Source organism: Aspergillus steynii (assembly GCF_002849105.1).
Source record: "Aspergillus steynii IBT 23096 chromosome Unknown P170scaffold_3, whole genome shotgun sequence".
Classification (NCBI taxonomy): domain Eukaryota; kingdom Fungi; phylum Ascomycota; class Eurotiomycetes; order Eurotiales; family Aspergillaceae; genus Aspergillus; species Aspergillus steynii.
The window spans coordinates 369,180-1,381,158 of NW_020194400.1; the positions used below are offsets into that span (position 1 = coordinate 369,180).

General features: G+C 52.1%; 364 protein-coding genes, 8 non-coding genes and 1 pseudogene across 373 annotated transcripts in view; 197 read left to right on the plus strand and 176 right to left on the minus strand.

Annotated features, from left to right (window-relative positions):
• Positions 1 to 417: 417 nt before the first annotated feature.
• P170DRAFT_473569 (CFEM domain-containing protein) lies at positions 418 to 1,392 on the minus strand (the record flags this gene model as incomplete). Its single annotated transcript, XM_024853058.1, has 4 exons — positions 418 to 672; positions 720 to 1,027; positions 1,076 to 1,259; positions 1,312 to 1,392. 4 exons carry the CDS (start codon positions 1,390 to 1,392, stop codon positions 418 to 420), a joined length of 828 nt encoding a protein of 275 aa, XP_024705300.1.
• A 10,032-nt stretch (positions 1,393 to 11,424) lies between these two features.
• P170DRAFT_445408 (alpha/beta hydrolase) lies at positions 11,425 to 12,614 on the minus strand (the record flags this gene model as incomplete). Its single annotated transcript, XM_024850706.1, has 3 exons — positions 11,425 to 12,186; positions 12,241 to 12,462; positions 12,552 to 12,614. 3 exons carry the CDS (start codon positions 12,612 to 12,614, stop codon positions 11,425 to 11,427), a joined length of 1,047 nt encoding a protein of 348 aa, XP_024705301.1.
• A 477-nt stretch (positions 12,615 to 13,091) lies between these two features.
• P170DRAFT_508262 (uncharacterized protein) lies at positions 13,092 to 14,607 on the minus strand (the record flags this gene model as incomplete). Its single annotated transcript, XM_024854550.1, has 3 exons — positions 14,205 to 14,607; positions 13,431 to 14,125; positions 13,092 to 13,107 (listed from the first exon to the last, which is right to left on the minus strand). Exons 1-3 carry the CDS (start codon positions 14,385 to 14,387, stop codon positions 13,092 to 13,094), a joined length of 894 nt encoding a protein of 297 aa, XP_024705302.1. The 5' UTR covers positions 14,388 to 14,607.
• A 187-nt stretch (positions 14,608 to 14,794) lies between these two features.
• On the minus strand, positions 14,795 to 17,826 carry P170DRAFT_454666 (uncharacterized protein). Its single transcript, XM_024851464.1, has 5 exons — positions 17,400 to 17,826; positions 16,928 to 17,340; positions 16,698 to 16,867; positions 16,360 to 16,641; positions 14,795 to 16,065 (listed from the first exon to the last, which is right to left on the minus strand). Exons 1-5 carry the CDS (start codon positions 17,692 to 17,694, stop codon positions 15,249 to 15,251), a joined length of 1,977 nt encoding a protein of 658 aa, XP_024705303.1. The 5' UTR covers positions 17,695 to 17,826; the 3' UTR covers positions 14,795 to 15,248.
• A 616-nt stretch (positions 17,827 to 18,442) lies between these two features.
• On the plus strand, positions 18,443 to 19,009 carry P170DRAFT_355209 (proline racemase; the record flags this gene model as incomplete). Its single annotated transcript, XM_024844080.1, has 1 exon — positions 18,443 to 19,009. A coding segment is annotated over one exon (567 nt), but the record flags the coding sequence as incomplete, so codon positions are not given.
• Positions 19,010 to 19,543: 534 nt separating this feature from the next.
• P170DRAFT_435256 (uncharacterized protein) lies at positions 19,544 to 20,803 on the plus strand. The gene has a single exon (XM_024848899.1). The coding sequence runs from the start codon at positions 19,562 to 19,564 to the stop codon at positions 20,585 to 20,587; it is 1,026 nt and encodes a 341-aa protein (XP_024705305.1). The 5' UTR covers positions 19,544 to 19,561; the 3' UTR covers positions 20,588 to 20,803.
• Positions 20,804 to 20,842: 39 nt separating this feature from the next.
• Positions 20,843 to 23,524, minus strand: P170DRAFT_435257 (Zn(II)2Cys6 transcription factor domain-containing protein). Its single transcript, XM_024848900.1, has 5 exons — positions 23,335 to 23,524; positions 23,122 to 23,289; positions 22,575 to 23,071; positions 22,048 to 22,530; positions 20,843 to 22,001 (listed from the first exon to the last, which is right to left on the minus strand). Exons 1-5 carry the CDS (start codon positions 23,389 to 23,391, stop codon positions 21,083 to 21,085), a joined length of 2,124 nt encoding a protein of 707 aa, XP_024705306.1. The 5' UTR covers positions 23,392 to 23,524; the 3' UTR covers positions 20,843 to 21,082.
• A 186-nt stretch (positions 23,525 to 23,710) lies between these two features.
• P170DRAFT_473578 (PHD finger protein) lies at positions 23,711 to 24,627 on the plus strand (the record flags this gene model as incomplete). Its single annotated transcript, XM_024853059.1, has 2 exons — positions 23,711 to 23,888; positions 23,936 to 24,627. The coding sequence occupies 2 exons, from the start codon at positions 23,711 to 23,713 to the stop codon at positions 24,625 to 24,627; spliced, it is 870 nt and encodes a 289-aa protein (XP_024705307.1).
• A 1,008-nt stretch (positions 24,628 to 25,635) lies between these two features.
• P170DRAFT_354590 (glycoside hydrolase family 92 protein) lies at positions 25,636 to 28,219 on the plus strand (the record flags this gene model as incomplete). Its single annotated transcript, XM_024844041.1, has 6 exons — positions 25,636 to 25,759; positions 25,810 to 25,842; positions 25,889 to 25,998; positions 26,047 to 26,861; positions 26,906 to 27,589; positions 27,637 to 28,219. 6 exons carry the CDS (start codon positions 25,636 to 25,638, stop codon positions 28,217 to 28,219), a joined length of 2,349 nt encoding a protein of 782 aa, XP_024705308.1.
• Positions 28,220 to 29,202: 983 nt separating this feature from the next.
• On the plus strand, positions 29,203 to 30,740 carry P170DRAFT_435259 (alpha/beta-hydrolase). The gene has a single exon (XM_024848901.1). The coding sequence runs from the start codon at positions 29,311 to 29,313 to the stop codon at positions 30,565 to 30,567; it is 1,257 nt and encodes a 418-aa protein (XP_024705309.1). The 5' UTR covers positions 29,203 to 29,310; the 3' UTR covers positions 30,568 to 30,740.
• A 166-nt stretch (positions 30,741 to 30,906) lies between these two features.
• Positions 30,907 to 32,421, minus strand: P170DRAFT_424436 (uncharacterized protein; the record flags this gene model as incomplete). The annotated part of the gene is made up of 3 exons (XM_024847568.1): positions 30,907 to 30,928; positions 30,985 to 32,306; positions 32,377 to 32,421. The coding sequence occupies 3 exons, from the start codon at positions 32,419 to 32,421 to the stop codon at positions 30,907 to 30,909; spliced, it is 1,389 nt and encodes a 462-aa protein (XP_024705310.1).
• An 856-nt stretch (positions 32,422 to 33,277) lies between these two features.
• P170DRAFT_473582 (Hsp70 family protein) lies at positions 33,278 to 35,951 on the plus strand (the record flags this gene model as incomplete). The annotated part of the gene is made up of 10 exons (XM_024853060.1): positions 33,278 to 33,626; positions 33,823 to 34,415; positions 34,483 to 34,527; positions 34,588 to 34,654; positions 34,703 to 34,810; positions 34,901 to 34,961; positions 35,034 to 35,139; positions 35,196 to 35,302; positions 35,369 to 35,667; positions 35,737 to 35,951. The coding sequence occupies 10 exons, from the start codon at positions 33,278 to 33,280 to the stop codon at positions 35,949 to 35,951; spliced, it is 1,950 nt and encodes a 649-aa protein (XP_024705311.1).
• Positions 35,952 to 36,200: 249 nt separating this feature from the next.
• On the minus strand, positions 36,201 to 36,948 carry P170DRAFT_134802 (annotated as a pseudogene; the record flags this gene model as incomplete). The annotated part of the gene is made up of 1 exon: positions 36,201 to 36,948. A coding segment is annotated over one exon (631 nt), but the record flags the coding sequence as incomplete, so codon positions are not given.
• Positions 36,949 to 37,697: 749 nt separating this feature from the next.
• P170DRAFT_435260 (FAD-dependent oxidoreductase) lies at positions 37,698 to 39,292 on the minus strand. Its single transcript, XM_024848902.1, has one exon. The coding sequence runs from the start codon at positions 39,072 to 39,074 to the stop codon at positions 37,854 to 37,856; it is 1,221 nt and encodes a 406-aa protein (XP_024705312.1). The 5' UTR covers positions 39,075 to 39,292; the 3' UTR covers positions 37,698 to 37,853.
• A 963-nt stretch (positions 39,293 to 40,255) lies between these two features.
• P170DRAFT_332658 (RTA1 domain-containing protein) lies at positions 40,256 to 41,052 on the plus strand (the record flags this gene model as incomplete). The annotated part of the gene is made up of 2 exons (XM_024843372.1): positions 40,256 to 40,484; positions 40,553 to 41,052. Coding segments are annotated over 2 exons (729 nt in total), but the record flags the coding sequence as incomplete, so codon positions are not given.
• An 890-nt stretch (positions 41,053 to 41,942) lies between these two features.
• P170DRAFT_t68 lies at positions 41,943 to 42,014 on the plus strand. The gene has a single exon. It is a non-coding gene; the product is annotated as a tRNA-Glu (tRNA).
• A 253-nt stretch (positions 42,015 to 42,267) lies between these two features.
• On the minus strand, positions 42,268 to 42,801 carry P170DRAFT_473586 (uncharacterized protein; the record flags this gene model as incomplete). Its single annotated transcript, XM_024853061.1, has 1 exon — positions 42,268 to 42,801. The coding sequence occupies one exon, from the start codon at positions 42,799 to 42,801 to the stop codon at positions 42,268 to 42,270; it is 534 nt and encodes a 177-aa protein (XP_024705314.1).
• A 1,069-nt stretch (positions 42,802 to 43,870) lies between these two features.
• On the plus strand, positions 43,871 to 44,855 carry P170DRAFT_424442 (uncharacterized protein; the record flags this gene model as incomplete). The annotated part of the gene is made up of 4 exons (XM_024847569.1): positions 43,871 to 44,021; positions 44,076 to 44,411; positions 44,476 to 44,582; positions 44,643 to 44,855. The coding sequence occupies 4 exons, from the start codon at positions 43,871 to 43,873 to the stop codon at positions 44,853 to 44,855; spliced, it is 807 nt and encodes a 268-aa protein (XP_024705315.1).
• A 432-nt stretch (positions 44,856 to 45,287) lies between these two features.
• On the minus strand, positions 45,288 to 47,084 carry P170DRAFT_424443 (uncharacterized protein; the record flags this gene model as incomplete). The annotated part of the gene is made up of 1 exon (XM_024847570.1): positions 45,288 to 47,084. The coding sequence occupies one exon, from the start codon at positions 47,082 to 47,084 to the stop codon at positions 45,288 to 45,290; it is 1,797 nt and encodes a 598-aa protein (XP_024705316.1).
• Positions 47,085 to 47,864: 780 nt separating this feature from the next.
• On the plus strand, positions 47,865 to 48,440 carry P170DRAFT_491607 (protein kinase family protein; the record flags this gene model as incomplete). Its single annotated transcript, XM_024854023.1, has 1 exon — positions 47,865 to 48,440. A coding segment is annotated over one exon (576 nt), but the record flags the coding sequence as incomplete, so codon positions are not given.
• A 3,142-nt stretch (positions 48,441 to 51,582) lies between these two features.
• Positions 51,583 to 51,978, minus strand: P170DRAFT_473590 (uncharacterized protein; the record flags this gene model as incomplete). The annotated part of the gene is made up of 1 exon (XM_024853062.1): positions 51,583 to 51,978. One exon carries the CDS (start codon positions 51,976 to 51,978, stop codon positions 51,583 to 51,585), a length of 396 nt encoding a protein of 131 aa, XP_024705318.1.
• Positions 51,979 to 53,345: 1,367 nt separating this feature from the next.
• P170DRAFT_445420 (alpha/beta-hydrolase) lies at positions 53,346 to 55,220 on the plus strand (the record flags this gene model as incomplete). The annotated part of the gene is made up of 6 exons (XM_024850707.1): positions 53,346 to 53,459; positions 53,509 to 53,686; positions 53,738 to 54,769; positions 54,823 to 54,907; positions 54,965 to 55,025; positions 55,080 to 55,220. The coding sequence occupies 6 exons, from the start codon at positions 53,346 to 53,348 to the stop codon at positions 55,218 to 55,220; spliced, it is 1,611 nt and encodes a 536-aa protein (XP_024705319.1).
• A 617-nt stretch (positions 55,221 to 55,837) lies between these two features.
• On the minus strand, positions 55,838 to 57,611 carry P170DRAFT_424447 (NAD(P)/FAD-dependent oxidoreductase; the record flags this gene model as incomplete). Its single annotated transcript, XM_024847571.1, has 6 exons — positions 55,838 to 56,106; positions 56,185 to 56,724; positions 56,798 to 57,205; positions 57,250 to 57,289; positions 57,340 to 57,436; positions 57,487 to 57,611. The coding sequence occupies 6 exons, from the start codon at positions 57,609 to 57,611 to the stop codon at positions 55,838 to 55,840; spliced, it is 1,479 nt and encodes a 492-aa protein (XP_024705320.1).
• Positions 57,612 to 60,360: 2,749 nt separating this feature from the next.
• Positions 60,361 to 61,127, minus strand: P170DRAFT_473593 (uncharacterized protein; the record flags this gene model as incomplete). Its single annotated transcript, XM_024853063.1, has 2 exons — positions 60,361 to 60,949; positions 61,000 to 61,127. 2 exons carry the CDS (start codon positions 61,125 to 61,127, stop codon positions 60,361 to 60,363), a joined length of 717 nt encoding a protein of 238 aa, XP_024705321.1.
• A 1,067-nt stretch (positions 61,128 to 62,194) lies between these two features.
• P170DRAFT_454673 (cytochrome P450) lies at positions 62,195 to 64,089 on the plus strand (the record flags this gene model as incomplete). Its single annotated transcript, XM_024851465.1, has 6 exons — positions 62,195 to 62,423; positions 62,479 to 63,350; positions 63,402 to 63,427; positions 63,482 to 63,566; positions 63,614 to 63,777; positions 63,851 to 64,089. 6 exons carry the CDS (start codon positions 62,195 to 62,197, stop codon positions 64,014 to 64,016), a joined length of 1,542 nt encoding a protein of 513 aa, XP_024705322.1. The 3' UTR covers positions 64,017 to 64,089.
• A 761-nt stretch (positions 64,090 to 64,850) lies between these two features.
• On the plus strand, positions 64,851 to 70,541 carry P170DRAFT_404719 (acetyl-CoA synthetase-like protein; the record flags this gene model as incomplete). Its single annotated transcript, XM_024846542.1, has 2 exons — positions 64,851 to 65,204; positions 65,254 to 70,541. 2 exons carry the CDS (start codon positions 64,851 to 64,853, stop codon positions 70,537 to 70,539), a joined length of 5,640 nt encoding a protein of 1,879 aa, XP_024705323.1.
• Positions 70,542 to 70,685: 144 nt separating this feature from the next.
• Positions 70,686 to 71,072, minus strand: P170DRAFT_473596 (nuclear transport factor 2 family protein; the record flags this gene model as incomplete). The annotated part of the gene is made up of 1 exon (XM_024853064.1): positions 70,686 to 71,072. The coding sequence occupies one exon, from the start codon at positions 71,070 to 71,072 to the stop codon at positions 70,686 to 70,688; it is 387 nt and encodes a 128-aa protein (XP_024705324.1).
• A 358-nt stretch (positions 71,073 to 71,430) lies between these two features.
• P170DRAFT_380337 (type I polyketide synthase) lies at positions 71,431 to 79,493 on the plus strand (the record flags this gene model as incomplete). Its single annotated transcript, XM_024845522.1, has 9 exons — positions 71,431 to 71,752; positions 71,815 to 72,083; positions 72,134 to 73,409; positions 73,474 to 74,600; positions 74,645 to 76,261; positions 76,315 to 76,376; positions 76,424 to 78,233; positions 78,289 to 78,609; positions 78,672 to 79,493. Coding segments are annotated over exons 1-9 (7,596 nt in total), but the record flags the coding sequence as incomplete, so codon positions are not given.
• A 177-nt stretch (positions 79,494 to 79,670) lies between these two features.
• Positions 79,671 to 81,030, minus strand: P170DRAFT_353649 (NAD(P)/FAD-dependent oxidoreductase; the record flags this gene model as incomplete). Its single annotated transcript, XM_024843988.1, has 2 exons — positions 79,671 to 79,869; positions 79,946 to 81,030. The coding sequence occupies 2 exons, from the start codon at positions 81,028 to 81,030 to the stop codon at positions 79,671 to 79,673; spliced, it is 1,284 nt and encodes a 427-aa protein (XP_024705326.1).
• A 239-nt stretch (positions 81,031 to 81,269) lies between these two features.
• P170DRAFT_473599 (Zn(II)2Cys6 transcription factor) lies at positions 81,270 to 83,399 on the minus strand (the record flags this gene model as incomplete). Its single annotated transcript, XM_024853065.1, has 6 exons — positions 81,270 to 81,722; positions 81,769 to 82,586; positions 82,632 to 82,945; positions 82,994 to 83,139; positions 83,186 to 83,297; positions 83,344 to 83,399. The coding sequence occupies 6 exons, from the start codon at positions 83,397 to 83,399 to the stop codon at positions 81,270 to 81,272; spliced, it is 1,899 nt and encodes a 632-aa protein (XP_024705327.1).
• A 1,417-nt stretch (positions 83,400 to 84,816) lies between these two features.
• Positions 84,817 to 85,833, plus strand: P170DRAFT_454677 (SDR family oxidoreductase; the record flags this gene model as incomplete). The annotated part of the gene is made up of 5 exons (XM_024851466.1): positions 84,817 to 84,917; positions 84,967 to 85,025; positions 85,079 to 85,453; positions 85,507 to 85,704; positions 85,750 to 85,833. Exons 1-5 carry the CDS (start codon positions 84,842 to 84,844, stop codon positions 85,831 to 85,833), a joined length of 792 nt encoding a protein of 263 aa, XP_024705328.1. The 5' UTR covers positions 84,817 to 84,841.
• A 649-nt stretch (positions 85,834 to 86,482) lies between these two features.
• Positions 86,483 to 87,858, plus strand: P170DRAFT_380346 (uncharacterized protein). The gene is made up of 3 exons (XM_024845523.1): positions 86,483 to 86,668; positions 86,730 to 86,966; positions 87,036 to 87,858. Exons 1-3 carry the CDS (start codon positions 86,508 to 86,510, stop codon positions 87,616 to 87,618), a joined length of 981 nt encoding a protein of 326 aa, XP_024705329.1. The 5' UTR covers positions 86,483 to 86,507; the 3' UTR covers positions 87,619 to 87,858.
• A 123-nt stretch (positions 87,859 to 87,981) lies between these two features.
• Positions 87,982 to 88,601, minus strand: P170DRAFT_508280 (DUF3140 domain-containing protein). The gene is made up of 3 exons (XM_024854551.1): positions 88,520 to 88,601; positions 88,353 to 88,469; positions 87,982 to 88,291 (listed from the first exon to the last, which is right to left on the minus strand). The coding sequence occupies exons 1-3, from the start codon at positions 88,546 to 88,548 to the stop codon at positions 88,090 to 88,092; spliced, it is 348 nt and encodes a 115-aa protein (XP_024705330.1). The 5' UTR covers positions 88,549 to 88,601; the 3' UTR covers positions 87,982 to 88,089.
• A 2,428-nt stretch (positions 88,602 to 91,029) lies between these two features.
• On the plus strand, positions 91,030 to 93,264 carry P170DRAFT_491644 (ferric reductase family protein; the record flags this gene model as incomplete). The annotated part of the gene is made up of 2 exons (XM_024854024.1): positions 91,030 to 92,654; positions 92,808 to 93,264. The coding sequence occupies 2 exons, from the start codon at positions 91,033 to 91,035 to the stop codon at positions 93,130 to 93,132; spliced, it is 1,947 nt and encodes a 648-aa protein (XP_024705331.1). The 3' UTR covers positions 93,133 to 93,264.
• A 3,100-nt stretch (positions 93,265 to 96,364) lies between these two features.
• P170DRAFT_463334 (uncharacterized protein) lies at positions 96,365 to 98,035 on the plus strand (the record flags this gene model as incomplete). The annotated part of the gene is made up of 8 exons (XM_024852164.1): positions 96,365 to 96,643; positions 96,692 to 96,711; positions 96,758 to 96,794; positions 96,847 to 96,873; positions 96,923 to 97,308; positions 97,393 to 97,447; positions 97,512 to 97,616; positions 97,665 to 98,035. Exons 1-8 carry the CDS (start codon positions 96,481 to 96,483, stop codon positions 98,033 to 98,035), a joined length of 1,164 nt encoding a protein of 387 aa, XP_024705332.1. The 5' UTR covers positions 96,365 to 96,480.
• Positions 98,036 to 98,739: 704 nt separating this feature from the next.
• P170DRAFT_354660 (uncharacterized protein) lies at positions 98,740 to 99,681 on the plus strand (the record flags this gene model as incomplete). Its single annotated transcript, XM_024844045.1, has 1 exon — positions 98,740 to 99,681. One exon carries the CDS (start codon positions 98,740 to 98,742, stop codon positions 99,679 to 99,681), a length of 942 nt encoding a protein of 313 aa, XP_024705333.1.
• On the minus strand, positions 99,651 to 100,955 carry P170DRAFT_135091 (alpha/beta fold hydrolase). The gene is made up of 3 exons (XM_024842437.1): positions 100,928 to 100,955; positions 99,759 to 100,864; positions 99,651 to 99,708 (listed from the first exon to the last, which is right to left on the minus strand). The coding sequence occupies exons 1-2, from the start codon at positions 100,939 to 100,941 to the stop codon at positions 99,895 to 99,897; spliced, it is 984 nt and encodes a 327-aa protein (XP_024705334.1). The 5' UTR covers positions 100,942 to 100,955; the 3' UTR covers positions 99,651 to 99,708; positions 99,759 to 99,894.
• Positions 100,956 to 101,526: 571 nt separating this feature from the next.
• On the minus strand, positions 101,527 to 101,973 carry P170DRAFT_473607 (uncharacterized protein; the record flags this gene model as incomplete). Its single annotated transcript, XM_024853066.1, has 1 exon — positions 101,527 to 101,973. The coding sequence occupies one exon, from the start codon at positions 101,971 to 101,973 to the stop codon at positions 101,527 to 101,529; it is 447 nt and encodes a 148-aa protein (XP_024705335.1).
• A 771-nt stretch (positions 101,974 to 102,744) lies between these two features.
• Positions 102,745 to 103,566, plus strand: P170DRAFT_508284 (uncharacterized protein). The gene is made up of 2 exons (XM_024854552.1): positions 102,745 to 102,961; positions 103,028 to 103,566. The coding sequence occupies exons 1-2, from the start codon at positions 102,874 to 102,876 to the stop codon at positions 103,369 to 103,371; spliced, it is 432 nt and encodes a 143-aa protein (XP_024705336.1). The 5' UTR covers positions 102,745 to 102,873; the 3' UTR covers positions 103,372 to 103,566.
• A 44-nt stretch (positions 103,567 to 103,610) lies between these two features.
• On the minus strand, positions 103,611 to 105,330 carry P170DRAFT_354258 (uncharacterized protein; the record flags this gene model as incomplete). The annotated part of the gene is made up of 4 exons (XM_024844021.1): positions 103,611 to 103,937; positions 104,008 to 104,437; positions 104,487 to 104,637; positions 104,694 to 105,330. Coding segments are annotated over 4 exons (1,545 nt in total), but the record flags the coding sequence as incomplete, so codon positions are not given.
• Positions 105,331 to 107,384: 2,054 nt separating this feature from the next.
• On the minus strand, positions 107,385 to 108,215 carry P170DRAFT_473610 (NAD(P)-binding protein; the record flags this gene model as incomplete). Its single annotated transcript, XM_024853067.1, has 2 exons — positions 107,385 to 107,783; positions 107,832 to 108,215. The coding sequence occupies 2 exons, from the start codon at positions 108,213 to 108,215 to the stop codon at positions 107,385 to 107,387; spliced, it is 783 nt and encodes a 260-aa protein (XP_024705338.1).
• Positions 108,216 to 108,483: 268 nt separating this feature from the next.
• Positions 108,484 to 109,403, minus strand: P170DRAFT_435269 (type 1 glutamine amidotransferase domain-containing protein). The gene has a single exon (XM_024848903.1). The coding sequence runs from the start codon at positions 109,329 to 109,331 to the stop codon at positions 108,573 to 108,575; it is 759 nt and encodes a 252-aa protein (XP_024705339.1). The 5' UTR covers positions 109,332 to 109,403; the 3' UTR covers positions 108,484 to 108,572.
• A 1,351-nt stretch (positions 109,404 to 110,754) lies between these two features.
• Positions 110,755 to 111,393, plus strand: P170DRAFT_473612 (uncharacterized protein; the record flags this gene model as incomplete). Its single annotated transcript, XM_024853068.1, has 1 exon — positions 110,755 to 111,393. The coding sequence occupies one exon, from the start codon at positions 110,755 to 110,757 to the stop codon at positions 111,391 to 111,393; it is 639 nt and encodes a 212-aa protein (XP_024705340.1).
• A 637-nt stretch (positions 111,394 to 112,030) lies between these two features.
• On the plus strand, positions 112,031 to 112,492 carry P170DRAFT_424466 (uncharacterized protein; the record flags this gene model as incomplete). The annotated part of the gene is made up of 1 exon (XM_024847572.1): positions 112,031 to 112,492. The coding sequence occupies one exon, from the start codon at positions 112,031 to 112,033 to the stop codon at positions 112,490 to 112,492; it is 462 nt and encodes a 153-aa protein (XP_024705341.1).
• Positions 112,493 to 112,577: 85 nt separating this feature from the next.
• Positions 112,578 to 113,648, minus strand: P170DRAFT_508286 (cytochrome b5 reductase family protein; the record flags this gene model as incomplete). Its single annotated transcript, XM_024854553.1, has 3 exons — positions 112,578 to 113,202; positions 113,250 to 113,327; positions 113,387 to 113,648. The coding sequence occupies 3 exons, from the start codon at positions 113,646 to 113,648 to the stop codon at positions 112,655 to 112,657; spliced, it is 888 nt and encodes a 295-aa protein (XP_024705342.1). The 3' UTR covers positions 112,578 to 112,654.
• Positions 113,649 to 113,984: 336 nt separating this feature from the next.
• Positions 113,985 to 114,058, minus strand: P170DRAFT_t88. Its single transcript has one exon. It is a non-coding gene; the product is annotated as a tRNA-Asn (tRNA).
• Positions 114,059 to 114,456: 398 nt separating this feature from the next.
• P170DRAFT_445438 (sugar porter family MFS transporter) lies at positions 114,457 to 116,210 on the minus strand (the record flags this gene model as incomplete). The annotated part of the gene is made up of 3 exons (XM_024850708.1): positions 114,457 to 114,476; positions 114,580 to 115,894; positions 115,965 to 116,210. 3 exons carry the CDS (start codon positions 116,208 to 116,210, stop codon positions 114,457 to 114,459), a joined length of 1,581 nt encoding a protein of 526 aa, XP_024705343.1.
• A 533-nt stretch (positions 116,211 to 116,743) lies between these two features.
• On the minus strand, positions 116,744 to 119,141 carry P170DRAFT_508288 (aconitate hydratase; the record flags this gene model as incomplete). Its single annotated transcript, XM_024854554.1, has 2 exons — positions 116,744 to 118,577; positions 118,636 to 119,141. 2 exons carry the CDS (start codon positions 119,139 to 119,141, stop codon positions 116,744 to 116,746), a joined length of 2,340 nt encoding a protein of 779 aa, XP_024705344.1.
• Positions 119,142 to 119,487: 346 nt separating this feature from the next.
• P170DRAFT_404753 (RraA family protein) lies at positions 119,488 to 120,269 on the plus strand (the record flags this gene model as incomplete). Its single annotated transcript, XM_024846543.1, has 2 exons — positions 119,488 to 119,577; positions 119,643 to 120,269. Exons 1-2 carry the CDS (start codon positions 119,524 to 119,526, stop codon positions 120,267 to 120,269), a joined length of 681 nt encoding a protein of 226 aa, XP_024705345.1. The 5' UTR covers positions 119,488 to 119,523.
• A 117-nt stretch (positions 120,270 to 120,386) lies between these two features.
• On the minus strand, positions 120,387 to 122,995 carry P170DRAFT_404756 (putative Zn(II)2Cys6 transcription factor; the record flags this gene model as incomplete). The annotated part of the gene is made up of 6 exons (XM_024846544.1): positions 120,387 to 120,566; positions 120,651 to 121,521; positions 121,571 to 122,160; positions 122,205 to 122,706; positions 122,766 to 122,863; positions 122,912 to 122,995. The coding sequence occupies 6 exons, from the start codon at positions 122,993 to 122,995 to the stop codon at positions 120,387 to 120,389; spliced, it is 2,325 nt and encodes a 774-aa protein (XP_024705346.1).
• A 361-nt stretch (positions 122,996 to 123,356) lies between these two features.
• Positions 123,357 to 124,406, minus strand: P170DRAFT_508291 (uncharacterized protein; the record flags this gene model as incomplete). Its single annotated transcript, XM_024854555.1, has 3 exons — positions 123,357 to 123,541; positions 123,593 to 124,283; positions 124,343 to 124,406. 3 exons carry the CDS (start codon positions 124,404 to 124,406, stop codon positions 123,373 to 123,375), a joined length of 924 nt encoding a protein of 307 aa, XP_024705347.1. The 3' UTR covers positions 123,357 to 123,372.
• Positions 124,407 to 124,848: 442 nt separating this feature from the next.
• Positions 124,849 to 125,927, plus strand: P170DRAFT_508292 (mitochondrial carrier; the record flags this gene model as incomplete). Its single annotated transcript, XM_024854556.1, has 3 exons — positions 124,849 to 124,929; positions 124,981 to 125,718; positions 125,787 to 125,927. The coding sequence occupies 3 exons, from the start codon at positions 124,849 to 124,851 to the stop codon at positions 125,874 to 125,876; spliced, it is 909 nt and encodes a 302-aa protein (XP_024705348.1). The 3' UTR covers positions 125,877 to 125,927.
• A 108-nt stretch (positions 125,928 to 126,035) lies between these two features.
• On the plus strand, positions 126,036 to 126,123 carry P170DRAFT_t69. Its single transcript has one exon. It is a non-coding gene; the product is annotated as a tRNA-Asp (tRNA).
• Positions 126,124 to 126,825: 702 nt separating this feature from the next.
• On the plus strand, positions 126,826 to 128,602 carry P170DRAFT_380379 (NAD(P)/FAD-dependent oxidoreductase; the record flags this gene model as incomplete). The annotated part of the gene is made up of 6 exons (XM_024845524.1): positions 126,826 to 126,950; positions 127,002 to 127,098; positions 127,144 to 127,183; positions 127,238 to 127,675; positions 127,723 to 128,256; positions 128,325 to 128,602. The coding sequence occupies 6 exons, from the start codon at positions 126,826 to 126,828 to the stop codon at positions 128,597 to 128,599; spliced, it is 1,509 nt and encodes a 502-aa protein (XP_024705349.1).
• Positions 128,603 to 129,050: 448 nt separating this feature from the next.
• On the minus strand, positions 129,051 to 129,443 carry P170DRAFT_337267 (arsenate reductase ArsC; the record flags this gene model as incomplete). The annotated part of the gene is made up of 1 exon (XM_024843383.1): positions 129,051 to 129,443. A coding segment is annotated over one exon (393 nt), but the record flags the coding sequence as incomplete, so codon positions are not given.
• A 774-nt stretch (positions 129,444 to 130,217) lies between these two features.
• Positions 130,218 to 131,307, plus strand: cyt19 (putative arsenic methyltransferase Cyt19; the record flags this gene model as incomplete). The annotated part of the gene is made up of 5 exons (XM_024844095.1): positions 130,218 to 130,424; positions 130,476 to 130,580; positions 130,633 to 130,975; positions 131,031 to 131,192; positions 131,264 to 131,307. 5 exons carry the CDS (start codon positions 130,218 to 130,220, stop codon positions 131,305 to 131,307), a joined length of 861 nt encoding a protein of 286 aa, XP_024705351.1.
• Positions 131,308 to 131,944: 637 nt separating this feature from the next.
• On the minus strand, positions 131,945 to 135,938 carry P170DRAFT_473624 (ABC transporter ATP-binding protein; the record flags this gene model as incomplete). The annotated part of the gene is made up of 5 exons (XM_024853069.1): positions 131,945 to 132,619; positions 132,666 to 133,675; positions 133,727 to 134,630; positions 134,680 to 134,959; positions 135,007 to 135,938. 5 exons carry the CDS (start codon positions 135,936 to 135,938, stop codon positions 131,945 to 131,947), a joined length of 3,801 nt encoding a protein of 1,266 aa, XP_024705352.1.
• Positions 135,939 to 136,931: 993 nt separating this feature from the next.
• On the plus strand, positions 136,932 to 139,365 carry P170DRAFT_445447 (fungal specific transcription factor domain-containing protein; the record flags this gene model as incomplete). Its single annotated transcript, XM_024850709.1, has 6 exons — positions 136,932 to 136,951; positions 137,202 to 137,662; positions 137,723 to 138,015; positions 138,063 to 138,500; positions 138,548 to 138,798; positions 138,873 to 139,365. 6 exons carry the CDS (start codon positions 136,932 to 136,934, stop codon positions 139,363 to 139,365), a joined length of 1,956 nt encoding a protein of 651 aa, XP_024705353.1.
• Positions 139,366 to 139,944: 579 nt separating this feature from the next.
• On the plus strand, positions 139,945 to 140,862 carry P170DRAFT_353209 (arsenate resistance ArsH; the record flags this gene model as incomplete). The annotated part of the gene is made up of 2 exons (XM_024843966.1): positions 139,945 to 140,403; positions 140,467 to 140,862. 2 exons carry the CDS (start codon positions 139,945 to 139,947, stop codon positions 140,860 to 140,862), a joined length of 855 nt encoding a protein of 284 aa, XP_024705354.1.
• Positions 140,863 to 141,944: 1,082 nt separating this feature from the next.
• P170DRAFT_380384 (WD40 repeat domain-containing protein) lies at positions 141,945 to 146,074 on the minus strand (the record flags this gene model as incomplete). The annotated part of the gene is made up of 4 exons (XM_024845525.1): positions 145,595 to 146,074; positions 143,588 to 145,537; positions 143,076 to 143,519; positions 141,945 to 142,454 (listed from the first exon to the last, which is right to left on the minus strand). Coding segments are annotated over exons 1-4 (2,991 nt in total), but the record flags the coding sequence as incomplete, so codon positions are not given.
• A 795-nt stretch (positions 146,075 to 146,869) lies between these two features.
• Positions 146,870 to 147,626, plus strand: P170DRAFT_404770 (uncharacterized protein). The gene is made up of 3 exons (XM_024846545.1): positions 146,870 to 146,975; positions 147,046 to 147,157; positions 147,314 to 147,626. The coding sequence occupies exons 1-3, from the start codon at positions 146,916 to 146,918 to the stop codon at positions 147,499 to 147,501; spliced, it is 360 nt and encodes a 119-aa protein (XP_024705356.1). The 5' UTR covers positions 146,870 to 146,915; the 3' UTR covers positions 147,502 to 147,626.
• Positions 147,577 to 151,002, minus strand: P170DRAFT_404771 (putative GTPase activating protein (Evi5)). Its single transcript, XM_024846546.1, has 4 exons — positions 150,312 to 151,002; positions 149,637 to 150,250; positions 149,229 to 149,585; positions 147,577 to 149,173 (listed from the first exon to the last, which is right to left on the minus strand). Exons 1-4 carry the CDS (start codon positions 150,672 to 150,674, stop codon positions 147,817 to 147,819), a joined length of 2,691 nt encoding a protein of 896 aa, XP_024705357.1. The 5' UTR covers positions 150,675 to 151,002; the 3' UTR covers positions 147,577 to 147,816.
• A 1,685-nt stretch (positions 151,003 to 152,687) lies between these two features.
• Positions 152,688 to 158,514, plus strand: P170DRAFT_404775 (DNA topoisomerase 2). Its single transcript, XM_024846547.1, has 3 exons — positions 152,688 to 152,964; positions 153,031 to 153,351; positions 153,407 to 158,514. Exons 1-3 carry the CDS (start codon positions 152,893 to 152,895, stop codon positions 158,279 to 158,281), a joined length of 5,268 nt encoding a protein of 1,755 aa, XP_024705358.1. The 5' UTR covers positions 152,688 to 152,892; the 3' UTR covers positions 158,282 to 158,514.
• Positions 158,515 to 159,169: 655 nt separating this feature from the next.
• P170DRAFT_508297 (putative APSES transcription factor Xbp1) lies at positions 159,170 to 161,153 on the minus strand (the record flags this gene model as incomplete). Its single annotated transcript, XM_024854557.1, has 4 exons — positions 160,507 to 161,153; positions 160,327 to 160,442; positions 160,193 to 160,277; positions 159,170 to 160,134 (listed from the first exon to the last, which is right to left on the minus strand). The coding sequence occupies exons 1-4, from the start codon at positions 160,844 to 160,846 to the stop codon at positions 159,170 to 159,172; spliced, it is 1,506 nt and encodes a 501-aa protein (XP_024705359.1). The 5' UTR covers positions 160,847 to 161,153.
• A 3,892-nt stretch (positions 161,154 to 165,045) lies between these two features.
• On the minus strand, positions 165,046 to 166,518 carry P170DRAFT_473633 (uncharacterized protein; the record flags this gene model as incomplete). Its single annotated transcript, XM_024853070.1, has 6 exons — positions 165,046 to 165,525; positions 165,585 to 165,781; positions 165,845 to 165,962; positions 166,017 to 166,048; positions 166,107 to 166,223; positions 166,464 to 166,518. The coding sequence occupies 6 exons, from the start codon at positions 166,516 to 166,518 to the stop codon at positions 165,046 to 165,048; spliced, it is 999 nt and encodes a 332-aa protein (XP_024705360.1).
• Positions 166,519 to 167,708: 1,190 nt separating this feature from the next.
• Positions 167,709 to 172,333, plus strand: P170DRAFT_404784 (uncharacterized protein). The gene is made up of 5 exons (XM_024846548.1): positions 167,709 to 168,040; positions 168,096 to 168,186; positions 168,248 to 171,073; positions 171,129 to 171,425; positions 171,491 to 172,333. The coding sequence occupies exons 1-5, from the start codon at positions 167,862 to 167,864 to the stop codon at positions 172,076 to 172,078; spliced, it is 3,981 nt and encodes a 1,326-aa protein (XP_024705361.1). The 5' UTR covers positions 167,709 to 167,861; the 3' UTR covers positions 172,079 to 172,333.
• Positions 172,334 to 172,764: 431 nt separating this feature from the next.
• Positions 172,765 to 172,835, minus strand: P170DRAFT_t87. The gene has a single exon. It is a non-coding gene; the product is annotated as a tRNA-Gly (tRNA).
• Positions 172,836 to 173,284: 449 nt separating this feature from the next.
• P170DRAFT_354698 (putative nuclear serine protease HtrA2/Nma111) lies at positions 173,285 to 176,490 on the minus strand (the record flags this gene model as incomplete). The annotated part of the gene is made up of 3 exons (XM_024844049.1): positions 173,285 to 173,458; positions 173,516 to 176,017; positions 176,077 to 176,490. The coding sequence occupies 3 exons, from the start codon at positions 176,488 to 176,490 to the stop codon at positions 173,285 to 173,287; spliced, it is 3,090 nt and encodes a 1,029-aa protein (XP_024705362.1).
• A 1,086-nt stretch (positions 176,491 to 177,576) lies between these two features.
• P170DRAFT_354194 (uncharacterized protein) lies at positions 177,577 to 178,915 on the minus strand (the record flags this gene model as incomplete). Its single annotated transcript, XM_024844014.1, has 2 exons — positions 177,577 to 178,340; positions 178,678 to 178,915. 2 exons carry the CDS (start codon positions 178,913 to 178,915, stop codon positions 177,577 to 177,579), a joined length of 1,002 nt encoding a protein of 333 aa, XP_024705363.1.
• Positions 178,916 to 183,883: 4,968 nt separating this feature from the next.
• P170DRAFT_404792 (DUF2841 domain-containing protein) lies at positions 183,884 to 186,205 on the plus strand. The gene is made up of 5 exons (XM_024846549.1): positions 183,884 to 184,431; positions 184,485 to 184,575; positions 184,626 to 184,966; positions 185,017 to 185,202; positions 185,261 to 186,205. Exons 1-5 carry the CDS (start codon positions 184,239 to 184,241, stop codon positions 185,779 to 185,781), a joined length of 1,332 nt encoding a protein of 443 aa, XP_024705364.1. The 5' UTR covers positions 183,884 to 184,238; the 3' UTR covers positions 185,782 to 186,205.
• Positions 186,206 to 186,566: 361 nt separating this feature from the next.
• On the minus strand, positions 186,567 to 188,054 carry P170DRAFT_355932 (putative endo-1,4-beta-xylanase; the record flags this gene model as incomplete). Its single annotated transcript, XM_024844115.1, has 6 exons — positions 186,567 to 186,692; positions 186,744 to 187,372; positions 187,432 to 187,545; positions 187,595 to 187,727; positions 187,785 to 187,941; positions 187,999 to 188,054. 6 exons carry the CDS (start codon positions 188,052 to 188,054, stop codon positions 186,567 to 186,569), a joined length of 1,215 nt encoding a protein of 404 aa, XP_024705365.1.
• Positions 188,055 to 189,002: 948 nt separating this feature from the next.
• On the minus strand, positions 189,003 to 189,908 carry P170DRAFT_135456 (HSP70/90 family co-chaperone CNS1). The gene has a single exon (XM_024842438.1). It carries the CDS (start codon positions 189,822 to 189,824, stop codon positions 189,192 to 189,194), a length of 633 nt encoding a protein of 210 aa, XP_024705366.1. The 5' UTR covers positions 189,825 to 189,908; the 3' UTR covers positions 189,003 to 189,191.
• Positions 189,909 to 191,185: 1,277 nt separating this feature from the next.
• Positions 191,186 to 192,523, plus strand: P170DRAFT_404800 (3-isopropylmalate dehydrogenase; the record flags this gene model as incomplete). The annotated part of the gene is made up of 3 exons (XM_024846550.1): positions 191,186 to 191,660; positions 191,743 to 192,157; positions 192,275 to 192,523. 3 exons carry the CDS (start codon positions 191,186 to 191,188, stop codon positions 192,510 to 192,512), a joined length of 1,128 nt encoding a protein of 375 aa, XP_024705367.1. The 3' UTR covers positions 192,513 to 192,523.
• A 525-nt stretch (positions 192,524 to 193,048) lies between these two features.
• On the plus strand, positions 193,049 to 193,516 carry P170DRAFT_473640 (uncharacterized protein; the record flags this gene model as incomplete). Its single annotated transcript, XM_024853071.1, has 1 exon — positions 193,049 to 193,516. One exon carries the CDS (start codon positions 193,049 to 193,051, stop codon positions 193,514 to 193,516), a length of 468 nt encoding a protein of 155 aa, XP_024705368.1.
• Positions 193,517 to 194,532: 1,016 nt separating this feature from the next.
• On the plus strand, positions 194,533 to 195,838 carry P170DRAFT_435281 (peroxidase). Its single transcript, XM_024848904.1, has 2 exons — positions 194,533 to 194,793; positions 194,890 to 195,838. The coding sequence occupies exons 1-2, from the start codon at positions 194,684 to 194,686 to the stop codon at positions 195,737 to 195,739; spliced, it is 960 nt and encodes a 319-aa protein (XP_024705369.1). The 5' UTR covers positions 194,533 to 194,683; the 3' UTR covers positions 195,740 to 195,838.
• Positions 195,839 to 197,269: 1,431 nt separating this feature from the next.
• P170DRAFT_404805 (uncharacterized protein) lies at positions 197,270 to 199,180 on the minus strand (the record flags this gene model as incomplete). Its single annotated transcript, XM_024846551.1, has 1 exon — positions 197,270 to 199,180. A coding segment is annotated over one exon (1,911 nt), but the record flags the coding sequence as incomplete, so codon positions are not given.
• A 1,475-nt stretch (positions 199,181 to 200,655) lies between these two features.
• P170DRAFT_508307 (40S ribosomal protein uS13) lies at positions 200,656 to 201,593 on the plus strand (the record flags this gene model as incomplete). Its single annotated transcript, XM_024854558.1, has 3 exons — positions 200,656 to 200,736; positions 200,999 to 201,164; positions 201,296 to 201,593. The coding sequence occupies exons 1-3, from the start codon at positions 200,694 to 200,696 to the stop codon at positions 201,591 to 201,593; spliced, it is 507 nt and encodes a 168-aa protein (XP_024705371.1). The 5' UTR covers positions 200,656 to 200,693.
• A 354-nt stretch (positions 201,594 to 201,947) lies between these two features.
• cp3 (carboxypeptidase C PRC1) lies at positions 201,948 to 204,057 on the minus strand. The gene is made up of 3 exons (XM_024846552.1): positions 204,021 to 204,057; positions 203,338 to 203,933; positions 201,948 to 203,278 (listed from the first exon to the last, which is right to left on the minus strand). The coding sequence occupies exons 2-3, from the start codon at positions 203,837 to 203,839 to the stop codon at positions 202,113 to 202,115; spliced, it is 1,668 nt and encodes a 555-aa protein (XP_024705372.1). The 5' UTR covers positions 203,840 to 203,933; positions 204,021 to 204,057; the 3' UTR covers positions 201,948 to 202,112.
• Positions 204,058 to 204,379: 322 nt separating this feature from the next.
• Positions 204,380 to 205,826, plus strand: P170DRAFT_380428 (guanine nucleotide exchange factor SDO1). Its single transcript, XM_024845526.1, is given in 4 exon segments — positions 204,380 to 204,506; positions 204,686 to 205,067; positions 205,123 to 205,126; positions 205,144 to 205,826. The coding sequence occupies 4 exon segments, from the start codon at positions 204,440 to 204,442 to the stop codon at positions 205,657 to 205,659; spliced, it is 969 nt and encodes a 322-aa protein (XP_024705373.1). The 5' UTR covers positions 204,380 to 204,439; the 3' UTR covers positions 205,660 to 205,826.
• Positions 205,827 to 205,869: 43 nt separating this feature from the next.
• On the minus strand, positions 205,870 to 207,827 carry P170DRAFT_424497 (tryptophan synthase; the record flags this gene model as incomplete). The annotated part of the gene is made up of 2 exons (XM_024847573.1): positions 205,870 to 207,202; positions 207,589 to 207,827. The coding sequence occupies 2 exons, from the start codon at positions 207,825 to 207,827 to the stop codon at positions 205,870 to 205,872; spliced, it is 1,572 nt and encodes a 523-aa protein (XP_024705374.1).
• A 1,695-nt stretch (positions 207,828 to 209,522) lies between these two features.
• P170DRAFT_435287 (uncharacterized protein) lies at positions 209,523 to 210,294 on the minus strand. Its single transcript, XM_024848905.1, has one exon. It carries the CDS (start codon positions 210,044 to 210,046, stop codon positions 209,600 to 209,602), a length of 447 nt encoding a protein of 148 aa, XP_024705375.1. The 5' UTR covers positions 210,047 to 210,294; the 3' UTR covers positions 209,523 to 209,599.
• A 2,858-nt stretch (positions 210,295 to 213,152) lies between these two features.
• Positions 213,153 to 215,768, plus strand: P170DRAFT_435288 (uncharacterized protein). Its single transcript, XM_024848906.1, has 4 exons — positions 213,153 to 213,488; positions 213,590 to 213,711; positions 213,836 to 214,071; positions 214,131 to 215,768. Exons 2-4 carry the CDS (start codon positions 213,608 to 213,610, stop codon positions 215,411 to 215,413), a joined length of 1,623 nt encoding a protein of 540 aa, XP_024705376.1. The 5' UTR covers positions 213,153 to 213,488; positions 213,590 to 213,607; the 3' UTR covers positions 215,414 to 215,768.
• Positions 215,769 to 216,513: 745 nt separating this feature from the next.
• Positions 216,514 to 218,219, plus strand: P170DRAFT_354929 (glutamate decarboxylase; the record flags this gene model as incomplete). The annotated part of the gene is made up of 4 exons (XM_024844063.1): positions 216,514 to 216,749; positions 216,807 to 216,834; positions 216,890 to 218,055; positions 218,105 to 218,219. 4 exons carry the CDS (start codon positions 216,514 to 216,516, stop codon positions 218,217 to 218,219), a joined length of 1,545 nt encoding a protein of 514 aa, XP_024705377.1.
• A 968-nt stretch (positions 218,220 to 219,187) lies between these two features.
• On the plus strand, positions 219,188 to 220,294 carry P170DRAFT_380442 (uncharacterized protein; the record flags this gene model as incomplete). The annotated part of the gene is made up of 2 exons (XM_024845527.1): positions 219,188 to 219,555; positions 219,621 to 220,294. The coding sequence occupies exons 1-2, from the start codon at positions 219,276 to 219,278 to the stop codon at positions 220,292 to 220,294; spliced, it is 954 nt and encodes a 317-aa protein (XP_024705378.1). The 5' UTR covers positions 219,188 to 219,275.
• A 601-nt stretch (positions 220,295 to 220,895) lies between these two features.
• Positions 220,896 to 223,870, minus strand: P170DRAFT_454709 (acetolactate synthase; the record flags this gene model as incomplete). Its single annotated transcript, XM_024851467.1, has 5 exons — positions 220,896 to 221,146; positions 221,220 to 222,370; positions 222,422 to 222,787; positions 222,893 to 222,945; positions 223,730 to 223,870. 5 exons carry the CDS (start codon positions 223,868 to 223,870, stop codon positions 220,896 to 220,898), a joined length of 1,962 nt encoding a protein of 653 aa, XP_024705379.1.
• A 1,891-nt stretch (positions 223,871 to 225,761) lies between these two features.
• Positions 225,762 to 228,120, plus strand: P170DRAFT_445469 (fungal specific transcription factor domain-containing protein; the record flags this gene model as incomplete). Its single annotated transcript, XM_024850710.1, has 5 exons — positions 225,762 to 225,773; positions 226,046 to 226,878; positions 226,949 to 227,300; positions 227,423 to 227,612; positions 227,651 to 228,120. 5 exons carry the CDS (start codon positions 225,762 to 225,764, stop codon positions 228,118 to 228,120), a joined length of 1,857 nt encoding a protein of 618 aa, XP_024705380.1.
• Positions 228,121 to 228,438: 318 nt separating this feature from the next.
• P170DRAFT_445470 (MFS transporter) lies at positions 228,439 to 230,371 on the plus strand (the record flags this gene model as incomplete). Its single annotated transcript, XM_024850711.1, has 7 exons — positions 228,439 to 228,481; positions 228,768 to 229,040; positions 229,090 to 229,185; positions 229,233 to 229,333; positions 229,397 to 229,668; positions 229,730 to 230,108; positions 230,150 to 230,371. 7 exons carry the CDS (start codon positions 228,439 to 228,441, stop codon positions 230,369 to 230,371), a joined length of 1,386 nt encoding a protein of 461 aa, XP_024705381.1.
• Positions 230,372 to 230,965: 594 nt separating this feature from the next.
• Positions 230,966 to 232,612, plus strand: P170DRAFT_356039 (uncharacterized protein; the record flags this gene model as incomplete). Its single annotated transcript, XM_024844126.1, has 2 exons — positions 230,966 to 231,292; positions 231,344 to 232,612. The coding sequence occupies 2 exons, from the start codon at positions 230,966 to 230,968 to the stop codon at positions 232,610 to 232,612; spliced, it is 1,596 nt and encodes a 531-aa protein (XP_024705382.1).
• A 59-nt stretch (positions 232,613 to 232,671) lies between these two features.
• On the minus strand, positions 232,672 to 234,747 carry P170DRAFT_508319 (uncharacterized protein). The gene is made up of 2 exons (XM_024854559.1): positions 234,197 to 234,747; positions 232,672 to 234,140 (listed from the first exon to the last, which is right to left on the minus strand). The coding sequence occupies exons 1-2, from the start codon at positions 234,688 to 234,690 to the stop codon at positions 232,706 to 232,708; spliced, it is 1,929 nt and encodes a 642-aa protein (XP_024705383.1). The 5' UTR covers positions 234,691 to 234,747; the 3' UTR covers positions 232,672 to 232,705.
• Positions 234,748 to 235,573: 826 nt separating this feature from the next.
• Positions 235,574 to 236,477, plus strand: P170DRAFT_445473 (glutathione S-transferase; the record flags this gene model as incomplete). Its single annotated transcript, XM_024850712.1, has 5 exons — positions 235,574 to 235,635; positions 235,708 to 235,861; positions 235,941 to 236,051; positions 236,122 to 236,310; positions 236,391 to 236,477. The coding sequence occupies 5 exons, from the start codon at positions 235,574 to 235,576 to the stop codon at positions 236,475 to 236,477; spliced, it is 603 nt and encodes a 200-aa protein (XP_024705384.1).
• An 832-nt stretch (positions 236,478 to 237,309) lies between these two features.
• Positions 237,310 to 238,614, minus strand: P170DRAFT_424507 (uncharacterized protein; the record flags this gene model as incomplete). Its single annotated transcript, XM_024847574.1, has 3 exons — positions 237,310 to 237,803; positions 238,054 to 238,535; positions 238,601 to 238,614. 3 exons carry the CDS (start codon positions 238,612 to 238,614, stop codon positions 237,310 to 237,312), a joined length of 990 nt encoding a protein of 329 aa, XP_024705385.1.
• Positions 238,615 to 240,378: 1,764 nt separating this feature from the next.
• On the minus strand, positions 240,379 to 240,885 carry P170DRAFT_424508 (uncharacterized protein; the record flags this gene model as incomplete). Its single annotated transcript, XM_024847575.1, has 1 exon — positions 240,379 to 240,885. One exon carries the CDS (start codon positions 240,883 to 240,885, stop codon positions 240,379 to 240,381), a length of 507 nt encoding a protein of 168 aa, XP_024705386.1.
• A 2,384-nt stretch (positions 240,886 to 243,269) lies between these two features.
• P170DRAFT_473660 (uncharacterized protein) lies at positions 243,270 to 243,852 on the plus strand (the record flags this gene model as incomplete). Its single annotated transcript, XM_024853072.1, has 2 exons — positions 243,270 to 243,683; positions 243,739 to 243,852. 2 exons carry the CDS (start codon positions 243,270 to 243,272, stop codon positions 243,850 to 243,852), a joined length of 528 nt encoding a protein of 175 aa, XP_024705387.1.
• Positions 243,853 to 244,140: 288 nt separating this feature from the next.
• Positions 244,141 to 246,013, plus strand: P170DRAFT_454714 (uncharacterized protein; the record flags this gene model as incomplete). Its single annotated transcript, XM_024851468.1, has 2 exons — positions 244,141 to 245,734; positions 245,952 to 246,013. 2 exons carry the CDS (start codon positions 244,141 to 244,143, stop codon positions 246,011 to 246,013), a joined length of 1,656 nt encoding a protein of 551 aa, XP_024705388.1.
• Positions 246,014 to 246,702: 689 nt separating this feature from the next.
• P170DRAFT_454715 (DUF4419 domain-containing protein) lies at positions 246,703 to 248,109 on the minus strand (the record flags this gene model as incomplete). The annotated part of the gene is made up of 2 exons (XM_024851469.1): positions 246,703 to 247,012; positions 247,043 to 248,109. The coding sequence occupies 2 exons, from the start codon at positions 248,107 to 248,109 to the stop codon at positions 246,868 to 246,870; spliced, it is 1,212 nt and encodes a 403-aa protein (XP_024705389.1). The 3' UTR covers positions 246,703 to 246,867.
• A 1,863-nt stretch (positions 248,110 to 249,972) lies between these two features.
• On the plus strand, positions 249,973 to 250,748 carry P170DRAFT_135728 (uncharacterized protein). The gene has a single exon (XM_024842439.1). The coding sequence runs from the start codon at positions 250,077 to 250,079 to the stop codon at positions 250,701 to 250,703; it is 627 nt and encodes a 208-aa protein (XP_024705390.1). The 5' UTR covers positions 249,973 to 250,076; the 3' UTR covers positions 250,704 to 250,748.
• A 402-nt stretch (positions 250,749 to 251,150) lies between these two features.
• On the minus strand, positions 251,151 to 251,891 carry P170DRAFT_135734 (uncharacterized protein). The gene has a single exon (XM_024842440.1). The coding sequence runs from the start codon at positions 251,646 to 251,648 to the stop codon at positions 251,313 to 251,315; it is 336 nt and encodes a 111-aa protein (XP_024705391.1). The 5' UTR covers positions 251,649 to 251,891; the 3' UTR covers positions 251,151 to 251,312.
• A 1,404-nt stretch (positions 251,892 to 253,295) lies between these two features.
• Positions 253,296 to 253,969, plus strand: P170DRAFT_135753 (uncharacterized protein). The gene has a single exon (XM_024842441.1). The coding sequence runs from the start codon at positions 253,413 to 253,415 to the stop codon at positions 253,908 to 253,910; it is 498 nt and encodes a 165-aa protein (XP_024705392.1). The 5' UTR covers positions 253,296 to 253,412; the 3' UTR covers positions 253,911 to 253,969.
• A 4,106-nt stretch (positions 253,970 to 258,075) lies between these two features.
• P170DRAFT_508325 (HET domain-containing protein) lies at positions 258,076 to 261,064 on the plus strand (the record flags this gene model as incomplete). The annotated part of the gene is made up of 2 exons (XM_024854560.1): positions 258,076 to 259,646; positions 260,178 to 261,064. The coding sequence occupies exons 1-2, from the start codon at positions 258,140 to 258,142 to the stop codon at positions 261,062 to 261,064; spliced, it is 2,394 nt and encodes a 797-aa protein (XP_024705393.1). The 5' UTR covers positions 258,076 to 258,139.
• A 1,676-nt stretch (positions 261,065 to 262,740) lies between these two features.
• Positions 262,741 to 264,739, plus strand: P170DRAFT_404847 (MDR family MFS transporter). Its single transcript, XM_024846553.1, has 2 exons — positions 262,741 to 262,912; positions 262,964 to 264,739. The coding sequence occupies exons 1-2, from the start codon at positions 262,754 to 262,756 to the stop codon at positions 264,494 to 264,496; spliced, it is 1,692 nt and encodes a 563-aa protein (XP_024705394.1). The 5' UTR covers positions 262,741 to 262,753; the 3' UTR covers positions 264,497 to 264,739.
• A 357-nt stretch (positions 264,740 to 265,096) lies between these two features.
• Positions 265,097 to 267,641, plus strand: P170DRAFT_463378 (ATP-binding protein). The gene is made up of 7 exons (XM_024852165.1): positions 265,097 to 266,095; positions 266,170 to 266,398; positions 266,471 to 266,548; positions 266,615 to 266,770; positions 266,842 to 266,907; positions 266,983 to 267,180; positions 267,244 to 267,641. Exons 1-7 carry the CDS (start codon positions 265,115 to 265,117, stop codon positions 267,618 to 267,620), a joined length of 2,085 nt encoding a protein of 694 aa, XP_024705395.1. The 5' UTR covers positions 265,097 to 265,114; the 3' UTR covers positions 267,621 to 267,641.
• A 497-nt stretch (positions 267,642 to 268,138) lies between these two features.
• Positions 268,139 to 270,031, plus strand: P170DRAFT_473670 (fungal specific transcription factor domain-containing protein; the record flags this gene model as incomplete). The annotated part of the gene is made up of 4 exons (XM_024853073.1): positions 268,139 to 268,293; positions 268,340 to 268,383; positions 268,436 to 268,911; positions 268,970 to 270,031. The coding sequence occupies 4 exons, from the start codon at positions 268,139 to 268,141 to the stop codon at positions 270,029 to 270,031; spliced, it is 1,737 nt and encodes a 578-aa protein (XP_024705396.1).
• A 159-nt stretch (positions 270,032 to 270,190) lies between these two features.
• P170DRAFT_355443 (short-chain dehydrogenase/reductase SDR) lies at positions 270,191 to 271,380 on the minus strand (the record flags this gene model as incomplete). The annotated part of the gene is made up of 5 exons (XM_024844091.1): positions 270,191 to 270,613; positions 270,678 to 270,759; positions 270,822 to 270,899; positions 270,955 to 271,096; positions 271,152 to 271,380. The coding sequence occupies 5 exons, from the start codon at positions 271,378 to 271,380 to the stop codon at positions 270,191 to 270,193; spliced, it is 954 nt and encodes a 317-aa protein (XP_024705397.1).
• Positions 271,381 to 271,987: 607 nt separating this feature from the next.
• On the minus strand, positions 271,988 to 273,812 carry P170DRAFT_491750 (flavin-containing monooxygenase; the record flags this gene model as incomplete). The annotated part of the gene is made up of 7 exons (XM_024854025.1): positions 271,988 to 272,005; positions 272,059 to 272,353; positions 272,417 to 272,714; positions 272,768 to 273,391; positions 273,457 to 273,551; positions 273,608 to 273,666; positions 273,717 to 273,812. The coding sequence occupies 7 exons, from the start codon at positions 273,810 to 273,812 to the stop codon at positions 271,988 to 271,990; spliced, it is 1,485 nt and encodes a 494-aa protein (XP_024705398.1).
• A 321-nt stretch (positions 273,813 to 274,133) lies between these two features.
• Positions 274,134 to 275,852, plus strand: P170DRAFT_353669 (sugar porter family MFS transporter; the record flags this gene model as incomplete). Its single annotated transcript, XM_024843991.1, has 7 exons — positions 274,134 to 274,485; positions 274,534 to 274,628; positions 274,679 to 274,738; positions 274,790 to 274,875; positions 274,918 to 275,186; positions 275,242 to 275,612; positions 275,676 to 275,852. 7 exons carry the CDS (start codon positions 274,134 to 274,136, stop codon positions 275,850 to 275,852), a joined length of 1,410 nt encoding a protein of 469 aa, XP_024705399.1.
• Positions 275,853 to 276,436: 584 nt separating this feature from the next.
• On the minus strand, positions 276,437 to 278,461 carry P170DRAFT_445481 (acyclic terpene utilization AtuA family protein; the record flags this gene model as incomplete). Its single annotated transcript, XM_024850713.1, has 4 exons — positions 276,437 to 276,582; positions 276,652 to 277,409; positions 277,466 to 277,949; positions 278,035 to 278,461. 4 exons carry the CDS (start codon positions 278,459 to 278,461, stop codon positions 276,437 to 276,439), a joined length of 1,815 nt encoding a protein of 604 aa, XP_024705400.1.
• A 565-nt stretch (positions 278,462 to 279,026) lies between these two features.
• Positions 279,027 to 280,993, minus strand: P170DRAFT_454719 (aldehyde dehydrogenase; the record flags this gene model as incomplete). The annotated part of the gene is made up of 6 exons (XM_024851470.1): positions 280,741 to 280,993; positions 280,665 to 280,690; positions 280,322 to 280,608; positions 280,161 to 280,260; positions 279,736 to 280,107; positions 279,027 to 279,678 (listed from the first exon to the last, which is right to left on the minus strand). The coding sequence occupies exons 1-6, from the start codon at positions 280,783 to 280,785 to the stop codon at positions 279,027 to 279,029; spliced, it is 1,482 nt and encodes a 493-aa protein (XP_024705401.1). The 5' UTR covers positions 280,786 to 280,993.
• Positions 280,994 to 281,322: 329 nt separating this feature from the next.
• Positions 281,323 to 283,056, plus strand: P170DRAFT_473675 (bZIP transcription factor; the record flags this gene model as incomplete). Its single annotated transcript, XM_024853074.1, has 5 exons — positions 281,323 to 281,692; positions 281,751 to 282,137; positions 282,192 to 282,595; positions 282,646 to 282,755; positions 282,804 to 283,056. 5 exons carry the CDS (start codon positions 281,323 to 281,325, stop codon positions 283,054 to 283,056), a joined length of 1,524 nt encoding a protein of 507 aa, XP_024705402.1.
• A 52-nt stretch (positions 283,057 to 283,108) lies between these two features.
• Positions 283,109 to 284,519, minus strand: P170DRAFT_135803 (alkene reductase). Its single transcript, XM_024842442.1, has one exon. The coding sequence runs from the start codon at positions 284,256 to 284,258 to the stop codon at positions 283,161 to 283,163; it is 1,098 nt and encodes a 365-aa protein (XP_024705403.1). The 5' UTR covers positions 284,259 to 284,519; the 3' UTR covers positions 283,109 to 283,160.
• Positions 284,520 to 284,802: 283 nt separating this feature from the next.
• Positions 284,803 to 286,170, plus strand: P170DRAFT_445484 (zinc-dependent alcohol dehydrogenase; the record flags this gene model as incomplete). Its single annotated transcript, XM_024850714.1, has 7 exons — positions 284,803 to 284,838; positions 284,886 to 284,987; positions 285,045 to 285,198; positions 285,264 to 285,446; positions 285,494 to 285,574; positions 285,635 to 285,857; positions 285,912 to 286,170. 7 exons carry the CDS (start codon positions 284,803 to 284,805, stop codon positions 286,168 to 286,170), a joined length of 1,038 nt encoding a protein of 345 aa, XP_024705404.1.
• Positions 286,171 to 286,211: 41 nt separating this feature from the next.
• P170DRAFT_380470 (NAD(P)-binding protein) lies at positions 286,212 to 287,351 on the minus strand. Its single transcript, XM_024845528.1, has 3 exons — positions 287,043 to 287,351; positions 286,788 to 286,969; positions 286,212 to 286,699 (listed from the first exon to the last, which is right to left on the minus strand). Exons 1-3 carry the CDS (start codon positions 287,336 to 287,338, stop codon positions 286,281 to 286,283), a joined length of 897 nt encoding a protein of 298 aa, XP_024705405.1. The 5' UTR covers positions 287,339 to 287,351; the 3' UTR covers positions 286,212 to 286,280.
• Positions 287,352 to 287,526: 175 nt separating this feature from the next.
• P170DRAFT_424526 (EthD domain-containing protein) lies at positions 287,527 to 288,059 on the minus strand (the record flags this gene model as incomplete). Its single annotated transcript, XM_024847576.1, has 2 exons — positions 287,527 to 287,796; positions 287,862 to 288,059. 2 exons carry the CDS (start codon positions 288,057 to 288,059, stop codon positions 287,527 to 287,529), a joined length of 468 nt encoding a protein of 155 aa, XP_024705406.1.
• A 455-nt stretch (positions 288,060 to 288,514) lies between these two features.
• On the plus strand, positions 288,515 to 289,563 carry P170DRAFT_445486 (N-acyl homoserine lactonase family protein; the record flags this gene model as incomplete). The annotated part of the gene is made up of 4 exons (XM_024850715.1): positions 288,515 to 288,627; positions 288,688 to 288,835; positions 288,892 to 289,145; positions 289,206 to 289,563. 4 exons carry the CDS (start codon positions 288,515 to 288,517, stop codon positions 289,561 to 289,563), a joined length of 873 nt encoding a protein of 290 aa, XP_024705407.1.
• Positions 289,564 to 290,454: 891 nt separating this feature from the next.
• Positions 290,455 to 293,596, plus strand: P170DRAFT_424528 (uncharacterized protein; the record flags this gene model as incomplete). The annotated part of the gene is made up of 7 exons (XM_024847577.1): positions 290,455 to 291,556; positions 291,679 to 292,751; positions 292,921 to 292,931; positions 292,971 to 293,092; positions 293,338 to 293,403; positions 293,518 to 293,531; positions 293,573 to 293,596. 7 exons carry the CDS (start codon positions 290,455 to 290,457, stop codon positions 293,594 to 293,596), a joined length of 2,412 nt encoding a protein of 803 aa, XP_024705408.1.
• A 448-nt stretch (positions 293,597 to 294,044) lies between these two features.
• P170DRAFT_435299 (putative transporter) lies at positions 294,045 to 296,233 on the minus strand. The gene is made up of 6 exons (XM_024848907.1): positions 295,915 to 296,233; positions 295,555 to 295,857; positions 294,968 to 295,472; positions 294,623 to 294,908; positions 294,438 to 294,529; positions 294,045 to 294,347 (listed from the first exon to the last, which is right to left on the minus strand). Exons 1-6 carry the CDS (start codon positions 295,998 to 296,000, stop codon positions 294,111 to 294,113), a joined length of 1,509 nt encoding a protein of 502 aa, XP_024705409.1. The 5' UTR covers positions 296,001 to 296,233; the 3' UTR covers positions 294,045 to 294,110.
• Positions 296,234 to 296,383: 150 nt separating this feature from the next.
• Positions 296,384 to 298,806, minus strand: P170DRAFT_445489 (putative transketolase; the record flags this gene model as incomplete). The annotated part of the gene is made up of 6 exons (XM_024850716.1): positions 296,384 to 296,902; positions 296,965 to 297,042; positions 297,096 to 297,918; positions 297,972 to 298,092; positions 298,142 to 298,570; positions 298,623 to 298,806. 6 exons carry the CDS (start codon positions 298,804 to 298,806, stop codon positions 296,384 to 296,386), a joined length of 2,154 nt encoding a protein of 717 aa, XP_024705410.1.
• A 753-nt stretch (positions 298,807 to 299,559) lies between these two features.
• On the plus strand, positions 299,560 to 300,927 carry P170DRAFT_445490 (aldo/keto reductase family protein; the record flags this gene model as incomplete). The annotated part of the gene is made up of 8 exons (XM_024850717.1): positions 299,560 to 299,783; positions 299,838 to 299,914; positions 299,963 to 299,983; positions 300,044 to 300,108; positions 300,163 to 300,253; positions 300,309 to 300,396; positions 300,458 to 300,593; positions 300,658 to 300,927. The coding sequence occupies 8 exons, from the start codon at positions 299,560 to 299,562 to the stop codon at positions 300,925 to 300,927; spliced, it is 972 nt and encodes a 323-aa protein (XP_024705411.1).
• Positions 300,928 to 301,333: 406 nt separating this feature from the next.
• P170DRAFT_435300 (DDB1/RSE1 family protein) lies at positions 301,334 to 306,037 on the minus strand. The gene is made up of 4 exons (XM_024848908.1): positions 305,560 to 306,037; positions 303,295 to 305,368; positions 301,814 to 303,098; positions 301,334 to 301,763 (listed from the first exon to the last, which is right to left on the minus strand). Exons 1-4 carry the CDS (start codon positions 305,801 to 305,803, stop codon positions 301,737 to 301,739), a joined length of 3,630 nt encoding a protein of 1,209 aa, XP_024705412.1. The 5' UTR covers positions 305,804 to 306,037; the 3' UTR covers positions 301,334 to 301,736.
• A 237-nt stretch (positions 306,038 to 306,274) lies between these two features.
• P170DRAFT_435302 (ubiquitin domain-containing protein DSK2) lies at positions 306,275 to 308,233 on the plus strand. Its single transcript, XM_024848909.1, has 2 exons — positions 306,275 to 306,946; positions 307,027 to 308,233. The coding sequence occupies exons 1-2, from the start codon at positions 306,479 to 306,481 to the stop codon at positions 307,969 to 307,971; spliced, it is 1,413 nt and encodes a 470-aa protein (XP_024705413.1). The 5' UTR covers positions 306,275 to 306,478; the 3' UTR covers positions 307,972 to 308,233.
• A 186-nt stretch (positions 308,234 to 308,419) lies between these two features.
• P170DRAFT_380484 (transmembrane 9 family protein) lies at positions 308,420 to 311,321 on the plus strand. The gene is made up of 4 exons (XM_024845529.1): positions 308,420 to 308,969; positions 309,043 to 310,382; positions 310,432 to 311,105; positions 311,154 to 311,321. Exons 1-4 carry the CDS (start codon positions 308,882 to 308,884, stop codon positions 311,170 to 311,172), a joined length of 2,121 nt encoding a protein of 706 aa, XP_024705414.1. The 5' UTR covers positions 308,420 to 308,881; the 3' UTR covers positions 311,173 to 311,321.
• A 669-nt stretch (positions 311,322 to 311,990) lies between these two features.
• Positions 311,991 to 312,944, plus strand: P170DRAFT_424534 (uncharacterized protein; the record flags this gene model as incomplete). Its single annotated transcript, XM_024847578.1, has 1 exon — positions 311,991 to 312,944. The coding sequence occupies one exon, from the start codon at positions 311,991 to 311,993 to the stop codon at positions 312,942 to 312,944; it is 954 nt and encodes a 317-aa protein (XP_024705415.1).
• Positions 312,945 to 315,587: 2,643 nt separating this feature from the next.
• On the plus strand, positions 315,588 to 317,730 carry P170DRAFT_435306 (putative choline sulfatase). The gene is made up of 2 exons (XM_024848910.1): positions 315,588 to 316,231; positions 316,302 to 317,730. Exons 1-2 carry the CDS (start codon positions 315,821 to 315,823, stop codon positions 317,646 to 317,648), a joined length of 1,758 nt encoding a protein of 585 aa, XP_024705416.1. The 5' UTR covers positions 315,588 to 315,820; the 3' UTR covers positions 317,649 to 317,730.
• A 435-nt stretch (positions 317,731 to 318,165) lies between these two features.
• On the plus strand, positions 318,166 to 319,531 carry P170DRAFT_424536 (nitrilase; the record flags this gene model as incomplete). Its single annotated transcript, XM_024847579.1, has 3 exons — positions 318,166 to 318,639; positions 318,703 to 319,123; positions 319,182 to 319,531. 3 exons carry the CDS (start codon positions 318,166 to 318,168, stop codon positions 319,529 to 319,531), a joined length of 1,245 nt encoding a protein of 414 aa, XP_024705417.1.
• A 798-nt stretch (positions 319,532 to 320,329) lies between these two features.
• P170DRAFT_435309 (uncharacterized protein) lies at positions 320,330 to 321,374 on the minus strand. Its single transcript, XM_024848911.1, has one exon. It carries the CDS (start codon positions 321,279 to 321,281, stop codon positions 320,793 to 320,795), a length of 489 nt encoding a protein of 162 aa, XP_024705418.1. The 5' UTR covers positions 321,282 to 321,374; the 3' UTR covers positions 320,330 to 320,792.
• Positions 321,375 to 321,601: 227 nt separating this feature from the next.
• On the plus strand, positions 321,602 to 323,713 carry P170DRAFT_380493 (Zn(II)2Cys6 transcription factor). The gene is made up of 4 exons (XM_024845530.1): positions 321,602 to 322,233; positions 322,279 to 322,365; positions 322,413 to 322,681; positions 322,731 to 323,713. Exons 1-4 carry the CDS (start codon positions 321,909 to 321,911, stop codon positions 323,562 to 323,564), a joined length of 1,515 nt encoding a protein of 504 aa, XP_024705419.1. The 5' UTR covers positions 321,602 to 321,908; the 3' UTR covers positions 323,565 to 323,713.
• Positions 323,714 to 325,247: 1,534 nt separating this feature from the next.
• P170DRAFT_424539 (uncharacterized protein) lies at positions 325,248 to 326,339 on the minus strand (the record flags this gene model as incomplete). The annotated part of the gene is made up of 1 exon (XM_024847580.1): positions 325,248 to 326,339. One exon carries the CDS (start codon positions 326,337 to 326,339, stop codon positions 325,248 to 325,250), a length of 1,092 nt encoding a protein of 363 aa, XP_024705420.1.
• Positions 326,340 to 326,931: 592 nt separating this feature from the next.
• On the plus strand, positions 326,932 to 327,672 carry P170DRAFT_473694 (uncharacterized protein; the record flags this gene model as incomplete). Its single annotated transcript, XM_024853075.1, has 1 exon — positions 326,932 to 327,672. One exon carries the CDS (start codon positions 326,932 to 326,934, stop codon positions 327,670 to 327,672), a length of 741 nt encoding a protein of 246 aa, XP_024705421.1.
• A 1,013-nt stretch (positions 327,673 to 328,685) lies between these two features.
• Positions 328,686 to 329,750, plus strand: P170DRAFT_424541 (uncharacterized protein; the record flags this gene model as incomplete). The annotated part of the gene is made up of 2 exons (XM_024847581.1): positions 328,686 to 328,784; positions 328,863 to 329,750. 2 exons carry the CDS (start codon positions 328,686 to 328,688, stop codon positions 329,748 to 329,750), a joined length of 987 nt encoding a protein of 328 aa, XP_024705422.1.
• A 2,036-nt stretch (positions 329,751 to 331,786) lies between these two features.
• P170DRAFT_404881 (arrestin (or S-antigen), N-terminal domain protein) lies at positions 331,787 to 333,864 on the plus strand. Its single transcript, XM_024846554.1, has 2 exons — positions 331,787 to 332,246; positions 332,313 to 333,864. Exons 1-2 carry the CDS (start codon positions 332,045 to 332,047, stop codon positions 333,710 to 333,712), a joined length of 1,602 nt encoding a protein of 533 aa, XP_024705423.1. The 5' UTR covers positions 331,787 to 332,044; the 3' UTR covers positions 333,713 to 333,864.
• A 286-nt stretch (positions 333,865 to 334,150) lies between these two features.
• Positions 334,151 to 339,993, minus strand: utp10 (snoRNA-binding rRNA-processing protein UTP10). The gene is made up of 5 exons (XM_024845531.1): positions 339,490 to 339,993; positions 336,381 to 339,423; positions 334,926 to 336,320; positions 334,730 to 334,874; positions 334,151 to 334,675 (listed from the first exon to the last, which is right to left on the minus strand). Exons 1-5 carry the CDS (start codon positions 339,864 to 339,866, stop codon positions 334,236 to 334,238), a joined length of 5,400 nt encoding a protein of 1,799 aa, XP_024705424.1. The 5' UTR covers positions 339,867 to 339,993; the 3' UTR covers positions 334,151 to 334,235.
• Positions 339,994 to 340,195: 202 nt separating this feature from the next.
• On the plus strand, positions 340,196 to 343,709 carry P170DRAFT_354741 (uncharacterized protein; the record flags this gene model as incomplete). Its single annotated transcript, XM_024844056.1, has 2 exons — positions 340,196 to 342,664; positions 342,714 to 343,709. The coding sequence occupies 2 exons, from the start codon at positions 340,196 to 340,198 to the stop codon at positions 343,707 to 343,709; spliced, it is 3,465 nt and encodes a 1,154-aa protein (XP_024705425.1).
• Positions 343,710 to 344,143: 434 nt separating this feature from the next.
• P170DRAFT_404889 (putative NADPH oxidase (NoxA)) lies at positions 344,144 to 345,950 on the minus strand (the record flags this gene model as incomplete). Its single annotated transcript, XM_024846555.1, has 4 exons — positions 344,144 to 345,042; positions 345,093 to 345,502; positions 345,552 to 345,806; positions 345,850 to 345,950. 4 exons carry the CDS (start codon positions 345,948 to 345,950, stop codon positions 344,144 to 344,146), a joined length of 1,665 nt encoding a protein of 554 aa, XP_024705426.1.
• A 2,319-nt stretch (positions 345,951 to 348,269) lies between these two features.
• On the plus strand, positions 348,270 to 351,285 carry P170DRAFT_508345 (mismatch-specific DNA-glycosylase; the record flags this gene model as incomplete). Its single annotated transcript, XM_024854561.1, has 4 exons — positions 348,270 to 348,826; positions 348,906 to 349,222; positions 349,275 to 349,322; positions 350,128 to 351,285. Exons 1-4 carry the CDS (start codon positions 348,769 to 348,771, stop codon positions 351,283 to 351,285), a joined length of 1,581 nt encoding a protein of 526 aa, XP_024705427.1. The 5' UTR covers positions 348,270 to 348,768.
• A 320-nt stretch (positions 351,286 to 351,605) lies between these two features.
• P170DRAFT_508346 (SBDS family protein) lies at positions 351,606 to 352,313 on the minus strand (the record flags this gene model as incomplete). Its single annotated transcript, XM_024854562.1, has 3 exons — positions 351,912 to 352,313; positions 351,728 to 351,851; positions 351,606 to 351,665 (listed from the first exon to the last, which is right to left on the minus strand). Exons 1-3 carry the CDS (start codon positions 352,070 to 352,072, stop codon positions 351,606 to 351,608), a joined length of 345 nt encoding a protein of 114 aa, XP_024705428.1. The 5' UTR covers positions 352,073 to 352,313.
• P170DRAFT_454737 (putative Rho guanyl nucleotide exchange factor) lies at positions 352,306 to 355,461 on the minus strand (the record flags this gene model as incomplete). The annotated part of the gene is made up of 6 exons (XM_024851471.1): positions 352,306 to 353,677; positions 353,726 to 353,951; positions 354,016 to 354,234; positions 354,289 to 354,489; positions 354,542 to 354,850; positions 354,943 to 355,461. The coding sequence occupies 6 exons, from the start codon at positions 355,459 to 355,461 to the stop codon at positions 352,734 to 352,736; spliced, it is 2,418 nt and encodes an 805-aa protein (XP_024705429.1). The 3' UTR covers positions 352,306 to 352,733.
• A 593-nt stretch (positions 355,462 to 356,054) lies between these two features.
• On the plus strand, positions 356,055 to 356,990 carry P170DRAFT_355734 (putative 26S proteasome non-ATPase regulatory subunit Nas2; the record flags this gene model as incomplete). The annotated part of the gene is made up of 4 exons (XM_024844105.1): positions 356,055 to 356,207; positions 356,282 to 356,354; positions 356,404 to 356,759; positions 356,862 to 356,990. 4 exons carry the CDS (start codon positions 356,055 to 356,057, stop codon positions 356,988 to 356,990), a joined length of 711 nt encoding a protein of 236 aa, XP_024705430.1.
• Positions 356,991 to 357,378: 388 nt separating this feature from the next.
• Positions 357,379 to 358,928, plus strand: P170DRAFT_380516 (Ran family GTP-binding nuclear protein). The gene is made up of 5 exons (XM_024845532.1): positions 357,379 to 357,613; positions 357,803 to 357,895; positions 357,969 to 358,122; positions 358,190 to 358,395; positions 358,455 to 358,928. Exons 1-5 carry the CDS (start codon positions 357,548 to 357,550, stop codon positions 358,584 to 358,586), a joined length of 651 nt encoding a protein of 216 aa, XP_024705431.1. The 5' UTR covers positions 357,379 to 357,547; the 3' UTR covers positions 358,587 to 358,928.
• A 363-nt stretch (positions 358,929 to 359,291) lies between these two features.
• On the minus strand, positions 359,292 to 363,828 carry P170DRAFT_404902 (P-loop containing nucleoside triphosphate hydrolase protein). The gene is made up of 4 exons (XM_024846556.1): positions 362,132 to 363,828; positions 361,298 to 362,078; positions 359,784 to 361,235; positions 359,292 to 359,728 (listed from the first exon to the last, which is right to left on the minus strand). Exons 1-4 carry the CDS (start codon positions 363,421 to 363,423, stop codon positions 359,717 to 359,719), a joined length of 3,537 nt encoding a protein of 1,178 aa, XP_024705432.1. The 5' UTR covers positions 363,424 to 363,828; the 3' UTR covers positions 359,292 to 359,716.
• Positions 363,829 to 364,556: 728 nt separating this feature from the next.
• P170DRAFT_435321 (SCP2 sterol-binding domain-containing protein) lies at positions 364,557 to 365,543 on the plus strand. Its single transcript, XM_024848912.1, has 3 exons — positions 364,557 to 364,725; positions 364,830 to 365,039; positions 365,117 to 365,543. The coding sequence occupies exons 1-3, from the start codon at positions 364,710 to 364,712 to the stop codon at positions 365,278 to 365,280; spliced, it is 390 nt and encodes a 129-aa protein (XP_024705433.1). The 5' UTR covers positions 364,557 to 364,709; the 3' UTR covers positions 365,281 to 365,543.
• Positions 365,544 to 366,689: 1,146 nt separating this feature from the next.
• Positions 366,690 to 371,412, plus strand: P170DRAFT_136419 (RanBP1 domain protein). The gene is made up of 2 exons (XM_024842443.1): positions 366,690 to 366,982; positions 367,273 to 371,412. The coding sequence occupies exons 1-2, from the start codon at positions 366,858 to 366,860 to the stop codon at positions 371,285 to 371,287; spliced, it is 4,140 nt and encodes a 1,379-aa protein (XP_024705434.1). The 5' UTR covers positions 366,690 to 366,857; the 3' UTR covers positions 371,288 to 371,412.
• Positions 371,413 to 371,964, plus strand: P170DRAFT_136420 (uncharacterized protein). Its single transcript, XM_024842444.1, has one exon. The coding sequence runs from the start codon at positions 371,538 to 371,540 to the stop codon at positions 371,913 to 371,915; it is 378 nt and encodes a 125-aa protein (XP_024705435.1). The 5' UTR covers positions 371,413 to 371,537; the 3' UTR covers positions 371,916 to 371,964.
• A 1,101-nt stretch (positions 371,965 to 373,065) lies between these two features.
• P170DRAFT_508353 (Hsp70 family protein) lies at positions 373,066 to 375,639 on the minus strand. Its single transcript, XM_024854563.1, has 8 exons — positions 375,365 to 375,639; positions 374,761 to 375,299; positions 374,654 to 374,698; positions 374,526 to 374,595; positions 374,104 to 374,462; positions 373,919 to 374,034; positions 373,500 to 373,819; positions 373,066 to 373,430 (listed from the first exon to the last, which is right to left on the minus strand). Exons 1-8 carry the CDS (start codon positions 375,417 to 375,419, stop codon positions 373,222 to 373,224), a joined length of 1,713 nt encoding a protein of 570 aa, XP_024705436.1. The 5' UTR covers positions 375,420 to 375,639; the 3' UTR covers positions 373,066 to 373,221.
• Positions 375,580 to 377,430, plus strand: P170DRAFT_463405 (uncharacterized protein). Its single transcript, XM_024852166.1, has 3 exons — positions 375,580 to 376,507; positions 376,562 to 377,114; positions 377,189 to 377,430. The coding sequence occupies exons 1-3, from the start codon at positions 375,790 to 375,792 to the stop codon at positions 377,211 to 377,213; spliced, it is 1,296 nt and encodes a 431-aa protein (XP_024705437.1). The 5' UTR covers positions 375,580 to 375,789; the 3' UTR covers positions 377,214 to 377,430.
• Positions 377,431 to 377,605: 175 nt separating this feature from the next.
• Positions 377,606 to 379,450, minus strand: P170DRAFT_508355 (Zn(II)2Cys6 transcription factor; the record flags this gene model as incomplete). Its single annotated transcript, XM_024854564.1, has 6 exons — positions 377,606 to 377,831; positions 377,891 to 378,195; positions 378,265 to 378,509; positions 378,570 to 378,645; positions 378,711 to 379,322; positions 379,371 to 379,450. The coding sequence occupies 6 exons, from the start codon at positions 379,448 to 379,450 to the stop codon at positions 377,770 to 377,772; spliced, it is 1,380 nt and encodes a 459-aa protein (XP_024705438.1). The 3' UTR covers positions 377,606 to 377,769.
• Positions 379,451 to 380,244: 794 nt separating this feature from the next.
• P170DRAFT_454743 (aromatic alcohol reductase) lies at positions 380,245 to 381,259 on the plus strand (the record flags this gene model as incomplete). Its single annotated transcript, XM_024851472.1, has 2 exons — positions 380,245 to 380,309; positions 380,360 to 381,259. Exons 1-2 carry the CDS (start codon positions 380,277 to 380,279, stop codon positions 381,257 to 381,259), a joined length of 933 nt encoding a protein of 310 aa, XP_024705439.1. The 5' UTR covers positions 380,245 to 380,276.
• A 282-nt stretch (positions 381,260 to 381,541) lies between these two features.
• On the minus strand, positions 381,542 to 383,376 carry P170DRAFT_404914 (putative MFS aflatoxin efflux pump; the record flags this gene model as incomplete). The annotated part of the gene is made up of 5 exons (XM_024846557.1): positions 381,542 to 382,239; positions 382,288 to 382,468; positions 382,522 to 382,857; positions 382,911 to 383,171; positions 383,245 to 383,376. The coding sequence occupies 5 exons, from the start codon at positions 383,374 to 383,376 to the stop codon at positions 381,542 to 381,544; spliced, it is 1,608 nt and encodes a 535-aa protein (XP_024705440.1).
• Positions 383,377 to 383,631: 255 nt separating this feature from the next.
• On the plus strand, positions 383,632 to 386,250 carry P170DRAFT_463409 (Zn(II)2Cys6 transcription factor). Its single transcript, XM_024852167.1, has 4 exons — positions 383,632 to 384,060; positions 384,125 to 384,152; positions 384,211 to 384,660; positions 384,708 to 386,250. The coding sequence occupies exons 1-4, from the start codon at positions 383,672 to 383,674 to the stop codon at positions 385,911 to 385,913; spliced, it is 2,073 nt and encodes a 690-aa protein (XP_024705441.1). The 5' UTR covers positions 383,632 to 383,671; the 3' UTR covers positions 385,914 to 386,250.
• Positions 386,251 to 390,108: 3,858 nt separating this feature from the next.
• Positions 390,109 to 392,403, plus strand: P170DRAFT_354838 (uncharacterized protein; the record flags this gene model as incomplete). The annotated part of the gene is made up of 1 exon (XM_024844060.1): positions 390,109 to 392,403. The coding sequence occupies one exon, from the start codon at positions 390,109 to 390,111 to the stop codon at positions 392,401 to 392,403; it is 2,295 nt and encodes a 764-aa protein (XP_024705442.1).
• A 1,191-nt stretch (positions 392,404 to 393,594) lies between these two features.
• Positions 393,595 to 395,189, plus strand: P170DRAFT_355630 (putative UDP-galactose transporter; the record flags this gene model as incomplete). Its single annotated transcript, XM_024844100.1, has 4 exons — positions 393,595 to 393,663; positions 393,741 to 393,770; positions 393,835 to 394,809; positions 394,881 to 395,189. The coding sequence occupies 4 exons, from the start codon at positions 393,595 to 393,597 to the stop codon at positions 395,187 to 395,189; spliced, it is 1,383 nt and encodes a 460-aa protein (XP_024705443.1).
• Positions 395,190 to 395,650: 461 nt separating this feature from the next.
• Positions 395,651 to 400,559, plus strand: P170DRAFT_508361 (putative DEAD/DEAH box DNA helicase (Mer3); the record flags this gene model as incomplete). The annotated part of the gene is made up of 10 exons (XM_024854565.1): positions 395,651 to 395,902; positions 395,968 to 396,102; positions 396,187 to 397,180; positions 397,233 to 397,414; positions 397,473 to 398,161; positions 398,210 to 398,785; positions 398,833 to 399,130; positions 399,177 to 399,389; positions 399,455 to 399,623; positions 399,671 to 400,559. The coding sequence occupies exons 1-10, from the start codon at positions 395,665 to 395,667 to the stop codon at positions 400,557 to 400,559; spliced, it is 4,383 nt and encodes a 1,460-aa protein (XP_024705444.1). The 5' UTR covers positions 395,651 to 395,664.
• A 1,025-nt stretch (positions 400,560 to 401,584) lies between these two features.
• P170DRAFT_445518 (uncharacterized protein) lies at positions 401,585 to 403,684 on the plus strand (the record flags this gene model as incomplete). The annotated part of the gene is made up of 4 exons (XM_024850718.1): positions 401,585 to 401,608; positions 401,669 to 401,716; positions 401,794 to 402,409; positions 402,474 to 403,684. The coding sequence occupies 4 exons, from the start codon at positions 401,585 to 401,587 to the stop codon at positions 403,682 to 403,684; spliced, it is 1,899 nt and encodes a 632-aa protein (XP_024705445.1).
• A 550-nt stretch (positions 403,685 to 404,234) lies between these two features.
• On the plus strand, positions 404,235 to 405,288 carry P170DRAFT_404931 (Mg-dependent acid phosphatase). The gene is made up of 2 exons (XM_024846558.1): positions 404,235 to 404,569; positions 404,646 to 405,288. Exons 1-2 carry the CDS (start codon positions 404,370 to 404,372, stop codon positions 405,094 to 405,096), a joined length of 651 nt encoding a protein of 216 aa, XP_024705446.1. The 5' UTR covers positions 404,235 to 404,369; the 3' UTR covers positions 405,097 to 405,288.
• Positions 405,289 to 405,413: 125 nt separating this feature from the next.
• On the plus strand, positions 405,414 to 406,398 carry P170DRAFT_463414 (transferase hexapeptide domain protein). The gene has a single exon (XM_024852168.1). The coding sequence runs from the start codon at positions 405,481 to 405,483 to the stop codon at positions 406,243 to 406,245; it is 765 nt and encodes a 254-aa protein (XP_024705447.1). The 5' UTR covers positions 405,414 to 405,480; the 3' UTR covers positions 406,246 to 406,398.
• P170DRAFT_404933 (putative filament-forming protein (Tpr/p270)) lies at positions 406,397 to 412,929 on the minus strand. Its single transcript, XM_024846559.1, has 2 exons — positions 412,465 to 412,929; positions 406,397 to 412,413 (listed from the first exon to the last, which is right to left on the minus strand). The coding sequence occupies exons 1-2, from the start codon at positions 412,754 to 412,756 to the stop codon at positions 406,634 to 406,636; spliced, it is 6,072 nt and encodes a 2,023-aa protein (XP_024705448.1). The 5' UTR covers positions 412,757 to 412,929; the 3' UTR covers positions 406,397 to 406,633.
• Positions 412,930 to 413,088: 159 nt separating this feature from the next.
• On the plus strand, positions 413,089 to 414,489 carry P170DRAFT_435335 (transcription factor TFIIE subunit TFA2). The gene has a single exon (XM_024848913.1). It carries the CDS (start codon positions 413,356 to 413,358, stop codon positions 414,247 to 414,249), a length of 894 nt encoding a protein of 297 aa, XP_024705449.1. The 5' UTR covers positions 413,089 to 413,355; the 3' UTR covers positions 414,250 to 414,489.
• Positions 414,490 to 414,501: 12 nt separating this feature from the next.
• Positions 414,502 to 415,761, minus strand: P170DRAFT_404938 (3,4-dihydroxy-2-butanone-4-phosphate synthase RIB3; the record flags this gene model as incomplete). Its single annotated transcript, XM_024846560.1, has 3 exons — positions 414,502 to 415,402; positions 415,509 to 415,626; positions 415,698 to 415,761. 3 exons carry the CDS (start codon positions 415,759 to 415,761, stop codon positions 414,889 to 414,891), a joined length of 696 nt encoding a protein of 231 aa, XP_024705450.1. The 3' UTR covers positions 414,502 to 414,888.
• Positions 415,762 to 416,383: 622 nt separating this feature from the next.
• P170DRAFT_380558 (uncharacterized protein) lies at positions 416,384 to 419,035 on the minus strand. The gene is made up of 2 exons (XM_024845533.1): positions 418,691 to 419,035; positions 416,384 to 418,599 (listed from the first exon to the last, which is right to left on the minus strand). The coding sequence occupies exons 1-2, from the start codon at positions 418,731 to 418,733 to the stop codon at positions 416,642 to 416,644; spliced, it is 2,001 nt and encodes a 666-aa protein (XP_024705451.1). The 5' UTR covers positions 418,734 to 419,035; the 3' UTR covers positions 416,384 to 416,641.
• A 164-nt stretch (positions 419,036 to 419,199) lies between these two features.
• P170DRAFT_404946 (putative serine/threonine protein kinase) lies at positions 419,200 to 421,029 on the minus strand (the record flags this gene model as incomplete). Its single annotated transcript, XM_024846561.1, has 2 exons — positions 419,200 to 420,871; positions 420,944 to 421,029. 2 exons carry the CDS (start codon positions 421,027 to 421,029, stop codon positions 419,347 to 419,349), a joined length of 1,611 nt encoding a protein of 536 aa, XP_024705452.1. The 3' UTR covers positions 419,200 to 419,346.
• Positions 421,030 to 421,080: 51 nt separating this feature from the next.
• P170DRAFT_137347 (uncharacterized protein) lies at positions 421,081 to 422,018 on the minus strand. The gene has a single exon (XM_024842446.1). It carries the CDS (start codon positions 421,753 to 421,755, stop codon positions 421,126 to 421,128), a length of 630 nt encoding a protein of 209 aa, XP_024705453.1. The 5' UTR covers positions 421,756 to 422,018; the 3' UTR covers positions 421,081 to 421,125.
• Positions 421,612 to 422,760, plus strand: P170DRAFT_508370 (putative ubiquitin conjugating enzyme (UbcK); the record flags this gene model as incomplete). Its single annotated transcript, XM_024854566.1, has 3 exons — positions 421,612 to 422,184; positions 422,265 to 422,597; positions 422,655 to 422,760. The coding sequence occupies exons 1-3, from the start codon at positions 422,078 to 422,080 to the stop codon at positions 422,758 to 422,760; spliced, it is 546 nt and encodes a 181-aa protein (XP_024705454.1). The 5' UTR covers positions 421,612 to 422,077.
• An 845-nt stretch (positions 422,761 to 423,605) lies between these two features.
• Positions 423,606 to 425,596, minus strand: P170DRAFT_445526 (NupC/NupG family nucleoside CNT transporter; the record flags this gene model as incomplete). Its single annotated transcript, XM_024850719.1, has 3 exons — positions 423,606 to 423,890; positions 423,957 to 425,205; positions 425,280 to 425,596. 3 exons carry the CDS (start codon positions 425,594 to 425,596, stop codon positions 423,606 to 423,608), a joined length of 1,851 nt encoding a protein of 616 aa, XP_024705455.1.
• A 2,448-nt stretch (positions 425,597 to 428,044) lies between these two features.
• P170DRAFT_354000 (putative CECR1 family adenosine deaminase) lies at positions 428,045 to 429,867 on the plus strand (the record flags this gene model as incomplete). The annotated part of the gene is made up of 2 exons (XM_024844004.1): positions 428,045 to 428,168; positions 428,258 to 429,867. 2 exons carry the CDS (start codon positions 428,045 to 428,047, stop codon positions 429,865 to 429,867), a joined length of 1,734 nt encoding a protein of 577 aa, XP_024705456.1.
• Positions 429,868 to 430,884: 1,017 nt separating this feature from the next.
• On the plus strand, positions 430,885 to 437,916 carry atg2 (putative autophagy regulatory protein Atg2; the record flags this gene model as incomplete). The annotated part of the gene is made up of 4 exons (XM_024854026.1): positions 430,885 to 431,046; positions 431,144 to 436,432; positions 436,492 to 437,421; positions 437,496 to 437,916. 4 exons carry the CDS (start codon positions 430,885 to 430,887, stop codon positions 437,511 to 437,513), a joined length of 6,399 nt encoding a protein of 2,132 aa, XP_024705457.1. The 3' UTR covers positions 437,514 to 437,916.
• Positions 437,917 to 439,205: 1,289 nt separating this feature from the next.
• On the plus strand, positions 439,206 to 441,227 carry P170DRAFT_137281 (oxidoreductase, short-chain dehydrogenase/reductase family). The gene is made up of 3 exons (XM_024842445.1): positions 439,206 to 439,761; positions 439,835 to 439,905; positions 439,965 to 441,227. The coding sequence occupies exons 1-3, from the start codon at positions 439,302 to 439,304 to the stop codon at positions 440,862 to 440,864; spliced, it is 1,431 nt and encodes a 476-aa protein (XP_024705458.1). The 5' UTR covers positions 439,206 to 439,301; the 3' UTR covers positions 440,865 to 441,227.
• Positions 441,167 to 443,022, minus strand: P170DRAFT_435344 (uncharacterized protein). The gene has a single exon (XM_024848914.1). The coding sequence runs from the start codon at positions 442,592 to 442,594 to the stop codon at positions 441,590 to 441,592; it is 1,005 nt and encodes a 334-aa protein (XP_024705459.1). The 5' UTR covers positions 442,595 to 443,022; the 3' UTR covers positions 441,167 to 441,589.
• Positions 443,023 to 445,084: 2,062 nt separating this feature from the next.
• On the plus strand, positions 445,085 to 447,386 carry P170DRAFT_355412 (carbon-nitrogen hydrolase; the record flags this gene model as incomplete). Its single annotated transcript, XM_024844089.1, has 5 exons — positions 445,085 to 445,139; positions 445,225 to 446,034; positions 446,478 to 446,596; positions 447,032 to 447,106; positions 447,180 to 447,386. 5 exons carry the CDS (start codon positions 445,085 to 445,087, stop codon positions 447,384 to 447,386), a joined length of 1,266 nt encoding a protein of 421 aa, XP_024705460.1.
• A 284-nt stretch (positions 447,387 to 447,670) lies between these two features.
• P170DRAFT_435347 (endonuclease/exonuclease/phosphatase family protein) lies at positions 447,671 to 448,865 on the minus strand. The gene has a single exon (XM_024848915.1). The coding sequence runs from the start codon at positions 448,767 to 448,769 to the stop codon at positions 447,765 to 447,767; it is 1,005 nt and encodes a 334-aa protein (XP_024705461.1). The 5' UTR covers positions 448,770 to 448,865; the 3' UTR covers positions 447,671 to 447,764.
• A 189-nt stretch (positions 448,866 to 449,054) lies between these two features.
• P170DRAFT_404963 (putative meiosis specific protein Hop1) lies at positions 449,055 to 452,508 on the minus strand. The gene is made up of 10 exons (XM_024846562.1): positions 451,986 to 452,508; positions 451,906 to 451,928; positions 451,636 to 451,843; positions 451,309 to 451,588; positions 451,091 to 451,256; positions 450,737 to 451,040; positions 450,407 to 450,658; positions 450,128 to 450,356; positions 449,886 to 450,079; positions 449,055 to 449,836 (listed from the first exon to the last, which is right to left on the minus strand). The coding sequence occupies exons 1-10, from the start codon at positions 452,196 to 452,198 to the stop codon at positions 449,339 to 449,341; spliced, it is 2,367 nt and encodes a 788-aa protein (XP_024705462.1). The 5' UTR covers positions 452,199 to 452,508; the 3' UTR covers positions 449,055 to 449,338.
• Positions 452,509 to 453,321: 813 nt separating this feature from the next.
• On the plus strand, positions 453,322 to 453,861 carry P170DRAFT_435350 (uncharacterized protein). Its single transcript, XM_024848916.1, has one exon. The coding sequence runs from the start codon at positions 453,330 to 453,332 to the stop codon at positions 453,855 to 453,857; it is 528 nt and encodes a 175-aa protein (XP_024705463.1). The 5' UTR covers positions 453,322 to 453,329; the 3' UTR covers positions 453,858 to 453,861.
• A 1,185-nt stretch (positions 453,862 to 455,046) lies between these two features.
• P170DRAFT_354196 (cell division control protein Cdc4) lies at positions 455,047 to 458,325 on the plus strand (the record flags this gene model as incomplete). Its single annotated transcript, XM_024844015.1, has 3 exons — positions 455,047 to 455,343; positions 455,424 to 458,147; positions 458,200 to 458,325. The coding sequence occupies 3 exons, from the start codon at positions 455,047 to 455,049 to the stop codon at positions 458,323 to 458,325; spliced, it is 3,147 nt and encodes a 1,048-aa protein (XP_024705464.1).
• A 551-nt stretch (positions 458,326 to 458,876) lies between these two features.
• On the minus strand, positions 458,877 to 460,368 carry P170DRAFT_508380 (translation initiation/elongation factor MRX8). Its single transcript, XM_024854567.1, has one exon. The coding sequence runs from the start codon at positions 460,280 to 460,282 to the stop codon at positions 459,320 to 459,322; it is 963 nt and encodes a 320-aa protein (XP_024705465.1). The 5' UTR covers positions 460,283 to 460,368; the 3' UTR covers positions 458,877 to 459,319.
• A 167-nt stretch (positions 460,369 to 460,535) lies between these two features.
• Positions 460,536 to 461,390, minus strand: P170DRAFT_137505 (uncharacterized protein). Its single transcript, XM_024842447.1, has one exon. It carries the CDS (start codon positions 461,246 to 461,248, stop codon positions 460,748 to 460,750), a length of 501 nt encoding a protein of 166 aa, XP_024705466.1. The 5' UTR covers positions 461,249 to 461,390; the 3' UTR covers positions 460,536 to 460,747.
• A 494-nt stretch (positions 461,391 to 461,884) lies between these two features.
• Positions 461,885 to 462,927, plus strand: P170DRAFT_463431 (putative AP-3 adaptor complex subunit sigma). Its single transcript, XM_024852169.1, has 2 exons — positions 461,885 to 461,992; positions 462,071 to 462,927. Exons 1-2 carry the CDS (start codon positions 461,924 to 461,926, stop codon positions 462,557 to 462,559), a joined length of 558 nt encoding a protein of 185 aa, XP_024705467.1. The 5' UTR covers positions 461,885 to 461,923; the 3' UTR covers positions 462,560 to 462,927.
• A 1,822-nt stretch (positions 462,928 to 464,749) lies between these two features.
• P170DRAFT_435355 (uncharacterized protein) lies at positions 464,750 to 465,809 on the minus strand. Its single transcript, XM_024848917.1, has 2 exons — positions 465,268 to 465,809; positions 464,750 to 465,213 (listed from the first exon to the last, which is right to left on the minus strand). Exons 1-2 carry the CDS (start codon positions 465,780 to 465,782, stop codon positions 465,006 to 465,008), a joined length of 723 nt encoding a protein of 240 aa, XP_024705468.1. The 5' UTR covers positions 465,783 to 465,809; the 3' UTR covers positions 464,750 to 465,005.
• A 2,088-nt stretch (positions 465,810 to 467,897) lies between these two features.
• Positions 467,898 to 468,632, plus strand: P170DRAFT_355743 (UbiX family flavin prenyltransferase; the record flags this gene model as incomplete). The annotated part of the gene is made up of 1 exon (XM_024844106.1): positions 467,898 to 468,632. One exon carries the CDS (start codon positions 467,898 to 467,900, stop codon positions 468,630 to 468,632), a length of 735 nt encoding a protein of 244 aa, XP_024705469.1.
• A 780-nt stretch (positions 468,633 to 469,412) lies between these two features.
• P170DRAFT_435357 (uncharacterized protein) lies at positions 469,413 to 470,725 on the plus strand. Its single transcript, XM_024848918.1, has one exon. It carries the CDS (start codon positions 469,502 to 469,504, stop codon positions 470,588 to 470,590), a length of 1,089 nt encoding a protein of 362 aa, XP_024705470.1. The 5' UTR covers positions 469,413 to 469,501; the 3' UTR covers positions 470,591 to 470,725.
• Positions 470,726 to 471,196: 471 nt separating this feature from the next.
• P170DRAFT_508385 (60S ribosomal eL8 domain-containing protein) lies at positions 471,197 to 472,543 on the plus strand (the record flags this gene model as incomplete). The annotated part of the gene is made up of 4 exons (XM_024854568.1): positions 471,197 to 471,259; positions 471,329 to 471,406; positions 471,469 to 471,978; positions 472,034 to 472,543. 4 exons carry the CDS (start codon positions 471,197 to 471,199, stop codon positions 472,232 to 472,234), a joined length of 852 nt encoding a protein of 283 aa, XP_024705471.1. The 3' UTR covers positions 472,235 to 472,543.
• Positions 472,544 to 472,749: 206 nt separating this feature from the next.
• P170DRAFT_380598 (putative spindle pole body component) lies at positions 472,750 to 476,592 on the minus strand. The gene is made up of 5 exons (XM_024845534.1): positions 476,394 to 476,592; positions 476,102 to 476,179; positions 475,817 to 476,025; positions 473,329 to 475,741; positions 472,750 to 473,265 (listed from the first exon to the last, which is right to left on the minus strand). Exons 2-5 carry the CDS (start codon positions 476,159 to 476,161, stop codon positions 473,224 to 473,226), a joined length of 2,724 nt encoding a protein of 907 aa, XP_024705472.1. The 5' UTR covers positions 476,162 to 476,179; positions 476,394 to 476,592; the 3' UTR covers positions 472,750 to 473,223.
• A 191-nt stretch (positions 476,593 to 476,783) lies between these two features.
• P170DRAFT_435360 (uS17 family ribosomal protein) lies at positions 476,784 to 477,896 on the minus strand. Its single transcript, XM_024848919.1, has one exon. It carries the CDS (start codon positions 477,675 to 477,677, stop codon positions 477,006 to 477,008), a length of 672 nt encoding a protein of 223 aa, XP_024705473.1. The 5' UTR covers positions 477,678 to 477,896; the 3' UTR covers positions 476,784 to 477,005.
• A 487-nt stretch (positions 477,897 to 478,383) lies between these two features.
• On the minus strand, positions 478,384 to 480,202 carry P170DRAFT_445538 (glycosyltransferase family 20 protein; the record flags this gene model as incomplete). The annotated part of the gene is made up of 5 exons (XM_024850720.1): positions 478,384 to 478,546; positions 478,603 to 478,942; positions 478,993 to 479,363; positions 479,420 to 479,792; positions 479,899 to 480,202. The coding sequence occupies 5 exons, from the start codon at positions 480,200 to 480,202 to the stop codon at positions 478,384 to 478,386; spliced, it is 1,551 nt and encodes a 516-aa protein (XP_024705474.1).
• Positions 480,203 to 481,017: 815 nt separating this feature from the next.
• Positions 481,018 to 482,364, minus strand: P170DRAFT_380603 (putative metallo-beta-lactamase domain protein). Its single transcript, XM_024845535.1, has 4 exons — positions 482,184 to 482,364; positions 482,116 to 482,128; positions 481,696 to 482,055; positions 481,018 to 481,629 (listed from the first exon to the last, which is right to left on the minus strand). The coding sequence occupies exons 1-4, from the start codon at positions 482,265 to 482,267 to the stop codon at positions 481,211 to 481,213; spliced, it is 876 nt and encodes a 291-aa protein (XP_024705475.1). The 5' UTR covers positions 482,268 to 482,364; the 3' UTR covers positions 481,018 to 481,210.
• Positions 482,365 to 482,630: 266 nt separating this feature from the next.
• acoA (aconitate hydratase ACO1) lies at positions 482,631 to 485,964 on the minus strand. Its single transcript, XM_024848920.1, has 5 exons — positions 485,843 to 485,964; positions 485,693 to 485,710; positions 485,511 to 485,588; positions 485,390 to 485,409; positions 482,631 to 485,238 (listed from the first exon to the last, which is right to left on the minus strand). Exons 1-5 carry the CDS (start codon positions 485,876 to 485,878, stop codon positions 483,033 to 483,035), a joined length of 2,358 nt encoding a protein of 785 aa, XP_024705476.1. The 5' UTR covers positions 485,879 to 485,964; the 3' UTR covers positions 482,631 to 483,032.
• Positions 485,965 to 487,151: 1,187 nt separating this feature from the next.
• Positions 487,152 to 487,671, plus strand: P170DRAFT_473747 (putative C2H2 finger domain protein; the record flags this gene model as incomplete). Its single annotated transcript, XM_024853076.1, has 3 exons — positions 487,152 to 487,192; positions 487,289 to 487,468; positions 487,557 to 487,671. The coding sequence occupies 3 exons, from the start codon at positions 487,152 to 487,154 to the stop codon at positions 487,669 to 487,671; spliced, it is 336 nt and encodes a 111-aa protein (XP_024705477.1).
• Positions 487,672 to 489,537: 1,866 nt separating this feature from the next.
• Positions 489,538 to 496,821, plus strand: P170DRAFT_454771 (uncharacterized protein; the record flags this gene model as incomplete). Its single annotated transcript, XM_024851473.1, has 15 exons — positions 489,538 to 489,771; positions 490,050 to 490,655; positions 490,723 to 490,806; positions 490,855 to 490,978; positions 491,025 to 492,555; positions 493,042 to 493,131; positions 493,307 to 493,469; positions 493,533 to 493,703; positions 493,772 to 494,459; positions 494,516 to 495,315; positions 495,373 to 495,477; positions 495,528 to 495,646; positions 495,700 to 495,779; positions 495,832 to 495,991; positions 496,063 to 496,821. The coding sequence occupies 15 exons, from the start codon at positions 489,538 to 489,540 to the stop codon at positions 496,532 to 496,534; spliced, it is 5,427 nt and encodes a 1,808-aa protein (XP_024705478.1). The 3' UTR covers positions 496,535 to 496,821.
• A 723-nt stretch (positions 496,822 to 497,544) lies between these two features.
• On the minus strand, positions 497,545 to 497,842 carry P170DRAFT_473751 (uncharacterized protein; the record flags this gene model as incomplete). The annotated part of the gene is made up of 2 exons (XM_024853077.1): positions 497,545 to 497,747; positions 497,815 to 497,842. The coding sequence occupies 2 exons, from the start codon at positions 497,840 to 497,842 to the stop codon at positions 497,545 to 497,547; spliced, it is 231 nt and encodes a 76-aa protein (XP_024705479.1).
• Positions 497,843 to 499,316: 1,474 nt separating this feature from the next.
• On the minus strand, positions 499,317 to 502,241 carry atm1 (ATP-binding cassette Fe/S cluster precursor transporter ATM1). The gene is made up of 7 exons (XM_024846563.1): positions 501,700 to 502,241; positions 501,573 to 501,632; positions 501,389 to 501,503; positions 501,056 to 501,324; positions 499,950 to 500,996; positions 499,673 to 499,889; positions 499,317 to 499,589 (listed from the first exon to the last, which is right to left on the minus strand). Exons 1-7 carry the CDS (start codon positions 502,087 to 502,089, stop codon positions 499,513 to 499,515), a joined length of 2,175 nt encoding a protein of 724 aa, XP_024705480.1. The 5' UTR covers positions 502,090 to 502,241; the 3' UTR covers positions 499,317 to 499,512.
• Positions 502,242 to 503,595: 1,354 nt separating this feature from the next.
• Positions 503,596 to 505,458, plus strand: P170DRAFT_380619 (AIM24 family protein). Its single transcript, XM_024845536.1, has 7 exons — positions 503,596 to 503,848; positions 503,965 to 504,083; positions 504,161 to 504,232; positions 504,288 to 504,458; positions 504,512 to 504,630; positions 504,684 to 504,903; positions 504,968 to 505,458. The coding sequence occupies exons 1-7, from the start codon at positions 503,644 to 503,646 to the stop codon at positions 505,301 to 505,303; spliced, it is 1,242 nt and encodes a 413-aa protein (XP_024705481.1). The 5' UTR covers positions 503,596 to 503,643; the 3' UTR covers positions 505,304 to 505,458.
• Positions 505,459 to 506,545: 1,087 nt separating this feature from the next.
• Positions 506,546 to 510,817, plus strand: P170DRAFT_424598 (P-loop containing nucleoside triphosphate hydrolase protein; the record flags this gene model as incomplete). The annotated part of the gene is made up of 14 exons (XM_024847582.1): positions 506,546 to 506,548; positions 506,646 to 506,899; positions 506,947 to 507,315; positions 507,629 to 508,116; positions 508,168 to 508,343; positions 508,413 to 508,942; positions 508,996 to 509,111; positions 509,244 to 509,370; positions 509,402 to 509,452; positions 509,579 to 509,718; positions 509,749 to 509,862; positions 509,922 to 510,130; positions 510,192 to 510,305; positions 510,692 to 510,817. 14 exons carry the CDS (start codon positions 506,546 to 506,548, stop codon positions 510,815 to 510,817), a joined length of 2,817 nt encoding a protein of 938 aa, XP_024705482.1.
• On the minus strand, positions 510,666 to 513,681 carry P170DRAFT_380622 (kinesin family protein). The gene is made up of 3 exons (XM_024845537.1): positions 513,051 to 513,681; positions 512,577 to 512,986; positions 510,666 to 512,514 (listed from the first exon to the last, which is right to left on the minus strand). The coding sequence occupies exons 1-3, from the start codon at positions 513,316 to 513,318 to the stop codon at positions 510,934 to 510,936; spliced, it is 2,259 nt and encodes a 752-aa protein (XP_024705483.1). The 5' UTR covers positions 513,319 to 513,681; the 3' UTR covers positions 510,666 to 510,933.
• A 743-nt stretch (positions 513,682 to 514,424) lies between these two features.
• P170DRAFT_138058 (COPII subunit SEC24) lies at positions 514,425 to 517,762 on the plus strand. The gene is made up of 4 exons (XM_024842449.1): positions 514,425 to 514,529; positions 514,600 to 515,236; positions 515,301 to 516,947; positions 517,008 to 517,762. Exons 2-4 carry the CDS (start codon positions 514,721 to 514,723, stop codon positions 517,581 to 517,583), a joined length of 2,739 nt encoding a protein of 912 aa, XP_024705484.1. The 5' UTR covers positions 514,425 to 514,529; positions 514,600 to 514,720; the 3' UTR covers positions 517,584 to 517,762.
• Positions 517,763 to 519,923: 2,161 nt separating this feature from the next.
• P170DRAFT_445549 (mitogen-activated protein kinase) lies at positions 519,924 to 521,218 on the plus strand (the record flags this gene model as incomplete). Its single annotated transcript, XM_024850721.1, has 5 exons — positions 519,924 to 520,033; positions 520,091 to 520,286; positions 520,345 to 520,726; positions 520,788 to 521,135; positions 521,190 to 521,218. 5 exons carry the CDS (start codon positions 519,924 to 519,926, stop codon positions 521,216 to 521,218), a joined length of 1,065 nt encoding a protein of 354 aa, XP_024705485.1.
• Positions 521,219 to 521,567: 349 nt separating this feature from the next.
• Positions 521,568 to 522,693, minus strand: P170DRAFT_508403 (uroporphyrinogen-III synthase HEM4; the record flags this gene model as incomplete). The annotated part of the gene is made up of 2 exons (XM_024854569.1): positions 521,568 to 522,304; positions 522,402 to 522,693. The coding sequence occupies 2 exons, from the start codon at positions 522,691 to 522,693 to the stop codon at positions 521,568 to 521,570; spliced, it is 1,029 nt and encodes a 342-aa protein (XP_024705486.1).
• Positions 522,694 to 522,829: 136 nt separating this feature from the next.
• P170DRAFT_435379 (complex I NDUFA9 subunit family protein) lies at positions 522,830 to 524,629 on the minus strand. The gene is made up of 9 exons (XM_024848921.1): positions 524,370 to 524,629; positions 524,294 to 524,307; positions 524,161 to 524,223; positions 524,010 to 524,104; positions 523,856 to 523,947; positions 523,662 to 523,803; positions 523,446 to 523,604; positions 523,045 to 523,380; positions 522,830 to 522,991 (listed from the first exon to the last, which is right to left on the minus strand). Exons 1-9 carry the CDS (start codon positions 524,519 to 524,521, stop codon positions 522,893 to 522,895), a joined length of 1,152 nt encoding a protein of 383 aa, XP_024705487.1. The 5' UTR covers positions 524,522 to 524,629; the 3' UTR covers positions 522,830 to 522,892.
• Positions 524,630 to 524,838: 209 nt separating this feature from the next.
• P170DRAFT_435380 (class I SAM-dependent methyltransferase) lies at positions 524,839 to 525,852 on the minus strand. The gene is made up of 2 exons (XM_024848922.1): positions 525,534 to 525,852; positions 524,839 to 525,472 (listed from the first exon to the last, which is right to left on the minus strand). Exons 1-2 carry the CDS (start codon positions 525,738 to 525,740, stop codon positions 524,891 to 524,893), a joined length of 789 nt encoding a protein of 262 aa, XP_024705488.1. The 5' UTR covers positions 525,741 to 525,852; the 3' UTR covers positions 524,839 to 524,890.
• A 451-nt stretch (positions 525,853 to 526,303) lies between these two features.
• Positions 526,304 to 527,831, plus strand: P170DRAFT_463453 (proteasome regulatory particle lid subunit RPN9). Its single transcript, XM_024852170.1, has 3 exons — positions 526,304 to 526,679; positions 526,786 to 527,021; positions 527,095 to 527,831. The coding sequence occupies exons 1-3, from the start codon at positions 526,412 to 526,414 to the stop codon at positions 527,734 to 527,736; spliced, it is 1,146 nt and encodes a 381-aa protein (XP_024705489.1). The 5' UTR covers positions 526,304 to 526,411; the 3' UTR covers positions 527,737 to 527,831.
• Positions 527,832 to 528,212: 381 nt separating this feature from the next.
• On the minus strand, positions 528,213 to 531,866 carry P170DRAFT_445553 (Gaa1-domain-containing protein; the record flags this gene model as incomplete). Its single annotated transcript, XM_024850722.1, has 11 exons — positions 528,213 to 528,695; positions 528,753 to 529,642; positions 529,694 to 529,932; positions 530,006 to 530,300; positions 530,617 to 530,621; positions 530,735 to 530,948; positions 531,004 to 531,125; positions 531,181 to 531,246; positions 531,302 to 531,383; positions 531,447 to 531,584; positions 531,674 to 531,866. 11 exons carry the CDS (start codon positions 531,864 to 531,866, stop codon positions 528,213 to 528,215), a joined length of 2,727 nt encoding a protein of 908 aa, XP_024705490.1.
• Positions 531,867 to 532,493: 627 nt separating this feature from the next.
• Positions 532,494 to 533,863, minus strand: P170DRAFT_405030 (dienelactone hydrolase family protein). Its single transcript, XM_024846564.1, has 4 exons — positions 533,427 to 533,863; positions 533,024 to 533,352; positions 532,829 to 532,946; positions 532,494 to 532,765 (listed from the first exon to the last, which is right to left on the minus strand). The coding sequence occupies exons 1-4, from the start codon at positions 533,512 to 533,514 to the stop codon at positions 532,563 to 532,565; spliced, it is 738 nt and encodes a 245-aa protein (XP_024705491.1). The 5' UTR covers positions 533,515 to 533,863; the 3' UTR covers positions 532,494 to 532,562.
• A 668-nt stretch (positions 533,864 to 534,531) lies between these two features.
• P170DRAFT_354717 (Ytp1 family protein) lies at positions 534,532 to 536,504 on the minus strand (the record flags this gene model as incomplete). Its single annotated transcript, XM_024844053.1, has 4 exons — positions 534,532 to 534,711; positions 534,764 to 535,462; positions 535,525 to 536,174; positions 536,243 to 536,504. The coding sequence occupies 4 exons, from the start codon at positions 536,502 to 536,504 to the stop codon at positions 534,532 to 534,534; spliced, it is 1,791 nt and encodes a 596-aa protein (XP_024705492.1).
• A 5,042-nt stretch (positions 536,505 to 541,546) lies between these two features.
• P170DRAFT_138507 (uncharacterized protein) lies at positions 541,547 to 542,364 on the plus strand. Its single transcript, XM_024842451.1, has 4 exons — positions 541,547 to 541,812; positions 541,956 to 542,066; positions 542,129 to 542,238; positions 542,346 to 542,364. Exons 1-3 carry the CDS (start codon positions 541,643 to 541,645, stop codon positions 542,130 to 542,132), a joined length of 285 nt encoding a protein of 94 aa, XP_024705493.1. The 5' UTR covers positions 541,547 to 541,642; the 3' UTR covers positions 542,133 to 542,238; positions 542,346 to 542,364.
• Positions 542,105 to 543,283, plus strand: P170DRAFT_138451 (SDR family NAD(P)-dependent oxidoreductase). The gene is made up of 4 exons (XM_024842450.1): positions 542,105 to 542,238; positions 542,297 to 542,548; positions 542,621 to 542,900; positions 542,988 to 543,283. The coding sequence occupies exons 1-4, from the start codon at positions 542,194 to 542,196 to the stop codon at positions 543,245 to 543,247; spliced, it is 837 nt and encodes a 278-aa protein (XP_024705494.1). The 5' UTR covers positions 542,105 to 542,193; the 3' UTR covers positions 543,248 to 543,283.
• Positions 543,284 to 545,386: 2,103 nt separating this feature from the next.
• P170DRAFT_445557 (putative ubiquitin C-terminal hydrolase Ubp8) lies at positions 545,387 to 547,208 on the minus strand (the record flags this gene model as incomplete). The annotated part of the gene is made up of 7 exons (XM_024850723.1): positions 545,387 to 545,500; positions 545,565 to 545,768; positions 545,826 to 546,251; positions 546,317 to 546,648; positions 546,699 to 546,806; positions 546,856 to 547,095; positions 547,157 to 547,208. 7 exons carry the CDS (start codon positions 547,206 to 547,208, stop codon positions 545,387 to 545,389), a joined length of 1,476 nt encoding a protein of 491 aa, XP_024705495.1.
• A 750-nt stretch (positions 547,209 to 547,958) lies between these two features.
• On the minus strand, positions 547,959 to 549,295 carry P170DRAFT_435393 (DASH complex subunit DAM1). The gene is made up of 4 exons (XM_024848923.1): positions 548,846 to 549,295; positions 548,736 to 548,787; positions 548,631 to 548,682; positions 547,959 to 548,569 (listed from the first exon to the last, which is right to left on the minus strand). Exons 1-4 carry the CDS (start codon positions 549,161 to 549,163, stop codon positions 548,383 to 548,385), a joined length of 609 nt encoding a protein of 202 aa, XP_024705496.1. The 5' UTR covers positions 549,164 to 549,295; the 3' UTR covers positions 547,959 to 548,382.
• A 144-nt stretch (positions 549,296 to 549,439) lies between these two features.
• P170DRAFT_380656 (CRAL-TRIO domain-containing protein) lies at positions 549,440 to 551,856 on the plus strand. The gene is made up of 4 exons (XM_024845538.1): positions 549,440 to 550,777; positions 550,828 to 550,869; positions 550,924 to 551,023; positions 551,078 to 551,856. Exons 1-4 carry the CDS (start codon positions 549,626 to 549,628, stop codon positions 551,530 to 551,532), a joined length of 1,749 nt encoding a protein of 582 aa, XP_024705497.1. The 5' UTR covers positions 549,440 to 549,625; the 3' UTR covers positions 551,533 to 551,856.
• A 206-nt stretch (positions 551,857 to 552,062) lies between these two features.
• P170DRAFT_435395 (HIT family protein) lies at positions 552,063 to 553,515 on the minus strand. Its single transcript, XM_024848924.1, has 6 exons — positions 553,309 to 553,515; positions 553,102 to 553,184; positions 552,817 to 552,885; positions 552,523 to 552,615; positions 552,440 to 552,454; positions 552,063 to 552,316 (listed from the first exon to the last, which is right to left on the minus strand). The coding sequence occupies exons 1-6, from the start codon at positions 553,346 to 553,348 to the stop codon at positions 552,209 to 552,211; spliced, it is 408 nt and encodes a 135-aa protein (XP_024705498.1). The 5' UTR covers positions 553,349 to 553,515; the 3' UTR covers positions 552,063 to 552,208.
• Positions 553,516 to 554,584: 1,069 nt separating this feature from the next.
• On the plus strand, positions 554,585 to 556,093 carry P170DRAFT_473770 (M20 family metallo-hydrolase; the record flags this gene model as incomplete). The annotated part of the gene is made up of 3 exons (XM_024853078.1): positions 554,585 to 554,700; positions 554,787 to 555,101; positions 555,157 to 556,093. The coding sequence occupies 3 exons, from the start codon at positions 554,585 to 554,587 to the stop codon at positions 556,091 to 556,093; spliced, it is 1,368 nt and encodes a 455-aa protein (XP_024705499.1).
• Positions 556,094 to 556,220: 127 nt separating this feature from the next.
• P170DRAFT_435397 (40S ribosomal protein eS10) lies at positions 556,221 to 557,167 on the minus strand. Its single transcript, XM_024848925.1, has 4 exons — positions 557,112 to 557,167; positions 556,999 to 557,048; positions 556,712 to 556,872; positions 556,221 to 556,621 (listed from the first exon to the last, which is right to left on the minus strand). Coding segments are annotated over exons 1-4 (465 nt in total). The 5' UTR covers positions 557,114 to 557,167; the 3' UTR covers positions 556,221 to 556,369.
• A 281-nt stretch (positions 557,168 to 557,448) lies between these two features.
• Positions 557,449 to 558,634, plus strand: P170DRAFT_435398 (telomere maintenance SDE2 family protein). The gene has a single exon (XM_024848926.1). It carries the CDS (start codon positions 557,537 to 557,539, stop codon positions 558,461 to 558,463), a length of 927 nt encoding a protein of 308 aa, XP_024705501.1. The 5' UTR covers positions 557,449 to 557,536; the 3' UTR covers positions 558,464 to 558,634.
• Positions 558,635 to 558,805: 171 nt separating this feature from the next.
• P170DRAFT_405053 (uncharacterized protein) lies at positions 558,806 to 561,029 on the plus strand. Its single transcript, XM_024846565.1, has 2 exons — positions 558,806 to 559,297; positions 559,355 to 561,029. Exons 1-2 carry the CDS (start codon positions 558,829 to 558,831, stop codon positions 560,851 to 560,853), a joined length of 1,968 nt encoding a protein of 655 aa, XP_024705502.1. The 5' UTR covers positions 558,806 to 558,828; the 3' UTR covers positions 560,854 to 561,029.
• Positions 561,030 to 561,152: 123 nt separating this feature from the next.
• Positions 561,153 to 563,197, plus strand: P170DRAFT_508418 (1-aminocyclopropane-1-carboxylate synthase). The gene is made up of 8 exons (XM_024854570.1): positions 561,153 to 561,382; positions 561,435 to 561,476; positions 561,533 to 561,935; positions 562,020 to 562,225; positions 562,346 to 562,425; positions 562,506 to 562,673; positions 562,779 to 562,985; positions 563,098 to 563,197. The coding sequence occupies exons 1-8, from the start codon at positions 561,257 to 561,259 to the stop codon at positions 563,120 to 563,122; spliced, it is 1,257 nt and encodes a 418-aa protein (XP_024705503.1). The 5' UTR covers positions 561,153 to 561,256; the 3' UTR covers positions 563,123 to 563,197.
• A 21-nt stretch (positions 563,198 to 563,218) lies between these two features.
• On the minus strand, positions 563,219 to 566,994 carry P170DRAFT_508419 (leucine--tRNA ligase CDC60). Its single transcript, XM_024854571.1, has 4 exons — positions 566,833 to 566,994; positions 564,254 to 566,751; positions 563,991 to 564,189; positions 563,219 to 563,923 (listed from the first exon to the last, which is right to left on the minus strand). The coding sequence occupies exons 1-4, from the start codon at positions 566,905 to 566,907 to the stop codon at positions 563,318 to 563,320; spliced, it is 3,378 nt and encodes a 1,125-aa protein (XP_024705504.1). The 5' UTR covers positions 566,908 to 566,994; the 3' UTR covers positions 563,219 to 563,317.
• A 158-nt stretch (positions 566,995 to 567,152) lies between these two features.
• P170DRAFT_435402 (mitochondrial 54S ribosomal protein mL61) lies at positions 567,153 to 568,333 on the plus strand. The gene is made up of 2 exons (XM_024848927.1): positions 567,153 to 567,322; positions 567,563 to 568,333. The coding sequence occupies exons 1-2, from the start codon at positions 567,284 to 567,286 to the stop codon at positions 568,136 to 568,138; spliced, it is 615 nt and encodes a 204-aa protein (XP_024705505.1). The 5' UTR covers positions 567,153 to 567,283; the 3' UTR covers positions 568,139 to 568,333.
• A 4-nt stretch (positions 568,334 to 568,337) lies between these two features.
• On the minus strand, positions 568,338 to 569,946 carry P170DRAFT_463468 (rhomboid family protein). The gene is made up of 2 exons (XM_024852171.1): positions 569,445 to 569,946; positions 568,338 to 569,374 (listed from the first exon to the last, which is right to left on the minus strand). Exons 1-2 carry the CDS (start codon positions 569,834 to 569,836, stop codon positions 568,654 to 568,656), a joined length of 1,113 nt encoding a protein of 370 aa, XP_024705506.1. The 5' UTR covers positions 569,837 to 569,946; the 3' UTR covers positions 568,338 to 568,653.
• Positions 569,947 to 571,834: 1,888 nt separating this feature from the next.
• On the plus strand, positions 571,835 to 574,103 carry P170DRAFT_473778 (WD40 repeat-like protein; the record flags this gene model as incomplete). Its single annotated transcript, XM_024853079.1, has 5 exons — positions 571,835 to 571,884; positions 572,015 to 572,031; positions 572,131 to 572,279; positions 572,401 to 574,023; positions 574,077 to 574,103. 5 exons carry the CDS (start codon positions 571,835 to 571,837, stop codon positions 574,101 to 574,103), a joined length of 1,866 nt encoding a protein of 621 aa, XP_024705507.1.
• Positions 574,104 to 574,589: 486 nt separating this feature from the next.
• Positions 574,590 to 576,113, minus strand: P170DRAFT_508423 (uncharacterized protein). The gene is made up of 2 exons (XM_024854572.1): positions 575,235 to 576,113; positions 574,590 to 575,161 (listed from the first exon to the last, which is right to left on the minus strand). The coding sequence occupies exons 1-2, from the start codon at positions 575,762 to 575,764 to the stop codon at positions 574,816 to 574,818; spliced, it is 876 nt and encodes a 291-aa protein (XP_024705508.1). The 5' UTR covers positions 575,765 to 576,113; the 3' UTR covers positions 574,590 to 574,815.
• Positions 576,114 to 576,203: 90 nt separating this feature from the next.
• On the plus strand, positions 576,204 to 578,465 carry trpE (anthranilate synthase TRP2). Its single transcript, XM_024848928.1, has 4 exons — positions 576,204 to 576,435; positions 576,566 to 576,714; positions 576,784 to 576,857; positions 576,934 to 578,465. Exons 1-4 carry the CDS (start codon positions 576,424 to 576,426, stop codon positions 578,244 to 578,246), a joined length of 1,548 nt encoding a protein of 515 aa, XP_024705509.1. The 5' UTR covers positions 576,204 to 576,423; the 3' UTR covers positions 578,247 to 578,465.
• Positions 578,466 to 579,819: 1,354 nt separating this feature from the next.
• Positions 579,820 to 581,785, plus strand: P170DRAFT_353893 (epsin; the record flags this gene model as incomplete). The annotated part of the gene is made up of 4 exons (XM_024844001.1): positions 579,820 to 579,892; positions 580,009 to 580,078; positions 580,140 to 580,360; positions 580,416 to 581,785. The coding sequence occupies 4 exons, from the start codon at positions 579,820 to 579,822 to the stop codon at positions 581,783 to 581,785; spliced, it is 1,734 nt and encodes a 577-aa protein (XP_024705510.1).
• Positions 581,786 to 583,185: 1,400 nt separating this feature from the next.
• On the minus strand, positions 583,186 to 584,376 carry P170DRAFT_138983 (uncharacterized protein). The gene is made up of 2 exons (XM_024842452.1): positions 583,401 to 584,376; positions 583,186 to 583,345 (listed from the first exon to the last, which is right to left on the minus strand). The coding sequence occupies exons 1-2, from the start codon at positions 584,002 to 584,004 to the stop codon at positions 583,326 to 583,328; spliced, it is 624 nt and encodes a 207-aa protein (XP_024705511.1). The 5' UTR covers positions 584,005 to 584,376; the 3' UTR covers positions 583,186 to 583,325.
• A 189-nt stretch (positions 584,377 to 584,565) lies between these two features.
• P170DRAFT_435411 (uncharacterized protein) lies at positions 584,566 to 585,815 on the plus strand. The gene has a single exon (XM_024848929.1). It carries the CDS (start codon positions 584,756 to 584,758, stop codon positions 585,641 to 585,643), a length of 888 nt encoding a protein of 295 aa, XP_024705512.1. The 5' UTR covers positions 584,566 to 584,755; the 3' UTR covers positions 585,644 to 585,815.
• Positions 585,816 to 586,124: 309 nt separating this feature from the next.
• Positions 586,125 to 589,079, minus strand: P170DRAFT_454799 (putative AAA family ATPase). The gene is made up of 3 exons (XM_024851474.1): positions 588,838 to 589,079; positions 586,738 to 588,760; positions 586,125 to 586,677 (listed from the first exon to the last, which is right to left on the minus strand). The coding sequence occupies exons 1-3, from the start codon at positions 588,925 to 588,927 to the stop codon at positions 586,457 to 586,459; spliced, it is 2,334 nt and encodes a 777-aa protein (XP_024705513.1). The 5' UTR covers positions 588,928 to 589,079; the 3' UTR covers positions 586,125 to 586,456.
• An 818-nt stretch (positions 589,080 to 589,897) lies between these two features.
• mrsA (putative mitochondrial carrier protein) lies at positions 589,898 to 591,784 on the minus strand. Its single transcript, XM_024842453.1, has 8 exons — positions 591,623 to 591,784; positions 591,317 to 591,386; positions 591,225 to 591,260; positions 590,985 to 591,117; positions 590,811 to 590,903; positions 590,677 to 590,733; positions 590,158 to 590,602; positions 589,898 to 590,100 (listed from the first exon to the last, which is right to left on the minus strand). Exons 1-8 carry the CDS (start codon positions 591,658 to 591,660, stop codon positions 590,052 to 590,054), a joined length of 921 nt encoding a protein of 306 aa, XP_024705514.1. The 5' UTR covers positions 591,661 to 591,784; the 3' UTR covers positions 589,898 to 590,051.
• Positions 591,785 to 593,169: 1,385 nt separating this feature from the next.
• P170DRAFT_356157 (RING finger protein) lies at positions 593,170 to 594,907 on the minus strand (the record flags this gene model as incomplete). Its single annotated transcript, XM_024844129.1, has 4 exons — positions 593,170 to 593,198; positions 593,274 to 594,160; positions 594,219 to 594,747; positions 594,817 to 594,907. 4 exons carry the CDS (start codon positions 594,905 to 594,907, stop codon positions 593,170 to 593,172), a joined length of 1,536 nt encoding a protein of 511 aa, XP_024705515.1.
• Positions 594,908 to 596,261: 1,354 nt separating this feature from the next.
• P170DRAFT_454802 (SDR family oxidoreductase) lies at positions 596,262 to 597,361 on the minus strand (the record flags this gene model as incomplete). Its single annotated transcript, XM_024851475.1, has 3 exons — positions 596,262 to 596,759; positions 596,816 to 597,254; positions 597,316 to 597,361. 3 exons carry the CDS (start codon positions 597,359 to 597,361, stop codon positions 596,339 to 596,341), a joined length of 906 nt encoding a protein of 301 aa, XP_024705516.1. The 3' UTR covers positions 596,262 to 596,338.
• A 300-nt stretch (positions 597,362 to 597,661) lies between these two features.
• On the plus strand, positions 597,662 to 599,355 carry P170DRAFT_139099 (uncharacterized protein). The gene is made up of 3 exons (XM_024842455.1): positions 597,662 to 598,003; positions 598,067 to 598,511; positions 598,559 to 599,355. Exons 1-3 carry the CDS (start codon positions 597,760 to 597,762, stop codon positions 599,241 to 599,243), a joined length of 1,374 nt encoding a protein of 457 aa, XP_024705517.1. The 5' UTR covers positions 597,662 to 597,759; the 3' UTR covers positions 599,244 to 599,355.
• P170DRAFT_139042 (DUF3632 domain-containing protein) lies at positions 599,356 to 600,702 on the plus strand. Its single transcript, XM_024842454.1, has 2 exons — positions 599,356 to 599,852; positions 599,946 to 600,702. Exons 1-2 carry the CDS (start codon positions 599,468 to 599,470, stop codon positions 600,446 to 600,448), a joined length of 888 nt encoding a protein of 295 aa, XP_024705518.1. The 5' UTR covers positions 599,356 to 599,467; the 3' UTR covers positions 600,449 to 600,702.
• Positions 600,578 to 600,688, minus strand: P170DRAFT_t86. Its single transcript has one exon. It is a non-coding gene; the product is annotated as a tRNA-Leu (tRNA).
• Positions 600,703 to 600,927: 225 nt separating the features above from the next.
• On the minus strand, positions 600,928 to 602,453 carry P170DRAFT_508432 (uncharacterized protein; the record flags this gene model as incomplete). Its single annotated transcript, XM_024854573.1, has 4 exons — positions 600,928 to 601,312; positions 601,372 to 601,792; positions 601,848 to 602,339; positions 602,443 to 602,453. The coding sequence occupies 4 exons, from the start codon at positions 602,451 to 602,453 to the stop codon at positions 601,139 to 601,141; spliced, it is 1,098 nt and encodes a 365-aa protein (XP_024705519.1). The 3' UTR covers positions 600,928 to 601,138.
• Positions 602,454 to 603,429: 976 nt separating this feature from the next.
• Positions 603,430 to 604,857, plus strand: P170DRAFT_454803 (dehydrogenase). The gene is made up of 3 exons (XM_024851476.1): positions 603,430 to 603,973; positions 604,062 to 604,519; positions 604,616 to 604,857. Exons 1-3 carry the CDS (start codon positions 603,566 to 603,568, stop codon positions 604,737 to 604,739), a joined length of 990 nt encoding a protein of 329 aa, XP_024705520.1. The 5' UTR covers positions 603,430 to 603,565; the 3' UTR covers positions 604,740 to 604,857.
• A 292-nt stretch (positions 604,858 to 605,149) lies between these two features.
• Positions 605,150 to 605,260, minus strand: P170DRAFT_t85. Its single transcript has one exon. It is a non-coding gene; the product is annotated as a tRNA-Leu (tRNA).
• Positions 605,261 to 605,618: 358 nt separating this feature from the next.
• On the minus strand, positions 605,619 to 608,545 carry P170DRAFT_463481 (translation initiation factor eIF2B catalytic subunit epsilon). The gene is made up of 6 exons (XM_024852172.1): positions 608,340 to 608,545; positions 608,191 to 608,274; positions 608,013 to 608,069; positions 607,786 to 607,910; positions 606,543 to 607,714; positions 605,619 to 606,475 (listed from the first exon to the last, which is right to left on the minus strand). The coding sequence occupies exons 2-6, from the start codon at positions 608,269 to 608,271 to the stop codon at positions 605,805 to 605,807; spliced, it is 2,106 nt and encodes a 701-aa protein (XP_024705521.1). The 5' UTR covers positions 608,272 to 608,274; positions 608,340 to 608,545; the 3' UTR covers positions 605,619 to 605,804.
• Positions 608,546 to 609,575: 1,030 nt separating this feature from the next.
• Positions 609,576 to 612,019, minus strand: skn7 (putative stress response transcription factor SrrA/Skn7; the record flags this gene model as incomplete). The annotated part of the gene is made up of 7 exons (XM_024850724.1): positions 609,576 to 610,105; positions 610,163 to 610,352; positions 610,409 to 611,305; positions 611,359 to 611,502; positions 611,573 to 611,645; positions 611,815 to 611,831; positions 611,963 to 612,019. The coding sequence occupies 7 exons, from the start codon at positions 612,017 to 612,019 to the stop codon at positions 609,576 to 609,578; spliced, it is 1,908 nt and encodes a 635-aa protein (XP_024705522.1).
• Positions 612,020 to 614,328: 2,309 nt separating this feature from the next.
• Positions 614,329 to 615,183, plus strand: P170DRAFT_424636 (peroxiredoxin family protein; the record flags this gene model as incomplete). The annotated part of the gene is made up of 5 exons (XM_024847583.1): positions 614,329 to 614,533; positions 614,629 to 614,728; positions 614,811 to 614,856; positions 614,929 to 615,094; positions 615,155 to 615,183. The coding sequence occupies 5 exons, from the start codon at positions 614,329 to 614,331 to the stop codon at positions 615,181 to 615,183; spliced, it is 546 nt and encodes a 181-aa protein (XP_024705523.1).
• Positions 615,184 to 615,259: 76 nt separating this feature from the next.
• P170DRAFT_380705 (BolA family protein) lies at positions 615,260 to 616,105 on the minus strand. Its single transcript, XM_024845539.1, has 2 exons — positions 615,752 to 616,105; positions 615,260 to 615,644 (listed from the first exon to the last, which is right to left on the minus strand). The coding sequence occupies exons 1-2, from the start codon at positions 615,969 to 615,971 to the stop codon at positions 615,466 to 615,468; spliced, it is 399 nt and encodes a 132-aa protein (XP_024705524.1). The 5' UTR covers positions 615,972 to 616,105; the 3' UTR covers positions 615,260 to 615,465.
• Positions 616,106 to 616,327: 222 nt separating this feature from the next.
• P170DRAFT_380707 (Nif3-like dinuclear metal center hexameric protein) lies at positions 616,328 to 617,915 on the plus strand. The gene is made up of 4 exons (XM_024845540.1): positions 616,328 to 616,493; positions 616,578 to 616,621; positions 616,696 to 616,821; positions 616,893 to 617,915. The coding sequence occupies exons 1-4, from the start codon at positions 616,384 to 616,386 to the stop codon at positions 617,750 to 617,752; spliced, it is 1,140 nt and encodes a 379-aa protein (XP_024705525.1). The 5' UTR covers positions 616,328 to 616,383; the 3' UTR covers positions 617,753 to 617,915.
• Positions 617,727 to 620,250, minus strand: cog6 (Golgi transport complex subunit COG6). Its single transcript, XM_024846566.1, has 2 exons — positions 619,928 to 620,250; positions 617,727 to 619,857 (listed from the first exon to the last, which is right to left on the minus strand). Exons 1-2 carry the CDS (start codon positions 620,222 to 620,224, stop codon positions 617,935 to 617,937), a joined length of 2,220 nt encoding a protein of 739 aa, XP_024705526.1. The 5' UTR covers positions 620,225 to 620,250; the 3' UTR covers positions 617,727 to 617,934.
• Positions 620,251 to 620,466: 216 nt separating this feature from the next.
• On the plus strand, positions 620,467 to 621,315 carry P170DRAFT_380713 (uncharacterized protein; the record flags this gene model as incomplete). Its single annotated transcript, XM_024845541.1, has 1 exon — positions 620,467 to 621,315. A coding segment is annotated over one exon (849 nt), but the record flags the coding sequence as incomplete, so codon positions are not given.
• Positions 621,316 to 621,343: 28 nt separating this feature from the next.
• P170DRAFT_454811 (heat shock 9/12 family protein) lies at positions 621,344 to 622,186 on the minus strand. The gene is made up of 3 exons (XM_024851477.1): positions 621,829 to 622,186; positions 621,577 to 621,769; positions 621,344 to 621,522 (listed from the first exon to the last, which is right to left on the minus strand). The coding sequence occupies exons 1-3, from the start codon at positions 621,860 to 621,862 to the stop codon at positions 621,477 to 621,479; spliced, it is 273 nt and encodes a 90-aa protein (XP_024705528.1). The 5' UTR covers positions 621,863 to 622,186; the 3' UTR covers positions 621,344 to 621,476.
• Positions 622,187 to 622,474: 288 nt separating this feature from the next.
• P170DRAFT_380715 (NYN domain-containing protein) lies at positions 622,475 to 624,371 on the plus strand. Its single transcript, XM_024845542.1, has 2 exons — positions 622,475 to 623,650; positions 623,713 to 624,371. The coding sequence occupies exons 1-2, from the start codon at positions 622,730 to 622,732 to the stop codon at positions 624,325 to 624,327; spliced, it is 1,536 nt and encodes a 511-aa protein (XP_024705529.1). The 5' UTR covers positions 622,475 to 622,729; the 3' UTR covers positions 624,328 to 624,371.
• A 290-nt stretch (positions 624,372 to 624,661) lies between these two features.
• Positions 624,662 to 625,504, plus strand: mog1 (Ran GTPase-binding protein MOG1). Its single transcript, XM_024848930.1, has 2 exons — positions 624,662 to 624,777; positions 624,920 to 625,504. The coding sequence occupies exons 1-2, from the start codon at positions 624,701 to 624,703 to the stop codon at positions 625,497 to 625,499; spliced, it is 657 nt and encodes a 218-aa protein (XP_024705530.1). The 5' UTR covers positions 624,662 to 624,700; the 3' UTR covers positions 625,500 to 625,504.
• A 244-nt stretch (positions 625,505 to 625,748) lies between these two features.
• Positions 625,749 to 628,356, minus strand: P170DRAFT_463487 (SprT family zinc-dependent metalloprotease). The gene is made up of 2 exons (XM_024852173.1): positions 627,144 to 628,356; positions 625,749 to 627,067 (listed from the first exon to the last, which is right to left on the minus strand). Exons 1-2 carry the CDS (start codon positions 628,181 to 628,183, stop codon positions 625,960 to 625,962), a joined length of 2,148 nt encoding a protein of 715 aa, XP_024705531.1. The 5' UTR covers positions 628,184 to 628,356; the 3' UTR covers positions 625,749 to 625,959.
• A 1,975-nt stretch (positions 628,357 to 630,331) lies between these two features.
• Positions 630,332 to 632,144, plus strand: P170DRAFT_473801 (cystathionine gamma-synthase; the record flags this gene model as incomplete). Its single annotated transcript, XM_024853080.1, has 2 exons — positions 630,332 to 630,508; positions 630,594 to 632,144. The coding sequence occupies 2 exons, from the start codon at positions 630,332 to 630,334 to the stop codon at positions 632,142 to 632,144; spliced, it is 1,728 nt and encodes a 575-aa protein (XP_024705532.1).
• Positions 632,145 to 632,446: 302 nt separating this feature from the next.
• P170DRAFT_424642 (glycoside hydrolase family 72 protein) lies at positions 632,447 to 634,311 on the minus strand (the record flags this gene model as incomplete). Its single annotated transcript, XM_024847584.1, has 5 exons — positions 632,447 to 633,162; positions 633,220 to 633,975; positions 634,036 to 634,061; positions 634,123 to 634,160; positions 634,225 to 634,311. The coding sequence occupies 5 exons, from the start codon at positions 634,309 to 634,311 to the stop codon at positions 632,447 to 632,449; spliced, it is 1,623 nt and encodes a 540-aa protein (XP_024705533.1).
• Positions 634,312 to 637,906: 3,595 nt separating this feature from the next.
• On the minus strand, positions 637,907 to 638,688 carry P170DRAFT_139511 (uncharacterized protein). The gene has a single exon (XM_024842456.1). It carries the CDS (start codon positions 638,514 to 638,516, stop codon positions 638,055 to 638,057), a length of 462 nt encoding a protein of 153 aa, XP_024705534.1. The 5' UTR covers positions 638,517 to 638,688; the 3' UTR covers positions 637,907 to 638,054.
• A 1,718-nt stretch (positions 638,689 to 640,406) lies between these two features.
• P170DRAFT_354449 (1,3-beta-glucan synthase) lies at positions 640,407 to 646,233 on the plus strand (the record flags this gene model as incomplete). Its single annotated transcript, XM_024844032.1, has 3 exons — positions 640,407 to 640,543; positions 640,601 to 645,871; positions 645,930 to 646,233. The coding sequence occupies 3 exons, from the start codon at positions 640,407 to 640,409 to the stop codon at positions 646,231 to 646,233; spliced, it is 5,712 nt and encodes a 1,903-aa protein (XP_024705535.1).
• Positions 646,234 to 646,784: 551 nt separating this feature from the next.
• lcbA (serine C-palmitoyltransferase subunit lcbA) lies at positions 646,785 to 648,917 on the plus strand. The gene is made up of 4 exons (XM_024848931.1): positions 646,785 to 647,256; positions 647,326 to 647,836; positions 647,907 to 648,398; positions 648,463 to 648,917. Exons 1-4 carry the CDS (start codon positions 646,928 to 646,930, stop codon positions 648,643 to 648,645), a joined length of 1,515 nt encoding a protein of 504 aa, XP_024705536.1. The 5' UTR covers positions 646,785 to 646,927; the 3' UTR covers positions 648,646 to 648,917.
• Positions 648,918 to 649,525: 608 nt separating this feature from the next.
• Positions 649,526 to 651,041, plus strand: scw4 (putative cell wall glucanase (Scw4); the record flags this gene model as incomplete). The annotated part of the gene is made up of 3 exons (XM_024854574.1): positions 649,526 to 649,592; positions 649,650 to 649,783; positions 649,852 to 651,041. The coding sequence occupies 3 exons, from the start codon at positions 649,526 to 649,528 to the stop codon at positions 650,716 to 650,718; spliced, it is 1,068 nt and encodes a 355-aa protein (XP_024705537.1). The 3' UTR covers positions 650,719 to 651,041.
• A 282-nt stretch (positions 651,042 to 651,323) lies between these two features.
• Positions 651,324 to 654,408, minus strand: P170DRAFT_435432 (uncharacterized protein). The gene is made up of 6 exons (XM_024848932.1): positions 654,236 to 654,408; positions 654,005 to 654,097; positions 653,560 to 653,913; positions 653,387 to 653,487; positions 653,172 to 653,331; positions 651,324 to 653,116 (listed from the first exon to the last, which is right to left on the minus strand). Exons 1-6 carry the CDS (start codon positions 654,279 to 654,281, stop codon positions 651,723 to 651,725), a joined length of 2,148 nt encoding a protein of 715 aa, XP_024705538.1. The 5' UTR covers positions 654,282 to 654,408; the 3' UTR covers positions 651,324 to 651,722.
• A 446-nt stretch (positions 654,409 to 654,854) lies between these two features.
• On the minus strand, positions 654,855 to 657,609 carry P170DRAFT_354476 (class I alpha-mannosidase 1A; the record flags this gene model as incomplete). Its single annotated transcript, XM_024844035.1, has 3 exons — positions 654,855 to 654,894; positions 654,959 to 656,548; positions 656,609 to 657,609. The coding sequence occupies 3 exons, from the start codon at positions 657,607 to 657,609 to the stop codon at positions 654,855 to 654,857; spliced, it is 2,631 nt and encodes an 876-aa protein (XP_024705539.1).
• Positions 657,610 to 658,049: 440 nt separating this feature from the next.
• P170DRAFT_473807 (uncharacterized protein) lies at positions 658,050 to 658,595 on the plus strand (the record flags this gene model as incomplete). Its single annotated transcript, XM_024853081.1, has 1 exon — positions 658,050 to 658,595. One exon carries the CDS (start codon positions 658,050 to 658,052, stop codon positions 658,593 to 658,595), a length of 546 nt encoding a protein of 181 aa, XP_024705540.1.
• Positions 658,596 to 658,923: 328 nt separating this feature from the next.
• atgI (autophagy protein ATG9) lies at positions 658,924 to 662,232 on the minus strand. The gene is made up of 2 exons (XM_024846567.1): positions 661,162 to 662,232; positions 658,924 to 661,084 (listed from the first exon to the last, which is right to left on the minus strand). The coding sequence occupies exons 1-2, from the start codon at positions 661,902 to 661,904 to the stop codon at positions 659,047 to 659,049; spliced, it is 2,781 nt and encodes a 926-aa protein (XP_024705541.1). The 5' UTR covers positions 661,905 to 662,232; the 3' UTR covers positions 658,924 to 659,046.
• Positions 662,233 to 665,052: 2,820 nt separating this feature from the next.
• P170DRAFT_445592 (GTPase-activating protein BUD2) lies at positions 665,053 to 668,951 on the plus strand (the record flags this gene model as incomplete). Its single annotated transcript, XM_024850725.1, has 2 exons — positions 665,053 to 667,885; positions 667,981 to 668,951. The coding sequence occupies 2 exons, from the start codon at positions 665,053 to 665,055 to the stop codon at positions 668,949 to 668,951; spliced, it is 3,804 nt and encodes a 1,267-aa protein (XP_024705542.1).
• A 743-nt stretch (positions 668,952 to 669,694) lies between these two features.
• On the minus strand, positions 669,695 to 671,641 carry P170DRAFT_508452 (WD domain protein). The gene is made up of 3 exons (XM_024854575.1): positions 671,027 to 671,641; positions 670,126 to 670,957; positions 669,695 to 670,048 (listed from the first exon to the last, which is right to left on the minus strand). Exons 1-3 carry the CDS (start codon positions 671,568 to 671,570, stop codon positions 669,829 to 669,831), a joined length of 1,596 nt encoding a protein of 531 aa, XP_024705543.1. The 5' UTR covers positions 671,571 to 671,641; the 3' UTR covers positions 669,695 to 669,828.
• A 137-nt stretch (positions 671,642 to 671,778) lies between these two features.
• On the plus strand, positions 671,779 to 673,397 carry P170DRAFT_435438 (uncharacterized protein). Its single transcript, XM_024848933.1, has one exon. It carries the CDS (start codon positions 672,149 to 672,151, stop codon positions 673,295 to 673,297), a length of 1,149 nt encoding a protein of 382 aa, XP_024705544.1. The 5' UTR covers positions 671,779 to 672,148; the 3' UTR covers positions 673,298 to 673,397.
• On the minus strand, positions 673,373 to 674,663 carry P170DRAFT_380747 (uncharacterized protein). Its single transcript, XM_024845543.1, has 2 exons — positions 673,897 to 674,663; positions 673,373 to 673,805 (listed from the first exon to the last, which is right to left on the minus strand). Exons 1-2 carry the CDS (start codon positions 674,461 to 674,463, stop codon positions 673,470 to 673,472), a joined length of 903 nt encoding a protein of 300 aa, XP_024705545.1. The 5' UTR covers positions 674,464 to 674,663; the 3' UTR covers positions 673,373 to 673,469.
• Positions 674,664 to 676,071: 1,408 nt separating this feature from the next.
• On the plus strand, positions 676,072 to 678,456 carry P170DRAFT_139689 (RNP domain protein). Its single transcript, XM_024842458.1, has 9 exons — positions 676,072 to 676,594; positions 676,735 to 676,787; positions 676,938 to 676,945; positions 677,009 to 677,102; positions 677,168 to 677,305; positions 677,397 to 677,448; positions 677,538 to 677,962; positions 678,028 to 678,181; positions 678,243 to 678,456. The coding sequence occupies exons 1-9, from the start codon at positions 676,210 to 676,212 to the stop codon at positions 678,383 to 678,385; spliced, it is 1,452 nt and encodes a 483-aa protein (XP_024705546.1). The 5' UTR covers positions 676,072 to 676,209; the 3' UTR covers positions 678,386 to 678,456.
• Positions 678,457 to 678,833: 377 nt separating this feature from the next.
• On the minus strand, positions 678,834 to 679,506 carry P170DRAFT_139946 (uncharacterized protein). The gene has a single exon (XM_024842459.1). The coding sequence runs from the start codon at positions 679,406 to 679,408 to the stop codon at positions 679,001 to 679,003; it is 408 nt and encodes a 135-aa protein (XP_024705547.1). The 5' UTR covers positions 679,409 to 679,506; the 3' UTR covers positions 678,834 to 679,000.
• Positions 679,507 to 679,603: 97 nt separating this feature from the next.
• On the minus strand, positions 679,604 to 682,365 carry P170DRAFT_445595 (SLM1 family PH domain-containing protein; the record flags this gene model as incomplete). Its single annotated transcript, XM_024850726.1, has 4 exons — positions 679,604 to 680,768; positions 680,846 to 681,183; positions 681,256 to 681,743; positions 681,825 to 682,365. 4 exons carry the CDS (start codon positions 682,363 to 682,365, stop codon positions 679,604 to 679,606), a joined length of 2,532 nt encoding a protein of 843 aa, XP_024705548.1.
• A 2,464-nt stretch (positions 682,366 to 684,829) lies between these two features.
• On the minus strand, positions 684,830 to 685,797 carry P170DRAFT_435444 (Tim17/Tim22/Tim23/Pmp24 family protein). The gene is made up of 4 exons (XM_024848934.1): positions 685,567 to 685,797; positions 685,381 to 685,500; positions 685,114 to 685,308; positions 684,830 to 685,057 (listed from the first exon to the last, which is right to left on the minus strand). Exons 1-4 carry the CDS (start codon positions 685,745 to 685,747, stop codon positions 684,963 to 684,965), a joined length of 591 nt encoding a protein of 196 aa, XP_024705549.1. The 5' UTR covers positions 685,748 to 685,797; the 3' UTR covers positions 684,830 to 684,962.
• A 102-nt stretch (positions 685,798 to 685,899) lies between these two features.
• On the plus strand, positions 685,900 to 691,015 carry P170DRAFT_139973 (ubiquitin-specific protease UBP2). Its single transcript, XM_024842460.1, has 11 exons — positions 685,900 to 686,317; positions 686,409 to 687,148; positions 687,211 to 687,418; positions 687,473 to 687,518; positions 687,576 to 687,970; positions 688,039 to 688,127; positions 688,189 to 688,726; positions 688,789 to 689,533; positions 689,596 to 690,016; positions 690,080 to 690,251; positions 690,341 to 691,015. Exons 1-11 carry the CDS (start codon positions 686,296 to 686,298, stop codon positions 690,898 to 690,900), a joined length of 3,936 nt encoding a protein of 1,311 aa, XP_024705550.1. The 5' UTR covers positions 685,900 to 686,295; the 3' UTR covers positions 690,901 to 691,015.
• A 687-nt stretch (positions 691,016 to 691,702) lies between these two features.
• Positions 691,703 to 693,730, plus strand: P170DRAFT_435448 (3-oxoacid CoA-transferase). The gene is made up of 3 exons (XM_024848935.1): positions 691,703 to 691,931; positions 692,002 to 693,181; positions 693,239 to 693,730. The coding sequence occupies exons 1-3, from the start codon at positions 691,869 to 691,871 to the stop codon at positions 693,550 to 693,552; spliced, it is 1,557 nt and encodes a 518-aa protein (XP_024705551.1). The 5' UTR covers positions 691,703 to 691,868; the 3' UTR covers positions 693,553 to 693,730.
• Positions 693,731 to 693,896: 166 nt separating this feature from the next.
• On the minus strand, positions 693,897 to 694,374 carry P170DRAFT_473818 (ubiquinol-cytochrome c reductase complex assembly factor 2; the record flags this gene model as incomplete). The annotated part of the gene is made up of 2 exons (XM_024853082.1): positions 693,897 to 694,292; positions 694,360 to 694,374. 2 exons carry the CDS (start codon positions 694,372 to 694,374, stop codon positions 693,897 to 693,899), a joined length of 411 nt encoding a protein of 136 aa, XP_024705552.1.
• Positions 694,375 to 694,518: 144 nt separating this feature from the next.
• P170DRAFT_454827 (metal homeostatis BSD2 family protein) lies at positions 694,519 to 696,555 on the plus strand. Its single transcript, XM_024851478.1, has 3 exons — positions 694,519 to 694,868; positions 695,002 to 695,499; positions 695,593 to 696,555. Exons 1-3 carry the CDS (start codon positions 694,845 to 694,847, stop codon positions 696,166 to 696,168), a joined length of 1,098 nt encoding a protein of 365 aa, XP_024705553.1. The 5' UTR covers positions 694,519 to 694,844; the 3' UTR covers positions 696,169 to 696,555.
• A 42-nt stretch (positions 696,556 to 696,597) lies between these two features.
• P170DRAFT_454828 (uncharacterized protein) lies at positions 696,598 to 699,429 on the plus strand. The gene is made up of 2 exons (XM_024851479.1): positions 696,598 to 696,985; positions 697,049 to 699,429. The coding sequence occupies exons 1-2, from the start codon at positions 696,802 to 696,804 to the stop codon at positions 698,929 to 698,931; spliced, it is 2,067 nt and encodes a 688-aa protein (XP_024705554.1). The 5' UTR covers positions 696,598 to 696,801; the 3' UTR covers positions 698,932 to 699,429.
• A 69-nt stretch (positions 699,430 to 699,498) lies between these two features.
• On the minus strand, positions 699,499 to 701,658 carry mpkA (mitogen-activated serine/threonine-protein kinase SLT2). The gene is made up of 5 exons (XM_024846568.1): positions 701,332 to 701,658; positions 701,120 to 701,252; positions 700,994 to 701,060; positions 700,607 to 700,921; positions 699,499 to 700,535 (listed from the first exon to the last, which is right to left on the minus strand). Exons 1-5 carry the CDS (start codon positions 701,442 to 701,444, stop codon positions 699,892 to 699,894), a joined length of 1,272 nt encoding a protein of 423 aa, XP_024705555.1. The 5' UTR covers positions 701,445 to 701,658; the 3' UTR covers positions 699,499 to 699,891.
• A 65-nt stretch (positions 701,659 to 701,723) lies between these two features.
• Positions 701,724 to 703,883, minus strand: P170DRAFT_435454 (glycosyltransferase family 31 protein). The gene has a single exon (XM_024848936.1). It carries the CDS (start codon positions 703,672 to 703,674, stop codon positions 702,223 to 702,225), a length of 1,452 nt encoding a protein of 483 aa, XP_024705556.1. The 5' UTR covers positions 703,675 to 703,883; the 3' UTR covers positions 701,724 to 702,222.
• Positions 703,884 to 704,454: 571 nt separating this feature from the next.
• Positions 704,455 to 706,409, plus strand: P170DRAFT_454831 (amidase; the record flags this gene model as incomplete). The annotated part of the gene is made up of 5 exons (XM_024851480.1): positions 704,455 to 704,739; positions 704,813 to 705,196; positions 705,248 to 705,315; positions 705,379 to 705,877; positions 705,982 to 706,409. 5 exons carry the CDS (start codon positions 704,455 to 704,457, stop codon positions 706,393 to 706,395), a joined length of 1,650 nt encoding a protein of 549 aa, XP_024705557.1. The 3' UTR covers positions 706,396 to 706,409.
• Positions 706,410 to 706,458: 49 nt separating this feature from the next.
• Positions 706,459 to 709,250, minus strand: P170DRAFT_405161 (threonine--tRNA ligase THS1). Its single transcript, XM_024846569.1, has 6 exons — positions 709,113 to 709,250; positions 708,601 to 709,036; positions 708,255 to 708,519; positions 707,623 to 708,198; positions 706,885 to 707,563; positions 706,459 to 706,829 (listed from the first exon to the last, which is right to left on the minus strand). Exons 1-6 carry the CDS (start codon positions 709,165 to 709,167, stop codon positions 706,675 to 706,677), a joined length of 2,166 nt encoding a protein of 721 aa, XP_024705558.1. The 5' UTR covers positions 709,168 to 709,250; the 3' UTR covers positions 706,459 to 706,674.
• Positions 709,251 to 709,373: 123 nt separating this feature from the next.
• P170DRAFT_140187 (H/ACA ribonucleoprotein complex subunit GAR1/NAF1) lies at positions 709,374 to 710,590 on the plus strand. The gene is made up of 5 exons (XM_024842461.1): positions 709,374 to 709,506; positions 709,579 to 709,626; positions 709,702 to 709,802; positions 709,873 to 710,018; positions 710,086 to 710,590. The coding sequence occupies exons 1-5, from the start codon at positions 709,434 to 709,436 to the stop codon at positions 710,402 to 710,404; spliced, it is 687 nt and encodes a 228-aa protein (XP_024705559.1). The 5' UTR covers positions 709,374 to 709,433; the 3' UTR covers positions 710,405 to 710,590.
• A 167-nt stretch (positions 710,591 to 710,757) lies between these two features.
• Positions 710,758 to 712,267, plus strand: P170DRAFT_435456 (CDP-diacylglycerol-serine O-phosphatidyltransferase). Its single transcript, XM_024848937.1, has 6 exons — positions 710,758 to 710,974; positions 711,032 to 711,089; positions 711,157 to 711,194; positions 711,256 to 711,267; positions 711,320 to 711,501; positions 711,576 to 712,267. Exons 1-6 carry the CDS (start codon positions 710,923 to 710,925, stop codon positions 711,942 to 711,944), a joined length of 711 nt encoding a protein of 236 aa, XP_024705560.1. The 5' UTR covers positions 710,758 to 710,922; the 3' UTR covers positions 711,945 to 712,267.
• Positions 712,268 to 716,969: 4,702 nt separating this feature from the next.
• Positions 716,970 to 718,289, plus strand: P170DRAFT_140272 (putative WSC domain protein). Its single transcript, XM_024842462.1, has 3 exons — positions 716,970 to 717,414; positions 717,510 to 718,012; positions 718,068 to 718,289. The coding sequence occupies exons 1-3, from the start codon at positions 717,102 to 717,104 to the stop codon at positions 718,092 to 718,094; spliced, it is 843 nt and encodes a 280-aa protein (XP_024705561.1). The 5' UTR covers positions 716,970 to 717,101; the 3' UTR covers positions 718,095 to 718,289.
• Positions 718,290 to 719,011: 722 nt separating this feature from the next.
• P170DRAFT_140285 (uncharacterized protein) lies at positions 719,012 to 719,851 on the plus strand. The gene is made up of 2 exons (XM_024842463.1): positions 719,012 to 719,252; positions 719,320 to 719,851. The coding sequence occupies exons 1-2, from the start codon at positions 719,088 to 719,090 to the stop codon at positions 719,689 to 719,691; spliced, it is 537 nt and encodes a 178-aa protein (XP_024705562.1). The 5' UTR covers positions 719,012 to 719,087; the 3' UTR covers positions 719,692 to 719,851.
• A 2,879-nt stretch (positions 719,852 to 722,730) lies between these two features.
• On the plus strand, positions 722,731 to 723,858 carry P170DRAFT_140409 (uncharacterized protein). The gene has a single exon (XM_024842464.1). It carries the CDS (start codon positions 722,837 to 722,839, stop codon positions 723,581 to 723,583), a length of 747 nt encoding a protein of 248 aa, XP_024705563.1. The 5' UTR covers positions 722,731 to 722,836; the 3' UTR covers positions 723,584 to 723,858.
• Positions 723,859 to 728,134: 4,276 nt separating this feature from the next.
• P170DRAFT_140442 (uncharacterized protein) lies at positions 728,135 to 728,953 on the plus strand. Its single transcript, XM_024842465.1, has one exon. The coding sequence runs from the start codon at positions 728,295 to 728,297 to the stop codon at positions 728,766 to 728,768; it is 474 nt and encodes a 157-aa protein (XP_024705564.1). The 5' UTR covers positions 728,135 to 728,294; the 3' UTR covers positions 728,769 to 728,953.
• A 3,700-nt stretch (positions 728,954 to 732,653) lies between these two features.
• On the plus strand, positions 732,654 to 734,065 carry P170DRAFT_140453 (C2H2 finger domain protein). Its single transcript, XM_024842467.1, has 4 exons — positions 732,654 to 733,007; positions 733,069 to 733,202; positions 733,272 to 733,818; positions 733,882 to 734,065. Exons 1-4 carry the CDS (start codon positions 732,849 to 732,851, stop codon positions 734,005 to 734,007), a joined length of 966 nt encoding a protein of 321 aa, XP_024705565.1. The 5' UTR covers positions 732,654 to 732,848; the 3' UTR covers positions 734,008 to 734,065.
• Positions 734,066 to 734,554: 489 nt separating this feature from the next.
• Positions 734,555 to 734,895, plus strand: P170DRAFT_140450 (uncharacterized protein). The gene has a single exon (XM_024842466.1). It carries the CDS (start codon positions 734,652 to 734,654, stop codon positions 734,832 to 734,834), a length of 183 nt encoding a protein of 60 aa, XP_024705566.1. The 5' UTR covers positions 734,555 to 734,651; the 3' UTR covers positions 734,835 to 734,895.
• Positions 734,896 to 735,178: 283 nt separating this feature from the next.
• P170DRAFT_435464 (putative ABC multidrug transporter) lies at positions 735,179 to 740,361 on the minus strand. Its single transcript, XM_024848938.1, has 5 exons — positions 739,049 to 740,361; positions 737,460 to 738,992; positions 736,444 to 737,388; positions 736,158 to 736,391; positions 735,179 to 736,094 (listed from the first exon to the last, which is right to left on the minus strand). The coding sequence occupies exons 1-5, from the start codon at positions 740,156 to 740,158 to the stop codon at positions 735,441 to 735,443; spliced, it is 4,476 nt and encodes a 1,491-aa protein (XP_024705567.1). The 5' UTR covers positions 740,159 to 740,361; the 3' UTR covers positions 735,179 to 735,440.
• Positions 740,362 to 740,661: 300 nt separating this feature from the next.
• On the minus strand, positions 740,662 to 742,163 carry P170DRAFT_405173 (putative mitochondrial carrier protein (Rim2)). The gene is made up of 3 exons (XM_024846570.1): positions 741,822 to 742,163; positions 741,033 to 741,753; positions 740,662 to 740,979 (listed from the first exon to the last, which is right to left on the minus strand). Exons 1-3 carry the CDS (start codon positions 741,953 to 741,955, stop codon positions 740,776 to 740,778), a joined length of 1,059 nt encoding a protein of 352 aa, XP_024705568.1. The 5' UTR covers positions 741,956 to 742,163; the 3' UTR covers positions 740,662 to 740,775.
• Positions 742,164 to 742,374: 211 nt separating this feature from the next.
• On the plus strand, positions 742,375 to 743,716 carry P170DRAFT_435466 (uncharacterized protein). The gene is made up of 3 exons (XM_024848939.1): positions 742,375 to 742,800; positions 742,854 to 743,192; positions 743,276 to 743,716. The coding sequence occupies exons 1-3, from the start codon at positions 742,533 to 742,535 to the stop codon at positions 743,695 to 743,697; spliced, it is 1,029 nt and encodes a 342-aa protein (XP_024705569.1). The 5' UTR covers positions 742,375 to 742,532; the 3' UTR covers positions 743,698 to 743,716.
• A 1,897-nt stretch (positions 743,717 to 745,613) lies between these two features.
• P170DRAFT_508472 (alpha/beta hydrolase family protein) lies at positions 745,614 to 746,757 on the minus strand (the record flags this gene model as incomplete). Its single annotated transcript, XM_024854576.1, has 3 exons — positions 746,497 to 746,757; positions 746,198 to 746,444; positions 745,614 to 746,137 (listed from the first exon to the last, which is right to left on the minus strand). Exons 1-3 carry the CDS (start codon positions 746,650 to 746,652, stop codon positions 745,614 to 745,616), a joined length of 927 nt encoding a protein of 308 aa, XP_024705570.1. The 5' UTR covers positions 746,653 to 746,757.
• Positions 746,758 to 747,377: 620 nt separating this feature from the next.
• On the plus strand, positions 747,378 to 748,234 carry P170DRAFT_508473 (uncharacterized protein; the record flags this gene model as incomplete). The annotated part of the gene is made up of 2 exons (XM_024854577.1): positions 747,378 to 747,541; positions 747,613 to 748,234. 2 exons carry the CDS (start codon positions 747,378 to 747,380, stop codon positions 748,232 to 748,234), a joined length of 786 nt encoding a protein of 261 aa, XP_024705571.1.
• Positions 748,235 to 748,282: 48 nt separating this feature from the next.
• On the minus strand, positions 748,283 to 749,815 carry P170DRAFT_508474 (uncharacterized protein; the record flags this gene model as incomplete). The annotated part of the gene is made up of 3 exons (XM_024854578.1): positions 748,283 to 749,093; positions 749,156 to 749,474; positions 749,544 to 749,815. The coding sequence occupies 3 exons, from the start codon at positions 749,813 to 749,815 to the stop codon at positions 748,371 to 748,373; spliced, it is 1,314 nt and encodes a 437-aa protein (XP_024705572.1). The 3' UTR covers positions 748,283 to 748,370.
• A 659-nt stretch (positions 749,816 to 750,474) lies between these two features.
• P170DRAFT_508475 (gamma-glutamyltransferase family protein) lies at positions 750,475 to 752,707 on the plus strand. The gene is made up of 2 exons (XM_024854579.1): positions 750,475 to 751,311; positions 751,369 to 752,707. Exons 1-2 carry the CDS (start codon positions 750,778 to 750,780, stop codon positions 752,647 to 752,649), a joined length of 1,815 nt encoding a protein of 604 aa, XP_024705573.1. The 5' UTR covers positions 750,475 to 750,777; the 3' UTR covers positions 752,650 to 752,707.
• Positions 752,708 to 753,377: 670 nt separating this feature from the next.
• On the minus strand, positions 753,378 to 757,582 carry P170DRAFT_473835 (PE repeat family protein; the record flags this gene model as incomplete). Its single annotated transcript, XM_024853083.1, has 3 exons — positions 753,378 to 756,736; positions 756,788 to 757,141; positions 757,300 to 757,582. 3 exons carry the CDS (start codon positions 757,580 to 757,582, stop codon positions 753,378 to 753,380), a joined length of 3,996 nt encoding a protein of 1,331 aa, XP_024705574.1.
• A 3,439-nt stretch (positions 757,583 to 761,021) lies between these two features.
• P170DRAFT_354439 (MFS transporter) lies at positions 761,022 to 762,795 on the minus strand (the record flags this gene model as incomplete). The annotated part of the gene is made up of 3 exons (XM_024844031.1): positions 761,022 to 761,318; positions 761,381 to 762,384; positions 762,519 to 762,795. 3 exons carry the CDS (start codon positions 762,793 to 762,795, stop codon positions 761,022 to 761,024), a joined length of 1,578 nt encoding a protein of 525 aa, XP_024705575.1.
• A 2,312-nt stretch (positions 762,796 to 765,107) lies between these two features.
• P170DRAFT_355100 (deubiquitinase OTU2) lies at positions 765,108 to 766,082 on the minus strand (the record flags this gene model as incomplete). Its single annotated transcript, XM_024844074.1, has 1 exon — positions 765,108 to 766,082. One exon carries the CDS (start codon positions 766,080 to 766,082, stop codon positions 765,108 to 765,110), a length of 975 nt encoding a protein of 324 aa, XP_024705576.1.
• A 509-nt stretch (positions 766,083 to 766,591) lies between these two features.
• Positions 766,592 to 767,718, plus strand: P170DRAFT_435474 (short chain dehydrogenase/reductase family). The gene is made up of 4 exons (XM_024848940.1): positions 766,592 to 766,738; positions 766,791 to 767,025; positions 767,086 to 767,389; positions 767,457 to 767,718. The coding sequence occupies exons 1-4, from the start codon at positions 766,709 to 766,711 to the stop codon at positions 767,674 to 767,676; spliced, it is 789 nt and encodes a 262-aa protein (XP_024705577.1). The 5' UTR covers positions 766,592 to 766,708; the 3' UTR covers positions 767,677 to 767,718.
• A 352-nt stretch (positions 767,719 to 768,070) lies between these two features.
• P170DRAFT_435475 (putative potassium uptake transporter) lies at positions 768,071 to 771,388 on the plus strand. Its single transcript, XM_024848941.1, has 11 exons — positions 768,071 to 768,442; positions 768,495 to 768,615; positions 768,675 to 768,811; positions 768,868 to 769,057; positions 769,109 to 769,236; positions 769,289 to 769,327; positions 769,412 to 769,732; positions 769,782 to 769,896; positions 769,958 to 770,672; positions 770,726 to 770,772; positions 770,835 to 771,388. Exons 1-11 carry the CDS (start codon positions 768,406 to 768,408, stop codon positions 771,112 to 771,114), a joined length of 2,130 nt encoding a protein of 709 aa, XP_024705578.1. The 5' UTR covers positions 768,071 to 768,405; the 3' UTR covers positions 771,115 to 771,388.
• Positions 771,389 to 771,399: 11 nt separating this feature from the next.
• Positions 771,400 to 774,547, plus strand: P170DRAFT_463522 (alpha,alpha-trehalase). Its single transcript, XM_024852174.1, has 5 exons — positions 771,400 to 771,913; positions 771,980 to 772,052; positions 772,125 to 772,246; positions 772,308 to 774,049; positions 774,110 to 774,547. Exons 1-5 carry the CDS (start codon positions 771,785 to 771,787, stop codon positions 774,237 to 774,239), a joined length of 2,196 nt encoding a protein of 731 aa, XP_024705579.1. The 5' UTR covers positions 771,400 to 771,784; the 3' UTR covers positions 774,240 to 774,547.
• A 1,594-nt stretch (positions 774,548 to 776,141) lies between these two features.
• P170DRAFT_424678 (isocitrate lyase 1) lies at positions 776,142 to 777,999 on the plus strand (the record flags this gene model as incomplete). Its single annotated transcript, XM_024847585.1, has 5 exons — positions 776,142 to 776,345; positions 776,407 to 776,562; positions 776,620 to 776,962; positions 777,025 to 777,577; positions 777,639 to 777,999. 5 exons carry the CDS (start codon positions 776,142 to 776,144, stop codon positions 777,997 to 777,999), a joined length of 1,617 nt encoding a protein of 538 aa, XP_024705580.1.
• A 576-nt stretch (positions 778,000 to 778,575) lies between these two features.
• P170DRAFT_435479 (hexadecenal dehydrogenase) lies at positions 778,576 to 781,117 on the plus strand. The gene is made up of 5 exons (XM_024848942.1): positions 778,576 to 778,878; positions 778,973 to 779,203; positions 779,268 to 780,067; positions 780,130 to 780,489; positions 780,851 to 781,117. The coding sequence occupies exons 1-5, from the start codon at positions 778,733 to 778,735 to the stop codon at positions 780,898 to 780,900; spliced, it is 1,587 nt and encodes a 528-aa protein (XP_024705581.1). The 5' UTR covers positions 778,576 to 778,732; the 3' UTR covers positions 780,901 to 781,117.
• Positions 781,118 to 781,473: 356 nt separating this feature from the next.
• Positions 781,474 to 783,817, minus strand: P170DRAFT_435480 (putative AP-3 adaptor complex subunit mu). Its single transcript, XM_024848943.1, has 3 exons — positions 783,536 to 783,817; positions 783,059 to 783,478; positions 781,474 to 782,991 (listed from the first exon to the last, which is right to left on the minus strand). The coding sequence occupies exons 1-3, from the start codon at positions 783,628 to 783,630 to the stop codon at positions 781,587 to 781,589; spliced, it is 1,920 nt and encodes a 639-aa protein (XP_024705582.1). The 5' UTR covers positions 783,631 to 783,817; the 3' UTR covers positions 781,474 to 781,586.
• Positions 783,718 to 784,250, plus strand: P170DRAFT_435481 (uncharacterized protein). The gene is made up of 2 exons (XM_024848944.1): positions 783,718 to 783,913; positions 783,987 to 784,250. Exons 1-2 carry the CDS (start codon positions 783,805 to 783,807, stop codon positions 784,166 to 784,168), a joined length of 291 nt encoding a protein of 96 aa, XP_024705583.1. The 5' UTR covers positions 783,718 to 783,804; the 3' UTR covers positions 784,169 to 784,250.
• Positions 784,171 to 785,639, minus strand: P170DRAFT_435482 (uncharacterized protein). The gene has a single exon (XM_024848945.1). The coding sequence runs from the start codon at positions 785,394 to 785,396 to the stop codon at positions 784,608 to 784,610; it is 789 nt and encodes a 262-aa protein (XP_024705584.1). The 5' UTR covers positions 785,397 to 785,639; the 3' UTR covers positions 784,171 to 784,607.
• Positions 785,640 to 785,883: 244 nt separating this feature from the next.
• P170DRAFT_508487 (putative SNF2 family helicase/ATPase) lies at positions 785,884 to 789,977 on the plus strand. Its single transcript, XM_024854580.1, has 4 exons — positions 785,884 to 786,192; positions 786,402 to 786,542; positions 786,611 to 789,562; positions 789,626 to 789,977. The coding sequence occupies exons 1-4, from the start codon at positions 786,079 to 786,081 to the stop codon at positions 789,737 to 789,739; spliced, it is 3,321 nt and encodes a 1,106-aa protein (XP_024705585.1). The 5' UTR covers positions 785,884 to 786,078; the 3' UTR covers positions 789,740 to 789,977.
• On the minus strand, positions 789,890 to 791,464 carry P170DRAFT_435484 (aspartic endopeptidase). Its single transcript, XM_024848946.1, has 3 exons — positions 791,087 to 791,464; positions 790,203 to 791,033; positions 789,890 to 790,140 (listed from the first exon to the last, which is right to left on the minus strand). Exons 1-3 carry the CDS (start codon positions 791,426 to 791,428, stop codon positions 790,090 to 790,092), a joined length of 1,224 nt encoding a protein of 407 aa, XP_024705586.1. The 5' UTR covers positions 791,429 to 791,464; the 3' UTR covers positions 789,890 to 790,089.
• Positions 791,465 to 791,586: 122 nt separating this feature from the next.
• Positions 791,587 to 793,343, minus strand: P170DRAFT_405211 (RNA methyltransferase; the record flags this gene model as incomplete). Its single annotated transcript, XM_024846571.1, has 2 exons — positions 791,587 to 792,925; positions 793,148 to 793,343. 2 exons carry the CDS (start codon positions 793,341 to 793,343, stop codon positions 791,664 to 791,666), a joined length of 1,458 nt encoding a protein of 485 aa, XP_024705587.1. The 3' UTR covers positions 791,587 to 791,663.
• Positions 793,344 to 793,557: 214 nt separating this feature from the next.
• Positions 793,558 to 798,537, plus strand: P170DRAFT_435486 (putative chromatin remodeling complex subunit (Chd3)). Its single transcript, XM_024848947.1, has 3 exons — positions 793,558 to 794,179; positions 794,245 to 797,821; positions 797,883 to 798,537. The coding sequence occupies exons 1-3, from the start codon at positions 793,685 to 793,687 to the stop codon at positions 798,401 to 798,403; spliced, it is 4,593 nt and encodes a 1,530-aa protein (XP_024705588.1). The 5' UTR covers positions 793,558 to 793,684; the 3' UTR covers positions 798,404 to 798,537.
• A 1,402-nt stretch (positions 798,538 to 799,939) lies between these two features.
• P170DRAFT_508491 (uncharacterized protein) lies at positions 799,940 to 801,638 on the plus strand (the record flags this gene model as incomplete). Its single annotated transcript, XM_024854581.1, has 3 exons — positions 799,940 to 800,380; positions 800,454 to 800,526; positions 800,593 to 801,638. 3 exons carry the CDS (start codon positions 799,940 to 799,942, stop codon positions 801,636 to 801,638), a joined length of 1,560 nt encoding a protein of 519 aa, XP_024705589.1.
• Positions 801,639 to 802,466: 828 nt separating this feature from the next.
• Positions 802,467 to 803,950, minus strand: P170DRAFT_463531 (mitochondrial 37S ribosomal protein mS35). The gene is made up of 2 exons (XM_024852175.1): positions 803,345 to 803,950; positions 802,467 to 803,270 (listed from the first exon to the last, which is right to left on the minus strand). The coding sequence occupies exons 1-2, from the start codon at positions 803,886 to 803,888 to the stop codon at positions 802,687 to 802,689; spliced, it is 1,128 nt and encodes a 375-aa protein (XP_024705590.1). The 5' UTR covers positions 803,889 to 803,950; the 3' UTR covers positions 802,467 to 802,686.
• A 149-nt stretch (positions 803,951 to 804,099) lies between these two features.
• On the plus strand, positions 804,100 to 805,178 carry alg13 (N-acetylglucosaminyldiphosphodolichol N-acetylglucosaminyltransferase catalytic subunit ALG13). The gene is made up of 3 exons (XM_024848948.1): positions 804,100 to 804,521; positions 804,663 to 804,801; positions 804,867 to 805,178. Exons 1-3 carry the CDS (start codon positions 804,206 to 804,208, stop codon positions 805,000 to 805,002), a joined length of 591 nt encoding a protein of 196 aa, XP_024705591.1. The 5' UTR covers positions 804,100 to 804,205; the 3' UTR covers positions 805,003 to 805,178.
• A 326-nt stretch (positions 805,179 to 805,504) lies between these two features.
• P170DRAFT_445627 (actin-related protein ArpA) lies at positions 805,505 to 806,776 on the plus strand (the record flags this gene model as incomplete). Its single annotated transcript, XM_024850727.1, has 3 exons — positions 805,505 to 806,272; positions 806,340 to 806,654; positions 806,714 to 806,776. 3 exons carry the CDS (start codon positions 805,505 to 805,507, stop codon positions 806,774 to 806,776), a joined length of 1,146 nt encoding a protein of 381 aa, XP_024705592.1.
• A 1,779-nt stretch (positions 806,777 to 808,555) lies between these two features.
• Positions 808,556 to 809,047, minus strand: P170DRAFT_354571 (DUF3602 domain-containing protein; the record flags this gene model as incomplete). Its single annotated transcript, XM_024844040.1, has 1 exon — positions 808,556 to 809,047. The coding sequence occupies one exon, from the start codon at positions 809,045 to 809,047 to the stop codon at positions 808,556 to 808,558; it is 492 nt and encodes a 163-aa protein (XP_024705593.1).
• A 3,550-nt stretch (positions 809,048 to 812,597) lies between these two features.
• On the plus strand, positions 812,598 to 814,104 carry P170DRAFT_508496 (putative U1 snRNP complex component Yhc1). The gene is made up of 6 exons (XM_024854582.1): positions 812,598 to 812,803; positions 812,859 to 812,864; positions 812,968 to 813,069; positions 813,148 to 813,282; positions 813,363 to 813,437; positions 813,491 to 814,104. Exons 1-6 carry the CDS (start codon positions 812,794 to 812,796, stop codon positions 813,820 to 813,822), a joined length of 660 nt encoding a protein of 219 aa, XP_024705594.1. The 5' UTR covers positions 812,598 to 812,793; the 3' UTR covers positions 813,823 to 814,104.
• A 328-nt stretch (positions 814,105 to 814,432) lies between these two features.
• Positions 814,433 to 814,939, minus strand: P170DRAFT_141262 (uncharacterized protein). Its single transcript, XM_024842468.1, has one exon. The coding sequence runs from the start codon at positions 814,808 to 814,810 to the stop codon at positions 814,490 to 814,492; it is 321 nt and encodes a 106-aa protein (XP_024705595.1). The 5' UTR covers positions 814,811 to 814,939; the 3' UTR covers positions 814,433 to 814,489.
• A 55-nt stretch (positions 814,940 to 814,994) lies between these two features.
• P170DRAFT_355241 (transient receptor potential ion channel family protein) lies at positions 814,995 to 817,268 on the minus strand (the record flags this gene model as incomplete). Its single annotated transcript, XM_024844081.1, has 2 exons — positions 814,995 to 816,838; positions 816,896 to 817,268. 2 exons carry the CDS (start codon positions 817,266 to 817,268, stop codon positions 814,995 to 814,997), a joined length of 2,217 nt encoding a protein of 738 aa, XP_024705596.1.
• A 4,159-nt stretch (positions 817,269 to 821,427) lies between these two features.
• has1 (ATP-dependent RNA helicase HAS1) lies at positions 821,428 to 823,954 on the plus strand. The gene is made up of 5 exons (XM_024846572.1): positions 821,428 to 822,220; positions 822,291 to 822,372; positions 822,427 to 823,066; positions 823,129 to 823,389; positions 823,448 to 823,954. The coding sequence occupies exons 1-5, from the start codon at positions 821,629 to 821,631 to the stop codon at positions 823,694 to 823,696; spliced, it is 1,824 nt and encodes a 607-aa protein (XP_024705597.1). The 5' UTR covers positions 821,428 to 821,628; the 3' UTR covers positions 823,697 to 823,954.
• Positions 823,955 to 826,328: 2,374 nt separating this feature from the next.
• On the minus strand, positions 826,329 to 827,448 carry P170DRAFT_435497 (uncharacterized protein). The gene is made up of 2 exons (XM_024848949.1): positions 826,945 to 827,448; positions 826,329 to 826,775 (listed from the first exon to the last, which is right to left on the minus strand). Exons 1-2 carry the CDS (start codon positions 827,263 to 827,265, stop codon positions 826,575 to 826,577), a joined length of 522 nt encoding a protein of 173 aa, XP_024705598.1. The 5' UTR covers positions 827,266 to 827,448; the 3' UTR covers positions 826,329 to 826,574.
• A 163-nt stretch (positions 827,449 to 827,611) lies between these two features.
• Positions 827,612 to 832,430, plus strand: P170DRAFT_141331 (uncharacterized protein). The gene is made up of 2 exons (XM_024842469.1): positions 827,612 to 830,782; positions 830,855 to 832,430. Exons 1-2 carry the CDS (start codon positions 827,759 to 827,761, stop codon positions 832,316 to 832,318), a joined length of 4,488 nt encoding a protein of 1,495 aa, XP_024705599.1. The 5' UTR covers positions 827,612 to 827,758; the 3' UTR covers positions 832,319 to 832,430.
• Positions 832,431 to 832,972: 542 nt separating this feature from the next.
• Positions 832,973 to 834,104, plus strand: P170DRAFT_454860 (putative metallo-beta-lactamase domain protein). Its single transcript, XM_024851481.1, has 3 exons — positions 832,973 to 833,113; positions 833,195 to 833,828; positions 833,886 to 834,104. Exons 1-3 carry the CDS (start codon positions 832,995 to 832,997, stop codon positions 834,078 to 834,080), a joined length of 948 nt encoding a protein of 315 aa, XP_024705600.1. The 5' UTR covers positions 832,973 to 832,994; the 3' UTR covers positions 834,081 to 834,104.
• A 154-nt stretch (positions 834,105 to 834,258) lies between these two features.
• On the minus strand, positions 834,259 to 835,224 carry P170DRAFT_463539 (uncharacterized protein; the record flags this gene model as incomplete). Its single annotated transcript, XM_024852176.1, has 1 exon — positions 834,259 to 835,224. One exon carries the CDS (start codon positions 835,222 to 835,224, stop codon positions 834,259 to 834,261), a length of 966 nt encoding a protein of 321 aa, XP_024705601.1.
• A 513-nt stretch (positions 835,225 to 835,737) lies between these two features.
• P170DRAFT_473861 (putative haloacid dehalogenase-like hydrolase) lies at positions 835,738 to 836,763 on the plus strand (the record flags this gene model as incomplete). The annotated part of the gene is made up of 5 exons (XM_024853084.1): positions 835,738 to 835,871; positions 835,932 to 835,964; positions 836,058 to 836,267; positions 836,341 to 836,503; positions 836,584 to 836,763. The coding sequence occupies 5 exons, from the start codon at positions 835,738 to 835,740 to the stop codon at positions 836,761 to 836,763; spliced, it is 720 nt and encodes a 239-aa protein (XP_024705602.1).
• Positions 836,764 to 836,957: 194 nt separating this feature from the next.
• Positions 836,958 to 838,945, minus strand: P170DRAFT_405245 (uncharacterized protein). Its single transcript, XM_024846573.1, has 2 exons — positions 838,643 to 838,945; positions 836,958 to 838,589 (listed from the first exon to the last, which is right to left on the minus strand). The coding sequence occupies exons 1-2, from the start codon at positions 838,743 to 838,745 to the stop codon at positions 837,055 to 837,057; spliced, it is 1,638 nt and encodes a 545-aa protein (XP_024705603.1). The 5' UTR covers positions 838,746 to 838,945; the 3' UTR covers positions 836,958 to 837,054.
• Positions 838,946 to 839,016: 71 nt separating this feature from the next.
• Positions 839,017 to 839,101, plus strand: P170DRAFT_t70. The gene has a single exon. It is a non-coding gene; the product is annotated as a tRNA-His (tRNA).
• Positions 839,102 to 839,501: 400 nt separating this feature from the next.
• Positions 839,502 to 840,332, plus strand: P170DRAFT_353356 (aminoglycoside phosphotransferase family protein; the record flags this gene model as incomplete). The annotated part of the gene is made up of 1 exon (XM_024843977.1): positions 839,502 to 840,332. The coding sequence occupies one exon, from the start codon at positions 839,502 to 839,504 to the stop codon at positions 840,330 to 840,332; it is 831 nt and encodes a 276-aa protein (XP_024705604.1).
• Positions 840,333 to 841,425: 1,093 nt separating this feature from the next.
• On the minus strand, positions 841,426 to 842,800 carry P170DRAFT_141422 (ORMDL family protein). The gene is made up of 3 exons (XM_024842470.1): positions 842,206 to 842,800; positions 841,737 to 842,095; positions 841,426 to 841,685 (listed from the first exon to the last, which is right to left on the minus strand). Exons 1-3 carry the CDS (start codon positions 842,342 to 842,344, stop codon positions 841,638 to 841,640), a joined length of 546 nt encoding a protein of 181 aa, XP_024705605.1. The 5' UTR covers positions 842,345 to 842,800; the 3' UTR covers positions 841,426 to 841,637.
• Positions 842,801 to 843,137: 337 nt separating this feature from the next.
• On the plus strand, positions 843,138 to 845,495 carry P170DRAFT_405252 (zinc knuckle domain protein). Its single transcript, XM_024846574.1, has 2 exons — positions 843,138 to 844,232; positions 844,308 to 845,495. The coding sequence occupies exons 1-2, from the start codon at positions 843,258 to 843,260 to the stop codon at positions 845,187 to 845,189; spliced, it is 1,857 nt and encodes a 618-aa protein (XP_024705606.1). The 5' UTR covers positions 843,138 to 843,257; the 3' UTR covers positions 845,190 to 845,495.
• Positions 845,496 to 850,295: 4,800 nt separating this feature from the next.
• Positions 850,296 to 852,740, minus strand: P170DRAFT_508506 (MFS general substrate transporter; the record flags this gene model as incomplete). The annotated part of the gene is made up of 6 exons (XM_024854583.1): positions 852,234 to 852,740; positions 851,963 to 852,183; positions 851,731 to 851,915; positions 851,281 to 851,665; positions 850,907 to 851,207; positions 850,296 to 850,319 (listed from the first exon to the last, which is right to left on the minus strand). The coding sequence occupies exons 1-6, from the start codon at positions 852,474 to 852,476 to the stop codon at positions 850,296 to 850,298; spliced, it is 1,359 nt and encodes a 452-aa protein (XP_024705607.1). The 5' UTR covers positions 852,477 to 852,740.
• Positions 852,741 to 853,934: 1,194 nt separating this feature from the next.
• P170DRAFT_492047 (putative ABC transporter) lies at positions 853,935 to 858,167 on the minus strand (the record flags this gene model as incomplete). The annotated part of the gene is made up of 8 exons (XM_024854027.1): positions 853,935 to 854,667; positions 854,742 to 855,269; positions 855,315 to 855,584; positions 855,640 to 855,722; positions 855,775 to 856,314; positions 856,374 to 857,552; positions 857,624 to 858,023; positions 858,120 to 858,167. 8 exons carry the CDS (start codon positions 858,165 to 858,167, stop codon positions 854,002 to 854,004), a joined length of 3,714 nt encoding a protein of 1,237 aa, XP_024705608.1. The 3' UTR covers positions 853,935 to 854,001.
• A 1,347-nt stretch (positions 858,168 to 859,514) lies between these two features.
• On the plus strand, positions 859,515 to 861,540 carry P170DRAFT_445640 (uncharacterized protein; the record flags this gene model as incomplete). Its single annotated transcript, XM_024850728.1, has 3 exons — positions 859,515 to 859,790; positions 859,854 to 860,872; positions 861,480 to 861,540. The coding sequence occupies 3 exons, from the start codon at positions 859,515 to 859,517 to the stop codon at positions 861,538 to 861,540; spliced, it is 1,356 nt and encodes a 451-aa protein (XP_024705609.1).
• Positions 861,541 to 861,620: 80 nt separating this feature from the next.
• Positions 861,621 to 864,155, plus strand: P170DRAFT_492059 (Zn(II)2Cys6 transcription factor; the record flags this gene model as incomplete). The annotated part of the gene is made up of 3 exons (XM_024854028.1): positions 861,621 to 861,746; positions 861,818 to 861,894; positions 861,951 to 864,155. 3 exons carry the CDS (start codon positions 861,621 to 861,623, stop codon positions 863,962 to 863,964), a joined length of 2,217 nt encoding a protein of 738 aa, XP_024705610.1. The 3' UTR covers positions 863,965 to 864,155.
• Positions 864,156 to 864,187: 32 nt separating this feature from the next.
• Positions 864,188 to 865,870, minus strand: P170DRAFT_435505 (NAD(P)-dependent alcohol dehydrogenase). Its single transcript, XM_024848950.1, has 3 exons — positions 865,560 to 865,870; positions 865,376 to 865,504; positions 864,188 to 865,309 (listed from the first exon to the last, which is right to left on the minus strand). Exons 1-3 carry the CDS (start codon positions 865,581 to 865,583, stop codon positions 864,347 to 864,349), a joined length of 1,116 nt encoding a protein of 371 aa, XP_024705611.1. The 5' UTR covers positions 865,584 to 865,870; the 3' UTR covers positions 864,188 to 864,346.
• Positions 865,871 to 866,004: 134 nt separating this feature from the next.
• Positions 866,005 to 868,177, plus strand: P170DRAFT_435506 (sugar porter family MFS transporter). The gene is made up of 4 exons (XM_024848951.1): positions 866,005 to 866,491; positions 866,542 to 867,239; positions 867,303 to 867,543; positions 867,618 to 868,177. The coding sequence occupies exons 1-4, from the start codon at positions 866,296 to 866,298 to the stop codon at positions 868,079 to 868,081; spliced, it is 1,599 nt and encodes a 532-aa protein (XP_024705612.1). The 5' UTR covers positions 866,005 to 866,295; the 3' UTR covers positions 868,082 to 868,177.
• A 527-nt stretch (positions 868,178 to 868,704) lies between these two features.
• P170DRAFT_454871 (40S ribosomal RACK1 domain-containing protein) lies at positions 868,705 to 874,004 on the minus strand. The gene is made up of 10 exons (XM_024851482.1): positions 873,744 to 874,004; positions 873,446 to 873,572; positions 873,047 to 873,347; positions 872,296 to 872,440; positions 871,880 to 872,186; positions 871,346 to 871,758; positions 870,657 to 870,745; positions 870,338 to 870,464; positions 869,890 to 870,207; positions 868,705 to 869,613 (listed from the first exon to the last, which is right to left on the minus strand). Exons 1-10 carry the CDS (start codon positions 873,948 to 873,950, stop codon positions 869,188 to 869,190), a joined length of 2,460 nt encoding a protein of 819 aa, XP_024705613.1. The 5' UTR covers positions 873,951 to 874,004; the 3' UTR covers positions 868,705 to 869,187.
• A 5,497-nt stretch (positions 874,005 to 879,501) lies between these two features.
• On the plus strand, positions 879,502 to 880,262 carry P170DRAFT_435512 (uncharacterized protein). The gene has a single exon (XM_024848952.1). It carries the CDS (start codon positions 879,979 to 879,981, stop codon positions 880,255 to 880,257), a length of 279 nt encoding a protein of 92 aa, XP_024705614.1. The 5' UTR covers positions 879,502 to 879,978; the 3' UTR covers positions 880,258 to 880,262.
• Positions 880,263 to 882,447: 2,185 nt separating this feature from the next.
• Positions 882,448 to 883,551, plus strand: P170DRAFT_435515 (uncharacterized protein). Its single transcript, XM_024848953.1, has one exon. The coding sequence runs from the start codon at positions 882,780 to 882,782 to the stop codon at positions 883,065 to 883,067; it is 288 nt and encodes a 95-aa protein (XP_024705615.1). The 5' UTR covers positions 882,448 to 882,779; the 3' UTR covers positions 883,068 to 883,551.
• Positions 883,552 to 884,960: 1,409 nt separating this feature from the next.
• Positions 884,961 to 885,975, plus strand: P170DRAFT_473877 (uncharacterized protein; the record flags this gene model as incomplete). Its single annotated transcript, XM_024853085.1, has 3 exons — positions 884,961 to 885,100; positions 885,176 to 885,346; positions 885,576 to 885,975. The coding sequence occupies 3 exons, from the start codon at positions 884,961 to 884,963 to the stop codon at positions 885,973 to 885,975; spliced, it is 711 nt and encodes a 236-aa protein (XP_024705616.1).
• A 147-nt stretch (positions 885,976 to 886,122) lies between these two features.
• P170DRAFT_380891 (phosphotransferase family protein) lies at positions 886,123 to 888,276 on the minus strand. Its single transcript, XM_024845544.1, has 4 exons — positions 887,966 to 888,276; positions 887,622 to 887,917; positions 887,200 to 887,554; positions 886,123 to 887,142 (listed from the first exon to the last, which is right to left on the minus strand). The coding sequence occupies exons 1-4, from the start codon at positions 888,087 to 888,089 to the stop codon at positions 886,199 to 886,201; spliced, it is 1,719 nt and encodes a 572-aa protein (XP_024705617.1). The 5' UTR covers positions 888,090 to 888,276; the 3' UTR covers positions 886,123 to 886,198.
• Positions 888,277 to 888,643: 367 nt separating this feature from the next.
• On the minus strand, positions 888,644 to 890,237 carry P170DRAFT_141641 (uncharacterized protein). Its single transcript, XM_024842472.1, has one exon. It carries the CDS (start codon positions 889,857 to 889,859, stop codon positions 888,699 to 888,701), a length of 1,161 nt encoding a protein of 386 aa, XP_024705618.1. The 5' UTR covers positions 889,860 to 890,237; the 3' UTR covers positions 888,644 to 888,698.
• A 4,449-nt stretch (positions 890,238 to 894,686) lies between these two features.
• wetA (developmental regulatory protein WetA) lies at positions 894,687 to 896,474 on the plus strand (the record flags this gene model as incomplete). Its single annotated transcript, XM_024845545.1, has 1 exon — positions 894,687 to 896,474. The coding sequence occupies one exon, from the start codon at positions 894,687 to 894,689 to the stop codon at positions 896,337 to 896,339; it is 1,653 nt and encodes a 550-aa protein (XP_024705619.1). The 3' UTR covers positions 896,340 to 896,474.
• Positions 896,475 to 896,646: 172 nt separating this feature from the next.
• On the minus strand, positions 896,647 to 897,855 carry P170DRAFT_435521 (uncharacterized protein). The gene is made up of 3 exons (XM_024848954.1): positions 897,718 to 897,855; positions 897,538 to 897,654; positions 896,647 to 897,461 (listed from the first exon to the last, which is right to left on the minus strand). Exons 1-3 carry the CDS (start codon positions 897,788 to 897,790, stop codon positions 897,100 to 897,102), a joined length of 552 nt encoding a protein of 183 aa, XP_024705620.1. The 5' UTR covers positions 897,791 to 897,855; the 3' UTR covers positions 896,647 to 897,099.
• A 125-nt stretch (positions 897,856 to 897,980) lies between these two features.
• On the plus strand, positions 897,981 to 900,667 carry P170DRAFT_435522 (calponin homology domain protein). The gene is made up of 2 exons (XM_024848955.1): positions 897,981 to 898,446; positions 898,546 to 900,667. The coding sequence occupies exons 1-2, from the start codon at positions 898,280 to 898,282 to the stop codon at positions 900,266 to 900,268; spliced, it is 1,890 nt and encodes a 629-aa protein (XP_024705621.1). The 5' UTR covers positions 897,981 to 898,279; the 3' UTR covers positions 900,269 to 900,667.
• A 74-nt stretch (positions 900,668 to 900,741) lies between these two features.
• On the plus strand, positions 900,742 to 901,713 carry P170DRAFT_405284 (uncharacterized protein; the record flags this gene model as incomplete). The annotated part of the gene is made up of 1 exon (XM_024846575.1): positions 900,742 to 901,713. One exon carries the CDS (start codon positions 900,742 to 900,744, stop codon positions 901,711 to 901,713), a length of 972 nt encoding a protein of 323 aa, XP_024705622.1.
• Positions 901,714 to 902,482: 769 nt separating this feature from the next.
• On the plus strand, positions 902,483 to 907,824 carry P170DRAFT_405285 (uncharacterized protein). Its single transcript, XM_024846576.1, has 11 exons — positions 902,483 to 903,070; positions 903,122 to 903,686; positions 903,757 to 904,123; positions 904,180 to 904,424; positions 904,490 to 904,513; positions 904,569 to 904,761; positions 904,816 to 905,196; positions 905,258 to 905,821; positions 905,880 to 905,991; positions 906,043 to 906,303; positions 906,365 to 907,824. Exons 1-11 carry the CDS (start codon positions 902,724 to 902,726, stop codon positions 907,701 to 907,703), a joined length of 4,398 nt encoding a protein of 1,465 aa, XP_024705623.1. The 5' UTR covers positions 902,483 to 902,723; the 3' UTR covers positions 907,704 to 907,824.
• P170DRAFT_463556 (DEAD/DEAH box helicase) lies at positions 907,749 to 911,309 on the minus strand. The gene is made up of 11 exons (XM_024852177.1): positions 910,964 to 911,309; positions 910,760 to 910,905; positions 910,077 to 910,702; positions 909,911 to 910,015; positions 909,637 to 909,863; positions 909,548 to 909,581; positions 909,313 to 909,500; positions 908,385 to 909,249; positions 908,145 to 908,330; positions 907,926 to 908,079; positions 907,749 to 907,875 (listed from the first exon to the last, which is right to left on the minus strand). Exons 1-11 carry the CDS (start codon positions 911,205 to 911,207, stop codon positions 907,813 to 907,815), a joined length of 2,838 nt encoding a protein of 945 aa, XP_024705624.1. The 5' UTR covers positions 911,208 to 911,309; the 3' UTR covers positions 907,749 to 907,812.
• Positions 911,310 to 911,885: 576 nt separating this feature from the next.
• Positions 911,886 to 913,412, minus strand: P170DRAFT_435525 (2EXR domain-containing protein). Its single transcript, XM_024848956.1, has one exon. The coding sequence runs from the start codon at positions 913,269 to 913,271 to the stop codon at positions 911,976 to 911,978; it is 1,296 nt and encodes a 431-aa protein (XP_024705625.1). The 5' UTR covers positions 913,272 to 913,412; the 3' UTR covers positions 911,886 to 911,975.
• Positions 913,413 to 914,265: 853 nt separating this feature from the next.
• Positions 914,266 to 915,423, plus strand: P170DRAFT_473887 (uncharacterized protein; the record flags this gene model as incomplete). Its single annotated transcript, XM_024853086.1, has 1 exon — positions 914,266 to 915,423. One exon carries the CDS (start codon positions 914,266 to 914,268, stop codon positions 915,421 to 915,423), a length of 1,158 nt encoding a protein of 385 aa, XP_024705626.1.
• A 262-nt stretch (positions 915,424 to 915,685) lies between these two features.
• P170DRAFT_435527 (uncharacterized protein) lies at positions 915,686 to 917,266 on the minus strand. The gene has a single exon (XM_024848957.1). It carries the CDS (start codon positions 916,873 to 916,875, stop codon positions 915,832 to 915,834), a length of 1,044 nt encoding a protein of 347 aa, XP_024705627.1. The 5' UTR covers positions 916,876 to 917,266; the 3' UTR covers positions 915,686 to 915,831.
• Positions 917,267 to 918,535: 1,269 nt separating this feature from the next.
• On the plus strand, positions 918,536 to 919,178 carry P170DRAFT_473889 (uncharacterized protein; the record flags this gene model as incomplete). The annotated part of the gene is made up of 2 exons (XM_024853087.1): positions 918,536 to 918,810; positions 918,863 to 919,178. The coding sequence occupies 2 exons, from the start codon at positions 918,536 to 918,538 to the stop codon at positions 919,176 to 919,178; spliced, it is 591 nt and encodes a 196-aa protein (XP_024705628.1).
• Positions 919,179 to 920,041: 863 nt separating this feature from the next.
• On the plus strand, positions 920,042 to 921,658 carry P170DRAFT_454881 (uncharacterized protein; the record flags this gene model as incomplete). Its single annotated transcript, XM_024851483.1, has 2 exons — positions 920,042 to 920,528; positions 920,622 to 921,658. 2 exons carry the CDS (start codon positions 920,042 to 920,044, stop codon positions 921,656 to 921,658), a joined length of 1,524 nt encoding a protein of 507 aa, XP_024705629.1.
• Positions 921,659 to 921,941: 283 nt separating this feature from the next.
• On the plus strand, positions 921,942 to 922,502 carry P170DRAFT_508528 (uncharacterized protein; the record flags this gene model as incomplete). The annotated part of the gene is made up of 1 exon (XM_024854584.1): positions 921,942 to 922,502. One exon carries the CDS (start codon positions 921,942 to 921,944, stop codon positions 922,500 to 922,502), a length of 561 nt encoding a protein of 186 aa, XP_024705630.1.
• Positions 922,503 to 922,796: 294 nt separating this feature from the next.
• Positions 922,797 to 924,479, minus strand: P170DRAFT_435531 (TPR domain protein). The gene has a single exon (XM_024848958.1). It carries the CDS (start codon positions 924,348 to 924,350, stop codon positions 922,881 to 922,883), a length of 1,470 nt encoding a protein of 489 aa, XP_024705631.1. The 5' UTR covers positions 924,351 to 924,479; the 3' UTR covers positions 922,797 to 922,880.
• Positions 924,480 to 924,615: 136 nt separating this feature from the next.
• On the plus strand, positions 924,616 to 926,168 carry P170DRAFT_405296 (SOS response-associated peptidase). The gene is made up of 3 exons (XM_024846577.1): positions 924,616 to 924,724; positions 924,776 to 925,253; positions 925,346 to 926,168. Exons 1-3 carry the CDS (start codon positions 924,698 to 924,700, stop codon positions 926,053 to 926,055), a joined length of 1,215 nt encoding a protein of 404 aa, XP_024705632.1. The 5' UTR covers positions 924,616 to 924,697; the 3' UTR covers positions 926,056 to 926,168.
• On the minus strand, positions 926,129 to 927,223 carry P170DRAFT_380914 (uncharacterized protein). Its single transcript, XM_024845546.1, has 5 exons — positions 927,083 to 927,223; positions 926,619 to 927,019; positions 926,469 to 926,548; positions 926,370 to 926,400; positions 926,129 to 926,313 (listed from the first exon to the last, which is right to left on the minus strand). The coding sequence occupies exons 1-5, from the start codon at positions 927,176 to 927,178 to the stop codon at positions 926,241 to 926,243; spliced, it is 681 nt and encodes a 226-aa protein (XP_024705633.1). The 5' UTR covers positions 927,179 to 927,223; the 3' UTR covers positions 926,129 to 926,240.
• Positions 927,224 to 927,382: 159 nt separating this feature from the next.
• Positions 927,383 to 936,944, plus strand: P170DRAFT_454886 (RNA polymerase II mediator complex middle subunit MED1). The gene is made up of 7 exons (XM_024851484.1): positions 927,383 to 929,263; positions 929,480 to 929,968; positions 935,349 to 935,381; positions 935,475 to 935,567; positions 935,789 to 936,293; positions 936,343 to 936,764; positions 936,813 to 936,944. The coding sequence occupies exons 1-7, from the start codon at positions 927,632 to 927,634 to the stop codon at positions 936,828 to 936,830; spliced, it is 3,192 nt and encodes a 1,063-aa protein (XP_024705634.1). The 5' UTR covers positions 927,383 to 927,631; the 3' UTR covers positions 936,831 to 936,944.
• A 299-nt stretch (positions 936,945 to 937,243) lies between these two features.
• P170DRAFT_508533 (uncharacterized protein) lies at positions 937,244 to 939,692 on the plus strand. The gene is made up of 2 exons (XM_024854585.1): positions 937,244 to 937,789; positions 937,842 to 939,692. The coding sequence occupies exons 1-2, from the start codon at positions 937,433 to 937,435 to the stop codon at positions 939,471 to 939,473; spliced, it is 1,989 nt and encodes a 662-aa protein (XP_024705635.1). The 5' UTR covers positions 937,244 to 937,432; the 3' UTR covers positions 939,474 to 939,692.
• Positions 939,693 to 939,772: 80 nt separating this feature from the next.
• Positions 939,773 to 941,407, plus strand: P170DRAFT_380921 (putative FAD-binding monooxygenase). Its single transcript, XM_024845547.1, has 2 exons — positions 939,773 to 940,887; positions 940,963 to 941,407. Exons 1-2 carry the CDS (start codon positions 939,870 to 939,872, stop codon positions 941,394 to 941,396), a joined length of 1,452 nt encoding a protein of 483 aa, XP_024705636.1. The 5' UTR covers positions 939,773 to 939,869; the 3' UTR covers positions 941,397 to 941,407.
• A 157-nt stretch (positions 941,408 to 941,564) lies between these two features.
• Positions 941,565 to 943,335, minus strand: P170DRAFT_356269 (putative MFS transporter; the record flags this gene model as incomplete). Its single annotated transcript, XM_024844139.1, has 4 exons — positions 941,565 to 942,140; positions 942,198 to 942,789; positions 942,847 to 943,158; positions 943,202 to 943,335. 4 exons carry the CDS (start codon positions 943,333 to 943,335, stop codon positions 941,565 to 941,567), a joined length of 1,614 nt encoding a protein of 537 aa, XP_024705637.1.
• Positions 943,336 to 944,646: 1,311 nt separating this feature from the next.
• Positions 944,647 to 946,120, minus strand: P170DRAFT_508536 (putative tryptophan dimethylallyltransferase; the record flags this gene model as incomplete). Its single annotated transcript, XM_024854586.1, has 2 exons — positions 944,829 to 946,120; positions 944,647 to 944,779 (listed from the first exon to the last, which is right to left on the minus strand). Exons 1-2 carry the CDS (start codon positions 945,920 to 945,922, stop codon positions 944,647 to 944,649), a joined length of 1,227 nt encoding a protein of 408 aa, XP_024705638.1. The 5' UTR covers positions 945,923 to 946,120.
• A 259-nt stretch (positions 946,121 to 946,379) lies between these two features.
• On the plus strand, positions 946,380 to 947,717 carry P170DRAFT_405310 (FluG family protein; the record flags this gene model as incomplete). The annotated part of the gene is made up of 1 exon (XM_024846578.1): positions 946,380 to 947,717. One exon carries the CDS (start codon positions 946,380 to 946,382, stop codon positions 947,715 to 947,717), a length of 1,338 nt encoding a protein of 445 aa, XP_024705639.1.
• Positions 947,718 to 948,320: 603 nt separating this feature from the next.
• P170DRAFT_454892 (pyridoxal phosphate-dependent decarboxylase family protein) lies at positions 948,321 to 949,969 on the minus strand (the record flags this gene model as incomplete). The annotated part of the gene is made up of 2 exons (XM_024851485.1): positions 948,321 to 948,369; positions 948,543 to 949,969. 2 exons carry the CDS (start codon positions 949,967 to 949,969, stop codon positions 948,321 to 948,323), a joined length of 1,476 nt encoding a protein of 491 aa, XP_024705640.1.
• A 906-nt stretch (positions 949,970 to 950,875) lies between these two features.
• P170DRAFT_356300 (cytochrome P450) lies at positions 950,876 to 952,731 on the plus strand (the record flags this gene model as incomplete). The annotated part of the gene is made up of 6 exons (XM_024844141.1): positions 950,876 to 951,103; positions 951,161 to 951,277; positions 951,341 to 951,443; positions 951,504 to 951,572; positions 951,647 to 952,240; positions 952,304 to 952,731. The coding sequence occupies 6 exons, from the start codon at positions 950,876 to 950,878 to the stop codon at positions 952,729 to 952,731; spliced, it is 1,539 nt and encodes a 512-aa protein (XP_024705641.1).
• A 1,236-nt stretch (positions 952,732 to 953,967) lies between these two features.
• P170DRAFT_405317 (sugar porter family MFS transporter) lies at positions 953,968 to 955,959 on the minus strand. The gene is made up of 4 exons (XM_024846579.1): positions 955,612 to 955,959; positions 955,374 to 955,562; positions 954,378 to 955,317; positions 953,968 to 954,327 (listed from the first exon to the last, which is right to left on the minus strand). Exons 1-4 carry the CDS (start codon positions 955,829 to 955,831, stop codon positions 954,033 to 954,035), a joined length of 1,644 nt encoding a protein of 547 aa, XP_024705642.1. The 5' UTR covers positions 955,832 to 955,959; the 3' UTR covers positions 953,968 to 954,032.
• A 198-nt stretch (positions 955,960 to 956,157) lies between these two features.
• P170DRAFT_142130 (uncharacterized protein) lies at positions 956,158 to 956,663 on the minus strand. Its single transcript, XM_024842474.1, has one exon. The coding sequence runs from the start codon at positions 956,623 to 956,625 to the stop codon at positions 956,233 to 956,235; it is 393 nt and encodes a 130-aa protein (XP_024705643.1). The 5' UTR covers positions 956,626 to 956,663; the 3' UTR covers positions 956,158 to 956,232.
• A 4,075-nt stretch (positions 956,664 to 960,738) lies between these two features.
• On the minus strand, positions 960,739 to 961,396 carry P170DRAFT_435538 (putative zinc knuckle transcription factor (CnjB)). The gene is made up of 2 exons (XM_024848959.1): positions 961,365 to 961,396; positions 960,739 to 961,297 (listed from the first exon to the last, which is right to left on the minus strand). Coding segments are annotated over exons 1-2 (195 nt in total). The 5' UTR covers positions 961,366 to 961,396; the 3' UTR covers positions 960,739 to 961,103.
• Positions 961,397 to 961,517: 121 nt separating this feature from the next.
• Positions 961,518 to 962,390, plus strand: P170DRAFT_142149 (uncharacterized protein). Its single transcript, XM_024842475.1, has one exon. It carries the CDS (start codon positions 961,714 to 961,716, stop codon positions 962,227 to 962,229), a length of 516 nt encoding a protein of 171 aa, XP_024705645.1. The 5' UTR covers positions 961,518 to 961,713; the 3' UTR covers positions 962,230 to 962,390.
• Positions 962,391 to 964,512: 2,122 nt separating this feature from the next.
• P170DRAFT_435539 (DUF846 domain-containing protein) lies at positions 964,513 to 965,699 on the minus strand. The gene is made up of 3 exons (XM_024848960.1): positions 965,432 to 965,699; positions 965,008 to 965,294; positions 964,513 to 964,920 (listed from the first exon to the last, which is right to left on the minus strand). The coding sequence occupies exons 1-3, from the start codon at positions 965,575 to 965,577 to the stop codon at positions 964,772 to 964,774; spliced, it is 582 nt and encodes a 193-aa protein (XP_024705646.1). The 5' UTR covers positions 965,578 to 965,699; the 3' UTR covers positions 964,513 to 964,771.
• A 101-nt stretch (positions 965,700 to 965,800) lies between these two features.
• On the plus strand, positions 965,801 to 967,521 carry P170DRAFT_435540 (HpcH/HpaI aldolase/citrate lyase family protein). The gene is made up of 3 exons (XM_024848961.1): positions 965,801 to 966,094; positions 966,266 to 966,486; positions 966,597 to 967,521. Exons 1-3 carry the CDS (start codon positions 966,055 to 966,057, stop codon positions 967,305 to 967,307), a joined length of 972 nt encoding a protein of 323 aa, XP_024705647.1. The 5' UTR covers positions 965,801 to 966,054; the 3' UTR covers positions 967,308 to 967,521.
• P170DRAFT_142176 (CCCH zinc finger and SMR domain protein) lies at positions 967,379 to 970,164 on the minus strand. Its single transcript, XM_024842476.1, has 3 exons — positions 969,100 to 970,164; positions 968,320 to 969,030; positions 967,379 to 968,263 (listed from the first exon to the last, which is right to left on the minus strand). Exons 1-3 carry the CDS (start codon positions 970,032 to 970,034, stop codon positions 967,696 to 967,698), a joined length of 2,214 nt encoding a protein of 737 aa, XP_024705648.1. The 5' UTR covers positions 970,035 to 970,164; the 3' UTR covers positions 967,379 to 967,695.
• A 497-nt stretch (positions 970,165 to 970,661) lies between these two features.
• Positions 970,662 to 972,534, minus strand: P170DRAFT_508544 (isopenicillin N synthase family dioxygenase; the record flags this gene model as incomplete). The annotated part of the gene is made up of 6 exons (XM_024854587.1): positions 970,662 to 971,207; positions 971,264 to 971,435; positions 971,489 to 971,628; positions 971,690 to 972,109; positions 972,189 to 972,296; positions 972,370 to 972,534. The coding sequence occupies 6 exons, from the start codon at positions 972,532 to 972,534 to the stop codon at positions 971,160 to 971,162; spliced, it is 1,053 nt and encodes a 350-aa protein (XP_024705649.1). The 3' UTR covers positions 970,662 to 971,159.
• Positions 972,535 to 972,913: 379 nt separating this feature from the next.
• Positions 972,914 to 973,439, plus strand: P170DRAFT_435543 (uncharacterized protein). The gene has a single exon (XM_024848962.1). It carries the CDS (start codon positions 973,109 to 973,111, stop codon positions 973,271 to 973,273), a length of 165 nt encoding a protein of 54 aa, XP_024705650.1. The 5' UTR covers positions 972,914 to 973,108; the 3' UTR covers positions 973,274 to 973,439.
• Positions 973,440 to 973,610: 171 nt separating this feature from the next.
• On the plus strand, positions 973,611 to 975,573 carry P170DRAFT_508545 (TVP38/TMEM64 family protein). Its single transcript, XM_024854588.1, has 3 exons — positions 973,611 to 974,510; positions 974,578 to 974,997; positions 975,058 to 975,573. Exons 1-3 carry the CDS (start codon positions 974,044 to 974,046, stop codon positions 975,419 to 975,421), a joined length of 1,251 nt encoding a protein of 416 aa, XP_024705651.1. The 5' UTR covers positions 973,611 to 974,043; the 3' UTR covers positions 975,422 to 975,573.
• A 907-nt stretch (positions 975,574 to 976,480) lies between these two features.
• On the plus strand, positions 976,481 to 979,793 carry aof2 (putative lysine-specific histone demethylase Aof2; the record flags this gene model as incomplete). The annotated part of the gene is made up of 2 exons (XM_024850729.1): positions 976,481 to 979,592; positions 979,687 to 979,793. The coding sequence occupies 2 exons, from the start codon at positions 976,481 to 976,483 to the stop codon at positions 979,791 to 979,793; spliced, it is 3,219 nt and encodes a 1,072-aa protein (XP_024705652.1).
• Positions 979,794 to 980,621: 828 nt separating this feature from the next.
• On the minus strand, positions 980,622 to 982,036 carry trr1 (thioredoxin-disulfide reductase TRR1; the record flags this gene model as incomplete). The annotated part of the gene is made up of 3 exons (XM_024844044.1): positions 980,622 to 980,806; positions 980,859 to 981,758; positions 981,817 to 982,036. Coding segments are annotated over 3 exons (1,305 nt in total), but the record flags the coding sequence as incomplete, so codon positions are not given.
• Positions 982,037 to 982,487: 451 nt separating this feature from the next.
• On the minus strand, positions 982,488 to 987,450 carry P170DRAFT_435548 (uncharacterized protein). The gene is made up of 6 exons (XM_024848963.1): positions 985,571 to 987,450; positions 984,218 to 985,482; positions 984,044 to 984,169; positions 983,792 to 983,994; positions 983,441 to 983,736; positions 982,488 to 983,389 (listed from the first exon to the last, which is right to left on the minus strand). Exons 1-6 carry the CDS (start codon positions 987,366 to 987,368, stop codon positions 982,572 to 982,574), a joined length of 4,506 nt encoding a protein of 1,501 aa, XP_024705654.1. The 5' UTR covers positions 987,369 to 987,450; the 3' UTR covers positions 982,488 to 982,571.
• Positions 987,451 to 989,190: 1,740 nt separating this feature from the next.
• On the plus strand, positions 989,191 to 991,780 carry kexB (kexin kexB; the record flags this gene model as incomplete). The annotated part of the gene is made up of 2 exons (XM_024844017.1): positions 989,191 to 990,941; positions 990,994 to 991,780. 2 exons carry the CDS (start codon positions 989,191 to 989,193, stop codon positions 991,778 to 991,780), a joined length of 2,538 nt encoding a protein of 845 aa, XP_024705655.1.
• Positions 991,781 to 992,106: 326 nt separating this feature from the next.
• On the plus strand, positions 992,107 to 994,019 carry P170DRAFT_435551 (sorting nexin-4). Its single transcript, XM_024848964.1, has 2 exons — positions 992,107 to 992,559; positions 992,674 to 994,019. Exons 1-2 carry the CDS (start codon positions 992,257 to 992,259, stop codon positions 993,868 to 993,870), a joined length of 1,500 nt encoding a protein of 499 aa, XP_024705656.1. The 5' UTR covers positions 992,107 to 992,256; the 3' UTR covers positions 993,871 to 994,019.
• Positions 993,963 to 994,587, minus strand: P170DRAFT_142353 (uncharacterized protein). The gene is made up of 2 exons (XM_024842477.1): positions 994,295 to 994,587; positions 993,963 to 994,168 (listed from the first exon to the last, which is right to left on the minus strand). The coding sequence occupies exons 1-2, from the start codon at positions 994,478 to 994,480 to the stop codon at positions 994,055 to 994,057; spliced, it is 300 nt and encodes a 99-aa protein (XP_024705657.1). The 5' UTR covers positions 994,481 to 994,587; the 3' UTR covers positions 993,963 to 994,054.
• A 1,767-nt stretch (positions 994,588 to 996,354) lies between these two features.
• On the minus strand, positions 996,355 to 998,124 carry P170DRAFT_355591 (siderophore iron transporter; the record flags this gene model as incomplete). Its single annotated transcript, XM_024844099.1, has 3 exons — positions 996,355 to 997,626; positions 997,677 to 997,947; positions 998,018 to 998,124. 3 exons carry the CDS (start codon positions 998,122 to 998,124, stop codon positions 996,355 to 996,357), a joined length of 1,650 nt encoding a protein of 549 aa, XP_024705658.1.
• Positions 998,125 to 999,225: 1,101 nt separating this feature from the next.
• P170DRAFT_508553 (putative hydrolases or acyltransferase) lies at positions 999,226 to 1,000,529 on the plus strand (the record flags this gene model as incomplete). The annotated part of the gene is made up of 2 exons (XM_024854589.1): positions 999,226 to 999,389; positions 999,486 to 1,000,529. Exons 1-2 carry the CDS (start codon positions 999,324 to 999,326, stop codon positions 1,000,527 to 1,000,529), a joined length of 1,110 nt encoding a protein of 369 aa, XP_024705659.1. The 5' UTR covers positions 999,226 to 999,323.
• Positions 1,000,530 to 1,000,655: 126 nt separating this feature from the next.
• P170DRAFT_t84 lies at positions 1,000,656 to 1,000,727 on the minus strand. Its single transcript has one exon. It is a non-coding gene; the product is annotated as a tRNA-Gln (tRNA).
• A 253-nt stretch (positions 1,000,728 to 1,000,980) lies between these two features.
• P170DRAFT_405355 (putative ubiquinone biosynthesis monooxgenase (Coq6)) lies at positions 1,000,981 to 1,002,696 on the plus strand. Its single transcript, XM_024846580.1, has 2 exons — positions 1,000,981 to 1,001,159; positions 1,001,216 to 1,002,696. Exons 1-2 carry the CDS (start codon positions 1,000,991 to 1,000,993, stop codon positions 1,002,574 to 1,002,576), a joined length of 1,530 nt encoding a protein of 509 aa, XP_024705660.1. The 5' UTR covers positions 1,000,981 to 1,000,990; the 3' UTR covers positions 1,002,577 to 1,002,696.
• Positions 1,002,697 to 1,006,408: 3,712 nt separating this feature from the next.
• Positions 1,006,409 to 1,008,739, plus strand: creB (ubiquitin C-terminal hydrolase CreB; the record flags this gene model as incomplete). The annotated part of the gene is made up of 3 exons (XM_024847586.1): positions 1,006,409 to 1,006,471; positions 1,006,546 to 1,006,559; positions 1,006,630 to 1,008,739. The coding sequence occupies 3 exons, from the start codon at positions 1,006,409 to 1,006,411 to the stop codon at positions 1,008,737 to 1,008,739; spliced, it is 2,187 nt and encodes a 728-aa protein (XP_024705661.1).
• A 1,349-nt stretch (positions 1,008,740 to 1,010,088) lies between these two features.
• Positions 1,010,089 to 1,010,591, minus strand: P170DRAFT_473920 (YOS1 family protein; the record flags this gene model as incomplete). Its single annotated transcript, XM_024853088.1, has 3 exons — positions 1,010,089 to 1,010,144; positions 1,010,275 to 1,010,385; positions 1,010,498 to 1,010,591. The coding sequence occupies 3 exons, from the start codon at positions 1,010,589 to 1,010,591 to the stop codon at positions 1,010,089 to 1,010,091; spliced, it is 261 nt and encodes an 86-aa protein (XP_024705662.1).
• A 193-nt stretch (positions 1,010,592 to 1,010,784) lies between these two features.
• The window catches only part of P170DRAFT_380976 (dolichyl-P-Man:Man(7)GlcNAc(2)-PP-dolichol alpha-1,6-mannosyltransferase), a 1,944-nt gene continuing 749 nt past the window's right edge, over positions 1,010,785 to 1,011,979 (plus strand). The window contains exons 1-3 of the mRNA XM_024845548.1: positions 1,010,785 to 1,010,837; positions 1,010,895 to 1,011,176; positions 1,011,223 to 1,011,979. The exon at positions 1,011,223 to 1,011,979 is cut by the window's right edge and continues 749 nt beyond it. Coding sequence (XP_024705663.1) covers positions 1,010,822 to 1,010,837; positions 1,010,895 to 1,011,176; positions 1,011,223 to 1,011,979 — 1,055 coding nt within the window. The 5' untranslated portion in view covers positions 1,010,785 to 1,010,821. The remainder of the gene's footprint in view (positions 1,010,838 to 1,010,894; positions 1,011,177 to 1,011,222) is intronic.

The window sequence follows — 1,011,979 nt, forward strand, 5'->3', positions numbered from 1 at the left end:
GTCTTTTTCAAGGTTAAATTTCAAAGCAGAAGGCAAAAGACTGTTTAGGGAAGTCGCAGTCTGAATCTGGTCTTGGCTAATAATAGAATTCGACGAAAGCCAGAACAGGTGGCTCTCGTGTTGCTCATCAAATGCACCATTTACATTCTGGATTCGAGATTAACCCAGCCGGTCGCTAAATAATATTTTTACTACCTTGACAAATGCACACAAGGAATGAATTAGATGCTCATTAGTCCGTGCTACTTAGCCCCGGCCAAGTCGCACTATTATCTACTTGTCATTAAACATGACCCGTGATTAGAATATACAATACAGAAAGGTATCCTCCGCGTAGTTCATCAACCGTGGATAACAAAACATCACGTAGTGGCTTCTCGTAACGCCAGTCCGTGTCCCAGAAAGGTCATAATGCATTTAGAGAACCAAGAGAGCAGCCAGGCCCAGAGCGCCCAAGGCACCGCCGCTGATGACGTTGTGAGCAGCAGCAGAGTCGGCGGTCTCAGAGCTGGAGGGAGCAGTCTCGGTGGAAGAGCTGCCGGAGCCGGTAGAGTCAGAGTCAGAGCCCGAGCCCGAGCCGTTGTCATCACCGGAGCCGGAGCCGGAACCGCCAGTGCTGGTGGCAGTGCTCATAGTCGTGCCGGTGGCGCCAGTGCCGGTAGTGTTGGAGACCTAGTAGAGTTAGCATGAGTATAGCATGGCTGGATAAGAAGACTTACAGTCTGGGAGCCGCCAGTGGCAGTAGAAGAAGCGCCGGAGTTGGTGTTGGTGCCGGTGACAGAGCCGGAGTTCGTGCCAGTCGCGGTGCCGGTGGCAGTACCAGAGCCGGAGGCTCCAGTACCCGTGGCGCCAGTGCCGGTCGCACCAGTTCCAGTCGCGGTGCCGGTAGCAGTACCAGTAGCAGTGCCGGTAGCAGTGCCAGTAGCATCGGTGCCAGTCGCGCCGGCGCCAGCACCACCGCTCTTGGTACCAGTAGCAGTGCTGTCGGAGGCGGTGCCAGTGCTAGTTCCAGAGGAGCCAGCAGAGCCTGTATCGAGTCAATTCCATTCCAACCAATCGGAGTAAAACAACGTACTGGAGTCGGGGCAGGCGTTCAAGGCAATGTTGACAACCTTGTTGGAGTCGTCATCAGGGCAGGCCTGGGAGGTGCAGTCGCGGATACCGAACTTGTAGTTGTCGGCGTTGCAGAGACAGGCCAGGTCACCCTTGTCGCAGCCTAATTCGGAAGCCTTGTCGTTCATGTTGTTGATGCACATGCGCTAGAAGAATTAGAAGTGATCAACAAGACATGTAATCCAGCCATCGACATACCGCGCACTGGCCAACCGAGATCTCGGCAGAGACCATGCTGGCGGCGGCCAGCAGAGCCATAGAGAGCGAGAAGGTCTTCATGATGATCGTGGTAATTGCGTGTAAAGAGGAGCAAGTGATGTCGAGATGATTTAATCCGGGCTGGGACGGCAGAAAGACAACAAGAATATGGATGGAGGTTGAGAAGAAAAAAGTAAAAGGCTGGATGGATCTTCGGGGGGGACGAGACAGGATTTAAAAAGGGCAGGAACCACTGCACAGGTCACCATTCAGAGACCCTTCGGCGAACAAACCAAGCTCTCGGTGGTTCCATGGCCGTGTGATTGTTTGCCTTTCTTTTTCTTTTTTTTTTTTTTCTGTTCTGTTTTACTTTTCTAATTTCTCCAATTTTCCTCAACAAAATGGGGATCGTCACTGGCTCGCGGCGAGAGTTTCCAAGCTCTGGTACCCAGCCAACGTGGCTAACTGGCCAGGGAGCGAAGGGAAACGCCACGGGCCAGGTCTCAATGCCGGGTGAAGTCATCGATCACTTCCTGGATCATCTTAGCCTGCAAGGTAAAGCTCTGCGAGACGGATCCCTGAATTCCATGACCCATTGACCCATTGACCCATTGACCCTATCGGCCCAGCCGCGCGGACTCCATGCCGATCCACCGCGCCTTGCGTTGCCGGCGTGATTGGCGGAGAGCTTGTTTCCCCCACGGGCTTAAATGGCTTTATTGGGGCTAGTGGGTAATAGTTTTGGGAGCTGGAGATCGGTGTCCTGGTAGATGGGTACATCCATGGTTGGGTTTTTTAGGGCACTGAGATTTCCGATCTGCGGAAAGGAGGCGGCAGACCTGGGACCTGTACTGAACTACAGATACAGAGGAGGCATGCACAATGCACAATGCACAATTCAAACGAGGAGGGGAACATGTAGGAAGTATCAACAAGAAGGGCAGGTGAAACAGTTGTTGTGCTTTGGTTGTACGTCAATGACGCATCGACTGCGTGCCCAACGAAGAGCGGCCAATCGCCAGCCGAAGAAATGCCACCGCTCGGGTGGCTGAACGCGCCGTGCCAGCCACAGGGATTCCCGGTTAAGGCTTAGCGCGGCCAGATGCATCCCGCCACCCACTTAATCGGGTGCGTATACTCCATCTGACTCCATCCGCTCAGATTTTTCCATTCATTAGATAATGGCTGGTTGATATGGTGACCGATATGCCAGTCTTGTCCGACACCGTTGGTCCGACGGAGTATTTGAGTCTGTCGGACGCCGTGCTACGGAGTACTCCGTAGTGTCGTACACAGGAAAAACCTGTCCTACCTCCCAGCCTCTGCAATTTCAGACAGGTCTGGTATGTAACGTAATTCACAAGCGGGCCGGACACACAAACGGGCCGGACACCTCCGCTCCATTCCTGCCCGCGGGCTAAATACTAGGGGCTTTATTAACAAAACAATTATATTTCTATCTATAAATTAATTAGGAACTCGATTAGGACATTATAATCGTCTATGTCCTAGAATATAACAATCACTGCACCGCAGGGGCGCTCGTACGCGTGGCTTATCTGTAGGCACTACAGGATCTGGAGGAAGCGTGTTTTGAGCTTTATTAACCTCATTCTCACACTGGAACTACTCTAGGCCCTCTTGAATAGCTGATCCCTCTGTAATAGCTAGCTGCTTAGTAGAGCGCTTTTTCTTTTAAAGCTTTTTTTCATAAGAAGCGCGTAATTCGTGGATTTCTTCGCATGCAAGAATAAGCTTATTAAGATGCAATTCATGATCTTTAATAAGCTTATTAAATCGCGTCTCTAGCGAAGATGAAGGGCTCTGCGTACACTTATGTATACGCTTTTTAAGTAGCTGCTTCACGGTAGATGCCTGCTTTTCAAGCTGCCTTGTTATATAAAGCATTTTTAGGGCTGAATTGGTTAATCAACTAGATAATAATATAGGGGTCTTTAGTTAAATTTTTAACTGACTGAGTACCCTATCTGGATTAAATAGAATCAAGCCTGCACCTGCGAAACTATTCCGAATAGTATCTGCTTAAAAAGTGCTTTCGCGAGCTTGTGGAAAGGCCTCTAGGAAATCAAGTTTGTCGATATAATTAATTCCTAAGCGAGCTTGCTTCTCTACTAAGCCTCCATATATCTTTTTTAAAGACACAAAGCAGCCCACATCTAGAGGCTGTAATAAATACAATAAATGTGCAGGCATGCAGATAGGAATAATATTATTCTCGCTGTATATTTAATCAAACTGAGGTGTTAGATAACTACCATGGCTATCTAGAACTAGAAGGCGATATTTCCCAGTTATACGGCTTATAATAATAAGAATAAAGAGATTCTTAAGCCAGTGAAGGCCTATCTCATCTGTAGTCCATCCATTAGGACTAACTTCAATCCTACTATCGTGTGGGAGCTTAATATCTTGATACTAACCCTCTATATGGACCTTCCCTTTAAAGATCACACATGGAGGAAGCGCCCAGCCAGTAGAGTTGATACACTTAATCAAGGTAACCCATTCGCGATTATCTAGCTATACAAGGGATACCTTTCCGTAGTAATCAGCTCTAGTAACTACCTGAGCAGTAGCTACTAGGCCTATAATAAAGCCAGTCTTGTCAAAGTTGTAGATATCTTCTTGTGCAATCCCGTGTTATATTATCATAATTTGTACACTGTTAAATTATTCTTGTATAATCTTAGGGTCTTCGCATTTAGCACGTCGATAATTATAGCGTCAAGTATAGCGAGATTTCAAGCGATCTTGTCGTTTAATGAAGTTGGAGACCTAGTTCTCCTCAACTGATTAAACTAGAGTAGTACCGCGTTAAGAAAATAGAATATTGGCCATTTCTCGTATATATAAAGGTCGGGGAGGCGCTCCACATCAATCTAGTGAAAGAATCTACTGTACAAGCGATTCCTCTTTATTTTGAGTCATTTTATAATTATTGGCGCGTACTTCATCGCGATAGATAATTCTATGTAATCATCCATGAAGGGTTGAACGAGGTATATTAAAAATCTCTGTAGCTTTGCGAATACTGCGAATTTCTTGCTTTTTTAAAGCAGAAATAGCAAATAGGATTCTCTCCTCCTACTTAGTTAAATTTCTTGACTTTTGATGCGCTTTTGGAGGTATGGTTGGTGGTTAAATTAAGCGAGGTTTTTAATTGCGGTTAAAACGCGTGAGGTGTCCGGCCCGTTTGTGTGTCCGGCCCGCTTGTGAATTACGTTACTCCGTAGGGGATGACTTCCCAAGAGGGGATGGCATACGAGTCCAGGCCAGCGGATTTACCAGCCGCGGCAATGGACGAGCGGAGACACGAGCGATCAGCGACCAATGCAGCGACGTTTGGCTTTCCTGTCCAGCGTGCATCCCGCAGGCGTCGGCTTGACTTGTGGCGGTGCGCCGATCGTTGCCTCTTCGGACGGCCGGTCGCACTCCGAGGTCGACGCGCGCTGATTGGCCGACTCGCTTCTTTGTTGTTTGACGACGTCATCAGTCGGCGATCCCCGATCTTCCTGATCTAAATCAACTATCGAGTGTCGAGTCTATCCGGTTGTCGACTTAGGACGAATTTATTAACCTACTACGGAGCTCATACGACGTAGTTCTGTCTGTCAAACCAAAGAGATCAAAACCGTTCTGCCTGAAATCTGGAAATTCGCCTCCCGCTGGCTTGGCCCACATCAACAGCTGTACCTAGTGCCTGCACAGGCACTCGGCGGGGAAATCTTGGAAGACCGGTTGATTCCTGCCCGGATCCTGGCCTACTTACATGGCAGTTACATCACGAATAAACTTTAGATGCATGCTGGCCTTCAGTCTGGGGTATATGGCTGCCTGATGATCAGGTAGGTAGCTATCCTAGTTCGACCGGGATGCTCGATGTGATTTGTCCTCAGTCTGCCCTACGAGGATGGATGTGTTCTCCGCCCCACTGGCTTGATTGTTTTTGGGATAGAAATGTTGAATCAGTCCTGCCTGTCTACAGGGGTTACTTCAGATAGCGAAATGACGTACGGAGATAGTCCAAATGACAGACAATCCTCGGTCTAATTTGGCGCGAGACATGCCTTGCACAGGGATAAAAACAGACGTCATCCTTCTCAGGTTCATTTCACTTGCCATGCTGGTTGTTTCATCTGGCATTAATATGCAATTATTGCATGAATCTGGACTGAGAGGATGCATGTCATAGATTGCAACCAGGAATTGTACAGTTCAGACGGTTCGTGCTGGAGTATGCATGAGGGGCCCTGCACGGAATTGGTCTCTCGACAATAGGCAAAATAATGATGGTTCCAGAATCTGTCAATCATCATTCGAGTGGATGATGATCGCCATTGTCTATTGCTTCCGGTCGCCTAGTCAAAATATGTTCCTACCATACGGAGTACTTGGGAATTCTTGGCACCTATATCACTTACCCACGGAGTGGTACTGATTGTTCCTCGGTCTTCAACCGTCTTCGACTCTACTAGTGATATTCATATGATACCCATCAAACTCCTATAGAGCTCCTATAATGACTACATACCATATGAACCACTCCCCCACCAAATCCCAAACCCCAACAAAAAACAGGGATACATACCTCCCCCACCCAACGCAAGGGATAACCATAATCAACATCAACAACCTGCCCACAATCCACCAACCAATAACCCAAGCCATATAATACACCCACTCCACCCAAATCACAAGAGACGTCCAACAATGCCACTAGCCTGTAGATCGCCTCTCACGAAATGAATGTTTCAAGTCCCCAAGACGCGGTTAGAACTCATCATATTAGATTAATAATTACCTGCTCTGCAAGGGACACATCGCAGATAAAACCCACCTGCATGTAGATTCATGCCGAGGTTTGTTACATGTTCTGCGCTGCTCTGACATGGGGTCTGCTTAAGGTTTGGTTGATGGGATTGCTTTGAAGGGCTCGCATGGTCTAATTATAGATTTAGTTTGGTTTGATTTGCTTTAGTGTTCCTTGCGTCTGGGCCTTGTCTGGAGTGTGAATTAAGATGAGGATCGGTGTTGTAGGGAGATGCCTTTCGAAGGATTTCCCAGGCTGCACCTTGTCTCCTGGATGTGTTTGCACTTAATTAAACCATCAACCTTTTACACCCCCCCCCTTGATTGTACATCCTCTGAGATTATGGGCTCTGAATTTGGCTGCCTATCCCGACTCCTCTCTTCCCTCCAACTAGACGATCGTTGCTTCGCGCTCTCTCCTATCGCCGAAACAGCCTCACTGGTCCTCGTTAGTCAGGCTAGCTGTCTCAGGAGGAAGAAGTTACCATAGTAAATAGGCTGGCAGAGTTGAGCCTCCAGCTTCCGTGCAGCTTGCTCTGAGCATTCCCGCAGATCTGTCTTTGGTAGAGCAATCGTTCCTGAAGTTCTCGTATCTAACCGCATATGGGCCTTGAGTTGGGTTATTAGTTAAGAGCAGGATTTGCGACAAGGACGCTGCGAATGTCAGTCTTGTTAGTTATCGTTACTCGCTCACGAGACGTTCCGCAAATGTTAACGGCAAACCAGATACTGCTGAACATGGCGGAATCGGGTTTGAATGACAAGACTGGTTCCGTATATCCTTTACCTTGCACCGACACGCGCCAATGATTCAATACTCGCGCAGTCTACGCCACTCATCAACTCCCCTCGACGGGAGTCGACTTAAAACAAGCCATGAAGTCAACGGTCTTCGTTAAAATAGTGACGACTCTGGACTCTTTGCGGTCAGAAATCCCGTAAGGAAATTCAGCCCGGCGTCTTACTGATTATGAATCAAATCATCATCGCCTTCGACCCCCACATTGACCAAATCAACGGCCCAAACATCTGGATCCAATCTAAGCTTGTCCCGTGGATAATCACACCCACCCCCCCCCCCCCCCTCCTGGTGCGCAATGCACTAGAACCCAGCCTGCTCAATCCCCCAGAAGGCCCATTGACTCTCTGCCCCTTGTCAAACGGTCCAGGTGTCTTTGGCAATCGGACTTCGGCGCGTTCAGCGTCTTGTACACCGTGAAGCTGACGGTCGCGGCGAACCCGTATATCACGAGAGGCTGGTCTAGGTTTTAGGCCGCGGGGTGAGAAGGGAGATGGCTTTGGTATATTTTTGTTCAGCGATTTGTATGCCGTCTAAGAGGTTTTAGACAAAAGATTATTACTTCGCGGTGCAGGTGATACCAGCTGCTTTAAGTAGGGTCTGGTGAAAGACTGTTTTGGGAGAATATATAGGATAAGTTGGTGAGGTTAGTCCATATGCCGACTCTTGAGCTGAAGAGCCGAAGGAGGTTGGTTTCTCCTATTAAGGACATTGGTTCTGGGTTGGGATATTCGGGACTGAGAATAGTCAGAATATACTGCGTAGTCGGGATACGATCTTCATTCTCTGAGTCTGGCTGATAATCTGGAAGGGGGGGGGGGGGGGATTCCAGCTAGATATACCATATGTTTAGTACGTGCTAGTAGCTGGCTCATATATGAAGCCGGTGTATCTAGGCTTATACTGACTGGAATGGACGGAAGCGATATATAAGATACCACAGTAGCGGGGGGGCGAGTATTCGGGTAGTGGTTGGGTCCAACCGAGAGACCGTAGCGATTAAATGTACATTCATAAGGGCTGATGAGACTACTGTCAATATTCACCTCTGCTGAATCCTAGTCTATCTCTCTTGTTGCGTAGTGATGGAGCGTGTGGCTTGTCTAAGCCCTGCGATTCTATCTAGATGATACATCCGGGCAGGCATTCCCACTTGCATCTTAGACGGACCTGCGCTCGATAATGTTCCGAACAAAAGCACCTCGCAGCAACATCGTCGGCCTCATCCACAAAACAACCGGTAACTGATATACCAGACTGATTTCGAACAAGCTCATCGCACTTCCTAGGCCGGACTCTTACCTGGAGGTCATGCAAGCGCGCGCGACCGCAAACTGCCGGACGCCGACGTTTTCTCACCAAGTCCTTAGAAGTTGAGGGATGTTGCCAATGCTTGAAGGATATACGAGGAGCTGGATGACATCCAAGGCGAGATTTCTGGTCTTGCAATGCGGTCGTGCTCTGTCATATTTCCTTTTCCGAGAAGATATATCATCGCAGTTGTATAACTCTCAATTGAATACAACTACCTGGGTAGTAGAACTAAAAGTATTTATATTATTCAGATTCCAATATTTAGTTATAAATATCCGTAAAATAAATCCATATTTAATACAGCCAGACATGGAACTGGAGCACTGGTGGTCAGCCTGTAACATCAACAACTTTCGCATTTGCGATACTACTATTTGATAAGCTCTACCACACATATCCCACTATAGACTAGGCCATGGGTTATCCTTGTACAGCTGTCCATGACTGCCAAGTACATCGCGCTATCCCTGCCATACCTCACCACGGCTTCCAGAGAACCTCTACACCTTCACCAGTCGCCTTGGTGTCACATCACGAACAAAAGCATGCGTACTTGGACAACAGGTACGTCCTCAGAATCAGGGCCAGACGGCAGATAACAGTCCTAGGGTGGTAGATGAATCCTACCTACCGAGTCTAGATATTGGATACGAACATCCGGAGCCTGGCATGTCAGCCTTTACTGCACCTGGTACTGCATCGAACCTGGGCGTGCCTTTTCCGCTTGCCCAAGTCTTGCAGGGGTGGCCTTGATGAATCGATCAATGTTAGGGGCTTTTGCCAAACGCAGGGGAACATCAAGAAAAGCCTGACGTACATACATTCCATCATGGTCTAAAGGTGCTTTCCACCTTAGCTGGAATGTTCCAGTTGTTTGTAACTGCACGCAAGCGTAAGGGTTGAATATTCAGAAGATGAGCGCCTAGCCGCCCACCAGGATACTCGTGAGATTACTTACCCGGCGAGGTCTCAACGTGTTCTTAGCTGCCGGGGAAGGTATTAATTGGTGTAGCAACCAAGGTTATGCCAGAAATGTATGGACAAACCAGCGCAATTATGATCGCAGGGCTGATGTCACAGGAGTTCCAATTCCGCCCGGTAGCCAAGTTCCTCGAGCTGGGCTGTTCGTGGGCGCCACTTAGAGATATGCACGTAGGTGGTAAGCTCCATGCTCAGTCCTGCGCCAATGATTGGTCCCTCTTTATGTCAAAACCCGAAGTATGTGCGGGCCGTGCGGTTGTTCCATAAACCTTGCGTCAACCGAGTCCAACGTCTTCATAACCCGTCGTCTAAGAATGTTCAAGGGGGGCTATAAAGGTCCAAGACCGGCCCTTGATCGATAAGCCGGTTTATACAGAATCACTCTAGGAAGAGGCTTTTCTCATTCCTCAGAAGGTTTGTATTTGGTAAAAATATCCAACATATTGTATTATAAATATTTGTTTCAAAAAAGAGAAAGCCAGAAAGGAAAAGTCCCTTGCTCTTACCTCTATCATATCCCTAGTTCCAAGGCCGATCATAATTTGAATTTCCCCACAGCTTGTAGCCTCGCGCTCGGTTTTGCTTTGCTTCATCAAGGGACCGTTGGATCCGTAGTTACAAAGAAGGTTATTCAAGTTCTCATAATCACCTACTTTGGGATTTTTGCCACTAGTTGTGGTCCGGGACTGGTTGCTGACCACATTATCAATACAAGAACTGAAACCGGTGACTGGGACATGTTCTAACCCGACAGAACGCCATAGGTTTGTCTACTAGAAATTCCTGTGTTGTACAGACGTGTCTTCCTAGCATGACCCCTCGCTTAACGCATTCCTAATGATGATGGACCAAGTATCGGTGAATTCCAATCCAGTAGCATTTTGATAGACTCCCCCGGACTAATAATACGCAGGTACTGTTTCCAGGGTCTCTGCGTTCTAGTTCCAGATTATACTGCGAATGGGGTAATTCGCGGCCTCGAGTTCTAAGATATAAAAATGGCTAATCTTGTTTACTAAATAGACCGCGTGTTATATCACTCTACCGCGGCTTCCAATTACGCAGACCAAAGGCTCTTCCAATCCAGATGCAATATTTCCTTTACCTAGAATGCTGGCTATCATATTTTCGTAGTCTCTGTCCTGTTGATTCCTGAATTATGCGAAGTACCCAGGGGGATCCACTATAAATGTAACAGAAACGGTGACACAGAAATTCGTCCAACATGGAATTTGACTTTAGGAAGCAGAGCAGAGAGCATGTTGGCATGCCCCAGCATCCCAAAGATATGATCCCTTGCATAGTATCGAGAAACGAGGACTATTTAGTCCCTGGTACCCCGTGGGAAACTACAGACTCACTTGCAAGCCTAACTCTCTTATTCCCTTGTCCTTCAGCCTTTACCGCTGTCTCTCAACCGACCGCTCCTCCACCAGCCACTATGAAGCTCATCACCGTGTTTCTCATGGCATTGACCACCGTCATCGCAACCCCCACCGAAAACAACAACAGCCCGGACAGTGACTATGTGTGCTTGCCCCGGGGCGCCACGTGCAACTACTCGATCCACTCGCCGGTTCTGTGCTGCGACGGATTGAAATGCCACCAGCCCGGCCCCCCAGGTGCCCCTGGAAAGGTGAGCGAATGTTCTACGTCTTCAATTTAACAGAGCGCCAGATAAACTAACACAACCCGTCTAGTGTGAGATCTGGGTGCAGTGATGATGGGCCAGTATGATTAGCTGGTAGTGGGTTGAAGTTCCGTGAGGTCTTTGTGGAGGTTTTTTCATTTTGCTTTTTTGGTTTTTCCTATCCTATTTACAGGATGGGTTTTTCCCTCCATGTACATGCGAATGCAGAGGCTATGTTGTGTTTCCACGGATGACATCCGCCAGATCTGGGATCTTATTTCCATAGTTGATCAAATAACACCGAATTAGATGTTTCTTTGATTGTGTCGTTGTTTATAAGCTAGATTGCTTAATTAACCAACATATACGACCACCGGTCGCTGAATGGTTGGCCTTCAGCGATGCTAGTGAAGATCTGGAAGTATCATTTGGGCCCGGGGGTCTAGGACACATGCTGATATTCGCTCTAGCTATGTTTTGCACGCGAGTAGAGAGTGCAAGACTAACATTTCCCCCACAAGCAAGCCACCAGGACTACCTCGCGATACAAGAAAGAAGATCACTCCCTCCCCAACAACCACCCCAAATTCCGATACGCATCGCCCATAAACCTCACCGACTGATTCAGCGCCGGAAAATAATAAAAGAAACCATGCGGCATGCCCGCATAGACATCCAGTCTCGTCTGCACCCCCATCTCCCTCGCCACAGCCTCATACACCAACCCATCATCCCTTAACGGATCCATCCCACTCACCTGGACATACAACGGCGGCAGCGCAGGGAAGACACAGAGGTCCGCAAACGGCGAAAACACCGGACTCATGGGATCCACGCGCAGCAAACCCTCCAGGTACTCGAGATCCTCGCTCGACAGACACGGGGCGTCTGCGTTCTGGGTCCTTGACACCCAGCCCTGCAGAGCTTCAAGGGGGACGCTCTCACCATTCGTAGTGATCGGATTCGCAGCCCAAAGACCGGTAATCGGGTTTACAAGCTCATCGCTGTGGAGAATCGACCGATGAGTCACAGAGATAGCGAGGTTCCCGCCTGCGGAGACGCCGCCGACCACGAAGCCCTGGGTGAGGTTCGCGCCGAGGGAGGCCCCGTGGGCGGAGAGCCAGCGGATGCCGTCCCATGCGTCGTCCTGGGCTGTGGGGAAGGGGTGCTCGGGGGCGAGCCGGTAGCTCATGCTGGCGACGGTGGCGTTGTAGAGGGTTGCGAGGGTGCGGGCGAACACGGCCATTTGGATGTTTGAGCCGACGACGAAGCCGCCACCGTGGAAGAGGGCGATGAGGGGGGTAGCATTTTCATCCTCATTCTCTTTGTCGTTGTTGCAGTCGTTGTCATTGGTGTCGTCATCTCTGCGCAGAACCTGTCCCTCAAAAGAAGGGATATCATCGAGGACAAGAGGCCTGCAGATGCGGATCTCGCTCTGAGTGCCATCGCTCATGGGGATCGTGATGACGGTCTCGTTGACGCCGTGGTCTGAGAGGGCGTTGAAGGCCGTCGACTCGATTTTGTTGTTCTGTGCGCGTAGCTGCATGATGGGGGTATTGGCATAGTTGGATTTGGGGAGGGGGTGGGCTTGGAGAAACTATTTTCTTAGTTTTTTTCTCTCTTTCTTTTCTTTTGTGGGTGTGTGGATGAGTGGTTGGAGTGGTTTGTCAAAGCACGTGGACTTACGACGTGCAGCTCAGGGTCGACCTGGCCCCAGGCGACGAGGGAGTTGGGGGTTGCGAGATGCATTTTGGTTGAGACGGATGGTAGCGGTTGGAGGTGAGCAGGATGTATGGATGATGGTAAGGCAGGTGAGGTAGAGGAATGGTTGAAGGGAGAACAGAGGGACTTTATATGATGGGAAATCCTGGTGGAGGAACTAGAATATTCACAAGTAGTGAATATCAAGTGAATGTGAAGAAAGCCTGGACCGGAGGAGAGAATTTAGCAGGATATAATTGGCTTATGAATATCAATCTACTTCTGATGATGTCTAGAACTATGTAGGTACTAGTGAACTGTACTCTGACGGACCAGAGATGGTTAGCATGAAAAGAGTTGATGAGTACATCTGCTATACTAGAATCTATCCTGATGGTGGGAAGGGCATATGCCAAGATATGCTGCACAACTAGTGCACAGTATTCTATATTTTACTGTTCAAGCCGTAACTATCAATCAGATGAATTTAATTACGGTCATCAGACTGAGACTGATCATTGACGTTTACATAACAACATGCCTAGATCTACTCAGCAACAGTAAATAAGTAAATCCTATTCAACAGGCAAAGACTCCTAGAAATTCAGTACAGAATCTCAGACACGATCCACAATCAGCAAACAACTCTACCCCCTCATCCTATCCCTAATCTCAAACTCCCTCATCAACCTCTCCTTCTCCCCATCCCCAGCATAACCATCACCACCACAACCCCCCTCAACATCACCATCCTGAACCATAACAACCGGAACCCTCACCCCCCTCCCCCTCCTCCTATCCTCCCCCCTAACACAATAAAAAACCATAACCGCCACCCTACCCAACAAGAACCCCATCACACACGCCATAACCCCCGTCGCGGCGCCCAGCAACGCAGGCAAGATGACCGGGCGCACTAAGCGGCCGAAATTGCGGTGCGAGCCGTGCCAGTAGGGATGGCTTCTGTGGCCGTGCTTAGGGACGGGAGGGACGGTGCGGTGGGCGTCTTTTTGCGGGGGAGAGGGAGTAGAGTCGTTTTCGTTTTCGTTTTCGTTCTCGTTCTTGGTGCTGGGGTGGTGGTGGTGGTGGTGGTGGGGAGGTTCAGGGTGGGTTAGGAGGTGGATGCATTCTTTTGCGGTGGTTTTGAGGGCATGTAAGGTGCCGAGGATGAGGGATTTCGTGTCGCCGTTGGAATCATTCGGACTGGGGTGATGATGATGATGGTGGTGGTGAGGAAGCGCAGAGGTGTTGATTTCCGTGATGGCCAGGTCGGACCCAGACTCAGACTCAGGCCGAACAAGTCCAACTAACACCTCGTAGTCACTCGCCAACCGGCCAAATTCATCCAGCAGCTTCAGCTTCAGCAGATAGATGTCACCAAGCTTGGCGTGGGGCGTTTTCGGAATCGGTCTGGCGTCCAGCGCGTATGAGACTCTGACGCCGTCGTCCTGGCCGGAGCCGGCGTGTCTGGGGGCAGAGAACTCCATGGGCAGGGGGGACGGGAAGATGACATGGTCGTTGGCGAGGAGGGTGTTGTTTTCGGTGGAGAAGGTGATTGTCTGTTTTGTTAGTTAGTTACTACTCTGGGACGTAGCGTTTTGCATGCTGATGAAGAAGGACAGGAGAGGGGAAACGAACCAAATAGCTATCGGGATCCTCTCGCTCGCAATTCAAGTCCTCGAAGGCGCATCTCGCGCAGGGAAGAATGACTTCGTGAGCGGGAATGAGTTTAGCTTGGTCGGGGGTGTCCAGATGAGGGAGGGATTTGGCGGTTGAGGTGACAGAGAGGATACTGAGGAGGGAGAGGTAAGAGAGTAGCATTTTGATCAAAGAGAGTGGTATAGAGAGTGGTTAACGAGAGGATTCTATGAGGCCATTTAAGAGGGAGGCTAGGTGTCAGACGAGAGTGAAGAAAAAAGAGGAATGGGGGGAGGCATATATAGGGTCACACAGACCATCACTCGAAATCCCTCAGTCAATCATCTGGGGAAACAGATCGTCTGCGCGAGGCTGAGGATGTCTGTCTCTTTGTATGTTTCACCACCCACCATAGCACCACCAAAATTATCTTTACAGTTTGATAAATTATCCTACCATTCATCCGCTGTAAATATTAAATTCCCTCCTAATAAATGAACGAATCAAATGTCCATCTCACAGAATTAAGTCAACGTGGTTGCCTGTCGGGGTCCTCGGAGAGCGAACGATCGTCGCACCGCCCCGTTGACCCACGACAAGCTTTGACGGGATTCTGCGACACGATGGCGCGAGAACTGTCTGGATAGGCAGGAGTGTGCCGATCTGTTTGATTTTATTCTTGTTCGTTCGCAGATCAAACGGTTCTCCTGCGACAGAAAAATTCATCCAGAATCCAGGGACAAGTTACCACAACTGCCTGAAACCTCTATCGTGGCTGCGCAGTGGACAGACTACTCCGTGGGGCCAACAGAGTCAAACAATGCGACGGTGGCATTCAGCGACGGAGCAATTGATTAAACCAGCGAATTCAGGGGTGACAGCGCCGAAAGCTTGGCCATTGAGGTTATCGCGAGGGTGGGACTAGCGCAGTATTAGGCTGCCACGATAGAAATATAAGACAGGATGAGACAAACTAGGCAGCACGATATTAGAAACCATGCGAAACGAGACAAAAGCCAGACACCTGAATAGTAAATCCCTAAGTTAAGTAAAAACAACCCCCCCATCCACCACCACCGTCTGCCCCGTAACGTAATCCGAATCCCTCCCCGCTAGAAAACCACCCACGACGCCTGCCACGTCGTCCGGCTGACTCGTCCTCCCCAGCGCCACCAACCGCTCCGAATACACCTTCATACTGTCGCCTTTCGCTCGGCCCTGGATCGCACCCAGCCCGGCGTCGATCCCCTCCCACATCGGCGTGTCCACGATGCCCGGCGCGTACGCATTCACCGTGATGTTATGGGGGGCCATCTCCATGGCAAACGCCTGCGTTAGGCCCCGGACGGCGAATTTACTCGCTGAGTAGAGGCCCAGGGTTGCGAAGGGTTTGTGCGCGACGATGGAGGCCGCGCCGAGGATTTTGTATACGCCGACTCCTGCACTATCACCACTACTTCCGGGGCCGGCAGGGGTAGAAGGCGGACCCTGCGCGATCATCTGCCTCGCAGCCTCGGTGTAGCAATTAAACACGCCGTTAAAGTTCACCTCGAACAGGCGCTCGATGTCCACCGAGCTGCACGACAGAAGGGGCTTGACCTGCGCGATGCCCGCGTTGGCGACCATGAGGGTGAGCGGGCCCAGTTGGCGGACGGTCTCGGAGACCATGGCGGAGACGGCGGATGGGGAGGTGACGTCGGCGGGGATGCCGATTGCGTTTGGGCGGGATGGGCTTTGGGACTGGGACTGGGATGAGTTGAGGTCGTGGACGAGGGATTGGATCTCCGCGGTCGACGAGGGCGTGTCGTTGATGCAGACGGAGTAGTTTTCTCGGATGAGGCGCTGGGCGATGGCTTTGCCTCTGTTGGTTGTTAGATCCGATGGTCGGATGGAAGTCTACAGGTAACTTACATTCCACGCGCGGAACCGGTGACGATGGCAGTGCGCAGCATCTTGAGATTGACATGGAACAAGGCAAGATGCTTGAGATGGAACAAGGGATAAAAGAGGGTACAGAGAACAGTCACTTTATAAATAACTGAGAGGGGAAAGCGGGGAAATGAACCAGGATTCTCCGGATTATACCCCCTCATACCCCAGCTATACATCCTACACATCCAATGCCTCCTATGCATCCACCTCGCGAATCCCATACGCAAACATCCCATTCGACTCCACCAAATGCTCATTCTGCAATTTGGCCGCACACTCCGCCCCCGCCGCCGGAACCCGATACTCGAACCGTTTGCCCACCCCGGGCTCGCGTCCGTCCAGCGCATACGGATACGGCAGATACTGCGGCATCAGACCCAGCTGCACCAGTACCGTCGCCTGGTCCCAGGCAATATGCTCGTGGTAGAGCCGGTCGCCGCGGATGTTGACCACCGCCGTGAAGGGGACCTGCAGTGGTTTCCCGGTGGGTGGGAGGCCGGGGAGCCTACAATTATACGTTAACATCCATCGGTCAATATCCAGGGAGAGAAGAGGACATACATCCAATCGATCTTCATATTATGCGTCATATGGCAGATAAACTCATCGACCACACGATCGACCCCGACCGTGCGACTGATCAGCTCGAGCCGGGTATCTTTCGGATTCTGGAAGATGAAGTGGTTCAGGTAGAAGTTGCTCAGTTTGGCGCGGCCAATACCGCCGGTTAACTACCCCAGTTCATCAGTACACCTGCACCCCATGTGTTGGAGAATAGAGGACAGACTCACCGTCGTCGTATGATTCACATACGGCTCCTGCACCATCGTCGCCATCGTCTTCTCGACCAACCGCTCCTCGAACTCGTAGAACGTGTGCTCGTCCCAGATCTTCTCGAGGTCGAAGTACGGTCCGTCGAGATACTTCTTGACGAAGGTGAGAGAGCGTGAGTGCGCGACGCCTGCCGCCGCGGCGATGAAGTCGCCATGGCCCGGGAGGATGAACTGCGGGGACGAGGCTTCGGGGTAGGTGTAGACTTTGGTCGGTTGGGTTTGGGGCTGGTCCGTGGGTGGTGCAAGGTGCAGAAGGACTGGGATGTCGGAGATGCCATGGTCTGCGAAGGACACGGCGGCAGCGAAGGACGGGGCGCTTTCACGCAGAACAGACGCAAAGGAGGGAGGGTATTCCTCGGTCGAGCCGTAGACTGCTCCGGTCAGATACATGGTATAGGCATATCTAGTGCGGACTGTGGCAGTGTCATACCCAACAGGCCGAGTTTCTCCTGATCGCACTCTGGCAAAGAACGCAGCTCGTCAACCGCTTGGTTCACCCGTTCACGAAGCGACTCGCTCTCGTCTATAGTAATCTGCACCACGGCGTAGCTCTCCTCGGCCCACTTCTGCACCGGCGCTGGATCCAGCCCGGTATTCTGGCCGTCGCAAATGGCATGGCTGTGCGGGCGCAGCAGGACGAGTCCGGGTCCCCGGCCGCAGCGCGAGAGCGGGGGCTGCAGCGTCATGCCGGGACCGAGGGATCTGGCGGGAGCGAATGAAGTCATTGTGAGTACTACTAGCACAGAGGGTTGTAGTCGAGTGCAGCAAATGGAGGGGAGTGGCTGTCAGGAAGATAAGATTGTTCTTAAAAGTCTCCACTTGGTCGGGATTAGCCGATCGCACGGGCTATGATTGAGTGGCCTGGATGTTAAAAGACAGAAAAGATGTTCAGTTATTGCCTATTCCGAACAAGCCCAAAGTTATTTCATGCGGAGTAGACAGGCTGGGGAGTATGATCCCTGATTTAGTCCAGTAACTTGTACTATGTGGAAGTTGTGGTGGAAGTATAGCCGACGATCGTACGCTCGAGCATCAACAGACCTCGGTAATGCCAGGCCGACTGTTTGTCTAGTAAATAATACTACTTATTAAGAGTATATTATCCAAAGCTATCGTTTTTAATATTTTAAGTTGGCTAGGTTCGAAAGAAAAGAAAAAAAAAAGTTATAATGAAAGAAATTAAGAATTTAATCACGTAGGAACAGCGAGGTCGCATTAATCTCAACCTCGCCTTCAAAATTCTTGCTGAAAAAATCCACAAGCTTCGGGCCAGACACTGTAAGGTCATCATAGAGATCGAAGTGGTTCTTTCCTTCAACGATGAACAGTTCCTTGGGTTCACGCGCTGCGGCAACGGCGTCCTCTCTGTAGTGAAGAGTCTGGGCCTCAGACCCGACAACCATCAACAACGGCCGCGGAGAAATCAGATGTCGGAAGTTGAACGAGTCATAGCAGACCATGAGACCGTAGCTGCACGGCGGAACCTTCTACGCGATCGTCGACATGGGCCAGACAGACCTAACCCTGGACCCGGACGAGGGCCAGCGGATTGTTGAATACGGCGAGCGTATCAAGCGCGCTGTCCAAGCCACCGTGCACCCCGTCCACCCTGAGAAATTTGGCCTTCATGGCGTGACCAACCTCATCTTCACGGTGCCCCTGACAGAGGGCGTGAATGGGACGACGGCGCAGAATGCGGTGGTGGTGTCCCCTGGGCGATTGGACCGCAGCCCTTGTGGAACCGGGGCGTGTGCACGCATGGCGCAGTTGCATGCGAGAAATCAGCTGGCTGTGGGCGAGCCGTTTCTGCATACGAGCATCATCGGGACTGGGTATGTTGGTTCGATCACGGGGACCACCAGGGTTGGAGAGTACGAGGCAGTACGGCCGAGGGTTAAAGGGAGTGCTTGGATTACTGGCTTCCAACAGGTCGTTGTTGATCCGACGGATCCTTTCCCGGAAGGATTCCGGGTTGGCGATTCGTGGCATGTCTCGAAGGTCCCGGGGCCTGCTGGTTCGAGGATAGATGTTAAGCTGTGAATCATCTGTTTCATTATTATACTCCAAAGAGTGCCATGTTGCAGATAGTTCACCTGTCTATCGCGGTGTGCGTACTGATTTAGTGGTTGCTCCATAGCGTACTCCAGACTCCCCCTCCCCCCGGGGCTCGCTTGATGATCAACAGAGGCAAGGCGTCAGAATGCACATCATTGTGCACAACCTTGTCGATCCCATCCCAGACACAAGATAGAATAGGTAAATTATTCGCGGTGGTGAAAGTGGAGATCCGAAGACAGTGGTGGAGTCAAACAGGAATTGACTGGTGAGACGGCTGCATTTTATTTGCCATTTTCTCTGTAATTGCAGGTGCTAGTCTCATTGAACATTACGATATGGTCAAAGAGTAACAGATTATCGATGTTGAGTGAGGAAAACAGAAGAATAAAACATTCCCCACCAATCCAAGTACATACATCCCCTCCCCTCTGATTGGCCACCAGCTTCCTCTCACGTGACCACCCCACGTGCCTCTTTGTCCTCCGATCTCGAGCTCCAACTCTCCAAGTCCAAACACCCCAGCCCAGACCCAAAATGAACGCCCAATTCCAAACCACCCTCTCGGACTTCGAATCAAAACTCAATGCCCTCGTCACGAGTCTAACCACCTCCCCGACCGCGGCCGGCGCCCCCGCCGCAGCAGTCGGCCTGCTCGACGCCGACGACTCGCTCACCTCGGCCGTCGAAACCCTGCGCCAGCACCAGGCGAACTACGCGCGAATCTTGAAGCTACGCGCCGAAGCCGAGAGCCTCGAGGACCGCGTGAAGAGCATCGTGCGCGATGTCGTGAACTACGAGAAGGAGGTGCGGACGACGTGCGGGGACGACGAGGAGGATAGTGATGAGGAGGTCGATAGCGATAGCGATGACGAGGATGAGAGCGAGCGCGAGAATGAGGTTGAGAGTAGGGATGGACAAGAGAAGGAAAAGCGCACCGGGCTCCGACACACCAAAGAAGTCGAGTACAAGCTCCTGCTCGACTTTGCGCGCCGCATCAGCAAATATAACCTGCAGGCGGCGTCGGACGCAGAGCAGGGGATTCACGGGAACGAGGCGCAGACGCGGAAGAAGCTGGACCAGGATACGGAGATGGGCGGGACCAACACCACCAACACCACCAACACCACCGGGAATGCCAACGGCACTGACGCTCCTGCCGGGATCGAGCCCGTCTCGACCGTCACGAAAGAAGCGACCTCGTGGCTGGACGAGTCGGCGAACCTGACGCGCCAGGTCTATATGCTGCCGTATCCGATGGAGGATCGGATCCGGATGGGGCTGATGGGGCAGATCCAGCTGGCGGCGGCGGAGGGACGGCCTGGCTTCGACGCGGACGGGGAGGTGGAGCGGCTGATTCGCGAGGCGGAGGGGACTGGGGCTGCGGACGCGATGGCGCCGGTGCAGCCGGGTGAAGGGACGAGACATGCAGATGAGGCGGCGATGGCGGCGGCGCATGCGGGCTCGGCGGCCAGTGCGGGCGCTGGGAGGACAGCGCCGCCGCCGCCAAAGCCGAAGGCGATGCTGGATTTGGATCTGTATGATCCGGATGATGATGATTAGATGTGGTTGGAGGGTGGGTTGAGGTATCTGTGCTTTCCTGGGATGTTGAATAAAGATCATTCGGACAGGTGAGATGCTACTATCTGGTCTGGTGGACTGTCTTTGGCTATATGGATGATCTGCTGTAGTTGCATTGGCAATCTTTCAGTTAGGATGGACGATACCTATATCGGAGCGCAGTGTATTTAACGAGACCATGACAACTGAATTTCTAAGCTCAATAGGACTTGGAGTTCTACGTGTAAGGTGTACCATATTTGAACTTCAGTAATACCCAGTTAACATCAATGACCCGGATACTACCGTCTTTGGCCAGGCTTCTCTAGTTCTGCCCATAGTTTCTTAAATAGACATGAACATCGACCATCTCCAAACAGAAGACATTCTAATCGCCAATCGCTGCAGTACCAAGAAAGAAGACCCGTAGAGACAAACACAACACCAGTCCAACCACCTTCAACACCCACAACCAAATAAACAACCGCCAAACTAACCCTACGTCTGACACCACGCAGTCTGCAACTTCCTGACCTGCTCCCCGGTCCCCAACCCCAAATCCGCCTCCACACCCCTCAACAAATCCCTCACAATATCCCTCTCCTCAGCCCTCTCAAAGCACTGCCCAACCGCATACAACAGTGGCACCATATAAATCCTCGCCGCGCTCTGCGGCCTCCCCAACGCAATCCCGCAGATCTCTTTGCACCGATAATCCGCCTCCTTCATCAGTTCGCGGTAGCCCTGGAGCCGGTCGAACGCGGTGCTGGGCCCGCTGACCGCGTCCGGGGGTCGATTCAGGGCCAGCGCCAGTCGTCCAAAATGGTACTGCTGCATGGCGGCGGCGCAGGAGGTCAGGCTGTAGAATATCTCGGGGAAGGGGAGGTCTTTGGGGTGTTGGAGGCGGAGGCAGGGGCGGAAGGTCTCGGGGATGCGTTCGAGCCAGGATTGGAATTCGAATTGGAGTTTGAGCCAGGTGGAGGTTGTGGGGTGGGTGGTGGAGGAATTGGAGGAGGAGGATGTGGTAGTGACGGCTGGAGGGGAGGGAATGGGTGTTTGGCCGGCCCATTGTTCTAGTTGCGACTTTTTGGAATCGGCAAGGAAGCTGATCACTTTGTTTAGGAGCCAGATGAGGCTGTTGGCGGAGAGGTCTTCGGGAGAGAGGCGTGGAATGGGAGAATTGTCGGAGGAGAGAACGTTGCCTTGGTCATCGATGGGAAGGCCGCTGGCTCGCCAGAGGGGCAGGTTCTGGTGGTTGAAGTGTGGTGGCAGTCGGGTATAATAAGAGCTAAGATAGTCCTGCCTAGCGAGGTTCCAGAAAGAGGCTGCCGTGCCGTGGGAGAATGTGGAGTGAGTTGAAGTTTGATGGTGTAGTTCGAGTATCGTGTCGAATAAGGGTGCGATGCCCCTAAGCTGCCTGCAACTGGTTAATAATAACTTGGGCAAAATGTTGAGATACGCACGATTGCCAGTTGTCTCCTGACTCATCCAGGAGCTTGTATAAAGTGAGGACTGTTGCAGCAGCTAGCAAGTTCTCGGTTTTCTTCCAGAATTCAGTAGCCGCCTGTTCTTCCATGAGCGTTTGGGATCGAGGTTGTCTCGTGTGAAGGTTCAGCCACCGGCGAACGATCTCGATCGGTGACTCCAGAACCGCAGAGCTCGACACGGAGGTATAGGCATCAGAGACGCTGGCGTTCATATGAGAAGCAGCCAGATAGTAGTAATTGGCGGCTTTGAGAAACCAGTCCACTTGCGCCGAATTGGGATACGTTTCCATCGTGGCAGGGCTGGTGAACATCCCGCTACCGACGTGCAAAACAGCCCCTTTCATGCGACCAAGATGCTTGGCGGAGAGGGCCGCAATGGCAAATCTGAGGAATGGATCGTTGATCGCACGGATAGGTACAAAAGCACCGAAGAACTTGTTGGAGTCGGAAAGATCGAGCCTGCGCCGTGTAAGCGGAGTATGAGCCAGGCTGTCATTACTTACCATGGTCCTAAGGTCTCGGAATAATGTCGTATGAGAAAAGCGATTTCGTGCTCGGTTCCTGTCATAAGTTCGGAAAAGATGTCCTGAAACTCTTCTCGCTCACTTCGCTGGGACGGGCTAGACTGCGCCAACCCGGCGTTCGGAGACAGCGGCTTCTGTCTGGAGTCGCTGTATACATTGCCCAGCTGATTGAAACCCTCATGGAGTGCATTCGGAACTGGACTAGGGCCAATGCTCCTACTAGAAGCACTGCGAGACTGACTGAGGCCCGCATCCGCCGGTCCAGTTTCTACAGGCGCATAATTTGCTACCTGGTTCGCGAAACCTGCAGGATAAGGTCCAGCCGTGGACCTGATTCTGAGATCGTGCATGGGTGAGTGCATTTCCGCTTGGTTCATCCTGTCAGATTGCCAATCGGCAGGAGCCACTTCCGACCGCAGAGACACATTGGACGGATGATCCAAATTGCGGTGCACTGGCGCGGGATCGCCAGCTATCTTTAAGAAGTCAACATGAGTCAGTTCTCTCGCCAAGCAGCAAATCTTACATCGTCTGCAGCTCTGGGTGCATGCGGCCGCAAATTGCCGTCCTGATAAGGCGCATATCGTCGCCTTACCGAAGCACCTTGATCTATGAACTTGCGAGTCTGGACATATCCAGGGCATTGAACGCCAGCCGTGCTGCAGCGCTGGCAGTGTGGACGCGTCTCATCACACTGTATAGGTTAGGAAAATCCACAGATAGGACCATAAGCACGAACTTTGAGATGCCGCTTCTTACAGCGCTCGCAAGCCTTGTTTGATGGTACGCCCGGCATTCTTGCCACGATAAGACAGTCCTCTGGGTAGCTGGGCAGTCACGTCTCTTGAACGAACAAATGCAACCATCATCTCACAGTATATCCCTGGCCTACTGTCGCCAACTTCCCAAAAGGCAAGGACATCTCCGCGAGCAGCGAGAAGCTTGAAAGTGCAAGGAGTTCGGTAGAAACTCGGCGAGTTAATCAGCGCGGCTCGGGACGGGACATTGTTCCTCCGACCGTCTCGGGCATTTGTCCGATCGCTCCCTATACTTCTTGACCTCGTCATCGTGTTTCATGTTTGCCCTTCCAACAGATCCACTTCGTTGTCGCTGCAATGCTTAGAACTCCACCAGATACGTCGGGCTTACCGCAGCCACGGATGCTACAGGAGGGCTCGCCGCGTCAATACAACCCCCCGGGTCGCAAGCGACCGGTGCGTCATATGGCGACAGATTTCGGGACGAGTAGTGTGTCCGGTGCTGAGAAACGTCGGATATACGACGAATGGACTAGTTAGTATACTGCGCTGAATTTCCATAGCTTGTACTAAACCGTCCAGGAGCTGGAAAGCCTCACAACTTGATCTGCTCGCAATGTCGAAAACCAGATGATTTGATTCCATGCGAGACTTGCTGCAGGTCCTACCACGCAGCGTGTCTTATGCTTGGCGGTCTATCACCTCACGCAGGAGCGTTTCATTGTCCGTCATGTAGGCGAAATCAATGGGACCAGTCTCTTCAATTTGACACTCCCCTGCAATCGTCCAACGTCTCCCCCAGCAGCACCCCGAGTGGGAATGGCTCCAGAGTCACCAGTCCGTCTGTATACATGGCGTTTGATCATCGTTCGCCACTGGACTCGCCGGGGTCGACTATGTATCCGCAGAACTTCCGACAGCTTGATCATTCAATACCTGTTCAACCTGCCTTCGCATCTCAGGCCAGGGATTTCTTGATGAGCAACGGACAGTTTCCGGCTCACCAGGAGTTTCCGCCTGAGCTTTTGTCGAGATTAGGATCGATGATGGCAGCTCTGGAGACGCAACGATCACTGCAAGATGAGATTCGGAATCTGAAAGAGGAGAATGCAACTTTGCGGAACGATAATGCTAACATGAGGGATTACTTCAATTCTAACCTGCCGACTCGTGAGCCCATGATCGCCGCTCAGCCATCGGACATGTCGGATACCCCGAAGGTGACTGACACCAGCGAGAAAGCATGGGACAGGATCATGTACGACATCATTTGAGGCTTATGGTATATGTGCTGTCATGGTCGCGCTACTCATTGAGCAAAAGACAGTAGAGCTCAAGGAGTCTGTATCGGATTTCGATCATCTCTTAACGTACCATATTCTAGCTCCTGGGTTGGGGGCACGATGCGCACCTGCGAGCGACATTCCTGGTACTGCCCTCCGGTGAAAAAGTCCATGGCTCAAGAACCAAACGAAACTCCTGGTTTCTTTTAGCGTCATCTGTGCTTGACGCAGAAAACTCCCCTTCAAATGTCAGAATCCATTGGATGGGTTGCAACGGGGTTATTGGCGCTTAGCAACCCTCTGTCCTCCATGCGCCACTCGCTTCGGCAGCCGACGAATTTAACAACGGACGGAAGCAATAACACTCGACAGGCTACGTTTTCGAAAATCGATTATGGTAATCGAACTTAACACAATTTTGAGGTCATGAGATTAATGATCCACCGTGGAAAATTCCCCACGATCTGCTGCGGAGTATGAAGTGCGGGGAGATCGGTTGGGACGGAATGTCAATCCATTCATTGATTGGATTATCCCGGCCCTTGCAGAGTTACATGCGTCAATGCAAGTCGCTAAGTCGATGTGACTGCGGACTCGGGCTATTTTGGGCAATCTTTCTGCCAATCGCCGCTGCCATTGCCGCCGTGTGGTTGATGGGCAACAATGAGGGGCCGGCGCGTACTACATAAATACCTAACTAATGGTCGAAGATTTAACGTTGATGGCTCTTTCTTTTCTCACAATTTGCAGGAGTTGTGGATTGAGTTCGTTGTCCCAGCAATACTCGCTCTAACAACCGTGGAATGTGGTTTTGTGTGACATCTTTACTTATCGTGTTGTCATTCCAGCCACCCACGACAATCTTGGAAATGCAAATTGAAGTGTCGGGTGTTTAATTGTTTTGAATATCTTTTGCCTGCACTTCGCCAGCGATCTCTTTCGTTGGCGCTCGCGCTTCTCATTCCGACGTGCAGTATGGCACTAAAAAGCTATTTCAACATGCTTCTGGACGTCTTTACAACACTGGCTCTGTTTGCATGCGTTGTATATGCTAAAGACAACGAAGATCCCAAATTTGACGTGTTGGATTATGTCGATCCACTCATCGGAACTGCCAATGGAGGTAATGCATCTGATCTTTCTGCGTAACCGACATCTAATTGATGAGCGCAGGGCATTCGTTCGCTGGGGCCACTCTTCCGTTCGGTAAGTCTTGGAGACGCAGTTGCTGTCACCTACTTATGCGACCTAGGCATGGCAAAAGCCGTAGCCGACACTGAAGGCGAGAACCAAGGCGGCTTTGCATACGACACGACAAAGGTCACCGGGTTTTCTCATATGCATGACTCTGGAACTGGAGGCGTAAGTCTGCATGGATACTATGTATTCTAAACTACTTACCCAAGATAGGCAGCTTCGCTGGGCAACTTCCCCATCTTCATTCACCCTAGTTGCCCGGAAAACGACCCCAGCAAGTGTAAGTGGCAACAGACCGACAGAGCAACTGTGTGGAAAAAGGGTTCTCCTAAAGCCAGGCCGGGGTACTTTGGCATCAAATTGGAAAATGGGGTCCATGCTGAAATTACAGCTACGAACCGCTCGGCTCTGTATCGCTTCAGTTTTGAGAACGGCTCCGAGCCACTCAGTCCGATTGTTCTCGTTGATTTGATGGACCTACCACAGTCTCGCTCGGAGGGCTTCGCATCCGTGGATTCATCTACCGGACGCCTTACCGGCAACGGCACATTCAGCCCTAGCTTTGGTCAAGGAACTTACACCCTCCACTTCTGTGTCGACTTCAAAGGGGGAAAGGTTCGCGAGACAGGGTCGTGGAACAGGAATTCAGTGGTACCTAACCAGAACACCATCGTTACAAGCAGCAGCGCTCGCACGGATTCGGCGGGTACGTATGCCCATTTCGATACTATCGAAGCAAACGACAGCATCCTTGCAAGAGTGGGTGTGAGCTTTATGAGTGTGGACCAAGCCTGCCGGAACGCGGAGAAAGAGCAGCCCGATTTCGACTTTGCGGGGACTGTGTCTGCCGCGGAGGATGCATGGAGAGAAAAGCTGAATGTAATCAGTATCGATGCTGATCAAGTCTCGACTGATCTTCAGAAGGTCTTTTGGAGCGGTGTCTATCGCACGATGATTAGTCCTCAGGATTATACTGGAGAAAACCCCTTGTGGGAAAGCGATGAGCCGTACTACGATAGCTACTATTGGTGAGATCACTTACCTCCATCGTGAGTATTGCTGACTGGGATAGTATATGGGACTCATACCGCGGCGTTCACCAGCTTTTGACGCTCATGGACCCGGCTTCTCAATCGCTGATGATCCGAAGTCTCATTGATATTTACCGTCATGAAGGATATCTCCCCGACTGCCGCATGTCCCTCTGCAAGGGCTGGACACAGGGCGGCTCCAACGCAGATGTCTTGATTGCAGAAGCGTATCTGAAAAAGATCGAGAACATCGACTGGGACACCGCCTATGAAGCCGTCGTTAAAGACGCGGAAGTCGAACCACCGAACTGGGACGTAGAAGGACGAGGAGGTCTTCGCAGCTGGAAGAACCTCGGCTATATCCCCAAGGGTGACATGGACACAGTCGGCAGGGGTCTGCGCACCCGCAGCGTCTCGAGAACGCTTGAATACGCGTACAATGACTTCTGCATCGCAGAGATGGCTCAATTGATGGGCCACGACGCCGACTATGAGAAATATACTCGACGTGCGTCTAACTGGAAAAACGTCTTCAAGAAAGACCAAAAGTCATACATCAAAGGCGTGGATACCAATTTCACCGGCTTTGTACAGCCCCGACTCCCAAATGGCACATGGGACTACCAGGACCCGATATTCTGTAGCCCATTGATGAACTTTGACTCATGCTACTTGAATGCAAATGGCCACGAGACTTACGAGGGCAGTTGCTGGCTTTACACCTTGTACGTCACCCCCGCATTGAACGAGTTAAGACTAACAAGCTCCACAGCTACGCACCACAAGACATGGGCTCATTGATCACAACACTCGGCGGACCTAAGCACTTTACCGCCCGGCTAAACTATCTCCACGAATCCGGCATCCTCTACGTCGGCGACGAGCAAGCCTTCCTCACTGTCTTCCAATACCACTACGTAGGTCGACCGTCTCTATCAACTAAACGCGCGCACTTTTACATCCCTTCTCAATTCAACACCTCTGTCTCCGGAATCCCCGGAAACGACGACGGAGGTGCCATGGGCTCGTTCGCCGCATTAAGCATGATCGGCCTCTTCCCTGTCCACGGCCAAGATGTCTATTTGATCAGTGCGCCGTTCTTCAAGGAGATTAGTATTCGGAACAAAGTCACGGGCAAGGTGGCTACCATTCGAGCGCTTAATTTCGATGCTGGGTATAAGGCGATTTATATTCAGAGTGTGAAGCGCGATGGTAAGCCTTGGAGTAGGAATTGGATAGGGCATGATTTCTTTGCGGAGGGTGGTGCTCTAGAGGTAGAGCTTGGGGAGAAGGAAAGTGAGTGGGGGACGAGAATTGCTGATTTGCCGCCTAGTATGAGTGAGTATCAGTGGTAGTTCTCTTGTTAGCTGTTGATAGTGGGGTGACCTGGAAGGGCTATCAGGAAAGGAATTACCTGACTGAGAAAAATTCAAATTAATTGGTGTATTCTGGCAGACTGCTCTGTTTTGTTCCAGAGAATACCTAGACGGAGCATGTCACACATCATGATCCTCCAAGTCTCGTCTTTCTGCATTATCCTTCAGATTAAATCACTCTATTTGTCGCATAGTATTCTCTTTTAAAATAGGACTATAATAATATTCTTGCCGGCGAAGTTTCAACATTGCATTTTGTGAATAGTATTTCAGTACAAAACGAAGCTATACACAAGACCTGGGTCACTGGACCAGATGAAGCCCTAATGCCGGAGCAAACCTGAGAAAGAAATTGAAACTTCAGCATCAAACAAACCCATTGCGCAAGGAAACATAGACACTCAATATTCCCAACTGTATTATGATGAGGTTCCAGATGTTTACAGTAGCGAGAAACCCGCTCGAATTTCTATGGATAGAAATATTGAGTTTTGTGTGAAGAGACAATGGTGCTTTGAGAACTTGGACTCCAGAGATGGGGAAGAAGAAATAGAGAGAACAAATTCATCGCCGATCCTAGTTGAAATTTAAGCAGAGAAGCGGTACTAAAAAGGACTACAAAAGGTGACATGGATATAGTTTCCGCGGTGCAGAAGTGAAAAGTACAGCTAGTGATTCGGCCCTATAAGACGAACTGTTGATAAGCTGTGCATTGCTGGGCTAAAGTAAAAACTATGAAAAGATAAAGCGATATTCGACGATAGATTCTCACGAATAATGCCTCCAATTCTAAACCGCAGAGTGATGCTAAAATAAGGATGAAACAACAAAGTTATGCATTGGATGACTATCCGGCATAATAGTTGCTTAGTCACTATTTATCCCGGCCCGACGAATATCCGAGCGACGTCCATCTTATCATCATGGAGAAGTCCATCTCATTCTCTAATACATCCACTATTCAGCATCACCAGTCCTCTTTGATGCTAGCAAGATGGGCTCTATCGCGCGTACGGCGCACCAATATCTCAGCTCGAGGATGTAGCACGCTATCTCACTCACACAACCGAATGACAACCATCACCAACACCCCAACCAAAAGAGCCTCCATCCAGCAAAAGCAAAATGCAGTGCGAAGCAGATGTCTACAAAATCCCCGGACATTCTTCACAGACGCCATTCCCACCGTGCTCATCCCGCCCACCATCTTCACCACGCTGCTCCTCGGTCTCTGGACCTGGAAATGCTTCTGGATCGTGGTCATGCAGGACAAACTCCTGTATATAGCATGGCTGCCGCCGTTCGCGCGGTCTGAGCAAATCGCCGACTACGAAGGGCAATGCGGTCCCGTGCGGTGGGAGGGGAAGCAGATCCGGAGTCTGGACGGGACGAAGCTGACTGTTTGCGAGGGGCGGATGAAGAGCGCGGTGGGCTCTCATGTTCATGGTCATTCAGACGCTACGGCCAGTCTACGCGATGACCTTCGGAATTCAGATCCGACCAAGCCCAAAAAACGCGTCGTGATCTGCTACTTCCAGGGAAACGGCGGATCGACGCCCCTACGCCTGCCGCTGCTCTCGGATATGCTGCGCACAGTCACGTCCGCGACGGAAGACCCCAGCGTCGAATACATCGTCACGGCGCTGTCGTACCGCGGATACTGGACGTCGTCCGGCCGCGCGACGCAGTCGGGGATCGAGTTGGACGCGCAGGCCTTCCTGGCCTGGGCATCGAGGACGTATGCGGGGCCGGACACGGACCTGCGGCTGGTCCTCTGGGGCCATAGTCTGGGGTCCGCGATCGCGAGCACGGCGCTGGCGACGGATCTGGCTCGTCGGGATGGCAGAGAGTCCTCTGTGGGGGCGCCGATCAGCGGGCTGGTTATGGAAGCGCCGACGTCCAGCACGAAAGACATGTTGATCAGTTTGTATCCGCAGAAGTGGCTGCCGTATCGATATCTGTGGCCGTTTCTGTGGAATAACTGGGACAGTTCGCGGGCGATGGAGCGAATGGCGAAATGGCGGGATGAGTGCCCAGGGATGGAGGCGGAGGTGGAAGAGGATGGAGACGACGAAAAGACGATGGCGCCGGGATTGGGAACCGTGAAGCCGCGACGAATACATCGCTCGCTGCCGCCTATTCTCATGCTGTCTGCTGAGAAGGATGAAGTCATCCCACCGCACGCGGTAGATCAACTTGAGGCGGATGCGAGAAGGATGGGACTGGTCCTGGAGAGAAAGGATGTAGCTGGTGCGATGCACACTGAGGCGTTGGTCAAGGTGGAGGGTAAGAGAGCGGTGGTGAACTTTCTGCTTTCTTGTACCTAGCTAGATAGCTCGCGGTGAAGGAGACGACCGAGAGAGAGAAGGAGAGACGGAGGCTTCTTAGCATGTAATATTCAATATCTGAAACTAGAACAGTAGATAAAAGGACGCTCGACCGGAGGATTAGCCAAGCAAAGTTGGCAATTATCCCCCTCCCCCTTCAAATCCAGGGACCAAGAGAAGATTACCCATTCACCTAGTAATGGGTGAAGAAAAAAGGAAAAAAGAATCGCGTGCCAGCAAGAAAAGTGCAATTTGCCATATCCTCAACTTCCGAGTGATGAAACCAATTTCAGACGTAATCAATCGTCTGGAGGAAATTTGATATTACTTGGGGGTCCCTCAAACACCCTGATATTTGCGGCTGGGCCCAAAAGCTGCTCGACAGTGGGCTGTTCAGGGATGTCCCAGTTCTCGCACGAGTCATCCTGGAAGCCGACGATCTGGTCGGGGCGAAGAGGCTTGGAAACTACGACCTCCGCTGCGCATGTGAATACTTCGTTGAGATCCGATCCTCCGGTCATGTCCAGTCGATGCATCAGTGGCCTCGTCACCAGGACCGGATAGCGGCCGGTAAGATCAACCTCTTCCTCAGCAACCTCACTGAGCCAGTGCGTCGTGGACAGTGATCGCTTGGCATCATAACAAGGGTGCCGATTTATCGGGGTCAGCAGAAGACCCCTTGGCTCAGTCCCCACCCAGACAGCCAGGATTGCCACGCGCTCTAGGGTACTGACCAACACGTCGAAGCGCCTTTTTATCTCGTCCGGGTCGGTCAATGGACGAAGCAGCGGGTGTAGCGGGTGATTCTCGGACAGCAAGTGCTCCGCAAGGCGCTTGACAATGGACTTTCGATGCTGAACGGTGCGCAGGATGATCGATTCATTATAGCAGCGTCGGTTCGTCGTGTCGTTGAATAGGCGAATCGTCGTGCTGCGCCACTCCTCTGCGCCCAGGATGTTAACTGTCGAGTGAAATGGCAAGATGATTAGCTCACGGAAGAAGCTGTATGCAAACAAAAGAGAAAGAGAAGAAGAGAGCTCACTTTTTCTGATATGCCTCCACGTCTTATACAGCTCCACAGCCAACGGCGGGGCAACGTGATCGACCTCATCCGTCTGATTGTCCACCGTATCCACGAAAAAGAAAGGGTTGGCTAGCATGGTGTCAAAGGTCGCCTTGGACACCAGGGCCTGAACCAGTAAAGTTGGGAGTATGTGTAAGGTCTTTTCGGGGAGGTATTCCAGCAGTCTATCCCACTCTTTTGTGATGCAGTATCCATCAAGACCATCCAGAATTGCCTGCTTCTGATCGGCAGACAGGAAGTCTTCCACGGAGTCCCGACCTTCTTGCCGAATGGCATGCTCCACTGCCCAGTCAAACGCGAATTGGAACAACTGCTTCGCTATATGCTCGTCCTCTATGGTCTGCCACGTGCTGGGCTCATTGTCGATCCAGGGGAAATTACCTGCCATTTCTCCGGCGACTTTCTCAATCCTGGGATAGTCGACCGACCAGCAAGGTTTTAGTGGGCCCCAGCGCTTGTATTCCTTGACGGGGCCGGTCCCAAACCATAAGCATTCGTCTCGAAGAGGCCCCAGATGGAGGCCCTCGGGTTCATTTGACTCGGTGTCGGCGTGGGGATCGGGAGCAGGTGCTGGGGGCTCTTCTTTGGGTGGGGGTGGAATTGGAGGGCTCGGGGAGGATCGCTTTTTAGCCAGTCGAGGTGAGCGGCGCTTTTTCTACATATCATGTTGTCAGAAATTGCTCAAGTCCTGATCTACCGGTTCCATTAGACTCTTGAGGCCTTACCGCAGTGTCCTTCCCGGCTGCCTTGGACTTTCTCCGATTGCCCATCGCGAAGTGGGTGTTTGATAACAAGAGTGGAAGGAAAGCGAGAGAGTGGAAGGGGAAAGATCGAGAGAAAGAGAGAGAGAGCGTGATTCCGTGGAATGAAAGAGCAGGACAGCAGCGGAGTCAACTTCAATATGGGAGAAAGAGAACTCGGAGCACTTGTTCATGCCCAATATGTGTTCAGTCCTGAGCAAGAGGGAAGAAGAGGCAGAGAGATTCTCTTCGAAAAACGAAAAATAAAAGCTGTCAAAGAGGGGACAGGGCCCTTTGTTTTGATTTCGGTGGGTGGCGACCTCTGAAGCCTATGGCATGGCTTCCTTTGTGCCCACGCCTTTAGGGGTTCCAGTGGCTTGCAACCCAGCCAATAAGTCAAAGAAATGAGTCCCGAAAGAAAAAGTACTCATCTTTGAGCCCGTTGCTTGCTTGTCCCACTTGACTGCTCATCTCTCCGTCCAGAATCGGGGAACGGCTTCCTGCTCTCCGGCGGGGAATTTAGCCCTATACTGGAGAGGTTCCGGACGCACTCTGTGGGTGTTTACATTAGTGTTGTGCGTCCGTATTTCCCTTCACCCAATGCTGTATGAGATGATGGCTGCAGGAATATGGGGCCCTTCAACGCCGGCCTGCCTATCTCGAATCAGACCACTACGATTGAAGAGAGCCTGAGCATGAATTCTGGCGGTCTGACGTTTCTGTCTCTACTTCTCGTAAGGCTGGTGTGAGCTGGCCATCGGAGATGCAAACAGAGCTCCCTCTAGCATTGGGCGGTCCGACGGGATGCCCTCCATGTCTTCCACTCACAGGCTAGGTCCAAGTGCAAAGCCAACGGACGCCAGGTTTCACAGAGTAGGGGAGCTGCATGCCCGGTGCCGGCTCGCAGATTGATTGGATCCAGCCCTCCGACAACATGCAAGGCTTGGGATGCACAAACGCAGGTCTCGCTATCCTACTGGCATTTGCCATCAGAAGACGGTTGTCGGAGTGGTCCATGAGGGTTCAGTTTCCTAGAGCAGCGAGAGTTCGCACAACAGTCAAAAGATCTTTTCTGGCAAGGGCAGGGAGCTCCCCATCTTCCACAAAACATTTCTTCATCGCACACTTCGCTCTCCAGTCCACGCCAGGTGCTTCTGCCAAACAGTTCTCCGAGCTCTGTTTTATTGATAAGGCCTTTCACAAAGCTTCTCAGATTCATCATGGATTTGCCTTTGGTGATCTCAGTCGACTTGGGGACAACACATACCAGTCTGTGCAATCATTACTCTCCAAACTAGCACCAGTCATTTCCTGTTATTTTGGTTTCTTGCTTCCTGGTTTATGCTGTGGCTTCTTGGCCTTTTCCCTATCCTTTTTACCCTCTCCTTTAATTCTCTCTTCGCACATACGTTACTAAATACCTACTGATAGGCATCGGTTACGCCATCGTCCACGGGGACATTGATCCAAATGAAATCCGGATCATCGAACATTGGCCGGTCGGCCAGAATTTGAACGCTATTCACGGCCGAGTGCCAACCCGCATCGCATACGCCCAACAGAATCGACCTCTACGCAAGAACCGATGGGGATACCAGGTGGGGCCGGAAATGGTGTCCTGCTCTTGGACGAAGTTATATTTTGCTCCCAACAGTGCCCTCCTCGTTGACGAAGCTCTCAATACCACCGCGTCCTTAGGAATTTTGCAACATCCTGAGGACACATCACCCCGAGATGTTCTAAAACACTTTCTTGGGGAGGTTCTCGAATACGCAATCCCCCTCATAAAGAGGCAAATCGGTCACAATTTCCCAACGATGCGCAAGAAACTCATATGTACAGTTCCGGCAGCCTGGTCTGTCGAAAGTAGATCTGCGACTAAGCAGATCGTTGAGGAAATTTGCCTCGGGCCAAATCAGGAGGAAAACGACCTGCTAGACATATCAGTGGAAAATGAACCGGAGGCCGCAATGGCGTGGAGTGCCATTAGTAATTCATTTATTCAGGACGGGAGTCGCCACCAGGTATGAGGCTCGATCAGAGGCCCTTTATTTGTCTTGTCTGGGCTTTGAACTAATGGCTGGATGGTAGGCAGGGGTATGTATCCTGGTCGTGGACTGTGGTGGGGGTACCGTGGTGAGCCCTGCATATTTATCGGGCACCATTTGCCATGGGAGACTAACTGACAATCCATAGGATTTGGCAAGCTACATGATCACTGGTGAAGGTTCTTTTGTATATGAAGAGCTCACAAGCGCCATTGGTAAGAATTCCTTCGACGCTAGAGACGATGTCGGCTGAACCTGACCAGGTGGTCTATGCGGGTCCACTGCCGTGGACCGCAATTTTTACGGTTGGATGAAGAAGGAGTTTGGCCGCGCGTTCGATGACATCCCACTGAATTTCAAAGGACCCGGCAGTAGGTTAATGCACGTTTTTGAAAAGTGCAAATGTGATTTCAATCCCCCCTCCGCGCAAACTTTCTTATTACCGTTGACCATGGGAGCAGCGAGGGCCCACAGGCTCTCCTCTCGCTATGACGAACATTTTTCCGTTGTCAAACTCACCAGGTATGTTGCTGCTGAATCCACTTTCTTATGGCCGAATCAGTCCACGTTCACAGCCACTGACGGATTACCCAGTCAGGACATGCTTGCCTTTATGCAACCGGTAGTTCAACACATCTTCGAGCTTATTGACCAACAGATTCAGGCAACCATGCAAATAACGCGTGGAAAGGCCGTGAACGTATGTCTGCCATTATATTGATGATTCAGCAGGAAGGTAGACTGACGATGATGCAGAAGGTCTTGTTAATTGGGGGTTTTGCGCGATCTCCGTACCTGCGTGAAACTCTCACCAACCATCTGAAGGAGTGTGGGCTAGCCCAACTCCACTGTCCGCAAAACCCGTCTGTGTTCCTAGCCTTCTGCTTCTTGAATTTTGTTTTGTGAAGGATTCTAATAATTCTTCTTAGGCATTTGGCTGTTGTTAAAGGCGCGGTCTTGCGAGGCTCCAACCTCTATGGTCCCGTAAGGCGGATCGCTAGATTTGCAATCGGAGTACAAAACTTGACAGAGACGAGTACCATTGATGGATCCCCGGCGCACAGAAAACAGATTATCTGGCTTTTGAAAAAGGGAGATAAGTACAGTGGGGTTGAGACAGTGCGTCGCACATGCCATTACTTTCACAAAGAACATGATATCCTCACCGCAACCGTTGGCATCTACATAACAGAACAGGACTCCCTTCCTACATGGTTCGATGATAGCGGTATGAAACAGTCATCTCGCCAGGAATCTCAGAACTTCTTCTCTTGCTAACCCAGAACCTTCCATTCAGGGGTTAAATCTGCTGGCTGTCTTCGTGTCGATCTGTCAGCGATTAACATGGCAAGCCTATACCGGACGCACCTTAATGCAATAACAACTTATCATGTACCTTTTGATGTTGTTACCACATTACGGGCACCAGACGTCTCCATGGAGTTTCAGGCGATTACAGCCCAGGGCGAGATTCTGGGAATAAAGCGCCTGAGATTGACCGAATTTTGGTGATTTCTGTTCTGTTTCTACTTTTCCCTTTCAACATTACTGCTTATTTATTCTTTTTTTCTTCTTCTTTTTTTCTCTGGCTATCCCTCTCTATCTCTAATCTTGTTCATATTCTTTCCGGTTCATCTCCCTATATTATCTCCACAAAATGCACCTAGCAACGCATGGAGTCCCAAGCGCTCACAGCGAGTAGCCGTAGATTATCGCACAGCTCATCCGAATTACTCCATAGACGCATAAACGTAAATTCAATCTATCAATACACTCAATCAGATCCGACAACATAACACAGAAGGCAGAAAAGGCAACACCTCCTCCATCTCTATCTCGCAGCCACTCCAGCACAAGTAGCATCCAATTTATTCCGAATCACATCCCCGCCACGGCCACCACAATCGCAGCAAATAGTCCCGGCAGGATGATTCCAGGTCGGATACTCCCCACGCCATCGTCGAAGACATCGTCCACTTCATCTTTCACGTCGTCTTTGATGTCGTTGGCGCCATCTTTGATGTCATCTCCGACGTCACTAGCTTTATCTTTGACCTCGTCTAGAAGACTGTCGTCGTCATCATCATCGTTGTTGTTGTGGTCTCGGTCTCGCTCATCTTCATCATCGTCATCATCTCGAACTTCTAATTGTGGAAGATGTTCATCGCCTGTGGAGGGATGGATGGACCGAGCATCAAGAGCTTGGATCGAGTGCTCTTCCGAGGCACTACGGCGCGCAACGTCGAGGGTCGAAGAGGGTGGCGTTAAGAGTCCAGCGAAAGCAGAGGCAGGGAGAAGGAGGGTGACGCTGATCGTTGAGAATGGAACGTGCATGATTGTAAAAGAATGTCTCCGTCGCCGATTGAGAAATTGAGATATAATGTAGTTATGGTAGCCGGGCCCGAATCGATACTTCTTCTCAATGTAAAAGTGACGAGCAACTGGGCTTAGGTATATGCGATGTTCGTAACTCGCGATAAACAAACTGAAAATTAAAAGTAGACTGAAGTCGACCTGATAACAGAATCAAAAGCACACAGGATCCTTCTCAACTTAAATACCCAGTCCCTACTCTAGAAACCTTAGATCTCATAATCTTCATTACTGCCCCCCTTTCTCCCGAACAGGCCAAACACGGCGCTCATGCATCGCTGACAGCCGTCAGATCCCAACGCCACATCGTCCATGCGCCGCGCATCTGCCCAAGTCACTCAGGCAGTGCCAGCAGCTGACTCGTAGGGCTGGCTGATGCCTGCAGTCATGATGAACAACGCCCGGTGCAGTGGAAGATGAAACAGCAATCACTCCTAGACAAATGACGTAGGGCTAAGACCTTCAACCGTATTAGTTGAAATTCGATTGTTCTGGGAACGAACTAGAGCACATCCAGCTAGATCTTGGCTAATATTATTGCCAGATTAGGCAAAATCCAACGCTCGTGTGCGCAGAGCCCCCGAATGCGTTGTTGCTGAGGCTCGTATTGGGCATGTTGATCGGTCTTGGCGTCAGTGTGGCTGTGTTGGCCCTCAGGCTGGGATAGAGAAGGATGTACTTGAAACACGAGGGTGATATGGCGAGGTTATATGCGGTCGGCTGTTCTTTGTTAGTGGGCTTTTCGTGATAGTTAGATCTACATGGGTATATGCAAGCTATCATGGAAGTTAGCTCACAAAAGCGAGCAACTATTCTATCTTCTCGTTACAGTTCCCAGGATAAATACTATCTTCGAGAATAACAACTGTCGTTGAATCAAGTCAGATCTAATTATATATCTTCCCTCAGACGGTATTATGCAATTGTTTCATAATAATGCCAGTTGTAAAATATTAACCGGCAACAGCAGCAAAACCAGTCTAGCAACCAACATCCCAGATGAAAGCATCTGGATGTTAATCAATCCCCACTTTCACTTAATCAGACAAACAGCTTGAAAACAGAATAAAAGCTAAAGATCCCGGCCGCTATAAACGGGTATACCAATGGCTTGATTGCAGGGTTGCAATCATAAACAGCTCGCGTCGCAACCCAGTGCTGGATACTTGTTCGCGGCGCCCCCTCAGTAAAAAACATCAAATCCATCAACTTTTTCGTCAAGGCCTGTGCATTGGCCGCTCGATCGAACATTTCCTTCTCATAGACTGCCACACTTTCCAATTGGCGCTCTCTATCCTGATCCTTCGTGCTGATTATCGCTTCCGCCAGTTTCATCGCATCTTCTGATGCAATATTGACCCCTTCGCCAGCGAACGGCGTCATTAGATGCGCCGCATCACCCAAAAGAGTGACACCCCGTCGCGTCTCCCACTTCATTCCCACTGGAAGCATATAAAACGCATAAATCCTCATATCCCCCTCAGTGAGGTGAACAAACTCTCGCAGCTCTGGTGCCCAGTCTTCATAATCGCGGCAAATCTCCTCCCTGGAGGGCTGCTTGGCTCGCATTTCGTTCGCCCAGAGCTCATCATGTCGCCCATACGCTGATGCCCGAATACTTCCGTCCCCCATTTGCTGACCCATAATAGCCTTGCCGTCGGAGTACCCGAATATTGATCCGCGATTCACTAGCTCGTACACACGAGGAGCTTTCTCAAGAGCGTTGGGAATCGAGAAATTGAACCCCGAGATACCAGAGTATTCCGGCTTCGTCGCAGTCAGGGATCCTCGGACTCGGCTCCAAGACCCGTCGGCGCCCACAATCAAATCGTATCCTTTCTCTATGCCGTGCGCGAAATGCAGGTCTCCGTTCTCGTCGACCCGCTCGAGACGGTGATTCCAACGAACCATGTCCTCGGGGATGGATCGCAAAAGCAGCAGACGGAGCTCAAGGCGATCAATCTCCGGGTTCGATGCAAATACACGCGGGAGCTGGAAGTAAGGCTGGGCTTTTTTGTCGCAGACCGTGAGAGCTGATCCGTCGAATCGTGCGTGTTTTAGAAACTCGTCGTATAGGTTTGCTGCTTTTAGAGCTGCGATGCCGGTTTTCGTATGCAGGTCGAGTGTTCCGCCTTGAGAGCGAGCGTCGAGCGATGGTTCTGCCTCGAAGATGGTCACGCTGACAGCGTTTAGATGGAGGAGGCGAGCGAGGAGGCAGCCGGCAGGGCCGGCCCCGATGATGGCAACTTTTAAAGGAGGCATGAGTATGTCGGGAGGGGATAGTTTCGATGGCTAATAGTGGCACGGAGCATGAGAGCAAGCATGGCAGTCTTAAATAAAGAAGTCAGTGATCACCCGATATCTGCAGAACCAAGGGTCATTGTCTCATATTCATGTCATCACCTAGTTTGGTTAGTATACCGGATTACTGAAGCCTAAGTTCCATGAGAAAGCTGCGGCCAATCACTACCATCACCAACTTTATGGAATTGCTGCCTAGATGAGAGTCAGGCAACACCATTTTTCTCGGATCGATGGTATATCCTCAATTTAAACATTCTTTGTTTGGGTGACCTTACCACGCACTCGGGTCTACCCGGTGCGACCAAGGCGCAACCCGAGCGAATCCACTCAGCATGGCCGAAAAGCCCTGAATGGTCATACGCATGGCATCGGGCTGCTGCAAGTCCACAATAACAAATACGCGCATTTCTTGGCGCAGTCGAGTAACACACCAATAGTGGACCAATCACTGCGGCGGCTGGCTAACACAGACGACCCAGTCGAGTCAGTCGGGGCTAAAAGACAAGGGTTCCCGGCGCCATGAGCGCCTTCCGTGCACCAGGAATGCTGAGTGGCTGGCTTTATTATAAGCTTGCATATAGCGTTGGTCTCGCGAGTACGACAGTTGCCTATTTGGGCGTAGCGTGCGTCTAGTGGAAGACATCGCGGACTCTGCCATGCAAATGTAAATGCTCATCTGTCGTGCCGATAAAATCCCACCACTCCTTTGAATCGCGACCATTTCCCTTCTGGGCTGCGCAATCAATAGGAGACGGTTCTTGGGTGGCTGTACACGGATCCAGCGCTATCAAACAGCTCGAAGGATGTCCAACGTTTGCGAAACATGCTCAATATCTATCTTTATACTGGACAGAAGCCGGGGTGTTGGGGACTGTTGTAAATTTTTTGTCCCTTCAAGAATCTCTATTGGCCCACAGTAGCCGTGTTATGTCCAGAATCATGAAGCCAAGTAACCCCCACAGCCATCAACACGCCATGCCAGATGTCAGCAAGAACAAATACATATAGCACATCCCATCCCAGTACTGGCATGCCAAACAAACTCCATTTCCATAATACTTCTCACCATCATCATGTCTAAGCTCCGACTCCCCGACACCCCAGCCTGTGACCCCTATAACCCAGCCATCAACCCGGGGAGCTACGGTTATCAACCCAGCTTAGGATGGGGCATTGCATTCACCCTCCTGTTCACGGCGATAGCGGTCGGGCAGACAGTCCATTTGGTGCGCACTCGAGCCTTCTGGACCGTCGTGTTCATCGTCGGTGCTATAATCGAAATCATCGGCTGGGTCGGACGGACGATCAGCCATCGGTGTCCATACTCCGGGGTATGTTTTCGCATGCAGACGGCGACTTTAATCATGGGTACAACCACCACCCACCTATCCCTCCCATCCACCTACCAATATACATCATTAACAAAACCCAAACAGGCCCCTCCTGGACCCAAGCCGGAATCTACATCACCCTGTGGGTTCTCATCCGCGACATCGGCCGCCACGTCTCCCCCTTCCCGCCAAAAACCTACCTCTTCATCTGCCTAATCATCGACGTCGTCTGCCTCACCACCCAAGCCGTCGGCGGCGGCCTCACCAGCTCAGCCTACAGCCAGGGCATCTCCACACAGCCCGGCACAACCACCATGGTGGTAGGAATCATCGCACAGCTCGCCGCCGCAGTGATATTCTCCTTCCTCCTGGCCATCGTGATCTACCGCGGGGCGTCGGATCTGCGGGCTAATCGCCCGTTATTCTACGTGGCGGCGGCGACGGTCTTCGCGACGGCAATGATGATCATGCGTAATGTTTATCGATCGATTGAGTTGACGGAAGGGTGGCGGGGATATCTCATTTTGAATGAGAGGTTTGTGTTGGCGTTGGATGCGTTGCCGATGGTTCTGTCGATGGGGATTTATGTGTTTTTTAACCCGGGGGCGCAGTTTGGGAAGCGCAGGGCGAGTGCTGTGGATGAGCAGGAGCTTGTTGGGAGGGAGGAGGTGAGGAAGAATCCTGTGCAGAAGTTTTTTAAACTATGATTGCTGGTTGGGTGTATTGGGGTGGCTTACTGGTTGGTTTCTGGGCCTGGCTGCTTTACGGGTGAGGAAGTTGTTATCTACAATTTGCGAAAGAAACGGAGGGAATTCATAACGGAATCAATAATAGCAAGCAAGAGGTCAAGCTTCCAGTGAAAGTTTTCACTTTATGGAGCTGTGTGTGCATTCGCGTCGAGCCCAAGATAAATTAAAAGCGCGAGATGATTTTGTTGACATATCAGATATTGCAAGGACTACCCAGTAGCCCAGCTGAGGTTTTTGGTCTAGTGGTAATATCAGGAACATGCTTATAGATTTCTTTTAGAAGCAGGGATTGAATATATATTGCTACCGCATATCACGTAATCGTCTAATATGCCTGATTGCCCCCAAATAAAGGCACTATTAGCTCGGCAATCCGTCCCATCTAGTATTAATATACTCCCCGGAGCAAAGAAGTAAAGACCTAGCTGATATCCAGTGTGTCTGCAACCCAAACAATGTAGAAAGGGTTATGGACGGCTATTTCTGCCTCAGGCACAGGGGTAAGGCAGGCTGCGACCTGCGGTACTTCTGGGAATTCTCCATAGTCCGAATTAAAGTGGGGAATAGTGTGCGCCCCCGGCTACTCAGGATCATACCTGATCTCTGTAGGATCATTTGGTCCTGAGATATGCGGGTTGAGGAATAAATATTATAAAACTTGGTAGCATACCGTGACCGGCGCTATATGCTTGATTTATGTTGGCTTTAGAGTATAAAGCTATTAACAGGCGGGTCCTTCAACAACATCCGATGTGGTGTAATGGTTAACATCGCCGTCTCTCACACGGCAGCTCGGGGTTCGATTCCCCGCATCGGAATAACCACTATTACATTTCTTTTTCTTTTTGTGTTTCTATCTTTGAAATCATACGCTCTATTGGTAATAAATAGTACGTGTTTTTGTACTAAGTATCGCCTGCTCTTGTTGGCGAAGAGGAAGGAATCCTTGGTTTTTTCATCTTATTTATTCCAATCTTTTTCTTTTTGATTTGGTCTCTAAGGGCCTAACATGGATTGACAACATATCGCAACTCTAAACCCGCACTGTAAATTGAACCAGGATGAAAACAGTTACTCAGGACGCCTGAATCTGAGATGAAATCCCGACTTTTCCGACCATTTCTCAACCCGCACAACAACCCTCGTGCGGCCCTTAATGCTCTTGGAAACAGTCCTGTCTTCCTCCCAATCATTCGACTCTTCTCTCAAGCACTGCATATGGCACTCCCCAAAAAGCCGCCACAGAGCCAGACAGATCTTAGCAGAATTCGTATCGTAATGGTCCAGAGCTCGAAGGTCAAACGTGATTTTCAGGCATTGCCAGCCAGGACGCATCATCGCCTCTTCCTTATGGCCCCAGGACCCTTGGATCATTTTCGCCTGCAGCCCCGACGCCATCTTGCATGGGTTCTCCATGTCGCGGTCCGGAATGGTGGTGTACATGATGACTCGGAAGCACGAGTCTTTTTCGAATTCGAGCCCATCTTCAGTTAGCTGCTTGCAGCGGTCCCGGTCCTTTTGTTGCACTGTGCCGGGCATCACGGTTGGTTGGGGGTCTTTTTCCCCGGCGATGAATCGACGCAGTTTGTTTAGTGGGTCGGGCATTTTGTAGGAGTGTTTGGTTAAGTGAGGGAAAGGGAGGAGGATGGTTGAGGAATAGTCAGACAGGATCGGTGCCCATGAGGCCGTTCTTATAGAGAATCTGCATCGTTCCAAGCGGAATGTTCCCTGAAGTCTGTGAAAAATAAGGGAATTGGCCGGAAAGTACCGGAGTTGAATGGCATTGAGTCCAAAGCATACGATATCTGGGACTTTGTGGAGGATAAAGGGAGGTTCCGGTCAACGGCTAAAAAACAACAACAAAGTAAGCAGCTGTCTATTGTGGATAAAGCGATAGTACTGTACCTACAGATGTATAATGGTATTGCTCTGGGTTTGTAGAAGTTAATCTTCGAGTAACAGGGCTGTGCTTCGCGCATGGTAGGACAAAGGACTTTGCAACATCTGTCCCATCAAAACTTGTGATTGCTTTTATGGATCGTTTTGAGCAGAACCTTTGAGCTTCGCGCCTTCCTTGGCGCTTCCGATTTCAGCCAATTCACCAGCGACTGAGATGGTTTGAAGCAGCTTTTTGATACTGAGGTTCATTGATAAAGCTTTGATGCAGTTTTAGATTATCTAAAGCTAGCGTGAAGTGTTGATAATGAATCAACCACAATCTCAAAGGTTCTGTTGGGATGATTAAAAGGAATTGGCGAAGGGAGAAGAGGGTTGCACGGACAGAGAAGTGAATGAGAAAAGTGAGAAGAAAGACCAGATCTTGCGATAACCCAGCTACCTTTTAGGCAGCATTAATTTTCTTTTTCTTCTCGCTCTCAGCAATCATTCACTCCTGTGTGAATTAAGAAATTTCGTCTCTTCTAGCCCCCTCCATATTCTGACATAATTTTTCACCTAATTTCCTCCTTGGCTCATCTGTTCTACATTCCCTCCCTCCGGACGGTGGCTTAGTAGGGCAGATCCCTTCTATGACCTGATCTTGTCATGCTGTCCGGGTGACTTCTATTCAAAAGTCCTCCATTGTATCTTCACATATTATCCTTTCAGCCAAACCATTCTTTCTCGTGCACCAGCATCAGATCAGAACTCCATCAACCCAATAAGGAACGCCGAGATGGCAAAAATACATGACCTAGATATGGACGAAATGGACGAGATTGGGACCAGGCTTGTGGACTTTGTGGAGCCTGCCAAGGCCAGTGCTACGGAGAGCGACGCATTTTGGCGCCCAGATATTTGCACACATATCATCCCAAGTGGCATAGGTGAGTTGAGAAGAAATGCACAATCATCTATACCAACTAAGCCTTGTCTTCCAGAGAGCCATCTAGAGGACTACTTGCATACTCTCCAGGCGACACCCATGGATCCTAGATTGATTAGAACCCGGGTCGATAATATCCTCCTAACTACCTTTGCTACCGTGAAAGACTTCTTCAATCGCTACACACCAAACATACAACCAGTATTGGACAATGTGCATTTGTCTTTTGGCCAGGCTGTGACTGGGCCAGAACCTGCCGGCGATGGCTCTTGCTGTCTGAGGAGCATTGCAGACACTATTCTCTGGTTTGGTGGGACGGAAAACCTGGAGGCAAATCTCGTCGTACAGAGAACAAAATATGAAGTGGATGGGAAGCTACCGCCTGCTATGCGTGAGTCTTGTTTTCCCGGATGTATCTCTATTTCGGTGACTGACTCTGTCATATTTAACCCCAGTCATCCTTTACTACAGCAGAGTGATTTCAGCAAGAAACATGGGGATATATGGAATTGTCACTAATAGCTACAAGTGGCGTTTCGTGTGGATGAAATGCAACAGTCAGGTAAGAAGTCTACGCCCACGATATAAATGGTTTGTGTTGCTAATATGGTTTATTCTCTAGTACTATGAGATTACGTTGGACTGGACAAATCAAAATGAGCGCAACTTGATTTTCGATAATCTATACCATATTATGGAGAGTGCGTTTGTTTTGGCCATAAGAGGACCTGGCCCGCTGATCCAGTTGAGAAGCATCCAGGAGAGATCTGGGTGCAGGATATGGAATAACAAGGCCGAGAGTGAGCGAGCCTGGGATGATTATGATGACTTATGATCAGGACGATCCCACTCCTCTCGCGAATAGTGCTTTTTCTTTTGCAGAGAATCGCCCTAGTGCCCTACAGTTAAGCGTGATTTCTGTCTATCATATTTTTATTGTTTACCCGGAAACAAAACATCAGCCCGGTCAGAGAAGTGTGAAGCTGACATTTTGATCTCTACCACCATCCTCCTAAAACTAGTCCCAACTTTCACACGCATAAAGAGCTGGAGGAACAGCCTTCGGGAAATAAAACCCCTTCTCGCTTATGATTTGCTATCCGTCATACCAAAAGAATGCAGCTAACAACTTCATGTTTGGAGAGTCTGCCTAGTGCACCTTGCTCCTCCACCTTGGTATCGAATCGGGCCTATAAAAAGGCCATCTCATCCACTTGGTTTCATAGCGCGTATGTGTAAATTTATACTCGATCCTTCTTCTCCATGACTATACATTCAATTTTCCTAGTTTCTCCAGGACTGTTTTCTGCCTGTCCAATCCATCTTCATCGAACGTCCGGTCTTCAAAACAAAGGGCAATGGTATCGTAAAATACACTGCCGGCACAATGTGTGACAAGCAGCTGCAACGAAGTACATTCCTGAATTGGCAGAAGCGACGGCACCCGAGACGCATTTGTTAGATTCCCATCTGAGTGGCTCGCGTCTTTACCAGTCTCAGGGTAGGTCTCGGCAAGGATCTGAGCTAGTGGCTTCCAGAGGGCCAGTTCAAGAAGCACACATCCTAATCCGTAGAGATCAAACGCCTTCCGGTACGATTGGCGATGAGCGCCCCGTGCCTTCGGGTGCCGATATAGATCTGCGTCAAGGGAGCCCCCCGGGAGCTGAGTTATGGCTAGACCATCTTTGGAGTCGGGCCTGGCATATTCGAACCCGACGAGGTGGGTCTTCTCGGGAAGAGTGTCATCGTCTGGAGCGAAGAATGCGATTATATTTTCCGATCGGATTCCTTTGTGTAGCCAGCCGGCTGTGTGCAGTTGGAGCACTGTCTCCGCCATATCCATTCCGATTCTCACGCGGCGGTTTAATGGAACAAGCGAGAATGTTCGGATGGCTGTATGCAGAGATTCATACCGCAAAGAATCCTTGAGTCCCTCTGTTTGAGACGGGTATCTGTACACAAAGCCGAATAGCGATCTTTCACGCCACGGCAGTAGCCCCTGCCATGGCAGAGTGTGGAAAGACGGATCATCCATTTTACTTAACAGCATGGCGAGTCGGCGGACATATTTAGCTAGTTGATCCCAGCCTGGATCTCCCGCGACCTTCCATTCCACAATGACGTTCTGTCCGTTGTAAAGCGCAGGCTCGATTCCCGTGTAATTCAAGGACTGTGTCGAGTCCTTGGGAGTCAGACGTCGTGGACGAAGTTCAAGGAGTTGGAGAGGAGTACCTCGCAACTCGGATCTCTGCTCTGAACCTTTAGATGGTGCTAGAAGCAGACGAATCTGTCGCAACGATGCAGCTGCAGCGAGAGCTTGGCTCGAGTCCGATGATGCAGGATTCAAGAGAGCATTGATAGTGGTCACTTCGCTAGGGTTACTGCAGTGTGTGATAAGATCCCTGAGCAACGAGTCCGACGCCGCATGAAGCCTTTCGCGATCCATCGAATCCAACAGATAATCCAGACGGTTGTTTAACTCAGCGATGTCGCTAACCACACGATCTGTCTTTTCCTTCCCTGTACTGGCCCAACGAAGACGTCGAATGGGACTATTTTGGCTTTGAATGGCTCGGGCTCGAAGACTCCCGGAATCAGCAGCCGTTAGATGGCGAAGGAATCTCGTTAAGCTCGAGGAAGTCTCGACGGTCTTCTCTTCCAGTTGCGTCGAGGTTAAAAGCTCATCATCGATGTCGAGATTATACTTGGATTTAAGCTTCTCGGCGGAGCTTAACAACTCTTGTTGCTCCTGCAGCAAACTCCCAGCGACGTCCCAGTTCAGTCGATTTGACGGGGAATTCGATTCGATTCCCGACCTTTTCCCCCATTGGATGAGTCGATAATATTCCCATTGCAGGCGCGACACGATCTGATCGCCATCCCTGCCCACGCTGTTCGCAAGGCAGATAAGCTTATATGTACTGACGCATGCCTCGAAAACCTGCACGGCGTTGACGATCGTTCCAAGTACTTCCATGCTCGCGTCACACAAAGGGCATCGGGAATAGTCAGACTGCGAGAAGGAAAAGGTGAAGAAGTGATCGAGCGCCAAGCGCCACGTCATGTCGAGCAGGATCCATCGCGAGGCTGACACCCCCCATCCCCCTCTCTACCCCTCCTGCTCTCTCTCTCGACTATCTTTGTCCAGAATACATGGGCCAGATCTTCATGTTAGCAGTTCTATGTCTCCGTATAGCTGGGTCGCGTGGTTGAGATATCCGATCTTGCCATGTCCCAGCCCTTTGCAATCAGACTCCAAGGAGTATTAGGAGGATTTGGCAAGCGAGCACCACCATCGACCCCACCACCTGTTGCTCGAACAGATGGGGCCGAAATCGAGGATTTGCTGGATCGCCTGTGTCGGCCAGTATCTGCGACTAACTCTAGGCTATCGCGAAGAGTGAGCGTCGACCGATGCAACCAAATCAGCGACATCCTGTTGAACAAAGGCAAACGCACCGGCGATGAAAGACTACTTGCCTGGAGTGAGCGACCCCGAATATACATTGTCCTGCGCAACATCCAGCGACTGGATCTGCTGGACCGCTTTGTGAAGGCCGAGTTGACCGACTTCCACATTCCGTTTAATGAGGACACGCTGCCAGTCTTTTTGCGCGAGAATGGCCTCCAAGAATCATTTTTGCACCACCAGGAGTACGTGCTTTCCCCGGGTGCAAAGGGTCTGGATAGCCATGGTGGACCGCACCTGAGCCTGCCGGGGAATGCACAGAGATACTTCTATTACAAGGGGACGCTTGGACAAGGGGGGTTTGGGTGAGTTCCCTAGAGTTCGACATTCAGGATGATTGAGTCTACTTGCTCAGGGGACTAACCATCCCCCTTTATGTCCAGAGTTGTCGACGCCGTAACCAGCCGACTGAGTCTCGAAGCTTATGCACGAAAACGCGTTCCCCGTGGGAGAGATACCGCGACCAACAGACTAGGGCAAAACTCTCTGATCCGGGAATTAACGTATCTGAAGACCCTTTCGCACACCCACCTGGTTCGATATGTTGCGTCTTACACCGACGAAAAGTACATTGCATTCCTGATGCAGCCCGTCGCAGACTATGACCTGGAGAAGCTGCTGCGTAATCTGGGGCGCGATGCGACTGGGGCCGAATGTCTGCGACCATTTTACGGCTGTCTGGCAGGGGCAATCCAGTATCTACATGAGAACAAGATCCGCCATCGGGATCTCAAGTCCCGGAATATTCTTATCAAGGATGGCCGTGCTTTCGTGGCGGATTTTGGAACAGCGTACAGCTGGAAGGGCTCAAAGCACAGTATAACCAACCATCGAGATGTCCCATATACGGCGGAGTACATTGCGCCAGAGATCGCCCTGCATAAGAGCCGCAGCACGGCGAGCGACATGTGGTCCTTAGGCGTGGTCTTCATGGAGATATCGACCGTGCTGTTGGGCAGCACTATTCGCAAGCTGAAAGCTCAACTGCATGGCTTTTCAAATCCGCGTGGGACTGAACCGTACTTGTGGGCGAACCCTCAAGTGATTAATACATGGATCGAGGAACTTACGACCTGTGCCGCGGTGCGAGAAGAAAGCATCGAACCATTGTCCTGGGTGCAAGATCTGTTGCAGGAGAAACCGAATAAGCGTCTGAAGGCCGGAGACCTGATGAAGCAGATTCGAGAATCACCGTCTTTTCACGCCTTCTGCTGTGTGGACTGCTGGCCGGTATACGAGGAGCGCTCCTTTCTCTATACCCGGCAAACCCAAGACAGCCAGGCTTTTGCCCCGGGTAATTCGGCGGATGTACAGGCTCAACTTACTGCGCTTTTAGAGCCCCCGGTCGACAAGGCTCGAGAGGTGGAGAAAAGCCAGACGATAGAGAATTGGTTGGATGATGTTGGCGACGAGGAGATGTCGCTGGCCTCGATGAGCATTAACACAGCTGCGTCTTCGGATATGGAGGTCCCTATCCAGATCATGGAGGACAGCTCGGCGTATCTCTCTGCAGAGAGCTCTGACGAGGAAAGAATGGTGCCGCTGGATACAATATCCATCACCGGTAGTTATGTATCGCTGCGCGAGACCAGCGAATTCCATAGTGGCCCGGAGAATGGTCAATCGGACATAACGACCACGCCACCAGAAGTTGGGACAGAATCCGCTCAGAATGTCACCGTTCGAGATCAAACGCCCAAAGATGATGTGACGAAGCTCGAGTCACAATATGACGGCTCACAAGTTGCGAATATATGGTCTCTCGCGGAGGCTGAATTAAATGTTTGGGCAGATGATAATCGGAGTGAAACAGCTGATGGAGGACCGGAGTTCCCAGCGGATATGCTACTATCATCCGGGCATACAATTTGGAAATACGACGAGTTCCTCTATTATCCGCCACCCCCTCTTGCCACTGAGAGCCCAACAGACAGCGCTCGTTCTCAAGAAGACAAGGAGTTGCTTCCAAAAATATCCTGCCAAGCGAGTGTCTCCGGTGAATATGATCAGACGAGCTCGTCTTCAAGCAACGACAGAGAGAGGATGACATTTCAAGAAATGCCAGCGTTTGAAAGTGCACAGCATGAATCAGAAGAAAAGGCAGAGCCCTGTCTCCATAAGGTACAGAATCATACATCGGGAACCATGGACCTGCAAGACAAGACACGGCAATCTGAACCCCGGAAAACGAAGGCAAAGACAAAGGATGAGAAGCATATCCCACCATCCAAGGAGCCACAGAGGGATGAGTCCAAAGGGAACATTGAGGCTATGTCAGCCTCACATCGGACACCCAGCCCGGAGATGAGAAAGCTGCGGTTTCAAGTACCAGAGCAAGCACCTCCTATCGATCATTCGCGGGATGACATCCCAGAATCAGGAGCAGAGACAAAAGATGAGCCGCATAAAACACCCAATTTAGAAGCAAAACTGCCTCTTAAAAAGACAGAAGGCCAGGCATCAAAAGCCAAGGCACAGTCGGCCAAGAAAGAAGCAGAGCCGAAAGTCGAGCCAACTATTTCCAAGAAGAGCTTCAAATCTCTCCACAAACAGGCACTCATATCAAGCGCAAAACAAACAGTAGCGGACAAAGGCCCGCTGAATTCGGTCTTCAGTCCCCAGGTGTATATGGACACAGCCTGGGAGGCAGCTTCCACTCAGGATACTAGAATCGTTCCAATCGACCGCCACAGGCTCAGTATGTGGAAGTGGCTAGATCGGGACCAGCACTTGCTAGAGAATTTCTGTATCGAAGGGACTGTGAATGCTGTGAGAACTCTCCTGAAGGAGGGCTGCAATCCGGGGACTAAATCCAAGCCCCGGCCAGTACCTCTTATCCGCGCCATTCAGGGACGCACATATCAGCACTACAAGTGCGTTCAGGAGTTGATTAAGCACGGTGCCAGCTTGAATGTCGTCGAGCGAAAGACTGGACGCACTCCCCTGCAGATCGCAATCGAGCTGTCCTTTTTCGCCGGCCATACCAATCTCGTCCGAGACCTGATCAACGCGGGAGCCGACACAAACAAACCCGACAATACCGGCAAACGACCAATCCTCAGCGTTTTCGACGCCCAAAAAACCGACGCCCTTGGAAAGCACCAACTCGATGCACTAGCGTGTCTTCTCGTCTCAGGCGGCGGGAAAGAGACAGAGGTCAATGTCTACACCCCTCGTACACACGACAGTCCGTTGCACTTTGCTATTCGACGGCGGAGCCCAATGGCCGTTGGTCTGTTACTCTTTCGCGGTGCATCCGTCAACGCCAAAACCAAAGCCGGTGCTACACCCCTCCTCCTGGCTGCAGCCCAATGGGCCGGGCCCTTGGTCGCGGATCAAGAGACGATTTTGGATCTCCTTCTTCAGAGACCAGATATCAATCTAAATGAGCATGCAGGCGTGCAGCGTCGAACCGCGCTCCATCAAGCGGTCTTTCGCGCCTCTCCCTTGGCTGTGGACATGCTGCTTGAAAAGGGGGCTGATATCTCGATCAAAGATTCTGATGATAAAACTGCGCGAGAATTAGCATCGGCGCTTGAAGAGACAAAATGGAAAGACGAAAGGGCTGAGATCATCCGACTCCTGGACAGAAAGATGACCGGTCGATCTAAAGTCATTTCCTAAGTGTCATCGCTGGAACCACCCGAGGGCTTTCAGAAAACGAAAATGAGAAAAGGGAAGAAACGAAGGAAAAGGATGTAATGTGCTTGGTTTTCAAAGCCAATCATTGTGACATACAGAAAGGAAGCAGGTATTCCTCATTACATAATTTAATATCAGGATAATAATGATTTCGGTCTGAGTTCACGAGCCGTGCCTTATTTATTTGCATCTGACTGCAACAAAGACCCTACGCGCTTTGAAAATGCTGTAATCACATTTAGCTTTTTACTAGAAATCAAAATTAAACTTTGATGTTGAGCAGGTTTAGTAAAATTCACAATAACGGTTACACATATTGCAACAAAACAATAAATTCAGCCATTCTATAAAGACGAGTCATGCGTATAAGAATGCAAGGTCGGAAACAATCTGGCGACAAAAATTCCACCCACTCAAGCAGAAAAGAGAGCGAGCCAGAGAACAACACTGACTACCAAGCTCTCCAATCAATTTCTTCCTTCTTTCTCATGAGCACACGCTTCTGCCGACGATAATAGCTGTCATCAGTGTCCAGAACTCCCATTTCCTCCAGAGTGTCGAGCACATGAATTACGTGGTCCTGGGAGTTCCAATTCGGAGTATCATGGTGGATAGGGGATTTCTCAGCGGCACGTCGGACGAGGCGAAGGTGATTAACACTCACCTCGCACATATAAACCTCATCCTTCAGGTCAAATAAGCCTAAGCCGTCGTAGTCGATCTTCTCCGGGTTATAATATTGCTGGCCAAGGTCTCCTTTTATTTGAAGGAAATTATCCCCTCCTAGGGGGTCATTGAAGTCGTCGAGCAGCAATCCCCAGTGATGAAAATGGTCACCAACGTTCATGATGAGGACTTTGAGCCCAACGGACGAGGTCATTTTGTTTATGGAACGGGGTTATGGATGTTGTAGGAAAGAAACAGCAGAAGATAGAGTATGGGCGTGATTGAGTAATGTTCGAGAAGGATACTGCCAAGGGTAGTTTACGAGAGTGGCTAGCTTCTTAGCAGTCTATGATATTGTTGAGATAAAAATGATAGGAATTCGTATAATGAGAATATTTATACTAGTAATCTACGCAGCACAAAGGATGTCTGAACAAAGCTGAGATTCGTGGTTGTTGAGCAGCGGATGAAAGTACCCGTTTGCTGATGAAAGGGTCCGGCGCATGGGACGTTTTCTTTGTTGAAATGTAGAGCCCAGGGATTTAGAACAAAAACAAACTTGAGATTGTTATATAGATTGTTTCATCAAGACACTTTAACGGGAATCTACTATTTCGCCAGCCAAGGTCTCTTACGATCCACAAATTTCTCAAACAAGCATGATAATAATAGATGGAATACAGTATCAGTATCACGGAGGACGCTTTCTAAGATTCTTCATTTGTGAAAGCATTTTGCTCAACGCGAAAGTCAATCTAGCTTGATGCTGTTCTTGATCGCTGTGTTGAAGAAAATTCTCAACACACATTAAAAATGTCATGTAATCCAGGACGTCACTTGTATTTCCCATTAGGGAGGTCGAAGGCAAAATAAAACAAGAAAAATAAAATAACGTTAAGTTAGACAACTCCAAGTGTGCTAATTGGCTCATAGCTTGATAGATATGGGGCCTTTTTCCAGTTTCTTTTAACTTTAAGGCTTCCTTCTTGATCATCCGTGGTCCTTATCCCGGAGATCACCAAATATCAAAGCAATTCGCACGTAAATTCTCGAAGTCTCAAGAGGAACTTAATCTTCTATGAGACTTCGGATTAAAAAAGACTAATTCCCTTTTGACTCTCCGACAGCTCTGAAACATCGGATGTACTCGTTGGATCTCATTTTCTAGCCATGCCACTTCCACCCCGTACTGAATGGAAAGCCCACCATCTATTAGATCTTGTTTCACGCGTTCCATGTTGTTGACATTACGGCCCACCGATCTTGACTCGCGCCGGCCCCAAGTCGGTAATCTCGTCCGTAGGGAATGATGATCGTCGTCTTTAGATCGCCGCGACATAATTATGGAGCCTTGATTGGATTTCCAGCCCGAAAGCCCCATAACTGTGGAGAGCGAAACCAGCTTCTGACGAACTCACGGAGATCCCCACCCCCGTGTACATTCGTCAGTCGGTCCCTGGTGTGTGGGCGGTTGTTTTTACTTTTTTACCATCTTCTCCGCCACAAAATCACTGCCAACAACTCCTAAAATATTTTCATCTCGCCCCGATGCATTGTCTGAAAGCATCGTCACCGGGTGTTCTACACCTCGGAATCGCGCTGTTAGCAGTCGGTGCCAATGCCACGCCCCTGACGAAGCGCACTGTCCAAGATTGGAATGAGGTTTGTATCTTGCTCTTGAGAAATTGAAGCTCCATCGCTGACTGGCTAGATTACGCCCTCCTCCGACCTCAAGTGGACGCCATGTTTCGACGAATTTCTCTGCACGAAGCTCCAGGTCCCTCTGGACTACGATAACTCGGATAATACGGACACTGCGTCGCTGGCATTCATCAAGCTCCCTGCTGAGCAGAACCCCGATTCTGCGCAGAGCCTGGTGTTGAACAACGGTTAGTCGGACAGGGCTTTCTTTTTGAACATGGCTAAACACTCACGAACAGGTGGGCCCGGCGCATCAGGAATCAGTTTCTTACTCTCGTATACCTCCAACCTTCGGCAGGCATTCGGATCCCAATATAACCTTGTCTCGTTTGACCCTCGCGGTGTTAACAACAGCGACCTTGTCGTCAACTGTTTCCGCGATGATACCGCAGCCCGACAGAACTTCACTACTGGCTTCTACGGCGAAGTTGCAAACGCATCCCCCTCGTCACTCGCAACACATCTGTCAGCTGTTCAGCTGTACGGAAAATGGTGCAGCGAGACTCTAAAAGAAAACGAGTCCGCGAAATATATCAGTACCCCGGCAGTCGCGCAGGATCTCTTGACATTTGCGAAAGCGGAAGCCAAAGCAGCTGGAAAGAGTGACTCAGACGCCAAGCTATGGTTTTATGCGATGAGTTACGGAACTGTTATCGGATCGACCTTCGCGTCGCTATTCCCGGACCACGTGGGTCGATTGATTCTGGATGGTGTTATGGATGGCGAGGATTACTACAACGGCGAATGGAGATCGCATTCCAAAGACTCAGATGCAGCCATTCTCACCTTTCCCGAGTTCTGTCACCAGGCCGGAGCAGAAAAGTGTGCTTTCTGGGGCCCATCTGAAAAGAACATCACAGATCGTATGGATGGTCTCCTCGCAAATCTCAAGTCGAAACCACCCATCGGGGATAAATCCACAGCCACATACTCTGACCTCATCTACTCTCTGACTATATCCTCCTATGGGCCGTTGAAGATGTTTCCCATGCTTGCGCAAGGCATGGCAGCATTGGAAAAGGGCGATGGCTCCGCAATCGCGTCGATGGGCAGCTGGCTGGCCGCCCAGTCATCTAACGACGCTCGCGCGCTCATCTCTTGTGTCGATACCTATGGACTCGCTTCCCTGACCGATCTGCAGTCTCTGACTGATTATGTGTCATATCTCACGGGAATGAGCAAGTATATCGGTCCGGCTATGGCGGAAATCGCACCTCGAGCCTTGTGCAGTGATTTAAAGCTGGATCTTCTCGCCGGGCCGAGTTTCAAGGGTATGTGAAAGCCATTATGTTCCATGAAAATCATAGAATTCTAATTGGAACAGGATCTTTACCGCCATCTAGCAGCAATACTGCATTCCCGATCATGTTCGCAAGTAACACCATTGATCCCGTGGCTCCGTTAGCAGGGTGAGTACCCACTTATATCTCTTGCCTGGTAGTATGGTACTAATTTACAAACTGCAGTGCAAAGAAGATGTCTCAGGCTTTCGCTAACTCCATACTTTTGACTCAGAACAATGTCGGAGTAAGTTGATCGATTTACTATATATTACTAGGGTACACTGACATTATAAACTAGCACACGGCCATTACCGCGGCTTCTAACTGCTACCTCGAAAAGATTAAGGAGTATCTGGGAGGAACAGTTCCCGACAAGGACGTGGCGTGTGATTGGGAGCGGATACCGTTCAAAGATGAGATCTTCATCTCTCCTATGTGAAGAAGGACATTGGCCGTCTCAGAATATTTACCACTCTTCAATATTCTCTTAAACTTCAAGTCCAACTCATTGTGCAACACATTAGTAGCATGAGCTACTGGGTTCTCGGTCACCAGACAGTGAGGAGTCGAAATGATATAAAGGTCCAATAGCTGGCATATCAACGGATCCTCACCCAACCCCACCCTTCTTGTATTATTTTAAACTTTTTGAAAAGTTATCTATTTTTTAATGAAGTGATTTCCTCAGAATGTCTAATGGTCTTTGGAACTTCCCTTTCTCGTATGATTGGTTTTTGTCAAGCTTCTATCGCGACAACTCATCTTTTCTATCTACAATTATTCTAGAAGACCACTGAAAATCGCGGGAGTTGTATTTGAAGGAAATATGAAGAATTTCAGTTTGTGGGCAAAATGTATGTTTTTTTGACTCTAGTGTGCATACATGAAAGCTCACAATGTTACCAATTCGCTCATAATCTTTGTTTGATACAGCTTGATGTTTTCTCCCAACCTACTCGGCATCTGAAGTATTAAGATCCTAATAAATTAGCCACGGTTTAAAGAAGAATATTGATAAAATAACCCGATTTACCTCAGTAGATACGCACGGTCTCGTTAGTTAGCCACTTGAAGCCCCAGTGCTCCTTTCTCAAGTCTTGCTGCGAGCCCCTCATACACTTCCTGTGACTTGTACGCCCTAGCCAGGTTGTTCATCACCTTGCCAACCTCCTCTTCATCGCGAGATAAAGCACCATGGTCTTTCTCGACCCATGACTGATCTGTGCCTTCGGTGGTAGGCTCTACAACTTGGGTGCTGAAGGCGACAGCGTCAAGGACCTCTCTCTGGGTAGTTCTACCCGGGACATCGGCGATTCCTTGAATGACTGTAGACAAAGTTAAGTTCAATCAGTCGTGACCGTCTTGAGCAAAAGCGAAGTCTATATAATGGGATGGATGCATACCAGGTCTGATCACGGTGAACGCATCGTCGAACCCATTTTCACCCTCCTTGTTCATGACAGGCCTATCTCTCGCCCGGATCTGCTTCGTCGCGCCAAGCACCACTAACAAAAAGCGACTGTATCGATTAGCCACGCCCTGAGAATGCCACTTCCATGCAGCTTCCTCTGCACAATCGCCCCGTAGAGACGCGCAAATAGATGTTGCGGCGGACAGTCCGCCAGAAAGAGCCAGGTGGACGCCCGAGGAGAAATACGGGTCGATGAATGCGCCAGCATCGCCGACTATACGCAGGTGGGAGCTGCCGTATGAAGAGGCATTGTAGGACCAGTCCGAGGCCTGCTTGATATCGCCGTCAAGGGTTGCAGGTTCCAGAAGGCGAGAGATTCCGCGCGCTCCTTCGACTGACTCTAAGTAGAAAGCTCGACTGGAGGTCACGGATGACATCTTTTTCTTCTTTGTTGCCATCTCCTGGTTCATGACCACGCCGATTGAAGTCGTTCCATTGTGCAGAGGGATAAACCAGACCCAGCCGCTGCCATCTATGTGGAATCAGTCGTTAGTATGGCCCCTAAAGTCTAGACCAGCCTGCGGTGGTCAAGGGAATAAACCAACCCTGAAGCGCCTCAAAGTACGGCTGGCCCTCTACCGGTGTTCCCACGCCATAAGGTGTCGCACCGCGCCAGTAGCCCCAGCTAGCAACGTTCTTGAGGTAATTGTTGAAGGTCCGGTTTTTCAAATACTTGGTGCTGGTGATACCAGCTCGACCACTTGCATCAACCAGGTATTGGAAATCAATCATGCCTGTCCGGCCATCTTTGGCTTTCCAACTAGCAGACACTGGTCTACCGGGAGACTCGACGTTATTTTCATCGGGAATGAACTCGATCGAGGTGACTTTGACGCCGTCAAAGGTCTTCGCTCCGGACTTTGTGGCGTGTTTGAACATCAGCTCATCGCACTCCGATCTGACAACGTTCCACGCGTAGGTTCCTGCGCCAGGCTCGAGAATAAAGTCGGTGTCTAGGATGGTCAGTCGATGTTTGACATGTAGAGGGTCCACTTACAAGCTTCCTTTTGGTTGTTCAACTTGAATGCAGCTCCGTTCTGCAATCGTTTAGTATATACTGGTGGTGGGGGTCCAGATAGACAAATACCTTTCTCACGAACCCATAGTTCACGAACGTGTCATCCAAATCGATGAACTTTAGAAGTGGTCGAATTGAGGCGACGAGGCTTTCACCGATATGATATCTAAAAATGTAAGTGATAACAGTCTAGGGATTTAGACAAGACCCTCTAACCTTGGAAACACGTCCGCCTCCAACAGCACCGTGTCGACACCTTCCCGTGCCAGTGCTGACGCCGCATAAGTGCCTCCCGGGCCACCTCCGATTACGAGTACTGTTGCTTTGGTTGGAATGGTCATTTTCGTGAACCACAGATTGATCAGGTCGTGCTAGCCTGGAGATGTGTCATTGGGGCCGGACTTCTTGGTTCAGATATACTTGCTATCCGGGGATATGCTCTCGCTCAGCAGCAAGTTGCTTGTCGGAGATATAGAGGCTATTGCCCTTCATTACAGGTATTATCTCAAGAATGACGTGTAAAAGGCTAGATTGAGTCATGTCAGCTTAGAGCTGGGAGGAAATCCAGATGAGCGAGCTCTTTCAGTTACACAAAAGTTCATCGGATAATGAGGTCACCCGAGACTGTTTTTGTGCACTTCCACTTCACAGGGACTGCGATATATTATGTCACATAAAATTAAGCCATGGTTTTGTTCCGAGTTATGTAGCATGAGCCAGCCCCCTCAGTTGAGACTGTTTTGTCAATATAATAGACTTAACACCCAAGGTCCTTTCTTTTTCTCATTTATTCATTCATCTCAAGCTTCAACATCGCAGACCATTGCTACGACAGGAATGACCTGTGACCTTTACATTCTACCTACGCGTGGCATACAAATGCAAATTATCACGTCACAAACAGCGGGTAAATCTTCATATTTTCTTTTTCTTTGAAGAAGGCAACCGCTCATCCTAGCCGACGAGAGCACCATATGCTGCCCATCAGCGGCAATCGGGACCCCGCCTTTCCCCGCTCAACAGGATATTCAACATACGTGGAGCAGCAGAGGTCGTTCAGATTAATGGAACTAAATGACGTGTAAGTGACTCTATTTAAATTGAAATTAATCTGTATACTGCATGCCGAGTCCACAGAAGAAAGCATGCTAGATAATCGATTTATCTTCACTAAGCATCCGGTTCCGTTCCATTACTGCCTGGTAGGCATCTTGACGAAACTAGTTACTCCCGTCCCAAAGATAAACAGTCGTATCTCATAAAGCGCCCTACAGAATTGAACTGTGGGTTCCAAAATAGAGGGGTTTTGGAATTTCCCCTCATGCTCGCCACTCAGAAAATGACGCTAGTTTCAGCTGAAGACAGGGAACAAAAGTACTGTACATCTCCATGTTCCATCTCATTTTCTGTGCCTCGGAATTATTATTTTCTCCATGGACTTTTGTTCGTCACATACGGCCTGTTTCTAGCTTAATATAATTCTATTTTTCTCGCAGACTGATTAGGTATCTCTATTTTTGTCCGAGTCCAGAGTATTGATAGGTCGGAATTCGAATTACTCGTTAGCCTGGCAGTTGTTTACTGCTAACGTAAAAATTGTATGAGGTTGTCAAACATTGACATTCTCGTGCTCGAAGATTCCACTGGAGAGTACGCAGTAGAACTGCTATGAACGAATAATTCCGACAGGGTTGGGTGGCGTTGCTTGTTCTATTTCAGGGTCACAGCATTCCAGGATATGGCCACGCACACGCATCTGGATCTCGGGGAAATGACCAATTAGTTCCGGTCCCTGGAATGCTCCATTGTCTAATACAGCAACCAAGATTAGAATTTCCTAGAAAGCTCGAAAAATACGATCGCGAGATCTTTCTTTAAGAAATTGTAACTAATTAAGGTGTTATACCGATGAAAAGTCAGGTCACATGGTTCGCCAAGCCCTATTTACATTTTGACGGGGGATTGTTTACATCGGCTCTTCAGGAACTCTTCCCCAACGAGTAATCATATCCTTATGGCCGGGAGGAGCACTTAGGTCGCAGAGAATTGTCTAATTGCGTTTGTTGATCGTCCTGTCAAGTTACTTTAACACGCAGCGCAGCGCTGCACTGCACAGCAAGGAGTGCGACGCAATGCAACCCACGAGACATCTACCTGCAGCATTGAATACGTGTACAACACGATAATCAGTCGGGGAGCTTAACCTCATGTGAAGAAAATATCGAGCGCCCAGATAAGAAAATTGGCTGGAGTCGCGATACTCCATTCAGCAACGCCATCGGTCGGTGGCGATTTTGAAAAGAGGGGAATGCCGATTTAACCGCCTTACGGAGCAGGGTACCTATCTGGTTTGATCTTAGCAGGTGCTCAATCCTGGAAAGCTCGATGGTCGAGACCCTGAGAGCTAGGATTCGACAGGGGTGTGCTCCACTCATCTACTGCGTAATGGCGGACGGACTATCATGTAGCGTCGTGCCAATAATGCGCCTAATTGCGCGCCACCCACACGATCCACAAGGAGCCTATCCCCGGCCCGCTGCATGGATCGCAAAACAGCCCTTGGAATTTGGAAGCAGGTGCCATCCTGCGCTTGGCATAATGGCTTTGGCTCTAGTCTCTGCCCGGCGCGCGGCTGGCCAATGGGCGACGAAATACACGAGCAGATTTGTGAAAAATTAATTGCTCGACAGGTTGAACTATGCAGTTTGGGGCCATCACCGATGTCGATCACCTTGGCCTGTACATATGACCATATGGCGCGCAGGCCAGGATTTCCCATCGTTGAAAATCGGTCCGGCTACGCTTTGCGGCGGAAAGGGTTTGTTTGATTGGGACCTACTTCGGCGATCGCCGAGCTTATTATAGGACTAAAGAAAATGAAGAAGTTGCAAAGAAAAACATCCGTTGAAATTTGGAGAATCATTCGCGAAGTGATTATTCCTGTCACTGAGCTACTCAAACTTTGGACCTCGGCCAATTGTTAACTAGCAGTTCTGTGAACCTTTGTAGTTCCAGTTTCCCTGTTCATGATAGTGATAAAAAAAAGAACCCCACACAATGTAGTCAAATCAATGTGAATTGTGAGATCTGTTATCGAAGGATGTCCTGTGCCAAAAGACCCAAAGTCTGGAGACGAGCGCCCTGCGACATCACGTTGATGCAATTCGACACGCGAATATGATGAAGGAGCTCTTGCTTGATCGCGTAAAGTTCCTTCTGAATTTGCCGAATCTCGTCCTCAAGGGCCCGTCTTCGTCGCTCTTCGTCGCGTCTCTCCGCCTCTAGCAGAGCGATTAAATCGACCTGCTTCTGCCGCGACTTTCCAGCAGCCAATCGGTTGCGCTCCTTGTATTTTTCGTGGTATTTCTGTCTCAGTTGTTTCACTTCGACGCTCTTTTCGAATGTGGGTTGAGGTTCGGAAGAAGGCGAATGCGCTTCAGCCGAACTTGGTTGTGCGGAAGTGTCCATCTGTCCTTGATTCGTTGTGGAGGGTGTCGTGTTAGGTGGTAAGCTGAATAGATCCTGTGGGTCGGCGAAAAGTGCAGGAGCCGGCGTGGCATTATCGGCGCCACCAGCTTGTAGCCCGAGAATTCGATCAAGCTCGTTCAAGTCTGGCACGGTGTTCTGGTATGAAAAATGATTGTTGCTGTTTTCTATCGTTGTCGCGGAGAGACCGTTTCTATAGACGATTAGAGTCGGCTCTCAATGAGAGATAGTATAGGCTCTTACGATTCGAAAGCTCCCCTGGGGGTGTTGGAGTCAACCTGAGCTACCGAAACATTTCCATTGCCGTCCAATTGCGATAGCATGTCCGTCCAGTCGACTGGGAGATCTGTGGACAAGCGAATGTCATCCATTGTGAAACAAGGCTTTGGGGGAGAAAAAGCAATTGAGAGTCGATAGAGTTTGTGGAATGCAGGTTGCTGAGCTCCCAGACGCGATTGTATATCAACATTTTCTCTCTTCAGCTCCCCCACTTACCGTTGTGTTCTGGAGCTCACCCCATGCCGGGAAATCTGTATAACAGGACGAACATTGCGTTAGAACATGCATCGGAGATGCAGCAAAGGTTAAGTGGCGTCAGGATTCCCGGAGATGAGGGGGCGATATACTCAGCATCTTGCCCGGCTTGCACTAATGCATTAGCAAACTAGGGAAGCAGATCGGTTTGAAGATGAGAATAGAGCGATCTGCGACAAGCTAAAAGTACCCGCACCTGGACTCTTGGGTCAATTTCATGCTATCGGGTGGTGTGCTCACTAGGCCGATCGGTAGTGATGGTTGAAACAAACACAAATGGCTGGCCCAAATGACTACAATCCACGAGTCAGATTCCGAGGAAGCGATGAAGAATGAATGGATTGTAATTTTGGCCAAATCGCCTATCAGCATCAGTGGCCGGTATCTCAATTTGAGGCCCCGACAAAGAACCCGTGGGATCTGGGATTCTGTATAGACAAAGTGAATAAGCAACAAACAGTCGGCAGCCAAACTTATTGGATTTAATTTATCGCGATTCTTTCGGGCAATTATCGCAGCTGATTATCCAGTAGAATACTCAAAAGCGGTACTAGGGTAAGCTGGTTTCCCAAAGACGCCGATTGCGTTATCTGAAAGCAAAATCTTCCAGGAAAACAAGGCGAACAAGACTTCATTAATTGGCTGCGTAAACAAAAGTCCATATTCGGCCCATATGGAGGAGACACATGCATGAGCTGAACACCTCAGTCACAATCTATTGAGTCAGCCGTAAGCTATCGCAAATCGTCACCAGAAACTTTTACACGTCATATAAACACCCATGCTTTTTCTCGACGCTAAAGCACTCCATGGGCCCCTGTAAATAAAAGCGCCGGCCTGAAAACTGCGTCGCCACCCCATCCCGCATTTCCCCCCTTCAATCAACAGCAAGAAGCATTTAACCATGGACTTAGACATATTTGCCTCTAAATTCCACCTTCTTCTTTGGGCATTGTTGGCCACGCCCGTTATTTACGTGCTTACTACTGTGACCTACGAGCTGTTCTTTTCGCCGCTGTCGCATATTCCCGGTCCTAAACTGGCTGCTTGCACGCGTCTCTATGAATTTTATTACGACATTGTCCTGCATGGCAGGTATACGTTCAAGATTGCTGAGCTGCATAAAAAATACGGTACATGATCCCGATTCCCCGTCGATCCAATAAACCTGTTTACTAAATGCCTCAGGACCCATAATCCGCATCAGCCCTGGGGAAGTCCACATCAATGACCCCGAGTATTACGAAACACTATACTCAATCAATGGTCCGCGCAACAAGGACTCATGGTTCATCGAATCATTCGACGTGGCCCAGTCTGCCTTCGCCACGCTCGACCATCGCTTACACAGACCTCGTCGCGCCTTGATCGCTCCGTACTTTTCCAAAGCGCGAGTGCAGCGCGTGCAGTCTCTGATCCAGAACAAGCTGCAGAAACTGACAAACCGATTGAACGAGGTTGCACGCTCCGGAAAGCCGCTCAAGGTAGACGTCGCGTTCAACTGCTTCACGGCCGACGTGATCACTTCGTACACCAGCTTTCGCGGGTTAAACTACCTCGATGACCCCGATATGGTACCCATTTGGAGCGAGACAGTCCGCAATCTCGTTGAAGTTGGAATGATCGCGCGACATCTACCTGGGTTTTTCCCGCTTCTGGCAAGTATGGGAATGAAGTGGATCCAGCGAATCTATCCCAAATTGCTTCCTGTCATCGCCTTCCGGATGAAATGTGCCCAGGAGGTGAATTTCATGTGGGAGAACGAAGAAAAAGCAAGCGAAGATTTTGCAAAGAACAGTCTCTCTCAAGAGCCTGCGCTTTTCCAGGACATGGTCGCCAAAGCCCCCGATACGCCTGATATCACCGAGGCTAGGGTCCTTCATGAGTATATTACTATCGTGGCAGCAGGAACTGAGACTACAGCGCATACGATGACGATCTGTACGTTTCATGTGCTTAATGACGAACAGGTCCTGCGCAAATTACGTGCAGAGTTGGAAGAAGCCTTCCCCGACAAGAAAGAAATGGATTTACAGACGCTTGAGCAACTTCCTTACCTAGTTAGTTCCTTCCCACGTTTGAGTCTCAAATCATGAAGCTGACACCACCAGACTGGGATTATTTACGAAGGACTCCGGTAGGCGCACCCTTTTTGCAAGAGTCACAACTTGAGCTAATGGCAGCAAAACAGACTATCGTACGGCCTTTCCCACCGTCTCCAAAGAATATGTCCCACCGATCCACTCAAGTTCAGGGATGTAGTCATCCCACCCAATGTAGGTACAGTTCCAGGCCAGCTTAGATCGGGAGCTAACAGACCTAGACATCGATCGGAATGTCCTCTGCCCTTATCCATCACGACGAGTCCATCTTTCCGAAATCCCACGAGTTCATCCCGGACAGATGGACAGACCTTGAGGACCGGAAGAGATTGAACAGATACCTGGTTTCCTTTAGTAAGGGTGCTCGCCAATGCATCGGAATGAAGTGAGTTTCTAGTGTATTCGCTCGTTTCCTGTTCGCTCCTCTTACGCCGATATGCTAATATGACTCGTCATAGCTTGGCATTTGCGGAGCTTTACATGGCTGTTGCCACGGTCTTCCGCACGTTTGATATGAAGCTGCACGAGACTACAGTGGATGATGTTCGGCTTCATAGCGACATGATGCTACCACATGCCAAGCCCGGTAGTAAGGGCGTGAGAGTAGTGATTGACCCTATTTAGTCAGATATCCCTGGATTGGGAACAGTATATATTACCTAAACCTTGAATATAGTGGGGGTTAGAACACTTTGGTGGATAGGTACGATGTCTCGGCATTATATAGTGTAGAGGCTACGGACTGAGTGAATGAATAGGCCATCTGCTACAACAATTAAATTCCATAGTTGAACTAATGGTAAACGTGAATCGAGAAATAATAGCTTTTCTAAAGGTAAAAAAAATGGAAATGTCATTGAGGGGTATTTCTGTATTTGACTTTTGTTGGGTTTTTTCTGTTCGTATCTTGTGCCGGTCTCCCTTTCTACGACGCCACTATCACAACATGGCGATAGTGAAATAGCGTCTTTTCTGCATTTTGGGGGCATTTTAATGACTGAATTGTATCCCAAAAAGTAGCACAAATCCGTTTATGCGCGTAGAAGCCGGGAATCCTTCCACTGACACTCTAACTGAATACTGAATGCTGAATGAAAATTTTTTTTGAAATCACTATCGGCCTCTAAAATGACGGATCAAGATTTCCGCATAATTACCACTGGATAAACGAACTCCCGACTTTTTCTTCTGGTCGATCTAGTACATGCAGCCAAGATACGTGGCGGTACCACGCTATGACGTGTAACTACTTTGTTCCTAGCATGGATGAGGTGTAGAACCATAGAAAAAAAGGCGCTAATATATGTAATTCTTACTGGTTAGTAAATTAGGCAGGCCCAACTCGGATAATTTCGTATTATATCACTTTGATGTATCTCTGCCCTTCGGTGAACATATTCCACGACCACCCCCCGCCCGCGCCAAAAGGAAAACGACTTACGCTCAGAATCACGTTCAATGGAGTCAGGACACAATTATCGGTTTCCCTGTCTAACGGATGGTCGTATTGTGGAGGATGAAACGTGGAAATTCGCCCCACTTGATGCGGTCAAGTACTCAGATCTCAATATCCAAGAAGGGACTTCGGCAAAATGGCTCAATATCGCCTGGGCTGTTCTATTATTTGTCTACGACGAGGTGGAAATTATAAAATTCGAATCCATCTACAATGGCGAAAGGAAAGTTTTGAGTAGCATGGTTACTCGCGATCAACCGTGGCAGGACATCGATTTCCATTATGAAGACTATGAGTCTGCTCAAACCAATACCGGCGTTTGCATATTCACAGAACAGGTTGCCGATATTCCGCCGGTGAGTAGGAAAGCGTGATTGAAATCCAACTCAGAACTGATGCTCCTAGGAACTGCAACTTGCATTGGCGGTACAATGCTCGGACGGCTTGACAATATCTCTGGCATATCGCCCGCAGCTGGTTTCCGATAGACAAGCACTGAACATCGCTAGCACGTTCAACAAGATCATGGACGCATTAAAAGGGCCAAATATTCCTATATGCGCGATTGACATCTGCGACGAGCACAATCTCGACCAGATCGCTAAATTCAACACTGGTCCACGTCAAGTCAAGGAGGACTACCTACACAGTATCATTGAGAGACAGGCACTCGAAGCCCCGGATCAAGTTGCCGTCGATGCATGGGATGCTCGGTTAACATACAAAGAACTTGACTTCTTTGCGTCCGTATTAGCAAGTCGTCTAAGATCACTCAATGCAGCAAATACCTATGTACCGCTGTGCGCAGAGAAATCAGCCTGGGCCGTTGTCGCCATCCTGGGGATTCTGAAAGCCGGGGCTGCCTGTTCGCCTCTCGAGGCATCTCATCCCCGCGATAGGTTAGAAACCATGATCCGGTCTTGTGGTGCCACAACTGTTGTGGCAACGAAATCACACGCGTCACTGTTTCAGCTAGACGGCGTTGATGTCGTTGTCGTTTCTTCTGAATCTCTATCGTCTGAAAAGGAATGTTTGAATCTATCCGATACCACGGTCGCTCCACGATCTCCGGCCTTCCTCATGTGGACCTCTGGAAGCACTGGTAACCCCAAAAGCGTGGTTCTGGAACATGCAGCCCTATACATGAGCATCACCACCTACGCAGAAGCGAGCAACCTTTCAGCCCGGACAAGAACATTCCAATTTACGTCTTTCACGTTCACCGTCAGTATATGCGACATCTTTGGCACCATGAGCAAAGGAGGGACGTTGTGTATGCCGTCCGACGAGCAACGTTTGAACGATCTATCCGGAGCAATGAAAGCCTCGGCTGCCTCCTTTTGCTGGCTTACCTCGACCTCCCTGACCGGACTCGACCCTGAAAAGCTCCCCGACCTCCGCTGTGTCACTGTTGGTGGTGAATCTCTTTCGCGGGAAACGGTGGTACGCTGGGCTGGGAAATGCCAGGTCAATGTGTCGTACGGCACAACGGAGACATGCGGATGGTGTTTGCTGAACCCAAATCTGACACCAGAGCGTGAATCCCGAGTTCTCGGGAAGCCTATTATCCCTGCAGCTTGGATATGCCATCCTGACGATATCGAGAAGTTGGTTCCTGTCGGTGCGGTCGGCGAGCTGCTCATTGAGGGCCCCTTCTTGGCGAGGGAATATCTCGATGATCCGGAACGCACGGCAGCGCAATTCATTCAGCCACCCAGCTGGGCGAAGCTATTTCGAACTGATCCAGCAACGAGGCTTTATCGGACGAACGATCTGGTTCGGTATAACTCCGATGGATCTATCATGTTTGTAGGCCGGAAGCAGGCACATGCGAAGATACGTGGAAATCGGATCAATCTGATCGATATCGAACATCATGTGCGACGGGCATTGGGAACCCCCGAAGCAATCGTCGACGTGGTGCACACCAAAGACGGTATTGATATGTTGACGGCGTTTCTGCTCGCCTCTTCGGGCATGGGCAACAGTCAGGGCTTTGGAAGCCCCGTGACTCACGCTGATGATGATTTCCGCCAACGTGTCGCCAATGCTTTGGAAGTGCTAGAGGCAACGCTGCCCAGTTACATGATCCCAACTGCCTTCGTGCCGCTGTCTCTAATTCCACTTACGCGTACCAACAAGACAGACAGGCGACTGTTACGTGAAGAAGCCGGGGCGCGGACCAGAGCTGAGCTGGTACAGCTTGCAGCTCCCAAAAGCGAGAATGCTAAAGCGCTGCTCTCGGGCGATGAATACATCATGCAGAAACTATGGTCCAAGGTGACAGGCCTTGCTATCGACAACATAGGCCCTGACGACAGCTTCTTTCACCTAGGTGGTGATTCAGTCATGGCAATTCGACTGGTTTCGCTGGCCAGGAAGCACGGGCTTATATTCACCGTCATGGATATGTTCCGTCACTCAAAGCTGAGAGACCTGGCAACTTTCATTACCGGGCGCGGGGAACAGAATTGGGCTGAGCCCAGTTCTGTGAGCTTCCATGTCGAAGACCTGGTTCCAGACGCGGCCAGAGAGTGCGGGGTGGAGTTTAATGCTATCGAAGACTTGTATCCGTGCACAGCATTGCAAGAGGGGTTGATGGCACTATCGGCACAGAGGACAGGTGCCTATATCCTGCAAATGGCCTGTGATATACCATTGACAGCAGAAGTGCCCCAATTCCTTGCAGCATGGGAGACCGTCTTCGATGCGCTTCCAATCCTGCGCACACGGATTATTCAGCTAGGTCGAGGAGGATTCTATCAAGCTGTGGTGAAGGAGAAAATGGACTGGCGCTCTGTGACCAGTGAGTCAGAATGGCGCGACTGGAATCAGATGCACCCTATGCAACTAGGCTGTCCATTGGCACGACTCGCACTTCTTCATGTGGATTCCCGACCAGTCCGCATACTAATCGCTGTTCATCATTCCATTTTTGATCGCTGGTCTACTTCCCTTGTGCTTGACATGGTTGATCAAGTATACCAAAAACGGGAGATCCAGCAACAACAGTTCAAACATTTTGTTGAATATGTACACTCTCGTCCGGTCGAATCAAGTGATGCTTTTTGGGATGATCACCTTCGAGATGCTCAGCACACGGCCTTTCCCAAGATTAAAGACGCCTCCCTTTTACCAAAGCCAACCATGTCAAGAAACAAGGCCATTACGCTCGAGTCCTCGCGAAGCAATTTCACAGCAACGACGAAACTGCGCCTCTGCTGGGCTTTAGTTCTCTCCCAACACACAGACAGTACCGACGTTGTGTTTGGTGCCGTCTCGACGGGTCGAAGCGCCCCTGTCGAAGGCGTAGAGAACTTAGTCGGTCCCACTCTAGCGACAGTGCCATTCCGAGTGAGAATCAACTCGGACATATCGGTTGCAAATGCCCTTGAGAGCGTGCAGAGCGACAGCGCGTCAATTATTCCCCATGAGCAACGGGGTCTACAACATATCTCGAGAATCTCTGCCGACACGAAGAGTGCTTGCAAATTCGAAAACATTCTGATCGTTCATGCCCCGAGTTCAGGTGGCGGAATGAGCCTTCTCGGGGACATGGCGGATGACCAGCTGCCTGAACTGTTCAGCTACGGCCTTACATTGTCATGTGAAGTTATGGGACCGGATCGGATTCATGTCGATGCGTTCTTTGATCCGAAGATAATTGGCGAGAAACACGTGGAGACTTTACTTTGCCAGCTTGATCATGCCATGCGACAAATAAATGATGTTCCAAGTTCTCAACTTGGAGACGTTAGGCTTCTCAGTGCCAGCGACGAGGAATTGCTCAAATCATGGAACTCCCGTGTGTTCACCCAAAGCAGTTCGACTGTTCATCAAATCATCCAGGATCAATGTGCAGGATCACCCGATGCAGAGGCAGTGTGCTCGTGGGACGGGTCATTGAGTTATGGCAAACTTGATGCTCTTTCCACTGGACTAGCCCTCCATCTCCGCCAGCGTGGAGTAGGACCGGAGGTCTTTGTTCCCTTACTTTTTGACAAGTCGAAATGGACGGTGGTTGCTATCCTCGGTGTCCTGAAAGCCGGTGGTGCTTTTCTTCTACTCGATCCGTCCTTTCCCAAAGACAGACTACAAACGATTTGCAACCAGGTCAATGCGCGAGTTATACTAGCTTCACAGAAGCATTCAAAGCCAGCAGGGAGTCTTGTCGGGGACTGTTTCGTGGTGGACGACTCCCTGGAGTACAACCCAGCACCTTCAGTCGCATTGCCGACCACCGATCCGAGCAACGCTCTCTACGCCGTGTTCACGTCAGGGTCAACAGGGACACCAAAAGGTGTTATAATTGAACACGGCCAGTATGCCTCTGGAGCCAAAGCTCATATGGCAGCTGCATCGATATCCTCGGCATCCCGGGTCCTGCAATTCTCGTCCTACGCGTTTGACGCCAGTGTCATCGAGCATCTAACCACCCTGATGGCTGGCGGGTGTGTCTGCATCGTTTCAGACACCGAGCGCAGCAACTCTTTCTCCGAGGCAGTCGCGTCTAGGAATGCTAACTGGACATGGTTGACGCCAAGCGTTGTTCGAACCATGGATCCCAAAGACTTTGCGTCGCTGAAACACCTTTGTTTGATGGGCGAGGCTCTCGGGCCAGCAGAAGTCCAGAAATGGACCCAGCATGTTCACCTCATGCAAGCATACGGACCAGCGGAGTGCTCCGTCCTCGCTACGCTACAACCTTCTTTCGACCTAGACTCGGATCCTCGGAACATCGGATTTCCAAGTGGTTGTGCTGCATGGGTTGTCGACAAAGATGACGCCACCCGTCTGGCGCCTGTGGGTGCGGTCGGAGAGCTTCTGATTGAAGGTCCCATTGTTGGGAGAGGCTATCATCGCGACCCGGAGCAGACCGGGAAAGCCTTCATTAACCCGCCTGATTGGATCGATAGATTTCGGCAATCTGGCTCTCGACGAATTCATATGTACAGGACAGGCGACTTGGTCCAGTACGCTCCGCAGCTTGACGGGACACTGCTCTATATTTCCCGCAAGGACACGCAGGTAAAGATTCGTGGTCAGCGTCTGGAGCTTCATGAAGTGGAGTATCATGTTGGTGAAGTTACGGAGCCGTCCTGGGACATTGCAGCCGAGGTGATCAGTCATGGCTCTCGAAAAATTCTTGCTCTGTTTTTCTCTATCGCAGAGACAGATTCAGAGACTGATTGCACAATTACTCATCTGACAGATGAGACACGCAAACAAGTCATGAAGGTCAAGCAGAAGCTCAGCACTCGCCTACCTTCCTTCATGATACCAACAGCTTGGATCCCTCTGTCGAGGATACCACTTTCTGCATCGAAGAAAACAGACCGGCGTCGAATGCGTGTTCTTGTGGATAAACTTCCAGTGGAACAATTCAATAAACACCTCATTGATGAGAGAGTTTCAACAGGACATGGTTCTAATGGTTCCGTACATATTGATGAGAGACCAATGACCGAGGAAGAGATCATGCTGCATGACCTCATCTGCGAAGTGCTCGAAAGCCAGGACTACGAGCTTGACAAAAGCACTGTTACCATGGATCAGCAATTCACAGATATTGGAGGCGACTCATTGACTGCATTGGCTTTGGTGTCACGGGCGAAGAAGATCGGATTTGCTTTTACAGCAGCGGACGTAATTGCGTGTACTTTGGGAGAGTTGGCAGGTAAGAGAGTTTGAAGGCTAACTTGTATCTATGCTTATTTCTTCAATTGAGTTTCGTCATGTTCGAGTTGAACGCACAGCCTGAAAACTTTCGGTTAAATCTGAGCTTTGAGTAGATACCCCCTATCATAGACGACAGAAACAATGAACAGGCCAAAAGTCTAGCTCAGCTTGGCTTCACGTTTTTCTCCACCTTCGGAGTTTTCACAAACTTCCCGTTGCATTCCCTTGCTTCTAATCAACAATCCATTCTCATCAAAATCCAAAATATGAACATCATCCAGTAGACCCCCGCCAAATCGTCCGGTAACCCGAGAATAGACCCACACCTGTAGACCCTCCGCGATCACTCGTTGAATTTGAACATTGAAACCCGGACTGTCGGCCAGAACCTGGGGCCAAAAGTCAATAAATTCAGACTTTGACATCGGAGGTAGATCATCGTGTCTTAGTTCGAGATCCGGGTGGAGGATGGAGGCAATGGAGGATGTTTCACGCTTATTGACGATAGTATTGAGGAAGAGTTGAGCACGAGATTTGAGGTCCATGTTTGCTTAGAGAGATCTTGTGGTAGAGAGTGATGTATGGGAGACAGATGTTCCAAGCTTTGAAGGAGTCGAAATTTGAAATACTTGTGGTTATCGGATATGACAGGGGATCTGCAACTGTCATAGGGTAGACGGGACCAGGGTAACCGGCATGCAGCTGTAATTGACGTGTAGGAGATCTGCATGACGTGTATCCCTAAATTCCACGCATGTGAGAGCCCGTTGCGAAAGACCCCTGTTCGAACACCTTCTTTTATTATGGTTTCGTCCCGTGAATTAAATCTACCATGATCTACTCATCTATCACAGAAAGAAGCAGCGAGCATACCTGTTTTCCACAATGACAATGTATACCAATCCCCACCAAGAGCCGCTTGCCATTGTTGGCATGGCATGCAAGTATGCTGGTTCCATTGATTCCCCCTCTGATCTGCACGAGCAGGTCTTAGCCGCTCGTTGCATGCAGGGCCCAATGCCTTCATCTCGCATGGACGCTGCGTTTTACCACCATCCGAACTCCGAAGCAACTGGCACCACGTACACGAAAGGTGGATACTTTCTAGACAGGGATGTGAATTCGTTCGATGCGCCATTCTTCCAATTGTCTGAGCTGGATGTGCTAGCGATGGATCCTCAGCAGAAGATGTTGTTGGAGAATGTCTATCACGCACTTGAAAATGGTATATTCATCGCCATCGCGATATCAACCCTTCCTCGCGACCGAATTGCTGACCAAGTATAGCCGGAATCCCATTAAAGGAGGTCGTATCATCACAGACATCTGTATTTGTCGGATGCTCGAACAACGATCACCTCGCATTGGCCAATGCCGATCTGTTGATGTCCCTCAAGGGCAAAGGGACCGGGACCAGTCCGTCCATTCTTGCCAACAGACTAAGTTGGTTCTACGACTTTCGAGGGACAAGCCAGACGATCGATACTGCGTGCTCGAGTAGTCTGGTCGCATTTCATCAGGCATGTATGGATGTCCGGACGGGGAGATCCCCGATGGTAAGCATTCCTTAGGACCCCTTGTCTGGTCACTGCTAAAAACAAACCAGTCAATCGTCAGTGGCGTCAACCTCATCGAACATCCTGCCGCAACCCTCTACCTCTCTAACCTCGGCGTTCTCTCTCCCGACGGACGAAGCTGGAGCTTCGACGCCAGAGCAAATGGATACGGACGTGGCGAGGGTCTCGGCACCGTCATCATCAAGCCACTGCGCGCCGCCCTACGCGACGGGAACCGTATTCGAGCCGTTATCCGAGCATCTGGATCGAACCAGGACGGCAGAACACCAGGAATTACCGTTCCCAGCGTGGCTGCGCAAGAACAACTTATTCGCAGTGTTTACAAAGCCGCGGATCTTGATCCCTCGCAGACAGGATATGTCGAGGCCCACGGTACAGGAACCCCGGTCGGCGACCCGTTAGAGGTACAAGCCATTGTGTCGGCCCTGGGTAGCCAAACCCGTGAGACGCCGCTTTATGTCGGGTCGGTGAAATCGGTCGTCGGTCATCTGGAAGGAGGAGCTGGACTGGCAGGCCTCATATCTGCTACGCTGGCCGTGGAATCGAAAACCGTTCCGCCTGTGGCGGGCCTGACGACATTGAACCCGCGAATCGTTCAGCGAGAAGATCTGAAATTTGCACGGCAAGCAACGCCATGGCCCAGAGATGATATTCGTCGCGCGTCGATCAATTCATTCGGGTTTGGTGGTACAAATGCACACGTTGTGCTCGATGATGCGGAGGGATTCCTGAATCAGTTCCTTGGCTCTCAGTTGGCAGGGACATTGCAGGTGACAGATGCCTTGTCGAGTACGATCTCAAGGCGCCTGTGTGGACCTGGGAAGGATATTGTGAAACCTTTCTCCAATGGCACTGTGAATGGAAATGGCATTAATGGTGTTTCTCACCCCAGTTGGATCCCGGAGAATCGTGTTTTTGTTCTATCGGCGTTTGATGAAGCTGGTTTAGAACGAAACGCCACATCCATTATATCGCATCTTCAATCGCTGAATTTCGAAGGAGACATGGCAATGGAAGAAGATTTCATGAACGACCTGTGTCACACGCTGAACGAAAAACGCACAATGTTCGACTGGCGCAGCTACCACGTGGCGGACACTATCGAGAACCTGCAAAAGTCGCTTCAGAGTGTCCGTCCCATTCGTCGATCCGCGGCTCCGAAAACCACCCGGTTCATATTTACGGGCCAAGGTGCGAATTGGGCCGGCATGGCCCAAGACCTCATGGTATACCCGCTATTCCGACGACGGATTCATGAAGCTGCCATGTTTCTGAGAGGTATCGGTTGCCAGTGGGATCTTTACGGTACGTTTTTATGTTGACCCTAATATTCAATTTACTCAGGAACACCAAATAACCAGAGAATTAGACCGAATCACCTCCCAGCACGGTGATCTCAACGAACCCACCTTTGCGCAATCCTCCTGTGTCGCCGTGCAGATTGCCTTGGTGGACCTGCTACATAGCTGGAAGGTGACTCCGTCCACAGTAGTGGGACACTCGTCCGGCGAAATTGCAGCAGCGTACTGTGCCGGAAAGATCTCACGTCAAGCAGCATGGAAGGTTGCTTACTGTCGAGGTCAGGTATGCGCAAAGCAGACACATGAAGATGGCCGTATGCTTGCTGCAGCTATGCCTGCACAAGAACTAGAAAGACTTATCGCCAGGGTAAACAAAGGTCTATCTGATGGAGTCCAGGTCGGCTGCTACAACAGCCCCAAGAACCTGACTCTGACAGGCAGACACGAGCACATTCTACGTGTCAAGGGCGAATTAGACGAAGCGGGTGTGCTGAATCGTTTGCTTCCCGTCAAGGTCGCGTATCACTCGATCTTTATGCGAGAAGTTGCGCCAGAGTACCTAGAGATTCTTGGGGATCTGGAATTTGGTGACAAGATCAACCACGATTCGGGCATTACTATGATATCCTCGGTTACTGGTCGACCTTCTCTCGAGGGAGAGGTTGAGAGCCCTTCATATTGGGTGGACAATTTGGTTTCACCTGTCCGTTTCTCGAATGCGATTCTCGCCTCTATGAAAACCCCGGATACAGCCGGCTCTGCAGAGGATGCACTTATCGAGATCGGACCGCACTCTACCCTCCGAAGCGCCATCAACGAGACACTTTCAGAACATAGTGAGCTGCAGTCCTACCAGTACGGTAGTATACTCAAGCGATATGAGACAAACGGAGCCACAATTCTCCAGACCTTTGGCGTGCTGGCTTGTCAGGGCCACGAGATCAACCTGGTTGCCGTGAATGATCGCCGAATAGGACGGAAGAGAACCGCGAAAATCCTTCGGGATTTGCCCCCTTACGCATTTGACCACTCTCGGTCTGTCCGTGGTCAGACACGGAAAATCGAACACATCAAGTTCCCAGCGTACAAACGTCACGAGCTTCTTGGTGTGCCGGTCGAAGACACAAACACATTCGAACAGCGATGGAGGAACATTCTGAGACCTGATGATATCACATGGCTGCGCATGAATAGGGTGAGTTAATACGCAGGATTGTGGACGCAGCTAACATTATGCAGATGTCAGGGAACATCCATTTTCCCGGAGTTGCCTATCTCTTGATGGCAATGGAAGCTGTCCTTCAGCGCGCTGGAGAATTCGACTCTGTTACTGGGGTCAGGTTAGGCAACGTGTCTATGTTGGCTCCGCTGCCTGTTCCAGACACGCCGGAAGGTGTCGAAATCATCTCCTCGATCTACCCAATGGACGCGTCAGCCAGGGGCGCAGACGACTGGTGCACCTTCAGAATTATCTCGCATGATGCTGCTGAAAGATCATGGATCGAGCATTGTGTTGGATCAGTCCGTATAGAGACCGCTTCGCAGAAAGCTTCTACCCATCTCTTGAACGATGGATTCTTGTCAACCTGCCTCGAAACTGTCGATGTCGACCAAATGTATCGGGGCTTTGCCTCTGCAGGTATGGATTTTGGAGAATTCTTGAGGAACATTCAAGGCATGAAGCTTTCCGCAGACCATAAAGCCTGCACAGCAACAATTGCGACCCCAGATATCCCGAAGACAGCTCATGATGGATATGCTATTCATCCCTGCACGTTCGAGAGCATCCTGCACGCCCTACTACATCTTTGCAAAGCCACGGGTAGTCCCATGGTAACAAACTACATCGAAGAGGTCTTTATTTCTTCTCCATCTCCCAAAAGCCACCCTGAGTTTCAGGTTTCAGCTCAAACGGAGAGGACCTCTTCCACAACCTGGAAGTCTGACGTGATGATCACTGCTGAGCATGGGGGACCGGAGATCGCTATCAAGGGTCTGGATTTAGTCCAACTTCCGCCGACAGAGACCGACTCGTCAGAGGCCGAATCGTTCTACGTGGTGAAATGGAAGCCGGATGTTCATCTTGCCACTTCAGCTAAGTCTCTACGGGACTCCGCTCCGGTTGAGGTAAACCAACGTCTTCCGAGCTTCGATGATCACGAGGGGTTCCAACTTGCTTCAGCCATTTTCCTCCTTGACACAATGGACTACATCGAACAGGAAGGACTTCCATCTCTCCCGGCCCATCACAAAGCTTTCATGAAGTGGATGCAGCAGGAATGTGAATTGATCAACGAATCATCATCCCCGTTGGTTGACAAAGCCTTGATGAACGGGATTCGCGAGAGTCCATCTCGACGCAAGCAGTTGTTCGACCAAGTGGCCAACCAAAGCGCGCGAGGCGAACTCCTAGTCCGGGTTGGCTTGCAAATGATACCCATTCTGGAGCAAAAGGTCGACTGCCTGGATATCATGTTTGGAGAGGATGACCTCATGGATCGAACGTACGAGGAAGGTCTTCCTGGTGACATCGCTTCTGCGGTCGCAGGCTACGTGCATTGCCTTGCTCATAGCCGTACGGACCTCAAGATCCTTGAGGTCGGTGCCGGTACCGGCAGCGCGACGAAGGTGATTCTGGACAGCCTAATGCCCACGGCTAGACTGGACGGAGGAGGTCTTGTGTCGTCTGTCTCGACGTATCACTTTACGGATATATCGGCGGCGTTTTTTGAGAATGCAACCAAGCGGTTTCCGGACTGGGCGGGCATTTTGCGTCCACAGGTATTGAACATTGAGAAAGATCCCGCTGACCAGGGCTTCGAGCTTGGATCTTATGATCTAGTGATTGCCACACATGTACGACTTCGGGTCCCCCTGTCTACCCAGTGTTGATTATTAACATGGCATAGGTTCTTCATGCAACGGCCGACCTTAATGTCTGTTTGAGCAATGTTAAAAGCCTGCTGAAAGAGTAAGTCTCGAATCCATTGCTTGATGTGCGAAATCTAAAGTTATCAGTGGCGGTGATCTCATTGTGATCGAAAATATCAAACCCGAACTGATGTGCTCGCCTCTCGGGTTTGGTTTGCTCCCAGGATGGTGGCGTAGCGTGGAGCCCTATCGGCAGTTGAATCCTTTGATTGACGAAGATCAATGGCAAGAGGAGTTGCACAATGCAGGTCTTCATCCCCGGCTACTGATCAAAGACACGGACGACCAGGTCAATGAAATGTCTGCCTTCGTGGCAGCGAAAGTACCATCAGCCCCTTCTACGAAACGTCTCTTCAGCATAATCTACTCGTCTACCTATCCGGGACAATATGATCTAGCTCGCAAGATCGCGGAACAGATGACTTCGAAAACATGCACTGCAGTTCCAGTAGACCTGGTCGATGTTTCGCCTGATCACACCAACTCAATTGGAATTGTTCTACTCGGCTACCGAGGTTTAGACCTCTCTGCGCTGTCGAGCTCTGAGTTCGACGAAATTCAATATATCCTAGGCGCTTTCACCAACCTGTTGTGGGTTACCTGCGACTTGGACGAGACACCAAAGTCTGCTATGTCCACAGGCCTTGTTCGCACAGCGCGCTGGGAGAGGGATCATGACGGCATTAATTTTCTCATGCTCGAAATCAAGCAACAAACGACTGAGTGGCAGGACATTCTCTTGAGTATCACTCGTGTGTGCGACCGTGCGTTCACCTCTGAGGCGCTTGTGCCTCGCAACGCAGAGTATCGCCTACAAGATGGCATTATCCTCACCAACCGCTTGTTCCCAGCCTCGGGAATCAACGAGTGTATCAATTCGGGGTCGAAATCACGGTCTAAGCTAGTCGATCTGGAACACGTCACACACCCCGTCAAGCTGACATCCATTGGCTCTCATCAACCGAACGGCTTTCACTTTGTTGAGAATGAAGACCATCAACAGCCTTTGCATCCGCATGAGGTTCTAATTGAAGTGCACGCTGTAGGTCTCGACGAGCATGACGCTGACCGATTCACCCGCTCGATCCCAGGGGAGACCCTTGGCTCGCAGGGAGCGGGCGTCGTTGTCAGCCTTGGGGACGCTGTACAAGATCTTCAAGTTGGCGATGCTGTCATGGCGCTGCGCACTTCGGATGGCACCTTTCAATCATTCTTCCGCGCCCATTCTGCTGCTGTTGTCAAAATGCCAACCAGCATAAGCTTCACTAAGGCCGCTGCACTTCCAGTCGCATTTTCGACAGCATATCACGGCCTAGTCAATGTCGCTAGAGTGCAGAGTGAAGACAAAGTGCTCATTCACCACGCGGCTGGAAGCATCGGACACGCTGCCGTGCAAGTCGCTCGATCCCTTGATGCTACTATTTACTGCACGGTGTCAAACGATTCTCAACGACAAATTTTACTTGAAACAGGCATTCCTCCAAACCACGTGCTCGACGCAAATTCTTGGACAACGGAGCTTTCTAACATCGCCAAAGGTGATGTGGATGTCATTCTCAATCTGAGTTCCCGGGGTATCGAAAGCAAAGATCTGGCTTGTCTCTCTTCTTTCGGACATCTAATTGACCTTCACGGGCAAGGTGTTCTCGGACCTGTGGCCGCTTCCACTACAAACAGGACCTACTCCAGCGTTGATATTCGGTCTCTGGCCCTTCAAAAGCCGAGAGCAGTTCAAGACACACTCCGCAATATATCACGACTCTTGGCCGAGCAGAATATTCGGCCTATCTCACCAACAGTTCTCGGATTTTCAGGGCTCCCAAATGCCTTGGCAGAAATCCGTCAAGGTTCCCTCGGCCCTTGGGCTTTTGAGCCACGGCCTATGGATACCATACCTGTATGTCTATCCTCTCTATTACCTTGTCGAGCGTTCTCTTTACTAACGTTTTTAGATTGCGATTAAACCACTAGGATATCACACATTTGACTCGAATGCATCATACGTCCTTGTCGGCGGTTTCGGAGGTATAGGCCGGAGCGTCACTCGATGGATGGTAACTCGTGGCGCGAGAAACTTCATTTTCGTCTCACGGTCAGGCGCCAGCAGTCCTGCTGCTCAGGAGCTATACATGGAACTACTGGCTTCAGGCTGCAGCGTATCGGACCTGGTGTGCGATGTGACCAACAAAGAAGCAGTGGCGCAGGCGATCAACAGCTGTCAGGCAGAAATGCCTCCGATTAAAGGATGTATGCAATGCTCCATGGTCCTCGAGGTACGTCTCCCAGTTCAGAACTATACCCCCAACGCAGCGCAACCAGCTAACCAGCACCCCAGGACTCCATGCTCAGCAACATGTCCCACACACAGTTCCTCTCCGCCATCACCCCCAAAGTCCAAGGAACAATCAACATCGCCTCTGCGCTCTCCAGCTCCCCCCTTGACTTCCTCATCCTCCTCTCCTCATCCGCCGGAATCATCGGCAACCGCGGTCAGGCCAACTACTCCGCCGCCAACGCCTTCCTGGACGCTTTCGCCGCCTCTCTCGTCCAAAAGGGATACCCCGCTACCTCCATCAGTCTCGGCAGCGTTCTCTCCGTCGGCTGGGTCGCCGAGAACCAAGACCGCCTGCCCATCGCACTCTCCTACGGCGCCATCTCCGAATCCCTCCTCCTCTCCATCCTCGAATACCATATGGATCCGCGGTGGTGCGCCGCCCAAAGCCCGGACACATGCCATACCGTTGCGGGCGTCCGCTCGGCGAAGGACTTCCATCGCATGTCCATCCCGTTGCCCGGGTTCATGGCGTATCCGCTGTTCTCGCCGCTGCGCGCAATCGCCAGTTCCTCTGGGGCCGGGAAAGAAGAGGCAGAGGTGCCAGTGATGCAGGCGCTTAGGGCTGTACGCTCGGTCCCTGCCGCGGTGGAGGTTGTTACGAAGGCTATTGTGATGAAGTTGGCTCGTGTCATGGCGATCTCGGCGAAGGAGATCGATCCGGCGAGGACGTTGGCGTCGTATGGTGTTGATTCGTTGGTCACGGTTGATTTGAAAGCGTGGTTTAAGAGAGATGTTGGGGTGAATGTTGCGTCGGGGGATCTGTTGGGTGATGTTTCGATGCAAGGGTTGGCGGAGAAGATGGCTGGGTCGAGTGAGTTTCTGTCGCTTGGGAAGTAGACGAGTTGTTTGTTACTATGAACCTATGTATCTCAATCGATTTTGTATGAAATGGAGTAAATAAATCCTTCTCATCTTGTGGAAGAGTCTAAGTCAGGGTAGCTCGATCCAACACAATCAAGACTCAAAAAGGAATGAATGTCTTCCATCAAAGCCAACTTTTCACAGCTTCGCTTGCTCCAGCATACTCAATCTCCTCAGCGGAGGTCCCCCTCGACTCCCATCCCCAGCCATATTGACCTCCTCCATGCCTGTCCCCTTAGGCATCGTCAACCTCCACTTCTCCCTCAACGCCGCCTCCGCCTTTCCTTCCACACAATCCGCCACATATTTCCCTAACACGGGCAGAAACTTGAACGCACTATATAAATTGATTAGCACTGACCACACGACAAACCAGTATCATCCTAGACCATGAACTCCGAAGGAAAACTTACTGTCCAGCCCCACCACTCGCCACAAACAGCCCCTCGAAGCGTGGATGCCAGTCGACAATGAAATCACCCTTCGGCGTATCCGTATACCAACACATTCTCCGATCCAACCACGGACGATCCCCCAGGGCAGGAAACAACTGCCTCAGTCCGTCCCTCAGCCCCTGATCAGCATCCTGCGGCAAGTACCCCGTCGCCGCATTACTTTCGTCTCTCTTGGGCCCAGACACGATCGACCCTGTGACCTGGGACTTCTGAGCCGTCGCGAACCCGAAGCCATGGCGGGCCAGTTTGAGGATATTAGATCCCGGGGTTGGCGGGAAGGCGAAGACGCCGTTCGTCAGGTTGACAATTACGGGAGACTTTTGCAATGCGGTAGCCTCTTCTGGAGTGAGTTGGATGAAGCCGACGGGCTGGCCGGACGCAGAGGCGGCGTGGGAGAGGTCAAGCAGACGAGGAGACCAGGCGCCCGTGCTGAGGATGACGTGGGATGCGGAGATGTGCGAGCCATTGGTAATGTTTACCCCGGTGACGCGGTCCCCGGACATGCGGAGGGACTGGACGGTACCGCGAGGTCCGGTGATGAAGGAGATGCCTGCGGCGCTGCACTGCGCTGCCAGATGTTGGATGGCGCCTTCGGCGTTGGCCCAGCCGCCGATGGGGTTGTGGTAGCCATGGGCAGAGGCAAAGTGGGCTTGGACAGCTGGGCGGATTGTCTTCAGTGCGTCGATATTGTTGAACACATCGACTTTCCCGCCGGCTTGCTGGATGATCTGTTTCGATTTCTCGATGTACGGATGTCCCGGGGCTTCCGAGAGGATGGCGTAGCCGGACGCATCGAAGAAATCTTTATACTCGGCGTTCCAACCCGTGTATGCCTCACGGGCCATCTTTGCGTATAGAGGGTCGGCATAGTCGATTCGGATGATGCGTGAGATGTCGACACTGCTGCCGTCTGGGACCGGTGGAGCGTAGCGGTCCAGAACGGTGATGTTGATGTACCCTCGACGAGCGAGCTCCAGGGCAGTTGAGAGCCCGAAGACTCCCGCTCCAACGATCAAGATCGAGTCGTTCTTGTTGAGTCCCATTGTTGCTTGCTTTGGGGCATGAGAGAGGGGAGAAGTCGGTATAAATCGGCGGTGGTGGTGACTCCGGATGCACGCCGGGCGGCTCCACTGGTTCCGGAAGCGGTCCGTGTCCGGGTCCATGGTGTTCAGCGATCACGCAATAGTGTTCTCTCTCGGCATAAAATGGAGGGCTTTAAGATATAAACCGTCCGGGGTATACTTGGAAAATAAAGGGAACTGATTATCCGGATTAAGACGGTTCACGGTTCAAGGTTCAACCAATTCTCAATCAACCGACCATAATCCTGCGGCTGCAAAAGGCCACCGCCAGAGCCAGAAATCCCTAATTCCGGGTTCCCAATAAGCCCGGAAAGATCGAGATCCGGGATTTGATTTTGGCTGTTATGAAAGTGTTGAACTTCCTCCGGCGGGTACGTTACTAGCTCTCTGGCCACTGTTCGGTGTCCAGAGATGCCAGCAGACCCGATGAGTGCGAACTCGGGATCCGGCGACGCATCATCGGATCGCAGTGAGTTTTGAGGGATACTGTCTCTCAAAGATGGTCCGAATATATCATTCGGGGGGTGTCTCGTTTGTTTGCTAGGAGACGAAACCAAAATCTCCCAGAGAAGGTGCACATTCACAGACCAGGCCTGCTGAGAGCCATGTGCACCACCAGAAATACTATTGCTCAGCTGGCGCAGCTTATTTGCCTAGTGGAATGAGCGCGGTTCATTTGATGCGATGAGACGAGCGTACCTGCTTTTCTAGATGTGGCCACCGTCTACCCATCTGATGAACGAATCCAATGCACTTCTCGTAACCAATCTGTGCCTTCTGTCTGAAACTTGCTTCCTCCACAAAGCTATGTTGAAGAAATATCGTGGCCACAATTGCCACACACTGACCTAGAGTTGGATCAGATACCTCAAACCCCTTCTTCTCGAGCAGCGTGACAAAGTGCAGCACCCAGCCCGTGTTTATAGTGATCTGTTCAAACGAGTTCCGCAGAAACGACTGCGGCATAGTATGACGGAAGTTTTTCAAACGCATCGACAAGAGGAGGGGATGGTTCACAAGGGCCAGGATTGAATGCGAAACGAACTGAAAGAAAAGCCATGGGCCCCAGTATTGTCTATGCTGGTCCAGCTCTGCCGCCGAGAGCTCAGGGAATTCGCTCGCGTGCAATCGGTATTTCAAGGGAATCCGGCTCTCGCATTCCATCAGCTCGGAGGTAATGACGGAATAATCGGACTGCGGCGACCATGGAGACGGTGAGTCGGCTCTGATGTGAGCGGAAGCATAGGCTCGTGAAAGTCCCCATACTTTACTGTACTGGACTGTGCAGGCGACTAGGCCGACATCTGTCCTGGTCGAGGTGTTGACGGGATTGCTGCTGATGGCGGAGTAGCCGTCGCTGGCTAGTGTTTCGAGAATATACACAGTCCAGCGACAGAGTACTCGTTCATCGCGTTCATCCTCCAGATTATCTGGGAAATTTGGTCCGTCTAATTTGAGGCACTCAATCAAGTACTTAGCTAGACGTAGGTTGACACCGGTTCGAATTATGTTCCCATCTAGGCGTGTCAGCTATGCCCAGGAGGCTCTGGAGATGTACCAACTAGTGTAGTCAATCAATGTCAACAGACACAGTGTCTGCAGGGTAGACAGCTCTACAGCGCCCTCCGCCAAGCGGCTCATCACCATGCGCCGGGAAGACTCCGTCCAGTCTCGAATTTCTCGGTCGATCTCGAGGTCGGCTACACCCCTACCATCAAATCTCTGGCCCAATGCCTGAATAGCGAGCTGCACCTCTGCATCCCGGCTATCATAGGATTCCAGAAAAGTCCTATGGGGAAATAATGGCAGCGGTTGAAAGTTGCAGTAGGTCAGGAACAAATGGGCGGGATTCTGCGGGGTTGCATCTGGAAAGTTTCTAGTAGTCCGTCAGCGCAAGGGGCTTAAGCTAACAAGGAAGCTTCACATTAACGGATCATTTATGATCTGAGCCTCCCCAGAAGCATCGGGATTTGGCCTATTGGTACCACTGGCAGGCGCAGCTGCAGGGGTGTGGTGGGAACAAGCCAACAAGACTTCCAGCTTGCTCTCGAGGCAACCGAGGCGTTGTTCCTAACAATCAGCATCCAGAATTACACCATCCATCGGAGATGCTCACCAAGCCCCTAACATATTCGGGCGCTTCCTCGGCCGCATACTCGCAGTGGTGTCCCAAGCGGGTGCAATTGGAGCACACGGGACGCTCTCCGGAGCATCGGGATTTTTTCCGACTAGACCATCATCAGAAAGCTCATCAGTAAAGAGCAGAATACATACCGACAGGTCTCGCATGCCCGCTTGATCCGTTTTATCGGCCTTCCGTCGTCGTCCATCTTGCTGTCGAAAGCGAAATGCTATCTTGACGGTCGGAGAAATCCGGATAAGATCAGGCCGAAGATAAGATAACACGGATGAGATCCGGATGAGTCATTCCTGACTCAGCCGATCGCGTCTCACCAGCTCAAATGCTTCGCTTGCTCCAACGTGCATCAGCCTATTAATTATCTACCCCTTTATTGCAATCTTTCCACTCGCAACTAAGTATCTCACTGTCAGATAACAGCTCCCGTGTACTGAAACCACCCTCGAATCGTCAAACCTCGAATACAAGCAGCCGTGGTAGGACAAACGACATTCTAACCCCTTAAATTAACAAAATAACTTCACCCCGCGCGCGAATCTTACTCCCCCTCCCAATGCCAATCTTCACCTACGCCCGCCCTTCTCGACAAAGTCATTTTTCGTCTGAATCCATCCCTGTACATCGCTTGCCTCGATCACTGCGCCGGCCCTTCCCATAACCGGAATATCTCTATAGACGGTGTGCATTCCATTCCGAGCCATCACGACTATATCGGAGCTTGCCGGTGGCATATACACCTAGTTCCAGCGAAAGAGGTCGCGAACGGCAAGCACGACTCCAAAATATCCACACATATTCTCTTCATTGCCGTGTAGGGCCGATAAACAGTTTGACAAAGGCCGATGGGACAGCATCCCAAACCACCGCGGTCTAGTCGGTCGGATATTTCTGACTTCGACATTGTGGACTGCGACTGCGACTTCCTTCGTCAAACCAACCAGACTAGATGATGTAGTATGGATAAAATACCGCTGTGAGGTGGACTGGCAACGAGGATGGTGTCACAGTCACTACCGCATATGCACTTCCGAGCGATAAAAACGCACACATCCCCAGGATCACTAAGAGGAACAGATCCATCCTCGACTTTGACATTTTTACAGCCCGTAGGATGAACCATTGGTTCGTTTTCTGGTAGTCTGAGTGGACGTTTTCTTCTTAGCTGTCTACATACCATTTTGGAGTATGGAGCTTCAGGGATCGAAAAGACGTTTCCTTGCATATTCCGCTTGCCTTGCTACCCCGTGTTCAAAATTATATTGGGAAACCTATCTCCCGGCGCTTTTTTGGAAGTCCGACTCATCTCTGCCTGGTGCGCCAAAGTGACTATGACATCATCTCTCGTAGAAGTATGCCTCCGAACAACATCAGACCCCAAAGTGTTGCTCAACTCTAGAAATACCCTTTCTTTAACCAACTTCAATACTCACAATAACTATTTGAACAGCCTGATCGCATAGGATTCGTAGTATAGGCTCGTGTGTCTACGGAGCACAAACCTCCATTGCGCGGGGTACGGAGCCCCTCCGATGCGGGGTTCGAGGATAGCATGATCCCTTGTATAAGAGTCTTGAATCCCTCGAGCTTGTGTACAAACTGCATACTTAGAGAAACTTCAGAATAACCGCGAAAATGGTCCTCTCACAGCCTGAAAACAAACACGTTCTGAAAGCCTTTGATCTAACAGGCAAAGTCGCTGCCGTCACAGGCAAGAATACTCGCTCTTACTGGCAAATGCAACAACTAACAAGTACCAGGAGGCGCCCGCGGAATCGGTCTCGAAGTCTCAAATGCTCTCGCTGAAGCAGGAGCAAATGTACTTTCACCCTTCTTATCTTTCCCCCACCGACATAACACTAATACAACCAGGTCGCACTAATCTACAACTCCTCCACCTCCGCAGCCTCGATAGCCAACGACATCGCAACCAAGAACAACGTCCGAGCAGCCGCATACCAAGCGAACGTCGCCGACCAGGAGTCCATCGAGCGTGTCATCCAGCAAATCGCGGCGGACTTCGGAAAGCTCGACATCATCGTGGTGAACTCAGGTATCACGTCCAACATCGCCGCGGAAGACTACACAGCAGAGCAATGGCACGAGATCATGAAGGTGAATCTCGACGGTGCGTTCTACTCTGCGCAAGCGGCGGCCCGGATCTTCAAGACCCAGGGATCCGGGAATGTCATTTTCACGGCGTCGGTTAGCGCGACGTTGGTGAATGTGCCGCAGAAACAGGCTGCGGTGAGTTTTGCCCTTGGTGTTTGCGTCGGTGTGGTTAGCTGACGTGGTTGTAGTATAATGCATCGAAAGCCGGTGTGGTTCGATTGGCGAAGTGTCTATCTGTTGAATGGGTGGATTTCTGCCGAGTCAATTGCATCTCGCCCGGTTATATCGCGACGGAGATCCTGGATATTCATAAGCAGGAGTGGAAAGATAAATGGTTTGATATGATTCCCGCGAAGCGCATGGCGGCTGCGTATGAGTTGAAAGGGGTAAGTCTTCTGATCAGTAACGAGAGTGTGGACTAATGATGGCAGGCATATGTATTCTGCGCCTCGGATGCGTCGAGCTACATGACTGGGGCGGATATCATCATTGATGGGGGATACACACTTCCTTGAGTTAGGGTTACTAGATTGCGCTTAGATGTAGACTTTGCCCTACTTCAGACATGATACAACATTTTGATTTCTTGCTCGACAATGATGCTTCTATAAATTTTCCTATGCATATTTACGAGATATCCTGGGCACCAACAATCGGCTAAAAGTAAAATATTTCCGCCGAAAGTGGCTGTGCGACTGTGCGACTATCGGGCCAATATCTGAGCACCGTGGCCATTGCATCAGATATACGGTGAAGCGGCGGTCTAAATCCAACCAACCCTCTACGCCTAACACTGAGTCTAAAAACCCGGCGCTACGTGTCAGGCACTCATCCACCGCATCGCAATTAAACGAGCCTATTACACCGCGCAGCTTGACCAGCGCCGATCCGAACTCCAAAGTAAAACGGGCCCAATGCGGGGCAGGAAATCGCCTAAAATCAATCATACAAAACGGGCCTCTCCGACATTTTATCAGGAACAAATCAGTAAAGCACTCCCAGGCCCTGTAGCTAGCGGATCACCCCATCAGCCCCAACAATGCGACTAGGTAGCCTCGCATGCTTATTCAGTCCAACGCTAAGGCATGCAGCACATCTGCATATAAGGTAAGATCGTGCACCGCGCCAGACCCGGTCCGTAGTGGAATCCATCTCACATCCATGCTCTGTGCTTGTTCTCGACTCCACCATGCCGAATCGTAACCTCAACCTCCTCAGCCTGGACGGCGGAGGCGTTCGCGGGCTCTCCACGCTTTTGATCCTGCGCAATCTAATGGAGGCGATCGATCGCGAGCATCCGCCCAAGCCGTGTGAGTATTTCCAGCTCATTGGTGGCACTGGGTCCGGTGGGTGAGTTGAGTTGCATCCCCCTTCGCTTTATTTAGTAGTTCCGCGCTTACGCATCACGCAGGTTGATTGCCATCATGCTCGGTCGTCTTGAAATGGACATCGAACAGTGCATTAGAGCCTACACGCGCCTTCTTCGTCGAGTGTTCTCCAGCAAGCGCACGTTCCCGGTCGGGGCGAATCTGCGCCTGCGACCGAAATACGATATCAAGCGCTTAGGGTCGGCGATCCGCGCCATCCTCCGAGAGCTGAAGTATGACGATAACATGCTCCTGCGCGATGAGGACAGTACCTGTCGAGTGTATGTATCCAAATCACCCACTCATGATAGCAATCCAACCATATTATAAACTTACTGAACAAATTCCAGATTCATCCCCGTCACCGACTCCACCAGCCACAAGCTAGTCCCTTTAACCAGCTACCCAAGCCCCTACTGCCCTACCGACCTCTACAAATCGACCCGAGTCTGGGAAGCCGCCCAAGCCAGTTTCGCGCACGGGTCACTATTCGAGCCCGTGCCCATCGGGCCCAGCGCACGCTTATTCCAGGACAGCACGGCAGAAGTCAACAACCCGATGCGCGAAGTGTGGATCGAAGCACGGGGCCAGTGGCGCTCGGGGTCGCTAGAAAGCCAGCTCCGGTGCATGGTCTCGATCGGAACAGGGGTTCCGTCCATCAAGCGAGTGGGGCGCAATATGTTCGGGCTGTCCCGGTCCAAGCACGAGGTGATTGATGCGGAGACTGAGACAAATCGGTTCCTGAAGGAACATACCGATCTGGATGATGATCATCGTTTGTTTCGGTTTGATGTGCCCAATGGGTTGGCGGATATTAAAGCCGATGGGATCGATGAGATCGAGACGGTTGTGGAGGCGACGGAGGATTATTTGGGCAAGGAGTTGATGTATAAGCAGGTGAGGAGGTGTGGGAGGGCGCTTGACGGCGTTTAGATTCTGCTATTTCTTATTGGCGGCATTGTTAGCTTTTCGATGTTTAGTACTTCGTTCTTTTGGGTGGGTTATTGTCAATATCCTTGACGGTTATGCAAGGAGTAAAAACACGGCTGTTGGTCACAGAAGACACAGATTGATTTTATTTCGTTAGAAGCAACCAAGGCCATGCATGACCTTAGATACCCTGTTCATCTTAGATGGACGCAACATGCCATCCGAAGTGCAAATTTTCCCATCGGGCTATTTTCATAGGTTGATTATTTGTTTGACAGGTCTGGATTTGCTATGTCTTGGTTGTAGAATTACTTAACTTGGCAATTCAAGGGTCAGAGGCCTGTCCGTACCCCATTTAATCAGCTTCAACAAATCCTAGAATATAAATACACATTTTATCAACAGAACAACCGAAACATGATATCGTACAATCATCCCACCTAACTCCGATTCCCTATTCACCCAAACCAAAAGCTACCCCTTCAACGGATCATGACCCCAATTCTTCAACGACTTGTAGCTTCTACTCTCCGTATCCTGCTTCGCCTTCTGCTCCTGCGCCAAGTGTCTCTTACAGTACGACACGACCTTGCGCATATGATCGATATCCCCATCTCGGTAACTATCCGGGTCTTTGGACGGATTATGCTCGAGAATGTTGACAATCTTACGGCCACTATTATCACGAATATTAGATCGAGAACCAGAAGCACGCAGATATGGGGGAGACATCAAACCTTTCATGTCCGACCGTCTCGCCCGAATCATTCGTCCAGCCTGATTCCTGCGACTGCTCTTGTTTCAGCCAGTCGCGGAGTTCGTTAGGAGCCATGTTCACGATGTCGTTGAACTCGCTGCGCTAGACGTTAGATATCAGGTTGGAGACGGGTGAACGGGGCCATACTCGATGACTGTTTCTTTGTCTTTGACCATTGTGATGTAATTTTGCAATACTCTGCTGGTGCTCTTGGTTTGCTCTATCCGATAGGAATTTCTAAAACAATGAATATAGAGTCAGATGTTCGTTGAGATCTATATAAAGTCCGGATGATGACGTCATGTCTATCTGCCGCCCAATTACGGGTGAATGACGAAGCCGCGTCAGATTAAGTTTATGGTTTAAATTTGATTAAGTTAATCGAACGTTCATCCTGGTTTGGCTAGTATTTCATACTGGACATCTGGTTCCTCCGGACTTGGACGAGGGCATTGGTCCACGGTTCATGTCGTCATGCTGGGGTCTTCTGGATGGGTCTAGAACCTGGTAAAACGGTAAATCTGGATGTTGTCGAAAAGATTTTTGTTATCCTTATTTCATTTAGTGCTTGTAGTCTGTCATTTTCATTGGATCAATATTATGCTACCATATATTCTTGCTCAGTTAGGGCCTTTTGGGCTGAATGGAAATATATATTGATAAGGAAGGTCTTGCTACAATTTGGGTTCAGAAACCAGTAAAATTCCTAATTCGGTTGAGAAATTCGTATTTTCTCGGTTTGGTTCTCGATAAACGAAAATGCAGTGTGTACTGATGAGAATCATTCTGTGATGTGGTATTGTAGATGTTACTTTTATTTGTTTGGTATCGAAAATTCCTGAAAGTCAAGGTGTTATGTGATCACTTCGAGAAACCAGAAATAAAACAGAATAAAAAATAGAAACAAAAACAGAAAGAGAGAAATGCAAGTTTAGCAGGCTTTATCAAACACAATAGAATCATAGCTCAATTCTTTTGTTATGTGGTTTAGCCTATGCATATGCATTTTGTCTCCTACAAGACAAAGGAACGATCTCCAATTATTAGGAAGCAGTTATATGAACTCCATTTTTATCAAGTAATGCACGTCATCTTTCCAAAACTATACTTCCCTCCCCCTGTCATCGAAGCAATCCATACATCTAACAGGAATCCAATGCCCAGTGACAGACCTCAAGTCCGCCTTACATCGGACCCCAACCAGGAAAAGCAACAAGCCACACCGATTGATCTCCACCGGGCCTCCCCGACAGCTCCCAGCTTTAACACCTCCGCGAGCAGATGCCTTGAATCCCGCCCCGGCTTGAAAAACAGACAGCAACCAAACGCCTGTTTACAATCTCAATAGCTCCTCTTGGCCGCCCGAAATAGACAGCCCAAGAATCGCTAGTCATGCCAACACCACGGCGGAGTTCGACCCCTTTGTTGTCGATTTCGATATGTTAATAAGAACTGCGGCCTCCTATTCCCTGCAGCAGCTCATTAAACCGTCCCCATTGCCAAGAGACTCCGAACACGCCGAGATCCGGACGCATGGCAATGATGGCATTGAGCGTGGCTTCCGGGTTGAACATGGACCAGGGTCGGGGAGGAGCCTTACGAGCACGACGAATGGGCGGTGCTATTATTAATACTTGCCGATCGACATGCTGAGCTCAGATTGATTGTGTTTGAGGGGGAATGGCCCCGGTGTCTGTTAGAAGAACCAACGGTCCGGGTGTGTTTCAGATATATGTCCTGGGGATGGCAGCGGTTATGGGGGGGTTGTTATTTAACCGCGCGGGATTTGGGTTTGGGTTGCTGGATAGGTATAGTTTACGAGCGATATGGGAGGCGATTTATCAGGAGGTATTTTGTAGGAGGTCTGTAGATTTCGTTAATTAATCTATACATTATGGCCAGAGGCATGATTTGTGATTTGTAACTTGTGCGGGAGGGTTCAGATTTCTCCAGCAACCTTCCTGAAAGAGTCGGGTTTTGATCAATTACTCAATCCCCGTGTCAGAAGGCGCTGGGCATGAGTCGTAGGCAGAAGGGCAAACGCAATGGTGATGGATTAATCTATCAACGACACGGCCCTCCCAAAACGGGAGTAATGCCAACCCCAATGCAGACGAATGAGAGCGCGAAGAAAAGCAGACGCTCATAGGCGCAGAGACGCGGTGGAGACGATCGCATTTGAGCAGATTAATTCAGGATGGCCGCATCCTAATCCTCTTGGTGTCTCGGATCCACCGCCGCTTGGCTTGTCTGAGGGTGACAGCCCAGACCTGCTGGCGCCTCCGATTCTTCTTCCTTCGCCCATTTCGCCAGACAATCCGAGTCGCTGTTTTTCTCGGCAAGGGATCCAGTGAAGAATGAACAGGGAGCTCGGAGTATTCTGGTCAGGAATGCAACCAGTCCCAGCACGTCAGACCTACTTTGCGCATTCTTGGCGTCGCAGATGAGCAGATTTTACTCTTGGCGAACCCACTATCGTGAAGTGGATCGCCGGGAATAGTTTCGCCGTTGCAATGGGGCCGCATATTAATATGGCGAGCGCCCCTCCGCCAGAGTCCGTCGCTGACAACCCACGCTCCCTTTCGCTTCACGCCGTTCTTTTCGTTCCCCGGAATCCTGGTTGATTCCCTACGGGTATTGACTACTCGTTCGCCATGGCCATGTTGTCTCCTCGTCATGACATGCCCTCGTCGGGCGGCGACATGGAACCGCATTGGGGCTATTTCGACCGTGAACTGCCCTGCATGGTCGATGCCGGTAAATGCGCCTACCTGGACGTCGTCTATCACAGCCATGACTTGTCCGTCCTGTACACCATCATCATGTGGGCCGTGATCCTCGGAATCCTCCTGCTGTGCTTCCTCGCCCACTACTGCAACCCCGTCACGCGCCAATTCAACAGCTGTGTTAGCAAGAAAGAGGACGTCGAAAACCCCGGACACGCGCAAAGCTCGCTCTATCGCATGCGACGAGCGCTCGGATCGCTCTACCATCGCTTTCTGATCGGCGAATTCCTTCCCTCCGTCTTCGGCAACACCACGCGGTTCAACGTCTTGATCCTGGTCGTCTTGACTGGCTACCTGACCGTCTTCAGCTTCGTCGGAAACGTGTATAAGACCTGGTATAGTCCGGTGGAGGGCAGCCCCGACACGATCCGCGTCGGCATGGGTCCATGGGCCGATCGTATTGGAGTGCTGGCCTACGCCTTGACGCCGCTGTCGATCCTCCTGTGCACTCGGGAATCCATTCTGTCGCTCGTCACTGGCATCCCGTACCATCACTTCAACTTCCTGCACCGCTGGCTCGGCTATATCATCTACATCCAGGCGACGCTGCACACAATCAGCTGGACCATCGTCGAGGGAAAGCTGTACCAGCCACAACCCTCCACGTGGAACGACTTCATCAAGCAGGAATACATCATCTGGGGAGTCGTGGCCATGATTCTCTTGACTTTCCTGGTCGTCTTCAGCACGCAATGGGCCATCCGGCTAACTGGATACGAGTTCTTCCGCAAATCCCACTACATCATTGCCATGATCTACATCGGCGCCTGCTGGGGCCACTGGGATAAGCTGGCATGCTGGATGATCGCCTCGCTGGTGGTCTGGCTGCTCGACCGCTCCATCCGACTCCTGCGCACTTTCATCCTGCACTTCGGCGCTTTTTCCAACCCCGACGTCTGCTACAAAGGACTCCTCATCCCTAAAGCCCACATCTCGCACTTCCCCAACATGGAAGACGGCGACGTCGTGCGTCTGGACTTCCAGCACGACCACGCCCCCTGGGACATTGGCCAGCACTTCTACCTCTGCTTCCCCGACCTCAGCATCTGGCAATCCCACCCCATGACGCCCAGCTCGGTGCCCGGCACGCGCACTCAATCCCACACCTACATCATCCGCGCCAAAGGCGGCATCACCCGCCAACTCGCCAACATCGCCAGCCACCCCGACCCGTCTAAGAACGCTAGCACGCCCATCATCGTCAACGGGCCCTACGGCCAATCCATCGTCGACAACGACCTCGCCTGCACCGACGACATCAACCTCTTCTTCGTCGCCGGCGGCACAGGCATCACCTTCATCCTGCCCCTCCTGCAAGCCATCGTCCTCAACCCGCTCTTCAAGACCCGCCGCAGCCAAATCGAAGTGATCTGGATCATCCGCCGCCGCGCCGACATGCACTGGGTGATGAACGAGCTGGACGCCCTCCGCAACGCAACCTACAGCTGCTCGCACCTACGCATCCGGATCTTCGTGTCGCGCGAAAACGAACGCGAGTCCATGCTCAACGCCACGCATAACCCCATCCTCCTCTCCTCTCTCTCGAGCCTCCCGCCCCCTCGAAACAGCGGCATCGAACCCGCCCCGCTCAGCCCCAAGGCCCAAGAAGCCGGCTTCACGCTCCAGGAGCCGTCCGTGCCCGCAACCAGCAAGTCCGCGTCTGCGTCCGCGTCCACGACAGAGCTGGAAAAGCACCCGTCCGAGCGCATGGCACCCCTCAACACGGACGGGTTCATTGTGCGCTCGATCGGCGCAGGCGCCGGAGCGTCCAAACACCCAGATCTCGCGGCTGAAGTGGGCGAGTTTGTGTCGCGGACGGTGCGCGGCCCCACGAGGGTGGTTGCCAGCGGGCCGGTGGGCATGATTCGGGATTTGAAGAGGGGGGTGGCGAACTGCTGTGATCCCGGGAAGGTGTTGAAGGGGGAGGAGAGGTTCGATGTGGAGTTTGTGTTTGATGATCGGTTGGAGTATTAGACTTTCTGTGTCTATCTTTCTCTCTACATTTGGTGGTTTTCGTTTGTATATATTTGTGGGAGGGTGCTGGGAGTGCAGGGTCTGGGGATACTGCGTGTATCTGTGCTGGACATGGGTGCAATGCAGTTGTTGTATACCTTACCTTACCTACTTGGGTGAAGGAGCGTTGTTGAGCGTTTTGTCGTTTTATATACCCGCGTCGTTGATGATGCATAAATTATACTCAGTTTTTATTGTATACGATCTATTGTGATGAAGTTTCGAAGGCCTATAATAAACCTATGTCGCAACCAGTAACATGTACATATTTAAAGGATATGCGTACGAGCGCTGGGAGCTTTTTTCCTTGAATCAGCGGGCATCACTGATAGAACCTGTTCTTGTCGAACTCCATATAGCCCAATTGATAGCAAGTGTTAATAAAAGGGTATCAATGGAAAACGGCCTACCTATCACAAAGCTCTGATAAATGTAATTCTCGCAATATCCTGCTCTTCTAGCAGAGATCTCCAAAACTCCGTGGATATTGTCCGGGAGCTTTTCCCAGCACAGTAAACACAATACAGTCGCCGGGACAATGCATTTCACGAAATATATATTTTATACGCGAGAAGTGCGTAATGAGATTTAAGGTTAAACTGCACCGGGCCTCTGCTAATTTTTCAAGATTATCAATGTCGCACCAGGCCTCGCTACTGAGTTCTTTGGCGTCGGTTATCGAACGGGTGAGCCTTTGTATTTCCTAATGGGTGGGTGTCCTATCGAAATCCGAGGTTCGCTTTACTGAGGTATAACTTTCAATCTGCTCGGACCTGCTGTCATGTTTAAACACATACATCCCGGTGTCTCCCAAAATACGTATATCTTAGTTAATTGGGACGGGCCTGCGTATTGTCTCGTATGTGACTTCAACGAGCCGGAGTTCCGGGGAGTTCGGCCCATCGTTGTAACACTACGTAACACTTCATCCAATTGGTCCCCAATTCACGAAAGCTATATATCTTAGATAGCAATGAACCGCATATCAAGTGCCCAAGTGCCCCTATTCCCAACTGCCCTATTCCTAGTGGTATGATTCGCCCTTCGGGTTAAGATTCTCGGGTCTTTAAAGATTCTGATATGGGCGAGGCCCCGCGTTCGAATCGCGGTTCGGGCCACTTCTTTTTGGCTTTTTTGTATCCGGAACACAGAACTAAATGACTAGAAAGATAAGCAATTCGACAGACAATCATTCTAATTGACAGGAAATCGAAAAAAAAGGAGAGAAAGAAAGAAAGAAAGAAAGAAAAAAAAAAAAAAACCCTCCCTCCCTTAAGATATCAAAAGCAACACCAAGTAAGGCCCTCTTCAACCAACCTCAACCTCCTTCCTAAACACAACCCCCCGAATCTTATATCAACACTCATTCATCCCCCGACTTCTATCCAGCAGCGTGAATCTCACGTTCACTAAAATCCAACACTCCGCCGAATACTACGCACCCGCACCCCTACTCCCGACACATAGCGCGATACTCATCCCGATGCCCTCCCACCAGGTGCCCAACTCCTCTATGATTCTTCCCTCGGAGGACAGCGCCTTTCAGACTTAAATGTTTCTAGAGTCGGCCACCTTAAGATACCGGTGGACATATATGTGTTCTTGAAGGTACCGGGAAGGAGACTTCCCCATGAGCGCCGCGGATGTACCGGTATAAAGAGGTCGAAAACTAGGCTCGCCATAGTGTTTAGCAGTGACTTAACACCTGTTAGCTATCGACTCCGAGAATCGAGTACGATAGGGCAGACAAAAGCTAATTAAACATACGTTCTTCCCCGTCTGCCGCACCACAAACTTCAGGCCTGCGCAAAGCTTATCCACCGCATGCACGGCGTTATAGGTCATACGGATATTGATCGCCGTGGTATCTGTCATATTTTCGGCACAGGCCGTGGCAATGTTGTCCATTTACCGCGTTAGTGTTAGTATATACATCGGTGTCAATATGAACACCCTGGATCCTAGTCCGTCATGTAACAGGAGCAGCAGCAAACAAGCTCAAAATTGAGAGAGACGGGGAAAATATCAAGTTAGAATAAGACAGTTAGCACACCGGATTAAAAAAATGGGCTATTCTCCAGATCCTCAGTCTAACTCTTCGTCCACTCAACTACCTAGTTAAGATCCCTCCGCAAATCGACCCCTGCGTAGACCTCGATCGGCGGATCTCAAGCCAGTCCGCTCGATCTAAGGGTTCGCGGCAAGGCAATAACGCGCAAAGATTGCCGAGTTAGGAGAGAAAGCACTTGGTAAAGACTAGCCGGCGATACCGCTTGCGTCGAACACAAGCGCGGCACTATTATTTGCCTGGTTCGTTGCGGCGGGGGTGGACATGTTGGGGACACAAATGTGATATGTCGATTTATCTAGCGGCGGGAAGGAAGGATGTGCATCGAGGGGTCAGGGGGAGTGACTGACTGACTTTTCTACCGATCGAATGCGGGAAACGTTACATTTGTCTCAGCCCGAGAATTGGACGGTGCTCCGGACTTCTATTTTAACCTGTGCAGTCCTGTCAATTCTCTCGCTTACAGATTACGAGCGACGATGAAGTTAAAGTCGGCGTGCTAGACTATATTTGGTATTCGCCGATGGTAATCAATGTGCAAGCAGAGGCGTAGTCCAGGTTTGAGTTTGAAGATCAGGATCAGCGTTGCGAGAGAGAATGAGGAGAATAAATTCATGAGCACAATAAGCAGGGACAGTCGCGTCCAGACCAGCACAATTCCCGGGATACCCACTGAAAAAGCAAATAAGGCTAAAATGCGCCCCCTACCGCCTGCACCGGGTCGCTCATTGGGGCGTATAATTTCCGCATTGTGAGATGTCAACCACTGCAACTGCAGCCCGCCTCACGCCCGACCGAACGAGCCCGTTAGCGCGTAGCGTGGCAAGGGGACTTTTTGCACTCTGCTCAAAGTTTGAGGATCGGCCCATTGGCGGATGCTCCACTTCCAGGGCATGAAACTGCGGCCGGGCGTCCGATTGGCGGCTAGTCAATCTGACAGGTCGCTTTGGCTGGGTGTAGGGTGCAGAGGTGGATAGATTGGCGTCAAACTAGAGGCTCATCCTTGTCCATGGCGTCGGGATAGACGATGGGCATTTGACGGCGGTGTTTGAACAAAGAACGATGCATAAAAATCAGGGTGCTGTCTTTGCTTGGGTGTGAGGAGTTGGAACCGGGGGTGTAGGAGGGGGATATAAGGGACTCGATCGACTCGCGTGCGAGATTGTTTGTTCTCGTCGGGGTTTTTCTTTGCCTGTAAGGCACTTGCACTTTTGTCGCTCGTTTTGCTCCATTTCTGCAAAATGGATCTCCCTTCGTTTTTGCTGCCGCGCGGTATTGAGCATGGCACCCGCCAGGCGTCAGTGTTTGGGATCGGGATTAGTTTTGCGGTTTTCATTATGGTGGTGATTCTTTTGCGATTATATGTGCGGATCTCTCTAATCAATGCGATCGGTGTAGATGACGGTAAGTTTCTTGCTAGTTTTGAGATCGCAGCAGACTGACATTTGTTAGTTCTTATGGTGATTGGCGCTGTAAGTACAGGTCCAGCTGCAGTACAACTTAGTGCTAATCGAATAGGTCTTCACTTTTGGTCTTTCTGTTGCGTCCATGATCGGTAGGTCTTTAATCCTCTCCAAGACCTTCACACTTCATCTAACGCTCTGCAGCTGCATATCATGGCACCGGCAAACATGGTAATCCCATTCTGGTCCTCCTCAAACCAGCCAAATCTAACTGATTTAGTCGAGGAAATTCCCATGACCTCCCTCCCTCCCATGCTAAAAGCCATATACTCGACCCGCCTGATTTATATTATCGCCATGTTGTTCGTCAAGATGTCGTTGCTCTGGTTCTATCTACGCCTGGACCGCCGCCGCCGAATGAAATGGACCGTATACTTCCTCATGTTCTTCGTAATTGGCATATCGGTATCCAGCTTCTTCGTGCTCGCTTTTTCGTGCTACCCACCTGCTATGTTCTGGGATGTTGAGGGCACAGTTGAGGGAGAGTGCATGTCGCCGGGATCGCAGCAGGCGTTTTACGATGCGAACGGAATCCTGAATATTGTGACGGATATCTTTATTTATTTGACCCCCATTCCGATGCTTTGGGGGGTTAAAATTTCGGGGGTATGCCATGAATTCTCCAATCCAATTGGACGAGATTGATCAGCCTGGGTTAGACAAGATGCTAATGTCGCTGGATATCTTTAGAGAAAGAAAGGGGCCTTGTTCGCCATCTTCGGGCTGGGTATCTTAGCCGTTGCCGGTTCGTTCAAAGACTCCCACTTTCTCTATGATGATTCTAGCCGTTAATGCCTAACACAATATAGCTGGTTGCGTTCGATACGACTACGTGCGCCTCCTCTCCAATACAGCAGACCAATATTACTTTCTCGCGGACTCCTTAAACTGGTGCAGTATCGAGATCTACGTCGGTACGATATCACCCAATCCCTCTTGCATACATATACTAAGCATTGCAGCCATATTCTGCGGTTCCGCACCCGCCCTCTCCGTCCTCATCAAAACCTACGCGCCCCGCGTCTTCGGCAGCTCATACGGCCGCCACGACTACGAAAGCGACAACACACCGGGTAACTCATCTGGCCAAACACCTGCGCAGAGGCTCTCCGGCAGAGGAAAAGACATCTGGCACAAGGCGAAGATCAGCGGACGACGCGGCCTGCAAGATACGACGCTGACTGGCAGCGAAGAGGCGATTGTTCCCGGGGACGGGATTGTGTTGAAGACGGAGTTGAGAATGGATGTGATGCAGCGGGAACGGGAAAATGCTGAAGCAGCGGTGGCGGATGAAGCGACGTATAAGGGGAGTGGGGTTAGGCAGAGTGTTTGATCGTGATTTCGGTGTTTGTATTGGAGAGGGATTTTGTATATTGGGTTAGGGCGTCTTTTGACTCGGGAGGTATCTATCATGAGCTGTAATCTAATTGACTGTCTCGGGATCTGCTGCTTGACCTGGAGTATGATCGATCCATTAAAGTTAAAAATATCAATTTAATGAACTGCAAAATTTGAATATTCATAAGTCATGGGACTCTGACCGCTGTGACTCATGCAATCTCATTATTAGTTCCATGGGGCCGCATAGCCGATTCTCTCGGGTGATATCTGGCACGGGCGCTCCATTTGTGACTCATTCTGCAGAGAAGAAGCACAAGACAAGAACCCAAGAATGCAGAAAGACAATCAAGGAAAAGAAGTCCAAGTTAGAACACTAATGGTAGGCCGATGTCATAGTGTTGGTGATACCGTCATTAAATGCCTGGGGCTCCGAATCCACCCGGCGGGAAGATCGGGATATCCCGGCGGCACTCCACCAGACAGATTTTGGCCTTGAATTTTGCTTGCATTTGGAAGGTAAAGTCATGTGGACTATAAAAAACTATATCGGCGTATTTTGTGTTTCGAATACTTATATTTAAGCCTTTTCTCCGATATTGCCAGCAATTTCGACTTGATCTCCTTATAAAATCATCATTGAAGTTTGAAGAGTATCGATTTCTCATCTTTACTTATTGTTTCTTCCTTCGAAATAAAATGAACTTCATTAAAACTCGACCCCGACTCATCGGAGCGCTCTCTCTAACAGCACTCGGCGGTGTGGTCGCATATCTCAGCCACCGTCGACTGGCCCGATCATGCCCTAGGGTCCCTATTACAGAACTCCCAAAGTCAAGCGCATGTCGCAAACTTGTCGAAGAAGCCGGTGAACCCACCTCCCAACCTCCATGGGGAATGAAAAGCTCAACTCTACTATCCTCGTGGGTAGGTAGCACGAAGACATACTGGATTTCATCTTTTACGGCTCTTCAAGTGGAAGTCCCAGTGTCCCTCCTTGTAGGGTACGGCGCGTCACACGACTCGACAAGCCCCAACAAAGGAGACGATACATACCACCTCATGAAGAACTTCGTGGCTGTGTTCCTCGATGCGCGAGCTACTGGACCCGAGTCCTTGGTCTTAGATAAAGACGTGCCGTCGTCGTCACTCATCCCTGGCAGTTTGTTATTTGGAAGACAGTCCGGTCTCGGGGCATTCTTGCTAGGAACGTGGAGCTCTCAAGGGTTGAAGTCTGTCGAACCATTGGAGTTACCTTCGAATGCCCCTTTGCCATGCACCGAGTTCCCTTCAAATCGAGACATCGTTGAGAATAGTGCTGCGGACACTGCTGGAGCAGTGTTATATTGGAAATTTCCGAACAGTCTGGTTGGCGCGATCGATGATGCAGCATCATATGGCATGCCTTGGCGGCTGATGGAGGGTGGCTTCCAGGAGTTTATTGTTGAGCGGATGTCTGAAGACACGGCCAGAGTGACGTACGTGACAGTTGAATGTACGGATCTTCATCCTGGCACGCAGTCCTCGAGGAATTTTAAGATGCTGCCAAAGCTATTTTATGAGGCGCATGTGCTTTATGCGCAGAGCCTTTTGAATAAGAGCCTAAGACGGTTGGAAATTCGCTCCCGTGTAGAGAAGTGAAAGACGTTGGCTCAGATGTGTTGTAAAGTATGTATCCTTAGTCTCTTCTCACTAATTCCGTTCTTATACCTAGTTGGTTTTGGCAGTAGACCGCTTCATTAGGGATCTTTACCGGGGAGTCAACTCAGTTGATCGATCATAATAAATGCACTCAACTTTGGCAAATAGTCAAATGAATGATATTCATACATGTCCAGTGCCGCCTCTGTAGCCTCAACGATGGGATACGGAGTTCAACCACCAGCCCAACTCTACCCCCAATCTTCCTTCCTGATCATACATCAACAGATGACCCCCCTCCTCAATAACCACAACATCTTGACCCTCCAGTTTATCCTTCAATCTCTGTGCAGTTTCCACAGGAATCCACTTATCCTCCTTCCCCCAAATAACCCTCACCGGCATCTTCCTCCCAACCTCATGATACCTCCCCTCCACCTCCTCCGTGCTCCGACTATTCGCCTGCACCATCTGCCTCACAAACCCCCTTCTCCCCTCCTCACTCACAAGCCACGGCCACTTCAGCATCTCCATCGTCTCCCTACTCAGCTCCTTATACGCCGCATCACGAATATAAGACTCCACAACACCCTCAAACACCGGACCCGTCAACGCCTCAAACACGCCCGCATTCTCCGCAACCAGCTTAAACAACGGCTGCCCGAACGGCCCCAGCGCGACAACATCAATAAGGCACAAACTCGCATACTCACACCCATGTAGTAAATTTGCCCTTAAGGCCATCAACCCCCCGTGGTCGTGCGCAACCACATGCGGCTTTCTCTGAGCCTGCGGCCACCCCTCCTCCCAGGATTTGTACAGCGCGGCAAAAGCCTCGGACTGCTGTGCTAGATCCGCATCTAGGGCGATTTCTTTTGTGAGGGTTTCTGCTTTGTCAGGAAGGGGCTGGCCAAGAGGGCTTTCTCCGAAACCGGGATTGTCGAAGAGATAAACGTGGAAGTATTTGGCGAACGATAGGGCGTAGGTGTGCCAGACGCGAGAGGACCAGGGGGTCCCGTGGATGAAGATTAGTGGAGGTGCGTTGGCGTTGCCGAGAGATGTCCAGCGGATATTGTAGGAATGGGTAGTGGTTGAGAAACTAAAGGTTTCGGTGAGGGGAATCACGCTTGGGATTGGCGTCGTCATGGTTACTTGGTGCTGCTTTGGTTTTATCATATGAAGACTTTCGGGAAGGTCAGACAGTGAGAATATTTACAGGTAGTAAGGCTCAGAGGGCTATATTAACCGAATGGATTCCATTTCTTATTAATTCCTTTCTCTGATCGCTTATGTTGACGATATGACTTCATCAGGATCAGCTACCCCGCACTTTAGTCGCATTGGCCTTCGCTTACGGACCGAATATGCGAATAATATTGAGTTGTATGTTTAGGCTCTCTCTACATAAATTCCAACGACTGCTTGTGAAGAAGCAGCTGACAGTCTTGCATCAAGTATCATGGAACGCAGAGACTAGCCTCTTGACTTCAAGTCACTTTTTGTGATTTTAGTATTTACTCTGGTTGTGGCTTGGATTCATTACATACTAATTTTAAATCTTATACCACTGGAGTTTGGAAAACTCCGACTAGGTGGATACTGTATTAAGAAAATTGGGTTTGCCTTTTGTTAAAAAAAAAATCTTTTCTCATGGTATGTCAATTCAGTAAGGTCAGCTGTTCGCTACCCTCTTGATATTTTCATTCTATCTTCAGTGTGAAAGTATCAGTAGAGAATATGACAAGCAAGATCATTCAAAATTTTTGAAAGCCTTACCGAATAACTTTATCAGAGCAAAACCTTACAAAAGCAGCAAGAATCTTTCGCAAAGGGGTTTATTCAAGCTCACTGCTTCCACTCCTGAATAATCAGAGCCTCAAAAAACTCCTGCCACTTGTTGACCTCCATGTAGCGGCGATACGGCTCCTGAAAGTGAAAGCGAGATGCGAGATGCTCCAACATTCTCTGATACAGCACCTTAGTGGTATGCGTATCTTCGTGGTCCGGGAGATCGTTCAGCTGATAGGTCAGTTTAATTCGAGTCTTGTCGTTCTGGGGCAAGCAGCCTGGGTCTTTGAACTGAGACCACTTCAAGCGATAAGCGACCTTGTCGCTAATAGCCTCGCACACATTTCCGTAGCTTTGGTCCATCACAGCAGATGGAATGTCGACGTAGAGGAGGACATCGTGCGGCGATTTGGGGTCCACGAATTGTACACCGTCTTTTTGCAGTCTGTCACGACGGGCGAAGAACTTTTCTGCGTTTTCGTTGAATACCAGAGGAGCTGGCATGACTTTGTTTTGTTTGGGTGGATACTAATGGACTGATCTGTGGAGAGATGTTTGGTGACTTAATGGGATTGGTTGAACCTTAAGGTTATAGTAGATGGAGCGTGGTCCATGCATATACTTATACTGGAGTTTCTGTCCTGAAATTAGGAGTCTTCCTGAAAATTAATTTGTGCGCTGGGAGATTCCTCATTGTACTGTAGACAAGAGGCAAGATCCGTCATACTGTATGTCTAAGATGCCCTGTATGGGTTGAATCTCAATTAACTAATAATATCTTGTTATTCACAGCTCCATGGGCGGTTTGTTAGATCCTCAATTTTATGTAGTCATTTATTAAATCTCACGAAGTCTTTTGGCCACTTAATTGTATTTGGCTGTATCTTCGTGCTCCTCTCTCAGTTAAACCTTCTATGGAGAGAACCTCAAACAAAGGCTATTTGTATAACATTGCACTAAGCAGCCCTAGTCCAATCAAAATTTCGCTTTGTTAATCTATCCACAAACTTTAATGTTTCTTCTTTCAAATCACCTCACTAACCGCCGAGGTTAGTCCCTTTATGCAGCCAGTATTTCGAAGGCTGTAGTACGCTTCATGAGCCATCTACGCCCGCTCTAGCCCTCTCAGCCTTGCTTACTTCTAGCGTCCGACTCTTTCCGTAGCCCGATGATGAAAGCTTCTATGCCTCTCTCTACTTGTGCACGAGCACTAAGACAAGTCTTTTGAGGCTTAGCTGAGCTAAGCCACTAGTCAACCTGGTCTGACTGCGGGGTTTAAAAGGATGATTGTTTAGACGTTCTTGAGTCTTTCACTCACTTCAATTCCCAACCACCGGTTGCACTTCCCACAACTATCAAATCGCAGACCTTTCAGTGTCATAGTTGTTCATAAATCCAACAAAAATGACCGAACCGCTCCCCGTCATCCTCTGCGGCAAAACCGAACAAATCGGCGCCGTCGTCATCGAGTCTCTAAAGCCTGAACTCGAAGGTACGTACATGGGTTTTATCTATCATGTCCCATACCGAACATAGTCATGTTAATCAAATAAATCAGTCGTCCACTTCATCCTCACCCCCGAAGCCGGAGTCGAGCAGATTCCCGCCCTTTTGCGCGGAGAGAAGCAGGTCACGTCCACTAGCTCATTAGGCTCTCATAATTACGAAAGAGGCATCAATGCCATCATCCTTGGTGCGGGCTATGATGATCAAGCTGCTCAAGTCTTGCGCGATGCTGCAAGGGGGCTGAAGCCCGTGCCTTGGTTGAGGCCCGATACGTCCAAGCCGGCGCCGCCGCTGGGCCCGGAGTATGGAAAGGCGTTGGTGGCGCGGATTAAGGAGACGTTTGTTCAGTTGCGGAAGAGAGGAGGTTTGGATGGGGATGCGGTGGTTTATTATTAGGTGTTTGTTTCTATATGTGGAATGTTGGTTTGTTCATGTGGCTTCACTTTAGGACTTGTCTAATGTAAAGTAAGCGGCTTTCTTTCCTGATACCAGTGACCAGAAACTCACTATCAACATAGAAGAACCTGGGTGATGTACAGCATAGATTAGAGAGAACTTGGCTAACCCGCATCATTCATTAATTAGATTAATAACACAGAGGCTATATATACAAGAATCTAAACCCAAGACCAGTTTTAATTTGTAGGCCAGCTGCCCTTCCACCGTACATGCTCATCCTCATCATCAACGATCACCACCATCCACACACCCACTTGTCCGTTGTTGGCCAGCAGCGGAGTACAATGGACCCAGCGGAAGCGACCCTGTTCCTTCATTCGCGGCGACACCCACAGAACCCGAGCCGTGACACTGCGTCCAACCATCATAGCCTGGTGCAGCTCATCTCGTTCTATCGACTCGGCGATCCGCGCAAAGAAAGAGGATTGTAGTATACCGGGGATTCGGAGGGATGGCGACGTAAAGAGGACTCGAAGGGATGGGTAAGGTCGGACCAGCAGGTACTGCATCGATCAGTCAGTCAGCATGGTTTCGTAGAAAGCACAGCCCCTAATGGGATTATCGGGAACATACGTGTCTATAAACGCCAACCAACGAATTACTGGCTGGAGTTGGTGCTGTCGGCGCGGGGCCTCCAATGCGCACTTCGCCACCTTCCACTTCTCGAGGAGATTCCGGCATCAGCCAGGTGCGACCACCGGCATCGAGGACCGGTTGGAATAAGCTTCCTCCGTGCTCGTTGACATTGCGCAGCTCTTTCGGGCTGAAGAGTTCTCCGAGCTCTTGGAACTCGCTCTTTGTTTCTTGTCGATGTTCCGAGCTTTCTTCTCGCTCGGAAGACTCTATTTGCGCTTTCAGATTATGCAGAGAATCCATTTGCGCGCCGTCCATCGCTAGTCCCGAAACGTCGATCTGTGCCCCGATAAAGTACCGGATCTTGCCTTGGCTGTCGCAGAGAGGGGCGCATTGGAGGAGGTTCATGAATGGGGAGCCGTCGCGGCGACTGTTATCTGTGAGCGGTTGACTGACGATGCAGATTCAGAGAGACATACTAGTTGAGGAAGAGCTCGGAATGATGTCGACCGTCTTTTATCGCTTCACGAATCCGTCGCACACTGTTGGGATTCGTCTGGGGGCCTTGCAAGAAGCGGCAGTTTCGTCCAAGGACGTAGTCCATACCATATTGCGTCGTGCGGTGGAATTCTGATACAATTAGCATTCAACAGATCTAACCCGGTCCAAGCACAGGTAATACTCACCCTCCGAAGCGAAAATAATCGGATTATCCGGTCGCGAAGGATCCGTCAAACAGAACACCTCGGCTAATGCGTCTGCCGTTCCTCTGAACCGATCCGGCAGGGTGCCTCGTATGCGCTCTTCCACAACTTTGCTGGTGATGGTAATACATGTTGCCGTGATGAACGCAGGTAGTTCTTCCGCTGTCAGCGCAATCAGCGCGTCCTGCACACGTTTTTCGAGCGCAGGGCTGTCAACCAGGCCGACGGGATTCGACTGCTTCACACCAGCCGTGGGCACATCGACCGATAATCGCACTAAAGCGTTCGCATACTGAATAGCCTTGAGGGCCTTACAGGCATTAAGATAATACGTTAATGTAGGGATTGATCGCGGGCGCTCTTCAGACAAAAAGTCGCGAAAGCGCGCCAGATATCGCGGATTCGAGAGAATGGTAACCATGTGTCGCGCGGAGAACATTAATTCGGCCTGACGCTCGAGACTGTGCAGAGGAACTCCGTCGCCCTCGTACGGAGCGACAAGGTCGAAAGAACCTTCCTCGTTGACTGGGTTGAATTCTTCGGCCCCATCGTAAGGGTTGGTTTCTTGGAGGACGGGGAGTTCGTTTATCGTGTATTGGCGATTGAGCGACTTGACGGATGATTGCGATCTGAGCTCGCTAGCACTCGAAGCTGGTCGGCTGTATATATGTTAGCTTTTGCGGTCGCATTGAGAGCGTCACGTTTCTGTGCATACCGCTGGTCCTCTAGTGAGAACTGCTGGCTGGACGTTTCAGACGTCGACACTGACGGCTCCTCGTTCGAAACCTGGATAGTGGGAACTTCCGATAGCAATGAAGCAGAGTGATGGGCGCGCTGAGGCCGCGGCCGATTATCTGGGATAGGAGGGATATCCATGGCGGTAATCTCAAGGTGATGAAGATTCTCTGGATTGAGCGTCGCACAAGACACGAAGAGAAAAAGTTCTGGCAACCAGTATTTGGCTGTCAATCAGGCTCAGGGCCTGCGGGCAGATAGAGATGACGCATGGCGCAGATCTTTAAGCTTGGGCACGAACACAACGGTGTGTGCTCGTGCAAATCCACGGTTCTCCCCAAAGATTGACAAATGAAGTAAGGTCAAAGCGTTGACGCTGGCAGAATTGGAGAGATCTGCATGGACGAATTTTCCAGCTGAGTGATCGATCGAGCGATCGGTAGGTTTGGAGATGCGATCAGATGGAACAGAACAGGAGTGATGTAATGGAACCAGGAACAAACTGCCCGTCATTAGGGCTATTGAACTCAATCTCCACCGGTGGAGCCCAACATCTGCCGGACCTGCATTAGCCGACTTGCCGGCACTCGTGGTTGGTCGAGCTGTACGTCATGGTCTCAAAAGCCTGCTAACTTTGGAATGATCGTCGCCCTATCTTTCAATAGGAACCATTCCTTTGGACTGAGGAAGAGACCAATTTGGAATGAACATAGGCCAATCGAGAGGCGTTCTGGCGTGGTGGATGCTACTGGTCTTTCCTCGGTCGTTATTCGGGCCTTCTAAAGTTCAGAGCCTGTCAATGAGCCAGAATCCTAGGAGCTACTCCGTAGGTCAAATTGGCATGTTCACTCGGTAGATATTCTATTCCACGACATCTTGAGGGCCAACATCAGCTTCTGGGTCTAGTAGACTCGATTTCAGCTAAGAGTTGTCTGAGTTAAGCTCATGCTTCAGCTCAGGACTATCGCAAAACTGATCAATCATGTCAGGTTTTCATGTCTCAGTCCAATATTCCTATCTTCTCATTCTCCCCTTTGGTCAGTTCGGCTATTAAAGTGACTGCTGATTGCCGGAACCATCATCCTGGTCACTAATCTTCCGCCTATGCTCTGCGAAGACCTGTTTTTACAAATTCTCTTGAAGCACTATTTCATATAGTCCTTCCTGATTGATCCTGCATGCATATTATTAGAAACAATAGTTTATAGCAATACAACTAACTCGTGTCTGTTCACATGTCAGGCAACATTCGGAGACATGCGCATGTGGGGAAGATAGTCCGTGCATTTTGGCTCTTTTTAGGTTCAATCGACTCCTTTTCGTGTCCCTCGGTAGTCGGTACCATTCAGACTACACTGACATGAAGTTTAATTTGATTACTAAATCTGGCGTCTGTGGTCTAGAATCAAGGACACTCACCCAGCAACTTGCATTTATGTAGAGATACTCTGGCACGATAAACTGTGCCGTAAGAACTGTTCAGGGCTCTGCTCTAGAATGCAAATGTCGGTCGGTGCAGAACGGTGTACAATATCAAGCATTATAAATTCCTATCCTATGCAAGTCAATCTGTATCACTCAGGCACGGGTTAATACAGCCGCTTTTGTTACCATAGTGGAGAACTTTTGCTCCTGTCAGTCAATCCCGGTCCTGCCTTTCGGCCGACGAGTCAAAGGCCTTACACCTGCTGCCTTCGTCGTTTTTAATCCGTTAACCGCAGCTCACATATCGCGGATACTTACTCCGTACCCTCTCAGGATTGTAATCTTTCCTGGAAGTACTTATCAAAAGTCGTGACGTGCACATCAGGAAACAATGTATTATGGACTTTTCCAGGCGTCCTCCAGAATCGCCCTGAGCCCTGCATCCCCTTCACAATGATCCAGAAGTCATCTGGGAAGGCACTTTTACCTTTGGCTTCCTCCGGGACGTCATTCTTATCTTTCAAAACCCGATCCATCACCTCCATCGGGTAAATACGCATCTCCACCTTTTTCTGCGAGTATTTTTTCCAAGAGCTGAGCGATCTCATTGTAGCTTATGTGGTCACTGGTGAAGTTCAATTCCTTATTTTCGGAAAGCTCTGGATGCTCGATAGTCTTCAGGATGAATGCAGCAAGATCGCCGATATTTGTAAAATCGATCTTGGCGTCCGGATCACCCAGGATGTGGAATTCGTAATTTGAAACGTCCGTCTGAGTCCATGAACACCAGACTGGCTCTCTATCCTGGTTGTAAATGTCTCCACAACCAATCAGGGTCCATTTCATTTTACCAGATGCCACTGCCGGGTGTTGGAGGACTTTCTCGTTGGCAATTGTTTTGATATTCCAGACCTATACTGATGTCAGCACTAGTTATTTGAGAGTAGTGAGAAGACATACCGGATGAACATACCCATATCCGTCGAGCGAATGATAAATATGGTGTATTCCATATTCACTAGGATAGATTTTGCGGACACCCGCTCTGGCTCCGGCATCTTGCACCTTCTCCTGAGCCTCGAGGGCCTTTCCGTTCAAAGCGGATACGATCACCTCTACCCCGGAGAGAACAGGCTGTAGTTCGTCCACACTGCATTCGCACACATCGACAGTCACAGTGGTGACCCTATCTCCTGCCTCGAGCTCTTTCACCACTGCTTTGGCCTTCTCTACTGAATGCGGATGGACCAGCTGAACTATTTCATGTGACTTCGCAGAAGCCAGGGCACGCAAGATCGCTTGGCCAATTTGGCCGGTTGCTCCCAAGAGCGCGACTTTGGTCATCTTGATTCTCAATCCTGGTTTCGTTATTGCGCAATAGTGAGCCGTAGGTTCGATAGCTATGTTGTTAAAGGATGGATGCGGAGGTCAGGTCAGGGCCAGGCACGTTAGCAGTGCGTCATGTTGATATCAGTCTAGAATATCACATGCGGAGCTTTCCTAGAATTGGTTTCATTATGTTCTTGGCCAATAGCAATAGTATTTTGGCTGCCACGGAGGACCAAGCCACGGTTCCATATCTTTTGACAGGAGTATTTCTAAAAGGCATAACTTTCCTTAGCATTATCATTCAGTAGCAGATTATAATAAGTAATCTTTTCTTAATCAGCTTCGAATCAATCCATATCTGTCCCATAGCACCTACACACTCAACATCCTCAAGAACCGATTTCCCAGCTCCTCCGCCGCCAACGGATTCCCACCCGTCAACAGCTCCCTATGAAGCGTCACGCCACCAGTAACCTCCTTCGCTCCTTCAACCATATTAGCACCTTCATTGCGCAACGCCGATTCCACCTTCTCAACCTCCCCACCCCACAGCGTCTCCATCATCTTCTCCTCCGCATCACTCCACGCCGTAATATCATACCCCTTGTACACAAAAGTCCCATCCCCTACCTTCTTCGTACTCAGCAACGCATACGGCCCATGGCAAATCGCCGCCGTAGGCTTATTCTCCTTATTAAAGAATCTCAATATCCGTCCCAGCTCAGCATCCCCGCCTAGATCGCTCAGCGGCGCATGCCCACCGGGAATAAACACGCCCGCAAAAGTAGCCAGCTCGTCGTCGCTGATTGTGCTGAACGGCCGGGGCCGGGTGAATCCGTTCTCTCTCTTCATGCGCTCTATCAGCTCGGTCTCACGTCGTCGCTCGTAGAAGTTCCCTGCGAATGCGAGCAGCGACTCGCTGTTTGGGTCGGGGGCTGGTTCTTGGCCCTTCGGCGAAGCGAAGGTGACTTCGTGTCCGGCGTCGAGGAATTTCTGGAGCGGTTTGGCCAGCTCCATTAGGAAGAAGCCGGATGGTTGGTCGACTGTCTGACCGGCTTCGGGGCCGCTGGTCTTTTTGATGGGAAAGGAGTGTGCGTCGCTGAGGACGATGAGGACTTTTTTGGGAGGCATTGTGTGATTGTTTTGTTGTGAAAATCGGCGAAGGTATGATTTTCGAGGTTCAAGGACTATTTGATATATCTTTTGGGAACTTTAAAGTTCAGGTGGTTCAAAGTCATCAGGTCCTTTTATCTACCACTTGCTATGGTGATGTTGGTCAACTCGTGATGTGAGTGAGGCCATCATAACATCAGAATGACGTAGCGAATCTGCGGGCAATAAAGACGTTCTCGAAACAAGCCACACGATTTGAACGTCATTCTGACTAAAGCGCAATAATGTCTTAGGGATTATCTGGATTTCCTTGATTGAAAGAGTATATTCTGCCAATGCTGTCTGGATCTGCAAACAATCCCCGCCGAGTAGGGTTGGCGATCACCCGTGACTTTATCCCTCCGGGGCCGGAATCATAAAACATCGATTTCTTTGCTCTTGCATTTAGGTCAGCTTGTCATGTTCTTACTGTTCCTCTTACAGGATGTATTAAAATATAAGAAATCAGCAACAGGCTCAAGGGTGGAAACTTTGGGCGTATTTATTCGAGCCACGTCCCTGCAGCTTCTGCCACGGGGTTAGTCTACAATAGGAAGTCGGCTAACTCGATATGGATAGTTCCTGCCTGATTATCTTAATTGCAGCCTTATGGACTTATTGCTTCTGCCCACAGGAAGTTCCACGAATAAGTACATCCCTTGTCGGTTGTCACAAGATAGATATATTGAAGAGTCAGACAAGATAGTAGATCTGTTCATTTTATGACGAAGCTAGAAATATTAAACTAGCCGTAGTGGGCTTAATTTTTTGGTATTCCGCAGTTAATACAGTCATTATCACCACTAAGCCTACTTTTTATGACAACTGCCTCATTGGCAGTATACACTTGCGAGCAGAATGACTTTGCACAATGAATATCCACTTTCTTCATTCTAATATAGCTAAATGGTCTTCTCTTGCATTGTATCCATGATTAAAAAGCATTGTCGATCTTTCCTTCTTTGTTTGCCTTTCACATAATGGTCTAATTCTACATTTCTTGAACTCTCCATAGCGACATTCCTCACTGCAAAACTGCAGTCATACGATATGGTCACGGTTCTCAGAATACCAAGAAATATTATTACTGGGCCAAATGTTAGATATGCCTTATTATGCTTATTGTTGGTCATCGTATCAAAGGTCTACAATCCGCGTTGAGCATATAAATTCTTTTCTCCATAATAATCTTAATCCCAGAATTGTAAAATAGCTCTATACTCTGCAGCTGACCTTGTCCAATCATGTACCTCCCTTCAGATAATGGAACTTCCCATTATGGTCGAAAATATAAAGAAAATGGGAAACCCAATTCCCTGAAAGGCATTCATTGCACAGCTATCTCTCTTAAACCTAGTGAAATCCCTTCACGTCTACAGTCCACTGACGCTCATAATTCAAGATGGACTCACCAACTACTCCCAAACCGAACGTTCAACAGTTTGAACTTGAAGACCTCACGCCCCCCAAGACCTGGCACCCAAAAACAAGGAGTGCTGGTCTAGGCTGGATGGAACGAACCGGCGTCAGATACCTCTACATGTACTTCGACATCCGCGAATACGTCCTCGAAGAAATGACCGCAACGGCTCAAGAAATCGACTTCCTTGTTCTCCGTCGCCTGGTTCCACGTCCTCTAACCTACCCGTCCATGGAAGAACTGAAAACCACTCCGCCTGACGGCTTTCGGCGCATCTCTATTAGATACCTCATGACTGACATTCCTGACATGCATGAGAACAACAAGGAGGATATTATGCCAGCGCTTAGACGGATCAGGATACATTTGAAAAGGCTGTCCAATGTCGAGGGACCGTTTCGCCCATTTAAACTCTGGGATCCGGATTTCCTCAAGCAGTTGGTGGTCTTGAAGTTGGACTTTTATCCTGACTTTCATCCATCTCAGCCTGAGGCGAGTCCAGAGCGCGAATATGACTCTGTAAACACCTCTCAGAACACTATTTCTCGGATTTCTCAGACCGCATCGTTTGATCTTTCTGATTGCAGTTCTTTTCAGGAGCCACCGTACGAGCCCTACTGAATTCAGGGTATCTGTTCGATAACGTTGCTGTGAATACGAGTTTCATACTACCTCATCAGTATCTTCCCAGCAGTCTAAGTCGATTTCTTTCAGCATTTTTAACCCAATGGCTTGATTTTATTTCCTATCTCCTATTAAAATTGTTTTAATTTTGTCAATTTACATCGTATTCTTTATTCAATTTATATCCGCTTTTCCTTTGTGGCATAATCTCTTCTAATGGTCTTTACATTGGAAACTTTATGTAAGTTCTCATACTCCTTGTCTTTGTATTCTAGGATTATTTCTTCCAGGCCTTAATACAATATGATATCCCGGGAAGCTGCGGGATTTCCACTATATGGCATTATCTGCATCTTTATAGTAAGTCTCTCGTTTTTGTGCCGCATATTAGATTTTGACAAAAGAAAGTCTCTTAAGGTGGTTATCATTATGTTTTACATTTTATAGGGTTCTATCAGCTCTATTTCATTGTTCTATTCAGATATCACGCCAGGATTCAACTATAAGTAGAACGCTTATATCATCACTATGCGAGGTCATCAAACCTATCAACCAATTCTCCTGTCCTCTCCGTTCTCTCCATACCTCCAACCCATACAGCAGATCCTCAAATAACCCCCATACTTCTGTCAAAATGACTCTTCTCGATCCCTGCAAGCCCATCGACCAACCCATCGATGGCCCAGCCCTCCCCTTCAAGTACCGCAACAGCTGGGAAGTGATTCTCTTCTTTGACATGGACCTGAATACCAGGCATCATTGCCTCGGCGCCGTCTGCGACTCTCTTACCCGCCAACTAGAACACACCTATAGAGTCTACGGAGACGCACTGGGTGAGGTTCCTCCCGGCTACACGCGCCTAGCCGTGACATACCATCTCAGCGATCTCCCTCCCCCGAGACAGTACACTGATCCCGAGGCAGTCTATCAGCGGATTGATACGTATTTGAAAAATTATATCCGCTTGTACGAACCGTTCCGTACAATCGAGGTCAAGAAGCGATGGCGGTTTATTGATACGGTCTGTTTTGGTATCTATGAGGTTACGTCGGAGTTTAATCGGATTACCGGGATGCAGAATGATCAACCTTGCTAGGTTCTTTGCACTTTTCGTGTCTTTTTCTTTTTATCTTTGATAGAAGGATATATATATGAATGAATAATTTCATCAAATTGACTTTCAGTATTGTAAACATAAACACAACGAAGTATAACATGTTAAAGTAACACCTCTACTCCCCTAATTAAAAGCACCCCCCTAAAACCTATAAACCTGCTCCTTCGCAAACCCCAACCTCCCCAAAATCCCCTCCCCCTTCCTCGATCCCACCAACGCCTCCTCCATCCCCGGCGGCCCACAAACAAACACCTTCGCATCCCCCTTCTTTTCCCCGATGACCTCCCGCAACAACTCCTCCGTAACATGCCCCTTCCTCACCCCCTCCCCCAACCCCCCTCCTCTCGAAACCGTATACACGAACCCAAACCTGTCCGGAAACCTCCTCTTAAACCCCTCCAACTCCTCCCTCAACAATAAATCCTGCTCGGTATTCACCCCGAAGACTAAATTAACCTTGGTCTTATCGTCTGGATTCGTCAATATCCCCTGTAAAAGCTGATACAGGGGCGTAATCCCCGCCCCGCCGGCAATCAGGTACACATGCGAGAACTGGTTCGGGGTCCAGGGGAAGCCGCGGAGTGCGGTTGCGAATGTGAGCGTGTCTCCTGGGACGAGGGAGTGGAGGTGCGTGCTGGCTTTGCCGGAGGGGTAGTGTTTGACGAGGAGTTCGAGGGAGCCTTTTTCGTCTGGGGGCAGTTAGTTGGTGTAGGATTGTAATTGAGGGTGAAAATACCTAGATTGCTAATCGGGGTGTATGGTCTCAGGACGGGGAGCCATTGGCCCGAGGGACGGGAGATGGTGAGAAGTGCAGCTAGATTGGGTGTTAGTTAGTGAAAAGGATATACAGGGTGTACATTGTACAGTGCATACAGGTAAGTGATAGTCCGCTTCTTGCGTTCTTATCGGGGAACTCGAACACCAGGCGCTTCGTGTTATGGTTGACCATCTTGACGCTCTGCAGGCGCAGAGTGGTGGGGCCGAATCCCGAGAATATCATTGGTGGGTCGGGATCTTCGGCGTGGGCTGTCGGGGTTGATCGCGCGTAGGAGTAGGTCCCGACGCCGAGTAGAGCGAACGCAGAGACAACGGCGGTGGTTTTCAGGGATTTAGGAAGGAATCTGGATGAAGACATAATAGGTTGATTTGAAGTAAACCTGCGGGTTAATTTCAATTCCTGGCTTCGGTGACATGATATTTATGTTCGATTCATAGAGTCCGCCAAAACCCGCAAAACCCGACAGACTCATCTGATCGGCCTTGGCTTCGCAGCATACACTGAGGTAGTCAGGGGTTCGGTGTCAAGTATACAGATTTCTTCAAGAGATACATGGATGGTTTTAAAAATGCTGAAAGGTGCTACATCAACCCGTAGCTAATTTGACGCCCTCCCGCAACATAACCGTTCCTTTGAAAATCGAAAGCGGGTACGGGTATAATTTGCTTGAAAGGGAAAAAAGAAAAAATCAACCGTCCCGGGAGAGGATTGAACTCTCAACCTCACGATTAACAGTCGTACGCGCTAACCAATTGCGCCACCGAGACGAGCTGTGGTTTTGGGGGCTTTTCTTTGCATAGATGAAGGCAAACTATTGATAATAGATCTGCTTGCTGCCCTGCAAAGCTCTGCAACTTTGCAGATCCTATACTTTGCAAATTTACGTATATCCTGGTTTGGGGCTGACAGTACTAGTGTGAGACATTATATTTTCTGGAATAGCAACCCAAAGGTTGAGTAAATGCATAGGCTGGAAGTGAAACGTGGGTTTTGTTCATCCTCGGTTCGATATATATTTTATCGAGTGGTTGCTCACTGCTACATGGTGAGATCTAGAAGGGAACAGTACTTGGTATAAAAACCCAAATCACTACATCACGACTGCTGAATCACCGTTTAATTCACCAACCAGTGGCCCTAGGTATACTCCAGTCTTCACCTCACCCTATGTCCAGTATACCCACCCTATACCCATCATACATCTCATACTACCCAACCTTCGCCCTCCCCCCCTCCACGTCCTCCCAATGCTCACTCTCACTCCTCTTCTCCCCCTCCTCATCCTCACCCCCATCCCCATCCCTATCCCCATTACTATCCCCAGAAGGAACCCTAACAAACCCAATCCTCCACCACGGCAACGAAAACAACTGATCCGCACTCTCCATACTCCTCCCTTTACACTCCGGAAACGCCACAAAAACCCACCCCGTCGCCAGCCCCGTAAACGCCGCAAACAGCGCAAACGGGCCCCACGCCTGCATACTCACCGTCATATTAGGAAACCCCCTTGTGATCCCGAAGTTCAGCAGGTTCTGGTACACGAAGGCTAGCGTGACTACGGTGCCGCGCACCGGCGTGGGGCAGATCTCGGACGCTGTGAGCGAGAACGCAGGCGCCCAGCCGATGCCGTAGCCGATGGCGAAGATGCAGATGGCGACGATGGCGATCCACGCGGCGGGGCTGGGGGAGCCGGTGGAGGAGAGGTCGGCGAGGCCGAGGTATGCGGAGAGGTAGGTGAGGCAGATGACGTTGAGAGTGGAGCCGATGAGGAGGAGGGGACGGCGGCCGAAGCGGTCGGTGAGGATGAAGGCGTAGAGCAGGACGGAGATGAGCTTGATGAGGCCGTAGACGGCGCTGAAGAGGAGGACTTGCGTGGAGTCCAGACCGATGGATTTCAGGATGGTCGGCGCGTAGTAGGTGATGGAGTTGCCGCCGGACATGATGAAGAAGGTCTGGATGATGGTGACGAAGAGGAGGAGCTTGCGGGTCGGGGGGTGCGTGATGCATGAGGCTAGGAGGGATTTGAAGGACTGGAGGGCGCTTTGGGATTCAGAGGATGTGATCATGCGGGCTTTGAGCTCGTTATATTCGCGGGTGAAGTAGGGGTTGGTGGAGTCGAGGCCGCGGAGGCGGGAGAGGCTGTCGTGTGCGGCTTGTTCCTCGCCCCGGAGCATGAGGTAGCGAGGGGATTCAGGGAAGAAGGGGAAGCCGACGAAGAGGGCGATGGCCGGGATGAGCTGCAGGACGAGGGTGGTGCGCCATTGCCAGCTGTCCGTGGCCGGGATGACCTCCAGCGAGGCGTAGTTGATCCAGTAGCTGCCTGCCACGCCGGCCATGATGTTAATGTTGTAGAAGGTCGTCATCATGCCGCGCATCTCAGTGGGTGCCACCTCTGAGATATAGATCGGGCCTACGGTCATTCCAAACCCAGACCCTAGGCCTGAGAGCACCCGACCAACCAGTAACTCAGCCAGCGAGCCGAAGTTCGCAGCCATCAGTATCGCCCCGATGGTGTAGAGAATGGCAGAGCCCATGATCACGGATTTCCTCCCACGACGCTCCCCAAGCGGCCCAGAGACGAGAACACCTGCTGTTTGGCCCTTCACATCGTCAGTCCCCATCTCAGCCACCTGGCTATCACAAACGAAAGAAAAGAAAGGGTGAAAATACCAATAACATAGACGAAACCACCCACCCCGAATAATCCGATATCGTGACGTCCGACAACTCCGTCCACCCAAAGTCTCGCACAAACGGCTTCAGACTCATCGTGCCGGAGATATTCGCCGTGTTGAACCCGTGCAGACCGCCGCAGTACGACGCCCAGATGACAGCCAGCCAGATGTACGTGCCGCGAGCTTGTGTCGGGACGCGCCGAATGGCCTCGTTGGACCAGCCTCCGCCGCTGGCGCCCATCTTTCTCCTCGTCTTTCGGATTAGGGGTGGAGGTTGGTGAGATTGAAGACTGAGAGGTAGGACAGACTTGATCAAAGATTTAATGGGAGGAGGGAAGGTTTCGAGAACAAGAAGATATGGTGGAAAGGCTCGCTTCAACGGTGTAGAACTCTTCCACTCCCTCATCCCATGTCCAGTCGTCGTGTTTATATCCATCATCCAACCCCTCCCATTCCACCACGGACAAGATAGGACTCCCCCGGCCAGGAATAGCATCTGTCACGCAACACAAGCAACTCCCAAGACTGCCGATCCGGGGTCAGGAGCCTTCCGGTGTGGGGGAGGACGGAGTGCTCCGCTGGAGTGTGGAGGCTGACGACGGTGCATTAGGAGGGTTCTGATTCGACAGATTCATACCCTTAGAAGTAGATAGCAGGACCAGTGGCGTAGAAGGACCTACTAACTTTTACAAGAAATATACACCGGGAAAGACTCTATTCTCGAGGGAGTATATACATCATCCCAACAAGGCACGGAAGATACCCGACCCCAACTTACTGACCTCCAACCTTCGACTTAATATAGTTTAGAGCACTCCCTGCCCCCAGCCACTTAATCTGACCCGCGTGGTAACTATGATTTAAGCGCGCTTCCCACACCGTCCCCTCCTTCGGAGTAACCCTCATAGTGACCGATTTGCCCGCCTGCAGCTCTCCCTCCTCCACACCAAGCAGCGTGATGCGATCGCCCTGCTTAATGCGCTCGTAGTCCGCCCCGTCGGCGAACGTGAGCGGCAACATGCCCTGCTTCTTGAGGTTCGTTTCGTGGATGCGCGCAAACGAGCGCGCAATGACCGCCACGCCGCCGAGGAAGCGCGGTTCCAGCGCCGCGTGTTCGCGCGAGCTGCCCTCGCCGTAGTTGTGGTCGCCGACGATACACCAGCGGATTCGGCGGCTTTGGAGGTCCCGTGCGACTGAGGGGACGACGTCTAGGGTGTTGGTGATGGGGTTGTGGGTGTGCCCGAGCATTTGGGGCCCTGGGGGCAGGAAGGCGTTCGTGGCGGTGGTGAGCATGTTGTTGCTGATGTTTTCGAGGTGCCCGCGGTACTTGTACCATGGTCCTGCTGGGGAGATGTGGTCGGTTGTGCATTTGCCGGATACTTTGATGAGGAGTTCCATGTTGGTGGCGCAGGAGGGTTCCCAGGCTGGGAAGGGGGTGAGGAGTTGAAGACGGTCGGATTGGGGGTCGACAGCAACGGAGAGCGAGGATCCGTCGGATGGCGGGTCTTGGAATGTGTCGAGGCCTGGTTCGTAGCTGGTTGGGAGCTCGTGGCTCGTCGGTGCTGTGAATCGGAATCCCTCGCTGGTGGCGCCGGGGATGCTGTCGGTGAGAGGGTTGAAGTCCAACCGGCCGGAGTAGGCAAAGGCCGTGACCAGCTCGGGTGAGGTCACAAACGAATGAGTCGCCGGGTTGCTGTCGTGGCGGCCCACGAAGTTGCGATTGAAGCTGGAGATGACCGAGTTCTTTTCCTTGCCCTTGACGTCGACGTCTTTGCGGTCCCACGACCCGACGCAGGGACCGCACGAACTGCTGAGCACCGTCGCGCCGGCATCGCGCAGCTCCTCGAGGATGCCGTCTGCTTCGGCCGTCGCGCGGATCTGCTCGCTGCCGGGCGTCAGCAGGAATGGGATCTTGAACTTGTCCAGACCAGCGGCCTTCGCCTGCGCGACAAGTTGTCTGGTTTTATCAAGGTCCTCGTAGGAGCTGTTCGTGCAGCTGCCCACCATCGCGTGGCTCAGTTCGCCGGGCCAGTCTTTCGCCGCTGCAGCGGCCTTCAGCTGCGAGATGGGGTGCGCGAGATCCGGCGTGAACGGCCCGTTGACGTGCGGTTCTAGCGTGCTGAGATCGATCTCAATGACCTGGTTATAGTAGTTGTCGGAGCCCTCGTCCGCAGTCAAGAGAACGTCCTTGACGCTGCCCGCCGCGCGCGCCGCATACTCGCGCTTGGTCGCCCCCAGGTATCGAGCCATCGACTCCGAGTACGGGAAGATGCAGGATGTCGATCCGATCTCCGCAGACATGTTACAGATGGTCGCCATGGCCGTGGCTCCCAGCGTTTGTGTGCCCGGGCCGAAGAACTCAATCACCTGTCCCTTGCCGCCGGACACGGTCAGGATCCCCGCCAGCTTGCAGATGATATCCTTGGTCGATGTCCAGCCCTGCAGATGGCCGGTGAGCCGGACTCCGACGACCTTGGGCGCGACGAGCTCCCACGGCATCCCGGACATGGCATCCACGGCGTCTGAGCCACCGACTCCGATCCCGAGCATTCCCATCCCGCCTGCATTCGGAGTGTGCGAGTCGGTTCCGATGATCAGTCCCCCGGGGCTGTAAGCAATTGTCATTAGCACTACCCGGTTGTAGAGGTGATAGTGACAGGACTCACACCGCATAATTCTCAAAAATCACCGTATGAATAATCCCCGACCCTGGCTTCCAAAACCCAATCCCATACTTCCTCGACGCACTACTCAAGAAGTCATAAACCTCCGAGTGCTCGGTTTTCGCGCGCCGCAGGTCCTCCTCCGCGCCCTTCTCGGAAACAATCAGATGGTCACTATGGACGGTCGTTGGCGCCATGACGCGCGGAAGACCTGCGCTGATGAATTGCAGCAGGGCCATGGTCGCAGTGGCATCGTGACACGCGATGCGATCAGGGCGCAGCTCCAGGATGGTCTTGCCGCGCTCAACCTCATCCAGACTCCAGGTGGTTTTGTCGCCCAGGATTAAATGGCTGTAGAGTAATTTTTCGGTCAATGTCAATGGACGACGTCGCGATCGCTGTTTCAGCAGATCAAGGTTCGCGATCTGCTTGCCATAGTCTACGCCGAGGATTTTTTGCCCTCGACTGTGGCTTGCGAATGCTCTGCGCGATGGATTGCGGATGCGCATTGTCGCTGCTCGCGACACTTGGGAGAGGTTATACTGCCTCATGGCGCAACCTCAACGATAGAGTATGATGAGACAAACAGGAAGAAAAAAAAAGTAAAACAAAACATGACTTTTTTTTGTCTTCCAAAATAATTCGGCACCGCCACATCTCCAAGCCGAGGGTATCGCAAGTTGGAATCCGGAGAAGATGGAGCGCTCCGAGACGGGGCTGGAGCGCTCCGGGTGGAGCTCTGCGGAAGCGATCCGGAATTTGGAGAAGCTGTCCATGACGGTTGACTTCGCACGATAACGTGTCTTCTGACTTTGGCGCTTGCTGACACTCCTGAAAACCCCTTCACTTGCTCGCTGATTGTCAGCTTCACCCCATCTGTCGTCATACACAATGGCAGCCCGAACAAAGGCCATCCAGGCCTTGCGCCAGTTCACCTCCTGTGACGTGAGTATTCACCCCTAACTAGATCCCGCCCGAAATCAACAAAACCAACCACTCACTGAATCCAGATCGGCGACGCCCTCGTTAAACTCGGTCTCCCTCATGGCGGCTACCTCTCCGGCCTACAGATGTACAGCCCGGGCGCAACGAGCGCTGCATCGAAAATCTTCGGTCCCGCGTACACCGTGCGCATGGTTCCCGCAGCCGACAAGACGGCGCCCACTCCGCCGTGCCACTTTGCCGACGCGATTCCCAAAGACGCCGTTGTCTTCGTCTCGCAGCCCAAGGGCCTGATCAGTGCATGCTGGGGTGGGTTGATGAGCACACGGGCGCAGAAATGCGGAGCGGCAGGCGTGGTGATCGACGGGCGGTTTAGAGACGTGGAGGAGCATCGCGCGCTGGGTATTGGGTTGTTTGCGCGCGGCTTGAGTATTCTGGGGTCGAATACTTTCACGCGATCCTCGGAGCTGAATGTCCCGGTCACGTATGAGAATATTGAAATCGATGAGAAGGTGGTTATTGAGCCCGGCGATTATATCATGGGCGATGTAGATGGCGTCGTGGCTATTCCTACTGGCACGGTGGAAGAATGCGTGCGTCTTTGCCAGGAGCGGTACGAAATTGATGAGGAAACGAGGAAGTGTCTGGAACGGGGGGATGAGATTGGGCCGACGATCAAGAGACTTAGGAAGTAGAAGCTCTGGGATAGGTTTAAATGAAATGAAATGGCTCTGAAGTAACTGGTCACTGTCGTAATTACTCCCGTCGCAGCTGAGGAGCATAAGCGTATGTACAAGTCCTGGTGAATGGGACTAAGGGCCGGCATGACTATCGGATGGCCCCGGTCCAGAAAACGGATCCCAGCCCCAATCATCGTGTAAATACTCTGCCATGAAGCTTTCCATCGCCGACTCGATGGGCATGACATCCAGTTCGTCGAAAATCGGGTCAAAAGGTAATGATGAAAAGTCGAAGTTACCATCGAACAGTGGCTGGGCGTTCACCGGCGTGAGCGCTGCATTCGGGCCTTGGTACACGGCAGACTGGATTTGCCGATCGCCAGCACCATCATTGACGGCTGAGATGTTCGAATCCGCCTTCCCAGCCTCGCTGTCGCCACTTTGTCCGAGATCCAGTTGGGACCTCGAACCGCGCCGCCGCTGGCGAGTCGGCAATGAGGGCTCGTGAAGGTGGTTTAAGTGTTTGGTAACCACGTCGATCATCTTCTCAAAGCTTTCTTTGCCATCGCGCACCGAAGGCCACCATTGGCTGCCGATGCTGAGATGATTCGAACATATTCGCAAATCGCGCATTAATTTCGAGAAGGGGACCATGCCCTGGAGACCGCGAGATGCCCACGCACAGTAGACGATGGTTGCGCCGGATGAGAATATCCCATGAATGTTACGCCAGCTATAATACAGCATTTCCCTACTCCCGAGGATGTCGTAGATCTGCAGCCTCTTGCTGGAGCTGTGATAGCAGAGGGAGAGCGCATCGTGGGTCGGCGACGGGAATACCTGAGATGGCTGGAAGAGCAAAGCAACGGTAGAATGGTATAGTTGTTCGTGGCGCATCTTTTCGTAGTGGAGCTTCAATACTTCATCCTCTTCCATATCTGCTGTAGGAAGAATCCCCGAGACATCTGCCAGCCAGCAGTCGAGGTCGGACTTGATCCGCGCTTGGATGTCGCTAAGGCCCGTTGGCCAGACGAAGCTTCGGCTTTGAGTCGGGAGGTGGTAGAAAAGGATTTTAATTTCTGAAATGTGCTGGTCCAAAGTGAATCGGCAGATTGACAGAGCAAGATGCTGAGGAGACGGCAAACGTACGGCAAGCTCATTTCCCGGCACGGTCAACATGTCAGGGATATCTGCAGCCGTTGGCGGTCGAACGTCGAAAGTCTCGTCGCGTATTCCCAGTGGACGGCCTTGGATGGTTGATATAGATCTGCAAGACTATTTAGCATGGGAGGTTAAATATAGGGAGCGAGCCCTACCGATCAAGAGAGTAGATAGTGTAGAAAATAAATCTCCGAACAGTGTTGGCACATGAAGACGTCTTCGAGTTATCACTCGGCTCTCGATGAAGACCCAAGTCGACACAATGCGACATGGCTAGATGCGATAATGTCCAAACGCTAATACCAGCCGGTTCTATTGTGCTCTGCACGGCTAGTAGCAGAATTGCTTGCAGCGCCGGTGTTGAGATACTCGAGAAGCATTCGGAAGCTGTGGACATTGCCATTCGATGAAATCTGGATGGGGAGAAATCATAATTTTTCTTCCGTGTCAACACCGTTGCAGCCAACGACATGGCCATGAATACGTGAAACACGGCGGTAAAAACCGAAATTGGGGTGTACTTCTTGTCTGCAAGCATATCAATCTTTCCATTATATGGGAACGGATCGGCATTGTGAATCCAGCCATTCCGGTCCACCGATCCATGGTATCCACGCTGAATGCATGAGCGCAGTGCATTATATGCGCGGACTAGAGACGCGGGATGTAGGAATGGGTGGTCAATGTGGATGTATTGGAAATAGATCTCTAGTAATACGCGTGCGTCTTCGGGTGAAGGCAGTTCCTTTAACTGTCAGTCAATTCACCAATGAGCGCTCATCATCTTACCTTGCTCAGCCTGGAGTAAAGCGACTGGTAGATTTCATTTGAAATGTGCAACGGTGCTATTCGGCGAGATTGCACCGTAGTAAGGGACGTTGGGTTCGCCGACAGCAGTTCACTATCCAAGCCCACAAGTCTGGTAAAGAACAATCCAGACGAGGACCCAAGATAATACTTCTGACGCGAGTCGGACTGCAGCGATAGCATTCCAAGATCAATCGCTACCGAGCGCGCCTTGGCGGAAATGGGCCGGTCCACCTCCTCTTCCATCGCAGCATGTGGACGCTTGTTGTTGGTATCTTCTTCTGCAGATTCCACTGGGACATCTACGGAGCTGCGAAGCTGGATGTCAGAGACATCACTGCCCACACGGGAACTTCCCTGTGACGACAGCCTCTCCATGAAATCGACATTGACCCGAGGGCCCTGCGATAGATCAAATTCGGGATACAAAGAACAGATCTGCTGTTCTAGCCATTTGATGCGGGCACAGCATCGCACCGCGAAGCTGTTGACGCTGTCAGCTTTCAACCCGTGTTTCGACTTCGTGAATGGCTTCGCACTCACTCCCGCGGAATCGACAAATCATTGTTGCCACCATGCACATCCACACACGGCACTTTTGCACGAGCACAATTCCCACAGGCAGGAATGGTTCCATCACACTATATCGATCAGCAAAGCGCATTCTCGAACCCGACGCTGCGACACACCTTGACTCGTTTCTGTCGACAGCGACGACAAGCCGAACGAACTTTCCTCGGCGGCTGGGCGGAGGCCCCGTCTTCCGGAGGCATGGCGTTGGTCATCTTAATTAATAAGTGGGCGGGTTATCAGGACATGCCTTGCATGATGCAGGCGATGAAAACTCTAGGATGATCGTGGGGAAGAGACGATGCGCAGGTCGGCTGTCAGTGGGGAAAAGACGCTTGGCTTTTCCGGGGTAGAAATTCCCGATTACGATCACGGGGTCTGTCTGCCCTACAGCTATTTTGTTTCTTTCAACTCATTGAAAGAGTTCGATTTAACACCTACTTCTCTTGAGTCCAAGCAGACAATAAGAAGAAAATTTCAAAAAGAAAATAAACCAATAGATTCTAGAGTCAATAATCAACATCCATTCCTACAAACCATGCAATTGGCACTCTTCTATAGCATCTCGTCAAGATGAATACTACCAGTCATACAAGCCCTGCGGATTCGTCACCATCAGCATATGCCATTCGCGAGCCGACAGCCACGACCGCAGACTCTTCAACCACGCCAGATCATCAACCTCCAGGAACGGCGTCTCCTTCATAGCCTCCTCATGAGTCCGCACCTTCATCAACGGAGTATGCGGCCTAACCATTAGCCTCTCACATAATATCCCAGAGAGAGAAAATTCAACATACCAATCACTCCCCCACAGAACCTGCCGCGGATTTGCATCGAAGAACGCTCGCACCAGCGGCTTCAAGTCAGCATAATCCGGTGCCTGCGAACTCACCCGATACGGCGCACTGATCTTGACATACAGTTGACTCGCACGCACCAGGTCCAGAATCTCACGGAACCCTTCCTGGCTCGACACCTCGCCCCCGCCGCCAGATAACATGCTCGCACCCTTCAACAGCGCAAAATGGTCCGTCACCAGCTTAATCCCCATCGGCACGATCTCCCGCTCAATCACGGGTGTCAGCTCGTGCCAGAACTCCGGGTGCGTGTGCGTAAACGCCATACTCCAGCCCGCGCCGTGGGGACCCAGAGCGCGCGCGTGCTCCCGCAGCGCCGTCTTCTGCAGCGAGACGTCGTGCATGGCGCCGTAGCGGTACAGGTTGACGCGGATGCCGCGGATGCCGGAGCTTTGGAGGCGCTGGAGCTGCGAGGGGGTTGTTGTGTCGGGGTCGATGACGCCGATGGCGCGGGTGGAGTGGCCCAGGTCGGAGGTGAAGGTTGTGAGGGAGGAGCAGTCGGCGCCGTAGGAGAGGCCGTGGGTGAGGACGGAGTGCGTGAGGCCGAGCTTGCGCTTGAAGTCGATGTAGTTTTGGATGGTGGCGGGGGGAGGCGTGAGGTGGCGATCGGGGGCGTAGGAGAATCGAGCGGCTGGGGAGGTTAGTATTGGAAAGGGATTTAGGAAAGGGATTTGGGATTGGTAACTATACGCTCGAAAATATGATGGTGGACGTCCCATCCTCCGTTGGGGAATAATGGCAATGCTTCAGCCATGGTGTGGTTGAAGGGGTAGCGTTCGCTGTGTATGGATTAGACGGTGTCAATAGATTCAACTCCGCGAATAAATAATACAACCCCAGACGGGATATGCGTCTTGGCATGGAGAAGGCCCATTCAACTCCATTATGAGCTGTTCCTCATTTGCGGACAAGATTTCCAATATTCCCATGACGCCGATGTTGTTGTTCGGAGCGCTCCGAGACGAAATGCCTCGCCCGGACTCCTCCAGCGGCGATTCTCCGCTCGACGGAGTGGCTCCGCGTTTCACCGAGAAGGTCACTTGTCTATCCAGATACTGTCCGCATATGCCCATAGATGTAGACAGAAGTAACATGCATTTATTGTGAAGTGCTTTCCATGCAATCAACATGACAGCCAACCACCCCTCATCCTTCCCACCCTCTCTCAACCCTCAATTCCATTCTAACCACCAACCATGTCTCCCAAACAACAAGTCTCTCCCTGGCAATCAATCCTAGCCGGCGGCGCAGCCGGAGGCACAGAAAGCCTCCTTACCGTACGATCCCCATCCCATCTCATCTCATCCAAACCAACACTAACTCCCCAGTATCCCACCGAATACCTCAAAACCCGCCAACAACTACCCACCCCCAACGCAGGACGCCAATCCCTCATCTCGCTCCTCACCAGCACCATCCGCCAACACGGCCTCCGCACCCTCTACACCGGCAGCGGGGTCTTCTGCGCCTCGAACGCCACCAAATCCGCCATCCGGTTCTTCGCCTTCGACAGCGCCCGCAAGTCCATGCCCACAGACACAGCCGGGAACGTGACACCGCTCGGCAACATGGGCGCAGGGCTGGTCGCGGGCGTCGCAGAGGCCGTGCTAGTTGTGACGCCTGGCGAGACTATCAAGACGAAGATGATCGATGACCGGGCGGGGGTAAGACAGTATCGCTCAACAGGGCACGGGATCGTGTCGATTGTATCGCGCGAGGGGCTGGGCGGGTTATATCGGGGGGTTGTGCCGGTGACGCTGAAGCAGGGGGCGAATGCGATGGTGCGGTTTACGAGTTATAATTTCATCTTGGGGCAGTTGGATGGTCTGGTAGGAGGGGAAGGGCAGGGTCTGCGCCAGTCACTGAATACAGTGCTGGCGGGGGCGTTGGCGGGCGTGGTCACGGTTTATGCGACGATGCCGCTTGTTACGATCAAGACGAGGTTGCAGGCTGTGGATGCGCGCCAGCGGTATGCGGGATCGGTGGACTGTTTGCGGTCGGTGGTTGCGAGCGAGGGGGTTGCGGCGTTGTGGAGAGGGACTACACCGAGACTGGTGAGGCTGAGTGTGAGTGTTGTTATTTCGATCTGTATTCTTTGGAGGATGATCATGCTGATGCTGATATATTTGTGTAGGTCTCCGGCGCCTTGAGCTTCTCGATCTATGAGTCGGTTCTGCAATGGTCGTCGAAGTATACAGTGCCAGAGCGACATCAAGTTGCTTAACTCGTATCTCATCACCGTAATTGATAACGAATCAACTTTCCCACTCAGTCGAAAAAGGCCAATCCTTTGCTGGAGAAGTATTCTAGTTCTGATCATGGACACCCGAAAACAATGCCATTGTTCTATCTAGTCAAAGTAACAGCAGCATAATATATCAAATCCTCGATGGTCTAACGGTCATGATTTCCGCTTGTCACTCAATCGAGAACAAGCGCGGGAGACCTGGGTTCGACTCCCAGTCGGGGAGATTTCTTTTTCTTCTTCTTCTTTTCCTTTTTGGCCCGCAATCTGGAAATACATGATTCATCTTTTTTGTATGGACGAAAGGCACAGGATTAGCAATCGCATTGTAAACACCCTTCATAGATCCTTGTCCCGAGACATGACGGAAAACAGAAGCTCAGGTCAGCTGGATATAGAGCTAGTTTCCTCTTCCGACTGCATGGACGTGGATCAAGATATTCTTACGTCTAACTGAAATCATTCGAACTTCCAAAAAAGGCAGAAGGTATGATCCGAGCACGAAGTCATCACTCCAGAAGACGGAACAGGAAATATCGTCACCGCTCTACTACCCCATTCGTCTTCACGCTATCGTCCCCGCAAACAAAACCCCACCGGCCTAGATCTCAGCCCTGCGCATACAAATCAGAATCACGACGCCAATCTGACGGCAGCGCATGCGGAAACCCAAATGCCAGAAAGCAAGCCAATAGGGTTCGCGCGGACCGGTCGATCTCCGCAAAAACAAGTCTCTGGACTCGCCGAGGCCAACCAACCAGACAAGCCGCACCACCGCTGGCATGTGTCAGAAAGGATGAAAGAACTAAATATGGCAGGACCGCGTTGTGGCGAGCATGCCAGCTTACTGTATAAATGCGCAGGTCGGTTTCCGCAGCCATTCCACCTCCAGACTGCGAGCTACGGTACTAATCCAGTATACTACGAAATGCCGATTCCCGCCGAATGCACGGTTTTGGTGATTGGTGGAGGCCCGGGAGGGTCTTATGCGGCGTCGTTGCTGGCCCGCGAGGGCTTGGATACGGTCTTGTTGGAGGCTGACGAGTTTCCGCGGTATGGCTTTTGGCGCTTTCATCGGGGTGGGCGGGGGCTAACTGAGGCTAGATTCCATGTCGGCGAGAGTATGCTCCCATCTATGCGTCAGTTCCTGCGATATATCGATCTCGAGTCGAAGTTCAAAGAGCAGGACTTCACTAAGAAGGTACGCTTGCGCTTCAGCCTGTCGGGATTGATCTAATAGCTCCAGAATGGCGGTGTGTTCAAGCTCAACTCGAAGCCGATAGCCTGTAGGTTACGGTGCATTTGCTAAAGTACTAGGCGAAAAGTGCTGACAGACAAAGACACGGATTTCATCGGCGACGGTGGCTCGGAGAACTATACTTGGAACTTCCTGCGATCGGAATCCGACGATCTCATGCTCCGGCATGCCACCGAGTGTGGCGCAAAGGTTTTCACCGTGACTCGAGTCACGTCTCTACAATTCGCACCGACCGGCGTCACAGTCAACTCGGTGGAATCAGTCCCCGATGTCGTCAGCCATAGTTTGGGACAGCCGGTCTCTGCAACATGGGCATCGGCCGAGGACTGCGGAGCCATTCGATACAAGTACTTGATCGACGCGACAGGAAGGGCCGGGATCGTGAGCACCAAGTACCTGAAGAACCGGAAGATGAACACGGCGCTGAAAGACGCCGCGACTTGGGGATACTGGACTGGATGCGGTGTGTTCGGCGAGGGCACACGCATGGAGAACGATCCATATTTCGAGGCCATCAAAGGTCTGCCTCCTCCCTTCCGACTCAAGCCAGGAAGCTAATAAACACAGACGGCAGCGGCTGGGTCTGGGCCATCCCGTTGAAAGAAATGATGTCTATCGGAGTAGTCATGAGGCAGGAAATAGCCGTGATCAAGAAACGAGAACACGGCCTGTCCTCCTCGCAGGTCTACATCAACGCCATCGAACAGGCCCCGGGAATCCGGAGCCTGCTGCAAAAAGCCGAGTTGGTGTCGGATCTCCATTCCACTGCTGACTGGTCCTACAACGCCTCCACATACGCAAGCCCATACCTGCGAATCGTCGGCGACGCAGGATGCTTCGTCGACCCGCTCTTCTCGTCCGGGGTGCACATGGCGCTCGTGGGGGCCCTCTCGGCCGGAGTGACCATCTGCGCCGCCGAGCGAGGCGACTGCGACCAGGCGATCGCAGCGGATTGGCATTCTAAGAAAATAGCCGAAAGCTATGCGCGGTTCCTACTGATTGTCGCCAGCACTCGCAAGCAGATCTCCAGTTGCGACGACCCCGTGCTGAACGATGCAGCAGAGGGCAGCTTTGATCGCGCATTTCACATTTTCCAGCCCGGTGTGTCCACCTCTTCATATAAAGAATATCCTTCCACTTGAACTTGCAACGTGTACTTATTCTAATAGTCATCCAAGGAGCCGTCGACGTCGAAGGCGAGAAGTTCAACCAAGAAGAAATCGCCAAAGTATTCGAGTTCTGCGGCGGGGAGGCATTTAACGCGCATGAGGATATCGAGAAGCTAGCCAACGAGGTCGGATTACCTCGCGAAACAGTCGAGCGCTATAGTTCTATCATTCTGGAGAATAACGCGGTGAGTATCGATAACTTCGAGAGCGGGACGTTGGATGGATGGACGCCGAATATGGAGCCAGGAGCGTTGGGATTGGTTCATGCCTGCTAGGTGCTAGGCCATGTGTTAAGTTTGATAGCCTTATACTATTTTTGGAATGAGATATGCCAGTGTGACCTGTAGAGAAAGAGTGAGATCGAAGAAGCAGAAGAGGAAACAGTGCATGCCTTGCAGCCTTGGTGCCATGGAGCCTTAGGCGAATCTACTTCCTATCTGGGTATGAGACGAGGGTGTTGGCCAGTCACATGCGGTTTATCGGTAGCCGAACTGTATGGCATCTTCATAGTCAGATCATGGACACTACCAGTAGAAAAGTAGATAGAATAGTAAAAACAGTCAATCCTGCGCCAAGAAGTCGCCTATAAGAATACCCATGTCATCACAGTTCCTTCCTTTTTAGCCCTCGCCGGCCCTTAGTCGCAATATCCCGGTCTGACGGATAGGGAATCGACAGAGTCAGAACTCGTATAGGATATTCTCAAATAGCTGAACCATTGGGCCGGAGCTCAGCGAGAAGTTTCTCAACTCGATGACGGATCTCGTTCCGAATAGCCCTCACAGCATCAAGTCCTTGCCCGGCGGGATCGTCAAGCCGCCAGTCGAGATAGCGTTTGCCCGGGAAGAAGGGACAAGCATCCCCACAGCCCATGGTAATGACAACGTCGCTGGCTTGTACGGCATCGGCAGTTAGGATTTTGGGGGTTTGGCTGCGAAGGTCGATCCCTTCTTCACGCATGGCTTCGATGACGGCGGGGTTGATAGAGTCGGCTGGGGTCGATCCGGCAGAGCGAACTTCAACGGTGTCACCTGCGAGATGACAAAGAAAGCCGGCGGCCATCTGCGAGCGTCCCGCGTTGTGGACGCAGACAAATAAGACACTGGGCTTATGAGCCATGGTGGGCGGCCTTTTGGAGTGATGCGTCGAGGAGCCCTTGCAAGCAGCTAGTTGGACATGTGAGGTGAAACAGTCACGACAGCAGAACTATCAAGGGATGGATAGTAGTGCCTTCAAGGTATATTATGAATGAAGGAAAGGATGTATAGTGATGAGTCAACTATTGACTGGAAAAGAGGAGAAAGTGATAATTTGTCTTTGTGGGACGTTCTGATTTGCAAGGAGCTTTGTCCCACAACTTGTTTGATGAGCAGTATATACCTGAACCGCATGCATAGAGAGCTTATTACGTAGTCAAAACTACCGCATGGCCATCTCTCTCTGCCTATGCATCTCTACCGAGATAGAGCCGGTATGTCACTCCGACACTATCATTGGTTGAGACTTTTAGCAGAGGAACAGCGGTTTAATCACTGACAAATCACAAGCCTGGATCATTCGCTGGTATGTCACCCCCGGAATATAATTGGTTAATTCTGGCAGACTGTCACCCGCCCGTTGTGATTGGCTCTCATTAGATCAGTTGACTGACCCTCCATGCAAATACCATGCAGGTGTCTATAAATCCATGACAAAAGGGCTTGGTAGTGACATATCAGGATATCAATCGGCCAATACTGGAAACGGTGAACTGCTTTCTCCGCATCAACGAAGTTCACATGTAGCATATATTTAGCTGATCGCTCCCCAGTTTGACCCAGAAAAGCCTTTTGTATAATCTACGTTTATCCGCAGACTCCTTCATTTCCAGGGTGCTGAACCGGGAAAGTCAAAATGAATCCGAAAGAGACCTATCGTTGTGTGCAAGACCGCTACGCCGGAGTCGCAAGACAAACCGACGGTCCTCATAACCTAGGAGATCATGAACGCAAAGTCGCAAGCGCATTTGGGTATGACCTGGAAGACCTGCGTTCTATTCCAGAAACCGCGAATTTAGGCGTCAGCTGCGGGAACCCACTCGCAACGGCAAACATAAAAGTGGTAGGGACTATCACCGGTCGCTCCTTGGCGCTGATTTTGATTTAGACATAGGGCGAGGTGGTGATTGATTTGGGCAGTGGCGGGGGCATTGACGTTCTGCTCGCCGCAAAGAAGGTCGGAGTAGAAGGAAAGGCCATTGGAATAGATATGACGAAGGTACGGATGGCTCTCTGCCCAGCTGACTTTATATCTTGCTCAAGGCTAGCAGGACATGCTGGAGTTGGCACGCCAGAATGCGAAGAACGCCGGTGCCTCCAATGCATCGTTCATCGAGGCGTTCATTACTTCTATACCGTTGCCATCGTCCACCGCTGATTGCATCATCAGCAATTGTGTGATAAACCTAGTGCCGGAAGTCGAAAAGCCCCTGGTCTTTCAGGAAATGTTCCGTCTACTGAAGCCAGGAGGTAGGGTTGCCATTAGCGACATTCTGGCGAAACAAGAGCTTCCGATGGAGATCAAGAAAGATCTCTCCTTGTATGTGGGCTGTATAGCTGGTGCTAGCCAGGTTGCCGATTATGAAAGGTATCTGAAAGAAGCAGGGTTTCAAGGTATTCATTTTTGGAGTCTTCTTCGTTCGGCTCTGTACTGACATCTAGCTTCTAGATGCAGTGATTCTTGACACTAATGCTGATCTCAACATTTATAAGGAAATGTGGAAGAGGGAGGAATCCAATCGTCCGGGCCCTGCGAGCTCATGTTGCGACCCGATGAACAATAGTGCCAGCAGGGACAATCTGCCGGATGTAGATTTCAACATCTGGACGGGTGAGTGGATCTACAGAGAAGCCCAGTGTTGACGCTGCTAACAACTCCCCGCATGGGATCGCTTTCAAAAGGCTCTTTCAAAATCTTTGCCATAAAACCCGACATCCATGGTTGAACACTCCGTAAATTGGATTCCAGCGCGCACGAGTCTATAGCCGTCAGAATTTGCTAAACGCGTTGGCGCCTAATATCTATATTTCTCGCAAGATATTGTTTTTTTCGTGGGTTCTTGGTCCATTCTACCGCGTTCACGACAAGGTATCTGACAGGTCAAAGTATCATATTCGTAACACAGCCCGCATTTGTTATGTCTTCTGTGAAAGGTATCAATTTGAGCCAAGAAGCGGCTGGGGATGTGGTTTTATGTGAAGTGCATGAAGTAGGAAAGGTGTCATTTGGGTGGAATTCAAACTGTGAAAATGCAATTTAAGTTCTTATATTAAGTATCAGTTCCCTTTTGGATCTTACTGCTAGTATTACCCTTTGCAGCGATATAGAAGTCCGGGATGCGTAAAGTCTGGTATATAATATTTAACTAGATTTTATGATTGGCAAGTATCCTCTTAGTCGTTAATGTCTTTTTCACTTGTTGGCTCTAGAAGGGGGCCTAGAAAGTTAATAAATATCTAGAGTTATACATTTCACTTGTACATTCCAAGAGCATATTAGCGGCAACAAAAGGGGTTGTCTGTTAGACACCAGACAGTCATACTCATTTGTCTTGCTTGACACATCTTTCTCCATTCTATAATCTAGTCCAAAGCCTGAGCCTCACACATCTTGCTATACATTCCACCCATCCCAATCAAATCACAATGTGATCCCATTTCCTTGATCCGACCTTCATGAAACACACAGATCACATCCGCATCCTTGACCGTACTAAGCCGATGCGCCACAGCAACCGTCATCCGATCTCCATCCCTCGCTGCTGCAAGAGCAGCATGCACAACCCGTTCACTCTCCGTATCAAGCGCACTAGTAGCCTCATCCAGGAGAAGAATCTTGGGATCGCGGATCAGTGCTCTCGCAATTGCAATCCGCTGCCTCTGACCGCCGGAAAGCTGTGATCCACCGAATCCAACAAATGTATCCAACCCGTCGGGGAGAGATGAGACGAAATCCCATGCGTTGGCTGCTTGAAGAGCAGACTCGATCTGATAGTCTTCTACCGTGAGATCGACGCGATCGTCGTAGCCGAGACCAAAAGCGACGTTTTCACGGATAGAGACAGGGAAGAGATCTGGTTGCTGCTGTACGAGGGCGACGATTCGGCGGTAGAGGCGGGGGTTGAAACTTGGTAGGGGTGAGGAATCGATTTTGATCGACCCGGCTGATGGATCGTAGAATCTCTCCAGGAGAGCTATCACGGTTGATTTGCCGCATCCTGATGAGCCGACAAGGGCTATAAATTGGCCTTTTTTGAACTGTGAAATTTAGTTTCGATTCGTGAAGACAAGAGGAGTAACGTACACTCAGATTAAGGCCTTTAAGAACCAGGATCTCGGGTCGAAGAGGGTATGAGAAATTGACGTTGTCTAGATCAACTATGTCTGCTGCGCCAGGGCCACTTTCTCGCGTTCCATCTGTCTCCCGCATTGTTTGCTGAAGATCGTTGAGCCAGAAGAGGTAGTTGGCGGCGTTGACACCTTTCGTGATGCTCGTGGAAAATTGAAAGAGCTGCGATGCGCTTTGGCCGGAGAAGAAGACCCCCAGAAAGGCGACGAAGAATGCGTAAATGGTAACCTGACCGAACGACAACAGGCGACATCCATACCAGAAGCCAAGAGCCATGAACCAGTGTTCTGCGGATTGTGTGAAGGCAAAGCTCACCATCACAGTAAACAACGGACGCTTCAAGTCAGCCATCGCTGCATCCAACTCTCTAGTGTATCTCTCTAAGACAGAATGCTCAATCGCAAGCGACGAGATCGTGCGAATGGAAGTAACAGCCTCCGACGCGATAGACGCGCTAACTAAATAGCGCTTCGAAGTGTCACGATCAAACTTCGCGTCTAGCCTGATCTTCAGATAGCCTGAACCAACCAGCGGAGCAAGACCAGCACAGACAACGACAAGGCCAAGTTTCCAAGAGTAAACGAGAGCCAGAATTGAACATGCGAAAAGATTCAGGGCGGCGATCAAGACAAGACCGATGTTATACCCCATCAACTCGAGGATAGCCTGCGGGTTCGAATCCACGCGCGCAACAAGTGCGCCGGTACTATTCTCTTCGCGATCGAAGAATTGAACATCTTGTCGGAGTATGTCGTGGAGACTTTGTCTCCGGAGTTTATGGCCGAACTGCTGGGCGACAGTATTGGTTGCGTAGCCGAGAATGAAGTAAGATACTAGACAGCCGGCGGCAAGCACAATGAACATGGTTGCAAGGAAGTTTCCCTCGTGTTCTAATTCCGTTGCTGGCAGGGTGAGAATATCGACCACACTAGATAGAATAATCGCTTGGCCGGGGAACGTTGCTCCTGTTTCTATTGTTAGAAAGGCTGTGACACGCAGGTGCTTATTTCACCTACCACCAACTATGCATCCAGCTAATACCAGACCGTACACTAATCTCAGCTCAGGGGTCTCCCGGAGAAGTCGATAGATGGCCAAAATTATGTTTCGCTGCTTGAAGTCATCGTAATTGGCATGATCTTTCTGCGGCATGTTTCCGTTGTTTTTGTCAACCGAGGCGTGTGAGGTTGGGACTGGGAGTTGAGCCACAGTATCTACTTTCGAGTCATTGACAGATTCCAGCTTTGGTTCCGATTGCGATCCGCGACTTGAAACAGCCAAGTCTTGTATTCTCACGAGCTGAGCATATGTGCCGTCAAGTGCAAGCAAAGAATCATGCGTTCCATGCTCGACTATGCATCCCTTTTTCATAACGATGATGCTATCAGCCTTTCGGATGGTCGCAAGTTTGTGGGCAATGACGATAGTAGTACGGCCTTCTGAAGCTTTGTCCAGAGCCTTTTGAACCACACTTTCGGCATGCGGATCTAGAGCACTGGTGGCCTCGTCCAGGATAAGAACCCTAGGTTGCGAGACAATGCTTCGAGCAATGGCAATTCTCTGCTTTTGACCACCAGACAAAAGGCCACCACGGTGGCCGATTTCGGTATCATAACCATTCGGGAGGTCAGCGATAAAATCGTGTGCAAAGGCCATGATAGCGGCTTCTTGAATTCGGTCCATTTGTTGATCTCGAGGGGCATGCTCCCAATTTGTACCAACGAGTCCTTGCTTGATGTTGTCGAAAACAGTGCCCTGGAATAGGACTGGCTCTTGCTGGACGAGACGGACGTTTTTTCGGAGCCAGCTGAGATTCAGTTGGTCGATTGGGTGGCCATCTAATCTGATGATTCCTGACTCGGGGTTGTACCAACGCTCCAGAAGGCCGACTATCGTACTCTTTCCAGAGCCAGATTGACCCTAGACAAGATTTAGCTTCCAATACTCACAAGTCTTCATGATAACTCACCACCAGGGCAGTGACCTTGCCAGCAGGGGCTCTCATGGAGAAGTTGTCGAGAACTTTCACTCCAGGCCGAGTAGGGTAAGCAAAAGTAACATCGCTGAGCTCAATTTCCCCTACGGCCTCAGATGGTTGATGCCCGAGATGGTCATAAGGATCAATTTCGGATTTGCGATCAATCAACCTGAAAAGCATAGATGCCGCAGTAGCGGAGCGGGTGAAGTCAACCATGTAAGGAGTAAGCATGGTTAGCTGCGTAGCAGCAATAATCACCGACATGATGACACTTCGCTGTTAGCAGAAAGCCCGAGCCGTTTAAATGGAAGAACTCACGTAAAGATGCCCCCGGATTCCACAATCTCCCCCCTGGACAACATGCGGATACCTTGCCAGAAGGCCAAACCGTAGCCCAAATAGACGATACAGTACTCCGCGGAGAAAAAGACCCCAAAAATAATCGAAAGCTTGCTGCCAATCTCATGAGCACGGGTCAGGTACTCGTCAAATCTGCCAACCAGCCTGTCTCGAATCTCAAAGGCATGCGCCGTCCGCACACTGGAGAGAACGCTCTCCGAAAAGGCGTTGGCCTTCGAGTTGATCTCGAGGATCTGATTCTCATAGCCTCCCATGAACCCTCCCGCAACGCCATTGACAACGAGAGTAGCCGGGGCAATACAGAGGCATATCAGGGTAAGTTTCCACTGAACCACGAAAGCGATGATGAAGGCAGTGATGAAAGCAGCAATGCCTTGGAAGACAAGACCGAGTTTCTCACTAATTCCGCCCTGAATCATGCGGCCGTTGGAGGTTACTTGGGCTGCGATTGAGCCACCGGTTCCATGATCGAAAAATGCCACTTCCTGACTAAGAGCTGACTTGAAGTATTCGCACCGAATATTGCGAGTAATGGTGTGAGAGGTGTAGGTGAAAAGCGTGTTGTAGATATAAGACAGGACGAAGCGGGCAATTCCGAGGTAGACGAAGTAAAGAGCTAGCTTTGAAGCTTCTGAGCGAAGCTGGGATGGAGAGGATTGCGATGATGTGAAGTCGGTGACGCTGGTGATAAACTGGCCTATGATAAGGGGCTGGAAGGCTATGCCGGCACCAGAACCAAAGGCTGCGAAGGATGCGACGGTCTGTAACGAGAGCTCGAAAGGACCGGCATACTTGAAGATGCGCTTGTAGGCGGCGAAAGACCCGTCGGGCTCGTCTGGAGTCGGTGCTGTAGCGGCCTTCTTTTCGCTTTCGATTGCTTCGGTATCCATGAGGTACTTTCACAGATGAGTTGAAGAACCCCCCTTTCTTTACTTGACGAAGGGATAATCCAGAAACCGAGTATGTTGTTTGTTTTCTGGAAACCGATGAGCGTGAACTGATGAGCACTTGAAGTCGTCTGGGCTTAAGGGCTTCATTTTGACTTATATACATATGACCAGTAGGTCCCAAGGCAGGAGGTTTCGGGGCGGAATTCACGGTGTCCGCATTCTTAGATATTGATTTGGTGTATAGCAAAGGCCACAATCAGTGGCTCTCGGACGACGGATTTCACGGGCTCCGCACTCCCTCAACCGTGGATCAGTGGTGGCATACAGCATTCTAGAAAATCAAAGGAAGATTTTTTCTTTGAATCCGAATGGTTCTGCAATTGAAACCAACTAATCAGGATTTTTTTTTTAACAAAAAAATGCTAAACCGCAAAGACGTCCTCTATGAATGAGTTCCAACGGTATAGGAGCCAGTCTTTTGCATGCCATGAAATAAAAAGGACTCATCCATGGATGTGGGGCTCTGTGATCACCCATTCGAGTCATATAAAATGAGATTTTATTTGCCAGCGGGCACTACTTTCGGAATAGGGCCGACAAGCTACTATGATCATCCATCTTCGAGTCATCCCAGGCGGGCACCACTTGCGGAATAGGGTCGATAATTGGGCTCCTGGCACCGGTTCAAGCCCGTGAATGAGTTTTCGGTGATCTCAGGATCTCAGTTACTGGAGCTTAATCTCAGGCTGTCCAGATGTTTGGATATCCTGTCATCTTGGTGCCCTCTCGACGTTTCAACCTCCCCTCCGTCTATTCCAAGAGGTCCCAGTCTCTGATTTGCGTTATCATCATGGAAGATACTCATACTCCAGGTGACTCTGATGTTTCCAAGAGCGTATCCTCGCAAAACCCGGATAGTCTCATGATGCGAGCTGTTTGTGATCCGTTTGGGCTCCTGATCCTTCATCACCAGAGTTAACTCATTTCAGTGCGATGCTTGTCGATTCCGCAAGGTATGCCTTGACGCGACACCGCGAAATTGGAGTCTAATCTTCCCTAGATACGGTGTAACCGACAGCACCCTTGTTCGCATTGTGGGCAAAGGAACATTCAGTGTACATATGCCGAAATTAAGACCAAGGAGAAGCGCACTCGCATCCACTTCACTCCTTTTTAGTATGTGCTGCACACCCTCGTAGCCCTTTCTCAATCTTGCTTGGTTGTCATTTCTGGATTCACCCTAACTATTGTCTCGTCCTATAGTGAAAGAAAGATTGACCACATCGAACGCCGACTCGATTGCATCATCGAAATTTTGGATGACCTCAAAGTAAGTCGACCCGATGCCGAACGACCTCGGCTACCAAGGAGTACACAAACACCATCCACCGAGTCACATTCCACGCCAGCGGTATCTAGCAATGCAGCCCAGGCCGACTCGATCGCTGGGCCAGTCGTGGAAGGGGACTCTTCGTTGACTGCCCACTCTGCTTTTGCAAACGAATTCCTGCAAAGCTTCCTGAGCACGGATTCTGTAAAGGATTGCAGTCTAGAGATGCGCCAGACTCTGGATGCACTTGCTCAAACTGTTGCTACACTCAAAAAGCAGACGGCCTCGAGCGGAATAATTGACACTCACTTATCTCCCACTCCCCGCCTCCGACTCCAAGATTTCGAGCTTCCTCCTATCGAGAAGGCTGTTGCCCTAATACGTCTTGCGAAATGTGAGTACTAGTTTTTGACTGCGATGAGCACGTATAACATCTAAACCGGCTGTCGCTTAGCCCAGAGTCTCGCCGGCACCGGCTGGATCTATGAACATATTCAATTCAATCAATTTACAGACATATGCCTTGGTGTCTACTTCTCTGATGACTATCCTGGGGCTGATTTTATAACTGTGAACGCCGGTCTGCACTCTCTTTTCTGGGACTACGCTTTTCAATTGCCCGAGGAGTATAGAGAGGAATACTTCGGCTTTGCTCGTCTGTGCCGAGTAAATCTAGAAACTGCGCTGGCTGATCTGCCTCTGCATCTACCTGCAACCTCGAGCACAGTTCTTGCACTTACTTTCGGTGTCAGTATCTCTTCTTGAAAACCGATGCTCAATTAACCAATCCAAAGGCTTTCCACTTCGTCGAGCTCTCAAAGCCTTCTATGTCCTGGACATTTTCTTCAAAAGCGTCTGAGATATGCCAGACACTGGGCTATCATCGGGATGTATCCATGAAGTTCGATTCGCAAGAGACCATACAATACAAACTTTTCCTCTTTTGGGGCGTCTACTTTCTCGACAAGAGCTTATCACTCCGCCTAGGACGAGCGTCAACTATCCCCGACGGTGATATAACAATACCTCGACCCTCAGCAAACAACTGCAATCAGGCCCCTGTCATGGCTTACTTTCCTTTATGGATCGAATCTGCGCGATGCCAGGGCAACATATACGCGATGCTATACAGCCCTTCCTCACTCGCTCAACCCGACAAAGTGCGGCATGATAGAGTACAAATCCTTGTGGATGACCTGCGGGCGTTGGAAAAGGCAACTCGAGAAACCCATGTAAGTCATGAAAGGGCCGATCCAAGAACCATTCTGACATCGCATAGGACCAATGGATCCGAGTTGCTCGGCAGACCTCTGGAGAAGAGTTGATAAACTTCTTCGCTGTCTCTGACGATGTCCTCCGTCTATCTCTTCTCACGCTAGTCTATCGGGCCGCTCCACCCTCCAAAGAATCATCCACAAGCTTCAGCTCAAACTGCATCAAAACCGCCCAGGCCACTTTGCAGAGACATCATGACTGCTTGGACGTGATGCGCAAGAACCACGATATCTACTTTCCCAAGTACGTCCATTGGTAAGATTGTGTCTCCGAGTAAAACCACCGGCCAACTCCATCCTCTCCGGCTCTAACATAATAACCGCTCCCAGGACCCTCCTCTTCGCGCCCTTTTCTCCCTTCATCGTCATATTCTGTCACGTAATCGAAACCCAAGATCAAAGTTGCCTATCTCACCTCCAGATCTTCGTCGAATCCATCAGGACCGCACCAACTGTCTCAGATGCTGCCGCCAGAATGTACCGGCTTTTCCTAGTCCTCTACAACGTGGCATTGCGCTACGTAGAGTTCCGCACAACCCAGCAGCCAGGCCAGACAGCAGCGTGTGCCGAGATGGATGAATACCTCGCTGCATTGGGACTATCAGCACCTATTTCGGGTGACGTCCATTATCAGGCTTTGCAGTCTCTGGATTCAGACTCTGGACGTGATTTGATCGGACAGGAGTATAGGCAGAGGGAGGAGCCGATGATGCGAATGGGTAATGAGGCAGAGCTGGATGGCTGGTTCTCTAGTAACCGGGCTATAATGGGGTTACTTCAGGAGTCGGACTTCACTCTTCTAGATGAGAGTTGGATATGCTGAGCATTTTGTCGGTGCTTGTTTAATTTTGAACCTGGAGCTTTTATTTATATTGGTCAAAAAACGTCTTATATCTCAACTGCACAGTTTATTAATCTCGCCTGCGTTCTCGATATCTTCGCTGGTTGGTGCGGATGGGAGCTAGGTCCTCGACCTATGTGAAGTATTTTCGGAACGATAAGAAATGCGGGAGACAGCGATGGGGCTGGGCTCTTTACAGAGTCACCCTTTCTTAATTCAGCTACACTCACAGGAGTACATGGGAATTCAGCCAACTTCGCGAAAAGAGGAAGCGATGTATGCGATATCTCCATAGTAAATCCTTCGAAGGATCCGCGGGTCGGAGGAAGACCCACTGCTTACGCTAGTATATCTTGTCCAATCAGAATTCGCTGGTGACATACTCCTTCATGCACTCACTTTATCTGTAGAAACCGAGTTTTTATGGCTGTGCTCAGTCTTACTTGTTCCCCTTCGTCGAAATACTCCATGCTTTATCAATCTATACAGAGATTGCCCTGGACATTCAAGTCCGCAATTTCTTTGAGGCCTTTCTTGTTGCACCCCGTACATTTAAAAAGGATGCATTCCACTATCCCTCAGCAAGTGGTCCCAGATACCCGCCTCACAGAGACAAGTTATCGATCATTGGAACTGCCTCTGAGTGAAGACGACCCAGAAATCCGCCAGAAGTACCGACCGTTCATTCTCACCGACACTACGACCGAGGACTGGGTCAACAACCTAGAGCTATCCACGGCTCTAAACATGGCCGAGCAGAACCTCCGGAACACAAACGAGAGACTGAAAGTTTTGGTCCTTTACGGCAGCCTTCGGAGAAGGTCCTATTCCCGACTCGTGGCATTCGAGGCCTCGCGCATCCTGTTCCGACTCGGCTGTGACGTTCGCGTATTTGACCCTGAAGGTCTCCCCGTGAAGAGCGACAGCGATGCAAACCACCCGAAAGTACACGAACTCCGAGAGCTCAGCCGCTGGAGTGATGGACATGTCTGGGTATCGCCTGAACAGCACGGGAATCTGGTACATTACCTCCATATCGCGAGTAATCCAACACCTGGCGCGAGAACTAATTATTGGTTCTAGACCGCTGTATTCAAAAACCAAATCGACTGGATCCCCTTGACAACAGGGAGTGTTCGTCCCACGCAGGGCAGAACGCTCGCCATCGCCCAGGTCTGCGGTGGATCCCAATCCTTCAATGCCGTCAACTCACTGCGGATCCTGGGTCGGTGGATGCGCATGTTCACGATCCCGAATCAATCCTCGATCCCCAGAGCATATACGCAATTTCCGGACGAAGGGCAGCCAGAAGATCAACGACTCATGCATAGTGGCAACCGCGATCGGCTGGTGGATTGCATGGAGGAGTTTGTCAAATATACGATTCTGATGCGTCCGCACATTGAGCTTTTTGGTGATCGGTTTAGCGAACGGGAAGATAGGAGGTTGAAGGAGGAGATGAGGAATGCTGCTATTTGAAGTTGAATACAGTAACCACTACACATGGTCTAGTACAATGGAATGTAAGGAATAATGCTGTTTATCTGAAGTCGTCTTGCCCTCTACAAGTTTGGTGATTAAACCACATTCAGAAATCAGCCATTACATGCAGTAGCTGGTCCAATGCGATTCGTCTTTCAGCTTTAACTCCTGCTGACCAAGTCATCTAGAACCCGAAGGCTAATTTCGCAGAAATGGGTATTGGTGGCGGGTAAAAGGACAGGTAACAATGATGTGAGGAGAAGATGAATGAGAGTGAGCATTGGGAGGATGTTAAGGGGGGAGGGCGAAGGTTGGTTAAGTTAGTAGGTGGGATACATGAGTTTGGTATAGGGTGTGGATATACTGACGATAGGAATAAGGCAAAGACTAGGTATAGGAATTGTCTATATCTGTACAGCTCTGCTTATCGGTTTCTGTAAACTTTTCCATTGCGTTCAATTAATTAACCAAACAAACATTCAAACAGAAGACAAATGAAAGAGGTATCGTTCTCATTCAATCTATCCCCCAGACTGCGATGAACATTGACTAGAAAGAAGTGACACCTGTTCATCATCCCCAAGCACATACTGGTGAATCTCACCTGACCTGGTTCCAATGTATAGAACATTTTCATGCGAAGTCCAGACACCCCGGTATTCTGGAGGTAGCAACAGATATCTTCGGTCACCGCGGACAATCCAGTCGTCCCGCACGGCAATGAAAGGAATGCACTCGTCAGAGCTCGTTAGAAGATTTTTGTCTTTCGAGCACCCGTCTTCGATGCGAAAAGCCTCCCTCTCTGTGAATAGATGACCACCGTCTGTGGAAAACCGTAGTAAATGTGTTGGACCAGTCGTATCAATCTTTTGCAGACACTCTCCAGTAATGGGGTCCCATATCGATAGTGTACTGTCGTCGTAACTACTAACTACATACTGATCATCTGGTAAGAACGCAATGGCAAGCGGGCTACTGGAGCTTAAGTGGCCCTGGAATCCATGTGGCTGATGGCGCAGGTCCTCACTAAAATGCCATACCTGGTAGTCGTATCTTTGCTCACCCCATGTACTGTTTACCAGCACCCGACCATCCGGCGAGAAACACATTGTACTGGCAATCAAACGATGGCCCTCTCGCACTTTGCACATGATTCTTTTGAGATCCAAGTCCCAAATGGCAATTGAACCATCTTGTTGAGAAGCACATGCTAACATTCGACTATCTGGAGAGAATACCAGACATGTCGAGCGAGAGTGATCATCATTCGACAGCGTGTGCACTCTTTTGCCTGATCCGTTTGCCTCAATTTCCCAAAGATTCAGGCCCTTATCTCTGGAGCTAAAGGCCAGTCTCAGGCCATCAGGCGAGAGGGCAATTCTCAAGACCGATATCGACGACATCTTGGATTCTTTCCAAAGACTGTCTGAGGCTATCTTATCGGTCCCCCAAATTTGAACGACGCCATTCACAAAGCCGCAAGCCAAACGACGATTATCACGTGAGAAGGCAAGAGCGCAGCAGGATGATATAAGATTACCAAGAACCTTTGGTCGCAACTCTGAGCCTTGATGATTTAGGTCCCATAGCTCAATGGTGGAACCCCAAGGAGTTGAAACTAGCCACCGTTCATCTGCTGAAAGTTGAAGCATCCGAGGCCTTCCCGAGCTGATCACTCTCTGGATATTTGCATTCTTTTCTGTCGAGCTTGTGTTGAAATCAAAATTTTCGACGACAAGTTTCCCGTCGACACAGTGTATTATTCGTTTCTGGTATCCTGAGCAGACCATGGGGCGTTGTAGGACCTTGTCAAAGCTCTTTATTGCATTCGGGCAACATAAGTCATCTTTGTCAATACTGCACATCTTGATTTTATCCTGCACACCCCAGACAAGGAAGCGATCATGGTGTAAAAAACCAACAGATCTAATTTCGTCTGTTTCATTAAAAATATGAAGGATATGTGGCTCACCCCCGGTCAAATCCCATAATTGTAGGGCATATTCCACGTCACCTTTTAGAGCCCAGGTAACTGCCGCCATTCTTTGGCTATTGAAAGAGAATGCTATAAACAAGGTCTGGCAAAAGCGAGGTGGTAGTTCTGAGTGGCGTGACTCGGCTGAGTTGCTTGAGTTTTCTGCTTCACCAAGGCTGCCTGAGTTGGGTATAAGCGTGAATGACTCCTTGCTGGCCACATGCCAAATCCGGACGGTGCCATCTTGGAAGCTACACGCTAGTAATTCACCGTCTGGTGAGAATGTAGAAATCAGTACCCCAGATTCCGAAGAGTTGGATAATGTCCGGATTTGCTGTACAGACCCCATTCCCTCGTCATCCCAGAGCTTGATGGTATTCTTATCGTAGCTGCAAGCAAGGAGGCGACCGTCTGATGAGAATCCAAGTGCCTGTATCCTCTCTGGAGGGCCTTGGAAGGACTGCAGTAGCGCACCCCAGTCTTCTTCTACTGGTGGCAGGGTCACAAAATCATGTGGGATCTGACTGTTGAACATTTCCCGCACCACACTATTCTCCGGCGTAAATATGAGCGCAGAAGAATATACTTGGAGAGGCGCCATGCTAATCATGTCGGCAGCTCTTTGCGTAAATCGAACTGCGTCAGAAAGGAATCTGGTTAACAGGGTGTCCTGCGTTTCCTGGAACAACCATCAGCACCAAACGATTATTGCTATTTATGGTGAGCATTGAATAGAGATTAACTGACCGGAAAAAGCCGTTGCATACTTGAAAGATATCTTAAGACCTCCGATACCAACCCAAGGATGCCCATTGCCTCCAACCAGTGCAGGAAGTGTGCCTCGAAAAATGCGTAAATGCGACCCTGACCAATCCCCATCTGTCCATCTACAAGGTGTTTGACCCAGTATCGACAAGCGTATTTCAACTCGGGACTCAAGGCTTTCTCAATTTCATCAATTTCGCTGCTTAGAATTCCATTATTTTCAAGCCCGCAGATGTTTCTTCGGAGACCGATCTTCTTATCGGACATCACTTCAAGGCATTTATCGGCTAAATCTCGATGTCGTACAATTGTATTTATCGTGAACGGGTCCATGTCAGATGTGCTATCATCGACAAGAATGTCTCGGAATGATAAGTGCAGAGGTCTTATTGGGACATGAGCTTCATCAGGTATGACGAGAACGGAACGGAGGCGTCCAAGTCTTCTATTAGTGAGCGCTTTCGACACTCCGAGAATGCGCGCCAGAGAATTGGCTGGGAGTGGGTCATATAGAAGAATAATGGATCCAACAATGCGGTGGAAGTCTTGAAGTATCTCTTGTTTGTCCGTCTTACTTTTTCCGGAAACAAGCTGGTCCAAAATCGTTCGATAGGTTTGGGCGAGCTTGTTGTCGGAGTGAGGCTGCCGCAGGATTATTTCAACGCGTTCCTCGGGATCGAAGTCCTTGTCTCCAACAAATCCACATATGGTTGAAGCGACAATAAATAGCGGGTATGCTTTCTCTGTCAGTCTCCTGATCGTGATTTCAGGCCAACTCATTAGTTCCCCGTGTGGTGTCCTTATCTTTATTTCGCTGAGTTTGGCACGCATATAGACTGAGATGTCACGTTCCACGCCTTCGACGTCTTGAAGAAGTTTTTCTCGGTATGGACGATTTTGCATCCTATCTAAACCTTCACGAATTGCCAGCTCGGGTCTCCCTGTAATGAAAAATCGCAAGTCCACCCCTTGAGGGCTTTGTGTTCTGGGTAACATCTCGAAAATTCGCATCATGTCCTGGTTATTTTGACACTCGTCGACTGCGTCAAGGATGAGAACCAGAGTCTGGCGCTGAGGCAGTCGAACATTGAGTAATGGCTTCAGAAACAGTTCCTCGAACTGCTCTTCCAAGCTCCGATTGAAAATCAAGTCATCTTTGTCAATGACATGCTTAATGTCATGTTTGAGGCTCGGAAAGAATGTTATTAACTGGCGAACGACTGTCGGTATAAACTTTTCCAATGAGTCACAGTCCTGTTCACCTTTCTTAAAGAAAAAGCTTGCCCCGAGGATCCCTCGGTTTTTAAATAATTTGGCCAGTGTACGTGAAATAGTCGACTTTCCGGTCCCTGCCATACCATTCAGCCAGAAGAACTGCTTGTCACCAGGATTGTCCACCCAGTTTACAATCTCCTGCAAGAGGCCATGCCTTGTTCCCTTATAACACCACCTTTCCTGTAGGTCTTCCAAAACGCCATTTAGCGCCTTGTCGGCAAAGGGCAACCTGGAGAGTTGGAAATCTTGGTCAATCTTTTGAACTAATGCTGAATTCTGTTCAATTTGAGCGAGCAGTCTCTCCCCTTGTTGGCTAGCACGGAAGGTGTGGTCCAGGACAATCAGACCCTGAAGGGTTTGATCCTGCTTTTCAATATTCGCCCGGAGCATTGATAGTTGCTGATTCTCAGGTTCGGGGACCAAAAGACTGAGCCAGATTCGTTCGGCCACGCCTGCTTCTCGAACATGGGCCATCTCTAAAGCATATCGCATGATGCTTGCATAGAGTTGAATGACGCTTTGATTGAGAAGCTTGCTGGTATCCTCGTGGCTTTTCTGGAGTGATTTCTCCACAAGGGTATAGCGGGCCAGTACATCTGTCAGAAACTCCGAGGCCTCGAACAACTTCTCCTGAAGCATACGATCGTTCTGGGTCATCTATAGCGCCAGTGTTAGTTTAGTTCCAAACTGAATGGAAAAGTTAATCAGACTTACCTTCAGTCCAAGGGATACTATTGCCCACGCACTTGCTGCATGACCCGTGGGGTCAACGGCCACGATGCCTCCGACCACACTCTGCATGGAACACGCAGCATCGAGAATGCGTTCGGCAGCTCTCCTGACTTTGGAATCGTCGAGCTTAATTTTCCGAATCTCGAACTGATCCTTGACCGTCTCGATGGTATCCCGCAGCCATATAGAAATGGACGTATCGTCGGTATGTTGGTCGCTGGGGCTTTTCCTAGGGAGATCCTGGCGGATTAAGTCCAGTCGCGATCGTTCGGCTTGGTCCAGAGATTGATAGGCAGCGTCCCAGAGATTCTGAGCAAGAGCAACCGGACTTTGCGCCAGCTCATGGGAAGTCGGAGCTTCTTCTAACTCAGGGATGTGATTGTTTTGAGCGGAAGTGTGTTCGACTGGATCGTTGTCTGTCCCACTGATCGGGTTCTCACGTACATCCTCTTCCTCTTCCGATAGAATCTTTTAAGCCAACTCTTGCCTTTACGGGAAGGCATCGTTTCTGTTTCAGTCGATGGCGCAAATTGGAATGCGAAAGGTAATACGAGGCTGGGTGACGGCGGTGCAACCTCTAGGTAGTTCTATATTGCCTTTTGCTGGTATATCGCTAAGCGCTGTCTCAGCCCCTCATTGCTGGCCAATGATCAAACGACACGCAGGCTGACATAGACAATAGGTTATTGGTACTTGCTTTTATAATATCCTTTTTTCTATTTCCTCAAGCAATAGAATGGCTTTGGACATTCAACAACCGAAGAGAGATTACATTATCCAGCTATACAAATAGACCTCATACAGTACATGCACTATAAGGTACCTATATTTATATCTAGATAGAAAAACATAACAAGAACAGTATTTTTAAAAGAGGAAAAAGAAAGAGCTTTAATAATAGTCCCAAACAACAAGGCAATTATCGACTTCGGAAACCTCACCCAAAACATTCGCTGTACTTGAGAAGGCAGGGGTCTGCAAGCTATACTCTTACTATTATACTCTTACTATAAGATTATGATATAGCTTAATTTCACACAGCGCCCCTCGAATCAAAATGAAATACCCAACTACTACTTCTTCTAACCGCTATTTTACCAAACATCGTCTACCGATGACAACTTCCAATCCACAAAAAGTAGTCAATCTAATCAACTCAAACTCAATTCAACAAACCTCGGCATATCCACCAGCCTTGGCAATCCCCTTCTAACAAACCCCTCAAGATCACTTCCCTCCCAATTACACCCTCCCTCTCAATCCTCAGAACTAACACAATTCACCACAAAACACAATTATAAAAATGTCCACCCGCCTCCAAGCAACAGCCACCGGCTGGCTGATCATCTCTCTCGGGCACACGGTACATCTCCCTCTTCCCTCTACCCTCTCCCGTCTCTCAGCATGCAAACTAACACCAGTATTCTGTATAGCTCTCCGCCAAAACCTGGCAATCAGCACCCCAGTTCCGCGCGCTCCCGAATCTTCCCTACTCGTGCGCAAAAGTCGGCTGGTACCAGGGGAGTGCATTTTTCTTGATGACGGGTGAGTTTGCCCATGTTTTCTTTCTAGACAGCGAGCGAGGATGTAGTCATGACATCATCATCCCTTTTCATCATTAGTTGGTTGGGTATCAAGTGATATATTATATGGCTATTACTTAACTGTTGCTAATGCATACATATACGCTACTCGCGATAGCATTGCTCAACTACTCCTGGGCCCAAGACCCGACTCTCCTAGAGCTGCCGGTGAATAGGGCCATTGCGGCGCTGATGACGGGTATCGTGTGGGCCAGCTCCGGGTGGTATTTCAAGCGTGGCGTCGTTGAGAATGGGGTTGTCGTTGCGGTTATGGGGGCCGTGCAGGCTTGGGCGGCTTTTTTCTAACTCACTTTTTCGAGGTTCTAGGTGTAATGTTTATTGGGTTTATTAGGGTAGGGTAGGTGGTTTGAGTATACCATAGTGGTGAAAGTATTCTGTCTGTCTGTCTGTCTGTTGTATGTACACACAAGGATATCATATCATATACTTGAAAGGAAAAGACTGTGAAAAACAAAAAGAAAGACAAGTCTATAAGTTCGCAACACCATAGGCCACGGTCAAACTCCTTGCCGAATAAATTATGTGCATGTATGTACCTCAACCCATTACCCCAACCCCATTCCTATTCCCATACCCATAGCCCCCTTTTGTACATCCGATTTATTTCTCCGTATAGGACTCCTGGCTGGTCGAGACCGCCCGTCGGCCCCAGCCGCTGAAGAATCCGCCGCCGGTGGCTGGCGGCTCCGTGGCGACTTTGTGGACGCCCATGGCGGAGGGGGAGCGGCTGGGGGGTTCGGGGGTTTGGGACTGCGCGCGCTGCGACGCGGCGACCTGTTTCCGCAGCCCTTCCATCTTGGCCTTCACCTCCTCGAGTTCTTGCTTGGCGACGGCTTCGGCGGTCTTTGCGTTGACGAGCTCGAGCAGGAGGGCCTCGTCGCCGGCCGGCTTGTTGTTCTCCGTCGACAGCACCGATTGCAGACCCAGGCTGCTGGATCGTTTGGTGAAGGTGCTGCGTTTGGAGCTGGAGCGCTGCGACAGGGATCGTTGCGAGTTGGAGCGCACGAGTTTGAGTTCGCGCAGGCCGGGCGGCGTGGCCCCTTCGCCGGGCTCGCTGGTGGGGGAGCCGTAGGATTCCGGCGGCGAGTCGGAGGGGGGCGCTTTGATGGAGCGGAGCTCGCGCACCATGCGCTCCAGACGCTGGCGATCGCGGTAGCCGTCTTGGATGCGCCCGCGGGCTTCGCGGAGTTGGTCGCGCAGCGACGAGTTCTCCTTCTCGTGGTCGTCCATGCGACGGGTCAGGTCGAGACAGCGACCGGCCTCGACGGTGTGCATCTCCTTCCAACGGTTGAGGTCGTCGCGCAGCTGGTGCTTGGTCTGGTCGATGGATTCCCGGTCCGGCGCGGCGCTGCCGACGAAACGCTCCTCGGCTTTGCCGATCAGCTCGCTCGGCGGGTTCTCGGTGCTCCTGATGTGGTTGAGCATGGCTTTCGCGATCTGCTGGTCCTCCTCGCGCTCTTCGCGCTCGTGCTGCAGGTCCCGGGTGAGGTCGGCGTGTTGGCGCTGTAGATCGCTGAGCGCCATCAGCAGATCTTCGATTTGCGTGTGCAGGTCGCGATCCTTGTTCTGCGACATGGTGGATTTGGCGCGCGGCTTGGGGACGTCGGCGGCGGAGAGTTCGGTCGGAGCGGTGCTGGCATCGGAGGTGGATTCGATGGAATTTAAGGTGGAGGTCATGCTCTGCTTGGAGGCGGAGCGACGGATGCTGGTGCTGGCGTGGTTGGGATTGAGCGAGAAGGGTTTCATGGAGTTGTGGGAGCCAGACCCCGAATTCGACCCCGCCCAGAAGCGGCCCAAGAAGCGCGACGCCGCCGCCTGCATTTGGGGGAACGAGATGCCCGTCGGCACTCCCTGCGATTGGTTGTAGCTGGCTTCCAGCGCTTGCAGGCTTTCCTTGGTAACCAGCGACGTGAGCGAGACAAAGTCGTTGACGAAATCGTCGGCGTGGCAGGCGTATCTGCGGCCCAAATTAGCTCCCAGCCTCTGACGGGCGCATCCAGTGGCTGACTTACGTATCCCACAAACTGCGCGACAACAACAGCTGCATCACGTCTTCGAATTCCGCGCAGGCCAGAATCTTCTTCTCGTTGCGCTGCATCAGCGACAGTGCCACTCGCATCAGCGTCTCGCACGCGCCCTCGAGGAAAATCACATCGTAGATCCGCAGCAGCATGGGCAGAGGGCAGGACACCGCGAAGAACGACAGGAACCACTGCGACACGTACACCGGCTCAACATGCAACGATTCCAGGTGCGCGAAAAGACCGGGTCGAAGGCGCGAAAGGAGATTCTGGAACTGGTAGACCCGGAGATGAAGGCCCGACAGATCGGGCAGATAGCACGTGCGCAGGTCATAGTGGTCCATCAACCTATTCGAATTAGCTCTCTTCTACATCTTCAGGAACCGTCTCTTATCTTACCTCACAAGCACGCAGAACGCCTCCGCATCAGTCATGTGCATCAACAACGGACCGACCACAAAACCCAGACCCTGGCAGTACCCGATTTTCGTGTCGTAGAGACTGAAGCATTTCAGGACCCGAGCCAACATCTGCTGTCCCTCGCCGTGAGGATCACGGAACATCTCGACGTTGGGAAAGCTGCGACCGATATCCTTTCCGATCAGACCCTCGTACGGGCTAGTCTCGCCGCACAACCTCTGGTATTCCGCCAAAAGCGTCGTATCCCGAGCACCGGCCAAACTAGGCCATACCACGCCGCGCAAAGGCGGCGGGACACCACCGCGGATTTTATTTGAGGTCAACGTCGGTAATCGCTGTGCGGTTTGGGGGTAATCTGCGACGAGAGCGGCCCAGAATTCGAGTTCGGTCATCGGGGGAGGGGGGAGCTGGGAATAACGCAACGACGATCGAGGGTCATCGTTGATCAATCGTTTGATGTGATGGAGCGACTGTGATCGGGACGGTCTTTGCTGTATTTCCGGGGTTTTTGGGACATTGGTCAGTCCCGACTTAGGGTTGGTTGCCAGGGCATTGTTTTCTTGCTCCAGACGAGCCAGCAGAAGGGCCGTCGACTAAATCCAGTCAATCCTTGATCTTTCATCCCCGTGTAATCCTCAAGCTAGAACAACGCACCTCGTCGGACCCCTCGCGGCGGGGTTCCTGCTCTTCCGACTTTTCCAGTTCCTCCCAATCCACCATATCGCCATCTCCCCGGTCGCCTTCCTCACTGCTCCGAGACCGAATCGACGCACCGGCACTCCGCACGGATTTCAAAGTCGGCGTGGTTCTCGTCTCGCTGTCTTCGGCACTGGCGGGCGACGTCACCTCGACGGGGGTCCGGGGAATGTCGAGAGTCCGCCATTCGGGCTGGGTGTGCTCCGAGTTGGATGATAACGAGACGGTGACCATGGAGTCGCTATGCGCGTGATTCGGGGCAACGTGGTTCAGGATCCCGTCGGATTGAACGCGAGATGTGGCGGGACTGGAGGGATCCATGGTCTTTGGCTTTCAGGGAGTATTTCTGACGGCTCAATGGGTGGCAATCAAGTGCGCATTCCTCGCGATCAATCAGCAGTGGGGGCGGAGGGGAACCAACGCGGTGGCCGCGGTCGGGTAATCGGATATCAGAGGCGCAAAGGATTAAGAGAAGCAAAGCACACGATCAGGAGGGGCGGTCGCAGTTGACAGCATCGCTTGCAGGACAAATCGGCGGGGAGGAGGGGAGGTGGGAGAGAGGGAGAGTCGGTGGGAGTGAGAGTGAAAGAGTGAGAGAGTGAGAGAGGGGACGGAGGAGAAAGGAAGAACGGCCAGGCCGGTTACGCCGTAGTTTGGTTTCAGAAAGTGAACTCCCTGAAATGACGAGTCGGACAGAAATGGAGAGGTTATTTCCTTTAGTCGGATTAGTGCCGGCCACTAGAGCGTCATGCTATAAACGCTCACGATATTAATCAATCAATACGCAGTATTACTCCGTAGGGAGACCGAAATAACTCGGGCTAAGAGAAGGCCATCATGTCGCGATGACAGCACTCAGGGGCATCCGATGCCTTCTCCGCCGTCGAGTCTCGCCCCGTCGATCGCACTCAATAATGCATCGTCGCCGGCCTCCCTATCGGGGTCGATTATTCGACCTCCTTGGTTGAGCCGGGGGAGGACGATCGATATGCTAGCATCTCCACATCCCGAACCACGGATGGGATTGTTGCTGCCATTGTTCGTTATCTACGCTGTGGGCAGTATCTACACTTCTGCTCCGTCCAGAATAAGGGATATCTCGTCACACATGCGAGGGGAATTCGCAACGACTTCATTCGCCTCGTCGAGGATCCAGTGGGATCCACGCTGGCCTCCACAAGGTTAATTAAGCTGGTCGTCCCATGGCGATAGTGGGCTGGAATAACGGTGCAAAGTCGGACTCCTGGACCGATAGATTCCAGCTGCCATCGTCCGAGGTAAGCCCCTGTCTACCACCCTAGCACCTCTAGCATGTCTATCTCCAGGTATAGTAAAGAAGAGTAAGTCAAGCAAGGACTGTCAGAGAAGTTTCTGGCTTCCAGTTCCCCTGCATAAGTCCGTTGTGAACTTCCCCTGAATGGACTCTCGGCGCGTTCCGTTTCATACGCCCAGGGATGCGGTCTTGGCAGTAGCCGATTGGCGGCTTTTTGTTTACTGTCATTCTGATTGGATCATTTTATCCTCAATCTCCACCGTGTAAAGTACCGTACGCCGCCCATACCGCCACATCTTACGTAAGGTCGAAAACAGCCTTACGGGTCCGGCCGCACGGATTCTAGAAGCGCGGTGGAAGGGCCGAGGCAGAGGACTCATGGGACTGGATGTACGTAGCACGCTCATCTTAGGTTGGGTGCTTACTGCCTAGTTGATAGGAAAGTCATTGAAGTGCGCACCTGGGCAGTGATCAGTAAACTAGAAATGTTACAGCTGGAGGTGGAAGTGGCAAATGAATCTATATTTTGAAGCGCTAGTGAGCGTTGGGAGGTAAGAGAGTCCTTCAGAGTGAGGTAAGAGGGTCTTCATGACAAAGGGGCACACAAAGACCGTGGCAGTTCGGAGTCTACACTCATTCGGACTAGGAGCTATTCCCAAGAGATCGAGAATGGTTTCATCAAGACCAAATGGGGAGGTGCTTGTTCTTTGTGGTTCTTTATTAGGGTGGTTGCCAGGAAACTGGGCAGTCAACGTGAGATAGGCCGTTGAGTGTAAAGAACTGAAGGACTGAAAGGACCAGAAACACAAAGAGAAAAGTTTTCTGGAGGGGAGATGAATGGTTTCTAATAATAACTGCTACCTGCGATGGTTCCCCTCCCCCGCGCGTCCTTGCATGTTTTGGTCGCACCTTCCCTTTCTGGCCAGACTGTTTGGGGATTGCCTCTTTGGGGAAAGCGCTTGCCACTCGGGGCGGAGGAACCGATGATCCGGCGGACAGACAGGTTCTGCCACGCCGGCGGCAATCAGCCAGAGCGCGTCCAGGTCTGCCAGCCTCGACAAAGCAACGACAACAACGACAACAACAACAAAGAGGCGATCGTTCGGGGGTTTTGTTTGTTTTCTCGCTCACGTTCTCTCCTATACCCTGAGGTGCCCCCCATTTTGGAGGTTGACCCTCCTGTTTTTCTTCCCTCGATCCTTGCCGTCACTCTTTCTCCTTTTCTCTTCTGCTGTTTCACCGTCGTAATTCTCCCACTCGTTCGCCATGGACGACTCGATGGCTAGCTCCGTCTTCGATGACGAGGGCAGCTCTGACTTCGTCCCTGAGCCCGCTCCTGTATGTTTTTCACACGTCATCTCATCAATTCTGCTTGATCAACCTCTGACTGTCTGTCGCATTTAGAAAGCCAAGAAGGCCGCCCCGAAGAAAGCTGCCGCGCCCAAGAAAACCACCCAAACAACCCTGACGGGCAAAAAGACTGCGAAGGCGCCCGCTTCCAAGAAGCGCGCCAAAGCGGACAGCGAAGACGAGTTGTCCGATGGCAACAACATGTCCGACGACGACTCCATGCTGTCCCACACGCCTCCCAAGAAGGCCAAAACGGCTCCAGCTGCCAAAAGAGCTGGCTCGAAACCCCTCGCCGACGTGGAGAATGAATCCTTCACCGGCGAGGGCGCAGAGGAACCATCCAAGGAAGCCAGCGCTTCGGACAAGTACCAGAAGGTCAGTGGCTATCGCAACCCTCGTGTCCTTCCCCGCTAACCTTCTCGGCAATTAGCTATCACCACGCGAACATATTATCAAACGTCCGGATACCTATATCGGATCCACTGAGATGACCCCCCAGCATATGTGGGTGTACAGCTCGGTCTCCGAGGGTATGGAGTTCCGAGAGGTCACCTACGTCCCCGGTCTCTATAAGATTTTCGATGAAATCGTTGTCAACGCCGCCGACAACAAGCAGAACGATAAGAACATGGACGAAATCCGGGTGACCATTGACCGCGAGTCGGGTGTTATCAGTGTCTGGAACAACGGTCGGGGTATCCCCATTGAAATGCACTCGAAGGAAAAGATCTTCGTCCCCGAGCTGATCTTCGGTCATTTGCTCACCTCCTCCAACTACGACGACACTCAGCAGAAGGTGACCGGTGGTCGTAACGGTTTCGGTGCCAAGCTCTGTAACGTCTTTTCCGTCGAGTTCAGCATTGAAACCCAGGATTCGCGACAGAAGAAGAAGTACAAGCAGACCTGGACCGACAACATGACCAAGGTCGGCAAAGCCAAGATCACGGAGGCCAAGGGTGAGGATTACACCAAGGTCACCTTCAAGCCCGACTATGCCAAGTTCGGCATGACCGGTATTGATGACGACTTTGAGGCTTTGGTGAAGCGTCGAGTCTACGATTTGGCGGGAACCGCCAAGGTGGCCGTGAAATTGAACGGCAGCCGCATTCCCATCCGCAACTTCAAGAAGTACATGGAGATGTACACCAAAGCCATTCGCCGAGAGCGAGGAGATGAGGGTCCCGCGCCCAAGGATGAGATCATCACATGCAGCCCCGATCCTCGGTGGGAGGTTGGTTTCGCGGTGTCGGACGGCTCCTTCCAGCAGGTGTCGTTCGTGAACTCGATCGCCACAACGTCAGGAGGTACTCACGTCAACTACATTGCCGACCAGATTTGCGGCAGACTGGCCACCGAACTCAAGAGGAAGAACAAGAACGGTGCTACGCTCAAGCCTGCGCAGCTCCGCAATCACATCTTTATCTTTGTGAACGCCCTGATCGTCAACCCGGCCTTTACCTCGCAAACCAAGGAGCAGTTGACCACCAAGCAGACCCAGTTCGGCAGCAAATGCCCGCTCGAGGACGATTTCTACAAGAAGATTCTGAAGACGAATGTCATGTCGAATATCTTGTCCTTTGCTCAGCACAAGGCGGACCAGATGCTGAAGAAGTCCGACGGCGGTCGCCGTTCTCGTATGAACAACCCGAAATTGACCGATGCGAACAAGGCCGGAACCAAGGATGGTCACCACTGTACTCTCATCTTGACGGAAGGTGACTCGGCCAAGGGTTTGGCGATGGCTGGGCGTGCGGTTGTCGGTCCCGATCTATTCGGTGTCTTCCCGCTGCGAGGAAAACTGCTGAACGTCCGTGATGCCTCGTTCGAGCAGATCTCCAAGAACCAGGAAATCCAAAACATCAAGAACTTCATCGGATTGCAGCACAAGAAAGAATACACCGAGACTCGTGGGCTGCGTTACGGCCATCTGATGATCATGACTGATCAGGATCACGATGGTAGTCATATCAAGGGTCTACTCATCAACTTCCTTCAGGCTCAGTTCCCTAGTTTGCTGAAGATCCCCGAGTTCCTGATCGAGTTCATTACTCCCATTGTGAAAATCTGGAAGGGTGACCCCAAGAACCCCACGAAACAACATTCCTTCTTCACGATGCCCGAGTACGAAGCGTTCAGGGAAGCTCACAAGAATGAACGTTGGGAGCACAAGTACTACAAGGGTCTGGGTACCAGTACCACTGAGGATGCCCAGGTTTACTTCCGCGATCTCGATCGCCACTTGAAGGAGTTTCACACCATTCAGGACAACGAGGCCGCCCTGATCGAACTCGCCTTCTCCAAGAAGAAGGCCGATGAGCGAAAGGAGTGGCTGCGGCAGTTCAAACCCGGAACCTTCTTGGACCACACGCTTTCCAAGATCACTTACACCGACTTCATCAACAAGGAACTTATTCTTTTCAGTATGGCCGACAACATCCGATCCATCCCCTCCGTTGTTGATGGTCTCAAGCCCGGTCAGCGCAAGGTCCTGTACACCTGCTTCCGGCGCAACCTGAAGAAAGATATGAAGGTGGTCGAACTGGCGGGTCACGTTTCCGGTATGACGGCGTACCAGCACGGTGATACATCCCTGCAGCAGACGATTGTCGGCTTGGCGCAAAACTTCGTTGGTTCCAACAACATCAACTGTCTGGAGCCCAGCGGTAACTTCGGTTCTCGTCTTCAGGGTGGTTCCGATTGTGCCAGTGCTCGTTACATCTACACCCGTCTGTCGCCATTTGCCCGGCGCGTGTTTCATTCCCACGATGATCCGCTCCTCACGTACAATGAAGATGATGGCGAGAAGATCGAGCCTGAAGTCTACATGCCCGTTGTGCCCATGATCCTGATCAACGGTGCTGACGGTATCGGTACTGGATGGAGTTCGTCGATTCCCAACTACAACCCCGAGGACATTGTCGAGAACCTGAGGCGCATGATGGACGGCGAGGAGATCAAGCCCATGCAGCCGTGGTTCCGAGGCTTCAACGGTGAGGTCACCGATGTGGGAGGCGATCGCTACAAATTCAGCGGTATCATCAAGGAGACCGGCGAGAAGGAAGTGGAAATCACTGAACTCCCCATCCGCACCTGGACCCAGGATTTCAAGGACAAACTTGAAGACATTATCAAGGCGGAGAAGACCCCCTCGTTCATCAAGGATTACAAGGATTACAACACGCATCACAAGGTTCACTTCGTTATCCAGATGGACGAAAAACACATGACGGCAGCTTTGTCTGAGGGCCTGGAGGAGAAGTTCAAGCTGACGAAATCCATCGCCACCTCCAACTTGGTCGCCTTTGACCCCGAAGGCCGCATCACGAAATACGCAGGTGTTGACGACATTCTCAAGGAATTCTATCAAATCCGTCTCAAGTATTACGAGCGCCGCAAGCAGTACCAGCTTTCCGAAATGCAAAGGGAGCTGGACAAACTGAGCAACCAGGCTCGATTCGTTCAAATGATCATCGACGGTGACTTGGTGGTTTCCAAGAAGAAGAAGAGCGCCCTCGTCGCCGAGCTGAAGGAGAAGAGCTTCAAGCCTTTCCCGAAGGTGAAGGATGCCGTCAAGGCCGGTGAAATGGAGCCTGTCGTCGAGGAAGAGGACGAAGAGAATGCGGAAGACACCGCGGTTCTCTCGAACTCCTACGACTATCTTCTGGGTATGGCCATTTGGTCTTTGACCCAGGAGCGTGTCGAAAAGCTCCGTCGCCAGATCGGCGACAAGGAGATGGAAATCGACGCCTTGATCAAGATGTCCAAGGAAGACATCTGGAAGCGCGACCTCGAGGAATTCATCAACGAATGGCGATTCCAGATCGACGATGAGGCTCGGCGCTTGCGCAAGGTGGCTAACATGGACCGTCGCAGATCTTCGAAACTCATGACGACTGGTCGGGGATTAGCTGCCAGGAAGCGCAAGGCCGCGACTGATGATGATCCGGACGACGAAGACTTTGCCGCGCCCAAATCCAAGAAGGCGGCGGCCAAGAAGGCGGAACCTAAGGGCGGTCTTCTCAATTACCTCGGTAGACCCGCCAAGCCAGCAGCCAAAGCAAAGCCTTCGCCGATGGACGAGGATGATTCGGACGATGATTTTGACATGGAGGTGCTGCCGAAGAAGAGTCGCGGTGCTGCGAAGCCTCAGCCCAAGTCTGAACCCGAGCCCGAACCCGAGCCCGAGCCCAAGAAAGAGGATGAGGATCAGGACATGGCCGATATAGCTGAAGAAGTCGCGCCAAAGAAGTCCCGAGCCAATTCCAAGGCTTCCACTTCTGTCAAGGCCGAGGAGGACGACGCCCCTAAAGCAGCTCCCAAGCGAGGCCGACCGGCAACGAAGGCGTCTTCTACTGCCAGCAAGGCCAAGGCCAAGCCTAAGGATGAAGACGATGATGATGACTTTGATGACGACGATATCCAAGAAATCACAAAGACCGAGGCCGCAAAGTCGTCATATGGGTCCAACCGCAGGGCCGGCCGGGGTCCGCCCTTGAACACGATCATCGACTCCGACAGCGATGATGGAGAGGATCTTCTTGGCGATGTCAGCAACATGGTTAAGGGCATCGGTGGCAAGAGCGGTGCGCCCTCCGATTCTCGACAGCTCTTCTCGGAGCGCTCTCGACCTGGAAGCAGCGGCTTGACCCCCAGCTCCAAAACCTCGAAGCGATCGCCTGACTTTGATGCGGACGAAACCGACTATAGCAAGCTGGTGCCGCAGAACTCCCCCCGTCGCACGCTGCAAGTCAAGCCCAAGGATAAGTCGCCGAAGATGTCGGATGACAATGACCCTGAAGAGGACAACGGCGCCGGCGATGACGATGACGAGGATGAGCCCGTGAAGCCCGCGGCCAGCAAGGCAAAGACTACTGCTCGGGGCAAGGCTGCGACGGGTGCCGCCGCGAAGACAGCTGCCGCGAAGACCCGTGGCCGGCCTAAGAAGGACGCGACCACCGCTACCAAGGCCAGTGCTCCTGCCACCAAGCAGACCACCTTGTCTCCGGCTGCCAAGGCCTACGCTTCCAAGCAAGCCAAGACTGCTAAGCCAGCCCCCAAGAAGAAGCAGCTGGCGGACGATCTGTCGGATGACGACATCGATGCCATGGCCAACGACATCTTGGACTCCCCTGCCGGAGGCAAGAAGGGCGACGAGTCGGAAGAGGAGGTGCGTCCCGCCCGGAGGGCAGCCGCTCGACCGGCGCGGCGGACCGCAGCGACCAAGAAGACCTACGTGGTCGATGATGATGACAGTGAGGACGGTGGTGATGGTGATTCTGGCGATGATTTCGATGAAAGCGACTAAACGCGCGTGCCCATGGGATAGGATGCAGGGTGCGTTGAACGTTTGCTGCTCCTAGAGTAATTTCTTTCTACTTGTTTTTACATATGTCTTACCTATGTCCATGCTTTGTTTCTATTCACATTTCGCACTGTTGAAAAGACGTTGAAAGTTCTCGTGTTGATAACTGGTTTTGATATGCAATCGGACTTGATCTTCGGTCTCTTTTATTTCGGTTCCTTCTTTGACCTTCCAAGTAGTTAATATTCTATTTTTAATCAGAAAATATGCTCTATTTCAAAAGTTCCAGATCTCTAGCTGAATAGTCGGCTCCACCCTATCTCTATACGACCATATTCTCGCCCGATGCTCGTGTTCATCAATTAGATGAGGCCGTAGTTCTACATGGGTAGTTCCGAGCAGCGAATCCCTACAATCTAGTAAATCGTAGGTAGTCATGCTGATAAATGAGGAATGAGGAACCAAGATCTTTGGAGGTTAGTCATTTAGGATTTCAGGGAGGTATAAAGGAGGTAGGATGAAGACTAGATAGAGTAAAGAGGCTGTTGGGATTCAGTGCCTGTTTTACTATAGGCAGGAAAATATAGGTGTTTGGTTCGATCACGGGGTTTATTCTACGAGTGGTAGGTATTTCCTTCTCGTGAAGGGATGGATGGATGGACATGAATAGATGGAATGTGTAGATGAAGATAAGGAATTAATTAAAGCAGGAAATATTCAGAAAGATAAAATAAAAAGTCCAAAGAAAAGCACATCCAAAGACAGTCTTAAACAAACCCGAAGAAAAATAAAAACCTAAAGACACAATGCGCCGATCCAGTCTATTTTATCATTCCTCGTGAGTTCGTTCGCAATGATACCTGCACTGCCCAGTGTTGGTCGACGAGACAGTCAAGCCGACGCTCTCCGTCTCTTCCGCCCGCTATTCTGCTGCTGCCAGCGCATGAATCCCTCTTCGTCGCTGCCGCTGCCGGTCGCGTCCTGCATGTACAGACTGAGAAGGGCATGCGCGGCCTTGACCTCGCCGGGGAGCAGCTTCTGGGGGTTTCGTCGAGATCGCGTTTCGATGTGGCTGGCTCGGGGTCGTTTACTGGGCGACTGGGATGGGTGCTCATCGTCGGAACTGTCGCGGTAGTCGCCGTCGTCGTCGTCCTCGTCGTCCTCGTCGTTGACGTCGACGTCGTCGAGTTCTAATAGACAGTCGCTGGGCGTGTTGGCGCTTGTCGTGGTCGAGGAGTATTGTGTGCTTGAGGACATCATTGTGTCGGAGCTGCCGCTGCCGCTCTCGCCGTCGCTGGAGTCGTTGGCTCTTTTTCGTGACATGTTTTGGAGCGAGCAGAGGAGTCCTCGTGGGGATGCGGTCCCTGAGTACCCCATCCCGATTTCGTTGCTGCGCGGTGTGTTCACGGGGGTGAAGGTATTGCGACACGGGCTGACGGGGGACATGCAGTATGCGTCGGAAGTGCTGGTGCCAGAGTTATATTCGGGGGAGGAGCCATAGCTAACCAAGCTGTCGGCGTAGTCATGACGAAGTTGATGGGCATGGTGGTGGTAGTCGAAGGATTTCGGGAGGATTTGTTTCTCGAATAGGTTCGAGGGGCATGCTGGTCGACGAGAGGTGAGGAGCGGCTGTTGTGGGGGGGACTGAAGTTCAAGGCTGCGGTAGTAGTTCGCCATTTCGGTGGATTTGTCCACGATGGATTTGTGGATGATCATGCGGCCGTATCGCCCACGATCTTGCGGGTGGATGCACATGTCTATGAAGTCGAGGCCGAAGATGGGGGTGAGGACGTGACGGATTCGCCAGCAAAAGGTGGCTGCGACTGCTTTGGCGGCTTCGAAAGGCATCCAGTAGCCTGGTTTCTATTAGTCTTTCTGAACTGTGTAGCCAGGGCAAAAAATGAATGCTCATACCTTGTGCTGCAAGCGCACCACCTGTGATGCTATGACAGATGTCGCGAAGGCCAGGGTTGGCGTTCAACATTTTGGCCGGGGTTGTCTGGTATTGTTAGTTGGGTCGAGATGATGGTCCACAAACGTTCACTGACCTTGGAGTAGTCCTGGCACTTGAAAAGGTGGGTTGTTCGAACTAGGCCGATATTGTAATCCCACATGACCATCCATCTCTTGTCTTCGCCAGGAATGGTAAATTCATACTGCAGAACTATAATCAACAGTCAGCTTCACATGTCTCCTAAACACTTCGAGTTCATCAAATGAATTCATACCTTCGAAGCTCTCGCGTCCCGTCCGCTCCTGAAACGACTTTTTGTCGCTGTTGTACGGGATGTGGCGCGGATACGACGCGATTTCGCCCATCGGATAGAGCTGGAATTCGCGGTGGATTCGGGTCAGCTCTTCATTTCGCTGCTCGCAAGGTGGGTATCGCAGCTCGCCCCTGATCTTGTCTTTCTTGAAGATCGCAGCATCCTTGGGCGCTTTCTCCCTTTTTTGACGAGATGATGCCCGGGGTGTCATCACGCTAGAAGGGTTCGACATTGCTGAACTTGGCACACAAAACCGGTCCAAGTCCGGTAAGGGGTTAAGAAGTGATTCGATAGAAGCCATGAGTAGAGGGCCCCTCGGAGTATAAGAGAAGAGGAATTCAACTCCAGCCAGACTTTCGATCGGCTCGGGGGAAAGGAATCACCAGTGAGTACCCAAAACAGCGAAAGGAAACCAACACAAACGGAGGTTTTATGAGAACACGACGAAAAGGTGCGGGGGCCTAATGAACCTTGCTGTTCTGATCCCTAAGACACTGGAGAAGGATGAATTCTAGAAGGGCCAGCAGGAGTCAAAGGAAGAGAGACAATCAAGAGAAACAAGAGGGAAAATAGAACGGATATCAGGGCACGGATATCTTAGCTCACCGTATTGCCCCGAGCAATCATCGGGCCAGCCAAACAGGAATGACAAAATAATAGCAGAAAATAAATAAAAAGACAAGGTCTGAGAAAAAAACAAATCAAATCATGAGCCACGCTCACCTCCCTTTCCTAGACTCATGGGTACAAGGTCTCCCAAATGAGTGGATACTTGACGGCATCTGACGAAGGGATCTCAATGGCTGCCTTCTGTTTGTCCCGTCTGAATGCGAGGAGAATTAGTGCGCGTGCAATCTCCTGTCGAGGCAATGACGGGGAAAGGGTGTAGCCATCTGGAGCAGCGGTGAGCCTTCTCCCTACGATGTGGCCATATTTCTAGACATCTTAGGTTGGGCGGATGTCTTGGATGGGCTGAAGGCTCCGGTATGAGAAACATTCTCCCGGCACTTGGACAAAGGAGGGCATCACGAGGCACACGCCAGATTGAACCGGACAGTGGGCGAGTCCAGCTTGCCATACCCAAAATCCACTTTGAGTATGGCAAATACTCCCTCGCCCCCGGGTTCAACCATTCTGTAACGGGGTTCCTCCCTCTTCGAAACCGGCGCTACTGCAAGAATACTTGACTGACGACATTCTGTTTCCCCTCAAAAATTCAAATCGGAAAAAGAAAAGGAAAAAAAGTCGCGTACGCCTCTCCGGATTTTCGAGGCTTCGCTGGTTCCACTCGCTCATCTGCAGCTACCCAAGACAAGAGATAACGCGGACTCCTAAGAGGGGGACGTGGTAGATCACGATTCAGGGGACGCCTGTCACCATGTGGAGGGTCTTGCATCATTGACCGTCAATTGGGAAAACCGGGTCTATGGCTTCTTGGATGATCCAGATCTCTGGTCCGTACAAACAGCTGGAGACGGCGGTCTGACGACCGTAAGCCAAAAGGGGAAGACGAAACCATGGAACCTTCAAGGGTATCCACAGATACTTTGTATCGCGATGATTCCTGTGTCGGTCTCGACTGATTCCGTTGCCGACTTTTCGGAGAGGGAGAACCCTTCCCTGTCAGCGGGAATCAATATCAGCCTACCCATGCTGATGACCTCGACATCAAGAATAATCCGTCGCTGAAGAAATCGGAAGAATTGATCTTCAGGGAACGAATGACCAATGAAAGGACGGTCTGCCAGTGGCTTCGCTCGACGAGGCGGGTATTAGGGAAGGTCTCAGACAGATTTCGGAAAGCTGCATGACACTTTTTCTCTGCTTGTAGGACAGGAATCCTGCTGCTGCTGCTGCTTCCAACCAATGAGTCCCACTGACGCAGCTCTTACTGGTCGTTGGACCAGGCTTTCGTCTTTGTTTTGTTTCTTCACTGCCTACCTGTCCTGCAAACCCACCATTTAAAATTCCAGCGGAATCTTTTACCGCAAAGGAAAGGACCAGAGAAACATTTGATTTGTCATGAAACTTTCCAGGGAAAAAAATAATAATAGATTGGGTATCAGCCATCGGTCCAGAGACATGATCTAGGAATCTAGTGTCGGTGAGCAGGCGACTGCCCGGGAACCCTAAGCTCGATACTGGACGTTACATTTCGAGCTTCGGAAGAAGCATGGGCGCAGTCATGTCCTCTGCCCCTCTCTTTGTCAGGCGACGCCGCAACGTCCATGAGGAACCTCCGTTCAGTTGGATTCAAGCCTCACTTCCCTGGGTGCAAGTAACACCCGTTCTTCCCTTGGGTTGCTCAGCCCTGGTCGGCATTGGAACAGGTCATAAAGCGAACCTTCTGGTATTCGAATGGGTGTGGACATAGATCTTGCAAGAAGACGCTCATAGTCAAAGCCATCCAAGGAAACTTCCACGCATGCTTCTCTGCACGTTCCCACTCACCGGTGGCGTTGTCACTTCCGGCCGATTTGTCTGGTCCAGATTGTCCAAATTTGACTGATGAGTCTGCCTTGTGGCGGTTTCTGAAAGAGACAGGAGCGAGAAAAATGAAAACTAAAAATAAAAAGCCCGGTTGCAAAGACCAGGAGGTAAAGGGCGAGGTCTAGGCTTCCTTAGAGATGCAGCTTACCTTGGCCAGAATGCCTGCACAAGAGCAGAATACACCACATCCTAGCCAGAGCCAGAAAGTCCGCCAACAGAGAAGAAAAGCTTGATTACCACCCAGATTGAAAGAGAGAGAAAAAGGAGAAAATAAAACAGGAGAAATCCCGACGGTCTTTGCCAATCAGGCGTGTCCGGGTCGAGACTGGATGGAAGATCTAGAAAACGGCAGGGAAACCCAACATCCGAGACATACGAATGGTTTGGGTTGAGGACATCTTGGCAGAATCATGTCTGAAGCAATCCCGACCGCTTGAATTTCAAATTGAGTCGTCTTACAATCGGTAGAGTGGAGAGAAGAGAGATGTGGGAAACGACAGAGGCTGGCGGCTTGCTCAGCTTGCAAGGGAGTTATTATCACGTTCGATTTGCTCCGGATGGCTTCAGGAGCGGTCAGCAGTGGACGGGGAATGATCCGACAGGATGCAAGAGATGGAGCTCTCATGGGGTCTTCGTTGGCTGTTGTTGACAGAAGGGAAAGAGAGAAGAAGAGGAAGAGGAGACAAACAATGGACTGAAGCCGTGCAAACCAGACAAACACCTCCGTGTCTTCGTCAGCAGCCCCCAGCCAATGAACGCCATTCTGGATGGTTTACGAACTATACGAACTACACACTCTGTGCCTAGGTATGGAGATAGATAGGGACCGCTAGGCAGTTACCTATGCAAAGGAAACAGACCTGGAGCACAATCCCCAAGTCTACATCTCGACCACTCCGTCGGACTAGAACCCGGACTCTCTGCCGAGTCTCCGGAAGCAGAGTCCCGCTGGTCTCTGCGTCAGGGGCACGACCATCCGCCGTCCCGACAGCCCCTGCTAATTAAACGATTCGTCTTGATCTGCACTCCCGTTGCGCGGATGCGTTCCCCGTCTGCCTTTTGGCGCGGGATGACCCTTGTGCACAACGGCATCATAAAACAGTCTAGCCACCTCTGTGTGACCGGCTCTCGATCTGGGGTAGGCAGGAAGCCCTTTTCCCGCCGACGCCCAGCTGAGATCCGAGGGATTTGTAACTCCCCCATGCTCGCGGATTTGGCTCTACCGTGGGTCTGGTAAAGCCCTGGGTCGAATCCCGTCGCAGCATGGCTGTTCCCACGCACGGTGGATGACAGGGGTAACGCCAATACCCGACTAAATGCCGAATGGCGCGGTGACCAAATCTTCGGCAAAGGAAGCGGAGCCAGAAATAGAAGAGAGAGGGAGAGAAGGAGAAAGAATGTCGAACCAAAAGACCATGGGAGAGGTCTGGCACGGTCCCTCCGCAAAGTGCACAAACTCGTAATGACTATGCAACTGGTGACTCGCACAGGACGTGCCCGTTCCCTGGAAGGCCAAACAAGTCACGTCACTCAGAACTAGCTCCCAAGTCCTTAGCTGCATTCTGCTTCTTCTCGCTTCTTGGTCCTGCGGTGTGGTCCGAGGTCGTGGTGCGACAAGAGATGCATTTCGCACCAAGTTCCCGGCACACGCAAAGCTGAAGAGAAATGCAGGTGGCAGATGTGAGATGAAGGCCCTGGGGGAAGAATATAAAGTAGATACAAACTACGGATATCTTCGACGGGACAAGCATTGAGGGATAAAAAGGAAGAAAAGTAGAAAGTCCTCGGGAGACATCATACCATCTCGTCATCGTACACACCAAATTATCCATCTCCTTGCCACAAATCCCCCGGTTAGAGCCACCTTCACACAACATCCTCTGCGTTTCCTAATTACAAATTCCGCGTATCCACAGCTGCCTCGACGTCATCGTTTACCTATCAAAAGTAATCATATGGTTGGACAGGGCCATAGTTTTGGGACGCGACGGATCGACAAGGGCGCCTCCTTTACGCCAGAAGAGGTTCCTTCTCCTCGTACTGAGGGGGCTGCTCCTGAGGGGGCTGCTCGATGGATTCCGCCACTGGCTCGGTCTTGGGGGCCTCGGGGAAGTCGGAAGAGGTGAAAGCGGGTTCGGGCTCGGGCTCCTTCTTGATAACGGGAGTGGGAGTAGGCGCAACCTTGGCGACCTCGGGTGACGCAGAGCGACGCTGGCCTGGAAGAAGCCCCTGTGCCTTGGCGCTGTAATCGTTGAGATACTGTTGGATGACTCCCGATGTGCGGGCAGCGCGCTCCTCGGCGAGATCCTTCAGTTGATGGGCCTGAGACTCCACGATGCCCTGGACGTGTTCGATCTGCGCGTCGATAACCTCACGGTTGTCCATATAGACCAGAGGACCAAAGTAGGCGATCGTAGCAGCAAGGAGGGAGAGTCCCCAGAACGGCAAGAACCTGATCAGCCAGTAGGCAGAGAAGGCGGCAAAGAAAGCCTAGACCGATTGTTAGATAACCAATTTTCCGACAAGATCGCTTTTGGTTCGAAACATACAGCAACGGTGTGGACAATGTTTTCGGCAAACAGGATGCGCTGGAACTCGAGCAAGACAAAGTCAAGAAGCTGTTCGATATCTTCCATCACCGATTCAAGAGTCTCCTTGGGAACAGTATAGTATTTGCGAGGGCGGAAGTTCTTGACAAGGCCTTGCGAAAACAGAATTCGGCCGCCGATTTCCGCAGCAGCGGTGACTGGATGAACTCAGGTCAGCAAACATGGCGCGATCATCACGGCGGCGGAGTTGATCGACTTACACCCCAGAGCCACGTAAGAGAATTTGAAAACCCAGCGGAGGAGAGGCAAGTAACGGGCGGCCAGGATGAAGGTGACGACGGTCGCATACGAAGCGGCGGTGGCTCGGGGTTGTTCCCACTAAAGTTTTGTTAGAGTCGCGGCTTTTGAAAGTCGGAGCTTGCGAAGACTCACGCTCAGAAGGCTATACAGCAGGGAGTGGTAGTCTGGAAGATCATGAGTATAATCGATCAAGTCGGAAGTCTCGTGCGTTCGACTACATACGAGTCAGGGGTTGGCCGGTCGCAGTGGTGACCGGAGTTGTCGACCGAGTGTTCCTCAATGCGCGGAATTCCTGTTCGGTACGAGCAGCTTCGGACTTGATGTTATCAACGACGGGTCCTGAAGAGATCACCAGTCAGATTTATCGCCATAGGAGTGGAGAGGTGAAAAAACGGGATACCCTTGGTGATGGCATCTTGAACGCTCGATCACGAAGGAGGGGAATCAGCTGGGTCGGTGTAACATTTGGCGGGCCCTGTGAAGAAAGCGAGGAAGAACTGGTGATAACGCAACGCGGTCAGTATCCGGTGTCTCCCTAAGCCACATTCCAGGCATCTCCTGAGTTCACACATACCTTACCGCTCCCGTTCGTTTCGGGATAGGCCACATAGCCAGGCTTCGACAGATCGGCCATATCGGAAGATTGTGTGGATCAAAAGGTGTTGGGAAATTTGAAGATGCGGAAAAACAAATGGAGAAGCTGGCGTTCCACGGGAAGCCCAGGGGGAGGTTAAATAAGTACAAGGTAAGTGAGAGAACGAATGGAAGAATTGAAAAAGAGAATTACAAGAAGAGAAAAGGACCAACGTGTCGGAGGGGGACGACGTGAGGGATGGGCGGAGAGAGAAAGATAGGAGAAGGGAAGAAGAAGAGGGTGATGCAATTGACAAGCGAGACAACCGTCGTGTGCTTCCCGGACGCCTGCCACTCCGACTTGCTCTCTCCACTCGCCGAATCACCGCCTGTCGATTCCCATTCGGTTTGAAATTCCACGGATCTGACTTTCGGTCTATCAAATCAAGCGAATCTTTTTGTTTTTACATCGCCAGATCCGAGTCTCCCGCGTTCATCCACTCGACTGCCCCTCAAGTCGCTGCGACTTCTTGTTCGACTTGAGCAGGGATCTAGGCCGGTCGGCATGTGATAACACGACCTCTGGGAGGTGGAGATGGAAAGAGACGAGAGACGAGACAATGCCACCGAATGGGTCTTCGCACAGATCGGCTGCGTAGGCTGGCGCATGCAAGGGGGTTTTCCAGCAGAAGAATCGGTTGAAAGACGCTCGTTGGCTCGTCCTCCCTACCGCTAGATTCGGGGGTTGTTTTGCTGATTGAAGCTGAAGTAGCTACATATACCCCGTACTCCTGTCTTGTCTCTCCCAGTGGGGAGCAGATGGGAGAATATTTAGTGCCATCTACCCAGGACAACGAATACCACACAACCCCTGGCATTCTACTGTCCTTGACTCCTTATCCATTCATTCGGGTCTGACCGTTTCCTTGACCGTGGTTTGTGGTTCGTAGTACTATAGGGTGACATCACGATCACGACGTTTCGTCCATTGCCCATGGTTTATCCGGAATGGAACACGGCTTTTTTCCATGGATCGTCGGGGGCCGTTGCGGAGAGCGTTATCGGGGGCCAGTCATGCTGTCGAGTAGATCTGAATGGCCGCGTAGATCAAGAGGCATAGACTATTTGTATACTCCGTGGATGCCTGGGGCACCCATGATGCAATGGTCACGTGCGTCGTCACGCGTTTCTGTTTTGATGCCTCGAAAGCGACGAACTTCCCGCCGACCGACCGACAGACTCAACCCACGCCCTCCCCCGCCGTCCACTCGCCCCGTTGCATGCCCCCGTGTACTTTCGTCGACATTTAACACTGGGGCTTCTCTCGCCCGTGGGCCTTTTTTTCAGACTCCATCCGTATTTCTGCGCCGTGTATCCCGTCGGATCGCCTTTGTTTACATCGCCATGGCCGCTGCCGGCGCGAGGGCGCAGAAGCCGGTGGGCTCTGCCGCATGGATCTCGACCGAAAAAGAGAACGTGACGCAGCTGGTGGATCAGGAGATGGAAGAAGTTGAATACCCAGTGCGCCATGAAATGGATTGGTTGAACGAACATATGTCCGAGATCTTTTCCAACAATCAATTGTCCGTTGCGACCGACATATCCCCTACATCGTTGCCCGCGCTGACACCCGCATAGCAATTTCACAGAAGCGTTTAAGACGCCTGGCAAGCTCAGGGGCAAAACGCCTCGCACTGCCCGTAAGCGAGACGCAAACGAACCTCGACTGGTACGCACCCCGCTTCCCTTCTGAGGCCCTTTGGCTTCTGTTTACTGACCCCCTGGTGTAGCCGTTGAGTGAAGTCTTTTCTTCCTCCCACAAGCGCGTCGAGAACAAGTTCAATGCTAGCCCGGCAGCTCATCGATCGCCTACAAAGGCCATTGCCCCTCCTACTTTAGCCCCTAGTCCAACCAAGGCCAAAAACAGCACCGAGACTGCGTCGCATCCCGAGTACCCCGACCTGAGCAAAAATCTCAACTCTTTCCCCAAATACAACACCGACTCGGGCTATCATGGCATGCAAGATGACGAGGAGGAAGAAGAGGAAGACGACGACGATATGGTCTTGACCCAGGTGCAGCCTGAGTCTCAGACGTCAACACAGCCTTTTGAGAAGGAGCCAACTCCGGCAAATACACAGGAGCACCGTTCGTCCCCTGCCCGTCGCACAACGGGAGGCTCATTCCATTCGGCGCAAGAGGAGCGTGATGAAACGGTCGAGCCCGTTCAACCCGAGCCATCCCCGAAGAAGCCCAGCGACGAGCCTTCTCCCGAATCCCCGCCGAAGAATCAAGAAGCGGAACCGACCGAAAATTCTAGCCCAGTGCAACAAAAGACGTCCGAGCCGATAAAGGAACCGGAACCCGCGCACGAACCTGCCCCAGAACCGGAGACGGCGCATGAAGAGGAGCAACAGAAAGTCGATGAAGAACATGTCGACGAGCAGGAACCGGAGCCGGAATTGAAACCCGAAGATCACGCAGCGCAAACACCTGCCAAGTCGTCGCCCGTGAAAGCCCCTATGGAAGCCCCCGTGGAGCCTTCTTCCGAGCCTCAGCATGAGCAAAATGAAGAAGAGAACCAAGAAGACGAAGAGAATGATGATGAGAAGGATGAGATGGCTCTTGACGATAACCTCGACGACATCGGATCCCCTTCGGATGGTTCGACACCGGAGCGCCCCCCGATCCGCAAGAGCAGCTTGTCATTCGCATCGCTCCCTGCCCGCGAACCGCTGATGAAGAGAAGTCTGGGAGGCTCAAGGCTTTCTCGCACCAGCCACATCGATACTTCCAAACTCGGTGGTATCGGTGGTTCTAACTATCTTGGCAGGCAGACGGGTGGCCACAGGATGACCCAGGCAGCTGCTGATGACAATGCATCGCTAAATGATAAAATGGACGTTGATAAGAACAAAGAGACTGTTCGTGATGATGACCAGGATGCGGAGACCCGGGCCAGCAAACTACACACCAAATCTTCCACCCAGCGGCTTCATGAGAAAATCAGCATGCTCGGAAAGCTTCAGCCGTCGCGACCCACGAAATCCATTCCCTCGGCCCCCAGTTTGGCTCCTACGACGCAAGTGTCATATCCCGAACTTCCATCAGCGAAGCCGGAGAGCAAGCCGGAGGAGAACAGTCGCAAGTCCCACGAGGAGACGCCGGCGCCGGAGCCTATGGCGGTCGACGACGATTGGATCAAGCCCTTCAGCTCGCCTTACAAGACCATGCCCAAAACCCAGACAAAGGATCTTGGAGAGAAGAAACCCTCTCCGGCTACCGAAACGGATCGCAGCTCGAAGAAAGATAACGCTTCCATTTTCCGCATCGACAGCACGAATGATGGAGAGAAATCTAGGGCCAGCGCAAAGCAATCTTCCGAAGAAGCCCGCGAAAAATCCTCCACGCCGGTCTATGCATCGCCGCACCGCTCCTTCCACAAGCGAAACGGATCCTTTTCCTACAACGACTCTCAACGGTCTACTACGCCAGTCGGCTCTCCCTCGCGTCATCAGGATGGTCCGATCAGCGCTTCCAAGTCCCGACTACAGTCCATCGTTAGATCTGCGAGGGGCCTTTTCTCGAACGCCGGAGGTGTTTCTGCAGCCGCCAGAGTTGAGGCCTCTTCTCCCAGCGAGCCGCCCAGCGTTGCTCCTCAGCCTCGTGAGCGCGCCAACACGGATGCCGCCAGTAAGAAGCAACTGTCTGCTCAGCCTTCGAGTCCACGACCCGAGGGCCGCAGAACTCGGAGCTCGACGGAGCAGAAGCGCAAGCAGAAGGAGTTGGAGGATAGAAAGCGCGAGGAGGAGGAAGAGGAAGAACGAGCCGAGAAGGCCAGAGAAGAGAAGCAGCGGGCGGCTCAACTAAAGGCTGCCCAGGAGAAGGCTGCACAAGAGAAGGCCGCGCAGGAGAAGGCCGCGCAGGAGAAGGCCGCGCAGGAGAAAGCTGCTGCAGAACAGGAGGCCCGTGCTGCTCAGAATTCGACCTCCATCACGGCCCCAACCCCTCAGCGGATCCCTCAGATGCAAAGGCATACGTCGAGGGAACCGGAAGCTACTTCCCAGGCATCCAAGCAGAATCCTGAGCGCCGACCTGTCAAGCCCAACCGGGAAACGCTGCAGAAGCCCAAACCTCAGCCCGTGTCTATCCGAGTGGGTAGTGCTCTTTCTCGACAGATCCCGATGGCGTCCAGCGTGACCGAATCGAACCTTCCTGCGCCCACGCCAGCTTCGACTTCTAAGCAACCCGGTCTCAAGAAGAAGGCCAGTAACACTTCCTTGCACACTGCGTCCTCGAACAGCAGTTTCAAGAGCACAGCGTCCACCCAGTCGCAACGGAAAGTCCAGCTCGCAAGTGAGAGGAAGAGGGAGCAAGAGGAGCGCGAGGCACGTCGCAAGGAAGAACAGAGGCGTGAGTTGGAGCGCCGACGGGCTGCTCAGCAGCAAGAAGAGGCGCGTCGTCAGGAGATGCGAAGTCGTGCCGAGAATGAACGGCGGGAGCGACTTGCCGCTGAGGACCCTAAGAAGGCCGCTCAGATGCAGGCAATTGAAAAGCGAAGACTGGAGAATGCCCGGCGATTGGAGAGACAGGGGAGTCAGCAGCCTAGTGACACGGTAAGTTATATTCTCAGCACATGTTCGAGACCCATATTGACGAAAAACCCGACAGGCACCATCGACGGCGCCTCAGTCCGCACAGCCCGGTCGGCCTGCGTCCAGACTTGGATCTATTCAGCCTTTTGGTCGTTCGATAAACCCCCCTCAACCTAACCCGGCCAAACCACCAAAGCGCGGGTTGGACGAGGAGGCGAGCCATCGCCCGGCTGCAACGAAGACCAGCACCATCCAGCCTTCCGGCGAGACCAAGCGGAGAAGAACGGAAGACGAACACAACCCCGTTATGCGACCTACGATGGCGCCGCCTATTCGTCAGTCGAATATCCGGAAGGAATCCAACATCCGAAAAGTGAGTTTCCTATTCTATCAAATGGCTTATCGGCGTGGGACACAACGTGCTAATGCAACTTCTAGGATCCTACAAAGCCTTCTATCTTCAGTCACGGTAAACCCTCCATGTCACACCAGGCTGGATCGTCGATCTTCAAGACTGCTCAGCCTCAGAGGCCTGCTCACCCCATGGACATGGCCAAATACACGACCGGCAAGATTCCGTTCGCGGAGCCCTCGAACGCCCAACCCGCTCAACAGTCCGCGCCGCACAAGACTCCTGGTGCCAGCTCATCGCAGAAGGCCCCGGCCAAGCCGTCGCCCAAGTACCCCAGCGGCGAGAACATCCATCTCCCCGAGATCGCCACCGACAGCGAAGACGAAGACTCGGAGGCCGAGATGCTCCCCGTGCCGAAATGGGCTCAGCCCAAGGAGCTCGAGAGCCTTCTCCGCCAGCAGGAGGGAATGGAGGTGGACTCCATCTTCGGGCCCATCGCTCCCTTCTCGCTCGAGGACACCTTCAAGGCCGACAAGAAGATCAAGAAATTCCGCGAGCGAACCAGCAGTGCGAACTGGGCCGGCACCGACGCATTGACGCAGGAGGAGATCCGTCGCGATCTGGCCGAGCGACAACGTTTGCGCTTGAATGGCGGGTGGACCTTTGGCAATTAATTCCCTCCTTTTTTTTACTTTCCATTTTCTTTCTTACCACTTGGACTTTTGACTATTTATCTCACTGGTTCTATTTCTTCTGGGCTCAACCTTCATGGCATGGTGGTGTTTTCTATTTTTTTGCGAGTTCATTCTAATCATGATGTATCGTATCGTATCATCCAGGGGGTTCTGGTGGTTTAGGTTTCTGTTTTTGTGCGGTTGTTTTATTCCCATAGAGCTTAGGTTTGATCAATGATGAATGGCTCTTTTAACAAGGTCTTGTCTTGCTGAGGGTGGGAGGGCTGTAGTAAGTAGTAGGTAAGTACGGAGTAGGATTGACTACTTGTTAGATGTCTGGCTTCCTTTCTGGTCGGTGCATTAGATACATGGGGTGGATGTAAATACGACAGAGACAATATTTTCTATTTACTGCTGAAAATAGGTCCCAATCATCCCTCAGTAAGAGTTCAGTCCAACCCAGAATTCAACCTATGGAGACATAGCCGAGATATATATCCGAACCCAACAACAACCAAAGCAATCCCCGTACCAAAAACATTTAAAAACAGAACACAACAAACACATGAGACAAAACAGACTCTTTCCAGAGCAACATAGACCCTATAGCCAGCTAATCTACACGCAAACAACGGTCAAAAGACGCAGGGGGTTTGTAAGGATAGGGGGGACAAAAACAAAAAGAATGCATCATCCGTGAATCGAACACGGGCCTCGTCGATGGCAACGACGAATTCTACCACTAGACCAATGATGCTGGTTCATATTACTTGTTTCTAGTTTTGTATTTATATCTCAGAAAAATCGAAATTTCAAACACAGGGATATTTTCTATCGAGTAGTTAACTATCCGTAGAGAATAAGTATTCTCATCCCTACCTAACATATTTATACAGAACTTTACTCTATATCTATATCTATTTATATTAAAGAGACCCCGTAGTCTATAGAAAATAGAAAGAATAAAAAGAACTAGAAAGTAAAAGTTGACATTAAAAAAAATAATTTTTCCCTTATCCCATGCCATCCTCCCGACTATCCTTCTTTTCATGACACAAAAGCGTGTACTGTGTATGGCCTATGCATGTAAATATATGTATGTATGTACAAATCCACCACTTCGATAACATCTTTTTTTTGCTTTCGCGCCCTACTACATGGGCCATGTCTGCAAGTCTTCTATCATACAGCCCTAGGTCTGAAAGTTCACTCCGTGTCGGGTTCTATATCGCTAATCTCGTCGAAGCCCTGGTCCATAGCGTCCGGGTTCAGATTCGCCACGTCGGGTTCGATTCCATCTTTATATTTGTCTTGGGCGTGAGAAACGGTGCGCCAGCCGGCGGGGTGCGACGGGTCTTTGATGTATTGGGACATGGGGAACTAAATGATAGTGGTTAGACATAAGAAAGGGAATCGCACTGAAGATGGAAGACTCACGTAATGATCGTTCTTCTTCATGGTCACCACCCACGGCACGTTGTCAAAGGTGACGGCGCGTAGGCGGAAGTACGTGTTATCCGGGATCTTTTGGACCTCTTTGACGAAGCGATCGAGGTTGGGCGTGGGAACGCCGTTGACGGCGGTGATGAAGTTGGTCGGCGAGAGGCCGTATTGGTAAGAAGGAGAGCCACGACTCCGGGCGCTCACGTAGACCTCGCTGTGCAGTTTGGAAATCTGCTGTCGCACGGCGTGATGCGGCTTCTGCAGCACGGCACCGCAGAAGACCACCGCGCGATCCGTTTCCAGATCCTCGGTGGGCACCGTCGGCACATGGATGAGCATCTCCTGACCGTTGCGCACGATCAGAGCCTCCAGCACCTCCTTGTCATACATGATGTCCAGTTCCGACACGCGCGTGATCAGCTTGCCGTCCAGGGTGAGAATGACATCGCCCTCCTGGAAGGAATCGGTGGACGCCGAGGCGAACCCGGCTGGCGGACAGTCGACCTTGCGCACCATGAAGAGCTGATGCCGCGACGGGTTGGCCTGCGTCACCTTCTGGATCCACTCCTCCGACACGCCCATGATGCGCGCCTGGCTCATCTGCACCACGTAGCTTTCCATGTTTAGGATGCGCAGCTTCGGCATCTCGCCCTGCTGGATCTTCGAGGTCACCGGCAGCAGCGACGGCGTCGCGAAGCCCAGATGATATTCCACATCCTTGTGCGACGTGGGCGTGCGCTCGCCGAGGTAGTTCAGCCAGAGCGCCTGCACGACGCCGTCTTCGCCGATCAAGACGCCGTTGGAGCACTGCCCGCTGAGACCCGTGTCGACCGTGATGGCGTCCAGGTTGATGGCGCGGTATCGCGGCGCCGAGGCGTTGGCGGGGATCGAGACGGTGGTGATATCGGTGACGGCCGTCTTGGCCACGACGATGCGGAAGTTCTGGTTGAATCCGACGAAGATGGTGTCCTGCCCCTGCTTGATGTACTCCGTGCTCAGCTTAGCGCTCTGGATGGGCGCCTGCACCAGGCTCGGGTCATACTGCACGATGGAGTAGTTCTGCAGCGGGTGCAGGAAGACCACCTTGGCGTTGACGATGATCGAGTCGGCCACGGTGATGTTGATGTCGCAGAGGTCGTAGGGCACGATGGCACGCGACACCACCACCAGGCCCTTGTCGGCGTCGATGACCAGCCCGAAGCCGGTCTTCTTGGCCTGCGGGTACCCGTCCAGCTTCAGGGGCATCGTGCACGACACGCGCACGAAGCTGCGCACGATCTCGGCGGCCGCCGGTTGGCTCACGCCGTCGAGCTGGATGAAGTCGGCCTTGCGCGGCACGGGGGGCAGTGCGGGGAGGGGGTCGGCCAGATCGGAGAAGTCCCAGAGACCGGACTCGTCGTTGCGCACCGCCAGCCGCATCTTCGGGTGCCAGTGGCGGTCGATGTACACGATGCTGGTGCCGCGAGTGTGCAGATCGCGGATGTGACGGTAGGAGATGACCACGCGCGAGCGGTCGGGGATGGTCTTCATCACCTCGACGAACTCGTCCAGGTTGCGCGTGCGCCGCTTGTCGACGGAGTCGATCAGCCATCCCGACAGGGTGTTCTCCAGCTTGAAGGAGCCGGCGGCCTCGCAGACGTACACGCCGCGCGTGGCGATGGCGTAGAGTCGCGATTGCTGGTAGGACAGGTTGTGGAACGTGCCGCCGGCCACCGTGACGAAGCGGTCGGGCGTGATCGCATGCAGGTCGCCAACCTGGCACTCGAGCTCCACATTCTGACCGCCTCGCTGCACCAGCAAACGCACCGACTGCCCGACGCTGGTATCCAGGATGTCGTCCAACCGGATGAACTGGGTCAGCAGCTCCCCGTTTACCTGCAGCAGGACGTCGCCCTCCTCGAGCTTGCCGTCGGCGGGTCCCTCGGGCAGGATGATCTCGGCCACCAGCATGCTCGTCTCCGTCGGCGCCGCCTTGCGGACGGCCGCCTCCCACTCCGAGGTCAGGCCCAGACGGCGACACTCGTCGAACGGCTTCAGGATCCACTGGGTCTGGATGGTGCCACGCGTGACCGGCTCGCCGCGGCGGATGCATTCCAGCGCGCGCCGCGGTCGATCCAGCGGCAGGAAGTAGTCGGTTGCAGCACCGTCCGCACGGCCACCAGCCTGCAGGGCAATCGCGTTGCCGTCGATGTTGACGACCGGACTGCCGGAACTGCCACCGCTAGCGGCGGCGGCGGCCTGGATATAGTTCGTGTTAAAGTCACTGTAGCCGTCTCCGTATTCGGGGGCGTTGCGGTCCAGTCGACTGATAACACCGGAGAGAATACTCAGTTTTTCACCGGCGTCGTTACCCACCACGCGAATCTCCGAACCTACGCGAGCGCCGTCCGGTTGCAGTTTCAGCTCCGTCAATTTCATGTATTTGATGGCTTTGGGGTCGAATTTCAGCAGACCGAAGTCGTGCACAGGATCCCGATAGACGGGACGAACGTCGCACTAGAAAAAAAAAAAGATTAACATGGCGCCCAAAAATAATATCAGGAATAGAAACCTACTTCCTCATGATTATCAAAGATACAATACCCCCAGAAAGGCCCCGGACAGACCACATGACGATTGGTCAGGATATACCCTCTCTCAGCATCGACCACGAACCCCGTGGCCTGACTACTCATCGACAGCTCCGTATCAAAGGAGCAGGTCTGACAGAAGTGAATCGATACCACGCTCTTGACGACCTCCTCGATGGTCGCCTGCCATTCGGGCGAATCGGCCTGGGCCGGCCCAATGGCTAGAACGCGACTGGCATCCTCCTCATCCTGAACATCGTAGACGGTGCCGTTGGCCGGAGTCGAGTCGCCAGGGGTCAGGGTCGAGTTTTCGGGCTTGAGGTGTTTGGATGGACGTTCGACGGAGGCGGCGATGGCGCTGCGCTTGCGTTTGGCGCTGGCGTCCCCGCTCAGATCCATTGTGTGTGAGAGAGATGAAGATAAAGGCGAACGCGGAATTGAGCGCGAGCGAATGGAGGAGACGAGGGAAGAGAGGGATCGGGTGGAAGTCCGACGATTGAAGCTGACGGAGGCCGATAAGCACCGGGGATTCCTCGCGAGCGGATTCAACGACGGACGGGGATTCGGGAATGCGGAAAATCCGACGGGTCGATAGACAGCAGGCGACCACGGCGGGAGAGTCACACAAGACGTCGCAGTGTCGGTAGGGGACGGGGGAAGAACCGACGACGAGGCTATCGGGGAGGAAGCGGCGACGGCAGCGGAAGAAGTAGTTGAAGAGGCGGTGGTAGGGTTTGTCGTAGCGACGGTCAAGCTCCTTCTGCACCAAGGAAGCCAGACACCAGACATTCACAAGACCCCACCGAAGAGTCTAGACGGCGAGAAAAGAGGAGAAGGTGGGGAGGAGGTGGGAAGAGCAGCAGAGAATTAATTGAAGACGAGAGAAGAAAAAAGAAAAAGAATCACGACGATTTTGAGGTCGGGCGAGGGCGGCCGCTGATTGGACCGTCGCCCTCCCTCCGCCTTGGCCGCATGACCTGCCTGAGGCGGCAATCAGGAATACACGGTTTATGAAGATCGAGAGAGACAGATGACATGGTTACATCGCTGCAGGTGGTGTGGTACTCTAATTGCATAATTTACATTTACACGCCGGTCATCCTCCATCCCTCCCTCTTCATCGCCCTCATGACTCGGCTCATGTCACCCTCCTGGTCCCGTCTGAGGACCCCGGGACAAGTACCCTCGCCGGCTTTTCCCTGCTCTCATCATAGATGGATTCCCTTTCCGGAAGTGATAGTCCTTCAGGGTGGTTGATGTCATATCTCTTCATGCTCATACTCATATCTGAGCTTGACACGTAACGGTGCAAAGGTATCACAAGGTAGGTGTTGAAAGGAGCGAATCTCCGAGAGGTCTGGGAACATTCTCTTCTGTAGAGGATGGACCCCTCGATAGATGCCTCCTTCAAGAGACTCCCGTTGCAAGCACCATCGGATGAAACCGCAAATTCTCTGACTCCAGCCGGAGCTCGAATTCTTGCGTTCAGACAACGGAATCCGTAGCCGGCGACGGACTAGGCTTGCCGTTCCCCTGCGAGGGCTGCGGGCTTTGATGCGGCGTTCCGTGCGCCGTGTGTGGGAACAGTTCGCTGAGCTTGGTATAGATGTCATTCATGGACGGCATGTGCGGCGGCGGCGTCATGATACCCGGGTTGGGCGGAGCTACGCCGCCGGATTTCTTCGCTCGGTCGGCCACGGTCGCCAGGTAGGCTAGATTGGCCTGCAACCGCCGCATGCACTCGAGGTATTCGGGACTGGGCTTTTGAGCCGGCCCCTTGGTCGCGTCGGCCGCCTGATCCGACGTGGGCGACGGGTTGTTGGTCTGGCCGTCTGGCCCACCCTGGCTGGTCGGCGGACCCCCAGCCTTGCCGGCGGCTTGCAGATTGACTACTTCTTGTAGGAGCATGGAATTGATATCGAGGAGGGCGGCGACGCGAGCCTTCTCGCGTGCCGACGCGGCGGGGGTCGGGGACGCTGCGCTGGCGGCGGCTCCCTGAGGAGCTTGCGAGGGCGGTTGCGACGGGGTTTGTTGTTGTTGTTGTTGTTGTTGTTGCTGTTGCGGGACGGGTCTTTGTTGCTGTGCGGCGGCCATGTTATTCGCCGACACGGAAGCCATGTTCTGAGAATAGGATTGCGCAGCGGTCGGAGGAAGATTGGCAGCGGAGGTGGTTTGCGGAAGAAACTGGCCCATGGAGGTCGGGACAGGTGGCTGGGCGAACGGAGGCGCTGAGAAGTTGGCGTGGGGTCCTGTTCGCGCATCCCGTTAGCGGCTGTTCACCGACCCTGAGGCGCGACTCGACGTCAGAGGGTCTCTCTTTCCCGATCCCGACCACGGATATGCATGTCTGATCAAATCGGGCCGAGGGAAGATTGGGGAGAGGAAGATGTAAACGCGCAGTCATGGACTTTGGGTATAAGACAGGAGGTGTGCGCGTCATGACGCAGGTTCAAAGAACCGAAAACAAAAGAAACAAACAAACATCAAACAAGGAAGATCCAAAGCGAAACGTCGGCCGAGTCCGAAAAAAAGAAATTGCAAAAAAGCGAAACACGAAAGACAGGGAAGACGATCGATCTGACATACCGGACGAATGTTGGGGAAAGCCGGCGGGCATGACGGCACCGCCAGGGCCGGGTTGCAGAGGCAGGCCGAGGGCTGGCTGCTGCTGCTGTTGGTGCGGCAGATGGGCAGGCGTCTTCTGCTGAGGAAAGGAGGGCATTGCGTTCGGATAGTAAGGGAATGGCTGGCCAGGTGGACTCTGCGAAGTGACGGGATAAGGGGGTTGCGGATGCAGAGGATAGCCGGGGTTGTTGGGGTCCATCCTGGTAATTTTTTGGTATGATTTTTTCCCCTCCAGGCCTGGATGCGGTGAAGAATAGGAATATATGAACGGGAATATGAATATGAATAATAATAATGACAATAATGACAATCGGCGTGGAGGATTATAATTTAAATTTAGTCAAGCACGGACGGCAGAGGAGTGGCAGTGGCAGGCAGGAATGGGCCGCAGCGAAATGTTCTGGAAGGCGAGCCAAGTGGATAAGCATGTAGCGAGAAACCAAATCAGATCGAGCGATTATAATAAAAGCACGGAGTATATAAAAAAAGGCAGGAAAAAGAAAAAAAAAGGTGTAACCCGGGACAGCCCAGAAAAAGGTAAAAGAATGGAGGCGAAAGAGCGACGGTGATTGGGCGGCGGAAGAGGCCAGCGAGACGGCGAGAGAAACTAGCGAGAGCGGCGGAAGGAAGGCAAGAGGCTCCAGAGCCACCAGGAAACGACAGGCCGATGGCGAGAGATTAAGGAGGTCGCGAGAGAGACGGAGTGGGAGAGAGAAGGAGGAAGAGATCCTCGGGCGGAAGAGCCGGTCTCTGGGCGGTGGGACGGACTGGACTTAGTCTGGAGCTACGGAGTAGGACAGTACAATATGGAGTTTATGTACGGAGTATAGCATGCTATAGTCGAGTATCTTATTTATCACTGCTACTGCTATATAGCATAGATACTACTCGGTAAAATTATTAGTTACCCATGGTTATTGTACTGCAGTTCGAGCGATGTGGCAGAACGGAGGACGATGGACCGAGACGTCGACACCTCAGGCTGCCAGGCTGCCAGGCAGCTCTCCCTTCCTCTCCCTCCCTCTCTTTCCCTCTTTCCCTCTCTCCCTCTCTCTCTCTTCCTCTCTCCAAGTCTATCCATCTCCATCAAACCAAAACAACCAACAAAAGTACCATCCCGCGGAATCCACTCCCACCACCCGCTCCACCCCGACGCTCTACGGCTCACAATCGCAACTAGATACATCACCTACCGCCACGCCATGTATCCGAGGTCATGGTGGCCGGGCCTACTCCACGGCGTCCTCCGTAGGCTACGGACTAGGGACTAGGGATCCCCGGATCCACGCCTGATACATGAACTAACTACAATGGTCATCGAGGCAACTCCGGCGGCGACTAGAGGAGTTGCCTCGATTGACTTTGCAGATCTCCCGTCGGCAGCTCGCCCGGCTCCGACTTGGGAGGTGGGACTTGGTCGGACTGCGCCTGGGAAATAATTAAGGGGTTGGGGCTTGGCTTGGCTTGTGGGTGTTGGCCACTGTCTGTAAGTCTGGCTGTGCTATTTTGTGTGTTGATACTTGTAATTCTTTGCCATCGTACCTTACTACCTACCCTAGCGATAACACAGGGAACCTCCTTAGCATGAGGATATAGTGTACCTAACCAGGTAGTTGACTACAGCTATGCGATAAAATAAAGTAGACCCGAGGTACTCCGTACTCCGTAGACAGTTAGCAGCAGGATCTACAACCTACATCCATCATACATACATCCATGCCTCACTTGCTTCTGCTTCTGCTTCTACTTCTACCTGTACATGAACATGAGTCCCCCCACAGCCGAACTATTCGCAATAGTCAGAGTTAAAACCAAAGCCGGGAGGCGACGGGGATGTCGCTTATCTTCCGGTGTCAGCAGCCATGGCCAGCAGCAAAGTACGGAGGAGGTTAACTTAGGTTTTTGCCGTGACCGTGACAGGCGGACTGACTCCTTGCCTTACCTTCTCCCTTGTGTCTAGGTAGGTAGGGGGTTAGCCTAATTAGCCACCTTTGTACGGAGTACTCCGTATGTACTCTGTAGCGTGTCTGTCACTATGTCGGGCAGGTACATGCTCTTGACTTGACCATGTTGTTTTTTGACATGGCGTGGCATGGTATGACAGGACACGACTCAGTAACAATAACTACCTAGTACCAACATACCTACCTCCTACTCCCCAAACCCCCAAGGTAACTACCTATTGGCGTAAATCCCTGAATACCTACGTCATGATAGACAGTCCCGTCCCCATCCCAGCCCTAGACTTAGTAGTGCAGAAGTGCAGAAGTGCAGAAGTACAGAAGTGCAGAAAGGCCACAAGGCAACCTTATCCAATCAAAGGACACGAACCAAGATCGGATGATCTACACTTACGCCTACCCCTACGCCGTACGTCTACAGACGCACTGCAGTTCAGTTCAGCTCAGCCAGCCATGAAGCTCGGGGACAGTAACTCAGACGCGAAGGCGAGATAGACTGAAAGGAGGGAAAGTCTAGATCGAAGGCGAGTCTATGTTCATTTTGTTTACTCCGTATCTGTGGAAGGGGTGTTTACGTTCATACTTACACCTATCTTCATATTTACGCTCATACTTATCTACCTACTTACCTACATACCCAATACTAAGCTAGTAGTATAACCACGCTTGTTAAGCAAGAGCACAAAAATGGTACCAGACTAAGTAGATAAACCAACCACCCGACATCCCACCTCTCCCTCCTTCCACCTACTCCAATCCTAGTAAGGTAGACCAGTCCTAGTACGGATAGACAAGCAGGCACCCCAAACCAGTAACCATCCAAATGCCAACCCACCACAACCCATCAACATAAACCAGAAGATACGAACGAACCAACCCCGAACCCCCAACACCCAACCCCCAACCCATGGAAACAAACCAATACTCGTACCGAGAGAATGGATCCCAGCAGCCACTCATATGCCGGAAACAGTCTCCGGCGAGGGTACCGCATCCGAGCCTCAGCCACGGTGATCGGTCATATTGGTTGGATGCAATATTGCATCGTTCTCCATCCCGTCCTACATGGATGCATATACATCGTCGGCCGTCGCTGACACATCATGTTTGGGAAGGGCTGGTGGGGAATCTCCCTATTGTTATTATTTTTTATTTTTTATTTTATTTCCATCGGTATTATTTCTATTCTCAGCCTGATATGTGAATTTTTAGAGTTTCGATCCTTCCCCCTAGTGATTCTTTTCTTTCCTTTTTTTTTTCTCTTCCCCTCTCTCACCAAGATTTTTTCCCATCACCGCATACTCCGTAGAGTCAAGAGGGGCCGTTGAGAAAGGAAAAATATCCCTGCAAAAATAGACAATACGAGGGGTTTAAATTTGCCCCGCGCTAACGGCGGACAGGATATTATCCAGGTAACCAACACCGACAGTAGACCCGGGACTTGGGGGGCGAGTATGACCGAGCCATCTGCAGGTGGCCTGGAGACCATTCGCTGGACGATCAGCGGCATGAGAAACCCTGTTCGGCTACTGCAACCACCGGATTTCCTGCGTGGAACTGGCGGAAAGACATCAATTATCGGGCTGTGATTCATCATCTGGAAAAAACGCACCGGTGGAGTCGACGGAGCATCAAAGTCCACGGACTCATGACTGCGCCCAGAGGGTCAATAAAATTCGTAATTTCTCCGGAGGCTCCGTGTTATGGGACGCGACTGGGTTGTCGCTTGTGGCGAGGTTTCAGACAGAAACTACTGCGAGAAGCAAAAATCCCTAGGAATAAATTTATCGTTAGCATAAAAAAAACAAAAACAAAAATAAAAAATAGATGGAGAGCAGGAACTTCGTTGCCTCCACATCCTTTCCATCCCGATCAACCCCCAGTTCAAGCTCAGTCAAACCCTTTGGGTCGAGAGTCTAGACTTTGCGAGTCAGTGATCGGCTCTTGACGTCTGGCCATGTGGATAACAGCTGCAATAGTTGAGTTGTTCGTCCATCAGTCAATCAAATAGAACGAAGTATGAAGCTAGGACTAGCTCCGAGCCATCTGTCCGCAACCGTTTCCCGACCTCACCTGCAGCGTTCCCTGTATTTCATTTTTCATTTTTTTTTTTCTTGTTTTTTCTTGCTCTCATTTCTTTTTTCCTCCCCCAGTTCCATTTGCCGCAGTTCCTGATTCGCTCGTCGCCGTCCTATGCCGCCCTGTTTTGGCGACCAGACGGACCGGACCACCTATGTCAATCGCAGTTTCGCCATTACATACATGCTTTCTGCATTGGCTGTGGGTGTCAGGTGGGACACGTATGGGCGGGTGGGCTATTGTCTCTGTCTCTTTTCTGTCAAAAAAAAAGGCGCCGATTTATCTGTTCATGAATTGGTTGATATTAACCGTGTTCGGAAGTAGTTAGCATTATCCCCATATGGTGGCCAGAGATGCAGGACGTCTATCAATGCCTGACACCCAATGTATCAGGTAAGGAGGCCGCGGGAGAGTATCGGGATTAGGAGAAAAATGTGGAAGGATCCAGAAAAAGGAAATATGTCCCAGAGAAGAAATGCGGACTTGAGTACCGAGATGCACCGCGATCCCCCACACGATGCGGTCCTGACCATGTTCAAACCTCATCCAGGAGCGGTTCTCAGCTCGAATATTTCCATGCACCTGTACCCTGTCACATGCCGGATTGCTTGAATGAGCCCTCCTGAGGGCGTCGATGGACGTTTTGAGGCGCAACAGGCTATTCTGAGAACAGCATTGGCCACCAAGTCATTCGGGTGCAGATAAAACAATAGGCATTGACGGTTTGAAACGTAAAAAAAACTACACACTCCCCGGCATGTATCATGCAGGTGTGATCCCAATACGACCAGATCCTGCGTTTCCGTTGTCAAGGCAGCTGATCATTGGAGGCGATACCGATGCAGAAGGGCGTTAGTTTGTACGCCCAATGCATCCGAGCGGATGGGGAGTCCCGTCAAATGTTGTGCCACATAGGGCCACGCACATTAGTGACACAGCTTTGGGCTGATCAATGTATTTTTCTTTTCTTTTCTTTCCTACCGTTCATTACGGTGTAGACTCGATTCCAGCCTAGTTGCTGTCTCCCCGAATATTTTCGTTTTTCTTTTTTTTTTTCTCTTGTCCGTTCTCCACTCCAATATTTCCCTCTTCAGGTGTTGGGATCACTCCCCGGGCCTCGATGGGTTGACGCATATAAAGTGGGTTGGGGCGTCTCGAAAAAAAGAGAGCTTTGAGCCTAGGAAGTCCCTGTAACCTTATTATTTGTGGATCCAAACATTGGCTGCTCACTTTTCCTGCATCTTTAAAAATGCTGGCTCTCGTGCCCCGTTCTTAAGGAAGTTTGCTGAAGCGTAGGTTCACTTTCTTCCGTACCTGATTGGCACCAGGAGAATTAAAAGTTAGAGTACGGCCGATCCTCAGTCTCCCCCTGGCCTTGGAAGAGCGGCCAGTGCAATTCACATTCCATGGTACTGGAACCAAGGCACGGATTCGCTGGAGCAACCGCTGACACTTCTCTTGCAGTCTCACACACCTATATCAATGGACGCGCCGCTGGACGGACAGAATTATATGCACTTCGCCCTCATCTATCTCGATGAGGGTGGCAAACTCCGCTTCGAAGCCTCACCTTCTATCGCAAGCAACTGCCAATCAGTATTGTCACCGAACGTGACCGACTCATTTCTGCGAGCCGTGGCCCTGTCGAACAAGAACGGTACCCCGAAGCTTATAGGTATGCTTGGTGATCTCCGGTATAGGACTTCCGAAGTAACAAGACAAAAACAGGCTCCCCAGGGTCGCAGTCCGATGATGCCAGAGGGAAGAGTCCCTTGTCGCCGCAGTCACCAAACCAAGGATCGAGTCGCGGGTCGTCGATGTGAGTGTTGATCCGTGCTTTGTAGATTGGCAGCGGCCTGACAAGGATAGGTTCCACGATGGCAACCCAACCAAGAGAAAGCGGGTTTCTCACGAGTGTGTCGTACCGATGAGCATTAATTGCCACCAGAAGACCATGCTTCCCATCCGGAACCGCAGTTTGTTGCGGCGGTACTATGAGAAAGCATTCGAGAGCCTGCAGCAGATCAACTGCCGGATCCTCGCCAAGGCATACATCAAGCTTGTGGAGCCTCGAAAGCAGGTCAACTTTCCCTATAACGGCCGCAAGATCATCTCGGGGACTTCGCAGCAGTTCGACCCCGAGTTGACGAAGCCGGCCTGGTGGCCATCGGGAGTCACTCACCGGGAACCCGATCACCTTCTCAAGCCAGGTAGGCTCTGGAGCATTCGAATGGGGGTTTTGGAGACTAACTTCCCTCAGAGAGAATCCGGTTGTTGGTACACATCCTGTGCGAGCTGCGAACGAGCCATGCCATCTGTGTCGACAGACTCAAGGAGGCCGACCAGTCCATTCGACGTTCGATCTCACCCCAAGAGCGCATGCCGGTGCTGGATGAAATCTATAGCGTGCGCGAAGAGGAGGAGAATTATCTCGACGGCAGGACCGGTAAGTTCTGACACCAAGAGCAACATTCAACCCATGAACGGCTCCTCACATTCCGCAGATGGTCAAGCAGTCGTCTGCGTCTCTCGAGTCCACCTCCCCGACATGGCCGATTCCCACGGCATGGGCTCATCCACGGGGAGCATGCTGAAATCGGAGATCAACCCCGTGTATAGACGAGAGGTTCCCGACATGGAATCCCACACGTCGGTCTTCCCAACCACCGGCGGCTCACCAACAAGCGACAGTGCCGAGAAACGCCGGAAAGAGAGCAGCAAGCTCAATCACAGCCTGCCTGCCACCTGGGACCACTGTGTTCCCCCATCGCTCCCATCTCTGAGCAACCCCAAGCGAGCCCGCGACAGCGACAGCTCGTACCCCGTGGACATCTCGAATCCCCCCCTGTTCCACCACGACACCCCTACCTCGATGCCATTGGACAGTCAGACCTTTCCGCTCAGGTATTACAACGAACCTCATCTCAATCACCACCACAGCCAGTCGCAACAGACCCTTCCGGTCCTTGGACTCTCCGGGACGGAGCTGGGAGGGTGTCCTCAACCATACTATTTTAATTATTAGACCACATCTCCTTTGTTTCACTTTCCTTTGTTTCATCTCAAATCTTTCAGCGTTTTGATCTCCTTTGTTATTTTTTCTTTTGTTCAGCAGGGTCGAAGGCGCGACGGGAGCGTTGATTAACGGCAACCAGGGAAACACAACACCACACACCACACAACACAATACTTAAGTTTCGGTTCTTCAGGAAAGGAAACTCGAAAAGAAGATAATCCACGGGAGTCCGGGGCTGTATATATCTCATCATATATCTGGAAGGGAGTCGGGCGTGCCAGCAGGGCTATTTATGTGCGAAAGGCGCAATGACCTAGAGAAGGATCCCACCTAGTCATCTAATATCAAATAATGAGGCGTTTCAACAGACATGTGAGGAATAAGTTTGGTCAATTCGCGACGTAAGGGGGAGCAGAGAAGCGATCCAGGAAGCCTGACCGACTGACGCAGAGGGCGAAGGGGGGAAGAAAGAGAGGAGAAACGAAGAGGAGAAAAAAGAGGGTGAGAGCGAGACTTCCGAATCGGTCCACGTACAGCAAGCGACCCCGAAAGTGGGAATCCGGCACGCTTCGGTCGATCCTGCGAGGGAGATCTCTCCTACATATGATATCCAGACGGGAGGTCCGTGGAAAGGATGGGTTCGGATTGATAACTGTTCACTAATAATATACACAAGGTTTGAAATATGGACGGAGAATTGAAAAAACAGGTTTCTGCTAATAACCTGCACGCACAGCCCGACGGGTCGGTAGCACAGCGATGGGGAAATGGGGAAAAAAGGGCAAAAGGCCCATTTACAGGCACTGCGAGTACCAGTCGTTCTGCTTCGTGCAAGTCGAGCCGCTAACGCAGGTGGTAGGACCGGTCCAGTTGTTACCGCCACACTGTTCCCATTTTCCCGCAACGCCCGTCGAGGTGGTCTGGGGCGCAGAGACGGTGCTGGAGCTCTTGGTCGACGAAGGAGCGGCGACGGTGGTGCTGGTGCTGGTGCTGGTGGGCGCAGAAGAAGACGAAGAGGTCGTGGTTTCAGACGCGCTTCCTCCCAGGCCCTTGAGGAGACCGGTATAGGCAGGCTTCTTGTTCAGGTCCTCATCCCAGGGCAAAGCGGCACCCTGGCCGGGGAAAGTGCTGGGAACCCAGGAGTACTTGTCAGTCCAGTCCCAGATGGTGAATCCCACACACTTGGGGGTGTCGACGCAGGCCTCAATGAGGTTCTGGTAGTCGGTCGACTGCTGGGCCAGCTTGGCGTCGGTGGCGGGGGTCGCCATGCGAACGTCGATTTCAGTGTAGGCCACTTCGACGCCGAGCGCGGTGTAGGTCTTCAAAGTGCTGGCTAGGTCCTTCTTGCCGGGGGTGTTGCCGACGGTGAAGTGACCCTGGAGACCGACTCCGTCGATCTTCACGCCGTACGACTGGATCAGCTTGACGATCTTCAGGGCCCCGCTGGCCTTGTTGCCGGCCCATTCGATGTTATAATCGTTGTAGTACAGTTTCACGTCGGAGTCGGCGGCGGCAGCGGCGGCAAATGCAATCGGAAGATAAGCTTCACCGATGGTCTTGTAGAAAACGTTGTCGCGGTAAGAGCCGTCCTCATTGAGCGCTGGAGAGTGAGTGGATTAGAGATGCGATATTTTCGATAAGTTGGGACCGATTGCATACCTTCATTGACAACGTCCCAGGCATAGCATCGGCCCTTGTAGTGCTTGACAACGTTGGTGATATGGTTCTTCAGGGCCGCAGTCAACGTCGCGTTGGTCCAAGATCCACTGGTGACTATAAGATGTCAGAACTGCTCAAGCAACTAGACTTCAAGATTACATACCCCAGTTGGGCAGCTGCTGGTGCCAGACCAGGTTGTGGCATCGCAGCACTTGGTCGTTGGCATCAGCCAAGTCCGCAATGACATCGCCCTTTGCAAAGCTGAAGGTGTTCTGAGAAGGTTCGGTCGCGTCCCACTATGCACCATATTAGTCTCGATGTATAGATTTAAAGGTGTGGAAAATTGGACCTACCTTCATCGAGTTGCCAGGCGTGATCTGACCGAAATCATTGGTGTTGTTCAACTGAGTCACATACGGAACATCTGTGAGCTCAGGGTTATCGGTGGCCGTGCCGAAGTAGTTCAGTCCCTTCGCAACAGCAGCCTGATGAAGACCAGCAGCAGAGGCCCTTTTCAAGTCAGTATCTTGCGAACTCTAGCGCATCTGGAGGGATACGGGAACGAACAGCTGGGGAAGAGCGCCGACAGCCAGAGCTGCGGTGATAGAAGGAAGGTAAACCATGATGACGATCTGCTATGATATCCCGACGAAGATCACGGACCGATGTAGCAAAAGAAACAAGCCTGAGACAAGCAGGGGGTGTTCACAGCTCTTATAACAGCTCCGCTTCTCCTAGGTCCATTTATCCAAGGAGAAGAAGCCGAGTAAATCCAGGACCACCTGTTCCATGTCGCTGAGTTTCACCCGTTCGGATGAACGCTCGAAAAGAAAGGTCCAATCTCCGGGAATAGCGCTGCTGGAAATTAGCTTGCCAGTTTAGCGCTCGTCCGTGCCCGATCGGTCCTAGATGGTTCGCTGGACCATTGCCAGTGGAAAGCTGACCCCTTGTTCGTCAAGGCTAATGGAGTTTAGGCTGAACCAACCAGATGGGGCGAACAGGAATAGCGGAGATTCTTCATCCGCCAACGGGTGTCAAGTGGGTCGGCAGATATTGCTGGTTTGGGACTAATTGAGGCCGCAGACCAGCGCTGTGATTAACCTGCGACACCCGAGGTTACAAGGCACCAGGACTGATTCAGACCCTCATAAACCGATCAATGCCAGTAGTGGGTCCTTTGGTAAGACATGCTATTTACGGGTACGGGTATATTGCGGTTGCTGCTGCCTTCAAGACTGATTCTGTCATGCCATGATGCACGAACTGTGTCTGCATTAAGCTTCATATCCGGTTTCACGGAGGGAGTTCCGAAGCCCCGCATCGGCCCATGACAGTCAGCAGAGGCTGGGTGCTAGTGGATATTGCTTATGGCCGGATCAGTCACGGATTTGCAGATTGCTGAGGGTTGGATCAATGCCATTCGTGGTCTATATACAGGAGGCGTTCTTCACATCGGTATCCGGCCCATACATCCGGCAGTTCAATTGGAAAATGGTATCTTAACCATTCTTCTCAGGAAGTTGAAGCCGAGCCGAGCATTAAAAAAGCCCATTGGTGGCCATGAGAGGGTGAAGAAATCTCAATGTCTGCTGACATTCGTGTGGCTGCTTTCATGATGAACCGACCAAGTCGGGACTGTCATGACCGGCGGACACTGCCGTGGCTTCGGTCGCAGGACGATTTACCCTGGAATACCTACGGCAAATCGTCTCCTTCCTGGGTTGACAAGAGGGAGAGCTTGCAGGTTGGTCAAAGACAGCTCAGCTATCCTTGCGGGCCTTCATTTCCGCAATGAATTTGCCCGTCTTGGAAGTGGGCACGACGTAGATTCGAACCAGTTCGTCAACAACCTCCACCTTGCCTCCGCTGAGGATCTGCAAGAGCGGAAGCTTTTTCCCGGCCTTGATCAACCCGCCCGTGACGGTCTCCATGAAGCACTCTACGCCGCCAATGGTATACTCCTTCTTGGTGTCCCACGGCAAGGGGAAGATGTATTCCATGTGATCCTCGATAGCAGTCAACTCGGAGAACGACTTGATGAAGTCGGACTGCGCATCCATGTGGTATAGGAACACGGCGGGGAATTCAAGGCTGCTCTCCGGCGAGAGAGGATCGGGCGTGAGACGAATGCCGACATCTTCCATCTCCGGGGGCTGCTCAGTCTTGCGGGTTCTGATCTGTCGCGCTTTCAAGGCGGTGCTCAGCATCTGGTTTTCCTTGCGCAGCTTCTCGGCTTCGGCCTTCTTTCTGGCCGCGATGCGCTCCAACGCCGCCTTGCGCTCGCCAACCTTTTTCCCGATCGTCTGAATCGACTTGTTATCCGGATCGAGAGCAAGTCCACGGTTCACAACATCCTCCGCCTCGGGGATCTTGTCGAGCATGAACAGCGCCATGGAGGAGCGGTAGAAGGCCTTGACGTTCTTCGGGTTGAGTTTGAGGGTGGAGGCGCAATCGAGCGTCGTAGAGCGATAGTTACCTGGAGTCGTAAATCAGCACGGTGCGTCTAGCATATGCGACCGGAATTTCCCTACCCAGTTCCAGATTGCACAAAGCGCGGTTGATATACGAAGCCTCTTCCACCTGGCGCTTGATTTTCTCTTCCTCCTTCGGATCCTCCGGCTTATCCCACTTGTCTTCCTTGGCCATCAAGACAGCGATCGCCTTGCTGTAGAACTCCTTCGCATCAATCCACCTCTTCTCCTTGGCGGCCTCGTTTCCCTGCTCGCGATAATTCTGCGCCACCTCGCCGCGCGTTCCCTCGTTCTGCATCGCCTGGATAGCATCCAGCATGATATTCTCTCCGTCTGCGAACCGTTAGCATATCCATCCCTGCGATCCTGCACCCACCAGACCCAGAAGAGGGAGGAAGTCAAATCTCACTCTCATCGCCCGCCTTATTAATATCCGTCATGAACAGCGGCGTCTTGTTCAACATGTCGGCCAGCTCGTCGGTAGTATGCGACCGCACGGAAGCCATGTTCTGCGACATCTTCGGGGCCAACGGATCCTTCTGCTCCATCTCCCTCATGCGCTCCTCGTTGATGGGGAAACTGGGCTCATCGTCGGTGACGGGGAGGGGGGCTTCGGGCTCGGGCTCGGGCACCTGCTTGTTGAGATCGATGGACTCGTCGAAGTCATCGGGGAGTTCTTCGATTCGCGACATGATGCCGGCTGAGTGAGGGACTGGGACTGGGTCTGCGTTGGGTGGTTGTCACGGCGAAGATTGATTGATCATCGAGAAATCCGATAAAGACGGGCAAACAGTGCAAACAGGAGGGGTAGGGTTAGCCCTGCGCATTACCCGTTTGGGCAGTCTGTTGATGCATTTGATTCCAGATATTATCGTCATCCTTTCACTATTGCAGATGCATCTTGATCTCTTTCGTGTCTACACAGTTCCTTTATCGGGGAGCATGTCGTGGTGGAATGACACAACCTGCCGTCGGACATGACAGCCCCGCATTGCGACCAGAAAGGACCTACTATACGACTGGACCATGAGACTATAGCCCCTTGAGCACTCTCCAGACTAGCCTTCGACGTCCTACTGCGTAGACATGACAGACACGCCAAGTGCAGATCCCCATCCATGAATAGCGTTCGGCGCAACGCCGTACCCCAACCTCCCCGTTCCCCGCATTCTCGGGCTGATGGCCGATATCCGAGTAGCCTGCATGGCCAGTATAAGACGCCATCAGAATCCAGGGTCAATCGCCCAACCAAGCACCCAACAAACAGCTAGATACTGACCACCATGACGGGAAAAACATACAACATCCTCATCCTCCCGGGCGACGGCATCGGCCCCGAAATCATGACCGAAGCCACCAAAGTCCTGGACGCATTCACCTCGCCAACTCTCCGCTTCAACCTCCGCCAGGAACTCATCGGCGGATGCAGTATCGACGTGCACGGGAAACCGATCACAGAGGCCGTAAAGCAGGCTGCATTGGCTTCCGACGCGGTGCTTTTCGCCGCCGTCGGTGGCCCGAAATGGGACCATGCGCGGCGCGGATTAGACGGGCCCGAGGGCGGCCTACTGCAGCTGCGTAAGGCCATGGATATCTATGCGAACCTGAGGCCTTGTTCGGCGGATTCGCCGAGCCGTGCTGTATCGAGGCAGTTTACGCCGTTTCGCGATGAGATTATCGAGGGGGTGGATTTCGTGGTGGTGAGGGAGAATTGCGGAGGCGCTTATTTTGGACGGAAGGTGGAGGAGGATGAGTATGGTAGGATATAGCCCCATTTTCTCTGAGAGTATTCAGCATGGGAGCGAAATGCACTGGATGATGGAGATTAACAATCCCCCAGCAATGGACGAATGGGGCTACTCGACCCCCGAAATCCAACGCATCGCGCGCCTGTCCGCCGAAATCGCACTGCGCCACGATCCCCCATGGCCGGTGATTTCGCTCGACAAGGCTAATGTGCTCGCTTCGTCGCGGCTCTGGCGCCGCGTTGTTGAGAAAACCATCACCACCGAATACCCACAGGTTAAGCTGGTGCATCAGCTGGCGGACTCGGCGTCGTTGATCCTGGCGACGAACCCGCGCGCCCTGAACGGCGTCCTCCTGGCTGATAATACCTTTGGCGATATGATTTCCGACCAGGCGGGCTCGATCATCGGCACGTTGGGTGTGTTGCCTAGTGCTAGCTTGGATGGGTTGCCGGGTGAAGGGAGGAAGACGAATGGGCTGTATGAGCCGACGCATGGGTCTGCGCCGACGTGAGTATTCTGCCCCTTTCAATGCTCCTTGGATTGCTGTGTCTGGATAGAGTCCTCGCTTTGAACCCCACGGTTTGATCTATCTATAATTAGCCCCAAACTAACCAGTCCAAACAGCATCGCGGGTAAAAACATCGCCAACCCCGTCGCCATGATCCTATGCGTGGCGCTCATGTTCCGCTACTCGCTGAACATGGAGACCGAGGCGCGACGGGTGGAAGACGCCGTGCGAACGGTGCTGGATGCAGGCATCCGGACGCCGGATCTGGGAGGCAAGGCGGGGACTAAGGAGGTGGGAGATGCGATTGTAAGTGCTTTAAGATCAGGGAGGGGCAAGCGTTTGTCTGGGCTTTGAGTGGACATTTGGATTTCTTTGGGTCGGATTAGCGTTTGAGGTGGTTGGATGCATGCATGTTTGTATGCAGCGTATGGTTGGTGGAGATTCCTGCAATCGACTAAGGTTGCCTGGTGGACTGCATTTGGGATTCTGCTGTCATTGCTCTATTTTTGCTATTTTATTATTGCACATTTCAAGTACATTCGCAAACAGTTGATATGCAGGACCATGGTACATACATTACAACCTATAGCTCGTCATCTGGGTGAGGACAGATATGATGCCATATTCTTTCAACCACAGCATATCAAATAAAGAACCAAGAACTGATAAATGGGCAGACAATCAGATAGCAATCAAAGTAGACTGCTATCAAACGCCCACTCAATCTACTTCCCGCATAAAAGAGCCCATTCGAACCATTCTAGAATCCAAACTCCTTCTCTCATCTATCTCCCTCCTCATCTACCCTCAACCTCCCTCATAAGCAGTCTACACTATACACATCTTACCTCCTCAACATACCTCATCCAAAAAACCCACCACCACCCAAAATGCCCCTCCACCATAGCCCAAAAGTGCCCTCCCACTGGACCACCCTCCTCACCTCAACCCCAACTCCAACCACCAGAACCCAAGACCAAGACCAAAACACCCTGAGCAACCTCACCTCCGCATCCAAAACGCGCCTCCTCCAGCACATCGCCTCCGACATCACCACCGCGCTAATCCAGATCTCCAAACACCTGGACACCGGGACGCTGAGCTCGCGCCACACGCGTCCCATCGAGGACATGATCGGGGTGATAACGGGGACGGAGCAAGCGCATCGACGGGGTCTGGAGCGGAGGGTGCGGCGGATGGAGGCGCGCGAGAAACGAAGGCTGAAGCGGTGGAGGGGCGAGAGGCGGTGGATGAGGAAGTGTTTTGCGGGATTGCTGGGGAAGGCGACGGAGGTGAGTGGGAGGTGGAGGGAGAGGGTGAGGTATCTGAGGGATGGGAGGAGGTTGTCTCGCTTTTAGATTTGGATTACTGTGTTTTTGTAAAGGGATTGGAGTATGCTATGGTTCTTGACTTAGGCTATTCAGGTGTTACTTGTTAGACGGGGTTTAGTATTGAGTGTAGACTTAGGGGTATCTCAGTCTTGTTGTTGTAGATATCTATATGAATATTACGGTGAAGAATCATTGATGAGTACCATAATTATCCACTGTCTTTAGATAGCTGACTGGATTGCAAATTTCGTCAGCACCATTAGCCATCTTCATGCTTCAGGTAAATCTGGTCCAACGGGTTTGTAAGCACCGAACCACAGTTCAACATCTTCACATGTGGATCAACCGCAGGCCAGTCACACAAGCGACAATATCAGCGGCGGAACAGTGGCAACAACCTTAAAAACCATGTGCTCGGTCCATCCTGTGATGCTAGTTGTTGGTCCCTGATCCAGATATGACCGAAACGTAATGTCTGGAGTCTAATTCGAGGCCTAGTTATCGGAAAACTAGTCTAAGACCAAATGCTGAGCAATCCGGAATCGATGGTGTCAGGCCGAGATAATCGCCAACGATAACGGGAACCCAGGTTCCGAGGTAACTTTTCGCATTAAGCGGCTTTTGGGCGGGATATCCCCAGGCGAAAACCAGACCCTGAGTGACGCAAATTTAGAACAAATGTGATGTGCCAACTCCAAGTGTTTTTTCCGAGTCCCGAATTAGTCAGGAACATCCATGTTGCCGGTGACTTGTATGCAGCAGTTTTGCAGAGAATTCTGTAGGGAGGCTTAGTGTAAACCAGATAGAAGAGATATGAAAAACTCCGGTCTTTTTATCGACATTGCAACAAAACCTACCCCGTCCTCCGTAGGCGATGGCGATAGCCGTCAGAGTACCCAGGGCGAATGGACCTCGGCATCTGGATGTCGGCCAAATGTCCAGAATATTGATTCGGCACCGCGGATCCACTCTTGCCTCTCTTCATGTGGAAGCAGATGGCAACGCCCCCGAATTGAAAGACTTCTCACTCCCTCATATTTCCCTTCCCCGGACTCTCCGTCATTCTCCTTTCCCTTCATTGACTTGCTGGCTGCTTTGACTCGCAAACGTAGTCGTGCTGAAATTTCCTGCACTTACCCCTTCTCCGACCCACACTATCCGAGCCACTTTACCCCGGACGAAATATCGGCCGAGATGAGCAACCCGGGGGATTACAGCGCCGTGCGACGCGACATTGTCGCTCAACTGAAGAAGCCGGATTATGATGATGGCAGCGCCGGGCCTGTTTTCGTCCGTTTGGCATGGTATGTTTTTTCCTTCATTTTTTTGGCCGATTATCCGTTGTCGATGCCCTGGCAGTCGTTCAAATCCGAGTTGCCACTGACAGACTCTTCCTCCAGGCACTCCGCAGGTACCTACGACGCTGAATCCGACACTGGCGGTACCAATGGCGCCGGTATGCGATACGAAGCGGAGGGAGGCGATCCCGCCAACGCGGGTCTCCAACACGGACGAGCCTTCCTGGAGCCGGTGAAGGAAAAGAACCCCTGGATCACATATTCGGACCTGTGGACGCTAGCCGGCGTGGTGGCCGTCGAAGAGATGGGTGGCCCCAAGGTTGCCTGGAAGCCCGGCCGAACCGATCTGGTCGACGACTCGAAGGTGCCACCCCGGGGCCGGTTGCCCGACGGAGCCCAGGGCGCCGACCACCTCCGATTTATCTTCTACCGCATGGGATTCAACGACCAGGAGATCGTGGCGCTGGCCGGTGGACATAATCTGGGACGGTGCCATATGGATCGCAGCGGATTCGAGGGTCCCTGGGTGAACAACCCGACTCGGTTCTCGAATCAGTTCTTCAAGCTGCTTCTCAAGCTGGAGTGGAAGCCGCGGACGCTGTCGAACGGCGTGCAGCAGTTCAATTATGTGGATCCCGATGCCGACGAGGATGACGAGCCGTTGATGATGCTGCCGACCGATATCTCGTTGATCATCGACCCGTCGTTCCGGCCATGGGTGGAGCGATATGCGGAGGATAAGGATCTGTTCTTTGATCACTTCGCTAAGGTGTTCGCCAAGCTGATCGAGCTGGGAATTCGGCGCGACGAGAAGGGCGTCATTGTCAACACGGACAACGTCAAGGGCGGATACGTGTCCGCAGCAAAGAAGAGCAACACCGCCACTGGGCCGCCGAAGAATGAGGGTGGATGTCCTCGAGCCCAGGGAGGGTGTCCTCGGGCTCGCCTATAGTGTATATTTGGCTTTGATGAATGTTAATTGTAGATAGAAGTCCGGTCTGAGAAAGGCCCTGTTTATTAGATTTAGAACCGGTTTATTTCGAATACCAAGCATAGTTTCTGATTCAATCAGTCCAGTTCATTCAAGTTGATGAAAATAGTAGATAATATCAATTATAATGAAGAAAGAGAGATGAAATTAGACAGTAAGAAGGGACTAAAGAAGGACGAAAGAAAGGAGAGAGGAAGAGGAAAGCCGGGGAAGCGTGAAATGCGGGGAAAACAACGGGGCCGTCCGCCCTGACTTATGGCTGCCCCGTCATTGGCCAGAGGGCGTGTCGATGGTCCTGCAGGGATGCGTTGGATTAATCTATTGCCGACTGGCGATGGTTACCCTCGGTTAGAGAGACTGTTCCTCTGTCTTTCATGTTCGTTTGATTGAGGTGGGATCAATCGCATCTTCATTGCACTTGAACCCATCCGTATGAAAGCTCCCAAGTCTATCATTAAGTATCCAAAGCATTTGACCTATAATACAACTGAACAAAACAAAACTAAAGGTATATACTATTGCCAATACAGAGCGCAGAATGGAAAAGAAAAGAAAATAAAGTAAAAAGAAAAAAAGAAATAAGAACTACCAGCCCTCGGGAGTCTGAAGGCGAGGCGAAGGCCTTCGGTTACCCGGAGCCCTGTTAGCCTGCTTTTTCTTCTTGAACCTTTGAAACTTCTTCCTCTTGTTATTCCTTTTTCGGTCGGGTGACTCCCGTTTTCGCTTTCTATCGTTGCGTTGACCTGTCCATCGGTGTGCGTTCTGTGTCGCAGAACGAGCTGGTTCTGACCCGTTTGTGCTTCCTCGCCCTGAGTGTGAACGTGACGGCGGATCCGACAAGGGCGGCGGCGGCGTCTGAACTTGCGTGAATTGTTGAAACGGCTGAGGCTGGTTCATATTAGCTGGCCAGGTTTGTGGAACTCCATACATATTGTTCGTGTTCGATTGTGGATTGAGATAGCTGGCGGTGCCGTTTTCTTTCATCGCATAGTAAAGCTGCATGGCCGCGTTGTAATAGTCGCTCATGTAGTTTTGCGTCGTGTAATTGACGCCGTACTTCTGCAGCAGTTCTGCGTCAGAGGAAGGCAGATAGCTTTGTCCTGCAAGGTCCGAAGCCGGAAGATCAGATGCTGGAAGTTCAGGCTGAGACACCAGATCCTGCATAGCAGGGGCCTGAAAATCGAGCATACTTTCAGGCTCCTCAAACCCCATTTTCTCATTCTCAAGACCAAGCGAGTTTATTTGGGCTGATTGAAACGGTTCCATGGGCGGTGAAACAGGATATTTCTCAATACGAGGAGTCGGAGGACTCGAGTATAGAGCGGCATCATCCATGGGTGAGTCCTGCATACCAAAAGGATAGCTTTGTTCGGAAAGAGGGCTGGCGAGGCGATTGACCGGAAGCTCGAGATTGAAATAATCAGCGCTTGGGAAAACCCACTGACCAGGGTGGTCTGAGGTGGAATACTCCAGGATACCATTGGATGAGGTCCAGGGGCCAATTTCATTGGCAAGAAGCCTCTTGTCCTCTACAGCTTCTACCATTGATCCTACCGACCTCATCACTGTATTGAGAACCTGGGAGCTGACGTTGTCCACCCGTTCGTAGAACACTAAGGGGATGGTCTTTCCAGCCCACCAATCGTAGGGGACTCTCTCGCTCGGGTGACCATACGACAGGCCTCCGACAATGACCCCGAAGTTTTTGGCCCCGTCGTACATACGGACCTCGCCGCGGTCAATCTCGCCGGGGCGATTGTCGGCCCAGAAGACTCGGAAGTTGTCCTTGTTCTCGTATATCCCGCCCACCCAGCGGTATGTGACCGAGATTCGCTTTTCGAATGTCTCAACTTCGAACGTGAGATCCTGCGTGTGTTTCGTCACAGGGACTCCAGGATCAACCATGACAACTAAGCGGGCAGGAAGGCTTTCAAACGTTCGCCAGCGGGTTATGGCGTCGGGAGTATCGCAGACGTCGCAATCGAGTTGCAACTTTGGAGCAAATTCCCGCTCCAGGCGGCTCTGCATCGTGACATCCCCTTGAGTCTCCCACGGGACTTCAGATGGCTGCATGACTGAGCTTTTCCATGGCCCCGTGGTTTCACCGAGGTCATTGCCGGGATTGCACTCGCACTGACGAATTTGATCGTAGTGGGTGAACTGGAATTGGGCGAAGTTGGCCGTCGCTTTGGTCCAAACTTCCTGCACCCAGGGGATACCCCCTATCCAGGCTTCGGGCATGCTATCACTCACCACATCCCAGAAATGATCTCGTAGTGTTTCGCTCTGTCCAGGGAAACACAGATCCCAGTCCACCTCGGTCGCGGCGATCAATCCCCGTTCTAGGGGGGTGAACTGCGCCTGCCAATCTTTCTTGCAACGATCTATTACCGTGGACCCAGCATCAAGCAATTTGGCGGCGACGATAACACAATCGATAGTGCATGTGTTCCACAGGCCCACGGGACCGCGGCCTCGGTATGGATAGTCACGTCCATCGGGGTGCAGTACCATCTCATCGGTGTCACGGTTCCAGGCAATTCTCACTTGAGACGTCGCGGGAACCTTCCTTTCAATGGTCTTCAGTAGGGCTTGTTCGTTGGTCGCCACTAGGCAGGGCTGTTCAGCCGAAGTAGCTGTGTGGTGTCGTTCGAGGTCTGCATTTGCAAGTTTCATAACAATTCGCTGGACTATCTCGACGACATTTTTAGCCGGTAATGACCGTGCGGTATGTCTTTCCGGTTGAGGCACGCTGGCGCTGCTATAGTGACTGCGTGCCGACCGAAGTGGACTCTTAGTATTTGCGACCACCTGAGCCTGCTCCTGTTCTTTCTCCTGCTCATCTTCCTGTTCCTGTTCTTCATCCTCATCCTCGGTGGCATCGAGATCAATTGGCCCGCCAGAAACTGGGTAAGACATCTGCTCGAGATGACTATCGGGTATTGACTCTGGAGCGTCACTCGGCCTCTTGAATCGTGACCTCAGCGCTTTGTTGCCTGTTGGTGGTTGAGGATAATATCTGCTAATGGGAACGCGTTCGATTTCAATAGTATGTGAGAGCAACCGGGGGCCCGCATCTCTGGAAAAGTCCGCGAACTCGTCAAACGATGTCGGCCGATGGTCGGGCTCCATGTGATAAAATAGCTTCCATAGAGCTCTTAGAAGCTTCTCGATTGTTGCACGCTTGGCCAGTCCCATGTCGATTCCCCAGCTCTGATGATTCACTATTGCCTCCAAGCGCGGCTTCGGGAATCGACGAGCGCGCATGTTAACCTGCACAGTCTCCCCCAGAAACTGCCAGTTTCCCGGAGGATCGGCCAGGTCATCGAGGTTCAATTTGGGATATTCGAGAACCGGGGAGGGAGGCGGCGACTCATCGTCGCTGAATAGGCTGGAAGGCATGTTCTGTCTTGACACGAAGAATGCTCAAAACCCCTTTCTCTTTCAACACAATAAGTGTGGGTGATAAGGAGATGTTCGATTTTCCAGGGGAGGGCTCAAGTCTAAGACCCCCAATTGACCGGGGCAATGAGTTTAATAAATGCCCGGGGGGTAGCACTGCTGTCGACGCCTATCTTCCATGACATCAGCCACAAAGAAAACCCGATCATGCATGCGTGTACTATTTTAGTGGACAAGATCGAATTAATTCGATTTGGTAGGGTGGTCATTGGAACCACGGGCTCGAAGCTGGTCCATCCTTGCTTTTCTTTGAGACTCGATTGTCTCATCTTCAGCCCTAGTCATCTTCCATCCAGGGATCGTAAGTTGTCAAAGAGAGGTCAAATGAAGAAGGCTCTGAAGATATCCATTCTTTGTCTTCAGAAAATTCCACAATGAGCTGCAGATGTGTTCGAGCTAAAAATGACTCCGAGTTCAGGAAAGGGCCAATCTCATGTGAAAGAAAAACCAGCAACAGAAAATCTGATCAAAGAATCAGAGTTGCCCAATAGACAATCTCAGTGACGTCTGCCGACCCATGGTCAACTGCTGATACGAGGATAGTGAGAACCTGGGTGCGAGCATTCATTGTCTGATCTAACCACTGGGTCAAACTCGTCAAAGAGTCTTTTTGACAAAGAGTGTAGCAGAACTCGAACACCGAGACATGATCAAAGGATCTATGACCGGGATGAATAGTCCTGAATCATGGTACCCCCTGAGGCGGTGGCCTTCACAGCTTTTAATTTTGAACATCTCAGCTCGCATCAGAAGACAATACGACAGCCAGGAACTAGATGATAAACTTAATGATTTGAGGTGACTGAGATGGTCGAGATGGTCGAGATGTGGTAGTGCAGGAAGGAAGAATCCGCCGCAAGTGTTCTGCATACCAGACAAAATGAATCACGTGCCAGTTTCTTCGTCTCCGCGAACATCTTGATAGCATGAGGACATCACCTGGTCCACTTACTCGGTTCTCGCTCACTCCATTATAACGCTAACTCTGTCCACGCGAAGAGGGAGGGGATCCTGTATCACTGCGTAGCCCTGGCTTCAATCTTGATAATGCCTCTGACTGTTGCAACACCCTAGGTTCAGAATACAAGACATCAAGTAACTCGATTCTAACCGAATAGGCCTCATGATTCTGTATGATAGAATAGTCCGCGACCAAGAGCCAAAGTCCAGCCCAAGTCAAGACAGCCAGAGCCAAGCTGACTAACAACTGACTAACCATACTCTCTCACGTGAGTTTCTTCCAGACCGCCCAGAACACACGCCCAATCCCAAACGGGCCTAGCGCACTACAAGCGAGCCCTCGACCGCACCAAGACCCAAAACAGGCTAGTGCCATCTTTACCCGATCCCACAACGGGCGAGCAAAGTTGGAAAGCCCAGCGAGTCGATTTCACCTCCTTCTCACCCCTCTCGAGTCGACAATCAACGCGGTCCCGTCGCGCCATCGCCCATCATGTGTACGTGCCATTCCTATACCCTCGATATTGAGATCAGAAGTCCATCTCGCTGCTGTTTTTGATCGCTCTGGGGAAATCTGGCCGGGGGAGGAAGATGAAGTCGGGGATACATTTCTGCATGTCGACATGGTTGAACGAGGGATATGGTTGAAGAGGAGGGGGACAGAACAAACCAGAGCGAACAGAACGGGGCTGGAATGGATGGAATCTTTCAATTTTCGCAACCGCATCGAAAAGAAAGAGATTTCGAGATGCGCATCAAATTACCACCCGCAGATGGCTGACTTTCCGTGATTCACAGCGCTCGTGTCCGGCGAGAAGACGAACTTCCAGTACATCTTGCGTCTGCTCAACACCAATGTTGACGGCAAGCAGAAGATCATGTACGCCCTGACTCAGGTCAAGGGTGTCGGTCGCCGCTACTCCAACTTGGTCTGCAAGAAGGCCGATGTTGACCTCAACAAGCGGTACGTTCTCCCTACGATGCCCAATGAAGATTGGGCCATTCCATCAAAAACACAGACACCCCGAAAACAACCACCACCGAAATATCCAAACCCCGATAAATGAACAATCAGCTAATTATCCATCCCAACAGCGCCGGTGAGCTGACCACCGAAGAGCTTGAGCGTGTCGTCACCATCCTCCAGAACCCCACGCAGTACAAGATCCCCACCTGGTTCCTCAACAGACAGCGCGACATCGCCGACGGCAAGGACTCCCAGGTCCTGTCCAACGGTCTGGACAGCAAGCTCCGTGAGGACCTTGAGCGCTTGAAGAAGATCCGCTCCCACCGTGGTCTCCGTCACTACTGGGGTCTCCGTGTGCGCGGTCAGCACACCAAGACCACCGGCCGCCGTGGACGCACCGTCGGTGTCAGCAAGAAGAAGGGCTAAACGATCTGAGAGGGTTCAACTTTATTATTTTTTTTCTTGCTCGCTGGAAGGGAGAGGGAAAGCGTTGGTGTGGTTTTTACGAACACGGGACCTGTTTACATATAACGGATTTGGGTCCAATAAAAAGTCAAAAGAATCATACCAATATGAAATGAACATCAAAATTCCATGTTATGAATTATGCGTAGAGCTGCCAGCCTTCGGTCTAGTCGGAGGTGCGAGTCTGCAGGCGGCATATCTTTTTCTCGAGTATGCTCGTAGTGGGCCAACTAGCCGTGCTGTTACTATTCTGGCCGCCGAGTATATATATTTCCTACATGCATCATTGATTTATTATGCAGGCAATGGTATGTTGCAAATTAAAACGCAGTTGGCATTGTACTATGTATATATCCCTGTATAAGATCATGAATAGTCATACATCTGAACAAACGTGAATCCATTTAAAAACAGTTCCGAAGTATGATTACGACGTGTCCTCGAGGATCACGAAGTCAAGTTCTCGCTCGTTTGAACTCTTTAGAACCACTCACCACCCAACCAGCGGTTGTAGAACTCAAGGCCAGCCTCGGGCTGATCCATGGGAACCATGTGACCGGCGCCGTAGATCCGCATAAAGGTGAAGTTGCCGTGGGACTTGACCTGACCGATCTTCTTGCCCTTGTGCTGGTTCTCCTCCACCTTGAGATCCTTCAAGCTGGCAGAGGCGTACTCGGCCTGTCCAGGCCACTCCAAAGCCTCAGTCCAGGCCTTGTTGCCGAGCCAGTTGCAGATGTAGTCGGCATCACCGGCGTAGATCAAGACAGGAATCTGCTCGAGGAGACCAGGGACAAGGCGGTGGTAGGGCTTCATCCAGTCACCGTGGAAGAGGAAGTTACGGTTGATGTCGAAGTTGCACGAGTCGTATCCATCGACCTCAGCGCCGACAGCCTCGCGAACCTCGGCCTTGTTCAGGTACTCACTGACATAGCCCATGCCCTTGTAGCAGAGGTTGCTCGAGTCCTCGCACTTGCCGCGGACATCGTAAACATTCTGTCCGGTGCGCTGGTAAGGACCGATCATGGCGTTGTTGCAGTAGATCGAGGCGGGGACGCAAACCCAAGCGCTCTCAGAGTCATAGCAAGCCTGGATCATCTGCTGGCAGCGGGGCAGCGCATTGTCCAAGGACTGGCAAGCGCTCTCGTCCAAGACAGCGGGGTAGCCGCCCTCACCGCAGCCCATGGGGCGGTAGTACTCGTACTGAGTCAGACCATCGGTGAGACCATTACCAATGAGGACCGACTTGAGGTTGATGTTGCGCTTCTCGTGAGCCAGGATCTCGGAAGCGAACACGGGGATGTAGTGACCAGCATACGACTCGCCCGCAATGTGGAAGTCCTGCTTCGCATACTCGGGGAATTGCTTGAAGAAGAGAGTAAGAAGGGCATAGACATCCTTGCCAGCGGCAACGGTGTCGCTGACGGCGGAGCCACTGTAGGAGTAGCCGACGTTGACGGGCTGGTCAAGGAAGATCACGGAAGCGTTGGAGTTCCAGGAGAAATCATTGTGGATAGGCTTGATGTTCTCGCCAATGCTGCTAGGTCCAAGCTCCAAGAACAAACCGGTGAGAGAGGAGCAGCCGGGGCCACCGTTCAGCCACAGCACGACGGGGTCGTTCTTGGGGTCATTGCGGGATTCGAAGAACCCTTGATGAAAAGGTTAGCAATCTAGACGTAAACCAAGCCAATTTTGTAATAGGACTTACAGTAGAACAGATGCTTGTCATTCTCATTGTCATCCAGATAACCGGTGTACTGCTTCACACCGGGGTCAATGCCGAGGGAGCTGGGGTCGGTCTTCTTGACACGGAGATCATAAACCTCCAGCTTCCCGTCAACCTCTCGCTCCTTGCCGCCATCGGCACTGTCAACCCAGATCTTCTGGACGTCAGAGCCACGGACAATGTGGTCCCAATGAGAGTCAGGGCGACGGTTGTGCTTCTTGGGAAGGGAGAAGACGGGGTTGTGGTCCATAGCCTCGGGAACGTAGTTGGAAACTTCATCCCACAGCTTACGAGCCTCATCAGAGAGGGTCTTGAGCTGCTCCTCGAAGTGGTGGAGGGCACCGGCGAAGCCCTTCTCCTCGGTGGCAGGCATAGCGGGCTCCTCCTGAGGCTGGCCATTCATGACCTGCTGGTTGAGAACCTGCTGGGCAGGAACGGCGGCAGTGGCCGCTCCGACCAGCAAAGTAGCTGGCAAAAGTCTCATTGTCGATGGTTTGAGGGTCAAACTGGGATGGAAAGGGTAGGGGAGGTGATGAAAGGGTCAAGAGCAGTACAAGGGGACCTTGCGGTCAAGACGGCTTGGGCAGCTAGTTAGCTTATCAGTGGCGGCTATCAAGGGGGAGAGTCCGAGAGACTCATCAAGCAGGAGGAAGCAATCAACTTACAGTTAACAACAGCAGGAATGAAAGAAAAGTAGCCGATGAAACACCAGCAACCTTGGGGAGAGAAGAGATGAAAAGGATGGAGAGGAGAGATGGAGAGAGGAGGAATGTAGGTCGGAGTTGGGGATGGCAGGCACCGATGACGCCGATAGCCAAGGCAGCCAATCAGCGCGCGGTGCCTCGCCGGGGACGACAGGTCACGCGCTGAGTCAGCCAGGCTGAGTCACCCGCGGCACGGGACCAGCGTCATTGCCGCTTTGAGCCAATCACGAGGCGGGCGGGCGGTCGTTCCAAACTGGATTTCTTCGGCGTCATCGGGCGTTGAATTTTACATCCTCTGGTTATTGGATTCTACGTGGCTCCTTGTCGATCCATCTCATCCTCGGGAAAGTGCGTCTTCACTTGAAGGTGCAGTCTGCAAGATGCCTATCAATCAGCCCTCGAATCAGATTAAATTCACGAACGTATCGGTCGTCAGACTAAAAAAAGGTTTGTCAAGCATCTCCTTGCATTCACATTCTTTCTCCTCTTTTTTTTGAACCCATCTATCCATGTAAAATCCCTGTTCCGGTGACCCCAACTATGCTTGTTGGAAGAGAACCATCGTCAGCAAGAATTTCTTTTGAAAAAGCCCACCCCGCAACCCCGCTAACCGCAGATCAACACAGGCAAAAAGCGCTTTGAATTAGCCTGTTACAAGAACAAACTTCTCGAGTACCGTTCTGGCGCCGAAAAAGACCTCGACAATGTCCTCCAAGTCCCCACCATCTTCCTCTCCGTATCGAAGGCCCAGACGGCCCCGTCCGCAGAACTAGCCAAAGCCTTCGGAGCGGGCGTCCCCACCGACGAGATCCTGCAGGAGATCCTGCGCAAAGGTGAAGTGCAGGTTGGAGAGCGGGAGCGAAAAGAGATCGTGGAGCGAGTCGAGAAGGAGGTGTTGGATATCGTGTCGGGACGACTGGTCGACCCGACGACTAAGCGGGTTTACACACCGGGCATGATCTCCAAGGCTTTGGATCAACTGAGTTCGGCGAGCGGGCAACTACAGCAGTCGCAGGGTCAGCAGCATAATGGCGACGCGAATGGCGGCGCTGCCGGGGAGGAGTCACGTCCTGCGCAGCCAAAGAAACCGTTGTGGACTGGCGTTACCCCGAACAAGTCGACGAAGAGTCAGGCGCTTGAGGCTATGAAGGCGCTGATTGCGTGGCAGCCCATCCCTGTGATGCGCGCACGCATGAGGCTGAGAGTGACATGTCCCGTGTCGCTCTTGAAGCAGAGCGTCAAGGCTGGAGCGGCGGCTGGCGGGCCAAGCAAGGAAAAGGAGGCCCCGTCTGGAGGCGGAAAGTCGAATAAGAAGGGCGGAAAGGGCTCGAAGAAGTCCAAGCGACAAGATTCCGAGGATGAGGCCGGAGCTTCCGACGCGGAACTACCGGCGCCGAAGACCCCCGGCAATGTCAAGGACAAGATCATGAGTTATATCGAATCCGTCGAGTCGCAAGAGGTGGTGGGTGGAGATGAATGGGAAGTGGTTGGATTCGCGGAACCCGGCGCGTTCAAGGGACTGAACGAGTTCGTGGGCAACGAGACTCGCGGACGGGGACGAGTGGAAGTATTGGACATGACGGTTACTCACGAAGAGTAAGCGCACCGAATCGACATGTATAGATGACCGAGCACACTCGGATGTTGCCATGACTGATGACCGGACGGAGGTTGATACCAAAAATGCAATGAATATGCCATATCAATCTTTATTTGGCAATCATGACTTCAAACAATCTACTCGTACAACTAAGAGTGCCAGTAGGTTGCAACGCTGAACTATAACCCAACTCATCCATGAACAGATCCCTCAATGAACGTCATCTTTGCCCGTCACCAACAACACCACATTCTGCCCCGGTCCCAACTCCCTTGCCAACCTCATCGTCTCTGCCACCGCATACCCCGTACTCAAACCCGCCACGACGTCCTCCTCTTCCGCCAGAATCCTCACTCCCTCCAACGCCTCCTCATCCGAAGCCGCGCTCACCTCCACCCTCTGCATCCCCTTCCAATGCGCCAACTCCGGCCCAACACTCGGAAAGTTCATATCCGGCGACATCGCCTGCGTCGACTCGATCTGACCATCCTCATCCTGCAACACCATCGTCCGACACCCATGCAGCACACCCACACTGCCACCACTCAACGGCGCCGCGCCCTCCGCCTCAACACCCACCATCCGCACTCCCTTCTCCGCAGCAAACGCACCGAAAAGCCCCGTCGCCGCCGCACCCACCCCCAACGGACTCACCAACGCATCCGGCAAGCCATCCTCCTCCCTTCCCATCACCCTCGCCAGCTGCACCTTAACCTCCTCGCCCACTCCCGCCTGAAACGTCCGATTAATCACCGGAAACGGATGCGCACCAATCGGCCCACCCATCACATAATAAACCCCCTCCTGATCTTCCAGCGAATGCGCAATCGCCGAATTCACCGCCGCCTTGAGCGTCCTACACCCAGCCCCCGTCTCCACCGGCACAACGTCCGCCCCGAGCTGCTGCATCTCCAGGACGCCCGCGCACTGCCTCGCCGCATCATCAACCCCCATGTACACTGTACATTTCAAACCCAGCTGTGCACAGAGCCCGGCGCACGCGATCCCATGACACGCAGACCCGCAGTCCGTCACGATCTCGCGCCTGCCGAGCCGTTTCGCGAACAGGATCTGACCGACGATGCTGCGCGCGCGGTGGCTGCGGTATGGGTTTCGGTCCTCGCGCTTCAGCCAGATCGTGGCGCCGGTAGCGCGGTGGGTGAGGTTCTTGGCGAGGTGGAGAGGCGTCGGGCAGAAGGGTGTGTGGGCGTGATACGTCTGCCAGAAGGAGTCGGTGGTGATGGTGGACTGGAAGGTAGAGGCTAGGGAGTGTAGTGCCTCGATTTGGAGCTCTGGGGCGAATTGGCCGCCGAAGGAGCCGAAGCGGGTCGACGAGAGGTCGAGTGGGGGTTTAGGAGGGTTGGGGAGATGGTCTGTTTTGGTGCTGGAGGGGGTGAGGAAGGTGAGGAGATGGCTGGTGGATTGAGCGGGAGGGTATGATGGGGGATGAGCAGGTGTGAACCTCTCCGTGCTGGGATCCTTGTTATGGATCAAGCTATGCAAGTTGGCAGATGGCAGGGAAGCAGTGAGCATGGCGTAAAGTCTGTATAGAATCTCAGTAGATCAAAGTCCTAGTGGTAGATAGTAGATTTAATGAAAATAAAAAATCGGACTCCCTAAACCACAAACCAGACCAAATATTTATAGCTTCCCACTCTGCGCATCATCTATTCCAGTCAATCTCCAATTCGCTCTGCTATCACCATTCCACCAATGTCCTATCCAAACAGGAAATGTGTATCTGTAGTCCTGGCCAAGCCTGTCCTCAACCAGTCCGAGCACAGGGTTTATAGAGTACAGAGCAAGGAATCAGGAATTTAGCCCCTCCAAGTCGCAAGCCACTAGTCTTTTTCCATTCTTCAGATTGATAATCCGCTACGGGATATGTATGTGTGTGTTGCATCATCGACTCAGGCTTCTAACACCTACTGTTTACGGTGATCATAAGCTTTCTGCCTCAGGCACTGAGGTTCAAATCCCGGCCGGACGGCTTGTGCCTTAGGAAACCTGCGGAGGTCCTCCAACCCCGACATGAAGTTAAAATTCGGGGTTGGCTGGGATTTGGATGTCTGGCATATGATATCGGGTTGTGGTATAGTTAGAGATTTTGTTGGAATTGATTTGGGCATGTTGTGTGTGAAATGCGGGTACGGGTGCGGGTGATTCATTGTGGGAGAAATATATAGCCACATCGTAGTGTCTTGAATGGTGACAATAATCAGCAAATGGGTACTATAGTGTTAGTATTACTTCTAACTGGTAGTACGTATTTTGCCGCCCTCTAAATACGAATTTTTGTCTTAAAAAATATGATCAATCGATTTTACTGAAGACAAGAAAAAAAACAAAAAAAGCTTGCCACAAATAAGCAATATCCCATGCACCACCAACCCATAGCAAACCGCCACCCATTTTTTTCATTGTTCTGACAATAATAATAGGAAAGGCATAACCGCCACCAAGCCAAAAACAACCCACTCAACCCACAAACCTCATTATCCGAACACCTCTCTTCATATTCCCTACAAAACCAAATAACCCGACGATCATCAACCTACCCTAGATAACCAGGTATAATAATAACCCAGCAGCAGAAAAATCCAGAACCTAACCCAAAAACCAGCGGGGTCACAAACCACAAACTTCACCTATGACAGTCCCCGAAGTGGCCACCCCCTCGTCGCTGGCTTCTAGGCAGGCCGACGATCAACTCCCGTTCAGAACGCCTAGATAAACATGCAGACTACCTAGACCAGGGAGGAATCGTAGTGTGCAAAATGCAAATAGTCACTGGTCGGTCTATTGTCTTGGCGTTGATCGGGTTTATCTGATCGGCGGTGCAGAAAGTAGATCGTTTGTTTTGTTTACTTTACTTTTACTGTACTTTGGATGGTGGGGGTTGGGGTGGCGTTGGGGTTGTTCTACCTACCTTCTACCTACGGAGTCACGGGGTAGATACTGTGTGGCGCTCGATACCGGGCTATTATGGGTAGGGTTTGGAGAGAGATGAACTGCCTGTGGGATGTATGGTTGGTTGGTGGGATGAAGGTGTGCTGTGCATAGTGGATGATGTGTGGGTTAATCGACTTGGCGCATACGGTGCTACAGCGTACGGAGCAGACTCATTTTTAAAGCTACCGAAGTCATCAATAGTAATTTCATGTAATTCTATTCGTCTACCAACGTAACAGTACATGGTAAATAGGTAAATCCATTGATTCGGCCACGGTTGTTCGCCGCCAAATGGATCAAATCAGATCAGTGAGCCTCTAGGCGGGTATACGCTCAATCGCAATGCAATTAAAAAAAATAATCAGTCGCTTTTGAAACATGGTTCGTTTCATGCATAAGCATAAGAGCAGTCCAGACCCGGAGAGAGAGAGGGATGTGGGCGGTAGCTCGCAATTTCTCTTGCAGGCTTGGCCGCCTCCCTCGGTCTTTCCCCCTCGCGTCTCGACCGTGTGGATCGTGACTGTGGAGGGATGGGTCCGGTCAAGGCGAAATCTCCCGAACACGACCCGGTGAACGAGGATGGTTGTCCGCTTTGCGGATGCGAAATGAAGCACACACACAATATTGTCGAGATTGTATGGGTTGGTAAAAAAAAAAGGAAGAAAAAAAATGTGTGGTCAGGTGACCTGACGACGATCAAATCTTGCCAGAAGGTTTGTTGGGTTACGAGCAGATCTGCACGGCGTTCAACGCCCGTGTCAAATCATCCGGCGAGAAGGGCATGTAGGTTCCCTTGGGAGACATGGGGGGTGGCGAGATGGTGCGGATGGCGGGTGAGGTGTAACGTATCGACTCCTTGATCTGGGCGATGGAATCCTGCCGCAAGATTTCAGGGAGCAGCGTCATCAGCGAGGCGCTGTAGCTGTCGGAGTCGACGGCGGTGGACGAGGACGAGCCCGAGTCGGTGTCTCGATCGTGGGCGTATTCGTCATGAGTCGCGATGGCCGAATCTATGGATGGTTAGATCGCTGTCACTCATCGATTCATCGCGATCGAAAGAATGGCGAGTCGGGAATGGAAGGTCGTCATTGACAACCAGGTCCCACATACCATCAGTTACGGTCACCTCTGGCGCCGGGGTGACGATCTGATCGGGAGCCACATCGTCGTCGTCGTTACAGCGTGGTTGCAGATGGTCCGGCAGGGTGGTACAAGGGGACAACGAGAGGTCGAGAGAACGGGGGCGTTCAGCCTGGGCGTCTTCGAACGACCATGCCGCCAGTTTCTTTTGGTGTTCCCGATCAAACGGGCCCTTGAACTTGGACCGGGGGATCTCATGGCGTTTGTAGTACTCGATCTTGATGCCATTGTCCTTGGATTTGGACCGGCTTCCAGTGCGCTGGAACACTCGACGGACTTTCTGACGGAGACTCATGTTGAAGTCGACGAGGCGAGAATCGATATAGTCCGAATGATTAAGGTTTAACCTCCGATTGGTAGGGGTAGGAATTGGAATAGGCGAGTCAACAGCACTTCACAGCGGCAGACCTTTCCCGGCCGGGGAATGGACGCGAGGGAAGGTGTGCAAGCACGAGTGACAATCGAGCAAAGAGGTCAACTGTTGGATCATCGTACGTCTGGAGGGGAGATTGGAGGAAGAAGAAAGGAAGGGGAGGAGGGAGAAGGCCGAGAGAAGAGAAAGACCAAGAGGAGAGAGCCAGAAAGAGCAGATAACGAAATGGGGTTCAGATTAGCAGAATGGGGGGATGGTGGGAAAGGATATATTCTAGTCTAAGACGGAGGGAGTCTAGCAGACGAACTAGAACAGGACCCGGTAAGGTGAGCGAGTAGTCCGTGGGTGTCTTAACAGATTGGGAACAACATCGCCGGTGGATGATTTCATGGGCGAGGCGATGATTGGGCATGAGGTAGGCGCCGATGGAACCGGGCGGACACACCGTCAGAGCCGTGCAGCCCTGGTCTCAACCGGCGCATGGAACGCCGCGATAACCCCCTCCATCCGGTAATCGCCCTCAATGGCGAGGAAAAAGAGGGGCCAAACGTGGAGGATCCACAGGGGGTTGTGCGTGAATTATGCTGGCGCAGTATTGGCTAGTTCCTTAGTATTCCTAGTTATGTTGGATGTTATTACGCAGAATTAGCCGGATAGCGTGCCGCGGACATCCTCCGTCGTACGGAGTACATAGTGGGAGTATAATACTAGAGTTCTCACGATGACTTTATTACCAGGCAGGTAGCCTTAACTTTTTTGACTTTCTTTTTTTCTTTCTTCCTTTCTATTTTGCCTTCTTCCCTGGCAGTAAAAAGCCAAGATAATGACCAAATACCACAGCCAGACATCGGGTTCCGGAAGATTCCTCTCTCGATCGTCGGCCTTGTCGGTGCCGACGAAGGCTGACTAACCTCCCGTCGCCAATCAACAATCACCATCAACTGGTCATCGGGTTGCATTATTCGAAGTCGGCGAACAGGCACTGCGCGCTCTCCGAGATACCCATGGTTGCCCCCGGATTCAAGGTATGCCGCGAGACTGACGGACTGGCCTGGCCAAGCTTATCTGCTCCTGTCTGCTGCTTTGGTCGGTCTGGAGACGGTGCCCGCGGTCCCTCCGCGCCGGCCCATACTTGCCCCAAACGGTAGCATGCGGCGCGGAAGTAGGAAGCAAGTAAGGTATCATCGACGGTGGCAAACCACCGCCTGCTGCACCGAACATTTCCAGAAACTGGCCAAGCCGGTTCGATCGGCGTGCCACCGCCCAACTCCCTGATGCTTTTCTCTTAGCATCCGCGATTTTCTCCAGGATGACGACGGCCGACCGACATCATCGTCGTGTTCTTCGTTCCTTCGTCTTTGGACATCCACGCACCCCAGTACCCCTCCATCGATGGGCCTACAACGTCATGCTGACAAAGGGGCGGTGGCCAGCTTGGCCGACGCGACGACGAGAGTCAAGAGACGCCCTCCATCGCTGTCGCCGAGTGTCCACTTATGCCGTCATGGCTGCAGGAGGTGTCGTGACTCTCTGATAGGCAGGATTCCCATTAATCACAGAAATTACGCATGGAAAAGCGCCCTGGACCAATCAGCGGGCCGCGACGGCCAATGTTGCTTCCGGGCGCCCCGCTCGGCACGCTGTTTCCGGTGGCAGCCTGAGGCGTTCGGCGCGCCGTACGGAACGTCGTATCTTTACGGCGAAGTCCGTACAAGTACGAGGTCTGGTGCCTCAGGCACTGACGGAGGCGTGTCTGGCATGTCCAAAGAATCCCGTCAAGGCGGATGGAGTGACAACTGGACGTCCCTACCGCAGTCCCGCAGTACCGCAGTACTACTACATACCACGTAGTGGGACACTGCAGGGTTGCAATCCACGACGAGGCGGTGTTGGAATTCTAGAAACCTCGCCTTCTTCCACATTCCTCCATCGGGCAGGACGAAAGGCAACACATGTTTCCGCGCCGGAATGGCCACCAGACTGCTGCAAGGGGTCTGCCGTGCCTAAACTGCCTCGTAAACGATCCGCCCCTCGCTGCCCGATCCTTTACCTGCGTGGCCACCATGTCAGGGATGCAAAGTTAATCCCGTTACATACGGATAAATCTGGTTACTGTTTAGGTTCCGGACGGCCTGAAGATACATTAATCCAACGCCGACCGATGGCTGAATAGAGTTTCCATAGTGACTCTGGATCTCTATAGTCCATCACTCCGTCCAGACCGCTGGCCTCAGGTCTGCTGGCTACCCCGGAATACCCCGGAGTATGATGCAATGGAGCGAATGCAGTTAGGTTGCCAATCCTGAGGATCGCAATTACTGCTACTCCGGAGATGGTTAATTTCCACAGCGCTTAGAGTCTGCCTTGCCAGGTCAAATCATACGGCGTAATGCTCCTTATCCTACAGCGGATAGGAATAATCGCTCAGGAAACATCGATCCACCGAACACGGAGTAATCAACCCGATCCGGAGGGAATCGGACGAAGGATAATCCATCTAGGGCTCACCCCCTAGGGACACTCGCACATGACGCTAGCCTGGATCAGGTGTCGACGGGGTGCCTTAGTGCGATGGCTGCTGCAGGCACACGACCCGACCAGATTGCCGGAAACAGCTTCACTTCTGTGATCCCGCAACCAGCTGCCACCGGAGCGTTTCTATAATTAAGTGCCCGCTCATGGTTCCTGGTGGCATGGGGATGGCCTCAGCTCGCTCGTTCTCAATTCTGGGGTTTTGGCACCAAGATAGGAGGAGGGCAAGAATTGCATGTACGCAGTAGTATAATCAATCCACGTAGACTCCGGACAATCGCAATCTCCTTCACCTTTTTTTTGCTCCTTTGGCACTTGCCAGGCACCCATTCTTGACCCTGTCAATTGGATGCAATTTACTCCGTACTCCAAGCGAATCGCTGCTCCCGTCAATCGCGTGACTTCATGTGATTGTGCTCTGCTTTCAACGTTCCTTGCGATCGCGCCGAGATCTCGCTCTGCTGCATAAACCCACCGGTTCTCCAACGGTCGCGACTGCTCTCTCTCTAGTAGTCCAACGCGCACGACAAAGAACCCCGGTCGCATCCCTGAATACTAGGAGGTAAGTCAGATGGCCCTGCTTGGACCTGTTACATATCCTTCCTGTCCACGGTGGTCCCCTGCCGTCCCTCTGCCGCGGATTAACGTTCCCCGATTTCGATTAGGCATTCGGAAAGAACCAACATACCAAATCGGCCGCCCCTAACTCTCCCTACCTTCCTACCTACTTGCTTCCCTATCATCCTTCGACTCGCCCCCGTTCCTGGATCGAGTCGTCCTCCCTTCAGCTCCCCCGATCCTCCATCCTTCTTCAAGCGCTCTCACCCCGTCCGTAAGTCTGGTCCTCTTCTCGCCTGTCGACATCGTGTGCGCACACAAACCGTTGTCGTCATCACTACGTGGCCCGACCTTTCTAACGTCCTCGTCGCGCAGTCTGTCGAACCCATCATCATGCCTAAGAAAGGAGGAAAGGCTAAGAACAAGGGCAAGGGCAAGGGCAGCAGCGGTGCTGCTGCCACTGTCAACAAGGCTGCCGCCGACGTCCAGAACACCCTGTGAGTCGCACAAATGAGCGCGCAGGTGTCGCGAATTTATTTTTTGTTGTGGTTGTGGTGTTGTTCGTGTTAGCGAGCAATTGAGTTTCGGTCGGCAGCGCTAACGGCGTTTTTCTTTGGCTAGGAACCCCGGCCAGCAGGTTGAAGAAACGGCCCAGAAGAGCGAGGGAGAGGCCGAAAGTGCTGTTGCGACTGAGGCTGGTGAGGCCGCGACTGCGGCGCCCACCACCGCCGCTCCCGACACGGCCGCGAACGTCCCCTCGGCTGCCCCGCAGACGGAAGAAAGCTCCAACAAGGTCGAGGAGGCCGTCAAGGATGTGAAGGCCGATTCTGTTCTTGGAGATGATGCTGATAAGACGAGTGAGTTTGCCTGGGCGGTGTTCAATTTTGTATTAGTTGCTGACTTGGCTTTTTCACAGCTACGTTGCCCGAGACAACCCCTGCGGCAGCTGCTTCTCTCCCTGAACGGCCCAAGGAAACCACCACTGAGGAGCCGACAACCACCGCTGCCGATGCTGCCGATACTCATGTCAAGCGGCCTCACGAGAACACCCCGGCCGTCGCGGAAGAAGACCACAAGCCTCCCAAGATGCTCAAGACCGAGGACGAGGCTCCGGCCCTGAAACCCTCCGAGTCGATTGACGCCGGTGATGCCAAGGCTGCAGTTCCCAGCGAGAAGGTTGGCGACGTGCAGCCTCAGGTTGTCCCCGGACTGGGCGCCGACCCTCGGGATAACGTGTCGTCGGTTCTGGCGGTTCCCGGTCTCTCTTCTGTCGACGACAAGGCTGCCCCGGCCACGTCCTCGACTGCAGCCCCCAAGGCTGCCGAACCCCAGACCTCGGAGAAGGCTGCGTCGACTGCCGCTCCCGCTACCGACAGCAAACTGGACACCGCCAAGGAGGTTGCGACCCCCGAGGCCCCCAAGACGCAGGAGACCCCTGCCAGCACCAAGCCCGCGGAAACTGCCGCTCCCGTCTCTGCCAGCACTGATGCCGCCGCCGCAGCCACGTCCACCCCGGCCAAGGAGACTGAAGTTTCTGCGGCATCGCCGACCACGGAGACGGCAGCTGCTGCTCCTGCGGCCGTTGCCCCCGGCGCTGTGCCCGCCGAGAAAGAGGTCCCGGCTCCCTCGACCGTCCACGACAAGGCTCCCGTCAGCGAAGCCACCGACAAGAAAGAGGCTGTCTCGCAGCCCGCCGCTACTGCTCAGAAGGAAACATCTGATCTGAAGGAATCGACGGGTGCCACTCAAGATAAGGCTACTAGCGAGCCTAAGTCTCCTGCCGTTGCCGCTGCTGCTGCGGCTACTGCTGCGGCCAAGAAGCCTGAAGAGAAGAAGGCTGAAGAGAAGAAACCCGAGGAGACGAAGCCGGAGACGAAGCCCGAGGAGAAGAAGGCTGAAGAGGCCAACAAGCCCGAAGAGGCCAAGAAGGCAGAGACCAAGCCGGAAGAGATCAAGAAGCCCGAGGAGGCCAAACTGCGGGATTCTCAACCCGTCGAGGAGGCTCAGAAGGACGGCGCCGGTGCTGGCGAGTCCAAGACGCAAGAAGGCAAGCACCTCGCCGACAAGGCGAAGGAGACGGCCAAGTCGGAAGCCGACAAGGCGCAGGAGGCCGCCAAGAACGAGGCCGCAAAGGCCGACAAGCGCAAGAGCGGCTTCTTTGGCTGGCTCAAGCGCAAGGTCAAGGGAGAGAAGGCCTAAATTTATTTTCGTAATGTCCGATTTTATTGGTCTGACGGACTTGATACAGACTGACACAAGCCCTTAATTGCTGATACCCACATGGCGGTTGGATGGAACCAAAATGATTCAAAAAACCACGGAAAAAAAGTTGAAAACCCCAAGGAAAACGAACCGAAATGACCAGCGAAGAAACTGTATGAGATCGGTTGTGTATGATAGTTATGCGAGCGATGGAAGGATACCAAAAGCGACGGAAGGAATTGGGCAACCAGGGATAGGGATATCGGCTTTCTGTTTCTGCGAGAGGTGTCAACCTTGATTTTTCTTTTTCCTGTGATTTTAATTCAATTTCACGTTCTTCAATTGCCAGTCGAGGGAACGGAGGTTTGGTAGAGCCATCGTAGTCTTCATTCACCGCCATTTCCTGATATCGGCCGATTACTCCGGAGTGACCAAGAAACCACTTCCTCCACTCTGCTTCTCCAACAACTCGGCGTCTTCCCAGTTCCCAGCCATCTGTCCTCCGCCGCTCGCTGGCGTCTCGTCTCGACCTTGATCGACCGATGATATCATGGCCTTTCTCACCGGCGATCTCTCGCTCTCCACTTGGCTGCCCCACGAGGCATTTGTCCTCGCCGGTCGTGGCTGAGACGATATCCACCGACTCCATCCGATCCGTCCAGCCAGGCCAAGCTTTCTCCAAGCTTTCAGGGCCACAGGTCCTGATGCTGGCCCGGCGATTCGCTTCCCAATTTTAGGAGACCCCCTCATCTTCCCCTCTTCGGATCTGATTCAGGAAGCGATGGCGGCAATCAGAGCTGCTCGCGAGGGCCCATGCTGCTGCTGCTGACACAGCGTTTCCAGGCTACCAGGATGATGACTGGTCCGACGGGCAAGACTGCAATGCGTTCAGCGTTCATTCGACGGTCGTCTCCAGTCCCCTCTTCTTCCCGGATTGCCTGAGCGTACGTCTTGTCGCGCATCATACGGCCCGCTCGGAGACTAAAGAGCGCCGATTCCCCTGTTTTTTCTCCGGTTGTTAGATATTCTGTCTGCTTCATTTTACTCACAAATCGTACTCTGCCTTTCAATCTTACTCTTTTGTATCTTCAAGCACAATGGTCCATCTTGCTCGAGTTCATCGCGAGAGCGATCTGGACCCCACCATCAAGCGTGTCAACTCCATTAAGTTGGACACCACCGAGGAAGATGACTTCTACTCCAGTGTCTATGGCACGCGGTTTGCGATCGAGCAGCTGCCTCAGAATGAGATGCCCGAGGGCGAGATGCCTCGAGAGGTGGCCTACCGCATGATCAAAGATGAGCTGAGCTTGGATGGCAACCCCATGCTAAAGTAGGTTTTCAGTCCGGTGTGGCAGTGACTAGTGCTAATGGATCTGGTTTCGACTAGCTTGGCGAGTTTTGTCACGACGTACATGGTATGATTTTCGAGAATTGCCTGACATGCGAATCCATGCTGACCGTCCACTCCAGGAAGACGAAGTCGAAAAGCTCATGACCGAGTCCTTCAGCAAGAACTTCATCGATTATGAAGAATACCCGCAGTCGGCGGAGATCCAGAACCGCTGTGTCAACATGATCGCCCGTCTCTTCAACGCTCCCGTCGAAGGCGAGGATGACCACCCCATGGGCACCTCGACGATCGGATCCTCCGAAGCCATCATGCTCGGCACTCTCGCCATGAAGCGTCGGTGGCAGAACAAGCGCAAGGCTGAAGGCAAGGACTACTCGCGGCCAAACATCATCATGAACAGTGCGGTGCAAGTCTGCTGGGAGAAAGCCGCCCGCTACTTTGACATTGAAGAGCGCTACGTCTACTGCACGGAGGAGCGCTTTGTCATTGACCCGCAGCAGGCTGTGGATCTGGTCGACGAGAACACTATTGGTATCTGTGCTATCCTGGGCACCACCTACACGGGTGAATACGAAGACGTGAAGGCCATGAACGACCTCCTCGTCGAGCGGAACATCGACTGCCCCATCCACGTCGACGCCGCCAGCGGCGGTTTCGTGGCTCCGTTCATCCACCCATCCCTGAAATGGGACTTCCGTCTGGAGAAGGTCGTCTCCATCAACGTCTCCGGCCACAAGTACGGCCTCGTCTACCCCGGCGTCGGATGGATCGTCTGGCGCTCCCCGGAATACCTCCCTAAGGACCTCATCTTCAACATCAACTACCTGGGCGCCGAACAGGCCAGCTTCACCCTGAACTTCTCCAAGGGCGCCTCCCAGGTCATCGGCCAATACTACCAGATGATCCGTCTCGGCAAGCGCGGCTACCGATCCATCATGGTCAACATCACCCGCATCGCCGACTACCTCGCCGAAGAGCTCGAAAACCTCGGCTTCGTGATCCTCAGCCAGCGTCGCGGCCGCGGACTCCCTCTCGTTGCATTCCGCCTCCCCACCGACCGACAGGAGCACTTCGACGAGTTCGCCATCGCGCACCAGCTGCGTGAGCGCGGATGGATCGTGCCGGCCTACACGATGGCGCCCAACAGCAACTCGCTGAAGCTGATGCGCGTGGTGGTTCGCGAGGACTTCACCAAGAGCCGATGCGACACGCTGCTGTCGGACATGAAGCTGGCGCTGAAGACGCTGAGCGATATGGACAAGGCCATGTTGGAGAAGTACACGCAGTAAGTTTGGGAGTTATAATCAAGTAGAGAAGCAAGCTGACGAAGATAGGCATGTTCGCACGCATTCGACCAACTCGCACAAGGCGAAGCATAACCACCCGCACTACCAGGGCGAGAACCACTCCTTGCAGGGCAAGACGGGCAAGACCCACGGTGTGTGCTGATCTAAGTGCGTAATAGCTGGGGGTGTTTATTCAATCTGGATTGAATCGGCTCCTGCTAGGAAGGAGTGCAGAGCGTATTTCAATTATAAATCTAGCTTTCACTAAATAATAAATTTAGCTAGTACTGTGATAACGGTGGAATTTCAACTAAAAACCAACGAGTGAGAACCACAGTAAGGAGGAAAGTCAAGCGGGCTTAGCGAAGAGAGTAGCGACTCCGGCCGCTCAACTGTTGACATGATACGCGGATACCTCAGGTCGCTAGGTAGAACTGACTGCTAATATTAGTACTTAGATAGGCCTTTTCAACCTAAGGTGAGTGTTCCATGCACAGCGTATCGGTACGGAACCTACAGCCCTCGCTCCACACACACAGCATACCTTCCTAAAATAGTAAATATATGCCTGATTCTTAAGGTTACTTATTTTCTCGCCCCTTTTATCATGTAAAAACTACAAGTATTAGGGATTCTTTAGGGGTCTTTTAGGGATCTTCTAGGGTCCTAGGGTCCTTTTGGAATTATCTTTATTATATTTATTTTTTAGGGTAGTTTGGGGTCTATACAGAGTGTTTTTTAGTTGACTGCGAAGGTAGCCAGGTAGATAAGTTAGTATTATTATCGTGGGTGCCCCTACGGAATGCTAAGTTGGTCTTAATCATGGCCCGTAGGTAGGCTGATAGTATATATACCTGATTATTTAGGCATATATTTACCTCTTTAGGAAGAATATGCTGTGGATGTGGAGCGGGTGCTGTGGCTTCCGTACTGCATGGAACATTCACCTCAACCTAAATAGCATCTTTTCTAACCCAATCCGACCTATAGCTAGAGGCTATAGAAAGTAATGGAGTATACCAGCATTGTCTTGGCACTTTTGTTTACCCTGTTTGATTCATCCCAAACAATCGTTGCACCCAGCGCAAATGGCGGTCTCGTTCTTATTCCCTTATTCTTTCTCCAGAGCAAGATAAGCTCCCCACGACCAAAACACGTCCCCTCCCTCTGCACGCTGTTTCATATGGCCGCGGAAGAGAGAATCGACAGCCCTTAAAACATGTCGATGAACGATGCACAGTATCGCCATGGGCCTCTCCGTCGCGCAAATATCTACCTGGAGGAAGAGATACCCACGCACATCAACCACTACATCGAGAATCGAGTTTTCAACACGCCAGATAACGATGGCAATAGTCTACAACAGGCGTCTGAGAAATTTCAGGGCAAATCTAAGGAACTCGCCCGGAAACCATCGGGCGAGGCGGAATGGACGCACGCGCTACATACAGCAATTAATGATCTAAGACCCGCGGGGCTTCGGATTGTACGCGATAATGGTAAGTTCCCACCACTCTACCTAGATTAGCTGGTTTCTAGCCAGTACTGACTGACTCCTTATAAGACTGGCTCGAGGACATGAAACCTCCAGTGCACAATCCTCTGCCTCGCCCCTTGCATGCAGCTGCAACCACTCCTGTATTCAGCTTGGAAGATCCCCGGCCTGCTATATGCGTCGGTCTGTCCGACGAGAGCTTAGCAGGGGCTCTTGAGTCCCAGAAGGGTCGCGTCGTCGCGCGAAACCTTTTATTTGATTTGCAAGACACGTCCAACTTGATCAGTGACCCGCATGTCACTTCCCTGGGCCTTCGATTTCCCTTTCTAATAGTCGAAACAAAAGCCGGCGCAACCGGAGGGAACCTATACCAGGCGCAAAACCAAGCTGCGGTAGGTGGCTCAACAGCTCTCCAGATCTTCAGAAATCTTGTAGATCTCTGCGACGCTCAGTTGCTGGATCGGGAAAGTCAAGGAGATACGGACCGGTTGGGGCCAACCCCGGCGTTGTCTGATGATGTGTTAAATCTGGCTTTTTCGATCACTACAGAGGGCCCGATTCACGAACTGTGGGTTCATTTTCAGCGGTCTAGGGATGAAGACTTTTGTATGGCTTGCTTGGGAACCTGGAGAACGACTCTGAAAGACGGATCGCTGGATTTCTTACGCCATGTCTTGGCCGTGCTAAAATGGGGAAACGGGGAGTTGAAAGATAACGTTGTGGGTGCTCTGCAGGGGTTATGAATTAATGGATGAGGGAAGAGACGTTCCAGATGGCATAGATGGGTCCTGATCAAATCGGATGGTTCTAGGAATTATTCTATATTTATTAGTGCTGGGAGGGGTCTCGAAGATGGAATGCGTTTCTTTACTATCACTAGTCTAACGTAATATCATCGCTACATTCTATTCCCAGAAGGAGGTGTAGTTGAGGGGGGAGATAGTGGCGGAAAGGAAGGTGGTGAGTTGGGAATGGAAGGTATGCAGACGAGGCCGAGGGTCAGGACGCCGGTGAGGTTGATGAGGCCGGTGACAGTCAAGAGGTATGGGCCAGGGGAGAGAGGATGTGTGGGAGAATCGCTTGATATCAGATGCTTGGTGCCGTGTTTCCTCAACACCTGCTCGCTGACATCGATCTTGACAGAAGGAGGCGTATGTTGTCGTTGAGAAGTCATCGAGAACTGACTGGGAGAGTAGGCAGAGAAAGGAAAATAAGACTTATGTACGACTGTCCTTAAGCTAAGCCGGATGGATAAAGCCACCACCCATCACCGTCATACTCTCCCTGCATATAGTCTGCCCTACCCCTATTTACTACCGCCTACAAAGTGTAGCATCTATTCACTCACGATACATGCGCATCAACCACAGCAGAGGTACCGCTCTGAACAACCCGCACCGCTTCCCTCAGTACCGAGTCCAACTTCCCAGCGTCTGCCACTCGCACGGCATGAATATGTCCATCGCTCGCCGCACGCGCAATCCCCGAGCAATCCGGGCTCGGCTCGAACGAGATATTGAGCGCGCCGTTGTCGACCTCCGAGCCGATACCGTCTGGGTGAACGAGAAGCATAGATCTCCGGGGTGCATTCCAGCCTGAGACGAGACGAGAGGAATCAGTATCAGTACGAGGGGAGTATTCTGAATTCGAAACGGGGGATGGACACACCTTTATTGTTCAGCACGATCGTGAGAATGGGGATCTGGTAACGATGCAAAATCCAGTAGACGCTGGAGGGCACGGTGAATAGGTACGAGCCGTCGCCGACAATCTGCACGACCATTTGGGTCTTGGACGACCCCTGCGCCTGGTTCACGGCGTCGACGGCGAGTTTGATACCGAGGGCGCCTCCGCCGCTCCAGCCGAGACCGCCGCCACCGCAGTTAATCCATTGTCCTGGGAGGGTCGCGCGGATCTGCTCAGACACGGGGATCGAGTTGGTGACTGCCTCGATGGCGAAGATTGTGTCCTCGGGGACGATGTCCCGGAGGGTTTTGCATAGATAGTCCGCGTTGAAGGCGCTATCGCTCTGATCCTGCGGGCGGCTGGCCTTGGAGTCTAGGGTCTTAAGCAGCTGGCAGTGCTGTTCGCGGAGAGTCGTCCAGCGTTCGGAAAATCTATCAGAGGAGAGTGACGATTGAAGGGTCGCCGAGGACCGCAGATGGGAATTTATCTGACGAACGGCCGTGCAGGCATCGGCGGCGTATCTGCGGAGAGCAGGGACATAAAAGAGGGGCATGAGGGTCTTCAGAGGATCCAAGTCGATGTGAAAGATGCGAGCCGACTCCTGGGGCCGACACTGAGTGGGAATCCAGGGCACGTCGCAGTCGATGACGAGAATGAGGTCGGCGGTGGTGATGGAAGCGTCGGAGCCGTACTTCAGTCCCAACCAGCCTGGATGAGTGGCAGGAAAACACATATCGCAGCCGCCGGTGTCGAGCACTCTAAGGCCCTTGACGGTGTCAGCGAGCTCCAATAGAGCCTCGACGCATTCGTGATTGCGCCCGCTGTATCCTGTAATCAGCAGTGGCTGGTTGGCCTGCACCAGCTCGTGCGCGAGAAGCTCGACAGCCGTCTCGGGCAGAGCGGTGGGTTCCACCGGGCGCCACTGCTCGACGTGGAGAGGGTATGGCTGGATATCTTCCTCCATGACCTCCCTCGCACCCATCAGGTAGACTGGGCCTTTGGGATCGCTGGTTGCAAACTGCAGTGCGCGGCCGACCATCTGCTTGATATTCTTGCCCGTGCGGACCTCACCCACGTATCGGCAATACTGAGCCACGATCTGCTTCTGGTCTGGGACGTCTTGAAGCCAATGACTAGAGGCCTCGGATCAGTAGACCTTCGCTGGTGGAGGTGGAGAAACTCACATATACTCGGTTCGAGAACCTCGCATCTCGCCTTCCTGCGTGATGGGAGAAAGCCCGGCGAAGATGAGAACAGGCGCGCGACCGATGGACGCATTATGGATGGCTGCACCGAGACCAGAAGTCCCGACATCGACGTGGATGATCACACATTGCGGGGAGTTGGTCCTGCGTGCGTAGCCATCTGCCATGGACAGGGCGACCATTTCATTTGGGCAGGTGAAGATGCGAGGGAATTGGTCTCGTCGCTCCTTGTGCCCTTTGGCCATGGCCTCCATGATGCTGGGATGGTCAGACCCTAAGTTGACAAAGCAGTTCTTGACGCCGAGCTCCCATAGGGCCTCGAAGAAGGCGAATGATGCCGTATACCTGGAGATGAGACTGTGAGACTGGTGAGACTGCCGGGGCTGCAATCTGGATAGACGTACATGATTCTGAATAGTATGCCGTTGGTATTGCCCTGTCAAGACTGACGCTCCCACAGATTTATGGACAGGCGTACCTGGCCGAGTACTTATACTCCGCATCTTTTGTATTCGGTTCGGATATTTCCCGACAAGAGGATCATTCAGCGTCTCATCGGATAAACGGACATTGAAGGCCAAGTAAATCCGTGGCATCCGAGTTCTGCTGCACATCCTTCGGGAATTAGCCGTGAGTCTATGAGAAACCTAAAGAACCAGCCTCTCAGGCGGTATTTGAACCCGGAATGCCGCATAGTTCTCAATATTAAAATCGAGTGCATATTGAAGCCTTGCCATGTCTTCCCGAACGTTCAATATTCTCCTCAGAGGCCGTGTGGCCAGGCAACTTACTGGAACTCGGCCGTCCATACCGAGCAAGGTATCCTCGAAAATATGCCCTGGCTTTGGTAGTTCACAGCACTGCCATCACTCGACTCACGCCGGGCAAGATGGACAAGATAGATCCCGGTGGCTGCGCGCATTGATGGCAGCTGGGGTCGGAGCGGCGGGCATGGCATTATGCTCTCAATTAAATGACGGACTACACCTTCCATCCGGTCTTCCAAGAGACGATAGAAAGCCAAAGTATGCGACGAAAGAGGAGATGAACAAGGTGCGTGAACCCCTCCACCCACATCGACCCCTTTGAAGCTGAAACCGTTCCTAGGCCATTCAAGAACTTCGCCGAATACTCGGTCCAGATGGCATCAGCACTGATGACGACGATCTAAAAGCCCACGGCTACTCAGAATGGTCGTCCATCAATATTGACAGCCTGCCAGTAGCAGTTGCCTATCCAAATCGCACCGAAGACGTCGCCACGATCGCGAGGGTCTGCCATAAATACCGAGTTCCCATGAGTGAGTGATATCTTGTCCTGGAACGGGGCTGTTCGACTAATCGTTCTAGTTCCATATTCGGGGGGATCGAGCGTTGAGGGCCATTTCTCTGCCCCATTTGGCGGGATCAGTGTCGACTTTATGAACATGGATAAGGTTCTTGCTTTTCATCCGGAGGAGTGGGTTTAGCCCCCCATCTCCCTCTGCCCCGTATATACACGTTTGTCAGCGGACGGCTAACGGCTCATCTAGTATGGATGTCGTGGTGCAGCCGTCAGTGTCTTGGATGGATCTGAATGCCGAGATTCAGGACTCACAGCTGTTCTTCCCGATTGATCCTGGCCCGCCGGTAGGTGTTTGCAAGCCCCGGTTCTTTACAGGAGTCCCTTGCTTATCTTCAGCAGGCGAAAGTTGGGGGAATGATCGCCACCAACTGTAGGTAAGTGACCGGACGCCCGTCTAGCTAGGAGGCCTGCCGTGCATTCTAACTCAGAACAGTGGCACCAATGCGGTTCGCTACGGAACCATGAAAGTCTGGGTGGTCAATCTGACGGTTGTTCTGGCCGACGGACGCATAGTAAAAACGCGAAAGCGCCCAAGGTGCGGATGTAAAGCGGAGATGTATGCGCGGTAGCTGACAGGATAATAGAAAGTCCTCGGCGGGTTACAACCTCAACAGCCTTTTTACTGGCTCCGAAGGAACCCTTGGCTTTGTCACAGAGGAGGCCACTTTGAAACTCGCACGCCTCCCGGAAGAGACTGGAGTTGCGGTGACGACGTTTCCAACGACCAGGGACGCCGCGAATGCAGCCACGCGGGTGATCCGACAAGGAGTCCCGGTCGGGGCGGTCGAGCTCTTGGACGACGTACAGATGAACGTCATCAACAAGATGGGAGGCACAGGAAGGGAGTGGAAGGCGCTTCCGACGCTGTTCTTCAAGTTCAGCGGCAGCCCCGTGGAAGTACAGGATCAGGCGGAGCGGGTGCGCGAAATTGTTCATCAGAATGGGGGAAGCGATTTGGAAGTTGAGCGGGACCAGGTGAAGCAGCAGGCTCTCTGGTCGGCGCGCAAGGAGGCCCTCTGGAGCATGCTTTGTCTTCGTCAATCTGGCAGTGAAGTCTGGTCGACGGATGTTGCTATTCCGCTGTCTAGAGTGCCTGACCTCGTAGGTGAGTATATGAAACTAGTTGCTCCCACTTCCCCTGGGTACCATCTGACAATATTGCAGAGGTGTCCAAGAAAGACCTGGACCGATTGGGGTTATTTGGAAGCATGCTGGGCCACATTGGGGATGGCAACTTCCATGAAACCATACTCTTCGATGGGGACAAAGAGCGAGCGAGGGTAACCAAGTGCGTGCATGACATAGTGCAGCGCGCTTTAGAGATGGAGGGAACGTGCACGGTAAGTATCCTTTACTATACAGTATACCCCCGAGGTCAAGTCCACTGACGATGTGTAGGGTGAGCATGGAATCGGCCTCGGGAAGAAAGAGTTCCTGGTGGAGGAAGTGGGCGAAAGCTCTCTAGAGGTGATGAGGAGCATAAAGCGATCGGTGGATCCGTATTGGTTGATGAACCCGGGGAAGGTTTTTGATCCATAGCGACAAGCCACTAGACACTCCGTACTATCGAACTGCATCGTAGAGCATTGAAGATATTCGGTGAGATCATCGCGGGTATTTGCCGAAGTGCAGTCCGTCTTCCGGGTATTTCCCGAGAGTCATTGCCGCCTCCATCACCCCGTCCTATCTTTCCCTTCTCCTCACGCCAGCTTCAACAATGTCAAGATTAGACCAGAAAGGAAAAGAAAACCAACGATGCCGAGTCCATCTACCCGCTCAAATGTAATACCATCTACTGTGTCCCTCTGATGATGTGCTGACCCTTTCCGGCAGACAGACCACGATCGGTTCGGTGGACAAGAGCCCCCATCCAAACGAAGACGAGTAGCCTTGGCCTGCGCGAGCTGTAGGGAGCGCAAAGTGCGATGTGATGGTGCCAGGCCTGTGTGTGGTGCGTGTCAGAAAAGAGGCAATGATGGCCAGGACTGTGAATATTTGGTCATCGCCGACACCGCCAAGTACCAAACCGAGCGAGCGTGTGTTTTCAGTTATTTGGAAGGGTCTATAGTAGTCTTGAACTGACGAGAAATCAGCTATGTCTTATCTTTGAGGTCCCATATCTCCCACCTCCAGAATTCCGCCTCCCAACAAGCGGGCACTCAAGCATATCATACCAGCCCCGAATCAGCAGAGCCAATCGATTGTACAGGCACTTTGCCGGCCAGTCTTCTAGAGACACAGCAAGATACATGCAGTGAGGAAGTGGAAATCCCTGCATACGATGGAATGGCTGGCTCCAACACCAATTCCAACTCTATCAGTGCCATGGGGGCGGCAGTTCCGGATGTCGACGGCGTCGATACTCGAGATCAATTCTACGGGCAGTCATCGATCATTTCCCTTCTCGAGAAATACACCCAAGCATCTACAGGTCAAACCCCCCAATCTTCGAAGCATTCACGAGCACAGCAACATACGCCATCACCTGCAACATCCACACCCTCCTTCGCCGCTTCCTCCGCCATAACAGACACCTCTTTGCTTTCGGAGGACTTTTCGCTCCCACCGCGCAAGTTAGCCGACTGGCTATTGGAAGTTTATTTCAATAACTTTCACCTTTTATACCCGTGGGTAGACAAAGCCAGTTTTCTGGCCTCGTACGACGCATTATGGTCCCGTCAGGAAGACACGACGGGGGAGCATCTCCCTGACGTAGGCCTTGGAGGCAAAAAATGCTCAACGGCTGTCTTTCATTGTGCCTTGAATGCGATGTTTGCTCTGGCCTGTGAATTATCCACCATGACCCCCAGAGAGAAACGGATTACGTCTCAAACCTTCTATCAGCGGATGAAAAGCCTGACGAGCATCGACATCCTGGACAGTGGAAGCCTGGCTCATGTGCAGGCTTTTCTGCTGGTGGGCATGTACCTACAATGCACACCATATCCCAAGAAATGCTGGAACGCCGTGGGTATGGCATACCGAATTGCTGTGGGCCTAGGGCTACACCGGGGTCGGTTTGCGTCTGACTTGACAGGAGTCGAGCAGACAACACGGAGAAAGGTTTGGTGTGCGTGTGTAAACATGGACATGTAAGAATCCTTTTCTACATGCTTGATCCATCAAGATCATCATGTTGATTCATTCCGCTAGTATTGTTAGTATGACCATGGGCCGTCCGGCAATGACTGCGCCTGGCGATATTCCGCTTCCATTTTTGCCCGACGATCGCGGCGGATCTGCGGTCTCGGATGAACAGAGCCAACTAAGTCACCAGTTCTTCCAGGAGAATATGAGGCTTGTCGGTATACTCGGAAGAATTCTTTCGACGGTGTATCGCAGCTCAGAGCTAGATGCACAGCCGGAGACCGATACCACGGTTGACTTCCAAGTCATCATGGATATTGACCAGGCTCTGGAGTCATTCGAATCTTCATTGCATCCAGACCTCCACTGGAAATTCAACGACACGTTTAACCGTGACTCAAACCGAACCTGTCAGCGGCTGTCCAACGTCCTCCATGCTAGGTATGGATGCTAATCTCGCTCTCTGTCCCGTAGAGACCCACCGAACTGACCCCACCGTATAGATACCTGCATCTCAAATTGCTTCTCTATCGCCCCACATTCAGCTAGTACTGTGCAACAACGATGAATCATAATGGCCTTCAGCCAAGGCAATCGCGATCCCCGGGAAACTCCTTTTCAAACCTGTTCTTAGCCAACTGCGCTTCAAGGTGCGTGCAGTCCGCCTGTGAGTTGGTTGAGTCCCTTCGACGGGCAACCATGGCCGACACAACCGGTGCCTGGTGGTATAGAGTATTTTGTAAGTTGACCATTGCCCCTGACCTGCGATGCTTGGAGTGCTGATCGTAAATGTAGATCTCGTCAGCGCCGGAATCGTTCTAATCATCGCTGATCGGAGTGGCATCTCATTTGACTCCACGGACACCGGGAGACGGGAAACAGCAAGTCGCGAATGCTTGCAGATCTTGCACCGGATGGCAGGTGTGAATCCGTCGGCTAGGGACTATGCGATTGTACTGGGCGGGCTTCAGCAGCGTCTTCTGCAGGAGCGAGCAGGGCAGCCGGGACGGGATGTCTCGTGTGAACGAGAAGGTCAAGGTCCAGATGGTCCGTCTGCTCCGGAGGCGCTGGGGTCTACCGATAGATACGTGCCCGATGAATGCAGCGCCGACCATGGGGTAGAGCCCTGGAACTACGGGTTCAGCCCGTTGATTCAGAACTGGGATAGCGGGATCCAGGATATCATGCTACCTGCGCAGCTCTTTCAAGAGACGGGCGAGGAATTACTGCTGCCCACGCTGCTTTGAGCCACTGCGTCTTGTTCTTGAACACTCTGTATGCTTAAGTTGTTCTATTCGAAGCGACTTTGACGTATTATTAGTAATAGCCTCTATTACTCTGTTCTATGCCACAATAGCTATCCGGCCGGGAACTATCCGACATTTTGGGTGACCCCTCGATCTCCCCTAGTTTTAGAACCGCTTCCCCAGATGTAGGTATCCCACCCGACCCTGTCGGATACCTCCCGGACGAAGATCCTTCCCCGCATTCCTTCGGACGCTTAATACGTAGGTAGAATCCGGGGCGTCTTCTCGAGCCCAATCAGACGTGTTTGGATGTAGAATATGTCTTCTATTTGGGAACAAGAACAACCGGCAATGAGACTCGGTACTTCAGCCTCTGCTTCTAGAGTAGTCTATCACCAGGTTGTAACTTTTCCATGACTTGAGGGACTAGGTGGCAATTAGCCCATTATGATCACATATAGACAATCTCATATATACTGTGTCAAACACCCTCATTTCCCTTCCCCGGATGTTCATCACTCCTATATTGAAAATTTCCAGCATTCCAACAGGTCATCTAGCTGGCTCAAAAATGAGCTCAGACATAAAACCAAACCCAGACCCAATCCACATCGACAACATCCAATCCGAAACCTCAAACGCCGTAGATGCACAAGAAGCTCGACGTCTCATCCGGAAATGTGACCGACGCGTCGTCCCGATCCTCATGATCCTCTACCTCTTCGCCTTCCTCGACCGGATCAACATCGGCAATGCACGACTGCAGGGTCTGGAAAAAGACCTGAACATGAAGGACCAGGACTACAATATCGCCTTGCTCGTGCTTTTCATCCCGTATATCCTGTGCGAGATCCCGTGTAATCTGATCATGAGGAGGCTGGCGCCTTCGACTTGGATCAGCGCGATCATGGTGATTTGGGGTATATAGGCCGAGAGAATAATGAATTCACAGGCTGATCCGGGATCTAGGTGGTATTACAATCTGTCAGGGATTCGTGCAGAACCGGGCCGGCTTGATAGCATGTCGGTTTCTGATCGGGGTGTTCGAGGCGGGCTTTCTCCCTGGTTTGTTCCCTCTGATCCTGGAGAACAACGCGGGCTGATGATGACAGGCTGCGTGTATCTCATCGCAATGTACTACCGACGGTATGAGCTGCAGTGGCGGTTGAACCTATTCTTCAGTGCGAGTATTCTCGCTGGCGCAATCAGCGGTGTAAGATTATTACCACCCTGTAACACCCGATTAGTATCTGTGGCTAATAACCACCGCAAACAGCTGCTGGCGTACGGTCTGGCCTACATGGACGGAGTCCGTGGCTACTCTTCCTGGAGGTGGATATTCATCCTCGAAGGACTCGCCACCGTTGTCCTAGCCGTGGTCTCCAAAGCCCTGATCGCGGACTGGCCAGAGACGGCGGGTTTCTTGACCGAGCGTGAACGGCAAAATCTCCTCCTCCGATTGAGCTCTGACCAGCAGAGGTACCGCATGGACCGCTTGGATAAACCTGCCATGCGGCATATTCTGCAAGACTGGAAGATCTACATCGGGTACGTACTGTGTCTTTTCCTCTGGAGCGATCACGACTTACTTACTAGTATTCCGGTTTAGAACACTCATGTATCTGGGGCCCGTCAGTACCGGATACGCTGCTTCATTTTTCATGCCATCAATCCTGCAGGATATGGGATGGACGTCGCTCGACGCGCAAATCATGAGCGTACCGATATACATCGCCGTCGCCGCGATGACGCTGGGCACAGCCCTCCTAAGCGACCGCGCGCAGCACCGATTCGGATTCATTATCGGCGGGTGTTTTATCGCCACTGTTGGGGACGCGATACTTCTCTGTACAAACAGCATCCCCAGCGGAGCCAAATACTTCGCCCTCTACGCCGTGACAGGTGGCGGGTTCGTAGCTCAGCCCATCGTGCTCGGCTGGGTGAGTAACAACATGAGCGGACACTATAAGCAGGCCATTGCGTCTGCTGTTCAAATCGGACTCGGCAATTGCGGTGGTCTTATTGCGAGTACTGTCTTCTTCCCTCTGAGGCCCCGGGTTATCGTATTGGGTATGGCACGAGTCTTGGGTTGATCTGGCTGTGTGGGATCGCGGCGACGCTGCTTTTCTTCGGACTGAGGTGGAAGAATTGTCAGAGGGACTACGGTAACAGAGATTATTTGCTTCGGTTGGATCCTGAGGAGGTGGATAATTTGGGTGATGCTCATCCTCGTTTTCGGTTTACGTGTTGAGGTAGTGGTAGGAACACTGTATGGTGTCAGATAGGGTGGCCCGTGTATAGATTTGCCAGCATCAAGGGGAAATGAAGTTCGGGTTTAGGGCCCATGGCGCATATGATATTTGTTGAATTCTTCTTGATAGGATAACCGTTACTTCCACTGCTACTATATACTGGTGCCTGAGGCACTAAGGCCGAGACGTCGATGACTAATCCACCACCCCTCTACAAATGAAATGCATCAACTTCTTCCATCCAAGGTCATCATCCGCCGTTCTTGATATCTCGCGCCATGGTGGAGAAGAGAAGAAGAAAGACGGGATGCCTGACATGTCGCACCCGACGCGTGAAATGCGACGAAAGAAAGCCAGACTGTGAACGCTGCGAGGCCGCCAACGTGGAGTGTGCTGGTTACGCCGAGAAACGGCGGCTGAAGATTCGCTACCCAGGGCAAAGCTCAATCACGACGGAGGTTCAGAATGGCGGTGCTTCTCCAGCATCAACTTCTCAGAGTGTCCAACCGAGCATACAGGGGGATGGCTTACCGTTGGTAGCTCTGCCGGTTAATCCGAATCCATTCCAGCGCCCTCATTCCCGCGCGCGAGACATGCTGGGATACCATCAGTACCTCTTTCGGACTCTACCGATACTGTTCCCACCGAAAAGCTTTCATTTCTGGAGAGACTTCTTATGCGAGGCTGCGTGGGAGACCGAATGGGTGTTCGACGCGATTGTCGCTCTGGGGTCCATGCATCGCGCAGCCTTGTTATTGTCGCAGCCAGGCGGAACTAACCGTGATCGCGGGCTTGACACGAAGATTATCGCCATCCAAACATACATTAGAGCTCTTGAAGGGATATCGGGGGATTTGACTCTTCCCAAGAACCCAGCACCGTTGGCGGTAGGGGTGTTGGTCCTTATGGCTTATATTGAGGTATGTGGGCCGTTTTATAATTGACAAGGTTGATATTGATGAACATGACAGTGCTTCTCGGGGAATATACCGGCTGCCATTCGCCATACCCAAGTCATCCAATACTACTCCCACTCAATGCAGCCCGACGATAAACACCCAATTGGCCATTTCATTGCACCGATTGAGTCGTCAATTCGCGACTTAGAGCTCATCTGTCGCATCGTGAGGCCTTACCCTAGTCCACTGGAACCTAGCTCCCTGTCGAATGCAGAGAAGTCAACTATTAATCTCCCTTCTTCGTTCTTTGAGTCGGTGGCAGACTCTTCGTTGATACTTCAGCAACTACTTGAATTTACCTCTGCGGATCTGGATCTTAAGCACCTAGTATGGTGCGTTTTTGAAGCGCATTACAAAACCGTCTCCAAAGAAAAGATATTGGCCTTTCTACAAGCTCTGAACGATTGGAAGGAAAACAACTCAACAGCGTTTCATATGATGAAAACGGAAGACTCCGTATCCGACCCAAGTGACTTCTCATACCAGGCTCTGGGTAAATTGCCTTTCCCGCCAGCTTGCTACGACCAAGTTCCCCGGGAGTCTTGTCTCGCTCTAGCACTATACGCCTTCTATAAGGCACGTCTTCTATGGGCATTATGTCTGCTAGGCGACCGAGACGGCAAGATCGAACTAGACGCATACTTCTACGTCTATCAATTTCTGCGATACACGAGAACAGCTTTGATGCCCCCATCCCAAACTGCATCCGATGCCACGTTGCCAAGCGAGAACTTGAGGATCGGCTTTTCGCCGCTACTTTACCTCGCGGGACGTTGCTGTCCCATGCCCTCGTGGCTTCGTTGGATCATCCAGGAACTTGAGAATGTGGGTCAGGAGGGCCTCTTCCGCAATAAACCGTTTGCGACAACTCTTGATGTTCTGCTTTTACTTGAAGAACACACAATACGGGCTTCGAAACCATCTACCGACGGACAAAGATTCCTACCACCCTCTGCGCGAACGATTGCACTCTTTATCCCAGACATTGACGGCCGAAGCTTTGAGGCATACTATGCACGCCCTCAAGGGTCGCCCAAGGACAACGAGATGCGATTCATCCTTTCGAGGGTGGCTCGTTGGTCAGACGCAGCCAAAGGACCTGGGCCTATTATCCAGGACTACGAGATATATCAACAGCTCTTTTCTAAGGCATGGCTCTCAGAACAGCCTCTTGTACAGAAATGGATCGACTGGAGCTGCAACGTGGAATTTGATTTGAATCAAGTAATCCAGGACCACATCACTGGGAACCGTGCTTTGCTTGAAGTTGGACTGGAATGACAATCTCTTCGCGGCTCCATACATCGACGAAGATATTGCAACAGAGAAGCCATTCTTTACTTTGACCATCACCAGGCCCTTTCAACTTCCTGCTCAGTAAAATCCCTCCCGTTGTATTTTTTGCAATGGCACACCCGCAGCTTGCAATCCCTCCATCGCCGAATCCCCGAACCCATTTGGCCCACAAATCAGCACATCTTTACTTCCGGCTGTATCAGTCCAGTATTCGGCAGGAATCCGACCATGGTGAACAGAAATACTTTGGCTGTCCTTTAGTGTTAGATTCAGTCGAAAGTCCGGCACATTCATGAATATGTCGATCGTCAATCGGACCTCCGGCGGTAAATTCGCAAGCAATGGCTTCAAAACTTCCATCATGATGTCTGGTTCTCTTGTTGCTAAAGCCAGTGTGACATCACTCTGTACCCGATGCTCTCGGGTAGAAAGTGCCTGCAACATTGCTAAGAAAGGCGTTATACCAATTCCTCCAGCCACCCATAAAACATTGACAGCTGTTGGACTGAGGTAGAAGTTACCTGTGACTCCAACGATTTCTGCCACAACGGCCTTAACCGGTGCAAAAGACGACCCACGATCTTTGTTGGATTCTCCCAAAACATCAAAAAGAGCGCCGGTGACCGCTCCCCCTTTAAGCTCGCGCATGGTCAGCTCGAACCAGGAGACATCGTCTGCTTCATGGGCACTTGAGACTGTCCAGGTCCGCACTCGGTCGTCGTTTAGCAGACTTGGTTTCGTGCTCATCATATGGTGATACTGTGGCGGGCCTATCCAGTTCATGAAGTCCAACACAATGGCCTGTCCAGGTCGTATCCTCAACTTGCTAGCACCTTCATGTGGAAGAACCTTGAACCTTAAGACGGCTAGATCGTCAGATAGCTGCATCGCGCTCTTCAACTCCGCTCTGTGCGCCACGCTCTCGCCAGATGCAGCCCCAGACTCCTCAACAAGGTATTTGATCTTCGGGCTGTAAGGACTCCGCTCGACAGGAGTTCCCGGCTCTTGACGGACTGGCAGAGCATCCTTGACAAACGTGAATCCGGTCACTTTCACCACGGTAATCGTGGAGTGTCTGTCCATTATCCTGAGAGCATCTTGTCCGACGAGATTCTCGGCCGTGCCTGTCAGATAGAGGACGTCTCCTGTCGTTAACGACACGATAGTAAGGCCAACCAGCCCTGTCGCTTCGATGTTGCCAAGACTCGATACAAATCGATTCCCCGAGTAGTCTGGAAGCACGACAGTTCGACCATCGGAGGGTCGTACGCGCATGAATCCAGGCAATCCGCCTCGTGAATTCATGCCTGCATGCGAGGGGAACTTGTTTGCTGTGGATCTCTGTGATTTGTAGACAGACCCTATAAAGACGGTATCCGCATTTGTGATGAAATCGATAACGTCTTCAGGCAGCCTCTGAGATTGCCGCAGATGGTCGACTCGGTAGGCGATTTGGGGCCGTGCATGTGCAAACGGGACCAATTTGCGCACGTTAATGTATTTGGGACAGTTCCTGCATCGATTAGTCCACGCTGTCCCTCAAAGAAATAAGGAATGGTAACAACTCACCCCAAAGCCTCATTAACATACATCTCAAACCGAACGTCTAAATCTCCAACAGGACGGATATTCTTTATCCGCCCCGCAAACTTATTCCGTCTTCGAGTCGAGAACTCAATCCCCAGCCCAGCAGTCAAGAATCTCTCCAAAGCACCACTACCTCTACCAGCCCCAGACAGTTTCCCTTCCATCCACGCATCCACCGTACCCAACAACGGATCCCCATCCCACAGACGCGCAGTAACCAACAAAGTCCCGGGATCAGGGCTCTTCACAAACCCAATATTCCCGCCTGCGCCGGCCACGATAGACGCCCAGGGCCGACCATGTTCATCGAGCGTCGTGACGGGTATGAAATGCAAATTGGACGTGTGGAAGAGACGGTGTTGCTCGGGCATGTCTGTTTTAACGGCGCGCCAGCTCTCGCTGACTGCGTCTTCGAAGCCGAGACGGCGCTGGATGGAGAGTTCGCCGGGGTGCCATCCTTGGAGGGGGATTTTCATTTGGAGAGGGATTTCAGGGCAGGGAGGATGTTGAAGAGTGAAGAGTGGAAAGGGTAGAAGATGTTTGTGGAAAGAGAGGGAGTCGATATGGAGATGAATGAAGAGGGGGAGTTTCTTTATTAATGGGATGCCGCAACGCCACAGTGCTCAGCTTATGGTGCAATCGACCGAATTATAAATGTGTCAGATCGACTTTGTCAGATCGACTTTGTCGATAGATATGGGGATACGAGCTTTTAGGTTCAGTCAGGCCTTGAATGGCTGGGTCATCTGGTCTACTTATGAGCTCTGCTAGGAGTATCTCACCGAGCACGACATATGGTGTAAAGGAAAGGATCCGGGAGAGTACCATAGATTTAACGTGGGTTTGACGGGTGAGAACATGTTGGTGGGTCTATCTTGGGTTGAATTTTGAAGCTATCCGGCGGAGGGTCGAGGCTTATGTTGACGGTGGGTCAAAGACTTCGATGTGTTTGATATTGCGAATTGAATCTAGAAATAGCCAGGCGGGATTTGAAATCCAAATAAGAGTTGCAGGGTTGATGTTAATTCCGACATCGCGGCGGTCACTTCGTTCATCTCGGTTGGTTCGTTCATCTCGTTTGGGTCGCTCACCTCGCGCAGCTCGCTTAGCTCGCTAAACGGGTTGTAGATCGCGAACATCTTGCGATGTGTAACTCCAAGCAAATGACCCCATCCCCGCATTAATCAACCCCTCCTGTCTCACTAGAAGGCTATAAAGACCCCAGCAGGTCTGGCATCTGCTTCCCTCAACTTCCCTCACATCCTCCATCCCCTTTTACTCTGCTAGTTACTGCTTCATACCCTCGCTATTTACACTACACGTTTCTTGCCTTTCCTCGCACCACCAATAACCTCAACCATGTCTCTCCCAGTCTACCACTACCTGGACATCGGCCGCCTCGGTCGCGGCGAAGTTCTAAAGTAAGCCCGAAGATATCCGTTCAACGCACACTGCCTCATACCCGCACAACACATGCTAACACCATGAGCCAGTTTATTCCTCAAAGACGCCGGCATCGAAGTGAAGCAAGTCCGCTACCCAATGGACGCGACCTGGCCCCAGCAGAGCGAGACTCTGAAAGCTCAAGGCATCAGTCGCACAGGAAAGGTACCTTCGCTCGAGTACAAGGGCCAGATACTCACGCAGGTAAGTGCCGTTCCGTCCCTTACCTACTTAGTACTATCCACAGTCAGTCCACGGGAAGAAGGTCTGACCATGAGGCCAGCACATCCCAACCCTGCGCTACCTCGCCCGCGACATCGGCGGCTACGACGGCGAAACGAACTGGGAGCGATATGTCGTGGACGCGGTGGCGGATATCTACATTGACTGGAGGGTATGTACAGCCTTAAAAGCACTCCAGTGTGCTATGAACTACACACCAATGCTAATTACTTGAACCATAGTCTCAATGGGTCGCCAACCTGGGACAGAAAAACCCCGACTACAAGGACTATGTACCCGGGTACTATAGTCTCGTGGCGCAGTATTACTCCGACTACGAGGGCCCGTATCTGCTGGGTGATCGGGTCACGTATGTGGATTTTGCGATTTATCAGTCCATTGATAATGATGCGAGGACGGGGACGCTGCCGGTATGAGATTTTCCCTATATGTTCTACCCTTGGGCTGTTAGTGCTAGTGTGGCTGCTTAGGTGCTAACTGTGCTGTTTAGGCGGAGTTGCCAGATGTGCTGGTCAGGTTTAAGGAGACGTTTGAGCAGAGACCGAGGATTGCGGAGTATATTAAGCAGAATTCATAGGGGATGTATCGGATCCAATAACCAGGGAATGTAGGATCTGGAGATAGTCGCAACGATATGAATTAAAGTATCGTCTTTGGTGATAGGCGCGTTATATTGCCCAGGCCCCAGGCCACCAGATAAATCATAATCATTGCAAGAAGTGTAAAAGAATAGTGTGGGTTGTTCAACCACAGATGCTTTTTTAGCTACTGGGCGAATTCTAAAACCTGATACGAAAATAAGGACCAGTGGCAAGCTTGGAGTTGACTGGTCATCCCGTGCAAAAGCACATAGCCCTTCTTCGGCCCAAAGACACTGGTGAATTGATTGGATCTTCCATATCCATAAACCGCCCCTAATTGCCATCTCAGCGTCTTGCCACACCGACCCTTGTCTTATTGACTGCCCATCATCCTCGAGCTTCGCCCCTGCCGGTTTGTTCCTGCTTTATGGTCTGGTATCTAATAAATAGGGTGCTGGAACTCGCATCGTAGTGTTCCGTAAATTCAGTTGCTTTCTCCTCCGAACCTAAAATGAAATACTGGCTGTTATTGAGGTAGTATCGCTAGCGAGGTCATCAATTGTAGGGTCTGAATAATACAAAAGCTGGCGTCTTTTTCTTTCTTTGCTAGCGAGATCTTGACCTCTGTTGGAGGACCGGACTCTAAGTCACGGGAGATCAAACGGGACCCTAAGATTTTTTCAGGCCGAATTTCCGCAGGAAGGGATATTGCCAGGTTATTAATATTCGCTGGAAGGTTTTTAACGATGAGTTTGACAGACGGTCTTCCGGCTCCAAGGGAGAAGAACGTCCGACTCGCGTCGGCGTCGGGGCCTCGAGGATGGACAGCTAGGCAGCCGGGAATCCTGATAGGTCGATATCCTCAGACTCGATCATGGGCTCATCAGGGTTTGGTCTCAGATTGGAGGGATCAAAGGTATTTAGAAACTGTGCAATAATGTCTTGCGCAGCTGGCGACTCTGATCTTTCAAGGATGATATATACCGTGAACCTCTCATGAGCTTGCACGATTAGGCTATGCATAATATCCCAGTCATGGTAGATACTATGGTAGATGATTTGACTGGTGTTCCGCAGGAGAATACCACTGCTCGAGATATTACAGATAAGCAGAACCCGCACAGGGTTGTCAGTGCTGCTGTAGCTTCTCAATGCATCCTCGCGTGCGTCGCTAGGAACTGTGTTGTTGAATATGAGGGCATCAATCCCGGCAGCCTGCAAGACATCGAGGAGGGTGCGCGCATCCCATCCTGTCGTGACGCAGACCAGAGTGTGTCTCTCTGGCGACTTCTTGAGGATTGCGCTGACAGCTTGAGAACGAGCTTTTTCAAGGAGTGGAAAGGGTCGTATACAAGGCGTAAATTCTACCCCGAAGTGCATCCCGGAAGACAACTCAGAACGCCGGAATATGTTTTGGCGCTCTTGTTCCTTTTTGACAGAGAGAAGGATGCGCACAAAAGAGCCTTGTCTGATGGCATTCTAAACGTTGGCGAAATGTGCCCGGGAACCCGAATTCTCTAGATCACAAACATAAGCCTCAATGTGTCAACGGCAACGGGCAAAGACACTTACCACCCAGTAGATTTTCCGGGTCGTTAATCACGACGATCCTCGGATCTTCGGCGACTATGAGACCACGATGGAAGGCCTCAAGCGTTTTACCTGCCGTAGCAATCACGAGGGCTGGGTCTGAACGGGCTGGGCCTGAACGGGCTGGGCCCTCTAGGACAGAGCGGACGATCTGCACTATCCCAGCATCTTTCAAGAGAGATTCTGCCATTTCACCAACTGCCTTAGCAGACTCATGGGAAGAAGTGATGAAAAGAGTCCTGGGATGGGCACGGGCGGGGGTCACAAGAAGCGTCTTGATCACAGCAATCAGAGCCCCCGGAGAACGACCATCCTTCATGCCCTTCACCAGCTCCACGTCTTTACCCTGGACGACGTTCTGGACTATAAAGTCTTCTGACAGTGTAAGGCTCTCGTAGCCTGCGGCCTTCAAGTTCTTCTCAAGAGGGTCTGGTAGCCAGACGGAGGCCCCTTTGGGTCCCGGGCTGAGACGCAATCGATGTGAGTTAGCAAGGTTCAAGTCATACGGAGTCTGAGTGGGTGTGCTTACAAGGCAGACGTCATGACGTGACGACGTGCAGAGGCAGGAGACGAGGTAAGATAAGCGCAAATAGAATATCTTGACAACAGAAAAACCCGACTTCGCTTTCGAATCATTGAAGTGTTTTATTTTCAAAGACTTGATTGAACTCACCCCTTAATTGACACTTTTCTTTCGACCCATTATATGGCTCGCTAGAGAAAACTTTTTGCTTCTTGCCAACTTACGGCCACAGAGAACAAAGTATATTATGATACCTTTTGCAACTACTCCAAACCTGCTATCATTTAAGCGGGAGCAAATTGTTTTCGAACGCTCAATTAGTGTACTATAAGGTAGAATCTTCAGTACAAATATTTCTGCCTCCTATCACCTCTACTACCCAGTCAGCCTATGCCTTGATAATTGTCAGTACCTAGTCTCAATATTATTGCCATAAAAAGGTCTTGTTAACAACTCTGTAACAACTCACTATACGGACTTAGGAGGCTTAAGTATAGCTAAGCAGATAGGAAGCCTGGTTTTCTTATTCCTGTGGTTGTATTAACTGGAGCTATAGAAAGAGTAAAACATGTAATGAGACCTTGATATTTATACGGATATTGAGAATTATTATTTGTAGTATACCCCGATTTTGCTACTGAGCAGACCTATCATCAGATTACGCAATGGTACACCTCTATGCACTATCAGGTCTGCCGTGCCTGTGCCGCTATAGGATATTTCAATCTGTATATAGAGTTTGATCTCCTTCCCGATGTCTCTATTGCTGAAGAGGCTCGGGAGGGGAATACAACAGGGGGAGATCAAATCTACCAGTCGAATGTCATGTACGAGGCGCAAGATGGGAGAGCGTCATTTGAGTCTGTTGTAAAGATGAAATTGTAGAACAGGAAGGCACGCAGGTGGTATTGCCTACATCTTTTTAAATATATATAATATTTATCATTTAACTTAATTTATTATATTAATACACATACACATATATATATACTAGCTAGAGCTTACTTTCATTTTACATATTCAACGCCTTGGTACGGCTCGGAGACAAGTGGACTTTGGCAGGACCCATATTGTTGAGTATCACAGTGGCTGTGTTGAACATATGATGGGAACGATGTGGCAGGGATTTGGAATTGATATATATATTTATGAGGAATCCCGCCCCTGTAAAAGGAAGTCAACTGGAATAAATCAATTCTCACTTGAACAGGGTTGGGCTTTGGGTCAAGACCTTCGACCCAAGTTGGGCTTTGCGGAAGTCTATTGATTATATATGCCAATGTTCAGATCCATCTTCAGATTATACCCCAGGATCCTCCACCTGCGGTCCCACCCACGGCCGATCCTCGAGCAGAGACTGAGTGATGACACGGGCGAGCTTGCAGCTCCTATTGCTGGCTGTTCATTTATCCTTAAGGGATGAGGAGCTGAGTCTTGCAATTCAGGCGGCATTTGCTTTCTGTGTGGAAAATAGATATGATACTGGTGAATCCACGTGATGCCATGAGGTTCATTGCGATTGATGCCATGTTGTCTTCGTGAGGCATCTGTGCACATGTGCTGCATAACTTCACCGTGTAGTTAACTAATTTAGCGAATTAGTCTTTTGGGGGAAGGGGAGAGATCTAGTATGGCTCATGAAGAAAAATTACAACATTGCAATTCCTATGGACTAGACACCTCTACATTTGTATCACAGTACGGGGAAAACCAGGGACGGCGAAAACCCGAACCGAGGCATTATCTGGAATCCATACCACATCCCCGCATTATCTCTTGCCGGCTCAAGCCTGGTAGTCGTTTCGGTTGGCGCGCCCAATATGGATTAATCCCAGGGCCCTTTGGAAAAAGCCCTTCTTTGCCAATGCGTTACAATTCTCGCCTATCGCAGCGTACACTTGCTGGATATCACTCGCATAGCACGTATATTGCAAACCCGATGAATCAATGTAAGCAAAAGCAGAATTCTGGTAATATGTGATTCCTTTTGAGAAATCAAGGCCAGAGCCACAAACTTTAGCCAGACCACGCTGAGCCACCTCGGCATCCTCTAGAGAAATGAGTTGACCAGCACACGAGACGCCGTCCTCCAATCCAAGATCACTGGAATCTGTCCTTGGCAGATCCCTAGAGCCCAGGTCGTTTTCAGATGTAAACTCTCCCAGATATTCCTCTACCTCCGTGCCGTCATTGTTCACGTTGGTCACGTAGGCGCCGTTTTTGTGGTTGTCTGAAGCCACAACCACAGTGGCTGCGGCAAAAGCACACAGCAGCTGCATGAAGCAAACCATTCTGGCAGCAACGTTAGCCTAACAAATTTTAGTCACTGGTACTAGAAAGTTACCTGACAGTTGTAAATTACCGAAGGTGCGCACGATGGGGTTCTGAGGATAGTTGATCCTTGAATTTGGAACTTGGGGATGGTCAACTGCTAAGTATAAAACATATGCTTGTCAGTATAGCCAGACGCACACAAACATAGTAATTTCACACCTGAATTATTTCATAGGAAAAACGGTGCCAAGGTCAGGCTAGGAAGGAGCAGGGAGGCCTTGTTAATTTATACAATAGCGGGGGGGGGGGTTTGGATATTTCTTAGCCTCTAGAAATGCTGCTAATTCCTAGGCTTGCCTTGCATCCAGCTGAAATTCCAGCAAATGGCATGTGGAATGCCATGGATAGCTGTATTCATCAAGCATAGTAAGAGATTAATAGAAGCTAAACACTATTATGAACTTTGTATATGTTACTTCAGGATATTCCATAAGAATGTAGATCCATATGCTTGGTATCCCTGAAGACCACTGTGGCCTCAGAGTCCGACACAGCACTTGTGGGACTATAGGATGCCAAGTAGAAAGCAAAACTACTTACCTGTAAGAATGAATCTACATAGCGTTACAGCAAATTCTGGAATGTTTTTTGGAATGCTTGTCGTAAATAACTATCATGTTCATTACCCCTTGCGGTACTCCCGGGTGCGCAGATAATAATGAACAAGGCAATAACCTTAATCTCATGTAAACAATGGCAGCGGGGGACGGACCGTCTAAATTGCGGCATGCTGGTTAGGGTGGATCTCCTGTGGTAATATGTTTGCCGGTATGTTCTCCACTTGCCCGCCACTATTCTTAGTCCGGGCAAGCTTGTACAACAGCCTACATTCCATACTTAGGCCGGCATAATTAATCACGCTTTAAAGCCATTATCAGGTTTCGGAGAGAATGAAAATTGAGTAGGGTGCTCATTAATGCCAGAATCCACAATTTGTGCATGCATGTAGATTCCCACAGGATCAGCGTACCCTACTCCACAGGGGGTAATGGGACAAGGTCATCCTCCATTTCGGGTTGCTAACAAAGTCAATTTAGGGTAAGTACATCCTCCATTTAGGAGTGAGTGTAAGGGGCAGGACTGCAATTCTGAGCGAGGCACTTCGTTCTCTTGAATGTAGGTACCGAAAGGGCGCAACGCCTGCGGTACGACTGCGGAGTGCTATGGGATCTAGGGGTCTATGTACAAGGAGTCAAGGGCACCATATATCTTGAATAGGACTGTGGCAGTTTCCGGGGGATTGGCAGGGATTACTGATGTAAACCACAATCGAACCGCGGATATAACCGAACCGTGGATTTGTATTATCATACAAAATGGCACTTTTTAACATGGAGTATCTCACGTTATGTTGGAACCTGCCAGTTGGATGGCTGCTCGCGTGATTGCGCGTGTGACGCACAGTGTGTATTTAGTCTACCTAGCCAGCTATATCCTCCACCTAACTGAATACAAGCATTTTCACCGAGGTCTAGCTATCCCGACAGGCAGTCTCCGTCATATTACAACCTCAGGAATGTAGAAATCAATCTCATTGTAGGTCAGATACGAAGACACTAGGTTGAGAAAGAAAGGAAAATGACAGCGATTTACTGCGAGCAAGCAGTAAATAAATACTGATGCAGAAAGACTAACAGATCAAACAAACAGCTGACGCAATCATCGACGAATAATGTATTCGGTAAGCGAGTGGCCACGTCTACGCCTTTTGGCCGCAGTCGAAAACCTCGCTCAATTCAACCACCAACGATGCCTCCAAAAGCGCGTCAAAATTCAAGAAGTTTGGCTGAGCAACTATAGATTCTTTTTCACCCACTTGGCGATTTCTAAAACCTGACAGGCATAAGGATGAGTGGCAAGCTTAGAATTAATTATTAGTGTCGTGCAAAGGTATATAACCCTTTTATAGCTTAAAAACACTAGTTAATTAATTAGGTCTTTTATATTTATAAACTATCCTTAATTACCTGTTAGCGTCTCACTATACTAACCTATATCTTATTAACTACTTATTATTCTTAAGTTAAATACCTGGTGGTTGAAAGAGTGTGTCTGATTTGCCATCATATTTATATAATGGCTTATGGACGGAATCCCACGATATAGGTTCTTTTTAATTCGGGTGTCTACGGAGTAGCACACGTTACATCCTCCGCCATTCGGATCTATCGGTGTGCCTGAAGGCCCCAATTTCGACCATTGTCCGTTCGATGTAACCTACATGTCTTTGCACCCTGAGCCGGTTATCTACGGAGTACCTCGGAAGCAATGAATCCGGACCGCTTGCTGTTCAAGCTAACTACCCTGTTCAATTGCCATTTCGAGCTGGTTACATCGCATGATGGACAAGGAAAAAGATGCCGCAGTATCAAGAGAGGATGGACGATACCAACGTCTATTCAGCGCGCTCAATGATCAGTTGGTCAAGTGGCGCAGCGACGAGAAAAGCTACGCCAAGATCAAGGGATACGATACCATGATGAAACCACTGACCAACCGGGTTGTGCAGCTCCGCATCGAGGACGGCCAGCGGTTCATGCTTCAGTATTTCTCCAGAGATGATGGCCTTGGTTTGGGTTTGAAGGACAAGCTCGTGAAATACAAAGAAGACCCTCGTGTGCCGGGCGGACCGGATTATGAACGTGTTGACCTTGGAAAGACCTGGGAAAGCCACGAAGAGGACGTGAAGAAGGCCATTAGCAAGGCAATGAATGGGAATGTACAGATCAAAAGCTTCAAGGACTTCGAGGCTTGGGTATGATAATATGGTTACTTCTCTTTCGAGACTTCGCTAATCAGCGTCTCTACAGGTTACAGATTATGGCAACCCAGATGGACGTTTCGCAGAGGCGACCAAGGCCAACCCTACACATTTCAGGACGCTTCAGATGTGGAAAGCCATCGGTGATAGTAAGACTTGTTAGGGGGGATCTAGGGCCTGTTAATCAATGTAACGCAGTATTGTTTGTAGTATACTAGGAGAGTGGGACTTACTATGCGTGTCAGACAGGGAAAAGTCTGTTAAGGAGCATTAGGGAATTTAGGGCATTCAATAGTTTCATTCTTAGACTTACGAGCTTTCCCCCATTCATCAATCCACCCGCCAATGTCGGCGGATGTTTCCGACTTATTTAATCACTAAAATAGCCTCAATCATCCACGTCCGTAGGCGTCCGTCCGAACCTCCATTCATCAGCTTGACGCCGCCCACCATGTCCGACAGCCATGGCGAAGCCGGCTCTGAGGTCTCGCTGCCCAGCACTGCGGCGACCAACGAGCAGCTCTACGATTACAACCAATGCATCGCCGCCCTCGAGGGAAGAAGCGTCCCAGTTGATCTCACCTCGGCCACTGCACGCTGTGCAGTGATCCGAGGACTGCGCTGCTCCTACGACTTCGCAGTAAGCCGAGACATAGTCGATCTGTGCGCTTCACTGCGATTTCCGAAATTTGTTCGAGCACGCAACGCCCGGCTTATCATGAGCAACGTCGTTCCTGATGGTCTTGAACTCCCCGAGACCCAGCCATACTGTATCTGGAACCCCGATTTTGCCACTGAGCAGACCTATCGCCAGCTTGCGCAACGGTACCCCTCGATGCGCTATCAGGTCGGTCGTGCTTGTGCCGCCGCTGGGTATTTCACTCTGTATACGGAGCTTGATCTCCTTCCCGATGTCTCTATTGCCGAAGAGGCTCGGGAGGGGAATACAGAAGGGGGCGATCAAATCTACCAGTCGATCATGTCTTCACCACTGAAATATGCCGTGATGGATGATTATGCACGCTCAATTAACGCGGATAGCCCACCGCATCCCGCCTTCCTCAATGCCGAAACACATGTTCGCTGGAAGTTAGAGTGGCGGTTCACGCCCGCAGAGGATGCCACTGAGGACTTTGGGCCTGAGGAGATCGATATTGAAGAGGACCGGTACATGGGTCTCGAAGTGAACGAGCCAGATGAATCTCGCTACGATGAACTGAGTCCGCAAGAGGCGACGCTCCTCTGGCAGCCTCTGCCTCTCGATCTACCAACGATGAAAAAGGATCTGCTACGTCAAATGGCTGCCTTTGAAGGAAGCGTGGACCGATATGACAGGCTGATTAACCGCCGATCTCGGGAAGAAATCGACTCACGCGAGATCATCTGCGTCGTGCGTGGCATATATCACCACACAATGTTCGCGCGGTGGTGGCAGCACCAGATCGACACGGGCGCTTTCAAAGACCGAATGACAAAGAATGAGCAGGACGAGATCCAAACCGCCATTAATGCGCGCCGCGTCATGATCAACGAGATTGGAACGTTCACCGACGACACCCCATGCAAGCCGTGGCTGATCTGGTACCCCCTCAAACCGGAATCCGTAGCACTGTGTAGACTTGCTACGCGATGCCCTTCCATGCATGGGCAGATTGCCATCGCCGCCATATACTGCGACTACAAAGGTTTATATGAATGGCTCAGGATCCGACCCAGCATTGGCCTCATGGAGGCCGCCGAGAAAGTCGGCAATCCCTTCTACAAACAAGATCTTGAAAGACGCGCAGCAGAGCTCGATATTACCGACCTCTGGCAAGAAGGCCCCTGGATGGAACCGTTCGACGAGAAGCATGGAACGGTAGGCCCTGACTTGGAGCCCACGGGCCGTGGAATCTGGACGCGCCTCCGCTCGGAACTCATGGACCCGCTATGTGGAGGATACTATCGGAACAACTTTGCATACGGGGGTTATTTTGAGAGATATGTCTGGCTCTCGTTTGAAACGATTCGGAAGATGGAGGTCGCAGGCTACATTGGGGGGGAGGGTCGGGGGTTCTTAGACAATAGTGATACGCATTGGTTTCTGACGCATGGAATCGCAAAGGATGAGGATGGAAACGAGGTTATCGACGGCAGCGACATTGAGCAGTAATCCACTGAGCGCCCTCATCAAAGCAGATCTATTCAAACAGGGAAAGTCACATTAATTCTCGAAAATGAAGCCTGCATAGGTACATATAGCTCTGACAGATGGGTGTGTAGATATCCAGCCAACTGAAAATGACACACACTCGGTAAATCCACGAAGGCTTAACATGGAATAGATGAGAAGATTGCAAACTTGCGCAGATCCGGGTGGATGATTTCGGTTGCAACACATTCTTCGACACGTTAAAAAATGAATAGCGCTGTTTGATAATAAAAGGATCAGGACTGGCTATGAATGACAGTTTGTCGCTGGCGAATCAAGGTTGGTTATTATTATTCCCATTTAAAAAGGAGGGATATGGATGAAGTCCCAAGTTAATTTCCGTCAGTCCGACTTGAAACGGAAGAAATTCCGCATACGAGGCTGTCATTCTACTGTATTAAGCCTCAATCCACAACAATGCTGGGCGACTCAGAATAAAAGTCGAGCCGGCAACAGCTCCTATTCAATCCGCTTTATTCAGTTGTACCCTCCTTAGGCTATCTTCTCTCGTGGAAGGTGTTTCAATTTCGGTTTCATTCGTGAGCTGTTTTTACATACACCCACCAACCTGACAGCGGCTGGATGGAATCAAGCCCAGGTCTTTCAGTTGGAGAAATAGTCCTGACGTTGTGACCCCAAGAATGAATATTGCCAAGGAACCGTATTCGATTATGGGTTACATCAGACTCTCATGAATAGTAGTTGGCTTTATTGTCGGAAACGTTGTACATACTCACCTGGCTTTCTACACAAGCCGGCTACCTATTCTTTCTATTTTGGTGGTCACTGAGTGGACTAAATGCCGAAGGTAACCCTTAATGTCTCATATGGCATTCTTTCTCTTTGATTAAAAAATAAACAATCTGCATCACCTGAGAATTTCATAGTTGTGTATTTCTTACTTCAGCCGAGTTGGAATACTTTCAGTTCCTCGGCACTGGCAATTAGACCCAGCTCCAATCCTGGGTCAATAGCAGATGAAGACTTTCACTTTCCAGATAATGGATCCAACCACCCGTTCCAGTATTGTCTTATTTTCGCTTCGACCGCGGACCGTTTTTCATACATCCACCATCCAGATAGGGGCTGAATAGAATCAAGTCCAGGCGCTTCAGTTGGAGGAGCAATAGTGCTGGTGTTGTGATATCTGGTGCCATCTAACATATCCCCGCTTGATGTAGCTTGGATGCCAACAAGTCCAGCTAACATAACAGTCTTATACGTCTTATTATTCCGAGTATCCTCAACGGTAACAGGCACGGAGGCAAAGCCAGAGGGAACATCGTCCGTGTCAATGCGGCGAGACAAAGCATCTTCCAACCCCAGTTTCGAGTTTCGGGCTTGAAACTCGGGCGAGGAGGCATTTTGAATTGGCTCTCGATGAAGAAGCCCCCCCCCCTCATCCCAAAAACAGAAAACTGAGATCCAACCGCAGAGGTAGTCCGGCCCGCTGCCCATATTTTCCTTATGGGCACATCTGTTCCAGAAGTCCAACACAGTGGGCGAGGTTGGATTTTCAAAAGAGGCAACAAAATGATTCAGGACCGGTCGAAGGAGCTGGGCGAATCGTGCCGGTTGGTCCCCTAGTTGATGCAGCTTGTCCAGCTTGTTCACGAGCTGGTTCCAGTCATCTTTCTCTCCTAACAAAGTGACACAGGGAATTCCACATGTAAGTGTCATCTTGTAGGAGAAATAGCTCTGCATGGTGCCCATCATCAAGATCGCGGCAACCACGTTATCGGATTCGGTTGTAGTGGTGAAGGTCGGCATAATCCAAGCTCGCAGCTCCTCATCCACAACGTTCTTTTCGATCAGCCTGGTCATCTCTAAGGCCATTGCGCCGAAGTCGGCATCCTCCATGGTTGCATTTTGAATTACCTCAAGCTCTTTCTGGCCTTCATGTGAGACAAAAAAGGATCGAAGTTCCTCGGCATGTGCATTGATGAAGAAGCTAAGCTGCGTCAGAATCGAGAACCACACGTCTTCCGGTCGGATTGTCAAGTTGTGATGATTGCTGTAGGCGTCGAAAACGGCCCAGACAAAACCGTGTTTAGAAGCGGAGACATTATTGTCGCGAAAGAACCTCCGAGGGAATGAGCTCCTGATAAGCCTTTGGCTTTGGCGCTGATCGTCCGGACATGAGCGAGTGAGCAACTCCTCAGAGGTGGAGACACGCCGGCCTTGCCACTTACGAGGCGAGTGTGAGGCCGTGGTGAGAGTGATGGGCATATTGCTGCGTAGAAAGGTTTCAACCTGGTGTTGCAATCGTAGCAATCAAAGATTAAGGGGGAATGTTTCTTGACAAGGCCAAGGAAACTAGTAGCCTAAGTCTCGGTCGCGCTTTATAGCCTGTCATCTTTTAAATGGAAGCCTAAATTCTCCCGCAACCAGCAGAGGCACTGTTAGGCAGAAACAAGGGTAACCACTGGAAATGAACATCCATATATGGATGAATAGATTTCATAGCCCTGGCTTCTCACAATGCGCAACGGCTGTGTCTGTTCAACAATACATGTGCTGAAGGCGCAGCTTGTGCATATTTCCCAGTGAAACAAACTTTACTACAGAAGCGAGAATTGATTACAAGGTGTCTCGATCTTGCACACAGCCTTGGGACGAGGCAATCTAGCAGCAAAGCACAGCCCTCCAATCGGAAAGAGTAGGCTTGAGGGCGAATGCCACCATATCGCAGAAATGTGACGTGGCTTGCCGACCTAATTACAACTGCAGGGATAATAACCCTTGCTCATTGAAATCTGTTGTACATGGAGTGTAAGTTTCTTTATCTATGTTCTGCAAACATTCAGCGTAAGAAAAAACCTCTTGCTTTTGTATTAGTCAAACCGGTTTCGAACTGACGCGGTATAAATTGACTAGGCTTCCTCATATAAGTCATAGTACATCTCAATCCTATAACCAGCGTTCAGTCATACTGTTATATACCTGCACTGACGGGGCGATCTTTATCTTTTGCTTTATCTTGTAATTTTCCAACATCCCCTTGGCATTGGATCTGGGTAATTGTTTCGCTGAAGCTCCTTGACAAAATTCTCTTTCTCTATCTTTTTTCTTTTCTTTTCTTTTCTTTTCTTTTCTTTTCTGATTCGCCGCCAACCGCATTCTTCTGATTCAATATCTCTACCACGGTGCCACGACTCCTCCCGTTATAAACATCCAAGATGCAGCAAAAGCTTCTCAGACTAGGTATGCGAAGCAATTCAGCGAATGCAACAGAATCGTTGCGTCCTCTAGCGCGCGCTGCGCTAGATAACGATCCTAGTGCCATAGGCCGCCTAATCAAGGATGGCGCCGATGTCAACGAGAGATTCGCAGAAGGCTGGACAGCATTGCACATTGCATCTGCAGGCAACTTTCCAGGTTTTGTGGACGCGTTACTGGAGCAAAATGCCGACCTGGAGATGAGCCTGCCAGACGGATCGACCGCTCTGCATCTATCAGCTACAAATGGCCACCACGAAGTCGTGGAGCTGCTGCTACGCCACGGAGCTAAACCTCATATAAAAAGAGAAAGTGACGGCTACACACCTCTACACTTAGCTGCAGGAAAGGGCAGAGATAAGGCACTGCGGCTTTTACTCGGTGCGCAAGGAAAATATGGCATGGACATTGACGAGCCAGCGAATAATTGTGGAACCAAATTGCAATGCGCATGTCAAAGCGCTAGTCTGGAATGCCTGGAGATGCTGGTGTCGGCTGGCGCAAATGTTGATACTATCGTGGATCCAGAAGGGCAGACGCCGCTTATGATCGCTGCAGCGAGTGATAAACGTCAGGTCGCAGACATTCTACTAGATGGTGGTGCTGTCATTGATCATGTTCATGAACAACTTGGAAGACCTGCAGTGACAATAGCTGCATTTTTCGGAAGCTTGAAGATCCTGGACACTTTGATTTCGAGAGGTGCAAACCTTGACATCATGGACACAACTGGGTGTACGCCACTTCGAGCGGCAATAGAAAAAGACTAGAGAGAAGCGGTTATGAAGCTGCTTGAAAGCAGAGTCAAGGTCAGAGCAATTTACAGCGACCATAGAATCACAGCTCTTCACCTTGCAGTGTCGCATGGGATGCACAATGTGGCCGAATCGATTATCAAAAAAGGAGCCGATCTCGAAGCACGTGACAGTGACGGTGATCCTCCTCTTTAATGGGCCGTCGAGAAGGGAGACAGCAGAATGTGCATGATTTTACTTCGTCACGGAGCCCAAGTGAATATGAAGAATGAAAGGACAGGGGAAGTGTTACTTCACTGGGCCATTAGAGGAGGTCACATCGCCGTGACCGAGCTTCTACTTGCGAACAAAGCAGATAAATCACTTGTTGATCTGAGTGAAATCAGAAAGGAGTATCCGGTCAAGGAGAACGACTTTCAGCTCTGCAAGGTCCTTCTTGAAACTGCCCCTAATGCAAGCGACCAGTTGAACGATCTATCGGTAGTCGAGGCTGATGAAGAGGCATCGAGAACATCTACCCCTACCATCCCTCCATGTCAGACTACAGACCATGCGGCTCAAAGAGAAGAGGTAACCAAAGGATCCAGCACCAATTCAATAAAGGATATGCCATTCTCCGAGCTCTTGGCCCCCCCGCCTCAAATCGTTCCATCTAGGGTGTCAGTTGGCTCACCCTCGGGTGATGATTATTGCTGCACGGAAGCTCTCACGATGTCCCAAGCTGCAGCATGTCAGTACCTTCACCGCCAGGAAGCACTTCATCCGGTCCCCAAGGTCGTTTACTGGTCACTGAGAACAAGCCAACCTCCGGTGACGCCCGAATTAGACATCAAGTTTGGGGCATCATAATTATCGATACAGGCCAATACCTATTGATTACCAATCGTTTTATCATTGACCACGCTGTTAAGGAGTCACTGCTGTAAGATGGTGGAGCAGCTATGTATTATATTGAAAGAACATGTCAATGCTTGGTAAGAGACTAAGATCGCCAATCTTGTTTACTATATCATAGTACGAAGCGATTTCTGAGATGCACGCATTAAGATCCAAGTTGCGGCATATACCAACGTAGACGAGTGATAATAAGTAAACAGGAGTCAGGCCCTTCCCGGCCCTCCTCTGCAAGATCATACATACAGAACAACGATCAGGACTCTTTACACGGCGTAAGATGCGGAGATGAGGCGTAAGCGGACATGCTTGTGTTTATAGTCGATCGCTGTATAGCCGCCTAAAGGCGGCTGAGTCAGTCTTTGAAATAAAATCAGATCCAATTTGCGGGAAACAAAGATCCAAGAAATGATCCACCATAGAGCGAACCTCGATCCCACTGAGATGTCGGTCGCAACAGCATATCATCCACGAGTGCTCAGTACGTCAATCATCAATCACACCCATTTAAAGTCGTTTAAATCATCAAAGCCGCACCTCGGAACCAAACCCTCACCCGAGGAATCAAAGAGTCGAGATCTCCCTCCCATCCGGCTTGTTCGCACTCCATTCAGGGTTTCCCACTATGCGTAGGTTGTTCTCGTCGAACGGGGAGTATTTGAGACCCTTTGTGTTGCCGTCGTTGATCTTCCTCAGGAACACCTCCTCGACGTGTCGCTTCACGGCAGGCCTGAACGTGTCGTTATACCACCACCGCAGGCCGTCATGGGTGTATTTCTTTGTCCTAGAATACAATCGGGACTTGTGTAATTTGTCGACATGAGAGACACCTTGTGCATCGGTGTACGGCGCGTGGTACTCGTACGTGCAAGTGAAGTAGCCGCCTGAGGGGTGAGACATGGTGTTGGAGTAGGCTGTCTTGGGAGAGGAGTATGGGGTGTTTTCTGGTTGGAAGCTCTGTATAGGAACCTGTTAGATTCGCTAGACTTGAAAAATGAATATTAACAGTATTTTCTTGTCCATTCTCCTTCTACCTTTTGAGTACTGCGAGATTGGGGCTGTTTTTATGCCTTCGCAGGTACGTCGATCTTCTCTAAATACAGTATGTCCAAACGAGTAACAATGATCAAGTCATGAGACAATAGAAGAAGAAGCAATTTTTAAACGTGGGGTAATGAATGGCGGCGAACGCGGAAATCGTGTTATTGTGTCATGGGTTTAACCCATGACACGCGCCACATAGTGTATGTGGCTGTCGTCACATGGTTCCCTGCCTAGTGATTTAGTATCATAAACCCGCACCATGGGCCTATCAACACACATCTTCTTCGCAGCTCACCACGCCACGGTACTGGCGTAGAGTTCACCTCCAGATTTCAAGTTCAACGCATTGCTTTCGCCTACATGGCCGCCACTGGTGAGGGGGTAGCCGTAGGAGTCCACGAGACCCCGAATGCTCCCCCCAATCAGCCCACCACCCCCAAGCGGCCGCAGTCACATCTCGCACAACACAGATAAAGACCGCAGGAGATGAGGTCATAAAACTTGTATCTATACTTAGTCAAAGGGTTTCCAGCTGGGAAGAAAAGGGCCTGCAAAGAGCTGCCTCCTTAGGCAGGGACATCAGGACCCTAGTCCTCAATTTCAGCACGAACCTGGCCAACGAACACTCTGCAGAAGAGAAACAACAACCCCAACCCTCCAAGCCCAGCAGCTATGCTGAGACAACAAGGAGCACACCTGGTGCGCGCAAGATAAATCCTGCCTCACACAAGGGACTTCAACCAGATAAGCTCCCCCCCCCCCCCCCCCGCATCTTTCTCCGCCTCCCTAAAGACCACCCAGCTCGCCGTGCCAGCACACATGCCACAATGGACCTACTGAGAAAACAGCTGGACAAGTCTTGCTCTACAGTAGTAAGCGAAATCCAGCAGGTGCCTTCTGGCTTGGCTATCCGGCCGAAAGACAGACTCAGTCTTCACCTTCTTAACAGTTACAAGGAGGCCTTGGAGGGCCTCATACAGGGAGCTAAAGCAGAAGCTGAACAAGAATGGGCTGTTTTTACCCTACCAAATGCGCCGCGGGAATACATTGGATATAATGGGACTCAGGTACCTATCAGCGAGCAGATGGCTTTAGATGAGCTCAAGCTTCAGACAGGCCTTTCCCCCCTGAAGTTTTACCGCTCAAATAAGAACCCGCTCTCCAGTACACTGATCAGGGCCATGCCAGAGGATCAAGCCCAAATAGTTCCCAAGTGGGTCCACCTATTTGGCCAGAATATACCCCTCAAACGGAAACCCCCCAGAGCCCGCGTGGAACAGTGCACGCAATGCTGGGACTATCATAACCCCGTACCTGCACTCGCACTCCCCGATGCCGCATCTGCAGCGGGAAGGACCATACTGAAGAGTGTCATGGCCATGTAGGCAAAGGGGTACGAGGCCCAAGCTGTACTAACTGCTGTGGTCCCTTTCCAGCCAACCACCCCAACTGCCCTGCCCGACCTATTGTACAACAAGGAGTCATCCAGCGGCTTTCCAGATCACAATTCAATGCAGTTAGGAACACTAATATGCACCAGCAAAAGGAAAAAGACCAGTCTAATAAATCTGAGCCCCTGGAGACCCCAGGCTCCTCACCCACAAGAAAACAACCTCAATCATGTTAAAAAGACTATCTCATCTACAGATCCTCCAACTTAATGTTGGCCGAAACTGGGAAGCGCATGAAACCGCGCTACAACTGGCTTTTGAGAATAAATGTCATGCAGTACTGATTCAGGAGCCCTGGATTTTTACAGACCGCTCCCGCCGGCTATCTAAACACCATCCATCCTTCCACCAACTAGCTCCGGCAGAGGATTGGTCCGAAAGACCCCGGGTCCTCACTTATATCCTCAAACACCCACACCTAAGAGCCGAGATCATCCCCTTTGGCCCCCCAAATAGGGACATACTCGCTGTCCAGATCATCACCTCCCAAAAAACAGCCCTCCTTGTAAACTTATACAACGCCCCCGCTGGGTCTGTAGGGGAAGGTCAAGGCTTAGACCGCCTAATATCACAGTCACTCCCAACTTCTCCCTGCCTCCTGGCTGGGGACTTCAATCTCAGGCACCCTGCATGGCAGTCCTTGGCACAAGCCTCCCCATTTGGATGAGTATATGATGATCCTTTCGTTAGAATTGATGAAAATGATGATATTCAACCAAGTGGCGGCGATCTAACGAAACATCTAGCATAGAGAGGAAGAAAAGAATTCTAGAGACACGTAATCCACTATCCGGACATGGGCCAAGTCCGCACCCGCGGGCCGAGCCGAAAGTTAATATTATTGCATCGCAAATCATTCGGAAGCCGCTTGACCACCGTCCGCGCCATTGAAACCCGATCCCTAGACCAGACAATAGAACTGCGTCCTCTGCTTCGGGCGTGTGGTCGCCAAATAAAGTCATCTCATTACGTGCGGGGTGGGGGTGAGAGACATATCCGCAGGCGTATGTTGCCTCCAGCCCCAGGGTTGACGTAATATATTAAATGCAGACCTCCCAGTGGCACCATACCTGGCTTTTTCCATATACATGGCGGGCGATACACATATCTTGCTTCTCTCTGAATCTCTTCTGTACTGGATGTACTGAATGGAGCGGCAGCCTGGAGGAAAAGCTGGCAAGTTCATTAGACTCAGACCACAAAGGCACAGGAAGCTATTAAAATGGAATCCGGCCCTCCAGCATCTTCTTCATCTGAGCGGCGCGTACGGGCGCCACCACGGTGTGGGACTGTCATAATGTAGAAAATAGCCTTTTACAATGTATCAACCGCACTGGTAACTAGCTTGATCAATAAACTGCGCTTTTTTGGGGGTTAAATATGAACTTATTTTAGTGTAAATTGAGCCCGACTCCTTCTAAGTGGCCAAGTAAACTATTATCAATAATCAGACAGACTGGCCTAGTAGTAAATCCACTATAGTAATCTTTGAAAAGTAGGACAAGTTAACACCCATCTTCCGCTATTGTTGGATGCCCAACCCCCGAGTACCAGGACAGTTGCCTTAACTAGTGCTCAGAAATAGTGTTTCGCGTGATATATTGGATTGAATGCTCACGTTTTCTCACCATTCACTGTATTCATCGGATTGGACGGGGTTATATTTCCATAGTTTAATGCAAATGACCGGCATCGGATATATGACTCTATAAAACATCAGGGCATTCTGCTCCCCGTTGCGCCTGACATAACATTAAAAAAGATTTCTTTTCTGCACACATCAGACACTACAGTCATGGACCAGGATCAAAGCTATCATTTTATACACCTCACTTTCCAGGAGTACTTCGCTGCCCGGTATTTTATGAGGCAGTGGACGAAGCATGAGCAGCTGTTGTGTGTAAAGCTTAGGCAAAGAATATCTTGTTATGGGTCACGCTTTGATTGTCTCAATCTAAAGGGTGCCGTACGTACAAGAAGGAATCACTAGAGAACAAAAGAAAATAAGAGTTGGAGGATGATATATATATCAGTCCTACCACCCCTTGCATGCCACGCAGGCCTTGGCCAAGTCATGTAATCCAGGGGTAAGTATGGAACCCCATAACATATCTGACCTCTTCCTGATAACGCCTCAGGCATGTCTTTAAAGAGAGAAGTATAATTCACGTTTTGATATTCTGTGGCGGTTTGTCGCAGGCCTTCTCCAAGCTGTTGCAGGAGATGAACAGAAAACTAAAGAACCTCTGAAGCGTTGCTTTCAGGAACTTGAAGCTGAGCCACGTGATCTATTGGGCCCATCTTATCAACGAATTCTCATGCATTGCCTTAGTGAGGTAATTGCAGATACAGAAAGTGGTTTAGATCTCCATGTAAAGATGGAGAAACATTTGTCACGGTGGCTACAGTTTGAGTGCGACTTCTAGAAGGCCATTTGGCTAGGTCGTGAGAGAGAATGTCCAGAACATCTTTTAAAGTCTCTAGTACAAGAAGTGTCAGTGGTAGTAAAAAGATGTGCCTTGACAGCGTGTTCACACTTTTTGTGGCCTTGCTGTGACGGCTTGGCACCATACGAGGGTCTGCTATATAAGGCGATGGGCATATCAAGTACGCCGTACTTGATATTCTGGTCTTTTTGTGGCTTAAGGGTTAAACACAAGCGGTTGAGTTCCTAGAAGCCCAGCTAGGAATGAGGCCGTGACACTTGCGGTCATTTTTCTTGACACTAGTTAACTTATGTCAACAAAAATGTCTTCAGTATACACCAGTAATGCAGCGGTCCAATGAACGAAAGTATGAGGGTCTGAATTGCTAAACTATCTGCGTATCTAGCTATTAAATAAATATCCTTGATCTGAGCATTCCAACAGGCATAATAACAATAAACAATGTCCAAAATCAGTAAAAGAATGTTAACTATGTCAATAGCTGAATAATTCGGAATATCTGAAGCTCCGACATAGCGATCATTTTGGCCTAGAAAGAGTCCCTTTAATGGTGGAAAGCGATACTGAGATACCGAGTTCGTCATACCGAAAGACTGCCATCTCTTCAAGATATTTGCCAGGATTTTCTGTAAGGTGATCAAAAAGAGCTTTAAGCATAGGTGGAGTTATACTTCTTGGCCAATCTCCACGATCTAGGGGTGGACTTTCACTTCCAAACACACGCAGATTAGTATGAATATTCCTAACAGAACTTTCACTTCATTCTGTAGCATCAGCAATCTGTGCGGTAGTAAATATTTTGCTGTGTATCATATAGCATATAAGTTGGTACATACCGAACTATGACAATTTGATCGCGTTTGGTTCAGGTTCGTACCATTTCCAGGTTCTACTCCGAAGTAAATATATACAGGTACCAGGCTAATCACATATGGACTAGCGCCTCGGCATTGAGGGTTTGAAAACAATCTTGGCTTGTAAGAGACAGGAGGAGGTTTTGACCCCAAGTATATCAATTTTGACACTGGTTCTGGAAGGTTCCGCCCAATCTGGGGCGTGTCTATATGAATACGACGGAATAAATAGATAAAGAATCGGCTTTTGGAATTTGAAGGACTATTCAAAGAAGAAAGCGATCCCGTGTGTTGGATAGCGATTCTGTGGTTGAGGTTGTGTGCCGAACGGGAGCTAAAATGGCCCGATAGCAATCCCGGAGGAAGCCCCACGGACCCGGTTTCAAGAAATTTAAAAATTAAAAACAAAGTATGCAGCCAAGGGGTCTCGGCCGGTACCCGTTTTTTCCCGGGGAGGGTCAGGTCTTCTAAGCCTCCCGTTCTCAACTGGGAAAATACTGCTGCAGCGAGCAAGGGTTATCGGGTCAGGCGACGCATTGCAAGGCTGAGCCCCTGCGGGGTAATTCTCTTAGCAGATTCAGTCCTCGAGCTGGGAAGATGCGGCTTGAGCCTCCGCTGATTAGGAATACTGACTATTGGGGAGTCCCTCGTGTTGAGAAAGCAGAAGGAGCCGCTGGTATCCAGCACGATTCAAAGGTGACAGTAGCCAGACGCTGGGTGGCCACCAGTTAATGTTAAGGTCAGGGTTGTGGATTATGTCTGAACAAGGCCATTATCCTTTGTAGGTATTTATGAACAGTGGCGTGCTATTCTGGCGCTAACATTCATACCTCTAATATGAGAATAATACCTTGGAAAAGCACTTTGCAAGCGCCTAGATTTGCGCAAGTTCTAATCCCGTTTCTTTCCTACTGCCAAGGTTTCCTGGCATTCTTTTAGTGGGTTATATTACCTGGAGAGCCTGTAATATTTCATCGAAGACGATTTGAAGGTCTTTAGTAGCTAGGCCAAATGAGGTTGACAGGTCTTTAGCCCTAATCAGGATGAGATCGTGTTTCAAAAACTTGAGGTATGATTAATAGGACGCGCTCGATAATTACCATAGAGGCAGCTGAATTCATTATCAGCCTAGATGGTGAGTCCCTGGTTTTAATACTCAGGGTTTAATTATTGTGAGGTCAGCACTGATTTTTAGATCATGGGCGGTGATTGCATACTTTTTAGCGTTGTAATTTTTAATGCTCAACTGAGGTCGAACACCAGTGTTGAAGCAAGATAACCATGGTTTCACACGTCATTTATTTCCAGGCTGAGGAGACCTTTCTAGCGGTGCATCTCAAATTACGGTTAGAGCTTTCGAGCATGTGTTTAGGCATCAATGTATCATGCATGATGGGTGCCACGTCATTGAGCTTAACTCACGCAGCCTCATTCCGCCTCGCTCGGCCTTGCTTAGTAGAGCAAAGGATTATATAGCCTCGTCTCGAGTCTTGACCGAGAAGATTTACTATAAAGCCTCTCTACAGTTTTGGACAATCATTGCCCGTATCTGTTGTTAGCCGTCAACTTGTTGACTGATCAAATTGAAACACAAGATGGAAGAATCGCATTCTGAGGTGGTTATGGATGAGCTGATGGAGTTGATGCGTACTAGAGGTCGTCTCAGATACGAAGAGATGGAAAGAGTTCGGAAGGATACGACTCACAAAGACACAATGCCTCTAGATGACGAGCTAAAGGAGATGATTGAAGTTTGGCGGACTGGGAACGAGGGAGAGGAAGAAAACAAAAAGACCCCAAATGCATTGGCAGAGAACAAGGACGTTCGCGAAGCCCGTGGCAACTTTGTTAGCCATATATACATCAACAATCGATGGGGGCTTTTCAAGAACACGAAGGGCAAGATTGAAGAATGGTGGATTCCTGACCCGCCTGTGTTGAACGAAGACGACGAAGAGTACCTGTGTGATATGTGTCGGCATATTGACTTCAAAGTCATTTTCTCCCAGAGAGGAATAAAAGGAAGTAAGAAGTCCGAAAAGACAAGCATTCATTTTGAACAATTGCATCCAATTTTCGAGAGGGAAAGCTGCGCCTTTTGTGGCTTGCTGGCGAGACAGATTCGGGCCGACCACGATATGAGCCAGTTCACTCCCGAGCAATTGAGGATGTGTGATTTCTATCTCGAGACATTGGACGAGGGCCCGGAGGCAGGTCTCATGCTGGAAGTTCAATACCAGTTAAGTGTGCATCAGGATGAACCATACAGATTCATTATTCACTGGGTGAACTTTGCATCGGAATCAGGGAAGATGACCCCTTTCCATGGTCTTGCAATCTGTCCAACCAGCGTGACTTTTGAAGCCTGTAAAACGTGGCTCGTAATATGCGACAAGCTTCATCCAATTATTCGGCATAGCGGCACCGAATCAAAAGAGTCACAGCTCCGACTCATTGATGTTGAAGAGAACTGTGTTTCCAAGGTCGACTTGCCTTGTCGCTATGTATGCTTGTCGTATGTCTGGGGGGGGATCGACCAGGTGACTCTCAACTCGACGACTAAATACACCCTCGAGGAAAGAAATGGGTTGCATTCGGATTCTATTTGTCTCTCAAAAACAATAACAGATGCAATAATCGCAACGAGGAAGCTTGGAATACGGTACATTTGGATCGATGCCCTATGTATCCAGCAGGATGACGAGCAGGATCTTTCTATCAACATTTCCAATATGGCTGCAATATATGGCAATGCCGTATTAACAGTCGTGGCATCTACCAACTCCGACCCCACCCAAGGTCTACCAGGAGTTTCTTCGACCCCCCGGGCAAAAGAGGCCAACTATGCTGTTGTGCAGGGGCTACTATTGACGGTAGCGATGCATGACTATCGGAAGCCCTTGATTGATTTAAACAAAACTGTTTGGAACACGAGGGCTTGGACATTTCAAGAACGTCATCTGTCGCAAAGGCTGTTGTTTTTCACAGAATCCGAGACGGTGTTTGTCTGTCCTCATTCAGTCATGTTCGAAGACACTCAGCCTATGCCGCAGCCATATTTCGAAAGCAAAGAAATTGCGAGCACGATTAAGAACATATGCAGTGAGCATGATATATGGTTTAATATCTGGACAGATCCTACACAAGGAGGTTCTGTGAAAAAATTCCGTTCTTCTAACGGCGAAGACACAATTCTCGGTGATGAAAACTTTGATCCTCAAACAATTGACCTGCCTGAACTCTCTGCGCCAACATATCATTACAAGCAAATAAAGGCCAATCATAACAATGGCCTTTTACAGCTCGAGGGGCTCAGCCTGTGGGAAATATACAGACAGTGTGTTCACGAGTATACATGTCGCCATATGACTTCTAACAAAGACACCATTGCTGCATTCACTGGCCTATCCAACAGAATTAGCCAAGGAGTTAACGCAAAATTCTGCTTTAACTTACCCTCATTTGCGTTTACAAAAGCCCTTTTGTGGTATCCTAAAGAGCCCCTCACGAGAAAGATTGATATTGATAGCAACCCACTGTTCCAGAGCTGGAGCTGGGCGGCGTGGTAGGGTCATTGTCACTATCGTGGAAGAGGCTGGTATAACTCGCTATATCCTGGCCCTGTCACCACAGTGAAATGGCTCACTGAGGTCTCCCGGGATGAGTTCATCCGGAAGCATAAGGATACTCTGGAGCCAGATATGCTGCAAAGGGCGATGGATAGTAGCATTGGCCTGAGGGAGGTGCTTAATTTCCGACAGCTGTACCAGATGGACTACCAAGAAAGGGGGTGGAAAGTCTTGGTGGAGAAAAGAAGGAACCAACACATCTATGTGCACGAAAGATACCCCGGAGTTTTACTCGACTATCCGATCCCCTTGCCCGATGAGGAACTACTGAATCATGTTTGCCAAGATGATACACTTCAATTTCTCGCCTATTCCGCCAGTGTGCGGTTCTGCAACATGTCAGAATTACCCTTTGTTCAAAAGCCTGGCCAAGAGGCCTATCTTCAGTTGGGACTCGAGGATGAGAGCAGATCTGCCAATGACAGACCTTCTTGGCAACGTATCATTTACCACCAAGGCTACCGCGCCGGATTTCTCATGCTGAATATTCCTTTCGATGAAATTGATCTGCACTCTCTTAGCTATAAGTTGGTTGCTCTCTCTCGAGATACACTGAGTGAAATTGCTCCCCCAAAGGACCCAAAGCTGTATTTCATGCTTGGTCCAGTTGAGCTCCAATATCATTTAGGCCTCAGTGAGATGCCTCAGAGGAATGTCACAGCACAGGTCCCTCCACCGAAGGAGAATGCTACGCCGGTGAAAACGCCCAATTCTGAAAACGGTGATGCATGGTGGGATCATGGACGCTTTCAACACGACGTATTCCCTATCTACAATGTTCTACTCGTCCGCGATCTCAGAAGACATGCCGAACGGATTGGGGTGGGGAAAGTCCATTGGACCGCTCTTCATCATGCTGGTGCAAAAGAAGATCTTATCATTCTCAAATGATGTCATCTATAAATTGGAGAGATAATCCGGTTAGAGAGCTTGAAAGAGTCAATCCCCATACCGGGGCTGCTTACATTTCACATTCTTCACTTCCAAATTTTCCCCTGCCAGGGTTCTTTTCATGCTATCAAGTGCATGTAGATTTCTGCGTCCTGAAATTGACGGCGGTGAAGTCTCTGCAGAGGCACTGTATGCATTTCATAAAGCCACCAGTAGCTGTCTCAAACTGAAGAGACATGACAAATGCTACTATATATAATTAGAGTCTTGCGATTAGAAAGTTGAGTTGGTTTTATCCCATTCAGGGAAGGCTCAAAGAACAGAAGCCTTTAAACTTCAACTAAATGATCGGGTCTCCTCTGGCAGTTCGGGGTAGGCCCACAACGACAATAGGCTGTCGCCAGTGACATACACAAGTTAGCAGCCCGTAAGCTGTGGGCGCTTGCATACAGAACCATCTAGCTGGCTGAACAACATAATTAGGTTTAATCAATGCCAAGAAACTACCTCCCACATTGCCTAGCGATGATGTGAGCTTATAGGTGCTTGTCCCAGAACCGGAGGTTTGGGCGAAGAGTGAGCCAGGTGGATGGATGACCCAGCGGGCTTTGGTGGTGGCACTTGATTTATGAAAGGTGATAGTTGTGAGCGTGATAGCTATGAAGTGTGTGTTTTCCTATCTGTATGGACAAGATGTCCCTAGCTAGTAGAAAGCCACCGTAGTCGGAGATTATCCTTGGTGTCATATTGGAGTATCAGTGGAAGACAAATACGGCTGCAGTGGTTTTCTTTTGGCCACTACCACCGCATGGTGGCTTCAAAAGGCACTTATACTGGGGAAGGGGACTGGAAAGACTCGAATGTCTCGTCTTTCGTACTGCTCCATCTGAGCTCGCCTTGCACCGCCCTCGGTGATAGATATCTGCTTACAGCTCTCTTTTCCTGGGTGCAGGCGTTCAACGTCAATGTGAAATCAAGAACGGTCACCAAAGTGCCAAGAAAATCGACATGGTCTTCATGTGAAATGAACTGGCGGCTGTGTTACAAAGTACTCAAAGCTGCCCTTATAATGGAAGATCCTGCGACCACGAACTAAAGTCAGCAGGTGTTAGAGTCGCATAGTGGTGTGGATGGTCTGCCACTCTGTTCTCTGTAATGTTTTGAATATAACCCAGTCAGAGGTAGGCCTAGTCATGATTTTCGTGTGCATCGATTTAGATATGATGTGGATGAGACTAGCTGCACTCCAGCCTCAGACTGTATTCAAAATGTATCTCTCTGCTACATCCTGCTCTATCATTAGACCACGGCCTCTATCAGGGTTTTTTCTTTGGCCAAATTAATGAACAGCAACTGTCAAACGGCTGGGCTATCTATTTAAATTTTCACCTACCACTCGGAATCCCGATAGGTCTCTAAGGTTCTTAACAATTCAGCTACAACTATTGTTCTATTGTGAACGAGAGTAATATTGGGTCTTTTTATAATCCCCATAATTATTTTCCTTTTATAAGATAATAAATGACAGGGATACCTCTTGTCTAGGCCACGCCCTTAGCTTGACACCAGGCTTGGCACGCCAGACTAGCCTAATTCCCCTCGCCCAACTCTCTTAACTCCCTCGACTCCCAATCCTTTCAAAAATCTTCATCTTCTGGTCTCTCCCATCACCAATTGCAGAGCTTTCCAATGACTAGCCAAACAATCGACGAGATCTCACCTGCTGACCCTGCCATAGCAAGGGCAGCTGCCTCAGATCTAGGTCCCATCGAGCCCTTGGATGTATCCGACGATTCGAATCCCAAACGCTCGAACTTGCAAAATGCCGGGCTAATACTCATGCTCAGTGTGAGTGCAAAAGCGTCTAGTCAATTTATTTTATCCGTTAACATCTTCTAGCTTGTGATGTTTATCTCCGCCCTCGACCAAACCATCGTGGCCACCGCCATCCCTTCTATGACCAGGGACTTGAACTCAGCGAGCGGCTATACCTGGATTGGCGCTTCGTACCTGCTGGCCATGTGCACAGTCAATCCCATGTGGGTGCGCATGAGCGATATCTGGGGTCGCAAGCTAGCTGTTTTGAGCGCGATCATCGTCTTCGCCGCGGGAAGCACCATTGCAGCCGCAGCCGTCGACATGCCCATGCTGATCGCCGGGCGCGGAGTCCAGGGTCTAGCAGGTGGAGGGATCCTTTCCCTGGTCAACATCGTCATTTCGGATCTCTTTAGCATGCGCCATCGCTCGCTGTACATCAGCGCCACAGCCCTCGTCTGGGTCCTCGCCGGAACAACTGGGCCCGTCATCGGGGGCGCCTTGTCGCAGTATGCATCCTGGCGCTGGTGCTTCTGGATCAACCTGCCTGTCTGTGGCCTTGCATTCATTGTTCTCGCGCTGTTTCTTGACCTGCATAATCCGCGCACTAAGCTCCGTGACGGACTCAAGGCCATCGACTGGTTCGGCATCCTCTCCATCTTGACTGTCATCGTGCTTCTCCTCCTCGGACTCGACTTCGGTGGTGTGACCTTCCCTTGGGATAGTCCGGTCGTCATCTGCATGATTGTGATCGGCGCAGCGCTGATCGGTTTCTTTCTCTTTGCCGAAAAGCGTCTCGCCCGCTTTCCACTCATGGATCTGCGCGTCTTCAAGGAATTGTCCAACAACGCGGTCATTCTCGTGGCGGCGTCGCATAGCATGGCTACAAGAGGCTCAGAGTACTACCTGCCTCTGTATTTCCAAAGCGTCAAGGGCGCCTCTCCAACCAAAAGCGGCGTTTTAGTTCTACCCATGATGATCGCGGCGTCGCTCTGCGACGTCTCGGTCGGCATCCTCGTCCACAAGACCGGTCGCTACCGGGAGATTATCTGGGCCGGGACCGCGCTCTTGACCCTCGGCACCGGCCTGTACGCAATGCTCGACACCGACACCTCGCTCGTCAAGGTCATCGTCTTCGAAGTCATCGGCGGCATCGGTCTATCTCTGCTTCTCTCGACGCCAATGCTCGCTATCCAGAACAATGTCCCGCAAGCTGACGTCGCCGTCGCCACCTCCACACTAGGATTCATCCGCAGCATCGCTACCTCCCTATCCATCGTTCTCGGCGGGGTAGTCTTCCAAGACAGCATGGCAACTCAGGAATCAACGCTCGTCGCCAGCGGGCTGAATGAAACCTACCTCGATGCGTTTTCCGGCTACGACGCGGCGGCGAACGTGGAGATGATTGCAAACATTGACGATTCCGTGCAGCGCCATATCGTGCAGAGCGCCTTTGCGTGGAGCCTGCGGAATATGTTCATCATGTACACTGTCGCCGCTGGGATTGGGCTCCTGGCTTCCCCTTTTGTTAAGCAGCGGTTTATGAGCGCGGAGCACACGGAGACTAAGACTGGGATTGAGAATTTGACAGATCATAAGAAGCGGCCGGAAGAATGAGTTTGATACTGTCCATTGCAAGAATCTAACGTCGTGCAACATGGTGTTTGTGTCAGCGATATGCTACGCTCCAATCGTACCACTCCAACCTATATATCAAGATTTACTATACAAAAACAGAGGCATGATAACAGCACGCATCAAGTGCCAACTCTACGCATTCTCAAGTGTCGATGTGCAAGACTCTGGCAAATTGGAAAATAAAAACTGCAAGCCGGCCGGACGCTACATACAGCAATGCCTGCTTAGCTCTGGACACTTACCAGAAAAGATTCTATTAAGAGACTTCATGTAAATAGCAAGACAAACACTGGCTAGTACGGCCACAATTGGCCGGATAATTCTCCTGTGGGAGTTAAGATTAATAGAGCCAAGACATGCGCCCAGAAATCAATCTGGCGCCCATAACCAGTGTCGAGTCAGAGACCCTACTTTATAATTTCCTGGCGTCTGCGCCTAGCTCAAATCAGAAGGGGAGACAGTGGGGTGATTGGGCAGTCATTTAGCACTAAATTAGGACGATAAGAGTGCGCGCCCTTAAATTGACGCGAACAAGGAACATTCGAACCCCTGCATCCGGATTCCTTTCCTCTCCCATTGCTGCACTAAATCGTCAACATGTCAGCGAGCTCTCTTGCTTATCACCGGAGTGTTGCTTCCTCCAGCAGTGATCTGGTCTTATTGAGTCCTAGAAAACAGACAAAGGCACTAACCAATCCAATCGAACAGTCTGAGATGAACGTCGACCCCGAGTACACACCCGACTTTGGTCGCGGAATGAGATCCGAGGTGCAGCATCTCTACCGATCCGACGACCGAGCAGCATGGAACGAGTCCATCCCAGAGAAGCCAGTGGTCGATGCTGAAGCCGGCTCGTATGCGCAGGAATTCGCTCTGATTGTGCGCCGCGAACCGCATCCCATCACCCACCAAGTCGCTCTCCATTCCATCACCATTCAAAGCCCCCGAATCAAGAAGGTGCTGGAGCGAATATTCCAAGGGTTCGAGGGCCTCAACACCCAGCTGAAAGACCTGACCTTCAAGGCCCCGTTCCACCCCTTCTACTACCGATGGCATCTCCTCGAGAAGCTTCGCGAGGAGGAGCTGGACCCCGAAGTGCAAGATCATCTTAGCCTCCTGTATCCTATCCTCTGCGAAGAAATCATGCCACAGATCGAGGTGATGCGAGACTTGACTAAGAATAACGTAATGAGCTTCGACTGCCTGTGGACGGTCCTTGCCCCCGGAACGGAAATCTACACACAGGTGGATGGGCAGCCCCGGCTGATGGAACTCACCGACAGTCGATACGGTGCCAATATGAGCGGCGAGTTCTTCACACTGGAGTGTCGATATATCGACTGTGATGGATCCAGCTTTGGCTACGTCTCTACCTCGCTCGACATTGACAAGTTTGATGGTGTCAGGAGGCTCATCGAGTTGGTCGCCTTTCCCTGTCATCTCCATCCCGATGTGGACACTCTGGTCGACAGACTGCATGCCCGCGGGGAGAGGTTCGAGCAGCTGAATGGCTTCCATCACATGTCGTACTCGGGGTTTTATAAGGCCAGGTCCTCGCGACAGATTCGCAAGCGTCATGTACGTGGACTCTGAGCCGACCATCTCCTAGAGTCACAAAAACGCTAATCCTGGTCCATGTCTCTCCCAACTAGGTCGAAAGCAGTCGCATCATTATCGACCCGCATACCTTCGATATATACGGTACACCCGGACCTGGTCTCGGGTCGATCAACGCAGCGGCAGACCCAGGCAGGGATGCAACCGACGAAGAGCCGCTCGCTGTCGTGCCCAACGTTATGTTGAGAGCGACGAGCCACGCATACCGAGTATACCAGAGTGCCGTGGAAAGGCACAACAAGCGTGCTAAAGACAGCTTGTCCGGTGCGCATAAGCCAATTTTACCTTTTCCCAGTTTCGAAATAGTCCAGACTGACATCTGACACCTTACTTCAGATCGAACCTTGAGCCCTAAGCAGCGATTGCTCTGCAATCACGTCGTCCGTGGCTACTGCCTGTCTTTCAAAACTTGGGGTCTGTGGTGTTCCATTCTCTTCGGTAGTTGAACTCTGGCTGATCAGAATCTTATGCGTGTTCTAGCCGAGTTCTATGTGGAAAACATTGGTCCTATACGCTGGAGCGATGACGCTTTCCCCCGGCTTGTTCTTCCGCATGGCTACAAGGAAATCATCCGTGCGTTTGTACAAGAGCAACTGGCCCGAGACGACGAGTTTGATGATATTGTCTACGGAAAAGGTGACAAGAAACCATTCTATAGTCAGACGAACCGGTCCACTAGGATAATGGCTAATGTTGCGACCACACAGGGCTGGGATTCATTATGTTGCTGGCGGGAGAGCCTGGCGTTGGGAAAACACTGACAGCGGAATCGGGTGCGTTCATGTCCACTTCCAAAATCAAAAGAAAGAAACAGAACCCCGTTTTCTAACTGACTCAATTGCCTTCAGTTGCCGAAGAAATGCGTCAACCACTGTACTTGATGAGTGCCAGCGAGCTTGGAGAGACCGCCACAGAAGTAGAGGAATCACTCGAACAGGTCCTCCAGCTGACCAGTAAATGGAATGCTATTCTCCTGCTGGACGAGTGCGATATGTTCCTCGAAGCCCGGTCGACGGCTGATCTACGACGCAACAGACTAGTCTCGGGTGAGTGATTGATTCCTCCAACTGCTGTAATTATTCTAACCAGGACGCTTTCCTGCTGAATAGTCTTCCTCCGACAACTGGAGTATTATCGCGGGGTGATGTTTCTCACCAGCAACCGCGTCAGTGACTTTGACCCGGCATTCGAGTCCCGGATTCATCTCACCATTCACTATCCGTCTCTGGGTCCCGCCAGTCGGCTCCATATCTGGAGAACCTTCACTGAAATGGGAGCGGTAGAAAGTCGACTGAGCGAGGAGAACTTGGAAGCGCTGGCTGCCATGGATATGAACGGCAGGCAGATCAAGAATACGGTCAAGACGGCGCGGTTGTTGTCGAAGCAGGAAAGGGTACCGTTGGGGATGGAGCATATTGAGATGGTGTTGAGGGTTGGAGGGATTTTAGCTGATGAGAGTGTAAACAATCAGGGATTGAAGAAGTAGATTAGTGAGTGTTGATGTTAGAATTGATGTTCAGGTAGGAAGCTGGAGTACTAGAGTAGAAAATCAAACTACCCAGGATCCTTCTAGTAGAATTATGTACTGTTATGCAGATGCAATGAGATACTTAGAAATATGTTTGGATTCTATTATATTTCCCCGAAGCTTGCTCAGGTTTTGGCAAATAAATGCAAGTGCACCTCCTTGACATGCTTGGACAGTCTAGGAGGAACCACCACGGCAGCTACTAACAGGTCAGATTGCACGCACAATAACACAGCAATGGGCCTGATGTGTGATTGGATGTGTTTTCTACATGCTTTAGCTAGGACCCAAATATCAGCTCTTAGAGGTTCGCAGTTCTCCACACCCTTTAATAATACGTACTTGGCGCCATTCCGAAGAGAATATAAAGATTAGACATGACATGGGCATACTGAGTCATGTCATCTTATCCTCTACGATCACTCCACACAGACCGTCATCCCAGCAGTATCTCTCAACCAAACCACCCATGAAAAATGTATTATGCCCCAAGACGCACCCGGACAGCTGAATCGGGCGCCTGCTCATACTGCGTCGCGCAGAGAGAGCGCTGCTATACTGGAGTCAGAGGGATTCCCTGTTCCAATTGTCGTCGATTGAATCTCATCTGCGACGGGAATCCCAGTACAGAGTGAGTGCTTCATTACTCTCTGTCCTCGGAATACTCACAAATATAGAGTCGAGTCTCAAAAGCACATCACCCCTCTTGCGCACTGTGCGGGTGGGTCGGATTCTACCTTATCATCGTATATCCCCTGACAATTCCATAACAGAAGACACATTTGCATCTCAGATCCAAAAGGCTGGACTTGAGCTTGTCTCCCGACAGAATCCTATCCCAGCAGTAGCAGCAACGGCTCCTCTCGACAACTACCTCTCCATTGTCGACGAGTTCCTTGGTCCCACCCGAACCAGGGTTCCTAAATACGTAGCTGAGCTTCCGAACCGCCTCGGGCGAGATGACCTCGACTATCTAGAGCGCAAGGGCGCCTTGTCTCTCCCGTCTGACCAGCTTCGCGCAGAACTCCTGAAAAGCTATATCCTATGGGTTCATCCCCAGGTGCCTGTTCTAGACCCGGAGGCCTTTCTCTGCGCCATCACGGGGACCAGGACAGACAGTGGTATCAGTCTCCTGCTGTTCCAGGCGGTTATGTTCGCGGCTGCCGCGTTCGTGGATATCTCACATCTTCGCAACGCGGGCTACTCTTCACGCAAGGCTGCTCGAGATACCCTATTCCGACGTGTAAAGGTATACTACCCCCTAATCCGGAGAAGCACCGTGTTAACTAGCACCCGCATATCCGCAGACGCTACTCGAGCTTGACTGCGAAGACGACCGACTAGTGACAATCCAATCACTCCTCCTCTTAATCCACTGGCATGATCTACCCAACGAGGAAAAAGACGCCAACCACTGGATGGGCGTCTGTCTGTCCCTGGCCATGTCTATCGGTCTTCATCGCAACCCGGACAGTGAAGCCATGACCCCGTCTCAGCAGCAAATCTGGCGCCGCACCTGGTGGAGCATGCATAATCATTCCCGACTCACGGCCGAAGACCTGCTCTCCATGATGAGCATTGAAGATCGCGAGGACGGTGCATTGTCAGATATTACGATGGTCACGCTGAAGGACTTTAACTTTGGAGTCTTCTCTCGGGAAGCGCGCAGTGTCGTCAATGATGAGAGCGATGTTCTGCGCTCAACCGAATACCAGAGAACACAGGCTATTGTGTTCATCGAGAAGACGAGACTTTGCAGGGTATCGCAGTTCTCGCGAATTTCGAACCATATCAGCAGAATGGTCTTTGGAACAGAGACTCATGAGTCCACATCGCTGGAAAGAAGCCCCCCTGACCCAAACGAAGCCGAGCATCTAGATCTACACAGATGGCTATCTCAACTCTCCGCTGCGGGCCGCTATCACTACCCGCTTATGCTGATGCCGTCGGAATGGGACCGCAGCATATATTTGCACCGGACCTGGGTACGGCTTCTTTATCTCGGGTCGGCGTATGCAGCGTGCGGCGATGGGCGAGATGGGTTGGGCAATGCGTCAATTGACTCTATCACGCCACGCTCTGAACACAGTTGCCAATATGTGTTGGACATGACTGATATATTTGATGAGGTGCAGAGTCTGGGGCTTTCGGATAACTTGCCTAGTCCGTGCATGGCGCTTCTTATTCTGTCGTTCTCTTTTCATAGACGCTCGGTTGAACTGGAGACGCCGAGTGCGAGGACTGTTGGTGCGCGCGCTCTTCATAAATGCTGGAATGGGATTCGACAGTTACAAGAAACATCTGTGTTAGGGCGTCGCATGGTTTTACTCGTTGAGGACAATGTGAGGGCTGATATTTGGGACCTATAAAGAAAGGGGGAGAGTCGAAGACGAAAGCCAAGTCCTCTGACGCAGAACAAGACCTTGGAAAACAGCGTACACAACATAAAAGCTATTATTCCTCGCGTCTCTGAAGGCACAGTGCCATTCAGTCCCCTCCCAATCCTTTTCCCCATCCAAGTGTAACCCCTAAACCCCAATCCTCCCACCATGCAACCCCCCCGTAACAGGCACATCCGCCCCAGTCGTATACGCAGCTCCATCACTCAGCAAATAAGCCACCGCAAGAGCCAAATCCCCCACCTGCCCGATCCTCCCCATCGGTGGCGTAGTCCGAAGCACGTCCTGGATATCTACAAACTGCTTCGTCATCTCCGTCTCGATGAATCCCGGCGAGAGCGTATTGACGCGGACGTTGTACGGGGCCAGTTCCACGGCGAGCGTCTTGCCAAGGAGCTTGATTGCGGCCTTGGAGGCGCCGTAGATGGAGACTCGCTGGGCAGGGATCGCGCAGTGGGCTGCGATGGACGCGATCATGATGATTGAGCCGCTGGTGTTTTGTTGGATTATTTGTTTGGCGGCGAGTTGGGCAGCGAAGAAGGAGCCTAGGATCTAGAGGGGGGATAGGGTTGGTTTAGTGGGTTTGATACTCGGGTGGAGGAGATGCGATACTTACGTTAATATCGAGGATGCGACGGGATTCATCCCATGTGTGTTCTAGGAAGGGCTTGTCGAGGGCGACTCCGGCGCAGGTGATGCTGTGAGAGAGGTGTTAGTTCTGTATTTTGCTGAATTCAAGGCAATTCTGCATGCGATTCACCAGTTATCGATTCTTCCCATGTCCTGCACTACCTTCGCGAATACGTTCTCCATGCTGTCCTTGGAGGTCACGTCTAGTCTGATCATCGTCAACACCAACACTGAAGGAAGGGTATCCAGGATGAGAATCAAACCGCTCAAAGGAGAAGCGAGTCCCGTATGTCTTTTCCAGCTCTGGAATTCTTGTCTCAGGCTCCTGCACATCCAAGATAGCCACGTCGCTGCCCAGACTTGCTACTGTCTGTGCCAGGGTTAATCCAATTCCTCTGGACCCGCCTAGAAAGTCTCAGCTAGTGCGCCTTGCGTGGCATGAAGGATTGGGGCTCTTTACCCGTGATAACAGTCACCTTGCCATCTAGCAAAATCCTAGACAATATAGCTTCCCGAGGAGCTGATGGGATTGCGACTGAGGAAAATGTGCGTCTGTAGGCCTCTGCTTCAACTGGAACGGTGGCAGCATGTGCCCGGTGGTACTGTAGGGTGTTATAGTGTCGAGGTTTGCAAGGCCCCCTGATAGGAGCCAGTTTCAGTAAGCTACGCAATCCCGCAGGTCTCGTCATAGCGTGATTGTGATGTTTATTCAAATAGGAAGTGCTTTGAATGTCGGGTCAGGGTCTAGATATAACCCCCTTAATTACCCCGTGGGGAGACTTCATTTAAATGAATCCTTCCCTCTATTCCCTGAGCTGCTACAGTGGGGTGACACTCTTGAGGTCTTGGACTGCGGGGAATTTGATATTTGACTTGTGGACATGACTTTCCGTCCATGACTCATTGACCTCATTTATTCCTGTCATGTCTACTCTACAGTATGGGAAAAACAAGATTATCCGTTAGGATCTGAGCTCTAGATGCATACAGGACCTCCGAGAAGGGGCTTTGATAATGGGTAGTCTATTAGCAAGAGTCTTAACCTCGAATTATATCATTTTCTTGTGGTTCAGTCGTCCAAAGTCGGCAATTCCACGAAATAATCATGTGCTTAAAATGTGCACCAGAAAGTAAATTCCTCTATTCACTGTATGACAATCCTCATGTATCTAACAGTCGTAGTGCTAGTGTTCAAGCAACACCTGATACACCCGTGTCAAGCTACCAGCCAATCCCATACTCCTTGCCCAAACCAACCCACCGAGCACAACACCAACCACACCATACGTCTCCTTACTAGTCGTCCTCATCCACCTGTACAGGGTGTTGAAGGCCCACAGCTTAGATAGCGACTTCTCCCTAAAAACCCCAATCTGCGGCTTCAGCGCCTCCTTCCAATACGAGGATGCGTAGCCCGGCCATGACGCGGAATTGCGGCCGTGGTGATTGATATACCAATTGGAGCACCCTGCCTCAAACACGCTTCCTCGGAGCTCGGCCTGGAGCGCATTCACCCACTGGTCTTCGGCTGTGGCTTTGACTTCAAGCGTTGAGATGCGGCGGTCGATGATGGGCGCGATAAGCGTGCGGGCTAGGTATTCGACCTGGACCTCGGAAGCGAAGAGGACTGAGTTGTGTGCCGGGAAGGTGTTTGGACCGAAGCTATATGTTATTAGCTGTAAGCAATTTATTGTTTTTTTGGATAAGGCAGTGAGGGTGACTGACAGTATACCGAGGTTAGGAAAATTGTGCACGTAGGTTCCCATGTACGCCTGTGCTCCTCGGGATTCCTTCCACTGGTCTGATAGGGTTTTGCCATCCTTGCCAAGTATTTCCATGGGGACGATAAACTGCTGCACGTCAAACCCGGTGGCTAGGACTATGGCGTCGAACTCTGTCCTCAAGCCGTCTGTGCTGGTGATGCCAGTCTCGTCGACCTTCTCGATTCCAACGGGGACAACTTCCACGTTTCGTCGGTGGAGGCTTTCAAGGTAGTTTGGGTCGAAGATACGGCGCTTGCAGCCTGTACATACATTGTTTAGCTTCTATAAAAGAATGGGGATAGGAGCTTCTGACCTAAAGGAAAGTCCGGAACCAGGAACTTGTGATACTTCTTTGGTGCCGTCGCATAAATATACTGACGGGCCTTTTCCTCGGCATTCGCACGCAGTTTCGCAGCCGCAGGGCCAGGCAGATACGTAGCAACAAGAGCATCACTGGCGAGAAATAGTCGCAGGCGCAGGTATCGTTCCCAGAGGGGAATGTTACGCAGGCACCACTTTTCAAGCCCCGTGAAGCTCCGGTTTGGCCGCTCGTGATACCACTGGGCGCTCCGAGCATACTGCTTCACGAACGCAGCGTCCTGCGCAATGGCAGGAACCGCCTGAGCTGCGCTGCAGCCGTTACCAATTACCGCGAGGCGTTTTCCTTTATAGTCGAACTGGTGGTTCCACCGTGCGGTGTGGAAGATCTCACCCGTGAATGATTCCATGCCGGGGAAATGGGTGTCGCGAGGTTTGGATATGCCTCCCACAGCAGAGATGAAGACTGTCGCGGTCCTTGTGTACTCAAACTGGGTCTTGGTATCGCGTAGATGGACCTCCCAAAGCTCTGTCTTGTTGTTCCATCTTGCAGAGATGCATTCAACGCCGAATTGCATGTGTTTGCGTAGGTCCAACTTGTCCACAGTCGATTCCATGTCTATAAAATAGGTCTGCCTCAGTGATTGATTTCGCGTGCGTCTATCACGGAAGGTCAGAACGTACATTCGAGAATCTCAGCCCCCTCGCATAGCTCCTTGGACCAGTTAGGATTCTGGTTGAAGGAGAATGAATACAGGATCGTAGGAACATCGCACCCCCTGCGCAGTAAGTGTCATTTAGCAACAGAATACCTACACGGCTCCAGGGTACATACACTCCGGGATAAGTGTTCAGCCGCCATGTGCCTCCAGGGCCGTCAAGCTTGTCGTAGAACTAGAGCATCTTTAGTATATCATGTCTGTTGTTGAGTGCATGAAGCGTACCGTAAAATCATCGAACCCTAATTTATGCTTCAGGGTATGAGCCAACGCTATTCCAGATGGCCCAGCACCAATCACAATAACCTCCGGAGTCGCCATTTTCAACTGATCAGCTTGATTATGCGGGGTGTATGGTTGATAGTATCAAAGCCATTTATAGCATCGTTGCGAGGCATCCGTAGCCATGACTCAAGCACAACGTGTCATGCCATGTCGGCCCCGGCCCAGCCTGTCCAGATTGTCCAGCCTGTCCAGCCTCGGACTTCCTCTGATGATCCTGGGGTTCCGGTCTAGCGCCTCTAGCCCCCGTGGGGTATTGTCGATCATCAGGTTTGATATCCGAGGCGGACATTCCGCCGAAAACCTGGGGAGTGTATATAATGCATACGACAAGGCATGCAATTCCGATATCAAAACACCATGATAGAGCTAAGGGGCCGATCACTGCACTTGGCCATTACGGTCAGCGCTGGAAGCGCCTATCTGCTTTTTGGATATGACCAAGGAGTGCTCGGAGGGCTGGTCTCGCAACCAAGCTTTCTCTCCGCCATCGGCCATCCCAGTGCCGAATACCTGGGGACAATTGTTGCTCTGTTTAATATCGGCTGCCTCGCAGGGTGCCTGGTCTCTGCCATCTTTGGCAATCGGCTTGGACGAAAGAGATCTATCAATTTCGGTTGTGTGATCATGATCATTGGCGGGATCATCCAGGCTTCTACCTACGGGGCTGGACAGCTGATCGCGGGGAGAATCATCTCTGGGATTGGGAATGGTATGATACCTTGACGTCCTTTCTTCCTTGCTGACGAGAAGATGCAAGGTATGAATACCTCGACTGTGCCCGTTTACATTTCGGAGACATCACGCAGTGCCGTCCGCGGGAGAACCCTCGCCATCCAAATGTCTATCGTCATAGTAGGAGCCAAATTGGACCGCGCGGTAGGAGGTTACTGACAGAAATTTAGTTTGGGACGGTCGTCGCTTACTGGCTTGACTATGGCATGATCAAGACCCAAACTGGCGAGGTATGTTTGTCTCTCTTCGCGGTATGGCCCCTGCTGACCACGCTGGACCAGGTCGTCTGGCGGTTTCCCCTGGCCTTCCAGGACTTCTTCGCCTTGCTAACTGTTTTCACTTTGCCTCTCTTACCAGAGTCCCCTCGGTGAGCCTTTTCACAAATTGGCTAAAGCAGAACTTACCATAGTAGATGGCTTTACTCCCACGGCCGCCAGCAAGAGGCCATCCACGCACTCTCCCGACTCCTAGACTTACCAGAGAACCATGAAGACGTCCTTGCGGTCGTGACTGAAATGCAGCAGGCGCTTGCAATAGAACAAACCAACAGTTCAAGCTTCACATTCCGAAGCATCTTCCGCGACTCGACCCAGGTCAAAAACCCCCGTCGTCTGGTCCTATGCTTTATGTTGCAACTCTTCCAGCAATTCACCGGAATCAACGTCATAGCCTTTTACGGTAAGCCCTCCACAGCCAAGTCGTAGCATCGCAGGAATCTCAGATTACCATGCAGTAACAATCGTGCTCGAAACCAACGTCGGTCTCTCCCGCGACCTAAGCAGCCTCGTCGCAGGATTCATCCAAATCGCATTCTGGCTGGGCACCTTCCCCCCAATCTTCCTTATTGATAGACTAGGCCGTCGCAAGGTCCTCATGCTTGGCTCTTCAATGCTCTGTCTAGCAATGGTCCTGTTCACGGTCGGCGTGGGGTTAGCAACGCCTGCGTCATCTCGCCTGGCGCTCGGGATGCTCGTCATCTACGAGATATCCTTCGGCATGAGCTGGAACTCCGTCCCCTGGCTGTATGCTCCTGAGATTACGCCGTTGAACCTCCGACATGTTGGAGCCGCTGTCGGGTGCTTTTCTGAGTGGTTGTGGACCTTTGTATGCGTTTAAATCGGCTTGGGGGGTGAGGTTGTCGAACTGAAGAGCTGACTTTCTCCATAGGTGATCGCACAGATGACGCCGCCCGCTATCGCAAATACCGGATGGAAGATCTACCTCCTGTTCTGCATTATGCTGGCGCTGAGCATTCCGTTTGTGTATTTCTTTTTGCCAGAGGTTCGTCAACTTATCCTTCTTGGTGCATTTGAGATCTCAGTGCCTTGGCTGATTGGACCGTGAACAGACGAGTGGGAAATCGCTAGAAGAGATTGACTATATTTTTGTGAAGCACAGGGGGCAGATTCAGGAGCTCTCTGAGAGCACAGGATCCACTTCAAACGGTACGGAGAGTAAGTCGGAGGGGCACGCTCAGCAGATAGAGCGTGTTTGAGGTTTTTAGTGAGGATTCAATGGAAGCTTGTGTATCATGGTAATTCTCGCCATTTACCATGCATGATTGCGTTATCAGTATCATTTAAGTTCAATCAAGCTTTTGTTTCAAAGCCGAGTTATAGACGCAACCACATCTCATCACTGTTGCCAACTCTCACTTGGCTTCATAAAGGCTTTCCATCAATGCCTTTATTGGAAAGCATAGGGAGGCATTCCACAAAGTAATATTGACTGACCTGATCAGTGTATCTGATGTCTCCTATGAAGGAACAGCTACTCAGACTTAGGATGCCCCGATATAGGCGAGACTCAGTTTCTCGCATACATATCATTTGTCTACATTGAGATAAAAGATGTAATTCTGATAAACCGTGATTACTTGGATGATAGGATCCCACTCGATCAAGCCCCCGAGATGGTTCTCAAACACCCTAGATCTTCCCACGAGTCAGAAACCTATCTGGGATATCTACGCTCTTACAGCGGAGATACTCGGCCAAATTCTTGCCTAGCACATCATATGTGGAACTTGACGCCACGCCACGATCAAGATGATCTTTCAGCAGAAAGTGCACAGCTAATACAGATCTTGTTAGTGCATTCAACCCAAAAGGCGACCGGTGACAAGGGATGGTGTACAACTCACCCCAAATGTTTGGCAGCTCGAACCGAAAGATGTCATTTCCCACATCGTCTTTCCCAAGCAACTCTCTGACCTTTTCTACGGTCAACAAAGATCGTAGCCAATCCCATTCATCAGCATGGCGAACGAAAAATCCCACGTTGGCATCGGATCCCTTGTCGCCGGATCGGGCATGCACTACATAGCCGAGAGGTGCGCGGGTGGTGGGACCGAACGTGGCTAGTTCTGAAGGATTGGCTGTCTCGTACGATGGTTGCTCGGGAATAAATGGTACTGTGTCTTTTGGGGGGTCAATTGGGATCGAGACTCCCTTGAACGGAGCGTGGCAGACATGGTCAATCTCGTCCTGTGGGAAGATAGACACGAAGTACTCATAGTATGGTTTGGGGGCCGCCTGGCGGGTGTCGACAGCAAATGTTGCCCCGGGGTAGCTTTGCATGATTGTGTCGGTACAGGGACGGAGGAATTTTGACAAAGAGAGCGCCTCCTCCGTGTGTGACTGAGCGAAGATTCGCAGGTCCGCTGTAGCTGCATTTTGACTCGATGGGTCGACGGGACACGAGCCATTGACGTGGAACTTTAGGGTATGATACTGCGACTCGTCTAGGAGATGTCGCACCTGCCTTTCCAGGAGCTCGGCTTTCTCTTCAAGGTCCAAACCGCAGAGAAAAAAGTGTACCTCTGCTTGGAAGCCGCCGTGTGCTGTGATGCCGATTTTCGTGGTTGGCGGTGGCTTGCGACTTTTCACATTGGAAATGTGACTGTTCATTGTTAGTTATGGGAGCTAAAGGTTTTCTCGGTGGAATTATGAGCATACACTCGGTTGGTTGCCTTCTCCTGAATGATAATATCGTCCAGAATGGCCACCACATCGGGGTTATAGTAGAGTGGACCTTGAATCTCGTAGAGCAATTGGGCCTTGCATGTATCCACTGTGACCATGCCATCTTTTCCTTGTTGCATTGTCATCACAAAGTCACCGGCTGGGCCAACCTCAGCAATAGGAAAGGCAATGTCGACTGCAGACCCGTTAAGAGATTTGAATCCTGAAAAGTTACCGCCAGTCACGTAGGTGGAACATTCGATGAAGTGGCCTGCCACAAAAGCATGGGCCAGCTGATCATAGTCTTCTCGGCTCCATTTATGATAGTAGGCTGCACAGGCAATGGTGGGAGAGGCATCAGTCACCCTTCCGCATAGGACGATGTCTGCTTCTTGTTCGAAGGCCTCGACAATGCCCCATGCTCCGATGTAGCACTGTGCATAGATCGGAGTGAAGCCCCAATCAGATAGGGACTTCCCTGCTCCATGTCAGCTTCTCGTATCTCTTTGCACAGTTTATTCGCATTTCCATCTATCAGAATCAAAAAATAACAGCCCACTCACCTGTTGTAAGACTAGTGAATTCTCTCCCCGACTGGATGGCCTTCTGAAGGACTCCAGAAACCTCGTCACCCTCAATCCAAGCCACCTTAAGATCAAGGCCCTTGGTCTTGATGATCTTCACGAGAGCATCATGCAACTTCTTTGTGTCGCTAGCCCCAGCGTTGACGGCAACCTTGATTCCTCTCGATGTAAGGTCCGGCAACGCAGGCTCAATCGATTCCAAGAACGATGTCTCGAACTCCGATGACACTTGATTGCTATTCACTTTCGCCCCACCGCGAGTTGTCATGTTATATTCGGACATCCAGTCACCCACGATAAACTGGACATTCTCTGTCCGAGCCAACTCTGCCAGTCCATGGCGTCGGTCGGTCACTGACCCGGAGGCAGAGGCGATGCGGAGGGTGTTCTTTGCGTTAACGGTCATGATTCAGGTAGGGTGTATACACGATAGCTGGGTACAAATACGGAACGCATGATGGATATTGTAGATGCCTTGGCTCAATGGCCCTTTTAAGTGGATGGTTGTGCTGAGTTCATCATTGCTGGACAGATCCGAGGGCCGAGCGAGTATGGACAGTACTAGCCATCCATCGGCATTCGGCACAATGCAGGGAAGCTGTCCAATCAAAGGACACGTCTATTGGTTGGAATGTGGATAGTCTGGGTGGAAATTGGGGGGTTGTTGGGGTAGGTGTTAGGGATGAAGATCGCCAGTCCGTGACTGCCATGACTCGTGCCTTTCTGCAGGGTTGGCCGCCTCAGGCATTGAGCACGCGTCCACATGACAATCCCTCAAATGGAGAAGCCTTCATCTCCGGGCTTGCGTAGGTCAGTAGGATGGGAATACTCTATTGCAGATTCTCCCTGGTGAGTATTTTTAGTTATTTTCTCTTGTTACATCTACAACGAGTAAAGTGCAAAATACATATAAAAAAAGCTTTGATTGATCTCGCGCAGTCCTAATAGCAGATCATCCACTCAGTGTGTCTCTACTGTGAACTCCCCTTATAGTTCATATTAATCAAGACAGTTTTAGGCTCGGTATAGGCCAACAAAGCATTCACCCCGAGCTCTCTTCCAAGACCACTTTCTTTGGTTCCACCAAATGGACATGAGAAGTTGATCGTACTGATGCAATTGATCCCCACAACTCCTGAGTCAAAGGCCGAGCTGATACGCAATGCCCGATTGAGGCTTTCTGTAAAGACTCCGGACATAAGTCCATACCGGCTATCATTAGCCCGCTGGAGAACTTCATCTTCAGTTTTGAACTTGTTGACCACGACGACGGGTCCGAAGATCTCCTCCTTGTAGATCGAGGCATCAGGCTTCGTGTCGGTGAAGATGGCCGGCTCAATGTAGTATCCCTTGGTAGATATGGGGCGGCCACCAATGAGCAGAGTTCCTTGCTCCTCGGATTCAGCACGCTTGATGATCTCCAGAATGCGTTCATATTGCGCCTTGTCGACGACAGGTCCCAGCTCTGCGCCTTCAGCCTCTGGGTGACCCATCACGCTGCGTTTGGCCTTGAATGCCGCTTGGTAGGCAGTGAGGAATCTATCGTAGATCCCTTCTTGAACATACACCCTCGTCGAAGCGAAGCAGATCTGCCCTGAGTTGGTGGTAAGGCCATTGACGCACCTAAATGAGTGGTCAGAAACTAGTCGTAAGTGCAAGGATAGGACATTTCACACTCACCAGTGTACGGCATTGTCGAGGTCAGCATCATCAAAGACGGCCGCTGGGCTCTTACCTCCGAGTTCCAGGGTACATCTTTTGAGGTTGCTCTTTGCCGCGAGAATCTGGACCGTCTTGCCTGTGGGTATACTTCCTGTGAAGCTGACCTTGGCTACTTTCATATGACTCGCTAGTAGGGCGCCAGTACTTCCATCTCCTGTCACCACCTGGAACACACCGGCAGGGAATCCGGCTTCTAGCACTAGCTTTCCGAGCTCCGCTGCCATCAAGGGGGTCTTCTCGCTCGGTTTCAAGATGAACACGTTGCCTGCGGCCAACGCTGGTGCAGCCTTTAGCCCGACAGATGCTAGAGGGCCGTTCCAAGGAATGATACTGTCGAAGTCAAATCAGCTGTGATAATAAACTGTGGGGGAAAGCACTCCTACCCGGCCACAACACCCAATGGCTCATTTCTCACGATCTTGTAGAAGCCATCGTCGGCGGGGAAGGACTGGCCAGGAAACTTATCCACCCATCCGGCATAGTCTTTTGTCATCACGTGTCAGTTTCATAAGCGTGATACTTTATTCAAGGTTGAATCACTTACATCGAAAGCATCCGATTGCCGTTTCAATCTCCGACTTGCCAAATGGGTGATAAGGCGCACCTAGGGTCAGGCGTGTCAGGTGGGCTAGACGGTCCTGATTTGCCTCCAGAAGATCTGCAAAGCGTAATAAAATGCGCCCACGCTCCACATTGCTCATTTGACGCCACTCAGAGCCCAGGGAAAATGCAATATTGGCAGCTTGTACGGCTTGATCCACGTCGTCGGGCCCGGCGACGGGGATTTGATCACTCACGAGATCTCCTGTCGCTGGATTATAGACAGAGATTCTGTGGGGGATTTCGCATGAGATATCATCATAAGAGCAAGAATTGCAGTAGCTTACTTGTGTGAGTTGAGACAGTCCACATACTTGGAGGCGTTAGCAATGTGGACACTTTCAGAATCGCAGAGTGACTTACAGTGTTATTGATGAACAATTGAGTGAGATGGGGACTTAGCTCCATTTTCAAATAATAGACTGATACCGATAGTTATCAGGGGGAGAGTGCCTAAACAAGTTAAATGTCGAAGTTGTCATCTATTGTCAGATGAAGGACGATTGGCTTTGGCGGATTGAATTTAGCCATAGCCTTGGCTATTATATAGTCGAACCATGTTTGATCGAGGGAAACCAAAAAAAGACAAAAAATAAAGCGAAATGCCATGAGTCATGGACAACCGGAGGGCTCAAAGAAAAGCGAGGCAATCGGCTCTTCGTTTGGACAAGATGAATGCGGGGAATTCTTGTCGTTGGGGAGGCTCTAAAGCCACACCCCGCATGCAATCCCCACCTCCCGCTAGTGCCGTTACGGGATTGACCAGTCACATGATTCGACAGACATCACCTGCTCTCCTAGAGGTGCTATACCTCATTAGGACTAAGGCGCCGTGGCATGACTAACAGGGGGGTGGCCGTAGGGCCTACCGGCGGACCACAGCCCAGTATTGGACCTGGATGACCTCACCTGGTTTCTACCTGCTCCCTGCTGCATACACCCACGATGTCCGACTCCGAGGCCAACGTCCCTACGCGCAATGCTCGCAATCGCAGAAAACCGCGCACTGTGTCATCGCTGACTGCGCAGCAGATCCAGCACAAACGCGATCTGGACCGGAAGGCGCAACGCGAGCTGCGACAACGCGCTAGGTCTCGCGTCCTGGATCTGGAGCAAGATTTAGCACGTGCAAAGGCATCCTCGTCTGAGCGGGAACGCAGCATGATGGATGAAATTCAGAATCTGCGTGAGGAGAACCGGCGGCTGCGCGATTGCCTGGAAAGCATTGGCCAATTTGCGCTGAATGGCTTGTCCACGGAGGAAAGTGCGCAACCGATGCATGAAAGACGCAGTCCTGATTTAGTCGCCATGGATGGTAAGTCGGTGTTTCTAATCTTCTCTATCATGGAGGGTAATGCTGATGGTGTGACTAGATGCGACACATGAGCCGGACAATGGCCCTCTGCAGGACGATGCCTCAACCTTGAGCAATGGGCCCGTTGACATCGGTCCAGGGACCACTGGAAGCACCGGGAATGCAGTAAATAATGAAAATACAGGAGCCCCCGGAACCACAGGAACGCCGATTACTATGGCAATCCCAGGAAATACGCGCAGTACTAACCACCTTGGGCAAGACTTTACACATAACAGTCATCATCAGGATGCTTTTAGATGGAGCACAAATCCACAAGAGGAATCTCGGCAAGTTCTACCAGATTCTTATCATGATAACACAGTGTCCACCGGCGTTGAACTCCCATCGCCAGATTCAGAGAGCTTGGCCGGCCAGAGTATTGTCGACCGACCGCGGCAGCCAGGTAAGCTTGTGTCGCTTTCTTTAATTGGTCCAAAATTAACATGGAGATCGAAAGACCACTATCTAGACTGTACATCCCACACTCAGGAATGTATCGTGGCCCCTTCCACTACGACAGTTGTGACTCCAGCGTCCTCCATCGCAGCCAACACACTCATTCAGCCCCCTACATCCACCACCATTGCATCCATTCTTCCCAAACATCGCTCTGCGACATGTCCCTTGGATCAGATTCTTTTGGACTTTGCCAGCTCCCGGCGATCTTTGGCTGCCAAGGGGTTCCCTATTGACGTGGTCGTAGGGCCCTCCCAACCATGCCTACAAGCAGTCGTAAATCGTCTAAGTACAGGTGAAGTCCATGCGACCAGCCGCGTCCTTGCTGAAGTTCTTGCCACATTCTCTCACGTGGCGCTCCCGGAAAAATTGGCTTTTATGTTTGTAATGTTCCGGACTATGAGGGTAAGTGTAGCAGCTGTTACAAAATGAAAATCTTCTCTGACCGACACAAGTGGCAATTGTCATCCACCGATTCAAACTATGATGAGATGCCGCGCTGGCTTCGGCCGACCGCAGTCCAAATTACGGTGCCTCATGCAGCCTGGATCGATAATATTCCTTGGTAAGCTTTGCCAAAATTCACTTCACGAATAGCCTCTAACAGGACAAGGCCACGAGTGCGTGACATGTTGATCGAGAATCCTGAGAAATACCCTTTTCCTGTTTTCTCGGAACTGTATTCGGAAAATGTGACCGTCAATTGGCCTTACGATTCAATGGATACGGTTTCTCATCAGGGTGACTCTCTTATTTTCAACCCGATCTTTGAGAAGCATGTGCGAAAGCTAGATAACTGGACCGTTTCGGGTCATTTCAGGGACTATCTCCCCGAGATGACAGCGGCCATTTACGGGCGTGATTGATGTCTGATATATGGTCGTCTACAAACATCACAACAAGGGAAATCCAGAACACAAGGTCAGCAACGCCGCCTTCTTCTATTCATTTGCTCTAATCTATGACTCCATCAGACACTAATGGAATATTCCTTGCTAAACGGGTAGTCGATGTAGCCCACGGGTGACTTAGGAGTGTAGAAAGTCGGCCTTTCATACTGATTGAAATCAAGGCCTTTGGCTATGCGGAACGGCAAGTCGGGGTTTGCCAGAAAGTGACGCCCAAAGGCAATGGCGACGCGGTGGCCTGGATGGGCCTGGATAGCCTTTTCGGCCGACTCCCCCGTGAATCCACCGGCCAGGATGATCGCTCCTTTGTCACCAAATGCGTTCAACAGAAAGCTGTTATCCTCATCAGCCGCTTCAACCGTCATACCGCCCGAGATCCGCGGCTCAACCACATGCAGGTACGCCAGATTGAGTCGGCCCAGGCCCTCCACTAGATGTGTGAACTGTGTGTGCAGGCCATCCATGCGCATGCCTTGGAATCTACTCCACGGGCTGATGCGATACCCCGTTCTCTCGGGACCAACGGCATTCGCCACGGCCTTGGCCACTTCCAAGCCGAAACGAGACCGATTCTCAACGCTGCCACCCCAGCTGTCTTCCCGGTTATTGCAGGTGCTTTGTAGGAACTGGTCGCACAAGTAGCCATTGGCGCCGTGGATCTCGACGCCGTCGAATCCCGCAGCGATGGCGTTCTTCGCTGCCTGGGCGTAGTCGCTGATCCACTCCCGGATTTCGTCTTCGGTCAGAGGCTTGGGAACAGCGGTCGATTCGGAGATGGGCAGGTTTCCGCTCGAGATCACGGAGTAGCCGTCTTTTGCGAGGACTTCGGGGCCAGCAGCGCGTCCTAGTGCCCATAGTTGGCAGAAGATGAAACTGCCTTGACTGTGCACGGCGTCGGTGACGGTCCGCCATTGTTTGATCTGCTCGTCGTTCCAGATCCCCGGGACGTTCTCCATCCCGCCTGCGCGAGCTGAGATGAATGTCCCTTCATTTATCAGCAGGGTGCCGGGGGTGGAGGCTCGCTGTGCGTAATATTCGCGGGCGATATCAAGAGGGACGTGATGGTCATCGGCACGGTTTCGCGTCATCGGGGCCATTGCGATGCGGTGTTTGAGATCCAGGCCGCCGACCCGGATCGGAGAAAACAGATTGGTCGTCATGGTAGTAAGACGGTGTTATCGGTCGGGGTGTGTAGTGTTTGATCTTATTCGGGTTCGGTATGCCGACAGACGGGCAGTAGTTATACGCATCTCTGAAGTGAGAAGAAACACAGAACGAAAGATCATGTACGCCACCTGATTATCAAGCAGAAGAAATTTCCATATCCACAATCGGCGACATTTTCAATTAATTAACCCGGGCGTCGGAGACTTCGTCATAGCCGATAATTTGAACAACGGCGTGATGGGGCTACATGGTGAGCCATGACAAAGAAGCCATGAATCATGGAGAATCGAGTCATGCCCCACACGTCATGGACACCATCAACAACAACCATGTTTCTACTACCCCGGACCATGACCAATGCACCTATGCTACGATATGCATGACAGTACCCCACGGGGTACTAGTTTGCTCGTTTCTTACCCCGACATTGATCGACCAATACAATGACTTAAATGAGGCCGATGGATGCTATCATTTGGACGGAATGGCCTGATGCACAAGCAAAAAGAAAAGCGAATCCCAAGGCACCCAGCCCAAATGAAGCCCTCGATGCGAGCTGCACAATACAACACCGTACGTTATTCTTTTCTCTTTTCTCGCTCCTCTACTAACCAGACTAGACGACCAACAAGGTCGAGGTGAACGAAATCCCAATCCCCGAGCCGGGCGAATATGACCTTCTCATCAAGAATAAGTGTGCGTCACTTTGCCACTCGGATCTGGTACATATAAAGATATTCAGAATGCACCAAAGTTCGTAAAGACTAATGAGATAACAGATGCTCTTCTGGGGCCATACAGCCGAGAAACCACCAGTCGAGAAGATCACGCTTGGCCATGAAAACACAGGCGTTGTTGTCGCAACTGGCAGCAAAGTCCACGGGTTCAAGGTTGGAGATAATGTCGGATGTCTGGGTTGCAGCTATGCTTGTTGTGAGTTTTGCCTTCTGCGAGAGGAACACCTACCTAAGACAAGAGACTGATCTCACACACGCTAGACCAGTGCGAGGGCTGTATGGTCCACAATCTATTCTGCGACCAAGGCACAGGCAAGCTCCATGGATTCACTACACATGGGCATTTTGCCGAGTACTCACTTGCCGATGCGCGTAATTCCATGGTTCTTCCTGATGGGATCGATATGGTTGCGACGGCGCCGCTTTTCTGCGCTGGTGTTACTGGTTAGTTGCTCCCCCCTTTTCCAATAACTCGGTGTTAAGATTTTTAGCATATCACGCCGTGAAACAGTGCAATCTCAAACCTGGACAGTGGATTGCAGTCATTGGGTGTGGTGGATTAGGTCATTTAGGTCAGTGTTGATAGTCTCTGGCCGGCGTAAAAGATAGACAGCTAACCCAATCCCTCACAGCCATTCAGTATGCCAAAGCAATGGGCATCCGAGTCATCGGCGTGGATATCTCTGATCCACAGCTGGAATCGGCCAAAGGACTAGGCGCTGACATCACATACAACTCGCTCTCCAACCCGACCTATGCCGAAGAACTGAAGAAGATCACCGGAGGAGGCGCCCATGCGGCCGCCGTCTTCAGTGCATCCAATGCGGCATACGAGAGTACTCCGAGTATATTAAGGTGAGCTCACTCAACTCATCTGGAAATTCATTGCTCACAGATCTACCATTTCAGAATAAACGGCCTTATGATGGTGGTCGGTATTCCAAAGGCCAACCTCTCCATCAACGCTTTGGATATTCTACTAGGTAAATACCGCATCCAGGGCGTCAGCAGTGGCACTCCGCAACAAATGCGGGAGCCCATTGAGTTCAGCCACAGGCACGGCATCAAGCCGCATATGACGACGTTTCAGAGTCTTGATGATATCCACGCTATGATCGATCTGATGCAGAGCGGGAAGTCTGCGGGTCGGCTTGGGATTGTTTTCTAGAGGGCGTATCCTATTTCATATCATTATCAAGTGATAACATTGTCCAATATGCAAACAGAAAGAAGCAATGCCTGACATATATCAGTCTACATGCTCCAAATCCATCTCATCTACTTATATTCCTGAACCTCCTTCGCACCCTCAAAATCCGTACTCCTCACCACCTCCTCCATCGCATCCAACTCCCCCAGCATCTCCAAACATTGCCCCCGCACAATACCTAAAGCATCAGACCCCAGCACCACACGCAGAGGAACCTCCCCCGTCCCAAAGAACCTCCCCTCGCGCCTCACAACATCCAAAATCCGCTCCACAGCCACCACAGGATCCCCAGGCTGCTTCCCATGCGTCTCCTCCTGCCTCGACGCAAGAGCCCCGACTAGAGAATCATACTCGGGCACCGGGTCCACACAACGAGCTACCTCCCTCCTGCCTGCGGCTAGAATGTCCGTCCGGAATTGACCCAGCACGATGAGATGGGTGGTGATTCCGAGGGGGGTGGTTTCTTTGTGCAGGCTTTCGATCGCGCCTGGGATTCTATCTGGTTAGCTGGTGCAATCCCAATATGCAAGATTCATCGGGTTGATAAAGAATGGGATCGGGGATGATAATCCTACCCTCGAGTGCAAACTTCGACGCACTATACGGCCCCCCAGCAGCAACGCCCAACCAGCCCGCAATGCTGCTCATGAAGATAATGGTTCCCGTGCGCCGGGTCCGCAGATGAGGCAGCAGGGCACGGGTCAGATTCATGGGCCCGAAGAAGTTGGTGTTGAATTGCTCGAGGACCTGCGAGTGGCTGGATATGTACAGGCCCGTGCAGCTCTGTTAGAAATCATATTTGGGGGGAGCCGAACGGGGGGAGGACGCACCTGACTTCCTCCCACACGCCGGAGAGAACGTATCCCGCGTTGTGGACTAGGACGTCTATCTGGCCGAACAGCGCGATGGCGGTGGCGATGGTCTCGTCGAGCACGTCCTGCGAGGCAGTCACGTCGAGCTGGAGGAGTCGGACATTGTCCTGGTCTGCGAGGTCGGCTAGGGTGGCGATGTTGCGCGCAGTCGCGACGACGGCGTCTCCGCGGGCAGTGATGGCGGGGACCATTAGTTTGCCAAAGCCGGAGCTGCAGCCTGTGAGGAGCCAGACGCGGGGGGGTCTGTGAGGCATGATTGGACTGGACAGAGGGTGTCAGATTTTCTTGAGTATCAGAGGAACAGACGAGGACGGGTGTCCACGGATTATAAGTAGAGATTCTATCTCATGTACATCTCTTCCGCTCATCACATGACCGACTATAGACTGACTCTATACTACATATTAGACCATGCAGTTTTGAATCATCCTGCATATCATCCTCATTCCTTGTTGAACGATATTCCATCCCCTCCTCCAATCCCTCCAATTGCATCGCCAACAATCAGATTCTCATACCCCACCATATACGTCATCGGCAGCTGCATAAACTCATTACAATCGTCGCTCAGCGCAGCCGCATATTCGTCACTGTTGTAGAACGCCATCCAGTCGTCCCATGAGCGCACCCACATCTGAGCGCAGCCGTCGTATTCCAGGACGTTTTCGCCGAGACTGCGGGCTCGGTCTTTCATTTCGGGGGTTTGGTGGTGCTGTTTGTGATTCAGTGTCAGCATGGGGTATTAATTGTGAAGAGGGGGGAAAGGGGGTAGCTTACCTGGACATAGCGAAGGATGTGTTTTTGAAAGGCTTGCGTGGCTATGGCTAGATCGGCATGGATGGATTGCCAGTGGGTGAAGAATTTCTCAGGGGAGATGTCGGGGAGCTTGTGGAAAAAGACGGAGATTTTGATGGCGGGTTGGATGTTGGGGGTTGGTGAGTTGAGTTCGGGGTAGGTGAAGGTGTGGGATGTCATTTTTAGATTGTGTGCTGGTTTCTTGGTCTGGAGGGATACTGTCAGTAGGAATGTTTTTTTAAGATGTATGGTTAGCTGGCATGAGTCAGGCTCTTTATGTCATGGCTTGTTCAGTATAGTTCATCGATCATCTGATTGTTCGTAGCCCTAATCTGGAGATGGCGGGGAGTTTGAGATTCTGCAGGCTTAGCTGTACTATCCGGAGATCACATAAGTATGGTCTTTAATATTCCCTTGATAATTGACCGTGAGATGCATTCAAGCCAAAATGTACTGTATGTGGACGATCAGCGTTCTGAGTCAGTGTGATAGAGTCATGACATTCTACTTGTCCACCGAGGCTCAGTCAGGTCGCTGTCCAACACTGACTGACAGAGTCGAGTACTTATACAAACCAAGAGCGCGATGCTTGAAGATGGATCCTTTTTTACTTCCTCTCATTTCGGCAACTCAGTATGGCCTCACCAATACCCCAACTGGTGCGGGCAGCTATTCCCGCATACGCCTGTCCTGCAGGCACCAAGATGCACATCCTCAATCTGGGCACGCTGAGCGTTGATGAAGGCTGGTATTTCTATTCCACGCCATCCATATTCTAACCCCTCATTAACACTTAAGCTGTCCTCAGGCTCCTCATGGGCGCCAACGGAGGCTCAGCGAGCAACCCTAACCCAACGAACAAACGCCGAGACCTGATGCTGATAGCGGCACTAATCGACCACCCCGAAATGGGACTCCTACTGTTCGAATGCGGAAGTGCGCAGGATGTACATGCGGTATTCTTTCTCACCGATCCTCAACAAGTCGGGATCAAACTGATGGGCCACCGTAGCAATGGGGTGACGAAGCCGTCGACGTCTTCCCACGCACAACCTACGAAGAACGCCACCATTTGCCAGTGGCGATCCGCAGTGCCGGATATGATATCAAAGACGTTCGAGCGGTGATAATGGGCCACCTGCATTTAGACCATGCCGGCGGACTGGAACATTTTCGCAACACGGGGGTGCCGATCTACGTGCACGAAGAGGAATTCAAGCACGCGTGTTGGGCAGCCGCTACCAAGTCAGAGGGTGGACTTTATCTGTATGTCCGGAGACCTCTCGGTATCTTTTACTCTCAATCTAACGTCATATTCAACGAAAGCGCGGACTACCTCTCCCTGGACAACACGCTCAACTGGCAAACCTTCAATGACACCCAACTCGACCTCTGCACCGGAATCACCCTCTACCATTGCCCAGGCCACACTCCGGGGCTATGCATAATGCAAGTCAATCTTCTCCACGACGGGACGTTCATCTGGACCACGGATCAGTACCACGTTCGCGAAAACTTCGAGTCGAATTGGGCACATGGGTGGTTGGCTAGGGATTATCGGAGCTGGGTTGATAGTGGGAAGCTCATTAGGCGGCTGCAGAGAGTCTTCGGGGCGAGGTTGGTTTTCGGACATGATTTTGAGGTTGCGGAGGGGTTGATTAGGGAGAAGGGGTTTTACGAGTAGGACGATCTGCCTTAACCCTCAAACTGTCGCGTTCTGTTGAACGCCTCTCTCGAACAGTGGTGTAGTATTACAATAGTAGTAGCTGTCATACTCTTTCAGTATGTCTATCCAGTGTCTGCTATGTTGGGAGGATAATAAATAGTGTTAATATGTACCAAAGTTAAAAAAGATACTATAGGCGTTATTAGCTAGACAGTTACTCCATTAACTCAATAAACTGTATACTAAGTAGCTTTTTATCTTAATATTTATCGCTTATTTCCCCTTTAAGGGCAGGCTAATGTTCTTTTTTCTCTTCAAATCTAGACTATTTTTAATTATTTTAGTAGCCTCTAACTCTCTACTAGTGGCGCTATTTCCGATGATATAAAAGTACTCAAGCTAGCAAAGCTTTTTATTATTAGTCCTTGGTCCTAGAAATAGTAACAGAGACGTATAGTGGGATATATTTTATTCTAAGCTAACGTGATCCTGGAGGAAGTGGTTGAAAGTCTCGAATATTATCATATTTATTATTGAGTCCGGCTAGAATACGAAGAAATATAAACGAGACACGATACTACAAATGCCGGAATTCGACAGAACGGCAAATAGAACCGGTGTAAACACTCTGGACTATACCAAATGAACTACCCTATAAGTGATATCTCTACAATAATCATCATAAATAAACCCATTATATTAATACTAATTCTCTAGATAATCCCAATTAATATTGTAAACTCCGCCCCCAACGGCGGCCAATCATCAACGTGACGTCCCACTTTGCAACGCCATCTTTCTTCCTCTTCATCCTCGTCTTTTCTCTTCCTTTCTTCTCTTCATCTCCCCTTTCTTTCCTGCTGGCATTTTCTTCTTTCTTGTCTCCCCCTTCTATTTATAGCCCGCTCCATGCCACTCTTCCGCAAAAAACCCAAGTCTCCGCCCACCGCGTCGCCCGCATTCCGATCTGTCGAGCATCTTCCCCAACTGACCGACCGCCGCGGCTCCTCCGTCTCCACCGCCATTCCAGCTCATCCTCCACTGCCTCACTCTCAACCGCAGCCACTGCCTGTCCCTCCTCCTCCCTATTATCATCCCGCCCACACGCCGTCTCAGTCGTCCCTGCATCGCTCGCAGAGTCAACGCCACTCCCGCAGCGACCCCGCCGTCGCCCTGCCCGCCTCACCCTCTGCACCGCAGCAGCGCTTCGATGTGGACCCGTCCGACGACGAGCTCGACGAACAACAACACCACGACGGTCATCACCCGCGTCGCACCATCCGGAATATCTTCTCCCTGCATTCGTCCCACTCTCCGAGGGATTCCACCGGTCCTCTCGAGCGCCATCGTTCCCTGAGAAGAGCGTCGCCTGCCGCTCGTCGCAACCGCCCGCTGTCCGTCGACACGACCGGTGCGGACAACCACCCCCCGCTGACCTCCCGCTCGCGAGAGTATGTGGTAGAGTCCCTCCGCTCGACGCCTCAGTCTCCTATGCCACCACAGGACTTCCTCCCTTCGTCTCAGAATAACCCCCGGCTGCCGCGGTCCCCGCACGTGCCGTCCATTCAGCGGTCCAACACCGATTCTTCGTTGGTGCTCGATACTCCCCCTCCGACCAACTTACATCATCCGTCGCCTGTCGATCCGTCCAGAAACCATCCGGCCGAGCTGATCCCCGGTCCGGTCCAGCACCCATCTCTGGACCCGTCCAGCGCTCGTCCTCCGTCGCGACAGTCCATCGGACCCCCTTCCCCTCTTCGTCCGCTTCCTAGCCACCCGCCCGACGTTCCACAGCAGAGCATGTCGGACCGTCCGTCCACGGGACCTGCATCGGGTCCCCCTGCCAGCTCCACCTTTGGGCAGGGCGCTCCGGACACGGGCCTCCGCAACAATAACAATCCCGTTCAAGCGTCCGAGCCGGGACGCAGCACGCCAACCTCCAACCACAGCCGAAGCCGCGACGAGGCAGATGTCGACATGCGATCCCTGGTGCAGAAGCATGACGAGCTCCGTACGTTTTCCGTTGGCTCCCGCCCCGTCTCATTCTTTGGACCCGCGCAACTGACCCGATTGTCTTTTGCTTCTTTGCAGAGGCCAAGTATTCTAAAGTGAAACGATACTACTTCGAAAAAGAGGCCCAGGTGCAGCACCTGCAGAACACGGTCGCCCATCAGCGCATGGCGGTGTCGCGAACCGTCCTCGACGACAACGAGTACGCCAACCGGTTTGGCCGCCTCGACGGAGCCATCAAGGACCTGGCGTTCGCCGTCCGCAAGGACTGGAAGACTCTCCCCTCCTGGCTGAGCGGATTCGTCAACGAGGATGCTGCCGCCGTCGGCACGAAGGAAATGACCGCCATCGGCCGCGCGCTCATGAGTCGCTGGTTGGCGGACGAAGTGTTCGGGCGCTATTTCCACCCGGTGCTGGAGCCGTCCTTCAGCCGGCACCTGAAGGAAATCGAGCTGAACCTGCGCCGGCAGCAGGGCAAAACCGCCACGGAGGAGGACAAGGAGAATGCCATCGCCCGCATCTCGAACTGGCGTCGCACGACCTTGGACGGGCTCGAGGACCGGCTGATCGGACCGGCCGCCGACGAATACCGCACCCAGCTGATCGACAACCTGGTGAAGGGCTTGGTTAAGGCGCTCACCGATCACCTGCAGAGTCCGCCACCCCCAGGAATCGACAACGGCGCCCGCATGATCGTGGAAAACGCCGTCGGCATCGCGGAGAAAATCCCTCTCGAGTCTCGCGATCTCTGCGTGGACTACCTCCTCCCCGGCACCGTTGTCCACGAACCCACGATGAAGGTCGAGACCGGTATCCCCCCCTTAACCAATGCCAGTCCTCCTGAAGCCCTCGCTACCCGCGGTTCCGACGATCAGGACCGTCCTGCCGACCATCCCGGCGCCGAGGACCCCGACCTCGACTCCTCGTCGGGCTCGACCAACCCCGACGCCGCAACCCCGGGACGCGAACAGCGCGTGCGCTCCGTCTTCAGCAGCCTGATGGGTCGCAAGCAACAGCAACAAGGCGCACCGACGGCCCCGGGTCCTGGCGGCAACGGGGACTCGGTCCGCCCGACGACCGCCGGCGCCGACGACCGTGCGGGTGGCGTGCCTCCTACACCGCGCATTCGCTTTTCGACCTTCATTACGGCTGACGTCCGGGGGAGAGGACCGGTGAATGTGCTGGTCAAGGCGCCGGTATATCTAATGGAATGACTTGGCATGTGATTTCTGTTTCTGTGTTGATTAGGATTAGCGTGTATCGATTGATTGATGACTTGGTTGATTGATTGCAGCGTGATATCCACGCGTTGCGTGTTTGTGATTCCGTATAGTATCTGAGATGAGCGGTACTGTACATACATAGATGAGGATGAGGTATGATATGAATTTGTTTCTGCATTGAACATTGAATAGATTGAATTGCTGGCGTCACTCGAAGGTTGACATCGGACCATCGAGTGCTGGTGCATACACTAATAACAGCACAGTACAGATGGAGTCACGAGACATCTCTTCCCGTGACTCCAGCATTGGACGTATAATCCATCATCTCACAGCACACAGAGCCCTCCCATCCCAACTTCTCATCATAAACAGCAAACATCGGACCTGAACTGGGCTGCGATCCATTACACTGTATACATTAATTGCCTAATAGCGTATGGGGCTGGTTAATTAACCCCGATAAGTCTACGACAAAGTATAAGAAATAGCTGAATTCTTAGGCGGCCTGAATATGCCCTTCCTCGCATGAATATACCGATAGTGTGTATTCTTATAGTTACTCTTATTGCAGATGGTCTGGGCTCTATTGATCAGGACGCCAGATTAAGTCGGAGAGTCCGAAGTAGGGGGCCTCTTCCGAATAAGCAGTGGTTAGACCCAAGAGAGGATATATTTACTAGAGTTGGTGGGAGGGGAGCTTAGTTACTATATAATCGACTAAGTACATCTTGTGTAGATAGTGAGGCCGGGGTTAGCTTTGGGGTTAATCCCTGTATAATAAATTATATTAGGAATACCTGCGAGCTTGGGAGTGATAAAAATAGGATCTGGGCCTAGACGCAGTGAGCCTACGCGAGACGAGCATATATGGGGGGACGTATATCTGCTTGCATAGAGGCTTCGGACTCGGCAAAAGTCTTGTATTTAGGGATTTTATGGAGCTGGGAAGCCTCGATATCAGGCAGGGCGTACCTACCTGCATAACTACTTGAATTAATAAATAGAGTCAATCATTCAATCAAATCAATGGACGGTCTCGGCCTGAAGGGTACCAAGATGTGTTGTTTCGCGATATGTTCTTTTGCCAACGAATTCTTTCTAAGTAGTTAGTAGATCAAGCTTTATACTAGGAACATTTACTAGGGTGGGAGATTGAAGTACTATGCTGTCCACCAGCGTTGATAAAAGGCACCTCTAGTACTGCGTAGAATAGACCTACATAGCCGAGGACCACCGCAGCGATTCAAAAGAATAGATGAATTAGTTATACTTAGATTGAAAGGGGTCTTCTTGGAAATTCTCGGCACATCAAGTTTTCAGTTCCCTAATTCAGCGAGCACCGCGCCAATTCCTCAATCGAATCCCAGACCCAAGCCCAACCAAGTGTCTCTGGTGGTGCTGGAACTCGCCTGAAATACTCTCCATCGCCTTCCCCTTCGTCTCGGGCATATAGACCGCACAAACCCCCACCGTGGAGAGAATACACCCACAGAAAAGAAAGTATATGCCGAATGGCGACTTGTCCAACAGGACTGGGGTGATGTACGCGACGGCGAAGTTTGTGATCTACCGTTAGGTCATCAGTTTAGCAGTATTCAGCAGCTGGAAGGGGAGGGGAGAAGCTGGGAGCTGGGAGCTAGGATGGACTAGACGTACGCAGTTCGCACTCTGCGCGATACTCGTCACCGTGGCTCTTGTTGGGACGGGTTGGATTTCGCTAGCGAAGACTTTGATGCCGAGGGCCCATGCTTCGGATGATCAGTTTCTTTGCATCTTGCGAGGGGATAAAGTTGCGGTTCAATGAATTTCTCTGGGAGTCGCAAGGAAAGCCATAAACTCACTCATACAGTACGTAATCGAGAAGACGTAAATCGCAACGATAACCACCCATCTACCCACGCCTGACGACGTGTGCACACTTCCCGAGGCGTAGAGAGAGCCAATCGTAGCCATGACCGTGGCCAACACCATCCCGCCGTATAAAGTTGAGGCGCGACGTCCAATCCTGTCTGTCAATAGAAACGCCGGGATTGAGCTGACGCAGATGAGGATGGCAGAGACGCCGGACGCGAAGAACGACGCCTTGGAGGACGATAGTCCGGCTTGTTGGAATAGAAGGGGGGCGTACTGGTAGGCATCATCCAACACTTAGATCGAGTAAAGGATACGGAGGACTGTCAACTTACATAGAGAATCCCATCAATGCCACTAAGCTGCTGCATCGACATGACGAATATCCCAAGAAGCGCTTGTCTCCGTGACCCGGGGCCCATAATCTGCTTCAGCTTTCGAACAGCCAGATGATATTGACCCCTGGCGCGTTCCCATCTACTCAGATTCTCGTCTGAACTAGTACCCTCATCAGGATGAGAATGCAGTCCATCAGAGAAATCACCTCCCCGATCGACATCCCCAACTTGCAATGCCACCCAGGCAGCTTCCGCCTCGACATGGCGACCGCGGTGGGTCAGCCATCTCGGTGACTCCGGGAGATAAAACGTAGCTAGGACTGTTAAGAGGGCAGCAAGACCGACCTGAATCGCTAATGGAAAGCGCCACGAGAATGCCGACAACACTAGAACTGTGCCATAGCACATGAAATAGCCCACCATGAGCCCAATGGTGATGAATAGCTGTACCATGGATGCTAGAGGCCCTCGGTATTTGGCGGGTGAGATCTCGCAGATGTACCTTCATGCAGGATTAGTAGCTTCCAGTAATTCTAGTAGTAAGGGAATGTGCATGGACAGCAGACAGGGTCAAATCTACATACACTACCAATGTGCTGAGAAAGAGCCCCTCCCCAATTCCTGCGACGAGGCGTCCGAGGAGAAAAACCGCAAGGTGGCTAGCACTCGCTTCCATGGTCACACCGATTGTAAAGACAAACGAACCGATGGCGAGGAGTCGGGTTCGGCCGAGTCTATCAGACAGTATACCTGAGAACAAAGATGCGAATGTTGCAGAGAGAAGCACCGAGGATATGATGAGCCCGTGGATTGACGCCGATATGTGCCCAATTGTCTCGAGAAAGCTAGGCATTACCGTTAATGGCCCTATAACACCTGTGTCTAGGCTAGGACAATGTGAGGAGCTATGAGTATAGTAATAGATGCTTGAATTTCTGACATACCCATTGAGAAGCCCGCCGATAGAAACAATGATAGCGGACGTGAGATAGCGAGGGATTGAAAACATTCGGAATGTCGATAGCTTCATTTCTCTTTGTATGATTTCCGAGTTGAACTGAAGATGGAAGCACGGGCCAGCCAATTGACTGGTAGTGCCACTCCCACGCAGCCCACCTACACGCTGACTCTATTCAGCTCTCAGTGGCTCTGGGAGGCAATCTGCTGAATGACTTCGGAACGATCGAGAAACCTAGTAGAATTGATGAAAATAATTGACTAACTGATGGAACAGGCAAGGTGGTAGGTAGGAACGGTAGGATGATCCCGGTAGGTGTGGGAGGGGTCGTCTCTAGGTGGTTGGTCAGGTGGACCGCCCACCGCCTTGGCGTCATATATACGTCGCAGATAGCAGCATTGTAGCACAGTGAATCCTTTGTGAAATGAAGATTCCGGGGATCACTATGTGACTAGCTAAATGTTCCGCCACGGAACCGTGTGTGCATTCCTTCCCAACAGTCCATCCAGATACTTGAGCACACGCTCTTTGACATCCTCAGCAGTGAGTTTAAAGTGGGGATAAACAGCCTCTGCGGCCACCGTAGTTCCAAAACCAAGTTGCCCTATACTTGCCGTGGCATACTTCGCCCAGCCGTCAGTCGACATGGCCTCAAATGACACCACAGGCCGCCCATCCCAGGGAAAAACCATTCGCTGGTATTCCTCGTCCTGCTCCTCAAACCGTCGCATGCATGGCATTGAGACTATACGTGTTGGGACCCCACAATCCTTTAGCAGCTGTGCTGCTTCCACCGCGTGAAACAAATCTCCCCCGGTTGAGACCAGGGTGACTTGGTATCCCACACCTTTGTTAAGAACATAAGCCCCTCTCTGCATCTTGTGCCGATTTGTGCCTGACTGCATTGGGACGGCGTGACGGTTCAGACCGATGATTGATGGCCCATCAAAGCTCAATGCCATCATCCAGGCACCCTGTACTATAGTGTGAGCTATTTCATAGACGTATATCAGTAGTGCTTCTGCTAAATACTCACAATAGCCTCCTCGGCATCACCCGGGCGGATATGCAGAATGTCGGGCATGGAGCGGAACAGATTAACAAGTTCGATTGGCTACTCGCGCGTCAGGGATGGAATGGCACTCAATTGGGGTGGGGGATTCTGACCTGGTGCGTGGGACCGCAGGCACCTTCAGCAATGCTATCATGAGTGCCAATATGAATGGCGGGCAGTCTGGCGAGTGCACTCATACGGATAGCAGGCGCTCCATAAAGCTGAAACATTGCAAACGTGGCAGTGACTGGAATGAATGCCCCTCGCGAGTAGGCAGATATGCCATTTGCAATTGCCATCATTGCATGCTCTCGAACCCCGTAGTGGATGTATCGGCCACTGTATGACATTCCATCGTGGTGGCTAGGGGAGCCAAAGCGTTGCTGTCCACCTTTCAGCATGAAGTTGGGCTCGGAAAGGTCTGCCGAGCCCGCGATAAATGAGACTGTATCCCAAAGATAATCATGGATTTGTCCGGACGCTTGGCGGATCGGGATGGGGTGGTTTGGAGGCTGAAATTCATGGAGAAGCCGCATCCAGCCCGACGGTAGCCTTCCGTGCACTTTCAACAACAGTTGCTCGGCTCTCTCTGGACATGCCATCTGGTATTTCTCCAGGTTCCTTTCCCACTGCTGGTAGAGTATCTTACCACGCTTAGGGATCTCTGCCCAATACGTGCGAACCTCCTGGGGAACGTAATGTGTCTGCTGGGGGTCCAAATTCCACTTCCTCTTACATTGGTCTACGGTCTGTCCTCCAAAGGACGTGTGATGCGCTTTGTGTGTTCCTGCTTTGTCGGTCCCATGCCCAATCGTGGTTCTTATATTGATAAACACAGGGCTCCCTCTGTGCTGCTTGGCGTAAGTGATGGCCGTATATATATTGGCCACGTCGTGGTTGCCATCGAAGACATCAATAATGTACCACCCGCAAGCTCTGTCGACTACTTAGTTTAGGAAATTCTGGATATCTGGTGCGACTTAACCTACCGCATTTTCTCGTTTACATCCTCGCTTGTAGTGAGAGTGATGGGACCATCACATTGGATGCCATTGTTGTCATAGATGAGAGTAAGATTGTCGAGCTTGAGATGCCCAGCGAGGGAGATTGCTGAGAGGAATAAGTCTCGGATGAACTGAATATATCACCTGGATCTCACCTTCCAAAGCGACCCCTTCTTGTAAGCAAGCATCCCCAGTAGAGCAATACACTCTCCCCAGTATGATCTCTGACTGGTCCGTGTTGAAGGTGGCTCGGAGATTCATATTAGCAATGGCCATGCCAACCGCATTCGCAATGCCCTGGCCCAGCGGCCCGGTCGACATGTCCAGCCCATCAAACTCGATTTCCGGATGAGTCTTGGTCATACTGGTGAAGTCCAAAGCAGTGGGGTGGCAGTAACCTTTCAGTTGCTGCATGGTCCATTTTTCGTATCCGCTTAGATGCAGGAGAATGTACTGCAGAATGCCCACATGGCCATTCGACAGCACAAACCGGTCCCTATCGAACCAGTCGGGGTGTGCAGGGTCATAGCGCAGGATATGTCGCCAAAGGGTTTGAGCTATAGCTGCCATCCCGAGAGCACTCCCTGCCACGCCGCGTTAGTCTGTCGTTGGCTGGCCTTCTGGCTGGCCACATACCTCCATGGCCAGTACCCCATTGCTGGCAACAATCCAGGACCAAACCTCGAATGACTTCAATTGATCTTTTGTCCTGATAAAATATGTCGGGCTGCTCGCACGTCTCCTGCAAGGCTTTCGCCTTGAGTCCATTCGCATCATTAGACTGGAAGGATGTAGGATCAACAATTCTGCTAGGAGCCATCTCGATGGAGTGTCTTTTTCAGTATAAAAGTCAGGCAACCTGTGATGTCCAAGATTGACTAGATCAAGCGATATCTTCTTCTATGGCGCTCGTCTTATAGATTGGCGTAGACATATCGAGGTACGCTATTATGCCCGATGAGATACGCATTTGGCCGAGCGAGGGAGAAAGCCTCATCACACGTCGCTGTTCAAATGTTCCACAAGATGACGTGAAATGAGTCCGCACATACATCCCACCCATGTAATCATGTAACCCATAGGTCATCTAGTTCTTGTTTTTAACTTGTACAGCCGGATGATCCTTCTAAAAATAAGCCATCTTGGATGCGCAGAGGGGGAAAGGATCGCACCCCCTCGCCTGCTGTTCTTTCAATTCCTTCTTTGAGCATAAAGGTGATATCACTCTTTTACCCCTCGGGCTTGTATTGTCTTGTTTCATTTCAAATCCAACGGACATGCGCTGAGCAATGATATCATATTTCCATAATAAAACAACAGCAATGACTAAAACAATGCTCACATACAGCAAACCACTCAAAGATGACGTCCATGAGTAACAAGTAGATGCGAGAGAAATCCCTTTACGGCCTATGCTTCCCCAGCACAGCTGCTTATTATGTGCCCGCCCCAGAAGCGAATGAATCGCACCAGACTACAAAACCCCATCAGATCATACAGACGTCATTACCAAGTTCAAAATATCCACCTTTTCCTCTATCCCTTACTGCCTACAATAACTCTTTTGTCTGAAATGCTTCATCAAATTCCCTCACTTGGCTTCGGCACTTTCCAGGTTGACCTACAAGCTGACCCCCAACAGGCCGCCAAAGATGTCACTTTGAATGCACTTAAGACAGGGTATCGCCATATTGACACGGCCTTTGCGTACGGGAACGGACGGGTAGAAAGGGGTGTCGGTCAAGCCATCCAAGAGAGTGGAATTTCCAGATCAGAAATATTTCTGGTGTCAAAGCTGTGAGCTGTGTTCATATCTGGATAGCGAAAGGTTGTCACTGAAGCATGTGCCAGACACAACACGTTTCACGAACCGGATGCTGTCGGTCTTGGATTGGAGCGGACTTTGACAAACCTACAAGTCGCCTATGGTATGTGACCAGCCATGATCAACTGACGTAGCTGATTGATCATTACAGTGGATCTCTATCTCATGCATAGTACTCGCCCGAACAGCCTGCTGTTGCCTAGTCCGATATTGCTCTAACGACACAATGTAGATCCGTTTGCTTACTCCCACAATGAGAGATATGAAACTCTTCGGAAGGAAGACGGCTCCAACAAGGTTTGCTCCCAATGCCGTGTTCCTAAATTATAGTCACTGATATTTTGGCTACAGCCGGTTATTGATTTGGAAATGTCCCGTCGCTATCCGGACACATGGAAGGCCATGTACGAACTTTTGGCGACTGGAAAGGTCAAGCATATAGGTTCGCTTTCTGCAACATGACCGTTTAATCACATCTTGCTAGAACTAGGACACAGGTGTTTCGAATTTCAACATTCTCAAGCTGCAGCGTCTGATGGGTGAGACTGGAATAGTTCCTACAGCCAACCAAGTCGAATTCAATCCGTAAGTACTCGGAGGATATACGTTATACTTGTGGACGTAGAGTGATGCTCACAAGACAAAGATACTTTCCACAGAAAAAGCTCTTAAGCTTCTGTCAAGCCCATGGGATTCAACTAGTTGCCCATAGTCCCCTAGGCGGTGCTCCTGCCCCTGCAGTCGTGGGCCGCGAATCAAATGGTCCTCTGCAAGACCCATATGTAATGGCTGCAACGCTTCCTTATCTTCGTTTTTTCAGCTGACACACCATCTGCTATACCTCAGGTCAATACTCTTGCACAGAAATATAAGTGCACGGCCGCGCAAGTCATCCTGAGCTGGATTCTTGCACGGGGAGCTTGCGCCGTACCAAAATCCAAGAACATAGATCGAATGATCGAGAATCGGAACTGCCATATCCCGTTGGAAGTCTTGGAAGTCGAGCAGATGTCGAACCTCGTGGGCCGGAACGAAGAGTACGCAGTTCGAAATTTGCAACCTAAGGATCATATCGGGTTTAACATCTATGATGAAGAACTTGATCAGCCGGTGTAATTTTTCCGCTTGGGATGTAGCCAAGGATGCTAAGGATTCGGTTACCTTCCACATATGAAATAGCTATCGACTGTGGACACTATCATACTCCACGATGTCTTGGTATATCGCTTAGTCTAGGAACGTTGAGTTTTCATGAAGGCTAGTTTGGCTATTGTCCCCTCAATGAATCTGAATAGATACGATACAGCTATTTATGTTAGACCGTGAAAAAAAACCTAGCCTACTGGGCCTCTCCGAGACGGGACTTCCATCTAGATGACTGATCAACATTATGTGCGAGAGAATCACAAGATCCGCATGCATCTGGGGGTTTCTCGCGGCTGTGAACAGTGAGAATTGTATTCGCGGCGAGATGAATCCTCGGGCGAGGTTGTGGAGGGACCGTCTCGAGAGAATGATACTAGACAAGTGTATTGTGTTGCTGAAATTGTTTAGATGCTATACTATATACTAGAATGTCCCGACTGATAAATTACGATTCATATCTGTGAAGAGCAGATAAAACCGTACTCAAAAAGCGTCGAAGGCTGAGAACAGCCTCATTCTCGTCTCATACAGGATGCAACCAGAGGTTACATGCCGTATCCAGCTCAAGATCAACCGAGGGAGGCAGAAGATCGAGCGAGGCAAGAGACTGTGACTACGGTCACAAGATAGATGAACTGGAGCTGGAGTGGATGACCACCTGGGGCCATATCAATTGTACATAATAGGCAGGAAATAAATTATCGGGTATTGAGTAGGACAGAACCCCCACAAAGCCATAACAAGCCCTTGCTAAAGACGCCGGCCGGAACCCTATCAAATCAGTACGCCACCCTCGTTCGCATATCCTGTTCCACACGTTAGCACAGAGCTTCGAACCAGGGCTTGAAGAACTTACCGAAATCTTCCGTTCGATTTCGCGAACCGAACGGTCGAGATCCGCTGCAATCATCATCTTCATATCATTAGGCAATAGGAAATACGTCTCGCACAGATCGCCGTCAATGACGCCCTTGACTGGCGCGTAGTAACTCCGGTAGATCAGATGGTCACGTCCAGCCAGAGGGGGATTTTGTGCCGCTAGCTGCATTTCCAGGTTTTGGAAAAAGTCGACATCCTCTCGGCTGATGAATGGCACATACATGCCAATGGTGCCATGGAATCCGGTCCACACAAGGATATCGCGCCCACCGGCAACGAGCTGTGTCTTGTGCAGGCTGGTCGGAACATCCTGGGCATACCCATGAATCATGAGTTCCAGACGGTTGGGAGTACCGTGAAGGTAGCCACGCTCATGGATAAGATGAGCGCCAGATCCGTCTTCGTCTGCCTCTTCTGACGTCTTTTTAGGGCAACGCATAAGCCACAGGTTACCAAACTTGTCACCGCCGGCAACCGTCTCGTAATCCACCATAGTGGTTGCCGTCGTCCAGCGAGAAACGGAGTCGTCCACGAATGGAATGAGGACATTCTCCTGGTATTTGTACACCACATAGGTGACACTCTCGCGGACGTCACTGACGACGATTCGGCTGCCTTGAGTCTGAAGACCCACGATAGTTCTCGGCACCACTTGAGCCTGGCATTTGCGGAGGAGTTGTTTCATACCAAGATCGTAGATCCGGAGAATAGAGCCAATTCCAGCAACAAGACGACCTTGGAAAGCGAGAAGAGCCAGGGGAGGCTCGTCGACCTTGGTCTTGTGGATGAACTCAAGCTCCCTGCCGTCCTCCTGGAATCGGTAGATGTGAATAAATCCACCCGCGGAGGAGGGCGGGCTGACAGTCAGGTCTTTGGCGGTTCCGACCACCAGGAAAGTTTCATCATCCTGACTAGTGAAGGGAACAGCCGCAACACTGACCGCTGCCTCGTTCTCCTCGAGTTCGATGGTACCAACCACTTCCTTAGCATCAACGGGATCAACGATTTGAATGCACGAGGCCCAGTGACCCGTTCCCCGGGGGTACCCAAACTCCTCGGGTGGAAGCACAGTGGTGTCGCCATCTCGCGCCTTGGAGTCCTCGATGAGCCTAGCTCTCGTGGACGGCGACAGAACGTTGTTATCGGATTCAATTACGTAGAACAACGGCTGATCAGGATGCTTCACAAAGCGACGAGGGGTATACGAAAGAGGTATCGACTGCTGGAGCATATTGTTATCCAGCTTCTCGATAGAGAAGATCCTATTAAAACATATTAGCCAAGGCCTCAGAACTAATATGAATCAAACAGTGTGTTTGGAAAGTTCGATCTCAGTAGGAACAATTGGAGATATAACTAAAAAGTACGTTCCACATAGAAGTTCGGATTCGAATTCTCATCATACGATCGGGGGCAATGACACGGAATATCAAAAGGGAAAGAATGGATGAAACATACCTCAGGTTTTGGGCTTGGATTCCGACCATGCCCTCCACGCACTGTTCGCTCGAGAAGTTCCAGCCCCATTCGAGTGGCACATAGTCCAAAGGAGTAAGCATGAAGCCCTTGGTTTGGATGTCGGAGTAGCCTAGCCAGGGGCGAGAGCTGAGGGCCAAGACTGCTGTCTGTCCCTTGACTGACACTTGGAACAGCTTAACGGGTTTCGAACCAAGGAATCTTGTCCGAGTGTCGGAGAGTTCGCCAGTGACTTCATCCAGAACAGTACGGAGATAGACACCAGAGTAAAGACCGATGTGAAGGTAGAGGGTGGTACCTCCCGAGCTCGAGTCAGCCATTGAGATGATCTCGAGGGCAGACGGGGCCGCTGTAAGGGCCTGGACGGACTTATTCTCCAGAGTTGAGTCTGGGTCCAAGCTCAGGATACGGACTGTCGAATCGTCACATCCAACAGCCAGGAACGAGCTGCGCATACGGCCCTCAGGAACCTCGCCCAGGCTGAGGGAAGTGACGGTGCCTGACATCTGTCGTCGTTCATCGTACTCGGCAAGGGTTCCATCGGCATCCATTTCAAAATACACGATCTCGCCCGAGCTCAGAGCCACGGCAACCTGACGCTCATTGGTAGCAGCCGCAACGATAGACCGATGTTGAGGGGCAGGCCACTCGTTAACCCGTCGGTCAACCATGATGTGGCGAATACCTCTGGGGTGGATTTGGATAAGGGAGTCCTCTCCGAGTTGCTGGACAGCAAGCGTGGGAGCCGACGAGAGGAAGCCGGTGTCGGTGACTTCCTCGACGGTCTCACCGATGCTAAGCACGAGAGTGCCATTGGCAAAGGATAAGATGATGTAGGCATGGAACTCATCAGCCCGGGTCAGCTTCGTCGTCCACACGGCCGAAGGCACGCTAGGGAGTTCGGATTCCACGATCTCGGAAACCTCCAAACCGTGCTTAAGAGTCCTGAAGGTACTCCTCGCCCCGGTACCGGAGACTGTGTAGATTTGTGGGGCGTCATCCTCCGAAAGATTGGCAATCTTGCTGTCAATGAGAGGGTTCACGGAATTGATGGTCTCGACGAGGTTGAGGTTCTCCGCACCCCTGGGTTGGAAGTAGACGGGGGCGCAAGGCACCGTTGGGTCCGCCGACACAGTCTCGCTGGTGAATTCGATCTCTTCGTCATCATCACCCAGCTTCTCGAACTGATAGAAGTGGTGGTTTCCGGCCTCGCTGGCAACGAAGAGGAAACCACTCTTCAGAATCAGCAGATTCGAGGCAACCGGAACTGTGTCAAAGTATTTGATCTTCAACTGTCGCACCTCGCCAGTCAACTGGCCATTGTCGTCCTCGACCATTTCAATGTTGACCTTGAAGAGATCGCCATCCTCGGTTTGAAGCAGGAAGAAGAAGGCACCCCTCATCTTGTGCATGACACCTGCGACGATGCTTCGCTTGCGCTCGGGGTTCTCCGTAGGCCCACTGCGCCGAGGGATGGGTACCCTGAACGCATCCTGGTTGGAGTGACGGTAAGTGACGCTGTCCTCAGCACACACCAAGACACCACTGGGTCCATCCGCGCCGCCCGGTACTTGGAAGAGCATCGTCGCCGTGCGATCGACGGGATCAGCCCACTTCCGAACGACGTGGTTCAGACCAAGATCCAGTTCATAGTACACCAGCATCTTCTCAACCTCTTCAAAGGCCTGTCCGGTGGGATCTTGATCGGACTCGGAGTAGTCAACCTCCAGCGCGGCGAAGATGGGGTTTTCATACCCCACATCCAAGGCGATGATGTTGAAAACCAGCGTCTGAGGCTTGTGGGCTTCGAGAGGGGATGAGATCGTCAGCTCGGCCTGCGAGTTCCGATTCAGAACGTAGACGAGCTTGTTCTTCTCAACGGAGGCGATGAGACACGCTCTGCCCTTGGGATCAACCGCCAAATATTGACCCGGCACTACACGGCGGACACCAGATTTTCCAAATGTCTCGAGATGGATCCGGTTGAACCGGTTCTGGGAGGGCACGTATTCAATGATAGTAATGCGTCCCGAGTCCGAGCCGATGATGATATAATCTATATGCATATTTCAGCACAATTCAGACTAGAAAAAGCCCAGCCCGTCAACGTCCGTCGACCGGGGGCACGTCCCGCCTCCTTTAGGGGACCGGATCGGCCGATGGGGATCGTGCTGCCCGGGAAGCTTGACGAATCACTATGATGATCTTGGAAATTCCACGACAGGGAGGGAACTGAAAAAAACATACCTTTGTTGCTTCCAGCCAAGCGGAAGGCGGCCAGGGAGCGAATGATCCCAAAGACATCCTGCGAAAAGAGCGGGGTGACCTTGCCCTGAGCCGGATCGGGGCGGTGGATGGTGAGCTTGGAGCCGGACGCCGTGACGATCTGCTGTTCCTTGGTGCCGGCAAACTGACCCAGGATGGCTTGCGTGACGGCAGTAGGAGGCTGGATCGTCAGGGAGTACATGAACATATGTGAAGTGGTGGCCATGGTGGGCAAACTAAGCTCTCTCTAGCCGAGAGAAGAGCTCGCACCGGGGGAGACAAGAGTGTTGTGCTTGTTTACGACGCGATTGCAGCCCGAATGACAGTTAAAATGAAAGCAATCCCATTGCTGCAGGGCGCAGGGATGACAGAAGAGGACTCTCGAGAACGAGTGTCCTCGTGGATTGGGGCGTGGGGGGAAGAGCCTTGGGGGAACCAGACTCGACAATGCAGCCGACCGTGTCCTGAGAGAAGAAAAAAGATGAGAAAAATTCCGGTGTGGAAGAAAAGGGAAAGCAGCTCGGCGTTTGGTCTGTTTGCTCTGATGTCAGGTGACCCACTGAGTCCCGTAACGATGACCGTACGGGCCATACGGACCATACAGCGCACTTGGCACGGGACGCCCACCGGAAAGGCGGACGATGGGTTTCTGCCCGTTTCTGTTGCTATCAGACGGACTTGCCTTGCCTGTTCACGACGCCAATCCTCCCGTTCCTCTAGACTCTCTCTCTCCCCCAGACCTTGCCTTCTGGACTATCCTTGCCCATTACTTCCTTCTTGTGTTCATTGTTCCCACGATCCTGTCCGACATCCCTTTCCTCATCTGCTAATATCTTGCGTTCATTTTGGGATCTCTCCCCTCTCCCCACCTTCCCCCCCATACTATTACGTATCCATCATCATGGCCGATGACACCGCCGCGGCGGAGGATTCGCCCATCACCTTCACCATCAAATCGTCAAACGATGCCAAGTACACTCTCACACTCCCCCCGTCAACGCCTGTTTCGGAATTGAAGGAAAAGCTATCGACCTCGGAGTATGCGGACACCCCGGCCGACCGGCAGCGTCTGATCTACTCCGGACGGGTGTTGAAGGATAACGAGACGCTGGCTTCATATAAGATCAAGGAGGGACACACCGTTCATCTGGTGAAAAGCGCCGCCAGCAACCAACGTCAAGGCGGTCCCTCTCAAAGTGCCGCCACTTCTGCGCCAACCCCCGCCGCCACCGCGAACCCCTCGGCCGCCGGCGTGCCCACAAATCTCGCAGCTGGCACGGGCAACAACCCTCTGGCCGGACTGACAGGGGCCAGATATGCAGGATTCGCACAACTGCCAGGAGCTGGGATGTTTGGCCCGGATGGTGGTGTAAGTTTATTATTTTCTTTCTTTCCTTTGTTGTCTTTCTCTCCAAGTGAATTATAATGCTAACGTCAGTGGCTGCCTAGATGGGACCTCCTCCCGATGCCGAAGGTCTGCTCGGCATGCTCGAAAACCCTCAATTCGTGTCCACCATGAACGAAGCCTTGCAGAATCCCGCAGTGATCGACATGATGATCCAACAAAATCCCATGTTGCGCGACATGGGTCCCGGAGTGCGACAGATGATGCAAAGCCCCGAATTCCGTCGTATGCTTACGGATCCTAGCAACCTCCGCCACGCGATGCAGATGCAGAGAGCCATGGGTGGTGCCGGAGGTCTTGGTGGTGGTAGCCCATTCCCGGCCCCCGGTGTAACCAACACGACGCCGGAGGAAAATCGCGGTGCTCAGGACAACGCCGACAGTGGTGCTGCACCGACGCCGGCTGCCCCGCCATTCAACCCCTTCATGATGCCTCCGGGTCTCGGTGCCGGTAACCCTTTCGCTGCGCTTTTTGGTGGCAACCCCATGGGCGCAAACCCGTCCAACCCCGCCGGCGACGGTCAACCAAGCGCTACTCAGGGCGCAACCGGAAGCGAGGGTGCCGCTGGAACCACTGGCGGAGATGGTCAGAACCAGCAAACCGCGCAGAATCCTTTTGGTCTCTTCAACCCTGCGCTGTTCGGGCAACAGGCTGCCGGCCAAGCTGGCCAAAATCCCTTCAACCCCCAGCAGAACCCGTTCCTCCGGGATCCGGCTCTCTTCCAGCAGATGATGCAAGCGATGGGTGGTCCTTCGGGCGACGGTGGTGTCGCTGCCGGTGCTAATCCGTTCGCATCCCTCTTCGGAGGTGGCGGGCTTGGAAGCCCAGCTCCCCCAGACAACCGACCGCCCGAGGAACGATACGCCGAGCAGTTGCGACAGCTGAACGACATGGGCTTCTTTGAATTCGAGAGAAACATCGAGGCTCTGCGTCGGTCGGGCGGCAGCGTGCAAGGTGCGGTGGAATATTTACTCGGCAACCCATCCTAAATCCTTTTCATTCTTATTCCAGCGAGCGCTCTTCTCTTCTTGCCCTTAATTCGCGTGGGGAAAATGACAGGCCTTGGCGGTTCTTACTTCTGACTCCCCACCTCGTGCTTTTCTACAGGATGTGTATAGGAGAAATGATTGGAGGAAGGCTTGCATATGTCACGGCAGCTCCTCAGGCGGGCTTATCAATCAGAGATATTACAACTCTTTTCTTGTTCTGCTAGGTAATTCTGCCACGTTTAATGAAAGATGATGAATGAGGACCACCTGTATGAAGTAGAAGTGAACACGAATAATAAGTTCATAAACGCACGCGGGAGTCACGAGGATCAGGTGAGCTTGGCGCTGCTGGCCGGAATGCCGCTAGACCGCGTTCGGCCTCCGTCGGGTCTGCAGCCGATCGACTCTAGACTCTCTCTCTCTCTCCCTCTTCCCTCTTTGCTACTCCCGACTATCGACCTGTCATCTCCTATCTCCTTCCTACCTCTTCTCCTCGCGTACTTTCTTTCTCTCTCTCGAGCAGACTTTATCTACCCCTCTTCCTCAAGGCATTTGTCGCCGTTCACACTCGTTAGACCGCCTTAGCTCTCTCTCTCGGAATTTCTCTTCTCCGTCGCATCCAGTGTCCACTTCCTGCCCCTGCACCGGCTTTTACTGTTTCATTGCGTGTCGTGAGTTGGAATAATCCTCGGTGCTTCTATATCTGGATATACATTTTCTTTCCTCTACGCTTCCTCTTGTCTAGCGAGTCTAGCTCTGGAGGAAAACTAGCGCCGATTAATCTACATAATTGATCTACATCCGTGCTTTCGTACCCGCCACGTACGATTCATTCCACCGACACACCGTGCATGTCGACGTGCTAGCCTTTTCACCTGGCGTGGGCTCATCGTTCCTTTTCCCTTCGTAGATGATGGCGCTGGGATGGTTTAGGAGCCCTCGTCAATGGGCGCTCTGGCTGCTGTTTGCTTCCTACGCCTGCGCCTTTTACATTCCTGGTACGCTGGTTCCTTGCGACTTTCCTGTCTGAAAGACAATCCTTAGCTAATAGGTGGTTTTTGTAATCAACAGGCTACTCTGTCAAACGGTATAATGACGACGAACCGATCCCCCTTCAGGTGAACAAGATCTTCTCCGACCATACCCAACTGCAGTATGCCTATTACAACCTGCCATTCGTCTGTCCTCCCAGTGGGAGAACGCATGGCGGTTCTCCCTTCGGCTCGGGCCAGAGTGTGTCGTTGAATCTTGGAGAAATCCTTCGCGGCGATCGTATTATGACCTCCGATTTCGAACTCCGAATGGGCAAGAACGTGGAATGTCAGGCGCTCTGCACTCAGGAAGTTGGGCGCAAGGATGTTAAATGGGGCCGACAACTCATAAGAGAAGGATACGTGGCCGAATGGATTGCAGACAACTTGCCCGGAGCAACGAAGTTTGTCACCGTCGACCGCAGTCGCAAGTACTACGCCACCGGATTCAAGTTGGGCTTCCAGGACTACTCTCCCGTCGACGGAAAACAACGGACTTACATCAACAACCACTTCACCATTGTGATTCGCTGGCGGTCATCACCCGAAGGTGGTAAATTTGTGAATGGATTTGAGATCTATCCGAAAAGTATCCGGGCGGAAGACCATGAAGAAGGTGGCTGTCCCAAACAGGTTCACGAGCACCATGACGGCCTGGAGCTGTATATCCCCCCGAACACGTCGCGATTGAAGGAAATGTACCCGGGATCGTCGTACATCCCTCAGGACGATGACGACGTTGACGATGGAGCCACTCTCAAGGTCCCATATACGTACTCGGTCTACTTCAAGGAGGAGAATGGCGTCGACTGGTCCAACCGGTGGGATCTGTATTTCAGCAACCAGGATGATGGCTCGATGACGCATTGGCTCGCAATCCTCAACTCGTTGACCATCTCCGGCGTTCTTGCCGTGGCCGTGTACGTCATATGGAGCCGGACTGTCCAAGGTGATATCAAGGGCCGTGGAGACGGGGCGATGGACGAGGGTAAACTGAAGGCGCGCAATGCAGCCAAGATGAAAACCCTCGAGAGGAAGGGCGACGAACAGGGGGATGACGTCGAACGGGACGCCGAGCTCTCCGAAGACGAAGCCCTCGAGGATGTCAGTGGCTGGAAACTTCTCCATGCCGATGTCTTCCGAACGCCCGAGTACAGTGGCCTCCTTGCACCTCTCGTCGGCTCCGGCACGCAGCTCCTGTTCATGGCCTCGGGGCTTCTCTTTTTGAGTTGCCTCGGCGTGCTCAATCCCAGCTTCCGCGGCGGGTTTGTCAGCGTCGGCATGGGCCTGTTTGTATTCGCCGGTCTTTTCTCCGGTTATTTCTCGGGAAGATTGTACAAGACGTTCGGTGGTGTAAATTGGAGAAAGAACACGTTAATTGTAAGTCGCCACTGACAGTTGTCCCCGATCCAGATCACTGACATACCAGACCGCTCTTTTCTTCCCGGGACTAGCATTTTCCCTCATTTTCATCTTGAACCTGTTCGTGTGGGCTCAGGCCTCCAGCACGGCGATCCCATTCGGGACGCTGATCGGTCTTCTCGCGTTGTGGCTGCTCATTCAAGTGCCGCTGGTGTATGTGGGTAGCTGGTTCGGCTTCGTCCGAACGACGGCATGGGAACATCCGACCAAGACCACGTCGATTCCTCGTCAGATCCCTCCGCAGCCGTGGTATCTGCACAGCATTCACGGCACGATCCTGACCGGCTTAGCTCCGTTCGCAGTTCTGTTCATCGAGCTCCTCTTCGTGTTTAAGAACCTCTGGCAGGATAAGAGTGGATACTACTATGTGTTCGGGTTCCTCAGCGCCGTCTCCAGCATCCTGATTGTCACAGTCAGCGAGGTGACTATCATCGCCACCTACAGTCAGCTCTGCGCCGAGAACTACCACTGGTGGTGGCAAAGCTTCTTGACCGGCGGCAGCAGTGCCTTCTGGGTGTTTGCCTACTGCATCTGGTACTACATGTTCCACCTACACATCACGGGATTCGTGTCGAGTCTGCTCTTCTTCAGCTACAGTTTCCTCGCCTGTGCCGTGTACGGGCTCTTGACGGGGACGGTCGGATTCCTGACGGCGTATACATTTATCCGACGAATCTACAGGTGAGCCTTTCTTAGGATGTCGATGCGAACACCACTAACAGTATCCAGTGCCATCAAAGTCGACTAATCGACACCCTTCCTACCTACATTCCCTCCTTACCCCATTTCCCATTGTTTCTTAAGATAAAAAACCAGACCATGCCAGCAGAGCTCCCAGCATGCCTTCCTGTATCTTATATACATCAGCAGTTAGCGACCAGCAATCCAATTTCTCACCCATAGCACCCATAGCACCCATAGCAAACCCATCCACCCTATAATAACCCTAAACCCAGTCTTTAAATAGACCCACCCTCTAAACAGGGAAATAAACCCAAGTGCCAAGATGAAGCCATCCAAACATCTCCAGAGGCAGATCCGGACCGTAAGCGTCCCTCCACCAATAACGACCGACCAAGTCATGTGCAGGGGGCATCAACCAGTCCAAGCAGACGAGAGCTGGCTTACCCCGCCATCCATCGCGAACTTCGTTGACTGCGATGAGGCAGTTAAATACTTGATCGGGTCGGGTTTGGGTGGGTGAGAGGGTGCGAGAGAGGATATTTATTTGCTTGACTGCCTGCCAGTGCTTGTGGGTGTGGTGTGAGCGCACTACTTCTGCGCTACTATCTACTTAAGTAGCAGTGCTCACACTACCCCGGGTGCCTATCTACCTGTCTATCGTTCTCTCTGTCGCGAATACTCGAGTTGAGGGTTTCGGTGGGTAGGAAACAGAAGGATTACTGACTTACCTCGTCCTCCTACTTCTACACTACGATACCTACGATCCCCAACCCGACAAACTCACCATCTTCCCTCTTATATCCCTCCTCTACTTACCTCCCTCCACCACCAACCAACCAACCAACCAACCAACCCAATCCCGACAAAACAAAAACCGTCAAAATGAGCGACATCTCCACCGCCCCAACCCTCATCCCCTCCTCCCCCCAAAACACCAACCAAACCCCCACCCTCACCAGCAAAGAACTCCAAACCCTGCACGACCTGCAAGCCCTCCACTCCATCCAATCAGAACTCCTCCACGATGCGCCCGCCCCCTTCGAAGAAGACCCGGACCTCAGCAGGACAGCCGTGAACATCGACACGCTGCTGCGCCAAGCACAAAGCATGATCACGACGCTGGTGGCCGAGAAGCGCGGGAAGAGTCGGCGGATACGCGTCCTGGAGGAGGAATTGCATGCGGCGAGGGAGAAAGGGCGAGCGTTGGCGGCTGAGGCGAAGGCGAAAGTGCAAGCGCAAGCGCAGGTGGAGGTGGAGACGCGGGGGGAATTAGAGGCGAAGGTGAAAGCTAGTGCGGAGGAGGTGGTTGCGGCGAGGACGGTCGCGACGGAGAGGGAGGAGAGGGTGAAGAAGCTGGAAGGGGAGGTGAAGGGGATTGGGGAGAAGTTGAAAAAGGTGGAGGGGGAGCGGGACGAGAAGGTGAAAGGGGTGAAGGAGCAGATGGAGAGGAATAAGGGGTTGGAGAGGGATGTGAAAGCGAAGGGGGCGCTGGTGCAGGATCTGACGGCGCGGTTGAATCGGAAGAAAGGCGAGGGGAAGGAGCAGGCGGCGAAGTTGGCGAAGGTGATGGCGGCGAATGAGGAGCTCAAGGGGGCGCTGAGCACGGCGAGGAAGAGGGCGGAGAGTGCGGCGCAACGGGCACAGGAGGCGGAGGAGCAGGTGAAGCTGGAGAGGAAACGGAGACGGAAGGCCGAGAAGGAGTTGAAGGGGGAGGAGGATGTTGGACATGGACATAGTCATGGTCATGGACATGGGCATGGGCATCGAAGGGAGGTGTATAGCAGCGTTCCCAGGAGCAAGTCGTCGGTGATCTCTCGCATGTTCCGAGGCGTTTAGTGGGTGCATTGCATGGGTGTTTCTGTTCATTTCCTATCTTTCTTTCTTTCTTTTTCCCCCTCTCTTTTTTTTCTATTTTTTCTCCAAAGATACCTGCACCATGACTTATGACAGACTGCCAGAAAAGTGTCAGTTCCAGATCGAGAGTATAGAGCATAAAGATGAACACCATGAACACTATGAACCAGAACAACCTCCAGATAAACAAGAGCTACCAGTGGAACCGGAATCCGCCCCTTGATGGCGTGCTCGGGGGCTTCGATGTCGTTTTTCTCCGAACCCCGTCTTTCGTCATCCGCCACGCGCCCGCAGTTTAAGTTTGGCCTCGGAGATCTTTTGCATACGCTGTATATGACGCTTGAGCTGCTGGTGGATCGGTGGGTGTTTCCTGATGCGTAGACTTACGGAGTACTATCGTATGTCAGTAGGCCATTGGCGAATTGACGATCAGTCCTACCCGGTAACACCAATTCATAAGCAGGAAGTGAACAGCAGCGAAGCTTAGCAGCCGTGGCAATAACAAACCTCAAACAAGCCAAATCCATGGATTCCGTCGATCTTCCAGAATGCCCGGCACTGATGTGATCGCAGGTGGGGATGATGCCATCGATCCGCCGCGTCGGACAGGCAAATCACAGGCCGCGATGTCCCCAGCGTGCGTCACTAGCCCTCTGCAGTAGACATGCCAGAGCGGGTGGCTTGGTTAGTGGGAGCGCATGGAGTTAGAGGATTCTTCGTTTGTTTGGAGCTGGAGGTTGGAACATGAATCGGTATTCTGGGGTGGTGGACTCGACCGTTCTGGCGGAGTGGACTCGAGAAGCTGATCCTCGGCTATAGTATGTCATAGTATAGGGGATGTATACTCCGTAGCGATGGTCCACTTGACTATCGACTGTTCGCTGCTTCATAAGCGAGCTTCTTAGCAATTCAAAAGAGACAAAACAGGAAAGAAGAAAAAAAGCCAAGAAAGAAAAGCAAAGTTAGGGAAGGAGAAATGTAAACTATTGACTGTATGCAATATTCCATCCATCCATAGCATAAAAGACAGGTAGAACAAACGGAAGCAGGAAACGATCCCCGAGTTTCAGACCGCACGGATCATGTGAGCGAAGAGCGGTCTGGACTGGTTTCATCGCCTCCTCTTCGTCAGCCAACTTATCTGATCGCCCGCAGCATGTCAGCTGTCATTGCCGCTGCTTGCGCGTTCTCTGGCTGATTGGCAGTGGATGCGATGAAAGTACGGAGTCTGATGGACCAGTCTACTCAGTCCTTGGCACTATCACCGATGCGACACGATACGTTCAATATTTCGTACGAGATGCCCACCTGGCAGCTAGCCATATGACACCGACCCGGATACGATGCCCGAGTCGGAATCGTCTACCTAGCTAGGTAGTAGGTATATCATGCACGCCCTCTCTGATTGGATCGGTCACGGCCAACGCGAGGGATCAACCCCTCGCGGATTGCTTCCGGCTCGCATACGTGGAGACCGATAGTGGCAAGACTGCCTCTAGCAAAGATACGATTGGCAATTTGACGACGACCGAGGCCTGGGCCAATAGAGAGGCAGTGCATGGACTTCTCGAAATCTGCCCCTCGCGGCAGACAGGTCGAAGGCAGTTCATTGTTGATTGCTGGAGTAACGTTGCACAGCTTGGCGCAGAAGCAGGAATTCGGCGAACGGCGCCAAGAGAAAGGGGTCAGCGTGACCTGTGACAACCATCCGCTATACTGGACGGAGGTAATCCTCTGCCTTAAAGGCTATCGGTAGGATTGATTCTTGAATCAACTCCAAACCCAAAGAACGGAGGAAAAGATTTTACACCGAACCTTTTCCCCGTCAACCAATCAGCCCGCGTGGCAAGACACCCCCAACCCCGTGATAAGAGCGGACCCTGGTCGGAACCGGCCGGGGGAGGGGGGCTGGCGGCCAATCAACACCGCCCAAAATGCCAAGAGGGCCAAGATTCGACCGGCCGGAAACCGAAGGGGACTAGGGCGAGAATCCGGTGATCACGAATTTCCGGAGTTGGACTGGGGATGCAAGGATGAGCAGGGATGCGGTCGGTACGTCCAGACTTCCAGCCCGTTGCTGAACTATAAGCCTGGCGAAGAATGAACTCTCGAGATCGTGGGCGTGCGATGGTAGGCACGATGCCTCCGAGATGCGCTTCAGCGTCCCAGCCGGAGTTGGCCGCCAATGACCGTCGGCCGTGGCAATCCTTCGCCTATCTGTCCGGTCCGCATTTCGTTGCTGCTCCGGGCAATTTCTCCCTGAATCCAGTGCCCAAGTCACCAGTACAACCCGAGGACAGGATCGAAATCAGGTTTAAGCAGAAAAATACAAGCGTCGACCGGTAGAGGGATGGATAGATGTACGCAGCAGAAGGAGTGCAGACCTCCTGAAGATCCCCCGAATTCCCAAGAATTGTCTGCGTTGCAGCTGCGTGGGGAATCACTAATCACACCATCGACTCCGCCGATGGTTCCATCCCGTAGCGGTGACATCTGGCCGATCTATACGGCTCGCCTTGGCAATTCTTTTTTTTTTTTTTTTTTTTTTTTTTTTTTTTTTTTTTTCTTGCCCTTTTTATCTTCCGCCCAAAATTTTTTTCTCTGGAAGGAATCCACCGCGTTGAGCTTACTTATATCCGCGGTCTCCCCTTTGACTTTCCGCCCTTCTCTTCCTCTTTTCCCTTTCCTCTTTCTTTCTCTATCGCATTCACTTGTGTCCGTTTCCGTCACTTCCCCGCCACCCCGCCGTGATTTTATTTACTCTCTATTCTTATCTCTCGTGACGTTTCCTATCTTATCCTTCTCGGAGTCTCGTCCTTTCTCTGTGTGCCTGTGGTCTCGTGCCCACCCTACCCATCATGGCCACTAAGAAACCCAACATCCTCTACATCATGGCGGACCAGATGGCTGCTCCCCTTCTGGCCTTCCATGACAAAAACTCCAAGATCAAGACCCCCAACCTCGACCGTCTGGCTGAGGAGGGTGTCGTCTTTGACTCTGCCTACTGTAACTCGCCGCTGTGTGCGCCGTCGCGTTTTGTTATGGTGACGGGCCAATTGCCCTCCAAGATCGGTGCTTATGACAATGCGTCTGATCTATCCGCCGACACCCCGACCTATGCGCACTACCTGCGTCGCGAGGGCTACCACACGGCACTGGCTGGCAAGATGCACTTCTGTGGCCCGGACCAGCTGCATGGTTATGAGGAGCGCTTGACCAGTGATATCTATCCCGGTGACTACGGTTGGTCGGTGAACTGGGACGAGCCGGTAAGTGAACAGGAGTGAACAGATCACTGATATTATTTGAATTGGTCCGCTAATAGCATGGAATTCACAGGAAATTCGCCCTGACTGGTATCATAACATGTCCTCTGTTATGGAGGCAGGTCCCGTCGTGCGCACCAACCAACTGGATTTCGACGAGGAGGTCATCTACAAGTCCACCCAGTACCTGTATGACCATGTGCGCCAGCGCAACGACCAGCCCTTTTGCTTGACGGTGTCCATGACCCATCCGCACGACCCTTATGCCATGACGAAGGAGTTCTGGGATCTGTACGAGGATGTGGATATCCCCCTGCCCAAGAACCCCGCGATTCCCCACGATCAGCAGGATCCCCACTCGCAGCGGGTTCTCAAGTGTATCGACTTGCTAGGCAAGGAGATGCCCGACGAACGCATCAAGGCTGCTCGACGTGCCTATTATGCAGCCTGCACCTATGTTGACACTAATGTGGGCAAGCTACTCAAGGTCCTGGACAACTGTGGCCTGCGTGACGATACTATCGTGGTGTTCACTGGTGATCACGGCGACATGCTTGGCGAACGTGGACTGTGGTACAAGATGGTCTGGTACGAGAACTCCTCTCGGGTTCCCATGATTGTGCATGCGCCTAAGCGCTTTGCCTCGAAGCGAGTCCCTCAGAATGTGTCGACCATGGATCTTCTGCCGACCTTTGTCGATATGGTGGGCGCTCAATTGGTTTCGGAACTGCCGCTGGACGGTGTCTCCCTGTACCCGTACCTGACCGGCCAGGACGGTCTCAAGACCGACACCGTGCTGGGTGAATATATGGCCGAGGGCACGCAGTCTCCCGTAGTGATGATCCGTCGCGGCCGATGGAAGTTCGTCCACTCGCTGATCGACCCCCCGATGCTGTTCGATCTGGAGACCGACCCCGAGGAGAAGGTCAACCTGGCGGCCGGCCTCGTGGTGGATAACCCGTCGCGCAACCCCTCGTCCCTTGCCAAGTCGGCGGCGGCACCGCTGCAGCCCGCCGCCTTGCCTACTCCCGCGGACACGCCCCGCGCCTCGCCTCGAGTTCAACCGACTTCTTATCCGTTCCCCTCTCCGCGCACCCCCAGTCCCGGCCAGAACTTGCTGGCACTGCCGGCCACCACCGAGCCGGCAAAGATCCTGGCGTACTTTTTGGAGGAAGCGCAGACCCGCTGGGACATGGAGCGCATTCGCGACGACGTTCTCCGCTCGCAGCGCCGGCGGCGCCTGGTGTACTCGGCGCTGCTCCGGGGCAACCCCCAGATCTGGGACTACGAACCGCGAGTGGATCCCAGCACGCAGTACGTGCGGAACCAGGGCAAGGGGGCCTTGGACGATGTGGAGTTGATCTCGCGTTGGCCTCGCGTGTTGCAGCAGGCGGCGACGGCGGTGGGGGCTGACGTTTAGGTTGGTCTTAGCCAAGAGACGTTTTCGGCAAATATTCACGATGGTCCACAAGACGACTCGAGAAAAAAAAAAAAAAAAAAAAGCATGGCGTGGTTGCTGATTTCAATATTTTGGGTCATTTCTCACCAATTTCTCGGCCTTTTGTCATTACTATTTTTGAGCGAGGCGCGATACCCGGCATTTAATGCGTTGACAATTCTTCATGCGAGCGATTGCGATATACTGTACGGAGCGACGCAGAGCTGTGATGCGCAAGCATTGATGTATGTACATTATCCGGATCCAGGATCCAGGATAGGTCGGACATGAAATATAAATGCTGTGCTCGAGATTATCTTCATCTTCATCTTCCTCTTCATCGGGGTTTAGTGTAACGCAATCGGCCGATAAGAGCAAACGCCGAAGACGTCATCATCCCCGCTCCCCGCTCCCGTGACTCAGTTTTCTCCAAACTCCTCTTCCCTTCTGTCTTTTCTTTCATCGTTATTCAATTCACGCGATACAAACAACCAGCACAATGCCCAAGATCACCGTGGGCGTTGCCCAGGCCCGTACCCATTCCACCCTCGCTACCACCCTCGACGCCCTCTCCCGCATCGCCCACCATGCAGCCTCCCGCGGCGTGCATCTGCTGCTCTTCCCCGAGGCCTATCTCGGCGGATACCCGCGGACGTGTTCCTTCGGCAGCAGCGTCGGCGCCCGCCAACCCCACGGCCGCGACCAATTCCTCGAGTACTTCCACTCGGCCGTCGATCTAGGCGATACGCCTGCCGGCGCGGGTGATGATTGGGTCCGTCGCGCCCTGCCGCTCGCCGAGGGGAAGAATCACCGCGGCGACGGCACCCGCGAGGCGCTGGAGAAGATCGCCCGGGAGACGGGCGTGTTCATCGTCACGGGAGTGATCGAGCGCGCTGGGGGAAGTCTATACTGTGGTGTTGTTTACGTGGATCCGCTGCGAGGATGTCTGGGCAAGAGGAGGAAGGTCATGCCGGTAAGTCCTGTTCCTATGCCATTTGCATTGATCCAACTGACACAGTGACTGATGTGGACGCAGACCGGAACTGAACGTCTCGTCTGGGCCCAAGGATCTCCGTCTACCCTGAAAGCCGTGACTACCCATCTCAACGGCGTCCCCGTGACCCTGGCGGCCGCCATCTGCTGGGAGAACTTCATGCCCCTGCTCCGACAGAGCCTGTACTCGCAAAACGTGAACATCTACCTTGCCCCGACGGCGGACGCACGCGATACGTGGCTGCCGCTGATGCGCACGGCGGCGTTCGAGGGCCGCACGTTCGTTCTGAGCGCGAACCAGTGTGTTCGGTACAACGAGCTGCCGGAGTGGATCACGTCTCACGCGGAAGGGCAGTTTGCGCAGGCTTCTGCTCCGACGCACGTGCAGCAGACGCATTACCGGAAGCGGTCGGTGACGGCGGAGGGACCGCATGAGATCGTCTGGCCGGATTGCAAGGCTGATGGTTTGTCTTCTCTCCCTCATTATTTCAGGATTGGTGCAGCTAGCTAACACCCCATCAGGAGTTTCCAGCGACGCAACCTCGCCCTCCGTCTCCGTCCCGAGCACTCTTCCGACCGACTATGTCTGCCGCGGCGGCTCCTGCATCATCGACCCGCAAGGCCAAGTGCTCGCCGGACCGATCTGGGAGGTCAGCGCGGACGATACGCCGGACTCTGCTGCGGCTGGGTACACGGACGGTGGACTGGGTGGCAAGCCGCGTGCCGTGGGCGACGGACTGCTCGTATCGGAGATCGACGTCACGGATTGTGAGCGCGGACGGCTGGACATGGACGTTGCGGGGAGCTATTCGCGAAACGACTCGTTCAAGTTGCAGGTTGATGGGTTGGATTTGAACCCGCCTCCTTTTTAATAATCTCTAGATGTGAATAACCATTGATGTTGAATATACGAGGATCCTAGGTAATATATGACATAGTATTTGCAAATCCTGGAATAATAATGGACACATCAAGTACTGCAGTTGTACTCAAGCCCGTGCTAAAGCAGCGTGAACTGTAGGACATCAAATGACCTCTCAGCCCTAACCGGCCACCTCCAAACATTGGTGTATGAACTGGCTCAGCACGGTTCTGAGCAGAGGAAGAATGCAGTACATTCCCTATCTGTTGGTTACGCGCTCTACTTCGGCCCTCAACGCAATAGCAAGCAAGATGCAGCCGAGATCTTTCATATCTCCGGCCCTCGTAGTATCCCAGGGCCCGAACCCATGCAGTGTTGGGAACCCCGGCGATTCATCACTGTCCAGGGCTTTGTTCAAGTGTTTGACATAGCTCTCTTCATAGTGAGCAAACGTAAGGTATATATCTCGTGTCGGTCTCGAGAATCAATCGCAACCCGATGCCCTTGCTACTCCGGTTAAGGAAGGAAGAGTATACGACCAGGATCAACCGGCCTGTACTCATTATCGCATTGACTGGCGAGTGATGTTTGTTACCTGGAAGGTGGCAAAGAATCTAAATGACCTCGTTTTGGCCCTAAGTGCCTTTGGGCAGGTTGCCCCGGAGAGTCATTAAAGAAAGTCCTAGGACGAACAATTGTTCGAAGCCGGGTGAGGGCTCCTGACACTGACTGGAAACAATGCAGTATCTGATCCTGCATCTAATCAAATATCTTAGACAGGTTGGATAGAGACTACTCGATGGTTGGAGGGATATTAAAGTACAGTATTACTATTATTCGGGGGGTAAAACAAAAAGAAAAGAAAAGAAAAACAAATCCGCGGGCCTTGTGTAGAGGCAAATAGCACGGTTGAGCAATCTTGTGAAGGAGAGAAAACCTAGAAAAGAAATGCTAACATGAAATTAAACATGGCCCGTTCGTCGGTATTGTCTCTGCCGTTTTGAGATATGGAGACGCTCAGTTGACCCTAGCACTCAAGTCGTGCCAGGATGAAAGACGAAAAAACAATGATTATCCCGTTCAGTAAGCTCACCCTTATCGGCTCTGTTGATACACCTACTGATAAAATCACAGACTGGCTGAGCAAAGCCATCGGGTCCAGTGGCACCGGAGACAGCGAGAGAATTGCTCTCGCTAAGCTCACGCCCAATATACTTTAGGCTTTTAATTATCCGTTCCCCTTGCGCGATCTGGGTGGCCGCTATCCCCAGCTACCAGCGTCCGTAGTAGTTGATATGATCGACGAGGGAGTTTCTGATGACATCGACCCCATTGCAGGGTTGCACCGCACTCTTTGTCGAATCGGCAGGCATGCTTGTGTCCGCGTTCGGTGGACTGGCGCCTGCAACAGCTGCCGTGGTATTGAGCGGTGTTGCATGAGAAGGGCCTGCCGCGGTCGGTTTGAGAATATTCGGAACGTTGGAAATGGCCTTCCAGGCAGTACGGCCACCTAGGATGAGTTCGCCCAGTTGTACCATCTCCGGTCGGCCGAGGCATTTTCCAGATACCCATAGAATTCCACCTGTCGCGTCTGCGATGGGGCCTGCCTGAGCGACGATCCTCTTCACCACCTCAGGGCATTTGCTATCTGCCTCCTCGAACAGCTTCAGGCAGGCTTCGTGCTGCGATGTGCCTGGATATCTTTCCTTCAGGAGAAGATTCAGCTGTACCCAATCTGTGTAGATTGCAGGGTCCCCCATCTCGTCGATGAAGTGTCGCGAGAGCGTCAAGCATAGAAAGATAGTGTGCACCTCTGGCGCTTGCCTGAAGTACCCCGCATGTGCTTGTCTGAGGGTTCCCTGGAACAGACTTGACAGGCTATAAACACATGACCTGTTATTAGGTATAATAATCCGGTAATTTACGGTACACCGCCGAAATCAATGAGCCTGAAACCCATGGATGGGCATCTTCCAAAAATAGTTTAGAGCTTCTTAGTATTAGGGTTGAGGGAACACGGAAAGAATAGACATAGGTGGTGACACCGTCGATACTGTAGCGACCAAGGCCGATTGATATGTATCCCTCCGCCGGGTGTCCGTTGGTTGATCTGCCTACAGGCTATATAACTAACTGCTATCTAAGAGATAGAACGATGGACAACCGTTTGCATGGATCGATGCCTGGCTGCTAAGGCAGCAGATCTTATCAGACGCAGACGAGATCTGATAGGCCCGGTCAATCCACGCATTTTCCCCGCAACATCCATTCTGTTCCCCTACCTACGTCTTCTCCCGCTTCAATCCACGTTCCCTTGATCTTCTCTCTTCAAATTTCATACTTATTTCCACCAGATGCATTCTTGCCTTCCGCCATAGCAGACAGGAATGTCGACCCCCCGCCAACGCTCCCACCACAGCTGCTGGACCTGCAAGGCGCGACGCCGCAAATGTGACCGCGGCCGCCCCGCCTGTCGCGTGTGCAGTGACCGCGGCATTCTGTGCGAGGGATACGAGGTGCGCTTGCGGTGGGGGTCGGGGATTGCGTCGCGCGGGAGGTTCACGGGGGCCGGGGAGCCGGTGGTCGCGTCCGTGCCAGTGCGGGTGAAGGGGAGACGGAGGGATTTGACGAGGGAGGGGATAGGCCTCGGTTTACATGTTGAAGGTGAGATTAAATCGTCAATGGTATTGCCAATGGGTCAAGAGTATCGACGTTAAGAATGGAGATTGACTGTGATGAATTGCGAGGTCTGCTTAGTCGGCGACAGTCCCTCGGAGTCTTCGGGCAGATCTCCAGAGTCATGCTCTGGGCGAAGCACGGAGGGGGAGAGGTTGTTTCAAGAATGTAGGTTTGTGCTTTTGTTTGATGATGCCTAAAGCTTATTATGACAGTCCTCTCGTTTGGGATTCACATTCTACACTCTACGACGGTCCACGACGAGGGGAATCTCCTCGCCCCGCGACTGCCCGAGCTCTGTCGGCAGTCTGAAGCTTTGTATGCGATCTGCCTGGCCCTGCAAGCGTCGATCTCTGAATCGAATCCTCGGTTTCTCGAATATTTCGACGCGGCCCTCAACCAGTTTCGGACCGAGTTAGCCCGCAGCATGGAGCGGCTCTCGGACGGAACCTTCACTGCTGGTTTGTTACTATGCAGCATTGGGGTTCGTTCATCTTCAGGCCGCTTGAACAGCGACTAACTGCAGTTGACAGCTTGTGCACGGATTACCATGGACAATGCACCTCCACGGCATCCACACCATCCTCCAACACCAAGGCCTCGACACCCAGTACCGCCAACAATCTCCCTTCCGCTCTCATCTGCACGAAGTAATGGGTGTCATGGACCTTCCCTCATTCGCCATCGGTCGCCAAAACCCTCCCCTGGGCTTTTGGCGCCGATACTGCCGCAATCGCGGCGGGATCGACGACGTAGAAGTCGTTAGCGGCCTGCCGAGGTCCTTGCTGGACATCTTCTCCTGCGTCGGCGAGGGCGGCGCCACGGAAGAAGATTTCTGGGATTGGCCAGGGAGTCAGGGGAGTTTCCTGCAGTGTCAGCTGTGGGAGGCGTATCGGTTGGCGGGGATGCTTACGGTGAGATATGCTCAGTTGCACGGGCTGTCTGGTCAAGCGATAGGGTCTAGATCTCGATCTCGATCTCTATCTACATCTAAATCTCAATCTCGAGCACGGGAGCGGGAACGAGAACGAACTCTCCCATCGACGAAAGTCCTCGTATTGCGGATCCTCAGCTGTCTAGATGCTATTGCGCGGGGCTCGATCGAGCCAGACGGGAAAGACTCGCTGGTCCTGAACGCCATTCACTATCCTATTTTCGTGACGGGATTGCAGACTGGTATTTTGGATGAAGATCCAGGCTTGAAACAGGTTCTGCGAGGCTGTGTCGCTCTTCGTCGATCCCGGGCTGAGGTGGGCAGAGATGGGCAGGTGTTGATGGATCTACTGGAGGAGTGGTGGCAATCTGATCGTGAGACCAGCGTGCATCAACTTGCTCAGTCGAGGGCCTTGGAGCTGGGGTTACTCTGATGGGTCTAGGCTACTCGTTTAGTCTAAGGGGTGTGTTCCTTTGGGAATACATGGTGTACTGGTACCTGGTAGTTGGTTGTTAGATATGTTTGGATTGCAGACTCGTCAGAGTTCTATGTTAATTTATACAGTGTCTTCAAAGACAAGAGATTCTCTCTCCCCCTTCTCTATTTCTAGTTCAAGCTTTATCGTCCTGCCTCCTCCTCCTCTTTCGCTTCTAACGACAAAAACGTACCACTTAGACTCTCGGCTTCTTGGTATTTCTTTCTTTTTAGAAGACTGATTACTCTCTCTAACCTTTCCTTCTTTTCCTTCTGCAGTTCTTTCTTTGTTTTTCGTAACAGAAAGGTCGCTAAACTATCTCAATAGTTTAGCGACACTTTGCACCGCCTTTTGTCTATAAAAAATTAGCAAGAAAAGGAAAGGGCATGACTTGTCCAAAATACCGAGATCGTTGACGATCTCCGGATGGAGACCTTATAGACTCGAGAAAAGTTTCCTCTCTGAGCTTGCAGAGGAAAACCGAGACGTGACAACGGCTGCATCCGTTAGAATATTCCCCCCCCCCCCAAATGGACAACTGTCTTGTTAAGCCGCCTTATGGCCTCGTTCCTTTTTCGGTGCCCTTTTTCCAGGCGTCTCGTACCCATGTAGAAATTGCCCTCTGTCGTATATCAAAGTAACGGGCTTCAATAGTCTTCAGACGGTCGATGTTGCGTTCTAAGTTCTTGCATCCCTGCTTTAGAGCGAATACCGCGTCTTCTAAGTCCTTTTTGCTCTTTTTCATGGCGTTTAGTTCCTTGAGGATATCCTGATTTTCATGCTTTAACTTTTCAAACCGCCTTCAAAAATCCCAATCTCTGCTCATTTTAGCTGGTCGAGAATACTGAGGTCTTTCGTGATCTCTGATTCTTCGTACTTTCTTTCCGTGAGAGGATTAACCACATTCTGAAGTTCTTTCTTCTTATTTCCACGAGACTCTTTCTTTGTCTTAGAAGTAAAGTCGCCACCTTATCTAAATATCGCAAAGAAAGAGGCTCCGAGATCGATCTGCACAGAATTAGCAAGAAGAAAGGTCAGAACTTGAATACCGAGATCTTTTATGATCTCCGGATGCAGACCGTATAGATTCGAGAGAAGAAGCTTCTCAGAGCTTGTAGACGAAAAACGGGATGCCACAACGGCGGCATCAACTAGAATATCCGCCCCATGCGTTCGGCGGGTATAGAGAGAAACACAGATGGATGAGGATCCCAATAGGAGCCGGTTAAAAGGGCAGGGGGGACTCTGGGTGTGATAATGGGCCTATAGCCCTGACCTCTCGTTGGTGAAGAAGAAATGCTTCAAGCTTAGGTCAAGGAGAGGTCTGTGGGAGTTCAGAACTAATCGACTCGCTGTTTCCCCGTTTCAACACAGGGAAGGTGAATGACGCCTTCCTGTTATTGTCTAATTTCTCTTCCACTCCTAAGTGTGAGGGAATGAGTACGGCATGAATTAGAACAGAGCCTCCCAGTGAATGATTTTGTTGTCTCTCTCTGATTAAGGTACTGACTACATTTACATGGAACTCTACGTTTATTTCTGCGATGCACTCTAAGAAAACAATTTCATTCTCCCTATCAAAAACTTCACCTTTCTCCTGCACTTACTCCAGCATCGAACATCCCGTTCTCTGCTTCTTCATCATTCATATGCCATTGGCTGAGACGCAAAAGCCTCACTTAGTCTCTCCGCTTCTTCAAATCTTCCTTCTTGGAGCAAAACAACCAAAGTCGCTCTTCTCCTCTCTAGATCTTCAGGAATTGTCGGAAGACTATTTTCGTCAAGATGCTCTTCTGACTCCTGCTCAGAAAGCAAGATCTCACTTTGCTTCTCCGCTTCTTCGTATTTTCCTTCTTTGAGCAAAGCAACCAGGCCCTCCCGGCTTCTCTCTTGATCTTCGGGGAGCTCCTTGCAATCATTTTGAAGAAGGTAGGAAGCCATAGCACTCAATGCTTCAAAGGACATGGAGCATTTATCGCAGGGAAGCGCGAGGACAGTCTCGGCATCAAGGCCATGCAGCTTTGGGAATAATATTCTCTCCAAATCCTCAGGCTTAAAACGCTCGGTAACCATAAGAGCGTCTGCTAGAATGTCTCCATTATTGGCAAATTGTTTCCCCAATCCTGGTCTATTTTGCATCCTGCTCTGGTGAGGAGCCGAACTCCTGGTGACCAAACCACTTGAATCTCGGGGCTTTTTCTCCATTTCTCGGCGTTTGTTCTCCTCAATTTCTCGCTGCCTCTCTGTGATTTCTCGGTACCTCTCGACGATTTCTCGGTCCCTCTCCATGATTTCTTGGTGCTTCTCCCTGTTCTTTTGGTGCTGCTCCTCAATCTCTCGGGATTCCTCTCTAATTTCTCGGTAGTGCTCCTTAATTTCTCGGTACTGCTCCTCAAGCTCTCTTTGCTGCTCCTCAAGCTCTTGGCACTGCTCCTGAATTCCTTGGTGTTGCTCCAGAAATTCTGGGTGTCGCTGCTCCTGGATCTCTCGCTGCGCTTCGAGCCTGTTCTGCCTGCTCTTGTAAGCGTGCTGCTCCTGAATCTTTCGGAACTGCTCTTGAAACTCTCGGAACTGCTCCTGAGACTCTCGGTACTGCTTCTGAATCTTTCGCCGCTCTCGAGACTTTGCTGCCTCCTGTCGTACAAGGCTGATCTGGTTCTCAAGATCTGCTACTCTCTTGTTCCACTCTTCCTCTTCTGTTTCAGCCTGGCTGCTGCTAATCAGGGAACCCATAAAGAGAATTAGTTTCTTCTATACCAAATTACGGGGGCAAAGTGTACTAACTCAGGAGAGAAAGATATTGACCTTGATTGACGTTGGATATCAACAGTCCTAGGATGCTTTCCAGAAGATGAGAGCTGTTTTATAGCCGGGCCCGTTGCGAGTATGATCTGCGAAGTCCCGGTAAATGCATCTATGGAGATCCTTTGGTCGTCTTCCTCCGTTTAATTACTGTGGTGGCCGTAGGCTTCCGGGATTTCCAATCCCACGCGGCACGATAGCCGGAAGATGCAAGTAAGGGGCTCGGATTAGCGGTAGTAATCGTATAGTTATCGAAGGTGTCGGTCACTCGGTAGTAGATCGTAAGAGGCCGGAATACCTCGTTATGGGTGACTACTTTACTGGCTTTTTCCGGATGAGATTTCATCATTCCACCAGCAAGACGCCCGGTTATAAAACTGCCAGAAGCCCTCAAAAAGAACTTTCCTCATCGTCGGCCCGCTCTCAAGGGTTATCTTTCTATCATACCTTTACTACTCTGAATCAAATCGGTGGATCTGCTGAATTATCCCCTTACTTCCCACAGCGGAAACCGGTCGTTGTCATGAATCCCATCACCAATAGAGGGGACGAGGCAGGTGCTACCAAAGACAACCCTCGTCAGTCTCTAGAGTACAATGAAGAGCAAGAGGTCATTGCCAACGAGGAGGGATGCGATCTTTACCAGCAACTTGACTGGATGGAGAGTGAATTGCAAGGTTTGAAAAAAAGGCATGCATTGCTCAAGAAAGACCTGGAGATCCGAAACAAAGACCTGGAGATCCAAAAAAAAGACCTGGAGATCCAAAAGGCCCAGATTGCATTGCTCAAAAACAAAAACCAGGAGATCCAACTGATCCAGAACCTCATCGATCGCCATCACCTCGATCGCCGTCAAGAAGCAATTCGCATTTGGATGCGAGATGCCTGGCAGGAAGCAACCCCTGAACGTATCAAAAAGGAGGTTGTCTATGACGGCAACATCTCGACCGATGCTGTCGTCGTCACTACCAGGTTTGCAGCAGACAGCCCAGCAAGGACACAATTCTCCAATCTGTACGGACTGGATCCAGACACTGCCATTGCGCTTTCCAGCCCTAATAAATGTCCGAAGTCTTTATGGGTATTGGATTCGATGGCATCCTTTCTCCTCACGAAAGCCCGGAAAGAGCTTCCAGATGATAAAAAGAAGAACCGGGATACGTTGGTTGCTTTTCTGAAAGCACAGAATTTTGAAGAGGCAGAAAGATTCGCCGGGCTTATTGAGCATGACGAATGCGGATGCAGAGCTTTTATTAGAGAATGAACTTATTGTATTTGGTAATTGAGTGTACTGCTGAAATATAGTCGTAGTGGATTGCCCGACGTAGCCTGACGCCACCTATCGTGGCTCCCAGATAGTGATGATTCATAGGAATACGCAAATTCTCATTCAATTGTCCTGATCATCAAGTGGCGGAAGGGGAAGCTTCTCATTCTGAGGAGCAAACTGCCACACATTTCGCTGTTTGCCCTCTCCGCAAATAGCTATCTAATGCATGCGATACCAGTGAAGACCTCTTTCTTCCAATGCAGCAGCAATCAACCAGACATTACAGTCATCCATTCTGATACGTTTGATTTGTTTAATGACCGGAAGACCTAAGTCATCAGTCCCTAATTTCACCTTACAAAAGGCAACACTGATCAGCCGCCAACGAGCCTACCACTGCCACTACGACTACTATGAGTTGCCAGATGGCGTGTCATGCAGGAGTCTAGACATTTATCAGAGTCAAAATGGTTCTTTAGATGTTAATGGAAATGGAAGAATTGTTTTGATGCCAGGCTATACATCGCTGGTCATGATAGGTAGATTCATGCGATCATCAATCAAAGGAGCAAACGAAGCTACTAGAGACCCTGGGTCTTCCTTTGGGAGGTGCCAACACAAGATGCAGTATACCGGTACCCCGTCAATCGGAAATTGAAGAGGAAACAAATAGAAGCAGGAAGATGTCATTTGTTTCCCTTTATCTGTTTTCTCTCTATGCCTCTATATACTACCCTCTTCCCCCTTATCTTTCTATATCCCGGTCTCTTTCTATCTGTCTATCTTTCTCTCTCCCTCTCCCTCTCTCTCCTACTCTTTCTATTGCTCTGTATCCCGCTCTCTGCCTCCTTTTCTCCCTCATTACCTGTCTCCTATTTCTCTACGTACATCTCCTGTGCTACACTGATATTTCTCCCTATCTATTTCGACTTGTTGTTATACGCGGATAAAAGACCATTCATAAGCTTAGACCACACTGTTAGAGTTCGACGTCACTGCATTACAACATGTGTTTCGCGATGGGCACGGATGATGCCATGACACCACTAAAATGTTTTGCGATAAAACGAGGTGCAATCCAGGCGGACCGCGACACGGTCCCAAAGGTCAATGCTCTTCCCTCCTATCTTCCGTACCCTTTTTCAATCAAGAGGTTTTGCTAACGGATCTATAACCTATTGCAGAGAGTCAAAATTGTTTATATGACTTCCATGGAGCCTAACGGCGAATGTTTAGTGGAGATGGTAAAACAACGCATGCATCAAGCGGCCAGTGAAATCAGATACAGAGAGAAGCACGATGTCTTCACGAACGACGAAGGAGAGTCTTTTCTACAGCAATACAAGCAATTGACTCAGCACGTCCATGAGAATTTGAGTTCAAATCACGCGTTGAGGTCCCATATCGTCAAACTTCAAGATGAGAATCTTGTCTTGAGAGATGAAAATTGCGGCACAAAAGATACGGATTGTCGCTTGAAAGGAACCCTTGCCATGAGTGACGCGGAGCATGCGTTGGAAAAGGAGAAGCATGAATTGGAAGCCAAACTCAATACATTGAAAAAGGATAAATCTGCCTTAGAAGCCGACATGCAAACATTGGCAGACCAAAACAGTGCCTTGAAAGACGAAATGACCAAGTGTATGGCTATTCAGAAAAGATACTTGGATACACGAGAACGAACGTTTTTAACATGGATTCGAAAGCTCTGGGACGAGCACGACGAACTCAGAAATGCCAGAATACGCAGGCTAAACAGGGAGGTCATCCATTCTGCGGATATCATAGCGGATGCTGCGATGGTGAGCGAACGATTCGAGCCAGAACAATCGGAGCGGACACTGTTTCCGTGGTTATACGGTCTTGATCCTGAGACCGTTATCCAGCTGAGCGAATCCAGGGAATGCCCCGAGTCCTTACAAGAGCTCAACAGGATGGCATCGTACCTGCTCAACAGAGACCGAAAGAGACTTACCGACGACGACGACAAGAAGCGGAAGGGTATAGTTGCTAATATAAAGGCACGTGACTACGACGGGGCCGAGGGGTTCGCCAGAGGACATATAGAGTAAGAATCTAGGATGTAAAGTGTTGGCTAGAGAGAATAGACGTATTGTATCTGAATACCTGAGTACACTGCATACATCAACGTAGAGTTCCGTGTTCGTAGGGCCTGAAATTGCGAATGAGACGAAGGAATAGATTTGGGTACGGGGAGGGAAATATCTGTATAGATTATCAATTATCTGCTCTATCTGCCCTACATGCATGAATGATAGTCCAAGCCGATTCCAATGTCGAGTAGTTCGCCGCCTACTCTGCGGAAGATCAGTGCATACCTTGCTCTTTGCTCGCTATCGGGTATTCCTCTGCAAGAAAGAATTCGAGATAGGGAAACAAGATTATCTTCAGAATCGACATCCCAGATTCATCACGCTGTGCTTATAGCACTATGAACCGACGAGGACATTGCTCGCCTTGGTTTTATCAGTCTCGGTGTCTGACTCTTGATGGAAACGAATGCGCAGGGACGAGACAGAGGTATCGCACGATGGCTGGACATGATCTTGGTAAGAAATCGGATCATACCATAAGTGTGAGGTCGTAAGAAGTGCCATTGAATAGACATGCATCGGTGGATGGACTGTACTTAGTTACTCCAGGTAGTTGGCCGGCGAGTTAGGGCTCACTGCCCCCGGGTCGAAGAGACAACAGAATTTTCACGATGGCGTGATTGCGCATTGCTAATGGAAATGCAGCCCTGTCTGAATTACTTGATGGCGTTACTTGAGACGTCCTGATAAACAGGGACTATAGTGTAGTAAGTAGCAACTAGTCAGTCAGAGATTTCTATGTGAGGCCGGTCGGTTAGACTCGGGTCTGGCTGGGTCGGTCGCAGCTCGGTTAGCGTCGCTTGGGCGGTTGAGAGTACGGAGTATACCAGGATATCTGGTAAGTATTGGTGCTGTTGGAGTGAATTGCTACTGCTATGGCATTGCTATTGGGATTGTTATTGACGATTGTCTGTGGTCTGGTGATGCATTATTAATCCAAAGTCTGATGCGACAATACGAGCTGAATAATGTGGATGCAGATTGACCAGTGCCTCTGATGACGGAGAACACGAGAGGACAAAGAGTCTAAAGTCTAAAGGCGGACCGATGTCGAAGGGCGTGTGGATCCACCGTCTAGTCTATTGCTTTAATTTATTATTCTTTAATTTACTATTCTCGAGTCATCTCCTTCGTTCGGAGTAGGACACTAGTCTCCGGACTAGAACTGAGAACCTTGGGGCAGCAGTAACACGGAGTAGTGCTAGGGAATCCAATAAATACAAAATCAATCCTCAATAGGCTACGGCGTAATCGATAGTCTGGCGTATACTAAGGCACAGGACATAGTAAGTACATAGTTGGCCTGCGAACACGTCAACCCCCAATAGTTTGGTCTCACATGAGAATCGAGAGCTCGACTCAAGATTGTAGCTCCCGGGAGAAGGGAGATCCCTTGAAAGGTGCAAGATCTTCGCTCATGGCGTCAGGGCAGCCCAACTTTGGACCGGGCTAGGGTTGGTTCCAGACGTCGCAACGGCCAATGGTGCGTCATCTTCTACCGTGAACAACTCCGATGTCGACTCCGTATGTAGTCCGATGCGACAGATACGAGGACCACGCCGAAGACGCCATCTCGCTAGAGAGTAAGTTCTCCGAGGCCAGGAATACGGAGAAGCAGACCGGTCTCGCCAGGTTGCCGACAGGGCGTGTGGAATGTCACTCTCAGGGCGCGAGTCAAAGTCGATCGTCGACCAATTGCCGCCCGGTGGATCCTAGCGTCGCTCAATCAGCTAAACCCGATGAAGAACTTGACCAGAGAAAAGAGACGACGGGGACTGGGCCGGTGGTCAGTGTTAGGGCGTGCGCAGAGCTTGGGAGAAGCTTGCGATGATTTTCAGATTTTCCCGACGACAGTCAGGGCTTCGCGCCACCACGTGCCAAAGGCTTCAAATTCGAGATTTCCAAGCAGGAAGGGATGTGACTCATTGCGCGTCCTCTGGCTCGTCCTTCCATGGGTTTTTAATCCTTTTGCATTCTGTAGACACGGACAATGACGTCGGATGAGTTCCTGACCTGTACGCAGTCACCAGATATTAGATCCTTCACCCCTGGGGACGCTCCTTGCTCCACCGGCCCATTCCATTACTCAATTGTAACCATCACCCCATCCCTGCATTCCTCTTAAAAGCTGGGGATTCCTCTTCGTTTCTTCTGTTCCTCTTCTCGGTCCCCACTGTTCCTGTCATCTCTTTGTCTACCCCGTGTCTTCTGAAGGGCGCTGCCGCTGTCGGATATACTATCCCGCCAGCACAATGGCTTCGTCCATCATCACTCGGGGGTCCAGCACCCTGGAGGCCTTCACCTCGCGCGCTCAACCAAAGGTCACTGTAGATCTACAAGGCCAGACTGAGGGTCTGGTCAACACCTACACCACTGGCGACCGCATCGAAGGCACCGCCACCATCACCGTCGACCGCGATGTCCGGTTCGACGACGTGGAAATCACCTTTGAAGGTATGTCCATCTGGCTCTCTCTCTCTCCCCCTCTGTCCTGCCCCATATCCTGACTGATTGACTCAGGAACGTCGCGCACGTCGGTCGAGCGAACCTCCATCCCCGGCCGCACCGGCGCATATCAGACCTTTCTGCGCCTGCGCCAGCCCATCGACGACACGGCGTATCCCACGCCGCGCGTGCTGGAGCCCAACCGCACGTATCAGTTCCCCTTCACCTTCGTCGTGCCCGAGCGTCTGCTGCCGCACGCCTGCAGCCACCGCAAGACCAACGTGCACGTGGAACGGTCGCACACGCTGCTGCCGCCCACGCTGGGTGACGCCATGCTGGCATCCGACGGCAAGACGCTGCTCGACGACATCTCGCCCGACATGTGCCGCATCGCCTACCTGGTGCGCGTCACCGTCTTGCGCAGGAAGCCGTCCGACTCGGACAACGCCAGCTCCAAAAGCCTCGCCTCCGTCGGCAAGAAAGTCCGCGTCGTGCCCGCCGTCGACGAGGAACCGCCGCTCAACGTCGAAGACCACGAGTCGACCTACTGCACGCGCAAGGAAAAGGACGTCAAGCGTGGTCTACTACGTGGGAAACTCGGCCGTCTCGTCGTCGCCGCCACGCAGCCCAAGCCTGTGCGACTGAATCCCCCTGCCACCTCGGAGTCCGGCGATAGCATCACCAACAACACCAACAACAACCCCGTCAGCACCGCCGCCACGCTGCATCTGCGCTTCGATCCCGTCGGCACCGAAGCGCCGCCTCGTCTGGGCACCGTCTGGAGCAAGCTGCGCGTGTCCACCTACTTCGGTGCCGAGCCCTGGCCCGACTATCCGTCGCCCTCGTCCTCGTCCGCCATGATGCTGGCCCAGATGGGACGCGGCAGTTACACCGAGTCCGTCCCCCTGTCGACGTTGTGTCTCGCCTCGTCCGCCTCCGCCGGCTGGACGCGACACGAACCGCCTCGTCTGGACCGCTGCGCCTCGCGCCAGTCCAGCACCAGCTCGTCCTCGTCCTCCTCCTCCGGCACCGACTCCCTCACCGGCCCCTCCGCCTCCTTCGACGGCGACAGCGCCTATTACACCGCGTCCGTCGTCGTCCCGCTGGCCCTGCCGTCTTCCAAGACCTTCGTGCCCTCCTTCCACTCGTGCCTCATCTCCCGCGTCTACGCCCTCGACCTCAGCATCTCCTACCACACCCCCAACGCCAATATCCTCACCCCGACGGTCTCCCTGCGCATCCCGCTGCAGTTCACCTGTGCCAGACGTGCGGTGGCCCAGAAAGACCACCCCCACGAGATCTCCATCGACGAGGTCAATGCCGAGTTCTTTAACCCGCGCAGTGTGGCGCCTCCGCCGGCGTCGTCGCTCCCCGCGCCCCCGGATTACTCGGAGATTGCGTCGTTCTCGGTGTTGCCGGATCGGTCGCAGGATTTGTTGACGAGTGCGAGGGGGAGGGTGCGGACTGCTTGTTGATTTTTTTCTGTCTGTCTGGAACGAGGTCCAGTGGTTGAAAAGGGAGGTGAATGAGCCATGACTATAAAATTACGGTTTGATTTGGGCGTTTGCATACAATTTGATATACCCTTAGCATGTTGCATGAGTTAGACTATATTGGTAATTTTAATTTGATCTAGATATTATTTTAGAGTTTTGTTGTATACGCTCTTCTTAGATTTTGTCTCGAATTAACAGTGATATTCTCTCAAATAGTACTATCCGAGATAGTACATCCCAACTGACAGCCTCATGGGGATAAGAGAGTCAGCTGACGAGTTGATGATATCTGGCTGGTTGGGGCGTTAACACTGCGTATCCGGAGTCATACTGAAGCATCGGGCTATGGAACTACCAGTACACCAGCCGGAGGGTGAGGTCAAGTCAAATATCAAATGATATAAACAAGTCTAAACTTTTCAATCATGTACAAAACAAAACAAGAAACCAACGCCAATCATGCATCCCCTCTCCTATCTCACCCTCTCTTTAGAGCCAGACATTAAGTCAACATATCATCCAACCTCTCCCCCAACACGCCCTCGATCTGCTTCACCCACTTCCGGACCTCGCGCTCCACCTGCTCGTCCTCGTCCTCCATCAGCTCGCTGATATACGGCAGCATCTCCGGCAGCAGCGCCAGCCACTCCTCGCCCAGCTGTTCCGTCAGGGACTGCTCGGCCTTGAGCGCCGCCAGGCGCGTGAACGGGTTCTCGCCGCCCGCCGACCTACCTGCCACCGCGGACGGGCGCAGGAAGCGCATCAGCGTCGTGTTCAGCTCCTTGTGGTTGTCCGTCGAGTCGGCGGCCACGGCCAGTTCCGTGATGGTGGGCACCGTCTCGGCGATGACCAGGTTGGCGCTGGGGGAGTTGGTGGCGTGCGCCAGCTGCGAGATCAGAGGCTGCGAGATGGCGGTGAGGTGCGAGGGCGATTGCCAGAATTCTGGACGAGTTAGTCAACTGCACTTGAGGATTGGCTGGGCAGAAGGGAACTTACCATCCTGGTCGTGCTCGAAGGTGTTGCGCAGCATGCGCATCGTGGCCAGCCAGAGAGCCTTGGTGGCCTGGTCGGACGGCTTGGCTTTGCTGAGCACGGAAACCGTGCTGTCGATGATGTAGCTGGAGTAGCCGGTGACGATGGACTGGATAACGAAGTTAGCATGAGTCAAATTGGAGAAAATTAGTGAACATACCTGGAGCGTGCCGAAGAACACCTGCAGGAACTTGAAGAACGTCGTCTGGCGGGCCAGGTTGCCCTGCGTATCCTTCTTGGAAACACTCGTGTTGGCCCAGTCCAGCATCTTGACAAAGATCGGACGGAACGCCGTGTCGTTGAGCTTGTAGATCATCTTGATCGTCATCTCGTTGATGCCGTCCTCGACCTCGTCCACATCCGACAGCTCGAGAGTAGCCCGAGTGCCGAGGGAGAGCTGCTCGCGGCGCAGGTCAAACGCCTTGAACAGGACATTCGTCAGGACGGGCAGGTTCTTGTGGATAGCCGACTTCGGGTGCTTCTCAATAGCCAGGCTGACAACCTCCAGGATCTCCTTGGTCGCTTCCGGACCAGCCGCCGTGGCTTGCTGCCAGTTGCGATCCACCGCTCCGAAAGTGGCGGCGACGTCGACCTTGCGCGCCAGCAAGCGCAGCGCCTCTTGTCGGCTTTCGGCCTCGCTTTCCTCCGAGGTGGCAGACTTGAACGAGAGCAAGAGAATCTTGTCCAATTGCGCGCCGGAGAGCATGTAGGGCAGGTGGACGAACAAAGCCGAGAACAGCGAGTACACGGCATCGTGCAGGCGCGTGTTCTCCTGGCCAGCCTGCAAGCTCAGCTCCAGCAAGGCCAGCGAGCGGCTGAGCGTCGCGGGGAGAGCGGGAATCATCGACTGCCCAAGAACCTCGGCCATCGAAGCCAAGCACAACACACCCATAATGCGGATGCGGTCGTCCTCGGACCCGATACAGGTCTCGCCAGCCACTGCAACGGCAGCCGGGATGACCTTCGACGGGTCCTTCTTGCCGTACTTGTCGGCAATGCGATCGATACAGGCCACAGCAGCGTGCTTGAGCAGGATGTCGGGAGACGTCTGCACGATGGCGACGAGCGTCGGCAGGAAGTCCAACATGCGGATCTGCGAAGGGCCGTCCCGTTCGGGGTTCTGGCGCAAACGGCCTTCCAACAGGCGGAGGACCTTGCGGCGGAGTTCGTCGTTGGGCCGCTGCAGCAAGACCTCGATGGTGTCGAGGAAGTCGGCAAGCGACAGAGTGCCGAACAGCGCGCTGAGCACTTCGCCGCTGGCTTGGCTGACGGGCTTCACGTTCTGCATGGAATCGCCAATGGCCAGCACTTGCTCCAAGATGCGGGAGAACAGATCCCGAATCTGGCCGGCAGCATCGCCCTCGGACTCGAAATCTTCGGCCATCTTGGTCTTCAACGACGAGTGACGGAACAGGTAGGCCAAGGCCCGGAGCAGATCAACTGCCACCTTCTGAGGCTCGCGCCCGTCGTCACTTCCGATGCCAAGAAGCACTTGCGAGATACCAGGCTTCTGCTTAAGCGAATCGATCACCAGATCCAGGTATTTCTTGTATGTCTGTTATAATATTAGCATTCCGGAAGAGAAAAATCAAAGGGGGGGGAGTGTAAAACGCACGCTGAGTTCAACAGGAGCGTCGGCATCGGACACGAGACCGGTCATTAGGACCAGCACATCCTTGTCCATAGAGTACCTGTTGGCAAGCATGGCAAGGACGGCGAATAAGAAGTCCTGCGTACCGAGCTTGGTGATGAGAGCGTGGAACAGTCGCAGGCGACGGTGCGACGGGATGTGTTCGAAGGCCGCAGTGAAGCTGAGCAACAGCTCCGACGTACCCGAAACCACATCGCGCTTCTGGTTGCGCAAAGACTGGATAAGGGCCGGAACGACCTGGTCGATCGTCTGGTCGATCACGGAAACGGAGTAATCGTCGTCCTTGCGCAGGACGCTCGAGCCCATGAAGGTGAAGATGGGCATCACGCTGTGCAGAACCAGCTCGGGCGCAATGACGGACAAGCCGGCCACCAGCAGAAGGGCCGAGTTCTGCACCTGAGGGCTGTCGGTGGTGCGAACGCAATCCACCGCCAGGTCGGCGCGGATGACGGAGGTGTCGAACTGCGGTTTGGCGCTTGCCTTGGATCGGTTGACGATGGCCAAAAGGCTGCCAAGGGCCAGGCTCAGAAGGTAGCTCATTCCGGACTGGATCTGCGACTTCAGATGATGAAGAGCGGCCAGCGTCTGGAACAGGCCATCGGCCAGCTCGGGGTGGGCCTCTGGGGATGAGCTGTCCACCAATTCCAGAATGAATGTCATCTCCTCCATGAGTTGGCTCAAGTTCGCCTCGTCGCGGACGGTCATGGCAACCATGTTGTTCTGGCTAGTGCGCCTTCTCTTCGGGGCCGGTCCAAGAGACTCCATGTCAGTGACGGAGGCAGGGATCTTCTGCAGGAAATGGAGCAAGACAGGACCCGGCAGCTCGACGCCGCGCAGCACATCGCGACAACCAGTGACAAGCGGCGAATCCGCTGGCCCAAGAGAGATCTCGAAGATCTGCTCGGCGGCGACAATTTGCCGGTCCTCGGGCACCTTGGCCCAGATATCCCTCATGCGCCGGAAGACGGCGTTGGCAAAAGAGGGACTCAGGGAGTCCGAGTAAGGGTGAACGTTAGACAGAAGGAGGGTAATAGCGTCCTTCTCCTTCGGCGTGACGATCGCAACGACCTGATCCTCCATTTCAGATGCAGAGATGCGTTCCTTCTGGCAAACCTCCTGAGCCTGCTGCTCACCCAGGCCGCGCCAAGTCTTGAGCAGGGGCTCGAGTTCCTTGGTACGGGTGGTTCCACCGGCCTTGTCAACGCGGTTCAGCAGCTTGAGCAGTCCATCCTTGGGGGCGAAGAGCGGCACTTGAACGGCATGGGAGCAAAGGAAGGTAAACAGGCTCAATCGGAGAGCCTTCTTGATCTCCGAAGCTCCGGAGTCGGGCACTGAAGAGCCGCGCAGGGTCGTCTCCAGAACACGGCCGATATGGGCGGGATCCAGGATGTACTCCTCCAGACCGGGGACGAATGCACGCTCCAGCACTTTCTGGGCATCCCGACCGGAAAGCCAAGGGATATTCTTGGACTGCTTATCTTGGCCGTACAGGGTTTCACGGGCCCAAATAGTCAGGCTGTCTGCCTTCTTGCTCTTCTTATACAGATTGCCAATAGTGGCCAAGAGCCCGGCAGCTTCACGGCGAATTCTTTCGGAAGAATCAGTCAGGGCAACCAAAGCGAAGGGAATCAGAGCCTGGAAATCAAGGCCGGCAGAGTTGAGGAATCCGGAAACGATGCTCAAGGCCGCCGCCCGGGTGCCAATGGGGAATGGACCAGAGAAAACGCGGATGAAGAAAGACAGGAACTGAGGCGTCTTAGTAGCTTCGGCCTTTCCGAGCACCTTCAATTCGGTGAAAGCATCAAGTTTCTCCTGCGATCCCACTGCGAGCGCGAAGACCTGGACCAGGCGGTCGAAAACCGGGATAGACTGAGCACTCAGGAAGGAGGCCTTGAACAGGCTCTCTCCCTTCAAGGGTTCAAGGGCTGACGGGAAAGCATCCTCTTCCGGTTTCTCCTCTGCATCTTCCATGTCCACGTCCTCCACGGCCTTTGGCGTCGGCGCCGACTCGAGGACTGTCTGCAGGTTGTGTTCCAGAGCCGTGATGTTCAGGGCTGATTCTGCAACGGCCTTTTGGAAGATGGGCTTGAGGGTTTCTGAGCTGCTGAAGTGTTGTACCAGATCCGCCAGATGAGTCTGAGAATCCAAGGACATGACACCTTCCTTGTTCGCATTGCTGGCAGCCTGCATGACCAAGGTCATAGCCCGGCCGGTGTCCTCTTCGCCGAACAATTGCGTTTCGAACATAAGCGACAACAGGTCGAGTCGGGAAGAGTCCTTCTGCTTCGAAAGATCGCCGACGCAACCAGCCACAAGCGCAAGGAGCAGGTTGGACGTCTTATACTGGCTCGAGATTTCGGACAGCTGCTTCACGGGGTTGTCCAGTCGAAGGATTGCCTTGAAAGCCCGCTTAGGTATCGTTGCGGTGGGCTTCTGCTGTGCCAGAACGGACAGACAAATCAGACCCGAATTCACCGTCTCTTCAGTCCACGAGGCCGCAACACCCTCCATCAGACCGTCGAGGACGTTGTCCTGCAGAGATGCCTTCTGCGCCAGAACCACGCACACCATGTAGCACCCAATCACCAACTCCGAGACGTCCTTCATGCCAAGTCCGTCATTCAGGACCGGGAGCACTCGCAAAATAATATCGTCGTGCTGCTGTTTCTCCACCGCTCGGCGACCCGAGCGCGCTGTGTCCAACATTCCCGCAACTGCTTCCGTCATGATGCCTGCCCAGAATGAGAGGAGCGCATGGTGGCCGGCCTGCTGTCGGCTGACCGTAAGGGTATATTCATTAAGCGCCGCGAAGAATGGCTTGTTTGTCGTAGCACTGTGCAAAAGAGGATGACGAGGAGGGTTGACCATGCCTTGCTTGTATGGGTTGAGCACCTTGAACGTGGGCGACAAGTCCTTGGGGAGTATCGAGAGCAGGTTTAGGAAAAGAGGAGTGGTGTGGTACGGCAGGAAAGTCAGAATCGTAAACGCGGTGTTGTGCTCGTGAATTCTGCAAGATGTCAGCCAAAGTCAGAGAAGAAGAAAAAAAACCTTCATGTCAAGGTCGCTGTCGCACCGGAATCGCCGAATAAGCCAATCCACCGCTTTAACTGCCGGACTCAGCAGCAACCTTCCTCCAACCAGGGCCAGGAAAGCCTCGATAACGACATCCAGCTCCTTGTTCTGAGCAACGTTCATTTCCCCTCGGTCCTCGCTGATGCTCTGTTCGCTGAAGATGGTGCGCTCGAACGGCGCAAACCGGGGGTCCACCAGACATAGCTCCTGGAATCCGTCGTAACATATTTCGTAAATCGTCTGGAAGTCCTGAGATCCGGCAACCTTCTTGTCGAAAATCAGCGATTGCGAATGGTGGATTCGCTGGGCTCGGAGGTTCGTTTGGCTGGTCGAGTTGGCCGCGATCTGCGACAACTGCGCGGCGAGAGACGACGCCATGATTCTGAGGGTAAATTAATTTTTAACGATATAGACACGCAGCATCCATCCCCAGACAAGCCTCTTCTAGTGCTGACTGGCGTCAAAGGGCGATGAATCGACAATTGGGGGGTGGAGGAAGAGGAAGATGATCGGAGCAACTTTTTTTACTGCCGCTTTTGCCCAGCAGAAAAAAATCGCGGAACGGAGTTTTTCCACTTGTCGATTCCGCCTTCGACCCTCCGATTACGATGTCTCCCGCGACAGAGCATGGATTCCTCCGCCTCCCAGGTGAGTTTCGCCCTTTTTCGGTGGTTTTTTGTGCCTTTCTGTCGGTCATTCCACTAATTATGTCTCCTTCTCTCCAGGAGGAAAAACCCATCCCGCGCTTTGCCAGCTTCAAGCCGCCGCCAGCACCTCCGCCCGCTGATCGCAAAGAGAGAGAAGAGAAGGAGAGCACTCGACACCGTTCCAGTCATCATTCAAGACATAGGAGTCATCGCGATCGCTCCCGATCGAAAGAACGTCGCAGAGATCGAGAACACCGAGAACGAGACCGCCGAGAACATCGCCATGCGCGTCGAGAGCCGGAACCTCGCCGTCGCGAGACTCCAAGGGAACCCACTGAAGACCGATCGTCGAAAAGCGTGAAGGTACCTGAGGACGAGGTCCAAGATCTCTACGTGATTGATCGCAAGGGTGACAAATACAACCTGGTCTATGGGACCATCCATCGTTATAGCATTCCACTCTATCACCGAGTAGGTCGAGGGAGTGTATTGGGTCTCCCTCCGAACTATAAGATCGACCGAGATACCGCCGACGGAGACGCGTTGGTCGTAAGGACAGATGCATGGCGCTCCGATACGTCCAAAACTAAATCCAAGCGTGTCCTAGCAGGCCTAAATAAACAGCGACCAAAGCTACTGCGAATACGCCAGCCGTCGTCGCCAGATGAAGATGCAGATGCCGACAAAGACTATCTCCCCCTCAACAGCTCTAGTAGTCGACGACGTCAAGCGACCGTTGGCGAGATTGAATCGGACGATGAGAAACACGCTTATCGGTCGATCCATGGCAAAGCGAAACCGGAAGACGACATCCCGAGCGACCTGGAGGCCGTCTCGGACAGCGGATCCAGTGATGATGAAGCTGCCCGCGTCGATCCGGACGAGGAGATCAAACAACGAAATGTGGAACTGACCAGGAGTGTCGAAACAAATCCAACCAATGTCGGCACGTGGCTACAACTGATCAATCACCAAGAAACTCTTCTGCTGGGCGCTGGACGAGAATCCCGCGCCTTGACTTATGCAGAGAAACAGAGCTTGGCTGATATCAAATTATCGCTGTATGACAAGGCGCTCAAAAGGTCTGGTCAGAACCCTGTCCGTGATCGTCTGCTCCTGGGCAGACTGGAAGAGGGTGCGAAACTATGGGATACGAAGAAATTGTCTGCACAGTGGCAGGCTGTATTGAAATCGAATTCTCAGTTCATCAGCCTCTGGATCAAGTATCTGGATTTTCGACAGACTGAATTTCTTGATTTTACCTACGAAAGATGTCTGTCCACATTTTTAGAGTGTTTGAAGCTCAATCGGTCGGCTCCAGATAACCCCGGAAAAGTCCACGTCCAGATCTACCTGTTCCTGCGGCTGACGGTCTTCATTCGCGAATCCGGGTTCACCGAGCACGCTGTTGGTCTCTGGCAAGCAATTCTTGAATTCACCTTCTTCAGTCCGCCGCGATCCGATGCCGACTCACAGGCGCTCGTCCGGAGCTTTCTGGACTTTTGGGACTCGGAGGCTGCTCGTATTGGCGAAGTCGGTGCAAAGGGCTGGGCTAACGGTGGTGGTACTCCACCAGATCCCGCAACCTTCACACCAATTTCACGCGTCCATTCAAAGGCGATTTTTAAGACATGGGAAGTCTGCGAAAGAGAGCGGATCTTCAATGCTCGACTCCCAGGTCGCAGCTTGGACGAATCCGAAGACGACGATCCTTTCCGAGTCATACTTCCGTCGGATCTTGAGGAAATCGTATCATTATTCTGGGATATGAATTCACCCGAGGAATTGGCCGACGCTTTTCTGATTTTTTGCCAACTCCCACCTCTCATTTCTGCAAGAAATCTTGAAACAACTGCCTGCTGGGTTGGCGACAGCTTCCTTCAAAATTATCTTGTGAATAGCGCACACTCTACCCTTGAAGACTGGCTTCCCTCAAGCTCTGCCAGTACCGACCAGCCAATCCTCTTTCCTCATCAGAAGTTCATTCACACTCTTCAGACGCTCTTTGCCGATCAGGGGACATGGTTTGCCTCCTTAAAATCATGGGCTCATGCGACTTCGCTCTCACGATCCGATATTGATCCTGACTGGGTTCGGCGTGTTCTGAAATTGTTAGTGGAGGCAATGCCACTGAACGAGCATCTAGCGGAGTATACCGTCGCGGTAGACTTCGCATGCAACAACAAAGATGCCAAGAAATATGCAAAGTCGTTGCTGAAGAAGCGATCGTCTAGCTTGCGACTCTATAACTGTTATGCGCTCATAGAGCGGCGATCAGGCAATCTGGCCGCCGCCGACCACGTCTGGGCGACTTCTCTCTCGATGAGCAAGACGTTCGCCGAGAAGGACCGGGCTAAGAACGTTCTGCTATGGCATGCATGGATATGGGAGTTGCTAGAAGCTCGAAATACAGCTCACGCCTCTCACCTTCTGCTGTCTATGCCCGACAACAGCATCGACCTGAAGGCATTCCCTGATCCTTCCAGTCAACCCACCATTAGCCCAACAAGTTTTCTCAAGATTCAGAGTGTAAGTAACAATTCCCTCAATTCAATCGCAATGTCGCTAACAATCCCAGTGTCTGTCGGGGACGCAGGAAACTGCCCTCGCCGCCGGGGCTGCCGACGTCCTCTCTGCATGCACCGATTGTCTGGCCATCCTTTTCTATCTCACCAATTCGCTCGACCTCGTCAAATCACAGGAGGCATACCTCAACGCCATCCACAGACTTACCTCAATGCCATCCCAAATTGGGATATTCCGACCATTCGCAATCCAACTTCTCCACCAGTCACGCGCACGACTCCTCTACCACCACGTCCGCACCAGCACCCTCTACAAACCATCCTACATCCGGACCCTGCTAACAGAGAGCATCTCCCTCTTCCCACACAACACCATGTTCCTCTCCCTCTTCGCTTGGAACGAATCCCGCTTCCGAATCGAAGAACGCGTCCGAGACACCATCAGAGACATAACCACGCACCCCCGAAACACAAACGCAAGCGGAAACACCCACGACCTCCTCGCCACATCCCAAGTCCCGATAACCTCGCACCTCTTCTCCATCTACACCGAACTCAGCCGCCCGGTCCACGCCGGCTCAACCATTCACTCTGGCCGCGCAGCGTTCGAAAAAGCCATCACCGACCAAGACACCTCTTCCTCAACCTTGCAACCCCCCTCCACCGCCCGCTCCAACCTCACCCTCTGGAAACTCTACGTCCTCTTCGAACTCTCCCACCACGACATCCCGCGCGCCAAGGACGTCTTCTACCGCGGCATGCGCGCTTGCCCCTGGGCCAAGGAACTCGTCATGTTAGCGTTTAGCCATCTGCGCGCGGACCTTGTGCGGGATCTCAGTTCTTCATCGCGGCAGGACGAAGGAATGGGCTTTGATGAGCTGCGTCGGGTGTACAATGTCCTCGTGGAGAAGGAGTTGCGGATCCATGTTGATATCGAGGATCTGTTGGATGAAGTGGCGGCGAAGATGCAGGGACGGGCTGTGGCGTTGGGGGTGCCGATTACGATGCCTGAGGATGCGGAGAGTGGGGATGAGATTATGGGGGTGTAGATAGAATGTGGATTGGGGGTTCTTTGTCTATACCTTGGTGAATGTTGGCACGCTCATAATAACATAGGTTAACTGGTTCCGGGGCCAGAGTGCTCGGATATGACGGACTACGACTACCTCTTCAACATCTGTACTTGTAAACTCATATCGCAGGCTATATACTGAAACTATAGTACACAAATTGTAAGACAATGACACAGGAAAATCCACAAGCCAATCAAACCAAACAAAGACAAAACAGAAAGCAGCAAACCCAAGCGCAGAAGACCTTGACAAAAGCACAAAAGAAAAATCGTTACTCATCACGTCTCATCAAAAATACCTATACCCTATCTTTTCGCTTCGCATGCAAATATTAGACACTGTCTAGACCGTCGTAAATAGAAAAGAAAAGAGAATAAAGACAGAAACAGAACTAAAAGAGGATCGGAAAGCTAGAAGTGTTCCTTCCAGAACTTGAACTTAATATCTTTCGTCGAGGTCGTCACGGCGGCCTCTCGAATCTGTCGAGCCGCTGCATTCGGGCCGCAGAAATAAACTCCAATCTCGGTGCGGCGGTTCAGGGTCCCGTACAACCCGGACAGGTAGGTTTGGTCCTGAAGACCGTCGCGCATGGCCGTGAAGAGACGCTTGAAGTCGGGACGGCCGAAATTGGTGCGACTCCGCAGTTCGGTGAGAGGGTCGAGGTCCTGGCCGACGGAGTTCAGATAGATGTTGGCGGCGGTGTCGTCGTCAAGACGTTGCGTGAGGTAGGTGTGGATGCGCAAGAACTCCGCGCGGCCCTCGTTGGCGGCGGCGGAGGCGGATTGAGATTCAAGAGAGGACAGGAGGGCTTGGAACCATTCGAAAGAGGAGGTGTCTTTGCAGACCCAGATGAATTCAACACGGCGGAGACGACGTGGGGGGTTGGGGCCGGATCGGAGATGCCAGATGTTTTTGAGGATGGAGGCCCAGGGTGTGACGCCGATGCCGGTTCCGATGAGGACTGCAATTTCGTTCTCGAAGACGTCTTCGGCAGGCGCTCCGTAGGGGCCGTCCACGCGGAGCTTGGGCATCTTTTGTCCGTTCTGCAGAGCTACTTCGTACATGCCGAGCGGGTCGAGCCCTTCGAGATCCCGAGCCTGTGCTGGTCCGCAACCTAGAGCGTCTCCCAGGGCGCGGGTGAAGTCTCCGACTTGGCGGACGTGGACGCTGACATATGAGTCAAAGGGGCAGGAGGTTATGGTGAAAGGATGCCACTGGGTGTTGGACACCTCGGGGACCTGAATGAAAAGCCATTGGCCCGCTTTATACCTCATACTGTCTTTCTGGAACTGGATCTCCATGGCATCTGCTAGTTGTCAGAGACCTCGACTTGTGAGGGAAACATTGGATTGGGCATACCATATGGATGGCGGATCACCTTGGTAATCACAGTGTGTCGCCTAGATCGAATTTCGCGATAGAGTCTTTCAAGGAGATAAAGTCCGCCTCCCACCAACTCCCATCTCCATCCTTCGTAGCCAAGACAGTGGTCCCAAAATCTTTCACCCGCGAAAGGCGATATCGGATCCGCCGTATCTCGAACGAAACAGCCCGTAGCATGGGTATAGAGGGCCAGCATGAATGGCACAAATAGGTGATGTGTGTACCAGAATGTTTCAAATGACTGCTGACGAATCCGATTGTGCGCCGTAGTATACATCAACATCATGCAAAGCAGCATAACATGTCCTGTTATTCCACCTGCTTGTGTGAAGTGTATTTGAACCGCCGTCTCTGGTCGTAGTTGGTTCTTTTCAACATTGAAAAAACTGAGGGTTGTTAGACTCTCCACCTATGCGACGACCTGAGTGCACTCACTTGACATAATGTGAAGCGGTGTGGATGACTGTAAAAACGAGCAGAGCATATGCTACCTGGCGATGAAACCACACCGTCTCGTCCAAAGGAAGCCATCGTATCCTCGGCCTGATACATTTGATGATATTCCTGCACATAGGCAGAAGAATAAGAGCCCCATCGACAGTGAGTACCAGGCCCGCACCCCTGGAAAACCAGACTGAAAATTCCAGGGTATTGAGAGCATCTAGTTTCGAGTTTGCCGCCTGTAAGTACCTAGGGAGTATCAGCAAATGTGCTCGGTGAAAGCGCGCGAAACTCATACCAGCCTACTGCAAATATAGCAATATGTGCACCCCAAAACAAAAAATAGAACCAAAGTTTCGATCCTGTGAAATAGGAACCCCAGGCATGTGTCATGGTGAGGGAGAGAGATTTGGATGAAAGCAATACAGTAGCAAATTTTGCAGCAGCGGCTATAGCATCGACCAGCGATGACTGGCTCAAGTGAAACAACAAAACAATTATTTATCACCGATATCTTGACAATTTTTAGACCTTCTCTTGAATGACGCCGAGCCGTGTGTAAAAAGTAAAAGGAATGACTTCTTTGTTTCGACTCTGGTTATTTCATCAACCAGGACTGTTTTGCCCAGCTTCAGCGCTTCGCTCAAACCCAGCCAAAGTGAGCTGAGCGAAATGAAGATGATTGAGATTGCAGTCAGGGGTTCTGGTCGACGATGGCATAAGGTGCAACAGGGTTTGATATCCCAGGTTTGGAAAGCGAGATAGTGAGCTGCCTTTGTTGTCTGGGATTGGGATTCTCATATGGCCTCATGAAGTGTTCTGGTCCCAAGGGGAAAGAGCGCCAGCCAAGGTTGTCGTGTAAAGCCACTAAAGGCAAAAAAACAGATCGATCAGAAGGCGGCACCTCGGGTCAATTGGGGGCCAAGAGGGAGTCTCATTCGGAGCATTATTGTTATCATCGACAGACAGCGCATGTGGGTGGGGGGAGGTGTCTGACGATGAGAAAATTTCGAACGGCTGGCGTCGTGGTTCCCGGAGGAATGGTTTGGGGTGCAGACGTGCAGGGAAGACAAGAGGAGGGGAAGGAAAAAAGGCCCTAAATAGCATAGTCCCGCTGCTATATTTATGCCCCCTGGCGCTCTGGGCAACGTTGCTCGACCGCTGCAGGTCCTACCGGCTTCACTTTCACCTGTTGACGGGCAGCTAGTTCGTAGGCTCTGCTGCTCTCTCGAGAGAAACCTTCTCGCAGCCACAATGGTCCTCGTCGGTTACGTCGTATGATTTGGTTCGTCGTTGCCAGATCAGCTCTCGGCCATTTCTTTTGTTCCCCTGGGCACAATCCTTCAAGTGTGCTCGGACGAGCCGATGTCAATCCATCACATTGTGCCATGAACCTTCCGACCGGCCTGATCTTTCTGGTTTGAGCGGCTATCCCGGCCACGGGTTCAAGAATAGTAACGCCAGACCCGCTGGTTTGCTATTCCTATTTCTCTTGAGTCTTCTTTTCGCCTTCTCATACCCTGGCGATTCCACCGCACAAAGAAACCATGTGGTGCCAGGATAAACCGCAAGCGATTGGAGCCCAGTGGCCTCTTGGCGAATCCGTGGAGACCGGAGCTTGTAAAATGATGTCCTCTTTAAAATAGATGATTTGCTTCGTGGACGGTGGAGTCTCTGCCACCCCAGGACGGCGTTATCCTATGAGAAACGTTCTGCAAGCGCGCATGCCGTCACACGGTCTTAGCGTAATCCTAGCACCCCGGCTTCGTGCTCCACAACAATGCAACTTGTTGGAGGGGAGGGGTTGGAAATGATGTTTAATTGACTGCCAAAATTAGACTCCTATCTGGAATGCTGGTCCTTTCCAGGCCTTGTGCCTCCCTCTGGACTAGTCCGAAGCGGCATGCATCTCCGGGCAAGGCCTTTGAAGTCGTACGGGGTGGTTGGTGCTTGGCGTTGAGGGTCTTGGAATAAATCCGAGATGAATGCAAGGCAGGATCTTGGCCCACTTGGCTCTGCAGGATGGAATTCTCATCACATTTGGTGGGAGTCCGTTCGACAACTCGGCCCTGTCAGGAAACTATCAATGATCTCCCTCTAGTCGGTCAGAGGGATTCAAGCAAAAAGACGGTGAGATTGGATTGGGACAAAAGAAGGATTCAGGATTCAAGGTCGACCGGCGCGAAGTTCTTCCTTCTCATTTGCTTGGTCTGGTTCGATATATTCCGAATTCTGCTCGTCGCCATCCTCCCGTCGCAGAGAATCTGTCATCCCAAGGCCAAGAGATGCGACAGGTGTATGGCAGAGTAGCATCAGCGAAAATCGCCGCCCAGGAAGATAAAAAAGGAAACAGTCCGACTCCGAATCCCCCGCGCGTCGAGTCTTCACAGGAAATGTCCTGGACCGATCGAAATCAGTCAATCAGAACGTGGAAGTGACACAAATGCATCGGCCGCTAAAGTGTGTTCCCGCAAATCTCCTGCATGCTTTGCTCCACCGTCACGCTCCGTCTGGTCGCTAGTGGGCGCCGTCCTTCGTGTCTGGCGCTCTCATTTGTCGCAGCCCCGAGGGTCGTGCATGGCGATAGCGCCCAACCAGGGCGGCCAGGACGCAGCATTTCCAAGTCGGGGGGATCCTTTCTCCCGTCTCCAGTCCTCTCAGATCCAATCATGGGTCTCGGAAGCTCTGAATGTGTGAAGAAGCCAAGAGGGGGATTTGGTGGGCACTGGCCGGCGATTGGTGGCGAGGATGCAGCGGTTGCGAAGGAAGAACTGCGTATCACCGAAGGCAAATCAGGTGGTGTCGGTCCCTCCGTTGGCGCCAAGTTCAGTGTACTTTCGCAGTATGTATTCCTCATCCTTCGCTCCCTTCGCTTCCCATCCCTCCACCACATCTGAAATATGACATGACTCCTCCATTCCGCTAATCGCTCATTCCTCGTATTGACTGTCTGTGCGGATGTGATTGCGGTGATTCGAAATCTTATCTCCCCATCTCACTGCTTGTCGCTGGATCGTATCACTGGGGAAATCCCAACTTTATCAGTCAAATCAGCTTGCCATGTCCTTGTCGAAGAGATCTATACGTGCAACTCCCATTGACAAGGCGAGCGATTGAGGAACACTTCCATCGCGTTGGTAGCATTTGACCTATATCACCTTTCGCCGGACGAAAGCTACTCAATAAATACGTTACCTGCCTCCCAGTCATCATGGGAAGGCTAATCAAAAACCACTGGGGCCGATTAATTATCCTCACCGCTGCAGCTTGTACGCTCATTCATTTTCCCATTCATTGTGTTTCTACATAGAATGACCCGGAAATGCTAACGGTTGACCCTCATTCTAGATCAAGTTGGCAGCGCGATCGAGGGATTCATCTGGCCGAAAGTATTCTGGGACTTCATCACCAAAAACCTCAACGGCGCGGTGGCACCAGTCCCCGTCCTTCAGATTCTCAACCTGATCATGGGCCTGCTCGGTCTCGCCTGGGAATGGCCTCTAAAATACTTCGCCGGAACCTTACCGCATCGCAGCATCGAATTTCGACTTGTACTATATCCACTCAGCGCTCTACTGTCGGCGCTCCTCTACCAGGGCACGGACCCTGCGATCTACTACTTGGTTGGCATCGTGGTGTATTTTTGGGCATATAGCGAGGGCGAGGTATGTGCATCTATCTTTCGGCAGCTTGGAATCTGTGTATTGACTCTTGCAGGTTGTATGCCCGGAGCCATGGACATTACCGAAGCGAAGATCTCTCAAGGTATAGCATGACCTTTATACGCAGCGGGCGGGTTGCGACTTTACGATTTTAACGACATTTATGGCATGAGAAACGGTTTTATTGGGGCATAATGGTTCTCTGGGAAACGGAAGGCGTTCAATATTGGGTAACACAAAGAATAGCTGTCAGTGATGGCCGGTTCAATGCGGGTGATCAACCTACTGCCTGCGACTCGATAATAGCATAGTGCTCTCTGTATTATAGTGCAGCGATACAAATAATGCACATACTCAACATCCTCAACATCGTCAATTTGCTGTAATCTGACAACTACATACTACTTATATATATTTATTCGCACGGACTACTATCCAGAAAACCTACCTACGTCTTACGGTCAGGCTCTTCCTCAATAACAATTATATATCCCTAGTGAGACGATCCCCACAGCTACTACTACATCAACAATTTCATAACAAGCTATAAAGCTGGTATACGAGCATTAACAGAATAGCCAACAATAACCAAGATTCAAAATTCTTATCCGCAGTTCCAAAATCAATTACCATATTTGACCAAACTCAGCTTCTTTATGCAGAGTTTATGCATATACTATTAGATAAGCACAATTCACATATATGTATAAGCACGTGACTAGGTGGCCAACCTTCCCGATAAAGTTTAGTCTCTCCTCCCTGTAAGGGCATCGCAATGCTCTCTCTGCCTTCAAAACAGCAGAAAAAAAAGACATCAAGGCTTCATGAAACCATTCGCCACCATTCCTATAAAACCATCATATCTCTATACACTAATCTCAGAACCCACTAATATAATATACCGCCAGACTCAGACCTTCCGAAAGCCTCAACCCATGCCTCCCACCGCCGCCGACGATGACGTTCCCGTGAACAAACTGACTAGCTTCAATGGACGGCTGAATCAGTATTTCCATAGCTCGAAGAATCTGCACAGTGGGAGAGACCAGATCACGAAGTCGGATGTAGTCGGTTTGTCGCAGGGTGGGAGTTCGCAGGATGATAGCTCAGGCTCAGGTTCGGCCTCGGCCTCGGCCTCGGACTCGAAACGAAGACTACGGTCCTTCGATCACGATCAGGATGTCTCAAACAGTACGGAGTCGAATCCAGAGTTGACTTCGATACCTACATCGAAACGACGAAAGGGCAACATCCTACTTCCATCACGCACGACTCGCTCCAACTCAACAACCACCGCCGCATCACCGTCGACCTCATCCTCGCCACAACCACAACCTCAATCACAACCTCAATCTCCAAACCCTCAATCAAAACCGAAACGCACGTCCCGCTCCCGCCGCAAACCCTCCTCCACCGTCACATCATCCACCACATCCTCCCCCTCCCCTCAATCCTCACTCCTCCGCGACACAATCCCACCAAACCTCACACTCCTCTTGGTCGGCGTAAACCCCGGCATCCTAACCGGTACGACCGGCTACGCATACGCGCACCCATCAAACCTCTTCTGGAAACTCCTCCACTCATCAGGCATAACGACAACCCGACACCCCCCCTCCGACACCTACCGCCTCCCCTCGCTCTACAACATCGGGAACACGAACATCGTGGAGCGGCCCACGCGAGACGCCAGCATGCTCAGCAAGGCGGAGATGGACGCGGGGGTGCCGGTGCTGGAAGCAAAGGTCGCGGCGCAGCGGCCCGAGGCGGTGTGTTTGGTGGGGAAGAGTATATGGGAAGCGGTGTGGAGGGTGCGCAAGGGGAGGGGGATCCGGAAGGAGGAGTTTAAGTATGGGTGGCAGGGGGAGGGGGAGAGGATGGGACGGAGTGAGGGCTGGAAGGAGGGAGCGCCGGTGTTTGTGGCGACGACGACGAGTGGGTTGGCGGCTGGGATGACGATGGCGCAGAAGGAGGAAGTGTGGAATGAGTTGGGGAGGTGGGTGGTTGGGAGGCGAGAGGAGAAGAAGGTAGTAGAAGTGGCAGAGGAGAAAGAGGAATCGAGTTGAGGGTCATATATACACATCTACAGCGAAATCAAGTACCTGCAATGGTATATGCTATACTATTTGATGATGCAAGAATCTACCATACCATCCCTAATCCTAGGTAACACACACATGAACACCTCAAATCGAAAAGCTCAGAAGCTCAACCCATCATGCCTCGTAGCGTAGTAGTGTAGTAGAGTAGTAGTCGATCAACAACCCGATATCTCATAAACAACTCGGGGAGATAAAAAAAAAAAAAAAAAAAGAACAAGGTAGGAAAAAGAAAATACAAGCATGCCATCATTCCCAGAAAAATGGCAGATTACGGCCATTAGAAATTACCGCGTGATCATAGCGGGACCCTTGCTGTGGTTGGTATCACCCTGGTGTTCCTTGCCCTGTGCACGTCGTTAGTATATACCAAGGTGGTTGATGAATGGATTGAAGTGGGCAAACATACAGGAGTCACCTGGTATTCACCCTTCTCGAGGATCTTCGTCATGCACTCGTCTTCGTCGGTGGTTCCGAATTCGTTCTGCAAAGTAGACTTGCTGGCTCCGTCAAGGACACCTTGGGCGCCGTGCCTAAGTGGGATGTTAGTTGGCGGACTTCACCTCAATGGGTTGAGATAGGATTCAACTTACTTGTGAGTGACAAAGATCTTCCAGCCGTTCAGCACATTGGCCAGAGAGATAGAGCGGTCCTGGCGCCATTGTTCGAGGATCTTCACATCGTCGACGAAGACGATGAAGTCCTCGGAAGTACCCTTGTAGAAGATCTTGGTGGTGGTGTCGTTGGCACGCATATTGGAGGTAGAGATTGAGTGGTTTGGAGAAGTGTTTTTGTCTATTGAAGACGATAGAGAGGATGCAGAAGGGAAGAGAGAATGGCGTGGTGCAGTCGGTTTAAGTATGAACGGCTGATGACGTCACCAGGTTGGCAGGCGGGGACAATCACGCGGAGAACGATGTATGGAAGAATAGAGGATGTTGGGTATCAATGCGATCAAAAAGCTCAAGGTGGTCTTAAGTCAAGTAAGATAATGCTTCTGTGAAATTGTTCTACCGTAAAACCTCGACGAGACAGCCTTTAAATGCTAGAACTTCTGGTGGGATGTGGAAGATGCGGCCAACCCTCGACGTCATAGCTCTGCCCGGCTACTGCGCACGACTCCCTCTTGCAAGCTTGCAAGGGATCCATCCAACTGGGGCCCTCAACCCATTCAATGGACCACTTCTTTCCCTCTGTCGCACACCGGTGGAGAGCTTGCTCGGCTGGGAATCCGAATTCCCTCACCTATTGCAATCTTCTCCTAGTATTGATTGTCATTACGTCTCGCCAAGCACCACATCATCAGCCCACGCCCCGCCGCCATCGAATCGAGATGAATAAAATAGTAACGTCGTCTAGGCCTCTTATGTCATGCTCCTGATGCAATACTGCAGCCTGCCCCCATACTGGTTGCATCATCCCCCTCCACCAGCCAAGCCCATACGGGGGTTCCTCCTTGCCCTTCGTAGAGACATCGAGTTGAATATCGTTCGGATGGAGGATTTCACCGAGGGGCTTTCGAGACTTTCATGGCTTCCTTCCCCCTTGCTAATGCATATCTGCGAATCAGGGCTCGAGGGCTGCTTGGAGCTGCTTTTGCGCCTCAATGTCTTGCTCCGCCCAATTGTTCCGAAGTTGTAACCCGGTAGAATACGCCCTCTCTCGAGATCGTATTCCGACTTGCGTTGCGTCATTTCACCTCGACGGCTGTGGTCTGGAGTTTCCTCCTTTTCATGATGTTCTTCGTTCATTCTGCGACTAGGCAAATGTGCAGAGCTGGATCGCCTGTGTATCCCGGGACGGAGGCTGAGCCGCCTCATAACCGATCCAGACCCAAACAGAATATCGCCCTTCGTCAGTATCATTCCCGGATAAGGCAAGGAATCGCGCGTGTATATGGGTGAAATTACCCGTTCTAGCCGGACGCGCTCCTGCCTCCTGCTCGTCAGCACCAGAGGTGGTAACGAAGGCGTTTTCGGCCGCTCAGTTACCCCTTCGGACTCAACATCGGCTGTCCCGAGTTTGTGTGGACAATGAGTCTTTTTGATAATTACGTGCTGTAGATTGGACTCTGTCCGGGGGAATGACAATGGATGAATCGGAGACCTGCCGACTATGAAAGCCTCCGGATAGCAGGGACTATCCAGCGGCTGGAGATCCAAAGACAAGAAGCAATATTTACTTTGCTCGGAAGAGACTGGTCTCTGCACATCAGCCGATGTTGCCACAGATTTAAGCAGCCCGGTTTTCCATAACTTCTCCTCGTTGGCACTCGAGGCACTCAAAACAATTTCGAACCTTTTGTCTTCGTGGTGGAAGACTAGCTTCCATGAAAAGTAACACTTATGGCAAGATAAACCTACCTATCATTGAGCGCAGAATGGATATCGGGCCAATTGTGGCTTACCTTGTCCGTTCCTTGGTGTGTCAATTTTTACATCAGAAGTATACAGACACATCACTGCCTGAAGCCTTCGGAAATCATCGTGTACTCTGGCAAGGAGGAAATGATTCTTGAATAGAACGCAGACCATATAACCACCCGTCAGATGATTGGACGTTTGATAGGTCACATGGAGTACACCACAAAGACCTATTGGCCCCAGTTGACGATATACATTATGCACGGTCGTCTATAAGACAAGATACGGTCTTAGTGTATGCGATCCTGCGGGGTAATTGTTTGGACCATCGTACCTGTTTGGGAAGATCTAACATATCTTGCAGCAAAAGAGTTTGATGGGTGAGCCTCTTATTAATCGGGTTGCTAGGGGCTTCGTTGATCTGAGCAACCGTGGCACGTACACCCTCCAAAATTTCTCGTATGCCATCATGAGCAGATGGATCATCCTGGATATGGGTCCATTTGAGCAGCTCTTGAAGCAGCAGTGGGTATTTGCAAAGCCGTTGGATAGGCTGGATGTTTGGGTCAGAAAGGTCCACAGACTCCTAACCGAGTGACTGACTTGCCTTTATAAGAAGATCGTTCAAAGACATGGATTTGTTTGGCTCGAGGGTCCGGCTTTCCATAGATGCCACTGACTTTGATAGAGCTTCGATGCCCTGGTCGAGGATGGGCCAATTGGGTGCTGAGCGACGTAAGAGATCCATATCTTGCGTAAGCTGCTCGTAGTGGCTGCAGAAATCTCGATATACTACGAATGACGTCGACTTCGACATATACTGTCAGCATCGGAAGAAAAACCGAACAATTCTCACCTACCAACTTGTCAATCTCACGGGCGACCTCTAGCACCTCGCTGGTTTCTGCAGTGACTGCTTTGATGCGGAGGTTTAGCCTTGTGTTAGGATTGCGTGTCCTCGACGATCTGTTCTGAAAAGCCTTGAAACTAAGATCGACTGCATTGGGGTGTTTCGGTACTTTGTTGGATATTGCTTGGTCAAGCTCCATCCCAGGAAGGCAAGACATAGGCGTCAAGGTCCGTATTCGATTCAAGAAGGCATCGTGTATCCCGCGTATCAGTTGAAGGTTGTGATAAATCTCCAGTCTTGTTGAAAAAAGGAGAAGGATCTGAAAAGCAATAGTCAGCGAAGAGGACCAAACATGGCGATTGCTTAATGGAAGAAAAGACATGCATCGGTAAGAGCCTTCAGCCCAAGAACATAGTCTGACTCGGTGACTATTATCTCTTGCAGAGCTCTGCGTCGTTTGAGAGCTCGGTTGTGTGCTTCTTCATCCATAACCCAGCTCACAGGCCTTGCACTCTCCGTGGACTGTCGCACCTCCGATTTGGCGCTACTATAATTTGTCGTACTTTGGGTGGCACCTCTTGATCTCATGACACTCTGGCTTGCGATACTCATTGTGTTCGTTTTAACTGTGCCCAGATGAGAAGAATGTCTTGATACTGCCTCCCATTGCAGCTCCTGTGTCGCAAGATTCAAGGCATTTTCACCGCGGTTTGATGAAGCATCAGACCAGCCTTCAACGTATCTCTGACCATTCTGGCGGGGATAGTATCGTTTCTCTCGAAAACTTTTCACCCATCGTCTAAACGGGAGAAAACCAGCCACGCCGTCTGTGGATTCAAGCAAGTTACCGGTGTCCACAAGCCTCCCCTCCGCATCAGGGGCTCCGAGGGAGGGGAAAGGCTTTGGGCTAGCTCCGTCCAAGTCAGTCATTATGACTGATGAGCGTATTAGCGTCAAAGAGAATTAAGGAAAGCATCTGAAAAGTTTGTTTGAAACGGCGACACATTGTCTTGGATTTGGCGAAGTGTCCCTTGGCGGTCCGAGAAGCAGGTTGACAGGGCGAAGGAAAATGGAAGCCACGACCAGATGGAGATGGATGCCTGACAAAGAAGGAAGCAAACAAGATGGACAGAATGCCTCAATCATGAGGATCGGTTCAGGGAACTCGAGTAAACACCTGCAGTAAAGATCAGATGTAAACTGTATAGACAAATGATAGTTAGAATGATCTCAGTCCAGTACTACCAGTTCTATTTGTGACTCAATTCAGAAAGTCGTTATATGTTTCTAGTATATACTAGACTATAGTCTTAGTTATGCGGATGCACATCTTGTACAGAATCTACCAGTGAAGGTAGCCATTTAAAACGTGACCCTGCCAAGCCCAGCAACTCCCCCCAGATTTCCGCGACCCACCAGTCCGATAGCTGTCGCAACAACCTTCTGGACGAGAATCTATTGTATTATAGCCCTCCCCGATCATGTTCTACCTGTCTTAACCTTTCCTTAGAATGGGCATCCCCATGGAAGATAATATCCACGCTCCTACTGTGTCCTCCGGACCTACGTCCGGAGAGGCTCCTCGCGATCTGGCTAAGCTGTCGATGACCGACTTGATGCAAGAAAAGGAACGCATCGAGGAAGAGCTATCGGCGCTCAGCAGTGTCCTTGGCTCCGTAAGTGTGCCCGTCTCTACTGACGGATGTCTCGAAATGGCCACTGTGACATAACTGACAATGCATATCTCCAGCATGGCGTGAACATGAACACCACTCTCACAACCTTCGACGGATACCCACGAGACGATATCGACATCGCCCAAAGTAAGAAGCGATCAACAACTTGCTTGTCCATCTACTAAGTCTATCTTAGTCCGTACGATTCGAACCAAGATCATTCGACTTCGCAACGATCACAAAGATACCATGACCCATCTCGAGAAGAAGGTCCACGAACAATTTACAAACTTGCAACGCGCACAAAGCTCTACGACTGCCGATAATTCCAACGGGACCAACGGAGCACGGTCGGACTCGAATGACACCTCTCTATCAAATGCAGGGGCACTGGGACCCGCATTTGCAAGAGTGAACAGCGTCGTTCCTGCAAGCCCCGCCGATCAGGCCGGCTTAAAAGCAGGCGATGCTATTCGCAGCTTTGGAACTGTGAACTGGATCAACCATGAACGTCTGACCAAGGTTGCAGAACTCGTTCAGCAGAATGAAGGCGTAAGCACCACCCCTCTTTTACAACCCCTACATACCCAGTCCTATTGGCGGATTTGAATGTCCGATCTCCTATCTTCAAGCCTTCTTACTGACCCCATCCAGCGAGCCGTCTCCGTAAAGGTTATCAGGAAAGATGAGTTGGGCAGCAGTGCGGATTTGGACCTGGAGCTTACACCACGCCGTGACTGGGGTGGTCGAGGTCTATTGGGCTGTCATCTGGTCCCTCTCTGAACGGAATAATCGGGAACTGGCTGGTGATGCAATAGGTTAAATTGGCGTTTTCATTCAAATTTTTCTTTTGTTTGTTTGTTTTAACCTCGGGAGAGGGATGAGATATGGCGACATGCTTTGTTTATGACTAGTGTTCATTTGTCGGAACAGACCATAATTGCATTCTGAAGGCGTTTTCTCTATGAGTATGGGTACGAGTAAAAAAAAAAATAAAGTAAAATAAAAAGGATAAATAAGCAATCAGTCTGGTTTGTCTTTTGTCTGCTTCGGATCGACCGCTTTGTGCCGCAATCCCGCGGGGCATGCATGCCTGAGGCTCCACAGCACGTGACCGGTCGGCGTGGGTGACCGACGGGCAAAAATTCCATCACCAAAATCGCCTTTCATTCTGTTCCTCCCTATCCTCACGTCGCTCTCCTGGACACCCCTTCTTCCATCGCCTCTCCCCCGTCGCCTTTATTTGACGGCTTATAATACACGTCTCATCGTGTCCCCGACTCTTTCACTCCTCTAATCTTTTTTTTCGCCCTTTTTTTCACCTCACATAAACCATCACTATGGCTGAAGCGCAGGCCCCACCAACCTTCAAGCTCGTCCTTGTCGGTGACGGTGGTACTGGAAAGGCAAGTTGGATCAGTTATGCCCTATGCTGCGTTGATGTCTTCAGATACGAGACGTCTGTCGCTGTCTTCAACACCTGAATCTGTCGAGCCTTCTTTGTTTATCCCACTCCCCGCCGTTGTCAACAAAAAAAATTTCTCCCGCCTACCAAAACATCGACATGAAGTATCACTAACACCCATCGACTACAGACCACCTTCGTCAAGCGTCACTTGACTGGCGAGTTCGAGAAGAAGTACATCGCCACTCTCGGTGTCGAAGTGCACCCTCTTACTTTCACCACCGTATGCCCCGCCAGCGACCCCGCTTTGGCCGTCCCACCGCCCGTGTTTTTCGCTCGACTAACCTCTATGCCAGAACCTGGGAACGATCCAGTTCGACGTGTGGGACACCGCCGGTCAGGAGAAGTTCGGTGGTCTCCGCGATGGTTACTACATCAACGGCCAGTGCGGTGTCATCATGTTCGATGTGACCTCCCGTATCACCTACAAGAACGTCCCCAACTGGCACCGTAAGTTTATCAAGATCCGCGCGTTCGCGTCGATGAAAGCGCTGGGATGATTGACCATAAACTGCAGGTGATCTCGTCCGTGTCTGCGAGGGTATCCCCATCGTGCTGTGCGGTAACAAGGTCGATGTTAAGGAGCGTAAGGTGAAGGCCAAGACCATCACCTTCCACCGCAAGAAGAACCTCCAGTACTACGACATCTCCGCCAAGTCCAACTACAACTTCGAGAAGCCCTTCCTGTGGCTCGCTCGCAAGCTGGTCGGCAACCCTCAGCTGGTAAGACATCCCAAAACCACAGCCGGTATCTCTAATCACCAACTAACATCCCCTTCCAGGAATTCGTTGCTGCCCCTGCTCTTGCTCCCCCCGAGGTGCAGGTCAACCCCGAGCTCCTTGCCGAGTACGAGAAGGAGATGAACGCTGCTGCCCAGATGCCTCTGCCCGACGAGGACGACGCAGACCTCTAAGCGCAGGGTCAATGAAAGGGATAGGGGAAGCAGGCATCCGCCATGCGCAACCATGGCGAAGATCTCTCTTCCCCCAATGTTTGTTTCGTTATGCAAAGTCTCCAATTACGATACAACGAATAGCGGTCGGGGGATAGGCCCGAGAAACGGTCGGCATGATTATGCGTTTGCAATATTACAAATAGTAGTCTAGACTCCTTTATCTTCAAAGTTCTTTTTTTTTCTTTTCTTTTTTCCCCCTCGGAATCAAATCATGACCAAAAAGCAATCTGTGACTCGCGACCTTCTACTGCCTTTAGGATAGTCTGGAAAAGCGAACCAATCTTCCACCTCATTCATAATAACTTTAAAATCTACCTCGTTAGCCTATCCCCTAAACTTAATTCTAGGCATAGAGAAAAATCCCTCAACATCTCAATTCCATCCAAAGACACATCCGACACTGAATCCTCCAATTACTACAGAAAGCGGCGTCATGAATTTGAGATTCCACGGAACAGGAACAGCGCACAACAATGGACATTGTGGGTGACGTCATGATGTCTTTCGGGTAAAGGACTTGACCTGTACGACGCTCAGGGCCTGCATCATTGACTAGTGACTAACCCACATGTCTAGGTGCTTCCCTGCTAACATGCCTAGAAGTTCGGGGGAGGGGGGAGATAATATTGGAAATACCCAGAAGATTTCAACGAAACTTGAATGGTACGCAAGAACAGAAGAACGAGAAAGAAAAGAAAAGAAAAAGGCGATCTCTAGAATTGAACAAACTGGATTACAGAAAACAGAATAATGTAGCCGAAATGTCTCAGATCCCTCGAAAACCAGACCAATGCTCTAAGAAAAGAGACGGTAAGTGAGGACGCAGAACCATGCAGATGGATGGGTTCCGGAAAACATCCCGGCACGAATTTCGTGCTCACAGTGCGAGGAATTTGATCTATGCAATGGAGTGTAGACGAGGACAGAGAGAAGACATGGAATGAATACACAAAAGCAGAGAATATGCATAGAAAGGAAGGGGAATATGGAAAATTAAGGGGTATCTTGGATTCATTGGATAAAGTGAAAACGCGATTGATCAAGTTGCAGAAATCCGCCAACGCCGTGTCGTGGTAAGATTAAGGTATTCAATGGACACCCTGGACAAAAGAGTTAGCATGATTGCGTGTTAGCGGATTAGAACGGAAGACTTACAAATAAGTAGGCCAGCTCTCGGGTCCCCAGTCGAGAAATGTTCTTCGAGGCATTCTCGTCTAGAGCTCCCTCAATAATTTCTCGCTTCTTGTCCTGGAGTTCGAGAATGCGGTCCTCGACTGTTTTCTCTATCAAAATCCGATGGATTTGCACTTCTCTCAACTGTCCGATTCGATGAGCACGGTCAATCGCCTGCTCCTCAATGTACGGGTTCCAGAATGGATCGAGGATGATAACTTGGGAGGCGGCGACAAGGTTCAGACCAGCGTTACCAGCCTTCAAGGACACCAGCATAATCTTGCAGTCAGGGTTGTCGGTAAACTCGAGCACCGATGAGTTCCGGTCCGCGGGTCTCATACTGCCGTCATAACGCCGATAGCCCCATCCGCGTCGCATGATTGGAACTTCAAGCAAGTCTAGCAACGCAGTAAATTGGCTGAAGATAATGGTCTTTTCACCCGCCTCGCCGTTCTGGACGTCATCCAAGATTTCCAAGGTTTTATCTATTTTGGCGCTGGATATCCAGGTCTTCTCCAGACGACGGAGATATTTGCGTTTGGACTTCAGGTTTTTCGACGATTCCTTCTTCAGCTCGGCAAGGGTCTTCTTAGGTTTCTGGGGCAATTTCCCTTTCGCTTTTCCTCTGCGTTTCGACGAACCAGAGGTTTCCCCTTCGTCTTCGTCATTTACAATGAATCGCGATATGCTGTCCTGGTCGCTGTCATCACTGTCGTCCTCTTCCTCTTCGGCAGGCTTGGGCAGTTCCAACTCTGCAGGGTCGTCCGACTCGTCGGGGAAATGAACTTTCTTGAATGACATGTGATCAGTGATTTTCTTTGGGTCAACCTTGCCACGACAGTTCGGGCACTTGACATCGACGCTGCCATCGTGGCCTTGTCTCACGGACAGCTCTGGGTCCGAAATTCTTGAGAAGCATTCGGCGCAGGTGCTATGGCCGCAGGGGAAGAAAATGATTGGATTATCAACGGCATCGATACAAATGGGACACTCGAGGTCACTGTTTCCTTTCAAGCGGATGACAACGTCATTACCGAAGGCCTTCGCGTTCTCAACAAGATCCAGCTCGTCCGTGTTCGCGTTCAGCTTGACACTAAAATCCTTGATCAGGTGGGGATGACAACAAGCTTGCCGAAGTCGAAGGAGCAAGACAAGAATGTTGGAATAATTCCGTCCAATAGTACCAGCTTCGAGGTATTTGTTGAACTGGAGTTGGGTCTTTGCCTCAAGTGCCGAGTACAGTTCCTGCTCATCGTCACTAAAAACGGCATGTACCTTTTCGGAAACCCTCCGCGGGAGATCAAGAATCGGTTTGCCGTCGATCTTGGATTCCTTTGTTCGTCTCAAGAGAACCGCCTTGAGCAAAACTTGCAACTGCCTCATCGCCTTGTCCTGCGCACTGGCACTGGAGCCCTTCAGCGGGCGGGTAAAGTCCTGGGAGCATATTTGTTAGACAGTCGATGGGAAGGACTATAAAAAAGAATCAGTGTACTTACACGATTGAATCTTTCCAGGTGACAGTAAGGTCGAATGCGCAAAAACTTCAACAGAGAATGTAGCTCCTGAACGCTGTTCATCATCGGAGTCCCACTCATGCACCAGCGGTAGGTGGAGTTGAGACGGCAGCATGCTATCGCAGCCTTTGTATTCCGATTTTTGATGCACTGAGCTTCGTCTATGATGATGCGGTACCATTTGCTAGTTGGACCAAGGCATGGCATTCCTTGAATGAGTGCGCTAAGAACAGTCCGTTCGTTGGCTCCAGATTTCTGCAGTTCATCATACTTGTCGCAGCGCTTCAATTCGGAAGACAAGGTCCCAAAGGTAGTAAGAACCACATCGTATTCTTTCAGGTCCCTGAAGCCCACGGATCGTTTGTCGCCGTGTAAAACGTAGACACTCAGTTGGTGTCGGCCGGGCTTTAAGACTCTCTGGATTTCTCGCTTCCACTGCTGCATCAGTGCAACCGGGGCAATGATGAGCGTTGGTTTTCTCTCTGGATCCTCAGAAGGTCGGGAGACCATCAGAGCAATGGCCTGGATTGTCTTTCCTAGTCCCATGTCGTCTGCAAGAATGCCACCCTTCTGGTCCTTTTCCTCTAGAGATTTCATCCACGACAGCCCCAGCTTCTGGTGCTCCAACAAATTAAATTTGAGGGCTTCAGGGGTGCCTTCCCGGTTTTCCTTCGAGATCTCGGAATCGGGTCTGATGGTCTCAAGTAGTTGTTTGATATCCTCGTTGACTTTCTGGGGATCTTCCGCATTGTCGTAGATATCACTAGAGCGTGGTTAGCTACTTTATTTCACTGACTGTGTTCAATATTGACTCACTTCAGCATGTCGTAATATTCTGACCCACGATGGGATGGAAGTGTATTGGCAACTGCTCCATCGGAAAGTACTCCATTGGAAAGTGCTCCGAAAATGGACCTCCCTGCATGTTCAAACAACTGCTTTCCCGCATTGAGCCTTGCCAAAGTGCTTTGGAACACATTTGGCCCGTACACCGGACCTGATGCACCTAGGCCACCAGAACCTGACGGGTTTCCAAAAGGATCTGTCTCGGGATGCCTAGGCATCCATGAATAGGGGGGTAATCCGTCAGTGTAATGATTCGATGGGCTTCGAGTGTGACGTTGAAAATCACCTTCGGTAATTTCCGCGAGGTCGCTGTCGTCGCTGTCTTGGGCTATGGGGACGGGATAGCGATGGGATCCAAAGCGACTTCTATCGGGAAGTGATGGAGCTCCAAAACCCAAGTGGCCGGAATCGCTGGCTTGAGCTGGCACAGGATTGTGAATGGCATTGTTGGGCTCGCGATATGATGTCCATTGCTCGCCCGATCCCTGAGCTGAAGATGATGGTACCGGGAAAGCCGAGTTTCTTGCATGATGAGCAGGGCTAGCCACCGATGATGACGGCCGCTGAGGTTCCTGGAAGCCTTCATTAAGCCTACGGGCAAACTCTTCATCTCGTCGCTCCTGTTCTTTGCGCTCCTCAAGCCATTGTTCGGCCATCCTCTGTTCCTCCTGGAGGCGCTGCAGAGTATCCTGGCTGTCTAAACCAAGCAGTTTTCGCAGTTCATCAGCACCATCCCCTATTTCTCCATCCTGTTCATCCGCCAGGCCGCTCCGGCTCGACTGAGCGCCAGGGCTAGACCTTTCCGATGGTCGGCTGGTTCGCACTCGCTTGACTGGCAGTTCAAGATCATCAGTGAAATCAGTGAAATCTGTTTCGGCATCTTCATCATTCTGAGCACCAATATCCTCATCGCGCTGACGCTTTCGCACATAGGAAGGCGCCGCGAAAGGGGGCAAGTCCGGACGATGGTTTGGCTGGGATGGCCATGGCGGAGATGGATCATCCAGATCATGGAGTTGTGGCTGGATCCCATTTGCATAATCTGCGGCGCCATCCAAAGACTGTCGAGCCTGGAGACTGGGGGGTGGGTCACCGCGTAGTTCCGCCAGACGCGCCTGGAGATCATTGATGGTGTCTATAATCTCCTGTCTTTCGAGGACGGCATCGGGTCGTTCCTGGTCCAAGCTTTGAAGGATAACTTGATTCAATTGAAGATCATCCAGAATGTCGTCGATGGACGAGTGGTTTGTCGAGGATGCCATGGCTTAAGTCCGACGACGAGTCGTGTTGCACAGATCTAGAGTTCTGTTGGACTTCTGTCCACGGATTCAAGGCCCCACGTCTAGCCAACAGGAATCTATGCGAGATTAACAAGATAAACTGCTGGCCACTGTCCTGGATGAAACATGTGAAAGTTTTGGTGGACTAAGATAGAAAAAGAACACGGGAGTGCAATATAATAGAGAGATGATCGGTCTTGGCGGAGCACAATCCGATGTTAAGAAAGGATGACGGAAGTCGAAGGACGGGAAACGTCAAGGAGAATCAAGAACAAAAGGCAACTGCGGTTTACAAAGAACATACAGCAACTCAGAAGAAGGACTCAAAGGCAGTACACGCAAAGAAGACAAAGGAAAGGGAGAGACAAAGAAAGATGAGGATGGGGTGAATGCCGTCTAGAGAAAAGTGACGGCCGTCGCGTTGCTGCAGGGGAAAATCCGTGATTCCGCCAAGTCACGGGATTGGATCCGTCATCACCGCCTTCTCTACGGGTTTATATCTATCACCTTAATCTACCGGGATGCTCCAGGAACATCTCTGCTCATTCCCCTAGGCAGTGCACGGAGCAGACGCCTAGGCAGCGGTAAGTCCATGTTGGACAGAGGAGAGGACCTTCGACAACGAATGGAATGGGTTCCAGTGTATCGAACAGACGAGGTCAGTCCATATGAAGAAAAGAAAGAAAAGGGGAAGAGGAAAATATAATTAGAAAAAGTCTACACTGGATTCTGTCGACGACTAATCGCAAGGCCTGCGAGTTTAGTGTCTGATCGTTTTCTCCGGGGTACACACGACATAATCAATAATAATGATGGGGTAACGTAGCAGGCCTAATTTAGCCTGATTCATGGGGCATCCAGGCATCGCGCAATGCTTACCGCATTGGGACAAGGGAGGGATGTCGTCCGTGGTCAATTCCAGGCACAGGACTCCGTAGACACTCCATTCAAGTCTGTGGAGTTACGCAAGAAAGAAGCAAGAAAAGAAACGAGAGCGGAGACCGGGTGCAGATCTCCATCGGCCATTTCTACGGAGTATTGAGAATAAGACGAGAGTTGATCACAGGAGCAGCCTCGGTCCAAAATGCCGCCCGACCGCCTGCGTTCACATGCCCCGAACACTCCGGGGTAGCTTCCTTGGTCGAACCCCGGATATCCAGTCGACTCTCTTATTTAATATCTCTCCTTCCCCGTCATTCTAACTTCCATCTACCTCTTGAACCCCCTGTCTATTATTCCAAACCCTACAACTAGGTACACTATCAACCATGGCTCTCAAGAACGGTGAGCTCTCCTCTTGGCGAATGGCGATGTCCCCGGTCGCCTGAACTCCATCCTCCCTCCGCTGTCCGCGACTCTAGCTGACGTTCATCTCTTGTCGCTGCCAGACGCTTTCCCTTCTTCCGCCGCCTTCGACGTGATTAACGCCACCCTCCAGGGTGATGCGGCCGAGCGCAAAGACGCCGTCGACAAGGCCAAGGCCGTCGTCGCCTTCAACCTCAAGAACGCGAAGGGAGAGGAAGACAGCTGGTACCTGGATCTCAAGGAAAAAGGGGCCGTGGGCAAGGGTGCTGCTCCTCCCAACGGAAAGGCCGACGGTCAGTATCTACCCCTCTTGGCACTGGATCGGAGGGAGAATAGCAGTTCCGTACTAATGCCCGGTGATGATCTACAGTGACCCTTACGCTGTCCGACGAAGACTTCGCTGCGCTGGTGTCCGGCAAGGCCAACGCGCAACGGCTGTTCATGGGAGGCAAGCTCAAGATCAAGGGTAACATTATGAAGGCAACGAAGATGGAACCCATCATGAAGAAGGCCCAAGGCAAGGCCAAGCTATAGATACCCTGCTAGTTCTATTCTTTTAAATATTTCTGACGGTTCCATGCTTTAATGAATCCGATCATTTTTTCATTCATTTCATTTATTTCATTTACATTTACTATGCGGTCGCATATCCCTGTTGACCGCGATATGCCACGTTGTCCTGTATGTTTGTCTGCGGTATTTTCTAAGCTGATAAATCCAATACGACCTCAGATTTGTCTACAATCAACATCTTGAAGTTTTTCCTACATCTGAGGACGCGTTGGAATTGATTTTTCCCCTATGAATCTGTGTGTCTGGTTTATTTTCTGTAGTTGCGCTCGACTATATATTTGTTGGGGGTTGGCAATCCACGCTACCATGAACGTACAGAGTAGAATTTCTTAACACGTCTATAGGATAGGAAAGGCCTATAACTAAATATAACCCTCAGTTAAATTGCACACGGAAAGACATTATTCCTCTTATCTGGACGCATCTGCCTTTGCTGCAGATCGTCGGCATACAAGACGTCATATTCGTCGGCCGCATGATTCGGACTTGCCATGGAAACAAGGCAACTTACCTGAGTGTGTTATAGCGTTACGGGGGTGTTGCCCCACGGCGCTCTCCGTGGGCGGCAACTCCTCCAAAGATTACCGTTCAGAACGGTCCGTGTTGTCAGGGCTGGTAACGGTAAACGGAGTATAGCAGAGACGAAATTGCCTCTGGTCTCTGAGAGTCCAGATAGTTTATAAAGGCATTTGAAGATCATTGTCATGCAAATACAGGGTGCCCCATAGGTGTAATCACCAAGCACAATGTCCACTTAATCGACATGGTTCTCTCCCTGGCAAGATTCGAGTGGGTGTGAGAATCCCGCCAAGAATCGGCGAGCAGGCATCACGTGAGGGTATTTTTCTGCCAGCTGAGCCTTTCTCTTCGCCCTTCCGCCGCCGAACGAAAAAAAAAAGTCGCGAGCCGACGATTTGAAGGCCAAAAAAAGCAGCTCCGTCAAACATCTCCTATCCCCGACAAGGCAAGAGCGCATCGAAAGGGATCCCCTCTCCCTTTCTTCCTCGAAAACAAAGCGCTTTCATCGTTCTCAACCATCCTATCTCCCCCTAATTACACTCATTGTGCTCTTCAAAGAAGAGCATTGGCCTTGGTCGACTCATTGCTGCGGATAACCTCGCGCGTTTCGCGATCCATCCCCGACACTCCGAACGAGCGCGTGATCCTTCGTGGTCATCGTCTGTCAGCCTCGGGACGATAGTATATATTCCTTGGAACCTTCGCTGGTACCAAGACGACCGTTTCCTCGCCCTTTGCGCGATTCGTGGACGACGCTGCGACCGTAATCGTCCGATCCTTGAACGCCAGTTGCGGACCGGCACAACCAGGGTTAAACCACCCACTATTGTTGATAAGAGCCGGTCGAGCCTAGAAGAGAAGCCCCGCGCGACCTTCAGACCGCGACCTGTGGATGGAAAGAGCGGAGTTGGATAGCTCTGTTCAAAACGTGGTCTAAAAGAAGGGGCTGTTGGACACCTTCCGCTCAGTTAGCTTGCGAGCAATCAAAAGCTTCAGACGGAGGGGCTTGGGTGCGATAGATGTCTAAAAGAGGGGCTCAGGGTCCTCAAGGGGACAAGGACTCCGATTTATTTGCTTTCAATATGTCGAGCACACCGGACGAGAAGCCCCAGCGGGCGACGGCCGCTCAGTTGGCGAACCGAAAGTAAGTGAATGTAGACCGACCTTTGCGACCAACCCTTACAACCGGAACTTTTCTGCTTTCTGCACCACTCACCTGCATTCACTTCCTGTGGCCATGGAAAATTTTGCTACCTGACCTCCATTCACTGTCGAGCGCGTCAAGTGTCCATGTTTTGTTTTCCTTATTTCTGCCTTCCCCCCTAAAATCCTGACTCTCTTCCTATTCCGTCTCAACCTCTCCCTGGCAATTCTCTATCATCGTCAGAATCTGTTGCAAATCAATTCGAACCCACTCTAACGAGTCCTTTACAGAATTAAGGACGTTCGAAGACGTCGTCCGAACTCTTCAACCCCAAGCACGACGGGTGCCTCTTTCAGCGGACCCTTTAATTCTCTTGATCCCAACACTGTCTCTTCTTCGTCAGCTGCCCCCCAAACCGCTTCTAGCAGCTTTACATTTGGACAGTCTCAAAGCTTCCCGGGCGCGAGCTCAAATTCTAGCCAACCTAGCCAGAACGGAGGAGGGTCGCCGTTTTCCTTTGGGTCTGGAGGCGCTAGTAGCTCCTTCAATTTCTCCGGCGGAGCACAATCCTCAAACAGTAATCCTTTTGCTACCATGAATTCAGGTGCTAATCAGCAGCCCCCATCCGGCGGAGGCCAATTTTCTGGCTTCCAGGGCAGCATGTTTAACCTGCCGGCGGCTGGAAGTCCAGCGCCGGCCCAGCAGCCTCTGCCTTCTGGAGGTCTGTTTGGAAACAATTCGCAGCAACCCAGCACCTCTGGAGGTATTTTCGGCAACCCTGCAAGCAGTGCGCCCTCTGCTCTGTCTGGAGGCGCGGCCACGAGCGGAAACCTGTTTGGATCCACCAGTGCTACCAGCAGCACACCCCAACCCAATCTCTTTGGTCGATCAAGTCCCGATAAACCTTCTCCATTTTCCCAGTCGTCTGCACTTGAGGAGTCGATGCAGACGTCCCCTGATGCCAAAAACAACGCATCTCAATCCAAACCCACTCTGTTCGGTGCTTCTGCGCCAAGCTTTGGAGGTTCCACCAGCTTTGGTAGCCCTGCTGCTGGAACTAACTCTGTGTTTGGGGCTGCACCATCGACTACCGCAGCAACTCCTTCAAAGCCGCTCTTTGGAGCGGGACCAACGGACTCACCCTCTTCGTCGGTCTTTGGTGCCGCCACGCAGTCTACCTCCGCCAGCACTCCTGCAGCTTCTACTCCAAGCACTGCTCCGGCGACTTCCACCTTGTTCGGCTCCACCTCAGCTGCTAAGCCAACCACGCCTTTCGCGAATCTTTTCGGTGGTGCGTCGACCTCGTCAGCCACGCCGAAAGCCCCGGAGGAGAAAGCCGCAGAAGAGAAGAACGGAGAACCTGCACAGTCCAAACCTGCATTCCAGTTCACACCCTCTAGCAGCACTGGCCCTTCACTCTTCCAAAAGAGCGAGACGTCTGCGGCACCGGCCAGCGGGATATTCCAGGCTCCAAACACCGGCAGCAACCCCTTTGCCCCCAAGCCTGCCGCGGCCCAGGAGCAGGAGAAATCGGAACCCGCGTCCCCGAATCCCTTCCAAAGCTTGTTCTCTCCTAAGCCTGCCACTCCGGGGCCAACCACATCGAACACGCCCGCTACAGAGCAGAAGCCTCTGCCGTCCGCAGCCCCGTTGGGTAACCTATTTGGATCGAAGACCAGTACGCCTGGTGGAGCTTCTCAGACGAGCGCCCCATCGGCCCCGGCTACCACCGCTCCTCTCTTCTCCGCTCCCGCTTCAAGCCTAAATGCATCTGCATCTTCACCCGCGCCTTCTCTGTTTTCTACTTCGACGGGACCTAAGCTGCAGGAGCCCGCGACAGCTTCTCCCGTACCCGCACAAAGTCCGTTCAAGCCTAACGGTGTGAGTTTGTCGTCACCATCTGTGTCGACTCCCGCTAGTGCGAAAGCACCGACCCCAAGCTTTGACCAATTGCAGCCTTCCGGGCTTCCGGGTAATTTGAGCCAGGAGACCAAGAAGGAAACGGGCACACAATATCGCATCCGCATGCTCAATGTCTCCTTCCAGCGCAAGATCGCAGAATTGGATCCCAGCACCGATGATTTCGAAAGTATCATTGGATATTATTCGCGTGTGCGTGCGACTCTTTCGCCGCAAGTCGGAGCACAAAAGCTCAAGCACAAGATCGAGGATGGGCAAAATGTCGCTGCCGAGGGACCTTCCTCCAAGAAACCCCGGCCGGATTCTACCGCCGATCTAGACACTCCAACCAAGGCCACCCCGTCTACTCCGACGGCGACTGATGCCAAGAGCAGCAACAAGAGGAAGTCGCCCGAGCCAGAAGGCGACGATGGCCGTCCTGAGAAACGTGTCAACGGAGCCTCCACGACGGCCAACATCTTCGCCCAGTCATTCTCAAAGTCAAAGACTTCCGAGACCGATGACGACTCTGCCAAGGCGAGCCCTGCTACCCCGGCCGGTGCCTCTCCTGTCAAGGCGCCATCCCTCTTCCCCACACCGTCTGCCTCGTCTCCCGCAAAGCCCACTTTCGGTTCGCCTGCAAAGACCACCGAGAATTCTACCCCGTCACTCTTCGGCTCCTCTGCGTCAGTCTCCAAACCCACATTCACGGCACCAACCGCGAACGCCACGGCTGCCCCTAATCCTTTCGTTTTGAAGCCGTCTGGAGACAAGAACGCCGATGCCGCATCTGGACCTCCTAAGTTCAACACCGGACCAACCAACTTTTTTGCCCAATTCAAGGCCCAAGCAGATAAGACCGCCGAGAAGGAGAAGGCCAAGCGCAAGGCCGAGGACTTCGATTCCGATGAAGATGATGAGGCCGAGTGGGAACGTAAGGATGCCGAGAAGCAGCGTCAGAAGCGAGAACAATTCGAGTCCGATTCCTCCAAGCGGTCTGTATATGTGCCAGGCAAGGGTTTTGTTTTTGAAGATGTCAGTGCCGGTGGTTCGAAAGAAAAGACTGCAGAATCCGATACCCCCACGTCCGAGGCCGGCGCCTCGGTCTTCGACACCAAGGGCAAGTCGGCTGCCAGCTCCAGCAACATCTTTGGTCATCTATCGGCGACCCCATCGGAGGTGGAAGAAGACAATGACGCAGATGACACCGAGGAAGCTTCTGCTGCCGGCGACGACCAAGATGAAGGATCAAAGAATGCCTCTCTTACACCAAACAGCGAAAAGGCGGCCACTCCTGCACTGACCGCAAATGAAAGTAGCGATGACGGGGACTTCACCAAAGCCCTTCAGAAGACCAAACCGGCCGATAAGGCCACGACCAACGGGCCGACCGAGTCAAATGCCGGCGGCCGCAGTTTGTTTGATCGCGTCCAGTACGACGATGAGGGCAACCCGAAGCGGCATGGCGAGGAGGAGAAGCTTTCGACCTTCTTCAACTCTTCCAAATATGCGTCCTCATTCAACTCGCCCGCCCCATCTACTCCCAACCCCTTCGGCCAACCGGCGAAGGCGCAGCCCGATCAAGTTGCCTCTCCATCTTCCAAACCAGCGAACCCGAATCCCTTCGGCAACCTTTTCGGTTCCTCCACCAACTCGAGCGCTCCCACTCCGTCGATTTTCGGTGCCAACAACAATGGCACCCCAAAGCCAACCAATGACCAAACCTGGAAGATGAACTCCCCCATCAAATTCGCCAGTGACTCGACCGCCTCCTCAGGCCCCAAGATTGACTTTTCGGCCTCAACATCGACGTCAGGCCAATCCAAGCCGCTCTCAAATCTCTTCGGAGGCGCTTCCAGTGGGTCTAACTCTTCCACTGCCGGCACATCGTCCGCCACGGGCTTCTCTTTCGGGGACCCTTCGCAAAAGCCGGCGTCCTTCCTCGCCCCATCCACCCTTAGCTCCGCGGCGCCTAGCCGTACACCCACCCCTGGTGTTACTACCGACACCGGGGCTGAGTCTGGAGATGGTGAAGCAGCCGAGTCTCTCCCCCAGGTTGACCTCTCTCGAGGCGGCGCTGGCGAAGAAAATGAAGACATTGTGCTCGAGCTTCGTGCCCGCGGATTGAAGTTGCTACCTGCGGGCTGGGAGAGCCAGGGCATGGGATATGTCCGGATCTTGAAGGATCGCACCACTTCACGTGGCCGGATTCTTCTCCGCGCTGACCCCAGTGGAAAGGTGGTTCTCAATGCCTCCTTGATGAAGCAAATCAAATACAACGTTTCCGGCAACAGCGTACAATTCCTGGTGCCTCAAGTTGAAGGAGCTCCCCAGCAGTGGGCGGTCCGAGTCAAGAAGGAAGAGGTGCAGCGATTGGGATCTGCGATCGAAGAGACCAAGTCCTAGTCGGTCAACTGTTGTTTTCTTTTCTTGTCTTGTTTTCTCTTCGTTTTTCAAACCATCTCATGAACCGGCGCAGAAGACTGATTGCATTTCCAGCAAACTAACGATGTTTTTGTTTTTCCCCCTTTTCTTTTTTTCGCCCGGGTTTTGCAAGAATGGCTCGGCGATGTATTATGGTTGGTTTTTGGTTTTTGCTTTCTTTTCTTGATTTAATAGCATAACTGCCTTTGTTTTTCAAAAGCCATCAGACGAAATGGTTGCATGGATCGCATTGTTCATCATTAAGATGTTTTTTCTTCCTGTTTTCGAGTGGTCAACCGACTGTTTTCCTAGTGTTCCGGAAATTTTGGCTCTTGACAAGCCTGTCTTCTCTTCTGTTTCTGTTTTTCGTTGTCTATTTGTTTGCCGACAGCCTGACTTCATTTGCATCATTCCATTCAGCGCTGTGACTTCGTTTGAACCTCCGGGAACTTGGCAGAACCATCTGGTATTCGGTGGGCATGTTTCATTGCAGGTTAGCGGATCACCAAATTCTCCGAGAGGGTCAATTCAAGTAATTGAATCTGAACCGTCGGGAATATCGGGCAGGTCTGCCATACCTGCAGGGAGCTTCCCACTCGAAACTAGGTAGAGCTTCACCATTTTCCTCGGGAGGGTCAACAATTCCCGCTGAGTGGACGATGGTCTTACACTTCGGCACAAGCATTGAATATTATTATGGGATATCTGTCATTTGTCAATAACTGAACATCGAAACCGGTTGACCAACTTGTCTGTTTGTCTTGTTCTTTTCTTGTACATACCCTGAGCCCTCATAGAGATTAGTTCATGTGACTGGAAGCTATTCTGCGCAACATCGATTCTATCTTGTCTCTATTGGCATCAAGTGGTGGTTAGATAGGAGACCTCGAACATATGCAAAACTAAAGAATCATCCACATAAGACCCACGAACAGATCCTCACCGTGTCATAATCCACATCTCCCACCGAAAGCCAGAGAATTTAGAAGGAAGTCGCGAAACCACCAAAATCTGTGACCTGGACAGTAAACAGAAGAAGCCATGGATGGAATCAGGGCCATGCATGCACCCAAGAGCTACCTCGCTTAGCCCGTCCAAGCGGAAGAATCCAGTCGCCCTTACTGATGGCGGCACCTTCTCTTGGAAACCGACCTCATGGTTTTCCCGTAATAGCAATCGGCCTTGGGCTTCTTTATCGGAGACTCCCGAGGCATGAGCGACGATGGCGGTCTGAATGGTCGTTGGTGGACTATCTGTTTGGATATTTGGTGGGCTACGAGGCTGTACGGAGGAGAGGGTTAGAATCCCACTTGAATTCCGTTGGCTAGACAAACTTACAACGAAAGCACGAACTAACTAGCTTATATAGGTACGCAGTCGGTAGGTGATCTTTATCAAAAAAAGACATGAGCTAAGCCCAGCTGGGCGGCAGTTAGGTAGTTAGCATATATGCTGCTTACCTACGTGTCTACGCTGTGTGTCTACGTGTCGTGTGGTGGATCTACATCTACATCTATGTACTCCCGTGCTGTTTAGACTATGCCTATGGAAAATAGTCAAGGTAGGTATGTATCTAGACAGGTTGATGGGGATTTAGGCTGCTTGATGGGTGAGTGCTGGTGATAGTGCTGGTGGATATGGTTAGCGAAATGGGAGGTCTGAATTGTGTATGAAGGTGCAGAATGATCTCGCTAGGTGATTTATTGGTCATGGCGATAATGGATAGATTGATGTACTTCTGTTCAGGGGTTCTGTATGATGGAGAGACAATGAGTGTAACGAGAAGAGAAAAAGAGAAGCCCGAAACGAAGGAGAGAAAAAAGGAGAAGAGCAGAGAGAAAGGGGGAAAATAGAGACAGAGAAAAAGGAAGGAAGAAGACAAAGACGACAAAGAAACGAGAAAGACGTTTCCTCAATCATTCCCTATCCAATTTGAAGGATGTATTTCCAACCAAGTTTCCGAATGCAGTAGCATTCAATGTAGCTTCCCCGCTGTCCTCACTAAAAGTGATATCCACATTGACTTCAAAAATTAAGACCGGGCATCCGTTGCATTGTCCTTGCGGACACTCATTGTAACCGACCTGACTGAAATCGCAAACCAGCGTAGCTTTTTCGAGCATTTCTGGATCGAATCAGCCATCTAAGTATAGATAGGTATGAAGGAAGCTAAAAGAAAGACCCTTAAACTTACGGCGCTCATCAACGTGGCTTGGCGCATGGTCCGAGTCACATCTCCAGACCGTCATGGATTTAATGAACGACTCTCCGGAGAAGTGTAACATTTGAACCGTTAAAGGTGGTCGGCGGCCTGTCATGTATCTGACGTTTTTCTCAAATATCACATGGCATGGGATTTGATCTGAAAAGTCGGTGTTCATCTGATCACGAGTTACGTAGGGACAGCAGAGATATTGACGGGCGGCGATTGCATAGTGGTACCAACTCGCGCGGGTTGGAGTCACATCACCCATGAGGCCGCGTAGAGCGGCCCCTCGCGCAACGATCATTTGCCTACACACCAGGTGTTAGCTTGACGCGAAGTTGAGGATGGACAGACAGACAGACAGAGAAAGTGCGAGTGTGTGTTGGGAGGGTGGGGGAGGCACGCACGGCTCATCAGGTATAATCAGGGGTTCGATGTCCATGCCCGGTGTCCTGGTCAGAAGGTCTTCAAGCCTACGCCGGACATACGGCGAGGCTCCTCCGCCGCCTGTTATCGCAACTTTCTATTCTTCAGGTTAGCGCATCTGTTTAATTGCGGAGCGTTGAGGTAGCTCGTCTGTGAAAGGACTGACCTTGACAATGCGATTTCCAAACTCCTTGTTGGCCGCATTGATTTGAAGTAGAATCATCTTGTAGATCTGATCAACAACGGGGTCAAATAACCCCTTTATGTGATGCGGTTGGGGGGTGATGGCGCGCCTTTGCGGATTGTAGAGGTCAAGATCCATTATCTGAGGATTCAGAGGCATATGGATAGGATCTACGGTTCGTTCCTCTCCTGTAAAACGGGACTTGATACCCTCCAACCAGGTCAACAAGGTTCTTCCCGCTGGTGAATAGATTGAAGGAAGCTGGTCGATCGCGATCGCGAGCTTCTCGGCCAATAGAAGATAAAATCGAGCATCTATTGCCGTGGATCCGCATCGAGCCCCTACGAAAAGATCAGCTCGATCCCAACACGGAACATACAAAGACGGCAGGTGGCTGTACATACCAACATCAGTAGCAAGTTTCTCAAACAGAACCACATTGTCAACTTCGGTGATTTGGCCGGCGGCGATATCCTACTTGGTGTTAAGGGACAATGGAAAAGCAGGTCAGGGAAATTCAGGTGCAACCCACCACCGTGCCCCCTCCGATATCACAAATCAACACCCCGTCCTTGTGCTGATCAGAATGATGTAGGTCAGAAAGAGGGGCCTCTAAAGCCAGCTGGAGAGTCAACCAACCTGAAGCGCCCCTTGAACTTGGCTGTAGATTGCCGTCGCAGCGGCCGCCGGCTCGCTTATGGTGTACCATTTCTGACCCGGACAATTTTCAAATCCTCCCCTCTGGATGGCTCGCTTCATTGAGCATTGCGCCTCCGTCGACCAGGATGCCGGGATTGTAAAAATAAATTCAATTGCTCGAGAGGCATGGAAATGTTCGAGATCGCGCAAGTGGTTGAGTATGTGGGTTCTCAGCTTTTTGAGGTACTCACCCACGATTTCTTCTGGCAGGCGTACCTCGGGAGACCGAAGAATACTGGCTTTACTCATTTGGTGTAGAATAGGATCATCGAATGTTTCGCGCCCGGTGCTGCTCTCTAAGAGCAACTTTGTCCATGCATAGGTCAATGAGCGACCATTGACCTGATACCCCCATGATACCGAGCGATTTTGAAAGGAAATGATGGATGGCACGCAGCTAGTCTGGACTGGAGTACCAGGCCATTGTTGGATGTCTTTCAGCGTCTCGGGATGGCGGGCGGACCAGATATAGGCGACCTCTACTCCGTATGAGCTTGACTGACTTGCTTCATCGAACAGCGCCGGGGAAGAATCCCTTGCTTACCAGTCGTGACGGTGCCAAAGTCGATGCCGACTTTTACAGCGTCTTGAGCCGACATAATCAGATGATGGATTGGAGATCAACGAACACTTTTCGGGTGGGATAATGTGATGGAATCAAAGGAGAGCGGACAGGCGGGATGAGAGGAAGAGGGGAAGTTGAAGAAAATTCTTCTGACGGCACGGTCAATCCGGGGGAGGGCGCCATTATTATTCTGTGAGGACACGCCAGCGAATCCTCTGAGAATGTCTCGGGAGCTGGCAGCGGCGGAAGTTGGTTGAGGTTCTCCAACGTTGAACAAACAAAGAAACAAACGGTTTCCCCTCCACCCCTCTCGTCCCTTCTTCCTTTCACTCCCCTTTCCTTCTCTCCGATCTGCACTTATTCTGACTTGCTGGTAGAATACTTTCTTCTTCTACTCCGACAACATGGTTCGAACCAGGGCGAAACGAAAGATGAAACAACAAGACCCCCCCCAGCGTGTGGGAAAGAACGACGAGGGCCACGACGATGGCCACCACCACGATGACTGCCCCAAAGATGACCATGATGATCACGGCGGCGACCCCGACGGCGACCCCGATGGCGACAACCACGGTGACGACAACGATCCGGGTCGAACCCGATCGTCCTCTCCGAAGAGAAGCCGCCGCCAGGATGATACGCCCCATGACTCGACAAGAACCCATTTGGTGGAGGCGTGGAAGTCTCATCGGCAGATGCACCATCGGTTCATGGAGTATTACACCGGGTGTGGAGAGGATAACTGTCGGACGGCTGATCCAGTCAAAGACATGCAAGACAACATGCAAAGACTTTACAGTGCGGTCAATGCATGGGCGCTTGAGTTTGCTCTTAGGCCCGAGGAATGTGCCGATCTCACGAGCGACCAGAAACGCGCAATAGTCGCCAGCTTGGAGGGCCAGTGCCTCCAGGAGGAATGGGATACATTGCACAAACTATGTCCCACTCAGATGTGTCACTCATTCCACGTCTTCTTCATAGAGGCGTTGGTTATTAGGGACATCTTCAGCGTGATAGTCGAGAATCCTTTCTGGTACTTTGACGGCAAGCTCAACCCGCAAGATGAAGGACTAGGCGACTTCGGTGCTCGGCTGCAATACCTATTCGAAAGATTCGCACAGAGTATGCCCCGCCCGCCGTTACGGAGAATGAAGTCAAGCTAACGAGTTACTATAGCCCATGAGATAAGAGCGAGTGCCTGGTTGACGGAGACCATGCGCCTTGCCAATGCAGTGCGTCCGCTCCAGGTCCACAATCCCGAGCTTGGCCAACACCACGAAGCGTGCCGCAACGATACTGCCAGTGGGTTTGCTAAGTCGATGCTCGAAAGTGAACCTTTAAAGTTTCTTCTCAAGAAGCTTAAGAGCCCCGAGCAGGAGGAAGGGCGGCTCATCGGGCTGGTGACTGCCTACCGAGAGGCCGCAAGATGTACGACGGAAAACCTTCAGCTGTGCCAGGGGATCCCGCGTATTCGGCGCTCTCTTGCACAGATTGGAGAGACATACTCGGAGACTTCCCCCTTCGCAGACGCTCACCCTTTGAACTGTCGACCAGAAAACGACTACGAAACAACATTGCTAAATGGACGGCGCATTTTACTCGTCATGCACCCATCCGTCGACATTCGAATGCCGAAGAAGTCCTACCCGGGATGCACGACCGTCGAAAAGGCACAGGTCGTTGTCGAGGACCCTGATGCCGAATCGGAAAATAACCCCCAACGCTCCTAGTAAGCTTCCTCTTTTCTTGTTCAAAGACATCTGACACTCGTTCGATCATATGTCCTAACTCACGCCTATTTAGTACCGAGGAGGCTTTATTTTTCTAGGCTTCCAGGCGCCATTTATTTCCTATCTGTCTCTTCTCGGATTGGTGTCGATTGTTCATCGATGCCTGATATGCTCATGTTTTCCATTTACACCCTGATTCTGCGAGATGGTGTTCTTCCATTTTCGAAGTATACTTGCATCCACCCGGTGCTTTTTGCTTATATTGCATCCATTCATTCGTTCGTCCACTAGATGTACACCTATTGTCTTATTTACATAGATTATTCTTACGTTCTGTCTGCAAGTTCTAACTAGACCGTTGATTCGAATTCTCACGTAGTAGCATCAATACTTACAACGACGCACGTAGCATAGGCAGGCGTGGAGGTGCAAACCACTATGCACTTCAGAAAAGACTTCTCTCGTCCTATACAACGACTCCATTCATTCTAATAGTTGACTGCTTCGGTGGCCATCACTGTAGCTTTACAGGCCCTTTCTTTCCATTTGTCGTGGCTACTCGTAGAGATCACAATGAAAGCCCTCGAGGTTCCTATCCGTACGGAGCGTTCTGTTGCTTGCTCAAATACCAGGTTCTAGTATGCCCGCCTCCACTTATCTCGAGTTCTGGAAACCTGCATCACGAGAAGCCTTCTCAATTCTCAGAGCATAATCGCCTTTACTCATTAGCTTGTTCCCGACATTTCTTTGATAGCATAAAACAAGCGCAACTTACTCGCAGCCCTCCACCTCATCCCTATATGTCGTAAAAGATCCGTCAACGGGCGTATCGACGGTTCGGGATCCACGCCTCCCGACAGTCTTGCGTCGCGGAGATAGACGATCGCGGCTTTGTAAATGCAGTGGATGATGAACACGGGCAGGGTTGCTGGTTCCGTCGGGGTGGCGACTGTGGCTTTGGCTTCGTGGCCGATCTCGTGAACCAGGGAGGCTAGAATGTTGATGGACGTTTGGGTGCAGTACTCGTTGGCGGGGAGGTTGATGTGGGAGCCGAATTCGAGGACTTCTAGCATTGCGCTTTCTTTGGATTAGTTATTGTTATTGTTTTTTTGAGTACATATCCGGGAGAAAGGGAGGGGTTTGGTTGACCTTCTGTATATGGCCAAGGAGCTAGATGAGAGAGGATCTAGAGTAGAGCTTTCTCCTTGGAACGTTGCTAGAGTTGAAGTTAGAGATCTGAGAATGTGCAGTGCCTCGATGCCGGTCTCTATGCCGTTGAGTGGCGGGAGCGATATGAGCTGATAGTTCTCGTGGATGTGGGTGAGAACCTGTCCCAAGAGGCCGGAAGCGTGGACTAGTTTCTCGAATAAATCATTCTGTACCCTTTTGGTATTCTATTACGATGTACAGGTCAGGAATCTGCATGGTTTACCTGAGATAATGGAGTCACTCACACCGCTGCCACTAGCCGCGTCTATACGTCGTCCACGAAGAGCACTGGGCTCATTCTCGCTCTCCAAGGAGGCATATCTACCCCGGGAGATTTTAGCCTCGATCCCGACTATCTTGATAAGAAGAAGAGGGCAATAACCAACCTATCCGCAATAACAATGCCCCGCCAGGTCCGTCGCGCCTCCTCCGCTTTCCATGGCTCCGGAAACACAGTACGTAGATCCTCCAACGAAGCCGCACTGGCGCCCAAAGTGACCGCAGCCCGAACATTCGCGCCGGCAGAGACATACGCAGCCGGGTAGAAGGTATGTCCGATTTCGAACACAGTCAGAAGCAGCCTGGCCTGCAGCAACTGCAAAGAATTGGTGCCCATGGCCTCAAGCAGTGCGACGAAGCTCTTCACAAGAGTATACAGGGATCGCGTCTGATCAGACACCTCGCCGTCAACGGGCATCGCACACACAAGGAACATACAGAGGGTCAAGACACTAAAGTCCGACGGGGCGGGCTGGATGCGGAATTTAGAGAGCTGCGAATAGTATGCGGTCTCGGAGATGATTGGTAGCCAGACGTGCACGGATCGGAAGTATGTGGCGGCGGTCTCTTGTAGTTGAGCACCGTCGCCTATAATCGACGAGACTTGGGCTTCAAGGGTATGGCGAATATTGGACGGTGTCAAGTCATGTAAGTCGGGCACAGCCACGGGGTGAGAAGATACCGCGTCAGGTGCTGGATAGGAACAGGACTTGTTCAGCCTGGGTCAATTAGCAGGTAGGTCTGGTTTCTACCCAGGGAGAGCGTACCGTTTGCAAAGTGAGCAGACGGGCACGAGTTTGTCACATTTTCGCTTCTGTTTCCTGCAGCGGATGCAGGCTTGAGACATGACTGGATGATAATTAAACGGAGAACATGAGGTCTTCGAAGTAGTCGTTTGACTAAGGCTTGTGCTGACATCATCACTGCTGATTGGCTCGAAATTCCAATTAGAAAGCAGCTAAATTAGTATGAAACGATCTAGCTAATTGATAGAATTTCTTTCGATATTACTGGGGCGAAGGACGCCAGTCTGAATATTGTATAAATCGATCGGACGAAATAAATCACGCTGAAAGATGATTTTATTTCGAATAAATCCTGTTCGACAAAGGCTTCCGAATAATCATACATACTACCGAAACATCCTAAAACTGCGTCCCAACTCTACGAGACACAGCAAAGACGCTTGATTCCGAATAATCTTTCAGCGGATGGGTACTTGCCCAAGCCTGCAGAGACCGGATGTTCTATAGAAAAGTACATTAAGCTATTCTGATTGGATTCACGAGGGTCAAGTATGTGTCCATAAGTGCAACTTGGATTAGTGATCACCGATGAAAGCCTCAAGATCTAGAAGCAACGTCCTTGACATCCGGATCATCTTCGGGAGGAATTTCTGAGGATGCATTAATTAGGGTTGACTCCGGAATGGGAACGAGGAATGCGGGTGCGGAAGCGGAAGCGGAGGCTTAACCCTTTCGAGGCTAGTCCATTGACGGCCTGATCCGGTTTAGCGTCCGCATCTGCGTCCGCCCCGATGAGGCCATCAGAAGTACATCCTTCCGGAGTACTATATAATGCCCTGATTGAGATCTCAAGATGTCCATTCTTTCTGTAACTGACTACAGCCTCTATAATCAGCCGGTATTTCCAACCAGAACTTGAACGGAACCATGAGTGTGATCCGCAACGTCGCTATCGCAGGAGTATACCCAGCTCTCTTGTCTACGCCAATTAGGGCTACTGACATCCCCAGGCCTCTGGCGATCTAGGCAAGGTCATCCTGCGCGCCCTGACCGAGAGCAACCTCTTCGAAATTACCGTTCTCACTCGCCACGAATCCTCTGCCCAATTCGCAGCCTCTGTCCGCGTCATCCGCGTCGACTTCACCTCCGTCACGGATCTAACCGCAGCGCTCGCGAATCAAGATGCCGTCGTCTCCGTCCTAAACAGCGATGCCTTAGACACTCAACTCCCACTAATCGATGCCTCCCTCGCAGCCGGCGTGAAGCGATTCATCCCCTCCGAGTTCTCCGCCAATAACGGGAACCCCAAGACCGCCACCTTGCCCGCCTACAAGGTCAAGATCGCCGTGCACGAAATCATCCAGCGGCATGCTCGCGAGAACCCTCAATTCACATATACGGTGATTCGAAACGGGCCGTTCCTGGACTGGTCTCTTGCCCTGGGTTTCTTCCTTACCTTGAAGCCAGCACCGGGGGGTTCGGGGGCTATCACCACGCCGTTCTACGACGGCGGGGACCGTCCGTTTAGCACGTCGACGCTGGCTACTGTCGGGAAGGCAGTGGTGGGTGTTCTGCACCGGCTCGAGAAGACGACGAATCGAGTGGTTTTCGTCCATGATCTGGTCACGACTCAGCGGAAGATGCTTGCTATTGCGCGCAAGATCGCGCCGGAGCGGGAATGGAACACTGTGCATGTGAGCACGGCGGATATGGAGGCGAGAGCAAGGGAGAATTATGCGCAGGGCAAGGTGGATATACCAGCGTTGATGGGTTGTTTCTGTCGTTCGGTCTTCGCGGAGGGATATGGAGGGGAGTTTGAGGAGGTGGATAACCAGTTGCTTGGGATTCCGGGGAAGAATGATGAGGATTTGGAGGGGTTGATTCGAGATGCGTTGGAAAAGAGTGCCTAGGAAGATATGCAGTACTTGTTGGACAATGCCGGTTTGTATAGCTCTGCAGGTTGTGGTTTGTTCTCCTGCCATTGCTTTTGTTGCCTTCTACAAGGAGCCTAGCTATCATAGGATAGTTGGAACGTGGACAGCTACTTTTTTTTTCTATGGGAGTATATTACTAGTTTGCATTCAATGTACCTAAATCTATGTTAAGTAGATGAGAAGATGAACCAACGCCGCACATAATCAAAGAACCCCCTGTCCAACCAACACAAGCTTCTCATACTAAATATGATTCAATCAAACAGCGTCCTTATCCAGCTTCTGCGTCATATCCTGGCAAACCTCACTGTCGGAATTATGATCCGCCGCTTTCAGCATACTTCTCCACTCCAACGCCGCCGTACCAAGCATCGTCAAACACGACATGACCAGTCCAACCACGAACACCTGCCTCAACGCCCCATTATAAGCCTCCAGAACACTCCCTCTCAAACTCTCCGGCAACAAGTCAATCAAAGACGTAGCACCACCCGATGTGACAAGCCCCGGCTCAAATCCCGGCATATCAGAAAGCCGCCTAACCAACTCATTATCCAGCACGTTCTCCCCGACCGAGATGAAAATAGTCGCTCCGAGAAGCTGCCCGAAGAACATCAGCGACGACCCGATCGGGACATCCGCTGCCGGAAGAACAGTCTGTGCAGCGAGATTCGGCGCCTGGAAGGACAGACCCATGCCGAAGCCGTAGAGGATCTGGTATCCGATCCATTTGCCCTCGCTGGTGTCCACTTGTAGAGTTGTGAGGAGGCCGGCCCCGATGGTCATTATACATGATCCGGCGATTGCGAAGGGTGTGTAGTATCCTGTTTTTTGGGTCATGAGGCCCCCGACAATGGAGGCGAGGACCATTGATAGCATGAGTGGGAGGAGTCGGATGCCGGATTCCATGGCAGAGACGCCGGTGATGGACTGGAACCAGATTGGAAGGAAGTACGCTGGGACGGGTTAATCAGGTGTAGGGATTTGAGTGAACGTGGTCTTACTATAGATGTATGACGAGGCTCCGACACATACGGTGACCCAACAGCCAGCGACAATACTGCGCTGCTTGATGATCCGTAGGGGAATCGTTGCTGTCTTGGGAAGTAGTATCTGAACGGCTGCAAAGCCAATGGCCAGGACTCCCATCAAGGCCAACAGCGCAATCAGGCGGCCGTTGTTCCACTAAAGAGGTTAATACTCGATATAGCCAAATTATTCTCAACGATATCACTCACAACATACGCCTGGCCACCCCACTGAAGTGCCAACAGAAGACAAACCATACAAGATACCAGCGCTGTGGTACCAAGAGCATCCAGTTGTGACAACTTCTCCTTCCAAGGCAACTTGGTCGTATTCCGATCAGGCACCTTAAGACAGAAAGCGATTATGGCAATTGCCACGCCGCCGAACGGCAGGTTGGTATAAAAACACCATCTCCAGGTAACGTTTGAGGTAAATGCACCGCCAATCAGGGGTCCTACAATGGACGCAATGCCAAATATGGATCCAAAAAGGCCTTGAATCGCAGCTCGCTTTTCAAGAGGAACAGCATACACAATGCACATAATCTAGAGACAATATCAGCAATTGGACTAAACTAACTGAGCAGCTCTTGACTTACAGATCCAGAAAAGATCCCAGCTGCGCCAACTCCGGCGATTGCTCGTCCAGCAATAAAAGTTGCCGAGCTGGGGGCAGATCCGCAGACAGCAGACCCTACCTCAAATAGTAGGACGCATGCGAGTAGGACAATCTTGATAGGGTAGAAGGCATGTATTTTTCCAAGGAGCAGCTGGAATGAACATGATGCCAGTGTATAGGCGCTTCCATACCAGCCGACATCCGCCAGGGAATTGAATTCATTTGTTATTTGAGGGATGGCCTGTGACAGCTCAGTCAGCCCTTGGTCAATACCTAGAATCTTAGCGATATGGATGCTGACTATGAGATCATACCGTTGAGATGATTGTTCTGTCTAACGCTACTAGAAAAATGCTCATCAGGACAATGGTTATTAGCAGGATCGTCTTCACTAGTGACTGCTCCTGATGGGCTTTTTTTGGTTCGTTGATATCGTCGGAAGCCATGATGAATGAACTGACCGAACCCCCTTGACATTGAAATCGATACCGATCCAATGTCGAGAGGTTTCTTTCTTTAAATACCCAGAGTGAGGCACTTCTCTCCAATGCGATATAGATCCGCCAGCCAATCATCGGGGCAGCTCGGGAGTTAGTAAAGCCCGGTCGGGAGGTAGAAAAACCCGAACCTCTTCGTATTCCTTCAAGACCGACTCTTTCCTGCTCCTTTCTTTGAATTCCCCGACTTATCGCGCCTTATACTACCGAGTTAAATTTCGTCTATCACCCGATTGCTTCGGCCATGTCAACAGGGTTGCCCACGCCAGAGCAAAGTACTCCGACCACGTCTCGGTCACACCACCCCCGAGCTCTCGCCTGCGTGCTTTGCCAACAGCGAAAAGTGAAGTGTGACCGCAGGTCTCCTTGTACAAATTGCACTAAATATCGCACCCAATGCGTGCCGGCCACGCAGGTCCGTCGGCGACGACGCTTTCCGGAGCGAGCCCTTTTGGATCGTATCCGGAAGTATGAGTCCTTGCTCCGCCAGAACAATGTCAGATTCGACCCGCTTCACAAGGATACTGTCGCTGGAAGTAATCATGATTCAGATTATGAGCCACAAGAAGCCAGTGGGGCAGATTCGCTCTCTTCTGCGAATCCTTCGGAGTCTAGGAGGCCACACGAGGTAAAGTACGTTGCCTATCAATCCCTTTCATCCTCTTTTGTTCTCAGTAAGAGCTAAATCTTTCTCTAGAAACATATGGTTATCTATGAATCAAGGGGTTAGCTGGGCTTGTACTTGTCATACTCAGATCCCTTCACTGACAGATATTGAAATAGTCCCGGGACAACAGCAATGAGTTGGCAATTAGAAAAGCATGGGACCAAGGATTTGACGACGATGACCATCTTCTATTTGGCACAAGGACGACAGCGGTTAACATCTCTGCTCTCCACCCGGAACCTGTTCATATTTTCCGGCTGTGGCAGATTTATCTCGATAATGTCAATCCTCTGCTCAAGGTCATACATACTCCTAGTCTTCAGGGACGCATTATCGACGCCGCCAGCAACGTCGCAAACACCGACCCTGTCTTCCAAGCGCTTATCTTTGGCATATACTGCACGGCTGTTCTGAGTCTCCCTGCAGATGACTGTCAGAGAGTTTTTGGTTCATCGAAACAAGACCTTTTGGCCAAGTTCCAATTCGGTTGTCAGCAGGCTTTGTCAAACTACGGGTTCCTACGGTCTAGTAATCGCGAGGCTTTAACAGCCCTATACCTATATCTAGTGAGTCGATTCACTAAGCAGTTTGGCTTACACTAACAGTTATCTAGGTCTCGAGCTTCTCTGTCAGGAATCCTCGGTCCCTCTCTTCCATGCTTGCCGTTGCAATCCGCATAGCTCAACGCATGGGAATTCATAACGAAGCAGCTCTAGCCAGATGCACCGTGTTCGAGGCCGAAATGCGCCGGCGACTGTGGTGGTCCCTCATGCTCTTTGACTCTCGCATTAACGAGCTAACAGAGCACAATGTCACCACGCTAGCTCCCGCCTGGGATTGCAAAATTCCCCTCAACGTGGGCGATTCAGACCTGCGGATAGGGATGAAAGACCCCCCAATAGCTCAGGGACCAGCCAGCGAAGCTCTCTACGTCGTTGTACGCAGCGAGCTTGGAGAATTTCTCCGTCACGCACCTTTCCATCTCGACTTTACCCACCCGGCTCTAAAGCCCATTGCAAAAGAACTACCAGGAGGAGGCGATATGGCTGCTCTGGAGAAAATAATTGAGGAAAAGTATCTCGTCGCCTGTGACCCCGAAAACCCACTTCATTTCATGACGATCTGGATGACGCGAGGACATCTCGCCAGGTCTTACCTCGTCGAGCACTACTCGCGATGTTCTAGCTCGTCCTCGCGCCCGGGAGACGCACAACGCGACGCTGCCATGTCTCATGCCCTGAGCATGCTTGAGTGCGACACCAAGATCATGACCTCCCCACTAACCCAAGGATTTCTTTGGTCCCTTCATTTCAATTTCCCGTTCTTCGCATACATATACATCATTCAGGACCTGAAAGAGCGACCGATCAGTAAACAAGCCGAGCGGGCCTGGGAGGTCATGAGCGATAACTACGAGGCGCGGTTCAGCGCCTTGGATTTAGTCGGTAATCCTCTTTTTCAGGCCTTTGGGAAGATTGTTCTCCCGGCCTGGGAGGCTTTCGAGGCATCTTTCAAGCGGTCTGGAGAACCATTACCTCCACCACGGATCGTGTCAGGTATCAGACAAAAGTTTACGGGGATGCCACGAGATACAGCAGCACCAGGAACGGCTATGACGAATGTGGACACGAATGACTCCTTCACGATGCCCATGGGCCCTAGTGATCACAACCTCTTATCTACCATGGGTAGCCAAGATTATCTCTCACCCATGAGCTTATTTCTGGGCATTCCCGGACAAAATACGTTACCTGGCGACACTATGGACCAGTTCAGTTGGGCCTCGATGGAGTGGGCTTTTGGCCAGCATGGTAGCTAGGACTTCACCTTACTCTACATCACCCGGATACATTTTCCCCGTCTCGCAGGGGCTGGCGCTTACTTGATGGCATCAATTAACCACGGGAACAAAATGAATCACGAATCCAAATGATCAGTCCGATGTCCCCCCAGCGCCCGAGAATATATGTCGTGATCGGTAATATTTCTCACTCGTGTGCCACAAATAATAAGCAGTTATCACTTCTAGGTCATGCAGCAATGGGCCTGCATTAACCAATGGAATACTATGGAGGAGAACAAGCCTGTAGACTCAAGACCGAAAGTGGCAAAAGGAACTGCCGTATCTGCGAGCCGGGTTGAGTATAAAGTTTTGCATCTACATATTTCTTGCGTTTATGATAACATAATGTATAACTACTCCGGAGTACGTAATATTGGCAAAAGGGGGTGCGGGCGGGCGTTGTTGAGAGATATATTTTCTGTGGGATAATAAACACACGCTCACTATATCTACGCTGCATGATTACTATTCAATGAAATCATAAACTTGGTGTCAAATCGAAAGTTTACCTCTCTTGAATATGTCTTACCCTTTACTTCTATTTGCCGAGTCTTCAAGTCCAAGAAGCCGTCTAATAAAAAGGCTACATGGTTTAGACCATTGAATAAACTATATCGTAGCATAAGGTTTATTTAGTCCATTTTGTGTAAAAGATTCTATTTAGATCCAACGCAATAATGCTTAATCTTCAATCTACAATTCTACTGTGTTCAGAGTATGGAAAAGCTCAAAAAGAAGAAATCCGAGTCATATCTCATCGAGGAAGAATTTTTGGACAGACCCGAGCAAGTCCGAACCAAGATGTTCTATTCTAGGCCTTTCTGAGTGGTCGTTGCCTTTCCCTTGTTGTCATAATTTTTTGACCTGGATATATGGGTTATTCCATGTTTCGTGGCTCTGTGGCTCTGGCGGCCGGCAACCGTGGGAACTTGGGATATCATATTCGGAAATATGGAGCGAAAGGCACCATCAGTTTATGAAACAGATCGGCAGTGAGTTGGCTTTGAGATGTGCTCGTGCCGTTCTCGGGGATATAGAGGCTGCAAGGAGCCTTCCGGGCGTTCTCGGGCCATTCCGTCGGATGCGAAGTTGAGGACCTTCAGGCTTCTTGAAGGGAAGGTGGAAGGTTCAGTCCGATGTTGAGCTGGGTAGGTACTTACGGAGTGGTGAAGGGCGCGAGTGTTTCAACAGCTCAGATCATTGTAGCTTGAGTCCCATAGGGTGTTTCTCCCTGGCTCGTACGCCCAGTTGGGCTGGAGCTTGATGCAGCTTCGCAAACCATCGTTGGTGACTCCTTTTGTGGGTGCCATCCAGGGGATATCACGGAGTATTGGGTTTGCTCACATTAGAGTTTAATCGCAGTCGCATGTGAATTTTAGTCTGGCCCTATTGAAGATTTGGGGTAACTCTCCTAACTCGACGGTTGTCGATCACCCCAAAAAGGGGGGCAGAGGGGTGAAGTACCGAAGTCCTGGATGACCCGATGTCTGCTCTTGGGATAGGGCGTGATGGGGACAGAAGTTAGAGCCGACTCGGGCTGTCGCAGGAAAGAACCTTGTCCACAGTTAGTGGCATGTAGTCGTCTAGACTTGTGGGTGCAGGAGAGCGTCCCCATGAAGCTCTCCGACAGCCCGATTGCCGAACTTAGCAGGTGGCTTTCGCAGGCAACTTCTCTCCATTCCCTCCGCCCATGACATACCACACCGAAAGCTGCCGGTGCTCAACCTGAAACGCCGATTTGTCAAGTTGTAGACGATCGCCTATTTTTGTCATGTTGGCATCCGGCCCTGCAGTCGGCTCCAGCCTGGTCGGCAAAGCAGCAGAGAACCCTGGACGAATCGGGTAGCGACCGGCAGTGCTTGGCAAGAGATCGGCAGCGACCGGAATGGATCCTCGATGCGCCTACTCCGTAGTCCCTACACCCCTGCTCTGCTGGATCGTAATCCCGGCGTAGTCAGAGAGGTAGGTGGCAGGAGATCTTTCCCGGACTGCGTAAGAATCTCGTCCGAGTCCACCCCAGCCCTGCGGTCGCAATTGGATATTTCCATGTATAGAGCGAGACGGCCGAGGCCCTGCACTACTCCGCGCACAGAACCGCATACTCTTCCGACCGTCTGCCATGTGAATGACTTCCGTAATACCGCGGAGATATAGTCGATGATATCACCACGAAAACAGAAAAGTTGATCTGCACGGAACATCGTATATCCTGATCTTCGCGGCGCTGAGATTCAGGCGGAGGACTATTGCATTGTCTTCCCATGGAAAGGGAATCAATGAATCTGTCGACTATCGGCGGCGATCAAACTGGTCCCGCCGCGCGAGCAGCCTAGCGGACGTCAAAGCCAAAATACCCAGGACGGCAGGGAAGGGACGAAAAGGCCTCTGGAAGCACGACTATTTATTTAAAGGCGGTTAGCGCCGCGTAGTCTGCAGGCTGACGGTCAGTCGGAGACCGGGAATCGAGACGCCTGATGGCCGCGACGACGTACTCCATTTCTTGGATTCCAAATAAAGTCTGGGTGGGTAGTCTCCTGCATCTCTGATTTGTGTGATGACGGACTCGGTACGTCTGCGTCTCCACCTCTCACAGAATCGAGCATGACAATGGCAGGCGGCAGGATGATCGAGTGGGAATGACAAGACGACGCGGGTGAGCGACCAAGACTTTGTAAACTCGGTCATTATTCACGGGAGGTTATTCGAAGCCCGACGCGGGGAATGCGTCGAAGTCGACGAACCCCTTTATTCTTCAATGGATGCCAGGGGAAAGGGGAACTGTTGGTCTCACGTGGGGGTTTATGCAGGAGGCACGTGGCGCGATGCACCGGAGTCTTACGGAGGATTATGCTAATATCCTACGGCGTAGGGGTTCATGGTTATTCTTAGTAGATGGAGGGGCGGTGGTCTTAGGATGTAACCGTAGTCTGCATGGTGCTGGGGACTATTGGAGGGATTTGTTGAGAGTTGAGAGTCAGGACTCAGGACTCAGGGGACAGGAGTATTCTGTGCCATTGCGAAGATGGTATGATCCTATCCGTGTTCTTCTACGAATAAACAAGAAAGGAATAAATGAAAATAAATAAAAATAAATTGATGGAAATAAATGAAAATAGAAGAATAAAAAAGAAAATAAAAAACCCCTGAGACCTGAGGCCGCAAGCCAATCGCCTGTCTCCATGCGATGGACCGCCACCCACTCCAACCAAACCCATCCCACGATCGATGGAACCATGGTTGTGTACCTGTCGATGATTACTGTTATCGTCCGGCCTAACCTGACACTACCGCGTTGCTATGCCTTTGACACGAAATCTTAACCTGATCCGCCCGGCCGTCTCAGCATCCGGGATGGAGCCCCCTTTGGCAGCTCGTCGACCGCATGGTCAAAGCCAATTGACCCGTCTTGCGCACCCTCAACCTTCCTGCTCCACTCCTGCGAATGAGAGTGCTTTCTACGCCTCGCGGATCTCTTCGCTCTGGGTGTCCCCATCGCACTGCGCCCGGAGACCTGGCCAATGCGGTCTTCCTGCCTGCCCGGGGAGCAATTTCAGTTTCTCTTCTCTCCCCCCTTGAGCGACTCCGTAATTCGGTCTCCGCTCTCATGATTTCATTTTTCTTTATCACTAATAGTGCCTAATGAATCTTTAGGCTCGCACGGGCGGATCCTTAGACCCCGATCAATCCCTCGACTACTTGTCTGAACACATCATTAAAAGGAGCTCGGGTGCCCAATTCCAATCCGTGCGAGCTCGACCTTATTTTTTCTTTCTCCGAATTTTTGCTGTCGCCGACTTCCTCCAAACCATCCTTTGCCTTACGGTTTACCACCCAAGCCGTCGATCCGAAAACGTTTACTTCCCCATCTCGCCGATTTTCCCTCACCGCAAATCAGGGGAGGCCGAGAATTCCGACAGCTGGCCGTCAATTGATCCTGTAACGTGCTGTGTTTTATGCTGTGGGGGTCAAGACTCATTTTCGGGATTCAGGGTGCATGAGCTTCTGAAACCACGGAACCGGCCGAAGACTATCCAACTATACCGAAAGTATCTCTATAAGGTTGGCTATTTGACGTGAAATAGCCGTGACCGGCCCTGTCGGCATTGGTCGCAGAATAAATTATCGATCATTGCCACAATCGAGGCACCCGGAGGACGTGCCGGATCTAATGATGCCCCAACCAAATCTAAACATACCGCTGAGGACGTCGAGTGCGCATGGCGCGGAGGGCGGAATGCAGCTAGGAAACGTTAGCCATGAAGAGTTGATGCGCGAAAAGGCATCAAAGGCTCAAAAGATCCTAGGGACCGCGGACCTGTCTTTCCACCAAGATCATCCAAAATGGGAAGAGAAGAAGAAAGGACACCGACCTAGCTTCATGAAGTCTTCAGAAGCCAAATCGAAAAAAGGTAGCAGCTTCGTTCCTTTCCCATCATCGGTCCCCGAAAATGCAAACCCCCCTCCGCACCTTCGGGTGCGAGCATCGTCTCCCCTTCTGGGTCAGGAGTACCGCTCGCAGGATGTCCCGCCGCCATCGCTGCCCAAGACATCCAAGAAAGTCCATCACTCCGGCTCTGCCTCCGCGTTATATTCTTATTTCACCTCCCGAGATTCATCCGCCGAACAAAACAAGAACGGTGGAAGCTCGAGGAAAGAGTCCAGCTCTGCCGAAAGTGCCAACTCGAACTCTCCAGAACAGACCGGTTCCAGCATGGGGCTTAAGCAGCCGGCGGGATTCATGAAAGAATCGAAACGGAAAATGCGCCCGCCTCGAATTGATCTTTCTTTACTGTTCCCCAAGCCGCGAGCCACTGCTGCACCTCTTCTTTCACCCCAGAGATTGGTCAATTCCCCTTCGGCTATCTCGATGGCCTCGGAATACTCGGCGCCCAACCCCAAGAAACCAGACAACCATGTGCCTGGCAAGAAGCTCGCCAAGACGCCGCCTCCTTCTCGGCGTTCGGCTCGGAGACCAAGTGGCCTGGAGTCCATCAGTGATGCCGGCGAATCTACGACATCGAATGGAGCCTCCACTTCCAATTGGACCGACCCTTCGCTCGAAAGAGCTGTTGGCACTACCGAGATGGAACTGGCATTGGAGAAATACAGTGGTCTACAACAGCCTTCTCGATCTGCCCCGAGAACTAAATCGGACCGGACACGCTCGCGAACCTTAAGCCGAGATCAGTTGCATAACAATGACGCGCAGCCTTCTAGCGGCTCCTTGCGAAAGGTTCCATCAAACACATCTACGGGAGGATGGAGCAAAGAAACGTATCTCTCTCCGAAAACTTGTGCTCACCCAAGACCTACCCGTGCAAGGAACTCTTCCAATCCACGGCACAACGAGATGCCGGAGAAATTCCCCATCCCCGAGAACCAGTCGATGTCGAAGAAGAGCAGCAAAAGTACTTTGAAGAACTCTGACCTCAACAATCTCAGCGTTCTCTGTCTTTCGTCGTCCGAAGATGAGGACGATGACGATGAAGAGGACGAACTGACTGGAAATCAATTGACTGGACACAAGGGCATGCGAGATAGCGTGACCACGTATGGTGGAGACTCTGACGCCGAAATTTGTACTGCGTCTGCTGCGCAGGCGACAAGAGGCACCTTGAGGCGAGTCGAAAGGACAATCTCGACCAGCAGCCGCGGGTCGCGCCCACTTCAGCGCCAGGCCTCTGTCCGTCGCAATCCGTCCATGTCGTCGGCCGGGCGATCATCCGTGGCGACCCGCAAGAGTCAATCCCGCCGATCGAGCGGAATTCCAACCATCTCGGAGCCCGAGTTCTATCACGGCGATCCGATTTTCAGCCAGATGAGGCACTCGAACCTCTCCCGGAAAGAAATTGACCGAAGAAGCCGAATCATGACCGTGACTAGACAGGAAGAAACCCTGCTGGAAGCAATGAGACAGCGCCATGGGAAAATCACGCCCAGCCTCTTCCACGAGACCCGATTCAATGGACAGGAACCGGACAGAAACTCAATGCTCTCGGTCGCTCCTTCGCGGGATTCGTTTTACGGGTCTGGCACGTCTTTCTTACGGTTAAGCCCCGGCTTGCCACCTCATCAAGCACGTTCAGACCAAGCCACCAGCAACTTTGACAAAGATAGTCATGGTGCGCCTTCTGACACCGACCAGAAGACCGTCTACTCGGGGGTGTCTCCCCGGGCAAGCTTGGTGTATTCGGAGAGTCTCCCGTCACCCGCAACGAGTGCGGCTTCTCCCATGACGCCGACTCTTCCCATCCATCGGTTTTCTCCGCTTCCATCCCAAAAACCTCCTCCCCGCCAGCCTCTTCCTCCCGTTCCCCAAAGTCAAAGGCGGCACTCGCGGCGACGCACCGACAGCAGCGAAGCAATTGTCCTGGACGACACGCAGAACTCGAAAGAGAAAACCGAGTTCCCTCTTTGGGCCGTGGGATGGAATAACGAAGGTGCTAGCCTGACGGCCGTGCATTGAAAACAACAAACACCACGCAAGGCACGCAGGGTCATCTGCCCAAGCAACTGCGCTAATTCAGCTCTCCCAACCATTTGGTTATGAACACTCACTTACCTCTCTTTCCCTTGTGCCTCTCCGCCATTCCCCATTCCTCATTCCCTCCCAACACGCCTATCATGTGTTCGATGTGATTGCATACGTTCTTTTTCCCGCCTGTATAGACTACACACTACCTGGCTCAGCAGCCATATTTCCTATCCTGTATTTATTTTTGGGTCATAGCGACTTGTATATAGAGAACGAGCAATCGGAGAATAGACTCATGCACTAGAGATGCGTCGCTCAATTGGCTGATCGTATGTACGTCATGTCATCTCCGTGACTTGTTCCCTCCGCCTCGTTTCCCCCTTTGACGCTGCTATCATGGCGGCTGTATCGTTAAATGGCGCTGCCTAGTCCATGTATGACCGAGGCGACGCTGGTTGGTGTTACCCAGGAACACCTTACATGAGCCATATGTGGGATTTCCCAGCTGCGCCCCGTTGGGCTACCGTGGCTTGCCAAGCTGCAGACGTTGCAGCGTGTTGGCCCAAGGGATAGCAAATGAGAACGACAGACGGCTGACGTCAGGTTGCTTCTGGAAGGGGAGGAGAGAAGACGAAAAGGACGAAGTTGGGGGAGCGATGAGATGGCTGGGAAGGCCAGACTCTCGTGCTGGTCGGCCGGGATCCACACCGCCCCTCGTCGGTCGTCAATTTGCCCGTCCAAAACTACCCCGGACGGCCTCGTCCATTTCCCCTAGTCAAAGCCAACGCAAGCCTTTTCGCCACTCGCTCCTCTTCAGCTTCCTCCCCGGCTCACGACTTCTTGCCCCTGTCTCCGGCTCTTCAAATCGATCTCGCGATCTTTCCACCGCGTCGTGTCATCTTCCCCACGTTCCCCTTCAGGCCTTGTCTGCCTTTGCTGGCCATCTGCCAGAACCTGGCTTCCCCGTCGACCGAGTGCGAGGAGTTTCCCCTCCTCACGATCAGCACGCGCACAAATCGAATGCAACATCCTCGGCACACTAACTCGAATTCCCTGTCATTTTGCGACCGAGCGCGCCCGTCCGGCGATTATTCTTATATAAATTGGCTGCTCTGATCCGCCCGTCACGTTCTTTTGCTAGCGGGCGCCGACAAAGCACCATCATCACCATCATCAATAACAATGGGGGGAAACGCAAAACAACCATCCTCAGGACTGGGGGCCATGCTGAGGCAATCATCCTGGATTCTGGTAGGACTTTCATGCGATACGATACGACGGCGTTTGCTTCCGAGTCCTTTTCGCTAACTCTCAGTTGGTCAATTTAGTTGACGGCGCAGTACACGTCATTTGTGTTGGTAAGAAAGACCAAGCTTTCTTGTGTGTGGGATTGATGACCGCTAACACCTGGTCTCTATCCAGCTTCTGCACTATTCCAGGGTGATGCCGCCGACTAACGGAAAACGATACCTCGCATCCACCGCCGTCTTTTTCAATGAAGTTATCAAACTGGCAATTTCCCTGACCATCGCGCTCTACGAAGTGTCCAAAACAGCACCTCCCTCGGTACCCGCTACATCCCTCCTCTCCTCCCTCACGTCTGCCGTGTTCTCTGGGGACAGCTGGAAGCTTGCGATCCCTGCCGGCCTGTACACCCTCTCCAATTCGTTACAATATGTCGCTCTTTCCAATCTGCAAGCAGCGACCTTCCAAGTGACGTACCAACTGAAACTGGTCGTGACAGCTGTCCTGGGGCTCATCTTGTTTAAGAGGACTGTGCCACTTCGCAAGTGGGGCCTGCTGCTGCTCCTACTCGTGGGCATTGGTCTCGTTCAGATGCCCGACGGTACCTCCGAGCAGGCCGCGCTGGAAGACAAGACGGCACACCCTGCCTTCCCGCGGTCATTGGAGGAGTGGAAGGCCGTAAAACTCGATCGCCCGAATTTGCACAAACGCTCTGCGACGTACGAAGGCATCGAAGAGGATATTTTGACTGCGTTCCCGCGGATGAATGGGACAATTGGTCTCCTAGCAGCCATTGGCGCATGCCTTGCCTCCAGCCTTGCGAGCGTCTATTTCGAGAAGGTGCTCAAGGACAGCGCCAAGACGACCTCGGTCTGGGTTCGCAACGTGCAGCTGGCCGTCTATTCGGTCTTCCCCGCCCTCTTCATCGGGGTTATATTTTTGGATGGCGAAAAGATTGCGGCCAATGGATTTTTCGAGGGATACAACTGGGCAGTGTGGTCCACCGTCCTTGTTCAGGCCATCGGAGGGATCACGGCGTCCTTTTATCTTGGGTCTTCTTATAGAGATACCCGAAATGTGGCTACAGCCACAAGCATTGCCCTGAGTACGTTGGGCAGCATCTGGCTTTTTGAATTCGAGCCTACTGGTAACGTACGTTGCGATCACCCCATACTACCTACTATTCCTTTGGTCAACGCAGGCTTAATAACACTATTCTCTAGTTTCTCCTTGGAACGTTTGCAGTGCTCGTGGCTACCTATCTTTGCGAGGACTCGAGCTTGGGACTCGGTCAAGCTAAACGCCAAGGTCCTCGCCCACCGCCGATTCGTATCGACAGTTATGAGAAGGACACCAGAAGTGACGAGGCCTCACCGGTGTCATCACCTCCCAACGAGATTTCCATCAAGCTCCCCGGGACCCCTTTCCTGTCGGATGCTGGTTTGTCAACATCGCGACCTACGTCTCCTGGGCACACAAGGCTCAGCTCCGCTCGTACTGCGAGCGGTGGTGGCTACTTCGATAAGCATTGACGAGATCTGTGAATACGACGATTCCGATACGACTTCACACCCCGTGCACCTGATGCGGTGTGCTGTACCATGTCCCTTGGGTAGTACATATGGATAGAAGCGAACCGATTTCTTTATTTTGACTTGATATGCAGCGATTTTGTATTTTTATCAGTTCTTTCCCTTGCATTTTGACCGAAAGCATTTTCTCAGCAATCAGGTTATCTGAGCATTTTCCAGTTTCAATATACTTCATACCCTTGAGTCATTGTTCATGGATCGTACGAAGACAAGTATAGACCTAGCAAATTATACCTTTGCAAACAACGCTAAAAGAGCAACATCTCAAGGTAATCCGCCCATTGTCTCCTTGAAGACACTATCCACGTGCCTTTGGCAGGTGACCTACCCGTTCTGCAAGCTCCAAAACTTCTCATCTCGAAGCATCCTTCCATTTCATCTTAGCAAAGATCCTTTTCTCAATGGTATATCAGAAATGCGACAGAAAGGAAATCGTCAATTCCCTCCTTATCGCAGCCATTCTTCGGCAAGGCGAGGATTCGATGCCTCGTCTCCATTCTCCCGACTGAATGCGGACACGATCATTGATCAGCGGCTAATCGAAGGAGCCCAGAGCTCTCCGCAGGCAAGTCCAGCGTACGGAAACGACCACAGAGTTTATGCCCCCGAGTCTAGACCCCTTCCTGGTGATGATTTGCAGTATGATGCGTTCGGTAAGCACAGTCTTAGATGGCTGCGGATGTGGCTTTGGGGCCTTATCTAACTTCAATGGGATTAGATTTAGAGCTTCTGGCCCAATCGGACGAGTCCATGAAGGGTCGACAACCTACAATATATCATGAAGAAAGCCGGCATTTGTCACACGAGCCGGGATGCCGAGACAGCTCTAATCAGGTCTCGCATTTCTTTTCCGGTAGGCTTAGGGGCGGTGATCAGGAGATCAAACCTCTATGCGCTGCGAATTAGATCCTATCAAAGGCTAATCCGTCAGCAACAGGCTCACAAATCCCATCCCACCAGAGCTTTGGGTCTAGCTCTTCGAATCCCGATAACCGATCGCCCTCTAGCCCGTTTACTAGCCTCCAATCTGGAAGACCAACGTCGTTCCGAGCACCAAACTATGAAGTCGGGGCCAACACGCAAGGTTATAGCATCGAATATCAGGGTGAAGAACCAACTAGATCCACTTGTGAGACTGCAATGCACTCCCCGTCTAAGATGACCCCGTTTCAAAATATCCCCATGTCGATCAGGGGAATCGTTCTGGTGTCGGTCCGCGAATTACCGGATAATTATCGATCAATATTTCACTTTTCAGTCTTCAATGCCGTCCAGTCAAAGTGCTTCCACTCTGTATACAAGACCGACGATAACGTAGTCCTTGCGGCACCAACTGGAAGTGGCAAAACTGTCATTATGGAGCTGGCGATCTGCCGTTTGCTGGCTAATCTGAGAGACGAACGATTCAAGGTCGTTTATCAAGCCCCGACCAAATCTCTTTGCTCCGAAAGATTTCGCGACTGGAACAGGAAATTTCAAACATTGGGACTCCAGTGCGCGGAACTGACCGGCGACACGGATTACACGCAGATGAGAAATGTTCAAAATAGCCAGATAATCATCACCACGCCGGAAAAATGGGATAGTATGACTCGAAAGTGGAAAGACCACATCCGATTGATGCAATTGGTCAAACTGTTCCTTATCGATGAGGTTCACATTCTCAAGGAAGCGCGTGGCGCCACTTTAGAGGCCGTTGTATCTCGAATGAAAGCCATTGGATCCAATGTTCGCTTCGTTGCTCTGAGCGCTACTATCCCCAACTCCGAGGATGTTGCGACCTGGCTAGGTAAGGATGCGACAAACCAGCATGTGCCAGCACACCGTGAGCATTTTGGCGAGGAATTCCGTCCCGTCAAGCTTCAGAAATTTGTGTATGGTTTTCAGTCGCACGGCAATGATTTTGCATTCGATAAGATGTGCAGTTCGAAGTAAGTTTCTGACGTCCCTGTAAAGTGGACTAGCTGACCACACATTCTGCAGGCTTCCGGAAATCATCGTCACGCATTCCTGCAGGAAGCCGATCATGATATTTTGCTGCACTAGGAACTCGACTGTAGCTACTGCAAAAGAGCTTGTGCGTTTGTGGTCCATGTCCAATCCGCCCGCGAGGCTTTGGAAAGGTCCAAATAAACACATAGAGGTCCATAACGTTGACTTGAAAGGTAGCCAACCTACCTAACCGTCCTGTCCATGTTTCTAATAATCCACAATCTTTGAAAGGCACAATTGCTGCTGGGGTTGCTTTTCATCATGCTGGACTTGATCCTGCTGACCGACACACCGTTGAGACTGGTTTCCTAGACGGGCAGATCAACATTATCTGCTGCACCTCAACCCTGGCAGTAGGCGTGAACCTTCCATGCCATCTGGTGATAATCAAAAATACCGTCGGATGGCAAGATGGTGGCTGCCGGGAATACTCTGATCTTGAGATCATGCAAATGCTTGGTCGAGCCGGTCGACCCCAATTCGACGACAGTTCTACCGCCGTGATTCTCACAAGGAAAGAGCGCGTGCATCACTATGAAAGACTGTGCTCTGGGTCCGAAAGCCTCGAGAGCTGCTTGCATCTGAATTTGATTGACCATTTGAATGCTGAAATCGGGCTAGGAAATATTAGAGATATCGAATCGGCTATCAAATGGCTTGCTGGTACATTCTTGTTCGTGAGGCTGAGGAGGAACCCAACGCATTATCACCTGAAAGAAGGTGCCAACAGAGATGATGAAAATGAGATGCTCCGACAGATCTGCAAGAAAGATATCAATCTGCTGAGAGAGAGTGGTTTGATCGCTCCTGACCAGCTTCGATCCACACAATACGGAGACGCAATGGCCCGATATTATGTTCAGTTCGAAACAATGAAGGGATTTTTGGCTTTGAAGCCTCGATCCAGTATCTCTCAGATCGTGAGTTGAGACAGAGTCAGATCATTTGATGTGAGCTGATAAATACAGCTTTCTGTGATAGCCCAGGCAGAGGAGTTTCGTGAAGTCCGTATCAAATCCGGTGAAAAGTCACTGTATAAAGAGCTCAACCGCGCCAATGGCATTCGCTTCCCCGTAAAAGTGGACATAGCTCTTCCAGCCCATAAAGTCTCACTCCTTATTCAATCTGAATTAGGTGCCGTGGACATCCCGGATGGTGACCAGTTTCAAAAGCACAAGTTCGCCTTCCAACAGGACAAGAGCTTCGTTTTCTCTCATGTCAATCGCCTCATTCGTTGTATCATCGACTGTCAAATCTCCAATGCGGACGCGGTTGCCATTCGTCATGCACTAGACCTTGCAAGGAGTTTCGGGGCTAAAGTGTGGGATTATTCCCCTCTCCAGATGAAGCAGATCGATCAGATCGGCGTTGTTGCTGTTAGGAAATTATCAGCCGCGGGGATCACCAGCCTTGAGGCTTTGGAGCTCACGGAGGCTCATCGCATCGATATGATCCTGAGCAAGAACCCGCCGTTCGGAATGAAAGTGCTCAGTCGTGTCGCGGACTTTCCTAAGCTTCGGGTGTCTGTCAAGAGCACAGGCAGAGTACATATATCAGCCCATCGGTCAAGATTCCGCTCACACTTCTATAGGATATTAAGCCGGGGACTCCGGTCAGGATTCGATTCAAAGCTGAAATAGCCTTTATGAATGAAAAGACACCGTTCTATTTCCAAAGACGTCCAGTTTACGTCTGCTTTCTAGCAGAAACATCCGACGGTCATCTGATTGACTTCCGGCGAATCAGGTCCGCATTCGTCTTCGCTTTGTCTTCTAATATTGACAAATCTAGTGCAAGTAAAATCCAAAAGAATCATGAAATCTCGCTTATTGCAGAGATAAAGGATCGGAATCAACTGATCAGATGCCATGTAATGTGTGATGATATCGGTGCGTACTATGGCTTCATCCCGGACCGTGTGCTGATTACGCAAAGTTGGAACTTTGAGGTCCGCAGAGCTGCAGACAGACCTTCCACCTGCTCTATTTCCGGCCCGTTCGACTGCAGAGATAACAGCTGCGTCTCAACAGAATAAAACGAGTATATCACGTCCATCCGGCATCAATTCCAAAATAAAATCGACCACAGCCCAAAAGACGGATGTCTTTGATAGCGATGACCAGCTGTTTAATGACTTCCTGGAGATAGGTGCGTTTTCGTTTGCTGTTGGAAACAGAAGTATGGATTCTAAGTCGAACATCTATATCAATTAGCAGACTGGACTGGACACAACAATGATATTCCATCCGAGCACAAAGACCAGACGATAACCCAGAAACGTGCACCCACCGATGATCCCCAGCTCTCCACCGAAGCCAGCGAGCCAATCCGTCTGGAAAACGGCAGATGGGCCTGCAACCACAAATGCAAGGACAAAACCGCGTAAGGAGCATCTCCCACTTAGCAAGAAACGAACTAATGGCCTCCAGATGCAAGCACTTCTGCTGCCGAGACGGACTGGACAAGCCGCCTAAAGCGAGCAAGAAACAACCCTCTGGAAACCCGAAGCCAGATAAGCTCAACCAGCTTACTCTCTCGGCCAGTGTCACGAAGAAACCGGTCCATGCTGGTCCGTCTGAGAAAAAGCAGTGCCTGTCTCCCTCTGTCTTGCAGCCGAGCTCGGCCAATATCTCACTCAATCCGGGCCATTCTTCGGGGAGTCCTATTGTCGTCGACGGGGACTCTTCGAGTGACTATGGCGACGACAGCTTTGATGATCTCCCTTCGCCATCTGCGTTGCTACTTGGGAAGTCAATGGGAGTCTCAATGCGAGAGAATAACAAGCTCGTTGAAATGTCGAATCTAGAGGACGAATTCTTCGTCGGAGAAGACTGGCTCTGCACTGATGATTCGCTCCAGCTGGTCCAGACCGCAGCCGTTGATCAACCTCCACGTCCAGACAAGGGTGTAGATCGAGGGTTTGTGAGCGAAGAAATGCAGCCACACGGGAAGGAAGGACCTGAGAAGAGTCTCAAGGAATCAGAAGTTAGCCTGAGTATCGAAGATCGTTCGATTGTGGGAGATACCTCAGCCAATTCTCACTCCAATCCCTTAGGCTCTGGCTGCTCGAAAGAACCGGGAACGGGAACGAAGAGAAAGCTGTCCCAGACAGGGCCAAACCACCAGGTGTACGAAGAGAGAGTGACAAAACCGAAGAAGGCAGAGACATCGAAGTCCCCAGACGATAATGCTGTCTTGTCACGAGTGAGCAAAGATCAACCCTCTGCAGCACCAGATCCATCTATAATGCCGACCGACTGGGAGGACATCGACCCTGCCTTGTTGGATGAGTTCAAAGACATTATCAATTTCTTTTAAGGATCGCAGTATCCACATAAATTGCATGGATGCAGCGGGGAAAGCAGAAGGTAGAATGTAAAGACAGAGACAATGAACTCGCTTAACGTCGATTGAACAGAACAGAACAGAAGCATATGCATTTCAGCACAGATTGAGAGAAAGCCGGAAAGAACAGGAGAATGATATCCCGGGTTCACCCGCTGTCAGGCACATTGCAAGCCATGTTTTCCTAACTGCTCTTCATCAAATGCACCAGACGTCATGGACAGGATCCTTCCGTACTGCCAATCAACGAGCGTAGCGCCTACTAGGGCTGGTATAAGACCTCCTAGACTCTGTGAGTTTAATCATAAAGGAAGAAGCCGTAGTGAATCCCCAGAGCATGCTGTAAGTCCTCATTATCAAGAGGGCATATCCGGTGCCTTGTGGCTGTAAGGTGAACTGAACTTCTCTTTATTTTTCTCTGCCTCCTGCACATCTCGTCCTCTCTCTCTCTCTTCTTTTCTCATCCCCATTCCATCGTTCACGTCTTCCTTTTTCTCTTCACGCTCCGTTCCCCAACATCTTCGTTTCATAGTTCTTCTGAGAAGATACCAGGAACGTCAGTTCACAGAACACTTTGTTTCTTTTCATTTGCATCATTCTTTTTTCAAATCATCCGTCTGTGGATTGTTTGTTGCACTTGTCTCCCTGATTCGAGTGCTGCAACCATCGCACTCTTACCATCTTCTTTTCTTCCCTCTATTTACCTCTACCTTTCCTCGCCCACTCACACTCAGTCATCCCGTTTGATCTGTCTATCTCAGTAAGTATTCTGTCTCGTTCACAGGTCTTCTTGTTCGTGAAAGCCTACATGCAGCTTCACTCTTGTGAAGTGATGTTGTTGTCTGTGGTCCAACTCGATATAGACTGACGGTCGCCTGTTGTTGGACTTCACGCGCCCTCCCCACACAACGCGACCAGTCACGATCACAACCACTATTCAGTCCTGAAAATACTAACGCGTGATTGTCATCAGGTTGGTCATTTTATGAACTTGCCAAATGGGTCGACTGAATTACTCTGCGGTAAGATCCAGCTCTCCTGTATTTCACAGAACCAGCCCACGCTGATCAACATCAATATAGAGAAGGATCTTCGGGGTCAAGGCCGGCCAGGTCATCTCCAAGGACCTTGTAAGTGTTTCCTCTCCATCTAGACAAGCTTTGCTCCGTCCATCAGCACAAGATCAGAAAGGTCTGACTGTCTGCAGAAAAAGCGAATCCCTCCGGCTCTGAACTCCAAGGCCGCAGGTCGAGATCCAACTTTGGAAATCGACGTCTCCAACAAACGGCTTACAGATGAGGGGTTTAGCCTGTGGATCGATGATCTTATTGAGTGCATCAAGTACCGTGACGATGACCACGTAGCGGGGTTGGCCAGGGTCGTCGAGCTCCATGTCCGGGGCAACGAGCTCACCGTGCATTCCCTGGCGAAGCTAGGTGAAGTGGTGGCTCTCTGCAAGGGAGATCTCCATGAGCTTGATGTCTCGAATAACAATATCGAGGTCAAGACCCCTACGGAGAAGCAGATCTGGTTCGAGTTTCTCTCGTCGTTCAAGGACTGCTACATGCTCAGGAAGCTCGATCTGGGAGCCAATCCGCTGGGTCATGCCGGGGTGGAAATCCTGGCCCGCGTCTATATCAAGAGTGATCTAGACTTTCTAGAGGATGATGCAGAGGATATCATTGACAATGCTGCGGAGGAGATCGAAGTTCTAGCGAAGAACATGGCGGCGCTGAAGGTCAAGCCGGGGAAGGAGAATGAATCTCCCAAGGGTTCTGGCCAGAAGAAGTCGCCTAATAAGGGCAAGAGTGCCAAAGCGACTGGTAAGACCTATCTGAACGGTGCTCTGGACCAAACGGTCTTCATGCTGATGCTGATTCCCTGAAGGACCGTCCCAGGTTCCCTTGCCTAAGGAAAAGATTCACGCCAAGCTCAAGCACTTCGCATGCACCAGAGGCCTTCGGTCCATTCCGTATTTGATCGTCTGCGAAACCTTCCTGACCGCAGGCAGCACCGTCCACCTCTCCAGCATGCTGGAGATCCAACGCACCCCCGATCAGCTTCTCGAATTCCTCCCTACCACTGCCAAAACACTGGCTCTCCCCGAGGAGGCGAAAGAGTGCAAGGGGATAATCTGGTTGCCTAATTATGACCTGGGCGATATCGCATACCAGCTTCTTTATCTCTCCGAGAGCATCCACGATCTGAAGGACATGTCTGATCCAGAAGAGGCCGATGACGAAGCCGATGATGAAGACGATACCCAAAGCAGCTCCGATCAGCCCGCAGCGCGGAAGATGGGCACCCTCGAAATGCGAAAGATGCAGAGCAAGAGAGGCGTTGATCTCAGCCGTCTGAACAAGAGGGTGCGCATGGAGGCCTTGAAGAAAGAAGGCGTGCATAGCTTCGATATCTGGATCACCGCTTTGCGGATGATGCTCGTCTCGCGGGCTCTCTTGCTTGAAGATATGGATCGCCCGTGCGACACCCCAGTCGAGGAGGAAGTTGACACGCAGGTCGAGCATGAGGAGCCTGAAAAGCCCGCACCCGAGCCTCCCAAGAGAGTCATCCACGATCTGTCCGAGGATGCACGCGTCGAACAATTGCGCAACCTCCCACATCCACCCCAGGATGTGTCCCGCATCAACCCTGGCCCCTTCTTTCCTGGGACCGAAGAGTTCTTCGCAAACTTCCCTGCGCTGCGCCCCGTGCCCATCATTCAAATTGACACCGCCGAGGACGGAAGCAACAGCGAGGCCACCAACGACTCGGAGACCGCGGCAAACAAGGACGGCTTCTCGTCGACAGGAGGCCCGGGCCACCGCTCAGGCAAGCCCAATGCTCGCTTTATCGCCGCCCGCGAGCCTGAAAAGACCCAGTGGCGGTATGGTCTGCCTCTGGCCCTTTGGCGCCGAATTATCGCAGATGCAGTCGGAGCGAACCAGGTGCTAGACGAGGAACAACAGGAACGAATCATGCGCTATGCATCGGACTGGAAGGCTTTGGGTTATGAGATGACCATCACCGGCGCTGAGGATCACCAGCAGATCTGGAAATTCCTAGAGACCGTCCACTGCTTCACCTACAGCTGTCTGTGAGCGGCAGGACGAGGTCAGGCGCACGTCAAAACATGGTTTGTAGTTTCTGATTTCTGAATTTTAACGACCATCTCAATGTCATGGAATGGTAATCGCATTGAGAAAAAAAAAAAAAAAAAAAAAAAAAAAAAAAAAAAAAAAAAAAAAAAAAAAAAAAAAAAAAATTGAAAACGAGAAAAGAAAAAAAAGTCACGATGGTTAATGGTTAATGGTTAATGACAGCTCTGACAGTTAATGAAAGAACAAGAGTATTGCACGATTAGGCTTGGACAACTTGGGTAAAGACGAGGGCGTCATCATGTTGATTCTCATGTATGTAGCGGACTCGAAGTCGGAGGATTTAGGCGGAGCCAGATCTACCCAGATAGTTGAATGAAGCCAATCTGCATCTCCTACTCATACACGACTCGTACACTTTCACAGGTCGTGGTGAAGACAAACGCCAAACGCCGAAAGATGCCTGCAGACACCTGAGGGTCACCTGACTGGGCATCCCCGCAATTTCCACTTCGCCGGAGTATTCATTCTTCTTCTACTTCTTCTCTACTTCTTCTTCTCTGCCTCACGCCTGCTTCCGATTAGCGCCTATATTAGATTGCTCGTTCTTTTCCTTCACGCATTCTCAGCCACATAGACAAATAGACACCCAAGACCATCCCAACTTCCCGTCGAGCCCAACCCCGCCATGAACATGATGCGCACCAGAAGAACCAACACCGCGCCGTTGGAAGACGCCTCCACCGCGCCAGAGACCTTCAACGACGGACTCCCCCTCCCGAAGCTCATCGCCTTTGATCTGGACTACACGCTCTGGCCTTTCTGGGTCGATACGCACGTCAGCGCGCCCGTCAAGCCGCGCGACAACAACTCCCGCTGCACAGACCGGTACGCCACCTAGCTAGCCCCTGGACCTTCCCTCCAATATCCATTCCCACATAAACTAATGAAACTGACCAAACAGATGGAACGAATCCTTCGCCTTCTATCCCGCCGTCTCGGCCATCGTCTACGCCTGCAAAAGCCACTCCATCCCGCTCGCGCTCGCCTCGCGCACCCACACCCCCGACCTAGCGCGCGACATGCTCAAGGCCCTACACATCATCCCGACCTTCTCCGACAACCCCGCCGCGAAGACCAAGTCCGTTCGCGCGCTCGACTACTTCGACTACATCCAGATCTTCCCGGCGAACAAGACGCAGCACTTCGCGCGGATCCACCAGGCCAGCGGGGTGCAGTACGAGGAGATGCTGTTTTTCGATGATGAGGCGCGGAATCGCAATGTGGAGACGGAGCTGGGGGTGACGTTTTGTTTGGTGAGGGATGGGATGACTCGCGAGGAGGTCGATCGGGGGGTGTGGGCGTGGCGGAAGAGGAATGGGATTAAGAAGGAGAGGAGTGAGGAGGAGGTTTAAATTAGATGGGCTTTTGGGTTGGTGTGTATATTGGCGTCTGGTTTGGTTGCGTTGATTAGAGATATGGTTAGATTTGGATTTGATGGTATAGATACCCGGATGGAAGGACAGGATCGGATGGGATATGACTAGACATTTGGATTTATTGTCCGCTGTACTGTACATAACACCGAACACTAAAATAGACACTAGGGTCCATAAGCAACAATTCCCCTACATGGAGTAGACCTGTAAATCTGCATCTCCGAATCTCCGCATCCGCTTGGCCCAAGCGCCTCTTCTCCGTCGACTTTCCGCACCTCAACTCCAACCACCAACACCAACACCAACACCTCTACATACTACCTACCTCACCAAACCACAAATACAAATACAACCCACGAAATGGATCCCCCTCGCAAACCACCAAGCTCAACCTCAACCTCAACCTCCCACCTAAAACCCCCTCCCCACCACACCCCCCGACCAACCACAACAACAAGCTCCTCAGGAGGCACACCGGCACCACCACGCGCGCCCGTAACCGCACACCCCAGCGCCACAATCGCCGAAACGACAATCTTCCAAGGGACGCACGCGATCTCCATCGGCGCGGGGACAGTGATTCACCCACGAGCGCGCCTCTACTCCTTCCACGGCCCCATCATCATCGAAGAGACGTGCATCATCGGCGAAAAGAGCGTGATTGGAACACCACCGCCCACCACTTCCACCCTCCCTTCTACTTCTCCAGGGGACAGAGTCGGGGAACAAGACACCGCCCTCCCCACCACGCTCTCGGCGTCCGTGACCCTCGGCCCCGGCGTGACCGTCCACTCCGGGACGCGGCTGCACACGGGGGTCCTGGTGGAAGCGCTGGCGACGGTGCGTGCCCGGGTGAGTGTGGGCGCGCACTCGAAGATCTGTGCGGGCTGCGAGGTGGCGGAGAGGACGGAGCTGAGGGAGTGGATGGTTGTTTGGGGGAGTGGCGGGGTGGGACAGCGGAGACGGGTCAGGGCGAAGGGGAAGATGAGCTCGGCGACGGCGGCGGCGCAGGGGGTGCAGGCTTTGGAGGCCGGGGTGATTGAGGAGGCGCGGTTGATGGTGTTGAGGAAGGAGAGGGAGGCGCTGGCGAGGTTGATTGGGGCGAGTTCGGGGAGACGGAGATAGAGGTATTTACCTGGGGCATATGGTTCAGACAGGGTTAATGATTGAGATGAGATGGGTTTTTTACTGATATTTTGCATGATGCGTGCGTTCGATACCCATGATAGAGTTCTACAATGTTATTATTAGTGTCAAGACTACAACGATTGATGGTGGGATGACCAGTGGAATTGCCTATGGTACGTCCAGATACTCCTAAGCCATGAGGAAAAAGAAACAAAAGACAGAAAAGATAGTTGACTCGATCAAAACAAAAGAAATGTATGTAAAGAGATTTTCCCGAAGATTGCTGTCTTCTCGCAGTCCAGATGTTCATGAATAAAGAAAAACGCTTCAAGCAGTCAAAAACAAAAATAGTAAAACATAAATGAACAAATACACGGAAATTAGATCACGATCCTCTAGGCTGTCCACCGCCTCTCATCCTCTTTCCAGCGTTGGCTGCCCCATCGTTTCCGCCATCACCGCCATCCTCGCGAGCTCGTTTGTTCCCTTGGGGCACAAATTGACGGGCGTTGGCGCTCAGATGGCCTCGTCCACCTCCAGGACTAGGCTGTCCCTGTCCCTGTCCCTGTCCCTGAGGAATATTGGTCTGCACGTTCTGGTTTGCGCCTCGACCAAATCCGCCTCGGCCTCCCCGGCCGCGACCAATACCCGTGCCACGCTGGGACTGGCCCTGTTGCTGCTGTTGCTGCTGACCTTGGGGCCCGAATGGGTTGTGTTGACCACCACGACCGCCTCCTCGACCGCCTCTCGCAACTGGAAGGGCACTTTGGAGGCCTCTGATGACCCCTGATCCCGCAGGAGGTTTGCTAGGCAGGGATGAAGGTTGCTGCTGTTGCTGGGGCCCATTGGCCGCCGGGGGGGCAGTAGCCGGAGCGCTGTCGGTTTCTTCGACCTGTCCCTCTTCTTGCTCCTGCTCTCCGTCGGCTTGAGTCTCAGGCTCGACTTGAGTAGACTCGGGAGCAGCAGACTCTGGGGCCGGCTCAGGTTGAGGTACTGGTGCCGACACCGAAACTTGTGGCTGGGCTTGCTGCTGACTTTGGACAGCGGGTGTAGGCTGAGGGGGAGCTGTCACCGCAGGTGTCGGTTGGGTCATTACCGGTACAGGGGTTGGTGGCTGCGCGGCGGGTTGCGGTGGCTGTTGGGCAGGTGAAGCAGCCGGTTGAGGTTTGGGAGGAGCAGCAGGTGGTGCCTTGGTTGTCTTGGCTACTTCCCATACTTCAACCACTGGTTTTTGCGGGGTGTCGGTGGCGGCCTTCTGAACAACTTCGATCTTGGCCAAAGCAGTCCTGCACCGAGTGTCCAGCATGCTGATTTTGACCAACGTTTTCTTGTCAGACAGCTCGACCGCGGATTTGATCTTCTCCTCCAGACCTTCTTCGTGCGCTTTCTTGAGAGCCTCTCTTTCTTGGTTGAATCGTTGCTCCATAGCGGACATAGACTCCTGGTTGGATTCGTGCGCTTCCTGGCTGTCCTTCTCCTTCTCCTTAGCAACCATGGCTCGGATGTTGCTTCGGACAATAGTCTGGATGGTCTTGTTCGAGGCAACCAAAGCTCTGGCCTGGGCATCGGTGAGCTCAGGAAGTTCTCCATCGGATTTCACAGGAGTTGCAGGAGCCTGCTGGTTTTGCGGGCCAGGGGTGTTGGGTTCTTGAGGCGCGGGTGCTTGTGCCGAGGGTTGCGCGGACTTGAGATTCTCAAGTTCTTGACGGTGAGCAGCCCTAACTTCAGCCATCTTGCTGTTGAAGGTTTCCTTGAGCCTGTCGGCGCGCTCCTTGATCCTCGCCTCGCGCTCTGCGTCCTTGGCGGCGATGGCGGCATCCTTTTCGGCCAGAGCAGCTTCCAGGCGCTGTATCTTCTCCTCCAATGCCTTAACCTTCTCTTCGTCGGCGGGCACAGCCACCTGGGTGGTCGCCACGGGGAACTGGGACGCCGGGGTAGAGTCGACACCAGCAGTGGGAGCAGTGGGTGGTTCCTCCGCAACAGGCGCAGCAGCAGGGGAGGCGGGCTTCTCAGCCAGCTTGGCCTTGACCGCAGTCAGCTCCTCCTTGGTGGTCTTCAACTCTTCCTGCAGCACTTCCTTCTCTTGGATGACGGCGTTCATCTCCGCTTGTTTCGCGTTGATACGCCCGCTTAGCTCCTTGGATCGAGCCTTGAACTGCTCGGTGAGCTTGGCACGCAGGTCGTGGACTCGTTCATCCCCATGGGTCTTCATCTTCTCCGGGAACCCGTCAACCTCGGCCTGCAGAGCGTCGCGAGCGGCCACAGCTTCGTCCCTTGCCTTCTCCAATGTCGTGAGCTGCTCTTTAAGCCCTTCCATCTCAGCAGGATCAACACGGTCGTATTTCTGCAGGATGTTCTGGGTGCGCTGCTGCCAACGGTCCCTGTCTGCCTGCAGGAGTCGCATTTCTTCGTCTTTGGTTTCCACGACATTCTCAAGTTCGCTGATCTTGGTTTTCAATGGTTCGATCTGCTGCTCAAGACTATCGACGCGTCCTGACTTCTCGGCAAGAGCGGTCTCGGCTTGCTTGACTTGACTGCGAAGCGTGACGCTGCTCTCTCGGAAAAGATTGAGCTCGTTCAGAGTCTCCATCAGCTTGTTGTGGCTCAGTGCATTATGGTCGCTGTCCGCAGCGGCACGACGCTGCTGCTCCAGCTTGAGTCGGGCCTCATCGAGCTGAGATTGCGTATATTCGAATTGCTGGCGAAGGCGTTTGCTCTCTTGGGTAGAAAGGTGATATTGAACGTCAACGATCTCCTTCTCTTGTCGCAGGTATTTGATGACTTCCTGGAGGTTCTCCAGATCGGGCGCCACTGCCTCTCCTTGTTCTTCTTCAGGAATGCTAGCACGATCCCGCTTCAAGGCCGTGATTTGGTTGGTGATGTTTTCCAGTTGAGTATGAAGCAGGTTGTTCTGATGGAGAACCTCTTCACGGCGCTTGTGCAGCTCCGTCAGCTCACCCTCGTACTTCTCCTTCAGCTCGTTCCAGCTCTCTTCCTTTTGCGTAAGATCCTTCTGGTAGGTGTCGGCCTTCGTCCGCACCTCAACAAGTTCCAACCGGAGCTGGTTAGCCTCTGAGCGAACCAGTTGCAGGTTCTTCGCCGCGTCAGCATGTTTGACCAGCTCGGCTTCGTAGTTCTGCTGGGCATGCTGGGCAATCTCTGCCTGGGCCTTGATGTCGTCTTGGTGGAACTGAGAGGAAGTGACCTGGCGCTCGTTCTCGTCCTTCAAACGAGTGATTTCGGTTTCAAGGGCAGTCTTCTGTTCTTCCAGGCGGCGTGCCGCCTCCCCTTGTTCATCACGGATCTTCGACAGCTCCGTATTTGTGGTAGAGAGCTCTGATGAGATCTCCTCGATCCGTTTCTCAAGGTCCTGGATCTTCTTGTCCTTCTCCTCAACAAGGCGGTCGGTATCCTCGCGGTATTGCTCGTTGGTATCCGTCACAGACTGCAGACGCTCTTCGGTTGCTTGGCTGATAGCCTTGTAGTCTTCGACTTGCTCCTTGGCATGCTCAAGTTCGCCCTTGGCCAGGTCCAAGTCACGCTTCAATTCGGCAACTTGGATGCCCAACTCCTGCTCACGGGTCAAGTCACTGCTCTGCCCGTTCTCTTCGGTGGCTTCAGGCTGTTCAGCAGCCGGTGCAGGGGCGCTGGGCTTCGACTGAACAACTTGAATGCGCTCTTCAGCGCTCCGAAGCTCCACTGTGAGTTCGTCCACTCTGGTCTGCAGATGGTCTCTCGTTGTTTTCGTGGCAACGAGCTCCTCTCTAACAGAGCCCAGGCTGGTAACCAGGTCGTCGATCCGTTTCTGACTTTGCTCATGTTCATACTCTCTCCGCAAGGATGCCTTCCTCGATTCCTCAACTTCGTCGTTGAGTTTCCGTTTCGTTGACTGCAATTCGGATTCGAGGGATTCGACATTGTGCTCGAGGCGGCGGGTTCTTTCGGATTCGTTGTGTTCGCGCTCGTTGAGAATGGTCTGCAGGTTTGCGTTGAGCGAATCAAGGCGGCCTCGCTCATTCCGCAGCGTTTCGTTGTCCTCGATGAGTCTCTTTTCGATGTTTTTCCAAAGACTCTTCTCGGCCTTCAGGTTCGCACTCTCCCGCTGAAGGCTCTCAACCAGACCCTTTGTCTCAACCAGGTCCTCCGCAGCCTGTTGGGTCTTCAGATCCTGCCGGTTGGCGTTCTCCAAGAGTGTCGCATATCGTTTCTGGAGCTCGGAGTTTTCGTTTTTGAGCATAGTGAAATTGCTCTGGAGAAGTTCTGCACGCTGAGAGGCGGCGCCAAGTTGGCTGCTCGAGCGACTGATCTCACTCATCAATTCGCTGTTCTTCCGGGAAAGATCATGCACTTGCTGCTTCAGGGCGGAGTGATCCGTGGCAGACTCCTCGCGGAAGCTGTCGAAGTGAGCTTGCACCTTGCGCAGCAAGTCCGCATAATCGGTGGTGTCCTTGGCCTGCTCTTCGGTCGGCGGGGCAGCGCCCAGGGGCAGTGATTGGGAGAAGACAGAAGAGTCGCCAACGGTTTGACGTCGGCGCGTGAGCATGCTTCGGAAAGTATCCCGTTCCTTCACATAGCTTTTCGTCTGCGCAACAAGGTTGGAGATTTCGTCGCGATACGTCTGCACTCGGATTCTCAGTTCCTTCAATTCCTCTTGTTCTTGCTGGCGCACAGCGTCCTTCTCGCGAGCTTCAACTCCCTCCATCTTATCACCCAATTCCCTAAGCATCCGTCGAAGGGTGACGTTCTGCTCCTGCAGTTCATGAAGATCCTTGAATGTCATCAGGTTGTGGCTGATGAAACGTCCTGTGGGAGTGAGCTCCGCAGCAGAGTCATCAATTTCCTTGCGGGCAACCTTCTCAAGCTCCTCCCTGTCGTAGCTACCTTCACCCTCCTTCATAATTGCCACCTCCAGCACCAAGACCTTGATCTGAGCACTCAGGTCTCGAAGCTGCTGGCGCAAGATGTCACCTTCGCGTGACAATCCTTCCACCTGGCCTTGCCACTTCCTTGCCTCCTTCGTGGCATCGTCCCTCTCCTTTCCAGACGATTCCAAGATATTCGACATCTCAACAACTGCGTCTTGCAGTCTCGTGTTCTCGGCTCGCAACTCATCAATCTCGGGCTTGCATGCTTCAAGATCCTGCATCATTTCATCGACGGTGGTTCTGAGTTCTTGACCTGTCTTCTGCTCCGCAGCCAGAAGTGTTCTCATTTTATCGTATTCCGTGTACATCTGGGTGAGCGTAAGGCTGCCCTTGCCCCGGGAGGTCCTTGGCGAGAAAGCACCAATCGGGGTGGAAGCACGCATGGGGGTGCTAGGTCCTCCATTCAGTCCCGGGCTCATGGCGTTCCGACTGCCGGCACCTTCCGATTCGAGTTGACTGACAGAAAGCTCGAGCTCGGCGACACGACGTTCGGCGGCTTCCTTATCACTGTGTTCCGTCTCAACCTCCACACGCAGGCGCGAGATTTCCTCTGCCGCATCATCCTGTGCCTTCTCCAGAGCCAGTTGACACTCCTGCACACGCTGCTTGGCGGTTTCGGCGGCATTTCCTTGTAGCTCAGCCAGGCGGTTGGCACTGTCAAGTTCGATTCTGAACGATTCGGCAGCCTGGATAGCATCCTCCCTGAGTTGATGAATAGTAGAAAGAGACTCTTCGTAGCGCTGTTCGACCTCATCAAGACGGCTCTTGAGGGCGTTCTCACTACGTCTTAGAGAGTCGATCGTAGAGATGGCTTCCTCGTTTTCACGCTGGAGCTCCGAGATCCGCGCGCTCTTTTCCTTGCGGAACTTCAGATACTCGGCAGATTTGGTCTTCAGCTCTGTCTCGAACCACTCGTTGTTTTTCTTGGTCAAGTCCAGATCCTGCTCCAGGCTCTGCTCGCGGAATCGGGCACTAGCGGATGCGGAGTTGGCGGCTTGCAGGTTCTGCTCGGCAGTGGACAGCTCACGGCGCAGCTCAATGGCTTTCTTGTGCTGTGTCGAAAGGTCCTCGGCCAGCTTGTCGTAGGCGGCGGACTTGGACTCCAGGAGCGAGAGGGTGTCTCTGTTGGAAGCTTCGAGGGACGAGATACGCGACTTGAGGGAGGAAACTTCGGATTCATTGGACGTAGACGACGACTTCAGCGAGGCGATTTCGGATTCCAGGTTGGAACAGGTGTTTTCTAGTGTATGTGAGTAGACGCGCTAGGACGAACCAACCAAACAATGCCTACCAGCCTCATGTAATTTCTTCCTCGTCTCCTCCACCTCGGCGTGGCCCTTTTCGACGGAGTTCTTCAAAACTTTGATCTTCGAATCGCTACTGCGAACGGCATTTTCGAGCTCCACCTCCAAGCGAAGCTTATCCGACTTTAGCTCGTCATGGTCGCGAGCCTTCTTCGTGATAGCTTCCAAGAGCTGGTTCACCAGTTCGACCGTAGGGGCCTGAGTAAGGGTATTTAGCGCGGACTCCGCAATGGAGTAATGCGACGCGAGGTAAGGCAATTCGATCGTAGCGGCAGCCATGTTGACTGTACACCGGCTACAGCGAGAAGCTGCCTAGCCTCACTGTTCTTGTACAACTGCACTCGACGTTGGATACAAAAGATCTAGGTCATGGCGGGGTTGAAAGAACAATCTTAGAAACAGGCGACACAAAGGGGTGTCGAATGAAAGCCCCGTTGATTGATGAACAAGACAAGAAGAGGTTCAAGGGTGAAAGAGATCCGGGAATGGATGATGCCGCTTTGCTCCCGACGCGGTTTAGCAGCCGGCGGTAGGGTCACGTGATTGCCCTCGCGGCCTCAGGACGGAACCCAGTTCACTTCCAGAACCTCCGTTTCCTCCCAAGCAACCTTGAAGCACCAGCCAACATCCCAACCGGCGTTCTCTCTCCCACACCCTTTCTGTCAACCGCTGGCAGTCAGGTCCTGCCATACCACATCTTCAAGCCTTATATCGATCTTTTCTGTCTCACCACCAGCTTGCCTATACTCGAGATCCCAACTTCCTCTACGGCCTTGGTGGGAGAGCCGAGTCTCACCATACCTCACCTCACCAACCTCGTTCACCCTTCCCACGGCCCTCGTCTCGTCACCGTCGTGTGAGGACCCAACACCGCAACCATGTCTCACCTTTCGCAGCAGCTCAAGAACTTCAACGCTGGCGTTGTCGACTATGCGAAGAGCATGCCCCAGCAGAGACGATTCGTGCACAACAACAACGCCCCCGCCAACGCCTCCGCAAACAGCTCGCAAGTGCCCTCGTCCGCCTCCACCCCGACCCCCGGCGGCGATCCGCGCCGAAAGAGACACGATGCGGACATCGTCTACTCGCAGCCCGCCAACACCGGCACGGGCAAGGACATCATGACGCAGGTGATCTTCGCGATCGAGCACATGAAATCCAAGGGCGTGCCGCTCAAGTTCGGCGACATCGTCTCGTACCTGTCGCTGCAGCACCGTGCCAACGACCAGGGCTACGTGCAGGCTCTGCGCAGCATTCTGCAGCGGCACGAGAAGGTGATGTTCGACCCGCGCGGCGCAAATGATGAAGGCACGTTCGCGTTCCGGCCTCCGCATAACATTCGCTCGGCGGAGCAGCTGCTCCAGAAACTGCAGGCTCAGTCCACCGGGGCGGGAATGAGTGTGAGGGAGCTGCGCGAGGGGTGGCCGAATGTGGAGGAGACGATCAACAAGCTGGAGAAGGAAGGGAAGCTTCTGGTTACGCGGAACAAGAAGGACGACCATGCCAAGATGGTCTGGGCGAATGATCCGTCGCTGATCCAGCATTTCGATGACGAGTTCAAGCAGATCTGGGAGAAGATTCGGATCCCCGATGCGCAGACCGTCAAGGAGGAGCTGGAGAAGGCGGGTATCGTTCCCACCAACAAAAACAAGGTCGTCAAGGCGCGGCCAAATGTTGAAAATAGGAAGGTGAAAAAGCCTCGTCGCAGTGGCAAGACCACTAACACTCATATGATGGGTATTCTGAGGGATTATTCCCATCTCAAGCGATGATTCCGTGCCGTGCCAATCTGCATCCGACAATACCGGCTTGCTTTTTTCTTTGTGCTCTACGCTTTTTTTTTATCATATTGCATGCTTTGGCGTTCAAAGGGGAGACTTATACACCTGGAATGACGTTCTACCAGATCGCTACTATTACTAGACTTTTGCGATTATGCCCTATCATGCTGTTCTTTTCATGAATTTCTGTTGTCGCATCATGTAACATATAGTGAAAAATAGATACCCAAGACAATTATTTATGTTAAATTCCTTTGTCTATTTCTGTTCTATCTTAAAAGCGCCCAAACGGAAGACCAGTCCTTTTTTCCCACTCCGATTTTCTCCCGGTCGTCTCGTCCTTTTCTATCCGGGACAACAGAACAAGAGATGAGAAAAAAGAGAGGAGACGAGATAAGACTGAAGGTAGCAAGAAACCCAGAAAGAAGGTGAAAAGAAAATATCACAAAGAAATAACACAGTTTAATCAAATGGCTCTAAAAAAAGATAAGTATGAAACGAATACTATCCAGAAATCCATGAGTATGAGAAGCTCAGTCAAACAATGCGAAAAACAATATACTATATGCAAAGAAAGAACAAGAGGGAGAAAGAAAAAGAAATTCATAAAACCTCAACTCAACCCACCAGTCAATGTTTCCCATTCGTCACACCCTCCGTCTTCTCAACGTACTCCACCAAATCTTCAATCGTGCATACCTTGATGCCCCATTTCTTCCCGAACTTCAAACATCCATCGCGGCGCATCATGCCATTGTTTCCGCAGATCTCGGGAACCCCCTCGGTCAGCTCGCCATCCTCCACCAACTCGGCAATCACACCGGCCGGGGATTTCCCTGCCAGACGACAGAACTCGACCGCGGCCTCGGTGTGTCCTCTCCGTTCGCGCACTCCACCGGCCTTGGCCTGCAGGGGGATGATGTGGCCGGGTCTCCGGAAATCGTCGATACGAGCGGACGGGGAGGCGAGGGTTCTGCATGCGAGCGCGCGGTCCTGGGCGGAGATACCAGTTGTGACGGAGGGGTCGCTCGAGTCGATGGAGATCGTGTAGGCAGTTCCCTTGGGGTCGGCGTTTTCAACGACCATCTGAGGCAGGGCCAGTCGGGTAGCGATTGCGGGGGTGATAGGTGCGCAGATCAGGCCGCTGTATAACATTCCGCAGGTTAATGACTATGAACAGAAAGGGACGTGTGCTATTGCGCCGAGACTTCCTCTGCAATCAAGAGCTAGTGGCGCGGGGCAATTCCAACCTTGTATAGCGGACCAGAAACGCCATCTGAGCGTCCGTGATCGACTCAGCAGCAATGATGAGGTCTCCCTCGTTCTCCCGGTCTTGGGAATCGAGAACAATTATGAACTCTCCATTCTCTATGTGCAATTGCCGTGGTTAATCCTGGTTATCTGCACCACAGAATGACCTGCTCGTGTGCACTACTCACTAAAAGCAGTAATTGTATCCTCAATGGAATCAAATTGGTGAACAGGCTCGGTCGGAGAAGGCATGATGGGTTGATAAATTGCGATAAAATGAACCCCTCACTAGGCGCGGGGCACAGCACAAACAATGGCTTGAGTCGTTATATCGGGTTCTGGACGTAACAAAGATACTGCAGGTATGAGAAGTGTCTCCAGTCACAATTCTAAGACCGCAGGTGGAACAATTGAGTTTGTTGTAACGAAGGGCGAATGAGTCAAAATGAACAGCGCGAATTAGTAGCGGCGCAAGGAATCGGAGGTGGCGAAAGATGCCTGAAAGCAAATGCGCACGCAATATCGGGTTCTCTGGAGTCGCTAAGTAATTGGGATCTAGAACCAACTCTTGGGCGTTATAGTATAGCGATGATGACGGGTCTCACTGGAGGTAGACTTGGAGAGAAAGGAAAGGAAGGGACAAAGGCCTGGATCACTAATGGTTTGTCAGATGCCAGTCATGATTGACCGCGGCTCTCCCGGGCCGATTCGGGTGCCGAAGCAAATCCGAGATGCGTTCACTTTTCTCGGGAAATTCCGTTTGTGGTTTCATTTTTCTATAGAAATGGTAGTATCTCACATGCTCAATATCTTAACTGCTATGGGTATCTTGGTTCTGTTTTTAATTGGGGCAGCAAGGCTAAATGCACGGACTGACAGGGATCTTCGGATCCTCCGGTGTATCGGCTGTTAGATAGGCGGAGGAAGAAATGTCGCAAAGACCAAGATAAACATCATGATGATGACGCCAGTATAACAAGCTATGTACAGAAGTATTCCGGATAGTTAGAATGCCCTCGCTGACCCGACCTTCTAAAGAAATCCCGAAGCCGTCAATCCAATCGGATTACCGAGAGTAGATGCATAAAAAGAAGAATGACGGAGGATACGGGGAAGCAGAATAATATCTAGTTCACCCCAGATCACCGATTCGCCGTACTTCATCAGCCTGTCGTTCCAGCGCTCGGCGCATCATATAGGAATATTCCTCCTCTCGGCGTCGATGCTCGCGCCGATTCTTGCGCACTTCGTCGCGTGTCGCATCATCCATTTCTCCCTCTATACCCAAGTCTTCATCGTCCTCCTCACCCTCCTCGGTAGGAGCGACGTCGGAAAACTTGACACGGCCGATGCGCTCTCCCGTCCAAATGAGAAGCTCATCCCCTGTCAAATTCCCTCCGGTGGGGAGGATCTTGCGAGCCACTTCGCCATCATTGCGAGATCGAGAATTGCCCCACAACCCGCCAGTCTCGTTTTCATCCTGCTCGTCAAGGATAGAGTCCGGGCCGTGTTCAGCTGGGGTTCGTGTAGGCTTCCCACGGGGCTTGTACGTGTTGATATTGAACCGACGGATTTCGGACCGTCCGTCCCGCTCGGTCCATTTGACGTTGCCGTCTCCATCAGAATAAACAATCCGTGTTCCATGGGATTCTACCGACAGCACCTTCGAACTGGCTGCACTTTGTCGGTTCTGATGCACTAGTGCCAGATTAGATGACCACGCTGACGGGTCATCTCCCTCGTTCCGGGTTGACGGTGTCAAATTGTATAGTTCCAGGGAGCCGCGACCTTTATACTCTCCGCAAGCGACTACCTGGTGTGAATTTGGCCATGAAGAATCGGAGACAACGGGGAATCGCGGAGCAGGAACCGCGGCAAGCCCGCACAGCCGTCCACCAGAGTGAATAGTGCTCTGCAGTCGAGGGAAGAAACGTCGGTCATATTGTAGAATGCTCGGGAAGCGACCTGCCAAAAAGATGGAATTCAGGTGCGGCGCTGGAGGATGCAGGAGTGAAAGAGGTCCCGGCTGGAATAGCGGCGCGTAATTGTCAACGGGCTCCGACGGATCCGGGCTTCGTATGCGATGAGGGGGTTGGCCGTTCGGTTGGAGTCGTAGCAGTGGAGAGTCTGGAGGCGCGTAGAGTTGTGACTTGGGCACCAGAGAGGGCGTTGACTTTTCACAGCGGGAATTAATGGCCTCTTCCTCCTCCACTGCCGACATTCTGCCATCATAGATGTGCATACTCAGCGTTGTAGCCAAGGTCAACGGCACCGAATAATCTGTCTCCTGGGACAAAGCAAACACAGACCAAGGGTATCGTTGCTGCGAGATAACCCTAAGTGTCTCCAGATCAACTTCATTGAGAACATTCCCAACTGCCAGATACGCTCTGCGACGCATGGAATCCACGCTCACGCATTCGCCCAGATTGATAAACTCCAGCGCCAACTTTGCCGAGGAATTTTGCTTCTTCCGAGCAGCATCGACCATCAGAATACCCGGCTCACTAACACCCAGAATATCGCCTTTGGTATTCTGCGACCCGATCGAATGTGAATGGTTGAGGTCCCAAATGCAGACACTGCCATCATCTAGCGGCGCGATCACCTTATTTTGCCTGGCAGAGCTCCAGTCTCGCAACAACCCCATTCCCTTGGCCTCCCGGTAATCCTTCCGCTTGCCTCCAGCTTCCCGAGTAAACGGGTGCTGAATCCAGTTGAACGACAGCGGTCCATTCCGAGCGATATACTCGGAGTACCAATCGACATCCTCTCCCTCGGAAGACGGGTCCCATCCCGCCGCCGCTCTCGCCCGTTCCGCGAAGGACGGAGCATGGGGCGGTTGGCCTCCTTCGAAGCGTGTGGTGCGCGGCTGGATCAGCGAACGCAGGGACGTCTGCCCTAGCACGCTGAGCGAGGCGGTGTTATTGGCGGCTAAGCTCTCAGAGGGCCGGTAAGCCGGACGCGAAGCATCCACGGCAGCCCATGACTTCTCATAACAGTGGAGCCTCCACAGGGTATTGTCGCGGGCGACGCCGAACAGCCGCTTGGAGACGGACTGAAGTTGAACCTGCTCCTGCGGGGTGAGAACTAAAGGGAGGAGGATATATTAGTGACATCTGGGCCTGGGGGACGCCGACCATGCGGGGTAAACAGTCGGCCATTTTTTGGGGTAAATTACAGTCAATTATTTTGGCGAGAATCTCGACCGGTAGCTTCTCCATGAGCGAAACCGTGGCCAAACCAGCATTGGGAACGGGCCGGGCAGGAGGAAGAATCAGACGAGGTGCCTTTTCTTCGAGCAAAGTCTTAAATCCATTTTTCTTTCCCCCGCGATCTGCGAAGTCTAGACTTACGTCACGTGGCGGCGTGTGGAGGAAGATCGTTGTGCTTTTTCGACGGTCTTCGATGCGCTCGGGTCTTGCGGTCTGCGTTGTCCTTGTGCCGTCCGGTAGCTGAGCTACTGGTCTTCCCTAGGGTCCATGGAAGGCCTTGGTCCTGCTGGTTTGTGGGTAAATTGGGGGTCCCGGCGAAACACAGTCGGCTCTCTCGGCACGTTCCTAACGCCGTCGGGGAAAGCAAACATTTGGACGGTCTGATGATTCAGTTATACGGGCATCCAATATCGTTTAAACCAGCTGATAAGCATCGCATTGACCAAATTGTCCCTATTCGGGCTCCGATGACCCGCCTGTCCCCCTAGTGCGTACCCAATCCGTCGTGAATTGCATTAATCATACAAAAAGCTTTTAACGAGATAAGAAAATGAAACGAAAACAAAAAGTACGAAGTCCAAACCAAAGAAGATCCAGAAACGTTGAAAAGAAGTCGGCAAAATCATGGCTCGTAGTCGTCAGGCTTGAAAACGGCATCTTTACATAGGATGGCCGCCTTTTTGAAAAAACGCCGCCATTCGAGAGGGTCGCCTTTCACCTTCATGAACTCGATTTCGAAGAGACCCTCGGAGACGCATTCGATGATCACTTTCCCCTGCAAGGAGCACATTCGCCCGTCCCGCGTCACAATGCGTATCATTGCGGAGGTGTCCCCGGCCGACACGGCAGGAACCGAGGGAACGGGCACGCCCAGCCGGTGTAGAGCCTCACAGACCAGAGGGACCAGCAATTTGAGTTCCCACGTCGAGAAGAAACGGGTCATCGGTCGGGACGGGACGATGTCTCGGAATCGCTGCGCCTTTTGAGTACGGCTTAATGGCACGGAAGGATGAGGCGAGAACTGCGACATCGACGGTTCGTCCTCTAAGGTGTCGGCGATCAAGACATCGTCGGCAGAGAGAGGTTTTCCCAGGGGTTGCGTCGAGGAAAACGTATCGCCCAGCTGAGGAGTATCCCAGTCCACCAGCATACCTCCCCTCGGCATCTCAGGCTGCGTGGAAGAGATTCTATGGTCGGCATCGAGATCATCGCCCATATCCATTCGCTCGGGACCAAAGCTACCGCCACGGGATCGCAAGGCAAGGGGATCTTGGGAGAAGTCGATATGTAGCGATTCAAACATCGTCGTAGCCATGTTAATCGGGTCTCGGAGCCTCCCATCCGGAGACAGGAACTTGTTTTGTCGCGTATACCAGGGGTGCCGTCGTACATCCTCCAACGAAAACCGATTCCCGGGGTCGATGTTCAGCATCCCGCGCAGTAGCGATAAAGTAGCCACCGGTAATTTCTGCCATAGTTCGTCACTTGTGCGTGCATTTGTTGTAACGTATTCATGGAACTCGTAGCTATTCTCCGTGGGGCTATCCCAGGGTGTGTTGCCCGCCAGGAGAACGAAGAGAACGATTCCGCACGACCAAATATCCACCAGATCCGGTTGGTAGCCCGAGCCTTTGATCTGGCTTTTGCTGCTGCAAGAGATCACCTCTGGAGCAATGTACGGAGGGCTACCGCAGAACGTGGTGGACAGCTTGGTCACTCCCTTGTACTCGAACAGGGTGGCGAGGCCAAAATCCGCAATCTTCAAGTTCCCATCGGCCGTCAAGAGCATGTTTTCCGGCTTGATGTCTCGGTGACCCACGCCCTTCGAATGCATGTAGCCCACTGCACTGACGAGCTGGGAGAAATATACATGGGCGATGTCTTCCCCCACGCCTTCATCCGCCTCGATTTTGTCGAAGAGATCGCCACCTTCTGCCAGCTCCATCGCGATCCATCGCCAGACATCGTCCTCCCCGGTCTGAAAGAACGAGATTATATTGTAATGGTCTCCGATATGCTTGTGTACCGTCGCCTCCATCTGCAATTGCCGAGGACTGATCTTTCCATGTCGAGCGGCGTACTCTTTGTGGATGAACTTGACGGCGAAGATGGGATTGTCCGTATGCGAGGGGCATGCCTTTTTGATACTACACAGGATAGCACACACGTTAGAAAGACCGAAATCATGCTAGAGCAAGCGTAGGGGTTAAAAGACTTACCAAGCATAGGCTCCCTGCCCGATTGTCTTCGAGACGATTCGAAAGGGCAGGTCATTTGGTAGCGGGGCCAGCTGAGAATGGTGCATCGTGAACAGAGCGCCACGAGGAAGCCGACGAAATAAATATTCCGGATGTGAAATCAGATGGAATGTCCGTTCAGAGAAACAAAACTCTTTGAGCCATTATCTCGCGGTGTTCGCAGGCTGAAAGCAAGGGTTGCTGACTGGGAGGAAGCCGGGGGAACGCGCTGCGCCGGCACGCGAGAGCCACTTTATCCTCTCTGGGTAATGTGTTGATCGCTGGCCGGGCGCATTTCCAACGCCTGAACAGAACATGGTTTTTGGCTCGCGGTCTTGCGAGGGATCAGAGGAGAGAGGATAGGAGAAGTGTACCGAATACAGAGTAAAAGAGAAAGAATTGTTTCTTCTGATTCGCAGCATGCAACAGACCATCATGGCTTCCTGTCGGTCATAGTAACCATCGAGACCCGCCGCCGCCGCTGTCTGCCAATGATCTTTTCTCCGGCTGGAGGGTGCGTAGGTATTTTTAGCCACAACGGCCTGTCCAGTATTCACCTGGCTTGTTTCCTCATGGAACCCCGGCGGACAGATCACCTGCCGGGGACGTAGACAAAGAGGAATATAGGATTTGAATTTGGATTTAAATTTAAATTTCGAGAGAGACAAAAGGCAAAGAACAGAGCCAACACTGACCCGGTCGGATGAACGAGTCAGATGCGGGCCAGCGTTGCCCGGGCGCGTTTTCCCTCTTCGGTGGAGTAAACAAAAAAGACGGCCTTCTCTCCTCATCATCTTCGGCTGCTCTCTGGCTTTGACATCAATCCATCATCTGCAACAGCTACTGCTTTCCTTTCCCACCGTACACTTTCCATCCATCCAGCCTCTCCTTGCCCGCTCCCTCCTTTCTGATTTCGATCTTCTGGGTTCTCAGTGGGTCGATCCGTCCATTCCAGCCAACAGTCGAGCTGCATTCGGTTCCGTCATTCCAGACAGCAACCCTTCCTTGCTACTCTAACGGACGTTCCAACCTTCCCCGGAAATCCCTCGCTCTACTATTTCAAAAAGCGTCCCGATCATCTGTGCTCAACTTCTCCCCCTCTCTCGATCGATCAGAATGGACTACACCATGGAAGACACTCAGAACTCCGCTCCCGATGCGCTTGAGGCGTCCAAGTTGAACCCGGCGGGACAGCGAAATGACAGCCAAAGCGTCACCAAACGGTTTGTGCAGACCTCAGTGCCTTTTTGGGTACAGCTTTCTAGTGGATTCTCAGTCGACTAACCTACTCGTCGTTCTGCAGCCTTCAAGCTGAACTCATGCAGCTGATGCTCTCGCCTTCCCCGGGTATCTCCGCCTTCCCGGACGCAGACGGCAACCTTCTTTCGTGGACGGCGACAATCACCGGACCTGCCGATACTCCCTACGATGGCCTGAAACTGAAGCTGTCGTTCTCTTTCCCCAGCAACTATCCGTATGCCCCGCCCACCGTCCTCTTCAAGACGCCCATCTACCACCCCAACTTCGACTTCTCGGGCCGTATCTGCCTGGACATCTTGAAGGACAAGTGGAGTGCCGTCTACAACGTGCAGAGTGTGCTTGTCAGTCTGCAGAGCTTGCTCGGAGAGCCAAATAAGTGAGACCCGAAACTCCCCTACTAGTTACATTCCCAGAATACTAACCAGTCCAACAGCGCGAGTCCCTTGAACGCCCAGGCCGCGGAGCTATGGGACACCGACAAGGAGGAATTCAAGCGTCACGTTCTCGCCAGACACCGTGACATCGAAGATATCGAGTAAGGAATCATAGTCTTTTGGGCGTTAGGAGCAGACCAAGTGGGTTTCACTTGGATGCATTGCATTGCATAGTCGGGGTCTGGTCTGGGGTTGTATCCCTTCCTCTGGATAGCGATACGGCCCGATGCATTAGGGGGGTTGGTTATATAGGGATTTTGGAGTTTTGTGTGTTGGGGCTTGTTCTGTTTTCTGTTTTTCTTCCTTTCTCACCGGGATCACGCAATCGAAAGTACAGGAAAGCAACGTGTCCCCAGAATTAAATACCCTTCGTTTTCTGTGATTGATGACAAGTTCTGTCGACTTGTCGTGTGCTTATTGCATTCTGTTTCTTTTTCTTTCTTTTTTCTTCGATAGTCGCATTTGAAATCATATCATCTTGTGGGTTACAACAAACCATCCTCTCTATCCTTAAGACAAGCTGTGATATCTGGGTATCAAAGGCATTGATGTAAGGATAGGTCTGGTTCTCGTGTTGGTATAATACCAAACTTTAAATTCAACTATCGCCCGGCAGACCGGCAGACCGGGGTATAAAGGGATCAGACGTCGAGTGGATATGTGCGATTTCAATGCAGCTAATTAACGCTCGGAAATACCCGCCTGTGACTCACTCACTCATCCCACCCGGAGAGGGTCGATCGAGTCGATATAAAGCAGAGATGTGTTCCATGTACAACATACATACATATATGCAGAAATTATTATTTATTTTTTCCCTTTCTTTCCGTTTTCTCGTTCCTCTCTTGCTTTGCTTTGCCTTTTGTTTTCGTTTTTCAACGTGCAAATCAAACCAAATTAAATCAAATCAAGTGCTCTTACATGCTCTATGGCATGGATGTGAATGCTGCTTATGTCGTCGGCGTCGTGAACTGCGCCTCGTTCGTGATCAGGAGACCGGCGATCGAGGCACTGGTGAAGGTGCTGATGGCACCCGTGAGCATGGCGCTGACGGCGACGCGAGAGACGTCGCCGGCTCGGCTGGGCGCGAGCTGCGCGAGCACACCGATCTGGTTTCCGAGGGAGCCGATGTTGGCGAAACCGCAGAGCGCGTAGGTGACGATCAGCTTGGACCGAGAGGAGAGGTCCTGGTATTCGGCGCCGTTTTGGAGGGCGTCGTAGGCGATGAATTCGTTCTGCGGAGAGGGTTAGCGGTGGAAGAAAGAAAGGAAGGTAGGATAAGGTGATGGCGGTGGACCTACCATGACGAGTTTCATGCCGAGGAGCTTGCCGACCTTCAGGAGGTCTCCGTCTCGGGAGACACCCAGGAGGAAGGCGATCGGGTAGCAGATGTATCCGAGGATGAGTTCGAGGGTCAACTCGGGGTCGTTGATGTTCAGGTACCGACCCCACCAGGTCAGCAGACCGTTAATCAGGCCCACGAAGGAGATGATACACAGCAGGGTGGCGGAGATCATGCCAGCAATCTTAATACCCATCCAGGCACCGTTGGAGAAGGCGTGAAGAGCGTTGGCGGCTTTGTTCTCCTCGTCTTCCGGGACGACCACACGACCCGCGGTGAGGGTCTCTTCCTCCTCGGGCCAGCGCAGCTTGGAGACGGCCAGCGATGCCGGGATACTCATCACACAGGATGAGACCAGCGCCTGGGGGTTGACACCCATACCGATGTAAGACACCAACACCGATCCCGCAATGGTGGCGTATCCGGAGCACATGACCTGGTGGATCTCGGCCATGGTCAAATACGGAATGAACGGCTTGATCAGCATGGCGGATTCTCCTTGTCCGATGAAGGGAGACGCAGCGGCAACGACGGCCTCGGCACCCGAAACGCGCATGCACCAGAAGAAGAAAATGGCGAACTTGCCGACGGCCCACTGGAGAATGCCGGTGTAATAGAGCAGCTGGACAAGCGACACGAAGAACATGATGGCAGGGATGACGGTCACCAGGAACCAAGTATGACTCGCCGAGAATCCGGTCTCGACCAAGAAGTCAACGCCCTCTCCCGCAAAGTCCAGGAGCTCTCGGGCCAGTGTGGAAATGAAGTTGAAGATGTCATATCCGGCCTTTGTGCGCAACACGAAGAGCGCAATGATAAACTGCACCAGCATACCCATGATGACGGTGTGCCAAACGATCTTCTTGCGGTTTCTCGAGGTCGCCCAGAGTACGAACAGGAACACGACCAGTCCGAAAAGACTGACGGCGCGGTTCTCTCTGCTGTTGTCCACGGTCTCTTCCGAAGCGAACGCGCCGATGAGGATGACCGAAATGGTCAGCAAAGCCGCACCGGGGATGCGAAGCTTTTCCGGAATGAGGGCGACAAATCGAGTGGCGGTTTGATTCCAGACCCATTTGGTCGGCCTCATGATGATCGAAATGGGCACATAGAGGAAGATTATCCGCAGAGTGATGGCCAGATACAGCAAGAAGGGGATCAGCCAACCCAGGTCATGTCGATGGAGGATAAGACCTGCAATCCACCATCTAGAAGTGCGAGAAAAGATGAGCCTATCACGGAACCCAAGACAACCACACCCCACGAGCAATGAGCGGCTTACCCGGTGAACAAGAGCCAGATGACAGCATAGACCACATGCTTGATGTACTTGGAATACCGACGGTAGAAAGTCCGTTGGGGATAGCTTTCTCCAGCTTCCTCGTCCTTGTCGCTCTTCTTCTGCCCCGTGCTATCTAGCGAGCTAGACTCCGGAATCGCTCTCTTTTCGGTATGGGCTTCCTTCGTGTAGATGATATCATCTGCTGCCGCATTGTTGGAGCCGGGACGCTGTTCGGTTGCGGCAGGATCTGCAGCCCGCGTCACTTCAATGCTGGTGACCTGTCGGCCAGGCGCGTCCGAAGTTTTTTCGTCCGCCATATTTCAGAGAACCTGATCCCTATGGATCCCTTTCTTCGGCAATCCAAACCCCAATGACAGATGATTGATATGGGCAGATGGGGTGCTCGAAGGGGAGAAAAAAAAATCTGAATAAAAATGGAGTGAAGCAAAAGCTGCAATCAGCAGAGCAGCCGGGAGTGAAAAATCGGCGAACAGGTGGAATGGCAATTGACGACAGGAAGCCGCAGCTTTAAAGCTTTGACAACACCGGACGAGGTGAGATAGATAAGTGGTCAGACGGAAGATGCATGGAAGAAAGAAGGAAGGAGGAAAAACGCCTAGGCAATAGCCCTGTCCACCTGAGATAAGGTCATGATGGACAATTTTCGACCGGCAACGATTCAGGACCCGAACTTATCAGTTGACAAGTGTGTGCGGGGATAAGACTAACTACGCAGCAACTAGCTCATCCTTACTTGCTGTAGGCTTCTTTTTTTTTTTTTTTTTTTTTTCTTTTTTTTTCTGATTTTGATTTTTGAATTTTTTCTTCTGCCCGTTCCCAATCGAGTGGCCACTCCGGCGGTCTGGTCCACGGTAAGCATCTGGTTATTTTTTTGGTCGGTTTTATTTCACTTGTACCTTCCACCTTCACGTGGATTGTGATTTGTGCCTGTCAATATTATCATGCCAATTCCTCCGTGCGACGCCCTGTTTCCCCGTGTCTCCCTGGCGTGTGTGCCGTCCTCGTCCTGTGCGATGCAGGCAGTCCGGACCGTGGCCAAACCCCAACAATCCTAGTGGCTGGGTTCTGCATGCACTCCAGAAGGGAGGAGGCAAAACTCGCAGGGTGAATAATAAAAACAAAAAAAGACCAACCCGGTGGGCCCAGATGGCAAACTCTTCCTTCCCCATCGGAGCATAGCGATAAGACTGTTGCAGCACTAAAGGCGCGGCTTCCCATTGGATTGGCGGTAGATCAACGACGAGGGCTTCCAGTCCCGGCGGGTCTCCGCTCCAGGAATTCGGTCGTGTGCCGTCCTCTGCGGCTTCATTCGTTCCAAACGGGAAAAATATCGCAGCACGTTACATTGGCTAGCCTGCTTGGTTTCGCGTCCTTGAACTCAGATCTCGTCGGCGTGGTGCATCGCCAACGTCCGCGGCCTGACCTGGGGGAGGCGAATCCTTATCGGAGATGGATCGGTCGCTCTGCTGCTGATACTGATAGAAGGGTAGTCTAATTCTGCTAGTCTCGCTGGCAAACTGCCCACTCTTATCCACTCTGCTAACCCAACGGCATCCGAGGTTTTTTCGGAATCAGAACCCGCAACGACGAAACGCACCCACAGAGGCGAAAAATGAAAAGGCCACACACATACGGAGTACGCAGTACGGAGTCAGAAAAGAAAAAAAAAATTATTCACGCCGACCACCAAGAACTCGAAGTGCTCGAGTGGGAAAATAGGGCCGACACTAGCCGGACAAAGGTAGGAGCACTCCGTAGTGTGCCCTACAACAGCATGCCTCCTCCAGTGGCCACTCGCGATTCAGGTGCCAAGCCGTAAGCAAACCACCTCGAAGAATGCCAGGATCTGAGGGCGGCCTCATGATAAACCGTTTCTGTTATTGGCTCTGTGCCACGGAGAACTCCGACCCTGATATCCCTGAGAGGACGTTCTTCCCCGGGAGCTCCCTGAGGCAGGATATCTGACTTCAAGCCACATCGAGCGTGGGTTGCATGATACTACGTGATAAGCCTTTGTGCTCTCTCCGATGGGGGGCTGGATAATTCTCGGACTTTTGGCTCGGGGGGGTCCGGTTTTCCCACTAGTTGGCTTGGTATTAATTTAACAGACGTTCAGCCGGGAATGCTATCAGCTCTCCAGAATCTGTCGCCGCTGAACTCCGGACGTCCAGCTCCAACATAATATGGGTCAGATATTAGTTCGAGGAGGCTCGCGATAGGCGATTTGCTGGCATTGTTCGGCCAATGGGTATCCAGCGTTGATCGATAAGTAGTTAGCGGTTTCATTCTAGATTCGAGGTCATGGGTATATGGCCAGTATCGTGATAGATTATATATATTAAGTACCAACGGTGCTCAGCCGTAGCTCCAAGTGAGTCCAGTCCGGCGTTCTTGCGGGGTGCGGTTCGTATCGAGAGGGGGCTAAGAAGCGGCTGTAAACTGCCTCCATGTGATATGATAGCTCGAGAATGAATACTACGTAAATAGAGAACCTCGTGGGTGTCTAGGCCCCGTCGACTCAATCCGGGGGAGGGCTCTAACTGCTAATTGCCCGCCTTCCGAACCCGTTCGACCAGCCCTTAATAAGGTTAAGATTGCGCCGGATGGGGCTACCACAGGCTCATAGGCTTATAGGCCGCTCCCCTGCTCGGGGCGGGGTCAAGCTTAGCCCACGCTTCCCCCCGATCTTCTGCGGACCTTCTCCTAAACTTGGGATAGTTTGGTTTGTCCCGCGATTTCCAACGATGGAAGCCGCCGATGTCGAATGGGAACTCGAAGAGGGCATCCCCCAGGTTGATGATCCCTTCATCCAGCAGTACCTCAAGGGTCGCAACTCTCTTATCGAGGAAGAGCAGAAGCAGCGTCATGGTGGGACCTCCCCCCCGGTTGGATTCGCGCTCTTGATCAGGATTCAGCACGACATCACGTCCTCTCCTGAACTAACCACTTCGGTCCAGACTTTACCCTACGGAAGTCCTTATCGCCCTTAGCCAAGACAGCATGCAAGATCGTGTCCAAGATCCGCGACCGGGAGTTGAAGCCTACAGAACCCACGTTGTCGAACCATGATAATCGCCATGTGTCGGAGGAGGCTCTACACCCCGGCCATGGGTTGCACAACGCTAGGGATCGGATGGAGACTAGCGAGCTCTGGAAGATCCTGCAGAAGATGCCGAAAGGCTCCTTTCTGCATGCGCATCTGAATGTCATGTTTGATGCCGACTTTCTAGTCGACCAGGCTCTCGCAACGGAGGGCATCCACATAGTCGCGCCCGAAGCGCTCTCATCCCAATCACGCCTCGAGGAAACCCCCTTCACCCTTCAATATCTATCTGGCGCTGTGAGCAGCTCGGGAAATGAATCGGCCCTGTGGACTTCATCTGGACATAGCTTTCCTGTGCGCGTGAGCCTCCAATCGGCGGCCTCTTCATTTCCGAACGGTGGTGAACAGGGATTTCGTGACTGGCTAAAGAGTCGCTGTGTGCCGCTCCGCGAGCGCTCGGGTTACACCCACGACAATTATGGGCCTGCCGCGGTTTGGGATGCCTATCGCCGTTCGACGTCTGTGATTTCCTCACTCCTTGGCTATGAGCCCATCTTACGTGCAGGCCTGCGTCGCCTGTTCGCAAAATTGGCCGACGACGGAGTTAAGTATGCGGAGCTACGGACTGAGTTTTCGTACCCTTTTTACAAGAAAGGGAGCGGTGAGCCCGAGGAGGGCTTTGCTGAGTGGTGCGGGGTGTTCCAAGAGGAGCTTGGACGTTTCAAGAATACGGAAGAAGGGAAATCATTCCATGGCGCTCGCGTGATATGGACAACTACAGGCATCTCATCCAAGCAAGACTTGGCAGAGAGCATGATGAACTGTATCATGGCAAAGCAGGACTTTCCCGACGTGATCTGCGGGTTCGACTGGGTCGGGCAAGAAGGCTCCAAGGGACAGCTTGTGGATTTCGTCCCCATGATGTTTTGGTTCCGAAAGTTGTGTGTCGAGGAGAGAGTGGACATACCTTTCTTTTTCCACGCATCGGAATGTGCCACCCATGGGGAGAGTCCCAGCCACAATCTTTTTGACGCTATTCTGCTGGGCGCCCGGAGAATCGGCGACGGAGTATCGCTCTATGAGCATCCGATGCTCATCGAGCTGATCAAAGAGAAGAAAATCCTGGTCGAGCGCTGTCCTATCTCCAACGGACGCCATCGTCTGACAGACTCGATCGGAGCCAATTCACTTCCTTTTCTGTTGTCCCGCGGAGTTCCCGTCTCGCTCGGCAGCGACTCCCAAGCCGTCCTCGGACACGGCTGGAATGGACTGACTCCCGAGCTTTGGCGGGCGCTGCGAGGCCCTGAACGCCTGGAGATCACCGACCTTGCCATTCTGATCGAGAATTCCATTCGGTGGAGCAATTACGTAGATCAGCCGGCAGCAGAGTGGCTGTCGGGGATTCGCGAGGGGGTCCTGGGCGAAGGGGTAAAAGCAGCCCGGTTGCAGGAGTGGTATGCGGACTTCGAGAAGTTCTGCGAGTGGATAGCGCTGGAATATGCCGAGGTTGATCTTGACGATTGAATGAGGACTGATGGTCTACGCAGGAGCCATTTGCAAGGGTAGCCATTTGAGAGATCCATACTAGTGTATAATTAATAAGAATGAAAACGAAGCGCTTTCGATGCCATAGTTGTCACCGGTGGGGAATTCCATTGGCCGATTCACAATGCAATGCACAATTACTCATCATTCTGCATAGGGCTCCACTGTGATTCTGAATCTCAATCTGAATCTGTTTTTGATCCGGCTTCTACTAATCATACGGACCACCGGAGATGGGAAACATCGCAGACGATCGATGTTCCTCTGGCAGATGCCGTTATTCATGTGGGAGTCCAGCACATCATGCGCTCTTTGGTGAATGCTGACGAAGGTATCACGAGACCGCCAAGACTGCCGTCTCGACAGGAACAAGACAGAATCTCCGAATTCAGAGGGCTTGAGGAAGACTCTGGATGAAGGGAAGTTCCCTCTGGCCATTCCAGCATTTGGATTCACCCTCGAAGGAACCCGGCGATGTCTGCTCCAATTCAGACCATCGATCCCCGATAGCCTCCGCCGCCCGCCGTACGTGTTTCAAGCATAGCCCAACCGTGGTTGACGTTGGCGACCTAGAACGTGTGGACTAGGCACATTTCCCGCCGATATTGAGTCTGCTGGCCATCATAGACCGGAGAAGAGCCCAAGGCTGGTTGGTAACACTTCGACGGTTTCCCTGCAACGGGCGAGTGTCCAGCAAGCGACAGCCTCGACGTAAGTGTGAGTTGGCATGGTGTGATTTGGGTTCCCCCAGCTCCGCCTGACTATTGCGGTTGATCCTCGCTATCTCCCAGCTAATTTAATCAGTTAGCGCTTCGATTCCCGAACGTCATCCTCCCCGTTCCCATCCCTCCGCACCCTGGGGGACGACGACTGGTCTAAACCAGGGCCTGCATTACAACGCATCCCTATCTCAACTATTGATTTTCTTATTATGATCCCTCCCCGATGACACTGGCAATCTTCAAATGAGCCCCGGTCGGCTCTTCATGCCCAAACATGGCTTACTTCCTACCTTCATTCTTCCAGAAGCGGCTGCTTCGATATGCCTTGTCTCGCCTAGAGCTCGTCGATACCGAAGCACTTGACCTGGACAGCCTCGGCATTCGATGGGGCCAACGGAGCACCGTCGAGCTACGGGATATAGGCTTGAGGCTTGAGGTGCGTAAAGACAGCGATCGGTGGCTCTCAGGGTCGGCTCTAGGCTGCCCTGCTTGTTGACCTGGCTAACATCCTCGGCTTTCCTCGCCCATCACAGAAACTAGCCTCTCTCCTCCATCTCCCTCCATCCAGTAAACTCCTGAGCGCCCGCGTTCGGTACCTTCAAATCACAGTCCCGGCCGACATTTACAGCAGTGGGATCATCTGCCAAGCAAGCGGGATCGACGTGCATCTAAGACTGCCGTCGGAGGAGACAAGTCACGGCCAGTCGACGGAGCAGGCAAAGTCGCCATCTGCGGGTGATGGTGATCTCTCGCTTGATCCGATCCTACCAAATCCGACCGACCTTGCACAGTCATTCCTCGAGGCCGAGCCAAAAGAGGAGAAAGAGGAGCTACAAGCTGCCATCTCATCCCGGTCTCAGGTCTTGCAGCGCCCGTCGTCTTCCTTCAGTAGCGATGATGAGGATGAGCTTGGCTTGGGTAGTGAGGGCGTCTCGCTACCCAGCTTTGTTGCTGGGTTTATAAAGGGTGTCGTCGAGCGTCTGCAGGTCCAGATTGATGATATCTCGGTGCGAGTCGAGTTGGAAACGAAACAAGATGGCCCCCTGAAGAGGCAGCCGGAGGACAGACCAGATTCAATCTCCGGGCTTTTGAGTATTCGTCAAATCAAAGTGAATGCGGTGTCCGCTTCTGGGTCCGATGAAGCTCTGTCTTCCGCGGGGAAACGCTTGATCTCCCTCTCTGATCTCAACCTCGCCCTAGTCTCCGAGCCTATAGTTTTCTCGAATTATGCTCGCTTTACCGAACCTCCTCTGTCTCCGTCCACTCCCGTGCAGCCAAAGTCAAGCCAGTCGCCCAGTCGAGCCCCTTCGCCGTCACCTGCAGTACCGTCCTCTTCAAATTCCACCCTTGACCTCTCGCGATCGACTATCTTTGACCGACCGCCGCAAGATGTCGCACTTTCTCGTATCCCAGATCATGGCGATACCCCCGAAATGGAAGGATCTGTGTACACGTACGATGGCCGATTTTCGGATGCCGATACGGATGAGAATAGGAGTTATGGCTATCTTGAGGATTCCCAGAATCTTTCCGACGATGATAAACTTCTCGATAACCCCGCCTATCTCGACTCAGTTATAAACTCTCAATTCCAGGATGATGACCTCGAGGGCTCGGGTAATGTACACCCCAAAGGTAGTCAACATGACCTGAGCAGCAGAGAAACACCTCGCCCGCAGAGTCCAGATCTTAGCCCCAGTGGGTCTGCATCCCAACATAGCTCAACTAGACAAGCACTGGTTCCTTTCGGGCAGCAACAGGCACGCCACAGTAACGTATCTCCTAGCGGCAGTGATCATTATCATCTAGAAGGTCCGGGCGCCACTCAGAAAGCGCTGCCCGAAAGAGCTTTCGAGGACTCTCCGCAACATGATCACCACGAATCACCGCCTCGCACCTCTGGACCTCCTTCTGAGGCTGATAGTACGGATTCAGCTTCCGGCTCATTTCACGATGCCGATCTCTCGGAGTCGAAACTGTTCTCGAACGAAGAGGCCCAAAGTATGTATATGAGCGCCATTAGCCAAGGTTCGACAACAAGAAGCTTCATGCCCAATATTCCCGGAGCCTGGGATTCCCCCGAATCCACAATCATAAAGGACACTAGTGCACAACACCCACTTCAGGCTGCTGGGGATGATAAGCATGCTGGTTACCATAATGACGACCAGGATGACGCATCGATCGCGACGCCTAAGCTCACTGCTCAAGCCGTACCGCCGCTACCACGGGAACACTCCCTTGATGATAGCTCACAGGCGCCTTCTGAGACCGAACAAGATTTCTTGAAGTCCTCTCAAGCGCTGAACAAACCAGCAGATATCGCGAAGACGTTTTTCAACGTTGACAAGATACTCATATGGATTCCCTCGGCTAACGACAACGAAGAGTTGTTAGACCCGGAAGGCAGGACAGGTGATAATTTGAAGGAATCGACTGCTCGGCAGCGGGACCACGGGTTCGAGGATGATCTTATCGCATCCAGAGCTCACACATCGTTACGGTTCCGCGGCGATTCTATGGGCTCGTCTCTCCACTCCGAGATCGCCGAATCCAGATATCCGCATAGAGCAGAGAAAGACGAACGAGACATCAACTCTAGTGGTGAGCAAAATGACATAGCAGTTGAGATATTCTCGGCAGAGCTGCAATTCGACATCGCCATTGGATGGCTGGTTGTGAAGTTTGGCCAGCGCGTTCTCCACGCATTCAGCCAGGACGAAGGTGTGGTTCCTGCAAAGAAGAAGACAAACAATGAGGAGCAAGGCCGACAAGCTCTCAGACTTGCGCTGCAGAAATTGTCAATCAAATTTGTCGAACATGTACCAGGACACGCGTACCCTTCCGAAGACTCCCAATTGCACTCCCCCACATTCTTCAGTCTACTTCGGGAAGACATCGTGCTTCAAACCACCGCAGCTGGGCTGAAAGCACATTACTCCACGGAAAATGACAAGACAAAGTTGCGCCTGGATGTCACCAAATTCACACTTGGGTTTGCCTCTGAGGACCTACTTTCATTCAGTGAAGACCTGAAAATGCGCGAATCCACACGAGATGTGTTTTCACCTACACACGGCGATTTGAGCATTTCTCTGAGCAAGTCACCCGATTCAGCGCATGTCAATATCACGACCCTCCCCCTCCTGCTCAATGTCAATGTCCAGCGCTTAGAAGAGGTTGTAGGCTGGTTTGGAGGCCTGAGCACTATTTTGGATCTTGGAAGCTCAATATCATCAATGTCGGCTGCCAAAGGGCCGAAGAAAGAAACACCAAAGCGAGTCCGCGGTGTGCGCTTTGAAGCGTCATCACCGCCGCCTCCGGAGGTGTCTCCGGATGATTCGGTGCCGTGGAAGGTTAATGCTCGCGTTGGTGGTATCGCAGTCGACGTTGCTGGAGAGACACATTACCTGAAGCTCCGATCTACGGCTGTCAAAATCGTCAGTAGATCCGAGGGCATTGCCGTTCAAATTGACAAAGCCAAGTTAAGTGGGCCATTGCCACTTGACGACACGAGAGATGCGCCTGCCAAAGTCAATCTCAGTAATATTCGAGTCGAATATCTATACGCGCCTAAGGAGACTGATTTGGATCGTCTACTTTCATTGATCACACCGTCTAAGGATAAATACGACGAAGACGATGACATTATGCTGGACACTCTCTTCCGACAGCGAAGACAAGGTTCCGTGCTTCGCACCACAGTCGGCGGTATAAAGGCAGCGGTAACGCGGACGAATGACCTGGAGGCTTTCCTTCAACTTGGAGAAGAGCTGAGTAGACTATCTACTGTGGCCAAATACCTTCCAGAAGACGACCGACCTGGACTATTGACCCTCACTTTGATTCGAGACCTGGAGGTTCAAGTACATGTGGGAGGCAAAGTGGGTGAACTGACCGCACGCTTGGCCAATGCCGAGGCGGCTTATATCAGTATCCCATCGCTTGTAGCCGCCAAACTCGGGTCAATGACAGTTGTCAGAAATGGCCAGGAGGAACTCGTCGGAGAAGCATTGCCTCCGAACATGGACCAAAGCTCAGTGTCTCAGACCGAGCATCCAATACTGATGGCACGGTTCATCGCGGATGAAATGGAACCTACGTTTAAGGTCAAGCTGCATCGTCTACGAGTGGAATACACGCTGTCATCGGTGGTTGCATTCCTCGGGCTTAGCGAAGAAATGACAACGGGTGACGTTGCTGCCAACATGGCGAACTCACTGGCCAACCTCACAGAGTTGCAACCTTCTCATCATGATAAAAGGCCCGTGAACGAAGGACCCCCTAAAGCACCCTCAAAACCTACCAAATTGGCGGTTGCTTTACGGGACTGCATTGTGGGTTTAAACCCCCGAGGAACGGATGCAAAAGGGCTGGTTGTACTCACGAACGCCAATTTCTCCGGCACTATTCATGATGATATCTCCTCGGAGGCTACGTTAGATCTTCGCAAGGCGTCAATAATGCTCATCGACGATACGAAAAATGTGGGACTTGCAGATCCACACATTCGGAGAAGCTCTGGTCTGCAGAGTGATCAAGTTCAAACCCTCACCGATTTAGGCTTCGTGTCCGTGTGCTCCATATCATCTGCGACAGCTACTTTGAAAATCGTACGCCTCAGTGATGACGGCACTAAATCGCTCGACGTGGAGCTAAGAGACGACTTGCTTATTCTGGAAACGTGCGCGGACTCAACGCAAACTCTCATTAGTATCGTCAATGGCTTACAGCCTCCAACTCCCCCTAGCGTGGCCGTCAAGTACCGGACCGAAGTCCTCCCGATTCAGGACATGCTAGCATCATTCTCTGGAGATGCGTTTACGATGGATCCTATTCCCGAGGCTGAAGAGACTTCCGAAATAGGAGATCACCCGACTGAACAAGCCCTCAGCAAGGACCCCATAGAGGACGAGCTGGAGTACGTGAGCGACTTCTATCCTGTGAAACCAGCTCCGGAGCCCGGCTCTTCGCATGAGGGTATGGGCTCTTCGTCGAATGAGCTCCTCGACAGCTTCCACTCCCAGTATTATGTATCCTCAAGCGTCTCGGATCTAGAGCTCAAGGAAGATCATTTTGCTCAACAGTCTGCTGTGGGAGGTACGGCCCACCGATGGGACTCCGCTGAGAACACGTATGGGCTATCAGACGACAGCAAACTCCAGAGAAGCCCTCTGAGGATCAGGGTTCGTGACGCCCATGTGATATGGAATCTTTTCGATGGCTATGACTGGCAGCGAACGAGGGACACAATATCGAGGGCGGTTAAGGACGTGGAGAAGAAGGCAACCGAACGACGAGCCAGAACCGGGTCCCGTACATCTCCGGGCTTTGAAGAGGAGGAAGAGTCTGTCATTGGCGACTGCTTGTTCAACTCTATATACATCGGTATCCCGGCCAACAAGGATCCACGAGAGCTCCGCGGCGACATCAATCGCAACATCGATGATATGATCAGTGAGACTGGAAGCTATGCAACCACGACGACTGTGACTGGAGCCACGGCGCGACAAGGTCAACCACAGTCCCGGAGGAAGTTGCGGCTTTCACGAAGCAAGTATCACAAGATGACTTTTGAACTCAAAGGCATTTGTGCAGACCTCGTCGTCTTCCCGCCTGATTCCGGAGAAACGCAGAGTTCATTGGATGTTCGCGTCAAAGACTTGGAGATCTTCGATCATGTTCCGACTTCGACCTGGAAAAAGCTTGCCACTTACATGCACGAGGCGGGTGAAAAGGAGAGCGGGACCAGCATGATACACCTGGAAATTTTGACCGTGCGGCCGGTTCCCGAGCTAGCTGCGGCGGAGATTGTTCTCAAGGTAAAAAGGCCGATGAATCCCCAAGCCTCGTATAAGTATTCTAAAAATCTTTTCCTTAGGCCACCATTCTCCCACTTCGGTTACATGTCGACCAAGATGCGTTGGACTTTATATGCCGGTTCTTTGAGTTCCGTGATGATTCCGCTCCAGCTCCAAGCGCCCCCGAAGACATCCCCTTTTTGCAGCGGGTCGAGATCAATGCGGTCCCTGTCAGGCTCGATTTTAAACCCAAGCGGGTGGACTACGCAGGTCTTCGGTCAGGTCGCACAACCGAGTTTATGAACTTCTTCGTTCTGGACGGAGCTGACATGGTCATGCGCCATGTCATAATCTACGGGGTGTCCGGGTTCGACAAAATGGGACAGACGCTCAATGACATCTGGATGCCCGACATCAAGCGGAATCAGCTGCCGGGTGTGATTGCGGGCTTGGCTCCCATCCGATCCCTGGTCAACGTCGGCGGCGGCGTGAAAGATTTGGTGGTCGTTCCGATGCGCGAGTACCGGAAGGACGGCCGGATTGTTCGCAGCATTCAGAAGGGAGCCGTGTCATTTGCGAAGACGACCTCCAATGAATTGGTGAAGCTGGGGGCCAAACTGGCCATTGGCACGCAAACCGTCCTCCAGGGCGCGGAGGATCTCTTGACGACCCAGAGAGCACCGCTAGCAACTCCCGAAGAGGACATGATTGACGAGGAGGAAGCGAAGAAAATCTCACTGTATGCAGACCAACCGGTGGGCGTAGTCCAAGGCCTCCGGGGCGCCTTCAAGGGGCTAGAGCGCGATCTGATTCTGGCTCGCGACGCCATCGTTGCCGTTCCCGGGGAAGTGGTCGAGAGTGGCAGCGCCAAGGCCGCCGCAAAGGCTGTCTGGAAACGAGCTCCTACCGTTGTGCTTCGACCTGCCATCGGAGTGTCCAAGGCCGTGGGACAGACCCTGCTGGGGGCAGGAAATACCTTGGATCCCAGCAATCGGCGCAAGATGGAAGATGTGAGTTGTCCTTTTTTGCCTTGCTTTATAAGTTATTGTTCCGTTCCGTGCTAACGTGTCGCTCGCCTCATCAGAAATATAAACGCCATTGAGTGTTTCATTCTTAGCGGTGCAGGCGTAACCATTATACCATTTGGATTGCATTCGACCGGACTTGTTTTGATTTTTCTTTTTCTATTCTTCTCCGACCTTTTTTTACCGTCTCTGTTTCTAACTACATTCATGGGTTACTGGACGTAGCCCGGTACATAATCTTCCGGAACGACAACGCAGGACTGCCCTGACAATTATTGGCTCATGATGACGATACAAACGATTCCAAGCTATCCTTCTTATTCTTTTTCTCTGATCACTTTTGATTATCCTATCATTTGAGCATTTTGTTGATTTTTGGTTGTGCTGGCCCAGGGTAGGACGTGCAACTGGGGCTGGGGGCTTGGGATGAGCGGAAGTTAATTGCTGAGTTACGAAAAAGGAGCCTTGGACGAAGGAATTTTTGGAGATAGACAGAATGAGAATGTGAATGCAAATGTTACCTGGAAAAGGGAAAAAGGAAAAAGGCCCGATGCTGTGCCTCGCGGCGAGGGTTTCTTCAGCCTCGTCTTACCTCAGTGCAACCAGAACCCCGGCTCCCAGTAACTTGGGAGAGCCGTAGGCAGGCAGCCAGCAGCAGCAGGTACAGTACATATTCCTAGGAACCACTCGGGAGGCACAGCACACGTAGGACATGTACCGGACATGGACATGTACATGAATACCTGTTGGACGCAACGAATCACAACCGGGCAAGTCAGCTGACGGCGTGGAAACCTACCCTAGGGTTGTCGGTCCTCCTCATACGTCGCCCTTTCTTGTGGTCGGTGACACAAGATCATCCAAGTGGATGCACCTGCTGAGCGTCGGCTGACTGGACTTAGGGAGGATGAAACAGCAGGGAGGGATCTCCCAGGAGGAATGCTCAAGGAGGGATGCTCAAGGAGGGATCCCCAAGGCTGAGTTACTCTTGCCACCGTCACTGCCACGGTGATCGCGCTGAAACATCTCAGGAGATGCGATGCATCCAGCAGGAACTCCCGCGAACCCGTGATGAATCAAATATAGAAATTCCCCGTCTCGGGGCGCTGATTGGCCACGCTGCCTCTCTGCTGACGAGCCAATCAGCGCCTGCGACGACGCCTCGACGATCGACTTCTTCGGTGCCCAACGACTTTCCATCTTCCACTTTCTTACCACTACTAGTCTACTACTCAGTGCCTACCCACTCCACGACTACGACCGGCCTGCTGCGTCGGACTCGGTCCTACGTACTCTCGGCGTCGGCCCTCCGTCAAGTATCCACCCGCGTACGTCCCTTCAGGATGAACGGTGGCCATGCAACTGATTGGTTGGCAGAGATGCACGTCACCCATCCATGAAGGGTAATGTGACAGATCCATCCTCCGTCTGTCTTTTTCTTTTGGCGTTGGACTTTTATTTTTGTTTGTGTCCTTTTGACCTTCTTGTCGCGACGTTTCGGGTGGCTTTATCCTCCCTTTATCGTCATTCTTCGAGCTCGTATAGAGCTGTGTCTCTCCCGTCCTCTTCGTTACACCCAGGACTCGCGTCTTTCGTTATCCTGCATCTGCGCGATTCTATTCTATCATAACTGACTGCGTGTTGTTTTAGAGAGAGCTGCCTATGTAGATAGATGCCAAAGACACGACCCGGTATTTAGATGTCAGGGATTTCATCACGATCTGGATCTGGCTTTGTTTGCAATCTGTCGTCGGTGTAGCCATTCTTTCATCCATTCTCCATTGATCCATTCATTGACTGCCTGAGTGATCCCTGCATTGTCCATCGATTTTAAACAACGGCTCTTCTTCATCATTGTCATCATCATGGATCTTAAAGACTACGTCAGCCATGAGCCCTTCCATCTTCAATCCATGGGCGCCATCACCACCTGCTCTCCGTCTCCTATCTCTCTGCCCTTGCTCTCACCATCACAGTCGCAATCGCAATCCCCATTCCCCTCTTCATGCCATCCCGATCCCGCCCTGCAGTCCTCGTCTCTGAACCACGTTATGAACAACTTCTACCCGGAACCAGTCGCCTTGTCGCTGCACAATTATCGCAAGTACCTGGCGCACGGGGGCTCGTCGACCTCTGTCGATGGACACGATTTCAAAAAGCTGCGCCGGAAAAATGCGGCCTTGAATCTGAATCAACCGTCTGACCCTCCGCATTCTGTCTCGCCCTTCTCGGTGTCCTCGGCGTCGAGTCCGCCGCCGCTGTCGCCTTCGTCGTCGCCCAGTGCGGTTAGCGAGTTGGGCGCGGAGAGCTTGCGCGGGTTTCTTTGTAAGTTCTTGTGTTACTTTCTCCTTTGGTACGTCAAATGTGAAGGACATACTGATTAGGGCTCTTTATCTAGTATCGCCTAGTCCTGTGGACTGGGGTTCAGGCGAGCGTTCGGGGCACCGGCTGGATTCGTATAAAATCTTGGTACCAATCCATCTGCCCCTGATATAATTACAGAAGGAAGTGCTAATATTGCCTGATAGAACACATTCCGTGACAGACTTGAGCAGTACCCCGATCCCGACCCGACGCCCTCGATCCGCGGCCACAGCAAGACCTACTCTGACTCTGCACTGCTCAACGTCCCCCAAGATGACTCGACGGTCATCAGCCACAACGGGACCTCGTTCGAGATTCTCAACCCCCATGAATCGCTGCGCTTTGCGCGCATCGTCTCTTATATCGAAGACGTGGACACGTACTCAGTCCCCAGCTCGTCCGGCCACGGTCACCAACGGGACTCGTACCTATTCGACGACACCAATTCCATTCCTATCTACGATACATCGTTCCTAGACGACGATGACCACCGTTCCTTTCCCTACCCCCTAGAGGACACGCACGAGGAAGACATCAGCCCCGACGTGACCGCCCACCACGACCTTGTCGGCGACTCGCCGCACCACCCCATGCCGTCGATCTCCGAGCGTCTAGAAGAAAACGACGTCGAGTCCACCTACTCGCCCGATGATCCCCGCCGCAACTCCTACTCTTTCCCTTACCCTCCCTCTCCCACCTCCCCTTCTCACTCCCGCTCCTACTCCTACTCTCACTTCCACCGCCCCTCCCGCCTCTGGACCCCTCGATCCTTCGACTCCTCCGACCTCGGCGAACCCGGCTCCCCCGTCTGCGAAGACGACTACAACCCGCACACCTCCTGGAAGCCAAGCCCCGGATACCCCCGCTCCCTCGACGCAGAAGTCGTGATCACGCGCTCAGGGAAGAACGAAATCCACGTCCAGCGCCGTCCCACTCAGCGCTCATCCAACCGTCCCGCGAAGGGCGGCCCCGAAGCGAGCAAAACGGGCCCGTTTCGACGTCTCTGCGTGTTTGCGATGGCGTGGCGACGCAAGAAGTTTTTCGGGGGTGAGGGGACGAAATAATCTTAAAATCATTCATCTACCTTCTCATTACGTTCCTTGGTTTCTTTCCGTTCAGTTCCGTTTTCTTTTATCGATTTACATCAGATTATTTCTCTTGTTCTGCTTTGCATGATTGCTTGCTTGCTTGCGATAACTAGCGATAGCGATAGCGATTGATTGATTGATTGATTGATATAGATAGATAGGTCTTGTTGTGTTTGAGTTTGAGTTTGGTCTCTCGCAGTTTTGTTGTCATGATCGTGTCGATTTCTGAGAAACGCACGATTGGGTTCCAATGAGCGATTTGCTTCGTCTTTTTCGTTTGTCGTCTTTCCCATCACTGATTCGATTCGTTTGCTCTGTTTTCCTCTGTAGCCATATTATGATCTGTGATATGGCACTGTTTAATGTGACTGATAGATGCAATGAGCATTGATTAATTGAAGGGGTACGAAGAGACTCGTTTGGTTTGCTTTTGTCAAGTGGTTGAGATATTCAGATAAATATAGTCAAGTAGAGTGTATAGTGTATTGAGAGTGGAAGAAATCGAGGCCAAAGAAATAAGAACTAAACAATGTACACAATTTGGGTATCTACCTTTTAAAACAACATGCGGATCGAAACGAAGAAAAAGAAAGAAAGTACAAGAATAGGATATATACAAGCCAAATAGAAAGAAATCAAATCGACCGAAAAAAAAGACACAGAAAAGATGGGAAGAAGTTCCAAAACGGAAAGACAAAAGCTTAGTCCGAGGTACAGCAGCTCTTCTCAACCATGGAGGCAAGCGCCGCACTCACCAAGCTCTTCCGTCTCAATCCCTGCTCACTTTTCTTGTGCATGTCCCGGCCTGCGGAGTGGTAGTTCTTCTCGATCCGATGCGACTGCACAACGCCCGAGCTGCTCTTACGCCGGCCGCGGGGCTCGGCCGAAGTCGGTTCCGCCAGGCCCGAGGAGTTGGATGACGTTTGCGGTCGGAACCGGCTGCGCTGGAGGGTCAGCGCCCTCCGTCGAGGAGACTGCTGCGGCGGGAGCGAGCTGGGGTGACAGGCATCGGCGCTGGGCGGGTACTTCAGATTCATGTTCAGCGCTTCGTCTTCGGAGAGGAGAGCCTGGCGGATGGCATCGACGTCGGACGGGTTGCATTGCAGGCGGGAAATGTGCTGTCGCTGAGCGCGAACATTCCAGCTGTCGGGGCAGTGAAGGAGGTCTGGCACCGCATCTTGGGCCGGGGAGTCATCCAGCGGGGCGGAGGTGGGACTGAGAAAGGGGGATTGGGGTTGCGGAGACAGCGACGGAGAGGTGAGGGACGAGGAATCGAAGAAGCCTTCGTCGTCGTGGTCGGTGTCCGGGGGCGTCAGGACGTAGCCCGGGAACTTGGCGGAGCCGGAGGCGAAGTCGGACGGGGATTGAGGGTCCGGCAGGGAAGTGGGACTCTCGAGTTGCATGTCATCGCGGGACGGGTTCTGGATAGTGTGCTCGTGGAGTTTCCGGGTCAGGGTTGCGATGGACAGGCGTTTGTGGTTATAGTCGAAGGGGACGGAGGTGGGGGCCTGTTGCGAGCGGAAGTGGGAGGATCGAGATCGGGCGAGGCTCCGAGGGAACCGGGAGGAGCGAGGCGACGGGCATCGCGAGGAGAGCGGAGAGATGAGGGCGCTATCACAGTCGACCATCAGGCGGTCATCCCCGTCCAGCGCCGGGCGCGACGGCCGGGCGGACGAGGGGGACGAGAAGGAGAAGTCTTCGAACATGGTGGGGCGATCGAGCGATCTGTCTTTTGATCCGCTAGAGAATTAAGCACGGAAGGCTCGCCGACTGCTGGGATAAATGAAGGGTGGAAAAGAGATGGGAGACGAGTTGTTTGTGGAAAGAACGCGTTCCTCGCCGTATATAAAGGGGGGAGGAGTGTTTTATTTTATTTTTTATTTTTTTGCCGGGTGGCCAATTCTGGTGCAAAAGTTTTTTTTTGTGGTCTTGCGTCTGGCGCGTAGAGGAACCACCCAAGGCTGGGGGGCAAATCGAATAATGGACACGGGGGCGTGGGGAATTGGCTTCAACGGTCGGGCCGTTCAATCAGGGTACAGTGGGTTCATGGTAGTCAGGGGGAGCGCAGAGAAAAGGAGAGGGAAAGTGGAAGCAGCCATGTAGCCAGAAAGACGACGATAATATATGATCCATCGACTGGCGACGGGCTCATTTCCCCCTGAAGAAGAAGCCAACGCGAATTTGGCGGCAGTCGCTGGGGTCACCTGACCGCTCAGGGGCGGCTGAGTCAGCGCCCGACAAACGGGGCAAACTCCCACGTGGCCGTCTCTTCATCTCGTCCTCGTCGCGTCTCCACGACGCTCCACCCCGTCAGGCCGAGACTGTCCTGGACCGCCGACCTGGGTCTGCCTATCACTCTATCTATCGACGGAGGATGACCTGACAGCCTGCCGATGGAGCCTCCCGTCCAAGCACGATGATTGGAGAAACACCGATCGATCCATATAAATTCAGGGGTCCCGGCAAAGTCGGACAAAGAATGAGCTGCAGAGCGATCCATTCCGGATTCCAATAGTCTCTTCGCTTGCAGATGGAGAAGAGAAAAAAAAGGGGGGCCATGAACAATTAATGATAACATCCCGGCCATCAATCCTGTTTAGTCCTGACTAGTCCATCCGTTGCGGTGGAGTGGAAACGTGGTTTCCTACTCGATTCGGTGTGGTCCCCATCCACTGTCCAACAAGGATGATGTTCGGTCTTATTCATACGGAGTACGGAGTCCATAGTATTTCATCCCCCTTACGAACAATGTTTTGTGTAGAATCCGGGTCCACCAGCGGTCCGCTCCATGGGAAAACCTCGCAGGGCTTGATCAAGTGTGGTCATCGGTGCCAGCTGAGAGCAGCTTGTTCAGGCGAGCTGGAGAGGTTCCACAGGCATCGAAGCCCCTGGCTAGATCCATCTTGCTTCTGTTACGAGTCCAAATCCAACGCGTAAATTTCCCCGGGGGCTAACTGCTTAGGATTGAGAACTGCTACTTTTTAGCCCCCTGGAAGTTTCACTATAAGCAAGGATGTGATCCGTACAAGTTCTGGGATTCATGGACTTGGGGCTTCTCGCAGCTCACTTGGATGGAATGCGTAACTCTGCTCAGTACTCCAAACCAAATAATAATTCACATGTCTTTTCACCTGATGAGTGTCCTGGTTATGATCTTGGATGGCTGTGTTGCAATGTCTGCACTGCTCTGTCACCCTCTATAGCGAACTGGGCCTATTTGAATGCCCCGGATATCTTCAGAGTAATCCTTCTACCCAGTAAAGTTTCTTCGGATCGAGAACGAGTAGGACTTCCCCATGGTTACGGGATCCCCACTGCGTATCCAGAACCCGTTCCGGCGCCAGCCCTAAGTCCAAGACACCGAGACATGACTCAGTTTTAGATTAAGGACTGCGGCTGCTTGAGGTCCTAAACTAGCGCCAGTTGGGGCTGAGGAAACCTTGGGATATATATTTAGCAATCCACCTGATCGTACGGAGTACTCCGTTTGTCGGGCCGGCTATACGGAGCAGTGTTGAGATTCCTTTCGGCTTCATGCGGTCAAGGTCACTCCGTATCCGTAGGCTTTGCTTGTCTAGACTCCAGACTTGCACATTGGCATTCGTGGTATCGATATCCATCTTTTCATTTCTTTGGTATGTGTATACCAGTAGACACTATTACCGAGGCCCTTTGGTCAACATCCCCAGAACGTCTGGACTCCACTGGACTCAAGTCAGGGCGAGCCTGGAGTAACTCCATCCACGCGCGATGAGACAGAGGGTTCATTGTGAGGAAGAGACAGTAGTTTTTGTGTCCATATGATTGATCATCCGGAAGAACAAGCAAGTTGTGGTGGCGATGCAGTTGCAACAGTCATGCAAGGGGCATCCGAGACACGCCGGAAACGGCCAGTGACTGCTGCCGAATTCCCGATACCTATCACATTGTCCTTCTGAGTCACCTTGTGCGCAAGAAAAATGATGCAATGGCATGCGAGGCCTCAAATTTGGGGAGTGGGTGATGCTGCATGCATAGTTGACATCAGCAGGGAAGGAGCTTATCGCTTATCGACAAGACCGGAATCAGTTGCTCCGACTCTCTTCCCCTCCCCGCACGACAACAGATCGTCTTACCCTCCTCCAACACCCTCTCTCTACCCCGGATTCATTTCTTTCTATCTTCTCTCCCCTCCACGAAGTTGACTCAATCTCAATATGGCCTCCCTATTGAAGAAACCGTTGAAACTCGCCCTGGTGCAGCTTGCCTCCGGTATGTGACTCGTTCGAAACTCCGCCAACTTCTCGATTGGTCCGCGGGCAGACGATGGATGCTAATTTGAAATGACTTGTTCTAGGGGCCGACAAAGCTGTCAACCTCGCTCATGCGCGCAGCAAAGTCCTAGAGGCGGCGCAGGCAGGAGCCAAACTCATCGTTCTCCCCGAGTGCTTCAACTCGCCCTACGGAACCCAGTACTTCCCCAAATACGCGGAGACCCTTCTCCCGTCGCCTCCCACGAAGGAGCAGTCCCCCTCGTACCATGCACTCTCGTCCATTGCCGCCGAGGCCAAGGCCTACCTAGTGGGCGGAAGTATCCCCGAGCTGGAGCCAACGACCAACAAATTCTATAACACGGCCTTGGTGTTCTCGCCGACCGGAGCTCTGATCGGAACCCATCGCAAGACTCATTTGTTCGACATCGACATCCCCGGCAAGATCACGTTCAAGGAAAGTGAGGTGCTGTCGCCCGGAAACCAGCTGACTATAGTCGAGCTGCCGGAGTATGGCAAGATCGGCCTGGCCATCTGCTACGACATCCGCTTTCCGGAGTCGGCCATGATTGCGGCGCGCAAGGACGCTTTCATGCTTGTCTACCCGGGTGCCTTCAATCTGACCACCGGACCCATGCATTGGTCGCTGTTGGCGCGTGCCCGTGCCGTGGACAACCAGGTCTATGTGGCCCTGTGCAGCCCGGCGCGGGACATGAATGCCACTTACCACGCGTATGGTCACAGTCTGGTCACAAATCCTACCGCGGAGGTTCTGGCGGAAGCGGAAGAGAAGGAGGATATCATCTATGCCGACCTGGATAATGACACGATCCAAGGCACGAGAAAGAGCATCCCGGTCTACACTCAGCGACGGTTCGACTTATACCCGGATGTTAGTCTATCGGGGGCTCCCAGCCTTCGGCGCAGAGAGACCTAAAAAGAAAGCCAATGCTTGTTGATTAGTCATTTAGCCATTATATAACTAGCGCAAGGCTGCCATGAATGACGAGACAAGAATCTCCATGACTGGTCATTATGATTAGTATTATCATCATTATTCGTCTTAGCACGAGATGCTTGTGTAGATGCCGGCAGCAGCCTTGGTGCCTGAGGCTGCGCGGGAGCGATCGCTACGGCACCACATGACCACCCGCGGGCCAATCAACGGGCGCCGGGGCGATAAGCGAGCCACACTGGAATTTCGTCTGCCGAAAAAACGCATCTTGAAAACTCCGTGCCTTTGACATCGACCACTTCCGCCAACGACAGCCAACACCCCCTGTCCACCCCATCCAGTGAGTTTTTCTCAATCTCTCGAGCTCTGCATCTCGATTGTGAGAATCGACTGACAATTTTCCCCCGTCAGAAATGTCCAACGTCCAGACCACCGGCAAGAAGCAGCGCTCGGCCATCGCCGACGTTGTGTCGCGCGAGTACACCATCAACCTGCACAGGAGAGTACGTTGAACACCGATCCCTTAGTATTTTCGCGGTCGAATCGCCAAAGGATCTGAAATGCGTTTCATTTCCCGCGGTGATCAAACCCAGCTTTTTCGAACATTTGAGGCATGGACGGAGAACATCATCCTCCCAAGAGGGGTTAAGAAACGAAACAAGAAACAAGAACCCTGGGCAACAATCCCTGCGTGTGTGATGGGAGTGAAATCCTCAACCACAACCACAGACAAGGAAATTGTCGCAAAGAGCAGGAGTTGTAAATCCCAAAATCCTCTTGGGGACGTTTTTTTCCAACCCACCACGCCAAAAAAAGGAAGAATTAGTTTTATGAAGTCCACCTCTATGGCCGCATTAGCATCTTTTCACAGATTCACATCTTCACAAGATGGCATTCGGGCGGAAGACTGATTTCTTCTTTTTTTTTCGACTCTGTAGATGCACGGTGTTACCTTCAAGAAGCGTGCCCCTCGCGCTATCAAGGAGATCCGCGCTTTCGCTGAGCAGGCCATGGTAAGTCTTTCTTCTTTTCCCCTGATTCCTATCATACCAGTTCATCCTGGCTAATGTTTGCGTTCTCTACCAGGGCACCAAGGATGTCCGTCTCGACCCCGCCCTCAACAAGAAGGTCTGGGAGGCCGGTATCAAGGGCGTTCCCTTCCGTCTGCGTGTCCGCATCTCCCGCAAGCGTAACGACGAGGAGAACGCCAAGGAGAAGCTCTACTCCATGGTCTACGCCGTCAACGTCAAGGAGCCCAAGGGTCTCCACACCGCCGTCGTTGACGACGAGTAAATGGTTTCTTTCCAATAGGACAATATGATGGGGGTTTCCCTTTTTTTTCATTAAAAAGCCATTTTTTTCTGTGTCGTTGCACCGGTTGGCTAGGGGATAGATACATCTGAAGGAACCATAAATTAATGAAAAAAATGGGAAATTTTTTTGACAAACGTCTTACTTTTTATCATTCGCATGCTTTGATATCTTTGGTCTAAAGACTAGATCGATTACCTTGATATTCAGGGTAACGTAAACTAGAGTTTCTCTGGACTTGCTGCATAGTTGAATCTCGTACTGACCTGCAGATGATTTAAAAAAAAAAAAAAAAGATTCTCGCCCTGTAAATGCATTCTACCGAAGTATGGTCCAGACCTCCCACGCAAGACCACGACTCTATACTGCCAAGGAGCACACGAGCCCAGAATGATCGCTCCACTTGAGTATCGAGCTACGATCGTGCATATCATTCTCTCCCTCCCGTTCCAATTCCAACGTGTCAGCCTGCTCAATGCCACCCGGAGCTAGTATCTTGATATCGCATGGCGTCAGTCCAACCACCGCCACCTTATCAAGCCTATTAGCCGGAAACGGCTGATCCCCATCAACTCCCCAGGTAAACCCATTCTCACGAGGCCGCAGCTCCCTCCACACATCCAAGAGCCCACTCGCATGCACAAGCGCCTCGTCGTCCGGAAGCACGGGATTAAAGTCCCCCGCGACCAGGCCCCTTCCCGCCGCACGGAGGTACGAAGCGACGATTGCGAGCTGGCGCGGACGCAGCGACGGATTGATGGGAAGAGAGTCCAGATGGACGTTGACTAGACGGACGCGCGGGGCAGTTCCGGCCGCGCTAGGGAAGACGAGATCGAAGCATAGAGCGTCGCGGTCAAAACGACTGGGGTACTTGATTCGCCAGAGGGGGCTGAGGGTCGCGATGGCGGGATCCGTGAACCGCGAGCGTGAAACGAGGGTCATATTTGCGAAGGACTGGGTTCCCCAGCTGGTTGTGTCAGATTCGCTTGAGAACCAGTGTTCGCGGAGCCAGGGCGTTTCGAGCAAACAGGACAGAGCAGGGCGGGAGACTTCTTGCAGGAAGATGATGTCGGGGGGAGGAGCTAGGCTCTGGATGTGTGAGATGAGGGCTGATATGCGGGCCTCGGGGGCGGGGGAGCTGGCGTCGACGTTCCATGTGACTATGATGAAGTTCTCGCTGGTGTTTGAGTTGTGGGATGGGCTGGGATTTCTGGAGGTGGAATCAATAGAAACCCAGTTGTTGGTGGATGAGTCGAAGCTATACCATGGTTGGAAGATTGGAGTCGCGTCTGCTTCGCCGGCCGGTAGAGGAACGTCATGCCACCACCGGAGAGTCTGGTTTCGTAGTCGAAAGAGCATGCTCATCTGTGGGTTTCTTTTCTTTTCTTGTGTTTGAAAGGAGGAATGGATGTCTTGCGATGGGTTGGAATCGGAGACGGGGGAAATGGGTGAGGATTAGAGAGATGTTTGGAGGACGAAGGCCTCCTTCAATCGGATTCACTCCTACCCGTCCCAGCCAACCTTATTTGGATTGACAAAGCCTTGCCCTAATCAGTCATCAGTAATACAGGTTGGTTTTTCTTCCAATTGAACAGAAGTAGAAACTTAAAATGAGCTTCTGTTCTCTTATTCGTTTTAATCTCTCACGATCCAGGGTGTAAAAATGCAATGTAACATGCAGTCATGATTATACAGGTACAAGAGAGCTTTGGTGGCCTCCTAGACACATTCGAGCTCGAAAAGAAGCAAAGAAAAAAGAAAACAAAAGAGAGAAAAAAGGAGATTGTCAAATACAGACCGCTCACTTTTGGCGCAGTGAAAAAACGCCATTCCCATGTGAAAGAAAATCATCCTTTGTGCAACTTTCAGGGCTCAAATCTCCAGCTCTTGATCGGTTAACAATAAACTAAACTCCCTAACCCCAATTGCATCGCTTATGCGCTCGGATAATCACTTGTTTCGGCTCCAACGTCAATCGGCTTTGCATAGTTACTAGCCTTGCGCCTTTTTCTGCTGCTACGGCGCAGCTCTCCTTCGTTGAACGACTGGCGAGGGGATCTCTTTTGAGGCGTAACCTTCGGGGTAGCCATATTGCCCTTCTGCACGAGGCCCCCTTTGCCAGTATCTGCGCCTCGAAGCTTGCTCGTGGCTTTTAGCTGCATGGATTTCTTTTCTCGTTCTGATTGCTCTGCCGCGCGCATCTTTTCCTCGCTTTCGAGCATTTGCGTCCTTTTCCGAGTCTGCCTTGCCCCTAGTAAACTCGTGGTATTGGCGTCAGAACTCCGCACAGGGCTGCTTGACATTTGGGCCGTTTCTTTGGCTTCATCAATTTTGGTCCCCTCATTTTGCAGGGCGACATCTTCAACAGCATCATCGGTCCTTCCGGTGTCTGGTTCGAGTGTCCTAGGCTCGTTTGATCCCGGATACACATACTGCTATGCTGTCAGTTGGGTACTCATTTTGGCACGATAGGAACCTTACATGGTGTTTTATTTTCAACATCGGATCGAGGATTTCCTTGTCTATTTTTTGACGCACACCATCGGAGGCAGGAACCGTGAACTTAGGGAGGCCCTTTTGCAAGAAACCTTTGGCCTTGTATCCTGGAGTTCCCTGCAGAATCCCCTTCTTTCTCAAAAGATCCGTGATTTGAATGACTGTCTGCCCGTTGCAATCTATCATTGTCAGCAAAATCTTAAGGTAAGGTTGCTATCGTTTCTTACGGAGCTTTTGCATGAATCCTGATGTCTGATTAGGAAAACCCTCATTCAAGATGATCCGGACTGCTCTTCTTAAAAGAACAAGACTGCCCATATCACGAAGAATGCCAGGCTCGTCCTGTTCTAGTAAGCATTGATAACAGGCATGAACATCAGGAATTCGTTTATCCGCGGTATTCTCGAAACCGTAGCATCGCGCGTGTTGTTGTTTGAAACAGAAAGCACATTGTATCTGTAATCAAATAAGCCCAAAGTACAGACGAAGCTAAGAAACTGGCTTACCATGGCTTCTTCTTCACCTTCCCAGCCACACTGACATCTCACACGAACCTGCTCCAGGTCATCCGTGTCGGTCGATAGACTGGGTTTACTTGAGGATCGGAACTCTCGGATCCTGGTTGTCTTCTCTGGGGATAGAGCCACAATCGGTGCAAGCTTTTGAGCAACACCATTTGCAATTTCAGGCGCCTTATCGGGACTGATTGGCTGTGTTGGGACAATATCACTGTCTGAATAAAGTTCCATTTCCTGTGACTGATAATATGTCAGTTGTTTCTGCTCCCAGTAAACGAATTTTCCAACGCATTGGATAAAAGTCGCAGATTTGCTCACCTGCATCATCATCTGCAGTCTCTGTCTGTCAGCAGCATCTTGTGAAGGTGTAGCATTCTCCAAGTTGCTACTAGTTTCACCAGGCCCCATAGATTGTTCTCTCTCTACGGGCGAGTCCGTATTTTGAATGCTTCTTTGGTCATTTTCTCCACTCTTTGAGGGGGTCCTGCCATCAGGGAAGCCAATATCATCACATCTCTTCACTACTTCTCCGTATTCGAGCTGTTGGGGTATCTTTGGTACGACTTCTTGATCACCTAGACTTGGCCCTATCCATTTGAGAGAAGTCACGTTAAGTCCAACACTGTTGGGCTATTAGCAGTAAGTCAATCGACATGGTTTTATGAAACTCACACATGCCAGCCACCATCCATTACCCCGCAAGACTGCGTTTCCTTTTTCCAGTTGTTGTCCCGCGGGTAATTGATCGTTTCATTTCGTGCTGTGGTAAAACCGGGCGGTTCATATTCTGGAGGACAATTCTCGGTGTAGAACAAATGGACACCCAGATTTCGTTTATCTGCAGTAACTTTAGCGCTTATTCGTTCAATGAATAATGAAGAGCACCGTACTTGGCAGAGTCGGAAGAAAGGTGCTCAGTGTTATCAAGCGCCGGATAATTGTCTCTAGTCCTATCCTAGCCGTTTGTGCATACTTCATGTCGGCGACACACCCCACGTTGTCTATGGACAAGCTTTCCAGGCGGCGATTCATATCGCCAGGGCCTCCCGTATAGTGAAATGAAAATGTGTATGTTTCCAAGACATTGTCGGGCGATTCTTGGTCGGCAAAGATCGTTAGCTGAAGAGCCTCCAGTACATTCATGCTGAGAGCATCAAAAACCCCGGTTTCCTGTACTTGTCAGTAGGGCTAAATCGAGTCTCATGCATCTAGCATACCAGCACATCGAGGATATTGTCCGCCTTGGGGTCCGCGCCTCGAACTATGATCTTGAGCGGTTGCCCTCTTTTGCCTTTGCCGAATGGAACGACTGGCTCGCTCCCTGGCTTAGCTTTGCCGCCGATAAACTCTTCATACGAGACATTCTGTTCTCGCTGGGCTTCCTTCAAATCCCGGTCGTCAAAGCACGGAAGCGGCAAAAGCTCTCTATGTAGATGTATGAGCTCGAAGTGAACGCGAGAGGAGCATTGCATTAATACCCAACGTACCGTAGATAGAACAACGTCCCAAACTATCGAAAATGAGAAACAGGCCTTGAATAGTATGATTTGATTGAGGGAATACTGACCGACACATGTAACATTATCTGGACCATCTGTAGGCTCTGCCGTTGTGTCAGGTATTGTCGCTGTCGAACCTCGGATGTCGTCGGCTTTCCATGCTCGACTTGAGTTTTGGTCTGGATAGAAATCGTCTTGCTGTCGGAGGCAAGCTGCTGGGGAGCCTGTTCCCGCTGCAGCTGAACCGTCGATGACGGCGCAGCGACTTTGACCCGAACCATACCGAGCGATTGACGGGAGGGATGTCGTCGTGGTGTTGCGCTGAAATAGCGGATTGGGCAATCGGAGTCGATCGGTGACCTACCGAGGAAAGCCTTGGCCTGCAACTTGAGCCGGTGGTGGGAGGGGTTGGTGATGAAGTCGAGCTGAAATGAAGACACCGGATGAACTGTCCAGAGACGGTCACGGGAAGAGGCTGTCGCTGTTTCCCGTTCTCAACCTGGAAAACTTTACCGGCGTTGGGCTTCCTTGGACCCCGTGTTTCGACTTGAGAAATGCCTAGTATAATACCTCCTTGGCTATCCTTCTACTGGAATTCATGGAGCGAAGATCTCCGGGGTAGTGCTATCGACAACTCAGTGTTGGACATTACGATGTATATTTCGGGTCAGCTGATCTGAGGGAGCCCCTCCAAAACCGGTAGCATTAAGTAATCCCCCTCTTTGCTTCCGGCTCACCGACGAGGTGAACAGATGCACGTTGGAACAGGTAGTCAGCCACTATTGATTAGGAATTCAACTGACGAGGAACCTGTTCGACAAATTGGAAATCCACTTCATTGGGATAGCTGGGTAAGTCCCGAACGGCATTCAGTACCAGATGGTCTCATTGGCCGGGAGTTCGGTTGACTGGCGAAACCCAAGAAATGATTGGTCATTTCGTACCTGCTTGGCTTACTATGCAGCTCACTTCTTTACGCAGTACAAAGTACCGGGTCTCTTCAAGACAGACTGAGCAAAAGAACAAGTCGGACGAGTACTTTAGCCAAGTGGGGCGATTGCGGATACTAAAATTGGCTAATCTGGCCGTCTCGGATCGACTGATTGACGATGCCCAGTGGTCTGGAAGAGAATGGTCTCGTTTCTAGTTTCTACCCTATCCCGACCGTTCCACACCGGTTGGGCCTTCATGGGCTGAGACCAAACCTTTCACCGCCGAGGGTCCTTCAGGGCAGGCCCCTGCAGGATCAGGCGCTGGGTCTGCAATACTTCGTGGGACATGCAAATCTCCGACGGCCGGGATCTTGCGTCCGAGCAAGTACCGGATTTCGAGAGGGGGATGTTCACCAATCGGCTGTGATGTAGGTAGCATCCAGCAGAAGCAGCATCTACTCTACCTATGGACTATGGAGTATGGACTTCCCAAGTGACTGCGGAGTGGAGCCGGCGGTGCGCGACAGAAAACTGACGTCACTCGGCCTTGGTGCGGTCACGTGGACGCAGCGTCGACGGGAGGGAAACTCAGCTTCAAACTCACCTCCGGCGTGGAAACGAGGTCTCGAGGGGAAATCAGCTGGTTCTGGGACCGGGATGGCATCACAAAGCCGCCGGATGGAGGAACAGAGTTGGGTCAAGAGCAAGATCCATGGTAAATTGCATTACAAACTAGCCGGCGGTCTTGATCCAGTGCTTCCCCGCAATCTACATTGGCCGGAGAGGGACGACGAACTCGATATGATCCCAGCCAAAGACGTCGAGTCCGTCGGTGGTACGGCGCGTCCGGGTGGACATGACATGACCTTCGGGAGAATATGGCAGGGAATCACGATGCAGGCAGCGTTTGGGCTGATCCAAAAGTCGCGGCGAGAAAAGACGAGGTGGGGCGGGGACTCGTCACGTGAGGCGAGTGGCGACGAAATGCAGGAGAAAGTGACAAGATGACAGGTCCCTTGAGGAATCTGACGGTATGAATAGATAGAAGATTACAGAACATCTTGTTGATAACAACAGAATACTCTGTCAGGATGAGGTCAGATCATCAGCTGCGTCGTCCGATATCTACTCCGGACTATCCCACATTCCAGACCGACAGTCCGATGATCGTTCACGAATAGAGGCATGAAAAATTCTCCTTTGTTGAATCATGCGTAGTTGCTGGTTGGCCGGGGATTGTGATTGATGGACATGAGCTATCTGGTTGGAGACGGACCAAAGAAAAAAGAAAAGAAAAGAAAAGAAAAAAAAAAAAAAAAAAACCTGCCTATAGGATGGAGTAGGGAGACGCACTGGAGGCCGCGACGGCAAATTCAGAAAACCGCCTTGCCTCCCTAAGGTTTCTGCTCCCCAGAAGAAAATTTCATTCCAATTTTCTCCCGTTTTCTGACTTCTGTCAATTCACGGCAGACCCTCCTTTTTTGAATTTTCCCATCGATCCAACCCCTCGACCAGACTCTGAGTCTGGGATCTGGAATCCCATTTGCTGCGGGGAGAAGCCTCGGGAAGCCGCCCAAACGGGCTAAAAGCCAGGCCCTGCAATCCACCCGACGGCGACTCCGCTCACAAACCAAAGCAGTCCAACCTCCTCCAGCTCGCTCTGTCTCTCGCTCCCTCTGCTCTGCCGTCCTCCCTCCACCCTGCAACCCAACAACCTCCTTGTCAGCAGAATCCCGCCACGCTCCTCGTTTCTTCACTCCCTTCCCTCCGCCCTTCCGTCGTCTCTGCCTCTTCTTTCGTTCTGTCGCCTGCCGTCCTATCGTTATCGCAGCCATGTTCTAACTCCCTGCCCTCCCCCCCCTTTGGGTTGTCGGATGGTTCCTGTAGATTTGTACAGTGCTGACGCCCTCGTTCATATCAACCTGCACTTTTCTTTTTCTTTTTCTTTTTTTTTTCTCTTCCTATTTTTTTTTATTTTATAATACCCGGTCGCTGAACTCGCATCTCTCACACTCGCACTCCTACCGTTGTCCCCTGGGAATGATTCGCCGCTCGCTCTGATTTCCCACGTAAATATCCACAACGCTCATAGTCGACTCGCCGGCCGCCTCACGAATACGCGTCTTCCACCCTTCCTGTCACCGCGTGTCCCTCTGATTTTCCGATTCCTCGATATTATTCCTCTCCAAATTACATCATGAGTGATCAAGACAACGGTGGTGGCCTGGACCAGGAAGCTGTCAACAATTCCATCGGCCAGTTTTCTTTTGCTCCCGCCACGAGAACTACCGTCGTCACCACCACGACCACTACGACCACCACCTTCCCCCCGTTGTTTATCAAGCCACCCCGTGCTGCGCGAGACCTCGACCCGAAGATTTATCCCCTTGCATCGTCTCCTACCCCGTCGTCGCTGAGAAACGTGAAGTTTGAACTTGGGGGGAAGCCCGTCGTCTTCAACGAACCGGAGGATACTGCAGCAACCCTCACCGAGGTACGTCGAACGTTTGCTCTTGAACGATCCCGTCTGTCTTCGAGGATGAGTCGAGGGAAAAGAAACTAACTCTCGTGTAGTTAAATGAAAAGCACGACGCGTTGAAGGCCTCTAACGGGCTGGTTCGCTCAGTGACTTCATTCAGCTCCGACGATACGCAGTTACCACGCCGCTTCGCTCCCCCGAAGGTATCGAATCAACCATCTCGTCCGTCGATATCCAAGCGCCGCCCGTTATCCATCCCGGAAACCCATCAAGGCTCCCTGCGTCCTCCTACCAACAGAGTTCCTTCGGATCCGTCGGTGCGCTCCGTTCGCTCCCATGGCTCTACCCCAACCCATCCGATAGCAGCCGGTCTGGCGACCCCGGAGACGGAGACCAATACTTATGGCTCTGGTGAAATCGTAGCGTCGCGGAGAAGGATCCACAGCGCCAGCATCCCTCGTCGTGAAACTCTATTACGCTCTCCTCTCTCGTCCGAAGTTGAATCCCAGGAGAACTCGCAAGGACCAAATCCGAAGAGAGAGCTGCGCACCAGAACAGTCGTCTCCGAGAGAAACAAACGCCTGGGCCGCTCGGAGGAAAGCTCCGGCAAGCTTCCAGATACGACAACAGAAACTAGAGCAGAAGAGGAGTCGGGTACTGCGGACACGAGTCAGGACACGACATACGATGCATCGGAAGAGGTTTCCCAGCAGTTGTCTACGGGGTCCTTTTCGCAAGTCCCCAACATTGGAAATGTTGCAGCCCAGGATATGTGCTTGCCCAGTCCTAGCCTATCTCCGGTCGCCGCTATGAATGCACTGAACGCCGATTCCTCGTTCGATTCGGCCGAAGAAGAGCCCGAAATGGATACGGATTCTAGTTTTGACAATGAGGCTCGATATCTGGGCGCTCTGCGCTTGGAGGACGGCAAAGCAAGCGAGCCCTCGAAAGATACCGGCCTAACCACAAGTTCAAATCTCCCACGACCGTCTTCGCTGATGGACATCCCTAATGTGCTGGACTTTTTCGATTCGGTCCCCGAGGGACTGAAAACTTACCTCATGTACCAACTACTTAGGCGTTGTCCCAAGCCAACTCTGCATTTCGTCGCCGACGTCGTCAACCCCGCCTTGAAATGTGATTTCCTGGCACTCCTACCTCTTGAGCTCGCTCTCAACGTTGTCAAATATTTCGATGCCGTCACCATGTGCCGTGCGGCGCAGGTGTCCAAGAAATGGAGACATATCATTAATTCTGATGAGAAGAGCTGGAAAGAGCTCTTTGACCGGGATGGATATGTTCTCCCCGAGGGAGAGCTCGACCGTGCCATCCGGGAAGGCTGGGGATGGCAATTCCCCAACGGGACCGAGGACTGCGAAAGGGACCTTAGCGTCTCCACTTATGTCAAGCCCGACCCCGAGTCTGGGTCGCCTTCTAACTTGCCTTTACTTGCCGGGCCCAGCGATAGGTCATCATCGTCTCATCGCCGGCCAAAGAGAAAGGCCTGTACACGTGTCTCCTCTCGAAAACTCGCCAAGCGAAAGATCTCGTCCAGTGGCACTGACCACTCTGAGTCAGCTGACTGGCGAAAGGAAATCTCTACCACCGAGGGCCCCTATGCTGCTGCCAACGCCGCTGCTGCCGCCGTTCCATATCCCGACATCGGTCTGCCGTCCCTCCAGGGTCTTCATCTCTACAAATCTCTCTACCAGCGCCATCACTCGATCCATAAAGCCTGGATGACTCCTAGCGTCAAACCAAGACATATTGCGTTCCGGGCTCATGATCGCCATGTAGTCACATGTCTGCAGTTTGACACCGAAAAGGTGTTGACCGGAAGCGACGATACCAACATCAACGTGTATGACACGAAGACTGGCGTTTTGAGGGCAACTCTCGAGGGTCACGAGGGTGGTGTCTGGGCTCTTGAATACCATGGCAATACGCTGGTTTCCGGCTCGACCGACAGATCAGTTCGAGTCTGGGATATTGAACGGGCCAGGTGCACTCAGATCTTCCATGGTCATACCTCTACGGTCCGATGCTTGCAAATCGTCCTGCCGGTGGAGGTAGGCAAGAAAGCGAACGGCGCCCCTGAAATGATGCCGAAGGAGCCGTTGATCATCACCGGTTCCAGAGACTCGAATCTACGAGTATGGAAGCTTCCCAAGCCCGGCGACCCTGGATACTACCAGAGCGGGCCCAACGTCGATGACACCGATTGCCCCTATTTTGTGCGCGTCCTGACCGGCCATCAACACTCGGTTCGTGCGATCGCAGCCCATGGCGACACTCTGGTCAGTGGAAGTTATGACTGCACCGTGCGAGTATGGAAGATATCTACCGGAGAAACGGTGCACAGACTCCAAGGCCACACCCTGAAGGTTTACAGCGTCGTTCTGGATCACAAGAGGAACCGATGCATCAGTGGATCCATGGACAACATGGTCAAGGTATGGTCACTGGAGACCGGTTCCGTCTTGTACAACCTTGAGGGCCATACTTCTTTGGTCGGGCTCCTAGACCTGAAATCCGATCGTCTGGTCTCCGCGGCTGCCGACTCCACCCTTCGAATCTGGGATCCGGAGACCGGTCAATGTAAAAACATGCTGAGTGCCCATACCGGCGCCATCACGTGTTTCCAGCACGACGGCCAGAAAGTCGTTTCCGGATCCGACAGAACGTTGAAGATGTGGGATGTGCGAACCGGCGAGTGCGTTCGGGATCTTCTCACCGACCTCAGCGGAGTATGGCAGGTGAAATTCAATGACCGAAAATGTGTGGCTGCGGTCCAGCGTGATAGTATGACTTATATCGAGGTGAGACTAGATGATCCTTACACTTGCGTTATTGTTGATTAACATTTTTCAGGTTCTCGACTTTGGTGCCTCTCGCGATGGGATACCCGAAGATCAATTGGGAAAACGTATAGTTGTCAACCGCAGGGGCCACGAAGTCAGCGACGCCGATGAGGATTACGACTTATCCGATGTCTGATGTCCAGTATCAGCTTGCCAATGAACCATCTTGGATTCATTGGTTGATAATATCTACCCTTCACACTTGAAGGGTCTTTGGGAAGCAGCCAACTGTTTGTCCCACTCACCCTTTGCCCTTTTTTCGACTTTTTTATTTATTTATTCGAGCTATGAAAACATCACGATACCCCCTCTCACACAATTGTCCATCTCATTACGAGGATTTGCATAGCGAGGTTGGCGGATTTTGACATGCAGTTATTACGAGACAAGGCGTCTTTGCATCCAGAAGGGTCTCATCCGTGTCAACATGTCCATTTGCATCATTCACTACATCATGACCTTTACTCTGACCTACATACCTTCATGTTACTATAATGTCCATTTCGCATCTCATCTGGCATTGCCTCCATCGAATGCATGGGTCTGATTCTGTTCTATGATCTTATTTTATATCATGCTACATCCTATCTGCATGTTCAATAATGTTCATTTCATTGAAGTAAATGCTGCGGATTCGAGTACTTCGACAATGCATCTGAACTTTTTCTTATGAACTCTTGTTTCCAAGGTCTATCTGCAAATAACGTAGTCTATGACTGGTCTATTTCAATATTTTGTAAGGTACATCATTATGATCAGTAGCTATACAGAAACACAAGGGTGTTTGTGACAAAATGTCAATCCTCGTCTGTTTGTCCTCCAATTGTCTGTCTTCGCTTGGAGTAGGGAGATGGAAAGACCCTGTTCAACGGCTGGATTGAGTTCGCCCTGCGAATTCGATATCGAGTCTCGGTTGGTCCATGTCCCCGTGTCCAGCCACGAGCATAACAGTTCATTATGCTCCCTGAGATGTCAGTCATCTCGTAGGAGAGGGATGTCGAGACTCCATCTTCCGAAACTCCCTAGCCTCGCAAGAGTCTCCAGTAGAGTTGAGTGTATCCATGGCAAGTGTCATCCCACACTGAAATGTCCACAAGTATTCAGAGCGTATAAAGCTCCAAACCCATCCCTCACGACTCCGCCGCAACAGCATCCTTAGACGCAACCCCCTCCACCTTCCCATCCAACCCCGCCGCCGACAAAATCGCCCACCGCAACGCGCTGACCCCCAACGCCTGGCCCTGCCCCATCGTCGCCTCAGCACTACACGTCAAAATCTCGCCCAGCGCCCCCGGCCCCTCCGCCCCTCCCACCGGCTGCACGACCGTCCTCAACCCGCGCAACATCTCCTGCAACGCCGCCAACCCCGCCGTCGACACCCCACTCTTCACCTGACTCTTCCTCTTCGCCAACACCTTATCGACCTTCGACAGCACGATCTGATGCGGAATCGCATACCGCCGAAACAGCCCCAGAATATCGCGATCCGTCCCCTTGACCCCATGCTCGCTATCGATCAACAAGAAAGCCCTCCTCAACTGCCTCCTCCCCTGCAGATACTTCATGATCTCCGCGCCCCACTCCGCACGACTCGCCCGCCCATACCCCGGCATATCCAGCAGCACGACCTTCGACTCGCCGCCCTTGGTGCCGCCGATGCCGAAGGCGTTCATTTCGCGGGTGCGTCCGGGCTTCGACGACGTCCAGCACATCTCGCGCCCCATGACGGCGTTCAGGAGGGAGCTTTTTCCGGCGTTGGAGCGGCCCAGGAAGGCGACTTCGGGCTCGAGCGAGGAGAGGGGCGTGGTGCGGAATTTGCTGGCGGACCAGAGCTTGAGGGGCCCGTGGCGGGTGGGTGTGAAGATTTTGTCGGCGTATTGGAGTTGTGCAGGGGTGGGGATTGTCGTGTCCCAGTAGTAGGAGATGTCGGAGGGGGTGACGTCTTGGAGGCGTTTTTTGTTGGGGTTTGAGGGTGGTGAGCGTGGTGGTTGTGGTTGTGGTTGTGTGGCGGTGGTGGTGGAGAGGGTTCGGCGGAGGGGGAGGAGGTGGGTTTGCCGGAGGTAGGTGGTGTAGATGGGGGTGGTTAGTTGCATGGTGGGTGGTTTGTAGCTCGTGAGGAGCTGTAGAGGAGGGAGAGAGAGAAGCTGGATGGGAAGGACATGGCGGATTTGGAGATGTTCTTTAGCGGCCCACAGTTCGGCCGGTTCCTGGTCTAGACGGTGGTTGATGGGGATTATATAATCGGGCTGTATAAACCTGCTTTCTTTTTTCTCTTTTTATTGAAAGTGTCTAATGCTAGTATAGTCTTGAATCTATATTTCATATTTCCTACCAATACTTGTCCTGTTTTGATTCAAAGGGAAATTCTAGAACTATACGATACATGCTCTCCACCAACATCTCATCATTGAAACAAACATAGCCGACTTGAATCGATGTTCTCTGACCTCAAAAAATATCCCAGTATTGTATGAACTCGGTTCCACTTAGTCGTTGAGCCAGAATTCTCGCATCTCCGGCGTGATGCTTGTAGCTGTGTGAGCAAACTCTGCTTCAAGCTAGGGATCCCAGCCCCAATCAATCCAATCTGAAAATGATTCTGCACTTCTGACGTCCTTCCACCGCAGTAAGGGTGAAATGTATTCTCCCAAGAAGAAGTTCAGCTTCAACGCGTAAGGCTCATCTCGCCTCCGATTAAAGAGAGCATGGGCCATGTCAATAAATACAACTCGAGGCTGTTCGCAAACTGGCGACCGTAAGATAGTGTTTCGTGGCTCAAGATCTCTGAGTAAGATGTCCTTCTCATAGATCCAGCTTTCGAGGTCCACAATCGACTTCATAATGTGTTGACGAGCTGGTTGAGAAAAGTCCCCCGGTTTGAAATTTGCCATTGTAGTTCCTGGGATGTGCTCGATCAGAATCATCCGAACTATCCGCGTGTGCCCTTGATCCACAGGTAGACTTAAGGAGTAGGACCCATAGTAGCTTGGGATCCATTGGCCTTGAAATTCACGAAGATTTATATACGCATTGGCCTCGTGGGTGTAATATTGGTCCATGCATCGGAATGGGCAGAGATATCCGTCATCGTCATTGAAGTAAAGTGGGTCGTATATCTTTGCAACTAGCTTTGTGCTTTTCGGAGGAGGCGACTGCAATGTTGATTCTAATAGTTGAACAGTAAATACTTGAGAATTGTGGCCATCCTCTGCTTTCAAAAGGTCGACGATCTCTATGCTGACGGTGTCATTGCCCTCTCTGCCAGGCAATGGGGGGTGTTTTAAGCATCGATCGATCGCACTCAGTTCTCGTCTTTCTTTGCTGTCACCTTTACTGGTGATGCATCAGTCTTGTACTACCGGCTTCGGAGCAGGAGCAGTGTGAGATTGCGCAAGAAACCTCCATCCGGGAGTATATGGCAATGGAGGCTTCGGGAGGTCTGTTGACGGAGGCCCGAACATGGGCGGGGGTGGTTTAATGTAACGCATAATTGGAATTATTTCTGGGGTTTTAAGGCCCTCTTCTTTTCCCACTTCGTAATAAAGAAGGCGATTGCAATCTGAACTTGATGGAAGGAGATGTGAAGAGACAAAAGCCCCTTGATGTAGATGTCCCGGATAGGCAACCCTCCCGAAGGACGCCGGCACGTCAGCCGAACCTCCGCCCCGCCGATAAGAACCGCCTTCCTTCAACATCTCCGACGACAGCAACACCGACACCCACAGCTCGCCACGATGATCAACGCCGTCCTCGTCTTCAACAACGCCGGTCAGCCGCGCCTGACCAAATTTTACACCCAAATCGTACGTCCCCCCCCCCCCCCCCCCCCGCGACGACACCCACCCACCGCGCTCCGCTCCCTTAGCTAACTCGCCCTCCAGGACACACAAACCAAACAATCTCTCATCGACCAAATCTACAAACTAGTTGCCCAACGGCCCGCCAGCGCCTGCAACTTCCTCCCCCTCCCGCCTCTCCTCTCGCAGGGCGCGCGCTCCAGCGTCGAGAACGGCCCCTCCGACGCCCCCACGCAAATCACCTACCGCACCTACGCGACCCTCTCGTTCATCATGATCTCCACCTCCACCGAGTCGCCCCTCGCGCTGATCGACCTGATCCAGGTCTTCGTGGAAGCGCTGGACCGCATGTTCGAGAATGTGTGCGAGCTGGACCTCATCTTCGGGTACGAGACGATGCACGCGGTGCTCAGCGAGATGATTGTCGGCGGGGTGGTCGTCGAGACGAATCTTGAGAAGATTGTGGCGGGCGTCAGGGAGCAGGAGGGGGGTGTGGGCAAGAAGAGGGCTATTCAGGCGGCTAGCTCGGGGGTTGGGCGCGGAGGGTTGCCTGGGTTGGGGGCTTGGAGGTGATCGGTTGGGGTTGCTTGAGGTTATTTTGGGGTTGAGTTATCTTCTGATAAATGGTGCATATAATGATGCCTGATGGTATTTGATCTGGGAGGCGTTTTCGGTTCATTCAGGGTTATGGTTGCATTTGGGGGTATTTGTTATCGAGCATTTCAGCATTTCTGGTGCAGGGTATGGGATGATGTGTGGCTATGCGTGGTCTATGTTGGCTGCTTACCATTTAAGGGGTATTTGACAGAGATATTCTTTGCAACGTAAACAGAAGTCTTCTTGGTCTGGGTCCATCTCTCGACATTTGATAGAAACACTCATGAGGGAAGCATGGCTCCTACTTGTGCATCAGTTCAGTACCTTCTTAGCCCATTATCTGCCTCATGAGTCACTTTCGACTGACTAGAAAGACTATTGTGGATGGAATCAAGTACTGGTTCAATGCTACGGAATACCCAGACACTTCAGTTGAAACCATTTGCTTTGATGTCGACCACGTGCACGGCATCTGGTTCATCTCAGACAAGGACCACGGCATGCGACTATCGTCTCCCAAATCCCTCTACGGACGACGGTGTATGTATTTAGATTAACAATAGATCTTTGGAGACCAGGATTACTATAGAACAGCTCGGACAGTCGCAAGAAGGTAGGATGTGTCTGCATCTGATCACAAAACTACTTGAGAAAGAATATCTCGATTCCAAAACCATAACAATAAAGCCACGACCCCAACAGTTACAGACGCTGGAGCTATAGATTTATTCCTCCACGCATCCCATGCCGATTGATTTACAACTGCACAATCACCTCATTCCTAAAGGAGCTAACCGCAGAATGTTATACCGTCTTGTCGAGTCTTGGGTTCGAAGGATCTTGGAATAGGAGTGGTATTCGGATATTGTGTCACGAAAGAAAAACGTCCAGACTGTAGATTCGTAGGCCTCATTCGAGGGGAGAGTCGGTGGCGGTGTGAGTAAGCTTATTATGCACCTAATCTAGGGCCAGCCTCGGACAGCCGTGACTGGTTTATAAGGATAGGTCTCTCCCACCGACACACCTTGCTACTTCAACCCAGCGCTTCAAATCATGCCTTGATATCATGGATGAAATCAACGAAGAAGTCCTCAATGTAATCGAAGAGCAGCGCACAGTCCGAATTGTTGTTGATGTTCCCACCAACACCTTACAGTCTGACGATCTATTGGAAGGCGCATCTGAGCTTGTAAAACCCCTAATCGATGTGCTAAATAGAAACCACGCAACGCGCCTTCTTGTCGTGGATGTTTATCCGCGTCATACATACATCGTGATTGATGTCAATAACTGGCGATATGACTACAGCATAGCTCACCAGCAAACGTTTGCTATCCCGGTTTACATCCTCCGCTTTTCTGGGCGGAACAAACAATGGACGCTTTTCAGACGCGCAATAGAAGATCAAAGAATCGCTACCACTATTGCAGAGTTACATCGATGCAATGGGTTCAATCCAACTCCTTTTCTCGCAGACCATATCAAGGGCTCCGTATATCTCTCGCCCCGCACGACAGGTTTGGGAGCAGAAGTCGACAACAGGCCTGCAATTCATACTGTCACTCATATATCCCGTTCAGTGCTTAGGCAATAGGGGTAATGTCATTTATTTTATGATGACCAGAGTGGAATAAGCTGTTGTGGTCACTGCTACGCTTCTATCCCAAGTCACTCAAATTCAATTTGAGTTTCATGAAAGAATATGTTTGTCATCGAAGGCGGTATTACTTTGTGCCGACTGAATAAAGCATTGAAAAAACAATTTTAGACTAGCTGTCTTTTCATACATATGTTCTATGTTATGATATCTATTGATGTAGAAGGTTTCTCCCAGAGATTTGTGAGATACATGGCCTATCGTACCAGCTCGTTCTTAGTAAAGAGGATTCTATAGACCAAACTATGTGATAGGTTAGTCATTAGGCTAGTATAGCTGGCTCAGGTAGACTTATACAAAAAGAAATTGTCCAGTTGTTACCGGGAGTAAAGAGCTATAGGGGGATGCGTTATCATAATCAATATAAACTAAGAAGACCTCTAACTATATATATGGGCTCTTCAAAAGCGTAAGAAGTATGTTAATTGAAATCATCGATAGCCATTAGGACCAAAAAAGCCTTGGAAAAAGCATGCGCAACAAGTTTGTGCAAAAGAACCAGGCTGCCGAGTTGGCTTGAAAAGCAGAGATGAACATAAGATATAACAACAAGATGAAACATGGATGCTTTATATGGGATGAGTTGGTTAAGGGAAGAAAGAAAGAAAGAGGGAAAAAATCCCGAAATGTTTTTTTGAAGAGAAGCAGCAAGAGAAAAAGCAAGCCAGAAGGAAGGAACGAACAAAGAAAGAACGGAAGTCAAGACGGAGGAGGCTCAAATCGAACTTGGACCTAGTCAACCAGCCTCTTAGAGGTCGCTCACAATCAAGGCTGGACATGAACACGGCGAGTATGTGCCTCTAGGTTGTCCCTTCTATTAAATAACATGTTGCATACATCACACCGATAGGATCGAGGAGAGACATGAATGTTTTTGACATGTCGCATCAAATCAATCTCGCGTCTAAAGTGGTTCCTCTTGTGTGTGCAGCCCTCCCACTTGCATATGAAGAATTTTGGTTTCCGTGGTTTACTTAAAGGAAGTAAGTACATGACGAAGTAGAGATATGCTAAAGCTTTGACATACCTTTCTATGAAGACAGCTGTTCTTTCATTCATTCCACTATCATTGCCACGTTTAATGGTTGCATGAGCGAAGGAATCATTGCAACCGACATGGGGACGGAGATGGCTCGCCTCAAACAGCTGGTTCTCGTGATTAGGGCCAGTAGTATAAGCATTGACAGGAACGTCCGGGCTGGTTCCTTGTAGCCCACACGACGTACAACCCTTTGTCCTGTCTTGCGGAGTGGATGGGTTGGTTTCAGGGTATTGACCGAGGGTGTTGGCTCTGTATGGAAGGTCGCTTGGATGAGAAGCAGTATTGGCTGTCGATCCGGTATTGGTCGAAGTATATAATAGTGGGTCTTGAGATATGGGAGGCAGGTATGTAGCAGAGTCTAGCAGGCCAGAGACATCGAGTCCCATAAGGTCAGAGTAATCTGGCGATACATCTGGTTGGATATACTCGAGTGCAGCAAGAGAGGAGGCAGCATCCAATGACCAAATACCATGCCGGTCTAAGTCTGAGGTGTCGGACATGCTTAAGAGACCAAACAAGAATACAACCAAAGCAGGAGACGAACAAGAGATGCAGTAGAGAAATGGAGATTGTACGGCGTTTACTATGGTTTATATATGAGAACTAGGTCAATGGCGTGTGCCCATTGACTGCCTAGTAACTTGCCATCATCTGGCAGGGGTGGCATTGGAAAGGTGAAGATGTGCCTCGACAGGGTGCGTCGCGATTAGCCAGCGGCGATTTTACCCCCCATTCCGCCAACATGGATCATCGCTGCGGGTCAGAAACATTGTCACTCTAAAAGAACGTGCAGTAAGAATCGAGATATTTTATGATTGGCCACATTTTCATATAAATCCTCGACAAGGAATTTTTTCATCTCCACTCTCCACGACAGGGCACATGGGCATGCTGGGTAGTTCATGAAGGGGGTTTTCGGGTTGCGCACCGAAACCCCCTTCATGAACTACCCGTACCGATGCGACCAATCGAAAACGAGCTGTGTTCTACGTCCTGCGCGTTGAAGCCATCCGGAAGTTCTGTGGCGTCCACAGTCGGGCTGTTCGCCATCCCTGGCTCTTTAGGCGAGTGGATCTGGAATTTGGGACCTGTAAATCCACCGCGCAAGGCTGTCAAGCCGCTTTATTACCCAATATACGCAGTAGGGAGTTGCCGGAATACTGGGCTGGTTGTTGGATGACATAATTCAAGCTGATTGGATCGATATCCTCGCTGACAAGAAACCGCTGAGAACCGACACAACACCTGATTTCCGAAAGAGTTCTTCCATATTCGTTTGTATCTCTTGCAACTTCGTGGGTTGGCCTCCAGGACAAACCATAGGCCGCAGGACTCGAACAAACGCCATGATATTATCGTCCAAAAAGCGGCTTTCTGACAGACATTCACGATATTTGCTGTCTGCGTCACAGCCCACACTATATGATTTTCTTCGATTATACGACAGGCAACACAGATGGGTGAAATGGATTTACATTGTATATTGGCTTTGAAAGATAGACCATCGATATCTACAGGTTCTTCTGATAATACTCCAATAAATCCAGGCTCGTTCATTCCCTGGATGATAGACATACCGCCAACCATGTCGCCGCAGGGGGTACTCTAGAGCACAACACCCAGGTATACTCTCACTTTCTCTTCCCATATATCAAAGAGCACCTCGATGTCTTGTCTCAGGATCACAGGTCCAACTCTTTCCGTCGACCATGCCTCCGGTAACAGATCGATTTGTCCATGTCACATCTGAGCTCTGTACGGCGAGTACACAGAACACTTAAATATGTCTCTCACCGTCATCCTCACACGGAGTGGGATAAAAAGCGCATTCAAATCGATGTCGTTCCTCTTTGAACGGGTCCTCTCAAGCTTTCGACATAGCATGGGCCCTTATTCTCCGCGTTGTTGATCGTAGAGATGATTTCTTGACTGTTCGCTGATCAAGCCAGTCCTAAAGACTCGGTGGTAGAAAACCAGGGGCGTTGACCGTAGTCAATTTGGTTTCCCAGGATGGTGAGAAGCTGACTCTCTTGCGGGTCTTGGGGTCGTTGAGATCGTTCTCTCGATTCATATAATCTGCGCATAGTAGCTGTGAGTTCTAGGCCAAGATTGACGTTCTCCTTCATCGTCTACTTCTTGGAAAAATCCCCGAAAGTCTGGGAATGCCGAAGTCGTATCGATCTTATTTGATTCAAGAAGGATGGGAGCATAGATAAGAAACCCTAAGGGCACGAACCTGCTTGCAAATCTTCATATCCATTAAAGTCCCGCGCACGCTACATTCATCACCAAGCTCGTGGAAGGAAGTGCATACCTCGAGATAATGCCCCGATCGGCTCTAACTCGGGGATCACAACCGACCATTCGCGTAACATCATAGCCACGCTTCCGGCGATCCTCCGGCCGATCCATGCTCTTTAACATACCGTTAAGTGAGCAATAGTCATGATACTTCCTGAACGTGCATAGCCTCGGAAATATGGCATTTCCCCCGCTCCCCCTCCCCCCCTGCAGACCATGTCATGACGTACCTGAAAGCAAATATAACAAAAGATGAACTCTAACACCTCTCACGTCAAAAACTCTGCACGTTACAAATCCACCAAGGAATTATCATGGTCATCGCGGGGGTCCTCATCGTCAGCCTTGTAGGCAGCTTGCTTCTGTTGGTAGCTCGTTTCCCCGTCTTTCGCAGACCTACAGTCTCCCCTGGCCCAGAGCTCAGATCGAGCACTCCCTCGGGATCAGCTTCTTCAGCAGCACGTCCTACTCGTATCATCGTTGCAATGACCGGTGCGACGGGCGCAATTCTGGGAATCCGTCTCCTCGAGCGACTGCGAGAACAGAATGTCGAAACCCACCTGATCATCAGTCGCTGGGCTACCGAGACCATTAAATATGAGACCCAGTACACAATTAAACAGGTCCGGGCCCTTGCATCCCGATCTTACTCCGTGAACGATGCCGCCGCAGCCGTGTCGAGTGGCTCGTTCCGGACCGATGCGATGGTTATCGTGCCATGCAGCATGAGAACACTTAGCGCGGTGCGGACGGGATTTGCCGACGACTTAATATGCAGAGCAGCCGATGTAACGCTGAAGGAGAAGAGAAGATTGGTGCTAGTTGTGCGAGAGACGCCGCTTAGCTGCATTCATTTGGAAAACATGTTGGCATTGGCTCAGTATGGGGCGGTTATCTTTCCGCCTATGCCTGCCTTCTATACCATGCCTGAGGGGGTGGAGGATATTGTCAGGCAGACTGTAGGCAGAATCATGGACATGTTGGGACTGGAAACCGACAGGTTTCAACGGTGGGAGGGGATGGAGGGCGAGAGAAAACAGGTTATGTGAATGGACAGGGAATCATCGGCCTGTCTCTAACGAGATGGTCGCAGGGACTAAAATAGATAGCGGGCATTCTCGCACTTGTTCTGACTTGCGAAGTGGATCCTATCCTGGTCTGGTCAATATACTCCGTCTGAATTGTCTTGGCTTGTTGAGCAACGAGAAAACCGCCGTTGATTCTGGTGCAGATTTTCTTTCTTCGACAGTTCGACTTCTCTGCATTCGAGAAGGGTCAAACTGGCCAGATGCAGCCAAGACGAGCGATACCAAGGCCACGATGGGCCGACATTGCATGCCGCACACACCCGACGCGCATGGATGCTCTTTCGTCTCGCCAAACGTAGCCCCCTCTTGTGATCTGCAGATAGTGGAGATGCTCTACTGCCCCCGGCTGTCATTCAACCACCAATGATGACCCCGTCCACTTCGGAATCGGCGTTGACAGGAGCGCGAAAGTTCCGAGGACGAGCCGTTTGTTTCACACGTTCGCTGCCGCCCGCAGGGTTTCTTCCACTCGGATGACTCGATGCGAGATTGCTCCCCATATCGAGCCAGTGGAACCAGGCAGGAAAAGAGGGTGATTGGGCTTGCGCCACGTAAAGAACCTCGTATCAGCTCGGAGATTGACGGCGATGACCGCGACCGAATCTCCATGCGGATGTCCGAGACAGGTGGCTCGGTGGCTGAACGGTTGACAAGTGACAGGTGAAGACGAAACGACAGTAGGGCTGCACTGGCAGACGGCGACTATTTATACTGCCGCGATCACATCATCGGCTCCTTTGATTTCACCATCGCTTTCCTCTCTGATTTGACTTACTCACACTTAAGCCTTTTTAACCTCGTTGCTGGTGGGCCAATCACACTCTATAGTCATGGCTCCTGCTCGTATTCCTCCCCGCCGCGTCCTTCTAGTCAGCAACCCGCGCACGGCTTCCAACCTGCTGCTGAAGATCCTGGCCCTGCCCGACCAGCCCAACGTCTATGCCAACGAGAAAGGCGGCTACTACTTCTTCAACTCGTTTGTCGCGACCGCCAATAATAACCGAATCTACAAGCCGTTCGAGCAATGGACTTCGGATGATCGCTCCGAAGTCCAGTCCGCCCTGAAGACATGCTTCGACCAGCTGGAGGAGAGCACCTCCCACGCCAGTCAGGAGAGCAAGGTGTTCTTTGCGAAAGAACACTCCCCCTGGTTCATTGACCCGATAGCGCTGCAGAAGATCTTGCGCCTGAACGATAACACTGCGAGCGAGGATGGCGACGCAGCAGGTGCCGACTCGCCGTTCCGCCAACAAGTTCCAAGCACCTATACTTCTTCGCCGACCTTCTCGCCCAGTAACTATACGATCTTGCCGGACGAGTACCTACGAACCTTCCACATGGCGTTCATCGTCCGCCACCCCGCGCTGATGTTCCCGTCGTTTTACCGCGCGATGTGCAAGATGGTCAAGCTCGGGGTCATCACGCAAGAGGACATCGGCGGCGTGATGGTCGCCAACATGACACTGCGGTTCTCGCGCCTGCTCTACGACTGGTGCTTGGAGCAGGATGACCCCGACGCCCGACCTGTCATTCTGGATGCCTACGAGGTGATCCACAAGCCCGAGGCGGTGGTCCGGTTCTGCGAAATGACCGGTCTGGATGCCAACGCCATCAAGTTTGAGTGGGAGAACAAGCCCGGCAGCAAGGACGTAGGGGCTCAGAACGTCCAAATGGATGGGAACACGGAACAGAGGACTCTGTGGAGTCCCGAGGCCGCAAGTGTTATGGTATCCACCTTGACGGGATCATCCGGCGTGGTCAAGTCCAAGGCGCCCGACGTGGTGGATATTGCCGTGGAGGCCGCCAAGTGGAAAGAGGAATTTGGTCAAGAGACCGCCGACATGCTGGAGAAGAGGGTTCGAAACGCCATGCCCGATTATGAATATCTCAAGGCCCGGAGCGTGACGGCATCGGCGTAAGGTAGCTGTCCATGTGTTCACCTTGCATAATTGGTCCAGGGTGCATTACTGTATGATCTGATGTGAAATGTGAAAATAAAAGGGCGGAGGACCCTAGGGTAAACTAAGAATCTGATAGTCAAATGCTACGCACGATGTTTTCCTATGGAGCATATCCTGGTGAAGTCAAGCGCGAGCCCGTTGGAGTCTAGAGCGTTTAGGGCAATTAGGGCAAGCGACGGAAGAAGCCCCACAGGGTTAGCCCTACATCACATGATGCACTCACCGCCCGGGTCGGCGCCGACAGATTTTCCGGGCCGCACGAACTTCTTCGGCGAGAAAACGAATTCATTTTCACTTCTTCTTCTTCCACTCCGTCAATCCCGTCAACCAGCACAACCGCGGAAAAGTCGACAACAATGGTGGTAAGCATATAACTTCCAGTTGTTTCAACTGCTCTTTCTTGAAATACAGAAGAGAAGCGCCTTCGACAACCTCTTTGCGACAATGGCGTAAGGACGTGAAAATATCGCCTACATCATTTCGTAAAATGTCTCGAAGCAAATTTTGTTTTGTGTTCCATTGGTCGCTCAAGTTCTCTGCTTCGGCGGAATGCGAGCGCCAGTGATGATTTGGCTGGAGCTGTTGAAGAGAATTTCGATGTGGAAACACTCGGAATTCTCTTCAACGGTCTCTTTAGAGTTCAAGGAAGATGCAGCATTGGTGGATGGTTTGCTGATCTTCTTTTCTCAATGATAGCCTCCCAAGTCCGGAAAGAAGACTGCTCCCCTCCCTTACCCCCAGGGCAAGGCTGGTGCTAGCAAGAAGGGCCCCAAGGTATGTTTGAGAAAAGAAGATACCCACTACACCGTATGAAATGGTGCTAATGCATATCGCAGAACCCTCTCATCGAGAAGCGCCCCCGCAACTTCGGTATTGGCCAGGACATCCAGCCCAAGCGCAATCTCGGCCGTTTCGTCAAGTGGCCCGAGTATGTCCGTCTGCAGCGCCAGAAGAAGATCTTGAACCTCCGTCTCAAGGTCCCTCCTTCCATCGCTCAGTTCCAGAACACCCTGGACCGCAACACCGCTGCCCAGACCTTCAAGCTCCTCAACAAGTACCGCCCTGAGACCAAGGTCGAGAAGAAGGAGCGTCTCCACGCCGAGGCCACCGCCGTCTCCGAGGGCAAGAAGAAGGAGGATGTCTCCAAGAAGCCCTACCACGTCAAGTACGGTCTGAACCACGTTGTCGGCCTCGTTGAGAACAAGAAGGCTTCCCTTGTCCTCATCGCCCACGACGTTGACCCCATTGAGCTGGTTGTCTTCCTTCCCGCTCTCTGCCGCAAGATGGGTGTCCCCTACGCCATCGTCAAGGGCAAGGCCCGTCTCGGTACCGTTGTCCACAAGAAGGTAAGAATCTGGCATTGTATCTCATCTACCAATCATATACTAATTCGATTTCTAGACCTCCGCTGTTCTCGCTCTCACCGAGACCCGCTCCGAGGACAAGGCTGAGTTCTCCAAGCTCCTCTCCGCCATCAAGGAGGGCTACACCGACAAGTACGAGGACTCCCGCCGCCACTGGGGTGGTGGTATCATGGGTGCCAAGGCCGTCGCCCGCCAGGAGAAGAAGCGTAAGGCCGTTGAGGGCGCCCTCCGCGTTTAAAGCTAGAAATAGCCTAGAACGGGATGGATTTCGTGTTTTCAACGATCTTAATGACAGTCTAATATCTTCCGGCAATGGACAATAGCATCCAAGATACAAAAGTTTGGGATCCTTTTTCTTTTTATACCTCAGGTGTCAAGCTTTTCAAAAGAAAGTTGGGATGGTGTTTTCCGAAGGGAGGCTTCTTCGGTTGACTTGTTGACGGCTTTAGCTTATCCTAAAATCCCAATCCATCTTGAATGGTCCTTGTCTCGTTTCTTTTTCTTTTATGTACACCTCGCAGATACCCATGAATGCATTTCAGACCTCACCCCGCCTCCCCTATCGTAGCTGATTTACATTCAAGCATTCATGTGAAGTCTGCTCAGTAGGATTTTTTTTTCTTAGCCCCTAGTCCTGACTACCCAGTCCCGTCTAGCACTGAAAACCACCCCTTGATCAACAGCCATTAAACCCCCCATTCACCCATAGCACGCTATACCCTCCCATCCTCATCCCATTATACTAAAGAGAAAAAAGACCCTTCCGGCATCTATGCATCCCGTAAAAAGAAAATTGATATGAACCCATTACCCATAAAAGTCCGTAGCGAAACCAAACGAATTCCAATTCCCCTTTTAATAAAACCTGAATGGAAGGATATTTGTCTTAAGACACAGACAGGGAACAAAAAACGCAAAGCAAAAAGCCCCGATAAAAAATTTCAAATCCCGAAGAACAACCAGACCAGACCAGACCAAACTAGGAGGGAAAAAAGACAATGAACAACAACATGCACAAGAAGATATAGAAATGAAGAAACTAGCCAGCCCGCCCAAAAACAAAATGGAACCGTTGAAGCCCTCGTCAAACAGATGATAGATGGGTGGGAATTCTAAAAACACAGGGAGAAGATATAAGGGAAGAGAGGAAAACCTTGACCGCAGGTGAAAGCAGAACCGAGGAAAAAGAGGAAGGGAAATTACAAGAAAATTGGCAGTTTCATGCGATCATTGACGTTGAGCAGGAGGTCGTGTGAGACCTTGTTTGGCCTAGATATCATGTTAGAGATGAAATGTACAGGGTGGGGGGTCGAGGGTCGAGACCAGACTTACCTTCATTTGTTCGATTCTTGCCTTGAGTTGCGTTGTGACCTCTGCTGCTCTCTTCCAGTTCTCCGCAGGTTCCGTTCTCCGGGCAGGTTGATCATCTCCAGAGGCGTTGCTCGAGCCCAAGATCGACGACCGAGTCGGACTACCCAGACCCGAGTACGACGTTCCAAACGTAGGGCTCAGTTTGCGCCGGCCGAGGCCTCCTTCTCTGCTGCCGAGTCCCGGCGAATCGAGGCCATTGTTTTCCTTCTCTTCGCTAGGACTGGCCGATGCGTAGCTCCGTGGCCGCGAGCTGTCGAACCGTGACCCCATATGCTGCAAACCAGCTCGAGACATAGGGCCATGTCCGTTGCTGGTGTCTTGGTATACTGAGTCTGCTTCCGGAACAGGGAGGTTCAAGCTGTCGGACATCGCGGTGGGAGGGCTGGCGGCACTTGCACGGAGGGCCCTTTGTAACTCGCGCTTGAGGCGCTCGATTTCTCGCTGCTGTTTCTGGACGGTCTGCTCGGCAGTCTCTGCGTCACTTCGTGCCCGCACCAGTTGGGTTTCTTTGGCCTTGATGCTGAGAACGTCTCTCGTGTGATCTTCGATCAGTTGGGCGTTTTGGTTTTGCAACTCGGTCACTTGTGAGTTCAGTTTGGTTCTTTCGTATTTCAAGTCTTCTACTGTCCGGCTGAACCGCTCTTTCTCAAGGCGTAGCTCTTCCAATTCAGCGCGCTCGGCAGCGGTCATGCCGCTTACCTGAGGAGCTGCCGGTGCCGGAGCAGGCTCACTGGCAGCTGCTGGCTTAGCAATTGGCCGTCCAGCAAGTCCTCTGGCAAGACCAAATTTCGGAGCAGCAGGTGCGGGTGGTTGTTCTTCTGAGGGTGGCGAAATAACTCGCCGTGCCTGCGGCGAGGCAATGCCCCCGGGGCCACCGAGCTTCTTCTTGAGACCCGTGCCGGGCGTCGGGAGACCTCCAGGCCTTGCGGCCCCTAGTTTGGACGGAATAGATCTGGTGGCTGGTTTCGCAGGAGAGGGAGGGATAATTGGGGGATCTTCGGCAGGAGGTGCAGCAGCTGCTGGCTTTTTCATTCCCAGTGCTGGCTTTCTGCCGCCGACTACCTTCTTTCCAGCTGCCGGTGCAGCCTTTGGTGGAGCGGCGACGGGCTTGGGTCGCTCTTTGGCTTTAACTTCGGCAGTTGCGAAAAACTCCTTGATCTTCGTCTTGCGAATATCATCAAGGCCATCGAGGTAAGGATTCATAGCCCGCTCGCCCATAATCTTCATCAAAGTACCAAGCACCTCCGCACCTCCGGCACGATTCACCTCGCTAGAATCCGTGAGAAGCTTGGTGCCCGCTTCTGCGATCGACTTCACTTCTCCTTTGGCGGGAACGTCTCGGGTGGTACGAAGGCAGCGAATAAGGAATTTGAGGGTCTCCTGTTTGACCTGCGGGTTCTTGTGCTTGAGGAACTCAAGAATTTCCTCGAGGCATTCGGACAAGTTCGTGGACAAGAAGACAGCATCCAAAGCTGAACCAAGGGCGTCTGCCACAGTTTGCTTCTTTTCCTTCAAACGCTCCATCATCGGCGGCATAACCACTGAGCGATGTTTAGCAAAGCTGCTGCGAAGACCTTTGGCGAGTAGATCGATACAGCCGGCTGCCACGGTCACGACTGCAATGTTAGCATCTTTCATGCATTTTGCCAATGCTTGAACTATGTCGTTGTATTGGCCATCTTTGATCTTGGGTACGTCCAAAACTGCATGGAGCGCGTCCAAAGCGTCCTTCCTGTCTTTCCACTTAGACGACGACACCTGATCTAAAAAGTCGCCGGGGGCCTTCGCCAATACGTCGACGGGCTCTGCAAGATCAAAGGCATCAACTTCACCAGCGTCTTCTTCGAACTCTTCCGGCTCATCGCCGACTTCTCCGCCTTCAGGGGCAGAACTGGCGACTGCCATCGCGTCTTGTTGTGCTTTAGTCAGTCGCTCTTGTTTTGGTGATGGCTCTTGCTTGACGTTTTCAAATAATTTGTCCAAGTCCGTTTGCTGCACTTGTTTCAGGTCTCCCCAGAAGAGAGGCTTAATGGCTTCTTTCAACCACCGATACAGTTCCACTGTGAGATTCTGCGCCTCGGCCCGGACATTTTTATCTGCGTGTCCAAAAACTTTGGGCAACGCCTTCAAAACTGGCTTGGGGTCGACAATTTTGCAGCCGAAATTATGGTAAATCGTTCGCAGTCCCATCAGCGTCGCCGCAATCACTTTAGGAACCTTGTGTGACAATCCGGGGATCATTTCCTCTATCACGGGATCAGCCTTGTCCATCTCCACGCATAGTAGAAGTGCCTCAAGCGCATTTGTCTTGGCTGCCGGTCTTGCTGATGGAAGACCCTTTTCGACGATGGGGAACACTGTGTATCCGCGAGTTCTTCATATAAAACATTAGCAAACCAGAAACGGAAGGCAAAAAACGTTCCCAAATAACAAAAATGAGACCACATACCTAGTACAGGCCTGAGTTCCACCGAATTTCAAAAATGTACAATAAGACCCGAGACCCTCTTGTTGGGCAGCAACGTTCGAATCTGCGACGGCTCCTTTCCATAGACTCGGGTCTTGTAGGAACGGTGTGAAAACGGGGTCCGATTCATCGGCAGTTTTTTCGAATTGTTTTTTGGCATCCTCGTAGCCTTCCTTTCTGACTTTCCAGGCCTGGATTGACGAAAGTCAATTAGCATCCAAAATCGATATTGTCAAAGGCGTATAGAATCCGTAGAAATAGACCCACCTTGTGCGAAAATCGGTCCGGCAATGGCAGAGAAGAAAAGTCCTCCTCTCCCTCAGCCATTATGACGGTTTAGCCTTGCTATAATGTAGAATAAACAATGATTAGCGATGGGCACTAGACCGAGAAAAGAAAAGCGCATCACGGTGTGGTTTTGCGCTCAGGTCCTAATGATGGGCTGTGGATTTGCAGAATGCAGCCAATCCATCAGGGCTTTCGCTTCACAGTTTTCTGAGGGGAAGCGCTATGAAGTGACAGCAGCGGGACTGCCAGATGCGCACAGTGATAAACACACCTTAGGCTTGCAGACGGTTGCAGATCGTGTGTAGGGTCGGACAGGGGATGGTGTGTGCACGACCGACTTCCAAGTCGAGGACAGTGGTCGAAGGTGAGAGGTTGGGGGACGGTCGGAAGGGGTCCCGCGTCCAAGATATAGCAAGGAGATGCGTGGGACAGGAAAGGGGATTGATGAACAAGTCAATGAGACAGCGAAAGAGAAAGGAAGATGGAGGGTAAACAACGGACAAGTCGCTGGGGTGACTTCGCGACCCAAAGAGCGGGCTTGGCGCCCATTATCTGGCAGTATCCCCCTCACCCGCCCTCACCGCCCGCCTTCAATGCGCCTCTGCAGCGGCCTTTATTGGAGTGAAATTACGCTGTTGGGATCCCCTGGTCAGAAGCTTCAATTGACAGGCTAGACACAATAGACTGAAACAGCTGCATGATTATGCATGATGGAAGTATAATATACACTTGAAACCAAGCCATCTATCAACGCTTGGACAAGACAACAAGCCCTCTTGAGACCTTGCATCTCCTTCCCTTTATCTTATACAATCGTAAACGCAAGGGCCAACTAGGAAAAGAACAACGAAAACTCCAAGGATTACAGAGCCAGTCGACAGGATCAAGCCGACGCCTCGTTCACGCCGCCGCCGGTTCGCTCGGCGACCAGCCTCTTGACGCGGCCCACATGCTCCTTCACACCCTCACCTCCACGCTCCAATCTCCTGGTTTCCCGACGCTGCCACTTGGCCGCTCTCTTAGTCGCTCGCTCGAGTTCCCTCTCCTCGCGCGTCTTCACCGGCGGCCTCTCATCGATGTTCGATCCGAAGGGGGCAACAATTCGCTCCACGACGTGGTGCACAGTTCGGCTCTTAGGAGCTCCGGAGGAGAATTCAATCACATCACCCTCACGGAGAGAGTTGTTCGGATCGGACACCAAGAAGGTAGTGACCTTGGGGAAGGTCTTTTGGAGGTGCGAATCCCAGCTGGTGTGACGGTGGCTGACGCGGACAGTGCGGTCCATACGGCCGACCGATTCGACGGTGCCCTTCTTGAGCGTGTAGGGATAAGTTCGGAGAGAGGGGGGAGTAGATAACGGTGTCGACGTTTCTGACTGTGACTCGGCAGGAGGAGTGGTGGTAGAAGAATTGGATCGTCGGAATGATGCCAGCCCGGAGTTGAGACTCGGTGTTGAAGGCTGAAGATAGCGCGCAGCTGGGGACGAGCCCGTCACGGTTCTGAGAACGGATGATCGCAGGGGCTGCATAGCCCTCAAGATGTTACTCGGAGACATTTCTTTTGGTGATAGAAAGATCCAGTCCAATGCTTCTCGTGGGTATCACAGTCGCTCGAAGCAATAGGGCCGGGGACAATCTCGAAGGCGCGTAAGACAGGTTCTGTTGGTGATGCGAGTGGGATGCTGAGGTTCACAATCCAGCCGCAAAAATTCTTGAGCAGCGAGACCTTGGAAACAAGATGGTCGACCAGGGTGAATGGTCGAGCTTGGGAAGCCTTCAATTGCGATGGAGGTCCTTCGAGTCCGGCGCGAGTCCGAGAATTTCTCTCGGAGGTGTTTGCACTGTTTGCACCGCCCAGTTCCCAAGTTCAGCACCCAGACTATCGAAAAGAATGGTTAATCAGGCATTCAGCATCTAGAGTAAATATTTTGTTTTTATTCACATATTATATATCACCTGCATTAGTAATTTTTTGTAGAGTTGAGATGGCCCCTTGAACAATAGCCTGACTAAGAAAACAAAATGCGTTTGTACAATACACCAACACCGAGCCTTATCCCATTCCAGAGTCTAGAAACCTAGTTTCACACTCGAGAGGATTTGATATCTAACCGAGAATGATAGTCAAAGCGGATGAATAAAGCAGACTCCTTTCGCCATACCCAGTGCATGAAACCCATGAAGAACGGGAACAGGAAAATATAAGGAAACCGTTATCTGAGACATCGTTCATTCATACATCCGGAGTCACAAGAAAAGCCATCAAGCCGAGGGCACTGCCAAGTGCCCATTCTCCTGGGTCGAGGTGCCATTGGCTTGTTCGCCATTACCATTGCTCAAACCAGCCTTTCTAGACTGAAACTTTTCGGCAGAGTGAGCGGAGATCCTCGTTAATTCTGTCACAAAAGACTGGCCCCAGAAGGCACTGAAAGATATTAGCATTGTTCCTTGTTAGACATCACAAAATACACGGGCACATACCTTGTGTACTTGTTGACATATCTATCCAGCTTGGAGAAGTTCAAGGCTCTCTGCTCGTCACTCATGGTGACAGCTTCCTGGTAAGCGCCTGCAAGCTCCTCCGTGTTCCAGGGGTTGATTATTATACTGCCATTCAAGCTTTGAGCTGCGCCGGCAAATTCGGACAACACCAAAACGCCATGACGGTTCTGCTGCGCAGCAATATATTCGTATGCGACAAGGTTCATGCCATCCCGAGTAGACGAGACAATGCAAGCATCGGAGACAGCATAAAGAGCAAGCAATTCATCGAAATTGACGGATTTGTGCAGGAAATGAATGGGCATAAACTCGACGGTTCCTGTGATGCATTAGCTATTGATTATCACCCAGCTGGAAAGGGCAACTTACCAAACTTGCCATTGATCCTGCCGACAAGCTCGTTCACCACAGCCCTCAAGTTCTGATATTCTTCAACGTCTTGCCTGCTAGGTACAGCAACCTGAACCAACACAACTTTCCCCACCCATTCCGGGTGATCACTGAGAAATACCTCAAGCGCATGTAATTTCTGAGGGACCCCTTTTATATAATCAAGACGGTCGACGCCAACCATAAGCTTTACGCCCTGGAACTTCTGTTCAAGCATTGCAATCCGTTTCTGTACTTTTTCCTTCTTGAGCCCTTCTTGGAACTTTTCCGGGTCGATGCCAATCGGGAATGCGCCGCAGGCAATGATCTTGCCTTGAAACTCTATGCCGTTCGGAGTGGTTGCAAGTCCTCTAGAGATTCTAAGTTAGCCTCTCCGCGCAGTAATCAGAAACGGGACTCGTCATACAGTAAGCGCGAGCAAGCGCTCAAGAAATGTCTGGTGTAATCATAGGTATGGAAACCTATGAGGTCACAGTGTAGGACACCCAGTAAAAGCTCGTTCCGCACGGGAAGAATCCTGTAAATCTCGCTGCTAGGGAATGGGGTGTGCAGGAAGAAACCAATCTTGACATTCTCCTTGGTGTCCCCAATTTCCTCCCGGAGCATTTCAGGAAGAAGCATCAAATGATAATCATGGACCCAGATCAAGTCGTTATCCTGAACTTCTTTCGCAACCGACTTTGCGAACAGGCGGTTTGCCTCTTTATACGCCTCCCAAGCGGATTCATCGAAGGTAATTTCGCCGGGGTGATAGTGGAAAAGCGGCCATAGGATCGAATCTAGCCAGGACGAGAAGTCTTATCAGCATATGACATCATCTGGGACCTTCTTTCAAACGCATATATTCTGGACTGTTTGATCCGGGGACTCGGTAGGGTAACTGACTGGAGAAGCCGTTGTAATGGCGATCTGCAAGATCATCATCGATGAACACGGGGACAGCCCCGTACTCATCCTTCAACCGCTGCTTGACAACCGGGACTTCCTCTTCGGGAACCTCCAACCCGGGCCAGCCGTACCATTGGAAGGTAGTAGACTTCGAAAGGCCGCTCAGACCACTGACGAGACCACCGGAGGACATCGAAAAGTCATACCTGCCATCCTCGGAACGTTTGATGGTAATCGGAAGTCGATTTGAAACAAGAAGGAGCCTTGCGTCGTTGTTGACGGGGTTGTCAAGAGAGGGCATTTTGACCGGCGATATTTGGAAAGATGGCGTATATGCGATTTAATTCCTCGGGGGGGAAGAGAAAAACAAAGACAAAGACCGAAGACGGACGAGCGCAAAGCCGGGGTTGAAACCGCTAAGGAAAAGTTGAAGATCAAAATGAACGGGCCTTCAAAGGATGCAAATATTTTGTTTTGATATTTTTACAGAAAGGACGAAATAGACCACGACGTCGGAAGATCAAGGAGGAAAAGATCAAAAAGAAAATCAAATAAAAAAAAGAAAGAAAGAAATCTATTAACCAGGGCCCAATGTATCCGGCAAATCCGACGGAAATCAGAATTAAATGGGAGAATTCAAGAACAGCTCGCCGAGGGCGGGGCGCCAACGAGCTGAATGAACGCCGGCGGGGGAGGGAAAAGAGTTGGAATAAGTGACCTCAGAGCCCAGCAGTTGGCCACGCGCGCGGACCAACCGACCCAAGCTTTGGCAGAAAGGCGGCTGTTGATGCAGAAGGCGGCGGGTCACTCAGGCTCTTCACTAGCAAGTTCATCGACCAGGTGGATATCGGGTCGTTCTCTTGTCCTGCGGGGGGTATCTCAAGGGATCTCGAGCGAGGGTGAAAGGGATAGAAAGAAGTTTGCTTTGGCGGGCGGGGAAGAAAGAGAAAGAAGAGGCAAAGGCAACGAGAGAGGAAGAGGAAGGTGGTACTGCGCGGCAGAAAGTCTCGGCGATGAGGTCAGATGCGGACGGCTTCCCAGCCAGTCACGATGCATCGTGGGGATCGTCATGATGCCAATACTGTGCTGGGCGCGGAGAACTTTAAAATACGAGTTGAATTCAAACAAAGGAATGCTGTATCTACCGACGCCATACCCCTACCGACTCCGAGCGCCTTCTTGTCTCGACCCGCCTTGTGATAGGTCTGGCGCATTCCATGACCACGGACGCCCATTCCCAGAAACGCAGTCGTCTATCCCAAACACCATGCAGTGGCGTCATGGTCGATGGCGGAATTCGGCCCATCAATCATAGTGTAGACTTCTCTGCTAGTCGCCATTTTCCCGTTTCCGTGTCATGGACTGTCCTCCCCTCGATTTCCAGTTTCATCAACACCTGTAGAACACCGTGTGACGCGGGCAGGTGAAGACTTTCCGGAACATCTCGATAGATCACTTTGACCAGTTCAATGGGTGTCATCGATGGCTTCCGCGCGGGCGATCGTTCTTGGTCGGACACGTCAAGTTTGCCGTAACGCAGGACCCGGATCACCTCATCTTCGCGCTGCTTTCGGTGCTTGATATATTCGGTGACTTTCGCCGTGGCGTTCTCAATGACCGCTCCGTGGCCAGGATACCCACGACCAGAAACCCGATTTTGCATTCTCTGTAGGCTAGACAGATACACGCTCAAATCTTCAAAAACTGCAGTCCCGTGGCCCAGAACATCTAGCAAGAACAAGAGTCAGCCTCCAATACCGCTTGATTTCTGAAGTAGAGCGAGAATTGACGCACTGTCTCCAGTGAAGATGGCATCTTCTTCCTCGAGAACGAAGGCCATGTGGTCAACAGTGTGTCCGGGCGTGTGCATTGCCCTCAGCGTAGCGCCGTCAACTCTGAAGATCTGGCCATCTTCGATATCAATTTCGCCGTCTTCCGGCTCGCGTTTGTAGACCGTCGCTTTGGGACAAATCTTTAGCAGGTCTGGGAGACCATTGACATGATCTCCGTGCCAATGCGTAATGAGCGCTTCGTGCACTGTGGCATTCTCTTGCGACAGTAGGGCTTGAAGGTTTGATGCCCAAGAAGGCTTGCCCTCACCAGTGTCGATCAGAATCCGTTGGTGCCCTCGGCCGACTAAATATGTGTTCGTTCCTGAGTAGTGGGTTAACCTCAAGTTAAGAGGCCCTCAACAGTGGAGTGGTAAGGCTTTACCTTGCAATGTGAACTATTGGCGAAAATCAGCGTGTCTGGCAGAACGATAAACGACAGGGCCAGCTTACCTTGCCGGGATTTCCGCCGAGTATCCTCACCACCGAGGAACTGAGTCTCTCCACCTCCGGTAAAGGAACAAGTTGAGTAGCCATTACCAAGCGTAGATCAATGAGCGCAAAATTAGTATTCAGCCAACTCGGAAATAGCACATGTGAATGTGGTAGCTTGCACAGGAGTGGTGATGGAAGCTGTTTACATGTACAGGACTCCCGATATACAACCTAGGTTATCTCCAGGCGGGGCAGCAATCGAGGGCCTCGGCAGAGCACGCGATATTATGTCAGCCACGGCGGGATATTCGTGCTTTGGGGAACAGTGCAGCTCTCTTGAGCTCCACCCTTCTACGGTATACTCGAGCTAGGAAACAAGTCAAGCACTGGGTTGTGGCACTCGAGAGTGATTCTAGTTCTATGTAGTCGAAAGACCACGAGATCAAATCCAAGAGAAGGCGTTTTGAACACAAGGAAAATGGTATGCATGCAGTCCTAACATACAGTAGGTGATATGATATAAAAAACAAAAATGAAAAATAAAGCAAAGACTATATCCATGTAGCCCACCCAAACTCGAAAGAGTACAAAGCAAAGGCAGAGAGATAAATAAGCAAATCGTTAAATTTTTCGAACTCGACTCCGCATTTCCCATCATAAGAAATACTATTAGCAGCCGCTAATATTGGTGGTGCGGCATTGCACCGGGTGCAGCCTCCAACCCCGACGTAGTGCTGGCATGGCCAAGCACGACTGGCGGAATCGGGGCGATGTGTTTCCTCTTGGCTGATAGAAACAAATGGAACATATTTTACAAACGAATCATCGTCGACCAAACGCCGTCAAGGTGCTCTGTCAACCAATGATTTAGTTGCCAGCCTTGCGGGCCATGGTGTTGAGAGCGGAACCGTCCTTGAACCACTCGATCTGGGACTCGTTGAAGGTGTGGCTCAGCTTGACGTCGTAGGCGGCACCATCCTTGGGGTGGACGCGGAGGGTCATAGGCTTGCCAACCTCGAGCTCGGTGCAGAGCAGGTCAACGGTGTCGGTGGGCTGGATCTTGTCGTAGTCGGCGGGGTCGGAGAAGGTGAGAGGAAGCATACCCTGCTTCTTCAGGTTGGTCTCGTGGATACGGGCGAAGCTGCGGGTGATGATGGCAAGACCGCCCAGGTGACGGGGCTCGAGAGCAGCGTGCTCACGAGAGCTACCCTCACCGTAGTTCCAGTCACCGATGACAACCCACTTAACGCCACGGGCCTTGTAGTCACGGGCAGTGGCGGGGACGGCATCGAACTCGCCAGTGAAGGCGTTGCGGATCTTGTTGGCCTCGCCGTTCTCGGCGTTGACGGCACCGATCAGCATGTTGTTGGAGATGTTGTCAAGATGTCCACGGTACTTCAACCACGGGCCGGCCATGGAGATGTGATCGGTGGTGGTCTTGCCCTGGCACTTGATCAGGATGGGGATGCCGTTGGCGTCCTTTCCGTCCCAGGCGGCGAAACCGCCGAGGACCTGCAGACGGTCACTCTCGGGGGAGACGGCAACGCTGATGGACTCACGGTCCTTGGGGGGAGCCTGGTAGGTGTCCTGACCGGGGTCGTAGCCCTGGGCAGGGAGACCCTCGCCAGTGGGAGCCTTGAGCATGAACTCGTTGCCATCCTTGTCCTTCAGCTTGTCGGTGAGGGGGTTGAACTTGAGGGTACCAGCAACGGTCATGGCAACGACAAGGTCGGGGGAGGTGACGAAAGCGTGGGTGGCAGGGTTGGCGTCGTTACGGCCAGTGAAGTTACGGTTGTAGGAGGAGATGATGGAGTTGGGCTCGCCCTTCTTCACATCCTTACGGTCCCACTGACCAATGCAGGGACCGCAGGCGTTGGCAAGGATGACACCACCGAACTCCTCGAGGGTCTGGAGCTGTCCGTCACGCTCGATGGTGGCACGAATCTGCTCGGAACCAGGGGTGACGGTGAACAGAGACTTGGACTTGATACCGTGGTCAAGAGCGTCGCGGGCGATGGAAGCGGCACGAGACATATCCTCGTAAGAGGAGTTGGTGCAGGATCCGATGAGACCAACCTTCAGGTCCTCGGGCCACTTGTTGGCATCAACAGCCTCCTTAAACTTGGAGATGGGAGTAGCAAGATCGGGGGTGAAGGGACCGTTGATGTGAGGCTCAAGCTCAGACAGGTTGATCTCAATCAGCTGGTCGTACTCGGCGCCCTCGTCCTCACGGAGCTCCTTGGCGTACGAGCGAGCGAAGTCACCAATCTCAGTACGCTTGGTGGCGCGCAGGTAGTCGTGCATGCGGTCGTTGAAGGGGAACATCGAGGTGGTGGCACCAATCTCAGCACCCATGTTACAGATGGTACCCATACCAGTGCAGGAGAGAGAGTTGACACCAGGGCCGTGGTATTCAATGATGGCGCCAGTACCACCCTTGACGGTCAGCAGACCAGCAACCTTGAGGATGATATCCTTGGGAGAGGTCCATCCGGACAACTCGCCGGTAAGCTTGACACCGATGACCTTGGGGGCCTTCAGCTCCCAGGGGAGACCGGCCATGACGTCAACGGCATCGGCACCACCAACACCGATGGCAGCCATAGCAAGACCACCAGCGTTAGGAGTGTGAGAGTCGGTACCGATCATCAGACCACCGGGGAAAGCGTAGTTCTCCAGGACGATCTGGTGGATGATACCGGAACCGGGCTTCCAGAAACCAATGTTGTACTTGGCGGTAGAGGAGGCCAAGAAATCGTAGACCTCCTTGTTGATGTCGTTAGCGCGAGCAAGATCCTTCTCGCCACCAATCTGGGCCTCAATCAAGTGATCGCAGTGGACAGTGGTAGGAGTAGCGACCGAGGGCATTCCAGCGGACATGAACTGAAGGATGGCCATCTGGGCGGTGGCATCCTGGCAAGCAACACGGTCGGGGCGGAGCTTCAGGTAGGAAGTACCACGCTCAATGTCTTGGCCGTGAGGGTCGTCAAGGTGAGAGTAGAGGACCTTCTCGGCGTAGGTAAGAGGACGGCTCAATCGGCGACGAACGATGTCCAGGTTCTCGGACATCTTCCTATATGATTGTAAGACATGTTAGAAGGTTTCTTCTTCCCTGGTGTGATCCCCCTTTTCATTGAAAATGGGAGAAATTTCTTCCCCTGTGGAGATTTCCTCGAGCAAATCGTCCAACAAGGGATGAAATAATAGGGAGGTTGCCAGCATACTTGTAGTTAATGAAGTTACCCTGTGAAAAAGTGTCGTTAGCCAATGCTGCTTTCCGTATACGGAAGCTTCCGCTCTTCCCGACAAAGCCGGGAGGGCGGAAGGGATCGAACGCCCACTAACCTTCTCAGAGTTGGTCATCTCGACCTTCTTGTCGAGGGCAGACTCGTTGACGGTGGCCAGACCCCGGGTCCCGAGGAACTGAACGACATGTTAATATCCAATTTCTACAGAGCGCAAAACCGTGGCAATTTTTGTCCCGTGCAGCTTTGAAGCAAGCAGGGATCCCGAGCGAGAGAGCTTACCAGACGGGACTTAGGGGCCTAAAGCGAGAGCACGTTAGCATTTATTTCGACCGAAACAAACCCGGGCGAGTTAGTAGCCATCACGTCGAGCGACGAAGATACCAACTCGAGCACCAGGGGGCAAAAAAAATCGAGACGGGGACGACTTACCAGCGCACCCATGCGCGCAAGCCTTGTGGAGATCATGATGGAAGCTCTCTATGCGAGGTGGGCAATGCCGCGACACTTCCAATGAGAGCTAATCCAAAGCAGCAACAAAGAGCTAGCTTCAAGAGATCGAAGCAGCAAAGATGGAGTGGAGAGGGGAAGAAGAGAAAGAAGAAGAGTTTGAGAAATCAAGGGAGAATGGAGTAGATAAAAGGAAGCTTTGGTGTTTTTTAGAGTGGGAAAGAAATCTTTGGGTTACTGAACCGGCGACGAGGACCCGTAACCGCTCGTGACAATACCGCCGTACGCATTCGGGCCCGCTAGCATGCGACCGGAGACAAGGAAGTGGCTGGGCAACCCGCACATTCCCCCTTCCTTACTCCTTTCACAGGGCTAGATTTTTTTCTCGGAGGACCTAGGTTACCGATTTACGATGCTATTCTGGTTGACCGACCCATAAGGCTCTTCCTCGGCGCCTCTTGACTGACAGACGATTCGAAAACACCTCGCTGTGAATGGTCTACCTGTCTTCATGCGCTTTGACCAGCACCAGTCAATAATATCCATTATTGACATTCCCGTGACTTAGTAATTCCGTATTACGAATACCAGTCTGTCCGGTGGACCGGCGCATGTGAGACGGGTAGCGCACGGGTGACGAATCAGACGCAGATGATTACATCCTCCATTATCCGGACTACGACATCATGGATGCGTAGCCAATACTACCTTGGTTGATCAAGGTCGTGTCGTCCACCAACGCCCTAATAAAAAGCAGCAGACACGCGCTGTTCAGTTGTTTCGTCGGAAAACACACCCAATGTTTTTTTTTTCAACGATTTAATTTGCATGACAATTGACTGACAATACAAGCGCAATCAGGTTGCAACGTCCGGCCGCGGCCATAGCAACTGCTATTATTTCAGCTGAAACCCAACTGGTTAATCCTAGTCCGGAGCAACGTGCCGAAAAGAGTAGAAACGTCATAAATTACGGACGGAAAGGTGGCGGTATGGCGGACAGTGCCGAGTCAGAGCCGAGGCCTGCCGACCGTAACCCCGTGGACCGGCGCCAAGACTCGCCCGGCGGAGGCCAATCACAGCCAACCTGTTTCATGAATTTCTGTCTTCGCACAAAGACACGGAAATTTCGACGTGCGCGACCCGCTCTCGCTGCTAAAGATTTTAGTTTCGTTCCGTATATCGGTGATAATCCTTTGCGACTCTCATCAACCGGGGATTCAACCTGTTTTTGGTACAGGCATCGGAAAACAAAAAAAAAAAAAAATAATTAATAAGATTAAAAAATAATTATGGCGCCCGTGAGAAGACTCAAGACGAAGCGCTTGACTAGGTACTGCACTCTTCTTTGCCTATCGTCCATGACCTGCAACAATGATGATTGTTCGATCGACGTTGTCTTGCTCTACTAACGCAGGGTAATATGCAGGGGTTATGACCAAGTCCGCAGCGATATCGAATCTCCCAGGCATCTGGAGCAGTACAAAGAAACCAAGGATCTGGAAGATCTCCCGGGTCTAGGAAAGCATTACTGCGTCGAGTGTTCAAAATGGTTTGAAAGCGAGCATAACATGATCGCCCACCGGAAGGGCAAGAACCACAAGAGAAGGTCGGTCGATTCCAGCGTCGCGGCGCCTTTGCGCCAACACCATTTCGCGAATTTGCGCTGACTCAAGGCATTTGCCGTTCATTTACAGAGTTAAGATCCTACGCGAAGAACCTCACACCCAAAAGCTCGCCGACGCCGCGGTGGGTTTGCGCCACGACAACGGCCAGCGCTCGCAGGAGACCGTCGTCGACATGGAGGAATAAAATCGGCTGGGTAGCATGCGATTGGCCGGCATCTGCAGTCGACAAGTGATGGATTACAATGCGAAGCAACAGGTTCTGCTATGATCTTTCGGAGGGCCCTTTGGAAGCTGGCGACGATGGACGGGCTTCACGTAAAAATTTTCGGCGCGATATACAACCTTGACGTCGTTGACTTGAACGCGATTTGATTGGCTGGGCTAAAAACAAGTGCAGTCGCCCAATCAGCGATCGGCGCAAAAATGGTTGGGCACGTGAAACCACAAGTGCCGAAAACCGCCAGAAAGCAGGGGCCGAATCCCCGAATGCGCCGTTTTCGTCTTGCGGTCACCCGTTCGAAGCGCCGCTTCTCGGAATGCTGTACAGTAGGGCCCCCACCCAATCGGCCCCTACTCCATTAGGACGAAAATTATTTACAAGCTGCAATAATACAAAACTTTATGGCAACTGTTCTTTACTGCGGTAGCCGAGTAATCAACTCCGGTGAATACGGGGTAAGGGGGAGGCTTGTTTTGGTTGCCTTCTCATTGGTCTTTCTTTCGGCCGTGTCTTTCCGTAGTTGTGAACACCGATGATATCCATAACAATTATTTCTCACAATCCACTTCATATGGTCTTGCTGAGTCTAGCTATATGTTTTTGACATCGCAGCTCTTGTGAACTTGAATGGGTAAGTCCGTGGATGCTGATCAATTTCGAAAGTTCTCAAATTTCACTATAGACATACTTTCGACTATATATATTCAAACAGGTTTAGATACCCGGCCCATAGAGACGCTTTATGTACTCTGTACAGCGACGTGACGAAAAAAAAAAAAAAAAAAAAAAAAAAAGATCGTATACTGTACTCTACATCATAATAATTCTCTTTCTATACACTCTAGACGTCTTTAGCGAGGATGTTAGTAGGCGGCGGCGTCACCGACATGTTAAGATATTTCATAAGCCATTCGTATGTTGCCCACTAGGCCACCCGATTAGCAAACCTGGTATAGAACCGATGGAGCTTGAAGAACACACCTGGACAGCATTTACCAGAAACGCTCTTATACTGCAGATACCTAAGCCACGGTAGAAGGCCTTTAAGCCCTCGGCCCGATAGACCTCTCTAAAAAGCTGAAACGAATTCAGTGGCTGTCTTCCATGCTGTGGCGGCAGTAATTGGCGATTTTCGGGATGTACTGCAATCGTCTGTGCTTGTAACCTTGTCTTAATTACATCCAAGGGGAAGACCGATGCCCACGTGGCGACTCCGGCTATCCCACCACAAAGAAGTACTTTCAGTGCGGCAACTCGAGCATCGTCATCGTCGGATGTCATCAATCGTTTGCAATATTCGTAAGACCAAAAGCTGGCAGTCACAAATCAGTTAGATGTTGACGAAGACTGGGAGTATTTGGCGCATACTAAAAACCATAGCCAATGGAGTCTCTGGCGCAAGTGATCGCTCCTCCGTAATAGAGACCCCTCCACCCACGAGTTTGAAGAATATCTTTCGCAACAGTCCAGGAGGAAACTCCCGGCCGAGTGTCAAGTTGCGCCCTGCATTTGATGAACTCCGTCGGAGACGACACAGTCCAGCTGGCGACTCCACCTGCAGCACCGGCAAGCCATATCTTATAGAGGGAAGTAGTTTGGGGGTTCGTTGGATCAATGACCGAGTTATCCAGACACTTCAATGACCGGTTGTATGCGACAAAAAGGATGGCATTAAGGGCTCCATATCCAAGAATAGGAGCAGCAGCGCCTAGAAATCTCGTTAGAAATAGTCATTTGTGAAAGCAGAATGATGAACATACCTCGCACCAAATTGCGCGCATTCTCAAGGCGGCTCACATGCGAGTGCGGGGAACTTGCAGTTCTGCCTGCATGGCCTGCTTGAAGTCGAACCTTGACGAGATCGAGCGGATTTCCAATGATAATACCGATGGCACCGCTAAGGTAACCAGCCCAGAAATCCGACGACATGGGCCCGAATTTCCTCGAGAAACTGCAGATACCAGTCCGTCGTTCCTTCGATCGCTGCCACCCAAGTTCTCCGCTTTAGGAGAGGCGGGGCGCCGAGGCAATCCCACGCAGGTCACGTGCCCCCGCGACACTTTGGTGTATTAGGCAGCCTTAGGCAACGCGCCGGAGGAGGACCAACGCGTGTGTCATCATCAAGTCGCCGGCCGATAACTGCCGCAGTTACTGACAACAACAGACCACGGCTTGCTTCATCGAGGAATATTCGGCAGTGGGTTACTTCTGAAAGGCTGCGCCAATGTACTTAATCGCCCTCTAACTTGTTTGCAAGACCATTGCTAATCTGGAATCTCTTGTATAGGTATCGACCGCGCCCAGCCGGTGGCGATAGCACGCCCTCATCCAAGTATCCACAGAGCAACACGCCCGTATCCATTGACCGTCTCGCGAAGCCTTTCAAATGTCCCGGATCAGCTACGCCAACGAGAACATCAGAGAAACCCTCGAGGAAGCGACGAAAAGTGAACTACGCCGGCGCGGATGGAAGTGTCCAGGATGACAGCTCGAAACCGTACACCAACGAAGACCGACTGGCCCTTGCCACCAGAGACGTGAACAGATTCCCGGTCTTCAAAGCCAAGGACAAAGAGACAGTGTTTAGGCAAAATTTCAAGATACCTTTGATCAATAAGTCGGCCGGCAACTACGACAGCGCTCGACCAGCACCAACGTTGGGAATGCGACAAGGTGCAACGTTTGTCGTGAAGCCTCTGCATGACCCTAGTGGAGAGTTTGCGATAGTTTTGTATGATCCGACCGTTGACGATACCGACCGACCCGCCGAACCGAAGAAAGCAGAAGAAACGCAACCCGAAGACAAACCGAAATTGGATGAACCATTGGTACATAAAAGTTTGGCGGACATCCTTGGACTGAAGAAGGATGTTGAAGAGCGCCCGAAAGTTCCCGTCGTTATTGATCCACGACTGGCCAAAGTACTACGACCTCATCAAATAGAGGGTGTTAAGGTTGTTCAAGATACCCTGATACAAATTGGAGATACAGCTGGTTGATCCAATTCACGCATAGTTCCTTTACCGTTGTACGACTGGAATGGTTGATCCAAATGCACATGGCTGTATCATGGCAGATGGAATGGGACTGGGAAAGACGGTAAGATTATTCTGATCTCTATGACCAGAGTAGAGCTGACAGTAACAGCTTCAATGTATTTCATTGATGTGGACATTGCTCAAGCAATCACCAGAAGCCGGGAAGACCCTTATTCAGAAATGTATCATTGCCTGTCCGTCAAGTTTGGTAGGAAACTGGGCCAATGAGTTAGGTAAGGAATTTTGCTGTTGAGTTGAGGCCTCTACTGACAGGTTCAGGGAAATGGCTCGGAAAGGATGCAACCACACCATTTGCCATTGATGGTAAGGCTTCAAAGGCAGAGCTTACTAGTCAGATAAAGCAATGGGCCATTGCTTCAGGCCGCTCTGTCGTAAGACCGGTCCTCATAGTGTCGTACGAAACACTGCGTTTATACGTCGACACACTGAGAGACAGTCCAATTGGGCTTCTTTTGTGCGACGAAGGGCATCGACTCAAAAACAAGGACAGTCTGACGTGGACTGCCCTTAATAGCTTGAATGTGCAGCGTCGCGTGATCCTCTCCGGAACTCCAATCCAAAATGACCTTTCGGAATACTTTGCGCTACTGAATTTCGCCAATCCCGATTTGCTAGGGTCGCAAAATGAATTTCGCAAAAAGTTTGAATTGCCTATTCTCAAAGGCAGAGACGCTGCAGGAACGGAAGAAGACCGTAAGAAGGGCGACGAGCGACTGGTGGAGCTGTCTGGGATCGTCAACAAATTCATTATTCGCCGGACAAATGACATCTTGTCGAAGTACTTGCCAATCAAGTACGAACATGTCGTTTTCTGCAACATGTCGCAGTTCCAACTTGATCTATACAACCACTTCATCCAGAGCCCAGAGATCAGAAGCTTGCTCAGGGGCAAAGGAAGTCAACCTTTGAAAGCAATTGGGCTTTTGAAAAAACTTTGCAACCATCCGGACCTGCTCAATCTCTCCAATGATCTTCCAGGCTGCGAATTTGCCTTCCCCGACGACTATGTTCCCCCCGACGGACGAGGACGGGACCGCGATATCAAGTCTTGGTATTCAGGAAAAATGATGGTTTTGGACAGAATGCTTGCACGGATACGTCAGGATACTAACGATAAGATTGTCCTCATTAGCAACTACACACAAACGCTCGATCTCTTCGAGAAGCTGTGTAGGTCAAGGGGTTATGGGTCCCTCCGACTGGACGGTACAATGAACGTGAATAAACGGCAGAAACTGGTCGACAAGTTCAATAACCCAAATGGAGAGGAGTTTGTCTTCCTGCTCAGCAGTAAGGCTGGAGGGTGCGGTTTGAACCTGATCGGCGCAAATCGCCTGGTCCTGTTTGACCCTGATTGGAATCCAGCTGCCGACCAGCAGGCTTTGGCACGAGTGTGGCGAGACGGTCAGAAGAAAGATTGTTTTGTCTACCGCTTTATCGCGACCGGGTCGATTGAGGAGAAGATTTTTCAGCGTCAATCACATAAACAATCTCTCTCGTCCTGCGTCGTGGATTCCGCCGAGGATGTCGAACGACACTTTTCTATAGAGTCGCTTCGTGAACTGTTCCAGTTCAAGCCCGAGACTCGGAGCGACACGCATGATACTTTCAAATGCAAGCGATGCAAGCCGGATGGATCACAGTTTATCAAAGCACCAGCCATGCTCTACGGTGATACTAGTTCTTGGAATCATTTTGTGAATGACGGCGAGAAGGGGCACTTCAGCAAGATTCAAGATCTACTCATGCGACAGGAGTCCGGGGAGCGAGATGTGTCCGCGGTGTTCCAGTATATCAGTCATTGATTGTGGAGCATTTTGTTTATTTCATCCTTATACTAATATTTTTTTTGGGATATCTTTATGATTGAGAATTGACCTTGGCGCCCTTTGCGGGAATGATATGAAATGATGGCGAATGGTGATTTTTTTGCGCATGATCTATTAGAAGTAGAATAGATTTAGGGATATACGATCTTTGTCTACCATTATCATTATTTTTATGTTTTTCTATCATTGCAGTAGACTGACCAAGATAAGGTGTTATCAAGTAGAACACAGTATCTTCGGACCGGGACAGACTTGATCCCGCGGCGAAGTCGAGGTTGCTGACACTACGTCACACCGCGTCCGCTAAGGCACCATCCACGCTGCCAACGCATCCTGCTGTGAGTACTCCCCACATCGACTTGCTGAGGCGGCTCGAGCAGCTGACGGAAGTCTTCGACCAGTTTCTCATCGCGTGCGAATCGTCCAAGCCCATGGCTCGCGAATAGCTACGACGAAGCTACGAGCTCGACCCACCGCCCCATCCGGACAGCGCTTTCCCACCATGAGCATTATTATCTAGCGGAGGCTCAGTGCTCGTGACTCATTCCAATTTATGTTGATCTGAGCGATGGATCACTCAATTCAACGCCTGTTGAATGACAAGCTTTACGATCGGAGGAAACAAGGGGCCTTGGAGTAAGGGACCATCGATGGCTGCGGAGAGATCGGCCTCGGCACCGACCCTTGCTAATTGGATTGGATTCCATATAGGCTTGAAAAAGTCGTCCGCGATGCCGTCTTCAGGGGAGAACATGAAGAGATCCAGAAAATCGTCGACCAGCTCTGCCATGACTACGCCTACGCCGTACACCAGCCGCATGCGAGAAACGGTGGCCTGATCGGGTTGGCGGCGGCCTCCATCGCACTCGGATCTGTGAGTTCAACTGTCAATCATAACGAGCGCTCACCAGTACCGGGGCTGAAAAAAGGATACCAGGAGGGAGTTGCGCCTTATCTGAAGGAAATCGTACCCCCGGTCTTAGCATGTTTCTCCGATCAGGATGCCCGCGTCCGATATTACGCTTGCGAAAGCATGTACAACATCGCCAAGGTTGCGAAGGGGGAGGTCCTGCTGTTCTTTAATGAGATATTCGATGCGCTCTGTAAAGTGAGTGTTCATACTGCGACCCGCCAACAACCTATCCGACACATTTGTTGCTAAGACATAATTTTCAGTTAGCGTCCGACTCCGAACTCTCCGTCAAAAATGGCGCCGAACTTCTTGATAGACTGGTCAAGGATATTGTATCTGAATCTGCTGCCTCCTACGTCTCGATCCTACAGCTTTCCGAGAAGCAAAATTTTGACTCCGACAGCGTGGAGGATGTCGATCTGCCAACCGCCTTTTCGCTTCCGAAATTCATCCCTCTACTGAAGGAACGAATCTTCGTTATCAGCGCGTTCACTCGCATGTTCTTGGTATCCTGGCTGACACTCTTGGATACGATCCCGGACTTAGAACTTGTTTCTTATCTGCCAGAATTCCTGGGCGGGTTGATCAAATTTCTTGGCGACACCAACAGAGATGTTAATGTCGCCACTCAAGCCCTTCTCGACCGGTTTCTCTCGGAAATCAAGAGAATTGCACGGCTCAAGAAGGGGATCGAGGAGAGCCGAAAAGGACAAGGCAGCGACAACAGACAATCGGCCACGAGTGACAGCGCCAGCACAACCACTACGACGACGCAGACCGTTGCTCTTGAACCGGAGATTAATGAGAACGCTGTGGAAGATTCCGAGTCGGAATCTGCCATTGATGAGGAGGGTTTGCAGGTTGATGGCGACTGGATCCCCGGGCAAGATGTCCAAATTGACCATGCAAGGATATTGGAGATTCTTGTGGGGTTCGTCAACACTTCTTTTGGTGAGAAATGATCTATCATATTAAGCGAATTGATCTTGGGCTGACCACGATTCCAGACGAGGAGATGCAATTGACCGCACTTCGTTGGATTGACAACTTTTTCGAAATCAGCCCCGAAGACATCCTCCCTTTTGTACCACGCCTTCTAACACAGGTACTTCCAGCAATGTCTAGTGGCTCGGATCAAGTGCGGCAGGCCGCAAACAGAGTGAACACATCTTTGCTCGAATACATTGTCACTTTGTCAGAAGACACATCGGACGAACCCCAGCAATCTAGCTTGAAAGCGTTGCCTACGAGTAAGGAATTTGTCGAGAGGAGGGCCTCCACTCCTAGCAGCAAGCTTACCGACACATCACCAGCCGAATCCAGGAAACAGTCCATTCAACCAGAATCTTCGACTGAACAAACGCCGCGAAGCAGCGTCGTATCGACCCCGGCACCAGTCCCGCCAGCAGACCTTGATTACGCCGCGGCCGTCAACTCACTCACCCTTCAATTCCTCAATGAGAATGAAGCCACCCGAGTCGCTGCTCTCTCTTGGCTGATCATGCTGCACCGCAAGGCCCCGAAGAAAGTTGTGGCATTCAACGATGGGACTTTTCCCGCTTTGCTCAAGACACTGTCCGACCCGGCCGAAGCAGTTGTCACGAAGGATCTTCAGCTCCTCTCGCAAATATCACGGAATAGTGATGATAGCTATTTCAAATCGTTTATGGTCAACCTACTTCAGCTCTTTTCCACCGATCGGGGCTTACTTGAAGTCCGTGGCAATCTAATCATTCGGCAACTTTGCATGAACCTGAGCCCTGAGCGTATATATCGAACGCTAGCGGATTGTCTGGAGAAAGAAGAGGTTGGTACCACATGGACTACTATGCTGAACACGATAGCTAATGTCTTTGCGTAATAGGATATTGAATTTGCCAGTATCATGGTTCAAAATCTGAACAACAATCTGATCACTGCACCTGAGCTTTCAGATCTTCGCAAACGACTCAGAAATCTAGATTCAAGGGCACGTTCTCCCCATATTGATTTTTCGCCTCAGGCTAACATTAAGAACAGGAGGGTCAGATGTTCTTCGTGGCTCTTTTCAGATCCTGGTGTCACAACGCCGTCTCCACGTTTTCCCTGTGTCTTCTGGCTCAAGCCTATGAACAGGCCTATAACCTTCTTCAAGTCTTGTGTGTAAAAGTGCCTTGAAACCGGAAACCTTCATGGCTAACCTAATCGCCAGCGCCGAACTCGAAATGACCGTAAATATGTTAATACAAATTGACAAACTGGTGCAATTATTGGAATCGCCCGTTTTTACATGTGAGTGCTCTCCAACAGATTCCTCCAAACCAAATACTAAGACCTATCCAAGACCTTCGCCTCCAGCTCCTCGAGCCAGAAAAATATCCATACCTTTACAAATGTCTCTACGGAGTCCTCATGCTCCTCCCACAAAGCTCCGCCTTTGCAGCCTTGAAAAACCGCCTCAACAGCGTCAGCAACATCGGTCTTCTCCACACCGGTCCTCGACTGTAAGTCCCTCCCCCCAAACAAACCAACCACAACCCAACCCAACCCAACCCCTAACCAACCACCCTCACAGAACAAGCATGACCTCATCCACCTCCTCCTCCACCTCCTCAGCCTCCTACGAACGCCCCACCGGCCGCCTGAAGCGCGAAGACTCGTCCATCCGCTGGGTCGAACTCCTCGACAAGTTCAAATCCGTGCAGGAAAAAGCCCGCCGCTCGCAACGCGCCTCCCAACGTCCCTACGACCTTGACGGCGGGCCCTCCGGCTTCGGGAACCCCTCGCTGGCAGCCGCCCTCAACGACCCTGCCCAGCGCCACAGGGAAAAAACCCTCCCCGATGCACCGCGCGGAGGGCCCGGCGGGGCTGTCGGCGCCGGAGCTAGTGGTGAGGGAGGTCGCGGAAGCGCTAACGCGGGTGGCTCAGAGGCCGCGCAGAAGGGGACCCCAGGGGGAGGATCGATACTGGGTGGTTCGCATCGGCATAAGTCTAGTTTGCCGAATCTGGGAAGGTTGGGAATTGGGGGGAAGAAGTTTAGACGGTGATTGTGCCCTTCCTTTACCCTTCTTGCTGGGTTATTTCATTTTTCTTTTTCTTTCTAGTTGAAGTGGTCAGAGGAAAGAGGGAAGTACATACATACATGGGAGCATGGACAGGAACAGAAGTCCGGGGGTAGAGGATCGATATAACTAAGAGGTGGAGATATGGAGAGGTAGAGGTTGTGACTGGATCAGACGTATAGGGTGTATACCCATTCATCAACAAGTATATTATGTGAAGTAGACGATTTCATAGTCTTGTATGCTGAATGGAAGATCTGCGCGAAATAGGTCACCATGGAGATTTGATCCTGCCTCACGTAAAGTCACTATGTAATCCGTCACTGTATTTGGCGAAAACATTTAACTTGAAAGATATGTACAGGGAAAGTAGCCATTCGAGCGATGGGAAGAGAGAAAAGAAAAGTTTAAACAATTCGCTGATGCCCGCAAATATACAAAAGAAACGAAGAGAAATCAAATGGATCCAGCAAAGCTTTTTGTCGCTCGGAAGCTGAAGACAAGAATATCTGGGAGCTGAACATGCCGGAAGATGAAACAAAAAGTCGAATATAGATCGTATAAATGGATGGTTGCGTCATTGAGATCACCTTAAATGACGGACCCGAGATAAGCGCCTCGAGAGTCGGTGTCAAGGGGCTAAAAAGGTAATCGGAGCACCGTATGGTTTATGCGTCCAATAACGTTAGGCTCCTTACCCGAGACACATGCTCGAGGTTATCAAGGGCTGCCGATCACGATGCTGCAAGAAGCAAGGGCGACTCCAATTTGTCTCATGGCGAATTGCATCCGGGTCTTGCCCCTCCAAGAAAGAAACCAAAAAAGATAAACGATATCATGAACTTTTCCCGTTTAGAAAATCAACACTGATCCATGATTCGGAAGCAAAAGCATATGATGGTCGGAAGTATCGTGACATCCTCCACGTGGGACATGAAGTCGAGGATATAAAGTCAAATGCAAGAACAAAAGCAGATCGGAGTCAGGCGAGTTCGTTACCGCCATCGCGATTCTCCTCCGGAAGAGCCCCAAGTGGAAGACTTCCAGTGGCTGCCCGTCGAGTGTTTGGAAACGGTTCCTGACGAAGAGTTCGACCCGTTGGTGTACACGTATTCACCGTCGACGTACTGGACCCCCGAGAATGTGCTGCGGTGCTTGCGCCGAGCATACCGCTGCTCAAGTCGGTAAAGCTCGATCTCTGTGGAGAGAAAGTATTAGCAGCCGAGTCGCGAGCGATCTAATAAATCAAACCGTCGGATACATACTTGCTTGTAGTTTATCGAAGAACCCCATGGTGTTTGTTGAGTGGGAAGATGCTCGAGGTGTTGAGTCGAGTCGTCCTTAACGGTCCGAACGCTAGTTTGCTAGGTCGGTGGAGGGGGTGTAAGCGGGTTTCAGCCAAGATGTTGGTTCGGTATGGCGACTATGCGACCAGTAATTGACATAGAAATCACTGGAATCAACGATTGCTAGGGGTGTCTGCAAACCAAGTTAGCATTTGGGGGGGAAATGTAATGGTTTTGTGCGATAAACCATGTCTCACTCATGGTTTCACCCCCGAGGATGGTGAGGGGGGCATGGACTTACCAAGTGAAGCCAAGCAATCTAGACCAATTGACAAGCAAATGTCGTGAAGAGAATAATATTCTATTTTTGAGAGAAGAGGAAAAAGAAATAATTGAGAAGAAAAGAAGAGAGAAAGGAGACAGCGAGACTAAATCTGGGGAAAACGAAGGACGAGGGCGCAGGACTAGTAGACCGACGGGAACTGGTTGACCGAAAAGAGCGATAAGGGAAGAAATGATCCGGAGTCCGTCGCTGAAATGATTGGCTTATGGATGATGGCGAACGAGCGTTGGCTGCAATGGCTGGGAACAGAAAGGAATGTGGGTAGGTGCAGATGTGACGAATCGCCGAAAGCCACCGTGCGTGGTGTCGGTAGGTGTACGGAGTACGAGATGGATAAGTCAGGGAACTGCGGACCTTGGGGGGTTTTGTTTTTTGTTTATTTAAATTCGGATCACAAAGACACGCGCGATGCAAAGCCCCAGCCAAAACAAACGAGAGAAACGGAAGTGGAACGAGACGAAAAAGAACAGGGAAGGGAAGGGAAGAAGTGGGAAAGACAGCAGACGAGAGGACGAGAGTCTAGAAGGAAGCGATGCGACGGTGGGAGGCCTGGGGTGGCGGCGCTAAGCCATGTGGGGTTTAGCCAGGGGTTCCCTGACAGTCGACCCCTCAGGCAGGCAGGCAGGCAGGCACTCAGGCACTCAGGCCGACCTTGATTGTCTTTCGATTCGCGCAAGAGTCAAGACGGCCCGGCATTTGTCACTGCTGGACCGCCACGACCTGCTCCACCCCGTCGGAGATTTTCTTTTAAATCCTGGGAGCAACGCATGGACATCAGGACGGGACCTGATGGCTCCCCAAACTCCTAACCGTGCTGATCGAAATACTCTGGCGACCTGGTTGACGCACGCAAACCACATGGCAACTAGCGCCCTGATAGAATTCACCGGCCGTTCGGGCTAAATGGAAATAAATTGTCACTAGAGCAATAGCTGCCTCCACTCTCTGGACTATTAACCATTATCATCCACTCTGGCCTGTCTGGTCTAACCTTACGGATCCCCGGGGAACGGCCGTCAGGAATGATGCAAAGAACGCATGCCCTCCGAGGTTTTCGGGGTTTCAACGTGGTCGTGTTTCAAATACTATACTCGAATTTTCCAGAAACATTGGTACAATGGTCACCAGTCTATTGACCGTCTATCGACCCATTGCAAAAACCAAGACATGGACTCCGTCCGACAAAAGGAGATCGTTAGTTCTATTTACTTAAGAATTGCGCCATCCAGCCGCCCCCCAAGTCGATCCCCTCTACTCCAAGGGAAAAGGGAGGCACGCTTGCAATTTTCCAAAGAATGTGTGGGTATTTGTGTGGATGTGAAGTCAACAAAAGTCTACTTCTGTCGTACTTCGGTCGTTTCTTCTTCAATTTGTTCACCTTCCTGGTCCTCGGAGAGGGACATTTCTTGGGCTATTGTTTTTGAAGAAAAATTCGCCGTTAGCACTCTTGCGCCAAAGAAAAAAAAAAAAAAAAAAAAAAAGTGATGTGCTTACCATTCCATAGCTCGGCGTAGATGCCGCTCTGCTCGAGAAGTTCACGGTGCGATCCCGTCTCCGCAACGCTGCCCTCCTTCAGAACCAGGATTTGGTCGCAGTCGCAGATGGTTCGCAGCCGGTGTGCAACGAAGACGCTAGTACGTCCCTTTTCTTTCAGGATGCTGTTGATGTTCTGAAGAAGCGCTTGTTCCGTGTAGGTATCCAGAGCCGATGTCTACATTACTCGTCAGTTTCGTCGCTTGCGTTCGAACCGAGCAGACAGGGGAAAACTTACTGCTTCGTCGAAGAAGAGGAGCTTGGGGTCTTTCAGGAGCAGTCGAGAAATGGCCAGCCGTTGCTTCTCGCCGCCAGAAATCATCATGCCGCGCTCTCCCACGGCCGTCTTGTATCCATCGGGAAGGCGCTCGATCAATTCGTGAATCCGTGCTCGCTGGGCGGCTTTGTGCACTTCCTCGTCAGTAGCGTCGATCCTGCCATAGCGGATGTTATGCGCGATGGTGTCATTAAATAGGGGCGTGTCTTGGGGCACAACGCCAATCGTCTTTCGGAGACTATCTAACGTCACGTCGCGAATATCTTGCCCGTCAACCAGGATTCGGCCTTGCTGGACATCGTAGTATCGGAACAGAAGTCTCAAGATCGTCGACTTGCCGCAGCCGCTGGGGCCTACGATGGCAAACTTCTGGCCGGCAGGAATCGTAAAGCTCGCGTTCTTCAGAATAGGTCGTTCGGGATGGTAACCAAAAGTCACGTTTTCGAACGTGATGTTACCACCTTGTCGGAGCTCGAGCGCTTTCGCATTCGGCTTCTCGATGATGTTCACGTTGACCTTCTGCAGATTGAACAGCGTCTCCATGTCCAACAAAGACTGGCGCAGTTCGCGATAGACGGAGCCAAGGAAGTTCAGAGGAACGGACAGTTGGAACACAAGCTGGTTAACCATGACCAGGTCGCCGACGGTGAGGGCGCCGCTAGCAACCCCATTGCATGCAAGGTACATCATTGCTGCGAGTGCACTGGAGAAGATCATGTTCTGGCCGGAGTTGAGGAAGGCCAGGGACGTAGTAACCTTGATGGAAGCATCCTCGTAGGCTTTGAGCGCCTTGTCGTAGCGTGCGACCTCAAACTTTTCATTGTTGAAATACTTGACGGCCTCGTAATTGATCAGGGAGTCCACAGCCACGGTGGCTCCGCGGTTGTCCGCGGCATTGGCCTGTTTTCGGAACTTCGTTCTCCAGGCAGTAGTCATGATCGTAAAAGCCGAGTATGCGACCATGGTGGCCGTTGTGATAGCCGCAAATTGGATTCCATATTGGTAGGTCTGGTCAATCAATCAGCGACATCCAGGACAGAGGCAGGGGAACAAGCATCTCGTCATACCAATATGCCGCACACAAGGGAGATCTCCAACGCCGTTGGTACTACGTGAAACACCATAGATGTCAAGAGGAAGCTGATTCCCTTGGTTCCCCGGTCAATGGCTCTCGTCAAACCGCCGGTCTGACGGGTGAGGTGGAAGTTCAAGTCCAATCGAAGGAGATGCTCAAAAACATTCCGTGCGACCCGACGAATTGCTTTCTGGGCGACGCTTGCGAAGACAGCATTTCGAAGTTCTTGAAACAGGGTAGCGCCGATCCTAGTTGCTCCGTCTGCACGATTGTTGTTAGACACCGTAGCACCTGCATTGTGCGACCAGTAATGAAATATCCTTACAGGCTATAATCATGGATCCTGCCACCGTATAAGCCGTTCCCCCAAGGGCTGCAAAATCCACGTTCATCGAATCGACGATACTCTTGAAGTAGAAGGGCACTTCGACATTCAGAATCTAGTCACCGTTCTGTCAGCATTTCCTCGGGATGCAGTCGATAACTACCAGCCATTAACGCGTACTAACCTTGGCTCCAACCAATAATGACAATGCACTTCCGACACGAAGCTTCGTACCCCAGTCATCCTGTATAATTGCCCCGTTAACACCCGATCATCTTCTCAACCCACGGTCAATCCCTCGAATCCCTTACCTTTGGCCAAAGGTACTTTGCCATCTCCTTCATTATCGCCCAGTCGGCCTTCCTCTGCTCCTTGGTCGCGACCGTGCTCTCACTGAGCAGGTCCTTCTTCTTCTTGTCCGAGCTGGAAGCCTTCGCGGCATCCTTCGGGTTTTGCGCGGCAGCCGCGTCCGTCGCGGGTGTGGTCGACGGCGTCGAAGCAGGACTCGGCGATTTCCGTTCAACGGGAGGGTCGTCGACGGCCTGCTTCAGCAGCGGGCCTTTGTTGGTGGTCGAGAACGCCCTCAGTTGGGCGCTGTAGGCTGCAGGTAGCCATGGCGAGGAGCGCGGTACGACGGGACCGCGCCGGATGAAGCGTGCGGGGATGCGCACGCAAGGCGATCGAGCTGCCCTGGGCAGCATGATGGCCGGGTATAGGATGCGAGAGGAAACAAGCGAGATGGTGTACACGGGAGGAAAACTCCGCCGGGATCAAAGGAGCATGGTTCAGGGTGAGCGGGCGTTTCTTGTCGGTGAGAATTGGAGTCGTGGTTTGAGGACCGCCGGGTTCGGAGGAAAATGAGGGGACCGCCGACGCTTCTGTCGCAATCGCCGATTTATCTTTTTCCTCCTTGCAGCTTTTTTATCTCCGGAAGAATTGTTTCTGAATGTCGTGATTGCTTTTTCTTCGCTATTTTATCACTTTCGCCTCGTTTATACGATTTCAATGCTACTACTTAGCTATTTACTGGCTACTCTACAGGCACATGGCATATATTTATGTAATCCGAGCTATCCACCAAGGTTACATGCAACGAGCAGCTTGAACCCTGCACTGAAACGAAACAAAAGTCGACTTCTTCGGGCACGAATAAGCATTCAATCCCAATTCGAAGTGGAAGTGCATATTCAGAGCCATTGACTCTACCAGAGGTGATTCTACCCTCAAACAGTGAGCTATCTATGACATCAGCGGTGGATACACCTACGTCTCCCGCGACTATTCATGTAGTAGTTGGATGCATTATCTTTGATATCTTAAATTCTTTCTCTGGTTTGTATGTAATCACTCTATTTATACATATTCACTACATGACAGACCTTTCTAGACTTCCAATAAACGGCTGTGATAGTGAATAGATTAGCTGATATAGAAATCTATCTTCATCGTTTCTTTCTCCCTCTTCCAGTTTCTTCCTCCTACACCCCTTACACCTCTTACTGTTGATCTTCTTGACCATGTACATGCCTGTCTTCTTGGTTGGTTGGCCTTCCTAGCCATACATACTACGTGTTTACCTACCTGGGGATAATCAGCACGTATAGTAACTACTATGGCATACTAAAAAGGCCTCGGTCTAGCATAAGGTCTTGGAGGTATGCTTTTCTCAGTTTTCGTTGTATCTTTATAAGATACTAATAGTAATGGTCTATTTGCTGATCTCTGGATACCTGAAAAGAAGGGGGTAGTTGGGCTGTCGGGAGACTACGATCGAATGGATGAGCATATCTCGCGATTCAAGAAGGAAGATAATATCAATATCAACTACTCTGCCAACTTGTGGTTCGTTTTTAACCCTCCGCATCTTTCTTGATGTTACTAACACTACTATAATAGTTCACACTGAGCCCAATTTCATCCATGCCATCTACCACGACTACTACGCCAAGTCACGGGGTTGCAATAAGGACAGGGGGCTATAAGAATAAATAGGGGGATCATTTAAAAATAACCACTGCTGTTGATCTCTCGCACTGTAGTTATTAGCTCTACAGCCAATATTCATGCATTGATGAAGAATAAATGATAAACAAACTACGTAATAATTGCATAGAACGTGCCAAGCCGCCTTTCCCGATCGGGCCGGGTGAAGCCGCAAAGAATGACCGCGGAGAAGAAGAGAACCACCGGCGCATTCAATCCGCCCTCCTTCCTTCGTCCTTCTCTTTTGCCGCACTTTTTCTTCAGGTACGACAATGAGTCAACCCTTGAGGAGAGGCGTCGGGGTCCTCCCCACGACCCGAGCCCTTTCTGTCCGGGCGCGACAAGGGGCGCCTTTGCTGCACCGCGCATGGCAGGCAAGAGGCTTTCAGATTCGCGCTGCCCCCGCCGAACAGCCTGCCACGGCCAATGGTGATAACCTGCCCGTGGCTGGTCCGCCTAGCTCGGCGGAATCGAAAGGTATGCTCTCCTCCACCTTGTAATGCCCCTTGCGCGGAGTATCTAGCCATGGAGATGGTGGTTTCCGCTTCGATATCGAAAGAATCCCTGCTAACAGAACGGACGTTGGTATCTAGATGCTCGGTTCGATGTCATCGGCGCGCCGCACTCCCTCCTCTCTGTTTCGCTATCCGCCTCGCAGAACCTATACACTCGACGAGGAACCCTGGTTGGATTAAGCGGGAAGGCTGATAATGTATGCGGAACAACCACCCCTTCCGTGCGCTATGGTCCTCGAAACATCTATTGACTGTCACGGGCGGTTTGAATCAGGTGGTTTCGACGTTGAGCGTGCTGGAGCCTTTTCGACGAGCGGCTGTTGGCATCCCGTTCTTGTATCAGAAGGTCGAGTTTTATCCCTCAATGTCAATGGCAGGGCATTGTATTGACATCGGCGCAGGTATCTTCGGCTAGCCCGGTCACTGCCTTAGTCTCCGTGCGATCTCCGGTTACTTCGTTTGCGGTTGTGCACCTCAATGGCTCGGTGGACTGGATGGTGGCCCAGAGACGGGCGCTGCTTGCTTGGACGGGGCGTTCCTTATCCGTCAAGCCCACCATCAACACAGACTTGGTAGGCTTGTTCTGTCCTGCAGATGGGAGAAGAATACAGACTAACAGGCATAGAGCGTGGCTCACTGGGGTAGCTCCGAGGTCACCGGTAGAGGCCTATTGGCCCTTGTCGGCACCGGTCAGTTGTATTCGATTGAGCTGAAAGACGGTGAACAGTACATTGTGCACCCGAGGTATGCTTCCTTTCGCGCAGCTTCCACCCACACAACGATACTAACGTACTCAGTAATGTCGTGGCTTACACCATCTCCTCCAACCCCCCTCGTCCCTACCGCTTCAAATCCACGACTCTGAAATTCCAAGTCCCCGGCCTCAAGAGCCTGCCGAGATTCATCCAAGACTCCAAGGTTGTCCGAGACGTATCGGACTCGAAGGCGTGGAAAACGACGATGAGCTACCTGCACAAGCTCCGGACGTGGTCTCGCATGACCATCTGGGGAGACAGGGTACGTCGAGAAACAGGACCCATTGACTTCATTGACACCCCATACTGATTTAGCCGATATCTAGCTCTTCCTTCAGTTCGATGGCCCGACGACCATTCTGCTCCAAACCCGTGGCCCCAGAATCAACGAAGTCCTCACTCCCCACGAGGTCAACGAGATCGCAGACGCGCCGAGAGGATTGACCATCGGCCCTGCGAAGCCCGCCGAGGAGAAGAAGACCCCCTCGTCCGAGGATGAGGAGTTCCGAAATACGGCCGAAAAGGCAGTCAACGCGGCGCCCGCGCCTTCGAGGTCGGTAGAAGACCTGGAAATGGAAGTCAAGGGAGCCGGCCAGAAGATCGCCCAGCTTACCAAGGACGGGGAGGTCATCTTCACCAAGCCGGAGCAGAAGAAGAACTAAATACCAAAATTTGATTGTTGACTGTTGATTGTTTTGTTGTCTTCATGCGTGCAGTGAAGAGCATCCCTCCAAAATTTTCATTTGCAGGCTCAATGTACTGTACTATAGACTAGTTTGTGTGTTTGAGCATAGCCGAGTTTGGCATGGATTTCTTGTTGATGCTTCCATATGTTCCAACAATTGAATAGAAATGAGTCCTGTACGTGGTTTCAGAGGTTTTAACAAAGGCATCCTTCAATCTGCGCCTTGTTGCGGGTGTTGTTGTCTCATCGGCACTGACATCAACGCTACTGGTATCTGACCCACGGACGTCCTCGCTGTCAGTTGTCCCGGGTGGACGAGCTCCTTCTCTACCCAGCTTCGTTAACTCGTGGGACACTGGTAGGGTTTTCTTCCCCCTGTACATGGTCCCAATATGAATCTTCCAAGCAGTTCGGTTGTCGATGTCACTACCCACATTCCCGTACTTGACATATCAATCAGCATAAATCTTAGGGAGCAGGAACAAGAGTAACTACGAAACCACTGAATACTGAAATATCGTCAATTCAATGATTTCTGGTGCGAAGAATGGAATGGAGTGGCGTTTCTGGAGTTTAATCCTCAAATGTATATTCGACGAGGGTCAAGTTCGTGCTCTATAGCCAGGTGCCCATAATACAGCCCATTATTCCCGTTCTCCATCGGCTTGGAACACGTAGGCAACAGAATACAAGGTGACACAAGGCAATTCGGGCTCAGACTCCGTCGATGCATGCTGGCTTATCCCTTCCCTCGCATTCCACAGCGATCCTGTCGTGCATCGATTCCATCAGATCTATACCCCTGTTGAACTCTGCTCATCCCCAAACAGTTCCTAAACAATCCTCAACCCGTCTTGACTCTGAGATGGCAAACGAGACCCAGACTGAGCCTGGTCTGGTCAAAATTCTCCAGGCCAGGGAAAGCAAATTTGTTTCTCGCCATTCTCACAAACCATCTAACCAAGTCTATGAGCCAAGTTCATCATTCGCTATGCCACCCCAAAAGTTCGAATTTGCCTGGTTTTGGCCACAACCGCAGCGTGGGCTGCCGGAGCTGCTTTACCATACATGATATTCCTATGGGGTGACCTCTCCAGTGCCTTCTTACGTTTCATAAAAGGGGACGATCCCTCGTACACCTCGGATGCCTTCCAAGCGGAGATTGACCAGACAGCGTGAGCCCGATAAACTGATGATTGGAGTGTCCGTTTTAACGATCATGGTAGGATAAAGACAATCTATTTATTCACTGGGAAACTTGTGGTATATATCATTTTCGATCCCTGTTTAATGATCACTTCTGCTAACTTATCCTATAGTTGGGATATGTATACATGGTGCTTTACACTTTCGCTGCCTCTGAGATCGCATACAGCCTTCGTTTGAAGTACACAAGTGTGATTCTTCGACAGGACGTGTCAAAGCTAGATGATATCAACGCAGCCAGCGCTAGAATTGGGGGCCAAGGAATCCAAGAGATCCAGAGGATAGAAGTTGGCCTCGGAGAGCAGTTAGGAACAACCATGCAACTCATGTCGGTTGTTCTGTCGGGTTTCATCATCGCCGTCGTTGCGTTAGTCTCTCTCGCACTGTGGTGATAATTAGCACTGATTTGTCTAGCCAGTGGAAACTTGCGCTAGTTGTATCTACTATGATTCCAGCGACTTTATTCACGATTGCGCTAACTGTCATTGTCGACCTGCGTTGGGAGAAGAAAATCCAACATTTGTACACGCAGACGACAGACGCTGCGAAAGCCGCCCTTACCAATATCCGAGATATTTTTGCCTCCACGGCTGAATCACATATTCTGGTTCATTATGACAGGCTACTTGAGCAAGCTATGAGATATGGTCTCAAAAAGGCTCCAGCGGTGGGTCTGCAATACTCGTTCGAGATGTTCTTCGTTACGATTGGATACACACTGAGCTTTTGGTATGGAACCAAGTTGCATTCCGAGGATGATGTACCTATCGGTAGTATTGTGACGTGAGTTCCCTAGGATACCTCCGTTAGCCTGTGTGTCTAATTATCACTACTTAGCGTGTTCTTCTGTGTCGCCCTGGCCAATAGCTCCTTAACAGGGGCATATCTGTCCAGGTTGTGACGTTAAGTCGAGCTGTTGCTGCCTCTGAGCAAGTTATGCGCATCACCGAATGCCAACCCTGCCCAATGAGCTCAACCAACCTCAGGTGGCGCCCTTTTATCGGGAGGACAGAAACAACGTCTGGCAATTGCGTGAGCTATGATCTGACGACCCGGTTTGCTAGCCATCATTGACATGTATTTTGATTGGATACAGGCGCGCAATCATCAATAACCCCCCAATCTTAATCCTCGACGAAGCGACAGCTGGCTTGGATGTGCATGCAGAAGTCGCGGTCGAAGCTGCTCTTGATCGTGCGTCTCTGGGTAAAACCGTCATAAATATCACCCATAAACCCCGACAAGCCAAAAAGGCCGACCACATGATTGTTTTGACATCGCATGGGGTAAGCCATCAAGGATCTCCGGATGAAATAAGAAGAAACAAACCCGTATTCTTTCTACTGGATGAGGATTCCAAAGGCTTGTTTGAAAACAGCAGCGCGCATGGTAATTCAATAGAACCAGCACCGGAGCCAAAATCGGTCCCAATTGGCTCACAGCACTTCGAACCCGGAGACTCCATTGCCTTGTTAGGCGTGGTGGTGAAGTACTCGCTGTTACGATCCATCGCAATCATTATGTATGACCAAAAGAACCACTGGCGATGGATGCTGGCCCTCTTGATCCCTTGCATACTTGGTGGTTCGTGATGTGCTCTTTGCGAAATTCCCTTAATACTAACCGGGCACTTAGGTCTTACCTTTGGTGCGGAAGCCATCATTTTTGGGAAAATTGTCCGTGTTTTTTTGCTGCCTGTCGCCCAGGTCCATAGTGCAGCTCGCTTCTGGGCATACATGTTTCTTGTCGTTGCAATTGCGACGTTTCTGATCTTCGTCGCCATCGGTCATAATGGCACGATTTTGAATTATGTGAGTTTTAATATTCAATTTTGGCAAGTACCCTATATCGGGCTCTTCTAACACCTCTCAATGAGATAGAAACTCAGCAGGGAGCATCGCCTTCAGTACCTCCAAAATATCATGCTACAGAAAATTGAATTCTTTGATTTACCACGCAACTCGCCCGGGGTCCTAGCGGAGAAACTACTGCAACACCCAAATGAAATTGAGGACCTTCTAGGGCGCAATATTCCCGTCATTGCCATCATGCTTGTGACTGTGATTAGCTGCTCTATCCTGAGTCTTGTGACAGGTTGGAAGTTCGGCTTGGTTGCTGTCTTCGGCTGCCTTGGTCCCATATGTCTCGCAGGACTTGTCAGGATCCAGCTAGAATATGTCATCGAACACCGGACACATGAGCTATATTACGAGAGTGCGGGTTTTGTATCCGAGTTTCTGCACTCAATGCGAACGGTGACCTCACTTTGTCTGCAACACACGCTCTTGTCTGAGTATCGCGAGTTGCTCAGCAGGCCTTTGCGCGAAACGCGAACGAAGGCGTTGATATCTTTGTCATTTCTGGCACTGGCGGACTCATTACAGCTCTGTGGTCTAGCCCTCTTGCTTTGGTAACCCCTAACGTCTATTTGAGGTCAGAATCGTCTTTTCCTGACCATCATAGGTACGGCGGAACACTGGTTGCAAGTCGCCAGTATACCCTCGAGGCGTTTTTCACCATTGCATCTAGCATGTTCTTCGCAGTACAGGCAATCACGAAATTCTTTGGGTTTGCATACAGTGAGCTCCATGTTCCATCTGAAGAAGAACACCACTCATGAGCTATAGGTTTTACAAAGAGCAAATTCGCAGCAAACCACGCTCTCTCCTAGAGAATCAAGAATGAGATGACCGAGACAATGCCCAGATCAGATGCATCTAATGAGGCGAAGAAAGAACTGGCAGTTTCCTTCCAGGAAGTCCATTTCCGATATCCGACTCGTGAGTTGCCGATCCTAAACGGCTTGAATGTAGACGTGAGTAGCCCATTGCGGAAAAGGTAAGTAATTGTCTACTAAACCAGGCTGAAGATCAGGAGCGGGCAAAAAGTCGCTTTTGTTGGGCCTTCTGGCTGTGGAAAAGTACGTTTCGTTGGACCCCGGTGGTGATGGTCTTGAACTGACAGGCTGTAGTCCACGATCCTACAGCTGATTGAACGGTTGATAGTGACCCCTCACAAAGAAAATACAATAAGCTAACATTCTCAGGTTCTACGAGCCATCTTCGGGAAACATTTACTTCCACGGTCAGCGCTCAGTCGAATTGGCAATAGGGGACATGCGACGGCGCACAGCGCTTGTTCCTCAAGGGCCTTGGCTTTATCGCGGTAGTTATACGAGAAATTGTAGTAAGTCTAAGTAGGGCTAACGATAATTAGGTTCGATTCGTGAAAATCTCTGTCTAGGCCTGGATCGAAATGTCACTGACACGGAGATCGTTGGCGCCTGTCAAGCTGCTGTAACCCATGACTTCGTATCATCATTGCCACAAGGTACCTACCTGGGAAGCCTCCTGCCCAGCCACTGACTGCCATTACTGATTTGCACGAAGGGCTTGAAACACAGTGCGGAGAAAGTGGTGGGATGAAATTCTCCGGTGGTCAACGGCAGCGCCTCCTGATTGCCCGGGCCCTACTCCGGAGGGCATCCTTACTTCTTCTCGATGAATGCACATCCGCACTCGATGGCCCGACCGAGAAACTTGTAGCACATGCGTTGCAGCACATTCCCCACGAAGTCACCGTTATTGCCGTAGCCCATGTGCGTGTCTTTTCGTGGTTGGCAGTTGGAGTGGAGAGAGACTGACGCAGCAGGCTGACAGCGTTTGTCGACCATTCGCAATTTTGATGTGATTTTCGTGTTGGACCATGGATGCGTCGTGGAGCAAGGGTCGTACGATGAGCTGATGAGACTCCGTGCGCGGTTCTACAACATGGTGCGTTGCGAGTAGCTCAGCCTCATGGTCATGGCTAGGCTAACCTTAGATATGTGTGACTCGACTCGCCCCAGGCGAATACCAGCCTTAGTGCCTGATCGGGTGCAAAGAATGTCAGGTACGGCTTTATCAGTCCAATGAACTTTTATTCGTGAAGCTAGTGCGCCTGAGCGTTCAGACAATTACTCGTTCACGGTGGCTCTGTTGTTACAGTAGAGTGGATGGAGAAACATGCGGCATGGGAACTGTTTTAATCATGTCCATAATATGTAATTGGAGTTGGTGAGGGCAATTATGGCTCACGCTAAGGACCCTCTCAGAGAGCCTTTTGCTGTAGCTTTTGGATCCACAAATACCTTGACTACACCTAAACCTAATGCTACAAGCATATATCAAGAACAGACACCGAAGACATTCGACAAGTCCAAAGCAAATGGGAAGAAACTCCAGAAACACCTTCGCTGGTGGAAAATGACGATGAAAATGCACAAGAAAAGAATAACACCGGATAGACGAAAGCCATGGAGGGAATGGCAAAAAAACAAGCTAGACCAAACGAGCAGGCTAACAATGCTAATGCTTGTGGCTCCTGTAATGCAAAGATGCAGGTGTTCAACAAATCGTCCGTCTATGCCAAAACCCCAGTTCTCATGGTTTCGACGGTCTTCACCCCGACGCCCTTCAACTTGCTGAGCTCGGTAAGGCTATTGATCTGGACGCGGGATTCGTCTGCCTGCGCGTCTAGGCCTTGATCCATCTCGCATAGACAGTCGACGATGGCTTCGGCTTTTTTGGCCCCGACGCCTTTCAGCAGTTTTATTTGGCTGACGTCGCGGGTATTGATGATCGAGAGGATATGGATCGTTCGAGGAGAGAGTGTTGTTTCATCGCAGTCGACTTCGGGCTCCTCTTCGATGGGGGACTGGGTCTTGGTGCGCTTCTTGCGTCGCGCGTGGGAAATCTCTCGGATTTCGTCATCATCACTCAGCTGCAGCGTGCTGTCACCGGGGTATTCGTAATCCTCGTCCAGGTCATGAGCTGCACGCTTTGCGCCTACCCTAGGGGGCTGCTTCTTCAGCGATAGCATGCTTCCAAGACCTCTCTGGGCCGATGGGGGAGCAGATACGATCGTGGTGTCAGCGTCCGGTCGAGGCTTGCCCTGGATGATGCGCTCCTTGAGAGTAGTGATCTTGGATGCAAGCTTCTCGTTGTTCGGGAAGAAAGGAAGGGCCAGCTGATACATCTTCAATGCGTAAGCGTCCTCCCCGCGTCCTTGGTGCTGTTTGCCCATGAGCAAGTAAGACAATCCCTCGGCCCGTGCATCCTCGCTACCCTCAATGCGCTGCTCAAGAAGCTCCAGACGCTTTTGTAATTGCTCATTCAGCTCGCGTACTTGAGTTTGCCGGGACTGCTCGCTGACTGCGCGAACGGCGAGAATTTCCTCGACTTTCTTTTCCACCATCTCTTCGATCCTAGCCGCAGAAATATCATCGTGGTGCCTTTGCGGTGGTGGTTGCGCAATGCGGCTAGGCTTCAGAGACCGAGGTGCATGAGATTCGAAGGACATAGAGGGCCGTTGAGGGATCTCAGGCTTCTTGAACTGTGTGGAAAGTCTAGGACGAGGTCCATCGGAGTAAACGTGGAATGCTTTGATAGGCTTGCCGTCACCCGGCTTCGAAGCGTCTTTATCTTTGTCCTTGTTTGCGGCAAGGTTCACATTCACTGAGGCCGTCAGTGGGCGCAAAGGTTGTCGCTGACTGGCAAACGATGGTCGCATTGCCGGTCTAGGGGGTCCCTTGAATATCGGCTCATTTTCCACCTCACGGACTTCAATCTTTTTCGTACGGTTGGCAAAATTGAGCGAGCTTAGCGTGTCCAGATGATAGGACTTGACGGGTGCAAGGTTCAGGATCATCACGGTCAACCCATTGTTCTGGCCCAGTGAGAGGATTCTGGTCATCTTGGATTCTCGGTAGGGAATCCTCTGGTGCTTTTTGCTAATCGCCTCCACACACTGCGCTAGAACGAACAGGCTTTTGTTGATGCTAGCAGATTCCACCATACGCTCCTTGTCATTGTCGGTGCGGCGGTTGTCTTCCGAGCCAGCCAGATCGATGGCCGATGCGGTGCTAACGCGCGTCTTGTCGCCGGTTTTGATGGCGACCTTGACACAGAGAATGGCGTGAGATCGCGAAGAGTGGGCGTTTAGCTATCTTTGAGGTTAGTAACCATTTGCGCATTGGTTCCAGGCTCTCGCTTCCGAATACTGACCTTGGTTGCCGATGTCGATCGGTTGGTGTTTGCTTGGTCGTAGAGAACCTCAAACTCCTTGAGGTTGGAGCAGGGCTTCTCCGTCAAACCTACAACAACAGTCTTTCCGCCATTGTCCCGGAGCGGCAGCCCGGAAAATGTCCTCTTCTCTGGGGGCTCGAGTAGATCGAAGACCTTGTCATTGTAGATTTCGTAATAGCTTAGCGAAACCGTAGCCGTTGACTCTCCCTCGCTGTCCTTTTCGATCTTGCGGCTGCGGCGATAAATGCTACTGAGAAAACGGGGGATCACGCCTCTCTCCGCCATGCTTTTACCACCTCGCATCGTATGTGTTTTGCCCGTTCCCGTAACCCCATATGCGAACAGCGTGACGTCGAAGCCATTAAAGAGATGTTTTGTCGTAGGCGCGACTGCAAAGAACCCAAAGTCAGTATGCCAGCAACATTCCAAGACAAGTGGCAGGTCGGCACGAACCCTCTGCGTCGAAGAGCTCCTGCTGCGAGGCATCGGAGTCGTACACGGCGTTGAATTGGAACGAGTACTCCTCGTTTTCATTCTTCGGGTTCGGGATGCGCACCAGCGTATCCCTATCCCTCAGAGCCGCCAACTTCGCATTCTCCGAGGAGCTCTTCTTCTCGGTCTTTCCGGGGACAGTCTGCTTCGCTCCGCTATGGAGGATGACATCCAGCTCTCGCTCCGACTTCAAGAGGGGTCGGATACGTGCAACCACCCGAACGCTCATTTTGCCAATTTCCGCGAATGTCAGGGCCCGCTATCGTGCAGCTTCGGTGTTCGGTTCCGTTGTATTGGAGGGCGCGGGTTTGTGGTGCTTCCGTGCCGGTAGATTTGATCCGATCGAGGTCTATGCGCGGTGCATAGGTTCTGTTATGTTGAATAGGGTTAAATAAAAACAATTGACTCCAGCTTGATGCACTAATTAAAGTGTTTGTCTCTTGCTGAGCACCGTCAAAAAGAACACCGGGTTCTTAATGCAAGGTGAATATGACAGGAAACCGCAAGGAAGAAACCAAACAATAAGACCGAGGCAAAGGCGAACCCAGGGATCAAGTAATTAGGATCCAAGGAGGCGTCGGGGTGATTGGGGAGGGTGGATATTAATGCGTGAAAAGCAAAGAGGGTCTCTTGCAAGAGTGACAAGGAGAGCGTTGTGGTGCGAGTGGCAGCGGTCTGTTGTTGGCACGGCAACGCCCCGGGCATTCCACGTTCGTTCTTGGGAGTTCCCGCGAGCCTCCATTTGTAGTGCACCTGGAACTATGGGAGTATCCTATATATGAGGAGTATATGAAGATCTCATTAGTTATTGGAAGCTTCCCTGTGCACATTATGATTATCTTAACATCTCAGGAATCCATCTTGCATGACCCATGATATTTCAGGACAGGTCGTACCATGGAGTATACTATACTATTTTCTATACCCTGTGTGACCTTATACTACCTCGAGATTGACTCTTTCCTCTCCTTATGTTTGGTGGCCGAGTATATTCGGGCTAGAAGGAGGTATAACATACTGTACATCGTGATTGTATACTAGAAGTATGAGAATCTCTCGAGCACCCGATGAGATCATCACTCCGAGGATATACGCATTTTGTGCAGCCACTTAATAGTCCAGAGTAAAGACGTCAATTTTGATATATTCTTGGCCACCATTTATCTTTATTTCCAAATCCTGCCCTGATATACTCGCCGTTCTGCGTACCTCCTCTGGGGCTGATCGGCTACGCTGCCGGCCGCTCTGATTGGCCCGCAAAGGCCACCGTACACCATCCAAAGTCCAAGTCGTCGCTGCGATCGCTCCGTCCTTCTCTCTTCCCCTCCGAGGACACGTTGATCGGTCTTATTAGGTGCCATCTACGTGTGGTATCTTGTTTTCTTGTTCTTTGTCTTTTTAATCCTTTTACTCATAGATTTGGTCGGCTCAATTCCCGTTGTTAGTACGCAGAGTCCCCCGGCTCCAGTTCCCCTCCTGTCCACAATCCCCAAGCTGACCGCCAACATAGTGAGCCTTTAAATCGATCTCCCGCGACATCTGCTTAATTCCCGAGTCCACCTCGAACGACCTCCTGAACACACCCCCACAATCTACTGAACCCCGAGATCACCAATTTCATAGACTCCTTCATGGCAGCACCACAAGGGGGTTATCCTCCCCAGGAAGGGTACGGCTACGAGTCCCCGGTTCAAGGCACGGTTCCCGGAGCCCCTGGCCAAGGTCAGGCTGGAGGAAAGAAGAAGCGAGCATACGCCGGAGAGGCCTTCGAGTTTGGTTCTGGCGCCAATGCTGCTCTAGGAGGTCAACTGCCCGCCGGTGGCAGCTATGGAGCCTACCCCCCTCAGCCCCAGGCGGCGGGATACCAGCAGCCCGTTGCGTATGGAGCCGACCCGGTCCCGATGCAAGCTGCTGCTGCCCCTGCTGCTGCGCCAGGATATAGCGCACCCGTCGCACAGATGACCCAACAGTTTGGCGCCATGGGGATGACGGATCCGCATCTCCTGCCTCCTCAGCCTCCGCAGGCCGTGCCTCAGATGCCGCGGGCCGTTCCCCTCAACCAACTGTACCCGACGGACCTCCTCACACAACCCTTCAACGTTGCGGAACTCGACTACCCTCCACCTCCCATTGTTTTGCCTCCGGGGGTATGTGCTGGATAAATGCTCGTGCCGACGTGCGCAAGGAAATTTGACTAACCGTTGGATGCAGACAAGCGTGTATCCCTCCCCCTATGCCAACTGCCCGTCGAAATATGTCCGGTCAACGTTGAACGCCGTCCCGACCACCCACTCCCTCCTCAAGAAATCGAAGCTGCCTTTCGCCTTGGTCATCCAGCCGTACGGCGCCCTCCACGATGCCGAAGACCCCGTTCCCGTCATCCCAGACCAAGTCATCTCGCGTTGCCGACGATGCCGATCCTACATTAATCCCTTCGTGACTTTCCTCGACCACGGACATCGCTGGCGCTGCAACATGTGCAACCTGACCAACGATGTACCTCAGGCCTTTGATTGGGACACCACGCTTCAAAAACCCGCCGATCGGGCCTTGAGACCCGATCTCAACCACTCGGTGGTGGAGTTCGTTGCTCCTCAGGAATACATGGTCCGACCTCCGCAACCGCTCGTCTACCTCTTCCTCATCGATGTCAGCTATGCGTCGGTCACAAATGGTCTCCTGGCCACGAGTGCTCGGTGTATCAAGGAGAGCCTCGACCGAATCCCCAATGCGGACCGCCGGACGCGACTGGGCTTCGTTGCGGTGGACTCGAGCCTGCACTACTTCAGCATCCCCCGAGACGGATCGGAGAACTCGGATCCTAGGATGCTTGTTGTCAGCGATCTCGACGAGCCTTTCCTTCCCATTCCCGGAGACCTTCTCGTCACCCTGAGCGAATGCCGCGAGAACATCGAGACCTTCCTGGACAAGCTGCAGGAAATGTTCCAAAACACCCAGAACAACGCCTGTGCGATGGGATCCGCCCTGCGTGCCGGTTACAAGCTCATCTCTCCCGTCGGTGGAAAGATGACCGTGCTGAGCTCGTCTCTTCCGAATATCGGACATGGTGCCTTGACGATGAGAGAGGACAAGAAGGTTTTGGGCACGAGCAAGGAGAGCAGCTTGTTGCAGACGGCCAACAGCTTCTACAAGAGCTTTGCCGTCGAGTGCTCCAAGGCGCAGGTTTCCGTGGACATGTTCCTGTTCTCTTCTCAGTACCAGGACGTGGCGTCTCTCAGTAACTTGCCGAGGTACACCGGAGGTCAGACGTATTTCTATCCGGGCTGGAATGCCGCCCGGGGAGAGGACGCGATCAAGTTCGCTCGGGAATTCTCCGACTACCTGTCGTCCGAAATCGGGCTGGAGGCCGTGCTCCGTGTGCGCGCTACGACTGGCCTGCGCATGAACACGTTCTACGGAAACTTCTTCAACCGCAGCTCCGACCTCTGTGCCTTCCCGGCCTTCCCTCGCGACCAGGCCTACGTTGTTGAGGTTGCCATCGACGAGACCGTCACGAAGCCCGTCGTGTGTATGCAGACGGCGGTGCTCCACACCACCTGCAACGGCGAGAGAAGAATCCGGGTGCTGACCCTGGCCCTGCCGACCACTCAGAACCTGGCCGATATCTATGCCTCGGCGGATCAGCAAGCGATTGCCACCTACTTCAGCCACAAGGCTGTTGAGCGGACGCTCGGAAGCGGCCTGGAACCTGCTCGCGAGGCGTTGCAGGCCAAGCTTATCGAGCTGCTGTCGACGTACAGGAAGGAGCTGGCTGGTGGAAGCGTTAGCGGCGGTGGCCTTCAATTCCCCGCCAACTTGAGAGGATTGCCTGTTCTCTTCCTGGCTATGATCAAAAATGTAAGATACTCCGAGGTTTCTCAATCCCCCCTCTGTACATGACTGACATTCGCGTTCCAGCTGGGTCTCCGGAAATCCGCACAGATTCCCACCGATATGCGATCGGCCGCTCTTTGCCTGCTGTCGACGCTTCCCCTTCCCCTTCTGATGCAGTACATCTACCCGAAGATGTACTCTCTCCACGACATGCCGGACCAGGCGGGCTTGCCCGATGAGCAGACGGGAGAAATCGTTCTTCCTCCGCCGGTGAACCTGTCCTCCGAGCGGATCGTTCCCTACGGACTCTATCTCATCGACGACGGGCAGACGCAATTCCTCTGGGTCGGGCGCGACGCGGTGCCGCAGCTCGTCCTCGACGTCTTCGGTCTCCCCGACAAGTCGCAGCTCCGCGTGGGCAAGCAGAACCTGCCGGATCTGGACAACGACTTCAACCAGCGCGTGCGGGCGGTGGCCGAGAAGAGTCGGGATCACCGGTCGAAGGGAGTGGGCAGCATCGTGGTGCCTCACCTCTACGTGGTGAAGGAGGATGGAGAACCTGGACTCCGACTGTGGGCACAGACGATGCTGGTGGAAGACCGGGCGGACCAGAGTGTCAGCCTGGTGCAGTGGATGGGGTCATTGCGCGAAAAGGTTTGATCCCCTTTCTCTCCTTTGTCTGATCCGCCCCGTCCAAGGAATGAAAACCAGAAGAAAACAAAAAAACCAAGGTCATTCGACTGACGAGGATGAACGCGCGCACAGGTCGTCCAGTAATGATGATAGTTCTGTGATTACAAACCAGCCATTTTGGTAAATGATGCGAAAGATATCAATAAATTCCAATGACTTTTTTTTGTCTATTTGTTTCAAAATCCAGGGTGTTTTTTATTTGATTCTATTTTTTCTTTTTTTCCTTTCTTCCTTTCAAGCTGTATCATTATTATATTTTTGTTTGTTTGCTTTTGTCTCGATGCGCAATGTCAAGTCACCACCAGAACCTCCCACGCACATACAATGAATCCACCACAGCTGCCATGCCCAGGATTGGACTCCTGCAGTGTAGACTTTAGATCACAGCTTAGCCTGGCCGACCAGTCGAGGGCGACGTGGCAAATCAGCATGCAGAGGGCGAGCGTGGCGTCTCTCGCACGACCCGACTTGCATTGGGTGCCAAGGGAGCAGAGCGCAGCGCAGAGCCGAGCAGAAGCCGAAGCAGAGACATGCAGGAGCCACCAGAGAAGGCGGAATCACTCACGCGCCGTGACGAGTGACGAGAGTGACAAGTGACAAGTGACAGACGTGATGGTGATGGCCGAAGGGGGCGGGGGAGGGGTTTTTTGTTGATCATCCTCGAGTTTCTCGGGATGTCTCCCTCTGCACACAACTACTAGTACTACTCCTACTACTCCTACTAGTTACTACTCCGACTACGGATGACTACGGACCTGTCGTTGTTGATTGACTCTGAACTCCTCAGACAAGCTAATCCAAAGCCAACCCATCCGAAGGGGACAGTTAGCGCCGTGACGAGTTAGTGCCTCCCCTGAGAAATGAAACACTGGTCCAGACGGACGCCCCAGTTGGTCCCCGTCCGTTGTTTGGGCAAGGAGGCATTTGTCGGTCTGCTTTTTATCTTTGCTGCGTCTCTTCGTCGTCGGATTCCTTTTTTAATCGAACACCCGAGCTGCATTCGAGTAGACTACATCGTGGATGCTTAAGATAGTAATGACCCCGTCTCTATCTATGGAGATAGGAGGAGGGAGTCAGATGGATGCAACCTTTCCAGACTAGACAGTAGACAGTGTTAATTCCATGCCTTGCCTCGTATATCGTATTGAACATGCCGAATGTACTCCGGAGCACGGAAGTAGAAAGTAGATATCGCCATCCATCAACGGTACGGACCCGTCGATCGCCGACGAGGATCCAAGGAACAGGATCCAGGGAACCTTCGCTGGAGTCTGGTTCTGGATCTGTCCTTTCCACCGTTCAGACATCTCTGTTAAATATTGTTTACTCCGACAAAGTCCAGGAAGACTTCCCCTCCACGGCGGCCCCACCGCTTAATCTCCTTTGGGTTTCACGGCGCTTCGTTCCATCAGCCCCTCCTCTCTTCTCCTCTTCTCTCCTCGCCTTCTCTCGCGGTGGGTATTTGCTCGACTCGTCTCCTCCATCCTTTTCTCTTCCCCCTCCCCGTCGTCCGGCCTTCCAGCTTGATAGACCGTCCGCTGCGTCTTTGCCTGTCGAAGCGTTTAAAAATAGAACACGCCCGTGAAACATCCATCTCAGGTCCAAGACCGGCCCTGCTCCTTGAGGTATGGCCGTTCTCCTTTTTCTCGGTGCTCTGAACCCTGCATGGTTCCTTTGTCGACCCTCCAATGCTCGTCAACGGTCCCTGATCCAGGACCTGATCCATTTCCGGTCCTAGATTCTTTCGTCTCTGTCGCCGAGCCACTGTCCTTCGTTGTCTTGCTTACACGCCGTCCATTGTTCGCATTCAGATTCCATTCATCCACGTCATCTCCGAGTCCCCCTCGACCGCAAACCCCGGCGATCCCGTCCACTATCTCTCCAGGACGTTTGACTGAGCGGACGCATCCCAGCTCGTTTCGATCGCAGACACGGGCGCCATACCCCGCATTCGACCCTCGAACCGCCGTCCCCTGCTTCTCCACCGTCAGCGCATGCGAGCCTGCTGCAACTAATCCCTCGTCTCCCAAGATCTCTCTTTGCCGTGTAAATCGAATGTAAGCGCCATCTTTGCATCCGCCTGGGACGGGGTCTGGTCACAACGTCACTGGGTTGTCATTTGCTGGTGATCTGCCTGCAACCAGCGGGGATGGCGTGTCTCTTCGGCTGCTGAGCACGCAGGTCCTGGTGCTGGTTGCTTTCCCACATGCGTGAACCAGGAACAACCCGCTGGACCGACTGGACCGACTGACCTCCGTCGTTTACGCACCGTCACTAACGCAGTCTAGTTCCTCATAATCAGCAACAATGGTGCAGCAGCTGCCTCCCCAAGGAGGGTCGCGCAAGATCTCCTTCAACGTTTCCGATCAATACGAAATTCAAGATGTTATCGGTGAAGGTGCCTACGGAGTTGTCTGGTAAGAACGGCCCTGTGAGGGGGGGTCAAACCTCGAGCTGATACTGACATCTTCTAGCTCCGCTATCCACAAGCCCTCGGGGCAAAAAGTCGCCATCAAGAAGATCACCCCGTTCGACCACTCGATGTTCTGTCTGCGAACTCTGCGTGAAATGAAGCTGCTGCGGTATTTCAACCACGAGAACATCATCTCCATTTTGGACATCCAGAGACCTCGCAACTATGAAAGCTTTAACGAAGTCTATCTGATTCAGGTAAAGGGATTTTGATGGGATTGTCAGCACGCAGACAAGATGCTCACCATTGTCACAGGAATTGATGGAGACAGACATGCACCGCGTGATCCGTACCCAAGATCTCTCCGACGACCACTGCCAGTATTTCATCTACCAGACCCTGCGTGCTCTCAAAGCCATGCACTCCGCCAACGTTCTCCACCGTGACCTCAAACCCTCGAATCTTCTCCTCAACGCGAACTGTGACTTGAAAGTCTGCGATTTCGGTCTCGCTCGTTCGGCTGCGTCTACGGACGACAACTCGGGATTCATGACGGAATATGTGGCGACTCGATGGTACCGTGCTCCGGAAATCATGTTGACCTTCAAAGAATACACCAAGGCCATCGACGTGTGGAGTGTTGGCTGCATCCTAGCCGAGATGCTGAGCGGCAAGCCTTTGTTCCCAGGCAAAGATTGTAAGTTCATCCTCTGGGAATGATGATAATGGACTCTAAGCAGAACTAATATGAGCCTCAGATCATCATCAATTGACTCTTATTCTGGATGTCCTCGGGACACCAACCATGGAGGATTACTACGGAATCAAGTCCCGACGAGCCCGGGAGTACATCCGTTCTCTTCCCTTCAAGAAGAAGATCCCATTCCGAGCTTTGTTCCCCAAGAGCAACGAATTGGCGCTGGATCTTTTGGAGAAGCTTTTGGCGTTCAATCCCGCCAAGCGAATTTCGGTGGAGGATGCCTTGCGTCACCCCTACTTGGAGCCTTATCATGACCCGGAGGATGAGCCCACGGCGCCGCCAATTCCTGAAGGCTTCTTTGATTTCGACAAGAACAAGGATGCTCTCAGCAAGGAGCAGTTGAAGAGTGAGCCCAGTCCCAGTCTATTCTTTAGACCGACTCATACTGATTTGTCTACAGTCCTGATCTACGAGGAGATCATGCGGTAAATACTCCGATAGCAAGACATACACATGTCTATCTATTCTCGTATCCTAGGATTTGGAAACATGAAGAAGCTGAGGGCTAGGAAACGGGTTGTTGTTTTGAGTCTCACATCTCAGTTGCATAGACGAAAGCCAGGGTTAAACCATGCTCGCGCATTTCGACTACGATACTCGTCTCGATTGTCATTTTGACCCATTGATCGTTCAGGCGTCCGGTTGCTTTCCCATAGTTTACAGTAGTGAGCAGATAAGCTGGTCTTAGCGAGCACCTTTAGCAGTCGCCCTGGTAAATGGTAAATCTATATCATATACAGCATACTCTCGGATTAATCCACCCCAAACCCATCGTCAATCACGAAGACGACCCCCTCCATTTGTCCATAAACCTCTCAATCCCCTCCCCAACTCCCTCCTGACTCGGCCTCTCTGCACAAACATCCACCTCAAACCCCAACTTCCGCAAATGATCCCTCGTCGTCGGCCCAATCGTCGCCACAAATATCCCCTCCAGCCTCTTGCCCCCTCCCTCTTCTTCCCCTTGCCCTCCTCTCTGTCTCTGCTTTTCCAAAACCCTCACCATCGCATCACACCCCGTCGGCGAAAACACAACCACCCACACTGCCCTCTTCCCTTGCCCATCTGCATCCCCATCTAAATACCCCCTCGCCGCACCAACCGCCTCCCCAAACTCCCTCTCAAACGACCCCATCACCCCCGTCTCGTACACCACCAGCTCATCAACCCCGATGCGTCGACCCGGCTCCGCACCCATTAACGTCTTGGGAATGATATCGCGGCGCTGTTCGCCGACGAGGAAGAGGAGCGGTAGCTGTGCGTCATCACCGTAACCATTACTACCACCACCAGCAGCGGCAGTGTTTCCGGCAGTGTCAGAGGAGGGACCAGAGGAGTGAAAAGCGGGATAATGCTGTAGAATGAAATGGGCCAGGGCTTCGCCGTTCCCGGTCTCTGCGCCGTGGATGGTGGCGTGGGGGAGGTGCGCGTCTCGGAGGGTCGTGAGGGAGCGGGAGGTTGCGGGTCCGACGGTGTAGAGGGGGAGGGAGTGGGAGGCGGGAGAGGTTATTGAGTCTATTTGAGATCTCTAGTTAGTTTCATCTGTGTGTATCCGGTACTCTAGGACGTAAGGTAGGGTGAAGCTAAATGAATGATTGGGAAGTGAACCTACCATCCAACTCATCAACCAATTTCGCGAACCCCTCGACAGCGCGCTGGCTGGTGAAGATCAGCCCGCCATATTTCCTGCCTGGGCCTGGGTTCAGCGCGCCGGACTCGAAGAGCAGGCGGACGGAGCGGAGGTTTGGTTCGTGGAAGTGGTGTTCGAGGACGGGGATGAAGGCGGGGTTGTAGTTGTGGGCGGAGAAGAATTCCTCGTAGCCGTCTGCGGGCGAGGATTTGGTTTTGAGTAGTAGGATTGGCGTGGCGGGGGAGGAGGCGAAGGAGAAGGGGGAGTTCGTCATGGTGGATGTGTCTTTGGGGGGATGTGGTGGGGTTGAGGAGTAGAGGTTGAAGCTTTAGTTAATTGCCCTGTCGGTGATGGAGCTCCGAGGTACGGAAAGCGAACGACGTCATTATCTCTACGATCTGAGGCTCCACTTCAACAACAAATGGGAAAACTTCGAGTCTAGTAACTTATATACATTAAAGAAACACAATCCACTACTGGGTGTCCAGGACGTGCAGGTACTTCTTCTCCTCCCGTTGCTCCCGCTCCGTGGCAGGGGGCAGGTCGTAGTACGAGGCGCTACGGTATCCTTTCTGTAGAGACAGTTAGCATAAAACTCCGGATAAGTCCTGTGCGGAGAGCTTACCAGGTAGTGGAAAGTCAGATTGGCCAGGTCATCAGGCTCAATGCCCAAGTCCTTGAAGGTCTTAGCAGTCGGGTCAATCTGCTGGTCCATGAACTCGCGCTCCACCTCGTCGGCGGACATGGTGGGGAACCAGATGAACTTGTTCAGGTAGTACGCCAGAGGCTTCAGGGCGCGCTTGGGAATGTTGATGTGGCGGCGGTGCTTGATGATTTCGCGGTCGACCAGCTCGGCAATCTCAGCAGTCGAGTAGTTCTTGGGGCCGTAAAGCTCATAGGTCTGACCAGCGGTGGAGTCGTCGTGGAGCATAAGCTCGAGGGCAGCACCGACGTTGATGGCCTATTACTACGTCAGCTTCTCTTACCGGAACAAAGAAGGCACTCTCTCGTTGGGCCTGGACTTACGTGAACGGGCCAGAAGCGCTCCTGCATGTGGTTGGCGGTGAAAAGGTTAGTCACGCCAGCAAGCTTGTGGAGGAGGTTGTCCTCAAAACCGAACATCGGGGCGGGTCGGACGATGGTGGTCTCGGGGTAGATGGAGCGAACGATTTCCTCTCCCCATCCCTACGCTGGATTAGCTTCTTTGCTGCTCTTGGTTGAGTTGGACATAGTTCAACCGACCTTGGTCGCGAAGTACTCGGAGGGAGAGTCCTTGTTCGCGTTGTAGGAAGAGACGTGGATGAAACGGTCGATGTCGTACTTGGCAGTGGCCTCAACGATGCGCTCCACGCCGTCGACATGGACATCGGTGTACGAGAAGTTCCTGCACGCCTATTAGTAGGCCCTCAAACCATCTGCATGTTTGTTCCACTAACTTGGTAGGATACTGGCGACCGACAAGGTTGTAGACAATGTCGGAGTGACGGACACTCTCCTCGATCGACTGGGTGTTACGCAGATCGTATTCCTGGAAGCGTTTGTGTAAGTCGCTCGTGTTCCGGGTAGGACTCGCGCTAAGGAAATACATACGATGAAGGTGACACGTCCGAGATCACCAGTCGGCTTCAGGTGTCTCTTGGCCATCTCCTCGCGGTAGGGAACGACAACGTTGCATCCCTGCGTAGCTGCTCCATGTTAATTACTCGCGGTCGGTTTCCATCGGGGTCAATTGAGGACCTACCGAGCTTGTTGACAATGTATCGGCCCAGGAAACCAGTAGCACCGAAGACAGTCGCGGTGTGACCTAAATTGCAGTTCGAGTTAAATTCTCTGCGGGCGATGCGATGCGGTCGGGAAAAAAGGGCTATATGTACCTCCCAAAGACGACCTGTGAGAGCGTTCAGTCAGCCATCTGTCTTGAGACACCACATCAATGCAATTGCGCCTTACCGTCCACCCTGAACCTTCAGGATCGGCTTTCCGGTCCGGGAAATAGCAACATCCTGGAGATTGCGGCGCTGCGACTGCAATTGGACTCGAGGGGTGGGGGGGACGATTGTCCTCGACCCCAAGGCGGAATTGGCGGCCCGGCACTTCTGCATGGTCTCTGTTCAAGTGGTCAAACAGACGAGACCAGCGAGTTCAGTAGGAGAGAGTGGGAGAGTGGAGAGAGCGAAGCTCAGCAGGCGGGACTTGTGCTGGAAGCTGGACTTCACGACGGTCGTCGTCCTTGGAGAAACGCAAACCAAACTGCCCGGCACGGGACTTGGTGCGCTAGTCCGCATTCGGACAGCACTCTCTGGCCTGACTATTGCTCGACGGTGATTGGCTGATTGGACTCATATTGCTTATTCATCCTCGTTCTTGCATTTGATCTCGCATTCTCTCTCTCTGTGTACATTACAACTACTACTTTCACCCGATGTCCGGCAATAATTATGGTCTTCGAATTAAAAGCTATCCCCTACATCCTATGAAAGCTGCGCTCTCGCCGTGAAAATGGTCATGGAGAAACTGTGCCCGTTCTTATTGAATGACCACGGCTCCTCTAGGACCTGGTAGTCAAAGTTCATTCCGACTCCAGCTGCATCATACAGCTTCTGCATGTCAGCCTGGGTGAACCCATGGGTCTTGATCGTATGTTTGGCGTCTGTGAATTCCTCTTCATTCTCGTGAGAGTCGTCATGTCCATGAGAGTGACCATGTCCATGTCCATGCGGGTGGTGGTCTGATCCGTGAGAATGAGGATGCTGGTCATTTGGGATCATGTCGATAATCAAGCACGTCCCGCCCTTCTTCAACCGCTCCGCCAACCGCTTCACGGCTAGATCCGGCTTTTCAAAGTGGTGCAGGGCCATGCTGACAACCACGACGTCAAAGTCGGAAAACTCGGGACCTGAGAGTTCTGTTGACCCGGATTCCCCGAAGAGGTTGCCTTTGTAGCCGACCATCTTATCTGCGAAACCAGCCTCACGCGCATTGTTGTTGTATTCCTCAACCATTCCATCGGAGATATCCAAGCCAACAACTCGAGTGGCGAAGGGTGCCAGCGCCTTGGACTTGTTAGCTTCTCTCCGTTGGATAATTGCTGCTCACAGCAGGTGCTCTTCTCACCAAAGAAACGGTTCCTGGACCACATGCATATTCGAGGACCTTGATCTCCTTTCCTTTTCCGGCTTCCGTGTCTGTCCAAGTGTCACTAGCCCAGAGGCGACGCTCCTGGACTGTGCGGTACATCTTGGCCATGGCGTCGCTAAAGTCGTCTTTGTAGGTTTTGGACAGTTTCCTGTGACCTTGATCAGCCGTTGATTCTTTTGGCATGCAGCTGCAGGTGACTTACTCAAAGACCCGTCTATTCTTTTCGGTGAAGTCCTCCATGGTTGATGGGATGGTACTGGTAGAGTTGTAGAAGAAAAGAGATAGTAGGGGGAGCAATGTTAGGATATACAGGAAGATGCGGTTATGGAGTATAAACATAATACGAAAGAGAAGAAAAATGAAGGAAATGAGCAGCAGCGATGGCCATATTTATAGGGTCCATTGGCAATAGATGATGGACTCAGCCTGATGCCGTCTGGAATTCTAGGCTTTGTCGGAGAGATATCGGACACTTTCCATGGACAGTCATCAGACCCTCAATGGGTTGGAGAACCAGGGGCGAGAACGATCTAAGCACTAATCTTGGCCAGTCTGGCCCACAGAGAATGGAAAGCATCCGAGAATGTCTCCGGGGACAGAGTAGACAGTATTCTGTAGAATCTACAGAGGGTATACTATAGATCGCAGGCACAGAACGATGTCATGTGGCGGCTCACCGCCTTCGCCTCCGGTCAGCTCTCGATTCCATGAGAGTCGCCCGTTGCTGCTCCTCCCCGCCAGAACAGCTCTTCCCTACGCTTCCTCCGCCCCATTCTATCTCATCAAGCTATCCATCGCCTCTCTTCGACCTTCCATCGTATTGCCTCAACACTCCTTGCGCCCTCATCTCCGCCATGGAGAACCAAAAGATCTCCGACTTCCTAGCCGACCAGCTGCAGCGAGCTCCCGAATCATGCCAACCCTTCTTCCTCAGCTTCGAAGACCACTGGGAGCGTAAGCTATGGCATCAGCTTACCGATTCCCTGATCGAATTCTTCCGTCTACCAGAGAGTGCTCCCCAACGACTACCGATATTCAAGACGTTCGTGCTCAGCTTCGCCGACCGGATCAACCAGCTCAAGTTCGTGTCGCTCGGTTTGATGGCGTCGACGCAATGTGCCGGTAAGTATCAAAAGACTCGGAGTTGATGCGTCCCACTCTTGGGAGGAAAATGTTTTATCTAGACTTCATCTAGACGTTCTGGGGGCTGATATCGTTCCGTTCACAGATGACCAAGAACGACTGTCCTTCCTCACATCACTCGCCGAGAAAGTCAATAAGCCCGAGTCACAAGATGCCTACATCTATGCCCTTGCGGATGTCGCCAATGTCAAGCAACGACTACAGAATCTGGACGGGGCGCAGAAGGACTTAGAGCTGTGCCAGAAGGTCTTGGATACCTTCGACGCGGTGGAGACTGTTGTGCATGCCTCCTTCTACAAGGTTAACGCTGACTACTTTCACGTATGTGTTTCCCGTCCTTTGACAACCCAATTCCGAGGAACCCCTTCGTATTGACCTTGATACATCCAAACAGGCCAAGGAAGAATTCGCCTCTTTCTACAAGAACGCCCTTCTCTATCTCGCTTGCGTCACCCTAGAGGATCTCGACGAATCCGAGCGTGTCTCCCGCGCCTACAATCTCAGCGTGGCCGCGCTCGTCTCCGACTCCATCTACAACTTCGGTGAACTGCTGCTGCACCCCATCCTGGACTCCCTCACCGAAACCCCCCACAACTGGCTGCGCGATCTCCTCTTCGCCTTCAACCGCGGTGACCTGACGGCCTATGACGTTCTCGCCGGCAACATCTCCAAGAACCAGCTGCTCGAGCAGCACCGCATCTTCCTGTACCAGAAAATCTCTCTCTCCGCCCTCACGGAGATGGTCTTCCGTCGGCCCCCGCACGACCGCAACCTGACCTTCGCGTCCATCTCCTCCGAAACCAAGGTCAAGCCCGAGGAGATCGAGCATCTGATCATGAAGGCTTTGTCGCTGGGCCTGCTCAAGGGCGCCATCGACCAGGTGGGCCAGGTCGCTCAGATCCACTGGGTGCAGCCCAAGGTCCTGGATATGACTCAGATCGACGGCATGCGGAACAGACTCAAGGACTGGGATGCGGGTGTGAACCAGCTGGGTCACTGGATCGAGGGTGTTGGAAAGGACGTGTGGGCTGCATGATTTATAGGTCTCTTTTTGTTTCCACTAAAAAGGGTTCCCACCATGGCATGTATGTACGAAATCAGTACTAGATTCCTCACTATAATTGAATCACGTATGAAGTAAATCACCCATTGGGTATATTAGTTCCAGATATAGAATTCAAAACTTGCTCCCAGCAGGCTACTCTTTCCCTGCAACTCATTTTCTTTTACATATTGCTTAGTATATCTCCTAAGATAGTCCACTTCTGTTCTTGGTTTATAGGATGGCCTTTCTACGAGCCTTACCACCTTTAATCACTGGGTCTTATAAAACTAGAGATGTATATACAAGCAACGCACCAATGAGCCGGGAATCGATCATATACAAACATACTACTCAAGAAAAGAACACACACATATATATATATATGTCTGTATATACTATATCATGGATGATCTCTAGTCTGCGCAGGAAACCCAAACAGATAAAAGAAAAAACAACAGGGCTTAATCTCAAAAGAACGAAGAACCTAGCAATGCACAACCAATCACCCAGGCAGGCCACCAGACACACCAAACCACCACCTGCGTCCACATGCCCCAGACATCCCATCCAAAGGCAGCCTGCGTCAAGACCGTCTCGACCGAAACCCCCGTGTACCAGCAAGCAGCCAGAACCACGACCGGGGGCGACAGGGCGTTGAGGATGAGGAGCCCGATGGTAGACAGAGCGTAGCGGAGGGGAGCGTTGACGCGGGGACTGACGCGGGTGATGAAGCTGAGCGGGGTGCAGAGGAGGCCGACCATGAAGGAGAGAGAGAAGTTGAGGGTGGCGAGGGTGGAGAGGAAAAGGCCAAGAAGGAGGAGGGAGAAGGACTTGATGAGATGGTGTTGTTGGGGGTTGGAGGACTTGGAGTTTTGGGTGAGGAGCGTTGCAAGGGCGACGGGGAGGATGATGTCGGCTGCGATGCAGGTGTAGGTTGCGGTAGTGAAGTACTGGGGGTATTGTGAGCTGTGGAGTGAGAGTGAGGGCGATGCGGAGTGGTGACTTACCTTGTAGGAGAGGTTGTTGAAGATGTAGAGAGGAACCAATCCAAGCAAGTGAAGGCTGACAACGAAAGTCAGGGGAAGGGCGAGGTGACGCTCGATGTCACCATCTGAGCTAGGCTTCTTTTCCGGCGCGCCGTTGTCTGCATTGGGAGTTTCTTGAGCCTTGGCTGGTTTGTCCTTGGATTTCTCATCTTGCGAAGGAGCGGTCTTGGAGGATGCCTCCTGAGCAGCCCGATAGTACCCAGTCCGCAGCCACAAGGTGATCGCCATGATGGTAAAGTTGCCGGCAACCAGCATCGCACTGGGGAGATATGTACCGATGCTGACGAAACGGTTGGTGTGCATCAGAAGGTAAAAGAAGAAACTCTGATGCAAGTGCTCCAGCAAATTGTTCAAGCTGCGGCAGAGACTCTCCACGGTTCGACCCAACGCCATTTCATCCTGCCAGCCGTCACCTTTGGTCTGTAGAGTGATCGCGTCGATATGGTACGGCATAAAGCTACTATGGGCTCCCGTGGCGTACCCAAACCCTTGCTTGATCATGCCTCTCATGATAGTCTCGAGGCGTCTCTCGTAGCTATCATTGTGATTCCACATCTCCTGTAAACTGGATCCAATTCCCATCTGACCTCCGGCAATGGACACCGCAGTGTTGAAAAGATCTAAGTTGGGCAGTTGACCGTTGACGCCATCGTAGACAATGTGCAACGACTCGAAGCGATGATCGAAAGGATACTCGATAACCAGGCCTCCTTGCAACGCACCGCTCTTCAACGGAAGAGGCTGGACAGATGACGGTTGCATATCGTGGTAGGCGTCGATCCAGGCCTGCGTCCCTGTCTTACTATCAGGCGTAATCACGAATATAATATCCTTGGACCACAAAGACCATCCTGAGAGGGAAATTAGCCAGAAAATCCACTTCGAGGACCGTTCAGACTCACGTTTGAAATACCGTGCCAGCGTCAGTGCCAGCGTAACACCATTGAGGTTCAACTCTCCATCCACAGTTTTCCAGGCCGCAACCAAAACAATTGCCTCTGTCGCATCCCCGCGCGGCGCATGGATGATTGCATAGGCATTCTGCCCTTGGTGCGTGATCCCCGAGGAAGTGTATTCGTAATTCTGCGTCGCTACTTTCAGTCCAGCGGCTCGTAGAATCGACTGTATCTTTTCGGATATCCTAATCGAAAGCTCGCACGTTAGCGATTCCGCGTCGCAAGGAGGTCGACCACGAGACACTCATCCCAACATACGCAGGAGTCAATTCAACATCCGATTTATCTTGACCCTCGCTCTGATAGCCTTCGGGAAACAGCCCTTCTAATTCCTTTTTGTACCCGCGAAAGATATGCTGCTCACTGCCCGAAAAGTAGGCATGGACTTGACCGGGGAGAAGCGCGTTTTCGGATATGTAGGTTCGGCGGGAGTAATCATTGAGGGGCAGGAGTAGAAGCCAGACAATGCCTGCGACGATGCAGAGAAACGAGAGGAGATACGGAAGGCGCACGAAGAGGAATCGAGGATTACTCCGCAATTTGCGGATTGCAGCTGTCATTTGGGACGTCGTCAGCAGTTGATTTGACCTGAGCTGTCCTTTCGCGGCGGGAATCCGGGGTACACAGAATGAACGGGAGGGAGATGGGAATGGAGCGTAATTGACCGAGCGAGAGAAAAGCTGCGGGCCATCGGACTTACATTTTAATGCCATTAGGAGAAACCAAAGTGATTAGGGGGAGTCTCCCCGACTTGCGTGGTGCATGGAAGCTGGAGAGATGGCGATTCCGCCTCCGCATCGGCCCAAGTAAATTTACGTCGAGCGGGAGAGACCATCTGCACAACGAGAATAATTATTACTATACTATACTGTTACTGTCTATAAGCCCAACTTTTCACACCACTCTTTGCAGGCTACTATAGTCAAGACCGTGGATGTACCAAATATGCACAAGAAATGTAGTTTTCAGGCCGTCTTCTGTGTTTACTCCGAGGATCCCAGGCGCTGATTCGATCCCAGATAGCTCAAGGGCGTAGGTCGCTCACCCCCGGCGCTGGTCATGGGCAGAACACCGTAGCGTCCATACGTCTTCTGGTCCACAGACACGTAATGCGGCAGTCGTCCGAGGAGGTTCAGTTTTCCTTCGATCCATCGCAGAACTTTCTCGGGCGGAACAAAGACCTTGAGGTAACCGAGACCAACTAACACTGGTATTAGCGCCAAACAAACCGTAGAGATCGCAATAGATGAACTTACGCAAATACCCGACAACAATGGCGCACAAGTGGCCAAGGAAGCTCGTGTTTGGCACGAGAATCGCGACAACAAAGCATGCCACCAGGGGCGAAGTCCAAGTCGGGATTCTCGAAGTACCGAGACTGACAATTTGTTAGTGGCTAAAGATGCATAGTTGGCGAGCAGTAAATAAAGTACCTGAAGTAGGGGTTGGATTTGAAAGTCCTGATGGCTTCGGAGCCGAGAAGGAGGAAGACCCAGACACTTCAGAAGATGTCAGTGACGGCCTTGCCTGTAATCAGAGGTAGTGTACACTCACCTGGCGCCAACAACGGCAGTGTTCCTATGCAGGAGGACCTTCTCAACCAGTAGGTACAGACCAGCAGGGAATGTGGAAAGAGCTGCGCAAAAGAACCTGTCAGCACCCTCGCCCAGATATTCGACGACAGTCAGGGTATCCTTACGCCCAATAAACAAAGCAACAGCCGTCAATGTACCATGCTCGGCTTCGAAACGCTCCAACAACGGCGTAAGCGCGAGCAAGTTCAGGAAAGCGTGGAAGAATCCCATGTGAATGAACGGATATGTGTTCAACCGATACACTGTTTCGCCGAGTTAGAACCATGTGCACTTGTACGGATTCACCCTAGGAAGCCGATGGGAGAATATCCCAAGCAGACAGGGAACATACTGCTGCCAAAACCAATCTCATCGGGGGTCAAAGAACCCCATTGTACCACACTCCAAATGGTCTGCAGCTCGAGCAGCCAGAACACAAGCACCGCCAGAAGCACTAGTCGCGTGAATAGAGGTAGGCGGAGTATGTATGATCGTACCCTCGAAGGGTTGAACGGCAGCGGAGGCAAGGCGGCTGGGGTGGCCATATTGTTTCGTGATTCGTCTAGTGTTCCAAGTAACGAATGTCGTAGTGATGTGTAGGGTATAATATGTACAGCAAGCTAAAGGTTGCTGCAGGTAATCCACCGAAATCGAGACAAAGACAGAGAACGCCTAAGGTCGGGCAAATTCGAATCTGCTAGGGTCGTCGGATCGGCGCGCTCTTAGTACCGAGGGAGAAAAGGAATGAATGAGGCAGTAGGTAATGCTCAACGCAACGCAATGCAGTGCCAGTCGATAAATGAGAAGTATAACTCGTCAAATGGTCGAAGAGCAACGGAATTAGAGAATGGAATCCAGTCGCACTATGCCAGGCTGGCAGATCGGGAGGAAAGTCCGCGGACAGCTCGTAAAAACCCACGCGACCCAGGAACCAAACAAGGACCGATCACGTCGGGGGAGATGACAAGAAAGGAGAGGGAACCGGCAAACGCAGCCAGTCACCTCAACCAAGAACGGTGGTCTTCGACGCTTCAAAGCAGCAACGGCAGCAGGAATGAACAATCGGGGCCAGACGCTTACCTGTTCTTCGCGGTGGATCTTGGCCTTCGCGGATCCCCGGTCACGTGGTCGATAAGCCTTATCGCTTCTACTGTTTCACTTCCCAAATACTAGTGCCTCGTCTTCATTCCATTTCATTTCATTAACTATCCAATGCTCATAATACTACTATAGAATATTATTTAAAGGTACTGGTTGAACCACGTCACGGCCTGGCAGAAAGCCTGCTCCTTGGCGAACTTGAAGTGCTTGTTGCTCAGGTCGGCGCGGACGGCGAATCCGTGGGTGACACCGCTGAAGAGGTTGATCTGCCAGGGCTGGCCAGTCTTGATCAGGATACCCTCGGACTTGTGACGGAGCTCGGTGGTGAAGATCTGGTCGATTTCTATCATCCAATGCGTCAGTCAAGGCTCTGTTCTGTTCCATCTCCGCAAATAGCCGAACTTACCGGAAGCAGCGATGGACAGAGGAGTGGTAATGCTGCCAAGTTCCTCCTCGGTGACGAACGAGGGGTGGGCAGTGTAACCGACATCGAACTTGCCGGGCTTCGCGAAGCGGCAAACGTACTGTAAGGGAGAGGGTGTTGGTTAGCCAGACTTCCCAAGGGTGTGGATTCCGCCATAGCATCGTTCGAACGACTCACCTTGCCACCGAAGCAGTATCCGACAGATGCGACCTTCTTAGCGCCCAAGTCCTGGCGGACGTACTTGAGGGTGGACTCGACAATAGGGTCGACAACGGGAGGCTGGTGGTTAGGGATCCAAGAGGGAAGGTCGGCCTTTCCGGACTCCATGTCGCTGAGCTTGATGGGATCGCCGTGGAAGAGGTCGGGGATGACGGTCAGGTATCCGTTGGCGGCGAACTCGTCGGCGAGGAGCTGGGCGTTGACATAGATACCGAAGATGTCGCTCAGGATAACGACGGCCTTCTCGGGGTTCTTGTTGTCCTTGGGGTAAACGACGTAGGTGTCGACTGCGATTTCACAACCATCAGCACTGCATCGCAAAAACCAGACACGCAAAAACCAAAGAATGTGCTGAACTCACCGCCTCCAATGTTCTTGGTCTCGCCGACGGGAGTGCCTTCATGCTTGAAGCCAGAGGCACAGCAAGCTCCGGGAGCGTTGGAAGCCATTATGAACTTTTTTGTGATAGCACGGAAATAACCCGGGGAAGAGAGGAGAGGAGCCGAAGGATTTCTGCAACAACAAATGTCAACAGGGATGTTATATTGGTTGGTGGGTTATAGCGGGATACGCGCCCCTCTTTAAAGGCTCAGAAACGTCTATGCTCGTTCTCTCCTCCCCACTTTGCCCCTCTTCCAGCAAGATTATTAATATGACCTAACCCTCGCCCAAGGTGCTCATATATTAATTAACTTTACTACATTAAGCACAGCGAAGACAGATAGATGGCGTAGAATCTACTTATCTTCCAGCATCTGCATCCTGTTCGAATCTCGAATCTCTAGACACGAATATTTGGTCCTTGTCAGCTTGGATGACGATGTCTGCAGCCTCTGAAGCCACGACGGTTATGTAATCGGTCGAAGTGCCGATTTGCCGGCGGCACCTTTGCCGATGTCGCTGTTAACGCCGTTTAACTCCGGCAGCTGCAGAGGAATTTGTGACTTGATATGATAGCGGAGTAGCTCATGCTGTTCATTGCTATTAAACAGTTCATTAAGGAGCTCGACAAAGCAGGTTCAAACGCAGATATGTAGGACAACATTGTATCTCCAAGAGACATTTGATCGGAACACTGTCACAGAATCCAATCCAATCACTAACTTCCTCCTCATTAATACCATCCGTCATTCGGGGATATCATTCATTAACACAGGGGCACGTCAAATAGAATCAACATGGGACAAAATAGGGCGCTGATACATGTGGTATTAGGCTTGCTGCCCGAACAGGGACAGCTAAAGCTCCATAATACCAGGCCACGCAGAAATCAATTGGTTTAGGGGGTATAAAACTTGAAAGAATGAAGACTGATATTTTTTTCGGCTTTTTTTCTTTTTTTCTTTTCGTTCAGAATCCCGTAAAAGCATTGTATCGACAAGCAGGGGAGTGTTTGCGTGATGGGGTATGGTACTTCGTTCGCAGACTTCGGCGGAAAACCCGACTCTGCCGGGTGATGAAAACGCTTAGGCCGGGAACTGGTAGGCAGGGAGCTGAGGACGAGACTCGCGTTTCACTGCCCATGCCTTGAGAGCGATGACCAAGATTTCGCATGCCATGATAAAAGCCGTCAATCCCATGCTGACGGTGAAAGTGAACATGGCATCGAGTTCATAGTATTCCATAGCTTCGACCACGTTGCGAGTCTATGAGAGAAGTTAGCCTAGCTCGTTTTATGCTGCTAAATCTGGTACTTACGCTAAGCATGAAGACCAATCCACCTGAAATCAAACAAAACGCGGCAACGATTTCGGTGGGAGGACGAGCGGGTAAGTACGAGGTCGGAGGCTTCAAGTACAACAAGAAATAAGTCACTGCTCTGGAGACCGCAAAGCCAACCAAGAGATTGCCCCACTGCTTGTGCACCATGGTCGAAATCATGCTCGTTTGATGGTGCGATCCCATCATGCTGCCCAAGAGAAGGATGACCAGAGCAGGCATCGGGTTGAGGGACACGCTCTGGGTGTCGGGAAGGATCCAGGCAGCATCGGAGGTACGAGAGTTGATGTGGGAGGCCGGTCGCAAAACAGTACAGTTGAGCAGGTCTTTCACGCGTTTGGATTCGAAAAGCATGCCACACAATCCGCCTCCGAAAAAGAGGATGGAAATTGAAACGTGCTCGAGATCAGAAGGAGACCATGCGCCTCCCCAGCCGGCAAGATGTTCGAGGAACACATTGGTGACACCATACAGCCAGATCACGAACGACTCCGTAAACTCCCCCGAGGGAATTCTGGCTTTCCATTTGCCAACAATCTCACTGGACGGCTTCACGTTCCAGGCCCAGCCGAGGTCGGCGTAGCTGCCCATGAATCGACCGAGAGTCAACAAACCATACCAGAAGAAAATGCCACCCTTGATGAAGTGCGCGAGGCCATTGAAGATTTCGTTTCCTCTCTAAAAGTTTTCCAAGTTAGACAATGCTGTGGGGTGAATTGAGTTTTCCTGAGGATACTAACCATGATACCACCGTATGTCACGGCACCGGTAGCGATGGCAACGAACCCAAACTGAAGGATGAGCCTGTCGACAACCAGATAAATGCCGTTGAGGATTCGAAGCGCCCGGCCGGAAACTAAGCCTGGTACGCGACTAGCCAAGAAGCGGTCGACGAAAGTGCTGCGCAGCCATCCACGCGCCGGGGCGGGTTTCTCGTCAACGTCGAGCTCTGGTTTGTCGAAAGTATCGCATTCATCCGAGGGAGATGCGCAAGACGGAGAGCTAGGGCGGCTGTGTAGAGAGGAGGAATTGCGCTCGGTACCCTGGCCACTGTCCCTGGACCAGCGATAGCCGTGATGAATGCCATTGGGATAGGTGGTCGGGCTTTCGGCCATCTCGTCGGTGGACACGGGCAGGAACGCGGCGCGTTCATAAGAGGCCGAATCCGACTCGCCTCTTCCTGCGTAGGCAAATAGCAACGACATGATCACTTGCGCACTGATGACCCAAGTCGCGATCCATCCAATCTTGTGGTGGGCATTGTTCTCATAGAGATCCGGAGTCTGGCTGTTGTAAATGATACCAACGAGCAGACCCAGCGCATTCAACACCAAAAAGAAGAATTGCGAAACGAGCGCGTATCGGGAACGGGCCATGCTAAGCATGACGGCTGTGATGGCGTTGTCAGTGTCTATAGTCTAGTATCTGCGCCAGGAGAAGCAGAATCAGGAGTCTTACCAACAGGGAGTAGAAAACACCAGGCAATGGTCATCAGAGCGATGTGGGCCATTATCGTGCTGGAGTGCTTCCCATATGCAAAATAACTCATCGGAGAGTCCTCACTTGCCTCCGGGGGGTGCTCTGGCTTCGTGCTATTCATTTGCATACCCATGTCCATGTCCATGTCCATAGAGTGGTCATCCCCGTGTGGAATGGCGCTTGCGACGGAGAACAACAGGAACGATGCCGCAATCGCGGCACGAGAAGCTCGTCGCCACATGAGTGAAGGTGGCCTATTAATTCTCGACGTGTAGAAGATGCGAAAAGTGAAAGAATTAATAGGGGACAATATTCCGATCGGGCTTTTGTATACAAGCTGGAGTCCCAACTAGCAACTCAAGCTATCCTCCCGGTAAATTGGTCGCGACTTAATTTTTAATAAAGAGCAAGCTAGCTGGATGGGCTCCAGACGCGACCAAAACACTAGGAAGTCGGTCTGTAGACCTGGATCTGTGAAGCGAATAATGCGCGCGGCAGGAGGAGGGTAGAGAAAATCTGCCAGGCGGGTCGGTAGGGCTGAAGTATAAGGGAGAGGGAGAGCTAGACCGAGAGCAAGAAGGGAGGATTTATGGCATCCAGCCAGCTGAAGGGAACCAGGAATCGGAGGCAGGGAAAGGAAAAGAGTAAAAAAAAATCGCAAGGTACAGCGGCGACAGGGTCGCGCTGGACCTTTTTAATCATCGTCGCTTTGGAGCTCTTGTTCGGAGCCAGCGGGGATAGGGCGCAATGACGCCGAGAGGGCCGTGGAAACAAAAGGGCGCCAGACTGAAGCTCCCCAAAGCTCCGTGTGCCGAACGTCTCCACCTTCGGACTCGCCCTGCTCCAGGCGCCAATTCTTCCTGTTGGCTTTGGATAACTATACGCCGTGGTCAGCCAGGCTTCCTTTTACCCCGTAATCACTATAGCCGTGAGAATATTGAAAAACGTTGTTGACTTCAGGATCTCAACGGTCTTGGATTTCTAAGCCACGCTCCAAGAGCTCGTCGACTTCGTCATGATGACTTGGTCAAGGTCGACGGTTTGGAAAATGAATGGTGTAATCCGTTGGTAAACTACTGTAAGTCTGGAACCTTATGGTTTTTTTTTTTTTTTTTTTTTTTTTTTTTGTCTTCCCTTTTTTCTTTTTTCATCCCTTTACCACTTGGATGCTTGGATGTGAATACTACCTAAAATCTATTTCCAGCCACGAACGTGTCATGATATCACTCTTCACAAACCTACATAGGGCCGACTACTAGTATGTCCTTCTCTTGTGTGCACATCAGTATATCAAATGCACACCGACGGTGAAAACGATTCCCGTAATTTGATTTTGTCTTACATCATTACAGGTGCACCAGAAAAAATAATAATAATGATAATAAATAATTCGGGCTTGGCAAATATTAAATCCATGCATTTTTATTTCTCACTCCTTCTTCTCGGAAGTTCGGAGGCTCCGGCAAGTGACTTCTGGACCAAGTCACGGCGGCTGAGCGTGCCGTGGACGATGACCTCATTCCAAGGTACCGCCCGTTTAGCGTCTGGCCTAGATTAGGCACGCTGTCTGGGATGCTCATTAAACACAAGTAAGAATGATGGGAAACCATCTCCCGCCCTCCACCGTCTACCACCTTACTATCCTGCGGACTAAAAGGCAATGCTGTACGACCGGATCCATACTCCATGGGCAGTTGATCGACCTGAAGCCGAGGGGGAATCTTGGCTGGCCCCTGTTCATGTTCACGCTTGACCAACTAACAAGTAACAACTAGTAACAAGTAACGAAGTACTCCATATGACCATGATTATCCCCTCCACCCAACTCCTTTGACGCCCTGTTTCTCCCAGTTTCCAGATCCGAGAAAAACATCAGTTGATCATGGAGGCATCCCCTTCCCTAGTGCATATTCCTGCATAACGAGGGCCTTTGATTCGTCCACCCTAGCCCCAAATCCTTGCGGTTATCGCTCTGGGCTGTTGCGCGATAGGCCCAGGCGCCGTCGCCCTTCACTGGCTTTCAGTCTACTACCCGGAACTAACGACCTGAGTCCTGTCGATCTTCTCTCGCTCCCCTCACTGACCCGGTGCGGTGAGACCTGAGAAGTAGTCCAACAAAAGCCTTAGTCATTCAGCTCTGGCGTCTGCCAGGACAATGGGGATTTTATGATGATTGACAGACGGTCTACACCCTTGCATTGAGTTGTGCAACATGTGGGGAGAAGGTATGGGGATGCCAGACTGCGCAGGATGATCCGGAGTAAACACGGGCTCCCGCAGTGTACCTATACGGCAAGGATATACACGCCTGAACCTGAAGCCCGTTCATGATGCGGCATGGGATGGATGACCTTTGAGATTTTCTACCGCGAGGATGTCGGCCAAAATCAAATGCCACCAATATGGGAAACAGCGCGAAGCAAAACTCGCATCGAAGGTAACCAACCCCTCATTTGGCATGAAGATCAACCATCGTTCCATTTCGAACCCTGCCCCTCACATACTCCTGGTCTCCCGCCTGCAGACTCGCCTGGGGGTTTAGTTGAAGCTTTATGGGCTGATCCGCTGGTATGCTCTGTCCATGCCTCTGGTGTATGTCGGGTGCCAGTTCTAATGCAAACCATGGCAACACCAAGCGACCTCCGTAGGACAGACAGTACCACAGATGGTTTCCTTTTTTTAATGGGGGCCGATGGTGATCCGGGAAATAGTTTTGGGTAGTATAATGTGAGAAGGGCAACTCGTTACCCGCTGTTAGTGGTGATCGTGTGTGTGTGAGTGACACGACGGGTGTGTGACTGCAACAATGGATAGTGCATGAAATTAAAGACAGGGCTGGTCTCCAATTCCAAGTGCCATCGCATCAGCCCTCGGAAGCAAACTCCACCGAGCGGGCCTTGCACGTTGACATACGGAGTAAATAATGGCCCATTTGCTGTTCAGCTTTACAGCTTTACTCGGTAATTACGCTCGCTTTCCCCCTTGGACTCTGCCAGCCCTGTCGGCATGGATATACACGGGTTGTTACCCAGCAGAGACAGAGGGGGGAGTGCCGCGGTCAGTCGATTTCTGATTCTCATCTGACAACCCAAGCGACGATCCTGGCTTGGCAGGACTGCCTGGCAAAGAACGGCTCGAGGAATCCGTCACTTGCATCCGCGGGCTTCCGTACGAACTCCCAGGCCGACATCCTGCGATATGCGCACGCACTTGCCGTCGTGGAAGTACGACCCGAGTCACTTGCTGTCGCCTTTTTTTTTCTTTCTTTCTTTTTTTTTTTTTTTTTTTTTTTTTTTTTTATATGGATTCAAATTTATGAACCTTTTTTCCCTTCCCTTCTTGGTCCGTCACCTTTCCCTTTCCGTGCGCGGGTCGTATGACTCACTCTTTCTTATTATGACTATTTAGTCTCTTGTGTATCATCTCGATCCTCACTGGACATCTATACGATTCACACCGAGTCTCGGCACGTCCGGGCTCCCAGCACATGGACGATGGCGGTCTCATCCCTCTCATAGACACCCGTATATGCACCCGAGATCTCTGACATGGACACTTGGCGCCGTTGTACACTTTCCGCTGGAGTTGTACATAGCACACTGCCAGCAGCGATGTCAAGGTAAAGAACAGACGAAAAGCGCCGCTACGCTAAACATCCGTGCTCTTTGGGCCTTAGGGCTTGGGACGGCCCCACTACTCCTCGATCATCCATTCCGTGCTTAATTAATGGTCCCCCCATCAATAATCAATCCTCTTGTGGCTGGATCCGTGGTCCATCTTTGCGTATTACCTACTCCTACTTTCTGCTGCGAAAGCCACCGGCAGCCTAGAATCGTCTGACGGGTGATTGGTAATTAATCACCATACGATTGATTTCAATCGTTGCCTGCGGGCGGAGTTGGTGAGGATGTCGGATATAAAGTACCGGTTTCCTTTCTACTTTTTTTTCCCCTTTTCTGGCCTTGAAGAGTGGATCTGACGCCGACGCACGGGTTACAGGCCAATCATCGATACTCGATCCATCCATTCCTCGGACTTGGAGGCTCGGGGTCCCTTTTAGTTCTAGTAGACCGTGGCATGGATTCGGAATAGATTTTTTTTTTTCGTCCATCCTGCTCTGACATGATTCGGCTGACGCCTGGATTTTTCGATCAAGTTATCCGTCCAAGTGGATTGTGGATTGGTAATCAATCGTAAGATCAAGACAGCTTCTCATACCATCGCGAGTCTAAAGAATTAGAGCCTGACAGAACAGGGAACATGGCCTTACTTTATTGACTTTTCCCCTATGTGATGTCATAGTCGCAACATCCACCATCCACTTCCCACGTGTACATTGGCACCGGAGTAAGTGTATGCCAGTATGGCCTGGCCAGCACTAGAGTACTGCGTATGCACTGTTGCCCATGCACAATGGGATATCGCGATGTGTGCATAAAACCGAGCTATTCAGTGTTCATATTTCGCAACACCAAGGCTGAACTAGATCATCTGACGATCCATGCACATCCCCCGGCGGAATCGGATCCAAAGTCCAACGCCCTCCGACGTCTGAAGAAGAAGGAAAAAAGAAAAGGAAAAAAAAAAAAGAAAGAAAGAAAAGCAGAATGCTACCCATTGCAGTAATTGCGTCGGAAGTCCGGCACTTGCGCGGGCTGAACGCCTCGGACCAATCTCCGAGCTCGCCGGCGCCGGGCTGTCATTCGTGCAGGTCTGCCTTGGATTTTTTTTTTTTTTTTTTTTACTGCTCTTTTCAATGATCTTGGCAATCTAGGAAAACCCGGCACCAAGGACCTCCGTAGACAGACATGGGCATGGGTAGTGGTTCCAATTACATACAAAGTGCTAGTGAAGACCAAGGTCCCTGAGAAGGACCCGGAAGCGACCCCATAATAGGCACTACTAAAGCCTGTAACGGGTGATCCCGCAGGGCAGGATTTCGAAGCGAATTCTCTAGTTTGTTCCCGGTCCGGAACCGGATTTACGGATTACCACCTATGGAGTACCTCCTGTGTCTATCAGGTTTGCAAGCTCCCAGTAACTTTAATGACCCCCTGCAGTTCCGGTTTTGGACTTGCGGTTCCTGGATGCAGGATCTGGATGCGTTGACTATTGAGGTGGTGGGTGATCTTCATTTTATGGATTTGATGGGTGAAGTATATGGTTTTTTACTGGTAGGGTGGTAGGTAGCTTGCTTTCTGTGTCTGATAATTGAGCTTTGTTCTGAGGACTTGAGACTTGTGTGGTTTGCTGGGTTCATCAGGGCCTATCGTTCCCATGTGAGCTCTTGATGTAAGCTCTTGCTGATCGCGAGTAAATCATATGCCTTTGCTAGATCGCATGCTTTCTTGAAATCAAAGCTGCCTATTTTTGTGTGTGATGAATCTCAAACCATACCTGGTGCCTACCTGTCCAAGGCCAAGACTCTTAGGCATCCAGCTCATCTTATACACGTATCTATGGACACGAACACAGCATTCTAAGAATCAACATATGCACCACTATTTTTACCAACCAGGCAGCCGCATACATACTTATCTCTCTACAGGGTTAGCTTCCTCGTCTATACCGTCATTATGCTACTCAGCCTCAACTTCAACCTTATCACTACTCACTGCACATCAAACTGTCATGATTTTACCCCATCGGGTGAAAACGAGTGATGTAGATCCTCATCTTTTTCAACCTCTAGGTTCCGCCCTATTCTCACGTTTTTCCTCTATCGCTCGACGAATGATTTCACTCTGCTGATGCGGGGTACGAGGAGGCCGAGCGGGCCTGGACCCTGTATACGTATAGTTAGGTAAGTGGCTGTAGTAGCTGACAAGTATGCGGCATGAGAATACTCGTATTCAACTTTTGCAGATGATTACGGGCAGGTTTTAACTGAAGCCCAGTACATACCGTTTGCTTTCCTGTCAACAGTTACCATGCTTGCTAGCACGCAGTTGGACGGCGTTGCGCTTGTCGTCGGTGTTAGTGACCCTCCTTTGCCCCCTCTTGATGCCGAAATCTGACAGGAACATGAAACAGTCAGGGCGAGGCATTGGCCAGCAAGCCGCGCTCTCCCTGGCCGAAGCAGGTGCCAGAGTCGTCGTCTTCGCGGACATCAACGAGGAGACGGCCAAAGAATCAGCCGAGCAGAGTAAACAGTACGTCTCGAACAAGGACTACCAAGCCACCTTCTTCAAGGTGAACGTTATAGATGAAAAGCGCGTCCAGGAGATGGTAGATTTCGTGGTTCAAGAATTCGGACGCCTAGATTACTGCGTCAATGGTGCTGGGGTGAGCATCTATCTGTCTATCTGCTCTAGGGCCTTCTTTCCTGAGTGCAGTCTAACCCGAACCGGGTGAAAGATTGACAACGGCGTCCAAACTCCGGTCGCCGACACAGATATCGAGAACTTCGACCGTATCATGAACATCAATGCCAAGGGTATGATGTTGTGTGTGCGTGCTCAGACAGCCGCCATGCGCAAGCAAACCCCCAAGACCTTTCAAGGTCGCAATGGAACCCGAGATATCGGTCGAGGAGCGATTGTGAACATCGCCTCGGCCCATTCTTTCGTGGGCTTGCCGGGAAAGATGTCATACACCATGTCAAAGCATGCCGTTATGGCATTGACCAAGATGGCGGGTATGTTCACATTATGTACCAGTGTATAAGGTCATGTGGTGTGTGATAATCTCGAACATCGGCTGACTCGCTGTTATACGATCACAGGAATGGACCATGCGGCAGAAGGGGTCCGCTATAACGCCGTGTGCCCGTCGTGGGTTCGGACGCCGATGCTGGACATCGAAATAGAGAAGAACCCTGAAGTGCGCGATACGATCAAGGCCATTGTTCCCATTCAACGAGTGGCCGAAGGTGAGGAGGTTTCAGACACCATTGCGTATCTGCTGAGTCCGGCTGCGAGTTATATCACTGGTACGAGTATTGTGATCGACTCGGGCATCACTACCACTGTTCGTCTTTTCTAGAAGATAGCATTAATTTGATATTACTCTACCGCTTTCTCAATGAGGACTAGTATTTGCTCCCTGCGCGGTTTGTTAGGTGCAGAAGACCCAATGGTTCTGGTCATTCATAGACAGCTGGAGTAGGATGCCAATATTGCTGGCATACGGCGTAGACCCAAGGGTCCGGATGTCAAGCTGCAAGCATGACCCATCGAAGGACGATGGAAGATAGAAAAAAGATGCGGAGAAACCTCACACCGCCGATCTCCAGAGTCGACTAGTCCGGACGGGGCCAAGCGCCCTGTCACATGACCGGAGCGGCCACACAGCGACCCAACGGGGCTTAGCGGCAATCAAGCGAGATGGTCCGAGCCCGCATATCGGGAGTGGAAGCACACAACGCCATTTTCAACCCTAACCTTTCCGTTCAACCTCAACGCCCAGCGACGACAGTACCGCCTGCCAGACACCGTCACGTCCAGGTTTTCCTCGCCTCAAATTTCAAGATGACTCACGACTCCGTCTGGTACAGCCGGCCTCGCAAGTAAGGATCCCTATTTCCGTGTGGTTGAGAGGTGGGAAAGTGAAGATGATCGGGTTTGAAGGTGCAAGATGGAAACAGTTGCTAATTGATCGCTTTTTTCTCTAGGTTCGGCAAGGGCTCCCGCTCCTGGTACGATAAATTTTTCCCCCGATGAAATCGTTCGATATGAAATGATGGATTTTATTATTTCGGCATGTGCCGGGTTTGGGAACGGAATAACTGATGAACGATCGATATAGCCGTGTTTGCTCTCACCGCGCCGGTCTCATCCGCAAGTACGGGGTATGGAAGAATCCTGAATCCAGTTTGATCACATCGCAATTGGGATGGTGTATAAATTTTTGGGGAACATATAACTGATCGGGGAATTTTTGATTACAGATGAACATCTGCCGTCAGTGCTTCCGTGAGAAGTCCCAGGACATTGGTTTCAACAAGGTGGGTTTCATCCATTTTACGGCTCCAGCGATCGAATATTGGGCAGCATCAGCAACGGAAAGGGAACACAGAACAGCGCAACGAGCACCATATTCGCCGGACACATGTTGGGCGCAATCACTAACCTAACCACCCTACACAGTACCGGTAAATTAATCGCGATCCAATTCCTATTCACGATGAATCGTTACGTGCTCGGCGCTCGGTTAGAAACCATGCGAACATAATGATGAAAACCGATTTGTACTTCGACGGGACAAGACCAGTTTGGAAGTGAATAGCTCAAACCCAACGTTGGAGGATCAATGAAAATGGGAAATTTTTAGAGCAAGAGGAAAGTTATGCGTGGATGGTCGGTGTTGACAATTTTTTTTAAAAAAGGTGTCATGTCGAAACCTTTGTGTCTTCCAATTCAACTACTACTTGAATTGAAGTGAGGAAATTTCTTTTTAAAATCAATTCACTCCTGGGGTTTAATTCTTTGCTTCCCTTGTCTTCCACCGAGGTTTCCCACTTGCGAGAATGAATTGTGTCGGTCCCGTCTTCCCGGTTTTCAGTCCTGTAGTGCTCGTCCTCGCCCGAACATCTCAACTCGATTGCGCCAGTCTCTGCCTGTCTCGCCCTTCCTGCTGGTCCTCCGGATGTCCCGTCCCGTTACATGCATTCGTTCATCAACTTCGCGGAGATTCTCATATACATGCTCAGCAGTCACATGTAGCAGGACAATTCGCAATTCATACCCTACATTTTATATGTCGGAATTCCATTCAGTGCCCGTGACACCTGCGAAATTCATCCAGTAGATCTTCTATTACATAAATCAAGTAGAACTCAAGATTTGTACATGATCGCCGTCCCGTCCCGATAAACCACCAGTCATATCTAACAGAACCACAGCCCAACATGAACAGGACTAGTCTTTTGCGTCTCGCAATAGATACATAAAACATCGACCCCAAGCTCCAGGTCGGAATGCAAATAGGGAAAAGAAAAAAGAAAAAAGAACGAAGAGTAAAAATAACGAAATATAATAATAGTCTTAACTCCAGCCATGGAACTCCTGACCGCTGAAACAGGGTATGCAGTGAACAAGCAAATCCACCTTACAAAACAAAAAAAGATCATGAAGCCAGTAAATAAGTACGGAGTAGTACCCCATACCCGATGATCGCTGACAACTACTGTGGAGCGCCAGCCAAGGACCGAAGATTGTAAAAAAGAAGATAGGCATCGGCGTTGAGAACGTCGGCCTCGGTCGCTGGGGTAACTTGGTCATCGTTGAAGAGCATCCACTGCTGTATGTTAGTATCAGGGGAATGTAGAATGTGGCGAGATATGATATGATAGGGGACGAACCTGATCGCCTTGACGACAGTAGGCGTAATAATGACCAGCGTCGAGTTTTCCCTTGTGAACGACCGCGGAAGATAGGTCATACAAGTAGCGCGATCTGTCGGTCAGTGGGTGTGGGTTGGTCGTGTACGGGAGCATGTTGATGGACAGTGGGAAATCAATTCTGCCCTCGAGCTTCTCCGAGACCGAAAACGTATGTTCGTAGCGCTATTGATGGGATTAGTATGAATCTAGTGGGTTTGAATACCATAAATAGACACGTACCTTCAACTGCATGCACAGAATTGCCGGCAATTTCTTGATCCGCAGCTGCTTCGTCGCCTTCTGAGGGGTGTCGCCACAAGAAGTGCAGTTGTAGACGCCTGCCATCAGCTTTTCTGGCGAGGTGAAGCTCTCGAGGCATCCAGTCAGCGTGGGTGGGGATGAAGGCCCCGAGCCGCCCATGGCGCGCTTCTTTGCCTGCACCTGGACATCCAGACTCAGGTCCACCATGGGATCTTCAGTGCGCGTGACATTGCCGCATTTGTCGCAGGTAACGCTGCTTCGAAGCTTGCCATAAAATGTCTTGTGGAAGAAGCAAGGGCAGCCCTTCTCGTGGTTCTCCTGATGTCCATCGGTGGTTGCGTGCAGCTTATCGACGAGAAACTGGTAATATTCATGTGCATCTTGCTGGTGATACCCTGCCAGGGCCTGCGCAAAGGAGAGTCAGCTTCACCTCCATGGATCTTGAAAATGAAAATATTGCGATCGCATACCGCACTTCCACGCCATGTTGCCACGAGAAGGTTCAGGGCCGCAAATCCATCCAACTTTTCGGTACTGTTGAAATCGGCAAATGCCTCGGCAACCGCACAGCCTGTGCAATCAGGCGTTTGGCAATCATGATGATGCGGATGGCCATTTCCCAGGAAATAGGTGGTCAGGATTGGATCGTGAAGCAAGGTCTGAAGAATGACATTCATGTAACAAGTCTGGCCCAGGTTATACAAACCCCTGGCACCTGCTTTCGCACAAAGGCGTCTGTTGGCGTTGCTTCTGACGTAAAGTTCATCGGCCGAGCTCTCGCTGAACCGACGTTTTTGAGCAACTAATCCATGTTAGATCGGAAGACACATAAGTGAAAACCCGAATACAAACCTTTGAGCGTGTTTTCTGATGATGACGATCGTAGCCGCTCCAAACCGTGATCATAGATGAGATCTTCACAGCTCTGGCAATACAGCGCACGATTTCTTGATTCCATAACTAGGCGGGAATCAGCCAGAATTCTGGAGTGACGCCAGGGCGAACTTACAAAATGAATGTCCCGTTTTCTCGGTATGCTTTTCCCGACCGCTCGGGTTGCAGGCTTCAGAGCAGGTTAAGCACGTGTACCTGGGTCTCAGAAGACTATAGCTGCGCGAACCAGCAGTATGCTTGGCAATCATCTCCGCCGTGATGGGTTGCGGAGCCAATGCATTGTGAGTCTTGAGGAACGAGTTCTTGAATTGATTCGCAGCGCTTCCAGCATGCGCAAGTTGAGTGGCAAGGTGCTCTTGTGGCCCGTCAGCATGAGGAACAAATCTCAAAAGATATCTGCCACGGTGTTCGCATACCACAGCCAAACTCGGCCTCAGAGAGCAACGTCACCGAAGCGACGCTGGCCATTGTGAGGATGTCGGGTTGATAGGGAACGTGTATAGAACTGAGGTGACCCCGAGCCTAGTTCAGTAGAAGGACGTCGCTGCGCAATGGAATATCAATGTCCCAGCAACCAAGTGGATCATGCGACACGATGTAATCAAGCAGTTGCCAAGGAGGCCCAGCTCTACAGGATGGGGGAAGGAAGATGAAACAAAGCAGTATTCTAAACGAAGAAACAATGGGAATCCATGGATTGAGACACCGTCAAGGACCCTTGATGTATCACACCAGCATTGTGCGTTTCGGACGTCAGCCTCCAGTAAGGATCAATTGGAGGCGTCCAATAGCGGACGGCGTCAGTGAATCGACGACGGACAGTGAAGTTCCAGCTGTGTTCCCGTTGTCGGATCGGGTCCCGAAGGTTACCGCAGATACAGTCAGGGAGGGTCTTGCGGCCTCTCCCTCTCTCGCCTGGTGACTAGACCGGGTCACTAAAGCGAGCAACACTGCGGAGAACACGGATTTGCCCAATAGGAGTCGAGTAACAATAGCCAGAAGAATAGATCTCCGAGTGCAGGCGCTGGGGGGAGGAGGAGCTAGTCTAAAGGATCTTTTTTGCTGGTCGCAAGGGTCGGTCGGCGATAAGAACCCGGGATTGCCATTGATCCGTGCCCACGTGGTCTGCCCTTGGATTGATCACATACACCGAGTCTTTCCACGACAGTCGGGTTGGGGAATGATATAGAGGTCTACGATTGCTCAGTAAGGATTGGAAATTGTATTTATTTCTGGATTTGCCCACTTGTCCCATGGACGGCGATCGATGCCCTCGAGCCCAAGACTAACTAACCTGGAACTACATGCAACACCGGAGTGAAACAAGCGCAACCAGTCCTCTATAGATTGAAATGAAACAATGGTCGCTACAAATTGCATAGCGAATATCCGGTCAATTCAGCCACTGGTTCAAGGCAATACCTGCGACTCTGCATGCTCCGGCCTCTGGTGTCCAACATCGGTTTGGCCGTCACTTCTACAGCCTGAGTCCATTGCAGAGCGGCGCTGAGAGCAGCTCTGACCGCTAATATGCTGGTAGTGCAGGTGGGTTCCTTGAGGCCGAATATCGAGCCTACGAAACCTTGTCCTAGAGTCCGTTTATAATCCCCTTCAAATTATACCTCTGTCCCATCGCATACGCTCATCGCATTCCCCTGCCCCGAGGCAACGCACTGGGACGTGCTCGGTTGGTCCCCCGTGTGGTATAGCGACCGCTACTAGAGCCACGCGTAGACCCCCTTGTGGTTCGCGAAGGAACTGACGATTTGGGCGTTGGTTTCGAGGGGATGGTAGCGGAGGGATGTTCGACAAATGTGGTGTCGGTGGTCCTGGAACGGCATTGTGATGAGCATGAGCAGCACAAATCCAAGCGACAAAGATAAAACTCACAGATACGTTGCTTCATCATCCATTGTAGGTCGGGTTTGTTCCGTCTCGAACTCTTGATGGGTTGTCAATACAGTATAGTCATGGCGGGAGACGTGGTTACGGTACCTTTCTGTGCATCGGCAAGCTTCGCTCTTCGGAAAGATTCAGGAATCGGAGCCTGCAAATGTCTGTTAGCACAAAGTCTTGCCCGATGTTATCACCTGCGTCCGCCGTACCTCGGGAAAATCGACACAAAACGCATTCATGTTCATGCCATACAGGAAGCTGGCAAAGCTTTCGCTGAAGCGCGTCAAGCTCTCATGCATCAACTGCAGGTGCATGAAATTGGCCTCGAGGTCGGCCATGGAGTCCGCGAGTTCTGCAAACTGGGGCTCCAAGGCATTGATAGCCGGTTGGGAATAGCCTGTATTGCCGATACTACTTCCGTAGCCATGGCCTTCGCGGAATGATGAGCGAGAGCTGGGTCGGAGGGGGGTCGTGGGCCTGGAGGACGGGCGTGGGCGCGAGGAAGCCCGGGAAACAGGAGCGTCCATGCTGGCGATGGGTTCAATTCCGAGGTTGGAAAGGTCAAGCACCGTAAGAGGAAGCGCAGGAGTGGAGTCAGGAGGAATCGATCGTTCACCAATATATTGGGGCTCGGAAAGTGGACGAAATCTATCTTTAGAGGGTGTTTGTTGACGGCGGATGATCCCCCGCTTTCGTTTCGCAGGGTTTCTCGGTGGCGCCTCAGGCCCCGAACCCCTGGTTGGCTCCATCTTTGGGTCCCTTCTTTCGCCTTTTTTCTATCGTTTCTTGCCAATTCCCTGCCTCCCGGTCTCTGCCTGGTTTTTCTTGCTCCCCCGCATCCGAGGCCAATTTTTTCAGGGGCCCGATCTCTGTCTCATCTTGTTTCGCCCTTTCTTGCCTAGTCGCACCAGGTAGTACGGAGTACTCGGAGGACGGAGACTAGGATTGAGCCCATTTCTGTCCCTCCCTGTGGTCGCTCATTTTAGCACATGCATGCTGGCTCGTTTCTGCGTCGCCGCCTCGCTCATTCCTCGGCCAACTCTTTTCATTCCACGCCGTTTCAACTGCACCGATTTCGTGGTGCACAGATATCCTTCCCATCGTTTCCAAGGTCAAGCTCCTTAACCTCGTCTTATCCGCCTCGCCGGTCCCTCTCCACTTTTCCATCGTCGTCACCCAACGAACCGAGGAAAGCCTCTTCCTTCTGGACAGTCACGTTCGCCCTCGTCCTACTTTGTGGAGGTACCTGGATACACGATAAATACCGCAATTCCGCGAACAACCCGCCGCTTCCGCCGCACGATCAAGATAACCAGGAATTATCACCCTTCCTTGGAGTAATCGATACTCTTCAAACCATGCCTGCCGAAGCCGCCCCCGGAACTGTAGGCAACCTTACGCCCGAACAGGAGGCCAAGCTGCAAGAGTTTTGGGTGTTGTTGTTGAAGGTTTGCGGTGTCAGCCTGGAGGACGTTGAGCAATCCGGAGATGCTACTCCCACAAGCGCATCGCAGAAGAAAGAACAGCAGCCGCAACAACCCAAGCGGAGGTTCGGACTTTTCGGTGGTGGAAAAAGCAGTGAAGACGACGATGCCGCTAGCGTGAAGTCGGCGAATGGGATCTCATCCGGCCTTGCTTCTATCAACATTACCGATGGGGACGACAAATATGGACAATCTAAGGAATTCCAGCAGGCCCTTGTTGATATGAAGCCCGAAGAAATCCGCGCTACTCTCTGGAACATGGTTAAGCAAGATAACCCGGACACTTTGCTCCTGCGCTTCCTGCGAGCACGAAAGTGGGATGTCAAGAAAGCGCTCATCATGCTGGTCTCTACGATCCGGTGGCGATTGCAGGAGGTCAAAGTGGACGATGATATCATGAAGAACGGTGAACATCTCGCCTTGAAGCAGTCGCAGAGCTCGGATCCCGCGGAGAAGAAAGCTGGCGAGGACTTCCTGCTGCAAATGCGCCTTGGCAAAAGCTTCCTTCACGGCGTCGACAAGCTGGGTCGACCAATCTGTGTCGTCAGGGTGCGCTTGCACAAGCCCTCCGACCAAAGCACAGAGGCCTTGGATCGGTTCACCGTGTATACCATTGAGTCTGCTCGAATGATGCTCGCCCCTCCCGTTGAAACCGCTGTAGGTGTTTTGATTCCATATCTTGACGATCAATGTCTGACCTCTAATAGTGTGTCATCTTTGATATGACCAATTTCTCTCTGTCGAACATGGTATGTCTCTAATTCCCATTAATAATGAGACCATCTCTGACCATTCCACTCTAGGATTATAACCCCGTCAAATTCATGATCAAGTGTTTCGAGGCCAATTACCCCGAGTGTCTCGGAGTGGTGCTCATCCACAAAGCCCCTTGGCTCTTCTCAGGTTTGTGGTTTCCTCATACCTATGGAATGTACCATGTATCTAATAATTGCGCAGGAATCTGGAATATCATCAAGGGCTGGCTTGACCCCGTTGTTGCCGCCAAGATTAACTTCACCAAGAACGTCCAGGATCTGGAGAAATTCATTCCCAAGGACCGCATCATGAAGGAGCTTGACGGTGATGAGGACTGGGAATATAAGTACGTCGAGCCCCAGCCGGGCGAGAACAAGACCATGGAAGACACGACAAAGCGAGATGAGCTTCTCGCAGAAAGGCAGAAGCTCGCCCAAGAAGTCCAAGATGCAACTATTGCGTGGATTTCGGCCAGCCAGAAGAAGGACGATGGAGCCCTGAAGGCTGCTAAAGAGAACAGAAGCGGTCTCATTGAGCGATTGAGAGTTCAATACTGGCAGCTCGACCCTTACATCCGTTCTCGATCGCTATACGACCGCCTGCATATTCTCCAAGGCGATGGCAAGATTGATTTTTATCCTGCCGAGTCGAAATAAACGGTACCCGCGATAATGCTTGCATGAGTTCAAACAAGTTGGATATTTAGATAGTTAGAGTTTTGTTTTGGTCTTCTTCCTTTTTTTTCTTTCTATATAACTCTCGCCGATAGAGAAGTGTCTGTTTTATCTAATGTGAAATATAGCATGTATATAAAGCATCTCATGATGGACAATGTGATGACTCTGGGGAGTTGATTTTTGGTCTCCTTGCTTCATGAATTCCTGGGTTTACCATTGGGGTTACACAAAGCCCTAACCAGACCAACAAGACGTGATTCAGTGGCCATTGAGTTGCAGCCTAGCTACGATGAACTGTTAAAGGGGTATTTTCCATGCTATCTTACATAGTGAGTCTCGAATTTTGGGCTCTAATTCACACCGATAGGGGCTCTTATTTTATTAGAAGGCTAGGGTCGCCATCAAGTGGCACTATTGGTTACCATCTTTCATTACAAGGCTGATCCGCCATCGACAATAAACACCAAGGCGATGCCATAATTTTATTGACCGTTAATTTTAAATGAATGATCGAAGTTCATTTAAGATTGTATTACGGAGCACAGCAGACAAATCCCGGCCATGGCGCCAGATTGCAACATCCGGCCGGTGATAGGACTGCAGTGCGAGGTGCAGTACAATGTGAAGGTATGTACATGGTTCTCGCAAGGAACCCTTACATCTTAGATTTGAGCTCCTCGTGCAAGGCCTTCAGCTTGTCCATGTCCGTGTCCTGCATGGGCCATCCAATTCCCAGGCCTTCCTTCTCGTTGGGCTTGGGGATCTGCGTAACAATTAGTCTTTGCCAGACGTGATACGGGACCGGTGAGGCAATCGAGGTAGTAGCGTGTGCAACATTGGTTTCGCTGCCAATGCGACTTTCGATTCAGGGGTAGGTTCAACTCACCATGTGGAAATGAACCTGGTACAGTAAAAAAGAGAAAATCAGTCAATCATGCCCACGTTACAAGAGGCCGGCGTGGAACTTACGTGGTCAACGACCTGGTGGGCAATGCGGCCGTTGTTCTGCAAGATGTTGAAGTCCTGGGCACCAGAGACCTGGGCCACCTTCTTTGCAACGGGCTAGATGAATAAGAACAACCATCAGTTCTGCTGACTCTCAAAACAACCGGTTGGTTGGTATCAACCCAAACTGCGGGGATGGGAAGGGATTATCGCGGAAACCGGTCGCCCAAGGTCCCCAGATGCTTTGTCACATCCCTATTAAAGGGCATCCCATCTGCGTCCCGGGAAATTTGAACTCTTCCAGCATTTTGCACCTACCAGGATTTCTTTGAGGTCCTCGTCAGGGATGTCGGTAAGTTTTGCGCCGTGGAACTTGGGGATCACGAGCTGTCATCGTTGAAGGTTCGGTGCCATGGTTAGTTTACTTGTTTTTTTTGAGTAGGATGGAACAGACGAAATGGATGATTATGTATGGTGCTCCTGGAAAGTACAGGATGTATACAAGGTCGACTGGTGTTGAGCAGGCGCGTTGTCCATGGGGGTGCAGACAACGGCCGCGTTACCGTGCGGGGAGGTCGAATACTATGATGAACTGAGACTTACGGCGTGTCCACGACTGAGAGGCTGGATGTCAAGGAAGGCAAGGACCTTCTCGCTCTCGAAGAGCTTGAAGGAAGGGATATCACCTGTGGTTCATGGATAGGTTAGCTAGCTAGCTACGTCACCCAGGTAAGGTTCAACACGGCGCATGCCTTCACAACGCGACCGTACAGAATCCGAGAAGATTTAGGTGGAGGGGAAGGAACGTACCCTTGATGATCTTGCAGAAGACACAAGCAGCGGCAGACATTTTGCGAGATGGTCAATGAAGTCTATACAGTAAGGGAACGAGAACCGCGTAATTCAGCGCCCGAGAGGAGAAATGACCGAATGCGGGGTTCAAGGCGGAAGCGGGCGGCGTGAGGAGCAGAAAAGAAAAAGGAATTGGACGGAGCCGGGATCGAACCCCCGCTGGTTTGAACACGGAAGGGGGATATAAGTCACTTAGAGGACGGACAAGTGAGGATGGCGACAAACTAGCTCAGAACCCATTTCTTGCCTTTTACCAGAGATGGCCGTGGTTTGCGTCAAACATCCTCTGCTCAATCTTTGGATTCTTCTATCGACACAGTCGTCGATTTTATTGTTTTTCTTTTTGCCGGATGCATTCCTGCAGCTGATCCTCTTTTAGTTCTTTTCTTTTTCTGCTTGCTTTTATCCCCGGTAAGGCTTGTTTCTCGAGTCGGGTGCGTGTGCAAAAGTGCGTGGATGCTGTGTCAATAACCTCCACGGCCTCTGCTCACCTCCGCCAACATACTCGGGACACTCCATGCACCACCCCCGACATCACAAGAAGGATGCGAGTCATCCATCCATCCAGCTTCCGTTTCTCCCGTTGGAGCTTGCTGATACTGTCTCCAATCGCTCTATCGATTACTAAATATCAATATGCGGACTTTTGTCCGCTGCAACCCCTCCCTCCTGCCATACTCCATCCATGCAACTAAGGGCATTGGGTCGTCGACTACCAATCCGGAGCCTCCTAATTCCTGACTTCCTCGGTCTTGATTTTACTCCAACCTTTCCCCGCCGGTAGCATCCTTGGTCGAGTCGTGTCTACCGTTGCTTGTCTCTGCTACTCCGTATATCACCTCTTGCCGACGTCGTGCCACGAGCATGCTTTCTACCCCAACACCCAAATAGTTGGAGAAGCGACGCACTCGCTTCGTTCTATAATACCCTGATTCCATTGGCTCTGAATTGACGAGTTGGCCGAACTCTAGAGCCAAGGATTGACCCCACTCAAGCACTTATCTTATCACTTGCTGTAGTATCTCCGCAAAGGCAGGCTTATCTGCAGGCGTCTCCAACAATTGGCTTGTATACATATAGCCCCTTGCCCTGCTCGCTCGTGGACAAGATGACATATACGTTATCTTTCAAGTCTTTGGCTGTACCAGGCACCCGATTGTCTGTCCCACGTACGGCATTTCGATCAGCACGTATCCAACCCTATCGGTCCTTCTCAGCATCCTTGACACGAGCCATGCTCTCGACGGAATTATCCGAGGCACAGGTGTCGGCCCTCAGGGCCAATAAAGATCGCCTTGCAAAGGACCTCCATCACAGCTGTCAGTGGGGTCCTGGGGTTCGCTGGGGAGAGTGAGTAGATCACTTCCTATCTCTCTTCCCTATGATAGATGGATAGCATGTCAGTGTCCTTGATAGTAGACTAATGGATAATACAGGGGGCCTACAGACACAGGCATGCAGCGCTTAGCGCTGTCGGACGAAGACAAGAATGTACGGGATTGGTTTATTGAGACAACAAAGGCATTGAAATGCAATGTCACGGTCGACGAAATGGGCAATATCTTTGCTGTACGGCCTGGACGACGCAAGGATGTGCCTCCGGTGTTCATCGGAAGTCATCTAGACACTCAACCTACTGGCGGTCGATATGACGGCATACTTGGTGTTCTTTCGGGGATTGAGACTTTGAAGGTTATCGACGAGATGGGACTCGAGACAGAGGGTGGTGTTGGTGTTGTAAACTGGACGAAGTGAGAACTCCCTTTGGTCAAGTTAATTGGACAAATGTAACTGACATACGCACAGCGAAGAGGGTGCTCGTTTCCCTATCAGCATGGTTTCTTCCGGCGTATGGGCCGAGTGCATACCCCTTGAACGAGCCCATGGGCTCAAGGAGGTCCCAACCGTGGCATCTCTTCCCACCGCTTCATCCGCTCCGGAGTCGATGAAGACGGCCCTGGAAAAGATCAACTACCTAGGAAGCGTCCCATGCTCCTACAAAGAGACGCCAATGGCAGCGCATTTCGAGTTGCACATCGAGCAGGGACCACACCTTGTATCCGCAGACCAGCGCGTCGGCGTCGTTACAGCTGTGCAAGCATACCGCTGGTACCGAGTCAACATCATCGGCAGGGACACCCACACGGGTACAACGGCGTTTCAGCATCGCGCAGATGCTCTGTATGCCTTCGCGCGCATGATGGTGCGTGCGCGAGAGGTCGCCTCTTCGCACGGATGCCTAGCAAGTGTTGGCATTGTGGAAGCAAAGCCCGGAAGTGTGAATACCGTCCCCGGGCTGGTCAGCTTTACTCTCGACATCCGCGGGCCGGAAACCGACCTGGTTGAAGTTGTCGAGGCGCAGTTGAGAAAGGACTTCGATGCAATCGCGGGGGACGAAGGCAAGGGTATCGGGAAACCTTGCCGTGTGGATTGGACGCTGGACTTCGACTCGCCAGCCGTCAAGTTCCATCCCGACTGCATCGACTGCGTACAGCAGTCGGCGGAGGCTGTGGTGGCTGATGCGCCAGAGCCCAAGTCGCTCGTCCGAACGATCATGAGCGGCGCTGGGCACGATAGTGTCTTCACTTCGAAGAGAGTACCCACTAGTATGATCTTCGTGCCCTGTAAGGACGGTTTGAGCCATCATCCGGAGGAATACTGCTCTGCGGATGACTGCGCTACCGGCACATCAGTCATTCTGCAAGCAGTGATTCGCTATGACCGGAAGAGATTCTCCGACTAAATCATAATTCGAAGTCGGGGATATTCATAAGAATGAATGTATAGAGCATACGGATATCTGGATATCTACGAGAATGGGATCACGTTTGAAATTTTTGGAGTCATAATCATGTCATTGAACCTAGCTACTCCGTGGTATCGAGACAGCAACAATGCATAATCACTTTTTTGATTTTCATCAGGATGCGCAAGGCGCAGCAATTTCTGACCATGTAGGCCTACTCAAGCCACGCCCGCAACACCCACAAGTGCCCTAGGAAGACCAAGCGACATCTCCTTACGAAGGGGGAGCGCCACGGCCACGGCCGAAACCGCCACGGAAGCTAGGGGCGAACTCGCCGGGGGCACCACCCTCCTTGCCCTCCTCGCGGCGGCGGTAGCCACCCTCACGGGGAGCACGGGGACGGCGCTCGCGCTCCTCACCACCCATCATGCCACGGGGGGGAGCGTGAGAACGCTGCTGCTTGATGTGGGTGGCGGGGACAACCTCAGCGGGGAGGTGCAGCCACTCACGGAGGTAGTCAAGACCCTGTCAGGAGAAAAGACACGTTAGCCGACTGAACTCGCGCGAGTTTCGCATCGAGTCGGGATTTCCAGAATCCCCAGAAATAGAACATACCTCGGGGGTGAGGGTGTAGTAGTAGTACTGCCACGAGAACTGGGTCTTGACGAAGCCGCGGGAGTTCAGGGACTGCAAGGCCTTGATCACGTAAAGGTTCTTGGTGTCAATGTCGCCATGCTTGGGAAGGTTGAAGTCCTTCTTGGCCACGAGCACACCCTCTGTTCAAACAGATATTCAGTCAGCGATTGATCCGAATCGGTCTCAGGAGTGAAGCGATGCAGGGTTGATTCGAGGTCCAGCGCAAAGGTGCGTAAGCGAGGGAAGGGTTGTCGATATTCACATACCGCGGAAGAGGTACTCGTGGATCTTCTTGCGGTCGTCCTTAGGGATAAGCCTGGAAAAACATTAGATGACATGGCTTTCGAGAATGCATTGAGGCTAGAAGGGCCCAACTTACATTGTTGCGAGTTCCTGGCGCTCTTCGGGGAATCGCTCAAACAACGCGCGAAGAGTAATGGTTTAAATGATGGATATAGTCGAGTGGAGCTGCGCTTGGAGTGAAAAGTAGTGCGGTTAGTGCGGTTCTTCCTAATCCGGAAGGCGGCTAGGGCTTGGGCCCTGCAAGAAGCGCTAGTCCTGATGGGATAAGATTCCATTTCAGGTCCGACGCGGCAGAACTATCTCCATCTGGTTAGCTCGCATTCTCAGCCTCTTTGTGCCTGAGGCTGCAGTCGTACCTTAGTAATCCGCGTCCTTATCGTCGACTCCGCAATCTTGCAGTCACTTGCGCTTCATCTCAGCCGATTGTCACCTCCGTGATCTCCAACACCCTATCTTAACAGAATATCAGACGCGAGTAGTCGGAGACTACTCTCATCGAAAATGGCACCCTCTAACATCAACATTCTTCTCACGTCCTTCCCTGGACTGTCTCTCCCCTCGACCCTCTCCTTCTCGCTCACCTCCACCTCTACCATCGCCGATCTCGCCGACAAGATCTCTTCATATATCCCGACATCCGTCCCGTTCCAATCCCTTGTCTTGACGACCACCAGCAACAAACAACTCGACCCCTTCTCACAGAGCCTCGTCTCTACTCTACTTGCCTCAAATGGCGAACCCAGTACGACATCGAACCTCCTACCTCTCCGCCTCTCAGTCCCGCTATGCGGTGGTAAGGGTGGTTTCGGCTCCCAGCTCCGTGCAGCTGGAGGGCGCATGTCCAGTAAGCGAAAGCGCAACCAAGGCGACGACAACGGATCCAGCCGAAACCTCGATGGCCGACGTCTCCGCACCGTCAACGAAGCCAAAGCGCTGGCCGAATACCTCGCTGTCAAGCCGGAGATGGATCGCAAGGAGAAAGAGGAGCGTCGACGTCGCTGGCAGTCGGTCGTGGACATGGCCGAGAAGCGCCAGGAGGAACTGAAGAACGGGGGCGGCAAACAGAAAGTCGACGGTCAGTGGATGGAGGACAAGGAGGAGATGAACGAGAAGGCCAGAGACGCCGTGTTGCTCGCTATGAAGAATGGGGACTGGTCGGACAACCTGCGCGATACGATCTTGGGCGGCTCTAGCACGAGCGCCAGCGCCAGCGAAGGCAGTGGTCAGGAAACACCTAGTGGCTCGGACGAGGAGAGTGATGAGGACATGGATGCGAATGGCGCTCCAGGGCCGTCTGAGCCTGCTCAGAAAGCCGCAGCTCCTCGCAAGTTCATTGGGTTCGATGATGACGACGAGTTTATGAGTGATTCTGAAGAGGAGGAAGATCAGCCCGAGGACTCCAAGGGCAAGGGAAAAGCAAAGGCCTAAGCTAGGGGCGAGACGGATATTTGTGCCTTCTCTTTCTAATGTTCGTTTCTTTCCTTGTGATCTTTGTATTTATTTTCTTCGGCGTTCCGCGAGCAGGGTCAGGATGCCGAGTCCACAAAACGGCGAGTCAATTGTATAGCATAGTAATATCCATCATATTTTTACAAGTCCATGCTGTTGACTACATATAAATCAAATAACCCTGTTTGATTCAAGTACGGAGTAGAATGACATGGTTTGCCACAGCAACTTTTTCCGGGGATCGGCGCCGACCACCGAATGTTATCAGCGCTATCGATTACCTTCGTCTCCGTCGCATTCTTTTTTCGCTCCGTCCTTCCAACTTCCTCCACAACTACCTCGTCATGACATCCTGCCTGGGACGAACTGTCCCTAAATCTTGGCGGTCAATCCAAATCGGTCGCCAACTACCCCGTCTACCTCGACCGCTTCCCCAAAGACTTCCATCTCGGAGCTTTTCTTCACGGCCGCAAAGCTTCCCCAAGCTCAGCTTCCACCCTCTGCCATTCAAACAACAACGCTTATTCTCCTCAACCGCCCCTTCGCATACGAATCCGTCGATCCGTACGGAAGATATTCTTCCCATTTGTTGCCCAGGATGCGGAGCTTATTCGCAAACTGTCGAGCCTGAAGAGGCTGGATACTACGGCAAAACCAGAAAGCAGACACGGAAATTTCTCTCGGAGGCAAGAAAAGAGACCAAAGAACCGCAGTCAACGTCGGAGCAATCGAAGGATACAACTATAGAGGGAGGAGAGACAACGGAATCGAATGCGCCGCCGCTCAACGAGGAACTTGTCCCCAAACCAGACCGTGCGTGTAGCCATACTTTTTCCCCTTCACGAGCTGTGAAACTAACACCTGGACTAGAAGATATCCTTGTTGAACCCGTCGCCTCGCCCAAGAGTGAGATTTCAGAAAAGCCAAACCTCCTCACGCATATCTGCGATAGATGTCATGACCTGTTGCACCATAACAAGGCGGTCCCAGCCGTCTCACCGACGATCTACTCAGTTCGAGAATTCTTGAAAGAGTCCCCGTATAAACATAATCGCATCTACCACGTCATTGACGCCGCGGATTTCCCGATGTCTCTTGTCGACAATATTTACGAGGCGCTTTCCTTGCAGGAGCAGCGCTCCCGAAATCGACGCGCAAGTACGGACAAGTACAGAGGAGGAAGAAAACTGCCAACTATTTCCTTTATCATAACGCGATCCGATTTGTTGGCTCCGACGAAGGAGCAGGTGGACTCGAAAATGGATTACGTGCGCTCTGTTCTCCGCGACGCTTTGAAGCAACAGAGCGACGACTACCGCCTGGGCAATGTACATATGATTAGCGCGCACCGGGGCTGGTGGACCAAGAACGTCAAGGAAGAGATCGCCGAGCATGGCGGTGGCGTCTGGGTTGTTGGGAAAGCCAACGTTGGAAAAAGCAGCTTCATAGAGGCATGCTTTCCCAAGGATGCGAAGACTTTGGAAAAGGTCGCGGAGCTGGTAGAACGTCGCCAGGCAGAGGATTTTGCCCCCAAGGCATCTGACTTTTCGACACTGGATCCCGACAGTCTCCTGCCACCTGCTCCCCGGGAAGACCAATACCCCATCCTTCCAGTTGTGTCATCGCTCCCTGGTACTACCGTTTCGCCCATTCGCATCCCCTTTGGCCGTGGTAGAGGAGAAATGATTGATCTCCCTGGGCTGGAGCGCACTGAAATAGCTAACCATGTCGTCGACTCGCATAAGCGGGACTTGATAATGACCAAGCGGATTAAGCCTCAGCGCCACAGTATCAAGGCCGGACAGTCTTTACTTCTAGGGGGAGGGCTTGTCAGAATCACCGCCGTGAATCCTGACCATGTGGTGATGGCCGCATGTTTTCTTCCGATCGAGGCCCATGTCACCAGGACTGAAAAGGCTATTGAGATGCAGGCACAGCAACGTGCGTACCCCGGAGAAAAAATCGTGGAGGAGAGCAGCGGAAACACTATCGCGTCTGCCGGTGTGTTCGACCTGAAGTGGGACGTGACTCAATCACATCTGCCGATCTCCATTGCCAAAGCAGTGGAGGACAAGGGAATCCAGGCTCCTCGCATGCCATACCGAGTGATGTCAACCGACATCCTGATCGAGGGCTGTGGGTGGGTCGAGCTCACGATTCAGGTACGAGCCAATGCCGGTGGCAACGAGTCTCCAGGGTCCTCGCCCCAAGTCGAGATCTTCAGTCCCAACGGCCAACACATCGGTTCGAGGAGGCCAATCGAATGCTGGCGTTTCACCGCTGAGAAGCAGTCGTCCGACAGGCGCAAAAGAGTATCGCGAGGACGACAGAGCATCGGCAAGACGAAACGCACTCAGTTTTCTTCGTGACTCTAGATCGTCTGATATACAGAACTTGCGGATCTTGAAGGGCTTATATCAACATTTGTATAACATCTTACCTATAGCATAGCGACTGGTGTTTGCTGGACAAAAAAGGGAGTACATATCTAAACTAAAATCTGTATATTACTATTATATCTAGACACTGCTACAAAAGAATCTCCTATCTTGGTGGGTTTACAGAGCATCAATCATTTCCCAGGGTGGACCAGGACGCTAAAGATGAGCACATTATTAGTCGCCCAGCGGGGGTCCTTCTGCTTCTCTCCATCCTCGTACTCTCTTGTTTTATCTTGTTTCATCTCCATCGCCTGCATTCTGCTATTTACATCCTCCTCTCTTTGTTTCTTTCCATTTTCCCTCTAGCTCCTATACTTGACATACATCCAATATGCTCTCCTCGCGGGGAACCAAGAAGGCCGAGTCCCTTCACCGTCCCTGGCGATATGCCGCTGCGCATACCTACGACGCAAAAACCAACACCTCGGGGGTAATCTCCTTGGGAATGGCAGAACATGTATACCAACGACCCCGAATCACCCAATATTCAGTCTCTAATTTGAAGATAGGCCCCAATGCGCTCGGATGTCGCGAACTACATCAACGACAAGGTACTGTCTACAACCTACCGCCAGATACAATCATCCCCTCAATGATCCTCCTCCAGGTGATCTTCACAGAAAACGAGATCGGCTACCGTCCTCGCCCGGACTCGCCCGCCCGTCTTCCCCAGGCCGTGGCGTCACATCTCAACTCCCTTCTGAAGCCTATGCTCCCCATCGACCCCGAGCACGTCGTCACTGCCAGCGGTCTGACGGCCATCGGAAGCATGTTGGCTTTCACCTTGGCCGAGGAGTCTGACGGGATTCTCGTCGCTCGGCCTGTGTATGGTCGATTCGAACTGGACTACGGCGTCGAAGCCGGCGTCCAGATCGTGTATGCGGACACCGAGGCCGAGGAGTCATTCACGCCGGGAGTCGTCGAGAAGTATGAGGCGGCGCTTCAGGATGCTGCGAGGAAGGGCATCACAGTTCGTGCGGTTCTGCTGGTGAACCCGCATAATCCTGTCGGTACGTGAGATCTTAGTTGACGGCTTCTGATCTGTTGCACTGGGCCTTCCTGCTGATGCAACTGTTGCTGACTGGTCCTGACAGGTCGCTGCTATCCCGAAGACACTCTTAGAGAGATCCTTCGCTTCTGTAGCAAACATCGCCTGCACGTCATCAGTGACGAGGTCTACGCCTCGTGTGTTTTCGATTCCGGAGATCCCTCCGCGGTCCCGTTTACTTCGATTTTGTCCCTCGATTTGAAAGGACTAATCGATCCCAATCTGGTACATGTGCTATGGGGCTTCAGCAAGGTGAGGAAGATCATGGGCTGCTTTCCCACTCATTGATCTAGTAACCCCCCATATGTCTAGCATTTACCATCACCAAGTGACAAAAGTACTACCTATCCAAACTAACAGCCCATACCACAGGACTTCGCAGCAGGAGGCCTCCACCTTGGTTTCTTAATCACCCGAAACGAGCAACTTCGCGAGGCATGCAAGGTCATCGTGTGAGGTCTTCCCTCCACATCCCCTCTCTTTCTAATTCATCTTAAATCGATCCTCTAACAGTACAGCACAACACGAACAGAAGACTCCACCACCCTTCAACAACCACCAAAGCCATCGGCGCCACCATCCTCGAAGACCAGTCCTTCGTAGCCAAATTCACAGAAAAGTCTACGCGAGACCTCGCGAACACATACCGCATCGTAACCTCCGTTCTGGATCGCGAGGGAATCAACTACGTGAAGGGAGGGTAGGTGCTATCGCTCTTTGCATATTTCTTCTGCCCCCTTCTCTAAACTATTTTTTTCGGCTCTTATTTCTTTATATATTCGATCTAACGGATCCTCTTCTCCAGGAACGCCGGTTTCTTTATCTTCGTGGACCTCTCGCCCTATTTATCCGATGGGCCTGCTTCATCGCAGGGACGGGAGTTCGCGCTGGCTCAGAAGTTCCTCGATGCGGGTGTTTTCTTGCATCCCGGGGAAGAGCATGCGAAGACACCGGGATGGTTTCGGCTTGTGTTCTCACAGGAGGGGGATGTGTTGAGAGAAGGATTGCGGAGGTAAGTGCGAAGACCACTATATATATACTTCGTGGTCATCTTCCCGTGGAATTTCTACGATTTTGAAAATGGATTGCTAACTTAAGGGCTATTTTACATTTCTGGGATGAAGAATGATTGGGGTTCTGAAAGCTTGATGCTAGTATTGTTTGTTTGCATTCGGGTTTAGGCATGGATTTATATACTAGTAAATGTTGTGATTTTATCCCGTCATGAACATCAAAAAGATCATTGCATTTCTTCATCTTCGTATTCTTCTTTATGCTAATTTAATTTTTTACATCTCCGAAGCCAAATCGCTCTAGATCTGTATTTCTAGAAAGGAAAGGACTTTACTCCGCAATGTTGGCAAAAGCGAAGGTCGGGTTTCCAGGGACGGCATTTTCAGCCTGCAGGCCCTCTCTCTTCTCGCCGGTGCCCAGCACCTCACCGGTCTTGCCACCCTCATCGACGGCGATGATCTCGAGCTCCTTGCAGCCCGTCGTCCGCTTCAGACCGCCCCGCATCTCCTCGAGGGCGGCGAACTCGTCGAACGGCAGTTTCCGCGCGAAGACGGTATCCGGGGCCTCCTTACTCTGGACCAGGCGCTTCTTCAGGCCCTGGACGAAAGGCATGGCCTTCTTCATCTCACCCAGCTTGCCGACCTTGGCGTTCAGCTCCTTGTCGTTGATGGAGAGGCTGAGGGAGTCGAAGGCCTCGCGGACCAGGTCGATGTACTTCTCCTGCCACTCGGGGTACTTCTTCGCGGCGAAGATTGTGATCTTCTTGGGCTTGCGCGGGTCGAAGGAGCTGGCCTTACCCTTGGACAGCTTCTTGGTGAAGTTGGCCTCGGCGGAGGTGATGCCGGAGGAGGTGCTGCGGACATAGTTCGAGGCGGCCAGCAGTTCCGGGGAAGGCTCGGGGACTTCGGGGAAGCGAGCGAAGTGGATGGTCTCGGGCTGTTATGCAAGTCAGTCTTGTTCCGTTTTCTTTTTGCTCGAAATCAGAAATAATCGGTGCACTAACCTTCTTGAGGACCTCAAGCCACAGGTATTCGGCCCAGTGAGGAGCGATAGGAGCCATCAGGAGAGCCTGCAGCTCAATATAGCGGAGGATCATGTCACGGTGCATTCCGACACCTGCGGCGGCGGTGGCCTCACGGTAGACATCACGGACACCGGTCAAGTCATACAGGGAAGACTTCAGAGCAAGCTTGAAGTTCGTGCTGGGGTCACTGTTAGCAGACATTCGGGTTGACGTAGGTGGGTTTGTCATGTGTGGAAACTCACTCTTGGTAGTTCTTGATAGCTTCATGAACCAGGTTGTTCAGCTCGTTGTTGAAGAGCTTATCCCAGAAAAGATCCGCAGAGCCAGTACGCAGAGACTCGTCCTTGACAACTTCCTCAATCCATTCCTTGAGGGTGAAGAGACGCAGAATGTTACTGTTAGCAACGGTTTCCTCGAAGTTGGCGTCCTCAATACCGTCACCGGCATCGGCAAAGGCAATGCGGGTGGCATCGGCACCGAACTTCTCGACAGAGTCCTTGAGAGTCAGGAAGTTACCCGTGCTCTTACTCATCTTGTCACCGTTGAGAAGCAAGTGTCCGTTGGCACGGACGCCACGAGGCCAGTACTCGGACGGGAAGAGAGCCACATGAATGTAAAGGAAGAAGGTCAGGTGGTTTTGGATAAGATCCTTTCCGGAAACTCTGACATCCAGAGGGTACCAGTACTCAAACTCTCTCCGCAACTGCTGCAGCGCCTCCTTGCTGATACCGCTCTTCGACACCAGCTCGTCGCTGAGCTCGCGTCGGGTGAAGACGTAGTCCCAGACTTCGTCGGTCATCTGCTCGGCCTTGACATTCAGAGACCCGGTGGTCTTACCGTAGCGATCACCGTGCAGAAGATGGGCAATGGTGTAGTAGGCCATGTAGACGGTACTGTCACTCAGACTCTCCACCAGGAACTGAGGGTCCCATGGCAGCTTAGATCCGAGACCATACGTTCTCGCGCAAGCCCAGCGGTTGAGCCAGTCAAGGTTCTTCTCGAAACCGTTCTTAGTCTCATTCGAGTAGGTGTTGAGAGTGTTCACGACGTGGCTCAAAGTGTCCTTCTGCCACTTAGCATCGTTCTCGCCGTAGTTCAAGAACCACTGGCCAAGGTAGGCAACGACGCAGTCATCCCCACTTCGGCTAACAACCTTACCCATGGGGTCGGCGAAGGCGAAAGCATCTCCACTGTCGTAGAGAGACTTGCGGATCTTATCCTTGACGGCGCTCACAGGCTCGCCCTTGAACTCGCCCACAAGCATAGTGCCCTTGTAGAATGCTTCACCATAAGCCAATTCCTTGGCCTGGGCGAGCTGGTTGACGTCTTTGGGAGAGTTGATCTTGAGCTGTTTAACCAGAGCAGGAGCAGTAAGGTTTCCGTATGTCGGGGTATCAATAAGAGGGTGGATTTCCAGCTCAGCCCACTCCTTTTGGATTCCATAGTACTCGGACTTCTTCGCAAGATCGAGCAAGGTAGCATAGTCGTCAGGGCTGTCAGAGGGCACAGAGGTAACAACGCCGGTACCCTTGCTGGCGGAAACGCCATCCATCGGCAGGATGCGCACACCCTCAGTGTGGAATGACAGCGGGGCGTTGACAAGGGTGCCAACGAAGGCAGATCCAGGGGCCTCAAGGACCAAAGGCAGCTCATCCTGAGTCTTGGGGAAGTGCTCGCTGTCGAAGAAGATGCCCTGGAAGGCCATGTTCCAAGCGGCTCTCTTAGTAGCAACAAAGTACTCCTTCTCCTTCACCTTGAAGATACCGTATTCGATCTTAGGGCCAAGGAAGCAGCAAGTCTGTCCGTACATGGTCTCGGGACGCAGAGTAGCAGGGACGAAATAGACACTAGCGTCGTCCTCAATCTTACCCTTAACGAGCTCAGCCACCTTGGGCGCCCATTCCTTGACCTTCAGCTTCATAGCCGTGTACTCCTGAGGCCCGATTCCTTCACCCTCGGTTCGGTCGTGGTCCATGCAAGGCTGTCCATCCTTGGGGGAGTAGACGGTGTAACGGTTGCCGTACTGAATCTTGCCGAGTTCGTGAAGACGGTTCATCTGCCAGCGCACAAAGGCATCGTAGTACGGGTTCGCATCGGTGGTAACAAACTGTCTACGCCAGTCGACTCTGGCGCCCATGCTGTCGAGATCACGAATGGCAAGCGGAGGGAAGTGCTGGAGCCAGTGGTCGGCGTTGGCGAACTTGTGGATCTCTTCCAGAGGAAGACCGATGGCCAACATGATCTGGAACTGGTACTTCATCTTCACGGTCTTGGCGGCGGCCTTGCTCTTCTTGCCGGAAAACTTCTCCTGCTGCTCGGCCTTGACCTCCTGGGTAGGAGCGGCTTGAGTTTCCTCCTCACCCTCCTCCTTGTATCCTTCGAAGTTCTGTCCGAATTTCTTGACTTCGTCGGCGAGCTTGTCGGCGCAGGCCTTGATGGGCATACCGGTGCAGTGGAATCCGAGAGGGAAAAGAGCGCGCTTGCCCTCCATACGGGCCACAGCGGTCATGAATTCGACCTTACTGGCGGTAAAACTGTGACCGGCGTGCAGAGTTCCGTTCATGTACGGGTAGGCCATGGTTCCGAAAAACTTGGGGTGCTTCTCACGGAGTTCCGCAGCGGTCATGGATCCCGCAGGAACCTCCGACAGAGAGGGAGCGTCGACCTCGAAAACCTTGCCCTCCTTCCATTGCGCCTGATACTTCTTCTCGATGGCGATGAGGCTGTCACGCTTCTCGGTCTGTCATAATCATCCACCCATTAGTACTCTGAACACGGCGCAAAGGTTCTCTGGGGGAAGAGGAGGGGTAAACTGCAGAACATTTTCGAGTTTGAGGGTGTTTTTGGAGCTGTTGCTCGGATCGAGCACAGCTGCGGATGCGGCAGCGGCAGCCATAGCTCCCGTTAATTAGTCTGCTGGGTTGCAAACCGAAAATAGAGAGCCGTAAAGGCGGAGATGGAGGGGAAAGAGAGGGATATCAATCGCGGGGTCGGGCTTTATCGACTTTGGACGAAAGATTATGTGGGAGTCACCCTCGCTCACCGCCTGCCTGCTTTGCCGTCCGCCGGTCGGGGTCACGTGCCCAGTATCGGAGTCGTTTTCTTTCCGCCGACAAATCCCCAAAAGATCGAGATGCGGTCCACGTCTTAAGACATCAATTTCACCCAATTGTCCTTTGGCCGCCACTCTCCGCCATCCCTTCTCGATTCACCCATCCTTTATCTATCTCATTTGGCAAGGAATCAGAGCGTGTGCGCTCTAAACCGTCACCATGGTGAACATGATCAAGCGGATGCGAAAGCTGCAAGCTGTATGTTGCACCCTTCTCCTAATTAAAAAAGGCGTAATGAAGTATAATTACTAACAATTTGGATTCTACAGAAGGTAAAGATTCTCCGAAATTCCCACAGTCCCGTCTAAAGGGCTCCGGTGTCCAAACTGCGAATATGGAACCTATTCCTCCATACAAACTTCTAAAATCGAATCGTCCAAGGGCGATCACCGAGAGCGATATAGACCCAACATACTAATTCCTGATAAACCATAACAGCTCGTCAATATCCGCGTTGGTACCGGCGCCGCCACTTTCCCGTCAGCTTCATCCGCAACCAAAGAATTCCCCGCCATCACCCGTCTTCACCTCACATACGCCCGCAAGATCTACGGCGGACACCAAGGTGCACGACATTTCTGGCGCAACTGCCTGCCTCGGCTGAAGTTCCACAACCCGGCGATCCCGATGACCGTGAGACCGACCGACGAGCAAGACGGACCGGCCGCCTTGACGATATACTTCGCCGAACAGGCCAGCAATGCCGCGTCATTGACGGCGTCCCAGATCGACGACAAGCACGCCCCTAAGCCTTCGGAGACGGAAAAGTCGGCAGTCCTGGACCTCAAGAACCTCGACTACCAGCAAATCTGGAACAAGGTCAAGATGGTGACCGGGGCGCAGGAGATCGCCGCGACTACGGAGGAAGAGGCCGAATTGCGGAAGTTTGAGCAGTGGAAGCAACAGTCGGAGAAGGACCGCGTGAGGATGGCCGCCCTTCGACAGGCGAAGAAGGACCAAGAGCGCATGCTCTTAGAAGCTCGGGGAGAGGTTGAGAAGCTGAGGGAGCTGTAAAGGCTCTGCGCTTGACTTTTGTGCTTGTTAAATGCCTCTTTGGAGGGATGGAATTGGGTTTGTGGAAAATTCACATGGAAATGGCCCATTGTAGCATAGCCCTTTGTTTTGATGTCGATTTTCTTTTTTGCTGTACTTCGATCATATAGTTCTAGGGATCATCTTTTTTGTGGATTATAATGGATTTAAGCTGACATCTGGACATCGCTTTCGTTGATTCATAGCTATTGAGGTATTCGACTCATTATTGTACTCGACGCCGCCCACTACTGAGCATTATATGATCGCTAGGTATTATCAAAAAATATGCAATGGAGTATTCATTTATACATCCAGACATGTCGAAAGAAAGATCACAGCCAACGCTTGCACCTACTCCTGAATACATCGGATTTAATTTCCGTGCTTGAATGAATCAAGATCAAGCAGAACCACCAATTCTTCATCTCCTCCTTTTATCCCAAACAGGCAACCGAACTCCTAAGAAGCCATGCAGTGCACAAAACTTTACCAATTCAGGAATGGTCGGGCGTATAACTGGTTTCACCCAGCATAGTCTGTCCCGCCGATACCGTCGGCGTTGCTGTCTGTGTTTGACTGGGCCCTTGCTGGTTCGATGCGGACGGGTTAGGCGGTGCTCTCCCCGCAGCTGCCGCCTGGAGTCTCTGGTCCAAGGCCTTGAGGGCTAAGGCGCGTCTCCTCTCGGCTTCCTCCCGCTTTGCCAGTCCCCTCGCGCCGCCTCTCTGGTTGTTCAGCAAACTTGGGAGACCGGCCTCTCCTCTCGCGAGAACTTGCTGGTTGCCCGACGCAATGTCTTCCTCCGAAAATGGTGTGCAAATTTTCAACGTGACGAGCAGAATGTAAACCTGGTCGGAAACAAATGCAATCGGGGGCTGGATGACGTCTGGGAAGAGACAGGCGAACGCAAAAGTCTCGCTTGCATCACCCTTGATGCCCAATCCATCTGTGCTCGTGCCGGTGAGGTCTGGCTGTCGTTTAAGAAATCGTAGATAGGACCAGCTGGTCAACAATCCAACCCAAGAGAGGATGGCTGCCACGTGCGTGCCGAATAATACTCCACTAAGAGTGTTCAGAAACAAGAAGAGGGCTGGGAAATGCTTTACCCGCATCTTCACCAGACCCTTGAAGAGAGTGACCGTATGTTCAGGCACGAGCTGCTTGAAGGCGACGAGGAAAGAGGCTTGGATCGATATCCCGCCGCAGATCTGAGTTACACTGTTACAACACAACGTTAGGAACGAGAGCGCAACAAGTCAGGCTTTTCGCATCGGAGAGATCAGCGTACCTGCCGGTCGGGTTCCCTCTGACAGCAGCCCAGATCAGATATAAAGGAACGATGACCACATTTGGGACTACCGCGATGGTGAGGATGAATTTCGCAAACTCCCGAGAGCTCCATGCGCGCTCCAAGTACTTTCCGCCGTAGAAGAGAGTGGCCCCGTTCAGAAGCACCGTGAAGATGTTCTGCTCCACGAAGGTCGCCGTCAAAAGGGTCCACGGATAGAAGATGACCAGCGAGGGCACTAGGGTCAGGTAGGGTATGATGGGGGTGACCGAGGGGGTACCGCCGGTGGTGTCAATCTGTCGCCATCTGGCAATGTTGTACAACAAGGATAGGGTGAGCAGGCTGATCAGACAGACGCGGGTCGCGGGCGGGATATTGACTCGAAGGGCCATGTTGAGTGAGAAGGGGTCATGCGGCTGCCGAGACGAAACGCAGACCGCAGACGATAAAAACCCGGCCGGAGGGGTGTTGGTGGAGGAGAAAAGGGTCTTAAATGGTGTTGGGTTCAGCCTGGCGGGATGGAGAGTTTTGGGTTTGGGTTGGTCACGGATCGCCTCGATGTGATTGGGCCGCCCCACAAAGACATCGCATGCTTTTTTTTTTTTTTTTTTTTTTTTTTTGCCTGCTGCCGCCCTGCTGTAGGGCCGAGGATTACTCTGTGCCACCTGGGAGGCCTAGCAGTATACCTAAGTACCTTCGGTCGTATGTCCCCGATGGGTACGCTGCGTAAACATTCTCCGTAGTCCGTCCACCGCAGTAGTCGTGGTGCCTGAGGAATGATCCCTGTCCATGACCCCCATCGGCAGTCTACGAATTCATTTTCTGCTCTCCACCTGGGATTAGTAAGTGCGTCTGCCACGATTCCTTCCGCAGAATAGATACATACGGAGTACATCAGCCGGGGTCGGTGGCTAGATTGGCATCGTCAGCGTCTAGGGGATCGAATGGGTTAAGTAATTAAATGTATACTCCGCACAGAATCCGTGGGATATGCCGGGATTTGAGGGTGGCATTACACCGTACAGTGCAGCCCACGCCACGGAGATGGAGTCCACGCACACCATCCTCGGATCCAGGACGAGCAGCACCATAACTGCTCGCCGGGTGATTGGCGAATGACCCTCCAGACGAACGGAAACCCAGATTCGACGTCACCTGACCAGGCACGCTAGGCCCGTTCTGGGGACGCCCCAGGCAGACCCGCCGGCGCTAGGCCCATCGCGACCAAGCGCGCAAGCCGATCCTCAGGCCGTCAGAACCGCACAAGGGGCCCGGTGGATTTCCCAACTGCACGCTAGTCCCATGGGCCAGACGCCACAACGAGTCAAGCCCGAAAAAAAAAGTCCCAGGCCCAGAGTCAAAAGTCAAATCTGAACTGGCCCGTCTGAAACAGCGTCCCAGAGCCGCCTGGAGAAATTCCAGCTTTCCCCTCTGGGTTTGGTAACTTGCCTTTGGCGCTGCTCGGCCTTTCTGCTCGCTGCTCTGGTGCTCTGTTCACGACTCGACCCTCGACTCGCCCCGACTCGACTCCCGGGACCTTGCGCACCTTGACCTGCGCACCTTGACCTGGAACGGTTATTGGAAGTGACTTGACTCGACTGGACGGACGGTTCATCACCTGCGATCTCTCCACCACCGTTAGCTAACTCTAACCTGCGCGCTTCGATCCGTGACTTCTTCTTCTCTTCCCTTCTCAGTTCCTCTCTCGCTCTCTCGGTCCCTCCTCTCTCTCTCCCTCCCCTCCTCTCGGCTTCCCTTCTTCGTCCTTCCCACCCACCCCCAAGAACCTGCTGCAGCTCCGACTCTTGCAGTTCGCTAGCGGGTCTGCTATCTCAAACCACACGTTGGTGCTCGATTTCGTCCCGTTCCGACATTCGTCGACTCCTTCCCTCTGCTCTCTGCTCGCTCCAACCTTGGGATTTCTCGGTTACCACCATCTGGTCCCTTCGGAGCCCGTCGACTCTTCTCAAAAGGCCCCAGCTGCCAATAGGATGTGCCGCAGTCCCCTGCCCTTTTTTTGATGATCTTTCTATCAACCTAGTCCCGCTAGCCCGTCATTCTTCTTCCCTCGTCATTTCTTCCCTTCAACTTATTATTGTCACTTCACTCCCTCCCTTGCCACGGCCTTGGCTGCGTCTTCGCCGGTCGTTCCTCTTCTTTTCCCACCAAACTTCCACCTTCTCGATTCTCGGTCCTTTTGCTCGGGAACCCGTTCCAACACCGCGTCCCCGTTGTCTCCAATCGGTTAACCCACCCGTTTTTCAAATCTCCGCATCTTCGAGGCTTCACCTTGCCCACCGTTGTTTTTCACCAACCAGCCCGGCGGAGAAATCTTTCATCATTGGCATGCTAGCGGATCCTCCACCTTACTAGCTGTCATACATGTAACAATGGCACGCCCTGATCTCACGTCGCATCACGTCAACTACTTAATATGGAGGTATGTCCAAAACCACTGCAGATTCTCGTTCGGAACCGTTTGTCACCCGGTCCTTGCCTTTCTCCCTCACTTGATGCCTTTTCTTCTCTTTCTTTCTGTCGTGACACGTAATCGCTGACAGATGCTTTAGGTATCTTCAAGAGTCGGGTTAGTCTTTTTTTTTTTTTTTTTTTTGTTTTTCAACTCTCGACATTTCTCCATTATTTCGTCTTTCATCCTAACTTATCTTCTAACCTAATCGCATAGGTCATGGCGAAGCGGCTGTGACCCTGCAGCGCGCATGGAATCGTGATCCGCAAAGTTTGCCTTTTGCTCCTTACATTAGAACTCATGCGCTGGTGTCGCTGGTCCAGAAGGGGCTACAGTATTACGAATTAGAGCAGTCTCTGGATAAGGTACGTTCCGCGTCGACTTTGTAGCCTCGTCATTCTCTCACTTCCTTTCCCCCGCCCCCCTTTCTTTTGAACGGGCGGGTGTCCATTTTTTAATTTCTAGCGATCCTAACGAAAACCGCAGGAAGGGAATCCCGTTCCAATCTCAGCATCAAATTATTTTTTCGGCCCAGCACCGCTGGAGCCGGAGATCCCTAAAAACCCAGGTGGCCCGGGAAACGCAGTTGTTGGCGGCACGGACCAGGCGCCTGTCTCGCCTACAACAAGCAAAGTCCCTCGAGACAGCGCCGTGATCAACGGTCATCTGACTGCCGAGACTGCCGCGCCCGCAGTCGCCCCTGTTAAGAAATCCCGCAAGAGCGATCGTGGGGAAACCAATGGCGATGAAATGCCCATGGATGTTGACTCGAATGGGGTTACCCACGAGAATAATAATACTAAATCGCAGGTTGCTGACGAGTCGCCGGCCGTGGCCGACCCGGTGGTGGATGGCGACGGCGACGTGAACATGGGCAGCCGACCGGAGTCGCAAGACCAGGAACCAGCCGCGCCAACCTTGACGTTGACCACCGGACACAGCGTTGGCGTCCAGATCACCCCCGCCAAGGCCGCCGACCTTAGCCCCGACACCGCCGTTCTGGATGTGGCTGGTGAGGACCACGTGACCCGGGCGCTGTGGCGCCCCGGCGATCCGACCGTCGTCGTTGCCGCCGGTGACTCGTTCTGTAGCCTATGGAAGATGTCCTCGACCGCCGCACCGGTTCAGGAGAAACTGGTCGAGAGCAAAGGTGACAACACCTGCGTTTCGGCGGTCGCCTGGGACCCCATGGGCCAGAAATTGGCCGTGGCCACCTACAACGATATGAGAGGGTCCATCACCATGTACGATGTGGCCGGGAACGCCGTTGATCTCTTACCCGAAGTCCCTCGCATGATTACTGGGCTTCACTGGGCGGAAAGTGGCTCCCATTTGATCGTTGTGGCGTCCGACAGCAAAGTCTCCGAGCTGGCTCTCTGGGATGATTCGCTGCGACCGGATGAGTTCCCTTCTCCGCAGGTAATCGAGGGATCGGTGTATGACCTCAGCTGGTTGGGCCGTACCCAGGCCTATGCGTGCGGGAATGGAGTCGTTTACCAGTGTGACGTTGACTCTAGCATAAGAATTGCCAAGACATACTCGTCTGGCGGCCCCAACCGACCCTGGACCTTCGTTAGTTGCACAACCGCCGGCTCCTCATCCGTGGCCGTGGCCGCTTCATCCTCCGACGCAGCATTCTGGATTCCAACACACGACCTGCACCTCGACCAGGCACATGATGGCGACATCACGTCGATCGAGCTTAAACCCAACGCGTCCGACCCGTCACAACAAAACCAGCCGTTGGTCCTTGCATCGTCCTCCACGGACGACACCGTCAAAATATGGCATATTGATTTGGAGTCAAAACAATTTGAGTGTGTCCATCGGCTGTTCTTAGGCGCCAGCTCCCCCGCTCTTGCCGGCGGTTTCTCCCCTGATGGATACGCTCTAGCCGCTGCCAGCAAAGATCAACTGTTTATCTGGAACGCTCAGCGTGGTGGTACTGCTTTAGCAACGTGGACGGTTCCAGGCTCCCAGGAAACTAAGAAGGAAGATGACCATAGTCCAATTACAAATGGTCACAATGGAAATGCAGAGTCGGTTCCTGATCGTTCCCTTGCGTGGGACACGGATAGTAAACGGCTCGCGTTTGGTTTTGGCAAACAGGTACATCTCGTCCGTCTTGCTCGATCGCTCTTTTATACTGACTAGTCCTACAGATGGCAATCATCAATCTCCAGCGCTGATTTACCCGCATCCGGACCTGGAAGGATCCAGTTTGGTGCTGACGAATCTCTCATTGCATCCTCCTGTATTATAATATTGCCATATGCGAAAAACTCCCTGGCACCGCGCCTTCAGAGCCGGCGGCCCAACAACTTACGCACCCGACGCTCGATGTCTCGGGAGAGCCCGTCGCCCCTTCCCTCATCTGCTATGGGTTTCCAGCCTGCAACCAAGCGACATTGGGAATCACGCGCGGAATTGCCATACATTGAATAACAGCCAAGGAGACCGCATAAGCTTACAAACTTACTTTCCTCTTCTTCTACAACGCTTATTTACACTTCTACTTCGGTAAATGTTTTGGTTAGACGATACACAACGGCGCAGACAATTGGGATCATGGTCGAAAAGTGGCGGCTGGCGAACAATGTGGGTTACGGTGGACATACTGCTTTTTGTTTCTTTTTCTTTTTCTCCCTTTTCATAATAATTTCGATACCTTCACCGATTTTTCGAACTGCTTGTGAAATGTATCATTATCTTCTTTCTTTCTTTTCTTTTTTTTACTCGGCATGGTCGCCGGATGCCAGAGAGCCCGTATTCATCTTCAACGCAATGCCGGAGCCCCAGCAAGTCGTTGGGGCGGAATCCTGTTCCTGCAAGGGCCGATGGGCGTCGTTACAGTCTTGACCACTGGACCAGTCTTAGTCTTCAAATGCGACAACCTCTACATCACTTCGACAGATGTCCTGGCGGTACTGGTGACTTTCCCTTATCAGCTTCCGGTGGGATGTTTCGTCTCTCTTCCCTTCTCAATCTTCGCTCTCGTTCTCGGTTACGGATGCCTTCTTGGGCATCTTCCCACCCGCGCATCCATGCGGTTATCCCCTCTAGCAGCGTTTCTGTGTTACTTTCAATAGGGTCGTCTGTCTTACGTTTCATCCACCTCCTCTGGCTGGATCTCTTGACAGCGGCCTGATCATGCTGTCTTTGCCACCCATCGATCCAGCTCTCGAATCCGCGAACAGTGCCATCCAGGGCTTCCCGCTCTGCCGATCCTTCTCTGATGTCTGCGTTTCTGCAAGGGGTGACAGGTATCGACGTATTAGCCCCGACGTATACCAAGTGAACTTCTCTACCCGTCAACTCACAACTCATCAATTTCTTCTTCCAGATCAGATATCCTCCGTGCCAGCCGTTTGCATTCACTGGTGAACTGATCATATATATGTGAAGATTCGCTCCGACGCTGGCAGAATTCTGCACCAAGCGCAGTTACCTCGCTAAGCACGGCCGAGAGCTGGGCTTGCGAAAGTTCATTGGCGGAACGAACAGGATCCGTTGCAGGAGTTTCCGGGGGACTCCCCGGAGGCTGTTTCGTAGCATCTGACTGGGGACTTGAAGGGCGACACTTGGCGACCTCTTGCGTTAATCGAGGGCGAGGATCAAGTAGCGATTCGATCGAGTCGAGGTGTTGGTGAAGCGTCGTGGAGTCGTCACTTGATATCTGGGTATTCTGCGATACTAGATGAGCCAGGCCAGCGATCCGTTCTGATAATGGCAGTGCATCATTTCTCAAGTCGGCGACATGAGCACTGGTATCGACGTCACAGGTTTGGCTGGCGATGGATTCCGGGGGCGAGAGTTGGTCCAACTGGGGTGGATATGGCGAGTGCTCCATCTTTGAACCGACAACTTTCTACTAACAGCTTCCCAATATGTCCTGTTCCTCCTTGTTTTGAAGAAATCGTATGAATGTATATATAAAAGATACAAAAGCCAAAAAAGGCAAATTAAGCGCAGAGGATGGATGGTATTGTACGACGGCCAGACGCACGCGATGCAAGGGGTTTAATTCCGAGATGCCCCTGGTCGTAATCCGCAGGTCGATGGATGCCGGAAGTCAATACGAGCCAAAGCGGGGGGCAGGAGGGTATTTCTGCAGCATCGGAGAAAGAGAGAGAGAGAGAGAGAGAGAGAGAGGAAAAAGAAAAAAGAAAGACGGTCAGGCGGCGCTGGATGACATCGGGACTACACCGCATCGGTGCAGAATTGCCAATTCGGCCGCCGATTTGGTTGTCGGCAAGAGACAGTCAGCAGCAGGATGCGACGGGCTTAAATTCCCCTCTTTGCTCTCCTTGCTCGCATTCTCTCCCTGTTTGACGCTGCGACGGTCTCGATTGTGTTTGTGCAACCGTCGGGGGACTCTCGGGCCATCTGCCGATAACACTAACTAACCAGCAGCAATCAATCTCCGTCTTCCGCTCCTCCCACTTCCTTCTTTCTTCCTCCCCGCACCCGCGCTCGTTCAGTGACACCAGTGACAATCGCATTGAGGAAATGGCGCCGCCCGTAGGTCCCTCCATTCTGATCCCTCCTTCTCATCTATCTGGCTTCTCATACGATCCGGATTATACATCCCTATCGACCGTGGAATGCCTGGTGATCGTTCAATGCTGATCTCTTTTTTTGTGTGACTCAGGTTACCATCGTGCCGTCCTTGGAGACAGCCAAGGATGTGATCAACAACTACAAGAACTCGAGTTATCCTCCGAATCTGCTTCCAATCACGGCGTCGATTCCGGCCGATCTTTTAACCCCCACCCTAGCCTATCTCAAAATCGCGGAGAAGTGAGTCAGGACGGTCGAGAGTGCGCACGTAGTTTGCGAAGGGGGACTGATGAAGATCACGCCGCACAGTTCGAAATTGTCGTTCCTCTACGAAAGTGCCGCCACTACCGAGACTATCGGGAGATACAGTTTTGTCGGCGCAGGTACGCAATATTCCTTCGTTATCGGGTTCCTCGAAGGGTAAGCTCAGGACATTTGTGTTGACTGCCATTCGTTCAGACCCCCATAAAGTTCTCAAGACCGGTTCTGGCCATGGACCCGAGTGCGATCCCCTTCCGATCTTGGAGAAGGAGCTGTCTGGATTCCGCGTGGCTACGGTCCCCGGCTTGACCCTGCCTCCCCTCACGGCCGGTGCGATCGGCTACGTTGGATACGACTGCGTTCGATACTTCGAGCCCAAGACGGCACTACCGCTCAAGGATGTGCTCGGCATTCCAGAGTCGCTCTTCATGCTCTTCGACACGATCATCGCCTTCGATCACTTCTACCAAGTCGTAAAGATCATCACATACATTCCCATCCCCAGCGACGATTCGAAACTCGAGGCGGAATATAGTCGCGGTGAAGGAGTCATCAAGAGCGCCATTGAGAAGCTGCTACGACCCGAATACCCCTTGCCTCCTCAGGGCCCCATCATCCCGAACCAGGAGTACACGTCCAACATTGGACAGGAGGGTTACGAGCGACATGTGACCCAATTGAAGGAACACATTTCCAAGGGCGATATTTTCCAGACCGTGCCGTCGCAGCGGCTGTCCCGTCCCACCTCTCTCCATCCCTTCAACCTCTTCCGCCACCTGCGCACCGTCAACCCCTCTCCTTACCTGTTCTACATCGACTGCGAAGACTTCCAGCTGGTGGGAGCCAGTCCTGAGCTCTTGGCCAAGGAGGAGAAGGGCCGCATTATCACGCATCCCATTGCGGGGACCGTCAAGCGCGGCAAGACCGCCGAGGAAGACGAAGCGCTGGCCGAGGAGCTGCGAGGCAGTCTGAAGGATCGCGCGGAGCACGTCATGTTGGTGGATCTGGCGCGCAACGACGTGAACCGGGTGTGCGACCCCATCACGACCCAGGTCGACCGGCTGATGGTGGTGGAGAAATTCTCCCACGTGCAGCATCTGGTCTCTCAGGTGTCGGGCATCCTGCGCCCCGAGAAGACTCGGTTCGACGCCTTCCGGTCGATCTTCCCCGCGGGGACGGTGTCCGGAGCGCCCAAGGTGCGGGCCATGCAGCTGATCGCCGAGCTCGAGGGCGAGAAGCGCGGAGTGTACGCGGGCGCGGTGGGCTACTTTGGATACAACATCTCCAGCACGGACGGGACGGCGGAGCTGCCCGGAGCGATGGACACGTGCATTGCGCTGCGAACGATGATGGTCAAGAACGGAGTGGCCTACCTTCAGGCGGGCGGTGGCATCGTCTTCGACTCGGACCCCTACGACGAGTACGTCGAGACGCTGAACAAGCTGGGCGCCAACATCGCCTGCATCAAGGGGGCAGAGGCGAAATATCTGAGCATGGAACAAGACAAATAAACCGTTGGACACCAACTTTCCGTTGTTTTCTTCTTTCTCCATCTTCTTTCATCTTTTTTGATTGCTAATGTTATTTATTTGGACCGCGTAATTCCTCATGAACATCGGGAAGGCGAAAAATTGACGGGACACGACCTATAGACGGGCCCAGGACGGGTGCAGACGAGATTGCGGCTTTTCAATTGATACTTATGGATCTTATGGATTAGATGACCGACCCAAACCACATTCTTGACAGTCGTAGTAGTTATTTGGTGAATGCCAATCCTCATAGTTGAGTCGAAGCAGAACAAGGATCAAGACTTGGCGATGACGTCGATTGCTCTCGGCCCCATCCGCTCTCGCCTCGCATCCTCCGCCTTCTCGTTCGACGCGAAATGCCGCTGGATTGCGTCCGAAGTGACAGACGTTTATTCTATTCTCCGTCGCCGTGCCAGTGCAGCGCGGCAGGAACGATGACTGGAGGACCGGAGATGCCAAGGGTTCGTCGTACGCGGCTGCATCGCCACAGGAGCCACGACTGTCCATGGATCTGGGGATGGGATATCATCACGTCGTCGACACTAGATACAATAGACTTACCTACCCTGATCGATTTCCTCAAGGAATTCATCCTGGGGAATCCCTTCCGCGTCGATCCCCACGGACCGACAGTCGTAGTGTAGGAACTTGCCATCGACGGCGAGGGAAATCCGGCGTAATTGGCGACTCCCAAGGATCTTTTTGGGCCGTAGTGCGTCTAGAAGGGACGGTCCCTCTTTCGCTCTTCCTCTTCCTCTTCCTCTCTCTCTCTCTCTCTCTCTCTCTCTCTTCTCTCTCTTCTCTCACCTCACCGTCACCCTCTTCATCCCACTCGACTCCTCTCCTCCATTGCCTCCAGTGCCTCTTTCCACTCCTACGACCATTCCTATCCGTACGAGGGCGTCACTCCATCCCCACGCCTCTTTCAGGCAGACTCGATTCCCTAGTAGGAACCCCCCTTTCCCCTTGATTGCCCATTTTCTATTTATGTTCGATTTCCAATCCCGTCGTGCTTGGAACTTGAAAGACACAAGAACGCCGGGGCAGAGGTGGAGCGATCGGACAGGCCCCGTTAGTTCGCCTGGCGTCGTCAGCCGTTGGATTCGGTCGAACTGCCTGCCTTCTCTCGTCATCGCCCGACATTCTTTGTCGGTTAATTTATCGTCCTTTGTCGGGGATTGAGCCTAGTTTTGTTCTTCCGTACCATCGTCATTTTTCTCTTTCTAACTTGGCTGCCTCTCTTTCGTTCAGCACTTCTACTTCCACTTCACCTGCGGTCGCGGCTTACATACGCCACTCCCGTCACGGCCAGCGATAAGGAGATCCCGGACTGCTGCCTTTCTCCCTCTCGCTCTCTCGCTCCTCGACGGTCCTTCACCCCCCCTCTTTCGCCGCCTTTCTTTCGGCCTCTCGCGTCCGATTCTTTTCCCCCCTGAACGCCAGTGGTTCCGCGAACCTAAATAAAAAGGAGGTCTCGACTGGCTCGGTTTCGCAACGTTTGACCTTTCTCCTTTCATCGTGACGTCGAGGGTGTCCTTTCAGTGTCGTCAATATGTCCAAAGTTGTGCGCAGCGTCAAAAATGTCACCAAGGGTTATTCGTCGGTACAGGTGAAGGTCCGAAATGGTACGTTGCTTCTCTCCTGATTTACTCGCGTCGGATTGCTGCGGTCGGCCGCTCGCCTTGTGCCTGCGCCGAGCCCCTCCATCGCTGTCGGCCCTTGATTAACATTGTCGGGACAGCCACTAGCAATGACCCCTGGGGACCGACCGGTACGGAAATGGCAGAGATTGCCTCGATGACCTTCAGCAGGTAAGCTTGGATCGTCTCGCCGGCCCTTTGTAGCCCCCTCATGCTGACTCAAACGGAGTAGTCCTACCGATTTCTACGAAATCATGGATATGCTGGACAAGCGACTGAACGACAAAGGCAAGAACTGGCGCCACGTGTTGAAGTCATTGAAGGTTTTGGATTACTGCCTGCACGAGGGCTCGGAACTCGTGGTTACTTGGGCCCGCAAGAACGTCTACATCATCAAGACCCTCCGCGAATTTCAATATGTCGATGAGGATGGCCGAGATGTTGGACAGAATGGTAGGCCCCTCTGGTTTCTATTCGAAGGAAGTGACTTGCTGATTGGTTGGAATAGTTCGCGTCGCGGCAAAGGAACTCACTTCCTTGGTTATGGACGAAGACCGATTGCGAAGCGAACGATCCGACCGGAAGCTGTGGAAGACTCGCGTCAGCGGCCTAGACGAATATCCCGGTTACGGCAACGAACCTACATCACCCCGCCGAGCAGACCGACGCGAACGCCGGCGTCCCGCGGATGACGATGATACGGAATACCGCTTGGCGATCGAGGCGAGCAAGCATGAAGCCGAAGAAGAGCGGAAACGACGCGCCAAGGAAGCCTTGGGAGTAGACGACGACGAAGATCTGGCTAAAGCGATCAAGCTCAGCAAGGAAGAGGAGGAATTGCGCAAACGAGAGCTGGAAGAAAGCAACGCGCAATCGCTCTTCGACGACACTCCCGTCCAGGCGGCTCCGGCACAGGCGACTGGTTACAACCAGGGATACCAGCAACAGGGTGCCGTGGACTGGTTTGGCAATCCGATCAACCCTCAGCAGCCCCTGACCACCGGATACCTGAACAACCAATACGCGCAGTCCACCGGTTTCCAAAATCAGAACACTGGAATGCCCAATGGATACACCAACGGCTTCCAACAGCAGCAGCAGCAGCCCTCGGTCTTTGACCAAAACCCATATGGCCAGTCTATGAACAACTATATGCAGCCTCAAGCGACCCTTCAGCCTCAGCATACCGCTTTTAGCACCAACAATCCCTACGGCACCGACATGTTCTCCCAGCAGCAGCAACCTCAGCAACTGCAACAACAGCAACAGCCGCAACAATTCCAGCAACAAGATAACTTCCTCTCGCCGGGGCACAACAACCCGTGGGCCAGCCCGCAGCCGGCCGATGCTCTGAAACCGATGCAGACCGGATCCAACAACCCATTCGCCGCTCGCACCCAATTCCAGAACCGACCTGCGACGTCGGGACCCCCCTCGTTGAACACCTTGGCTGAGGAGCGCGTTACCAACCAATTCGGTGCGCAGAACAACCAATTTGGTTCGGCCAACCCCATCGCCAACTTCCAGGCTCCCATGGCCCCTGCTCCGCCGAAGAGCACCCCTCCCACCAACGATCCTCATCACAACCGTCTCAATGCGCTCCTCGCCACTGGTGAAGGTCAGGATACATTCGGCAACGTCGGTGATCTTCGAATTCCGGCCCAGCATACAGCTCCGGGCACCTTCGTCAACTCGGCCGGACAAGGGTTGAATCGTCTCCAAGCCACGCCAACCGGCAGCAACCCGTTCTTCAGCCAACAACAGCAATTTGTACCACAGCAGACCGGATTTGCACAGCCTACCAACAACCCCTGGGGAGGTCAGCCGGCATACCGCCAGCAACAACCTCAGGCAGGTGGCAGTCTAATCGACCTGTGAGAGGTAGCAGCGTGAGCTTGAGGTCATTTTATTTCTGGGTGATTCTGGATTTGGGTGGGAGGTCGTAATCGATACCAATGCTGTCAAACTCTTTCAACGCTCTCTTTTATCACACTCTCCTTCCTCGCCTCTTCCCCTCATTGAGCTATTTTCCTTTTTGTCCTTCTATGTCCCTCCGCATGATCGTCGATCGGATGGGTGCTCCATGCATCGAGAAATCAGAGAGCCCGGTCCTTCCTGGAATCCTTGACATCGTTCTACACCCGTCCGATGAAGGAATTCTACCTCCGTTTATGGGCCTTTTGATTGACTCTCCTACTTCTTGCTACTACTTCTCTCTGCCTTGATGATCTAATCAGAGTACCCAAAACGTCTACTTCCCCTTTGTGTTTTGTCTGAGTACCTTTTTCTTATCTTCCATTCGTGATGGACTCGTTATACCTGATTGATTACCATACCATGTTGTTTGTTTGCTTTTGCTCTCCCTCTCTTTTCTTTCTTCGTATCCGTACATAAATTATATTTATATGATATCTATTATCAGACTTATATCGGATCTCGTGTATTATGTACCTTCGTTTGTATTTTCTCTGCCCTATCCTTGTTATGGCAATGTTAAGGGCTGGAGACCTAGAGTGTGTACTTGTGCCTATAATCGTGTAATATTAGATTGATTGGTAAAGATAGGTGTTTTATGGATTTTTCAAAGCTTTGCGGCATTGACTTAATCAAGACCATAGAAACGAATACTGTCATACATTGGTACAGGATAGACAATAGGCAGTGGTTGAAGAATAACATTCATATGCTGGTCTAGGCGGTTCTTGATACCTTGGGCAATGTAGCTTCAGGAAGTGAGTACTGGTATGCTTTCTGTTGGAACCTCAGGCATTCCTCGGTTACCTGCTGCATATCTACCGGGTAGACAGAATCACTTCGTGCATCTCGCCCCTCAGTGATTAGTACTCTGTTACCGCTTTTAATATCACATGGTATTTGTTCAATTCTTGATCCAATGAACATATTCACGAAGGAGACAGTCCAAGCTTGCTCAGACGGTAAAGCCTGCTGTGTAGTATTTCTATGGCCTAGTCGGAATAATCTTTCAGTTTTACTACCTTGTTTAAACCACAAGTTCTTGATCACGTTTTCTACCTTGTCTTCTCTTCTGGGAAGGTATGGCATTGAGCTCGCGATTTCTATTTCACAGTCCTGGTCTTTGTCTGTAGGCGCGAAGGCAAATCTAAAGGCTCCCTAACGTAGCCACTATCACGGGTATCAAGGAGGAAGAGGTGCTGGGATGCAATGGGTCAGAGTGAGCTGGAGATAAAGGGTCAGAAATGGGTAGCAAAGAGAGATAAGACTGTATGAGGTGGGGAATAATAAGGAAATGTGGGGATGATGAATATCATTAAGCAACTGGATCCATGATCTCATGATTTCTTTCACATCCAAGCAAAAAAAGACGAAATAAGACATCCTCCTCTAACCTCTTCTATCATACCTCAGCCTGCCTTAGGGAGACGAGATGGACTACTGACTAGGCTCTGTTGAAACAGCCTATTCTGCGTGTCAGTGGCTTCCCTTCAATGCTCCGTCCGAATAGAAAACAAACCCGTCTGTAGGTCATAGCCCGCTCTCACCCAGAGCTCATCGCCTCCATAAACCCGACCCAGAGTCTGAACCAGGTGCTTCGTAGCGTTCGGGACCTCACTCGCTCCAGGAAGATACAGGGGCTTATCCGCACAGAACCCCAGCAAAAATATAATATCTAAGAAATCTGACTTCCTCTTCTCCTCCGTTGGCCGGCCCACAATAGACCCGCACTTCGCATTCAGAAGCAACGCCGGCTTCAACACCTTAACTCCGTCGATGGTAACCACCTCGGTGCTGTGATCGAACGGCTCCCGGAATAGTGCCGGCGGCGTCAGTATCTCGATGTCTACGGGTCTGCCCCTGACGGCCTTGTAGGTTGTGTGGTTTGTTCTGGCCTCCACGGTGAAGTCGGAGGATGCGCGTAGCATCTGCCTTGCGGTTGTGGTTCCGCCACGGAGAACCACGATGTCGACGTCTTGTGTTGCTCGTGTGGAGCCTAGAACCACGCATGCGCTTCCGCCGACTAGGGCGTATTTTTCGCAGTGAGTGAGTGCGGTTCCGACTGCCTTTGCTGCGGCTCGGATCTCAGCCGGTGGGTGGGTGTTGGATGTGGGTGTAGACATGATTGCTCTCTCTCTCTCTCCCTTTGATGAAGATGGTTAGTTAGAGCTTGGGAGATGGGAGTCTTTTTGCTGCGGCCTGTTATGTTGGAACCTAGAGCGTTCCGTGGTTGGTTCTGTATATTATGTGGCCTATTGCATATCTCTGACTTGGTAGTTAGTGAATAGGTCACATTCACCTGTCTTTCCTTGGAATGAGGCGCTGTTCATAATCAGTTGTTGCAACGGTGATAGTAAATTAGCATGAGACAGTATCAAGGTTGCCGAAGCGCCTTCTGAACCAGCATCATCTGACTCATGTAGTGGTAAATGGAACAAGTGTATATCCCAGGCTATATCCGGTGCTCAGCATATTAATTAAGCAGATACTAGATCATGGATCGTATACTTGATCATTCTATGGAGATGGATCGGAGTAGTTCTCCGTCGGCAGCAACCCACTGTGGGTCACGCCGCGCACTAAGCCCCATCAAGCTAGGCAGCCACCAAGCCGAAGAAGGAAGGAGCAACCACCGGCCTTTTATATCGAGTAAACCATCGTTCGACATCAATTTTGAAGACTCAGGCGAATTCATCCTCTCGTACTCTTCAGCACCCAAAGGTGGACACACAGGCCATGCAATGTCCCCCCATATCACGTGGTTTCTTGTTGCTATAACCGCTCGACGAATCTAACTGGAGCAGTGGAGCTACAGCAACTTGTCTGGAGACATTACTATCAGACCTGCATACTATAGGTCCACCTTGCAGGACTATGGAGCCCACTCTCAACTACCACCTTGGCCCGGGCCTCGACATCAGTGACGAGGCAAGATACAAGCCCTGTCAAGTTCTTTCTGCCCACCAAGTCCCTCACGTTGTCTGGTTCGAGGATGCTCTTTTCCACTATGGTGTGCCCACCGTCGTGTTTGATCTCTATATTCTCGTCACGGACATCAACCAAGCAGCCAGTCTTCTGGCGGAAGCCGGATGGACTTTCGACATGCAACCCCCGCATCGCATCGGGAATGAAAAAGTGGACTTGACGGTTTTCCCCCAGCAGCGACTCATCTCCCCGAATAGAGAGACAAGGGTGGTCCTCCTTCCCCCAGCGGACTGGAAGTTTTCGCTCACACCCACCACGCCCTTGGAGCATGCATCTTTGAAAAACGACATCTACACTGTGCCTTTTCCCTCGCTCGCCGGCCTCCTAGATGCCCTGATCGAAAGCTGGCTGGACTGCCCGAACGAATCGTTACTGATAGGGCTGGCCTGCCATATCTCCTACCTGTATGAGTATGTGCCAGCCGTGAAGGAGAGGTCGTTCGCTGAGAACATGAAATACGAACACCGCCAGTTCCACGCCGACGTGTTGTCCGGGATGGAGACTGGGACGCTACCGTTTCGAAGACACCAACGGGCTATTCGAGATGCGCTGGTCAAGGGCCAGTACGAGTTGCAGGAATGCTCTGCTTCTCCGGAGACCCACAGAGAGCTGTATTCTATATGGAGTGAGCGTGCTCTTAAGTCTGATGGGGAAGAGCAGGAGAAGGTGGATGCTTTGACATCAGCAGAGACAGGACCGGATGCTAGGGGGTTATCGTTGTTGCTGTTCCTGTGTTTTTGTTTTGTTATGATTTGGCTCTTTGCTCCCCATCTCTGATCGGTGGATTACTTGCCGGATCCCTAGTCAGCCAGCGCCTTATGGTTTTTCTTGTCCCCCTTCTGCTTGATTATATCAATTGATGATTGGTTTTATGGAGGAAGATGCTTATGGTTCCGCAACGAAGAAATGCAAGCAACACATCATTCTAATATGGTAATGAAGAATCCATGACCCACAAAACTATTTTATTTTCCATAGCTGATCGTTGTGATACAAATTTGAGCCACTATATGATATCAGGCGTTTGTCTACTTCTGTACATAACAGGCATGGAATACCCTGGGAAAATTCAACTGTCTGACCTCAGTAGTTTACATTTGACCATATAGATCATTAAGGAAACTCCTGTCATGCGGATAAATCACATATACTCAAGTTTCTATCTACTTGATAAGTAATTAACCCTTGAGTTTAACCATTTTTCCCATGCATCCATTCTTTACAGTCAGCTTTGCTCTACAATTCCAACAAGATACATCCGGAATCCATCCATTCATGCATTCATCCATATACTACATACAATTCCATTTACCTGTACATGAAACAACGTAACCCAGGAAAGAAGCAAACGACCGGCCAGACCATATCCTTAACAGGTAAACATGAACAAGGAAACCGAATGAATGCGTCCCATCCCAACCCAATCCAACCTAACCAGACCGGGATATACCGTACCCATACCATGCCATACCAGGCCGTCCAATTCGCCTATCCATAAATGTAGCTAGAAACAAAAATCTCCCCAGAAAAACAAAAGAAAATGGTAGAGATGAGGAGGGAGAGAGAATAAGGGAAAAGTTAAACAATGGTCTACCCACCGCGTTCACCGAACTGTCTAGCCCAGTTTTCATATTCCTTGAGCCCTTCGCGGCTCACGCTGGGACGGATGGAAGATAGACTAGCGTGGAAGTCCTGGGACCGGATGGGTCGGATTTGATCCATGGGGGTGTGGAGGAGGGCTTCGCCGAGGTTGCGAAGGGGGCCCATGGCGGCGTCTTTGGCGAGGGCGGTGATATCGGACCCGGAGAAACCTGATGAGGCAGGTTAGTTACAAATGCTGGGTAGTATGGGTAGAGGGGCTGGAGAGTTACCTTCTGTAGATTGCACCAAGGCTTCGATGTCGGAGTCCGTAAGGTCGTGGACTTGATGGCCTAGGAGGGTGCGGAGTTGTTGCTCCCGCACGCTATGCTCCGGCAGAGGGATGTATTGACGGCGGACGAAGCGACGACGCGCTGCCTCATCAATGTCCCACGGCATGTTAGTGGCGGCGAGAACGAGCACCCGGCTGGCGTCGCCGGCGGACTTTTTGTCTTTGCCGGGCTGTTCACGACCGGCGGCTGCGCGCTGCAGATCGGACCATTGGATGAGGAATTCGGTCTTGGATCGGCGCGAGGCTTCATTTTCGGTACCGGATGAACGAGCAGATAATAACGAATCGATCTCGTCGACGAAGATGATGGATGGCGCCAGCGCTTTGGCGAGGGCAAACAACGCTCGAACAAGCTTTTCGCTCTCTCCGTGCCACTTGGAGGTCAACGTCGACGCCGAAACGGAGAAGAAGGTCGAATGGGACTCTGTCGCAACTGCGCGGGCGAGCATGGTCTTTCCAGTGCCCGGAGGGCCGAAAAGGAGCATGCCTCGCGCCGGTTCCCGCAGTCCGGAAAAAAGATCCGGTCGGAGGAACGGGTAGACAACGGCCTCCTTGAGGGCCTTTTTGGCCCCATCTAAGCCGGCAATGTCGTCCCAGTGGACTTCGTCGCCGCGGACCACAATATCGTTAAGGATCTGTTTGGCGGTCATCATCTCCACGCCTTTCGGCAGCTTGTTCAAAATATCCATGAAAGCGTCATCTTCATCCTCTTCTTCGGCGTCTTCCTCATCCATGTCGATCGATTTTGGATCCGTGGAATCTGGGTCACTGGAGGGCGGCGTGATGGCGCGTTTGGCAGGTAGAGGGCGCCGACTCGGGCTACCGGTGGATATTGCCATGCGATCCACGCTCTGGCTCAATGCATCGTTCCGTGCCGTAGGAACTCCATGTGGTCGCGATGTAGATCTAGGCGGTGGCTGGTCCAAGGAATCCGCTGCACGGGGGGATCTTCCAGGGCTCGGCGGAGGAATATTCGACCTCAATGCCACCGGCTTGGGCTTAATCGAAGGCTTTGGCGACGATTGCGACGGGAAAGGCGAGCTCCTCGAATCCACTGGGCGTGCAGCGGATTGGGTACGAGCAGTAAAATGTTGCTGGCTTTGAGCCGGAGAACGATGTGTAGGCCGGGGCGTTGAAGTTGCGGGCGTTTTCGCGGGCGACCGTCGTGCTGCCTGATCCGGCGCGCGGGTCTTCCGCACGGTGCGGCGTTCTTCTCCCGGTTCGTCTGTGCGACCGATTGATTTCGAAGGACTTTCCTCCCCGGGGGTAAGTCGAGGCGTATCCGAATCTTTTCGAGAACTAGACTCCCCCGCAGCGATGCGACGCGAAGAGGCCGCGGCCGCCTCGCTGGCGGTCTTGTCCGGCGGAGGAGACATATACAAGCTGCCCCATGCCAGGCCCGCGGCTTGAGATGCTGCAGCTGGCCGCAAGTCCTTCCGTCGAGGACTCAATTTCTTCTTGGCAGGCTTTTTGATCTCGGTCGAGCGCAGCGTCGACGGCATCGCCTTCCGTCGCTCGGGGCTCGAAGTCCGGGAAGAATCGGTCTTCCCGGAAGAAGAATACGATTTGCGCATGACCGGAGGGTTGGGTCTGAAAGCGGAGGAATCGTTGCGACTCGGTTCGGAGCTCGGGGTGGTTGCAGCAGGCAAAGGAGCAAAGCGACCGGGGATGGTGGGCGGTTTAGAGAGATCGGTATATCCGACCGCGGGGACGGTTCCCTCTCCAATCCAACCGGGAGTTGTGGACGAGGGCGACTTCCCCGAAGGATCTTTTCGACTCTGGCGCAGGGCTTCGAGGAGATCGACTCGCTCCCGACATTGGAGCTCTAGCTGGCGGATCGATTCCTGGAGGGCTTTTTCGGTTTCGTTCTTGGGAGAGTACTTGGAGGAGACTCGATAAGCGTTGTGATAGTAGATCGTCTCGAGCGCCGATCGCCAAGACTTCAAGGCCTCTTGCTCGTTGTTCTGGGCGAATGGACGAGCGTCAATCAGTACGTTTCCAGTGGTGTAGAGGGGGGAAGTGCGAACGAGAGGCGACCAACCTGTCCCTCGAAATAAACGGCGGTGGAGCACATCAGATAGCAGTCGTCATAGGTCTTCTGCAGCGAAGACGCCGGCTTGGGGCGCATCATCGGATGTGCCCGCACGCCATGCAATTGGCGCGACGGGGCAGTAGAGAGACGGGATTGGGGAAGGCGTAGGCCTTGCGGAACTGAAGGAGCGGCGAAGTTACGGAGTCAAAGGCGAGGGAGGGGAGGAGAAGAGAAGAGGGAGCCGAGGGAGGCAGAAAAAGTGAAAGAGTGGAGAGAACCGCAACGGTTCTTTTTCCGTTTTTTTCGCCCTTCTGCCATTCCCGTGACGTCGATGTCTTGGAGCCCCACGATGGCAAATGCTGATGCGACTGTACGTTGGATCGCCTTTACTTCCTCCACCGTCTGGGACTCGGTCCGGTGTATGTCAGTATTATAAAGTACTTCTTGGATATCATCCATCCCATCTATGAATACATGTTCGCAATCCGACCTGTACCAGAAAAGAAAACAAAGAAAAAAAGGCAAGAAAATGGACAGAAAACACAGGAGGCATCTCTCTCTGAAAGCGATCAGAATGAGAAATATGAGAGAAAAAATAATAATCAAAGCCTCCAGAGATCCCCTGCGTTCCAAACGCCGGTACAATATAGCACGGAAACACATCGGGCCCTGCAGCACCGATCCAAGAAAAGCTCACCCAGTATATCGGTTCGGTTTCACGATGCCAGAAACAATCCCAAATCAATGCACTCGTCCAACAAAACATCTATACATGTGGCCCGACGGAGTCGACCAGAGAAGAGGAGAGACACCCCCTCCGAGACTTCTCCCCGTCCTCACGCCGGACTTTCCGAGTGTCTCGGAAGTTTCGCGGTCGGTCGAAGACTGGGAGAATCCAAGGTATGAACCTGCCTAGCATCCATGACCAACTCATCCAGCGTCGATGCGGCGTAGACTTTGCGCGTTTGCCTTCTGACGCTTCCCGCATGCAATGTGAAAGGAGAGGGGATATCTTCAAGTAATTTTTTTGGTTGCTGTTGTTGATTTTCTAAGGCTTTTCGATCATTTCCCTTGTGTTCGATTTTTTTTTACTTGTGTTATTTTTTTTTTTCGATTTTTGATTTGTCGACGCAGAGCTTCGGCTAAACCTGAAGAGGCGTGCTGGAGATGTCGCGAGTCAGATTCATGCGATCGAGTCAAGTTGGTGGGAAGCAGCGGTTCAGCTAGTCCACCCGACCCTTGAAGTAGGCCTTGGCCATTTCGTAGGAAGTCCTATAGCGAAGGATTAGAAAGTTACATCTAGAGAAAAAGAAAAAGAAAACGACTTACCAGCAAATGGCCGTGCTGGGCATCGTGGAAATAATGCGGGGGCGGGCGCCACGTAGGAACCCACTCCAGCCAAACTGCCGCTTGATGATGGCAGCCGCGTTGAAGAGACCCTTGGCTGACCGGATCTCCTCGTTCTGTGCCAGACCTCGAGTTTGGAGAAGGGTCTTCACCACGTCGAGAGGCGTGGTGAGACCGGCGGCGAACGCTCCCGCCAGACCACCGGCAATACAGTGGGTGAACGGGTCGTAATCCTGAGAGGGGTTCATGACCTTCGAAAGAGACTCGTATGCAACAAATTGGGTGGCGGTGAAAGGAACGGTCATGCAAAGGGTGGTGGGATAAGACACATAGAACGCCTGGAGCCCCTCCGTCCGGTAGACGGTCTTAGCGCATTGGAGAATGGTCTTGTGTACGGAGCCATGTACTTGCATCCGCTGCTTGATCACTGTGGTCGGTCAGATTGCGTCCTTATTTCATTTTCATATCGAACAGGACTCGTCCATGTCGGCAATTACGCACCATCAAAAGGGTTCATCAATGCATCGCTGGCGATGGTCGCGGAGGCACCACTTAGAGCTAACCGAGGTCACAAATCAGCAATCCGTAAGGGGGAGAATAAGGACCAGAACGTCCGCAAAAGCAGAGTCGCTCACCTGCAGCCATCGGGTGATGCCCATCGTCGACATTTCCACCCGCAAGATCCTTAACAACCTCGTATGTGCCAAAATAAACGGCGTGGGCAGGACCTGTCGGTAGAGAAAAAAAAAAAAAATCCCATTAGCTTCTCCCACCATCTCCACAGACCAGCCACTCTAGTCACCACTCACCAGCGCCAACAATCACACTCGAAACACCCTTCCATAGCGTGCGCCAGCCTTCGATACGGTAAATCGTGGAAACCGCATTCGTCAACCCCGTGTAGAGGCCTCCGGTTGTAGGGTGCAGGATTTGCATGCGAGTCTGCCGCCGGGAAATCCCCAGTTAGCAACCAGCCCGATCCCCGCGCAGCCTCTGACAGTCAAAAGACCGCCGTAGACGCGCAGAACACGTAGTCGGGGCCAACATACCTTCAACAGATCTACCGGGTACATCACAGCGTGTTCCTTGGCTCCCAGTCAGCAACGCTTCCCATTGCCCTCCTGTATTTCTCTAGACATACCGCAATACCGGCGAACGCGCCAGCTAGCATGTTCCGGCCGAGGCCATAATTCGAAGGGAGGGCTTCATAACTATCAGGATAACCGGGTTAGCTTTCGATCGCAAGTCCATATCGGCAATATGCTCAAGATGCCGGCGAGGCAAATGTGATAAGGACGGCGCATTCAGTGATTAGGAGTGACCAAGGAATTGCCATGGAGGCGAGTTCCCTTGAGCGAGAGCGACCGCGGTCGTGGTGGAGGAATTGGCCAGGTTGGAAGAAAAGTTGATCAGGCATAACAAAAGACGGGGGAGGTCCGCCACCTACTCGAATTCTTCCCCGGGAACTTGCTCGGAGGCCGCCATGAAGCTCTGATAGCTGGAGAAGCAGCCGGTGCCGCAATTAGGCGGATTATAAGAAGGGGAGGTAAGGGAAGAGAAAGGTGTGGAGGAAAGATCGCTGCGTGCCGGAGAAGAAATCGGAAGTGCGGAGCGGGAAGCTGAAGGATAAGAGGTTAAACCGACTCCGACGCAGTGAAGCTCGATGACAAGCCGGCAGGGAGAAAAAAATCCAAGGGGGTTAAAAAGTCAACAGAAAGAAGATGAGACCCGTCTCAACCACAGGTCCCAGAGAAATAATTACAAGATGCCAAGGAGGAGGAAAAGAGAGAGGGAGAGAGAGAAGAGGCGGGCTGGTCGGAGGCAGAAGAAAAAGAATCATAAAATAAAACAATAATGCACGTTACGATACCGTCACGGGCGCGTATCAAATTACCGCTCGGATCTGGCAAAATCCCGTTCGGCCATCGGCTTTTATCTGATTCTTCTGATGCCTCGTCCTCGAACCCCTTCCTGGTCGGAGAAGAACCCGGTCGAGAATGTTCGGCAGAATTGAGAATTCAACAGTATATTCCATTTCTACACGAAGCATATACAGTGCTAAACAAAACAACAACAAAAAAAAGGTACAAGGTTCTTTCCGTCCCAATACTCCCTGCTGAATCAGCTCTCTCAGGCTAGAACGCGTCCGATGACGGAGCGGACGTGTCCTGAATCAACCAGGCTGGTTCCCTCAGATTCTGATGGGTGAGGCACGCTGACAGGTGCTCTGCTGCTGGGAGGCGGACTGGATCCGCCTGCTGTCATCCAGAACAACCGCCGAAGCCCGGAGGTAACCCAGTCATCTCTCTCTTCCCGCGGAGGACCCAGCGAAAGGGTTGAATTTGCTCCGACTAGTTTCTTATCTGATCCTCGCTAACCCTAAAACGAACCTCCGTGGACCTCCGAGGAACCGCTGAAGTTCCAGAATAACAACCCGTGACTAACAGTTTCCTGCCTAGAAGAAGTTAGGAAATTCGCCGGAGATAACCGTCATCCTTCTCTTCAGTCCAGGGGTCCTCGTAAACACTCAACTTGAGTTCTATACCTACGCCAGCCATGTCCGAGCTTACGGTGAAAATCCATCCTCCAATCCCGGTCTGCCATCACGAAAAGGTCCATGTTTCACAAAGAAAAAAATTTTGAAATAGTAATGACAAAATAAGAAATAGAATGGCCAAGTGACTGATAATAAATGACAAGAAAAAGGGGCAAAAAAAGGCTAAGCCAGTATCATATCTGCTAATTGAAAATCGCCCGGGAGAATAGTTAATTGATACATCAATGAAAATAAATTACCATGCATTTTAACATCTTTGGCATCCCTCAAACCCTCGCTGGCCACGACAAGATCTGGTGGGAGATGCGGAAATCATATGCTCTACTACTAAGTCAGTCATGCACGTCGTGAGTTCCATCGGCCCTTCTGTGCCCCCTGGTCGCCGAGCACTCGGCCCCGACGGTGGTAAAAGGTCCGATCGGCTTCTATTGTATAGTCTACCACTCCACGTTGAAGGACCATTCCCCTGCGTTCGCGACCAACTGTTAGTATCGGTCCCCTTTTTTTCAAATTGATGCAAGGTCGCAAGGTCGCAACTTACCATTTTTGAGGTTCTCGGCGGTATCGCTCAACACAATCACCCGCCGCTTATTGCAATAGGCCGTTTTGTCCAGAATATCCACCTTGAGATTCGCCAGCTCCGGCACGGGCTTCTCAAACATCTCACTCAGGCTTTCCACGGCGAGCTCCAGGTCCTTCTGATTGTCCTCGAAGATTTCGGTCAGGTTGTTTCGGGCAAGGTAATAGGCAAAGGCATAGGTCCATTTCAAGGTCTGCCGGCATTGCTGAAGCGCCTGGGATGCGGTGTCGAGGAACTGCACCTCGATCCACGAGAGGCCCGACTGCGACTGCAGACTGGTCATCTTCTTCTCCGTCTTGAGATACAGGTCCTTATCGAGCTTGGCCGATTGCTCGTGGTTGGCGTAACGGTTGTAGTAGTGCAGATATCTCTCCAGCGAGGCTCGCGACTTGGCCTGTTCGGAACGCGCTTCAGAGCCGGACTTCTCCTCGTATCGGTTGCAATTATACCAGCTGGTGCCATGCTCCGACCAGAGACCCATGCACATCCAGCAGAATTCATGCCTGCACTTCCGGCACGTCATGTGATTACATCCTCCGTTCTTCTCGATCGTCGAATGGCACCGGGGGCATTCCTTCGTGTTCGCCGAGATCCAGTTGGCCGTTTCGGAATCGTCTTCACATTTCTGCAGCCACATTTTCACTAAGCAGCACGGCGCCGGTTGATGGTCATTCAACGTGCAGCCAAAACAGAAAAAGTGCTTGCAGAAGCACTGGACCGTAGGGATTATACGACGCAGGTCACGTTGCTTAACGGGGCAGTCAACGGCATACTCGCAATTCGGGGCCGGGCACCATTTCAGGTTTTCCTTGTCGTCCACGTAGGTCCGGATCAGTAGGGTTTGGTACCTTTTTTAAGTGCCGTGTCAGCAATCATCATCACCAAAGGGAGTAGGGGGCTTCTCACCTTTCCTTGAGATCATCCGTGACGAGAAGGTTCAGTGTTTTCGAGTCCACGATCATATGACAGCTATCGCCGGGACACTCTATCCGGGCCGCCTCCCCTTCCTCGCGAATCTTCTGTCCGAGATAATGTCGGTAGCAGTCAACACAGAATCGATGCCCACACCGCATCGCATACGTCTCGAGATCGTCGCCGTCTTCGCAGCAGATATCACACATGAAATTAGGCACAACTTCGGTTTTCGGCGTCGATTGGAAATTCGTCCCTAGGCCGGCTTCCTCTAACGTCTCCTCCGGGTGGTCCATGTACGACTCGATCAGCTTTTCCCGACTCCACCGACCATATCGCAAGAGGATGGCCGCTGACTCCGGCGGCAGACCTAGGATCGTTGACACCTCGCTGATCTGCTGGGTTTGCTCCCGCTCAATATCCCCGGGGCTCAGGACCTTGAACTCGACCTCGTACGGTTTTCGAGATGTCGCGATGATGTCTTTGTCTTTGGAGAATCCGCCATCGAAATCATCGCCGAAATCTAGAAGTCACGGAAACCGGGAAAGTCAGCAACCGACCGCGTCAAGTTCATGGGCTCAAAACTACACACCTTCGCCTAGACTGTCATCGTCACTGCCCTGAGTACCCAGGAAATCCTCGGTGCTCGAGGCGACACTCATAAAATCGTCGTCGGACTCCATGCTGGTTGATGCCGGAGTCACCAGATCAGGCTCCTTCTTTCGGTCGGAAACCGAAAATCCCCCAGAAGTCTCCGACTCTGAATCTGTCCCGGGCTCCTGGTCAACAAGTTTGCTCTTCTTGGGAGTCGCGTGGGCTGACGAGGTGGGACCGGTGGCGGTTCGCGAACGGACGGGGGGAGCCTTGGTGGCGGCTGAGATGAGGTCTTTTGTCGGAATCGCCGCGTCCGCCGCCTTTCTCTTTCTCGTTAAAGGAGGCGTGGTGAAGAGGAAGTCTTTATGGCAAGCCGGTATGTGCTGACACGAAAAAAAGTAGGTCTCCGACGTCGAGACCCTCTCTTTTTTTCGCGGGACAACACAAAGCACAGCTTACCAATAAGGGATTCCAAAGGGGTAAGAGAGGGTGGGAGGGACGGTGCAGCAGTAGTCCTCAGCCGATCGTTGGATATTAGGGAGTAGGGATATAGGAGGAGGGGAGGAGGAGTAGATTCGGCGTGAGTGATGATTAGCTTGTTTAGCTTGTCGAGGATGGAGGGAAGGAGGGGAGGGAAGGAAGAGGAGGTGGAGGGGGAGTTTGTTGGATGACTGGTGCATCGAACGGGTGACTAAAGCAAATGGCTGGACGTCACGGGGGGAAGGAGGTGGGGAATGCCTTGGGAATTTATATGGGGGTTTTGGACCGATCAACCATCACCGACAAGGCTGCCTCCGCTACTGCCTACACGGTCTACTGGATTTTCCCACAATCCTTTCCATTCCTTCTCTCTCGGGTTCTGAACAAGCAGACCACAAACGCCGATCGCAAATCTTGAACTCAGAACCAGAACAGAAGACGGGAGCGACCGTTGGATGACAAAGGAACGATGATGTCAGATCCTGATCCTGAAATGATCAACAACTCCAGATCGACTGGTCTATACTCATCCATAGCCATCCAACTTGGCAAGATATCCAACTTGGCGAGACATAAGACCAACTGGATCGTCAAGCGGTGTGGCATGATTCGATGAATGGCAACTACAAATGAGATCCATCACACCATTTCCAACTCTAGCCTATTCGGAACTCCAGGATTTAGACCCATCACAGGTCCGGAAATGAGCTCCTCGAAGTCGAAATAGTCAGAGGCCGAGATGAATTGATAACGCACATCCTCTCCGTGTGGCTCAACCTCTTTCATCTTCATAAGACCCTTGAATCTAGTTTGGTGTTTCGGTATAGTCCCCACAATGCGTGAGATGGTCATCGGTTGTACTGCCAAGCGCGTCCTTCGTGCCGATCCGATCAGTTGTGGGCTGTGAATCTACAAAACTCATCCCCTAGTTGAGAGACTATTCAAGGAGTTGCTGTTGATTTTCTATCGCATTGTGCTGCCGCTTATCATCTGAAGCCTTTTGAGACACTGTATTCGGGTGTTTCACGAAAGTCGCGCACTCATAGATCTAAGTGTGCACCGCCCTTCGGTGAACACCGCACCGCCTCCTCGCTCCACGCATCAATCTCCCTAAGGGTCTGTTGAATATCGGCCTTGATCAACGGGATGGTTTCGGCGCCCATGAGCAGTCGCGTTGGGAGGGGCCGTCCTTTTTGTCCGGTCACTGCATCAAATAACAACTGAGCGCATACATCCGGATCACTCCACGTCTCCTGGGAAGCCGGATTGGTAATATACTCGATCAGCTGGCTAAACTGGCTGGTTGGAGACTCATATGCCGGATGTCGAGGGACAAGCTTGAGGCCTGAGCCGGCAAAATTCGTGCGCACGCCCCCCGGTGCAATGATCAAGAACTTGATGTTCCAGTCAGGATTCATTTCCTTCGCAATAGACTCGGTAAATCCCTCAAGAGCAAATTTACTGCCAAGGATATTAGTATATTTGGTCTCATGGTGGACATATAGACATATGCGTACCTGGCATGATAGAAAGCATGACCCGGGGCGGTCATCCATCCACCCATCGACGAGACCTGAACGACCGTTCCTCCCTGACCACGAGGGTTTACTTCTCGGAAGATCTTCAAAGTCTCTTGTGTGATACGCGCAGGACCCCAGAAGTTGGTTTCGAGTTGGTGTCGAGCGTCAGCTTCTTCGATGGCCTCTGTGTCTCCCATTAGGCCGTACCCGGCATTGTTGATGACCACGTCAATTCGGCCGAATTGGTTCACGGCATGTGTAAGAGACGACAGAATATTCTCTCCACAAGTAACATCCAGACTGAGTTTGAGCACCGTGGGCTCATCGGGCAAGTATGAAAGCGCTGCGACGTTGCGAGCTGTCGCTACAACACGGTGACCAGCGCAATAGACCTTCTTTGCGAATGCTTTTCCGAGGCCAGAGGAGCAGCCAGTGACTAGTCAGATGCATTAGGCTATATCATTTTTTAAATACTCATGTGTTGCTTTGTTACTCACCAAACCAAACAGTCTGAGGGTCAAACTTCGTGGGAGGACCAGACATTTTTCGATACTGAGGAGGTAAACGATGCTGGAATTTGAGACAGCTTCAAGGCAACCGACCTTCGGGGTGAGTCCATGCTTGTTTATATAGGGGTTCGCCTCTATGTACCACCCGCTAATTGTCCTCTAATGTCAAGGTAAATATCTCATTTTCAAGGCACTCCGATCCAAGAATACAGCCCGTTCTAACCCAACTCGGCATGTGTACTAAATTAGACGCATTGCGCGTGTTGGTGGCCCCACGAGGCCCACGGCGATCCACCCCGATCGACCGGTCTGTATCTGTCTTCCGTGAGCTTCAATCTGAACACAGATCAATTTCTTACTTTCCATCATCATCCCGGCTCATTTCTTTTTTAGTAATTGCTCTAACTGTATACCCACGGCTACTATTGTACCATGGATGAAAATGAGACCGACCCTTCTTTTGTCGTCATCATGGGAAATCCACAGCAAGGGAAGGGCGAGCGAATAAGCCAGGTGCGTTCGCACATCACGAAACAACGCCACCGGCAAAATGGAAGACGGCAGGCAAGTGCTCCAAAGACTTTGGCTTTGATGAGTCCTCATAGCGAGATCCACTCTACACTGGTGCCTTCTGGGTTGTCAATAGCAGGCATCGGCCATCAGAGAATGCAGAGCTGTAGGTCCATCGAATATCAAACCACTGGCAAGGAAATCACATGGCTAATAATAGGCCTTTAAGTCCTGGGCCGATACTTGTGCTACAGCCACGATGTTCATCCTTCTTTTCATATCGTGGTTCTTGCCGCAGCTACTCATGCGCCGTTGATGAGCGCGAAGATTCTGACTGCGTCGACATGGGACGACCTGAACAATACGGGAGAGATCAGTAATTTGACTCTGAAGCAAGGTGTCATCACTCGAAGGCTGATAATTGGGTCGTTGAGTAATATACACGAAGCCAGCAGCGATGTGAATATCGCTGCTTTGGTTTCAATTCTTATCTTTGATGTACGTCAAATTTCCTTAACTCGGGCAGGGAACGCTGACATCGTCATGCCACAGCTAGTCAGTGAAGATAGGAATGCCTTTTTCCATCATAAGCAAGCCCTCCATGAGCTCATTTACATGCGGGGGGGCATGCAGGCTCTGGGATTCGAAGGACATCTGGCGAAAAGCATGCCGTTGTATGTATGCATTCACACAACCTTTTCGTCTGTCTAACATGCCGTAGGATCGAACAATTTCAGAAAATTGTAAAAATTGCCACGCCTGCGTGCTACTATCGTCAGTCAAGTGGTATCTTTCCTACTCTCTGTCAGCCTCTGGATCTGAAAATCTTCACCTTCCCGATCCAACACCAAAACACCTCTCCGGAATCAACAAGTCCTTTTCTGGCGATGCTTCTAGGCCATCTTTCTCGATTGTTACTTCTTGTCAGAGAATGTACTAGTCAGTCATTCCCGGCCAAAACCCAACGTTGTCTCGGACAATGCGCGACAATTTACCGCGACTTAATTGCGACCAGACCGCTCATTGCGAACGATATCGATGTAAGAGCAATAGCTATACTCCATGCGACCCTTCTCTTTAGCTGGTCGGGCTTTGCATTCAATGATGTCGGCCTCGTATATTGGTCCGATAGCTTGAATGCTTTGCAGACAAGTCTTCGACAACCAGATATTGATCAAACTTGGGCCCACCTACCGGGAGCTCTCATCTGGTGTCTGGTCATTGGTGCGAGATTGGCCCAACTAGGATCAGCCAGGAAATGGTTCATGATGCAGTTAGTTCGAGTCGCATCCTGCATCGCCCTTGATTGGTTTGATGAGGTGCTGCAGAGCCTACAACTTATTGTTAACGGCTTGGATGCAGCAGAAATGCTAGACAATATGCCGGTACTTTACGGATCGATATGATTTGGAATTCGCGAAACGACGAGGAAGGGGTTGACATTGAGCAAATATCGCAACCCAAGCAAATCGACAATCCAATAGAAACACGAAGGATATAATCCTACAGCCTTGCGATGACTAATTTCAGTGCTGCTTCTCACATGCATTGACTACAGAACATTTTCCTGGCCCCTCCATTGTCATCGGCCTTCCATCCTGCCCTTTCCATCCCGGCGTATTACAACATCATGCCTCCAGTCCACCTTCAAATCGAAGACGACGACCCTCCCTCGTTCTACCTTACAGTCCACTCTATCGTCGACCCTGCCATTCAACCTGCTTCCTCTACCTCTGCCAGGGATACAGCCCTTGCCCTGGACTCTCTGTACCTCGAGTACACGCGCGCACATGTGGACCGTGACGCAGAAGGCTTTCTCTGGGCGTTTTGGGATCTTATGAACGTTTTCGCGCGGCAGGTTCCTCACGACAGCAAACAACAAGATGCCCTAATAGCGATCATCCATGAGCTGGTTCGGTTACCGCCTAAGCCGCTCAAATTAGACAACGGAGGTGAGTATCAGCAATGGGCCGATCTGGCTTTTTGGGGCACCGCTTTCCCAGAAACTTGGAAATGTAAGTGAGACGGTTCAACTTCTCCTGCTCTTCAGCTCAAGTCCCACTACAACAATGCCACACCAATAGGGCACCATAACTGATAACAAACAGCCGAACTCGGCCCCTATTCCGATGCGCAGAAGAAACAACGCTTCCTCAATCTACAAGCTTACGCGGCCCGGATCATGACCTTCGCGCCCATCCACATGGAATCAAACGCCATCTGGACACTAGAAGACGCTGTCGAAGGCGCAATCATCCCCGTCCGCGGCAGTCCAGACCTTGTCTCCGAGGATCCGCTCGCTATCGAGGATCTTCCGTACAAAGTAGCACTGGCGGCGGTGTGGATTATCCATGCGGGCCATGTGTTGTATGGCAGGGACGAGGAGATCTATGGTACACAGGGTGGTCCGCTATACAGGCTGCCGAAGAAGGAGGCGAGAGTCTTAAGAAAGAAGTCAATAGGCACGCAGGGGCTATGTATGGAGCGGTGGCTGCTGTGGAAGAAACAGTTTGGAGTGATTCGGGATTGTGAGGACGTTGATGATGAGACGAGAGGTATTGCTGGAAAGGCTGTGGTGGCTATGGAGAGGGCTGAAAATGAAGCTACATAGTACGGGAGTTAAAGCAGTCGCATTGCCGAACAACCAATCAAAAAATCAACCACGTCTTCTGCCAGCGCTTAACTCGACTGCACACTGGTGGCATATAGAACAAAAAAGGAAAGCAAAAACAAAAAGATATGACAAGAGTGGGATTCGAACCCACGCCCCTTTCGAGACTAGGAATATTCGGGTGAATATGTGAGATCAGGTACCTGACCCTAGCGCCTTAGACCGCTCGGCCATCTTGCCTTGATTGGTGAAAGATGCTTGCCATTATGAATACATGAAGCCTTAGCTACGAATTGACCATTACCAGGTGGTGTATCTAGATGTTCTTTGCTCTCTCCTTGGTCTGTTGACTACGGGGTTTATTTTGCCGGTCTAGTGCTTGTTAGGGTCTTGGGTAGGGGAATCCGGTTCGTTTTCTTCAAGAAAATTTCACGGGTAGAACCAGAGCTAAAAATCCATTAAGCGTCACATCCCAGTATCTCGATGATTCCATTCAACCAAGCCGGTAACAACCAACCAACATTCTTCTGTCTCAACTTTTTGTATCCATGACCTTAATCGCAACCACATACCAAGATACTGCACGGCGGAAAATAGAAAAGCGAAAAGAGAAAAGAGAAAGAAACCACTGCTCTGCTACCCGATGGGAACCTCTGTGCGGCGTTGGGATGAGCCGAACCAGCAATACACCTAGGCGGGCTCCTCTGCAGAATGCTTATGTTCCAATCTGGCCATCAGCCTCTCAATCCATTCCCACCAAACCTCGTTGAAGTGAAGAGCAATGGCCTTGAAGATTTCGATCAGAGAACAGAGCTCTGCGGGCCGCCTGGGGCTCATATTTACACCGGGAACCTCTTCGAAGAGCTAGATACTGCTTAGCCCTATTCTCTATGCGTTATAGGAGTAAATATAGATCGACTTACTATGATTTTGCCATGGGACGGGTCCTCGACGAGTGCCACCACGGTAAAGTGCCACATGAAAGCACGATACTCGATGGCCACACAGGCCGGAATTGGGTCTTCTTTTAGATCAATCCCTGCCTCTTCGGCGAGTTCTGCAGAGATTCGGAGGCTTGCGCCGATGTAGCTGAGACATTGACGGAACGGCTTTTGGGGAACCTCTGGGAATCGCTTATATGTGATAGCATGCACGAGGATAGATTTTTTCCTGGAATATTCTTCCAACGGACAGAGGCTATATCGATAGCTAGTCGCTGTAGCGAACTTGGAAGAGCGAGAGATCAGATTGGGTTCCATGTTGATCATGACAGCGTCGGGACATAAGTTGAAGGGTTCGTTGGACGCGACATGCAACATATGCCGTGGAGATAGTGTGAGGTCACTTTAGAAAGGTTAGAGATATCTGAGTCATGTTCTTAAGGGTCTGGAAATCATACTCAATATCTACGATTTGCTTGTTAAAAGTATCAGGAGATTCCTCGAACGCACAGAATATGGCGAATAGCTGGGGCTTGACCGAATCCATGCCATCAGACTCATCCATGTGCCATCCTATTTTTTGAGCTGTTTTCTTGTACTGATCGAGTCTCTCCTGCGGCTGGCTTTTTGCTGTCCGATCGGCGTGCAGAATCCTGTTCATCAGATTCTTCATCGCGTCCGTAGGCGAAAACATCACCTTTCCATAAGTCGTCTCCACGCGATAGACACCGTATGGCTGCAGAAAGTCTAGAGGAAAATACAACGCGAGCTGTTGCTCAGACTCGCTTGCATTTACCGAAGCTGCATACGACATGTCATGATTCAACTCCGTGCTGACATTTATGTCGTCAGGTGAAGTTTCACCATCCTTTGCCGGAGATCTTTCTGCAGCAACGTCGCATGCCGGTGGACCTGGCTCGACCTCGAGGGCCGACTTCTTGGTAGATTCGCTATAGAGGATAATGCCGTACCGGCCGACAGTTAGCAGAGGGTATCAGATGTAAACTGGGGATAATGGAGTCTGGGAGCGTGGGATAACCAAGTCTCACTCACTTCTGCGCCATATGTCACGATGGCTCGTAGGCCGTGCGACAGAAGCTTTTCTCGCTTGTTCTTCACAGGGGCCAAGCTGTTTTGATGAAGCGCTGAAGATACGGCAGGATAGAACTAAGATGGAGTTGGGGGATGAAGAAGGATGGAGGGGAGGATGCAACCGAGGAAGAGGTGCAATGGTCATGTGGTGAATGATGGTCAAGAAGTGAAGGAAAGTCCCCTCAAGGAACTTGGTAGTCGCCTAGTAGGCTACGCAGTCCAGACAGGACATTCACTTCTTGGTTAAGTCAATCCTACCACTCCATGCTGCCATGGTAGTTCTGCTACTGGGCAGATACTAGAATACCATGTCATAGGGCTCCTAGATATCTACAGACATAGGCAGAGACATTTTTGTGAATTGGCCACCAACCTCAATATTAAACAGCCAGATATCCCATCACCCACGTTCTTGATAGCATCATGCAAACAAAAAACACTCAGGTACCACCTAGGTACTCTCATCCTTTACGCCATTCACCCCCTCACCCAGAGCCTTGGGTACGGAATGGGATTCTCTCAAGGGATAGCTGCAGTGACTCGAGATGAGGCAAACTGCCTTCCCTAGCCTGGAGGCTTATGCCCCAAAACAGATAGCTGGCTAATCGACTGGCAGATCCTCGAACTTCGTCATGGATTCTGTCGAGGTCCATCAGCTCAGCCAAAGGAAAGAAAAGAAAGGAGGCCGGAAACAAACCAATCAGACGTGGCCAACTGCATGGAATCATCATCACAATGGCTGGTTCCAACTTCTAACACGTCAAGAACTACTCGCCGATCCGTCAGACGAGCTCCTGCGAGCTCTCCGGATGAAGATAGGCGTATGACGTCTCACAGCCTCCATTGTGGGATTCCATCTTGGCCGCCCCCGACTTTAAGCTCGACGCTCGTAAATACGCATGGCTTAACTCCGACGACCTCCGGTTCTGACAAGCCACGCAGAGATATTTGGAATTCATGTTTCTTTGTCTTGAGGGTTTATCTAGAGTGATATATCCCATCTAGTTATCTTCTAATTATTAACTAGTGCCTTTCCCTATCTTGACTTCCCCATCCTGCCCTCCTACTACTAAATACAACCACCATGGGCGGCTCATTCCCAGGATTTCTATACCGCCAGCTCACCTTCTGCCCCAAACCATTGCCCTCCACGGTGAACCTCCAGGGCCAAACTGCCATCGTCACAGGTGGTAATGTCGGACTAGGCCTCGAAGCTGCTAAGCAGCTAACCGCCCGAGGGTTGAGCCGTCTCATTATAGCCGTCCGCACCGTTTCCAAGGGCGAGACCGCAAGGGAGGAGATTCTTCGCGAAAATCCCTCCTCTGGCTGCGAGATTGGGGTCTGGCAGCTGGACCAGGAGTCGTTTGAGAGTATGCAAGCGTTTGGAGAGCGTGCTCGGGCTCTGGACCGGTTGGATATTGTTATCTTATCTGCTGGCGTGAAGATGCTGGAGTATAGCAAGTCTAAGACGGGACATGAGACGCATGTTCAGGTTGGTTATCTCTCTCCCCTTCTGTCTCTCTCGCCGGTCGTGACGTCGACACTCCAAAACCAGCAATGATATACTAATAACCCAACAGGTAAACCACCTCGGCACCGCCCTCCTCTCCCTCCTCCTCCTCGCCCCATTACAAAAAACAGCTACAGAACGAGGATCTGCACCCCGCCTCACAATCGTCACCTCGGAAGTCCACTTCTGGAGCAAGCTCCCCGAGAAAGACGCACCCAACATGCTCTCTCGACTCGACGACCCCGACTCGTTCGGATCCGGCATGGACCGTTACAACACCAGCAAGCTCCTGAATGTGCTGTGGCTGCGCGAGCTGTCCAGGCGCACCGGCCCCGATGTCGTCGTCAATGGCGTAAACCCAGGTCTCTGTGCGAGCTCCTTGCATCGGTCGGACTCTACGCCGGGGAAGGAGCAGTTCAATAAAGTCTTTGCGTGGAGTCCGGCGCAGGGTGGGCATTGTTTGGTTGATGCGGCGGTACGGCATCAAGATGATAGGGGGGCTTATATTAGTGAGCAGACGGTTAAGAAGTAAGAATCCTTCTCCCCCTCCCCTTCTTTCCTCTTCTTGCTGCCTTGTTCCTATTGCTATGTTCAAGGAGACATGCTAAGACCTGTCAACCATAGACCGTCCCCGCTCGTCCTGTCAAAGGAGGGCGAGAAGGCCCAGGTAGAGCTGTGGGATGAGACCATTGCCCTGCTGAAAGAGGCTGTTCCTGGCGTGGATTTGCTTGGGGGTCTCGTTGCATGATTTGGATAGGGAGAATCGATTGACCTGTTATACTGTGATGATCAGCGATTTGATATGGTTTGTTTGTTTATGTTGTTATTGCTCATGTCTACGGTTTAACATATCCCTTCTTCGTGACTGGTACACGGTTCCTTCGATCGTTAAGAGTTTATAGAGTACCCATGTAGAGCCAAGTTAACAGGCCTTCTGCGTAGCATCTCGCATGAACCGACAGGCCGTGTCAGGGAGCATGATCAAGACGTATAGTGACCTGACATTCCGGATGTGCATTATCATATTCATGTCCTCATGTAGGATGCAGTCCGAAATAAGCAAGAACTCCAAAAAGAAAATAGGATATGGAGACCCGATTTGCCCCGGAAATAAGGACACAGGACCAAAGGGAGAAAAAAAAAGAAAACAAAAAGTTATGACAAGAGTGGGATTCGAACCCACGCCCCTTTCGAGACTAGGAATATTCGTGTGAATATGTAAGATCAGATACCTGACCCTAGCGCCTTAGACCGCTCGGCCATCTTGCCTGTTGATATGTTTTGCGGTTCAGTTTTGACACTATGTTCCTAATTGGTACTACCCTGTCAAGCATGTGTTGTATAGAGTCCTCTGTGTTACTGAATTGAAGATTTCATTCCCTGTTATTTTCGTTAATGCTGTATAGTACGTAAGGACGTATATTCATGCTATTTATGCGGTTATTTATCTGGTATAGCTCCATTGCTGTTTGAATGTTGGTTGTTCTTTGCGTCGGAGGGTATGCCGCAGTATATATTCATGTTGTTGAAGTCTACCCGACTTACTACTTACGGTCATGGTTGTCGATTTCCAACCCACATCAGGGCATTGCTCATCTACCTGCTTCCATATCCTAGACATCATTAACCCATCTTATATCCAGCACGTCAACATAAAAGTCTGACCAGTAGATAACATGCAAACAAGGCAGCAGCACCGCACCAGACTCCCACTAATACTCAACTACAATCACACCAAAACTGATCTCAAATGCCTATTCAAGCGGCTCTTTATTGGCGTATACATGCAGCACTACCTATAACCCAGAACAGATTACTCGTCATCACTCTCCTCTTCGCTCTCCTCGTCACTATCCTCCTCCTCGTCCGCAGTAGCCAACCACTGGATGAACTTCGTCGCCTGCTCCTTGATCACCTTCATCTCGTTGCTGCTGCTGGATCGCTCGTCAGCCCACCACTGCTCAAACGTTTCTTCCTCAAGAAGCTCCATCTGGTAAAGGTCGCTGCACAGGACGACGAAGAATGAGTCCTTGGGCGGGCGGCTCGCTAGCTCCTGCTGCAAGAGAAGGAGGAGGTCGACCTGGTCGGGTTTCTTGTCGGAGTCGCGGTCGAACAACGCCCGCTCCACGATCTCCTGGTACTTGCCGAAGACGTCCGCGATGGCGTCGCTGGCGCTCTTTCCGCCGGCTATCAGCTCGGGGATGCGGCGCATGAACGCCGACGACACGGCCCGCCGGACGTGGTTGTCGGAGGCGTTGGCGGTCATTCGAAGACTGACCAGCTCGAGCTGCACGACGTCCGATGTGATGCCTTCCCGCAGACTGTCGTAAACGCTGACGGCGGCGTCGTGGACGAAGTTTTCGCCGTTCTCGTCCTCGTCCTCGGAGTCACTGTATCCGGTGCGGGATCCGGCGTAGTCTGAGATCTCGGAGGATAGGGTTGAGATGGACTCTGTGGAGAGAGAAAGGTTTGCCATGTTGTAAACTGTGAGGTGAGTGTTAGCGGGTGTCTGTGGGATTGAGAGGGATGAGGCGTGTTAGAGGAAACATACCCAAGCCAGACGAAGCATTGCTTTCGTCGTCAGAATCATCTTCATCTTCGTAAGGGACATATTCGTAACCTTCCCCGTCCTTGCCAACGACTGCCGGGTCACTGGCCGGCACAACTCCGTCTTCCTCCCTGGGAGCCTTCGTGATGCGCTTTCCTTCGCTGACGGTAGTTCCGTCGGCGATTTTCACCCCATACGAGAGAAGGACGCCGGACTCGATCATACAGTCTTTGCCCACAGCCACGTTGTCAGCGAGAACAGCCTGGCGAATAGTCGTCCCGTCTCCAATCACCGCCCCATCCCAGATGTAGGCACCATCCAACGTGACATTCTTGCCAATCTTGCAGTTACGCCCAAGAACCGTGTTCTTGACAGTCGACTTGTCTCCTATGCTCGTGCCCTGTCCTATCACTGTCCGTCGACCAATAACACACGAGCGAGCCAACGTGACCCCTTGCTCTTGATACAGGTACCCCTTCCGCAGATCGTAGGTATGGCCGGCAAGAAGATTCGTGTCGGGACAAAGAGGGTATGCCCATCTCGAGATGACGTCCCTGCTCACAGCATCGTAGGCCTTCAGATTCCTCACCCGCGCCGCGTAGTGGTCCTTGATGATATGCGTGTGGATCGTCTTTCCGTTCAGCTCGTAATCCTTCAGAACACCGAACAAGAACTGCTTTCGCGGGGTCTGGTAGTCGAAACTATCGGACCACAAGCTCAGCACGTCGGGAGTGCAAATGTCGATGTTGCAGTCGATGAGATCCTGGCGAATGTCAAGCTCCCGGTGCGTCAGGATAATTTCCGAGTCGATATTCAAACGTGACGACTCCGACGAATGGTGGTCGATCTCCTCATAATGAAGGCAGCGGTCCTTCGTAGGATCCACAACGAAGACAGGCGACACGGAAGTGGACTTCGTGCGGTGGTTTCTGCCGGCTTCCCGCAGGATCATCGTCATGATGGCGTTCTTGTCTTTCTCCCGACGAGCACGATGCTTGGCCAAGGCGCCTTCAATCGGCATGTTGCTGATCACATCGCCACTCACAACGATAAAGTCACCGGTGATAAGATGCTTCCCGTCAAGATCACGCATGACATCTCCGACGGACGTAGATGTGGATTTTAGGAAATTCAACTGTTTGAAGGGCGACGAGAGCGATCGCCATTTCGATGCACTGGGGTTATCCATGTCAGTCGCACAAGCCCAAAGCATCATACAACGCAAGAACAAGAGGACTCCACATACTTGATGTACTTCTCCAGCTGGTCGGAGTGAGCACCGCCGTATAGGAAGACATCCTCAACTCCCGCGTTGGCAAGGAACTCAAGCGTGTATTCGATCAAGGGGGTGTTTGCCAGAGGCAAGAGACACTGTTGATCACCAAGCATCAGCCTCCAGATTTTCCATAGCACCGATATCGATCCCCGCTATCCTCCGTCCCAAAGTGATTGTTCCACCACAGCAATACGTACCCGAGGTGTATCAAGGGTGAACGGCTCAAATCTCGTCTCGAAGGTATCCGCAAGGACCTAGAGCATATCACAAGTTAACCATCAGAGCTTCGTACCATCTCCACCACCATGCGACGATTCATGATATCAACTCCCCCCCCCACCTCTCATCCCACCAAATAGGACGCGATGAACGTACAACAGCCTGCAGTGTCTCCTCTACCTCCTCCGCCGCATTCCCTCTTTGCTTCGAGGAGTTTCCTCCCTTTTTCGGACCCATTGGCTAAACGCGAAGACGTCGTCAGCCAGCTATCACCAGAGAAAACAAAGAACCGACTCGCGACTCACATCGGGTTGATAAAGATAACTATGCGCCCCGCACCTCACAGATCAAAGAAAGACCGACAAATGAATGAGACGAGAATGCCCACTGCCTGAGCCAGACAGAATCAAAACCTGCGTGCGAAAAAAGGCCGTGCCGAACAACTTCCCAGAGCCCTCAAAGCGTAGAAAGGCACAAAAAAAACTCCGCCAAGCCCATCGATCCAACGGAGTCATACATCCCACCCGGGAGTTTTTGTCTGTTTGCGCTGTTTGCTCCGTTTGAGCCCCGCGCCACGGACCAGCCCCTATCACGTGACCCACGTGACCGCGAGCCTCAGCCACAGGTGGGAGGTTCCAGCCGCAAAGAGTCCAGAACATCAGGCAAGGCCTGGGCCCTCCTGGAACTGGGGAATAATATCCCTTGTCCAGGCACCGCCGGTCTAGAACGCTGACGATGATCGGACCAGCCCTGAATTACCCCCCTCGACCCTGGCATTCAGGCAGTTCGGAAGAATGGAGGGTCGGGAAAAGCTTTGATTGCGACGACGGAGTACTACCCACCGGGATGCCGTCAGGATGCGTGCGTGTCCGTCCGTCGGTGTCTGCGTATGGATAATTGCTCCCTGCCTATTATTGACATCTACGGAGCATCGGTAGTCCTTAAAATGCAGACAGAACTCAGTTGCATAAAGTTTTTTTTGGGTTGCATTCTGTATGTACATGTATAGATAGAGCGGGATTGCCGTGAACCCAATCAGGTAATGAACATCAAATTGTAGTAGTAATCTGTCAAATCAGATTGCGCAAAAAATGCCAGGAAAAAGAAGCAGGACACCGTAATGATCAGAAGGAACAATTTGAAGAAAACCCTCGACAGTAGGGGTGTACATATCAAAAACCTTTCACTGAAAAAAAATCACCGGTTTCGATGCTACCCTCAAATATAAATAAAACACGACCAAACAACCTGACACAAGGAGTATTCGCAGGAAGAAGTAAAGCAGCGCAAAGAAATGATCAACACAAAATGCAGGCAGCTAGATTTCCCCGCAAACGCCAATATATGTCGAAGAACAACCGCCGCCCCCACAAACAAGATAACGAGAATATCATACGACTCAAGTTTCATTAGGAATATATGAGATTCGTCAAACGGGAAGACAGGATGGTAATGAGGTTACAATGTAGCAGATGAGTGAGGGAGAGATCAGCTTCCGAGAGAGAGAATGGAAAATATACAATGAGAAGATATAGCGTGCTTTAGCCAGTCCGCGTCGCCTGCACGGGATTGACCATCGGCTGGGGTGGGTGCGCATAGACACGCGGACGTTTAGCCATATTGGGGCTTTCGGCGGCGCTGGACATGTCCGAGACTGGTCGTCGCGGTTGAGGGCGTGCTGCTGCGGCGGCGGCGGCCGCCGCAGGGATTGCGACGGGAGCGGCGGTGGGATATTGAACTCCGTTTTGGTCCACGGCGTACGCAGCAGGGGCCGGGGTGGCAGGAACGTATTGACTAGGAACCTGCTGAAGATTTGGATGGACCGCGGGCATGCCCTGAAACTGGCCGGGAGACTGCCAGTTGCTCATCGACGCTGCGGGAGACTGGCCCGGGGAGCTGTCCTCCTTGACCGATTGACCTGCCGAGCTTTGAGCGGCCATTGTGACTGCTGCCGGTGCGGCCTGCTGGGCCTCTATGCCCGGCGGCATGGTCTTCAAGTGAACCAGGTGCTTCTCTAGCATGTCGAGAAGGCTCTTTCGTGTGAACGGTTTGGGAAGTACGTCGTCCATTCCTGGTCACAAAATTTGTCAGTCGGATAGCCTAGAATTCCAGTACACATGTTCCATACCGTGCTGGAAATATAATTGAATGTCATCACTTCGGATGTTGGAGGTCATGGCGATAATGGGAGTTCGATCGAATTGGCGGATCAGATGACAGGCAGAAACACCGTCCAAGTTTGGCATGATGATATCCATCAGAATCAGATCGTATTTGGAGCCGTCCTGAATCTTGTTTACAGCCTCGAGTCCGTCAAACTGCGTCACCGTTAGTAGGGGAACTACGCCCGTATCTCCCGGTCAGTGTGGCCTACCGCAGTATCAATAACACACGAGAACGAGTAAAGGAATTTCCCACCGATCTGGCGGCACGTCGCATCGTCCTCCACAAGCAAGATCTGGGGGTTGCGCATCCAGCCAGGGTCGACATTCGTGCTCTTTTTCCGGTTGTCAGGGAACTGCCGTCGGCTCTCGTCGATCTCTTGCTTGGGAGGCATTGGGTAGGGGACGTTGTTGACATGGTCGCTATACATGGGATCGATTCCATTCGTTGCGCCGACAGGATAGACCACGGGCTCGATCTCGCCGTTCATCTTGGGATACACCAGGGCAGGGTTTGCACCCGCCGCGGTGGGCGGACGCACCACGCCGTTTCGCGGGGCCGCTTCGAGCGAAGGGGTGGACACGACGGGAACGGTTTTAGGCGGCTCGCCGGCGGATTCGAGACCGGTGAGATTGAATTGGATTTCGGCATTCATATCGTTGAGAAGTTTCGAGGCATGCTGCAAGGGGGACGAGGGCTCATCGTCCATCGACGCCACCTGGGAAGGGCTCATAGTCGAGCCGCTCTGGCCCTGGGCCGGGAAGGGCGCGGACGCTTTGCTGTCGCGCCTTTGACGAGCATCCACCGAGAGGAGGTAAGTCATAACCTGGTGGATCACATGTTCGTGGTTCAGGACCGTCTTCTGCACCCTCATCAACTCCTGCAGCATTAGCTGGTGATCCACCGTCAACTGCGCATAGCGATCGGAAAGGTGTTGGATTTGTTGTTGTTGCGCCACGATCTGTTGGTTCAGGAGATCGATCTGCTGCGTCGGAACCGAGTCATCGTTGCTTTGGGCCTGCTTGCGAGGGGCTGGCGCCTTCCGTCGAATGTTATCGAGCGATTCCTTGCTGTTTGCCCGAAACTCGGGGTGCTTAAACTCCCACGCCTAGATTCCTGGTCAGAAGCCAATTTCGCGTCCCGAGGCGACCGGAGCCTTACATTCTGCCCGTACGGCGACTGTCCGTTCTCCTCGTTATTCTGTCTCACTTTGTGGAAATCGTATTTGTTCAACTGTCGTACGAAACTGGCGAAGTTGCTGTGTTTGAAGTGTTTGGGCAGGATGGTCTTGGTGAATTTCTCGCACTGCGGTCGGTCGGGCGGGTTAGCCGGGGAGGGATTGCGATGGCGGATTCCGCGGCGAGGGGCGCATTACCTCCAAGACCACAAAACTATCCCCCTCATCGCCCCAACGCACGATTTCGGCGTATGAGGGGTCTTCCAGCATTCTTGAAGGCCAACCACGTCAGTCATCATTGGTCCAGCGGGCGCACGAGGCCACCGAATAGATTAAGCGAGAACGAGCAAACGGCTAAGGCGGGTCGGGGAGCGAGCCAGGATGGGAGGGGGTGGGAGAACAAGGGGAAAGGAGAGGCAAGAGAGAGAGGGCGGGCTCACTTGTAAAGCTTTCGCACCTAGAAGAGACGGCATGTTAGCAAGACGGTGGACGACGGTAGCACAAGAAAAGTAAAAAACAGTCCAAGCATCGAGAAATAAAGACGGATCGTCATGGGACAAGAGCAACAACGTCGCGGGCGGCACGTACAAAATCGCTGGAGTTGCCCGCCGGGGCGGTGTTGGTCGAGGTCTGGCCACCGTCCATCGTGGGCTAGATGGGTCGCGACCGATCGAACAAGCAACAGGCTCACGTCGCAGAACTTCGAGAACCCCGAGGGCGGCAGAGTCTGGGGGGATCGGAGTTCCAGGGAATCTGGCGATCGACACGAAGGGCAGAGGAAATCCGAATAATAATAAAGATAGTCGGTTTACTGGAACACAAAGAAAGAAAAAATCGATAAAGATGAAAAATTTTGGGGGGGGGGGAGGGAGGTGAGGTAACAAAAAGAGCGCGCGAGAGATGGGGTGCAGCGAAAAGAGGCTAACCAAAAATAAAATTAGAAAATCCCAAAGGAAAATAAAATGCCAAAGATGCTGCCCTAAAAGATGGGAGGTTTGGAGGCAACGGGGCACAAGTCGAGATTCAGGCGAGAACCAGGACTGCAGGCGAGGGCGAGGGCGAGAGCCAGAGGAACGGTCGTCAGATGCGTGTCGGTCGAAAACAGTTGGGTAATGACAATGTCCGTTGAGGATAGGAATTAATGGGTTTGACGATGAATGGTTCGGTGCCAGAGTGGGACGGCGTGGATGGTTCGAAGGCGCTGCGTTCTTCCGCGGGTCGCCCTCTCGCGCAGCCACAACGGTCTTTTTTCCCTGGTCGCTCGTTTCTTATCTATCGGTGTTTTGTCTTGTCTTGTCTCGTCTCGTCTCCGATTTGACTTTCCTTTCTGTTCCTTTCGTTCTTTGTTCGCTGGAGTCACCTCCGGTCGGTTTGACTTTCCCACGTAAGGAGAGCAGGGAGCGGGATGGAGGCAAATTCCAAAAAAAGGAGAAGATTCGAAGGGTTAGAGAGAATTACGGGCGCATCGGGCCCGGGAATGTCAGTGCGCTCGACGGTGCAGATGCGATGCAGGAAAAGCCAGGCGATGGAGGGGAGGCGAGCGATGGGGATAGGCTGCGTCGCACTCGAAGGAGGGGCTCGCCTGTTCAAGTAGCTTGGATGGGATCATCGTGGAGAGCCCGATCACTAGACGGTTGGCGGTCTGTCTACTCTACTCCGGAGTACTCCCTAGTAACTACCGAGTTATTCATAACTAAGAACTAGTAGGTTTGGCTTTACGCAGTACCACTTCACGCCCTGAGTTGAGTTGGAGTTGGTTTCCACGAATCTCCGGCCTCAGTTCTGGGTTGACAGACTCTACTTACGGTATCTGAAGAAGATGGATACTTCAGATGGAGACTGACCCTGCCTACTTGGTCCAACAGTACATCGTACATCAGTCCAGCGACTAATCGGCGTTACTAATGTAAAATGCCCCGGCTCATCCCTAGGCGATCCGTCTGTCGCATGCAGGCAGAATGGCCAATGCCTCGGGCAGACGACGTCGCAGCGGTCGATCGTTTATCATCTATCATTCGGTCGACTCCTATTCGGGTCTCTTCGTGGGATTTCAGATTTCGGGGTGGATTTAATTTTAGTAGGGGAGCACCGATGCGCCACATCTCGGGGATCGCCCTATAATTGCCATCCTCCGGTAGGGCATGGACTGCCTAAGAGCAGGGGGTTGCTATTATTATTCCGACTATTAGGAATCCGGGATCACTGTCAGTGTCCGGAGTATAGTAAGTCGGATTCCGTGCTATTACTGTGACCCTGAGTCCTCAGTATTAATATTAAGGTCCTAAAGACCTCGATTTACTCCGTCTCTCCGGAAGGGTGGATCAGGCCAACTGCACGGCGATGTCAATCCTTTCTCTTCTCATCGTCACCCCCGGTACATGTGCCGAAGCCTTTCCCCTCCGAACTACGGAGAAGGATTTGAGTTGTTTCAACTTTCAGGTTGGGGAATTACATCCGGCTCCAACGGTCGTGGCGCCGACACAGAGAATCATGACTCGAGCTAAAATTCCCCAACATCCGGGATGAGAGCTCTCGATCCCATGGGACGCAAATGTCAGGCCGGCCCATGCTAGGTACGACGAAGCTAGCTCCATGTGGACATCCGGGAGGGAGCCGCGTTACTACAGGTACATACGCAGTAGTACGCCGTGGTCGACGGTCTCCATGTGGGAAAATTCGAATCAACGTAGGACCAGGACAACTCAGATTTGAGGTGGCATCCTCCAGGCTCACGTTCTGCAAATTGACGTGCGGTCGCTGCAGCCGAGAGGGCCGATGACGACATAAACCTCCGAAGCTCCTCCGCCGGCCAACCAGCGGTCGCTCCACCAGGTACCCTTCCTGTGCGACCCTCACACCTCATCCCGTTCCAGTCTCTGAAGCTCAGCTCTCTTTCCTTCCCGCTGCATCTGCCATTGGACCCTTTCCCATCTACCCAACTCTGTCGTCCCACCATGTTCGCTGCTCGCCGTTTCACTGCCGTCCCGCGCGCTCTGTCGCAGCGGTCGCTGTTCCACAGCACTGCGCCCGCGTTCGTTCAGAAGGGCGACGCCATCCCCGATCTCGACGTCTTGGTCGAGGACTCCCCCGGCAACAAGGTCAACCTGGCTAAGGAGCTGCAAGGAAAGGGTGTCATCGTTGGCGTTCCCGCCGCTTTCAGTGCGTATCAGTCTTCCATGCCCCTGCGAGCGAAGAGAATCGACAAGGAAAAAGATAAAACATCCCGGACGGACGAGCTGACTGTCAATCCTCAGGCCCCGCCTGCTCTGCCAGCCATGTGCCGGGATTCATCAACCACCCCAAGCTGAAGGAGGCCGGCAAGGTGTTCGTCGTCGCAGTCAATGACCCGTTTGTGTAAGTTCCCGATCGCCTTTCTTTGTCCCCCTCCATCCCCCCTGCGCCCTGTCAACTCAAATACGCTGACTGTCTCAAACAGGACCAAGGCCTGGGCCACGAGCCTGGACCCCTCCGGCAAGAGTGGTGTAAGTGACCGTCTCCCGCGAATGCGACCCGAGATGATCTTCGCATCCTGATTACTGACATGGTCGCGTCAGATCCGCTTCCTGGGTGACCCCACTGCCAAGTTCTCCGAGGCCCTCGACGTGCTCTTCGACAGCACCTCTATCTTCGGCAACCAGCGCAGCAAGCGGTACGCCCTGCTCGTCGAGAACGGAAAGGTCAAGGAGGCTTTCGTCGAGCCTGACAACGCCGGTCTGAATGGTATGGGTCCCCTACAAGATCTTGGAGAGCGTCGCAAATTGACTAACCTGGAATTGACAGTTTCCGCCGCCGAGAAGGTTCTGGGCTAAATGGAACTAAAGCCGAATCAAGATCATATAGTAATGTAAAGCTAGGAAATCAATGTGAAACAAGATAATTTGTTATATTTCTATTTCCACCAACCATCGTTCGGCATCCCGAAATGCCATGGTCGAATGCGCAAGGCAATATACAATTGAGTAACCTTCCAAACGCCGGGGCATGCTACCGAACAGCACGCATATTCCTAGAATATACCAACTCGGAATTTTAGAGCCGCATTATTATAAAAAGCAAACATTAGATTTCCTCCCAAGCCCTCCGAATCGAATCTAGGCGCCCTGCTGCAGAGCCTGCCACTGCTCCGGGGTGTAGCATTTCGGCGTCCAGGCGTGGATCGCAGCGATCTCGGCCTTCAGAGCGGCGTTCACCAAGCGATGGCGGGCAAGCATGGTCTTCTTCTCGAATTGGGGGGACACGATAATCGCCTGGAAGGCTTGGCCACAGCCACCTGTATAATACCCGATACGTTAGCTTCATCGTCCATTTCTATAACTATATTAAACCACCCAGTATCAAAGTAGAAGAAAAAAAAAATATGACGGGGGTTCGTCATACCCGACAGGTCCTCGATCTCAACATGCTGTGCCTGCAACTGCTCGATCAATTTGCCCTTCAGCGAATCGGCAGTGACGCCGGAGGTAGCATCCGCCATGGCTGCGTTTACGGCGGCGGAGGAGCGCGCAGAGATGGAAAAGGGCGAGATCTTCTGGTGGACGGGAGTGCGGAGAAGGTATCGGCAGCTTCTGCTCAACAAAGCGGTGGTGCGGAAGTACATCAAGCGTGGTGGTAGAGGGGGTTGTGAGGAAAGGGTGAACGGGGGGTGTCGCTGCGACTATGTAGTCTGGAGATGAATCACACCGGAAGATCCAAAGCCGTGTGGTGCAAGAAGTTTCGGCCTGATTGAGATGAGGATTTGCGGACTGTCGAGAGAGGGAAACGGAATGGATAATTAATCATCATCGGGTACCGTACGGTAACAGCGACTGTAACGGCGGTACCGGCTGAGGCTGACAATGCCGGTCCTTGTGATTTGGTCACCTGCCGCTGTGGCTGGAGATTGTGGCGTCAGCTTGTTTCTTATTTCTCGGGGGAGCGGGTGGGGGTGTTTTTCCTAACGTCAATTCTCCAACGGTTCGATATCTTCATTCCCCAAGGAATTGACTAGACTCCGTCTCCGATCTCCTTCTATGAACCCCCTCTTCAGTCGCCTTCCCCGTCTCTACTCGACAATGGCTGCTTCGTTCCCCGCTTCCTCGTCGCCGTACACGCGGGCGGTGGTGAGCTCCATGCGCAAGCTGTATGCTTTCCTCGCCCTGCATGATGGCCTTGATGGCGCATGCACCATTGCAATGATCTGATGCGGTCCTGACTATCTCGGCAGCTACCCCGAATCACTAGCAGAGAAGAGCTTCGACAACACGGGTCGTATGTGAGCTTCGTTGGTCCACAAATGATACACTGCCCTGCAGCATGACGTACTGATCTCTTTCTCTCCGCAGTCCTCCTCGAAGCACCCTTCAATCATGAGCGACGACAGAGAAACTCCGTCCTCCTAGCCATTGACCTTACCAAGGCGGTTGCCGACGAGGCGATTGCCCGCAAGGACTCGGTAGTGGTCGCATATCGTATGCACCGTTCCCACCATCACGCATCCATCCGTCCACGCGACCAACTGACCAACGATCCCCCCTCTCAGATCCGATCATCTTCCGCGGACTCAAGTCCCTCACCCTGAACGACTCCCAGCAACAATCCCTCCTCCGACTCGCCCAAGCCGGCATCAGCGTCTACTCGCCGCACACCGCCGTCGACGCCACCCCCGGCGGCATGGCCGACTGGCTCTGCGACATCGTCACGGGCGCCATCGCCCCCTCCACCGACTCGACTCCCGCTATCCAGAAGTCCTCGTCCACCCAATACTCCCAGCCCGCCTTCCCCCAACCGGGCACCGTCCGCCCCGCCTCCGCCGAACCCCACGTCCGAACCACCATCCACCCCTCCCCGCCGCCGGTCCCCGAGGGCATGGAATCCGCCGGCATGGGCCGCCTCGTCACCTTCGACACGCCGCAGCCCCTGACCGCCGTCGTGGACCGCATCGCCCAGGGCACCGGCCACCCCGGCGGCATCCCCATTGCCATCCCGCAGTCCGCCTCCGTGGACACCATGAAGATCCGCACCGTGGGTGTCTGCCCAGGCTCCGGGTCGAGTGTCCTGCTGAAGGCGCCCGGCGGCATCCCCGACCTTCTGTTCACCGGCGAGCTGAGCCACCATGAAGCGTTGGCGGCGGTCGAGCGCGGCTCGGTGGTGGTGGCGCTGGCGCACTCGAACACCGAGCGCGGGTACCTCCATGCGGTGATGCGCGAGAAGCTGGCCGATGCCGTGCAGAAGGAGTGGGAAGTGACTCGGTCCGAGGGGCTCCGGACGCTGGGCGACGGCTCGCAGGATGGTACCGGGGTTGTGGACGCGTTGCAGAAGGCTTACGGCGATGCGGAGAGCTTTGTGGATGTGAGCGAGCGGGATCGGGACCCGTATGGGATCATGATCCGACATGTTTGATTCATCTCGATCAACCATCTCAACGATTGAGAACAGGTAAATAAGAAAGAAAAAAAGGTCCTTCAGCACTGGATTCAAAACAGCGCAAAGACCAAAACATCAACCAAAATAAATGAAAAACACTATGTACAGACAGAAATCAAAAAAATCTAGTACTTTGATGATCCAGTGATCAACCCAACTCAACTTAACAACACCCGAATCTCTCCCGTAGTCCTAGGGAACAGTCTCCTCAATCCCCACTCCTTCTCCTCTCCATCGGTCTCACTCTCCCCGTCCTCCTGGCTCTCACTCTCCGCGCCATCATCACTACCCTTGTCCGCTCTCGTGACATCAACCTTCCCAGTCGCCTCATCCGCGCCGATGATCATGCCCTCCACGAACTCGAAGTCGCGACAGAACGCCTCCACCGCCTCCTCGGTGACGCTCTTCACGAAGGTGGCGCTGCGCACGTACTTCAGGTTATCGGTTGCGTCCATCAGGGCGGAGGGCAGGAAATCATCCAGCTGCTGGCTGATGGCGATCAGCGCCTCGGGCTGGAAGGCCGGGAGGGTGGCGATGTCGGCGATGTTAGGGGCCTGGCTCTGCTGCTGCTGGTCGGGCTTCGCGGCCGACGAGGAGGGCGAGAACGGCTCCAGGGCGGTCAGTAGGACTTGCAGGCCTGAGGCGTCGAGGAGGTAGCGGTGTTGGATTTCGAGGAGGTCCATGCGGAGGGTGGAGAGGGTGGTGGAGAGCGGGTTCAGATGCGTCGCGCTGGCAAAAGAGTATCCGGAGATGGAGGAGCGTGCGGTCAGATGGATGTTGGTTAGGTAGATGGCGCGCCGAGTAGCGTCTGGGAGGTCGTTGGCGGACGATTTGGCCAGGTCGAGGAAGGGGTCGAGAGCGGCACGCAGAACGGGCGTGAAGCGGTTTTCGGCCTGCGATTCGTCGGCGCCGATCGAGGCTTCGTGGGTTTTCATGAGGGAGGTCAGGACCTCAAGGGCGTCTAGAAGGAATTCGGGCGTGGAGAGATCGTCCGGAGGAGCCAGCGCGGTGTGATCGGTTGAGAGCTGGGTGATCTCCTCGCGCATGAGATGCTCGAAGTGGCCGAGTGTGAACTTTTCCAATGTCTCGAGGAGTTCTGCTAGGTTGGAGCCGGAGCCTAGGAGCTTCGAAAATGTCGCCCGGTAGAAAGACAGTAGATTCACGACTTTGTAGCAAGTGACTGGGTCGTCGTGGCCTTGGATAACCAGCTCGACGCGCTGACGCAGGGACCGCGAAACTCCAATGAGATCCCGGTTGACGAGATCGCTGAGAGCCTTGTGTCCGTCGAAAGTGACCTCCTCGTTTTCGTCGATGCGAGACCACGGCTCACTGCTCAGTCCGGCCTGGATGCCTCGTGCGAGCTCTTCGCCGTCGGCCACAAAGAGAGCCTCCAAGGCTTCTCGCTCCGATACAGTTGTGGAATGCACCCATGCCAGCATGTCGCCAATGTACCGCAGAGGGTCGTGTGCAGAGAATTCGATGGGCTTCACGTTACGGTCGCCTGCGGTGCCCGACACGGCATCGGTCAGCGCATAGTGGAAGGCATCGGATAGAACGTAGTCGCGCGCCTCCGCAAAGAAATCCAGACAGCTGTGGAATAGACTGGGTCGCTCCGCCAGCACCCGGAGAGCTCGTCGGATCGAGCTACTGATCCGGGGGTCCTCGAGATTCAAGGATCCAAACTCCTTCTGGATCCACTTGTAGAGTTTCTGGTAAGCTGAATTGAGATTCCTCGAGCTCTTTTCCATGAGCTCTAGACCCAATCTCTGGTTCTCTCCGCCGAGCAGAACCTCGCAGTCGCGGTGGACCTGTTTCACTCGCCCAAGTACGTCGAAGAACCGATCATCGATAGGCTCCTCCGCCGAAGTTAATATTATCAACTCCTCATCCGACACAATGAAGTGTTTCGCGAACGCATCGAGCAATTGCTGCTTTGTCTCGGCTTCCTTCTTCTGGTTCATCAGCGCGGACGCCTCCTCCAGAACGGGCGTTGTGTCCTGTCTCGCTAGAACAATATGCTTGCGCATTTCCTCGCATGTTTGGTTCAGACTCGTGATTACGCTTCCAATCCGTTGTAATTGCTGCCACACAGTCAAGTATCAGTGCATGTCCCGTTGAATTCCTCAAAATTGGTCCCGCGACAAATCTTACCTCCGCGACTTTCCCAAAATCTCGCACAATCTCCGCATTGCTATCGACCACCTCCTTCTGCACATCCAGCCGCAGCTGTCTCCTAACTTCCGCAGTATTATGCACTCCGCGGAGACTGAGGGTCTCCAGCGCGTCGCGGATATCGGAGTCCGCATACGAGGCCGAGAGTACACTTGTCAGCCGATTAGACAAGGCATTGGACCGCTGATTCGGCGGCAAGAGCGGAGAGCCGGCCGGGGAAGGCGTACGAGTCGAGGCATGGCTCGAGACAGCTCCGGGAGGGAAATAGCTCGCCATGGAGGGCCGGTGCGTGTCGGACGCTGGTGGATGCGAAAGGTGGTCAATAAAGGCGGAGGCGGAAAGAAGTCGGAGAATCTCCCGCCGCCTTTGTTTTCGGTGGAGTTCATCCACCCTCGCTCTTTCTACGCTGCACTAGGCGGTCTATTGGGTTTGCCTTTCGACTTCAGCCTCGTATTTCTCTACTCATAGATCTAGTTTCTCGATCTTTACTTTTATTCTCTGGAACATCCACATCCTCAATGGACAGCCCCCTCGTCTCTCCCGCCAAAGCGCGGCAAGCCGCCATCCAAGCAAAGGACTGGGCCTACGTGAACTCCTGGCTGAGTCGTCAATATGCCCCGAATCCAGTCCCCAGCTTCGAGCGAAACGAAGACACCCTGCGAACGTTACTTGCATTGGCAGCCGCCAACGATACGGCCGATGAGGAGGCAGCATTGATCCACCATGCCCGCGAACAAACAGTCCAGGGGTTCAAACGCCGGGAAGAGGCGGAGGATAAGCAGAAAAGAGAAATCCTGGATGAAGTCGAGCTGTCTCTTGATGAAAATGGCACTCAGAATCTAGATGATCTGGCGGAAACCACCGCTGCTCTGGGGGCTTTGAGCACCGACACCAGGGGCCTAGGCCTATCGATAATCCAGCTTACAAAGGAGGAATTTGGCGCCCAGGAACAGTTGTCCAAAGTCGAGACGCTACACAATTATTTGGAGAGAGAATTGGAAACCCTGCGCGAACAACTCGAGGAATTGAAGTCCAACAAGGCATACGAGATACCCTCCGACCTCCCGGCGCTGACATCAGAGTGGTCGAGAAGCACGAAGATGCTCAACACGAAAGTTGCCGAGTATAATGATAGGATCAATTCCCTGGAGAAGACAACGCATAAAGGGCCTACGTTGGATGATTTGGCGGGCGAAGAGAAAGACGTGACAAAACTCATGCAAACGGTCCAGATGCTCGAGACGAGAATCCAGATGTTTCATGATCTACCGAAAGATATACAAGGGGCACGGGCAAAGTACAAAGAGCTGGAACGGGAGCTGGATAGGCTAACGCAGCGACGAGATTCCATGTTCGAAAATCTCGTGGGCCACAACCAAGGCAGATAGGACAGCAAGGTTCTCGTGTGAAAATCAATGTCACATTATTATCGATCCTAGTAGTACACAGGAAAGAACTGGTATCATAATTCATGAAAGACCATGATTAACGCCATTAATATCCCGAAGTTCGTTTGGCAGCTGCTAAACTAGTTGCCGCTGCCAATGCCGACAGCATTCTTGATCTTGTCGCCACTGCAGAAAACTGTTAGCGATGGTGACATGGAGGCTTAGTCCATCACGACTTACATAGAAGAGGTGGCGCCGCCGTGAGCATGGTTGTCATGGGCACGCTGGGTCTTGTCCGCGGCCTCCTGAGGGGCAGACTTGCTCTCGTCGGTCTGAGCACCACGAGCGAAACGGTCGGTAGTATCGGTGACACCCTCCTTGATCTTGTCCTGGGTGGACTTGGTGGAGTCAGGAGTCAATTCCTCCTTGGCCTCTGCATGCTTGTGTAAGTGACTTAATTCAATGGAGTGATTTGGTTCCGAGACAACATACTGGTAGTGAAATCCTTGCGACCAGTGTCAGACATTTTGATGGTGATTGAAATGAAGTGGTTTGAAGATTGGAAGTAGAGTAGATGTTTGTTCAGGTGGATGGAGATGATTGAGATGATGGGGAAGAGTAGAAGCTGGAGCAAGAAACTGGGGGTTTATATATCTGGTCCATCCCCGTTTCCATTCATAGACCTGGAATCCATGACGTCGTCATCGTCGAGTGATAGACCAAGGCCGTTGCGCCATCCATGATCCGCCTGGAAATGCACCGCCCACCGGGTTCATGATCTATGGAACATTCCCCAGACAACGCACGTCATCATTACGATCACCGCTGACGCCGAAGTCGAATGCAAGCAGGAAACCCCGAAAAATGGCATTGACGAGTCCGGAGTCTGGACCATGACGTCGCCATGGCCACGCGCTAGCCTGATACAGTTAGTACACGCTCCCGTATCACATGGGGGCAGGTGATCTGCCGGACTATTAGTTTCTGCGGCAGCCGAGAACATTCTTTCCTCATCAAGACTAGCGTACTCCGCGTGGCGTGAATAACCAAGACGAGAAGGCGGTGCGTGATGGCAGAAATGAGTCACCGCCGACCGCCACAGGAGTCACTCCGTTGTTGCCCGTCTTATGCCCGACTCTGCCAACTCTGCATACCTTACAACGCATCGTTCTTTCAATGCTTCATCCCTCTCTTCTGGTTAGGTCTTGATGACCATCATGTTGATCTGCTCTACGGCCAAGTCTCGTTCTTGCTTTTCTACATAATATTTCATTTTCGTTCGATTGATATATTCGTTCTGCAATTATTTCACCCCGCAGTGTTGCCACTGGCAATCCCTTGATTCTTGATTCCAGATTCCACGACAGTATAATTTGTTTCTTGCAATTTGTCAATGCCATCGTCGTCTACTTCATCTTCGAACTGGGACTTCACTCCGGTGATTAACCTACTACGTTCGCCCACCTACAGCGATGGTTACCAGTCTAGCCTTTCTCGCCACCATGAGTCTCGCCGGAGTCCATCCACCTCCGGGTCTTCTACGCCTAAGAACACTGTAACGCACTTGGGTCTTCAACCTACCGACGGAGCTCATCACGGCGATACTTCTCCAAAACTTGGTGACTTCAGCACCCTCTGGAATGCCTTGGGTCCTTACACCACCACTCCTGTCAAAGCAGAAGTCGCGGCGTCTGGCGAACCTCCGGCCCCAAAGGTTGCTGCTGGGCAGCAATCTCAGCGGCCACCACGAATCGAAATCTTAAAACGACCAACTCAAGAAAAGGATGTCGGAAGTGTCAATGATGAGCTTCCTCGGACTCCTCCCAAGCCCATCCCCGGTTCGGGCGCCACCAAGGCCGGTAAATCTACGGTCAGAAGCAGCAAAACCAAACAACCTCCCCAGATCGTCAACCCCATCGAATCGAGCTCCCCCGGAAGCAGTGCGGAAGCAGACTCCGATGTCAGTATTTTCGACCCGTGTTTTTCAGGAAGGAAGGGCGCCCTGTCTTTAGTCCCTCCACAAGTGGGAGCACCACCGACCATCAACCCGTGTGAAACACCGCCGTCTTCTTATGACGAACGTGATGAAGATTTAACTCCCAAGGGAGTCAAAAACGTGCCCAGCTGTGGCTCTATTCGCGTGCAGCCTCTTGCATACAAATCATCCCCCGAAAGGAGGGTTGGTCTTTTAACCAAACTTATAAATAGCTTCCCTGAATATGCGGAGACCGTGGCACAACTTGGTCGTTCTGCAAATTCTAGTCGCACTACCCAAGCGTCCCGCCCGATCCATGTTTTTATTGACATGTCTAATGTAAGTTGGGCTCTTCAACGGTCGTTTAGCTTCTGGACTAACGCATATCTTCTTTGAACTAGATTATGGTTGGGTTTCATGACTCTGTAAAAGTGTCACGAAACATACCGGTGACGACCCGGATCCGACGAGTGCCTCTCTCGTTTCAGAACTTCTCGTTGATCCTGGAACGAGGCAGGCCGGCTTCCAAACGCGTGCTGGTAGGGTCCGACCGATTCGCGGCGATTGACGAAGGCGAGAAGCTTGGATACGAGGCGAATATCCTCGACCGAGTGCAGAAGGTGAAACAGCCTACTCGCCGTCAGTTGCGGTTCCGGAAGAATCCTCGGGGTGCTCAGGATGGCAGTGGTTCAGAAACGAACGACGTGCCTCCGGGGCGATGGGTCGAGCAGGCCGTGGACGAAATTCTGCACCTGAAGATCCTGGAAAGCCTGTTGGACACAGACGAACCGGCGACCATCGTGCTCGCCACGGGAGATGCGGCGGAAGCTGAATTCTCGGGCGGATTCATGCGGATGGTTGAGCGGGCGCTGCAGCGCGGGTGGAACGTGGAGCTGGTCAGCTTTTCGCAAGTGACCAGCTATGCCTATCGCAAAAAAGAATTTCGGGCCAAATGGGGCGATCGATTCAAGCTGATCGCGTTGGATGGATATATTGAGGAACTGATGGCATGTTAGGTAGCTACTACCTATTCCCGTCGTCTTACTGCTTACTGCCAGGCCCGAGCTGTCTTCTATCATTCATTACGAAGTAGCTCCAGGCTTCACTTAGCTGTCCATAGCTTCTCCTATGTCAATATATGCCATGACTCTAGGAAATTCGAGCACCGTACATTCCGACAGTACTTCTAAGTAGTATTCTAGTATTCTTTATCGGTTCGGGTGTTAATCGACACCTTAGAGCCGTATCCGCGGGGCATCAAACCCATAGCCAATCACACGGCAGAGCGCCCATCTCAACGGCGGGACGTCATTCCGCGGCGACTTTTATTTCCATCTCTCTTCCCTTCGACTTCTCTGTCGCACTGCAGATACTTCCTCAGAGCTTATCATGGCCACCTACGTGACGCAGGGATTCTACGGGTCCACCATTGAAGGTGTGATTCCCCAAGGCTGGATCGACGCAAGGTGAATCCGATCTTAACTTTTCTTCATGAATCCTCAGTCATGCACGCATACACATCTCTCTACACCCTATCCAAATACTTCAAAACACCACACTCCCTATCATCCAACATACCTACCCATCTACTAACCAATCTCCCGTCAGCACCCTCCGCGAAGTCCCCGACCACCAAGAAATCTACCTCTCCCCGAAAACCCTCACCTCGCAGATCATCGAAATCAACCAGCGCGTCGACACCGCCGACGCCCTCGCCTTCCACACCCCCTCCTCCTCCTCTACCACCCCCACCGCCGACGACATCGACCGCTCTGCCGTCCTCTACCACCTGCACGACCTATGCGACGACACCGACACCCTCAACGTCACGAACCCCCCGCAGCCCGTGACGCTGCCGAACCTCCCCCAGGCCCGTGCATACCGCGGCGTCGTGGCGCTGACGTCGCCGAGGAAGCAGCGTCGTGGGGATGTGGGCCAGAGCGTGGGTGGTGCGGTGGCGGGGTCGAGTGCGGAGGGGTCGTTGACGAGCACCACGAGCTGTTATTATTTGTTGGTGAGGCTGGAGGAGCAGGAGACGGATGTGCTTGTGTTTGTGAATGTGCCGAGGGAGGAGTTTGAGAATGTCGGTGATGCGAGGGGACTGGCGGAGGAGGAGAAGTTGGCGGAGGGGTTGGTGAGTGGGTTGGTGGAGAAGTTGAGGATTGTGGATTGGGGGTTGTTTGCTTGATTGGGTTTCTTTTCCTTTTTCTTTCTATTTTTGGGAGGGTTTGGTTTGGGGATGGGGTATGAATAGTAAGGAATATGGTTAGGGATGGAGGTTATAAAAGGGTTAGGGTTGGGAGTCGGGAATACGAATGGATCCGAATGATGTATGTAAATAATTAGATAGGTTAGACAGACAACCCTAAAATGAATTGATCTGGAATATCCAAATTTCTAGATCTAAACATATGAAAGAAACATAAAAGGCATGAATGTCTCTGATTGATTGCATCGCGGTCGTATTCAGTGTCCAAAAAGGAGCGAAAAGAGACAGGCATCGCTTAAGCGCAGTGGCATCAACAAAAGAACGCTCAAAATGTCAGGTAGATAAACAGGTAGATAGATACACAGGGGCCAAGATCCCTTCGTTCATAGATTCACCAAAAAGAAAAAGGAAAAAGTGAGTCTCCCTTTCTTTGTCCACATCAATGGTGGAGTACGTTGACTTCTTGCAGGACCATCGTCACATTGTCAACAGCCGCTCTGGGGAATCCCATGCCCATGCCCATTCCCATGTCCATTCCACCTGCGGCAGCTTGAGGGGCCGGTTTCTTCTTGGGCGAAACGTTTCTCGGCTTGGGCTTGATCTGCTGCAAGAGACCCTTGCACTTGCCACAGGTCGATTTGGCCGGGTCGATGCTCTTCGAATGGCGTCCGTAGCTCTGGCCGCAGTCCACGCAGCACCAGACGTATTTCCAGTCGATCTTGTAGCTGTGTTTGGTGGTGACTTCGATGCGGCCGCCGTAGACGGGGTGGTCTTTCAGCGCCTCCTTGCATTTCTGGCCCCATAGCTTGAAGCTAGTCCCGTGGGGGTTGTTGGTGACGTTGGAGATCATGTAGTTGGCCAGGTGGCAGTACTCGTGCGCCAGGGTGTTGATCAGCCGGTCTTCGTTGTCGATGATCCGCGCGGCCAGTTCGATGCCTGCGAACTGCTTCTGCGACCCGACTGTCCGTTCCCCTGCGCCTCCTCTCCCCGGGGACATGGATCTCTCTCGTCGCCAGCTCGCTCGGCCGGCAGTCGTCTGGAGAGTCTTGCTCCATGTGATGCGAACGCCGCCGGTGTCTGCGGCCATTTCCTGGATCCGGCCGCCGGAGACTGCGTCGTCAAGGGCCTTGAAGAAGTCCTCTGCGACGTTGGCCTTCTTGTTGTCGAAGGACCTTCTGCGGGCCAGCGCAGCTTTCTTCTGTTCCGTCTCCGCTTTCTTCAGGGCCGTCTTGCTGGGGGTCTTGGGCTGCTTGATCGCCCCCCGTCGTCGCGGCATCATGTCCGGGTCGGTTTCGTTGTCGGACTCCGCGAATTCGTGCAGCAGCCGGTCGACCTTCTTGCGTGGGGAGTGTTGGTCGACCCAGTTGTTGGTGAGCTCCTGGCTCCAGAAAGCGTCAACGCTCTCGCGATACGGGGTGGGCGGGATGGCGGCCTTGCTCTTGGACGGTGATGGTAGGATGGTCTTGCTAGGGCTGCTGGGCGGCGTCTCTAGGGAAATGACTTCAGGCTCTGGTGTTGGCGAGGTGGATGCAGAATCCTCCACGAAACTGGCACGATATTAGCGATCTAATAGGGCTCGCGGCATGAAAGAGGACTGGGGAACATTTAATGGTTGAGACCTACCCAAATAGCTCCTGTTGAAGCTGTGCAGAAGGATCATTGTCCTCCAAGCTCAGATGGTGCATCTTTTCGGAGAAATTCACGTCGTCCTGCGACGGCTCTTCACTTTCCTGTTCAGGTTCACTTTCGTTTTTCCATTCACTCTTGCGTTCAGGCGATGGCGGTAATGTGATTGCAGCGGGCAAGGACGGTTCCAGGCGAAGATCATCCTTGGGCGATGGATGTTGCAGGCGCTTTAGAAGTTCAGCTTCAGGGTTGGGTCGTCGGCCTCTCATCAGTTTCCTTTTAGGTTTGAACGAAGGGATCTCTTGGACCCGTTCGTCCTCTGTCTCGTTGTCGGATGTTTCATGGTAGCTGGGCTCTTCGTTGTCGCTAACAATGAACTCATCCAAAGAACCGAACCCGTTGTCTTCACTGTCTTCGTCCTCAGGTCGACGCTGCGGCTGGCGATACTGGGAGTACAGTCGATTGCTGCCACTTCTGGCCGGAGTCTGGCGCGCGTTTCTCACGGGAGACCGTTGTGATGCATCGGACGGGTTCCTGGAAATGGTGGAGGGCGTGTGGGAGTCGTCGTCCTCCGCCAGCTCCACCTCCACGGGGTCGTTTTCCTTGTCATAGTTATAGAGTTCCGACTTGCGCGACGTTCGGTGTCGCGACTGCTGCGATGGCCTGCGCAGCAATGAGTTGACCCGCGCCAGATCCAAGGCGCCATCCTTGCTCGCCTTGTTGGCGCCCGAGCTTCTAGAAGCGTCGTCATCCCGCTCACCGGCGCCGTCGGCGTCGGAAAAAATGTCGAAAATGCCACTGGACACCGTGCCGGTTCTTTGATGGCGCGCCGTCCGTTGTGACTGGCCCTCCGTGGTTCTAGAAGCCTTGATCTTGGACCTCCATTGAGTGTCGTCACGGTCCTCAGAGTCCGACGTGGATACCGTGTCTCGGAATTTGCTTTGAAGAACCCCCCGTTGTCCCAAGTGCCGGACGGGCTTTTTGTTGGGTCGAGTATCGTCGCCCGCTTTGGGTTTCGTCGTGTTGAGTCGGGCCATGGCGGCTTCTTTCGCTTCTTTCGCTTCTTTCTAGTAGAGGTCTTTGTCTGCTGCAGTTCACGCGGCTAGTTCGGTTCTTTGCTGCGTCTTTCTTGCCTCACGCAAGGAGGCAGCGATGAATCGTCGCAGTCGAAGGCTTTTTTCTGGAGCTGTTGGATGTGTGATATCAATAGTTGCTGGATCGATAGGAGCAAAAATCACCGATGGCAGGGCTGCGGTGTTGACAGAGTGCGGATCACGAAGCTGCGTTGGCCGGGCAACGCCGGCGGGTGATGCGCTAAAGACATGCTTTGTTGAGCCCTGAAAGCAAAGTATGGCGCTAGCGACAAAGAGACGGTCATTGATCGGTGTTTGTTGGTTTGTCTTCTTGTAGGTTGGTCAAAGAGAAAAGAAAGAGAGAGAGAGAAGAAAGAAAGGGAAAGGTGCTTGGGTTGCCCGAAGTGGGAATCATACTACTAACAGTTCATTGCGTGGCTACATCATACATGACGCAGTTTAATTAATATTAATGAGAACTGACCTCAATTCAAGTACCTGATGTACAGATGACTGCACGTCATACTAATATCCACTCCTTACGTGGTACTGTATCTCACCGCGGTTCACATATGCAGTACTATGATGATCTAGTACTATAGGGATGCGGGTTCAAATCCACAATAGTACCAGGCTATTGCTTTTCCTCTACTGACTTATATCTTTATTCGTCTATTTTCTTCTATCTATCCCTTCTATCCCCTTTGAGGGCAGTTCGGTGATAACCTATCACAAACCTATACTTCCCACAAACCAGACAGGCCACAATGATAGGCCCTCGCCCACAGCTTCCCTCGTCTGGCACGAGAATATATCCAGTCCCATCATACTTGTCCACGGCCAGCTGGTGGTATGAAGCCAATGGGATTAATTCAACATTGCCATTCTCTCTGACTGGCTCGTCAAAAGGAAGGCGTCTTTGTTTCTTTGTTTGTTGTACTTCTGGCGCTGCCCGTCTTCTGCCCTTCACTTCCATCTGTCTTCTCCTTCTCTTTCTTTCTCGTCTCAATCCCAATCCCAATCCCAATCATTTCGGTGCTCTTGTGCCCATTCCTGTCTCCCACATATATGCCTCTGGTTATGTCTGGCGCAGGTGTTTCCCAGGTAGGCGCGAGTGTCTTCCCTCTGATTCCCCATGCGACCCGATGGCAACCGTGTACGCTGTGGCTGAACGAGCTGCAGGTCCAATCAGATCTTCATGAATTGGGCTTATATGTCATCTCATGTCCTCTGAGTCAGTCTCTGTCACCGAGAATGGTCCTGACTATCCACTGAGAAGGGTTTGGTTCCTTTTGGCCGGGCGATAAAGTCGATGGCATCTCCACAGGGCTATACGGAATACGACAAACAATTTCTCTCACTCTAGCCCCTTGGCATAAAGAAGATCTCACTGCCATCCAAATCAGGCCTGCAGTTATACAACACAACACACTCAACTGCAGCTGTGTTTCCAATGTCGGAAACACACCCTCACAGATATTACCCAGTTAGCACCTACTAGCTTCAGGTGGTCAGGTCACCCATCAGGGATTGCTGCGATAAGGTATGAAGCACGCCGGCTCGTTAGAGTAAGGAATATATGGGGATCTCTCTACCAAAACTATGGAAACTTTATTGATGCACACCGCCATACGCACACCGTATATTGAGCCCGGACAAGTGTGATATATCTCATGCAATAAAATGCATATTACTACCCAGGACGTCCGAATATCACCACTCCATGGACGAGAAAGACCCGCAGATCGCGAGATCGATTTCTGCTATCGACTCGGTTTCGGGCGTTAGGACCACTGCAGAGCAACCTATGTCTATGCAAGGGAATGCACATACATGCAGACAGGAATGTCCATCCTGCAATCTGACTTGCAGATTGCATCGGATATAGACAAGAAAAAGACCTGTCCGGATTCTCTGGGTACCTACAGCGTCACACCGACTAACTTGACGTGAATAGCAGTAGGAAGTATGCAGGTTGACGACGCACCTGCCAGATCTATATAATGCCCTGGCAGGTATGCCGGCGTGAAGTGCTTTAAATCCCCGTACTGATCACTCCAGACTCAAACTTTGTGATCATAATTAACTAGTATTTATTGTTTCTTTTGGCCCATGGCTCTGCCACAGCCGTCAGCTCCGGGTCTTCCCATCCCCAACGCACCTCACGCAGTCTCCGTACAGCTTTCATCATGGAAGAATGTTTGCGGAGTCGCTCTCGGAGAAACTCAAGTGTTATCGATCCTGAAGAATGGCTACCCCAGGTCGTTTCTCCATAAGGATGTCCAGGCCGTGAGATTCCAGTCCCTCAATCAACCGCAGATATCGATCTAGAGCGACCAACTAACAGACAGTCAATTCCTTGCACGATGTACAGCTGTTCAGAGCCTGCGAGACCAAATTTGCCCCGGGGGGCGGACTGAAGGTCATGCTGTTCTCGAGTCCCCGTGCCGCCGAAGCCTGCAAATCATACATCGCCTCGGTCGAAAGACACAAGCAGCAAGGAGACATCAGCGACTGGATTGCGCTGACCTCGCTGGGCTGGGAACCCTTCAGTCCTCCCCAGTCGCAATCCAATCTGCCCATGCTCTACGCGGTGACATACCCTGAAGGCTGGCATGCCACCGCGACGACCTTCTGGCGTCTCGCGGGTCTCGGAATCTCCTCGCGTCTGTCAGAGAAATGCCTCGAGCGGGTCGAAACCATGCGCAAGATGGAATCCATGCCCAGAAGTCTCTCTCACAACGACACCGAGGTCTACTCCATCCTTCAATCTCGCATCGCAACCCTCATCGAGCGAGCAGCCATCACCGACAGACCGAAAAAGGTCGCCGCCAGCGACGTCCATCTCTATCCCTCCGGCATGGCCGCCATCTACACCATCCATCAGATGCTTCTGCGATGGCGCGGCGCCGAAAGCGCCATTGTGGGATTCCCCTACGAACTGACCATCAAGATGCTGGAGACCTACGGCCCGCGATACTCGTTCTACAGCGCCGGAACTGATCGCGAAATCGACCTGCTCGAAGCCCATCTCGAGCAGCTGGCCAGCACCGGACAAAAGCTGCAGGCCGTGTGGTGCGAATGCCCCTCCAATCCCCTGCTGCGAACCATAGACCTCGACCGCATCCGCAGACTCGCTACAAAATACGACTTTGTGGTTGTGGTTGACGACACCATCGGTAGCTACGCCAACGTCGACGTGCTCGACATCGCAGACATCGTGATCACGTCGCTCACCAAGTCGTTTAACGGCTTTGCAGACGTCCTAGCAGGCAGGCAAGTCCTCCACCTCCCTCGCACATCAACAAAACAGCTAACCAGCATCGTCAACAGCGCAATCCTCAACCCCAACTCCCCCTACCACTCCACCTTCCACTCCCTCCTCCACAGCCCCAGCAGCAGCAACAACAACTCAACCCTCTACCTAATGGACGCCATCCAACTCGAGCTCAACAGCCGGGACTTCCTCACCCGAACCGCCACAACCAACACCACCGCCGAATACCTCGTCGACACCCTAATCCCCCACACCTTACGCCCCAACAGTCCCATCTCAACAATCTATTACCCCAAACACTGCTGGTCCGCGCCCAACTATCGCCGCCGCATGCGCCGCCCCACGCCCGACTTCGTCCCCGGCTACGGATACCTGTTCACGCTGGAATTCAAGAGCGTGGGCGGCGCGACGGCATTCCTGGACGCGCTGGAGGTCCATAAGGGTCCGTCCATCGGGGCCCATGTTACGTTGGCGCTGCCGTATGTGCAGATGGTGATGCAGAGGGAGAAGAAGTGGGCGGAGGGGCATGGGCTACGGGAGTCGATTGTGAGGATTTCGGTGGGGTTGGAGGATAAAGAGGCGTTGGCGGGGGCGTTTGGGGTGGCGTTGAGGGAGGCGGAGAGGGTAATGGATGATTACTGTGATTAATTGTGACTGATTGATTGGGTTGGTCTGATTGTGTGGGATAGAAAGGATGAGGTAAAGGGAAGGATAAAAAGTGGTGGTGGTGGTGGTTGATATATATACTAGGACTGAGTGACGAACTGAATATATATTACTAGGACAGGAATCTACCACCAAAATAGAACATACCAGAAAGGAACTCATGGATAGCACATCAAATAGGAAAGAAATATATAATATAGTGACGAAGACTCGTAACGGAGTCAAGTCAGTCTAAGCCGACGACGATCACGGCAGAGAAGAAAAACCGGCCAAAGGGCCACTCTTTACAGAAGAACCATACCCGCACCGGCAATCATAGCCGTCACCACGTAGGCACCCACATGGAAGAAGCCGATCTTCACACTACCCGGGGCGACGACGAACGCCGCACCCTCGGAGCCAGAAGCACCGGCCGAGTCGCTGGCAGCCATGGCGTCGGCGGTACCGGTGGGCGACGAGGTGACGGAGCCGGTGCCCGCGGTGCCAGCCTGGTCGATGAGGGCAGAGCAGGTGCCGCTGGGACTGCTAGAAGACTGGGTGGTGGCGGAGCCGTCGAAGTCGCAGGCGTTCTCCCCGTTGCCCTTCTTGGACTGCTGCTGGTAGTAGAGGTCCATGGCGTAGGAGAGCTGCTGCTCGGGGGTGCAGACGCTGTAGGCGCCGAATTTGCCGGTGGTCGCGTTGCCCTGGACGCCGTCGCAGACCTTATAGCCGCAGACGGTGCCGAAGAGCTTGTCCAGCTGCTTGCCCGACACGTCATCCTTCAGCTTGCAGGTCAGACTCTCCTCCATGCAGGAGCAGAGGTTCTGGTTCGGGGACGGGGGAAGAGGGCTGGGCTTCGCGAGCCAGTTGTCGCCGACGGAGGGGCAGGACTGGAGGGCAGTGTTGGTCGGAGAGTAGTCGTTCTTCTTGGTGCCGGTGGGGGTGGCGCTGGCCAGCTGCTTCGACAGGTAGCTGTAATCCTGGCGAGTCTTGACCTTGTCGCCGTCGACGGAAACCAGACCTGGGTGGATTTGTTAGAAGGGAAGCAAGAGATGGGTCAAGGAGTGAGGAAGCTTACCGTAGTTGTTCTCTTCTTGGAAGTACATGTACACGATTCCACCGGACCAGACATCGGCCATCTTGTCGCCATAGAGGGCCTCAACCTCGGTGAACTTGCGAGGCGTAACGTCGTTGCAGCCGTATTCGGCGAAGAACACCGGGACGGAGTAGTCACGGAACTCATCGGTCCTGCTCTTGTATCCGGACTTCTCGTAGTTCGAGTCTCCGCACCACGAGTAGACGTTGTAGCCCCAAAAGTCGATGCTCTCATCCGCCTCGTCGCAGTTGAAGTAGTTGGCCATGTCCTCACGGATGCCCGAGTCATCGTTCGTGGCATATCCGACACCCATGGGACGGTAGTTCTTGGCCTTGATATACTTCTTGATGTCACGGACGGCAGCCTTCACATAGGCACTGGCATCGGTGGTTTTCTTGGTGTTAGAGACCTCGTTTCCAGCAAAGAAACCGATGACGTTGCTGTACTGAGACAGCTCGTCAACAACACTGACATAACGGTTGTACAGGTCGTTGTCCCATTTAGGGTCGTTGCGGACGATCGATTCACTGGGCGAGGAGAGATCCGCAATGACATAGATGCCATGTTCGCTGAGGAGGTTCATACACTCAGAGTGGTCGGACTTGGGATCGATGGCGTAAACACGGATGGTGTTGGCATTCAGTTTCGAGATGTAGGGAATGTCACGCTTGCAGCTGTCGGTGTCGGCCAACGGATCCTTGAAGTTGTTGCTGGAAGACTTGGGGCCAGAGTATTCCTCTATTTAGGGGTCAGTTCATGTTGTCTTCGCCAGTGATGCTGGACTAATCTGCAACATACGTTGATAAGCGACACCACGGATATAACTGAATTCGAGATATTAGCACAACACATTCACGCAGGCTTTCGAGCGGAATGTCGACTTACAATTGAGTCTCGTTGCTCTTGTAGAAGAATTTCGAACCCTATAAAGCCACCAATGTCAGCACGAGAGTTTGTACTCGTCTTTGGTCATGCCCTCGAGGGTACCTTGATAATGATAGGGTCCAGATCAGTGCTAGCCAGAACGCTGCTGGCGAAGAAAGCGGCACCCGCGATGATGCTGGAAAGCCTCATGTTGAATATAAATACAAAATCTGATGGAATCAACTGGACAGCAGGGATGTCAATCCAGAGCCGTATTACGAGCCCGCCCGTTCAGGGGAAATGAATGAGGACTTGATGCACAAAGCAACAAGAATTGCAATGGAAGAAAGATTGAAAGGCAATGAATGACTAGAGAGATAACCAAAAGGAGTGAAATGTAGCAAATGAAGGAATGACTACGGCTGACAGCCTGAGAAAAGTGAGAGGCAGAAAAAACAGCAGAAATGACAGGAAATGGCCTGATCTAAACGTCCAACCACCGGCATTTTATTCTTCGCCTTCCCCCATACCCATCTAATCATGAGCGGCCGCTCAGGGTCCAGGGACTCCTAAGCCCCAAGGACATCCGGGCAGAGGCCACGCTCACCCGTCTTGCTGGGCCCCGGAGAGGACCTGAGCGGGATGATCCCCACGCTCATCCACTGCCTCTCGTGATTTGATCGGCGATGATATTCAGCGATGTTCATTGTTCCCCGGCTGTCATTTGCTGCTGAACCGCGAGATGTCCCACGGAGCGACACGCTGATATCAGAAGTCTCAGGAACGCGCAATCCCGGTCCACACGGAGAATAAGCCAGGGGGGTCCTTGAGCTTAACGACAAAAAAGCTTAACTGGGAGCCAGCCCGTCTGTGTGATATATATAGACGGAGGGAAACCACAAGCGAAGTCTTGTCAGCATGCTCCGTCGTCAACCCGATCACATCATCGCTGTAGTGTAGGGGTTGGTCAATCCTGGGGCCGACCGATTCGGGGCTTCGACGAAGCTCTCGAACATCATTGCCGTTATCATGCGATCGGGGATTCCGTGCCTCATTACCCGTCAGGGGAAATTGAGTGGACCATTCGCTGAATGCGGAGTTGAGCAGTTTTCTTTGTCAACGTTGATCGAACAAGAGGTTCAAACTTCAAAGACTCGGAAGACTCGAAACTCTGGGTGTCCGCTCTTGCTCACAAGATGAGACTGGGGGGTCTCGAGGATGTAGTCGGTCGCTGCATGCAGAAGGTGCCTGTGCAATGATGATGAAGCCTGCACCAGATTGTCTCCCGAAGAATGTCGATCAGCAGCTTCTGCAACATGTGCATATCAACCGTCAGTGGCTGTGGCGAAGTACGTACACAGCGGCTTCATCTTTGAGACTGAGGGTTGATCGCTAAAATCTCGTCTAACATGACGATCTTTCCCACTCCGTCAGTGGACCATGGTTCGACATGACGAAACCCTTGGAAAAGCCATGTTGTACTCACACCTCCCCATCCCCAGTAAACATGGCAGGGATTTTTGATTCCTGTCAAATTCCAGCATAGCAGAATCGAGAGGTCTCAGCGGAGAGAATTCCCGGCCAAAAATAGGCCATGGGGGGGGGGAGCAGGTGATCAATGGTTACTCGGTATGCGCCCCGGGGGGAAATTATTTGCTACTGGGATTATGAATCAAAGGAGTCGGGACGGAAGTGCAACTTCCACCCACGAGGCCCGAATGCTCAAAATCCGTTGAAAATGGCGCATGGACTGTCTGTAGCTAAGAGCAGGGTGACAGCAAGCTGCATAAACGAAACAGGAGTGCCCTCCCTGATTAGTGATTACTCGTGCGCCCGTCTGTAAGGTATCGTCGTCTGTACGCCGTACATAAAACCGGATTTTCATTATTGGGAGATTATATTCTGATTTATGATATTACTGCGTATATTACGGGAGGAATTAATCAACAGGTACAGGTATTATTCTGAAGGCTGTCTGAAAGCTGCCTTGAGTCTTGACCAACCCTGGAAGTGAAGGAGGGGGGAGACTGCAGGGAACATGAAACCTGAAACCCCCTTATTCCCTTCTCTTTTTTTTTTTTTTTCCTTTCCTGGCAGCGTTCCACGTCTTCGACCAGGCTGGGCCTTGTCATCTAGTCAACCACCGGCCACAATGGACTTGCCACCCGTTGGCTCTACTGACCTGGACGCTTCCGATTGGCCAGCAGCCACATTAGCACCCGCCCCATCGCATCACATCCACCGCCCCTTCTGTTAACAGATTGGCCCATCATTTGGGTGTGAAACTTGCTAATCAAGTCAAAGTAACGATTACGGTGACCGATGTGGGTGTCGCTTTCCGATCTGAATGGATGGTCGACGGTGGTGTGGTGGTGTGTGTGCTCCGTAGGTATCATCGCCTCTCCTTGGCCCGATTCCGTCAACAATGATTGTAATTTTATGCTTACTTTCTGACTTTCTGGATTTTTTTCCCTTTTCTTTGTAAAACGGCGTGCATCCTGAAAGACCCTGTACTCCGTACTCCGTATTGTCGATTTAAAACTGCCCGCTTTCGATCGAAGTCCGTCCATGCATTAGTAATCCACTCGGGAGAAAGGCTATCATATCGAGCCCATTTATTGGTGAAATAGTCGGGAGAGCCTGCAAGGGCAAGGAGGCGTTCTGAAAACCCGCCATCTCCGCGCCCCATCCACTACCGTGCATTATCATATCGACTTGCTGCGGCAGTTCTCAGGACCCCCGTCCAATCCGAGGCCAGCTGTCATGGATTTGTTAAACACTGCTGTCCTCGATGTTAAACCCCGGGATCTTGAACCCCAGCAGAGACTACAGTACGGGAAAAACAAAGAACACTCCCCATCGTCCAGTTCTGGTGCGGTGGGTTGAAGTTCCATGGATGTTCATGTCGTTGCTTTCTAAGCAGCGATTCTACTCCGTAGCAATGGCTTTATTTTTGGAAACCACGAAGGAGTACTTTAGTCGATCCGACCCCTGGCGAAGACCGAGAAGGACTTAACTTAGAAATCGAGATTGTATAGCGCATTTTTTGCCATTCAATAGTCAAGACTCAGGACTTTTTATGGAGTCCTTTCATACTCTAAATATACTATTTGGAAGTGTCTGGATTCATTCCAGTAAGGTGTACCTGCCTCATGGCATGTATCCAGGCTCGGTAAGAAGCTGTAATGGGTCGCGTAATCTAGACGATGTGGGGGTGAAATGGTACCGCCAGGCGGTATCCAACAACCGGCCGGGTATTCATTACAGCGCTGCTTTACGCATATGTGTACCACCGTGATACCACTTGCTTATCGAGCCAAGGGTGCCAGATTTGAGCTTGCCTCAATCTGGTAGGTATTTATTGACGATCACCTCTTGAATATCGACTAGAATCATGGAACGTCCGCGGTAGAAGGGACTAGCACTAGGGCTATAGCTGGGCCGCCAGAGTCAAGAAAACGAAACAGAGCTTTCTGGCTTCCTCCCGAAGGTCGATGACGGTGGGGTTTCACTTCCCTCAGCCCTCAGTGGTCTGATGATAATTACTGTACACAGTGTACAGTTGTACAAAACTTTATTAGTAAATCATGGATCTGCGGTGTTTTTGTGAACGCTAGTTTGGGGCACCCGTTGGAGAGTGTCTGCCTATCGCCTTAACTTTATTGGGACTGTACGGAGTATGGGAGGTGTAGAAAGGCAAGGAGGCCTCTGTGTCCTAGCTAGAGATATCTTGATTGAGAGCGATGATCTAGAAAGATAAAAGCGACACCTAGTATAGCATACCCCAGCAGAAGCATTCATCACTGCGAAGCATGTGGCCTGCCGATGCCGAGTACATGTATATATCTCTGTGTCTACGGCGTATAGCGCAAGAGAGGACGTCTCGAGTTCTGATAAATACTCACACAGCCTACGGTGCACAGAAGACATATATCGATGTCGATGTCAACTGACTATATGATGCATGACACTACGTAGACAGAGATCTGTCTCGTTTGCCTGCGCCATTCCCACCGTTCGAGAGTTACTGTGGGCTTGGTTTTAGCTTGAGTGTCTTCGCTCTGTCCCCGACTTGCTTGACTAAATCTTCCGCATGCAAGTTGCGACAAAGGACAAAGATTGATTGGTAGCCAAGACTGCAAATCAACCTGTACCGTGGTTCTATCCACCGAGCTGTCCAGAATACTACGAATCCACAGACATCTTTTTGCTGCGTTTTGAGACTCGAGAGGTGGCAAAATGTATTTATTTAAAGTAGGTTCCACATGCGTGCTGAGAGCATGAACGAAACCTGCAGAGAGCCGAACTCTTCTTTTCTTTTCTCTCTCTCTCTTTTTCTTTTCTTTTTTTAATCGATGGATACATATCGACTGTACTCCGTACTCCGTAAAAAAGTCTAATGGGGAGGAATCCATCGAGTGGATAGCAATCCCGGATTCTTTGGTTAACACTAACTAACAGCAACACCGACCCATTCTTCTGAAAGTGCTGGATCGCCGCTCAGGCACCAAGTCATGATCCAGGGAAAATTGATCCCCGATGCTCCAGAACACCCATAATCACAACAAACAATTGAGATGATTGCCGTCAACAGCATAGCAACGCATTCATCAAGTCGCCACCACGATGTGAGAGGCGGCAACGGAGGCGGCAATCCCGAAAATCATAAGCCTAAACGGACGGAGTTATGAAGAATGGCCAACAAAACGCCATCCCTTCATACCAGGCAAAAACAATAATAATGTAAACACGCACCTTATGTAAGTAAATTACAGCCCACGGTACCCAGCGTTACTTATCTTTGTATCCAGCACTCCGGCCGTATCTTAAGAGGCTGGAGGTGGGTCTGTTTCAGGGGCCGTCCGGGAGTTCCATGGAAGCCGAGAACCAGCGCAGCCGACTGTGCTCCGACCTCTCCATACGGAGTGATACTTACTGTATGCGGCTCCTCAAAATTATGGACGAGACCCTGACAGAAGGACGAGATGGGGCGATAGGATTTATGAGGCCTCTCTACACTATCGGCAATTCTGGCAACTGAACAGGACTTTTGCATCTCTTGTCGTCGGTACTATTGTAGTACCTACGGAGTGCCAGTCGACCGGGATATTGACCTGTTTTCTGGTTGGCAGAAAACTGAGGGGTTGCGAACAGCACATTTACGTACGTCAATACGTAAGTAATTAGGTGTGGTAACTCGCCCCAAGCCACCTCCGTCCATGGTCCAATCGCACGGCAGGGATCCAGGACACCCGCAGGAGTCTCCCAATAAGGGGTGGCTGCCAGTGCCAGGCGTAAGGCCGGTGGAAATGGTGTACGTCGGTATGCATGCGGTAATACCGCGTAATGGCCGTCTTACTACAACCACGGAAACGCAATTGTCTCAATTGCTCGACGTCCGCCCTTTCACCGGGCATTTTCATCGTGGCGGGTACGCTAGGGTAGGATAATTGTTTACCATACCTGCTTGGAAAAAAGGTACCTACCCGTACAGGTACGGTCGCGCAGTAAATTAGCAGATCCGGATCCCAAAATAACCACAGCCCCCCCATCCACCCCCCCCCGGTAGTGGCCAGTATTTTCCCTGCTGAGTGGACAATCGATTCCTTTTTCACTGATAGTGTCCGGTCCAACTCAAGCCATCTCTCCTCCCTACTACGCCCATCGTTGCCTTTCCTTCCTTCCTTTTTTTTTTGTCTTCCTGTTCGGCTTCACTTCCCTTCGACCTCGCTTTTGGGTCTCCTTCACTCTTTTATTTTTTCCTCCACCCAGGGAGCTGCGCCAACAACTCTCGTCGAACTCCTTTCCTTCTTTTTTTGCTTTCGTTTGAGGAAAGAAGAGGGAGGTCGTTCTTGGCTGAGACAGCCGGGTGGTTCTCTTTCCATACTTGCATTTATCATTCTCTTTGCCGCATCGCTTCGGCTTCCCCCCTTCCATTCGTTTTTTGAAAACAACAACCGCTTCGGTGATTGTCACCTTACCCGGTCATCGACTCGAAACCTCGAAAGCGATAATCTCGGTCGACTTCAACGTTTACACACGGGTTAACAGTCTGGAACTGGTGCCACTGGAAAAGGCTGGCTTGAAGTGACTTACGACGCGTCGATCTCAAACTTTGATCTACCACTTCGTCAGGCCTGTTTCCTGCTTATCCGATTTGAAATTTCATGGGTTATTGTTCCTGTATGTGACAACGTTGCGATTTGCTCTCCCTTCTTTGAGTGCATCGGTCCCATTCAAGATGCTAACGTCAAGTGAACTTGCCTAGGATCCCTCAACCGCTTTGGTAATATCGGCTCGCAAACATGTCGGGCCATCCAGGAGGGGGCCATTACGATGATGGCTATGGCCATAACGGCCATGGCGATTCGTACTACCAGGACGAGCATGCCCAGGGTTATTATGACACTCATGACTATGGTGACGGCTACTATGATAGAGGGTATGTTCATATGTGTGGAGAGCGGGAGACAAGTTATGGGTGATTAACATTTGACAGTGGTTACTATGGTGCGGACAACGGTGCGTACCAGCAGGATGGCGGATACTACGATGCTGGTCACCACGACGACTACTATGGAGACCAGTACTACGACAATGCCGGTCAAGGGGGTAGGGGAAGACGTAGGGGCGACTCGGAGGAGGACTCGGAAACATTCAGCGATTTCACCATGAGATCGGAAACCGCGCGTGCGGCCGACATGGACTACTACGGCCGCGGGGATGAACGGTACAACAGTTATGCTGATAGCCAGTACGGTCGGGGCTATGGCGGTTACCGCCCCCCCTCGTCGCAGATCTCCTATGGTGCGAATCGATCGTCCGGCGCCTCGACCCCTGTCTACGGCATGGACTACGGAAATGCTCTACCCGCTGGGCAGCGATCCCGCGAGCCGTATCCCGCCTGGGCATCGGACGCCCAGATTCCCGTTTCCAAGGAGGAGATCGAAGATATCTTCATTGATTTGGTGAACAAATTCGGTTTCCAGAGGGACAGCATGCGCAACATGTACGACCACCTTATGACACAGCTCGATTCGCGTGCTTCCCGCATGACGCCGAACCAAGCCCTCCTGTCGCTCCATGCGGACTATATTGGCGGCGACAACGCCAACTATCGCCGTTGGTACTTCGCGGCTCATCTTGATCTGGATGATGCTGTTGGTTTCGCGAACATGAAACTGGGCAAGGCAGACCGGAAGACCCGGAAAGCCCGCAAAGCAGCCCAAAAGGCCGCTGAACAGAACCCGGAAAATGTCGACGAAACTTTGGAATCGCTGCAGGGTGACAACAGTCTCGAGGCTGCCGAGTATAGATGGAAGACAAGAATGAACCGGATGTCTCAGCATGACAGAGTTCGTCAGCTCGCATTGTTTTTGTGCTGCTGGGGTGAAGCCAACCAAGTCCGCTACCTTCCCGAGTGTCTCTGCTTCATCTTCAAGTGCGCCGATGATTACTATACCTCCCCCGAGTGCCAGAACCGAGTGGAACCTGTCGAAGAGGGAACCTACTTGAACGACATTATTACCCCCCTCTACCAGTACTGCCGTGACCAAGGTTACGAAATAGTCGATGGCAAGTACGTTAAACGCGAACGTGACCACAACCAGATCATTGGTTATGATGATATGAACCAGCTCTTCTGGTACCCAGAGGGTATTGAACGGATTGGCTTTGAGGACAAGACTCGTCTGGTCGATGTCCCCCCTGCCGAAAGATGGGTCAAACTGAAAGACGTCGACTGGAAGAAGGCATTCTTCAAGACATACAAGGAGACTCGTTCCTGGTTCCATATGGTCACCAATTTCAACCGTATTTGGGTGATTCACTTGGGCTCCTTCTGGTTTTTCACTGCCTACAACGCCCCCACTCTCTACACTCACAACTACCAGCAGCAGCTGAACAACAAACCTCCCGGTGCTTACTACTGGTCTGCTGTTGGTTTTGGTGGTGCTCTTTGTGCCTTCATTCAAATCTTCGCTACTATTATGGAGTGGATGTACGTTCCCCGACTGTGGGCTGGTGCCCAGCACCTGACCAAGCGTTTGATGTTTTTGCTGCTGGTTTTCATCATCAACCTGGCCCCTGGTGTCTTCGTCTTCGGATTCTCAAAGAAAGTTGACAACAATACCATCCCTCTCGTCATCGGTATTGTCCACTTCTTCATCGCTCTTGCAACATTCTTCTTTTTCGCTGTCATGCCGCTTGGTGGTCTTTTTGGCAGTTACTTGAAGAAACACGGTCGCCAATACGTTGCTAGTCAGACTTTCACTGCAAGCTTCCCTCGTTTGACAGGAAACGATATGTGGATGTCTTACGGCCTCTGGGTTTGTGTCTTCGGAGCTAAGCTTGCGGAATCGTACTTCTTCTTGACGCTGTCTTTCAAAGATCCTATTCGGATTCTGTCCCCTATGAAACTGAGACAGTGTGCTGGTGTCAAGTACATCCCGAACGATCTGTGCCATGCCCAACCTCAGATTCTTCTCGGTCTGATGTTCTTCATGGACCTGACACTGTTCTTCCTGGATAGTTATCTGTGGTACATTATTTGCAACACCGTGTTTTCCGTGGCGAGATCGTTTTACCTCGGTGTGTCGATCTGGTCTCCTTGGAGAAACATCTTCTCGCGCCTTCCGAAGCGTATCTACTCCAAGGTTCTCGCGACAACGGACATGGAAATCAAGTACAAGCCGAAGGTCTTGATCTCTCAGGTGTGGAATGCCATCATTATTTCCATGTACCGAGAGCATCTTCTCGCCATCGATCATGTCCAGAAGTTGTTGTATCACCAGGTTCCATCTGAGCAGGAGGGCAAGCGTACCCTGCGGGCCCCGACATTCTTCGTTTCCCAGGAGGATCAGTCCTTCAAGACTGAATTTTTCCCCTCTGGCAGTGAAGCCGAGCGACGTATCTCCTTCTTTGCGCAGTCTCTTTCAACGCCGATGCCTGAACCTCTTCCCGTCGATAACATGCCGGCGTTCACCGTGCTGATCCCGCACTATAGCGAGAAGATTCTCTTGTCGCTCCGTGAGATCATTCGTGAGGATGAGCCTTACTCCCGTGTTACTCTCCTGGAATACTTGAAACAGCTTCACCCTCACGAGTGGGATTGCTTTGTCAAGGACACCAAGATCCTCGCTGACGAAACGTCCCAATTCAACGGAGAATACGAAAAGAGCGAGAAGGACGTTGCCAAGAGCAAGATCGATGATCTGCCCTTCTACTGCATTGGTTTCAAATCTGCTGCCCCCGAGTACACTCTGCGTACCCGAATCTGGTCATCCCTGCGTTCGCAGACCCTGTACAGAACTGTTTCCGGCTTCATGAACTACAGTCGTGCTATCAAGCTTTTGTACCGCGTTGAGAACCCCGAGGTCGTACAGATGTTCGGTGGCAACTCCGAAAAACTTGAACGGGAACTCGAGAGAATGGCACGCCGGAAGTTCAAGATCTGCGTTTCCATGCAGCGTTATGCGAAGTTCAACAAGGAGGAGCGTGAAAACACTGAGTTCCTTCTCCGCGCGTACCCCGACCTCCAGATCGCCTACCTCGACGAAGAACCTCCCGTCAACGAGGGTGACGAGCCTCGCTTGTACTCGGCCTTGATTGATGGTCACTGCGAACTTCTTGACAACGGAATGCGCAAGCCTAAGTTCAGGATTCAGCTTTCTGGAAACCCCATTCTTGGAGATGGCAAATCGGACAACCAGAACCATTCGATCATTTTCTACCGCGGCGAATACATTCAGGTCATTGATGCTAACCAGGACAACTACCTCGAAGAATGCTTGAAGATTCGTAGCGTTCTTGCCGAGTTTGAGGAATTGACGACCGACAACGTTTCTCCTTACACCCCGGGCATTCCTTCGACCAGTACGAACCCAGTTGCCATTCTTGGTGCCCGTGAATATATCTTCTCTGAGAGTGTTGGTGTTCTTGGTGATGTTGCTGCCAGTAAGGAACAAACATTCGGTACTCTGTTCGCTCGTACGCTCGCCCAGATTGGTGGCAAGCTGCACTATGGTCACCCTGATTTCCTGAACGGTATTTTCATGTGCACCAGAGGTGGTATCTCCAAGGCCCAGAAAGGTCTTCATCTGAACGAAGATATTTACGCCGGTATGATGGCCCTGACCCGTGGTGGACGCATTAAGCACTGTGAATATTTCCAGTGTGGTAAAGGTCGTGATCTTGGATTTGGCTCTATTCTGAACTTCACCACGAAGATTGGTACTGGTATGGGTGAGCAGATGCTGTCCAGAGAATACTATTATCTGGGCACGCAGCTTCCCCTTGATCGGTTCTTGTCTTTCTACTATGCCCACCCTGGTTTCCACCTGAACAACATGTTCATCATGCTTTCTGTCCAGATGTTTATGATTGTTCTGGTCAATCTGGGTGCCCTGAAGCACGAGACCATCACCTGCAAATACAACCCTGATGTTCCGATCACTGATCCCTTGCGTCCCACATTCTGTGCGAACCTCACTCCAATCATGGACTGGGTCAACCGTTGCATTATCTCCATCTTCATTGTGTTCTTCATCTCTTTCGTTCCCCTGGCTGTTCAGGAACTCACGGAGAGAGGTGTGTGGCGTATGGCGATGCGTTTGGCGAAGCACTTTGGCTCCTTCTCTTTCATGTTCGAAGTGTTCGTTTGCCAGATCTATGCCAACGCTGTACACCAGAACTTGTCTTTTGGAGGTGCTCGCTACATCGGTACTGGACGTGGTTTTGCAACGGCCCGTATTCCGTTTGGTGTTCTCTATTCGCGTTTCGCCGGTCCTTCGATCTATGCTGGCGCCCGATCTCTGCTCATGTTGCTTTTCTCAACATCCACTGTGTGGTCGGCAGCTCTGATTTGGTTCTGGGTGTCGCTGCTCGCCCTGTGTATTTCGCCTTTCCTGTTCAACCCTCACCAGTTTGCGTGGAACGACTTCTTCATCGACTACCGCGATTATCTGCGCTGGCTGTCTCGTGGTAACTCGCGCTCGCATGCATCTTCGTGGATCGCCTTCTGTCGCCTGTCTCGTACTCGCATCACGGGTTACAAACGCAAACTCCTCGGTGTTCCATCAGAGAAGGGGTCCGGTGATGTTCCGAGAGCTCGCATCACTAACATCTTCTTCAGCGAGATTGTAGCGCCTCTTGTCCATGTCGCAGTTACTCTTGTTCCCTTCCTCTACATCAACTCCCGAACCGGCGTATCAAACGACAACGAAAACGATTCCTACAACGCCCTTATCCGTATCGGTATCGTTGCACTCGGACCTATCGGGGTTAATGCTGGTGTCGCCGGTGCATTCTTCGGTATGGCCTGCTGTATGGGTCCCATTTTCAGCATGTGCTGTAAAAAGTTTGGAGCTGTTCTTGCTGCAATTGCCCATGCCATTGCGGTGATAGTGCTGCTCATTATCTTCGAAGTCATGTTCTTCCTCGAGCACTGGTCGTGGCCTCGGTGCATTATGGGAATGATCGCCATGGCGGCTATTCAGCGTTTCATCTACAAGCTCATCATCGCCTTGACCTTGACCCGTGAGTTCAAGCATGATCAGTCCAACATCGCCTGGTGGACTGGAAAGTGGTACAACATGGGCTGGCATTCCATGACCCAGCCTGGCCGTGAATTCCTGTGTAAGATCACAGAACTGGGCTATTTCGCCGGAGACTTTGTACTGGGCCATCTCATCTTGTTCATCATGCTGCCTGCCCTTTGCATTCCTTATGTTGATAAGTTCCACTCCATTATCCTCTTCTGGCTGCGCCCAAGGTATGAAAACTTCCTACTGTCAAACATTGATTTGAAATCCTGCTAACTTGTGTGTCAGCCGGCAAATTCGTCCGCCCATCTATTCCTTGAAGCAGTCGAAACTCCGGAAGAGACGAGTGGTCCGTTTCGCCATCATGTACTTTACCATGCTCGTCATCTTCCTTGTTCTCCTTATTGCACCGCTCGTTGTTCGCAAAATGGGTATTATCAAACAGGATATGATCGATAAATTCCCCGAGGCGTTGCTGCAACCCCTCGACGGCGGCGGTGCCAACAACGACACTACCAGCAAATACACTGGTAGCGGCTTGCCTCACGGGTTCAGTGCGTGGGTTCCTCCTTCTGCCTCTGCAACCTCATAGATGCCTGCCACTCGTGGCATCTTAGCAACGCCTCGTTTCTTGTTTTGTTTGGTTGTTTTTTCGGAATGGAATCACGGACATGAGCTGTATAAAGTATCCAGCGCCTTGAAGTTGCTGCTGTGGCGTCTCATACATTTGTTTTGCCTTGCTTTCTTTTTAACTTTGCGCGTACGATCTTTGAATTTTTTCTTTTCCCCTTTCTTTTCCTGTCGTTCACAAATAATGGATTCAATACTTATAAACTGTGGCCTGTATTCTTGGGAGTGTCTTTCTATTCAATCCTTTCCATGTGATCATTAGACTTGTATTTCATTTTCGTGCCTTACACTGCCACTAATGCGCCGTCTCTCCTTTTATTCTTTTAATGAACTTGACTTCAATTTCATTCAAATTGCCACAAGTAAGGCTCTGATCGTAGGTAGTTTCATTCCTGCTCTTCTGCAGGCACCAACATTTCCGCCTGAAGAGGCTGACTGGGTCACGTGCGGACCGCGATCACGGGAAATGCGAAGCCGCGACGGCCGAGACTCGTTCTCTCCCACTCGCTTCGACCTTCGTTCCGGAATCGCATTTCGTGGTTTTAAATGACCTAAATAGTATATGCTCAACTCTCGGATAGGCTGTCCCTCACCGTCTGCCTTCTGAGCCTTTCCTTTTAATCCCGCGCCTCGAGCGCCACACCCCCTTTATCACCATGGACATCCAGGAGACCCAGCGGCTCCTTTCGGAGTACCTCCAGGAGCTCGCAAACCTGTTTCACCGGGTCCCCGGCTCAGCGATCTTCCTGCGATACGTCAAGTCTAGTTATCAAGATGACCCTATCCGATCTGCTGTCGAATTGTTCCTTTTCTTGTTCGCAGTTCGATACTTGCTCGCCCCGAAGTACTCAACCAAGCCAGGCGTGGTCCAGCTGTCGGAGGACGAAATCGATGATCTTGTGGATGAATGGACTCCGGAGCCGCTCGTGGCAAAACCGACTGCCCTGGAGCAGATGGAGGTTGATAAGAGGACTGTGATTGTTGGGTAATTCTATGAAACATCGTGGTCGGGATCTGTACTTAATTGTGATGCTAATCTCTGTCCCCTGAACAGTCCAGTTGGCCCCAAGTCGAAATTAGCCAATGGCCGAACCGTTGCCAACCTCGCCTCCTACAATTTCTACAACTTCAACACAAACGAGTCCCTCAAAGAAAAAGCCATCCAGACTCTCCGCAATTATGGTGTTGGTCCCTGCGGCCCTCGAGGTTTCTACGGTACTCAAGATGTCCACATGAAGACCGAAACCGACGTCGCGTCATTCCTTGGCACTGCATCTTGTATCATCTACGCGCAGGCCTTTTCCACCATTTCGAGTGTCATCCCGGCGTTTTCGAAGCGTGGTGATATTATCGTTGCGGATAAAGGGGTTAGCTTCGCCATCCGGAAGGGCATCCAGATCTCGCGTAGTATTGTCCGCTGGTATGAGCACAACGACATGGAAGACTTGGAAAGAGTTTTGGCCAAGGTGACGAAGGAACAAGCTCGGAAACCGCTTACGAGGCGATTCATCATCACGGAAGGCATCTTTGAATCATACGGCGACATGACTGATTTGCCCAGGATTGTACGCGCCCAACCGACTTTTCTCCCTTCCGCATGAGGCCACACAGATCGGCTAACCGAGATTTTTTTAGATTGATTTGAAACTCAAATACAAATTCCGTCTCATCCTAGACGAGTCGTGGTCATTCGGTGTCCTCGGAAGGACCGGCCGTGGTATCACAGAACACCAGAATGTCGACGCGGCAGAAGTCGATATGATCGTGGGCTCGCTGGCCGGCCCATTGGTCGCAGGAGGTGGTTTCTGTGCAGGCTCCGAGGAGATCGTCCACCATCAACGAATCTCAGCCGCCGCATACACCTTCTCTGCTGCACTGCCCGCCCTCCTGTCCACCACCGCCAGTGCCACGATCAATATCCTTCAAAACAGCCCCGAAACAATCTCACAGTTGCGGGAGCATACGAAGGCCATGTGGGCCCAGTTGGATCCTCGGAGTGAGTGGGTGTATTGCGTCAGTGCACCAGAGAATCCGATCTTGATCTTGGCACTCAAGCCTGAAGTGGTCTCGACCAAACGACTTTCGGTTGAGGATCAGCAGTTCTTGCTGCAAGATGTAGTTGACGAGGTAAGTTGCGATGATCAGGCACAACACAACGCCCCCTGATATGCTAATGTTGTTCTTGATGCAGTGCCTTGCGAATGGTGTCCTCATTACTCGCCTAAAGACCCTTCAGGACAACTTCGAACCGAAGCAAGTTGTTGCACCGGGATTGAAGGTGTGCGTAACGACGGGCTTGACGAAGAAAGAAATCGAAAAAGCCGGCACCACAATCCGTCATGCAATTACGAAGGTTCTGAGCAAAAAGAAATAATTCATTGCAATCGTCTGTCCAAGACTCTGCCCATGAATATTGATGCATCCATGACTTGTTCTCATCACCCTAATTACCTTCTTCTCCTTTGCAAGGTCTCTTTCCTGCGCTCTTTATTTGTACAGCAAAATCTTTGGTGGATCCCTTATTGTTGCATGCTTGATCCCCGATTGTGCATATATAAGTCTGGCTTATTGGTGTTGGAACCTGCTGAAAGGCAGAAATAATTGTTTTCTCTTCCATGTATTTCTTATTAATATACTGTCGCAGATGCTTTTTTTTTTTTTTTTTCTATAACATTCGTGGTCTGGCTGTTTGATTTGGTCATTCCAGACCATTAGACCCGTTATTGTGTTCTAATACAATTCTCTTCTATGCCATTTCCCTTCTTTCCCATGCGAGTACTCACCGAAGAAAGGGATATCAGGGGGAAAATGCAGAGACATACTCCCAAGGCACTGATTATCTCCCATTGGATCATGTCGATCCCTGGAATCCGCACATTCCTGATGATGGATCGAATCCCCCGCAATGCAATGTGAGATTCACATTCCCGGAGGAAGCCAGTAAGTATGCGCTGCATTCCTCCCCGCCATTGGACTATAGCCAATCCGGGGAATTTTCTGACTTACAAGTGAATGGTCGAGATCCCTCTGTAACCAGCCCTCCTCGGTTCTTGGGCTGAATCAGTGAATCGCTGGCATGAGGGGTTGTTTCGCCTAGACGAATGCCAGCTTGTCTTCTGGATCATTTATCTCTACCACGCCCGATGCATCCCATCTACCATACACCTGTTTAGTCGTGCATCGAGACTGGAATCGTTACTTTTCGCAGGAAACCTTTTTATTGCAGGAAACAGTCAACTTAGATACAATCGACAATGAACTGGCTTCTCCATTTCATTGCTGTGCTTTTGCTCAGCTTGCATGTCGGTGCACTCCCCTCTGGTATACCACACTCTCGATAGACACGACTACACTTCCTTGGCTGACAACTTGATTCAGGGCCTATGCATGGACTTGAACAGCGGGATCTTGCCACCGAGAATGAGCAGCCGAGTGTGATCGTCTACGTGAACGAGATTGGACAAACTCTTAGCGTCAAAACGCTCGTTCCTAGTGCCACAGCCCCAGTTAATGTGAGTGACCATGCCAGACCATGCTCTGGTAAAGATCGAACATTAGAAGCTAAACCCATATGTCGCAGGCTCCCACGGATATCTCGTCCCCGCCACCAGCTTCTGGAACAAACGTGCCTTCGCCCGATTCCCCTATCAGCCTCAGCCCCGCGGCTCAAGATCGATTTGGTGTGACCTATGCCCCGTTCAACGACGATAGCACCTGCAAGTCTCAGGACCAGGTCAACCAAGACATGGACAAAATCGCCCGTCTATACAGCTTCGTGCGCATTTACGGCGTGGACTGCGACCAGACTCGAAAGGTCGTCCAGGCTGCTCGCGAGCGGAATATCCGCGTCTTCGCCGGAGTCTTCGACCTGCAGAACTTCCCAGCCAGTCTCGACGAGATCATCCGAGTCGCCGCCGGTGACTGGTCCACCTTCCACTCTATCAACATCGGCAACGAGCTCGTCAACAAGGGCCAGAACTCCGTCTCAGATGTCGTAAACGCGGTCAATACCGCGCGTCGCATACTGCGCAGCGCCGGCTACCAGGGCCCCGTGGTGACCGTCGATACCTTCTCCGTGCTGCTCAATCACCCTGAACTCTGCCATGTCTCCGACTACTGCGCCGCCAATTGTCATGCTTTCTTCGACGCGAACATGACCCCCGACCGCGCCGGTGCATATGCCCTCGAGCAATCCCAGAGGATCTCGGCAGCCGCTGGGGGCAAGCACACTGTCATCACTGAATCGGGCTGGCCACACCACGGTCACCCCAACGGACGGGCTGTCCCTTCCCGTGAGAACCAGTACACCGCCATCATCACTCTCTCGAACAGTTTCGGCAGGCGATACAACGATCTGATCTTCCATTCTGCCTTCGATGATCTCTGGAAGCAAGATACCCCGGATTCCTTTGGGGCTGAAAAGTACTGGGGTCTCGAAACGTGGTAGTTCTTTTATCTCTCCCTTTCTCCTTAAAACATGCCCATATCATCGACCTTCTTGACCTCCGAATCTCCTGGCAATCTTGCACCCTGACATTTTCGCCAAATGCGCTGGTCGCTTTTGCTCTCTTCGTCAGGAGGAGTGACGTTGTGTTCGACTGGTTGTGACCGTGGTCTATTCGTCTTCCCTTTTTCTATCATCTATCCCATCCTATCATTCCTCATTCACAATGATACCGACAGAACGATCTCCTTGGTTAAGATCTGCGTGAGTGAGTGAGAAACCATATTCTTAACAAGGGAATATGTCATCGCTTCCATTCTTCCCTGTCGCATCATTACCCCCCAGCTTATTCCTCTGTCCTTTTCTTATTTTCATGTGTCTACTTCATCTTCTATGCTTGTATGTATGTACATAGCAACCGGGATCTTTTACATAGTCAGCCCATTCAGTGGGGAATGAATTGATGAATTAATGAGTGATATTACTCTTTTATATGTTCGGTATGGTTTAGAATTACGTATGGTCTAGCTGTTTCTGTTGCGTTGTTTTAGCCTTTATTTTTGTATCTTCTAGGGAGAGATAGAGGTAGGGAGGATCGGGTTGAATATCTCATCCATAAATCCAAGTAGATTAGATTAGATTCTATAGTAGGGAGCCCTAACTGACCAAACCTAAACCTACTGGTACAGAACAGAACAGAACAAGACCAGAACCAATCAGATGCGCGCCGCTATGCTATACCATGCCAAAGCCCAAGCTCAAGCCTGTGCCTATGCCTATGCCATGTCATGTCGTCTTATTTTCCGAGGCGGAGAAAGAAAGAAAAATGATGTCAGAGCTGGCTGATCCTGTTCGAGGCTCTTTTGTTGGTTCATGCGAAAAGATTGGATTGCGTATTCTAAACAACATTGAAGATTTTGTCGGCTGATTAGATCGATTTCTGCTGCGCAGTGCTCCCCCTCTTTTTTGCTCTCCCATTCTTTGGTCCAGCCAGCCAGACTTTTGAGTTATTCCAGGGAGACATTCTGGACCGCTTCCTCGACGCTGACCGTTGGTCCGGAGTTGCGTTTCTCGTTCTCGTTGGAGGGGCCGGGATGAGGTTGAACAAGCCCCGACTCTGTGTCCGAGTGTACTCTCTCCGAAGAATCGGAAGACGCATGGGCTTTCCCGCGGCCCCAGCGGCGGGTCCGCGGGGGCTCAGGCTTCTGGCCGTGTTTACTGCTCGGCGGTTGCGACTGCTGGGGCGTCGGTGCCGATGTCTGCGCCTGTAGCCGCGAAGGGCTAGTGACGGGCGTGCAGTGGCTGGAAGCATGGGCTTGGACAGCTGGGTGGGTGGATCGACGAGGCGGCGGCACGGCCGGGGGCGGGTTCGATGCGGAACGACGAGAGTGCGCAGGTATAGGAGGGGGAGCCAGGCCCGACGTAGTGGTTGAGTTTCTGCGGTCGCCGGGCTGGTGGGCGGCAGGTGTGACGGGGGTCAAGGTGGGTGAGGCGGCGATGGGGCTGGCGGTGATCGCAGAGTCCGGAACGGCATCCTCGGGGATTTTGTCGTAGCTGCTGCTGGTGCTGCTGCGAGTGTGGTTGTGGTTGATGGGGCTGTCATCTTCCGAGGTGAGAGTTCTTCTTCGCCCGCGCCAGCGTCGGGGATTCGGTGGGAGAGGCTTGATCTTGGGTTTAGGATGTAGGGGATCCGCAATATTGACGTTGTCATTGCGGCTAGGGGTCATGATGCCTGGCTTTTCGTGCTGAGAGGCGACTTCCTGTACGCTGAGCGAAGAGGAAGACGCAGGTTCGAGATGCATGCCCAGCCGCTGGATTTGGCTAGGTTTATTGCTGTGTACAGCATCGAGCCGGGTGGGAGAAGCTGTCTCCGGTGAGCTGGCTATCGTGCTGGTAGGTGACATGGTACGCGAGGGCTCTAGTGGACCTCCAGTCTCAACGTCGAGAGGGAAGACATCCGTGGCCGAGGGGGGCTCCGAATCTTTGTCCGGCGAACTTTGGTCGGCTCGAGAACTATCCCGGTCTTGGAGCCATTCGACGGCGATGCAGCGGCCGACTAGCCTTCTTGTCGTCTCGTCCACCTCTTCAAAATGCATGATCTTCTCCCGGTCGAGTTCACCGCTGAAAAGCTGACCCCGGACAAGGATGTTCAGCATCCTTCGCAACTCATCGCGCTTGTAATGCGGCGGCGTCTTCAACTGCGTATGTGCTAGCAGCGGGTACAAGACCCGGAGGTAGGTATGACGTAGAGCAGAGGCTTCTTCGGGCAGGTCAAGAAGATTTCGGATTAGGATATCGACAAGAACGTGGAGATCGTTCGTATAGAAGTACTCGTACGTGCTAGGCGTGGTGAAGATGAGATACAGCAGCTTGAGAGTGAGGAGCTGTAGCGAAGTTTCGGCTATACTTCAGGTTAGATACTTAAACTAGCCAGAAGATTTAGGCGCATTTGTTACCTTCTCGGTTGATCAAGAGAATGATATTCTCGCCGAACGTCTTGTAATAATTACCATGCATCGATAGTACCTTGATCACTCTATTGGTCAAAGGAGCCGACGACGATCGCTCCCCCACGGGGTCGTGTGCTGAGATCATGAATTGCTCATTCAAGACCAACTGTCGCGGCATGAGCGTCGTGAAACTTAGCCCTAGCGATCAGATAATCACTCACCAGAATACGAATGACTGAGTAATGATACGGATCGTTGGCATCATACGAAAGATTCTCAATGATGTTGAAGAGACTCTTGACGAATTCATCGTCCACGAGAACTGCCATTGCACACACCAATCAGCAAGCCGCCAGACCGCCAGATGCTCACCTGCATGGTGGCAACCACTCACCTAGATCCTGGATCTTAATCCGTTGTATCCTCGACATTTCGTAGAGCAGCTCCATTAACAGCCGATGGACGCGAGCTCCAGTGTCCTCATCCACATGCTGGTTTTGCGCCTGCAGCAGTTCCAGTATCCGCGGGAACGAGCCCTCCTCATCCATCATCCGAAAGGGGATTTCATTCTGTCGTCCGTCGAAGAGCAGAAACGAGACAATCAAGTGGAGCGTATCCGGGTCGTCATCCTGTAATAGCCCGTAGACCATTTGCCTTCGCACGTAGTCGCCATGAGCGGCAAAGATACTGGACGCGAGCAGCTTGTACGAACAGCGCGTGACAGACAAATCGGAGTGGAGGTATTCATCTGGAGGTTGTCGCCGGATACCCTCTCTCGTCAGCGCATGCGCGATTATGGAATTTTGTGGGTTGGAAGATCCCGACCGTGAATTGCAGACCTTTGTACTTGGTGGTTAAACTTAGATATGACCGAAGTGCGTCGTCGATGTGGTCTTCGGAGGAGCAAGGGGCGGAAACAATCTCTTGGAGTTCTGCACCCAGATGGAACGTTAGTCTAACAATCACTCAATGGGTCAAATAAACCAGGGCCATCGACTGAAACGAGAGGGCCAGCGAAAGAGAAAAGGACCAGAAGGAAAGGGCCAGCGAAAAAGAGAGCGGAGCCATACCGTCCCAGAACTGTTGCTCGTTGTCCAATGAGGCCTCAGACTCCATTTCCCACAGCTCGATCGTCGGGGTCGGGCGTGTCGAGACACTGCACTCATCCCGTCTTGCGCCCGTTAGCGAGTTGGCTGGGGAGAAGGAAGGGGGAGGAGAGAGAGAGAGAGAGCGTGGGATGACGATGATGACGAAGGAAGCGGACGCAACTTGGCGGCCATCAAGAAAAAGGCGGGCGGGGGAACTGCCAGCCGGTTAGCGGCGTCTACTAAAAATAACGTTCTGCAAGGCTGGCGCTCTCGTTCACTTTAGTTCACGATAGTATATAACAATAACAATACAAGGTTCCTTATTCCCACACCGGCCCTAGAGTATTCCAAAGGAGGAAGAATAGAAAAGAGAAAAGAAGAAAAGAAAAAAAAAAAAAAGTCCAAAGAAATAAATCACATTGAAACAGAACAACAAAAGTATCGTCAAGGACTCCTCCCGTTGGGCCGGTCAATAATGCTCATGTACTGTGCTGGGGAAACAAATAAAACATGGTATCAGTGCTTTTACAATGCAAACAACAAAAGTGAATGTGTGGTATGTTCAGCCTCTCACTCCTCCAATATACAATCCACCGAGCATCTAGTACTCGGGTCGCTTCAACGGGTGAGCTTCGCTGTTTCTATAACGCAAGGCCGGTCAGTATGTCTCCTTAGATTGTGAACCGAGTGGGCCCGGGTACTTACAATACATATTCATCAAGGTTGACGACGCTGGGGTCGCTGAAGAGCAGGTAAAAGTATTTCAGCGTCTCGGCGAGCCAGAAGGACTGCATGTGGTCTTGCGCCCGGGGGCCCTCGGACGTGACATCGTTGATGGTGCTGTGCGCCAGCTCGGTGCGAGTATACTTGGCGACGGCTTCGAACATCTTCCATCCCTTCTCGCGCCAGTAGTTGTTGCCCGTGAGACGGTACATGACAAAGACGGACTCAATCGCCTCCGGCCGGAGAAGATACTCGCGACGGGGAATGCTGACGGCACCGGGGAACAGGCGCTCGTTCTCAATCCGTGCGCTGACGAATTCCTCGTGGGAAACCAGTCCCAACTTTTTGGTGTCCCGGTCCGTAATATCGGTATCCGCCGACTTGGCCTTCGGCTTCGATGTAGGCGATGCAATGACATGCCAATTGCCGCGTTCGGGGGACCGTTTGCCGTGATGCTTGTGGGAACCGGCGACTGATGTGGCAGATGCCGATGCCGACGCAGAAGCAGATGCTTCGCTACCAGGAGTCAAATCCTGACTGTCCCGGGCGATTTCCTGCTTTTGGCCCGCTGCAGCCAATGCAGCATGCTCTCGCTTTTCCGCGTACGGATCTAATGTCCTCCAGTACGCAGTCTCATTCCACACACATGGCCCATCGTTGTCGCAGGGAACAACAAGGAAGTGCTCGGGCATAATGCCGGTCTTGGTAGACTCGTACGCCCACACACAGCCATCCGTAAGCTTGGCGGCGAGGTCCATATCGCCCTCGATTCCGAAGAGTTTGGCCCCAATGCCGACCATGCCACCGGTAAAGCAAGCCAGGTGGGTTGCTTCGTAGGAATGGGAAACCTTGCCCGCCAACCCGGGTTTAGGAACGCCAACGGTGGCCGTGAACCGGATGTTGCGAACGTCCTTGATCATCGGCTGGTAGATAATGTGCTCACGAGCCGCCTTCATGGCGCTCTCGTACATGGTTCGATATTGATCATTGAGACCACCCAGGAGCATATACTCCTTGGGAAGGTATTCGTATGTCGAGTCGGCTTGGCCGCCCAGTCCGTATTTGTCGATGGCGGATGTTGGGCTGGTGAGACCTTCGGTACACTCCGTCACAGGCGGCATAGCCTTTCCGTTCGCTCTATGACTCGACTCTTTCACCGGGTTGTTCGGTTGAGGATTCGATTCTTTTACCGGGTTATTGTATGTGGCCGGTTCCGCGTTATCGGGAAGCCCTCTCTTCTGGTGGTCTTCAAAAAGGTTCTTGTAGCTCTCCGCGTCCGTTGGGCCCGCGTCCGGCTTCTGAACGGGGGTTGGAACGTCCACGCGCCTGTTGGCAGGATGGGGCGGGTTGTTGTTCTTTCTGCACCCGGAGGCATCGACATGAAGAGGCCACAGACCGGGCATACTCGTCTTGCTCTGGTACTGCTCGAGCTCGTTCGTAATCCGAGCAATAGCGTCGTAGTACTTGCTATCCTTCGTCAGTTGGGCTAGACGGGTCAATTCCACGGAGAGAGAGCCCAGTTCGGCGAGGACCGCCTTTCCATCGGCGTGGTGTTGTTGAGCAGCGTAGTCTCTGCGAGGCATAGTGTCAGCTAGCATATTCAACGGCTCCCCGGCATGCGGTGCAACCTACGGTGCCCAGTTATAGTAGAGGATCGGCATTCGGTTCGGGGTATCGAAAGCGCCAATCAAAATCTCCCCCAGCTCGGTCGCCTTCTCGAGAAGGATATCATACTTATGTCCGGAGATATCGTATGCGCCGAGCAGACCGCCCATATACCGAATGGCCACCTCGAAGATCGGGATCTGGTCCGATTTGGTGGTGGTGAAATCGATCTTCTTGACCTGGTCGACGGCAATTGAAAATTCCTCTTTCAAGTCCATGATCCATAGCGTGTCCAGGGTGTCAACCAGTGTCGCTCCCCAGCCATTGAAAGTGTCACGGAACCCACCCCGCAGGGGTTTGAGCTCGTCGTGGCCCATTGCCGATGCCTTGTATCCGCTCCACGCATGCTCAAAGGCAGACCGGATGGTTGACAGTCGATCGATGCGCTTCATCCTTTCGGTCGAAGTCTCATCCCGGAATTTGGCCTGTAGCTTCGGAAGCGTCTTGGACCTGCCGGCCGGCAGCTTGATCATGTCTTCGGGCGCAATGGGGAAATTCTCCGGAACCTTCCTCCAGTGAGGTCTCGGGTTCGGCGCAGGCTCTACCTTCAGAGCATCCTGGCCATGGGCCCCGGGGAAGAGAAGGTGTCCGCCTTTGAGTTTATGCGACTCGTTGGAGGGCTGAGGGCGTTCCGGCGTGTCGGGCGAGCTCTCGCCCGCAGGCTGGTCGGGGGAGGAAGCATCGGGCTTGGAATCGGAGTCGGAGACATTCGAATCCGTCGACTGCTGGGAGACAGGAGAATCGGGAAGAACCTCTTGCGACGGAGGTGGTGAGGAACCGGCCGGCTCCTTTTGTTTATCGGCGGCGGGCAGAATGGGCGAGACGGGGTCGGGTTGGTCCACGTGTGGCGGAGGAATGTCAAGCGAGACGGTCGAAGTGTCTGCTCGAGAGGAAGTAAAATGAATGACGGCCAACACAAAGATGGCAGCGAAGGCCAGCAGGCCTCGATATCGACGGGCTCGAAACATGGTGGTGGATGGGCCTCACCCTGGGGGCCAAAGGTGAGACAAAGCCCACCAACTGATCTAATCTAAAGAGGGAAACACAGAGAAAGGGAAAACCGGAGAGTATAGAACAATAGACCCAAGCTAAATTGACCAGGGTACGACAAGGAAAGAGAAGAGGGGGAAAAAGTCAAAGTCCACAGAAAGGAGGACGAGAAAATGGGCCAACAGGCCGAAGGGAAGCGAGACGACGAAAAAAAGAGTGACGGGGGAATCAACAATCACGAGACCCTTTCAGTGAACAATCGCAAAAACCCAATTCGATTCAGTTCCAGTCCAGACAAAGGCAATGCAAACCCAATCAAACCATTTGTTCAGCAGGGGGATTTCGTTTAGGTCATACTGATCCGGGTCGGCTGCAAACCCCAGGCAAACGAAGAGAACAAGCGAGCGAACGAGGGACGATGAATGGTGGAAATCAGACGCCTCCCATGGTGGACGTTGATATTTTGCCGGAGAGAAGGAAATGGATGACAGGAGACGCAGGCGAGAAGAAGAAGAAGAAGAGAGACGACGACGACAATCAAATCAACCCGACACGGTTGCACCCGCAGAGCCAAGAGGCCGAGACCTTCTTTTCGGTGCCATTTTTTGGGCCCAGTGATCAGGAGGCCTTTCGTCCTGGCAATCAAAGTCCCGGCGCTTCCTCTTTCCTGCTGGCTTTAATCTATCTATCGCTCTACGAGTACGGACGGAGTACCGGTCCTCGCCTGAAGATACGATGCGTGTCGAATCCGATTGCATTGCGTCCGTCCACCGCATGGAAAAATGCCCCGGATCAGCGAAGAGATGATCCCGAGGTTCCAGAAGGCGAGCAGAGACCGACAGACACATTCCAGCTGGATCGCCCGAAGATGACAGTGATCCCCCTGAAGTCGGTCAGCGCTGAGCACCGTCAACGACGCCCATGTCGCTCGGCCTGGAGGATCCACGAATGGCCGTCGATATGATCTCGCAAGGATGAATGTGAATCCATCGGTCCCTGCAGTGTTTCTATTTATAACTCTGCGACCCTACCAGGAGGGAAAATCCCGTCCGGCTATCACTTCCACCATGGAAATTCACCGCAAGGGGCTTGCGCTGCTCCAGTCGGGCGACTCGATCCATTTATCTGTGACAGGGATGAATTTCTTCGCTCTGGTTGATCGACTCCGTCGAACGTAATTTCCATGTGTCAAAAAATAGTGCACAGCATAGGGCTCCGATGCAGAACAGTTGACAAAATTAAGTGGAACATGAAGGGACAAGAGAAAAAAAAAAAAAAAAAAAAAAAAAAAAGCAATGTCAACTCCGGATCAGTCGTTACTAAAACGTTACTCAAGTTCCAACCAGGTGGAATGAGGGCACAGCGGTATATAACCCTATCTATCTATCACCAAAATACGCCAGAGAAAAGCAAGGTCAAATGCCTACGGTGTTCCGGCCCCGGTTGTCCTTGTTGACCTTCTGAAACTGCTGGATGAGACCCAGCACGCCTGCACCCCCGGCAATGGCATCCACATTCTCTCCCTCTTCCTCGCCGTCGTCTTCCTCGATATCACCCATCAGGTTGACGCGCCACGAATCGCCGAGGTTGCTGTCACTGCCGCCGACGGCTGCGTGGTGTGGCGATTTCTTGACGGCCGGGCTGCGCGTCTCCGCGGACGGTGATTCCTCGTCCTCCAGGGGATCGGAGACTGGTCGCGAAGGACGCGAGGCCCGATAGCGGGAATAGGCGGGGTTGCGATTGCTGGTTCGGAACCCCGATGCAGATGGCTGGTGATGGGGATCCAATAGAACCGAGTCTCCCAACCCCGGCGGACCAAACCGGGGAACTCCTACGATAGACTGTCGATCGCCGACATTGCCAGGATCGACCATCGAGGGTGATCCCATTGTTGGGAACGCAGGCGGAGGATGGAACTGCCGCTTCGCAGCCGGGTGGGCAGGCCGCGTGCCTCCGTAGTGATCCAGAAATCCGTAGTAGGACGCGAGCATCTTGCCGTCCTTCGTCGAGAAGTAGTCCGCTCGGAGGTCCTGCCTCGCGGGGTCGCGCCGCCCGGTATCGCCCTGGGAGATCTGGTTGGTGCCTTTCTTGAAGTCGAAGACGGCAAACGAGCAAAGATAGCCCATCCCGTCCACATGCACGGTGAACTCGCGAAAGAAATCGATGAGTCGATCACTGCACTTGGGCAGGCTGAACCAGAGGATAAAGGGCGTGAAGATCATGCTGAGAATCTCCTCCAAGAATATGACGATCTTGACCTGGTATAGCGTGGCAAAATCCCGCCGGACGTCATCGCTGTGCAGTCGGCCCTTCCAGTGATTTGGCAAATAATGGGTAAAATTGATCACCTCGAGCAGGGCATATTCGGGATCAAACACATTGGCCTCCTCGGGAACCACGCCCCGAGCAAAGGCCCAGATAGACCCAAAAACACCAAGGTAGAAGAGGACTGTGCGGTCGGGCGTGATCTCAAAGCCCAAGAATAGTTCGGGGTCCACAATCGATGCCAGGGCTAAGACGGAGGCCAGGGCGCCGGAGACAAATGCCACGAAGCCAGCCAGCTGGACGGCCTTGTCTTTGGGGAACTGGTCGATGTATCGACTGGCAAAGGGATACGACATATTCAGCCGACGCTCAAAGAGATGCCAGAGCTCGTTGAACTCCCGGAATTTCCACTCGGCCAAAGGGGTGTACTGCCGAGATCCGATCTGGGACGGGTTTTTCTTGAACTCGTTGAAGTAACGGAAAAAGTAATGCATCAGAAAATAGACCACGATGAACGGGGCTACAAAGATATTCATGATGCCTGCAAGTATAAAACGCCGCCGCAGGCCCTCACTCAACGCTTTCCGGTGGGTGTCCCTCAGGAACAAAGTCCGCACTTGGCCTTGCTCGTTAAACACATAGTCCATGATGCAGAGGTTGATGTTCCACTCCAGGGTCTGCGAAAACAGTTGTCGGTTTCGGAGGAACGGAATAGGGAGCGTCAGATCCAAGATGTCTTTGTTTACCAGAGCAATGAGGTAGTTCTCTTTGCGCATCAGCCGATTGGCAATATCGTGGGCATCCATTCGCTGCTTGGATTGACTGCCCATAAACCTGCGATGCGTTGCAGAAACTGCACCAGCCGTGGCGGGATTTGAGTCTCTCAACACCATCAGCCGGCTGACAACTTCTTGCCAGGAGATTGTCTGGATCTCGGCGTCGGACACGTTGAGTAGATAATGGTAGAAATCATGCATGTGCTTGAGCCTTCGAATGTCCAAGACATACTGGAAGGCCTTGCCGATCCAGAAGAACGTAAGCAGCCAAAGTAAGAGGGTGGAAGACATGGACATTTTCTTGGTGCATTTCTGGATGAGGATGTCATCCAAGGTCTTGCTGCCGCGTACACTGCGGTAGTCAATGCAGTTCGTCAGAAACGTGCTGAAGCCGACCACAAACGCAAATGTCCTACAGTCGAGAATTAGCACCTTCATCCCGAGTTGCCACTATGGCAAAAGCAGATCGAAGGGGAAGGACAGGCGTACAGAAGACCAAGGAACCGGTCCAGCAATATGGACCAGATCCCATTTCCTAGAAAATACGTATAGACGTCCTTCAAGAAGTTATCCAGGTTCTCCACATTCGCCCACATCCATAGCGCTTTCTCCTTGGGGTCTACCGTGGCCAGGCTCGGATGTCCCAAGGACCAAATCATCCCCGGACGGTGCCTCTGGTGGTTCGTATGCAAGGGCAACTGCTCCCTGGTGGATTCCCAGCGGGCCCGATCGCCTCCAGAGGAAGGCCCAGGTACTGCGGGTTCCTGGCTCCGACGATTATGGGAGGGGGGAGGCGGAGGGAGTCGCTGCTTTAATTCATCATCGTCCTGTCGCCCCTCGACGTAGAGGGAGGCTGGCACGTCGTCATCTCCATCATCAGGGTCATGATGTGGCGACGAGGAGGCCTGCATCCAACGGGGTCGACTGAGCCTGCGACGACGAGATCCGGACGGGCCTTGATCCCTACCCTCAGCAACCCTTTGCGGGCTGCGGTGAGTCAGGAACGGCTCACTTGGAGTTGGACTCGACATCTCATCCCTCCCAGCATCGGCCATCGCTTCCTCCAGCTCCCGGTTCGTATATTCTTCGTCCCGGTGATCTTCCGGCACCAGGCCCGCGCGTTCCTCCACATCTGAGTTTTCGGAATCCGCGTCATGTTGTCGGATGGTCTCGTATACCGATGGGGAACCGTTGGGAGGGAGGATCCGGGACAAGATGTTTGATGCCATCATCTTGAATGGCGTATAGGTGGGTTCAGTAACGATGAACTATGGAAGGTCTTCGACTGTCGAGGGTATCAGTACATCGCAGCGGCCCGGAAGCCGGGGGACTATGCGGTCAGTTAAAGGGCCATTCATGTAGGACTGCCGACAACGAAAGGGCCGAGCGAGGGCCAGAAGGAAGGTACGAAGTAACTAAGGGCAATTTCAGAGAAACTAGGAGCCAACAAATTGGACCAGAAAGAGCACGATTCTACCCAAAGATTTCTAGGGGCTTTCACGGGCAATAACCTGTCTCATGAGCGAAATAGCAGTGGACTGCAGGCATGCCAAAGCAGTTGGACGGCAGGTGGTTGACGACGCCCTCGTGATAAGCCGCGATGATGCAGGCGGTCAGGGCGCATGACTGCGCCTGCCTCAGGCAGCAACCAGCGTCATGTGACGGGCGGCGGACAGAAGGCCGAGTCACGGGACCCGGGGTGGAGGCGGCGGGAGTCTCTGACGACACGAGTCATGCGCTGCTCACGGGATCTTCTTCTCTGGTTCGTGCGGGGAGGCCTGAGGTATCTTCAGGCACTCCCCCTCTCTTCCTGCCCGGGGAGGAGTGGCGCTCGTTTTCGCTTTTCTTTGTTCCATGTTCGCTTCCTCGATATTACCTTACCTACTCCGTACTACTCGGAGTAATACTTCCTACGGTCATTGGTCTCGCCCTGTTGACCAAAGACTCGAATTGGAAGAAAGAAAAAAAAAATCAGCTCAGGATCCACAGCCGGTGAGGTGAGCGAAGTATGCCCAAGAACGTCTTTCCCCGGCACCTCAATGGAGCATCCATGGCCTCTCTCTTCTTGATTCTGGGAGCGATCAACGAGAGACTGCAGACTGCAGAGACATCCGTTCTAGACCATCCGCCTGCTCTGGCCGCAGCGGAGAGCGTGCGTGCATTCGGAGGTTATCTCCAAAGCATGGACGAGAATGGCAGGAGCCACACAGCTCTAGTGCGTCTAGCGCCAACTATCTTGAGCCCCAAACCCCGTAGCGCAAATGGCTTGCAGCGTGAGGGCCACAGCCGCGTCCCGGTTGGGGAGGATTTGCTTTCTTTTCCCACGCATGGTGTGATGATGCCTGAACGTCGCTCCTCCGTACCTTGACTTGGCTCGCAGATGATGGCCCTCTACTTACGTCCGTCCGTCCGGAGAGTCCAGGACAAGACGTGGGCGATCTGGGCGCATGAGACTAAGGCCCCAAAATCCCTGCGTCGATTGACCACATTCCAGATGAATTTTAACTTCCTGTCAGCTGAAGCAGCCGTGCGTCGTCCGTCCGTCAATGGTGTTTTTGACTTTATCGGCGCATTCCAGACTCTCGGAGATAGGGGGAGGCGAGGCAGGTCGCCTCGAATTAGGAGAAAACCACAACTAATAAGTCTCCCCCAATCACTCACAACGATACGAGTCGTGGGGAAGGAAACGAAGAGAAAGAAGAGCACTATTAGTTTGGTTTAGATTAAACCTCGTACTCCCGTGGCAATTGGGCCATCCTGGAGTCTCTCCAAGTGGATTCGTTGCCGGAATGGCAATGGTACCTTACTATGGCCGGTTGACCACCCATCCATTTCTCTCGGTAGAGGGGCAGTCAATGGGGAGTCTGGAAGACTCGACTACTCAGAAAACATAACCAATCCCAGTGCGCGAGCGATCGCTTTGGGTAGAAACTAGAAAGGATCCTGATTTCCGGGCAATGATGTCCCATCCTCCATATACCGGCCCGGATCACGGTGGATCTCAATTCTCAAGAGACCCGCGCCCAACAATTCGGTCGAGCTGATTCCTGGCCAAATAAAATCCCAGACCCGAAGAGGGGGAAATGCATCCCTTGAAGCTGCTGGGAGAATTGGGATGGGACCATGACCATGGATTCTTGGCTGGCGAGCCAAGTAACGAGCCCAGTGATGATGCCAACCATCCCGGGGAGGAAGATGCTTCGGGGTATTCCTTATGATTACGATCGCAGAGCAAGACTTTAGGGCAGTCATTGCGTGGGATACCCGTCGGACTACTGAACTAGTCGTCCCTTCTCTCGGAATTTGCTCGGAGACTTGATCGTCTCGAGTCAGGACGGTCACTCTGCACGGGAGACCTAACAGTATCCCATGCGTAACATCCACAGCCGCTGTGTACAGAGTACTCCGTAGAGCATCAGAAGGCCTGCGTTGATTGTCCCGGGCAAACTGCAGTCTGCCACCATGATTGATAGTGCAATTTCAACTCCCCACTTGGACGGACTGGCTGACGTCGTACCAAACAAGCAATCTGCAGCGTTCAAACGCACGCCGTCAGGGTGCATCTGGCCAGCACCCGCTGTATAGGAAATGAAATCATGACAGCGTAAGGTAGATATTGAAATAAAGGAGTCAATCAGAGGGAACAATTCAATTTTCAAATCCAAATGGAGGCGATGTATACCAAATGATGTAAAACTGGTGATGAGTAGAAAGAAGGTCTTCCATCCCTCCGGGGCCACCGTAACCGACCGGAGAGGCTTTCGATGCTCAGACTTCGACACTCACCGCACTTGCGCAGCTCGTCCTGACTTTCTTTTTCTTTTTTCTTTTCTTTCTGGAATCGGATTGGATTTGCTTCTTGTTTCCCCCCCTCCCCTCCTCTTCTTCGTCTCTTCTTTCTTTTTTCCATTGGGATTTTTTTGTCTCTTCTCTTTCTTATTATCCACACTCCCGTCGCTCTCTTCTTTCCTCGTTTCTCTTCCCCCTCCCACTTCCCTCTCTCTCTCCCCCTCCGCCCCCCCTGACCCAATTCGAACGCCGTGTCGCTGCCCAGTCCATCCCCATCGCCCGTATATTAACGCGCCGGCCTCGATCGAATGTGCGACTTTATCTCCCTCCACCTCCCCGGACTCCATGCGTTCAGCTAGCGACCCATTGGACGACAAAGGCCCTCAATTGTTCGAGGACGGTTGCGCAGCGTACGTTGGTTGCCAACGTGCTGCGAGGTAACATTTCAGCCGAGAATATACCGTGTTTGTGTGTCCAAAGAAAAAAAATTCTTATAAAAAAAAGTGTGCGTCTCTCGTCATCTTGTGTGTTTTGTAGCGACCTCTTGCGAGTGCCGCTGCCACCCGATTTCATCGTGCGTTGCGGGAAAACATGGAGTCGGAATCGTCGAATGGGTTCAAAAGGAACTCGGTCAGCCAAGGATCATACAGTCGTCCGGTGGAACGCCGCCCCAGCAAGAAATCATCCTCCAAAGATCGCCATGGGATGGTCTACCCCGACAGCTTCAGGGATACCGGCATCCGGACGGTGACGCCGGACTCCACCCAGGAGGCCACCAACCAGTCACCCTTGTCGGAGACGGAGTATCTCTCGTCGAGCGCAGCTCCCTCTCCTCGTGTCACCGCCCGGACGAGAGCTTCCGACCTGGAGGCGCGCCGCGATTTCCACCCTTACTACTCGGCGGGGGATGAAGATGAGGCTCAGGTGGAATCGAGGAGCCAGCGGGCGCGATCCCGAACGACGACCTTGGATGACCAGCGCAGCGAAATCTCCCCCAACTCGTTTCTCACCCGGACGCGGAATCGTCTGGGCTCCATTAACACCACGGCCTCGCAGGTGAAGTCGCCCGACGAGCAATCGTCCGCCTCCATCGGATTTCCCTCCATCCAATCGCCCACCTATTTCAGCCAATCCCTCGGTCGCCAACGATTAAGCAAAACGCCGCTGAGCTCGAGCCTCCTGGCCAGCCTGAACACGGGCCAGACTTCCTCCCCCCTATCGAGTACGGATGCCACCAAGATCCTGCAGCTGATGAAGACCACCTGCGGACGGATGCACGGCATTCTTTCCTTTCGAACGGCTTCCACAACCGCCTGGACGTCGGGTTACTGTGCCATCAACGTTGCCACGGGGAGCCTGATCTACCAGGCGAAGGGCGAGCCGGCATTGGCCAAGACACTCATCCCCGACCTTCGTGGCTGCCAGGTACGCTCGCTCGTCGACCCGGAACTTCGGACGAATTATCTCAGCGTATCAACCTTCACCTCCGGTCTCGGCGTCGAGTTGCGCCCCCATGTAAGTGAGACCTTCGATTCCTGGCTCGCCGCCTTGCTGTGTTGGCAACCGATCAGACCGAAGGGCGTCCAGAACAAAATGACCAAACCCCAATCCGTCGCAATTGGCGACCGCCGTCTGACCGACCGGCGACGGAATTCCGAGAGCACGGTGCAGAAAGATGCGGCTATAATCAAGGTGGGCAAAATGCTTCTCTGGGACAGGCCCAGTGCGTCGGGAGCCCGGCCGTCTTCGGGTCGGCGCGTTTCGACCTACCGTCAGCAGCGCGCTCTATCGTCGTCGTGGCAGAAAGTCAGCTGCACCTTGCAGGAGAATGGGGTATTCAAGCTGTTCACCGAGTCCGACATCACCCTGGTGGCGTGCATTCAATTGTCACAACTCTCCCGATGTGCGGTGCAGAAGCTGAACTCCTCCGTTCTGGAGGACGAATTCTGCATTGCCATCTACCCGCAGTACGCCGCACACGCGGTGTCGGGATTGACTCGCCCCGTATATCTCGCTCTTGAAAGCCGAGTCCTCTTTGAAGTGTGGTTTGTGCTTTTGCGCGCCTTCACCATCCCGGAGCTCTACGGACCGGAATCGTCGATCGAAGATGATCCCACCAAAACGTCTGCGCCCACCGAAACGAGCACGCCGTCGATGGCAGACATGTTCAGGATTGAGAGGAATCTGAGCATTCGAGTGACGGAGGCGAAGCTCTATCGCAACAAGGCGGAGGAGACCCCGCGAAGCCGAAAGCAGTCCCGGTCCCACAGCAACTCGGTTCCGACATCTGCTATCAATGATTATTACACGGAAATCCTACTCGATGGCGAGATACGAGCCAAAACCGCCGTCAAATACCGTATCGCAAATCCCTTTTGGCGAGAGGACTTTGAGTTCCACGACCTCCCACCCGTCTTGTCGCAAGCCTCGATCCTCGTCAAGACCCTCAACCCTACGCAGAAAGACTGGACGCTCATTTCCCACGGGTCCTATGCCTTGTCCCAAGACACGGGCTCTTCGCGTGCGCTGGATGACGTCGAGATCTCCTCTCACGATGCCACGCACGGGCGGGTAGATTTACGACTGGACGACCTGGAACCCGGCGTGGAGATTGAGAAATGGTGGCCGATCCTGGATAATCGGGACCAGCCTGTAGGCGAGATGCTGATGAGGGCTCGAATGGAAGAGACGGTCGTTCTCATGTCCCACGAATATGCGCCCATGTCCGAACTTCTTCATTCCTTCACCAACGGCCTGACCATCAATATGGCTCACGTCATGTCTTCCGAGCTCAACCAGCTGTCGGAGGCTCTGTTGAACATATATCAAGTGTCGGGCACCACTGTCGAGTGGATCTCTGCCTTGGTGGAAGACGAGATAGATGGCGTGCACAAGGAATCCACGGCAAACCGACTGCGCTATACCACCAGAATCCATTCCAATGACTCGAGAGAATCGGGGCACGATCGGGAGGTCCTGGTAAGAGATATGGGGCGCACTGCCACCGTGGAGGCGAACCTACTCTTCCGGGGGAACTCGCTGCTCACCAAGGCACTCGACTTCCACATGCGTCGTCTCGGGAAAGAATACCTGGAAGAAACCATTGGCGAGCGACTACGCGACATCGATGAGAGTGATCCGGAATGCGAAATCGACCCGTCACGCCTGAACCGTTCAGACGACCTGGAACGGAACTGGAGGAACCTGGTCGCTCTCACCACCGGTGTTTGGAAAGCCATCGCTGGGTCGGCTTCTCGGTGTCCCGCGGAGCTAAGACTTATCTTCAGGCACATCAGAGCTTGTGCTGAAGATCGCTACGGCGACTTTCTTCGGACGGTGACCTACAGCAGTGTCTCGGGCTTTTTGTTCTTGCGATTCTTCTGTCCAGCAATTCTGAACCCGAAACTTTTCGGGCTGCTTAAAGGTATGTCTCACGTCCGCTTTAATGTTTCAAGTCCTTTCCCGTCTCTCTCTTCCTCTCTTATTCTCCTTATGTCTTGCCTTTCTGACGGAAAACAGATCACCCTCGTCCACGTGCTCAACGTACTTTGACACTGATCGCAAAGGCACTGCAAGGCCTGGCCAACATGACCACCTTCGGTAGCAAGGAACCTTGGATGGAGCCGATGAACAAGTTCTTGGTCAGCAATCGCTCGGATTTCAAGACATTCGTCGATTCCATCTGCGCTATACCTGCAGACCGGCCGGCTCCGATTGTCACGCCCTCCTATGCCACGCCCATTCAAATCCTCGGCCGCTTACCACCCACCTCACGCGAAGGGTTCCCCAGTCTTCCGTTCTTGATCGACCACGCCCGGAGCTTCGCCAATTTGATCAGGATATGGCTCGACGTGGCACCGGAGAGACTCGGCGGCCTTGAAGACATCGATCAGGCTGTCGGGAAATTCCATGAGGTGGCCCTTCGCCTTCAGCAGCGTACTCGAGAATGTCTGCAGAAGGCTGAGCAAGCCGAGCGTCCAAGCGGAAATCTTGAAATCAAATGGGAAGAGTTGGTTGATTCGATGGAACGATCGGCTACTTTCTACGAGGACAGCTCCAAGCCCACGACTCCGGCTACGGAGACCGCAGTGGTAGGGTCGGCATCTGTTGCTGGGAACCAGCGAAACTCGATTGGTTACTTCGCATCGCGGCCGTCTCTCCCCCGTCGGTCGACGGATTATGCCGCCGAAGCCGATGATGAAACGCCTCCGAGTTCCTCATCCGCCACTTGGGACCAAAGCCGTGTGCCCTTTTCGATTCCGCGATGGCCCGATCCCCGAGACAGCACCAGCAGTTCCAAGAACTCCTCCACCTATTCTCTTGAATACACCGCGGATACCTCCAAGTCGGCACGTCGGTCTAGCATCACTCGGGAAACGACGAGCAAGTACCGATTTTTCGACTTTGTTCCGGCGCCATCGCGACGGAAAGCAAAGGACCGAGACAACGCTCAGCAACAATCTCGGGAAGAACTTCGAAATGACTTCTAAGTAAATATAGAGCAGAGATTTCGTGCTCCTCATCTCACTTGGCACTATATGGCAGGTTCTACTGATATCGCATTTACGTTGATCTTTTTTTTGTTTTGGAGCACAAAAAAGAAAGAAAGAAAGAACAAAAGAAAAACAAAAACAACAGAAAGAAATGGTGGCCTGGTTTGATTAGACAATCGGCAGGTGGCATTTTCCTCTTGTTCTCTCCCGTTTCTCGCTTGTTTCCGTTTTGTATAACACACAGGGTTCTTGTGAGAGCAAGTCCCTGCATCTTCTGATGTACATTTTTGTCCCCTTCCACCCCTCTCTGACTACTTCCACATGTGCTCATGATTTAACGCACTTTCCCTTCTTACTACCTTTTTTTTGGAAAGCATTTGTCATGGTGTTGATACCCTGCTCGGACTGCTCTTTTTTCTTATCTCTTATTTCCTTTCTTTATTATGTGTGCGTGAACACGAGATCCTACCAGCAGTGTTCGAGAAACATAACTCACCTGCTCGGGATGCGAAAAGGTCACATTGGATCCTTTTTATTGGACTGGCTGCAGGAAATAGCAGTCTTATCGATTTGTGTAAATAGTCTTTATCATTCTCTTCTTCTATACCGGCATAGATGAACATGGGTACTTTACCTTCCATATACCTACTGGGTTATTGATATCAATATTTGCTTTGAGGAAAGTACTATGTAATATGTGATTAATCGAAGGTAGGATTTGATTCATTCAAACATTAATTCTTACTCTATATGCTATGATAACAAATGATGAGGGCCGAAGAAAGACCGGCATATGAATAGCGAGATCCTCAGGTTTCCAACAGAGGGAGGTGATAGTAACCAAGATCCAAAACACAGACCTACCTACCATCTCTCACATCCACAAACAGACCTTCCCACTGGCCGTGCCGGCCGCAACCCAGTTCTTACTGCGGTGGAAGACCGCCACGGCAGGCACCGCCGTGATGCCGTCGCCCCCGAGCTGGGCAAGCTGGTCGCCCGAGCCGCTGTAGATGTCGACGAATCGGTTCATGTTGCCGATGCAGAATCGCTGGATGGCGGACTGCGGGTTCTGTTGCCATTGGGGGCGCAGGCTGGATTGAATGAGCTGGTTAGTTGATGTTGTTGGACTGTCTACTTAGGAGATGGTATGGTCTGGGGGGAAACCTACATAGTCACCCATCGGCCCGTCTGGCAGTTATGCCGCACGACGGTGTCCGGCTTCATCTGATTCTCGGGGAGGGTGTGGCCGGGTTCCCACGAGGGGAGGCCCTTGGCGCCGAAGTCGTAGATCTTCAGGGTATCATCGTACGAGGAGGTCGCGATCTGGCCGATGCTGTTGAAGGCGGCATGCGAGACGGACAGGCGACTCTGGTGCTCGCCGACAGGCACGGGGTCGTCATGCGAGAGTTTGCGAATGTCCCACAGGCGCATGGTGCGGTCGAGACTGGCGGTTGCGATAAAGTGCGGCTGCGTCGGGCAGAGGGAGAAGCCGCCGATTTTCTTCTCAGACAGACGCCATGTCGCGACGGCGTTGCGCTTGGAGGATGCGCGCATGTCGTGCCGTCCGAATTCGCCCTCCAGGGTCGTCCAGTAGAGCACGTTCGGGTCATCGGCGGCCATGTCGATGCCGGAGATGGGGACGTCTGTGGACGTGGACTCCGGGGCGTAGCGCTCGACGGAGGTCGTCTTTTCGAGGTCCATTTCGCGGATGGAGCTGTCGTAGCTGGCGGTGTAGAGGTGCGTGGGCTTGGATGGGTGGATGGTCATCGAGCTGATGGTGCGCGTGTGGGGTTTGAGAGTGGTCAGGACGGGGTCAGGGTCGTCGTCGTCGTCGTCGTCGTCGTCGTCGTCGTCTTCGTGTTTGACGGCGGATGTGGGCTTTTCCTGCGATGCGTCTAGCACACCGAGATGGCCCATCTTGTCACCGGCGAAGACGAGGGGTTTCGCCTCGGAGGGATGAAGAGTCATGGCGTAGACTCGTTCGGGGGTGATTTTGATTCCTATTGACAGTCGAATGTGAGCAAGGGAACGAACTCGAGGGAAACAGGATGTCAACGGGGATGTCATACTACTGGGCTCCCACGCCTCCCACAGATTCAACCCACTCATCTCCTCCCTCAATGCCTTGAGATCCTTATCCGTTGTCTTCTTGATGTCCTCATCATCAAAGGTCCGTTGATACGGCATGGCCACGCCCTTCGTGACCACGTCCACGCCGATCAACCCATCGCCGCTAAGCTTTTGTCCAGACACCAGCATCTCATTGAACGAGAACGAATCCGATTTCCGCAGTCGCTTCGCCCGCTCCACCTCCTGCGCAGCTTCGTACTGCTCTTCGGCCTTGCGCTTCGCAACCTCGCTCTCCGCCGCAATGCCCCTGATCCGCGAGGACATGCGCCGGGGCAGCGCCGGCTCCGGCTCCTGCTTCACCTTCTTGGCGGGGGCCTTCTTTTTCGCCTTGTTTTGGTCTCCGCCGGACGAGCCCTTGGACATCTTCGGCGGGAAGACGCCGGCGGATTTCGCCTCTAGCGAGAGTTTCTTAAGCAGCGCATCGCGTTCGGCGATGTTGGCGAGACGCTGTTTCTCGAAGTCGGAGATTTCCTCGTTGCCCATAGCTGTTGGATATTTTCCAGGAGTTTATAATTTAACAGGTCGATTGGAGAACTCCGTCAAATGGACATGAATAGATCCCAAGACTGACAGTAAATGCAGCGATGCGATGCGACGGAAGAGCGCGTCCGCCGGCACACCGCGTGGTCACGTGGGGCGCGTTAATGGGAATCCGATCATCTCTAGATCGGCAGAATCAAACCTGCACGCTAGCAGGCCTTGGACTATAGACGACGCACATTCCACGCCCTGCCAGAAGCCAGAAGCCACGCATGTCTCGCCACTGGCTAGCGCTGTCGGCGCGCAGCTCCCTCACCCCGTTCTTGTATCAAACCCCTACGCTGTCGACGTCGCTTCTGAGCCGTCGAGCGGCTCCGTCGACATTCCGCTCGTCGTATTCTACGTCGAAAGCCTCCCCGACCACGAAAAGCGAGGACAAGCCCCGGCATGGCTCGAATATAACATCTTCTGGGGAACCCGCGCCGGAAACCCCCCTCCCCAAGCCGCGGCGAAGTTACCTGCAACGACGCGCGGTCTCGGCGGCGCCGTCGAAGGTTCCGTCCAAACCGAAGACGCCGAGTATGACCCGCGGCGAGAAGCAGGTCTTCAGCGACCTGCTGAAGCAGATTGAAGGGGACAAGGAAAAGGACTCAAAGCCTGAGGAGGGGGGTGAGGATCACGGGGAGTCTCGAGTCGAAGCATGGCAGCCGTCTTCTGAATTGAGCCACAGGGATCGCAGCGAAATGGCCCATATCTCATGGATCTTCGACTCGGTGCTGCAGGACGTTCGGAAGCAGGGTAAGAAGAAACCAAAAGGTTGGGATGCCGACGCCAAACGGGCATTCGATGCGCAGAGCGCCGAAGACGCCGCCATGGAGAACGAATTCTACGACAGGGTCTTCAGCAGCGAAGAGATCTCGCAGATGCTCGCCAGCGAAAGCCTCCCCATGGACCAGGCGATCGCCATCGTCGTCCGACGCGAGGCCGCAAAGACCGAGGCTGCGCTCGAAGCCAGCGTCGAAAAAGACGACCAAGCCCTGTGGGAAGTCTGCAAGGACCGCATCTTCTCCATGCTCCACCATCTCGAAAACGCCCAGAGCGCCGCCGCCAGCACCACCAGCACCACCACAGCCTCGGACTCGGACTCCACCCCCGACCCCACCGCCGCCCTCGCCGAACTCCTCGACCTGCCCCCCGAAGTCCCCGCCGCAGCGGTGGTGAGCTCGCTGTACCCCAAGATGCTGCACGCGGCGTTCCGACTCCTCTCCATCCACTTCCCGCAGTCGGCGCTGATCAGCCAGTTCCGGGCGACGATCAAGTCGCAGGGGCGCGCGTTCGCCGTGCTCGGCGCGTCGGCGGACCTGTACTGCGAGATGATCCACTTCACGTGGAACGGGTGCCTGGATCTGCCCGGGGTGATCATGATTCTGCGGGAGATGGAGGTGACGGGCGTGGAGCCGAACAAGCGGCTGGTCGGACAGCTGCGGTATATCGTTCGGCACCGCGCGTACGACCTCAAGCGCCACCAGCATTGGAAGCGGTCCGACGAGAAGAAGAGGCGCGAGCCGTGGTGGGATCTCACGCCGAACCGCACCGCCATCCGAGACTTGATCGGCGAGGACGGGTGGGTTGCGAAGTTGGAGAATCGGTTGCGGGAGAAGCTGGCGCGGGAAAAGCAGGCGCGGGAGAAGAGGGAGAGGGATGAGGATTGGCAGGGGGATTCGGATTAGGGGAGTTTGCTAAGGTGGGTTGTTGGGTTGGACCTGTAAATATGGCCTCGCATGATGCATTATAGAGATAGATATGTAGACGGCAACCAATGTAATTATAACTACTGTACACGACAATACAAATACAAATTCACCCCCTCAATCCAACAAGAGGGACTTAAAAGGCAAGGAACTAAATCTTCAACCCCCAACTCCTCCCCAGCCCGACCGCCGTGGAACCCATGAACCCCAAGCACTGCTTGACGCCGGACACCTTGTCGCCGAGGGCCTTGACATCCTCGACGCGGCGGTCGACGAAGGCCTCGGTGTCCGCGAGGCCAGAGCCGGGAGCTTCGCGGGTCATGACGACCTCGGCGGAGGCGAAGATGGCGGAGACAGACAGCCGCTTGGTGTACCATGCGGCGTCGACAGAGGAGTCACCGGCCAGGTTCAGGACGTCGTCGGAGAGGGCGTGCAGTTCGGAGAGCGAGAGGGGGACGTTGCTGGGGAGGGACATGAGGGCCAGGGCCTGTCGGATTCCGTTAGCATCTCATGTAGATTCCCACGTAGGGTAGGGTAGCGTAGAATTAAAGGAGGCAGAGGGAGAGGGAGAAACATACATCCTGCCACTGGTGTCTAATGTCGACGTTCATGCGCAGCCGCTCCATCAGGAGGACCTTGATTTTCTGATCCACGGAGGCGTCGGCATACGGGAGCAAGAGGCCGTCGTCGACGCTGGCGCGCAGCAGACCGCGGCGACTGGCCAGCCAGAACAGGATCAGGTCGAACTCGGCGCGCGGGAACAGCTGCACGGAGACGTCGAGGAAGCCGGCGTCGCGGGCGCCCAGGGTCAATGCGTCGCGGGTGAAGCCATGCTGCGGGATGTGCCGGAGGGCGGCGGAGAGGATGGTGGTTTGCGAGTTGGTGTATTCGTGGACGGGCGGGTCGGGGTGATGTTGCGAGTGGTAGGAGCGAGGAGAGGGTGAGTAGTTGGAGGGGATGAGGCGGTTTGAGAGACGGGGAGAGTTGGTCTGGAGGGATTTGCTGGTGGTGGTGGTGGTGGACAGGCGATGGAGACGACGGGATTGAGAGGCGGCGACGGAGGAAGAGGCGGGGAGAGAGAAGAGACAGCGTCGCGAGGGAGCCAGGAAGGAGGGGGAGCGCGAGAGAAGAGTGGGATGGGCCATGTTGGGGGAATTGGAGAGAATGGATAATTGAGAGACAGAACGAAGAGAGAGAAATCACGAAAGAAAAGATCCACGGGTGGGCTTAAGCGATGGCCTGAGCGGAGCCAAGACTGCGAATGGCGGTGGATCGAGTGACGGGTTTATTTATTATTGTACGGAGTATGGGACACTATGATATGATTGATGAGTGATGATTGATGAATGACAGAAGCGGGGAATTGGATACGTCCAGAGGGGCAGAAAGTGGCATCGCGAACTGCCTTCATCCTTAATCTTAATATATATTTAGCCTCTCCGGCGTGCACCTCCGCTGCGTCTCCGCTTCTTCTTTCCTTCTTCTTCTTCTTCTGTCTTTCTGTCTTTCTGTCTTCAATACATCCCTGTCTCTCGTCGCGTCTTCTGCTCTCCCAATTGTCTGTCTTCACCTTCACCTTTATCTATCTCCATCTCCATCTCCATCGTCCACTGCAACCCACGCATACTCCGGATTGCGCATCCACGCTCATCATGGGTGAGTGTTGGAGTGGTATTTCTTTTCATCCGTCTCCATCCCCATCACCCCGTGTCTCCCGACTATCCCCATCTGCATCCCCCCGTCCCCAGCTCCAGCTCCAGCTCCATCTCCATCTCCAGCGCCCTCTCCATCCCCATCTCCATCGACATTCTTTGGGTCTCGCGAGGACCTTCCGAGTCATCGGCTCTGATTGGACTGGCCAGCCATTCTCTGGAGCTACTGTAAGGCACCGAGACGGGCTGAATCCCAGCTGCTGAATGCATCCCGGAGTGACTGGGCAAGGCCAATCACACCGGCCATGCGGTGTCGTGTCTGACAGAAGTGAAGGCTGCCATCTCCCCGCTTGCACCCTCCTTTATCTCGTGCTCGCTTCCAGTCTTTCCTTTCCTCCCTCTCCTCTCCCCCCTTTCTTCCCCCTTCTCTCTCCATCTGCCCTTTCTTTCTTCCTTCGTCATTGTCCGTTCCCATCCCGTCGGTTTTTTGTGGCTTACCTTTCCCCGGCTTGATCTCCAGCTGACGTTTATCGACCGTATCAAGTAAGTTGCGCTTCTTTATTTTATGTTATTTTTATTTTCATTTTCATCTTCATCTTACGGCCGGTTTTCTCGGGTTGAACGGGCAGTTGATGGGCGTTTCTTCCCGGTGCACCTCTCCCTCTATACTCTGGTCCCTTCCTCCTTTCCCCCGTCACTCACTCTCTCTCTCGTTAATTTCCCTCGTGCGCTGAAACCCCCAACTTTCTCCGGAGGGAAACAGATGGTGAGATTCGTTGCAAGCCTGCGACGGCTGGGAGGAGTTCCCACGCGGAGTTGGTCTGGGCGAGGATTGTCTGGCTTCGGTCCCCACTTGAACAACACGGGGAGGCTGTCGACTCTGGCTGCTCGGTCGGCGGGCATTGGAGGGATTCGGCCAGTCCGTCTTTTTTTACATCTCTTCTTTTATTTTTGCATCCTTGATCTCTTCTGCCTCTACCCTGGCTCTGCCCTGCCCTTCCACCTCCCCCCTGAACCTCCCCCCGAAGGTCCTCGCACGGGCGGCGCTGCTTTGTCACCGGCAGCTCCGCCCGTGTCACCTGACCCGGCGCTCTCCAATTCGATTCGACGGCCCATCCAGCTGTAACCTTGCGATCCCTGTTCTGTCTTCCCGCCCTCTTCCTATCTCCCCCGTCTCGTTTCTTTTCCTCCCTTTTTACTCCCTGGCCGTCCCCCACGTCAGGCCTCTTTCTTTCGTCCATGCCGGCCTCCTTCTCCGATACTGACCACGCGCAGCGCGAGAGGTCTCGTTCTCCCCGTCGTCGTTCGCGCAGCCCCCGACGCTCCAGCCGTCGTTCCTACTCGTCGCGCAGCCGTTCTCGCAGCCGTGACGATTATCGCCGCAGCGACCATCGCTCTCGCTCGCCCATGAGTGCTGCTCCTGGCCCTTCCGGAGGACATTCAGCTTTTGGTTACGGCGGGCGCAGTTACCCGCCTCCCCCCCGTTCGTTCGAAGATCGCGCTTCCGCCAAAGAACAAATGATGCAATCCGTGCGCGAGTCGTCCCAGCAAGACCGTCGTGTCTACGTGGGCAACCTATCATACGATGTCAAATGGCATCATCTGAAAGATTTTATGAGACAGGGTGAGCAGGGTCATATCGTGTCGGGCGTGTGATTTGTTTATTCATTGTTTTTTTTTATCGTCCGCGTCCGTTACATCTTGTTGGATTTGGAATCCGTGGCTGACCAGGAGGGGGAAATGATCTTTCCGCGTGATTTACAGCTGGAGAAGTTATCTTTGCCGACGTCTTACTGCTTCCGAATGGAATGTCGAAGGTGGGCGCCAATGCGTAGTTTGCGGCTGGTTTTCTTTTTTTTTGTGCCTTTTTTCCTGTTTCTGGCTTTCCCCTCTCCCCCCCTTCGTTGGCTTTGATTTGATGGACTGTTGGGTTGACGGGCTGGGCCTGGCTGTCCGGGATATTGTAGGGATGCGGGTGAGTTTTCGATCCCTTCACACTTTTGTTGATTTGCATTCAACCGGACTGACGCCTGGCCAGGATTGTGGAATACGCAACTAGGGAGCAAGCGCAGAATGCCGTCACCACGCTTAGCAACCAGAATCTGATGGGTCGACTTGTCTATGTCCGCGAGGTATGTCGATTCCCTGCCGCGGTCGTCGAGACGGATGAGGTGCTGATAATCCTGTTTCCATATAGGACCGTGAACCCGAGCCCCGTTTCACCGGCGGACCTTCCCGCGGTGACTTTGGCGGTGGTGGCCGCGGTGGTTTCGGAGGCAGTTTCGGCCCTCCTGGCGGTGCCGGTGGCGGCGGCCGTCAGCTCTACGTGGCTAATGTTTGTTGTCCCTCTTTCCCCGGTCCGATGGGTGTAACTGCATAGGATACTTGATCAGACACAGGTTATTGACCAATCTCGGCTTGTTTAGCTCCCCTTCAACGTTGGCTGGCAAGACCTGAAGGATCTTTTCCGTCAAGCAGGTAAGTTCCCTCTCCCGCGGCGAACGTCGTCTCAAACTGCCCCCCTGCTTGTGGCATCGGGCACTCGCGTTAACTCCGACTCCTTATAGCTCAACAAGGCGCCGTTATCCGTGCCGATGTCCACACCGATCCTTCCGGCCGCCCCAAGGGCTCCGGTATCGTCGCCTTTGAGTCGCCCGAGGACGCTCGCAATGCCATTCAACACTTCAACGGCTATGACTGGCAGGGTCGAGCCCTGGAGGTGCGCGAAGACCGCTTTGCCGGTGCCGGTCCCGGCTTTGGCGGCCGCGGTGGTTTCGGCGGCGGCTTCGGCGGTCGTGGCGGATTCGGAGGTCGCGGTGGCTTCGCTGGCCGTGGCGGCTTCGCTGGTGGTTTCGGCGGTCGCGGTGGCTTTGGCGGCGGCTACGGTGGTGGTCCCGGCGGCTTCGAGGGCGTGGCCTCCGTGCCGCCTAACCCCTTCACGGACTTTGCCACCTCGGGTGGCGACAAGAGCCCCGTCATCTACGTCCGTAACGTGAGTACTCGCCGTGTCTAGCCTTAGGAAGAGTGCTGGGAATGATTGAGCTAATGCCATGACAGCTGCCCTGGTCGACCTGCAACGAGGATCTAGTGGACCTCTTCTCGACTATCGGCAAGGTTGACCGCGCCGAGATCCAGTACGAACCCAACGGCCGCTCGCGTGGCACGGGTGTCGTGCAGTTTGACAGCGCAGATACCGCGGAGACCGCTATTGGTATGTTCTTTCCCTGTTGCTCCCCGGAATCGCCGACCGGGACGCTAACGAATATCACCAGCCAAATTCACCGGTTACCAGTACGGTGGCCGTCCTCTCGGCATCACCTTCGTCAAGTACATGAACGCAGACCCCGGCCATGGCGATGCGATCATGGACGGCGGCGACCCGACCGGAGGAATCACGCAGGATCAGATCATGTAATTGTATCCATGTCGCATCCGTTTATTTTGTTTTCATTTCTTTTCTTTTCTCTCCCTGCAGGTAGGCTTGTGAGGAAGAAAAAGTTTTGTGATGTCGGTTAAGACCAACGACCTGTTCTTGGGATGGATTCGAATATGTCATGTCATCTGATTCCCTCGTGTGCCTTCTTTCTCTTGCGTGTTACTCCTCTCGGCGGTCTGATTTTGTTTTTTATGTACGGGACCAATTGAATCTCGACCCATGTCTCCCATCTTTCGTTTTGCCTGAGCCGATATCTAGGATATCTAGGATCTCGTAGGATACCCGCAGCCTTAGGCATTGACTCAAGCTGTCACTCCCAGTTCTCGATATCTACACTGTAAACTGCAAGCTTCGAGATGATCTACGTCATCGCTCCACTTTCGACAGAAGATTATGGAGAGGGAATGATAGGAATACGATAGATAAGTCACGATCATGAATGAATTCATCAAGCAATCGAGCAATCCCATTTCGATCTAGATTGCGCGATCACAACAGTTTCGTCGATAGATTTAGATAGATATATATAGATGGATAGATGGATAAATGCCCAAACCAAGGCACGCATGGGAACATACGTCTCAAATTGAGATCTCAAATAGGTACCTGAATACCTAGAGCAACACACCAAAAAATAACGGGGGAAAAAGCTGAAAATATAGTACAGAGAAGCGAAATAACAGGCAATGAAATGAAATCATAAATCAAAGCAAACCATATAACCAAGACGCCTCTTAGAATCATATCCCATCCTGCCTTGCCGTGAGTCCTGTCCCATCCGAGGTCCCTCTGGACCTGACCTGACCAAACCCAACCAAACCAGTCCTGACCTGTTACCGGTAGGACGATAAACGCCAGAAATCCGAGCCGAATTCCTTTGTTGCTGTCGTGAACGAGGCAGAGAGAATGAACAAAGGAGATAATGAAAAAAAGCACGGACTCCAACACGGGTATCCAAGCTGAAAAAAATAATAATGTACAGAGAAGAGGAAACGAGACCATAAGAATCGGAACAAAGGGAATGAGTGACAAAGGAAACTAACAAAGGAAATAATTGCAGGGAAGGAAAGGGTCGGTGTGATAGGATAGATCAGAATGTGACTGCTCTGATTTCTTCTGTCCCTCACATCCATCCCTCTTTCCTTACCCCCTGATTTGGTTTTTCTTCTTTTCTTCCTTTTTTTTATATTTTCAGGTTTAGGCGGAGACATTGGCCGGGGGGTAATGTCCCGGGATTCTCAGTTCGAGGGTTGAGACGCTGTTCTTGCTTTGAGCAGACGGCCGTTTGCCTTCGGTAGTGACGCCGCCGGACGACATGACGGGGACGGTCTTCGCCGACGAGACTTCGGCGGCAGGGTCGAGGGTTTTCCTCTGCGCGTCGTTCAGGGGCTTTTCGGACCCTGAGATGGATGGCTCCGGGCCCTCGTCGATCGACGTGGGAACGGTGTTATGGGTGTGATCGGTCACATTGGTAGTGGTGGGCGCAGTGGATGCACTCTCGCCCCGGTTCCTCTGTTGTACAACCGAAGAATCACGCGAGCTCCCCGAGCCCATCCCGGCGACGAAGAAGGTTTGGGGTTGAGAGGAGCTATCTCGGTAGAACCGAGAGCCTTGATTCCCGGACGCAGAATAGGTTTGCTGAGCCTCCTGCTGTTTCTGACGAGCGACAGAGTCGGTGGGACTCATCCAACCACCGTAATAGCTGTCGTGTCGCTCAAAAGGGCTTCGAGGCCCTTCGGAACCCGCCGCAGATCGAGACTGATTCTCATCGATGCCACGATTCGACATGGGCCGGGCATTGGGATCGAAATGATCGGACAAGGAGCCGGCCGCGGCTAGCAGGTCTCTCTCACCGGAACTCTCTCCACTCGACGGCGACAGTGGGGCCTGCAAATGGCGGTCTATCTGCACATCACTGGGGAACCGGCCGCCCGGCTCACGGGGCTGAGACGCAGGCCGCTCCTGGTTTAAAACCGCAGATTCCGGCGAGTAGGGCGTTCGGTCGGCTTCGTCTTCATCCATGACTCCGTCGATGCTGGTGCGATAACTGTTCCCACTGACCGTTCGCACATGTCTCCGGACAAAAGCATTGCGGGCTTCACCCGTCTTGGAGATCAGGCTCTCGATGTCTTCGTACCACGCCATCATGGTCTCGTGAGATTCTGCACGGAAGACCCATGAGTGGCCCCGATGCATGGTGCCCGTCTGTCGGCCCTTCAGCATGAATTTGTGCGAGGTCGAATCCGGCTGCGAATGCGTGCCTAGCTTTTGCTCCGGGAGGTACAGCGACATGACCGGGGTTTGCCAGGCCACTCGATCGGCCGACTTGAATTCGTGAAGATGCGTCGGAGACAACACATACCTGCATTATTGGATTAGAAAGCAGGTTCTTTCCCCCGAAGACAAGGACAACAACAAGGAAAAAAAAAAGCATCTTACCAGCCAGGCGTATAGCTCTTCAGGTACTTGCTCTTACGCTCGAGCATCCCCGACCGAACTTCTGCAGCGGCGGGATGATCCTTGCCTGGATAAGAAATGTTCTCCACGTCTCGCAGAGGAACTCGAGGATCGACAAGCTCGTCGGTCGTGGCAATGAATGAATTCCATTCGTGATCGTGGGGCATGGAAATCGGTCCCGCCCGCAGTTTGTTGACAGTGTCGTACGTCTCGTCGGCTTCCCGTTTGAGAATGCTGGCATATGCGTTGTAGGCCTTCTGAATCTCGCTGACCACAATTGACTCTAGCTCGCGACCGGAATTTTCCAGGTTCAAGAACGCCTGCATGACGCAATGGAATTAGCGGTCAGATCTCCCGAAATAGGAGCGCATCGGAAAGAGAGGAGTTCATACCCGGTGCAAATAGTTCTCTTCCTCGATCTGCTTTTCGATCTGCTTATCCACACTCAAGCGGACGATGAAAGGGTCGCCCTTGCCCGAAGTTGCGGACGGGTCGGTGTCGACCAGTCCGAGTGATTCGTGCAGCTGTCGCACCGACTTGCGGGTGGCTTCGACTTCTTTGTCCACGGAGTTCCGAAAATCTCCCGAGAGACTCCTGATTTCCTTGGTTTTCTTCTGCAGGTCATTCCGGAGACCCATCAGCTGGCTGACGACCTCGCTTTCCACCTCGGCAGCCTTCGTCGCCTCCAGATAGCCTTGTCGGTGAAAATCTCGCAGGACTTCGGTCGCATCTCCCAGACCTCCGGATTTGAGGAATGTGGGAGGAAGGGACGTGTTGTTAATGACGTTCGATGCCGAGAGGAACAGTTTCGCTCGGGCTTCGTAGGATTTCTGGATTTCCTTGAAGAAGATGATCAGGTCCTTGAGGGTTTTGCGCCACGCTGCGGGAGACGTTAGCATTTCACGCGGAGACACCGGTATTCAAAAGGAGGCCCGGCGCGCCAGAAGGATTCCCGACTTACCCTGAAAGCGATTCGCCAATACCTCGGTGGGCGTTCCATCCGTGGGGATGGGGATATAGAAGGCGCTGTTTTGATCGTCGGCGCCTTCGACGCCATACTTCTCCTTATCTCCAAGGACCAGACTGCGCACGCTGCCGGCGCGCAAACTGCGTTTACTCCCGCTGCGGCGCATGCTGCCTCGTTTGCTGAGCGACGATTTCTTCTTCAGAGTACCGGTGCCGGATCGCGTCGGGGTTGCGGAGCGACTGGACATTTGCGAGACGGAGCGTTGCATTCCAGCGGACGAGGGGCCCTCGAGAACGACGGAGCCCCGTTGGGTAGCCGCATCGAAGTCCTCGTGGAAACGACCGGCACGAGGGAGGGCGGATGGTTCCACGACAGCGCCGTGAGCGAGATTGTAAGCGGAACTGCTGGCGGCGAAGGAGTTGGGTCGGGAGCCTGATCGCGTGCCGTATCCTCGACTGGAGATGGAATCGGGGGCTTGCGCGGTGGCACCATATGCGTCCTGCACGGGGGTTTGCGACCGTAATAGGGTGGCCATCGTTTGTATGGCAGGGAGAGGGAGGGGGAACGAAAGAGGCGGGGAGAGAAGGCGAGGGAGGCCAAGGAATAAAAGCGAGGAGGGGAAGGTTTGGAGAACCAGAGGCAACAGAGAATAATCGGGCGGTGCAGACCCAGACCCGGGATGGAGGATCAAATCAGAACGGCGGAACTGGAGCAGTCGGGCTGAGATAAGGCTATATAATACCGGGAGATAATAATAGCAGTCGAACTAAGTTGCCGATCCGAGAGGGGAGACCGAAGAGATGAATGATAGGAGAGCGAGAGAAAGGGAGGATGAGAGGACGAGAGGAAGAGAGAACGAAGAGGAGAGGAAGGAGAGGGAGAGGGAGATAGGGGCAGGGAGAGAGGATAGCAGGAAGATGAAGTCAGGACATAAAAATGAACTGAAATGAAATGAACGGGGATAAAAAAAATAAAAATAAAATGGAAATGAAAATAAAATAAAATGAAATTACGACGTCGAAAAGGAGAGCGAAGGCCCAAAGGATCCCAGTCGAACGATGAACGCGGCGTTACCCAGCGAACGGGGATGCTGGTCTGGAGCGAACTGTTATGCGGGGACCGTCACCGTTCCTCCTGAATGCTAATGTCCGTAGGTATATTTAATTTCGAAATATCGGCGTAAGACAATAATAACGAGAGCCAGTCGCTGTCGAACTGGCCGATCGCTGATACTAGCCCAGGTCCCACCGGGTCTAGGAGAGGCACTATCGAGGATTTAGGGGAGGGAGGGTCAGGTAGAGAGCAATTAATCTCAATCACTCCATCGATCGGAGGCTGTTCTGGACGGGTCAATGGGCCGGACTGGCTGTCTGGGAGGATGTACAAGAGTAAATATGGTCAAATGGCGATAAGAAGGGGCCCTGGTCGCCGCTTGCGGATGACGTCTACGCCGGTTAAGCTCCAAGGAAATGCGACGTTATGACCCAATCTCAATAATGGCTTCTCTTTTCTTGGTCTTTGGGCTTCACGGAATGACCGGAGCCGAGGGAGACCGACGTCCTGGCGTTGATGTAACCAGTGGAAGAGCATTCAGAGAGGTGAATCCGTTGCCCCGGAGGTGGGAAGGAAGTAAGTACGGAGTACCCTCCCTGTACACACAGAGTCAGTCTACCATAGACCATAGTAACGGGACATACTCCGCAAGGACTCCAACCACCACCTCAACGTGGCTGGAGGTCGCCGAGGAAAAAAGACCGCCGTGGCTGTGGCTGTCGTCCATGCCCAATGACGGCTCTGCATGGACTCTAGTCCGCTGAATCGTTCTTCATGCCTTCGATGGAGTCCGCAATCCCCCTTTTCCCTGCCCTTACCCACCGCGGTGGCAAACCCTTCCGTCCTTCCGCAGGAGAATTTTTTACCTAGAAAAAAAGGAGAACTTTCCGACGGGCGATCCCGCGGTCCTTGCACTGTCCTCCTTTCGGGATGGGCGGAGGCAGCAACTTTCCAAAGGCGAAAGTATCCGGGCATTTCGACGTCATGCACGGTTCATCCGCCTCCTCGATCGACGTCGATGGTTTGCATTGTCCATTGGATTGGCAGATGGCTAGTACCCTGAGGAGTCAGGACCTCCTTATTATTATCGTCAGTAGATCGGACCGATTCACTGGACGGGTGATCTCCACGACCTTCTGGAAAAAGCCCTTACCCGAGACCCGAACACTAACATGAACCAGCTTCGACTTACATCATTTCATGTAGTCGTAGTCCAGGATGGAGTAGTCCATTTTGATGTAGGAGACCCGACAATCCTCCAGGGTGTTTCCCCTGCGTGGATGATCACGCATTGCGGATTGACAGGGCGAGATCGGCATTTCCGCAGGCCCAAGTCTGAAGCGCTCTGTCACCTGGGATATGGATTATCTGCTTTTCTTTCTTGGCGTTCCCTTGCTTTGAGGACTTGGTCGGGTCTCTCCTGTGTACCTGTACTTTTGCAACCTTGAAGGGACATTCTCTACTCCGGAATAAGTTGGGGATCTCCAGGGAGGTGATTGGATAAGCCGACGACGTGATTGGCCCTCGCTCCCCCACCTCCGGGCCTTGAGGATGCCAGTATTCTAAGGCTTCTGTAGATTTGGAATATCAATTGCAGGATTCCATTGTTACTGTGGCCGGAACTTGGTCTAACCTACGTCCGTGGCGATGGGCAGTAGCCTCAAAAGAAGGTGATCGCTCACGAGAAGGGTATTCCAGACATTAGACCCCTGCTCTGGGGGATTCTCATCGATTACGACCCTGGATCTTCCTGCTCTTGCGTGACCGGTAGTTCCACTCGCTGGCCTGGTTCTCTCTCGTAGATAAGGTGACTGAAGACGTCCATTTACGGTAATCTGTCACAGCATGGACAGTATGATACGTCTTGGCGCGGGATCAAATAAGCATGGGTGTTGGACCGGGCATCAACGGCAGGGGACCCGTACAGAACGAAGCGTAGATGTCAACGGAAAAAGAAAACTTTCATTGGAGAATGTGCCAAATGTGCTAGCTAAAGGTGGTCGACACGAAGCGATAATTTTACACAAGGAAACTGGGAATCGGCAGGCGGGGGACAAGAGAGATCGAACCAAAGCTTCTTTATGACGCGGGGACGGGGGATGTGGGAACTTCGATGCCGTATGCCTCCTTGATTCTCTCTCGTCGTCTCTCGGCGTACCCGGGGGCGTAGATGCCTGCGACACGTGCATTAGTACGGGTCCGACCCTCGACGACTCGGGATTGAACGTACCTCGTCCCTCACCCAGCTCGGCGACGGTCTGCTCTCCCGACGTGCGGAATTGCTTTCGCAGCTGCGTCCGACGCTCAAATTCGTCGACAGAGCGGTCCTTCTGGTAACCCCACAGCGATCCACCGGTGAATTCGAAGGCGCCCATGCCGGTTGCCAGCGCCGCACCGTAGCCCAGGAGGGCGGGGAAAGTCCGGGCTGTACAGGTGAAAGACATCCGATTAGACCAATGGTTCCGCAACTCACAGAATTAGTTGGAGGGATACTAACCGCGCAGACCCAGAAGGGCTCCGGAGAAGAAACCGCCCAGAGCGACGTTCCAGTGGTCATCCTTCTCCCGCAGGTTGGCCGAGGCGTCCTTGACGAATTCGTAGGTACCACCCATGGCCGCTGAAGATTGCAGGGGTCAGCAAAGACAAACAGGCTACCAACGCAGGGTGCCAATGGCATGCATACCAAAAAGACCGATGGTGCTGCCGCTTCTCACGAACACACCCCAGGGTCCGACGTTCTTCTTCACCAGGGTGTTCTGCACAGCGGAAGTGAAAAGACCGACTCCACCGGTCAGCATGGTCGTCTTCAATGACGCCATGATGGTGTTCTTGGGGTGATAATGCTCTTCGGTATGGACAGCCATGGTGGCGGATGGAGGGGAGGAGTCGCAACTAGGCGTGCTGCTTGCAGTGGAGAGTCGTTTTGGCCGGTGATGCTGGGATTTTGGAAGTCGCTCTTTGTGCCGCCCGTCACCGCCTTCCCGCCCATCTGATGGAGAGCTTCATGCGAGTGGGTGAAGGCAGATGATCATCGCTCCAGCATCCTGTTCCTTTGACCGAAGACGCTCGCTTCTGTCCCTGTGCATCCTGTGCATCGTCACTTTTTTGTCAGTGGCTTCGTCTCGTGGTCGTTCTTTCGATATCCTCGCTTCAAAGCTGCCCGGTTGGAGTCCCGATTCCTACACTTGCCGCCCGCCTGGGGCTCCCCGCTGTCCCTACTGCCTGGGCCTTTTTGTCCTTCTAGACACAATCAAAGAATTCCGGAGCCTCCAGGCGTCCATCATTACGCTATCCTTTCTGAGAAAACCCTGTTATGCTGAACCCGGCTGTATGGGAAAAAGGAACTTTGCTAAGCGTCTTTGATCCTTGTCGCCTGATCCTCCGGTACCTGTGAGCTCCAGAGGGCCTACTAATGTCGTCCTTCCAGAGGCCAGGTACGTATGACCGACATCCGTGGCTTATCAGAGGCATCGCGAAAGTAGGTATGCTCGAATTTGATGCTAACGGGATTGATTTGGCTCCCAGGCAAGACTGCCCCGCGTCTTGTACAAGATATCCATGACTATGACTTCATCCATCCTCCGAGTACAGGGCGCAACCTCCTCCGCGACGTCCCACCCGTTTTCCCCGAACGCTCCGATGGCCAGCTGGAGTACAGCTCGCCGGTAGCATGTCGCCACCAATACGTGACCAAGCCCGCCCAAAGCTTTATGCAACCGGGCGTCGGTAGTCCCCCGAAAGTGTCCGCCGTGTGCTTGAAGTGCCGGTGTCACTTACAGGCCGTCGTGACATTTACCTCCGCTCTCGCTCGTCCCAGCCAGGGCCCGGCAGGCCACATACATCATTTTATCTATAAGTCGGGGAGACAAGTCGGCGGGCCATCGCCCGAAGAGATCACGTACAAAGGGCAGCCGGCGGAAATGTATCGCTACGAATGTTCCTACATCACCTGCCCTGTCGGGGTGTCAGTCCGAATCGCTTCTCCCCTGCTCAACGAGGATTCGGTTCAGCTCTTGACGGACCCCGATGTATTGCAGAAACGAGCGAATGAAGCGATGGCAACGTACCCTGATCGGATGGAAGGGATGGCAGCGCCGGACCCTCTCACCGTCTTGATCACGTTGCGCACATATCTAAGTAACGCTCTTAATGATGGCCAGCGGAGCAAGTCGATATCTGCCGTCAATAAGAGGTTCATGAACTGTTTTGGCATTGAAGGGCAGCCGTGCAAGGAGTTGCTAGAATTTCTGGAGTTCTCCGCTAAGGTACGTTTTTGTATCATCCGTTAACGACTACGTGCTGGGTCTGTTTCTGACGTCCTGTTCAGACTGAAGGCTTTTGGGAACCTCCCCGGCCTAGTCCCTGGGCAGAATTCCCCTACCACGACCAGCTTAAGATCTTTCTCGACGACGCAATCCATGAACTCGCCGCGCTTATAGAACAGAGGCCATCAATCGAGAAGAAAGGGCACCAACTTGAATTCAATCACAACCCGGCTAGAAATGACCTTCTTTCAGCCCTGGGATGTCTGGATTGTGAGTCCACGTTCATATTATGCGTTAGTAAACTCGGCTGAACAATTCATTTAGATCCGATGGCTTTTCGACTCGACGAGTTTCAAATGGCACCTGAACCGTTTGTGTCACCCACGAATTAGATATTACTAGGGTGAGTGCTGATTGACCGATCTAGGTTCTACGAAGATTTGGGAGTCGTCGAAGATATGTCATCTTCCACAATAATAGAAGCATTCAATCGACAAGTCTCGGTGGACTCGGGAAGAACGCCCATATATCTACACTGTCTTAAATCGATTGGAAGTCTTCGGGGCGGGGAGGATAGGGCTCTCATTGACCAAGCAGTCCAACTGGCTTACGCAGAAGGCAAATATACCAACGAGGACGTCTTTAATGCCTACAAGTACTTTGGACTAAGCCATGACGATACTCGCCTTACTGAGGATAGCATCATTGGGAAGTTCTATGCTTACTTGAGCTCCACCACCCAGGAAGAAGAAACTCGTCAGCAGCTATGGAGAATCGGAGACAGCAGGCGCAGTGAGCGTATCAAAGCAGCGGCTGAAGACAGTATGTTTCATAACCTGTCGCCCGCGACAGCCCAGATTAACTCAGATATGACTAACGGATGATACCAGGAGTTGCGACTGTTGAACAAGCCCAGGTATTTCTGGGAGTTAGCGATGACACATCCGACGATTTTATTATGGCCATGTACACAGCTAAGGTACGCTTCTTGCCACTCTAAACGTTCATCCGGAATTGTAGGTACTGACAATATGGCTTAGGTTAACGACAGTCCGTCGACTAAAGATCTCGCAAGACGTGCGATTGGAATCATAGCCGACGCAAGAAAGTCGACCGCTCTCAAGCACTTCTTGAATACTGGTGAAATGACGGCCAGTGAGATGGACCTTGGGGATGCGTATCGTCTCCTCCAGATTCCCGATCGCACGGTGGATGAAGGAGCAATCATGGCGGCTTACACGATTTGTGTCGATGAGGCCCCTGCGCAAGTTGAAACTTACAATCAGGCATTGGCAATAATCGCTAAGGAGAAAAACAGCCCGTTGTTGAGTAGCATGGTCTCCGGTTCTGCCCCCAAACCTGACCGAAACATGTCAGAATGGCCTGTGGGACTGGAAAACATTGGCAACACTTGCTACCTGAACAGCCTGTTGCAATTCTACTTTTCAGTGCGCCCATATCGCCAGATGGTACTCGATTTCGAGAAATTCAAGATGGCTATCAACGACGAGAGTTTGAGCAAGAAGCAGGTGGGATCCCGCAAAGTCTCACAAAAGGAGGTCGAGCGGTCTCAAAAATGTAGGTGGCGCTTTGGACCCTGAATGTGCAATCGATGGAAGACTTATCATTTGTTATATCAGTCTTGAGAGAACTGCGCACCCTGTTTAATGACATGATCCACTCCCCCAATTCTCATGTTATCCCGGGGCAGGAGCTGGCACGGTTGACTTTGATCAGCCCTTCGAATGAAGCTGCAATCCGTCGTCGGTCCACAATATCTGCCATTCGACCTGGCGGTCTCGGTGAAATAAATGGCGCCCCAGTTTTGGGTCCTCTTGGACCACCCCAGCTGCCTGCGGACGAGGAGACGCATAATTCAACAGCCCTCGATACGGAAAAGCGCCAACGTTCAGCAATAAGCGACGTTGATAGCGACGCCACCCTTGTCTCCGATGGCAACAAGAACGCGACGCCGGCCGCTTCAAGTGATGATGCCACAATTGTTTCCAGCGATGATGCTACGATTGCCCCCAGCGATAAACCCACCATCAGCCCAAGTGAGGACAAGGAAAATGAGCTGCCACAGCCCGCCGATGCTGTAATGACGGACGTGCAGGGTGAATCGGCCTCTGAACCGCCCCAAACCACTGGTTCCGACAACAAATCCGCTGTGGAGAAAACCGCACCTTCCAACAAACCACCGCCCGTGCCTCCTCGTCCCGTGCCACAGGGCGATACACAGAAGCAGCAACTATTAGATGAGGTTGAGATCGGAGCGCAGCAGGATGTGACGGAGGTGATCAACAACGTGCTTTTCCAGAGCCAGTGTGCTATTGAGCCAAACTCGATCGCTGCGGACGGCGAGCAGATCGACCGGATCAAGGAGTGAGTCTCTACTCTACTTATCTGCCCTAGTTTTGAAGCTTACAGGCATCTTTTCTCAACAGTCTCTTCTACGGACAAGCCAAATCTTACATCCTTTCCAAGGAAGGCGTGCGGTCCAAGGAGGAACGGTGGTGTGATATCAAGATCGATGTTGCAACTGGATCCCGTGATATCTATGCCGCCATCGACGGTGCTTTCGACATCCAAAAAGTTAATGTTGGTGACTCCGTGGCGGAGCAATTTGGTGCCATAAGCAGACTGCCGCCTGTGCTCCAGATCCAAGTACAGAGAGTCCAGTTCGATCCTGTGAAGAAACGCTCATTCAAATCCACGCACCACCTCGAGCTAAAGGAAACCATCTATCTCGATCGCTATATGGACACCCAACAGCCAGAGATCATGGATCGTCGACGCCAGTGCTGGGAATGGAAGGAAAATCTAAGGAAGCTCGAGGCTCGGCGCGATGAGCTGCTCCGCATTGATGTAAGAAAACTACTCCGGCTTGGATTGGACACCAAAGGCCAACCTTTCTGACGCTTAATATAGGAAACGGATTCCTACGATATGCCAGCCTTGTTCAACAGCGCCAAGGAGGTCCTTGAGGACCTAAATTCTTGGAAAGGCAACCCAGAATTAGCAGACGATGCTATTGATGTTGACCCGCAATTGTTCCCTAAACTTGAGCAGGTGTCGCAGGTAGCGAAGTCTGAACTAAACAGTGAGTCTTTTTTTTTCTTTTTTCAGGTCACATTTATTACTTCTTCAGATCACCTTGAAACTATGGGTCGGTCAGCTGACACATTGTAGGCATCAATCAAGAAATAAAGGATACGCAGACAATGATTTCCAGTCAGTTTGCCGACTCTAGGCGTCTGCCCTATCGTCTCTATGCAGTCTTCGTTCATCATGGGTCTGTAACATTCGGCCACTACTACATCTACATTCGCGACTTTGAACGAAATATCTGGCGCAAGTACAACGATAACTACGTGACCGAAGTCAATGATCTGGATGAGATCTTCACGAACAATGACCGTCAGAATCCGCCGACGCCTTATTTCCTTGTCTATGTCAACGACGGCATGAAGGAGCGCTTGGTCGATCCCGTTTGCAGACAGGTGGTTGAGAGCCAGCCGGAGAACGAGCATCAGCCAGTTGCGGACACGGCTACCGCCATGGAAGGAGTCACTACCCAACCAGTGGCGAACGAAGTGGACATGAAGCCACCATCGTATGATGAGATATGGACTGACAAAGGTGTACCAGGTACGGGAGATCACCATCGAACCGTCGGGGTGGGAGACGGCAAGGAAACTCCAACATGGCCGTCGAAACAAGACACTAACTACCAGACTGTGGAATGGTAGGCTCCGAGACCAATTCGCCAGCTGGAGTCATGCTTCCGAATCCATTGAAGCGCAAGGGGTTAGATGATGTGGCATGGTGAGAGAGAGGGAGAGGAACCTGCATGGCATTCTCGTATCGAAAGATGTCTTCTGATGACGATGGATCGAGCCACCCATTGTGCAAAAGCCGGGGGGATGGATTCGTCGGAGGACTGAGCCTAGGCCGGGCTACCTCATTCTTATTCTTGTGATTATTTGCAGAGGGGTTGTAATGTTGTTTTACATGTGCATGGTAGCGGGTCATTGTTAGCTGTGATCGTTGTTTTTCTGTAAATAGCGGACGATACCATCGTGATGAACGCAATGATGATGATGTACAGAGTTAACTTCAAGGTTGTCTACTCCAGAATGGCTGAATCAGCGGACGATCCGAGGCGGGCCGCGGATCGGCATCGGAAGCGCCACTTGTCGGTTGTCCACGGCGGGAGCTGCTGCGGCATAGACGAATGCAGTGAAACCGTGGGATTCCTCCGCAGGACAGGGCGAAAACAGGCAAGAAACACGTATTCAATGGAGAAACGGTGAGATAGAAACATCATTGTTGCCAGAGGGTTGGGGTTTACTCCGGCGTACGCAGTAGAGGTCCGCCGAAAAGTACAAGTGCCGGCCTGAGGCTGCTAGGCCAACGTGATCTCCAGGCTCCTGCGGGGGCATTCCGGGGTTTACTCCGTAGGGCGGATTGGCTTCCGCAACTCCGCAGCTGCCCGCCGCGCCCGATCTATTTATCCCGTGGTTCTTGCGCTGGAGCTGCAACCTTCCCTCTGTTCTTTCCGCCTCCCAGTGCCATTCTCTCGCAAAGCTTTACCTCGAAGATCGGATGAAGACTGTCGATTCCTCCATTTTCAGTTTAAACTCCCGCAGCTGTTGAAATAAAGCCACCCCTTCTTTCCCTCTCACAAGTCCTCGCCTCACTAGGCACTCAATTCGTCATGCCTTCACAAGTAGCGACTTCCTTGCGCCTAGCAAGGCAGTTCTCTGCTAATCCAGCCAAGGTAAGTCTGTGGCCAATGTCTTACACCGCCCAGGGATGAGACTCGGAATGCTCACCTTCGGTGATTATAGCACCAAAGGTTTCTTGCACGTGCTTTCTCGAGCAGCACTATTCGACCTGAAATCAACAAGGTCCTCTCGTCGGCCGAGCTGGCAGTCAAGGACATGAAGTCCAATTCAACTCTTCTGGCAGGTGGCTTCGGACTTTCCGGGGTCCCGGACACGCTCATCAATGCGGTGCGAGCCAATCCCTCGATTTCCGGATTGACAGTAGCCAGTAACAATGCCGGAGTCGACGGATCTGGGCTGGGTCTCCTCCTTCAGTCTCGACAAATCAAGAAGATGATTGCCAGCTACGTGGGCGAGAACAAGACCTTCGAGCGCATGTACTTAACCGGCGAGATCGAGCTCGAGTTGACACCGCAAGGTACCCTGGCGGAGCGTTGTCGATCCGGAGGCGCCGGTATCCCTGCGTTCTATACCCCCGCGGCTTTTGGAACGGTCGTTCAGACGGGTGAGCTGCCCCTGAAACACAATGCCGACGGTACCGTCGCGCAGTACAGCCACCCCCGGGACGTCAAGGTGTTCGACAACAAGAGCTACGTGATGGAGGAGGCGATCAAGGGTGACTACGCTTTCGTCAAGGCCTATAAGGCCGACAAGCTGGGTAACTGCCAGTTCCGGTATGCTGCCGCCAACTTCAACGGAGCCATGGGACGTAACGCGAAGATGACCATCGTGGAGGCGGAGCATATCGTGGAGCCAGGCGAGATCGATCCCGCAGCCATCCACCTGCCCGGTATCTACGTGAAGCGTGTCATTCAGAGCACCGAGCCTAAGAATATTGAGAAGTTCACTTTCGCCAAGGAGGAAGGGGACGATGCGGCTGCTCTGGGCAAGGGCGACACTGCCACCAAGCGGGAGCGTATTGTTCGTCGCGCAGCCAAGGAGTTCAAGAACGGGATGTATGCGAACCTGGGCATCGGAATGCCCATGCTGGCCCCTAACTTCGTGGATCCTTCGGTGGAAGTGATGCTTCAGTCTGAGAACGGTATTCTGGGTCTGGGACCCTACCCTAAGAAGGGCCAGGAGGATCCGGATCTCATCAATGCGGGTAAGGAGACCGTGACTCTTTCGCCTGGCGCCGCTGTCTTCGGCAGCGAGGAGTCCTTCGGTATGATCCGTTCGGGACGTATCGACCTGACCATCCTGGGCGCTATGCAAGTCAGCGCCCGAGGTGATCTGGCTAACTGTGAGTTAACCCCTCAAGTTATTCCTTACTTCCCCAGTGCTAACGAGGGTCTGACAGGGATGCTTCCTGGCAAGATCAAGGGCTTCGGTGGTGCTATGGACCTGGTGTCCAACCCGTCGGCCACCAAGGTGGTAGTGACGATGGAGCACACCGACAAGAAGGGCAACCCCAAGATTGTCAAGCAGTGCGAGTTCCCCCTGACCGGGAAGTCCTGTGTCAGCCGGATCATCACCGATCTTTGTGTGTTCGACGTCGACTTCACCGACGGTCTGACTCTGGTCGAGCTGGCCGACGGAGTCACGGTGGACGAGGTCCGCAGCAAGACTGAGGCTTCATTCAAGGTGGCCGATGACTTGAAGCCCATGCTATAAAAGCAATTCGCCTCTCTGTGCTATGGATAGGTGACAAGTTTGCATACATGATTGTGATTTTCAAGCGTATAGGGTTTGATCGGTTGATCGGGGACAAAACAAAAAAGACATATCTGGATAAGACACTGTAAATACTATGCCTCATTGAGTTTAACAATTCATTGCAATTTATGGACATGATCAAAAAGACAACCCCCTAAACAGCTCCCCAGTAAGAATTGAGTTTTTTTTATTCCCTTTCTTCTCTTTGATATATGTACATCTACCCAACCATCATTCCAAAACATTAGTTAGTAGTACAACCGATAAGCATAGCAATACAGCCCCACAACTCTCTCAACTGGTTACTTCAACCTGAAAAGCCCCCTCATCCTCTTCCCCAATCGCCCCAACCAGTCTCGCGACGGCGCCTCCGCAAACTCCTTGATCACATTATCGTAATGGTCCGGGTTGCTGGCGGGCCGTCGCAACTTCGGTGGCAGCGGATACCGCCGGGCGTAGCGGTTCTCCAGCAACGAGGACAGGGCGTTTAACGAGGCCTCTGAGATTTCGCCGCCCGGCGCGGACTGCGGTTGCGACTGCGACTGCGACTGCGGTGGTTGTTGCTGTGCGGAGGATTGGGGAGGGAGGCGGGAGCGAAGGTAGGTTTGGACGGAGACGGAGGCTGGGCGGACAGGATCGGAGGGCCAGTGGTTGAGGAGATGTGAGATGCGCGCCTGGATGGATTGGGGGCCGAGGTTCTGGGGGGGTGTGGTGGTTTGATTAGTTCTGGGCGATCTAGCTAGGGACCGCGATGGAGGGACGTACGGGTGGTTTGACCATGATGGCGGGTGGAAGTTGAGTTGGGGAGTATGTGGTGGGTGGCCAGAGAGGAAGAATATCTTCTGGAACAGAGGGAGGGAGGAAATATCAAGAAGGGTCGCGAAGTCGTGATGGTGGGTAATGCACGCAGTAGTATGTAGTTCTCCGGAGTCAAGAGGAAGATAAAAATAAAATCACGGGATGGGGGCAAAGTCACGGGAGGGTCATGCCCCAGGCAGCCATCCGGGGTGGATCTTCTCTCTTTCTTCCGCTCTCCGTCTTTCTCCCTCGTCCATTCATTCATTCCCTCTCTTTCTCGTCTGTTCCCCCCCGGCCTCAGCGCCTCCGACCATCTCCTTCATCTCCGTTCTTTTGTCCCTCTCCTTGATCTCGAGTCGCTCTACATCCCTGTCGGCCTTTTTCTGCACCCGGCCTCCCTCACGACCTTGCCTTCATTTCCCGGATCGTCGGCCCCCCTCGTTCCGCTCGTCATGAGCTCGCAGCGTTACCAGCGGGTAAGAGTCACGCCATCGCCTTTTCCTCCACGATATTCCCCTGGACGGAAATCTCTCGATACCTTTTTGCGTCTATTGGTGTAGAAAATGCGATGCGGTGGCGGAACGGATTTGCTAATACGATGCTATTCAGGTGAACGCCCATGACGATGAGGAGGCGCCGCAGTCCCATTCGTCGATCCCTCTCCGACCCAACCCAACACCCTCTTCTCCGCCGCCCTCATTTCGCTCTCGCTCCTCCTCTCCCTCCACGAGACGTCTTCTCCAAAATGATCCCCATGATAACGGTGCCGATGAGACCCTCGCCGCGGCGTTTGGCGATGGCAGCGACTCCGAAGACGATGACGAACCCGATGACCGCCAACGACTAATGCGTGCCCAGCCCGACTCCCATCCGGTCGCGGATAGCAACAACACCACAGCGAGTGCCTCATCATCGGGCGCTGGCAGCGGATCACAATCCTCAGGGGAACAGTCTATGCCCGCAATGCAACGGAGACCGACGATTTTGCCATCATTTAATGGTTCCAGCTCCGGCCCGGGTCGCATGATCAGTTCTTCGAACGATGGCGTCTTTGCGAATCTGGCGGCGAAGCCTGAGCGAGGGGAGAAGAACGAGGATATGCCTCCGGTATGTTGACCATTCTTCCCCCCCCCCCCCCCCCCGTCGATGCTGTCGGTCTCTGTGGTTGGAATGCTAACCTTATCTCTTTTTGATATGTAGTCCTACGAGGAAGCCGCTGCTGACGCCACTCCCCCCTACTGGGAGACCACCATCGTGGCGCCCGGAATTGCGTCCGACGAGGTGTATGTGGATGGACTGCCGGTCGGATCGGTGTTCTCGTTTGTCTGGAATGCGATGATCTCGATGTCGTTCCAGCTGGTCGGTTTCCTGCTCACGTACCTCCTCCACACCACACATGCGGCGAAGAACGGAAGTCGAGCCGGCCTGGGCCTCACCCTGGTGCAGTACGGCTTCTACATGAAGGGTGGTAGCGAATCTCGAGGGGGCGAAGAGGGCTCCGACCAGTATGTAACGCCGTCCGACCCTAACAGCCACAACTTCGACCCGAACTCGGTCAACGAGGGTTCGGGTGGGGATGGAGGCAGCGCTGCGGACATCAGCACGAGTGACTGGATCTCGTACATCCTGATGATCGTGGGGTGGTTCATCTTGATCCGGGCCATCAGCGATTTCCTACGAGCTCGACGGCACGAGCAGCTGGTGCTGCAGAGCCCCGATCGAGGGTTGGGCGTTCCGGTCATTGCGGAAGGCGAGCGATCGGAGACTGTTGTTTGAACTTCCTCTTGTTCTCGTATATGGAAGCCTGTCTATAAATCATCTCCGGGGGTTACCCTCCCGGACCGTCAAGGTTGGAGCTTCGGAGCTAGGGAGTTTTCTTATTTCTTTTTTGATTTCGTGCATTGATTTGTTCCTGCGTTGGATTTTTGGCGATTTGCGCTGGCATCCGGAGAGCAAAACCCCGGACCAGCCGGCGAGATTGCCACGCATTCAGCCTGCATTGTAGCTATTTATCGGATTGACTAGGGGGTGTTCGAGATACCAAATGTGAGACTACAATATCCGCCCGCGCCATTCCCCGGACTTTGCCTCCGGATGGCGTGGCATTCACCAGGCAACCCTATTCTTATGCTTATTCGGGGCAGCGTTACGAACCCTGTGGCTGTTCCCTTTCTATTCCCTTTCTATTTCGATCGTCCTGCAGGATTTTCCTCTTAAGCCCCCTTAATTCCTCATCCACCCTCGTCCAGCTTCTGCCCAATTTTCTCTTCGCTGCCATGCGGTTCTTGGCGTCACCTCCGCCACTTCCTCTGCTTTGTTGACCCGCCGCCCATCCCTCCTCTTCCTCCGCTCTGTCGCTTCCCTTCTCCCTTCCTCGCCAGCCCTTCGCTCGCACTCGTTCCCTGGGAAATGGCCAAGGCCGATAACGCGGTGGATGACGAATCCGCCGACATCCCCCGCGGGCCCGTCGAGGCCCGATCGCTGTCGGCCATCACAGGCATCGCCTCCAACCCCCCCGCATACCCGCGGAATCCCACGCAGAAGAAACTGGACCCCCTGGTGCTCTACATCGTGCGAGTGCCTGGTAGCAAAGGTATACTGGATCTCTTCGCCCATGCGACTGCTTTGTACTAACTCTGCTGGTTTCCAATGCCAGATGTCTTCCTGTCGCCTCTTAAGCCGCCCACCAAGGCCAGTGTTTCCGCCGAGGCCATCAATTCCTCGCTGTACTACCTGCACGTCGCCACCCCCGATGACCAGGCCTTGCTGCACGAGGTCGAACAGGAGCGAGAAGAAAAGGCTCGGCTACGGCGCGAGATGGGCGAAGATGCCGACCTGCCCCCTGAATTGGCGCGATTGAATAACGTCCGACGAAAACCGGTTCCTGGTGGTGGTAACAATGGGGATGCTACGAAAAAAGAACCTCCCTCTACGCCTCCGTCGCTGCCTGTTCGCCCGCCCATGCAGTCGCCATCGCATTCGACAGCCTCGCTGCAACCGCCTGCTCTGCCGACCCGCCCGTCGCTGTCCCCGCGATCGTCGGCGGATTTCGCCGGCGCGGTCCCTCAGCATCGCCAGGACTTTCTCGACAATCCGACAGACGATCCGACGTCCGCTCGCCCGCGCCACCCACTCCCTCCTCTTCCGCAGGACGAAGACGGTTTAGATGCATACGAAGAAAACGTCATGAAGAAGCCTCAGCGATGGAGTGCGCTCGGGGGGTACATCTCGCGCGGCCAGGAGAGCTGGAAGGAGAAGTACGAGGCTCTTTCCGCGGGACGTCACAGTCTTGACTCCCGTGACCCTCGAATGCGACCGACTTCAGCGCACGCCAGCCCTTCATACACAGGCATGGGCTCCCCGGGGAGAAGCCCCGGCCATTCTCCCACCCGCAGGCCGCAGGAGAGCAGGGCACCCGAGCGACCTGGTTTCCACATCACGCTGATCCGTCGCGATCCTACGCATGGCAGTCAGTGGAACGTCGCGACAATGTCGACACCCCGGATGGACGGTGGCGCCATTGACATCGAGGTGTTCACCCCCGGTTACAAGCGGTTTGCGCAGAGCGAACCGCTCTCTCTCGCCAGTCTGGGGGTGAATCTCCCGTCGGAAGCCCGCAACTCCCTCAATCTTCCTCGGCAGAGCGAGTCTTCCGAGACCGCCAGCAGCGAACCCGCGCAACCGCGTCGGTTCCAGCGGAAGCTGTGCGTATCCCGGCCGCATGCGCCGGAAGAGTCGCGAGGGTCGCTGGATGTCCCTGGGGCTCGCCCGTCCATCGAAAGTCTCGGCAGACCCAGCAGCCAGGGCGGCGGAGGGGCCTCCAAGCTCAAGAGCGGTTATTACACCTTCACCTCGCCCTGGAACGGGACCTGCACCTTCTCAACCAGTGTCAACGGTCGCAGTCTCAAATGCAAGCACATGATCCCCATGCCGGGGTTCCCTCCGTCCGGCGGCGGCAATGGCGCTCCCGAGAATCCCGCCGTCACCGTCGCCGAAATCCGCTTCAACACCCCCTTCCAGGCCAGCCATCTCCCCCATAACCCGGGGCCCTCTCACACCTCGCCCTTCTCTCTCAGCCAAACCGCCGGCTTCAAGGACCCCGCTGCCCTATACGAGCCCGACGGCCCCTCCTCCGTCTTCCCGCCGCCAACCTCCAAGCGCAGCTCCCTGGCGTACTTCTTCAACGCCCACGCGCAAGCCTTCACCAACCGCCCTCGCTCGCGCTCCGGCGCCAGCACCAACTCCAACCATAACCCGCCACCCCCGTCCACGCCGCCCTTTCCCGCGCGCAAGCCCTCCCTCAGCAGCGCTAGCAGCGTCGACATCGATGACCCCTCCGCCGAACCCCGTCGGCCGCTCCGTCGGCCGCCCAGCGAAGACCGACTGGACTTCAGCCTGGCCCGGGAACCCGCGGGTGGAGGCATGCGCGGCAAGAGCGCGAAACTGGGCAAGCTGGTCATCGAGGACGAGGGCATCAAGATGCTGGACCTTGTCGTCGCATCTTGCATGTCGGTATGGTGGCGGGGATATTATTACTAAGGACTTGTGCTGTCTGTATTCTGAAACCTGGGTTAAGATGAGGTGAGGTGTGGGGATGGATTATTTGCATCATTTCGCATTTTTTAGGGAGTTTCTTTGTTTTATTTTTTTCTGATTTGATGGATTCGTTTTCTTTCTATTTTCCTTTCCCCGGCTTACTCGCACTTGATATCTGTGTGTTTTATTTTTTTTTTTTGCATTGATGTTGTTTTGTTTGTTTTTCACCTGGACTGGACCGACTGGACTATGGATGGATGTCTCATCTCATCCTCTCACTCTGATCTCGTCAGGTTGAGGTAGGGTGAAATGATACAGACCCTCACTTGTCCAGTCCCAAATCCAACCCCATTGCATATGATTGATGATTGACGATGATTCCCTCGAGAGCCGGACGGATGGATGGATTTCCTTCTCGATTTGTTGTTTGCATGATACTCGAACTAGATAGAGCTAGCTACCTACAATTATAAAGAAAAGTAGCACGAAATCAAGCGAATTAACCATATCTGGAGATTCTGGGGGAATGTATGTACTATAGAAACGAAACGTTCATGTATTGATCTCAACCCAATCCGTCATCGTCCTATTTATAAGAGCATAAAGTGAGATGTACACTACCTAATGTATTTATATTCATTAATCACTCGTTTCTCACCTCGCCAGTCAATCAATCAATCAATCGAATACCGCCGACATCAGACATCAACATAAAAGACCAAGTCCTTACAAACCAAATCGTCATCGTCCAATCGAATCGACTGACATGATATAAAGCAACGACAAAGGGGGATAAAAAAAAACATACACTTCTCATGCTATACTCGCTAATACCTCTTCTACTACCCGACTCGATATAGATAGGAAACATTCTCCGCCCAGAAAAAAAGAGAGGGGAATGTTATTCAGACTTGACTTGCATTGTTTTTTCTGTTTGTTTGTTGGTTGGTATTGGTGTCTGGTTTATCGGTGCGAGTCCATTCCACGGGCCAGCGACGATTCCAGATCGTTGGGATGGCCACCGCTCGGCGCCAGCGCCTCCTGAGGCTTCGGTTCCTCCTGCTTCCAGCCGCTCTGTTGGTTCTCGGGGATGGGGACGTTGGTCTGCTGGGCGATCTGCTGCTGCTGGGCAGCGGCGGCCTGCGCCTGGGATTGCTGCCTCACGACGGACCGGAACCGCACCACCTCGTCGTAGATCATGCGACGCATCTCCCCGACGTCCTCGACGACCTCGAAGTGGAAGTCGAAGGTGGACGGGCAGGTCGGCTCGTCCGAGGCGTCGTGCCAGATGTGCAGGTAGGGGTGCTCGAGGGCCTCCTCGACGGAGATTCGTGACGTCGGGTCGAAGGCGAGCATGCGGTCGAGCAGGTCGAGGGCGTCGGGGTTGGCGTTGGGGAACAGTCGCTGGAAGGGGATCTTGGGCATGAAGGGCAGGTTGCGCACGTACTCCTGGGCGCGGGGGGATCCGATGCGGCCCAGAGTCTCCTCGTTGGGGGTGCCGAGGTAGTGCAGGATCTGGTTCAGCTGGTCGACGTAGTCGCGGCCCTTGAAGAAGGGCCGGCCACCGAGGAGTTCGGCCAGGATACATCCGACGGACCACACATCAACTAGGGAATAGTTAGTAGGCGATTCAACTTTTGACTCCAAGCAGAGGGATCTGAGAACAAGGCAAACGCACTAGCTTTGGTGTAGCTCTGGAAGCTCAGCATGATTTCCGGAGCACGATACCACCGGGTCGCAACGTATTCGGTCATGTAACCGGCATTCTCCTCCGGGTCGATCGAGAAACCACGAGCCAGGCCGAAATCGCAGATTTTGAGCTCGCAGTCCGCATTGACCAGCAGGTTACCGGGTTTCAGGTCTCGGTGCAGAACGTTGGCGGAATGGATGTACTTCAGACCGCAGAGAATCTGGTAGATGAAGGATTGGAAATGGGCGTCGGTCAGGGGCTGTCCAGAGCGAATGATCGCGGCCAAATCACACTCCATCAATTCTGAACGGGGATGTCAGCTACCGGCCCATCTATATGCCACCGTCCGTCCCGCAAGCCCGGCACATCTCTCACCTTCATAGAGGTACGTCTCGTTGAAGTTATCAGGTCGAGGAATGTCCATATCATACAGGCAAGTGATCTGCGAGCCATCGGGGTCAGTTTCCATCGGGCGACGAGAGCGGGGGGGATCCAACGGACGTTGCGGTGGCCTCGGAAGTGCTGGAGCAGCTTGATCTCTCTCAGCGCGCGCTTGGCCAGAATCTTCTTGCTGAAGACGTTGGTGACCTTCTTGACGGCGACACCTTCGCCGGACTGAGTGTTCTGGGCAGCACTGTCATAAAGAAACGGATGGATTAGCATTCCTGTCTATTGGTCCGCAGGCAGCAGACAGGGATGCAGAGCCGACGCACCAGACAATGCCGTAGGCACCCTGACCCAGTTCCTTGGTCACATTGTAGCGTTCATCGACAATAAAGTCCTGGTTGAAGACCTTGAAGATCTTACGACCCTGTAAATCGGACATTGTCGCTGGGTAACGGAGGCGAATGGACGGACAGGCGGGGAAGGAAGAGACAGGAGGAGAGAAGAGAGAGGAAGAAACGATGGAAGCGGGAAAAAAAAAAGGAGGGGAGGGAGGGGGAGACGGAGATGCAGTGGCGGTGCGGTAGAGTCCACCCTTCTCTTTGTGAGATGACTTGAAGGAGCAACGAGAGCAATAATAATTAAGCGCCGGGAGGAGAAACGAAGTTGCTTTCAAGACGGAACCGCCGCAGCCCCGCAGTTCAGTTTCACGCTGCAACGCCTGGCACTGACATCTGTCAATATCGTCATATTATATTCTCATCATAGTACTCGTATTTCTGTCGGCTCTGCCCAGACTATCAGGTCTGAGACACGGTGGGTGTTCTCGAATTAATTAATCTTCCTTCATTCCCCTGCTATCCACAGCAGATCTCGTGCTGTTTCCTTCGACCCTGCTTCTCTTTCCTCCTGCCTGGCTGCAATTCGGATGTCTACATGGAATGCGTCGGAGATCCACGACGCCATCTATCGATCTTCTTTGGCTAATGGCTAATGGCTATACAACATTCCTGGAAGTTCAATCCTGCGCCCAACGGAGGGATGCCTGGATACCTCAGGCCCCGCAGTGGAGCAGGATATCCCGACAATAAAAATAAAATAGGAAAAAAATACCCAGACAATGACGAGGCCCGGGATGATCCCAAGACCTGCAGAAAATGCCCTGAACTCCTGAAACACCGCGGCTTGTTTCTCATTTCAGCGCACGGATTGCCGACTGCTCAGGACGCTCGCTTCCAGACCACCTCCAAGACCCGAGGAGCGTCGGTCTCGCCTCGCTCGTGCAAGTAGATTTGTCGCACTCGGTCTGGGCCGTCCGCAATGGCCTCCTTCAGTCGGAAGGACTGCTTGTCGGGGTCCCGGCCCCGTAGCGGTCCCAGGCTGTATGCGAAAGGATCCGACCCTTCGTATTTGCTCTCGTCCCACGTCTGCTCCATCGCCGCCGGATCGCGCACTTGCCGCGAGTACTGAATGATCGAGTACCCATTGACCAGATACCAGCCGTCCGCCAGTCGCCAGCGTCGCAGCAGACACTCGGCGCCGCACACGGCAGCGACCTTGCCCAGCGCGGCCACGTTGGCGTGGTGCCAGGACTTCCAATGGTGCAGGGACAGGGGAAGGGGCCGCCCGGATTCGTAGAACCCCGACACGTCGCCGCGCAGGTCCAGCTGGTAGAGATGGCGGTCCCAGGTGAGTTTAGTGTCCGTGTGCGCGTAGATGCACTGCCCGATCATGCCGTCGCCCGCGCCCTTGAAGAGATAGCAGTCGTCGAAGACCTCGGCCAGTCGCTCCACGATCGGCAGGGACAGGAAGACCCCGGCGCCGCCGTACGCGATGTGCCCGGCCAGATACATATGCCACATGTCTTCCGAGAGCGCGCCGATGTACTGCGGGCGCGTGGAGTCGTAGGACGCCAGCCGGTCGACCAGATTGCACATGGACGGGAAGAAGGTATCGTCGTCGATCAGGACCGCCCATTGCGTCGACGCATCGCGGTGTTCGAGGAAGATTCGCACCAGCGAGAAGTATCGGTCCAGCACCTCCTCGTCCCATTTTTCGATAATCGTCAGACGTAGACCCAGCAGCGTGGCGCGCTCCTCCGTCCGGATGCGCAGGGATCCTCCCTCATCGACCACGGCGAGGATGTGTGCGCCCGTGCCCGCCGCCCAGTGGGCAAATGCGTCCAGGGAGTCGTGCAGTCGTTCGATGGAGGTGGCGACGCCGAAGAGCAGATGCGATGCATTGACGGGGGGACTGACGACGGGGCCGGGGATGGTCAGGGACGTGGAGCATTTTCCCTCGGGCACGCCTTCGCGCGTTGTCTCGGTATCCAGGCGAATGGGATGGAAGGCTGGGATCGACAGGTCGAGCGACTCGGAGAAATTGGAGAAATTGGAAGTCGAGACGACGGCGACTTCTAAGCGCCCGTATTCCACCGCGGAGGCATTCGTGTAGGCTCGGAGGACGTCGAGGTCGGTGAAGCAGGTGCTGTTGACGAACTCGCCGGTCGGGGCCGATGGGTTGACGCCGGCGTCAAGGACGGCGTCACCGGTGTCGTGAAGATACAGGAATGAGATGGCAGTGCAGACAACGAAGAAGGTCGCCGTCAAGGCTATGAGTCTTAGCAGAGTCGCCTGGCGCAGTTGAAGCAAGTGGCGGTGGAGTTGCGGCATCGCGACCAAGACATGACGGTGTCAAGACTCAGCTATTGTCTCCGTGATCTCAAGGACCTCAAGGATCTCAAGGATGTCGATGGTCTCGATGAACGAGGCTGACCGACTTGCTCACCGACGGGAAGAAGAGAGAAAAGATGAAACGTGAAGGGTCAAGGGGTTCCGCTTCATCGGATCGGCGCGTCTCCATGCCTTTCGCGGTTCCATGGCTCGTCGGCATTTTAGCATTCCCAACCACAGTTTGCATGGATTGGATTGGATTGGATCTATTTTGGTGTCAACGAGGGAGTCGATGGTCTTTAGATCTCTTGCCGAATCCTTCCAGCGATAAGCCCGTGTCTCTGCATGCATCCGCTCGGTCTGGTTGGAACACGCTCCAATGGCCTCCGACATGCATCGGATATACAGATGCATATGTACAGGTTCCTATACTTATTATCTTTAGTACATGAAGTTCCCTGAATTCGCCGTCTTTGAACTGATCGAGGCTCCCCACGTGGCTCGGCCTGCCCTAACTCCAGTGCAGCTGCAACTCCTACGTGCGCATCCACCATTCGAGGATATCTCAAGAAGATCTTAGTCTCGCATGCATGATAACGAAGACGTGTTCAACCCCGCAGATTATCTCTCGCTCTATCTCTTTATCAGGTTCCCCTCAGTACGGCCCCATAATGTTATCACCAGCGTCCTCGTATCTTCAGTATTTAGACACCTTCTAGGTGCCCTGCTGGCTTACCTTCCCTATTATCGACTGATCTACTGATCCTCTAGCAAACCGAAATGGGAGACTCGGGCACATCCAACGTCTGGCAGGAAAAGGTCTCCTGGGCACAATCCAAGCGCGATGCCTCCCTCGCAAAGGTCGAGCCCCAGCTCCAAGGCCTACCGAGCCCCCTGCCTCCGAATTCACAGGAACTGCCTAAATCCGTCCTTACGACCCGAGAACTCGAAATCACAGAGAACTACTCCGTCACGGAACTGCTGGATATCCTTCGCCAGCGGAAAATCTCCGTGGAAGAAGTAACGAGGGCGTTTCTGCGCCGTGCAGCCGTAGCCCAGATCGCGGTATACATCCTTTCTTCGCTCTCCTGCCAATTTATAACCATCCAGAGCAGCTAACTGACGACCTCCACCCTAGACAAACTGTCTCACAGAACTCCTCTGGGACGAGGCCATCGCGCGCGCAAAGCACCTCGACGCTCTCCCCGAGCCCACGGGCATGCTCTTCGGGCTCCCCATCTCTGTCAAGGAGCACCATGGCATGGTCGGACCCAACGTCACCACCTCGGTGTCGTTCGTCTCGTGGATCGGCAAGGAGCACGGGTCCAATCTGCTGCTGGATACCTTCTGGGCGGAGGGATGCGTCTTCTACGCCCGCACCACCCAGCCCCAGAGCCTCATGCATCTGGAGACGAATAGTAACGTCTACGGCCGGACCGTGAACCCGTATAATCGCGATCTCACCTGCGGGGGGAGCAGCGGAGGCGAAGCGGCGCTGCTGGGTATGCGCGGGAGTATCTTCGTGAGTTCCCTTAACTGCTCTTGGGGACAATGGTGGAATTGACATCGTCAGGGCATTGGGGGTGATATCGGCGGCAGCATTCGTTGTCCAGCAGCTCATGTTGGCGTCTACGGGTTCAAGTACCACCCCCTTTCCTTCAACTCCAAGCCTCTCCCACAGAACAGAAACTGACCCCAAAACAGACCAACCACCAAACGCATCTCCGCCACCGGCCAACTCAGCGCCATGGTCGGCAAAGAAACCATCCTCTCCACCGTCGGCCCCATGGCCGTCGACCGCGCCTCCCTGTCCCTCTTCATGAACGTCGCCTTGTCCGCGCAACCCTGGCGCCAGGACCCCTCCCTCACCATCAAGCCCTGGACGCCGTACACCTTCACCCGACCGCTCAAGATCGCCGTGCAGTGGTGGGACGGCGTGGTGCGGCCGCATCCGCCCATGGCGCGCGCGCTGCGCGAAGTCGCCGCCGCCTGCAGAAATGCCGGCATGGAGGTCGTGGACTGGGACTCCGAGGCGCTGGACCATCGGCGCGGGTGGGAGATTCTGTCGAAGCTGTACTGGCCCGATGGCGGACGTGAGGTCATGGGGTTGTTGGAGGAGAGTGGGGAGCCGGTACTGCCGCTGACGAGGTTCATTATTGAAGAGCAGGGCGTGAGGGATTTGTCGATGCATGAGCTTTGGGAGGTTCGTTCCCCCTTTCCCTTCCCTCTCCTCTCTTTCTTCCTTCTGATTGATATCAGGAAGACTAGATATGAGATATAATATAGCTGACACTCAATACCAACCAGTTCTGCGCCCAACGCGACGCCTACCGCGCCATGTACGCCCAAGCCTGGACGGCCACCGCCACGGCCACCGCACCAAGCAGTGGCTCCTCCGAAGTCGACGTGATCCTGTGCGCGCCGTCGTTCGGCGCCGCCACGCCGCACGACCGGTCGCGCTACTGGGGATACACGGCGCACTGGAACCTGCTGGACTACCCGGGCGCCGTGTTCCCCGTGACGACGGTGGATGCGGCCAAGGACCCCGTCGACGCGACGTACGTGCCGCGGAACGAGGAGGACCGGTTCGTGCATGAGATGTACGCGCCGGAGAGGTATGTTGATGCGCCGGTCAGTTTGCAGGTGGTTGGAAGGAGGCAGGAGGATGAGAAGGTGTTGGCGGCGTTGGGGGAGATTGAGAGGGCGATGGGGAGGGGGTGAGATTAGTAGATTTGATGGGATTAAGAGAGGGTTAGGAATCATGGATTATAAAGAAGATCTGATGACTAGTGCAACGTGGATTGTATGCTCTATCCTTAGATGGCACTGTACTAGATATCCAACCATCACCTTCATATCTTCATCGCTCATTTAATCAACCTGTACTTTTATTTCTCGCAGGATATATCAAGATTCAATACGAACTCCCGTCACCACGTCGGATAGAAAACAAATGCTGTAGTGTATTCATGCAAAATTCTGGCAAACGTAACAAAATCTCTACAGAGAGCTGACCAGTCTGCGTTCCTTGCGCAGAGCCTTGAGTTTCGAGCGAGCCTCTTCAAGAGGGATCATGACGCCCTTGTTCTGGGTGGCAGGGTCGTCACGGTTGCGGATGTTGACGGTGCGGGATTCCTTCTCCTGGGCGCCGACGACTGTAGTTCATTAGTTAGCATCACGCGAATGTATCGGACGAGAATCAGAACATACCGAAAATGAAGTTGTACTGGTGCAGCTGTCCAGTACGGATCTTCTTCTGCATGGTGTTTCCACTGATGTCGATGTCGACGTTCAACTTGTCGCCCCGCAGGATCTCCTGCAGCTCCACGACGTAGTCGTTCGCAGCCGGCATGACGGGAACAATCAGCACCTGGCGAGGGCTGAGCCAGAACGGCCACTTGCCGCCGAAGTGCTCGATCAGGATACCGAAGAATCGCTCGAAACTGCCAATGATGGCACGGTGGATGACCACGGGACGGGCACGGCCCGGTCCGGGATCGTTGCTCTTGGGCTGGCCCTCCTTCTGCTCGCCCTCGGTGGCCACGGGAACCTTCTCGCCCTTCTCGTTGGTCATGTACTCAAGCTTGAAGTTGATGGGGGCTTGGTAGTCAAGCTGGATGGTGGCACACTGGAACTCTCTCTTGAGAGCGTCCGCGATGGTGATGTCGATCTTGGGGCCGTAGAAAGCACCGTCACCCTCATCAATGTACCAGTCGTTGCCCATGAACTTGGTCATGGACTTCTTCAGCTGCTCCTCGGCGTAGTCCCAGGTGGAAAGCTCACCAAGGTACTTCTCAGGGCGGGTGGAGAGCTTCAGCTTGAAGGTGAAGCCGAACAGGCCGTAGATAGACTTCAGGAAGTCAAAGAGACCCTCAATCTCAGAGGCGATCTACAAAATCATGTTAGATCGAATGATACGGGTTGCTCCTCGAAATTGGGGCAACTTACCTGATCCTCGGTACAGAAGATGTGGGTGTCATCCTGCTGGAACTTCCGGACACGAGTAAGACCGCTCAGGGCTCCCGATGCCTCGTTTCGGTGCAAAACACCGAAATCCGCAATTCTTAGGGGCAACTCTCGGTAGCTGCGCTCGCGGTGACCGAAAAGGAGGAAATGTCCGGGGCAGTTCATGGGCTTAAGAGCCCATTCGCGCTTCTCGACATCAAGCTTGAACATGTCATCTTTGTAGTGAGCCCAGTGACCCGAGGTCTTCCAGATACCAACGTCGTACATGTTGGGGGTCTGGACTTCCTGGTAGCCTCGCTTGCGGTATTCCGAACGCAGGAGAGACTGAAGGGCGTTGAAGATCTTGGTGCCGTTGGGGAGCAGGAAAGGACAACCCGGGGAAGCTTCGTCAAAGAAGAAAAGTTCCTGTTCCTTGCCAATCCGCATGTGGTTACGCTTCTCGGCCTCCTCCAGGAACTTCAGGTGTTCCTGCATCTGCTTCTTGTCGGGGAATGCAACACCACGGATACGTTGCAAGGAGTCGTTGGCCTGGTCACCCAGGAAGTATGCGGAGGAGTTCTTTTAACCGTGTCGTTAGTGCCAGCGCTCCCAAATACGAGGTTTGGTTTTCGTACCTGCATGATCTTGAAGGTCTTGACCTTGCCAGTGTTCTGGATGTGAGGACCTCGGCAGAGATCGACCAGGGTACCGCAACGGTAGACGGTGCTCTTCTCGCCGGTGACCAACTTTTCGATGTAATGCAGCTTGTACTTGCTGTACGAGAACATCTTCCGGAGGTTCTCTTTCGTGACCTCCAAACGGTCAAAGCTCTGCTTCTCCTTGAAGATCCGAGAGGCCTTGCTGTCCAGCGACTTCCAGTCACCCTCCTTGACGACACGGCTGTTCATCAAGTCAGTCTTGTGAGAACCAATGGCAGGAATGTGATTGCTCTGCGCCACCAATCGATCCGATTAAACGTACCTGTCGGGCATGGCCATGTCGTAGAAGAAACCCTGCGGGGTAGGAGGTCCGTGGGAAAGGAGACATCCATACTCGCACTCGCAGGCTTCACCCAAGCAATGCGCACTGGAGTGCCAGAAAACCTCGCGACCCTCGGGGTGTTCGAAGGGGACGTAGGAAACCTTGCAGTCGCCTTCAAACGGGCGGCCCAGATCCCACAGCTCACCGTTGACCTTGGAGATGACCACACTGGCACTCAGCTCCTTGGGCACATTCTTGAGGAGGTGAGCAGGAGTGTTCTCCCAGGCCTTGGCAGGGACCGTCGCGGACTCTCCGTTTCCGAAGTCGATGGTGACATTGATGTCGGGGTGCGGCTTGTTCTTGAGTTCCTCGAGGTGTTCCTGCCACAACTGTTCGAAGAGGTTGTTTCGCTCGATAATGAAGTCGGGGAGCGAGTCTGCCGGCGCATTGATCTGATTAGGAGGGGCTTCGGACAAATTTGGCGGGGTAACAGAATGAAGCCAGCAACTCACCACCTTTCGGCTCTGCAGGCCGGACGGGCAGGTCTTTGGCGCCTTCGGAAGCCATGATTGTATCCCGTTGCTTTTCCGGAGAAGAAAAATGGGTCGGAACAGAGGCGGATGAACAGCGAGGGACTCCGACAAGACGTTGACTCACTCGGATAGGAATAGATCGATGGCTGCAAATCCGATCAGTGAGGCCCCGAGGGCGGTGAGTCATGTGACGGCAAACTGCCCTGGCGGCTAGCGACACTTTACCGCTTCAAGGTTCCCACCATTTGAAAACTTCTCCGCGCTCCGTTTATACCGATCAACCCGATTATCGCAGCCAGCATGTCTTTTCGCGGAGGAGGTCGTGGTGGCTTTGCCACCGGTGCTAATCGCGGCGGTTTCGCTTCCCGTGGTGGTGAGTCGCAATCCATGCAGGAAGTTCGCGGTTTCAATGGGGTCCCATGCTAACGAAATTTTCGTCGGACAGGCCGCGGAGGCTTCCAGCCGTCGTTCGGCCCCCCTGCCCAGGTTCTAGGTAAGAATACACGGAAATGAAGAGATACGGGGAGGAAAAGTATGTCAATGGGATGGTCGACTAATTTACGTCCAGAGATGGGATCGTTCATGCACGCTACTGAGGGCGAGATGGTTTGCGAATCGATCAACCCCAAGATCCCCTACTTCAACGCCCCCATCTACCTGGAGAACAAGGTATGATGATATCCCGAATACGACCGGATACTATCGATGGACACAATGGATTAACTGAAGTTTGTTGCAGACTCCCATCGGAAAGGTCGATGAGGTTCTCGGCCCTATCAACCAGGTCTACTTCACCGTCAAGCCCCAGGAAGGAATTGTCGCAACCTCTTTCAAGCCCGGTGACAAGGTCTACATTGGTGGAGACAAGCTTCTTCCTTTGGAGAAGTATGTTTTACCCTCATGCTCTGTTGTTGCTGCTGCTGCTTGGACCCTTGCTAACCTCGAAAATTAGATTCCTGCCCAAGCCCAAGCCTCCTCCCGGTAGGATAGCGAACACGCCCACACCCCTGTGCCAAATAGAACGTTCAATGCTGACAATTCTATCTAGGTGCCGCGAAGCCCAAGAGAGCCGGTGGTGCTGGCCGAGGTGGACCCATGCGTGGTGGACGTGGCGGCGGACGCGGTGCTCCGCGCGGTCGTGGTGCCCCCGAGGCCGGGGTGGCTTCGGTGGCGGTGGTTTCTCCCGCGGTGGAGGAGGTGGTGGTTTCTCTCGCGGAGGTGGTGGTGGCTTCCGGGGTGGTGGCCGAGGACGTGGAGGCTTCCAACGTTAGACAGTCTCTGTCTTGCTTAGTACTGTCTTATTACGGCGTTTTGGGAAAACGGGAGCTCTTGCAGGAACTTTTTTGTCTCGATATTCTTGTGCATCCTAAAGGAAAAGATATGCCTGTCTGCAGAGGCTGTAGAATAGATCCAGCCATTGAATGGACTTCTTACGAGAATCGAGTGTCTTGCCGAACAATCATACATCCAACATCCAAATAATTCGCCCTCGTATTCGTATCCGAGCATCGGATCTTTAGTCGGGCCGTCTGTGGCTTCTGTGGCTAAATGTGGCGCAGCAGAGCACCGCCTGGCAATGACGTCTGGCGGCACATGCCGAGCCGTAGAATCTCTGTGCGCCTCTGTCAACACACCCTTCCGACAGCCATTGCCAACCTCGACGTCGACTCTTCCCACGTCATCCATGCCAGTTTCGCTCGACATTTAAGCGTGACGGCACACCCTACATCCATCCCCCCCTTTCCCCTCTATTTTCTTTGAATTGAGCATGTCTCGTCGGACATCAGCCATGTCTTCGAGCAATTCCACGAATAGCGGTGTCCCGCCTGCGAGCGACGGAGGTGAGCTCTGATCGCCAGAATCCCTTACTCTCCGTTCCTGGAACTCATGTTTTGCAGGCCAAGAAAAGCAGAAGATGCTTCTTTCTTCGGAAACCGGCCATTTCAGCATGATCAAGTCAGTCGCTGTCCTTATTCCTTCCGCGCCAATAGAATCGGCTGCTCACTTCAATTACGTGCTGTAGGGCCTTACATCTTGCCGATCTGGTGACTGAACTCAATGGTAATTAGTCCGGTGCTTTAGAAAATCTCCTTATTTATGACCTGCTGACTTTTCTTTGTAGGATTCTGTGGAGGCAAGCTCACCCTCGGCCGCCAGCGCGAAACTGCCACTAACTTCTTCAATAGTGATGTCAGTCCTCTCATCCATGCGGTACTGCCTCGGGGACCCCTCTGATCACGGTGCCATCTGGGCCGCTCTCGCCTTTATGCCTTTCGGGCTGTTTTTCGACTTTATGGACGGAAAGATCGCTCGGTGGAGGAAGAAGTCCTCTCTCATGGGACAAGAACTTGACTCACTGGCGGACTTGGTAGGGCCCCTCCTCCCCCCCTCATTTGGTCGGAAACACAATATCCTTTACTAATCACCTTAATTCTCTTCCAGATCTCCTTTGGCATGGCGCCCGCTGCTGCAGCCTTCGCGCTCGGAGCCCGCACGTCTTTCGACCACCTCCTGCTTGCATTCTTTGTCCTCTGCGGCCTGACCCGTCTGGCACGATTCAACGTGACGGTCGCCGTCTTGCCCAAGGACAAGTCCGGCAAATCGAAGTACTTCGAAGGCACGCCGATCCCCACCACATTATCTATTGCTTCCCTGATGGCCTACTGGGTGTCGAAGGGGTGGATTCAGGAGGAACTGCCGCTGGGGGTTATCGCTCAGGGCACGATCTTCGAATTCCACCCGGTCGTATTGCTCTTTGTTCTGCACGGCTGCATGATGGTCAGCAAGAGCATACATATCCCCAAGCCCTGAAGCGTCTACAGACCGGTAGAATCCTTGGTATGGATTCGGGGTTTCTTTCTTGATAGAGCAGTTTTACGAGCATATATAAAGAAGGAAAAGCCTGAAAAAAAAAGGGGATAGTGGACATGAAGCATTTAGTGTGACAAGAAAATGAGAACGCATAGATTGCAGATATTGTGATTTTGGTGTCCTGGTATATCATTTGTATTCTGAAAGAATAGTATGAACTTCAGTATAATAGTTCTTTCGTATGACGCCACTACCCGAATACTACATACTACTTCCCAAGGACCGCGAGGTTCTTTTACTAACGCACCACCTCGAGATTGAACAAGAACTTTTACGAGTACGGGGGGAGAGCCCGACTCACATTAACGTGCGGGATTTCTCTTCCCCGCTCGCAGAGAGGGGAGAGAGGGGTGGTTCTGCAGACTGACAGCAAAGGAGACTTGGTATGTTAATTGGCAGCGGGGTATTGGATGCAGGGATAATGCCATCCAATGATTGGAACGGTTAATCGCAACTAAATGATAGTCTGTCGTGTTATGTAGAATGAATTCGCCCTAGATGTTGTTGGATATGGGAGACATGGACAGGTTGAAATGCCTGCTTGATTGTGCCTTAGGCATCTTATTCTGTCGCAGGCCTTGATAGAGATCGCACACGACAGTGACTCCTCAGGAGGATTGTCTTGAGTAAATTGAATAATCTGAAGGAATGAACATAAACATTCTACTATCTAAATAGAACAAGCTACAGGATAGTTTTTTTGAGGAAATTCGTGTGTTTTCGAATCTGGTGATTCCTAGCTCTTTCGCCTTCAGGTACGTCTTCTCGTGACCAACACAGTAGTGAGAAATACATCCCTTATATTTATAACTGAAGTGACGGCACGAGGCCTGGAAATCTCAAGTCTGTTTCTTGCCTATAAAAACCGGACCAAAGAGAAGCACTGGATACTTGATCCGAATGTGCTTGCCAAGATCGAAAAAGAAGGGAGATCTTGATCGAGCAAGAGGAGATACATATTGCTACCGTGCAACGAAGAAACGCTTACTGTAGATCTTGCAAGCTAGAAGACGCAGGTTTCTTTGGCATGAGGTAGAGAGAATAAAGTCGTTCATTCCCTGGAAGGAACGCATCAGTGACGATCGAGATGGATAGTAAGTGTCACATCTAGCTACTAAGTATGTACTGGGATGTCACGGATGCTTAGTTGAGATGTTGGATAATACCCCTCGCTCTCCAAAGAATGTGATTCAATATAGAGATCCTGAGAGACGTATTCCTGGGACATGAATCATAGGAATGGAGTCAAAGAAACGATTGAAGTTTATCATGCATCAGATCGAATTGATATCAGATCCTTCCAAGACAAAACGGAACCACGGCCCCAGCCCACGAACTCGTGCTGATAACCCAACCAGAACCATTCGACGCCTCAGGTCGCACAAGGCGGTCCCATTTTCAGGAACAATGATCGCAAACACAAAGCTGCTGTGAGGCGACCGATCGTTGATCCGTCCATCCAGCGTCCAGCGTCTCCAGCGTCTCGAGTCTAGACTCGCAGACCGACGGAATTACAGGCGACGAACGGGCCTTCGTGCTCCGCCCCGAGGTAGCATTTGCTTGTTCGTTAGCCTTGAAGCCAGACCGGAAAGGTTGTAGGTGTGTAATTATCAGAATTGCCGTAGAAGCGGACGTGTTCTCTCGTGGGTCGTGACAGGTTCTAGACCCGGTCGATGCGGCCCGTCGTCAATACCAGAGCGAAATTACCGCCTGGTTTTATCCGGACGGTTTCTACGGTCTTCTGTCGGAGTGAGTTTTTTTTTTGTCTTGTCTTGTCTTGTCTTTTTACAGGGTACTTTTTGCTGGGAGTCACAGTTGCTTGGACCTCGAATTAATATCCGGGTGGGCGAGTTCCGTCGTTCGTCGGCTTCCACCGGGGCTAGTCGCTGGTTCCTGGCAGCTGGGCGAACTTCCGGCTGCAGTCCAGCCATGCTCCATGGTCTGATTTTCGAGCACCATCCCTCACGATGATCGCTGAGAGCATGTCCTGTTGCCGTGAAACGCAGCAACGTGGACGGATCTTCGAGGCTACCCCGATACTATCGAGGGACGTACTCAAGTAATAAAATGAACCACTCCTTGCGCCGATAATACCCGGCAGGGCGAACGTACGGAGTGGACACTAGACAGTGAGCACTGTACTGTCCCCATGAATCAGGGTAAGCACCTAGTACAGAGTAAGAAGCGGAGGATCCCCCGTACTCGCCTTCCAACGAGAAACCACAACGCGAATAAGCTTATTTGACATTGTTGGTCAAGCATCAATAACACTCGACAAAACATACAAGGGGGCGCGTCGCGTGCCGGTATGGACGGAGGCATGCAATCCACAGCATGACTGATTGACCGGACCGGAATCGACAGTATTCGCTCCAGCCGCCTTGACAAGCGGTGATCGGCTTCGCAAGGGACATGTGTCAATAATTTGGACGCTACTTGGCGGTCATTTGCCAGGGTTTTGCCAGGGTTTGTCGCCGTGCCGCTCATCCCATGTCCATTACTCGATCTCTCAGGCATGCCGAATGAATGAGCGAGTGGTTAAATGCGCTGCGCTGCGAATGTGGATAAGGACGCCTGGAATGCTCGGGCTGATGCTCCATGTCCGTCCCCATAGCCCATACCTAAGCGCCGGCTGCAACTTGGTTCACATGAATATCGTCATTCGGGACGCAAGACGCATTTTGTCGCCGGGCAGAGGCGATCTTTTGCCGTCTTCCGTGCAACACGCTGCATGAGCGAGGCGAGTTACCAGGTTCCCAGGGCTAACCTGCATTCGACCGGACGGACAGTGGACGTTAATATCAATACGATGGACATTGGAATCCGGACCAGACAAGGAGGTCCGTCCGCGTAAAATACCGAGGCGGATTCCTTACGTCCGTTACGGGCGATACCAGAAGCTGCGTCAGGATGGATCCGGTGCAGGTCCACCAATCCCGGGAGTGTCCGCTCGTTACCCATGGAAAACACACAAAGGAAATGAAGTCATTTGTTGGTGTTCAAAAATAGATCTCCTTTATCGATGTCGACGTGAATGTACTCTTTCTCTGACTTTTCTTGGATGAACATACCTTACCTACCTACCTAGGTAGACTCACCTCTGAAACCAGAACCCCAGTTCCTCGCAAGCGCACATGTCGACGGAGCGGCGGGGAAAGCCATGCGGCCGCTGACCAAACACGGGTCAGACGCCCCGTAATTGCCCCGAAGATCCCCCTCTGATTGGCGGCCAGCGGCTCATCAGGATCAAAAAAGGACTTGGTGCACACATTGCTAGACAGTGGTGTCTGCTTGCGGTCTCACTTGCCACTCGGCCATCCTCAGAGATTTTACAGAGTCCTCCGTAGTACCTCCGACGGAGAGAAACATGACATGACGCCGTTGAATCGTCAGCGTGTCTCAATTTTGAGTGCATTCGCCGTGAGTATCCCGGCACCTGCTACGCCGTATCAGGTACCACTCCTCGCTGGCACTTTATGTCGCTTAAAGTAAGGACCGGTACAAACTAGTACGGCCATGCTGGGTACTCTTGTCCGCAATTATGCATCACGAAAGCTCGCGGCCACTGACAATCGACGGGTTTTGCAGGGTCGGACAATTGCGCGAGTTTTTTTCATCCTGCGTGGGTCGATGATGATGTTCTGTATTTGTCCGATCTGCTTGTGCGGAGGACACTATTATGTGTCGACCACTCGACATACTCGGTTGTACATGCTGAATCGGAGTATTGTAGAGGCCGAATTCCTCGTCAAGTACTCCGTACCAGACATCGGTATCTTCTCGGTACAGAGTACTCTGTATAAATAATATGAATGGATTGCAAGGTACGGAGGGCAGACACTGAGATAAGAAAAGGAGACCCCCTCTTTGATTAATACAGCGCCGCCACAAAGCATCGCACCCACCCTCCGGCCGCGTTGGGAAAGGTACCAGCCCATTCTTGCTCCGTCCTGCCCGCCCGGTGGCTCCCAAAGGGGAACGGATACGCAGTGCCCCTGGATTAGCTCAGCGTTTTTAGGGGCTCTCATTGGACCAGCGCAGGCGGTACGCGGGATGGTAAATTACCGCCCTGCACATCCAGGGTCACGCTCCGTCTGGGAACCGTCTTTCCTCGGAGTAATCAGTAAACACAAGCGGTTCCTGATTATTGGGAGCCGTACGGGGTAATTGGCATACTCCCCCTTAGTTCGTAAGGTGTCCTCCGTAAGGTATAGGTCCCCTCCAGTCCTCCGTACTGCGTACGTCGTCGTACACACCATTACCCGTCGCTTAATCCCATCCCTGCCATCTCTCGCCCTTCTGCAGTCCGTCACGTCGCTCCATCAGTCAATCGCTCGCTCATTCTCCTTCCTTCCCCTTCCGCTCCTTGATTTTCCCTTTTTCCACCTGCGATCCGAAACAGACGCTCTTTTTTTTTACCCTCTTTTTTTTTATCCAATTTTCTCATTCTCTCGCTACTGCTCCCTTTCTGGTGGAGTCTCCTGTCCTGTTTCTTTTCAGCCAGAATTCACCGAGAATTCAATAGAAAGCATTCAGAATCAGAGCCCTCCGTTTTTCCCGCCCGTTTCTGTGGCTCGCGTCCTCGTTGCCCGTTCAGGACGCTCATTAAGCTCCCTCTCGGCAGAAAGGGGGGTTTGAAACGGCCGGCCCTCAGAGTCTTTCCCCGCCAGGGACCGTCTTTCTCCAGAACAGCTCAACATTCCTTTCCCCTACTATCTCCATCCTGCACCTAATCCTTTCGTGTTCATCGACCCTCTTCGCCGTCGACAAGCTTCGTCGTTGGACATCCACCCTTCCCCCCTTACCCGCCCTTTGTCCTACGTGACGTCTCATTAAGGCCGTTTCGTCAAGGGTTCGCTTACTACCTTCGACTCGACTCGACAACTCTTGCGACCGAGTCGACTGAATTCCTTCGGGGGCCAAGTAAACAACAAAGAGGATTAGGAATTCATCACGGGATTTCCGAAGGGCTACGCGGGTCGTCCCTTTTTCCTTTCGCTCGATCACCACTACCTCAGCAGCAACAGTGCCTGGAGCCCGGTGTCCAGTCACTTGCAATTTTACAATCGTGCCTCGCCATCCATCACTTATTACAACATGAAGTCATTTACGATGCGGTCGGCCGTTGCCCTGTCGGCCCTCCTGGTCGCCGTCGGCTTGCCAGCTGCCAATGCCGCCGACGAAGTGTCCAAGGGTTGCTACAGCGATGCCACGCCCCTAGAAGATCAAGGAGCCTACACATATCAGAGTGACGGATACTGCCAAAAGCTCTGTTTGGATGACAACTACTCGGTTTTCGCCCTGACTGGCGGCACGCACTGTCTTTGCGGAAATAAATTGCCCGCGGACTCCGCCAAGACTTCCGATAGCAACTGTGACAAGGGTTGTGCCGGTTGGCCTGATGTGAAGTGTATGCATGTCCTTTTTAATTTCCCTGTCCCCCGCCCCTCTTTCACTTGGTGGCATAATCCCCGACCGTGGTGGTTGCTGACTGGACTGGTACAGGTGGTGGTAAGGACGCGTACTCTGTCTACCTCACGGGACTTAAAGACAACGTCGAGAAATACTCCTCCTCTTCGAGCTCGACTTCGAGCACCGAAAGCGAATCGTCAACCAGTACGGCGGAAGGTCATATGAGCACGAAGGCTGGGCACACGGTTTTCGTCACGTCGGCAAGTCAAACGGGTGCAGATGCCGCTGCAGAAATGAACAAGGAAGACAAGAAGGACTCGGGTCCGAATACTGCCGCCATTGCCGCTGGTGTCGTCGTCGGAGTTGTCGGGTTCTGTGCTCTCGTCGGTGCTATCTTCTTCCTCTGGCGCTTCCGAAACCGCAAGGCCGCCGAGAACCAGTACCGTCGCAGCGTTGGTGTTGACAACTATGGCGGCAAGCCCATGTCTCAAAGTTCCATGTCCGACTCCCGATTCGACGGTGACTTCATGGCGCAGAGGCGACAAAGCAATGGTAGCATTGATGACGATCAGGACTTTTCGCGTCGGATCTTGCAGGTAAATATTCGCACTTCGACAGGGGATGATGACCGAATACTGACTCGACCGATAGGTAACCAACCCTGATCGCGGCCACTAGGCTGAGCAATCCGCCAAACGATTACGGCTCGGTCCGTACGATCCGACATCCTATATACAACCACCGATTGATGTTTTCCTTTCTTCCTTTCTATTACCATTTCTGTGTACCTCCAGTCACACCTGAACTTCCGATTATTTCACCTTCTATATCTCCACCATGTGTTTATCTTTATTTTATTTAGCGACCTTGCGATATCCAGGAAAATACCCGGCGGACAAACGACGTCTTGCTATCAAATTGGACTTTTTACCTGCGAACGCCATTTGACCCTGAAATTGTGACGCATTCAATTCATCGTGATTCATGATCGAGATGGAAGTGGATCATGAGTCGATTCGAACGCGGTCGGCCACACTCCCTCGAAGCTCGAGCTAATAAATGGAATGAATGCTGCTTTGCTCTGGTGCTGGAATGACCAAAGCTTGGCCTTCATCTTATGACCATCTGTATTCTACCTACCACCAAGGATATTCTTGGGAGGGTCACGCGCTTAACGTTACTGGGTTTGGACCTGAGGTATGTCAGTCAGGGATCTTTGTATCTTGAAAAGGCGTTTGATGAGGGTTGAGTGTTCTTTTTGAGATTCCTTCTCGTGGGACATTTGATATTTTCTTTTTATCTACCGTTTCCTTCTCATACCTTGTGTGCGTTTCAACCGGGGGGTTCCCCGGGGTATACTTTCCTTTTTCTCATGCTTTTGTTTTCTGAGACTCGTGCTGAGATTGGCTCCATCACCATCTCCCTAATTTGTGGTCAGCTTTGGGGAACTGTAAGTAGGATGATGGATAGGTCTGTAGTTAATGTGAAGAATGAATGGATACCACTGCATGATTGATGTGAGGTTATTAAGGGGGGCCAAGACCGAGTAGTTGCCTGACTCAACATTGGATCACAAGGCCTTAGGCTACTTCGACTCCCTTGATCCTTTGCCATCCACCATCCCAGCAGCCCAGATTATCCATCTCGACATTCAAGCAATTCGATGACTTAATGAAGGGCATGCCGACTATCGCTCAACAATCAACTCGTTTCCCTTGTCTGTATTCCATCGAGCCAAGATTAAGCTTGACGTCCACCGTACAGACAATGGTGTCCGTGTCTTACATACATCTGCAACAAATTCATATTGTCTACTTGATCTATATTTGTCTGTCTGTTTGTTTATCCCTCCCCGCCATTTGTCACCAAATATTAGGATTATGATTGATGCTTTCATCTATAGGGTAAAGCGATAGGCGGATGTGATGGCATCGTCAACGCTACTGCATCTTGCTTTTTCTTTCTCCATGAATCCCTAGATCCTGTGTTCCAGTTCAGCATCGAATCCACCTCGGTTTTCTCGACTCCTCGACCTGATTTGGTCTGGCGGAGCTGGCCTGTTCCTTCTGATTTCTCTGGTGGGCTCAGCTGCTGGAAAGCTAGCTGGTATACCGATGAGATAATTCGTTACTTTTCAACTTCTTCCTGGCTCTGTACGTTCTCGTTGATGGTGATGATCGATCGACCGGTGGTTGTTATCTCTGCGAACTCAGGTACTCTGCAACGGTATTCGAGGAGTCAGTTGAGGTCATTATTTCGACAACACAGCCCTTGAATCGGGCTGGACCAATATGATAAGGCCCGGTGATGGTGCCAACACATAACCCGCTCTTTTCTTCAGTGGTCGCAGCGGTCCATCTGGGCTGCTGTATTCTTCTTGCTTTTTGACTGGGATTCATCTGGGTCATTCAATTTACTCACCAGGCAACTTTGTTCAACGTCAACGTCAAGCTTCCAGATCAAGTCTGGGTTTGTCATTCATAGCTATTGTATTCTGGTGTCTCGTTCAGACAGATACACGCTACGTGATGAGAGTGAGGAAAGAATTGATGGCTTGGGAGACGATGAGAGATTGGCCTTTAGCCTTCAGTCTTCATGTTTGTGGTTCGACGGAGGATGAGATGCTGGATTAAGCACTCGACTATTCTGGAAGTGTCTGTTTGGTCCCATCGAGAGGAAAAGACTCATGGGAGGCAAGGTGTGTCCTATCTTCAACTTCTAAGCAGTGCTCCTGAGAAATTCTCTTCGACGTCTTATCCGACCATTCGAAGTCTTCCATCGATCTGTTTCCCTCCAACAGCCAAAAGCCTTGACATAGCCAGGATATTCTTCAAGCCATATCCCATGTTGAAACTTGTCTCTAACAGGAACAACAACTTGATTCCACCTGGCGATCGGTTTTTCAAATCATATTCGTTATTAGATCGACTTGGCTGCTCTCCGGATGTGGCTGAATAGTTAAATCTAGTTTTGGTGGCTTCCTTCTTGTACTTATAGATTCTCAGATTCTATCCAGAGTTTTCAGACACTCGATTTGACTCGCTTGATTACCGGGCGCTCTCGGATTGACTCGACGAGTACTGGACTCGGTGAAGTACTAGGAGAAAATACGTCCGTCCTCATTCCTATAAGTTTCTTAGGGTCATCTTAGAAAACAACTTGCTGATCAAATGATAAAATGAGTATCGCAAAATTGCATTCTGAGAACACCTGAAGATAGATAAACGACAGGCCATGCCATGCGCCCATCCCTGAGTAGGTAGATAGGTACTACAAAATCTCTCTACAGTCATCCCCATCAAATTCCCTCTAAATCGCAAACAACCGCCCTCGAACAGCGCGACCTCGCAGAGCCTCGACACCCCGCAACAACTCATCGACCGGGATCCCATGTCTTCCCCTCTCCAACAGCATAACGCGTTGCTGCAACCCCTTGTCCGTCATGCCATCCACCACCCCTTCTGCTTCAGCTTACTGATGGCCGACTCCATGAAAGCCCATCTAACCGAATCCAGCTCCATTCAACGAGATGCAGTCAACGCCGCAGTTCGTACCTGACTGTCTGCATTTTATACCCCCCTTCTCACCCCGTGGCTGAAAAGCCCCAGACGCAGGGGAGAGTGAGAGCCTCGTATACATCCACATCCAGCTACATTAATTACCAAACCGCATATGCACGCACGGGAAGGAAGGCAGGAAGGAAGGAAGGAAGGAAGGCCTTCAGAAACCAAGAAAGGAAAAGAATCTTCTCGTGCATATCCGCCTCGTGCTGACTTGCCGGTTTTCTCGTCCCTATTGCTCCTGGTGCTATCTTTGGATGCTGGGCTGGGCTTGGGACCTCGTATTCGGTCGGGTGTGTGCAGGTTCTGTGCGGGTGTGCGGGTGTGTACTTATGCATGTACCCCTCATTCTCCTCCTCTATTTCTATTTTCTCTCTTTCGAGCGAGCGCTCTTGTTTTGGGTTGGTTTGTTTGGTTGGTTGGTTGGTTGGGGATCCTTGTTCGGGGCACGTGTGCTTATACGATGTATGTTTTGTGGGGGTGGGGTGTGTACTTTTCGGGTTTATATATAAACCTGCATTATAGACCGCTCATACCGTGCACCATCCACAGGGTTATAATGTCAGATGATTAGGGGCTGGGGGTAGAGAGGGAGGAGGGAGGAGGGAGGAGTTCGTTGGGATAGGCTGTCTGGGATGGTACCTATGGTGCCGAGATGTAGGAAAAGTCATGCGTAGTTTTGGGGCAAGATATTGATTTGGATTGAAATGATCATACTGATTATAACAAGTGCGTTTAGTATTATTGGTGTGTTAGACTGTTGGTCTGGTATAGGCTCTGTGTTCAAGGTGTAGCCATGGCCATGTCTTGTGCAGCATTTGAAGACACTTGATGATCTTAAGGGTTGTGTTCAATAATTTTGCTATTGTAATGGCCTCTGCTGTATCTAGAGCACTTACATATTTTACTTAACTCTAGAAATAAATATCGTGGAGTGGTGGTTGTTCATCGTCCTGCCACTACAGAGTATACAGGGGACTACATACCAAATATATACTTCCTATAACACCCATCCATATTCTTCAACTATATCCCCAAACCAAAAGGGAACAACAAACTTCGCAACAAAGGAATCGGGATCAATAACCATCCGCAGACGCATCCTCTCAAGACTCCTTTCTCGGCCCCTGGACCCTACTCCGTCAGAGCTCAGGCTCAGGCTCAGGCTCAGACACAGCATCAGGCAGGCTGGCAGGGTGACTCCTCACCACACCTACCAAGTCCACTTAGCAGAGACTAGTCGGGTAGAACGGAGGACGGCGAGGAGAGCCTCGCACCCGACAATCATGCGGCTCTGAGGGAAAAAACAGGTCGAGCGGGCGGGCCAATCACGCCCCGCCAAACACAGCCAGCGGGCGCAGCGGCGGACGAATCCCGTTAGCCGCACGGCCCGCACTAGCCCGATGTGGTAGTCGCTCGGGTTAGCGCCGTCCGAGCAGCGCCGCCGCTGATTGGACAGACGTCATGCCCGATTGGGCAGGAGATGGGCCTGAAGGCTAAGGCTAGGGCAGTCCGGTCCGTGGTCCGTACGGGAGTAGCAGAGCACTACGCGGTTAGCAGTTGATTGTGCTCTCCACCTCTGGCGTACTCCGTACTCCGTTCGAAGTCCAGCCTGGACGCTACAGACGGGGACGTCCATGATTTGCATGTTCGCTCTTTCGTCGGTGGAGTTTTAGTCCCTTAGTCAGGCATGACTACGCTGCTACGTAGTCACTAAGGGAACCTGGTTATGGAGCGGATGGAGATGCTGCCTGTCGCTATCGCTTAGGACTGCTTTTTCTCCCTCCCCCTCCCTGCCATGATAATCTATTTTCTAATCTGTTCGTTAATTGTTAGTTGTACGCTGTAATAATCGTGCATATGACCACCCCCTCTTTGGAATGGGGATATGCAAAGGGGTGGAAAAGGGTAAAAAAAAATAATGCCTCATCGAACACGCGGATAATAATTTCCCATCCATGGTTGAGCCGCTACCACTCTTTTTCGACCCTTTTGATGGAGCCATGGGAAATCGATCTATATGGGACTCCTTTGATTGAACTCCATCCTCGATGCGAGTCATGCCGAATTTCTCCGGTCGATATCTTGATCGAGGATCCCCAGGGAGGATTCTTTAGGGATGTCTTGACCCAAAAAAACACACGCTGGGCGTGGAATGCGTGCACTGTATGGTCCGATCGTCCCTCCGTAGGAGGTGAACTTTCGTCAATGCCCAGATGTTATCCGCCGAAACCCTGTCACGGCGAAACGCTGCATGATCGCCCCAACCTCCTCTCCCCCTCTCCTCCCCATAGAAATCTGGCGAGGCTCTTGCACACGTGTGGTCGGATGTTTCATCAAACACCCCCTGGCCCCATGAGTATCGTGGCGTGGCATGGTATGGGCGCAATTGTGACTCGACAGGGTGGGGGGAACAGGCATGTGTCCTGCCTAAGAACGCCCGACGAATCCATTCAGCAGCTGCTAGTAAATCGTCCGTGGCTTCTAAGTCGCCCGGCTGGGATGATCCTAAAGCGGATCATGCATGGTTTGGACGCTCTAAGTAGGGGGTTGAATCCTGTTGTTAATTATTGTCCGCGTTGGGGTTTCCTGTTGCGTCCAAGATAGGGGGTGAAGGAATGCACGTTGTTGGCCGCGTGGTAGGCGGGCTCCCTTTTTCTTTCCTCCACTAGCTCCTGGCCTGGGTGATCATATAGGATCGACTGGTATACTCGCCGGCCTTCCGTAGCATATACTGCCGTGAAGAGCCGATGATAAAATGATAGCGGGGGTGACGAGCCCAGACAGGAACAATACGCATTGTCACCGGCTTTACTGGCGCACTGTTCAACGGGTGGGGAGTGGGATGTCTGTCAAGTTGTCAACGTGAGTCAAGTATAGACTATCGATATTATTGTTGACGATCCGGACTCCGGACTCCGTACCTACACACACCCACACAATAGTAATAATAATAAAAAAAGGAGGGATTTACTTACTACCGCCGCTCACTGGGCACCCCTTGCTCCTCGTTCACTAAATTCCCGACCGTGTTGGTGTGAGCGCTCCCGTCAGACCATCAGGCCACGTTTTGTCCCCCCTGCCCCCAACGCATGGCACCCTTGTAAATTGCCAAATACCAGATTCTACAGGTCCTACTCTGTAGTCCGCAGAAAATACCCCGGCTAGCTTGATGGATGTACATCAATCTATTCCGTATGCGGCGGAATTCTGCAGCTTACTGCATTAGTGACGGGTTAGTGGCCACGAGCTGAGGGTGCAACATAAGCGCCTCTCCCGAAAGAGTAGTTTTCCAACATTCACCACCGGCGTCATTGGCTTGTCGACACTTCTGAAGCATTATGGAAATATACTCCATAGCGAATCACTACGAGAGCCCGGCCCGTGTGAAAGTTGACTGATCGATTTTCGCCTTTTTTTGGAATTTTTTTGTCCTACTCCGTACTCCGGCGTAGTATTCAGGCGATTAGCCGGCAACGTGTCCATGCATGGTTATCAGAACTTGGAACAGTGCCAAGCCAATCTATCCTCTCCATGGTCGTATCAAGGTCGTGGATTATCCCTTGTTGGTGACGGGAGGGGATGTATCAGTCCATTGGACACTGTATCCCCTCATCAGACGGGATATAGACTGTTAATTAATTACCCTCGGGGTCTATCACCACGAGCGCTTCGGTCGTATGTTGGAGCCTGGCAGTACAGGCACCAGCGGCAAGCAAAAAAACCGGCGAGTCCAAATAGGAAAGTAGGTTTTCACGGCAGATGCCTGATGTGCGAACGGGTATTCCCATGGAATTGTCGATCGCGGCCCGCCCACAGAGGCAACCAAGTAATGACGATGGTCGATAAAAAAGGCGGTGTCCACTTCTGTTCCCCTCTCTTTGATAATGGTAGCCTGGCTTTCGTAGCCTCAAAACGATGATGCCTGGACGACGCAGCTCGAGTGAATTCTTCAGCCATGGCGAAATTCTTCAGATAGCTAGTCTCTCCCGCACATCCTTCCGAGTCAAATCTTCAGAGACGAATCTTCAAGCGAATCTTCAGCAAGTAGTGGCTGAGAGGGGCTCAGTTTGTCCCCTAATTGTACGCATTCAGTAAGAGCCTCGTCGAGCTGACTCGTGTATACCGGTGGAACCTGGCCGAGTTGATTCACAACAGCAAGTGATTGGCCCTCACGTGGACCGTGCCACTTTACTCGATAAGGAGACAATGGATCAATTGAGGCTTGGGTAAGTGGGTAGGGAGTCTTAGCTAGGAATAGGGGGGCCAGGGGGGAAAAGGGAGAGTCCGAGCAAAAGCGAGAGCCAGGGACAGGGCTTCTGATCCGATTTACCTGGCGGTCCGCCTGAGCTCCGTTCCCGTTCCCGTCTCCGTAGTCCGCACTGAGGCCAGGCCAGGGAGGAACCGTCCGTAGGCGACTCCGGAGTACGGCAATCAAACGAATGGCTGTTGTTGGCTAGACTAGACGAGCTAAGAGGACTAAGAAGACTAACAGGCGTAGTCGGCGACGGACTTATCTGATGATGGACACTGCTTATCAAGCGGGCCAATCCGGGCCGCCTGTCCCCGGCTGGGTCGTGGATAACTATCGGCTCCACCGACGCTGCTCGATTGACCACTTCTCCAGTCTCCACCGCATCGTTTGAAATCGAAATGATTCATGGGAGGATTCTGAACGGAAACTCGACTGGGTCCTCCTATCAGGCGAAACCCGGTGGATGATGGTGTCTTTTATTTTTCGTGATCGACATGGAGTTATCTATCCGCTATCCACGATCGGTTAGCGGCTGGCACTCTAGTCATTTAGCGTTGTCGATCGAAGGGAGATGAATCTCCATCGTGCAAATAATAAAAAAAAAAAATAAAATGAAATAAAATAAATAATAAAAATAAAAAATGAGGCAAGAGGGGGACCAACGTGAACGAACTAGGAAATTGCCATGAAAACAGACCACCTGGATCGGCATCTCCATTCTCCAGCCAACTGCCTAGACTCGACTTGACGGACTGTTACCCGTGATCGGCTCGAGATGTTGGCATGGCATCACTTGAACTTGCTAGTCGGCACAGGTGCTCCCTCGCGTCATTTCCGAATCCCTGTTGAAGAGCCCGGCTGTTCACCAGTAGAATTGTCCGTACACTGCACAGTATCCGTTCTCCGTTGTCCGTACCATGGTCGATCATTACCTCGCAGTCCAGTAGGCTCAAGTCGGAGTTGGCGTCGGAGTTAGAGAAGAGCAGAAAACTTGAAAGATGAAGGCCAAGACGAAGATGTCAAGATGCGAGTGCATTAGATAAGCAATATGGCCTCAGGCCACGTCCAAGGCAGACTTCGCACACCCCACAGACTAAGCCGGATCGGGGAAGTGCACTGTTTCCGCACTGGTGTTTTTATTATTATTATTACTACTATTTTTTTCTCCTCCCTTCTCGCCCTCCCACTCTCTTCTCAATCTCCCTTTTAATCGAGGAACCTTATCCACCGGGCGCAGCGTTCTGGACGATCACCACCATCAACTTCTTCGCCATGTTTCAGGTTGTTCGTTTCAACATGGCCCTTCCCTGCATGGTCAGATCTGACTGACGTGAATACTGCCACCCTGGCAGACTATGACGTCTCTGCACCCCTAGCAGCAATGCAGCTGTCTCCTTGGGGATGGTTTAGAATAGATGGTCACTGATGTCGGTGGTGGCAACTCATTTCCCTTCAGATCCTTCAGTTGGCGACCGCGTAGATCAGTAGACAATGCGACATTCCTGAGCTACCTTGGAGTTGGAGCACGATTGTGCCCTATCGGAGCCATCTGTCAAAGCAAAGTCAATCCTGAGAAAGGCCTCGCTCGTCGGACCCGAGACCGGGCAGAGGATGGAAGCTAGCAGTATATTGCCGTCCACTCTAAACTGTAAATCCTTCACCTCCCATGGTTCAGAAATTGGAATTGTCAAGTGCTCGGAGATGGGCGGACATTGCGGATGCAGACTCCGACCGCGGAGACCACGGCGAGAGACCCCCCATCCCCACTGCCGAGAAAGTCCGATCCAAGATAGTGCTTAGTAAAGGCCCACGACTGACTAGAAGGTTTGAGAATGATGTTGAGGTTACACTGTTACAGCTGGAGAACCGTGTTGTTTCAGAATTATTGCTGGCTGCAGTAGAATCAGTCGGTGAGCAGGGTCGCATGTAGCCATGCTGATCCTTGTCCGTATGCACATTAGGCAGGACCGACGACTTGGCCAACATACATCATGGGTGCATGCTCACGGCGGGGGGGAGCGAAGAGGACAAGGTTCAGAGAACAAGTTCGATGGAGGGGGAAGGTTTCAACGGACAGGAGTAGTTCAGGGGGTCGGGCCAATCAGCCTCACCCGTGGGCTGTTGCTGCCACTATCGCCAGAAGAGGGATAGCGTCCAAGCCGGCTGCAGCGGTTGGGTGGGGAAGCAACCGGGCACATGACAGTCTTCGGTCCAGGCGCTAGCACCAATTCGGCAATACGGGAGTCGAGCTTACGATGAGTCATCACTTCCCCTCGATACGACGGCCTCCTGGGCCAATCGGCGTCCCCTGTCACTCGCAGGACTTCTCCGAGTAGATAGGTAGGTAGCTACGGACAATTGAAGGTTGCACTGCACCTCGTTCCTCTTCCCCACATGAGAGTACCACGTTGTTGAAGATAGTGCGGTGTTCGCCGCGCATCCCGGCCCGCGATCAATGTTGAGTAACCTCGATAGGGCACTCTGTACTACTCGTTCATCCCCCGCCTCGTCATCGTCAGCGCCCTCGATTCGGCGTCAGTCTGAATCCCAATACGCATGCTGCGAAGTGGCAGATAAGCTGTTCGAATCCTGGCTAGTCGTAGCTACGTGTTTGCCTTTGGTCCCTGGCAGTTCCCGAGTCAGGCAGTGGTTTGCCTGAAACGGGACAAGAATCTGACACCGTGCTGCATGCAAGGAAGCTCCGGAATGCCATCTCGTCGCGATGACTACATCGCCGTCCATGTCAACCTTGCAGTTTCAGAATTGCAGACCTTCGACCTCCAGATAGAAAGATGCCCCTTTTTGCTGCATGAACAGGATTCTGCCCCTTGCATTAGGTGTCCTCCACGTGAAAAAAACCCACGATGGGAGGAGACTGCTTCCAGGAATTCAGCCCTCAAAGTGGCTGTACCTACCTGCATAACCACATCCCTTTTTCTCCATACCAGCCACGCGCTTGCTCGAAGATCGACTAGCTCGAGCAAACCAACACACGGAGTATGCCGTGAGTGACACTGTGTTTACCTCCTGACCGGCGAACGGACAGCACGTCTTCTTCATCTAATGCACACTAAACATAGACGGGATCCATCTCGCCAGGACGCGAGGCCCGGTTTGGCGCGGGTGGGATCAATTAAAATCTGCAGGTCGGCTGGGCCTAGTGTTGATGGTGTTATTGTCGCTGCCATTGTTGTGAAATCGCTTGGCCACGATTGTCCCGGTCCTCAGGCCAACAACCGGGACCCGAACTCATTGGATGACTGCTCTGCCAAGTCGAAGGCCTGTGGAAGCGCCGTGGAAGCCCGCTTACTCTGCAGCTACGCTCGATCCTTGTCAGATTGTGCAGGAGATGGTGTTACCGATCAGCATCGTTTGGAAACATGGCCACTGGGATGGAGGGGGGATGCCGGAATGTTTCGATTGTTCTCTTACTTCTCGAATCCTGCCCTCCCCCTTCCTGTCATGGAAACTCTGTTTGATAGCCGGGCCTTCCCGGAAGCGGCAGGGATCTGCAGAACGTGGTCGCCGACTGCGTGACCGGGGAAAGACCTTCCCCCAGATAGGCCGGCTAACTTACGTTGCTTCTGCTCCCGGTGCTCCCCTAGTGTGTCGCGCCCTTCCCCGCCCTGTGTGCTACGCCCTTACTAATGGCCATTGTGATGGTCGTTTTGATTTTTATTAATTAAATCACTGGCCACAGAGCACGGATAAATCGATTAATTAAATTCACCAATTTATTACTCCGTCCGACTCCGTAGTGGTTTGCCAATGCAGACCAAGGACTGATCCGCCAGATGAAACAATCTAACAACACGTTTTCTTCGCAATCTGACCTGGATGATGGCAGGAAGGAATGCCTGCCCCACAGGGCTGGGAAAGCCTGCAATCACCCTGAATCATAGACCACGTTCCCAATTTCATAGGCAGTGGTATGCGAATCCAGGATTCCATGGATCCCAGGAGGTCTGGCGTAGGTAGTATGGGGTTGGTTGTTTTCGCGGTACGCATTCTCAACCGGCCGATCTCAAGGACCTAGACCTCTCATTGGAGAAAGTCGTAATATTAGAGCGTGGACCGGGAGGGAAAATTAGTCGCATTTTTTGACATCTCGAACAGTCGAGCCTGATTACTATTATCCCGGTGATTTACCGGCTTTCCCGAGCAGGTCCACGCTTAAGCGATTGCCTACTCCGTACGATCGCAACCATACTACGTAAGCAGCTTGGTTAAGAAAATTGTACCAACGTGTAGATAGTACCCTTTATTTTCCTGCGATTGTTTTCTTTGACTCTCTCGTACCTGTCTTTTTTCAGCCGTCCAAATCGCCGTGTCTTGCCTCTTTTCGCTCCCTCCCCCCTCTCAGATGCTTGGTGCTCCTGCCGATGGATTTCGCAGTGGGTTCAGCTCCTTAGGATCATTAACATTTTCGGAAAGTGTACGGTTTCCTAAACCTATCAAGAGCGGCTAAGTCGACCAGGGTATGGCTTAGTCCGGGTTAAGCCATGCAGGGCCTAAACCCGATTGGGAGAAAACCCTCGACAGGCTGATTTTTCCCGTAAATCATGGGGTGCCTTGAGGTGTCGAACAGGAACTCGACCATCCTTACCCTCACGTGTTGTCCCCCTTGTCCTCTTCCCCCCCTGGCCCCCTCTAACTCAAGCCGGGATCTATTGCGACTCCTTGCATTTTAGTGCCCACGCAGCCCACGGGCGTCAAGATGACGATGATATACATACCACGCGACGAATAAATTAACAGGTCTATATTTATCCCATTGTTCAATCTGCGTCTCGTATGTACCTACTCTGCGTGTTTGCACGCGGGATTGAATCATTCAACTTGCCGTTTTTGAGTTTGCGTGGAATCTACCCTACTGGTCAGTCCGGACTCGAGAACCGAAGTAAAAATAAATACGGAGTCGACAGGTAACATCCGTGGACATGCGGTTTACGGAAACCCCCAGGTAAATCATAATAAAATCAAATAAGGGAGCCGACGGCCAGATCGATCGCTACGGAGTAGTGATGCTATGACACGGTGGGTAGAACGGACACGCCTAACTCCGATCAACTGCCGCGGAGCGAGCGAGAGAGAGGGACGAGGAGACAGGCAGAGCCAGAGTGCCAGAGAGGCAGCAGAGCAACGAGGTCGGACGGTCGGACTCGGACTACGGAGGTGGGCGCGACGACCTGCTCCTAGCAAATTGATGAACCTGAGATTGCCCAGCTGGGCTAGCGGGGCACCGTTGGAGGCTTTGCTTGTGTTAGTTAAGGAGGGGAAGGCGTGACAAATTCCATTCGTTGGCTCGGGTGACATGGAATTGCCTGCTAATCTCCCCGGTTGTGGTTGCCCGTCCATTCAGGCAGCGTCTGATATGCAGCCGGAGTTATTATTAGCAGTTTGACAGGGTTAGCTGCTATTCTTGAAACAATCCGATTCTTGTCGCAGCTGCAGGCGGTGCAGGTTTGCAGTTTCTGACGCAGTGTTCGATGTCTGAGATAGGTTGGAATGCGCGACATCGTTATTATGATGCCATGAGACTGTCGCTTGGGGATTTTTTTATTTTCCCTTTTTTTTATTTTATTTTCCTGGCGATCTCGGTATCAACTTCGAACGGGTCGACTGGGCGACTCCACTCCGACCATCGTTAGCTTTGGATTTCGCCTAGTGGGGCTCATTTTTTTTTTTTTTTTTTATCCCTCGATTTTTATTTTATTTTATTTATTTTTTTCTGCCTTATTACTGACTCCGCTACAGATAGCGGTAGAGAAAATTGATGTCCCTATCCAGTGTGGGCCATCGAGGCTCGGAAACTGAGAGCCTGAGAGAGGGTCTCCAATCTCCATCTTCCAGTCTTTACTCTGTAGGGTATGTAGTGAGTACCTTGTCTAGTAAGGGTAGTTTTTTTATTTTTTAATTTTTTATTATTTTTTTTTTCACCCGTCGTCCTCTTGTCATCTTTCCTGCCTTTTTATTTTCTTTTCTTTTTTGGCCCCCTACGGGCCAATCAGATGCGATCTACAACCAACAATTCCTTTCCTGCCATGTGCAAATTCCACATTCCACCACCACGCTTTTCCGCCGCTGTTGGATGCTACCCTGATTAATCCGTTGGCCATCACCATTTGATTGTGCAGGACAACGTAGGGAACAGTGCATGGGCTTTGTTTCAAGTGCATTCTGGAATGGTTCTTTTCCCTTGGGTAAGGCAGTCTCCCGGATTACTAGGAACAGCAAGTAGGAGTGTTCATCCATTTTGGGAGCTGACGGGATCGACCTGGGATGAGTCTGGGCCATGTGGTCCTGGAGAAATTTAATTATTTTCCCTGCCCTCCCTCTGCCTCCCACCCTCTTTAGCTCCGAATTCGGTTTAATTAATTATTATTGTCGTCTCGTTCGTTTAAATTATCATTGCAGGGTTTAATATTCCTGATCCTCGTGGCGCTGGGGATGGAGATCCAGAATCCATGGCTCTGCCACTGACGGGGTGGAATCAACCAACCGACAACCGTTGAAGTATAATATTTGCGATGGTCGCCGGTGACCGTACATTTCGCGTAATCAACCAGGAAATAAAAATAAAATAAAATAAAATAAAATAAAAAGGAAAATAATGTTCTGCCCTGCAGGCCTTCTTTCCCCGACTTTGCAGGTGCGGCTGAGGCGCACCAGTCACGTCGATACGGGCCTCGTGCAGTTGGTTTTCCCGGTTTGGCTGGCGTTCGGACGGACTGTTGGTCTGTAAAAATATCCTGCAAATCGCATCGGCATAAAATAATTTAATTGTCACTCCGTCCTGGCTAGCTCTACCCCCTCCCACGTCGCCCTCGTGCTGGTATGATCATCCTGCAGATTGACCTCCAACTCTTCGCTTACTCGTGAACTGATAGTCCTGCTCCATTGCCTATTTGATGGCAAGCTCGGTTCTGGTCATTATTATTATTATTATTTTATTTTTATCCCGTTGGATTGTTTTTATTTTATTTTATTTTATTTCTTTTCTTTTTCGTCGACTTATTTCTCACTCGACCAGGGTGTGCAGTAGATCTTTTGCACCGGTACCTCGCAATATCCACTCTGGCACTTCTATATCAATTCCTCATTCTCACCTTTTTTTTTTCTCCCCCTTCCAAGCCTCTACTGCCACCATTCCGTCTGTTTCAGATCGATTATTTTCTTTTTCCATTTTTCTTGATCCTTATCCACTTTTTCCCTGCCGTATCTGACTACATCGAACCTGACCTGCAGATGCGAGGCATTTTTTTTTTCGAAATTATTTCTTCAGAACCGTCTGATCTCACCCCTCGACTACGGACTACACTCCAAGTCCGCTTTTTACATCACTTTTTCACAGCCCACCCTAATCCTCTTTCCCCCCCACACCCATACCGCACAGGGCTCTGTTCCTGAAATACTCCTGAATTATCCGTTGGACGGCCAAGGGATCTTCGTCCAACTCAAAAACTATATCTTCCCTCCCCCACCCGCCAATCCATCTCGAATCAGTTCTACAATCTTCACAACCATCCTTCAAGACCAACACCTTCTCTCTCTCTCACTCTTCTTCAATCTCTACTTCTTCACACTCCTTGGAACAATTTCTCACAGTCCTTACCAATGGCCGCTAAGAAATCCTCGGGGACTACCACTATGCGTCGCTTCAGCCCTACCACGGAGATCCCTCTCCCCATCACCTACACTCCCACCACCCACCGCATCAGCAAGGCAAAGAAGGGGAAGCGTGTGCATGCTTGCGAATATCCTGGATGCAACAAGGTCCGTTGTCCATTGACATGTTCCCTTTCGAAAGATCTTTCGACTGATCGTATTTCTCTAGGTCTTTACTCGCGCAGAGCACCGCAGACGCCATGAGTTGAACCACAACCCTGAGGCACTGTTCCGTTGCACGCATCACAACTGCAAGAAGGCTTTCCACCGTCCTGACCTACTGGCCCGCCACATGGAGAGACAGTAAGTTCCTCACGGTCTGTTTTCGCAAGCTCCGGTTAGCAGATAGCTAACCATGATTTCTTTTTCCAGCGAGCTTGAGGCACAGATGGACAACACGCAATGGGAAAGACACAGCCGCGCTCCCATGGTCTCCGAAGCTCACTACGTGCCCAAGTGCGCGCCCATCGACCCCAGCGCCGGATCTTACCTCGCTGTCACCCAACAGCCTAACTCCATGTCTATTGGCTCCCTCGTGGGCCCGGCGATTCACCCCGATTTGGCCGGCGACTGTGGTATGATGTGGAATGGAATGCCTCTTCACTCCGAGCACCAGACGCCTCTTTTCCCGGGCAACCACATCCACGAGTCGGTGGAGGACACTCGATTCTACGGATCTCCCGAGACCTGCTCTTCTCCCTCGTCGGACGGTGCGACTTTGTCGATTCCTTCTCACCCCCGATCGTCTCTCTCCTCGACTCCCGTTGTTGTCGACCCTTACCCCGAGAACATCATCGAGTCTGACCTGTCCTCCTCTCCCATGTCCATGCACGCCAATGTGCGATGCTGGGATCAGGATGCCGGTCTGCACTCGTCGAACATGGTTCCTCTTTCTCTCCACGACAGCCTCGTCCAGCCCGTAAGTTCTCCCTGAGTCGCATCCATTTTAACGCAGGAAAACAAAAGCTAACGCGAGCGTCAGCCTCTTCAGTGCCACTACCCATCTCCCGCATGGTCGGCACCTCACCACCTTGGATACGAGGAGCACGCTCTTCCTCCTGTCGCACACTACGCCACCCCCATGGGCTGGAAACAGTGGGCGATCTAGAGCCCCCGAATTCCACCACAAATTGAAACGCGCAAAGGAAAACCCTGAGACTCTCACCACACGACCTAATATAATCGCATACGCACCTAGTGAACCGACGGGTTTCTAATTAGGGCTTATGAGTCCTTGTCTTTATAAACGAACTTGACGCAGTCCATCACACAAGTGGTCATTTGTGACACCACTATCAGCACTGGCAATCGGGTGGAAACGAGCAATCTACCTCGACGGGAAATATCACAGGACCGCATCTTCGACGAATTCGCTTCAACGAAAGAAAACGGCCAGAAAAAATCCAAAAAAAAAAAAGAACGCAAAATCTCCGAATTCAACCCCCCTGAGGGCTCACAAAACCGTCGAGGTGATACGGTGTCACCCGACCCAGATCCTATTACCTTATTTGCTTCATCTCCTTGGGTTTCATTTCCTTTGTTATTTTCTTTTTTCATTTTCCCCTTTGACCTTTTCCTTGATTTTCTGACTGGATAGAAAAGTGCAACGGCTGTTTTATGTTCTATGAGTCTCTGGTTTCAGACTTATTTTTTGTTATTTCCTGTTGTTCTTTTGCATTGGGTTTGGTTAGCGATTACCCCTCTTCTTCTCTTCTCTTCTTTTGATTTTACCCCCTTTTTCATTTGTGATTGATGTTCTATGCTGCCCCCCTTTTGTTCCTTGCTGTTTTACGAACTCTATACCCCCGAGCAGCAACACCTTGTATACTTCCCCTGTATATATCTATTTCTGATCCGATTTGGTTGTTTTCTTGCCTTTTTACACTGAGCAGTTATCTGTTGGATGCAATTGCTGTTATCTTTGGACGCTTATAGACTTGGTTTCCGTGCGCAAGAATACACTATACTACTTATGGATTTTTCACCTGCATGCAATACATTACATACATACTATACTATTGAAAGCCACAATCCCCTTGTTGTCGTATCGGGAGCTCCGGATAGCTGCCTAGTAGCGTAGCCGCGCCAATGCCCTGGTTTGTTGGATTTGAGTTGTTGGATACTGGAAGCTTGCTGTTGGCTTACTAGTTAGCAGGGTTGTATTGGTCATAGCGGCTGACATGAGATGAGATGAGACAATTTGAAACGAGAGGACAGGGAGGACTGGGAAGAGCTGGTAGGTAGGGAGGGTGGCGAAAGGAGAAAATGAATTCTTCACCTTGTATTAGTACAGTTTGTTCTATATACCCAAATACCGACTGCGTAGTATAGCCATTATCTAATAATCTCACAATTTATCCCGGTCTCGGTGCTGTATCCCTCCCAACCAACCATCCCGGTCCAACTCAGCAATTTGAAACTCTCCCCTTTCCTCCCCCCCACCCCCCTTCTCCCTCATATGGACCTTGCCGCAGTGTTTCTTGCGGCGTAGGCTCCCGAGTCCAATCCAATCCAACAGGTCCCCAACAGAATGTAACCCCCCTAATTCTCCTTCGTCTTCTTCCCCTTCGGCACCCGACACAGCCAGTAAAGAAACACCGCCGCACTAACATTAAACACCACATACACCCACACCAGCCCGAAGTCCCTCCACCGGTCGTCAAAATCAATACTCACGCGCTTCAAATAATCATTCGTCCACGTAACACTGCAGAACCGACACTGCTCCTCCCCGCCAGCACTGGGATTCATAACCTCCCCGCCGTTGGCAGCGACATACGCGCGCAGGTACTCCGCACAGGTCTGATTCTGCGGCGCAGAGAAGGAAAGCAGCTCGTTGTCGGCGCAGTGCATGGGGGCGTTGCCCAGGCTGGTGGAGAGCAGCCCGGCCGTGACGTAGGTGAAGGGGTTGACGCGGTACATGAAGATCCAGAAGCCCGGGAGGGCGTCGGGGCCGGCGAGGATGCCGCAGAAGGCGTACAGCATGATGGAGAGGATGTTGGCGAGCGCGGAGGCCATTTCGTCGCTGAAGATGCCCGCGATGAGCATGTGCGCCATCGAGCTGCAGAAGAGGAAGAGGACCCAGACGATCAGGAAGGCGAGCGTGCTGCGTGAGTGCATGGTCCCGGTGTATTGGGCGTTCTGGTATACGCCGAGGGGGTAGAACCAGACGAGGAAGCAGAAGATGGCCATGAGCTGGGGGGAGGTTAGTTTTATTGGTTCGGTGGGGGGTGGGATTGGGGGAAGGGGGAGGGTTACTGAGTTCCAGGCGAATTCGACGGCGATGTTCGAAAGGACAAAGGCTTGCCAGGCGTAGGTTTTGGATTGACGTTCTCGTGCTTCGTAGAGGGTTCGTTGTACGACGAAGACCGGGATGATTTGGAACATTAATTGGATGACGACGAAGAAGAAGATCAAGATACCGAACATCTGGTTCTGCATGCCCTGGGTGGTGTTTTCGCTCTTGAAAAAGGAGAAGCCGATGAAGATAGACTGAGGATGGACGTTAGTGCTGTTGTTAACTTCAAGGATGGTTCTAACATACAGAGCCAATGGTAAGCAGAGCCTTGGAGTAGATGTATGAGGGCGTGCGCCAGTATTGCTGGAAGACCCGGAGTCCGACCTGGTACATCTGTGTCGTCCAAGGTGCCGCGAATTCCTCATAGCTGGATTTGTCGTTTGGATCAGAGACCGCGGAAGGTGAGTTGACCAGTTCTCGCAGGCGACCGAGCTCTGAACGAACTTCTTGACGCTCCCTGCTGTTTTGCCAAACAACAGGCCAGTCAATGTCTGTATGCGAACCGGGTGCGGCGCCAATCACTTCGAGCATGTATTCTGCCGGGTTGGCTCCTGGTGGACAGATCGGTCCACCATTGCGCACAAAATAGTCTTTCAATATTTCGGAATTCTTCCCGATTTCACCGAAATAGACGGTCCTGCCGCCTTTGGCGAGCAGAAGCAGTCGATCGAAGCGCTGGAAGAGCATCGCAGAAGGCTGGTGGATGGTGCAAAGAATGGCCTGGCCGTTGCGGGTGAGCTTTTCCATGAGATTGCAGATGGACCATGAGGTTTGACTGTCCAAACCGGAGGTAGGCTCATCCAGGAAAAGAAGCAGTTTCGGGCGTGCAGCGAGCTCGACGCCGATAGTCAAGCGCTTTCGTTGCTCCACGTTGAGTCCTTCCCCGGGAACTCCAACTACAGCGTCGGCATATTCTTCCATGTTGAGGAGGCTGATAACCTTGTTAACATACTCCAATTTCTCCTGTCGGGTAAAATGACTCGGTTGTCGGAGAACAGCGCTGAATTCAAGCGCCTCCCGAACAGTTGATGTGTGGAGGTGCAAATCTTGTTGCTGCACGTAGCCCGTCTTGCGCTGGAAAGATTCGTCGCGCTGTCGACCATCCACCAACATATCGCCCGAAATAACACCAACCGTCGTGCGGCTGGCGAGAACGTCAAGAAGAGTAGTTTTACCGGCCCCAGATACACCCTGTGAGAGCGCATGTTAGTATAGAAAAGACGATGAAAAAGTTCAAGAAACAACGCAAGATTGGTTCTTACCATCAGTGCAGTCAAGGTGCCAGGCTTGATCCACCCATCAACGTTGTCCAAGATTCGCCGAGGTTCGCCCTTGATCTTGATGTCATAGCAGACATTTTCCCAATGGAAGATGGAATCTTGCTTTTCCACATCAGCATCTGACTCAAGACCGCTATCGTGTTTCTCGTGAAGTTCAGGAGAGCCCGACTGCTCTTCGTCCGATTGCGACTGCCTCGTCTTGGATTTGTGTGACTTGCCACGACGAAACACAAGGACTTCTCCTTTGGAACGCTCGGAAGCCACCACTTCAGACAGGATAAGGTGGCAAACGGCTAGGAAAATAGTGAAAGCAACGATTATACCAAAGTTGCGCCAGCGGTGGCTATTCAGGTATTCGTAAGAGCTCTGGACAAACGCCGAGCCACTGACTGTGTCTGAGCCAGGGATGGAGCCCGCTGTAGAACATGCGCGTTGGTCTGGAGAGATATTCTGATATCCGGGGCCAGACGGGACAAAAGCGACACACGGGAATTCACGTCCGTGGAATTCGTTTACCATGATAGCTTCGAATCCGTAGGAAATCGGGTTGATATAGCGGATCCAATGCGCCCAACCGCGCATGTAAGCGACAGGTAATGCGAAGCCGGTATAAAGAACGAGACCCAGCATTATAATTCCCGACGGTGCGAGAGCCTGAGCAATGGTTTTGGTGAGCGAGGCAAAGAGACGGAAGAACATCGACATTGACATCATCGTAAAGAATGAGATCAACAAGTAGAAGAAGAATGGACCAGGTTCACGACGCAGGTTACCCATGAAATACAAGGTCGTATTCACGATCAATGTATTGGTAATCTTGTAGGGCATGTCGACGATCAACGAAGAGATTGCTTCGGCACTAGGATGATATAGTGCATACCGATTATGCTTTTCCACGATTTGTCTTTTTGCATAGAGTGATAGAATCTCCAGTAAACTCGAGAACGCATTCAAAACAACCATCAGGAATAGAAGAGCACCTCGGGAGAAAAATGAGGAAGTATCGTTTGCGAGACCATAGAAAATACTGGCGATGATCAAAGCTTCGAAGAAATTTCCGATGAGCATGGCAAGAGTGACGCTTGGGTCATTTTTCAGCTGCTGTACTCCTCGCCACATGCATAGCTGGATTTGGCGCCAGTAGGAGAGAGTGTACGGTGACTTTTGGCGTTGCTTGGATGACTTTTCGATCTTTCGCGATTGATCGAACTTCTCAAGGTCGGGTCCTTCAAACGGGTGATCGTTGGCGTATTGATCGATCTGGCGCAGGAGATCCTGACGCTCGGGGCTATCTTTCCATCTCTGAGCGAACTCGTCGGCGGTTCGAGGCACCAAAGCCTCAAACCCGGGTTTGATTACTCGCTCGACAGGGCTCGTCATCGAAGTCAGGTAATCCGCCGTGGTTTGAGATTCGGGACAATGGAATCCGAGTCGCTCGAAATAAGCCTTTGCTTCATCTGCTTTGCCGAAGTAAATCTGCCGCCCTTCGTACAACACAGTCACTTTGTCGAATAGCTAGTCAAGGCGTCAGTATAGAGTTGAGCCATGTCGAACATGCATGCTGCACCTACCTCATAGGCGGCCTGCGGCGCCTGATAAATGGCAATGCACGAAGTCGTCCCAAAAACATCACTCTGAGTGCGCAAAGTCCTGCAGAACTCAACAGCGTTGGCACTGTCTAGACCCCTGGTGCTATTGTCCCAGCACTGCAACGGGGCATAGCTCAGAGCGGCCTCAGAAATTGTCACACGCTTCCTCTCGCCTCCACTGACTCCACGGACAAAATCATTGCCCACCCGTGTATTGATGGTGTGGCTGATGCCGAACATGGCCATTATCACGTCCCGCAAATGAGTAGCATATTCTTCACGACTGATGCCACCGGGGATTTGGTACGGCGCGCGAGCAAGAGCAGCGAAGTAAAGCGTGTCGCCCACCGAAAGCATCGGAAAGTGAATGTCAACCTCGGCGGTGTAGATAGCCTCGCCTCGAAATGCGGTCGTCATCTGTCGGGGAGTGATACCGTGATAATTGACGTAAGAATCCGGGTGGACTTCGAAGCCATGAGTGTCGCCGGCAATCGTCTTCAGAAGTGTTGAGCAGCCCGAGCCGGGAGGACCGAGAGCGCATAGCTGTTCGCCTGGTAGAACCAGACCATCAAAGTCTTGAAGGATGTCGACCTTCTGTCCGTGCTTTCCACTGAACAAGCGAAGAGCCATAGACGGAAGCTTGAGCAAGGCATTACCGACGCTCATCTGGTAATCGGTCGCGCTGCCATATCCATACACCTGCAGGCCCTTGAAGGCGAATCCAGACAGCCGGGGTTCAGAGTTGCCCTCTGCCTTGTATCTTACATTGTAGAAGGCCTTTGCCCAGGATTTCGCGCTGAAGTCGGGACTTTGGGGGTCAACCTTCTTCCCAGGGTTTGCTCCGAAGAGTGGCTGGTGGTGAGAGTCGGTGGACCTGGTTGTGAATTTGCGAGCGAGATTGAGTACTTCCTGTTCCCGTTGGGCGCCATTCTCCTCGTAAACCTCCGTGTCTAACTTGTGCCGGTGCGATCCCTCCGCATGATGAGCCTGAGTAGCAGAGGTGGCCGTTTTATTCGACGAGCTGTCGCTGGACGGGGCCAAAGAACCCATAGACTGCATGGGTGTACCGGTGGCCTTACCTTGGAGCGACATCCCAGCGAAGTCACAAGGCAGCAACAAAGAGGGAAGAGAAGGATGAGATGAAAGGATCGGCCATTGTCAGCAGAAGACTATATAGAGCCTCTCATGCTGTGGCCGGAGCATATGCGCCATGTAAAGCCCGATGGCGGCAACCCGAAGAAGTAAAATTAGGGGCGAGACTGGCTCCAGACCCGCCAGAGACACCCAGCCAAGCCGTCATCCTAGTGAAGAAACCAATGAACGCCACTTAGGGATCGTAGCAAGGAGTGCAAGGAGATGATCGGGGAGCGGATGCGATGCCAAGGCCACGACGCGCCGCCTGATCGGGAGCCCGAGGGATGCGAGGCGTCCGCGGACACCGAAGACAAGGAAAATTCTCAACGAGACCGAGAGAATCAGTCACCGCAATACGAGACTCGGAATCATCGTTCTTCGTCTGCGATGACTCATGCGCGTCACCCTGCCCGTATTTGTACTTGGCGTGAACGTGTGCCCAGAAGAATTTTATTCAAGTAGGTGATGTGTCTATTCCCGTTAATTAGTAGTCTATGATACATAAATACATTTACATTTAATAATAATACAGTCGACCTGCGGGTGCCTGGCCAGTCCGTTGCGACATGGAGCAGCTAATTCAGCAGCTTGAGTACCAGCTCATATGTTCCCAGCGTGAGCGCCGCCGAAGGGACGGTGCGGATTAGATGCGCCGTCAACCCGCCGTACAGGGCGACAACTCCTTCTTCTTTAACCATCAGCCGGAGGCACTGCATCACTCCGGTGTATTTCGGGCGGCCATTGGCCATGGGGGCTTGTCGTAGTCGAGTCCGGAGGACCTATCATTTTGTTAGCCGCTGAACAGACATGGGACTCCCGGGGAAGAGCTCACCTCGTGGGGGTAAGCGATCAAGACGGCGATCAGCTTGGAAAGACCAGCGGCTCCGCTGAGAATCAAACCCTGGGCTAGCTCGTTGTTCTTCTTCTCGCCCTGCAGCTTGTTCTGATTCGCGAGCATGACCTTCATTCGTTCGTAGGAGGCAAGATGAAGAGTAGTCTCGATGACTCCCAGGTAGCTGGCCGCAAGACCCCGATATAACCCTCTCAGTCCTTCCTGCTTGACGACCTGCTTCACGCAGTCATAGCTGCTCTTGTACCGTGGTTGTCCGCCGCTCTCCAGGTGTGACTTATCGAGTTGAAGCCGTGTCTTGACGAGCCAGATAGGGTTCGTCGCGGTACCGGTCACTACACCGGCGGTCGCAGCCGAAAGAGCGTGTACCGACGTAGAGTCGGCATCGTACCCAAGGAGGCCCGGATAGAGCCGTTTGCAGTTGCCGTACGCCCAGAACTTGATGGCGGTGGCCGGAACCACACCCGTCAGACTGGGTCCCAGTCCCCGGAAGAGACTGCGCCAGCCCTCGACGCGGTGTATCGTAAAGAGAATGTCAAATGTTTCACGGAAATGGAGAAGAAAGGATCGTGGTAGAGACACGCGGGCTTGAGGCGGGGGAGCGACGGCGGATTTGGTCTGCGAGCGATAGAAATCCGATTGTAACCGAGTTCGAAGCACATCTAGGGGCGATGTCAAGAGAGCCGTGACCATGCCACCGGTGCTGCAAGTTGGTTCGTTAGCATCTTGAAAACAGACTCCAGATTCCGGGGGATCGTCGGGGTTGCTCACGCGCCAGCGATGAAATGCGTCGACGGACTGGTGGCCTTGTGGACATGCGGTGTAACTGGATCATCGGAAGCGGAAGATTTTGCAAAGGTCTTTGGAGCTGGACCATTGTCGATGTTTTTGTGGAGTGCCTGCATCTCCGGGCGTTGGGAAGGCGAAAAGATTAGGATGGGGAATGAAGGGTAATTAGACCCGGCGATAAGAAACAAAAATCAGGTAATTTCGATTGCCGTTATCGTGACCCATGTAAAGCAAAGAGCGAACTTTTCTCCCCCCAAAAAGCTAACGACCGAAAAAAAAAAGATTGGGAACAAAAATTTGACAGCTGGGGAAGTTTGGGATCTTTTGCGCCAAGCACCGCCGGCCAGGGACGCCGCGAGAGGCGTTGGTTCTGGAATTTTTAGTGCCAAGCCTGCCTCGGGCTGCTGGTTGTTCCGTGCCGAGAGCCACCCGTCGCGGCCGGATTACTCACCCGGCGCTAATCCGAAAAGGATGGGTTCTACTGTATTCCGCAGTATACCTTAACCTACTTCTTCGTTCCCATCTCATTCTGACGTACACATCGGTATCGTCGAAATGACACTGACCTGGAATTACTCTCCGATCAGCATACTAGGTCTGGTCATCATGACGGCACTGATGTCGGTCTTATTTCGACCTTCTTGATGCACCCCCTCTTGCTGCAAGTTGCTGTCAAACATCCTCATACCCAACATGGAGAGTGCCAGTTCCATCCCGCCAGAATATCTTGCCGATGACTGGGAGAACGTTTATATTCGCCCCCGTCGGCTCTGTAGGGGTTATTGTTGCTGCTACATATGCGGCTACAGGTTTTGTGCGGATCTTTCTCGTTGCGGCCGTTCTTCTATTATTTTAAGATATCACCGTTACGACAGAGAAAGAGTCTCCCGGACTGAAAACATAGAACTATCAAGATTGCCTTTGTCCATGGAAAATGGCTGGTGGGCTTTTCAGCGCATGAGTAGGCTGCATATGAAGTCAATAGTGTTGATATTCCAGACTGATGCGCTTTAGTTCTTTTCAACCAGGAGGATTTTGCGTACCGACTATCTGGGGTTGCTATGGTACACGCCCGGAACAGAACTGTTCCGCAAGGATGTGTTCCTTTACAGAGGGGGACAGAAACGGACGATACCCAGCCCGGGGTTCACAGGCCCACAAGGCGCAAATGCCCCCTGTCGACGGAATGGGTGGGTTATATTGTCCATGCTCGTTGCTGGGAGCTTCTCTCATACCATGAATTGGGTACTGTCGCGGAGGATGATCTAGATCTTTTTTTTGCTGCCCTTCGACATAGACGTCTGATGATGGGTAGCCAATGTAGGGCCTGGAGACCAGAAATGTACCAAGAAGGCAAGACTCTCACCTAAAACCATTGTGGGTTTTCATTGTGCACCGCTGACAAAACTTTTTTTTTTTTTTCTTTTTTACTCTAGACCCTGTCCGCATCAAGTCTGTCTCATCTGTAGTTGATCTGGCACTAGAGCAAGCGCGGAGGACGAAGCCAAAGAAGGAACCTAGTCGACCTTGTCGCCCCAAGGCGGTGCAGCCCATAAGCTGCCGGCTTCCGATGGAGGTTATTTACATAATTTTTGATTATATCCCGTCCCAAACAGTTGCCAACACTGAAAAAGCATTGAATTTCTACCTGAGTAACAGCTTCTGGTACTCTAGGGTCTCTGCCAATCTTTTCTTTGAGACACAAGGCCTCACTGTCGAGGATGTGGATTGGAAGAGGTTGTGCTTGAAGCTAGAAAGACGACTTGAGAAGTCCGAGGCATTACGCGTGCGCCAGTATCTCCTGAATTGTCTCGATAAGATTTTGAAGGTTGTGGAGATGCTGAAAGATGGGGAATAAGCCTTCGTCAGACTCTTAGCATAAATTCACTTTGTTTGTCCAAAAGACAAATGCAGTCAATTGACAGACTAGATATGTGCCTACCTGGCTTGTTTCTTTTATTCACCTTTGGACTTTCTTTCCCTGCCCTAATTCACTTTCCTTCCCTGTCCTACCCCAAACCTTTGACCCTCTTCTTTTTTCTTGCTGGCCCAGTGGACCGCCCATCCTTCTCTCATCAAAGTCATACCTGCCGTCCATTGCCCTGGCGCTTGTTAACTTTGGTGGCCTTGGGGACTGCCTGATCTCAGCCTCGAGACGCAAGATGACTACCGCCTTGGTTAGTCTCCTTGATGTCACGCATAGCTGAATTAGGAACGCTAATATCCCCGTGACTGAAAGTACTCAACTTTGGCTTCATTTGACGGCGAGTAAGCAAATTGCTGCAATGAAACCAGCTTGGCAAGCAATGTGACTGGATTGTGGATGATCATACTGCAACATTGTGTTCCGCTGGACACAGTATCACATCGCGCGGAGTTTTCATCTGGTCGTGGATGGGGAAGGTCGGATTTAATCAGCGTGAAATGGACAGGCAGACCGGGAGCTTACCCGGAAAGTCCTTTTCTGATATCACAGACCAAAGCTAAACACCAAAGCAATAAAGCATCGATGTGGAGGTCAGCAGAGAGACAACTTGAGAGATGCCTGAGAGCAACAAGCGCAAACATCGGATTAAAGATATACGTGTGTGGAATGCGATTGGGAATTTGGTCAGAATCTACCAATACAACAAAAACACTGATGACCTTACAATAATGGGTAACCGAGGAGATTTGAAGCCCGATGCTAATAGGAATGCACGAGCAATTCAAAACATATTGATAGATATCAATCGGAGAAGTTAGGTTGAGAAATTAGATCAGCCCACAGCAAATAGCAACAACGAACAAGTCGCCACCATCCAAGAGGGGATGTTTCCAGCCATATCATACAAAAATTATGTCAGTCTAGTGACTGGTCCACCTGGAACAGAAAAACGATTGTTTCCGTTCAGATCGCTCTGTATCATCTGAAGATCAAGAGCAAAGTCATTGTGTGCGGGCCCAATTATGGTCTGGACTTGATTGCTTAACGACTGATTGAAGCGTTGGAAAGAGAAAAGCTTTCACTCCATGAAATAACAGAAAGTGTTGCAATCAACCCGATTATATTGCTGTGATAGCAGTTTTGTCAGTGTCTCCTCGACCCGTCCAGGTGGTAACACGGAACTGGAATTTGTAGCTGACGCCAACAGGATGTGCGTGGCTCTAAGTAAAGCCAAGGGTGCACTTCTGATAGTTGGTCATGAGAATATGTTGTTGCCCACCATAGGGACCACCGACGTCTCGCAAGGGTGGATACCCCAGGGGATAACGTTTTGAAACGACGCTTGAGAATTCCAAATTTGCAAAGCTTTGAGAAGGTTTAACGTACAACGGGAGGCATGGACTCGATGTCAATCTATCTACAGCGCATGGAATGACTTGTAGATATTCATCGCTCTTTTCTTTTGCTTCGTTTATTTTATTCTCGTGATCTTTGATTTTCTTTGTAATAATTTGAGACATTTGCTTTTCTCTCTCTTTCTCGTAAGGATTGGCTAGTCTATGGATTAGACACATCCACAGTCAAATGCATGAAATTGCTTTAGATATTACCATTGCAGAAAGGCTTCTTGGAAAGAAAACATTGATCTGAAAGGGCCTGTCTCTTGTATGGCCAATGCTAGGGTATTGTTTTTCTGTATCATGATGATGCTTGGTACGTAGCTCATACTGAAGTATAACCAGCTAAAGCCCCCTTATCATCGGGGAAGCCTGCTTCATGGAATCTCTGAGCAAGTTCTGTCGTAGTCTCGTAAACTACCAATTGTTAGCCGAAGATATCCGCTCAGGCTACCCCAGCCAGGCGCGAGTGGCAAACGCCAAACCCCCTTTCATAGCATCATGATCCTGGCTCCATGATTCATGCAAACCATGACCACCGGGAGCCAGAGACAAATGCACCTCGGTAGCAGGCTGCTTCTCCTGCAGCAGTGCAGTAAAATCCCGGCTTCCATCAACCGGGACTATATCATCATCCAGCCCGTGGATGATAAACAACGGCGGGATCTTTGCACCGCGAGATACCCTCTCAAACGGGAACAGTTTCTCGTCGGTTCCGAAGAACTCTAGAAACTGCGAATTGTCCATCATGGAAAACGCAAACAGGAATCGCGAGATGGCGATATCAGACGACACAACGGAGCTTTGATCTTCCTTGTTGGCGAGATATTCCCGGACTAAAGAAGCAGGAGCTCGTGGGTCTGATCGCTGCTCTGTGTATGGTGCTGTTTTCAGGTCAATGCAAGGGAATTCGGAAATACAGGCTTTAACAGCGTGGGGCTGGTTGAGAGCAAGTTGTACGCTTAGATAGCCGCCTAGCTTGATGTTATCACCACCCAACTATGAGATGTGAGCAAGTGGGAGCGGGGACTGACCTGCGCTTTCACCTGCAGTCATCATTTTGGACAAATCGGGCTCAATTCCATTGGTACTGTCACGCAAAGTGTCTGCCAACTTGGACGTGACCCATCCCCAGAAATCATCGATATCTTCCATGATATCCATACCGCTGGAATCAGGCAGAAGACGATAGTTGGGCAACACGATGATCGCGTTATGCTTCAGGGCTAGTTCGGCCTGCCATTTTGGGAACCAGTCTGGAAACAGACTTGATCCTGATGTCTGCAAGAGGTCAGCTTGATACATGTCCATGCGACTAGAGTCTAATACATACAAAACCACCCCCATGGAAGCGAATGACGACAGGATATTTACCCGGAGATGTTATACTCTTGGGCACTAGAACATTCGCAGCAATATCATGTTGGGAGACAGTTTTGTAAGTTGCTGAAATGATGTTGAATGGTTCAAATTTTGGACTCGATGACATTATTGCGGAATAGTGGCAAGCACAGTTGATGAACCGACCAGCAGGGCATATGCTGGGGACTCAAAAACAAGTGGAATGGGTTGACTTTATACTCCATTTTGAGCAAATGCTCGGCTAAACTTCGCGGGAGATGTTGACACCAAAATGCGGCATGATCGTCGGCGTCAGGGACGTATGGAGCAGTTCCATTGCTGAAGGCCAATCAGCGGTTGAGTGCAGCCTCAATCAAACATGGCAAACAGCTCAAACCCCCTTTCGCAAACAGTGCAAACATGTCTGCCGTTGATCGGGATTTGCATGACATCATCAACTATACCGCGTACTCCCCAAAGCTGTCAGGGAAGGTGGAAGTTTACAGCGGAATGTCCGCAAGTTTATTCCTTCATTCCTGAACAAGCTCGGATGCTGAGCACTTTGTGGGCTCTAAGGGTCGGGATGTACTATACGAAGCAATTTGATCACTTCTGTCCCTCGATATCTAAACATCAGACGGTTGGCCTTTCTTTGAAGCGGTTTCAGTGCATTGATGACCAAATACCGCATGAACCGTGGCATTGCTTGCCACCGGAGAAGAACAAAGTCAGGTTTCATGCATAGCATTTACAGGAGTATAGAGTTGGTCTGTAACTCAAAGATCATGACTCGCATACATAAGGACCGGCATTGCCCCCTGCTACCATTGAATGGGGTAAGCTCGCATTCAATTGAAGCTTAAGCTCTCCAAAATGCCGTTCGACCGTTATGCAACCTTCCAGCCTGACGAGAGCACCTATGCCTCCAACGCTCTGCGCAACAATGCCAACGGAGTCTATCCTGACAGGGAGGCCCTTGAACGATTCAAGATCCGCGAGCTCTGCGAAGGCTGGGGAAGTTATCGTGACGCTGCTGAGTTAGTATATCAGCCCTAGTCCATCTCCAACAGCCAAAGCCAAGTGCTGATACGCACTAACCAACTCATAGGTGGCAAAACTACCGCTCCATGTTCTTCGACGACGCCTACATCACCACCTCCTGGAAGCAAGGCAGCATCGACGAATTCATCCAAGCATCCAAGGACGGCTTTGCAGAGGGTTCGTCCTTCATGTACATCGCCCACCGGATCTGCGGCTCGTCCGTCGAAACCAACACCCAACTCACGCGTGCTGTCTGCAAGATGAAGACTACCATCACGTGTCGCTTTACGTTCGACGGGGTCGAAATGGATAATGAGGCCGACTGCCGCTTTTTCTTCCTACTTGAGAAGAGAGAGGGTCGATGGGGCGTGTGTTTGTTCACGTTGCTGTTTGATAAGGATAAGTTTGTGCCTGTTAACCCAGAGAGGAGGTTCCGTGTCCCTGAGGAGGAGGTGGATCAGTTTCCGTCTGGGTATCGCTATTTGGCTTGGGCGGAGGAGAAGATTGGAAGGCCTCCGAAGTTGAATTTGGATAGTCATGGTCCCGAGAAGAATGTTTTGTACGGGAAATGTAAGGATTGGCTGGAGGGGAGGCTGGTGGTGCCGGATCTTACGGGGGCTGATATTCCCGGTTGGAAGCCCCGTGTTGATGCGTTTCGGGATAGAGAGCTGTACAGGCCCCGGCTATAAGACCTTTGTTCGGTTAGAAGTGTTGGGCTGTTTTAAATTCACTTGTACCTATAAGATAATTCCAATTTGACATCTAATGAGAAGCAGCGCTAAACTAGAAATGAAATCTACAGGTTTGACGCAAGACTATATGAACTCACAATTCGCTCTTGGATGGAATCACCCTCCAGCACCATCCACACCAGCTTCGGTCTTGTCCCTCCTCTTCTCGAACCAAGTATCGCCCCGAATCTCGCTCGTCTTCGTGCTCAACCACGCAGGCCCCCACGATGACCCGTTTCTTTGACTTTTGTTTGACCCTACCGCCTATTCCAATGATTTCTTGCCGAAAATACCCAGGCTCCTCTTCCTCGCGACTCTCTAATCGGTCGTTGGAGTGATTATGCGACCCCCAGGGCCCATTTCCAAGACCAGGGGAGTGACCATGGGGACTACCCGAGGATTCATCCGCTTCACATTCCACTTCCATTTCGATCTCTTGAGCGGCTAAGCAATCTTCTCCACGGCCGCATTTCACGCCCTGGCATCCTTCCCCGATCCCCGTTCCTAGTCCACCGAGGTAGGTGCTGTAGCGGGTGCGCCAGTTCCAGACTCGGCGATAGGTGGTGTCGCTGCTGCGTAGCCTCATACCACAGTGGTGGCAAATCCAAAAAGCGTCCGCGCACGTGCAGGGTGTACGTAAAAACGCGGGTGTCGTAAAACTAGACTCGTCTAACGATGGCGACGCTCGAGGACTGTGACGGCGCGGGGCGGATGGGGAGACGAGATGATCGCTCAACGGCGCCGTACGGCAAGTAGTGCAAAGGCGGCGGATACGGTTTTTGAGCATGCTGAGTGTCGCAGGCTTGGCTGTGCAGTTCTGAGAGGGCTCTTAGTAAGTTGCATTCTTCAGCTGTCGCGAGGAAAGGGTAGGGATCATACTCGACACACAACCGTGGAGCACCTTCGGCATTCCGCGACCATATCCCGAGCACATTTCGATATTTTGCCGGTGGTGAGGCGTCCAGAGCTCATGGCTCCCTGGCTCAGGAGCCGGATCACAGATTTGACACTGTCGGGTATCACGGTACCGCTCTTCAACAGGTCCACTAACGTCTCAACATATTCATTCTCGCAGCGTAGGGTCTGCTTGACTAGTTGCTGACGGTAGGGAAGCAGATTGGCGTGAAATTGGCGGCATGTTTGCGACAAGGAGTCCAGCGTGTTCAAATCCACCAGTCGAGCGATTTCTTTGATAACTCTGATGTATAGTTAGCACAACAGCGCGGAAGCAATGCCAACGCGGCTCTAGTTCATGAATGCTCCATACGGGTAGCAACTCAAAGCAGCAGAGAAAGAATTCCGATTCAGAGTTGGCTTCTCTGGTGCTGATTGAGATTGATAAGAGTCGCGAGCCGGATCGGCAGAAGGATCATCAGTCTCCACCTCCGCAGGGCCAGAGGCAGGGTCGGAGCCAGCTCCCCCCAGCTTTGATAACGAGGGCTTCCCAGGCTCTACATAAGGGTAAAAAGAAGAATCGGGACCCCTAGAGAAGCTACGTTTATTAAACGCGTCGTGCTCCAGGTCAACAAACACAACCATCTTGCTTTCAGGCGTAGACAAAATGTGGAGAACGAGTTAATAGGTATGCTTCACGGTAGCCGGAAAACGGGCACAGCCAAGGATGAAGTAAGCATCTGAAGGTGAAAGTTCGCAGTCTCGAATACACGAAGAGTTCAATCGGGCTGTTCCATGGCTTTTAACGATGAAATCTCTTTTTATACCGCTCAAAGTCTTTTTGGCGATCGCAGTGGGATGATGCGGTTGGGAAAGATCCCTCCGTATTCGGCGCGGGGCCGTCCCAAGCAGTGGTGCGTGTCGGCGATCAAGAAGCCGACGACGATTCTTCTGGGTCGGCAGCGTGGGTTTCCTCTGGATCCGGTGGTCCCGGGTGGAGGAGGGTGGACGATGAAACAGGTCGAGGTCGGAGAGAGGCAGTACTTGAGGTCGGCAAGCTTGCCTTGTTTTAATCTTATCTTGATCGATCGTTTTAATCAATCACCCCGTCGGTCACCTGATCCTCCCCTCTTCAGGTCACGGGATGACGCCTATCCCAGAACGGCCTAGCTCACAGTCTGTCCCGATTAGGCAGGTGACGTGATTGAGGCATCCAGGCAGCGAGGCATCGGCGCCTTCTCCGGACATTTTGGCTCGGCCTTCTCCAACTTTCCGTTTCCCTCGGAGTCTCCATGTCAGCCATAGGGCCATTAGCCTCCCCTGCTATCCACTTCCTTCGAAATCAATCGGATTCCGTCCAATTGGAAGACCAGATGAGATAGTCACTTCATAGATATCTACTGCCTTTGGCCCCTTCTCCAACTCGAATTCCCGAGGTCATACGCATGGGCGGGGCACGGAGTATGGGACTTTCTCTTATCTTGGCCCAAACTAGTTCTCTTCTCCCCTCCTGAGTCTTCTATTAAAGCCGAATTTCCCCGTTTACGAGAGAGCAAGGCAATCGCATCTACCCTACGCCCACTGCGCGCGCGACAGAATCAGCCACAATGCCTCTCAATTCAAAGGCGGTCTACTCTCGCATAAACCCTGACCTCACTCCATTTTCGAGCCGAAGGAGTACTGTACACAGCACAAATGGAATTGTCACTTCGACTCAGCCCTTGGCTGCCGCGGCGGGCCAACGGATCCTCAAGGCCGGAGGAAATGCGGCCGATGCCGCTGTAGCCGTGGCTGCCACTCTAAACCTCACCGAACCTAGCTCCACGGGGATTGGAGGAGACATGTTCTGCCTTTTCTACGATGCCAAGACGAAGAAAGTACACTCTTTGAACGGTTCAGGAAGATACGCAGCCAACGCCACGCTCGAGAAGGTCAGAAAGGACTTGAACCTAGGACCGGACGACGTGGGTAAACTTCCCTTCAGAAAAGCGGTTGCGGTAACTACACCGGGGGCGGCTGCTGGATGGGTTGATACAGTCGAGAAATTTGGCAGCGGCAACCTATCGCTAGAGCAAATCCTGCTTCCAGCCATTGAACTTGGAGAAGAAGGATTTCCCGTGTCGGAGCTATCGTCTTATTACGTATGTCTATGCTTTTAAGCCCGACCACTTAGATCATAAGACTAACATACAACTTAGTGGCATGAACAGGAATACCTACTCCGCCAAGCGTCTCCAAATTCGCATGAGATGCTCAAGGCTGATGCGAACGCCAAGAACGGATGCAGAGCCCCCCTGCCCGGCGAGATCATGAAAAACTCTGCGTTGGCCAAAACTTTCCGAACGCTTGCAGCCGAAGGGAAAAAGGGATTCTATGAAGGACGAGTTGCGGAAGAGTTGATCAAGGTTGTTCAGGACCTTGGGGGCTACTTGACGCTGGAAGACCTCAAGTATCATGCCGAGACAGGAAGCCAGGAGACCGAAGCTATTTCCCTCAAGTTCACCGGGCAGGGGATTGTTGAGAAGCAATCCAATGGTACAGATGATGAGGTGAATCAGGGAGTAGAGATTTGGGAGCATCCGCCAAACGGGCAGGGCATCGTCGCACTCATGGCATTGGGCATACTTGAAGAACTCGAGCGAACGGGCAAGATCCCTACATTCTCGGAAGATCAACACAACTCAGCCGAGTATCTCCACGCTATCATTGAAAGCCTTCGCATTGCATTTGCCGACGCCTCGTGGTGGGTAACCGATCCTGACGTCGAGAAGGTCCCAAGCCAAGAACTCCTCTCACAAGCCTATCTGGCCGAACGGGCAAAGCTGTTCAACGCTGACAAGGCCTCTGACATTCTTGACCACGGCAGCCCGGCCCACAACCACTGCGACACGGTCTACTTTGCAGTCACCGACAAAGAGGGCAACGGCATCTCGTTCATCAACAGCAACTACGCCGGGTTCGGAACCGGTATCATCCCCAAGGGCTGTGGATTCACATTGCAGAACCGAGGCGCCAACTTCTCTCTGAGTCCCGACCACCCCAATGCTCTGGCTCCCCGAAAGCGCCCCTACCACACCATCATCCCTGCAATGATCACCAACGTCTCCGACGGCTCTCTCCATTCGGTGTATGGCGTTATGGGTGGATTCATGCAGCCCCAAGGCCACGTCCAGGTTCTGCTCAACATGCTCGCTTTCAACTACAACCCTCAAGCTGCAATGGATGCTCCTCGAATTTGCATTGCCGCTGCGCCGCCTGAGCTTCCGCAGGACCGCACCGTCTACGTCGAGGAAGGGATCAGTGACGAGGCCGTCGTAGGCCTACAGCAGCTCGGCCATAAAGTGGAAGTTCTCAAGGGATGGGAAAGAGGCATGTTCGGTCGTGGGCAGATTATCCGATGCCATTATGATGAGGGAAGACTTGTATACAGCGCCGGGAGCGATCTCCGCGGCGATGGAATGGCTATTCCTGTCATATAATCCCCTTGTCTCTTCTACCAGTTTACATGATTACAATGACTACCTTGCTTGTATATACCGTTCATATATCGAAGGAATTCATCATATTGCAAACAGTCATGTTTTCGTCAATCGTAAGGAAGATAATCATACTCGGTGATAGGGGGAGGGGGCTCGGCTCGGTCAGATCCTTTTTGCTGCTCAACAGCTCAACCAGAACTCAAAACCATGATGTTACAACAAAGACACGCAGGCTAATGATGAGACGGAAGAATGAGAATGGGACGTGAAAAAGCTAAATCAGAGGAAAGAAGAAAAATAAAACAAAAGGCAAAACAACATCAATAGTAAGACAAACAACAAAAGTATGAGAATGAGAAATCGAGATGGCGCCACTATTGCTATGCCCGCTTCCCCTCGCTTGCTTTCCATGCTAACTCAATGCTATATAACCCGCTCAGATGCATGGACTAATGGCCATTAGGGTTCCAACAGGAAAACGATGAACAATGGAAATGAAATATGAAATATGAAGGGGGAAATAAAGGGAGTTAAACGATAAAACAACAATAGAAGGGGACGGTGAAGAAAATAAGAAAGAAAGGGGGGAAATGTGGTCTATAACGAAATAAGAAAGCAGCTCAAGTGCTCTTTTGGAGGATGGAGTGAAACGAAAGAGAATCGAAAGTTTTGCGGAAAAGAAGAGAAGAGTGAGCCCGAATATGAGTGATAATTATCCCATGCATTGATCAATGCGCAGCAATAGCGGCCTTGAACATGCCCTTCAGCTTAGAAGGGCCCCGGGGAGGAGAGGGATCGCGACGGTGTCGGTGATGACGATGTCGTTCTTCACCTTCACGACGGCGGCGACGACTATCAGATTCTTCCTTCGCCTTGGCTGCGGCAACCTCATTCATTTGCGCTGCTTCTTCGTCGGCCTTTCGGCGCTCTTCCTCTTCGGCCTTGCGTCGAGCGCGTCGGGCTTCGCGCCGGGCCTGATCTTCCTCCTCAGTGCGGTGGGAGCCGCTGGACTTTTCGCTGGACCCTCGTCGGCCTTCGTGAGAGTGGCGATGGCCGTGTGTATGGCTGGTGGAAGATCGTCGGGGAGGAATGTCGGCGGCGGCGGTGGCACCGTTAACTCGGAGGAGAGGGCCGTTCTCGGATTCGCCATTTGTCATGTACTTTAAGAAAGCTCGAGGTTTGGGTGTCGAGGACTGCCCATGTTTGGAGGAAGAGGCGGGTTTGCGGTCCCGATCACGCTGTTCGCGCTGCTCGCCGTCGCGGCTTCCAGAGTGATCTGAGCTTCGGTGGTGGGATCTGGTATGCCCGGATTCCCTGGCCCTTGGGGTGTGTTCGACACGCTCGACACGCTCTGCTCGTCTGGCTTCTCTTGCGCGGTCTTTCTCCTCGGCATGGTATGCCTTCTCGTAGGCTTCAGCCCTTTCGGCTTTTTCGGCCCTCTCAGCTCGATCTCGTTCTGCTCTGTCGGCTCTCTCGGCTCGCTCTCGCTCTCGCTCTGCTCGTTCTGCTCGATCAGAGCGATCAGGGCGATTAGCCCGCTCACTGCGTTCAGTGCGTTCGACACGATCGGCGCGTTCTGCTCGTCTGGCTTCCCTTGCACGATCTTTCTCCTCGGCGTGGTATGCTTTCTCGTAGGCTTTCTCCTTTCGTCGTTTCTCCTCCTGTTTGATCTCATGCTGTCGCTTGGCCTCGTCCAGTGCCTTGGCCCATCGGTTGGTGAATATACCGCCCCGGTCACTCTTTTGTCGTTGCATCGGTGCAGACCGGTGTTCTTCGGTTGAGCCCTTCGAAGGGCGTCTCTCGCGGTCTACCTCAGGCGAGCGCTTCTTTCTTCTCCTGGAGCCATGCGTGGCTCCAAGGCCGGCTGCGGTTCCGAGAGCCGCCCCTGTGACTCCTGCAGCCACAGCCGCAGCTGCAGGGTCGATGCCATCATCTTCTGGAAGATCTCTTTCACCTGCCGGTTCCGGGATCTCTTCAGGGACCCGTTCCTCGGTAGGGTGCGCTTCAGCAGGTGACTCTTCAGCTGGGGCAGGCTCTTCGGCGGGAGAGCGTTCCTCAATAGGATGCTCTATTGGAGCACGCTCTTCAGTAGGTGTTTGAACTGGAGCACGATCCTCAACAGTAGGTTCAGCAGGGGCTTCTTTATCAACAGGATCATCAACAGGTGCAGGCTCAGCAGCAGCAGCTTCAGCTGGAGGCTCCTCAGCTGGAACACTTTCTTCGGCGGGCGCACGCTCCTCAATGTGAGCCGGCTCTTCGGCGGCGGCAGGCTCCTCGACCACAGGCTCTTCTGCAGGGGCAGCTGCGGGTTCTTCAACCGGGGCTGGTTCCTCGGCAGCAGGCTCTGCAGGGGCGGCGGCAGGCTCGGCTGGTGTAGGCTCTTCGGCAGGGGCAGAAGTAGCAGCAGGTTCCTCGGCAGGAGGCTCCTTAGTAGTGGAATCTTCTTCCGGAGTAGGTTCCTCAGCAGCGGCAGGCTCAGCAGGGGGCTCATCCACAGGAGCTGACTCGCTGACGGGCGCCGGTTCCTCCGCAGCTGGTTCCTCGGGTGCCGGCTCATCAGCGGCTGGTGCTGGATCTTCGGGAGCAGCCTCAGCAGAAACTTCTCTAGAAGCTTCTTGTTCTTCTGCAGGAGCCTCTGGGGCCTCAGTGGTCGCAGCGGGTTCCTCAACTGGCACCGATTCTTCGGGGACCGGCGCCTCAGTTACCTCTTCTGCTGAAGCTTGCGGTTCCTCTGGCTTCTCTTCGGCAGGAGCTGACTCCTCGGCGACAGGTTCTGCAGCTTCTTCATGAGCGGGTGTCTCTTCAGACTCTGGTTCTTTCTCCTGAGGTGGCTCCTCTGGAGCAGCTTCCTGAGCAACTGGCTCCACAGTTGTTTCTTCTTCAGCTGGGGCTTCTTTAGAGGATTCCTCATCCGCCTTAGTCTCTTCAGGCGGTGCTGCTTCCGCCGCTGGCTCCTCAGTAGCGGGCTCTTCGGCGGGGGTTTCTTCTGGTGCAGGCTCCTCTACTGGGAGAGATTCGGCGGGAGGGTCTGCTGGAGCATCTTCAACAGCGGCTGGTTCTTCCGCAGGTTTATCCTCAGCCGGCTTTTCTTCCGTCGGCTCTTCTGTTGGTGTCGCTTCTGCAGCCTCTGCCGGGGGTTCTTGCTCTGCAGGTGTTTCCTCAGGTGTGCTTTCGGTGGCCGGTTCTTCGGCGTTCTCTTTATCAGCACCGGCGTCTGCAGCGGGCTCTTCAGCAGGTTTATCCGAAGACTCTTCAGGAGTAGCTTCTACGGCAGGGGCCTCGTCTGCAGCTGGTGCATCTGCGTCTTTGCTTGATTCTTCCTCTGCTTTCGGCTCCTCGGATGGTGGCTCTTCGGGGGCGGCTTCAGGTTGAGCGGGCTCTTCTGGTGGGGCGTCCGCCGTTTCCTCAGGTTCCTTAGGAGCCTCTTCTTCAGCTTTGGCTGGCTCCTCTGGTTTGGCCTCCTCTTCTGCTGCTGCGGCTGGTTCTGTTGCAGGCTCTTCCTTGGTGCCCTCATCCGCTGCAGCCTCGTCAGAAGGTTTTTCTGTGGTCTCTTCAGGCTTTTCTGCAGCATCTGGCTGGGTTTCTTCAGGCGCCGTAGTCGTATCTTCAGCTGGTTGTTCAGGCTGGGCCGCTTCCTTGTCTAGATTTTCTGCGGCTGTTACTTCCTCCTGAGCCTCTGGTTGTGCGGGCTCTTCAGTTGCTTCCTTCTCGGCCGTGTCGGCATCGGCTTCAGGCTCAGCAGCCTTGTCGTCTGCCTTTGGTTCCTCGGTCGATGCCTCAGCAGGGCTTTCTTCTTCTTTGTGTTCTTCCTCAGGAGGGCTCGGGGCATCGGCAGCCGCAGCGGCTGCGGCTTCGGCGTTAGCGTCGGCATCGGCAGCCGGTTCGTTTTCCTGTTTCTCTGCAGGAGCCTCCGGCGTCGTCTCTTCCTCCTTGGCACCCTCATCCAAATCAATCAGCTCCTTCTCGATGGCTGCCTTCTCCTCCGCCTCGGCTTTGGCATCCTCTTCGGCTTGTTTGGCGGCGGCTTCTTTCTCGGCTTCGACTTCGTCAAGGCCTGCAGTAGGATCACATTCTGGGAAGTCATCCTCTATGTGTAAGGTTAGCTGACTTTGGGATCTGATATCATCCACAAGCATACCATTCGGTGTGTCTTTGCTTTCTTCTTGGGGTGTGATGTCCTTGCCTGCATCCTCTGCAGGGGTGCTTTCTGCCTCCTCAGGTGCTGCTGGGCTTTCTTCGGCCGCAGGTTGTTCGGCAGCTGGCTCTGTGGGCTCGGTAGGCTCTGCAGGTTCGGTCGGCTCTGTTGATTCTGCCGGCGTCTCATCTTTCTTTTCTTCTTCTGGGGCAGCACCCTCGGTCTCTGCTGGTGTTGTCGTCGGCTCGGGCTCTGTATTCTCTGCGGCAGGTGGCGTGTCTTCCTCTTTTGATTCTGCAGGCGTCTCGCTGGAAGACTCTACTGAATCAGGAGGGGGCGTTGTTGCCTCGGATGAATCTACACGAGATGTTTAGTTACAATTACATGATATCATGTCATATACCAAGGAGGAATGGTGGGAGAGTGGGAAAGAGGGAACGAAGGGTTGATTGATAGACAAGGGCAGTAGTGGGAGAGACTCGAGGTGGCAAGGGTCAAATGGTGTGACAACATACCTCCAGCCTCGGGCGAGGATGACGAGGCATCAGCAGGCGAGTCTGATCCTTCTTCTATAGCTGGGGCAGGGTCAGGGGCTGGCTCATCCTTGGGGGATTCGGCGGCGGGGGCGTCGGTGTCGCCCTGATCCTTATTGGGGGTGGTCAGACCATCGGTAGATGCAGAATGGACAGGATAATATGAAAATTTAAGAGTATGAGGGTCGAAGGTCTGATAATGACGCTCGATGGTCTTCTGGTACTCAAAGTTGGGGAGCTGTGCATACTGGATCGGCTGTGCCATTTTCAACAGATTCAACTGCCGTGTCCGGGGCAGGCTCGGTTGGGGTACTCTCCGGATTGGAATTGAGGTTGTCGTTTACCGGTAATCGTTTATTGTTGGTGTTATTGTTGTTGTTCTTTTTGCCTTTCGATTTCCCCTTTCTGGTCATGGCACCGATTCAGTTGAGCATGGGACTAATACAGACAATTCTTCTCGAAGGGAAGAGGAAGTAGAGGAGGAATATAAATCAATTGAGAGAACTATGACATCGGCCTGTCGGGGTCTAGACAGGGACAGGGGACTGAACAATGAGGGAAGGCAAAAAATAGGAGGCGACGGAACAGAATGGAATGTGAAACGAGATGAGATGTGAAGGGTCAGGTTTGAGTGATCGCTGATGTATTAGAGGGCTGGGGGACACAACGATATGTCCGCCTCAGTGCGCCAGTGCGCCAACCGAATATCGGTTCCTTTTTTTGGGGGGAAATATTTTTTCTTTTCGAAAAATAATTTAAAAAACATTTTTTTTATCCTTCGAGGACCAACGCGAGGCGACGTATCGTAGACTGGCCACTACCCAGTGGAATGGGACAATATCGAGCTGCAGTTCGGGCTTAGACTGGAGAACGTCATTGACGAACGCCCAACGGCAAGGTATGTCATTGGACCACGTCTCACGGGTCCCGATGGCCCTGGTGGACGGGAAAAAGGAAAAAAGGGGGTCTCCGGGAAGCATCACCGGGGCAGGGGGGTGTCGGAAGACAACCATCTGCAGCCAGAGCTTGCAGTAGCAAGCAGTGGCGGGCGCCGGGTGAGGAGACGAGGATCCAGACGAGGAGAGGGAAGCACCACAGATGGACTCCGTAAAAAATTGGGTACAATCCGTCGTGTTAAGTGGGGGTGGTGCCACTGATCCGTCAGCATCATTGGCCTTGGTTAATTTTGGAATTTTTTTTGTTTGGTTGACGTCTTGGGGTTTTCCCTCTTTGTCTGCGCAAGTAGATCCTTCACCCTAAACATGGATAGATTAATTATTTGTTGACAAGATTCCAGAAGTACTGTACAGAATACATCTGGTCTGGGCAGACAGGGAAGTTAGCCAACGCGTCACGGGCAGAAAAAGTCAGTTGGTAGCTCGAGAGCGGTTGCATGATAGATGCAAGACCAATGGCCGAAACCAATCCAATCCCAATCATCATGCCCATGTAGTACTGGCATTCTATTAATGGAAGGGGACCCGATGGCATCGATGAGGAGAGACCCGATGCAGATGACGGCTGTGTTGATTATTCTGAGAGTGGTCATCTCATTATCATGATGACCGAGTTAATCAATCGCCGATTTCTGCCCAACGCCTCTCGCGGACAGCGGCAGCAAATTGGATGCATGTTGCGTGGAGATGAGACTGGGTCCCCGGTCCGAGGGACCAGGGAGGGATTGGACGGGGACCCAAAGGCGAAGATATGAGGTATTGGCTGGGATCCGGGCCAGAGCAAATCGGAAAATAATAATCAATCCGCATCAATCAATCAAACACCCGTTCAGGGAGCGATGGATGATGGAAGAGGGAGTGGAGGAGGGGGGAAGAAGCAAGAGAGTGGAAGGAAGAGGAACAAGTCAGAGCGAAACCAGGCTGAATCGGCGCTGATCACTGGACCCCCCAACCGGGACTAGCGCCCACCCTTGGGCCTTTCTCTCTCTCGCCTTTCGCCAGCAACTCCATGCTTTCCTCCCTTCCATTCTGTTCTCTACCAGTCGCTGCATCGCATCGCTTTCTCGAGGGGAGGAGAGTGTCCGATCTTCTCCCAACGGGAAAACAATCGTCACCTCGCCCCCCCCCCCAGCCATCGCCTTCAACGGAGACAGGGCCACTATTGAAACAATCATTGCAGAGTGGACTGACTAAACACGGACTGTCCCACTGAGCAACAAAAGTGAGGCGCAACGCTGTTCTGGCGCTCGGTGACTGGCTGCTTTTGCGCCCACTCCCCGGCCCATTGGGGGAGAAATGGACAAAGCCATACCTCTACGGGCCGAGCGAGAGGAGTAAAGCGACAGGAATGGCTGCTAAACTAGATAGCCCCGAAGCACTCAGTTTCTTGGCCACAGGAAAATAATCCCCCCCTCCCCAGACAAGCATGGTTATGCCCTCCACACAGGACTCATAATGCGATGTCGCCTCTCGGACAGATCCAAAAAAAGTACAGCAAGAGATGGAACTCCATTTCCCAACAGAAGGGTACCTACCATTCAGGATCAAACAACAAAGAAAACTAACAGCGTTTCGCCTGACAATGGATCCCCCTGGGCCTTAAATTTTTTATTCTGATTTTGAATTTTGTCCACTTCCACAGCATTGTCAATGTCCCGTCGTTCAGGCGTTGATTTTCCATGGGGTACGCATATCCTACGTAACATGCGTATCCAACCCACACTACTGCTGTACGCCTGCAGGCAGGAAGTCCGAATAACAATCATCGAGAACATTCAACACAGATCCATGATTCAAGGACAGAAGAGAAACGACCCGGACCAATGACTGAGGAGACGTCTCGAGGCGTCCTCACACGGGCCCTCGATGCAGCAGACCAAATCCAGATGGTCGCTGACCTCCTTACGTTTGTTTGATCTCACCATCGGCTTGTGATAGTCATGTTGCGTCGGGGATACCTTTCACGGGCTGTCAAATTCGCTCAGCAGGTTTTAGCCGTCATCTTCCGGACAGATTATCATCGACGCCGCCCCCTCCCGGTCAGAGTCTAGGTTGCTGTCTATGATTAGGTGCCTGCACATAGTCTAAATCATATCGGACACGGTGATTTGTCGCCTCTCTTGCATATCTTAGGGTCTTCGGATCCAAAAGAAGCAGGTGGATGTATTTTTGCGATTGATCCCAGAAGCAATAATTCCCAACTTCTTACCCCTCAGTTAATGATCCTTGCTAGAACGCTTTCTTGTCCTTGGCATCTTTAGAACAACGACATCCTCGTACTACGCCGTACATACAATCGACGATGCCCTCTGGCGACGAGGATTCTAGGTGCCGATGCTGAACTGTCGGCTGACTAGAGCATGTCAAGGATAGCCAGTGTCAAAAAGATGCCTGTGCATCGTTCTGGATCGCATTTGCTCTAACAATAGGTTCATATTGGGTATCTTCAAGTTGCTTCGTCTCTCCGGCCCTAGAATATCCACACCCTACCCAAAGCACATAAGCACCACTCCCTTGCCCTGGACACGTCGACTCTAGTTCTAGACTTTCTGGGAAGATCAGGGGCAAATGAGATGTGATCTGACAATGAAGCGGCCCAAATGGCTATACAGAACAACCCCATGAAACAAACCATTGTAATGAATAGCTAGTAACCGCCCAACACAATGAAGATGGCTAGTTTTTTTTGTTGAATAGGGCTGACTCGTTGTCACTTTCTCCTGATTTCGGGCTTGAAAAAAGCCAGCGTCAGTGGCTGAGCGCATCCATTGACTTTCTCCAGCGTGGCCCAAAGACCTTCATGGCAAAAAGAACGGAGCTGCTGGCAAAGGCAACCAACCCGAGAATGGTGAACAGCCACCCGTTTCCGATTGCATCGATGATTGGGGCTGTAACCAGGGACCCGACACACGAGAAGATGTTCCGCATAAAATTATTTAAGGCCACTCCGGCGGACGATTTCTTGGGCATGAATTCCGTCAACATCGTGGTTGCCATACTAAAAATCAGCATCGACCCAATACCGAAAAAGAAATTGGCGATCATCTGCAGCGTTCGGAAATGTCAGGTCTGAGGCTCGAAAGATGATAGAAAGAGATCAATCATACCGGTGCCAGCCAAAACACTCCCCGATCAGCAGTCCATCCGTACCAAATTAAGGCCGCAGGGTAAAGCAAGGCACCAAGCCAGGCATTCTCTCGCATGCGGTCTTCGGGGTGGTATATCAATTTGCCATTTTCATCGTATCTCTCCGCCTTTCGCGCCTCGCGCTGCATAATCTCATCCATCCATCGGCCACCAAATGAGCTCGCTACCATGTATCCCACAGAGTTTGGGATGTAAAGCAGACCAACAATGATCGTAGCAAAATTATAGGGACTGCTTCCAAAGGTATGCTCAATACTCACGTTCAACACATAGAGCGAGCCAAATGTAATGCTTGCGTAGTATACAGTGAGAAATACCGGCGGGTATCGTAGGTAGAGAACAATCTTCAGGGGGTCTATGAACACCATCTTGAGGATTCTCAGCCATTTTGTGGTGAACTGGACCACCTGCCGAGAAGACACTCTGCTCAGTTGCCGTCCAACGGCTTCTTGTTGCTCCTCGTCCGTGCCAGGGGCCTTCGACACCACTAAGGTTTCAGGAAGGGCAAGGAATATGAAAATGACAGTGACTGCCCCGTAAACGGCCAGGAACCACAAAGTACTTCGCCAGCCCCATCTTTGGGCCAAAGCACCTCCAATAATTGGTGCCAATAGCGGACCGCATAGCGGACCTAGATAGAAGATACTCATTGCACGGCCCCGCTCATGAGAATCCCAGAGATCCGCAATTGTGCCTGCACCAACTGCTTGAACAGAGGCTGATGCGCCACCACTCAGCATTCGCATCACTATGAGCATTGCAATTGAACTGGACACGGCGCAGAGGATATTGAATACAACGAAGAGGCAGAAGGAAACGAGATATATTGTGCGCCGACCCAACCTCTCACTGAAGGATGACCACCAGAGTGGAAATATGGACATGCTCAGCATGTATAATGAGATTGAAAGATTTGCTATTGTGGTTGTTGTGTTTAGTTCCTTTGACACCTGTGATAATGATGCTAGTGATCACGCAGTATGTCAGCTCTGGACTTTAAGATGTAGAGGTAGGGTAGTGATCAAGATGACCGGATGTTGCATCGAGGACAAAAGAGACCTCACGAGACGGAGTGCTCAAATAGACTCATCGACTTACGGAAGAATATTGAGCTGCCCATGGGTGCCGTGGCACCAGCTACTGCGACTATAAAAGTAATGAACCATTTTTTCTTTCGGGGATAAGTCTTCGGATTTTCGATTTCGGCGAGCAGCGTGAGTTGGCCGAAAAGACCTCTACGCTTCAGTCGCGGCACGACCACCGGTTGCTTGTGTTCCGTCTCTGCGTCAGGCGAGATATCCGCTTCTTCATCTTTTTGCTCGATATCAAGAGGCGAGCTTGTGGGTGGTGACAGAGAATGAAAGTTTGCATCCATCTCATTCGTTGCTTCTTTAGACGTTATGGTCTCCTCATACGGGTTTTGAGGGAGACATTCCTCAGACTTTGAGTCTGAGGACCTTTTCTCCGCCATACTGAAAGTCGTCACTCTTTGGAATTATGAGAGCGTGATACCGAAAACACGTTGAACGGATTGCGATTGCGCAATAGCGCGATTATCGCACATCAAGGACTGAAAAATTGAATTTATTTTTGTGCGCAAGTCAACCACAAGGGTGGAATATCAATAGAATCCAAGATCCAACAAGTAGCTTAAGAGCACAAGGATAATGAAGGCATTCGGGTAAGAAAACCCCATGTACCAGCACCTGGAAGTGGAGTTAATATTTAGTTATTGTCGATAATACCGGACGATGTATGTAAGATAAACCGATGTACTGTGGTCATCTTCTTGATGCTGGCACCAGGAAACCATACAACAGAGGAAGGAAAGACGAAGTGAGGATAAAAAACTCGAGAGAGATTAGAAGAGAAGAGAAGAGAAGAGAGCAGGCGAAAGCCGAGGGTTGCAATAATGACCGTTATCTAACGTCGGCACAAAACAGGAAGGCGTAGATCTCCCCGCTCGCCTGGCGGGTCCAGCCTGGACTCTTACGCAGTAGTAGTTCTCGAAGGCACAGGCACAAAAGATTCCTGGAAAACCGGTGGTCGTTATCCGCGGAGTAATTCCCATGCTTTCGAACATCATCGACGTTTAACATTACCGCAGTCCAAGAGAAAGTGCATACCACGTTACGAAGCCTCCCGACCAGCATCATGGAATGCCGACGAGGAATGCTACTTACGCAGTCCTCTGTACTCCGGAGAAGGTAAGGGGTGGAGGAGCGATGGAATCAGCCACAGCCAGTGAAATCGAGCGACGGCGTGCCGTTCCATCCGAGCCTCCCGCCAGTCACGGCGACTCGGGCGTTTCCGCCTCGGCTGCTGTTGCCGAGGTCAAGCCTTACGGAGTATAGAAACCATAGGTATCGCCAGTTGAGTGTTGTATAGGATGAAGTGACCCTTCGCAGGACCTACATGCAGGGATGCCCGCCAGATACATACTGCCATCCAATCGGGAAATTCGAGTTCGAACCATGTACAGACCATGGGAACTTGCAGACTGCATTGCTTGTAAACCCAATGCCTTGGCCCAGAGTGGCCGACAGTTTAGATAGGTCATATTGAGCTGCAAAGGCCAAAGTCAACGGAGTATTGCTTTTTGTACTACTCATAAGCGCCACAGACTTCATCCCAAAGTGTCTATAGCCTTCACTCTACCACACGATCCCCGAACCTCTCAAAGTCAGCCACGCAAATTGCCAGAAAGTAAGTGCATATATCATATGCCAAATACTACTGCCGGTCGGAGCGGTGAAGCATTCCCTCGCCAGCGAAGATAAAATAATCATCATGGTGCGGCCATCTCCTGCACGTCTTGGTGCTCCTGCTGGCTGGCTTCGGCTACGATGCATATGGGGGATGCAGTGCAGTCGCAGTCGAGGTGTGCAGACAGGAAAAACTGAAAAAATACGGCCCGATATCCTGTCCAGGACCCGGTGGCTGGCTGAGGGAAGGCGATCTTCATCCAGGGTGATTTCTTCAAGAATATCTGGTTGGAAGAGTTTCAGTTATCGTTGGGCTTCATCCCATTTACGACGATGGAGTGAGTGATATCCAATGCTAGACGCTGATTATTTTCGTATAAAGATTTCTATCGAGAAAGTCAAATGCTCGCTTGTGTTAAATGGCGCTCTGAGAAGATAGATTGAACACCAATTGCTCGGGGAGGAAAGAACTCCTTCTGATAACGGTTTTTGTAATTTTGGTTTCCCTGCGCACCGATTCCTTCAATGCGTCCAAGATGGGCTTTCTGACACGCTCAGCTCCTCGCTCCTCGATGCGCAGTAGTCTAGTTTGTTTGCCTCGAGTGCCCACGGGAAAAAGATCCTTTACTCCCCGGTTCACCTTGGGGTGCGCCGTCAGAGGCGTATATGCGACACTTGAGTCACCCTAAAGAGGAAATCGCTTATGGCCGAGCAGGGTCGACGCAAAAGCGAGACCATCAATCAACCAGGCAAACAGGGCTTCGAACGAGTCGCATATTGGCAGCCCATTCGAACACACGACATTGGAATAGACGAGGCAGTAAAAGTCCACGACCGAATTTTAGTATGCCACCAAAAACCACATCGATCACGGTCAGAATCGATGAATTTTTGGCGAAGTGCTTCCTTCCTGGAATGCCTGCGCGCATATTGATCGGCTGCCCGATCATAGAACGGACCGCCTTGCGAGATAGTCCCTATTTTAAGGCTTCTTTGCAAGGGCATTATAATGCTCACCAAGCCCGTATGTATGTCGATAATAAGCCAGCCATAGAATGCGCTTGTTCTCGTCTTCCAAGCTGTCATCGCCCGACTCGATTTTTTCAATCCGTCCGTCGGCTTGAACCACGTTGATTTCAACCCCGTAGGCCCTCGCAATGGCCTGTAATTCCAGCTGCCCTCCCCACTCAGCCGTGAGCTTAATCTTCCGCGTGTACTGCTCCAAGGGTTCCTCCATGAATGCCTCAAAATCGTCCTTGTGTTCAGCAATGTAATCGGCGGTCACCGCTCGCACCGCTCTGTAGCCATCGTGTTTAGGGGAGGTCACTGTTTCGATTCGAGATTGCGTCGGAGGCTGGAGAACGATTCGCTTTGGGTCAGGTTTCAAGCCGACACCAGACTCGTCCAGCTGAACGGCGACGGCCGAATAGAGGCAGTGCCCGTCCGGGGTGATTTCAGTCTCCTTCAGCCCTAACCGTTTGAAGGCTCCATCCATAACCTCCTTCTCATTTCCACGGTGGTCCGTCTGATTCGCAGCCTCCTCCGCAGCTATCTCGGCTTGAGCGGCTTGTTCCGCAGCGCGGCGTGCAAGCCGTGCCTTCTGACGGTTCGGCTTCTTTTGACGAGAGCCGGACGTTGGCTCTGCGGAAGGCGCAGTTGTATTTTCAGGTGTTTCCGGTGTCTGAGGGGCTTGAGGCTCGTCTGCATTCTCTGCTTTTCCATTTTCACCATCCGTGTCATTGAGATTCAGGTCCTCGAGTGCATCGACGGGTTCGGTGGGTTCGCCATTTAGCTGTGCAATCTCGGACTGGTGGCGCTCGGAAAGCTCTCTTTGTAGTCGGTCGCATTCATCGTTGATTCCTCGGCGGGTCTTCTTAGTGGCGGACTTTTTCTTCTGCGTGATTCGTGCTTGAAGGTCTTTTTGTTCTTTGCGGTGTTTCGCCAATAGCTCGTCCATTGTGGGAGGGATTAGAGGGGTGGGGAAGGCGAAGGCAGGGAAAAGGGATTGGGATATTCGACAGAACAAAGAATTTCAAACGACTGACAATAATTCTATACAATATGAACGAAGAGCTTGTAAATATGTACAGAGCACCGGACGGTGGAATCTTGAAAACCGAAGCCACTGCCCCGCAAAAACCCTTTCGGCCTAGTCTGAAGTCCCGCCCGAACGGGAATAGCGCCTGGTGCCTTACAACGGGGGCAGTCGTCGCCAGGAGATGAGCGCTGCCCTTTTGCTTCGGACACAACTGTGGCAGGCATTGACTGGCCAGCAATTGAGCATGGCTGCTCCATAGTCGTGAATCCGGACTACAATGTGGGAATCGAATTCGGTGGCAAGCCACGCCTCGATGGGAAGTCCCCCGGGGATTGCATTAACGTTGTTCCACAGCCTCGGTATCTTCGTAATCTCTCGGTCGTCGGATATGCGCGCATGGGCCAAGCTACATATATGAATGCAGCTCTCCTCGCGTGGTTTGACACACCACAGCCTCATTAAAACGACCATCAACTGCATAAATTATTGATTCAATAATCCTCTGTGTTTAGTACCTCGTTTGTAATTACTTGCCTACTCTCATTATGAATTCCCAGAACCTGTTTGATGTCAAGGTTAGTCCTCCGTACAAACGGAGACCCCAACTCTTTCTAACGATCGACCCAGGGGAAAGTGGTGCTGGTCACCGGTGGAGCCAAAGGCATTGGTCGAATGATCTCTGAAGGGTTTGTCGCCAACGGCGCTACAGTCTACATCTCCTCTCGGGATGCCAAGGCCTGCGACGCCGCAGTAAATGAGCTCAACGCTCTCGGAAAGGGCAAGGCCCATTCCATTCCAGCCAACTTCTACAAGGAGGAGGATGTCAAGAAACTGGCCGAGGAGCTTGGCAAGCGTGAAGACAGTAAGTCGAGTTTCTATACTTCATTACTCTATAGGAATTCCGCAATTAACTTTCAACCAGAGCTCCATGTTCTGGTGAACAACTCCGGGTCGAACTGGGGTGCTCCCTATAATGAGTATCCTTCATCGGCCTGGACCAGGGTTCTTACTCTTAACCTGCATCGGGTATTCGATCTGACCCAGCTTGTCACTCCTTTGTTGGAGAAGGCTGCGTCAGCCGGCGACCCGGCTCGCATCATCAACATCGGCAGTATCGATGGTATCCGAGTCCCAGCGCTGGAGACGTTTGCCTACAGTGCTAGCAAAGCTGGTCTGCACCACATGAGCCGCGTTCTCGCCAACCACCTTGGCAAGAGAAACATTACGTATGTGTCTCCATCTCATGTTCCTTATGATTAATGATGAAAGACGAACTAAGACGGTCATGTGCAGATCGAATTCGCTGGCCTGCGGACCATTTGAGAGTAAAATGATGGCTGCTACTCTGGAGTCTTACCGGGAAACGATTGAGGCGGGAATTCCGTTGGGTCGCATCGGTACTCCCGAGGATGTCGCGGGTGCTTGTCTATTCCTGAGCAGTCGGGCTGGGTCGTATGTCAACGGCGCCACAATCACTCTGGATGGCGGAAGTGCGATCGCCGCCAAGCTCTGAGCAACAATAGCCGTATAGACATCATGCAAAAGTCTCTCTTCGTGTTGATCTGCCTTTTTCCTGCTTATTGCGGAAAGTAGAACCTTCAGCTGCACCCCTGCTGTAGCACCATGCACCATGCAGCTCTAAAGGCTAGACTCGAGCTTGCACTGCCATGATACCGTCTCCCATCCCTACTGCGTAGAGGACTTAAACTTTCCAGCATCGGGGCTGTACAGTCACGCTCTAGCGCCACGACGGCCATTGCCAAGTAGATTGCCAAGTTCTGAAGGCGACACCTGTGTGATGACTCAGGAACGCAGAAGAGGAGAATGGACGATCCAGAGGCCACAGAAACAAAGAAATAAAACAAAATAAGATTCATGACATCCAAAAGACAGAGCACGCGGTTGACGTCGGCCAGTTAGGGTTCGCGGGTCTGACCCAGCCACAGTGCCATTGTGACGCCAGAACCATTGGCCTAGATAATTCCCTCCTACAAATTCCCCCGATGAGCTTCCATAAGCTAGCTATCTGTCTTATATTACGATCGTGGCACTATGAGGGGGCACCTAGTTTACGCGGATTCTTCTATTGGCATTAATTATTCCCTCACGTGGGGTCCTTATCGGGGCTAGACACGCCTTTCGAGAGCAGGACTCAAATATTTCTATCTTTTGAGCGAGACTTCAGCTCCCATTCTTGCATTGTGACCATTCGAGACTGAGACTTCTTCAGCAAACGCCTGGAATGTGGAAGCCTAGGGTGAACTTTATCACCTTGCATTGTGCGTCGCGAATCCGTCAAGGTTATCATACCATGTTGACAAAGAAAGACAGACGCATACATTATCTTCCTCGGCATCTTGGGTCTGATCATCCTCTATCCATATGGCAACTTAACGGCAATCGATGCCTACTTCTTTGGGGTCAGCGCCTCGACAGAATCCGGGCTGAATCCGTTCGTTCACTTACCCAACCTGAGTGTGGGATCGCTTTGTACTAATTCACGTCGTTTAGTGTCGACGTCAATGGACTCAAGACCTACCAACAACTATACATTTATTTTATTCCCATGCTCTCTAACCTATGCTTTATCAACATCTTAGTTGTGGTCGTGCGACTGCATTGGTTCGAAAAACACCTGAAAAAGCTAGGTATACTTGTCGCTAGATGATGAGGATGGAAAGCGTCGTACTTATCAGTCCCACAGGACCCTCTGTTCTTTATCCCAAACCGAGATTGCCGGACCACTCAGGCTATGCTCATGATTCAGAAGCTCAGGCTCACAAACGTGAAGAAGACCGTATACCAGGACAGGAGTCCGTCCAAGTATCTCAAGATTCATCATGTGGAATCGAGACTTTGAACAATGAGAGATCGAAGAATACGGTTGCAGATGAGTGAGTTATCTGTGTGGTGGTACAGTAAAGGAGAATTAACCAGCTTCCTAGAGCCAACAACTCAGATTCGAACCAACCCAGTCCTCCCTCTCAAGACCCTCCTCAACTTAATCGAAGTATCTCCTTTGCGGACGACTCAAAAGCTCTATATATTCCTCCACCTCGCGAGCGAGACAGAGGTATGTAAACTTTCTCCGAAAAAGAATGGGCTTATATTCACGAAAATCACAGGATTCCCAATACTGGAAGTGAACGAATCATCGAAAGAAAGTAAGCAGCCCTATGAGGACTACTCCTGATTGTCTGTCACTGTAATCAGAACGCAAATGGCTAACTAAAAGACAACTAAACCAGATCGTGCAGAATCAACCGAGAGAGAAGAACCGGATACCAAAGAGGGCCGCCGGAGTCTACGGGATACTATATCATCCAGTGGTATCCCGCTCGAACACGTTGCTTCCTCAGTGTTTGTGATTGGGAAAAAGCCCAAACCGTCCAGCGAGTCACGACTCCAGAGTACAATTTCACTTTCCAAGGACTCCAATCTTCCGGGTCTCTCATCACAGGCTACCTTAGGCAGAAATTCGCAATTCTACAATTTGACGGACGAGGATCGGGAAAAGCTGGGTGGTATTGAATATCGAAGCCTCAAAATACTGTTGAAGATTGTGATTGGTATTTTGTCATCCTCCATTTTTCGCTATCCAAATCTGACGCACGGCAGGTTATTTCTTCGGGCTCCATATATTCGGAGCGATCTGCCTAGTGGGTTGGATTCAATATGCAAATCCAAAATACAGAACCTACCTCGAGGAGTGTGGACAAAACCATATCTGGTGGTCAGTAATGTCTCCAACTTGAGGCTATTAACACCATTAATCTTGACTTACATGTGTTCAGGGCATTTTACTCGGCGCAAACAATGGTCGACAACCTAGGGCTTACACTCACCCCGGATTCCATGATTTCATTCCAAGATGCAACCTTTCCCATGATCGTGATGAGTTTCCTCGCATACGCCGGTAACACCATCTATCCCTGTCTCCTCCGTCTCGTCATTTGGACGATGTTCAAATGTGTTCCACAGCAGTCGTCGCTCAAGGAACCGCTCGCCTTCCTCTTGAAATATCCCCGTCGGTGTTACACGCTGCTCTTCCGGAGTAAACCCACCTGGATCCTCTTCGGGATTGTCTTTGTGCTCAATTTTGTCGACGTTCTATTAATCATTGTGCTGGACCTTCATAACCCCGCCGTGAACAATCTCCCCCCTGGCCCTCGAATTCTGGCAGCCATCTTTCAGGCCGCATCGGCCCGACATACAGGAACGTCGACCTTCAACCTTGCCAAGGTCAACCCGGCCGTTCAGTTCAGCTTATTGGTCATGATGTACATCGCCATATTCCCCATCGCCATTAGCATTCGGGCATCGAACACGTACGAGGAGAGCGCTCTCGGCTTGTACTCAAATGAACGGGAGATTGATGAAAACGACGGCACCAATTACGTGCTGGCCCATATGCGGAACCAGCTCAGTTTCGACTTGTGGTACATATTCCTGGGAATATTCTGCGTCTGCATTGCTGAAGCGGACCGAATCATGGATCCTTCCGAAGCAGTAAGTCCATACTTCTTATGATATCTCCGAACGCGAAAGCCAATGTGCTCCAGCAATCATTGTCCGTGTTTGCGGTCTTTTTCGAAGTGGCTTCCGCATAGTGAGTCTCTCGGTTCCCTATTCCCTAGGAGGCGTCGAGATAAGGGGCCTAACGATGTCTAGCGGCAATGTCGGCCTGAGCCTAGGATATCCTACGGTCGCAACCTCTTTGAGCGGTCAATTCTCGACCTTCAGCAAAGTAGTGATCTGCGCGATGATGATCCGAGGGCGTCACCGTGGTCTGCCCTACTCGCTCGACCGAGCGATTCTGCTCCCCAACGACCGCCTGGTTGCAAGTCACGGCGACGAAACTCGGTCTGATGCTCGCCCCTATGTCAACAGCAGTAGTCTGGGTGTGGACGATAGCGGACGGGTGAGGTTCCGACGGTCGTATACCAAGTAGTCCCTCCGGATGGTTTAGTGTATAGATTTTTCTTTGTCTTCCTGCAGAGCAGCATTGTCCGGGATTCCCCAGTAGCATAATCCAGGCACCGGGAGATTAAGACCTCCGGAGAGCCAGAGATCGAACTGGTCACGCAGCAGACGCAACAAAGAACGGTCCACCGGGCATCCAATCAAGTTGACATCGTGGCGAAGTGGAGTTGGGTGGAGCGGCGACATCATTGCTGTCCATGCCGTCATGGCATCCCACCTCTGCTTTTAATTAAGCCTTTCTCGGTCGTAGCTTCTTGATCTCTAACTTCCTCGATCCTTGGTGTCGCCTGAATCCCATTCCCAATTCTCCCCAACTCTCGCAATTCTTCGCACTCGTCTCCTGTGCAGACCGCCTCGAATCCAGCTCGGTGTGACGTCGACCAATCCCGCGGGGCCCAGTAATCCACGCTGCAGCCATTCCGCCCACCGATCTTCCTTGCCGTCGCTCTCGGTTTGGGCGGACGACGCCACAAAGCGTCTTGACGTGGCCATTGGTCTCAGTTGGTTGTTATTATCTGGTCATCCTTGCTTTGTCCCTTCGGGTCGTCGGCCTACTTCCCGGCCTTGATATTTTTTCCTTTTCCCTCTGATCGTTCCTCTTTTTCTTGCTTACTCTCCCGCAACTCACCCTGACGACAATGAGCTCGCCAAATGCTCAGCCGCACGGTCGGACGGGCTCTATCGATCCTCTTTCCCATCCAGACGTCTACTACGGCGATGACGAAGCGATCACACGCATTAAGAACCGGAGACGTGCCTATTCCTCGGTGAGTAGCTAGTTGCACAAGATCTATCATCAGAATGAGGATCATTGGATGCTGACGGAACCAAAGACCCTGAAGACATTCAATCGAGATGACATTCAGGACTTCCTGGGCGGACAGACCGCGAGAAGAGGCAGTCACGGTACGTATTAATTTAATGATTTCTTCATCTAGAAGCAATGAAAATGGAAGCTGACGTGAAGCTCGTGGACAGATGCATCCTCCGCTCAGCCTCGCAAGTTCCTTATCGATGTCGAGGAGACATTGCACAGTCTCCTGGAAAGAGAAGATACCGACAAGAACATGCAGATAACCATCGAGGACGTCGGTCCGAAGGTATGTGACACACCGGCAAGACTGGCTGGCCAGATGCTGAAATATGTTTGTGTGTTACCAGGTGCTTTCCGTCGGAACGGCCGCGTCTTCCGGATACAACCGATTCGATCTACGAGGAACCTACATGCTCTCCAACCTTCTTCAAGAGCTTACAATCGCCAAGGACTATGGCAGGAAGGTCGTTGTGCTGGACGAGGCCCGTCTCAGCGAGAATCCTGTCTCGCGTCTCGAGCGTTTGATCAAGAACAACTTTTGGATCGCCCTCACCCGGCGGATTGACGGTTCAAACATCGCGGTGGTTGGAAAAGACCCCAAAGATTGGACCCCCAACCCTACGCCACGCATCTATGTTCCCCCAGGTGCGCCCGAACAGTTTGAGTATTACTCGAACATCGCCAAGTCGCACCCCGAGCTTCGTCTAGAGGTCATTATGTTGGAGGCAGATATTACGCCGGATTATGTAAAGGATCTCAATCACAAGCCTGGCCTGTTGGCATTGGCGATGGAGGAGAATTACGATCCACACACTAAGAAGACCGAATATAGCGGTGTTCCATTCGTGGTCCCCGGTGGTCGATTCAACGAGCTGTACGGGTGGGATAGTTACATGGAATCTCTCGGATTGATTGTCAGCAACCGAGTTGACCTGGCTAAAGCCATGGTGATCAACTTCTGTTTCTGCATCAAACACTATGGCAAAATTCTCAATGCCAACCGAACTTACTACCTGACGCGGTCTCAACCTCCATTCTTGACCGACATGGCATTGCGTGTCTACGAGCGGATCAAGAACGAACCGGATGCTCTTGAGTTCCTCCGCAACGCTATCCTTGCTGCCATCAAGGAATACTACAGCGTGTGGGCCATCGAACCCCGCTTGGACCCGGTTTCGGGTCTATCCCGATACCGTCCGGAAGGATGGGGCGTGCCCCCAGAGACGGAGCCCTCGCATTTCACCCACATTCTCACTCCGTATGCTGAAAAGCATGGCTTGGGGTTCAAGGAGTTTGTCCAAGCCTACAACGACCGCAAGATCGTTGAGCCCGAGCTCGATGATTATTTCTTGCATGATCGGGCAGTTCGCGAATCTGGCCACGATACCAGTTACAGACTTGAGAAGGTCTGTGCTAACTTGGCCACGGTCGATTTGAACTCTCTCCTGTATAAATACGAAGTGGACATTGCTCGGGCGATCCGAACCTTCTTCAACGACAGGCTGGAGATTCCCATGGAATTCCGCACGCCGGCGAGCAAGGATATCGCCAGCGAGGCCTCGTCCGTGTGGGATCGCCGCGCACGGAGAAGAAAGATGAGAATGGACACGTACATGTGGAATGAAGAAAAGGGAATGTTCTTTGATTACGATACGGTGAAGAAGGAGCGGACTACCTACGAGAGCTCCACCACCTTCTGGTCCATGTGGGCCGGGCTTGCCACGCCTCTCCAGGCGACGGAGTTGGTGAAGAAGGCTCTCCCCAGACTCGAGGCCTACGGCGGTCTTACTTGCGGGACGGAGGAATCGCGAGGCGCCGTCAGCCTCGAGCGGCCCAACCGACAATGGGACTACCCGTACGGCTGGGCGCCTCAGCAGATGCTGGCATGGACGGGACTGCTCCGCTACGGCTACGAGGAGGATGCGCAACGACTTGCATATAAATGGCTGTATATGATCACCAAGGCCTTTGTTGACTTCAACGGGGTTGTCGTTGAGAAATACGACGTCACTCGCCCCATTGATCCACACCGAGTGGATGCGGAGTACGGAAACCAGGGCGTCGACTTCAAGGGTGCACCTCGAGAAGGGTAAGTTCTTTGTCTAGGCCCACAATTGGTTTGGCAGCCCATGCTAACTACCTTCTCCAGATTCGGGTGGGTCAACGCCAGCTACGTCTACGGGCTGGACTTCTTGAACGCGCACGAACGACGTGCCCTCGGAACCATCACGCCCTACGAAACATACAGCAAAGCGTTGGCAGCACAGAACGGCCTTTGAATAAGCGGGTCTTGCATTTGACTAATGACGAAGAAGATGAACACAAAAGAGCACGTTTTGATCTACATTTTTTGGTTTAATATGAGGATGAATAAATAGAACCATGGTGCCTTAGCATCCATGGGTTTAGAGGACTCGATTAAGGAACGAACGATACATGGGATGCCAAAATGGGTGGAAAGGTTTCATATCTGCTTGGTTTATATTGTCATCTTTTTATTCTTTTTTCTTGGTTCTCCCTTTTATGAGTTAATGTTTGTCGATTCATGATTCAAACGAATGGATTAAATTGAATAGATGATTTTTTGAGGACTGTTCTGGCTTGTGTGTGCGTTACACTGCATATTTATCCTGGGTAGGCTATACCTATAGTCTAGGCGACAGACGTGTGCTCCCACCTCGTCGTCTGGGTCCAAGCCGTACACATAAAATCCAGGACATTCAACCGCGGCTAACCGAACAAAGACATGCTAGCAGATCGAACAAAAGCTCAGTCCGCATGGATGTCATATGAATGATCCCAATAAGGGAGCAGAGCACATGACAGGTAGCCAAATACTCAGTAATCCCTCATTTGCATGTGAATTCCGATACCTCTAACCTGTATCAAGAACTGGGCAGGAGTCAGGTAGCCAGGTAGCCAACGAATATACCTCCCTACCTTGCGCAGCAACTAGCCAGCCAGCCATCCTACCCAAGCCAGGATCACCGTTTACCCCCTCCAGCGATCCATGCGTTCTCGGGCAACTTCCGACGCTCGACGCATGCTGCAGCTGCGCCGTGTTTGGGATTCTGGATGAGGCCTCATCCCTTGCGGGTCGGGACTGGCTCCTTATTCTCCCGAGATCTGGAGGATCGGCTCGGGGCGTGTGATTGGTGCGTGTTGTGCCGAGGTTCATGTCTGCTTCCATCGGCTTGGTGTTGATGGTATTTTTGGGTATTGGTATTATGGTTGATGGTAAAGTAATCTACCTAGTAGCTACCTTGCTAGGTATTCACCTGGGATTGAGACAAATCTAGTTTGTTGTTTTGAGGAGCTGTGTTGAGCAACTCCATATCAGTAGCTATACCAAGAACTCCGTAGGTATGCCTGCCGACAGCCTCAGGCATCTCCGGGGTGAAGAAACCGAGTGGGGCAATACCGGGGTGTAACGGGATGACTCATCCGCCGCCGCGGAGAAGAGGTCATCCCTCGCCCGCCGTATCGTCACGTCTTGTTCGCGCACATGTCTCGACGTCATGCATTGGCTTCTTCCGGCGTCGGTCCAGCTCTTCGACCATCTCTCTGCGATCTGGTCGGGGAGAGTCTGACAAACGGATTGATCAGGACGCGAAGAGAACACAAGAATGCAATGCAACTCTACCCCTGTCCGAAATTACACCGACGTCTGCAATGGAAATGGTCGCGGAGATGCAAATGGCAAGGGTGGCAACTGGTCCATTAGACCGAGGATCTGCTTCAGTCTCGATTTCCTCTCTTCCGAGCAGACACACGCCCTATCGGCTTCTGGCTTGTGAATCTTTGGCTCACGGCTAACCTAATGGCTGGCCAGTCGTACCGCTCGTAAGGCCTTGGTCACGTCCCCTCCCCGGTTGACGATATGCCGGTCCAGCCATTCCTCCCTTCTTGTCCCGCTGAGCCGAGCGTTTACCGACTGGTCCTCTGGCTCTGACGCATCGATGGTTGAATAAATACCTTGGTTGTTGGCTTGTGATTGTGGTCTTTGAGTTTGATTTAATCTCTGAATCATCGTTTTTCTTACCTCGTCTTTTCCTCTCTCCTCTCCTCTCCATCTCTTTTCTCTGTCTTCATCTGCTTGGCATTTGATCTACCTTTTCTATATCTTCCCATCTTGAAGCTTTTTGAAGATCCAAACGTCAAGAGCTTATCTTCCTGTCACAATGGGTCTCTTCGAGGACGAGGATCAGGCGTACTTGAACGACGTCCAGGCCGTCAAGACATGGTGGAGCGACTCGCGATGGAGGCACACCAAGCGTCCCTTTACCGCCGAGTCGATCGTGGCCAAGCGTGGAAACCTCAAGATCGACTATCCTTCCAATGCTCAGAGTAAAAAGCTGTGGAAGATCCTGGAAAGCAACTGGGAGGTTCGTGGCCTTCCTAATGCGGAGATGCGCAAGCGTTTATGCTAATTGATCATTCACATAGAACAAAGCTGCCAGTTTCACCTATGGCTGTCTCGAGCCCACCATGATTACCCAGATGGCTAAATACCTTGACACGATCTACGTTTCCGGTTGGCAGAGCTCTTCGACTGCTTCCTCCACCGACGAACCCTCTCCGGATCTGGCGGATTACCCTATGGTAAGATAGTACTTGTGGCGGGGGTGCAATGCACAGTCGAGCTAACTGTTGTCGTAGAACACTGTTCCCAACAAGGTCAACCAGCTCTTCATGGCGCAGCTGTTCCATGACCGGAAACAGCGCGAGGAGCGTGTGACGACCCCGAAGGAGCAGCGTGCCAGCGTGGTCAATGTGGACTACCTGCGTCCCATCATCGCGGACGCCGACACTGGTCATGGTGGCTTGACGGCGATCATGAAGCTGACCAAGCTCTTTGTGGAGCGCGGAGCTGCCGGTATTCACATCGAGGACCAGGCTCCCGGCACGAAGAAGTGTGGTCACATGGCCGGAAAGGTCCTCGTTCCTATCAGCGAGCACATCAACCGTCTGGTTGCCATTCGTGCGCAGGCCGACATTATGGGTATGTGTTACGTCCCGCTCTTTTTAATTGGATACAAAACCGAGACTGACTGACTTCTTCAGGTACCGACCTGCTGGCCATTGCCCGAACTGATTCCGAAGCTGCCACTCTCATCACCTCCACCATTGACCACCGTGACCACGCTTTCGTCGTCGGAGCGACCAACCCTAATTTGCAGCCTCTGAACGACCTGATGGTCGCTGCTGAGCAGGCCGGCAAGAACGGCGATGAACTTCAAGCCATCGAGGATCAGTGGGTGGCTCAGGCTGGTCTCAAGCTCTTCAACGAGGCCGTGATCGACTCTATCGAGAAGGGCGTGCACCCCAACAAGAAGGCCCTGGCCAGTGACTATCTGAAGGCCGTGCAGGGCAAGAGCAACAGCGAGGCTCGCGCCATCGCTAAAGGCATCACGGGCGTTGACATCCACTGGGACTGGGACGCTCCTCGTACCCGCGAGGGCTACTACCGGTACCAGGGCGGCACGCAATGTGCCGTCAACCGTGCCATTGCCTACGGCCCATTTGCGGATCTGATCTGGATGGAGAGCAAGCTGCCTGACTACAAGCAGGCCAAGGAGTTTGCCGACGGCGTGCACGCCGTGTGGCCCGAAAAGAAGTAAGTCTCCATTGTTTTTGTTTTCTAGGAACAACGGAACACTAACACACACCTTTTCTAGGCTGGCGTACAACTTGTCGCCCTCGTTCAACTGGAAGAAGGCCATGCCTCGCGACGAGCAGGAGACGTACATCAAGCGCTTGGGTGAACTAGGATACTGCTGGCAGTTCATCACCCTGGCGGGTCTTCACACGACAGCGCTGATCTCGCATCAGTTCGCCAAGGCGTTCGCGCAACAAGGCATGCGTGCCTATGGCGAGCTGGTCCAAGAGCCCGAGATGGAGCAGGGCGTGGACGTGGTGACGCACCAGAAATGGAGCGGCGCCAACTACGTGGATAACATGCTGAAGATGGTGACGGGCGGAGTCAGCAGTACCGCAGCCATGGGCAAGGGCGTGACCGAGGATCAGTTCAAGCACTGAGAAGCCGCCCGATCAAAATGTCTGATTGTTTCTTTTTGTTCCCACGAGTACCCCTGACCATTATATTTATTGGAGAATAGTACTGTACTGTACTTTAGGTTGGCATCGGATCCTTGACGGACCGGATGAGCTAGATAGTGACCAGTTTATTTGAATCATAGCATTTTATTCTTATTCAACAGATTTGTGGATTTCCTTTTAAACTTACGATCCCAGCCATATTAATAATATCCTGCCGTTCTTGGGCATCATCTCCGGGCAACACGAGCGAGTCGTGAGTAATCATTAATCAGAAAGCGCGGCCGCCAAATGGAGAACAGCTTGCGAGAGAAGCGTCGATCAACCGCCGATCGCCGTCGAGGAATTGGGAACTGCGGCTTTAGACTGGCGACAACCGAGGGTGGAACGGCGAAATGGCAGGTCTGATAGGGGGAGAAACGCTGGAAAGACCGCGGTCCAGCGACGCCGCCGAAGAGGGGAACCTCAGGCCGCATGTGCAGTCGCCGTTGATTCTGTCTTTAATTAATTGTCCGAGTCTCGCTGTTGCATTTCCGTTTTTATCTGGTCGCTTTGTCTCGTCCCTTGCGCCCGTCAAGTTTCACCTTGCAGACTGGTTTCCCTGGAGTTGCCGCGCACCTGATCTCCCCATTAAATACTACGTGATTCTCCACCTTTCCTTTCTGTCGCCCTCTCCCTCCTAATTATCCCCTCCCCCTTGGTTTGACCGTCCATCATGGTTGAATCCAGTATTCCTGCGCTGGAGTTCACTCCCATCGAGGAGATCCAGAACCGCAGCTCGACTCTCCGCAAAACCTTCCTTGAACACAAAACGCGCGATGTCGAGTTCCGACTGGTCCAGCTCCGCAAGCTCTACTGGGCGTAAGTTACACGTTTTTTTTTTCTTTTATTTTTTTTTTGTCAGACAATTTCAATGCGGACTACAGTTTACTGACACCCCTCGTTTCCCCTGCAGTTTGAAAGACCACGAGGAAGAAATCGCCGAAGCTCTCGCCCTGGACCTGAACAAGCCACGCTTCGAGACCGAGCTCGCCGAGAACGGATGGCTGCAGAATGACATTGTCTTTGTTACCCGGAATTTGCACAAATGGGTGAAGGATGAGAAGGCCGAGGATATCGATCTTACGTTTAAGTTCATGAACCCGAAGATTCGCAAGGATCCGTTGGGTGTGGTGCTGGTGATTGGGTACGTCGCATTGCCGAGCTTTAGCTCGTGGGTTTCCCCAGACTAACGCATGAGTCGTGAACAGCGCATTCAACTACCCCTTCCAATTGACGCTCGGTCCGGTTATTGGTGCCATCGCTGCCGGTAATACGGTGGTGATCAAGCCCAGCGAAAATGCCCCGAAAAGTGCGGTCGTCATGCAGCGTGTCGTGGAAGCTTCCCTCGACCCGTCCTGCTACACCATCATCCAGGGCGGTATCCCCGAAACTCAGGCCCTGCTGGCGGAGCGCTGGGATAAGATCTTCTTCACGGGCGGTGCCAACGTCGGTCGCATTATCGCCAAAGCCGCTGCGCCTCATTTGACCCCGGTCGTGCTGGAGCTGGGTGGTATCAACCCGGCTATTATCACCAAGAATGCCAACCCGAGACTCGTCGCACGGAGAATGCTATGGGGTAAGCTTCTCAATGCCGGTCAGGTGTGTACGTCGCAGAACTACTTGCTGGTCGAAAAGGCTATCTTGCCCGCGGTCATCGAAGAATTCAAGAAGGCCTACAAGGAATTCTACCCCCAGGGAGCCAAGGGATCGCCGGACTACTCCCGCATCGTCAACGAGGGCGCGTTCCACCGTCTCAAGTCCATGATTGATAACTCCAAGGGAAAGATCCTCCTGGGAGGCACGATGGATGAGAAGGAGCTCTTTATCGAGCCGACTCTGGTTCAGGTGGATTCGACCGACGATTCTTTGCTCACGCAGGAGAGTTTCGGTCCGTTGATTCCAATCCTCCCCGTGGAGAACGTCGACGAAGCGATCAACATCGCCAATGGTATCCAGAGCACTCCGCTTGGCATCTATCCGTTTGGCTCAAAGGCCGAGACAGAGAAGAGTATGTCCCCTGCTACTCCCGGGAAGGGACATTTGTTTGTTCGGCCACTAACACCACTCTAGTCCTCCGGAATACTCGCTCGGGCGGTGTTTCCATCAACGACGCTGCGCTGCATATCCCAACCCTTCCCTTTGGCGGTGTCGGCGAAAGTGGCTACGGCGCTTACCGCGGAAGATCCAGTTTCGATGTCTTCGTGCATCGTCGCCCCATCACCAGCAGCCCCGGCTGGCTTGAATCCATCCTTGCGATCCGCTACCCGCCTTACGATGGCAAGATCAGCAAGTTCAAGGCTGCTAGCACGCTGGCGCCTGATTTCGACCGCAGCGGGAAGAAGGTCACTCTCGGCTGGCTGCGCTTTATTCTTACCCTCGGCGGAGGCAGCGCAAAGGCTGGGGCTGGCAGAGCTACAGTTGTTGCTGGAAGTAAGTGATTTTGCTTCTTTCTTTCTGATTCCCTACTCGTAACCCCCTCCGTTTCTATCCCGATTTCGTATCCGAGTCACTTCTCCGATTGAGATTTGAAATTAATTACGGAACATAACCTAATCCCCTCTGATATCATGTCTCCACCATTCTAATTACCCTTCCATTCAAATACCCCCTTTATTGTCTTGCCATGTTCTGTTTATCGAGATATGCTGTTCCCACGATTCTCATTCGCCATCATCATGATGTACACTACCTACCACCCATTCTTCTTGCACCCTAATCTCTAATCCAATGAATGATGTCTACCATTCCACATAAACAAAGCAAATACTTACCGTTCTTGTCTCCCCACCAGTTGCCTACCTCGCCCTGCAGGTTCTCGAGCGCCGCGCTTCCAAACTTTAAAGTTTAGGGCACGTTTCATCTTGCTTAAAATGGAAAACCCAAAATCGTGGAGTCGGTTGGTCTTGTTAGTGTTACGGAGTTCATGCATAATTAGGGCTATGTGGGGTGTCCCTTGCCTACTTTGACTCATTACCTAACTCACATGTATGCTTATATGTTTGTATGTTATTGATTGAATGTGCGATTATAGCGGAATTCTAGGTTTGGCTGTTTGAGGTAGTTTGCTTAGGCTTGGACTAGGTTGTAGGTTGACTTGTAGGTTGTTTGGCTTCTTACTCAGAAGAGGAAATTTGTTTCGTAGTGCTGATGCTGTCGATTATTTGTGTTCTTGTTGGGCACTGAGTATGTATCCTGTGGGGGCATTGTTTCATACAATTAGTTAATGGTATGGTAATAGATGGAAGATCATAGAAGATATGTTAAGAAGTCATATCATTATTCATAGCAACCGCGATGCCAACCGACATCAACTCAGTAACATGGTTATAGTTATAGTTATAGTTATCAATAGTCTATAGAAGGGAAGATCACCGAAGCAAACAACGGGAAAGAAAAAAAAAAAGATCATCATAAGCCATATTCATTTCATTCAATTCACATATAGCCAAAGATCAGATAGATACCATCCAAACTTTACTTTTTTACTCATTTTTTTTTTTTTCAACTGTATTGCATCCTTCCGGTATTTAACACCTTCGTTCGACGCCCTTGCGACTCACACACAGGTACTTGACCCCCTTGTAGGGCTTCACGCCCTCGCCGAGGCCGCGACTTCGGCGCGGGTCGATGTTCAGACTGTCGACTTTGATGCCGGAGGGGAGCCAGCCTCGCACGGAGAAGGAGACGGAGGCCGAGTTGGGCATCAGGTTGGCGTTGAGTTGCGATTTGGTCTTGCGGGGGGCGGTGTGGAAGATGGAGTCTTGGTTTTGGGGAGGAGGGGGAGGGGGGAGGGCAGACGAGGAGGAGGAGGGATCTTGTTGCGGTTGAGGGGCTGGAGGCTCGGCTTGGGGGTCGTCGGGTTGTTGCGAGTCCGGATCGGGGGTCTGGTTGTCCGCGTCGGAGGTGGGAGGGAGCGCGTTGGCGGCGCGAGAGGACTTCTTGACCTTCTTCTTTTTCTTCTTCTTGGTCTTGCGCTTTATGGTGTCGGCTTCGGCGTTCTGGTAGGAGGTGGAGGCGGAGGCGTCGTAGTAGCCTTGGAGGAGGTTGGCGTCCTGGTCGACGTCTTCGACGTCGTCATCGAGGTCGTCGTCGACGGGCTGGTAGCCCACAACGGTGCATCGGAGAACTGCGGTGCCGGACACGGTGCCCGCATCTTTGGTCGGGACGCGCCATTCGAGGGTGTGGCTGTTGGGTGAGAATACGGCGTCGCCGCGACTGGCTTGCATGTCTGTGATGTTGCGGACGGACTTTGGAATGGGCACCGAGACCACGACGTCTTCGAGAACCGGTCCTGACGAGTTCCCTCCGCCTCCGAGGAACGACGGCGTCGAGGTCCCGGATCCGCCTCGTCCTGCACCGGGGCGGTTGGTGGAGGGTTGCCCAGGGAAGTTAGTGTTGAGAAGGAGCCGGACCTCGAACTCGGAGCCAGCTGTGCCAAGGGATTTGCGAATGTTGACGGAGGCAGGCAGAAAGATCTTCTCCATGTATTTGGGTGGCTGGTCGAGACTAGCGTCCATGGGAAGGAGGTCAACCTCGTACCCTGCCAGAATGAATCGTCCATCTGGAGGCACGAAGCTGAGCTCTCCGGGCTTTTCTCTCCATCGGGCCAGTCGGACGCAGGGATGGAACACGGGAAGGTCGACCTTGCGCCCGATGGCCTGCTGCCCGCCCGGGGTGGTCAAGGATAGAAGGAGGTCGGGAACGCCGGAGATCTTGGCCGTGAAAGCAATCGTTCCAGATACTAAGGCCGACAGTAATCGCCCTGACGGTGCCATCGTCACCGAGAGCGATTCGATGATGTCCACGTATAGTTCATTGGAGGTATGCCGTACGCCGGACCTCCTCCACGGGATCGCCGGGCCTTGGGCAGCGGCATTGGCAGCTAATGATTGCTTGAGGGGGTTGGTGGATCCTAGAATAGGTGTTGACGAGCTTCATTTCATCATCAACAGTCAGCTTCCGGCATTTGCTACCGTTTGATGACCGGGGATATACGAACCCCGGCAACCCGACACCTCCCAGCAACTTCCCCATCCATCCCGGCATTTCTACCACCTCCTGTATGGCATTGGACTCCGTGTTACATACGATGCCCGCATCGCACATTTCATGGAGAAGCTGTGCAACCACATCATAGTTCGCCTGCACCTTGGACGAGAGAAGCGGCGCACCGACGAAATCCTCGAGTATATCAACGACGCGATGCAGGAACTCCAACACCAGGAGGGGTTCCGTGTCGACTTCGGAGAGCGCGAGAAACAGCAAATTGGACTGGACGATCGAGAACACCGTCACCGGTGGAGTAGCGCTAGGGAGATATAGAAGCGACGGACGGGGGGCCGGATGTTCAAGGTAGAGGGGCAGGATCGCTGCCGCGGAGGGCGGACGGGAGCGATAGACCTGCTCTACCAGCGGGCTACTGCAGGTGCGAAGTCAGTGGGGGAGGTTGAAATGGGGGTGGAAACCAGCAACATACTTCTGCTCATCGTAGATGTACAGCGCATCGATCTCGCCGCTCATCATGCCGGCGGGGGGTGTCTGGAGTGGAGAGAGAAGCCAGCAGGCAGTCATGGATCATGCGCCGGGGATGAAATGCGCTCCGTTCTGCCGCCGATCGCCGCCCTCGTCGCCTTTCTTGTCATCGTCAATGATCGACAGGCCTTGCGAGCTTCTCGAATCTCCGTTTTCCGGGTCGGTTTTCTCGAATTCCTCAGTCCCTCCAGTATCGCTTGCCCCGGTGTCTCGATGGCAGGGTCCTCAGAAAATAACCGCAACTGGGAGGTCCAGTCCGAAGATGCGAAACGCCTACTAGCCGAAGATAAATACGATGATTGTCTGTCGTGCCGAGTTACCGGTGAGTTGGGACTTTGCGCTCCGTAACTGGATGATGTGCTGCAGAATGTCTGACGCCGATGCGATGCATCCAGGTTCCGCTGCATTTATTGGTCTCGGAGTATACAGTTATTACACGGGAATGAGCAATCTACGCAAGCAGGAGACGGCCGGCATGTTGCATGCTACGAAATATAAAATGGGCTCCCGACAACTCGGCATCGCAACCATCTCCGCGACGTTGGTGGGCATGGGGATCTACAGGGCTCTCAACTGATGATTGGGATGAGATGGCGTCACAATGTTATGTATACTAGCAGAAACTCTCTATGTTACAAATATCTCATACATGAATGCTGCTGCCGTAGAACAATGGGCTGCAACCCAATAATAAGAATGCATGCGATTTCAAGCATCACAATAACTGCCTCACTGGGTATCGCCATATCTTAATAACCTCTATATGTTTCGACCTTATAACGAGCAGAAAGAGAATAGAAACGAAAATGGTGGTGGAAGAAGAAAGAACAACATGAAGAAAAAGAAAATAAAATAAGTAGATGAAAAATGAAGATAAAAGATAGAAACCATAAGAGGCAATCGAAAAAACAAAAATGCAACTCCCACAAAATGCACCGAGAATGTAGAAAGGGAATCAACCGCTGCGTGTCCGTAAGAATACTATGATCGTCCAAATTCGTCGAGTTTCATATTCTCTAGGTGAACCGCCCGCGTTTGCCGCCTCCAAATATATCCCTATTTCCGAGGCCCGACAGGTCGAAAAAGTCGGGAACGGCAAATTTTCGCTTGGATCCTATTCCCACCGAGGGCTCTCGTGTTGAGGTTCGAGGGTTCGTTCGAGACAGGTTGCCATGGCGGTTGGGCTGGCGAGAGTTTCGGGGCAGGACAGACACGCTCACGGGCGCTCCATCGGAAGATACCCCGGAAGAGCCATCTGAAGGTTGCATATCGATATCATGTTCCTGTAGCTGCGGGAAGGACGGTCCGGCTGAGAAGGTAAAAACGGTCGGTTTGTCCAGGGTGTTTGCTTCGACGACGGCTGGGTTGGAAGGCGTCGGTTGTTGGGCAGCAGGAGTTGATTCATCCACCGAAGGCGATGCTGCCTTCGCCGGCTGGCGAGGAGTTACTGGCTCATGGTGATCCTTGCGAGCCCCAGCGGAAGGAGAACCGCCGTTGTGCTTCTCGACATCGTCATCGTCGCTGGGGGTTCCCGTTCCGTCACTCCGCTCGGTGGCCCATTGTCGGATCTTCCAGCCTTCCCCATCTCCAAGACCGATGTTCTCCCGATCTAGAAACTGCAACAGATCCTCAATGGCCTCCTGGTAGCCAGACTGCTTGGCTTGTGCCTGCTCGCAGACAGCATTCTTGTAGAGGTTGGTGACTGACAACGCAGCGGCCTTGAACGATTGCAAAAGTTGCTCGGGGGGCTGGGGACGGGGCGTAGAGCTCGGCAGGGAGGTGTTGAGCGATCTCATGGAATCCATGTCGAGGGGGGCTGCAGCGTTCGAGCTGCAGTATGATCTTCAAGCAACGAGTCCGCTAGTGCCGCTAAGAGGGGTCAGGTGAACCGTGCTTCGAGGGCAAATAAGGGAGTACAGGTGGTCCAAAGGATGCCCAGAAATTAAAGGGAAGGCCAATTATACAAAAGAAAGGTAAGGGAGAGTCGTGGAGGAGGGAAATCGAAGGAAGGAGGGCCGAGTCGAGGGCAAACCGAAGTTGAGATGAGGAGGGATGGGTCACGATACAGTCCTGCAGATGATCTTTCTTTGCTTCTGACCCGGTAACGTGACCCACCGCGGGGAAACTTGTCTTCCGCGGTTGGCTGACTCAGCCCTGACTCAGCTGCAGGTTCGCGTCTCCCGTCCAATCAGCGCGTGACCTGGCCGCGCTTCTCCGGCAGAATTGCCTTTGCCATCCCGGCGCGCGACTGGCGGACGGGATGCTTCTTTCGTCCTTCATCATCCTTTGTGGCTTGCGATCTCCCTCCCTTTCTCGCAACTTGGACGCCAATTCCTGAGTCGCTTCACTTGAACGCAACCCACTCCCAGCGCCGTGGGTCGTACGTCTCTCCTTCTTTAGTCCCATTGTCTCCCGTCGGCTTGTTGGAACGCCTCGGGGCGTGTTGGACCCTACCTTCTCCATACACACATTGCGCTGAACACCAAAATGGCGCCGGCCCCGACCTCAGACCCGCCATCCCAGGCGGATACGCCTATGACCGATGCCAATGAGGAGCCCGTCACGTCAGTTCCTGTCGATGGTCCGGACGCGCATATGACGGTAAGTTAGGATAAAGACCGCAGTATCTACTTTTCGCGAACGCCTTTAACTACCTGGCTGTCTTGGGTTTTCTATTTGCTCGATGGTAGATCTTATCTATCGCACTCTGGCTGTCTGGAGTCGGGAACTAAGAAACACGAGACCGCGCAGGAATTGCGATTCGGTCAAATACAAATTCTAGCTCAGATGTTAACTTTGGCGCAATGCAGGACTCCGATACCAACCCGAACACCACAGCAAGCAGTGTTGCAGGCGACACAGCCCACGATGGGCGGAGGAAAAGATCCGAGGCCTTCAACATGAGAAAGAACATTCTGGGTAAAAAACACGGTCGTCTGGATGAGTCTAAGGTAGAGTAACCCTCATGGGCTGTGTCAAGTTTATTACGGTCACTTATCTGCTTTCGGCGGCACTTTAGGAAGATGATTCAATTCGACGATTTCGCTACCTTCTCGGGCTGACCGACCTGTTCCGTCATTTCATCGAAACGAACCCCAACCCTCGAATCAAGGAGATTATGGCGGAAATCGACCGACAAAATGCGGAGGAGGAGGCAAAGGCTCGCAAGGGCTCATCACGGACGGGCGGTGCTGGTGGCGATCGACGTCGCCGGACGGAACAAGAGGAAGATGCGGAGCTACTGAAGGATGAGAGGAGCGGCGGCGAAACCGGCACCGTCTTTCGCGACTCCCCACCGTTTGTCCACGGCGAGATGCGTGACTACCAAATCGCGGGTCTGAACTGGCTTGTATCCTTGCACGAGAACGGTATCTCGGGTATATTGGCAGACGAGATGGGTTTGGGTAAGACCTTGCAGACGATTTCTTTCCTTGGGTACCTCCGCTATGTCTGTGATATCCCCGGGCCTCATCTTATCGCGGTTCCCAAGTCCACGCTCGACAACTGGAAGCGAGAGTTCATGAAATGGACCCCCGACGTCAATGTTCTTGTGCTTCAAGGCGACAAGGAAGAGCGCCACAAGCTGATCAACGAACGACTTCTCGACGAGAACTTCGATGTTTGCATTACGAGTTACGAAATGGTCCTTCGAGAGAAATCTCACCTCAAGAAATTTGCTTGGGAATACATCATCATCGACGAGGCCCATCGGATTAAGAACGAGGAATCGTCCCTTGCGCAAATCATTCGTGTGTTCAACTCTCGGAATCGCTTGCTCATCACCGGTACCCCGCTTCAAAACAACCTCCACGAACTCTGGGCGCTTCTGAACTTCCTTCTGCCTGACGTTTTTGGTGACTCGGAAGCTTTCGACCAGTGGTTCTCTGGCCAGGACTCCGATCAGGATACTGTCGTGCAACAGCTTCATCGAGTGCTCCGGCCATTCTTGCTTCGTCGTGTCAAGAGTGATGTTGAAAAGAGTTTGCTTCCCAAGAAAGAGCTCAATTTATATGTGCCCATGTCCGAGATGCAGGTGAAATGGTATCAGAAGATTCTCGAAAAGGACATCGATGCTGTGAACGGTGCCGCTGGGAAGCGAGAATCTAAGACTCGTCTGCTGAACATTGTCATGCAGCTCCGGAAATGCTGCAACCACCCCTACCTTTTCGAGGGCGCCGAGCCTGGCCCGCCCTATACGACCGACGAGCATCTCGTCTTCAATGCCGGCAAGATGTCCATTCTGGACAAGTTGTTGGCGCGGATGCAGAAACAAGGAAGTCGGGTACTTATTTTCTCGCAAATGAGTCGTGTTCTTGATATTCTGGAAGATTACTGTGTATTCCGAGAGTACAACTACTGCCGTATCGACGGTACTACGGCCCATGAGGACCGAATCGCTGCCATCGATGATTACAACAAGCCGGATTCTGACAAATTTGTTTTCCTCCTCACGACACGAGCCGGTGGTCTCGGTATCAACTTGACGTCTGCGGACATTGTCGTGCTTTATGACAGTGATTGGAACCCTCAAGCGGATCTGCAGGCCATGGATCGTGCTCACCGTATCGGTCAGACCAAGCAGGTGGTCGTCTTCCGTTTCGTCACCGAGAACGCGATCGAGGAGAAGGTTCTGGAGCGTGCGGCGCAAAAGTTACGTCTCGATCAGCTTGTCATTCAACAAGGCCGTGCGCAGCAGCAGACCAAGAATGCTGCCTCAAAGGATGAGCTCCTTGGCATGATCCAGCATGGAGCCGCCAATGTCTTCGGTAACAATTCTAACTCGGCATCTCTGTCTGCCGAAAACCAAATATCCGACAATAGCTTCGAGGATATTATGCGCAAGGGTGAGGAGCGAACCGTCGAGCTGAACAAGAAATACGAAAAACTGGGTATCGATGATCTGCAGAAATTCAGCTCCGAGAGCGCTTACGAATGGAACGGCCAGAATTTCACCGAGCGTAAAAAGGACATCGGCATGAACTGGATCAACCCGGCGAAGCGTGAGAGAAAGGAACAGTTCTACTCCATCGACAAGTACTACCGACAAGCCCTGGCCACTGGCGGTAGAACTGCTGATCCAAAGCCCAAGGCGCCGCGAGCTCCCAAACAGATCGCTGTTCACGATTGGCAATTTTTCCCGCCAGGGCTCCAGGAGCTCCAGGAGAAGGAGACCGCGTACTTCCACAAGGAGATCGGATACAAGGCCGTTCTAGCCGATGGCCCCGAGGAAGAGCTCAGCGAACGTGAGGCCGAGCGCGATCTTGAGCAACAAGAAATCGACAAGGCAGTTCCTTTGACCGAGGACGAACAAGAGCAAAAGGCGAAGATGTCCGAAGAAGGATTCTCGACCTGGAATCGCCGTGATTTCCAACAGTTTGTCAACGGGTCAGCCAAGTTTGGACGCACTGATTACGATGGGATTGCCACCGAAGTGGACAGCAAAGAGCCCGACGAGATTGAGGAATACGCTCAAGTTTTCTGGGACCGGTACACTGAGATCCAGGATTATCCCAAGTATCTTCGGGTCATCGAACAGGGCGAGGAGAAGCTTCGCAAGATGAACCACCAACGCAAAATGCTCCGCAAGAAGATGGAGATGTACCGCGTTCCCCTCCAGCAACTCAAGATAAACTACACCGTGTCCACGACCAACAAGAAGGTCTACACCGAAGAGGAAGATCGGTTCCTACTAGTGATGCTGGACAGATACGGGGTTGATGGGGAAGGTCTCTATGAGAAGATCCGGGACGAGATCCGTGAATCACCTCTCTTCCGCTTCGATTGGTTCTTCCTCAGCCGAACCCCCGTGGAGATTGGGCGTCGTTGCACCACTTTATTGAATACGGTCGCCAAGGAGTTCGAGCCTGGCGATGGGAAAGCCAACGGCGAAACCAAGGGCCGTGGACGTGACGAAGATGTCGAAAACGAGGAAGATGGCCCACCAGCCAAGAAGAAGACCAAGGGCGCCGTGGTAAGTTCCTTTTTGCTTCATCGCTCGAGACCCATTCCAGACCGTCTCGCTAACTACCCCCAGAACAAACAGGTCAAGGCTGTCAAGGGCAGTGCCAAGGGCAATTCTCCATCCTCGTCACGAGCGGCCAGCGTGTCGTCGAACACCGCTTCGAAATCGAAGAGCCGAAAGAAATAAAATCTCGAGCATGGTTTTCTTTTTTTGATCAACAGTTAGGTATTTGTTAGGGCTGGTAGGTAGTCTTGTTGGGAATATTGTTGGCCATGGATTTCCATATACGTCGGGTGGGGCGTTGGCTGATAGATGCCATTGTGTTTTATGATTGTTCTAACTCAATTTTCTTTTTGCATGTTCCTTGTACTATGAGAGCTATTTCCTATCAGATCAAATTCAAGATGTATACAAAAAGCAATAGAATGCTAATCCTATGACTCCTATCTCATAGAGCGTTGAGGCAGCACTAGGTCTATAGAACTGTCAATGATTGATCGGTCGTCGTTTGATAGTTGAGTCGACGCCAGCGACATTTAATTCGCGACCTGCGCTGCACCAAATCGAAGATTACCAACATCAAAGATCTGCAAGAACGTCAGTATTAACAACTTGGGATCATTCAACACGACCCAACAAAAAGACTTACTGCATATATCCCCTCCAAGAACGCAAGCCCCAGGACATCGAACTCCAACGACCCACGACTCTGGACCCCTCCATATACAAACTCAGGCTTAGCCTCAGAGAATCCCAGACTACCCTTCGGGATGCTAAACAGCTTTCCTCCAACATCTAGCTCAATCGTCGGCAGTTGATCGCGATCCGTATCTCGCGGGAACAGAAATCCCTGGCTTTCGCCATCGTAGAACGCGCCTGGGATAGCATCATAGATAGCCTGGCATGTCGTGTCCTCGAGCAAGGTCAGAGCTGCGTCGGTGTCAACGACGGCTCGATTCCCGGGTCGGTCGATGGATGTCCCTGCTACGTTTGCGGTAGTGGATTCGACACTCCAGAAACCATGCTGCTTGTCAATGGGTGTGTAGTGGATATCTTCTCCAGTGGGCTTGTCGATCTCCCCGAATGTAAAGAACGGCGTGTCTGAGTCGGAGTCACCCGAGGGACTGAATTTCGCGGTAAAGAGTTTGGTAGAGGCTGGTAGATCGTCTTGAACGAGCAAAGTCTCGACTAGGCTCTTGGCTTCGGGGCGAACGTTGGATATACTTCCGAATGCTAGTCCTAGTACGCCGTCTGCTGTGGCTTGGTCGAATCCCGAGGACATGGTGTCTGCGATGGCAACATGGGGCGATTTAATCGTCAAGTCACCAAGGGTGACATGGTCGGTTGCAGCGGAGCCAGAGGCCGAGGAATTATCCAAGTTCGAGACCTTCCACGCAGCTTGCTCGTCAATCGAGACGGTGCTTGATTTGACCGGGTCGTAAATCTTACGATCCCCCTGCGACTGGGAAGTCGACCGTACCTAGGTAGTCAGTGTCAGTAGAGCCCACACATGTGAACGGCGATGACACGCACCCAGACATCAGTTGACGCCGTATCAGGAACAAGGGCCAGGAACTGCGCAGGGGATCCGATGGAGACGGAAACGAAATACATGCTGTCGTTCTGGATGTCCTCGGCGTCTACCTGTTGCAGGTCCTTCTCGGAGAATTGCTTCTGCATCACATCGCGGAAGCGAACCCTGCCACCGACTGGTTTGGTCGTGAAGGGCCGACCGGTCTGGTGGATCGTACGACCGATGAAATAAGGACCATCTCGAGAGGGACGGATGCCGTATTTGCGGATTAAGTAGGCGTAGGATTTAATTCCGGATCGGCGGTAGTGGGCATTGTGGATGAGAGGGACTTTGGAGACCATGTTTATTTTATCCATCAATAGGTTTGGAGGGACAAGTAGGACAGAGTGAGGATCTAAATGCGATGACGACATCTGTAACAGGGGGAAGCGATCTAGCTGGCCCTAGGCTCGGAGGGCAGTGGCATGACGTAGATTGGTTTTGTGGTTTGCGATAATTGATTAGATTCGAGTGTTTATTTACTATTGTACATGGCTAAATATACAGTGTTTATTATGTCAATGGATTGTGTCTTCTTCACGCCCTAGTTTTCTCCTTCTGCGGCACGTCCGACACAGCAAGTGGAACCCGCAGAAACATCTCCATCAGCAGGGCAGCTGCAACGCTGACGTTGAGACTGTCGACGCGGGCTGGATCGGCCTCGACTCCCAGTTCTCCGCTGAATCGAGACCCGGGAATACTCACGATGGAGTCGGCATGAGATTTGATGTGGTTGCTCAGTCCGGCGCCCTCGCTGCCCATCATGATCACGCTGGGTGCTTGCGCGATGCCCAGACCACTGCCTGTAGCTGCGTCTCCACCAGCCGACAGGGAGTCCACAAACGTTGATCCGGGGCCCGGGGCGTCTGCGGCATAGAATCGCCAGCCGTTCTCCTTGGATCGTTGGATGAACTCGACCTCGTTGCGGACGTCGAAAAGAGTCATGTTCTCTGCAGCACCCGCAGAGGCCTTGATCGTGACAGGAGACAGTGGTGCCGAATTCTTACCCGCAAAGATGATGGCGTCAACTCCAAGGTAGTAGGACGAGCGGATGATGGCACCAAGATTCCCGGGATCGACAACGCCGTCCAGGAGTAGAAGCACTGGAAATCGTCTTCGATCTTTCGAGTGGTGGATCGCAATGCGGTTGTTCATGCCGTTCACCATCGCTTCTTCCCGGGATTGGCTTCCTAATTCCACGGAGAAGTGGTCTTCTTCAACAGAATCAACTTTCTTCAAGCTTTTCACGGGTAATTGGGGCAGATGGGATGCTTCAACAATGCAGCCATTATGAGGGCGACCGGCACTCATCTTATCGAGAAGGCGGTCCCAATCCCCGAAAGCCAGTTTCACCTTGATATCCTTGGCCAGGGCGATTTTGCGTAGTGCGTTCTTGGAGGGACTCAGTTCCTCGCCAGCGCTCAAATATAGATACAGGGTGTATAACTTGCGCCGGCTGCAACGCAAGGCAGCCTCCACTGCACTCGTCCCATAGATGAACTCCGACGCAGGTGAGGTATAAGGAAGGGTGTCCGGGACTTTTACGTTCTCCTTAACACGCTCCGGAAGCGTTTCTGTGGATCGATGAGGTTTGATCTTCTCTGCCTTTTTTGGCCGTTGGTTTTGCTGGGGTTCGTCCGCATCACGGCCCTTGCGATTGCCTGAGAATTTCTGGTGTTCGCGAGGCAATGCCCGAAATTTGCCAGTTTTGATGAACTCATCCTCGTCGAAGTCACTCATCGGCCGCTTTTCCTCATTTCTCCGGCGATCTTCAGTCCTTGGAGGTCTGGATTCTTTTGCTTGATCCTGTCGGCGGCCACTCTCACGGGGCGAGTCTCTGGCATAACTCCGATCTCCATCCCTGCGAGGCAAGTCTCTGAAATTCTGTCGGCGATCACCCTCACGGCGCGAATCTCGGGTATAATTTCGGGGTCCATCTTCACGGGGCGAGTCTCTGAAGCTCTGTCGGCGGCCACCGTCATGCGGCGCGCCTCTCACGTTTTGTCGACGTCCATCCTCACGGGGCGAGCTTCTGGCATTCTGTCGGTAGCCATCTTCTCGAGGCGAGTCCTTGACATTGGCTCGAGTCCTGCGGATGCCACGACCGATGGCGGAATTCAGAGACGCATATCTTACAGATGCCAAATGAGGGGGTGAAAATAATCTTGGAAATCGAAAATACGAGCGAACCGGAGTGGTCAAAGAGGAGGTCAACATTGAATCGGCGAAATGGAAGCAGCCACAGAAGAATGGCCACCAGCGACAGTCGTCAATCACCGCAGAAAAGACGATGTTTTTTCCGCCGCCGATAAGATAACCATCCGGGAGAACGTTGTTCCGCTGCAGTCTGGCGCGCGACGGCGCGTTTTGATCGGCGCAATATGACGCTTGCCCGCAATTTATCTCCCTCCTGCTCCTGTCCACGCCGTCTCGAATTGCTCCCCCCAATTCTGTCCCACAATCGTTCGGTGTTGATGGCGGGCTCCTCTCCTTTCACGTGGACGCGCTGATCGCTTCTCTCATTTCTTTCTTAATTTCTTTCATTGAAACCGGCCAAAATGGACTACGAATCGACCACCCAGATGAACGACGAAATTGTCGCTCAGCTCCTAGCTCAATTTAATAGCACCACTTCCGGCGCTGAGCCCCAGTCTCCTCCCCAGAACGAGGATGCCCTGCCGGAATATGCATTGGCTCAACAGGCTTTGGCTTCACACGCTCTTTTCGGGAATTCCTCGACAGAAGATCCGGCAGAATGTGACTTGACCCAAGACACCGTACCCGAGCATGCTGTGATCGAAACACCCCCAACGATGGAAGGCCTTGAGTTTGACAACGCTGGTGGATCAACTGCAGCTCAGTCTGCCAGAGCTGAAACAGCTGATCACATACCTCAAGCCACCCAATTGCCCCAGATCGAGATTCCTTTCCTTGCCGACACCCACGAATACGAGTTTCTGCCTGGTCACTTTGAAGTCCGCTGTGTGATCAGTGAAACGGACTCTACAAATGAGATTTATAAAGTCAAGTTGCGGAGCGGAGAGACCGAGACGGTTGGTTACTGACCTTACCCTACTCTCACTTCGACCTTCACTTATCCTAACTACTTGGCTCATAGTTTTCATCATCGCAACTCGAATCACTCACCAACGGACAAGAAGCTCTGATTGATTTTCAACTTACCGGACGGCGCAGCTTGACTCCTTCATCTACAGAAGAGGAGGAGGAGGAAGAAGACGACGACGAATCCTCTGATTCGCAACCTCTAGGGCGAGGTCGCCGCTCTACTCGGCTAAGGAATACCAGATTTACAGATTACTTTGACGGTGGTGGCAGCGACAGGATGAGTCGTTCGGTTGACTCTACCGATGATGTCTTCGCATCATCCCGGAGACCATCCAGGAAAACTGGCAGGCAGCGTCGATTGGGAAGAGGCCGCCGTGCCATATACTTGGAAGATTCAGATGCCGACAGTTATGATTCGGGCGCAAAGGGAACTCGATTTTCAACTCGTCAGCGAAAGAGCGCACGGGAGAACCTGCGCGATAGATACGAAGACGAGTTCTCCGAACACGAAGGAGGCTCCAAAAAACAGAAATTCTTCGGTGCCAGGGAAATCTTTCATACGGTCCCATCAGATGATCCCTTCCGACTCAAACATCGGGACTCATGCGACACTTGTCGCGAGACTGGAGATGACAATGCCAAAGGCCCTCTTGTATTCTGCCAGGGATGCACCAGTGCCTATCACCAACTTTGTCTCGGCCCAAGATCAACGCGGGAACATCTAGTCACCAAAATATCGGAAACACTTTTCCTCTTGCAATGCCGCCGTTGCCTGGGCGTCGCTTACTCAAAGGATTCTATCAATCCTCATTTAGGCCAATGTACCTCGTGCGAGGGTAAAGGAAACATGGCCGAGCCACTGAGGGAGCGATTAACGCCAAAGCAAGAGCAGCAGCTTCGCCAGGAGAATGATGGGAAAGACCCAATTACTACTGTGAATGAGACTCGCGTGAACAATGTCGATAATCTGCTCTTTCGCTGCACTTCTTGTCAGCGAGCTTTTCACTTCGAACACTTGCTTTCATCGTCCGATGAAATGTGCCAGGACTGTGTCTCGATCCCCGGAGAGATCGGCGCAATGGTCGCTTGGAGGCCAACGGATCCGAAGAATCTCTTACCTGGCTACACGGCAAATGTCCTGGAGGAATCAGACAAGGATTACCTGATCAAATGGAAGGACCAGCCCTATAGTCAGTCGACCTGGATGGATGGCACCTGGGTCTGGGGGGTCGTGAGCCACACTATGCGCCGCGCATTCCTCAGATCCGACAAAAGCCTGACGCCGTACATGACGACCGAGGAGGCTATTCCCGAGGACTTCATGCGGATTGACATCGTTTTCGACGTGCGATTCTCCACTAACGGCCCACGCAATCGGTCCGAAAATGCGGATAAGGCCCGGATAAATCAGGTATCCAAGGTCTACGTGAAGTACAAAGGCCTACCGTATGAGGATGTAGTCTGGGATTCGCCTCCAGATCCTAGCCAAACCGAGCGATGGAATGATTTCACAGCGGCTTACAATGACTGGGTTCGCCGCGACTACATCCACACCCCCGACACGCAATCCCTCAAGAAACATCTTGCTCATGTTCGAAAGCAAGACTTCAAAACAAGCGTCGTGAGAGATACTCAGCCGGAGATCATGACTGGAGGCGAGATAATGGATTATCAAAAAGACGGGATGAACTGGCTGTATTACATGTGGTTTAAACAGCAGAATGCCATTCTTGCCGATGAAATGGGTCTCGGAAAAACCATCCAGGTCATTGGATTATTCGCAACTCTTATACAAGACCACAAATGCTGGCCATTTTTGGTCGTCGTGCCCAACTCCACTTGTCCAAACTGGCGGAAGGAGCTCAAAACATGGGTGCCTTCTATCCGGGCAGTGACTTACTACGGATCCGCATTCTCGCGCAAACTCTCTCAGACGTATGAAATGTTTGGCAGCACTGGGAAAAGCGACCTCAGGTGTCACGTCGTTATAACGTCTTACGAGACCATGACCGATGATGCATCTCGCCGAGTCCTCTCTAAAGTCCCCTGGGGTGGATTGATTGTGGACGAGGGCCAGCGATTGAAGAACGACAAAAGTCAACTTTACGACGCCTTATCGCGGATTTCATGCCCGTTCAAAATCCTTCTTACCGGCACTCCTCTGCAAAACAACATTCGAGAACTGTTCAACCTTCTCCAGTTCCTCGATCCAACTCAGGATGCCGAAAGGCTGGAAGAGGAATTTGGAACTCTCTCGAAGGAGAACATCCCCAAGCTCCATGAGATGATCCGGCCATTCTTCCTCCGAAGAACCAAAGCGCAGGTGCTCACCTTTCTCCCGCCAGTCGCACAGATCATTGTGCCAGTCTCAATGACGGTGGTTCAGAAAAAGTTGTACAAATCCATTCTCGCAAAGGACCCAAAATTAATCAAAACCATCTTTCAACGAGAGGATGAGGGCGACCAGGCGCTGAAGCAAGCAGAGCGTCATAATCTGAACAACATTCTCATGCAGCTGCGAAAATGCCTGTGTCACCCTTTCATCTACAGCAAGGCCATTGAGGAGCGCAGTGCCAATGCGCAGGTGTCTCACAGGCACTTGGTGGATGCAGCCGGAAAGCTTCAGCTGTTGGAACTGATGCTGCCCAAACTCCAGAAACGTGGCCACCGAGTTTTGATTTTCAGCCAGTTTTTGGACAATCTCGATCTTGTTGAAGATTTCCTTGACGGACTGGGGCTTTTGCATCGTCGTCTCGACGGCCGGATGTCATCTCTTGAGAAGCAAAAGGTTATCGATGAGTACAATGCCGAGGGCTCGCAATATTTTGCTTTCCTCTTGTCTACGAGGTCGGGAGGCGTGGGAATCAACCTGGCCACGGCCGACACCGTCATCATCATGGACCCCGACTTCAACCCTCACCAGGACATGCAGGCACTGTCTCGCGCGCACCGTATTGGTCAGAAAAACAAGGTGCTTGTCTTTCAGTTGATGACTCGGGGAAGCGCCGAAGAGAAGATCATGCAGATTGGCAAGAATAAAATGGTTCTGGACCACGTTCTCATCGATCGCATGGATGCCGAGAATGACGATGGTCGCGATTTAGAGTCCATTCTTCGGCACGGAGCCCAGGCGCTGTTCGAAGACGACGACTCGCGTGATATCCAGTATGATTCTGAATCAGTCGATAAACTTCTTGATCGCAGTCAGGTGGAGCAAGCGCGCCCTCAATCGCCCGGCGAGGAAGGCAAGGGCGCCGAGTCGCAATTCAGTTTTGCTCGCGTTTGGGCCAATGACACCAACGATCTCAGCGATCAATTACAGAATACCGAGGAACCCGTGCCCAACGCCACCATCTGGGAGAAAATCCTTCAGGAGCGTGAGCAGGCAGCCGTCGAAGAAGCTCGACGTAAAACGGAAACCCTTGGTCGCGGCAAGAGAAAACGGACCACTGTTGATTATAGCCACGAGGTGGCAGAGGCGGCAGAGCCTTCTCCCGTGAAGCCGCGGCGCCTGCGCGATGCTGAAAGCGACAGAGAATTCGTTGCCGGAGACGCTGTAGAATCGGACGTGGATTCCTCCCCCGAGGTCGACTCGGATACCATGGAGCGGGAGGCTAGGAAACCCAAAGGTAAATTCCATTCTTGTCTCTTCTCCCGGTGTGGCATGGCATAGACTAACTGAAACCACAGTGCAACCTTTCAAACGCGTGTCTGTCACAACCGTTCCAGACCCCGCAGTGCCACCGGCCCTGGATGGCCATATGGACAACCGCCTATCGTGCCTCGCCTGCAACCAAATCCATCCGGTTGGCTACTGCCGTTTGAAATTGGCCGGGGTCGAGCACTGCGGGCTTTGTGGGTTGGCTCATTTTGGACATGCGCGCACCTGTCCTCACATCAGGTCTGAAACCCAAGTGGTCCGGATGTTGGAAGCTTTAAAGCAGAGCAACGAGGACCGCGACCTTATCCGCCAGGCCAAGAAATATCTAACCGGGGTGCGTGGGAATCTGGTGGCTGAGCAGAAGAGAAAGCGCGCCAGTCTTCTAGCCCTCGCCAATCCCGGGACGCCTGGGACTCCAGGCACTCCGGGCACTGCGAGCCCCATTCCTGCTGCCAACGATCCGCGCTTAGTAGCAGCTCAAGGCTTGCAATCGATGGGACCGTCGGCCCAGCTGCCTCTCGGGGGAAATCCGATCGATCGCCGTTTCTAGCTGGGGAATTCTAGGAGTCATGGACCTTTTCTGGGGGGCAGGATTGGGACGGTGCGGTGGTAATCTTGCTTTTAGTTTCTTTCTTTTTTTTTAATTCTGGTGTTTTGGGGGCATGGACGGGGTCAAAAGCATAACTGAGGCGCTGTACATACATAATTCTCCGATAATCGAAGTTCGATCTCCAGAGTCACATGAGCCCTCGTGATGACGACGGGATCCCCGAAGGCCGCTCTCTCCTCTAGACAACCCCTCCGTAGGTACAGGTGCTCAACAATCAATATTCATCGGGGGAGGGACTGGGGCAATGCCAGATACGCCAGACACCTCCGTTTGTGTTCCTTGTTTTCTGCTGACCAAGACCAGGCATAAGCTGGAACGCCGTTTGGAAGAGACGCATTCAACCGTCTAGGCCTAGGCTGTCCATCCGGAGACGAATCCTCTATGGTCCAAAATGAAAAGGGTCGAAGCGTCGGGAACCTTAGGGTGTTACAGGTCTCTCTCGACGTCATCACAAGAACTCGAGGATTTCTCGAGAAAGGGGGAAAGGAGGACCGGTAGGATATACACTGAGCACGGGGAATGGAAACCACCATGGATTCTACAGCAAGAAAGGACGAACGTAAACGGGAAACGGCACCAAGAGAAAAATCTAGGGGGCAAAACGGACCAGGCCAGCAATCCGGAGACGGGAAAGGACCAACAAGGGAAAGAAAGGAAGGCTGCAGCCATCCGAGCAGAAGGTTGTACATCCAGACTGGACAAACACTTGCTGCTTCTTATACGGCGCGCCTGCTCTCGCGGTGTGTGCCTTTCTTTTCTTTCTTTCCTCCCGGTTGTCTCTGTGGTTTTCTGCCGTTCCCCTTCTTATACGCCCCGTTCTCTTTTCCTTTCTCTCTTGTCTTTTTTCATTCTTCGGAGTTTTCCTTTAAAATTCGTTTTTCTTTTTCGTCTCTTAATGCTATAGTCCATGCTATTAGATTGTTGTCTTCTTTCCGGGGTGTTCCATTTCTTTCATCTCTGTTCAGCGTACTACATTGGATGATCTTCTGGTATTTCCTCGCTTGCTGGCTGGTCTACTTGCTTGTTCGCATAGCACTGGCTTTGCTTTGCTTTGCATGCCTTTGGAATCTTATATATCTGCCTGCTGCTTATAGTCTAGTCCCTAATCACCAACGGTTCACATTGCATCGCCCTGCGACCCCCCACTGGCTCCCAGTGAATGTTGCGGTCACTTTCTACCTAATCCCATCTCTTCAATTCACTGCCTCAGACCCTGCTTCGTGCCAACAGAATCTTCCACTCGCTCATCTTCCTCCTCCTTTTATTCCGCTCGCGCCCTTCTTCTTGCATCCTCTCTTCTTTCTCACCCACCTCCCTGTCCCCTGTTACATCCCCTGACGACATCCTCCAACTCCGTATCTCCCACCTTTGACACCGTTTAACTTTGATATACTCTCTGTCACCCTGTTCATCAATTCTTTTTACTCCAGCTCTTGAAAGTGTTTTTTACCATTTCTTCCTCAGAGAAACTGAAACATGTCTTCTTCGATGCGCCCTCAGTTCTTTTGCACCCGCCCTAATGGCACTCTCACCCCGCTGATCGCCGTCGACGAGCTGCCTCCCCATATTTCTATTCGCGGAGCTCCTCGTACTCTGTCTTCTAATGAGACTCAAGGAATGACCAGCTTGGGAACTGTGGGCTCAAGGCCTCAATCATACGTTGTTGAGAGTACGACTGCAGTTGCGACTCGTACTTCGCCAACCAGTGCGAACGGTCATCGCTCCAGAGACTTTGATTTGCAGAACGCACTCTTGCGCCTCGCTTCTGATGAGACTGTTCCCGCTTCCCAGCGCCTGGCCGTGAACAATATGCTCCAGCACGGGGCGCCTCAGAACTGGACCATGAACAACCCTACGAGCAGCAACTGGCTGGTCCCTAGCGGAAACGGTGGCTCGAGTGGTGGTGGTTTGAGACAGGTAAGTGAAATTGGCTTTGTGCGAGCTTAAATCGAGTCGCGGCTGACATGTTTCACCGTTCTTCGGATTCCAGGGCAATCCTTTGACCAAGAAAGAGTTCTGCTCTTATTGGATCAGACATGGTGAATGCGACTACCAGCAACAGGGTAAGATCTGGTGCAGTTGATACACAAACTGAGACGACCGTCAATCAGCTGACTTTGGCTCTGCAGGATGCCTTTACAAGCATGAAATGCCCAGGGACTTAGCCACCTTAGAGAAGCTGGGTCTGCGCGATATCCCTCGTTGGTTCCGTGAGAAGTACAACATCCCGAGTCTTATCCCAGGCGGCGGGCATGGTCACCCACGGGCCCAAGCTGGTAGCCATGGACAGCATTGGAAAGAGGATGTACCGGACCGCACCGGCGTGAAGTCAATTCAATATCCGTCACATTTGGATCTGAACGGGGCGGTTGATACTTCCGACGTGGAGAAAGGTCCAAAGCAGAAGAGTCCGAGCTATACCACTTCACAGCAGAGCTCGATGGTGGTTCCTGCTCCGCGCTCTGGCTTCTCAACCAGTAACTCCCCGAAAGTCACGAGTCACCAGAAGCAGTCAGGCAAGCACGGAAGTCAGTATACCTCGGCCGCTAAAAGGCATGACCTTTTGACATTTGAACCTCTGCCGGAATATCCGTCTCTGAACGCCATGGGTCCGGGTGTTGGCGCATTGACTTATCCCACTGCTCGAGATGACCCCGAATCTCTCGATAGGGCCCAGCATGAGGACTTCATCCGTAACATGCAGGCTCTCATGCCCAACCCCGAATTCTTGCCTAATCCCTTTGATGTGACTTCCGGTCAGAATCGTTCAAGGAAGGCGCAGAGGTCTCGCCGCCTGTATCAGCCTCGTCCTCAGCTTACCGGACCTGAGGCTAGATTTGACAGTCCGGATTATGACACTTACAAAAACATTAACCCCTTGGTCGCTGCGGGTCCAAGCGGCACTTCTTCCCTTCCCAAGGATAGCACTGGCTCTCAGTTCGCAAGTTCCATCACTGGCCCTGCTACCGAGGCTCCTAATCGTGGTGTCTCTCCGTCTGCGCATTCCTCCTCCTCGTCTCACGTGTCTGAGCGCAGTCCCAAGGTTATCCAGCCTCAGGCCGGCGACAAAGATCACGGCCTCATGCCGAGCCCTATTGGAAGCAAGAGAGCTCAGCAGAAGAAGCCCATGATATCCACCGACTTCTTCAAGCTCAACACCGGACATGGAAAGTGAGAGCGAGTATTCTGTATCATGTCGATCCGTGATCACAGCACACCAGACACCCTTCCTAATCGCTGTTCTTTCGTTCTCTCCCCTTTTTATTTACCATCTTGTTACCTTTGAATTTTATTTACGACTTCGCCCATGAGGACCCCAAGCTTCCTCGGCTCTTGATGATATGATAAACCGAATCACGACAACCCTCGCCTAAATATACCGCCCTGTGAAGCCGGCAAATGTTTATGAATGGGGTGGACGGGTTTACAATGAACGAGCAAAATGACGAAACGACTTTCTTTTTCAAAGTTCAAACAAAACCAAAAGCAAAAAACAAGAAAAAAAATCCTTCCGTTCTCTCGTGTCTCTTATCGACTTTGTTGGATGAAAAACACACTCACCAAGGATATGATGTGGTCTTCACTGATACGAAGGTTAGAAATACAATGACTGTGCAATCTGAACTGGATAGACCTGTCTAGTTTCTTCCTCGCAACGGTTATTTCTGTGGCAATGGTCAATGAGTCTCTCTCTTGATCTTTTGTCTTCTTTCTTTCGTGGATTTTATCTTGTGTTAGTGGGGCTTTCTTTCCTTCTGTCTTTCGTTCTTTTTAATTATGATGTAAGAAGTGTATATTATCGAGTTTTTCTTCAAGGGTATATTTGCTTGTCAAATAAATACTCCAGGGTTAAAATCAGAAAAGAACAAAAAAAAAAAGGTCGGGGATGGTGATGGATCTGGTACAAAATGGATTTGGTTTGTTGTTTATGATGGGACATCAACTTGGACTTTCAGCATAGGTATCTTCAATAGCAACAACCTCTTTCCAGGAAAATTAAGACCTATCCAAGACCAGCGCGTATATGTATGAAGAATGGTAAGGAATATAATATACATTGAGATACATAAGTCTAACATGACCTTGCAGAATGTGCGCCGCCCCTGATATTTTGAGGTACAAAAAAACACAATAAAAGAAATAGAAATTCCCCACGGAAACACCTCACATCAAGTGTACAGTTTCCCTCGCTCCAAGTCCCTCATGCTGTCCAATCCTCGATATCAGCGCCTCTTGCCCCCAGCCCGAACGGCAACTCTCTCTCGCTCGTGCGTCGCCTTCGCGTTCAAGGCCGGGTTCAACGACGGCAAGTTCCGAACCGCCTCGGCGATCACCAACTTGCCATCCACCAGGCCGTGCCTCTCCTGCTCCAGATGCAGGCGCTCCGCGCGCCGGGCCTCGAGCTGCTTCTTGCGCTGCTCGGTCATGTTCCACGAGTCGGGGAAGCGGAGCTTGCGCTGGGGCTTCTGGTGGCGAAGGTCGAGGGGCACGTCGCGGAAGGAGTCGCCCTCCTTGGCCTCCTTGATCAGCGTGTTGATGAGGTCGCCGAGGTACCGCTTGTTCTGGGCCTTGGTGGTGAACTTCTCGCACGACATGCGGATGATCTCGGAGTTGGGGTTGTATCGCGGGCCGACGAGCTTGAGGAGCGTCTGCAGCTGCTCCGCGGAGAGGTACTTAGGCGCCAGATCCTTGGTGCTGACTTCCATGACTACCTTGTTTTCGGCAGGGTGCTGCTCACCCATGTACGAGGTGTAGCGGAATCGAAGGATGTGGGTGTCGGGGGGAAGAGTGAAGGGGCGGGCCAGTTCTAAACGTCACGGCGGACAGGTTAGCACAAGCGGGATAACGTAGCGAGGGGGGAAGGAGTGGAAGGTTTCATACGGCTCAAGAGCGGCATATCCCAAGCGGCAATACGAGTCCATTCTCTGATGTCGCGGTGCAATTCGACCTCGGCATGGGCCATGGAGGTCATTTCGTCCTCGCGGAACTCGTCGTCGGCGTCCTCGACCAGACCGAACTCGTCGTCTTCCTCCTCAGCCCAGAAGCCGCGCTTCTTCTCGCGGATGTCGTCGAATCGAAGCCCGCCCCGTTCCAGGTTGGCGACCTCCCGGTTGAGCTCGGCGAGCGCCGTCGCTCGCTTCTCGGGGTCGTTGAAATCGGCCACGATGCGTCGGTTCTCGGCGTCGAACTGGGCCCGCTCTTCGGGCGACAGCATGTCGTACATCGACCGCTCCTCCTGGTTCAGTAGTTCTGGCGAGTACTCCGGCATGGTCGGCAAGTCGTCCACGAAGGACGATTTCGGAGATGAGACCTTGGTCCGGAAAGTCGACGGCGTGGCGGAGAAGGACCGGATGGGGATGGCAATTGGGCCTCGTCGGGTTAGCGAGAGGGCCGAACGGCCCACGGACCGAGCTGCTAAGGCCATTGTGAGGAGAGTGGGAGAGATGGAGGGAGGAGGGGAGGTGCAAAGGCGGGAAGAGATCCTGGAGACAGCCGGACGAGAAACGTTTATCGCGGCGATGTTTTTCTGCGGCTGCGAACTTCGCTGGCCGCTAAGCCCCTTCGGGAAGGCGGCGTCCCCGTCGCCTTGTCCTGGAGTCTGTCGACCCTCGTCGTCTTCGTCTTCATCGCTGCCTGCCAAATATGCTCTGGCTTCCTCTTATTCTTCTACATCCTCGCTTCGGGAGTGAGAGCTCCTTCGCATCTTCGTATCAGACATAACCCCCCCTGGTCCTCCCGACGATGGCCGCAAGCCAACCCGATAAACTGTGCTTCGTCACGGTGGGCGCCACGGCGTCGTTCCATCTACTCCTGCAAGCCGTGTTGGGCCAGCCCTTTTTGGACGCTCTGTATCAGTCGGGATATACGCATCTGCTCGTCCAGTATGGCAAGGACGGCCGATCTCTCTTCGAGGAATACCTAGGCAAAACGCCCAATCGCCACGGCATTACGATCAGCGGCTTCGATTTCAACCACGAAGGTCTAGACAGGGAAATGGGATTGACACAATGCAGCTCATCCGAGAACCGCAGCGGCGGAATGATCATCAGCCATGCAGGTAAAGAAAGTCTTGTGTGGCCTGTGGCCTGGAACCCTCTGCACTTATATCTATGCTTCGGGGGGACCCGGCGCAAGAATCGTACTCGAGTAAAAAACAATAATAAAAAGAACAAAACTAATCTATACTCATCCGAAACAGGATCGGGCAGTATTCTCGGGGCATTACGCCTTGGTATCCCCTTGGTGGTGGTTCCCAATCCGACCCTAAAGGACAACCATCAGGAAGATCTGGCGCACGAGCTCCAGAAACAAGGATACGTCGTTGCTAGCCGATACCAGTATGCTTGCCCCATCCCGAGAAAGTAGGATCTTGTTCTTATGCGTTTTCCCCTGTTCTTTGTAGGGACGTTGCGGCCGCCGTAGAGCGCGCGGAGACCCTGAGGTCTCAGATGTTGACTTGGCCACCTGTGATTGGGGCCGGGAAGAAACATCGTACGCTGGATCAGGTTATGTCGGATGAGATGGGGTTTCTGGATTAGTTCTCTATGGACGGTTTCAACGAGTTGGTTGGGAGAGAATTGGTTTTACTCTTAGGTGGAACACACCGCGCACTATTCCGTATAACTTGAAGGGAGGGCTTGAACTTCCTTTAAATGAGCAACCTGTATAGAAGGACTATATAATATCCTGAGAAATATCACTATTATAATTTCACTCAGATTGGTGGTCCATTGGCGATTGTTGACGGTCGAGAAGTATAGAGAAGTGGCCCAAGCTCCTTGTTGACGGCACGGAACTTCCAATCTTCTCCGATCTGAACGCGACTTCATCTCTTCGCCGCTCTCCTCCCCCCTTTGTCTCGAGCGCTGTCAATTGGGGTTGATTCCACCTTCTCGATAACCCTCTCGCCTCTCGGCCTGAAGTTGTCTCCTTCTACCCCAACCGTGGGGCCTTTTCTCCTCGCCTAAAATAATCGCGAAATCGCCCAAAACAACACCCCCCGTTTCACGCCTCTCCCCCCAGTGTTCACCAACCCACGCAATGGCTGAGGCCACCCTCCATAACGCCCCCATTGTCATCGACAATGGCAGCGGGACCATCCGCGCCGGTTTCGCCGGAGAAGAGATCCCCTCCTGCTACTTCCCCTCGTTCGTCGGTCGGCCCAAACACCCGCGGGTGATGGCCGGCGGTTTAGAAGGCGACGTCTTCATCGGCCAGCGGGCGCAGGAGCTGCGCGGGCTGCTCAAGATCCGGTATCCGCTGGAACACGGCATCGTGACGGACTGGGACGACATGGAGAAGATCTGGCACTACGTGTACGAGAACGAGCTGAAGACGCTGCCGGAGGAACACCCCGTGCTCTTGACCGAGCCGCCGCTGAACCCGCGCAAGAACCGCGACACCGCCGCCCAGATCATGTTCGAGACCTTCAACGTGCCCGCCCTGTACACGTCCATCCAGGCCGTGCTGTCGCTGTACGCGTCCGGCCGCACCACCGGTGTCGTCCTGGACTCCGGCGACGGCGTGTCCCATGCCGTCCCCGTGTTCGAGGGCTTCGCCATACCCAACAGTATTCGGAGGATTGATGTCGCCGGGCGCGACGTCACGGAGCAGCTGCAGGTGCTGCTGCGGAAGAACGGCCATGTGCTGCACACCAGTGCCGAGAAGGAGGTGGTGCGCATGATTAAGGAGAAGGTCTGCTACGTGTCGTTGGATCCCAAGCGGGAGGAGAAGGATTGGATGAACAGCTACCACAAGTCGGAGACGAAGCTGGTGGATTACGCCTTGCCGGATGGACATAAGATTAAGGTATTACGTTTGCTCTTCTATAAGGACAGCCTCGGAGATCCCCTTCTAACTTTCGTCTCCTGAACAGATCGGACAAGAACGTTACCGCGCTCCGGAAATCCTCTTCGACCCCGAACTGATCGGCTTGGAGTATCCCGGCGTCCACCAAATCGTTCAAGACGCTATCACCCGGACGGACCTGGATCTGCGCAAATCCTTGTACCTCAACATCGTTCTCTCGGGAGGATCGACCCTCTGCAAGAATTTCCCGGACCGACTGATGCGCGAGATCAAGCGGTTAGCGGTGGAAGACATGAAGATCCGGATCTCCGCTCCTGCAGAGCGAAAGTACACCACCTGGATCGGTGGAGGCATTCTTGCCGGACTGAGTACATTCCGCAAGGTAAGTGATCCAAGATTTTGATTCTATGTCGACGTGCTAATCAAGCCGGACAAATGTAGATGTGGGTTAGCGCAGACGAATGGCACGAAGACCCCGAAATCATTCACCGGAAATTCGCCTAAGCTTTCTGTCAATTCGAATGCACGACTCGATATCCGAGGGAGGAAGCCGAAGTCGAAGGTGTTGATATCCTTTCTCTCGTCAACTGCATTTCACTCCCTCGGAAAAAAACGACGAACAAAAGCTTCGAAGGAACAAAAAGAAAAGGGACCAAAAAATAACAAAAAAACAACACCGCCTTAACCCAGATGATTCAAGAATTAGGTGACATTGCAACGTTGTCACGACATTACCTTCAACCGAACCCCGAAGTACTAGCTGTTGAGTTCATACGCATTTATTGAGCGGCAGCTTTTGATACCCCCTACTCTCTCATTTCTTTTACTCCATCTTTCTCATTGATTTCGAGATTTGCCCCCACAACCACACCCACCCGTTCCACAACCGGGTCGATCATCCCAGATTATATCATCGATTCCTCACCCCTTGAGTCATCGACTCATTGGCAATTTGGGATGCAGATGATGCCGACGAAATTGACCATCACACCATTTCTCAGCTCTGTTTAGCCATCGATGATCTGCTCGTGGTCCCCTCCCCCTTCACCATCCTCCAGAGTCCGGAGTCCGGAATCCAGATACTATGGAAGAACTAACTCCAGGCAGATCGCCTGAAATGAAACGCATGGAGTATCATCAACCAACATATCATCTTTTTTTCTTGTCGAGTTCTCTCTGTTCATCTTATGTTCCGCCCATCCCTTTCATCTACTACCCGCCTTCCCTCCCTGTGTAAATACTTTGAACTTTGAATATTTAACTGAACTTACGGAATCAATCAATAGACGGATAAATGGATGAGTGCTATGTCATGTAATTGATCTATTCTCTTTCCTTTTTTTGCTTGTATTTGGAATATCGAATGGTGCATTCTACTAGAAAACTGTTATGGTATAGAGTGGTGATGTTTCCGATGCTACTGCGTATAGTTAGCAGCCCAAAAAGCACCGCAACTGATTCGTGACCAAGAACCGTCATGAGTCATGACGGCTGTTGCGAACAGTCACGCCATGGTGTTCCAAGGTACCGTAAACTAAATGAAAACGTGCCAGAGACTACTGCAGATTACATGCTTAGAGCAAGAAAAGGTTGACTTCCAAAATGTCCGGGTTCTTATCCTTGATTTCCGACAGATACATCAAACTAGCTAACATACAGGAGAAACGTTCGAAGGCAAGGATAAGAAATGGTGGGGTAATCAGGACCATGTCAGAAGACAATGATAAAAAAAAAAAAAAAAAAAAAAAGTGATGAGAGTGCAAAACAATCCTCTCCTATTTCGCCGATTCCAGAATCCGGCATACACATTGTTGTTGAAATAAAAATATAGAAGGATTCAAGAAAGTCCAGATGTGAATATCCATGTGGATAAAAGAAACACAAGACTCAAGATCAAAGTGCCAATGAGGACTTCATGGCGGAGAGGGTATCATGTCGACGTGATTGTCGAAGGCAATAAAAAAAAAGAAAATAGAAATAGAAGATGCCATAAAAAATGGAGGCGAAGTGCGCGGTCGAGAGATAGTAGTCGAGACCGCGACTTTCCTCGATCGAAGTCGAATATCGGAAGAGAGAAGAGAGATGATGATTAAAAGTTGCGACAATCCTCGAGATTTCGAAGCGGTGTTGAAGGGGGTAGGATCAAAAAATCAAAAACTTTTTTGGTTGGTCGTGATATCGTGAGTCATGCATGCGAAAGTCGAAATTCCAAGATTCGAGAACGCTGAAGATGCATGTTGGTGTTGAAATCGAGGGAGTCGAGGAGTCGAAGAAGACAAGAGTCTATGTCATTCCACGCAGCTTGCCCCAGCCCTTTTCCAGACCGCGCAGGGCCTTGTCGCGAGCCGAGCTAGTCGAGCCGGCACTACTCGAGGTGGCATTGCTGCTGGCGGAGAACTTGCGCGACAGACTGCTGCCACTGCTGGAAGAGTCGCGGTGGACCATGTTGCCGGCACCACCACGGCCGACGTGGTAGACGGGAGCGGCGCGACGCAGATCACGTTCTAGTTCCTCGTCGAAGCTGAACATGGCGCGCTCGCTGCTGCTGTGGACGTTGCCGGCACCGCCGCGGCCGGACTTGTACGTGCTGGGGACATGGGAGTCCAGGCGCGTCAAGGACGGGGGACCGGTGGCCGAGCGAGAGTCGGTCGTCTTGGTGTTCTTCAGGCTGATGACATTGCCGGCGCCTCCGCGAGCCGTATGGAGAGCGGGACGCGAGGTATGAGGGACGGAAGGGTGAGGTTCAACGACCCGGTAATTCAGGGAGGCCGGCATGATTATGGTTGGTATGGGAGAACGAAAGCTCTAAACGAAGAGAATCGGTCTATGACGCAAAATGCATAGAAGGCTAATATTGCGCACGAGGTCGAAGCTATAGATTCGACGGGAAGCGGGATATAGAGTCTGACACGAACGACACGCGCAGAACTACACACTAGAGAAGGATTGGAGATGGAAGAGAGAATGTGAATGAGGAAAAGAAGGGATTATGTTTGCTGGGATCAACGACACGATCCAAAAAAAAAATCTTCTCCTTTGTTCAATTGGGATGGGACCACTATAAAGCGAGCCAAACATTGCGGCGGGGACGGTGTTATATAGTTGGATCGGTGAGCCGCCGGTCACTGGGGAAGAGGCGACGATTGCACCATTCCGGGCCAGCGTGCCAGGCACGACGGCCAGTTCCAGGGTCACACGCTGTCTGGGCTGTGGATGCGACGGTGGAGCAGCTGCCAGGAATTGGACTGCGACTTGCCAAAATTGCACCAAATTGCAAGGCCAACGGGGGCCGCTGTTTCCTGAGTAAGCAAGACCCGAAGTCTATGCGAAGTCTATGCGCGCGGTACGGCTGGTGTTATGTAAGATCGCTGCGCCGGATTTTTCTCAGCGTTAGGGCTGGGCGGTTGCCGCAGCCATTCAGGGGCGCCGCCGTCGCTCCCGCCCCGAATGATTGGCGGGCAGGGGCCCACCGCTCCTGCTGCTTTTGGCGCCCCTCCGGAATCATCTGACATGCTCAAGCCCTGGCCAAACGTAACAGAAACTGGTCCGGCGGCCAATCAGGGGACAGTCCGCCCCAATGTGTCCCAAAGCGAATTTCCTGGGGGTAATGGAAATTGCTGGCCGGTCACGAGTCGTCATCGTGAGCTGATGATCCTTACAGAGTCTTTCAATGGTGTGCTTCACTACTTCGTCTTGGTCGGGCAACCCGGTCAACTCGTGGTTTTCTCATCTGCAGCCTTCATCCGGCACCCCAAAAGCCTCCTTCCTGATGCTCCTTGCGACTGACCGGTTGGACGACGTCAAGAGGCGTGAGAAGTTGCAGGTCATCAAAAAAAAAGGGGGTGAAATCTTGTCCAAAAATCAGAAATCAATTAAAATTAAATAAATAAATAATAATTACTCCGTAACTGCAATGAATCATGCCGGACCAAAATAAAAAATGAAAATTCAAAAATGAAAATTCTTCTCCCCGCAAGTTACTCACATTGGCAGCACGTACGATTGCATCATCGCTTCTGGATGATTCGAACTTCAACCCCAACCGTCCACCGCCTGCAATGTACCCCAAGACCCCAAGACTTCCAAACGGAGAATGTGCCACGCTGCCATGCTGGCCGCCTGCCGTCATACTACTTGGCCGGTTCCTGGCCGGTCCTCGCATTGCCAATGAAACATCCGTTCGTGGTGATCTGGCGCCTTCACGACGGCGATGCGGTCTTTTCTTGGCAGCTGGCATGGGGCAGATCTGGCTAGACTTCCTTAGTGCCGGATAGTCGAGGAGATCTTCAAAGAAATCTCTCACCGTCTTCCCCTGGATATCAGGGATAACGTCTCCTGAATTGGCCATCGATCAATGCCGGCGGTGGATCGCATCATCGTCGACTATTACTCCATCCCCCGCACGCCGGCATGGACGAGTCCAATAATTATTAATTATTAATTATTAATTATTAATTATTAGCCGTGAAACCAAACTGAGAAGAAAATCCGCATTCTCGAAATCCAGACCGAACAAAAAATGCGCGCGATCCACCGGGGCCAGACCAAACCCGAAGCGGTCAGCTTCCCCAGACAATTGTCAGGGCTGGACTGGAGCGAAATGACGCCAGTTCCACCGCGACGACAGAAATGCCTCAATTCCCCCCTTCTTCCGGCCAGTCAGCGCCGCTGAAAATTTCTTCCTGGTCCCACTGCGGATCTTTCAAGCGATTGGCCAGCGTCACCGATCCGGTCCAACCGGCCGCGGTGAACCGATGCCTCCCACGACGACGGCGTTGTCGGGTGGATTTTCTCTTTTCCTTCGTCATGGTTTCAGGCTCCCTGCGTACGGTTACAGAATACAGCGTCTCCTCGGGCCTTCCCCGGATTTTGGCCCCAGGCATCGACATGACCGGTCACCTGCAGGTCATGAATTGCAAGTGTCAGCAGAGCGGGAGAATTCCCCCTCCTGCTGCACCGCAACCCAATTTCAACTTCCTGGCCTCGGCTGTGCTCGGTTACTCGCCGTCCAGGATCCCCTGGCATTTCAGGCCGTACGCCGTCTGAAGAATCGCTGCACTTCAGAAAGCATATTATCAACCAAATGGCCCCGGTGTATGAGCGATTTTCCACCTCAAGTTGCTCCCACCTTCGACGGAGGCCTGTCCGTGCAGCGTCTCGTCAGATCGGGCCTGTGAATCCTATTTTACAGTGCACATTTGCTTCCAGCCAGGGCAGTCTTGCATTGGCTTGGTCTCACTAATCTATGATATGCGTCTGTAACAGGTGCGAAAATATTGTGTGCGCATATTAAGATAATCCTTTGATCTCATCCTACGTTGTGTACGGAGTAAGGACTCGATTGAGTGATCTGCGCTTAATCTTCGTCGATGCCGTCAATTCCCCTCGACTAATGTATATAGCCGACTTGTTTCACTTGGTGGTCACACATCATTACATTACCTCTCTTCTTGCCCTTGCTTCCGGCCGACTCCCGCGCCATTTCTTTCAACTTCTTGCTCGGACTTATCACCAACCTTTATATGTTGGAGAAACTTGCTCTCAGTGTCACCTTACACGAACAAGCAGCAGCGTGTCGTGTACTCGGACGGCGTTTCGAGTGCACGTCGACAAAACAGCAGTGCAATTGCCTAGGAACTCAACCGGCCGCATCGACTAATCATGTGTAGACATGGTCCTCAAATCAGGGGTTGCTTCGAGTCCACAAACAGCAAACGGAATAATCCTGGTCTAGACTCAAACCGAATCCTCGTTCGGTTACAGTAGGAATGCAGTATAGATACGGCGTATAGCTATGAGTTCTAGTGCGGAGTATACACATACGAGAAACCTCACCGCCAGCCAATCTCCTCAGGCTGAGCTTCTTTACAACGCCGCGAAACAACACACCCAGCTCCTTCTAAAGGCATCCATGACAGTAAACGAATGAATCCTGGCCTGTTAGTCTTGTGAAGTCCAAGAATTTAACGCTCCCAGGACAAGGTGGGAGGTTTCTGCTTTACTGAAGGATCTACAAAACATATGCTGTATCAATCCATCGCCGTTGCAAAGCGTAGTCCGAGATGGAGTGTCGAGCCGAACAATAGCCAGAAGCTGACACCAGTATCAACATGTTTAACATTTCAACAACGTTCAAACGTGCCAGGCTAGAAGACACAGCCAACATACCACCATTCAAAATGACCCTCTATATGATCGTAGCCTTACACATCAGGTGTCAACAAGCTTGTCAAGAGGTCTATTCTGCCATTTCACACCGCCCGAGATATCTCCGTCGCTATCGAAACTCCGCTTCACTATCCAGAACTTCATGCAATTCTTGCTTCGAGCATTCCCAGCAACGACAGAGCCGCAATCGTCGCTAAAATACCCGGTCATCTGAATCGCCGCTTCAGATATACTTACAACGCGAGTGATCGCGATCTGCGCCAGCCTGCTCCACGCGCATCGCGCCATCTGAGCGCCGCCGATTTAAGCTTCGCCTTCAAGTCTTAAGATCAGCGATAGCCTGAACACTCAAGATGCCTAAATATAAGTGCTTTCCTATTCCCCTTATCGGTCGACTAGAAGCTAACTATCAATGCACTCTTCTGTAGGTCCTCCATTCCCATGGCGAATTCTCCACCCGGCCCGACTCGCGCCACATCTATCCCGTCTTCTGGCCGCATCTTACTGATCCCATGTCCATTGAATAGGCGACTACTGCGATGTGTACCTTACACACGACTCCATGAGTGTGCGAAAGGCGCATAACTCCGGACGAAACCACCTGAGGAACGTGTTGGAATACTATCAGCGTATGGGACAAGCCCTACCATCTCCCTCTATCTCTTCGGAGAAGTGAAATGCCCCCTCCCGCTGACAGATGAACGCAGAAATCGGTCAAGAGAAGGCCCAGTCTGTCATCGACTCCATCACCTCGTCGTACGCCGCCGAAGGTCAAGCCGTGCCGAATCCTGCCATGGCTCCCCCGGGTGCTTTCCCTCCTCCCCCGTTCGCCTTTCCTCCCGGTATGTTTGCCCTCAGCCTCCGCGGCGTCCACCCTAACGTCCATTTCGTCGATATAACTAATGGGAATCAGGTCATCCAGGTCAATTCCCTCCTCCCCTTCCCTTCGGAATGCCCCCGCCAGGAGCCCCCAATGGTGCCCCGGGCATGCCTCCTCGTACGTGCCACCCTCTCCCCCGATCAAGTTTCTCACTAACCCACCTTCAACAGCCCCCGGAGCTCGCGGTCTCCCCTTCCCTCCTCCCTTCCCTGCCGTATCAGGCGCTCCTCCCGGTGGTCTCCCCCCGCCTCCTCTCCCCAACATGCCCCCGGGTCAGGCCTTTCCCCCTCCCCCTGGCGGCTTCCCTCCCAGCTTCCAAACCCCTCCTCCAGGTGCCCCCGGCTTCCCTCTCATCCCTCCCCCCGGCCAGTCTCCCGCCGGATACAGTCCCAGCCCAGGACCTGGGATGGGCGGTCCCCCGGGACCAGACGGATATGCGCCCCCTGGTGCAGGACCGGGTGGTCTCCCTGGCCCGCCTCCGGGATTGGGCGACTCGCGATGAGATTGATCTGGGAAGTTGACGAGATATCTCTTTCCTCACGGTTTTTCCTTTCTCTTTTCTTTTGTTTTCCACATCGAACATTGTACACGTGGTGTTAAAACAGTGATTATTACTATACCTTGATTTTCTAGATTCTATTCCTCTATTTTCGTCGTTCAGGATTCGTTTCCAGCGTTATCTATCTCTTTCTCTCTTTTTTTTTCGTTTGCCTGGTCACTGGTTTTCGGTGTTGTTTCTGAGTGTTACATAAATGATATCGGAAATTGGAAACAAAAAAATGCGGAAATGATATGTATGATCAGAATGTAAATGTGTAGTAGCTCTTCGAGGTATATGGAATATGTTGGCGCGTATATGGACTGATATCAAACCACTTGAGAGGATCTATTCGTTCAGCGCTATAAAATTACTGGACTAGGCTTGTCCACTTCCAGCATTCCAGAATTCCAACTTTAGAATGATATATAAAAACGCACTATCTCGCCCATATAAATAGATAAATATCCGGCAAAGCTAGAACCGTTACTAAGCAACTACAGGGGACATAAAAAACCAAACTGATGTCTTCACTGGACATCTCTCATACAGCATAGATAGATCTACAGTAGTAGTGCATTAGAAGATTGAAAAGTTCTGAAAGCCACGTCTTTCAACGTAGAAACTAGCATTATGACATCCGTGCATCTAAGTAAAGACAAGAACACGGACAAATCACAGATAATAAAACAGGGTAACGGACCATCGGATCAATCAAACAATAAAAGTAACGACCCCTGTCAAATATATAGATCACGTAGTCAACAAAGCCAAAGTCCCGATTCCCGATCCAATGCTTCAGAACGCCAGATGAGATAAGAAGAGATGAAAGGAAAATGTGTCCCGACAAGGTGAAAGAAAAATGAAGGAAAGGATAGATGTTGATCAAATATGATACTTTTCGGTATATCCATTTGTATACGAAAAGAGATCGCCAAGGCGCAGCCCACATCAGTAGGCTAGATGGTAGAAAATAGGAGTAAAGGAAAAGGGCACATGGGTGCGAAGAACAAAACAAAACAATCCAAAAACAAGCAAGGGTTGGGCACGAGAGACAAGAAAGTGCTCTCGGCTCATCCCCGCGCTAAAAAGCCATAACTTCATTTCAGGCAGCTAGAAACAATCAATAAATTCTTCTAATGCTCGTATCCAGCGCCTCTTTGCCACGGGCTGGACGAGTTCTGTGCCCGATATGCAGCCGGGTTGTTAAATGGCGAGGTGTTGTTCAGTCCTCGGGGAACTGGTGATGGCGATCGCGCATCAAAGGTGGGTCGTCGGCCCGGACCTTCGTTCGCACTGGGGAAGAGAGGCAGCGAAGGGTCAACAGGAGACACGGGGGGACGCGCAGACACCGGCGATGCATCATGGGCCTCGAGGTTCTGACGGCTGATGCTTGCGCCGTTACCGTTGGAGAACGAACTGGAGCTGTTGTCATCCTCGAAGGTATTCGACTTGTACGCAGTGGTCTTCATGTCACCACGGGCGGTAGCACCCAGAGCGTCCAACTCGGTGGTCAGCTGCGTTTGCGACTTGATGAAAGAGCCACGGTCGTCACGCATGGGCTGGTAGCGGGTGTCGGGGTTCTTGGATACGATGGCGTACACGGAGGCGACGAGGACCATGATCAAGAGGATGAGAGCAAAGACCGCGTTGATGACGAAGAAGACAACACCCATAACACCAGTCACAATTCCGGGCTGGTTGAAGACCTCCGAAAAGAACAGCAGGAAAATAACGTTGAGGAAGTTGATGGCGGCAATGGAAATGTTGTAGATGTTGGTCTTCTTATCCATCCATGGTCGCATAACGCTGACCCCGATCAACATGCCAGCCTCGATGATCACCAAGGCAATGGTTTGGACGATGGGAGCCGGTTGACTGAGACCGATGAACATGCCCTTGATCAGGATGTATGCGAGCACGGGCACGACAAAGTAGTACGCCGTGGCGCGGTACTGCACGTACAAGAAACCCCACTTGTTCAAGCAGGTGGGGTCGGAGTACAGGATGTAGGCCGGGTTCTTGTGCATAGTAACCGATCGCTTCGCTAGGCGAATGACCTTGAAAGCAGCCCAGCTCAGGGCCGCAACGATCGACAACAGCATGATCACGGCAAGGACAATCTCGGCGGCCGAATCCTGTCGGGTGAACTCCCACAGACAGAGGATACACATTTGCGGGAAGCCGATCAAGGTCAGTCGGAAGAGGATTCCTCGAGCAACGATCTTCCATCCGTTCCGGAAGTCCTGGAACTTGTCGCTCTTCATTTTGCCGTGCTTGGCCAAAACCTCACATCCCGCTTTGAACAGAGCAACCAGAATCATCACAACGGTGACGAAAAAGACGAAAAAGATCAAACCGGTAAGGAAGATGTTGGTCTGCTCGATTCCGGCCTTGAATCCGACACGCTCGATGCCCTTGACGGTAATACTTTTGCTTTTCGCGCCACTCTGTTCGCCCTCGCGCTTGAACAGATGCTCGGAGGCCCTCCTGGCCAGACCGACCGAAGTATCGATAGATCGCTTTTTGAGGACTTCAACGGAGGTTGTGGAAAGCTGCGAGAGGATCGTGGATGGCGTTCCTCCGGTTGATCGTTGGTACCAGGTACAAATGGTTTCAAGGAAACCAATGCGGATGATGCCCATACTCCATTGGAAATTCTGCGTCCACGCCTCCACAATCGGCGGCATGTGAACAGATGTCATACCGATTATGGCCTGGGATTGCATGAAACTAAACAGAGACAGGGCGTTCGCTGCAACGTGGGCGGCTGTATTCGAGTGGCCAAGTCCGGACGTAATGGCCGATGCAGCCAGACCCAAGCCGGATATGATTGCCGTACTCCAACCAACTCCTTTTTGATAAACCGTTTTGCCGTTAGATAAACTGGCCTCCAAGCATGTGATACTTCTTCCCGTTTCCGTGGAGTTGATGTAAATGCGAACCGAGGCGTCAAGGTCGGGGACAGTATATGCGATCCCTGGAGGAACTCATTAGTACAATGTCATTTTCCACTATCCGCAATTTGGTCAAATACCGGGAATGCTGTTCACGACATCTTCCGGAACGTCAATAGTAGCCTTCTTAACATCGATCGGACCCGTGTTCATGGGGCAAAGACCCTGCAGGTTCTGCTCACACGGGTCGATTTCCTTTCGGAGAGCCTCGATTCCGTACGCATTCAGGATAAGCTCTGCGGTCATTTTCCCGGAAATCGAGGCCACTCCATCGAAGCTGAATGCCAAAGACCGGTTGTTGGGAGTGAACGTGACGGCGAAGTAGGTTGCCGTGAAATTGTTGCTATCTTGGCACAAATTCAAGGCATTGGATTTGATGAGCTTTATCGCAGACACCGAGGGTGCCGCGAGGAAAGCGAGGAAGACGCTGAACAAAAGCGAAAATAGCCGCATGGTGGTGCGTGGTGTATCGGCGTCAACTTTTCCAGTCGACGGCGAATATACTCGTCAGTTAAGAGGAGGATCAAGCGCAGAAGAATGCGGGCGGTGGTGGTGGATTCGAAGGTGGTACTCCGGAGTATCAGTTGGGCGGCGGCCGGATGCGGAAGGGCGCTTAGTATACTGGGTCTGGGACCGGGTCGCAAAGGTTGCAATGAAACCCTGACAAACGATTCTGGAGAGCGAACTCGGCGAACGTAGTGGATACCGGCGTGGTGAGGTTACAATTCACAACGTCATTGATGTCTAACCAAGCAGTCGAGCGAGTACCAGAGCGATTGTTCGTCGAAAATAGGCGAATGGGATGAACGACCGGAGATGATTAGATAAGTGGAGTTAACGAACGAAAAAAAAAGAGAGAACTGAAAATAGTCGAGGTAAGGAATGTCGGATGGTAAAATTGTCGAAGGACGGTGGAAGTTGGATTGAAACAGTCGAATAAAGCGAGCGGGACGGCGACACACAGTATGCCTGGGAAGAAGAAGGGAAACAAGGGAAGGGATAACCAGGAAGCGGATGGGGGGGATTGTTTCCTTAGTGTCTCTCTCCCTCTAGAGGAACGGAACGGAAAAGAAAGAGAAAAAGAAGGCTCGCTCCCTCAGACAAAGGGACACCCAGTCTGGAAATTGGCGAGAAGAGATGGGAGAACGAGCGGAGGGAAAGAGAAAGGAGAGAAGTTGAGATTCTTCTTCCGACTTTCTTTTCGTTGCGGCAGGCAGAGGAAGAAGAGGAGAAGGGGAGACGAAGGCCCGCTCGTTGCTTTGGGTTGACGCCTGAGTCAGCAGCAGATTATGCGCGTATTTTGGGGTATTCTGGTATTCTGGTATTTCTGGTATTTCTGGTATTTCTGGTATTTCTGGTATTTCTGGTATTTCTGGTATTGTCTCCAGCCGGCAACTCGCGGTTCGAGACTCGGTCGATTTGCAAGATTTCTTCTTGAAAGAATTGATTACGAACAGTACAAATGGACGGTGGCCACATTAAATGTTTTTCTTCCAGCGATTGATTATGTTTTCTCATCCCCCAATAACAGAAGGAAATCCCACTCGATTAAACGCCATGCATACCCCCAAATCCAGTCCTCTCGTGCTAACTTCGCAGACGGGCCTTTCCCCCAGTCCCAGTGCACGCGCGTCCCTCAGGGGGGTTGGCCTCCGGGCCACTTCCCGCGTCTGATTTGCTCTCAAGGTCATCTTTTTGACAGCCAAGACTCTCATTCCTGGCGCCCAAGCAAAATGGCTGGGAGCACCGGATTGCGCCAGATCATGGTCTGGCGTCACGGCGGGGGGTTTCGATTGATTTTATTCCTCCATATTGATTGATTCCCGCCAAGGGCCCGATGTCACTCTCGCAACTTCCAGTCGAGTCACGTCCAATAGGAGACCGAGACAAGAGAGACATCGAGTGGTGATGGATCATCCTTCCCTGCCACACATCTCACCTTCCTGCTCTACGCTCGACTTGGCTCTTCCTGCCTTGGGAATAGCTTCCCAGGTGGTTCCCAGGAGTTCGAGGGAATCGACTCCCCCGTTAACCGCCCGTCCGTCCCGCCATGGAGAAACAAGACACACCGACTACCTGCATACGCGACGTTTGAAGATTTTATCCTTCTGCCTGCCAGACTGCTATTAATAACTGATTGCACGATCCTCCGCGGCAACTCAATCTGCACTGTCAGGCCGTACGCAGTAAGCTCTCGGTGGAGTTCATATGGGAGAAAGTGCTGCGCACTTGCGTAGGAGTATTGCATATGCACTCCATGTTTCTCCCCGGGCAGACGAGGTGTCAAATTCCACCTGCCCGCCACTATCGTCAATCCCCATCTACGAGAACGCTAATACGGACGGTTCTCTGCGAATACCTGCCTAGGACCTAAAATCAAGGCGAAGGATGAGCACCCCGGGATTATACTACGTGTGTACCCGTATGTACTCCGTACAATCCTACTACATACTCCGTAAAATACAGACCAGCACGGGCGCACCAGATGCGATCAGCGCACCCGAGTGCTTTTGATGCGGTGTAGAAACTACGTCGTATATGCGGAGGGTTTACTCCCGATGCAGGGTCCATCATGATTCATATACTATCTCCAGAAGAGAGTAGAATCTTAATTCTTAAAGGAACAGGAAGCGTACGATGGGTCCAACCCGGGTGTACTCGTATTGTTCGCCCCACGTCGAATTAAGTGCAGAGGTTATTTGGCAGAAAGGCGTCTACGCTGAAAAGGGCTAAGGACTGCTTTTGCGCTTTGCACTTTGCCCTTTGCACAGCCCCCGTCGCTCCCCTTTTACTCGGTAAAACAAGAGTGTCTCGCTTTAAACGCCGCCATTGGATTGCGTTCTCGCCAGTGTCGCCACCCTCCGTGTCTCGCCTACCCTAATGACCTTCTAGACCTAGATATCTAGGTATTTTTCTAGATGGTCATACTATGTGCACAACTACCTACTCCGTACTTCTATCCCGCAATGAAGATCACTCATCCCTGATCAACGCCGACAGCAATCAGATCATCGGCGCCCTCGGACTGCGCGGCATGACGTCGGGGCCCGGTGATCATCTCTATCCCGTTCCTGAAGGAATTTCATCGACGGATAAGCATTTTGGTGTCGTTTCATACACGAAAATCCCTGCCCCCTATCCTCACCATTCACCAGAAACAGGTCCAAAACGGTGAGCGGAAAAAATGAAAAGAAAAAAAGAGACCTGCAAACCCTTCACCCGAATCTTTGATTTCAGGAGACTTGGCCCCTGGCAGGCTGCCTTCGAACCATGGGCGGCACTGTCCTATTTTTAGTGATTACCAAACCGACTTCGTACGCAGTCTTGGCTTCTCGCCCACGATGGCGTTGTCACTGAACTGTTTCACATTTTAATTATTTTTCAATCTGTGTTTTGGGCCAAGTGGTCTGTGGCTTCTGGCTAATCTCACACTTGGTCACTTGGGTCACTTGGGTCACCTGGGTGGTTTTGTCTGGAGCAGTTGGAATATTCTCCATGGTTCTTACCTGTGGTGCTTTCTTCCTACCAGGAATGCTACCCTCCGCCCGCATGACCACATGGACCACGCCTGCCTGACGGCCTGACATGAACTGTACTTCTACAGTTCTGGTTCTACTTCGTACTATGTGAACGTCAGCGGCATACAGGTCTATCATCTGACCTTCTGTCTCAGTATTTCTCCAAATTGCCTCGATCAGTCAAGTCTAACCAGCAGTGATAGGGATTTATCGACGTCTACAGGATGGACAAAGACCCCGATTTTTTCGAGCTTTCATCCTGACTGAGACTCTCGTGGTTTAATTTACGACCAACCTTTCGAACCTCGCTAGCCAACATCCGGCATTCGATAGTGCAATGCAGATTCCCCATATCGGTCCAATTTGAAAGTTACGGTCGCCGTATAGGCGTATACACAGAGACCTTGACATGAAATGAGACAAGGTTTCAAACCGTGCCCTTTTTCCACTAGAAGGATACCAAGAATGATATATCTCCGAGTGAGCCGAACCGCCCGGTTCGAGTGACATGTCAGATGCGTAGACTAAGTTTTTGTCAGCTCTGTGCTGGGCATGTCATTGGAAACCAACCGCCTATGGTTCCATCCAATATGCATATCAATAAAGGTTGCTGGGGCTCTATTTCTTTCCGACTGAAGATCAATGGTTGCCTTGGTGCCTTAGGCTATAGACTGTGCCTTTACTTTCTCGACAATATCTTTCGTGCGTCTTCCTGATTTGAACAAGATTAACTAAAATCGAAGCCTCCTATTTGAGTAGCTTTTGGCCTATGGAACACACAGTAAGCTCGTCTTCGTAGTCCAATGTTTAGTCCATTCAATGGTACTGCATTATATTAATACCACCGTGGGATTATCGACTGCATCGCTGAATTGATTGTCTTCGAGTTGATGGATGGATGGAACCGGGCTGCCTGATCACCTACCATATCTGGAAGAGTGATGCCTTAGAAACGCTCGCTGACCGCCCGGCCCTATCAGCGGCTATCAGCACGTGACAGTGGAGTTCGATATTTTCTTCCCGCAAAATCGGCCAAAAATTATGGGAATTCCGACGGCGATAAAGAAAACTTTTTTCCATGCTTTGAAAAGGCGCCCGTGCTTCGCCATTTTTCACAGGAAGCAATTCTAGTGTCTAGAGTCTATTCTAGGTGCTTTTTCATTTTTAATTGTTTTAATTTCTGCTTGGTCTTCAATTCCTGTTGAGCCTAATCCAGGACCGAGACTTTTTTTTCCTGCCGGGACAACTTTTTTTGAACGGCCTTTTTTCCCTCCCCCCGGATTCGACCGTTGAAAATGCCGATTCCCGTGGATACCGCGAAGTCGATCTCGAAGAAGCGCAAGAGAAAGCACGGAGGTAGTGCGCGCGCAGCTGCCGAGGAGGATGTGTCCGCGACGCCTGCGACGACCGTGAGCGAGACTCCCGAGAAGGAGGTTACGTCCTCGAAAAAGAAGAAGGAATCTGCCAAGGAGGCGCTGAAGAAGCGGAAGGTGGAGAAGCCGGCCAGCGAGGATGAGGACCAGAGCGACGAGGGATCGGACGATGAGGCTGCTGCACCCGCTGGAGACGAGGAGAACGACTCCGAGGACGCTGAGGAGGAGGTCGCCGGTAACGCTGAGGACCTTCCCTCGGCGGAGGCCGTCCGTCTGCCGCAGGTGGAGGGCGAGCCGCAGAAATTCACGGAATTGAATCTGTCGGACAAGACGATGAAGGCGATCCAGGAGATGGGATTCCAGACTATGACTGAGATCCAGCAGCGTGCGATCCCCCCGTTGCTTGCTGGTCGGGATGTTCTCGGTGCTGCGAAGACCGGTTCCGGAAAGACTCTGTCTTTCTTGATTCCTGCGATCGAGATGTTGAGCTCGTTGCGGTTCAAGCCTAGAAACGGTAAGTTGGGTCTTGATGTGAGATGGGTTCTCGGGCTGTGTGCAGTGGCTGATATGTTTGTCGCCTATAGGTACCGGTGTCATCATCGTTTCCCCCACACGTGAGTTGGCCTTGCAAATATTCCAGGTGGCTCGTGAACTCTGCCAGTTCCAGTAAGTGCTATATTCGCCAGTGTCGCATTGTGCTCCGGGCTGACTTGAACCCAGCTCCCAAACCTATGGTATTGTGATTGGAGGCGCCAACCGAAGGGCGGAGGCCGAGAAGCTCATCAAGGGTGTCAACCTGCTCGTTGCGACACCCGGACGTCTGCTTGATCACCTGCAAAATACCCAAGGCTTCATCTACAAGAACCTGAAGACGCTGGTCATCGACGAGGCGGATCGTATCCTGGAAGTTGGTTTCGAAGATGAAATGCGACAGATCGTCAAGATCCTGCCCAACGACAACAGGCAAACTATGCTGTTCTCCGCCACGCAGACCACCAAGGTTGAGGATCTGGCGCGGATATCTCTCCGACCTGGTCCTTTGTACGTGAACGTGGACCACCGCAAAGAGCACAGTACCGTGGAAGGTCTGGAGCAGGGATACGTTCTCTGCGAGGCTGACAAGCGCTTCCTGCTTCTCTTCTCCTTCCTGAAGCGCAACGCGAAGAAGAAGATCATTGTTTTCTTCTCCAGCTGCAACTGCGTCAAGTACCATGCCGAGCTCCTCAACTACATCGATCTACCCGTGCTTGAGCTGCACGGAAAGCAGAAGCAGCAGAAGCGCACCAACACTTTCTTCGAATTCTGCAACGCCAAGTCGGGCACGCTTATTTGCACTGACGTTGCGGCCAGAGGTTTGGATGTATGTTCTACTGCTCCTTCTTCCTCATTTATATGCCACGAGATAGCTAACCTGTTGACTAGATCCCCGCTGTGGACTGGATTATCCAGTATGACCCTCCGGATGACACCAGAGACTACATCCACCGTGTCGGTCGTACGGCCCGTGGTAAGGACGGCAAGGGTCGCAGCTTGATGTTCTTGCAGCCGTCGGAGGTTGGATTCCTGAAGCACCTCAAGGAGGCCCGCGTTCCCGTCGTCGAATTCGACTTCCCCGCCAACAAGATCGTCAACGTTCAGTCTCAGCTGGAGAAGCTGATCGAGCAGAACTATTACCTCAACAAGGTGAGTTTCCGACCGCAAATACCATCCACAGACACAAGCTAACAGAGTCCCCCACCAGTCCGCCAAGGAAGGCTACCGCTCGTACCTCCAGGCCTACGCCTCGCATTCGCTGCGGTCCGTCTTCGACGTGCACAAGATCGACCTCGTCAAGGTGGCGAAGGGCTTCGGATTCTCCACGCCGCCCCGCATCGACATCCAACTCGGCTCGAGTCTCAGCCGCGACAAGAAGCAGCAGCAACAAGGCCGACGAAACTACGGCAGTCAACCCAAGGGACTGAAGTTCAAGCGGAAGCACGAGGACGATTAATTGATTCCCCTGGGGGGTCTTGAAGTGTAGAGTTAGAAGAAGAAAATATTGGCTTCATTTGAAATGTGTTCTCTCTCTTTTTTTTATGTCATCCGCTTGATTGCTGATTCGATTGAGTGACCTACCTGAGTTTTGTTCCGGAGTTCAGAGCCTTTGTGGATATCACTATCTATTCTCTCTTCCTTTTTGTTTTTTCCTGTCTGTATGCATACTCTATGCGATGTTGCATTGAGAATTTAGAAAAGTTTCTTTTACTTCATTTCCTTCGTCCGGGGACGGATATATAAAGTAAAGTACTGTACACTCAACCATTAGAACAGACAGAGCTTCGAGCGAAAAGAAGTGAAAGCAAAAGAAGAAAGGCGCCCCCCGCTCAGGCCCGGTTCATCGTGACACTCGGTGTCTCTCGGAACTCGAACTCCCTCCATCAAGCAGATTGCAGCATGCAGAGTGCAGATTACAACACGCAAGGGGAGAGATGAACAGCACCCGTGCTTGCGCGCAGGCAAGGAGGGAGGAAGAATCTTGTCTCCCGGTGGCAACGTAGGATTATTTGATTGAGAGGATTTGCTAAGTGGTATTTATTTATCCATTGTCTAAGTAGTAGCTATGGGTATACCTATCTCTATCTATTCCGATGTCGAGTACTATAACACAGTACGTAGGTCGCAGTTCAGAGACCATCACTGAAACACAACCCCTCGAGATAACACAATCAACTGACCTCGACTCAAGACAGTCTCGCTTAGACCAACTCGCGAGGGACCTCGAAAAGAGGGAGAAGTTACACAGACAGCCCGGGGCGAGGAGGGGCACCGATTCTGAGGTTACTTCGGCCGAACAACTGAGACTCCAATGGAAGACCGGGAGAAGAAACCACCTTGCCTACAGATTCCAGATTACGGACTGTCCGCCCCGTAGAAGAATGGAAGATCCGCTCTCATTTGCGACGTAAGGCCTACCTACCTACCTACAGGTGCTCCTTGTGCATGCGGCCGGAGATAGGGAGACATGCAACCGGTTCGGAGGACTACGGCAGGCAAGCAGGTAGGTAGGAAGTGCATGAGCCGGAGATTGAGTGGGCGTATTATGAAAATCGAAGCAGGCAGAGAGTTTCAACCTTAACTGGCTCCTTTCTTGCGTTTGCAATTTGCCTGCATTGGGCGGACTTCGGTTGAATAGAAGGATGTAGACTCCCGGTGGTGAGTTTACTAAGAGTCGGAGGAACCAGGGAAAGGGGAAGGTTTGTACCACGGAACGAGGTTGCTTATTCGGTTGGTTTGTTTACTCCGCGGGACTACATCCAGACAGAATAGGGGGTTATGCCAGAGTCTCCGTGATAAATCTTCCATATCCACAGCATCATCTCCAGTTCGAGCACAGAGCAAGGACCGGTGGCTGGTCGGTGGCTGGGGATCCACTCTGTTAACGGAGGACCCTGCCGCCGTGGAGGGACTGAAATAGGGAATTAGCCGGGCCAGAAAGAACACGAGCTAGCCCGGAGTCGAATTAGTTCGAAATTCTTTTCCTTCCTTCATCCTGGTAGACTTCCAGGGAATGAAAAAGAACCCTCGAAAAACCCCTCCAGTACCTGCTTACCGGCATACGGGCGTACGCGGTGTGGGAATGATTTCTTTTGATTCCGCGGTGCAGGCCGGACCGGACGAAATGCATGTCCTACCCAATCAACGCAGGTGGCCGAGCCGGTGGAAGGATGGATGTGATGAGTTGGCAGGAGCAGAGCCAATGGATGCGGATGTGAAGGGTTGTGATCGGTCGTCCGGGAGACCAATGCAACTTGGGCTTAGTCGGCTGAGATCCATCTGGAGGATCCACCGCGTGAGGGGGGGATTTTGGGTTCCTGGGATGATTGATTGCTTGCCTTGCCCGGTGCCAGACTGTGGTCCTGTCTGTCCTGCCCTGTCTGGGTCGGGATGTGATGTGTGATGCTCTGAATCGAGTGTGTAGTTTCAGGTTGTTGGGAGACAAGACGGTAGGCGATCTGACGGATCAGAGCGCCGACAGCTCACCGCGCTTGATTCGGATGTGTTTCATGATTTCATGATTTCATCGGAGCTCCTGGCGGAGGAGTCGGCGCAGTCCGTGGGAATTCCGGCGACAGGATACAGGTCACATTTCCGGATCATTGGCAGTATAAATATCTCCGGCTGCGGCTCCTTGCGGTGATTGACGGGGAGGGATTGAGGACGGACGAGAGGAGGGGGTCTATTTAGATCCTGCTACTTGAGACCCGTCTGAAGCTCGATGGATGGCAAGAAGGGAGCGCCTTGCAGGACGGTTGGCGGATAGTTTAAACCTTTGGGCGGCGGGACGTGGGGGATGCGAATTGGCGCCTTACGATGAGAATCGGCCTGAAGATGCGATCAGCGGCTATTTTTATTAGGATTTAGGATCTTTCTTTCTCACGTACTTACGGCCTTACTCCGGACCAACATCAGTGATCAAAAAGAACAAGGCTGGTTTTGCAACGGGGCTGCGTTTGTTGTCGCCGCTAAGACTGACCAGCGCACTCTCGAGTTCCCCATCTCCAGCCTTCGTCTTTTTCTTCGGTCGCCGTAAGCTTTCATCGGCTGCCTGGTTTTTTTTCTTTTTCTGTTCTTTTCATTTCATTTTCATTTCATTTTCAGCCCATTTTTTTTAATTCTATTTTATTTGTTCCAATCCATTTTCCCACCTTCTCCTCCTCCCTCGCTCTGATTTGATCGGATTCGAGTTTTGCTCTGCCCACCCACTCTGGCGGTGTCGCATCGAACATTATTAGGCATGAGCTTGTGAATTGTCCGACAGGCCGGTTGGTTTCCTTCACCGTCCTCCGTTGTTCCTCGTCTTCAGGCGACTACGACTGCCGACCAGTCTATCACGGCCAACCATTCTGCTCGCGTCCTCCAAGTGTAAGGTACCAGGCAAGCAAAAGTGAGCGATCGGCGGCTGAAATCGTCCTGCTGTTTCTCCCATCCACGCCTACCGCGCTCTCTCGACACTTGTCTAACCTTCCTTCCTGTCTTCGGGCCTCGTGCTGTCGACCCATAACCCCCTGGTGTTCCTGCACCGTCGGACGGTACGCTTGAATCTTTCTCTTCTCTCTCACTCTCTCGGTCTCTCTCTTCGTACATTTCCCTTCGTCCCTCCCGACCCACGAGTTCCCCACATTCCTCGTCTGTGCCAATTTCAACCTTCAACTACTGCATATCGATTGTCCGATCGGTAGTGACCTTCCTATCTGTTAGCAGCCTGGAGATCTCCGTTCCAGACGCTGGTGATCCTTCCAGACTCAAGATCTTGCCCTTCTGCCCGCTTTCCTGTTTCCTGTTGTCCCCTAAGATCCAACCACTGTCCATTCCCCAAGGAGCAAGAGAAGGAGGAAGAAATTTCGGACGAAAACCATATTGTCCGAGAAAAGCAAGGAGCAGGAAAGGAGTGAGACAAGAAAAACAAATCCTCCGATAGACTATGGTCTTGTCTGGGTGAACTTCACCAGGGCCGCTCACATCCTCCGTCATGGGTGTCGATACGCGCAGACCGATCTTGCCCGCCCCCACTGAATCCATAGTCGACACTACCACTGGCGAGAGTACCACCGGGACTGATTTGGCAACTGACGTATCTCGACGCACAGACAAGACGTCGTTTTCGATTCCCGACGACGGGAGTCCGGTTACTATCCCAACCCAGCGCAGGCACCGTGCCCACGGCGACGACTCCAAACTGTCCCGTTCGGCGCAACATTCCCAGACCTCCCTGCTCATCGAGTACTTCGAGGGCGGGAAGGGTTCTGGTTCCCTGGTCTCCCGTCCCAGTGTCCGAGTCCGCGTCACGCCTTCGTCGTCCAGGAAGTCGAAGGACCACCACCAGGACCATATTCAGATCACCGAGCACGCCGGCGGACGGAAGCCCATCTACTCGCGTCGCATCTCTCTGAGCTCGCCGCCGAGATCCAAATCCCAGCCGAAAGAATACGGCCTTGATGAGTACAGCGTTAGCTCCCAATCCGCCACCGATGACCAGCGTCCCCCTGGCAGTTCCCCCGTCGAAATTGAGCTCATGAATCGTGACCAGGCCAGCGAGCTCTCCAGTGTCTCTCGCGACAGATACTTCCACCCGACCTCTGATATCTCGTCTATGCCCGCGGATAGCATGCTAGAAGCCCCCTCTTCTGGCCCCCGACGAAAACGCAGTTCCAGTTTAGAACGAGAGCAGAGCTCCGACTCCAAACCCTATCTGAAAGCCCCCCACCGCAAGAGAAGTCGCAGTTTAAGCACCGAACGCATCGCCCATCGCGTTGCCGAGAAATTGAGCAACGACCCTCGCGAGGCCGCCACCAACAACCCTACCACCGGCAAAGGTCAGCAGCAGCGGGCCGCATATAACAACAGAGACAGCGGCGATTTCCAGGAATCGGATCCCAAATCCCCTCGACGACGTTTTGCCGCCTACCGCGGTGACGACGAGAACATGAGTCCCGAATCCAGCCTGCTGAGCGCTTCGGCGCTGTCCTCGCATCGCAAATCCGGGGACCAATATTCCTTCAAATCCGGCACTTCTAAATCCTCTATTAACAACCCCAAACTCCTCGAAACCGTCGAAGATGCCATCCGGCGGTTGATTCTCCCGGAGCTCAAGGAGCTGAAAAAGGATCAAAAGGTGATGACCAACACCTCTAAATTCGAACGTGACATCAGCGCGTCTTACTCGCCCGCCAGTTCCCCGTCCCGGGACGAACTGGGCAGACGGCTCTCAAAACATGCCAGTGCCCCCGACGTCAGAAAGCCCAAGGTGGTCCTCAACAAGGATAGCCAGGACGAAGGCATTGTTCTCTCGGGCGACTCGGTTCCGTCGCAGCGGGAGCGTAGGCCGAGTAGAGACAGCGAGATGACCGATACAAGCCACTTCAAGTGGGGATCTCGCCCCGAGCTGACCGAACAGGAGAAGCTGCGCCGCCAAAGGAGCAGGGGTCTCCGCGACGCCGAAAAGGCCGGTCGCGTGGGAAACGCCCTGACGGCGGCCGCTCTCAAGCACCACGACTCCCGGTCGAGCATCGACAAGAACGAACGACGCCGACCGAGTGGTCCCCGGAGCCGAACTGGAAGTGTCAATGAAACGGAGCTGGTCTTCCAAAAGCACAACGTGGCGCCCATGCCCCTTCGCAGCGCCATCGAATCCGAAATGACGCGAGATTCGTTGCTCTCGGAGCAAACCCGCCAGCCGACAGAACTCAGTGACAATAAATATGGCACCGAGCTGGTCTTCCAAAAACACAACGTGGCACCTATGCCCCTCCGCAGCGCTATTGAATCCGACATGACACGGGATTCGCTGGTCTCGGAGCAAACCCGCGAGCCGACAGAACTTAGTGACAATAGATATGCAACCCAGGAAGTGTCTCGCGGATCGCCGAGACAGCTCACTTCACCGCATTCCCGCTCATCAAACCGCGACCCCATGGACTCGCGCTATGAGCTCAAACACAGCAACATGTCCAGTCACAACCTGTCCATCCACAGCGCCTCGGACCACGGCGATCGCGAGCAAAGCTACTCGCCCGTCGGGGATGCTGCCGCCGGGGCCATCGCGGCCGCGGCGGTGGCCAACCTCCTTGGCGTGAATTCCGACCTCGGTGATTCCGAATATAATGACCGTCGACGCACCCTCAGCCCGATCCAAAGCGTTGCGAGCTACCAGAGTGAATCACACGTCAAGCAGGACTCCCCTCGCCATGGTGGCCAGGCTGACTCGGCGGACCCAAGAGGTTTGGAACAACGTTTGTCCATCGACTCCCTTTCCTCCGCTCCAAGCACTAATCTCGCGAGATCGACACGGCCAGAATTTACAAGTCAAAGTGATTTCCTCCGGCATCGCCATGATGACGATGATGATCACGAGCTCGGCTACGAGTCGACCCCCGTGGCGTCCCCGCGCAATCGGAAGTGGCATCAAGAGGAAGAAGAAGACGACTACGACGACCGCCACGACGATCATTATGACCACTACGACGATGATCGTCATGCGTATCGCAACTCGATGGCCGAAACGGTTACTAGCAACGACGACGCCAAAAGAATGACCGGCTACACCGACGACAGTGAGGTTAACTTTATGGAAAAGGTCAAGCAAGGTCACCCTGTTGCAGGCATCGGGGCCAATCCTCAGTTTGTCCATCCCTCGCAGGTGGAGTCTGCAGTGGCCTCCCTCCTTGACCCTACCATCCTGGAGGGCAAATCCAATCTCTCTGGGGCCAACCGCTCGCAGACCGAGACCGATCTTTCGCGGCAGATCGTCGAGGATCACAGCCGCAGTCCTAGCCCCAAACCCATGGAGAAAACAGTCCAAACTCCTCATGGCTCTCGACACGGAAGCCCTCTCAAACAGCGTCAGGATGCCTCGAGCCCGGATGCCACCTCTTTCCCCCGACGGATGGGTGCCACCTCCCCTCCCCAGAGCGTGACGCAGTCGCTGGATGACCAAGCGGGACCGACTCCTCGGTTCGCTCATGAGGAGTATGATCACGGGAGCCCCAGCCTCGCGGCGGATCGCAGTCCCGATTCTGAGTCGGAGATCAACACCAATCCATCCATAATCCAAGGGCCCATTGGAGGAGTCCCCCACGGCCACGGCTGGGCGGCGTATGATCAGACACCGTCCAGAGGCAATCAATCTCCTCTCTTTGACAACACGGGCACCGCTGCTGGCAGCGCAGGCCTTGGTTTAGATCCAATGGATCAGCCGGGTTACAATCAAGACTACTACACCAACGACTATGACCCCACCGGTGCTTCTTACTACGATCAGCCGTACTCAAGAGGGCAGTTGTTCGGCACGCCCCCGGGGATCAAGGACGAGGGTTATGTGTCGGCTGCCAATCCTCTCTCCCCCAGCAATGACACTCCCGAGCCCAAAGGGTTTGGCGGTCTCGATGGCGGCATGGGTCTTTTTGATAGTCCTACCGGTGATCATCCGCGCCAGCTTAGTGGCTACTCTCAGGGAGTTGGATCGCCCTTGTATGATAGCGCAACAGGTCGAGGGATTGAACGGATTCAATCCAAGGATATCGTTGCTCTCATGGACCACGTAAGTTTCCTTTTTCTTTTCCATCGCTATGTGCAACTCATGAAGCTTGAACTTTACTAACATGAAAATCAGCTTACCGTTCGTGATGCCCAACGCAATGCTCGGGACACAGAGATTCTTGTGACTCTCGTCCGAAGCGCAGCCGAGATGCGCAACTCTTTCGAAGAGATGAAAAAGTTCATTTCCCAGCAGGATGATCTCCTCATGGAGTCCAGTGACCGGCAGCACGACCGCACATACCGGGCTCTCGGTGGACCGCGCCCACTTCCCCCCAGCGGTCCCCGAGGGGCGCGCCAGAACTCCGCCGACGATGGTGAAGACATGCGCTCCAAGCGAAAGAATGTTTTCAAGCGTGCCCTCAAAGGTCTGAGCCTCAAGTCTGGCAACGATCTTGGCCGAATCGAGGACATGCTGGAACAGCTTCTGGATGAGGTTGAAATCCTGCGTGCCGGTCAAGATGATCGGTTCATGCGCAGCAGCAACCGAGCCCCCAGCGTGGATCCTGAGGGCTACGAACCCGAAGGTCACGCCGGGACTTCTTCCGAGAACCACTCCGGATACCTTTCCACCTTCTCTCGTCCGGTACAGGAACCGCGCGGCATCAACACGAGGCGGGAGCCCGAGCACCGTGTGAGCACCGTTCCAGAAGCCGACGAAGAGGACGAAGAAGAGCTGGATGTCAACGAGCGGGGCGAGTTCCTCAGTCCGCATCTCTCGATGGACACTGCGAACAACCGTGAAAGAGCCGGGTCTGCACCGGTCTCGACACCCCCTCGGACTGTTCCCATGGCTTCGGGCGCACTCAGCAACGAAACCACGCCGAAAACGAGCGATAAAGCGCGCAAGCACAAGTCCAGCAGCTCCTCGTTCTTCCCCAAGATTTCCCGGTGGTCCAAGACCACGGCGTCGTCGATGGGTGACAACATCCGCAACAGCATGCAGCCGTCGCGCAAAGAGCGGGTGTCCTTCGAGGCGTCGCCCTCCGGATCCGACCTCAATGCGCCGTACCGGACAGGGGATTACTACGATCCTCAAGGAGATGACCGACTCCGGTCCACTTACACTCTAGATGACCAGCGACAGGAAAACCGTCCCCCGTCACCCTTGGTGCCGTCGCAGCTTTCCGAGGCACCCAAGTATCGGGCCCATCGAGACAGTCTCGATCTCCAGCATCCCCAACCCAGACAGGGCCCTACGGGGCGATACCAGACCGCACTGGAAAGCCAGGCACAGGCCTACGGCATCCCAGTCGACCAGTGGGGGTCCAACCCCAGCCTGTCGGGGGTCAATACCAACAACCAACGACACAGCGGCGCCAGTCGATTGTCTCCTATTTCGGACGCAGGGTACTCCGAGAGCAGCTCCCGGACGGGAGGGCCACCCAGACCGCCGAAGATCAGAGATGACGGGCCATTGATTCCCGAGCGAGCCCCCAAGAGCAGTGGTGGCGACGAGGACCGATCCTACGCGGATCGCGTTGCTTCTCGGGTAAGCATTCGCCGTGTCCTGGTTCGCTTGAAGCATTTCAGACGCTAATCCTTTCTTTTAGAGCTCTGCGATGCGCTCTCCTCGCAGCACGCCTCCTCCTACCCGTAAACCCACGGGACCTCGTCCTCTGACCTCGGGCAATCCCAACAGCCCTGGACGGCGAAAGAAAAGCTATTATCGCGCAAGTCCCGATCAGGTCGACGACGAGCATGTTTATTGATTAATATGGCCAGCAATGGTCTCACGCTATTTGTTCATTTGTTTTTACGACTTTATGATTCTGCTTCTTTTGGTTTTTCACCTTCTACTTCCCACAGGTCATGGCCAGCGTCGTGCATATTTGATGAGAATTGTTTTATTCGATGAAATGCGAGCCAGCTAGCGATGGCAGAGGCTGTAAACTTGAGCTTGTGGTGTTTGTTTGCATTTTCATACCTTGTATCCAATTCGATGTCCACGTGTCCACATAGTGATTCCCTTCTCCTCTGCACATTTTTCAGCATGAGCATAATGGCCAATGCTGATTTATCTTACTGATCCTTATGATATGACAAAGTTGGGGGTTACTTACGTTCTACTGTCTAATGAATAATCTGTAGCAAGCGATGACATCCCCACTTTTGGCTTCCCCGCAGTCAATCTCCAATCTTTTCCTTCTTCCATATAAACCGCATCACCCTTCTCTCTCCTCTCCATCATCACATCGAAACAACCATCATCCAAAATGACCGACCCCTTAGACCTCATCATCTGCACCGCCTGCGGCATCCAATACCCCACCTCCACCGCGCCCCCATCATGTAAAATCTGCGACGACCCGCGCCAATACATCCCGCCGAATGGGTAAGTAACTGAGCACCTATACTCCCCCCACCCTCACTCATCTCCTTTTCACCCAACCCAAACTGACATAAGTATATAAAGCCAAACCTGGACAACCCTCCGCACCCTGCAATCCTCCAAAACATACACCAACGAATTCACCCCCAGCACCAAACACCCATCCTCCCTCATCGCCATCCGCACCGTCCCGAAACTCGCCATCGGCCAACGCGCCCTCCTCTGCCGCACCCCCTCGGGCAGAAACATCCTCTGGGACTGTCTCACGTACCTCGACGACGCCACGGTCGCGCAGATCGAGAACCGCGGCGGTCTCGACGCGATCGTCATCTCGCATCCGCATTACTTTGCGACGAATTTGCTGTGGGCCGAGAGGTTCAAGTGTCCCGTGTTTATTGCCACGGAGGATAAGGAGTGGGTGGTGAGGAGGGGGGAGGGGCAGGTTTTTTGGGAGGGAGTGGAGTTACCGTTCACTTCTTCTTTGCTTGAGTCTTCGGGGTTGGGTTTGGGTGGTGGGGAGGAGAAAGGGAAAGAGGATGCTGATGTCGTGGCTATTAAAACCAGAGGCCACTTTCCGGGCAGCTCGGTGCTGTGGTCGAAGTCGTTGCGGTCGCTGATGGTGGCGGATACCATCTTTGTGGTGCCCAGTGGGGTGTATCATGTTGATCGGGAGCCCGGGACGACGTCGTTTTCGTTTATGTGGTCGATTCCGAATATGGTATGTCTTCTCCTGCTGCATTGTTTGTTTTGTTCGTTGATCTAATGGTGCTGGTAGATACCGCTCCCTCCGGATGATGTGCACAACATCTGGAAGGCCATCGCGCATACCGACTTCGACGATACCTACGGGGCGTTCCCTGGATCGGAGACCTACGGCAACAGCAAGAAGCGCGTGCTGGAAAGTGCTAAGATTATTGTCAAGGCAATGGGATATCAGGATCATGCGGTTCATCAGGAAGTGTGTTCATGAAGCATGCAATCGACGCTAATGCATATTGAACTTTTATGTTATACACGATCATGACATCATGAGAAGAACGAAATCTTTCGCCTTTACAACCTGCCAGATATCTCTATTCAGGTGACTAAAAATAGATGTCCAAAAGCATGGATCCTAAACAGCGAAGAATACTGCAGTATGGTTCGGTCTACACCTCGGAAAACGGCCTCACCGAAGTGACGCTGCGAATGCGCATTCCGCGCCGTGGCGTGTCCGACATGCCCATTGCTCCTAGTTCCAATCCGTCAGCACTCGCGAACCGGTCATCTGCAGATCGCCACAGCTTCAGTCTCTTCCTCTCCTGGACCAATTGAGACTCGGTGATGCCGTGGTGTCGTCGTAGGGAGATAGGATGCGCCTCAATATCGGTGACAGGGTACTGGGCAATCCAATTGACGGTGCGATGGCGGCTGAGTCCGCCATAGTCCGAGCGGGTCTGAGTGGCCTCGGTGGCTCTATCGAACACAGCAGAAGCGGAATGATTCAGAATCGGACGAGTGAACGAACTGTCCTCGACTTTTGGGACTTGGCTTTTAACTCCGTGCTCGAGCTCGTTCTCAACTCCCAGTCTCTCCGACGAACCCAATGACTCTCGCGCAGTCGAGCCGGTCGAGGTAAGACGCACCAACGGACTCGGAGTCAGATTCGCCCCGTCAGCTCCCTCCGCTGTCTGCAAATCCTGGAGCTTCAGATCATTTTCCTGGACCACATGCGCTATGTCATCGGCGGGATTCCGAGGCGTCGGCGACAACACAGCCCTGGATACAGGCACAGGTCCACCCCTGACAGTAGCTCCAGTCCCAGTTCCAGCTTCCCCGTTTTCAAGCCCAGTCCCAGGCACGCGGTCCCTCTCCGCCGGGTCGTCAATCACCGTATCGTACCTGAAGAATGTCGCCAGCAGGACCTCAGTGATCAGCAGCTCCCGCCTTGAGATGGCCCAGCGCAAGGGATTCGTCGATTCCGCTTGAGGCCCGTTGATGACGCGTATGATGACGGTTGAGACATGCAGAAGCTTGAGGACGATGAGGTCGTAGACTAATCCAATGACTTGGCTGGTGGATATGATGTTGGGATTGTAGGAGATGTCACGGTCGGGGGGTCTGTTCGTTGCCATGATGGGTGGGAGTGGACTTTGGCTGTTGGTTTAGGTTTCGTAGGGAGTGTTATGGGGATGATGGTTAGGGATAACGTATAGAACGATGGAGGAGTCATTTTGGCAACGGAAGGAGATATTGATGGTCGATGGCAGGTAAGTTGAAGAAGAGAACGCATACAAGGGAAAGAGCGACAGACAGGCATAGCACGGGATCTGGTGAACCCTAACTGACACCACATACTATCATCTAGACCATTTACATGTACAGCATGACTTCTCTCTCATACTCTGTACTAAACCCTTCATCTCATCCTAGACACTTACAGCACATACTCACAGATGGCACCACCCACCCGCCAATCCACATCCCGCAGCAGATCCACCCCTCTAAGTCCGTCGATCATTCATCATCTCCTTCTTCCAACCTCATCTTATCTATTTCCCTTTCCTGCCAGGCCACCACTCGGCACTAATATAACTCCACAGTTCATGGTCTTTTCCCGGTCTTTAAGATTCTTTCCTCGACGACTCATGGCTTCGGTTCCGGGTTCCGCCGGAGCCTCCCCGCTCCGTCAACGACGGTTCGCACCGCTTGACCCGCATCAATCGGGGTCGGGGGCGTCGACGTTAAAGGGCATGGTATTTGACGTAGATGGGACGTTATGGTTTGTCTTCTTTCTTTACTGTGTATAGAGAAAGAGGAAGGCTAACGCAAACACTCACAGCCTTCCGCAGAATTACATGTTTGCCGAAATGCGGTATGTCATGCTTCTGCTCTGCTTTTATCCTAATCACTCCATCTACCGACTACCCTCATGTAATACAATAAATAGCAAACTAAAGCCTACCAGAGCAGCCCTCGGCATCCCCAAATCCGTCGACATCCTGCACCACATCCAGCGCCTCCCCACCGCCGACGAGCGCGCCACCGCGGCCGAAAAGATCCGCGCCGTCGAGCGCCGCGCCATGCAGCATCAGCAGCCGCAGCCCGGGCTCGTCGAGCTGATGGATTATCTGCAGAAGAGGGGGATTCCGCGGGCTCTGTGTACGCGGAACTTTGAGTACGTCCATCCCTGTTCTTTACCTTGTTTGAGCATAGAGATAGAGGGTTAGAGTAATGTTAATATCCAAAAGAACACCCGTCACGCGACTCCTGGAGAATTTCCTCCCTGAGCATGTCTTCCTGCCGATTATTACGAGGGAAACGCCAGGGTTGCTGCCGAAGCCGGATCCCGCGGGGATCTTGTATATCGCGACGGAGTGGGGGCTGGAGAATCGGGCGGAGAATTTGATCATGGTGAGTCTTATCGGTTGAGTCGGTCAATGATACAATTATCATCTAAAGTAGTCCTGTGAGTTAAGCTAATACCAATATAGGTAGGAGATAGCATCGACGACATGACTGCCGGGCACACTGCCGGCGCGGCCACCGTGCTGCTGGCCAACGAGTTCAATGCCCATCTCAAGGATCATGAACATACGGATATCTGGATTGATCGGTTAGATGATTTGATTGGGATTTTGGAGCAGGGGTTTATTGGACATGGGAGAGGCTAGATAGATGGATAATTTTTGCTGTTTTTTTTTTCTCCAAGATACGCCTGGGTGAATTCCCTGGCTGGCGTATATCCGCTTAGATAGATGAATTCTTCTCTTTCTCTATTGCAGGCTGTCATAGAGCTAGCTATATAGAGGAGTGCATAGAGATCAATATCATCTACAGCCCTAATGGAATATTACCAGAGCCATCCATCTAAAACAACAAAAGGATCCATGAAAACGAAACCGGGTATCTATTAAACCAACTGACAAAACCGAACTAACAAACAAACAACAACAATCTCTCAATCAACTCGACCCCTCCGACAAGACCTCATCAACCAAGAACCTCAACCGATCCGCACTCTCCGACAACCAATGATACTCGGTGATCTCGAACTTGCGACTCTGCTGCGCCTTCTCGGCACGGGCCCAGATCCCCTTCTTCAGCGCGGCCTTCAGCTCCGGCGTCACCTTCAGCAGGCCGCCGTCGTCCAGCAGCATCAGCAGGGCCTCGATGGCGATGGACATCTTCGCGTTGTCGACGATGCCGGTCGTGCTGGCCGCGTAGGGCAGGAAGCACCGCTCCAGCTTCGATTGGCTGAGGTACTCCTCGTCGGAGTCGGCGGCGCCGCTCTCGCGCATCCGGAATAGCAGGCACTCGCAGAGCGTGGTGGTTGCGGCGGCGGAGAAGTAAGGGAGCACGGAGGGGCTGACGAGGGCTTGGAATGTGGAGAGGGGCAGGTGGCGGATGTTCTCGACGAAGAGGTGGTAGAGACCTTCGAGGTTGATGAATGATGCGGGGAGGTGCTGCGAGACGGTCGAGAGGAGGTGGAGGAGTCGTTGGCGGAGAGCCAGCGAGGGGAGGCCGCCGAGGTGGTCGATGCCGTTGGGCAGAGGGGCGGCGTGCACGTCGTCGTCGGCGCTGGGGTCCTTTGCGGACCGGGTGCCGCGACGAGGGCGTTTCGTCTGTCGTGGGGGACGTTTGCCTTTCCCTGTCGCTGACGCTGACGGGTCGGTCTCGTCCTGGGAGGAGCCGGCGTCGTCGTTGTCGTTGGTGAGGTAGTCCCCGTACTGCTCCTGCTCGATGTTCACCTCGACTTCACGCTTTTTGATATTCTCGGCCTCGCGCTTCGGCTGCTTCAGCTCCTTGTGAAACACCTCTCGGAACTCGTTGACGTGGGCGGGGCTCCCGTCCGCGAAGATGGCTCGCATGATGCGTCTTGTCTTGCTGGACCCGACGCCGCCGCCGCCCTCGACGATATATCGCACAATCAAACTCTCGGTGAGGATCTGAGGTCCATCCTTGGGCTTGGGGTTGGGCGTCTCCTCCTCCTTCGTCGCAGCGTGCAGACGCATCCGCTCCGCCCAATCATCCTCCAGCACCTCACACATGAACTCCAACCAGGTGTGCCATCTCTTCCAGCGCTGGGGATGCAGCACGGAGCAATTGAACGCCCAGCCGACGGCGTGCCAGAAGTCTTCGGCGCGCGACCACACCGACGCCGACTGCCCCAGGTCGAGGTTGAGGGGCTTCATCTCGTCGTCCTCGTCGTGGTCGTGGCGTCGTCTGCCGCGCCGAGAGGTCTCAAAGTGCGTGAAGGAGAAGGCGCGGCCGAAGTTGGCGGACACCGGCCCCGCCAGGGTATTTGTGAGGCGGAGGAGTCGGAGCGCGGCATTCGGGGCTTCGGCTTCTTCGGCGGTTTTGGCGCGCGTGGTCGTGGACGGGTGGACGAGGAAGGTCGCGGCCACGGCGAGGTGCTGTGGGAGGGGAGCGAAGATCGGGGTCGGGGCTGGGGTGGCAGAGGTGAGGATGCTCAGGAGGAGGTCGAGAGCTTGGGTGTCTGGATGCGGAGTTAGCGTGATGGTAGGGATTATAGGGGGAAAGGGGACGTACAGAGTTTCTCTTCCAGGAAGATGCCGGAGTGTTGGATGAGTTCGAAGGGGATGGGCTTGACAGGACGGTAGGAGGGCTGAAGTGCCTCCTCGTCTTCCGACATGGTGGTGGTGGTGGTGGTGGTGAGGGGGATGGATGTCGGGGATGAACGCGGGCCGGGCGCTTATCGATAGGGTTGCACGCCGAGTTTGACGGGTTTGCAGTGACGAGCGAGATGTCTGGAGATGACTGGAAGAGGTGAAGATGGTTCTGAAGTACTGTGTAGAGAGGGCGATGAATACAAAATGACCTGTCATTGTTTGCTGAGTATATTTCATTTAACAGTGAGAGAAGGAATAAATATTCGTAAAAAAGGCCCAATCTCATCGAATCAAGGTGCTGTAGTGTAATGGTTATCATGCGACGTTGTGGTTTTCCCGCAGTCCCGTCTCGATCTGGGTTCGATTCCCAGCAGCGCCAATCGGCGTTGAGAACTTGATTTGTTTTTTGCCCATTAATTAATGGAAGTTCTGTCCCTGTTACTCAATCGGTGTTGGTTTTTAGTTTTTGTTATCTGAATCCTTCATCCGTATAGTCCGTTCCAGTATGCCCAATCGGGAAAAGCCCCCAAGTATAAAACTGCCGGGATTCCCCAGATCTTCTTCGCCCGCACTGGAAACGTCCATTAAGCCAGACAGGAGATGAGAGATCAACTTCACGTAGATCTCAGGAACATCTGTAGCCTTCTTGACTGAACCATCCTCTATCATAATGGCAATATCCACTACACGCCAACTACACTTCCACATAAATAACAGCTCCTCTCCCTCGTCTCGATGCTCTCCAACCCTGGCCATTCCAGCGTATCCATACTTCCACCATGGCCGAAAACGCTTCAAACAACCCCTGCATCGCCTGCCGATGGACTCACGAGCAGCAATCCCAATGCAACTACTCCAGCCACGTCCGACTCGCCCACAGCACCAGCAACTCCGGCACCTGGCGGATCGGATCGTCGATGCTCCTGAAAGAGCGCCCCCACGAGGGCTGGGTCAACGAGCCCCGAGTGCTACGCTTCCTCTCCAACCAGCCCGACATCCCCGCGCCCTTCATCGTCCACGACTGGGTCGACCAAGGACGCCACTACATGCTGCGGCAGCACATGGGCGGGGCGGCGCTCAAAGACGCCTGGGGCTGGCTGACCGAGGGGCAGAAACGGTCGCTCGCCGCACAGGTGGCCGATGTCGTCCGGCGCATGCAGACCATCGCCTCGCCCAGCATGCAGGCCGTCGACGGCGGCCCCTGTGTGCCGCAGCTGCTCTTCACGGACGCCTTCCCCCACGGGCCGTTCCCCTCGGACCGCGCCCTGTGGGATGATCTCCAGCTGACCCTTGCGTGTCGCAGCACGTACGGAAAAGCCTTCACGGGCCAGGCGCTTGATAAGTTGCAGGCGTCGTTCCCGAGGTGTGCGCCGTATGTGCTGACCCATTGTGACCTCAGCGTCGAGAATATTGTGGTCAATCATGGCCAGCTGGTGGGCATCGTAGGGTGGGATCGCGCGGCGTTTTACCCCTTCTGGTACGAGTATGTTGCTGCGTCGTGGACTCTTCCGGGGGTGGATGTGGAGTGGAAGAGGTTGCTAAGAGAGCAGCTTGTCCCGCATGATGATGCGCAGAGTTTCGTCTTGGACGTGTATGGTTTGTGGGAGTAGTCTGACTACTACCTATGAGAGCCATGACCTTGAGATTGTGCATGATCGATGATGTCTTTTTTTTTTTTCTTTTGTTTTTATCTACCTTGAGATGAACTTTCTTAGTTTTCATTTTATTTTCATTTTTTATTTTGTTTTGTAGTCTATTCCATGGAAGTATAAAGGTCTTGTAAACACTTCGTTCTTATAGATCGAAGCAACTTAAATGACCTAACCCAAATGAGGTATAGTCAACTTGACTGTTTAAAGCCACGCACCGCCGAGTGCTTCCACCGTCCCCACAGTTCCTCCATAGCCTCAGATATATACAACCAGCACCACCAGAACATCAACACCATTTGCATTCAACACTCAAAATGAAATAACCGGATACCAGCGTATAAAAACACACCCACGAAAACTACCCCGTGAACAATAGAAACTAAAGTCATGCACACTACACTAGAACCACTCCCACACCAAAAAACCAGCCCCTCAGACCCCTTCACATGAATGTAGACCACCGAAGCCAACGCGCACATGGCACATGCCACCCTAGCCGGTGCCCTAGCCTCCTGAATCTGCAACCAACGACCCTAATGCGATAAGCTCAGCCCCCACGCAGCAAACAGGAGCTAAACCCCGGGTTCCTGGATGTCAAAGAGCGCTCGGGTCGCGGGGATTGCATGCATAGTTAGACATAGCTGGCCGGGCCGGTACCACTTATGTCTACATAGTACATACATGTATAAGTTGCATCGAAACAGCTACAGACCGGGAAAATCGGAAAGACACGGCGGAGATGAGAATAATGGAAATGATAACCTTGATATCTAGACACGTGGAAGACGAGGATCGCAGACAGATCTGACCTCGGCCTTCTTTTCTATTGCTTTCTTCCATCACGCACCCCGGTTCTTCTATTTCTCTGCCGAACTCGTTTGTCGTCAATTTTTATTGTGTTTTTTTGTCTTCGGTATGTCTTGTGTCGTGGCTCGTCCCCTGGTAGTATTCTGTATTCTGTATTCCGGGAGTATCATCCTCGCACTCTTACATCTTCCCCTTCACTCCACCAAGAAGCAAATATAAAACCTCGACAGGATAGAACAAGGCCTCGGCCAATTTCCCAACGGGAGACCCGACTTCACCCCGGATCGCGCAGCAGAAAAGAGTAGAAGACAAAGAACGGGGGAGCAAACGGTAATGGACGCCAAGTGGAGAATATTATCAAGAAAAGGAAAGGAGAGAGAGAGAGAGAGAGAGGCGGATTAAAAAGCAACGGAAAGCAAAGGAATTATTAAAAAGAAACGAAAAGGAAAAAAACCGCTATTCCTCGGGTTCGCCGGAGAAGAGCCCTATTCGCAATCGGTGCGACTGCATCCCGGTTAGCACATGCCGACAAGATCAGCCGGACGGGGAACATACAAATGGGAGTTTCGGGATGACCACGGCCAACGTGGCCAGGAAGTTGATGGTGAAATACGTCAAGTCGTAGTGGGTATAATGCGTACTGAGCAGGAAGAGACAGATGGGCACGCAGAGGAGGAACTTCTTCGTCGGGGTATATTGGTCTCCGTTGTCGATCTGCTCCCACATGTTGAGATTATCGTAGGCACCCGCGTTGAACTCGAAAGGGATGCCCCGCACCCAGTGGAACATGAGGAAGGAGCCGAACATGTAGCTGATGTTGGTGAGGGTCCATGATGTTTCCTGCGAGACCCCGGGGATGATGTCGTAGAAGATCTTGAGGGCAATGATGAGAACGAAATGGATGGTCCAGGCACCTGTGTCAAACTTCGCGTCAGCGGATTCTGGCCCTCTCTCCTGTCACCTCCCTCCTCGCCTCCAGACGAACGGAGCGGTCCGGGGAGGATTTGATCTGGTCCGTACTCACCCTTGGCATTCACCCAGTTCGCATTCAGATTGGGCAGGGCCGCCTGATCACTGGTGTGTTCAATGGACTCCGCAGGCTCCTGATAGATGATACTGCTTGACCTTCTCCTCCTTCCAGCCTTATCCTTGTTTTGAGACATGTTGGGGTCTGGAGTCAACCGGTGCGGCCGGTTGTCGGCCTCCGGGGGGAAGGAGATAGCACGGGGAATCAAAAGAGAAGACACTTTGGCGGTGTTGATCGGAAACTCGGGGGAAAAGGGAGTAGGGATCCGAGCGGAGCGGAGAGGCAGGAGACGGAGGATAAAGGGGGAGGAGCAAGACGGAGCAGGAATTGCAGACAGACCACAGCAGGTCTCGAGACGATGGAGGAGAAAGCGAGATGAGATCAATTCCGACCGTCAAAGCGAAAGTCAGATCCGATCGGCGTCGGTCACGGGACGGCCGCTCGAGGGGCAAAAAATGGTAGGGAAAAAAGGGAAAAAAAGAAAAATTAAGGAGAGAATATCCAGAATCCTCTCAGAATTCAAAGTTAATTTTTTTTTCTCTCGCTTTTTTTTTTCTCTTCCTGAGAGTGACGTGGGGATTATGAAACAGTGAGCAAAAGAACGAATTGCGAGACACCAAATAGGAGGAAGACAGCGAACGTCCGAGGAACAGGAGGGATGGGGGAAAAGAAGGATCAAGATCAGAAGAAAAAGAGCTTCTAGAAGAAATCCAGTAGCCTACTAACAGCCTAGTAGGGGAGAATTACGGAGTAGATAAATTAGATTCAGTGGAATTCCGACTAGGATGCTAATAATAGCCCGATATCATACGGACGAGACGGTCCAGACGAGGCCAGACAGGCTTCCTGCTGGACACCTCATCTTCCCCAGTCGCGATGAAACAAGGCGATTCTTCGGCTCTGCGCGGTTGGTTTCTGCCGCCGCCCGTAAATTTTGCCCGTCGACATTCCCGTGAATTCTGCAGCCCTCGACTCCGGTGACATTTCCTCGATTCTCACGGCCACCGACTCCCTTCCTCTCCCCCTCTTCCGTCCTTCCAGGTGGCATTATGCCCAATTCATCAGACGGTGAATATGACTCGAGGACCGCCTCCGTGGGCGCCCAGCGGACCCGCCGGGGTGCCTCGAACGATTCGTCGCGCCGCAGCTCTCTAGACAAACCCAACGCGAAACGTCCACGAAGAAACGGAAAGCCCGGCACACGTGAGGTCCAGGACTTCGTGCCCCGAGGCGCATCATTTAGTGAAAACTCCTTGCAGGTGGACCCCGACAGCACCTCGTCTTCGGGCTCGGATTCCGAAAGCGACTCGGACAGCGATTCTGCCTCCGACGATGATGACGAGAGCTCAGGTTCAGACTCCGAGTCCGCGGAAGAACAGAAGCCCCAAAATGGACCTGCGGCTTGGAATAAGGGGAGCAAGAGTGGCATCCGGACGTCGCTCCGGTCTCGGAATCAGACGAATGGCGACGACAAGAAACCCTCGCAGTTTGATGCGGTCAATGATAAATTCTGGCGCAGTCGCAGTGATTCTGCCTCGTCTGGCGAAGGAGGTGGTTCCGGATCGCGCAATGGGAAAGACAATAAAGGGGATCATGTCTCAGAGGACGGGGAGGTGCAGGAGAACAACACGGCGGAGTCCAGCCAAATGCACATGTCGGGCGACTCAGACGAGTCGGACTCGATGGATTCCGAGGCTGACGATTCGATATTGCTGAATATTGGGGATCAGGACCAGAGCACTGAAATATTGCCTCTTTCTGAATCTCGAGTCAACGGCAGCGCCATTGTTTCTCAAAACGGCACCGGCAACAATCCTTCCAAAGAGGAAGCATTCCGTCGTTTTGCCCAGAAATATCCCATGACCCCTTCAACCCTGGCAGACCTAGAGCGCGACGATATGGAAAGCCAGGCGCGATGCTTGTTTTACGATCGAGACATCAATGACATCAGCCTTCAACTGCCCATTGCATGTATAGAGTGCTCACAGGAAGGCCACTTGGCTGAGGTCTGCCCGTCCAAGGAGGTAAGTTTGAAATTTGCCCGCTGTGTTGCGAAGACAGTCTCTCCCGTCCCGTCATGCATTGCTAACTGCTTCAAGTGTGTACATTGTGGTGCTTGGAATCAGCACCAAAGCAGTTTCTGTCCCCAGTGGCGAAGATGCCAACGGTGTCGGGACCGGGGTCATGATGAGTCGCAATGCTCATCGCAGTTGAAAGGATCCGCCGCAGAGGCTCCTTGTGATTTGTGCGGATCGACTGAACACTTGGAGCTCCAATGTGAATCGTTATGGAAAATTCCCCGCCAAGAAACGCCGTCAGGACCGGTGCTTGTGTCCCTCTCGTGCTCGCATTGCACTAGCAACCGCCATTTAGTCGGAGACTGTCCGTCCCTTGCCAACCAGCCGCCATCGTCGTGGACCCTCAAAGGGATCGATCCCGATATGGTGACCAACACCAACTCGGTGGTTAGCGGTCGGCCAAGAGGCCCTGCGTCGAGAGGCGGCCAGCGGGGAGGCCTGAAGATCAGAGGTCGCGCCGACCAGCGCTCTCTCTCCCCTGATAGCGACGACATGATGTCTCGGCCCCGGCAGCCCATTGGTCGCAACGCACCGCGTCCCAACATCCGCATTGGAGGCATAGGAAAGAAGAACTTTGCTTCCGATTATGGTAATACGCACACGTATTACCGGGATCGCCAGGAACCGTCTCGAGGCAATGGACGCTACCGCTCGCGATCTCCCCCTCGCCCGGGACGTGGCCGAGGCAGGGATAGCTACCATCCCGGCAACCGTTCACCCCCTGGTCGACCCAGGCATCCCCTGCCCCCACGCCCTGGTAGAGGCGGTGGAGACCGAGGAGGTCGCGGGGGCTATCGTGGCGGTGGCCCTGGACCTAAACGAGGTGGCGGCGGCGGCGGCGGCGACGCCTACCGACCCTTACCAAGCGCCGGCAAGAAGGCCTGGGATAGATACCGACTGTAAAACAAGAAAAGCGTTTTATTCCTATGGATGAATAATGAAGGCGTAGGTGATTATTTATTCGGACTGCTTTGATTATTTGGGGGCGTTGACTCGAGTTCAACATGCGGGATATACCCTTGCCTATGCATTTATCATATTCGATTCTCATCCGTCGAGGGGTGGATGTCTAGATTGAGTTATTGTACAGTATCTAGAGATCCGGATTGCTTTTATTTAGCACATTGGACATACAACGATACATTAGCTAGTCGATTTCAAGCGGGATTGGTGGCTCGCACCGACGATTGAGAATGGAAGAACTCTTGCTATACTGCCTGCATATTAGGAAATAATTATATTATCTTAAAGAAGCTCTCAAACCGAGCCCCAGCCAAGCTATTCTAGGTGGTTATTGCTGGATGGTCCTTAATGCGTTAAGACCGAGGAGTGAAGCAAATAGCCCTAATCACTGACCAGCAAACGGCTTCATGCACTTCACCAAAGAACATGTATTAACTGCAGGATTGGAACCGTAGCAATGAATATATTGTATATTCACTCTAGTTCTTTCCATTTATTCATTCCTAGAGATTCCCAGCTGAGCTTAAGAATCCCTCTTCCCATCCTCTTCCTCTTCCTCTTCCTCTTCCTCTTCCTCTTCCCTCATCATCTTCATCTTCATAATCCAACCCCATCTTCATCTTCATCATCCAACCCCATCTTCATCTTCATCGTCCAACCCCATCATCATCTACCCGCAATATTCGTCTCCAAGGCCAATTCAACAGACCCTTCTGCATATTTTGTCCCTAGATATCCTCCCAAGAAGCATGTAAGCAGTTTCAGGATACCTAGCTCTAAAGAAGCCTACCTTACATACAACATGATGACCGGCGAAGAAAACCACCCCAAATATCTTATTCTGATTCGCCTAAACCTGATTCGCCTAAACCATACCAGAAAGGCCTCACGAGGTGAACAAGTCCTGACCTGCGTGTCACCGAACAAGCAGATTCCAAAACGGAGTCTAAATCCAACAGACCGGGTACTAAGTCGCCTACAGCAAAAGCGCCCGATTCTGCTGGAAAAACGTTAAGACGGAGAATGACGAGGATCAAGAAGTATAAAACATGACATCAAATCAAAGCCCTTTCTTTGTTTATTTATTTAAAAAAAGATTTTCCTGGAAAAAAAGAAAATCTTCAACGAGCCCAACGATGGACAACGAAAGAGAACAGGAAAGAGAGAGAGAGCGCACGTCCTGTTCGTGGGCTCGAGCGAGTTCTGGTGACAAACATCTCCAGGAAAGCCCGGCGTGGACACGCTTCGTGTACCGCCATGCCTATAGCGTCTTTAACGAATTTGGGAGTCCAAGGATTCGACTGCTAATATTCCCAAAGATTCCAGCCAACCACACCGAAGAATCTCCCTTGTTAAGCTTCATCCGAGGCTCAAACCAAAAGCCTCCCCAGAGAATCGAACCAGCTCTTCAGGAAGCTATTCGCCGCGCGCGGGCAACTGGTCGTCCGCTTGTGATTGTCCTCAATGGAAGTTATCGGAATGCTCGGTCTTCGAAGAGTTGCGTTGCCAAGGTACGTGGATGCCACATGCGTATGTCTTGTTCAGCACCTGCTAATGATTCCATACCAGTCGAAGTATCTCTGGAAAAGTTCATAGTTGAACGTGCAGCTATAATAGAAGGGACGCCTAATGGCCTACGCTCGTGATCGAAACGGGTGTTTCAGAGAGAATGCGCCGACTGAAAGTAGACACCAAGTGGTGGATCGAACATTCCAAGGGAGAAAAGCAGACCCAAATGCTGCACTTTCAGTCATGATCGATGAACTCTGGTTGCTCGTCTATATTATTCCGGCCTCATATGAACGATGCATCTTGCTGCAGGGCATGACCCAAGAAAGCAGATTACATTACCCAGCCAGTTGGCAGCATTTAAATGCCCAGTCAATTTCTTGGTCAAATTCCATCAACACAAGGTTACTCTCAACTACCTTCATAAAGCCCTTGCCAGAGCGCAAGACCATCGGAAAGCTATATGAGACCTTCGCAGACCCCATATTAGCGCATACAAAGAGTCTCGAAACCCAGACCAAAAGTTCATCAAAAACAATAAAGAGGCCTTTCACGAATCGGATATTGAGATTATCCTCATAACTTTCTCTGCTGTTGCTTCTGCCGCTGAAACTTGCGGACAGCCCGATTACCATAAGAAATTCAAAACTACAGAATCAATCCATGGCATACAAATAGGCGCATGAACGCATTCAGAATGCAGAAAACCAAGCCGTAGGTTTTATGCGCATCACAAAGCAAAGAGGGCATAAGATTTCAAAAAAAAAAAAAAAAAAAAACCTCCTGTTTATGAAAAGCCCTCCTGTCCAATCTACCAAGTACACCGCGGTTTGATTTTGTCAACATCATCAGCTCATCTTCATTATTCCTTACCTCTTTTTCGAATTCTCTATATCATCCCTACCTGATGATTCAGCATAAATATATCACCTCGATTCTTTACAATATTTAGAGAAGCTGGCGACTTTACTCCTTAGGGGGGTAAACTTCCACAGTACAAGGATGTCTCAAAATATGATAACCTTTGATACCATTTGCCCCCGGCTCCTTGCCAAAAGTCATGCTCACCAGAAACCATGTCATGGGGTGTCTTCGACGAGGGTGAGGCCTCATGCCGATACTATCGCCAGTGGAAGTGCAAACTGCAATGTATAGCGCTTATGTCGACAAAAATGACAAGTCAAACTGGTTTCTAGGAAACTTTTGCCCGTTGCGGGCTCACTCTCCAGTTCAGAGAAAGAGAGGTAGCCCAGCTGGGTCTTTTTGCTCTGTGCGACTTGCAGAAGGAGGCTAATCTGTGTGTGGCACTGCGTGTGGTCGGCATGTGCTTTGGAGGAACCATCGCTGGAGACGCTTTATACTCTCCACGCATAACAGCCTTGATTGAGTGCACTCGGGAAGGCCGTGGTGCCTCTGAAATCTGTCTCGAGCTTGAAACTTGAGGGTCACATTGACTCATCTTTCTCTAGCTGAACAAAAGCAGTCCAAAATGGCAATCGTGGGGTACAAGAGAACTTCATTGAACATGTCTACCGCCGGCGAGACTCTATTCTACGGAACCCAAGGCGTCGCACAAGATTTTTGCGTTGAGACAGGTAGCATATACGCTATCTCAACACGTATATGTCTGTCTCTAGCTTTATTGTTGGACACCTTCTCCTAACGTCTTGCTAACAAGATGAACTCGACTGAGTAAAAGACCAGCCGAGATTACCTTCCCGGGACCAACTGCGATGCCTTGCCCTTCCCCTGGGAGGAACAAGCCTCTTCAGTACTGCCGTCCCGGGATACTAGGGAGTCCTCCCGAGGCCACGCCAATCTCGCCCTAGTGCTCGAGATACACAAAGGCACTAGACAACAAACCCAAGATCGTATGCGTTCGATAAAGGCGGGTATTGGCTGTCAAAAAGATCCCGAGGAAAGGTCAGAGGCGTGTGAAAGGTTTACTCTCATTGCGGAGGCCTTCGAGCACCACAAAACCAACATTCCTAGCGGGCGGTCCTGAATCATCTATTGCAGCGTGCATCTGTTTAGTGTGGCGACGACACACTGCGGCGGATCAAGCGATTATGAAGTTGTTCAGAATCTATTCGTTCACGTTTATGAATATCGCCTTTCCGACTCTTTCCAGAGATCCCTCAACCAAAGAGCTATCGAGACCGATTGATGTTATGAATCGTCTGTGATGGAAGAGGCGATGCACATTTTGAGAAACAAAAATAAAACTTTCTGCGCAAGCATGGTTTGTTTCTGGAGGCGCCTCGTTCTGGCTTCGAGCAACTTTCGTACGGCGACATCGCCACCCTTGATGATCTGAATAACCCATCATGGACCTGGGAGGACAAAAGCAGCGGCGGAGAACCCCTCCCCGACGAGGCGAAAGAGCTACTGGAGCTCCGTGTTGTGGTATTTATCTGACCTGCATCCCGTTTCTAAGCGCATGTTTAATATTCATTCTCATTCTTGGCATTACCAATTTTGGTGGCAATGGTTCACCATCTTCGCATCAAGGATGGTCGAAGCAATCGACCAACATATGGGGCAGCAACAGATGCCAACAAATGGCAGTTTATACGACATGATCCTGATAGGACAGTATGGAAATGACCGTACCCCGGTAGATCCCGATTCTGAATGCTGGCGAAGTGAACATTTGCGTTATGCGCATCGCATCGCAGATTTGTATGGATTCCGTCCTACTACTCGGATATGTCTGGGGATCGGCACACTGTTCGGGAGATGGCGGTCGATAAGGATTTCTATATCGTTGAATGCATCGAGAGAAAGCAGACGACAAACCAAGGCAAGAAATCTGGCCGAAGTTCTTTTCCCCATTGGTTATGATCCTGCTTGGATTACTGCCAGAACCAATTTCCTTCTTGTATCAGATAAGGGACCGCCTGTTAGAGACCTGGGCCACAAAGAAAGCGGCAACCGGTACATGAATGAATTCGAGGATCGAGAGTGGATTTGGTAAGAAATACGACGCCGTTCAGGTTGATGCATTGGATCACACCCCCAGGACAAGAGATCCCAGGACAAGCTCGTCTTCCTATACTTGGAGGATCAGTTGAACCCGGACAAACCATTGGACTGATTGTCCAGTGTGGGTAGTAATTCGGTTGACGAAGATGACAAAAAAGCCTAACTTATCTCAGAGTTTCTGTCGCCGGTTAGCACGCAAGATCTAGCCTTAGACTCATGGAGAGATATCTCAAGACGACTTTATTACTGTTTAAGCACCGGGTCCATTTTCAGATATGTAATTATAGCTTTCAGCTTTTAGTGTTAACTTTTCTCCGCAAAAGTTTATCTTGATTAATTCTTCTTGTGTCCATTATGTCAAGGTTCTATTTTAACTTTATATGGCTTTCATTTACTTTAGTTAAAATAACTAGCTTGAAACCGAGTCATTTGAGGATTTGAAAAAATTATAATACATTAATTTCCTAGTAAAATAAACCCCAACCTTTTAAGAGATTCACCAGGTGACACTAGAAAGAAATAACAGATAATCTGATCAAGCTTATCAACAACCTAATCTGTGTTGCACACGGCGGACTGTATTTGAAGTTAGTTAATATTGTGGAGTTGAAGATAAAGATAAAACGATCAAGTCCCACGCAGTATTGAAGAACCGGAGGTATGGCAAGCCAAGTCTGGACTACTTGACAACTGCAAATCCCTGCCCATGGCTCTATGTCCAAGCGATGGAATTCCACGCAGGACTGGGTCGTCTGTTAGACCAGGAGTTGTTCCGCTGGGAGCCCCTGCATCTCCGCGAAGAGAGGGAAGGATCTACTCCATAGTGTTGGATGGCTACGTCGAGACAGCATTCAGTCGGTCAGTCCTAATGCTGACGGGTCTTCTCAGTACTAATTTTCTATTGCCGTGGCAAGGCTAGCTATATCCAAGACGATTCTAGCAGTATACCACTAAACACAATCAAAATCAAATAGACACCTCACATCCCTATTCCCTACCCTAGATATACTATCCCCTAATCCCAACCCAACCAACTAAATGGTATACCTAAAAAAACTCGCATAATCCCCCCTCTCCCTCTCCGCCTCCCTCTCCCCCTCCGAATACTCCCCGGGCGGCTTATTCTCCCTCTCCCTCCTACTATTCTCCCTCCTCAGATAAACCGTCATAAAGATACACAGCACCGTGCTCATCGACAGCGTCCCGATCAGCGTGCCGTGCCCCGGGTAGAAATGCGGCGAGTCCTTGCTCTGGTAGATGAAGCTGGACACGACGCCGCCGAGGTTGCCGAACCCGACGTGCATCGCGATACCGACGCCGCGCTTCACAGAGCCCCCGATGTTGTTGCCGTTCCAGGCCACGCCCTGCGGCACGTTCGGGTAGATGCCTGTCGCGGCGAAGAATGTGCCCGCGTATTTGACGGCGTTGTTGTCGGAGGCGAGGAGCATGACGAAGCCGATTATTCTATTTCATGGGTTTAGTTTGGGTTGGATTAGGGGAGGGATGGAGTGGATGAGGGGGAAAGGAGGGGACATACGCAACAACATTAAAGAAAATCATATAAATCCCCCTCTGGCCCTGGCGATCGGCCATGAAGCCGCCGCCGATGCAGAACACGCAGGCGACGACGTACGGCGGCACGGTCATCAGCTGGGCGGTGGTGTTGGAGTAGCCCAGGGTCTTGACGATGGTGGGCAGGAAGAGCGAGAACGAGTACAGCGGCGTGTAGATGCCGATGGTGATGAACATGTGCACCCAGATCTTCCAGTCCTTGACGGCGTCCCAGAAGTATTTCATGCTGAACTCGGTGGCCAGCGAGCTGGTGTCTTCCGTCAGGCGGCGCTGCACTTCCGTGCGCTCTTCCTGGGTTAAGAATTTGGCCGTGTCGGGGTAGTCGTTCATGATGAAGAAGGCGGCGATTGCTGCAGCAGATTCGGTTTGTTAGTTTGGGGTTTTGGGGTGAAGGTAAGAGGAGAGAGGAACGCACCGACAGCGAAGGTGACTAGTCCTTCGATGATGAAGATCCACGCCCACCCGGCTTTGCCTCCAAGGCCGTCCATTTCGACGATGCCTCGCGCCAGGAGGCCACCGAAGGCACCGGCTGCCGTGGCGGCGGAGAAGAAGATGGCCATGCGGAGGCCGCACTCGTGGCGTTTATACCACATGGTGATGCTAGAAAGGTGAGTAGGAATCATCCACACGAGACGAAGGAGACTAACTAGAATGTCACACCAGGAAAGAGTCCACCCTCGGCGATACCCAGAGCTGCTCGAGCGGCCAACAGACCCCCGTAGTTGTTGACCAGACCCATCAACGAGCAGACGACACCCCAGGCCAGCATGATGATGGGGATCCAGATGGCCGGTCGAGACTTCTTCATCATCAGGTTGGAGGGGATTTCGGCGGCGACGTAGAAGGGGAAGAAGATGGCGAGGGCCACCTAATCATCGTTAGCATATAACTTCATGGTCGATGTCAACATCAGCATACATTGTAGTCGAGGCCCGACATGCCCAAATCCTCCTCCAGCCCGGCCAGACGCGCATTTCCAATATTCGTCCGATCGAGAAAACTGAGGAGATAGAGAAACGCGAGCCACGGAATCAACACCCAGTCGATCTTCCGAATCAACTGCTTCGTCGCCTTCTGATCATACCCAGCCGACTGGACGACCGCTCCCTGCTCCAATTCCTCGCTACTGGCGCTCTCCAGAACAACTTTTTTATCGTCCATTGCGTCGAAAAATCAGCGTATCGTCAGCCTAAGATTCTCGCAGGGGGGAATGGAAAGTCCCCACCCCCAGACCAAGCCCGCCATCTTATATGTAAACAACCCCAGAAAATCCGGGGTCACCCCTCAACCCCAGACACAGAGCTGGGCATTTCTCACGACGACTAGCTCCTCCAGTCCGTCAGAAAAATAGGCTCAAGGGAAGGGATATCCCTTTCCCCAGGGGAGCTGCCAAGTCAGTCTGGCCCTGGTTTTCGAGCCTGTGCGCGGTCTGGGCAGATTGCGAGTCCTATCGGGGAGTTAGGGCTAATGGGGCTGGGCTGTCGGCGGCCGCAGTTATTGGAAGGGACATGTTGCCATCTCACGCTATACGGACTGGTGTTTATTGCATGCCAAGTCTCAGCTCGACGGACCGGATTCGATTGTTGGATCTGTCATATCACTGTTTGATTCGTGCTGTTTTGGTGGGACAGGAGGTAGTTCGCAGCTGGACTGGGGTTATCCTTGAACTCCAGGACGGGCATTAGCTATCTCATACATACCAAAAGATAAATTGTACCGCCTAAATCTAGAGCAGAGAGAAAATCCCCGCAATCTCAGTCCGCTCTTGGCCGGAGGCTGAGAGTCTCGGCAATCTTGGACGCTGATGACTCTCAGCCACGTCCCCGGATCTTAGCCTAAAGCGGTCGATCTATTAAGGCATCTGATGCCGACGGGTTCTCAACGGTCCAGTCCCCGTCGCCGTCACCCTCTCGCAAACACGATACCAAGGAACGCCTGCCGCCAATTATCGACCCTCGAATCCGTGGAGATTGGCTCCTTTGCAATCCCTTGCACCGAGTGGAAGAAGGCTTATAAAGCCCGGCCGCCACTTCCTGAGAATAAAACACGTATCCCTCTTCGAATTCTACCTGGTGGCTGATACCAAGGCAGAACTGGCGCGTGGTTATTGGCTGGGTAATCTGAGATGAATCCTTTGTGAGTTTGACTTCCGGAGCAAAGGATCCAGCTACGGTGGATGGCGATTGGAATTAGCCAAGACGAGATGTTTTATTGTTTGGCTTGGAGGGATGGAGGCTCTATCTGGGGGGCGCCTATCGGACATATGGCGAGCAGTGATAATGGAGGTTAGTATAGTATACTTTATTGAGATGATTCTTTTAGAGCACGTCATAAGAAGCATGTTGAGAAATAACGATGGATATAGTATTGTTATCTGAAAACGTACTGTGTGTCACAGGGAACAAGAATCCTTAAAGGAAATAGGTAATCTTTAATCTATATAAGATCCCCTTCATGCGGTCAAGCAATCATCATTTATAGCTTCGTTCTTCTAAAAGAAACTCCGTAATAGAAGTTATAACTGGGATAGCCTCTTAGACCTCAAAATCCCCCAACTTACGAAAATCCAAAGCATAAAGCATAATTACAAAGGCCAAAACACAGTCGTATATACTTTTACTCCTACACAACCGCAGTCTGTAATAACTAAAGATAATAACCCGCGAGAGTAGTCCCCGTCTCATCCTTAGGAAAGGCGGTCTCCAAATGATTGGGCCAGACACATTTCATAGTATTGGCCCTTCAAGTGCTGCAGCTGGTCATGAGTCCCTCGCTCAATGATCTTGCCATCGGAAAACACAAGGATCATGTCTGCATGACGAATGGTGCTCAGTCGATGTGCAACGGCAATCGTGGTCCGCCAGGACGCAGCCCGGTCGAGTGCGTTCTGTACCAACTTCTCGCTCTGCGTGTCTAGGGCCGATGTTGCCTCGTCGAGGAGCAGGAGACGGGGCTTGCGGATCAATGAACGGGCAATCGCAATGCGCTGGCGCTGCCCGCCTGAGAACTGCAGACCCTCAGAACCGCACGACGTGCTCAGGCCTTCGGGAAGGGATGAGATGAAGTCAAAGGCAGCGGCCTCTCGGCAAGCGTCGAGGATCTCTTCGTCCGTGGGCTCGTACTGCAGGCCAAGTAAAATATTGTCGCGAATAGATCCATTGTAAAGAGTAGGGTGCTGCTGTACGAGCGACATGCTAGCTCGATAAAGGCGAGGGGATAATGTGGTAATATTCACGTCCCCCATAGTGATGCACCCAGATGTGGGATCGTAGAAGCGCTCAAGGAGTGCGATAAGGGTGCTTTTCCCGCATCCTGACGCCCCAACACATGCGGTATACGACCCGGGGGTAATCTGGACAAAGAGAAATTCTCAATTAGCTTCGGCCTGCTAGCCACCCCATATGGTGCACTACAATAAATACGCACTGTCATATTTATGCCATTGAGGACAGGGGAGGCTTCCCGCCGCTTGTATCGAAACATCACATCCTTCACTTGAAGGTCTCCGTTCCCTGGTGGTCCGGTGTCAAAGTTGTCTCCATTTTCGCTGATACTCGCCTTCAGCGTGCGTAACCACAGGACATAGTTGGCAGCCACATGGGCTGTTGCCAGGGTAGCTAAAAGCGCAAAGATCTGCCCAGCAGCCTGTCCTCCAAACAACACCGAAAGAAAAACCACGAAGAACTGCGTATTCGAGTATTCCCCACTCGCGATCAACCGGGAGCCATACCAGAATCCAAGAGCCATGAGCAGATAGTCAAGTGACTGGGACAAGGCATATCCCAGTGAAGCCCAAGTGATGGTTTTCAGCGCGGATTTGGCAATATGATCTAGCGATGCGTCATATTCGCTGCAAATTTGTTTTTCGAGGGTTAGTGATGCCAACGTTCGAATGGATGTCACGGCCTCTGTCGCAAGAGCAGCGCTTTCGGTGAACCGCTCGCTCGTGTCTCGCTCGAACCTTCACTCGAGCCAAGTTCGAGCAATCCCGGATCCGACCAGAACCGGCATCCCGGCAAAGACGACGACGAGGCCGAGCTTCCAGCCGTATGCGATGGCTAGGATGCAGGAAGCGAAGATGTTGGTCATGCAAACAAGTAGAACAAATTGACCTTGCGCGATCAAGTCCTGGATCGCGTTCGGCATAGACGACAGCTTGGATGTCAGGGAGCCTGAAGAATTTTCTGGCTCATCAAAGAAGTCCAAGTCGAGATTCAAGACGCGTTGGAACATCTCAAGTCGGTATCTGTGGGTGATCTTCTGTCCAACCTGAATGCTCCGCATGTTAGCTGCAGTGAGCGAAGCAATATATTGGTGTACATACCACATTTCCCACCCATCCAATAACCAGATATGCTCCCATGTTGATTAAAGCAAAAATAAAAAACATAAGAGCAAAAAAGTTGGCTGTATGCCTTCGTGAGAAAACTGCGGATGTAAAAATCGGTGGCTCACTTACCGTCGCCTTGGGCCGCCTGAGGGGGCAATGCAAATACATTTATTAGTCGAGAATAAATGATTGCCTGGGCTGGGTACGATCCACCTGCAATAAGACACGCAAAAACCAACAATGCCATCCAATGATAGACATCCTTCTGCTCTCGGATCATGATAAACAAACATTTGAACAGGGAGTAATTGATTGCATGGGATGTGTTGTGATCAGGTTCAGATATATCAAGTGAAGATCGGGACATAGTAATCTCTGGTAATTTGGAGGCCATGTCGTTCTGCCCCTGGTCATCGTTCCCTTCGAAGACACCATCCAGTGGGCCCTCAGCGACATCGCCGAGGTCCTGGGCTTGAACCAAAGCCGCGTACTGACCATTAAGGGCAAGCAGTTCGTTATGTGTACCCTGCTCCACTACTTCGCCGTGTGAGATGACGACGATATTATCTGCAGACTGGATTGTGGATAGTTTGTGTGCAATTATGAGGGTGGTCTTATTGACCGATACTTTGTTGAGGGCCTCTTGTACAATGCCTTCAGATCGGGGGTCTGAGGCACATTAGTAAATCTTGATAGGAGAATGGACACAGAAATAGAAAAAGTCTCACCTAAGGCGCTAGTTGCTTCATCCAGTAGCAATATCTGCGGGTCAGAAATCACGCTACGAGCAATGACCAAGCGCTGTTTCTGGCCACCGCTGAGCATCGAAGCTCGCTCGCCCACTTGTGTTTGATAACCCTGCGGAAGTTTTTCAATGAAATCATGCGCGTTACTTAACCGGCATGCGTCTTGTACGAGTTTCATCTTTTGCTCCAGCGGCAGTTCTAGCTGCGATCCAACAAGACCTTTCGCGATATTCTCAAATACCGTGCCACGAAATAGTATAGGCTCCTGCTGGACGATTCTAATCTGACTTCGGAGCCACTTTATATTATAATCAGCAATATTGCGGTTGTCCAGCAGGATCTCGCCAGAGTCTGGCAAGTACCAACGTTCAAGCAAACCGACAATAGTGGATTTCCCGCATCCGCTGGCACCAACCAAGGCTGTGGTTTTTCCTGCAGGTATAGAAAGATTCAAGCCACGTAGAGCCGGAGCTGACGGTCGTGAGGGGTATGCGAAGGCCAAATTTCGAACTTCAAGATTACCCTCGCATGTGGAAGGGCATTCGCCTTCTTCCGAGAGAGGGTCTACTTTGGACTCTCTGTCAATGGTCTCGAAGAGTTCGGCGGCGGCGGCTGAAGCGTTGGTAATAACACCGAGCTGCGGTGCAACCACGGACATGGAGGAGGCCCCGATGTTTATAGAGAGTATAACAGTGAGAACTGTACCGACGTTGCCAATCTCCCCACTCGCAAACATACGAAACCCTTGCCAGAAGGCGAGAGCAGTGCCGCCGTACATGGAAAAATAGAACACTGCGTTGGCTAAGCCAATGTTGGGAGACTTCTTGTTGCTCAACTTCCTCGCGTCTATAAGAAACTGATCGTACTGTTTGATCAATTTCTCTTGGGCCCAAAAGGCATGCACGGTTTTGACCGAACTTAGGACCTGCTGGGCCAAGACTGCGGCCTGCGAATGTATTCGCACAATTCGAATTTCGAAGCCAATATCGATGGTGATGCTGACGATGGCAACTATTACGATGGCAGGGATAATGCAGGCAGTGATGAGGGCGAGCTTCCATTGGACAACGAGGGCCACAATGAAAGCAGAAAAAAACATAGAGATGGCCTGCACCAATATCGCCAGCTTCTCTGCGATACCTTGGTTGATTCGAATTCCATCTAGATGAATCAGCAAAAGGACGAAACATCAGGGATGTATGTCATGGGTTGGAATCAGGACAATGGCTCACTCGTCGTTACTTGAGAGGAAGGGGATCCGTTGGCCATATCATTATCGAACCTCTCGACCTCTTGTCGCAACAGAGTAGCCAAAAAGGTCCTGCGGATAGTCCGAGTCACTCGTACTGCTGCGATCGAGACAGTTTCGGTGGCTATGTACGAGATGATAAAGCGGCCGATAAATAAGTAGACGAACCAGAGCGTGAACGTGTCGACTTTGTGACTGAAAGATTGCGGACTGTCCAGGCCGGAAGAGCCAGACCCCGGACCAGATGCGTACTCGGTGAAATCGGAAGTGAAATTCCCAAATATGATTGTCATCAATGGAAGGGAAGCGCCTGATACAATTGCCGCGGTCAAACCAATCCCGTAGAGAAGGATGTCGAGGCGGTCACAGAAGGTGAAAATGCGCTACGGGGAGAAAGCACAAGTTAGTTGTCTAGACCCAAGACAAAGAAAAATCCCACGACATGGGAAGACACCGCACAAAGAAATTTTTGAGCCCACCCGGCGCCTTGGGTTGAGGTTCTGACTGCGCATGAGTACGGTTGGCATCATTTATATCTGCGCTTGTGTTCGAGTCGGCCACGTTTGGGTCTGGTGGGCATGATTCCTTTTCAGCTTCTGTGACGTTCTTGGTAATCGGGGGCAAAGGCCCAGCAGTACCAACATGGCGATTGGGAAATTGAGGGGAATCGTGCTCCAGGGAATAGAGCTTCTCACCATCTACCCCCGCCATTAAAAGAGGTCAAACTGCGGTAGTTGTGTGGTGTAGAGTTGAGGAAGCGAATTTCTCGCCTTGATGTGGATCGCAACGCACGGCGGAGGGGGGCGAGAGGTGAAAAAGCAGGCATGATTCAACTACCAGTAGGCGCAATGCTAGCTTCATCCGATTCCAGGTCACATCGAGCCAGACGGCACCAGTGATCGTATCACAAGTGAAATTTTACTAGCGGGGTCCAGCCTAAGACAAGACAAGGTAGGTGGCTTCCCTCGTGGATCCGAGTCCCTGGACCCTTGTCGATCTTGTAAATTACTCCGTAGAGAAAAGGAAACCAGTGTCCCCCAAGAGTAAGATGGTACATGAGTATGACTGGGATTTGGCTTTGTTAGAGTATGATCGCGCACGCTCAAATTTGCTTAGAGGAAGTGGATAGGCCACTTTCCATGGCTGCTTGGGGAATCACGATAAATCTCAATGCTTCAAAATCTACTTGCTGTCAATACCACGGAAATACGCCGAACGTCTCTAGTTAGGCAGGGGTTGATTCTTGTTCTTACTAGCTCATGCATTAGTTGGCGGACCGTTGCAACCACCGAGATGGTCTAGAGGCACTACGCAGTATATAGTTACATGTACATAATCTTCGTAATGATGGCTTTACACCCCTGGCGTTATCTGTTCAATGTACAGAAGTACGCCAGTTTTCGCAACAAACTGGTGTATAAGAATTTCAACATAAAATCTTAACTCGTCAAATTATCATCAAGCCCAAGATCATAATTCTCACCCTCAACAAATATTAGAAAAGCAAAATCACGGTATAGCTCTTCTACAGTTTATGCTACGCAAATAGAAAAACTGCAATAGGGATGATTACCTTGTGGGTCGACTCTCTTAGAAATCGAAATTGAAAATGGGGGAATGGTTTCCTGTATCATGAGGACATTCCAGGTGATGCATAGAGACTTGAACAAATTGAAATATTCCATGTATAGTGATATGGATTGTGATCAAGGTTCAGGATACGGGATGCTTTGTGGTGATGCCACCCATTCTCTTTGTTCTAACCCGCCCACAGACCAGCCCACCACAGCTCATGGCATGCCTCCCACCAACGGGTCTTGATTCTCAATCTCTACCGTCTTCTCTTCCGTTGCTCTACTGTACAGAATCTCTATATGCCGTCCTCCAAGCATCAGCCTCGACAACGAAACCGTCACACGTTTCATCCTCCTCCCTTGTTTTGGGCGAAACTTACGAAGCTGTGGTTAACCAAGAGCGCGTTACGAGAAGCTGACCGACGATACCACCTCCTGTCCTCAAACCAGAGTAGCTCGTCTCCTCGCCCTCACATCTTTGCTCCTGATTTCTTGCGCAACTGCTCGGCTACTTGTTTACAAGAGATCAGAAAGCTTTCCCGTCGTGGAGGGCCAGACCTCTCGGGCATCAGAAACGTGGGTTATCGCTAGCTGTTTCTCGACAAAATGGACGCATAACATACTAACTCTTGCTTCTAGTATCCCGCACCAGCCCACTTCAGCCAGGACTCAATGGATCCTACCGACTCCAGCTTGGAGCGGTCAACTCAAAAGACTGGAAATACGACGGTCTACGATCCACACTTTGAAAGCCATCTGTACGACCACGGGATTTTCATGCCCAATTCCACCTATCCAGACGGGACCAAGCCTTGTACAGCGGAGAACATCGCCGAGATCCAAAGACGGTTACGAGCGCCTCGCCCGTCCCTCGCATTGTCCGAAGATTCCCTGCAGAGGGAATTTGGCGAATTCACCCTCCTGAATGACAGCACCTCCGACGAGCAGCTTGTGATCAAGAAAATCCTCCCGATCCTCGACGGGCCGCAACAACAATCGTCGTCCTTCCACGATGGCGGCAATCACCCCTTCAAGAACCTGGCGCCGCTCACGGACGGCACCCTCGCCAACGCCAAACCTGATATCTACCACGGCGCGCCGCCTCACCAGCTGCATCCTCGTGTCCGGGAACAGCTCAGTGATCAGATCATCCCCACCCGCCAGGGCAACCGTCCCATCACGCCCAATTTCTTCGTCGAGGCAAAGGGCCACTGCGGCTCGCCACCCGTGCTGAAACGTCAGGCCTTGTACGATAGCGCTCTGGGCGCCCGAGCGATGCATGCCCTCCAGCAATATGGCAGCAACAGCAGCAACCGGCCACAGGATGACGACGATTGCTCCGATCCTGCGCCTGCTCCTGCTCTTGGCCCTGCCCAGGATTCCACTCGCGATAACCACGCCTACACGATCGCTTCTACCTTCCAAGACGGAACGCTGGGCATCTACGCGACCCATCCGACCCGGAACCCGAGCAATCTCGACCCTGGCGCAGGCCGTCAGACGGATTATGTGATGACCCGGGTCGGGCATTACTCCTTGATCGGGAGTCCGGAATCCTACCAACAGGGTCTGAGGGCGTATCGCAACAGCCGGGACCTGGCGAAGGAATATCGGGACGGGTTTATCAGGCAGGCGAACGAGCGACATGAAGCTGTCCGGTAGGCTCTCATGGTGTTTGTTGGATAGATACATGGGTGATTGAGACGGTCTGATCATCTGAATCAGATAGAATGAAATAGAACCCTAACCAGATACTGCAACTAGACGTTTGTGCAGGAATCAGCATTCCACTGACAGGCAAAACTCTTTCCGATGATTATTAAAAGACGTGAGTAGTTAATTAATTTGTGTCGTCAATCGTCATTACCATAGAACGTCTCACCTGTGACAGCCATCGCCAGATCTCGAGCGAGCACCTCTAGTTCAGGCACCAATTATTCCAGAATACAGAATAATCTACTTATAAATTGATGGCGCCGGGGCAAGTTCCTTGATGTAAATTCAATCTTTAAGATAACCACAGCCCATTTAAAAATAGCAAATGAAGTATCCATAATGGTAACATGAAAGGACTTATTTATACCCATATGGACTTGGTTTTCTCGCCGGATCGAAGGCTTTCCCTTGCCGTTTTTGTGCTCACCCCTCGCTTTTTACCTACTGGATATCTGCGTTTGATTTCTTGGTCATTTTGGAGCACTAGAAATTGCATAAAGACCTTCCTTTATATTGAATCGGTGGAGATCACGTAATTCAGCGCTTTAGTCATCCCAGCCAAGCCCTCGAACCGCCACATGAAATTGTTCGTCAGGTACAACAAACGTGAAAAGTGTTCAAGAGGCACATCGACCTGGTGAATGAAGGTCCGAGATCAGAAAAATTGCCCTCCATAACACTATCATGAGTATGAACCGTGCAGGCGGATTTATTTCGGAAGAATCCACCCTGTCGGAGCGCACAAGTCATGTCCGGTCGCCGTTACCCACTAGAGTCAGAAGCGCCTGTGAAAGATGTCGCCATCATAAATATCGGGTAAATCCATCCTGCTCTGGCATGATCCACACGGTCCTTGTGATATGTACTGAGCAATTGCATGGCCATAGTGTGACCCTTTCCGGCCGTGTTCTCAGTGTAGCCGAGCCAACGTTCCCTGCCGACCCCACAGGGTAACTTCGTGGAGGTAAGCAGTAAACCCGCATGGCCCCAAGTTACAGGCAGCTGACATTCAGATTGTAGGCGCATCAAGACCAAAAGGAATCCTAGGGGGGTTCAACAGGAGAGCGAGCTCTCGTTGGAGGCACCTGCCCAGCAATCGCGGGATGGAGATCATGATGGGGCTCTACCCACACGAGCGCTTCGGGACGATAGCGAATCTAACGTTTCCACAGGCAGGGACATCCCCTCACCATCTCTCAGCTACGGTGAAGCGGAATCTGCAATGGGAATTGCTCGAAGAATATGTGAGCTTGGTAGCCACCGCATTGATGAGCAAGCCACCTTCGCCATTCCCGGTTACCAGGCTGCCGGCATGAGAGCGCCTCGTTCGAACCCTGCAGCAACCGGTCAACGCATGCCCATATCTTCAATCCTGGGCCAACGTTTTCCATCGATGAACCTTGTGCACGGTCTGCTTGAAGATTACTTTGATTCCGTACATTGGTTCTCCCTCGCCATATATGAGCCAAAGTTCCGCCGGAGACTCCACTCCATTGCAGATGGCTCGGCATATCCATCCCAAAGACCGTTTCTCCTCCTTCTAGCGGTCATCCTGGGAATGGCCGCCTGGTATCGATCCCAGAGGAGCGGTGCTGATGTGGCACATCACAGCGAAGATTGGAAAAAGTGGAGTACAGACTTGTTGAATCTCGTCCAGTCAAACTTGGTGGAATTGATGGATGAACCGTCCGTCACTGCGACCCAGACATGCATCCTTCTAGGGTCGCACCATGTCTACCACGGTCGTCCGAATCTCTCCTTTTCGTTACTGGGGACAACCATCAAAATGGCTCAGTCTTTAGGATTACAACGGCAACTCCCGCATGGCGAATTCGACGACATCGAGGAGAGCAAGAGAGTCTGGTGGACGATCTACACGTGGGACAGGTTCGCTTCGATCACCTATGGCCGGCCATTGGGAATCAACGACAAGGATTGCAATCTTCAAATGCCAGCGGATGTACTTGAGAACTCGAGGTTTCTCACACCCCCGCTTGAAAACCATACGATATGCTTTTCCACCTACCAGCGAGAGCTGAACCAGCTTTACTTGATTGCCTCACCAGCCCTCGAGGCTATCTTTGGCTCACGCACCTTTGGAACTTCGGATCAGTTGGCTGGCGACTCATACTACGCATTGGTTAAGCACACCACTAAGGATCTTCAGAAATGGCGCCACTGTTTACCGCCACATCTGACTCTGGATCTCAAGAAAGATATCCCGGCCAATAATGAGCCAAGCCGGAGGGCATATGCGTTACAGGCTCTATCATTACAGCTGACTTACGACAACCTTCTTATTGTACTCCATCGACCTTTGCTAGCCCGGCAAGTGGACCATCTATCCACTGTAAATAACAGACCACGGGGGGAGACCGGAGCGAACTCTCCCGCTTATTATTCTCCCGCGGACCTTTCGAGCAGTCACTCTAACGTATACTCCGACGGTGCACGCTCCACGGCCCGGACCACCAGTCCTGAGATATGGATGGACGCTGCGGCGAGGACTTCGCGGATCACCGAACTGCCCGACCTTGCTCGTCTCGCCGCGGAAAGCCATCTTGTCGCTTTCCTTGCCATCAATTTATTCAACGCTGCGGTTGTGCTGGCTGTGGTGGCGCTTTCGGAGCCCCTATCGGATGCAGCACAAGAGATCAAGCGCACTATTACTCGGATCCTACGTCTTCAGCAATGGATTGGGGAGCGGTCCGCCCTGTCGAAACAGAGCACCGTTGTCCTAAAGAACGTCGTTGCCATGCTCCTTCGGCGCGAATCAGAAGTTATGCTCATCCCCATCTCTGGAGCAAGCCAGCCACTCGGCCATCAGACTCGAGTTGACTCTTCGTCCATGTCTGTGGAAGACGCTCTTCGATTGCCGTTTGACGTGACGTTGGACTCCAGCACTTCGTTGACGGAAATGGAAAGAGGGACAGATACCGGCAGAGCCCATCGCCTGAATGAAAGCTTGGTTTCTGTCCAATGTGGTGAGGCAGCCTACCTCCGGGGTGAAATACCGCATGCAGGCGTTTGCTAACACTCACTTGTCTTAACTCTAGCCTTAGATCCGGGTGCTGATTGCTCTCGAGGTCATCAGCCATTCGAGGAAAGCGCACAGCCACATGGCACATCTCACCTGCCCGCGGACGATTGGAATTGCACGGGCGATTTCCGAAGTGGTCCGGCGGACGGTGCTTACGAGCAAACTGACGGCGGGCTGTATTGGTTATGGGACATGACATGGAATGGACTGGACAGGTGATTCGGCGGTCCATCTCGATATCGTCTTTAAAGCACCTTGTACCAGGTCATAAAGGTATACATGCTGTATGCACAATCTAGATCATAGTAGATATAACATTCATCCACCCCCGGGTGTCCCCAACGCCTATGATGGTTGCTAATCGATAAATTCAAATTCATAAGTGCGCCGGATATGCTTTGAGTGCACCGTCGTCGAATCCGGGGCCATATATCACGGACTTGATTCCCCGGCGGGCAGCCACATTCTTAAACGCATCCTCCGCCTCCGAGAAGGCGAACTCGTGGGTAATGAGACCCTCGAGGCTGATACGCCGCGACTTCAGCAGCCCAATCGCCAGCTGAAAGTCCCCCGGTCCGTAGCGAAAGCTCCCCTTGAACGCGATCTCCTTGTCGCAGATCTGGCCCACAGGGATGGACAGATTCGACTTCCCCAACCCGACCTGCACAAAGGTCCCGCCGTGCGCGAGGGCCAGGATGCCGCAGTTTACGCATGGCTCGGCGCCACTCGCGTCCAGAACAATGTCCACCCCGGACTGCAACCCAGCACCTGCCAGTAAGTCCGCTGCGTTCGTGTCGGCGGACTCGGCGCTCATCTGGTACGTATGCGTGGCGCCATACCTCCGCGCAGAATCCAGTCGACTCGGGACGACGTCCACGGATATCACCGTGGACGCGCCAAAGGCAGCCGCAACGGCGCAGCAAAGCAGACCGACTGGGCCCGCTCCAAAGATAGCCACGGATCTCTGCTCCATGGGGCCCGCCCGTAGGCATCCATGGACTGCCACACCCAGGGGCTCGATCAGGGTAGCGTCACGCAGCGACACCTGTGGTGGCAGCTTGTAGCAGCACTCCACGGGCGCACAGTAGTAGGTGGCCAGCGTTCCATCATGCGGGGGCGTAGCAGCGAAGCGGACGGACTGGCACAGGTTATAGCGTCCCCCGCGGCAGTGGTGGCAGGTATTGCAGGTGGCCCCGGGCTCCAGCGCAACGCGATCGCCTGGGACGAATCCCTCAACACCACTGCCGCACTTCACCACGATCCCCGACGACTCGTGTCCTAGAATAATGGGCCTGTCGACCACATATCGCCCGATCGCGCCGTGTTGCCAGTAATGGACCTGCGCGGCACAGCTTCGTCAGTTTCATTGCCTCCACATCGCAGGATGTCGTTTGAGTGGACTCACATCTGATCCGCAGAGACCGGTGGCGGCGATTCGAACTAGGATGTCGCGGTCTGATCGAAGGGTAGGTATGCTGCGTTCCTCGAAGGTAAATGAACCCCCGGGATGTAGTACAAAGGCCTGGTTGGCAGACTGGGATTGAATCAGTGGATTGGACGCTGAGGACAGACTTGGGAGCGGAACGAACCTGGTCAGTGGCTTGAGTATCCATGTCCTGTTGTTGTTTCGTTCATGGAGCGCGGATTGGACATTGGTGCAGGATTTTATAGGTATGTACCAGAGTGAAAGGTGAGTTCCATCTTGTTGACAGTCCAGCTACATCCAGGCGGATCCGATGGAGTTTGGACTCTCCGAATTCCGATATCGCACCTCCGAAAGGCCTGATATCACATTTTAACGTGGGTCGACGAGGTCTAAGACAGTACCTTTCCGGCCAGGTGTAAGTTGAATCATCTAGATTCACCGTGGTGCATATGGTCGATCATTCGGGGGTTGAATCGGCCAAAACATCAGAGGAATGCCGGAACACTCATTGGTAGATATTCTCGCATGCTCCACCAGGGCCGCTGGCGTGGGGGTTTTTTTGCCATCGGAACCGATGCTGTGGGAACTTCGACGTTCGGAACCGTCAGGTCCCGCCGGGTCGGCCTGAAAGACTTCGGATCCTTAATGAGTACCTAGTGAATCTGGAGACGCGGGGGTCGTGACCGTGCCAGTTCTGGTTCCACTTCCCCATAGTCCCTCTGCACCTGGGGGATGGAAATTCTCCTTGTTTATGGCCAAAAGCTGGGGTAGAAATAGAGCCACCCCCCTCTGCTCCGAGGATGGGATGGACATAAAATGGTTATTCTGGCTGTGTCTGCAACCGCAACGTCGTTTTCATCTCGCTTGATCAATATCCTTCCGGCGCCATCGTCTCCAGAATGCCAACCTCCGGCGGGTCGGTCAAAGATAGGCCCAATGCTGCGGTTGAATCCCATACGGCGCAGCTGAGCTGGCTGGAGAGAAAGATGAAGCCCAAGTCGGTCAGTAGACGGTATCCCTTCAAAGGCGCACCTCTACTCTGGGCCACCTCTGCGTTTGGAGGGCTGGGAGATGCGCTTTTCGGGTACAATTCTGGTGAAGCAGCCCAGGTCACCCAACCTACTGAGCCACTCTGACTGTTTTAGGCATCATGTCCGGCTTGCTGGTCAACCCGGTATTTGTGTCCCGCTTCTTCAGCGACTATGGAGGAGCTGACGGGTCAACCTCGTCAGTGGACCCCTCTATCACAGGCATATCCGTTGCCTGCCTGCAGGCGTCGGCGGCGGCCGGCGCACTCATCGCAGGCCGAGTCGGGGACATGGTGGGCCGGAAGAAGTGCGTCCGCATTGGCGCTTTCATCTACTTTTTCAGCTCCTTCATTCAGATGTTTGTGCCTGGGTTTGCGGCCTTCGTGGTGGGTCGGACCATTCAGGGGCTGGGGGTGGGATTCCTCTCCATGACGGTGCCCATCATCCAGACGGAGATCGCCGCTCCCCATCGCCGGGGACTCATGGTCGGGATTGAGTACACATCCCAGATCGCCGGATATATGCTTTCCTGTTGGGCAGACTACGGCTTCTACTTCCTCCTGCCAAGTGATATGTCCTGGAGAGGTCCTTTCATCATCCAGATTGTTCTGTCCTTCATCTTACTGAGCATGTCCTTCTTCCTCCCGGAAACACCGCGGTGGCTGGCAATGAATGGGTTCATGCAGGAAAGCTTGCAAACAGTGGCGGACCTCCACTCCGATGGTGACACCGAGGCGGAGCATGTTCGGCGGGTTTTCCTGGAGATAAAAGAAGCCGTTATCTATGAAGCTAACCTAGGGAAATCCTCGTGGGGGGTAGGCTCGCTCTTTTGTCTGTGTCAAGCATATTTCCGAGCACGGCTAATGTGAGACGTTCAGGAAATGTTCACGCGATATCGTAAACGAACGATTGTTGGTGTTACAGTGCAAATGTTCGCACAGATCAACGGAATCAACATCATCTCCTTCTACCTCCCTAGCACCCTCGCAACCGCTGGATTTGACGAGCCCAAATCGCTGCTATACACGGCCGCAAATTCGATTCCTTACACCGCTGCAACCATCGTCACATGGTGGCTAGCGGACAGATGGGGCCGGAAGCCTCTGCTCATTCTTGGGGGTGAGTTTTCTTCGGTGGTCTTCCCAAGCAGAAATCGGGGGATTGAGACTGACTCGTGGAACACCAACAAACAGGTCTTGTCATGGCGGTACTGCTCAGCATTGTCTGTTCCTTCACCGAGGCCGATCTTGACATCCAACTCAAAGCCAAGGGGCAGTATGCCTTTGTGATGCTGTACAACATCGTCTACGGATTCACCTGGGGCCCGATGCCGTGGCTTCTACCGGCCGAGATCTTCCCACTCCGGGGCCGCAGCAAAGGCATGGCGTTGGCCACCGCAAGTAACTGGGTCTTCAATTTCGTCATTGGCATGGTGTCTCCAGTGGCTTTTTCGGGCATCCACGGCTTCTTCTACCTGGTTATTGGGGGGTTCTGTCTCACCTCCGCATGCCTGGTACACTTTTACTACGTGGAGACGGCAAACCACAGCCTGGAGGAGATTGCGATCGCATTTGGGGACCAGGCATTTGCGGACAACGATGCGGACGTCATGGAAGTTGCCGACGCGAAGAGTGAAACTGGAGAATTCCGAGTGTGACGGAAGGCTGTTTATTGCGCTATTGCATAGCCATTTGCGCAGCCTCTTCATGATGTTGAAAATCAGCAACAGGACTCCAGTTAATTACCATCCTGCCAAGCCCTCCACAGTAGCTCCCTGTGCACGTGACCGGCCACTGATCCCGCCCTGAGGACCTGAGCGCTCATTAACAGGGAAAGTCCCAGTAGGATAGACAGTCAAGTGTGTATAGGGACATATAGAGAAGCAAGTAGTGGTTTTGCTATTCACCCAGGTACTATCTTCGACAGGGAAGGGTGTCCACGTGATATAACAGGCCGGCACCCGCTCCTCCGCCAGAAATATATACAGGATTCGACCGCCTCCGATCGTGAGGATGTTGATCTCTTAGGGAGGTTGACCTTAGATTTAGATAAAGATGGATGTACTTCGCAGGGTGTCCATTATTACCGTGATCTTGGTAGTTACATATATATAGCAAGGGCTCTACGAGACTAAAGGACTCGCACATCACCCACAGCTACTACATCTTGAAAATGGATACTACATAGTCGACAAGATCTACACGAACCTCCAAAATACCAGGCAGACAGGCAAGTTAAGCTTGAACCCCATGAGCACGAATACGAAGGCAAAACAATCGACGAATCAAGAACATTCATGTCTTGGAGAAAAAAAGTGGTATTAGAACATCGCATGTCCATCCCCTCACAAGATCCCAAACATCCCGTCAGATAGATGGAGATGACGAAATCAAGTGACGGTCTAGACATGTTTAGAAAACCCGCCCCGGAGAGATTGACTTCAGTTATTAAAAAGAAAAATCCAACTAAGGAGCCCTTTTAGAACATAAAATCCACGTCTCCAGAGGGGGGTACTTCATTGCTCATGGCTTCATACATCCCAAACCAACAGCCTGCTTGCCCTTAATAGTGGACGAAAGTTTTAAGGGGAAAGAAAAAAAACAAAAAGTGAACAGGGTGTAAAAAAAAAATTGGAAAATAAAATGGTTATTTCTTTCCTCTCATTTGTTCTCTCTCTCCTTGCAATGTTTTTTTGTTCCCTTCCCTTTTTTCGAACATTTAAACAAGCTCACGGTTTTAAAATGTTTTGATTTTTATCTGAATCTATGCCCGCGACATGACACCCCAAGCACGGATCTTGTTGTCAGTGTAACCAGCGAACAGAGTCTGGCCGTCAGCGCTCCAGGCCAGAGAGACACACTCGGGCTCACGGCTCTTCTTGCCCTTCTCGATGTACTCGGGCTTGAGCTCGTCGACCTTGCTCTTCTTCTCGAGGTCGAAGATGGTGATGCTGGTCGTGGTGGCAGCGCAGAGCCAGTAGCGGTTGGGGGAGAAGACAAGGGCGTGGATCTCGTCACCAGCGTGGAGGGAGTAGAGGTGCTTGGACTCGTTGAGGTCCCAGAGCATGGTGGTGCCGTCCTTACCACCGGAGGCGCAGAGGGAGCCATCGGGGGAGATGGTGACGGCGTTGATGTTGCCGGTGTGACCGATGTGGTCGGTCTGGAGGCGGCAGGAGGCGAGCTCCCAAACCTGTTGAGAATTGGTTAGTTTGGTCCTTTTCATTCTCATTTCATTTCATTTGGTAGAAACGGTGATCAACAAAATTGCAGTTTGTTTGGTGTCCATCAGGCATTGGGTGATTGTTTGTCTCATGGCCATAAGGCTCTGAAGTAGCAAATACGTAGATATGCAAACATCTTCTGGAAATTCAAAACAAATCTCGGCCTCGCTTCGAGTGCACGAGTTGGAGGGGGGGGGGGGGGGGGGGGGGGGTGACGAATTGTAACAAGGAAAATTCCTGCATACCTTCACAAGCTTGTCCCAGCCGGAGGAGACAATGACGGGGTTCTGGGGGTTGGGGCTGAAGCGCACGCAGGAAACCCAGTCGGTGTGGCCCTTGTCGGTGATGGTGTACTTGCAGTCACCGAGGGTGTTCCACAGCTTGATGGTGCGGTCACGGGAACCGGAGACAATCTGGCGGTTGTCGGCGGAGAAGGAAACGGAGAGGACATCGTTGGTGTGGCCAACGAAGGTACGGGTGGTCTCGCCGGTGGAGAGCTCCCACAGACGGAGGGACTTATCCCACGAGGCGGACAGAGCGTAGGCACCGTCGGAGGAGATGACCTAGAAAAACCAAAACCCACACGGTCAGCCGGAAAATTCTTCTCCCATCATTTGTTTGATGTTCTCTCGTAACCCAGCTTTCGCAAGTGGTTTTCCTCGAATCTCAAAGGGGAAGGTTCGCAAGACATACACAGTCCGAGACGATGTGGGAGTGACCCTCGAGGCTGCGCTTGGGGTAACCGTAGGCCTGGTCGTCGCGGGTGAGGTTCCAGATGATCAGAGACTTGTCGCGACTGCCAGACAGCAGCATGTTGGGGCTAGAATCGAGAGAAAGAGAGACATGTCAGAAAACCCAAGTCCATATGAACGAATATATTGCATGTCATCCAGCGAAATCCAGCCCATGTTCAAGGAAATTTTTTCTTCATCATCACAAGAATTTTTCTTGACATGTTCCTATTTCGGTATGGACTTCATCGTGAAATTGCAGGTGCCGGAATTTCCCTTACTTCTCCAGAGAGGTGGCAAGGGAAGTAACCCAGCCATTGTGGCCCTCGAGGGTGCCGCGAAGGACCAGCTGCTCAGCCATGTTCGGAGTCTGGGAGACGATGGAAGGGGACCGCGAGAGGAGAGAGGAGGATGAACGCGGGCGGAGCAATTGTCGTTGACTCTGGGCTGGGGATAAAATCACAGCGTTCGATGGAGGAGCTCAGCCAAACCCTAACCTACTTTGCCGGCGCCCGCTTGTTGTGGAATCACGTGGCGGGAAGCCCTAACAAGCGAGTCACGTGTTACAACGCTCTCCTTCTCGTAGTTTACATACGGAGTCGCAAAGCACGGGCTTTCCCTTGATTCTGTTTCAGATTGGGCATACAGTACGGAACCCGGTATATCACTGTGTCTATTGCTTCATACTATCTTTGAGGCTATTCCATCAGTGTTCTTCGCACCTCGACGGCGCCTGGAGACCAATACAACAGACATCATAATCGACCAAATGCAGTACTGATATGCATCCAATGATATCATTAGCGATGTATACCTCTACCTTGACTATCAAACCCTCATTCCTTAACAAACAGCAATCCAAGAAATCTTTTATATACCAAGTACAATCAAACAATGTAACACATAATATACAACATCCAACAACTATACAGCAACACCAATCCTATATTCCCAATCAAGAATCAAACACCTGCACATTCGGCATCCGCCCCAACCCACTCCCCCCGGTCTTCTTATTCTTCGCCGCATGGAACCCAGTGGCACTGTTATCCTGCACATGGGCCCTCAGCAGAGTCAAGATCTCCGAGTCGGCCCATCGTGTCGGAACGGGCCGGTATGCAGCCTTGAAGGCGCCGACTGTCTGCGTCCACTCACCGCTCTTGGCCCCGGTGCGCTTCCACGTCTCCGTCGGCGTGTCCGATGCCACGCCTTCGGCCTCCTCCGGCGCATCCTGCGTCGCCCAGTAGTAGATGTCCCAGTCGTTCTCGTCCAGGAACCGGTCGAACTCCTGGAGCTGCGCCTTGTCCATCTTGCTGAGGTAGACGTCCGCGAAGGTCGAAAGCAGGAGGTCCGATTCGAGGATGCCGCGCTTGCGACTCTGGTCTGGATTTTGTAGCTGTTAGCGTCTTGCTCGTTTTCGTCACAGCCCGCGAAGAAAGCGCGGTTAAGTCCGGACAAAGGGCAAAGGGTAAAAGGTAAAAGGCGAAGGTCAAGGAGAACTAACAGAGTAATCTCGCCCTCATCGTGGCCAGATCCTCTCCCGTCCGTTTCAGCGGCTCAACCTTAAAAGTAATCCCCTCCATCTCGCCGACCCCCAGCTCCGGCTTCTGCGCCCCGGGCTGCTGCCGACCGCCGGTGAAGTGCTCGACCTTGCCCGGGTACGGGTCCGCGGGTCTGTAGTTTGGATCGACCGAGTTCAGCATCTCGGGGGGCGCAGGCTTCTCGCCGACCTTGGGGTAGTCCTTGGTCATGGTGGAGGTGGAGTGGGGGACGAATTGGTTAGGGGGCTTGGAGGTCTGGTTCTCGCGATGCTGGGCGGTCGTCGAGGCTGCGCTCGAGTCTCGTTCGCTGCCATCTTTTGCGCGGATTGCCGAGATGCCGAAGGAGCGACGGGGGAGGAGAGTCGTGGTCCGGATTGACGACGCGGAGGGGCGCAGGATGGTGTGCATGAATCGTGGGGCTGACATGGTGACTTTTCCCTGGTGGTTTTTGGTCTTGGGATATTGGGAAATCTGGGGAGAGGAGGGAAGGCGAGACTAGAGCTGGGGAATGGCGAATAGTTAAGCTGTCGGAGCCGATGAATAATTGACGGGATTGACATCATCCGGAGGTAAACTGTTTGCGGTGTTTGCATGGACCAACCAAGCTATGCGGATTTCAAAGATGAACTTCAGTAGTTCTGGAGAATTGCAATCAGTTTGACGCCATTTTTTCTTAATATTTGGTATTTCATCCCTCCTCTAGCTCGGGATTGGAAAATTCTCCTTGGTCCATCAAAACAGGTGTCTAAATCGGTGAATACCCTCAAACCGTCCTACATACTATACATCGCTAAATATCATACCCATTCTCGGTATATAATTCATAGGATCATAAGTATTCAAACAGTGTAGCGTGAGATACATCCGAGACTACATAAGGTCGAAAGAAGACCAACTCAACTCGGCGTAAAATGCATTGTAGAACTCCGTATTTTGTCATGAAGAAATGAAAACAAAGAAGCAACAAACAGCATCAAGCCGCCTTCTTCTTCTTCCTCCAACCGACAGAAACCACGAACGAGAAAGGAAAAGTCTAGATTAGATGAGATGCTTGGATCTGGAGAAATAAAGCCGTTAGTTGCGATTTTCTCATCCCAAATGAACCGGATAGGACAGAAAAGAAGACATACCTGAAGTAAGCCCTCAGATAAACGACCTGCCAAGCACCCAGTCCAACCAGCATGCCCATCGTTCCGAACGCAAACCACTTGACACGCTCGTTGGTGCTCTCGTTGGTATCGCGCAGCTTCTGCTCACGGGCCCGCAGGTACTCCATCTCGCTGACCACCTCGGCGACCATCTCCTCCATGCGACGGAGATCGGTCTCGATGGGCTTGAGCTTCTCGTGGGCCTGGATGCTGGACCAGTCACGGGCGTCGGCGCCGATGTCGACGTCGAGTTCGACGGACCGGTAGGGGTTGGACACGCCCTCTGCGAGAACCGTTAGATATGAACGTCCCGGAAAGAGCAGACGAGGAAAGACAGCTCCGAGGGCGTCTCGGATGCCATTGTCAAAGGGGACAACTTACGTCGGGTGGTAAGCTGGTTGTCGAAGCACACGTCGAAGGAAGTGTCCTGGGGAGGAGTGAAGGTCTGGCGAGTCTCTCCGACGATGTTCCTGGGGCGACCGTGTTCGTTGCCCAAGGAATCCTTGATCTATATCCGACAAGAAGATGTGTTAGCGAAAAGAAAATAAAAATAAAAATAAAGAACACCAAGAGCTTCATCATCCAACGCCGATCCCAGAAAACAAAACAACCAACAACCAACACCACTCCAATTCCACCCCCAGCACATAACCATCCAGGCGAAATCACCCTCACATACCTGCATGTTAACCTCCTGGCCATCACCCTTGGTACCGCTCACAATGGCAGTCACCACGACCAGCTGGTCCTTGTGGGCGAAGTTGCGTATACATCGCTCATTCTTGCCGCTAACGGCGGAGAGGTCGAAGTGCAGAGCAGACGAGAGCTGGACCAGACACAGGAACAAAAGACCGAGGACGGACCTCATTGTGAACGCAGACCCCATGGTCGAGTGGTGAATTGTCGCGGCGGTCGACACTGGTGTTCTGGGGGATTGATTATATGGGACAGCGGCCCATTGATGCCACGCCGCGCTCAAGGGGATCTTCCCGGTGCGCCCGGAGGATCGTTGTTCCGGCCAACTTGGGCCACGCGTTTTCAGATAGATTGGTTGGATGCATGGAGTGGTGGACACATGTTCAGAAACCAGAATATTTACTTTGACTTGGGTTTTCTATTTGGTGAACAAATATGGTAGAGTCAAGAGAATTCATTGTGGACAGATATACTAGTCCGTCCGGGCCTAATCCGGCAATATGAAAATAGAGTCACCAACAAACAAATCCCCGTAGAAAGCCGCCAATTTATCCCATGGTATTGATAGAAGAAAAAAGAGGAAAGGTAAACACACTCGGTGTATTACCACTTTTGATATCGAAAATCAGAACAAACAATTCCAGCGCGAGTAATCCCCCAGGAAAAAAAAGTCACAAAATGGAGTATAGGAGAAGATGAAAAAAAAAAAAAAAGGTAACCAAGCCTATACGGCCACATCCAATATAAGAGATCCAAAAAGAATTAAAAACAGGGAGACGGGAGTATCACTCAGGGATATAAACACAAAAGGAGTTCGTCATACGGCTCAGAACGCTTTCAAAGGACACACATATCATCGCCAGCATATAGCAATTTCGTGTTCGCAACGTGTCAAAACAGGAAGGAGATCTCAAACGAATGAGTCAAAAGGAGAGAGGAAAAGGGAAAAAAAGAATGTAATGATTCGTAAAAGTCCGTCAGACTTCAACCTTCTTTCGACGCACAAACAGACGAGAGAAGCCACTGCCTGATTCCTTGGTCTTGCTCTTAGGACCAGGTGGTGGGGTGCGAGTAACAGGAGGCTCGGGAGGACCAGTGCTTCTCAGGAAATCAGCCAGTGCACTGGTCTCTGTTTGCCGCTCGGAAACGGAGGGCAGGTTGTAAGAGTTCGACCTCGTTCCATTCCGCTCCATGCCAACCTTGGTAGTGTAGTTTGCGGCAGGAGGGTTGACAGGTGTTGGCTGTGGGCGGAGGGAGTTTTTAGAGGATTTCGCGGAGAGAATTCGCGCCTTCATGGAGGATGCACCACCGGAGGGGGCTTTCGCAGGTGGTACGTTCATGCTGAACGGTTGCGGAGGCCCACTTGTATCGGGTGGCGGAGGAGCACTAGCCAAGAAATCCATCAGGCTCTCCTCCTCGCGCTTGGGAGGCTTTGGACCTTCCAAGAGCTCCTCAAGATCCTCGTCGTCATCGGAATCGATGGCGTAAGGGTCAGGCACCCGACGCTGTTTCCGTGCGGGGCGAGGGTCGTCAGATACACCGACAGGCTCCGGTGCCACCTTAGGAGGTGGTCTAGGAGCGCTCGTGGGCGCTGGGGCCCGGTTTGAAGAGTCCAACAGGCCCGTGCGAGAACCCACCGAAGTCACAGACTTCGTAGCAAAGGATTCATCCTGTGTGCTAATGATCGACGGGGCATGGTTTTCTGAGTAACTGTGCTCGAAAGACTGCAGGTCGTCCGAATCCATAGTATCACGGAAAGGGGCAACAGTGCGTGGGATGCGACGAGCTCCAGCAGTCGGAGGGCCCTCCCGAATGAAGTCAATCAGATCGGAGCTTTGATCTCCCTTGGGAGCTATGGCCGGGCGGGCTTGCAGTCGGGGAGTGGGAGGAGCAGCATGAGCACTGCGACCGGAGTTTGAAAGAGAGCTTGGGGGTCGAGAGAACTTCTTTGAGAAGTCCGCCGCATCAGAAAACCGGCGGATGCGGGACTTCATGGTGTTGGGACTTGGAGGTCCGTTGGGTTTGATCGAGTTGGCGAAATCGCGAGCCGATCCGATACTGGCCTTATTCTCACGAGACGGTCCTGCATTCGGTCTCGATGGCGGCAGGCTCATGTTCGAAGTCTGGAGAGGTTTGTATTTGGCCTGGTCGGAGGATTTGGTTTTGAATATCGATGGGAGATTCGCTGGACCTTTCGCGGTGCTGGAAGTTCCAGGCCGGGGGGAGGTAGGGGGAGTAGTGTTTTTCAAGAAATCCGCCAAATCAGCGGTGCTAGATCGCTGATTTTGCCACCGCGGAGAATCAGGTTCCTAATCAAGTCACCATCCAGGCACCAAAAGTCAAAATCTCCAAACAAATCAAGTAGGGGAAGACTCAATGGCGAGAAGAAAAAAACGTACCTCAATCTCTCGCATGTTCCTTGGGGTCAAGGTGAAATGGATCGTCTCCTCGCTGCGGATCAAATCATCCAAGCCCGCTGGTTCGTCGTTCAACGAGTCGGTACCCCTGCCTGTTTCAGACGAGCTGCGCAGTTGAAGCGAGTTGGGCTCTCCCTGTCGAACAATCAAGCCCTTGATTCTGGTGGAGACCTGCGACGTGGTGGAGCCGGCCGTTACGGGACGCTTATCGCGGTTGCTGCTGAAGCTTTCGGACCGGCGAGGCTTGGGGTTCGAGTAGCTCGACGAGGCTGCAGAAGTGGTCGGTCGCCCTGACAGTCGCTGAACGGCCGCCCGTTCGGTGCCTGAGCTGGCGGTGGACACTGCCGGGCTTGAGCGCCCGTAGGGAGATTGTTGATGAACACTGCCGCTCCGCACGGGCAACGGTCTTTGACGCACGCGCGAACGCTCGGAGTAGGCGCTCTCGGCAGACGACGGTGGTCGGGGGGATTTTTCCTCGCTCGTGTTGTCGGTCGAGAAACGAGGCTGAGGGGTAACAGGGTCCGGGGAAGTCAAATCCGTGTCAGAAGCGCTCGACGCATCGGTGCTGACGGCGGGTTGCGCCGGGGTGGAGATCCCCCCTTGCGTCGGGGGCGGATTTTCGGCCACTGGCTGCGCCGTCTGCTCGCTGCTGACGCCTGCAGGAGTCGACGACCTGTCGATTCTCTGCCGGGGCTCCCTGCTCGATTTTCGTCGCGGCTTCTGCACAGAGGCCAACCTGGGCTTCTCGGCCGTTCCTTGTCCCTCGATGATCTCAGCCTCCGAGTCCGGCTGATTCCGGTCACTCAGAGACGAGGCTCTCGTGCTGTTGGCCTGGCTTGTCACCACTTCGACCGACGCGCCGGAGATCGACGAGGTGGCGGCTGTATCGTGCGATTCTTCGGGGAAACTGTCCGTCTCGGACTTCTTCGTAGGCGATTCTACTGAGGGAGAAAGCACCTGCTCCGAGGATTCCACAGCAACGGCTTTCTTCTCAGCAGTGGACTCGTCATCTTCGTCGTGCTCGTACATGGTCTCCAGATGTCGTCGCTCTTCTGACGAAGTGGGAGACGGCTGTTCATTGGTCTGTTCGACTTCAGGAGCCTCCTGGGGCAAGGGGGCGGTGGCACTGGGCAAGGACCGCGACCGAGCATGTCGGGGGGTTTTGGCACTCTGCGGCCGGGGTGAAATCGGCGAGCTGGGAGACCGTGGTGAGGGCAAAGTGAGCACCATCAGACTCCGAGGTCGCACTTTGTGCGCCACAACGGCTTCCATGGTCTGGATCTCACCGCCATCCATATAAGGCACGAAACCGGGAACTTCAATTTCTTGAACATCGTGCGCGCCCACGGGAAGCGCGATGGAAGCCGGATCCACGTCCGCCGGAGACTCTGGCCGCGGACTCGGCTGTGAGCGTGGCGGGAGGAACTCGTCCACCGCCAGACTGCCTCGCCGGCCACCTACGGGCAGGTGGCCAACCGTGCCGCGACGTCGAATTGATTCGCGAGACACCGCTCGAGACAGGTTGGGGGAGCGCGTGCGCTTCCTCCAGGTGCGCCAGAGTCTTCCCAGGGTCGGGTTCAAGGCCAGCTTCTCCATGTCGAGATCTTCGACGACTAGACGATCCATGGTGCTTCGTTCGGCGCCCGATTCCGTCTCTTCGCCGTCGACTTTGCTCGACAGTCGAGATCGAGCCGTTTCGCCCGCGATCACCAGGGCCTTCTCGCCGAGGTATTCAATGATGTGGGCCATGAAGATGGCGGCAGCCGGAGTGATGTAACCGATGTGGCTGGAAAATCTCCGGGGCCCATCTTCATCCTCGCCCAAACCGTCCTGTTCGATGTATTCCTCCTCGTCGTCTTCCTCCATATCGCCTAGTCGAGTGTACACCATGCATCGCAAACGGGTCAATTTCCACGACCGGATGAGATCGAATTCGGCACTAGGAGTCTGGTCGCCAAACTGTTCGTCTTCGGGGCCACCCATGTACTCGCTGAGCTCTTCGTCTGCGGCCGATACCACTTCCTTCGCCAGACGAGGCTTGAGAACCTCCGCCACGGCCGGTCGAATGCAGGCCAACTGGGTGGACTTGGAAGCGGCGAGAATATTGAAAAGAAGGTGGTCGAGGAACCCGTTCAGGGCGGAAAGGGCTTCAGTGGTGACGAGGGCGCTGGCGCAGGAGCCATCATCCTCTTCGTCGGCCACGAAGTCTGCGGCGTTGAACTCCTGGTCGGCAGTGACGATCTGGGCGGCGGCGGAAGATGCGATGAAACACGGAGCCGGGTTCACAAAGGGAGGGACGAGGAGATGAAGTCGAGGGAGTTGAGAGTCGCTGGACATGCTGGTGCTGCGCGAGCGCGAGACCGTCCTCCCCAGATCGAGGGACTCGGGTCCTTTGCTGAGCTGCATCGTCGCCATATGTGAAGATCACATACAGTGACCGTAGGGATTTTTCTTTCTTTTGTTTCTTCTGGTCGTGGGAGTATTCAAAGAGAATAAAGAGAGTCGAGCAGATGTTGTCTTTTTCTGTGAATCGCACTTCGAGAAATTCGAGCAGACCTAGGTCATCCTACAAGCATGAAAAGCCAAGGACTTCTTTTCGTCAGTCAGCCTGAATTTCTAATGACACAGCCCGTTTGGGGGCGCTTTCGCCTTCTCATGCATGCAGGGAGTATTCTGCCCCAGACGAGTCTGACGTTTTCAATATGACTGCATCCGAGCCAAGCCCATTGGAGCGAGAAAGAAGAAAAAGAAATGAAAGACGAACAGGGATCTAACGGATGACCATGCAGGCCGGTGTGTTGGAGTTGGTGGCGGTGATGGGGGACAAAAAGCAGCAGTAAAGAAATCGGAAATACAAGGAAAATAAAAATCAGAACCAGACGTACCTGTGTAACGATAATCAATCAATGGATCGCTTGGCAAAATCGGAACTGTTCGCAAGCAGATTCAAATTCGCATCATTTCGTCGCAAGGCCAGTACCGTGGGAATGGATCCAAGATCAATCAAGACCTCCAACGCAGTCCAGGGGAACGGGTCAGTAGGAAGTTTCGGCGGACGGAGCGAAAGAACAGGAATAACCGAAGGAGGGTGTGATAGAGTTGGACTAGGTAATCTTATTATCCTTCGCGCATCGAGTGAAGACCAGAAGGAATGGGGATTGTCAAAAGAGAGGAGAGGGCGAGAAGGAAAGAGGGCGAATTCAGGAGTTGGCCTGGAGATGTCGACAGACCGTCCGACGTCCAAGCTCATATGAATCTGGTACAATTCCTTATTGGAATGAATATTATAATAAGAATTATTTTTTTTATTATTACTATTTTCTCTGGCTGTCTTCTACTACCGAGTACTAAGAAGCTCACTAAGTCACTAGCGACTTGCAGAGTCAGGAGACAAGTGGAGCCCAGGTACCAGATAGCGTACCTTTTTTTCTGGAGTTGGTGGACTTCGGGACAACAAATGAAAGCCGTCGCGAGTGCCCGGAGTGGATAGGGGGGCAACTTGGGACCGGATCTCAATTGGAGAGCGGGTGAGGGCGACGGCAAGAGAGACATGGACAGAGACATGGGCCTCAAAGGATGATGTCCGTTGGGATCCCAGGAAGGAGGAAGTCCGTGGTCCGTGGTCCTGATGGTATTTCGCTCGTTATCTATCCGTGTCCATTGCGTAGTGGCTTCGGGACATCCGTGTCGGTCAAGTCTCAGAAGGCAGCACGAGTCGAGATCCGGAGTTTCACCAGGCACGAGGGACTCCTGATCGACATTGGCCTGGTCTTGCCACAAGGTCTCCAATGACGACGCCCCATGGCCCGGAGAGGCGATAGCGTTGCAGTTAAGCTAGCGGGGAATCCATGGGAGCGGCGAACCTCCGATTCCAATGGTCCTCAGAAATGGGAACGCGAAAAAGGGATTGAAAGGAAGGTTCCCGACGAGGGGCAGATCGGAGGAAAAACCAAGGATAAGGGAAGGACAGAACGAAGGAACCGAAAACCCAAGAGAAAAAGGATGCCGATCTCAGACGCAACACTAACGACGCCGACCCCACCGCCGCCAAGACCGGCCAACCCTAACCGGTGGTGCTAAGCCGGAATGGGCCAGAAAAGGGGGCCAGGATGTGCCGAGCGACCGGATGCCTGAGGATGCCCCTGCCTTGTAAGTTGTAACAACTACCTACTAGTACTAGCAGCGAACTCGAACCCTCCGACAATGCAGTCATCTACCTGACACTCCTCCATGCACGCCGATGCATCGGGCAATCCGGGCGGAAATTATGTCAGATGCCTCCCAAGGCGTCCCTTCGCCAGGCGGCCACCTAAAATCTCTGGCGTCCCAAACTTCGGCTTTCCATCCCCTCGGATTTGGAGTCCTCCGCCCAAACTTAGTTTTACCACTATTGAATCCGCCCGGGATTTCTGGTTGGACTACAAACTCGGTATACGGACGTTGATCCACCTCATCCTCGCTCGTCTTTCCTGGCCCTTCGAGAATCACCTTATTTGTTTCCAAAATGTCGTTTGACGTCCATGGATTTCTGGTAGCTGGTCCGTTTTGACCGTTGTGAACATTATCTGATGGGGCTGGGCGAGTTTAATTATTATCTTTTTTTCTTCTTCTTGCGTCGTCCATCAATTAACGCGCAGAGGAATCAAGAAGAGAACGTGAGGAGTACTCCGTAGGGAAAGAGGAAAAGTAAATCTCCCCTTCCCCCAGGTCGAATTCTCCGTGCATCAGAGCGATCTCCCACTTGTCAGGGTCGATCACCCATGATGTGCCCTCAGCACCCACCACCATCTCCAGGATATACGAAGCTAGGCCACCGTCCGACAAATAACCACGGAGCAGCGACCATCCCTTTTCCCTGATCGGAGGGCCAAATCAAATCCATCCCGACCCCGGGACCGTGTTGACGCAAACCTACGAGGTTCTCCCTATCGCGGTCTAATTTCGATCCCAACTATTAGAAATCCTCTGGGTTCAGCTAAATTAACTCATTTTCATTCCATCATCGCACCTTCGCAAGCCTTGTCCCTTCCGGCAAGGCGCGCATGTGCATACGGAGTAGACCATAGATAGCATAGCGGATCGCGGACGGTCGCCATCGGCATCAACCACATCTCGCAACTTCGAGTCCAATCTCAATAATCATTAATGTCTCGGGTAAACCCCCGGGAGTTTCTTCCATCCTCATTCGATCAGCCTCTGCTCTGTAAAATGTAGGCCAGTTGGACGCGGTCGCAGTGGGCCAGGGGGACCCATGTGGTCTCTGATCCAATAATCCCAGCACCGAGTCAGGGCGACCAGCCGTTCCTGGACCAATCATTCGGCTGTCGGCCATCATGCGCGCTTCTCCAGCTGAGCGCGAGGAATGCGTTCGTGGCTCATCACCGATCTATTGAGCGGGGAATCGACGCGGAACCATGGTTGAGGTGGCTTCGATGGACCCGACCTGGGAGTGTGTCTGAGTGGCCACTACTACTGGCCTGGGTGGATCGCGAGTGAACGAGGCTGATCGCTGGATGTGGTCGCATCGGGCGAGGTTACGTGCATGCAGCATAATCTCGACTCCGATGCGCGGGCAGGAATTCCGTGGGAACATGCATGCACGGGGGTGGGTTAATATCGGATCTCAGCTGAGCTCAGCTCGTCTGTGCTACGCCGTACGCGAGGGTGTCGGGTGGAAGAGAAAACAAATAAACACTTAACAAAATAAAATAAAAACGCGGTTGTCTGTTTCCGTTTGATGACTCCTAATCCAGAGTTAATAATACGAATCCTAATGTTCATTAATTGAACATAATCCCAACGCCTCGCATCGAGCATTGCCCTATTCCGGTCTAGACGGCCGCCGTCCTTTGTCTCTCCATTCTCTCCTTCTTGAAATAGTATCTATCATCACTCTCGAATCATGCACCCCGTCGGACACGGGCGGCCTCGACTCAGGTTCAATTCAATAGTGCCAAAGATAAATGTCAGTCGATAGTGAATTCTCCGTGGGCGGGAATGGCCTGCATGAGAGCGCTCCACCGACTAGGCACGGAGGATAATCATATAATGGAGAGATGAAACTAGAATCACCCCAGAATTCACATCCTGACTAGCACCGTTTGGTATTAATTAAGAGTTTTATTTTTCTTTTGTCTTTTTTCCGGTGCGTAAAAACTGAAATCCAAAATGATAAAAATCAAGCCCACACGGGAACCCCGCTGAAGCCCTATCGAGTCTGCATAACAATCCCTCAGTGCGTAAGCCGTAAAGGGCATAAATAAATTGAACATCTGCTACCTGTGATTCTACAGTAATGATAACTATGTGTACCTGCAAAGTATCTATCCCAGAAAAACCAACTCCACTCATCCTCACATAGGGGCTAAAAAAAATCAAATCAAAATCAAAACCCACCCAAATAATGAGCAATGAGCAATGAGCAACCCGATCCTCTGCAATATTAAAAAATATCCCGCATCCCGCATTTGAATCAGGACGTTCTCGTCCAATCCAACGGTCTCCGTACGACCTCGCAAGTCGCAATCATGAAATAATATCATGATCGGCGCACGGCTCGGATTTCCACGCCATGTTTATTCCGCCGTCCGCCTGCATGCATGATGTCCTGCCGTCTCCACTTCCTGCATCTCGACGGTCGAGACCGAGACTCTTCTGCCTGCCTCCCTGGATGTGTCAGCGTCTTTGTGTCATTTGCCAGCGTGCAGACAAGAGTCTCCGGTGGGATTCCGAAGCCACCAGTTACAGGCCCCCCTTCTTTGTTTCATGTCGAGGGTGTCAGGGATGAGGGTTTGGTGGTGAAGGGTCTCGATCGATCGAGGGAGGGATGGCTGCAGATGGGTTGTGTACGCCCGGGGCAGATGTCCGTGTTCCCGGTTTCGTCTCTGTGATCTGATCGGATTGTGTTACTGGGATGGTTGGGGTCGGATGTCGCCGGGGCTAGGTGTCGTTTGTGTGACGTGACTGCGTTGGCGACTTGGGATATAGGATGGATGAGAGTGAGCTTTTTCATGTGCCAGTTATTTATTGGCTTGGTGCTCGCTGCTTATGCTTTGCTGGTCATGTCATCCTATTTGGCTCGTTTTGCCCGGCTTCTTCGGATGTCTAACGGGGAACGGGCGATGTTTTCTTGGGGTTTGAAAGATAGGTGAGTGAAACAGTCAGTAAGAGGTGCTGACCTGCCTCAGGACTATATGCTCATCGATACGTCGGGGAAGCCACCATATCGCCCGCCGTCGAGCGAGTGATCGATGGAAGTGGGTGAGTACTTGTAAAGCTGCAAGTAGTGAGTGACCAAGTGGCGGTTTCGGTGAGCTATTCTTGTTGAAGAGCAGACTCCAGATTAGATTGGACTGGTTGCATTCGATTAGAAATCCACCAATATTTCCCTATGGGAGGGCGCATCGTCAAAGATTTCTGTAGAAATATCCCCATACCTTTTTCGGTTTATGTCGATGTAGTCATGGTATTTTTATGCGTTCATCGTGGTTTATGAGCATGTGCATTATAGCGGGTCCTCACATGGTATGTGCTATCCGCATAACAAGACTTTTATTTAATCTCAATGGATTATCAGAAGTATGAGTGGGTTCCGTTTATCTGGATTGATCACGTGCACGCTCCTATGGAGAAGAGTAAAGGGCCTTTGGAAACATCGGAGTTGATTCTATGAGATACTTATATATTTTGATGCTGTATGGCCCAACTGTCTCACCCCATCTAGGTATGCTACTTGGCTGTCCTTGTATTAGAGGATTCTGGAAATACCAGTCAAGACCTTGAATCTATTTATCTTTTTTGGTTAATTTTTATTTCCGAGTGGACGATCAGATGAGCATGACAATCCCTTGGTTATAGTTATATATTGGTTTATTTATAGCTTCTTATTTATAGTTCGAGTTGCTTGTAGCCGGTGCATTCAGGAAGTGTGCGGAGTACTCTCGGGAAAGATCTCCTGAACGATGACGAAGCTGATAGGCTCTGCTTGTTATCCTAGCTAGTTTTATTCTCTAATTCCACGAGTATATTTTGCTCGGGCCAAGAACATCATCTTATTCAACGGCAAGAAATTCGAAGCCTGTATGTTGAGTATACCAACACCGTATTTGACGAGACCCCCCTAACACAAATCATATATTCCAAATCACCGTTTTCCACCATCCCTGAGCTTCAAATCTTCTAAAATTGCTGAAGAATAAAACCAGTTATATCCCCAGCATCTTATCACCCTCCAGCGCACTAGTCAACACAACCGACCGGAGTGGGTCACCCAGGGCCCCCGTATTGCACCACCTTTTCCCCCAACTGTCCTGTCCCTGACAGATGACAGCGACACTTGGCCTGACGCATCCATTCCCAACCGAGCAGACTCCGTCAGGGTCTTACTTTGACTTCACGATCCAGCACGCTATCAGCCAAACTAGTGGCCGCTAACTAACCCATCAGCTGACGTCAACCCCGAGATCGTGGCCCTCCGAGCCTCCGAGTGACGAGGAAGTTAGTTAGACGATGGGTCGGGCTCCAGTCTCTAGCCAAATAGAGCCGCTATTTTTAGTCGCATCCCCCGGCTGCCACTGTAAGCCCGGTAAAAGGGTCTTTGGGCCGATTGTTTGCGTGATGGATATATATTGGTGATTAAATCCGTTGGCTGGTCGTTAAATAGGATGTTAGTGCTGTGTTAGGTTGGTGGTGAAATTTGTCGCGCTCCTGGGTTGTGATTATAGACTTGCTGAGTATTAGCTGGTCTACTTAGTTGCTCGGTGATATCCACTCCAATCGCTTCAATGTCAGGACTACTATACGCCTCAGGAGGCCGAGGCCTTCTGCGCTATTTTTTCCTTCACGGGAGCCACGAACGAACCAGCTTTCCCGACCAAGTAGAAGTTGAAGCCAATGTCGTGAGCTTTGCGCGCGACGGCAGGGTGTATGTGTCCTATCCTGTTTTTTGTATTGCATATACGATTCTCTGCCCAGCGCATACTAACATTGCTCATTCCAGCATATCCGGCGATAACAACGAGCCCGTATCCCAGCGATACTGCTTCTTTAATGGAACTATGACCGATACGGACGGTCAAGCGCAGGCCCTGGTTCCTGCTAGGGAGCTCGTCGAGACGCTTCTGAAGAATATTAGCGTTCCTGCTTTGGTGTTGGTGGAAGTGCCTACTAGGTGAGTGTTCCTAAGCTCAGAATGGTTTTACTATCTACCTAGATAGATAGTAAGTATCCAAACAGGCCAAAGTAACCGTACTAAGACCCAGCAAGTGAACAAACACAATCGCAATCGCAACCAACCTCCCAAGAGACGAATACTGAATCCACCGACTCATGCTTCTACCTGTACCTCCCCTTCCCTTCCCATTCTCCCAACCCAACACACTCAACTAACCCAAACACAGCGCAATCTCCGTCCTCGGCCGCAGCGACCTCCGCATCTGCGTCGGCGAAGAGCGACGCTACCTGGCGTGCATGATGCGCGTGTTCGCGCCGCGCTTCACCCAAGCCATGTCCCAACGACGCGACGAGTATCTCCCGGGCGACGCGCAGAACCTGAGCAAGGAGATAGCGCGGGATATGGGCGCGTCGATAGCTGACACCGCCGCCGCTACCACCAGCAGCAGCGAAAGGGAAGAAGAGGAGGAGGAGGATCTGCTCAGTTTCTTGCAGTTGTATCGACAGCGGTATTTGGGGAAATCGGTCACGGGGAACTTGGATATCTTGGAGGCTTGTTTGGTGCATGTTTTGAAGATGCCGTTTGAGTTGGCGTCGTCGGTGGAGCAGGGGTTGATTCGTTACTGAGTAGGTATGGGTGTTTGAGAGGGGGGGAGGGGCTCGGTTGCTGAATTTGATTGCTTCTTGTAGATATTAAACCGAAAGTCCGAGACCAGCTACATACAGCACATATCTTCAGTATGCCACTTCCATTCATCCTATCTAGGGCGCCCGGGAAACCTTGGTCGGTATGTTGCATCACGCCAGTGTGCCTGACGACAGGGTATGGCAGAGTGCCTCTTCCTTGGATTTATTTATCTTCGAAAGGCCACGCTTTCTCCCACAACCTCCGTTCCTCGGGAGTTCTCGATTCCCGGTCTAAAAACCTCTGTTTGGAAAGACTGAGTCTCCTAACAACCTCATCATAGTCGCCAGGAGACACGGCTCCATTCCAACCAGTATACACTCCTACTTCATCAATCACTCGCGCTTTTCTCTCGAGGTCTTTCTCCCATTTGGCGTACTCCTCGCCCTGGCGCGTTAAGTCCCGTCCTGTGTAGTTCAGCGGGCACGGGACACTGGGATTACCGTGATCATCCTCGCCAACGACCTGTCTCCAGACCTCATCTCTCGCAACAGTCGCGAGAAGCTTTTGGACATGTGGCTCTCCGTCGTCGAATATTGCCCCCACTAGGCTTAATAGCTCGAATTGCAAGGTTTCACGATATTTAAACGCATGGACTAATTCCGGGGCTTCCTTGTAGACTTGCGTCTCGTAGTAAAGCCAGAGGGTCTGTGCGAGAAACAGCTCCCCCGCAGCTTTTTTGTCTTGCGGATCAAACTTTTCGATGTTCTCCGGAAGTCTGGGCTGAACGAACCGTTCTGGCTTTGGACCGTCGTAGTCTATAAGAGAAGGATGATGGGCGATGAGAAACACCGGGTAGATAGGGACGGCTTGCCAGTCGATGATGCTAGTTATTTTGGTAGGACTATCTTCGTCGACGAAGACATTGTCCGTGTGTAGATCGTTGTGCCAGATGATTCCTGCATTGAGTCCATCATCCTTTGGGAGGAGATATAGGTATACCGTGAGAAAGTCTTGTAAAACAGACAGCTTTGCTTCTTTTGTGGGATGATAACCACCAGGTCCGCTGAAGATACCTTGTTGATAGGCTCGAGAAAAATCCGAGAGTTCGTTCACACAGGCTAGCTCTCGCCTCGCCAACGCATTTATAATGGAGCTCGTGCTCGTCCCTTGTCAAGATGCGATCAACCTACTGTTTACTTCGGAGGAGAAGTGAAGGAGCTTACAGGGGCCTCTTTCAACATCAACCTCGCTTCTTCTATCGTCAAACCAAGATCTTCCTGTTGTCGGACCGATTGCGAAGGTGTCGTCCACTGCGATGCTTTCAGACTCTGAGATGTCCTCGCGAAGGTATAATGAACCGTGGAATGGAAACCTTGCTTTAGAGAGTGTGGAAGCGATGGAACCGATTTGCTTCACGATGGACAGTTTGTCACGCGGCTTCAGACTTTCCCACACGTGGCTAAGCTCGATACCTGGAGCCTTCTCCATGACGATATACTCTGAACCTAGCTCACTCTCCCCAGCCCGGGAACAGTAGGCGAGAACTCTAGGGACAGGAAGTTGAAGATCTGCCCTCGCCTTTGCAGATATTAGTCCAGATGCGCCATTGAGTTTTCTGGTTAGCTTATCACACAGGACTTCGCACATATTGCATCGTCGCCACTTCTGACGCCGTTGTATAATGACTCGGTCCGGCGTTCGGATTTGGGATCTTAACGACTAACTCCAGCCCGTCCTGCATGGTCACAAGGAACGCCTTGTTGAAGTTTCCTTCCGGTAGCTTCGAGACGTTGATGCAAACCGCATTGTTTCCGGCGGCTTTCTCTGCGATTCGAATGAGAGCATTTAGGTCAAATGAGACGTATCTGCTTCGTAGCTGCTGTGCTTCGTTCCAGATCCATCGCTGAGCCGAGTAGGCATAGAGGTCCTCTAAATCACAATCTAACAGCCAGTGAGCAGTGGACATTCATCAGGATCAAGAGATAATACCTGAGAGGTTTGTTTTAAAGCTTTGTCCTCTCCTAGTTATAGTGGAGAGTGATCGGCCATGCAAACGCGAACAAGTGGTAGTAATAGACATAAAAATTGAACAATTCCCGACGCGTAGTGGCATTTTGTGAACTCTCCTGGGAACGAAGGATTTGGGTAGTTGAGAATCCTGGCATTGGGCTTTATCTGTATCGAATACTCTCTCCTCCCCCTTGGTGTGGATTTGTTGGTCACACCCGACCTGAGAAAGGGCACAGACCGCCCGCTAACGCGAGTAGATGCAGGTAAAGCCAGGCTATTCGTTTTCAAGACGTGATTATAATGGGAAGCTGAACTTGAGTCAGAGACACGACAGGCCGCGAAATGAAAAGAACTAAAACGGGCGATTTGCCCTTGACTGGCTCTGGATGCCAAGAATGGTCACAAGCTATAGAAAAAGAGCTGCTAATTGTAGGGGAAAAAAAAAAACGCTCGAACTCGGGGACTAGAATGGTTCATGCGAAGTACTGCCTACCGAGAATGCCTGAATAATGGGGACCACTTGGATTTAAAAGATTCATATCATTGAACACTGAAATATGGAAGCTAAACCCCGCTAAAGCTTTTACAAATGTTTTATCGTAAGTCATACAAGAAAGTTCGTTTTCCCACCCTTTTCCCATTTTTTTGTTGTTTTCTATTTTCTGTGCCCGCCTGGTTGGTTCAGTGGATTGGTAGAATCCCCACTGCATGTTTAATGGCAGCAGACATAAGGCCTCCAATGCTCGATGGCAAAGCCAATACCGCCGGCGAAAAAGCTCAGCTCATCCGATCCGATGATGACATCGTCGGTGGCCAGTCTCTCCAAGAGGAGGTCCTCTATCTTGCCCGTTAAGTATCGATCAAGGGTTTCCGCGGCCCCAGGTAGCCGCTGTGTAAGCCCCTTTGAATCGCTGATAGTGACGAGGTCGTCCAGCTCCTCTTCTGTAACGAGGTTGCTAAAGCTTCCGAGGACGTGGTTCAAAGCCTGGTCGATGTAGATGTAGTTTGGCTCTTTCGAATCCAGGTATGGAGACTGGGTACGCCCCGCCCTGACCTCTTTGGTTCGCGCACGAAGGCGCGCCTTGTATTCAGGGTCTGCGATCCCTTGAATGCCATGCATGTATGCCGCGAATAGGCACTTGTCCACGTCGACCAGATCGCTAGGATAATGTTCGGGCATTTCTTTGATGCACTTCGAAATTTCAGCTTCATCGCTGTCCTTGTCTTCCGTGTTACATTCACGTGCAAGCAGCATCATTTCATGGCATGTCATTCCAGTCTGGGGCTCTTCGTCTTCGTCATCGGCGTCGGAGAAATAGGTCGCCTCATGATAGATGATTTCGGAGTTAAACCGAACACCGGGCGACTCAAAGGAGATGAAGGAACCGTCGAGTGAATCGACTCCGTCCTCTTCGCCGTATTCAGACATGATGTCGGATTCATCGGAGTCAGAAGCGTCCGTGTCATCCTCCCATGCCGTGACGTAATACATTTCATCGTCACTTTCATCGCTTTCGTCGTCGCTTGCATCAACACTTTCATCATCGCTTTGTTCCAAGAGATCATCCCCACTTTCGGATGTGATATCGGACGCATTGATGCATTCACCATCTGACATTTCATGTGATCCATAGCCAGACTCCGATCCATCTTCGGATTTGGCGCATGGTCTCTTCAAGATGGATTTCAGGATCGGACGAAGCGGGGCCTTCAAGGCAGAAGCAAGTGAATTTGGAGCAGGCAACTTGGTCGAGGTCATAGAGACCTCATCCGATGCATAGCAACTATCCTGGGAATGGATGGAGCATTCAAGGCGTGAGTAGGTCGAAGAGTAGGGTTCCCAGGACTGTCGGTCCATGTTTTTGGCATTCATTGTGAATGTCTGCAGGTTCCTGATTCGATAAGGCTTTCGTTGCCAGTTAATCTGAACTCGAGGACGATGTGCAAGGTAGGGATATGTAGCCGTGGAAATTTTTCGCCTGTGCTAACCTGAGCAACAAAGGCGAAGAGAAGTGGCTCTCTGGTTCAAAAAAGAAGAAACCGTGCTGTTTGTGATTTTTTTGATAGAAGATTGGCTTCGAACGCCTCCGACAAACCGGTGGGTATCCATATCGAAGCAAAAGCGTGAACAAAGTAGGCACTTAGTGGAAGGCGAGGAAGCCCTCGGAGGGATAAATCTTCTGGCACATTTTTGATAATATCACTTCGAAATCTGATTTGAGTTTGAAAAATTGTTGCACATGCACTTCTGCTGGTGGTTGTGGACCTCCCCAAACGAAAACAACTCTTTCGGCTCCTTTCTTCTGATCGCAACGATGGATTTTCCGATGTTATACATATGTATCGTCGAGTCTCTCGTGTGATCGGATCTTCTTGTAGAGGAGGGAGTGCTGAAATGAAGGCACTTTCGCGACGCGTGGGGTCCTAAATAGGAAATCGGCACGTCTTCCCAGGTCACGATGGACCAAGGCCTTTTGAGTAGGGTTCGAGTGCTTAATTCGCGTAGATCGACCGCGAATGATGGAAAGCGACCTGGTTTTATTGAGTCATACCCACTTTTCGTGGGATGTGTGGATGATTTCGGCGGGGGTGCGAGGGGTAAGGATGAAAGAGTACCGCTTTCAGTCAGGTCAGAGTCTGGACGAGATGTTCAAAACGCTGATGTGATGTAGTACAAGACGAGTGTGGGTAGATGGATATGAAAATGCTATAGTGGTATGACAGCACCTTTTATAAGCGCTGGAGAGAGAGGAGAGAGCAAGAAGCAGGCGACTCCCGGTGACAGCCTGACTTTGAGTAAGATTTCCGTCATCGTCAGCGACTTTGCGGCAGTTGCCTCTTCCCGCGGCGTTTCTGTCGGCCCGGGGTTCGCCGTGTTGCCCCGGGAGGTTTAGCGCCTCCTGGTTCGCTTCGCTCGTCGAATCAGCGGACGTCATGCTGACTAACGGCCGTGGATGTTTCCGGATTCTTCCAACTTCCGTCCTCCGGCTGGTCAGCAGATCGGCTTTCTGGAAGCAGCCTGAATGGACGACTTATTCATTCTGTGCAGATCTTGATTGTTGGCTAGATCAATCCAATCCGTCACTATTGACAATGCTAAGACCCTTATACTTCTACAAATGACAATGAAGCGAAGAGAAATTTGCATATCCCATAATGAATCCCTTGTTTGACATCCAGGATTCATCCGATTCTTTGGATAACTCTCCTAGATGCAGCATCCCAGCGACACAACCAATGACCACTTAGGACATATCTGCTCTATTGAGCGCGTGATGAAATCATTCAAGCCCTAAAAGCGACCATAGAGCGGCCACTACGAATGGTACAAAGATCATACTGTTTTGCTTGAGAATATGGTCCGCCGGTAATAACCAGCAGATCTGGGAGCAGAACCGCAGAGCCTATACCCTGTAACGCCCAAGCAATGTCAAAGAATAAGAGGGGTTCCGTAACGGCACTGCAGCCAAAGACGAGAGCGTTTGGAGGCATACAGTCTACCACATTTTCGTCAACGAGGATGAGCATACACGCCTATCATTCAAAGCACCCAAGTGCCAGACCATCCGGATTGTCTCGGCCAATCCTTGGTTATATTTTGCTTGACCATGTTTAAAGGATTCAAGATGTATTCAAGGAGCCTTGGACGAATAATCGCCTTGAAAAAGGCAAATAGGAGACACATTCTTGGATCCATACGGTGGCTTTTGGCAATACACGGAACGTTGGTTTGCGTCGTTGAGTCTCAAACGTCACGTCAGACAGATGGGATAATATTATGGTTTGAGGTCCTATCCAGGGTGTATTTGCACTGATCTCTGCTTGATAAAGACTGGAACGACTCGGTCTCAGTGTCCTGCCAGCCTTGAGAAGAAACTGTGTATTCCGACATCTCGCGCCCGCTTTCCCTCAACTGTGACCATGCCTTTAACAAACACAAATCATACTTCGTACAGAGTAGACAGAACAGGACAGAGTCGATCCGTAGTGGGTCACAAGTGGGACTGGGAGAGAGCACCAAGCACCCGGTCAGAATTAGACTGATTTTTTGTGGGGTGATAATTGATATAGATGCCAAGCTGATTTACAGACTCAATAAATTTGGTTATTCAGATTATCGGAACGCCCAAGACGTGTTATCAAAGTTGACTGCATGTCCAGGGGCTTCGTGATTCCTCATTTCACTGCCGTGGACACATACTACCGGCAAACGCTCTCACTAAAAAGAAGTCAGCCGAAAATGGGATCGAATAATATGCTGCTACTCATCCTGTATGGTCTGGAGGGTTGGTTCTTTTACATTTGATTGGCACTTGCACTCTCGAGAATAAAATTCCTATGCTGCTTCTGGACAGCCTACTCCGGAAGTCTTAGTTTTGTCAAAGCATTACTATACCGGACTTTCTACTCGGCTGAAAGAGTGACTTCTTGGAGACTTGTTTCCCTCAAGCCAGTTCTCGGCTATACTACATCCTGTAACTTGCACTATATGAACAGCAGTATGCCCATTAATTGCTCAGGGTGTGGTTACAGACGCCAGCATGCAAGAGGTGATTACGTAACATAGGTCATCCCAAAACGGCATTATCTGCAGGAGCCACGACGGACTGCAGAATTTCAATTTCTACCCAGTCCGACCGATGTGATTGTTTCTGCTCTCAATGACAACACTGCTCAAGAAAATCCATCGATATTCATTTGCACTTATAGCCTCGTTGGTGAAAAAAATCCTGCGAAATCCCCTTGAGGAAAATATGAACCTCGAGAAGAGTCAGAACTCACTGCAGTGACAGAACAATGCACAGGCCAATTGCTTCGTGATTTCCTGATGGTCACAAATCAGCTCGTGTTGATCCCTGCACTAACAGCTTTAGGACCATGAGCAGAAAAGAATGCTTCTATCTATGTTCCATACTAAGGCCGGGCTGAACATTCCTCCCAGTGGCTTTTGCCACGCTCCGGCATTGGACGAGCCCCTGAGTTGATTCGGATGTTCTTGTCACATGAGGATTCCGTTTTCAGATGATGAGGTTTCCTGACGCCTCGAATTGGTTCCCTCCTTTTTCTCAAGGTCATTTTGCCTTGTTCTATACGGGTTTGCCCGCTACCCTGTCGGTGTGACTTCTTGGACATCAAAAAGGAGGTGTACCGTGGCTCCTCGACAGGGGTTGAGCACAAAGCACGAAAGGTAATCAACAAAGAAGTAGACACCGGGCTAGTCTCCGTGACTTCTTACAGGCTCTTCCGATTTGCTCTCGGAAGAAAGTCATGCTCTGCTACTGGCCTAAGAACAAAGAACCTGCGGGTACCCGCCACACTCCGCTCGGAAGTCTTCAGTCAATAGAGACAGTCCAATTGACGAGTTGATGTGATAGTGACCTGCATATTCGGAGAATTCGGAAGAAAAAGAAATTCAGAAGAAAAGGAATTTGAGAAGAAAAAGAAAGGGAAACTCATGCAAACAGCAATATTCTCTTCAGACTCAAAAGAGACCATGACGCGTTACAATATGATAATAATAGAAACTGGCTCTACACGATAGGGCTACGATTTGCAGATCATTTGGTCAAAAGCTGCAGGTCGATCGGTTCCCCGTTGGAATACGTGGCAGGAATTGCAAGGTGGTTCGGGGATTCCAGAACTCTGTTTAGTGCATTGTTGCTGGGGGTGCACATTCCTCCCAGCCCCAAAGGAAAGTGATATCCGTTCTAACCTTATCAGCGTCAGTGCACCGAACATCCGGAAAGGCTCGACTCCACTATGCCGGAGAAGCTCACGGAGAAGTCGAGACTGGAGAGGTGATGGGGTGAAAGAAAGAACTCCAGTTCCTGGGACTGATAGAATCATGCCCATGAGGTAATCACATATGACGCTTACATTTCAAGAAACCATCAACCAAAGCGGATACCTGCCTCCGACTTCTCATATTCAGCTAAAGCCTGTGCGATTGGTGATCCCCTGTTGCAACTCAGGCCAGATCATTACCTGCCGGAGGACGATATCTCATCCCAATTGGACTTGGGCACTACCCGGTCCCCCCAAAGGCCCGCACAGCGCACACCCACCTGTCCTGCTGATGCCATCCGCTCTGTTTCTGGCATAGTGAAGGTTACATTCCGACGGGTGGCCATTCGGGTCCCGAGCCCACTCTGAACGAGAGAGTGGACGAGACAGATGGAAGGCCCATTCAGCCACTGAAGTTTCCGACTGCTCTGATTGGTAGTGCCAGTTGTGCGAGGAGACTTATAGCATTCCCCGTCGATCAATGGTGGGGTGGAGCTTTCTCCAGGTCCATTAGAGAGCATTCCTTGCCCATCTTTAGAGCAGATGGAATGTGTGAAGAAACCCAGAGGCTGGAAGGTCTGTGGCGGTATTCAAATAGGACCATTCGTCTAGTGTTTGTTTGCTTTGTATCCTTTTGCACATTTGCAGTGTTTTATTTGATTGACAATCCGTCAAACCGTGTCAAACCAGTCCTACAGACAAAACATTCCATCATCAGTCAACCAACCCTTGGACGGCGCCCCGGCTCGCGTTCCGAGCTTTCCTTTGACCCATCTCTACCACTTTTTCTCGCTGTCTGGCTATTTCCGCCGGCCGCTGGGCCAATCATACGCCCTTCCTGCTTCTCAAACAGCCTTTGACACCGTCTCTCATTGTCGCCGCAAACGGAAGGTGACCGCCGTACCTCACACTCAAGATGTTCGCCCAAACGTTTGACCATCCGTTCAATGACGATATTTTCAGTCAGTACGTCAACATGGATCCTACAAGTGCCGATGGAAACAAAGACGTTTCATTCCCCGGGGACTTTGATCAAATCTTTGCACTGGACTCATTGTCGAGCGATTGTGGCGACCTGTCGCCCACCATCTCCGCCTCCAAGCGGACCCAGAAGTCACCGCAACCCTGGGGTAGAGACCTTTGGTCTGTTCCGCAAGACGTCAGTTCCTCGTCTTCAGGCCAAGCCCCCCTTGCTTTTCAAGACACCATCCACCCCTCGGCTGTTGCGGATCTCAACGTCAATCTCGAGGAATCCGCGCCAAACCCCCCTGTCAAAACCCGCTCGCCGTCTACTCCCCCGGCCACTCCTCAGCGCAAAGCCAAAAGCGCCTTAGTCACTCCCAAGTCAACCGGGCATCGTCGGGACACTAATGAACGCCGCGGTCTCTTGCGCAAACAGAGCTTCTCCCCCAGTTTGACTCGCTCCTCGCAAGCCCAGAAAGGCAGAATGGCGTACTCGGAGGCTTGGGCCCAGCGATTCCAGAACTTCAGCCTGGGTAGTTCTGATGATCGTCTGCCTTTGTCCCCACCGCCCTCCGATATACTGGTGCAGCACGAGCATATGCCTGCCGACAACACTGCCCAGATGCCACATCCTGGGGATTCTTCCGACATGCCCAATCCATTTGATTCGGCCTTATTCACTCAGTCCCCCGCGATTTCGATGCCCTCTCCATCTGCCAATGCGCTGGCACGACAGCAGCAGCGGTATTTAAGCCAGTCGAACAATTCCGCCATGGCCACCTCCAGTCCCCCTTCGGCGGACGACATCTTTTCCTCTCCACATTCCTCGGACCCTCAGTCCATATCCTCGTGGCATTCCGACTCCCTCGGAACCTCTGCGCTCCCATTCACCCCCGATTTGCAAAGCCACGATGCGCAAGCATGGTGGTCTCCTATGAATTCACGGGTTGCCCAGCGACAGCCTTCATACCCACAAATGGTCGCGTCCCCGACCCCACAGAGACCGATCCAGACCCCCAACAATCAGCATGACATGCTGCAAGGGGGTCTCATGATCCAGCTAGACCCTTCGTCGTTCGAGATGCCCGGCGCGCCAAACCCGTCATTTGCTGCCCCTCAGATGCCACCCGTTCCAAGCGCCCCGGAAAACCAGTCCTATACCCATGCCCCCACGACTCCACAGAAATTTGTGGACTCCTCCTTCGCACCTCACATGCACACTTCGTCCTCCCGGTCTCCATCGCTGTCCCCGACCGCAACTGGATCACCCAAGGGCATACGCAACGCCAACATTAGAACCCCTCCACGCGGCCGCTATCAACAACGAAAGATGTCCTCTCAACAGATGAGCGCCCCTAGACCGGCCAAGGGCTCGGGAGGAAGCCCCAAAGGAGCCGGTAAATCGGTGACGGTGTCTTTTGTGAACTTCACCCCCGACGACAAGAAGAGAATCCTCACAGGAGTTGCTCCCAGCGGCAGCTCGAAAACGAAAGCCCGCCGCGAGCAAGAAGCTCGTGATAAACGACGCAGGATGAACGAGGCTGCTTTGAACGCAGTCCGGAAAGCCGGCGGCGACGTCGAGGCTTTAGAAGCTGTTTTTGGCTGAGAATCAGCATGGCATATCATACACATATAATATCGTCGTATTTGATTTTTCGTTTTGTTTTGTCTGTTATTTTGTCGATTTCATATACCTCTTCGTTTTTTGGCAACGGTCGTTCGGGTGCTTGCTCGAGAAAGGGACTTGGCGTTCGGGTTTTAAAATGTTAGATTATCATTTTTGGTTATTCTGGAGCGGTGCATACTATCACACATTATAATATTTGATCTAATTCATTTAATACGGCCCAAGTTCTTGACCTGATTGATGTAATGATAGCTTGTAAACCAGACTGGCCGATGCCTTAGGGCTTTCTCCATCCACCTGATCTCCACTTGCGGTGTCCAATCGACGAGCAGATGATTGTCATTCGGGAGACCTTCATCTGGGCCAATCCCTAGGAAGAGATAAAATTATGTCGTAATCGTCGTTTTCTTATGATTGGACTATTGTACAGTGAAAATTAATATATGTGAGATAGAAAGGAGAGTGTTATCCAATCAACGCCGATACCCATGCTTTTATAGCTTGCCAATGGACCATAGAATGTATACTGGACGTAATGAGCACCTAAGGATGATGAACTCAGTCATCGAGTCTAGGCAGATTTGGGTTGCCAGTACTCTTAAAAAATAGCAGCATCGTCACCCCAAGCACAGGTTATGTAGACGAAGCCGCATCGCCCGGTCCGGATAGCAACGAAGACCATGCAGCACCAAGGCCAGGACCAGACACTGCCAGAAGACTTCCGAAATATTCCACCATCTCATCTCCCCGACGCCTTCGGCGACCAGGAATCCGGCTGCCAGTTCTCGCCCGGCGACCCTCTCGCCTTCGCCCAGGGATCCTCTTTCGCTGCCGGTTGTTCCTCTCTCTCGGCGCCCCCGTCCCGCTCCGGAGCAGTGTCGGTCTCACGCGCAGGCGGATTCAACGTATCGTCGCTCGTCTTCGTCGCCGGCGCAGGTTGCTGGGTCTGCGGCTTATCGAGGTAGGACGGTTTGCTGGCCCATCGCTCGTCGGCCAGTCGAGCCAGCTGCTTCATCTGGGCCTGGCGAACGAGATCGTACTGCTGTTCTTCAATCGTCGGGGCATTCTTTCGCATGTGTCGGAGCCACTGGTGCCATTGCGCTAGAAGCACGTAAAAAAAAATCGAGTTAGTGTCGGTGGTCCGGTTTCCTGTGGCGATGGGTGAATTAACACGTACGGCTCACTTGGACATCTCCGAGATGGGTTTTAGGGTCGACTTTGACGATGCGTCGGTATCGCGCGGCGTTCAGAGCATCTTTGAATTCCCAGTACGTGTTTCCGGCCAAGTCCGATCCTGTTTATCACAAGAATGAGTATGCGATACGAATACGGCTGTTGAGAGGATGGTCGAACACACCCGCTAGGAAGGATTTTCGCCACGGCAATCGCAGGCTTTTCCACTTGAACCACAAACTATTGATGGGACTCATTGGGGCCCAACGGTCGGGTTGAATCGAGAATTAATAATGGAAAAAATAAATTGGCTAATTTGCAGAGAAAGGGGCAACGGAGGCAAATAGTTATGCCGGAGGGAAAGGGAAAAGGGACAAGCGATCGGCGCAGAAAAACGGAGGGACGTCATCGGGCGAGGCGGAGCGGCTGACGGAACATTCCATTCCTCGCCCTTTCGCCTCTCCTTTCTCCCTCGTCCCGGATACTAGGAATTTGCTCTGCGACAAGTATCCTCTATTCTGGTGCTGTCTTTCTGACTGCCTTTAATCGCACTGTTTCTGCCGTGTCTCGGTTTTTCATTCATCTTCTCGTTCTCTCGGGCATCTACATCCAACCCCCCTGGTCGCGTTCCACGGTTCGCCTCGGTGGCTAAGTGACAGGCAACAATCCGCCGAATACACCTGGCAGCAGATTCGTCTCTTCTACATGCTATAGTCGCCTCTCTCTGAGTTCTTCCCACTCCCAACATGGCGTCCGTCACGTCTCTAGACAAGGACTTGCGCAGTCTGCGCTTGTCCCGCTATACCCCGCAAGCCGCCGCCGAAGTGCGCGACTGGATCGAAGAAATCCTCCATGAATCTTTACCTGCCGGAGATCTTCTAGAAGCGCTGAAAGATGGCGTCGCGCTGTGCAGGTAAGACATCCAGCCCTTTTCACGCCCTTTTATCTACTTCCGAGACATGCCGGCCGGGAGGCATCATTGGGCAGCCAACTGACAAACCTCACTCGCCAGGCTCGTCAACCTCGCCGTCTCCCCCGGGGTCAAATTCAAGCAATCCTCGATGCCCTTTGTGCAAATGGAAAACATCTCGCATTTCCTCCGCGCCTGTCAAATCCAACCCCTGAGTCTCCCGCCGCACGATGTCTTCCTCACTGTCGATCTCTACGAAGGCAAGGACCCCGCGCAGGTCCTGCAGTGCCTGATGGCCTTCAGTCGGAGAGCCAATGCGATTCAGCCGGCCAAGTTCCCGCGCACCATCGGTCCCCAGAATAAAGGCGGCACGTTGAGTCCCAATATGACAGGTTCCAGCCAGGGCGCTTATACGCCTACGAAATCGCGCTTCTACAACGATACCAACTCGAATGTCTCCGCGCAGTCGAGCCCGTCCGCGAAGTCTCCGGCCGTCAGCAGCTGGAGTAAGAAGACGGACGAGCATTCGACCGCCCCGGCCTGGAATATCCACCAGTATGGCTACATGGGTGGTGCTAGCCAGGCAAACCAAGGTGTCGCCTTTGGTGCTCGTCGGCAGATCACGACTGCGGCGCCGCATGTGCCCAGCCTGGCGGAGAAGGAGAAGCGCCGGCGCGAAGAAGATGAGCGGATTCGGGCGGAGCAGGAGCATGCCGAGCGCATGCGCCAGCAGGAACGCGAGGAACGGGAGGCGGATGAAGAGCGTGCGCGAGTCGAGGAAGCGCGTCGATGGGAGGAAGAGACGGCGCAGCTTCGCGAAAAGGAACGGCTCGAAGTGGAGCAGCAGCGGAGACAGTGGGATGAGGAGCAGCGCAAGTGGGAGGAAGAGGAACGACAACGTCAGCGCGAGGAGAAGGAAACGGAGGAAAGACTTGAACAGGAGAGACTGCGTCGGCGCGAAGTCAACGACACTCGCCTCAACGGTCAATTCCTCAGCCAGTATCAAGCCAGCCAGTCCGTATCCGGCCGCGCCGCCGCCTCCGAACCCAGCGAGAACCAGCGCATTCGACAATTGGAGCTGGAGCTGGAAAGTGCAAAGGAGCGAGAGGCCCAGTATGAGCGCGAGCGACGGGCTCTTCGTGAGAAAGAAACCGGGAGCAGCGGCAACACCCAAGCCCGCAGTCCTCGCCCTGTGCCCGTCCCTCCCAAACCCAGCTACAATCTCTCTTCGCTGGAGCAGGAACGCCGACTCCTGCGCTCAGAATGGCAGAACCAGCAGGAGGAGGCCCCCATCGCCGAATCCAGCCCACCACCTCCCCTGCCCTCTCGGCCCCTCCCAGACCCGACTGCAGCCAGTGGACCCCCTCCCAAACCTCCTCGTCCTCTCCCCGACCCCACGAACCAGAAGCAAGAGAGCCGCGTTGACCGGTTCCTCTCCTTCAACCGGCCCCCGGTGGCAGCCAAGCCCGCCGCGCACCGCCCCCAAGACTACACCACCACCGCCGAAGTCGACGCCGAGAACAGCCGCCGCGAAGCCGCGCAGCAGAAGACCAAAGCCGGCGGCTGGGCCTCCAAGTCTCTTCTCGAGCGCGAGATGGAGCGCGAACGTGAGCGCCAGCGCGAATGGGAAGATAACCAGAAACAGACCGAGGCCGTCGCCGCAAAGGGTCTCGGCGACTCCTCGGTAGGTACCGGCCCGGGCCAGGGCGCCTGGAACGTCCACCAGTACGGCTTTTTGGGCGGCGATAGCCAGAACCGAGGCGGGCCTGGTCTGGGCGTTGGAGGCGCCAGACGTCAGATCATCGGTCCGAGGCCTCCTCCATAAATGAACTCAGATGGTCTAGTCTGCTTCGGTTCGGTCTGATTTAGTCCGTCCATCTACTGGGAATATTGGTGGAGTTTTAGTTTTATTTCTATCGGTCTGCTGGTGGGGGATTCGTGATATCCGTAGGTTTTTATTCTGGTGTGGTTTTCATCTTTGTTTTTTTTTTTTTTTTGTTTTTTTTCCCTATTATTTGCTCTAGTTGATGGACGTCTATTGACTGGTATTTGTATATATGTCACTATACGTACCAAATTCCCTGTTGTAGACATCGCCGCTTTACTGGGGGCGCTCAGGAGCTTGCTCAGCGAGTGGTTCACATCATAGAACATATACTGTTCTTATGAGTTCCGTTGATTTGCATATTACCTAGGTATATCACGTGTTTGGGGGCTAGGGGCTGTCGTAGCTTTTCGCATATGATGTTTTATAATCAAGCCAAGCAACAACGCATCCCGAGTCTAGTAATTTACCTGATGGATATACTCCGCATTGCATCATATCATCGGCGAGATTACGACCTCGCTGTCCTCAGAATAAATCCCGGTGACCATGACCAGGTCCGCAGCTCGCTGCTCTCACCATCCCGCGATCCTTCAAGTTTAGGACACCTGGAAACCCTATCACTGGAAATCCTTCACGAAATATGCCTCTACCTAGACATCCAGTCCTTGTTCCAATTCCGCCACACCAATCGCCGCAGCCAGCAGCTCGTCAGTGCAACGTATCCCTACAAACCCGTAATCCACCACGCTCTGGAAGCCCTCTGTATCATCTTAAGAACCGGCGCCGCGTCGTATTTCACACTCCCCGACCTATTCGATGTCCTCTGCACAAGAGACTGTTATTTCTGCGGCGCCTTCAGCGGCTTTCTCTTCCTCCCGTCATTCAAAACATGCTGTTTCACATGCATCCGGGAAGACGCGCTTCCATGCGCGATATCCTTCCCGGCATATATGAGACGACCTGGTGTTCCCAGTGACTTTGTACCTACAATGAGAGCTCTCCCTGGAGTATACTCGCTGAAGGAAATCCCGTGGAAGGCGTCAGAGGCCAGAGTCAGATTGAGGACGTCCGACTATGTCTGGCCGGGGAAGATCACACGCAAGAGACGGTCACCGACGCTGTCTTATGTGTCGTCTACGGTTTTACCGTATTTTGACCCTGGGAGTGGTGCCGTTCAGGGAGGTGTCTCCTGTAGTGGATGTCAGGTTGCTTTGGAGAAGAAGCTGTCTGGGGAAAGAGTTGAGTCGCGGGATACTGAGCTGAGGGATAAGGTGTATTCGCAGGGCGAATTTCTGGCTCACTTTAAGGATTGCCAAGGGGCGAGAGAATTATGGGAATTGAGCGGGCAGGGCATTAGCGCAGCGGATGTGTCTGAGTTTGTTAGATGTCGGGGTTATTTTGGTAAAAGGGATGTTGATATTGCTTTTAATCCTTGTGATTGAGGTAGTCTTCCTTCGATATAGAAAATACGCAATTTACTCAATAATTTCATAGAGAGGCATTATCTCGTGGAGGAAAGCTGTCAATCTGACTAGAAAATCAAGTACGTGTGTAACTACAGGCACCTGTTTTCTATAATGACATAGATTCTCTATTAAAGCCTCGCGATTTTAATATTCTGTCAGATGGTTGTTCAGCTGGTCAACAAATGCAACAATCCGGATCCTCATGGACACCATCAGAGTAGGGATGCAGCTTTTTTTTTTTTTTTTTTTTTTTTTGAATATCAAATTCCTTCAAGCTTAAAAGTTCTTCGTGAAATAGGAGTTAAAAATAGTGGAGAAAGCTGATTAGTTCCACTAGTAAAATAGTTAGTGGACTTGCCTGATCTACTACTGTACTCCGTAGGTGGCCTTCGTTTTTGCTTTGCTTATTAAAGGCCCTTTTTTTTTTTTTTTTTTGCCTGAGGCTCTGTTTTCCAACCAACAACAGAGCCTCAACCTCCCCGGCTACAACAACTATCAGCTCCGAGGCTGAAAGTGGACCGATATTACCTAAACCAATAAGATTGACTGAGCCTAGTCATGTGTTGCATTAAACTTCAAAAGGAATAGCTCATGGCACCGCCCTCGAGAGGAATTCCTTCCCGGCCAGGGAGGGTGGACCACGTGATCTGACCGACCTACTGAGTTTTTCCTACGGATTGTAGCGCCTATCCTAGACTCTGTCCCCGGAGCAGTGGGTCCCATTGCTTTGCATGTCTAAGATATAGTCTATCCCCAAGCCATTGTTATCTAATCAAAACTTGGATTTACATGCCCATTTGGGTTAAACACGACTCCAGGTACACTTTTTAGACGTTTGACACGTGGCTGGGCAGGCAAGCGTTAAAATCACCTGATGCGAGCCACGGCCACACTACCTCGTCTGCAAGATTAACTGGGCTTCCCTAATACACAGAGAACCCTCTTGTGAGGCGCGAGTGCTACGCTTATGTTTTCCTGATGCAGCAATGGATTGGACCAGAACCGTATTTCGATTGCGCGCATTGCCGGACACTGTTGAGACTCAAGAAAGCGCCGCTCATCTGCTTAGCGAGAGACTCAATGATGTTTCTGTGCACCATATCTGGATTCATTCCCTAGCGACAACATTGAAATATTGGGAGGACCCTCCTACTAAAGTGGCAACTGTCATGTTCAGTGTTCCCCCTTCACTTGTCCAGCGCGAGCCAAATAAACAAGAATGGCAGATTCCCGCCAAGGGTCATGATCGCAACAGCCGAGATTTCATCCTAGACACCCACTTCATAGGCCTGACCCCTCTGAATGATACAAGTCACTTGCAGAATTCCTACAAGTAAGGACTGCCACCTTTCTCATGCATAGGTCGGCGTTTGACCACTGGTAGTTGCATCGCCATCTCCGGCCTAGCAAGTCACCCTTTCGGATCATGGCAGCCCAAAGGAGGTGACAAACGCTTTATGTGGATTCGAGACGATCTGGCCAAGCATGCGCGAGGGGGTGCGGCCATACTTTACGGCTATGACTCAAAGCTCAACGGCAGCAGTTCCTTTCAGAACATCAACGATCTGGCTAAAGAGCTCATTGATCAACTATTTTCCCACCGGGCACCGGGGTCGGTCACGCCGCTGATTTTCCTCGCCCATAGTCTTGGAGGATTGGTTGTGAAGCAGGCACTGCGAGATCTGGCTGAGAACCACCCAGATGACGAATACAAGAATCTTCTGAGTGCCGTGCGCGGGGCAATCTTTTTCGGCGTCCCGAATCGAGGCATGGAGCACGGGGAATTCGAAGCAGTCGTCCAAAACAATCCTAATGGTGTTCTTATTCAAGATCTGTCCCTAAGGTCGAATTTTATCCGCCAACTCACCAGGGCCTTCGACACACTCCCATTTGTTAAACGTTGCAAGTTTTTCTGGGCATATGAAACGAAAGAGTCGCCCACGGTTCTTGTATGTGACCACTATACTAGTATCGACAATCCTGTATCATAAATACACCAGGCATCTAACCAGCGGGCAGAGGAGGACAGATGGCCAACTGACTCGAGATGGGCCTTCGGCGATTCTCGTGAGCCCAGAATCCGCAACATGCGGGTTTATCAATGCCAACCGAGCGGTGACATTTCCGATCCATGCCTCGCACTCTGACATGGTGAAATTTAGTCAGGATTCTCACTACTATTCGTCTGTGCGGGCAAAATTGTTACAGATTTTACAACCACCCACCTCCCAGACTCAAGATGACAACGGCAGTGATGCACAGAGTGAAAATATACCAGAAACTATTCCCACTGAGGTGGATCAATCTTCGCACCAGATGGATTTATCAGGCGCAACGAGGTCAACGGCAGAGAGCCATGTGCATCCGCAAGCACGCAGCATAGCTGGTAAGCAAAACACCAAGTTCTTCTAGGTGAAGTATACGACTAACATTATCTTATAGCGGAACTAGAAAAGTTCAAGAGACTCGCAAAGATCACTGAGAGCGAAGAAGAGATGTTCATCAACACTACATCGAGCGAAGTTGAGGATACAGTTCGAAAGATACAGATGGAGCAGGAACTATCCAGGAACATGAAGTACATGGCACGACTAGAACCATTTCTGGCATCGATGAAACAATTTGGCGAGCTGGCCAGAGAGATCAAACTATTCACAAGCGGTTCGAACAGCATGGCGTACACATGGGTAAGTTGTCTTGTAGTGGTCTTGGTGAGCTTTTGATGTAATTAGAGCTGATATCATTGTCTCAGGGTCCGTTGAGATATATCCTTGATGTACGTGAAAGAACAATATTCAAAATCCTCTGACAGGAATTCTAATATTCAATAGACCACCTGTGGATACCCACAAGAGTTCGACTCCATCTTGAATTCATATCAGGCGATCGGAGACCAAATACCTAAACTCAGCGGGCACGGCGCTGTATTTGTCGACCTTCCTTACCTCATGGATGTTTTAGTGATGATCTACAGCGATGTCCTATCATTTCAAGCAGAAATTTTGGGACACTTGAAACCGTGGCGTGGGTGACATTTGCCTTCAATACAAGGACATCATAAAACTAATTGAAATCTAGAATGGGATCAGCTGTTCCAAGCCTGGTTGAGAGATTTCACTACCAGAATCGACGAGATTGCAGAGAGAACCGGACGGAACAAACGGTTAATTGAGAATAAAGTATCTTTCATGGAGTTTGAAACTATCCGAAAGGACGATTTGATATACGCACGTGCACTCAAGCGCGAAAAGGAGGCCACGACGAAAGTCCACAAAGATACAGTCGAAAATTGGCTCTCCGCGTTCGATTCCAAAGCAGAACACCACCTTCATCAAGAGAAGAGGCGAGTCTGCAAGGATCCGGGCCGCTGGTTGCTTGGTAACCGTGAGTTCAATAGATGGGCAAGCCCTGATGATTCGCTGAATCCATTGCTTTGGCTAAGCGGAATCCCAGGGGCAGGTACGTGGGGGTCCATGGTAGCTTCCTCAACCCAATAAGATATGCTGACTATCATCTCCAGGCAAGACTATCCTCGCTTCTGTCGTTATTGATGAACTGTCCAGCATACAGGGCGCTACCGTGGCGTATTTCTACTGCAAGCATGGCGACGAGAAACGTAACTCGGATGAAAGCGTAACAAGATCGATATTGGCACAAGTTCTTGATCAAAATCCTGATTTACTGTCATACTTCTACGAAAAAGCCCACATGAACGCGTCACTGGTATCACCATCAGTTTCTGAGCAAATGTTACGCACGTCTATGGGGAGTTGTAGGAGGGTCTACGTTGTGCTTGATGGTCTTGATGAATGCGGCCGCGCTGCCAGGAAGCACATCGCCAGTCGGTTCCGTCAGCTGGTCGATGAAGCAATGGAAGTAGGCTCTATACGGTGTCTTTTTGTCAGTCAGGAAGATGGAGCAGCTGCCGAGGACTTTCGTTACATTCAATCGATCAAGATTGGCAAACAAAATTCCGACGATATCTCGAGTTTTGCCGGTGTGTGGCAGGGAAAGATAATCGACAAGTTTGGGACAAACAATCACACCTTGAATATTCAGGACATCGTGTTTAAACGAGCCAAAGGTAGAGATCCGAGATGTTTCATCGTGTCAATGATATTTGAATGATACTTACGTTTCAGGAATGTTCATCTTTGCCGAGCTGTTTGCAAATTATCTCTGGGGACGGCTGAGTATCGAAGACCTTCAGGAACAGCTCTTCCCTGAAAATCTGCCGGTGGATTTAGACAACCTGTAAGTCTGGCTTGACTCGAATATTAATAGTGGCTGACTATTGTCCCGAAGCTATGAGCGTATTCTTTATCGCGTCCGCGAAGTCAGAGATGTTGATACTATGAGACGTATTGAGGAAATTCTAGGATGGATCGTCTGTGCCCGTCGCCCGCTACGATGGGAAGAGATACAGGGCGCAGTCTGTACCAACCCGGAATGCCAGAGCTTTGATGCCCTCAGAAGACTGGCAGACTCGCCCAGGGAGATTTTTGCCTCTCTTGTTGAGTGCTATCCCGATGGAACTGTTGATCTCGTCCATGGAACTGCACGACAGTAAGCTTCTCATGTGCAAGACACATCATTCATGGCGCTCTTCCGCTGATTACTGTGCTAGGTATTTGACGAAAAGAGTGTCAGAGAAAGGTCCGCGAAAGGAGCCAGTGGTAAAGCTCCACGAGGCACATTTTTCACTAGCAATGCGTTGCCTCACGTATCTAGCGTTCCCACAGCTCCGCCTCGATCGGAGGAAAGATGATATCAAATCGGACCTTCTAGACGGATTCCACCAGCTGTATGATTATGCGTCTGCTTGCTGGGCTATGCACCTGGAAGGGGGCATCTCGGATCTTGGAAAACACGACCTCACTCGTCTACGCGACGCTTTGAAGAGATTGGTCAAATTGCACTGGTCCAAGTTACACAAGCCTCTTCAACATGTCGAAAGAGTGCGGACACTTTTATCGCCCCTCGAGAAATTGGAAGAGAAAGGATCAAACCAGCATGAAAAGATTATTCAAGCGGTCGCCTGGGCCAAGAAGCAGTCCGGTTTATCTGGGATAGGCCCAAGCGACGAGGAGGCGCTCACCTTGTGGAAGATGACGGCCAAGATCAGATCCATTTCAGAAAAGATTGACACTAATGGAGACGAGTTCAAAACGATAAAGAGTCTCTACGGCGCGAAACGGTTCAAATGCCCCAGGGTCAATTGTTACTCTTACCACCACGGCTTCCAGTCTTTGAAACACCGGGACAGACATACTAACAAGCACACCCGACCATACCTTTGTATTGTCGCTAGCTGTCCGATGGGGGTCTTTGGCTACGAGCTCGAAAAGAAATTGAAAAAGCACCTGTTTGACGTGCATCACATCGACGAGGCCAGCGACAGAGACGAGCCCGACTATCCGGACCCTCCTAAAGAGAAGACATCCAAATCTGGACAAGGCGAGGCAAACTTTAAGTGCCCTGACTGTAACACGCCATTCAAACAGAAGAAGAGTCTGAACAGACACATCAAAAGCCACACTAGCGGGAAACCGTTCTCTTGTGATAAGTGCGACAAAAGGTTTTCGCGAAGAGAGGATTGCGAGCGCCACCAGGATACACACAGTGACGAAAAGAAAAAGTACATCTGCGCCGGTGTTCTCAAAGATGGAACGAAATGGGGGTGCAATGCGTCCTTTTCGAGGGGCGAAAAGCTGAGAGATCATTTCCGGCCGGAAAAAAGACGGAAGTGCATCTTGCCTTTGCTGCTGGAGAAGCAGAAAGCCGGCGATGGCGACGGGAGATATCTTGACGAGAATGTGTTTGCTGATCAGACAAAGGTCCTACTCGACGCGGGCAAGAAGTTGCCTTCCTTTCGGGTCTTTTTGGAACAATGCGGGCTTGACGTGCCTGGTGGTGGTAATGGTGATATCCGTTCCGGAGAGCGAAACAAGCAGGGTCATAAGTGAGCATACAGATGCTAATGGTGAATGCATTTAATGTTTCTATTCGCTACGCCCAGCCCACACATGTTGCATTGAAAGTCTGCACCGGACTTCCTTCGCTATTCTAGTCCTCCTAACATACCTCGCGGCCGATCAGCGAGAGTTGCTTCTTCCATTCCTGACCACTCTCTATATTCTACTTCCAGTAAGCATTCTGGCTCTTGGCTCTCTTTGTTTGCGACTCACCTCTTCGACTGTGCCCTTCATTATATATCGAATGACAAAAACCTTCTTACCCTGACCCCAGCGCAATGCACGACCGATCGCCTGGCTCTCCACCGACGGATTCCACTGCGGTTCCAGTATATGAATCCGGCTTGCGACAGACAAATTATTCAAGCTATTTCGGATCCGTCAGGCTGGTTCTCTCCGATCAGAAACTGCTAAGGAAACCGTCGTGCTTACCCTACAGCACCCGTCCCTATAGTCATGAGGAGCACCCGGACCGCTGAGTTGCGCTGGAATTCCTCCAGTACGGCCTGCCGTTGCGTCGGCGCGATCTTGCCATCAACACGACAAAAGGACATTCCTTGTTCGTCAAAAACTCGCCCCACGATGTCTAGGCTTTCCCTCCAAAAGCTGAATATTATGCTGAGGGTATGGATGGTTAGCAATGCCAGCAAATGTCGCGAGTGATTTAAGTACCTTTTATCCTCCGCATAGTGCTCTCTTATGTCCGCGAGCAAAGACACTAATTTCGAAGGATAGTCAGTAGGAGCAGGCCCTCGTTCAGAGCTAAACTGTACGTCCTCCATTGCGTCATCATCGGACTTCCGGGTTGTCGAGATCGCTAGGTTGCATGGACTTTCTCCATCTTTTACCCCGGCCTTTAGCTGAGCACATGTTTCACATTTCAACGCACGGCCGAAAGAGAGCCAGTCCACCGGCAAATTGCACCTGTCGTCGAAGTCCAGAGAGAGTACTTCCATATTGCAAACCGAGCAGATATTCTGTCCGCTCTGCTGCAACAAGGTCACAACTGCGTCCGGCGACAACCGCCCATCGCTATCATCTCTCCCACCGAGAAAGGAGCTACTCAGCCCAGCATTACAGAACATGCGCAACCTCAAGTTAGCCGTCAACATCAGCTGACTTTCTCGCCCCCTCGTTGGCAAGCTGGCACTTGCCTTGAGCTGCCTAGCGCAAGCCCGAAGCAGCTCATCGTAGACTCTGCGTTCGGCGTCCGAGAATGAGGGACGATGGAAGACGAAGATGCCGCCCAGAGAGGGAAACACTGTCGACATTGTTCGTCGCAGACATATCGACGCTAGTAGGAGCTTGAGGTTGACGTAGTCGGGTTGCAGCTTGGGGGTTGATTTGAGTCCTTTTAGCATGTGCTTGCGGAAACTTGCAACACTATCCAAGTGCGGGACGTGCAGGAATCGAACGAGTGATAGGAGGTCGTTCAGAGAGTTCTGGATTGGCGTTCCGGTCATGCACCAGCGGATTGAGGCTGATAGGCTTTCTATAGCCTTGAATTGTTTCGTGGACGAGTTCCGGATAACGTGAGCTATTCAACACTCAGCGTTTAAGAATTCCATGGCTACTGGGAATGTTGAAGGGCGTTTCTGACCTTCATCGAGAATCAACCTGTGCCAGTGGATTCTGTTGAGAACACAATCACCGCCGCTGCTACTGAAATCGGCTTCGACTGTAGCATACGTCGAGAAAATAATGTAATTTGAAGGAGGCGAGGATAATGAGATGCATCGCCCGGGGCCATGATATTTGTAATATTTCAGGGCCCCGGGAATTACATGCCTGCTGGTGTTAGCACGGTTTCCTGATGGGGCCAGAACCTTGAATACTTTTCAATCTCCTCAACCCAGCCCCGGATTAGTACTACATTTCTGTCAGTTACCGTGATATAAACGGTGCTTGAATAGATTAAACTCACAGAACGAAGGCACGACAACAAGCGTGGCCCTCACAGGAATCAAGTCCGCATTCACAGGCTCTTGAATCCATTTGTCGCCCACCAAACTTGTTTCATCGCGAGGTAAACCCGCCACGATACTGGCAATCATACTGAGGGTCTTGCCCACACCCATATCATCCCCAAGAACGCCACCGCAGAAGTCCACGGGCTCCCTACTCCTCGCTCCAGTGATGATATGTTTGTATCTTTCTCGGGTAAGTATCTTGCAACCAAGTCGGGGATACCCACTTACACATCCTCATTGAAATTCCGCCGCTCCAGGCGCCAGAGCTTGTTCTTATGTTCCGAATGGGCTGATTCTCGAGATAGAATGAAATCGACCGCTTCTCGTTGGTGACTACAGCACAGCATGGTTTAGACACGGAATAACCAATGGATAAAGTGCTACTCCGACTCACCTTTCCAGCCTCGTTCGAATCCGACTATCAATCTCCACCTCATTCCGCAAAGTCTGCTGCGGGAACGTATCAAGAACCACTCTAACATCCTCACTTTCCCCTCCATCAAGGCCTTCCGAATTATGGCCATCGCGCTGATTCGGAATGTCCAAAATAGGCGGAAGAATCGGCCTGTCGAGACACGGCGCCCCGACCAGCGACAGATACTGCGGATTATCATACCCGAGGTTCGCAGGCTTTGGATCCGGATGCTGCAGAAACAGATGATACTTGGCGAGCTCCCTCGCAAGGGTCTGCGCGATAGAAGGGGCCCCGATCACGAGGACGGACATCTTGCACGTCACCTTCGATCGTGGGGACGTCCCTGCGGCTATTAGTCTCTGCTGGAGCTCGGATTTGGGCATCACGCCTGTCCAGATTGGAGGGTCGGGGAGTCTGATGGAGTTGAGTGCGTGGTGGGTTTTGCGGTTCATGGTGGCGATGGAAGTCCCGAGGGAGAGAATGTCGCAGCGGTCATCTTGTATTGAGAGGTCGAGAGATGCGAACTCGTGTTCGCCGGGGATGTCGGTGAAATGGAGAGATTGGGGGTCTTTGATGTGGTCGATTCGGACTTGGATGTCTCGTAGCTATGCTGGTTAGCGGTTACTCTGGCAGAGTAGAGCGGGTGGAAAGCGATCACGCACCATTCCGAAGCATAGACGAGTCGGAGGAGGTTCCTCGTGGGTGTCTTGCGAGCTCTGATCTTTGAGATCGCGGCATTCAGGAGCAGGAAGATGGAATGTGTTATGGGGTGAGAGGTTGGGATAGAACACCGGCGGTGCTAGAAAGCCTGGACTAAATGAGAAAAGACGTTCGTTCTCCATGGTCGTCAGTCTGTGTGCACTCACGGGGATCCTGGCGATGTGGAAGAGCAAGCCCACCGTCGAATCGCTCCTCTTCCGTATCCATAACATCATGTTGAATCCGAATGCTCAATGAATCGCAGGGGGTTCCTATGCCTGATCCTGAGCTGGACCCAGTCGCGAACGAACCATCGACCCTGACTCGCTTTGCCTGGAAATCCTCGACCTCGCTCTGGGTGCCATCATCCTCTAATCCGAGGATTCGCTTTGGTGTCGAACACGACGACATGTTGGGAAATTCCACGGCGATATCGCCTTCGTCTCGAATTGCGAATGAAGAGAAAGGCGGACCGCTTTTAGCCGCTTACTATACTATGGACGTGTTCTGGGCGCGGCGCCTGCATGATCAAGGCACAGCGCGAGGCTGAAATATTTGCATCATAACTGCAGGCTGCGGCTTTGCCGCCTGACTTGTGTTTGCTTTTTCCTGCTAAAATCAGGTCTCACGAGGCTGGCTGATTCCATCAAAAGCCTCGCTCTTTCATGAAGCTTTTGAAAGAGGTCTCACAATGTATCAATTTTCACTGTATCCTGAAACGAGTTGTACTTTCGGAAAAATAAGCAGTCAAAGAGGCAAGTGGCTAATAATGGATATATAGCTGAGCTCGAATAAACACGGAGTCTATGAATATATTAAAACCCTGAAAAAAAAGAATTGTGCAGATACCAGTGGCCCAGAACTGTGAAGTCCGATTTTCTGACTATGAGCTTGTCTTCTCTGTAAACGCATGGAGTGAGATAGTGGCTGAACACTTTGGCGCATTTTATACCAATTCAATCAAATTCAATTGAAAGTTCTATGAGCCTACCACAGCCCAAATTCAAGCATTTAGCTATATAGACGCTTTACAGATGAAACAAAAGCTCGAGGTCCTTTGACGCCATATAAACCTATAAAACCTATATAAGAAGGATAGATAGCGGGTATAGTACATAAATAGAAAGGAAAAATCAGCGTCTCACCGCGCGCAACGAAAACCGAAAAGCGTAATACAAGCTAAAACAATGAGATGCCTAGCCCAGGCCAATGATCAGACAGATCCAAGGTCTGTTTACTGTCCACCTCGTTGCACTCCTCCTCTGAAGATGGAATCTTCCCAAATAGCCGGAGAGGAAAGATCCAAAAGCCAAACGCGGGCTTTACAGCTTTGTCCAGATCCTCATATCTATTCTCTCCATCCAGGGCGCCCACCATCTCATAATAAGGTTCACTCTCAGTGCCCAAGCTGCGTTTGGCCCAGCATCCATTTTTGATCTCGTCATCGAGCCGCCATTTCCCAGTCCACTCGTCCTCTTCTACTTGCAACCATCGACTAGCACTCTCGCGGTCCTGGATCTCGAGACTCGGTCCAGATGGTTCAAAGGCCAGGATAAACTGGTAGGTAATATGGGAGGCAGACACACCCCATATATCCAACATGCTTTGCCAGTAATAAGCCATCCGCATCGGTCCATCTCCAACATGCGTTTGTTTCAGATCTTCTGAGATCGAGCGAGTGTCGCGTTGCAGGCGCTCAAATATCGGCGTCACTGTGGTAATTGGGAACGACCGATTGAAGATGCATTTGTGGGGATCGGCCACTGGGATACCGCTTGCTGATCCCAAGATACGACGCCCTGCTTTCGTTCTGGTGATAAAAAAGACTTCTCGTAGCTGCGCAAGGGTCTCTTGAAAGACCTGCCGAACCTGAGGATCAACTTCCTTAGGATCGACATACTGAAGGCCGGTCGATGATAAGCTATTCACTCCACCAATAGCTAGATTCAGTAGTCCGACATGACGGGGATCGTAGGTCTTTTTCAGATGATATGCCAGATCAAACAGATCGTCCGCCCTCCATGACTCGGATGCAATCTCTAGGAAATCCCACTCTGGGTTGTAGTATAAAACCCCCGGTTGTGCTTTCGTCGCCAGTCCAAGCGCCTCGTAGACGTAATCATCGTCTGGAACAGGGCTGATTTTGCATGGGATCTTCACTCGGTAGAAGCGTAGTGCAGCCTGTCGTGATTCTTGATTGACTCTTAGCAACTTGCTCACGGTTTTCCGTCCATCAATCATAATCTGATACCGCGGTATCTCGCCATCTGGTTTAGGTCGCTCTTCCGAGAAAGAATAATTTTTCTGGAAATAAATCTTAATCAGGCGTTCTCTTTTCAACGCATGACCCCATATTTGGCTGCGGATTTCCGGGGGCAGTAAGGAGAAACAGGTGAACGAGTTTTCGTTCCCAGATGCTCGAAGATGGTTGAATATCTGCAAGTGTGGTTGCGAAGCTGGGTTTGGAGGGGTCATGGTGATCCTTTGCTTTCTCGGAGGAATGAGGAATGAAGTCTAGATGTTCACTGAAGGGAGCTTGCGTTTAGAACGAGAGAGATGGACGGTGCCTGACAAGGAAGGATTAGCTGAGTCAGCGTTGCATGCTCGATCCTTGTCATGTCAGTCTCACCACTCTGAGGGATTCAAGTTGGATTTTCCGAGCCGCAGGACCCTGTTGTTATATAGAGCCGGGGTTGGATTGGAATGTGGTCGAAGGTCCGCCCCATTAGCGTCAATCCGGCCCCCCGCCATCCTCCGGTCTCTCGCCTCATTCACCACCTCTCAACTCATATACCATATTTTGGCTGATCCTACCAACTTCCATAGCCACCTCCTGTCATCTGATGATGTTTTTCCTGTTCCGCTACAGGATCTGCTTGGTTTGATAGGAAAGGAATCCCTTGGCAACAATCAAGGCAGATTGATGTACAGCCTTACGAACTCCATAGCTTGCTCTGGTTCGTTGCCCACTTCTGCCCCCATCACTACAAGTATACATCCACGTGTGCCATGCCAGTACTCTAACCTGAGGACGTTGGGGCCAGGAACGTGTCTGCCTGTACTTCTTGAATCCCACCATGCGATAGCTCCCGAGGCGAAACATCGCCCCCCAACATGTCTGAGTATTGTCAGGATTTACCTGAATCTGGTGATGATTCAGAGACATAGGGAAGCGAGACCGAATGAGCTACTTCTTGAATCCGACCATGCCATAGCTCCTACAGGCGAACAGGCGAAACGTCGCCCCCAACATGTCTGGGCGTTGTCAGGATTTATCCAAATGTGATGCCGATTCAGAGACATAGAGGAGCGAGATGGAATGGATTCTGCATATATAAACCTCGCGGATTGCCCCGTTGAAATCAATCCAATCGACTCATCATTCCTTTGTCCATTCACAGTCAGTCTTTACTTTACCACTCTCTTTTGAACTTTCAGTCACTCTTTACTTCCTTTAGCTTTCGTTACAATGAAGCTATCTGGCTTCTGGATGAGGCACGTGGCCCTCGGGCTGGTCTGCCTCTTGCTCCTGTCTGCATTCCAAACAGCCTCTGCTCTGCCGGCCAAGGGCAAAGGGGTTGGCAGTCATCGCTCTGGCAGCGGTAAAGGGAGTCATGGATTAGGAGGTCTCCTTTCTGGTCATGACAGCAAGAAGACCAATGGCAAAGGCAAAACCGACGACAAGAAGGGCGGACTCGGTGGACTCTTTGGCCACGATGACAAGAAGGGTGGCAAGGGCAAGACCGATGACAAGAAGGGCGGACTCGGTGGACTCTTTGGCCACGATGACAAGAAAGATGGCAAGGGCAAGACCGACGACAAGAAGGGCGGACTCGGCGGACTCTTTGGCCACGACGACAAGAAGGATGGCAAGGGCAAGACCGACGACAAGAAGGGCGGACTCGGCGGACTCTTTGGCCACGACGACAAGAAGGATGGCAAGGGCAAGACCGACGACAAGAAGGGCGGACTCGGCGGGCTCTTTGGCCACGATGACAAGAAAGATGGCAAGGGCAAAGGTGGCACCCAGAACCCTGGCAAGGGCAAGCCCAAGCCCGGCAAAGACCCGAAGAACGGCAAGGATAAATGCAAGACCACCAAGGGTGGATCCCGTGGCAGCAAGCCTTCTCCTCGCGATCTCGCAGCCCGAGATCTTGCTATCCGCGCCGGAACTCTCTCGGTTGCCCAGGATGACATGAAGAATACCCAAGCGAAGGACAAGACGCTTCAGACCGACAAACTCCGCACCTGCATCGGCGTTGCCATCACCGGAGGTGGTGGCATTTTCGATCACTGGCTGCTGCACGTATCTGCCACGAAGGGTCAGGCCGATAGTGCGATCTCGAAGGTGGATAAGGATTGGAGCCTCATGGGTCCTAAGAAGGACGTGGAAATCTACATCAGCTCCCCGGATCCTGATCCCTGCAAGTCGGACGCCGCCGCCAGAGATCTGATCGAGCAGAGTCAGACAATCGCGAAGCATATTGAGACTGAGCTGAAAAAGATCACCGGTGGCGGCGCTAAGGTGTTCCATCGTCCTGCCCGCGACAATCCCTCGGGACATGAAGGAACTATGGAGGTTGACGGAGATGGCAAGGTGTATGTGGAAGGCAAGAAGGTGAATTGATAGATGCAGAATTCAATTGTGACCGCAATGTCACAGCCGAATACGGGAAGCAGGAGCGGGATGGAGGGATGATGTAGTAGATTCCGACGAGTATTTGTACATCATCTTCCTTTTTTTTTTTTTGTGGTGTTTGTGTTGCTTTGATATAGATATTTTCATCTATATGAACGAATGCAAATTCAGGATAAACGCATACTACCTGTCTACTTTTTTTGGGTCTGCCCAGCTTGGTATAATTTCTAAATCTGAGGGTAGATAGTGTGTATCTGCCTAGTTTATATGTGATAGCATTCAACGACGTTCCAAACCAGCTATATAAAGACCGGCAAGATATTCTAGATTCCAGTCATTACTCACCAACATCTTCATCATAAACGCCCACTAAGTGGAAAATATATCTAGACGACGTCACAAGTTGGCTACACTCTCTGGCCCATTCCGATTCAACCGCCTATGAAATAGTATCGTAAACCCAATATGATAGCAAAACAACACCGTCCACAACACCAGCATGACCCCCACCAAAACAACCGTGAAGAAAATCGAGCCCAATGTAAAGACGATGCACGTGCGCTGAAACTGCTGATTCCCCTGCAGCTCGTCCGTCGCCAGCCCGACCTGCATGGCCGACAGCAGCAGAGACATGTACACCAGCACAGCCAGGATCCAGGAGAAATTCTGCTCGAAAAACGCCCGGTACCACGTCGAGCTTGGCATGAAGCCGAACACAAGATTGTGCATGGAGAATGTCGACGGCGTGAGTCTGTAGAGCGGGTTGAGGCGGCTGAGACGGAGCTCGCCAAACTCGTAGCGCTGGTTAATAGCGGGCTGGGACAGGTGCGTGACGGAATTGTGCTGAATCGGATGATTGTCCATCCAGTCCAGAAACTCTTGTACGAGTCGCGTCCACGCTTCCCAGGTTACGTCGGCAGGGAGGATTCGCTCATCCTTTGCGATTTGGAAATCCGTCACGCGAGTGATGAGCCAGGCGTAGGAAAGAAGGAGCCCACAGGCGGAGGCGTGCAGCTCACTATGGGGACAGATGTTCCTGGCCCAGAACTCGTGGTCGAGGAGATATTCCGGTACCGGTTTGATGACTATATAGCCCGGGCTCCAGACGAGATGCTCGTCCGGGGCTTCGGTGAGAATGAATGAACGCTTCATCAGCTTCTGCCGATGTAAGGGCCGCGCCGCCCGTGGGAGACCCGCCAGCCATAGTAAATGGTGAATCCGATTCAATTTCGGGGTTGCGAGGTCCAAGTCCAAATACTGATGTAGATCCTCGCTTGGCTTTATCAGCTTGTGCTGGAAGTTGACTCCAGCTGGGTGCGTATATTGCTGGGAAAAGCGGATACTCGCAGAATTGGAAAATGGCGGCTCGAGGATCTCCGGTTTTTCTGGCTGGGGATAAGCGGTAGGCGACGGAGCCTTGCTCGTCATAGCAGAAGACATTGTGGCGAGGCTCTGGGTTGCCTTATATCAACGGGGGTTCTCGTTGAATCTAAGAGAGAAAGGAAAAAAGAACTCAAAAAGAGGGAGCGATTTTAGCGCGACGAGATAATACGGACTATTTCCCATGAAGACTTTCTGCGTCGGATTTATTGCGCTAATCTATGCAAATCAGATATGTGAATTTGTACTCAGCCACAAAATGGCCAGGTTCAAAACTCATCAACGGTCGCTTGATGCCGATAGCCTTGCTGGCAGTGGCGTAGACAAGAGTGAGACTGAGTTGTAACACTCATAGCCCTTACATCCAGTGGCCATGATTGCTATCGAGGAAGAAATGCCTCCTAAACTGCTAATTAATATTTTATAAATGTAGCAGGACACCATGAGCCTTTATCCCCCCCTATATGATGATGAATATATATCATACTATGCTGGAGTGGATGAATCAGTTATATTCCCAGCGGTGATGAGCTGGCACTTGATGGTGGCTTGGTTCATTTGCCCAGTTTGTCCCACAAACCCCTGACATTAATATTATGGTACTATTATTATTGCGGCGACAGACTTCCTTTTCTTTCCTTCTCTAGTTTGGTGTTTTGCATAGATCTACAAATAAGATTCTCTTGCTTACCGAGGCCATGACACTAACTAGCTACGTGGCTCGGTGGCCCAATAATAATATCAGCGCCTTTCTGATCCTGATCCCCATGTAGTCATTATGAGCCTGAGGTATCTGAACGTAGTAAGCAGTTGTTATGGTCTCTGGGCACATTCAGGAGCTAAACCACTACACTACAGGCCAAGGACTACTATGTAAAGCCAGTGATTCTGCACTGCGCTCGTATATATAAACCCTAGGTGGCAGGAACAGGATGTTGGAACAGAACAGAACAGAACTCCACCGTGCTAGTGTGCACCGTGACCGCAGTGCTCTATCTCAGCATCTCAGACCATGAAAGGAGTGCTTTGGCATTTCTATTGCAAGTATACCACTGAGCTAAAAAGGGCTAACCCTAGTTAACTGGGGTAAATTGCGTACTGAATAGCTCTTCTCACTGCAACATTTTCCATTCCCGATAAGCACGTGATCCATATTTAATGCCTGAGATCTCAGGTACGCAACCACGGACGGATGTCATAGAATCACGTGCTCACATCTCCCCTTATTGTCAGAATTCATTTTGAGGGCGGTGCCAGAAGCTAAACTACCACATAAAGTATCCATGGATATCATTGGTGGGTGTGAGCTTTGACCACGGAGTGTAAGTCATGCGGCGTAGGAGTCTTGCCAGTTAGGTGGAGCCCGCCTGGTGCATCATTAGTGGTATTATTATGGTATAGCACTTCGGACGCATTATACCACTAATGCAATGGGATTATGACTGCCAAGCGTGGCGGTGTAATAATGGGCACAAAAGCAAACTTCATTGCCTTCCATCCTAATCGAATTCCAGCGCCTCAGATGAAGATGGAGATGAAATGTAAACATTGCCCAGTGGGGCCGTGGTCCCGCACGGCTGCCTAAGGCCAAACACCCACTGCCTGCTGCAGGGGTGTTCGTTTCCCATTACGGTAGAGAGCTCCATTATTAAGCGTCATTAGCATTCATCTTCCAGCCATCAAAATCAACAACGCCGCCACCGATGTTGCCATCCCGATGATGACACAGGCTTGTACGCCGAAGCCGCTCCTGGACTTTGTCCGCGGTCGGCGCGAGCTTCTAGATCACCCTCTACTATGGACTTTGAAGCATCTGGAATCGCTGGGATGCCACTTCGGTCATCTTCAGACGTCCGCTTACTCAGAGTCCACGCCGAAGGATTCCAAGGGTACTGGCGATGCTGAAGCGCTAGCTCGTCGTTTGTTTCCAGACGTGAAGCTTCGTTCTCTCTGCAGGCTTTTGGCAGGCGAGGGGCGGAAATTCGCACGCCCTCGGTAAGAGACACGGCCATTATCTATTATCCCTACTAACATCTCTGCGGAGCAGCCACGGGTCCCACTTCTACTTCCAAGGCCGGCCGATCCACCGCCCATCCTATATGACGTTCTATCGTCGTGAAACCTCACTTGATAATAGCTCGCCGCCGCTGGTAGGCTACGTACATTATACCGACATCAATGGAGACCGCATAGACCATTACGAGGGTCTTGCGCGAGCAAGCAGAGTGCCTGGCCGGTGTCAAAGACTCCTCGCTCGTACAACCCCAAAGGACTGGACTGAAGACCCTTACTTCCTTTTTATTCTGCTGGCTCTTGCGAAGCTGCGATCACCACTGATCTTCTTGATGCGCTGGGAAATCTAAAGACTGCCGTAATGCCCATAACGCGGCCTACAATTCATCGAAAGATGATTCCTTACAAATCTTATGATACCTTTGCCGGTCGCCTCAGGGACGAGCTAGTGGCACCCAGTCCATCGAATTCCCCCAAGCATGTGAATGATGCCACCAGCTGCGAAACGAAAAGACGTCACGAAATGGACGACGGCGAAGACGACAATGGACCACGGAAGATTCGGCGAATATCAGGCACATGAGCTGGTGGAATGGCGCGAACAGGAGTGGAAGTTTGTTCTGGAGCAAGGAGCGACCGAGTCTTCAAGAATACAAGTAATCATGTCAGGGTTGAGAATAGCGGGCCTATCCTCTACCGATGCTGAATACGTTGAGGTAGCTATAGAAATAGTCTGTATTATGCTCCTAACATAATGTAATATACTCAGCACATTTGACCCCTTCCTGAAGCAATTGACCTCCATAGATCACTCGCAGTGTCAGCTGCCTGTCTGCCTGATTTCTATGGCCTTCTTCGCTTGCCTGATCTAGTTAGTCTGCATGTGACCCACAGTGGGTTTTAGCTAGTCAGCGGTCTTCGAGACCTTTCATCAATTCAAGCATTCCATCCGCTATCAATGAATCGAGATAGATATTTGCGAGTAGTGACCATAACGGAGTACTGACCGCCCCCGACATGGACTGTTCCCCACGTGCCATCACCTGATAAATATGAGCTAACTAACTAAACCAACCAGTTATGGCAGCCCGTCAGAGCAGGAGAAACATTTCCCCGATGGACGACGGACTGGGCGATTCCTTGTCAGGCTGGTGGGATCTTTTCCGCTGCGTGCAATTGCATGTCACATAGTCCCAGATCCGACTATTCTAAAATGGCTGCAGCCAATGATCCCTCATCAGTTACCCTGAAGTCTCGTCATCTTGTTAATGGCAGCATTACATACTCTGCTGCGCAAGAGTGCGAGAGAAATGTTCTTCATGAATTGGGCTACTGGGATCAGGAGACAAATTATCTCTCTTATTTATACCAGAATCGGGACTCAATCAGATCGATCGTTGCTCGACACCTTGGCTTAAATTCGCCAGACAAATGTCACATCGCGGAGCCTGAGCAGTGGATGCGTGGAAGCTTTAATATTTGCATTCCAGTCGACGCCGATGGTCAAGGCCCCAAGCCGGGAATACAAATGATTATCCGATTTCCCTTGCCATATCGGGTTGGGGAGGTCCCTTGCCCTGGGAATGCCGATGAGAAGATCTTTTGTGAAGCAGGGACATACGTATGGCTCCAGGCGAATTGCCCAGATGTGGCTATTCCACATCTATATGGATTCGGACTCGCTACTGGCCGAACAGTACGTATGCATATTATAATAGCTTTGGAATTCATGCTTATTAATCCAGTTCACTTCTCTTGACAATCTGCCCCTCCTCTCACGCTCGATAGAAAAGTTCGTCGGGGGGTTTTGGCGTGGCTAGGCTACGAAGTTCCTTCTCGATTTGTTCAAATCTGTAACAAGGCGCCCGCCCCTTTGAATACAGGTTACATTTTAATTGAGTACATTGGGCGATCCCGTGGCAAAATGCTTTCTGAATCGTGGGAAGAAGGCCGTCACAGCCCTCAGCTACGGATGAATCTGTTTCGTGGTCTTTCTCGTACTCTACTTTCTCTAACACGCACCCCATTACCAAGGATCGGTTCTTTTGTCTTGGATGATAAAGGATACCTGAGGTTAAATAATAGGCCGCTCACGCTGCAAATTCCCCAATTGGAAAATGAACGAATACCGGTTGATATACCACGGGAGGTCACTCATATCTCTGTTGATTCATACATTAATGATATTATCTCGCTCCATGAAAGCCGCCTACGTCATCAACCCAATGCAGTGTGCCATCTTGAGGATGGTTTCTATCAAACATCAGCATTAATGGTAATGAGAAGCATCTGGTCTTGCTACTTTCGCAGAGATTTTCTTCGCGGTCCATTCTTTTTGACCCTCACCGATATCCATCAAAGCAACATATTTGTTGACGATGAGTGGAACATCAAATGCTTCATCGATTTAGAATGGGCTTGCTCTCGGCCCGTGGAGATGATTCATCCTCCATATTGGTTAACAAACCAAGCCATCGACTCAATCACCCTGGAGGATTACGAAAGTCTTCATGCGGAATTCATGACGGCGTTGGCAGAGGAAGAATCGAAGTGTTTAACAAGGTCATCGCTGTTACTGCACCCTATTCTGCAACAGGGGTGGGAAAAAGGGACATTTTGGTGCTCTCTCGCGCTGAACAGTCCTACAGCGCTCTTCAGGATTTTCTATGACTATATTCAGCCGAGGTTTTCAAAGGCTCACAATGACGACTCGACGTTTTGGGTCATCACTATGCCTTATTGGACGTTCAACTCGTTTGATTTCATTGAGCAAAAAGTGAAAGACAAAAAGCAGTATGATGTATCTTTGCGTGAGGCATTCAAAAGCTGAACTTCAGTAAGTGCCCACTATGTAGAGGATAGCTGATTGCTACACAGATACCAATCAAATACCTCGCCCAGAAAACCAGCCTGTAAAATCAGTTCTTTCTTTTCAGAAATCCGAATTGCTTGGGTTGTGCCTGTCAAACCTCCGAGCTTCCACCCAAACAGTGTGCGAATGCCAAGTAATACTTTTCTCTTGCAATGAGTTTCTTTTACACCAGATCAGCTTTGTGGGGTCCTTTGGGGTCCTTTGGGATCGAGAATTCAAACCAGCTTCGCCCCCTATCAAGATGATTGACATATGTGTATATGCTTCGGTTGACGGAGATGCCGAATTAAGCGCTAGCATGACCAAGTTTTCCAACATCGCGCCTACGCAGACTGTCAACCATACCGATTATGAGCCTATAAGCATACGTCCTCTTCTGCTGAGCATCGAGACTAAGAAGCCCGGCGTCCACTGGGACACCGCACAACTGCAGATTGGTAGCTGGCACGCTGCCCAGTGGTCATTTCTTCGATGGGCCGTCGGCCAAAAGATACGTAGACAACGAGCGGGGAGATATACAGACATCCATCACATGAATGAGGAGGAAGAAGCCTATAAAGTGAATGAGCTTACCGTTCTATCGTCTCTAGGCGTTATACCGAGTGTCATTATCCAGGGTCATCGGTGGCTCCTCGTACTTTCGACATATGAGAAAGGGAAGACAAAGTTGTGGACAGACCAACAGTTTGGAACAACTCAAAGCTGTTTGGATATTTATGCTGCTATTGCTAGTATGCGACAGCTTACGGCGTGGGCGCGAGATGTTTATATGCCTTGGTTTAAAACAAGTGTTTTGGATTGAACATCACATCACACCTTTCAGGCAGGTCCCGGAAGGTATTCTATTATAAGAGAACTAAATAGGTGGCTCTTTAGCTACAAGTTATAATACCCTGTTATATCTTAATCTTATGTTTTACATCTAAATCAACAATCGGTGTTCCATTTTCACCCAACTCTGTAGTGGACCAGCCGGATAGTTGGGCTCTAGGCTAGATTGGTTGCGGGTGGTCGTTTGTCGTACAGTATGTGATCATGTTAGAATCCTTTGATTTAATAAACCTGGAGTCGGGCCCTACATTTAAAATGTAGTTGTGCTGCGTACTTCGTTGCATTCTATCATATCTATATTGTACATGTACACTGTGAGTTGAGTAAAGATATACCTAACAAATTTTGTTCACTTTTTTGTCACCCTTTCCAGCGCACCGTCAGCCATTGCGATGCCCTCTTCGAACTGAAGGCCCTGAGCTAAGGACTTAGCCTGCTTGTAGAACTTCTCTGCATCCTTGGGCTTGTTCTGAAGTTCCGCCAGTTCCCCGAGGTTGTAGGTGGCCGCTACGCAGGACACATCGCAGTCCTGGTCACGGACAGGGGGCTGGATTCTCGCAGCGACATCGATAGACTTCTGAGCCCACTGCTTCGCCGCGTCGATGATCTGATTGCGCGCCGCGCTGGGGTCGGCCGCCCGGATAGGCTTCTGCGCCTGTCCGGCCATAGCGCTGGCGACATCGTTGAGCAGCACGACCTGCTTGCACGTCGGCTGCTTGCCCTCGTCGACGCGGAGGAGGTCCAGAGCGCGCAGATACAGCGGCATGGCGAGCTCATGCTTCTCCTGCTCGGTGTATCGCGACGCGAGATCCGACAGCGCCGTAGCGATCTCCGTCAGATTCAACCAGGCGTCGTTGTTCTCCGTTCCACCTCCAACCGGCATCCCCAGGCTCTGTCGTCGTCTCATCTCCTCCAAGCACAGCTCCACCGCAGCCACCTGCGCCGCCTCCCCCTTGGCATCGTCCTGGATGTAATCGCTCGAGTACAGCTCCGCTAGCTTCATCTCAATCCCGACGGCCTTCTTCAGCGCCTTATCGCGCTGCGTGTGCTCGTACGCCTCCAGCTCCTGAATCCTGCGCTGCTCCTCCAGAATCTCCGGATCCGTCACCGTCGCATCCACCGTCGCAGCAGCATCATCCTTCTTCCCCTGCCCCTTCTTCTCCGCCTCCGTCTTCATCTTCACCTCCTCTGCCTCCTTCTTCCTCCCCTCCTCAATCCACGCCAACACCTCCCTCTTCGTCCTCTCCAGCACATCCACCGCCGGCTTCGCCAACCCCGCCTTCTCCAACATCATCGCCACCTGCAACTTAATCCCCAACACCTCGTCCGAGAACGGATGCATCCCCATCTCCACCGCAATATGCAACGCATCCTTGTACGCCTTCAGCGCCTTCGGCGGATTCAGATCCACCTCGGTATAGTACACCGCCGTGCGCAGCGACCGCACCACGGGCGGCGGGAACTTGTGGAACTGCGGCCCTACGCTCGTGTACTCGACGTAGGCGATGTATGTGAACAGGAGGGTGGCGCCGGCCGTGGAGAAGAGCGCGAGAGGGAGCAGTACCGGGTTCTTGCGCCAGATGCCTTTCGAGGCTTCGCGGAAGCCGAGTTTCATGCGTTGCATGAACGAGAGGGAGCGGGTTTGTTGCTGACTAGCTCCGAGGGGGAGAGTGGGGAGGCGGGAGCGAGAGGCGAGTCCATTGGGGCGCGTTCGTGGGTGGATGTGTGATATTGTGCGCCGCGTGGCGGGTTGGTTGTGTTGGAGGAATCGGGTCTTCGGGGTGAGGGCGCAGGCGCGCCGCGAGGTTGCGGTGAACATGTTGGCTTGCGTGCGGGTGATTAAGTGAGGGTTGGCATGGACGGGTTTCGGTGTTGGATTGATGGATACACGGGTTCAGGGAGAGGTGAAAGTGGTGGGTATTTCCAGGTCAGGACAGTGTAGGTAAGGTAGTGTCTGGATGATGAGGCGGAGAAGATGAAAGAAAAGAAGTTCCGCCGGCGGAGGTGGTCCAAGCTTCCGCTTTCATATGACGTCGCATCGCATCCCTCTTTCTCTCTCTTCCTTCCTCCCTTCTACACCCCATCTCTAATGATGTGATTCAGTTCAATTGCATTTCATCTCCTTATGACTATCCCATTGCATTTGCACCAAGAAAATCAATCCCAATGTGCGGACGATATGCATTAAACGTGGTAAGTCCCTCGACACCACCCAACTAGATAAACCACAGCTAACCAGTCCAGCGCATGAGGTTCATCCGCAATCGGATGCAAGAGCAAGGCCTCCAAGTCGACGACGCACCGCCCGACGACTCAATCCGCGAGACCTACAACTTCGCTCCCGGCTACAACGGCGCCGTATACCGCGCCGAGAGTCCCCATGACGAACACCAGCCTGAAAACGAGCAAGAGGCCCCAGTCCACAAACCCAGCTACAAACTCCAAAGCATGAAATGGGGCCTCGTGCCCTCGTGGACCAAGCGCTCGCCCGACTACGGCTCCCTGATGCGCACGATCAACTGCCGCGATGACTCGCTGATCGAAGACCGCGGCATGTGGACGTCCATGAAGCGCAAGAAGCGGTGCATCGTCATTTGTCAGGGTTTTTACGAGTGGCTAAAAAAGGGACCCGGCGGGAAGGAGAAGATCCCGCATTATGTGAAGCGGAAGGATGGCGAGTTGATGTTCTTTGCTGGGTTGTGGGATTGTGTTTCGTTTGAGGGTTGGTCTTCTTTCCCTTTTCTCTTGTGTTCTGCGCTTGGGCGCGTTGAGTGGGTGATGGGTGATGGGATGGGAACTGACAGATATGTGCAGGCTCTGAAGAGCCGCTCTTTACGTATACGATCATCACGACGTCGTCGAATCCCTACTTGAAGTTCCTGCATGAACGGATGCCTGTGATCCTAGAGCCAGGCAGCGAGGCTATGAAGACGTGGTTGGATCCGAGCCGGACGACGTGGTCGAAGGATCTCCAATCTGTGTTGAAGCCCTACGAGGGCGAATTGGAGTGCTATGCTGTGCCCAAGGAAGTCGGCAAAGTGGGAAACAACTCGCCTAATTTCATAGTTCCCGTGGCTAGCAAGGAGAATAAGAACAACATCGCGAATTTCTTCGCCAACGCGAAGGAAAAGAAAACTGAGCCGGCTGTTGTGGAGAAACAAGCACCGACGCAGGAGCCGAAAGTCGAGGAAGATGAGGACGAGAAGAGATCCACGAAGGATAATGAATGGAGCGAGGATAATGCTCCAAAACCAGAACCGGGTGTTAAGAGGGAGCATGATGAGTCAGGGCTAGGTGAGGGTGCAGACACAGACGAACATCAGAAGAAACCGAAGCTCGAGGCACATACTCCGTCGCCGCAAAAGGCCCGTGGGCAGCTCTCGCCGTCGCCGTCGCAAGGGCAGACTATGCACTCAGGGAGGAAGACACGCAGTGCCACTCATAACCAGAAAACACCGAAGAAAGCAGACGGAAAGAAGGCGTCAGATGGCTCGCAGCGGATCACGAAGTTTTTTGGTAAATGATCATTTTCTAGTTCGCATATCTCGGGAGATTGTTATGGTTGGGGATGAGGGCTGGTCCCGTATAGTAATGCTTGTGGAGATGAGATAATTTTAATTTGACACTACCCGGCAGGGAACATAGCACAGACAAATCCAATATAATACAATTCATTGTATAGTTTTACAGATGGAAGACAGGCCGGGGCCTATTGCGACTCAGACTCAATCTGGCGCAATCTCTGAACCAGCTTCTCTCGTAGGAAAGAACTTAGTCCGAAGCTATAAGAGGGTGAGTTAGCATCGCCACAAGACACGAAGAAAACTAGCACACTTACAATCCATCTCTTGTCACAACACGGTAAGTACCTAGACCAGACAGTCGGTGATTAGCACAATCCCAAACCATCACTTCACAAGAACCAGACAGAACCTACCACTGGACTGATAATTCCCATTCCCCCCAACAAAGTTCCCATCTCCATCCACCTCCAAGCTCCCAAAGATATCCTCAGGCCTGCACAAATCAGTCAGAAACCCAAAACCCATCTCCCAACTCCGCAAACCATAAGGGACAGAAAACTCACCACGCAATCCGCCCATACTCAGGCGGCCTCCTCTCATCCGACAAATGAATCCATCCTCCCCTCCCCGCGGACCCTGCACCCCCCTGCCCACTCGCCCCGCCACTCGAGTCCGCCGTCTCCCCGCGTCTGCGCCGCGCCTTGCTCCCCGTCAACAGCACGCCGCCGGAGCTGAGATTCGCGCCGGCCGTGGACACCATGACCTGGGCCTGCGAGACGGCGTCGGGGTCCTGGTGGCCGTGCTCGGTGAGGACCTCTTGCAGGATGCTTAGGAAGCGGGGGTTTTCGCGGAAGGAGTCAGGCGTGGGAGGCAGTTTGGAGGTAAGTCCGATAGAGAGATTGGCGTTGGGTGGGTTCGTCGGGAGGAGACTGAGGATATGGGAGTTGTTGGAGGGGAAGGTATACTGGATTATTGTTAGCTCGGAGGAGTTCGGAGGGAAGGATGGTGATAGAGAGGTAAGACTGACTATGTGAGGATGGCCTTCTAGTGTTGACACGGAGCGGATCTGGGACCATCGATGTGAGATGGGGGTTTGGCGGATGAAAGAGCGTAAGGCGAGCATTTTGACTGTAGGCTCAGCTAGCAAATAAAGATTCAATGGTTCATGTACAGGATTTGGAGAAAGATGCAGAATGGCGATGAAGCTATGACGCTGCCCGAGCAAACAGGACAAACTCATGTGACTGCGCGTTTCATTGTCCCGACGATGGTCGAATTGCGACCTGAACTGCTGCTGCTTCCTCTTCCTTTCTTCTAGTTTGGGCCTTCTTGGGGGAAATGATATCAGTGCTGTCTGGTGGATTTGTCACTGTCTAAGGATCGTTTTTTTCTTGGCTTGGGTCTTTCAGTTCAGCGACGAAACTATGCGCAGTGCGCACTCTTGCGATTGGCAACACCACCAAGGTTACTACTGAGCGATTGATTCTTCTTCTAGCTACATACGATACCCCGATTTATTTGATCTGATTTGCCGACTTCAATTCTCTGAATACCTGGTCCAAAAGCAACCACCGCCATGGCGACCCCATCGTCCAAGCCGAATCCCGGCGCAACGCCAACCCATCTCACCTCGTCCCCTCGCCCCTCAGGACCCATGACCCGACCGATCTCCCATAAATCGCCGTCAGCGCGCACTCCGTCCATCTCGGGCCCTGCCCACGGTAACCACCCGCCGAACTCCCATCAATATGCCACGCCTCTCGCGGCGAACGCCGGTGCCGACGACCCCGTCGCGTTCAGCTCCCCGTCGGCCCTTCTCGCCCTCGGCGGCTACAGCGGCATCAGCCCGTCGCCCGCCGTGCACGACGGCCTGGTACCGCCCGGTATGAACGAGAGCGACATCCAGGCGCTGGGCATGCAGGGGCTCAAGCTCGCCGCGCGAGACAGTGACGAAGAGCGACGGAGACATCTCGACGAGGTGGTGCAGCTTCTGCGGGCGCGGGTAGCGGGTCGAGGAGTGTGCCGCGAGGGCATTGAGCGGCTGGGCGAGCTGGAAGGCTTCGAGTCGATCTGGCAGGACGACAACCTGAACATTGCAGGCAACTTCGTGGACCTGGAGATTGACTTCCACCGGAGCCAGAATACCGTGAAGGACGTGAGCCTGAAGTATGCGACGCCGGACGCGACGGACGGCGAACGCAGGGAAGAGGCCACGGCGGTTCTCAAGCGGGATCTGATCCAGCCGCCGGAGGATGGAGAGACGGGGAAGTGGAAGTCTCTGGCGGCATTCCACGAGAATCTGCAGTGGCTGGCTAGACACGATCGATTGAGCCAGGAGGTGAATTGTTTCGAGGCAATCGAGGGTCTGCACCAGAGCTATAAGCGGGTGTGGGATGAAGAGGGGAACCGGGGCGAGTTCTCGGGGGTTTATGACCAGCTCTGTAGGGGCTTGGTTGGTCGTCCGTGTCTGCATAAGGAAGGGCGCGTTGGCCTGAACTTGAATTACTGGGTGCCACAGGCACAGGTTCAGGATGCGAAGCGCAAGACGTCCGCCGATGAGATGATGGTCGATCAGCCGTCTGCGCAACCGCTAGATGAAGAACCAGCAGATCAGAACGGACGATGGAATATCATCGTCGAGTGCGAAGAGGGTTATCCCTCCCTACGAGTGTCGAAGGAGTGGACAGGCGCCCAAGCCTTGATTGTGGTTGACAACGACGGGAACGAGCTGTCAAACGAGGCCTCCGAGTCAGGAACGGTGGTGGTGAACTGGAACGATCCGCCGGTGACTCTGTCCCAGAATCACTCTGATGCGATGGCTCTGGATTCTGGCATGCTGGGCTCCCAACCTCATCGCCGCTTCGTTGCTCGATTGGAGCCACCGCTTGATTTGCCTATCCTCCCGGCCTCGGAAATCTACAGACATCTCAATATTCAACTACCGCAGGAATTCAAAATGGTTACATATGACGGGCTATTGGCCCCAGGATGGTCACCGTTGTCGTCAACCGGCGCCATGGGTCTAGGCGAGGAAGCATCCCAGATCAATCGAAAGAAGCGCACGATGCCGGTCCCGTCGGTTGACACGGAAGGCAAGCCGTGCACCAAGCAGCACAGCTACACCTTCCAACCGTTTGAGCCTACCGGGGGAAGGACAATACGTGACCTTCCCTTCTCTCATCCCCGTGAACTTGCGGCAATTCTTCCGGTAAGTCAGACCTGCATCATTTGATCACGGGGAATAAACTAATGTGGGGGTGCCATTTGATACCAGACTCTGCGGCAGTACGCGTTTGTGGCGAATACTATTCGCAACGTTTTCAATGCTCCTGCGAAGGATGACTACAACGGAAAAGACTCTCAAACGCATCACCCCGGAGGCAACCCGATGAGCGAATTGAAATTCTCAGGGCAACCAGGCAAGCCCCCCGGCAAGAAGGGACTGATTGTCTTGAGCAACAAAGACCCAAATGAGAGCAAGCTGGATTGGCTGTTGAGGTCATCCGACAAGACAGCCGGCCTCGTGAACACCAAGGGCAAGGACCCATCGGCGTCAGCAGACTCTGTAGAGAACACCTTCACCCCTGAAGATGAAGTTAAAGTGGACGTGACGCTGCGGACCCAGCTCGGACAGCCGCCGGTCATCATGCTTCTTTTCGCAGTCGACGATACGAGACCGGGAGTACCTTCGTCGCCCATGGGCAGACCCGTCCTGAGCAAGGTTTCTGTCAGCTTGGAGGTTGGCGTGAATGGACGCATCACAATCGTGGACATGACGGGGCTACTGGACGACGACACCCCTGCAGGCGCAGACGGCACCAAGAGCGAGGCAACCGAGCTGCAAAGCAAAATCGCCCGAGTCTTCGAGGTGTCTCAAGACATCGGCATTTTGGTCGAATGGATTCTCCAATGGGTACGACAGCGAAACGGCCGGTGATCATCCTTTCCTCGATCGCCGGGGGCAGGCAGAGAGGCGGACTGGATTGGCTGGGCACGACGCGGCTCCAGCTGCGCCCGAGTGGAGAGAGCCTCGAACCAAACCGATCGATCGGTAGTTATCTGAAGACGCTGATTCATCACGGCGTTGCAGCCGTCACCTGAGACGCCGTGCATGTCGAGATCCCGTTCGGAGCGGTGGGCTAAGCTTTTCAGCTATCGGCGCCGTAGGTACCTGCAGCAGCTGTCCCACTTGGATTTCTTGGATTGCCGCTGACTCAAGTCAAAGACTCGGTCTGCATTGGTCGTTCCTGGCACTGAAACTTTGTACAGTACATGCGGGAGGGACTCGACCTGGTTCCGTTCACAGAGGCGAACCCGGGAAATAGAATAAACATAGTGTTGGACCAACTGTTCCTGAGTTTCAACTTTCATGTCAATAGCGCACAGGATAGAAACCAAGCATCCGTAAATCACAGCACAATCTGCCCAGTCTTATCTCCTATCCTGCACAGACCGCAAGAGACATGTCAAGCGCCGCAAACCGCGTCGTAAATTTAAAGTTGCCGATCCACCACCGACGGGGACAATCGATGACCGACGGGTTTGACTAACATTTTTCTTTTTTGCTCCGTATTGCTACCTGACCAGGCAGGAAGGAAACCGACTGCATGAGGGATTTACCACCCAGGTAAAGCTACGCATGCATGCAATCCCACCCACGACGGACGCAAGGAGCTTTCCCCAGCTCTGCCTGTTTTTGTGCCCAGCAGCTCCCAAATATGAAAATGTCGCGGCGGGGTGAGCTGTGAGCTGTGAACTGGCTGGGAAATATCCCTCAGGAGTGACCAGTCGATTTTCGTCCCGGGAGTCAGTTGGAGTAGGTAGGGAGTAACTCGACCAGCCAGGCCAGTTCTTCATCCCAGGATGTATGGATGGATGTCTTTGCCTGTTTTGTCTGCTTTCAATCTCTCATGATTGGAGACTATCAACTGCGCGATTTTACTGTCCCCGACTTTCTAATGTATAGGCGCCTCACTTCGGAGGTATACCTACCTAGTTACTTGCCTACTGCGGACTATTGAGGGTTGTGCGCGCGCTGCAGCTGTGCATTGCAGAATTGAGACGTCTGATCTTTTCCTGAGTATTGGAACGTAATTTATCGAGGGAGGTTTGCAAATTTACCTACGATTCGGCGGTTCTGTGTCTTTCGACGCCGACCTTGCTTGGTATTACATCATGCCCTGTCGGCAAGGCGGGTAGTTACCTAGGCAGTAGGCAGGCCTGTGATGTACTTCCTCTCCACCCCTGAGAACCTGGTATAGGACTAGGTCTAGGAACTTGAGTATGATATCATGAGGTGGAAGTATTCGTATATTGCCATAGTAATCTACCTCAGTATCTGTATATTAGGTAGTATGTATGTAGGACGAGCAGCTGCACCTCGATGGAAGCAGCCGCCGCGGCGTCCCAAAACAGACAACGGCATGAATCTGATCCCTCCGATTTATGAGATATTCCCCATTAATCTCAGCACCTACTGTACTCCGTCGTAACCATGGAATATACCTTCTCTGTAGAATCATATTCGCAAATGCCCGTCCACCCTTAATATTTCGCCGCCTCTGATTCGGCCCGAGGTCAGTCAGCGCCGTTTGTCACGATCCCTCGGCCCTCAGCCAATCAGCAGCCCGCGATAAGGCCCCCCATCGGACGAGAGGCTGCGGAGTCGAAGGCGACCGCTGGTTGGCAGTTGCCCGGCTGGCATTGCCTTTGTTGGGTTGACCGCGAGTGATTTTTTTTGTGTTTTTTTGTGTTTTAGGTTTCGCTCTTTGAGTCGGTGGAGGGCTTACCAGTCATGCAGTCTTTTTTTGCAGCCTTTTAACCGCGCATTCATTTTATTTTATTTTTTTTGATCGGCGGTGAGGGTTAGTGCTATCAAAGGGCGCGAGGGTGAGGGATATTCGATGCTAAATGGGCGGTTATTGGCTGTGCGGTGGTTTTTGCCGAGGATTGGATCCTTTTATTTTATTTTCTCCGCTGGTGTTACTGTTGGGGGTTGGGTCGAGTCTTTGGGTCTGGTAATTTCCTCCCTTTCTTTCTTTCTTTCTCTTTCTTTCTTCTCTTCCGCACTCCGTAGTGTAAAGGATCTTTCGATGTCCACGTTCACGCGTCGACAGGTGATATGCACCTCTTCCTCCGGGGATCCAAGACGCGCTAGCCCGACTTCGGCTAGACGGAGCGGTGCAGCGCCACGATGGGGATCTATTATTACCTCGTCTATATTTGATACGCGGCGCAGCTGATAAGGGCGATCAAATACACATACACAGACCGTACGGCTACTTGTAAACCCGGCTGTCTAGTCTCGCTATTTTTAATTCTCAAACCACAATGTCTTACAATCGTTACTGTAAAAAGATCCGAATGAAAATTCTGAACCACGCCGCGAACTATCTATCAAGTCCAGTCGCTAGTCCCATGTCCATGTCATCCACAGGGCTGAACCAATCGTTCTGTTTGCTCTACATACAGTGCATACATACTATATTCTACATCCTATGCGTATGGACTGCGTACATCCAGATGCAAGCCCGTCCAAAGTGGTAAAAAGTCAGAGCTGATTGCCGGAGTATTCCTGAATCCTCCGACTCCCAGAGGCATCCACGCCTCTCATTTGCTACGGCAACCTGCCCCCGACACGCTCGGCGAGGAGAAAGAGGGGGAACGATGAGAAATGACGATGACCCAGGCAGCAGATCGGGACGACCGTGGTCACGATAGCCGTGGCATGGCATTGGCATTGGCAATCTGACCTCTCCGACCTCTCCGACTTGATTTGCCACCCAGTAGTTTCTCCGTCCGTCATGAATATGGGGAAGAGACCAGAGGCAAACCCTGGAGAATCCTTGTTCGTGGAATTTCCGGTCGCAGCCTGCTTAGCTAACGGCGTCACTAAGGCCAAGAATAACCCTGACTAACACCGGACCGGTCTCGGGGCCTCCGGACGGCGGCTCTCTCGCCTTTTCGAGAATGTTTTGCCATCGCCCCACATCCGGTTGATACTTAGGTAAACGAGAGAAAAGAAACCAAAAAAGAAAAAGGCAGGGGTGTATTGTATTGATTGGGTGGGTTGGGCGTAATGGGAATACCGGGTGGTAAGATATCGACTTGTGGGTGAGGGATCGATGCCTCCGGATTTCTTGTGATCTGTCTTAGCTTCGAATACGGAGGGCGCTTGAATCGAGGTGTATTTTCCCGGATGGAGAGCCAGAATCAGGATGGATTATTGGATATGCACGCTAGAGGATTGAGCAATTTCTTTCCTTTGCTTTTCTTTCCAGCGGATTGTGCACGCGGGAATTAATTGAATGAGTCAAAATCCAAGAAAAATCGGCAGACGCGCTATGACCCACCCACGCGACATGGCGGGGGTCTTCTTGAGGGGCACTTGATAAGGGATTTCTTGGATGCGTTCTTGATCAGTCGCAGGTACGCCAGGTACCTGGATTTGATTGAATGGGTACTCCGTAGGAGTAGATACGATGGATGCGTACTTTTGGTAGCCTCCTATCCATGATGGTCTTATCATCCGGAAGGGGTTATATCCGCTATATCATATATATTGTATCACCAGCCGATAAGACCAAGCTGAGATATCCAAAGGATGATATTATCCAGATGATTGCTTGCAAGCCACCCCCCCCCCCCCCCCCCGCCTGCCAATAGAAACCCGATCTATCAGATTAGGTGCATTCAACGTTTGAACTACCTGGGTCCTGCAGCTGATATGCAACAGGATCCCGGTCGCGGTTGATAATACCTGTTAGCAACGTATTCGTGTCGCTATCTCCAGGCTGACCGGGATCCAGGCGGCGTGCGACCATCTGCGCATTGCTTTTTAACGTCTCCCACTTCATTCGACGGCGATCAGGTATCTGACCTGGTCGGATGAATCCTGCACCCGTGGATCGCAACGTGATAGGGGAACTCTGCCCGGAGTCCTGGACAGATCACCGCGGCGTGGGGTGCGATTATCCGGGGAAATCCCAGCAAGCTGAGCTCCCCCGTTCAGGCTCGAGACGCGGTAGGATGGACATTGCGTCGACTCGTCTAGAATGGGGTGGGCATCCGTTCAGAAATCGAGGCATTTGCCTATCACATTATGGTTTGCGTTGCATATTACATGCAAATGCAATGCCAGCGTACGTGGATGCATGCCTGATGGGTTGCCCCGGGGGAAGAAAGGGGGCGTCATTTTTCTTTTTGGGAATCTATGGCATTACCTGATTGGGTAGAGTTTTGGATGAATGCGTGTAATTACGCCTCAATAATCGAGATTTCATTTACGAAGTACCTACTAACTATAGGAGTATAGTGATTAAGAAGCAAGTGCAATGATTACGGAGTCAATAGATTAGGCGGACTCTAGACCAGATCGAGCGGTTATCTCTCCTGCGTACTGCAATACATTCTATTGATACTATTGATAGAATCCTCCTTCGTAGGACCTGTAGAGCGAAGGCTCGTGCAAGTGGAAACCTGTGGCGTACGGTGACCCTGGTCGAAACTGCAGCCTTGCCGCACCGCCATCGTGATGGACGCTTCTGGCCTCAGTTACTTTCTTTAGCAGTACTGCGTAGACCGGAACATACGGCAGGGTGCGTTTTTTTTTTTTTTTTTTTTCTCTCGAGCTACTCTCTGTCTGAAACAACAGCTCAACAACGCAACTGCAAAGGGGAAACCATGACACATGGATGAAGATCCGGCGACCGAAATAGAGGCCCAGACGGGTTCGGTCTGGCAGCAATGAATCGCGAGGGCAGCGGGACGCACTAAGTGCAAACGGGGCCCGTTACCGTAATTTTCAAAGCGGGTTTTTGCCCCATTCCCCTTTCGGCACCGAATTTGCCCCCCTCCCACACCCCCCAAAAAGCAAAGCGGCTTCAAAGCAGGTCCTGTCCTTTCCTTAAATTTAAAGCATCTCCCCCACCCACCGATTCATTGTATCTCGCATCTCCATTCCTCCATATTTTATTCCGCTTTTCCACTCTCTCTTCTTCCTCCATATTCCTCTCTCCTCTCTCTCATCGGAATCTCTTGATTTCTCTCTCTCTCTCTCTCTCCGTTACTATCTCAATCGTTGCGATTGTTTGCCGCATCGTTCTTACTGCAGCATCGAAGTTCTTTGAATTGATCGGACTGAAATTCGCTCTGCTTGGTGCAAGCTGAATTCGAAAACAAAAACCTTTCTACATCTTTAACTACACACTAATTCATCATGGTATGTTCTGACTCTCGCGCTCTGCACTCTGCAGTCGCCATTTGCCACAACGGTCGCTAATGACTCATCCCAGGCCGAATCGACCACCATCTCCAACACGGAGAATGTGCGTTCTTCTTATTAATACCTATACTTTTTCTTCAGCCGCTCTGCGGTCTCGAGGAAACAGTCAGACTAACGTTATGTGCGCTGGCAACAGCTCATGAAGTACATGGCCCTCGATCAGCGGGGTGCTGTCCAGGCCGAATACATCTGGATTGACTCTGTCGGCGGCTGCCGCAGCAAGACCAAGGTATGCACTCTCCTTATCTGCTTCTTATCTGCGGTCAAGGACTCTGGATGTGGATGGATGGTTGGAGGGTCAACGGATCGTCTTATCGAATCCTGCGATAAGCACTTGCGCACGGTGCCTGGGCTGCTGTCCCTGCATCCACCCGCTCCACGTGATCACCGCAGATAGATTGCTTTAGCCCCTCTCTGGATAATGGCTAATCCTTATCGCTTATCCAATAGACTCTCTCCAAGCCCGCCAAGTCGGTCGATGAGCTCCCCGAATGGAACTTCGACGGTTCCTCGACGGGTCAGGCCCCCGGTGATAACTCCGACGTCTACCTGCGCCCCGTTGCCATCTTCCCCGATCCCTTCCGCCTGGGTGACAACATCCTCGTCCTCTGCGAGACCTGGGACTCGGATGGAACCCCCAACAAGTTCAACTACCGCCACGACGCCAACCGCCTGATGGAGGCCAACTCCAAGGAAGAGTTCTGGTTCGGTCTGGAACAAGAATACACCCTCCTCGGCAACGATGGCTGGCCGTACGGCTGGCCCAAGGGTGGTTTCCCCGGTGCCCAGGGCCCTTACTACTGCGGTGTCGGAACCGGCAAGGTCTACTGCCGTGATATCGTCGAGGCTCACTACCGCGCTTGCATGTACTCTGGAATCAAGATCTCCGGTATCAACGCCGAGGTCATGCCCTCGCAATGGGAGTTCCAGGTCGGCCCTTGCAACGGAATCGAGAGTGAGTTTTCTTCCCTCTTTTTCATATAATCACAAGCTAATAAAACTAGTGGGTGACCACCTCTGGATGTCCCGATTCATCCTCCACCGTGTCGCCGAGGAGTTCGGTGTCCGGATTTCCTTCGAGCCCAAGCCCATCAAGGGTGAATGGAACGGAGCTGGTCTCCACACCAACGTCTCCACCGCCTCGACGCGTGCCGATGGTGGTATGAAGGTCATCGAGGCCGCCATGAAGAAGCTGGAGGCCCGCCACGTCGAGCACATTGCCGTCTACGGTGAGGGCAACGAGGAGCGTCTGACCGGTCGTCACGAGACCGGCAACATCGACAAGTTCAGCTACGGCGTTGCCGACCGTGGTGGCTCGATCCGTATTCCCCGCCAGGTCGCCAAGGATGGCAAGGGTTACTTCGAAGATCGTCGCCCTGCCAGCAATGCCTGCCCTTACCAGATCACTGGTATCATCGTTGAGACTGTAAGCTCCCCTGCAAGGACTCGACATGAATACAGCTAACGAACGCAGCTCTGCGGTGGCCTTTAAATCCTTTGTTACTTAGCAACTCGTATACCCTCCGGCGTCATATGGGAGCAGAACCGAGGAGAAGCAGCCTTGGCAGGCGGGAGAAAACATAGAATTTTATTTTTGTTTTCGTTTTTTCATTCCTTGTCACCATGACAGTTCAGGGTTTCTTTCTTTGACTCCAGATGCCAGGGTTTGCCCATCTACGTTCCTTGTTTTCCATGCTGCTTGCATTTGATTTTTCGTTAGTGTTATGTGTTACGGCAAACATAGAAGACTTTCATTCAGAGAGGAATGGGTCAAAGGAATGATATGGACAACCAGAACCAAAAATAGTTTAAGCTCACAGTAGCAGTGTCTCAATAGCTGTCTCAATAGCAATCACTCATTAATACAGTCAAACCTTGGGTACAAATAATCGATCTAGACTTGACGAGACTTACTGACGAGACTTGAGTTCCGACGAACCATTCATTGAGTCTAGACCGAGTGCTCGGACATAAGACTGATGGAGTTAATTCGCCATGTCCGACTAATCAGCTCATCATGATCCACTACGCAGTACATATCTTCTGACTGCTATCAAACCTGTTCTGATCATCGATAGAGTCAACCACAGGACAATGAACTCACCCAAAAAGCGTCGTCGCCCCGCCCTGGCCTGTCTCGAGTGTCGTCGCCGAAAGGTTAAATGCGATCGCACGACTCCCTGTGGCCAGTGTACGGCTCATCGATCGAGCTGCCGATATGTGGGAGATCGATCTAGCGATCAGGGTCTGGAACAGGGTCAGGGTCCTGCCGGATCAGAGATGCCTGCGGATGAGAATGATGCGCACTGGGCTGGCTCTGCGGATTCGGTCTCGATCACCGGAGGATCAAGATCCAGTATGAGCAGGACGGTGCCCCCTGGCGGGATCCACGGCGCGTGTTCCAAGACCAGGGTCTTCGGACATAGCCATTGGATCAGCACGATGCCTTTTGTACGTTTCCACCTCTTTCATCTTGATGGAGATGAAGTACCAACCAGTCCAGATCCAAAACCTCCCAACCTGCCAGCCCATCTCGCCGCACATCAACTCCCGAGATCCCGGCCCCGATGCCAGTACCGGCGCCAGCGTCCTAACCAGCCAGATCTCCGAGCCCTTCACACGCTGCAAGCAGCTCGCCCGAGAGATCAAACGCCCCCGACCAAGCCGCGACGCTTTACCATCTGGACTGCACGAATCCGTACCCGCCCGCCCCGTCCTCGAGGTCTCGATCCCGCTCTACTTCGCGACATTCGAACCATGCTACCGCATCCTCGACCGGGGAGAATTCTACCGCGAATATGAATCCTACATGCAGAATCCAGATCCCGCATCTGCATCGCCGTCCTCCCTGCTCAAGATCCTGCTTCTCCTGTGCGCCATCGCCCCGCTGTATCCGGACGAGTCTGCGCGCAGAGACCTTCGGGCTAATGCCCCCCGCTGGATCCACGTAGCCCAGACCTGGCTGTCTGGTCCGCTGGAGAAGAATCGGCTTACTATTGACGCCCTGCAGATTCATTGTCTGCTCCTGCTGGCGAGGCAGACGAATCGCGTTGGCGCAGACCTCGTCTGGATCTCGGCGGGGTCGTTGATGCGCATGGCCATGCAGATGGGGCTGCATCAGGATCCGGATTCTTTGGGGATGGAGATGGGGATGGGGACTGGGATTGGGGCAAAGATGGATGTGCGACGACGGCTGTGGTTTACCATCCTGGAGATGAATGTGCAGGCGGCGTTGGATTCGGGAATGGCTCCCTTGGTTAGGGAGGAGGATTACGATACGAAGATCCCGGATGATGAAGGTAGCTACCAGGTGCTTCTCGCTCGATCTCTACCTCTTCGTCTGGAAGCCACTCGGCTCATGAACAGTCTGCGCGGAGAGCCAAGCTACGAGGAGATTCTTCGTCTAGGGACCCAGCTGGCGCAGGTCTACCGTGACGCAACAGTCACCATCTCCAGCTCTCACAACCAAGCAGACCGCACGCAACCCTCCTCCTCATTCCTCATCCACCTCCTCTCCCGCTTCCTTCTCTGTCTGCACCTCCCCTACGCCGTCCAATCCCCGCACAATCCCTTATACACCTCCTCCCTGCAAACCGCCCTCTCCGCGTCCCAAGACCTGCTCGCCCTCCTCGACGACCCTATCTACCGCTGTCTCCTGATCGCGGGCGGAGGCCTCTTCCGCGACCTGATCACGCGCGCGGGACTGCTCATCTTCCTGGACCTCGTGAACCGGGTGGATGGGAGTTCGCCGTTTGTGCAGGCGAGGCAGCGGGCGAGGGTTGAGCCGTTGGTGGAGGATGCGAGGAGGGTGGTTAGCTTTGCGAGGGAGAGGCTGGTGAACGGGGATACGAATGTTAAGGGGTATGTGGGGGTGAGGATGGTGATGGCGCAGGTGGAGGGGTTGCTTGAGAGGGAATTGCCTGGGGAGGAGATGGGGATTGGGGAGAGGGTTGGGAGAGCGGCGAGGGAGGGTTTGGAGGAGAGTTATAAGATTCTGAAGGGGATGGCGGAGGAGGAGGGTTGTTTTGTAGGGTCTGGTGGTGGGATGGGATGGGATTTGGGGGTTGATTTTGTTCTGGATATGGATCTAGATCTAGGGTCGGAGTTTGGATACTGGGGATTCGGCTTTCCTTGATCTTGATCTTGGTTGCCTAAAAAGAAACTATAAAGGAAAGGATATGAAGCAGATCGAGTTCGGAGATATCGACATCGGAGTATTCGGGAATGTCCGAATAGCCCGAAGGATTCGGACTTTTGGCATCATTCGGCGTCATCATGCACTAACGATTGGTCTGTTTGTAGGGAGATGTAGATGAATGAATAGTCCGAGTGGTCGGCCGAGCCTCATGATGAGTATAAGTATAAGTAGGTATCTTACTACCCTAAGTACCTTACTGTTGTACTATAAGCCTCAATCAATCAATCCAACTACTCACTCCATACTCAATCCTCCTTCATTCTCTCCAATCCTCACATAACAACACCCACTGAACTCCCTCCCTCCAAAAGATAAGTCAAGAGATAAAAAAAAATGAAAATCCTCCTCTCCGGCGCCGGCATAACCACCAACGCCCTGGCCTCTCTCCTCACGCATCAAGGCCACAAACTCACTATCCTCGAACGCGCCCCCTGTCTCCGCGCCACAGGCCTACAAATCGACCTGCGCGGCCCCGGCATCGAAGTCCTGCACCGAATGGGGCTGGCAGAGACGCTGCGGAAAAAGACCATTCGCGAAGAAGGTATCCAAGTCGTTGATCAGTCGGGAAGACGGAGGGGGTGGTTTCCTGTTTCGAGAGCGGATGATACCAAAAAGGATAAGGGGAAGGGAAAGACGAGTCTGACTACCGAGTGGGAGATCATGAGGGGGGATTTATGTCGGGTTTTGTATGATTCTGCTCTTTCTACTGCCTCTGGTATGGGGAGAGGGGAGATGGAAAGGGAAGGGAAGGGACAAGTCGAGTACCGCTTCTCCACCAGCATCCAAGCGCTGAAGGAAGACGCAAACGGCGTGGACGTGCAGTTCTCAACCGGACAGCAGGAACGCTTCGATCTGGTGATCGGAGGCGATGGCCAGAACTCCAAGGTCAGGGAGCTTTTACTCGCTCAGACCCGGAGCCAGGACTTGGACCAGGGCGAGGGAGGAGATCCATTCAAGCCCCTTGGCGTGTATGCTGGGCTGTTCACCACCTCCTGGCCTCTTCCTACCCCTGACACCACTCCATCATCACCACCCTCCCAACTATCCAACCAAATGAACACCCAAGACAACAAACTCATCGGAACAGTCTACCTCTCCACCTCTCGCCGCGCCATCTTCCTGCGTCGCCACCGCCCCGACAGAGTGCAGGTGTATCTCTTCGCGCGCAGCGACAGCCCTGCCTTCGCGGATCTGCGACGCGGACACATGCACCCCGCGCAGGAGAAGGCGCTCATGATGGATCATTTCCAGGACGCGGGGTGGGAGGCGCCTCGGTTGATGAGGGCGCTGGAGGAGGCGGAGGACTTTTACTGCGAGAGGATCGGGTGGGTGAGGTTAGGGGGGTGGTCGAGTCTCTCCCTCTCTTTTCCCTCTTCTTCGTCTGGGACTTCTGGGGACAGGGACGGGGGGAGGCAGAGGGAGAAAGGAGGGAGGATCGTTCTCGTCGGCGACGCGGCGTACGCGCCCTCCGTGACGACAGGCATGGGGACCACGGCGGGGGTGGTCGGCGCTTATGTGCTGGCTGGGGAGATCGGGAGGTATTGTTCTCCCAAGTCCTCCTCTAGGGCTGAGTCGGAGGCGGAGACTAGGTCTGGATCTGGATCTGAGGCAATTCAGACTGCCGTCCGAGAGTACGAGCGCAAGCTGCGGCCGTTCATCGACTACATCCAGAAAGATCTGTCCGAGGGGTCGAGTGCGTGGGATCGGCTGCCGCGGACGAGGTTCGGGGTCGGCGTGTGGAATGTCATGGTGGGTGTGAGTTCGTGGTTGAGGCTGGATGAGTTTGGGAGTTGGGTGAAAGAGGATAAGGGCGAGGAGTCGTGGAAGTTGCCGGATTATGAGGTTGATAATAGTGATTGACTCAGGGTTGGGGGGTTGTAATGTCTATGTTAGTGGCTAGATTGGTTGGGTTGGATCTACGGAATTGTGATATTAGATGGTTTGGACTCAGAGGACTGATTAAATACTAGGATTAATATAGTCTAACTTGATCTATTGGTATATTCTCATCTCCGCAGTACCGACAGATCAGTTGTTGCGCCGGAACATGCCAAAGCGGAACAGCCCATCCAGTCCCCTCTGCTCTCTCTCTCGTCTCGCCGCCCCGTCCACAATCTTGTCCTCCTCGCCGTCTCTCCGTTTCCGCCCATCCACAATGCGCAGCAGAATCTCCATCACCACCGACGCCAGGATACTCGCGCACAAAATCCCCACCATCACCAGGTTACTCTTGCGGTACTTCGCCCGCCCCTCCGCTTCGTAGTCGCTCTTCCACCCCGTGTACAGCGCATACGTGGTCAGGATGGAGCCGAGATTGCCCAAGCCCGAGACCACCGCCGATGCCGCCGCCACACCGACTTCGCCGTGCCGCGGCTGGAAGATCTCCGTCGTCCAGGTCATCGTGATGGGCACGGTAGGACCCAGGCCGAAGCCGACGATGAGCAGCCCGCCGTAGCGCGGCCACGAGTTGGACGCGGTCCCGGCGTACGTGGTCAGCAGGAGGCCGAGGATCTGGAAGCAGACGGGGATGGAGAAGAAAATGGCGCGGTGGCGGTGGAAGCGGTCGGAGAGGGGGGTGACCAGAAGAATGGCGATGAGGTCCATCTATTGAGGTTAGTATTGACGATCAGAGTAGGAAGACCAGAGATGAGGGAGGCGTACAATCCAGATCGGAGCAGTCAGAAGACTCAGGTCGATGCCGTTCAGGCTCGGGTTGATCCCCTTAATGATAACGGTAGCGTAGTTCTGCACGCCAATGCCTACGCCCACCACGCCAAAGTACATGATCAGCAGCGGCCACAGCCGCCAGTCCAAGAGCACGCGCGTGAGGTCGCGCACGCTCCACTGCGGCCGGTGGTACACGCGCCGCAGGTCATGGTAGTGGATTTCGGCGTCGCGGCCGGTCAGCGCCGGCGGGCTGCGCGGGATCCATCGCAGGTACTTCTGCTGCGACGGCTCCTCGCCGGGCGCCGTGGGCCGGTCGGGCAGCCACCAGAGCAGCACGATGCCGACGGCCACGGTGATGACACCGTAGACGAGGAACATCCACTGGAAGCCGACGAGGCCTTGCGCGCCGTCCATTTTCTGGAACCCGGCCGACACCAGACCGACGACGGCGGCGGAGACCTGCGCGGCCGTGTAGTACTGGCCGATGCGTTTGCCGGTTCGCGACGGGGGATAGAAGAGGGTGAGATAGTAAGCCATGCCGGGCCACATGCCGGCGATGACGATACCCAGAAGAAGACGCAGAAGACTGGTAGTCATCAGCACGTGGGTGAAAGATAGGGGGGAGGATAAAAAAAGGACGTACTATAAACTCCAGGCGGCTTTCATCGCAGCCATGCAGGCACCGATAATACCGACACTGATGACAATGCGACTCATCCAGACGTGCGGGCTCAGGCGCGTCATGATCAGGTTGGACGGCAGGTCGAACACGACATAACAGACGTAGAACAAGGCCAGGCCCGTGGAGATCTGGTGGGGCGTCAGGTTCAAAACGGAACCGAGATCATGCTTGACATCCGAGTTCATGGTCTGCGCCAGACCGACATTGGATCGAATGGCGGAGCAGAGGAAATACAGCACCCAGAAGGCGGGGATGATGCGGAAGTCCAATTTTCTGTTCGGTCAGCGGATTCCTGCTTTCTTCGGATTCGACTCACCGATAGATGCGCTCGATGTTGGCGACGTCGGGCTCTACGCCCGACTCGACGTCGTCGCGACTGTCCTGATAGCCTTCGTGAACATTCTCGGGCGGATGCTTATCCGCGTCGTCGAGAGGGGGCGTCGACGACATGGCGTAGCTAAAACTTGGTTAGTGATCTCGGATCTTGTCATTGGACGCCACTCCAGAACTTACCAGATGGGCCGGAAGTAAGAAGGATTAAAGAGAGTCGAGAGATTTAGGAAGATTCAAGAAAGAGGAAAGAGGAAAGAAATCCAATCCACAGGAAGAAAAGCAAAAAAAGACCAAGATCGTCCAAGACGAAAAGTTCGCGCAACCCCGCAGTTCTGGACTCGAGCGAACGTGACGGTCGATCCACTTGGCTTCACGGTTCAAGCCTATTTATCACGAACCATGCGGTATTTCATTAGTTTCTTGTCTGACGGGGAAATGAGAAAGGCACAGTAATCGGGTGGATGTGTAACCCCTCATCTCACGAGGATATTCTCCGGTCGACCGGGCCAAGGACATACCTGAGGGAAGCACATGGCTTGATGCAGACGAGGCGGATGAATTGGATGAATTGGATGAAATTGAATGATGACCGGATGCAGGGATGTAATCTTCAGCAAGTGCCGATATGATAGATCGATAGATTAACTGATTGATTCGGACGATAGCCGAGCTGGGGTCCGCTGGACTTCCCGACCGAGGTTGATTTTGTTCGATTAAGCTGTCAGCTAGAAGCTAGAAGCTTAAGCTAGAAGCAGTCAAACTGAACACCGAGGTCAACGAACGGAAGTGAAGACGACAGGAAGATGAAGGCAAGAAGGTAAAAAATGAAGAGAAAAGAAAAAGCCGACCGTCGGAGTGGCGCCGCAGCCAATCAGCGGGCGGGAAGAGCTCAACCTTTGGCGGCGGAGAACGAAGTCATCCCGAGTGGTCTGTTGTGGCCGATCTCGGGAGAATTATGATCGAGTATACTCGGCAGTCAATCATTATCTGGTTGGGAACGCCATTTACCTCCCGGTGACCAGATGTAGTGGGCTGGAGTCTCGGCGTGACTCAACACTTTGGCTCCATTAGTTGAATTATATGACATTATGAGCTAAGCTGATATCAGAATGGTCCCAGTAGATCCGGGGGTACTAACGACGTGTGTAGCTTCTCCGAGTACACCCCCCTTGTGGTAATACATTCTACGTCCATGCTCGAGACAGTCACCTCAAGGTCCAACCTGCAATTTAAAAAACTTGGTCCAAACCCCTGCATGTGCCCCTGACCCTCGCTCTCCCGGGCGGTGAAGGCATCGGGGGGACGATTCATGTCCCCTAGACCCTTCCTCCTGTCTAAGCGTTCTTGCAACCGCTTCATCCATGTTTCGTTTTGCCCTCTCGTCTTTAGAAGCTTCTCGATGCTTCTTGGTGGCTTCAGACGAGGAAGTCAGCTGTCGGAGAGCCAAGGATACTCCAGCGAAGAGTGATAGTAAACACTCAGATACACCCCCCTCGACTCCGTATAGGCGAACGAAACCCAGCAAATCAGGCGATCGGTCTGCCGAATATCCAACCCGGGGCTGAGCAATTAGTCCACGAGGTCCATCACAAATGACCGGATCAACTTACAAAGTATCTCGGACAGCCTGCTCGTAGGCATTCCCATACTCCTCCAGTCCGATGTGCGTGAGGTACTGCGCGACAGCACGCACGTTGCTCTGGTCATTGAGGCCGTACAAAGGGAAGTAGATCTTAGTCGCTGGCGCCGTCAACCCGGCCTTCGTTTCGTAGTTCCACACCAGATGCAGACCCAGCGGATGGGGCTCGTCCATCCGCAACAGCGTCCACAGCTGGTGCAGATATTCCAGACCGGTGCTGGCCTCGGACGAGTCGATCCGCCCGCCCAGCGTCCATATCTCCCGCACCCTGTCCCAGGAGATGTCCTTGGTGCGGCCGTACAGCTTGAAGCGGGACTGCTCTGGCGGCGCGCAGTCATGCGAGAACACGAATCCGAAGTTGTCCCTTGCGTCGGTCGTTTCGATATACTCCTGCATCAAACCCAGCGTGTTGTACCGGTCCGCAGCTCCCAGATACGCGCGGACGGAGCCAAGGACCACAGAGCACAGATCTGTCCCTGCCGCGTGGCATTTCAGGGCCGGAAACGTGTACCCCTTCGCGGCGATGCCGTCGGGCTTGAGGTCGAACCCGAACGACACCTGCGAGAGTTCGCGGATCGCCTCGTTTCGCGCCTGCAGGTCTCGACACTCGCGTTCGCTCAGGGTATGCTGGGGGTAGAAGTGCTCGAATACCCGACTGTCATATCCCTCCAGATCGAGCTGTTCCAGACGAGACAGAAAGTCGCGGATCGGGCTCAGGTTGTACGGGTCCTGGCTGGTGCCAGAAACAGAGGTAAGAGGTTCCACGGCGACTCGAATCACCGGACTGGCGCCACCCCGCTGTTGGAAGTTGATGCTGAGTTCTAGGGGAAGCTCGTTGTGCGTCATGGCGCTGGGGAAGGTCTGGGGATACGGTCCAAGATAGGGGACGATGCAGGCGTGGTAGAAGATCAGACACTGACGCTGGGACTGGCTCGTGTAGCCTGCCCAGCTCATCAAGCTGGCCAGTAGAGGTCCGGTCTTTTGCCACCATTCTCTTTGGCTCTCATCTGCGCAGCGGGTGGACTGGTCAAGCAGCTCGAATTGGAGGGCATTTGCTCGCACCATGTTGTCGTCAGCGTGATGCTCGTGCTGCGTACTTCCAGTGTGCGAGGTTAGAGGAGAAAGGAAAGAACCGAGTGGGAGGGCCTTTTTCCCAGATGTTTATTCCTCAGTCGAAGAGCTGGAGAGCGATCTACGAGCGATCTACAGAGAAAGCAAGAGGCAGTGATCTTCATGCATGCCATTATACATGCAAGCTGCAACGATGGATCAGAAAGTATAGAAATGTCGGTGTAATTCAGCCTTCTGATCCAGTCTTGCGCACAGGTGCATATGCACACGTCGCATTCTATGAGTCGGAAAGACAAATATTTCTGTCACGATCACAGTGATTCCATTCCGATGAATCCATGATAGGCCATGGAAGATATAAATACATGACAGGCACAATGTCTACTCGTCCACTGCAGAGCCGAGCTGCCAGATTTCTAGAGACCGAATGTCCTGTCCATGCCAACTCAACATGACCAAATCAAGCGCCCTGGCTCGATGGCAGCAGTTCCACGCCAATCACCCCGGCGTCGACTTCGTCTGGGTGCTGTTCACCACGTACATCGGCACCAATCTAGTCCGCGTCGTCCCTCGACCGGCGTTCGAGCGCCTGCTGGAGACCAACCAAGGCATCTCCGTCCCCAGCGTCATCCTCCACCTTCTGCCTCGCGATAACATCGCCGACGGAGGCACCCTGACCGGCTCGTTTCGTCTCCAACCCGATCTGCGATCCCTGTCGCCCTCCCTGCATCCCAACAAGGCCGTCGTCATGGCCTCATGGACCGATCGCGGAAAGACTCCCCTGGACGAATGCGCTCGCACAAAGCTCGACGCACTAGCCCACTCCATCGAGCAGAAATCCAACTGCTCGCTCCTCGTCGGCTTCGAGCTGGAATTCACCCTCCTCCGGCAGCGCACCCTGCCCGACGGACGAGTCACCTACGAGCCCGCCAACACCGACCACGCCTGGTGCAGCATGACCCGCGACGACGAGCTCCTCCTCGGCCTCCTGGAAGAAGCCGTCCTGGCGCTGCAGTCCCTCGGCATCATGGTGCAGCAGTTCCACGCCGAACTCGCCCCGGGGCAGTGGGAGTTCGTCCTGCCGCCAACCTCGCCCCTCCGCGCCGTCGACGCCCTCGTCCTCGCTCGTCAGACGGTCATGAAACTCGCAATCAAGCACGGCTACCGCGCCACTCTGCATCCGCGGTTATCGCCCACCCAGCCCGGCACGGGAGCCCACGTTCACATTTCGCTCAACTCCGCGTCCGGGGCTGCGGACGCCTCGACCGCGCAGTCGTTCTTCGCCGGCATCCTGGACCATTTCCCCGCTCTCTCTGCGTTCACGCTACCCCAGGAGATCAGCTACGGTCGGGTCGCGGGGGGCATCTCGAGCGGGGGTGAGTATGTGTGCTGGGGGTGGGAGAACCGGGAGACGATCCTGCGGCGGATCGCGAGCGAGCGGTTCGAAGTCAAGATGATGGACGGGCTGGCGAATCCGTACCTGGGGTTGTGTGCGTTGCTGGGCGCGGGGGTGGACGGGGTGCGTCGAGGCTTGGTTCTGAGCGCAGGTCCTTGTCTCGGCGAGCCTGGGAGGATGTCAGAGCAGGAGCGGGCAGAATTGGGCATCACGACGAAGATGCCGGCTGGGCTGGTCGAGAGTCTGGAGTGTTTGGAGGCGGATGAAGGGCTAAGGGAGGTGCTGGGGGATGCGCTGGTGTCGACGTATCTTGCCGTGAAGAGAGGCGAGATGAAGGTTGTGCAGCAGATGGGGCCTGAAGAGCAGCGGGTGTGGTTTATTTCGCGGTATTGAATCTCTAGAATCTGCGTTTGAGTGAGGAATAGGAGGATTCTCTGGCGATTTACATGCTTTACGTTGAACAGTTATGTTGATACCTAAGTAGTGTGACAGCAATCCAACAACTGTGCCAACGATATAGCCGCCAAATCAAGAAGCGTGAATCAAGCGGTGGCCTATCTGAGTTCGTACGTGTCATGTCAATTGACTTTGTGACCAGCGATGTATGTAATGCATGGGGGGATAGATGTGATGTGTACTGGTAAGCTGCATCAGAGTTCGATCTGCATGCAAATACCCAACGAGCTCACCGCCAGTATTTATAGACACTTGATGATCAGGAATCGAAGGTTAATCTTCGATAGAAGCGCCTGCTGCAAGGGGGGGGGGGGGGGGGGGGGGGGGCACATCTACTGCACGGGTTCAGGTATCGTTGTAAAATAACTAGAGGTAGCCGGAGTTGATATCCACAGAATGGTATACACCACCATCACATTAATATTAGAGGCGCTATCGCACTAACTAACCATATAGACCAACAGCGTATCTACACCATCTCTCCCAATTAAAATCAAACCTGAAGTCAGGGAAACATCATTCACTTCAAGCAGGAACACCTCAGCCAAGATACATGGCAGATCCCAATTGAAAATGGCTCTCCTTGCGTCTATATAAGTATAAACAGTGAAATCAGCTGGCCAAGATATCTAAGCCCCAACCTTGATGCTCTCAGCCCAGGTAGCTGATAGACCTCAACGCACATCTTGCAAAACATCATCCCCAGAGCACTCTTGACAATGAACATGCAGCCTCTTATCCACACTCGGATAATACCTGTACCTGGACGCCTCCGACCGCGCGATCCCATCCACTCGACGTATCACATCCTCGATCGTCTCCGGCTCCACAAGAGGATTCATAGCACACATCCGAAGCACAGTGCGTCCGCGAACCGTAGTCGTGAGAATAGCAGCAACATCCTCGGCCAGGAGACGCCGTGAAATGGCCTTGTTCAACGCGTCCAGCGCCCCGTCGTCCAGGCCCGGCGGCGCGTACCGAAAAACTACAATGCTGGCGACCGTCGGCGCCGCGATGATCCAGTCCCTGTACTGACGGATGCTGTGGTCTGCGGTGCGCGCAAGGAGGAAACCCCGGTCGATCATCTCGCCCATGCGACGACGACCGAGGACTCGCAAAGTGAGCCAGAGAGACATGGCGCGCGCAGGCCGACTGAGCTCGGGGCCGAGGTTGTAGAAGTTCGTGGTCCCCTCGGGTACCGTTGAGTCGCGGATGTACTCGGCGTCCACGGCGAAGCTGCGGCGAAGCGAGCCAGAGCGACGCGTGAGTACGATCCCGCAGCCGTAGGTCTGGAAGAGCCATTTGTGGCCGTCCCAGGAGATGCTGTCTGCGCGACCGATCCCGTCAACGAGGGAGCGGTGCTGATCGGAGAGCGCGATGGAGGCACCGTATGCGCCGTCGACATGGAGCCAGAGGCCTTCGTCGCGCGCGAGATCCGCTAGCGCATGCAGAGGGTCGATGCTGCCGGTGTTGGTGGTGCCGCAGGTGGCGACAAGCAGGAAAGGAACGAGGCCGGAGTGGCGGTCGGAAGCGACGGTGCGTCGCAGGATGTCGACATCGATGCGGAAGTCATCGTCGGTGGGGATCTTGCGGACCTGGTGGTGCGTGAAGCCGGTGATGTGGAGGGCCTTGAGGATGGAGATGTGTGTCTGGTCGGAGATGTAGATGATGGCGTATGCGCGCTGCAGGGGATGAAGGATCTCGTCTCGCGCCGCAACGATGGCTGTCATGTTGCCCATCGAGCCGCCGGAGACAAAGCATCCTTCGACTGAGTCGGGCAGTCCAAGCTGGGCGCCCAGCCAGGCTATCATGGCTGTTTCGACCGCGCTGGGACCAGAGCCCACGTCCCAACTGGCAGCGTTTACATTGAAGACAGAAGTGAGGAGGTCACCCAACAGGGCAACGGGGTTGGGACAGACGGGGATGTAGGAGAAGCAACGGGGGTGGGTGAGGCGCATGCGGTTATCGAAGACTGCCATCGCTTGTTGAAGTGCGGAAGAAAGATCTCGAGGATGGTCATCAGGCATCAGTTGATGCTGCATGTTTTGTATCTCATGGGCATTGAGCTTTTGAACAATGGGATCGGATGGTGCTGGAGATTTGATCGTGAAAAGTCGAGTCAAGAGAGATTCTGTTTCCAGCATGATCTCAGACAGCCCGTCATCGGACTTTTCTTCATGGGAAGGCATATTAGGACTTTAAGAAAGAAACAATTCACCGGTGATAAGATGGCAGGAAGTGCATAATAATCAAGAATTTATAGAGAAATGTGGTAGGCTGGCGAAGCAGAAGCTGTACTCGAAGAGTTGAATAAGAAAGAAGAAAAATACATCAAATTGACAACCCCTAATAAAGGTGAAGCGCTGTCTAACGATCCTCTGTTCAAATTTGTATTTTCTGAGATATGTAGTAAGATAAAACAATCAACCCATTAAATGCTATTTAGAGTCGGAAAACACGAATGCGGTTGTACCTTGCATCTGTGTGCGCGTATGGGATGCGTAGAGTGTTGCCATCAGCTGAATCGAGCAGATTGAGATAATGGGGCGGGTATATGGACGCAGTTATATTAAACATATCATATTTGGAGTTCAGATCAGTGAAATTGCGGTGAAGCTTCGTGCGATGATCACCTACTTCGAGCATCCTAAGGTTGCTTTTGCAAAACTTCAAGGATAGTATAAAACAATGATCGGGCATTAAATATGGCTCTACCTATGTAGAGATCTGATCATTCTTTCTTACGAGTGTTTGAAAGATCGTTGTACCCAGATGTGGCTATATTTGTCTATATTGAATCATGTCATCTGGGATCGGATTTAAATAGTAAATATGACATGTCCACCAATCCTGATTCGGTATTGAGCTATACTTCCTAGTCTACGATAGTATATGGATACTTTATGCATGCGCATGTCTGCAATTGCTAAAAATGCGCCCTCGTCTGCCATTCTCGGAGACTGAACTTCTGAATTCATCAGACAGGGACTTGACTGCACATCGATATATACCAACATAAAACCTCAAGTCCTCAAGCTCGCCATTCTAACTTCCTCAACTACTTTCATAGAACAGCATAAATTAAAGATTCAAAAATGGCCACTTGGCCCTGGACCTGGCTTCATCCCGACTCTCCTGCCACCGGGGCTGTCTTGGGAGTGATAATTATAGCCTATGTGATTGTCCAGACCAGAGCAAGGATCCGGAATCCATCCCGACTGCCAGTCTTCAACGACCGAAAATGGTTCGAGCTGGGCTATAGCAATGCGAAAAAACGGTATCTTGCTGATCCGGCCGGACTCATCCGGTCTGGGCTGAAAAGTGTGAGCGGAGCTTTGTATGCAAGCTGCTATGAGAGTAAGAACTGACCTTGCCAGTAGGGCGGAGACGCGTTTTACCTCTGCACAGATTCACACTTCCGCTTGATTCTGAGCCCTAAGTACGCAGATGTGATTCGCAGTGATGACAAGCTTGATTTAGGGTTGTTTCTAGGCGGGGTTCGTGTTTATCACAGCAATCCAGTGCTGATACTGACTTCACTGCCTCTGGCCGACTTGTAGGACTTCCATGCCGGGATCCCGGGTTTCGAGCCACTCTCGAACATAGCCTTGGAATCAAAGATTATACAGACTACTGTCCGAGCGAAACTGTCGCCCCAGACTCGTAAGTTGGCTCCGCATCACAGAATTGCATCACAGAATCCCACTAACCCTCGGATCCAAGCCAAACTCATCGGTCCACTTTCCACAGAAGCTAGCAGGGCTCTGGATCGGAACTGGACTCAAAAATCCGGTATGTAGATCTCTCTGAAATCCCCAAATCCCCAAATAGAGGAATACCGACAGAAGTATCTCACCCGAATGCAGACTGGCACCAAGTCAACCTGAGAAGCTCCGTAAGTCAGATCGTCGCACAGATGGTCTTTCGCGTATTCCTCGGCGACAACGACCTGTGTCGGAACCCAGCCTGGCTCAGCCTCATGGAGGAGTTCGTGGAAGAGCTATTCGTTGCGGCGCATGCGTTGCGCCGATGGCCCCCGCCCACGAGACGTCTGGCTTCCTGGTTTCTTCCGAGCTGTCGCAAGGCGCGGGCGCATCTTCACGAAGCTACACAGTATCTGCAGCCGCTGCTGGATCAACAGTTTGGCCCTGGCTCGGGCAATGAGAAGGGCGATGCGGATGTAAATGGGCTGAGCTGGCTACAGGAGGCGAGCAAAGGCAATGCGTATGACTTTACGACATTGTTGATCACACTTGCGCTGGCGTCGCTGGATACATCCTCCGACTTGCTTGCGAAACTCATCTGTGATCTCTCCGGCGATCCGAAGCTGGTGGCTGACCTGAGGAAGGAGATCATCGAGGTGGTTGGAAAGGAGGGATTAACCAATTCGTCCCTACAGAAGCTATACCTTCTCGACAGTGCGATTAAGGAAGGTCAACGACTCAGACCACTCAGTTACGGTACATGATCCAACCTACCCATTATACGCCCAAATCCATCCCCTTAACTGACCGCAACGCCAGTCAACATGCTCCGAGTCGCCAAAGAGAAAGTAGTCCTACCCGACGGACTAACCATCCCGAAGGGAACCGCGGTCATGGTCTCAGCATGCCATATGATGGACGCCTCGGTCTGGCCGGACGGCGACAAATACGACGGGTACCGGTTTGCCAATCTGCGCAAAACGGAGAAGAATTCCGCGCTGAGCCCTTACCAACTGACCGCAACGAGTCCGAATCATATGGGCTTTGGATACGGAAAACAGGCCTGTCCTGGAAGACACTACGCTGCTGCTTTTGGTAAGGTAGCGTTGTGTCATATTCTGTTGAAGTATGATTTCGATATGGTATCGCCGGAACAAAGTCGTATTGAGACGCGTGGACACAACCTGTTACCGAATTCAAAGATCGAAATCAAGCTTAGACGACGGGAGGAGGAGATCCGTTTGTGAAGGAGGGCCTTTTGTTTGGGCTAAGAGGCTTCTTTCAATAAGAATTGTTATAAAAGTTATAAAATTATCTTTTTGGGAGGGTATGATGTATATGAAAGAGACCCTCAAAGTCTATTTTATTCACCTACAATTGTTGAACTGTGTATTACAGGCGGGATCTAACCCCAACCAAATGTAACGCAGATATACAGTGACAGTCTTTCGCTTCTTGCTGGTCGTACCTTCTTGTCCCTTTTTGCAGTCTCTGGAGCCTTGACGACTTGTTCTAGCTTGGTTGGCCAGTGTCGTCCATTGTTGCTACCGTAGTGCTTGACCTGTGGTGTCACTTGTTATATTGGATTTTTCTCGTTTTTTCTTTTCTTTTTATTTTACGCGTTGGCATTTATCTTTTAAAGAAGCACTGCAACGAATAACAATCTACTCCGTACACAATACAGCATATATGATTATATCCTCTTCATATCGATACCCATGAATACCCCATCAGATCGGCTCCCCCCAGATCGCCCACATTCCTCAGATCTCGGCCTTCCGCATGCGGCGACCTGACTCGCGTGGACGACCGGGACTAAAAAGTACGGGACAATCGCCTCCACATTGGATCTCGGCTCACCCCAGGCTCCGGATCTGGTGCACCCGGAGGGAGGAATGTTGGTGGATCGAAATGGATTATATTCGAGCCTCGGCTTGACTCGACTCGACTGGACTCGGAGAAGCCGAGGGATATGAAAACGACTCTACCTGGACACTAGTTAGCTGGAGTAGGGATAGGTGTTCCGATCGACGTGGAATGTCATCGGCCGAGACGAGCCAAGCCGAGTCAGTGTCGGCATGCAGCCTGATTGATGCATTGAGGGTTCCCGGGTGTAAGGGGTGACTGTGCTGGCCTGCGGCGCGGAAACCTGCAGACTAGCCGGCTCGGTGTAACAGTTCGAGCCAGGTGCTTCGGACGGGTTAGCTTCTAAGCGTGGCGTGTTCTAGATCAGTCGTGGGAATTGGAACGTACAGACTACAGATACAGGGGTAGTAGGGGACTTGTACGACGCCCCTGCGTCGATCATCCTACCCCACTGTGCTGTACGACGACCAGGAATGATATGGTAAGTAACCAACTAGATTCTCAGCCTCAGCTGGTATCTAATTACAAGAAGCAACATGGGTATAAGTAAGGATAGGACCAGTGGGGCGAATTGCCTCCAACGTGTCCAACGTGCCGATGCAAGGGGCTGTAAGCACGGCACGGTAAAATAACAAAACACAATCATGGTATCATCCATAAAAAGAAACAGCGATTCTATCGATCACGCCTTCTCGACATCGTTGGCGTGCTCCACGCTCACGTTCTCGTCGCTGTCCTTCTCCAGCGACTTGTGGGTGTGGTTCAGCACGCTGGCACGACGCACCGCATCGTCCTCCACGTCCGCCAGGGTGTGCAGGAGCTCGCCCTTCTTGCCGTACATGTGGGGCTCGTCGCGAGCGGTCTTGACCAGGGAGAACACGCTCTTGGTCTTGCGGAAGATCCGGTCCATCTCTTCCAAGGACCGGCGGGTCGTCTCGGGGTAGAAGAAGTAGACAACCGGGAAGATGGCCGCATTACTGTGTTGGTTAGTTGGTATTCCACTTACATCCAAGAGGAAAGAACTTACATAACGGCAAAAATGATATAAGTCTGGTATTTGATGTTCTGGAAGGCAACCGGGGTGATCATGACGACCATGAAGTTGAAGATCCAGTTGGACGAGGTAGCCAGAGCGTTGGCAGGCGCGCGGATCTTCAGAGGTACGATCTCGGCCGGGTACAGCCAGGTCATTCCCAGCCAGCCAATGGCGAAGAAGGTGTTGAACACGAAGAGGAACACGGTACAGGCGACATTGGCGCCGGAATTCGAGATACTGGCCGTAATGGCGAGGATCACCATGGAGATCGACATACCGGCGGCACCAAACAGCATCAGGGTGCGGCGACCGAAGATCTCGATGGTGAACACGGCGATCCACGACGCGATAAAGTACTCGGTTCCGTTGCAGGCCGCAATCAGTCGCGAGTTGATTAGACTCATGCCCAGCTGGTTCTCCAACACGACGGGGATGTAGTAGGTGATCAGGTTGATACCGGAGATCTGCTGGAACATCTGGTTGACGTAGGCGAGGACCGTTCGGTGGAAGTGGCGGTTCTCGTCCATGGTGAACATGTCGCGGAAAGAGCCCTTGGCCATCTCCAGCACGGTGGCCTTGATGGCGGTAAACTCGGTCTGAACAAAGGTTTCGTCGGCCTCGTCGCCCAGCAGAGCAGCCAGCACTTCCTTGGCCTCGTCTTCGCGGCCCTTGAGCACGAGCCAGCGAGGGGACTCCGGAAGGAACATGACGAAGGCCAGGATGATGGCGGCAAAGAAGATCTGGAAGGCCAATGGGAATCGCCAGGCAACCTCGTTAGGGTCGGCAAAGAGAAGACCGAAGTCGATCCAGTAGCTGATGGTAATTCCACAGGTAATCATAGCACCTTCGATCATGACCAACTGGCCACGCCGGTTGGACTTGCAGCACTCGGATTGCCAAGTAGGCACAGTCGAGGTGTTCATGCCGTTTCCTATGCAGAACTCGTTAGCCCGTTCTTGACGTGCACCAATGATATTAGTCACTTACCGAATCCAGTGACCAGACGGCCGACGATAAGCTGAGGCAGGTGATAGGCGGTCGTCTGCAGCAGAGCCCCGATAACCATGATGAAAGAACCCGCGAAGATCGTTTTCCGACGACCCAACCAATTACCCACCCAGATGGTGGGAATCGAACCGGCGAAGCATCCCAAGTTGTAAGCAGCAACAACAATACCTATTCGATCCGTTAGCTAGCGCTGGAGCAAGAACGTAGACTGACATACCTTGACGAGTTGACTGAGCACTTTGCTGAGCGGCCGTTAAATCGTCCCAGTATTGACCGTTGGTCGCAATCGTGGGGAAGTATTTGATGAACGATTCGAGGGTCAAAAGACCACCAGTGACACCCTGATCGTATCCGAACAGCAAGAAGTCCATACCGGCAATGAGGCCGATAGCGACCTGCAGCTTGCCGCCCTGAAGGCCCAAGTAACTGCGCGCCATGATGGAGGTCGGACCGGATCCCTGTGTATAGTGTTTACGATTCCTTAAGTAATTGATTGAGGAGTACCGGCAAAGACAGGCCGATTCATGAGAAGAGAGAGGTGACCGGGAGCGGAGGAACTCTCGAGGGAAGAGGGTATAAAAGAAACTGGAAGGAAGAAAGTTAAAAGAGAAGCAGGAAAGATCAACGGAAGGTTACACAGAGGGAGGTGGATGGGTTTATAAACGCCCGCCGGACAGCCATGACCGGGATGAGTTCCTGTAGGTAATTGAATTACATTGACTAGGCGGAATCGAGCATAATGCCATCCGAGCGACGAGGGAAGAAAAAGAATAATGAAACAAATAATAATCCCAATCAGGCCAACGGGCCAATGACGGCGCGACCTTCGCATCCCAGATCAGGGTAATCCCAATTTAACTTCCACGGGAGGAGACCGGGCAGAGTCGACCGGCACAGACGGACGGACGACGAAGTAACACCATCTGACTATCGCAAACGACCGGCCGGCCGAATGATTGGACTCGAGGAGCGACCCGGGGGACCCCACACCTCCGGATTGAGAGAACGCAAAGCAGCCCGGTAGACTACGGAGTCGCGACGACTCACTAGTGATGGGATTCTCCCCGACTTTCCCAGATTCATGCGGGTTCTGCTGGCGCCATTGGCCGGACCGCGGACTGGACCGACAGGCACCAGAGAGAGGGAGGTCCACCAGGCCCGACGTTGTATGTCGTCCGCAGGCCGAGGACATCGGTAGGCCCCAGACAAGGCCAACCCTCCTTACCAGCATGTCGCATGGCCGAAGGAAATATGACGAGGGGCCTCCACGATGGATCGGCGTGGGCGACTGTTACCTGCGGCGTACCACCCTCGCCGTGGTTATTGGTCATGTTAATCTGGATCTGGTCTAGCGCGCTGCACGATCCGGGCAGGGCTCCACTCCCCCCAATGCCGTGCGTGCGGTCTAGCCTGTTCTGGACAAACCGAATACCGTTCTGTATTCCGTATCTGCAATGCCTTCGTTTTTTTTTTTTCTTTTTTCTTTTTCCTTTTCTATTTTCCCTACACCACCTACAAATTATTGGAATAAATTATGTTGAATAAATTAATTCCCGCCCGGGGATGTCGGATGAGCAGACGGAGTAATCCCTCATCACTCAGACCAGGACGGACAAACTGAACAGGAATTGATATTCCCGGCCATCCTTCCAGAAGCTGGCGAACCGATGATTCATCATTCCGAGCACCGTTCTGGATGCCGTCTGGATTCTGTCGCTTGCAGTAGCCTATCCTCCCTTTCATGTCCAGAGCCCTTCGCGTGGCCCTTCGCGTGGTTGAGCGAAAGGAAAGAGAGGAATCATCGTCATCGACCTGCTCAACTGACCCGGGCCATGTCACCGTACCACCCGATACCAGCGATCCCCACCGGACCCAGACGAGACCCGATTATTCATGAATCCGGGGGTTGGAGACTCCGGATTTTTGCCAGGAAAGAGGAGAAGAGCGCTCAGTTCACCTCGGCCCTATCCGCGGCCCAGTGTGACGTCGTTGCTCCCTCCCCATGTTTCTGACTCGCACACTGTGCTAGTGGACTTGGATCAATTGATAACGGTCTGTCCGGCGTAGTTTCTGCTTTTCTATATGCCAGTGCTTCCTACAATTCCGTAAGATTATCGTGACGGGAAGCCGTCCTGGCCCCGTCTGCCCGGCTATTACCTATTCCCACGTTCTCGGCCTTTTTCTGCTGAATTTTCTCGCTTTCCTCCATCTCTCCTCTTTCTTGGCCGTCGCCAACCTCCGCCAGTCCAATCATCGTCGGGGTGGTCAGTCCCACTTTCCACGCCACGACGAGGCAAAAACAGGGAACATGACCCAACCGGGTCTGATTGGCTGCGCAGGAGCAGCGAACAGATGAAATGATCGCGCATCCATCAGCCAATGGGTGAGACATGGTGGGGAACTGTTGCGACGGGAGGTTGAAACTTGAGGAGATGCGTTTAACGAATCTACCAGAGGCTTCGATTCCCTGCCCCCATACAAGAGCGCGGTTTGCCTCGGTTCCGATGAGGATTCTTCTACCCAGCAGTCTTCTGTCCAGGATGTCATTCCCACCGGCGCGGAGAAACCACCGTTCCGACCGCCCAGACGCCGAAGCATCGGCCCAGAACGCCACGAAACGGCAGCCGTCCGGGGGTACACCAATCGCACCCTCGGGGCATCCTTCAGCCTTTCGCACAGGCTCGCTTCAGGGTGATTCAAGCACTCCCAAGCAAACGACAAGACCTTGCAGTCATCTCCCAAGACAAGCCCAAGAAATGCAAAGCCTTAGTCAAAATAACTCTCTGTAGACGACGTCGCTGCCGTGGAGTTCGGGCTCCCGGGGTAGGGATCACCTCGTCAGAACCGGGGTTGCGCCCATCCCCAGAAAAACCCACTTGGGTCGGTTTGCGACATGGCATGTTCCCCCTCTTTCCTCTGAACCTCCGCCGCGTCTTTTTCTCTCCAGAGGATGGAGGGTGAAATGATCATCCAACCAACCAGGGTGAGTCTGCTAGCCTATTGTGGTTAGTGTCCAGAGGTATTTTTCCCGACTGTCGACGGTGATGGGCACTGCCCGGTGTTTTTTTTTTTTTTTTTTTTTTTTTTTCTTTCCTCTTTAACCTTCGGTCACAGCCGAACGGGTTGCATTCTGTCCATTTTCTTGTCAGGCTGGCACGGATTTCCTGTTTCGGTGTTCCGTCGCATGTCATCTTGTTGTCCTGCTCGGTGTCTATTTCCAACGCATGGATTTGGACGAAGGAATCGCCTCGCATTCAATCTTGGAATACGAGTACTAACGTGGTAAGCGAACCACAGGCTACCCGCTCGATCATCTCATGTTGAATTAAAATTGTCCCCCTTGCGTCGCTACATGTTCTCTGGACAGCGGATATGTTTTCGCCCAAAGTACGGATCACAACCACCTTACTGTACTCAGGATTTTGCCCCCAAAGTCCAACCGCCCGAACTCCAGGTTTCATTTCCCCTTGGGGAAACCCAAATGACGGGGACGCGTGACGGTGACACGGACCTGACAGCCACACATCCACTCCCGCCGCTTAGGCGAAGGATCGACGACTCGGACCCGGATCTTATTTCATTCATTTAATCATCGAGCAGCTCGCTCAAGATCATCATAATACTAATACTACATTGCAATATAAGAAATGGGTGTTGGTCCTAGTCCGGGCGGAGGTCCAAGTCTGGTCTAGTTCTCAGGTCAGGTTGCTCTCGGGCCCTTTTCTACTAGATCTTTTTTATTCGGTTTTGCCTCGTGTGACCATAATACACTAATCAGGGGGCAACCTAAACCAACGCTGTCAGACTTACTCTCACCCTCTTCTTCGGGAATATGCGAAGACAGCTAATAAATAACAAACTATGAAGAGAGGCTCGAGCCGACATTCTTCCGTCGATTCCCACTTATCTATATTTTATTGGTTACGCCAGAGGAATAAACAAATACCCTCATCTGTACCTTGAATTTAGACCCCTTAGCCTGACTAACAGGAGATGAGATCATCTACCCCCCGGGGGCTGATGTATGCCTTTGAACTTGTATATCAACCATCAACACTTCCTACCTACATCATCTGGAAAACCCGTCTCAAACATGCCATGCAGCCTAGGTCCGAAAGTAACACAACACAACAGTTCGATTTCTTGCCTAAATGCAGACCCCTAATCCTCGACACCGGCTTCTATGCTTCCATGCTCCTCATTCCGTTCAGCCTTATCGGGTTTGTTCCCAGGGATATAGTGGGACTAGAAGTTCATATTGCATGAGGTTTCTCTACAATTTGCTAGTAGATTTGGTTCAATCTTAGAATAAACCGTCTTCCATACATGTACATGCATTAATGATATCAGACACAGTCTGAGTAATCTCATTCTATCACCACTTCATAATCCTACCCCCCTTGCATAGGTACTCCGTCCTGCCTTTGCAGATCTGCACTGCATGAATTCTTACATTAATAGCCTATCCTCACCCCGTGCTTGATGCATACCTGCCTACATGTCTATATGCTATATTTGTACAGATGCAAATAGGATGGGTAAGGTAGATAAGCAGACAACGTATCTCTCTCTCTCTCTCTACCTTTCTAATAATGCACAATATAACAACTGTAGAAACTTATATCCACGCTACATTCACTAACACTACAATCCATCTCAGGATAACAAGAAGCGCTCAGCTGGGTCATGGCAAACCCCCATAATGTATGTAGATGTAATGTCAGATTAAGATTATCAAAGCGTGTCCCTTGCTTCCCGGAACTCGGACTGCTTGGTTGTGTTTGCTAGAAGCGCAAAGTGTTCCCTTTCAAGGCATGTATGGAGGGAGATATAGATTGCAATGGTCTTAGATATTATATATGGGCTACATGCATGAGGTGAATTTCTTCAAGACGTGAATCGCCACACGAATGCTTCCTAATTTCCTTCCTGACGTTGAACTCGATCCCGAACCGGCCTAAAGGCCCAGCCCTTCTAAGGCCCAGGCCCTGGTAAATCATCGGGAAGGCCAGAAGCCAGCAGCCAGAAGCCAAGACGTGCCAAGGCCAAGACCCCCGAGTGGCCTCCGTATTCCGACGGTTAAAAGCGGGCAGCGTAGCATTCATCCATTCCGTCCGAGAATCCGTCTTCTTTGCCGATGCTTCGGATTGGTCTGTGTTATACTCCAGTCCGACTCGTATGATCGGTACGTGCTAAACTAGGTAGGTAGGGTAAATACTCTGGGTTACTGTGAGGCCACCCGCACCACGGCTTTCCAATCTACGAGATTCCGAAATGAGAGCATGAAGTGATTCCATTCGGACTGACGTGAACTAACCGGACCGACAAACTAACTAACGACTCTGCCAAGTGGCTATGTATGCAATCCATTCCTTTGATCCCGAGAACAAAGAATCCGGCTTGACGTTGCACTTCTCTGACGTGATCGTCCCGAACACGCGCAGTAAGTAAATGTGAGTGCCTCTCGGTCCGTGGAAGGAATTGCCCAGCCCGGGCCTGCCGGGGGAAGAAGTCCCCACCTGGTTAAGTGCAGTAGTAGGAAAAGGCGGGGTTAGACAGATCAGAGTGAACGGGACAGAAGAAGGCTTGGAAACTGGAAATCAGGTAGTGCAAGACACCCACCGCGATCAAGGAACGTGCGACTTATGACATCAGACATCGTCTCAAACGATCTTATTCCGTGTCGCGCCATCACTTGTCGGATCCCGTCTAGTCCCAAGTAGCAGTAGTAGCGGCTCCCGATCCCCATCCTCCCCCGCCTCCATCGGTGGGTTGCTCGTCCTTGGACTCGGTTTCTCCGGCTCCCCATCCACCGGCACCGCCAAAGTCATTGGTGTCAGTGTTTCCCGTGTCCATTTCACCCGACTCGCCGGCGGTTGGGCAACGCTTGATGGTGTGACCCACTAGGTTGGTTAGCCAGGGTTGATCTGCTAAAGATAAAGACTTTCAAGGCGATTGGACCGGACTTACTTTCACCACAGTTGTTACACTTGACTCGGGACCAATCCTTCTTCTTGGTGCAGTCACGACTAAAATGTCCGACTAATGATGCTTTAGCCTAGCATCATTCAATTTGATAGGCTCGTCACTTACCCTCGTCACAGTTGCGGCAAGTCACGGTTGACACATCCCGTGGCTGATCACAGTCCCTAGCAATGTGGTCCTCGGATCTTTTTGCATTAGCTCGACTCGAACATGGTGCCACGAGACCAACTTACCCGCAGTTACGGCAGGTTCTAGGAGCACCGCCCTCTGGACAGTCCTTTGCAAAATGACCGACTGAATATATTAGCATGTTCATCCATCAACCGGTTTGGGCATGTTGTACCTCCATTGCAGCGGCGACATTCGACTCCTTCAGCAGAGCGGGGATTGGGGCAATCGGAAACCTTGTGTTCAGGGGAGCTTGGTCATGCTTAGCATCAATGTAACCGATCGAGAGGATGGAACTTACCCGCAGTTCCGGCAAGCGAAAGGATCGCGACGAGGCTCAGGGCAATCGCGAGCACGGTGTCCCTCGGCGCTACAGTTGACACATTTCACTCCCACCTTTTCAAAGTCAGGAGGGGTAAACTCTTGTTTACAGCCGCGAGTAGTATGTCCCATTTCTAGAGTTTGTCAGTGCTTTGTACATCTCTTGAGGGCGCCTACTTACCGCCACAGTTACGGCACTTGGGAACCTGTCGGTCAAATGGAAATCCTGCATCTTCAAGGCGTTCAAGATTTTCTTCAACAGAAGCAGGCCAACGTTCGCGAAGGTGTGCGCGCTGAGGCTTTGCGCTGTAGAAGAACCCGACAACATATGTGCAGTTCAACTTGCCCTGCAGATCGATGAGGCTGATGCAGTCGTCGACTTGTCTCTCCTGTACACAACCATTAGCTGCGTCTGGAGGAGCAACAAAGATAAATACCATAGCAATAAGATGAAAGTTAAGGTCATCTTCTCTCAGTTTGTTTTCGATGTCAACGAAAGTGGCTTGGGGAACAGCCTTCGAGTAGACATTGATGGCCTGTATTGTCAGCAATTGCATAACTACATACGAGAAGGGAATATACCTCACGAAAATCTTCGAGATCCCTCTCGGCACTGGCCTTTTTGATGTCATCCCAGGCCTCCTCGGGGCGCTTATCAGGAATATGGTTGGTGTCAAACTTCCGGTTCTCGGTGCAATCCTTGGTCATGTGGCCTGGTAATGCATTAGCATCTTCAGTTATGTCAAGAGATATCCACTTACCCTCCATCTTGCAGTTCTTGCACACATCAGGGGGCTTCTCGGGACATTCTACCGCAGGATGTCCTTCCTGGTTGCAGATACGGCAAGGGCCTTTGAAGACCCGGGGCTTGGTGCACTCGGCCTTGGAATGACTAGAAACACATCAGCTATGGAATACCCTATACATCAGGACCAAGGTACTTACCCCTCTTCACCACAGTTGAAGCAAGCCATACCTTTACGAGGCTGAGGGCACTCGGCTTTGGAATGACTAGAAGATCATCAGCAATGAAAACCAGTCTCAACCACAGGATAGGCACTTACCCCTCCTCGCCGCAGTTGAAGCAAGCCATACCCTTACGAGGCTCAGGGCAGTTACGAGCAAAGTGGTCATCGGCACCGCAGCTAGAACAAGTCAGCACAATTAAGAAGCAAGGATAAGGAGACATACTTGCGGCACTTGTTGTCATCAGCATCTCTAGCGGGCTTCTCATCGCCACCACCGAAATCACCGCCGCCAAAGTCACCACCTCCATAGTCAGAAGACGGCTTGAAGCCACCAGGCGCGACATTTTCGTCGTTCTCGAAGCCTGGGTTCTAGTCAGGAGCGGCTCTGGGGGAGATTCTGATGGAGGGGTATTGAGATACGTACCAGCGTCACCGGGAGTCCACTCCGCTCCGCCAGGATTCCATCCGGCCATGTTGATTGTTTAGGAGTGGATGGTGTTGGAGAGTGAGTAGTGGACTAGCGAAGCTCAAGGCATTAGCTAGAGTTGCTTTGATAGGAAGCGGGATGAAAAAAAGGATGGATGAAAACAGAAAGTGACAGGATGATGGAAGACGAAGGCAATCTGCGCAGGGAGATCCCCACGCGGATACTTGTCACAGGAGCAGGCTAGGATTGATGAAGCTGCCTGGTTTTCGGGAAAGAAAGGAAAATACTCACCGGAACGCAATTCTCGAAAGAAGTTTGCTATCAAGAGCTCGAACACCAAGAAATAGACAGAAGAACAAGAGACAGGATGATGAAACTCTGGATGAAAGAGGACTAGGAGGGGTAGGGAGGAGATGGAGCAAAGGGGAAAGGTGAAGGAAGAAAGAAGAGAAGAGGTGGGAGGGAAGAAGAGAATTGGAGGGGGTAAACAGCAGAGGAGGGACAAACGCACACTTCATTCACTGTGGCGTGTGGTTGTCCGTTTGCACCGCAGGCCACTCTTCTCGTTCGTTGTCTGATCCAATGGCTCCCCTTCTTTTGTGTTCTGATAGGTGCAAGAAGTCTACAGTAAGTGTCTATGACTGTTTGAATACCTAGCTTGCATTACTGTAATTCACTTTATATGCAATATTTGAGGGGGTCATTGGAATTACAATTCACACCAGGTTAACATATGGAGGCATTTCTCAGTAGGAATAAACAAGTACACCTGTAGTTTAAATTGGAAAGATTAACAGAAGAGCGAAGCAACATGTGTCTAAGCTACTGTGGTTCCAGTAGACTACCTTATAGCTGATACCAGGAGTATGCAATGATAAACAGAGAAATAAGTTTAGTTTCAAGAGAGCAGACAATTCGATAGACAATCGATTATCATAGATATCTGGGAGAATGAATGATCTATGAATTCTAGGAGACAGATCGCTCATGGGGTTTGACAAGCAGCTATATAATCATATAAGTATAGAGCCTACATAGCTTCTTTGCAGCCATTTTCTTGAAACTACTTGTCATCCGAAGCAAGGCAGCCTGAGACAGCATTCTGTTGTTTGCAGAAGTATCTTGGTGACAAGCTTTATTGTCCTGATGGACTTTCATGACTTTGTAATAGAAGAAAAGAGCAGAAACCAGAATGTCCATCACCTGCCAATGTAAATAAGATAGTCCAGTAAAACCCAATGATATGGAATGCAATTCATGTTGATCAGATTCATCATGCGAGCTATCAACGAACCAGAAGTCTAGGAGAAAAGAAAAAGAAAAAGAAAGCAGAAGCCCTACATTCATCCACCATAGGATGTCTTCCTTACGCTCTCAGCGGGGCACGTGACTCATCGAACAAAGCGAGAACCTCCCCATGTATAAAGACCACAGCAGGAAAACATGCAACCAACGGCAGAAAGGACTATCTCCAGCCTAGCTAGCCGGCCAGCAGCCAGCAACCCAGCTTACTTGAACAGTCTGCCCAGCAGACCACCGGCAATGTTATTCACGATTCCACCGGACAAGGCACGGTTGGCGAACGTCGACGCCTGGCTGAAGCGATCGCAGCGCGAGAAAGCGACGGTATTGGTGATGGTCAGGACGAGTGCGATGGCTAGTGCGGAGGATATCTGGATTAGCCACCCGTCCTGTCTCCAATGGATAGATGCCGTAGCTGTCAGACGCTGGGGAGATAACTCACCAACCAAACTCAACCAGATCACACTGCTGAGGCGGATAATAGCCAGAATAGCCAGACCGATCCACAGCGCCGGGGTGACGTAGAGACTGAGCCAGAAGAAACGCTTATCGGTGGCGGTGATGGAGCGGGCGTTGGGGTCGGAGGATTCGAAGACCCAGTGCGAGTCGCCGGAGGTGGTGTTGACTTCGTTCCACCAGCGGAGGCCGACGAGGCGCCGGCCGGCGATATTTTTGAGGTAGTAGAAGTCGGCGGCGAGGAGGAGGAGAGTGATGATGAAGACGAGGATGCTGGATGGCGTGTTAGCTCGTGTCTTGTGTTCGCTGGGTAGGCTCAGGGGACAGCTCGTGCGGGTGTCTTTGCGCCACGAGCGATCTGATCGAGCTGGTCGATCGCATTGACTGCATTGGGGTGCGGTGTCACATACAAGTTTCTAATGAAGAGCACTCCGAATAGGTACATCAGCAGAGCGCTGATGCGGAAGCCTAGGAAACATAGTAGGGTGATCGGATGGGCGCTGAGACGCCAGTTCAGCTCGCCCTGCTGTGTGGGGCCTTGAGCTTGGTTCTCCATGGTGGACAGCAGATGATGAAAGAGGGGTCACACAATGGTCACAGAGGAGGATGGTCAGCCACCGCGATAGCTGCTTGTCTTGTGCAGAGAAGAAGCGACGGGATCATCGCGATGATGCTGCGTGTCGCCTGGAGGCGGTGGAGGACGGCAGAATAGGGCGACCCTTTTAAGCTCATCGGTTGCATGCAGGAACAACTGGGTCTCTTCGATTCCTGGATCATCAGAGAAGATGTGAATAGAGACAAAGGGAGGGTATCCCGGGTGATTCCGGGGTATCTTCCAGGACGGTGTTCACCATGAACCGACCAATCCCAAACCGCAAGAGCCACATCCCTCCGGAGAAGCCTTTATGCAGAGCGGCCGAGGATGCGCTCGATTCTCTCTTATCCGGACGATAAAAGCTCCTTCATACATTTTACTAGTCAACTAACACGACACACGATTCTCCAATCATCACACACAGCACAGCTCACCATCATGGCATCACGAAACACTCTCCGTCGCTCCCTTCTCTACAGTATGCCCCCTTTCTTACTCCCTCCATCCTACAGACACAACCAATAGTGCATTTCCCCGCATCCCCATCCCCATCTCCATCTCCATCTCCATAAGACACTACTGTATACCCGCCGTCCACACCACCCCAACCCCGACAAAACAAACCAGGCTAACAAGAATGCGTACAAAGTCCCCGGCTCCTCACAGCGCTTCATCGACAAATCCCGCAGCCTAGCCGCCGACTGTGTCGCCTACGACCTCGAAGACAGCGTCACTCCGCACAAGAAAGCGGAAGCCCGGTCGCTGGTGCGCCGGGCCCTCGAGCAGCCTTCTCCGGGAGGGATTCGCGAGCGCGCGGTCCGGATCAACTCGGTCGATAGCGGACTGGCATTGGCGGATCTGACGGAGGTGGTATGTCTTTCCCCCTGCCCTTCTCGTTACCTATCCGCTCGAGGAATCGGATACAGACCCGACATCTTCACCAAGGAATCTAGATAAACAGTACCTAACCCACAAACCAGCTCCAATCACCCAACCTCTCCACGATCGTCATCCCGAAAGTGAACTCAGCATCAGACCTCACCTTCGTCAGCGACGTGATCAACCACACCCTTGCGCAACAAGCAGCCTCCAACCCGTCAGCCGGGGCCACCCGACCCCCCATCTCCCTCCTCGCGCTCATCGAGTCCGCAAAATCCCTCACCAATCTCACCCAAATCACGGCCGCGACGCCCTACCTGCAGGGTCTGATTTTCGCCGCGGAAGACTTCGCGCTGGACCTCAGCCTGACGCGGACGCCGTCGCTGACCGAGTTCCTGTTCGCGCGCTCCAGCATCGCGACGGCCGCGCGCGCCGTCAATCTCCCCTCCACGATCGATCTGGTCTGCACGGCGTATAAGGCGCAGGGCGGCGAGGCGGCCACCGTCCTGGAGGACGAGTGTCGCAGCGGCAAGCAGCTGGGGTTCAATGGGAAGCAGTGCATTCATCCGTCGCAGGTGGAGACGGCGGAGCGGGTGTTTGGGCCGGAGCAGGGCGAGGTGACCTGGGCTGTGAGGGTTGTGGTTGCGGATGAGAAGGCGGCGAGGAGTGGGCGGGGGGCGTGGACGTTGGACGGGAAGATGATCGATGTGCCGGTGGCGGAGAAGGCGAAGGCGATTGTCAGGAAGGCGGAGGAGTGCGGGATGGATGTTGGGGCGTTGAGGGAGGAGTGGAAGGGGCAGGAGCCGGAGTAGGCTACACGGACGAGATGTGTAGTTTCGGGATGTCTGGTAGGTGCGAGAAGGGTCAAGTTGATGGATTGCTGCTATCCTTCACTACCTAGATCATCACGAATCCCATGGTTGACATGGTATGAAGAGATAGAAAGTAAATATCACGCTAAATAACATTTCGAGTTACGCTCGGAGCAAAACGGGCAACGCAACGTCCTGTCTATCGATCTCATTCCCTCCGCGTGGAAGTGGACATCCTCGACTCTCGTGAGGATTTCACTCTACCATCACCTTCCACCCATGTATGAGATGAGAACGTGTAAACAAAGGGATATCTTAATCGCTTTGTAAAACAAGAAAAGACAAACCGTAGTCAAAAAGCAGCGGGTCCCGTGTATCGACCCCCCGTTTACAGATGCTTCACTTCCAGGTCTTCACGCTTGAGGAGTTGAATCTTTCCCGTACCCTGTTGGTTGATCGGACCATCCGCGTCTGCGGCCCCGTCAGCATCCTCCTGCAGACTCCGCGCAAGAGCTTTGTCGTAACTGGTGGGGTCAATTCCCAGAATGCCCCCGACATATCCACCTCGTTCGCCGGGCACGCTGAACTCCCGGAAGAGGTACTTCCATTCGTTCAACCATGCCTTCACTGCCTTGCCAATCTTGTCTTTGCCATTCTTGGAATGATGGCCGGTGCCGGTGATGGCGTAGACGACCCGGCGGCCTTCGCGGGCGTGTTTGAGGAGGATCTTTTCCAGATATTCGATCGCCTCTTCGGGGTGCAACCCGTGCAGGTCAACGTAGAGCTCTTCGGCAGAATCCTCCAGGCCAATGCTTAAGAGATGCTTGTTGCGCTCTTCGTACAACTGCCGGGCCGCTTCTCGGTGACACTTGCGCATGGCTTCGTTCTCGGCTTGACCGCGCAGAGACAGAGCCTTTGCTGCACGGGCATCGTTTCGATTCCAAGCTTGGGCAGCGCTAGAAAAATAAGTTAGCTTTCTGAGCTGCAATGGGGGCATCTGACCTAATCTTACCTCTGAAGGAACTTATTCCTTACAGTTCCGTGGCGAATGGCCTCCGTACGATATTTAATGTATTGCTGGTTGGCTCGTGAACCAGTCTCTAGCCAGGGGATATTATGTGGAGCGGGAATGGACTGCGCAGCAGCGCTGTTCTCGCGACCCTTCGATCCATCCTTGTGTTTGGATGAGGGTTTTTTGCCGGCCGCCGGCGACGGGGACATGCGCACGACGTCAGCCAGAGAAGTCGGTAGATTCTCTTTGGCGAAGCCATTATCTCGATTGTGTGGGTTGCGTTTATTGTGTTTCTTATTCTTGGCACTCCCGGCGGCCAGAGTCGGAAACGCATCCGGGTCGTCCACCGAGAGTGCGGCCGGGTTCAACTCGCGATGCTGATGTCGGCTGCCAGGCCGAGAGTGAGGGCGGGACATGTGCGGCATGCTGCCATTGCGTTTCCCCGGCCCCAGTGGCATCCCTTGCGGACCGTTCTTGTGTCCCATGAAACCCAAATGGGCCGGGTATTTACCCACAAAGTGGCCCGCCCATTGGTCACCACCTGCTGCACCCTGCAGTGGAGGGAAAGCATCCGGCGTATTTTCCGAGTAGAACGGGACTCCCAGAGTTTGGGGGGTGCCGTCGCTCACGCTGAGATTTGCGACCAGCGAGGAGGGGTCGTGGGAAAACGGGCAGCCATCGCCAGCCAGACAATTGCCCATCACCCAGTACCTGTAGCAACAGAAGCAGATCAGCACAACCCCTCTAGAAACTCAATGGATTATCAGTATGGAGACCTACTTGCAGAGGTGATTGGTCAGGTCATGGCTAAACCGACAGTCCGCGCGGAGACATTGGCCGGTCGACAACCAATATTTACAGACCACCGGACTGCGATTGGGGTTCGGAGAAGACGGCGGTTTTGGCGGTTCCATGGACATCGACTTTCCAACCACCACGCGGCCATCATCCGCATGAACGGACAAGCTATCCCCGTCGGTACCTTGCGAGAGCGACGCGATTGTGGCCCCGAGATCGTAGCTGTTTGCCTCCAGAGCCGCCTCGATCTCGTCGTTGGATCTCTTGTCGCCGAGGACAGTGCGCAGGATATCATGAGGGCTCATGTCCGGCACGAACTCGGGCGCAGTGGCGCTCAGGCTTGCATTCAAGCTTGCGGTTCCCAACGACGATGTTGTGCTATTGGCATCATCGGCCACCAGCCAATCGATATTGCTATCGCTGCCGAAGTCTCCGTAGAAATCCGAGACTTGGCTCTGATCGGAGAACTCGTAGGCGTTCAGATTGGGGGAATGCGGGATAGGTTGAGCGAGAGCGAGTCGGGGCGACGGGCGCGGTGACGTGAAGGGTGACACCGTGGAGGACATCGGAGGTCGTGTCGAAAGGCCCCCTCGCGAACCGGGGAACCAGGAGGTGCTGCCCGGACTGGTCCCCAGATTCGAGTGAGGGGACAGCGGGGTGGACGAGCGCGCCATCTGCCATGGCGCGGGGGAGGAGCGACGAATAACGGTGTGACGAGCGGGAGGGGGGGAGGAATCGGGGAGATTGCGATTTCGATGGCGCCAGAGGACGTCGAGAACGGCATTCTCTAGGGACGGGCCGGATAAGGAGGTCTTTTCGCGCAGAAAGTCCTCGGCCTTCTCGGCCTGATCTTCTTCATCGAGAGCCTGATCTTGGAGAATCTGGAGACAGCCGTCGAGGATATCGTCGGGGACCATGCTGACGGGGTGGTCGGGAGGATGTTGTGGTCGGGGCGGTCGAGAAGTACACGGTGGACGTAGGATGAGGGGTAACCAGGGAAAGCTGGAGTCGGTGATAAGATCGTCAAAACAGCTAGCGGAGACAGGAGCTTAGAGCGCCAAGTCCATTGTTCGGGTCCAGGAGTTCTCGTCGCGGGAAGGGAAGCAGATGCAAGCGGAGTCAAAGGAAAGTCGATAGCACGGAACAGGCGATGGATTGCGGCTTAACCCTCGAGATCATCACATCGCATCAGTCGAGGAACGACCGATAAGGGGGGGAGAAAGGGAAGGGATGAAAGAAGGTGGAGATAAGCAGATGCACGGGAGGACCCGAGCAGCAGGAACAGGAAAAAGAAGGAGAATCGAAAAAGAACACGAGGCTTCAAAGAAAACAAGTCGAGAAGAGAAGCGAAAAGAAAAGAAACAAAGAAAGCCACGCGGGGGGATCAAAGGTGGGCGAGTTGAGGAGGGGAAGGGAAGAGGGAAGAAGAGGAGAGAGAGCGAGAGAGGGAGAAGGGAAAAGGCGGAGATGATGAGATGAGATGAGATGCCCGGCTTTGTTGCCCACCAGTCCAGACACGATGCAAGTTGCCACCCACCATGCCACCGCATTCACTCACATTGGTCTGTCGGTCTTGGAGCATAATTTATTGACAACTAAATTCTCTTGTTGTCTCGTCTACCGAACCACTCCAGCGCCGTCATCCCCCTTTCTCCTGGATGTGGGGGGAATCTAGACTTGCCAGCCCGATCTTGGCGGCGACAGTCGATCTGCCTGTCATCCCAACCATGGATCGTCTCTCTCTTCCCTCCGTTCCTGATAAACCCTCCCGATGATTGACTGGATGTTTTCCTCTTGGCATCGGCTGTGCCTGGGTGGTGGACATTTCATGTTTTCGCCAATTACGGATTTAAAAGCATTATCGCTGCTAAACAGGACATGGGACAACAATATTCATATCGACATGCTAGTGGTTCTGGTCGAGCTGTATCAGGCTAAGATTGAGGTACAACTGCCGGAATACTGACCTCTTATAACCCAATGGATTCTCTTTCCACTCAGAAATAGCGTGTGCGTCTTGCCCACAAGGTCTCGACAACGGACTATCCACTAAATCCAACATACGCCTTCCCCAACTGCTGCCGCACAAACTACATCCTCGACATTAGCGCTGGCGGTGTCTTCGAGAGGCTAGAGTCCAACTTACCTCACCGACCTTGAACGGCTCGCTGCACGCGGGCCTCTCCTGCGAGATACAATTCGGCAGCACAGACACCGTGGTATCATAATCGACGCCAAAGAAAAAGGGGATCGTGTACCGTTCCTGGCCCGTCAGGTTCGTCACGCGATGGATAGTTGATTTAAACTTTTTGTTGGTCCTGAAAAAAGATATTAGAACGCTAGGGGCGTTGGTATAATGCCAGTCCCATACCAGATGGATAAACAATCCGAAATGTTAACCACCAGAGTCCCGGGAATCGGAGGCGCCAGTATCCATCCCTGTCGAGTATTGCTGTGGATCTGCAAAGCTGGGACCTGGTCCTGGGAGAGGATTGTGAAACATTCATAGTCCTGTCAATCGAGCACAAAGAATCAGAGCAAAGTCGAAACATCAATTCAAATATTGGAATACCGTATGAGCCCCAAGGCCCTCCACAACCGCTCCCTCCACCGGCTGTGGCGGATAATGCAACATTCTCGACGTGGCACCAGGATACTTCAACTTATCGTCGAAGAACCCCTCCTCTAGGTCCAACGCCAATGCGAAAATCCGCATCATACTACGGCAGAGATCCAACGCCTGCGCAAAATACCGAAGATACGTCTCCCGGAGCCCAGGAACGAGCTCGTCGCCGGGCCATTGATTGTCCCCGTAGAGACTGAAGGTGTCAGTAGGCAGAGCATCGTTCGGGTCTCGTTGCGCGTCGCCTGCAATTTCGTATCCGATATCGAAGGACTCGGACAGGGCACCCATTGACTTTTGCTCGGTAGGATCGTCTACTTCGGACCCGGTGGGCTGTTCGGAGTAGAGAGGCATGTAGCCGCGGTATTTCTAGGTGGGGTTATTTTATGTTCGTAGTATTCGCAGTGTTGGTGGACATTGAAAGAGCGAAATCGGTGAGGCTGCACACCTTGGACTTTCCCACGTAGTACTTCATTTTTTGGTCGTCTGAGAGCGAGAAGAAGCGACGAGTCACCGAATGGAGTTCCGATATGAGATCCTCGGGAATCCCATGGTTCTAGCGACGAAAATCAATTCGGTCAATTACTGCTCCAAGCTTTGAAAACATGGACAGCAAGAAGGAGTTATACCTTGATGTAGAAAAACCCGACATTCGTACAAGCATCGTAGATCTGTCCTGCCAGCTTCTTGCGCTCTTTGAGAAGTGGACTCCGTAATCTAGACAGGTCGATGATAGGAATCTCGTTGGCATCGGCGCTTTGCAGGCTCGACGGGTGTTTCGTAGGTGATGACATGGTGATTTTGTCCTGTGATGCTGTAGGAATGAATTGGGCTTCTGCTTTGGAAATATGCTGCCTTTTCCACTCTTTCCCCTCGATATAAAGAGATAAGTAAAGGAACACAGAGATAAGGAGTGTTTAAGATAAGAGAATACCCACCTTGGGCGCTATACGATGAGAGCAAACGTAACCCACATCATTCAGTATTCTACGAAGAGCTGGTTGAGGCGCGGGGAAGTGGAATGCAGACCGATAAGATCCGAGTCACCTCCGCAGTGCCTGATGCACGTATGTGCTGTACGATGTGCACTTTGCTGGGCCGGATATAGTACATGCCCATGACTACGGTGATTTATCTGGGCAGGATTTGCTTCTTGCTGCAAATAATGTCGGGTAGCGAATTGTATCTGCAGCATTACTATACAATGCATGTGTTTTCTGCGAATACATCCACAACTATGGCTTCTTCGACCGTGTCCAGCCCTATTGATCTATTTCCCGGGAGCCCCAAAAAATATAACCAGTCCATAGCTCGTGTCGAATGTTCTGGTGCTGGACCGAGAGGGATGTCGAGGCCAGCGATCACAGGATGGCGCGGTGCTTCGAGCCATTGGGGATGCAGTGCATTCCATGCCCCTTCAAGCACATCAACAGCATCCGGGGATCTTTCCACTGTGCCACGACCGACCTGGTAAGGGATGACTGGGACGAGCTAGGTGGCAAGGTGAGCTTCGAGGGTTCCAATGGAAAATGAGCGTTTATTTCTTGACGTGTAGACGCAATTCAATTTTCGTGGAGCTTGTCCTTATCATTAGTTGTAAACAATGACATCATTAAGGTCATGATGCAAGAAAAGAAAGGTCGATTATCGGGCTTAAGATCTCAGGGTCTATTGAGGTGAATTCTGACAAACGGAACATATAACCCATGAGGAGAAGAAGAAGGATTGCCCGATCGGGAAGCGACGTCACCGGGTGAGTATGTAAGCAGCCGGCCAATCAGCGGCGGCAGGGCACCTCAGGCAGACATCATTGGATTCATCGAAAGTTGCGGCGAAGTCGTTTCGCGTCCTCTCGTATCCCTCCGTCCGCCCCTGAATAAGCTGATTATCCTTCCTAAGTTCTCTTTTTCTAAAAATGTCCGCCTAGCCGTTTTGACGCCTCCGCTCCTTGACACATCCCTCGTTTCATCTCTTCACCGTCCTCAATCGCCGACTGCCCTTTCAGTTAACTCCGCCTGCGCCCATGTTCCGAACACTCCTCCGTTGATACTTGATTTGCCAACCAACGAGGACAACTCACCCGGGAGATTAAGCCTATGGAATGAGTCCGGGGCATTACACACTTGAAAAGCATCTGTTCGGCACATCCTGAATTGCCGAGTATTTGCGCCCGTCGGTAATTTGCCTGCGCAATCCTCTCTCTCCACTCCACTCCGCCGATCTTTGCTCTAGACCGTGCAATATCCTCCCCGGACAGAGAATTTTTAGATTGAAATAGACGGTATTTCTGTTCCTCGGTCAGAATGCCGGCCGATTATACATCTACGGCTCGTGCTTTATCGGTTTCGGCCTCTCCGCCAGCGCCTCTTTCACCGTCTGCCGACGACTCCTATCCGCCATGGAGCCGTCCGGGTGGGCGGAATCCCGCCCATTTGCCAAACAGTAGAGGGCCAACCTCGTTGAAGGATCAACTGGTGAATCGGGCAACGGAAACGTCGCGGCGTCTGATGGCGACATGGCAGCGGATGAACTTTTGGCAGAAGGTGGGAGCCGTGCTAGCTGCGGTGCTTGCCAATGCCTTGGGAATTGGGTTCCTGATATTTACGGGCAAGATCTTTGTTTGGTTGCAACCAGTGGCTGCCAAGTGGGAACACTCGGCGCTGGCATTCTTTGTCCTTTGGATATGCGTGTTCTTCGTGGCTCTGCCGCCGTTGGTCGGGTGGTCGACGTTTGGAACCATTTCGGGGTACATATTCGGCGTATGGAAGGGGTAAGTTTCTTGCTTCACGACTCACCTAATCGACGAAGCTCGGAATTAATACTAATATTTCTGATAGATGGGCACTTTACGCATCGGCGACGGTGCTGGGTTCGACCTTCTCCTTCATTGTCTCGCGAACCATCCTCTCCCGATTCGTTTCTCGTTTGATGGAACGCGATAAAAGATTTGCCGCTCTTGCTCTGACGCTGAAGTACGACGGCCTAAAGCTGCTATGTATGATCCGTCTCTGCCCTCTGCCGTACTCGGTATGTAACGGGGCTGTATCGACCTTCCCCACGGTTCAGCCATTGATGTATGGACTTGCGACGGCAATTGTCTCCCCCAAACTGCTGGTGCCAGCCTTCATTGGCAGCCGACTACGGATTCTGGCGGAGGAAGGCGAGGAGATGAGCGCCGGTTCCAAAGCGGTGAACATCTGCAGCATCCTCATCTCGATCGCCATTGGAATCTTCACCGGTTGGTATATATATAGAAGGTAAGATGCAGTTGGAATGAGTGCTGCCTAGACCTGGAAGCTAACCAGTCTACTTTCTAGAACCCTGGCGCGGGCCAAAGAATTAGAAGCCCAGGAGAGAGCCGGCATCCGTCGTTCTCTTCAAATCGATCACGCAGCCCATCGTCCCCATCATGCCTTCTCCGAAGACCCGGACACTAACACGGCCGCCACCACGCTTGCGCGGGACGAGGAGGAACGGCTCGGGTTCCACGACTTTGACGACGACAACGTGGATTTGGTCATCGATGACGAGAGCGGGAGCGACGGCTCTCCACACCTTCACACGCGATCGCGGGATTCATATCACGACGAGTTTACCGACAGTAATTCGGACGTCTTCCGGGATGGCGATGGCACGGAGGGAGAGACGTACAGTCTACATACCCATGTGCGCAAGCCTTGAACCAGCTGCCTCTCTGTATTGGGTTGAAAGACCACCACTGTCATGAGCGATGTTACTATACGGGTTAACGGGACTGTGCATATCATATAATATAATAGAGGCGCATGGGACGGTTGAACGAGGAGGTCCGTGGCCTGACATGGCCAATCCCTTGAGAACGAATATTAGATAATTGTCATCCTCGTAGTACCCGTACCTCCCGTGGGTGCAGGGCCGGCATCATTCGGCAGCAGTCCATCCGGGGCCAGCGAATGAGATGGAATTCCAAACCGGACGACAGGGGCGCCGTGGCCTCGGAAACAGGGGCAGCGATCGCAGCAGAAAGCGTGAAGATTGAAGAAACAGTGGTAGGGCTGAGGGCGAAAAGCGGGTGTTTTCAGTTCGGACTGGAAAATACGCTGGTCTCCCGTTTCCTTCCGTCACTGCGAAACTTCCGTCTCTTCCCTTCCTCTCTCCCTCTCTCTTCCTGCATGGATACCCCCAGTTCCCTGCCCTGAATCGCTTCGTGTTTGGGGTGATACTACAGTCTCTCTCTCCACTTTCATCTCCCTTTTTCCCTCTTGGCCCCTTTTCACACATCGATTTAAACCGGGCCACTCTACAGGACCTGTATTGCAGGTAAGTCGGACTACTATCCCTACATACCACCGAATCCCGGGGTTTTATTTCTTTTATTTTCGTGCTTGTTGCTTCACTGGAACTTCATGTCGCTGAATCGAGTTTGATTGCTTTCATGTATCTTAACTCTCTAACCGACCTTCAAGGATTCTCATACATCCCGCACTTCAAGCCTTTTGCCTCCCTGCCAGAGTGGACCCACCATGGATCAGAACGCCGAGATCTGATATATCCCTTCGGAGTGCTCCGTACAATCTCGTGCAAGGGGAAACGTTCTTGGTCCCGATCATTCATCTTCAATGCAGAGAATTCCTGATTGACTGGGTTGGGGTTTGCCTGATAATTGTCATATCATCACACTGGTAGAGAAGTAACCATACACATACATAACCTCAAGAGGCGATCGGGACATTCGGACCCGGAGAAGCTCGCGCCATCGAAATGTCCCCGTTCAGTCAAGGCTCATCTACAAATGCCATCGTCAATGGCAGTGGAAGGCTCTCGTTGCTGTCGCCTTACAAGCCAACCGGCTCGGAACTGGGCGACGGTGTGGACACGAATACCAATGCACTTCCCCATCCTCCCCCCAACCATATTCCAGCATGGAATCCTCAAAAGCCTACTTTGACTCCAGGACTCGACACGGGGTCGCAAAGTACTGATGATGTTTCTCGTGACCTGGATACAGACACGGTTCACGGTACGCCAAATGACTCAGCCACGACGGCTTCATTTCTATCCACGGCCAGTCACAAAAAGTCGACGTCGCCGTTGGCCACTCTAAATGCACTTTCTTCGTTCTCTTCCGCTGCAGACCCCAAAGAAACTGAGAGTAGACCCCACTCTCCCAGATACCGGCCCAAATCCTCTATCCCGTCGAGGCTCCCCGCCGGCGTTTACGCTCAGCAGTGCATTGCGGCCGCATATGCCTCTCGACTCAACCCATATGCTCTCCATAAAAAGGAACAAGAGGCGTTGCAGGATCATCTTTGTCACCTGCACGTCACCGTGTATCTGAATATTCGAAATGGTATTCTCCGACTGTGGACACGAAACCCAATGGTGAGCGTTACCAAAGAGGAGGCGCTAGGCTGCGCAAAGGACTATCGATGGATGAACCTCGCCTCCTTTGTGTATGAATGGTTAATCCGGAACGGATACATCAATTTTGGCTGTGTCGAGATCCCAACTGCCCTGGTGTCCAGCAAGAAAGGCCGCCGGAGGGATGGTCCCGTTATTGTCGTAATTGGAGCAGGAATGGCAGGTCTAGGCTGCGCACGCCAGCTGGAGGGCCTCTTTCAGCATTATCACGATCAGGCCGCTTCGCCCCGTGTTGTTGTCTTAGAGGGAAGACGCAGGATTGGAGGACGTATCTATTCTCACCCCCTGCAGAGCCTTCGCTCGTCCAAACTACCCCCTGGGCTTGTCCCCAAGGCGGAGATGGGGGCGCACATCGTTGTGGGCTTCGATCATGGCAACCCGTTAGATCAGATCATTCGAGGCCAGCTGGCACTTTCGTACCACCTATTACGCGATATCTCAACCATTTATGACATAGACGGCTCTCCGGTGGATGAACTACGGGACGCGATGGATGAAAGGCTCTATAATGATGTTCTGGACCGGTCGGGATTCTATCGACATAAATCCGTCATTGTTCCTACCGCAGAGGGGAACCGAGAATTCATCGACTCTGGCCGAGACGTGTCAACGAGCGACGGTCTCACAGTAAGGCAGTACGAGGAAGCAAGGGCATCTGGCACCATCGGACAATTGTTTCCCAACAAACGAGTTCGTCGGGGTGTAGGCCACAAGACTGCCGATATTAAAACCGGAGCACCGGCGGCAGACCTCGATCGCAACGAAGAGCATCCGGTCGCCCTGGCTTCTCAAACCATGGGATGGAAACTGAATCCCGGAGTCTCGGTAAATGATACCCTGAACCTAGATCCCATTGCGAAAGCCTCGCGGTTCCAGACCCTCGGGGCTGTGATGGACGACGGCATCCGGCAGTATCAGCGCATGCTGCAACTGTCGCCAAAGGACCTGCGATTGCTCAATTGGCATCTTGCCAACTTGGAATATGCGAACGCTACCAATATCGACCAGCTAAGTCTTTCTGGCTGGGACCAGGACATCGGTAATGAATTTGAAGGCGAGCACTCGCAGGTTGTGGGTGGCTATCAACAAGTGCCGTACGGACTGTATGCATGGCCGACGAGGCTTGATGTCCGACCGAACAAGGCCGTGTCCAAGATCACCTACGACCCGACCGGGCTCGGAAAGCAAAAGGCAGTGGTTCAGTGTGAGGACGGGGATTCGATCGTGGCGGACAAGGTGGTTTTCACCTGCCCGTTGGGCGTCCTCAAAGACCGCTCGATCCAGTTCTCGCCGTCTCTTCCCTACTGGAAACTCGGTGCCATTGATCGGCTCGGTTTTGGCGTCATGAACAAGGTTATCCTGGTGTTCGAACAGCCATTCTGGGATACGGAGAGGGATATGTTTGGGCTTCTCCGCGAACCCCAGACTCGAGACAGCATGGCGCAAGAGCACTACTCAGCAAATCGTGGCCGATTCTATTTGTTCTGGAATTGCATGAAGACGACCGGTCTTCCCGTTCTAATTGCACTGATGGCCGGAGACGCGGCGCTTCAAGCAGAGTGCACGCCCGATGCCGAAATCATCGCTGAAGTCACCGGCCAACTTCGCAACGTCTTCAAGCACGCTGCCGTTCCTGACCCGTTGGAGACCATAGTTACGCGGTGGCGCTCGGACAAGTTCACTCGCGGCAGTTACTCCTACGTGGCCGCTCAAGCACTCCCTGGGGACTATGATTCAATGGCCCAGCCGATTGGAAACCTCCATTTCGCGGGAGAAGCCACCTGTGGCACGCATCCGGCCACAGTCCACGGCGCGTACCTGTCAGGCCTGCGAGCCGCCTCCGAGGTCATCGACTCTCTTCTAGGACCGATCGAGCTGCCGCATCCGCTGGTCCCAGAGAAGGGCAAAGCGGACTTCTTCTCCGTCAACACTCCGCCGACCAGCGGCCAGAAACGCAAGCAACCAGCGCCCTCCCTCGCTAATTTAGAACCAGCAGCTCTGCCGGCGCCCAAATCCCCCGAAGCCGCCCTTCGAGAGGCCTACGAACATGCCATGTGGGCAGCCATCCACTCTGAAATAGGGCCCCCCGTGCCTCGACCGGCGCGAACGGTTGGCCTGAACCCCTTCCTCCTCTACCAGAAGGACTACTGGGTCCCATGCCGCCTCCAATGCGACGAGACGCGCCGCAAAGCGACGAACGACCCCAACGCCAAGGCCGCCCGCGACGAGATCCGCCACGCCCTGGGACTGATGTGGCGACAGGCCCGAGAGGATGTGAAACGGCCGTACATCGAACAAGCGGAGGTCAATCAGCAGACCAACGCCGAGATGAGCTCCCGTTGGCGGCAGAACATGGCCGAGTGGGAGAAGAAGATGGACCGGGTGAAGGAGCGTTGGTGTGCGGCCCATCCGTTTGATTTGTGGAAATCCGCTGGGGCAGCGAATGCGGGCAGTGGACTGGGTGCTGGCGTGGCTGACGGTGTTGGTGCTGGTACTGGTGCTGGTGCTGGTGCTAGTGTTGGTGTCAATGCTACCGGTAGCACTAGTGCTGATGCCAATGCTCATCCCGCCAGCATCAGTGCTACCAATATCAATGGCACCAATGGATCGCAGCCACAAGAACAAGACCCTATACCCCAATCCACTACCATAGTGGCGGATATAAGACCGACGGGGCCATGAGCTCACTGTCTTCAAATGCACCTTCCTACAATACCCCATCTTACCAGCAGAGAAGACTTCGACGAGAGAGCCTTGAACCCACCCTTACAAAAGATGAATGCATGCATGAAAATGAGCCATGCCATACATGACCGAGTACCAACATGTTCAATTATTCTCACCTCCTCCCTCCAATCGACCTGAGACTCTAGACCCCGAGTGTCAATCATGTCAAATAAATTTAGTATTAAAAAAAAGCCACTCCCAAGTCAAACACTACTGAAGTAGCATACCTCTGTTTCTTTCGTTAACCAGTAGATTGAGATATAGATATATAAGGCTTCCAAGAAGTGGAACTCTTGAAGTAGACTGAATACCAAAGATCTTAGTCTTTCTCTTCCCATGCAGATCTGTCTATATCAAGATCGATATATCGACAAAGAAACCGAAAGAAAGATAAGAGACATCCAAGCAGGAAAGCAAGCCTTTATAATCTAAACAAACCAATCAAGCAAGCAAGTATTTCTCAGCTCTTTCAAAAATCTAAACCAAGCACCGAAAGAAATGTATGTCTATAACATCATTGAGAATTAATAAAAAGGTAGAAAAACCGCTGAAGTCTAAGTATAAACGTGATAACCATCCAGGAAATAATAAGCAGAAAAGAAAAAAAAGAAACCATCCGGGGCATGAGACATGATAGTGCGCCCATTTCACTTTTTCAACGCAGTGACTGATGGGTCTGGATCATTGATGAAGATGAACGCAAAGGGGTCTAAGAAAAGATAGGGTAGATGGATGAATGGATCTTAGGACTGGCTTAGAGGAGAGGGTTGGACTTGTACTCTGCCGAAGTGCCCTGCGAGTCGGTCTTGACTTCGCCGTCGACTTCCTGGGTGGCAGGCTTGACGGCTGCCTTCTCGGTGGAAGCGACGGGGGCCTCTTCGTGAGACTCGCCCTCGGCGATGAACTTCTCGGCCTCGAGAGCAGCGATACAGCCGGAGCCTAGAACTGTTAGTATGGTGAAAATAAGGATATAGAGGGAGTTTGAACATACCGGCACTGGTGATGGCCTGGCGGTAACGCTTGTCCTGGACGTCACCGCAGGCGAACACACCGTCGAGGCTGGTGTAGCTGGTACCCGCCTTGGTGATGATGTATCCATCCTCGTCGAGGTCGACCTGGCCCTTGACCAAAGCGTTGGCGGGGTCGTGGCCGACGGCGTAGAAGAGACCGTTGGCGTCCACAACCTCCTCCTGGCCGGAGACGGTGTCCTTGACGCGCAGGTGGGTCATCAGACCCATGGGCTTGTTCTCACCCAGGACCTCGGTGGCGACGGAGTTGAAGCGGACGGTGACCTTGGGGTGGGCAAGCAGACGGTTGGCCATGGCCTTGCTGGCACGCAATTTATCTTTACGGACCAGGACGGTGACGCTGCTGCCGTACTTGGCCAGGAACATGGCCTCCTCGGCGGCGGAGTCACCACCACCGATGACGTACAGAGGCTTGTTACGGAAGATGGGCACGGCACCGTCACAGACGGCGCAGGCACTGATACCGTTCTGCCAGTAGGTCTCCTCGCCGGGCAGGTTCAGACGGCGGGCGTTGGCGCCGGTGGCGATGATGACGGCGTCCGCGGTGCGAGCGGGCTCGTTCTCCGGGCCGTCGTTCCATTCGGTCCACATCTTGAAGGGCCTCTGGGACAGGTCGATCTTGGAGATGGTCTCGGTGATCACCTCGGTGCCGAATCGAATCGATTGCTTGCGCATGTTCTCCATCAGCTCCTGGCCACCGACACCGTCGGGGAAACCGGGGAAGTTCTCGACGTCGGTGGTGGTGGTGAGCTGACCACCGGCGGCGGTGCCGTTGGCCAGCATACCCTCATACAGGACGGGCTGGAGTTCCGCTCGCGAGAGATAGATGGCGGCGGTGTGAGCGGCGGGGCCGGAGCCGATGACTTGGGATGGTTAGTCTCAATTCATCCGCGAGGTGTGGTGCTCAGCAGGAATACTCACTAACAACCTTGGTGTGCACCATTCTGGAAGTGGAATTGACGCGCAGCGGCGTCGAGAGCGGACTTGATAGAACCGAGGCAGACGGAGGGGACGGGTGTTGCAGCGTGGACGCAGCAGCAGCAGTCAATCCAACAGAGGAGCGAAGGTAAGAGAAAGATCGGCGAAAGGCGGAGGAAAACAGATTGCCGGTGTTGGAGGGGGTGGGGGAGAAAGAGAAGAAAGAATTGACCGAGAGTCAGGGAGAAAGGAGAGGGAGAGGGCGGGTTAAATTATTCTTTCAGAGTCTGGCACGGCGGCGAGGCGAAGAGGGGCGGATTTCCGGTGGTGGGGACGAGCGATTAGCTAAGGAGGGCGATTAGTTCATCTGGTCGAGGGAGGACTGGAACTGGAACGCACGCGATGACGATGACCAATTGGGTCTGAGTCAGGAAAAGGGACCAGACGGGGCAATTGATTGATAGGGAGACGCGGGCGATCTGGAACGACAGCTGAGTGATGGCAGACAGGAGTACTGGATGGAGGCAGGAAACAAGAAGAGAGCAGGAAGAAGATGGAAGAACATTAGGAATCATCCGCGGCGAGACCCGGTCACGTGGGCAGGCCGAGACCGCCGTGCTTATCGATCAGTTCTGCAGTTCTGTTCTACGGAGTATACAATTCACTACAACACCGTCAAGGGTATCCACTCGTACATTAGATCGTTCCGTAGGTACATGCCTCATATCGTCATATCGTCAATCGTCAAAACTCATCGCTCAGGCCAACCCAAACCACTTCTTGCGCCGGGGAGCCGCTCTGACGCCATCCTCGTCCTCCGCTCCACCGGCGCCCACCGGCACCAACGTCTCCGGCGGCATGCCAGCCCCGTCGTAATAATCCCGTCCGCCAGATCGTCCCCCTGCGGCTCCGATTCCTGCTCCTGCTCCTCCCCGGTGATTGTAGTCATCATAGTCGTCCTCCTCATCTTCGAACTCCTCGTCGCTCATCTCCGCTTCGGTATCTTCAGCCACGGCGTGTCGGTCCGCCTTCTTCCGTCGCACGCCCAGCCACTTTCTCCACCCCTTGGCGACCGGCGTGGCGGGAGGATCGTACTCGGTGCCCTCGTAGTGGAGCATCGGCACGAGCATCTTGTACGGCGTGGTGATGCCCGACGGGTCGCGCGGGTTCAGTTCGAGGTTCAGGGTGATCGCCAGGCCGCCCTCCAGGTTGACAAAGCCGCCGGTGCCGTCGTCGCCATGCTTCGAGGCCCTCTTGCCGGCCTTCTGGCTGAGGTTGGTAGGTCGGCGCATGAAGGGGCCCGGTCGAAACTCGGCGGCCTGTTCGTAGTACGAGTCCCCTGTCTCGGCGGGCGGGAACGGACCGTCCATACTCATTCGTCGCCCGTTGGGTTGTCCACCGAGGTTGAAGTCCTTGGTGGGCGGTTTGCCTCGCTGCGACAATCGACGGAGCAAGCCGCCGCCGCCGCCCTGCGGTTTATCCCCGCGGGTTAAAGAGAGAGTTCTTTGTAGCTTATTGGGACGAGGCTCGTCAAGCGAAAGAGTTTCCATCTCCGGGGTTCCCGGTGGTGTAGAGCCTAGGTTCAGTTAGAAGGTGGCTTGGTATGACGAGTCAAACGCCAACTTACCGGGCTGGTACTGTCGGATAGAACACCAGTTGCGCCGGGGAAGCAATCGTTTGTTGTTCCTTGGCTTGTTGTTAACGTCGTGGGTGAACATAGAAATCATGTCTTCGTCAGTATTCGTATCTATATGGTGAACCCGGTTCCGCTTATTGAGCGTATCCGAGACCATGTCGGTCTGGGGCATGTCCGCAATCGAAGAGGAGATAATGTTGGGCATGTATCGATAATCCCGGTCCTTGGGGACGTTTAATTTCGGGTTCGAGTAGAACTCGCCGACTGCAGCCAGATGCACGTCGCCACTGGTAATCGCTCGTCAGTTTCGGCACTTGAATGAACTGGAAAGTAAAGTCCTACCTCAGGATGGTCACTCGGACGGATTTGTCTGCCGCAAGATCTTGGAGATCCTCGATCAAGTAAGTTCGTTCGGATTTGTGATGTTTCGCCGTCCAATGGTCGTCGAATATCTCGACCTTGCCGCCATTCTTATTGACGAGACCGCCAAGCATGCCGGCTTTGCCGAGAGACTTTCTGCTGTTGAGGATATTCTTCACCATTGCCTAGTTCGTAATTAGCAGGTAGAGTCTTGAATCGGGAATAGCTACATACCACCCGGGGATACGCCAGCGGAATGCTTAACAAAACCAACAGGTGCTTGGTCTCTCCTCGCACAATCTCACGGTGGCATCGGTCCCAGATCAAGTCGCATGTTTGTTCGCTGAGAATTTCGTCGGCCTATCATCATTAGCATTGCTTTGCTGCAAAAACTTCGGTTTGTCTCACCATTCGTTCCGTCCTGCAGTCCAGCCCGAGAAGAGATACGCCATCGCCTAAGGACATGAACAGGTTGCGGCTGCGTTGGTTGATATACGGCCCCGGTTGGGCTCCAAGCAGCCAGCTTGGCTCTTCGGCTTCGGTCTCCTCCGGAACACTGTGGTGCTGGAAGAGCAGGTAGTATTTGAACGCGATGTTGCCCAGTCCGGAGATCACCGGCGTGCCCATGAACTCGTCGGAGTAAGATCCGAACCCTTCGATAATTTCATGGTCGTTCCACATATTGATCGTGGGGATCTGCGAGTTTGCCAGCGAGTAGAGCCCTTGCGAGAACCAGTCGGAATACCGGTTGAGGAACGCGCTCTCCAGCTCGGCTCGGAACTCCGGGGTGAACGGAGCGTCGTACTTCTCGTGCACGTTCTTGATCTTGACCCATTCCTGGAAATGGGTCGACTCCGTGGTCACCTGGTCATTGAAGATCTGATCGCCACCACCGATCATGGCATGGAAGGGGCGTGTCTGGTGCTCGTTAAGGACGTCACGCCACAGCGGATCGGGTCCGCAAAGTCGGTCGGAGTCGACTCCGGAACTGAAGCCGTTGCAGGTGTGGAACATGATGTTCATAGACTGCCCTCTAGCAGGCACCCAGAATCCCAAAGCCGGGCCCTGGTTGAGTCGATACGCGACACGCTGCTGGGTGGGTCCCAGCTCGATCTCCAGGTTGAATCTCCAGAAAGTGACATCTCGTCCGGGGTCGGCATAGAGACGAGCTCCCGAGATATCCTTGTAGGCTTCGGCCGTCTCTCCGTCCACCGGGTGGAGCCTATTGGCAGGAATCGGTTGCTTCGTCCCCTCGCTGTAATCGACGATGCTAGGGGACATTTCGTAGATGCCATCGTCATTTTCCACCTGCGACAGATCCACTTCTTCCTCGGTGTGCTCCACGGGTTTCACATAGAGAGCCCTGCCGTCGCGACCCAGCTTCATAAGCCCGGCAGTCGGATCAACGTACTCAGGAGAGAGCTGGGCATCTTCGCCGCTGACCACAGCTGGCGGAGGCGGCAGAAGATCCATCGGCTGGGAAAACACCCTCAATGTGGGCGCCGGTTCATAAGTAGATCGAGAATCCTTGGTCACAATCAGGATACTGCCCCTCCACGTCTCCTTGTCGAATGCGCCCTTGGGCCCGTCAATCCGCACCCGCTTCAATCCTGCATAGCGCAGCAACGGACCGCTCTTCAGGAAGATCTGAGGCTGGAAGCGGTTTATTTTCGCTGTGAAATCGAGTCAGTCTGCATGGTCTACAATTTTGAGACAGGAAAGCGAGGGGTTTTCTCATCCTTCTGTCCTATCATTACTCACAGGTCAATCTCTGAGCCGGAGGCTTCTGGTAATTGTTTGGTAGCGCCCGGCTTCGTCTGCGGTCCCTTGTTCCGCCTTCCCACCACGCCTTACTTCGATCCATGTCGAAATTCTGGAAGTCAAAGTCGGAGGCTCCCAGTCTGGCGATCGGCGCAGTCCTCCATTCCGACAGAGGAGGGGGCGTGGGTGGCGGCACGTTGAATGAAACCGTTTGCTTTTTAGCTTTGGGCTGCGGAGGCGGTTCGTTCTCGAACGGCGCCGTCATTTGATCAGAATCGGGACTGAGAGGATCGGAGGACGCAATTGAGTTTTCAGCTGCATGCGAGTTCCTGCGAGCCTGCTGGGGTGGAATCCCCATGGCCGGGAGATCTTTTCTCTTAACCGATTGCGCTCTCGCTCTGTTCGGGGCCGCTCTAGAGTTGGCGTACGGCGATTGCCCCCAGGTTTGAACCTCAGCCTGGGCCGCGGGAGCGACTTTGTGAGGCTCGTGCGTTGGGATGGTCTGAGGCATAGGAGCATTGCTGGGAAATCGGCTATCCCGATGGATCGGCTGGTTGATTTGGCGAGGATCGGCTCGGTTTCCGCCCGCCTGGTGACTTACAGACACTGACCGTCTCGGAGCGCTGCCTGTTTTGATAACGGGAGCAGCCGTAGGCTTCTCCTCAGGGTACTGTGCGTATTGAAACGACGGTCCTCTGCTGCGAGTGGACTTCGATTTCTCGACCGGCCTTCGTTCGCGAGGATCTCGAGGACCTACGTCTTCGCCACCTTCGGAGGCATATCGCCGATGGTCTGGTCGTCTTGCAGACTGTTGCACCGGCTGCGACGGCATCGCAGATCTTTCAGGTCTAGATCTCTGCGAGACTCCAGCTCCAGCATCGGGGTCATCCCGGGACGATCTGCGCTGGGATTTCCTTGGTGGCGGCGGTGCACGTTTATCGCCGCCGTTCTGTTGGCGCACGATGCGTTCTTTGAGTCTCATTTCGGCCTCTTGGACTCGAGCTCGTTTCTCTTCCTTACTGATGCCGTTCAGGGTGACCTCCAGCTTTTGGAGAGGCGATCGGTCAGAAGCCCAGTCGCGCCGCTGCTCCGATGTAGAACGGACAGTTTCCGACCGACCCAGGGGCTTGGGCTGACCATTGCTATTCGATGGCACCGACGGTTTCCGAGCGACGGCAGCATCATCGCCGGGGGTGTATTCATCATTTACAGGAGGCTTCTTTCGCGAGGAAGGCTTCTTTCGCGAAACCGGAGGCTCTGGTGAGACCGGCGGTTCTGGAGACAGTGGAGGCTCTGGTGAGGCTGGGGGTGACGGTGAAGCTGGGGGTGATGGTGAGACTGGCGGCTCTGGTGAAGCTGGCGGCTCTAGTGATACAGGCGGTTCTGGCGAGACTGGAGATTCTGGAGAGAGTGGAGGCTCTGGCGAGACCGGCTTATCTTTATCCATCTGATCTGGACTGGCCTCCCGAGGAAGATCTTTATCTTTGGCTCGAGCGGAGAACGAGCGGGCCGCATCGGGAGACTTTGGCGCCGGAGGGTCAGCCATGTCTGGTTTCGAAGGCGGGCGGGGCATCTCTGGGCTTTTGACATCCGATTCAGAGTCGTCCTCCGAGTCCTGGTCAACAGGCTTGGGAAGCTGGGCTATTTGACGGGTATGGAGTACTGTTGGACGTGCAGCGCCATTGGATGGAGGCGGCGGCGGCGGCGGCGGAGGAGGAGGAGGGGGAGGTGGTGGTGGTGGTGGAGGAGGAGGCATGGAATCCCCGTTCGCCGGGGGGTGAGATTCCACGGCGGCCATCCTTCCAATGAGTCGATTCCTGTGGCACCGTCCAGAGAGGCCCGGACACGTGGAGAGTGACTTGGCTGCCGGGGTTGCGTGGGAGTGATTTGCTCCTGTACCTGTCTGTCTGCCCATCTGTAAGTGTCGATTCTCCACCGGAGGAGCTGGACGGGGGATTGGATGGTCATACTTTGCTCGGTCCTCTAGCAGATGCAGGTCAACCGGAGTTGCGTAATTGAGAGATCGCTCGATGGTCAGGGAACACGCAGATTGGATGCAGGTTGGACGATAAGCGACGGAGAAAATAATTCAAAACAATTCCAACAGTTCCGGCAATTAACAGTGCATGGTGGCGATCGAGGACGGCGTTGTTATCAGGCGGGGGAGGGAAGTATACAAGTGAACAGTAAGACAGCAATGCGAGATGGACAACAATACTGCGTAGTGTCAGGAAGAGAGGTCAAGAGGAACACTAGGGAATCGAGACTAGGTCCTCGGTACTAGGGACGAGGTATTCACACATTCCGATCAAAAGCAAAAAGGTGGAGGGCACGAATATATCGCGAGGCGATTAAAGCGGTGGCTGGAGGGTCGCCCAGCCCTCGTTTCGCGCCCTCATCATTGCGGGGCCTTCAGACCACCTCCGTTGGTTCGACTGTATACCGACTCGTTTCTAAGAAAAGAAAAAGTCAATTGGGACCAGTGGAAATTAATGCCATCATTCCAGGCCCAGCTGCCCTTCGCCGCCCGACCGTCCAATCAGCCCGTAGTGAACCGGCGGTGTAGTTCATCTTCTCGGTCGCGGAGAATTCAATGGCACAATTGGAAAGTCGAGGAAAAGAAGGTTGTGCGTCCGGCATTGTGTTTGAATCATGTCTCTATTCCTTTACCATGTCTATCGGTTGTCCTCGGTATACTCGGTGGATTGTTCATGGTGGTTCTTGTCAGAGTAACAGTCGGAGTAATCAGTAATTTCAATAGATTATCAAAGTCACCCAGTATATGAAACAATTAGAATGAACCCAAATTTTCAAGAATAGAATAGAATAAATGAATCCAAAAATATAAATATGCGACCGAGCAGAGCGTTGAGAGTCATTCTATGTATCTGAAGGTCTATTACTTCCCAAGATGCTAAGAGGTATATATAACCGCTCTACGGACAGTGCATACACTAGATGTGCTACTCCTTAACCACTCCCGAGTAGTGTTTCTCTTAGGAAAAGAAGACAAAAAAAAAAAATAAAAATAAAAAAAAAAAGAAGAAGAGAGAGAGAGAGAGAATAACGAGAAGACAAATAATGTGCCATCCATCTCTCATGAATACCAGCTGGCCAATCCCGAGGTGTCTGTCGCCTTTCTTTATCCTTTTGACTTGTCGATGAATAACGGACCAATTATTCCGTGGTTCTGCAAGGAGGCTTCAACGTGTCTTCTTCCCCTACCAAGGGCTGATGAACAGAATGACCACCATCTTCATCGTCCAGAGGAAAGATCGAACATCCCCGAGTCGTAGAGTCAATCTGCAGACCCGCGCTAAGAGTCGGTGGCACTGCTAGTTCGGCCCCGTGAAGATCGACGGGCGGCAACTCAGGAGTTTCCCCGTGCAACGTCCTCAACCCTCGAGCAGTGCTCGCCATCCCCAACCCTCGTCCTGTCTCTGCATTGCTTTTCTGGTCGTTTCTTTTCTCTGCGCTTGCGGTGCTCTGGTATCTATTGCATCGTATTACCTGCAAGCGATTTCCCTCTCCCCCAGGTCTGGCACCGAATTCCGTTCCATGGCAATCGTCCGATATCTGTCCTGATCTCGCCTTCGTCAAGGTGACTTTACGCTGCCACCATGCGTCTTCTCGACACCGCAGCTGTGGCGTTCGGCTTGTTCGCAGCCGCAACTGCCTCGCTGCATCCTCGCCGATCGTACGAAACCCACGATTACTTCGCCCTCCACCTCGATGATTCCGCCTCCCCGGCCGACATCGCCCAACGACTGGGCGCTCGCCACGAAGGCCAAATCGGAGAGCTGGACGGTCACCACACCTTTTCCGTGCCGCGCGACGTCAACGGAGATGTAGATGCCATGCTGGAACGGGCGCGAGTCCGAAGGAGACTGAGGCGGCGGTCCGGAGACGGCAGCGGCCTGGCGGAACCCGACGAGGGACTGGACGGCGTCCTGTGGTCGGAGAAACTGGTGCTGAGGCAGCGACTGCAGAAACGGATGCCTCCGCCGGGGAACTTCCCGCGGGCGTCTGGCGACACCAAGGAGAATCCCGAGGCCCTGAAGATCCAGAAGAACATCGCGTCCACGCTGCAAATCGCCGACCCGATTTTCAACGACCAGTGGCATCTCTACAATACCAAGCAACTCGGCCACGATCTGAACGTCACGGGCGTCTGGCTGGAAGGGATCACGGGGCATAACGTCACCACGGCGGTGGTGGACGACGGGCTGGACATGTACAGCAATGATCTGAAGCCGAATTACTTCGCCAAGGGCTCCTACGATTTTAACGAGATGTCGCCGGAGCCGAGACCGCAGCTGGTGGAGGATAAGCATGGCACCCGGTGTGCCGGAGAGATCGCGGCGGCGAGAAACGACGTGTGCGGAGTGGGCGTTGCGTATGACAGCAAGGTGGCCGGCATCCGCATTCTCTCGAAACCCATTGACGACCAGGACGAGGCGCTCGCCATCAACTACGCCTATCAAGATAATGACATCTACTCGTGCTCTTGGGGTCCCATAGATGACGGAGCCACGATGGAAGCGCCCGGCATCTTGATCAAGAAAGCCATGGTCAATGGCATCCAGAAGGGGCGCGGCGGAAAGGGCTCCATCTTCGTCTTCGCCGCCGGAAACGGTGCCTCGTACGACGACAATTGCAACTTCGACGGATACACGAACAGTATCTACAGCATCACCGTCGGTGCCATTGATCGGGAGGGCAAGCACCCTAGTTACTCCGAGTCTTGCTCCGCCCAGCTGGTGGTCGCCTACAGCAGTGGCCTGACTGATTCCATCCACACCACCGACGTCGGCACCAACAAGTGCTATTCTCAGCATGGTGGAACGTCGGCTGCGGGCCCCCTGGGTGTGGGTGTCGTCGCCCTCGCTCTCAGCGTTCGACCCGACTTGACCTGGCGCGATGCCCAATACCTGATGCTGGAGACCGCCGTGCCGGTCCACGAGGACGACGGCAGCTGGCAGGTCACCAAGAACGGCCGGAAGTTCAGCCACGACTGGGGATTCGGAAAAGTGGATGCCTACTCGATGGTCCAGAAGGCCAAGACTTGGGACCTCGTGAAGCCTCAGGCCTGGTTTCATTCGCCGTGGTTGCGGGTGCAACATGAGATCCCTCAGGGAAACCAGGGCCTTGCCAGCTCCTACCAAGTGACCCCCAAGATGAAGGAGAAGGCCAACATCCAGAGACTCGAACATGTGACCGTCACCATGAACGTCAACCACACCCGTCGTGGCGATATCAGTGTGGAGTTGCGTAGTCCGGAGGGCATTGTTAGCCATCTGAGTACCGCAAGACGGTCCGATAATGAAAAGGCAGGCTACGTTGACTGGACCTTTATGACCGTGGCGCACTGGTACGTTTTCCCATGACCTTTTCTATCTTTCTGACATACTGATAACATCTAGGGGAGAATCTGGTGTCGGCAAATGGACCGTCATCGTCAAGGACACCGTTGTCAACGAGGACATCGGACAGTTCATCGACTGGCGACTGAACCTTTGGGGAGAAGCCATTGACGGCGCCAAGCAGGCACTGCACCCTCTCCCCAACGAGCACGATGATGACCACGATATCGAGGATGCCATCGTGGCCACGACCAGCGTCCAGCCTGCACCAACCAAGACCGATGCTCCTGGCGCACACACCGACGTCGCGGATCGCCCAGTCAACGCGAAACCTACGCCGACTCCAGACAAGCCCACGCCGGCCGAGGATACGCCGGCCCAAGAAGAGTCGCATGCGCCCACGCCGGCGGAAACCACTTCCTCCAAGACCAGTGCCACGGAAGAGGCGGCGGCTGCGACCACGTCGTCCGAGAGCTTCCTGCCTGCCTTCTTCCCCACCTTTGGTGCCTCCAAACGCACCCAGGCCTGGATCTACGCCGCGATCGGGTCGATCATCGTCTTCTGCATTGCTCTGGGCGTCTACTTCCATGTTCAGCGCCAGAAGCGTCTGCGCAACGACCCCCGCGATGACTACGACTTCGAGATGATCGAGGACGACGAAGACTTGCATGCGGCCGGAGGACAAGGTGCCCGTACGCAACGTCGGGGCGGCGAGCTCTACAACGCGTTTGCCGGGGAGAGTGACGAAGAGCCATTGTTTAGCGATGACGAGGAGGAGCCGTACCGGGACCGGTCTGGCAGCGATGATCAGCAACGACGAGACAGCCCTCACGGAGATCGACGATAAGCCTGGATGAATGACTCCCTTATTTGTTTTGGACTGGGATTGAATTTCATATGTTTTGTTCTTGTTTATTTTGGGAAGATTCTGTGCGAAGTCATAATCCACATCGCAATGACTTCATAATCTGATGTCTGCGATGCTAACGAAGAAAGCACCTGGATGTATATAGAGTAGTCTGGATGGCGAAAATAGAAATGTAGAAATGCATGCGATGAGCAGGCCTCTTAGTCAGCGGTCTTGGCGCGATGACGCCGATCGGGCGCTTCTCCAAATGAACTGATTGCCTGGTCTGCTCCACTGCTTCCTCCGCACCTTCGTCCAAACCTAGACTCTCCCCCTCTCTTCTTCCTTTGATTTGTCTTCCATTCGTCCTAATTCCCCCCTTTATATCCATTTCTGCTTTGCGTTCTGTTTGATTCCGTACTCTTGCTCTGCCGCCGACCGGACTGACCAGCCACTGTTTTTGCGGCAACCCCTCGATGGATCAACACGACGACTTTGATAGCGTCTCCTGGAGACATGACGCCGGCAGTGACGTCTCCGGGTCCCGTCCCACCACGTCGGGGACCGACGCGGAGGAGTCGCCCGGCCTTCATCACGATGTCAATGGCAAGCGCAGGATGAGTTCGGCAGGCCACGAACCCCCCCAGGCCGGACCGCTGGCCGACGCAGTCGATCTGGCGGGCATCGCGGACGGAGTGCTAGAATGCCAGGTCGATTCGCCCTTGAAGGAGAACGACGGCACCAAGGATGCCTACATCTCTTATTTGGTTACTACACATGTGGGTTTACATCTCTGATAAATTGTCCGATCGCAGCCTCGTTCCTGTGATGGGGGTATGCCGTTGCCTAGCTTCTCGTTCCGATTCTGACCAGCCGGCAATCAATTATCACAGACCGATTTCAAATCCTTCCAGAAACCAGAGTTCACCGTGAGAAGACGATTTACCGATTTTTTCTTCCTATACAAGACGCTGTACCGGGAATTTCCCGCCTGCGCGGTTCCGCCGCTGCCGGACAAGCATAAGATGGAATACGTGCGGGGGGATCGGTTCGGCCCCGAATTCACCACCCGCCGGGCATGGTCGCTACATCGGTTCCTGAAACGCCTGACACTGCACCCGGTGCTCCGACGGTCGGCTCTGCTGGCGGTGTTCCTGGAGTCCCCCGACTGGAATGCGCACATGCGGCTGCGATCCACCCGCAACTCGACCAGCACCTCGGACGGCAGCGGGGTGCCCGGCATCTTCGACAACTTCACGGACACCTTTGTCAACGCGTTTACGAAAGTGCACAAGCCGGACCGGCGGTTCATCGAGGTGCGGGAGAAGGCGGACAAGCTGGACGAGGACCTCAACCACGTGGAGAAGATCGTGGCGCGGGTGGCGCGGCGCGAGGCGGACCTGGAGGCGGACTACAACGAGCTGGCGACGCAGTTCCGCAAGCTGGTGCCGCTGGAGCCGGACGTCGAGGTGCCGCTGCAGGTGTTCGCGGCGTCGGTGGAGGAGACGGGGCGCGGGCTGAAGACGCTGAAGGACCACACGGACCAGAACTACCTGGGCTCGCTGCGCGACATGGAGGCGTACATCCTCTCGGTCAAGGCGCTGCTCAAGACGCGCGAGCAGAAGCAGCTCGACTTCGAGGCGCTGGTGGAATACCGCAACAAGGCGGTGGCGGAGCGGGACTCGCTGGCCACCAACCCGTCGTCGTACTACGCGTCCAACCCGCTGACCTCGTCGCCGGCGTCCTTCATCCGGTCGAAGATGGAGGACATGCGCGGCGTGGACCACGAGCAGTCGCGGCGCGAGCGGGTGCGCAAGCTGGAGCTGCGCATCGACGAGCTGACGCGCGAGGTCGAGTCGGCCAAGACCACGTCGGAGATGTTCGACGAGGAGGTGGTGCGCGAGGTGGCGGACTTTGAGCGCATCAAGGCCGTCGAGTTCCGCGACACGCTGGGGGCGCTGGCCGAGAAGCAGATCGAGTTCTACCAGGGGGTGCTGAACACGTGGGAGCGGTTCGTGGCGGAGATGGACGGCGATTTCGAGGAGGGACTGGCATCGCAGGCGCAGGAGGGCGCGGCTGTTCCCAGGTAGATCCTGTAGCCCTGGGTATAATTTCGGGATGAGGTTTGTGCTTAGCTTTTGTCTTTCTTATTGAGCATACAGCAATGGATCTAAGATTGTCACAATGCCTTCCCTCTCCCATGAGTATGACAGCGATAAATGGTAATTAAACAAGCTCATCAATCAATCATTAATAATTAAACAAATCCCCTCCCTACGACCTCTCACCCTGCTTCTCCGCACACTCGAAATCAATCGCCCCCGGCTCGCCCTGCGGATCCGAGATGGCCGGGTCCAAGGCGCGGGTGGATTTCTGGCGCGCGCGTTCCTATCATCATTGTCAGTTTAGTTTCGCTCTACTCTATTAAATCATCTATCACCCTAGATTGGATCGGAAATCCAAGACAAAGCACGCATAACATGCAGGTGGATGAGTGGTAATAGGTAAACTAACCTCTAAGTAAACCTGGTTCGCCGTCTTCGCGGGCCGCCCGGCCTCGGCTGTTAATTGGAGGTAGATTTCGTGGTCGTAGTCGATTGTGGGCTTGGAGGGGATGGATGTGGTGGTTGCGAAGTTGGCGCTGACGAGGAGGTCGTGTTTGTGGGATGTGGTTGTTGTGGTGGTGGATGTTGAGGCCATGTTTGTCTGTGTGTCTGTCTGTCTAGACGGGTTTGGTGGATGGGTATAGGAGGTGTAGGTAGGTATAGAGTATATCGGTAGGAGTAGAATATCCAACCGAGAAAATGTAAATCCGTAGACAGGAAATAAAGGTTGAGAACGAACGTGCAAGTCAAAGTCAGACTGAGTCTAGGGTTTACCCCTTAATTCTATGACGATGGCGACTCCGTAAACCCATGCACCAGGGGCAAACGTCGGAAGATATTAGATTAGTAGGTATTTATTTTAGGCCCTACGGATGGAGTCCTGGCTCTTACTCCGTACTAATAATAATACTTTCGCCGTGTTTTCCGTGCCTGGATTGAGACAGTGGAAAATCGAAATTGAAATTTTTTTTCTACGCCACTTGTCTCATGGGCTGATGTGATACTGGTCTAGTTTCTGCAGCCTGCATGGGACTGCATTGTTGGAGGTGGCAAAAGCAGGTCCGGGACTTTTTTGGATAGGAGGGCAGGATTAGGTTGCTACGGTATTTACTACTCTACTACCACTATTAACTAATAGTCTAATAGTCTAATAGGAATAACGACTCTGTACGACACAACTATTGAATTGTCAGGGCTGCCTGGAAACGGTGGCAGCGAACCTCGACACCTGGTCCGGTCTAGCCCACTTTCCCTCTTCTCTTCTCTTCTTTTCTCCCCTACTCTCTCCCCTAATAATTCCTATCTCACTTCATCTTCAACTCTCCATCCGTCCTCTCCTCAATCACTCCATCCCTATCCCTATCCTCACCATCAATCCCCAAATCCACCTGCAAGCCGCCACTGCGGCAATTATCTCATTGGGCCGCTCCCGGAGTTGGATGTTCGCCGCTGCACTCAGCCACCCCCTCTTGGCTCTTGACTGCTGAGTTGCATGCGTCGCCCGTGGATGGCATGGCCCCAGTGTGGTTACCCTTTACTTCTGTTGCTACCTGCACCGATCTACACCTACATCTACGGTTTACCTGGACTGGGGCGCTAGACACCCTTTGGGGGTTGGCCTTGGGGGTCGGGTTGGGGTTAAACCCCTGAGGTAGACAGGCAGGCAAGCAGGCAGGCAAACAGGCAGGTAAGAGGTAGATAGGTAGGTAGGATGATGGAAGAGATGGTTGCTGACGTGTAACCGACCCCGATCTGTTGCTACCCCTTTCTTGGAGGAGAAAAGGGGGAGTGGTACAGTCCCTGAGGTGAGGTGGTGTTTCGGATGTAATTCTTCCCTACTGGGTTGCTTATTTGTCGAGAGGGAAGTAGGCTTAGATTGGGTTGATCGGGGGATTGATTATGATTGTGATAGGTAGGTGGGTGGGTTATTAGCCCGAGGTTGTTTGTCTGATCTATAGGTAGACGGTAGACATACAGTACAATGTAGGTAGGTAGGTAGGTAGGGTTGGACAGACAGTTGGACATCGCTAAGACTAGGTGGAGGCTATGCTGCGTCAATGGGTTTGTCTGGTTGACTGTTGGATGTCGTGTGACTTGGACTGACAACGGATGGACGTTTGTTTTGCCTCTCGGGCACTTGTTCTCACTGCCACGGATACGTGTCTGATCTTCCGGCTCCAGGGTAGGTGGGCTCGCGGCTGGTGGCGCCGGTTCTTTGAGCATCCGGATCTAGTCCGATGTGCTATGAACTGTGATCTGCTGGTTAGCCCTATGAGCTAGTCTACAATCAAGTGAGTCGGGTCTATCTTCATGGAGGTGATCTAGTAAACACTGCCTCAGTCTGACACTGATCAAGCATAAATGACCATAGTGAGAATCCCCAATGATAAGTCTAGTACAGCTTGAATATGCACAGGTTGACCTTAGAATATGTAGAATGCCTTCTATTAGCTCACTATATTATATCCCCTAAAAAACAACCCCCTGGACATGATTCAACCCCTTCACCCGAATATCCTTAATCATAAACACCCACACCATCGTCAACGCCATGACCGCCGTCCCCGCAATCAACATATTCCGCTGACTGACCGCATACGCATGATTAATCGCCTCTCGAGTCGCAGACCCCCACTCAAACTCCAACTGGACGTCCAACGAGTTCGCGATCTCCTGCCAGCGGTGCTTGGTCTCCTCGGGGAGCGAATTCTGCAACGCCGTCGGCAGCGTATTCGTCCAGATCGCGCCGGAGATGCTGTTCCCGATCGCGCCGCCGATGTTGCCGAACAATGCCAGGAACGCCAGCATCGACGCGTAGTCGTTGTGCGACGACGCCGCCATCACCGCGATCTGCTCCAGCAGGATGATCGTGCCCCCGCCGAACCCGATGAAGATCTCGCACATGCACATGTACCCGATGCTGTGGCCGGGGCTGCGGAAGTAGATCATCAGCCCGACGGCGAGCATGTAGAGCGGGATGGAGGCGAGGAGCAGCCATTTGAAGCGGCCCGTGACGCGGACGAGCCACCCGGCGCCGAAGAGCCACAGCGGGGAGATGAAGTCGAAGATGGCGGCGATGTAGCCGGCTTGGGTCATGGAGGCGTTGTAGACGACTTGCAGGTAGGATGTGAAGTAGGAGTTCCAGCAGTAGTAGGCGATCTGGTAGGTGAGGTCGAGGAGGCAGGCGCCGATGACGGTGCGGTTGCTGAGCAGGTGGTAGGGGATGAAGGGGCGGGGGGCGCCGAAGCGTTCCCAGGCGACGAAGGAGAGGATGACCACGCCGCCGACGACGATCATGCTGATGATCGAGGCCGACTGCCACTTGTTGGCTTGGGACTCGGCCAGCACGAAGGCGAGTAGGAAGAGCGAGAAGCCCGCGATGAGCAGGAAGATGCCCACCACGTCGAACTCGATGAAGTAGTACCAGGCGCTCTGGGCGAGGGTGCGTCCGCTGCGCGCCTTCTCGAGGACCAGGTTCTTCTCGGCTTTGCGCTTGGCCATCTCCCAGGTGATGATGAGGGGAGCGGTCACCACGGGGAGGAGGATGCAGATGCAGCCGTAGGCCCAGCGCCAGTTGACGGCGTTGAAGCGCTCGGAGAGAGGGGAGCCGGCGAAGGCGGTGATCACGTAGGGGGAGGAGGTGAAGGCGAAGGCGAGGCCTCGGTTGCGCATCGATGAGGTGTCGGAGGTGAGGACGTCGACGCAGAAGATGAGGCCGGTGAAGCCGACGTAGTAGAAGGCCTTCATCACTGTTAGCTCCATTCAACCTAGCCTAGAACTTAGGATCCTACCTGCGCAGCACAATACGTCGCAATATCATGACAACCCGCCATGAGAATCAACCCGATTATCGAAATCAGCAACATAATGACAATACCGACTGTTCGATTCCAGAGGTTCAGAATCTTCGCCACCGGCATCGTACACGCCGCGCTCATAATATTCGTCACGATACCGATGACCGTGAGCAACGAATGACCCTCAAAGTCACTCGTGATATAAGCGGACAAGTTGGCCGTCAGACTGGACTGCAGGGCTTGCACGAAGTACATCAACCACATGCTTTGATCGGTTAGTATTCATCTCATCGCATTCCAGGGAGAAATATGAAGTTGCTGGGCAAAGAACGCACCAGATATACACCGCAATCAGGGACTTTTTCGTCCACGAGCTCGTCACGGCCTCCGCGACGAGCACTCCATCTTGTTTCGCCTCCGCCTCTTGCAGGGGCGGCTTCATGGGGATATCATCGGTGGGTTCGGTGGTCGGCGCGGTGTTGACATCGGGAGATTTATCCGCCATGACGAGCGACTTTCCGCAGGACAGAGTATACGCGGGTTAAATCCGACGGCCGTTCGAGAAAATCGCTGAGAGGGAATTGGAAAGTAGCATGCGAAACACCCTAATATATAGGTGCGTGAATAAAAAAAAAATTAAAAATCATTTACGCAAGTAGTCCAACAGCACAAGCTTCCGAAAACTCTGCGAGCTAAGAGCAGAACTGGCTCAAGCATTGTCTGATCTGGACTCCGTAGTCCGTCCTCTATTTCATCTGCTGCTGTTGGACCACTCGGGCCTCTGGCTCCACGCTAGATAACTTAGCTTTATGCTAATCGGGGAGGTGACGGCCACGGACGCATCTGATAAGCCGTGTTTGTTTAGAATCAGGATTTAGATGGATGTAGAAGGTGGGCCGCGTTTCTACCTCCACGGAGAAGAGGATACCTGGAGTTGGACTGTGGAATGGTTGAGAGTATGATTGTATCCCTTGCTTGATTCTAGACATCTCACATTGGATTTCTTCTCTGCGAAGTACAAAACAGTATAGATCAAGCAACACACGACCATAACCCATATCTCTCTCAGACAAACAGAAAGAAAAGAAAAAGAAAAAGAAAAAGAAAACGGCCCAACCCACCACCAACACATACTCCATACTCCCCTACAGAGTAGTCCACACGAGGCAAGCATCGGCACAGACCCCATAAAACACGCCGGAGTATCCTCAGTGGAATCGCCAAGTCCGGACTCCCCCAATCACCGCGTACCTTTTAACCCGACATCCAAGAAACAGAAACACTCCGTTTGGGGGCCACGTTTAGTCGCGCAGTGTTCAACTGCTAATTCGGCGGTTGCTGCATTTGTCGACTGCTCGGGGGGTTGTGGGTGGTCGACTTGATGGTTAGAACCTAGAACTTAGGAGTAGAGCTTAGACCGTCTGCGTAGGTGTGTGAATTATCTGATTTTGAGATTTTGGTTCTGCTCGGTTCGGGTTAGCGTTGTCTTATCTGATTCCGATCTGATTATCTGATTTTTATTTTCTATCCAGTAACTGCGCTGCTGTGATTGTTTCTTGCTTTTCCCTGCGGTGTACAGAGTATATGATCGTCAATTAATTACCTCTACAACCTCGACAGAGTATACCTAAACAAAGCAACATGCAATTAAAATTCCCCCAACACCTCCCCCCCGGAAAAGCTCACCCGGGCATTCTTCACCAATACGTACGTCCTTCCCAAGTACATACAGAGAACCCAAAGAACACAACTCCAATCCCCTACACGGAGTACAAGTCCATCTAATCACCCTCCCCGGAATAGACCCCCCACCTCGTCGCATTCGAATACACGCACGTCGACCGCCCCAAACCCCACACTTTGGTCTTCATCGGCGGCCTCTCCGACGGCCTCAACACCGTCGAGTACCTCGCCGACATCGTCTCCGCCCTGCGCGACTCCCCCTGGTCCGTGTTCAACGTCGTGCTCTCGTCCTCGTACACAGGATGGGGTCTGGGCCGCCTGGGCCAGGATATCGACGAGATCGCGAAATGCGTGGACTACGTGCGGAGCTATAAGGGGGGTGTTTATCCCGCGGGCTCAGAGGCTGGGTCTGGGAACACAGGCAGCGGCAAGGTCGTGATCATGGGCCACTCGACAGGGAGCCAGGACGTGATGAGTTACCTGTCGCAGGGGAATCCGCGGCCGAGGCATGAGGTGTTGGATGGCGAGGGGGATGGCGAGTACGAGAGGGTGTGTAGAGGCGCGGTGGACGGGGCGATCATGCAGGCGCCGGTTTCGGATCGCGAGGCTATCCTGTCGGTGTTGGAGGATGGGACGGAGAGGGATACGCCGGAGACGATGAGACGCGTGTATGACGATGCGGTGCGCGATGCGATGCGGAATACATACGACTACGGGAATGGCGATGGGGCTGCTCCGCTGGGCACGGATACGCTTGTCCCGCTGCAGGTGACGGCGCGTATTGGCTACGGCGCGTCCACGGCGGTTAGTAGTCGGCGGTTCCTGAGCCTGGCGAGCCCGCGCAGCCCGGAGGACCCGACGGAGGATGATCTGTTCAGTTCGGATCTGAGTGATGAGCAGCTGGGGAGGACGTTTGGGACGATTGGGACGAGAGGTCTCTTGACGGGGAGGCTACTGGTGCTGTATTCGGGACGGGATCAGTCGGTGCCGGGGTATGTGGATAAAGAGGCGCTGATGGGACGGTGGGAGAAGGCTGCCGGGGAGATGTGGGATTCGGGGAGTATGGTGATTCCTGGGGCGTCGCATGCGTTGAGTGATGATGACCAGGCAGAGCCGAGGAGGATATTGGTGGAGAGGGTGATGGGATATTTGGATGGGTTATAGAAATGCTATACAACTTTCGGGCAGTGAAGAGCACCGTGATGCTACCAGAATGGCATCAGGATATAAGACTCGAGGCGCGACAAAACGAATGTTTGGCCGTGAGCAAAAAGAAAAAGCAAAAAAGAAAGGTCGTACCCGGGATCGAACCGGGATTATGAGAATCAGAATCTCATGTGCTAACCATTACACTATACAACCTGAGTTGTTGAAGACCCGACCACAAATTAGATTTATAATGTCTATGCATCATCAAAATCGAAAAAACAGTATAATCAATTGACCTGTAGCAATAAATTAAGTGACTGAGAGCTGATTGAACGTTGGAAGTCTCGATGGCTTTTGCTGAAGAGAGTTACACTGTCTGCGATTGATCCGTGTTTGCTCTGTTTGCACCCATGGCCTTATCCATCCGCCGACTCGCCGAACCCGACAGCATTCCGCAAACTTCAATCCCAGCCATTATGCGCTCCATCTCAAGGTCGGCCCTGCGGCCTTATATCTGTCCATCATGCCGAACTGGACCGCCGAGCCGGCGACGATTTGGGTCCAAGCCTCAGCAGGCCCCCGAAATCTATGATGTAGTCTGTGTTGGCGGTGGTCCCGCAGGCCTGGGACTGCTGGCAGCTCTCCGTAAGTCTCACGCGCCAATTCAGAATTGACCGATAAAAACTGACTATCTAGCGAAGGAGCCTCGCCCGCTACCTCGAAACTCAAAGTCGCCCTCGTCGAAACCCAGGACCTCAACAAAGCCCGCTCGTGGAACCTCGAATCGCATCAGTTCTCCAACCGAGTCAGCAGCCTGACGCCGTCGTCCGTGGCATTTCTGGAGAAAATCGGAGCATGGGAGTTCCTGGATGCTCAGCGCGCCCAGAAGTATCAGGAGATGCAGGTGTGGGATGGGGAAACAGGATCCCGCATATCGTTTGACTGGTCTATGGAATCCTCCCCGTTCGAGGACCTACGCACCGTTGCGACAATGACGGAGAATGCCAACCTTGTTCGCGCACTTCTGTCTCGAATCGCCGCCTCTGGAGACGAGAACCTCTCCATCTTCTCCAAGTCCACCGTCTCGTCCATTGAGAACGGCTCGGATTCGCCGGACGGTCCGGATCTATCCGCGTGGCCGGTGCTTTCGATCTCACCAACCGACGGGACCTCAACCCAAGGGCCGTCGCGGATTGCCGCGCGACTGCTTGTTGGTGCAGACGGTATCAACAGCCCCGTACGCAAATATGCCAACATCTCCACCGACGGCTGGGACTATAATAGAAACGGCGTGGTCGCGACCCTCGCCCTCGCAGAATCAGAAACCCCTACGTTCCCCATCGGCACAAGGACCGCCTATCAGCGTTTCCTCCCTGCGCTGGGCGGCCCTGTTGCCCTTCTTCCGCTGCCCAACAACCATGCGACCTTGGTGTGGTCGACCACCGCCGAGAATGCGGCTTACCTCAAGTCTCTCTCCCCGAAAGCTTTCATTGCCATGGTCAACGCTGCGTTCCGTCTGGCCATGCCGGACCTCAAGTACATGATGAGCATGCAACGCCCGGCGACGTCTGCATCGGAGTATGAGGATCAGCACGAGACCGAACTGACCTGGCGCCTACAGCATACTCCCCAGCCCTCGCAGATCCCGCCCATGGTTACGGGTGTCCAGGAAGGCACCGTGGCCTCGTTCCCTCTACGATTCCGCCATGCCTCGACCTACATCTCGCCCCGTGTGGCTCTGGTAGGCGATGCCGCCCATGCCATCCATCCTCTGGCCGGACAGGGTCTCAACCTGGGAATGGGCGACGTGGCGTCCCTCTCCAGCACCATTGAATACGCCGTGAACCACGGAATGGACGTTGGCGACATCCTCACTCTGGAACGGTACACCGCAGAGCGGTGGGCCACCAACGCCAAGATCGGTGGCGCCTGCGACGTGCTGCACAAGCTTTACAATGTTCCTGGCCAGGGACCAGTCGCATGGGGTCGCAGTCTGGGTTTGGATATCATTGACCGCGTACCGTTCCTCAAGAGTCTCTTGATGAAGAACGCCGAGGGATGATCTTGGCCGATCCTGATATATCCACTCTAGTCCACTCCTGCCCTTTAGTTCTTGCATGTTTATACTTGTATCGCTAGCGCTAGTACAGTGGTACGGCATTAATTGTACAATAGTTATCAGTCAATGACTTTATAACAAGAGTGGTTCATTTGTAGTGCGCTATATGCAAACTGAGACAGGACCGCAGAGCAGGAATAGTTCCTGAGAAGCTACCGCCATCGTCCCTTGCGTCTCAGTCATCACGTCATAAGCTAGGTAGGTGTTGAGCTTGGTCATGCGATTTTCAGGCACATGTGCTATTTTTATCGGGGTGTCCGTATCTGTGGTATGCTTAGCAAGCCTTATCAGCTAGGAGTATTACGCAATGGTTCTTATTCTTTAATAAGGCGGTTTAAATTACTGAGGTTCTAGGGTGGCGTGCTACCTGGAGATGAACTGTCTGGAGCTCGTTCTAGGCCTGAGGCATCAAGCAGATATCCGGGCGATGCGAATGCCCGTCTGTGGCGGCCATATGTGGGCTTACACCTCATATGCCCCTCTATCCTGTATATATTACCTATTTAGTAAATCAAGGTATTTTTGAAGTCATACGGGCTGTGTTTCATTGTTGGTTCATCGATAGACTGGTCTTGCATCCATGATTCCGAATATATATAGTACCAGCAATCAAGTCACCAATGAACTTGAAACGATGGTCCATTGAAACTGACAATCCAGAAACAGCTACACGAAGGAAGTGATCTCGAGACTGCAAAAAAACAAGAGATAATCAAGCTCATATAGTCGCCACGTCTCGACACATAAGCCTCGCCCTTAAAAAACGTGACACGTGACCCGTTACCTCGACAGCCAGATAGACAAAAAGCTAACGCCGAAAACTCCGAGCCTGAGACCTCCACACAAGCGACGATACCTAACAATACGTTCTCCTAGGCTCCAGAATACCGAAAGCCAACCCCCACTCTTGTCTCATTGGAGGCTGGGAAGGAGGCGCAGGCTCTAATGTGAGGGGTGGCACATGGTGTGATGGACGACCTGGATAGCGGTGGTACTAACGGGATAGACTATCTGGGAGCGGCTAGACTGGAAGATAATCTCCGCTTTGTGGAAGAGCATTATTTAGACGCCCGCGTTGGGTGGGAGGGGAGGGGAGGAGATGAGGTCCAATGATGACCGCCGTGGGTGATGGCAGAGGCTTGGGGAGGGTTTGTGCTACGCTGCCCTGATTTCTACGACGGCTGATTTGCTGCGGGGGGCGGGTGATGGCATGGCTGAGATGTTGAGGGTTGAGTGGAGGGGCTAGGATCCGTTTAACGTGGCTGTTGTTGTCCGGAAGAGGACAGAGTATGGGGGTTCCATCTCTCCTCTCTCCTCGCCCAGGACATGCTAAATGGTTAATATACGACTAGTACGCCGGCGTATCTCGAAAGTCGGGGAGACGGAGGCTGTGGGACCCGCGGAATTACTCGATTGGTTCTCTTGTCATCCCGGCGTTCCCACGTGGCTGGACGGTAGCGCCGTACACAATACATGACAGGTATTGATGGAGATAGTATGAGTATGAGGATGAGAATAGATGAGTAGAGTATGAGAAGGAAAAGCTTAGAACACTCATAGTCAAAACTGCAGCCATCCTGCTGATCGAACTCTTGCCATCCCACCGAAATCCAACCCCCTCGTTGTTCCTGAGACACGAGGCAACCGTCCAGACCGTTAAACTTACTCGTGACCGCCAAGAAGAAAAATCACGCATTCTTCCTCGCCGGGTCTGTCGCTGTCCGTGGCGGCCGGCCATGCTTCTCCGATCCATCGATCGCGATGCCATCCATGCTGCCTGCGCTGCAGCTGCCGATCAACCTGGACGTCCCTGCTCGTGGGGTTCACCTTCTGGATCTCTGCTAAATGCTGGAGTTATACTGCGTCCGATCGCATCTCCATCGGCCGAAAACCGCCGCGTTTCACGGAAGAGGCTAAGCCATCGCCAATGGGCTGGCAACGAATCAGACTCCCTGCATTCCGCCTAATCCATGCTCGATGCAACCCCGGCCGCGATAATATCGCCCGTCATTATTATTAATTCGGGGGTGGACTTCGCCTTGTTCGCAACGGGTCGCCAGCTGGTTTTTTTTTCGCACTCCTTCTCGGCCCCCGTTCCCAGCCTATCTTATCTGCATGTCATCCTCTCCCTTTCTTTCTCTCTTTCCTGTCTGTTGTCGTGCGTGTCTTCCTCATCTGACCTATCCTCGTGCGAACGTTCTACGTAGCTTGATGAGGTGGAAGGCGACATGTCGGTCGGATGTAAGGGTGCCCTTCAGCCCTTCAGCTGCGGAACTCCCTTGACGGATTCCACCGACTCCGGCGTATCTCGGGCGTCATACCGAAACTCAAGTGCTTCCCATTCAGGAATGAAGACGCGACATCTCAGATTTCGGAATGAAGACTGCGACGCATAGAACACCCGATGAGGACTTGGATCTACCGTGTAGTCGTAGAGACTGACGTACACAAGTTGCCATATAGGGGCAGTGAAGCCCTCCACTAATTATTATTATTTTTCTATTTTTTTCTGTGGTCTTGTGGAGAGCAAGTCATAGGCCATGAATTAAGTATCAGGGAATTCTTTCAGGTTCGACTGACTCCTAGTACTGACATGGATTCCTGAGGGCGTAAGCAGTCGTGGGTAATACGGGAGTGGGCGCATACATCTGGGTGGTAACGGAGGACAAGACTGCCAGCCATTGGAGTTCCACTACCTGAGGGAGGTATTCTAGGTACAGTAGGTAGAACTCCTAGTAGTTATGCTGCACCAGTGGCAGCCAGAGAAAGATGGAAGAAGACGATGGAGCATGGAGATGGGAATCCCCCTCATTCGACCCGTTCGTCGCCCCAAAGTCGCTCGGGCCCGCGCACTCCGTCATAAGGTACCGTACAGTACGATCTAGTGACGGTTCCCCATCTTCTCTCGTCTTCCACTCCCTCGTCCTCTCGCTCGTTCCCACTTCCTCCACCTTCTTCTTCTCTTCTGCCTTCTCTTTCCCGCATTCCCTCCCGCTCAATTCCACTCCTCCTTCCTCCCCATCCCTCAATCTCTATACTTCGGCGTTCAGCCGCCTCAAGGTTTCGACCCTAGCCACTTCCCCTGCCTGCCGGGCGTCCCCACATCTCGATTCCGCCCCATTCCTCGCTCTCACCCACACGCTCCTCCGAACGTTGCCTTCAACTCTCCTCTCTGGATCCGCGGGCCTTTCGAAACCTTATGCCTATTCCTGGCTCACGCCGACCGGTCCCTTGTCGCCTTCGATAACCGTTACGTACCTCTCGCTCAAATATTCCGACCTGCCCTTCCTTCTCTCTCAATTGTTCTCCTCGTCCGTCTGATTTGCCCCCCTCCACTGCCTGTTCCGAGCCTCCGTCGCAATCTTTGTCGCTCCCGTTTGCGCGTCGTTTTCAACCACCCCGGTTTTGCCGCCTGCTGCGGCCGTGGTGTCGGCTTCTTTTCCCGCCAGAGTCACCAGATGAAGTTGCACACCGTGATTCAAAGCATTAGGTGACAATCATGGGGTCGTTTTTGAGGAGCTTACGACGGGACGTGGTATGTCAGCCTCGCGGTCATCCGTTTTCGCCTCACCCGCCCCGGTGTACTTTTTTTCTTTCTTTTTTAAGAAGGCAGAGAAAGAAAAAAAAAGGCGCCAGTCATACCCTACATTCTGAATCGTCCTGGTAACGACGGATGGCTAATTTCGAACCGGTCTAGGGCTCTCCCGCGCCTTCGGTCGGAGCGACACCGACGAAGAAAGAACCGCCTGCGATTCCGTTGACTCCGCTGGAGAAAATGTTGCAGGATATGGGCCCCATCCGCGAGGATGGTAGTGATAAATTCTTTGGCATGGAAAATGTGAGTCCCCATGATCCTCAGGGTTCTAATTTCCCTCCGAGAAGGTTGATGTGCTGACGAAATTCCCCCTTTAGTATGGTAATACTTGGTAAGTCGACTAGGATCGCCGTCGTACAACGAAAAGGAGGGTGGGGAACATAATACTGATTGTTGGGCAGTTACTGCAATTCGATACTACAATGTCTTTATTATTCGATACCTTTTCGAGAGGCCGTTATAAATTATCCCACGCGAACGCCGATCGAAAGCCTGGAGGCCGCTTTGGCCAAGAACCTCCGTTATCAGAATCCCGCCGCGAACCTGGAAGCCGAGGCACAGGCCGAGAAACAGAAGGCCGCTAATCAGCAGCGGCCTGGCATGCCGCCGAATCCACCACAAAAACCGGAGGATAAGGATTCGCCGGAATATAAGAAGAAGATGGCGCTGCAGACGCTCCCGCTTCTAGAAACCAAGAACAACGCGACCAGCTATGGGATGTCGGAATCGCTATTTACCTCGCTGAAGGATATCTTTGAGTCCGTCGTGGGCAGTCATTCTCGGATCGGTATCATTCGACCGCAACAATTTCTGGATGTTCTTCGACGGGAGCATGAGATGTTCCGGACGGCAATGCACCAGGACGCCCATGAATTTCTCAACCTCCTGCTGAATGAAGTGGTTGCCAACGTGGAGGAAGAGGCTTTCAAGCAGCCGGTCATGAAGAGTCTCCCGCCGCCGGAGAGTACCGAATCGGGCGAATTGTCGAGCTCCGGGTCGAAAACACCCAATACCACGCGGTGGGTGCATGAACTGTTCGAAGGAACCTTGACATCCGAGACGCAGTGCCTCACCTGCGAGAAGGTGTCCCAGCGCGACGAGGTCTTTCTGGATCTTTCGGTGGATTTGGAGCAGCACTTGTCGGTCACTTCCTGTCTCAGGAAGTTCTCCGCGGAGGAGATGCTCTGCGAACGAAACAAATTCCACTGCGACAACTGTGGAGGGTTGCAAGAGGCCGAGAAGCGGATGAAGATCAAGCGTTTGCCCCGGATCTTGGCACTGCATCTGAAACGATTCAAATACACCGAGGATCTGCAGCGACTCCAAAAACTGTTCCATCGAGTGGTCTACCCATACCACCTTCGCCTTTTCAACACGACCGACGACGCCGAAGATCCGGATCGCTTGTATGAGCTGTACGCAGTGGTGGTACACATCGGTGGTGGACCCTATCACGGACACTACGTTGCCATCATCAAGACCCAAGACCGCGGATGGTTGTTGTTCGATGATGAGATGGTGGAACCGGTTGACAAGAACTACGTCCGGAATTTCTTCGGTGACAAACCGGGATTGGCCTGCGCCTATGTCCTGTTCTACCAGGAGACCACGCTGGAGGCGGTGATGCGAGAGCAGGAACAGGAAAATATGGATGCGGCTGCGGCTGCCGCCGAACTGAACGAGCTGAACCTCAAGCAGAATGGTACCGTTCAGTCGCCGACGCTGGCCCACGTTCATAGTGCTTCTCAGATCCCGCCACCTGATGACACCACCCGATTTACTGGTCTCAAACGGGCGCCCACGGCGCCCCAGCTGTCCACCCATCCCGAGTTTGCCGATGCAGAGGCTGCCACTCCCTTGGGCTCGCCTGTCGCAAATGCGCCTCCAGTACCTCCCCTCCCGGATATGGCAGCCCAACAGCCTCTAAGTCCCAAGAAGAGCGACGTGGGATTAAAGAAGGAACGGGCTAGAGAAGAGAAAGAACGGAAGGCTGCTGAGAAAGAAAAAGAAAAGCAGCGCCGAAAAGAGCAAGAGACCAGAATGAGGGAGAACCAGCGCCGCGAAGAGGCCGAATTGAAGGCTGCCCTCGAAGCCAGCCGAACATCCAAGGCGGACGAAGACCGGCGCAACGGCCCCGAGTCTGGAAAAGACAGCGACTCGAAGAAACTGGGTAGTTTGGGCCGTCTGAAGCGAGGCAGCAAGAGCATCAGCCACCGATTGGGCAAAGACAAAGAGAGCCGAGCCTCTTCCTCGAGTTTCCCCCCCACGCCCGTCCTTCCAGAACATCAAGTCCCCGGGCGCAATTCGGAGCAGCTGCCGCATGTTACTACGCCTACACTACCAGCAAAGCCTGAACGAACTCAGACAACGCCCAACCATAACCATCATGCAAATCATGCAAGTCATGACGAAGAACGCGATACCCTGAAAGACGTCAAACCCGACAAGAACAGCCATGGGAAATGGAGAAGCTTCAGCCTTAGAAAGAAGTCGTTCAGCATTCTTTCTTAAACCCGCCGATCTGTTTCTGGACTCAGCGGTTTTTTATCACTCCTGCACATATTATTACTGGTTTGTTTCGCAGTAAATATTTTCTTTCGATGTATTATCAAACTTCTTCGACACCGGTTCCGGCATTTGCATCGATACGATACCTCGTCACTTGCACGCCATCATTAAAGACTACAACGGAGATGCGACCGGGTATTGTCTTACTATGCTTTCGTGGCATCCTTATCATTCCTGCATATTTTTCATTGCATTCATCTGCATCGTGTCATTTTAGCCATTGTTTTGTTACTGCCTGATTGATTCATTGTGATTGTGATACCCGTGCCTGGGTCACATTGCTGGGCAAGTGAGGCGTTGGGCGATCTTTTCTTCTCATCAATTATACTGGACTCGAATTCCAGAGGTCCCAGTCCGTTCTGTTCTTGTGTTCTGGTAGGGAACCTCGTGCATGTTTGTCTTCAAATCACAAAAGCAGAGCAGTTCTATTTCTACCGAGAGCCTGGAGTATGTCTACTGTGCATTTTTATCGTATTCCTATCATCTGTGTTTTATTATCTCATTTTCCAGACATCTCATCTGTTTGAATAGACGGGTTTTGTGTTATACACGCGTACATCGAAGAGTCCATGTGAATAGGTACTGGATCAATGTATTTGATCGGTTGGATTGGATGGGTTTGGATTTGACTGAAGAAGTGTAGGTAGTGATCAAGTAGCGTAGAAAAGTGCTAGGAACATTCACGTCGTCTTAGTAGATAGATGGACCCGAATCAAACCCATCGATAAGATCAGATCAGGCCAGACTTCAACAGATGTGCTCACGTCAAATCTTTCGTCGGGGGCATTTGGGGGCCGATCGAGCATCGCCACTTTTCTGGCCACATAGACAGACAAGCGTAGGCTTCGTGATAGACGGAAGTAATCCCAACCAGCGCCCCGACGCGTCTGTCGCCCTGTGTATGTATCTCATCTATCCTTCGACGTCACCACGTCCCGTCATCCTTTGTATGTTCCCTTTTCCAGATAAGCAAGGCCAGCGAAATTCCACCTGAGTATTCGATCCGTGTGACAAGCGGACAGGCGATGAGGGCGACTGAGACCGAGACGGAGCCCGAGATCGATGAGATCCATCGAGTGACGTGCGATGAGACAAGACGAGACGAGACGAATCGTATCGTCCTTGTCATTCCTTCCTCCCTGCCTTCTTGGTATTCTTCCCGTCTATCCTCTCCCCTCGCTAATCCAGCAAAAATACCCAACCATCCAACCAACCATCCAAACAAAAAACCAAATATCGCGCTCATCGAACAATAAAACAGACTGAAGCGAAATAAACACTCCCACGAGTGATCACCCGAGAATCAGCTCGTAGACGATTATGATCGTGTTGATGACGATTAGGGGTACTAGTAAAGATTCGCGTTAGCTGTGTTCTCCAAGTCAAAGCCGACACCGGTGTCGAAGGACATAGGCAAGCATAGAGAGGGAGGGAGCGGATCGGATTGGATGGGATTCAACGGTGTGGGAGAAACGTACTTCGCATGACGGTCCGCACGCTGGCGATCAAATTGACCGATTTCGCCTTCACGCTGGTCCCGTCGTAGGTTGCGCCGAAGGCCGGGTCGGCTTGCGGGCGACCGAATCCGACTGGAGGGGATGTTAGCTTTCTCGTTTTCTCTTGCTCGTTCTTATTCTCATGCTCATGCTCATGTCTGGGTCTGGAGTGGATTGGACGGGATAGAATGGACGGAGGACGTACTCCTTGCGAGGAAGCGGTCTTCGGAGAGGACTGCGATGGCGTTGACCATTAGGCAGAGGACGTAGACGAGGCGGCCGAGACCGAAGAAGGCCATGGTGATTTGATTTTGGGATTTTCTGGGTTGGTTTTCTGATCGGAGGGAGGAGAGTGGACAGGAAAGAGAGAGGAGAGGAGGTGAGGAACGAAGATGACGAAGCGATGCGGCGGAATTAAAGTTGAAGCCGCCAGATGTTCGTTTGTGGGGAACTTCCATTCGTTGGTCGCCTTCTCTCCCCGACCAACTACTCCATAACTCCCCTGTCATTGTTTTTGGATTGTCTCGCGATGGGGCGAACGGACGGTATGTTTTATTTGATTTGATTCGAGAGGCAGATAGGAAAAGTCTGATCATATCCAGTGGTGTATGCGCTGCTGTGCGTCGTCCTCCCCGCCTTGGTCGGCCTGCATTTGTATGTCGCGCCCTATACCAAGGTCGAGGAGTCCTTTCATATCCAGGCCATTCATGATCTGCTCGCTTTCCAGCTGCCCACGCGCAATGTAGCGGATACGCTGCGCGCCGAATATGATCATTTTACGTTCCCCGGCGCGGTGCCGCGCACGTTTGTCGGCGCCGTGACGCTCGCTGGGCTGTCGCGGCCGTTCATCTGGTTGAATGCCAGTATTGATAGGCAGTTTCTGGGTAAGTGTCTGATGTATCGGTAGTATCTGTAGCTAAATTGTTCTAGCGCGAGCACTCCTGGGCATGCTGAATTCCCTCTCGCTGCTGGCTTTCGCATCGAGCATGCGACGAGCCTTTGGCAAACCGGCGGCTGTGTGGTATCTGCTCTTCCAGACCAGCCAGTTCCATATCCTCTTCTATGCCACCCGGACCCTGTCCAACATGTTCGCCTTTGGCATGACCACCCTGGCGCTGAGCTACCTGCTCCCCGTGCCAGTCTCTCCCCGGGCATACCAGAAACGCTGTCGCACTGCGCTGTTCCTGCTGACTCTGGCCGGCATCATCTTCCGCTCGGAGCTGGCGCTGCTGCTGGGCACCTTCACCATCTATCTCTACCTCACCGGCCGCGTCGACATCCGACGAGACATCCTCCCCGCCGGCGCCCTCGGCCTCATCCTGGGTCTCTTCTTCACCGTCGGCGTGGACTCCTTCTTCTGGCAGCAATTCCCCCTCTGGCCCGAATTCGCCGCCTTCAAGTTCAACGTCCTCGCCGGCCAGGCGTCCGCCTGGGGCACCCACTCCTGGCACTTCTACTTCTCCAACGCCATCCCTCGCCTCATGCTCAACCCCCTGACCTGGCTCACGGCCATCCCGCTGGCCTTCGCCCTCTCGCCCACCTCGCGCCCTGCCCAGCTGCTCACTGTCCCCTCCCTCGCCTTCGTTGCCATCTACAGCCTCCAGCCGCACAAGGAATGGCGCTTCATCGTCTACATCATCCCCGCGCTCACGGCCACCGCCGCCCTCAGCGCCTCCTACGCCTGGAC

Coding starts and splice junctions, on each gene's coding strand:
- P170DRAFT_141331 (XM_024842469.1), top strand. CDS start 827,759: ATGAATCGTGACCAGGCCAGCGAGCTCTCCAGTGTCTCTCGCGACAGA. Junction 830,783..830,854: donor TCGTTGCTCTCATGGACCAC/GTAAGTTTCCTT, acceptor CATGAAAATCAG/CTTACCGTTCGTGATGCCCA.
- P170DRAFT_142149 (XM_024842475.1), top strand. CDS start 961,714: ATGTTGTACCTCCATTGCAGCGGCGACATTCGACTCCTTCAGCAGAGC.
- P170DRAFT_380470 (XM_024845528.1), bottom strand. CDS start 287,338: ATGCCTCACAGACCCCCCCGCGTCTGGCTCCTCACAGGCTGCAGCTCC. Junction 286,970..287,042: donor GGCGTGTGGGAGGAAGTCAG/GTGCGTCCTCCC, acceptor GTACATATCCAG/CCACTCGCAGGTCCTCGAGC. Junction 286,700..286,787: donor GTCGAAGTTTGCACTCGAGG/GTAGGATTATCA, acceptor ATAGAATCCCAG/GCGCGATCGAAAGCCTGCAC.
- P170DRAFT_463522 (XM_024852174.1), top strand. CDS start 771,785: ATGAGCTCGCCAAATGCTCAGCCGCACGGTCGGACGGGCTCTATCGAT. Junction 772,247..772,307: donor TCGAGGACGTCGGTCCGAAG/GTATGTGACACA, acceptor GTGTGTTACCAG/GTGCTTTCCGTCGGAACGGC. Junction 774,050..774,109: donor AAGGGTGCACCTCGAGAAGG/GTAAGTTCTTTG, acceptor TACCTTCTCCAG/ATTCGGGTGGGTCAACGCCA.
- P170DRAFT_508280 (XM_024854551.1), bottom strand. CDS start 88,548: ATGGTCAAAGACAAAGAAACAGTCATCGA. Junction 88,470..88,519: donor GACAAAGAAACAGTCATCGA/GTATGGCCCCGT, acceptor CGTCTAGCGCAG/CGAGTTCAACGACATCGTGA. Junction 88,292..88,352: donor GAGACGGTCGGACATGAAAG/GTTTGATGTCTC, acceptor TCGTGATAATAG/TGGCCGTAAGATTGTCAACA.
- cp3 (XM_024846552.1), bottom strand. CDS start 203,839: ATGAGACTTTTGCCAGCTACTTTGCTGGTCGGAGCGGCCACTGCCGCC. Junction 203,279..203,337: donor TGACAAGCATCTGTTCTACT/GTAAGTCCTATT, acceptor CTTTTCATCAAG/GGTTCTTCGAATCCCGCAAT.
- P170DRAFT_435256 (XM_024848899.1), top strand. CDS start 19,562: ATGAACGCCCAATTCCAAACCACCCTCTCGGACTTCGAATCAAAACTC.
- P170DRAFT_435300 (XM_024848908.1), bottom strand. CDS start 305,803: ATGGCCACCACTTCACATATGTTCATGTACTCCCTGACGATCCAGCCT. Junction 305,369..305,559: donor CTTGGCTGGAAGCAACAAAG/GTATGTTTTTTT, acceptor ATATGCATATAG/ATTATATCATCATCGGCTCG. Junction 301,764..301,813: donor AAATCGAACGGAAGATTTCG/GTAAGTTCTTCA, acceptor CGTGTGGAACAG/GATATGCGAACGAGGGTGGC.
- P170DRAFT_435269 (XM_024848903.1), bottom strand. CDS start 109,331: ATGCCTCCCAAAAAAGTCCTCATCGTCCTCAGCGACGCACACTCCTTT.
- P170DRAFT_140453 (XM_024842467.1), top strand. CDS start 732,849: ATGGCCGCTAAGAAATCCTCGGGGACTACCACTATGCGTCGCTTCAGC. Junction 733,008..733,068: donor AATATCCTGGATGCAACAAG/GTCCGTTGTCCA, acceptor GTATTTCTCTAG/GTCTTTACTCGCGCAGAGCA. Junction 733,819..733,881: donor ACGACAGCCTCGTCCAGCCC/GTAAGTTCTCCC, acceptor CGCGAGCGTCAG/CCTCTTCAGTGCCACTACCC.
- P170DRAFT_404847 (XM_024846553.1), top strand. CDS start 262,754: ATGACTAGCCAAACAATCGACGAGATCTCACCTGCTGACCCTGCCATA. Junction 262,913..262,963: donor GGCTAATACTCATGCTCAGT/GTGAGTGCAAAA, acceptor AACATCTTCTAG/CTTGTGATGTTTATCTCCGC.
- P170DRAFT_380747 (XM_024845543.1), bottom strand. CDS start 674,463: ATGGCCCATCCCACTCTTCTCTCGCGCTCCCCCTCCTTCCTGGCTCCC. Junction 673,806..673,896: donor TTAGACACCAGTGGCAGGAT/GTATGTTTCTCC, acceptor GGAATCCGACAG/GCCCTGGCCCTCATGTCCCT.
- P170DRAFT_435355 (XM_024848917.1), bottom strand. CDS start 465,782: ATGTCCGACACCTCAGACTTAGACCGGCATGGTATTTGGTCATTGGAT. Junction 465,214..465,267: donor ACAGCTGTCTTCATAGAAAG/GTATGTCAAAGC, acceptor ACTTCCTTTAAG/TAAACCACGGAAACCAAAAT.
- P170DRAFT_140187 (XM_024842461.1), top strand. CDS start 709,434: ATGTCTTTTCGCGGAGGAGGTCGTGGTGGCTTTGCCACCGGTGCTAAT. Junction 709,803..709,872: donor CCATCTACCTGGAGAACAAG/GTATGATGATAT, acceptor AGTTTGTTGCAG/ACTCCCATCGGAAAGGTCGA. Junction 710,019..710,085: donor AAGCTTCTTCCTTTGGAGAA/GTATGTTTTACC, acceptor CTCGAAAATTAG/ATTCCTGCCCAAGCCCAAGC.
- P170DRAFT_435539 (XM_024848960.1), bottom strand. CDS start 965,577: ATGGAGAACCAAGCTCAAGGCCCCACACAGCAGGGCGAGCTGAACTGG. Junction 965,295..965,431: donor GTGCTCTTCATTAGAAACTT/GTATGTGACACC, acceptor CACGCCATCCAG/CATCCTCGTCTTCATCATCA. Junction 964,921..965,007: donor GATCTGGTTGAGTTTGGTTG/GTGAGTTATCTC, acceptor CCTCCGCACTAG/CCATCGCACTCGTCCTGACC.
- P170DRAFT_463414 (XM_024852168.1), top strand. CDS start 405,481: ATGGATCCCCCTCGCAAACCACCAAGCTCAACCTCAACCTCAACCTCC.
- P170DRAFT_435350 (XM_024848916.1), top strand. CDS start 453,330: ATGGACTTCCCAAGTGACTGCGGAGTGGAGCCGGCGGTGCGCGACAGA.
- P170DRAFT_435397 (XM_024848925.1), bottom strand. Junction 556,873..556,998: donor CCACGAGTACCTCTTCCGCG/GTATGTGAATAT, acceptor CTGTTTGAACAG/AGGGTGTGCTCGTGGCCAAG. Junction 556,622..556,711: donor ACTACACCCTCACCCCCGAG/GTATGTTCTATT, acceptor TTCTCCTGACAG/GGTCTTGACTACCTCCGTGA.
- P170DRAFT_435454 (XM_024848936.1), bottom strand. CDS start 703,674: ATGCCGCAACTCCACCGCCACTTGCTTCAACTGCGCCAGGCGACTCTG.
- P170DRAFT_404771 (XM_024846546.1), bottom strand. CDS start 150,674: ATGGATCCCTCCAGTCCCGCCACATCTCGCGTTCAATCCGACGGGATC. Junction 150,251..150,311: donor GCCGCGAGGGGTCCGACGAG/GTGCGTTGTTCT, acceptor GACTGGATTTAG/TCGACGGCCCTTCTGCTGGC. Junction 149,586..149,636: donor GCGTTCTGCGTGCTTGTGAG/GTAAGATAAGAG, acceptor TAATTCGAATAG/GTTGATGGACCACTATGACC.
- P170DRAFT_140409 (XM_024842464.1), top strand. CDS start 722,837: ATGACCACCCCCTCTTTGGAATGGGGATATGCAAAGGGGTGGAAAAGG.
- P170DRAFT_137281 (XM_024842445.1), top strand. CDS start 439,302: ATGGATCTTAAAGACTACGTCAGCCATGAGCCCTTCCATCTTCAATCC. Junction 439,762..439,834: donor GAGCTTGCGCGGGTTTCTTT/GTAAGTTCTTGT, acceptor CTCTTTATCTAG/TATCGCCTAGTCCTGTGGAC. Junction 439,906..439,964: donor TGGATTCGTATAAAATCTTG/GTACCAATCCAT, acceptor ATTGCCTGATAG/AACACATTCCGTGACAGACT.
- P170DRAFT_463409 (XM_024852167.1), top strand. CDS start 383,672: ATGTCAACAGGGTTGCCCACGCCAGAGCAAAGTACTCCGACCACGTCT. Junction 384,061..384,124: donor AGGAGGCCACACGAGGTAAA/GTACGTTGCCTA, acceptor ATCTTTCTCTAG/AAACATATGGTTATCTATGA. Junction 384,661..384,707: donor CAGCCCTATACCTATATCTA/GTGAGTCGATTC, acceptor ACAGTTATCTAG/GTCTCGAGCTTCTCTGTCAG.
- P170DRAFT_435281 (XM_024848904.1), top strand. CDS start 194,684: ATGAGCAACCCGGGGGATTACAGCGCCGTGCGACGCGACATTGTCGCT. Junction 194,794..194,889: donor GTTTTCGTCCGTTTGGCATG/GTATGTTTTTTC, acceptor CTCTTCCTCCAG/GCACTCCGCAGGTACCTACG.
- P170DRAFT_404792 (XM_024846549.1), top strand. CDS start 184,239: ATGGACGCGCCGCTGGACGGACAGAATTATATGCACTTCGCCCTCATC. Junction 184,432..184,484: donor CGGTACCCCGAAGCTTATAG/GTATGCTTGGTG, acceptor AGACAAAAACAG/GCTCCCCAGGGTCGCAGTCC. Junction 185,203..185,260: donor TTATCTCGACGGCAGGACCG/GTAAGTTCTGAC, acceptor CACATTCCGCAG/ATGGTCAAGCAGTCGTCTGC.
- P170DRAFT_137505 (XM_024842447.1), bottom strand. CDS start 461,248: ATGGACCAATATTACACCCACGAGGCCAATGCGTATATAAATCTTCGT.
- P170DRAFT_139511 (XM_024842456.1), bottom strand. CDS start 638,516: ATGGATTCCTCCCCATTAGACTTTTTTACGGAGTACGGAGTACAGTCG.
- P170DRAFT_454827 (XM_024851478.1), top strand. CDS start 694,845: ATGAGCTCGCAGCGTTACCAGCGG. Junction 694,869..695,001: donor GCTCGCAGCGTTACCAGCGG/GTAAGAGTCACG, acceptor GATGCTATTCAG/GTGAACGCCCATGACGATGA. Junction 695,500..695,592: donor AGAACGAGGATATGCCTCCG/GTATGTTGACCA, acceptor TTTGATATGTAG/TCCTACGAGGAAGCCGCTGC.
- P170DRAFT_508545 (XM_024854588.1), top strand. CDS start 974,044: ATGCCGGCCGATTATACATCTACGGCTCGTGCTTTATCGGTTTCGGCC. Junction 974,511..974,577: donor ATATTCGGCGTATGGAAGGG/GTAAGTTTCTTG, acceptor TATTTCTGATAG/ATGGGCACTTTACGCATCGG. Junction 974,998..975,057: donor GGTTGGTATATATATAGAAG/GTAAGATGCAGT, acceptor TCTACTTTCTAG/AACCCTGGCGCGGGCCAAAG.
- P170DRAFT_140450 (XM_024842466.1), top strand. CDS start 734,652: ATGTTCTATGCTGCCCCCCTTTTGTTCCTTGCTGTTTTACGAACTCTA.
- P170DRAFT_141422 (XM_024842470.1), bottom strand. CDS start 842,344: ATGTCTCAAAACAAGGATAAGGCTGGAAGGAGGAGAAGGTCAAGCAGT. Junction 842,096..842,205: donor GAACTGGGTGAATGCCAAGG/GTGAGTACGGAC, acceptor AGTTTGACACAG/GTGCCTGGACCATCCATTTC. Junction 841,686..841,736: donor TCATCCCGAAACTCCCATTT/GTATGTTCCCCG, acceptor ACCGGGATGCAG/TCGCACCGATTGCGAATAGG.
- P170DRAFT_404784 (XM_024846548.1), top strand. CDS start 167,862: ATGGCCGCTGCCGGCGCGAGGGCGCAGAAGCCGGTGGGCTCTGCCGCA. Junction 171,074..171,128: donor GTCAGCAGCCTAGTGACACG/GTAAGTTATATT, acceptor AAAACCCGACAG/GCACCATCGACGGCGCCTCA. Junction 171,426..171,490: donor AGGAATCCAACATCCGAAAA/GTGAGTTTCCTA, acceptor TGCAACTTCTAG/GATCCTACAAAGCCTTCTAT.
- P170DRAFT_463378 (XM_024852165.1), top strand. CDS start 265,115: ATGTCAGCGAGCTCTCTTGCTTATCACCGGAGTGTTGCTTCCTCCAGC. Junction 266,399..266,470: donor TGCTAAAGACAGCTTGTCCG/GTGCGCATAAGC, acceptor ACCTTACTTCAG/ATCGAACCTTGAGCCCTAAG. Junction 266,908..266,982: donor AACACTGACAGCGGAATCGG/GTGCGTTCATGT, acceptor AATTGCCTTCAG/TTGCCGAAGAAATGCGTCAA.
- P170DRAFT_140442 (XM_024842465.1), top strand. CDS start 728,295: ATGCACACTAAACATAGACGGGATCCATCTCGCCAGGACGCGAGGCCC.
- P170DRAFT_380914 (XM_024845546.1), bottom strand. CDS start 927,178: ATGCTCGCCTTACGCTCTTTCATCCGCCAAACCCCCATCTCACATCGA. Junction 927,020..927,082: donor TAGAAGGCCATCCTCACATA/GTCAGTCTTACC, acceptor ACAATAATCCAG/TATACCTTCCCCTCCAACAA. Junction 926,401..926,468: donor TGGGAATTATCAGTCCAGTG/GTAGGTTCTGTC, acceptor TGTCTGGTCTAG/GTACTTACCGTGTTGTGACA.
- P170DRAFT_380707 (XM_024845540.1), top strand. CDS start 616,384: ATGAACCCCCTCTTCAGTCGCCTTCCCCGTCTCTACTCGACAATGGCT. Junction 616,494..616,577: donor GTGAGCTCCATGCGCAAGCT/GTATGCTTTCCT, acceptor CTATCTCGGCAG/CTACCCCGAATCACTAGCAG. Junction 616,822..616,892: donor CTCGGTAGTGGTCGCATATC/GTATGCACCGTT, acceptor CCCCCCTCTCAG/ATCCGATCATCTTCCGCGGA.
- alg13 (XM_024848948.1), top strand. CDS start 804,206: ATGGCCGCAAGCCAACCCGATAAACTGTGCTTCGTCACGGTGGGCGCC. Junction 804,522..804,662: donor AATGATCATCAGCCATGCAG/GTAAAGAAAGTC, acceptor CATCCGAAACAG/GATCGGGCAGTATTCTCGGG. Junction 804,802..804,866: donor GTCGTTGCTAGCCGATACCA/GTATGCTTGCCC, acceptor TGTTCTTTGTAG/GGACGTTGCGGCCGCCGTAG.
- acoA (XM_024848920.1), bottom strand. CDS start 485,878: ATGATCTCCACAAGGCTTGCGCGCATGGGTGCGCTG. Junction 485,410..485,510: donor AGATGACCAACTCTGAGAAG/GTTAGTGGGCGT, acceptor ACTTTTTCACAG/GGTAACTTCATTAACTACAA. Junction 485,239..485,389: donor GGTAACTTCATTAACTACAA/GTATGCTGGCAA, acceptor ACAATCATATAG/GAAGATGTCCGAGAACCTGG.
- P170DRAFT_435456 (XM_024848937.1), top strand. CDS start 710,923: ATGTCTTCGAGCAATTCCACGAATAGCGGTGTCCCGCCTGCGAGCGAC. Junction 710,975..711,031: donor CCCGCCTGCGAGCGACGGAG/GTGAGCTCTGAT, acceptor CATGTTTTGCAG/GCCAAGAAAAGCAGAAGATG. Junction 711,502..711,575: donor TTGACTCACTGGCGGACTTG/GTAGGGCCCCTC, acceptor ATTCTCTTCCAG/ATCTCCTTTGGCATGGCGCC.
- P170DRAFT_508475 (XM_024854579.1), top strand. CDS start 750,778: ATGCCTCTCAATTCAAAGGCGGTCTACTCTCGCATAAACCCTGACCTC. Junction 751,312..751,368: donor CGGAGCTATCGTCTTATTAC/GTATGTCTATGC, acceptor CATACAACTTAG/TGGCATGAACAGGAATACCT.
- P170DRAFT_435512 (XM_024848952.1), top strand. CDS start 879,979: ATGGCCCGGAGAGGCGATAGCGTTGCAGTTAAGCTAGCGGGGAATCCA.
- P170DRAFT_435525 (XM_024848956.1), bottom strand. CDS start 913,271: ATGACCCCTCCAAACCCAGCTTCGCAACCACACTTGCAGATATTCAAC.
- P170DRAFT_508319 (XM_024854559.1), bottom strand. CDS start 234,690: ATGAAAATCCCCCTCCAAGGATGGCACCCCGGCGAACTCTCCATCCAG. Junction 234,141..234,196: donor TATGTTAATGAGGCTTTGGG/GTGAGTTGTTAC, acceptor TAATCGATGCAG/GAACTGTCCCAAATACATTA.
- P170DRAFT_139946 (XM_024842459.1), bottom strand. CDS start 679,408: ATGGTCTCGTTTCCTCTTCTCTGTACATTATTATTTTTTTCAGCTTGG.
- P170DRAFT_435521 (XM_024848954.1), bottom strand. CDS start 897,790: ATGAGTCCCATCAATAGTTTGTGGTTCAAGTGGAAAAGCCTGCGATTG. Junction 897,655..897,717: donor GCGAAAATCCTTCCTAGCGG/GTGTGTTCGACC, acceptor TGTGATAAACAG/GATCGGACTTGGCCGGAAAC. Junction 897,462..897,537: donor CGGAGATGTCCAAGTGAGCC/GTACGTGTTAAT, acceptor ACGTGCTTCTAG/CGCAATGGCACCAGTGGCTC.
- P170DRAFT_435484 (XM_024848946.1), bottom strand. CDS start 791,428: ATGGTCTCCAAAGTCCCTCTCATCCACAATGCCCACTACCGCCGATCC. Junction 791,034..791,086: donor CGGCGTCAACTGATGTCTGG/GTGCGTGTCATC, acceptor CTGACTACCTAG/GTACGGTCGACTTCCCAGTC. Junction 790,141..790,202: donor TCTTGGAGGGGATATATGCA/GTAAGTCTTTTT, acceptor ACGTTCTTGCAG/ATCTTTGATGTTGGTAATCT.
- P170DRAFT_135803 (XM_024842442.1), bottom strand. CDS start 284,258: ATGACGACCAATCTGTTTTCTCCGATCCGGGTCGGCGGCCTGGATCTC.
- P170DRAFT_435259 (XM_024848901.1), top strand. CDS start 29,311: ATGACAACCATCACCAACACCCCAACCAAAAGAGCCTCCATCCAGCAA.
- P170DRAFT_404933 (XM_024846559.1), bottom strand. CDS start 412,756: ATGGCTGCCGCTACGATCGAATTGCCTTACCTCGCGTCGCATTACTCC. Junction 412,414..412,464: donor GAAGAAATTACATGAGGCTG/GTAGGCATTGTT, acceptor CACATACACTAG/AAAACACCTGTTCCAACCTG.
- mpkA (XM_024846568.1), bottom strand. CDS start 701,444: ATGTCCGATTTACAGGGTCGTAAGATCTTCAAGGTCTTCAACCAGGAC. Junction 701,061..701,119: donor ACTTCCGAGGCCACCGCAAC/GTCCGTTGGATC, acceptor GATGGCTCGCAG/ATCACTTGCCTGTATGATAT. Junction 700,536..700,606: donor CCAGAGCTACACCAAAGCTA/GTGCGTTTGCCT, acceptor ACTATTCCCTAG/TTGATGTGTGGTCCGTCGGA.
- mog1 (XM_024848930.1), top strand. CDS start 624,701: ATGGCCACCTACGTGACGCAGGGATTCTACGGGTCCACCATTGAAGGT. Junction 624,778..624,919: donor CAAGGCTGGATCGACGCAAG/GTGAATCCGATC, acceptor ATCTCCCGTCAG/CACCCTCCGCGAAGTCCCCG.
- P170DRAFT_404770 (XM_024846545.1), top strand. CDS start 146,916: ATGTCCACCCGCCTCCAAGCAACAGCCACCGGCTGGCTGATCATCTCT. Junction 146,976..147,045: donor TCATCTCTCTCGGGCACACG/GTACATCTCCCT, acceptor TATTCTGTATAG/CTCTCCGCCAAAACCTGGCA. Junction 147,158..147,313: donor TGCATTTTTCTTGATGACGG/GTGAGTTTGCCC, acceptor TACTCGCGATAG/CATTGCTCAACTACTCCTGG.
- P170DRAFT_138983 (XM_024842452.1), bottom strand. CDS start 584,004: ATGTCTACACCCACATCCAACACCCACCCACCGGCTGAGATCCGAGCC. Junction 583,346..583,400: donor GGGCTATGACCTACAGACGG/GTTTGTTTTCTA, acceptor CACGCAGAATAG/GCTGTTTCAACAGAGCCTAG.
- P170DRAFT_463405 (XM_024852166.1), top strand. CDS start 375,790: ATGGTTCGAACCAGGGCGAAACGAAAGATGAAACAACAAGACCCCCCC. Junction 376,508..376,561: donor ATTCGAAAGATTCGCACAGA/GTATGCCCCGCC, acceptor GAGTTACTATAG/CCCATGAGATAAGAGCGAGT. Junction 377,115..377,188: donor AATAACCCCCAACGCTCCTA/GTAAGCTTCCTC, acceptor ACGCCTATTTAG/TACCGAGGAGGCTTTATTTT.
- P170DRAFT_508452 (XM_024854575.1), bottom strand. CDS start 671,570: ATGGGCAACGAGGAAATCTCCGACTTCGAGAAACAGCGTCTCGCCAAC. Junction 670,958..671,026: donor GGAGGCGTGGGAGCCCAGTA/GTATGACATCCC, acceptor GACTGTCAATAG/GAATCAAAATCACCCCCGAA. Junction 670,049..670,125: donor ACGGGCCGATGGGTGACTAT/GTAGGTTTCCCC, acceptor CATTCAATCCAG/CCTGCGCCCCCAATGGCAAC.
- P170DRAFT_435505 (XM_024848950.1), bottom strand. CDS start 865,583: ATGGATACTCAAGCCACTGACCAG. Junction 865,505..865,559: donor ATACTCAAGCCACTGACCAG/GTTCGTTCCGCT, acceptor ATTCAATCCCAG/TCTGCCAACCAGGCCTTTGT. Junction 865,310..865,375: donor CCGGTCTCTGCGGATCAGAT/GTGAGTCCACTC, acceptor TGTGCCGCGCAG/GTCCATTACTGGCAACACGG.
- P170DRAFT_508419 (XM_024854571.1), bottom strand. CDS start 566,907: ATGGCTGCCGCTGCCGCATCCGCAGCTGTGCTCGATCCGAGCAACAGC. Junction 566,752..566,832: donor ACACCCTCAAACTCGAAAAT/GTTCTGCAGTTT, acceptor TGATTATGACAG/ACCGAGAAGCGTGACAGCCT. Junction 564,190..564,253: donor GCTATCAAGAACTACCAAGA/GTGAGTTTCCAC, acceptor CAGTGACCCCAG/CACGAACTTCAAGCTTGCTC.
- P170DRAFT_435344 (XM_024848914.1), bottom strand. CDS start 442,594: ATGTTCGAAGACTTCTCCTTCTCGTCCCCCTCGTCCGCCCGGCCGTCG.
- P170DRAFT_380346 (XM_024845523.1), top strand. CDS start 86,508: ATGCCGAATCGTAACCTCAACCTCCTCAGCCTGGACGGCGGAGGCGTT. Junction 86,669..86,729: donor GGTGGCACTGGGTCCGGTGG/GTGAGTTGAGTT, acceptor CGCATCACGCAG/GTTGATTGCCATCATGCTCG. Junction 86,967..87,035: donor GAGGACAGTACCTGTCGAGT/GTATGTATCCAA, acceptor AACAAATTCCAG/ATTCATCCCCGTCACCGACT.
- P170DRAFT_139099 (XM_024842455.1), top strand. CDS start 597,760: ATGGATGAAAATGAGACCGACCCTTCTTTTGTCGTCATCATGGGAAAT. Junction 598,004..598,066: donor CCATCAGAGAATGCAGAGCT/GTAGGTCCATCG, acceptor TAGGCCTTTAAG/TCCTGGGCCGATACTTGTGC. Junction 598,512..598,558: donor CTGGCGAAAAGCATGCCGTT/GTATGTATGCAT, acceptor AACATGCCGTAG/GATCGAACAATTTCAGAAAA.
- P170DRAFT_463556 (XM_024852177.1), bottom strand. CDS start 911,207: ATGTCGTCGTGTTCGACACCAAAGCGAATCCTCGGATTAGAGGATGAT. Junction 909,864..909,910: donor CGGAATTTCAATGAGGATGT/GTAAGTGGGTAT, acceptor TACCCGAGAAAG/ATACAAACATATCATCACTG. Junction 907,876..907,925: donor TGAAGGGCACAGTCGAAGAG/GTGAGTCGCAAA, acceptor TACTGGAAGTAG/AATATAGAGAGTGGTCAGGA.
- P170DRAFT_404881 (XM_024846554.1), top strand. CDS start 332,045: ATGGCTTCGTCCATCATCACTCGGGGGTCCAGCACCCTGGAGGCCTTC. Junction 332,247..332,312: donor CGTGGAAATCACCTTTGAAG/GTATGTCCATCT, acceptor TGATTGACTCAG/GAACGTCGCGCACGTCGGTC.
- P170DRAFT_380622 (XM_024845537.1), bottom strand. CDS start 513,318: ATGAGCGTTCGGGTGGTTGCACGTATCCGACCCCTCTTGAAGTCGGAG. Junction 512,987..513,050: donor GGAGCTCTTCGACGCAGAGG/GTTCGTGCCGAC, acceptor GGTTCTTTGCAG/TCGCGCCTACGACAAAACAT. Junction 512,515..512,576: donor GATCGACATCGGCAACCAAG/GTCAGTATTCGG, acceptor CCTCAAAGATAG/CTAAACGCCCACTCTTCGCG.
- P170DRAFT_135456 (XM_024842438.1), bottom strand. CDS start 189,824: ATGGCGCTGTTCATGCTCGACAAGATCCCCGAGGCGGAGGATGTTGTG.
- P170DRAFT_137347 (XM_024842446.1), bottom strand. CDS start 421,755: ATGATGAGGAGAGAAGGCCGTCTTTTTTGTTTACTCCACCGAAGAGGG.
- P170DRAFT_139973 (XM_024842460.1), top strand. CDS start 686,296: ATGTCGTCCTTCCAGAGGCCAG. Junction 686,318..686,408: donor GTCGTCCTTCCAGAGGCCAG/GTACGTATGACC, acceptor TTTGGCTCCCAG/GCAAGACTGCCCCGCGTCTT. Junction 688,128..688,188: donor TGGCCATGTACACAGCTAAG/GTACGCTTCTTG, acceptor AATATGGCTTAG/GTTAACGACAGTCCGTCGAC.
- P170DRAFT_380428 (XM_024845526.1), top strand. CDS start 204,440: ATGCCTATCAATCAGCCCTCGAATCAGATTAAATTCACGAACGTATCG. Junction 204,507..204,685: donor GGTCGTCAGACTAAAAAAAG/GTTTGTCAAGCA, acceptor AGATCAACACAG/GCAAAAAGCGCTTTGAATTA.
- P170DRAFT_380715 (XM_024845542.1), top strand. CDS start 622,730: ATGCCATCGTCGTCTACTTCATCTTCGAACTGGGACTTCACTCCGGTG. Junction 623,651..623,712: donor TTTTTATTGACATGTCTAAT/GTAAGTTGGGCT, acceptor TCTTTGAACTAG/ATTATGGTTGGGTTTCATGA.
- P170DRAFT_508380 (XM_024854567.1), bottom strand. CDS start 460,282: ATGCAACTAACCACCCCCATCTACACCACCTACCTCCGGCAAACCCAC.
- P170DRAFT_454811 (XM_024851477.1), bottom strand. CDS start 621,862: ATGTCTGACACTGGTCGCAAGGATTTCACTACCA. Junction 621,770..621,828: donor TCGCAAGGATTTCACTACCA/GTATGTTGTCTC, acceptor ACAAGCATGCAG/AGGCCAAGGAGGAATTGACT. Junction 621,523..621,576: donor GGCGGCGCCACCTCTTCTAT/GTAAGTCGTGAT, acceptor AGTTTTCTGCAG/TGGCGACAAGATCAAGAATG.
- P170DRAFT_435347 (XM_024848915.1), bottom strand. CDS start 448,769: ATGAGCATGCTCTTTCGACTACGAAACCAGACTCTCCGGTGGTGGCAT.
- P170DRAFT_380921 (XM_024845547.1), top strand. CDS start 939,870: ATGAAAATCCTCCTCTCCGGCGCCGGCATAACCACCAACGCCCTGGCC. Junction 940,888..940,962: donor GAGGTTAGGGGGGTGGTCGA/GTCTCTCCCTCT, acceptor AGAGGGAGAAAG/GAGGGAGGATCGTTCTCGTC.
- P170DRAFT_454871 (XM_024851482.1), bottom strand. CDS start 873,950: ATGGGGTCTGCGTTCACAATGAGGTCCGTCCTCGGTCTTTTGTTCCTG. Junction 871,759..871,879: donor GATGAGGGCGAGATTACTCT/GTTAGTTCTCCT, acceptor TACAAAATCCAG/ACCAGAGTCGCAAGCGCGGC. Junction 870,746..871,345: donor GGCGGATGCCGAATGTGCAG/GTGTTTGATTCT, acceptor ATCGTCTCCCAG/ACTCCGAACATGGCTGAGCA.
- P170DRAFT_380484 (XM_024845529.1), top strand. CDS start 308,882: ATGATGGCGCTGGGATGGTTTAGGAGCCCTCGTCAATGGGCGCTCTGG. Junction 308,970..309,042: donor CTGCGCCTTTTACATTCCTG/GTACGCTGGTTC, acceptor TGTAATCAACAG/GCTACTCTGTCAAACGGTAT. Junction 310,383..310,431: donor GGAGAAAGAACACGTTAATT/GTAAGTCGCCAC, acceptor CTGACATACCAG/ACCGCTCTTTTCTTCCCGGG.
- P170DRAFT_405030 (XM_024846564.1), bottom strand. CDS start 533,514: ATGGCTTCCAACGCTCCCGGAGCTTGCTGTGCCTCTGGCTTCAAGCAT. Junction 533,353..533,426: donor GACCAAGAACATTGGAGGCG/GTGAGTTCAGCA, acceptor GTGAAATCGCAG/TCGACACCTACGTCGTTTAC. Junction 532,766..532,828: donor TCTGTCCATCGCTGCTTCCG/GTAAGTTCGGCT, acceptor ATTGGATGATAG/AAATCGACCAGATCTTCACC.
- P170DRAFT_435411 (XM_024848929.1), top strand. CDS start 584,756: ATGGAGCCCACTCTCAACTACCACCTTGGCCCGGGCCTCGACATCAGT.
- P170DRAFT_435309 (XM_024848911.1), bottom strand. CDS start 321,281: ATGGGGGACCCTGCAATCTACACAGATTGGGTACAGCTGAATCTTCTC.
- P170DRAFT_380493 (XM_024845530.1), top strand. CDS start 321,909: ATGTCGACCCCCCGCCAACGCTCCCACCACAGCTGCTGGACCTGCAAG. Junction 322,234..322,278: donor AATGGGTCAAGAGTATCGAC/GTTAAGAATGGA, acceptor AGGTCTGCTTAG/TCGGCGACAGTCCCTCGGAG. Junction 322,366..322,412: donor GGAGAGGTTGTTTCAAGAAT/GTAGGTTTGTGC, acceptor TTATTATGACAG/TCCTCTCGTTTGGGATTCAC.
- P170DRAFT_405173 (XM_024846570.1), bottom strand. CDS start 741,955: ATGCAGGCACTCCACAAAAACATCGACAATGGTCCAGCTCCAAAGACC. Junction 741,754..741,821: donor ACGCATTTCATCGCTGGCGC/GTGAGCAACCCC, acceptor ACCAACTTGCAG/CACCGGTGGCATGGTCACGG. Junction 740,980..741,032: donor TGATCGCTTACCCCCACGAG/GTGAGCTCTTCC, acceptor ACAAAATGATAG/GTCCTCCGGACTCGACTACG.
- P170DRAFT_435257 (XM_024848900.1), bottom strand. CDS start 23,391: ATGCCGGGCGTACCATCAAACAAGGCTTGCGAGCGCTGTAAGAAGCGG. Junction 23,290..23,334: donor GTAAGAAGCGGCATCTCAAA/GTTCGTGCTTAT, acceptor TAACCTATACAG/TGTGATGAGACGCGTCCACA. Junction 22,531..22,574: donor TCCGAGACCTTAGGACCATG/GTAAGTAATGAC, acceptor TACACGGCGCAG/GCTCGATCTTTCCGACTCCA.
- lcbA (XM_024848931.1), top strand. CDS start 646,928: ATGGACATCCAGGAGACCCAGCGGCTCCTTTCGGAGTACCTCCAGGAG. Junction 647,257..647,325: donor AAGAGGACTGTGATTGTTGG/GTAATTCTATGA, acceptor TCCCCTGAACAG/TCCAGTTGGCCCCAAGTCGA. Junction 647,837..647,906: donor TGACTGATTTGCCCAGGATT/GTACGCGCCCAA, acceptor AGATTTTTTTAG/ATTGATTTGAAACTCAAATA.
- P170DRAFT_454803 (XM_024851476.1), top strand. CDS start 603,566: ATGGGCGGCTCATTCCCAGGATTTCTATACCGCCAGCTCACCTTCTGC. Junction 603,974..604,061: donor GACATGAGACGCATGTTCAG/GTTGGTTATCTC, acceptor ATAACCCAACAG/GTAAACCACCTCGGCACCGC. Junction 604,520..604,615: donor AGTGAGCAGACGGTTAAGAA/GTAAGAATCCTT, acceptor TGTCAACCATAG/ACCGTCCCCGCTCGTCCTGT.
- P170DRAFT_435548 (XM_024848963.1), bottom strand. CDS start 987,368: ATGGCCGCCGTGGAATCTCACCCCCCGGCGAACGGGGATTCCATGCCT. Junction 984,170..984,217: donor ACTGCAGGACGGAACGAATG/GTGAGACAAACC, acceptor TAATGATGATAG/GCCGACGAAATTCTCAGCGA. Junction 983,737..983,791: donor GTCCGAGTGACCATCCTGAG/GTAGGACTTTAC, acceptor AGCGATTACCAG/TGGCGACGTGCATCTGGCTG.
- P170DRAFT_435321 (XM_024848912.1), top strand. Junction 365,040..365,116: donor TCCCAACGGAAAGGCCGACG/GTCAGTATCTAC, acceptor GATGATCTACAG/TGACCCTTACGCTGTCCGAC.
- P170DRAFT_138451 (XM_024842450.1), top strand. CDS start 542,194: ATGCTTGCTAGCACGCAGTTGGACGGCGTTGCGCTTGTCGTCGGT. Junction 542,239..542,296: donor GCGTTGCGCTTGTCGTCGGT/GTTAGTGACCCT, acceptor AACATGAAACAG/TCAGGGCGAGGCATTGGCCA. Junction 542,901..542,987: donor GGCATTGACCAAGATGGCGG/GTATGTTCACAT, acceptor ATACGATCACAG/GAATGGACCATGCGGCAGAA.
- P170DRAFT_136419 (XM_024842443.1), top strand. CDS start 366,858: ATGTCTAAAAGAGGGGCTCAGGGTCCTCAAGGGGACAAGGACTCCGAT. Junction 366,983..367,272: donor GCTCAGTTGGCGAACCGAAA/GTAAGTGAATGT, acceptor AGTCCTTTACAG/AATTAAGGACGTTCGAAGAC.
- P170DRAFT_380705 (XM_024845539.1), bottom strand. CDS start 615,971: ATGTACTTCCGCACCACCGCTTTGTTGAGCAGAAGCTGCCGATACCTT. Junction 615,645..615,751: donor TGAGATCGAGGACCTGTCGG/GTATGACGAACC, acceptor GGTATTATACAG/GTGGCTGTGGCCAAGCCTTC.
- P170DRAFT_142176 (XM_024842476.1), bottom strand. CDS start 970,034: ATGGTCCCCGACGATATCCTCGACGGCTGTCTCCAGATTCTCCAAGAT. Junction 969,031..969,099: donor CTGACCAATCACCTCTGCAA/GTAGGTCTCCAT, acceptor CTGTTGCTACAG/GTACTGGGTGATGGGCAATT. Junction 968,264..968,319: donor AGGAATAAGTTCCTTCAGAG/GTAAGATTAGGT, acceptor TTATTTTTCTAG/CGCTGCCCAAGCTTGGAATC.
- P170DRAFT_508487 (XM_024854580.1), top strand. CDS start 786,079: ATGGCGCCGGCCCCGACCTCAGACCCGCCATCCCAGGCGGATACGCCT. Junction 786,193..786,401: donor GTCCGGACGCGCATATGACG/GTAAGTTAGGAT, acceptor GGCGCAATGCAG/GACTCCGATACCAACCCGAA. Junction 789,563..789,625: donor AGAAGACCAAGGGCGCCGTG/GTAAGTTCCTTT, acceptor AACTACCCCCAG/AACAAACAGGTCAAGGCTGT.
- P170DRAFT_435287 (XM_024848905.1), bottom strand. CDS start 210,046: ATGAGTCTCCGTCAGAAAGTCCGTCGAGTGTTCCAGCGCACTGGAAGC.
- P170DRAFT_435393 (XM_024848923.1), bottom strand. CDS start 549,163: ATGGACGCTCCTGTTTCCCGGGCTTCCTCGCGCCCACGCCCGTCCTCC. Junction 548,683..548,735: donor GCTTGCCGATGCACAGAAAG/GTACCGTAACCA, acceptor CAACCCATCAAG/AGTTCGAGACGGAACAAACC. Junction 548,570..548,630: donor GATGATGAAGCAACGTATCT/GTGAGTTTTATC, acceptor ATGCCGTTCCAG/GACCACCGACACCACATTTG.
- P170DRAFT_508284 (XM_024854552.1), top strand. CDS start 102,874: ATGACCGAACCGCTCCCCGTCATCCTCTGCGGCAAAACCGAACAAATC. Junction 102,962..103,027: donor TCTAAAGCCTGAACTCGAAG/GTACGTACATGG, acceptor CAAATAAATCAG/TCGTCCACTTCATCCTCACC.
- P170DRAFT_404931 (XM_024846558.1), top strand. CDS start 404,370: ATGAACATGATGCGCACCAGAAGAACCAACACCGCGCCGTTGGAAGAC. Junction 404,570..404,645: donor AACTCCCGCTGCACAGACCG/GTACGCCACCTA, acceptor CTGACCAAACAG/ATGGAACGAATCCTTCGCCT.
- P170DRAFT_435481 (XM_024848944.1), top strand. CDS start 783,805: ATGGCAGGGTCCTCAGAAAATAACCGCAACTGGGAGGTCCAGTCCGAA. Junction 783,914..783,986: donor TCTGTCGTGCCGAGTTACCG/GTGAGTTGGGAC, acceptor CGATGCATCCAG/GTTCCGCTGCATTTATTGGT.
- mrsA (XM_024842453.1), bottom strand. CDS start 591,660: ATGGCGGCCTCCGAGCAAGTTCCCGGGGAAGAATTCGA. Junction 591,118..591,224: donor ACCCGGTAGATCTGTTGAAG/GTATGTTGGCCC, acceptor TCCCGGCGGCAG/ACTCGCATGCAAATCCTGCA. Junction 590,904..590,984: donor GAGTGTGATTGTTGGCGCTG/GTGAGTGGTGAC, acceptor CTCTACCGACAG/GTCCTGCCCACGCCGTTTAT.
- has1 (XM_024846572.1), top strand. CDS start 821,629: ATGCCGATTCCCGTGGATACCGCGAAGTCGATCTCGAAGAAGCGCAAG. Junction 822,221..822,290: donor GCGGTTCAAGCCTAGAAACG/GTAAGTTGGGTC, acceptor TGTCGCCTATAG/GTACCGGTGTCATCATCGTT. Junction 822,373..822,426: donor CGTGAACTCTGCCAGTTCCA/GTAAGTGCTATA, acceptor ACTTGAACCCAG/CTCCCAAACCTATGGTATTG.
- P170DRAFT_508353 (XM_024854563.1), bottom strand. CDS start 375,419: ATGTCGGCTCAAGACGCTGTAAAAGTCGGCATCGACTTTGGCACCGTC. Junction 374,035..374,103: donor TTGGAAATCGCATTGTCAAG/GTCAGTCCTTTC, acceptor CCTGAAGAATAG/AAAGTTGCGATAACAGGCGG. Junction 373,431..373,499: donor AAGCCACGTTGATGAGCGCC/GTAAGTTTAAGG, acceptor GATTCGATCCAG/AAATGCTCGAAAAAGCTACG.
- P170DRAFT_454886 (XM_024851484.1), top strand. CDS start 927,632: ATGGCGACCCCATCGTCCAAGCCGAATCCCGGCGCAACGCCAACCCAT. Junction 929,264..929,479: donor AACTTGCGGCAATTCTTCCG/GTAAGTCAGACC, acceptor CAACCAGGCAAG/CCCCCCGGCAAGAAGGGACT. Junction 935,382..935,474: donor CCATCTCCAACACGGAGAAT/GTGCGTTCTTCT, acceptor CGCTGGCAACAG/CTCATGAAGTACATGGCCCT.
- P170DRAFT_435540 (XM_024848961.1), top strand. CDS start 966,055: ATGGCATCACGAAACACTCTCCGTCGCTCCCTTCTCTACA. Junction 966,095..966,265: donor CCGTCGCTCCCTTCTCTACA/GTATGCCCCCTT, acceptor ATGCGTACAAAG/TCCCCGGCTCCTCACAGCGC. Junction 966,487..966,596: donor TGGCGGATCTGACGGAGGTG/GTATGTCTTTCC, acceptor CCCACAAACCAG/CTCCAATCACCCAACCTCTC.
- P170DRAFT_405355 (XM_024846580.1), top strand. CDS start 1,000,991: ATGCGCTCCATCTCAAGGTCGGCCCTGCGGCCTTATATCTGTCCATCA. Junction 1,001,160..1,001,215: donor GGGACTGCTGGCAGCTCTCC/GTAAGTCTCACG, acceptor TATCTAGCGAAG/GAGCCTCGCCCGCTACCTCG.
- P170DRAFT_435395 (XM_024848924.1), bottom strand. CDS start 553,348: ATGTCTGCCGCTGCTTGTGTCTTCTGCAAGATCATCAAGG. Junction 553,185..553,308: donor CTTCTGCAAGATCATCAAGG/GTACGTTCCTTC, acceptor CATGAACCACAG/GTGATATCCCTTCCTTCAAG. Junction 552,616..552,816: donor AGGACCTCAAAGAAATCCTG/GTAGGTGCAAAA, acceptor TTATTCATCTAG/CCCGTTGCAAAGAAGGTGGC.
- P170DRAFT_435360 (XM_024848919.1), bottom strand. CDS start 477,677: ATGTCTCCGAGTAACATCTTGAGGGCTATGCAGCCCCTGCGATCATCC.
- P170DRAFT_380603 (XM_024845535.1), bottom strand. CDS start 482,267: ATGGCTACTCAACTTGTTCCTTTACCGGAGGTGGAGAGACTCAGTTCC. Junction 481,630..481,695: donor TGCCATCTTCACTGGAGACA/GTGCGTCAATTC, acceptor TGTTCTTGCTAG/ATGTTCTGGGCCACGGGACT.
- P170DRAFT_435551 (XM_024848964.1), top strand. CDS start 992,257: ATGGATCAACACGACGACTTTGATAGCGTCTCCTGGAGACATGACGCC. Junction 992,560..992,673: donor CTTATTTGGTTACTACACAT/GTGGGTTTACAT, acceptor CAATTATCACAG/ACCGATTTCAAATCCTTCCA.
- P170DRAFT_139689 (XM_024842458.1), top strand. CDS start 676,210: ATGCCGGCCTCCTTCTCCGATACTGACCACGCGCAGCGCGAGAGGTCT. Junction 676,595..676,734: donor GAAAGATTTTATGAGACAGG/GTGAGCAGGGTC, acceptor CGTGATTTACAG/CTGGAGAAGTTATCTTTGCC. Junction 678,182..678,242: donor TACCGCGGAGACCGCTATTG/GTATGTTCTTTC, acceptor GAATATCACCAG/CCAAATTCACCGGTTACCAG.
- P170DRAFT_435479 (XM_024848942.1), top strand. CDS start 778,733: ATGGTTGAATCCAGTATTCCTGCGCTGGAGTTCACTCCCATCGAGGAG. Junction 779,204..779,267: donor GGTGTGGTGCTGGTGATTGG/GTACGTCGCATT, acceptor AGTCGTGAACAG/CGCATTCAACTACCCCTTCC. Junction 780,068..780,129: donor AAAGGCCGAGACAGAGAAGA/GTATGTCCCCTG, acceptor ACACCACTCTAG/TCCTCCGGAATACTCGCTCG.
- P170DRAFT_404902 (XM_024846556.1), bottom strand. CDS start 363,423: ATGGCATCCTCGACAAACCACTCGTCCATCGACGACATTCTGGATGAT. Junction 362,079..362,131: donor GAATATTACGACATGCTGAA/GTGAGTCAATAT, acceptor ACCACGCTCTAG/TGATATCTACGACAATGCGG. Junction 361,236..361,297: donor ACCTGGAAAGATTCAATCGT/GTAAGTACACTG, acceptor ATATGCTCCCAG/GACTTTACCCGCCCGCTGAA.
- P170DRAFT_435515 (XM_024848953.1), top strand. CDS start 882,780: ATGTCCTGCCGTCTCCACTTCCTGCATCTCGACGGTCGAGACCGAGAC.
- P170DRAFT_380558 (XM_024845533.1), bottom strand. CDS start 418,733: ATGGAGAAGCTACCGGTCGAGATTCTCGCCAAAATAATTGACT. Junction 418,600..418,690: donor TCTCGCCAAAATAATTGACT/GTAATTTACCCC, acceptor TCCTCCCTTTAG/TTCTCACCCCGCAGGAGCAG.
- P170DRAFT_508496 (XM_024854582.1), top strand. Junction 813,070..813,147: donor CGTGTTGGAATACTATCAGC/GTATGGGACAAG, acceptor AGATGAACGCAG/AAATCGGTCAAGAGAAGGCC. Junction 813,438..813,490: donor TGCCCCGGGCATGCCTCCTC/GTACGTGCCACC, acceptor CACCTTCAACAG/CCCCCGGAGCTCGCGGTCTC.
- cog6 (XM_024846566.1), bottom strand. CDS start 620,224: ATGGCGAGCTATTTCCCTCCCGGAGCTGTCTCGAGCCATGCCTCGACT. Junction 619,858..619,927: donor ATTTTGGGAAAGTCGCGGAG/GTAAGATTTGTC, acceptor ACTGTGTGGCAG/CAATTACAACGGATTGGAAG.
- P170DRAFT_435475 (XM_024848941.1), top strand. CDS start 768,406: ATGTGGAAGCCTAGGGTGAACTTTATCACCTTGCATT. Junction 769,058..769,108: donor AAGAATACGGTTGCAGATGA/GTGAGTTATCTG, acceptor CCAGCTTCCTAG/AGCCAACAACTCAGATTCGA. Junction 770,673..770,725: donor TCATGGATCCTTCCGAAGCA/GTAAGTCCATAC, acceptor AATGTGCTCCAG/CAATCATTGTCCGTGTTTGC.
- P170DRAFT_435506 (XM_024848951.1), top strand. CDS start 866,296: ATGCCAACCTCCGGCGGGTCGGTCAAAGATAGGCCCAATGCTGCGGTT. Junction 867,240..867,302: donor TAGGGAAATCCTCGTGGGGG/GTAGGCTCGCTC, acceptor TGAGACGTTCAG/GAAATGTTCACGCGATATCG. Junction 867,544..867,617: donor GCCTCTGCTCATTCTTGGGG/GTGAGTTTTCTT, acceptor ACCAACAAACAG/GTCTTGTCATGGCGGTACTG.
- P170DRAFT_140285 (XM_024842463.1), top strand. CDS start 719,088: ATGAAGGGCATGCCGACTATCGCTCAACAATCAACTCGTTTCCCTTGT. Junction 719,253..719,319: donor TGATCTATATTTGTCTGTCT/GTTTGTTTATCC, acceptor TTTCATCTATAG/GGTAAAGCGATAGGCGGATG.
- P170DRAFT_454799 (XM_024851474.1), bottom strand. CDS start 588,927: ATGATGCGCCCCAAGCCGGCGTCTTCGCTGCAGAAGACCTATGACGAC. Junction 588,761..588,837: donor CCGTTTATTTCGAGGGACAG/GTTGGTCGCCTC, acceptor CCATTCGCCCAG/AACAACGAGCAAGAGGCCTT. Junction 586,678..586,737: donor CTTGGTGCAATCTACAGAAG/GTAACTCTCCAG, acceptor CTGCCTCATCAG/GTTTCTCCGGGTCCGATATC.
- P170DRAFT_454828 (XM_024851479.1), top strand. CDS start 696,802: ATGGCCAAGGCCGATAACGCGGTGGATGACGAATCCGCCGACATCCCC. Junction 696,986..697,048: donor GCGAGTGCCTGGTAGCAAAG/GTATACTGGATC, acceptor TTCCAATGCCAG/ATGTCTTCCTGTCGCCTCTT.
- P170DRAFT_380516 (XM_024845532.1), top strand. CDS start 357,548: ATGGCTGAAGCGCAGGCCCCACCAACCTTCAAGCTCGTCCTTGTCGGT. Junction 357,614..357,802: donor GTGACGGTGGTACTGGAAAG/GCAAGTTGGATC, acceptor CATCGACTACAG/ACCACCTTCGTCAAGCGTCA. Junction 358,123..358,189: donor GAACGTCCCCAACTGGCACC/GTAAGTTTATCA, acceptor CATAAACTGCAG/GTGATCTCGTCCGTGTCTGC.
- P170DRAFT_405245 (XM_024846573.1), bottom strand. CDS start 838,745: ATGTCGGAAGACGAGGAGGCACTTCAGCCCTCCTACCGTCCTGTCAAG. Junction 838,590..838,642: donor CTTCCTGGAAGAGAAACTCT/GTACGTCCCCTT, acceptor CTCCGCATCCAG/ACACCCAAGCTCTCGACCTC.
- P170DRAFT_405161 (XM_024846569.1), bottom strand. CDS start 709,167: ATGGCTTCCGAAGGCGCCAAAGACCTGCCCGTCCGGCCTGCAGAGCCG. Junction 709,037..709,112: donor GCCTGCAGAGCCGAAAGGTG/GTGAGTTGCTGG, acceptor ATGCGCCGGCAG/ACTCGCTCCCCGACTTCATT. Junction 707,564..707,622: donor TCTTCTGTACCGAGGATCAG/GTAAGTTGCCCC, acceptor ATGATTTTGTAG/ATCGCCTCTGAGATTGAGGG.
- P170DRAFT_435335 (XM_024848913.1), top strand. CDS start 413,356: ATGTCTCACCTTTCGCAGCAGCTCAAGAACTTCAACGCTGGCGTTGTC.
- P170DRAFT_141641 (XM_024842472.1), bottom strand. CDS start 889,859: ATGAATGCCAAAAACATGGACCGACAGTCCTGGGAACCCTACTCTTCG.
- P170DRAFT_435379 (XM_024848921.1), bottom strand. CDS start 524,521: ATGCAGAAGTGCCGGGCCGCCAATTCCGCCTTGGGGTCGAGGACAATC. Junction 524,105..524,160: donor ATACATTGTCAACAAGCTCG/GTAGGTCCTCAA, acceptor AACATGGAGCAG/CTACGCAGGGATGCAACGTT. Junction 523,804..523,855: donor GGTCGCCAGTATCCTACCAA/GTTAGTGGAACA, acceptor ATAGGCGTGCAG/GAACTTCTCGTACACCGATG.
- P170DRAFT_435299 (XM_024848907.1), bottom strand. CDS start 296,000: ATGAAGCTATCGACATTCCGAATGTTTTCAATCCCTCGCTATCTCACG. Junction 295,473..295,554: donor TTTCTCAGCACATTGGTAGT/GTATGTAGATTT, acceptor TCCTGCATGAAG/GTACATCTGCGAGATCTCAC. Junction 294,348..294,437: donor TCGCGCAGAGTGCGAACTGC/GTACGTCTAGTC, acceptor ACCTAACGGTAG/ATCACAAACTTCGCCGTCGC.
- utp10 (XM_024845531.1), bottom strand. CDS start 339,866: ATGGCGTCGTCTCTCGCCGCGCAGTTGTCGCAGATCGCGGCCAACTCG. Junction 334,875..334,925: donor TGTTCTTCGGCACGCTCCAG/GTATGTTCACTA, acceptor TTCGTTATCCAG/TCCATCGTCACCGGCTACTC. Junction 334,676..334,729: donor CTTCGAGCACGACCAGGATG/GTAAGTTCCCTT, acceptor TAACTCGTCCAG/AATTCTGGCAATCGCCCTCG.
- P170DRAFT_435432 (XM_024848932.1), bottom strand. CDS start 654,281: ATGGAGTCTGAGGCCTCATTGGACAACGAGCAACAGTTCTGGGACG. Junction 653,914..654,004: donor TTTAACCACCAAGTACAAAG/GTCTGCAATTCA, acceptor GACAACCTCCAG/ATGAATACCTCCACTCCGAT. Junction 653,117..653,171: donor TCTCTTGATCAACCGAGAAG/GTAACAAATGCG, acceptor CCTGAAGTATAG/CCGAAACTTCGCTACAGCTC.
- P170DRAFT_435357 (XM_024848918.1), top strand. CDS start 469,502: ATGGCTCCTGCTCGTATTCCTCCCCGCCGCGTCCTTCTAGTCAGCAAC.
- P170DRAFT_435306 (XM_024848910.1), top strand. CDS start 315,821: ATGGCCACTAAGAAACCCAACATCCTCTACATCATGGCGGACCAGATG. Junction 316,232..316,301: donor CGGTGAACTGGGACGAGCCG/GTAAGTGAACAG, acceptor TGGAATTCACAG/GAAATTCGCCCTGACTGGTA.
- P170DRAFT_435398 (XM_024848926.1), top strand. CDS start 557,537: ATGGCACCCTCTAACATCAACATTCTTCTCACGTCCTTCCCTGGACTG.
- P170DRAFT_435402 (XM_024848927.1), top strand. CDS start 567,284: ATGGTGAACATGATCAAGCGGATGCGAAAGCTGCAAGCT. Junction 567,323..567,562: donor GGATGCGAAAGCTGCAAGCT/GTATGTTGCACC, acceptor AAACCATAACAG/CTCGTCAATATCCGCGTTGG.
- P170DRAFT_435480 (XM_024848943.1), bottom strand. CDS start 783,630: ATGACTGCCTGCTGGCTTCTCTCTCCACTCCAGACACCCCCCGCCGGC. Junction 783,479..783,535: donor TACATCTACGATGAGCAGAA/GTATGTTGCTGG, acceptor TCGCACCTGCAG/TAGCCCGCTGGTAGAGCAGG. Junction 782,992..783,058: donor GGAGGTGTCGGGTTGCCGGG/GTTCGTATATCC, acceptor GATGAAATGAAG/CTCGTCAACACCTATTCTAG.
- P170DRAFT_435474 (XM_024848940.1), top strand. CDS start 766,709: ATGAATTCCCAGAACCTGTTTGATGTCAAG. Junction 766,739..766,790: donor AGAACCTGTTTGATGTCAAG/GTTAGTCCTCCG, acceptor CGATCGACCCAG/GGGAAAGTGGTGCTGGTCAC. Junction 767,026..767,085: donor GCTTGGCAAGCGTGAAGACA/GTAAGTCGAGTT, acceptor ACTTTCAACCAG/AGCTCCATGTTCTGGTGAAC.
- atm1 (XM_024846563.1), bottom strand. CDS start 502,089: ATGCTGCCCAGGGCAGCTCGATCGCCTTGCGTGCGCATCCCCGCACGC. Junction 500,997..501,055: donor CCCTTGTGTGCGGCATATTG/GTATGACGAGAT, acceptor TTGATTGACCAG/ACCTACCAATATGGAATCCA. Junction 499,890..499,949: donor TCCTCTTCTTCGACGAAGCA/GTAAGTTTTCCC, acceptor CGAGTAATGTAG/ACATCGGCTCTGGATACCTA.
- P170DRAFT_135734 (XM_024842440.1), bottom strand. CDS start 251,648: ATGTCTCACCCCTCAGGCGGCTACTTCACTTGCACGTACGAGTACCAC.
- P170DRAFT_435486 (XM_024848947.1), top strand. CDS start 793,685: ATGGACTACGAATCGACCACCCAGATGAACGACGAAATTGTCGCTCAG. Junction 794,180..794,244: donor GGAGCGGAGAGACCGAGACG/GTTGGTTACTGA, acceptor CTTGGCTCATAG/TTTTCATCATCGCAACTCGA. Junction 797,822..797,882: donor GGAGGCTAGGAAACCCAAAG/GTAAATTCCATT, acceptor CTGAAACCACAG/TGCAACCTTTCAAACGCGTG.
- P170DRAFT_435438 (XM_024848933.1), top strand. CDS start 672,149: ATGACCCGCGGCGAGAAGCAGGTCTTCAGCGACCTGCTGAAGCAGATT.
- P170DRAFT_435543 (XM_024848962.1), top strand. CDS start 973,109: ATGGCGCGGTGCTTCGAGCCATTGGGGATGCAGTGCATTCCATGCCCC.
- P170DRAFT_435531 (XM_024848958.1), bottom strand. CDS start 924,350: ATGTTCACCGCAACCTCGCGGCGCGCCTGCGCCCTCACCCCGAAGACC.
- P170DRAFT_454666 (XM_024851464.1), bottom strand. CDS start 17,694: ATGACTTCATTCGCTCCCGCCAGATCCCTCGGTCCCGGCATGACGCTG. Junction 16,642..16,697: donor AATATGAAGATCGATTGGAT/GTATGTCCTCTT, acceptor GTATAATTGTAG/GCTCCCCGGCCTCCCACCCA. Junction 16,066..16,359: donor GAGTCGAATGGGATGTTTGC/GTATGGGATTCG, acceptor AACAACCAACAG/AGGCAAAGCCATCGCCCAGC.
- P170DRAFT_435444 (XM_024848934.1), bottom strand. CDS start 685,747: ATGGCTGTCCATACCGAAGAGCATTATCACCCCAAGAACACCATCATG. Junction 685,309..685,380: donor AGCCCTTCTGGGTCTGCGCG/GTTAGTATCCCT, acceptor TCACCTGTACAG/CCCGGACTTTCCCCGCCCTC. Junction 685,058..685,113: donor CGAGCTGGGTGAGGGACGAG/GTACGTTCAATC, acceptor CACGTGTCGCAG/GCATCTACGCCCCCGGGTAC.
- P170DRAFT_380619 (XM_024845536.1), top strand. CDS start 503,644: ATGAGTCAACCCTTGAGGAGAGGCGTCGGGGTCCTCCCCACGACCCGA. Junction 503,849..503,964: donor TAGCTCGGCGGAATCGAAAG/GTATGCTCTCCT, acceptor GTTGGTATCTAG/ATGCTCGGTTCGATGTCATC. Junction 504,631..504,683: donor CAGTACATTGTGCACCCGAG/GTATGCTTCCTT, acceptor TAACGTACTCAG/TAATGTCGTGGCTTACACCA.
- P170DRAFT_405296 (XM_024846577.1), top strand. CDS start 924,698: ATGTGCGGACGATATGCATTAAACGTG. Junction 924,725..924,775: donor GACGATATGCATTAAACGTG/GTAAGTCCCTCG, acceptor TAACCAGTCCAG/CGCATGAGGTTCATCCGCAA. Junction 925,254..925,345: donor GGATTGTGTTTCGTTTGAGG/GTTGGTCTTCTT, acceptor AGATATGTGCAG/GCTCTGAAGAGCCGCTCTTT.
- P170DRAFT_140272 (XM_024842462.1), top strand. CDS start 717,102: ATGAAGTCATTTACGATGCGGTCGGCCGTTGCCCTGTCGGCCCTCCTG. Junction 717,415..717,509: donor CGGTTGGCCTGATGTGAAGT/GTATGCATGTCC, acceptor GGACTGGTACAG/GTGGTGGTAAGGACGCGTAC. Junction 718,013..718,067: donor TTTCGCGTCGGATCTTGCAG/GTAAATATTCGC, acceptor CTCGACCGATAG/GTAACCAACCCTGATCGCGG.
- P170DRAFT_463531 (XM_024852175.1), bottom strand. CDS start 803,888: ATGGCCTTAGCAGCTCGGTCCGTGGGCCGTTCGGCCCTCTCGCTAACC. Junction 803,271..803,344: donor GGATATGCCGCTCTTGAGCC/GTATGAAACCTT, acceptor CGTGACGTTTAG/AACTGGCCCGCCCCTTCACT.
- P170DRAFT_142130 (XM_024842474.1), bottom strand. CDS start 956,625: ATGCTGGTAAGGAGGGTTGGCCTTGTCTGGGGCCTACCGATGTCCTCG.
- P170DRAFT_463468 (XM_024852171.1), bottom strand. CDS start 569,836: ATGGCCCTTCGAGTCAATATCCCGCCCGCGACCCGCGTCTGTCTGATC. Junction 569,375..569,444: donor AGAGGGAACCCGACCGGCAG/GTACGCTGATCT, acceptor GTGTTGTAACAG/TGTAACTCAGATCTGCGGCG.
- P170DRAFT_435464 (XM_024848938.1), bottom strand. CDS start 740,158: ATGTCGCTCCAAGGTAAGGCCACCGGTACACCCATGCAGTCTATGGGT. Junction 737,389..737,459: donor GCACCTTGACTGCACTGATG/GTAAGAACCAAT, acceptor GCGCTCTCACAG/GGTGTATCTGGGGCCGGTAA. Junction 736,095..736,157: donor TCGAATTCGCCTGGAACTCA/GTAACCCTCCCC, acceptor ACCTCCCCCCAG/CTCATGGCCATCTTCTGCTT.
- P170DRAFT_404963 (XM_024846562.1), bottom strand. CDS start 452,198: ATGGTTCGGGTCAAAGTCGCTGCGCCGTCATCGACGGTTCAGCTGCAG. Junction 451,844..451,905: donor GGGACGTTGTTCTATCTACG/GTACGTTGGGTA, acceptor ACATCTACATAG/AGAGCTTTTGCCGCTTCCGT. Junction 450,080..450,127: donor AGGATTCATGCAAAAGCTCC/GTAAGAAACGAT, acceptor TGACAATGATAG/ATTGCAACGGGCAGACAGTC.
- P170DRAFT_135753 (XM_024842441.1), top strand. CDS start 253,413: ATGTTAAAAAGACTATCTCATCTACAGATCCTCCAACTTAATGTTGGC.
- P170DRAFT_435527 (XM_024848957.1), bottom strand. CDS start 916,875: ATGTCTTCTGCTATGACGAGCAAGGCTCCGTCGCCTACCGCTTATCCC.
- P170DRAFT_142353 (XM_024842477.1), bottom strand. CDS start 994,480: ATGGCCTCAACATCCACCACCACAACAACCACATCCCACAAACACGAC. Junction 994,169..994,294: donor CGAACCAGGTTTACTTAGAG/GTTAGTTTACCT, acceptor CAATGATGATAG/GAACGCGCGCGCCAGAAATC.
- P170DRAFT_463487 (XM_024852173.1), bottom strand. CDS start 628,183: ATGGCCCGACTCAACACGACGAAACCCAAAGCGGGCGACGATACTCGA. Junction 627,068..627,143: donor CTTCAACAGGAGCTATTTGG/GTAGGTCTCAAC, acceptor ATATCGTGCCAG/TTTCGTGGAGGATTCTGCAT.
- P170DRAFT_463481 (XM_024852172.1), bottom strand. CDS start 608,271: ATGGGTCCGAAAAAGGGAGGAAACTCCTCGAAGCAAAGAGGGAATGCG. Junction 607,715..607,785: donor CAGCTGGAGAAGTACATCAA/GTATGTGGAGTC, acceptor GGATAACCCCAG/TGCATCGAAATGGCGATCGC. Junction 606,476..606,542: donor CAATGCTTCGTCTGGCTTGG/GTATGTTTCCTC, acceptor CTCACCTCACAG/TTTACAACATGGCAAACCTT.
- atgI (XM_024846567.1), bottom strand. CDS start 661,904: ATGATGGCATCAAACATCTTGTCCCGGATCCTCCCTCCCAACGGTTCC. Junction 661,085..661,161: donor GACCGGTTCCTTGGTCTTCT/GTACGCCTGTCC, acceptor TCTCGACTGTAG/GACATTTGCGTTTGTGGTCG.
- P170DRAFT_404775 (XM_024846547.1), top strand. CDS start 152,893: ATGGACGACTCGATGGCTAGCTCCGTCTTCGATGACGAGGGCAGCTCT. Junction 152,965..153,030: donor TCGTCCCTGAGCCCGCTCCT/GTATGTTTTTCA, acceptor TGTCGCATTTAG/AAAGCCAAGAAGGCCGCCCC. Junction 153,352..153,406: donor CTTCGGACAAGTACCAGAAG/GTCAGTGGCTAT, acceptor CTCGGCAATTAG/CTATCACCACGCGAACATAT.
- P170DRAFT_141262 (XM_024842468.1), bottom strand. CDS start 814,810: ATGTGGGCTGCGCCTTGGCGATCTCTTTTCGTATACAAATGGATATAC.
- P170DRAFT_435288 (XM_024848906.1), top strand. CDS start 213,608: ATGCCTAAGAAAGGAGGAAAGGCTAAGAACAAGGGCAAGGGCAAGGGC. Junction 213,712..213,835: donor GCCGACGTCCAGAACACCCT/GTGAGTCGCACA, acceptor TTCTTTGGCTAG/GAACCCCGGCCAGCAGGTTG. Junction 214,072..214,130: donor AGATGATGCTGATAAGACGA/GTGAGTTTGCCT, acceptor GCTTTTTCACAG/CTACGTTGCCCGAGACAACC.
- P170DRAFT_463453 (XM_024852170.1), top strand. CDS start 526,412: ATGGAGAACCAAAAGATCTCCGACTTCCTAGCCGACCAGCTGCAGCGA. Junction 526,680..526,785: donor GGCGTCGACGCAATGTGCCG/GTAAGTATCAAA, acceptor TTCCGTTCACAG/ATGACCAAGAACGACTGTCC. Junction 527,022..527,094: donor TTAACGCTGACTACTTTCAC/GTATGTGTTTCC, acceptor ACATCCAAACAG/GCCAAGGAAGAATTCGCCTC.
- P170DRAFT_435482 (XM_024848945.1), bottom strand. CDS start 785,396: ATGGATTCCATGAGATCGCTCAACACCTCCCTGCCGAGCTCTACGCCC.
- trpE (XM_024848928.1), top strand. Junction 576,715..576,783: donor TATCTCAAAATCGCGGAGAA/GTGAGTCAGGAC, acceptor CACGCCGCACAG/TTCGAAATTGTCGTTCCTCT. Junction 576,858..576,933: donor ATACAGTTTTGTCGGCGCAG/GTACGCAATATT, acceptor CCATTCGTTCAG/ACCCCCATAAAGTTCTCAAG.
- P170DRAFT_139042 (XM_024842454.1), top strand. CDS start 599,468: ATGCCTCCAGTCCACCTTCAAATCGAAGACGACGACCCTCCCTCGTTC. Junction 599,853..599,945: donor TTTCCCAGAAACTTGGAAAT/GTAAGTGAGACG, acceptor GATAACAAACAG/CCGAACTCGGCCCCTATTCC.
- P170DRAFT_435260 (XM_024848902.1), bottom strand. CDS start 39,074: ATGCCTCCTTTAAAAGTTGCCATCATCGGGGCCGGCCCTGCCGGCTGC.
- P170DRAFT_138507 (XM_024842451.1), top strand. CDS start 541,643: ATGAATCTCAAACCATACCTGGTGCCTACCTGTCCAAGGCCAAGACTC. Junction 541,813..541,955: donor CATACTTATCTCTCTACAGG/GTTAGCTTCCTC, acceptor TTCAACCTCTAG/GTTCCGCCCTATTCTCACGT.
- P170DRAFT_405252 (XM_024846574.1), top strand. CDS start 843,258: ATGCCCAATTCATCAGACGGTGAATATGACTCGAGGACCGCCTCCGTG. Junction 844,233..844,307: donor AGGTCTGCCCGTCCAAGGAG/GTAAGTTTGAAA, acceptor AACTGCTTCAAG/TGTGTACATTGTGGTGCTTG.
- P170DRAFT_435448 (XM_024848935.1), top strand. CDS start 691,869: ATGCCTTCACAAGTAGCGACTTCCTTGCGCCTAGCAAGGCAGTTCTCT. Junction 691,932..692,001: donor TCTCTGCTAATCCAGCCAAG/GTAAGTCTGTGG, acceptor CGGTGATTATAG/CACCAAAGGTTTCTTGCACG. Junction 693,182..693,238: donor CCGAGGTGATCTGGCTAACT/GTGAGTTAACCC, acceptor AGGGTCTGACAG/GGATGCTTCCTGGCAAGATC.
- P170DRAFT_135728 (XM_024842439.1), top strand. CDS start 250,077: ATGTGCATGATTTTACTTCGTCACGGAGCCCAAGTGAATATGAAGAAT.
- P170DRAFT_463431 (XM_024852169.1), top strand. CDS start 461,924: ATGATCAACGCCGTCCTCGTCTTCAACAACGCCGGTCAGCCGCGCCTG. Junction 461,993..462,070: donor CCAAATTTTACACCCAAATC/GTACGTCCCCCC, acceptor CTCGCCCTCCAG/GACACACAAACCAAACAATC.
- P170DRAFT_435522 (XM_024848955.1), top strand. CDS start 898,280: ATGGCGTCCGTCACGTCTCTAGACAAGGACTTGCGCAGTCTGCGCTTG. Junction 898,447..898,545: donor GATGGCGTCGCGCTGTGCAG/GTAAGACATCCA, acceptor CTCACTCGCCAG/GCTCGTCAACCTCGCCGTCT.
- P170DRAFT_454860 (XM_024851481.1), top strand. CDS start 832,995: ATGACCGACCCCTTAGACCTCATCATCTGCACCGCCTGCGGCATCCAA. Junction 833,114..833,194: donor CAATACATCCCGCCGAATGG/GTAAGTAACTGA, acceptor AAGTATATAAAG/CCAAACCTGGACAACCCTCC. Junction 833,829..833,885: donor TGTGGTCGATTCCGAATATG/GTATGTCTTCTC, acceptor TGGTGCTGGTAG/ATACCGCTCCCTCCGGATGA.
- P170DRAFT_405285 (XM_024846576.1), top strand. CDS start 902,724: ATGGATTGGACCAGAACCGTATTTCGATTGCGCGCATTGCCGGACACT. Junction 903,071..903,121: donor CACTTGCAGAATTCCTACAA/GTAAGGACTGCC, acceptor GACCACTGGTAG/TTGCATCGCCATCTCCGGCC. Junction 905,992..906,042: donor CCGGTGGATTTAGACAACCT/GTAAGTCTGGCT, acceptor ATTGTCCCGAAG/CTATGAGCGTATTCTTTATC.
- P170DRAFT_380598 (XM_024845534.1), bottom strand. CDS start 476,161: ATGGCTGAGGGAGAGGAGGACTTTTCTTCTCTGCCATTGCCGGACCGA. Junction 476,026..476,101: donor CGGACCGATTTTCGCACAAG/GTGGGTCTATTT, acceptor TCGTCAATCCAG/GCCTGGAAAGTCAGAAAGGA. Junction 475,742..475,816: donor GGAACTCAGGCCTGTACTAG/GTATGTGGTCTC, acceptor TTTTATATGAAG/AACTCGCGGATACACAGTGT.
- P170DRAFT_380891 (XM_024845544.1), bottom strand. CDS start 888,089: ATGCCACTACGCGTCGGGAATTGTTCAATTTTTATGTCTATTACTACC. Junction 887,555..887,621: donor AAGTGGCGACGATGCAATAT/GTGCGAAGTCCT, acceptor ATATCTGCAAAG/GCGAGGGCAGATCTTCAACT. Junction 887,143..887,199: donor TGATGTTGAAAGAGGCCCCT/GTAAGCTCCTTC, acceptor CATCTTGACAAG/GGACGAGCACGAGCTCCATT.
- P170DRAFT_508423 (XM_024854572.1), bottom strand. CDS start 575,764: ATGGAGCACTCGCCATATCCACCCCAGTTGGACCAACTCTCGCCCCCG. Junction 575,162..575,234: donor GAAGAAGAAATTGATGAGTT/GTGAGTTGACGG, acceptor CACCCCTTGCAG/AAACGCAGACATCAGAGAAG.
- P170DRAFT_435302 (XM_024848909.1), top strand. CDS start 306,479: ATGGCCGATGACACCGCCGCGGCGGAGGATTCGCCCATCACCTTCACC. Junction 306,947..307,026: donor TGTTTGGCCCGGATGGTGGT/GTAAGTTTATTA, acceptor GTGGCTGCCTAG/ATGGGACCTCCTCCCGATGC.
- P170DRAFT_435466 (XM_024848939.1), top strand. CDS start 742,533: ATGGAGAGTGCCAGTTCCATCCCGCCAGAATATCTTGCCGATGACTGG. Junction 742,801..742,853: donor GTGGGCTTTTCAGCGCATGA/GTAGGCTGCATA, acceptor GATGCGCTTTAG/TTCTTTTCAACCAGGAGGAT. Junction 743,193..743,275: donor ACCAGAAATGTACCAAGAAG/GCAAGACTCTCA, acceptor TTTTTACTCTAG/ACCCTGTCCGCATCAAGTCT.
- P170DRAFT_380656 (XM_024845538.1), top strand. CDS start 549,626: ATGCATGCTGGCTCGTTTCTGCGTCGCCGCCTCGCTCATTCCTCGGCC. Junction 550,778..550,827: donor CCCCTCCCGTTGAAACCGCT/GTAGGTGTTTTG, acceptor GACCTCTAATAG/TGTGTCATCTTTGATATGAC. Junction 550,870..550,923: donor ATTTCTCTCTGTCGAACATG/GTATGTCTCTAA, acceptor ATTCCACTCTAG/GATTATAACCCCGTCAAATT.
- P170DRAFT_138058 (XM_024842449.1), top strand. CDS start 514,721: ATGGCAGCACCACAAGGGGGTTATCCTCCCCAGGAAGGGTACGGCTAC. Junction 515,237..515,300: donor CCATTGTTTTGCCTCCGGGG/GTATGTGCTGGA, acceptor CGTTGGATGCAG/ACAAGCGTGTATCCCTCCCC. Junction 516,948..517,007: donor TCCTGGCTATGATCAAAAAT/GTAAGATACTCC, acceptor TTCGCGTTCCAG/CTGGGTCTCCGGAAATCCGC.
- P170DRAFT_435380 (XM_024848922.1), bottom strand. CDS start 525,740: ATGCCAAAAGAATCAACGGCTGATCAAGGTCACAGGAAACTGTCCAAA. Junction 525,473..525,533: donor GTCCAGGAACCGTTTCTTTG/GTGAGAAGAGCA, acceptor AACAAGTCCAAG/GCGCTGGCACCCTTCGCCAC.
- P170DRAFT_405053 (XM_024846565.1), top strand. CDS start 558,829: ATGACATCCTGCCTGGGACGAACTGTCCCTAAATCTTGGCGGTCAATC. Junction 559,298..559,354: donor ACTTGTCCCCAAACCAGACC/GTGCGTGTAGCC, acceptor CACCTGGACTAG/AAGATATCCTTGTTGAACCC.
- P170DRAFT_508418 (XM_024854570.1), top strand. CDS start 561,257: ATGCTCTCCTCGCGGGGAACCAAGAAGGCCGAGTCCCTTCACCGTCCC. Junction 561,477..561,532: donor CGAACTACATCAACGACAAG/GTACTGTCTACA, acceptor ATCCTCCTCCAG/GTGATCTTCACAGAAAACGA. Junction 562,986..563,097: donor TTGAGAGAAGGATTGCGGAG/GTAAGTGCGAAG, acceptor TCTGGGATGAAG/AATGATTGGGGTTCTGAAAG.
- P170DRAFT_405317 (XM_024846579.1), bottom strand. CDS start 955,831: ATGGCGCGCAGTTACTTGGGCCTTCAGGGCGGCAAGCTGCAGGTCGCT. Junction 955,563..955,611: donor TGCTCAGTCAACTCGTCAAG/GTATGTCAGTCT, acceptor CGGATCGAATAG/GTATTGTTGTTGCTGCTTAC. Junction 955,318..955,373: donor CCGTCTGGTCACTGGATTCG/GTAAGTGACTAA, acceptor AGTTCTGCATAG/GAAACGGCATGAACACCTCG.
- P170DRAFT_435497 (XM_024848949.1), bottom strand. CDS start 827,265: ATGGATTCAGTGGGGGCGGGCAAGATCGGTCTGCGCGTATCGACACCC. Junction 826,776..826,944: donor GAACGGAGATCTCCAGGCTG/CTAACAGATAGG, acceptor ATTCAAGCGTAC/CGTCCGACGGTGCAGGAACA.
- P170DRAFT_136420 (XM_024842444.1), top strand. CDS start 371,538: ATGGTTGCATGGATCGCATTGTTCATCATTAAGATGTTTTTTCTTCCT.
- P170DRAFT_508533 (XM_024854585.1), top strand. CDS start 937,433: ATGAACTCACCCAAAAAGCGTCGTCGCCCCGCCCTGGCCTGTCTCGAG. Junction 937,790..937,841: donor GGATCAGCACGATGCCTTTT/GTACGTTTCCAC, acceptor CAACCAGTCCAG/ATCCAAAACCTCCCAACCTG.